This window comes from Oryctolagus cuniculus, chromosome 2, assembly GCF_051225735.1.
Source record: "Oryctolagus cuniculus isolate XC-2025 breed Fujian yellow rabbit chromosome 2, ASM5122573v1, whole genome shotgun sequence".
Classification (NCBI taxonomy): Eukaryota; Metazoa; Chordata; class Mammalia; order Lagomorpha; family Leporidae; genus Oryctolagus; species Oryctolagus cuniculus.
Genome location: NC_142868.1, coordinates 79,162,127 through 80,315,559, shown reverse-complemented (window position 1 = coordinate 80,315,559; position 1,153,433 = coordinate 79,162,127). Strand labels below are relative to the sequence as shown.

The 1,153,433-nt window shown below is 43.0% G+C and overlaps 6 protein-coding genes, 5 long non-coding RNA genes and 2 pseudogenes across 39 annotated transcripts; 9 read left to right on the top strand and 4 right to left on the bottom strand.

The window, feature by feature from the left end:
• Positions 1-76,285: 76,285 nt before the first annotated feature.
• On the top strand, positions 76,286-77,013 carry LOC149127853 (uncharacterized). The gene is made up of 2 exons (XR_016229603.1): positions 76,286-76,739; positions 76,902-77,013. It is a non-coding gene; the product is annotated as an uncharacterized LOC149127853 (long non-coding RNA).
• Positions 77,014-85,353: 8,340 nt separating this feature from the next.
• On the top strand, positions 85,354-138,029 carry PRAG1 (PEAK1 related, kinase-activating pseudokinase 1). Its single transcript, XM_070068513.2, has 6 exons — positions 85,354-85,529; positions 90,383-90,781; positions 92,972-94,707; positions 115,998-116,155; positions 128,320-129,077; positions 136,662-138,029. The coding sequence occupies exons 2-6, from the start codon at positions 90,470-90,472 to the stop codon at positions 137,811-137,813; spliced, it is 4,116 nt and encodes a 1,371-aa protein (XP_069924614.1). The 5' UTR covers positions 85,354-85,529; positions 90,383-90,469; the 3' UTR covers positions 137,814-138,029.
• Positions 138,030-164,658: 26,629 nt separating this feature from the next.
• Positions 164,659-189,531, bottom strand: LOC149127852 (uncharacterized). Of its 3 annotated transcripts, none has more exons than XR_016229983.1 (3): positions 189,046-189,531; positions 168,192-168,493; positions 164,659-165,326 (listed from the first exon to the last, which is right to left on the bottom strand). It is a non-coding gene; the product is annotated as an uncharacterized LOC149127852 (long non-coding RNA). The 3 variants fall into 3 exon arrangements; XR_016229981.1 differs by lacking the exon at positions 189,046-189,531 and adding an exon at positions 188,399-188,725 and having other exon boundaries at positions 168,192-169,439; XR_016229982.1 differs by lacking the exon at positions 189,046-189,531 and adding an exon at positions 188,399-188,725.
• A 22,737-nt stretch (positions 189,532-212,268) lies between these two features.
• LONRF1 (LON peptidase N-terminal domain and ring finger 1) lies at positions 212,269-251,760 on the bottom strand. Of its 3 annotated transcripts, none has more exons than XM_008274063.5 (12): positions 250,885-251,760; positions 237,392-237,510; positions 235,134-235,256; positions 231,950-232,099; positions 229,411-229,651; positions 229,222-229,318; positions 228,014-228,128; positions 224,401-224,522; positions 221,747-221,905; positions 221,470-221,632; positions 216,815-216,967; positions 212,269-213,607 (listed from the first exon to the last, which is right to left on the bottom strand). In XM_008274063.5, exons 1-12 carry the CDS (start codon positions 251,615-251,617, stop codon positions 213,449-213,451), a joined length of 2,334 nt encoding a protein of 777 aa, XP_008272285.4. In that variant the 5' UTR covers positions 251,618-251,760; the 3' UTR covers positions 212,269-213,448. The 3 variants fall into 3 exon arrangements, 2 of the variants coding, with proteins under 2 accessions (XP_008272285.4, XP_069924613.1); XM_070068512.2 differs by having other exon boundaries at positions 229,411-229,504; positions 250,885-251,746; XR_016229980.1 differs by lacking the exon at positions 224,401-224,522 and having other exon boundaries at positions 250,885-251,748.
• Positions 251,761-387,798: 136,038 nt separating this feature from the next.
• On the bottom strand, positions 387,799-388,491 carry LOC138848496 (uncharacterized). The gene is made up of 2 exons (XR_011386332.1): positions 388,330-388,491; positions 387,799-388,153 (listed from the first exon to the last, which is right to left on the bottom strand). It is a non-coding gene; the product is annotated as an uncharacterized LOC138848496 (long non-coding RNA).
• Positions 388,492-424,784: 36,293 nt separating this feature from the next.
• Positions 424,785-481,046, top strand: TRMT9B (tRNA methyltransferase 9B (putative)). Of its 19 annotated transcripts, XM_070068502.2 has the most exons (8): positions 425,116-425,253; positions 425,608-425,810; positions 452,822-452,997; positions 455,756-455,951; positions 458,482-458,634; positions 463,787-463,941; positions 472,753-472,926; positions 478,944-481,046. In XM_070068502.2, the coding sequence occupies exons 6-8, from the start codon at positions 463,788-463,790 to the stop codon at positions 480,014-480,016; spliced, it is 1,401 nt and encodes a 466-aa protein (XP_069924603.2). In that variant the 5' UTR covers positions 425,116-425,253; positions 425,608-425,810; positions 452,822-452,997; positions 455,756-455,951; positions 458,482-458,634; position 463,787; the 3' UTR covers positions 480,017-481,046. The 19 variants fall into 19 exon arrangements, with proteins under 19 accessions (XP_069924610.2, XP_089183408.1, XP_069924605.2 ...); XM_089327277.1 differs by lacking the exon at positions 452,822-452,997; XM_070068509.2 differs by lacking the exons at positions 425,116-425,253; positions 425,608-425,810; positions 452,822-452,997 and adding an exon at positions 424,785-424,904 and having other exon boundaries at positions 472,753-472,790.
• A 48,828-nt stretch (positions 481,047-529,874) lies between these two features.
• On the bottom strand, positions 529,875-1,047,440 carry DLC1 (DLC1 Rho GTPase activating protein). Of its 5 annotated transcripts, XM_070068489.2 has the most exons (19): positions 1,047,352-1,047,440; positions 1,006,014-1,006,120; positions 938,713-939,857; positions 851,735-851,884; positions 838,924-839,061; positions 745,191-745,224; positions 562,010-562,081; positions 557,614-557,695; positions 550,405-550,468; positions 546,658-548,081; positions 545,588-545,764; positions 541,655-541,814; positions 541,332-541,530; positions 538,640-538,853; positions 536,869-536,983; positions 535,462-535,680; positions 534,563-534,780; positions 533,289-533,462; positions 529,875-532,290 (listed from the first exon to the last, which is right to left on the bottom strand). In XM_070068489.2, the coding sequence occupies exons 3-19, from the start codon at positions 939,748-939,750 to the stop codon at positions 532,170-532,172; spliced, it is 4,599 nt and encodes a 1,532-aa protein (XP_069924590.2). In that variant the 5' UTR covers positions 939,751-939,857; positions 1,006,014-1,006,120; positions 1,047,352-1,047,440; the 3' UTR covers positions 529,875-532,169. The 5 variants fall into 5 exon arrangements, with proteins under 5 accessions (XP_069924590.2, XP_051688480.3, XP_008272274.4 ...); XM_051832520.3 differs by lacking the exons at positions 1,006,014-1,006,120; positions 1,047,352-1,047,440 and adding an exon at positions 952,668-953,665; XM_008274052.5 differs by lacking the exons at positions 1,006,014-1,006,120; positions 1,047,352-1,047,440 and adding an exon at positions 951,786-952,234.
• On the top strand, positions 574,080-577,650 carry LOC149127851 (uncharacterized). Its single transcript, XM_089326834.1, has 3 exons — positions 574,080-574,113; positions 576,537-577,289; positions 577,519-577,650. Exons 1-2 carry the CDS (start codon positions 574,080-574,082, stop codon positions 577,214-577,216), a joined length of 714 nt encoding a protein of 237 aa, XP_089182960.1. The 3' UTR covers positions 577,217-577,289; positions 577,519-577,650.
• On the top strand, positions 804,419-828,539 carry LOC103352202 (uncharacterized). 3 transcript variants are annotated; one of them, XR_519708.5, is made up of 4 exons: positions 804,419-804,915; positions 814,499-814,620; positions 821,109-821,210; positions 825,537-828,539. It is a non-coding gene; the product is annotated as an uncharacterized LOC103352202 (long non-coding RNA). The 3 variants fall into 3 exon arrangements; XR_016229975.1 differs by having other exon boundaries at positions 804,449-804,915; positions 826,725-826,862; XR_016229974.1 differs by having other exon boundaries at positions 804,554-804,915; positions 814,502-814,620.
• LOC108178860 (uncharacterized protein KIAA1143 homolog pseudogene) lies at positions 849,452-850,296 on the top strand (annotated as a pseudogene).
• LOC138848495 (uncharacterized) lies at positions 950,154-959,777 on the top strand. The gene is made up of 2 exons (XR_011386331.2): positions 950,154-950,496; positions 959,212-959,777. It is a non-coding gene; the product is annotated as an uncharacterized LOC138848495 (long non-coding RNA).
• Positions 968,042-968,842, top strand: LOC149127850 (high mobility group protein B1 pseudogene; annotated as a pseudogene).
• Positions 1,010,917-1,013,481, top strand: C2H8orf48 (chromosome 2 C8orf48 homolog). Its single transcript, XM_089327276.1, has one exon. The coding sequence runs from the start codon at positions 1,011,108-1,011,110 to the stop codon at positions 1,011,957-1,011,959; it is 852 nt and encodes a 283-aa protein (XP_089183402.1). The 5' UTR covers positions 1,010,917-1,011,107; the 3' UTR covers positions 1,011,960-1,013,481.
• Positions 1,047,441-1,153,433: the final 105,993 nt, after the last annotated feature.

Genomic DNA, 1,153,433 nt, shown 5'->3' with positions numbered 1-1,153,433 from the left:
ACCCCTTCCTTAGGACCAGGAAAAAGAAGACACTTCAAAGAGTGAGCCATGCTCTAAAGACGTGGGAGGGGCCTGACACAACTGTCAGTCTTGCACTCTGTCCTTTCCCATGGCCAACATTGTTGAGGGACCAAGACACCTTTCTGGTTGCACCCAAAAAATGTCTCAGAATCCTGACACGGCATTTCTTTCTTTCTTTCTCTCATTTGTTCATTCATTCTAAGATTTATTTATGTGTTTGAAAGGCAGAGTTACAGAAGAGTGAGGGAAAGACAGAGAGAGAGAGAGAGAGAGAGAGAGAGATCTTCCATCTGCTGGTTCACTCCCCAAATGGCCATAACACCCAGAGCTGGGCCAATCCAAAGCCAGGAGCTTCTTCCAGGTTCCCATGTGGGTGCAGGGGCTCGAGGACTTGGGTCATTTTCTGCTGCTTTCCCAGGCACATTCACAGGGAGCCAGATTGAAAGTGGAACAACCAGGGCTCGAATTGGCACTCATTGTAGAAGAACTTCTGGTCAGAGCTTTTTAGTGTCCTCTTTTAACCTATCCCATACAACTCAACAAACCACTGTTAAGAAAGTACAATCAAGAAAACTCATGACTTTCACCGGACCTGAAGTACCCATAAATCCCAATGATCAAGTGAACTACTTGGTTTTAATATGTAGTGTATTGATTACAAAAGCAGTAGCAATAGCACCTTCTGTCCACATTCTTTGCAATGTGACTTTGCAGCTACTCACAGCAATAAATAAATAAATAAATAAATAACATAAAAAAATAGAGCCACCTTGCTTCTTGAATTTGACCTGATCTAGCTGCTTGGTTGGCCAATAGAATGAAGTGGAAGTGACCATGTGACAGCTACTAGCCTAGGCCCCCAAAGGTCTGTGCCCTTCCACTCTGTCTCCTGTCCTCACCATGGCATTATGAGACATGTCCCACTAACCTGCCAGAGGATGGCATGTGGGGGCAGAGACATGTCAGCCCAGTGGGCCAGCCAGGTCCCCAGATTCAAGAAGAAGCTCAACCAAGATCACCCAAAATGAGCCCTGCTGAGCCTGTATCAGACCCAGAGACCCAAAGTAGTGAAGAAAAATACGTGTTTATTATTCTAAATACCTGAGGAGTAGGAGTGGTTATGAAATAGTGATGATTCACTGATAATGATAACAAATGACAACTCAACTTCCACCTCCCCATGTAGGGCTCTTAACCATTTCAGCCTATACTCATCTCAGCCCCTATGGATTCTCCCTTGCACCATGAAGCACTGAGTAGCTAAGCCAATGGTTTGCAACCCTGGTACCCATGACGAAAAATCGTATTGGTGCCTTTTCAGGATACTTCAAACATCTGTGAGTTAGAGAATAAATCACCACCATCATCGCTTGAAATCAGTAACCACTTGAATATTTATTCCCATAATCACAATGTCTGCATTCACTTGAAAAACGAGTAGGACGTGTATGTGGGAGATATTATTTATTCAGTCAAAGGGCTAGAGATTCATAGTCCTAGAGACCCACCATCCCTTTGTGTCTCCCTGGGTGTCTGGGACCTCAAAGATGGGAACCTTGGGTCTATGCTGTGTTGTTTGCTCTCCTCGTATAATGTCTGGGTGTGTGACTCAGTCTTCCCTCAGGTATCCCATGACCTTGCTCATTGTTTTGAGAGCAGGTAAGAATCTTATCTTTCCCTGGTTCTGCTTAGTGCCCCACCAAGTGGTTCCTACCACTTGGAACCACGTTGTATATACAACAGTATCGGTGTGGGTAGGACTAGTACCACATACAAAGGCCCTGTATTGTCTGGAAGGCTGCACCTTACAGTCACTAAGAAAACAGACTCTGGGTTCATTGTGTGTGGGGGTTAAAACCGGGCTTACCACTTGCCAGCTCTGCCACCTTAAGCAAGTCACGTAACCCCTCTGGGCTTTAGTCCTGATGTATAAAATGAGCTTATTAATGTGTGTCCATTGAAATATATCAGCTCTGTTGGAAGGGGCTAAGTGAATTAATACACGTAAAACGAATGCTGACTTACATAACTTATTCATAGGAACTTAGATTATTGTTGACATAATATGAATGTTACCTTACATTACTCTTAATAATCAAGTCCTTAAAAAGCATACCTGGGAATGCTCGTTAAATGTTAGATGTGAATAATATCATTGTTGTTATTATTATTATTAAACCCTCACCAAGTCCTAGTAGAGTACTCATTTGTTCAAAGAACATTTTGCTAGCATTGTGCTAATCATCAGCTAATTTGGAGGTGATTTGCTAATATGGATGCTTGGTGCTGGATTTCACGCTGGCGAACAGGCATCCTGGGGAAACAGCCCGTTCCCTTCCTGTTCTGGAACACTTGGCAGATCTTCCCAGTGGTTTTTCTGTTAAGCATTTGAACCTACGGAGCTGAGCTGGCCACGCTCGGCTTCTGAGCTGTGAGCTTCATATTCTGGAGAAAGTGGGAAAGAGCGGGGTGGGGCGCCTAACTCCACTTCACCTCCATGGTATCTCTTTCAGTACAAGGCCTCTGCACAAAGCTCATGGAAATGTGTATTATTAAAAAAAAAAAAAGCTATGCATGGGTTTCCAAATTTTTGTATCAAAAATACCTTTTAATGCTGCTGTTCTGTGAACTTTTTGATGTGCCCTCATGCACTGCCCCTTTCCTTTCTCATGATGTCCGAGGCCCTACAGGGTCATCACTTGACCACCCTAGCCATGGGGAAGCCCACTGCCCATGACCTGATCAATTCTCTCTAACATCTCCGGTGCATTTTCTCATACTCATGAGTGTGACCGGGGCCCTCCCCACAGGATGCTGCTTGGGTGGCACCCCCACATCCCTTCGTTCTTCTCCTTGGTCCTCTTGCTGCGGTGTGCTTGGCGGCTGCAAGGCAGGCTCTGCCTCCTCCTTCCAGCAGGGGCACAGGTCCTGTCAGAGAGGAGAGGTGCCTTCCACACTGCTCGGCTGGATTATCTGCCACAGCAGGGGTTTACCCAGGCAGCTGTCCACGGATAGTACATTCCGAGGGGTACGCAGAGGTTCTTTTTGCTTCTCAATGGCTGAGAAAGAGGAAGTGTGGCCCAGTTGAAACAAATGCTCCCGGTAATGCTGATGCGTGTGAAGCCTCCCCAGACACCGTCTTACAAGTGAGTGGGGTCTGTGCTCGTCTCCTAAGAGCACATTTTGGTAGGGAGCCTGGTGGGGTGGAATCAGGCACACAGAGGCCAGCTCAATGGGAGCCACCCTCCCGAGCAGCATTCCTGGCATCAGCCCTGCTCTTAAGCCCGGGGCCTGAGAGGGGGCACCAGATGCTGTTTCCACCTCAGAGATGGCTTAGAGTAGCACAGTGACCTTCTCAAGGCTATGAAAGGCAGTCAGTGCAAGACCCAAAAGTCAACAATGAAAATCCTCTTCCTCTTTTTTCCCACTGTACACCCTAAGAAGAGGAAGAAAAAGTGGTATCATTTTCCTTAAACTTCATTCAGCTTTAATCAAATTTAAATTCAAGTTTTATTCCGTTAATAGAGCTGGACAAGATTTTGACAGATCTCACTGTCTCTGAAAATAATAATAATAGTGTTAAAACAATAATGATAATTATAAGCATTTACTATGCATTGTTCCAGAAGTTTAACACATGTTAACATATTTAATCCTTATAGCTGCCCCATGTGGCCACTATTAACTATACCCATTCTACAGGTGAGAAAATGGAGGCATAAGGTATCTGTAGCTTGCCCAAGTCTTACCAATAATAAGCAGTAAAACCAGGATTATAATCTAAGCAGATTTGTTCAAGTCTATGTTTTAACCTCTTCAGGAATAGGTCTCTGATTATATTAAAAGCAAAACAATTTTAGATAGAGTTTTTTTTTTTTTTTTTTTTTTTTTTTTAGATTTATTTGTTTGAAAGGCAGAGTTACAGAGAGAGAGAGAGAGAGAGAGAGGTCTTCCACCCACTAGTTCACTTCCCAAATGGCCGCAATGGCCAGGGTTGGTCCAGGCAGAAGCAAGGAGGTAAGAGCTTCTTTGGGTTGCTCACATGAGTGGAGCCCAAGGACTTGGGCCATCCTCTGCTGCTTTTCCCAGCCCCTTAGCAGGGAGCTGGATTGGAAATGGAGCAGCTGGAACTCCAATTGGAAGCCATATGGAATTCTAGTACTGCAGGCAACAGCTTCACCTCTTGCCACAGTGCCAACCCCAAAAGTAGGTTTTTAAAATGCTCATGAAATTACAGTGTCTGGGATTCAAAAACAGGTATAGGATGTAGGACAGGAATGAGTAAAAATATGAAACAAGATTGACTTTGGACTCATGACCTGGATTAGATGATGAATACATAGGATATCGTTTAATATTCTCTCTACTTTTATGTGAACTTAGCATTTTCCATAGTAAAAAAAGTTTTTAAGAGACATTTATACTGCTTAAGTCACAAAACAAATGGATTTCACTCCTTCCCTGAGATAACGTATTCTATCAACTTCAGCATATTCGGTTTTAGTAAATGCTTCCTATGACTTGGAAGTCTTCACACAAGCGTCAAGTCGATTCCTCATCTGGTATTCCAAGGCAATGAGATACGGGCCTGTGACCCCTCATCTATCTGTTTCACAGCCATTTCCTGGGCAATTAGTGTGGAGATGAGCATGTAAAGGACATCTCTCTGCTCTCTCATGCAGCTTATATTTTGCTGAGTAGGCTACAAATAAATCAATAAGCAAGGAAAAGGACAGGCTGTGATATGCGTTATGTCAAGAGTTTTGTAAAGGTGGCCGGATAAAGAGTGAGGGGTTACCTTAAACTAGAGGGATAAGAGAGGTCTTCCAGAGGAGGTGCAATGTAAGTGGAGATCTGGAATCGAGACGCTGTCATCACAGACTGCGTCCCAGGCTGAAAGAGCAGGCAGGCGGTACAAGTGCCCTAGGGGAGAGCGAGAACGGCGGTGTTTGGAAACCTGAAAGATGCACGGACTGGCGCGGGCCAAGGAGACTGCAGCTCAGATACAGGAGGAACAAGAGCACGGCACAGGGCACCTCAAGGTAGATTTGCATTCCGGGGTAGGACGCTGGACTTTTGTCCTAAGTGTATTGGGAATGAATCAAGAGTGTGTCCTGCAGGGGAGCGACCTGAACTGGCTTCAGATTTGAAAAGGACGCTGTGCTGTTGCGGCAGAGGGATGGAGGTGCAGGCGCTAGCACAGCAGACCACTCGGGGGCCCTTGAGGCCACACTGACCAGAGACAGCGGTGCCCCAAACCCTGCTCTCTCTAGCCAGAGGATCTAGAAAGGGGAGACCAGTAAGACAGAAAACTTACAGACAATAGCTGCTCTACTCCAGCCAAACACCACAGAAAAGCCTGTGGCCCCATGCAGGCTATTAAGAAATGAGTGTTTGTCCCCCCTGCCCCTAACACACTCACCAAATGCATGTGTTGGAATTCTTCCCCCTCCCCCCACACTGCGATGGACCTAAGAGGTGGAGCCTTTGGAAGGTAATTAGGATTCCATGAGGTCACAGGATTAGTGCTTTGTAATAGTCCTGAGAGAGATGGTTTCTCTCCACTCTCCACCAGGTGAGGATACCAGAGTATAGTCAGAAACAGAATTCTAAACTATGTTCAAATAACAGAACAGTTACATCATAACATCCTGGATGAATCTGCAGAGATTTATGCTGAATGGGAAAGTAGCCAAATGTTTACTTATTGTGTGATTCCCTTTATGTAACATTCTTGAAATGACAAAGCTATAGAAGTGGAAAAGAGATTAGTGGTTGCCAGGGATTAAAGAAGAGAGTTGAGTAGAAGGAAGTGGTTATGACTTTCAGTGCTCCTTACAGTGATGGGAAACTTCTGTTTCTTTCTTTTTATATATATATAAAGACTTATTTATTTGAAAGGCAAAATGACAGAGAGAGAGAGACATCCATTTGCTGATTCAGTCCCCAAATGCCCATGACAGCCCAGGCTGGGACTGGCTGACACCCAGAGCCCAGAACTCCACCCAGATCTCCCATATGGGGTGGTAGGATTCCAAACTCTTGAGCCATCCTCTGCTGTTTCCCAGGGTGTGCATTAGCAGGAAGCTGGATTGGAAGCAGAGACAGGATTTGATCCCAGGCACTCTTATACACAGCAGCTTAAGCCACTACCCCTTAATACCAACCTCTGTGTGCACCTTGACTGTGCCAAAGTCGATATCCAGGCTATGACACTTTACTAAATAGAGTTTTCAAGATGTTACCCTGGGGGTCCACTTGGTAAAAGGTATATGAGATTTCTGTGTGTTTCTTAAAACTGCATATCAATCTATAGCTCAAAAATATTTAAGTTTAAAATGAGTATAAGCAATCTTAGGAAAAAGAAGAGTGCAGTGGATCTTCCCTTTTGCTTACACAAGGAACATTAGACCACAAGTCACAGGAGAGTGAAGACTCCGCTTGTTTAGTACATGGTGTACACCATCTCACTTGGTGTGTGCTTGAGTTTTAATCGATCATCTGAGCATTTGTCCCTTCTTTCTCAACATGAGTCCTGGTAATTTTTCTTGAGGCTGAGGGCTTGCATGGCATTTGCATTTCTCAGAAGGGAGTGGCTGCACAGAGAGAATTCCGTGTCAGGACTGCCAAGCCGTCGTCAGACGAGCCCTGGCCTGTGCGCCCAGCAGGTTTGCATTCTCAGAGTTGGCTACTCCAGGGGCCATTTGATCTCTCTGGCGTGATCCTCACAACTGAGGGATGGGCCCCCGACTGTCTTCGTTTAAACAGAGCCATTCAGGACCCAAGCACCGTACAGCACAGTGACAAACAAAAAGAATATTCACAGTCACACACGTAGACATTTTATAAATGTGCTAAGGTAAGGAAATAGTTTGGCTCAAACTTCTTGGATGTCCAGAGCCAATTGGGAACTTTTCAGGTATTTTGACATCTTCTGGTGTAATCAGTAATTATCTGCTTTTTTTTTTTTTTTTTGAGTCTTTTTCAATTCTCTCAAAGCTGTTGGATCATGCGACTTCTCTGAGAATCTGAAATTTATCATACAGATGTTCAGAATACCTGAGTTACATCACTTCTCAGTCTTTTGGCTAAGATCGAGTGCAGAACACCTGAGTTTGAAACAGCATGGGATTAGCTTTTTTGCCTAAGCCCGTGCTGCTTTCCAGGTACCCAGTTGAAAGGGTAAAAACCTTGAAATTACGTGTCGCAGTTGTTGTTTGATTCTGAAAGTTTGGCCGTGTCCATGGCTATAGCAGGGACAAGCCTCCTAAACACCTCCAACTGGAGCATAGATTGACAGATACAAATTCTAAATGGAAATTAAGCTTATGGTTGACACCAGTCAATTCTGGCTACATAATCTAGTCCAGAATATTGCAGGAGAAAAAAAAAAAGGCCCTTGACCCCAGAAAATCTTCAAAATCAAGAGCAGGCAGTTGGGATGCATGTTCTTCCATTACAAAGTACCATGTTCATCCCTGAGTCTCTTCATTCTAAGACTACCTTGTGTTCTCCCTTTGGAGCCAGCCAAGGAGGGTAGACAGGTCAGCATCAAGCTCCTGCCCCATGCACAAACCAGCCAGGGGTCAGTGGCCTTCCTTTTGTACTTGGAAAGCAATCTGTTCCATTTTGCAATCTCCAAAGCCACTATTGCTAAGGATAGAAGAATGTGAAAGAGAGACCTTTGGTCAGAACACAACTCTGAGCCTTCAGGCTCAGTTTATGGTCTCAGTGATTGCGAGCTGTTCCTCCACCCATTCATCTACCAAGCTCCTGGGAGATGAGTTGGTGCAGTGGAGGGAGGTGAGGTCTGCAAATTGCTGCCCAGACAGAAAATTTCATAGAACGATGTTGCCCTTTGCCCAGGCTCATTTCCACTGAGATGCCTGGAACCTTGAATGGAAGCTGGCTTTACAGTTAGGTCCTTTGATGTGGTGCATAACTGTTTCTTTGAAACAATCATAGTGCATTCCATTTTTTAAGAGGAACACAGCAGAAGGCATAGCAAGTCCATACTGATCCCTTCTTACGAGAAGTAACACTAATCTGGTGAATATTTCAGCAAGCCTGTAACCATTATTCCTTTGACTTCTACACAGGACCAAACAAGTGAGAACAAAGTTGGAAAAAGGTTGGGGCACACACAGACCTTCTCTATGATGTCAGAAAGAAGAGAAATTAAGGAGCAGAATAAGTCAAAAGAAGTCATTACTTTTCTTATTTTTCTGCATTATTTTTATTGAACTATAATTTATTAACAGTACAGTACACAAATCACACGGGTATAGACAAATTTTGACAAATGCACACACTGGCTTCTGCAGCAATCATCCAGTTAGTCATTATTTTTAAGTGCTGAGATGTCTGAAAGGAACATTAAGGGGCTGATGTAGTTTTTCCATTGTTTTTGAGTGAACCTATACATTTTTTCCTCTTAAAGGTCAGATCTTGGGGAAGTTGATGAACAGAGAAGGGAAGAACTGATTCTCCCTTGGGAAAAGAGTTTTGTGAGTTTGAGCTCATTAAGAACCCACTCCTTCCACTCCTTGGGAAGAAACAAGATCTCTGGGTAAGCTTCGTTTTCTTTTATTTTTGGTATTGTAGAAATCTTGAAGCAAGTCCTTTCTTAAAATACTCTCTTTGGTTTTTAATTGAAGTGATTTCTTTTCCTCCCACCCTATTAGAAAACAAAACTGTGACCTCAAAAAAAAAAGTCTAAAGAATCCTGAATGCCACTAATTTCACAAATAAATACTATTTTTTCTGTGAAAATTTAACTCAAGATGGTACTGAATTTTATACAGTCATTTCCAAATCCTAAAATATTGGACTTCTTTTAGGTTCTGACTAAAACTGTGACTCCACCATTGACCAGTTAAATTAGAATCTTTGAGCATCTGCCTTCAACCGAACAATTCTGAAACCAGGGTCACAGCTTGAAAAAACCACACTTAATGGGACCCAGTCAACAGGCGCAGTGAAAATGTAGCATGCCTAAAACCATGAAAATTATTCCATTTTTTTCTCTTACATGCCATCAGCGTCACAGTGGACAGGTGTGGGCAGGTTGTGAACATGGCCAGCTCTGTAGCCCACAGAGGTAAGTTGGCCATCATTGGAGAACAACATGGCTACCCAGCTAGCTTTGGAGCCACATACCCCATGTTTCAATCCAGACTTTGCCTCTCACCAGCTGTGTGACTTTGGAAAAGTTACTTTACCTCTCTGTGACTCCTTTCATTCATCTATCAAAATGGAAGTGGCATTTTTGGAACCTGCTAATACATTTTTCTAAGAAGGGTTGTCAACATCAAGGCAAGGATGGTGCCTACCCAACACAGTCGTTAGGACTGAATGAGCTAATACAGCTGACTCATAATTCACCTTTCAGTATCTGTGAACTTGCTTACTCGCTAACACCTATTTCTTTTTTCTTTTTTTTTTTTTTTGACAGGCAGAGTGGACAGTGAGAGAGAGAGACAGAGAGAAAGGTCTTCCTTTGCCATTGGTTCACCCTCCAATGGCCGCCACGGCCGGCGCACCGCACTGATCCGGAGGCAGGAACCAGGTGCTTCTCCTGGTCTCCCATGGGGTGCAGGGCCCAAGCACTTGGGCCATCCTCCACTGCCTTCCCGGGCCATAGCAGAGAACTGGCCTGGAAGAGGGGCAACCGGGAAAGAATCCGGCGCCCCGACCGGGACTAGAACCCGGTGTGCCAGCACCGCAAGGCGGAGGATTAGCCTAGTGAGCTGCGGCGCAGGCTCAATACCTATTTCTAACCCCACATCGTTCATGGACTTGTGCAGAGCAGCAAGTAAAATGCATCTCAGCTGTGGCTGAACGAGGCAATGCTCCACTCTTGTTTCGGCTCTCAGAGTATAAACAACTGTCCTCTTTGCATTCCACTTCATGCGCGTTTACTGCATTTTTTTGTGGATTGTTTTGTTTACAACAGTGCCCAGGCCTGGTGCTGAAGTCTGTCTGGTGTGCACAGAAGGCTGGGGTGTGCATGATGGAGAAATATGCCAGCTGGGTTTTGTTCAGAATTATAGTGTGTTGGCTTCAAGTTCAATGCCGATGTGTCCACAGTATGTGTTAAATAGGAGTCTTTAAACAGAAACACACATAAAACAAAGTTGTGCACTGAACTGTTGACCAAAGCACTATGACTAGAGGTTGGCAGGAACCTCCCGCTGTGTCTCCCCTAGGAGCAATGGTCCAGTGTTTGCTATGACTTTATAAAGCATAATTATAGCAAATAATGAGAATTTACTATATAAGGTGTTAAAAGGAGTGTCAGCTGCTTAGTTACTACAGAAGTGTTTATCAGCTGAAGAATATCCGAGTGAGTTTACAGAGAGGCCAGAGCCCATTTGTGAGAGGTTGTATAAGGGACTTGGTGGGAACAGGTAGACCAGATAGCTCCAAGGTCCTAGCGTGGAAGGAGTCAGTGATGCAGAGGAAAGGGAATTTTAATGGGTCAAGGCAGGTGGGTAGCTGGACTTCACTCAGGCTTCAGGTGTTCCACCCACACAGGTGCTGCTTTCTCCAGCAGTCTGCTCCTGCTGCCAGGGGCTGTGGCCGAGCAATGTTCTGGTCCAAGATCCAGTGGAGCCTTTAGACAAGTTGGCTGGGGCAGATTCTCAGATTGCCTCGGAATTTCTGATTCAGACTTTCTAGACCTGAAACTGGGATTGTTAGCCATACCCACCTCCCAACACCAGTCCACGGGCCGTCTTCAAATCCACTCTGGTAATGAAAAGAACTCTGCCTTTGGAGGTTGGGCTTGGGTTTGAATCCAGTTACACAGCCTTGGACAGGTGATTAAACTCCAGAGAACCTGCTGTCGAGTGGGGATGAGAACCCTAACCTTGGAGCATCATGGCTGACCATGAACTTGAGACTGTATGTAAATTGCCAGATCCAATGTCTGGCACATGGTAGACACCCAGCATATGGCAGACTGACTTTCTTTCTCATTGGTCATCCCCAGCTGTCATTCCCACGTTCTCCTTTTGTGTGCGGCAATGACACTCTTCCAGGAGATGCTGGGCTGTGATCCAGCAGGGTGGGAGGTTTGAGCCCATCCACCCACCTTCTTTCTCCTCCTCCTCCCACCGGCTTGGCTCACACATCTGGTGTATGACAGACAGAGGTTAGGGCGCCCAGGCAAGCACTGGGAACATTTGATTTGGTCTCACTATCATGGTCCCTGCTATTCAGCCTGCAGCGTCTGTTTGTGTGTGAATCAGACAGGACACACTGCTTCCTTAGCTCTGATGTCAGCCCTCCCGAACCTGATAGGGAGCCCCTGGGGCTTTGCTGATAGTATCATAGATGGGCCAGGTGGGGAGCGTGGGCGCCAGAGCACAGGTGGTCACTGTCTCAGCTGTTTCTGCCCCCAGGCACCTTGAGCAACAACTCCAACCTGGAATCTGAGCTATCCCTAGTGAGAAGACTCCTGTTGCTTCTCCACCTCCTCCCCTTCCATCCCGAGCACCTGGTCCAGCCTGCTTCCCCACCTGTTTCCTTCCCACCCTCTCCTCCAACTTGTACCCTATCTCCAAAGTTCAAATTTCTCTCCGGTTTGCTTCAGGCCACTCCCAGCCTTTATCATTTGTATAATTGCTGCGTCTCGGCTAAGGGCTCAGCAAAGGAGCAAAACTTCCTTCCCAGTGGCAAAGCGATAGCCCCCTTTATGGCATCAATTTCCCTCTCACTCTTTGGACAGCAACTTACAGAGATGTCAAGTCCCTGGCAGAGTGAGTTGAAGCCCTGGGTGGTTTCCCTTCTCTTCCGCTTGACTGAGTTTTGCCTCAGCTGGTGCCCAGAGCTTGTAGAAGGTTGGTTCTGACCATCAGTCGGCAGGCATCATACGACCATTGATCAAAGCGCTTCGAAGGTCAGTGGAATTTTCCTGAGCTTTCAAGTACTCCCCAATACCATCTTCTGCCCTGACTAAAGACTGACCTGCAGAGGTTGAAATGCAATTCACAAATACACACGCTATCTGGGTTAGGCACTGTTGCATCTTACATGAATGAACTTGTCTCCTCTTTTCAATAACCCAAGAGTTAAGTGCTAATTAGAATTGGCACTAGCCTTCTCTTATTGCTGAAGATATTGAGACACAGAAGGATTAAATAATGTGAACGAGAGCCCAAAGCATGGAAGTAGTAGCGTCACAGTTGGAAGCCAAGTAGAATGGCCCCCGCATCGGGACTGGTATTCCCCGTGCTAGGCTGGGCTCTGAAATCGTGTTTGTCCACGCTGAGAAATCATTGAGTTTTAGGGTTCCTGAGACCCTGGGATTGTCAGAGGGGGAGCAGTACCAAGCAGTTGGGTACCAGTTCCTTATCTACAGGCGTCTGCTACAAGCACAGACCCCCTTCTTCCACCCTTCCCAGACAGCAGGCATCCATGTAAAGCTAACTTGAAAGAGGGGACGTGAGAGGTGGATGTGGCTCTCCAGGCGGGGTTCCTTTAGCGAGGGGCTGTTTGCTTCCTGTTGGTCACTCCAGCACCGAGCAGGTTTGGCAGGTGGTTGCCACCTCACGACTGTTTGTTGAGTGAGAGGATGTTGCAAGAAGAAGAAACGAGCACAGGAAGTGTGACCCGGTGCCAGAGGGCAGCAAGCGTGGTCCTGACGCTGACGCTGGCTGTGCCCCTCATCCAGTGAACCCAGTGGCACTTGGGGACCTGGTATGCAAACTCTAGGGGATAGGGTACGAAAGCTCAAATTCTACCACAGTCTTAAGTTTCTGTGAGTCAACAGCCAGGACACTAGACTGGGAGCCAATTCTGAGTGGCAGGTGTCAATCACATCTCTCACCTTTGATCTCTATCAGAGGACTCCTCCTCTTTTGCTGCGAGTGCCGAGGGCAGGTTGTTCCATGCTCGCTCTGGGAGTTCCCCTGGGGAAAATTAACCGTACGTGTCTCAAGGAAAGAAGCAGACATGTATAGACGGTTATTTTCAAGCATAGCTGGTCAAGGATGCCACAGGAGAATGAGACTGTTAAGGAGGGTCTGTTTACAGTGACGGTGTCAAGGAATTACTGAGCCAAACAGTTACTAAGCCCTATGCAGTTCGGCTCCGCTGTGACTCAGGGAGAGTCAATAATAAATGCAGGGACTTCACAGCCAGAGCCGCCCCTCAGCTGATGTGTGTGTGATCCAAGTCCAACGTATCAGTGCACACCTGCAAGAGAGAGAACGCACCCTGCCCAGGAGCAAGTATTTAGCCTAGTGGCTAAGGTGCCCGCATGCCCTATCGGAGCGCCTGGGCTGAATCCCGGCTCCAGCTCCCGACTCCAGCTTCCTACTAATACAGACTCTGGGAGTCACCGGTGACGGCTCAAGCAATTGGACTCCTGCCACCAATGTGTGTGGTCTCGACACCTGGCTATGGCCCCAGCACAGCCACAGCCATTGCAGATCTTTGGAGAGTGAAGTAGATGTGAGCTGATCTCTCGCTCACTTGCTCTCGCTCTCGCTCGCTTGCTCTCTGTATCTGTCTGCCTCTCAAAGAAATGCTACTTCTTTTATTTTTTTTAAAGATGTATTGGGGCCGGTGCTGTGGCATAGTGGGTAAAACTGCCGCTTGCAATGCCCGGCTGCTCCACTTCCAAGCCAGCTCTCTGCTGTGGCCTGGGAAAGTAGTAGAAGATGGCCCAAGTCCTTGGGCCCCTGCACCCACATGTGAGACCCGGAAGAAGCTCCTGGCTCCTGGCTTCGGATCGGCACAGCTCCGGCCATTGTGGCCTTATGGGGAGTGAACCAGCAGATGGAAGACCTCTCTCTCTTTCTCTGCATCTCCTTCTCTCTGTGTAACTCTGACTTTCAAATATATAAATAATATATCTTTATTTATTTGAAGGGCAGAGCTAGAGAGAGAGGGAGAGACAGAGCGATAGAGATCTTCCATCTGCTGGTTCACTCCTCAAACTGCCAGGAAGGTGGATTTTGCCAGTGTTCCTAAGCCATAAGGCAAGGCCCTGCTGGGGATGTGTGTCACCAGAGCCGCCCAGGTCTTTCTGTTTACCAAGATGCACTGCACAAATCACTTTCACAGTGTGTGTCCTTCAGCCACGCACGGCAAGAACCCCGTGTCAGTGGGGAGCGCCCGTGTTTCCACAATTAGCTGAGCCACTGACCTCACTATTTCAAGAGCGGCAGTGCCTTTGGTCTCCGATTGCCACGCAGCTGGCCGGTCTCAGCGCAGGCGCGTTCTTCTCCAGCCTGGGAACAAAGGGCACGGTTTGCCTCCCCCTTCCTGTGTCTGGGAAGCCCCCTGCCTTTTACTACTCCGCGTAGTGCTGTAAACATGGCCATCTCTGTGTTTATCTGCTCCTGATGTTAAGCAGCCGTCCCAGCGAGAGCAGATAGAGAAAGGCAAGCATGGGAGAAAAGTTGTACACTAAGTCTCTCTGTTCTAGTTCCCTTCTTCGTCGACTCAGGCGGTCAACCTGAAATTTGAATCAAGGCGATCAACAGAATCGTGGTTTCCCCGGATCCCCGGTGGACCTGGGTGCATCATCCCGCCTGGGTTCAGGTGTTCTCCATGCTCTCCAGATGTCAGGAGTCCTTGATGGGGTCTGGACTAAGTTCCTTCTTGTTTCCAGGCCATGCTTCATCTGTGCTGTGGGCATGAGAAAGGCTCGCCACCTGTCTGGCAGGGTCACGAAAAGCAAGTGAAACGAGGACCGCGGCGTGCTTGCACGCATGCTCGGTGGCTGTAACCGATCTCCGTCAGTTTTAATAGAGGTGGGAATGAAGATCTCTGATGCCTTCATTGAGGACGATGGATTGGACACCCTCTCCTGCGCCGTTCTGCCTGTGCACCATGTCAGATGAGGGTGGAAGCTTTCAGAAAGGGCCTAAGGTCACCAGGACAAAGAGATTAGCACACAAAAGGAACACAGCAAATAATCACTCATGTGTGATACCTTTTGACTGCAGAACAAATGGTAACTTGGTACACACTGAGTCAGCAAAGGAGAAAGCCGAGAAACAACTCCATCTGCATCAGGCAGGTGGCACAGGTCCCTCAGGAAGGGAAGGTCCCCTAGGGGCTTAAAAGGCCACCGCTGGTTAAAAGTCTATTTAAAGGGACAGGTGATGGTGCAGTGGCTAAGACACCACTGGCGACTCCCGCATTCCATATCGGAGCTGCTGCTTCAAGTCACAGCCCCTCCACTTTCCACCCAGCCTCCTGTTAATAATGCATGTCTTGGCAGGCAACAGGTGACAACTCAAGAACTTGGGCTCCTGCCACCCACGTGAAAGACACGGATTAAGTGCTGAGCTCCTGGCTTCAGCCTTATCCAGCCCCAGCTGTTTCAGGAATTTGAGGGAGTGAGCCAGTTGATGGAATATCTCTCTCTCTCTCTCTTTCTCTCTCTCGCATTCCCTCCCTTTCAGATGAAATAGACATTTTTTTTTTTGGACAGGCAGAGTAGGTAGTGAGAGAGAGACAGAGAGAAAGGTCTTCCTTTTGTCGTTGGTTCACCCCCAAAAAGGCCACTACGGCCGGCGCACCGCGCTGATCCGAAGCCAGGAGCCAGGTGCTTCTCCTGGTCTCCCATGGGGTGCAGGGCCCAAGCACTTGGGCCATCCTGCACTGCACTCCCTGGCCACAGCAGAGAGCTGGCCTGGAAGAGGGGCAACCGGGACAGAATCCGGCGCCCCGACTGGGACTAGAACCCAGTGTGCCGGCGCTGCAAGGCGGAGGATTAGCCTAGTGAGCCACAGCGCCAGCCGAAATGGACATATTTTTAAAGTCGATTTCCAAAGCGTTTAGAGGCACAGCTATCACCCATGCCACCCCCTCACCCACACATGCACAGTGATGGGTGAGCGTCCCTCCCCAACTCCTACACAAGGCTGGCGCTCATTCTCTAGAGAGGACAAAGCTGGTGCTCGACCAACAAGAGAACACCCGACCCAGCTGAGGGTGCAGCACTTGGCTGGAAACGGGAGGATGAATGGAAACAGCCCAGCCTTCCCCCTGCGCCCTACCCCTGAATTTGGGGGTGAGGCTGGGATTTAGGGCGAAGCCCCCCAGACCAAGAGATGGAAGATGCTTCTTGGGGACATCACTGGCCAGAGAGAAGAGACTCAACGTTCCTGACGCTGGGGAAATGCTCGGAGAAGCCAGGGAGGCAGAGGGCACCCTGCCCATGTACACGGCTCCAGGGCTGACTTTGCCACCGTCTGGCGTGGCACTGCCAACAGGGAGCACACAGGACCTGCGAGGCAAATCTTAGAAATGAAGGGCAGGGTCTCCAACAGACACACAGGAAAGAGCAACCTGAAGTCCTCAAGAACTTCAAAGAAATAACGGCGCTCCAGCCCCCATCCCTGAGCCACAATGCAGGAATGAGAGTAGAGTGGCTTAAACAAAGAAAGCAGAGGTGTGCAGGGAGCTGCACGGCTCAGCTCTAAGCTGTACAGCCGACCCTGTGTCTCCACGGTGCCGCACCCTGAGCCAACAAACCACGGACTGAAAATTGGAGAAAAACCTCGCGTCTGTACTGAGCGCGGACAGACTTTGCTTTCTCGTCGTCATCCCCTAAGCAGTAGACTGTAACAACTGTTTGCATCCTATTTACATTGTGCTGGGTACTGCAAGTAATTTATAATGCCTAGGGATGGTTGAAGCCTATACGGGGGATATTGTAGTTTATGTACAAATATTACAACATTTTATATAAGTGACTTGAGCATGAGGAGTTTGGCATCCTAGGAGTTCCTGGAACCCAGCCCTCATGGGTACCAAGAGTCAACTGGATTTGCATAAGCTAAGTCAATGATCCAGTCATATTCATGTGCTCCAAGGTACGCCAGGAGAAGTGGGCGGTAAAGATCAGGGAACCCTGTGGGAAGGTAAGAGCCAAGGCTTAAAACTGAAAAAAAAAAAAAAAGTCGTAATATAAATGATAATAGTGTGAAGCCCAGACATCCAAAGGAAAAGAAGTAGCTAAAATAACTGACAGCAATGGCCTGGAGAATGCTGGAAGAGGGCAGCGGGAGTGGAGGGGGGTCGTGTAGGGGACTGTCGGGGGACTTTAAATTATGTGTGATTCATCCGTTTAAAAAGACAAACGTTAGGGAAGAGCTTAAGTCAGGCAGCTGGGATTGGTCGTTGGTTCTCTTCTCTGGCTCCCTACAGGACCTTGGACACTAGGACACCTGTGTGTACCTCGATTTAGTTCCTCATCTGTCTACATGGGAGAGTAGTGGCGCTGCCATATAGAATTCCTGTTAGGATTAAGCAAGACCCTGGATGGGACGCGTGTGGCACGGAACCTGGCATGGAGTACGTGCTCAGGAAGTACAACCTACTACTGTGTTGTTGGTGTTTTCCAGCCTTAGAGATCTGACTTGATTGGCAAGGGTACAGCTTGAATATGTGCCATGTTAAAAGCTACCCAGGAGACTTGAACACACTGCAGAAGTGAAAACCCACAGCCGGCAGCCTGCAGGAAGTGTCCGCCCAGAGCCGGATGGGGAGCACCACTTCTGCTATAGACAGGTGACCCCTACTGTCTCCTGTGTAGTCACTCACTCAGCCCTACACCGTCCAGGTGATAAGGAGAAGGAGCATGATTAATACCACAGGGGGCCGGCACCGTGGCTCACTTGGTTAATCCTCCGCCTGTGGCGCTGGCATCCCATATGAGTGCCGGGTTCTAGTCCCAGTTGCTCCTCTTCCAGTCCAGCTCTCTTGTGGCCCAGGAAGGCAGTAGAAGATGGCCCAGGTGCTTGGGCCCCTGTACCCGCATGGGAGACCAGGAGGAAGCACTTGGCTCCTGGCTTCGGATCGGCGCACTGCTGGCCGTAGCGACCATTTGGGGGGTGAACCAATGGAAGGAAGACCTTTCTCTCTGTCTCTCTCTCTCACTGTCTGTATCTACCTGTCAAATTAAAAAAAAAAAAAACAGAAGTAAGTTCTCATGGGGCATGCTGCTCTACAGCACACTAAACAGGAGAGAGGAGGAGGGAGGGTGGGAACACAGGCAGGAGGGAGCGTAGGGTGGGAAGAATCACTATGTTTCTAGATCTGTATATATGAAATACATGAAATTTGTGTACCTTAAATAAAATTTAAAGAATAATTAAAAAAAATAAATTTCAGGTTTAAGAATGTAACAAAATAGTTAAGAATAAATGACATTATGAAAAATATTATATGAGCTCTAAATGGCTGTTGGGTTCAGCTGCTGACATTTTTAGAATACTGAGGATTACCCAATATCTAAAAAATCAGTTTATTTCATCATTAGAGATGTACAAATCTGCCCCAATTTTCCAGGTTAAAATATGGTATTGTTGGGGCTGGCGTTATGGTATAGCTGGGAAAGCCACGCCCTGTGATGCCAGCACCCTATATGGGCACCAGTTGAAGATTTGGCTGCTTCATTTGTGAGCCAGATCCCTATTGATGTGTCTAGGAGAGCAGTGGAGATGGCCCAAATTCTTGGGCCCCTGCACCCACGTGGGAGACCCGGAAGAAGCTCCTGACTCCTGGCTTCAGCCTGACTCAGCCCTGGGCCATTGTGGCCATCTGGGGGATGAACCAGCAGATAGAATCTCTCTCTCTCTCTCTCTCTCTCTCTCTCTCTCTCTCTTTCTATCTCTGTCTCTTCTTCTCTCTTTGTAACTCTGACTTTCAAATAAATAAATAAGATATGTTATTGTTGCAATACAATTCAAACCAGACTGAATGGATGGTGTAGGCTCAGGCAGCTGAGGAGGCCTGCGGGATAAGCAGCCGATTGTGGCTTAGTGCCTGCAGCGTCTGGTCCTTTCCACTTGCTAGGAAGTGCAGCAGAGACCGGACTGGGATCATGGTGCTCACCGTGTTTCAGGATCTACCCGGTGTTCAGGATGCAACAATGAAAACACTAGCACCAACACCAACAACAGACAGGCGCATGGTATGCAAAAATGAAAATACAGCCATGTCAGAGAATGGAGAATTGGAAGAGTGGAGAGGGCCCTGGTGCGGTCATAGAAGGCTCTTCAGTAAGAGTGACGGTGAACAGAGGAGGAGGAGGGGGACTGGCCAGTGTCTAGGCAGACTTAAGAGCCAGTGCGAGGACCCTAAGCTGGGAATGTGTGTGTTCTGTTCAGGGGCCAGGGAATGAGCTGAGCTGAGGGAGGAGCCATTATAAGACTTCGCTTTCTACTCTAGTAAAACAGGAATCTTTGGATGAAGTCAATGTTTCAGAGCTCTCTGGCCAATAACCAACCAGGGGCCTCTTTGCTCTATAGCAGACAGACTAGGTTGGACAAAGCAGGGAGAAAGGATAAAATATTACTATCATTTTGTATTTGAACAGACACCTGGCTGTTTGGGCTGAAGGCTGTCACACGGAGTTGACCAAATGCCATCACCACACCTGCATCAGATGCCACTTCAGGGTGATGAGAGGGTCACCAGTGATTGCACACAGGCTGTCCAGAGGGACAGGAGCCTTGGCTGGCCCACAGTGCTGGGTGCTCTCTCCCCAGGCACCGTCACGATGTCCATCTCTCATCTCCACTGCCATCTCTTGGCTTCAGGCCAAGTCTCCACATGTCAGGTGCAACATGGGCTCCACGAGCCCCAAATTCACCACCTCCTATTTAGCAACCACATTCATAATTATATGAGAGACCTTCAAAAAGTTTATGGAAAATATATATCATAAAGAAACTATGCATGCATTTAAAAAAGTTTCCTTTCCTCCCAATCTCCCTCCCTCTAGAATAAAGATTTTTTTAAAAAGCAGTAGAATGGGGAGAAAAGAAGAGGGAGAAAGTTCATCTCTAATTGCTGGAAAGACCTCTATCCTAGAATAACTGAAGTGTTAAAAGAGGCTCACTAGGCTAATCCTCCACCTTGCGGCGCCAGCACACCGGGTTCTAGTCCCTGTCAGGGCACCGATTCTAGTCCCAATTGCTCCTCTTCTGGGCCAGCTCTCTGCTGTGGCCCGGGAAGGCAGTGGAGGATGGCCCAGGTCCTTGGGCCCTGCACCCCATGGGAGACCAGGAGAAGCACCTGGCTCCTGCCATCAGATCAGCGCGGTGCGCCGGCCGTAGTGGCCATTTGGGGGGTGAACCAACGGAAGGAAGACCTTTCTCTCTCTCTCTCTCACTGTCTAACTCTAATTCTGCCCGTCAATAAATAAATAAATAAATAAATAATAAAAAAGAGAGAAACTCCCGCAAAAGCTGTATCAGGGCCGGCATTGCGGTGCAGTGGATTGAGCTGCCGCTTGGGATGCCCGCATATGGGAGCACTGATTTCCGCTGTTCCACCTCCACCCTCGCTCCCTGCTCATGCACCTGGGAAAGCAGCAGCAGACGGCCCGAGTGCTTGGGCCTCTGCACCCCTGTAGGAGATCTGGACATCATTCTAAGCCACCTGGCTCCACCTGGCTCGGGCCCAGCCCTGGCTACTGTGGCCATTTAGGGAGTGAACCAGAGAGATCCTTCTCTCCCTCCCCACCCCCATCCTCCGCTCCCATCACTCTGCCTTTCAAATAAATAAAATAAATCTTTTTAAAGAAGCTTTAGCAAAAAGCTGAATGGAGAACTATTTCCCAACAGTTCTTTGAGCGTCCCGAGACGAGAGCAGGACAGGCCTGCGTGTTTATCTTCCCCAGGAATTCCCTCACTCTTTGTCAGTTCAGGATTTTTGGCCCCCAACCAGTTCCACCACTCAATATTTGTGTGCTTTGGAAAAACCTCCTATGCTGAAGAATTGAGGAACTAGTCCTAGGTCTCACAGCATTCAGGACCTTGAAATGTGTGTTTTAGGAATGGCAGGGGGGCTGTGTGTGCGACCCTGGCTGTGGGTTCCCGTTAACATTCAGTGACCTCAGAGTCTGGTCACCGTCACCATCATCCTCTTCCCCTCTAAAACACCTGCTCCTCCCGTCCCTGAGAACAAACTGCATTGACAGCTCCCCGTCCACCTCAGGCTGTTTATAGTAAATACTGCAACCTACTGGGGCTGTCCTGAGCTCCATTTTCCCAGACACCCTGCAGCCCCTCCTGCCCGGTTCCCACTTTTGTTCGTCTGCGGCCTGGAAGCAGCAAATGCTGCTCCTCTTGCTTTGCTGCATACCAGAGGCAAGCATAATATTTACAGTGGCAGTCAGATGACCTTGCTGCAGGCTCCGCAGCTCTGGCGCTCCGGCTGTGGTGAGAGCCAGAGCTCCTTCCCTGGCTGCCCCCAGGGAAGGGCTCAGTTTGGGCCTAATCCCCGGCAGGATCCTAGACAGAAGCCCCCAGTTTGGCCATCTGGAATGTGGAAGCCAGGGAACTCTACAAGTTTCCAAAAACAGGATGAGTGTCCCTCTAGGCATTCAAAAACAGTTATGGTTGCCCTTGGGAAACAGTCCCAGAAGAGCTGAACATATCAGGCATGGGTAGACCAGTTGTCCTGAAAACAGATCCGTGTATTCTTCAAGGAATATATACAATTTACTGAGGTAGAAGAAAATATTATAACTTTTATGCATTTATTTTTACTCTTCAAATATAATTTTTGTGTGTCTTAATGATATTAGCACAGAAGTCTAAGTATGTTATTATAGGCTAAAAACATTTCAAAATTTTATATATGTTTATATAAATTGAGGCTATTTGCTCAAATTACTGGTATTGCTGAAGATTACTGTGATTTGAAAGCCATTCAAATAGGAGAGGGAGGGGGGAGAGGGGTGGGAGTTTGGGTGAGAGGGCAGGTACAGTGGGAAGAATTACTATATTCCTAAAGTTGTATTTAGGGAAAAAAAATAAATTCTTATACGTTAAAAAAAGAAAGAGGGGCCCATGCTGTGATGTAGTGGGTAAAGCCACCACCTGCAGTGCAGGCATCCCATACAGCCCCGGTTTGAGTCCCAGCTGTTCCTCTTCTGATCCAGCTCTCTGCTGTGGCCTGGGAAAGCGGTAGAAGATGGCCCAAATCCTTGGGCCCCTGCACCCAAGTGGGAGACCTGGAAGAAGCTCCTGGCTCCTGGCTTCAGATTGGTGCAGCTCTGGCTTTTGTGGCCACCTGGGGAGTGAACCAGAGGATGGAAGACCTCTCTCTATCTATCGATCTCTCTCTCTCTCTCTCTCTCTGCCTCTGCCTCTCTGTAACTCTGCCTTTCAAATAATAAATAAATAAATGAATAAATAAATAAATATTTTTAAAAGGAAGAAAGAAAGCCATTCAATTAGGAGATGAATTTCTCACACTATAATGTTCTGGTTCTGTGGTTTTATGCCCAAGGATAAGTTCTGTCCAGATATAGCTTATAATGGGCAGAGGGAGAGCAGACAACTGGTCTACCCAGGGTCTTAACAAGCTTCAGTGGTCTGTTTTCCATGTGGGATCTTTGATCCTTTCACTCTCCAGGAGGGCCAGATCACAATCAACTTGTGGGATGGAGGTGAGAGAGGTCACAGACACAGGTCAGGCACGGGCACAGGTCATTGACTCTCCTTGGAACCATCCAGGGGCCCTCTCCCTTATAGGAGTACACCTGTCCCAGGCCAGGGGACCTGGCTGGATCTGACAAAGGAAGGTGATGGCTTCTCTAGACTGTGCAGCCAGGTGACATCATCTTACCTTAGTTCTGTCTGGGCTTTCTTGTCTGATTCAGGTCATGTTAACTCCATCCCCAACCTTTCACTGGGAAGACCTGTCTGTTGGTCATCTGGCCCCACTCTGCGCACTTTGTAGTTCTTCTACGTGGGGGTTCAATAGGAGGTTTTTCTTAACCTTTCCACCGCCTGTACTGCTTTGTCATTCACTTTTTCATTTTATCATTTATTATTCATCATTTAACTCAGTGGATGGTTTTCTATACATTTTAAAAAATAATTGAACAAATCTTTTTGGAAAGAATTATTTTATTTGAAAGGCAGAGTTACAGAGTAAGAGGGAGGGAGGGAGGGGGAGAGAGAGAGAAAGAGAGAGAGAGAGAGAGAGAGAGAGAGAGAGAGAGATTCCATGTTCTGGTTCATTCCCCAAATGGCCACAAGCAGCCAAGACCTCTATCTGGGTCTCCCACGTAGGTAGACAGGGTCCAAGTATTTGAGCCACCTTCTGCAGATTTCACATTAGCAAGGAGCTGGATTAGAAGTGGAGCAGCTGGGACTCAAACTGCACCTATGGGATGCTGGCGACCCAAGCAATGTCTTAGCTCACTGTGCCCCAACACCAGGCCCCATAAAATAAATATTAAAAAAAATCTGTGGGGAGTCTAAACCTTCACTGCAGTTGCCTAACTGCCAACCTCCCAGCCTCTATTGACTTCAGTGTTTCTAATCCACCCTCACGAACCTCCTGCCTGGGAAGCTCCCAACCATTTCTCCAAAAAGACACAGTGTAAGGGACCAACTTAGGGTGCAATGGGCTAAGCTGCTGTTTGTATGCCAGCAACCCAGATCAAAGCTCCAGTTTGAGCCTTGGCTACTCTGCTTCTGATCCAGCTCCCTGCTAGTGCACCTGGGAAAGCAGTAGAAGATGATCCAGGTACTTGGGCCCCAGCACCTACATGGGAGACCTGGACAGGGTTCCAAGCTCATGGCTTTGGAGGGAACCAGCCCTAGCCATTGTGGTCATTTGGGGAGTGAAAAAGTGGATAGAAGACCTCTCTCTTGCGCGCTCTCTCTCTGTCTCTCTCTCCCTGTCCCTTGCCTTTCATAAATAAATAAATAAATCTTTAAAAGAAACAAACACAGTATAGATGTCATTTATGCCAGAAAAACACCTTCCCTGGTTTATCCATCCAAACAAACTAACCACTCCCTTCCCTGTCCACCATGCACACTTCTCTCATGGTAAGGGACATAGCAGCAATGACATGATATGTTCACGTGTTTGTCTCCCTCTACTAATCTGTGAATTCGCCCAAGGCCAAGGCTGAAGCACTAAGCCACAAATCCTAGCTCAGTCGCTGATAGACAGCAACTTCTCAATGCACTGAGTGTAGGATGGAGGGATCTGAAGCCAACTACCCAGGGCCCTCCTTTTGATCCGCTGGAATGCGGCTGAGGGTAGAGGTAGCAACAGCAAGGACAATAGCATCAGCAACAACAGAGCTCGCATTTATTCTGTGGTTCCATTTGCTTTCAGTGAGAAGCCGATTAAATGCGGAACTGGTTGAGCAGAGACCAGCAGACCAATTAATTGCACAGTCTGTGGAGAATCAGCCTCTCCCTCTTTGAAAGCTCTATTCCAGGCCAAATAACAGTATCCTATTTGCTTGGCTCGAGTTGCCAGACGGTTCCTTAGCTTCATTTCTGGGCTTAATCAAAGTTTACACCTGATTTCCTTGGCTCTTAGGGATTCCAACTCTGCACCAGGAACACTGACATTTTCTTTCTTCTAGAAATTCATTGAAAATTTCCCAGTAGTCAAAAGGCCTATTCTAATCGAAATGCAACACTACACAAATGCAATTTTCTTCATTATCCTTGTCCACCAAGGAAAATCATTTCTAAAAGGTACACCAAATGGGAAAAAAATTAAATACATGAAATTCGCTAAGTTTGATTACCAACTTCTCCATCCGATCCCTCACCTACAGTTAGGAAAAACACACATATTTTTCTTTTCTGTCTAAATTCCATCTCTCTCACACACACATGCTCACATCAGGGACCTCTGTAGCTTTAATTCCCATGTCATGAAACACCTTACACTTGTTAAGGCTTCACTTTCTGACCCATAACCAAGTCAAGTCTTACGACTTAATGCTCCCTATCCGCAGCCATCCAGAAGCCAACAGAACCCAATAGATTAATGTGACCCAGCCTGGCCTTTGCCAAAGCGTGCCTGCCCCCCACCCACGAATCCCCAAGCTCAGAGGGACACACTCATGTCCACAGTGTGTCCGCAAAGAAAAATCTCTCCCAAGGTGTGCAAACCCATGCGGTCCTGTGACTTTGAAAGCATCTTCTTCCTTCCCTAGATGAAGCTACAATTACACAGTGAGCTCCCAGTCTTGCCTGGAAAACTGGAGACTGAGCTGAAATCAAGCACTGAATTCTAAGATCGTCAGCCTCCTGATGCCTGTGAGACCTCCGATGATTTTTCTAGGCCTCCCTGGGCCATTTTAAAACAGGAAGAAAATTGTATTTTCTCCTCTTTTTTTTTTGTTTTTCCTGTGACTTTCTCACTGTCCAAGTCTCTGCTTCCAGCTGAAGTCCTTGTGAGGACCGACAAGCTAATGTTTGTGAAATACCTTAAATTTTTACAAAGGAGGTTTAGAAATTAAAACCCTGTTGTGGCCGCACCGCAGCTCACTAGGCTAATCCTCCACCTGCGGCGCTGGCACCCTGGGTTCTAGTCCCGGTCGGGGCACTGGATTCTGTCCCGGTTGCTCCTTTTCCAGTCCAGCTCTCTGCTGTGGCCCGGGAAGGCAGTGGAGGATGGCCCAGGTCCTTGGGCCCTGCACCTGCATGGGAGACCAGGAGAAGCACCTGGCTCCTGGCTTCAGATGGGCGCAGTACGCCGGCAGTAGCGGCCATTTGGGGGGTGAACCAATGGAAGGAAGACTTTTCTTTCTGTCTCTCTTTCTCACTATCTAACTCTGCCTGTCGAAAAATAATCTTGTTGCTTTTTGAGCTGTGGTTTTTGGTGCTACACTAACACTGGTACTTATCTTTACAAATAATGAGTGCTGTGGATGGATGATGGTGATGTTGGTGGGACAATGTGAATGTATTAATGCTACTGAACTGTACACTTCAAAGTAGTTAAGACAGTAAATTTCATGTTATGTGGTTATTATCACAGTCTTTAAAATACATATATCACCCACGGCCTCTGTCAAAGTGCCTGGGTTCGGTGCTGGCTCTTCCTCCTGACCCCAGCTTCCTGCTCGTGCAGACCCTGGGAGATGGTGGTGATGGCTCAAGTAGTTGGGTCCCTGTTACCCACATGGGAGACTTGGATTCAGTTCCCATCACAGGGTCCCAGCCTGAGGTCATGGCACATATTTGGGGAGTGAGCCAGCAGTTGGGAGAGCTCTCTCCTTGTGTCTCTGTCCCTCAAATAAATAATTTAAAAATTTTTAAATAACAGAATGAAATCCCTACCATTTGTTTAGGAAGTGGGCCCCTGGGAACCCATCCCCATCTGTGCCATGTTCCTCCTCTTCGCATCTGCTGTCCTCTGATAGGTGGCAGACCCCGCACAGAGAACGAGATCAGGGTCCACCTCACCCCGTGCCCCCATGTGACACACGAGGAATGAGGCTCCTTTGAACCACAGGGTCAATTACAGGGTAAGGTTCCCAATGGCAGGTCAAGTTCAGTGTTTGGAGCAAAGTGGCACATCACCTTGTGTCCTGTTCCTAGCCGTGACCCCCGTGCAGGTAACTATCAGGATAAACGTCTATCGTGTCGCAGCCTCTGTCAGCAAACCCAGCCAACCCCTGCTGACCCCAGGAGCAGCGCTACAGAGAGCTGGGCCCTCCACAGCTGCTCTCACTCCCGTCTTCCGCTGGGAAGATGCACCTGAGGCTGCTGTGCTGGGATGAGTTGCATGGCTGGGCCACCCAGAGCTCTGATGGTGGTTAGACGGCTTCTAGAAGAACACAAGGGCAGCAGGGAACAAGGCTCCTCTGCTGATTGCCCCCCACCTCTCCCTCGGGTTTCGGGGCCAGCTTTCCAGCCTCTGTCGTCCCAGAGACTTGAGTGCCAAGTTTCATCAGAGAAAGAACATTTCCCAGTGAGGTTACAAACTGCAATCAAGAGACCCTCTGAGAGGGTGACACGACCTTGCCCCAGGGGAGCCCCAGGAGCTGCCCAGGGGTTTCGATCTGCACAGCGGACCCGGCTTGCAGAGCCTGTCACATCAGGCAGAGTCCCTGGGAAAGGGGCACAGTTACATTAGTACTGGAGAGACCTGTCGAAGGTCACAGCAGGAATGCACTTCGGTAACCTCGTCACACTCCTTAATTTCATAGACCAGGATCTGAGGGCCGAGGCTCTGAGGGTGCAATCGGGACAGTAATCTGTGTGAGGCCGCCCCGCTGACCAAATCACCAGCCAGGCTGTGGCGCCCCTTCCCCCACACTGGACCAGAGCCAGGCTCGGCTGTGCATCCCATTTCTTTCCTCTGAGTCTCAGCTTCCCCATCTGTATAGTGGGCATAATAATTCTCATCTCTCAAAGCTGACATGAGGACTAAATTGAGTGATGTGTAACGTGGCAGCACAGTTCATGGCAGATCAAGTGATCCACAGGTGGAAGCTACAGTGTATTACCATTCCTTACACTGCTCTGGTTCTCCCAGCACAGTGGGCTGGATCCGGGACACAGCTCCACCGCACTGTGGTCCTACGTGTGGGAGGAGGGCAGGTCCAGCACACAGAGCGAGGGCTCCAAGTTGGAATGGGACTGAGTACAGAGAACGTGCTTCCTGGGCCAGGAGGAAGGAGAGACTCCATGCAGCTGGCTGGGGTAGGCCCAGGATACCACGGCCCATGGAATGACCTGCTGCCCGTGATGGTAATTAGATAGATTCTGGAGGAAAACAAGAGAAACAAGACTAAAGACCCTCCCCACCCCGACCCGTGCCTCGAGGCTGGAGAAGGAGAGGCTGCCCACCTGGTCTGGCTTGAGGAAGTCAGTGTTCTCCAAGCACGTGGAAATCGGGGTGCCGGACCTTGGTCAGAGGGTCCGGAAAGAACTCTGAATGTTTTTGCTGTCTCACACAATGTCTCGAAGGATCCACCAGAGCTGGTGGCCATCAAAGCGTGCTCTACAGACAGGCAGCTGTCGCACCACCTGTGAACCTGTCAGAGCTGCAGCAAGTCTTACTCCATCCCTGTGTACTGAGCCACGAATCCCGAGCCTGGCTCCATGAACCACAGGAAACAGCAAGACTTCCAGGTGCTTCTTCGGCACATTCACTTTTTTAAGATCTATTATTTATTTGAGGGCAGAGTTATAGAGAGACAGGAAGAGACACAGAGAGAGATCTTCTATCTGCTGGTATACTCCCCAAATGGCCACAGCAGCAGGGGCTGGGTCCCACTGAAGCCAGGAGTCAGGAGCTTCATCCGAGTCTCCCACATGGGAGGAGGGTCTGAAGGACTTGGGCCATCTTCCACTGCTTTCACAGGCACAGTAGCAGGGGCAGCCAGGACTCGAACTGGCACCCATATGGGATGCCGGCACCGCGGGCAGCAGCTTAACCCACTGTGCCACAGCGCCGGCCCCAGCACATTCACATTTGAAAACCACTGACCATGGCCCTTTCTACTGAGGCCCACCCAGTCTTGTTTGCACTTGAGAAGCCCAGTGTCAAGGTTACAACCAAACCAATCAAGTCAGAACCTCATGGATTGACCCAGGCACCAGTTTTTAAAGCTCCCTAGGAGATTTTTGATGTGAGACCAAGCTAGAGACCCCCTGGTCTGGGGCAGGAATTTGAATGGAGTGGTAACGAATTCATAACATGTGTATGAATGTTGCAGTACATGGCAGTGTCGGTCAACTCGGAACGCTGGGAGTTACCGCCTCTCCCTTTGCTCAGCCCATCTGGCATTTGTTTTTCCCACCACTACTTCCTCCACTTGCTCGCCAGGGTCTGTACCCCGAAGAGAAGGTCTGAACGCGCTTATCCTCGCTATCCATTCACCACTACCACCACCATTGAGTCAAAAAAGTGAATGAATTCACTGCCTACAGCTGAGGAAGATCCAAGACGAGGTTCCAAATCCTCGGGACGCAATATGAATTTGCTAATTAAAGAGCAGTGTGGTCCTGCCAAATGTGCCGCTTCTCTTAGATGTTGTCTGCGCTGTTCGTGTTAGGTTTGTGCATTTTATTCAGCTTTTGGTGCACAATAGCCCCGAAGCGGGCTAGTGGGGTGCTATCTAGTTTAGGTTTTGTTTGGCCTTTGAGGTATGCAAACTCTTCACCTGGTACTTACTGGGTGGGAGTAGAGGCAAGAGAGGAGCTGAGAGGGTAACACAGTTCTTTCCCAGTAGCCTCTAGACTGTGCCTTTAGAACTCCGTGAGCAGCCTTAGCACCACGTTTTCAAATCCTAGTAAAAATACTGTGTTTAGGGGCCAGCACTGTGGCGTAGCATGTAGAGCCTCGGCCTGCAGTGCTGGCATCCCATATGGGCGCTGGTTCAAATCCCGGCTGCTCCACTTCCATCCAGCTCTCTTCTCTGGCCTGGGGAAGCAGTAGAAGATGGTCCAAGTGCATTGGCCCCTGCACCCGCATGGAAGACCTGGAAGAAGCTCCTGACTCCTGGCTTCAGATTGGCTCAGCTCTGGCCATGTGGCCAACTGGGGAGTGAACTAGCCAATGGAAGACCTCTCTCTCTCTCTCTCTCTCTCTCTCTCTCTCTCTCTCTTTCTGCCTCTGCCTGTCTGTAACTCTGCCTTTCAAATAAAAAAATAATACTGTGTTTAAAAAATGGGGCAATAAGGGCCGGTGCCATGGCTCACTTGGTTAATCCTCTGCCTGCAGCACTGGTATCCCATATTAAGGCAACCAATCATCCAGATTTCTCTGGAATTTTGCTGCTTTAGCCCTGGGAGTTCCATTTCCCAGGAAACCCCTTGCTCCCAGGCAAACTAGGGTGATTGGTCACCCTCCTACTCTCCAGATCTCCACACCCACCATCTAAATCTTTATTTCCTTATAAACTCTTTCCTACTTCATCTTTTCAAACCTCAGCACTCACGGCCTGTGCTTGGAAGTGTGCATGCACACACACATATGCACACACACACACGCCCCTTCCACTTAGTGCTAATGCAAATATATCCTGTATTGTTCTTGAATTTCTCCTTCACATTTTTCCCAGGCCATCACCACCCTATCTCTCCACAGGGAGGACTCCAAAAACATCTTGTTCTTTTTCATCAGACTGCCAGACCAAACGTGGGGAAGAAAGGAAAGGGATTCCCACATTTCAGAGCTGAACTGAGATGAAAGCACACATCGCAAAAATGAAAGAACATCTTTATCCAGGGAAGTAAATCTCTAGGACTCAGCCCTTCAATGCCCAATACTGTGCGACCCGGCATCCACAGCGAAACAGCTCCTGATGTCAAGCTGGTCTACGAGACAAGTCCAGCGCTCACTCTGCTGGACGCACTGGGATCTGGACTGCCTGGTTCCTTGGTTTTCCAACAGACTGAGCTTTGGGCCGTTCTTGATCTTGGGCTGTTGGTAGCAGCACACTGAATCCACTGCCAAGTCACGCTGTCCGACTTCGGAGCTGCTCCAAAGCTGGTGTAATCAACTCAGTTAATTTCTCACGGCATTTCCAACCCTTTCCTTCTCTTAACACACCTCTCCTAACCATCTGACTTTGTCTTTATTTCCTGAGCTCAAAACCATCTGACAGAATTCCAGCTGGCCCTCACTCCTCTACACTGCATTTTCTCTCACTCGAACTGGCCAGTTTTCTCCTGCCCTCTTGTCGCAAATGAGGAAATATTTTTCTCCTCTGTGAAACAAGTCCCCCTTTTAACTTGCTTCTCCAGTCATTACCCACCTGTTCTGGACACTCCCTCTTCTGTATCTGTGACGTCCTCATCCATGGAGTCAACCGACCATGGATGGAAAATTGTTAAAATATTGCATCTGCGCTGGACATATATAGACTTTTGAAAGAGTCACACAGAGAGAAAGAGATCTTTCATTTATTGATTGACTTTCCAAATGGCCACAATGGCCAGAGCTGGTCCAAGCCCAAGGCAGGAACCCAGTGCTCCATCTGGTTCTCACACGTGGGTGGCAAGGACCCAACTCCTTGGTCCATCTTCTACTGCTTTCTCACGTTCATTAGGTAGGAGAGGTAGGAGGAGCCCAAGAACTTGGACCATCACTTGCTGTCTCCCAGGATGTGCAATAGCAGGAAGCTGGAATTGCAAGCAGGGCCACTCTCTAACCCCAGCCTTTCAATACAGAATGTGAGTAGCCCGAGAGATGCCAAACATCATCCCCAGTAGGTTTCTCATAATATGCGTTTTCCTCAAAATGAGTGCTCCACACATGTTGATTCTATCTGTCACCTGTGTGTCTTCCTTGCCCAGTCCTTTGTCTTCGCCTAGTCTCACTCTGCACCTCACCGTGTGTGGCCTGCAGCTGCAGCTCCGTTCAGCGGACTCCCAAACCTCTCACTTCAACTCATTATGTCCAAAATTCATTATCATCAGAAACTGTCATCCAAAGCTCATTATCATCTCCAACACCTGTCACCGAGTCCACCCTGCATCCTTCGTTTTTATCCATTTCTCTTCCTCACATGTAGGCATTTGTCAGATAAAATTCTATTTTGCTGTCACAGCATCTTATTACAAGTGGCATAATTCCAATTCAAATTAGAGTAAGCAAGAAAACAGGATTTGTTGGCCCAGGGAACCAGAGAATGGGAAGGAAGAGTTCCCGTGAGAGGTAGCAGATTTCGGCCTCCACCTTCTCGTCTCAGCTTCTGTTCCTGTCTGGAGCCATTCTTCCTTCACACAAAAGGGTCCTGGCCACTGGTCTGTCTGAAGACTCAGCCTGACACCAATAGACAGAAGAGACTTCACCTGTGTCAGGCGCGTTCCAGGTATCTCAGAGCCCAGGAGACATGAAGAACAGAAGAAGTCTTCAAATTTGGAAGATCCGTGGATGAGGTCAGTATTGGGCCACGAGGGGCCATGACCCCATGTGCTGGAACAAGCACTAAGCCCAGATTCATGAAACAGCAGAACCTCAGGGTAGAGTAACTGACAGGTGAGGGTTATCTACCCACCTCAGAGCTTGGGTCCCTAGGGAGTGTGTGCAGTGCTAGATTTGAGGGCAATAAGCTAAAATGCAGAAACTCAATGCTGTTGACTAAGGACCCCGGGTCTTTGCATCAGCTTATGAAAATGAAGGGGCCCAGGGCTGGCGCTGTAGCACAGCAGGTTAAAGGCCTGGTCTGAAGCGCCGGCATCCTACATGGGCGCTGGTTCTCGTCCTGGCTGCTCTACTTCCCATCCAGCTCTCTGCTATGGCCTGGGGAAGCAGTAGAAGATGACCCAAGTCCTTGGGCCCCTGCACTCATGTGGGAGACCCGGAATAAGCTCCTGGCTCCTGGCTTCGGATTGGCACAGCGCCAGCCATTGCAGCCATCTGTGGAGTGAACCAGTGGATGGAAGACCTCTCTCTCTGTCTCTACCTCTCTTTGTAACTCTGTCTTTCAAATAAATAAAATAAATCTTAAAAAAAAAGAAAGAAAATGAAGGGGTCCAACAAGGGATTAGATTGTAAGAGAAGCTTCATCTACCAAAAACCCGAACAAAGCCATCCAGAAGAGAATAAAGACTTATCCTCATACAATAGTTTGGGAGAATACACTGAAACATAACACAAAGAATTAGGTTATCAAGACCCAATCCTCTGAGCCAGCAGTTCCTACCTCTTGTTGTACAGAGTCTCTTTTTGAAAACAATCATTTCCAAGGCTTCATATTTCTATAGGATAATAGTTGCAATGATACAACGTATAGTGCTGGGGACACACGCCATGTTACTGTGTGGCCTGCTGGTGATGCGCACTGCACGGGAAGCCTCTCCCACTGACCCCAGTGTCCCTCAGAGCTCTGTGGCCTTGGGTCACACTCGGATCTTCTTTCTCACAGGACACTGGAAGAATTTCTCCCTAGAAAGTTTCCACAGAGGGTACTGGGAATGCCCACCAAACACATAAGACTCTCAATCACGCGCCCACAGGCTGTCTGTTCGGATTGAACAATTTAACTTCCCAGTGTCCCCTTTTTGGGTCAATAGTTGCAAGTTGTAGCCTAGGGTAAGTGCCCAGGTGAACCTGATGTTTCTCTTCATTGTGGACTCCAGAATTGTGCCCAGAGAGGCTGTGGTTCCCGCTCGGGACCGGGAAACTTGGTTTTTCTTCTGGTTCCACATCCACAATTTTTCTGATGGTTTATTGACTTCTCTTTCATCAGAAGAAAATTCACAGACAGAACGAAGCCCAAACAGAGCATGCGTGAATAGAATTGCGCGGCGTGTGTGCGTGAGGCCCTCCCCTGCGATAGGCAGGGAGCTGTTTATCCCGGGACGGAAAGCCACCCACCGCCAGGCGCACGAGGAGTCGCTGCGTCCTCTTCCGCGTGGTGGAGTTCAGGGTGTGATGGGCAATGGTCTGTGAGTTTGGGGCAGGAGGGAAAGCTCCAGTCGTCCCGTGAGAGCCGTTATTCCACGTCATGCTCCACTGGGCTTGGCAGGGAATGAAAACCAACGCTCAGGAATGTGGTTTTTGTGCTAAGCTGTTTCATCTGGTTTCTTTTCCTCTTGCACCAAAAAGCCACCAAAAGGGCTTCCAAAATGGACCGCAGCCTAGTATGAAACCCAATTGGTCCCTTATGTTTATTTTACCAGAGAATATTTACCCTGAGTTGTATTAGGCTGCAAAGCCATTCTGTGTAGAAGACATAGAGAAACGGTGCTGGCATTGAGGCGCAGTAGGCATTGAGGCGCTTGCAACTCCCGCATCCCATGTCGGAACGCTGGTTGGAGTTCCGGCTGCTCCACTTCTGATCCAGCTCCCTGCTAATGCACCTGGGAAAGCAATAGAGGATGGTTTAAGTGCTTGGGCCCCTGCCATCCATGTAGGAGATTCAATGGAGTTCCGGACTCCTGGCTTCAGCCTGGCTCAACCCTGGCTGTTGCAGGCATTTGGGAGTGAACCAGTGGATGGAAGAGTCTCTCTCTCTCTCTCTCTCTCGCTCTCGCTCTCGCTCTCTCTCTCACTCTGTCATTCTGCCCTTCAAATAAATAAAAAGAAATCCTTCTGAAAAGTAAAAAATAAAAAAAGAAAAGAAAAGAGAAGCTGTTGGGGTTGATCATTAGAAAGAAAGAACTATCCAGTGTGTTCTACAGTTGAAATTCCACAAGCTGTCAGTAAACACAATTCTTCCCGTGAAGATAGATGAGCAACTTTTCCCTGGCTTTCTCCACCTCAGCATTCGCTTTGACCGCAGCCGGTCAGATGTGGCTGAAGCCCGCAGCTTTCTAAGAAATGCCCTGCCCTGGCCAGGATCAAAGTGGAAACTTCTGGAACGGAGTATCAGCAGCTCAGCTCCCTTTGTGGACGATTTTCATGCCACGGTATTTTTCTTTCCTGTTAGCAGCGACTGCATTTCAGAAACAAAGCCACCTGATATCAAACAGTTTCTCTGTGTGTGGATGTGTGGGTGTGAGGGTATGTAGGTGTGTATGTGCATGTGTGGGTGGGGAAATACCAGGACATCAGCTTGTATGTGTCTGTAGACAAGAAGTTACTTAGATCTCCACCCTTCAATGATGTTGCTCTCTCTCTTTGTAAAGATTTATTTCATTGATTTTTAAGGGAGAGACAGATCTTCCATTCGCTGGTTCACTCCCTAGATGGCCAAAATGGCTAGGGCTGGGCCAGGTTGAAGCCAGGAGCTTCTTCCAGGTCTCTCACGTAGGTGTCAGGGGCCCAAGTTCTTGGGCTATCTTCTGTTGCTTTTCCCAGACCACTAGCAGGCAGCTTCAGCCCCAGGATTTTTTTAAGTTCCCAGGTAAGACCAGGATGGAGAAGCCTTGGGCTGGCTGGCTTCTGAGGTCTGCAGCACTAACACAGTGGGATTTGCTTCCATCCCATCAGGGCCCCTCCTCTGCTGTCCGCCTGGCCTGGCCGTTCTCTGCCTAGGGTAATGTTCTACCCGCACAAGTCATGCTGACCGCAGCTCCTGCAGAATCGGCTGGCACAATCCCGAGGGGTCAGCTGGACTGCCACGCAAGGGGAGAGGAGTTTGAAGAAGCAGAGTGAGTGCGTTACAAGGTATCATCCTGGTCCCTCGGAAGACTGCAGGAGCCGGCTGTTTCTCTCGGAGCTCTGTGCCGGGAGCCTCTTTGCCTCTGTATGCCCGGTTCCCCTTCTTCCTTGGCAGCTCAGCGCTGCGCAGGTGAGATAACCTAATTGAATCACTAGCAAGAGCGGTTTTGATCTTGCAATCAGGTCACATAATTTCCTCTCCCAGGGCAGTGCCACGCTTCTTCCTGCCCATCCTCTCGGCTCTCAGAGCCTTTTCTTCTCACACTGCTTTCCAGGGGATCCATCCCCCGCATGCGTGTGGCACAGACCTGCCCCCTCCCCCCGGCCAGCCGGAGGTGTGCCTGCACCCCCTCGGCGGGGGGGGGGGCGGGGGGGCGGGGTCCTGCTTTGTAATTTCCCATCCTCCCTCCCCCTCCCTGCGCTCGCCCTGTTCTTCCCACCCCTGTGTCTCCCAGCCCAGGTTGCTGGGCCACCGACGGCAGCTGGGATATAAAGATCTGACACACAGGCATGAATAATGAATCGCGAGAGCCAGACCGAAGCCAGCGGAACTGAGACGGGATTTCAGAAAGGCGGCCAAGTCACAGGATCAGGTTTCTGCGCAGGAGCCCCAGGCACACCTTTCATGAGGAAAATGCAGCAGTAGGAACCTGCAGGCTTCCCCAGGCTTCCTGGGACGGGAGGTGGGCGCTTGCCTGCAGCCCTGCACTGATGGACAGGGGGCTGGCCAGCTCCAGGACCCCCTCATCCCGGGGCCTTCTGGGAGGGGAGGATGAGAAGGGCCTTGTGGTCAGGAATGTCTGGGTGGGGGAGCAGGTCAAGGGGAGAAGTAGCCTGTCACTTTTCTCCAGGCTCGGCCCTTCGCTCTGATGTCCCTGAAGCTAAATGCTCCCCTGGCCAGAAATCTCCCCGGGGGACCTCCCTTTATAAGCCTGATGCTGTACTGGATGGTTCTGCAAAGCTCTTGGTCCCACCTGGGGACTCGGATGAGCTAGGTAGCAGGGAGGCAATTTGTTAGCGGCTGTTGTCATTGTCCCTAGCCTCCCCGGACTCAGCCCCCAAGATGCCGCTGGATACATCTCTTCAACACCACTCTCTTGCTGGGAGCCTGCCAGGAGCTCCCATCAGCTCCGCACTGGAGGCTAAACTCCCAGTCCATGGCGCCCCAGATCCTCCCCGACTCCCCTCCAGATTCCATCTCCAGTCTTCCCTCTCTCTGCATCTCTTGATTTCAGCCCACCACCCAGCTGCTGATTGCTTTGTCCTGCTGCGCCTCCCCTGCGTGCTTTATTTATTTATTTTTTTTACAGGCAGAGTGGACAGTGAGAGAGAGAGACAGAGAGAAAGGTCTTCCTTTGCCATTGGTTCACCCTCCAATGGCCGCCGTGGCCAGCGCGCTGTGGCTGGCGCACCACGCTGATCCGATGGCAGGAGCCAGGTGCTTCTCCTGGTCTCCCATGGGGTGCAGGGCCCAAGCACTTGGGCCATCCTCCACTGCACTCCCTGGCCACAGCAGAGAGCTGGCCTGGAAGAGGGGCAATGGGACAGAATCCGGCGCCCCGACTGGGACTAGAACCTGGTGTGCCAGCGCTACAAGGTGGAGAATTAGCCTATTGAGCCGCGGCACCGGCCCCCTGCGTGCTTTTTAAAAACAGATTATTCAAAAGGTAGAATGACAGGTTGGGGAGTGTGGAGAAAGAGGGAAAGAGAGAGATCTTCCATCAACTGGTTCACTCCCTCAAATGACTGCATCAGCCAGGGCTGAGCCAGGCCAAAGCCAGGAGCCAGGAGCCAGGAACTCCTTCTGGGTCTCCCACATGGGTGGCAGGGGACCCAGGCACTTGAACTATCTTTCGCTGCCTTCCCAGGAGGAGTAAGCAATGGGCTGGATCGGAAGTGGGGCAGCTGGGACTCACTGAAGCAACACTCTGATATGGGATGTCGGAGCCACAACCCAAGGCCTGGAAAACGAAGCCTGGCCCCAGCTGCATGCCTTGGCCTAGCCTCTGTGCTCAGCCAGAGCCGCTTTCTATCCATCCATCAGCCATGGCCCTTTGCTCTAGAGATTGCTTCCAACCTGCGGCCGGGTCTCATTCTCCCCCTCTGATGCTCCCCCCGTGCCTACACCCCAGATGCCCACCGCACATTGGAAGGATCTCTTAGTGAGCTCTCTGTGAACACTCTGAGGGCAGGGACCATGTCTCATTCCCCCAGCGATGTTCGTCACATCCAACAGAAAGCCTGGAATATAGTGGACACCGATTCCTGTTTCCCTACCTAAGAAATCCCGGCCGGAACTGAGCAGGAATACAGGATGACAGTACCACAATCTCACATTGCACAGAAGGGCAGACCCCTGGCTGAGACTCCCCTGCCCTGCCCCCTTGTGATGGAGGACCCCCCTCCCCCGCTGCAACCAGCACGCCCCTTTCCTGCGGTGGTCTCACAGTGCCAGTTCCCAGCCGCTTCTCATCTCTGCGGGGCCTTGGCAGGCACTGGAGACACTCCCTGATGACTCCCACATTGCCTGTGGTGAGCTGAAACCGCCAAGCCAACACTGACTTCATTTTCCCCGAACCAGGGCAGTGTCTGAGTCACGGGAGAAACAGGTCGAACAGGTATGAATCTTGCACAAAGTGGAATGTGCAAAAAGAAAAAAAGTATCTATTTTTTCCCTGCTTCGGTTCAATTTCTGTTGGGCCCCATCTGTCTTCCCCACTTCCTTTTCCCTCGGCTGGTACCTGAGCCACAGGAGGGTCCTGTGGGTTCTGGGTGGGTTTGGGACGCTTCGTTTTGTCCAACCGCACTCTTACCCCAGATGCTTGCATTCCCATCCTCTGTCTGCCACTGGTGGGGGCCAAGAAACCATGCTGGGGCCCAGACAGGTCTTGGAGGACGATTTAGGCTGGATTGAGGCTGCACCTGCCAAGTGACAATGGACAGTCATTAGTATCGTATCCCAGAATCTTAAAGAGACAGGACATGGATTCACTCTGTTCTCAGCTGCTAGGAAGTTACTGTGGAGTTTTTTGTTTGGTTGTTTTTCTTGTTTTGTGATTGACAATTTGGGGTTGGTTGGTTTTGGCTTCTGTGTCCCTAACACTGACATGGGAACCAGGCTCCTGGGCCCCTTTCTCAGGGGCCTACTGGCATCTAAGTTCTCATAACTTCCCAACCCCGTTTGCTTTCCTCTTGATCTAAAATGCGATGTTTCCAGCCGGGGTGGCAGGTGGAGTATCCATGATCTCCGCCTTGTTTCTGTCTTCTGAAACTCAACAGCCGCAAGGAGCGCTTTCTTGCCTCTGATCTTTGGGGTCACATCCCCTCCTTGGGTCAGTGATCAAGGACGAGACTCCAGCGGGTGAATGGAAGAGAAAAGCATAAAAGGGATTCCAAGGAGGAAAGGATAGGTAAGCACACAAGCAATCACGCAGCCTCTACAGTGAAACCGGCACTATGCCAAGAACTTTCTAGACATTAACTCTTTAAACCACAACAACCCAAGGAGGCAGATGTTGTCATTATTCCCATTTCAAGGAGGAAGATACTGAGGACTGAGGCTCTGAATCACCCACGTGACAGCTGCTCACAAAGGAATGCCCTGCCACATATGTTATGCTTTTATTTTTTGTAAGATTTATTTATTTATTTGTTCAAAAGTTAGAACAACAGAGAGATCTTCCATTTGCTGGTTCACTCCCCAAACGGCCACAATAGACAAGGCTGGGCCAAGCCAAAGCCAGGAGCCAGGAACTCCATCCTGGTCTCCCATGGGGTGGCAGGAGCCCTCATCTGCCCCCTTCCCAGGTGCATTAGCAAGAAGCTGGATTGCAAGCAGAGCAGCTTGAACTTGAACCAGCACTCTGATAGAAGATGCCAGCTCCAAATGACGGCTTAACCCACTATGCCACAACGCCCGCTCCCCACATTATTCTTATTGTAAGTTCTTCATCCTTAAAGATGTGTAGGACAAAGACCTTAAACAATATGGTAATGGAGCCCTCTGGAATTCAGAGTGAGAAATTCATCAGTCATCCATACGCATGTCAAAAAAGAAGTGCCTACAAGTCTTTAAAAATTCAGTCTCCCTGGGGGTTGATTAAGCCTCCCCCTGCAATGCTAACATCCTGCATGGGCAGTTGTTCAAGTCCCAGCTACTCCACTTTGGATCTAGCTTGCTGCTGATACATGTGGGAAATAAGTAGAAGGTATCTCCAGTTCTTAGGCACCTGCCACTCATGTGGGAGACTCAGATGAAGCTCCTAGCTTTGGTCTAGGCAAAACCCAACCATTGCAGCCACTTGCAGGAGTGAAAAAGCAAATGATCCTTCGCCTTGCGGCGCCGGCACACCGGGTTCTAGTCCCGGTCAGGGCGCCGGATTCTGTCCCGGTTGCCCCTCTTCCAGTCCAGCTCTCTGCTGTGGCCAGGGAGTACAGTGGAGGATGGCCCAAGTGCTTGGGCCCTGCACCCCATGGGAGATCAGGAGAAGCACCTGGCTCCTGCCATCGGATCAGCGCGGTGCGCCAGCCGCAGCAGCCATTGGAGGGTGAACCAACGGCAAAAGGAAGACCTTTCTCTCTCTCTCTCTCTCTCACTGTCCACTCTGTCTGTCAAAAGAAAGAAAGAAAGAAAGAAAAGCAAATGAAAGATCTTTCTCTCTCTCTCTTCTCTCTTTCTCTCAAGTCTGCCTTTCAAATAAACAATCTATAAAATAAAATTTGAAAAGACAGTCTCCCTCTACAACCAGCACCACTGCCAGCCATTGCCTGGGAGTGCCGTGTGAGGCCCCTCGCAGTGTGCTGGGAGACAGCTGACCTCTGGCAGTGTCTGACAATTACATATACTTCACTTTATGTGCCCCTGATGGTTGCTTCTGTCTAATTCTAAGAATGATCTTCCCTTTGAATGAAGAGCTGCCTGAGAAACACTTGTGGGCTCTTAGTTCCTCTAGAAAAACCATTCTTAACACTTTTGGGGGGTCACAGATGTTTTTGCAATCAAGGAACTACCTCTCTAGGAAAAACTAACACATTTTTCCACATGCACATACAATTTGCCATGAAAATTTGTGCTGTGTAAATGCTTTCAAAAATTATTTTATTTGTTTGAAAGGAAGACTTACAGAAAGAATGAGAGAGGAGAGTTTCCATCTGCTGCATCACTGTCCAAATGGCCACAATGACCAGGCTTGGACCAGGCCAAGGTCAGGAGTCTGGAACTCTATCCAGGTCTCCCACGCCGGTGGCAGAGACCCAAATGTTGGGACCACCTTCTGCTGCTTTCCCAGGCACATTAACAGGGAGTGGGATCGGAAGCGGAACAGCAGGGACTCAAACTGGCACTCACATGGGATGCCAGTGTTGTAGGTGGCTGCTACGTCACAGCACCAACTCCATGTATAAATTCTTCCCAGAAAGGAAGTTGCTTTTCTTATTTCTGCACCTTCAACACCAGGCAGAGAAAAACTGACTTAGGCCAATTGTTCTCCCACTCTAGCCCCCACCTCATTGATAATATCTCCCTGGGGTACCAGAAGAGACAGAAAATCTTCCTCCACGTGGGATCCTCCCAGCTTCTCCACAAAGTGCCTGGTGCTAACAAAGGACTCTGTTCTCTGTGCTTTGTATGCCTATTCAACTGCCTCCCAGACCCAAGCACCGACTGTTTGCTGGGACTGATTAAAGAGGCCACTCTGATTTCTGCATGATTTGGGGCTTGCCCACACACTCTGTGTGCCTCATGGGAGCCGGGGGAGAAAAGCGCTCTCGTCATCCTTGTAAGCCCATGAAAGAATCCATCCTGCCCCATTACTGCAAGGAACACAGTGCCCTGGACTGGGTTTTCCTCTTGCAGAAGGCAGTTTAACATCTCACGTTGTAAAGCATCTTCTCAAAGAAAACAATTACTGGGTTTTCCGGCACCTCAAAGAGTATCGAGGAAAGGCAATTAACCCAGCTTCCAGGCTCTCTAATCAGGCAGCAGGGAAGGTTTGGGTTGGTGCCAAACACTGTTGATCCAAACCCCATTCTTCCTTTGAAGGAAACACAGGTATGGCTCAGGATATGCAAGGAATCAATGTACCAGCAAGTGCAAACACTTCCATGATCATCGTCTGTGGTTGGTTGGATGCGTGTCACCAAGGCAACTCTTACGAATAAGTGGGGTAAACAAAGCAGAGACAGATAGACAATGTTGGGGAGCTGGGGCCGGCGTTGTGTGCAGCAGGTTGAGCTGCCAGCTACAATGGCAGCCTCCCACATGAGCACCAGTTCAAGTCTCAGCTGCTGCACTTCCAGTTCAGCTCCCTGTTAATGTGCCTGGGAAAGCGGCAGAGGATGGCCTGAGTGCGTGGGGCCCTGCCATTCACGAGGGAGACCTGGATGGAGTTCAGCCTGACACAGCCCCAGGTGTTGCAGCCCTTTGGGGAGTGAATCAGCAGGTGGCTTATTCTTTTCATTAATTCCTACCAACATTCTCTATGTCTTCAGTAACTGTTTTCCTTGGGATTTATTCCTGATTCTAAGTGTTAGAATCTTAACCATGTTCATGGACTCCTACACCACAGAAATTGCCATCTTTGCTTCTGACAAAGCTCTCTGAGCCTTTGTTACTGCCTCCTTATCAGAAACTGTTCTGGAGCAGAAACTGTCTCCCGTTAAAAGTATGGGGGATTGGGCCGGCGCCGCGGCTCACTAGGCTAATCCTCCACCTTGCGGCGCCGGCACACCGGGTTCTAGTCCCGGTCGGGGCGCCGGATTCTGTCCCGGTTGCCCCTCTTCCAGGCCAGCTCTCTGCTGTGGCCAGGGAGTGCAGTGGAGGATGGCCCAAGTGCTTGGGCCCTGCACCCCATGGGAGACCAGGAGAAGCACCTGGCTCCTGGTTTTGGATCAGCACGGTGCACCGGCCGCAGCGCGCCGGCCGTGGCGGCCATTGGAGGGTGAACCAATGGCAAAGGAAGACCTTTCTCTCTGTCTCTCTCTCTCACTGTCCACTCTGCCTGTAAGAAAAAAAAAACAGTATGGGGGATTGGTTCCAAGACCCACTACGAGTACAGAAATCCTTATATAACATTGTGGGTTTTTTAATATTTATTTTTATTTATTTGAAAGAGTTACACAGAAAGAGGAGAAGCAGAGAGAGAGAGAGGTCTTCCATCCGCTGGTTCACTGCCCAATTGGTCTCAACAACCGGAGCTGCACCAGTCGGAAGCCAGGAGCCAGGAGCCAGGAGCTTCTTCCAGGTCTCCCAAATGGGTGCAGGGACCCAAGGACTTGGGCCATATTCCACTGCTTTCCCAGGCCATAGCAGAGAGCTGGATCAGAAGTGGGGCAGCCGGGACTCAAACCGGTGCCCATATGGGATGCCAGCACTGCAGGCAGCAGCTTTACCCGCTGCGCCACAGCGCTGGCTCCATATAACACCGTGTACTATTTGAGTATAATCTATACATCCTCCCACAGACTTTCTTTTTTTTTTTTTTTTTTTTCAAGATGTGTTTGTTTATTTGAAAGGCAGAGTTACAGAGAGGGACAGAGAGAGATCTTTCATCCACTGGTTCACTGCCCAAATTGCCTGAAAGGCCAGGGCTGGGCCAAGCTGAAACCAGAAGTCAGGAACTCCTTCCTGGTCTCACACATGGATAGCAGAAGCCCAAGTTCTTGCTGCCTTCCCCTGCACATTAACAGGGAGCTAGATCTGAAATGGAGCAGCCGGAACTCGAACAGGCGTTCGTATGGGAAGCCAGCACTGCAGCCGGTGGCTTAACTCACAGCACCACCCCCCTCCAAGACACTTTAATTCATCTATGAATTAAATAAAATTAATTAAATCTTTATAATACCTAATCTAGTGGAAGCACTATGCAGATAGTTGTTATACTGTATTATTGTTTGGGAATAATGACAAGGAAAACAAGTCTGCAAGTGTTCTGAACAGACACAATATTTTTTTTTCCAAAAGTTTTCTATCTGAAGTGGGTTGAATCCTTGGATACAGAACCCATAGGTATGAAAAACCAACTGTATTTATAATTACATAAATTATATGTATGTAAAACTGAATAAGCACATTAGATATATGGAGTCATTATGAACAGACCTCTAAAACTGTATTCTGTCTCTAACAGATTGCTCCTTCCTTTCCCCCTTAGGTTGGAAGCACTGCTTTGGGGCACAACTCTAGTGTGTCACCAAGCAAGTAAAGGTCTGAACAAAATCCTCAAAAGGCAGTCACTGCCTCGGTTGTGGTGCGTCCCCTCTCCTGACACCTTCCATTCGCGTGTGTCACAGGTGGGGAAACTCTTCCCTGCCAAGAGCCATTTGGATATTTACAACATCATTCACAGGGCATACAGACTCAGCCGTGTAAAAATTCACCTGCTACATAGACTTCTTGAACTTTGAGTCTCACCTGCGGTTGCCTCGGCAGGGCCAGACCGAATGATTTCACAGGCCTTACAGGGTGTATGAACTGGATGCTCATAAGAGTCTCAGAAAACTCACCACATTATTTCTTTATTCTAAACCTATATATACAGATGATTCCTTTAAGCTCTAAAAGTATTGTGTAGTACCAATATTAAATATATGCATAGAGAGAGGTAGGCAGATAGATAAAGTCTATCTATCGCAAATGGAATGCTTCGTGTTCATAGAGCTTAGAGGAAAGGCACAATCTCGTGAGTTTATCAAGTTCCAGAAAAGGACCAGCTTTCCTAGAACGCTGCGGTAACTGCTGCAGATTACGACTTAGGCTTCCACCTCGAAGAGATAAGAGTTGAAGTGGCTTTGGGAAGTAGTCAGGAACTGGAGCTCAATTCTTGAGTTTTATTGGATGCTTTTTATTGATACAATTCTGAAGAAATACCACAACTACTCTTCCACCGAAACAACAAAGGTGCATGCTGAGTTTTAAATTTCATTAAAATAGGTCTGTTTTTAAATGTATTCATGGACAAAAAGAAGAAGAAAAGTCACTTCTTCTAAAGAGTTAATGAAAGGGAGAAACACTTTTAGGTAAGTAAGCAGTAATGCTGCCTTATGTTTTGGGAGAATCTTTCCTGCCTTGATTACTTTGAGCTCCTGTTTTTGACAATTGCGCAGGGTGTGAGAAACATGATACAAATCCATCACCTAAAATAAGAGGATACTCTGACAAGAAACCCACGGAGAATCCAGGAACCCCAGATGAAGCGAAGAATCCGGAGGATTCTTAACCCACCTTCTAGGTTGCTTGGCAAATTTGGCACAATAGGAAAGGTTTATTTCAGGCATTTAGGCAAGCATAAAAACCACAATATAAAATTTTCTTTCTTTTATTTTTTTAACAGGCAGAGTTAGAGACAGAGAGAAAGGTCTTCCTTCTGTTGGTTCACTCCCCAAATGGCTGCTATGGCCGCGCTGATCCGAAGCCAGGAGCCAGGTGCTTCCTCCTGGTCTCCCATGGGGTGCAGGGCCCAAGGACTTGGGTCATCCTCCACTGCACTCCTGGGCCACAGCAGAGAGCTGGCCTAGAAGAGGGGCAACCGGGACAGAATCCGGCACCCCGACTGGGACTAGAATCCGGTGTGCCGGCGCCACAAGGCGGAGGATTAGCCTAGTGAGCCGCGGCGCTGGCCTAAAGTTTTCTTACAAACAATCATGTTGACGTGGTCTTCACGTGTGACCTAGAAGCCAGCATACAGAATGCATTCCGTGATGGTGTTTGTATAAGTCATGCTCCCCAGCTTTATCTGAGATGAGGAGCACCTGGGCTGAAGGTTGCAGTGCTGGATGGGGGTGGAGTCCTGAGTGTGTCATCGGGGTTTGAGCATTAACGCAAGAGCTGTAGTCAGCACTCCCCGGGGTCTTCAGGGACCCCAGAATTGATAAATCTGCAGCAGCTGAACAGAGTCCTAACAGCTGATGAAGTGAGTTTCTATATCCTGAAGTTACCCGGACAAAAAAAAAAAAAAAAAAAAAAAAAACACAGTCACTTTCTTGCACTTTCCTTTGTACAAGTAACCGAATTAGGAAAAAATTCATGATTAAAGATAGGCATAAGAGGGTGTCTTTCTGGAGCAGTCGCTTCTTTTTTCTTGCCACACAAGTGTTTCTCCAAATGCAATCTTAGGGGATAATCCGATATGCAAAATAAGTGCATGTGCAATGGGGTGGGGCACCCCAGAACCCCAGTTTCATACTCTGGGTTCTATGGGACTTTGTCAGCAGTGGTCCTCACACTTAGTGTGTGCTAGAATCTCCTGGGCATCCATAATAAGCTCAGGCTATTGCATCCAACCCCTGGAGCCTCTAGTCTCTGGGTGGGAGCCTAAATTTTTTTTTTTTTTTTTTTTTTTTTTTTGACAGGCAGAGTAGACAGTGAGAGAGACAGAGAGAAAGGTCTTCCTTTGCCATTGGTTCACCCTCCAATGGCCGCCGCGGCCAGCGCGCTGCGGCCGGCACACCGCGCTGATCCGATGGCAGGAGCCAGGTGCTTCTCCTGGTCTCCCATGGGGGGCAGGGCCCAAGCACTTGGGCCATCCTCCACTGCCTTCCCGGGCCATAGCAGAGAACTGGCCTGGAAGAGGGGCAACCGGGAAAGAATCCGGTGCCCCGACCGGGACTAGAACCCGGTGTGCCGGCGCTGCAAGACAGAGGATTAGCCTAGTGAGCCGCGGCGCCGGCCAAGGGAGCCTAAATTTTACCAAGCACCCAGGGGCATGCAGCAGCCAGCGTCCCCGGGCCCACACTCCGCCACGCCCGTCTCATCGGTGGATTCAGCAGAACCCAGGTTGAAAACTGCAGCGCAGGGGCCGGCACTGTGGCATAAAAGGCTAAGCCTCCACCTGCGGTGCCAGCATCCCATATGGGCAATAGTTCAAGTTCCTGGCTGCTCTACTTCCGATCCAGCTCCCTGCTATTGTGCCTGGGAAAAACAGCAGGAAATGGCCCAAGTGCTTGGGCCCCTGCACCCACGTGGGAGACCCAAAGGAAGCTCCTGGCTCCTGGCTTCTGCCTGGCCCAGCCTTAGCCGTTGGGGAGTGAACCAGCAGATGGAGGATCTCTCTCTCTCTCTCTCTCTCTCTCTCTCTCTCTCTCTCTGGCTTCCTCTCTATATATCTCTGCCTTTCAAATAAATATATCTCAGAAAAGAAAAGTACAATGCAAGGGATCCCATGTTTGCCTCACTCTTCGAGCCACTGATAAAGTGATAGAAGCCCAAGATTCTCACCTTCTTTACTCCAGTGCCCCACAATCTCCTCTGCCCCTCAAGGCCGAGCAGGAAGCTGGATGTGATCAGGCTGCTGGAAAGAATTCGAAGAACTTGTTTCCTTTAAAGAGGCACTGGCGACCTATCCAGAGACTCATTTCCCCAATTATCCCAACAGAAGGAAATGGAGCGGGGCTGGGAGGGGCACCAGCTGAATCCCTAAAAATAGCTGAGCAACTCCGGCCCGGAGCCCAGTCAGGGAATTCCTCCGCGACATTTGTCTCCAGCAGATTTCCATGCACGCACAGCTGCCCGAGCGATGCAAGACGCCTAGCAGCGCGGAGGAACAAAGAGTCACCTTTTAGAAGCGCTGCTCCAGCGTGACCCCGCTCTTGACTTGCCCGTGCCGTGCCTCAGAGATTGTTCTTTGCAAAGCTTCTATGTCCGGAGCAGGGGAGTTGTGCCAGGGAGGAGATGTTTTCCTGTTTTCTTCTGCGGGGTGGGGGGCAGGGGGATGCCTGACACCTGTCGCTCAGATTGCCCAGGGAGCTGCAGCAGGGCGGGAATCCGCGCTAGGCTTTCCTTGCGATTCCACCACACTGGCTTTTAAGGTGAATGATAATCCCGGGTGACTCCCAGTGGCAGGAAAAGCCTGGGAACTTGATTTCTGCATCCGTTTTCCTTCCGAAGGCATCGCAATGGTACTCAAGGATGTTGAGAGAGGTGGCAGAAAGGCAGTGTTGCCAACATAACATCTAGAAGTAGGTATTGACTTAAAAATGACACCTGAAATGTGGTAAATGCCCCGTAGTGTTTATCTGGGACCTAAAATTTTGGAGCCTTTTCATCAGGATTGGGGACGTTTGTAGTTTAAAATCTGCAAAGCCTTTAGACCTTGGGGAGATAGGATAGAAAATGTATGATTATCAAGTATCAGTGTAATTTTATATGAATCTATGAAAATTTTTATATTGAAATGGGTGTTGGTCTTCAAAATGGTCACCCTGGAAGGCTGTGCCTGTATTTCAATGTCCTGTGGATTTCAACGTATTTCTGGAGTCTTATTTTGTGCATTTTGTTTAAAATCAGATTAGGATCCACTCAAGCAACAACACTCATCTTTCAAGAACGTATGTGGCAGCTCAGAAAAGTTTGTGTAAAAATGGAATTAAAAGAGAAGTTTAGAGTCAGTGTCGAGGCACAGCTGGTTCAACTGCTGCCTCTGATGCCGGCAGCCCATGTCAGGGCACTGGTTCAAGTCCTGACTACTCCGCTTCGGATCCTGCTCCCTGGGAAAGCAGTTGAGGATGTCCAAGTGCTTGGACCCCTGCCATCCACGTGGGAGACCTGGATGGTGTTGCAGGCTCCTAGCTTTGATCTGACCCAGCACCAGAAGTTGAGGTTGAAGTCATTTGGGGAGTGAACCAGCAGAGGGAAGACCTCTTTCTTTCTCTCTGTCTCTCTGTCTCTCCACCCCCTCCATCACACTGCCTTTCAAATAAATAAAATAAAAATCTTTAAAAAGGAGAGAAGTTTATTTTGATGCAACAAACTCTTCAAATCACTCATAATTTTTTCCATAACAAATATTTCCCATGAACTTTTTGAAGACTCACATACTTTAACCTTTTAAATCTCATGGATGCTCATGAAATGTTTAATAAAGAGACCCTCAACCACTCTCTGTGCTAAACTCCATATCATTTACTACACTATCTGAGAAAGTTGAAATTTATTTTTGCTGTTTATTTGATGAAAACAAGTCTTTTATCTATATTCTGACTGTGAATACATTTTCAAAATATACTGCCAACATACCATCCACAGGATTTTTACTTACTGTACTGAAAATTACAGGACAACGTTTTAGTCAAAATTCAGTTTGGACCAAAATAAAATCAAAGCCTCAGCTTGATTAATCACTTTTCTCACCAGCCTGCCTCTGAAGTAGTCCATTTTTGTGAATCAAATCCATGCTGAACAGGCAGAGTTTGCCACCATAAAATAAAAGATGTCCCAGGCTTTGAGGGTAATTTCAGATGATTCTTAAGGACTTTTTATATTAATAATCAAAAAATGACAATACTTGTTTGTACACTCAAAATCTAACAGGTTGTTAGAGAAAAGTCAATCTTAAAAGTCACATCTACTAGTTAGTTTTCAAACGCAGAGATTGTTATAATATAGGGCAATGTAGATTAGAACCACTTGTGTTGAGAGAGCAATGTCTGATCCCCAGGTTATTAGCCCTATGGTCCATAGAGCTGAGATTTTTTTTGTAAGATTTATTTATTTATTTGAAGGTCAGAGTTACATAGAGAGAGGAGAGGCAGAGAGAGAGAGAGGTCTTCCATCTGCTGGTTCACTTCCCAATTGGCCACAATGGTTGGAGCTGCGCTGATCCGAAGCCAGGAGCCAGGAGCCTCTTCCAGGTCTCCCATGTGGGTACAGGGGCCCAAGGACTTGGGTCATCTTCTGCTGCTTTCCTAGGCCATAGCAGAGAGCTGGATAGGAAGTGGAGCAGCCGAGACTCGAACCAGTGCCCATATGGGATGCTGGTACTGCAGGTGGTGGCTTTACCTGCTATGCCACAGTGCCAACCCCAAATCTGAGATCTTGAAAGATAGGCAGCAAGAGAATGTTTGTATTTTTAACACAAATCCGTAAGTGAGAGGTAAACGTTGGTGTTGAAACAAGTTTGTGAGTTGGGAGTTTTGTGTGAATGTGTGTGCTTTGGGAGGTAAGAAGTGAGTCAGGAAATGCATATAGTCAAACTTACTTCAAAGTCTGTTGAAGTTTGACCACTTCTAAATAAAGACCAAGGAGAATTTGACCGATCCAAGAAAGAAGTTTGGAAATGACCTCTGCCATTCGTGCAGCCTGCATTTTTGTCACTTGGCGTCTCTGTCCTTTCAAAGTCATGTCTGACATGGCCGGAGTTTGAACAGGTGTGGGTAATTGTGGGAGAGAACTACCTAATACTCACTACCTCCACACCTGATGAAGATTATGATGATGCCAGGAACACTGAGGCGATGGCGATGGCAATGGTGGTGGCGCGGTGGGGATGGTGGTGGAGACAGCATGAGGATGGTGGTGGTACTGGGAGAGCTGACGGTGACAGTAGTGGGGACGACGGTGGCTCTGACCCTTCCTTTCCCTCTCTCTAAGTGCACAGGAACCATTTGCTTTGTGCCAGTCTCCAAGAGGAGGGTGCAGAAAACAGCCAGGGACAGGTTACAGTGTGCCAAACGCCTGGGCCAAGTTGCGTGGGCACTTTAAGGAGATAACGCTCCGCCACAGTGGAAGCGTAGTCTGCAGAGTGGTTGACTTCCATTGTTTAGGTGTGTCCAGTAGCAAAGTGTCTCGAATGTCAATGATTAGCTAGCGTACTTCCACCCAGAGTTTAAGAGACCCACTCATGTCCGTATTTGTTTGGAGATCAAGGCCTCTGATACCAGAAATGGAAACGGAACGGAGTTCTCCCACATACTAAATATCCAGAGAGCTCATGTCCGCTTTGTGTTTTTAAATGAGCTGTTGTATACACCTCGGCTGAAACATAAAATTGAAGGAAAGAAACGTACACAGGTACGCTGGCAGGAAAGTGCTAGTCAAATGGCACGAACCTTTTTTTAAGTGCTTTATGAGTGGTGTGGGATTCTGCAAATGTTCGGTGAGCTTCCACTTACACATTTTATTGCCTTTGTTATTTCAGTGCGGCTATAATCAAAGACCTTAGGTTTGGGACAAGCTGAGTCCTCCACCTGCACTGGGGACATGTACGAGGAAACAGTATGTCTGTGTGCACACGAATTTTCATACAGCGGGGCTGCTGTGAGGCGGACACAGGAAAGACAGGGCTCCCGTGGGCTGCCATTAGCCTAAAGTGGTGGGAACAGTGGTCTTTTTCAGATGAATTATTTAATTGCTTTTACATACTTGAAAGGCAAATCAAGAGCTTGTTTGTTCCCCAAATGCTCTCAAGAGCCGCTGCTGGCCCAGACTGAAGCTGGGAGCCAGGAATTCAGTGCAGGTCTCCCCTGTCGGGGGCAGGGACTCAACAACCTGACTCATTCCCTGCTGCTATCCAGGGTGCGCATCAGCAGGAAGCTGGAATCAGGAGCAGATCTGGGACTTGAACTCAGACACTCTGATGTGGAATGCAGGCATCTCAAACCGCCTCTTAACCGCTGCACCAAGTACTCTCCCCTGTTTCTAGGCTATTTTTTTCAAATTAGGTATGTGTGATTTGTTTCTGATGAGCAGCATCATGCCCTTTGTCACAGAAATTTTGTAGCAAAATGGTAAAGAGATGACAAAAAAGAATACCAGTGTAAATCCTGTTTCTGACATTCTCAAACTCCGACCTCCAACTGAAATTACACTGTCTTCCCATTCCCAAGACACTTTTGCCTGTGCCTTTCCTGTTTAGTTACTAAAATGAGGCTCCACCTGTATCACCATCCCTTGTACCCCAGATACTCTGAGGTGCTGCATGGTACCATCATAGGAGAATTCTTCCAAACATTCATGGAAAGTGAAATTAAAAGATAAATTTGCTTTGGTGCAAAATATTCTGAAATCCATGTATAAGAGGGGGCTTCAAAATATTCAGGCAAATGCATTTATTGAAAAAAACTCTGCCTGTATTTCAAGGCATGTTGCACCAAAACAGACATAGGCTTGAATTTCTCGTTCCATGGACATTTTGACCATCCCACGTATTTGCCCCCAGGAACAAGTTTTGGGTTTGCTTGATTTTTCCTTGCTGGCCTTCAGCTTTCGCTGCCCTTTTCTGAGTGCTGCTTTTCTGGGGGGAGGCGGGGGAACCAGGTCTCCTAAATCCCCCCAAGCACATTTGTGCATAGCTTATACTGCATCTGAGATCGAGCTCCTTCTAGGTCTTTAATGGAAGACTTGGTGGTGAGCTAAGTGGAATTCAGAACCTTTTTTAAATTGTTTGGGCCTAGAGTGTCAGACTCAGACCCAACCTGTGTACTTGGCCTAAGTCCCACAGGTGTCCCCTGGGCATTCGTGTAACTCAGAGCCCAAACCCAATTCAGTATTCATCAAAAGGCAGGCAGCTTCCCTGCAGGGCCCAAAACCCCTCTCCAGGGATAATTGAAAGGGGTCCTTTCCCTTGGGGGGCCCTCCTCCCAAACACATAAGTGTGACCCTCAGAGCTCGGGCCTGGCCGTCACCATCATCAGAATGTCCCCATGTCTGGCGAAGCTCGCCCCAGCAGCACTGCTATGGCCATGGCAGCCAGCCGGGGTGCGTGAGCTCGGGGCTGTCATTCCTCTTCCCATGCTGTCCTCTAGCTGGAAGTGAACCAGAGTTTGGCGAAGCCCCTCCTTCCTTGCTAAGCTAGTGCTTGCTCCTGAGTTTTCAAAAGCAACTGTTTGGACAATAAAGTAAACATATCTCCCATGCACAAAAACAGTTTTCTAGAAATGTCTGCAGAAAACCATTTTCTTGCTCTTCCAAATAACAGTTCTGCTCTTTTAGCTCGTCAACATTGTGAAGCACCTAATAACATCTCAGCCTGTAGCCCCTGCTCTTGGGTTCCCTCTCTTGATTCCAAGATTCCAGGGGACAGTTGTTTGCCTTGCAAAGAGGCCCTACCAAACCGTCCATCCTACCATAAGGGGAGGGTCCATCCCCAAAATGCAGTTTATGTCCCCCAGTGTTGTGATGTCTTACTCTTCAAAAATGCAGTCTAGTATCAATTGAGTTGTACCCTACTACAGTTGTACCCTACTAGCATGTTAAGATTTTAAGAAAATATTTCTTAAACTTTCCAAATCAATCACACAATCCCAGAGTACCACTCCTACCTGGTCCTTAGCCATGTCCACCTGCTATGGAGACTGAACCAGATGGCCCCTGTTAAACACGATCTTATACCACCGCGGGATCATCCTGGGAGTTGAGCTAGATGAAGACAGAAATATTTACAAGGCATCAATGTCCTTAAGGAAGATAGTCTGGTAATTTGCTAATGCCTGGTCCCCTGCCCTTATCCCCACCCCCAGTGATAAGAACAGCAAGCATTAACCGCCTCCCCTGCCCTCATTGGCATCATTTTACAGGTGCAATTTCATTAGCTGTTTAGATAATATAGTTGGCGCAACAAAGAAAGCCCGTTAAAAACAAGATCATAGATCACTTTCAAGTACAGAGTGGATTAATTGTTGTTTTCAGCAATCTCAGTCTGACAAAAGGGATTATCACTGAAGTTGTGCTGATGGCATTGCATTAGACAAAAGCTAGCACTGACTTCACTAGTCATTATTCTCCCTTGTAGTTTACCCTGCTTTTTTTACTAAGAGCAAAAAACCAGTCGGAGACAGATGATTCTAATGTTATATAAATGCAATCCTCCAAGTGGGTTAATTCTGCAGATTCTGCAGCCACCAAGGGAGTGTGGCTCCACAGATAGAAGGAATCCTAGAAGCATGGAGGTGTGGCCATCCAGTTTCTTAGTGCTTCTCCAATGGGCAGGTCCATACCCTGATTATGCAGTGTGCACAGGGAATAGAAGCTGTCAGATAGAGCCCCATGGAGTAGCAGCGCTGGTTCAGAGCCTAACACAACAGGGCACAGGCACTGGGGAACTATTTGCTGAATGAATGACCCCCTCTGGCTTACCACTTTTACTGGGTGTGAAGTGATTGAAAGCATTATTTTCCTAGTAAGGCCAGTCTGCACAGAGTGAACCTTCATGTATGCAAATTTTAAAAATCATTGAGGAGATGGGGGGAGATCTCAGAATGGAATGCAGAAAGTGACAAAATAACTGTATTGGACGGAACAAGCTTGATGGAGAGGGAGAGGGGACGGGGACAGGGGCTGGGCAGGGAGTCACTGGCCGTAGTAACTTTGGAAATGAGTGGAGTCTGGACTAAAGGCAAAAGAAGCTGTACATGGAGACTGCTCCCCAGTTGATAACGTACGGGGATGTGGGCTGACATCTCAGGTTCTAACTACATCGCATCCTGGTGGAGAACCGCCACATGATTGGATGACTGGCAGTGCGAGTCAGATTCCTTGGGTAGGATGAGTGCTGACGGGAGCCACGGGAGAAGCCTAGAAGGACCCATGTGTCAATGGATTAGAATTAGGAATTTGTGTTTAGCTTGTCATAGATAGAAATGCATCTGTGTGCACTGAGGTTACGAACCAGAACTCCCTGGGAAAATGGCTGATTCCAGGATTGGCATTGGAAGTACACAAGATGAGACTGGAGAACCTTTTATTGTAAAAAAACGAAAGCAAACCCCCATAATACCCACATGTGTCAGAAGAACGTAGCCGCTGGCTGACAGAGCTCCTAACTGGAATAATTTGAACAATAATAAAGTAGAAGTGGGTTATTATGTAAGTGTAAAATAAGTACTCACAAGTCTATACAAATATAAATTATTGAATAAGTAAATGAGAGACAGAACCAAACCTGTTGTAAGGAAAAATTTCAAATAAATTGTGCTCTTTCTTCAAGGAGGTGGGGTACAATCTACACCACTTAACTACATAACCGCTTAACTGTGGGTGTGCCTAGGGACTTCCTTCCAAAGATACAGTAAGGAAAGGGGAGAAAAAAGTTACTTGGTGTCATGGTGCGGAGGTTAAGCCGCTGCTTGTGATGCTATTATCTCATATCAAAGCACCTCTTCAAGTCCTGGCTGCTCGGCTTGCAATCCAGCTTCCTGCCAATGCACTAGGGAAAATAGCTGAAGATGCCCAGGTGCTTGCGCCCCTGCCATACATGTAGGAGACCCGGATGGAGTTCTTGGCTGTTAGGGCCACTTGTGCAGTGAAGTAGCGGGTGGATGATTCTCTCTCTCTCTCTCTCTCTCTCTCGCTCTGCCTTATAAATAAGCAGATAGATAAACAAGTAAATCTTAAAAAACAGCTTCCCAGTAGAGAAAATGGAAACCCAAGGTCAACACTGACAGTGACGTGTCGTACTCTGAATAGGATGCGATGACAGGTGCATTTCATCTATGCTCTTCCTCCTAAAAACCCACAACCGCGAACCAATCCTGAGAAACAGCAGAAAAATCCCAGCCAAGGGACATTCTACGAATGCCTGACTACTCATCCTCAAAATTATCAAAACCATCAAAAATAAGGGACCCCCTGAGCATCTGACGTAGCTAGGGAGGGGGCTGAGAGGATCCTGAACCAGAAAAAGAATAGTAGGTAAAAATCTAAGCAAATCCAAATCAACCATGACTCTCAATGGTAATGGATCAGAGTCGACTCATTAATAACAATAAACCTACACTAACATAAGAGGGTAATAGGGGAAGCTGGGTCCACGGTATGAGGGACCTCGCTACACTATCTGGCATTTTTTGTTTGTAAACCTGAGACTGCTATAAAAAGTGTTTTCTTGCTTAATCTGACATGTCTCGAGTAAAAGGTGAGGTGTGTATGAATCTTTCCAGAAATGCTGGACTGGGAACTACCCCGGGAGGCAAGGTGTACACTGTCTTCTCCGACACAGAGGAGGTACTGGGGGAGCAAGATGTATGGCGTACGGAACCCGGTCTTAAACTTTGTACTTTACCTAAGATAACTCCAAGGAAACTTCAAGGATTTAAGATCGTTTTGTTGTTTAAGGAGTGGAACAAAGAGGCAGACCTGGAGTCCTCTAATGATTAACTAACATATTTACATTATCCAGGTTGGGAAAAAAAAATCTTCATTTACAGAGAATTAAATCAACCACTTATCAGTAAGACTTACTAAAATATTTTGTTTTCATAACATATAAAGATGATAAGTAAGGCTGCTTTATTTTAGCAATACTTCCTTGTTCACTTTTAAAATCCTTTAGGAGTTTATAATGACTGTACATATTTATTCAAATAATTCACTCAATCTCATTTCAGCAATTGTCCTGTTTTGCCTTTTACTCTTTGCAAGGCTAATATCCCTGGTGATTCGAGAGGATAAAACATTTCATCGGTTTAGTTTATACTTTAATACTTTCAAAGCCTGTTAAAATACACTGTACTGACTTCACTTCCATGTAGGCCCATAGTACTTGTTAAATTATAACTTGTGTTTTAATCCTTGGTAAATCCTACTTGGTTATTAATTAAATGTCTCATTAACTAAATACATGTTCTGTTCAGTGCAATACGTTTAAAGACCTGAGAAGTGAACTTTGGCCTTTCTTCCATCCCTCCCTTTCTTCCTCCCACAACACTCAGGGAGTGTCTACTCTGCTCAGAATTTAGGAAAGCCGGCATCGGTAACACATGGGCAGTATCCCAGGCTCGTGGGCGAGGCAGATGAAGGAGCTGAGCATTAAACCGCATTAGATGAGCGTTAAGCCAGGGAGGTGCAAAGGGCGCACGCGTTGGAACTCAGGACACAAGGCTGCTGGACACAGAGGCGGCAGCCCCTTTGCTCACCCCAGCCCCGGTGTCAGTTTCAGGAGGTTGCCTCTTCTTTCCCTGGCCGGGGTGCACATCTGAAATCTGAGCGCTGCCGTCAGTTTTCAAATGCCTCCTTTCTTATTATGTCCCGGCTTCTCTTAGCAATACCTTGTACAACTACAAAATGAAGTGTTTGGGATAAATCCTGAAAGGGCAGTGAAATTCATTCTGTCTTCTACCCCTCTCCAATGCTGAATATGTAAAATAGAAGGGGGTTAGCCAAGCGGTCAGATTAAACTGCTGTAGCTATTATCTAACCAAACAATTGATTAGAATGCCCGATTTTTATTTTATTTATTTATTTATTTATTTGGACAGGCAGAGTTAGACAGTGAGAGACAGAGACAGAGAGAAAGGTCTTCCTTCCGTTGGTTCACCCCCAAATGGCTGCTACGGCCCATGCGCTGCGCCAATCTGAAGCCAGGAGCCAGGCACTTCCTCCTGGTCTCCCATGCGGGTGCAGGGCCCAAGCACTTGGGCCATCCTCCACTGCACTCCCAGGCCACAGCAGAGAGCTGGACTAGAAGAGGAGCAACCAGGACTAGAACCCGGAGTGCCAGTGCTGCAGGCAGAGGATTAGCCTAGTGAGCCATGGCGCCGGCCTTGAATGCCTGATTTCTTGAAAGTATTAGAAAACAAATACAAAATTTCAATTTCTTTAACATTTTCTCCTCTGATAATATTTTGGCCTTTAAAAAGTGAATGACTGGGGATGCCTGGTTTTTACACACATCCCAAGTGACAAATAGCTACCAATCCATAATCTGATCACATTCGTCTCAATGACTGCTTTGGAAAAAGAATATTCCCACTATAATGTTACAAGGGGCCAAGTAGAAGCCTGCCATAGGATCTTGGTGTCACACCTCTGCTCCCAAATGTATTGAGTATCATGGGCTCGTTTCACCTTACTGTGTAAGGCAGTGCCTGCATCAACACCAAGACCATTTTTGTGGAAGAGAGAAGAGCCAGCACAAATGTCAAACCAGACGTAGCAACTCTCAAACTCTCCATCTGCCCTGTCTTCCAACCATCAAACTTGGCAGTAGACTTTCTCAGGGTCTCATGCAGGGAGTGTTTTACTAAAATTCCTAATTATTATTTAATGCAGAAGAGAGATATTTTACACTTGTGAATAGTAGAGAAAATAGTTATTTCTGTGTAAATTCTATATACCCCATTGTACTGCACTGTATTTTAGAAAGTAGTCTGGGGGATCGGCATTTGACTAGTGGTTAAGGTGCCCATGTCCCATTTTAGATAACTGGGTGTGATATCCCACTCTGGCTCCTAATTCAAGCTCCCTGCTAGTGCAGACCCTATTTGAGCGATAGCTCAAGAACTGTGTCCCTGCCACTGCTGTGGGAGACCTGGATTGAGTTCCTGGCTCCTGGTTCTGGCTCTAGCCTAGCCCCAGCCATTCTAGGCATTTGGAAAGTGAATCAGTAGCCAGGATATCTCTTTTTCAAGAATTTATTTTCAAAAACGTATTTATTTTCAAAATATAATTTTCAAAAATATATTTATTTATTTCATTTTAATTTGAGAGACAGAGGGAGCACTCTCCCCAAAGGCTCACAATGGTTGAGCTGGACCAGATCCAGAAACAGGAGCCAGAAACTCAATCTTGCCTAAGCTGTCATCTACTGCCTCTCTAAGTGTGCATCTGCAGAAAGTGGGCACAGTCAAGACTGGAACCCAGGCACTCCTACATGAAATGGGAATGTCCCAAGTGGCATCTTAACCCCTAAGCCAAATACCTGCCCCTGAAAATTTCTTCAAAAGCATGTCCTGCTGAGAGTCTGTTAAAGCTGAACCTTAATCGAAAATGTTCATGAAATCACAGAGCGACATCTGGACTCTTGTATGTGACAGCCAATAACTTCTGAAAAGAAAGACGCTGTTACTTCCACGAAGGGCTTAGTATGCTACCTGGATCAAGTAAACCGTGGGTGTGAGTCTGGGTGCCGTTTTGGTTCCTCAACAATAGTTCGCTAAATAAGGAAAGTCCCCTAAGGCAGTTCTTTGATTACACAGCCTCACTGGCAGATCTTGCCCGTAATCTAGTTCAGATAAGGAGAATTCTAACTGTAAGTGGCACCACCCAGGGCGAGAGCTGTAACCGGTGCCCTTGCAGGTGTGCAGAGGAAAAAGCTTTCGGTGCGGCTTCTCCTGAGTCAGGCCCTGTTGCCAGGGGAATAAGCAGACAGAAATGAGGGCAGTAGAGAGGTCAGTGGTTCAACAGAGCCATTTCCTCAATCTCACCTCTCCCTGCCACACCTGCAGAGCGGCAGTGAGCAGTAGGGTGAGGCCGGAGCTCCATCAGGGGGACGTTGCTGCTGTGGATTCGTTTCCGGGAGGAGCAGCGTGGTGGGGGCAAGAGGCGTAGAGTCACCACACAGACCCCGGGAGTCAGGTGGAAGCGGGCCAGAGGCGAGCAGCCCGCAGACTCGTTTATTTCAGTTGGTACAGCAGCTTACATAGCCAAGGCAGCCAATCTGGTCAAGGGGCAGTTTATGCCCTAACCATTCACAGCCTGTTGCCAGGCAGTTTCCGAAGCCATCCAATCACAACCTGTTGCCAGACAGGCTCCGTTACCATGTGGTTTCCAAAGCCATCCAATCACAGCCTGTTGCCAGGCAGACTCTGTTGCCAGGTGGGTTTCGAAGCCATTCCTGAGTAACTGACGCTGGCTTGCCACCGGCCATCTTGGCATGGCCTTCTCATTCCACCACAGGAAGTTATTCAATGTCAATGGCAAGTGGCTGCCCAAGACTCCTGAGCACCTGCTGCCCTCCTGGCTAAATCTTCTCTCCCTTCCCTTTCTTGGGAATGACCATTACTCATCCTTTAAGATGCTAATCAGTCACCACATCTTCCAGGAAATACCTCTGGTGTGTCATCTAACTTCGTTGTCACCATGTTCCCAACGCACCTTGTAACAGGTGCCATGCTTAGGACATCAGCCACCCCTCAAATCCTCCTTGTGATATCATTAATCTAGTAGCCTGTATCTCTCCTAGTCACCCTTGGACATTCGTCCAGGCAAGCACTTTAGAGAGATATGAGAGTGGTGCTAATGAGGGTGAAGGGACATCACCATGGAGAGTGACCTCTCGGAAAGCCACAATGCAGACTTCAGCCAAGAACAAAAGGCCAAGGCCAAGGAAATCAGCCACTCCTGGGTGTGAAGGGAAGACGAACAGAATGGAGACGGGGCTAACCCCATCTCTTGGAAGCGAAAAAGGAGTTATAGTAAATAAATCTGCAGAGGGAGAAGGTTGGCAGGCCTGCAGAGTGTGTATGTGTGTGTGTGTGTGTGCGCACATGCGTGCAGATCCATGTGTACACATACAGTGCACCCACTGCTCTGCACACTCCCGTGCCAGCCACCCACTCCACATTTCCCTTAGCTTCTCACAGGGGTTCTCTTGGCACGCTTAACTGGTGCTAATTCAAATGAGATAATCCCAGCAGAATAACTAACTCACCGTGTCGCTCCCAAACCCAGATAAGGTTCCAAGTTTTAAAGTAATTATTTCTGTCCTCTCAAATGCTTGTAGGCCACACTAATTCCTAATCTAATCACAAATGACATCCTGGAGAAGTCTGTTACCCATAATATTGGCCCTTTTCATGGATTCCAGAGGCCCCTACTCGAGAAGAAATAAAGATGACTAATTTCTGTTCAGACCTGACAAACTGGGCCACAGAGAACTCGCAAGACTGTCTGAGCCTCTGAAATTCTTTACCTCTAATACAAGGGGAATGGCTTCCAGATAGAGGCGTAAGAATGGTTCCTGGTTAAATCGAACATTTTCTGGTGCAATTGCTTGTGAAATACACTGTCATATTTCTCCTCTCATAGCTGAGAGGTTGTTGAACTTTCTGTAAAGTATAGATGGTGAATAGTTTCAGCTTTGCAGGATGTACGGTCTCTGCCTCTCAACTACTCGGCTCTGCCACAGTGGTATGAAGCCTCAGTAGAAAATAAGCTAACATGGGAACAGTGTGATCAAACTTGAGAAGTATAAGGAAAGGTTTCTAACACTTCCGGCTATTTTATGTCTTTCGTGGTTTCTTTAGGGTGCAACATCTAGGGGCTAAAGGGTTTACTTTGGATCAAATTTGGATTTAAATAGTTGCTCCACTCATAATTAGCAGTATGACACAGGGTATGTTGTTAAATTTTCTATGCCGTGACTTCTTATTAATGACACAAATTAAGCATGGTACTTATTTTATTGAGTTGTGAGGATTAAACAAAATAATAACACACACAGGACACAAAAATTACCTAATAAATATGTGTCACATGCATTTACATTGCCCTTAAAAACGCTGCATTGAAGGGCTGGGGCTGGGCTCAACAGGTTAAAACCACGACTTGCAGCGTTAGCTTCCCATATGGGTGCCAGTTCAAGTCCCGGTTGCTCCGCTTCTGATCCAGCTCCCCACTAACATGCCTGGGAAAGCAGAAGAGGATGGCCCAAGTGCTTGGTCCCCTGCACCCATGTGGGAGACCAGGAGGAAGCTCCTGGCTTTGGCCTGGCCCAGTCCAGTCATTGCACCAGTTGGGGAGTGAACCAGCAGATGGAGGCTCTCCCCTCCCCTCACTCTGCCTTCCAAATAAATAAATAATATTTTTAAATGCCACAATTATCAGCAAGAAAGTCAAGCACTGCCTCACCTGCCCATGAACTACATACAGGTGGTTTTAACTTCTACAGGGTGGTCCCAATCAGTATAGAGTTCAGCTTTTTAGAAAAGTCCCACGCCCTGCCTGGCTTCTGTGGGGGTCTCACCTCAAGATCACTGTTCAGGAGAGAAAACTCAGGTGACTGCCTTGAAGCAGGTTGGCACAGGAAAGGAACCTGAGAGCACGTTCCACTTTGAAAATCAATTTCATGTTGCTGTTTAATTCACTTGCTGAACTTCGGTATTCTCCTCCTCTATGCTTGGCGCGCTGGTGATCGGCACAGTACCTATCAGGCAGCCAGCACTCTGCAAGTGTCTTTGGAATGGACATGGGGAACCCTCGTGAGAGAAGAGTACCTGCCTGTGACTCCCAGGAGGTTTCCTTGGGACCATGAATTCCGGCCTATATCCAGACCATTCCAGGGAGGATTCTCAAGACAAAATGCCATTTTCTCCAGCTCCTCTGTACACGCATTTGGGCAAGACTATAAATAGATTTCCTATAAACTCTGCTAAAATGTTGCTCCACTCAGTACAAGAGACTTACACTCAATCCGACGCCCCTGTCTTGCTCCATCCTTGGGTCTAGGCGTTGTGGGGTCTGGGGTTCACCTTGTCCTTGGACATGCCCTGTCCAGACTGCATCCCTGAAGAACGGCTGTCCTGCCGGCCTTTCCCTGGTCACCAGACACACAGGCCATGAGTGCTGGCCCTCCTCTGCAGCGCTGTCCCTGCCCCTTCCAGGCCCCCAGAGTTGACTCGGCCCCTGCGTTCTGCTCTCTATCCTTCCCTACGGCAGTGGGCAGCAATGTCTCACGTGATCCATGGAGAAAGGGCGAAGGATCTAGGGAAACATGGTGGAAACAAATGCACAAACAACGCTAATTAATATTTCAGAATTGCTCTGCCACATAGCTCACTCAAATTCAGATGGATTGGACAAGAGGAATGTCTACCTGGGTATAAATTGCCTACACAGATCTCAGGTGCAAATTTGGACGGCGAGTAGAAGGCATTGGGAAATAGACTCGGCTTGCTGAATGAAGCAAAGAAAACAAGGACTCGAAGCAATTAGAGCTATGCATAAATGAAAGTAGCTGCTTTGTGGCTAGTGAATTACTGGAGAAAAATCCACAGTGGAGGCCCAAGGCTTGCTTGGAGAGAGATGTATGGGTGAGGATTGGAATAAATATCTTTAATATTTTCTCAAACATACAAGGACTGTGATTCTTGGAGAAGGGATAGTGTGTTCATGCATGTCTATGTGTGCGTACAGAGAGACAGCAAGGGAATTGGCTTCATGAGTTTGTAGAGGTTTGGTAAGTCCAAAATCTGCAGGGTAGACCAGCAGGCGGGAGACCCAGGGAAGAGGTGCAGTTGGGGTTCAGAGGTCACTGCTGCGGAATTCCCTGTTGCTCAGAGAAGGTCAGTCTTCCCTTCCATTCAGGCTTTTAACCGATTGGATGAGGCACACCTACATCACTTTTCATGTTGATCTTCTTTTTTAAAAACACCTTCAAGTTGTCCCTTGCTGATTTACTGAGTAGTACTATTATATGTTGTATTTACTCCTGGGATTTTCCTGAATACAATTATGAAAATTTATGTGCTGCAAATACATTTAATTTTACTCCTTTAAAAAATTTTTAAAAATAAAAACACCTTCATAGAAACATCCAGAATAATGTTTGACCAAATATCTGAGCATTCTCTAGCCCAGTCAAGTTGACACACAGAATTAACAATCACACAGTGATTCTCCACAAAGACTCACTCCAGTTCCTACCTAGTTTCCTCCATCCTCACAATGAGGAACATCAAGAGTGTCTGATGTGAAAAACAACTTTTTTTAATTACTTTTTTATTTGAAAGTCAGAGTTGCACAGACAGAGAAGGGGATGCAGAGAGAGAGAGAGGTCTTCCATCCACTGGTTCACTCCCCAATTGGCTGCAACAACCAGAGCTGCACTGATCCAAAGCCAAAAATCAGGAGCTTCTTCCGGGTTTCCCACATGGGTGCATTGGGCCTTCTTCTACTGCTTTCTCAGGCCATAGCAGAGAGCTGGATTAGAAGTGGAGCAGCCAGGACTCGAACCGGTGCCCATATGGGATGCCGGCACTGCAGGTGGTGGCTTTACCCCCTATGACACAGCACCAACCCCTAAAAACAACTTTTGAGATTCTCAGATTAAAAGTGCTGTATAATTACCCAGATTTGCTTCTTGCTTCTTCTCTAATTCCAACCCCCTTTCTTGTTCTTCATCTTCTTCCTCCTTCTTTTTCTGAGAATAAGAAGCTGGAGAAATGGAGAGAAGTTAGAACAGCAAGAGTTTTGTGATGCAATGTCTCAACTTGTTGCAACATTATTATATGGAAGGGAAATGCATGTAAAAGACAAACTGCATTTTTAGGTGCATGTACTATGTAATCAATCAGCATTTACCTATCTTAGAACCTCCGTGTCTTCCCATGTATGTTTTTTAAAGATTTATTTTACTTCCTTGAAAGGCAGAGTTACAGAGATAGAGGGAAAGAAGCAGAGAGAGAGAGAGAGTGTCTTCCATCTGTTGGTTCACTCCCCAAATGGCTGCATCGGCCGAAATTGGGCCATACTGAAGCCAGGAGCCTGAAGCTTCTTGCAGGTCTCCCACATGGATGCTGGGGCCCAAACACTCGGGCCATCCTCTGCTGCTTTCCCATGTACATTAGCAGGGAGCTGGATAGGAAGTGGAGCAGCCGGGACCCAAGTCAGCACTCATATGGGCTATTGGTGCTGCAGGCAACTGCTTTACCTTACCCACTGTGCCACAACTCTGGGCTTCCACGCATGTATTTTTCTTTCTTTCACATAAACAGTTTTCAAAATAAAAGTTTGAAGTATTAGAATCTAACTCTCAACCTTCAATGGGTGAGGTTAAAAAGCCCATGCCCGTATAATTATTTACATCAAACTTTATTGCCGAGGGGACAGGTGAGTCTCAGGCAAATTCAAGAGGTGCTCCCTACTGTGCCCCTCCAGCTAGCAGTGTTTTTATTGGCTCACATGTAGGCAAGAAGCAGCATTCTCGTCTGCATGTGGGAAGTCACAGGCCTGCAATGACAACTACAGAGAATGCATACCTGTTGGAACACCACACCTGACAAGTTCCCTTGAGCACCCTAACCTAGTTGTGGTCACTTTTCAGGACTAATGCTTCCACGGAAAGAACAAAGACAATTATTTAATTTCAAACCAAGCTAACAGTGCAATTGCTAATTGCTACATGAGTTTAGCTATGATAAGTTGCTCCTAAAAAAAAAAGTTGGATTAATTTACCAAAAAAATGCATTTTTAACCAAAATCACCAAAACCTAGAGAAAATCCATCAACTAGTAAATAAACTGTGGTATAGTAACATGATAGAATACTACTTATCTCTATAAAAAGAAAAAAATTACTGCCACATGGAACAATCTGGATAAATCTCAAAGCATTGTGCTAAGTGAAAAAAGACAGGTCCACAATACTACAAAGTATAAGTTTCTATTTCTATGACTTTCTTTAAGAAGCAAAACTACAGCAAAAGGAACAAGATTGGCCATCACCAGCGGCTCAGGACGACAGGAAGGGATTTATAAAAAAAGGGGGGGGGGATGAGGGAAATTCTTGGATTAATGGACAGGTCCTAAACTTTTACTGAATCAGTTTGTTACATTTTATAAAACTCTTAACACCTAAAGAGGGTGAATTCACTGAATCTAAATTAAGCCTCAATAAAATGTAACCTCTAAAACCATGATGTATAATGATGCAAATGTCTGGAGAGAGAGGTGATGTTTCCTGGAAATTGGTTTTGGAGCAAAAAACTTGGCAATTTGGAAAACCTTAGCAAACCTCCACTCTCAATGCAACAGTGCCAGCAACTGTCTTGCAGCAAAAGCAGCAGCCTGCACATCATGATCTCCAAGGCAGTTGTAAAGACTTTGCTGAGATCCGCGATCCGCCCATGCTTTGGCTTGACAAACACTGTCCCTGTCAATTTGAAGGCTCAGAAAGCGCAAGTCGACTTAAACCTTCCTGGTACATGAAGCTAACATAGGGTTGGCCCCCGATGAGGAGCCCGGCTCCTGCTCCAGCTGGTGTACTTTCCGCTTGGGTGTGCTAAATGGACTCCCACTGACTGCTTCCTTTCCTTTCTATTCCTGGACTGCACCTTAGGATGGCGTAACTAAAGACAGAAATTTTGTATTTGCCTCGAGGAGCTGGAAGGAAAAGGCCAGAAGAGAGGAGTTTGCCAGAATGCGTTAGGGAAGGAGTTTCAGGGACAAGGAAGGGACACTAAAAGGGCCAGCTGAGTGTTTCATCTGGACCCAAAGCCAAGGGCTGTTGGCGGAAACAGTATGATCAAATTCTAAGGTCAAAACAAGGGAAGGAGGCTTGACGGGGCTGGGCGGAGACGGTTGAGAGAAAGGTAAAGAACGCAGGTCTTTAATGACTGAGGTGAGCGCCTCAGATGGCTTCTGCCAGTGAACGGGACATCTCAGCGACCTCCAGAGTCTACTTGAAATATCTCCTGGGCCGGCGCTGTGGTGTAGAAGGTAAAGCCCCCACCTGCAGTGCCAGCATCCCATACAGGCGCTGGTTCGAGACCTGGCTGCTCCACTTCTGATCCAGCTCTCTGCTATGGCCTGGGAAAACAGTAGAAGATGGCCCAAGTCCTTGGGCCCCTGCACCAGCATAGGAGACCCAGAAGAAGCTCCTGGCTCCTGGCTTCGGATCGGTGCAGCTCTGGCCATTGCAGTCTCTCTCTCTTTCTGCCTCTCCTCTCTCTGTGTAACTCTGACACTCAAATAAATAAGTGAATCTTAAAAAAAGAAGGAAGGAAGGAAGGAAGGAAGGAAGGAAGGAAGGAAGGAAGGAAGGAAGGAAGGAAGGAAAGAAAGAAAGAAAGAAAGAAAGAAAGAAAGAAAGAAAGAAAGAAAGAAAGAAAGAAAGAAAGGAAATATCTCCCATTCTTACTGCCCACTCTGCCCCTGATTTGCTGGGGTCTAAAACCTGTTTTGTTCTGTGCAAAATGGTTTCATGAATGTGTGCTCTGCATCCTCTCCCCACTCCGTCACACGGGGAAGTGTGGTGAAGCCATTTCTGCAACCCTGGCTTGCCGCTCACTCCCACAGGGCCTGCAGAGTGCAGCAAGCTCCCAGGGCCCAGTCTGCTTGCCCTGCTTCTCTTCTCCCTTGGCGCTTGTCCCACACTTGACCCCTTGGGGATGTCTCTTGATTTCCACCAGCAACCTCCAGAGGTAGAAAAGAGTGGATGTTCCACGTAGTCAGTAAAGCTTGCTTTCTCTCTGCACCGTGCTAGGTGGTTTCCCTGCATCATGACTTTGACTACTAAGAGTGGGCTCACTAGGGAGGCGCTGGTAGCACCCGCAGTGTTCAGACCAGGACACCGAGACCTAGAGGAGTTACTGAGCTTGCTGAAGGGCACTCAGCCGATGCTTAGTCAATACGTCACCAAGGAGATTCTCTCCACAAAGCAAAGACTGTTCCAGCCTTTTAAGTCAAGCCATTTCTGCCTGATATCATGGGCATCGCTGCACTTGGCCTTCTGTCTTTCTAGATGTAAACAGTGTGTGATTAGGGGGCCTGCGGCCCAGTGAAAAGGGCTGTATTCCCATCTGGGCTCAACAACTTAACGGTTACATGAAGTTGAGTAAGTTGCTTGCTGTCCCTGGACTCTATCCACTGTAAAATAGGATTAATATGCTTATCTCATAGTTAGAAAATAAAGGTGATAGTAAATATGTGGAATTAGCTCAATAAATGACATTTTTTCTCTAAAGAATAATTCCCCAAAAGTGACATAATTTGTTACTCTTAACCTCTGTAAATTCTCATAAAAAGAAACTGGAAACATGTAAAGTTTTTCAAGCTTTCAATATTATAGGATGCCTAAAATCCTGGTGTAGGCACCAAGCTATGTGCTAGACACGAAGGAGGGAACAGAACTAGCATTGCCTCTGCGTGTCTCCCATCTTTCTGCACGACTTTTGCCTTTTCAGGAAAGACCTCCTAGAATGAAGAACATCGAGACTGGTGTTGGAAGAGCTTTCCTCCCTCCTACACACCTGGCCTCAAATTCTGCCCTTGTATAAAACCTGTGTTTATCTGACCACCTGCAGCTGAACAGGTCTCCATCTCAGGACGGAGGTACGTGACTTGGAAACCTCCACAGACTCCAAGAACAATGGCTTGACATTGACTCGTGCATATCACTAGGAAGCACTTAGTGTTTTGTTCCATGCAATGCAGGAATTTCATCCGTGATATCTTTAATCAACTGAACCCAATCCTTACATCTTATCAGTATTGGGATCTTGTTCACCACATGACAGTGCAGCTCCTTCTGTTCTTTTAAAAATATTTATTTTATTTATTTGAAAAAGTTACAGACAGAGAAAGAGAATGGGGGGGTCTTCTATCTGCTGGTTCACTCCCCAAATGGCTGCAATGAACGATCCGAAGCCAGGAGCTTCTTCTGGGTCTCCCACGTGGGTGCAGGGGCCCAAGGACTTGGGCCATCTTCCGCTGATTCCTCAGGCCACAGCAGGGAGCTGGATTGCAGTGGAGAAGTCGGGACTCGAAACAACGACCATATGGGCTGCCAGCGCTGCAGGCTGGGGATTTAACCTGCTGCATCACAGCGCCAGCCGCAGCTCCTTCCATTTTTAACCTTGCTGAGACTCCTGATAACTCACCCTCACTGGTCCTAGCTTTCATATAAATTAAACTCACTTCCACACAGAGCCTTCCAGCGTGTGTAGATGAAAATACAACCCAGCTACTCTTTCCCAGAATCAAATCCTCCTTCCTGGGTACACAGCTCCCAGGCTTTCCTGTTTCTTACCCTCGGCGTCTGGACGACTGACCATGCTGGCCATCAGCTCTGTCCAGTCCCCTCATCCAACAGCCCCACACCTACCTAAGAGTACACAGACGTTTTTGGGTATCTCGTCACAGTGCTGACACAACACTGAATTTTTAATGCTAGAAACTGCGTAGGGAAAAGATCAAGGCTTGGCTCCGAGATGCCGACAGCCTGGTGGAAAGCTGCACTGGCACCGTCAGCACCCACAGGGTCAGCCTCTCTTTGGTTGGACAGACCCCTGACTTTGCTACAGGATTGAACATCCACAAGGCTACTAGAATAATGTACAATGAACAATAGCTGGCTGCTTCTAGGTCCAGAAATGGCTCAGATTCACTACAACTATTTATTTCCGCCTTCTTACACATAGAGAGGGCCTGGAATTCTCAGCCACTGCCTCCGTGGGATCTGTAGCTGCTGTGTGTACTTCGTGATCTCCACCCATGAGCACGATAATCCACTGATCTGCCCCTTTCTGCTTCTTCATACTAAGATAAGCAGATTCCAGGGATCTCAGGTGTCCTGTGTGCACAGACAGCACTCAGAGTGATCCAGGAGAGGAATAAACTTTACAAGAGAACACACTCAGGCTAAATATTTTTGGACAAAGATTGACAGAGAAACCATCAAAGACTAAAGAGAGCGCATGGCTCCTCTTACATATAAGGCTTATTCTGCAAGTCAAGAGACATATAAAAATGAGTATAAATCGGGATTTCTGACCTCTGGGCTCTGACTATCGAGGCAAGCACAAAACAGAGATCTATAAAATGATGAAGAGTGTTAAAATGTGGCCTGGAAGTTCAGAGACCAATGCTAATGATATCGCAGTTCAGAACGGATTGGGCTAGGAGGGAAAGGACACAGCCTCACATGGACTTGGAAGGGATAGAATTAAATGAGACACAGAGGGAAAGCTCTACAGAAAGAACTGATTAAAATAGAAAACACGAAGGAAACCCACTGGTAGGATAAAGGCAGACATGTTTTCCCTCGATGACATCGGATTTAAGGAGACATTTTCAGAGTAAATTGGTGTGCTGAAGCCTAGAGAAAACCAAGGGAGATTTTAGGAAAAGCTGCAAACGTGGAAAGAGAATGTGTGCTTCCTCCCGGAAGTCCTAAGGGTAATCAGGATTACCTCTGGGAAGTAGAAAACGACAGCATTTGGACCAAGTAGAATAAGCATCCCTTTGCCATGTCGTCGGAAACCTGTGGAACCCCTCAATCTCCACAGGCTCAGACACAGCTGTGTTTTCAAAAAGTGTGACCGTAAACTCACAACCAGTACACGCTGGGTGGGTTACTAGGGAAAGCCATGGGTGACTCGTTTTATCCTTGCCGTTGGTAGCACCACAAAAGGCAAACAAGAAGCTTTTCCTTAAGTATCCTCGGAAATCACTAGCCTTATAAGGCCCAGCGAAACCCCTTGGTCCTGAGTTACATTTTATGCTGGGGAGTCTATGAAGCACAGATTATATTTCTAACTAGAAAGGTTTCCTAATGGCCTGAGTCCCCCGGGATCACTTGATCCTTCAAAATGACCCTCTATCCGCTGGAGGAGTTTGCGTGCTGATAAGACCAGACTTCACTTTCTTGATCGCCCTGAAAGCCATCGCCTTTTCTCTAGCGAATCCACTGACACTAGAAAGTCTTAGAGAACAAGATATGAGACGAGCGTTCAGAAGGTCCTTGTGTTTTATTGTGGCTTGGGTTAAAAATAAGTACACTGCTACCATGCTGTTTTTACGGATGATTTGGTTTTGTATGTACTATCACGCCGGAATACCTAAATTTCTGTTACTACTTTTCCCCTTTTACACCACAGAGAACTGAGAGCTGTTTCTGAGTATCACTAATGACAAGTTTCATTTTCACTCCCGAGTCTCTAGGGCACAGAAAACGCAGATTTTTACTGTTTTTAAACATTTATTTTATAAAATGAAGGGTTTTTGATCGGCAGGGGAAATACATGTCTCTTCTCAACATTTCATGTAAAGTCTTTATATTCCACTAGAACTACAAAGCACAGTTTTTATCATACTCCTTTCCTTCTGAAAGAGGAACAGAAATAAAACCCCCGGGCCCTTAGTGTTATATTTAACTGGCGATGCATTTAGACTTTTTACAAAAGTGTAAGCAGAAAAACATGTATGAGTGAGTGTGTGGTGTGTGTGTGTGGTGTGGGTATGAATGTGTGGTATGGGTGTGAGTGACTGTTGTGAGTGTGTGGTGTGTGTGAGTGTGTGGTGTGGGTATGATGTGTGGTGTGGGTGTGAGTGGGTGTGGGTGTGAACGTGTGGTGTGTGAGTGTGTGGTATGTGTGAGTATGTAGTGTATGTGTGTGGTGTGGGTATGAATGTGTGGTGTGGGTGTGAGTGACTGTTGTGAGTGTGTGGGGTGTGTGAGTGTATGGCATGTGTGCATATGTGGTGTGTGTGTGAGTGTGTTATGTGTGGGTATGTGTGAGTGTGTGGTGTAGGTATGTGTAGTGTATGTGTGTGAGTGTATGATGTGTGTGTGAGTATGTGGTATAGGTGTGAATATGTGGTGTGTGGAGGTGGGTATGGGTGTGAGTGTATGGTGTGGGTGTGAGTGGTGTGTGTGGTGTGTGTGAGTGTGTGGTGTGGTTGTGAATGTGTGGTGTGGGTGTGAGTGTGTGGCATGTGTCAGGGTGTCCATGGTGTGTGTGGTGTATATGAGTGTGTGGTGGGTGTGGGTGGGTGTGGTATGTGTAGTGTGTGTGAGTGTGTGGTGTGGGTGTGAATATGTGGTGTGGGGGTTGGTGTGGGTGTGAGTGTATGTGTGGTGTGTATGAGTGTGTGGTGTGAGTATGAGCGTGGTATCGGTGTGTGTGTGTGGTGTGTGTGGTGGATGGGTGTGAGTGTGAGTGTGGTGTCAGTGTAAGTGTGTGGGGTGTGCGTGAGTGTGGTAGGTGGGTGTGGTTGTATGAGTGTGTGGTGTGAGTATATGGTGTTTGTGTGAGTGTGTGGTGTGGGTATGTGTGTGTGTTGTGTGTGAGTGTGTGGTGTGTTGTGTGTATAGTGGGTGGGTGTGGTGTGTGAGTGTGGTGTCAGTGTGAGTGTGTGGGGTGTGTGAGTGTGGTAGGTGGGTGTGGTGTGTGTGAGTATGTGGTATGCGTGAGTGTGGTAGGTGGGTGTGGTTGTATGAGTGTGTGGTGTGAGTATATGGTGTTTGTGTGACTGTATGGTGTGGGTATGTGTGTGTGTTGTGTGTGAGTGTGTGGTGTGTTGTGTGTATAGTGGGTGGGTGTGGTGTGTGAGTGTGGTGTCGGTGTGAGTGTGTGGGGTGTGTGAGTGTGGTAGGTGGGTGTGGTGTGTGTGAGTATGTGGTATGGGTGTGAATATGTGGTGAGGGAGGTTGTGGTGTATATGAGTGTGTGGTGTGAGTATATGGTGTTTGTGTGAGTGTGTGGTGTGGGTATGTGAGTGTGGTGTGTGTGAGTGTGTGGTGTGGGTATGTGTGTGTGGTGTGAGTGTGTGGGGGTGGGTGTAAGTGTGAATGTGGTATGTGTGTGAGTGTGTGGGGTGTGTGTGAGTGTGGTAGGTGTGTGTGGTGTGTGTGTGTGGTGTCTATGAGTGTGTGGTGTATGTGGTGTGTGTGTGAGTGTGGTGTGGGTGTGTGGGTGTGGTGTGTGCGAGTGTGTGGTGTGTGTGTGGGGTGTGTGTGTGGGGTGGGTGTGAGTGTGAGTGTGTGGGGTGTGTGAGTGTGGTAGGTGGGTGTGGTGTGTGTGAGTGTGTGGTGTGTGTGAGTGTGTGGTGTAAGTATGTGGTGTTTGTGTGAGTGTAGTGTGGGTATGTGGGTGTGGCGTGTGTGAGTGTGTGGTGTGTTGTGTGTATGGGTGGGTGTGGTGTGTGTGAGTGTGTGGTGTGGGTATGTGAGTGTGGTGTCAGTGTGAGTGTGTGGGGTGCGTGTGAGTGTGTGGCAGAGGCGAGCGCTGAAGCCGGCATTGGCATGAAAACCAGCCTCCTTTGTCATCATGGCTGAGAGAACACGGAGACACCCACAAGGCCTCCAGGAGAGGCGTGTTTGTCCTAACTTGGAGCAGTCAGAGGAGGTTTGACAGAAGTAATAGAAGAGCAGACATTGCCTACCCTCAAGACCGAAACTTTGTCAGGTGATTAGCTCGCCGCCGGGGCTTGGCGGGAAGTGAAGTGCCTCCTTGCTGCCCGGTAGCTCCAATTTCTCACAAACGGGCTCCACTTGAGAGCGTGGCAGCGGTTGAGGACTGGGGCTCGGCAGAACGCCTCCAGCTTGGCTGCTCTGGGAGCTGCGAGGATATTGGAGCTAACAACTCAGAACGCGGTGAGCTCTCGGAGGGTTCACGTCCCCATGCCTTGCCCTGCACTTGGCACAGAGAATCAAGCATTGGCTGAAGCAACCATTATGATGATGTGGTGGGGAGGCCTTGCCTCTCTCCTAGTGCTCGCCCTTCCAGTGAACAGAGATGGGTCTGATGCAGAGTTTAATGTTCTATAAATGAGTCAATTGGGCATTTTCCAAAGTCGGAAAGCCATCAGTAAAATTTAAGACTTTTCTTTTTTTTTTTTTTTTAAGTGTTCATTTATTTGAAAGTCAGAGTTACAGAGAGAAAGAGAGAGAGACAGAGAGAATCTTCCACCTGCTGGTTTACTCCCCAAGTCACCTCCAACCTGGGCGGAGCCAGGGAGGAGCCAGACGGAAGCCAGGAGCCAGGAGCTTCTTCCGGGTCTCCCAAGTGGGTGCAGGGGCCCAAGAATTTGGGCCATCTCCACTGCTTTCCCAGGCCATTAGCAGGGAGCTGGATTGGAAGCAGAGCAGCCAGGACTAGAACCCGTGTCCATATGAGATGCCAGTATCAAAGGTGGCAGCTTTACCCGCTATGCCATAGCGCCAGCCCCCTTAAGACATTTCCTTTCATTGTATCCTTTCTCTCTGTGTTGCTTTCCTTCTTGCTTTTTTTTCCTTCCTCCCTTCCTTGAGGTTCGCTTTCTTCCTCCACAGTCGAGGATGCACCTTAGGGATGTCTGTCACGTTGTGCTTTAGAGCGGGCTGGGACCTCGGCAGTGAGGTTCTCACACGTCCGTCGCGACACGTGGTCAAGTGACCTGTAGAAAAGGACCGGGTTCTGAAGCCTGAGATGGGCTCCGCCGCCCCGACTGTGTGTCCTGGGTAAACACAGAACCTGTGCCACGCTCAGGTTTCTCTGTACGACAGGAACGCAGGCCTGGGAGGGAACCCAGCTCCCCTGACACTCAGCCCAGGGCTCCTGCGTTGGCTCCCACATCCTACCAGTGTCTTCCTGTTCATCCCCAAAGTCTTCCACGAGCTGCCTTCCCTCTTGAACCCCCCATCTTCTCTCTGCTTTGTGTGCATCTTCTTCACACCCTTCTCTGTGATGCTGGAAGATGACAACGCCTATCCCAGAGAAAGTACTGGAATTTTGTTCTTTCAAGTTCATGCCAATATATTCACATTCTCCAAGAATGTGACATTAAATGACCAGGGACCAGATAACCTTTGCCACATCTTGCCCCTTCCCCAAGCTCCATCCTACCAAGTGCCCAATCCTATGTATGCCAATTTCAGTGCCAATGTCCACGGAGAGGGAAGACTCCCTTGAGTCCCTGGACCACAAAGTCCCTCCTCTCCATCCCCCTAGAGCTCAATTCTGTGGAGCACCTGTCACAGTGCGCCATCAAAACTTCCTGGCCCCATTCGGCTCTCTCCTTACACCCCACCGTACTGCCCTGTTCAGAAAGGGAGGATGCTGCGTCTGTCCATGCTTCATTACTATAATGAAACTCCAGAGGCAGCTGCTTTACAAGGAAAAGAGGTGTCTTCAGCTCACGGTGCTGACATTAACTCAGCTCTGGTGAGGACCCAGCTGGCTGAGTCACATCCTGATGGGTCACACCTTGGAGGGAGAGGGTGTGGGAGCAACATCACATCACCAAGAGTGATTCAGGGGTCATGCTCAGGCTTCTGGGAGTGCTCACTCCCGGAGACCAGCATTGCTTCTGGAGGGCAGTTCCCCAGGGACCTATCCCCCTAGGCTCCACCTCTTAAAGGGTCCACCACCGCCCACAGGGCCACCCTGAGGAACAAGCCTCCAACTCATGAGCCTGTAAGATACAAATGCAAGCCATCTTCAGATGATCGCAGAGGTGAACCTGTTAGGTTCATCTCTGCACGATCACGCCTTTGCTCAGAGCCTGGCACAGGGAGTGTCCTTGCCAAGAACTTGCGGAGCGGAGGTGAGGATACGCTTGCTGACGAAATCTCTGACAACACTGTCGCTTACTGAGGGTGTGATAGGAGGACTCTTGGACAAATTCCTGGAAAACAGGCATTATGGAAGCACTATGCAGGGCCGGCACTGTGGTGCAGCAGGTAAACCTCTGCCTGCGCTGACGGCATCCCATATGGGCACTGGTTCAAGTCCCGGCTGCTCCACTTCTGATCCAGCTCCCTGCTAATAAGCCTGGGAAAGCAGCAGAAGATGGCCCAGGGGCTTGGGCCCCTGCCACACATGTTGGAGACCTGGAGGAAGCTCCTGGCTCCTGGCTTCAGACTGCCCCAGCTCCAGCCATTGCTGTCATTTGCGGAGTAAACCAGCAGATGAAAGATCTCTCCTCCTCTGTGTCTTTCCCTCTCTCTCTTCCTATAAACTCTGCCTTTCAAATAAATAAATCTTTTTTTTAAAAAAAAAAGAAGAAAAAACCACTATGCATGAATTTCAAAATTTTCCTACATCAAAATAATACCTTAATTCAATTTACCACAAGTTGTTCAAAAAATTTATTCATTTTTATTCATTTGAAAGGCAAAGCAACAGAGCAAGAAAGACAAAGAGATCTTCCATTCACTGGTTCATTCCCTGACAGCAAATGCCAGGGTTGAACCAGGCCAAAGCCAAGAATCAGGAACTTCATCTGTGTCTCCCATGTGGGAAGCAGGGACCTAAGTACTTGGGCCATCACCTGTTGTCTCCCAGGCACAGTAGCAGGGAGCTGAATCGGAAGGCGGTACCAGGAACTCCCTACGGTATGGGATGTGGGTGTCCCATGCAGCGTTTTAACCCACTGTATCACAATGCCCACCACTTCAAAAACTTTTTGAAGCATTGTTATGTGTGCCAGCTTCTAAACTAGGCATGATAGATAACTTAAGTTTCTTCATTTTGAAGATTTCTTCCTTCTTTTTTTAAAAAAAGATTTATCTATTTGCAAGGCAGAGTTACAGAGAGGCAGAGGCAGAGAGAGAGGGAGAGAGAGAGAGAGATAGAGAGAGAGAGAGAGAAAGTCTTCCATCTGCTGGTTCATTCCCCAACTGGCCGCAATGGCCAGAGCTGCACTGATCCAAAGCCAGGAGCCAGGAGCTTCTTCCAAGTCTCCCATGTAGATGCAGGGGCCCAAGGACTTGGGCCATCTTCTACTGCTTTCCCAGGCCATAGCAGAGAGCTGGATCAGAAGTAGAGCAGCCAGGAAGATTTATTTCTATTTATTTGAAAGGCAGAGTTACAAAGAGAGAGGGAGAGTCAGAGAGAGATCCTCCATCTGCTGGTTCACTTCCCAAATGTCCACAACAGCCAGAGCTGGGCCAAACCAAAGCAGGAGTCTGGAGCTCCAGCCGTGCTTCCCACGAGATGTCAGGGGGCCCAAGCACTTGGGCCATCTTCTGCTGCCTTCCCAGGGGCATTATCAGGGAGCTGGATTGGAAGCGGGGCAGCAGGGAGTTACGCTGGCACTAATACAAGATGCTAGTATGGCAAACTGTGGCTTAACCACCCTCCTTAGCCATCCCTGGGTTCTTCCACTTTGAAAACCACCCTTTGAGGAAGACACCACTCACTGCATTTTACAAATGAGAACACTGAAGCCAGAAAAGGCCCCAAGAACAGGCACCCAACTCAGTGTCCAGAGCAAGGGGAGGTTTTCCAAAAGAAGCAACAGTGGTGACACCCTCGCTTTACTTTGCCCAAGTCTGCCGAAACCAAATGTATCTGGCAGCTTAGCAATCTCGGTAGGGATATGATATCTATGAACTGACCACACAACTGATATTTGCCAAAGCTCTATTAGCTGTGGGAAACATCAATAAATATGAGATGGAACCATCTGGAATAGAGCTTAGCCAAGCTAATTGAGCACAGAAGGAGAGGTCAGTATTTCTTTGCGCCCCCACCCCACCCCCATATAGCTCCTTGGAAACCAAGAACGGCGCTCTTCTGTCTCTCTTTAGATACTGCCACCCATCTGTCCAACACGGGGTCAGCTGAATCTGAGCCCAAAGGTTGGGAGTGTCTCCGTGATTTCTGGTCATACAACAGCGGGGAAATGCCTGTTCTTTCACTGGATCACAAACAAAGCAACGCTATGCCCTGATATGAAAGTCACATTTATTTTCACTCTGTACACCCGCTCTGCAGGATCCTGCACGTGAACGCTGCGGCCATCCCCACTCAGACTTAGTCAGCTGAGTTGGAAGGGATTTCGTGTTTGTTTTCTTTCTTTCTTTTTTTTTTTTTTTAAAGAAAGGGATTAGTGAATTCATGTCTGTTTGAAAGCAAATTCCATGTTGATCAAAACACCAGCTCTGTGCGCTGGCCGTGAGGGCTCTCCTCTGTATCTTACGATGCTGACCTAGGAAAGAGGAGAATGGCTAAAGACAGACCCATGGAAAGGCGAATCAGAGCTAAAACGCTGCAGCTCCCTCACCCCATCCACGCACTTTTCCCTATTTTTCTTCGCCTTTCCTGCCTCTTCTTGGGAAGCTTGGGAAGCTGCTTTCTTGTTCAAACAACCCCTAGAGGGCCGGCCAGACTGAAATTGCGGCAGGTGGCCCCTGGGCCTGGCCTCACAAAGCCTGCTTGTTAATGAGCCCCGTCACGTGTCCTTGGACCCCCTTCCCACCCAGCCTTCTCCACGTCTCTCATTGCCAACCACCACTACTACTTCGCAAAGAGAAAGCACTGAGCAGCCTGTCAAAAGGGCTATTATCCCGAAGACTCCTTAACAAGGCCCGGGGCTTTCCAGTAAGTTAGCCCAAGCGTTTGCTCCCCTCCCCACTTCCAGACAAGGCCCTCTCCCCCATTCCCATTCACTGGTGACTGTAAAGTCTGTTGACTCTGTCTGTCCTGGTCTGTGGCCCCTGGCCACCCCACCAAGAGTCCCTCCAGCCACCATTATTCAATGTCTTCCCAGGCATAACCGATTAGGAACAGAACACTGCACCAAGTCATCCTCTGAGCGAGCAGCCTGCAGGGATGGGGACAGTGTGACACGTCTGATGCGGAGCTGAAGCAGGGGACATGGAAGACAAGTGACTTTGTGCAAACCTTCTTGACTTTTGACAAGTCTGGCTGGGTCAGTCTCCCGCCTCCCTCGATGCAGATGCATACTGAGAGTGCTCATGCTACACGTGATGACTTGTGGAGCTGGAACTTGCCAGGAAGAGCCAGTGGGTACAGCTAATGAGTGTCCATTGGGTACCACACAGTCCGTGTCCCTCCTGAAACTGAAGAAAGCCTGCCTGCACCCACAGGTTCCACGGAGTCCCCTCCGTCACCCCATCCCACCCTACACAGAAACCAGACAGCGTGTGCCTTTTGACTGAATTCACACTCTCAGAAGCCAGGAAGCAGAAGCAGGTGAGAACCTTCCTTTTGGTTTTACTGTATATTATACCATAGAGAGAAATAAGAAATTTCCCCTGGGTTACGGGTGCTGTATCACAATGGGATTTTCTCCCGGTCTGGTTATTAGTAAAATGCTCCCAGAGCCCTCAAGAATGTCTTAAACTTCTTTTATAGGCATGTTTACTATGGGAACCATCAGGGAAGGAAAGAAAAAAAGCCAGTCCACTTCAAGGATGAACGAGTCAACACTCTATTTTTCAACAGGCTAATAAAACTTTACAACAAATGGCCAGTGGTATGTATAGTCTCTCTAGGTAAATAGAAACCTTTTTCTTTTCCTGCTGCTGAACCATCCTCAGCAAAACTCGATTGCAAGCACCGGTAGACATCTGTAAGGAACATGACCTAAGACAGGGTCCACTCCAGGGCATTTTCATGAGTGGGCTTTGGCTCACAGTGGTAACGGTGTCCAGACACCTTCTTTTTTATTTTTTTTTATTTGACAGGTAGAGTTATAGACAGAGAGAGAGAGAGAGAGAGAGAGAGAAAGGTCTTCCTTCCGTTGGTTCATCCCCCAAATGGCTGCTACAGCCGGTGCTGTGTCGATCTGAAGCCAGGAGCCAGGTGCTTCTTCCTGGTCTCCCATGCGGGTGCAGGGCTCAAGCACTTGGGCCACAGCAGAGAGCTGGATTGGAAGAGGAGCAGCTGGGACTAGAACTGGCGCCCATATGGGATGCCGGTGCCGCAGACAGAGGATTATCCAAGTGAGCCACGGCCAGACGCCTTCTGTAGAGTCAACAAGACAACCCAGAGGGCAGGGCAGGCTGAAGCCCACTGACCAGTAAAACCAGAACTCTGGTTGCCTTGGGGAAGACAGAGAAGGCTACGGCCAGGGACGGGACGAGGGACTGCAAGAACACAGGTGATATTTCGCACCTGTGTTGAGCAAGTGGCTAGAGGCCTGAGCTTCCCATGACTTTATACAACTCTGGATCCATCTGTTTCCTACAGAAGTTCAAAATCGATGGCCTTGGGAGTGACGAATGCGGCTGAGATTTCTGAGGTCAGTTTCCTCTCTCTCTCTCTCTCCCCCCTTCTTTTTTGTTTTTAAGATAACTTTCTTTTTTTAAAATATTTATTTATTTATTTATTTAAGAGGTAGAGTTACAGAAAGAGAGAGGGAGAGACAAAGAGAAAGGTCTTCTATCCACTCGTGTGCTCACCAAATGTCTGCAATGGCTGGAGCTGGGCCGATCCAAAGCCAGGAGCCAGGAGCTTCTTCTGGGTTTCCCATGTGGATGCAGAGGCCCAAGCACTTGGGCCATCTTCTGCTGTTTTCCCAGGCCACAGCAGAGAGCTGGATCAGAAGAGGAGCAACTAGACGCGAATTGATGCCCATATAGGATGCCTGTGCCACAGTGCTGGTCCTTCCCTCCTTCTTTAATTGTGTAAAATGTATTATTTTATGTAGTTTTTAAGTGCACAGTTCAATGGCATTAACTCCCTTCACATTATCGTGTAACCATCACCACTAACTCTGGAACAGTTTTCATCATTCCCACGTGCAACCTGAGACACAATAAATGAGCTCCCTGCTCCTTCCGCCCCAGACCCCAGCGACCTCACAGAAGTGCAATGGACGGATTGTTTTAGTCCTTTGTGATTGGCTTACTTCACTTCATGTCATGTCCTCAAACTTCCTCCATGTTGTAGCCTCTGTCAGAAGTTCCTTCCTTTTAAAGTGCAATACTGCATTCTCTCTTTTTACAAGCAACTTTACTGAGATAATTTACATACAATCAAGCACCTTACATGCAATTCAATAATTACTAGTAGATGTATCAGGTTGCTCAAGCATTGTCACATCCAGTTTTAAAACATTTGCGTTGTCTACTACATCCCTCACGACTGTTGGCAACTAATCCCCATTCTCATATCCCTCCCCCTCTTCCAGTCCTGGGCAACAGCTCATTCACTTTCTTGCCTTGATAGATTTGTCTTTCTAGATGTTTTATGTGAATGGGATCAAACCAACAGTAGTTATTGCATCTGGCTTCTTTTTCTTAGCCAACACGTGTGGGATTCACCTGTGCTGTAGCATGTGTGAATATCTTACTCTTCTTCATTACCGACCAGTATGCCATTGAGTGGAATAGTACTGATGCATTCACTGATCGATGGACATTTGGGCTGTTTTTCTCTTTGGCTACTGGGGCTAACGTTGAATGAATGCTGTGTGGACTCTGTGTGGACGTATTATCATTTCTCCTAGGAGTGGGGTTGCTGGTCAGAGGAAGAATTCATGTTTAACTTTTAAAGAAATTGTCAAGCTCCACCCCGAAGTGGCTGTCCCATTGGAGGTTTCCTTTCGAGATTGAACGGATCCTTCGACTGGGTTTGTTTTTTTTTTCCTTTGTAATCTTCCCAACGTGAAATATGCTGCTTCCTTCCAACTCTGACCCCAGTTCAAGCAGTGGGAGTCATGAATTAATTCCTCAAATATTTCTCATTTTCATGTCCTTCACTCACTGGTGAGCTCACCTCAAAGCCAAACAACCATGAAAACTTAGAGGAACTGTGTTAGGAAATGTCCCTAGGGGCGCCTGGGCAAGCTGTATTGCTAATTCAGGGCCTTGGAGTCCCCATTTGTAAGTAGAGGATTAGACCTGGAAGATGTTTGATGTCTTCTCTCGCCATTCACTCATCAACAGAAGTGGCTATGGACCCGGAATGACCCCTGGATGGCCTTGACATCCGTATGCCTGGGGTCATACCCCCAAACGCACAGGTAGAATTCCTCACTCACACATGTGCCAATGCAGTTAAGGGACTGACCCTTCCTCCTCACCACCACTGCAGAGAGGGGCAGTGGAGGGAAAGGGGCCCAAGGTCTCTGGAGGACAGGTCAGAGCTTCCGCAGACAGCGTGGGAGGACGGCTGACCTCCCTGTTACAGTGCTTGGGCTGGCATTACCCCAAAAGCAAATGTCAATCAACGTATTACGAGTGAATGATTTAGAAAGATTTACCTTCTACCAAGGAGGAATAACCCTTGTCACACCCTGCATTTTCCAATTGAGTTCATTTTCCAGGCTATGATAACAAAGTACCAAAATCCGGGTGCCTTCAACAACAGAAAGGCTGTCTCACAGTTCTGGAGGCTAGAAGTCAGGGATCCAGGTGTCAGCGGGGCCAGGTTCCAGCTGATGGTCCTGGGGAGAATGCACCCTGGTCTCTCCCAGCTTCTGTTGTAGTCCTTGGCTTATAGATGCATCACATGGGCCACAGGGCCACCTTCTCCTGTGTGTCTTCCTGTGCCGGTCCTCTGTGTCTCTTTGTCCAGTTGTCCCTTCTTAAAAGGACATCAATCATATTGGATTAGGGCTCATCCTAATAACCTCGTGTTGTTTACTTCTGGGAAGACCCTACTTCCAAATAAGGTCACATTCCGAGGTACTGGGGCTTAGGACTTTAACAGGTCTTTAGGGCAGTGGAGAGCAATTGGGAGAAAACACTATTCAAGGCATAGCAGTAACACTTTTAAAAAAATGCAGCTTGCAAAAGCTTCATAATGTGTGTGTGTGTGTTCACTGAATTCACACCTCGCTATAACTATACCTACAAAAGAAAGAAATGTTTTCCTTCTTTAATGTTCACATCTCAGCTCTGTGGGGCTTGGGCACAAAGACTATACACATCTTGAAACTCTGAGATGTCCCCGGTTTGAGATTCAGACATCCTGCCATTGTTATTTAAATAATACCTTTCAGTCTGGGCAGGAATAAAAAAAACCTTCAGTGCTTGGGCGGTGATACTGTAAATTATTTAGAAGGCTCTATCCTGCCTAGTGCTACCTAGGAATAAATTTGGGGAAGAATGAGATGTTGGATAAGATTTTTAAAAAAAAACTTGCAACACAAGGACGTGGTCCACAGTCACTGGATGGGACTGACGGATGAGACCTTGAGTCTCCGCTTGAGATCGCTTTGGGTTGGCAGCAAAAAGAGCTGGTTATTGCTCTGGGAGGAAAGAAAGGCAGAGTGGGGCCCTTGGTGCTTGCTGGAGAAGGCTACCTTCATGGCAAATTTTCAGCCCATCTTTTGCCCTCTGTCCTTACTGTACTCCCAAGCTCCTCCATGGCGGTTTGGGGACCCCAATGCCATCAGGGCAGGCCCAGCTGCAAGTGTAGTCTTGGGGAGCAGTGCCCCTGGTTTCCAGGTGCAGCACCCTCTCTCCTGCCTGTGGGAAATGCTCCTCTTCCCACTAGCCTCCCTGTCCAGCTCACACTTCCCATCCTGTTTGTTTCTTTCATGGAGTCCCTGGCAACCCCATGCTGCTACAAAGAAAGCAGCCCGGAGTTCAAGCTTCTCTCCCATGGAATTCCCTGCTGTCACCCCTGTCCCTGGCTGTGTGTCTCTCCAAGAGTCCTCTTTTCAGACTTACCTGGAAATGGAATACCCTGGAAGAGAAGGGGCCAAGGTCCTTTCCACCATGACCTTCTAGGTGACTGTGCCCCCTAATCCTCACCTCTCTCTATCATTTTTGCTACTTCTTCTCAATGTTCCTCTAGCCTCTTTCATTCACCCCTGGGGCTCCAAACACCACTTCCTTTTTTTTCTTTAAGATTTATTTATTTATTTTAAAGTTAGAGTTACACAGAGAGAGAGAGAGAGAGAGAGAGAAGGAGAGGCAGAGAGAGAGAGAGAGGTCTTCCATCTGCTGGTTCACTCCTCAATTGGCCTCAACAGCTGGAGCTGTATCTATCCGAAGCCAGGAGCCAAGAGCTTCTTCCGGGTCTCCCACATGGGTGCAGGGGCCCAAGGAGTTGGGCCATCTTCCACAGCTTTCCCAGGCCATAGCAGAGAGCTGGATTGGAAGTAGAGCAGCCGGGACCTGAACCTGCGTCCATATGGGATGGCAGCACGGCAGGCGGCAGCTTTACCTGTTATGGTACAGCGCTGTCCCCCAAACACCTCTTCTGGCAGGAGAACTTGGCTCCAGAAGGCCAAAGAGGGAATCCTCTGGCTTTCTTGTGGGGACTCATGTCACCACCAGTCCACCAGGCTCCAGGCGTTAAGATTCATTCTGTCCATTGTCAGGGATTCCTTCCTTAACAGCAGCACCTGCCTCAGGATCTCTGCGAAGTTTCAAAGAGAAAAGTGACGTACAGTGTTTAGTATGCAGCTCCCCGTGCAGAGGAGCTACTCTGTAGCATAAGCCATGGTTAGTCAGCAGGTGATCGGGCGTAGGGAGAGAGCGGAGCCAGCTCCCCATCTCTCAAGCCCATTGCACACTGACTGTCCACCCTGTTTCCTCTGCTGTCCCCCTGATCAAAGGCCCCTACTCCCATCTGCAGCATGTATGGGAACTGCAAGCCAGGCTCCTTAGCTCCAATCTCTCTCCCCACTTCCCAGTCGTCTCTGGGATACAAGATCCACAGACAGCTAAGGAAGAACTCACCGAATGATGTCATTCTGCCACTCCGAAATAACACGTTCTTGTTGGCTCACCTAGAAACCAAACGCTTCCCAGGCAGTGCCTCACCACATTCCCAGGCGCGTCTCCAATATCCACGCTCCAGGCAGACTGAAAAAGTCGTCTCTCCCGCTCCCACGTCCATTCCTGTGTGGCCACCACGCTCTCCGTCTGGAAAGTCCCCATTGTCCACAAATAGAAATCTTTCTCATTCTTCCAAGTCTCCTTCCTCCATGAAACCTGTTTGTCTGTGTGTCTTTTTGTGTTTTTCCTTTGAGCCCCCACCGCCCCGGGCTTATCTTCCTCTCTCAGAGCTTACATTTTTCTGTCTTACCCATCTTTCTTTGCTTTCCCTCCGGTGTCTCATGCAGAGCTTCATAAGTCAAAGGCCACTCAATATTCACTGAGTCAATATTCATTGACTCAAACTGAACACCTTTCTCACTTGAAGGTAAGAATCGTCTCTCTTTTCTCCCGCTGGAGCAATATCACGTATGAGATGTCTTTCACCCAACCTCCGTGTTGTTTGGCCAGCTTGCACTTCTGTGATAGAATTCAATGGTACCCACTTTCTAATTTTACACTTTTGCTTTTCTAATTCCAGACTTCTTTTTTTTATTTTTAAAATTATTTTTTATTTGAAAGGTAGGGTTACAGACAGAGGAAGAGACAGAGAGAAAGGTCTTCCATCTGCTGGTTCACTCCCCAAATGTCCGCAACAGCTGGAGCTGAGCTGATCCAAAGTCAGGAGCCAGGAGCTTTTTTCTGGGTCTCCCATGTGGGTGCAGGGGCCCAAGCACTTGGTCCATCTTCCACTGCTTTCCCAGGCAATAAGCAGAGAGCTGGAGGGGAAGAGGAGCAGCCAGGACACAAATCGGTGCCCATATGGGTTGCTGGCACTGCAGGTGGAGGCTTAACTTACTGTGCCACAACACTGGCCCCAAATTCCAAACTTCTTTACATTCACCAAAGCACTCTGTTTCCATGTCTTCTCCTAACTTCCTAAAATTTCCCTCGCGCAGAAGGGAGTCTGTGGACGAACATATTAAAGCAAACAGCTCTTCTTCATGCTCTGGTCTGTATTCCGCAGCCCAAACTCTGTGGTTAAAAACATCATGAAAATGGACTGATAAGAGCTAGAAGCAGAATGCTGTGTGTACACAAATGGCACTGCATTGCGGGGTGCAGTCTGGAAGTTCAAGCAGAATTGTTTATGAAATGCATGAGCTGACTGTAGCTAGGCTGAGGAAGCCACTTACTTAACAGGCAATGGTGGAGCAGTGTGTGAGAGTATGGAGTTTCGTGTGCACCCAACTGGCTCTTTTGAAGTATTTTTTTGATTCCTTTCATTAGGCAAGATGAAGCCATCTTTAGGAACATGTTGCTGGCATAAAACGATGCACCTTGCATGTCAGCAGCTACAGTATAATGCGTTTATTTTGTGTGTGAGCACAGCAAATCACTGGAGGACACAGGTTACTAACACTGAATGAACCCTTGGACAGCTGTCCCAAGCCACAGAACCACTAGAGGATCTTGTCACACCATGGCGGTTGCTTCTTATAATTCTATTCTTTTGCCTGTTAGTGTAGCAAAAAGAAATTAGGTAAAGAGAAAAACATAAAGTGTACAGGAAGTGCCTCGTGTGTACTCAGTGGAGCCTTTATTTACCATATGGGGCCAGCGTCTCCCTTACAGTGGGCTCTACTGGGGATGAACCCAAACATCTGGCCTGGAACCTGGCAGGCAGGAACTTCTCAAAACACCTTCCCCTCCTGGGTCTCTAATTGAGCCGGCCCAAGGCTCAGCTCTGGTGGATGCTAACCGAGTTAAGCGGAGGCTTCCTTCCTATGTGTTCAAGTGATCTCCCTCCACTTCGGGAAGAAAGATAGGGCTGACTACCAGCCCTCAGGGAGGGCAGCCTGGGAGGGTGGGACTGCCTGTGGGGTCACACAGCTCTGGGTCCCAACGCTGGGATGACCGCTTTATCAACTGCGGAGCCTTGAAACTGACGTGGCCTTCGGAGCCTCTGTTTTCCTCTCTGTAAACTGGGGATAACGGTGGTCCCTTCTCCATTGGGGTTGCTTGACCCAGGTGAGCATGTAATGAATGTTGGTTCTATTCCTGTCCCTCCAAATGTCCCTACCCCACTCCTCAATTCTACTCATCCTCTTAGGAGAAACGGGAGACTTGGGAACATGGAGGAAAACCCAGGAACCTTAAGGGACCCCCTTCCTCTGTCAGTAGTAGGGGCTCCCAGGCTGGCACGGGCTGGCCGGCAGAGGACCGGAAGTGGAATGGACCATAAACTGCTTCTCGGGGGAGGGGGACAGAGAAGGCCACAAGGGAGTTTTTCCGGGGGGGTCTTCTTCCTGTTCCGCTTGGCCGATTTTTCCCCACCCATGCAGAGCCCTGGGAGGTGACCTCGGCGCAGGCTCCCTGAAGGAACGCCCGGGTCAAGGTGCACGGGTCCCGGGCAGCAGATGGAAGGGGAGGGAGCGCCGTGACTGGATCGCGGCTGTCATTACACTGAGTGAAGAAATCTGTAGCCCCAGGACTAACTCAGGGGATGACTCACTGGAAACCGTGCAAACTCAGGTGCAGTGGCCTGCGGAGGGCCTGGATGTTCCAGCAAGCTGGAAGGCCAGCTCTCAGCAGCCCGATCCTTGCATTCTCCCTCTAGAAAGCTCCAACTCAAAGGCTGAGCGATTTGCAGAAAGCCCAGGTCTCTCCCGCGCCACCATCCGTCCGGGGGTGACAGCAACCGGCACCCCAAGTGCCCATGCCGCCGGCCTCAATGGTGCGCTCAGGAATCTACCCCTGCTTCTCCTTCCCTGAGGGCTGCAGGGCACCCACCCCCAAGCGAGCACCCTGTGGCAAAGGGAAGCCTGCACGCGCCGCAGCTCGCGCCCGCACGGCCGCGCGGAGCCCCCACGGGGCAGGGGCGCCTGCGGGGCAGGGCGCGGGGGTCCGCCGGCTCCTGCGCTCGGGCTGGGGCGGAGCCTCGCTGTCGGAGCGGGAGGGCGGGCCGGGCGCGCGGGGTGGCGGGAGCGCCCGCCGGGGAGGCGGCGGCGGCGGCAGGCGCGCGGGCGCGGAGGGGCGCCGGGCGCGGGGACTGCGGCGGGGCGGCGGGGGCCGGGCCGGGCGGCGTAACCGGAGGCTGAGGGGGCGGAGCCGCGCGCGCAGCTGCCAGCCGGCCGCGGGGCCCAGGCAGAAGACACCCGCCCGCGGCCGGGCACGCACCGCGCGCCGCTCCTCTCCGAACAATGCTCCGCGGCGGAGGGCGGCGCGGCGACCGACGGCGAGGCCCCGGGAGCGCAGCCCCGAGGTGAGCCCCGACAACGTGCTGCAGAGGCGGCCTCTTTTTGTGTGTGTCTCCCATGGCTAACGTGGCCGCACCGAGGAGGTCGGAGGAGCGCGGCGGCCGCGGAGCGCGCGACCCTCTGTCGGCGTTCCCCGGGGTGACAGGCGGCCGCCCGGGGCGGGTGGGGGGCGTCCTGACCGCGTGCGCCCGGGGTGGCGGTGCCCCGAGGTGGGGACGCAAAGCGGGGAGGACCCGGGAGGCGGAGGGCTGTTACCGATTCATTCGAGAATCGCGCTCTTGGAGACAGGGAAACTTTCCTGGGAGTTCCGGGAGGGGGAAGCGACTGTTGGGGTGGTCCTTACTGCTCCTTTTGCGCCAGCAGACGCGGGCTTTGGGGGTCCGCCTTTGTGGACGGAGCAGCGAGCGAGTGGCCGGCCCGGCTGCTCGGACCGGGCCCCGGGGGGTGATGGCTTGGGGGCGCGGGGTAGGTGCCTTCGCTCAGCGATGCGAGGTGAGCCCGGTTCCCGAGAGCCCTGGTGGCTCGCTGGGAAACACACGCCGAGAGCCCGTTTTCCCCTCTGCCTGTGCCGCCCGCTCCCGGCCGGGGACACACACACACACACACAGTGCACTGCGGATGGGAATGGAGGCGGCAGAAAGTGTCGCCTCGCCGTGTGTGTCCGCCCGCCAGGTCACGCTCCGCGCGCCCGGGCACATGGTTTCGCAGAGCCGATACCGAAGCCCAAAGGTCCGGGGCCAAGGAGTTTGGCAATGCACGCAGCCCGTGCGTCCGCAAGGCTTGATTGATCACCCGGCCCAGCTATAATATATCTTGAGCAGCCAACGTCCCCTTCCCTCCGGGGGAAGGGACTTTGACAGGAAACCCAAGGGAATCCTGCAGCTAGCTGAGGTCCTGTGAGACCCGGGTCTCCTCCGAATCGGTTTAAATATCACATTGCTTCTGCTGAGGTCAGGTTACACAGCACTGGAAAGAGAGAGAAAAGAAAATAGAAAGTTATGTATGTTAACTTACCGTGTGTGTGTGTGTGTGAAGGCTGTGACTTTTTTCCTTTCTGCCCGGCAACCCTGGCCAATGGACCGTGTTGAAATGCAAACACTTTTCTATACACGGTTCCTTTTTTTCTGGCATAGCATTCATTTGATTACAAGATATAGGGGAAAAAATTTAGACTACTTTTTTTTTTTTTCTGGAATTCTGTCACTTCAAGGTAAGGCACGAGCGACTTGCTATGCAAGTATAAGGGACATTTTGAGCTAAAATAGTCAATACAGTGGATTTGGCCACCCTGATTCCTCAGATTCCTTGTGAAATGGGGTGGGAGTGTATCTGACAGCTTCAGTCTTGCAAATTGCAGCCACGAATGTAGTGCAGAAGTTTGCAGAGGCAAAGATATTTTATCATGACTTGCATCAGAAGGAATGCTGAGATCTTTTTCTAATCTTGCACTGCAGCCTCCTACTGAAATGGGCGAATTTGCATAATTCTGGGGGCTGCCTCCCCCCCGGAGGGAGGGAATGTGGGCTGGGGAGGTGCCATTCCCAGGCTGTGGAGAGCTGGCACTGCTGGGGCTAGCCTCAGCGCAGCTCCTGCTTCAGGGGTGCCATTTGGATTTTTCCTCCTCTTTTATTGGAATACTAGACGAGGGTTTCAGGCTTGACATGGTGGTGAGCTGTTTGCTGGGACCCGAGACACCAGTTGTAGCAGGATGGTGGGGTGCCTGGGGCTTCATGCCGTTTTCCAACAACTTTACCTTTGTGTCCCTGGGCAGCTGCGTGCCCAACCATTGGAGAGTCTCCCAGCTGAGGACGGGAGGGATACCCAAGGAAACGCCTGGCACATTGGTAACCTGGAGCCTGGCTCGCTCCCAGGGCTGGAGCGGGCCATTGGCTGCAAAGGCGGGAGACGGAAGGAGTCTCTCCATCAAGCAGCCCCCGCCCCATGATAAGTGTGTGTTCCCATTTCCCTGTTGAAGTGGTAGGAGGTGACCACCTCCAAGAGCTCCTGTGGGAATCTGGTGGCCCCTGAGGGAGTGCTTGGATGCCCAGCCTTCTCCGAGGAGCCAGCTGGAAGCCAGGAGCCCACACAGACCTGCCTTCCAAACTCTTCCTCTGCCGCCCCGCCCCGCCCTGCAGCAACCAGCCGTGGGAGCCCTGCTGCTGTCTTTTCTGTGGGGGAAATCCACAGGCTGCACCCATCAGCTGCCCAGGAGGACACCCACTCCTCACCGCTGAAGACTGAAATAGTTCCTCCACTGCTCCTCTCCTTGCAAAATTCAGCAGCAAGCCTATGGCTGTCTGTGGTTCGAGATTGTAGGAGAAAAAAAAAACCAGCCCTGCATCCTCAGTGTGTTGAATGAAGCCCAGTGACCCCTTCGGGAGAATTTGGCAAAGAATGAACCTGCTACTCGGGCATATTTGGAGAGGAGAACCTGACAATCAACTTAAAGGATTAGATCTGCGGCCTGGTGCTGTGGTGTAGCTGGTAAAACCACCGCCTGCAATGCCAGCATCCCATATGGGCACTGATTCATGTCCTGACTGCTCCACTTCCTATCCAACTCTCTGCTAATGGCCTGGGAAAGCAATGGAAGATGGCCCAGGTGTTTGGGCCCCTGCCATCCACGTGGGAGACCCAGATGAAGCTCCTGGCTCCTGGCTTCAGCCTGGTGCAGCCCTGGCTGTTGGGGCCATTTGGGGAGAAAACCAGTGGATCGAAGATCTCTCTCTGTCTCTCCCTCTTTCTCTGTAACTGTGCCTTTTTTTTTTTTTTTTTTTTAAGATTTACTTTATTTATTTGAAAGATAGAGTTATAGAGAGAGGTAGAAACAGAGAGAGAGGTCTTCCATCTGCTGGTTCACCCCCTAGATGGCTGCAAAGGTGGGAGCTGCGCCGATCCAAAGGCAGGAGCCAGGAGCTTCTCACGGGTCTCCCTTGCGGGTGCAGGGGCCCAAGAACTTGGGCCGTCTTCTGCTTTCCTAGGCCATAGCAGAGAGCTGGATCAGAAGAGGAGCAGCCGGGACTCGAACCGGCGTCCATATGGGATGCCAGCACTTCAGGCAAGGGCGTTAACCCACTGCACCACAGCGCCAACCCCTGTAACTGCCTTTCAAATAAATAAATAATCTTAAAAAGAAAGAAAGGGATCCATAAGGCCTGAATGGTGATTGCCAAAAGACAAATGTTTTGCTTTTATTCCCTAGTGTCCTGTCTGCATTGAGATTCTGTAGGTTTCCTCGGTGACTTTGGAGGGCAAAGGGGCACCCTGTGGGCCTGAACCTGATGCATGAGTGCCCTTGTGTGTGTGGGAGACAAGACAGGGAGCGCTTCCCAGAGACAGGAAGGATCTCAGGAGCTCCTGGCACAGGCCACCTGGTTAGTCCTGTTGATGATGTAGAGAGTTTCAACCTCAAGGAGATTCTCCTGGGAGCTCAGCCAGCCCTGGGGCCTAACCTTGTCTGTGTGGTGAGAATCCGCTCCGCAGAGGGGCTCCAGGAGATGTTCTCAGGCACCCTCTGCTGCCAGGAAGCCCATGCGTTCTAAGCCGCTGGCCAACTGCACGGCCTCACCACTGCCGTGGCAAAGTGCAGGGCTGCCGTCACAGCCGGGCTGTCTCTCCAGAACTGCAAACCTTCTGTGTCCCTGGACAGGTCTTAGGTTTTCTTTTTTTAAAGATTTATTTATTTATGTGACATGCAGAGTGACAGAGAGAGAGGGACAGACAGAAAAGCATCTTCCATCCGCTGGTTTACTCCCCAAATGACTGCAACAGTAAGGCTGTTGGGCCAGGCTGAAGCCAGGAGCCAGGAGCTTCATCTAGGTCTCCACATGGGTGGCAGGGGGGACTTGGGCCATCCTCCGCTGCCTTCCCAGGTGCATTAGATGAATCAGGGTTGGAAGCCAGGCTGCTGGGGTTTGACTTCACTCTGATCTGGGATGCTGCGTTGCAAGCAGCACTTAACCTGTTGTACAACAGTGCTGGCTCCTAGGCCTTAGTTTGTGCCTGTACCCTAGTTTGCCCATCCATAGAATGGGGATAACAGTGACTGGATGGATGTTATTGGGGTTAATTAGGTAGTAGTCCCACCCCTTTGAGCTCTTCTCCGATGGTGCAAACTGTCTGTCTTCAGCTTCACTGTCAGAGCAGTGAACTCTTCAGGTTGATGGCCTCTCCAGAGTTACTGATGGACAAAACCTTGATAATCCTTAGCCAGGCCAGCGGGCCCTGAGCTGTGTTGACCTCACTCAGCCCAGGGTTGAAGGACACACAGTATGCTCTGTGTGTGTGGAAGGCGAGGGTTTGTCCCCAAGATAGCAGACCTCCTGGCAAGTCTGCTCTGGGGGTCAGATCAGCACCACACCATCTCCAGCTGCACCTGCTCAGGGCGGCGGATTCCAGTGCCACCTCCACTCTCACAACTGATTTTCAGGCATGATCAAATCACTGTTCTGATTTGCCATGCTGCTTTGGAGTTCTCGTGTCTCTGTGGCCAGTGTCCCAGGACCTGCACTGCCAGCGGCAGGGAATAAATACATGGGCAAGGCACAGGCTTCTCAACTCAAGCTCTGTGTGATTCCTTCCTGGAGGGGCCCCGAAACCTCCAAGTGCCCAGGATTCTGGGAGACTTAGCCTCATGGCTTTCATGTGTGCTCCATGTTAGTGGGCCTGTTTCATTTTTATAGAGCTGATAAAGCCACACCAGTAGCTAGCGTCTGAGAGCTTTGTACGAATGAGTAAGGATGCCTGTCTTTACCTTTTGCCGCCTCCTTAACTCCTTCCTTCCCTTCCAGACTCTCACTGCTCACACAGCGGCCCTGGGTTGGGCAGGTCTAATCGGGCGAGCGTTCTGTCTTTCCAGGAAGTCATTCTTGGCCCCACCCCTGCCACCCGCAAGACTACAAGAGCAAGCCGGGCACAAGATGACACGGCACCCTGAGGGCCCACGATGCAGCAGTCCATCCGACTGAACCCTGAGCCCTTGAAGATGTCAGCGTGCAGTGACTTTGTGGAACACATCTGGAAGCCCGGGTCCTGCAAGAACTGCTTCTGCCTGCGGAGTGACCATCAGCTGGCGGCCGGCAGGCCCCAGCCCCGAGCAGGCAGCCTGCCCCCCAGGCCCGACAACGGCCGCCTGGAAGATGACGGCGTGAGCAGCTCGCCCTACTCCAAGCCCACGATCGCTGTGAAGCCCACCATGATGAGCTCGGAGGCCCCCGACGTGTGGACAGAGGCCGGCGTGAGCACCGAGGTCTCGCAGGTGAGGCTGACTAACTTCTGTGGCATTTTTCCAGGGGCTGCTCCTGTTCCAACACTGGGTGACTGGCTGGCAGCCAGGGAGGGCTGTCGGAGCAGGAATCCTGCAGGGCTGGCCCCTCGGTGGCCCTTTCCCGACTGCAGCGTGTGGCTGGAGCTGCCTGCCTTTCTGCTGACCCCTCCAGGCTAAGAACCATTAATCCAGCCCTTCAGAATTTCCTCCTGTGATTTGAAGACGCTGGAGGGGAAGACAAGTGAAGCTTTTAAAAAATTACTAGCAAGACTTTTACTCTTCATTTGCATATTGTACAATGCCAATTTTATTTCTTTTAAAAGTTTTATTTAATTATTTGAAAGCAGAGTGAGGTGGGGAGGGGGGGCAGATAGAGAGAAAGAGATCTTCCCTCTACTGGTTCATTCCCCCAATGGCTGCAATAAGCCAGGGCTGGGCCAGGCCAGAGGCAGGACCCTGAAACTCCATCAGGGTCTCCCATATGGGCGGCAGGGGCCACTTTCCTCTGCTTTCCCTGGGTGCCTTACCAGAAAGCTAGATCAGAAGTGGAACAGCTGGGTCTCCAGCCAGCACTCTGATATGGGTGCTGCTGTTCTAGGTGGAGCTTCAACCCGCCGTACCCCAATAGCCAGCCCCAACAATTTCTTTAGCTTTTTGAAAAAAGTTTTAAAATTTCTGCTGGCTGCCTGTTGGGCCTCTTTGCCTGAGCTGGTTTTCCCTGGTGGTGAGCAGGCCAGGAAGGGTGTGTTGAGTCGTGTGGAAACAAAGGTCACTTTCCAACCAGGGGACACCTCATTGAGGAAAGGCATTTCCTGTGAGCCCCACGTCCCTTTCAGGCCCGCCGGGATTGTCCCAAGCTGGTCACACCCAGCCACCAGGCCATTCTCGGCACTTTGAACTGTCACACCAAGTTCAAGTTGAGAATCTCTGAGAAAGCAGCCAGAGGCAGGCCTTCCTCCCAGGCTGCTTCCAGCCTTGGGGCTGGGTGAGGACTGGAGAAGGGAAAGGAGTGGAACTGTGCCTTCAGGGATGGTAACCACAGTCAGTCGGGCAGGCCAGCTGGTCCACCCGCGGCTCTGGCCCAGATGGCAGCTGTAGCTGGGAGAAAGAGCAGCTTGTTGGTGTGGTGGGCAGCAAAGCCCAGCAAGACGCCAGAAAGCCCGGAGGCCCCTCAGCGACCACCCCTCAGCCTCCTGCCTTGTCCCTGCCACCCACTCAAGGGTTTTTTTTTTTTTTTTTTAAAGATTTATTTATTTATTTGAAAGTCAGAGTTAAACAGAGAGGAGAGGCAGAGAGAGAGAGAGAGAGGTCTTCCATCTGCTGGTTCACTCCCCAACTGGCTGCAATGGCTGGAGCTGTGCCGATCTGAAGCCAGGAGCCAGGAGCTTCTTCCAGGTCTGCCACATGGGTGCAGGAGCCCAAAGACTTGGGCCATCTTCTACTGATTTCCCAGGCCACAGCAGAGAGCTGGATAGGAAGTGGAGCAGCCAGGACTTGAACCAGCAGCCATATGGGATGCCAGCACTTCAGGCCAGGGCGTTAAACTGCTGTGCCACAGCGCCAGCCTGGTACCCAAGGGTTTTAAACTCTTTAAGAGCTTTGGTTTCTTCAGGAGTGCACAGTGACAAGCTTATCAAAAACAAACAAACCAACCATGAATGCAAAGCAAAAATTAAACACCACACAGCCAGTGTGAAGCCAGGAGCCTCATCCAGGTCTCCCAGGTGGGTGGCAGGGACCCAAGGACTGTGGCCTGCTGCTTTCCCAGGCCACCAGCAGGGAGCACGATGGGAACTGGAGCAGCCGGAACTGGAACCCAGTGCCCATATGGGAATCCTGCTATGCCACAAGGTGGCTCCAACCCAAATATTTGGGAACTTAGTTTACCTGCCACCTGCAAGCAAAAAAGGCAAAATGGCTATTTTGGGTTGTGGTGTTCCCCTCCCCAACCCCCATCCTACAAACTTCAGCCCAAAGCATGACAGACCCTGGGAGGGAAGCAGAGTGCAGTGTCTGGGAAGATGACCGGCCGCCTGGGTGCAGCGTGGGGACCAGAGGGTGTGTGTGCGCCGTGTGTGTGCCACCTGCTGCCTAGCTGACCCGCCGGCCACTTCCCTCTCGCCTCGCCTCTCGGCCTCCTGCTCTCTCTAACGCCAGTCTTTTAACCCCCGGGCCGCACAGGTCATCTGGAGACGAGCCCCCGGCAAGCTGCCCCTGCCCAAGCAGGAAGACGTGCCTGTCGTGTACCTGGGCAGCTTCCGCGGCGTCCCGAAGCCCGTCGGCCCCTGCGCCTCCGCCGAGGGCGGCCCCCGCTGCCCACCTGCCTACGCCGTGGTCGGCCTGCACAGCCTAGAGACCCGGGGGGACAGGAGCCCGGCCTTCCACCCCGTGAGCTTCCCGGACGACAAGGTGGGCCGGGAGGAGAAAGCTGAGCTGCCCTCGGCCCAGGAGAGCTTCCGCCAGAAACTGGCGGCCTTCGCGGGTCTGAGCTCGGGCGGGCCCCGCGGCCCCCGGCCCTGCCCCTCGCCCCCGCCGAGGGGGTCGCTGCCCTCCGAGGACGACAGCGACCAGAGGTGCTCGCCGTCCGGGGACAGCGAGGGCGGCGAGTACTGCTCCATCCTGGACTGCTGCCCTGGCAGCCCCGCGGCCCAGGGCGCCTTGCCTGCCGGAGGGGACTGCTCGCCCCCGCGCTGGGAGCCCACCGCTGCCGAGGAGAGGCGGGCCCTGAGCGGCAGCCCTGGCCCCGCTGCCTACCCGCCCCGCCTGGGCCCCAAGAAGCCTTCGCTCACCTCAGAGGCCGCCAGCTCCTCCGATGGCCTCTCCTGCTGCAGCCGCAGCAGTGGCACCAGCAGCCCCTTCGCTCCCCACCTTGACAGCGATTACTGTTCCCTGGTGAAGGACCCCGCCCCCGCGAAGCACCAGGACTCAGGCGGCTGCCACGTGACCCCCAGCAGGTGCCTGGGGCCTGCGGGGGAGCCCCAGCCCAGGGAGGCCGTGCTGCCTGAGCCCATCTATGCTGAGAGCACCAAGAGGAAGAAGGCCCCGCCAGGCCCTCCGCGATCCCAGGCCAAGGCAGAGCAGACAGCAGCCGCCCAGGGCCAGGTGTGGACCAGTGAGGCCAGGGCTCACAAAGTAGCAGCGGGCTGGAGCCAGGACAGGGAAGGCTCGGACATGGCTCCGCAGGTGGGTGCCACCATCACGGTCATGGCAACCCACCCCGAAGAGGACCACCGGACCATCTATCTGAGCAGCCCGGACTCGGCAGTGGGTGTGCAGTGGCCGCGGGGGCATGGCAGTCAGGACTCCGATGTGGGCCAGGACGAGACTTCAGCCAGGCAATGCCTGAGCTCCAGGGAAGGCCATGCACACGATACCAGCGAAAGCGGGCTCAAAGGGAGGCCTGCCATCCCCCCCAAGCTGTCCAAGAGTAGCCCTGGGGGGTCCCCCGTGTCATCATCCCCCTCCCCGCTGGCGGACCTCGGGGAGGGCAGCCTGGGGCCCGCACCTGTGTCCAGAGGCCCTGCTGAGCCTACTCCTTCCTGTCGGACCAATGGTGCTGCTGCCAGTGACCCTGTCAGGTGCCCGCCACCTGCTGCCACCCCCTCAGCCGTGGACCAGAGGCGGCCCAGGTACCAGCCAGGTGCTTGGAGTCGCCAGTGCCGGATAGAGGAAGAGGAGGAGGCAGAGCAGGAATTGCTGAGTCACAGCTGGGGAAGAGAGACGGAAAATGGCCCCATGGCCCCTTCCAGCGCCTCCACCTGGCACCGGGTGCACCCCACCGACGGCTCCTCCTCCTCCGGGCAGCACGGCAAAGCCAGCACGGGCATGAGCAAGTCGGCTTCTTTTGCCTTTGAGTTTCCCAAGGACAGGAGTAGGATGGAGACTTTCTCGCCTCCTCCCCCGCCCCCGAAGTCCAGGTGAGTACCCCCGTGTGTGTGAACACAAGGAGAAAAACAGACATACAGGATATTTCAGCAAGTTCTTGGGAAATGGCATCAAAAGGTTTGGTTCAAAAAATGTTTGCACTGTAACAGACTTACCTTTGAATCCCCCTTTCCATGGACTTTTTGAAGTGCCCCCTCACCAGTCTGTGGGACGAAGGACCTGGCTGCCTCTCCCGGGGTCTGCAGGCCCTGCACGCCAGGCCCTGTGCCTTCCCGCCGGCCCCCAGGCAGCCTGCAGAGAGCGGGAGTGGCGGCTTGCACTTGAACTCAGTGCACAAACCAACACACACTGTCATTCTTTCTTGCTGCCCATCTTTTTATAATCTGGTCTTTTGTTTTTTTCCTCCATCTCTCTGAAGTCTTCAGCAGGGTTTTTCAAGGAAAACCGTGAAATTTTTCGTTTGTTTAAACACGCCTAAGAGGGCTAACGGAAGTCAGGCCTCAGAATTTGGGGAGGCAAACTGGCAGAGCCAAATGTGTGCTCGATCAGCTGTTACCAGGATGCCAATTAGGCCTTTGGGCCAAAAAGCAGAAAAGAGGGAACTTTGCACGTGGTTAGTAACCCTCAGATGTGGGTTTTGAAAGGGAAAAATAGTTTCACGTTAGCATGCTGAAACTCACAGCTTTCCCCACCATTTCACTGCTATCTCCTGCCAGTTTAAAGTAACTTTCAAAGGCTCTAGAAAAATAAATGCCTTTTTTTTTTAAAGCCATTGAGCTGTGTGTAGAGTTTAAATTCTAGGAAAAAAAATTTCCCTCCATTAGAGCAAAACTGATTTTTATCAGGGAAAGAAGAAACCTGCTGATTTTCAGAAAAAAGGCTTTCAGAACGGCTGTGCAGGCATGTCATTTGCACCGGTTGTCTCCACTGCCTGCCTCTAGGCTGGCGTCAGAAGCAAGGGAATTGCATGCAGAGAGAAGCCGCAGTGACACTTGACTTTGAACATCAAGGCGGCACAGGCTGTGATGTGATCTTGCAGCGCCTTGCTCTCATGACCACGGCATTGCTCGGGTTTTGTGCTGGTCTCTGACCGTGCAAAACAGGCATCTTCTGCAAAGCAGCCCGGGTGATGGCAGATTCTATCTGGCTTCTGGCTACAGGAATTCGGCTGCTACGATGAGCTCTCATTTTTTTCACGGCTTGGGTTTAAGGGTGTTAGAGATGTATTGACTTATTTGATCTTCAGAACTGTCCTGGGAGGTAGGAATTACAGCCCCAATTCACAGATGGCAAAACAGAGGTAGGGAGCTGCCATGCCATGCTATCCTATGCCGTGCCTGAGGTTACAGCTGCACCCCACACTCCAGCTCCAAAGTCTGGGCTCCTGAGTGCAGGGCACACATCCGCCGACACAGGCAGGGAACAGAGTGTCAGAGCAAAATACAAGCCACGCGTCTGTGGGCCTCAGTCCCGGGTGGGTTAGTGGAAAACACAGGCTTCGGTGTCCGAAAACCAAGTTCACGGACAGGCTATGTGACCTTGAGCAAGCTGCTGACTGCGGCTGAGTCTCCAGGCTACTCTTATCTTGAAGTGGAGAGATACTGATACTTTTATAGCATCCTGCTGTTCGAAGACTCCAATGAGATGAATTACAGAATCCAACACAGAAGTTGCTTGCTAGGTAGGCAGGAGCCCCCAGGAGATGCCGACGGTGGCATCCACAGTGCCACACGGTAGGAACTGCCCTGACCCATACAGGGGCGCTCCCTGAGCCTGGGAGAAGCAACAGAACTTTCTCATTGAAGACACCAGGGTCTTGGAGAAATCCCAGTAACCATAGCAGCACGACTCAGGATGGGTTTTAATTAGCATCTGAGTTGAGATCCGAGGGTTGGGGCGGGGTTTGTTATGCTAAAGCGTTTGGATTATATGCAGCTTAAACCAGGTGGGACATTCAGAGGTTCTGAATTCCAGCATTTGAAACACAAGCCAAACAAGAAGATACAAAAGTTCTTATTTTTGGCACTTTTAGAGAAACATTTAGCAGGCACAGTTAGTTTAAGGGAGCACAGGATGAAAGAGCGTCTTGTACTGTTTTAAAACATCAGAGGAGTGTACTTTCACTTAGGGAAGCGTTTTCATCTTTCAAGCACAACCGGCAGTATCTTTTGAATTTTCACATCTCACCAGTGAAGAGGTAAGAGGGCAGGGGCACACTGTGGGCTCCCTGACTTTTAATTGTAGAACTCAGGAGGGTGCCAGGAGCCCCAGGGAGTCTGCAGATCTCACAGGTCCCAGGGGTTGCACCCCAACCAGTACAGCATGGGCACTTCAGTTGCCCTCTACCCACAGGGCCACCTGTGCAATGGGTTCTGTTTTCAGTGAGCATCTTCGTGCGTGAGTGCTGCACCCTCAGAACTCCGGAGTCAGGGCCTGCTGCATGCAGGGCAGAGCACGGAGCAGTGCTAGAAAGGAGATCCGTTGGCTTTCCTGACCGTCGTGGAGGAGGATAGCCAGTTTCTAGTTTGCCCATGATCCTCTGACTCTCGTTTGGAAGGAAAAAAAAAACAAACAGATGTTAAGAAGGACCAGGCTCTCCTGTGGTCGTGTCTGGCAGAAGCTCCTGTGTCCCCTGTATACTGCGCTGGGTGTTCCTGGGACACCTCTTGGTCTAGATGCTCCTGTTTCCTGTGCTTGGTGGCCTGGGCAGGAGAGGCAGACTCCCCCATAAAGCAGCTTCCTTCTCACACCTGCTGGGAGTGATGGACCCCGCGGAGCCGCTGGGTCACCCGTGTCTGTTGGCGGCGAGGCTGTACGGCAGAGACTGGCGGATGAGTGCTGCAGCTTAGGAAAGAAACAAAAACCTGCAGGCCGGAAGTGTGGACTCTTAATTCTCACGCAAGACTTCAGGCAGTTTAATGGGAAAACAGTGCAGATGCAAAAGAATCCGATTTCTCTCTGCCTCTCATTCTTTTGCAGATGCAAACCTGGTTTGAAATGACTTAGGACTTTTGAGTGACAAGGTCAGTTGAAGGAGAATCATCTGGTTAGTGCAGACAAGCCTTCCACCTAGAAACTCTAAATGGGGGTGAGAGGCCTGAACACAAGTGGGAATGGGGGATGACAGGTGAACAAGAAATCAGACAGGCTTTTGTGGTTTTAGTCTTCAAATGGACTGAGATGAATCAAAAGAAAAGTCTTTGCAAGCAAGGGAAGCCATGTTTTTACTTTAAGGTTAATCACTGGTGTTCGTTTTGTTCTAACCACCATGTCCTAAATTCTCTCCTGCCTCTGGGGGCACCCTGGGAAGCTGAGGCTGAGTCTGGCCTGGGGCTGTCATGGTGCCTTCAGGCCGACAGGGACAATGTCCTAAATGGAGCCCTTTTCTTTCCCAGAAGCCGCCATCTTGCTGTCCCAGGGAACCCGAAGGGCCTCGTTGTGTGCCCTCTCCTGTAACAGGGTCTCCGGGAATGACTCCAGACAGCGGCACACGATGAGGGAGGTGGCTGTTGTCACCAGACTCCACATGCAGCCTCAGCATAGCTGCGCGTGTCTGATTCTGGGGTACTTTCCACCTGTCGTGGGTTGCAGCGGAGTGGCAGCCATGTACTGGGAGATCCAGAGTCTCCAAGTTTCCTGGGCTTGTCTCTGTAGCATTTTGAAAAATCCAGTTTGTGGGCTCACCAATGTGGCATAGCGAGGAAAGCTGCTGCCTGCAATGCTAGCATCCCATTGGGGCACTGGTTCAAGTCTCAGCTGCTCCACTTGTCCAGCTCCCTGCTAATGGCTTGGGAAAAGCAGCAGAAGATGACCCAAGGACTTGGGCCTCTGCCATACATGTGGGAGAATTGGAAGAAGCTCTTGGCTCCTGGCTTTGGCCTGGAACAGCCCAGGCCATTGCAGCCATTTGGGGAATGAACCACCCAGTGAAAGATCTCTCTCTCTCTCTCTCTCTCTCTCTCTAACTCTGACTTTAAAATAAAATGAATGAATCTTAAAAAAAGAAAGAAAGAAATCAGAGTTTGCAATAGGAAGCACTGTGTGGTTGACAGTAAGTACTTAAAGTCATCTGGGAGTGGGGCCGGTACCGTGGCTCACTTGGTTAATCCTCCGCCTGTGGTGCCAGCATCCCATATGGGCGCCGGGTTCTAGTCCTGGTTGCTCCTCTTCCAGTCCAGCTCTCTGCTGTGGCCCGGGAGGGCAGTAGAGGATGGCCCAAGTGCTTGGGCCCTGCACCAGTGTCTGAGACCAGGAAGAAGCACCTGGCTCCTGGCTTTGGATCAGCGCAGCGCGCCGGCCATAGCGGCCATTTGGGGGTGAACCAACGGAAGGAAGACCTTTGTCTCTCTCTCTCACTGTCTAACTCTGTCTGTCAAATTAAAAAAAAAAAAAAAAAGTCAGCTGGGAGTGCCTCAGTGGGAGAAGATGCTTCCACACAGACACAGAGCTTGGCAACTGGAACAAGGCACGTGCATCAACACTGCAAGTTTATATTCTGTCCCATGCCAGGGGCAAATTAATAGTTGGCCTCTTCCCATGAGTTTGTGGGTTGAACCTGGAAACACAAGATAGCGAATGATGTCATCAGCAATGAGTATTGGATTTGATTCCCAGCTTCTTTTTCAGTAATTTTTTTAAATTGCTGACTTCACACACACACACACATATAGCGTTTCAAAACTAATAATTTTGCGTGTACATTCTTGACTGTGCTTTAGGAATCAAAGGCTTTTCTTTTTTTTCTTTTTTTTTCTTTTTTCTTTTTTTTTTGACAGGCAGAGTGGACAGTGAGAGAGAGAGACAGAGAGAAAGGTCTTCCTTTGCCGTTGGTTCACCCTCCAGTGGCCGCTGTGGTCGGTGCGCTGCGGCTGGCGCACCGTGCTGATCCGAAGCCAGGAGCCAGGTGCTTCTCCTGGTCTCCCATGCAGGTGCAGGGCCCAAAAACTTAGGCCATCCTCCACTGCACTCCCGGGCCAGAGCAGAGAGCTGGCCTGGAAAAGGGGCAATCGGGACAGAATCCGGCGCCCCGACTGGGACTAGAACCCGGTGTGCTGGTGCCGTGGCTCAATAGACTAATCCTCCGCCTGCGGCGCCGGCCAAAGGCTTTTCTTTTAATTCATCAACACCTATGAATTACCTCCTTGGTATGTGGCAATGTCCAAGGGCTAAAAAGCCAGTGCTGGGTGGGGTTCTGTCCCTTAAGGATCCTGAGGGTTGAATGGGTGTGAGTTAGTTAAGGCAGCAGGTGTGCAGTGTAACCACTCAAGGTTCACCCAGATTTCATTCTTGTTGACCAGACTGGTTCTCATAGGTTCTAGATTCTCATGTTCCCTTCAGTAACTCAAAGGTAAAACTCAGCTCAGAGTCCAGGGGACTGGCAGCTCTCTTCTTGTAACTGTATTTTGACCTGATCCAAGATCTAGATTACTGCAGGCTTGTAAATAACCACTTATGAAAAAAACAAATAGGCCAGATACCCCTTGCAGATGAAGACCATGCGTAGCCGTCTGTAACTCTGTAAGGGCTAACCTGGGGTCTGGCACATAGTCAGTGCTCAAGAAGTTTATCTTAAGTGGACAAGTGTAGGCAGGAACCGTGCCCTGTTTATTTCGTCTTCCCGGAAAGCGTGGAACTCTGTGCTTGGCACATGGCGGGTGCTCAAGAAATGTCAAAGAAACCAACAGCTTTGAACAAAGTGTCCGTCTGGAATCAGGTCTCCAGCTTGCCCCCGTACTCTATTTGTGTCTCTTATGAGCAGTTAGCATAGTGTGTCTTGCATTGCATTGTACTTGGTTCATGTTTGCATCTCATGAAATTATGGGGAATTGTGTCTCATACAAACTTCCTTTTTTTTTTTTTTTTTTTTAAGATTTATTTGAAAGGCAGTGTTATAGACAGAGAGGGAGCGGTCTTCCATGCACTGGTTCAATCCCCAGATGGCCGCAATAGCCTGGGCTGGGCCAGGCCAAACCAGGAGGTTGGAATTCCATCAGGGTCTCTCATGTGGGTGGCTGAGTACTCAGGCCATCATCTGCTGCTTTTTCTGGCAGATTAGCAGGGAGCTGGATGAGAAGTGCTGCAGCTAAGACTCAAACCGGCGCCCATGTGGGAGGTTGCAGGCAGTGCACTCACCTCCTGTGCCACAGTGCTGGCCCCTCACACATTCTTCCTGACTCCCCCATGGCATACCTTAGCACAGAACCTGATACCAAGTAGGTAAAAGAATTCTTGAATTTCCAAAAAGCCATTGTGACCTCTGGATGACACAGTACTTGGCTTGCTTTTCCATTGGACACCCATGGTGCTTCTGTGTCTATCCTTACTCAATAGAGCAACATCACCTGGAGTTAAAGAAGCTGAGGTTAATAGTGATTGATGCCTCAAGGTGGGCAAACGCCCTGTAGGCACAATGCTTCCTTTCATGAATTAATTACTCTCCAGTGATTGTACGTTTCGCTGTCATACTCTGCCTGTTCCCCACCACCACCACCAATTATTATTAAGCTAAGCAGGTGTGCAGAGCCAGCCTCCTCTTGCCATCAGAATGTTCCTTTCAGGTGCTGATGATCATTTAAAGACTTCTTTTTTCCATCAATAGGTTGCAGGAAACTCTAGGGTGTGGACAGGTTTTCCGTGCTATGCGGGGTGTGTTGGAAAGCACAGTGTGGGCTGCGTGAGCCTGTCCCTTCTCTCGGTCACACAGTCAGAGGGACGTTGTTCCCACAATGGCCAGCCTGCTCTTCAGCGCTGGAGCACACCGATCGGTGAGAATTTTTTCTATTCATGGCCCGTTGTGGTTGTGAGTGTGTGAATATCCTTATGAAAGGAGGTACATTTCTTTCCATAAAACTGGTAGAACAGCTGCAAAGAATACTCTATGTCTCTTTGTCCAGCTAATAGCGTTCAGCTTTGAAGATTAGAGTCTTCTTCCTCTGTGCTTAAGTTGCTCATTCTTTCCTCCTGTTGCTGACTTTTGGGCAGTTCCCTAAAAGTGTGGTGCTGGTCCCATACCACTCTGTAAAATTCCCTGCCTCAGTTGCTTTCCTCTGATGCCCTGGGCACCTTGTTCTCCTTTTTGCTCCAACGAGCAGACTTAAATAAACAATGCTCTCCATTGCGTGACAAGGAGGACTTCTAGGTTGAAGACTACTTAAAAAAATCCTTCCCCTTTTACTCACTCCAGTTAGTTGATTTCACCCTCCAGTTAATTTTAGTATCTATTACTTCCAGATCATCATCTGACCTCTCAGTGTTTTGGTTTTAAGTCTAAAACCTAGGCAAATCATTGCTGGTGATAGCACTGTAAAGTAACAAAAAGACAGCTAATACAATACAGCAAAGTTAATGAAGATAGAAATATACCAGATGGATACAAGAACAGTTGAGAGCAATGGGTACCTTCATGAGTCGTGCGACCTGGGAGATCAGGAAGAAAGGGAGAGAGAGTCTCTGGAATTTTAAATCAGTCAATGAGGGCATCACTTAAAATATTTCATACTGGACGGCCGGCGCTGTGGCTCACTTGGCTAATCCTCCACCTGCGGTGCCGGCACCCTGGGTTCTGGTCCCGGTTAGGGCACTGGATTCTGTCCCGGTTGTTCCTCTTCCAGTCCAGCTCTCTGCTGTGGCCCAGGAAGGTAGTAGAGGACGGCCCAAGTGCTTGAGCTCTGCACTCGCATGGGAGACCAGGAGGAAGCACCTGGCTCCTGGCTTCGGATCGGCGCAGCGCGCTTGCTGTAGCGGCCATTTGGGGGGTGAACCAACGGAAAAAGGAAGACCTTTCTCTCTCTCTCTCACTAACTCTGCCTGTCAAAAAAAAAATATTTCATACTGAGTTGTGCAGATCACAAGAAAGGTACGATTTATGGCTGGGTGTTTTTCAAGTGTGAGGGCGGTTGGGTGGCCTCTGCCATGCCAGTTATGCTACTTAGAGTAGTGATCTGGAGCTCCACCTGGGAGCTAAGCCTGCTGGAAAACTGGCCATGATTGATTAGTACTGTCTGCAGGTTGTGCGGCAGTGGGAGGAGAGACACATGGGCTCTTTGCTGAGCCAGCCTCAACATCAGAAATTTAGCATCTGAAATGCAAAATCTCTGGTGGTTACTGACTGTTTCCCACAGAGATGTAGGAGGTTGAGAGTTCCCGTACTGTGGGAAGGGGAGCTGTCGAGTGGTCTGTCTGGCCCAGGGGCCTAAACTGAGCGTGGAGCAGATATAGCCTCAAACTTCCTACGGGAAGGCAGTACGAAGGCCCCTCTTAGTGGGTGATGATGCCTGTTTCATGAATTCTAACCTTTTGGAGACATCTGTATTGTAGTAAAGGCAGTCACCTACCCATCACCATTTTCCTTATTGACCTTCCCTGTCCTCTTTGACTCATCGCACTGATTTTCTGTGTCCTGGATTTGGGGGGCGGGGGCCAGGGAGGAGAAGGCGGAAGATGCAAGAGGTGTGCCAGGATCCTTTGGAGAGATTATTTGCAAATGGAAATTAAGCAAAATAAATGTAAATGAAGTCATAGCTATTGTTCTCATAATATATAGTATATACACTTTTCCTAGACCTTCTTGACTGGTGACAGATAGAGATGTCCAATTAGGGGTAGAGATTGTCCCCTGGAAGGAAGTAGAAAAAAACAGGACAGAGATATTTACTAATTTGTCATATTTACATGGAAATCATCCTTAAAAATCTCCCCAAATTTTCTTTTCTGTGTTCTTGTCATCTCCAGAACACCACACGGGGAAATTGTCTGTCTGGTGAGTCCTGGACTCAGGCCCTTGACCTTGCTTCTTATTCTACTCCCAGCATTTACTCATGTTTACCACAAAAACTGAACCTAGAAAGATTCTGAGTGCCTTGCAAGTATAATCACTAAATCCTGAGGACTTGGTGTAGGTGGATCCGTTACCACGTAGAGGTCAGGAAAGTGCAGGTTGCTTGTTAGATTATGTTCGCAAACTGACCATCTGAGAAAAGAAAGGTGAAACCTTACCTCCTACCATACAGGAAGGTAGACTGTCGATGGAATAATAATCAGAATGTGAAAGATTAAGCCAAAAAAGCCAATTTAAAAATATTTGCAAGATTCTAATAGCCAAAAGATATCAATAGGCAATTAACCAAAAGAAAACCCAAGAACGTGGGCAGCTATTAAACCTGATAACCTAAAAATGTGAAATTAAGGAAGAATAAGATAGCACTTTATATCGATCAGATTGATGAAAAATACAAACATAATAAGAAATTCTGGCTACGATAGAAGAAAACAGCTCTCCACCCCTTGATGGTGAGAGTGTAGGCTGGAGAAGAGCAGGGCTTCACCCAGTAAAACTAAGTGTGAGAAGACACGATGCACCCACAGTCTTCATTCCTGAGCGTGTGCCTCAGAGAGGGACACCCACACGTCAGCAGGGGAGCCTGCAAAGATCATTACAGCATTGTTGACAGCAGCGGGGAGTGGGAGCAGTCCCAGGGCCTCATCCCCAGAAAAACAGATAAGCAAAGTGTCCTGAGTATGAAATGAACTACTTAACAGTAGTCAGAAGCAATGAACTTGAAGAAGGTACAGCAACATGGGTAGATTTCAAACTCGTCCTGAGTGAAATGACTAAGAAACAGAACAAGTTCTGGAGCACAGTTTAGTTACCAAAAAATGATAGGTACAGACATACAAAGTGACACTGTATTGTTTAAAGAAAGCTTCTTTCTTAACCTTTTATGTGTTTTTTTTTTTATTCTTTTTAATAATTGATAAAGTACACGTAACGGGGTTGAGCCTTTGGTGCAGTGGTTAAAATGCCACTTGGGATGCCTGCTTTGAATCCCACCTGCACTTCTGATCCCAGCTTCCTGCCAATGCGCACCAGGAAGCAGCAAGTGATAGCTCTGTTAGTGAGATCCCTGCATGTGAATGGGAGTCCCAGACTGAGTCTGGGCTCCTGGCTTTGACTGGCCCAGCCCTGACTGTCTCAGGCACTTGGGGAATGAAACAGCAGCTGAAAGCTCTGGCTGACTGGCTCTCTGTCTCTCTGCCTTTCAAACAAATGTATTTTAAAAATTACACATAATGGGGGCCGGCAGCATGGCTTACTTGGTTAATCCTCCGCCTGTGGCGCCAGCATCCCATGTGGGCGCCGGGTTCTAGTCCCGGTTGCTCCTCTTCTAGTCCAGCTCTCTGCTGTGGCCTGGGAAGGCAGTGGAGGATGGCCCAAGTGCTTGGGCCCCTGCACCCGTGTCCAAGACCAGGAAGAAGCCCCTGGCTCCTGGTTTCAGATCGGCGTAGCTCCAGCTGTAGCAGCCATTTAGGGGGTGAGCCAACGGAAGGAAGGCCTTTCTCTCTGTCTCTCTCTCACTGTCTAACTCTGTCTGTCCCCCCAAAAATTACACATAATGTAAGATTTACCGTCTTAACCTTTGTTAAGTGCTGAGTCCAAGTAGTGTGTTCACGTTGTCATCCAGCCAATCTCTAGAGCTCTTTTGTTCTGCAGAATTGATGCTGTATACCTATGAAACAGTAGTGCTCATTTTCCCCTCCCCCTAGCCTCTGACAACCACCTTTCCACTCTGTCTCATCTCTAAGAATTTGTCTAGTCTTGGTGCCTCATAGAAGTGATTATACTGGATATGTCTTTTGCTAACTGGCTATTTTGCTCAGCACAGTGTCTTTAAGTTTCATTCATGGGGTAGAATGTATCTGAATTTTTTCCCTTCTAAAGGCTAAGTAATAGTTCATGGTACGCTTAGATCACATTTCCCTCATGCATTTGTCTGTCCATGCTTGAATTGCTTTCCTTTTTTGGCTACTGTGAATAGTGCTGCAATGAACAATAGTGTACAAATATCTCTTTAAGATCCTGTTTTGAATTGTTTGCTGGATCATTTGGCAATTCTGTTTTTAAATTTTTTATTTATCTGGCAGATAAACAGACAGATCTCCCATCTACTGATTCAGTGGCCTCAATAGTCAGGGCTCAGGCAGGCAGGAGCTGGGGACTGAATCCAAGTCTCTCATGTGAGGGGCAGGAACCCAATCCCTGGAGTCATCGCTGCTGCCTCCAAGGGTTGGAATTAGCAGGAAGCTGGAGTCAGGAGCTGGAGCCGGAGCCAAAACCAGGGTCAAGAATCAGACCAGTCATTCTGATTTGGGATGTAGGTGTCCCGAGCGGCCTCAACCACTGTACCAAATGCCCACCCCTGGTGATTCTATTTTTAATAGTTTGAGGAACTGCTGTACTGTTCTCCATGGCTGCTACACCGTTTTGTATTCCCAGTAGCAATGCATAAGAGTTACAACTTCTTCACGTCCTCTTGAACATTTGGCTGATTTTTTGGATAGTAGCCATCCTAATGGGTGTGAGATGATAGCTCATTGAAGTTTTGATTTTGCATTTTCCTGATGATTAGTGATGTTAAGCATCTTTCCATGTGCTCACTGATCCCTTTGATATTTCTTTGGAGAAATGTCTATTTGAGTCCATTGCCCACTTTTTAATTAGGTTTTTGTTGTTGCAGTGTAGGAATTATTTGCATATTTTGGATATTAACCCCTTATATGATATATCACATAGATGATTTACAAATGTATTCTGCCCATCCATGGGTTGTTTTTTCACTGTGTTGATTACATGCATCTTTTATGCAGCCTTGTATAGAAAAGAATTTTGTTACAGACCAGTATATTTTTTCTTGTTGTCTGTGCCTTCAGTTTCACATTCAAGCAATCATTGCCAAATTCAGTGTCATGAAGCTTTTCCCTCCTGATTTCTTCTGAGAGTTTTATATGGTTTTATAGTTTCAGGTCTTATCTTTAGGTCTTTGATCCATTTTGAGTTAATTTTTGTCCATAAGAGGTAAGAGTCCAGCTTCATTCTTTTGTATGTGGATATCCTGAGTTCCCCAGAACCGTTTGTTGAAAATACTGTCCTTTCTCCATTAAATAGTCTTGACAACTTTCTTGGAAATAATTTGACTTATATAGGTAAGGGCTTATTTTTGGAGCCTCTAATCTGTTCTATTCGTCAATATGTCTGTATGCCAGTAGCATACTGTTTTGATTCCTGTGGCTTTGTAGTAAGTTTTTTTTTTTTTTTTTTTTGATTAGACAGGCAGAGTTAGACAGTGAGAGAGAGAGACAGAGAGAAAGGTCTTCCTTCCATTGGTTCACCCCCTAAGTGGCTGCTACAGCTGGCACGCTGTGCCGATCTGAAGCCAGGAGCCAGGTACTTCTTCCTGGTCTCCCATGTGGGTGCAGGGGCCCAAGCACTTGGGCCATGCTCCACTGTACTCCTGGGCCACAGCAGAGAGCTGGACTGGAAGAGGAGCAACCAGGACTAGAATCTGGCGCCCATATGGGATGCGGCGCCGCAGGCGGAGGATTAACCAAGTGGATTAACCAATTACAGCGCTGGGCCCCTATAATAAGTTTTGAAATTAGGAAGTGTGACACCTCCAACTTTGTTCTTTTTTTCAGATTCTTCCTACTATTCCTGGTCCCTTATTTGTTCTACATCTGCAAAAAACACTGTTGGGATTTTAATTTGGATTACGTTGAATCTCTAGGTCATTTTGGGTAGTATTGGCAACTTAATAACTTTAAGTCTTGCAGACCATGTACATGATATATCTTTCCATTTATTTGTATCTTTGTTAATTTTCTGCTTTTCCAATATTTCACTTCTAGGTAACACACACTATATTTAGCCTATACGAGTACTTGCTATATATATGGGAAATTTCTTTTTAGAAAATGCAGCGGTAGGGGGAGGATGAAGAGAGAAACTAAAATAATGCAGACCAATGTGAAAATGTATCACGAACGAAAGTATATTTTTATTTCACCTCGCTGCTCTTGAAGGAAGTACAAACAGGAAGTGAGACTGTGAATCATGGAGAGAGAGAGAAGACTTACTGGAAAGAGATGATTTATGGTGATTAAGAAGGTCAGCAAAACTGATGAGTGCTTGGAGCAGCTGCCCTGGGCCACTGCAAGCATTGCCAGGGAGCCCCAAGAGCTAGCAGGAGGTAACTGAGCATGGCTGGCCTTTCTTGGAGAAACACTAGGCTGCCTCGTGCAGGGGAAAGGATGGTAGATGTTTGTTTTTTTTTTTTTTCCCTTGGGGGGGGGGTGTTTCAGCTAAGGGTAAAGATAGGGAAATTGAGGCACAGATGAGAGAATAGTAGAGAACTGACCTGGGAGTACAGAGGAAACAATGGGGTGTCTGACCCTTGAACAACAGGCTGGACCAATGTGAGGAGTGAGGAAGCGGCTCATCCTAGCAACTTCATTCTAGAAAGCCTCCCAACCTGGGAGGCTAGCGATGGGGTCTGTGCAAATACACACTGATTTCTTAAACCAAATGGTTTGGCTCAGAAGCTGGGTCAACAAAGTGGGCTTGAGATATCTGCTGAATCAAGAGAAGGAGGGTCTGAGAATTCTGAAGGCAGGGTTGCCAAAACCAATAGTCTAGAAACAAAAAGATTCCCCTTGGGCACAGATGGTCTTGGTGGGTGGATTCCAACCAGAATGAGAGGACAGAACTGTCGTGTCTCCCAAGTTGGTTACAACTCATGCTGTAGGCTTAGTCAGCCCCTGGAAGGAAGTGTCCTGGGTGGAGGAGAGGGCATGTGGAGGGGAAGGGAATCTTGGGAAGTATTCATGGGAGCTTCTCTCTTGCAAAGTGAAAGACAAGCTCATGTAGAACTGCCCTTTTTCTAGATTTTCTTACAGCGAAAGCAAGGTGACAGGGCTGAGAGGTGTGTCAGCCCCCAGGTCTGGGGCTATGCCATGGATTGGCCAGTTCTTAGACACACAGATTCAAAATGAGTTCTGTTTGATGGACATATAAATAAACTCTTTCCACTTGTTTTAGAATAGCTCATGTCCTCAAAGCATCTTCTTGACTATCTTTCTTCTTGAGGCATTTCAAACTATTGTGATAAAGCTAGAAGCATTAAAGTAGAGTGAAACCTCTTCTGTGTTGGTAATAAAAAGTACTAATTACTCAATTTATTGGGGGCTACTGAAATCACCTGATCATCCAACCAACCACCCATCCACCCATCCACCCATCCACCCATCCATCCATCCATCCACCCATCCACCCATCCACCCATCCATCCTCCTATTTAACTCGCAATTTCTGTATACATGGTACTATTTGTACTGCCTTGTACATATCAGCTCATTGACCCTTCTTGGCATCCCTATTGAGATAAGTACAGTCATGAGTTGCTTAACAACAGGGACACATTCTGAGAAATGTGTTGTTACGTGGTTTTGTTACCGGGCACGCATCATCGCGTGTCCTTACATAGCCCTGGATGGTAAAGGTCAGTCACTGGACGTGATCCCCTGATGCTTGATGCTGGTGCTGGTGTAACAGTGCATACTGTGTTACAGTCAACATTCTTCTGAATGAATAGAAGGAGTGTACTCTAAGATAACCATAAAAAATGAAGTATCCTAGAGACATAAACCAGTAGCAGAGTCATTTGTTACCATGACAAAGCCTTATGTTGTGTTCACAGTTGCATGTGCTGTACTGCTGTAGGACTGGCGGTGCCATTGGTTTGTGGACACCAGCACCACCATACACATGTGATGATGCATTGTGCCACGACACGATGTGGGCTGTGGCATTACAGGGAGATAGGAAGTTTTCCACCTTGCAATCTTACAGGACTACAGTTGAATATGCAGGCTGTCATTGACCAAAATGTCATCACATGGTACACAGCTGTGCAAGCATTGTTATCTGCATTTAAATGGGAGGCTGAGACACAGAGTGGTTAAGTGACTTTCTGCAAGAGAAACAGCCAGTAAGCAGTGGAGCCGGGACCAAACCGCCCCAGGCCACACAGCCAGCTGGCGGAGGCCACAAATCAAAGACTGACTGAGACCTGAATGATTGTCCTGAGGAAACCTTCTGCATCTCTCAGGCCAAAGAGTTGTCTGGATACAGTCAGGGCACAAACCTAGAAGTTTCCGTTTGGCCAGTTGAGGCGTTGTCATCCTTGACTAAAGCCAGGTGTGTGTCTGTGTGCAGGTGTGTGTGTGTTTCTCCGAAACCACAGGAAAGAGCAGACTCAGTTTCTCCAGTACCCTCATGCAGCACTCAGCACAGACCACCTTAGGCGCAAACGTGTGGGATTTTTCCCACGTGCCACGCGAGGAGGAGGTTCCGCGGCAGCCCTCAGCGGGGCATCCTCTAATGCGGTTCCGTTCCAACGCCGTCTCCCGGAAGGAAGTTTCAGAACCTCGGGAGGAGGGCGCGGTCCCCAAGAACAGCCCTCCACGCACACTTCCAAGGCCGGCCGGATGCCTGATGTTATTCCCTTGTACATCTGACTGGCTGGTTAATAAATCAGAGTTCCCACATCTCTCCTTTCCATTCGATCGATATGCAAGATCAGCTTGCAGAACTCAGGGAGAGACTTAACGGAGCTGGTTTATTGTAGAGGATGTTGCAGGGGATACCAGTGAAGAGCAGACCAGCAAGACATGTAGAAAGTACGGGAACAGGGGCACGGGGCCCCGCTCTCCCAGTGGGCATGCCGCCCTCCAAGAACTTGCATGTGTCCAGACACCGTGACGCTCTCCAAACCCTGTCACTCTGGGTTTTTATAGAGTCCTCATCACTTAGGCATGATGAATTGAATTATTGGCCATTGGTGATCAACTTAACCTTCAGCCCCTCTGGCTCCTTGGAGATCCAGCTATGGGGCTCGAAGTCTCAAGCTTCTAATCCTGCCTGGGTCTTTCTCATGAGCGGTCCCCACCCTACAGGCGCTGCCAGGCGTCAGCCAGCTCACTCGTACGCCCCTCTGACGGTTCCCAGGATTTCAAGAGTTGTGTGCCAGGATACAAAAGGGAGGGATCTATTCCACAATGTCACAGCTTCCCTATCTTTCAAGTCAGCATGGTTTCAGTCTCATTTTTAGATGGTTTTCACGGAATGCAAAGTAGAAGGAGAGAGCTTGTGGAGTCCCAGCAGAATTACTGGGGCGTTTGCCGCAATTGCAAATTAGCAGGCCTGCAGCGTGGGGACCAGAGAAGTCATCTGACCACAGATACAGCTGGCTTCCTACATTTATGCATGCAGAGAAGTCAGTGGGGAACACACGTCCCCAGCACAGACTGGCCCGTCACTCCCTTCAGGTGGCACTGACGCACTTGCACAATAACTCAGCCTCAACAGACAAAATAATAAAACCCCTTCCTGTTTAGTGAGTTGCCTTTCTCATGCAGTCTTCTGAAAAAAAAAAAAATGTTAACTACAAGGTTCATGCACATTCAAGATTTTTTGGACTGTTTTACTTTGTAGATAGGACAAAGATTCAGCCACTGAATTGGTCTTGGTGGTCGCCAGTAACTCAGAGTTCCTGGCTTTTACAGGTTTTGCCAGGCAGGTGTGTCTGTTTCCATAAAGAAAGCACGCATTCTCCCAGATGGCACCAAGGTATTGAAACAGAGGCAGATAAACTGAGTCCAGAAACACGGAATAATGGCTGTAGGTTCCAGCACGTCCCGACTGTGACACAGCTGCTCACACCGCCGCTAACTCTGGGATGGTAACGAACCTACGGCAGCGCGTGAAACAATGAGACTGGTCTAACCAGGGTGGTAACCAGATGCTCTGTGATAGGATTCGGGCTCAGCTGGGTGTGAGAGCCTGTGGGGAGAGACGGCTCGGGGAAGATCCACAGTTTGGGAGGAAATTGTAGGCAAGTGAAATTGCCCCAGGTCTTGAGGATGGAAAGATTTGAAGGGAAGAAGGAGCACGGGGTGCTTTGGGGACACTTAGAAGAGGCGGATGAAGCTGGTTGGAACAGAGATTTGTGAAGGGCGGTGGTCATGTATGAACCAAAGTGATGAAACCAGGTTTGCAAACCAGACACCTAGGCAGGTGATTAATTAATGTGCAGACTCGGGGGTGGGGGAAGGGATATTTGAAACTGAGATTGTCAAAGAAAATCCATCCCCATGGAGGACCCAAGTTGATCCAGTATGGTGGCCAAGGTAAAGAGATCTTACAAGAGCTCCGATTTGGACGCTACAGGTCAACCATCATGATGAGAACAGCATTTTAGAAAGATTGGAGTCAGGATGCTCTACCCCAAGGTTGCAGATCTTTCCCGAAGGAGAGGCTTGAACTGTCTGGAGGAGCTTGGTAAATATTTATCTACCAAGTTGTGTGTTCATTGAATCACAGAGGTTGTGCCAACCCTGGTCACCAGTGCCTCTCTAACCCCTAACACGGAGCTTGGCACTGAACAGGCAGTGGATGCGAAAAACCCAGGCACGGTATTCAGGATAGGTGGGGAGCATAATGATTTGGAGATAATACAGGCAATAAGAAAATTAAAAACGGGCTGTTCTTATTCACCAGGCAGACGTGTCATTTAATGATTCTGACTTCAGACCGTGGCTAAACAGCAGAGAATCCATGGGATGACGCTGGGTGTATTTTAGGGTGTGTGTGAACTGTTTCTGATCCTGCAGCCCAGTGAGATATTGGAGATTAAAAGCTGCAAGTCAGAGAGGCAGCGCCGGCCTGTTTTCCTGTGCTTCTGCAGGAAGTGCATTTTATAGAAAAGGCAGAGAGGAACTGAGGGGAACCAGAGGGCGGTGGGCTGGGGAATTCACAGCAGCCTGACGAGGCACTCCGGCGCGCACTCTGCGGCTGGCCCCTCACGGGCAGGCGCCGCTCCGTGGGACCCTGGAGCCCCTGGGCCAGCCTCTCCCGGGCCCCGGGAGGCTGTGTTGATGAGGACGCTGCCTCCAGCCAGAGTCTAGGATGGTAAGAGGTTCTCGTTCTTTGATTGAGGCACTAGTTGACTGTTTGAGTCCCAAATCCGTTCTCTGTGTGTGAGTGACTTACAAATGTCTGTAGGATTCTTTTTAACTTGTTCATGTTTTCGGAGCTTTCATTGTGTTCTCTCAGACACAATGAAGATCTCTGGTTCTTCTCTTCAGGACCCTTTGTCGGGAGCTTGGCCATTCCTAAGACTTGGGGCGGCCGTGCGTGCTGGGGGTGGAGAGCTTGCTCTAACATTGTTTGCTGTTTCAGGCGGAGGGCAAAAAGCGCTCAGCCAGAGTCAGAGCAGTGGCAGTGGGAATCTGCCTCAGTCGCACTTCACCCTGTGCTGTCCTGGAAGATTCTAGCAGCCCCCGAGAAGTCGGAGGTGGCGTCTCTGTGGGGCCGGCCTCAGTAGAGCGTGGCGGTTCTGAGAGCTCTCGTTCTGGGATCTGGGGGTATTTTTAGACGGGGCTTGTTCCTACAGATGAGGAAGTCTAGCAGATGGCCCTTCCGGCTGCTTTCTTTTTTTTTACCCCTCCAGCTTTCCACCAACATAGACTGGACCCGCTCTGGCAAGGCTTCTGTGTCTAAGGACAATGGGGGGAAAAGCCATTCTGAAAACCCCGGGCAGCTGTGCAAGGCTGCATCTCGGAGCACGCCGTGCCCGCAGCTCCGCTGTTCCTCCCCGGTCCCCAGTGGCTGTGTCATCTGCAGTGGGAGCCTGGGCAGGCACAAGCCGTTTTTCACGCTGCGTGAGCTGAGACCCCCGCAGAGGCCACTCTCCCACTGCCGATCGGGTCGCCCACCAGTCAGAGCAAAGTCTGGGGGTTTTGCACTCTGAAGCCACTTCCTTAAATCACATGAGATCGGATCTCATTTGTTAAAGACGGGGTTTGCACCAGTTTTACGAATGAGGACTCAGATTGTTGGGAATGAAGGCCAGGTGCCCTGTAAAGAATTTGAGTCTGGCGCTCGTGTGGTCACCTGGCGGAAGCTCTGAGCCAGCAGCCCATTAGGCTCTGAAAGTCGCCTTGGGAAGAAGAGGAAAGCCCTTGCCTGGGAGTCTTACGCAAGTCTGTCGCACCCAGAGACTGCAGATGCGAAAACAACTTGATTGTGAAGTCTCCTCTTTGATGACAAGCTTCTCTTTCATTTTCGAAATTTGATGTGGTTTTGCTCCTTCCCTGATTAAAGTGGCAATTCCTGAAGAATGCAGACGGCACAGGTTTCCAGGGCGGGAGCTGTTTGATGCAGCGCATCTGGAAGAGTCACTCCCTGGAGTTTACCTTGAAGAAGGCTCGCCCCAGTGTGTGTGTGTGTGTGTGTGTGTGTGAGAGAGAGAGAGAGAGAGAAAGCGTGGTCTTCCCCAGCGACACCTGAGCACTCCTGATGCCTCCTGGGCTGTCCTCACCCAGCTGACCGGGGCTTCCTTAAACTTGTCCAGTAGACAAGCAGCAGTTGTATCCCCAGAAGCCATGAAAATCCCACTGTGGCCTGGAAACTAAGATCTGCTGAGTTCTACGTTCAGGGGCTCCCCCCACGCCACCCCCCCCCCCCCATAGAATTTCTCCGGTAATCACAGATCCAGGCTGATTCTGTCTGAGGACACTTGGACCCTTGTCTTCAAAGCTGTGGCTTTGCCCTTCCTCTGCCTAGGTTTGGAAAACTCAGCTGCGAGCTCTCGGAAGCACCTTTCCCACCCAGGCTGTGGAAAGCCCTCCCTGAGGCTGCCTGTCCCGCCGGGGGACCTGGTGGGAATCCTGAGGCATCATCCTTGGGGTCCTGGCCTCTCAGAGGCACAGGAGCACATCATGGGCCACCCCTGCGCCCCTTCAGGCCTTCCTGATCTTCTCGCCTGCTAGGAATGGTCATTTTCCATTTGTCAGATATTCCAAGCACACAGTAAAATTCAAGAATAAGTGAACTGACATTCTGGTGTCTCCCGCTAAGATTTTTAAAAAATATTAGCATTTTGCCATTTGTTTCGAAAGCTTGTAAAAGTAAATATTACTGATACGTGGAAGATTCCTCCCTATCTGATTCTATTTCTGTTGAGCAAGGCTGTTATAGATCAGGAGTCAGTAACTTGTGACCCACAGCCAGCCAGCTGTTTATCTGTGTTTGTAAATACAGAGGTTTTTTTTTAAAGGTTTATTTGAAAGCCAGAGTTAGAGAGCCATGCATCCACTGGCTCCCTCCTCCTGCAAGCACATTTCCTAATGATTTAAGTCTTGCAATATCTAGACAGTGATACTGAAATAGAACGTGTATCTGAGGGTTAAGAATAGCGAGAGAGGCATTTTTTAATTTAATGAATGCATTTTTACATAGATACAACTTTAGGAATACAGTGGTTCTGGCCCCCGTGCCCCCGACCCCACTCCTATCCCACCTCCCATTCCCTCTCCCATCTCCTTCTTCATTATGGATCATTTTTAGTATGACTTTATATACAGAGGACCCACTGTGCTAATCATAGATTTCAACAATTGAGGCATGTTTTCTCAGGAGCACTTTGCAAGGATGGCACTGTGTCACAGCAGGTAAAACTCCTGGCTCCTGACTTCAGATCGGCTCAGCTCTGGCTGTTGCGGCCATATGGGGAATGAACCAGCAGGTGGAAGACCTCTCTCTCTGTCTCTACCTCTCTCTGTAACTCTGTCTTTCAAATAAATAAAAATAAATCTTTAAAAAATTTAAATAATATTTTCCTTAATTCCAAGGGACAACTTTCACCTTTTGAAGTCATGGCAAGAAAGTACCAGGCAAGTAAAGAAATCTGACATGTTTAGCCCTGGTTTGCCATTCACTTGCCGTGGGATCCTGCGGGAACTACTTAATCGATGCATGTGCATTGGCTTGTATGATTCTGTTTCGGGTTTCCTTTGTAGAGACGCTACATGGAATGTGATTGATACCACGTGTCTTGGGAGATGGGCTCAGAGTATGAGGAGAGTTCCTTCCAAACTGGAGCTTTGTGCTTGGCCAGGTTTCATAGACTCACTTTTCACCACACCCAGAAAGTCTCCCACGTTGCATGCACCTAAGATGTCCGAGAGTCCCTCTGCTCCCTCCCTTAAACCATCTCTTTTAATTTTCTAAAAAATTGATTGAGAAACTGAGTATATAGAGGAAGAGAGAGAGGGAGAGATTGAACTTCCATTTGCTGGTTCATTCTACAAATGCTGGAGCCCAGAACTCAGTCCAGGTCTCCCAGGTGGGTGACAGGGACCCCACTACTTGAGCCATCACTTGCTACCTCTCAGGGTGTACATTAACAGAAAGCTGGAGTTGGAAGCAGAATGGAGACAGGAGCCCCGGCACTCCAGTGTGGGGTTCAGACGTACCAAGTGGCTTTTTGACCACTTACCAAATGTCCATCCCCTCTCTGCCCCACTAATGTGAAAGCACTCACTGGCATTGGCCAGGTTTCAAGAGCATAGTAGCTTCCTGATCTCATGGCTTTGGTTTTGAATGGAAACCCAACCAATTGTTTTTCTTGTTTGTCCCTACATTTTCCAGGCACCTTTTAAAAATGAACAAGAGCAGCTCTGACTTGGAGAAAGTGAGCCAGGGTTCTGCAGAGAGTCTCAGCCCGTCCTTCAGGGGCGTCCAGGTCAGCTTCACCACCGGCTCCACCGACAGCCTGGCCTCGGACTCCAGGACTGCCAGCGATGGAGGTAAGGGGCTGGACCTGGATGTGGAGGCTCAGGTTTTCCTGGATGTGCAAGGCCGGCCCTGGGTTGATTGGCAGGATGTGGGAGCGCTGAGCAAGGGTCCAGCTTTCACCACGCGGTAGACTACCGAGGAGCAGCCAAAGTTAATCCCTGGTTGAATGTGTGGCAGGCCACCCATCGCCGTCGTGATGATAGGGACTCCTTGGGTAATGAGCCATCTCTGTACAGGATATAGATGGCTTTCCGTTTCTGTCCACAGTGGTTCTGAGCAGGTAGGAAGCACGCCAACACCAGGTTCTGCCCCTCTTTCTCTGTTGCTCAAACATGTGCACACACATGCACACACATACACGGACACGACAGGTGCTTCCTGGAGGGTTTATTGGATGAAACACGGAGCCTTCACCAGGCTGCCCTGTGTGCCCAGTTTCTAGTTTAAGCTCCAAGGTATTGGAAAAGGAATCCTGATGTTTCGGGAATCCTGGCGTGGATGGAAGCACTCTGCCTGTTGGCGTTCCTCGTGTGTGCCCTCGCCTGTGTCTCAGACATGCGTTAGTGCATTGGGCTGAGGCGTGGGCTGGCAGGACCTCCCCGCTTCCATTGTGAATCTGCTGTCAGTGGCACTCTTCTGTCTCGAAGGTGGGTACCAGCTCAGACTCCAGCGCGTGTGCTGAGTCGGTCCGTGGCATGTTCTCATTGGAAACCTCTGATGGCCCTCAGTTAAAAACAGGAAATATCTCAGTCTTGATTTGGGAAGAATGTGGCACAAAAGGATTTTCTTTTTCTGCAGAGTTTTCCGGACTCCTATCATCTTCCTTTTCCCATCCCATTGTGCAAAAAATCTCACGAGACAGATTATCCCAGAAAGGGCTGGCCGTCTGCACCCTCGGTCCCTGGGCTGGTCAGTGTGGTCAGCTCTGAGCCCCTGTCTGAGGGACTGGGGGCCAGTTCTGCTGTGGATCTCTCTGCCAGCCCCCAGCCCACTCGTGTGGATGAAAATGGGGCTCATTTGCTTCCCCACTTGCTTCTGAGAGCCCATCAGTGATATCTGCTCTTGGGGCAGCCAGGAACGATGGGATTAAGGCACAGACCACACCCGGGGGTGGGAGAAGAAAGACATTCAGGCTGCCCAGGGCGAAAGTATTGGGAAAGGCTTCTGGAGGAGAAAGAAACCAATGAGGGCCCATGGAAGGTTCAGGGAAGGCTCCTTGAGAAAGTGGGACCTGAGCTCCTGTCTGCTGCATGGTTAGAGGTAGGGAGGGAGCTGGGAGGAGGAGAGAGGTCTCCAGGTTAAAGAAACAGGCATGGGAGAAGGGATACTTCCAGTGACAGCCAGCAAGGGGAGAATGGGACAGCAGGGGTCGGATTGCACTAGGGTCTCAAAATCAGTATGCAACAGATAGGGAGTAGGGAGCTGCTGAGGCTTATGGGTACAGTGGTGACACCCTCCTAAGTTTCTCATGTTCCCTTCTGAACCGCATGGATTACAGTGAATATGTTTTCATGGTCGGTTCTTTATCGTGAGTCAGCTTTTCACTGGAAGTGCGCTTCCACTTTCAGACTCCAGGGGCAAGCGTCTGGCCTAGCGCTGCCAGTTAAGAGGCGCACATCCCACATCTGGTTAATAACCGACTCCAGCTTCCTGCTGTGGCACATCCTGGGAGGCAGCTGTGGTGGCTCACTGGGCTTGCCCTCCACCTGGGAGACAGATTGTCTTACCGCTCCTGGCTTCCGTGCCTGCCCAACACCTTCCTACCAACCCCAGCCATTGCAGGCATTGGGGAGTGGACCAATGGATGCTACTGCACTCTCTCAACCCCACTCTTCCCCGTTTTAAATCTCTTAACCATGACCCTGGAGAAGAAGCAAAGCCACTGGTCATGTAAGTGGAACACCTTTCCGTCTCAGTCCTTGTGTCTCACAGCTGAGACTCTTGCCCACCGCAACTTTCGTTATTATTTTGCAGCCACTACCGAAGTTGAGACAGTGGATGAGCATAGGAAAAGTCAAATCAGCTCAAGCTGCAGTTCTTGGAAACTAGAATGGTTTCTCTAATAAATTAAGCCAGAGGATACTGTCCATCAGGCTATGCATTTATTTTATCAGTAAGAATTCACCAGTGATAATTGATTAAAAAAAAAAAAAGAGTAGGTGGCCTGAGTGAGTTGAAAGAAAAGTCATTCCAGGGATATCGTAATTGTAATTTGTGTAAACTTTTTGGAAATTTATCAGGGTTGGTGGTTAAAGTTAGTGATTTAAAATTTAAAACCAAAAAGAGAAGCTTTAAATTTTGTAGGAATGACATACTTGAAATCTGTAACTTTGTTATATTTTTACCAGTTTATATGAAATTCATGGTAAGAAAATGCCATCTTTATACCAATGCTAATTTCACGTGTTAGTACCTGTATTGGCTTCCGAACCATTCGTCCCTTGATCAGTGAGCTGGCTCAGTGCGAGGTCACATCTGCGAAAGCAGTTGTTTGGTGCACGCTTGATCTGAGAGGGCCAGACTGCTGTGTCAGGATAGGTCCATGGGGGCCACCAGGTAGGGCTGTCTGTAGTGAACAGAGAGGTGGATACAAGAGGGAGACGATGGGTGAGGTGGTCATGAGAAGACTGGCGCCGTAAGTGGTTACTGTGAAACACGCAGACCCATGTCGCGATAAGCTCATTTCCCTCTTGGATCTGGGGTAACATCAGAATTCAGTTCAGCAGTTCCCCAACCATCTGTGGCGCCAGGAGATTAGAGGAGGGAAGAGAGTTCATTGTCAGGCTCAACCCCTGGCACAACAGCAGATCAGAGGTCTAACTGTACAGATCTCACCTGAATGTACGTACCAGCACGGCGTGATGTCCATAGCTAGCTAACCAGACGTGGGGGAAATTGGGGAGCTCTCTTGACAGTAGTCCTCCTGTTGTTCTCAAAAATAATATCAGGCAGACTTTTTAAAATACTTGCATTAACTTGATCATTCATTTGCCAGCTGTTTGTTGAATGCCAGCAGCTATGTGCTGGGCACAAGTGTAGATGCAGAAGTGCGAGCTGTGGAAAGAAGTGCCCGGTCCCTTGTTTCCTGGACTTGCACTCTGGTGGGAGAGTGGACAGGAAGGAAGATAAAGGAGAAAGTAGCTAGTGTGTCCTGTGGCACCTAGTGCTATGGGGAAGAATCAGGGCAGGAAGCGGGCAGGTAGGGCTGGGCGGTTCATCAACAGGAGACACCGGGAGCCCACCCAGATCAGATGTCAGTCATGGTGACAGACCAGCCTTCCTCAGGCATGCGCCCCACTCAGCCTGCTACCGAGACTCTGCTTCTATCTCTATCTCTATCTCTATCTCTATCTCTATCTCTCTCCATCTCTGTCTCTCCATCTCTATCTACCTGAGAAATATTTTTTAAAATATGTTCCTGCTAAAGGCATCTGAAACTCTACCTAAATCTAGTGTCTTTTCCAACTATTAAACAGGCTTTTTAAGACTCATTTTATTTATTTGAAAGGCAGAGAGAGAGAGGAAAAGATTGATCTTCCATCCACTGGTTTACTCCTCAAATGGCCGCGGGAGTCGAGACTGGGCTGGGCCACATCTGGGAGCCTGGGATTCCATCTGGTTTCCCAGTGCTCACAGTTCCAGAGCCCCATTTGGCCGTGGCGTGGCGTCCAGCTATCTGGAGCCTGCTGGCCATGCCATGTGGGCGTCTGTTTGTTTGTTTGCATGGGCATCGCATTCCTTCTGGGCTGGCTTGATTGATGACAGGGTCTGGAGAGACTGCCCACCAATGCCGCGCTTCCCGGCCCATCGTAAAACGCTAATGACAGGCTTCCAGTTCCGGCCCGGTATCTTCCTGAAGAAGCAGACCTTGCTTGTGAAGGAACGCTTCTCTGTCTGTCCTTTTCCCCTTTAACCCTGTTCAGATCTGATTCTGGAACCAAGGCAGAGGTCACGCGGTCGGTCTTCCCTGGGAGGAAAAAGTGCCGCGAGAAGCCAGAGCGTCCCCCTGCCCGCCTCCACAGCTCTGGTCAGGAGAAACCTCTGTGACACCGGCCAGGTGCCTGTGCAGACGGCTTCAGCCGTCTCACCTCTAACACGAAGAGACGAACTAGCACACATGGCAGGGCTGTTTTTTTTTTTTTTTTTTTTTCCCCGTCTGCTTTCCTGCAGTTAGTAGATGCTCAAGAAATACCGACTAATGAGTGGAAAAATCTGTAGCCATTTCCAGCCACACAACCTACTTTCCTCATTAAAGAGCTGACGCACAGAATAACTCGAGTTTATGGAGCAAAAGACAGTTGAATTTGCGCTGCCTTACTCAGAGCTGGAGATGAGTCGGACAGAGCTCAGGGCAACTCACCTGGGACTCTGGCCCTGACCTCGAGGTTTTCACCGGCCCAGCTGCTGCCGGACAGCAGAGCTGTGCTCAGAGCAAACCGAGCGCCGCTTGTTCCTGGGCTCAAAACAGGACTGACCACTTCCTCTGTGAGCCCAGCGCTCATTTTGTCTGCAGAGAACAATGAAAGTACCTATTAAAACCCAGCTAGGAGACAGGTCTGTGTCATAAGGAAGACCTCACAGGGCCACATGTGAACTTTTGGCCTGCATTTCTGCCAGGCTTATGCTGTTCTCCCAGCCACTGAATCCTCTCTTCTCTGCCTTCTAATTGTGATGCCACACTAATACGCCTTCCCTTCAGTCTTTGTGCTTACTTATTCATGAATTATTTGGTTGTTTTGAAAGGCAGAAAGAGAGAGGAGGAGAAAAAGAGACAGGCAGACAGAGGTCTCCCATCTGCTGGTTCACTCCTCAGATGCTTACAGTAGTCCAGGCAGAAGCCCAGGAGCCAAGAATTCAGTCCAGGTCTCCCACGTCGGTGCCATGGACCTTACTATTTATGCCAGAGGTCGGGAGCATCTAGCCCACAGGCTGTATAAGACTCACAGAATCGGGCCGGCACCGCGGCTCACTAGGCTAATCCTCCGCCTTGCGGCGCCCGCACACCGGGTTCTAGTCCCGGTCGGGGCGCCGAATTCTGTCCCGGTTGCCCCTCTTCCAGGCCAGCTCTCTGCTGTGGCCAGGGAGTGCAGTGGAGGATGGCCCAAGTACTTGGGCCCTGCACCTGCATGGGAGACCAGGAGAAGCACCTGGCTCCTGCCATTGGATCGGCGCAGTGCGCCGGCTGCAGCACGCCGGCCGCGGCGGCAATTGGAGGGTGAACCAACGGCAAAGGGAGCTGTCTCTCTCTCTCACTGTCCACTCTGCCTGTCAAAAAAATAAAATTAAATTTAAAAAAAAAAAGACTCACAGAATCATTTGGTCCGTCCCTACCAGGACAACCGCAGGAGGGACTCAAAATTCAGTAAATCTGTAGCAAGCTGGTGCTTAAGTTGACAGCTTTGTGTGGCCCGGGAATTGTGTTAAATTATCCAGATGGCAGCCCGTGGCAGAAAGAAGTTTCCCCAGCCCTGGGCCCTAATCCGTCACCTGCCGCCTCCCGGGGTAGGCACCAGCAGGAAGCCGGAGGCGCTGTGCTGTGGATGCCCCACACGCCCGCCCGGCGCCCGGCCCCGCTCCCAGCTGGTCTTTGCCCTGTCCCACCCCGAGCACCACGCACGTGTGGAGGTTCAGAAGCACTTGCCTGTCTCTGCAGCGCAGGCGCTGAGGGAACGCAGACGCTCTGCTCTGTGGTCAGCTACTTCCGTTACACGCAGAATCGGATGTTGGAAGGAAAATTTAGAAACTAGGTTTGGAGCCCTCTGGCCAAATTTGTATGCAAAATAAAAAAAAAAAAAGATAAAAAAGCCTCCAATGATGTAACTGTGATGTAGGCAAAGTTCCCAGAAAAGTGTTTTCTATTCTTACTCCTTTCGTACCCTAGCTGTAAGCCAGAACCTGGAGACGGTGCATAAAACCTAGAGACCAGCCTAAAACCACTTTATAATTGACTTTTTTTTTTTTCATGTCCCATTGAGTCTGAGTCCTGAGAATAAGGACTTAGCCAAAGTCAGTCCGGACTTTTTAGGCAGACTTTTTCTGGACCAGTGGTTTGCCTGTGAATTTCGAAGCTATTTTAGGTGTCAAAGCATATTTTTTCCTTCTTCTCTCTAAATGCAGGGTGTGGCTGCTGCCGCAAATAGTAAGAAGGGAGCTGCTGTGTGGCCCTAAGCCATGTCATGAAGAAGTGGCTCCCCCAGTAAGAGTGGAGAAAGTGACAGTCGCAGTGGGTCTGTACCAGGGCTCCCTGGCCCCACTGAAGGCTGCTACTGCTTGTTACTGGGGAAGGCATGAGTTCCATCTAGAATGGCCACATGTTAGCGTCTGTCTCCAGGCGGTCCCACAAATAGCAGCACGTGGGAAGTGACAGGGTCCTGCGTGCTCTCGGGGTGAATGATGGCCTTCTCATCCGTCTCCCTCCCGGACCTGCAGAGCCTTCAAGGTCTGGAAGTTCAGATGGGTGCCTCGGGTTGGAAGGTAGCGTCTGTCACAGAAATAGGCACTTTCTTGAAATACAAAAATCATACCCTGACGGCCCTTCAGAAAGTTCATTGGGGGCCGGCGTCGCGCTGCAGCGGGTGAAGCCGCCGTTGGCAATGCCGGCATCCCAGATTGGAATGCAGGTTCGAGTCCCGGTTTGAGTCCCGGATGCTCTGCTTCCCGCACAGCTCCCTGCTGACGTGCCTGGGAAAGCCGCAGATGACGGCCTCTGTACTTAGGCTCCGCCACCCACATGGGTGACCTGGATGGAGTTCCTGACTCCTGGCTTTGGCCTCATCCAACCCTGCCCATTGCGGCCGTATGGAGAGTAAACCAGCACATGGAGTATTGCTTTCTTTGTCTCTTTCTCTCTATCACTCTGCCTTTCAAATAAATAAATCTTTTTTTTAAAGTCCATGGAAAATTGAATTTAAAAAATAAGTTTATTTTGGTCAAGAAAAATTGAAATGCATGTGTAGTTTTTTTGTAGCATGCATTTTGCATGAACGGATGGCCACAACACACGTAAACTCAGTGCAGGTGGGCGTCAGCCCCTGATAAGGTTTGTACAACTACAGGCTTCTGCTTCTGTGTTCTCTCATGCAGTGCTGTCTGTCCTCTGATGGGGTGTGCTTGCCTGGTGACTGCTGGTTCACCAGCTTACAGCAAGTAAGAAATACAGAACGAACTAGCCCACGTGCTAATACTGCAAGCCAGGCCTCCCTCCTAAAACCTGGGACTCCTTGCCACAGGGACCCAAGTAGTCACAGGTTTGGATCTGCCCCAAGTCACTGACACACACAGCACCCGCAGGGAAGCAGGAGAGCACAGCACTGGGGAAGGAGACTCGCTTCCTTCCGGCTGTAGGAACCCAGCTGGCTTTCTGTGCTGGGCCCCACTGTCCGGTCCCACAACAGAGCCTCTTCCTTCTCCTTGCTCATCCAGGGATGAGAGGTGTTACAGGTTATGCAGGGCTCCTCTCATCCCTCACAGATATGGCAGCCTGTGGCTAGGCTTGGAGGGAGCCCCACTGAGAGAAGAGAGCTGGTTCCCTGGAGCAGTTTTATTCCTGGGTCAGAGAAGTTGAAAATGGAGAGGGCGGCTGAAATGGTGACTCGTTAGTGCCAGAAGGGGCCTTCCCAGTGATGCACTTGGTTCTTCCTTAGTGAGGAAACAGCCTGGTAGGGCTGAGAGCTGTTAGGCGCTCGCACCCTAGGGGCCCGCAAGTTAGAGAAGCAGCAGAAAGGGGCACAGTGGGGGCGTCAGGGGAGCTGACACTGAAGGCAAGGAAGCCAAAGCAATAAAAGTGAGGGAATAAGTGTGAGAAGGGCACGGCAGGAAGTGATGGTCAGAACCGCCTTTGTCCTCCCATGAGCCTTGTACTGGGCTTGCGCTGTGCTCCGGGAGCCTGGGGCGTCCCTTAGTGTGCGTGCGCTGGAGGCACGGATGAAGGCTCCAGGCAGGCATTCAACCACATTCCCCTCCCAGTCCCCTGCCCCAGCCTCTGCCCTGATAATATACTAAGAATCAGACACCCAGATGGTGGCGGCTTCTGCTGCCCAGGGTGCAGAAACGTGGGGAAATGGATGGTGGTTGTCTTTTTTTTTTTTTTAAGATTTATTTTATTTATTTGCAAGGCACAGTTACAGAGAGGGGGAGAGAGGGAGGAAGGGAGGGAGGGAGGGAGAGAGAGAGAGAGAGAGAGAGAGAATCTTCCATCTGCTGGTTTATTCCCCAAATGACCGTAACAGCCATGGCTGGGCCAGACTGAAGCCAGGAGCCACAGCTTCTTCCGGGTCTCCCACGTGGGTGCAGGGACCCAAGCACCTGGGCCGTCTTCCGCTGCTTTCCCAGGAGCATTAGCAGGGGCACTGGAAGCGGAGCAGCCAGGACTGGAACCAGAACCTATATGGGATGCTGGCGTTGCAGGCAGAGGCTAAACCCTACACCACAGCGCCGGCCCCCACAGAGGGCGTTTTCTTTGTCTTTCCTCTTGCCTCTCAAAGTTTGCTGTCCTTGGAGAGCCTCATAGGTAGGTGGTTTTGCACCTCCCTTGCTTAGCCTAGGAGTTCCTACATGGTCCTCCTCCTCCTTCTCCTCCTCTCCTCCTCCTTCTCCTCCTCTCCTCCTCCTCTTCCTCCTCTTCCTCCCTCAGCCTCTTCGGCAAGGGGACGCGTGAGAAGAAGTGAATCACCTTCCTCAGCTGCCGTCTGTCCACGCGGCTGGCAGAGCCCTCTGCAGGAGCTGAGCTTTCCTGGGAGTGTGGGCTGGGGGAGCCATGGGCTCCGGGGCTGCTGAGACCAGCGGCAGTCAGCTCACGCCTCCTCCGGCTGGCCGTGTCTCGGGCACCTTCCGCTCTGACTATTGTGGAGAAAATCCATGGGCGTGGATTTATTGCGAGGACTGCACCGCTGCTGCCTGATTGATGATTAACCCGAGCCCTCCCCAGAAGGGATATAAATCACTCATTCAGCCCTGCTGGCCAGCCCAGCCTGCCATTAGCAAGGCAAGGCGAGGTGGAAAGGGTGATTCAACCCCGTACTGCCTGCTGCAGGCACGCGGTAGGCGAGGGGAGTGCGAGAAGCATCCGGCACCCGCCTGGCCTGGGAGGCGCCAGGGACCCCACAGTCTTGCTCAGCCTTCATGGCTGCACAGGACTTCTCAGTTCCCTGCTCCTGTGTCCAGTGGGCTGCATGAGCTTTGCATCTGGGGTTTACTGTACAGACAGGAGGGCCCTGTGGTTGTACATTCATACAGCCCCGGGCAAGGGGGCTGCCATGGGGAAGCTAGCTGCCAAGGGTGCTAGCTTGGGCACCCTTCTTCCAGATGGCCTGTGGGTAGTCGGGGGCCCATGCTGTACCCACTTGGGTTGGAGAAAGCAGACAAGGGCTCCTAGAAGATGATTAAGTCTCCAGGAGCTGCCCTAGACAGGTCAGGTGCATCCGAGTGAGAGGCAGGACTCAAGCCCTTGTGCTTCCTTTAGGACCGCCCCCACCCCCTTGCCCCGAGCCCACGCAGTTGTGCTTTGTCTCATTTTGGTTGCATTGCTAAAGTGGGCAGAGAGGTAAACAGACTGAGTGCCCTGCCTTGAGGGTGACATGGCGCAGTGAGCTAAATAAGGGGTCGCAAGGACCCGTGTCTTTGTACCTGAGGCACGTACTGCTTTCACACTGTAACACAAAGGGTCTTCACCAAGCTCGTGGGAAATGCATAACGTGAAAAACCATGCAGAGCCAATGTCATTTCACAGGAGGTTAAGCCACCACCATCCCATAGGCACACCCATTCTGCTCCACTTCAGTCCAGCTCCCTGCGAATGCGCCTGTCCAGGCAGCAGAAGATGGCCCAAGGGCTTGGGCCCCTGACACTCACATGGGAGACCTGGATGGAGCTCCTGGCTCCTGGCTTCAGCCTGTCCCACACCAGCCCTTGTAGCCATTTCGGGAGTGAACCAGTGGATGGAAGATCTCTTTGTCTGTCTCTTCTTTTCTCTCTTTACTCTGCCTTTCAAATAAATAAAATAAATTTTAAAAAATCTATGCATGGATTTCAAAAAATTTTTAAACAAATATCTTTAATTCAATTTTCCATGTACTTTTTTTAAAAGATTTATTTTATTTATATGAAAGACAGGGTTACAGAGAGGGAGAGACAGAGAGAGAGGTCTTCCATCCCTGGTTCACTCCCCAAATAGCCACAACAGTTGGAGCTGCGCCAATCTGAAGCCAGGAGCCAGGAGTGTCTTCTGGGTCTCCCACGTGGGTGCAGGGGCCCAAGGACTTGGACCATCTTCTGCTGCCTTTGCAGACCATAGAAGAGAGCTGGATCCGAAGAGGAGCAGCCGGGACTAGAACCAGCGCCCATATGGGATGCCTGTGCTTCAGGCCAGGGCTTTAACCCTCTGTGCCATAGCACCAGCCCCTCCATGTACTTAAAAAAAAAAAAAAAAAAAAAGATTATTAATTCAAAAGGCAGAGTTACAGGGGGTGGGGAGAAAGAGACAGAGAGAGATTTTCCATCTGGTGGTTCACTCCCCAAATGGCTGCAGTGGTCAGAGCAGGAACTTCTACTGGGTCACCACAAGGGTTCAGGGGCCCAAGGACTTGGGCCATCTTCCTCTGTTTTCCCAGGCATGTTAACAGGGAGCTGGATCGGGAAGTGGAGTAGCCAAGACTCCATCTGGTGCCAATATGGGATGCTGGTACTGCAGACAGCGGCTTAACCCGCTATACCGCAGCACCGGCCCTTCCATGTACTTTTGAAATATAAGGCATATTTTATAGCCTATGAATATAGTAGCTTCTTTATTATCCAATAGTATCAAAAGGAGCAGGCATTTGGCCTTGCCATTGAAATGTAGCTTGGGACACTTGCATCCTACATCCAAATGCCTGGGTTTGAATCTTGACTCCAGTTGCAATTCCAGCTTCCTGGCCAGTGTGCACGCTGGAAGGCAGCAGTAATGGCCCAAGTGGTTGAGTCCCTGCTACTCACATGGGAGACCTGGACTGAGCTCCCAGTTCCTACCTTTGGCCTGGGCTAGCCTCAGCGGTTGCAAGCATTTGGAGAATGAACCAGCACATGGAAACGCTGTCCCTCAAATAAATAATTTCTTTAATAGTGTACACTAAAAAGGAAAAACTTTACTCTAAGTAAATTCTACTCTCTAAATATCTGACTTTAAAAAAGTCTAGTAAGGGGACCGGGGCTCTGGCATAGTGGGTAAAGCCACGCCTACAGTGCCGGCATCCCATATGGGCACCAGTTCGTATCCCAGCTGCTCCTCTTCCAAGCCAGCTCCCTGCTGATGGCCTGGAAAAGCAGTGGAAGATGGCCCAAGTGCTTGGGCCCCTGCATATGCATGGGAGACCCATAAGAAGCTCCTGGCTCCTGGTTTCAGATCGGCCCAACTCCAGCTGTTGCAGCCATTTGGGGGGTGAACCAGCAGATGGAAGCTCTGTCTCTACCCCTCTCTGCCTGTAACTTTGCCTCTCGAATAAATAAATAAATATTTTTTAAAAAATCCAGTAAAACCGTACATGTTCAAATTTGTTGTTTCAGCACTGTTTGCAAAATATTAGAAAGAACCCCCAATGTCCACCAAGGGGGGACTAGTAAATCAACTAAGATACTTGCATATCATGATGTATCATGGTATAACTTTATAAAGAATTAGATCAATTTGTATCTCTGATATGAAGTCTCTGTGGGATTGAAAGAAAAGCAATATTCCAAAAGAATGAGCACCATTTGCTGTGTGTGCATGTGTGTGTGCGCATGTGTGTGTATACTCAGGCACATAGATGTGTTGGGGTTCTGAAAGGATGTGTGTGAAACTGCTGGCATTAGGTTCTTTTCATAACAAGGACTAAGCCCAAATGGGCATGGTGAAAGGGAGACAGTTGTCAGGGTAGGCCATTTTTGCATTTTGAATGTTGTCTACCATGCATGTGTTAGAAACAGAAAAGAAGTAAAATAAAATGAATTGCTCTACAAGAAAGAAAGAAGGGGGGGGGGAGGGAGGGAGGGAGGAAGAGAGGAAGAAAGAGAGAAAGAAAGAAAGAAAGAGAGAGAGAAAGAAAGAGAAAGAAAGAGAGAAAGAAAGAAAGAAAGAGAGAGAGAGAAGCTGCAGGCGGCTGGAAACTGACCCCTCCCTGCAGTGACCTGTAGCCCAATCCTCTCTGTTTCTCTTCTCCAGGTCCATCATCTGAGCCTGCGCACTCACCCACCACCAACGGGAAGAAGCTCTTCGCTCCCGTTCCGTTCCCCTCGGGCTCCACGGAGGACGTGTCCCCCAGCGGCCCCGCACAGCCACCTCCACTTCCCCAGAAGAAGATAGTGAGCCGGGCGGCCTCTTCACCCGACGGCTTCTTCTGGACACAGGGCTCCCCCAAGCCACGGACTGCAAGCCCCAAGCTGAACCTAAGCCACTCGGAGACCAGCGTCTGCGCTCAGGACGAGCCTCCCTTCAGCTGTCCCTTGAGCGCTGGAGGCCGCCACCATCATGTCTTCTCCTCTTCCGAGCCTCTGGAGAAAGCTTTCAAAGGCACTGGGCCCTGGACGCCAGCACCAGGACTGGCAGGCAGCCAGAGCAACTGCGGGAGCCCGAGCCTGCAAGGCAAAGGGACCCCCTCGGCCTCGTCCTCGCAGCTGAGCGTGTCCAGCCAGGCGTCTGCCAGCAGCGGCCAGCTGCAGCTCCACAGCCTCCTGAGCAGCATTAGCAGCAAGGAGGGCACCTATGCCAAGCTGGGGGGGCTCTACACCCAGTCCCTGGCCCGCCTCGTAGCCAAGTGCGAGGACCTCTTCATGGGCGGCCAGAAGAAAGAGCTGCACTTCAATGAGAACAACTGGTCGCTGTTCAAGCTGACTTGTAACAAGCCCTGCTGCGACTCAGGGGACGCCATCTATTACTGCGCCACCTGCTCCGAGGACCCCGGCAGCACCTATGCTGTGAAAGTAGGTACCGCCCAGCCTGCTTCCGCTCAGCAGTGCCACCGGCTGCTCTCGGCCTGGGCAGGTCCCTTCACCTCCGTAGGCTCCCCTTTACCCACCGTGCTCGCTGAGTTCATCCCGCCTACCCCGGGAGGTGGACGTGATGGGCGGCGGGAACGTCAGGTGCATGCTGTACTCAGGAGTGAGCCTGTGTGATCCGCTGTGTGGTGCCTTTCAGGGCGATGGCAAGTTCCTTCGTTTGTTCAGCAGGTTTCTTACCCAGGGCCTACTCTCTGCCAGCCATTGTGCCCAGATCTGTCTGTTCGGAAAAGAGTTGCAGATCAGTGCCTCCTCACACAGGGGCACTATAAATGTTAGGAAAAGAGGCGCAGAATAGAGAGGAGGCGGCGTATGAATTTACAGCCAGATCGAATTTATTCAGAGAAAATAAATCCGTAGAGGTGGGTGACCAACTGCCCGCGTGCCCATGATGGAACACGGGGCAGAAGGTCCTGACCCCCAGGGCTGGGCCTTTTTATATCTTAGGAGGGCTAGGGATGGGGGGCAGCAGGTGGAGGGGACTTCCTGAACTGGACTTCCAGGTGTTCTAGCAACTGTTCTTTCAGATGGCCGAGGGGGGTGGGGTGTGACGGCAATATGGTGTGAGAGCCAGCTGAGATTCAGGGGCAAGGAATACATTCCAGCTGAGATTCAGGGGCAAGGAATACACTCCAGCGTTATCTCCTTTGGGCAGTGAGCGAGAATGGCTGAGGCTTGCGTCTTTGTTGCATCACTGTGTAGGTGAACGGAAGGTTCCTGGTGCAGCTCCTGCTCTCCTGCCCTAGGGAGGGATATGTTCACGCATCAGACCACAGGAGGTTAGGCCTGGCTGTCGTCTTGATGGACACAAGTAACACTGATGTTCATTGAGCAGCTGCCAGGTATCCAGACCCTGAGCCACCTTGTCTGTGGACCTGAGGGTGGTTCTGCCAGATTAGGTAGGTTGGACAGAGGAGGAGTGTGCGGCTCCAAGGGATTAAGGAAATTGTTGCCCACAGTGAATCAGTTGGTGGCTGAAACAGATTTGAACTTTGGCTTTGGTGTCTCCAAAGTCTGTGCCGTGATTATATCCCTCCTGAGCGATGATGTCCAGGGCAGTGACCCGCCCAGGGCAACACACAACACACTCGCAATCTTCGCTGCTGGGTCACAGCCATCGCCACCGCACCCACTGGTCCCTGAGTGAGCTGCCCGTGTGCATGCATTTGGGGCAGTGTGGCTGCCACCATGGACCCCAGCCCTCCCTTGTGGCCATCTTCCTCAAACAGCGCTCCACAGATGCAGGCTTTTGTGGGGAACGAGGAGGGGCGCGCTGAGCTCTCTTCTGCCAGCCCCACTCCCAAGACAGTCTTTCTTTATTATTATTTGCCAATTAGAAAAGGGCGAAGAGTGAACTAGCTTCAAATGGCATCGTGGCGTAGTTTGTTTACCTGCAAAATTTTCTTTTAAATAGTATGATTATTAGCCGAAGAAATAGTGGTGAATTTTGTTGGGGGAGTATATTTTAAGAAAGTTGGCTGGGAACCTCTGATTGATGTGTTTAAAGGTCTATAGAAATTAATACTTTCCTGTGGTGGGGGAGCCTAAGGGGGGGCTACTCAAGGTGCAGTGCATTGGTCAGCAGTCCAGGCCCTATGGCCGAGATGGCAGGTGCAAGATGGGAGAAAATGTGATGTCTTGAATGAGATGCTGCGGTATCATTTCTTGAACTTCATAGCTTCCTGGCCGTCTAAACCCAGCAGGCCCCCTCAGTCAGCTGCACCTCTCTGCCAATCCCCAATTACAATGACAAGACAGCAAAGTCCCAGTGCTGCATCCAATAGCAGAAGTGATTGGGCCCTCCGGTGAGCCTGGGGTTGTCACCGTCAGCCCAGTTCTCATCTGATGAAAGGCCACAGATCCGAGCTCCTTGAAAGCCGCAGTGCCGGAGGTGCACTTAGCAAGTTCCTCACTCTCAGAGCCCCACCCCGCGAGACGGGCCTGCGCCACGTGCCTCCACTTCCACCTGAACTGTCCTGGGTTCGAGTTCATGGGCCACTCTCACCCTGTCTTCTTTGCTGACCCTGGGGCACACAGGCAGTGTCCAGAGACAGCTGACCTGTTTTGAGGGGGAACGAGCCTGGGGGAAGACACTTACTCCATCATGCAGGGAGGGGTTCCACTGCAAAAACTAAGGGGGCGGCCACCCAGTGCCAGAGACCTGAGGCCATCCAGTGCCAGTGACCTGGCCCTGCGCTGAGTCCAAGCCTCAGAACAAGCAATCTGATAGGATTGCCCTATTCTCCAAAACACTAAGCAGAAGAATCAGCTTTCCCAGAGGGTATTGCATTAAATATACATGTATATTACTTCTTATTTCATTAGACTCTAAGCTGTAAGGAAACCAGAAGATAAGCTTTGGTCGCCTAGAGAGAGCCCCCAGGGGGTTTCCTGTTTGTCCTCAAGGTCCATCCCTGTACCCCAGGCAGGAGGAGGTCTGTGGCAGTGGCGCCTGTTCAGAGCAGAGCAGTCTGTCGGCGAGATGACGGGGATCAGCAATGCCGATTTGCCAGTGTGCCTCGCCTGGTAATCGGGAGGCGGGGCTGGGGACGCGGAACATTCTTTGGCAGGTGCAGCTGCTCCCCTGCGTGAGTGCTGCAGTCTAGACAGAACACAGTCATCTGGGAGTCCGCAGGAGGGGGAGCGGCTCTGCCTCCCCACCGCTGCCTGTCTGTCTCCATGCTCCTTGCATCTGTGCATGTTAAGCAGGCATTCGGCACTGCAGTCAGCCGAGCCTGGGCCGTGGAGCCCCGGTTAACAATAGCTGGCTCCCATCTGCACCTGCTGGCTGCTGATGCCGGCACCTCCGAGCCTGGGCTCAGTGACCTGCAAAAGAGAGGAGATAAAGCTGGCTCTCTGAGCCTAACTCCTTGAATAGGTGGCAGAAAAAAAAAATCATTAGCTGTGTGTGCATTCTGAAAGCTGTTTCATTTCTCAGCCATCCAGAACTCCATTTCTGTAATAGGGACCTCTGTGAAGCCCCTGGGCCTTTTTTATTTAACAGATGTGACCGAGCCCAGATTTTCACCCGTGAAGGAGGCCCTCCCTAGCTCCAACCTTTAAAATGAGACTTGGCACAGCAAGAAGCTCGAAATCTGAGCTGAATCTAAGGCCTCTATGAAGTTCTAGGGCCAGCATCTGAGTGCAGGACCCCCTGACAATGCAACAGGGCCGGGGAGGGGTGAGGCTAGAGAAGAGGCCCCCTCCCCCTTTCTGCCTCCCCAGCCCCCACCCAGGGCTGTGGAAGGATTCTGGGATCCCCCCACCCAGGCTCCAGGGCTGGTTAACATGCAGACCGTGCAGGCAGCAGGGGAGGAAGCTGTGGGTCCTGCCAGAGCCCCCTTCCTCACCCCACCCCACCCCCACACTGATTCTGCAATGCTTCCAGCTAGGTTGCCATTTACTCTGCTCCCTCATTTACATCTGTGTGCAAACTGTGCAGGGCTCCACTGGAGCCCTGGGCCTGGAGTGTTTGCAGGGCCCTGGCCTTTGACGCCCCTACAGCTGCACTCTGTGGGCTGTGTTGTACCTGGGAGCAGGGGCTGCACTGCTCAGCACCCCCAGATGGCTACAGCTGAAATGGCAAGAGCGGTCACCATAGCAACCTGTCCCACTGCCTGCACACCGCTGGCCAGGCCTAAGGCTGAAAGCCGCACCTGCATCATTTCATGGAATCCTCACGCTGGTCCTAGGGCAGGGGACCGTCATTGCCCTCTGTACAGAGGAGAAAGCAGGCTCCGAGATAAATACCATTGACCCTCATTATCCCTGGGGGCTGTGTTTGAAGATGTATTTTTAGCCCCCAGTCGGCACTCAGAGTGCTCCCCAGTCATTTGTGGATCTTCACAGGACAGGGGAAAATGGGGGGTCCCCTGATCAGCTGCAGGGGTCCCGGCACAGCCCCGCCATCTTGCTGCAGCACCCTCCTCGCTGCTAGCAGGTGGCCTTTGGCAGTCTATTTGGTGTCTCCTCTCTCACATTTTTATGCTCTTTGTGAGCACACTGCTTAAACGGCCCCCAGGCATGGCACTGAAGTGCTGTCCATTTCCCAAGCACAGGAAGGCTGGGATGCACACGTGCGTGTGGGGTTAGCTACCAGCAGGCATGAGCGGCCGTGCTGTTAGCGCTGAGTTCCGTGTCCATGAACTGTATATTCAGCCAGCTGTCTCTGAGATACACTTCTGTTGTGAGTGGCTGGTGAGAATTGTGCGCCTCACCCTGAGCTAGGTTCAGTGCTCACTACTGGGCCGTTTGCGGCTACTCAGCAGAACACAGCTACTGCCAAAAATGAGAATCTTCCTACAACTCACCATAACCCAAGTCCATGTTTCCAACCCAGGTCTTTTTCATTCCAAAGCCCAGGGTTTTGACCCCCAGAACACTTCCCAGATGTACTAATCTAATTTAGCCCCTGGAAGCCTCAGTTTCCCCCTCTGTAATAGCCTCCGGCTCTTTGCATCTAGTGACATTGAGTGAGACCCTGCATGGAAACTGGGAAGGGGCCCAGCACGCGGCACATGCAGGAGCCTAGCAGGTGTCTGCGGTGGGTGAGGTCACAGTGATGTTCTTCCCACGCACCCGCAGGGGGTGCCCAGCTGTTTGTTGGCAAGACTGTTGTTATCTCGTTTTTTATTATTTGAGACACAGAGAAAGAGAGAGCTTCCATCCATTGGTTCATTCTCTGCCCATAGCAGCCAGGGCTATGCCAGGCCAAAGCCAGAAGCCAGGAACTCAATTAAGACCTCCCTGTGGGTGGCCGGGACCCAAGCACCTGCTGCCTCTCAGGGTGCACATGAGTGGGGAGCTGGAATTGGAAGCAGCACTGGGATGTGAATTCAGGTACTTCAATATGAGATGTGGGTGTCCCACGTAGCATCTTCACTGCTGAGCCCAACGTGTGCGTCCCAATATGCAAGACTCATTTCCAAGACCTGTTCCCCCACAAGTGTTCTTGAGTTTCCTGGTGTCCCAGAGGCTGCCATTTAAAAACAGAACAGTGGGTGGACTCGAATGAGAAACAGCCTGAAACAATGCCCTTTGCACGTGTATTTCACCATCATTTCTGCTCCTGCCATGGGAAGCAGAGTCTAGGGTAAAATACATTCCCCTTTCATTTCCATTCTGCTTCAGTAATAGAGAGATCACTGAATTAATGTGTTCCCCACCCCCTCCCTCTAATTAGCTTTAAAGAAGTTCCCTCCGGAGGGAGGCGGGCTGATCTCTTTTGTGCCAGGTTTCATGCTGAGAAAGCTTGTAGAGCTGCAATATCAATAAATCTCGGAAAAGGTGCTTGCAGTAGGATTTCGTAAACACTGTTGGAATCTTTCCAAAGCAGGAACCCAGGGGGGAAAGGGGGCCATTTGGGAATTGTTTGCAAAACGGTTTATAGGTAGGTATGAGGTGCCTTTCTTCTCCAGACTGCACACTGACCCTTGCGTCTCTGTAAAGCATAGGCCAGGTTGCAGGAGATGATCAACCACCTTCCGTCTCCTTCAGTGGGGTCACAGGGAAACCAAGGCCTGAAACAGGGCCACCAGGGCTGGCTCAGAACTCCACGGCTGAGTGGTGCCAGAGTGCGATTGCTAGAGTTTTTCAGGTGGGTGCACCACCCCTACAAGAAGACAGGGAAGTGGGCCAGGAGACACGGGCACCCTTCCCACAGAAGAGCTGGAGACCACACGTCTTGTGTGTTCCCACCTGCAGTTTGGAGGGTGCCTTAGGGCTCCCCGCTCCCTGGGCAGCTCTGTTTGCCTTGGGCTGCTGTGACTCACCCTGGCAGGTGAAAGTGTGCGGCTTCTACATGGCAGCTCCACCAGAGGCAGCCCTGCAGGGGCTGGTCATGTCCCTGGGTCTGGAAACCAGGGTAGCCCAAGAGAACGTGGCCCAGTCCCAAAGGTTTCAGGCCTCCGTTGAGACTCCCCAAGCTGGGAATAGCCCCGTGGTCAGACATCTCTGCGGTCAGGCAGCTGCCTTTTCAGGTGATCGAGACGGAGAGTGAGGCCAGTCCCGGCATCAACTCCATCTGGCTTCGTGAGAAGCCGTGGAGCCCGCTCTGTGGCTAGAGGCACGTCTTCCCCACTGCCGCAGTGCCACGCTGCCTGTTGCTCTGCAGGGACCCCTTTCTCAGTGGGTCATTTTATGTTTAACTTTGAGGAAGTGACCCGCTGGGCTCCGAAGCGGCTGCTATGTTTCACATCCCCACCTGCCTGGTGTGCGGGTGGCCGTTTCCCCCTCTCCTCGTAGACACTTGCTGTTGCCTTCTGTTAGAGCCATCCCACTGGGTGTGAGCTGGCGTTTCACATGGTTCCGATTTGCATCCCCCTAATGACTGCTGATGCTGAGCATCTTTTCATGTGCTTAGGGCTGCTTGCACTTTGGTGAGTTGCCTGTTCATACCTGTGCCCATTTTTAATTAGGTTATTATCCTATCATTGAGCAAGAAGAGAAATTTTTTTTTTTGCGAATTCTAGATACAAGTCCTTTATCAGATATGTTTGGCAAATATTTTCTCCCCATCTATTGCTTGTCTTTCCATTTTGTTAATGGTGTCTTTTTAAAAATATTTTTTATAGGGCCGACGCCGCGGCTCACTAGGCTAATCCTCCGCCTTGCGGCGCCGGCACACCGGGTTCTAGTCCCGGTTGGGGCGCCGGATTCTGTCCCGGTTGCCCCTCTTCCATGCCAGCTCTCTGCTGAGGCCCAGGAGTGCAGTGGAGGATGGCCCAAGTGCTTGGGCCCTGCACCCCATGGGAGACCAGGAGAAGTACCTGGCTCCTGCCATCGGATCAGTGCAGTGCGCCGGCCGCAGCGTGCCAGCCGCGGTGGCCATTGGAGGGTGAACCAATGGCAAAGGAAGACCTTTCTCTCTGTCTCGCTCTGTCACTGTCCACTCTGCCTGTCAAAAAAAAATATATATTTTTTTTATATATATTTGAAACACAGAGTGTGTGTCTGAGAGAGAGAGAAATGTTCCAATCCACTGCTTCACTCCTCAAATGCCCACAACAGCTAGGGCTGGGTCAGGCCTAAGCTAGGAGCCAGGAACTCCATCCGGGTCCTGGATGGCAGGGACCCAAGTCTTTGAGCCATCACTGGCCGCCTCCCAGGAGCATTTGCAGGAGGCTGGATTCCAAGCAGAGGTGGGATTCCATCTGACAGCCTGCTGCATCACAGTGCCTGCCCGCATTGGTGTCATGTGGAGCAAAAAAAAGTTTTGATTGTGAGGTCAAGTTTATGAATTCTTTTTCCTCTGTGGACTGTGTTTTCAGTGTGCTATTTAGGAAATCTTTCCCCAACCCAAGTTCTCAAAGATTCTCTCCCGTGTTTTCTGCTAAAATGTGTGTGTGTTAGCTCTTACCCTTAAGTCTGTGTGATGCAGTGCTAGTTAATTTCACGCATGGTGTCAGAAAGGAGTGAGTTCACCTTTGTGGCATGGATACCTACTTGTCCCCTCACTGTTGAACACAACCCCGGCTCCCCGGCTGACCTCACTTCTGCCTCTCCCCGCAGATCTGCAAGACCCCTGAGCCCAAAGCAGCCTCCTACTGCAGCCCCTCTGTGCCCGTCCACTTCAACATCCAGCAGGACTGCGGCCACTTTGTGGCCTCGGTGCCGTCCAGCATGCTGGCCCCTCCCGACGCACCCAAGGACCCTCAGCCGGCCCTGCCCGCGCAGCCCCCAGCCCAGGAGCAGGACTGCGTGGTGGTCATCACCCGCGAGGTGCCGCACCAGACCGCCTCCGACTTCGTGCGGGACTCGGCCGCCAGCCACCGGGCAGAGCCCGAGGCGTACGAGCGGCGCGTGTGCTTCCTGCTTCTGCAGCTGTGCAATGGGCTGGAGCATCTAAAGGAACACGGAGTCATCCACCGAGACCTGTGCCTGGAGAACCTGCTGCTGGTGCGCTGTGCGCCGCAGGCTGCCCCCGGCCCCGCCGCCCCACCCACCGCCCCAGCCCCCGGCCCGGCCGCGCCTCCCCGCGCTGGCGCCTCCACGGCCCCCGCAGCCGGAGCCACCCCGAGCCCGCCGGACGCCCCCGCCTGCCAGGGCGTGCCCGGGGACAAGCAGTTGCCCCGACTGATCATCAGTAACTTCCTAAAGGCCAAGCAGAAGCCGGGCGGCTCCACGAACCTGCAGCAGAAGAAGAGCCAGGCCCGGCTGGCCCCCGAGATCGTGTCGGCCTCCCAGTACCGCAAGTTCGACGAGTTCCAGACGGGCATCCTCATCTACGAGCTGCTGCACCAGCCCAACCCGTTCGAGGTGCGCGCGCAGCTGCGGGAGCAAGACTACCGGCAGGAGGACCTCCCGCCGCTGCCGGCCCTGTCGCTCTACTCGCCCGGGCTGCAGCAGCTGGCGCACCTGCTGCTAGAGGCCGACCCCATCAAGCGCATCCGCATCGGCGAGGCCAAGCGCGTGCTGCAGTGCCTGCTGTGGGGGCCCCGGCGCGAGCTGGTGGAACAGCCGGGCCCCTCGGAGGAGGCGCTGTGCAGCACGCTGCACAACTGGATCGACATGAAGCGGGCCCTGATGATGATGAAGTTTGCCGAGAAGGCCGTGGACCGCAGGCGGGGCGTGGAGCTGGAGGACTGGCTTTGCTGCCAGTACCTGGCCTCGGCCGAGCCCCGAGCCGTCTTGCAGTCGCTGAAGCTCCTGCAGCTGCTGTGAGCCCGGCGCCCTCCTCCTGCACTTTGGCTGCCCCTGCTCGCGTGCCTGCCCCGCCCCCGCTGCCCTTGCTTGCCTTGCCAATATCCATGTCTCCCTGGGAAATGGTACAAACGGCTGTGATGCTCGGATGTAATATATATATAAAATATATAAATATGGATGACAAAGGGTGTCCTTGGCCTTGGCCTTGACCTTGGCCGTGGCCTCCTCTCCTCACCAAGCTGTCCCCGGTTTTTTCCTGTAATCACATGCGTTTCTCGCACAGTACAAGGTCTGCCAACAGAATAGAGCCTGGACATTGGCCTCACTACCCCAAGATGAGAACCCTTCACCCTCCTGTCAAACTGTTATTTAATGCCCCTCTTCCCCACACACAAAAAAAAAAATCCATTAAAAATGTTTGCTTGGGTCCTTTATCCCCAAGCACATTAATGTCTTTGGTGGTGAAACTGACTGGAAGCCTCCATGGCAACAGCAGAGCCGGGTGTGGCTTGAAGCGTCCTTGGTCTCCCACTTGAGCTAGCACAGCATGCAGCCAGGATCTGGGCATGTCAGGAACCGGGTCATCCTCCCTGCTCCTCCCCCCACCTGGCAGTGTCCCAGAAAGAAGCCACACTCAGCTAGCGGGTGTGAGCCCCGGGGATCGGAATTCACCCCCACAGCTCCAGACCCATTTCCAGTTTGCTAGAGCAGGTCACCGTTGGTATCACGTTGGTATCGGTCAGCGGCCTGCCTGAGAACAGAATCCACCCCAGAGGGGTCATATGAAGAGCTCTTAACTGGGGGTGCTTACAGAGGTGTGTGCATGGCTGAGACTTTGAGGGAGGCCAAAGCCAGGGCCAGAAGGGCGGAACATGGATGGCCTGTTTCCGGGAGTTCCTCGCACTGAGGGCTCGGTAGCCAGAGCAGGAAGAGAGCGGGGAGAGTTACCCTCTGCTTCCCTTGGTCCCAGTTGTCCTCTGTCTGCAGACAGCAAGGAGCTTGGGTGACGCAGCCCGCAGGGTCAGCCTCCTGGGGCAGGGCGAAGGTGGAGAACGGATAGAGCGCCAGGTGGCGAGTGGCCCGCTGTTCCTGCTGACCTGGGTGACACCCATGCGAGTCCAGGAGGCAGGAATTCCAACTCACAAACCCAGCCTCTCCTCTCTGCCGCCCCGAATTCCTTCATCTCTCCTGTCCTGAAAGTGCATTTAACACATTGGCACTGTGTGTTGTAGTCAGTAGTTGGTCCTGTGCCTGTAAAAATGCACAAAGAGTGTTAGGGGGCACCAGACCCTTCCCGCCTCGAAACTAGATACGTTCAAAAAGTCAGAAATTACTCATGTGAAGGGAAACAGCCCCAAACCCTTATGTTTCCACCTAGAAGATCAGCTTGTAACTACTGAACTGATAAATTCCCACAACGTGGTTAACGTCTCTGAACGACACCCCAGACTCATTGGAGGCATTGCCATAGAAGCCCCAAGCCTGGCTCCACCCACCCGACATGCAGAAAGCCAGTGGTGGAAGAAAGTAGGTGTTTATTGCAAAGTGCGGAGCAAGGAGCTGGGCAGCTATTGCTTAATTCCCGGCTCCTGGAGGAGCTAGGGTAAAGGTTCTCACGGATTGAAACTGGGGCTGAGAGGGGCATACTTAGTTCACACCCAGGTTCCTGGTTGGTCAGTGGTGCCTGGGACCTTCCTGTGATTGGCCGGTGGTGCCGTGCTCTTTGGGGAATGTATGATGGTCAGGTGGGCTCCAGTTGGTCTGGCAGCTACAGGTAAGTGGGTGTTACCTTCTGCCCCAGATCTGGAATTCCCCTAAACAGACCCCTCTGGACAGTACTGGCCAGCTGGGTTTTATCTATTGGAGAAGCAAATGACTTCTTGGGTCCCCGTGGTTAGAACTGTACTGGGCCAGCTGTATCCCTCCCTTAGTTACTGAATTCAATTACTGAATTCCTTTTGATAAGACAGGCAAGGACACCTTGGGTTAAGGGAGACAGACAAGAAGCTGTCCCATTCATAACTCTGGATAATTTCAAATGAACACAGGTCTCAGTGGGTGTCCTAGGATCTGGGACTGTGGTTAGTAACCAAGGCGGGGAAGTCTCCCAGGTGCCCCCTTACATGGTAATGTCACTGCTTTCGCAGGGCCATCTTCAGCCCTGACTGCATATAAACACGTCCCCTTTTCCATGCGTTAGCTGCAAAGACAGCACCTGGGGACACACTTGTAATTTCAATTGTTGAACATCGAAGAAAGGCCTGGTTCAAGCCAGCTCACAGCTGTGTTTGTGCAAGAGAGAGAACAGTTGAACACAGAGCATAGCTCTCTGTAGGGCCTATCTGTTTTGAGAGCATTATTTGATCATTGCTAGTTCCTAGGAATTTTCCAGGCAAACCTTCTCCACCCTCCATTTGCTGCCTTTTGCTTTCTTGTTCTTTCTCACTTCAAGTAAGTAAACAATGGAAAGGGAGGAGACAGACATTCTGCCAAGGCGGTGCAGTGCCGTTTGGAAACTCACATCTCAAGAGCACACTTCTAGTCCCTGAATTAATTGTACCTTGTTAATATGCCACCCACTTAAGAAAAAAAATAAAGTTGTAAAAGAGATTTTAAGAACCAAAATGATCCAAAAAGTAAAGGGAAAGAAGAAACTGTAGTAGTGACTCCTGCCTGAGAAATAGGAGCAATGAGACCTAGAACTTGTTTCTGAGCTCCCCACCCACCTAGAAAAGAACAGAACTGGTGACAGAATTCTTTTCTGTGTCATTTAGGAAAAGTTCATCAAAGGAACAAACGGCTGGCGCTGCGGCTCAATAGGCTAATCCTCCGCCTGCGGTACCGGCACACTGGGTTCTAGTCCCGGTCGGGGCGCCAGATTCTGTCCCAGTTGCTCCTCTTCCAGTCCAGCTATCTGCTGTGGCCCGGGAGTGCAGTGGAGGATGGCCCAAGCCCTTGGGTCCTGCACCCACATGGGAGACCAGGAGAAGCACCTGGCTCCTGGCTTTGGATCAGTGCGGTGTGCCAGCTACAGCAGCCATTGGGGGGTGAACCAATGGAAAAGGAAGACCTTTCTCTCTGTCTCTCTCTCTCACTATCCACTCTGCCTGTCAAAAAAAATTAAAAAAAAAAAAAAAAAGAGGAACAAACTTTTGCCAATGAGTGACTGTGAAGGAAATTTGTCAAGGATTCTTTGTGTGAAAGCATTGAATAATGCCCAAATAGTAGCTCAAATAAAAAATTCTAAAAAAGAATTTTTCTAAAAGAGGTCAACTTCTGAGGTGAAACCCAGGTGCATAGGGGTCACACCTGGCTTCATCCATGCCACCCATTCCTCTCCATAGATTGGCCTCCTTCATGATTGACAGGTCATGTGGCTGCAAACACGAAGACACTACAAAACCATGGAAATGGAGTTAAAGTGTAAGTTGATTTTGGTGCAAAAGTTTTTTTTGCAATCCATGTGTAATTTTTCATAATATATTTCCCCTGAATTTTTTAAACACCTCTCATTGGGTTTGACAAATAGCTTCGGTCACACCAAATTCAGGGGTCCAGTGTAACTGGGCTTGTGCTATTGCAGTGTACACCTCGGGTGCGTGGCTTTCCCTTCCAGAAAGCTCCAGCGTTGAAGAAGAAGTCCAGGGACAATCATTAGGTCTGCAGGGTAGAGCTCAGAGGCTTGTGGGTGAGTCCAGCGACTCTGCTGTTCTGGTCCTCTTCTTGGCTTGCAACCCAACTACTGATATTTAAATCTCTGTTCTTCCTCTCTGGCTCACAGGCATGTTTCCCAGGATCCTCTCCATGTATGTAATTTGTTTGTTAATGGGCTTTTCCCATTTTCGTGCCAAATATGGAATCTTTTGTGTTCTCAGTGTTCTTTCCTGTAGGCGTTATGAAGGCTCACATATAAATTGTCATATTGTGGCCAGAAGCAAGATAGGCATTCAGGGATTATTTTTCATAACACATGGCTCAGATCTGAAAAGACCTGGCTCTGGGGAGCTGTAGTTAACTGTTCCATTTAACACTTCCTGATTGTTCAAGTGCTTGGGGTTAGAGAAAAACTCTTGTGATGTACACGTGTATGCAAAACAACCTGACAGTTCTGAGGAGGGAAGACCTGTGGTGTCTGAAGGACTTCTCTGTAATGTGCTCTTTAAATACATGGCCAATCAATGAAGCAGCCTATCCCACCCATCTAAGAATCTTAGAGGATCTAAGGATAAGCTTACTAAATCCTCTAAAAGTTGTAGATTTGTCCTGTAAGATCCCTTGTTATATTTAGCAGTGATGTGAATGGGACTGATTCATTAGAAGCCAAAATTAGACCTAGTTGATGTCATGGCTAAAAGTGAACAACTAGAATGAAGTGTTCGGGGCAAATGCCATAGGGTAAGTGTCGTCACAAATCACCCTTTCTCTTCTCCAGTGCTAACGAATGCAAGTAAACGGGGCAGTCTTTATGTACCAGACATTCTAGGGCGAGGACTCTCCCCGAGGGTGGTTGGTAGTAAGTAGCTTGATGGGTTCTGCGGCCACCGGAAAGGAGTCTTAAGTAACCTGAAAATGGTGTTGTTGAGTTTGGGGAGTTTGGGGTTCTGGCCAGAAGTCCTGTGACCAATTGGGATCCTTATGAGATCTGAGAGACTCAGTGGTCTCAGGTCTGAGTACTCAGCAGTCTCCAGGACTTGAGTATGTCCAGGGCAACTTTAGGGAGTGTGGGAAGCCAAGTCCGGTTTCCTCGGGACTTCTCAGCAGGCTTACTTGGTACTGGACTGTCCTGCTGAAGATTCGAACATATACTTGGGTCGCGTATTCTAAGTGCTGGATTTGAATCTTCCCAGTTCCCTTACTGCTCCTCGAAAACATGGTCCTAGATGCTGGATGTGTTTGACTGTCAACAGTTCACATATGGTAATGGACTTGAAGGTGATTTTTCAGACTCCTGCCTTTCTATGTCAGGGGTAACCAGGCATGGGGAAAGGTGGAGGAAATTGAGTATGGAGGTCCAGGAAGGGAAGAGAAGGCAGGAAATGAGAATGCAAGATTCCAGACAGCCCAGCTGATGTGCCACATGCCTGCACCTGTCCCTGATGGATGCCCCCCACCCTGAAGAGCCATTCGTGCCTGCAGTCCTTGGCTGGGATTCTACAGACACATGGATGGATGTCTAATCTCCCTTCAAAGGTCTCCAGGGACGAGGAACAGATACCACGTCCCCTTTTCTAGATTGTCGGGTTCGAATTCAGAATTATTTTTTTGAACTATTTATTTATTTATTTGAAAGGCAGAATTTATGCACACACAGACAAATACTTATGCCAGTTGCAAGTAGGGGCTTAACCCACAGCACCACAACACCAGCCTCACAGATACTATTTTATAGGAGTGTGTTTTGGAAAATTCCAGCGTAGGACAGAGAGAGAGAAGAGGAGCACTTCCATCTGCTGGTTCACTCTCCATACGGCTGCAAGAGCCAGGGCTGGTCCAGGCTGAAGCCAGGAGTCCAGAACACTCCATCCAGGTCTCTCACACAGGATCATCAGCTTAGCCTACTGTGCCACCACACCGGCCCCGTTGATCTGAGTTTATAGCGGATATTGCATTTTTAAAATGCTCTTTACTTATGCCTTTTGTTTACTGACCGCTCCCACCACCATGATGCTGCAGACAAGTTTCAGTTTTTCTAAAGGAGTAACAGGAATTGTCTTTTCCTACCTTTCAGCTTTGCTGGTTTTACTTATTCTGAGCATGCAAAAATCCAAAGCACTCAAAAAGGCACAGGCACGCAGTGTGGTATCCCTCTGCCAAGCCTTCTGCCCTGTTCCGGTTCTTCCTCCCTTCCTCCATCTACCCCCTGCATAACCCAGCTCACCAGTGTCCGCCTTATTCCTCCTGCATTCAGTTTGCACAGATAAGTGGACACCAGGACAGTCAGCCTTTCCTCTCAGCTGGTTCCACATCCTCAGAGTCAATCGACCATGAACTGAAAATATAGTGGGGGAAAATTGTATCAGTACTGAACAGGTAGACGTCTTCCTCATTATTTCCTAAACAGTACAGTATCACAGTTATCTACATAAATAACTTACATTGAATTTGTAACTAATCTAGAGATGATTACAAGTATATGGGAGGATATAAATAAGTTATAGGCAAAAACTCTTTTTTTTTATATTTATTTATCTATTTGAAAGGCAGAATGACAGAGAGGAAGAGACAGAGAAAGAGATCTTCCATTTGCTGAATCATTCCCAAAATGGCCGCAACAGCCAGAGCTGGGTCAGGCCAGAGCCATGGAGACATGGAGCTCCATACATGGCTTCCACATGGGCGGCAGGGGCCCGTGTACTTGGGCCATCTTCCACTGCCTTCCCCAGCACATTAGCAGGGAGCAGGATAAGAAGCAGAGCAGCTGGGAGATGAACTGGTGCTCATATGGGATGTTAGCTTTGCAAACACCAGCTTATCTCATTGTGCCATAATGCCAGCTCTGCAAATACTATTTTATATAAGGATGTTTTGGGATAATTCCAGTATATGAGAACCAGCAGCCCAAGGTGGAAGGGGCTGAGAGACCAAAGAAGTAGGAAGACACACCTAGAATTACACAAAGGCCCAAGACACACGGCTCTCTGCCACATGAAGTGGGAAAAAAGTTTCAAGGACAAGGTGGCTCACCATACCCAGAATGCACATGACTTTGTCAACAGACATTAACCTTCTAGGGACCAGCTAAGAGCTCTTCTTTCCATGGGGTTTGGGCTGACCCCCAGGATTACTTAGAGAGCAAGGTGCAGCTTCCCCCAAACTGGCTATTGCCCTGTCAAACTGAATCCCTGCAGAGGGACATGCGCATCTGCAGATTTCGGTATTCGTGGTAGTCCTGGAACCACACACCCAGGAGGAGCAAGGGAAGACGGAACGTGTCTTCTTTCTTTCCTGTCCAGAAGTTGGCTTCTTAGAGGTGCAAGAGCACTTTGTTTTCCTGACTTAGCAGGGTGTCAGCAGGAACATTCCTAAACAGAGGAAGCGCCCTGATCTCTCTGACCTCGAGTCAGAGAATGACAAGGTCCACTCCCAGCACCCAGGCACAAGGGCATCACTTGCACCTGCTTGGAGACTATTGACTCATTTCGCTTTCCGTCCTTCCTTGGGTTAGATCTTAGGACAAGCTGATTTCATTTCCGCTGCAAGATGTGGACTCTGAATCCCCAGATGGAAATTCTGGGGCTTACCCAGAAACCACCGCTGGTAGCCTTGGCCATAGTTCCCCGGGGAAAATGATAAAGTTCATCCACAGCCCCTTCCTTACCCCTGGAGAGACTCCGCCAGCCTTCATGTCTGAAACTCAACCTATCTCTGATAAAGTCTGCGTTGGTCCCTTGCAGCCCACCCCGCCTGGGGAGCGTATCAGAGGAAGGTCTTCCAGAGATCACAGTGATGGACACACGGGGCTGTGCTCCTCAGCACCCGGGCTTCCCAGTGGCTCCCGTGTGGTCATTTCTCACCAAGGCCGCCTGAGCTGCCAGGGAGCCACAAGGCCTCACTCTCTGGACTCATCTGTGGACCGTGGGGCGGGCTCTTGAACAAAGGACGCCCGATGCTGTTGGTCTTGGCTGAATCTGCCACGAGTCATGTGCCGTTCCAAGTACCTGACAGAGCATGGGCAGAATGGAGGAGCTGGCCGGGTGTTAGCCAGTGGCATGGGGCCATGTGGTGACAAGGATTGGGGGCGGGGACCACGTTCCCGGCACAGAGGCATGCAGGGCAGAGGCTGCCTGCTCGGCCGTGCCCACTGTACCCCTGCAGCTGGAGCTGGCAGCCTCCACCCAGCCATGAGTCATGCGTTTGCTCACAGCCCTCGTCCAGCAGCCGGGCTGTGCCTGCCCCAGCTGCAGGGCCCTGGCTTATCCCGACAGCCCCTTTGTTTCAGCTCTGAAAAGGCAGCAGCCTGGGAATGGAGAAACCCAAGGCCATTGTTAAAGCGGGGATGGCAGCCATTTGTGTTCTTTGGGGAGGAAACCCATTTCTAAATGCCGGCTCACAAGCACTCCTAAGAAAGGGCTTTTCAGCAGGACAGGGCCTCTGCTGGGGGGCGGGGATTATCACATTCCTGGGGTGGGCCTGTGAGGTCTGGAATGTCTCCTTTGTGGTAACTCTCAAGTTACCAGGCAGGGAAAGCAAGGCAGGCGGTAGGAGAGAGACACTTAATGTTCCTGGGCTGAGGTCCTGGAGAGTTTGCCGCAAGCCCAGGCCTGGCTACCACTTGGCTCTGCTGGCTATCTCTGTGTCTGGAGGTGGACACCACTCAGTTTAGCCAAGAGAAACCGACATTACCTCGGGGTCCTTGGTTTAGTTTTCATTCGTGTATCCTCCGTGGTCTGAGCACCCAGAAGGAATTCCTTAACACCAGGACCTCTCATTCATGGATTCCCTGGGGGGCGTGAGCGGAAGCTTTTAGTTTGGTGCCTGATGAAAATATTGAAAAACCACCAGTGACCTAACAGTCTCTCTGTTGACCTGGTCTTTTGCTCTGGGAGACTTCAAGTCCTGCTAGTAGGAGTATTATTTTACCTTCTGGCAGCACTGCTGTCGCACATGGAGAGATCTGGATAGGTTGATATCCGGAAATGACCCCCTGAAATCTATACGAAAATGTGGCCCCTTAAAGTTCCCCAGAAATCCCATCTGGGGTGCCACATATGCTACCGGAATTTGGGGTGCCATACGATATCACCATCTGCTTATTAATAGATCCCTAACATTAATAAGCCCGAGAGGGTTCTTGCCTAATATGTAGAGAAGAATTCTAAATACTGGCATAAATAAACGAGTCAGCATGGTGCGTTTTAAGCTTTTATTTAGTGTGAAAGAAGCATAGGAGAGTGAGAGCTTTATCTGAGAGAGAGAGGTAAATCTGGGTGCATTCCAAGCACCCAGGAAGCCTAGGGCGGGTGGCCTGAAGGCCATGGGCCCTGGAGGCGCAGGGCTACAGCCAGTCCCCTCCTGGCAAGAGGCCAGGGAAAAGAGGAAGAGGGCGGGACACACCGCGGCCCAGACTTTTAACCCACTTCCAAAGGGGAGTGGTTAATTAACCTGATTGTCTGGTGGGCACCCAGGTGTGGCCAGGTAGGGGCAGAGCGAAGGGATCGGGTAGGGCGTGAGGGGCGTGAGGTCACACGGGGGGCGGGCAAAGGCATGGTCTTCCAGCTCACAAACCTAATCAGTTTTAACCTGTATGCCTACCTACTTCAAGGTGATGCGCGTTTTAAGAGGCAATTGAAGGCCTGAGCAGTGGCTCACTAGGCTAATCCTCCACCTTGCGGCGCCGGCACACCGGGTTCTAGTCCCAGTCAGGGCGCCGGATTCTGTCCCGGTTGCCCCTCTTCCAGGCCAGCCCTCCCCCGGGAGTGCAGTGGAGGATGGCCCAAGTGCTTGGGCCCTGCACCCTATGGGAGACCAGGAGAAGCACCTGGCTCCTGCCTTTGGATCAGCGTGATGCGCCAGCCACAGCGCGCAGGCCGTGGCAGCCATTGGAGGGTGAACCAACAGCAAAAAGGAAGACCTTTCTCTCTGTCTCTCACTGTCCACTCTGTTTATCAAAAAAAAAAAAAAAAAAAAAAAAAAAGAGGCAGTTGAGGGGCCGGTACTGTGGCTTAGCGGGTGAAGCCTGCAGTGCCAGCATCCCATATGGGCACTGGTTCGAGTCCCGGCTACTCTACTTCCAATCCACCTCTCTGCTAGGGCCTGGGAAAGAAGTAAGACAGCCCAGGTGTTTGGGCTCCTGCACCAGCATGGGAGAACAGGAAGAAGCTCCTGGCTTCGGATCAGCGCAGCTCCAGTCATTGTGGCCAATTGGAGAGTGAACCAGCAGATGGAGGACCTCTCTGTCTCTCCTCTCTCTGTGTAACTCTAACTTTCAAATGAATAAACAATTGAGATGTAGGAAAGGAAAGTGGTAGGTAAAGGGGGGATCCAGGCCTGGAGCCGTGGTTTTTGTTGGTTTGACTTTAAATCCGTATTTCTTTTGTTCGTTTGTTTTATCTGAAAGGAAGAGATACAGAAACAAGAGTCAGACAGGAAGAGAGCTTCCATCCACTGGTTCACTCCCCAGTGCCTGCAATAGCGACAGCTGGACCAGGCCAAAGCCAGGAGCCCAGATACTAATCTGGGTCTCCCCCTCTACTAGGGTGGGTGGAAGATGTGAGAAAAGTTCCTGGGTGATGTTCACAGTGCTTTGTCTCAGGAGTTTGGAATGTCCCAGGTGCGGGGCTTTCCAAGGCAATAAGCATTCTGCTGGCCCTTTCACTACCTTCCCTGCCCAGGAGGAGAGAGTGGCGGACAGGGTGTGTGTGTGTGGGGGGGGTGTCAGGAAGAGGAGAGAGGCAGTTTCGGCTGCCAGTGAGGGGGAGTAGGGAATAGCCAGACAGGGTGATGGAGGGTCCTGTCCCTGTGGCAGCAGCACCCCTGGGGGAAGAGCAAGAGTGGAAGCAGGGTTCAAGAGGAGGCACCAAGCCTTCTCCTGCCCGCCCGAGGGCTTGGAATGAGGAACGTTGACCTCGGAGGAGGACGAAGGCTGGGATGTAGGGGAATCACCTACATCCAGAGAGGAGTCACCAGATGGAGGCGTCACAGAGCGGGCTGAGGGAGAGAACTGTGGGGTGGAGGGCATACAGGGAGGCTTTGTTTCCTTGGGGAAAGCAGGATACAGAGTTCAGGGGAGGAGGGGTGGGAGGTTGGCAACTGCCCCTGCTGCTGCTGGCCAGAGGGAAGAGGCGGTGCTGCGTGGGCGGAGGGACTGGAGTGAGTAGACAGGGAGAAGGGAGAGGAGGGAAGGCGGAGGATGGAAGGGGAGGCTCCACACCTTCTTCCTCCATTTTATTCCACCAGTTTATTTTCTACATCAAACTGAGGCTACCAGGGCAGAAAGGAAGTGGGAATCTTCAAACTTCTCAAGCTGCTAATTTTCATTCTGCACTGTGAGATTTCTCTCCTGAAGTTGGACTCTCAGTGTTAAGACGACACCAGCATGGTCAGACATCTCCCAGCAACGGAACCTCTGAGACAGGGCTCAGGACAGCAGGACTCGGGCTGAAAGGCTGGCTGGGCAGGTGCAAATCAGTGAATCTGGTTAGCAACTTTTTTTTTTTTTTTTTTTTTTTTTTTTTTTAAGAGAGGGAGACAGCGTTCATCTACTGGTTCATTCCCCAAATGCCTGCAAGAGCCAGGACTGGACCAGGCTGAAGCCAGGATAGAACTCAGAGTGTCCCAGCTGCATGGCAAGAACCCAGCTATTGTAGCCATCGCCTCTGCTTCCCAGGATGTGTGCTAGCAGGAAGCCGGAAGCCAGGAGTGGAGCCAGGACTGGAACCCGAGTTCTCCGGTACGGGACGCAGGCGTCCTAAGCTGCGAGTTCACTGCCATGCCAAGTGCCGCCCCCGCCAGTGACTTTAAAGGAAGACTCACAATTCCCCATGTGAGAAACCCCATTTATGGAGTTATACTCTTTGGGATGCCTTGAACTTGAATCTGCCTTAGAAGACACACTTGAATTTCCTGGCTGTTGCTCAAGAGCGCCTTCATTTTTGAGCTGCCTCTCAAAGTTTTGTTTTCACGGTAGGAATTCCGTTTCCCAAGATAAATTCTCCATCTTTCTGCGTTAAAGCACCCATAAGCCTCCTGAGCTGATCCCAGCACCCCTGTTAGCTACAGTGGGTGGAGGTCAGCCCTCTGCCTGCTCCTCTCCCATGTGTGGGCTGAAGATTTGTCAAAGTGAGCGAAACCCCAAACAGATGATCCCATCAGACCCAACAGAGGCGTAGCAGAGCTCTGCCAGGAAGAATCTGATTTCAGAAGCTTGTGATGCGCCAAGGCCCTGGCTTCTGCCCAGGCTCCCGAGGCTGACAGTTCAGGAAGCAAGAACATGATAGCATAGCATCTTGGTGGGCAGGCTTCTTCCTTCTCTCCCCTTCCTCCAAACAGAGGCTCTCCAGGGGAGTGACATTGACATCAAAAGCTGCTTGTCACTCAGTGGGTCTCCCACACAGGGAAGTGTTTGTCTTGGCTAAGGATGACAATATTCTGTGTATCCGGAGCTGGGGGCTGCTGGCCATGAACTCCTCCTGGCCGCAGAGGGGAGATGTGTGGCTGCCATGCCTTTCTCCAGCTCCCACAAGCCAGAAATGACAGAGGAAGCCGACAGCCCGACAGTGGCTCCCAGGGCCTCAGCCCAGACCTGAAGATCTCCGAAGGGGCTGCTGGGCCCAGGTCATAAAATCTCTTCCGCTTCTAAGTTGCTAATTTCAGCTCTGGGTAAAAATCTAGGATCTTGAGGGAGATGAAAATGGATTTTTAAGAAGATTTTTTATTTAACTGAAAGGCCAATTGACAGAGAGATGAAGAGAACAGGACAGAGACAGAGAGATCTTCCATTTTGCTGGATCACTCCCCAAATGTCTGCAACAGTCAGAGCTGGGCAGGGAACTCCATGTGGGTGGCAGGCACCCAGCACGCGGGCCATCTTCTGTGCCCGCTTTAGCAAGAAGCTGAGTGGTAGCAGAGCAGCCAGGAGTTGAACTGGCGCCCTGATGTGGGATGCCCGTCACAGGTGGCAGCCCACCTGCTGTACCACTCCACCAGCCCCTAAAAAGTGGTCCATAAGAGATAGAAACATGGAAATCTTACTGTTTAAGCTGGTACCCATATAACTCCTCTGAAAATTTGAGTGCATTGAAACGGTGCAAGTGACAAGTCAGACTCCAGGGGCAAGGAGCCCTGTTTTCCTTTCATCTCTCTCTGAGTTATAACGGCCTGAGCCCTGCCCAAGGTCCTCAGTTATTGTTTTTTATTAACAGAAAGTTGTAGCATTGCTCAGCTGCTGAGAGTAATGATAACCTCAGAGAGTCCTCCCATGTCACTTTTACCCCAGGTAAGACTCACCCTCGGGGCTTGCGCTGTGGCGTAGTGGGTTAAGACACCGCCTGCAGTGCCGGCATCCCATACGGCACTGATTCAAGTCCCACCTGCTCCTCTTCCAATCCAGCTCCCTGCTGTGGCCTGGGAAAGCAGTGGGGGATGGCCCAAGTCCTTGGGCCCCTGCACCCACGTGGAAGACCCAGAAGAAGTTTGATTCCTGGCTTCAGACGGGTGCAGCTCTAGCCGTTGCATCCAACTGGGGAGTGAACCAGCAGATGGAAGACCTCTCTGTAACTCTGCCTTTCAAAGAAATGAGATCTTAAAAAAAAAAAAAAAACACTATCTATCACCACCCAGCATCCTTAGTAAGGAACACTCATCAGTTGGACATTTGGGCTGTTTTCTCTTTTTGGCTGTCATGAATGGAATGCCGTCTACATTCATGTCTAAACTTTGGTCTAGGTCTTCGATCTAGGACCACAGTTGCTGGGCAGTCCCTAATGTTTCTAAAGTGTTCTCATGTTGTGATTCATAGACAGCAAATCCTGCTATCCTCATTTAGGAGATCAGGAAACTGAGGCCCAAGGGGGTGACTTGCCAGTGGCAAGGTAGAATGGTCTAGTTCTGCCTTTTGGCTTTTAGTTTATTGGATTGGTAGATGGCGCAATTGAAAGAGGTTGAAGTAGGTTTTCATAGCAAGATCACCTACGAGATTTAGCTTAATGAAGAAAAAGAGTGACGTTGGATTCCTAGTGTTCCTTCTCCAAGTTCTAGGTAGTAAGTGGGGACCTAGTAGAGTTTCTGTATCATTTAGACTGGGCTCAAGTCGGAAGACAGGGTGTTTCTTACCTGCAACATCTGCTCAGTGTCGGAAGGCAGTCAGTGGAGAGAATTTCATAGATGGCACTTCACTATTGTGCCGACCTGTGTGGCTCCCTCTGCCCCTGCCAGGCCCTGTGAACTGGTGTCTTGCCCAGTGGCTTGTCTTCAGGTAAACAGCAGCTTTATGCATTTCCTTATAATTTATGTATTAGGTTTCTGTAGTATTTTTCCACTTAACAGCTCAAGGTACTGATCAGGTAAACTGTAGAATTTTTTTTTTTTAAGATTTTATTTATTTGAGAGGCAGTTACAGACAGAGTGAGGAAAGGGGCAAGAGAGATCTTCCATCTGCTGGTTCACTCCCAAAATGGCTGCAACAGCTGGAGCTGGGCCGATCTGAAGCCAGGAGCTTCTTCCGGGTCTCCCACATGGGTGCAGGGGCCCAAGGACTTGGGCCATCTTCCACTGCTTCTGCAGGCCGTAGCAGAGAGCTGAATCAGAAGAGGAGCAGCCGGGCCATGAATCAGCATCCATATGGGATGCCGGTGCCAGCCTCAGGATTTTTTTTTTAATCAAACACTTCTAAGCATCAGAATGTTGACTGAATGAAAATGGGAATGGTTCCCAGTGTAAATAAAGGGAAAGAGCAACAAAGAACTTAATAGAGTGACATGAATGTGAGTTACGAGCATAAATATGAACTGTAAGAGTGCTGGAGACGTGGTGCCAGGGGAGGATGTGGGAGAAAGAAGATGGGAGGAGAGAAGCTGGGAGGAGAGAAGCTGGGGAAGATCACAGAAGTGGCCCAGGAGGTGGATTTGAAGGATGATTAGAAGCCTGCCAGGTGGAAAAGAATCAGAAGGATGTTTTACTTTAAAGTTTTTAAAAATGTATGTTATGTATTTGAAAGGCAGAGTGACAAAAAAGGGACACACACACTCAGAGAGAGAGAGAGAATCTTGCATCCACTGGGTCATCCCCAACTGGTCCCAATGGCTGGGATTGGCAAGGCCAAAGCCAGGAGCCAAGAACTCCATCCTGATCTCCCACATGGGCGCCAGGGGCCCAAGTACTTGTCCCATCTGCGGCTGCCTTCCCAGCAGCATGAGAAGAAAGCTGGATTGAAGCAAAACAGCTGGGACTCAAACCAGCACTCCCATGTAGGACGCCAGCATCACAGGCAGTGGCTTGACTCGCTGCGCCACAGTGTCGGCCAGAGGGTATTTCACTTTTAATACCATAAAGTATAAATAAACGTAATAAGCAAACCTGATGAGTTTGGACAACCATATAGTCATAAATCACTTCATGGGGTGGAGTCCTCAGAGCTGTGTTTATCATTGTGTAGACACCTCGGAGGGTGCGTACAAAAACCTGTAGCTCAGTCACTTGGTGTGGTCTAGGTACAATGAAGAGAAGAAATAAATGCGAGATGGGTGAGGCTGCTGGCTGCAACACACGGCACACTGTAAAACCTTTTTTTATATACGCGAAAGGAGTCTACTCTGAGAATACAAAATATAGTATAGCAAATGCATAGACAGTAGTGTGGTCCTTTGGGAGGTCATTATAAGCACCATGTACTGTGCATAGTTGCATCTGCTGTACTTTCTTAGGGCTGTAGCCCGGTAGGTGTGTTGACACCAGGTCAGCACACACACACAGGGGAGGAAGGGACTCAGCTATGAAGGTAAGACAGTCACAGCATCGCCACACAGTAGGAATTTTCCAGATCCATTACAATCCGAGGGCACCACCTTGCTGCATGCAGTCCACCGCTGGCGGATGTGCTGTTACATGCTGCATGAAATCATGGCCACAGCCAAGCTAATGAACGCAGTCACCACCCGCAAAGGTGCCCTGTGGGCCCTCCCTCCTGCCTCACCTGACCCACTCCCAGGTAGCCCCTTTCTTCCAGACTACATGCATTGGTATTTTTCTGGAATTCAATGATAGAATGTGGGTCCTTTTAATCCGACTTCTTTCGGTCAGCGGTAAGCATCTGAGATTGGTCATCTATGTCAGCGGTTTATTCCTGCTTAGCATGGTTTGGTATTCTGTTGTGTGGTTATTGCATTTTGTAGTATTCACATGTTTCAACTGATACCCGAGTTGCTTCAGTTCAGGGCTACTGTCAAGGAAACTGCTAGAAATGCTTACCTCCCAGTCTTTGTATGGGTGGATTTTTTTTTTCATTTGATAGGTAGAATCATAGACAGTGAGAAAGAGAGAGAGAGAGAAAGGTCTTCCTTCCGTTGGTTCACTCCCCAAATGGCTGCTATGGCCGGCACGCTGCACCAATCCAAAGCCAGGAGCCAGGTGCTTCCTCCTGGTCTCCCATGCAGGTACAGGGTCCAAGCACTTGGGCCGTCCTGCACTGCACTCCCGGGCCACAGCAGAGAGCTGGCCTGGAAGAGGGGCAACCGGAACTAGAACCCAGAGCCTATATAGGATGCCAGCACCACAGGCAGAGGATTAACAAGTGAGCCACGGCGCCTGCCCTACTTTCTTTTCTTTTGGATGATGACACAGGAGTGCAATGACTTGGTCACACAGTAGGTGTTAGTTCAACTTGTTGGAACCTGCCAACTAGTCTTCCAAAGCGATTGTTCATTAACACACACTCAGCTGCAGTGGGTGAGAGGCACAGTTCCTTTGCACAGCCTGGCAGAGCCATCTTAACTTATTTCACTTTTACACATTTCTGTCTGTCTGGCAGCGGTGGGAAATAACGTTTCTGGAGACTGTCTTGGGAGAGAACCGTAGAGGTGATATGAGCATTTAAATCTCCTGTTTCATAACACAGATTGCTTAGCATAAAATCCCGCCTTTACCTTCCTCACCAAGATCTCCTCTTATTAGCCTTCCATGTCACAAGTCCGTCCTTTTCACACAGAAACACCTATACTGAAATTCCACATGGTTCCTCCTTTAGTGGGCAGAAGGGAACTTGGAGGTGTTCTTGGTCGTATCATTGGTCTGCACTGTGGTCCCCTGCTTCCTGTCAAGTCTCTCCAGGGGTAAAGGTGCCACTGCCCTGGGGAGGAGACACTGACCATGCCAGCAGTGGGAAGGCATTGTTAGGGTGCCCAGATCATGAGTTGGTTTTTTGCCCATGTGTAGGACTTCCTTGGATCTCCTTACAGCCTGATTAAGATGACAGCTTTTATTTTTCTCTGAAGCACCACTTTGCCAGTTGTAATCACTTATAAATATGCTTTTAAAGAAAAATTGGTCCATCTGTAATATTTTCGGGGAAAATCCACTCAGGGGCTGCATTAGAAAATAATCTCTAATGTCTTTTACAGTTTAATGATTCTCCTACCGCTATTTCTCTTTTTAAAAAAATCTCCTGCTTGTGTGTTTTTAGCAGCAAAGGTTTCCATCTTCCACATGTGTTAGAGAACTTTACAACCCCATCACCTTACCTTGACCCTGAGCTTGGGGATTCGGGATGTATTTTGTCTGTGAAGCGCTAACCCACTGTGTTTTTGTGTACGTATAGTCAGGCAGTAAGTAGAGGCTTGCCTCCTTAGACAACTGGCTCACCTCAGCCTGTAAAGGATCGGGCCTGATGCTTCTCAGTAGACAGTAGACAGGCCCCGCTGAGGACCGGGAACAAAAGAGGCGGCCTTCCCAGCCTGCCTGGTGCGGGGTGGGCTCTCAGCAGGGGAGTGACACTGCCCTTCTGTTTTGGTGGCTGGGGGTGGCATCTCAGGTGGCCTTTGCTGTGCTTTATAGACGCCCTGAGGGCCTTGTCTTGCGGTCTGCAGGGAAGGGCAGGATGAACTGTTAAGAATCAGGTGCAGCCATCCTTGCAACTTATCACTGAAGTTACTCAAGTAGGCGAATGACGACGGTCCCTGGCAGCCACTATTAACAATCAACATTACAATCAACATTACTAAGCAAGAATCCAGCCTGCTGTTACCACTATTCTTGTGAAATATCTACTGAGAGCCTTTGTGGTTAAAGCATTCTCACGGAAGTTGAGACTTTCTCAAAACAGAATGGCTTACTTTAGGAGAGATTCACACAGACGTGCGTGCGCGCGCACAAACACACACACACACACACACACACACACACTTAAGTTTACTTGAAAGGCAGACAATTAGAGACAAAGACAAAGAGAGTTCCTCTTCATTGGTTCACTCCCCAAATGCCCATCACAGCCAGAGTTGGGCCAAGCTGAAGCCAGGAGCCTGGAACTCAGTCGTGGCAGGAATCCCACTACTTGAGCCATCACCTGCTGCCTCCCACGATATGCGTTAGCAGAAAGCTCACACTGGGATTGGCACTGGGACTCAGTCCCAGGCACTCTACATGGGCTGCAGGCATCCCAGGCGGCATCTGATCCACTCTGCCAAACACCGGCCCCAGTTACATCTCAGTATTGGTTTCCCCTGCAGATGAGCCCTCTGCAGTAGACACTGGTTCATTATTCCGTCCTCTTTGCACGATGTTTTTCTTTCTCACCCTCTTTGGCTCTCTCAGTTTCCACCTGCTTTATGAATTTTTTTTTTTTGACAGGCAGAGTGGACAGTGAGAGAGAGAGACAGAGAGGAAGGTCTTCCTTTGCCGTTGGTTCACCCTCCAATGGCCGCCGCGGCCAGCGTGCTGCAGCCGGCGCACCGCGCTGATCCGATGGCAGGAGCCAGGTGCTTCTCCTGGTCTCCCATGGGCTGCAGGGCCCAAGCACTTCGGCCATCCTCCACTGCCTTCCCTGGCCACAGCAGAGAGCTGGCCTGTAAGAGGGGCAACCGGGACTAGAACCTGGTGTGCCGGCGCCGCAAGGCGGAGGATTAGCTTAGTGAGCCGCGGCACTGGCTACTGCTTTATGAAATTCTGCCTTCTGAGTTCCCCTTTCAAGGGGCACCTCTCAGGTGAGCCTGCAGCCCCAGGCAGGCGGGCAGCCTTTTGGGACGCTGTGCGTTTCCTTGCGGAGTCTACCCACCTTACTGGCTGATGTTCCAGCAAGAAATCCTAACCCAGCAGCTAACATGGGGAGGGGAATGTCTCCCCACACCGGGGCTTCCCCAGTCCTGCTTCTGCGTTAACTGAACCCTTGTGCGTTTTTCCTCGAATGCCTCCATCGTGGAAGTGCGTGTGTCCCCCGTGCATCCTTTTGGGACATAGTAGAGATGCCATACATTCCATGTAAAATAAGCAGGAAACTGGAGACCTCAAAGGCACCATATCATTCGGATATACAGTGACTCAAGGGTCAAGGGAAGACTTCGACTTCCAGAATCTTCCACAAAATGTCATGTAATTAGTAAACCTCATTGTGTCCTTTTTCACTGCCTCTCAGAGGACTGTTTCATATCTGTACTGAGATTCCTATCATGGACCACAAACATGGAGTAGAGACACCCCCAGTCCATCCCTCCCCATGGCCACCTTTTGCTTCCCTGACATTTGTCCCAGTCTGACTTAAGGATAAGGTCCCTTCTCAGCCTGTTTGTACCACACAGGTGCCTGTGACCAAGAAAATGTCCTGTTGTTCTACAGAGTCTGCCAGCAGTGGGACAGAATCCCCAAAGCCCTGTCTTGGTGTTGCCCACCCTGGTTTAAGGGTGGACCCCTGACTCCAGTTGGTCTTGCTGCTCTGCAAAAGTTGCAACTCCTTGTGGAGGTGGTAAGGGCTCCGAGAAAGTGGTAGTTTCGCAGTTCCCAGGAACTGACTACTCTCGGTGATCATAAACTGGTGTCCGCAGTGCCCTCGTGGGCTGTGGCTGTGCTGGCCGCTGAGGTCAGCCTGCTGGAATGTCCTAGGTAATGCTCTATCCCTATCAAGGCTGGTGAGTCAGAGGGTAGAGGAGAAGCCACGGGAGACGTGTGCAGAACTGTGCACCAGGGGCAAAGGAAGGGGGTGAAGCCCTGGAGGCCCTCCCCCCAGCAGAGAACCAATGAGTCACTCTGCCTCCCTGGCACGTGGGACAGGACTCCGAGCACAGGGCTTTCTGCAGTGAGCCCTGTGAATTCCCTTCTGCCGACCAATGCAACCTGCTGTTGCTCCACGATGGCTTTGCTCCTCCTGTCCTCCTTGGGAGGGAGAGGGAGACATTCTTCTTCTCCACGAGGACGGGAGAGCCTGCTCCACCATGGACAAGCTGAGGTGCCGTCTTACCCCTGCAGATGAGCCCTCTGCATGGCGGGGAATCCACAAATATGGATTCAGAGAGATGAAAAATGTAAGGTCTGCATTGGCACCTCCTCTCGCTCTCTCTCTCTCAAATCCCACGTGAGTCACATTTTCTCAACATGAATTAGAACTCTCCGGAGACGTCACGGGTAAGTTTGACACTTCCAAAGATGAACTGAGAAAATACCACAGTGGCTGTAAAGGAGAAATGCCTCCTGGGGTGGAAAGAAAAACACAGTCGGTCTTCTGTGTCCCAGTTACACATCCATGGTTCCACCAACAGCAGGTGGAAAATCTTTGGGGAGAAAAATCATGTCCGTACTGAATAATACATAGACATTTTTCCTATCATAATTCCCTCGACAATATAGCATAACAGCTCTATTCATGACGCTCATACAGAATTTGATAGAAGTAATCTGGAGATGAGTTGAAGTATACAGGAGGGTGTGTGGAGGTTTTATGTAAGCACTGTGCTATCCTACATAACAGACTTGAGGGGCCGAGGATTTCGGTACCCTCAGGGGTCCTAGAACTGCTGTTGCCAGTTCCTGCAGATACTGAGGGACAGTGACATGATAGAGGTACCCGAGATCTTCCTGAGAACAGATCACCATGGGCCCCAAGCCTCGACGAGGGTGCAGCTGAGTGGTACTCAAAATAGGAGCAGGGAAGGTAGGCTACTTGAAGCATGGGCTTGGCGTCCTGGGCTGTGCAGGGCTCCACACACCATGGCTGTGAGCAGGGAGAGCATGACGGGCAGTGGCCAGAGGTGGCAAACTAGTGTCCAGCAGGGAGGAAGGCCCCGGGGCTTGTCAGCCTTCGATGGTCATGGAACGTGATTGACATTCTTGGACCATGCTTTGTTCTCAGCACATCCCATGCTTCTGGGAGAAGCCAATGGAATGGTCAGGAATGGGTGAATGGAGAGCATTGAACATGACCTTGGCAGTGGTCAGACACAGCTTAGGTCCCAGCGAGAGCAAGCAGGGAGATGTGGCTTCAGAGGAAGGCAGACACTGAGTTCTCCCTAACAGTCACCCTCTCCCACTCTCACTTCCTCCTCCTCCTCTTCTTTAAGATTTATTTATTTGGAAAGTAGAGTTTCAGAGTCAGAGAGAGACAGACAGAGAGAGGTCTTCCATCTGCTGGTCTACTCCCCAGTTGGCCGCAACGGTTGAAGCTGTGCCGATCAGAAGCCAGCAGCCAGGAGTTTCTTCCAGATCCCCTTAGCGCAAGGGCCCAAGCACTTGGGCCATCTTCTACTGCTTTCCCAGGCGCATTAGCAAGGGGCTGGATTGGAAGAGGAGCAGCTGGGACCCAAACTGGTGCCCACAGGGGATGCCAGCACTGCAGGTGGCGCCTTTTCTGGCTACGCCACAGTGCCAGCCCCGACTCTCACCTCTTACAGCATGGAGCTGGCTTACTACACTGGCCCTAGAGGGAGTCCAGCCCCTCCTGTCTTTACACCAACAAGCTGCCCTCCTGTCAGCCAGTGTATCTTTTTGTACTCCTTCTTCTTGCCTTCAGTCTCTCAAGTTACCACCCCGCAGTCACCACATGCCAGCCCTTTACCAAGCAAGAGGCTCACAGCAGCATTAGGGAAATAACCCATCGCGATCACAGGGCAGGTTCTGTGCTGGTGTCCAGAGGGAAGCCAGTGGGGACAAAGAACAGGGAGCTGTCAGGGAAACAAGGGGTGGGGGCCGAGGGTGCTCCGAAGAGAGTGGGACCTGTGTTCCAGCTTGAAGGGTAAGTGTGGAGTTCCCACCGAGAGAAGCCGTGCTCCATCCAGGAAGAAAGCACAGAAGCGCCGAGGCCTGAATTTTGAGAAGCAGTTTCACGGGACAGCAACAGCACCACAGCGAGCCAGAGTCACCCCGAAGCCTGCACAGGCTGAGCACCCAAAACCCCACATCCAAAATGCTCCAGCATCTGAAACTTCCAAGCATCGCCACGAAGCCACAGGTAGAAAATGCCACAACTCCTGGGATGGGTCACAGTCTAAACATGGTGCACAAAAAATAATGCCACATCAAATTTCCTGCAGGCAAGGTGTGTATGACTCAAGTGGATTTTGCGTTTGAACTTGGGTTCCATCCCCAAGATATTTCATCATGGATATGCAAATATTCCAAAATAAAAAAAAATCTGAATTTGGAAGACTTGTGGTCCCAGGCATTCCAGGTAAAAGACAGCCAGGCTGCAATTATGGGGCGAGGCAGGCGCTGGGTTGCACTTGGATTTTGAGTCCCCTCTGTCAAGCAGCGAAGGGCACCAGGGTCTCTGGGTTGGAGGCGGCTGGACGCAGCATTGCTAATGCTTGAATCTGTCCCCTCTCCCCTTCCAGCTGCCTCCTCGCTCCTTCCCTTCCCCTGGACCCCACCCCCTCCCAGCCTGCCCTTGGCTTGGCTCTTCAGCACCACCTACCCTCCCCTTCGCCTCCAGCGGGTGGGTGAGGAGGGAAAACTGAGTGAGATTAACAAGTAGTGGCGGACCATCCACAACAGGAATCCCAACCAGAGTGTTAAAACAAAAGCAGGAAGGACGGTTCAAAGGAAAATCCTCACGCAGGAAGCAGGGAGACAAAAATAAAAAAAGAGAACGAGAAAAACAACTTAGGTCACCTGTGGAAACCACTGAGCGATCTGATGAGATGCAGGAAGTGACAACATGAACCAGAAAAGGCTGGGAAGGTATTAATAAGAGCTAGACTTAAATAGCCAGCACCCTATCAGCACTTTGCTAAGCATGAAGTACTTAGCTCACTGAAGCCACCCAGAAGCAGTGCGAACTGAGCATCAGTACCATCCCCACTGGCGACCCTGAGGCAGAGAGCAGGAGGGAGCCCGTGGACCCACGCAGTGGAGGAGAAGCACCATTCTGCATGTACTGTCACTCACGTGCACCGTGAATCGCTTTAACTACAAGGCTTGTGACTGTCCACATCGCGTTCTGTCCACTCCTCACTTATCTGCTGTTCCTACTGGTGTCAAACTGTCAGTCTCTCTCTCTCTCTCACTCACACACACACACACACACACCCCACTCTAAAGAATTACGATATTCACTTGGGCATAAGCAAGGAGCTCTGCTGTGTGGGCGGCTCACGCCCCCGGGAACCGGGAACCTATTCAAAAAGGTTGAGGCCAGGGGAGGCTTCTACAAGAAAAATGGGGAGGATTACATAAGATATTCTGCAACAGTAGCACTTGGTTCCAAGGACCCATGACCAGGTGGTGTCAGGCCAAGGTTAAGCAGGTGGTGCTGGGCAGCCGTCCCTGTGGAAGTGTTTTCTGTGTGAGGATGCGGTGGCCTCTGTGCCAGGCGGTGGCTCTGTTAGAGCCTTTTGTCACCGTTCTTCTCTCAGAGCCTCCAGCTTTATTGATCACGACCGCATCTTGATTTGACACCTTTCACACCAGGCAGGGTCGTGTCAGGCCAGCTTAAGCCTGAAGAACATCCTACTCTGGGATTCAAGTAAAAGTCTACTGGGGCCAGCGCTGTGGCGTAGTGGGTAAAGCCTCTGCCTGCAGCACTGGCATCCCTCATGGGTTCCACTTCATGTCCCAGCTGCTCCTCTTCCCATCCAGCTCTCTGCTATGGCCTGGGAAAGCAGAAGATGGCCCAAGTCCTTGGGCCCTTGCACCCCTGTGGGAAAGCCAGAAGAAACTCCTGGCTCCTGGCTCTGGCTGTTGTGGCCATTTGGGGAGTGAACCAGCTGATGGAAGACCTTTCTCTCTGTCTCCACTTCTGAGTCGGTAACTCTACTTCTCAAATAAGTCTTTAAAAAAATAACAATCCATTTCCATTGAAAAGCAAAGTGGCTCCTAAGGAAACACACACACACACACACACACACACACACAGAGGCATAACTTGTTCTAAAGCAGAGATGGGCAGACTTGTCTTTTTTTTTTTTTAAATTTATTTATTTATTTGAAAGTCAGAGTTACACAGAAAGAGGAGAGGCAGAGAGAGAGGTCTTCCATCCGATGGTTCATTCCCCAACTGGCCGCAATGGCCAGAGCTGTGCCAATCTGAAGCCAGGAGCCAGGAGCCTCTTCCATGTCTCTCATGCAGGTGCAGGAGCCCAAGGACTTGGGGCATCTTCTACTGCTTTCCCAGGCCATAGCAGAGAGCTGTATAGGAAGTGGAGCAGCTGGGACTCGAACTGGTGCCCATGTGGGATGCCAGCGCTTCAGGCCAGGGCGTTAACCCACTGCACCACAGCACCAGCCCCTGTTTCTTTTTTTTTAAAGTCTTATTGATTTATTTATTGATTTGAAAGTCAGAGTTACAGAGAAAGAGGGAGAGACAGAGAGAGACACAGACAGAGAGAGAGCACCTGATCTTCCATCTGCTGGTTCACGCCCCAGATGGCCACAATGACCAGTGCTGGGCAGGCTGAAGCCAGGAGCTTCATCCTGGTTTCCCACATGGGTGGCAGGGGTCCAAGCACCCAGGCCATCTTGCCTTGCTTTTCTCAGGCCATTAGCAGGGAGCTGGATCAGAAGTGGGACAGCTGGGACTTGAACTGGCACCCATAAAGGATGCCTGTGTCACAGGCAGCAGCTTTACCTGCTACGCCAAGACTTTCCGGCTTTTTAAAAGATATACAAGGCTGGCCAGCCCCATGGGCTCCTGCCTGAATCTTTTCAGGATTCCACATCTCAGTCTCGACTGTGTGGGCTCCAGGGTGAAAGCGGCCCTAGTGGAGAAGGTGGCAGTGCACCAGCAGCTGAACGGTTCTCGGTCGGGTGTGGCGGGCACCTGGTGCACACAGTGTGACATCCAGGTAAGCATGGCCTCCTGACCCAAGCAACAGTTCCAAATAAAAATATTTGGAAGTGAGGATGGGGCGTGGTGATCACTGAGGCACCTAATAGTGTGAAGTTCAAAGAGAAGAACAAGGCAAAACAGAAATAATCTTATTCACAAACACAAGAACAAACCCCAAAGAATCCCTGAAAACAGCAGCTATAGCAAAAAAACTGGACTTTGGGAAGAATCTGTGGTGTTTTTTTTTTGACAGGCAGAGTGGACAGTGAGAGACAGAGAGAAAGGTCTTTCTTTGCCATTGGTTCACCCTCCAATGGCCGCCGCAGCCAGCGTACCACGCTGATCCGATGGCAGGGGCCAGGTACTTCTCCTGGTCTCCCATGCGGGTGCGGGGCCCAAGGACTTGGGCCATCCTCCACTGCACTCCCTGGCCACAGCAGAGAGCTGGCCTGGAAGCGGGGCAACCGGGACAGAATCCGGCGCTCCAACCAGGACTAGAACCCGGTGTGCCGGTGCCGCAAGGCGGAGGATTAGCCTAGTGAGCCGCAGTGACGGCCGAATCTGTGTTTTAACAGAAACTGTGTTCATGAATATTTCTGAGAAGAACGAACATATTTTAAGTTATCACAGTATCAGCCTGAAGGAGAGCTAGTGGTTAAAAATAACTGTTTCTTAGGGCTTTTGTTCAAAACTCTGAAGTATTGCTAATTACTGATTAATCTTTTCTTTTCCTATTGTTTGGACATTAGAGTGTTTCTGTGGACAAGATCCAAGGCTCAAGTACACAAAAATGAATTTCATGGCATTTAGGTCAAGATTTGCTGCTCAACTCATTTTTTTCCTGATTTTGATGCATTGTGATCTCGGAGGCATGGCCTTTCCCATTCTCTGGATGACATTTTGGCTGGAAGGGCAATGCTCTAAAAGCAGACAATGAGATAAAAATATTTAATCTCTTCAGTCTATCTGTATTCCCTAGATCATTTTATTTCAGAAGGTATGTGTGTAGACAGTGTACTCAGCTAACCCGGATAGTAAAAACTCTGGTGATACTTAAAGCAACTCATAGCACTCAACTTTCACAAAATAAGAATTTTACACTGTCTGGCTTGTTCTTAATTCTTCCCTAAGGGCCTATTTGATTTAGCATCAAATAGGAGATTAAGGGACTCCATACTTTAGCCGAACAGCCACTCAAGGGATTTAAACATGATCTCTTTACACAAGAGGGTTAGTAGACCTCTGACTTCCCCTACCCAGAGAGCATGTGTTTGTGCATATAATGCATCTGTTTTTCCTGATGTTGATTGTTTATTTGAAAACAAAATGAGAAATAATATTACCATGTGCTCAAAAGAAATTGACTTGAGTTGTATAAAATTGGGGGCAATATAAGTCTATCAGTTTGCACTGCATATAGTCAAAGCAAATGAAGATTATACTAACTATGCAATCACATAAAAATATGCTCATAGACTTACATTTGTATGTGATACATGTGCCTATTTGGATAGTTCTTAACTTGCATAGCACAAATGAAATGGGTAATCGTGGAAAGCATCCCCAGGAGGTTCAATGGTGTTCAAGCTTTGGTCTTCAAACACCAATGCTAGTGCCCTTGCTGTAACTCTAACTGTAATGGAAACGTGCAGGGCAGAGAAGAAAAATGTAGAGTGATATTTCTGCACCCCACCAAATGGTTAACAGTCAAATAGTTTTGCCTTAGTGACACACAGTATGCACTCGTTACATGTATTTAGACTTAACTCATTTTAGTAGTTTTAAAGAGGGCAGAGAAACAGGGAAGGAGTAGGAGACAGACAACAAAAAAGATAAAAGTTCTTTCTCCAAAAAACTTCGAAGTTGCAAAATACAACACTACGAAGTTAACAACTGGAGAGGCAGGTTTGGAAATAGGCTAGGGAATGGGGGGAATGTATCACGGAGGTTCAGGAAGGCAGAGCAGGATCAGCTAGAGCAACCTGGCCAGTCACAGCTCGGCTGGACTTGTCCTCACATGACCAGGCGCCAACAGAGCTCGGTCACTCTCTCAGTCTATTTGCAAAGGAAAGGAAGTGCATTTATCATCCTTGACTTTTTGTTTTTGCAGGATAAATGCGAACACTTTTATAGATGAACCCTTTTTAAATTTTTTTATTTTAATTTTTCATTAGTTTTTAACAGATCCAATGTGGTTTTACAGATACAATTCTAACAATATCATGATATACCCATCCTCCAGTGATGAGATAAATACACTCTCCAGAACTAATCATGGCCATGTTCATCATGCATGAGTACATATCAAATGTTTGGGTATGCCACATCCAGGAATGGATGTGGATATCACATATGGTAGGCATATGCACAGCTTATGTAACTTTGCATTTTTAAATGTGAGGGTGAAAGTAAGCATTCAAAAATTGAGACTCTTTTTTTTTTTGGGGGGGGGGGGGCTTTGATTCACTAAAGCCCTGAGATTTCTGCAATTGGAATTGAAGCAGTAGCCTGTGTTGCATTTCCTCACCCATGCATCAGTATTTCCACTCTACAGACCTCCTGCCCTCATAAGGAATGCTGATGATATGGCAACGGCAACCAAATAAAAGATTAGGTGCTGTGGGGAAAGGAGTATTACTCATAGCTTGGTGTACATCCTGTCAATTATCCCGGCCTGATGAATAGTTTGTGACCGGAAACGGGGAAGTGATAAAACACCTTGACAATCCCATCTCCTTGAAGAAGAAGGTAGAGCAGCTTCGAGGTTGCATACTGGGCCCATTGCCACACACACACTACAGGGCGGGGTCCTGCTGCGGACAGTCTCTGATCCAACGTGTGGGTCCAAAAGCGCTGACCTAAAAGATCAAAGGAGATACGGCAAGAGAAGAAAACACAAGAGGAAACACTTCAAGACACCCGCAAAGGCAATGACTTCTTTAGATAAGACCCCAAAAGTACAGGCAATGAAAGCAAAACTAGACCTGTGGGAGTCTATCAAACCAAGAAGCTTCCCCATAGCAAAGGAAACACGCAGCCAGCATGCAGGGAGAATGGGACAGAATGGTAGAATAGGTTCACAAACTATTCATCTGACAAAGAATTAATGCCTAGAACTCAAAAACCTCAATCACAAAGAAGCAACAATTCTGTTAAGAAATGGGCAAAGCAGCTGAATAGATGTTTCTCAAACGAAGAAATACAAATGACAAAAAAAAAAAAAAAAAAAACATGAAAAATACTCAACATCATTAGACACCAGGGAAATGCAAATCGGAAACACAATGAGATACTGTCTCACTGTAGTTAGAATGGCTATTATCAGAAAGACAAAAATAAATGCTGGCGAAGATGTGGAGAAAAGGAAACTCTTGTACACTGCTCATGGGAATGCAAAATAGTGTAAGCATTATGGAGTACATCATGAAGGCTTTGCAAAAAACTGAACACAGGTGCACAATATGACCCAGCTATCCCGCTTAGGGGTATGCCTCTGAAGATAAAAGCAGCATGTGAAAGAGACACTGGCAGTATCATGTTGTTGTAGCATTATTTCCAATAGCCAAAATGTGGAATCAGCCTAGATACCCATCAACAGATGACTGGATAAAGCAAATGTGGTATAAATACACAATCACGTATCATTCAGCCAAAACAAAGTATGCCTTGACATTTGCAGCAAAATAGATGGAACTGGAGGTTATTATGTTAAGTGAGATAAGCCAGACACAGAAAGACAGATACTGAATGTTCTCTTCCATATGTGACTATTTTAAAATGTCAGTCTGAACTTAGGATAGTGAACAGTATAGTCTGGAAAGGTAGTGGGGGAAGGAGTACAGAGAAAGGGTGAGTAATGGGAACCAAACCGCACTTAGACAGAAGGAATAGGTCCTAGCGTTCACAGTAATGTGTCACACTGTGTGGCGCACCAGGAGACAAGGAACTGGTAGGCTGCAGGCATAAAGAAAACTTAAGGAAATGGAAATGCTAGTTGTCAGTTTTGATCAGTTTATGCTCTATGTTCTATACATGTGTTGAAATACTGTACTGTTCACATTTTTAAAAAGTACAAGTATCACGTGTCAATCAAAAATAAAAAACAAAGGCAGTCATTTGGTACAGCAGTTAAGATGCCAAATCCCATGTCAGTGCCCTGAGTGCCAGCTGTGCCCCCGGCTCCACCTTCTTGAGAATGAGCTCCCTGGGAGGCAGCAGGTGATGGCTCAAGAAACTGGGTTCCCGCCACCTGGGGGAGACTTGGATTGTGTTCTGGGATCCCGGCTTGTCTCCAGCCCCAGACACTGCAGGCATTTGGGAGTGAGTGAGTGAATAGGAGCCTTTCCTCTCTCTGACCCTCTTTGTCTCCCAACCTGGCCAGCTCGCTGCTTTGCAGGCAGCACAAAGGGCATTGCCAGCCTAGGGATCAGCCTGCACGCGGCTGATCTTCAGGGGCACAAACAGCTCACGAGTGTTTCCTGTGGACAGGATGTGATGGACCCATGACAGAGAGGGGACGTGAAGACTCATCTCTGGTTCCACCCAAGTGGCCCCTGGAAAGCACCAGGGGAGAAGCTGGAGCTGCCCCGCTCTTTCTCAGGCCCGAGTGGGAGCCAGCAACCACCAGATCCATTCCACTCACCCAGGCCGAGGCCCCTGAGAGGGACACGGTGGCCCATGGGCTGGCTGCAGGCTCTAAGAGCAGGTTTATTGTAACAGCCAGATCCATCCACTGATATGAGGGTACTTCAAAAAGTTCAGAGTTAAAATATGTTTATTTTGCAGCAAAATTTTTTTAAATTCATGTGAGGTTTTTTTCCCCTTTTCTTGAGATTTATGTATCTATTTGAAAGTCAGAGTTACAGAGACAGAGCGAGAGATGGAGAGACAAAGATCTTCCATCCACTGGTTCACTCCCCAACAAACTCCATGGCCACAGCCATGGCTAAGCCAGGCCAAAGCCAGGAGCCAGGAACTCCATCTGAGTCTCTCATGTGAGTGGCAGTGGCCTAAGTACTTGCACCATCTTCCCCTGATTTCCTAGGTGCATTAGCAGGGAGCTGCATTGGAAGTAGAGCAGCTGGGTCTTGAACCAGCACCTGTATGGGATGCCAGTATTACAGGTGGAGGCTTTACCGGCTACCCCACAACACCAGCCCCCGTGTGAGGCTTTTTTTCATAATACTCATTTACCATCAACTTTTTGATGGCGCCATAATGAACAATAATGCAGAGTTGAGAACTGTAACAAGCACACTGTGGCTTGTGATGCCTGAAGATGCTGACTTGGCCTTTCACAGGAAATAATTGCCGATGCTCAGGTTCCGTCCTCAGGAAACCTTCAACGGTGCCACAGCAATGAAAGACTCAAGTAAGCGTCTGTGGTCCACTTACTTCTCGCTTTCCCTGCACCCAGCTAACATGGGTGAGACACTGCTAAGGGAAGAGGAGCGGAGACAGGAAGTGACCTCCCTGCTTCCCTAATCCAAGGGGTAGCCCTCAGCAGGCCACGCCTCCGATGTGCAAGCGGGAGCAAGGCCACCGTGAGAGCTGTTCTATGCCAAAGTTGAGATTTTGCTTATCCTGTTGGCCTGGACCCTCTCAATGGCCCCGTTGGGACACTTCTGATTAAAAGTAGGTATAATTTTTATTCTGAGGTCAAGAAAGAATACCCAGCACTGAGGAAATATACAGGAACAGTGGGAGATGAAGAATCAACATACCTTTAAGATAACATCCCAAGAGTCCAACTTGTTCAGTGGATGTGCCCGTCTCTCGGACTCAGAGGGGAAAGCTGGACTTCAGATGCAACTTTGCCATTGTAGTGGGCAGGACCAGGCGCATTCCTTCTGGAACTTGCTGTTCTCCTCTTCAGAGGCAGCACTGGACCAGCCCTGGATGATTCCGTTCAGCGTAGATATTCTCCTCCAAGTCCAGGATTCAGTGTCTGTCCTTTAACTGAGACGGGGTCCCTGTACGCCTCTTGCAACACCGTGTGTCTGAACTGCTGCATCCTGTGCGTCACCTGCATGAAGTATCAGAGAAATGCTCCACAGGATGGGCCCCTCACCCCTAAAAGTGGTCTTGAGAGCTTTCCAATAGCCCAAACCTCTCGGTCACCCAAAAGGAAAAAGTAGCTGGCAGATAGGCCGTTAGTGGGAGGCCTTAGGATTAGCTGGCTAGCAGCTGGGCTGGGCTTGCTTCCAAGGAGCGTCCTTGTGTAGGGCTTCCCTGTTGTCTGGGTTTCCCTAGAGACCCTTTAAAGAGAGTCTGAGGCCTGAAGTTCTTCTAGCTGGTCTCCATCATTACACAGGAGCCCCACTGATGCGGTGGCAAGGAGTAGGAGGAGAAGAGGCGTTATTGTCCTATGATTAAGTCTCAGTTGTTTAAGGAGCTGGGTATTCCTTCCCCAGGTGGAAGGCTAGAAGGGGCTGGGTGGGGCGCTTCCCTTGCCCCTGGCGGTTTAGGCTTTGGTAAAACTGGTAACATTGTTAGCCTGGAGAGCTGGCCTTGTTAAGGAGAGCAGAATGCTCTGGGTATATTTCAAAAATGCTTATTGATATTGATCTGTATTGCTGCTGGAAACACAGGAGGCGGTCTCTGATTTTCATAGTGAGAATCTGGCAGGGTTCCCAGATATAAACCTCAGGAAAATGTGGGAAAACACCACCACCCTCTACCAAGACAGCCCACAGGAATCTTAGCCTCAATCTACCCACACCAAGCAAGTCATCAACACCAGTCAAAGCGTTCTCAGTGGCCGTGGCTCCACTGCAGGCTTCGGCTGAGCTTTTGGTCCCAGAAGCTGTGAGTCTCAGACTCTGCCTGCATTGCCCTCCCGGTCAGCAGCTCCAGTTGGCCCTGTGGCCTCATTCTCTGGTGGCTCGAAGAAAAGTTGATTTTCACTTTGTTCATTTTTTTCTCTTGTTAGGAGACAGGAGCGCTGACTTTCAAGGTCATGACATGTCTGACTAGAAAACCAGAAATCCTCTCATTTATATAAACACACTGTATGGAATTATTGTACCATTCTTTTCCAGTAAAATGGCAACTTCATAAGTTAAAGCAAATAAAAAAAAAAAAAACACAGAGAGGGTAACTTGTTTCATTTGAGACTCTGAGGGCATTATTTCAGTTGACTCCAGAATTATCTTTAAAATGTATTACGATATAAAATAAAGTATTTTTTGTCTCAGTGACACCCAAGAACTACTTAAGAAAATATATGTCTGGTATTGCTTTAAAAATAATAATCACCTCCTCATGCAGATTTTCAAACATTTTTCTTAAAAGTGGGAGGAATTGGTGTGCTCCACAGGTATCCTTCTCTCAAGGACTTCACACCTCCCCTGTGACCGTGGGGCCAGTACAACACGCGGCCAGCCTAGGAATGAGTGCCACAGTCCTGTGACCGATATGACCGAGGACATGCAATTGCAAACCTAAACTCAGGTGCAGCAGGATGGAACCACTTCTGTAACTTAAAGCTACTGTGGTGTGAGATTCCATCCTGAGGGGACCAGCATAACATTCTGCTTTTATCTCCTCTCTGCATGGTACTGGAATGCGAGGAGGGCCCACATGTGTTCCTCGGCTCGTGATGGTTGCCCTGATCAGGTAATGCGCTGAGCCTGTGGTCCCTGCAAGTGAGTGTGCTGCTGCTCCTTGCAGTCTGCCCAGATTTTTCTTCCTCCATGGCCAAGGAGCGTAGGCGTCTCCCTTCTCCACACACGGTCCCCCTGGAAGACTGGCATCCAGCACACTTGGACTGTTTGATTTCACTACAGAAAGGAAAGGCAGAGAGACAGGGAGAGGAGAGGGGGAGAGAGAGAACAAGCAAGTCTCATAATCTCTTCCTTATCTGGAACACAGAGCACATTGTCTTTAGTGAGCTACATACAACTTTTGGAAAAAGCGAGGTAGAGTTGTCCTCCATTATCTTCCACTTCCTGATCTGCCGGAAGTGCTAAAGGCAAGGAGTCAGTACCCAGGGGAGACACAGAAGACATTCATCTGAGGGCTGTAAGTGCATTGTCCTGGCACACACTCCATATGTCAGTTATGAAAGCAAAACTGACCCAAAATTTAACTCCTAAACATTCTTTCTTTACTTTCCTATGTCTGCATATTAATTATAAAAACCTTGTCTGAGGCATGAAAAAGCACAAATGAGCCTGCAGAATGACATAGAACACAGCTTCAAGGAAGATCAGGATGCTTTTTCTGGATAAAGTCATCCAAAGACAAGTGTATCACAACACAGGACTCGGGACAGTGAAGAACATGGAAGAAATGTTGTGAAGTTCAGACAGAGCCATGCACAGCTAACTATATTTTTTAAAGTGATGGCACAATCAGCTTGAAAAAATGAAGACTCGGTGGTAGTTTCAGACAAAGTGACTGAAATTACAACACTGAGAACAAACAGTAAGGAAATTTGGAATAAACCTTTATTAAAGAATGAAGTCGTAAATGTAATGCAATTACTTTATTAAAGAAGCTACTGATATTAGGCTTTAATTGCCATAGAGTATGAGTCAATGGAATTGAAAAATGTCTCCTTAATCAAGGATTGCAGCATACCCATAGGGTCCTTTCCTTTACAGAGGTACACAGCCAATGACCTTACACTGAGTGTGATTTTGTTTTCTCATACCTATTACAATCAGTCATCAATGACCAATGTCCCAGTGTCCTACAAGACCCAGAGATTTTAATATTGTTAAATTATTGACATGTCTTTATCTCTTTTCTTATTACTTTTACTGCTGGCATCCATTAGTTAGTATAATTATGAAATTATTCTGTAGTCCAGAATTCTGAGGTGTGTGACTCTCATATTTCCACTGGAGAACAGCCTCTGAATTCTTGCAATGACTCTCAAAGAAATACTAGTCAAACAATTGATAGCACAGAAATGTAAAGGGTCATAAACTATTTGAAACAACTATATGCTAACAAATTGGGAAACCGTGGAGAAATGAATAAATTCCTGTGTACATACAACCTGCAAACATTAAGTCAAAAAGGTATACAAGTTCTAAATGGACCAACAACAAGTACTGAAATTGAAGCAGTAATGAAAAGTCTCCCAAAGAAAAGTCCAGGACCTAATGGCTTTACAACTGAATTCTACAAAACATGTAAAGAAATAACTCCAGTACTTCTCAAAGTATTTCAAAATATTAAATAGAAATCTGCCAAGCTCCTTTTATGAAGTCAACATTACTCTGATATGCAAACCAAAGACAACACACAAAAATATAGACCAATATTCTCGATAAACACAGATGTAAAAATTGAAGAAAATATTAGCCAACCAAATCCAACACTACATCAAAAAGATCATACAACACAATCAAGTGAGATTAATTGCAGTGATGTAAGGGTGGGTCAACATTCATCAATAAATATAATAAATCATAACAGAATGAAGAACAAAAAGCCTATGATCATTTTAATACATGTGATATTAGACATAATTTTATCACATACACGTGATAAAAACGTGATAAGATTCAATATCCCTTCATAATAAAAACTCTCAGCAAAGCAGATACAAAAGGAATGTGCCTCAAAATGACAAAGGCTATGTATGACAAACCATAGCCAGTATCATACTGGAGGGGAAAAACAAAGCATTTCCTCTCAGATGTGGAATAGGACAAGGATGTCCACTTTCACCACTCTTACTCAATACAGTATTAGAAGTATTAGTAATAGCAACTGAAATGGGAAAGAGGAAGTTAAAGTATCTACACTTGCAGAAGACATGATTTTTATACATGAGGAAACAAAAAAATACCCGTTGGAACTGATAAGTCAATTTATTAAAATTGCAAGATAGAGAATCAACATATGAAGCACAGAATTTTTATACACCAATAGTGACCTTGCCAAAAGGGAAATCAAGAAAGGAATCCCATTCATCATTGCCACAAAACGTAAATATTTAGAAATAAAATGAACCAAAGAAGTGAAAGATCTCTAAGAAAAATAAAACATTGATGAAAGGAATCAATGTCACAAAAAAAGGAAACATATGTCTTGCCCATGGATTAGAAGGGTTAATATTGCGAAAGTGTCCATACTACTGAAAATAAATCTATAGATTTAATGCATTCCTATCAAAAATAGCCATGACATTAGAAAAAACATCCCATCCTCATCTCTATGTGTCACCTCTGGGTCTCCAGGCCACTGACATAGCTCCAGGGCAAACTTCACTGTCAGTGCTTGTCCCCCAGGGTCAAGATTTATTGAAGAGATGCTTCTAGATACTAAGGAATTCTCTTACTTCCCACTAGCTAAGTCAGCTTATCTATTTGTCTATCTATATATCCATCCATCTACATATGTTCATGTAAATATACATCTAATATTGATAGATTAGTTATCTTGTCTGCCATAGTACAAGAAGTGGAACTTGTGTGTGTGTGTGTGTGTGTGTGTGTGTGTACAAAGCTTGTTGGATTACTCAGGGAAACATTTACAACCCTGCCCAGGTCTTGTCTTATCACATAAGTGATCTCATCTCGGTGCCTCAAGTGGGGCACTCATACTCACACCCCCTCTGCTATCTTATTCTGCTACTGGCATTAAAACCAGCATATCAATGGAACAGAATAGAGAATGCAGAGGTTAATCCACATACACATGGCCGATTTATTTTTGACTGAGGTGCCAAGAACTTACATCAAAGAAAGGATAGGAATTTCAATTAATGATGCTGACAAAACATGTGTGTAGAAGAATGAAGCAGATCCTTACCTCTCACCATATACAAAAATCAACTCAAGGTGGATCAAATACCTAAATGTAAAACTTGAAGCTATGAAATTGCTGAAAGAAAACATAGGGGAAACACTTCAAGACATTGGGGTAAGACACCCAAAAATATAGACAACAAAAGCAAAAGGCAAATGGGATTAAATGAAACTCAAGCTTCTGCAAAGCAAAGCAAATAATCAATAGACTAAAGAGACATCCAACAGAATAGGGAAAAATATTTTTGATCTGCTTTTCCAACAAAGGATGAATATCTAGAATATGTTAGAGTCTCAAAACAACAACAGCAACAAAAACCAACCAATTAAGAAATGGGCAAAGGATCGAAAGACAGTTCTCTAAAGAGACCACACAAATGGCCAAAAACAAAACAAAACAAAAACATTATCACAAGCCATCAGGGAAATGCCAGTCAAAGCCACAAAGAGATATCACCTCCTTGTTAGAATGGCTATTATCAAAAAGACACCTCGATTTGAACACATAATGGTGTTTCCCAGGGTCTAGGAAGGGTACAGGGGGTGGGGGGAGTTTGGACAATGGGTACCAAGTCAGAGTTGGTGTGAAGGATCAGTTCGTACCATCACACAGCATAGCAGAGACTCAACAGCTCATAACCTAGTATATAGCATATGAGCAAAGAAGAAAGAAGCTCCAAGCGTCCAATCATAAAGTAATGTCAGAGAAGGGGAAATGTCAACTGCTCTGTTTTGATCAGTACACAGTGAATACATACATTGAAACATCACATTGCAGCCCATAATTTTGCGTAATCACTTTTATAAGAACGTTTCAAATCTAATCATAGCAAAAATCTGTCCTAGAACATTTTCGAGATACCAGAACAGGATAGCAGAGGGGGTGTGAGAGTATGAGTGCCCCACTTGAGGCACCGAAATGAGATCACTTATGTGGTAAGACAAGACCTGGGCAGTGTTGGAAAGGTTTCCCTGAATAATCCAACAAGCTTTGTACACACACACACACCAGTTCCACTTCTGGTACTAAGACAAGATAATAACTAACCTGCGATGCCAGCATCCCATTTGAATGCAGGTTCCTGTCCCAGCCACTCCACTTCCTATCCAACTCCCTGCAATGCACCTGGGAAAGCAGTGGAAGGTGGCCCCAATATATGGGCCCCTGACACCCACATTGGATACCTGGATGAAGTTCCTGGCTCCTGGCTTCAGCCTGGCCTAGACCTGGCCATTGCAGCCATCTGGGGCATGAACCAGTTGATTAAAGAGCTATCTCTCTCTCTCAGTAATGCTGACTTTTTAAAAATCTATTTATTTGAAAGGCAAAGAGAGGGAGGGAGGCAGAGGGAAAAGAGGGAGAGAGGCAGGGGGAGAAGAGGGGTAGGGAGGCAGGGGGAGAAGAGGGGTAGGGAGGCAGGGGGATAAGAGGAGGAGGGAGGCAGGGGGATAAGAGGAGGAGGGAGGCAGGGGGAGAAGAGGAGGAGGGAGGCAGGGGGAGAAGAGGAGGAGGGAGGCAGGAGGGAGGAGGGGAGGAGGAGAGGGGGAGGAGAGGGGGAGGAGAGGGGGAGGAGAGGGGAAGGAGAGGGGAAGGAGGGGGGAAAAGGGGGGAGGGAGGCAGGGGGAGAAGAGAGGGGAGGGAGGCAGGGGGAGAAGAGAGGGGAGAAGAGAGGGGAGAAGAGAGGGGAGAAGAGAGGGGAGAAGAGAGGGGAGAAGAGAGGGGAGAAGAGAGGGGAGAAGAGAGGGGAGAAGAGAGGGGAGAAGAGAGGGGAGAAGAGAGGGGAGAAGAGAGGGGAGAAGAGAGGGGTCTTGCATCCATTGGTTCACTCCTCAATTGGCCACAACAGCCGGAGCTGTGCTGACCCAAAGCCAGGAGCCAGGAGTCTCACGAAGGTGCAGGGGCCCAAGGACTTGGGCCATCCTCCACTGCTTTCCCAGGCCACAGCAGAGAGCTGGATTGGAAGTGGAGCAGCCAGGACTCAAACCGGCGCCCATATGGGATGCTGGAACTTCAGGCGGCAGCCTCACCTGCTACGCCACAGTGCCAGCCCCATGTAATGCTGACTTTAAAATAAATAAATATTTAAAATAAATAAATCCTTAAAAATAGCCTACCAGTACTAGATGCCTATTTACATTAACCTGTGTAGATAAATGGATGGATAGATGAAAGATAGATAGATAGATAGATGATAGATAATCACTTGACTTAGGTAGTGGAAAGTAAGGGAATTCCTTAGTATTCAGAAGAGATCATGAAAATTTAACCAGATCAACTTAAAAAGGAACCAAGTGAATATCTCAAGATGAAAACCTGGAAACTGTATACTCAGTGTTTGAACATACACAGGTTATGGTGAAACAGAGCTGGTGAAATTATTCAGATGAATAACAGACAAATGAGGAAGTGGAAAATCTGAGCAATCAGGAGATACCAAGAGCAGAGTGAAGTCAGTCAGAGCTAAAACATGCCCAGTGCTTCCTCGAGGAGAGAATAGGAGGAAGGAGGGGAGGCAAACACTTGAGGGATAAGGATTGAGCATTTTCTAGGATTGTTGGGAAAACCATGTCTCCAATTTCGGAAGCCCAAGCAGTATGGAGTTAAAAAAAAATTCAATGCCAAGATATAACAAATTGAACAACATAAATAAAAAAGAATATTTTAGAAGTGGCTACATGGGAGGAATAGATCATTTATTCATTAGCTTAACCATATAATTTATCATCCAAGAGAGTGAAAGGGATGCTGACCCGACAGGATAAGAGGACAACAAACAAAAAGGAACCGCACTAGGCAAATGCGGGTGTGCGCCACCAACTCTGTAAGAGAACAGCAATTCCACTGACAGCAAGGACAACGAAAGTCAGGGAGACAAGGCGTAATATTTTAAAGTGCAGAAAAATTGTCCAACTGGAAATCCATATCTTAGTAACAAGAGCTGAAGACAGACACCTTTAGATTGGCAAACACTGAAAGACCATGCTGAACAGACTCCCGTTCAAGTAACTTCATAAGAGAAAGGATCTGAGTTTGAGATGCAAAAATGTGAACAAAGAAAATGTACATGACTGATAAATTTGTAACATCTAATTTGTAAGCCTGCAAAAATAAGATAGCTCTAAATTTCTGTATAAAAGCAGTGTAGGGGCTGGCGCTGTGGTGCAGCGGGTGAAAGCCCCAGCCTGCTGGCCGGCATCCCATATGCCAAACGTATCCTTTCCAGAATCCAACAGCTTCACGTGAAAACCATGGTTGTGCAGGGATTCCAGCCATTCCCAACAGCTGGTGGTGAGCCTCTGGCTCCTAGAGCAGACTCCCAGTTCAGAGCAAGGACTTTTGTGTCTGGGCAGGGATGACGCTCTGACACAGTGTGAAGAAGTCACAGAAGATGGACTTTCCTCTCTTAATGTCCCGTTAAGATTAAGGGGTGAAAATCTGAGGAGGGGGAAAGGGTATGTAGGCAGGAAGGCAGCAACAGAAGGGAGGTACCGAGGCTTGCATTGCCCCTTCCCTTCCTCCTCCCCCTCCCCCTCCCCCTCCCCCTCCCCTTCCCCTTCCCTTCTGTAGAAGACCACAGTTCACAACTTCCACAGCGCTGCAACCTGAAACCGGTGCCGGCTACAGATACCCAGTATGGCTGCACGCTATGTCCCCTTAGGTCATTATAATAAAATGACCATGATCCATACTCCCACGCTCCTCATGCCCCTGAACCACGACACTTCTGAGATTCCCCCCACCAAAAAAAAAAGGGGGAGGGGGCGTGGAAATGGACAATCCTCAAGTCCCAACCCCAAATCTAATCCTTTTGAATATTTAGTTAAGCCCCTCCCCAGACACCATCCCCCTCCAGACCATGTGAAAGGACAGCTCCCAACCTCTTAGAGTACAGCTCCACACTCCTTGAGGTGTAGTTTCACTTTGCCTGTAAATAAATCTCACTTCTCTACTTTCTGTCTCCTCTTGAATTCCTCCTCACGTGGAGATAAGAACCTGGACCAAGCCTAGCCTGGGGCCATCCCAGCAAATTCTCATCAGTCACCATCCACTCAATTCATCTACCGAATCTGTAAGGGTTTAAAAGGCTCTAAGAAGTCTTGCCACAGTCTGTTGTTCTGTCTTTATGTTGTCTGTGCTCTGAATTTTTCATTGAGAAGCCCGTTGGTTTGCTTCAGCAGGTCTGCCCAATCGGGCGTGTTACCTGATGATTGTACCTTTGTCCTCTCATTGGTGACCTGATGCCTTTAAATAAAAATTTAGAGAAAACAAGTTATTTACTTGAAAGGTAGAGTTACAGAGAGAGAGGTCTTCCATCTGCTGGTTTATTCCCCAAATGGCCGCAACGACTCGGGTTGGGTCAGGACAAAGTCAGGAGACAGAAGACTCCGCTGGGTCTCCCACACAGGTGCAGGAGCCCAAGCACTTGGGCCATCTTCCTTGGCTTTGCCAGGCCATTAGCAGGGAGCTGGACCAGAGTGGAGTAGCCAGGACTTGAACCAAGTGCCCATATGGGATGCCAGTGTGGCAGGCCGTGGCTTTACCCTGCTGCGCCACAGCGCCGGGCTCAGATAAACTTGTTTGTCAAGCCAGCTTTTTTGTAGTATTCTGAAAATCAGGAAACTCTCAGACAAAGGGGTCCACTTCCTGTGAGTCTGGCTGCAGAAGCTGAAAGCTACCTATCGAGGCACCATAGGTCCCTGTTCTCAGAGCTACCTTGGAGTCTCCCCACACTGTGGGAATTGTGCTAACTTTTATGTTCCTCATTAAACCCTGGCACAGCAAAGTAGGGCAGAGTGAACACACTCCTGCCAACTTGAATGACATGCCCTGTCCTTTTCTCCCAGCTCAGATCACTTCTTTCTGCAAAGAATGGGTACCTACCAAGGGCCAAGGGTTTCATTTATTCCCACTGTGGGTTCTGGTTCTCGAGAAGCAAAGTATCTTAGGTTTGGGAGAGGAGGGGAGGGAATTGCATTTAGCTGACCGTGTTCTGAAGATCTGACCAGATACGTCTTCTGTAAAAAGAGAACACTTAGACCAGCTAGGGTTGGATAGTACTCAGGGGCTATTCCAGTTTCAACAATCTATACATGAGAGATTGAACAGGGTCTACGGCCATTCCACCCTGAATGCATCCGACCTTGGAAACTAAGCAGGGCGGGGCCTGCTTAGTACTTGGATGGGAGAGAGTGAATAAGAAGTAGTCACAACTCTGGTAATTTATAGGATTTTAATCCATCATAAAAGGCGCACTTTTTTTTTTAAAGATTTATGTATTTGAGAGGCAAAGTTAGAGAGAGGAAGAGACAGAAAAAGAGAGATCTTCCATCTGCTGGTTCACTCCAAATGGCTGCAACGACTGGAGCTGAGCCAAACCAAAGCCAGGAGCCAGGAGCTTCATCTGGTCTCCCACATGGGTACAGGGGCCCAAGCACTTGGGCCATCCTCTGCTGCTTTCTCAGGCACATTAGCAGGGAGCTGGAGGGAAGTGGAACAGCAGGGACTTGAACCTGAGCCCATATGGAGTTCCCAGCTTAATCTATGCACTGGCCCTGAAAGGTGTTTTTTTCTTTTTTCTTTTTAGTTTGAGAGGTGGAGACATAAGAGAGGCAGAGAAAATATTCCCATCCACTGGTTCATCCCCTAAATGCCTAGAGTGGCCGGAGACTAGAAGGAGGACAAATTGGAAGCCAAAAATGCAATCCAGGTCTATGACATGGGTGGCAGGCACCCAATCATTTGGACTGTCAGTGTTACCTCGAAGGATCTGCATTTGCAGGGAACCGGGGACAGGTGTGGAACACTGGTATGCCACCTAGCATTTAACTATCAGGCCAAACCCTATCCCCAGAGCAAGTGTTTTTAAGAGAATGCTTTTAGGAAAAGCAGGAGACAGGAAATTGCACTTGGAAATGGATGAAAAGTTCCTGTGAGATTTTACATTGCTTCATTCTGATTATATAGAGAACAAAATATTTTCTTCCTGTCCTCTGGAACACTCCTTATCAAGCTGTACATGTGCACATGGATCACCTGGGGATTTCACAATGCAGGTTCTGACTTGGCAGGTGTGGCTAGGGTTGGAGAGTCTGTTTCTTAAATAGGGACACCCCGTGTGGCTTGTCTGTGACCCCACTTCAAGAGTCAGGAGCATTTGCAGTGCTCAGGAGACCTCTGGTGGCCACAGAAGAAACGAACAATCATGTCATACATTCATTCACAAATTCTTTTTCTAAGAACGTTAAAAAATATGTCCTCTGAAAAGCCAGAGACGGATAGATCCCTAATTGGCACAGTATTGGCAAAGTCGACCTAGTTTATTAACTTGGACGCCATGGACCTGGAATTTGGCGTCATTCCAGATGGACCACACAGCCAGTGGTAATCAAAGAAAGCACATGTTTAGTCTACTTGAACACTAACACAAACATGCTCTTCCCCAAAAGAACACGGGACATGAACCTATTGGTGGCCTTTATATACAAATAATTAATGAGCTACAAGTGATTCATCTTTATTAAATTTTTTTAAAAAGTTCTATAAAGCTTTTTACTGTGATCCTCCTATTCTGTCAAGGACAGCCATAAATTGTGCTTCTACTAAGTGTGCCCTCATTCAGGCCTTCCCATGAATCAGCCAAGCCTGCCTTTAATTAGGAAAAATGAGGGCAGTTTTATAGGAATTCTACATTTCTCAGTCTTTTGGCTCCTCTCAGTCTGATTCTCAAAACAGAAAATGAAAAGGGCTCTGCCATTTGACTGACCATTGTCAGTGGTTCAAATTAAACAAATCCATAAGCTTTGAAAGTGTTCCATTTTGGTGATGTGATTTTTTCCTATTATTTTTTCCCTGGCTGAAAAATTTTTTTTTATTTTGAATGTCAATAGACATATTTCCTGGCTTTGGCATGGTAAATAGATAAGTTTTCCAGAAATTATCCAACTGTTTTGAGATGGTAACAAAATTGCTATCAGTCTAGGGTGGAAAGTAAACATCCTACCCCAAGAATAAGCATAGTCTGAACCGTGAAGCCTAGCCAACTGAAACAAATTGGCAAATGAACACTAATATCACCTTGATAGTGACATGAACCTCTAGCCTCCTGTACACCCTGTTGTACAGTCCTGGCACTGAACCAATCACTAAACCACAGTCCTGTGTAGAGGCTGGAAGTGGTCCATGGGCTCACGAAATTTTCTTGAGTCTAATGATGCCCCTGTGTCCTCATCTTCAGGCACTAAATGGGACCCCAAGGCAGATCTGTTTCCTTTGCTGGCGTCCCACAGTCATACTGTGCCCATTTATGGTAGGAGAGTTACACAGATACTGTTGTGAGTCTGGCATGTTTACTCAGATCTTTGTTTATCAGTCTTATAAAAACATCTGAGGTCATGACTATTAATGAGAGGGCTTTCTGTGTCGAGAATTTCAAACAGTCCTATTTGGAGAAGGTAATGGGGAGGGTAGGTCTTCTCCACAGAGGCCTGGTGGGATAGAAAGTACAGATAAATGACTAATCACAGGTATTTCTATATGTGTCTCTAAAACCATATAAAATCCCATATGCATCTCTAAGTCAGGAATCCACATCTACCACACATTGCCTGGTACTGGCCCTAGCAGCATTAGGTTACTAACCTTAATGGTTTCGTTCCATTTAAAAGTCTCTGCTATGGAGATTAAGGGAGTGAGTGTTAACCATGCCAGGCAGGGGATTTTGCTCATCTATAGTTTTGTAACAAGAAATAAGGAAGGAACAGAACTCAGTAGGTATTTCCTAAAGTTCAAGGCATCTAGTATTGTCCATTTTAAAGTCTAATAAGTTCAGTCTGATTTGATTCCTCTTCATGCTCTCCATTTATAAAGCTCTCCTGTTAAAACAGAGAACTCAGAGGCAATGATTGGAGGGAGTGCGCCAGCTGGGGCTGGAACCATATGGTTCCGCACTGCCCTTTGCAACAACTTAAAGGAAAGGGTGAAGCATCAAGGTTGGTCCAAGTAAACATGTATTTCACATTCAACCCCAATCACACAGGAAATGGAATGTTTGTGTTGTCCTGTACCTGTGATCCTCTTGTCACAGCCACAGAAGCCATCTGAACAATTCAAACCTTGAGGGGACCCGTGGAGTCAAAGGTGGAGAAAGGACAGAGGGAAAAGCAAAGCCAGGCGGAGGGTAGATGAGGGAGCGTCCATCTCCCACAAAGGAATGACTCACACCAGCTTCGGATCTCTTCCACCAACACATTAAACAGTTCACTTACACTGTTACACTGACTTCCACAAGCCAGAACTATATTTAAGGTACAACCTGAAGCTTTAAGTGGCTCCTAGTGCCAGACAAGTCAAATTCAGAAACTGTGAAATCTAAAGAGCTTGATTCGGGGTCTGGGATTTGCAATTCGGGAAACAGATTCAGATGCCTCGGAATGAATGTTCTGAAGAAACTCCGATTGTGCAGGACTTTTAAACGAGGAGGCTCAAAGAAAACGCCACAAGTTACATGAAAAAGAAAGGTGACTGGGAGAGAGAATCTCCCCTCCCAGGAGGCTGTGTGTCACCAGGCTGTGCCTGACGGATGGCTAGGCCATCTCTAGGTGTGAAGTTCGTTTGTCACTTGTGACAGTTGCTGGGCTGCAACCTTCAATAAAAGACGTTAATGGCTTTGCAGGCGCAGGCTCAGTGCAAAGGTGTACATTCCTGTACCGCGTTGTCTTGCCTGCCCGAGGGTTCATTCTCTCAGCCTCACCGGGAGGTAAGCCCTCGTGGAGCAATGACCTCCCAGATACATTTTGAAATGCTCTCTAAAAGTTGCTTCTTGTCACGATTTATGTTCTGGGCTTCACCCTAGTTATTCTCACTTGAGGCAGAATCAGTTCAATGAGAGGGCTTTCTTCTTCCTCAGAGCACTGTCGGAAGAACGGTTTTCCCAGGATGGAAGGAGACGACGTACGACTGCCAATTCTAGAAGCGTCTCTACCATGGGCCTTCTGACTTAGGTGAGGCTGTCAAAGGTGCAGGCTCAGACCGCGGGCTGGGTGGGGCTGGGAACTGAGGGACAACGTACAGACAGGTGAATGCGGAAAGTCAAGTCCCTGAGGGAATGCAAAGGCAGAGCCAAGATAAACATTCCCAGCTGGGTCAGCGTCCAAGAGGCCAAACGATGAAAGCGAACAAAGTTTCGGTGCCAAATGGGTTAGAAAAACAAAGTGAAAGAGGAGAACAGCTGAGTCCCGAGTCTCGAGTCTTGGGTGGGACCCACACAGCCAGCTTCTTGAGGTCATGCTGCACGCACTTAGAAGCATTAAATTCGCTTGGAACTAATACCAAATCCAGCGGCACCTTCAGGCTTTCTCCTTTAGGGCTTCCCTAGATTTGCCTGCTAGAAGACCCTGGAGAGACCTGAAGCTTGCATTTCAAAGGCAGAGGTCCCTGTCACAGTGGGCAAGTTCCTGGAGCCCTTGTTGGGAGCCAGCACTCTGGGTCAGTCAGGGGGGGATGGGGGACAGCAGGTGCCTATGGAACACAATGTGGATGAGCTCCGAAGGGAGCTGCAGGTGGACTGCTCTGGGGCTGGGGGCCTCTGTCAGCATGAAGGGCCCCAGAGGTCCTCTGGTTTCAGGAAAGTCAGGTCTGCCAGATCGGAAGGAGACCCAGGCATCTTTCCACGGGATGCCCTCCTTGAGGGGCTGACAGATACTGCCTTATACCTTATTTTGACCCTCAGCACTGCACAGGTTTGACTAGACAGAGGTCTTTGGAGATGCCATAGCCTCCCAGCTAGCAGTCGACGGCCAGGCCTGTTGTTCTAAAATCGGACGCTCTTGGGGCCTGCACGGTGCATTGCCGTGGCCAACACCATGGAGTAGACCCGAGTGCTCCTGTTATTGTGGCCTCTGCAGAGCTGCAGGACTTCCTGCGTTGTCCGTTCACCAAGCGAACGTCGCTTAATTACTTACATAAATCAAGCACAATAAGGAGCACTTTGCAGGCCATTCCCACCGGGTCCTTCCACTCTCTGTTGCACACACTCCCCAACACCCTGACATCTTTCTCACCTTACCCACTTGCCCAAGCCACCTGCTCCTGAGAAGAATGTCTCAGCCTCTGCTCTTGGGTGACACTTAACCCACGATTCCCCCCACCCCACACACACACAATACCACCCTGGGTAATATGACTAATCAGACTCATAGTCATAAGGTCCTAGGCTGTGGACATGGGAGCCGAGTGCTTTGATTCCCTGGGGAGCTCTCAATCCAGGTCACAGACTCTTTGCCTGCATACTCATGGGGGAGCTGGCCAGGTAACCATGGTATGTTGGGAGGCCTGGGACCACTGGAACCAGGGCCCCACCTATGAATAAAAGAGGAGTTTATGTGCATGAATCAGAATCTCTCCACGCTATATAAAGACTCTTGCTCACCCCTCAGGAGTCACCTGCTGTTTTCTCAGTGAGGGGTTCCTCCTACACCCCAGACTTGGCCCATCCCTGCACTGCATGCTCTCACAGCACCCTAGATTGTTTTTGCATATCCCAGCTGCAATGAGGCAATGGGTTAAGCTGTGTCTTCCCTGTAGACTACAAATTCTGTTTCTGCCCCCACTCCTCTAAGCCCCTGTCCACCTCGGCCATTTATTTTGTTTTCACATCAGATGACATGGGTGCATCTGTCAAACCGGACAGGTCACCTCGGAGCACTGCAGCAGTACTGAGTGCAGTGTTTGTGCGGGAAGGGAGTAGGGGTCTCAGTTTTGGCCCCAAGACCGGGCTGGAGCTGGGGGCCAAAGAGAGCACACACCAGCCTGACAGAGCATGGACCAGAAATGCTGTGGTTTGAACAGAATTTGGCTCCCAAAGTCATACGGACATTTAACTCCAAAGTCAGAAGTTAATGGTACTAAGAGTGTGGAAACTTAATCCAATATGGCGTCTCCAAGGTGGGTTTCTTAGGTTGCTGGGGGCTTGCCCTCAGAAGGAAATCTTCACAGGACAACCGGGTATGAAGCCCGAGTGGGCCCAACCACCCTCTCTGCTTCCTGGCTCAAGCTGTGACCTTTCTCTCACGTGCACTCTCATTGGAGGCCAAACTTGTGTCCCAAGTTTCTTTCCTTGACAAATAGCCCATCTCAGAGATGTGGTTGTAGGAAGGGAAAGCTGAATAATAGAGACCAAAGGCAAACCAGAGATAAATCTCATCTCTTGATAATGCCTAGAAAATTCCATATGTAGAAAACAGGGGGAAGCATTACACAACCTCTTTACCACTACACACCACATACACAGACACACACCCCACACACAGAAAACTACAACATATACACTCCTTCCACACACAACACATGATGCAAACATACCACACCCATAACACAAGTCAGATACACACACCACACACCACACATGACACATTCACACACAATATATACAACACACAAAACAGCACACTCAATATGTAACCAGCACATATGTACAACACAAAATACATGTACTACACCTGCACTACACACGTTGTAGATAGACAATATATACAGCACACACATAGTACATACCACACAATACATATCTCACACACAATGCAAACACAACACACAGGAACTTGAGCTAGTTCTCTTTGCCATTACCATTGAGTGGCACAAAATTTTCCAGACTGCTCTGAACAATTCATCATTTGCACCTTAGTTCTTAATGGAAAACACCTCAAGAGTTCCCAAAAATATGTAGTGCACACAGACTTTTTATAAAATGGCATCATTGCTTTGTAACGCTGGAAACTAGTAGGTGTTCAATAAATAATTGCTGGATACAGGAGAGGGAACTGATCATGAATTATGTTTCATTTCTATGTAAAAAACAGAAAGAAATGAGTTTACTTTAGCAAAGAGTGCATTCTATAAGGAATTCTCTCCAACCAAAATTGTCTGGGAAAGAAGAAAGAAATATCCTGAAGAGCTGTTAGGAGCAAAGGGAAGTCATAGGAGTGTTGTCCACCCAAGGTCCACTGCTTCCTTTGCCAACAGCCAGCACCGTGCTCAGTACCGGGAGTGCTGTGCTCCGTGTCACGAAGCGTCCATAGAGAGGCCCGGTGCACAGTTTCTGTAGGGAGAACACCGCGACCACCCTAACCACTGCAAGTCAGGACAGGCGGTCATTTTTCTGCTTTAAAGCACACCTTGTTGGCCGGAGGAGGAAAACAGCCACAGGGCTAAGCGTCCACCTCGTCCTCTCCTCCACTTTCTACGCTGACTCCCACTGGTCTTCAAGCCCTCTCACTGCTGCAACCGCATTTCCACGTACAGTTTTGTCTCCCTCTTCCTTTTCCCAGTTAATGCCTCTCACCCTTCACAGATCAGTCGTCCATCCTGGAAGACATCCCCACATCCCCTAGCCTGGGTCCAGTTGCCCTCTCATGCATACTCCATGTCTCTTTAAAAGCACTTCTCTGGGGACCAGTAGTGTGGTGCAGTGGGTTAATCCACTGCCTGCAATGCTGGCACCCTATATCAGAGTGCCAGGTCAAGTTCTGGCTGCTCAGCTTCTGATCCAGATCCCTGCTAATGTGCCTGCGAGGGCAGCTGATGGCGACTCAAGTACCTGGACCCCTGCCACTCACATAGGAGTCCCAGATGGAGTCCCTGGCTCTGGCTCCAGCCTGGTCCAGTCCTGGCCATTAAAAGAAACTTGTCTGAACAGTAACTAGGTGAATGGGAAAATTGTACGTTGAATGTTGGTCTCCTCTCTAGAATTCAAAGTCGAGAAAGTGAATTCTCAGGACCTAAAATAGTATCTTGTACATTTGTTGAACGAATGAATGATGCTGACCACAGTGATCCTCTTCCATGGCCCCACATGTATCCTACTCACGTTTCTGCTGTGGGATTCTCATATTCTGTCCATTTCATAAAAGTCAGTTGTTTAGGATCCTGAATCCCTTAGCTGTCTCTTTAGCTGGCTGTCTACAGAGCACCCGAGGTTCAGTCATTGCCCTGCTGAGATTTCTCTCTGCCACTCACTGCCCAGCCTGGGAACAGCACCCCCTGTACATCCTCATGGTGATCTGTAATCTTTTTACCCTGGCTGGCTTGCTCCAGATAAAACAAGAGCCACCAGAGGGACGGGATACCTAATTTGTTTTATAGTAACCTGGGAGCTCAGAAGGCTGGAATCACCACTCCCTCGTTATTCTCATAGTAAAATTGGACATTCCTAAGGAGTGAGGCAGCCACTTTTGACCTTGCTAAAGGTACCTTTTGCATAAAGCAAGAATTTTGCCCTCCGAATTTCCACTATAACCAATCTGTCTGACTCCTCACACTAACACCTTTTGCTGCAAGCCCCTTTGTGAAAGTCTTGTCAGGTTACCTCCATCATTTCTTTTCCTTCTCTCCTCCCAGCCTTTCTGGACAGCTAGTTGGTGATGAACCTTAGCGTATCTGTGTCCAAACACACGGATATGCTCTTTTAGAGAATTACTGACCTGAAGATCAGAAGTGAGAAGAAGCTTACAGTGTGCAGCAAAAAAAGTGGGTAATTAGGAAAAATAAGTATCTTTATGGGGGCCGGCACTGTGGCATAGTGGGTAAAGCCGCCACCTGCGTGCCAGTATCCCATATGGATGCCAGTTTGAGTCTTGGCTGCTCTACTTCCAATACAGCTCTCTGCTATGGCCTGGGAAAGCAGTAGAAGATGGCCCAAGTGCTTGGGCCCCTGCATCCAACCTGGGAGACCCAGAGGAAGCTCCTGGTTCCTGGCTTCAGATCCACACAGCTCCAGCCATTGCTGCCAACTGGGGAGTAAACTTGTGGATAGAACACCTCCGTGTGTGTGTGTGTATGTGTGTGTGTGTGTGTGTGTGTAACTTTGACTTTCAAATAAATAAAATAAATCTTTAAAAATATAAGAATCTTTATAATGAAAGTTAATCCTGAAACTGTTTGCTATAAATGACATGAAATCTTCCAGATAAAGGATAGGCTTATCCTTTAAGCACATTCAATAAAGTTCGAGACTCCCTCAACCTGTGAAACGTTATTTTTACAAAAACAGAACGACTTTAAAAATTGACTAAGCACAGCTAAATGCATACAATTATTGCCTTTAAAACAGTGACTCATATCCCACAACATCTCCTAGAACCTGCCATTACAGTTTCTAGTTATATGTGGAAACCCTCACACTTAAACTCTTAACTTACAAGCTGTCACAGAAGCAAACATACCCTCCAGATCAAGGACCCCGCAATTCTGCCTGCCACCAGCAGATGGCAGGAGCCCTAACGGACCAACAAATTAGTTTGAATACAATATGGTTTGGCCCAAGGCGTTAGCTATTAATCCACTGGTAGACCTAAAGTACTTTAGAAGCATCATTTACTCCACTCTCTTCAATAAATGCAAAATTATAAGGCTATGGGTGCTGCTTTGAAGAAGCAGATGATTAGAATGGAAACAAAAAACATCAATATAAAGAAAATTTTAAGAAGATGATCATGTGATTAAGATACTACCCATTGGTTCACAAGAACAATTCAGCATGGAAAAAGCAAAGCACAAGGAAGAGCAACTAGTCACCTATCAGCCACTTGGGACTGCCTCTGAAACAAAAGTTCAGGCAGCTGCCAGACAGGTCCCAAAGGTGACTGTGGGCCAGGGGCCGACATGCCAGGGACAGGAAGTCCACTGCAGGTTGTTCACCATTATGTTAGGTTTAAAACACCAAACCATTGAGGCTGGCACCGTGGTGCAGGTTAATCCTCTGCCTGTGGTGCTAGCATCCCATATGAGTGCTGGTTCGAGTCCCGGCTGCTCCTCTGCTATGTCCCGGGAAAGTAGTAGAAGATGGCCCAAGTGCTTGGTCCCCTGCACCCACGTGGGATCAGCACAGCTCCGGCCAAGGACGGAAGACCCTTCTATCTCTCCCTCTGTCTGTAACTCCACCTCTCAAATAAATAAATTAAATCTTTAAATAAATAAATAAAACACCGAGCCCGCAAGACACAACAGCGAACAAAGGCGACTTTTCCAACAGGAAGACTGGCAGATTCCGGAAGCCTGAGGCGCCGTCTCGCACCCAGACCTGGCTGTGGAAGTAGCCCTGCGTCCAGCCTTCCAACAGCCCCTGACGGTCAACCCCCAAACCAGAAGAAAGCCAAAGACTTCTACTCACCAGACGCCGCCTTCAAATTCAATCTGGAGACCCTGAAAACCGTGTCAGCTCGGGGCGGAGGAATGGCTCTCAGCCGCCCCGTGAGCCTTCCTCTTGGCCTAGAACACTGTGGCTTCCGAGTCAATCGCCCGTCCCACGAGGGACGCGGTAAAATCTCGCTGGGGCCTCCAAATGTTGCAGGGTGCACCATTAAACCACAGCGAGACTTTGAGATCAAGTTAGGGGTCTTCATTAGCCAGCTGGTGACTGCCTTTCTCACAGAGCAAGGCCGGGGGAGGCAGCTGCGAGTTGCAGGGGTTGGGGTGTGGGGCGTTTTTAAAGGCAAAACCACATTCTGTTACCAGCAGTTGATTGCATGGGCATGGTGAGCCAGCGGGAAGCAGTTAGCCAATCAGCAATCAACACCTATTCCCGCCTGATGTCAGTGGCTGGCGCCAGGTGTCGGGCATCTGATGTCCTCCGGTACAAGGGTGTTCAATCAACGCAACCCACACACCTTTACTTTACCCTTACTGGCTTGGGGCTTTGGAGTTTTAGAACACCCCACCTTGTCACAAAACAAACAGAATAGAACGGCATCTATATACGTCCCTGCTGTTCACTGCATTTTGTTTTGGATGCAGTACGTCTAGGAAAATCACACTTACCTAGAATTAGGCTGAGGGGGCTTCCACTTCAGAGGCTTTCCCCAAGGCAAGGCAAAACTCCAAAACCTTCTGGATGCGTGAAAGAGGAGGGGGTTGCAGGGGCCCGTTTCCAGACATGGCCGCACACACGGCACTTAGCAGAGACACAGAAAGGTCCCTCCAGGGGGAGGTGGTCCCAGGCTGAGCACCTGCACCCAGCTGCTTTGGTCCAAGGCCACTGAGGGAACCTGCGCCTCCTTCATCCACCCAGGGCACAGAGGTTCTCAGCCACGTTCCTCTGCTTCTCCGGCAGGGACTGGGTCCTCTGGGCATCTCGCAGGCGAGCACTCTTCCCCTCTGTGATCCGCCTGCCGCCATGCTTCAGCTAGCCCAGAGCTGTTCTCCTCTTTGCCATTGCGTCCCCCAAGTTCAGCTTGCATTGGGTTAACCTTCTCGCAGGAGGGCATTTCGTTCATGTTGATTAACCTCATTTAAATTAGTTTTCATTCATTTCAATTGTGGATGCGTAGGTGTTACTCATCAATCAGTGGCTTCATTTTATAATCTCGGGCTGATAATCTTGGAATATTAATTCCAAGCAGCAAATGATTATAGAGTACCTATTGTGTTTGGAGGGGAAGGAGGGACAAAAAGGCACAGCGGACATAAATGAAGGATTCCTGTGGACACTGCACTGCTTTGGGGTCACTTTGGCTGGCTTGATGGTTTTCACTGGGAAGCAACTTCACCGGGCTTATTGTGTGTCCATCAGCAGATGCAGGACCCGGGAAGCGAGCTGGCTCCACGGAGGGGTTTGCTTTTGCCGCCTTACTTTTCCAGATGTCAGGGGTGAGGCAGCTATAGAAGACACTGGACGAAGGGACTGCAGGAAAGGAGGAGACACTGGCTGAGCACGACGGCTCTGGGAGATGTGCTGAGAAGGAGTCCTTCTGGGCTGAATCAAAGGCCCCTCCTCTTGGAGGCTTTCTGGAATCTCCTGCCTTGCCAGTTGTTCCGCTTCTCCGCCGTGCTCTGTTGCAGTGTGTACATCACTGCTTTTAAATGCTCCCATCGCCGCGTGTAGCAACTGTGAGTTTGGGTGTCAGTGTCCCGTGAGCTTCCTGAGGACAGGAACTCTGTCTGGGGCATGTTTGTCACTCCTGTCCCCACTTGGTAAATACAAAAGAAACACCTGCTAAAGAAATTCATGCCCAACACAGGCGGCGCCCTTTACGGCACCTGCAGTCAATCCCTGGTTTTCCAAGAGAGTCCTCTTCCAGATAAAAGCATCAATGCATTTAGACCTAAAGATAAGGTGGGGCTTCCTTAAAGAGTGCAGACATTTACCTCGGATTCAGTAAGTGCTTTTTCTTTTTAAGGTTTGTCACTTCCCCTGATTTTTTTTTTTTTTTTTTTTTTTTTTTGCCTTTGAAAACACATGAAGTTTGACTGGTGTGGTTCTTAAAAACTAAATATTCATGAAATACAGCATCTCTTCTCTTCAGGTTATATAGGCTAAAGGGATAGCCACTGTGATTAAAATAAAGAAAACCACATATTTTCATAAGAAATTTCCATGGGGGCTGGCACTGTGGCTCACTTGGTTAATCCTCCACCTGCGGCGCCAGCATCCCATATGGGCGCCAGGTTCTAGTCCCGGTTGCTCCTCTTCCAGTCCAGCTCTCTGCTGTGGCCCGGGAGGGCAGTGGAGGATGGCCCAAGTGCTTGGGTCCTGCACCTGCATGGGAGACCAGGAGGAAGCACCTGGCTCCTGGCTTTGGATCAGCGTAGTTCCGGCCGTAGCGGCCATTTGGGAGGTGAACCAACGGAAGGAAGACCTTCCTCTCTTTCTCTCTCTCATTGGCTGTAACTCTATACCTCTCAAATAAATAAATAAAATCTTAAAAAAAAAAAAGAAATTCCATGATAGTAAGTAGTGCCGGGCATCTTTAAAACTCAGGAAAGGAGGCAGCATGTGGCAAAATGGTGAAGACGCTGCTTGGGGTGCCCACCTCCCATGTGAGAGAGCCTGGGTTCCAGTCTTGGCCCCACTTTCAACTTCAGCTTCCTGCTAATGTGTACCTGGGAAGAGCAGGGATGCCTCAAGGCCTTGGGTCCCTTGTGAGACCTGGAGTGAGTTTCAGAGTCCTGGCTCTGGTCTGGGTCCAACCTCAGTCACTGGGAATTTTGGGAGTGAACCAGTAGATGGAAGATCTCTCTCTCTGTCTCTCTCTCTCATTCTCTCTCTCATCTTTCAAATAAAGTGAAAATAAATATATGTTAATAAATGTGCAGAAGTGCCACCTCTGGGTGGGAGCATCCGGATGTCATGACTATGTTTTGGAACCATCACAGAGACCATTTTTCCTCTTTTTTTTCTTTCTTCTTTTTTTTAATGAGACCATTTTTTTTTTCTGAAGATACTATGTGAATGGGCCCACTTCCTCTTATTCAACTCTTTCTCCATCCTGCTGCCTGGAAAATGGCTTTTATCCTCCTGGCCCATAAAACTGATTCCAGATGCCATAACACAAGAGAGAGGACTCGGGGTCAATGTGGGACACTGAGTAAACCCTTTACCACCTATGTGGACTCTTCTATCTTATTTAAGCAGTTGTGGGGCCGGCGATGTGGCTTAGCAGGTAAGGCCGCCGTCTGCAGTGCCAGCATCCCATATGGGCACGAGTTCGAGACCTGGCTGCTCCACTTCTGATCCAGCTTTCTGCTATGGCCTGGAGAAGCAGTAGAAGATGGCCCAAGTGCTTGGGCCCCTGCACCCACGTGAGAGACACAGAGGAGGCTCCTGGCTCCTGGCTTCAGATCCGCACAGCTCCGGCCATTGAGGCTAACTGGGGAGTGAACCAACAGATTGAAGACCTCTCTCTCTCTCTCTCTCTCTCTCTCTCTCTCCTCTCTCCCCTGCCCACTCTCCCTCTCCCTCTCTGCCTCTCCTTCTCTCTGTGTAACTCTGACTTTCAAATAAATAAGTAAAATCTTAAAAAAAAAGTTATTGTTTTGAACATTCCATGTGCTAAGGTTTGTCCCCAGAGTTCATACACTGGGTTTGGTCCCTGGTGTGGAACCTTGAGGAGGTGGAGACTGGGAAAGACTGTGTGGAGGCTGTGTTAGTGGGACAGTGCCCTTGGAAGGGATTCATGCTGGTCTCTCAGAGTAAGTTAGTTCTCCCGAGAGTGTTTTTCAGGCACTGAGGCCACCCATGCCCTTGGCTGCTTCAGTACAGGGTTGTTCCTCTTCCTTTAATCTGTCCTATTGTGACATCACTAAGGGGGCTCCCATTAGAGGCTGAACCAATGGGACCACTCCGTCTTGGACTTCAGACTCCCAAACTACAAACAAAACTAATCTCTTTTCTTTATAAGTACCCAGCTTCAGGTATTCTGTTTATTTTGTGACAGAAACAGGAAACAAACTAAAATACCATCACTCACAGCCAAACCTAACCCACGGTCAGCAGGACAAAAACAGTGAATCCTAAAAAGAAGAAGCAACGAGTGTAATCTTAGGAAAATGCCACGGCCGGCACTGCGGCTCAATAGGCTAATCCTCCCCCTGCGGCACCGGCACCCCAGGTTCTAGTCCCGGTTAGGGCGCCGGTTCTGTCCCGGTCACTCCTCTTCCAGTCCAGCTCTCTGCTGTGGCCCGGGAGGCCAGTGGAGGATGGCCCAAGTGCTTGGGCCCTGCACCCACATGGGAGACCAGGAGAAGCACCTGGCTCCTGGCTTCGGATCAGCGCGGTGCACCAGCCGCAGCAGCCATTGGGAGGTGAACCAACGGAAAAGGAAGACCTTTCTCTGTCTCTCTCTCTCTCACTGTCTAACTCTGCCTGTCAAAAAAAAAAAAATGCTGTGAAAAAACACTGCATTAGTCTACTGCTCTTGAAAATGTAAACTTATTTTTGTGACTTTCTAGAGAGAAATCCTCTCTTTGCCTCACCGTAGGGTTCTGGGTTGTTGTAGATAGTTGAGAAGCCCTGAAGCACAAGGATGCTTTTGCTGGATTTTAGTTGCACAGCACTGTGTCTAAAGTATGTGTGCAGGTGGAGTGTGTGTCCTGAGCGAGACACAGCAGGGACCCTGGTTTGCACACACAGCCGGCTTATCTCATGAGACTCTATGATCAAACTCTTCACAGATTCTCAAATCAGAGCTGAAAATCACCTCTTCACCCAAAGCAAGGTTTTGCATCATTAATAAGATATGGGGATGGATTCCAAGACCTGCTTAGCATAAGGAACTATTCAAGCGAAGGAATGAGATGATGAATAGTTATAAATAGTACGGAGATGAGTCACACGAGTGTGACCCATTCCCACTGGGATTAGTACTGTTCCTATGTGAAATATTCATGCAGTTGCTTTCCATTTAAACAACAACAGCTTTACAAAGTGCTGTGAAGTTATTTTGGGAATTGTCTATCATTTGACCATTGATCAGTTGGGGTTTTCCTATATGTTATGCCCCTTTGTGTTTTTTCTAAATCAAGGATTCTAGCGAAATTAATTCTGCTGCATCTCATTGTCGTTCCTCATCACTCGTCATTCTCAAAGGCCTATCAACATCCTCTGTTACATATTGCCAAGTGTTGGGCCTCACGGTTTACACGAATCATCTCTCACTGATAATTGCTGGGGAGGCTCCTGGTTTAGTGACTCGCCGGGGTTCCTGGAGATTTATTGGCTCTGAGCTAATTAAATTGTTGCCTGCTGCTTTTGAGAGTCTGCCATAAAATCATGCTGTCCCTAACACAGCCCTTGTGCTGGGGGCTTGAGCTGGATTGCCACACAGACATTTCTCCTCAGTGCTTGCCTGGGCTGGGGTGAGAGGCAGTGAGAATGGGGAGGTCTCCTAGAGGCTGAGGACGCCCACACAAACACATCAGCATGCGGCTTCTTTTCCTTTGTGTTGTTCTTTTTATTTGGGGTTTTGATTTTCTTCCATTTTGGAACGATGCGTAAGCTGGCTACGTTTCTCTTCCAGACTTTCTCTTTGAATCAAAGCTCCTTTTGGCAGGCATCCTGATTTCTTTTAATACATAACTTTTAGGGAAAAATTATGAAACCATGTATTTTGCTTCAGAATTGTGAATACATTTGTCTTTTTGGTTACTTTTGCCAAAAAAAAATCACAATATGGCTGAAGAAGCTACAGTAGAACTAATTGCAACTTACGGTCAAATGGAGTCTGATACCCACCTTGCATTAGGTTTCTCAGGATTAGAACTGATCAAGAATCCAAGTTGCAACTTGGAGTCGAATTCCCTTTCTCTGACACCCACCAGGGCTGTGGCCTTATTGTCAGTTGTGAATCTCTTTCTCTCCTCTGCCTCAGTTTCCCTCTCTAGAAAATGGTCATGATATGTGTACTGCCCTATAGAATTACGGTGAAGATGAGGGGACACCATAGGTACAGCCTCAAGAGTGACAGGCCGGTGTTGGCTGGCACTGTGAATTTTAAAGTTTACCATCATAATTACGGTGGCAAAGCTCTCACATTTGTGCTGGCCTCTACGAAGCCTTCACAGCTATCATCTCGTCTGAACTCAGGCAAATGTCATTAACCTCATTTCTTTTACTATTTCAGTATTTTGTTCTAGAGATAAGGAAACTGAGATTATAGAGGTTAAGAATTTTTCTCAAATGACTAGCAAGAGATAAAAGCCAAGACTCACATCAAACCTGGATTCATGCCATCATGGCCAGAGCTGAGCTAATCAGAAGCCAGGAGCCAGGAGCTCCTTCTGGGTCTCCCACATGGGTGCAGGGGCCCAGGGACTTGGGCCATCTTCCACTGCTTTCCCAGGACATAGCAGAGAGCTGGATTGGAAGTGGAGCAGCCGGGTCTCAAACCAGCGCCCATATGGGATGCCGGTGCTGCAGGAGGCGGCTTTACCTGCTACGCCACAGCGCCAGCCCCAGTTATGTTTTTAAACCAGAGAATTCTTGTATGTATAGTTGTCCTACGAGAGGAATTCCAACATGAGAAGTAGCTCATCCCTTGAATCCAAGTGAGACGAGTTCAAAGCTGTCACAGGCAGCGAGAGCACTGGGGCTCCTGCAGTTGTCTTCACACGCAGGCAGAGGGCCTGGTGTACAGCGACTTTTGGCCCCCTCTGCATTCACCGTCTACGTTTTTTGAGTGTTTAGCAAGTAAATATCCGTGCCATTTCCTCCCTGCCTTTCGCGACCCAGAGCTGGCTCCATACCCTGACCCAGATGTGAGCCCAGGTGCACGCGAACTTCAGCCTTCCTCACATTCAAATCCCAGCTCCTCTCTTTCACAGGAGTTCAGGTCTCTCCCGCAATAGTATGCCATCAACACTAAGCTACTTTTCTTGTGTGTTTCTCAGGCAAAAACAGTCCCATCTTAAAAAAAAAATATGGCGTGGTTTAAAAATGTATGAGTTCACTTTGTTGAATGAGTTAAGGTTCACTTGATTGTAAATAAGAATATAAATCAAGCTAAGGTAAGCAGATTAAGAAATGTATTGATGTTGTACTTTATTTTCTCTTTCCTTTGTTTTTCTTTTTTCGTCTTGAAGACACTGTGGTTTCCAATGGATCTCGAGTAAGAATGGGAACGGTCAAGACTTCTCAAAGGAAAATGCAGATGTCAGTGACATAGGCTCGAAGGATCACAGACGATTCCCACGGACGAGGAAGTCAGCGTGACCTGGAGCAGACCATCCCAGGATGTCCGTGCTGTGACCTGTGGAGTGGGCGAGATCTGAACCCATTCTCCAGAGAGCAAGTCCAGTTGGGTCATTGACTCAAGAATCCAGAGGTCCTTTGTATATTACCATTTCCAATGTTCTTAAAAACATATTTATTATTGCACTTTTAAAAAAATCCCTTTTACCATTCAAAATAAGATATGGGTGGGAGTGAGTCAATAAATCATTTTAAAATTAATGGTGCCAGGAGCTGTATTTTCCATATCATCATGAAGATATAATCATTTTTAACATTTTTGTGTGCCCACTCTTTTTGTAACTCACAAAAATGTGAAGTATAGTTGTTACTCGATCATATTACAGTTGAGAGAACTGAGACATAAAATAATTCATCTGCCATTTCACATCTTGTAAATATTAGTAAGAATATTCATTCATGGTTCAGCCTCCAAAGGTAGCTTCAAAATGGTCTACTTCCAAGAATGTCTGCCTAACCTGCATCCCATTCAGAGTGCCCGGGTCTGAGGCCCACCTCCATTCTTGCTTCCACCTTCCTGCTCACATGTGCCCTGGGAGGTAGTTGGGTTCCTGTCACCCATGCAGACCTGGTTTGAGTTCCTGGCTCCTGGCTTTGTCCTGGCCAGATCCTGGCCACTGCTGGCACTTGGGGAGTAAACCCAAGATCAGAGTGTTCTCTGTCTTAAAAAAAAAAAAAAATTGCATCTATCTACATACATATGTACATAATGTTTTTATTACAAAAATAAGATAAAAACTTCCTAAGAAACATATGGCCATATGTAAAAGCACAATTTTTGTCCAAATGAGAAAAAAGTCTTTAAGGACACAAAAACTATCCAATTCCCTTCTGAAGCTGTAGCTGCTCAGGTGCAGCGTCCTGCAGCGCCATCTAGTGGCACCACTGAGACACAGATCCCGTGAGTGATTTTCTTAATTGGCAGTTACTCCCATTTTTAAGGAAGACAGATTAATTTGGGGTTTCCAGCTAAAAATCTGAGAGGTAGCAGGTGATGATTCAAGTGGTTGGGTACCTGCCTCCCATGTTGTACATTCTACTAGCAAAGTTTGAGGCGGCCCAAGCCCCTACAGGGTATTAATGATTTTTAAGTTGCTTTCTAATCTTTAGGTTAAAAATGGCCTCTTACTTTTATCTTAATTTGCACCCTCCTAACAAGTTACTGAGTTTGCACAGTTTTATCTACTCATCGTTTGTAGTTCTTGTGCTACAAATGGACCATTCCTATCCTTTGAACATCCCTATTGGCTGATCAATCCTTTCCATTCTTTTTTTTTTTTTTTTTTTTTTTTTACAGGCAGAGTGGACAGTGAGAAAGAGAGACAGAGAGAAAGGTCTTCCTTTGCTGTTGGTTCACCCTCCAATGGCCGCCCCAGCCGGCGCACTGCGCTGATCCGATGGCAGGAGCCAGGTGCTTCTCCTGGTCTCCGATGGGGTGCAGGGCCCAAGCACTTGGGCCATCCTCCACTGCACTCCCAGGCCACAGCAGAGAGCTGGACTGGAAGAGGGGCAACCGGGACAAAATCCGGCGCCCCGACCAGGACTAGAACCCGGGGTGCCGGCGCCGCTAGGCGGAGGATTAGCCTAGTGAGCCGCCGCGCGAGCCCCTTTCCATTCTAAAGAAGCTATTTATAGGGGCTGGCGCTGTGGTGCAGTGGGTTAAAGCTCTGGCCAGAAGCGCCGACATCCCATATGGGCGCCAGTTCTAGTCCCAGCTGCTCCTCTTCTGATCCAGCTCTCTGCTGTGGCCTGGGAAAGCAGTAGAAGATGGCCCAAGTCCTTGGGCCCCTGCACCCACGTCGGGGACTTGGAGGAAGTTCATGACTCCTGGCTTCAGATCAGCGCAGCTCCAGCCATTGTGGCCATCTGGGGAGTGAACCAGTGGATGGAAGACCTCTCTCTCTCTGTCTCTACCTCTCTCTGTAACTCTTTCAAATAAATAAAATACATCTTTTTTAAAAAAAGAAGCTATTTATATATTATGGAAAGAGATTTTTTAAAGTATTTATTACTCATTTACTCAAGAGGCAGAGACAAATAAACAGCAAGAGCTGCCCTCCAGTTGTTCACTCCCCAAACGCCTGCAACTGTGGGGCTGGTCTATGCCGAAGCCAGAAGCCAGAAGCCAGAAGCCAGAAGCCAGGGCGGCAGGCACCCCATCACCGGAGGCACCACCTGCTACCTTTCCGGTTTTAAGGAGAGCCAGGACTCCAACCCAGGCAGAGTCAGGACTCGAACCAGGTGCTCTGATAGGTTCCGCCTGGCACCTCAGCAGTGAGGACAGACCCCCATCGCCTGAGACTTCTTCATCCTACGTGTTACCAGTGTTTATTCTGATCGTTTCGTCTCTTAATTTTGTGTAGGGCACATTGTTCATACAGGAATGTTCCATCATTAAATAGGATTAACTAGGACTTCCTTGCCTTCAAGAGTCATGTACCTTCTTTTATATGTTTTCCTGCAAGTTTTCTGTCACTTCATCCTTAGCATTTTAATTATGCAGAATTGGATTTGTGTTTTGTCCCTTTTCCCTCTGGGTGTTGGGAGTGATTTCGGGCGGTCAGAACACTCGAGTGCTTGTAGGGTTGTTGTGGCTGGAATGTAGCTGACAGCACAGGGCACCGTCATGGGGATCCGCTCCAGTGTGACTCCCGTGCGTTCTCAGCCGCCTGCCTAGAAAGCCCGGATGTTGACTTTTTCCCTTAGTCTGCTGAGTCGTTTTTTCCAGTAGGGCCTCAGCGCGATGAATGAAGAACACAGCGCAACACAGAGCAAAAGTGGGAACTCATTGACTCATTGGTAATACATTGGGCTATTTTTCTACACATCATCATGAAAGAGGGAAGTCTCTATGCTCCTCATCAGGAGTTCAGAGGAGTTATCCAAGCTGCTGTGACTCCTTTCCATTTAGGGGATCATAGACCTTATCCACTTTATATCCCTTCAAATCCTACACAACTCAGCCTACTTATTAACATGACACTGACGATATTCTCTATAAAACTATGATCATGGCTTATTATGCTAATGAGGTACTGGACTCTTTCTAAACTCATTCATTATACAGTCTCTTTTCCATTGTCTGAAAATGCCTCTCAGTGAGCCATTCAGATTAAGTAGAGTCATCCTACAAATCCTTCTCTTGGTAAGTTCAACTTGACACTTAAATGAATGGTTTTGTCCATTCAACTCAACCACCCTATGTGAATTTGGTTTAAAAAATGCTGTTCCTTAGGCTACTAGAGATAAAATAGTGATTTGCCCTCCTGCATTTGCCCTGGAAAAAAAAAAAATTAACAAAACTATATAGGGGCCAGCGCTGTGGCGTAACAGGTTAAGCTGCCGCCTGCAGTGCCGGCATCCTATATGGGCGCCGGTTCGAGTCCCGGTTGCTCCTCTCCCAGTCCAGCTCTCTGGTATGGCTTCAGATCTGCACAGCTCCGGCCACTGCGGCCAACTGGGGAGTGAACCAGCAAATGGAAGACCTCTCTCTCTCTGGGCCTCTCCTTCTCTCTCTCTGTAACTCTTTCAAATGAATGAATAAATCTTTTAAAAAAAAAACTGTACAAAGAAGGTAGTTACTAGCCTCTTTTTCTTCTAATCATGTTCAACTCTTCACATTCTTTTTTTCAATAAGCAATCTCATCTTTATATTCTGATAATGAAGTTTGGAACAGAGGTGGATTTGTGCATTGCCTTGCATTTGTGAGCTAGATTGAACACATGTACCAATTAGATGAAGGGGATGGCATTTTAGACAGTATTTGAATTCCTTTTCATCTAGCAGGTTGGCAGAATCCTAATAAGCTAACAGTTTTATGCCCAGTACCAAAAGTGTGCCTGTCTTCCTTAGTAGTCATTGCGGTTAAAAGAGAAGACCTCCAGTGCGCTCCCTCCCTCTTCACCAGGTGAACCACTGTTCCTCTCTAGACTCAGACTAGGGTCCTCTCCCGTCATTCAACTCCAGACGGATGAACCCTTAGCTCACGGAGTGCTCTGGGCATCCAGTTGGTCCCAACTCTAATCACCTGCTTCTCCATTCATCTTCCCCTCTGCAACGAGAGCTCCCAAGAGCGGAGCCTTGATGTCACTCACCGTTATTCCCGACACCAAGAGGGACGCGTGCAGTCCTCCCTCAGCGTCCGTGGGGGACTGGTCCCAGGACTCCTGGAAGTTGTCAGAATCTGCACCTGCTCCAGTCCCTTACATAAAATGGCGTAGTACTTGCACATAGCCAACACCATCATCCCATGCACTTTAAGTCAACTCTAGAATACTTCCATTAACTAATATAATGTAAACACCATATAAATAACTGTACTGCATGGTTAGGAATGATGACAGGAAAATTGCACACATGCAGCACAGGCCTTTTTGTTTGCTTGCTTTTTCCAGTATTTTCCACGCAGGCTCGGTGGACTCTGTAGTTGTGGAACCCGCAGACACGGAGCCCGGCTGGACTAGACATCCGCTGCACGGATGAACACAGGGAAGCAGCTGCAGCCTCACGGCAGCCCTAGAAAGAACACGAACAGGGAGCTCTAGAGCTCAGCACTCCGGCTGCACGTTGCAAGTACAAGGGCAAAAAAGGCAGGTGGGGAGGCAAGTGGCTTGACTTGGAGGTGTAGCCCGTGCCAGGGGTGGAACACAGGAATGATGGTGATGAGAACTCGGGAGTGGTTAAGAAAACAAAGTGGACTGCACTCCAGCTCCCCGCTAATGTGCATGGGAAAGCGGCAGAAGATGGCCTAAGTGCTTGGGCTCCTGTACCCACCTGGGAGACCCGGAAGAAGCTCCCGGCTCCTGGCTTCAGCCTGGCCCAGCCCCACTGTTATGGCCATTTGAGGAGTGAACCAGCGGATGGAAGACCTCTTTATCTGTCTTGCTCTCTCTCTGTATCTCTGCCTTTCAAATAAGTAAATAAATCTTTTTTAAAAAAAATGGACAATAATGTGGTAATTGGTCAGTTAGGCAGTAGCTCTAAATTTCTTCCTGTACACAGCCAGTAATGTTCGTGCAGTATAGGAAAATAATTGTAATAGATGTGTATGTCTTGAGGACCACAGAACTGTTTAATAGAACAATTTGATAACCAACTCTAACTTTTCATGCTTTATCACCAGTGATAAAAAGGTCTCCAAATATGGGATAAACTAGTCAAAGATAGTGGTGGAGATAAGAAAAAAAGTACCACCTATACTATTTAAATGGTAACTTTTTAAAAAAGATTTATTTATTTATTTGAAAGTCAGAGTTACACAGAGAGAAGGAGAGGCAGAGAGAGAGAGAGAGAAGTCTTCCATCCACTGGTTCATTCCCCAGATGGCCGCAACGGCTAGAGCTGAGCCGATCTGAAGCCAGGAGCTTCCTCCAGGCCTCCATGTGGGCGCAGGGGCCCAAGGACCTGGGCCACCCCCCATCGCCCTCCCAGACCATAGCAGAGAGCTGAATTGGAAGTGGAGCAGCTGGGCATCGAACTGGTGACCATATGGGGTGCCAGCGCTTCAGGCCAGGGTGTTAACCTGCTGTGCCACAGCGCCTTCCCCATGGTAACATTTTAATACTGGTGTGGTATTGTTTTAAGGGCACCTCTTCATTTTTTAGTGTCAATTGTTACAAGTTTGGATCTTTGAACATTTACATAGGGTATTTCTGTATTAAGTAAGTCATTTCTACAAATGAGAAAATATAGAAGGTGCTTCCTGTGACATTATTTTTTTTTTCAATTTTCTACCAACTCAGTATGAAGAAATCTCCACCTAGCCTCATCCATGTCCAAAGAGTGAACTTTATAGGATGGTGAACTGGAACGGTGGGGAGGGAGGGTGAGGACATTCCACTTTTTGCTTTGTCTATGTCTGTATTGGTTTTCTTTTAAAATTGTGCATTGCACCTGTGCTTATATTAAAACAAGCTAAATATGCAACCATCTAAATCCGTGTCCTGGAGGCCTGGCCAAAAGTGTGGTGGGAAACCAGCAGCAGCAATGGGACCCAGCTCTGTTAGGGTTTAGGCACCACTATTCCGGCATGTTTGAGTCTTGCTGGCTGCCAGAGGGAGGCCATCTAGGGGTTCTGCATCTAGATATTTACAAGCAAGTATCCTTATTTCCTTCACGTTTTTTCTAGAATTGTTTAAGAAAATAGAGACATTTCCAAACACTGGACATTACAGACTGCAATTGCTTCTCTTTGCCACCAGGTGGCATTGTATGTGTCTTTAGGGAAAGATGGATTTGAGCAACATAAATCCTTTTTGGAAATTCAGGAAAGTTGACAAATCACCAAACTGACCTACAGAGAGATGAAGTTTATGGGATCGCTAACCAGATCATGGGAGATGCATGTTATAAAGCAACGATGAGTGGAGTTCAAAATGATTTGGCACCAAAACAATCATCTTTTAATTCCATTCTTCCCTGAATTTTTGAAGTCTCCTCAGATAGGTGTTTCTTGATACTTTTTTTTTTTTTAAAGAACAGGACAGAAAAATTTTACCTCAGTAAGAAATTCTATGCTCTCCTCAGTTAGGAAAAAGTTAATTTCCGATTTCTGTCTGAGTATCCCCGGATCTAAACTTTGAACACCTATGTTAAGGTTAAGGTGATTATATTCACATAAGCAAAGGGTGCATAGTGCACACATGTTCACCCTAGGCAGTAAAAAGACAGATGCATCGCAGACTTGCCTCTCCTGCAGCATTCCTACCCTCAGGTGACATTTCATACCATCTTCTCTTCCTTGCACACAAGACTGCACAAAACCAAGCCCCAGCTGATTCCTGGATGCTCCCATTAGTTGGGAGTGCTTTCACTCCATTAAGACTCAGGAGCCAGGAGCTTTCTCCAGGTCTCCCACACAGGTGCAGGGGCCCAAGGACCTGGGCCATCTTCCACTGCCATCCCAGGCCACAGCAGAGAGCTGGATCGGAAGTGGGGCAGCCGGGTCTTGATCCGGAGCCCAGATGGGATATGCAGGCACTGCAGTTGGTGGCTTTACCTGCTGCGCCACAGCGCCAGACCCTTAGCATCTCTTGAGTGTCTCCTGAACTCACCCAAGGAAAAAAAAAAAAGCACAGAAAAAAAAAATCTCCCATGCAGTTTCTCTCCTACCTTCTCCTCTCTAGAGGATGGTAAGTCTAGGACGCATCATTATCAACTCCAAAGCACTCTGCTCCTTGAAAAAGCTCACCTCCTCCCAGTAAAGTGCTACGGCAAGCAGGCTTCCTGTGCCCTTGCAAACCAGCTCGTTCATTTCCAAGTACGATTAATGGTCCCGTGGGGTTGAGGCCTCTGGCCCATCTTTGAGTCCTCACTCGCTTTTCTTCCTACAGGTCTTGGCCAATCAGGATGTCCTGTGTGAAGTCTTGACCTTATCACTGGCTTTCCATTTCCATGTCTGTTGTTCCCAGTTCCTGGACTAACCACAGAGGGTCACAGTCTCAGTCTGCAAGCTCAGATGTGCAAGAATCGGTGCCTTTCTTCATTTTCATTAAATACATCAAATTCTGGTTGTGAACATGCTTTCTGGCGGGATGGCAAAAACAATTCAACTACTGCCATTTTTACCAGGTTATCCTCTTGTGCAAAAATCCTACATCTAAAAAAAAAAAAAATCAGAGGTCTTTGGTTACATCCCAAGATGTAATGTTGCTTGCAGGCATGAGGACTCTGCTGTTTCTATACCATTCTCTTAGGGTATCTGCGCCAACCTGGAATACAACTGTCCAGGTCCTCAGCTCCCTGGTTGCAGCACGAAGGCAGATCCCCCAGATCCAGAGGAAGAACATGGAGTGGTAGAAGCGTCTGCATTTTCTCATGAGACTCGGAGAGGGAGGTCTCCATCCCCAAAACCTCCTCGCTATCACTAATTCTCAAGACACGGTTTCTCCTCTCAGCTTTCCAGAAATTTGCATAAATGCTTCCTTGGTTTAAGTTTTAATTAGATAGGAAGAGCGAGCGACTTTGGATTTTTGCCAGGCTAAACTTCTGAGGCCAGAAATTGAAGCACTGAGCTACCTACTTGAAACAGACTAAAACATTTAACGACATCTAAGGAGAACACATGTCCATACCTTCTCTGGCCGTGTATTCTGGTGCTGTAGTGCGGTTTCTCCATTTAACCAAAACCATCCCACCCAAGATCGTTCAGCAGTTCTGGATGCCGCAACTCTGCCCTCAGAAGGCAAGGAGAGGGACATCGCCCCTCGCTTGCAGAATTCAGAGCCCTGAAGCAGCACCAGCTGTCCCTGAGTCATGCAGACGGAGAGTAAACGCAAATCCTCGTCTCTTAACTCAAGGACAATGCTATTTCATTGGTGAGAACTTTAACTACAGGGTGCTGTGGCACAGCGGGTTAGACAACCACCTGTGATGCTAGCATCCCACATGAGCACCAGTTCAAGTCCCAGCAGCTCCACTTCTGATCCAGCTCCCTGCTGAGGTGCCTGGGAAAGCGGTGGAAGATGGTCCAAGTGCTTGAGCTCCTGCTAGCTATGCGGGAGACCTGGATTTAGTTCCTGGCCCAAGACATAAGCCTGGCCCAGCCCTGGCCATTGAGGCCATCTGGGGAGTGAACCAGCAAATGGAGGATCTCTCTCTTTCTCTCTGTAACTTTGCCTTTCAAATAAAACATATCTTTTTAAAAAATAACGAATTGTAGTGAACCCCTGAAGGCCAGGATAATATTCATACCTGTTTGCAAACAACAGTTATGACTATGCCAATCGGTTCTTGGCCTTTTGGCTAAGCTCAAGTGTAGTTACGACTATGCTATGTAATGATGATATAGTCTTCCCCGGCTTTCTTGCTTTTTGTTCTTTTAGGTATGAAAATTGTCAGAATCAAAATGGAGTCATGTTCTAGGGTGATAATAAATATCTAAGGAGATAGGTATGTTTGCCCTGATTCGAACGCTATATAGACATGTAGTAAGGCACCGTATGGGACCCCATACACCTGTACAATGTTTATGTATGAGTTCACAAGTTTAAATATTGAAAAATAAATGAAAGGCAAAAATTGGAGTTGTGTGTGTAAGGCCTGAAAGAAAGGAGAAAGTAAGAGAGAGAGACAGAGAGAGACAGAGAGAGAGAGAGAGAGGAAGGGAGGAGAGATGGAAGGGAAGGAAGGGAGAGATAGATGAGGGATCTCATGTGCACAGGCCTGAGAAAAGAATGGTGACCAAATGCTCTCCCAGAGGGGTCGGTGCTGTGACGCAGTGGGTTAAAGCCCTGGCCTGCAGCGCCAGCATCCTATATGGGTGCCTGCTCAAGTCTCAGCTGCTCCACTTCCAATCCAGCTTCCTGTTGATGTGCCTGGGAGAGCAGCAGAGGATGCCCATCTTTTTTTTTTTTTTTTAAAGGCTCTGCCAGAGCGACCACCTGGCACAGAGACCTCTGCATCCTCACACAGAAAACACTTCCGCAGGGACGGCTGTCCAGCACCGCCTGCTTAACCTTGGACTGACACCACCTGGTCATGGATCCCTGCAGCCGAGCGCTACTGTTGCAAAATATCTTACATAATTGTATTCAATTTACCCTTAAAAACTTCTCCTTGTCTCGACCTCCTTGAATACACACATAGAGTAACTTACTATGGTATGTACATTCTTTTTGTATTATTTTCAATTACATGAAAGGCAGAGTGACAAAACCTTCTCCCAACCCCCCACCAACCACACACACACATAACACAGAGTGGGGACCTAGAGAGAAACAGAGACAGAGATCTTCCATCACTGGTTCACTCACCAAACGCCTGCAAGAGCCAGGGTGGGGCGAGACCAAACCCAGGAGCCAGGAACCCTATCCAGGTCTCCCACATAGGTGGCAGGGGCCCGAGTATTTGAGCCATTATCCACTGCTTCCCAAGTTGCATGTTAGAAGGGAGCTGGCTCAGGAGTAGAGCAGCCAGGAGTTGAACCAGAACTGTGACATGAGAGGAAGGTAGAGCAAGCGGCAGCTTCGCCCACGGTGCCACAATGCCCCCCACAAACACCCATTCCTATAATAACACTACTCCTATAAAAATTGATTGATTTTTGGAGACTCTATGTTTACTATTTAAAATGTATCCAGTTAATGCCAACTTGAACAGCTAGGCAACATCAGGTCAGATTTTTTTTAAACAGAGCTTAAAAAAAACTTTTAAAATTTATTTATTTTCATCTTATTTGAAAGATAGACAGAAATAGAGAGAGACAGTGAGAGAGCTTCCATCCACTGGTTCACCCTCAAGATGCCCACATATGCCAGCAGCTGAGCCAGGCTGAGGCCAGGATCTCCCACATGGAGGGCAGGGACCCAAGTACGTGAATGATTCCTTGCAGTCTCTCAGGTCACATTAGCAGGAAGCTGGATCAGAAGCAGAGGAGCCAGGACTCAAGCCGGTACTCCGATAACTGATGCACACATCCCAGGAGGCATTTTAACCACTGCACTGAACACTTGTCCCTGTTGAGATTTGTTTAAAACTCCAGGTTGCATAGCATAGAAATGCCTCCACTTCAGGCACTTCTGTATCCCTATCATTCCTAAGCATGCTTATTTAGTGAAAAAAAAAAAAAAAGCCCACCTTGGAGCCAGCACTGTGGCTTAGTGGGTAAAGCCACCGCTTGCAGTGCCAGCATCCTGTATGGGCGCCGGTTCAAGTCCCAGCTGTTCCACTTCCGATCCAGCTCTGTACTATGGCCTGGGGAAATGGTAGATAACCCAAGGCCTTGGACCCCTGTAGCCATATGGGAAGACCCGGAAGAAGCTCCTGGCTCCTGGCTTCAGATTGGCCCAGCTCCAGCCACTGCAGCCATCTGGAGAGTGAAGAGCAAATAGAAAACCTCTCTCCCTGCCTCTGCCTCTCTGTAACTCTGCGTTTCAAATAAATAAATAAATAAATCTTAAAAAAAAAGCTCACCTTAAGAGCTTCATTGTCACAGATTTTGATTATAGTCATTTGAGTATCTCTTAGTCTGTTGCATATTTTGTACAGCCTCTAATCTCCATTTTGAAGAGGAAATTGAAGCTCACATGTACTGAAAGACTTACCCAAACCCCAACAACTAGTTTGAAAGGGAGTCAGAATTTAAACTTCATTCTTTGAGTACCTCCGTTGTCACTAAAGTAATATCCTCTGAGATGTAGCAACACGGAGTAATAACATGTGAACCCCACGTGACGTAAAGATGGCAGCCCTATCAAGTCAGTTCATACCCATCACACAAAAAAATTAACCTTATTCTGAGAATACTTTCATGGGGCCGGCGCTGTGGCACAGTAGGTTAATTCTCCGCCTGCAGCGCCAGCATCCCAGATAGGCACTGGTTCTAGTCCCAGCTGCTCCTCTTCTGATCTGGCTCTCTGCTGTGGCCTGGGAGAGCAGTGGAGGATGGCCCAGATGCTTGGGCCCCTGCACTCGCCTGGGAGACTGGGAAGAAGCTCTTGGCTCCTGGCTTTGGATTGGCGTAGCTCCAGCCATTGCAACCATTTGGGGAGTGAGCCAACGAAGGGAAGACCTTTCTCTCCGTCTCTCCCTCTCACTGTCTGCAGCTCTACCTCTCAAATAAATAAATAAAATCTTAAAAAAAAAAAACCTTTTATTCCCATGGTTTAAGTTACTCAACAGTAGAAAAGGTTTTGGCTTTGACTCCTCTTCCTATTTCCTATTGTTGGCCACTAAAGGGATGATACTGAGTAGTTTGAGGACATTTTTAAGGTCCCGCTGAATCATGTGTTCCCATTTTACTGTTTCCAGTAACCTTTGCATGTATCAATTATAAGGAAATGTATCATTGTAACTGCAGTGTTCAGAAAGGCTTATTTGCTTCTCAGATTTCAGAACCCAAGAGTGATGTGGTTGAAGACAGCACTTTAGCGATACATGACTGCCTTTCTTTACAAGAGAGACACTCAGGATCGCTAAAGAAAAATACATGTGTTGTCAATCTTACTGATTTCATTTTTGAATAGAACCATCTACTCTTTAACTGTATGCATACAGTAGGTAATTGCCATATGATTAGTTTAAGGTTTATTTATTTATTTGAAAGGCAGAGTTATAAAGAGGCAGAGGTAGACACAGAGAGAGAGGTCTTCCATCCACTGGTTCACTCCCCAGATGGCTGTAATGGCTGGAGCTGGGCCAATCAGAAGCCAGGTGCCTGGAGCTTCTTCTGAGTCTCCTACGTGGGTGCAGGGGCCCAAGGACGTGAGCCATCTTCTGCTTTCCCAGGCCAGAGCAGAGAGCTGGATTGGAAGTGGAGCAGCCTGGACTCAAACCAGCGCACATGTGGGATGCCGGCACTGAAGGCGGCGGCTTTACCCACTAGGCCCCAGCCCGGACCCCTGATGACAGTTCTGAACTGCACACTTTCACACGTAAGTCTCCAGTGATTCTTGCTGCCTGAATAATACTTCAGTGTCTTCTGTTTGTCACCTCTCATAGTGGGCATTGCTTATGTCTAAGTTTTTGCTGTTCTAGAGACTGAAAAGAACACAGTATCATCATATATATGCAATTAAAAAATTATCCCCTTAAGGGTATTTCTCCAATACTGAATTAGGTTAAAAAGACTATGAACATTGTAATGATCCTTGATAAATACCAGCTATAATATTATTTTCCAGAAATATTATCAATTTATTTTGCTCCCCAAAATAAAGGGCAGTCCTAATACCTAATACCTAAATACCTAATTCCTCAGCTGTAGGACCCCACAGAGGTCCCGCCCGATGTCCGGGGTCCTGGTCAGATCCTTCCGGCAGCTGATTTACGACTTGGGTGGCAGTCGTGGGGCCGGCACACCCAGGTTTAGAGCCAGTTCCGCCACACATTGGGCATGCAATCCCCTGACCAATTATTGCACCACTTAGTGATTTTGGTTCCGAATCTGTACGAGGACACTACTTCCTAAGATTTCTCCCAACGATTAAATGACCCCTACCATATTGGAAATTAAGCATATATTCTGTTGAAATTAAGCCTATTTTCTTTTCAATATCCTAATCGTGATCACCACAATATGCTCCCTTCCCCCCAGGTAATAATCTCTAAGGACAGATTTAATTTTGGTGAAAAGCCTAAAGCTCCTTGGAGGCAGGTCTGCAAGAGAATTCATTTACTACATATCTACAAAACATATTAACAATTTAAAAATACTGGCATTTAAACATCATCTTAGGAGGAAAATTGGTATCATTGAGCCAGTCATATCATTGCTGGTCAATGCTGGAAACTAAATTATTGCTATTTTGTCCTCGAGCTACCTGTTTAAGTTTGCCTTATTTTTTCCCCTCAAATGTAGTATTTCATTATTCTTGAGCTCTGAGGAAATTACTTGTATTATTTATTTGGCCTTCTATTATCAAAAAACTAGATGTGTAGCCAGCGCTGCGGCTCACTTGCTAATCCTCCTCCTGCAGCGCTGGCACCCCAGGTTCTAGTCCCGGTCAGGGCGCTGGATTCTGTCCTGGTTGCCCCTCTTCCAGGCCAGCTCTCTGCTGTGGCCCGGGAGTGCAGTGGAGGATGGCCCAAGTCCCTGGGCCCTGCACCCCATGGGAGACCAGGAGAAGCACCTGGCTCCTGGCTTCGGATCGGCGCAGCGCGCCAGCCATAGCGGCCATTTGGGGGGTGAACCAATGGAAGGAAGACCTTTGTCTCTCTCTCTCACTAACTCTGCCTGTCAAAAACAAAAACAAAACAAAACAAAGCAAAACAAACAAAAAAACCCAAAAACACTAGATGTGCAAACTGTGAATCAGGGCCCATGTTGTGGCCCAGCAAGTTAAGCTGCTACCTGAGCACTGTTCTGAATCCCAGCTGCCCCACTTCCAGTCCAGCCTCCTGCTGATTCACCTGAGAAAGCAGAAGAGGATGGCTCAAGTGCTTGGGCCCTTGCACCCACCTGGGAGACCTGAATATAATTCCAGTGCTTTAGTCTGGTCCAGTCCTAGCCTTTGCGACATTTGGGGAGTGAATCACTAGATGGAAAATTTCTCTCTCTCTCTGATGTTCTTTCAAATAACTCCTTGGGGTGGGGGTGGGGGGAAGGAACCTTTGAATCAATTCTCCATGCCTCCGTCTTTCTCTCCTTCTGGCTCTTCTGATTTCTCCATTGTTCTGGAAAGAACCCCAATCTAACCCTCTGCCCCACTGATCCATCCCTTATCTGCATCCATTCTCCTACTCAACTTACCTACCCAGCTTCTTTCCTTGATCCACTCACTAATTCAATAAAATTTTTATTGAATGCTTCTATGGTAACAGGGCTGAGGAACATCGAGAGAGAGAGAAATATGAGTCTTCCATCTGCTGATTTATTCCCCAAATGTCTGCAACAGTCAGAGAGAGCTCTCAGACCAAAGCCAGGAGTCAAGGACGTGGGTGGCAGGAGCCCAAGCACTTGGGACATCTGCCACTGCTTTCCCAGGTGCATCAGCAGGGAGTTGGATCAGAAGGGAAGCAGCCAGGACTCCAACAGGCACTCTGACATGGGACGCTGGTGTCATCATTGTGGTCTTGCACTCCAACATGGGACATTGGTGTCACTGTTGAGGCTTAATCCATCGCACCACGAAGCTGACCCAAGGAACATTTTTATTCTTCAGTCTCTTTAGGGAACAGCAACATCTTCAAATCTGACATTCAGTTCTCATCTAGGATGCTCTTCCCTCAAATGTCTAGGGTCCCACTGAATACTCATCTCCGTTGTCTGGGATCAATCATTCGGGGTTTGGTTTTGTCAAAGGTAGCCTGCCTCTGCAGACCATGGGGAACTCTGGGATATGCTGCCCGATGAGGCAGGCCACTACCTTCCTCCCTGCACATGAGGGCTCCCCATCTCCCTGGAGAGCTGTACCTATTGAAGATTTCCTGAATCTTCCCTGGCTCAAGACCCACACTCAACGCATTGGCCTGAGAACAATGGCTGTTGCTCCCCACGGCTCAGTCTAAGCTGGGGAGAGGGTTAAATGACCCAGCCTTGCCCAGAACAGCTATACCAGAGTGTCAAGATCTTCTTGAGAAGTTTGGGGGTTCTCTGTGGCTACTGGCTTTTGATCTGCGCTCTTGTTTCTGCAAAGCCATGCTTCCCTCACATCACACTGAATTCCTCAAGAACTCAGGAATTCCTGCAAAGCATTAACCATTTGAGAGATTTTTGGTTTCACAATGCCATTCTATTTGATTTTCTTCAGTGTCACTTTTTTTTTTTTTTAATTTGGGAAGGAAATGAAGCCAAAGGTTTTTTGCTTTCTAAACATGGACCTTAAATTTGTCGAAACTATTAAACAACAGTCACAATTCTCAGGAGAGGGCTTTTGTGCTTAATGTGGTCACTTCTCTTAAGTGCCACGGCAAAGTGCAAGGAGAGTGCTCTGGAGACCAGAGTGAAGGCAACCACACTGTGCTGCGAACAGGAACATGTCGAGACAGATGTGTAAGAGGGGTAGCAGCTGGCTACCTGGGCTTGAACTGCTGTATTCATGATGGAACTTAGGTGCTAGCAAGAAAAACACCTATCAGATTCTTTTGCTGTTTCTTTTTTTTTTTGGGGGGGGGGGGGATGTTATATGGAAGGTGCAGTAAGAAAAAAGCTTCCAGAGAATTTTTTAAAATCCACAGACAGATTATCACAAAATTAGGGTCAAATGAAAATACCCATTAGTTTACATATACACGGAAACCACTGAACCCCATCTATATATGTGTGCACACACACAGACAGGATACACTGACGATATGGATTTGGCAGCAGGAGACTCCTACTGCCACCTAATATTCTTTGAGAACTATACAGGTTGCCTCATTCATACTATACCAAAGCACTGTTAACTGGCATTTGGTGGCTTTTTATTACAATCAAAAACCCAACACCTCTGAAACCACCGATAAGATACTTGTGAGGAGTGGCCCATTCTTCAGATGTTTTCTGCAGAACTTCTGAACAGATTCTTAATTAGCATAATTGCAGGGGCAAGGGTGGTCCTCTGGATTGTCATTTTTGAACTCATTTTTTATTTAAAAAAATTCAATATTAAAAGATATTTATATCCGGAAAATCATTTGTGGAAGCAGTCATGTCTATGTCACAAGGGGAATCTCCAGTGAGTTTAGCACGTATGGAGGAACACCGTCATCCTCAGGTCACACCAAATGATCAACTTAAAAGCCAGCCTGCCACAGATTTACTGAACTCTGAGTCCAGCTTGGTTGCCTTGGCAGACCCAGACCAGACGATTTCACAGGCTTTGTACTGACCAGTGGACTGGACGTTCCCCACCCCTGCGTGAGATGTGGATTTTTCAAAGGTTGAAAAAGTGTGCTTTCGAGGATAGTTCTAGGGCCTTTCAAAGTCTCCTGAAGGCACTGTGTTCTCTGCTCCAAAAATAACCAAAAGCATTTTATGACCACAGCATCTGTCTCGTGTCACCACAGAATGAACAAAATGCGCGTGTTCTTTGCTAAATGCAGTTTGATTCTTCTACTGAATTTTTTACACTGTCCTAAATATTAAGAAAAAATATTATTATGAATTTAGCTTTTATTCAAAATTAAATAAGCAAAAGCAAAAATTGTAAGAAACTTTTACAAATTACTTACATAAAAGAAAGTTAATAGGGACAGTCACAACTTTGCAACAAATAATTACAAAAGTATCTAGGGCAGCGTGAATATAAACCATGTCACAGCATGGTGATCTAGCTGTGATGTGAATAAGGCATAACTAACATTTGCACCAAGACCAGAATTAAAAAATAAAACACACTTTAAAAGCTTAGTTCTACATTAAGCTTCTTCTCCTCTTCCAGATCCTTAGTGGGTTTATACTATGTAATTTTTTAAACAAACACATCATGTCAAACTATAAATTACATAGATGGGCAGTTAACATGAAAAGCCCCCTAAAATGCACAAAATAACTGGTACTGAATTGAGTTCTCCATTTACCTTTATGTACAATTAAATGTAAACCATATTTTCACAGTTTTAAGTGTTGTATGAATAGATGCACAGTACCATGTCAGGTTTGCAATTGTTCCTGAAAACTGGCTCTAGGTTCTGCACCCAGTGCCTGGCGGCCACTGGGATACAAATATTTACATAAATAAGAAACTGTGTCAGAGTCAATGGTCAAGACAGTTCAGCAAGAGCAGTATTTCCAACAAGGGATGACACTCGATGTCGTATGGTACATACTTGTGCAAATATAAGCATTAGGACAGACAGATCTGAGGCAAATTCAATCTGCAAACACTTGTGTCACCATTGTTGTAAACTTGGACAATAAATGACCCTCGGCAAGTTCTGCTCTCTATGGCTTTTTTTTTTCTTTTAAAATTTTAAAGCCAGAGAAAATGCACACAACCCCCACACATACACGCACGCACACACACACCCACACACCCACACACACACATACATACAGAGTTTTTATCTCATTTTAGAATAGGGTACATAGTGCAACTTCATCACAACATAGAGGTTGAACACACTTCAGTGCGTGTTTTCCTGTGCAGGTTCTTAGTGGTCTAAATCCTAGTTGAAGGTATTCATTTGCAGAACCACATGATTCAGGAGGTTGAAAGAAAAAAAAAGTTTCGTTACATTTCTCAAACCAGCACTGGATGTGCAAAGGCAGCGGACAATCTGGCCGTCAACACAGCCAGATCAGGGTAACTTCGAAGTAAGATCCAAGCAGTGGGTTACTTAGATTGGTCTCTAGAAAAATAGGTCAGTATATGCTGAATCTTTGTCAACCGTTCTTTCAAAGACTTCATTGACAACACTGACAGCTGGTATCGGGGATCTACAGGAAGAACTGCAAGAAGCCACCAACACCATGCAGGTCCATTAGGGGTTGCCTGAGAACAATCAACAGTTTACAGTATTAATAAAACAAGTGCAAACATAACAACACTGACACACCACCAAAAAGCTACTACTTAGCACTTTGAGATGTAGCAGGTCCTATCTCAAATTCCCTTAACAATCATGTAAGGTAGGCTATTATTCTGCTCATACACACTGAAGACACTTAGAAATGTAATACAAATTGCCCAAGATCTCTAGACTCCTGTGTGCAGAGTCAAGATTCAAAGCCAGACCCGACTCCACAGACAACACCCTTTCCCCTGTACAGTACTGCCTCAAAGCAGGGCTTCCTGAGCTCAGGCTACTGACACAGATAATCCCTTGGTGGTGTGGGGCTGTCCTGTGCACTGTGGCACACTCAGTAGCATCTCTGACCACTACCCACTAGATGCAAGGAGCACCTCTCCAGGTGTGCTAGCCAAAAATTTCTCTAGAGAGTGCCAAATGTCCTGTGGTGTAAAAGCACCCTTAGTTAAGAACTGTCTTCTTAAAATATGTATTTAAAGCATTAAAAAAGTTAATTGATACTTTAAAATTTCTTCAAAGAATTATAAAATCCTAAAGAAAAATACAAAAAAAAGGGGTGTCTCTGTTTCTTTTACTTTGAAAATAAACATACCTCTAGCAATAGGGTCCCTCTGATGGTACAGGGACTGACTACTGGATACAGAAAGAACTATAGCTCTTGGTCAGTCATTTTGCAGAATCAAGATGCAGTCAGGAAAGCTAAGGCAGTAGTTCCACAGTCCAGAAATGAAGGGTTTAATGAAGGGTGCAGAACTAGGAAATCTACATAAGCAAATTTATAAGCCATCCTACTACATATTGAAGTGCTTTTCATTGGCCCTGAAAAATGGAGCTTCAGAATGACAAATAAAGCTATGCTGGCACTGATCTAAATAAGCTTCCCTTAGGACCAGATTTTATTTCTACATAGTATATTATCTGTTCTCAATTCATTCTGTATTGCAGTAGTGTCAGAAACAACATTTCCCAGAGTTCCCTACCCTGTATGGTTCCAAGTTAGACTTGACCAACATGAGGCACTCTTGTGAGAGCCAGAAATTGGAAGAGAAGCTATTCTCCAGAGACTTTGCAAAGCATGGACAGCAGTTTTCCAGAGAATTCTTGAAAACCACCTGCAGCAAGGCTGCAGACTGATACACTGGTGGAAACTCCCCAGGATCTCTAAAACCATAGCAGCTCCCCGGCAAGCTCTCGAGAACCGTCAGACAGAGACGGAATATCAGACAGAGGTCTGTGCACAGACTCCTGGACCCTGCTGGAGACAACATCACCTGCACCCACCCAGCTCTTCCAGTGTGTATGAACTGTGCACCCTTCATTAAACATTTTGTTCCTGGACTGTGGAATGACTGCCTTAGTGTTCCTGACTGAATCTTGATTTATAGAGGATGACTGACAGGGAGCAATGGTAGACAGCTGGGTGATAAAAGACGAGGGTGGTGAAGGTCATGGGAAAGTAATGCTGGCTTTTTCTAGAAGCTATTTTTAATGCTTAAAATTTACTCATTCAATTTCGTTCTTGTCAGAGCCTATTTTTGTCATGTTTAATCAGCACCAGGTAGCCAGAATAAAACAAATGTGTGGCGACTGATAATACGCTAGATACAGAATGAGCACTGTACTCAATATGGAGATGGTCTTATGCTGAAATTTCAAGTTTAAGTGAAGGATTCAACTGGGATTCAGCCAGATTTTAAACAACTTTGGCAATCAGAATGAGAGACAGTATGGTTCACAATGAGATCTATTATCTCTCCATTTTCATCTACCTACTTGAAGCTATTCCTTTACGAAATCTATCACTTTCTGATCACAAACACTATGCGAGTCAGGATGCTCAGGTCTGAAAGTGAGTGCTTTGATGAGTCTATAACCAGAGTTCCCAGCACAGCAGCCCTTCTTTCATGCCTTCTTCACTGCCTTCTACACAGATCTGCTTGTACAGAAAGTGCTTGATACACGGTAATTAAATTAAGCTCAATGTAAACTCCAAGTATCTGTGAAAGACCATTAAAAAAAAAGTTTCAGGAGGAGTGAAGTATTAAATATGAAGACACAGAAAATGGATTGAGAGGCTATGGAGTAGAATATTGGTAATAAAATGAGACATGAAAAAAATACACCTGTTTTAAAACTGTATTTATTTGAGAGGCACAGACACAGAGAGAGTTTCCTTACGCTGGGACACTCCCCAAGTGGCTGAAACAGCTGAGGTGGGGAGGAGCCAGAGCTGAGAGTCAGAAACTCAACCCAGGTATTCCACATAAATGGCAGGAAGCCAACTGCTTGAGCTACCACTGCTGCCGCCTAAGGGACATGGGTAGGAAGCTGGAGTCAAGAACCACAGCCTTGTATGTAACTGAGGTATTCTAATGTGGAACACAGGCATCTGAACCACTGAACACCCACTCCCAGAGACAAATGACTTTTTTGTGTATGCAAGATGATATATCTCTCAACTGTTAAAGAATAACAGCAACAGCTGACTGGCTCCAAGGTGTGAAGGTATGGTTTTCTCACAGTCACAGCTGACTAGATGGTTATGTCCCACTATAAATTCCTTATTGTTCCTTCCAGAAAATGGTCAGTTAAGGACTTTCTCCCCATGCAGCGCTGCCTCCCACAGGTATCTGAGCTGACATCTGTTTCCTAGCTATGTGAAATGTAATGGACATCACCATTCTGGAGAATAAGGCCATGATCCTGAAGGCAGGAAGCCAATGGAAATGCTGCACAAAAAGGCAAATGCGCGGTAGCATTTGGCCTACAGTTAAGATGCCACTTGGGACATCCACTCCCATACTGGAGTGTCTGGGTCTGAGTCCTGGCTCTACTCCCAATCCCAGCTGCCTGCTGATGGACACCCTGGAAGCAGCTGGTGACGGCTAAAGTATTTGGGTTGCTACCACCCAGGTGGGAGATCCAGATTACATTCCCATATCCTGACTTTGGTTTGGCCCAGCCCTAGCTGCTGCAGTCATTTAGGGTGGGAAGCAGTAGGTGGGAGAATTCTTTCTTATTGTGTGTGTGTGCGTGTGTATCTATCTATCTATCTATCTATCTCTCAAAATAAATACTTTTAAAGGCAATTGGAAGTTAAATTTAAAAATCTACTAATCTGGGCTTACAAAAAAGAGAGACCTTTGGAAGCAATATCAAAGTCATCTTACCTGAAGGTTTTCCTCCCTCTCAGGCATTGATCCAAAGTGCTGAAGAATTTGGCTTCGAAATCTGTCTCTTAAATTCTGAAACCAGCTGCAGGCTTGAGAGTACACCAAATCATGAAGCTCTCTGAGGTTCTTTATTTCATCTTCATTTTCAACCTGGAAAGAAAATAGGCAATGAGACTTCTGTGTCTAATTTCCCCCGTCCATATCACTAATCCTATAGAAATGCCAACAAGTCTCAGAAGAACTGGGAGGCTCTTTTTCCACGCAGAATTATTACAGTATGTTCTTACACTATAATAGCACATATTTCTGCTTCACATAGATAATGTGCCAAACTGAAGAAACATGGCATGGCCTGACCTCCACAAGCCTTGCTAACTTAGCAGTGTAATACTGTAGAATCCTACTTAACAGCCCCCAGAGTGGGAGGGCTAAGATTGACAGTGAGTTTTGGTCCAAAGGTCTTCAGAAATTTGGAATTCTGTTTGCCTTTTTAAAGCAGTGCAGAAGAAAGTAGAATGCAGTTGCTGCAATACAAGGAAAGATGGAGCATCAGGATGCAGACATGGCAGAGCGTGAATATCAGGAGAACAGGTAAAATTACAGCTTTAACCAGGAAAACTAAGTTAGAGCACAACCACAATCAAAAAAGAGCAACAAATAACTTCGCACACGAATCCAGTAAGTCAACAGCTAGCAGATAAATTGCACAACAATCAACTTCTGCTGAAAAGTCCCAGGACTGTGGCTACCTGTACAACCTCTTGGAGCACCCTTTCAACTGCTGGGCCACCAAGCTGCCAATATAAAATTAAATGCTTCAGTCCTCCAGCTGAGATCCACAAAAGTAGTGCCACAGAACACAGGCGGGAAGGTCTAACATTAACACACCCTTGTACATTGATTTCCCTAACACACGTGTACTCCGCTTGCTACGTGCTGGGCAGTGCTTGGCTGTACATACATTAACTCATCTGAGCAAATACCAGGCCTGACTCAGCCACTCATACTTCAAGCATGACTAATACAAAAACAACAAAGGGATTCTAAAAACATCTTGAAATATAAAAGCTAAGACTATAGCACATCAGAGACAAAAGAACATTTATTTTAGAAGATTTAAAATGACAATTAAAATTAAACTTTAAAAACCATCTGCATTCTGTTCAATAACATGAATGTTGAACTCTTTGGTTAAAAGGTAAATTTTGTGGCCTCCTTTCAATGGAAGAGCCATCTTCCAGTAATTCATCAAGATGATAGACACAAAGACAAGGAGAGGTACTGACACACGTTCTCCGGGCCTTTTAGAGAACACAGGAGTCATTCCTTTGGCCACATAGATGTGCACCTACAAGAAAGCTTATATTGTAGACAGCAGGAAATAGGTACTGTTCAAAAAGGAGTGCCCCAGAAATGTTACCATGGCAAAACTGCAAGAGTCCACAACGTTACCCAACATGCTGTTAGCATTGTAAACAAAAAAGTTAAGGGTAAGATTCTTGCCAAGAGAATTAATGTCCATATTGAGTATATTAAGCACTCTTAAGAGCCATGATAGCTTCCTGAAATGTGTGAAGGAAAATGATCAGAAAAAGAAGGAAACCAAAGAGAAAGGCAACTGGTTTCAACTAAAGACCCAGCCTGCTCCACCCAGGAAAGCTCCATTTGTCAGAACCACTGAAAAGGGGCATGAGCTGCTGGAACCCATTCCCTAAGAATTTATGGCATAGTAAGTATAATTTAAAAATAAAAAACCTCTAAATTATAAAAAATGTTAAATTTAATGTTTTACAAGTTTTACCACAACAGAAACAAATTTTGAAAAGGTAGAAAAGACATGTAATTGAAGAATCTTTGTCTTGGAAAGACAATACAATATATGGGCCCCTACTACATTACACTGGACTGGACCTGAGCAAGAAATAAATTTAATGACTTAGGTCACTAAAAAAGAAAAAAGAAGTATCTGCTTTTACACACTCAAAAAATTCAAGGAAGTAAACTGTGGGACCTACAAAGCAAGGACGACAAGAATCATAACCCTGAGACGGAAAAAGTAGCCAGCAAAGAAAGCAGGTAAACATTTTCAAAACTTTTAAAAGTTATGAATTTTACTAACTTGTAATTTCATAAGTAACAGAAAACAGAATGATTATAATAAGAAAAAACACTGACATAAAAAATATTTTGAGACACTGTTTCAGAATGAACAAAAAAATCACATGGATGAAGACACTAGAGAGAGAAAAAATTGCTAGACATTCGTAAGAACACAAAGACATAGAGAACTCAGATTTCAAATCTGTAATGCATCCAATATGCTATTCTATCATATCATATATATATATATATATATATATATATGAGGGTATTTTCAAGGAGTTCATTGAAAATGTATATTATGAAAAAACTATGCATGGATGTCAATTGCATCAAAATAAATTTATTTTTTGAGTTTTCCATAAACTTTTCGAAGTCCCCTCATGTGTATTGTGTGTACATACGTGCACATAAATGTGTACAAGGGGGTCTTCAAAAAAGTTCATAGAAAATGTGTACTATGAAAAAACTAGCACAGATTTAAAAAAATTTTTGCACCAAAATAAGCTTATTTTTAAATTCTACTTTACATGAACTTTATTTTTCTTTTTTTGACAGACAGAGTGAGAGAGAGAGACAGAGAGAAAGATCTTCCTTTTTCTGTTGGTTCACCCCCCCCCCCCCCCCCCGAAATGGCCGCTACAGCCAGCACGCCGACCTGAAGCCAAAAGCCAGGTGCTTCCTCCTGGTCTCCGTGCAGGTGCAGAGCCCAAGCACTTGGGCCATCTGCATTGCCTTCCCAGGCCACAGCAGAGAGCTGGACTGGAAGAGGGGCAACCGAGACAGAATCCGGCGCCCCAACCGGGACTAGAACCCAGGGTGCTGGAGGCCGAGGATTAGCCAAGTGAGCCGCAGTGCCAGCCTCCATGATCTTTTTTGAAGTATCTATGTGTATGTATATGTGTGTGTGTGTGTGTGTGTGAATGTGAGACAGAGATGTATATATTTGGCCACATACCCAAGGGATTTTGTCATCAAAACCAACAACATGAATATAATTAATATATATAATTACACATATAATTATATAATAAGGTAATGTAAATTTACCAAGAACTAAAGTGATTATCAGTTTAACAAAGAACAATGCCTTTAGCAAATGAATTCATTAACCAGTCCTAAGGCATACACTATGTTAATAAACTCAAAGTTTCAATTCACACAATACTTTTGGCATGCTGCACAAAGCACAGTATCCTCACCTCTTCTTTATGATATGACAAGCAATGTGAAGCTAATCAAGTTGATCAGCAGATAGGCAATATGGTATAATGATAAAGCTCAGAACATGGAGCCAGAGAGTTGGCTTTAAGTCATTTTTGTGATATACCCATAGGATCTTGGGCAAAGTGATGAATACTTGAACCATACTTTCCTCATCTGCTAATTCACAGAACTGTGAAAATTCAATGAACTAATGCTTATGAAATGCCCAGTGTCAATACTTGATAAATATTGACTGTGATGACGGGTTGATCAGTGAACAATGATAGTATAAGATATATATTTTCTAATAGAGCCCTGCCAAAAGAAACTGTCTTCCATTTGATATTTGATATCACAAGTTGTTTTTGTGACACCTAAACTAACTGCATTTGCTGAATTATTTTAGAAACATCAAAAGGCCCACATTAACCCTATCCAAGAAATAATAACCCCATTCTGGTAAGATTTCACCAATATATCTACTGACAATTCTGTATCAGTGAAGCCCGAGAGTTTTAATTTAACACGTAACTGTATTTTATCAGTAAGGCTATCTTGGGCACAAGAACACTCTTAATACACAAAAATAATTCCACAAGGATTTTATGTATTTACCTTTAGATCAAATTTTAATCTGCTGATTATATTAGCTTTGACTATTAATAAATTCAAAAAGCAGAGCAGACATTAGCAATCTTTAAAAATGTACATGGGTTGACAGTTCACCTTAGTCAGTGGCTATTGTTAAGGACCTACTGTGCATATATACACACGTACATGCGTAAATATGTTCATGTGCATTGTACACACCATGCTGGTTATTAAGTCTCTAGAAAAGAAGACCTAGATTCCTTCTCCCAGGTTCTCTTATAATATATAATGACTTAAGAGCAAGAAGAAAAAGGTAACTTGAGGGCAGGCATTTGGTGCAGTCCATAAGATACTGCTTGGGACACACATTTCATACTGGAGAACCTGGGCGTGAGTCTTGGTTTTCACTTCTAGCTTCCTGCTAATGTGCACTCTGAAAGGCAGCAGGTGATAACCCAAGTACTTGAGACCCTTCCACCCATGTGGGAGACCTGGATTGAGTTCCAGGCTCCTGGCTTTGGCCTGACTCAGCCCCGGCTGTTGCAGGCATTTGGGAGAGAACCAGCAAATAAGAGCTCTCTCTCTGTCCCTCTGCCTTTCAAATAAAATGAAAATAAATACCTACTTTTTAAAAAACAAAACAGTAACTTGTAGCTAATTCTCCCAACTATCAATGATCAGGGTCTAACAGAAAGAACTGATTCATATGCCTAGAAAACACCAATCTGTGTGCTGTGAAAGAACATTTTTCATACCTTAACATCTTCCAGATATTCAATGTCTGCAGTGCAATAGCCATCTTTCATTCCTCTTTTTAAAACCCTAAACCTCTTTCCTCCAACTGTATCAACCACAGACCTTCCATCAGGCAAGAAATGCACATTTCTAATTTGTAACATACAACCATAATCTGCAAAACTGAAAGAAAAACTTCGATTAGTATCAAGAGTTCAAACACAATCATGCAAATCTCATCCCTATTCAAAGAAAGTTCCTAAAGAAATACAACTATGTAATTCACAAACAGCATACCTATTTTGTGTATCACTGACACACATCCCAAACTGTTTGGTTCCAGTCTGTATACTTCTTCGAATCATCAGTCTGTATCTTGGCTCAAATACATGAAGAGGGCAAGGCACAGTGGGGTAGGCCATAGTGCAAACAAATATGGGAACATTCTTGGTCAAGCTGAAGGAGAAAAAGCCTCATTATTTTACATCAGAACATACAAGAACAACAAGTGAAGGTTCCAACAATACTCAATTAATGTAAAACAAAAAGAAATCAGTTCTAAATAAGGTTACTGTAATTCCTGTCAAGAACAAGATTCAATCTCCCATCTACTAAGTTCAAATTGATGCAATATTCATATATAAAATCTGCCACATTTTATTTATAAAAGTGTGAATTTTGAGATGCCAGGTTATTACATAGAACTGTTTCTTTATGACTCAAAAGGGAATTGACTATAACTAATATTTATATTAAGAACCTGTTTCAAATACTTATAAAATATGACCAAGTTAATGTCTTTTATCCATAAAACATTCATAGTCATATTTAGATGACAATTAGAAAAAGTGAGCTCCCACAACAGAAAAAAAAAACAACTAAAAATTCGTAGGCAGTAAAATATTTTCACACTATCAAAAGTAATTCAACAAGACGACATTTCCTCCACATAACTAAAATGATATACCATTTTTCATTGCCAGAAAAGTAGAAAGTAAGAGAGAGATAAAGGCAACAAATAGTTTTAGCAAGAGTGTAAGAAAAACTGGCAGTGTGGAAGGCATGGTAGAACAGTACAACCACGATTAAGAAGAATTTGGCTATATACATCAAAAACTTAAAAGATATTCATGTTCTTTGAACCAGTAGGTTTACTTTTAGAAATAATTCTGTAAGTACTACATGAGTATTCACATAGCACTGTGGGTAGCAGCCAAAACTTGGAAGCATAAAGAGGCTAGTAAATAAATTATAGCATAGCCATAAAATGGAATACAGTCATGCATTGCTTAATGACAGGGGTGTTCTGGAAAACGCGTCATTAGGCAATTTCGTCTTTGTGCAAACATCACACAGTGTACCTACACAAACTAAGGCAGCCAAGATGTCACCAGGCGATAGTCTTACAGGATCCCTGTTGTACCAGGGTCTACCATCAACTGAAACCTTGTTATGTGGTACAGGACTATATAGCGTTTCCATTAAACGATGATGTGTATAATACTGACTTAGGAAAGAGATTCTATCAGTGAGAAGAGAAAGTTATACAATATGAATAATATGATCCCAACTTTTAAATATTTTATATAGTGTATATAAAACTTACTTATAGAAAGTCTGGAAGGATATAGGCTAAGAGTAAATTCCTTCAGGTTGCAGATGGCTTTCTTTTCCTACTTATTTATGTTTTTTATTTTTTCTTTAAAATCACAAATTACTTATGTAAACATAGTACTTAATAAAACCATATTTAAAACATGTATTAACAAAACAGCCCTGTGCGTGAGCATCAAGACTCCCCCTCATTTCCCTCCCCAATTCAGTTTTCCTCAGTTCCTACTTCATCTGTCCTTGGCTTATACCACTCTGCTGTGGGCGGTCTGGCAGGACCATTAGGTTTTGAGATTACAAATGCATAAATGCAGCTGTCTTAAATCTAGCTTTCTAAGTGCTGGCCAAAAAGGTTCGTCATCCTCACATCAGAATAGTTTCCATCATAAAATCACGCAATGAAATATCAATTCATGGGAAGCCAAATCCATATCAAATTTGTAAAATGAGGTTTGGAAATCTTTCCTCTATTCAAGGCCACTGGCCCACTGAAGACATCTGAAGGACATACTGAGAAAAAAAGTCTGGAAGCACAATGTTTTTAGAAAGTGAGAAACAAAATATTGAATTTGTGCTTTGAAAAAGAATGGAAGAAAAAAGTTGCTAACATTACAATTTTGTTCTTTAGTGTGTTCAGTTAGAATAAAGTTAGAGAAACAGAGTTAAGAAGCTAAAAACCTGTAAAAGAAATTTAAAGAGCCCCAAGTGCTTGGCCAAAGAGGGAAGAACGATAAGGGCAAGAAAGGGAGAACAGTCCCAGACAAACCCACAGGAAGCAGAGCCAGGCCTGCCGGACTCCAGTTAGTTACCACGTCCTCTCATGGTGGCAGGTACTACTACCCTCGGGGGCTCTACTCCCCTGACACTAACTCAGTTCTGCTCCCTGGCAGGAATGTTATAAAGTGCATGTTTGGTCCCTAGGTCACCCCTTCCAGTTTCAATCTCAGGTCTCAAGGTTTCTAAGATGCCCCTGCAAATCTTTAGCTGGGTAAAAATCTCCTGGTCCTGTTTGCACAGCCTTCCTCGCCCCTGCACCACACATGAGAGCTGCTCTCACCAACACCACGCCTTTCCAGGTCCACCTCCATGCCCCATTCCACTGCCTGATGTAGCCACAGAAAATCCTCCCCCACCTCAAATACTGCTTCAGCCCAGAAAGCCAAGGCAATAACACCTTAGCCAACATCTGGATGACACCAGAAGAACTTTACTAAAATTCTGTCTTGTGAGGACAGGGGAAGCTGCCCAGCTCTGACCAGACTGAGTTAAATAAGAAGGCTCCTCTTCAGTATTTTAAAGGTAGGGTTAGAGTGTGATTGACTTTATGAGAAGAAACTTACTGTGAGAGTTCAGCAGTTTCTTCATCATATATTTTTTTTCTCTCAGACAGTTCATCAGGTAGATACTTCACTATTAATTCTTCCAACAGCTGTGTGACACAGTACCTCCTATCTGCTAGATACTAAAAGACAATATGATTTTACATTCCAGTAGTTGTTTTCCTACAGTATAAAACAGGCAAAACAATTGAACTAATATATGTTAAAGCCTTTATTACATTTGTATACAGTTGATTCTGAATTAGTGTAAGTAGTGAGAGGGAACATTGCAATGGACGAAGCTAGGCGAGCAGACCTGTCAGAGGCTCTGCTCAACAGCATTAACGTGGCAACTCGAACCAAGCACTGTATGAAGGAACTGACCAGATTCCTCCTCAGTAGAAGCCCTGCCCCTGCCATCTCCCACAGTAAAGGCTGGCTTCCATCTGACAGCTCATGGGTACTGAAACTACCACTTGCATGGGGAAACAAAAAGATGGGGAACAAAGAAAAGAATGCATCTGCCTTATTGAAGAAAATCAACACCGCTTTGTTCCCAGTTTCAGAGGCAGTCTCCAGATAACTCTCCTTCCAGATTCTCCTTCCACTGTCACCTGCTATCATTCAGACCCTTAAGAAGACAGGGCTTTTTCTGTACGATCCCTCCACCTTCACTTCTACAAAATGATACATTGGCACTACTTCCTAAATACTCTAGACAACTGTGGTCCTTGTGCATTTATGCAACATTGTTTATTCTAATTGATAAAAGCCATTGGTGTCATTCCTGCCTATGCAAAGCCTATCCTTCAAAGTCTGGCTCCAATGTTACCTTTCTCATAAAGTCGTCTATTTTTTTGTCTCCCTAGAACCCCATATTTTACTACATGAAAGGCATATTCTATTCCCTGTACTGTATTTTACTGATATGGAGATATTACATTTCTAAAATTAAACTCAAAATTGCTTAGGGCCAGGGGCCAGGCCAGTGTGTACGCCGAACCTTGTACAAAGAAAAGTACCCAATCCATACTCACTTCATAAAAGTAGTGAGGAAAAACTCTTGGGAGACAATCACAAGATAAAGAGAAGCCATACTTTAAACTAGATGGCCAGCAAAACAAGGGTTTTTATCATTATCCTGTGAAGAGTAGATGAGAAAGTGGGAGAGGTGGGGAAGGTTTACAGCGGTGTTTTCACACTTCAGCGTGAATGAGGGCTGTTAAAATGCAGTTTGTTGAGACCCACCCCAGAGTTTCTGAGAGAGTAACTGGCAATTTGTATTTCTAACAGATTTTTGGGGGGGAACAGATGCTGCTGGCTAGGACCTTGCCTTTAGAAAGTGAATTACACTTTGGAGAAAGGTACCCTAGAGCAGGGTGCTTAAAATTTGTTATAAAATTAATCAAATCTCAAATATTATGAAAGCAATCCTACTACCATTTCCCTTAATTTATTAAAAATGTTTCAGAATTCATAAGTAGGTAATGAAATTTGGGGAAGCTCAACCTGTGTAACATTTCAGGGGTGCTAGGTAACCTGGCAATTGGTTTTCAGGACTTTATTAAAAAGACTATTGATCCAGTAATTCACCTCCCAAGAATTTAACCTAAACATGCATATGATCATTAATTTTAAATGATGGTCATAAAAGTATGATATACAAAAAAACAGAGAACCAAACAGCTTATATATGTAACAACACAGAAATGGTTAAAACACTGAAGTACTGTGCTGCTGTAAAAATCATCTTTCAGATATCTTTAAATGGAAAAAAATGAGTAAAATAAAAGGACAAATAGGAAAAATATAGCTGTAGGGCATACCAACATTATTTAATTATGTGTTGCTATATTATATACATTCAGATTTGACAAATTAAATAACATGTCTTCAAAGTTGGACACAAGATAAACATTTTAAACAGTATGTTCGTTACATTTTCAAAAAGTATGCTTAATATATTTTTCTTCCATTTCCAAACATCTTAAAAGATGAAATATTTCTAAATTAAAGCAATGAGTCTAATACTTTATCTGAAAAAAAGCATAATAATTAAACTAAACAGCAACTAAGAAGCCTGTTTGTTTGTTTGTTTGTTTGTTTTTTTTGGACAGGCAGAGTGGACAGTGAGAGAAAGAGACAGAGAGAAAGGTCTTCCTTTGCCGTTGGTTCACCCTCCAATGGCTGCCGCGGCCGGCACGCTGCAGCCAGCATACCATGCTGATCCGAAGCCAGGAGCCAGGTGCTTCTCCTGGTCTCCCTTGGGGTGCAGGGCCCAAGCACCTGGGCCATCCTCCACTGCACTCCCTGGCCACAGCAGAGAGCTGGCCTGGAAGAGGGGCAACCGGGACAGAATCTGGCACCCTGACCGGGACTAGAACCCGGTGTGCCGGCGCCGCAAGGTGGAGGATTAGCCTAGTGAGCCGCGGCGCCAGCCGAGAAGCCAGTTAAAATAGCACATTGAAAATTCTTCATCTGAAAATACTGAGCATATTAGTTGAAAGTGTAACTAGCAAAGTGTTTACGAATAAGCTTACGCTTTCTTACTCTATGAACACTCTGTGGGTGTGTCTGTGTGTGTATATACACACTTATCAGCTTGTTCTATTTGTACATTTGACACGTAACGATACCTATGCTATTACAATTATCTGTACAGAGCTATGTTTTCTATACAGGAAATAACTTTACAGTTATTTACATTCAAATTTACATTCAAAATGGTTTTCTTAATTTTTATTCTTATTTGTTAAGAGGTTTTTCTGTAGACAATCCTGTCAGAGATGGAATCCCTTTCCCAGTCTGCAATTGCCGTTCCACATCCTAAGGCTGCAGCCCCACCTCAGAAGATTTCCAGTCACTCCAGCATGACTGACAGGGTGCTGTCTTCCCAGCAGTAACAGACAATACCCACTGAGACCTGGCAGCTTTTCCATCACGGAGTATTAGCACTCATCACTGACTAGGAGTAGGGGTAGGGAAGCGGTGCCTTTCTCTCTGTCCAGTCTGCCACTTTGTAGAGCTGCACTGCCCGGTGTGGGAGCTACTAAGTCACATGTTCTCACTTAAGTTTAAGTTAATTAAACAAAATTTGAAATACAATTTCTCAGTCAAACTGACCACAGTTCAAGTGCTTAATATCCACGTGTGGCTATTGACTACCACATTGGAAAGTAAAGATGGAGAACATTTCCATCCTGCAGTAGGTTCTACAGGATGGAGTTGTTTACAGAGTGAAGAGAACTGGAATAGGCCTCACACGCAGCCTATTATTGAGAGTGGGAGGCAGGGTAGTAGCATTCTGTCAACACTATTGTCATTAAAACTGAGCCTATCCCGACTAGGTAACTACCCCTTTATTAAAAATTATTATTATAAGAAATTACATTATAAAAAACTGAGTGCAAGGGGTTTGGCCTCTAGGACCTATCTTCTTTCCTTTACTCTCTCATTCTCATTTTTCTCCAACATGACAATATGAGTAATAGACTATTACCCTGTTTGGTCATTCAGCATATATATAATTCATTCTGAACATAAAAACGTTTCTTTGTATGGCTGACAATAAATCAAACTACGTTGCCAAATTCAAGACCAATAAACAGATATATATAAGTATACAAATGCTTACCTCTTTTAAGCTTTCTTTGCAAAGGGGACAATATGGTGTATGATCTAAACAACGCTCAAGACAATTCTTACAGAACGAATGTCCACACGGGGTTGTCACTGGCTCAAAAAACAACCTGAAATCAACCAAAATACATATTAGCTTTCACATTAAACTATCAATCGGAAAAGTTTGAATTAATGATAATTAATGTTAATTCAAGGAGGCAGTAGGAGGGCTGGCAGACTGCCCTGATTAATGCAATAGCCACTGAACGTATGTGGCAGTATATGCAAAATACACACCAGATCTCAAAGAGTATAAAATACATTATTAATAATTAGCTGGCTTTTTCACAGCCTTTATATTTTCATTTTATCAACTTAATGATTTTAAAAGGCTTGTAAAAGCCACAGTATATAAAATTCATAAAAGAGAATAACCTACTAAATATTACAACTGAGCTGTAAATATTAGGCTTACTAGTAGACATGATACATGAACAACACATAAAAAGCTACTTTTACTAACTTTATAATTATTTCCTAAATATTATACTTGTGAATTTCCTAGGAATACTGTTAGTTATAGGTGTTTAAGAATTATCTGGTCTAATCCCTTGCAATCACAGATGAAGAAACAAAGGCGTAGAATTAAGAGACTGACTCAGGAACAGTTAGTTCCTATCAGTCTAGCGTGACTAGTCCCAGGCTCCTAAATTCATGAATCCTTTGAGTCAATCATAATTTATCTAAATAAGAAATGTTCTCTTAAAACATTTAGTGCTTTACAATAATAAGCATGCTGCACAATGAAAATCCTTCTCCAGTGTTATTGAAAAAGGATTTTATGATTGTATACACAAGCAAGATAGGATCATATACATAAGATATAAAATTACAATTCTTAGGCAAATCTAAAACCATGTATATATCCAAGTGTTAGTGGTATCAGTAATCTCATAGTACTTTACACCTTCCCAGATTCTTTTGTGACTCATTTGATTCCCACAATGCTGTGATAAAGGCCACACAAGTACTGACTCCATTTTCTAAATAAGAAAAACTGAGGTACAGATTCAGTTATTTGCCCAATGTGTGAAAGGCAACCCTAGGATTAAAATTCACATTTTGATTTTTATTCCAGTTTTGTTATTTTTACTATTAATACCTTGATCCATACTATATTTTATGTAAATCAATATCCTCTGTAAAATTTTATATACTTACCTCATGCAGAGAGAACACTCAAAATCCGAGACATCTATTAATTCTTCTGGGATGTCCCCATCAGCTAATGAAAACATACAGACTTCACTGGGATTTTCTATTAAAACAAATAGGATTTGTTGTTCAGGAAAAAGTTGAAGGGCCCTTCTGAACAAAGGTATTGAATGGAAGAGTTAGGGAAATGCTTACCTCCTTGTTTCTTAAGCTTATTTCTCCCATCTTCATTGACCATCACATCCTGGTCTAAAAGAGACAACTTTCTTTTCAGCAGAACACCTTTCTCCTGAACAGAGAGTAAAGGTTCTGAAGACACTCTTTTCAGACAGTCCCCTCTGGCAGACATGTCTGCTGAATTTATAGCCTGTGCTGATTGAGTACGGCTTAAGCTGCCTTTGACAGGCTCCGAAGTGACCGCTGGTATTTCTTCATTCTACAAAAACACAATAAACAAAGGTGCCACTGTTTCTGTGCTATCCTTTATCCCTCTTGCTAAAAATCTAACTGAAATGAAGTTCCAGAGCTTTATATCGCCCATTTAACTGCACTAACTTTTAATTCTAAATTCTTGGCTAGTAAATGATTTTTGCCAGTACTTAGTACTAGACATCAAACTGACTATGTTACAAAGAGGTTTAAAAGCAGTTACATTAATATAGTTGTATCTGTAAGAAACTGAAGAAACTAAAATAAACATGAAGGCCTTTCAAAAAGTTCACATAAAATGCTTATTATAAAAAATTATACGTTTCAAAACTTTTTGCACCAAAATAAACATTTTGTAATTCCATTTCCTATGAACTTTTTGCAGTCTTCTCATATAGTGTTTTACATATTCTAAGAGACTAAAAATTCTGAAATTAAAAGTTTTCTGACATATAGGTGACCTAAAATTGTGATAATAAATCTTTTACACATAAGGTTTCAGCATAAAATAAAAGGTCAGAGATAAAATCCTATTAAGTGAAAAGATTAAAAGAACTTAAGTAGAGTCTAGTATTTGAAATTTTAATACAATACTATACAGCAGTCAAAAACAACGAAACCCGGTCATTTGCAACAAGATGGAGGAATTTGGAAAACATCATGCTGAGTGAATTAAGTCAGTCCCAAAGGGACAAATATCATATGTTCTCCCTGATTGGCGACAACTAATTGAGCACCAAAGGGGAAACTTGTTGAAGTGAAATGGACACTGTGAGAAACAGTGACTTGATCAGCTCTTGTCCTGACGGTTGATGTACAATGTAATACTTTATCCATTTTAGTATTTTTTTTTGTTCTAGTACCATTGGTTGAACTCTGTAATTAACACACAATTATTCTTAGGTGTTTAAATTTTAACTGAAAAGTGATCCCTGTTAGGAATTTGGAAAACAGTATGTTGAGTGAAATAAGCCAATCCCAAAGGGACAAATACCACTTGTTCTCCTTGATAGGTGACAACTAACTGAGCACCAAAAAGGAAACCTGTTAAAGGGAAATGAACACTATGAGAAATGGTGACTTGATCAGCCCTCACCCTGACTGTTGATGAGCAACTTAATATGTTATCCCTCTTAGTATTTTTTTTGTTTGTTCTACTTAATACTTTTGGTTGAATACTGTAATCAATACACAATTCTTCTTAAGTGCTGAAACAACTGAAAAGTGATCGCTGTTAAATATAAGAGTGGGAATAAGAGAGGGAAGAGATGTGCAATTCGGGACATGCTCAAGCTGACTTACTTCAAACAGTAGAGTTGGAAACATACCAGGGGATTCGAATTCAATCCCATCAAGGTGGCATGTACCAATGCCATCTCACCAGTCCCAGTGATCAATTTCTGTTCACAATTGATCGTAATGATAGGACTAAGAACCAAAGGGATCACATAAACAAGAATAGTGTCTGCAAATACTAGCTGATAGAATCAAAAAGGGAGAGAATGGTCCAACATGGGAAGTGAGATACACAGCAGATCCATAGAATGGCAAATGTCCTAACAGCACTCTGGCCTCATAATCAGCCCTTAAGGCATGCGGATCCGGCTGAAATGCCCATGAGAGTATTTCAGGCATGGAAAGCCAAGACACTCTGGGGGAAAAAAAAAAACCTAAATGAAAGATCTCCACGAGTGAGATCCCAGTGGAAAGAATGGGTCATCAAAGAAGGAGGTACCTTTCTCTGAAGGGAGGAGAGAACTTCCACTTTGACCATGGCCTTGTCTAAAAATTATCAGAGTCAGTGAACTCAGGGGGCTTCCATAGCCTTGGCAGCTCATGACAAGAGCCTAGGGTGATTACTGATACCATAAACAAGAGTGTCAATTTGTTAAGTGAACAACAGGAGTCACTGTGCACTTACTCCTCATGTAGGATCTTTGTCCTTAGTGTGCTGTACATTGAGATTTAATGCTATAACTAGTACTCAAATAGTATTTTTCACTTTATGTTTCTGTGCAGGAGCAAACTGTTGAAATCTTTACTTAATGTATGCTAAACTGATCTTCTGTATATAAAGAGAATCGAAAATGAATCTTGACATGAATGGAAGGGGAGAGGGAGTGGGAAAGGGGAGGGGTGCGGGTTGGAGGGACGTTATGGGGGGGAAGTTATTGTAATCAATATTCTGTACTTTGGAAATTTATATTCATTAAATAAAAGTTAAAAAAAATCAAAAAAAAAAGAAATTTTAAAAGTGAATATTTACTTGGTGCTAAAACCATGACAAGCTTTTCTCACCCCTTACCTGTTGTGGGCTGAGCTCACTGGGGGATTGAGATTCTCCCATTACCACAGGGAAAACAAAAGGTTTGTTTTTAACACATGGTAATGAACTCCAGGAAGACTCCTTTAGGTCTTCTTTTAAGTTTTCAGGTGATAACAAATCACACAAAATCTGTAAGAGAAATATTACAAAAGTAGTAGAAAATGTGAAATTTTGGGTTAAGGATAATTTAATATAAATTTACCTAAGAGGGATTTTGAGATTGCTTGGTGGGGCTGGAGTGGTGGCACAGCAGGTTAAACAACCACCTGCAACACCAGCATCCCATAGGAGACCGGTTTGAGTCCCAGCTGCGTTACTTCTGATCCAGCTCCTTGCTAATGCACCTGGGAAAGCAGCAGAGGGTGGCCCAAGTGCTTGGGCCTGTGCACCCATGTGGGCGACCTAGAAAAGGCTCCTGGATCTTGGCTTTGGGAGTGAACCAGTGGATGGAAGACCTCTCTGTTCCTTCTCTCTCCCCAACTCTGTAACTATGCCTTTCGATTAAATAAAAATAAATCTTAAACAAAAGATTTTTAAGATTTTTTTCTAGACATTATTTTAATAAGCAGAGGAGAAGAACTGGTTAGGTAATAAAACAAATTAAAAATTTTTATGAAACCAAAGTATACCTCAATGGGGATCAAATAACCTCAAAGAAATGATTCAAGACTTTGAAGGGAACCAGGGACTGGTTAGGTGACTGAGAAGGTAACTGAGGAAAAGGCAGACCTTTTAATACAAGGATTATAAGAAGAAGGATCTTATGTGATGTCAAAAAGGTTCATCTCTGAATATCTGTGAGCCATATCCTAGTCAAAACAGTTCATGGCTCATAGCAATGCAGATTTTAAAGTTGGAATTAGACTACTTATGTGAACTAGAGAACCTGGACCTCTAACTATAGAATTCTGAAATTCCCTATACTTACATTAGCTTCTCACTGACAACTAACCTATGCGGCAATCACCACATAGCAGCTGCTCTGTAACAGTAGGAGTTTAACTAGGCCACAGCTGCGGAATCACAATTTCTGGATGTCTAAATCAGAAATAAATCTGAACTCTCAAAGAGAAGGGGCAAGTTAACATGGGGGAAGACCCTGGCTAGAAAGACTATGAGAAAGGTTCTGATCTTTTTCTGGCTGTCAAACAAGCTGCAGAGCATTTCGTAATGTCTAAATTTGGAGGTCTCATTTTTCAGCTGTATACTCTCTCAAATACACAAGAATCAGAGTAATTCACAAATCATTATGAAAGGAAATATACACAACAGAAATAAAATTGTACAAATAAACAAATATTTAATATTTATTTATTTTACATTTCCTTTGATGTCAAAAAAAAAATGTCAAACACAAACCTACCCTATAACCCTGCAACTCCACTCCTAGGAATTTACCAAAGAGATGTAAAAACACATGTGCACAAAATTAATTGTACAGGAATGTTCATAACAGCTTTATTCAAAATTATTTTAAAAACAAAACAAAATAATCCAGACACAAATCACTACTAACTGAATACCACATCATGGTCTGTTCATATAATGAAATATACAGTCACTAACAAAAAGAAAAAAATTACAGGATGTATTTTTAAAATAGTTAAGCAAAAAGAAGAAAGCCACAGACAAAAAGAGTACACACTAGATGATCCCATTCATATCTCTAGAATAGGAAAACTACTCTATGGTGATAGAAATGTAACAGTAGTTTCCTCTGGGAGCAAGATGATGGAAGATTTACTGGGAAGGAGATGAAAGCATGCTTTAGGGTGACAGAAACATCCTTTATTTTGACTGGAATGCTATTAACACAAGTACATTCATTTTCTCAAAACTCAACAAACTATATAGAATCTATGTGTTTTATTACATGTAAATTATACCACAATTTACAAAAAGCATATGGAGAAAAACAAAATATTGTAAAGCATCTTTGCTGGGATCTGAGAAAAATGTTCTCCTATTTTAAGGTACATATGGATCTCTTGGAATGCTTATTATGATGCCTCCATTCCAGAGATGATGATTCCAAAGGCCTATGACTAGGGGAATGTTCAACATGCACTCCAGGCAATTTTGACAAAAACCCAGAAACACGACCAAGGTGACAAATCACATGGCCTGTTTTGAGAAGATTGAGGAGAGCACCAGCACAGGGAACCTGAACTTTTATTAGGGTTGATTTTCTCAAAGAATTTTTTTTTCAAGATTTATTTATTTGAAAGGCAGAGTTAGAGAGAGAGAAAGAGAGAGAGGTCTTCTATCCACTGGTTCATTCCCCAAATGGCCACAACAGCCAGGGCTGGGCCAGGCCAAAGCCAGGAGCCTGGAGCTCCATCCAGGCCTCCTATGTAGGTGGCAGAGGCCCAAGGACTTGGGCCATCTTCTGCTGGTTTCCCAGGGGCATCAGCAGGGAACTGGATCAGAAGTGGAGCAGCCGGGACTCGAACCTGCATCCATAAGGGATACCCGTGAAGCAGGTGATGGTTTATCCCGCTACGCCACAGCGTCGGCCCTCAAAGAATTTTTTAAAGACTACTCTCACTAGATGATCTGTGCTGAAGGCTATTTTTTTTTCATGCTAGCATATCAAAAGGCCCTAAAAAGTTCTGAAGAAACTTGTTAAATTTGTATTAACCAAATATTTCCCAAAGTCATTTGATCAGAAACCCCTCTTCCCTCTTCTTTTTTCTTCTCTTTAATTAACACCTACTAACACACCACAGGCAGCACACATGTTAGAAAATGATATATGGAGCATTAAGAAAAATAAGGCAAAACAAGTTGGGGCAATACTATTGGCAGCATGGAAAGAAAGCCAAGCTCAGAGCCCAAGCCAAAGACACAGGCCAGGTTAATAGAGTCCTGAGCAGAACATCAGGACAGCAGTTTTTAATTAAAAACCTCAGTCTGGTGTGGACTGGATAAATTATTAGGGAATGTCTAAATTAACTAAGCAAAAATATTGCACCAAAATATCTGTGAATGAAATGTTCTGATTTCATCCAATAACTTAATACACTAAGCATTCAAACATGAAAACCTCTCAAATTGCTCTGAAGTTAGATTATTCACTTATAGTAACTTTCCAATTAGTATTTTAAAAAAAGATCTGTGTTTTAGCCCTGCCTGGAAACATTATGGTTGGTAAACTGATTACCTTTTCTACTTGCAGCTTTGCAGGTGCAAAATCTTCATCAAGGGCTAAGCACTGAAGAAACAGCTGTAAGGCATCACCTAAGAAGCCAGCATCATGGAGTACCTTTCCTTTCCTGAAGTAAACCTTCAATGGAAGCACACAAACAAAACCTTTATGGATGAAACTGATTTTCAGGAAAATCATTATCAAGAAAAGAAAAACAAATAACATGCTCAAAAATGCTGATTTTGGAATTAAATAACCTTGAGGAGGTCAAAGCCTAATCATAAACATAATCTGTTTACTTATTTTCCTTTTTATTTAACTGCAAAGGCACATCTACCCATTACCCTGGAGAAGCACCATCAGGGAAACTGAGGCCCAGACAACGACCCGACCAAAGTTCCACAGCAAGTCAGGGCTCAGCAAGACCATAAACACTATGTTCCCTCCCCTTAAAAAAACTGCTTATTTAATGATTATTGATTTAATAATAATTGTTTGAGGGAGCAAAAGAAATACAATACAGAATTATACTTATTTTAAGATGCATCAAAATTTTTCCTTTATTTTTTATTTTTTATTATAGGAATTCAACATGCTCCATGACAAAAACTGGAACCTTATTTAGATCACTGATAAACAAAAATTCAGTGTGTGAGTCAGTCTACCAATAAAGTGTCAACTGGCAAGCTTTAAATGTGCCTAGTCTACAGAATTTGAATGGAGAGGTTTACAAACCACAGAGTTGTGTTAAATAACATCAGAGAGGCCTAAAATATATTCTTGTCAAATAGTAATTTTAGCTACCATTTAAATAACTGAAGAAAATCACATTTCTGGTATCACTTCAATAGTAAGTCTCGAAGTTTCTTTCCTTTTAAACAGTTTTAAAACTATACACACAAACCACTGCAGTTTCATTCTTAATACATATGTGACTGTATCAACAGTCACATCATCATGGGATTGTTGTATCCATTTCCTTATTAATTTATAATTTTTAAGGCATCCTTATTACACTGTCCTTAATGGCACAGCTCTGAGTTATAGGAAAAAAACACATAAAATAACTTCTAGCTTAAACAACACACATGGGAGGGAGACAGATTGCCTTTGCAGTTAAATAAAAAGGAAAATTAGTAAACAGATTATGTTATACACATTTCTTTAGTTCTTTTTAAAACTGCCTAATCACCCCCTTGCTATTATAATGACAATTTTCCAGCCTCAAAGATTTACCTTTTTCCATAATTAACCTCCTTGATCCAAACTTCCTAGTCCAGACTGTATCTGCCTTCACAAAATGGCAAGTTATTTCTTTGCTGAAAATTTTTTTCTTTTTTTTTAAATTTTATTTAAGGTATACATATTTCATATATTTCCTATATACAGATGCAGGAATATAATGATACTTCCCACTCTATTTTCCCTCCCAACCACACTCCCACCCTCCTCCATCTCCTATTTCCATTCTTAATTTTTATGAAGATCTATTTTCAGTTAACTTTATACTCATAAGATTAACCCTACACTAAGTAAAAAGTTCAACAACTGATATGAAGAAAAAAAAAACCACTGTTTCTCAACAGTCCAGACAAGGGCTATTAAAAATCATGGAATCTCAGATCGGTGCCATGGCTCACTAGGCTAATCCTCTGCCTGCAGCACCGGCACCTTGGGTTCTAGTCCCGGTTGGGGTGCCAGGTACTACTAGTCCCACTTCCTCCTCTTCCAGTCCAGCTCTCTGCTGTGGCCCAGGAAGGCAGTGGAGAATGGCCCAAGTGCTTGGGCCCTGCACCCGCATGGGAGTCCAGGAGGAGGCGCCTGGCTCCTGGCTTCAGATCGGTGCAGCAAGCCAGCCATGGCAGCCACTTGGGGGGTGAACCAATGGAAGGAAGATCTTTCTCTCTCTCTCTCTCTCTCTCTCACCAACTCTGCCTGTCAAAAAAAAAAAAAAAAATCATGGAATCTCAAAATGTCAATTTCACACCCACAGATTACCTTTTAGGTAGTCTGTTGAAAAATTTTAATGCCTCTCTTGTTTTTCCTGTGCCATGAATTCAGTGTGTTCCTCAGTTTGACACAATGGTTTCTTCTAATTCAAAAAATTGTCAGATTATATCATCCATTTAAGAACTGACTCCAGATTTCTAGAATGTTATGATTTTTGCTTAAAGCAAAATATCTGTTTTGCTAAAACTTATAACCATAATTGAATGCATGTTCCCAACAGGTGAAATTTTAAACTTTATGCAAATGTAAAACAGTGATTTTACCTCAGGCCAGTTTGGAAGTTGAAAAAGAACTGCATTTAAATCTTCTATGGCTGCTTTAAACTCTTGGAGACCAGCATATGATTCTGCTCTGTAAATTTTTAGAGTCAAATCACTGGGCTCTGAAATAAATATTTTAAAAGGATATGATTATTTTTAAAAGATTATCATATAATCCACAAAGTATTATCATACTCCATTAAGAAATGATTTAGTGATTCTAGAGTCAATATCTACCAAACTAAACTTTATAAGCCAAGTACAGAATAGGGACAACCCCTTTTACATGTTGAATCTTACCTAGATATTACCATTATTCTAAATAGATTATTTTAGCAGAGGAAATACTGAAAATGCTTACAATATGAATTATCATCCCTAAGTAAAATAATTTTAAGACAATCTACAAAAATTTTTAAAAACTTGTTTTAAATGCTTAAAAGACTTGCCTTTTAATAGTAATTTTGAATCTTTATTACTTTACTTCTTAATCATTGTTCATAAAAATGAATACATGTGCAACTTTTGCACACAGAAATCCTATAGTGACAAGGGACTGACCAAGGCTCAATCTATCGAGGGCATATAGTGGTCCTATTCTAAAGGATAGAAGTTAAGAATCGGCTGGTAGGAGCTCAAAATTCTAATTTTGGTATTCAACCATCTCAAAATATATTGAAGTGGTATGCAGCTGGCCCAGTAGGCTGCCGGTTTGAATGCACACATCCCATTTTGGAACGCCGGGGTTTAAATTCTAGGTCTAGCTCTTGATTCCAGCTTCCTGCTAATGCAGACTCTTTGAAGCATTAAGTGATGGCTCAAGAAGTTGGGTACCTGCCAGCCAATGGGAGATCTGGCTTGTGTTTCTAGCTCTTGGCTTTGGCCTGATCCTAACCTGGACAACTTGGGCACAGGAGGAATGAACTAGTGGATGGGAACTGTCTGTTTCTTCCCTGCCCTCTCTCTGCCCCTCATATAGAATAATTTTATATACATATATAATATATAAAAGTTATATATATAAACATATATTTAGTTTCAAACACTCATGAAGAAAAACACTTTGTTGTTAATTTCACTATCCTCTACATCCACACTTGCAAAAATAAATCATTCTATGGCTTTCAGCATTTCAGACATTTAGTTGGTTCACTTATATGACTATGATCAATTACTACAGAAACATTGTAAAACTGAAGTCTAAACAAGAAATTAACTTACAATACATCTACAGATGATGCTAACTTGACTTTTCTTTTAGAGTTCCTCATCTCTGAAGCCTTCAAAAACTTATGCTCATAAAATAAAGCTTTTATTATGAGAAGGGTCTTAACACCTGTCAGAAATTTTTTGCATTTCTTTTTATTTATTTGAAAGCCAGAACAACAGAGAGACAGAGCCAGAGATAGACACCTCCCACCTGTTGATTCACTGTCCAAACCCCCGCAACAGTCAGGGCTGGGCTAGCCAAACTCAGGAACCCAGAACTCAATCTGGGTGTCCTACATTGGTGGCCATGACCCAAGTGCTTGAGCCATCACCTGCTGCCTCCCAAGGTGCATAGTAGCAAGAAGCTAGAATTAGGAGCAGAGCTGGGCCCTGGACCCAGGCACTCGAATATGGGAGTCAGGCATTCCGAGCAGCATATTAATCCCACACAAAATGCACACCTGTATTCTCATCTTTAAATGATCAATTTTTTATAGATAACTCAACAATAAAATTAGGGCTTTTTCAGTTGCTGATGCTTGAAACTGCAATTAAATTGTTCTCTCAATTTTACATCAATGAAAAATGTAAAGGAAGAATGAAATTAATAATTTATGAAAATGTTTTTACTTCCTAAGATACCTAGAATATTTTGTTTCTTAAAAAGAAATAAAAATTGTTATCCATGAACCAAAACACACAGAAATCAAAAGTCCAATATGATTAATCAATAAGTAATTAAGAGTTCCTAACATAAAGCTAGACACTGTAGCTGTTCAAAAATACTATTATTTATTTAATTAAATAATACCTTATTTCTGTCTTTGAGGGACTTACCATCTAAATAGAAATTATTATTTTAATGTGAAACAGCATTGTGTCACACTGATGTGAGAAATACGAGAACTCAGAAACAGACCCGTGAGTACCGGAATAGTCTGCAAACAAGTGCAGGCATTGGCATCCAACTCAGTGGTTCGTGAAGGACTGGGCCCTGGAAGGCCAGCTTTCCCCTCACAGCTGAGATCCTCGCTAGAGTCCTTCAGACAGATATCCAGCACCAGCACCCCAGCAAGAAGTCCACGGCTGCAGCAAGCAGCCGTTCCACTTCTGAATCCCTAACTGGGCTTGTTTCTTTATTATTTTAAATTTTTTCTTATACAGCAAATCCTTACTGCTTTACACTTCAAATGCATGTTCAGAACAGTTGAGTATCTGCCCTTTATCCATGCTTTCCCTGTTCAATCAGCTTTTACAGTTTCTTTAGGTAACATTAGAAGTGACTCAGAAAACCTTTCTAAAAAACTTGTCAATCTACAAAAGTGATAGAGATGCTAATTACTCTTAGCTGGTCCCTACACAATGTATTGAAGCATCACACTGTACTCAATTAATATGCACACAATTAATATGTGCCAATCAAGAAGACAACCAAAGGACACACGGAAAAAAATCCTCCATTCTGACCAAGTGAAAAAAGACTTGTGTCCCCCTCCTCTGTTCACAGAAACAGTCTATTGAGACCCCTACAGAAGACCCTAAGACATTAGTGTGTATTGGGGTAAGAAGAGACGAAGTGCCCTCCAACATGAAAACAGTCATATTTTAAAACTTTTGTTGTCAAACTCCTTGAAGGTCATATTTTCACAGAGAATTTCAAATGTGAATAATTATTTTGAATGACTCTATTAGGGAAAAAAAAATCTCTTCTGGTGAGTTCAATTTCCAATACTTTACATACACTGGGCCTGGCACTGTGGCCTAGCGGCTAAAGCTGCCGCCTGCAGTGCTAGCATCCCATATGGGCACTGGTTCAAGTCCCAGCTGTTCCACTTCCTATCCAGCTCTCTGCTATGGCCTGAGAAAGCAGTAGAAGATGGCCCAAGTCCTTGGGCCCCTGCACCCACGAGGGAGACCTGGAGGAAGCTCCTGGCTCCTGGCCTTGGATCAGCAACGGAAAAACAGCAATCAGCTCCTGTGTCATTAAGTCAAGCCTGAAAGTCAACAAACATTTTAAAGCCTGCTCTCCACCTGACCTTGAGGACCCTGGAGTAAATAGGTCACCCAATCTTGCACTTGCCCATCAGTTGGATGCTCTCAATCTATCACAGGCACAGCATCTCACACCCTTCCAGTTTGTTAAAAAGGTAACAACAACAACAACAAACAACGAAGACTATGTGGTTTGTGATAATGGTGTCAAGTATTAATGATTGTGTTATTAACTCTGTCATCTTATTCTTTACTATCTCTGGTCTTTTTTTCCTGTCCACTAGGACCAGGGAGAGATCTGCTACTTCTCATCATGGTTTATCCTCAATCTTTATCTTCCATTCTGGTTTTTCACCCTAACCTCAGATTCAACAAATTTCTCATTGCCTTATATACTTTTCTTCAAGCTAAGCATGTTCTCCACTGAAAAAGAGTGTTTTCATGATATTCTCTGACTTCCCAAATCAGAATCTTCCTTCACCTTGTCAATTTCACCTCTCAAACTACTTCTCAAATCTGTCTCCCCTCTTTTCCAATCCTACTGCTAGTAGCCCTAGGTCAGGCTCCCTAAATCTTCCATATCATTGCTGTCCATTTTCCCTGCCCCAAGTTTTACCCTACCTATGCCCTCAACCTATGCTGAAAAAAAAAAAAAAAAAAAAAAAAAGGTAGAACAATACAGCAAGTGAGTTCTCCATGGCTGGCTCCTGTCCATTCTTCAGCTTACTTCCTATCATTATTAACCGCCCACTTTAAGTGTCCACAATACCTAACTGCTCACTCTGCCTCCTGGATATCATCCTATCTCATGCCTCCTTCCTTTGTTCATAGGGCTCCTCCCTTACCATACCATTCCTTACTCACCCACCTCCTTTTTGTGTGGATAACTTTCTCATACCACAGGACTAGCTCTGCAATCTCATCCCAAAATGCCTTCCTTTGGGTCTACCTCCATAAGAGCATAAGCCTTGAAGTTAGACTGGCTGGATTCAGTTTCTGGCTCCTCCACCTACTCAACGATCTTGGGAAAAATTATAAATCATCTCTTTCCTTAGCTACAAAACTGCGTTTCTAAAAATTTTACTTTTAAGAAATATTATTTATGTGCTGTTCTAAACAATTTGTAATCTTCAAAATAACCTAATATGGATCTAGTATTGTCCATTTTTTAAATTTGACAATCAGAGAGAGAGAGAGAGAAATAGGAAGAGGGAGAGAGAGACCTCCCATCTGCTGGCTCACTCCCCAAAAGTCTGAAACAGCTCGGGCTGGGCCAGCGCCAAAGCTGGGAGCTGTGAACTTAATCCAGGTCTCTCAAGGCTGGGAGGGACCCAATTACTTGAGCTATTATCTCTTACAGTCTGCCTCTCACAGTCTGCATTAGTAAACCCTGACACTCCACTGTTCATCGTGGGCATCTTAACCATTAAGCTGAATGTGCGCTCTTATCCTGGTTTCTATAGCTAAGGAAATTGAGCAGAGAGAGTGAGTAACTCAGGCAGTCTGGCTCCAGAGTTCTTGTTGCTTACATCTATGCTTTGTTAATAACAGCATCTACCTCACAGGATTACTCAAGACAGTTAAGGCACGCAAAGTACTTAGAACAGGGATCAGTAAGTTGAAAGCATTATTTAAAAACGGAAAGCATTATTTAAGTGTTTGCTATTATAATTATGTTCCTTTACTGAATATGCACAGCATTTATTAGAGTAATTTTAAAATCTATTTTTGAGCTCCCTCTATTACGTCCTGTCTTTGTCACCTCAAATCCTGGCTGTGATGAATGTTTCCTAAACTAGAAGAAATTAATTAAAATCTGATCCCTTACGCTGAATTCATGCTCTCATTTTCTCTTTCCTTAGACCCAGTATCATTACAGGTTGTGCATTCCTTATTCAAAATGCTTGGGACCAGATTTCACAGTTTTTCAGATTTGGGAATATTTGCATAGACCCTACTGATTCGAAAATCTGAAATTCAAAATGCTCCACAACCCAAAACTTTTTGAATGCTGGCCAACAGGACATTCAAAAAAAATTTCAGATTTGGGACATCTTGGATATCAAGATACTAAGGTTGGGGTTCTCGATTTGTATCGTCAGAAGACAAAGTCACTACAAATGGAGATTAAAGAGCAAATTGGCATTTGTGATTCTAGAAACAGGCAACAACTAATTCTACAACATAGAATGGGTGTTCAGATGAGTTGAGCAGAGGAAGTTAGCTTTATAGGAACAAAAGGGCTGAGAAAACAGAAAAAGGATGAAGAGCAGATTGGTCCTTACTTCCTTATGGACTTCTAACAGAGGAGACTTCTTTGTTCAGCTGACTCAGACTGACCGGAATCTCCTGATTTTCCATCTTTCTTCTTTTTTTAAAGAAACTGGCCAGTTTCAAAGTTCAGTTTGATTATCTAGCACTTAACACAAGGGACTCCATTCTGGTTTGCTCTGGTCTGTTGGAGCTAGTGCAGCAGGCTAGTCCAAAACAATGGCAGTATATATTCTGTATTTTTCTTCCATGTGTGTAGATTATATTTTTAATGTCCGGTTTTATAAGATATACCATATGTACTGTTTTTTTAAAGGATTTTTTTTTATTTATTTGACAGGTAGAGTTATAGACAGTGAAAGAAAGAGACAGAGAGAAAGGTCTTCCTTCTGTTGGTTCACTCCCCAAATGGCCACTACAGCCGGCGCTGCACCGATCTGAAACCAGGAGCCATGTGCTTCTTCCCGATCTCCCACGCGGATGCAGGGCCCAAGCACTTGGGCCATCCTCCACTGCCTTCCCGGCCACAGCAAGAGCTGGACTGGAAGAGGAGCAGCCGGGACTAGAACCCAGTGCCCATATGGGATGCTGTGCTGCAGGCGGAGGATTAACCAAGTGAGCCACGGAACCGGCCCCCCATATGTACTGTTTATAACCCTCTTTTTTCTCCATATACTACTAGTCCGCATGATTTTTAATGGCCACAAACTGTTCTACCATACCCATAATCTATTTAAAAGTCCTTACTCTGCAATTAAGTTACTTCCATTTTCTAGTATAAACTACAACACCTATCAATATATCCCTGGTATCACCTTTTTTTCTTTCTCATTTTCCACAGCTGAATGACTACGTAGAAATTTACAAAGATATACAAAGCTTTCAATAAATTCTATTAGACCTCCTTTAAATAAAAACTTTTACACTTCCACAAACTGTGTTTGCTTGTTTACTAAAAACAACAAACTAAAATAGCATCATTATTTCAATATGCATTTCCTGAGTTTGACCTTTAAAATTATATATGAACTGTCTAGGTACACAAAACTCCAAGTTTGTATCCTTTTTCTCATTCTTCGAAGTGTCTATTTCTGATTTATATGTCAGGCTACCAAAATTTCTAATGACTAGACAAAATAAATTTTTTTGCTTCCATTACTTTATTAAGTTTAGTACAGTAGGACTTGGTTATCACAGTTAAGCTGAAGCCTGATAAGCTGTTAATAACTGAGTAATAATGTCCAGGAATAGTTGAGCACAGTAATTAAGATAATAAATCCTGGATTCATAAGATTGAGTTCAACTATCCTTTAGACCATGTAATGCTGCACCTCAGGCTCCTCATCAGTAAAATGCTCACCTATAAACACCATATCCAAAAACTGTCCTGAGGACTGAATAAGAAAATGCGGCACACACCCTGGCACATGAGTGACTCAATCAAGAATAGCTGTTGTCCTTGTCCTTCCAAACAAGCTGATGAAGAAATTAGCTTAGCTCTTTTTTTTTTTTTTAATTTATTTGACAGGTAGAGTTATAGACAGAGAGAGACAGAGAGAAAGGTCTTCCTTCCATTGGTTTACCCCCACCCCAAACGGCCGCTACGGCCAGCGCTGCACCGATCTGAAGCCAGGAGCCAGGTGCTTCCTCCCGGTCTCCCATGCAGGTGCAGGGGCCCAAGCACTTGGGCCACCCTCCACTGCCCTCTCGGGTCACAGCAGAGAGCTGGACTGGAAGAGGAGCAACCAGGACTAGAACCCAGTGCCCATATGGGATGCCGGCGCCGTAGGTGGTGGATTAACCAAGTGAGCCATGGCGCCGGCCCTAGCTTAGCTCTTAATACAAGGTATTAAAGAATATTTTCTATAGTGTCTGTTAGCCATATAAACCTTAGCAAAGGTAAATATTTCTGTTGGGATCAGCAGTGTAAACTGGACAATAAGACAGAACAGGGGGTCGAGGAAGAAGGTGAAGCAAAAGACCAATGCTGTCTTACCAAGGAAAAAGAAACTGAAGAGCAGTCTTGAATTTTAGTGTTCTCTTTAGTCATTCATCTTTTATAAAAAGTGTCCTCCCAATTTTCAAAGGTGCCTTTGCAATGAACAAGGCAAATACTACACAAACTCATGTAAAATTGTACTTGAATATCTTCAAGCTTCTTAGAAACAGTCAACTAATGAGGCTGGCACTGTGGCGTAGTAGGTTAAGCTGAAGCCTGCAAAACCAGCATCCCATAAGGGCACTGGCTTGAGCCCTGGCTACTCCACTTCCAATCCAGCTCCCTGCTAAATGTCCCTGGGAAAGCAGTGGAGGTCAGCCCAAATGGTTTGGGCCCTGCATCCACGTGGGAGATCGGAAGAAGCTCCTGGATTCTGCCTTTGGCCTGGCCCAGCCCCAGCCATTTGCCACCATTTGGGGACTGAACCAGGGGGAATGGAAGACTCCTCTGTCTGTCTCTCTCTGCAACTTTTCAAATAAATAAAATAAATCCTTCTTTAAAGTATTCAACTAAATAAAAGTGAATTTGAATAAAAAAAGTTAATGTATAAATTAAAAACCTAGGATAACTGAATTTTGATAAATTCTGCATTATTTGATAAATAAAAAGATTAAAAACATGGAAGTTACTCAATTTTAAAAGGGCACTTAATAATCATTTATAGCCAGGGAGTGCAGTGGAGGATGGCCCAAGTCCTTGGGCCCTGCACCCCATGGGAGACCAGGAGAAGCACCTGGCTCCTGCCATCGGATCAGCGCGGTGCACCGGCCACAGTGCACCAGCCACGGCAGCCATTGCAGGGTGAACCAACGGCAAAAGGAAGACCTTTCTCTCTGTCTCTCTCTCTCACTGTCCACTCTGCCTGTCAAAAAAAAAAAAAAAAAAAAAAAAAAGAGAATCGAGTTTTTTCATCTTCTACATCAATAATATGTGCCATTATAAGTGGTCTTTTTAGTAGCCCTAAAGCATGGCAAAAATCCTTAAAGCATCTTATAAAAAAGCAGAGATAGATATTCTGCATATACTCTGCTAATAAGAAGCCAATTAAGCAGTAAGCCCCATTTTCTGGAAAGACTCATCATCAATTTGTTGCATTTATAATAGAAATTAAAACTGCAAAATCAATAAGGACAAAACTTTATTTTGCACACTTCTGTATTTTCAGCACCTAAAACTCTCAGTATACCGTAAGCATTTACTAAATATTTGCTGAGTGATGGTAAGAATGCGTAAGATTATGCTTCATATGCTAATTCTACATCAACTTTATGCTTTGAAGCAACATATATTTTGGCTTTGACTTCTAACTTAGTGACTTACTTGCCTTGAGAAAGTTCTAAAATCCTTGGGGCTTTTGTCCTCTACAGTCCTCTAGTTAATTACGGGTCCCAACCTTTGCTTTCTTATCTCAAATCTTCTTGTAAGTATTAAGAAAATGGAAGTGAAAATACTGTGACCTATAAAGCACCATATAAATATCAATGTTTACTGTTGCAAGTTCTTTGCACAATAAGCAAAAGCACAAATATTATTGATTAAATTCAAGTATCTTCATTTTTAACTTGATCAAGTTGCTAAAGATATTCTTCAAATACATTCACATTTACCTATAGTTTGACTAATCTTATAATTTAAGCTTTATAGTATCTGTATTTTAATGATATATGATAGGGCCGGTGCTGTGGCGTAGCGGGTAAAAGCCACCTCCTGCAGTGCCAGCATCCCATATGGACACCAGTTCAAGACCCGGCTGCTCCACTTCTGATCCAGCCATCTGCTATGGCCTAGCAAAGCAGCAGCAGGTGGCCCAAGCCCTTGGGCCCCTGATCCCCCATGGGAGACCCGGAAGAAGCTCTTGGCTCCTGGCTTTGGATCAGCCCAGCTCTGGACGTTTCAGCCATTTGGGAAGTGAACCAGAAGATGGAAGACATTCTCATTCTCTCTCTCTCCTCTGCCTCTGTAACTCTTTCAAGTAAAATAAAATAAACCATAAAACAACAGAAAAACATATGGTAGCAACTTAGGGCTGGGAATAAAGGTGTACTCTTAGAGACAGTGAAATCCCCACAGAGTCCCCACATAACAGTTGCAATGACCTTGCTCTGTGCCTCCCTTGGGTTTAGTCTGAACAAAACAAATTTTAAAAAAATGATATATGCTAAAATATCACTGCTGTTTAATATGTGCAAACTAAAGTCAAGATTTTACCTCTACTTTGGTTATATTATTAATGTGACAGAAGACTTAAAATCACAAGATTTGGATTTAAATTTTCACTAAGCCATCTTTCATCTATACTATAAGTTGTACATTTAAAAAGTATGTTAATTAATATTTGCTGCGCACTGACTGTGCCAGGTGCCATTTGAAGAAATCCATGTTTGAACCTGTGTGATTCTCACAACAACCCTCTGAGGTAGACACTATTCTCACTCTCTGGATGGAGAAAGAAAACACAGAGCGGGTGAGGCAACATGCCTGGGATCAGAGAGAAGATAGAGGCAGCCTGTTTGAAGCCAGCCCAGCTTTAATAACTATGCTACACTTCACTCTCCTTCGAGGGGCCTCACTTTCCTTCTGAGGACAGTGTGACTCCACAGGACTCTGTGGAGATCAAATGATATAAAGATTGTAAAAACACTGGCTAATAGTCAAACGACACATAATAGTAAAGACAAAATTTTTCTTCCCCAAATATTTTAGATAAAATGTCTTCCCCTTTATGACCTTTATTTACTCCAGGTCATACAGAAAAATATACTGTTCTGTTGTCTTCTTTTGGGGACTGGGGTAAACACAGGCAGGAGGTGAGGCAGTATAAACATACATTAAAAAGAAAAGGAAGACAGCATTACACAGTAGGATCATTCACTAAAGTCGAGTATAAAGCTCCAATGCAGACAAGACTTTTACATAATATCCTTGAATACTAAAAGAAAGTTATGAAACATCTGAGAGTTAATACCAAAAGATCAATGGATTAAATGTTATCTAAATATATTTCAATTCAACAGGAACTTATGTAATCCCAATGGGAAACTTGTGATTTTGGCAAAGGTTTTCAAGCTTTCCTTTGCTGTTGACAGGGATACGTTAGAATGTGTGTGGGCTTACTGCAGACTATTTTTTCTAGTTAACAGCATTTACTTGATTCATTTTAAGAATTGTGTTAAGAAATTGGAGTGAAGGTCTTTTTCCTTACCAACAATGGCAGTTTCATTAATAACAACAACTGTACAATGATATACATACATTTCAGGTGCCTATCTCACCAACTTGCCAACTCCAAAGAAGTTAAAACCTAACAACTATACAAATAGACACAACTCTACTAGTTAATGTTTCTATTTATACCCATAAACTGTAAATCACTTATAAGTCTGCCCTTTACTGACTATAATTTGTTAACTCTAATCTTTTTCCTCCTACTTCACACCAAGAAATCAAAAGGTAAAGAAACGTGTCATCATTAATACCAATCAGGCACATTTTCAAGTTTGGAATTAATTTTTCAAAGGCCTAATGAGGTGAAAGTTGGGACTTGGGTTCTAGTAATATAAAAGCAGGATTAAGTAGCTAAACAAGCAAAATCCTTATGTGCAGTTTATGTAACTTAAAAAAGAGAGTAGGTCTTTCAGTATTTTTCTGTTTAAAAAATTATATATGTATGTACATATGTACACATGTGTGTGTGTATATGTGTGTGTGTGTTGTTTTCCATACAAGGCCCAGAAGCTTCCTTAACTAAATATTAGTCTTTGGGGTTGGCATCATTGGTCAGGTAGGCAAGACACTGCTTGGGGTGCTGGCATCCCGTATCTGCATGCTGGGGATGAAATCCCACCTCTGCTTCCCATCCAGCTTCCTGCTTACACACTCAGGAAGCAGCATTTGATGGCCCAAGTACTTGGGTTTCTGCCACTCAGATAGGAGAGCCAGATAGAGTTCTTGGCTCCTGACTTCAGCCCCCAGCTGCTGAGGGCATTTAGGGAGTGAACCAGAGGATGGAAGGGCTCACTCTGTCTCTATCACTCTGCATTTCAAATAAACAAAATAAACTTTCAAAAAAATATTAGTCACAGAACATGAAGCTAGACTTAAATCTGTAATGTGTTCACTATTCTTCCAAGGAATAGGACCTCAAAGCTTATAAAGAACCTAATTTAAAAGAATGTCATATCACCATGTCAGGCGTAGATACTGAATAGTGCTGTTGGTGAGTTTTATCCTCTATTTTATACTAGTGATAGAAAACCCTCCTGGGAAATGTGCATGAGCACTTGAGTGGATGACCTATAAAGACCAGATGAACACAAGGCCCACTTTAGAAAGGGACACACAGCTGCCTCTCCAAGCAGCCAGCTGTGTGACTGGGGCAAGTCACTGCACTGCTCCAGCCCTTGCTTTCTCACATGGTCTGTGATAGGTGTTCTATCCAGCCAATTCTGGCTTATTTGCCCACAAGAGGCAGTCAGGTGTATCAGAATTTAATACCCAATTATTTTCCTTTTGTTCTGAGACTATTACCATATTTTACAACTGCCTCCTCCACAGACACACTAAAAGGCCTCAAAAACATGGCAAGTTTGTGCTGTGAACTCTGAAGGTTCTAAATAACTCAAGACACTGTCACTGGTTCAATATGACTAAGCACCCACAGGAGGGTATTTTCAGTTCCACAGTGTCTAAACTTACCTAACACCCAAAGTCAGTTTAATATTTCATGTCTATTTCCTTGGGGATTATTTCCCCCAAGCATTATTTCCTGCCAACACAGCGACATGAAAATCTTGCAATCCACTTCATACAAGTGTCGCCCACAGTGCCACTGATGGTCGTCTGGGGCCTGCATTCTTGGCGGTGGCAGGTCAGCCGCACAGTGCCCACAGTGCCGGGACCAGCATCACGCCTACAAGAGGTGGGGACCAAAAATGTCCCTAGACACTGCCAGATATGTTGCCCTGGATAATGTCCTTGGGGAGGGGGTAGTGAAACCCCCCCCCTAGTAAAAGAACTGATCCAAGAACTTCATTTTTTCTAACGGAAGTTTTACAGGCGCGTCTGGCACAATGTAAAACCGCCTTGGGAAAAGTGCTAACTGAAGTTGGGAAGCCGAGGGTGCGTCCTGGAGACAAAGGAAGAGACAAAAGCCCTACACGGCCTTTCCCCCTGGGCTCGATCTTAAGTGGAAAGGCGAACGGAAGCGAGGCGGTAACTCTGGGTTAGAGACTACCTCTGCATCCCTGCCCTGGGCTGGGCGTATTCCGGAGTCAGCACAATGAAACCGGCGTGACCTGAGAAGAGCAGGTGGACGCCTCAAGATGCACCCACTCCGCGGGCACTTCCAGGTAGGAGCTGACCACCGCGGCCGGAGGGGCCTCGCGGCACTGGGTGCGGGCGCCGAGCTCCCGCCACGCCCACCGGACGTCACCCGTTACACAACGCCCCTCCACCCCAGCTTATGCAATTCTGCCCTCCCGCGGCTTCCAATTGCCCCGGTGACTTTTGCGGGTCGGGAAGGTAGACCTAGCCCGCCCAACCTCGGCTGGGGATCCCCGCCCCGCCGCGATGTCGTCTCCCACCCCCGGGGTGGCCCGGCCCTGCCGGGCCCGAGCCGCCAATTCCCGGAAAGAGCGCGGCAGGAAGCGGGCGGCCGCTCGGGCTCCCCCAGCTCCCACCCATCCCGCGCCAGGGCGGCCTCCGGCCCGGGGGCCCGCAGCTCCGCGCCGCACGCGCGCGCGCCCGAGCGCCAGGCCGCGGCCGAGGGAACCCCGCGCCCGCGCGCCCCTCCCCGCGCCGCGTCACAGTGGGCTCCCAGGGCGATCCCCATTGTGACCGAAGCACCCCGGGCGCCGCCCCCTCCCACACCCTCGAGCACCCCGAGATCCCGCACGCCGAGTGCCCAGCGGCCCCCGGGGAAGCAGGGCGAGCCTGCCCCAGGGCGCAGACCCGCTCTGGGTACCCGGCCCGCCCGGGAAAGGAGGGTGGGGTCGGTCGGGCCCGCGCCGCATCCCCGCGCCGTCACCTGCTCGCAGCGCCTCGCAGGCGGCGGCCAGGGCCTCCCGGTAGCGCCCCTGAAGCAGCAGCTCCCCGAGCCGGCCGGCCGCCCGGGCTCGCTCGCGCTGACCCGGGAACCACTTCTCGGCCAGGTGGTTGAGGACGACGCTGGTTCTGAAGTCCGAGGCCGCGATGGCGGCGGCCAGAGGCGGCGGCCGCGGGCCGGTCCCCTCAGCACCCGCGGCACTGGCGACGGCGGCGGGCGGCAGCCGGTCCCGGCAGAGGCGGCAGCGGACGCGGAGCTCTCTCCGCAGGCAGCGGCGGCAGTAGCTATGGCCACAGGGCACCGTCACCGGCTCGCTGAGGAAGCCGCGGCAGCCCAGGCAGCTGAGCAGCCCGCCCGCACCCGCGCCGGCAGCCGGGGCCGCGCTCCAGCCCAGCCCGTGGCGGAGCCGGTAGTTGAACACCAGGCAGTCCACCAGGGTGCCGAGGCACTCGGGCCTGACCGGGGCCCCCCGGCGCAGCGCCGCCGCGTACGCCTCCAGCGCTCCCTTCAGGTGGCCGCCAAGCGCCAGCAGCTCGCCGCGGCGGAGCAGCAGCTCCCAGCGCTCCGACTCCGCGGCCGCGCGCTCCAGCTGGTCGCCGCCGCCGCCGCCGCCGCCGCCGCCGCCCACTTCCCAAAACCGGCCTCGGCTCCGGGGCCTGAGGGCCGTCTCCCGACTCCCTCCCGGAGAGCCCCTCGCCACGGCCGGAGAAGACATGGCCCGCGGACGGCTGCTCCGCCGCCGCCGCCGCCGCCGCCGCCGCCCGCCGCCACGGTCCCAGAGCCTACGGGGCGCGCGGCTCCGCACGCGGCCCGCGAGCAGGGGGGCGTGGCGCGCGGACACGGCGGGGCGGCGCGCGCCCGGGAAGCCCCGGGGGCGGGGCCTGCGTGGGGCGGGGCCTCTGCCGAGGGGCGGGCCCAGGTCCGGGTCCAGCGCTCGGGACTCCCCCGCACCACCCGCGGCCGCGTTCCCGAGGAGTCGCCGGCCCGGCCCCGCCTAGCCCCGCCCCTTCCGAGCCCCCTGCGGGTGGGGGACGCAGGTCAGATGATCCCGCAGCGGGGATCTAATTGGTTTCTCGGGAGAGCAGGGCCTGGCGTGTTACTAAACAAAGCCCGAAGGATCCTTTATCACCCACCCGGGGCTGGCCTCCCCGCCGACGACCCCGCCTGCAGCGGCCCCCTCCCTCGCCTCTGCTCGGTGGGCGCTGCTGTGCTGAGTGGACCCCCTCCTCGCGGGACGGAGGCCCACGCCGCCCGCGCTCCCCCGACGCACTGCCCCATCGGGCTGGGGACCTGCGCCCTCGCCCTGCGCGGAGTCCGGGTCGTCAGGTGCAGGGTGGCGTCTTAGGTGTATGCCTCAGGTTACAGAGGTGGCGGGCCCGCGACAAGTGCCGTCTGACGACTTCGTGACTCGACTACCGTCGGTCTACATTAGACACAAACGCAAAAGTCCGCAGCTCCCTCCAGTTTTTTCTGGTGCCAAGTGGCCGCGGCCTTTCCAGTTCAAAACTCATTTCCTAGCTCGCGGGTTCTTGGGGTGCCGGCTGTATCCCCCTTCCAGCTGGGGGAAGTCTGTATTCCCCAAGGAAAGATGCCTTGCCCACGGCAGGTACTCTCTCCCTACATCCCGAGTTGGGTCTGCAGCTTTACAGACAGAACAAAAAGAAATGATCCCACTTGTAGGTAATGGGTTATACTTCCTGGAAGTTGACAGCAGCGAGTGTAAAACTCTCAATTGAAAATATTTATAGTTTTGAATATAGGGTTCTGGGTTGTTAATGTTGGAAGAGACTTAAAACTTTTTAGTTACTTTGCAGACGGTTGGAAAAGAAAAGTTTACTTGTCCGAATTCACACAAGTAATGAAGAGAGAGGATTTAACTGCTATGTTATGGTATTGATAATAGTTATAGATTCATTCCCCAAAAGGGAATGAACAAAAAGCTGACCGAGAAAATACTGAGACACACAAGGTGCAGAGACACACAAGGTCACTTTTCATTTACATTGCGCCTACAGCAAGTTGTAGTGGGATCCAAGCCCCGTGGCCTAATTGTTCGGTGTGTATTCACAGGCATGAACTTAAATCCAATCCTAATCCCCCTGAATTGCGACCTCTCAGCCAGCAGAACGATGACTTGAGTCACATGCCCACAGACCAGCTTGAAGCTACAAATCCCAAAGACTGAGTATCCCTATGCACGTGCCCTTTGACTTACGGGATGCATTCTTGTCCGTAACAGCAGCTTGCCAAACGTGCAGTGGTAAACAGCTAATAAATGTGATCGTGATCATACAGTGAGTTGAGCGAATTGATAAACACTCAGATGTCTTTTCAACACTAGTTTAAATCCATTCTGGGATTTCCCCTCAAAGTAAAATGTGTGGTTCAGAAAATCATGAAAAATATCATTTGTCCTTTGGAGTTTCATTCCCTAATAGACAGATAGGACAAATAACCACATCTGATTCGGATGTGAAATAAAATGGCACAATTAGTATGGTACTGGGACTGTGGCAGGGCAGGGAGGGGAGGTTGGGACTGTGGGAGGAATCTTGCTGAGCTCTCCTTGGCATTTGTGAATGGCTATGATTCGTGTTTGCTGGTTTATACATTTACATAACTTGTTCTCATTTATGTAACTTATTTATGTAAGAGGCTGTGCAGCCGCTGTGGCCTTTGGATGCTGCACAACCTCTTCTGAATCAGGAAGTGTAGCAAAGCAGTCGCTGGCACCCTAACAGGTCACTCTGCATTCTGGACCATCAGAAAGGAACCTGCGCTTTGATGCAACTGCCCTTTTTTTTTTTTTTTTCCAGTTCAAAAGAGACAGAGAAATTAGTGTCTTCATTCATTTTTTAAAATGTAGGCTTTGGTCTCTGACTCAGCCAGCAGGCTGTGATGGAAAAGAGGGAATCCTGCAAGTCAGCCCGGGAAAGCAGGAGAGATGGAGGACGAGTTCTCCTCTCTCTTCTGAGGAGTGTTAACTTGTGTCATTCTTAGCTAACGAAGTAGTAAAATCCCGCGATTTGTATTTCATTTCAGTTTTTTCGTGTTGTGTTCTAAAATAGATCAGTTATGTAAGAGAGTGAGAAGAAAAGCGTATCTGTTTCCTAATTTGGAAAATGCTTATCACCACGTTCCCTGCTTATTCCTCCCGCCCACTGCCCCACGGTAAGACTCTTCCTGATATAGTTCGGTAAACTCCTATTTAAGAATAACATAACACAGTGCTTTTCTTGCTCATAAGTCAGCTGAAGATTTGTATTGGAACCTTCTTTTTTTCTGGCGATGGTTGACTCTGCCATTTGTTTCTTCACATTCTTATCATTGAAAAAGAGAGACTGAATGTAAGCTTTAAAGAGCCGAGCAACAAAGCGTGTCCTCTTCCTCATTCATGCCAGTGGATAGCATTGTGTTCAGTGCAGTGAGGACGGTAAACTCTCAAATCTCCCGTCATCAGTGCCTTTTCTACGCCTAGGAGAAAACTGAGATCTGAGTAGCTCCTGGTCTAAGAGAAAACATCCTGGAGAGGGAATCCAGAACCCTGGTGCTGCCTGTTTCTGCCTCTCTGCCTGGGGACAAGTCACCTGGCTTCTCTGGGTGACATTTGCCATCTGTAAATAGAGAGAAGTGAAACTGCCTCCAAGGTGCCTTCTGCCTGTGGGGCCCAGCCCTAGGGTTTGTTTGAGTCTCCCAGACCCAGGAACAGAGCAATGGGGCACCTGATGAAAATCTAACAGCATAAGGTGCATTCTGAGAATAGGGGGGGGGTACCAAGAAACACACAACATGGGCATGGCCCGAGCTCTGTTCCCAGGAGGGAGAACCAGTCTGTCAGTCTGTGGGTCATGACCATGGGCAGACCTTGGACAGGGACCCCCTACCACACACACCTCCTCACCCTTGCTGTAAATCTGAGAGGCTGGAGGAAACCTCATGAGGAGGGGGGTTATATAACTAAGGCATTTGGGGGGAAGTTTATATAAGATGCTAAAAATATAGTATATGATTGCTATAATAGCGTTCCAAGTGAAAAGCCCTAATGAGGACAAGCAGGGTAGGTTAAATAGAAGTGATCTTAAGTAGATATCTAAACCCAGTTACCTGCATTGACTACTTTCTAACCAAGTACAGTTTACCACTCAATACTAAAATATCCTGTTATCCCTATGGCATTTATGACCAAGGGTTTCAAGAGACGCTGCCCTTGCTAAGGGCACCTTTCTTTTTTGTTGTTGTTAAGATTTATTTATTTATTTATTCAAAAGTCAGAGTGACAAAGAGAGGGAGACAGAGACAGAATCTTCCAGCTGCTGGTTCACTCCCCGAATATCTGCAGCAGCCAGGACTGAGCCAGGCTGAAGGCAGGAGCTTGGAACTCCATCTGGGTTTCCCAGGTAGGTGGCAGGGGCCCAAGCACTTGAGCTGTCCTCTGCTGCTTTCCCACCGGACTAGCAAAGAGCTAGATCGTAAGTGGAACAGCTGAGAATCGTACCCCTTCCCCAGTATGGGATGCTGGTATCGCAATCTGTGGCTTAACCCACTGCACCACAATGCTGGAAGGGTATCAGTCTTAACTCTCCCTTTCTAATGAAGACTCTAGAAATGCTAAGTGTATAACTCATATTCTGTTTCATTGGCAGTCAAATTGATAAAATGAATGCATTTCCCAGGATCGAGCTATTAAAAAGAAATAAAACCTCATATATTATTTAGCAAATTCTAAGAATTGGCCACAGATGAATTCCCCTGGCACTGCCCATTGTCCTTCCTTGCTGCCCACGCCTTCAGCACTTACCATCATCTGATCTATTATACATGAGTATGGACTGTTTGTGTGCATCCCAACAATGCAAGCTTCTTGAGATCTGGGGTGCCTGCCCAGCTTTTTCCCTGAAGTGTCACCAGCACCAAGGCACCAAGAAGACATGAGATCATTGTTGAGGTATCATCTTCTTCATTCTTGTTAGTGACAACAGCTTACTTAGCATTCGCACACTCATTTCTCCCCATCTCCTCTGTTACAGACTGGAGGTTCCCCCCAAAATTCATATGCTGAAATCTAATTCTCCATATGACAGTATTAAGTGGAGCCTAAGTCATGAGGCTGGAATGCTCGGGAATAGGAGTAGAGGCCAGAGATGGCTCCCATTGTGTTCAGTCATGGGAAAACACTATAAAAGACAGCTATCTGCTCTCACTAGCAGTCGACCATGCCTTGATCTCAAACCTCCACCTCCAAGAAGTGTAAGAAACAAGTGTTTGTCATCAGTAAGCTTTGTTTGCACTTTGTTATCGCATCCTGAGCTAAGACATCTTCTCCATCTCTCATACTTCCCACCTGGTCTGTCAGACAAGTCTTTTGGACTTTAGAATATGTCCTGAATCTGACCCCTTCTTCCCATCTCCACCCCACTGAGTCCCACCACCACCACCAGCCTGGCCCAAGCCATCAGCATTTCTTGTCTTAAAATTAAGACAACTGGCTTTAGTATTCCTTAGGCATGGGAAATAATTCTGCAAGTAGAAACAGATCATTACACATCATATCTATATCTATATCTATATATCTAGATATCCATCCATCTATCTATCCCTCTATCCGTCTATATGCTGGTGTTAGATGGAGCCTTTGGGAGGTGACTAGGTCATGGCCCTCACCGATAGGATCAGTGCTGTCTTGAGAAGAGGCCAGAGAGCTGCCTCCATCACATACATCACGTGAAAACACAGCAAGAAGTGAGCCATCTGCCCTCGCTAGAATCTGGCCGTGCTGCCATCCTGAGCTCAGACTTACTGTTAGTAAAATGGTGCTGTCTTATCTTACCATCTTAAGCTCTGCGCCGTAGCCATCTTGTACAATAAGCTTGTATCCTAAGCCTAGCCTAGCTTACTAGAAATCAGGTGACCAAATGGCCCAACCACAAGCGTCAGCTCCACCCCCACCCTAATGGATTCCCTGCTCCCACTTCCTCTCCTCTGCAAAGCTATATAAGACCTGTTCTTCCAGTACAGGCTGCTGTTCTCTCCTGCACGGGGAGGTAGCCTGTCTGGTCCTCACCCCCCCCCCAATAATAAAACTCCCTTACTCCGGTGTTAGGTGTGTTTTGTGGTGGCCTTACACTTTCAACCTGCAAAACACGTGCTTGCACACACACACACATGTACACACACCATATAATTTTAGTATATATAAATCAAGAAACACAAAGTATTCTTTTTTTTTTTTTCAAGATTTATTTATTTGAAAGTCAGAGTTACACAGAGAGAGGAGAGGCAGAAAGAGAGAGGTCTTCCATCCACTGGTTCACACCCCAGTTTGCTGCAACAGCCAGAGCTGTGCTGATCCAAAGCCAAGAGCCAGAAGCTTCTTCCTGGTCTCCCACGCAGGTGCAGGGGCCCAAGCATCTGGGCCATCTTCTACTGCTTTCCCAGGCCATAGCAGAGAACTGGATCAGAAGTGGAGCAGCTGGGACTAGAACCCGCACCCATATGGGATGCCGGCACTGAAGGCAGCAGATTTACCCACTATGCTACAGCACTGGCCCCAGCATTCATACTTTGAATTTATGATATGGTATTACCAATAGCATGATTGTTTTAAATGATTCCTAAACTCCTAGAAAAGTCAGCACAGTCTTTGAAGTTCTGAGAAGTTTTGGTGGGCTGCCTAGATGGGTCAAAAACTCTTGGAGGCATCCTCCATTCCTTCTTTTCTCATCTGGTCCATCAGACCATCCTCAGGGTTCTACCTTCAGGCTGTAGCCCAACCTGACGGATCTTATGCTTCCCCACTACCACGCTCGCCCAAGCCACCAGCAATCTTGCCTGGATGACAACGGTTGCCTTCTACGCAGCCTCTGCTTTTGGCATTTGTTCCTCATTCCTTTATCAGCACAACATCCAGGCTGTTCATCTTAGAGTATAAACAATGTGCTCCTCAAAACCTAGTGTTTGCTTTTATTTCACTCTGAAGAAAATCCCCGGCCTCCTGACTGCGACCCAGAAGTCAGCACTTGCTCTGTCTCCACCCCCCACCTCTCTCTGACTTCATCTTCTGCTACCACCCCTCCTCCACTCTTCCCTAGGCACACTGGCCTCTTCAGGGCCTTTGACCTGCTGTCTCCCTTGCCTGGGATGATTTTCTGATAGGCAGAGAAGCCTCCTCCATTCTCCTGGAGTTTTGTGCAAATGTCACCCACTCTGTGGTGCTCACCTCGTTTCCCTACCGCCGTTCCTGATTTTTTTCTTTAGCATCTCTTCCGAACTTACTGTATGTTTTATTTATTGTTTGTCTCCCCCAAATAATACAAATCCTACAAGGGATTTAGCTTCATTATTCATTACTGAATATTCACTGCCCAGAACATAGAATAGATCCTCAACAACAAAAAATTGTCGAATATATAAAAGAGAAACTCTAGTGCAACCAAAACCATATTTTCTCAAATGCTCAACTTCTCCTTGGGAGGGCTATGCTCACTTGTACCATGATTAGAGGGGAGAGTGAAGCCTATGGAATTAACGATGTGGAATGGAAGCCCTAACACAGTTTCCAAGGGCAGGATTTAATAAGATAATAATTATATTTCAGAGGGATAAGTAGAAATGAAATTGTAGTATCAGCTTACTTGAATAAGAATAACCAGGAGATGAAAATTTACAAATCTGAGAATCAAGACAAGTGAAAATAAGCAACCAGGTCAGTGGCTGAGAAAGTCAGGAGAGGGGCCAGCGCTGTGGTGTAGTAGGCTAAGCCTCCACCTGCGGCTCCAGCATCCCCTGTGGGTGCCAGTTCGGGTCCCAGTGCTCCTCTTCCAATCCAGTTCCCTGTCAATGCACCTAGGACAGCAGTGGAAGATGGCCCAAGTGCTTGGGCCTCTGCACACATGAGAGACTCAGAAGAAGTTCCTGGCTTCTGCCTGGCTTAGCCCTGGCTGTTGCCGCCATTTGGAGAGTAAACCAGTGGATGGATGACCTTTCCTTCTGTCTCTCCCTCTCTCTGTCTATAATTCTGCCTCTCAAATAAATAAAATCTTAAAAAAGGAGAGAGAAAGAGAGAGAGACAAGATGAGTGGAAAACATCTATTTTGTTTTTTTGGGAGAACATCTTTCTAATGTGCTTTACAGTTAACTTTTTAGTCTTTGTCCACTGCATGCTTTAGATATGTTTAGGATCACAGACCAAAGAGAAGGATGCACATCTCTTCTCCAATTCTTTTTTTTTAAGATTTATTTTATTTGCTTGAAAGACAGAGTTACAGAAAGAGGTAGAGACAGAGAGAGAGGTCTTCCATCCACTGGCCATCTCAGATGGCCGCAATGGCCAGAGCTGCGCCGATCCGAAGCCAAGAGCCAGGAGCTTCTCCCAGGTCTTCCACGCAGGTGCAAGGGCCCAAGGACTTGGGCCATTCTCTTCTGCTTTCCCAGGCCACAGCAGAGAGCTGGATTAGAAGAGGAGCAGCCAGGACCAGAACTAGCGCCCATATGGGATACTGGCGCTTCAGGCCAAGGCTTTAACCCACTATGTCACAGCGCCAGCCCCTCTTCTCCAATTCTTCATCACCAAATGAGAGCCGAGTCTTTCAAACTCAAGTGAAATTAATTACATGAACACCATCCAGGACTATTTCATCTAGCATAGGGCACCAGTACCTCTGGTGGAAATTCTTCGCAGGTGCCTGTGGACTTGGTGTCTGGCATGGCCACTCTGCATCTTAGACAGAGACTTGCTGCTGTGTCTTCACACAGTGAAGGGGAAGAGGCATCTGCTCCATTCTCTCTCTCTCTCTCTTTTTTTTTTTTTTTTTTGACAGGCAGAGTGGACAGTGAGAGAGAGAGACAGAGAGAAAGGTCTTCCTTTGCCGTTGGTTCACCCTCCAAACGCCGCCGCTGATCCGATGGCAGGAGCCAGGTGCTTATCCTGGTCTCCCATGGGGTGCAGGGCCCAAGTACTTGGGCCATCCTCTACTGCACTCCCTGGCCACAGCAGAGAGCTGGCCTGGAAGAGGGGCAACCAGGACAGAATCCGGCGCCCTGACCGGGACTAGAACCCGGTGTGCCGGTGCCACAAGGCGGAGGATTAGCCTGTTGAGCCACGGCGCCGGCCTCCATTCTTTTTTCCTAGGGCACTAATCTCATTCACAAGGGCTCCACCCTCTGGACATAATCTCCTGGTAAAGTCCTCACCTCTTGAAAGCTATCACATATGTAGGTTCCAATGTATGAGTTTTGGAGAGACACGAATATCTGGACTACAGCAACTATTTAACACAAAAATTAACAAGAAAATATATATTAAAATGTCTTGAACAATGATGGTTTGAGAATGGTGGCTCCATTAAAATGTCACTAAGTGATGTTGACTTTAGGTTCATTGAGAAAAACAATGACGCTTTTCTTTGAACCATCATTCCTTGGCTCTGTTAATAGAACACTGGGCTGAATGGTCCAGATTCTTATTAAGACTAACATGGTAGGATGGCCCCCATATTCTGAGATCTCTGCTTAATGAGCCTATCAACTCCCTTGTGAAACAAAATCACAAACACGTAACTGAATAAAATCACTTTTGATCAGGAATATTATTTAAAAGATTTAGTTTTATTTATTTTAAAAACAGAGTGAGAGAGAGGGAGAGACAGAGGCCTACACAGAGAGAAGGAGAGAGAGCTATCCACTGGTTTACTCCCCATATGCCCACAGCAGATGGGGCTGGGCCAAGCTGAAGCCAGGATCCGGGAGCCAAGAACTCCATCCAGGTCTCCTACATGTGTGGCAGGGACCCAATTACTTGGACCATCCTCTGCTGCCTTCCTAGGTGTGTTAGCAGGAAGTGGATTAGAAGCAGAGCAGCTAGGACTCAAACTGGCGCTCCGATAGGGGAGGCTGTTATCCCAAGTGGCAGTTTAACTCACTGAGCCACAATGCCAGCCCCTATCAGAAATATCTTGATGCCAGAGGTCTATGGAAAATGAGAAGCATGAGAACCTGAGAGGCCTCATCCTCCTCAGCTGATCAGCTCATATAAGTTCTGGTCACCACCTGAATCTAATTCTGACCTTGGTCACTGTCTATGAAAATGCTGGGCCTGAGACCCCCGATCCCGACTCTTGTGCTAGCTGGCAGCACTTCTAATCCTGTCTGGAGGGAACCAGGAGCACATTCGTTCCCCAGGTAACTTGGTTACCATGACCTTTGACCTTTAGTCTTTGTGAATCCAGGTATCATTATATCCTTGTCCCCTGATACATCAACTCAGGCCTAAAAGAATTCAGGCCTCCTCCATAGAAAGTGCTTTTGAGATTTAGATCAAACCTTTCAGAGCAGCAAGGGGCATTCTGTAACTGTTCCATTTTTGTTTCCCCTAAACTTGATGGAGCCAAGCTATCTGACTCCAGCTATGGATAGCTCACATACAGCCAGCAATAATGGAGTTTACTAGGTTTTCCTCTGCATCTGTTTGCATTAAATCCTGGCTTCAAAGAATGCTCTGGAATTGTTTAGATTGTAAACCAAGCTTGCTTTGTGCTTTAAAAACGCACACACTCAGAGCTCCTTATGGGCATAGGAAAAGCTGGAAAAAGGCCATAGCGTTCATCCGGTGATGGTGAGGGTAAGCTGTCTTGATTCTGTGTACCAGGGCACAGGTGACATTTTTCCAAGTCTGTGTACCGTAAAAGAGATCCTTACCAAAGTCCTTCCAGTTCAGAGACTCTAATCTCTGACTACCCCCAGCTTTCTGATAACCTACCAGTGGAAAGGGAGGCCCTGTTATTTGTTGCCATTCACAACAAAACAACCCAAGCTCCGCCCTCAATTGGAGGGATGAGCCATTCCCAGTGCAGGTGGCGTCTGGAACGGATCTCCGAGGTCGCGTAGGGGAGGCGGCGAGAACACGTGATGGTGACGATGGAGACAGGTCACAATGGGCAGGACAGAGGTGGTTTAAGTGGAGGCTCTGGAGGAATGCCCTGGCGCGCTGGTGCTCAGGCTGATGGATGGAAACCAGTGGTGACCCCGGGTCTCCCGCTGCGGAAGCCCTCCCAGGCGCGCCCCACATCACTGTGCCTCTCATGTGCACACTGCTGATCCATGTGCCCGGGACCGCCCCAGTGGACACTAAAGGGCTGAGTGCTGCGTAAGTCACTCCCCTGCGCAATCTTAGGGGCCAGCTCTGGAGCGACAAGGGACCCAGCAAGGGCACGGCTCACCAGCGTGCCAGGGCAGCCCGCGAGGTGTGATGAAGAAGGTACGCAGGCCCCTGCAGAAACTGTCCTAAAGAAACACAGTAGGGAGGGGTGAGCCTGTGACACATATGACGCGGGGCCTGCAGCAGGCATGCTTAGAGACTGCCTCCAGGAGGAGTGGCAGAGACAGCAGACAACCTACAAGGGGAGAACACTCTTTGGTTATTACACCCTCATCTTTGAAAGCAAACTTATCTAGAGCAGCAATTGCACGTAGAATCCACAACCCCCAGCCTCACCCGATGTGCCCGATGTGAAGCACCTACCTCACATGTTCAGAGCCCAGGAGGAGCCCCTACGCCACCCCCACTCTCCCTATCCCCAATCCCAATGTCCCCTCCAGTCCCCCGGAAGTGTGGAAATACGACCGTGCACCACAGCTGCTGGCCACGCCTTTCATCCTCAGCAATGGCCCCTTCAAATGCCAAAGAAGCCCTTTTGGCTCACTGGGAAAACCTTGCTTGTTCCCCAAGCCTGCCCACCCATGGAAGCTAACATCTATACTGAGGCCATCTCAGCTGTGGACACAGTAGACACACCTGTTGGAGGCAGAGCCCAGGGGCCATAAGGCTTGGTAGAGAGGGGGAATCTCCAGGTTCCTAGGATGTCCGGGGCCGTCTGTGAGGATGCTGAGCTGGGGAGGAATTCAGCATGCTCCTGGTACACACTGTGTACCTGAAAGCACGCTCTGCCTTCTCCTAATCATGACACCTGCAGCGCTTGGCAAAGGGGCAGAGGTAGGGACAGCAGCAGCAGCAGCGGTAACAGGTGCCACCTGCCCACGGAGGACGCTGAGTCTGTACTCAGGCACAGAAACCCAGCATCAGCAGGAGCAGCCTTTCTGGAGCCAAGAGGAGAGGCACCCAGCGTGTCCATGGTGCATAGCCTCAGCAGTCTTCACATAGCTGGAGCAGGGGCTTGTAAGCTTGTCTGTGTCCCCAAGGAGTACATCCAGCATGTCCACAGGAGCTGCTGGCCTCTCTCCAGAGGGCAGCACCAGTGTGGTGACTGCAGGCATGGAGAAATAACTGGCAAGTCTTGCAAAAACAGTGATCTGGCAGGACCTCCGGCCTCAGCCTTGCAGAGTGAGAGCTCCATGAGCGAAGGAGAGGAAGCCAGAGTCTCCCAACCCAAAACTGAACCCAGAGGAAGAGGAAGGGAGAGAACCAGACCAGAAAGTCGTTGGGGAGAACTGGTCAACCCTGAGGTCACCCGTCATCTGGTCCTTAGCCTGTTATGGGACCACCTGGGGGTGAAACAAAGGAAAAAGCTCAAGAAGCCTGGGGAGCAGCGGCTGAGGACACAGCTTCTTCCCCGGGAAAACAGGAGCCTCAGCCCCCCACCCCCACCCCACAAACAATCTAAGTTATCTCAAAAATAGGGCCAGAGCTGAACCAACAACGGGTTCCAGCAGAAATGGCTGTTCATGAACTTCAGGGCTCACATTTCTGCACCTGCTGGAGAGGTGGGATCAAGACCAAGATGGGGAGCAGAGCAGTGAGGAGACCACCGCAGGCAGCAGAGTGCAGCAGGAGCTGGGGATCTCCGGGACCACGTAGCACGCCCAGGGCACAGTAATGCTGAGGTACATCCCAAAGGAGTCTGAGTTTGGAGACCAAGCTCTGTCCAGGTTACCTGGCCTTGGTGTAAGTAAATAAAAATAAATAAAAGACACTCTTAGAATGAAACAAAACCACAAAATGCAACCCAAAGGCACTTGTCTTTTTGCCATGAAGCTTCTGTGTATTTGCTGGGGATGAAGCTGTCTTAGGAAGGGGAAGGAGGAGTCAAAATCACCTGCCTTCAGCCCTGGAGTGAAGGCGTGGTACAGTCGGCCTCTGCCCATCAGGGTAAGACTGTCTTAGTATGCTTTTCTCCAAAACTGACCCATTTCATTAGTTAGTCTAGTGATGTTAAGATTTTTGTATTTATTTGGAAAGCAGAGATGCCTAGACAGAGATCTTCCATCCTCCCAAAATGACAACATCATCAGCCAGGAACTCTACCTGGGTCTCCCAGGTGGGTGGCAGGGGCCAAGTACTTGGCCCATCTTCCACTGCCTTCCCTTGTGCTTTAGCAGGGAGCTAGGTTGGCAGTGGAACAGCCAGGATTCTAACTGATGCTCATCTCATATGGGATACCAGCTTTGCAGGTGGCAGCCTAACCTGCTGTGCCACAACGTTGGCCCCAGCCTAGTGATTTTCAACCGGTAGTGGGTCTGAGAATCATCCAAGATACTCTTCTAAAATACTGGTTCCTAGGCCGAGGCAAACTGAACCAGGATCTCACAGGACAGGATCATCTTAGGCGACTCTGGAGGAGATGACCTGAGACCTGACTTAATTTTTAACTCTTGTCTTGATCCAACTTAAGAATTGACCGTGAGTGTCAAAAGGGGGGCCCTTGAAGTTTTCACAGAAATGTGCTCTCTAATTTCAGTCTGTACTGGTTCATTTTAATCACATCTAGGGTAGACATTCATGAATAAATATTGGTGGGAGAGCTGACTGTGTGTCAGGCACTGTTTCAGGTGAGGTACTGGTTGAATCTCTCAGTTTCTTGAAAATCTGTTCTTGATAATGCTCTGTACGGATTTCCCTCCTTCACTTTAGGTGCTGCCTAGTCCTAGTCGGCCACCGTGTGGGTGAGCGCCCTCCACATCCACAGTGACTTGCCGCAAGACTAGGAACTGGGTGGTTGTAGGAGTGGAGTGGCAGCCATACTTCAGGGAAAGAAAACTCCTTGTTGCCTCAGGGAGCCAAATAACTGCTTCCTGCTCCAGATTATCCAGTCTCCATCTTGTATAGCATGTAAAAGTAAAACAAAGAAATGAACAAACAAAACCTTTTTGAAAATCGCGGTCACCTCTCATTCTCCTGGCATAGAAAATCAAGAGCAAATGCAAGGCCCATCGTGTTTGCCACATTTGGGATAAGGAAAAAAATAAAAGGCCCAGGATTCCGTGTTTCCCTGGTGATATCGGGAGGGCCTTGAATGTTCAGTTAGAACTGCTCCTTGCAGCTCTGCTCCCAAGGATAAGGTCCCCTCACTGAGCAAGCTTCTTTATCAGGGGCACCAGAGGCTGTACTGCTGAGCCTGGCATGTACTGGGTTTCAGTTTCCTGCCAGCTTTCAGAGTTAACTCAGACAAGCCAGCCACTTCCTCCACAGCAACCAGCAAACACCTACCTCACCCTCATGGCACTGCAAAGTCCACCCCCGTGGTCTCCAGGGCTCCTTCTGTTCCTGGAGGCAACCCTGCCTGGCACCTGCTGTCTTCCTCCCCTGGGCAGGAATGACAGCCAGCTGAGAATTTTGAAATGCCTGGGAAATAGGATCTTGAGTGCTCCTAACACAAAGAAATGATCAATGTTTAAAGCAGTGGATGTACCAGTCACCCTGATCTAATCATTGCATATTGTACTCCGTGAATATGTGTAATTACATGGCAATTGAAAACAAAATGTTTTAAATTTTTTTTAAAAAAATAGTGTATGTGACTATGAAGCTGTGGTAGAGCTTGTCCGTGAACGTCAGATGTGGCATCATTGGCCATCCCCGTCACCCTAAGGCAGCAATCCCAACCTCACCAATGGAATGAATCAGGTGTGACTAAAATAGCATGTTTTACCTACTGAAATGGGAGCTTTATCAAAATAGAGTAAACTTCCATATGTTTAAGTAAGTTTCTGTGTAATTTTAGAACACATTTGAAATCAAGTGTTTTTCCACCAACATCAAAAGACAGCCAAGTGATCGATTTGGGTATTTTCTTTCCAAGGGAGCCTGTCCTTGTAATAGATTGCAGTAATAGCTATGCAAGGTAGGCCAGTTGCTCAGTAGACAGAAAGGCCAGAGGTTATCACGGCTGCCAGCAGGCCTGAAGGTGAGAGAAGGAGGGATTCTTCCTTTCTCAGGAAGCAAACTAGGAAAACACAAGAAATATGGTAGCTCTATATATAGGAAAACACAAGAAACAAACCTCCTGCAGCTTCACTTACATATAAGTTAAGTGTCATGAAACCTATGGTTGACTCAGCAGAAAGTAAGAATGCAACTTAGTGGCGTAGCCGGTGAAGTCACCGCCTGCAGTGCCGGCATCCCATGTGGGCGCTGGTTCGAGACCTTGCTGCTCCACTTCTGATCCAGCTCTCTGCTATGGCCTGGGAAAGCAGTAGAAGATGGCCCAACTCCTTGGGCCCCTGTACCTGCATGGGAGACCCAGGGGAAGCTCCTGGCCCCTGCCTTCAGATCAGCGCAGCTCTGGCTGTTGCAGCCAATTGGGGAGTGAATCATTGGATGGAGGACCTCTCTCTCTCTCTGCCTCTCCTTCTCTCTGTGTGTAACTCTTTCAAATAAATAAATAAATCTTTGAAAAAAAATTATTAGAGAACATTGGAGAAACCCTGCAAGATATTGGCACAGGCAAAGACTTCCTGAAAAAGACCCCAGAGGCACAGGCAATAAAGTCAAAATTAACAAGTGGGATCACATCAAATTGAGAAGCGTCTGTACTGCAAAAGAAATACTCAGGAAAGTGAAGAGGCAACCAATAGAACGGGAAAAAATTATTTGCACACTATGCAACTGATAAAGGATTAATAACCAGAATATATAAAGAGATCAAGAAACTCCACAACAACAAAATAAACAATCTAGTTAAGAAATGGGCAAAGGACTTAAGTAGACATTTTTTAAAAGAGGAAATCCAAATGGCCAACAGATACATGAAAAAATGCTCAGGATCACTAGCCATCAGGGAGATGCAAGTCCAAACCACAATGAGGTTTCACCTCCCCCAGTTAGAATGGCTTTCATACAGAAATCAGTAAACAATAAATGCTGGTGAGGATATGGGGAAAAAGGTACCTTAATCCACTGTTGGTGTAAACTGGTAAAACCACTATGGAAGACAGTTTGGAGATACCTAAGAAATCTGAATATAGAGCTACCATATGACCCAGCCATCCCACTCCTGGGAATTTACCCAAAGGAAATTAAATCAGCAAATTAAAGAGTTATCTGCATCTCCGTGTTTACTGCAGCTCAATCCACAATAGCAAGACATGGAATCAACCTAAATGCCTGACACCTGAAGACCAGATAAAGAAATCATGGAACACATACTCTATGGAATAATACACACAGTAAAAAAAAAAAAAAAAACTGAAATCCAGTCACCTGCAACAAAATGGTTGAATCTGGAAAAATCTTACTTAGTGAAATAAGCCAGTCCCACAGGGACAAATCCCATATGTCCTCCCTGATCTGCGATAATTAACAGACCACCAGAAGGAAATCTGTAGAATGGAAATTGACACTTTGACAAGCAATGACTTGAACATCCCTTGTCTTGACTGTCAAGGAACAGTTTTTCTTTTTTCTCTTCTTCATACTATTTGTTGAACTCTTTACTTAGTACAGAGTTAATCATATGTATATAAAGTAAATTGAAAATAGATCTCAGTAAAAAATAAGAGTGAAAATAAGAGAGGGAGGAGGAAATTTGTAACTATAAAGCTGTATAGTTCTGCTTACTATTTATTTATTTGAAATTCAGAGCCACAGAGAGAGAGAGAGAGAGAGAGAGAGAGAAAGAGAGAAAGAGAGAGAGGTCTGCCATCTGCTGGCTCACTCCCCAATTGGCCACAAGTGCTGGAGTTGCGCCTCCGATTCAAAACCAGGAGCCAGGAGCCTCTTCCAGGTCTCCCACGTGGGTGCAGGGGCCCAAGGACTTGGGCCATCCTCCATTGCTTTCGCAGGCCACAGCAGAGAGCTGAATCAGAAGTGGATCAGCCGAGTCTCAAACTGGCGCCCATATGGGATGCCAGCACTTCAGGCCAGGGCGTCAACCTGCTGCGCCACAGCACCGGCCCCAGTTCTGCTTTTAAAAGTAGTTTAAAAACTTGTCATGGGACTCCAAATCCCATTAAGTTGAGGTAAAAAAGCCATTTTAAGTGTTGAAGTGACCATATTAAGTGTTAAGGTGATCATGTAGATATGATTAAGTGTTAACGGGATCATATAAATAAGATCAAATGTCTGGTAATAATAATAGAATTAAAAAGGAGTGACTGTTCCAACATAGGAAGCAGCCCACACAGCAGAATCATAGAATGACAATCACTTTAAACAGCAATCTGACCTCAGAATCAGCCCTTAAGACATCCTGGTCTAGCTGAAAAGCCCCATGAGAGCATTTCAAGCATGGAAAGCCAAGACACTGTGGCAAAAAAAATGTGTCCTAAATGAAGGATCTCTGTGAGAGAGACCCCAGTGGAAAGAAGTGACCATCAAAGAAGGATATACTTTCCTCTGAAGGGAAGAGAACTTCCACTTTGCTTATGGCCTTGTCCAAATATTGTTGGAGACTGTGGATTCAAAAGGCTTCCGTAGCCTTGGCAGCTCATGTCAAGAGCCTCAGGTGGTCACTGAGGTCAAGTATGAGTGTTAATTTCTAAATTAACAACAGGAGTCAAGGAGTCACTGTGCCCTTACTTCCCATACAGGACTTCTGTCCTCAATGAGTTGTATCATGAGAATTAACTGTAAAACTTGTTCTCAGCTTTTTTTTTTTTTTTTTGTGCACATGTGTGCAAATTGTTGAAATCTTTACTTAGTATAGAGTTGGTCTTCTGTGTATAGAGTTAATTGAAAATGAAAAAAAAAAAAACAAACAAAGTCAAGGTTCTTGATAGCAATGTTGAGGTTTATGGACATTTTGGGGAAAAGGGTTTTGAGAAAGTGAACTACCCAGAACAGTCAACTCCAAGTATAATGTTAATAGATTTTTAGTACAAGGACAGTTGTCCTTCAGTATCCATGGGGAGTTGATTCCAGTGCCCTCATACCAAAATTCGCAGATGTTCAAGTCCTTTATATAAAATGCTATAATATTTGCATATAGTCCATGGAATCCTTATGTAGCTACTTATTCCTAGGTTACTTAGACTGGCTAATACAATGCGAAAGCCATGTTTTTAGTTGTCCTACTATATTCTTTAGAGAATAGTGTCAAAAAACACGTACATCTTCAGTAGATACGGGTGGCTGACACTCATTTTTTAGACAGGCAAAAAAATGAAGCAGTTATCCCATAAGCACATACCATTAAGGCCTAGCCAGCATGCATTCCTATGATCCATGCTGTAAGAAGTGACAATTCGGGTAAAGAACACGAAACAAGTGCATATCTCCCGTGTGTGTGTTGATACCACTTTCCTAATAGCTTGAAATGTATCGTATAAGCTTATAGAAGCAGTATTTTGTGCTGTTTCAAAGGCACAATCCAAAACCTGCACGTTCTGAAGGGCATTGATCAGCAGCTAGGGCCGTTCCGCACTGCTCTTTTCTCCCTGCTTTCCTTACGTAAGCTGTTTGCATTACATAACATCAGTACCCTCTCAGGAGCCAGTGGTGGTATGCTAAGGCACCGGCACAGAAACGCACTGCAGGGCTCAGCGCTTCAAGGTGCTTCCTTCTGATGGTATCTGGTAGCGAGCCGCTCACCTCGAGGACACTCTTCCTGCACCTCTGCCACCTTCACTTTGGCTGCTTTTTTGGCATTGATTGTAACCTCTTATCAATGGTTACTTATTAGTTGGATTTTGATGTGAGGATATTTTAAACATTCCTTGCGTTAACCAAAACTGGCCCAAATGAATACCTGTTGACCTTTATAAAGGTCTCTTGTGTGAACACAATGTCATGACGTGTTCTAGGCAGAATGATTTACAATGGTGTTTACAGAGCTGAATATTGGGTCTGAACCGTTCTCTTATAAATGATGTGGATTTGAGTACCTTCATGCTAATTGCATTAGTTCAGAAAAATGTTTATATTGACATTAAATCACTGTGTTTTGAGACACCATCTTTCATTAAACCTGCTCATGGTAAGACCAGATTACTTTAGTTTCCCTCATCACTTCAGTACTTATCATAATTAGTATTTAGGCCTACTATGTAAATACATAATTATGGGTGTACATCTGTTGAAAGGCCTCTAATTTGCTTGGACTCCTTTTTATTACACTGAAAGTGTTTTTTTCTACCTGTCTTTTTTTTTTCCAGGATGGATATAGATCTTCTGCCTCCACACAGCTCAAAACTCCTAGCAGAACACCCCGAGCTCTGGGAACACACACAAACAAGGTTTTGTCTGACAGTAGGAGCTGGAGTCAGTTAACAGTACCGTATGGTAGTTTTGGAAGTATCTCCTAGGAACCAAACCTAAACGACTCCTCCCAGACACAAGCCATCTCTAGGGTACTTTCTTAGAGTACAATACTCCCAATTTCTTATTTGCATAATCAAAAGGCCATGAACTACCTCCTAGGAAATCCCTGTTAAAAGGAAATCAGCTTCTAAATCAGCATTCATCTGTAAACAATCTTACAGCATCTAAAGGCTAAAGACAATTTAAATGTGCATCCTACTTGTAGGTTATGCTAATTTCCCTACTTTCTTCATCCCCGCCCCCTGTTCACTCAGCTCCCAGTAGCAGTTCACGCATATTAGTGTTTCTAGATCTGTCAGTTACCCTACAGAGGTTTCCTTGTCAGAAAAACTGATCTGTAAAAGTCTGAACTCAGGAATGGTTAAATTGAGGGAGATATCATTTTACACCACAAAGGACTCTTGGCCTTATGGAAAGGAACTCCCATCTCTTCTTCCTATAAATGTGATTGAGCACATCTGCAAGATGAAAAGAGTTCTGTGGAGGGGTGAAGGTGATGGAAGCACAACAGGCAGGTAGTTAATGCCCCTGAACTGCGCACTGAAAAATGGTGTGACAGCAAGTCTACGTTCCATGCCGGGCATGGTGGCCACGGCGTTGAGTGAGACAGACACCATCAAACTCTCAGCCTAGCCCGACGGAGAGTCTGGCTCACTGACCGAGTAATCCCGCAGCTGTGGCTGGGTGCGAGGGCAGACATGCTGCTCCGACTGAAAACCCGGCAGTGGGAGTGCTGTCTAGAGGAGAAGGGCTCAGAGGAGGGCTAACTCGGAGGGAATGCAACTTGAGATGGCTTAGCCTCTTAAAGTATGCGGGGAAGGGAGGCGGGGCCAAGAGGTGAGCCTGGGAGAAGGACAGCCGAGAGGAAATAGTTCAGTGTGTTGGAGCGACCGCGTGGGAGAAAGCCAGTGTGGCTGAAGACATTTCTGGGAGAGTGCAGAACAGTGCAGAAATAAAAGAAGGTGGGAGAAGTCAGGATCCAAATCATTCATGTACAAGGAACTTGGATTTCACAGCAAGAAAAGTGAAAGCCACCAAAAAGTTGTGAACAGAAGAGTGATAAGACTTTTACTTACATTTTATTTTTATTATTTATTCATTTTAATTAGCTTTGAAAGCCAGAGAGACAGAGAGATCTTCCAGCTGCTGGTTCTCTCCCTAAATGTCCACAACAGCCAGATCTGGGCCAGGCTGAAGCCAGGAGCCAGGAACTCCATCCGGGTCTCCCACATGGGTGGAAGGGACCCAAGAACTTGAATTTTCATCTGCTGTCTCCCAGGTGCACATTAGAAAGAAGCTGATTTGGGCCGGCGTTGTGGCTCACTAAGCTAATCCTCCGTCTGTGGCGCCGGCACCCCGGGTTCTAGTCCTGGTTGGGACAGCTGGATGCTGTCCTGGTTGCTCCTCTTCCAGTCCAGCTCTCTGCTGTGGCCCGGGAGTGCAGTGGAGGATGGCCCAAGTGCTTGGGTCCTGTACCCACATGGGAGACCAGGAGAAGCACCTGGCTCCTGGCTTCGGATCAGCACGGTGCGCTGGCCGCAGTGCGCCGGCCGCAGCAGCCATTGGAGGGTGAACCAACGGTAAAGGAAGACCTTTCTCTCTGTCACTCTCTCTCTCACTGTCCACTCTGCCTGTCAAAGGAAGGAAGGAAGGAAGGAAGGAAGGAAGGAAGGAAGGGAAAGAAAGAAGCTGATTTGGAAGCAGAGGAGCTGGGACTTGAACCTGCTCTCCAGTATGGTATGCAGGCATCCTAAACAGTCATTTAATCACCAAACTATACTTCTCTCCTCTTATTTATATGTTTAAGAGACCACCGCTGGGGCTGGCACTGTGGCATAGCAGGTAAAGCTGCCACCTGCAGTGCCGGCATCCCATATGGGCAACAGTTTGGGTCCTGGCTGTTCCACTTCCCATCCAGCTCTCTGCTGTGGCCTGGGATAGCAGTAGAAGATGGCCCAAGTCCTTGGGCCCCTGCACCCACGTGGGAAGACCTGGAGGAAGCTCCTGGCTCCTGGCTTCTGATCAGCGCAGCTCCAGCACTTGTGGCCAATTGAGGAGTGAACCAGGGGATGGAAGACCTCTCTCTCTCTCTCTCTCTCTCTCTCTCTCTGTCCCTCCTTCTCTCTCTTTGTAACTCCGACTTTCAAATAAATGAACACATCTTTTAAAAAAGAAAAAGACCACTGTGACTGCATTTTTTGAGGATAGGTTGAAGGGGGAAGAGCAGAAGCAGGAAGAATAAATAAACTATTTGAACGCTTTACCTTACTGTGTCTAAAAACATAATTTGACTCAAAAATACAATGGACAATATTTTTCAAGAATATATTTATAGTGAAGTAAATGCAAATTATATCTATCAGTGCTTATTTCTTTATCTGAATCTACTTTTTTTCTTTTAGTACTTTTTCCACTCTATTCCACTTTATTTTCCTCTTTGTTTTCTCTGAGTTTAACAGTGGATGTTTTTGACTAATGAGAAAATGTGTTATATAGTATCTGTGAACTTTACAACATTATTCATATACATTTACTATTGGTAATTACTACTAATAATTTATATATCACTAATAATTACTAATCATTAATAATGCTATTACTAATAATATTGTTGCTGATATTACCAATAACAGTATTAACATTAGTATTTCTATTAGTATTACTTAAATAGCAGATGATTAAAACATGCTTTATATAGCATTTCACTTGCTGACAAAAAGGTTTCTAAATAATTAATAGGTCCCTTCCCATTGAAGATCGACAGGGCCCTCCCCCTCTTCTCATAATCCCTGACAGCTGCACATGACCCCTGAGAAGAAGCACAGCGCTAAAGTGGGCCACCTACTTCAAGAGGTGTCTGTTCTGAAACTAAAAACACTCGCATCACCAAAAACCAAAGGCTGGCAGAAAGCACACACAGAATGAGGGCAGATTCCCATTGCCAACCCTGAAATAAAGTTGCATTGATAAAATGTCTAAGGCATGCTTGACCTCATTGCATCCTCAGTCTTCCTAAACCAAAAGCCATCTGAAGTGTGATAAAAATATACTTCCTAAATGTGCCTGCTGCATTACTGAAAACACTCAGCATCTGCACAAACCAGAAAGTGGGGCTCCCCTCCTTCCCCCATGTCCCTCTATGCCTACCCAGGCCCAGCAACTCTTAGAAAACAGCTCAGAAGAAAGAGTGCAGCAGAAAGCAGGTGTATTGGCTTATGTGTGTTAGCTGCTGAAACAAATAGTCCTAGCATTCCAGTTAACACAAAAAAGTTTTCCTTCCTTCCACCCTAGCCCTAATTGGGTGTGAAGATGGTGATGAGGGTGTTAGACAGTTAATGCTCCTTGTATTCATTCAGGAATCCAGGTACCCATAGAATCTGCCCTCTTATGCCAGCGGCTTCCAAAGTCATCTTGAGCATCGAAACCAGGGAGCAGATGTGGGAGGAGTAGATCGGACGCAGTGTGTCTGCTTGGTTGGACCTAGAAATGGTGACTGCACTTAACTTTCCTCTGGCTAGAAACCCCTCTGCAAGGGAGCTGAGATGTGCGGCCTGGCTGTGGAGAGGAGCAAACAGGCCTAGTGATATCCTAGCCTCCGTAGGCACATCAGTGATGCTGTGGCCTTCAAATGTACAGCTACAAGTATAAGAGTAAAAACACAGGGCACATTGTTGGAAACTGTGTTTTATTATTTTTTTATTTTTATTTTTTTTGCTCACAGTTCCACAGAATCAGAAATTGAGAGTGGAAAAATAACTTATTGTTTTGCAGTATATGAATATATTAGAAATGCAGAATTGCTCTCAATTTGCCTCAACTACAGATCCAAGAAGGGAATTTAATTACAACTTACATTTGAGAGGGGTGCAATAGTGATTCATGTAGGCAATATGTTGGCAAATATTGAATGAGTCTGCGCTATTACAAGTCACGACAAGAAACAAATTGAGTCCTTAAAAATTTGCCTAGAGAAGATGAAAAGAAATATCATGTGAAGACAAATTAAAAGCACACTTAAAAGCATGAGTTACTGCAGAAAGCAGAAGAAAAGCACCCTTAGTACAAGGTAAGTCAGCAAAGCTTCCAGGAAATAAGTTATAAGGAAGAACTTATAAGCTGTAAGGAATGAGTGTTCCAAGATTTAAAATAGAGGAAACGGGAGGAGAGGGTTATTAATGATATAGAAAAGGCCAAAATGATACTAAAAATGAAATAGGATGAGTAAAATCACTCTTGGAGGAGTGTAGGGCACGACTGGAGTAGAGGAAATGAGTCGGGGATGTGGAAACAAACCTGAGTCCTCACAGATTGCAAAGGAAGTGGATAGATGTGAGAGCATAAGAGAGGAAAACAGCTATGGACAGAGAACTCAGAGCATCGCAAACCTGTCGTGAAGATAGGTTCTACAGTTGGTTTTTTTTTTTCTTTTTCTTTCTCATACAAAACATTGAACTCTTTACCTAGAGTAGAGTTAATTTTCTGTATATAATGTTAAATGAAGATAGATCTTAGTAAAAAAAAAAAATAACTGGGAACAGGAGAGGGAAGAGGAAGCTGGCGGGTACGGTGGGAAGAATCACTGTGTTCCTAAAGTTGTATTTATGAAATGCATGCAAATAAAAAACATAGGTTCTGGAGGAAAGGCCATGAAAATACTTCGCAGAGGTAATGAAATACCTGTATGTGGAGGTTAAGAATCATTTAATTAGGCCAGCGCTGTGGCATAGTAAGATAAGCTTCTGCCTGTGGAACCAGCAACCCATGTGGGTGCTGGTCTCTGTCCCAGCTGCTCCTCTTCCTATACAGATCTCTGTTATGGCCCAGGAAAGTAGTAGAAGATGGTCCGAGTGCTTGGGCCCTTGCACCCACGTGGAAGACCTGGAAGAAGCTCCTGGCTCCTGGCTTTGGATTGGCCCAGCTCTGGCTGTTGTGGCCATTTGGGGAGGGAACCAGAGGATGAAAGACCTTTCTCTGTCTCTCCCTCTCTTTGTCTGTAAATCTATCTCTTAAATAAATAAATACATAAAATCTCTTTTTTAAAAGATTTATTTTTTACTTGAAAGAGTTACACAGAGAGAGGAGAGGCAGAGAGAGAGACAGGTCTTCCATCCGATGGTTCACTCTCACTTGGCCACAACGGCCGGAACTGCGCCGACCCGAAGTCAGGAGCCAGGACTTCCTCCGGGTCTCCTATGCGGGTGCAGGAGCCCAAGGACTTGGGCCATACCTCCACCGCCTTCCCAGGCCATTGCAGAGAGCTGGATCAGAAGTGAAGCAGCTGGGACTAGAACCAGCACCCATATGGGATACCAGCACTGCAAGTGGCGGCTTTACCTGCTGTGCCATAATGCCAGCCCCCATACGTGGTCTTTTGATTCTCAACAGACATTGACCATAATTGAAGATCTACAAACTCAAAACAGAGTTTTAGCTATTGAAGATTATATACATATGATGTTTATTTTCATTATAATACCATGGCTAAAATGGAGGTAGGCAGGAGGGATCTCCAGGTGAAATGTACCAAACTTGAGTGTTTCACTGCTGGAAGAACTGATAGATGACACACAATGAATAGGAAGAAATGACAGATGACACAAAAAGACTAGAGAGATAGTCCTTGTTCATGAATTGGAAGAATGAGATTGTTACAGTGTCCACACTACCCAAAATACCCTACGGTTATTCTCCATCAAAATACCATTGACATACTTGCAAAAATAGGAAAAGCCATTTTATTCAAAATAGCCAAAGCAAAATAATAATAATAATGATAATAATAAATGAAATAAACTAGAGATATCACAATACTGACTTCAAAGCTACAAAGTTATAGTAATCAAAACACATGGTAGTAGAATAGAAACTGACATGTAGATCAATGGAAACAAATATAGAACCTGAGAACTTAGTCCATTTACACACAGCCAACCGATTTCTTAAAAGATTTATTTATCTGAAAGACAGAGCAATAGACAGAATGGGGGAAATAGAAAAAGAGGTCTTCTGTTTGCTGGTTCATTCTCCAAATGGCTACAACAGCCAGGTCAGGGCCAGGTCAAAGTCAGGAACCAAGAATACCATCCAGGTCTCCCACATGGGTGGCAAGGGCCCAAGTACTTGGGCCACCTTCCACTGCCCTCCCAGGCCACAGCAGAGAGCTAGACTGGAAGAGGAGCAACCAGGACTAGAACCCCGCACCCATATGGGATGCCAGTGCCACAGGCAGAGGATTAACCAAGTGAGCCACGGCGCCGGCCCCTGGCCCCTGCTCTTTGACAATATAGTCTCTCTGAGCAGTGGTGCTGGGAGATCTGGGCATTTGTGTGCAGAAAAAGTGCAAATACATCCTACCTTTCATCATACACAAAAAGCAACTCAAGATGAACAAAAGACCTAAAGGTAAGACCCAAAACTGTGAAATTGCCAGGAGAAAACTCGGTGGAAACACTTCAAGACTTTAGTATAAGCAACACTTTTTTGGATAAGATCCTAAAAGCACAGGCAACAAAAGCAAAACAAGGCGAATGGTCAAACTGAGACACTTTGGCCCAGCAAAGGAAACAATCAACTGAATGAAGAAACAGCTGACAGAATGGGAAAAGGTATTTGAAGCTATTTATCTGACAAAAGATCAATATCCATAATATATGAGGAACTTAGGGAAACTCAACAGCAACTGAAACAACCCACACAGTCAAGAATGGGCAAAGGAGGGGCGAATATTTGGCCTAGAGGTTAAGACACCCTCATCCCATGTTGGGTGTCTGGGCTCAGTACGCAGCTTTGGCTCCTGACTCCAGATTGCTGCTAATGCGGGCCCTGGGAGGCAGCAGTGATGGCCTACATAACTGGGTTCCTGCCACCCATGTGGGAGACCTGTGCTGTGTTCCCAGCTCCTAGTTTCAGTCCCAGTAGGAAGCTGTTACAAGCACTCAGGGAATGAACCAGCAAATGTGCTCTCTCTCTCTCTCTCTCTCTCTCTCTGTAATGGGAAAAGCATCTGAACAGACAATTCTCAAAATAAATGCTAGGGGCTAAACTAATATATGAAAAACTGCCTTATATCAGAATCACTGGCCATCAGGGAAATGCAAATCAAAATCACAATGAGATCTCATTTCAGCTCTGTTAGAATGGCTATTACAAAGTAACAAATGCTGACAAGGATATGGAGAAAGGTGAACCCTTACATACTAATGGTGGGAATGTAAATTAGTACAGCACTATCAGAAACAGTGTGGAAACTCCTTAAAATACTAAAAATAAAACTGCCATATGATCCAGCAATCTTGCTACTGGATATTCATTAAAAAAATTCATGGTATCAAGGAGATCCTCACATTGCCACATTTACTGTAGCACTATTACATAACAGTCAGGATAGGAACCAACCAAGGTGTCCATCAACAGAGGAATGGGTAAAGAAGACATGGTATATACACACTCAATGTAATGTTAGCCATAAAAAAGAGGAAAATCCTGTGATTTGCGACAAAATGGAGGCTATTATGTTAAGTGAAATTAGCCAGACACAAAAAAGACAAATGCTGCATGTTCTACTTCATTTGTGGAAGGGAAAGAAACTCAATCTGAACACAGAATACATGTAGTAGAGGATGGGAAAAGTGGGGCAAGGTGGGGGTGAGAGGGAGGTACCAAGGTACCAAGTCACAGTTCAATTGAAGGAATAAGTTCCCAGTGTTACTCAGCAGAGTGGGCAGCTCTGGTTCCCAACAGCCTACTGTGTGTTTTCTAAGGCAGTAGATGTGGGGAGCAACTCGGACTAGACTAAGTTACTGGAATTAAGACTTATTCTATGCATCTGCTTTCCCACAATATGGCGCTGAGAAGGGAGTAACAACTTCTACGCAGCTGCCTCTCGCCAGCTTGAGTGATGACCTGCAGGAGCTGATCCTGCTCCTGATTGGAGGAGAGCAGCGTACTCGGCGGCGTGTGGGTAGCAGAGTTGGGATTGGTGGAAGAGGACTATAAAGGAGGAGAGAGACAACATGCACCAGGAACATCTAAGGGGAACATCTATCTGAAGGAACACCTGTGCAGCCCCCGAGAGAGCCGGCCGGCGGTGTGCCGCTCCCCCGCGGAAGTGGGGAAAGTGGCTAGGGGGAACCGCCCTTCCACGGAGGTGGAAGGGATGGTAGCCAACCCGGGAAGAACCAGCAGCAAACCCGGGGAGGGCCGAGCAGACAAAAGAACAGCGCAGGGTCCTGTGTCGTTCCTCCATGAAGAGGGGGAGCGACAGTAGAAGAGACCAGCTCCAAGACTCCATTCTTAAAGTAACGTCAGAGGGAGAAATGTTAATTATGCTGGTTTGATCAGCACACACTGTATGTACGCATTGAAATGTCACATTGTACCCTATCAGTTTGTACAATTATTGCTAAACCAAAAAATGTCACATCTTAGCTTCTGGGAGAGTATAATTCTTCAACCAATAGTGAGTGCTTAGCCAGCCAGTAGTGCTGTTAGCGTGGAAGAAAAGACAGCAATCGGAGTGCTACTGCGGTAGTTCAAGTGTGAAATAACAGGATCTGGACTAGGATGTTCAGATCTTGGAAATATTTCTATTTCCCCATAATAATATGTTCAAGTTGGGAAATAAAATATTGTTCCATTAATCTAGGTCTTACTGGGGTGTGGGGAGGTCTTTGCAAGTTTATGTCCATGTTTAAAATAAAACTTCCTGGCAAGGTAATTCTTTGGCAGAAAAATCAAATCAGCAAATCTCACATTTTCCTTCATAGGAAAATTTTGTTTAGCTGCACTGACATTCTATTTGGCCAGGGAGTGACTCTTATTCAAAGGCAAGCTTTGTGTATTTTGTACATGGATGTCCTTTGTATTTGAAGCTGACAACATTTGCATAATTATAAATGGTCTGGGTTGATGTAACCTGCTATACTAATGGAGCTTTTAAAGTGCATTTGTATTTTCAGAGCCCAAAGAAGTACATAATGAGTATTAGTGAGCCTTCCAAACAATTTTTAGCTCACTCCTGGCATTGATCAACTGTTATGCTTAGTGTGGTGAAACTTTCTTCCAGATAAAACCCAACTTTGGCCCTGCAGTCTGTTTTTCCAATGGCTATTAATCAGTTCTTCAAGCTGCCTCACATTCCTCTTGGAGATAGGGTGTCAAGTAAGCAAAAACAATCATGGGTTCATCCAGGAATTGGAGCCGTGTGAGCTAGTATATGTGCTAGACCGCTTGACTGGGGCATATTGGTCTAGATGGGAAAAGACTGGTTCCTCTCTATGGTTGCATAGGTTCTATTGCTTGTGTATCACCATCCCTCATAGCCTCACAAGTGCTGAAAACAGTGCGTGATCCAAGCTTGACTGCCAAAACAAATGCATTTCTTGAGATGTGAACTGAATTTAGCTTTACAGTAACTTGAGATCATTGGTTAGGGTTTATATAAAATGTTTTCTTAATGCAACTGTATTTCTCACAAAGAATTTGATCTATAGGGAAAGAAACTAACAAGACTTTTTAAATAGAGACCCAAATCAGTCCCCTTATCCTTGTAGTGCAAATAAATCATATTACTAGGTGATATGCATCCCATATTGGAGTCCCTGGGTTCAAGGCCTGGTTCCACCCTTCATTTCAGCTTCATGCACACCCTGGGAGGCAGCAGGGGATGGCCCAGGTAGTTGGGACACTTTACCTACGTGGTAGACCCTCCAACTTCCTCCGTCTGTCTTTCCACCTTTCAAGTTAATATAATAAGAAAAAACGTTTTAATTATTTTCAAAACTAAATTATGAAAGCCTTTTATAAAAACATTTGGGAGTTAGAAAAAAAAAAAAACAATAAAAGTGCCTTAAAGGGAAGAGGGAAGAAAGCAAGCTTGAACTTTCAGATGTTTCAGACCTTGCAGCTCTTAAGACTTTTTTAAGAGACTTCTACCACCCGTCCAGATGTCCAGGCTCTTGTGCTCTGCACAGACCTGGAGCCCACCACTAACAATGGGAATCCCCAGAGCAAGCTCTTCTCATGTTTCCAGCTCTGATGGTCAACGCAGAAAAGCAGTTTTCAAATCAGCAAACCCCTGCATATGCTTAAGGATCTTCTTTGAAACTTTCCCTCTGGCTGGCGCCGCGGCTCAATAGGCTAATCCTCTGCCTTGTGGCACCGGCACACCGGGTTCTAGTCCCGGTCGGGGCACTGGATTCTGTCCCAGTTGCCCCTCTTCCAGGCCAGCTCTCTGCTGTGGCCAGGGGGTGCAGTGGAGGATGGCCCAAGTGCTTGGGCCCTGCACCCCATGGGAGACCAGGAGAAGCACCTGGCTTCTGCCTTCGGATCAGTGCGGTGCGCCAGCCACAGCGGCCATTGGAGGGTGAACCAACGGCTCTCTCTCACTGTCCATTCTGCCTGTCAAAAAAAATAAAAATAAAAAAAAAAAACTCTCCCTCTGAAGCAAATCACAACTATTTGGGGTTGTTTATGTCCTTGTATGGAAAAAGAATGCATTTTGCTGGAGAAAAACAAAAATAATGAACTAGATTTATGGTTAATTTCTTTCAATTATCTTCCTCAGCAGAATCTTAATCTGAAGATATTCAATGAAATAATGTCTCAGTTCTGAAGAAAGTTGCTGGAATTGCAAACATAAAGTAGGGAATAGATTCTTCATTTTTAGGCTGCATATTGTAACAATCCAGGCCGCCTCCTTGCCACCAAGATCTGGGCACTAAATTTTGCTGTGAGTGAGGAAGCAAATGCAGCAGTTGGAGGGTGAGGACAGCATTGTCTCATTGCTGCTTTCCAGCTGTAGTGACTGTCTCGTGGTTACGTAAGACAGCCTTGTTTTGGGAAATGCACACTCAAGTGTTTAGGGTTAATAGAACATCAAGACAATAATGGACTCAAATAGTCAGAGGAAAAACAAGAGGGAAGAAACACAATGCTAAATCAAATGCTGTAAAATGTTAATGATTGGAAATGAGGAAGTCTTTTGTACTGTTTTGCAACGTTTCTGCAAATTTGAAATTATTTCAAAATACAAAATAGAACAAATAGAAGAGGGTACAATCTGTTGAAAGGCCTCCAACAGGCCAAATTTGGGAATATTTAAAGCTCAAAAAACTACTGATTATAGTTGATTGTTATCCAGAGAATAAATCAGAATCCTTGATCCACATTATATTTAAAAAAAAAAAAAGACCTGCTTATCACCTCCAGAGGCTACAATTATATTAACATCTTGCTCTGAAATATTTTAGTGAAAAAGTTAATACTCTATAGTTTTGAAAGAAATTATCGCCATCATCAGTTGCTAATGAAAGAATGCTTTTCTTCTCAGAAGACTGAAAGCTACTATGCATTGAAGAAATAATGAGGCAAAATTACCATTTAATAACCACCAATGAAATGATCAGTAATGCAAGGATCATCAGTGCATGCTGGAAAAAACGCATATGTGTAATTACATAGGTAGAAAAATAAAGCAAATGGTAAAATGTTAACAATATTGAATTTATGACATGGGTACATAGATATTCCATTCTTTGGTAGTTAACCATACAGTGATACAAAAACTTCCCTGATAACCAGTGCCATTCCATGACTGTAATGTGGAGATTCAGGTGTAACTAGGTTGTAACTAGGAGATAATTCATTCCCTCAACTGTGAAAAGATCATGGCATATTTGTTATTTTGCCTCCCTCTCAACCACAAAAATATACATAATAAAGAGGAATTTTTCGTTGGCTGCTGAATTTCTCGAGGAGTTTAATTCCTGAGAGCGGCAAGATGATTTGCTTTGCACAGACAGGGGAGAGTTCCTGAAACAGGATAAAGTGGAGTGGGAAGCTCTGCCCTTGAGGTCCACGGGAAGGGTGCTACTTGGCACAAAGTGGAGAACCAAACCGACTGATAGTCTGACACACTCAGTTGCACTTAAGACTTAAGATCTTAGAGTTGCTGTTATTCATATATGGATAATCAAATTGCTCCTTATCGTCTATTTTTATCAATACACGTCTATCTCAAGAGAAGTCTGAGGAAGTAGTTAGAATTCAATTGTGTCATGTATTCATGGGTAGTGGTTCTGATACTCACTTTAACTATGAGCTGTCTCCATGGTGGAGACTGAAGGTCAAAGACCCATCAACTCTAGCATAACTCAGTGCAGTTCTCAAATTGACAAATTATATCACATCTCATCTTCAAAGACAATGTCCTCTATTTCAAAAGCTATTCAATAAAATCTCTCACAGTAAGTAACATTAGTTGCATAATTTAACATTTCCATTGCTACCATAAAACATATTTGGGGGGCCGGCGCTGTGGCGCAGTGGGTTAACGCCCTGGCCTGCAGGGCCAGCATCCCATGTGCGTGAGACTCGGCTGCTCCACTTCCAATCCAGCTCTCTGCTGTGGCCTGGGAAAGCAGTAGAAGATGACCCAAGTCCTTGTGCCCCTGCGCCCACGTGGGAGACCCAGAAGAGGCTCCTGGCTCCTGGCTTCAGATCGGCACAGCTCTGGCTGTTGCGGCCATTTGGGGAATGAACCATCAGATGGAAGACCTCTCTCTCTCTCTCTCTCTCTCTCTCTCTCTCTCTGCCTCTCCTCTCTCTGTGTAACTCTGACTTTCAAATAAATGAATAAATTTTTAAAAAATATTCAAAATTCTCAGTTATATCTAAACATCTTACCCATACTCAGTCATATCTAAACATCTTACTCATATAATTTCTAAATGTGTTATGAACTAACTGGTCCTTGTACACAAGACCAGATCTGACCTGCAGCTGCACTGTCTCTGTGGCTGCAAATCCTAACCTCCCAGAGGACTGGAAGATGCTTCATTGCTAGTATTTTACCAAACGGCAGTGTATCACTCAAAGCCACCCATTTGTCGTGGGTGTGCCACAAACTCTCAGATGGAATAAGCCAGCTCTGTAATCTTGTGTAGCAAAACCACCAACCAGTGTAGAAGGAGAACAAAAGCTAAAAAACAATATTGTCTTAAATTGTAACTTGCAGGGAGCTGGTTGAGAAGGCACAATGAACAGTTCTGTGAAAAACTTTCAGGGATTGTTGCTTCAAACACGTCAATCTTCACAATGGTTTGGAAGAGCTCTGACTTTAGCATTTTCTGACTCCATAATTAGGTCTTAGGATGGTTGCGTCCAAAGAGGTGCGCATAGTCCTCTCCTCTGAGTGTACGTGAGAAGATTCACTGGAGGACTTTGATATTTATTTATCTTACAAAAACAAGATGAGAAGTACACTACAGATATTTAATATGCTGATTGACAGTAGTGCCACCTGTGTTAGCCAGGATTCCCCCCGGCAAAACAGACCAACCTGATCTATGGAGATACGTGAGAGGTTTACTGTGGGGCTTGGCTCATGTGGTTGTGAAGGGAGAGAAGTTCCACAGCCTGCTGTCTGCGAGGTGGAAGTCTGCAAAGCTGGTAGGGTCTGACTCAGTCTCAGTCTGGAGGCCTGAGAACCGGGGGAGCTGAGGGAGGTGGCGGGGGGGGGGGGGGCATAAGCCTTGGAACCTGAAGGCTGGAGAACCAGGGGACCCAGTGTCCACAGGCAGGAGAAGACAGTGTCCCAATGCAAGCTGGCAGAGAGAATTTGTCCTCCTTTCCTCTTTGTGTTCTCTACCGGGGTCCTCGATGGACTGGCTGAGGCCTGCCCACATTGATGACGGTGGGTCTTCCATACTCACCTCACTGATTCAAAGACTAACCTCTTCCAGAAACATCCAAGGCTTTCCCAGCTGGCTGAATGTTCCGTAAGAAGTCAAGGTGACACATAACGTAGTGACCATGGCACCACCCTCAGGCTGTGGATAAGCCATTCCTGTGTGGCATCCTGCATATCAGCATGTGCTCAAGGGGGCTGGCATCGTGGCACAGTGGGTGAAGCTGCCGCCTGCAGCTTCACCATGACACCAGCATTTCATACTCACGTCCTGGCTGCTCTGCTTCTGCTACGTGCCTGGGAAGGCAGAGCAAGACGGCCCAAGCACTCAGGCCCTGCTACCCATGTGGGAGACCAGGATGGAGTTTGTGGCCCACAGCTCTGGTTTAGCCCAGATCTGGTTGTTGCAGCCATCTGGGGAGTGAACCAGTGAATGGAAGGCTCTTTCTCTGTCAGTCCTTCTCTCTTTGTCACTATGCCTTTAAGATAAGTAAATAAATATTTTAAAAATGCATTCAAGGGAAGATGGGGGCTTCCACCATATACACACTGACAGACCCTGTCTTGGGCTCCACTGTTTTTGGATCTAGCACTATTTTGTGTGACCCACCTAGCTGGGTGTGAATGAAATGATTGAGTCTTAGCCCAAAAAAGCCTCACAACTTGGACAAATGGCATAGACGCCACGAAAACAAAAGCAAAAGCAAAATCTCTTTGAAGATAACAATAGCACAAGCACAAGAGAGGAAGAAAGACCAAATTGACATTTCTACTCGCCATAGATCTTCATTGACTAGATGATGTGGTTAAACTGATAATGACCTCAGGTTTTTAAAATCTTTGAGAAGAATGGCAAGCATAAAATATTATCAAGGCCTTTGAAATGTGAATTTATATCCAATTTCATTCATGATGAACCTCATACCTGAGGACCCAATGTCCTTGGAATAGTACTTGATGAAAGGATGAGGCCATTATGATATGCAAGCCATAAAAATTAATCATCTGAAATTTGAAGGCACACCTCATAACTTTTTTCAGTAGGATTTACTCATAAGATACTTAATCCTGGGGCAGGTGCTGTGGCTTATCAAGCTAAGCTGCTGCCTATGATGCCCCAGCAGCCCCTAGTTGCACTGATTTGAGAGACAGCTGCTCTACTTCCGATCCAGCTCCCTGCTAATGCACCTGGGAAAGTAGTAGAAGATGGCCCAAGTCCTTGGGCCCCTGCACCCACATGGGAAACCCAGATGAAGCTCCTGGCTCCTGGCTTTGGCCTGGCCCAGCCCCAACCGTTGCAGCCATTTGAGGAGGAGATCTCTCTCTCTCTCTCTCTCTCTCTCTCTCTCTCTCTCTCTCTCTTTACCTTTCTTTCCTTCTCTCTCTGTAACTCTGCCTCTCTAATAAATAAAAATAAATCTTTTTTTAAGTTTTATTTTTTTACTTGAGAGTCAGAGTTACAGACAGAGGGAAAGACAGAGAGAGGTCTTCCATACGCTCATTCACTTCCCAAATGGCCGCAATGGCTGGAGCTGAGCCTATCTGAAGCCAGGAGCCAGGAGCTTCTTCTGGGTCTCCCACAAGGGTGCAAGGGCCCAAGCTCTTGGGCCATCTTCTACTGCTTTCCCAGGCCGTAGCAGAGAGCTGCATCAGAAGTGAAGTAGCCAGGACTGGAACCGGCACCCATATGGGATGCCAGCACCGCAGGTAGAGGCTTAGCCTACCACACCACAGTGCTGGCCCCAAAATAAATCTTTTTCAAAAAATATATTTAAGGCCGGCACTGTGGCTCACTAGGCTAATCCTCCGCCTTGCGGCGCCGGCACACCGGGTTCTAGTCCAGGTCGGGGCGCCAGATTCTGTCCCGGTTGCCCCTCTTCCAGGCCAGCTTTCTGCTATGGCCCGGGAGGCCAGTGGAGGATGGCCCAGGTCCTTGGGCCCTGCACCCGCATGGGAGACCAGGAGAAGCACCTGGCACCTGGCTTCGGATCAGAACGACGCACCGGCTGCAGCGCGCCGGCCGGGGCGGCCATTGGAGGGTGAACCAACGGAAAAAGGAAGACCTTTCTCTCTCTCTCTCTCTCACTGTCCACTCTGCCTGTCAAAAAATATATATATATATATTTAATCCTGTTCTTTGTAAACTTTTCAAAAATTTAATGATGTGCGTTTCTGAACATGCATTCAATAGTACATGTATAAAATTCATATACGAAAAACAATTCATGCATATTTTGAAAACTGCATGAATTTCAACATTGTTTTTCATCAAAATAAACTTATCTTTTCACTTCGTTTTTCCACATACTTTTTGGTGTGCCTTCCTATAAATAGTATTCCCATTTTAGTAATTCGTGGACAAGAATTTGCTATTGATGCTTGAAGACAATCAACATTGAGACACAGGGTAATCATGAGTGGCATGGCTCATCATACTTGGGCAAATTTCTGTGTTGGAGTACACAGCCGTGATAGCTTATTAAAAGGACCAAGTGAGTCATGTCGACCGAAGTAGCTGATTCATGAAAGAGTGGGAGCCCTGAGATCCTGGCTGTGACTAGCAGAGGCTGTGGAGTAGCCCATGTCTTAGGAACAGTGTCAGCTTGGGCCAGCTGCCTGCAGTCACATTTCAGGTGCTCTGAGCAGCTTTTTGGTTTCGCTTCCAGATGAGACTCTGAAATCAGGTGAGTTTGCCTTAAACATTGCTTTCACCTAAGAATTCCTGGGGAAATGTGTATTTCTTATTCCGGCCACGGGTTCTCAAAGGCTTGTATACCACAAGACAGAAGTAACAGCAGAACAATTACAAATACTTGACATTTGCTTCATGCACGGTACTGTGCTGAGCAGTTTCCACGCATTATCTGTCTCATTACTAAATGTTTCCAAAGAGGTTTTATGACGCTGACCAAGCCTCATCTTAAAACAACTGTGACTCAATGCCTTAATTCACATAAGCCAAATACATTTGCAGGCTGATTTTCCCCAGAAACTATCATAAAGCTCAAATTTTCTCTATGCAGAGACTTCAAACTTGTCTGAAGTACTGCAGCTTTTGAGAGATCACTGAGTCTGCTTTTAATTCCTTCTCCCGCATGCTTTTCAGAATGGGATGCATGGGGACCCCACTCCCTACCACCCACTACTTCTCACTGTGGCCCAGCCCAAGGACGGTATAAGGCCTGCAGTGGTTCTCAGGGACAGGGCCCTGCTGCCATTGCTTGGAAATGCTACTTAAGGAAGTGACAAATGGCAAGGTGGCTGTTCCCTGGGTCAATAAGGACTCCAGAGATTCACAGAGCCTCTCTTGCTTCATTGCAAAACTTACTCTCTGAAAAGAGGGGAGGTCAGTGTAACAACCACTCAGCAACACCCCATACAGGCCTGGGGTCTGCTGTGTGCTGTTACATTTGTTTTCACACACACATACAGGTTCTGGAATCATACAACTCACAATCTCAGGTCAAACGCTATCCCCTAACTTACAAGACGGGTGACTGTCAACCGAGTGTCCTCATCTAGAAAGGATGGCTAATAATGACACCTACCTCACGGCAAGTGTTGTGGCACAGCTGGTTAAGGCACCACCCACAACACCAGCATCCAGTATCCAAATGCTGGTTCTAGTCCCAGCTGTTCCACCTCTGATCCAGCTTTCTGCTCTTGCACCTGGGAAAGCAGGTGCTTGGGTCCCTGCCATCCATGTGAGAGGCTTGGATGGAGTTCCTGGATGGAGTTCAGCCTAGACCAGACTTGGCTATTATGACCATCTGTGGGAGTGAACGCGCAGATGGGAGAGCTATCTCTCTTCTCTCTCTATCTCTCTCTCATTTTCTCTCTCCCTCTCTCTCAGTTGATATGAAGATTAAAGGAATTCTTTTTTTTCTAGATAAAGTGGTGAGAAAATGCCAGCTAAATAGAAGGCATCCAATGTATATGGGCTATTTAAATTTACATCTCCACAACACCACTAAAAGGTAGATAATGTTACAATTATTCCCATTTTACAACAGAGAAAATAAGCTCAGAGTAATTATTTTCTTGAGTCCTACAACAAATAAGGGGTGGTACTAGTGTTTGTAGTTAAATTGGCTGTTCTAACCCAAATTCAAATTCTTTTCTTTGTAACTCACAGCCCCATAAGAAAATAAATAAATAAATAAAAATTTATGTTAAATGAGGACCACAAAGAACCTCATAGACAAGTTAAAGTTGTGTTATATCTGATCTTCATTTGTATTTCAATCAAAATATCTGGAAATCAAATTTGATCAAAATCCATTCCAACATATACCTATTAGGGCAATGGAATGTGCTCTAGCTTTTTGTGTGTGTGCTTTAGCTTTTGAGGGAGTATTTTGTAAGATGTGGAGAAATCTGCAATATCTACGTGTGGAAACTGGCCTCAAAGCTACAAAGTTTACCAGAAAATAACCCCTTCTATTGTTTATGTCTGAATACATTTAAATACCTACCCGATTTCTGAATGACATGCTCCCCCTACCCTAGGTGTTTTTTTTTTTTTTGTTTTTGTTTTTTTTTTTTTTTTGACAGGCAGAGTGGACAGTGAGAGAGAGAGACAGAGAGAAAGGTCTTCCTTTGCCGTTGGTTCACCCTCCAATGGCCACCGCGGCCGGCATGCTGCGGCCGGCGCACCGCGCTGATCCGATGGCAGGAGCCAGGTGCTTCTCCTGGTCTCCCATGGGGTGCAGGGCCCAAGTACTCGGGCCATCCTCCACTGCACTCCCTGGCCACAGCAGGGAGCTGGCCTGGAAGAGGGGCAACCGGGACAGACTCCGGCGCCCCGACCGGGACTAGAACCCGGTGTGCCGGCCCTGCAAGGCGGAGGATTAGGCTAGTGAGCCGCGGCGCCAGCCCCTACCCTAGTTTTACTCTTTGGGTTTGCTTCTACAGATACTTCTGTGATGAAGACAAAGCTAACTCGATTTTTTACAACCGGAGATGCTTCGTTTTTATGAGCAAAGCAACTGTTGAAAACGAGAGGGCTAAGCAAGCAACAACAATGCAGCATGCTTAGCTTTTTCCCATGCTGTAGATAACTGGAATAGCTCAGGCACCACATCTAATCGTTTACATAAGTCTTATGCAAGAGGTGTGAGCCAGTTCTTTCCTGAAACAGGGCCAAAGCTAATTGAGATATTTAAAGGCCTTTGCTTCCTAATATTCCTGGGAAGCCCAGCATACACTTACTTTACTTAGTTCGCTTCGGTTATTTTTAAATTACTTGGGTAAACATGAACACACAGACACAGACACACACACACACACACATTTATAAACATCCTTGCCAACACAGGGAAAGCTCACATTGTGTTTGTTCAAGTAGCTTAGGCTGGTCGGAAAGGGCAAAGAGAGAGAAAGGTTTGGTATAATTAATTCCACTTCTTTCATCTTCCCTAGAAATGTAGGCATGCTCCGGATACGTTTCAAAACAAACGGTTATTATCCCTCAGACCTTTTGGAGGAGAAGGTCCAGCATAGAGGGCTAACAGCTCCACTAACTGGGATGGAGATTTGATTTTTCTTATTTTAATGAGGAAAGCAAGGCAGCTAAAAGTTAAGCCACTTGGCTCAAGGACAAAGAGGAAATCAGAAGTAGAGACAGAGAGGTTTCAGAGATTCTGTATCAGAAGAGTGAAGAGCAGCAAGGAGGGAACGTGGAAGAAGAGGAAAAGATACCACGCAAGGAAATCTCTAAGCCCTGCTGAGAGCAGGCTTCCTCTGGGGCTTTGTTTTCCTTGGTTCCCAGGGCCTAATGCAGGATTGTAGGTGACCCTATGGGCTTCTCTCTGCCGCTGCTCTTAGAATATCAATGAACTCAGCAGTGACTCCGTGCAGCTATTGCTGTAGTGCCTGGGGGACCCAGCATTAAACAGGCTCCTCTTGTTTCCTGCCTTTATGGAACTCGCTAGGGTGATAGGCGTTAGCTCAGTGGATCTCAGCTTTGACTGCAAGTAGAATCAACTGAGTTTTCATAAAATGTGCTTGGGGTCTATTCCCCCAGTGATACTCAGCATTCAGTGGAGGTACTCAGTGAGGGTGGGGGGCCGGTCCAGAATCTCAGTGGAACATTGCTCCTGGAGGCGCTCTGCAGGGGGTCATGCCCTGTTCTTTATTTCTGTATGTCAAGTGTATTCCCAATGTATGGTCACGTGTGGAACTCCATGGGAGTAGTTCAGAGATGGGCACTTTTAAAAAAATCCAATAGCTATGAGGGTACTTCAAAGAATTCATGGAAATTGGAATTAAAAGAGAATTTATTCTGATCCAAACATTTCTGACATGCACACATGGTTTTTTCATAATATATTTTCCATGAACTTTATGAAGACACTTCATCTGCATGGGATGCCAGGTATTTTTTTGAAGCACCCCTGTTCTGTATACTTTCACTGTTTACTTGCAAAATTATAACTGGTATGTCAAACTTGTAAATTCATAAATATCTGCTCAACACAACAGGGGAGACAAAATTTTATCTGTCTCCTCCGAGATTTGGGCTGGGCCTGAGAACTGACAGAAGAGAGATTAACAGGAGAAAAGCCCACACATTTATTTAACATAAGTTTTACAGGATATGAGATGTTTCCTAAGAAAATGAAAGGAAAAACAAAAAACAATAAAAAAGAAAAAGAGAGAGAGAGGAGAAAGAAAGAAAGAAAGAAAGAAAGAAAGAAAGAAAGAAAGAAAGAAAGAAAGAAAGAAAGAAAAAGAAAGAAAGACCCAGAGAAGCAGTTTGAAATGAACCTTACTTGCTGCATGTTTGAACAAAGGGTAGTAAATTAAGAGAATGTCACAAGACAAGGGAGCATGGGCTAGGGTGGTGAATGGTGGAACAACAGCTAGGAAGGTAAGAATTAGTTTAAGATTTGTTTGTGCTGATTGTTCCTGGTTTCAGCTCCCTGTCTCTGGTGATAAAAAAAAAGTTACTTTCTCTGGTATAGAGAGGGCATTTTCAATATTGTGGTTTTAGCTCCTGCTTTCAGGAAGAAAGAGATCAGAGCACTGTTCTTGTACCTGCTGTTTTTCAAATGCCTTTAGCTCAAAATAGTTCTCCTGCCAAAGCGGTATTCTGGGGGGTGGCATCTTCTCTAACTCTTGAATATAATAGTATGAGAACTTCCCTTAAAATAAATGAATAAAAATTAAAGAAGTGAGTCAGATTAAATAACTATATTAAATAAGCAAGAATACAAGTTCTGTGAAGTTATCGCAAATATCATGAAGTTGGTAGGAGTGACTGCATATTAGGAAACACTACCGTGTATGGTGAAAAATCAGTGTGACAGTGCAAGCAGGTCAGGGATTATCTGCGTATTCTTGGTGGTGGCGCCCAAGAAAACATCCCCTCTAAGGCGGGAAAGACATGAAGCTGACTTTGGTCAATTTCCTCACTGGCCCTTCCCTCATCTGCTAAAAGCTAAGCTATTGAATGATCAACTGACCCAAAGAATACTGAGAGACAAATATCTTGGGGTTTTTCGTGCGTTTGTTTTGAGGAGCAGTAGCAAACACATGGGAAAGAACTAGCATAGGGCATAAGTCCTCAAAAAATGGACAAGAAAGGTGCAGCAAAGGAAAGCTTAGCCATCCCTGTGGCCCCTGGGAGAACTGTCCTGGTATCTGAAATCTGACAGGCACTTGAGATTCTCATTCCCCTGAGCTGGGCTTCGGAACTCACAGTGAGAGGCCTGCTGAGAGGCTGCGGACAAATTAAACTGAAAAAAAAAAATCCTCAGAAATGTAACAGTGGACCACAGAGAATTGATTTTTGCTGAAATCACTTTCTGTGAATCAGGGCTGGACAACTTGGCTTTAGAAAGGTAGTTCCTTCCCTTATGGAAAACTGGAACACTGTGTGTGTGTGTGTGTGTGTGTGTGTGTGTGTGTGTGTGTGATGTGAACCCATCCAGAGGGCCCTCACCAGAGCTGAGCTCCTGCCAGCACTGTGCCCTTGAATCCTCAAAACTGTGCCTCTTTATAAATGTACCTAGCTCAGGTATATTTGTCATGGTAATAAAGAAGTAATTCTCTGATACAACAAAAATAAACCCTTTTAAAGTATGTCTGGTACAGTGCTCTTTTCCCCATGCTGCCATTTGGGGTGCACAGTCTCACATCCAAGTACCTAATGGACCCAGCCAACCCAAATACCTCTCTCTGAATAGCGATTATAAGTAGATCTACTGATCCACCAGGAGAAGATGAATTTCAATTAGCATTTAGAATAAAATTACATGAAAATGACTAATTCACCTGATAAATCAAAACCAAGCAAGAATTTAATTAATAATGTAATCAATCTTTTTCATATACAGTGAAAATTCGAAAACCAGTTTGTAATTTTTTCTTTCCAGCAACTGTTGATTTGTTAATTTCCTTCACTTGATGTGATCAGTACTGTTTGTGTTGTGGTCTGGGTCAGAATTCTCATCTCAGGCCAAGACCCAGGTCTTCTTGATCTTTTCATGTCTCTTCTCTCTCTCTCTCTCTCTCTTTTTTTAAAGTTCCCAATTTTTTTTAAAAAAGATTTATTTATTTACTTGAAAGTCAGAGGTACACAGAGAGAGAAGGAGAGGCAGAGAAAAAGAGAGAGAGAGAGGTCTTCCATCTGCTGGTTCACTCCCCATATGGCTGCAACGGCTAGAGCTTCGCCAATCTGAAGCCAGGAGCCAGGAGCTTCTTCCGGGTCTCCCATGTGGGTGCAGGGGCTCAAGGACTTGGGCCATCTTCTACTACTTTCCCAGGCCACAGCAGAGAACTGGATCAGAAGTTGAGCAGCCAGGACTTGAACTGGTGCCCATATGGGACGCTGACACTGCAGGCAGTGGCTTTATCCACTACGCCACAGCATCAGCCCCTTCATGTCTCTTCCATGTGACCCTAGACCCAGGCTGCTTTATACTGAGGTTGTCACTCTCGTGTTAAATGCAGAAAATAATCTCTTTTGTTATACATGTTCAAAGTGCTGGTTTTACATAGTCTTCACCAGCTATATTTAAAGGAGTTGCTTTCCTGCAATGATTCCTATTATTTGCTTGCTACCTGATGGGAAGCTCTGTTCTCTTTATTACATGACCTTACATTTCTCTCTCTCATTCCACCTCCCATATTCTGTGCTATTATAGCGATGAAAATACTTAAAACTTAGCAACTTCTGTCAGGAAAAGGAATTTGAGAAGATATGAGCCCTCTGTTGCTCTAAATCGGTTGACCCTGTAAAGTCAAATACCACTGAATGTTCTACCAAGAGGTAGAACTTCAAGGCATCATTGTTCAACCATTTCATACTCACTATTCCATGGATCATACTTGCAGTATGCAATATATAATATGTTCTGAATAAACAAACTCCTCAGACAAACAGTATGATCCCTGTAAGATGTTTTTCATGTTTTAATCTAGCCAAGTAGCTCAGCCAGAGCAGAACTAGCCACGAACATAAACGCCAGTTAGCATCCTGTCGTGGCCCATCCAGGTTACTATGGCAAAATATTTTAGACTGAGCAAGTTAAAAACAAAAATGTACTACTTATAGTTTTCAGAGACTGGAAAATGCAGGATCGAGGCGCCAGCCGGCTTGGTGTCTGATGAGTGTCCATTGCTGTAGATGATGTCGCCTGTGCGTCTTCGTGCGGCACAAGAGGCGAACACTCTCCCTCGGGCCTCTCGTTGAAGGGCACTAATCCTGCTCTCAAGAGAAGTGCCCTCATGGCCTCTGCACCCTCCAAAGGCGCTACCTCTTAATACCATCACCTTGTGTGTTGGTTTCAACACAGGAATTTTCAAAGGATGCCAAGAATCCCTTACTCCAAATTCTCCTCCTGAAATTCTGTAATGAGAGGGACATTTCAATTATTACATTGAAAACTCAGTTATTTCTATAATGGGCTTTGTATCATGTTATCAAAAGTTAAAATAAGAGAGGTGGGGCATTTGGTGTAGGAGAGAAAATGACAGCTGGGGTGCCCTCATCCCATACCTGAGTGTCTGGGCTCAAGTACGTTACTGTTCCACTCCCAATTCCAGCTTCGTGCTAATGTACACCTTGGGAGGCAGCATGTGATGGTTCAGGTATGTGGATCCTTGCAACCCATGTGGGAAACCCAGATTGAGTTCTTGGTTCCTGACTTCAGCCTGGCCCAGCCCTGGCTGTTCGGGCATTTGGTAATGAGCCAGGGGATAGGAGATCTCTGCATTCTTGTCTCTCTGTTTCTCTGCCTTTCAAATAAAAATGCAAGTTAAAATTTGAACTGAATTTAGTGAACAGATACTTGAAATAGAACGGGATTCCGGTAGGTGGCATAGGAACGGCAACTGCGTCTCAGCGGTTTGTGAAATGGAGTGAATGAGCAGGGATTGAGAGATCAATTAGTCTGGTGGAGAAAGGGAACAGAAACAGGCATTGTCTGGTTCCCAGCACTGGGAAGAGTTTCCCTATGCCTGTGGCATAAAGCCTACAGAGAAACTCTGGGTGTAGGCCAGCACTGCTCAGTGGAATATTCTGCAGTGATGGAAATGTTTCCTATCTGTTCCATCCAATATGGGAACCACTGGCCACACTTCCACACTTGGCTACTGGGCATTTAAACTGTGGCTCACGCAAGTGAAGGACTGCAATTCTAACTTGAGTTTTTTCATATACATAACCACTTATGGCTAGTGGTTACTGTATTTATCACAGGCCTACATCATGTTCCCTATAAGAGTTCTCTGATTGCTTTAGTTCCCTCCTCCTTCATTTTTTAAATTGCAATAACATTTCCAAATGAGATACACCAACTTAGGTTTACTGTTATTACTACTGCCATATACTGACTTCCTGCTAAGTGCTTTTATTGTTACTTTTAACCCTAACAAATCACTTTCAAGATAAATATTAATCCACATCTTTTAATAGATGAAGATGCTGAGGTTTAGAGATAACATTAAGTTATCAAAAGACAAAACTGGAATCTAAATCTGTATCCTTGCGACTTTAATATCCATACTTTTCCCACTATACCATGCTAAAGGCAACAAATATATAAAAATACTCTAAAAATTATTTCTTCTGCTGCTTTTCTAGAGAAAATCATTCCTCTATTACATTTTATTGCATAAAGAATAAAATTTCCTGCCACTGCATTTTTCTTTATGCCTATTTCTCTGTGTGTGTCTGATTCAGCCAAAGCGAATGACTGTTGTCTACAGCAGAAGTAGCTCTCGGGAAACACAAATGGAATCATAAAAGGTATGGACAAATGGACGACTAATGGTGCATAAATTGCTACCAGCACCCTGGGATACAGTTATTTTTAAAGCTGGTCAGGAAGGACGGTTGCACTTTCCATTGGATGTTATTTGAGGTAACTATTCATAGCTAAACACTGAGATGGATTAATCCCGTTAGCACTCAGTTCAAATCCTGTGTTCTTATGATAGGCCATTAACAAATTAAAGAATAAGAATCACACACAGAGTTCAGTGGCAAGCTAACAATGTATTAATTCAAGGAAGGCCTCATGTTGTACCTATAAGTATTGTGATGCAAAAATACCGACAGCCTAGAGATCTAACACTTACAGACATCAACCATGAACAAACATTTCCATATTTGAATGAATTCATGAGAACAATATTAATTTTAGAGAAGGCAGAAAATACTATAATTGGCAACACAGTTGTAAAAAGAACCAATTCATGAACTTTTAAGTGTTCTTTCCAATGGTTGGATGTAGGCTTCCTAAGCCAGAGCTTAGATGGCAGTAAAATGAGCCAAAATGGAAAAAGAAAAGATGATGGATCCAATGAGACCCACAGTGTCAGGAAGGAGGCCAGGTTTATGAATAAGCAAGCAAGGTCAAAGGTCAGCTGTTTTAGGAACAATTGGTGCCCAGAGATAGAAGCTTGAAGGGACCACTTAAAAACTAAGAGTCTCCAATAGAAAATCAAGTGATAAACGAAGTAAAAGTGTAAGGTATCTGGCAGACTAACAGTGGATCAGATAGTCATAAAAAATGCAAATGACTGGGCAGTTGGCATTTACAGGATATGAGTTCATGCAAGTAAGAACCAAATGAGGTCAACATAGAAAAATCCAGCCACTGGGGAGACTCACTGTAGAAGACAAGACATAAAATCTTTGGCTGAACAGTGTAGGAAGACCTAGAGTTTCAAGAAGGAAGCAAAATACGGGCCTGAATAGACAGCTGAGGGTGAGCTAACTGCAAGACCAGCTCATTGCAGAGCAAGGAAGCTGTTCCCTTAGAATCAGAAACAATGAGGGCTGGTGTTGGGGAGAAGAGCGATGTGACAAGACAAGGCTCAGTTCAGGCTTTAAGGATGCTGTTGAGACCAGGGGCCAGTCAGTTAAGCTGCTGCTTGCTACGTGGGCATCCCTTATCACAGCGCTGGTTCAGGTCTGGCTGCTTTGCTTCCAACCCAGCTTCCTGCTAATGCTCCTGGGAAGGCAGCAGAGGATGGCTCACATGTTTGGGCCCCTGCTACCCATGTGAGAGACTCAGATGGTGTTCCTGGCTTCAGCCTGGCCCAGCCCTGGTTGTTGCAGCCATTTAGGGAGTGTAAACCAGTACAGGAAAGATCTCTTTCTCTGTTTCTCTTTCCCTCTGTCACTCTGCCTTTCAAATACATGAAATAAATGTTTTTCTAAAAAACAGATGATGAGACCACTTGAGGTCTAATCTTGTTGAAAAGAAAGGGTAGCTTTACGGGGATCAGCACTAAAGACATCTCTCCCCGGGGCCAGCTGTATCAAGTTAGGGGCACCAGTGTCCCCACTTGCCTGTGGATAGATATGGAGATGAGCAGCGGCATCTTAGAAGGTAACAGGGGGTGACAGTAAACTAATTCTCTTTACCCCTGTCGCTCTACCAAAAGGCATAATCAGAGGTAAACAGATTTCACCCTGGTCAGGGTAGATGCACTCTCTGACAGGGCGATCTCTGATAGCAATGGCAGAGGCTCCTTCGTTCCATTTTGGTATCCTCTTTCTTCCCTATAGAAACCAAATGCTGCAGTGTCTTAGGCACCATCGATTTCTCAGAAGAACTACTGTGTTTGTGTCCAGAATGGGGAGGACTGTGAGTACCAAAGGCCACGCTCCGCCTGCAGTACCCGGCAAGATGTCACCGATGTAAACCCAGCAGGGCACTCCCTGGAAAGCTCGCATGACTCAAAGCTCTTCTATTGCAACCCATGTACCTCTGTTTATTTATTGTATTTCCCCACTCACGTGTGTAAAAGTCATGGCAAGTACAAAATTTAAAAGTGTTTGTCTTGTTTTCTTCATCTGCTAGGGACTTTGGCTTCTGAGAAGAGTTGAGAATGGGGAAAAATTGGGGTGTGGCATGCATCTTGGAGCCCACTGTCAAAAAACTCTTCCTACCGGGCTGGCATTGTGGTGCTGCAGGTTAAGCCACCACCTACGATGCTGGCATCCCGTATGAGTCCCAGCTGCTCCACTTTCTATCCAGCTCCCTGATAATGTGCCTAGGAAAGTAGCAGGAGATAGCCCAAGTGTTTGATTCCATTCGCCCATGTTGGAAACCCCGATGGAACTCCAAGCTCCTGGCTTTTAGCCTGGGCCAGCCCTGGCCATTGTGGCCATTTGGGGGGTGAACCAGTTAATAGATGATCTCTCTCTTTCTCTATCTCTCTCACTCTCTCTGTCTCCCCTCCCCCCATATCATTCTACGTTTCAAATATATAAAAATGTCTTTAAAAAAACTTCCTCAAGTTCCCATAATGTTGCTTATGTTTGAGTCTTTCTTATAGTCTACAAAACTCTAGTTGTAGTGTTTCAGTTTTTTTCTTGAGACTAGAATCAACAGAACACTGGAGCTACTTGGAAAATGACCAATCTCATTATTACCATAAGAAAAGAACTAAAATAAAAAAGTATGAAGGATGCCTATAGAAGTGTACAGAGATTTTCTGTAATAAAGAATTCTATCCAGTAGCAAAGTATGCCCAGAAGGAGGCAAAGATACTATTGAACAGTGAGAAAGAACATTGCAAAGGCATTATCAGAGTCATGCTGTTTTTAAGGATTACGTTCTTCGATAGAGATAAATCTAACAATTGGAATAGTGTTTTCTCAGAACTAATTTGCAAAGCGTTGGCTTCTGGAAATCTCTGACTTGTTCCTTTGTTTATAATTATTTTCAACATTTGCTTTCTGTTATCTATGAGAAGATTTGAAAAGAACAGGTCTCAACTGGGTCACAGACTGTAAGAATGACTGCCCATTGGTTAAATAGGCAATTGTTAGGTAGCGTGTCCGCATGATTTTTTTTAAGTTATCAGAACTAAGAAGAAGCTTCCAGAATCGAGAAAAACTACAAAAGAAGCTCATTTTTATAAATGTTATTATCTTATGTAACCCCCTGGAAGACACCCAGTTCTCACTTCTAAGAGCTCTTAGGAGTCAATTTGTCATTTGATATTTTGTAGACTTTGCAGTAAATTGGAAGAAGTAATTCTTCTACTAAACTTCAGTGACAATTTGTACTTTAGTTCCTTGGGAACCTAAAAAGAAGGAAGTTGTTTTGTTTGTTTTTGTCTTCGTTTTTTATATCTTTCCTCTTTAGACTCAACTCATTCCATTATCTAGAACAGCTTCTACATTGTAGTAAAATGGCCAACCATTGCTTCTATAACTGCATGGAATTTCAGAGATTTTTGCTTCTTTGGGATATAGAACAAAAAAAAATACAAAGTCATCATATTTTTCCAATCTGTCCCTCCCCCCTCAACTCCTGCTGGCATTCGCCACCCAAGTATTATCTGTACTGGGAATGCGCACCCTCCCATGCCCTCCCGTCCCCTCCTCTCCTTCTCTCCCATGCTCCTCTCTTCCTCGTTAACCCCTCCTCCCTTCCGGGCCTTCCCATACTCCTATTCTGCAGGTTCCTAACTAACAAATACACACACACACACACAATTTAGTAGCCAAAGGGAAAACGAGATGACATTTTATGGAGAGCAGAGCAAAGACTCAGCAGTAAGTCTATTGCAAGGCTCTCTAGCAATGCAAATGCAGAGAACAAGGTCTAAGTAAGGAAGCTTAGGTCCCTGTCCCCGACTCCAGGATTACCAGGGAGTCTGCTTATGCTCCAAAGCACATCGGGAAAGATAGAACATCTGGCAGGGAGAGGTCAGTCCCTACAAGGTGCAAGAGCCGGCACGTGGGCACGGGAAGCAGCAGAGTGACTCAGGTGGGCGTGTCCTTCACACACAGGAATTGTGAACACGGGAAGAAGCCAGCCCACGGACAGGCTCACATTGTCTCCAACCAGCAATCCGCACGCTCTGCCATGCAGCGGAGTTGGAGGACCCGAGCTGGCCAAGGAATGGAAGGGCACCTGAGGCTCCAGGACAAGGAAGCGTGGGCCCCAGACTGGAAAGTGAGTTTAGGATTCCGACTGATCCCTGCTAGGGGAAACCCGGCCACAGACCGGTGACCTTGCCCTGGGCCCCTCCCAGCGCGCTCTGAGTGTCAGAATTGCGATCACTGGCTGTCACTTGACTCCCACCCACCTCCGACCTCCCCGGTGGTCCTCCTTCCACTCTCGCTGCGCGGCCACCGCGGTGGGCTTCTTCCACGTCTTTAACTAGTCTGTCTTTTCCTGCCTCCGAGTGCCTGATGACGTCATTCCTTCGCATCACTCTGTCATAAACGTGCATATCCTTCCAAGCCCAGCTCAGATACGACCTCCACAAGGCAGCCTGCAACCGCCCCACCCAGAAAGAGTCCAGTCCTTGTTAGTTGTGCCGGAAGTGTGTCTAACAGTGCAAAGAACGAGGGCTGACCAATCTGAGACTGAAACCTGGTTCCCTGTGGTGTTTCTGTACTGACCACAAAATATGGTGGATTATATTTATTTGTGGGCCTGAGCTATCTCCTCCTGTTGGATTATTCACTTGCAGAGACAGCCACGAGAGCTCCCCATTTTTGGAGGCTTGCATAATACACACAGTCAATATACCTCTGACCAATAGAATGGACTTCAATGTGTGAAAATAGAATTGACTCTACCGGTTAATAGATACTAAATTATACTAAATCACTACTTACCTAAAATAGGGCACAATGTAATTTAACAAATCAGTATCATAGAGCCTATATGTATGAATGTATTCAAAATATCGGATTGCCTAGTCACATGTTTTTTATGTATATCCAATTTGTTTTCCAAAACGGTATCTCACTTTAATAAAGTATTATAACCTATTAATCATTTACCCTAACTTCTGCTTAGCCCTTATCAAAAGTTCAGACCTTGGCAAAATTTTGCCCTCTACTTGGTAAAGAACTATTTTCTTTGGATTTAATCTGGTTGTTCTGTTGTAGAGCATTTCTTATCAAGATGGCTTCACAGACTTAACAAATTACCAAGAGTTGAAATGTCATTCATTATTGCGGCAATGCTGGCTCTTTTTCGAGCATATCCTGTGTTTTCTCACTTCACCAGGGTAGGTTTATTCCCCAGGCAGATTTGGAACGGCAGCTAAACACCCCTGTGGAATGAACAGACCCCTTTTGTAAGAGCATGCTAGTTTCAACCCCAAGTCTCTTAACTCAGTGGGGAAAAAAAATAAAATGCAACTTGAAGAAACCCAGCGAAACCAGGAAGTTTGCATCGCCTTCACCCTACACCATCTTTCCAGGCAGACATTCCTGTGGAATGAGGAAGACACAAACAGGGCCCCTTTGTTCTAGGACTGCACATCTTGAAGAGAGCTTCCAAAGCCAACAGGCTGAAGGGGTGCACGGTTGGCCCTGGGAGAGGCTGGCAAGCGCCCGCAGATGGTTCCCGGGAACCTTCCACTGCTGGCTGAGTGCTGACAGGCCCTGGAGCAGCAGACGAGGCTGTTAACAGGAATACAGGGCCCAGAGTCAGCCGTCACCCTGCTCACATTTCTCAGACCATCCTCCATGCCGCTTCTCTCTTCCAAACAATCCAACGAGAGGTTTGCTTTCTAAAAGTGTTCTCCCCTCAAGTGTCTGTGTTGCTGCTGCCCCACACCGGGAATAAATAAAAGCCTTAAGGGGCACTGAGGCCTGGGGAGTTAGTCCCTGCCCCAGCAGTCCCTAGGTTCTTCTGGACTACAAGGGGTGGGGAAGGCCGGCCTTGGCAGCTGCTGCCTCCAGAAAGTGCGCGCATCTCGCGGGGTGCCTCCCTCGCCTCTCCCCCAGTCATGCTTTCGGGTGCCTCCCAGGGAGGAGAGAAATCTCTTTGCTTACAAAGCCACAGGAACCCCTGCAGTCGGTGCGTCTTCTCCATCTTCCTTTCTCCAAGAGAGCCTTTGCTTTCCTAAAAGCACATGCCTGTCCCGATGCACAAGACACTGATGCTAGCTAACAAAGCAGGGTTTGGATATTTCTAAACCAAGAGACACAGGCAGACAGAAAATGCCGACTGCTCTCATACTGATTTCCTTTTCTTTCTACCATCATAAAACCCTTGACATTTAGCTGAGGTGTCGGACTGCCTGGAATAGTGACTCCACTTCTCAAAATCCCCAGCCACCAAAGAAGGTTGGATGGCCAGATTCCAGCCGATGGGATGCAGGAAGAAGCTAGGTGCACGTAGGAGAGCGCATACCCAGAGCCTGGGGCTTGCTCATTCTTCTAGTCGTTCCTCAAGCTTGCTGTCCGCACGCAGGATGCAGCCTCCAAGGTAGCATTCCCAGGATGACAGAGAAACAAGTTAGAGGGAAGGAGCCAGCACCGTGCAGCCGCAATGCCAGCCCCAGAGTGTCTATCTTTGCATCACTGCATGAGAAAGAAATATATTTCTATATTGTTTATGCCACTGCTAACTTGGGTTTCTATTTTATTTCTTGCAGCCAAATATACTTGAAGTAAAGGTGCAGCCAATGAAGCATAAGCTTACAAAACCCGTCACTGGCCTGGTGCTGTTCCAAGACCTAAAAAGGAACTTTAAAATTCTTATTACCCTAGTTAGATCATTACACATTATACATATATATTGAATGATCAAATTGTACCCCATATGTACAATTACAAGTACCAAGTGTCAACTTAAATTTTTTTTAAAAAGATGAGTAATGCAACACTAGATATCCTGAATCAAGTCTGGGGGCCTGAGCACAAGACCGGGGACTGCCAGAGTGTAAACCTGGAGATGGATGGTGGGTGACCCCCACGCCCCTAGCCCTTTTGTCTCTGGGAGCTGCCTCCTTCAGAGAGAAGGAGGTGGGGGGCTATGACTTGATTGTTAGTTTCTGAGTTTTACCAAATAAAGTAGAGTCTAAGACAAAAAAAAAAAATTAAAATGGGTAGACACATCTTTGATCTTCAGAAATCTATGACACTGTTGTTTGTCACAGGATTTAAAGTTAATATTCACTGTAATAACACTAGATGTTCAGTCAAGAAGAATCCAGATGCCGGCACCCTGGCATAGCTAGTAAAGCTGCTGCCTGTGACACTGGTATCCCATATGAGCACCAGTTCGAATCCCAGCTACTATACTTCTTATCCACTTCCTTGTTATTGGCCTGGGAAAGCAGTAGAAGATGGCCCAAGTGCTTGGACTCCTGCACCCATGAGGGAGACCCAGAAGAAGCTCCTGGTTCCTGGTTTCAGATCAACCCAGCTCCAGCCGTTTTGGCCATTTGAGGAGTGAGCCAGTGGATAGAAGATCTTCCCCTTCTCTGTAGTTCTGCCTTTCAAATAAATAAGTAAATGTTTAAGAAAGAAAAATCCAGAATATAGCAAACAAATTAAAAAATCTGAATTCTGTTTTAGAGTGATTTCCATTGAAAAGTAAATATAAAACTTGCTCTGGGGGCAGTGGCTTTACCTGCTATACCACAGCGCCAGCCCCGGTTTTTCTTTCTGGTCTTATTTTCCTAAGTTCCCCCATCGGGAATTTGTGACTCAGTTCATATTCCAGTAATCTTATCATTTCATTTCTTCATTGACAGTAGCTCATCCATAAGGTCTCCTACAAAATGTTAGGTCACCTGTGGAGGATGGTGCAGGGCTTCAAGGGAGGTGGAATTGTCCTGAGTTCTCTCTCTTTTATTTTTATTTTTTTATTTATTTTTTTTTTTTTTGACAGGCAGAGTGGACAGTGAGAGAGAGAGACAGAGAGAAAGGTCTTCCTTTGCCGTTGGTTCACCCTCCAATGGCCGCCGCGGCCAGCGCGCTGCGGCCGGCGCACCGCGCTGATCCGATGGCAGGAGCCAGGAGCCAGGTGCTTTTCCTGGTCTCCCATGGGGTGCAGGGCCCAAGCACCTGGGCCATCCTCCACTGCACTCCCTGGCCACAGCAGAGGGCTGGCCTGGAAGAGGGGCAACCGGGACAGAATCCGGCGCCCCGACCGGGACTAGAACCCGGTGTGCTGGCGCCGCTAGGCGGAGGATTAGCCTATTGAGCCGTGGCGCCGGCCCTCTCTTTTATTTTTTTTAAGATTTATTTATGGTTGGTGCCGCGGCTCAATAAGCTAATCCTCTACCTGCAGCGCCAGCACACCAGGTTCTAGTCCCAGTCAGTGCGCTGGATTCTGTCCTGATCGCTCCTCACTCCTCTTCCTGTCCAGCTCTCTGCTGTGGCCGGGGAAGGCAGTGGAGGATGGCCCAAGTGCTTGGGCCCTGCACCCGCATGGGAGACCAGGAGAAGCACCTGGCTCCTGGCTTTGGATCAGCGCAGTGCGCCGGCTGCAGCGGCCATTGGGGGTGAACCAATGGAAAAGAAAGACCTTTCTCTCTGTCTCTCTCTCTCACTGTCCACTCTGCCTGTCAAAAAAAAAAAAAAGATTTATTTATTTATTTGAAAGAGTATACAGAGAGAGAAGGAGAGGCAGAGAGAGAGAGAGGTCTTCCATCTGCTGGTTCACTCCCCAATTAGGTGCAACAGCTGGAGCTGCGCAGATTCGAAGCCAGGAGTCAAGAGCTTCTTCCGGGTTTGCATGCGGGTACAGTGGAGCAGCCGGGACTCGAACCAGCGACCATATGGGATGCCAGCACAGAGGCTTTACCCGCTACACTACAGCACTGGCTCCTCTCTTTTATTTTTTAAGATTTATTTATTTATTTTAAAAGAGTTGCAGAGAGAGAGAGGGAGCAACAGAGAGAAATCTTCTATTAACTGTTCACTCACCAGATAGCTACCACCAGATCTCCCATATGGGTGACATGGCATGTTTGGGCCATCCTCCACTGCTTTCCCAGGCAAGTAGTAGGGAGCTGGAATGAAAGTGGAACAGTTGGGACATGAAGGGGCGCCCATTTGGGATGCCAGCATTACCAGGTGATGGCTTTACCACAATTCCAGCGCCTTTTTTTAAAATGTATTTTTCTAGCCCAGGAGTCTCTTAGATTGTTGGGGACAGAAAGCACAGCCTCACCCAAGACTTAGTTCTGCATAAGTGACCCTTTTCTACACTCATGTCAGCGCTTGCAGGAGTGTCCAGGCTCTGTGATGTGAGCCAGGTTTTCACTGCAGAGAAATAATTGCCCGTACGCATCTTGTCTTTAACTGAGATGTACTTACTCTTGCATCTGTCTTCCAGGGCTTCCACAACAAAGCATCACAAACTGGTTGCTTCAAACGTCAGAAATCTATCCTTTCTTAGTTCTGGAGGTGAGAGGTCCAGAGTTAAGCTGTTAGCAGGCCACGTTTTCATTGAGACTCAGGGTAGAATATTCCCTGGCCTCTTCCTACCCGCTTGCCATTCTTTGGCTTGCAGCTCTGCCTATGTCTTCTGGGGGCACCCCGTCTTATCAGGGTGAGGATGAGATCCTGTCTTTTGGAAGGGGCATGATTCAATCCATAAAGAACCCTTAGTTATCTGTAGGGTGGCCTGACATCATGGTGAACAGATTCAGAAGGCCTCAATGGATGATAAATTCAGGCTACATTTCCATGTACATAAACAAGGATAACAATACACAACTTGGCTCCCACCAAAGGTTGTAACAAAAATATAAGTGCTTCATAGCCTTTCAGTGATGAGAAAAGTGTTGTTAACATCATCAAAGATAAACACCACTAATGTGGTTACATAGTTGAAATCTGGCATCTCATCTCACACCTTCCTTTCAAATATTTATTTCATTTCTTCGAAAGGCAGAATGACAGAAAGAGAGATAATGAGACGAAGAGAAAGAGATCTTCCATCTGCTGGTTTACTCCCCAAATGCCCACCATGGTTCAGGCTGCGCCAGGCCTAAGCCAGAAGCCTGGAACTCCATCTGGGTTTCCCACGGGCGTGGCAAGAGCCCAAGGATGTGAGCCATCTCTTGTGCTTCCCAGGCACATTATCAGGAAGTTAGGTTGGAAGTGGACATCTAGGACTTGAAGCAGTGCTCTGATATGGGATGCTGGCTCCATAAGCAGTGACCAAAGCCACCAAGCACTGGCTCCCTTGACAGTCATTTTGACCTCCACTCCATTCATCTATCAGACCAAGATACGATGATTTGTGTTTTGCTGCCCCTGCACTCCCTACCAAGTGATGTCAGATGATGAAGACAATCCTCGACAATACAGCTAAGTCGCCCACTGGATGAAGCTTTGGGTAATGAGAAAATGTCCACACTGTTTTAATAATAACTCTAAATTAAAAGACTGAAAAATGTCAGCAGAAGACTTTCGAAGACTAGGTGATATGAGTTTATCAAAACCAATAGCACTGATTGTATATACAACTCTACTGTTTGATGCAATAAGGAAGCAGTAGAGTCCTACTTCATACACCAGTGAATTGGTCCATAGAAGCATGGACTAGTTTCAGTTTTGCAAAGGCCTTCAAAATCATGTTTTCATTTAGTTACTATAGGATAACTGAAGTGTTTTTCCTTCTACTTTGGATGGATTTTATGATGTAAGGTTGGTAATACAGATTATGTCATGCTGGGTAGATGTTCTCCTTGGTAATCAAGTATGTCTTTGAATAAAAATGAATGTGAACTCTGTGAAAACAAGGGGATAGGGGCTGGTGCTGTGGCGTAGTGGGTAAAGCCACCACCTGCAGTGCCAGCATCCCATAGTCGGTTTGAGTACTGGCTGCTCCACTTCCAATCCAGCTCCCTGTTGTGACTTGGGAAAGTAGTAGAAGATGGCCCAATTCCATGGGCCCCTGTACCCGCATGGGAGACCTGAAAGAAACTCTTGGCTCCTGGCTTCAGATCGGCACAGCTCTGGCTGTTGCTGCCAGTTGGTGAGTGAACCAGCAGATGGAAGACCTCTTTCTTTCTCTCCCTCTCTCTCTCTGCCTCTCCTCTCTCTATGTAACGCTGACTTTCAAGCAAATAAATAAATCTTTTAAAAATGGGGATAAAAGGATATTGAGATTTATTTATTTATTTTCACTGTATTTGAAAAGCAGAGAGTGAGAGACAGAGACATAGATCTTCCATCCACTGGTTCACTCCTCAAGTGCCTGTAACAGCCAGGGCTGGGCCCAATCAAAGCCAGGAGCCCAGAACTTGACTCAGATCTTCCTCATGGGTGACAGGGACCCAAGTACTTGAACTATGAACTGCTGCCTCCCAAGGTGTGCATTAGCAGGAGATTGGATCAAAGGTGGAACCGCTGGGAGGCCTTCCAATAAGGGATGTGGGCATCCCAAGCAGTGACTTAACCTCTGTGCTAAATGCCAACAGAGACTGAGATTTTAGAAAGAGATTGTTGATAATTAGAATGTTGAAGAAAGGGTGGAGTAAAGGGTGAATGTTGTTCATATGACTCCCTTTTAATGAGTGTTGGAAAAACAAGGCAATCTTCCAAATACTTAGTTCTATTTTGACTTAAACACATTACTTGACTTAAATGCCCTTTAACCATGACCTTCTACAATTTCCTGTACAATATTCCACCATTTAGCATGTAGCTGGCTGATTGATTTCTTTACCATTTGAGAGTCTCCTTATTGTTTTAACAACTGTGTGGAGTGCAACTTTGTTCTCAGTGCGATAATTAAGCAAAGCCAAGATACACGTAGAATAAATTGATATGTTCAGAAAAAGCCTCAAGCAGAACAGAAGACAAAGCCTGAAAAGAAGACAAAGCTTGAAAGAGTGCAAACCTGAAATTAGGATACTCTCGGGTTGCACAAAGAGACCACAACGTCTTTGCGCCTTTGTTGCAGCCTGCAGCAAATCATGGCGTGATAACCCGACACTCAACAGGCATCCAAGAGAACGGAAGCTGCACCCCTGACCCTTTTTTGTGGCTCCCAGGGCCTGCCCTAAACCTTAACATAATATGATCCTACTTAGCATATACTTTTTCTTAGAGTAGGGTAGGGCATTTCAACCAAGCATTGGCAGCCCACGGGAAAGACGGTCGCATCTAAGGGTCAGGGTACATTTCTGTTGTCACCCAGACAATCTCCCCTCAGCAGCCGCCCATCTTCTTTCCTTAACAACTTCATCAAAAATCAGTTCATTTCCTTTAAAGGAAAAGATATGGGATAACACTTTCTGTTGAGCGGCGTGAGAAGTGAAAAAAATAACTCCCTAAGTGATTTTCTTCATGTAAGCTTTCTTATGACTGGTAATAACACACATAACACCAACACCGAGCGTGCAACTTGAAGGAGCTGTGCGCAGGGACTCGCTCCCAGGAGCACAAGTAGAATGAGAAATGGGATCTTGGCAGTACCCTGGACACGTCTCTATAGGAGCACCTTCCAGTCACTCCCCACCCTGCTGCACTCTGGAAGACAAACAGGATTCTGCCCCCTCTCTCCGTAGATGAGCGTTGCCTCCTCTCCAGACTGGTTTAAATGGGATCGGACAGTACGTACTCTTCTGTACCTGGCTTAACGTCATGTGTGTGGAGTCCGCTGCAGCTGTAATTTGTTCCTGTCTACTGCTGACTCATAGTACTCTGTGCTACGAAAATGTAGCAATTTATTTTTCCGTTCTACCTCAGATGGACTTTTGGACTGTTTCTAGTATTTTGAGTTTAAAAAAAGATACTAATAAAAATTGTGCATGTCTTTGGGGAGCACGTGTGCGTATTTCTGTGGCTGTACATCAAGAACTGTAATTTCTGGGTCATATACAGAGGTATATTCAACTGGTCTTAAAGAATCTGCTGTTAAACCTTTAGGAAGTCTGCAACCCACATGACAAACACAGCTATTATTAAAAAGCAAGTTATTAAACTTACAATTAAATAACAAAATTATTTTAAGAATGATAACAATAAGTACTCAAGACTTGCTTCCTAATTATTGTACTGCATTTTTCTATTATCTGTGTTCTTGAAGTTATTTGCCCGTATCATGTCTGCATAGCAGAAACGTATAATGGTGTGCTACTAGGCATTTTTTCTACTCTGCTTTTAAGAACATCTTGCTGGTAGCGGGACATTGGTTATGGGGGTAGTATTTACATCATGGGAATTGGCATTCATGAATAAATTAGTGTTTGGTTTGTCATTTAATTGATCACCGAGACTTAAGGATGAGATGGAGAAAGCATGAATATTAATCATGCAGATTAAATGCAAAAGTGCATCATATGTGTAGCCATTACATTGTAAATAGCATGAAAAATTGAGAAAATACTTTTCAAATATTTGAAAAGTTGTATCTAATTCCGCACAGAATTGCTCAAATAATCAATAAATCAGTGAAGTTTCAAAATGTACTTTTTGGTTTCATTTTCATCTTACGTGTTAAGATAAACAGAAATATGAACATTTATGCTGGAACTCTAGTGGGAGGACGTGATGTATTTCTCACTAGTTCACTGATGAGAAGGTTTAATCATGCACAGTTTTAGATGAAACTACCAAATTTACCATTACCACCAGCAGTACATGGCAATTTCAGTTGCTCCTAAACATACTAATTTTTTTTGCTGCAAGCACATTTTTAAAATTTTAGTCTTAGACATTTCATTTCATCTGTAGTGGTATCTTCTTATTGTTTTTAATTTTCATTTCTTGAATGATTAGTGGTGTTGAGCATCTTACTGGAGGTTTGTTAACTATTTGTACCTCACCTTTGGAAAGTATCTGTTTTAAAATATTTTGAGAATTTTCTCGTTGAGTTGTCTGCGCTTTTGAATTGTTATTTAGGAGTTCTTTACATATTAATTCTCGTATATCCACTTTATATCTGATGTCTTTTCTGTTTATCTTTTATTAGATACACAGATAACCATTTATTTGACTTTTCAAACATTTTAGATCTTTAATGTAGTTACATTTATCAATGTTTTCCTTTTTGGTTTTGGAATACCTCTGAGCAGAACATTTCCAATGTAGATTTTCTCCGATCTTGCCATCTAAAAACTGTATTGTTCTTTCATATTCAGACCTATGCATCTAGAATGTTGTGGGAATGTAGGTAGCTAGGAGAGGAGCTACGGTCTGATAGCTTCTTGTGGAACAGCGCCACAGCGTGGGTGGGTGATTGACAGCTCCGGGCAATTGGCAATTTGACAGCCACCGCAGGCCTGCCATGGGACAGCCCAGCCCTGCCCACATGACAGATAGCCTCCTGTGCATATCCAAACTCCCTTCCCTTTCTCTGCACAACCCAAGCCCCTCTTTCTGTGTACCGTGCAGTCCCATTTCCCATGCAGCACGAAGCCCCCTGGCCCTTTCTGTGTAGCAGAAACCACAAGTTTCACAGTGCTGCTAACCTGCATCCAGAGCTAGCTGCAAGTATCCCATGTGGCTGTGGGATGTTTCCCTACCACCCACACCCCTGTGACCTTCAGGTCATTATAATGTCATTGTAATAAAATTACCATGGGAGGCACGCCCACTCTCATCATGCACCTGATGCCATGACACTTCCAATATTTCCTTAAAAGAACAAAGAAATGAGCGCTGCTCAAGCCCTGCCTACAACCCAGCCCCCATCTGAATATGCAGCTGGGCTCCATCCTGGAAAACACCCCTTCTATCTCTGGAGTTTATAAAGGAAAGGCCCAACCTTGTAAAGAATTTTTTTTTCTTGGTTGGGGCTTTTTTTCTGGGTCAGAATTTGTGCCTCAGACCCATGTTGTTCTGTGCCTTATCCTTTGGTCCTTAACTCAAGGCCTCTGATTTATTTTATTTATTGCTTGGTGTGGGCAAAACAACAGCCACAATCCAACATTTTCCTACAGTTTTGCCTCCCTTTATTGTATTTGTTAATTATTTATTTTCAAAGTCAGTTACAGAGAGATGGACAGATCTTCCATGCACTGAATCGCTCCCCAGGTGATCACAGCAGCCAGCACTGGGCCAGGCCCAAGCCGGGAGCCAGAAGCTTCATCCAGGTCTCCCAGCTGGGTTGCAGAGGCCCAAACACTTGGTCCATCTTCCACTGCTTTTCCCAGGCCTTTAACAGGGAGCTGGCTGGGAAGTGAGGAAGCTGTGACAGGAGCTGGTGCCAATACAGGACGCTGGTGTCTCAGGTGGCGACTTTATCCATGATGCCACAGTTTCATTTTCTTGCCTAAAGAATCTTAACATGGAAGTATCGGACAATGTGCAGCAGATCAGTCTTGTTTATCCCATTTTGTCTCTAAACTGCCATTCTTTTTTTTTTCTTTTTTTTTCTTTTTTCTTTTTTTTTTTTTTTTTTGATAGGCAGAGTTAGTGAGAGAGAGAGAGAGACAGAGAGAAAGCTTTTTCTTTTCTGTTGGTTCACCCCCAAAATGGCCACCACGGCCGGCGCACTGCGCCAATCCAAAGCCAGGAGCCAGGTGCTTCCTCCTGATCTCCCATGCAGGTGCAGGGCTCAAGCACTTGGGCCATCCTCCACTGCACTCCTGGGCCACAGCAGAGAGCTGGACTGGAAGAGGAGCAACTGGGACAGAATCTGGCACCCCGATTGGGACTAGAACCCGGAGTGCTGGCGCCGCAGGCGGAGGATTAGCCTAGTGAGCTGTGGCACCGGCCATAAACTGCCATTCTTCCTCCCTGTTTCCAGTTGGCCATCTCCAGTCTAAGCCCGTCTGTTTATTGTAGCACTTCTGTAAAAGTTGACCATACTCAAAAGTGTCCAGAGTTGTTCCTGCTACATCTTTGATCCTACACGCTGAATAAAGGCAAAATGGCAGATAGTTTGATCCAATGTTTGATATCTGAAAGCAAGAGTCATCTCATCTTAAGTAATGAAGACCTAACCCCTCCACTCAACCAATTTCACAATAGGTTCTGTTCCCCACAGACTCCCGTTTCTAGTGTGATGATGTAATTGTCGTTCATAGTTACCAACAAGAAAAACCAACTCTATTGTTTAAAGAAAAAAAAGGAATATTGTGAAAGGATTTGGGGCAGGCACAGAGTCTCTAAGTGAGCCAGAAAATTAAGCTTAAGGGTTGCTTAGCCAGAAACAAGGGCCAAAATCCTGCCTTGGAATGGATCTGGTGCTGAGTATAGAAGCTGCATGCAAACACCAGTGGAACTGGACACGGATGTTCCTGCTGGCACTGCGGCTCATACCGGCCCAGAACACTGGACTGACAATGGGTTAGGGCTACACTTCATTGTGACCTCCTCTCCCAGAGTTTCATAAAGTGGGCAGGCCACCAAAGTCCCTACTATTTGGGCTTTCCCTTCATCTAACTATCTCATCTCTTCCCTATGGTACTTGACCAGGAGATAAAAGGCCAGGATAAAGACGACGACCTTCCTGTTTCCTTTCCTCTGTCTCTTTCTCTCTCCTGTAGTCACAAATCCATTGATGAGGAGGATCTGACAGGATAAGATCAGTTACAACTGAACAAGAGAATGCAAGTACAACTTCAGGAATACAGTGATTCTTCCCACTGTACCTGCCCTCCCACCTACACTCCCACATCTCTTCCTCCTCCTCCTTCTATTCTCATTCTTCCTTTTAACTAAGATCATTTTCAATTAATTTTGCATACATACGATTAACTCTATACTAAGTAAAGAGTTCAACAAATTGTATGAAAAAAAAAAAAACTATTCCTGAACAGTTGAGATAAGGGCTGTTCAAGGGCATCTTGAAGTGTTAATTTAATTTCTATAGATTACCTTTTATGTGCTCTATTAGTTATCACAGACCAGGGAGAACATATGGGGACTGGCTTATTTCACCAACTATGATATTGTCCAGCTTTATCCATTTTGTCACAAATGACAGGATTTCGTTTTTTTTTTTTGCTGCTATGTAGTATTCCATGGTGTACATATTCCAAAATTTCTTTATCCAGTCTTCAGATGATGGGCATTTGAGTTGATTCCATATCATAGCTATTGTGAATTGAGCTGCAATAAACATGGGGGTGCAAATCACTCTTTTATTTACTGATTTCATTTCTCTTGGATAAATTCCTATAACTGGGATGACTGGGTATGGTAGATTTATATTCAGATTTTGAGGCATCTCCATACTGTCTTCCACAGTGGCTGTACTAGTTTACATTCCCACCATCAGTGGGAATGTTATTTGTTGATTTCTGTATGAAAGCCCTTCTAGCAGGGGTGAGGTGAAACCTCATTTTGTTTTAATTTACATTTCCTGGATAGCTAGTGATCCTGAATATTTTTTCATGTGTCCGTTGGCCATTTGGATTTCCTCTTTTGAAAAATGTCTGTGTAAGGCCAGTGCCACAGCTCACTAGGCCAGTCCTCTGCCTGCAGTGCCAGTACCCCAGATTCTAGTCCCGGTTGGGGTGCCAGTTCTGTCCCAGTTGGTCCTCTTCCAGTCCATCTCTCTGCTGCGGTCCAGGAAGGCAGTGGAGGATGGCCCAGGTGCTTGGGCCCTGCACCCGCATGGGAGACCAGGAGGAAGCAGCTGGCTCCTGGCTTCATATTGGTGCAGCGCACCGGCCGTGGCGGCCATTTGGGGGGTGAACCAACAGAAAGAAGACCTTTCTCTCTGTCTCTTTCTCACTGTCTAACTCTGCATGTCAAAAAAAAATGTCTGTTTAAGTCCTTTGCCCATTTCTTAATGGATTGTTTGTTTAGTTGTTGTTGAGTTTCATGAGCTCTTTATATATTCTAGTTACTAATCCTCTATCAGTTGCATAGTTTGCAAATAATTTCTCCCATTCTGTCAGTTGCCTTTTCACTTTGCTAAGTGTTTCTTTTGCAGTGCAGAAGCTTCTCAATTTTATGTAATGCCATTTGTAAATGTTGGCTTTGATTACCTATGCCTCTGGAGTCTTTTCCAAGAATTCTTTGCCTATGCCAATGTCTTATAGCGTTTCCCCAATGCTCTCTATTAATTTGATGGTATTGGGTGTCAGAGTTAGGTCTTGGATCCTTTTTGAGTGGATTGTGTGTAATGTAGGGGTCTTACTTCATACTTCTGCATATGGAGATCCAGTTTTCCCAGCACCATTTGTTGAAGAGACTGTTCTTGCTCCAGGGATTGATTTTAGCTCCTTTGTCAAAAATAAGTTGGTTGTAAATGCTTGGATTGATTTCTGGCATTTCTATTCTGTTCCATTGGTCTATCCATCTATTTTTAAAACCCTACAAGTTTTAAGCAAAACAACCCTCTTCATGATCACATTATGGAAATGAGAAACATAGAATGCAAGGTATATATTCAGGCCACCCTAAATTTTTCTCAGAAGGCCCAAAAATTCTTTAACAAACACTTCAGTTATTCTTTGTTCATTTCAAAAGATTAACACATAGATGCAAAGCAAACCAAGATTCTGTTAAATACAATATAAAGCAAATTATACTTATTATTTCTCAGATTATTTTTCAGTACCAAATTTAAAACAAAATCCTTCCCTAAAACTAGTTAATATGAAATTTCAATTTTCTGTATAGCAATTCCCTGAAATTGATAGCTTCTCTCTTGGGTGAAATCCAGACTCACCTGTCTGTAGCTGCTGTTTCCCTGAGCACATCTTACTAGACTAAATGATTTCAGAGTGTGGCTTAGCACAGTTTGAAGTATTTATTTCTTTTCTTTCTCTGAGTAAGTCATTTCTGCTTATTCTACAATGGTTTCTTAAAGAGTTCCAGCTAACACATAACCTTTGTGCATGTTCCATTGGATCAATTCAATTTCATTAGTTTCAATTCTGTTTGGTTACTAAATATCAGTTGTTTCAAAGTGGGTGGATGTGTTTGAGCATCTTATTTTTGGTGATATATTTTTAACTGATTGCACAGCTGAGAAAGGTTATCAATCTGAGGCTCAATGGCAAGTCTACAAACTAGTTAGGAGAGCTGGTAAATAGTCAATGATGCAGTATACCTGAACTTGGGTGCAGTGTTGGTTGATGTTACCTTTGTTTTCCTGATTAAGGATGCTGACTGCCAGACAAAAACAAAACTTCCCAAGGAGCTTTGGTAGACTCACGTCTCACAGACATGGATTGTAAATGCTAGAAAAGATAGGAATCTTTCCAAGCAACTGACAGCACAATGCAACATAATGCCAAGCAATTGCCAAGTTAAATTGGAAATCACCCAAAAAATGTCCTGACAAAAGCAGTCTTGTGGTAACTGCTTGAATAATGCACAAAAATATTGATAGCATTTTCCAACATCTGTTAAGCCAGGATGAAATATTCTATATGAAATACTTTTTTTAAGATTTATTTATTTGAAAGGTGGAGTTATAGAGACAGAAGGGTAGAGAGAGAAAGACACAGAGATAGAGAGATATCTTCCATCTGGTGATTCACTCACCAAATAGCCACAACGCCCAGGGCTGGGCAAAGATGAAGCCAGGACCCTGGAACTCTGTCCAGGTCTCCCATGTGAGTGGCAGAGACCCAAGCACTTGGACCGTCTTCCGCTGCTTTCCCAGGCACGTTAGCAAGGATCAACACCCATATGAGACTCTGGCTTCACAGGTGGTGGCTTAATTGGCTGTGCCACAATGCTGGCACCAACTAAGCAAAATTCTTGATAGAAGTATCATGTGAGTCAGATCACAAGGATGTATGCTAAAGGTGTTCTGGAAAACTTACCACTAAATTGTACCAGCTCTTACGCTACGTTCCTGAAGACTCTGAGCTACCATGAGTGTTATTTTCATAGTTTGATTTTTCCAGGTTCTGAGACTGTCTGGATTAATCACACTCAAAGTTTTGAATGGAGAAAACAAATAGAATATAAAGAGCTAAAAAAGCAACCGTAAGTCTTTGAATCACAACATTCTTTACGCCCTCTCTTTTAAAGCAATTTTGTATCGTAGTAAGTCACGTGACACATTTTAAGCATTTTAAAGGGACCAGTTCAATTGTTTCAGCCCGTCATCAATGTTGTGCAAGCATCATCACTAATTCCAGAACCCCTCTGTTGCCCTAAAATAGCCCCTCTTTGAAAGGTGGCGCATACTTTGGGAGGGGCAACCCATGAAGTCTTGCACAACCATTTGCACACTTTCAAATAACTTTTTCATTCCAAGGGATAATAAAAACCTTAACTTACTAGAGACAGGAGTCACTTCAAATAAGAAGAGAAAATGTCACAATCAGTATCAATCGTCCACTATTTTGGGTTGTTGTGGTACCCACCTCCAGGATGGCCTCCAACAACCTCAGCCTCTGTGTCACACCGTGGGTAATTCCCTCCAAGATTGTATCAGGATCGGTCTATGTGATCAGTAGAATACTGCACTTCCGAGTTAGGTGATAAGGGACGGCATGGCTCTGAATCACCCTTTCTCTCAGACGGCTCCCTCTGGAGGAAGTGAGCCACCATATCATGAAGACACCCAAGCATCTCACGTAGCCAGGAACTCAAGCCCTCTACAACCAACAGCAAGGAACTACAGTGTCATTCCAACAATATTGTGAATGCATCATCTTGAAAGCTCACCTTCCAGCCCCAATTAAGCCTTCAAAGGATGGCAGCCTTGGCTGACACTTTGACCACAGGTTCACGAGAAACCCTGAGCCAGAGTTACCCAGCTAAGCTTTTCCTGGATTCTTGGCCCTTAGAAACTATGTGTGATAATAAAGATCTGTGGTTTTACACTGCCAAGTTTTAAGGTTGTTACAGTGTCATGGATAAGTTATACAGTGGTGGGACCTGTGCTGTGGTGCAGTGGGTTCAGCTGCCGCCTGCTGCGCCAGCATCTCATATGTGTGCCGGTTCAAGTGCTGACTGCTTTACTTGGGATCCAACTCCCTGCTAATGTGCTTGGGAAAGCAGCAGAAGATGGCCCCAGTGCTTGGGCCCATGTACCCACATGGGAGACCCGGAAGAAGCTCCTGGCTCCTGGTTTTGGCCTGGCCCAGCCCAGGCTGTTATGGCCATTTGGGGAATAAACCAGCAGATAGAAGATCTCTCCCTCTCTGCCTCTTCTTCTCCCTCTCTATAACTCTGCCTTTCAATTAAATAAATAAATCTTTTTTAGGAAAAAGTTATACAGGGGCATAAGGATGATAATTCAGCAAAGCCAGTAGCACGAGAAGAGGAAGTACCTCTGCCATATAGGGCAACTCCTTGAGGTCAGTTGGTATACAAAGTCTTTTATTGGCTCTCATCTAGAGCAAGTTCAACTGTAACTTCTTTTTATATAGTCCTTTCCCTGCCACCAGAATGCTCTCTTGAGACTTCCTTTTCTAATTAAGGCAGTCCCCAGTTAATTTCCTCTACCCTACAGAAGTCAATAGAGAGGGCTACCTAGTCTGATTCTCTGGGCCCCCTTCATGACCAGACACAGCGGACTGTGATGCAGAATCTGCACAGCGATGGGCTCAGAGAAGGTTGACACAGTACTTTCCAGAAGCGCCTTCCAATCTGCCTCTGTGTTTGCTTTCATTGGACTTTACTGAAAGAGGTAAAACAAAGGAAAACATAAATTGGATGCAAATAAAATGGAAAACCGACTTAAATATGTAGAGGATCGTGAGAGAGATATTTAAATCAGGTATTAAACCTTCATCACCCTCTACCCTTCTGGAAAAGAACTGGATTCACTCTCCTTCTCTACTTAAACCCTCTGTGCTTTGATTTGCTTCAACCACTCTACAATGTTTTCTCTTGGCACCAAAATATGTTTATAAAATCAAAACCCTCAGTCTGTTCAGATCTTGTTAAAACTTGTTATGCTTTGCTAACTCCTAGTAAAGTAAGCACATTTTTAGAGTTCAGGCCATAGATTTAAGCCACTTTCTATTTTATTTAAGAGAGACAGAGACAGATAAAAAGACTCCCCAAATACCCGCAATGACTGTGACTGAACCAGGCCAAAACCAAGAACCAGGAACTCAACGCATGGGTGGCATCCATGTGAGCGACAGGAACCCAATTACTTGAGCCGTCACTGCCTCCTCCCAGAGTATACATCAGCAGGAAGCTGGAGTCAGGAGCCAGAGTAAGGAATCAAACGCAGGACCCCTATATGGGATTCACGTGTCTTCACTGTTGTCTTTACTAGGCCAAATGCTTGCCCCTTACACTACTTTTGACCAGATATTTGTTTTACACCATCCATTTGTGTCGTCTGGCAATCTGGAGGTAGGATTAAATTTCTTTTTGCAGGGATGTGGACCTAAAATATATTTAATGATTCTGGGAACCAACTTTCTTAGACTTTCGGCAGCTTTTTGATGGCAACGGCGAGAACTTGCCAGGTGCTGTCCAATTACTACCAACAGCTGGGAGCCAAGGGAGCTCATACCCTGTCTCCTCACATGAATATAATGCAGACACATGTTGTTAATCGGGCATGAAGGGCAGACATCAGATCCAGGGACCTGTTGGCCTTTGAAGCAGCACCTACCACTCTGCCCCCAAAATAAATCAATATGTGGCTCTGGGGCTCTCAGTATCAGGTCTGGAGACAGAACAATGGTGTCTTCAAGACTGGCTCCTTTCTGTTTATCCTCTCTTGTTTCGGTTATAAATACAATTCCAGAAATAACAGATGTTAAAATTCATATCTATTTAGTTCAAGAGGAAAAATTTTAGACAAAGCTGAGGATCTAACTGGGTGGTGCCCAGTTACCCACACTCTTTTATACCCTGCCCTTCAGTCACAGAAACTGTGACTTGTAGCAAGGACGGTGGGAAGGCATGGCTTTGGTTGGGTTACGTTAAGTAGCACAGGTTTAGAGCTTCATGGGGGTGCGAATTTAGCCTTCCAGTTAAGACACCTACATCACATGTCAGAAGTACCTGAGTTCAATTCCTGACCCTGTCTCCTGACTCCTGGTTTCTGTCAATTCAGATCCCAGCAGGCAGCAGTAATAGAGGGCTCAAGTACTTAGGTTCCTGCCACCCATGTGGGAAATCTGTATTAAGTTCCTGGCTCCCAACTTTGGCCCAGCCCTGTCTCAGCTGTTGTGGGTATTTGAGGAGCAAACCAGCAGATGATAGCTCCATCTCTCTCTCTCTCTCTCTCTCTCTCTGTGTGTATGTGTGTGTGTGTGTATTTCTTTGCATATATGTCTCAGTCTCTCCTCTCTCTCTGTCCCTCAAATAAACAAATTTAAAGCATTTTTTGAAAAAAAGATTTACTTTCTTGAAGGTCAGCATTAGAGAGAGGGAGAGACAGAGACAGACAAAGACCTTCCATCTGCTGGCCCACTCTTCAGATGACCGTGACAGCTGGTGTTAGGCCAGGCTGAAGCCAGGAGCCAGGAGCCTCTTTCATGTCTCCCACATGGGTGGCTGGGGCCCAAACACATGGGCCGTCTTCTGCTGCTATCTTGGGCCATGAGCAGGGAGCTAGATTAAAATTGGAGGAGCTGGCACACAAACTGGCACCCGATGGGATGCTGGCTTCACAGATGGTGGCTTTACCCACTAGGCCACAGTGCCAGCCTCAATTTAAAACATTTTTTAAAGATTTTATTTATTTATTTGAGAGGTAGAGTTACAGACAGTGAGAGGGAGAGACAGAGAGAAAGGTCTTTCTTCGGTTGGTTCACTCCCCAAATGGCCGCCACGGCCGGTGCTGCGCCGATCCAAAGCCAGAAGCCAGGTGCTTCTTCCAAGTCTCCCATGTGGGTGCAGGGGCCCAAAGATTTGGGCCATCTCCTACTGCTTTCCCAGGCCATAGCAGAGAGCTGGATTGGACGAGCAGCAGCCGGGACTCGAACTGGCGCCCATATATATGGGATGCAAGCACCACAGGCCGAGGATTAACCTACTGTGCCATGGCGCCGGCCCAATTTAAAATATTTTTAAAAGAGCTTTACAGTGCTGCCTATTCATGAGATACGTTCCAGGGCTGTCAGTGGATGCCTAAATCCACAGAGAGTATTGAGTCTTCTATGTATTATCGCTTTCCTATACCTATGATAAAGTTTAAATAGATGAATTAGTCACAGCAAGGGGTTAGCAACAATAACTAATAAGAATAGAAAAGTCATCAGAGCATACTGGAATAAAAGTTATGTGAATGTTCTCTCAACTGCTGTGGTAATATACACAATATAGATATATTGGTTAAAGGAATGGTTCATGACCTCATTGTAACAGAATGAGGCTTCATTTAAAGCTTATGAATTGTTTATTTCTGGAATTTTTCCATTAATATTTTTGGACTGCAGTTGTCTGTGAGTAATAGAAACCACAGAAAGTGAAAATGCAGATAAAGGGGAACTACTATATAATTAAAGTCCCTAATTAGTAAAATTTAAATTTAGCAAATGGGAGATTATCTTGCTTGAGACTGATCTGTTCAGAGAGCCTGTTAAAAGAGCCAGACTCGCAACACAGAGACTGTCTTTACTCATGACTGCCTTGACAAAACCAGCCGCTCCTACTCCTACAGCTGAGGAAACGAACTCTGCCAACAACCTGCAGAAGCTTGCAAGCAGGTCCTTCCCCGGTCCAGCCTCCCAGTGAGAACACCGTCTGGCTGACCCTTTGAGTTCAGCCTGAGACCCTGAGCAGAGCCCCATCCAAGTGCCACCAAGACTTCTCATCCACAGAGACTGTTGTGTTGAGCTCCCAAGAGTGTGGCAATTTGTGGTTCACGGATAGGAAACCAATACAAGTCTTCACCTCATTCCTTTATCTCCTTCCCTGGAGGTGATCTTGGGAAATAATGCTCACCTTGTTGGGATCAAGGAAACACAAGTTAAAACAATGAGATACCAGCTCACACCCATCGAATTGACAAAATTCCAAAAGGCCTGACAATCCCAATAGTTTCATTAATAAGAAGCTCCATATACTAGAAGTGGGAATGAAATTGGCATAGCTATTTGGGAGAGAAATTGTGTAACACTGTGAGACCCAGTAACTTTACCTCTAACATTCATTTATATGGGTCTCCTACATAGGCTTTTTTTCCCCCAGATTTTATTTATTTATTTGAGAGGTAGCATTACAGACAGAAGGAGAGACAGAGAGAGAGGTCTTCCATCCACTGTTTCCACTCCCCAGATAGCCGCAACTGAGCCAATATGAAGCCAGGAACGAGGAGCCTCTTCTAGTCTCCCACGCGGGTAAAGAGCCCAAGCATTTGGACCACCTTCCACTGCTTTCCCAGGCCATAAGCAGAAAGGTGGATTGGAGGAGGAGCAGCCAGGACATGAACTGGTGCCCATATAGGATGCTGGAGCCATAGGCAGAGGCTTAGCCTACTATGCCACAGTGCTGGCCCCTCCTACATAGGCTTCAATATACGTTATCTGTTATATCATGAAGAAGATTGGGCTCCCAACCTCATGCAGGCATTTTAGCTCCAATGTCTCCTGTTGTTAACAAATTAATGTTAGTGGGTGATGGATTAGGGTGGATGTGTCATCCAATTATGGAATCCAGAGGTGTAGCCTTGGGGAAGTAAATGGACTGGATTGGGTTGCTGCAGTGGAGACCCATGATCAAATCATGATGACTTTATTTTTTTTTAATTTATTTGACTAGTAGAGTTACAGACAGTGAGAGAGAGAGAGAGACCAAGAGAAAGGTCTTCCTTCCGTTGGTTCACTCCCCAAATGGCTGCTATGGCCGGAGCTACACTGATCCGAAGCCAGGAGCCAGGTGCTTCCTCCTGGTCTCCCATGTGGGTGCAGGGCCCAAGGACCTGGGCCATCCTCCACTGCTTTCCCGGGCCTCAGCAGAGAGCTGGACTGGAATAAGAGGAGCAACCGGGACAGAATCTGGTGCCCCAACCAGGATTAGAACCTGGAGTGTCAGCGCCGCAGGTGGAGGATTAACCAAGTGAGCCATGGCACCAGCCCCATCATGATGACTTTATAAGGAAAGACCACATGGAGAGTCAAGGAAGTGTGCACTCTCTGTCTTTCTCAGCTTCCTGGCTTGCCATGTGATTGTCCCTCTACATATGTTCTGCTCTCGTCAGAGGCCAGACTAATGGAGCAGCCTGATCTTGCACTGTGAACCTCCAAAATTGTATGCCAAAATAAACCTTCTTCCTCTTTAAGAAATTCTTCTCAGCCATTTTATTTGTAGCAACAATGAGTAGTACATTATCCATAAATAATATTTGGTATTTGTTTGTGTTGAAGATTTTACATACACAGAACACTTGCGTAGCCTGATTTTGAAAAATGTAAATAAGAATTAACTCCTGACAATTTTGGAGCCTGAGAACCCAAAACCAAGGTACTAGTAGATTTAGTCTGATGAATTTAATTTAGTTTCAGATTTAGTTTCTGATCTGCTTTCTGGTTCACAGACGGTATCTCCTAACTATGTCCTCACATTTTGATACCAAGATTTGTATGTTGATGTATATAAATCATATAGATCATTCTTTAATTTAGCAAATATATATTATATATATATAATATGTATGTACACCACAATTTATACATTCCCTAAATCATACCAAAGTGAACACACTTGTCCTCATCTTTGGAACAGTTCCTTGAGGGTATGTACTTAGAAATGAAATTGTTAGTTCACATAGGTATTAGAAAATTTCTCTTTAAAATGACTGTGCCAATTTCTCTTACTTCTAGTACATAAAAGTTCTTAATACTTCAACATTTGAGTTTTTCAGGCATTTTAATTTTAGTCTACTTAGTAATTGTTAAATGGCATCTCACTCTTTTAATTTGCATTCCTCTTAGTTTTAGTGAGCATTATTTTATATATTTTTGGTCATTCTGATTCCACCTTTGTTAAATTGCTTGTTCATGTCTTTTGTCCAATTTCCTACAGGACAGTTATGATTTTCCTTGTTGCTTTTAAGATATGTTTTATATTCATTATGGGCTGGCGCCGCAGCTCACTAGGTTAATCCTCCACCTTGCGGCGCCCGCACACCGGGTTCTAGTCCCAATCGGGGTGCCAGATTCTGTCCCGGTTGCCCCTCTTCCAGGCCAGCTCTCTGCTGTGGCCAGGGAGTGCAGTGGAGGATGGCCCAAGTGCTTGGGCCCTACACCCCATGGGAGACCAGGAGAAGTACCTGGCTCCTGCTATCGAATCAGCGCGGTGCGCTGGCCACGGCGCGCCGGCCGCGGCGGCCATTGGAAGGTGAACCAACGGCAAAAAGGAAGACCTTTCTCTCTGTCTCTCTCTCACTGTCCACTCTACCTGTCAAAAAATATATATATTCATTATGAATCTGTCACCAGTTACAGGCATTGTCAATGTCTTGTTCTAGACAGTTCCTCTTAAGAATTGTAATGGGAGTGGCCATTTGACATAGTGATTAAGAGACTGCTCGGTTGCCCATATCCCATATCCCATATTGGAGTACCTGGGTTGGAGTCCTGGTTCTGCTTTAATTCTAGCTTCCTGCTAATGTGCACCCTGGCAGGCAGCATTGATGGCTCAAGTGGCCGGGTCCCTTCTACCCATATAGGAAACCCAGATTGAGCTTCTAACTCCTGGCTTCAGCTTGGCTCAGCCATGGCTGGTCAGACTTTTAGAGAGTGAATCAGTACATGAAAGATCTCTTTCTTTCTCTCTGCCTCTCAAGTAAATATAGTAACTAATAAAAATATATATATACCAGTGTCACACTTTGATATTCTCAACTGCAAAAATGTGGCTTACACCATCTAACTCACAAATGAAATCTAGTAAAAGCACTGTGGCTAAGAGAATTGGCTCTGGAGTTGAGCAGAGGTTTTATTGAATCCCAGCATTACCATTTGCCAGCTCTCTGGTCTTGGACCACTGCTTTAAGCTCTGTAAGCCTCAATTTTCTTATTGGTAGAGATCATATTACTTGCTTTAGAGAGTGAGAGGAATAAAGCCCTAGCTACCTAATACTTGTCACATACTACGCCTTCCAAGCAATGGTAGATGCTATTATTGCTGTCAAAATAAGAGGTATACACAAGTAACAAATATGAAACAGAATATGATAGTTTCTCTATAAGAAAAGTAACAGTTTACTGCTGACAGACTGTCAGGTAAGAGCAGGTAAAGCAGAAATTAGGACTTCCCAGGGATACATGGGGTGTCAGGGAAAGGTTCCCTGGGGAAATGCGTTTAAAGACACCTGGAAAGAAGGATGGATAAGAAATAAATAGAACTGGAGGGGACGAAGATGTTTGCAAATGAAACAAGAAACATACAGAGATATTAAGCAAAACAAACAAAAACAAAAAAACCCTAATGTTCCAGCTGTGCCAAAGTGTGGGTTCATGTGAGAGGAAGCTGGTAGACCAGCTGGAAAGAAAGGTTAAACCCCAATCATGATTTATGGAAGTTCTTGAATGGCTTAGGACTTTGAAGTCAGGCAATGATAGAAGAACATTTAATCTTCGAAAATATCAAAGTACATTTTGCACTAATTGATGTCCCACAGCCTAAAAAGGATCCTCTCCGTGTAACTGCAGAATGTTTTTGGCTGTGGGATAACATTCATCACACAGGATCATGAAGGACTTACCCAGAGAGGGGAGTAGGGCGACCTGGAGAACTGTGCACATCACAAATGAGAAAGAACCCAGCAGAGAAGTCAGGGAAACCCAGCGCGAGAGCCCTGGCACTATGGAATCCAGCTGGAAGCCGCTCCATTATGCCCATGTAGAAATTAACAAGATGTGTTGTCGTCAAATTCTTCCATTCAGATAGAATCAGATACGGTTGTTGATACGACCCAGGAAAAGCAAGGAAGTACACAAGCTTCCCTCACAGGCATTCCTTATGGGTCCAGAGAACTGTTCTAACCACATTGAAACATGTCTGGTTGAAATATATTTGCTTCAGAAGATTTTGTTTGGGACAGAATGTGTATCATTTGTTTCCTATCTAAATCATAAATACTCTTTTTTTTTTTTTACTTCTTTCATCTATTTGTTTATTTGCAAGGCAGAGAGAGTTCCCATCTGTTCATTCATATCTCAGATGCCCCAGGTCTTCCACATGGGTGGTAGTGGTAGGAAGCCAGTTATTTGAGGACCTGCATTAGCTGGAAGTTAGACTCAAGACCCGGAACCAGGTGTCAAGGCCAGGTACCCTGGTGTGGGAGATGGGTCTCTTAGCCAGGGTTAGACTCAATGCCCGCCCCGCTACACTACTTTTTAACATGGAACTTGGTTGTTCAAAATCACATCTTTATTTCAAGTATTTTAACTAAGATTTTTTTTTCCAGTTTAAAACTAGACAATTGAATATCTTCAGTGCTAAGATGAAATGAAGTATGAAGCCATGAGGAGGTAGAGGGTCAAGCATGTCATTAAGTGAAAGAAGCCAGTCAGTCTGAGAAGTCTATATCCTGCATGATTCCGACTACGCAGCATTCCTGAAAGAGGCCAACAACGGAAAGAGTGAAAAGATCAGCAGATGTCGAGGGTTAGGGAGGGAGGGGGAGATGAACAGGTGGAGCTCATTTTTAAGGCAGTGAAACTCTTCTGGGTGGTGTTATGAATATCACGGTACTTACGTGTCAGGACAGACAGCACCAAGAGTGACACAATGGTCACATGACCATTAACTTTCAAAGATGCTGAGGTCTTACTGCTTTCTTAGCAACTGAACATTCCAGAACTTATTTGACAGCAAAACTCTATCCATCCAGATTATGAGTCTGAGGTTAGAACTGTTCTTTTCTAATCACATTCTAGGCTTCAGCATGGTGAATTTTTTTTTTCAGCCAGAAAATGGTGAGCAATTCTGTTAGCAAAACCAGAAGTGAATCATACTAAAAAAATTTCCATCTCTTGTTCTCCATCCTGCCCAATTTATAAAAACAACCCAAAGACATTTCCAAAAGACAACTAGAGAGTATTCACTGTAAGTTACCAAATTGATGTCCTTCTGGGTCTAGAAGCCTGTGGTGGTGTTACTTTCCCAGTGGGCCGAGAGAGAGCTGGACCAATCTTGGTGGGACCAGAACATTTCCCTCATTCCTAAGCACATTTTGTAGCATCTAGGAAGAAGGAAGTAAATAGCAGGTGTGTTACCCATTGTTTATTTATTTTTGAGAGCCATGTCTTCAACATGTCAATCTTCCTTCTCATCTCAATTTAATTGTTAGAAAATATGAGGCTTTTAAAAAAGATTTGTTTTATTTATTTGAAAGAGTTACAGAGAGAGGTAGAGACAGAGACAGAGAGAGAGAGAGAGATATCTTCCATCTGCTGGTTCACTCCCCAAACGGCTACAACGGCCAGAATTGAGCCAATCTGAAGCCAGGAGCCAGGAGATTCTTCCGGTGCTACCAAGTGGGTTCAGGGGCCAAAGGACTTGGGCCATCCTCCACTGCTTTCCCAGGTGCATTAGCAGGGAGCTGGATCAGAAGTGGAGCAGCCAGGACACAAACCAGAGCCCACATGGGATGCCTGCGCTGCAGGCCAGGGCCTTAACCCCCTGTACCATAGTACTGGCCCCCAAAACATGAGTTTTTGAAACAAAGTTACCATAATAAAAATTTCATTACCTTTAAAACAACAGTAATTAATTAATCAGAACACTTTTTCCTTGTATAAATCAGAAACAAATTTTAAAAGTATAGCACTGAGGCTAGGTTTTTATTAAAAGACTTTATTTTGTTTCTGAAATTCTTATTTATTTTCATTTATTTGAAAGGTAGAGGTACAGAGACAGAGTTATCTTCCATCCATGGCTTCACTCCCAGATGCCTACAACAGCCAGGGCTCGGCCAGGACAAACCAGGAGCCTGGGACTCAGTCAAGGTCACCCACATGAGTGGCAGGGACCCCAGCACTTGGGCTATCACCTGCTGAACTCGACCACAATTATGTGCACTAGCAGGAAGCTGGATCGGAAGTGGAGGTGGGACACAAGCCTAGGCACTCCAATAGCGGATGTGGGTATCCCAAGCAGCAGCTTAATCACTGTGCCAAATGCCAATCCAAGACTTCATTTTCTTAGAGCAGTGTTAGGTTCATACTGAGACTGAAAGAAAGATACAAAGCTCTCCATGAACCCCTCTTCCCACACACAAGCCTTTCCTAGCATAAACATCCCCCACTTAAATATAGCTTGTCACAATTGATGAGCCCACATTGACAAGCATTATAATCCCAAATCCATAGATTATGTTCGGGTTCACTCTTAGGATGTTGCACATCCTGAGGGTTTTGCCACCGATCCACCATTAAAATACCACACAGAAGAGTTCCACTGCATGAAAATTGTGCTCTGTCTACTCATAATCTCTCTTCCCGCCACAACCATTGGCAACTAATGATCCTTTAGTTATTCACCTATGGAAGGACATCTTGGTTCAAGTTTGGGCAATTCTGAACAAAGCTGCTATAAATCCATGTTGGGTTTTTGTAGACATTGTTAAGTTTTCAACTCCTTGGATAAATACTTAGGAGCACATTTGCTGGATCTTACGATAAGAGTGTGTTTAGCTTTGTGAGACGGTGCCAACCTGTCTTCCAACGTGCCTGTGCCATTTTGCATGCCTACCAGCCCTGAATGAGAATTCCTGCTGCTCTATATCCTTGCCAGCATTCGAAGGTGTCACAGTGCTCTGGATTTTGCTTATTCTAATAGATGTGTGGAGTAGTGATAGCCAGCTTTTAATTCTTCATCCCCAAAGACTCTTCAGTATGTTTTTTAATTAAAAACTGTCATCCTTATTTTATAAAACAGAGAAATGAGCCTCTGAGAAGTTAAACTTGACTTCTAATAGTAAAGATGTGAGACTAAAGAGAGATATGTCTTATGAATCATTATTATCTGTATTTGTTATCTGTCAAATCTTGATTCACAAATGACACTTGAAATGCTATTTTTCATAAAGAGTTTCTATATTTGTTAATGAATTAAGTGAGGCAATTTAAAAATTTTTCTGTCTATTTGCTATAATTTCCCCCAAGTAACTAACTGCTCCAGATGGCATGTTAGAGACCAGAACACAGGATATTAAATGTTTTTAGATCATAATACCATCTCTAATAATACTTTCTTCTCAATAACATGGCCAATCTTTTTCTTCCTAATACCATCTAATTAACCAAGATGAGAGCTGCCAGTAGGAAAATTCCTGTTTTCCCTTTTGAATTAGGGCTCTTTTTAGATAACTTTGGCACCTGCAAAACTTGGGCAGAAACACATCCCACACTAGTGAGCAATTTGGTCTTGTTGGTAAATAAAACATACATATGTCTAATCCATTCATTTAAATTAAACACCAGTTACATTCCAGGCACATTTAAAGGCATTGTCTTGGGCAGGGTGGCTTCACAAACTGTGTCTCGGATCTTTTACACATACTTCCAGGTGGTGCAAAGTAAGCACTTGGGCCTAAGTCCTTTCCTCTTTTGCTTTGTTTTGTTTTGTTTTCTTCCTTTGATCCAAGTCCTAAGAATTCAATGGAGCACCAGACCTTGTTTACAAAGTAATTCTCCACTCAACACTTGTTACATACGCTTGCCCGTGTTGTCATCTTCTGGGCCACGTGCAAATGGTGGCTGTCCCACCACGGTCAGCACTGCAGAAAGTCTTCCTGGAATCTCAGACCCAAACTCCCTTCATGCTTCCTCCTGTTTCCATAAAACCCGACGCTGTGAACACTATGCCATTATAACACGCGAGAGAGGCTCTCGTTTGCTGAGCCTGCTCGGCACAGAGGGAAATGGAAACCAGCAGCTACCCCTGGGTCTCCCATCCTTGGCCACCAGGGGCACACTCGGTGCTGGCAGAGGGAGCCGGTGACAGATGGGATGTTAACAAGCACTGTTGGAACACGACTTGGCCGTGTTCAGGCTCTGTTTCCAATTTCTTGGCTGCTTATTTTGGTGGAAGTCGACGGAAATGAGTTGGGTTGGAAAACGTCATATGAACAAGCAAGGTACGTGTGGCAGCAGCTTACTCTGATCAAGGGATAAGATCCTTGAGAGACCTCCCTCCCCTCACTCTGTAGGGGCTCAAACACCACAATTAAATCTCAAATGTGGTTTAAATACAGTCCAGCCAAAAATAAGTAAATAAATAAACAATACGGTTTGGATTTAAAAATACTGACTTTTGTTTTGTTTGGATAAAAATGGTCTGTCTCTCTGATCACCGCCTCGCTCCCTGCCTACCCGCTAAGATGGGTACTTGGTATAGAAGGTGGCAAGGGGTGGCCACACCATCTCTTGCATTTGGGGGGAAGGAGGCCTCTGGTCTTGGGACGGATGTGGAGCCTGCTCGGCCAACCTCTGCCGGCCTCGGGGGCAATGTCACTCCACACGTGGGACATGCGCTTGGAGTGGAAGAACCCCGGGGTCATTGCGGGGCTGGCGTTGAGGGGAATACTTCCAGGAGTAAAACCCGCAGTGCGGGATCTAGGCGAAAGGGGCCGCGGGAACACAGGCAGCGAGTCAGAACCAGAGGGCGCCCTTGAGCCTGTGCAACTTGGTACTCAAAGGAGCATTTCTCTGCCTGACCGCGATGGACTGTTCCCTGTTTGGCGTGTGGCTGCCTAAGCAGGTGTTCTTCCCTGGAGGAAGCAATAAGACGGGGCTCCTGACCTCAGCTTGTACAACAGATTCCAGAAGAAACAGTCAGGGAATCAGCAAGTGGCCATCTCACTCTCCAGTCTCTCTCTCTCTCTCTCTCTCTCTCTCTCTCTCTCTCCCCTCCCCCCATTCCGCTACATAATTGTTATGTGGCTATAGCAGCACAGGCCCCTCCCCTATCTTCCTGCTCTGTCACCTACAGAAAACTCTATAGTTAATTAATCCCTCTCCACTAAAGAACAAGATAGATGACTTCAGCTAATCCTTCCCTGTGACAAAAGCATCGCCTGAAAGACTTTGGCTTCATTTAAATTAGCCTTGTACCGTTTTTGTAAGTTCTAAATGTTTTGCCATTTGAGTATATAGTTTCAATGAAATCATAGTTTGCATGATGGAAACAACGTTGTCTGTCGTTTTATTGTTACTGTTGGCATTAATTTTGTTCTGTGGTCTTTTGCAGAAATTTCATTTCCCTTCCCCAGGCAGATGGGTGCCTTGAGTTATCAGGGCTACAGCTTAGGAAAGTCAGAAATGATAATAAAAAAAATCACATACCAACCACATGCCAATTATTTCTGGCATGATACTTACACTGTCCCAAATCTTCACAGAAATTTATAAAAATAAGTGTAGCCTTTGACACTATTCTGTAGATGATGACACTATACTTAAACAGATGTCAACCTGTATCTGATTGGCTACAAAACCCACCTTCTTTCCTGCTTCTGGGAGAAATCTGGAAGTTTCGATGCTGATGAACAGCTGAGAGCAGCAGTCAGAGAGGAGCCATGTAGACACGCCAGTCACCCATGGATTCTTGAATATCAGAGAACAGAGCAGAGACAAGTGTGGTTGCTATGCCAGAGTGAGCTTGGGTCCCCAATCAGACAGTCAAGAAAATACGAGACAAGAAGCTCCCCCAAGAAATGAGAAGAGAAGAAACTCCATGGGGTCATCTGTTTACTAATAAAGACACAATCAGTAGAAGACTTCACTACAATGGAGGGTGCCTGAGCCACATTCTCTGCATTCTTGATGTCATCTGGGGAGCTCATTAAGCATTCTATAATCCGAGGAGCAGGAGGAGAGCAATTTGTGTCGTTTTGACTTCCGAATCCCATGCCTTCTACCAACGCTCCAGGACTTGGATGGATGTCACATCGTTTGAGTTCAAAGTATAGCTTATGAGTGATTATCTAGATATCACACAATTCTACCCTGCTACCTTGAAGCTATTGAATACTTTGCCATGTTTTCAGTTGCAGAATTTACTCCATTACATTTCCTGTTATTTTCATTTGATTGTACAAAGAATGGTGATGAACTAGTCTGCAAAAAGAAGCGAGAGCTCCTGCCTCCAGCAGGGTAAGGAGACGTGTGTGTGTGTGTGTGTGTGTGTGTGTATGTGTGTGTGTTTGTGTGTCCTCACAGAGGTGGGAGGGGTGACAGCCTGAAGAGAATATGAAAGACCCGTGAAGGAGGGGGCCTCTTGTGGTGTGTCAGAGCCCAGGCTGCAGGAGGAGGGTGCCCGGGGAGGCAGAGCCCTGAGAACATCTGGGAGGGGTCCATGAGGGAAGCAGAGGTGGCAAACCAACCTTTCGTGTTGGAGTCCACAGTGTCGAGGAAAATGTCCCCATGGTGGGGGGAGGGGCGCAATCAGATTAGTTACATGTTGGGAAATTGACTAAATAAGTCAGGAGATGATGGGTGGTGGGAGGGGGGAGGAAATGCAAAGGACCCAGTGCTAGTGGGTTGCCATAGGTAATAGCAAGATAAACACCAGGTTGTTCGGTAGCCAATCCCTCCACGCCTGGTTCCAGGGCGACCCTCAGGTACCAAAATCCATGGATGCTCAGGTTCCTGATCAAGGTAAGAAAAGGTGGAGTTCTTGCAATGCCCTACTCACATTCTCCTACGTGCTTCAGATCATCGCTGGGTTGCTTGTAATATCTGATATGATATAAATGCTATGCTATGCAAATGGTTGTGATACTGTGTTGTTTTGGAGCCAAAGACAAGAAAAAGTTTGTGCCTGCTCAGTATGGAGGAGCCACATAGCACGTGAACCACATCCAATCCAGGATCGTGCATACGCTGCCACGTCTCTTTAAATTGGAGCAGCTCCTCAGACCTTCCTTGTCCCACAGCTGTTTCGTAAAATCGTCCCCCAGCCAGGTGTGCGGCCTCTCTCTGGATTATTTTTCCTCCATCCAGTCCCCTGCTTCAGTGCCAGTTGTCCTGTGTGTGATAACATATTGCTACTTTTCCGACTCCTTGAGTTCAACCAAATTCCAGAAGTAGACACGTGTGTTGAAGGATGGATTGTTCATCACATAATTTTCTATTTTAAAAATAGTTACTACACTATGGATCAACTCCTGAAGAATTACAATAGTTTGGGATTATATGACGACAATGAGTGGACTAATTGAGAGGAACTAATTCATAATCTGACTAAACAATTGTAAATAAATAACTGTGCAACAAAATATACAAGTCATATACTACCTGCCACATCCACAGTGTGAATATGGCATTAATTACCAACTGTTTATTTCTTTTTTTGAAAGATTTATTTGTTTATTTGAAAGTCAGAGTTACACAGAGAGAAGGAGAGGCAAAGAGAGAGAGAGGTGTTCCATCCGCTGGTTCATTCCCCAGTTGGCCGGAGCTGCGCTGATCCGAAGCCAGGAGCCAGGAGCTTCTTCCAAGTCTCCCATGCAGATGCAGGGGCCCAAGGACTTGGGGCATCCTCTACTGCTTTCCCACTCCATAACAGAGCTGGATCGGAAGTAGAGCAGCCGGGTCTCTAACTGGTTCCCATATAGGATGCTGGCACTGCAGGTGGTGGCTTTACCCACTATGCCACAGTGCTGGCCCCCTGCTTATTTCTAAAACACTCCTGGAGGTGGTTTTCGGGCATGGTAGTGAAGTTTCCAGTTAGAATGTCCACATTCTACATAGCAGTTCCTGGATTTGACCCAGCTCAGGCCCCTGACCCCAGCTTCCTGTTAGTGCGGTCCCTGGGAGGCAGTGTTTATGGACCAAGGAGCTGCGCTCTTGTAGGTCCTGTGGGACACCTAGATTGAGCTCCCAACTCCCTGTATCAGCTCCTCGCTTTGCCCGCAGGCTGGCTTTGGGCTGTTGCAGGAATTTGGGGTATAAACTAACATGGTGGCTCCCTCTGTGTGTCAATCTCTGTTTCTCTGCCTCTCAAATAATTAAGACGGACCTGTTTCTGTTCTGCAATGGGTCTTCCCTCACTGTGTTGGCTCAGTGTTAAGTTCTCACACTGGTTTCTTCCTGCTAACAGAATGCTGTGGTACCAAGAAGAGACTTGTGAGTAGAGAAAGTGAGAGAGTAAAGAACTAACAGTAAGAGAATGGTGAAACCACCCGAGAGCGAGGGATTATTAGGGGCACCTAGTATCAGGGATAAAACAAAGAAAGAGGTGGGAGAGAAAGCAAGGGTAGGAGAATTGTGCTAAATATAGGAGGAAATCCACATGAAACACACAGGAATATAACACGCTAATTACCTAACAAAACCTTCATCTCACTGAGCAGTAATAAAACCTCAGGATTCCCACGCTATTCTCTTCCCTGACAGTAACTCTGAACATGGCAATGTTAGGAATATGTGTCCAGCGTCAAGACTGACCCTCATCCTGGGTATGCAGTATGCACGGAAACCCTAAGCAATGTTAATGCACATACCTTTCTACTAAAACAAATTTGTTTTTAAACATTTTTAAAAAACAAGTGTCTAATTAACATTACTTCTGAACTTTTAAAAATACTTAAGAAAATGATATTTTGTTTTAATCCTTTTTCAGATAGTAGTAGCTGGGCTTGTTTGATTTTGATTACTGGGCATGTGCTGCCCCCTGGTGGTCTCTGATTGCCCAAATCTTTAGGCGAATGAGTTTGGTATTTTCTGCTGCCTGCTGGACATTATACCGGACATTACACTGCAATCTCCCTCATCTTCTCGTTCTCGACATTCCTGCTCCTGCCACTATTCCCAGCTCTTGGCATCACACCTGACATAACACAGGATCTAGTACGAATACCTATTCATCAATAACTGCTAGTTGGATGAATGAATGATGTTTGTCACTCAGAGTAGAAAATGTGATGGCATTTTAAATTCTCTTTACTCCTCCATCCAATGGCCAAAGTTCTTTACCCACTGTCACCCCCTCTGTTCAAATCTTTATCCCTTCACGTCTGGACTTTTTCTCACTTAGACGTCTTTCCTTCCTGCTGAAATCTCACCTCTTCTCTGTGCCAGTGTCACACTTTTCTTGAATGTATGTAGCCCTTGCTTCATGTAAAACCATTGTGTGAGTATGGTGGCTGAATGGATGAGGATCAGAGTCAGCAGACACAGGTCTGGACTGCAGCTTTGTCACTGACCAACCGGGAGCACTAGGTACATTAGTATCTTCATCTATAGAGTGGGGGTAGTAACCATTCACTCCTGGGTGTAAGTGTACATTCATGAAGTCTAGGAGAGTAGGAATGTTACTTTAAAGACTTTCTATTCAAATCATTGCTGAAGACAGAGTAAATTGTAAGGATAGAATTGCTCTAATGGTTAGAACACATTTTTGGGGGGAAGGCAGAGTTACAGAGAAAGGAGAGAGAGAGGGAGAGAGAGAGAGAGAGAGAGAGGTTTTCCATCTGCCAGCTCACTCCCCAGATGGCTGCAATGGCCAGGTCCTGGGCTACACTAAAACCAGGATCCCAGAACCCCATCCGGGTCTCCCATGTGGGTGGCAGGGGCCCAAGCACCTGGGCCATCTTCTGCTTCATTTCCAGGACTGTTGGCAGGGAGCTAGAAAGAAAATGGAGCAGCTGAGACTCAAACCAGCACTCACATGGGATATAGGCATCTCAGGCCACAGAATGACCTGCTGAGCCACAACACTGGCCACACTGGCCCCAGACATCCTCTTGACCTGTCTTTTGGGTGTGAAAGTAAGACTACTTTCTTCATCCTCCTGCTCAGAAGTCTGGATCACAGGAAAGAACTGAATTCAAACAGCTGACTTTCTGTTTAGTGAAATCCAGATATCTACAGCCAGTTGAGGAAAGAGGACAAAAGTTGAGATGCCTGAAATTTGTGGAGAAGTAGAGGGAAGGGGTTTTTAGAGTGAAAAGAAGTGTTTGGATTAAAAAAAAATCAGTCTTGTCTTCTATTCTGTTCTGTATTTATGCCCCTCATTTCCTCTTTTAGAAGTTTGTGGCAGGTTGGCACTGTGAGTAGTGGGTAAAGCCGCTGCCTGCAGTGCCAGCATCCCATATGGGTGCTGGTTCAAGTCCCGGCTGCTTCACTTCTGATCCAGCTCTTGGCCTGGGAAAGCAGTAGAAGACACTCCAAGTTCTGAGGCCCCTGCACCCATGTGGGAGACCCGGAAGAAGCTCCTGCCTCCTGGCTTTGGATCGGCACAGCTCCGGCCATTGCAGCCATCTGGGGAGTGAACCAGCAGATGGAAGACCTCTCTCTCTCTCTCTCTGCCTTTGCCTCTCTGTAACTCTACCTTTCAAATAAAATAAATAAATCTTAAAAAAAAAGCTTGTGGCAACAATGAATATCTGAGTGACATCTACGGGATTGAAGAAGCAGAAAAAGGTTTTGTGGGCGAATGCTAACCAGGTCCCTAATGAGCTGTTATCATTGCCATTTGTTCAGGAGCAGATCCGGCAGGTAGACCTTCAGTGATACCTCAACGTGGTGAAATGAATTTCTGCTTCTCTCTGGGCCCGCTGGTATTTCATCTTCATGTGGGTTCTGAGACAAGGGAATACTGAGCTCAGGAGCCACAGCTAGTTCTTCCACACACGCCCCACACCCAGAACCTTGCATCTTGTACATATGAAACTGACAATGTCTTTTGATTGAGCTGTCCAGATGCGTGGCACTAACTTTTCATGCATACGTTTTTCTTAGATGGACAGGGCTAAGTGGGAGGATTTAACCTTTTAGTCAGTCTCCTCCAGATCTCAGCTCTCCCTCCCCTTGCCAAACCTTTGAAGAGGGGTTTCCCTCTTTCAGAAAAGGAGACGATTTTTGGATGAAATTCCTTGTCATTCTTCCAAATGCAAATCGTGCTTGGGGTTTTAAATTAACTCTACTGAACACATGCTGGGATCAAAGTGGACGCTTCAGTCCCGCAGGACTCTCCGAGAACCTCCTTCTAGGAGAAGCTGCGTGCAGCCCTCTTGTCTCCTAGGCTCCAGTCTGCGGTGCCAGTGGGAGGCCTCAGGGCGTTAGCTTCTGTGGGTAAGGATGAAATGGCCTCTGGATGACCAAATTCTGGTTTGCGATCTGTGCCAGTGAGAAGAAGGTTCTTTTGATCTACAGCTGGAATCAATGTGTGTAACTGCTGATTTACGTGTCAACCCCTTGAGAGCTTTTGCTCCAAAAGATCACTCTTTAATAGGGGCCAGCAGCAAGGACTGGGCGTGGGGAGACAAGCATTGGAGTTGGCTGCCTCTCACCGCTGGGGCTGCTTGTATAGAGCCTCTCAAGCCACATTACTCTCTTAAAACTGAGTAACAAATTCATCACTAGGAAAACTAGTGCTATACATAAGGCTGCAGGGGGAAGGGTTACTGGATGTAAGCACAGAGAAAAATAACTCCAAATTTGTGTCTTGCTACATATATGATTAAAGCCAAAAGGTTCCAACTTCCGGAGAGTGGTTATCTCCGAGATGGCGGAAATGGTGGGATGTGGGTAGTTCTCTCACTGTATTTGTGATGTTTTTGTTCTCAAACACAGAATGCACCAGGTAAAATTGAGGCCTTGTTAGCCTAAGGTTAGTGGAGCGAAGAGGAGGGCAGGGTCAGCAGCCCTCTGCATTCAACCACAGGCTGAGTGATTGTGAAGATGGCCACACTGTTGGGCTGGCTTACGGACTTAGAAACATTGGATTTGTGCATATCCTTTTGTAACTTGTATTTTTCTCCATACCACTTGTTCTGGGATTCATTCTATTGATACATACTCATAATTAATTCAAGTGAACTGCTGTGTGGTACCCCACTTTAAGACCTAACAGTCATCTGCTCTATTTTTTTTTTAAGATTCATTTATTTGAAAGGTAGAGTTGCAGAAAGAGGTAGAGACAGAGAGAGAGAGAGGTCTTCCACCTGCTGGTTCACTCCCCAAAGGGCCACAATGACAGGGGCTAGGCCAGGACAAAGCCAGGAGCCAGGAGTTTCTTCTGGGTCTCCCATGTGGGGGCAGGGGCCCAAGCACTTGGGCCACCCTCCACTGCTTTTCCAGGTGCACAGCAGGGAGCTAGATCAGAAGTGGAGCAGTCGGGACTTGCACGCCGCCCATATGGGATGCTGGGGCTGTAGGCCGGGGCTTTAATCTGCTGTGTCCCGCTCTTATCCATGAGGGACACATTCCAAGACCCCAGGACCCTGAAACCTCACATAGTGTCAAACTCTGCGTGCTAAATTTATTGTTATACATGCAAACCAATAAGATTTCATTTATAAAGTAGGTACCGTAAGATATTAACAATAAAACAGAATAATGAGCTAAGCAACTCTAACAATATACTCTATGAAAAGTTGCTTAAAACTGATGGATTGTTTCTTTCTGGAATTTTCCATGTGACATTTCCAGATCTGGGTTGACCATGGGTAATTGAAACCACAGAGAGTGAAAGCCTGGATAAGGAGAACCACTGCGGGTCAGCTTCTGTTTTATTATGATCGCAAATAGTGCTGCTGTCAACATCTTTGGTCATGCTTCTGGGGTGAGATTTCTCAGCCTCAGCACTTATTGACATTCTGGATGGGATAATTCTTAGTCAGATCTGCCTCAGGCATTGTAGGGTGTTTAGCAATATCCTTGGCCTCTACCCACTAGATACCAGTAACACCTCACCCTCACTGCGGGGCAAGCAGACACCGTGAGCAAACACTGCCAAATGTCCTCTGGGGACAAAAGCACCCCGCGGAGCAGCACCGCTCCAGAGTTCATGCTTAGGGACAGAATCGCTGAAATGCTGAGTCCAGGCATCTTTGGCCTACCAGAGGCCGGCAAGCTGCTCTCTGAAGTCGTGCCAGTGTATGCTTCCAAAAAGAAATAAGGATTCTTATTGCACAACAGTATCAGCAATCCTTCAGGTTAACTTATGGATATCTACTGGTGAATCTTACTGCCTGGATTACTCGTTTAATTGCTGGCTTCTCATGAGGTTGAATTTAATGTTTATTCACCACTTGAGTTTCTTCCCATGTGAACTCCTATTCAGATACGTTCCCCTTGCTTAGGTTGTGCTTTGTGGCTTTTTTCTATATCACAGTGGGACTTTAAAAGTTATTGAATACAAACACAAATACAGCCACTCATTCCACAAATATTTTTTGCGCATTTATAAATCTTTTAGAAAAGAATTCATTGAGGGTGACATTTATTTTTTGAAATTTATCTGTTTTAAGAATTATTTTATTCATTTGAAAGCAGAGTAACAGAGAAAGAGGGAAAGAGAGAGGCAGAGACAGAGAGAGGGAGAGAGAAAAAGAGAGAGATAATAGCCCATCTGCTTGTTTACTCCCCAAATGGCTAAAACAGCTGGAGCTAAGCTAGACCAACACCAGGAACCTGGAATTCCATCCAGGCCACCCCCTTGGGTGGCAGGGGCCCAAGCACTTGGGTCATTTTCTGCTGCTTTCCCAGGGGCATCAGCAGGGAGCTGGATCAGAAGCAGAGAAGCCAGAACTTGAACTGGTGCTCAAGATTGGATGCCAGCATCTCACGCAGCAGCTTTCACCCACTGCACCAAAACACTGCCCCCTACTGTTTTGAAATTTATTTAAGATCTGAAAAGCAATTTCTAAATGATCGGCTTCTCCAGAAAGCTATTTAATGCATCATGTCTATCATGCTAAAACATGCATTAGACACAAATATAAAAAACACAGAACAAGCCACCATTCTTCAACATAAATGATAAAAGGCCTAAGGAGCTTCATGGGTGACTTGCAAAACATGGACTCTTTAAGCATCATTCATTTTGCACAAATGGATGAGTGTTCAGTTCCATAGGAATCAGACCTCGCCATATAGCTCCAACACAGAATATAAACAGGCATAGTGTCAAAATAGAGCCGCCAGTTCTCAAAAGCAGCCTTGTCAACTAGGCAATGAAACACCCTGCATTGTGCCAGTCTGTCGTCCATCATTGAATACACTGGTAGTAACTTCGGAATGGAAAAAAAAAACAAAAAAAAACAGGAGGTATAATTCCTTTTTGTTTCCTCTGTTTAAAATAGAAAACAAACATCATTTCTGTTATACACCAACATCTCGAAATTCACCATTTTTGTATCAGAGAAGAACTAGGAACCAAACACGTTAGTGAACGAAGATCCAAACGCGAGAACACTTTCTCACGGCACTCAGGAGGAGCTGCTCCGTCACAGCTGGCACTACACAAGACGAAGAAGTCTTTGCAGAGACTTTAGGACACTGTGAAGATCCTATAGCAAGGCTCTTCTCCAGATGTGACTGTGTCAGCCTGGCTCCAGGTCCCACACACAGTCTCAGCAGATGTGGCACCCCCAGCATCTGGGCTGTGGGTGCCTAAGGGTGATCTGCCAGGATTTAGCACCCTGTGGGCTCTCAGATGGGGGAGTAGCTGAGCACCTAACGTTCCATCCAAGTATTGTTCTATTCCGGCTGCAACTTCCCGAATAGCACACTCTTATCATCTGCGTTTCCTAGAGATTTCTTATAATTTGCATAAGTTTCTAGATCATCTGCAAATTGTGAATTTTAGCTCTTTGGGAATCTTTAAACTCCCACTCTGTTCGTGAATGCTCCTTCATTTTCAACAGTAGGATCTGTGGGTCCTTCTCTCCTGAGGAGCCAAGCTGTCTCCCTGATACCAACTCCGTCTCCACGTCCAGCTGTTTTCTGTTTCTCCTTTTTGATTTTCAATGTCTGCCTTTTGCTGTTGTAGATCAGACATCTTTCCCTGCTCCTGAGTGCTGTTTGAAGGTCTCACTGTTTCTGTAGGTTGGCGTCCACCTATCTGAGTCCTCTGCTCCCTGGAACCCACACATCCCAGTTTCATTCTGACCACTGTAGGGCATTCGTTATTTTCCTTGTTTGTCCTTTATGGAAGCCTTCACACACACTGCTTCATAAGAGACCCATGAAGCCCAGCATTCGCTCTCTGCTCTGGAATTTGGGCTTCATCTCCTACTTGAGAGCCATTTACAAGTGATCACCACCTCCTCCCCCGACTCCTGATTACGGTTCCCCCATTCTCTATCCTACTCAGCTCCCTCACTGCACCCTGGGTCTAGCCTGCAGATCCCAGAGCAATCAGCCACTGGTCTAATCCACAGCCATGTCTACAGAGAGCCTCTTTTTAAAAATTTATTTATTTATTTGAAAGGCAGAGTGACAGATGGAGGAGAGACAGAGAGATCTTGCATCCACTGATTCACTCCCCAAATGGCTGCAATACCTGGGGCTTGGCCCGGCTAAAGCCAGGAGCCTGGAACTCCATCCCGGTCTCCCATGTGGGTGGCAGGGAACCAATTACTTGATCATCTTCTGCTGACTTCCCACACACATTAGTAGAGTCAGATCAGAAGCAGAACATCTAGGACTAGAACAGGCACTCCAATGTGAAATGTGGGCATGTGGGGTCCTGGCTTAAACCACAACGCTCACCCAGGATGACATTTTAACAGTTAAGTGATTTGCAACTTTTTTTTTATTTGACAGGTAGAGTTAGAGACAGTGAGAGAGACAGAGAGAAAGGTCTTCCTTCTGTTGATTCACCCCCCAAATGGCCGCCATGGCCAGCGCTGTCCTGATCTGAAGCCAGGAGCCAGGTACTTCTCCTGGTCTCCCACGCGGGTGCAGGGCCCAAGCACTTGGGCCATCCTCCACTGCCCTCTTGGGCCACAACAGAGAGCTGGACTAGAAGAGGAGCAAGCGGGACTAGAACCCGGCACCCATATGGGATGCCGTGCCGCAGGCAGAGGATTAAACAAGTGAGCCACGGCGCCGGCTCACGGCCCCGATTTGCAACTTTTAAACAGCTGCTCCTTGACTTACAGTGGGATTGTCTCCATCATGAATTGAAAATAGGCTAGGTTGAAAAGGCATTGAATCCACCTAACCTACCACGCATCCTAGATCAGCAACACAGTACACGGCAGTGGTCTCAGCTCGAGACTGGGGGGCTGACTGCATGCACCCAGCATTGTGGAAGAGATTCATACTGCACACTGCTAGCCCAGGAAAAGATCAACATTCAAATCTGAAAGCACGGTTTCTACGGAGCACTTATCACTTTCACACCATTGTAAATTCAAAATGTTTTAAGTTGATCCATCGTAAGTCATCATCTGTTTTTGGCAATTAGTGTGAAAAGAATCAAAATGGAGTTTCCTGTCTCAATGCTAACCACAAAAATTAAGCCAGGAGTGTAAAAAGAAAGGGTTTTTCTGCATACTAGGCTGATAGACTCTGCCAGAACCGTGTTACACAGAGGTCATCACTATCTTTTTTTTTTTTAAAGATTTATTTATTTATTTGAAAGTCAGAGTTACACAGAGAGAAAAGAAGAGGCAGAGAGAGAGAGAGAGAGAGGTCTTCCATCTGCTGGTTCACTCCCCCAACTGACCACAATGGCCAGAGCTGGGACCATCCGAATCCAGGAGCCAGGAGCTTCCTCCAGGTCTTCCCATGCAGGTACAGGAACCTAAGGACTTGGGTCAACTTCTACCACTTTCCCAGGCCATAGCAGAGAGCTAGATCAGAAGTGGAATAGCCAGGACTTGAACCGGCGGCCATATGGGATGCCACCACTGCAGGCAGCGGCTTTACCCACTACACCACAGTGCTGGTCCCAAAGCAAATGCATTTTATTTATTTTTTATTTTTTAAAAAGATTTATTTATTTATTTGAAAGTCAGAGTTACAGACAGAAGGAGAGGTAGAGAGAGAGAGAGAGAGAGAGTCTTCCATCCACTGGTTCACTCCCTAATTGGCCACAGGGGGTGGAGCTGCACCAATCCAAAGCCAGGAACTAGGAGCTTCTTCCAGGTCTCCCATGTGGGTGCAGAGGCCCAAGGACTTGGGCCATCTTCTACTGCTTTTGCAGCTATAGCAGAGAGCCAGATTGGAAGTGGAGCAGCTGGGACTTGAACCGGTGCCCATACAGGATGCCAGCACTGCATGCGGCGGTTTTATCCACTACGCCACAGAGCTGGCCCTGCAAATGCTTTTTAGATTTCACCATTAAGCTGGATATTTGTTGCAGGTTTTTCACAGATTTTCCTAAACAAATTAAGGCAAATCTCTCTATTCTTGATTTGCTAAAGGTTATCAAATGAGTATTATATTAGCAGAATAATTTCCTGAATTATTAATTTTCTCCATATTTACTAACATGATGAATTTTATGTTTCCTAAATAGACCTTATTTTGGGTTTGGTATTGTGGCGTAATTGGTTAAGTTGCTGGCTATAACCCCAGCATCCCATATGGGCACCCACTGGAGTCCTGGCTGCTGTACTTTCAATCTAGCTTCCTGCTAATGCACCTGGGAAAGCAATGGAAAATTATTCAAGTCCTTGGGCCCCTGCACCTACCTCGGAGACCCAGATGAAGCTCCTGGCTCCTGGCTTTGACTTGGCCTGGTGCTGGCCATTGTAACCATTTGCGGAATGAACCAGCAGATAGAAGATCACTCTCTCTATCTCTCCCTCCATCTCTCCTTGTAACCCTGCCTTTCAAATAAATAAAATAAATCCTTTCAAAAAGAGATATCTTATTTTACTTTCCTAAGAAAATGTCTACTTAATTGTGATGTATTTTTAAAAATAACTGGGGAGGGAGTTGACAGTTTTTATTTGCATGTATGTACAAAAGTGAGATGGCCCAATAATTTTCCTTTCTTTACAATTCTATGGACAGAAGATTTGTTCTTAGCATAGCAGTTATCAGCCTCATGTTATCAGCCTCAGTTATCAGCCTCAGCATATGAATTTTTTTTCTCTTTCAATGAAAACTTAAGTGGCGTGACTCTACAGAGGGGTCTAGGATGTAACTGTCCTATTGCATGGGCCTGGGCTCTTATCCCCTATCCCCACCTAAGCATTGAGCTCAACTCCCTGCACTACTGAGCCCAACACCCCCGCAGAGCAATAGCATTAGCTTAATATTTGGTCTTGATTTCTAGAACCGATTCTTGTTCAGCTACATATTTTTCTAACAAGTGTTTATAGTAGCCCTTCCTTACCTGCAGTTCAGTTTTCTGGTGTTTTAGTATCCTGCCATAAACCATGGTTAAAAACCAGGCGGTGGGAAATTCCAGAGAAAACAATAATCTCATAGTGTGATGACATGTCACAGCCTTCTGTTCCTCCTGCCCAGCCTAGGACGTGGCTCATCCTTTGGTCTGGCGTATCCATGCTGGATACACTACCTGCCAGCTGGTCACTTTGCAGCCCCCTCTTGTTAGGAGATCAGTGGTGGTTCCCCAGAGCTTGGACTCATGTATCCCTTGTTTGACTTCGTAATTGTCTCAAGGGCTACAGTAGTGACACTGGCGATTTGAGTACACCAAAGAGGACCCATAAAGAGCTTCTTTGCCCTGAAAAGGTGAAAGCTCTTGATCTGAAAGGGAAAAAAAATCATATGCTGAGTTTAGTAAGAATAAATCTGGTCAGTCATTACAGTTTAATGTGAAATTATTTAGTAAGTCAGTGTCTCTAGCCTCCCAATTCAAATAAAATGAAGCTTCTTTCTGCTTTTATTTCCAAAAAAGAAAAAGAATAAATCTGTGAAATCTTGAGTGAAAAATACATTCATGCTAGTTTTTCTGGTACCCCTCAAACTGCAATGGTTATGGCCACAGTATACAGGGAGTATGGAAAAGGCAACAAATCTGTGGGTGAAGGACATGAATATGAAGCATTCCATAGGTAGAAAGATAATTGATATATAGATAGATGATAGATGATTGATAGATAATAGAGAAATAGATGATAGATTGATGGATAGATGATAGATAGATGATTGATAGATGATAGATAGATAGACAGATAGTATGAATGTACAAGGTTCAGTACTACTTATGGCTTCAGGCTTTCCTGGGGTCTTGGAACATACTTCCTGTGGATACAGAAGTGTTACTCGCCAAGTTATTTTCACCTGTGAACAAAGAGGTGCTACTCACCCTAATTACTTGGGTTTATTTACCCAAGTGGATCTGATTCTTAGTGAATAGAAATCAAAACCTTCACCAGAAATAGTTGCCACACAAAATAACTTGTTTGTGGCAAATAAGAAAGCTATAGGGGATTATTTTCCAAGCCATGACTTCCTGAGCCAAGGAAAGTACTTTTATCTTAGGTGAAATGAGGGGAAGTTCTTGTCATCACATGTGAGGGTAGGCGCAAGCTCAGGCAGGCGCAGTTTAGGAACAAGCTTAGGCATACAACACACGTTACTGGGATAAAGTTTAAGGTCTTCCTGGGGCAGAGATCTTAGCATTAAAGTTAGGGGAAGATTTGATCTCAGTTGCTTTGCACATGCACAGCAGTGCTGACTGTGGTTTCAGCTGGATTCTTGGGTCAGCCAAAGTCACCTAGCTCCTGGCTGAAGCCACCTGTTTCCTCTGGGCCTGAAAGAACTTCTGATGAAGCACTACTCTTTTTGCCTGGTTACCTGGCAGGTGGGGTGTTCTGCTCCAACTCTTGTTATGTGGGTTCCAGAGGGACTACTGTATTTTAGCATACACCCACTTGGATCTAAGCATCATGCAGCCAAGGGGTTGTATTTTGTCCATCATATCCCAAATCCTGCCTAAGTGCCTGGCACAGAGCAGGAGCCCAATAAATAGGCATCAAGTGAAAAACTATGGGAGTGTGTGACTCTCACCCTCCTGCCCTCACCATACATGTACTTGCACTTTTGAGTGAGGGCACTTACTGAGAGTGGATCCTTTCCAACGGTATAGGCGGCACTAAGGAGACGGAGCTCCTGGGAAATACAAGGTGTGCGTCCCATCCCCTCCTCCACTGGACCACCCAGAGTAAAAGCCTTATTTCCCCTTCCCATCATCCCCAAGCTCAGCCTCTATTCTTTCCCCCACCCCGAGTGCCCACTCTCTCTGGCCATTTTCTACTCCCTCAACTCCAGATTGACCTGAAACCCTCATCCCCCAAATTTCTTGCTTAGTTACAAACCCTGCCTCCTACTCCCTAGAATGTTCTACCAAGTCCTCACTTGAATCGAAGCATCATGAGGCTACCAATTTCATTTTGTTCTTTGTTGTGCTCTAAAGCCTAGAGGAGTGCCTGACCCAGAATGGGAGCCCAGGGAATATGTTCTGAATAAAACCAACAACGAATGAATGTAACCACCACCCACACAGAAATACCATGTGATATAAATACACAACATGCAATTAAAAACTTCTGCTTTAAAATAAAACAAAAATTAAAAATATGCAGCCTAATGCCTGGCTACATAATTTAAGTGTTTTTTTTAAATAGTTTCCCAATATGTGATAATGTTTCAGGCTTCCTTGCATGGTTTCTAATACAATAAAGCAAAGTAACAGACAAAAGCTAAGAAAATTAAAGTCTTCTGATCTAATGAAGAATAAAAATAGGAAGAATGCTTTGGCTGCAAAATTCAGACATGCCTTTAAAAACGCATGTGTAAATCCACAGCCTCAGTTTCCAATTAGAAACAAACTAAAGTCCAAAAGCAAGGCATTGGCCTTCATAGAAGTCCTCCACATTCCTAAACCTAAACTAGAAAAAAGAACTGGATGAGGCCGGCGCTGTGGCATAGCGGGTAAAGCTACGGCCTGCAGTCCAGGCATCCCATATCCCGGTTCTAGTCCCGGCTGCTCCTCTTCCAATCCAACTCTCTGCTGTGGCCTGGGAAAGCAGTAGAAGATGGCCCAAGTTCTAGGGCCCCTGCACTTGGCATGGGAGACCTGGAGGAGGCTCCTGGCTCCTGGCTTCAGATCAGCGCAGCACCGGCCATTGCAGCCAACTGGGGAGTGAACCAGTTGGGAGTGCCTCTCCTTCTCTCTCTGTGTAACTCTGACTTTCAAGTAAATAAATAAACATTTTTTAAAAAGGAAAAGAAAAAATAACTGGAGGGCTTGTTTATAAATTTTATTTTGTGTAAAGACCTCTAGGATCGATTTATCAGCAAACATTTTCAAATAAAATAAGCTCAAACAACAGCAGTCCAAAACTCCAAGGGAAAATTTTGTCAAATATTCTTCTAAACCTATCACACTTGGTTTCCAAAGAAAACAAACAATAGGAATGCATGAATATATAAACTTATTTTTTCACTAAGAGTGTTCCCCTACATTTTCTGAAACCTTTCCTCTAAAAGGTTATAATAACATTTTTCTTAAATGTAAAAATGTCTCTTTTAAAAAACAACCTACTGGCCCGTGCCATGGCTCACTAAGCTAATCCTCCACCTGAAGCACCGGCACTCTGGGTTCTAGTTCCGGTCGAGGCACCGGTTCTGTCCTGGTTGCTCCTCTTCCAGTCCAGCTCCCTGTTGTGGCCCAGGAGGGCAGTGGAGGATGGCCCAAGTGCTTGGGCCCTGCACCCCATGGGAGACCAGGAGAAGGAACCTGGCTCCTGGCTTCTGATCGGCGCAGCGCGCCAGCTGTAGCAGCCATTTGGGGGGTGAACCAACGGAAGGAAGACCTTTCTCTCTGTCTCTCTCTCACTGTCTAACTCTGCCTGTCAAAACAAAAAACAAAGAACTTAAAAATCTACCTTCTATTTGGTTGAAAACCTGACTACAAAGAGCTAAAACTGGATGCACCGCACAAACGTCCTTCTTCCATATCTTTGAAATATGTGTGTTTCGGAGGACCCAGGGCTGGGCTGCCAGGAGCGGGCTCCCAGGATGGAACTCTGTGCGCATGCCCCTGAGCGCTCCTGCCCGGGAGAGATTTTCTGCAGGAATCCGAGGCGGCCAGCAGCCTAGGCTGATCTTATCTGTGTTGCACAATCCTTAGGAGCAAAAGGCATCAACAGTGTCCCTTTCCCCACCCTGGGAGGGAGCGGGCAGCATGGATTTGAGGAAAGTACGAGAGGCACAGAATAGTTGCATCGTGCTATGTTCTTCAAGCCCCTCCGGAAGGATCCTGTGTAGAGTTAATTTTCGGAATGTTGTCCTGCGGTCTTGAGGCCACTGACATTGGGAACGGACGAGATAGAAACGTTAGATAACGTTTCATGCTTTCTCCTGGAATAGTTTAAAGGTGTCTTTTCACGGAGGGCTTTAAAAATGTTTTCTAATCTGGCTGAGGATGAGAAGAAAGGACATTTTAGGGTTCTGTAGAACCCTATTGCTTCTGGACACTGCCTGCTAGAGAGAGGCACCTGCCCTCCGTCCAACCCGAATGGCAGGATTTGAGGAAAATCATCCTTGGTTGGTATTAATTCCCATTTTCCAGTCTGAAACCTGTTTAAATCTATTCACATCCACCATAATCAGCCTCCCGACAGCCCAGAGGAGACAGCTGTCCCTAACAGGCACAAGCTTGCCAAGTCATGTGCGTGAAACTTTTTCCCAGGCTAAGAAACCTTCTGCAGATAATATTGTATTTGTACAACAGCCAAGAAGAGCATCCCTTGGGTCTACAAAGCTTGGCAGGGCCTTGACCCGTGAAAAGTCTGGAACCGAGAGCAGCTTTAGCTGCCTTTTCTGTTACTCTTCCCAGATAATTTGTACCTCTGGAGATAGGATAATTGGCTATCACGGGATTCTGACCCAGAGTTCAGCTCCTTCTCGCTACAGCTCATGGGGCCACTATGGAAAAAATGAAAATAAAGTGATCTTGACACTGCTAACAAGGCAAGGCCCCAAGTGGAGGTCAGGGCCGTCTCCCCACTGGTAGGATGGTGGACAGGCAGTTCCTCGTGGTTGGCTGCACAGTTGAAGGAAGGGACAGAACGAGCCTTCGGGCAATGTTGGAAAGGGGGTTAGCTGACTCTTTGGGAAGCACATAAACCTCAAAATAGCCAGTAGATGGAAGCCAGTGTTCTGTGCAGGCATGGTTCAATGTTTGATCCACAAAACTGATGTGACCACCCTCCTCTTCTTTGAAAATAACCTTTGAGATCGTTGTCGTAACCTCCAAGTAGTACAGGGCACAGCCCTACTTCGGAATGCACTTGACCTGCTGAGAGTCATGCTGCCTCTCTCCCTCCCTGGAGATCAAAGCTGTTCTGCGCGCTCGGCTCAGACCATTTGTTCTCAGCAGGCACCGGGCAGAGGCAGCCTGGGCCACACAGAACTGTAATCCCGAGTGGTGTGTTTGAATGCAAGTGCACTGTTAGAGACTGAATGTGACCTCCCCCCCACGTCTATGCTGAAATTCTAACCCTCAGGATCTCAGAATATGACTGAATTTGAACGTAAGGCTTGTGCAGAGGTGATGAAGATTACATGGGGCCGTGTGAGGGGGCCCGACCTGTTCCAACCTGACGGGTGTCCTGATAAGAAGAGGAGATGCGGGGGCTGGCATTGTGCTGCAGAGGGATGAGCTGCCACTTCTGATGCCAACATCCCAAATCAGACTGCTGCTGCATCTCCCAGCTGCTGGGCATCTGATCTGGCTCCCTGCTCATGTGCCTGGGGAAGCAGCAGATCACGACCTTAGTGCCTGAGGCCCTGCTAGTCACGTGGGAGACGTGGATGAAATTCCTAACTCCTGGCTTTCGCCTGGCCCAGTCCTGACTGTTTGCAGCTGTTTGGGGAGTGAACCAGAGGTTGAAGATCTCTCTCTCTCTCTCTCTCTCTCTGTGTGTGTGTGTGTGTGTGTGTTTATCTCCCTCTATGCTGCTTTGCCTTTCACATAAATAGTAATAATAAAAATAACAAGATCTAGGTAGAGGGTGGTCAGTAAGTCAAGGAGACAGGGCCTCCAAAGGAACCGAGCCTTTAACACCTTGATCTTTTTTTTTTTTTTACAGGCAGAGTTAGACAGTGAGAGAGGGAGACAAAGAGAAAGGTCTTCCTTTTTCCGTTGGTTCACTTCCCAAATGGCCGCTACGGCTGGCGCACTACAGCCAGCGCAGTGCGCCGATCCAAAGCCAGGAGCCAGGTACTTCCTCCTGGTCTCTCATGCGGGTGCAGGGTGCAAGCATTTGGGCCATCCTCCACTGCACTCCCGGGCCACAGCAGAGAGCTGGACTGGAAGAGGAGCAACCGGGACAGAATCTGGCACCCCAACCGGGACTAGAGCCCAGGGTGCCAGTGCCACAGGCGGAGGATTAGCCTAGTGAGCCACGGCGCTGGCCAACACCTTGATCTTGAACTTCCATCCTTCAGAAGAGTGAGAAAGTCAATTTCTATTGGGTAAGCTGCCCAGTCTGTGGAATTTTGTCATGGCAGCATTTACAAGCTACTTTTAGGAAATCCTATTGCATTTCGCTAGCCTCACTTGAAGGAAATTTGAGGAGTACACACCTTGGACTTCTAAACTTTTTGTATCAGGGACTGGGTTTTTAGACTAGCAGTAAAGATGCTGCTTAGGACATCTGCATCCCCCATCAGAGTGCCTGGGTTTTATTCTGAGCCCCAGCTCCTGATTCCAGCTTCCTGTTGCAGACCTGAGAAGACAGTGGTGATGGCTCCAGTAACAGAGTTCCTGCCACCCACATGGAGACTTGGCTTGTGCTCTGGCTCCTGGCTGTGGCCTGTGCCCACCCCAGCCATTTTTCCCTTCCTCCCCTCCCCTTCCTTCCCCTGCCCTCCCCTTTCCTCCCCCCTTCTCTTCCTCTGTCTCTTTCTGTGTCTCAGTCTCTCTCTCTCTCTCTCTCTCTGCCTTTCAAACAAAGAAAATAATAAAAAATAAAATTTGGGGGGGCTGGTGCTATGGTGTAGCTGGTAAAGCCACCGCCTGTAGTGCTGGCGTCCCATATGGGCACCAGTTTGAGTCTTGGCTGCTCCACTTCTGATCCAGCTCCCTGCTATGGCCTGGGAAGGCAGTGGAAGACAGACCAAATACTTGGGCCCCTGCACCCACATGAGAGACCTGGAAGAAGCTCCTTGGCTCCTAGTTTCAGATTGGCCCAGCTCTGGCCGTTGTGGCCATTTTGGGAGTGAACCAATGGATGGAAGACTCTCTCTCTCTCCCTGCCTCTGCCTCTCTATAACTGCCTTTCAAATAAATAAATAAAAATTTTTTTAAAAAAACCAGGAAGTGTGAAACCTAGTAGTCCTTTTTTAAAAAATAAATAAATAAAACAAAATTTTGATATCTCTATAAGGTGATCAACATGATAAGAAATGGCAATTTCACAGTGGAATAGCTGTCACAGCAGTTTGAATTGGAGGCCATGCACAAACATTACACGGTGCAGAGATTATAAAATTCTGGGTACACTGAAACATGTTCTGGGCCCTTGAATTTTATGCCGAGACCATTCTGATTGTCGTAAGCATCAATGTAATTGGCGGTACGGAACCATTTTCCTGTATTCATTTAGTCATAAACTGTTTCTTTCTCTGTGGAATCACACCTAAGGGGTGCAGAGGTGCCTCTGTCTTTGGGAGTTCATTTACAACATGGAATAGCACTAACCACCATATTTAGGTCCTTTAAAATGTTTGTTATTTATTTATTTGAAAAGCAGAGACACACGGAGAGATGCAGAGAGAGAAGACAGAGAGAGAGAGAGAGAGAGAGAGAGAGAGAGAGAGAGAGAGAGGAAGGAGTCTCCTACTCCTTAGTTTACTTCCCACGTGCCCACAACGGCCATGGACCAGAAGCCAAAGTTAGGAGCCAGAAATTTTAATGAGGTCTCCCATGTGGGTGGCAGGGACTCAGTCACTGGAGCCATCACTGCTGCTTCCCAAGGTGTGTACCAGCAGGAAGCTGGAATCGGGAACCAGGAACTGCTGTGGAACCTGGGAGTATTTGCCAGTGGGCCAAATGCCTGCCCCCGTCTGATACTTTCAACAGTTGCAAAATACCTCAGGTGGGGCTGTCGCTGTGGAGTAGGTAGCATCCCATATGGGCACTTGTTCAAGTCCTGGCTGTCTATCCAGCTCCCTGTTAATGCACCTGGGAAAGCTGTGGAGAATGGCCCGAGAGTTTGTGCCCCTGCATCCATGGGGAAGACCCTGAAGAAGCTCCTGGTTTTTGGCCCAGCTCTTGCCATTTTGGCCATTTGGGGAGTGAACCAGCGGATGGAAGACCTCTCTCTTTCTCTCTCCCTCTCTCTTTCTCTCACCATAACTCTGCATTTCAAATAAAAAATAAATATTTTATTAAAAAAGGAGAATACCTGATGTATAAATTCTTATGCCCTAATCTGTAACTCTGTAAGACTACTTGAATTTCACCCATCAGACAGTAAATGGCTATGCTTCTAGTCCTCAGGCTGTAGAGAAACTCATTCTGTTAATTTATAAGCTGGATGGAATTCAGTGACATGGGAAGATTCATAGCCCTGAACATGGCCTAAATGTCTCTCAGCTCTCTGCGGCACCAAGGAGTTCCCAGTTTATGAAAAGATACACCTGTGGTGGTGGATGGTCTATATTTTTAGTATCCTGGGGTGCTCACAAGTCTTGTCTGGTGGGCTCTGGAAAATATTGGGCCTTCAAAGCCTTCAAAGCCCCCATGGGTCTCGCATTGACTTGGGATTCTAGCTTTTTGGACGGATGATCCATCAGTGCCATGGAGGGCATGCATGGCCTCGCGCCGGCTCTGAAAGGTGAAGCTTGGGGCCAGTGCCGAGACTCACTTGGTTAATCCTCTGGCTGCGGCGCAGGCATCCCATATGGGCGCCGGTTCTAGTCCTGGTTGCTCCTCTTCCAGTCCAGCTCTCTGCTGTGGCCCTGCAGGGCAGTGGAGGGTGGCCCAAGTGCTTGGGCCCTGCACCCGCATGGGAGACCAGGAAGAAGCACCTGGCTCCTGGCTTCAGATAGGCATAACTCCGGCCATAGCGGCCATTTGGGGAGTGAACCAACTGAAGGAAGACTTTTCTGTCTCTCTCTCTCACTATCTATAACTCTACCTGTCAAATCAATAAAAATTAAATAAAAGAAATATGAAAGTGAAGCTGGGGGCCCTGAGTGAACTGTGCATTCACGTTTTAGAACCACGTGACTGTCTGCAGTCCAACGAGGGGCTGCTGGTGCACTGGTTTGCAGGCATTCTCTTCTGGGAAGTAATCTGCAGATCTCACAGCGGCGATCTCTTCCACTTGGTGAACCTTGGTGTTAAACTTTCTCTCCTAGGAATGAAGCCATCCATTGAAACAGTGGTCATTCTCAGAATGAACAAGACATGCTTCTTAAAAATTCTTTATTGGACGATGCTCATCCAGTATGGTGTCTCTCTCGCTTGCCACATTCCCTTGCTGCACTACCCTCAAATGCTGAATTAGCCACAGGACATGACATACAGGGTAGTTGCTAAATCCCTGATGGTCACACTTTCTTGAAGTAGCTAGTGGTTTGTATCACCCTTGGAAGCTTCTTTGTAAATCAAGTTGTTCGTTTAGTTTGAAGTGGGCTGCATGCACATTTTAAAACAATATTTTATTTATTTAATTGAGAGAGAGTTACAGACAGAGAGAGGGAGCGACAGAGAAAAAGGTCTTCCATCTGCTGGTTCACTCCCCAGATGGCTGCAACAGCCGGAGCTGAGCCAATCTGAAACCAGGAGCCAAGAGCCTCTTCTGGGTCTCCCATGTTAGGTGCAGGGGCCCAAGGACTTGGGCCATCTTCTACTGCCTTCCTAGGCCATAGTAGAGAGCAGGATAGGAAGTGGAGCGGCGGGACTAGAACCAGTGCCCATGTGGGATGCCAACTCCATAGGCGGAGGCTTAGCCTACTCCACCACAGCGCCGGCCTCCCGCATGCACATTTTAATCTTGGGGAGAGCAGTGGTCCTGGCTGGGCTAGTGTCAGGGGAATTGTGACAGGAAAATGATCTCTCCTCTCGATCTAACTCCATCTTGGGCATCAGATGATAGGATGGGTGCAGTAAATGTGCAAAAAACTACATTTACATTCTGAAAAAGGTTTCTCCTCTTCTTCAAAATGCTGTATTTTCAACATCTTGAATCTGCCTGGCTTTGAAGTGCAAATGTTAGTTGAAGCTGTTTTACACACACAGCGGCTCCACCTTCTATGCATTTCCCAGAATGGGGCTGGATTGTCACCACTTCAGTGAGGAAAGATTTTATCTCACGTTTTATAGGGTTCTAAATGTTCTGAACATAATTTCTAACCCAGTCCCCGTTGTCTCTAACACAAAGCACTGCTTGATTTCGCACTCTTGAACTTGATTTTGAACAGCAAAATGTTTTGCAGGAGAAATGCAGTCTAGTTAGGGAAAGCAGCCATTTCGACTGTTAACAACTGGCTATGCCATCACAGAACACACCCCAAGGGTCAACTCTGAAGAGGCAATGGCTTTGCTCACCCCAAGTTGCCATCTGCTTCTCAAAGAGAGGGGAATGAGGGACAAGGGGAGTGCAGGAGCACTCTCTTCAAGCAACTCTAAAACTTCTGGGGCTAGCCATTTGAAGTCAAAATCTGGCACAGAAAGGGGAAAACCCAACCGTATGGAAGAATTATCATGCTGTGGGTGTCTGGCTGTGTTTCAGGACCAGTCTTATTCTCAGTTTGCAAACTGGAGGGAGATTTATAGGCTAGGAAACCGTGGCCCAGAGAGGTTGAGCAATTTAAGGCAAACCACATGTTAAATGCTAGAGGCATCGTCTGGCCTCTCCCTGGCTCACAGTCCACGCCTGAACAACAGAACAGTCTCAGACACCTCGGTCTTCACCAGTGGACAGACCTCTGCTCCTCCAGACAGCTTCCCTCCAACTGCACGTGGTCAGATTTCAAGGGAGCACAGAACCATGTCACTCTCTGACAAAGGAAAGAAAGAAATTACTTCTTCAAAACATCCTGGGGGCCAGTGTCATGGCACAGGGGGGTCAAGCTGCCATATGAGCGCAGTTCCAGTCCCAGCAGCTCCATTGCTGATCCAACTCCCTGCTGATGTGCCTGGGAAAGCAGCAGAAGGCCTTGGGTCCTAGGCACCCACATGAGAGACCAGGATGGAGTTCCAAGATCCTGGCTTTGGCCTGGCCCAGCCACGGTAGCAGTCATTTGGAGATGGATGCTGACCTCTCTCTCTCTATCTCTGTCTCTGTCTGTCTCTCTCTCTCTCTCCTGTTTTTTTTTTTTTTTTCACCTTCCCTTGTCCCTCTCTCTAACTCTGCCTTTTAAGTAAATATATACATCCTTGAAAAAATTTCTATTTTACTTTTCCTGACCATAGTTTCCTATCACCTTCATCAACTCAATACAAATTTTATAATTTGCAAATTCTTAGCAAAATTGAAGGAAATTTTCCACTAGCCTCTTATGCCAGAATAAAATTATAGACTCACTATTCTTCCTCCCATTATCTTCTTTATTAATGTAAACTCTTCCTTACATTTCTGCATGATTCAGAGAAGGCTTTTTTAAATTGTGGTAAAATACATATAACATAAAATTCATAATTTTTAAAAATGTATGTGTTTTCATTTTCACGGGAAAGCAGAGAGAGTAATAGAGATAGATGGTAGATAGATAGATAGGTCTTCTAGCTGCTGGTTTTACTCCCCAAATGCCCATACATTCTCAGTTGGGCTAGCCCGAAGTCAGGAGCCAGGAACTCAGTACAGGTCTCCCATATATGTGTAAAGGACCCAATTACTTGATCCATCACTGGCTGCCTCTCAGGGTGCACATTTGCAGGAAGCTAGAATCGGAAGCTGAGCTGAGACTCAAATTCAGGCACTCTGATACGGGATGTGGTTATACCAAGTGGAGTCTGTGATGAAAGTCTAATAATGTAATACATATGCCTTGATGAGGAGTTTTGAAATCTCTTTCTCTTCATCAGATCAGAGAAGCCACCCATAAACTAATTCCCTGCTCAGGTTAAATTAGTTTGCTGGGGTGGCTCCTGGAGCTCAGGAAGCACTTACGTGCACAGGTTCACTCTAAGGGACAGTGCAGTGGGTACCTGTGAACTCCAGGTAAGAGCTGGAGATGGGTGCTAGAGGGATCCGAGCTCCTTGCCCTGGCCACTCTGCCGCCCTCCAGGAACCTCCCGGGGGTCGGCTTTCCGGGGACTCTCCCAAGTCTCCCTGAGGTTTTGTGGATGTTTCCTGACATAAGCATGCTTGTTACAGCCTTGGCCAGCTTCAGCTCTCAGCGCCCCTTCCTTCCTTGGCCTTTCCTAGGTGGGGGTAGGGCTACAAGTTCCAAGCCTCTCCTCCTGCCTTGGTCTTTCTGACGGCCAGTCCTTGTCCTAAAGGCTGCCTTTCGTCAACTCATTAGCATACAAAACATTTGCACTTTGAAGAGTGAAAGGATTTTAGCAGCTGGATGCCAAGAAACAAGGACAAGATGAAATATGCATTTTACAATAGCACAGTAGGTATTCTTAGCTTAGATGAGACGGAACACTTTTGTTGGTTTTAAGCTTGGATCTATCTAACCTTAAAACACAGGACTTTTTTTTTTACTATGCACTAACGCACATATCCTTTCTTTTTTTTATTTTAAAATATGCCAAATAACAGGAAACAAAGAAGAGTTCAATGAGCACATATAAATTTAAAATTTTTTTAAATTTTGCTATATTTGCATCATATGTAAACATTATTTATATATATACACATGCATACTATTTTTAAGAGCAGATATAGATATATATTAATATCACATAATATGGAATTCCTGACAAAGATCATAAAAGAATATTATATTATTATGTAAGAAGTATAAGTCAGTGAAGATAATGCTTATAAATATCTATATACCAAGTAATATAGCATCCACATTTTACCGTATAAATATATAACATTTGTAAATATATTTAAACACATGCATTTATATTTGTAATTATTATAAATAAATTTATAATGTATTTATTATATTTTATGCTTACATATAAATACATATACATGTGTGTATATATATAAGCTTTCACATATGAGAGAAAACATGTGGTATTTTGTGTTTCTGGCTTATAAAACTTAGCATACTGATCTCCAATCCCCTCCATTTTATTGTAGATGTCAGAATTTCTTTTTTTTTATGGTTCAGTAGAATGCAAATCCCACTCAATTCTTCTCCTCACCTCCAGTGTTGTCCCAGAGCCAGAATGTGGGAGTCAGTCATGAGCATCTCTCCCACTCCACAGCCAGTGTTTTCATACTGGTAGCCGGGAACGAGTCTTGGCAGAAGCGTCTACCCCACCAACGTTACTAAGTCTATAAACCAGTGCCGCTCAGAGAGCTGGTTGTTGAACACTTCCCAGCACAGCGCTGCCTGCCTTCAAACGACCGTGGAGCCATCTCTCTTTCTTAATTCTCAGTTTGTACATTTTAGAATTAATTGCATGATCGAAATTTCACACTCATTCTTGTCCATGTGGGCAACTGAGCAGTGGAGTTAGCAAATATTTTCATCTTTAGGTCCCAGATGCTATAAAACAGTTTAGAAGTCCCTGAGAATAGTATGCAATAATGGAGCTGAATCTGCCAGCAGGGGGAGACCAATTTCCAAACATACGCACTTTGCCTTCTCTTTGGGAATACAGAGATGATTCCAATGAAAATAAGTATGATGATACTTCAAAAAGTTTGTGGAAAAATGATCCAAAGATAAGTTTAGCTTGGACCAAAAAACTGAAATCCTAGGTGGGTGTTTGGCCTACTGGTTAAGGTGCCGGTTAAGATAACCTGTGTTGTAATCTGAATGCCTGGATTCCATTCCAGGCTCTGGCTCCTGGTTCCAGCTTCCTGACAGCACAGACCCTGGAAGGCAGCAGCTGATGGCTTAACTAGTTGGGTCCTGGCCACCCAGACATGAGACCGGGGCTGAATTCTGCACTCTGGGTGTTGGCTTTGGCCATCGCAGACATTTGGAGAATGAATCGATGAATAGGAGATCTGTTTCTATCTGCTCTTCAAATACCTTTTAAAATTTGAAATCCATGCAAAGTTTTCTCAAAATACGCATTTTTCATGAACTTTTTGTGGATCCCCTCATAGAACATGGATTTGATAAACTTTGTCAGAAACTCAAACATACATTAGAAATAAATATAAAGACCATTCAAATAAAGTGATGTTGGCTGAGCAAATCTTCTCTAATTCTGCATTATCCATAGTATTGGAAATAAAGAAATATCTTCTAAAAAATCTAGTTGAAATATGAAATGAAGACCTCAAAATTCTAAAAGGTCATGCCAGTTTTTCTAACAAGAAAATCAGAAGTACTATGGATTTTATATCCTCTTAGCAATTCCTTTTAAAATACATAATCTATGTAATTTTCAGAAAGCTTATCTACATAGGGATCTCAAAATCCCCTTAAATAATAAAAAATGTAATGCAACTATAATTTAAAACTCAATGGAATCTGTAAAAATTTGGCAAGGTTATTCTAAATTCTTTCTGAAAGGATAAAGAAGCAAGACATCATTCATAACACTGAAAAATGAGCATAATTGTTATAAGAGGAAACTCAAACTCCCAGATTTTGCATTATAAATATACAGGTCAGATGAAAGGAATACATAATATACAGCTGAATATTTGGGATTTGATTAATGTGACATATCAAATTGGTGGGGAAATTGACATTTAATAAGTACTGAGATAATTATTTAGTGAGGAATATTTACATACTTCTCACCATGTCCTTTAAAAATCCAGATGAATTAAAGATTTAAATGCAATATTAATATTTATATAAGGGATCTTTAAAAAATCCATGGAAAGGTGCATGGGTTTCAGAATGTTTTGCACCAAAATAAACTTGTGCTAACTTGCTATATCCTGTCTGAACGTTAAGGATAGACACCAGTTTTAAAAGAGCCCCTATAAGAGCCACTTGAATTCTTCTAAAATTGAAGAAGGAAAAGGCATCACATCTGTAGTGAAGCTTGGGCGGCAGAATGGTGAAATCACTGATGCTCTACAAAAAGTTTATGCAGACAATGCCCCAAAGACATCAGCATTTCACAAGTGGATAATCCACATTAAGAAGGGATGAGATAATGTTGAAGATCCACAGTGACAGACCATTCATCTCAACTGCAAGGAAAAAATTAATCTTGTTCAGACCTTAATTGAAGGGGATCGCAGGTAATCTGCAGAAACAGTGGCCAACACCATGGACGTCTTGATTGGCTCAAGTCACATAATTGCGACAATGAAAGCAGAGCAAGCTGTCTGCTCAGTGGGCTCCAACGTTGTGCCCAGACCAGCTGTGGATAAGAGTGGAACTTTCTATGGAAGGTTATTCAACAAGTGGGATTAAGATCCTGAAGCGTTTCCTCAAAGAACTGTAGCAGCAGACGAAACCGGCTTTACCAGTGTGATCCTAACAGCCGAGTCAATGGTTGTCAAGGGCTGGAAGTGGTCCAGCCAAAGGTGACGCAGACCAGAGAAAAGCAAAGGTGGTGACAGCAGTGCTTGGGGATGCTCAAGGCTTTTTGCTTGCTGACTTTCTGGAGAGCCAAAGAGCAGTCGCATCTGCTTCTTCGGGAAAAGTCTCGAGTAAACTCAGCAATGCTTTAGCAGAAAAACACCCAGGAACGCTTCGCCATGGAGCCTTCTCTGCCACGACAATGCTGCTCGTTTTTCTCACCAACAAGGGCAACTGTGTGAGAATTCCCATGGGAAATCATCAAGCGTCCACCCTTCAGTCCTGATCTAGGCCTTTCTGATTTTGTCATTTCCTCATCTTAAAAGTTTGTAAAGGGCACCCATTTTTCCTGGGTTAATAATGTGTAGAAAACTTGTTGTGGTACACAGGGTTAACTCACCTCCCGCAGCACTGGCGTCGCGCACGGATGCTGGTTTGTGAACTTGCTGCTCCATTGCAGATCCGACTCCCTGCTACTGTGCCTGGGAAAGCAGCAGAGGATGGGCCCGGTGTGTGGGCTCCTGCCACCCACGTGGGAGACCCGGATAAAGCTCCTGGCTCCTGGCTTTGGCCTGGCCTAACCCTGGCCATTGCTGCCATTTGGGGAGTGAACCAGCAGATGGAAGATCTCTCTCTGTCTCTCCTCTTTTTGTAATTCTGCGTTTCAAATAAATAAATAGAACTTTAAAAGACAAAAGGACTTTATTGACTTGTTTGAATCCCCTCCAGAAGTGGTTACTCTTGTCATCTTGGGTCTACTGCTCCTGGCTGGATGTCTGTTTTCACACAAAGCTGCCTTGCAGCCAACCTGCCAAGTGTGTGCAATTAATCCCTACTTATCCCTCGAGTACGCGTATTCTGAACTGAGCTTCTCTGAGCGGATCTTCTCTCACTGTAATCACTAGTTCAAGCAACCTCCTTACACTACCCCATTTCTCCACGTGTTTCTGTTTCTCTCTGTCTGCTCGTACTGGTCTGTGCTGTGTGCAGCCTCAATTCCAGATGGAATTTATTTATGGAATATTTCCTTTAATATTAATACGTGCAGTGATTCACCAATTAAAGATTAAGTGTTTCCTGAAAATCTGGAGAAGCTAATAGGGATGAATTATTTCCTCCTGAGATGGAGTAGAAAAGACTTTCCAGTGTCTATTTTAAGAGGATAATGTAAGCCAGGATCTGCTCAGAAATTATTGAGGGCCTGAGAGTCCCCTTTGGCTCTGAGCCAGTGCCCCTGGAGGCTGGTTAGGGAAAGCTTGTAAGTTTCTTTTAAAGGGTCAGCTCCTGAAAGGCTCTCTCTAGAAAGAGGCTGGTGAGATTTACAGCATCCGCAGTGTTGGTTGCAATCCGACAGTGGTTGGAAGGGCTCATCAGTGCTGCCTCTCCAAAGGGATTCTGCATTCTGTACCATGGCCACTTGGTAAACTTCTTCAGCCTGGCTTTGTTGTGAAGGGAAATATTTGTCTCCTGGGCCCTGAATAAGTCAGCCTGTGGTTACTGCAACTCTGCAGACTCACCGTCCAAGACTGGGCAGCCCCATTGGTTCAGGCATCTGGCGTGGTTGGAGGAGGGCAGAACCCAGGGGGAGGGGGGACCACAGGCCAGCCTGGAAGCAGACGCAGCACGCTCTTTCCAACCCCTCATGGGATCTCCCCTCATAGAGCCACCATGACTCAATCACTGGGCCCCGCTGTAGCTGCCTGGCACAGTCGAGTCACTCTCCTAAAGCCCCTCCTTCAGACACCCTAATCCAACAACCGCTAACGTGAATCCATTCACGTAAGCACTGGGGTTCAAATGTCTGCAAGCGTCTGAAGAGCCGAATCCTAGCCCAACCATAACAGGTCTAGTAACAGACAGCAGGTCCCATGACAAGGCAGAATCATCGTGTCACTGCTGAAAAATTCACCAGAAAATCCTACGTATCTGACGAAAGACTCGACTTTCAGAACTGAAGCACACATTTATTTGCAAGGCGTCATAAATACTCTATTCCATTTTGTTTTCACCACAGCGCATTTTGGGTGCTGTACTGGGTTCTGGAGTCAGACCCTGGCTTGAAGTCACCCTGCACCGCTTAAAACTCACGCCCATGGCAGATACTTAACACAGCCACCTCGTATATAAAACAGGGATTATGACAGCCACCTTGAGAGCTACTTATTCTATGAACTGAGGGAAAGCAATTAAATGGGACACAGAATCCAGAAGTGGCTCAACTAAATGAGGGACTTTCAAAAAGTTGGTGGAAAATGCATATTATTATAAAAACTGGGGCTGGCTCCGTGGCACAGTAGGTTAATCCTCCGCCTGCGGCGCTGGCATCCCATATGGGCACCAATTCTAGTCCTGGCTGCTCCTCTTCCAATCCAGCTCTCTGCTGTGGCCTGGGAAAGCAGTAGAAAATGGCCCAGATGCTTGGGCCCCTGCACCCACATGGGAGACCCAGAGGAAGCTCCTGGCTCCTGGCTTCAGATCGGCGCAGCTCTGGCCCTTGCAGCCATTTGGGGAGTGAAACAGTGGATGGAAGACCTCTCTCTCTATCTCATCCTCTCACTGTCTGTAACTCTATATCTCAAATCAATAAATAAAATATTAAAAAAAAAACTATGTGTGTATTTTGAAAAATTTTTGCACCAAAATAAACGTATCTTTAATTTTATTTTTCCATAAACGTGAAGTGCCCTTGTAACCCATTCCCTTCTCTCGATTTCTATGGATTTGCGAAATTTCTTCTCAAAGTGTATGTTTGCTCAGTATCAATACTGCAAGATCATAATGGTGGTTTTTGGTTTTTTTTGTTTGTTTGTTTCTACAAAGAAGGATTTCTGTGATCAAATACATTGGAGCAAAACTCCATTACAAAAAGATGAACAGGCTATACATTTTCTTTGTGTTTTTGTTTCTTTAAAATTTTTATATTTCCTTTTTTAATTGCTGGATATTTAGGAAGTTTTTTATGATGATCTCCAATGTAGCATTTCCCAGTTTTACTTGATTATGGAATATTTTCACATGTAAAATTAGCAATCTGTTGAGTACATTTTGGGAAATTTGTATACTCCATCCAAGAAATAAATCCCTAATCCTGACAGCATTTTTTGTTCTCCTTCCATGGTATTATGATGGGACCAGTGCTCCTATTTTTAAAAAATTATTTTCTTATAAATATCAACATAGTTGAGAGGAAAAGGCAATAGCTTTCTACAAACAGAAAGGCACCTCTTATTCTTAAAACAGTCAGCCTAGGTTTGGCAGACTGTAATCAAGTGAAATACTTAGACATTTGCGCAAAGTTTTAAATATTTTAATGGAATAAATACCAAAGAGTCATTCATCGAAATCCCACTGACTGAATCGCCTTCTGACTCTTGCAGGGTGGTGATTCTACACCGTTGGTACTCAGAAACATGGTTTCCTTTCGTCCCCAAATCTGCAGGTGCAGTGACGATTTCTGTGTGCGCTGACCTGGAAGAGGAGAAATCAGATGAGACTCTCCCATGTGTGGAAGGCACTCACCACTTTTAAACGAGTCAAAATGAGCAGGAATCAAGAAAACATCAGACTCCACGAGGGAATGAGAGGGTGGGGGGCGGGGGAGGACCGCCTGGACAGCTGTTCCACAGGGACTTATGCTGCGTGGAATGCTCTACTGTTGCTGTCTTGAAATTCTTAGTACTTTTCCCAAACCACACATGGTTCCATGTTATTATGTGGTGCTGGGTTTCTTCAATTATGTAGCCAGTGAGGACGTGAAGAAGCTTTGAAGAGGAGGTGTGGCCTTTCCTGTGTTGGTCTGGTGAGAGGTGGCTGCGTCTGGTGCTGACTGGGGTAGTGTTTGGTCAGAGCTCTTGACCCCAGTGCCAGTGGAAAGAAATCGATAGCGCCAGAACTGTGTGGCAGCCAGAGCTCCGGCCGCGGTGATCGGCACAGAGTTTGTAGGCGGGCCTTTCTGAATTAATGACATTTTCTTTTTGATCCCTTCTCTGAAGTTGCGAGTCACTTGCAGAAACCAAAGGCACAGCTGTGGGGTGGTTGTGCTCTGACGTAAACCCTCTATTTGCTCAGCCATCAAGTTCCTCTGCCAGAGTCGCCGTGGGAAGGTCTGTCACCTGACAGTCACTTTAACACCATTAATCTAGGGAGTAAGAAATTAAAGTCTACCCTGAAAGGAAATAGAGCAGAGCAATCATTTTAGCCATCGTGGATACAACATTCGTTGGGATGAAAATGTTCAAAGCATCTTACAGTCGAAATCATCGCTTCATTACTTTTTATTCATTGAGAATATTTTTGGGCCATGCGTGAGGGTACTCCAAAAAGTGAGCAAACGGAATTAAACTCAAGTTTATTTTATTTTGATGCTAATATTTTTTAAAAATAATTTATTTGATAGGCAGAGCGACAGAGGAAGAGAGAGAGAGAGAGAGAGAGAGAGAAAGGTCTTCCATCTGCTGGTTCACTCTGCAAATGGCCACAACAGCAGGAGTTGGGCCGATCCAAAGCCAGGAGCCAGGAGCCAGGAACCAGGAACTCTATGGGAGTTTGAGTCCTGGTTGCTCTGCTTCTGATCCAGCTCCCTGATAATGTGCCTGGAAAGCAGTGGAAGTCGGCCCAAGTGCTTGGACCCTTGCTGTACTGGTACAGACCTGGATGGAGTTGTGGGCTCCTGGCTTCAGCCTGGCCAAGCCCTGGCCATTGCAGCCATCTGGGGAGTGAATAAGTGGAAGATGTTTCTGTCTCTCTGTCTCTCCACCTCTATCTGTAGCTCTGCCTTTCAAATAAATAAATAAACATTTTTTTAAATAGACATTGTGTAAGTTCCTTCAGATCTTTAGCTTTTGGGATAAAATTTCTTAAGGAAGCATTTTACTAAAACAGCCAAACAAATAGAATTTTGGCTGGTTTTATTATAAGATCCTACAAAAATAAAGGTCACTAAGTTTTCATTTATTTATAAATACAAAATTTGCTTTTCAACCGCTATTGTTCAGATTTTGCTGAACATGGCAGGTATAAGATCACCTTATCTCCAAGTATATCAGGTTATTTTTTAAAAAATTTTTTTCTAGCTTAATCTAATTTGACTTCCTATTTCTGCTGTTAAGTACAAATTCCGCTGGTTGACATTATTCCTTGGCAGTCTCTCCCAGATGGGTGTCTGGGATTTTGTCAGCAGGATGCTTTTTTCTCAGAAAGCTCCATAAAACAAGCCCTCATCTTTGCAACTGCTCAGGTTTTCTTCCCCCTGCTCACTCACAGCTGGAGTTCTGAAGGGGAAAGAACAGCCCTTTCACGGCTCTCATGTGTGACCTTCAGCCGTTCCAAGTGGATTTGACCTTGGCGAATGGCTGAGGTTATAAGGCATCTCGCAGGCCTCTCCTTGCACGCACACCCTCCTCTCATTTAATTACTTAGTAGACAGGAGAGGGGAAGGGAGCTCTGGGAGCTGTCTCCAGATGCCCAGAGCTAATTAATCATTTTCTGCAACACCACTTTTCTCCTTCATTCAAAACTGCCCACGGACACGTGGTTCTAAGCGAGATTCGGTTCCTAGTTTGCTTTGGTTCTGTAATGCAACTGCAGCTGCTGTCTTTTTTCTTTTCCAGCTCTCAGCCTTTCCCAGACCACTTTCCTCGCGTGACACAAACTATGCAAGCCCGGTGCACTGAGACTACAGAAAACGCCTGTGCTCTGCAGGCCTGTTACAGCTGAGCCATCAGCCTTCAGATCCGCAGTCTCACTTAGACGCTCCTCAAGGGCTCATCAATGAGCTGGACCAAGAGCCAATCTCCTTCTGTTGACTGATTCCCCTGCTGGATATGGATCACGTTTTACAGATCTTATCAAATAGCTTATTGTATATTGAACGGAGCAAATTATTCCTTTAGAGAGTATTGAGGGGCATGTGTTTGTGGCAGCAGGCAAGGCATTGCTTGGGTGCCTGCTTCTCATATAGGAGTGGCCCGGGTTTGAACCCCAGTTCCACTCTCCATTCCAGTTTCCTGATAATGTGCACCCTTGGAGGCATCAAGCAATGGCTGGAATACCACCCAAGGCAGAGATCTGGATTCAGCTCTCAGCTTCAACCCAGCCCAGGCCCAGCTATTGCAGGCAAGTGGGGAGTGAACACACAAATGAAATAAAAATAATGTTTTAAAAGAGTACTGACATTCTATTGTCAGGAGGATCATTTACTTGTGGACCAATTTGGTCCCCTTGAGACTTGTTTCTAAACTTTCTTAGGATGAGCCTAGAATAGCCTTAGTTTAGGAATAGTTTAATGATACCTTTTTTAAAAAAGATTTATTTATTGGGGCCGGTGCTGTGGCTTACATAGTTAATCCTCCGCCTGCGGCACCAGCATCCCATATGGGTGCCGGTTCGAGTCTCAGCTGCTCCTCTTCTGATCCAGCTCTCTGCAATGGCCTGGGAAAGCAGTAGAAGATGGTTCAAGCACTTGGGCTCCCGTACCCACGAGGGAGACCTGGAAGAAGCTCCTGGCTTCTGAGTTTGGCCTGGTCCAGCCCTAGCCGTTTGCAGCCATTTGGGGAGTAAACCAGTGAATGGAAAACGTTTCTCGCTCTCTCTCTTTCTCTCTCTGTCTGTAACTCTACCTCTTAAATAAATAAGTGAAATCTTAAAAGACAAACAAACAAAAAACGAAACTTGGAACTGCAAGTCTCTGTTTAAAAAAGAATTAAAACCAAATTTGCATTTCTGCAGAGGTGATGGTTATGGCATTTCTGAATACAAGGCAAGTAATTTTTAAAGTTTTTACTCAAGGTAATGACCAGGATTCAGGAACATTGATATTTGCAAAATGTCAAAAGCTTGCTTATTTTGTATGGAATATATACTACATTGCTAAAAAGCAATAAAAGTTACTGTATTTCTTCTAGGTAATTTGTTTGACAAGAGGTCAAAGTTTCCTCAGAAGGTCTGTAGCCTGTAAGCAATCAGCAAAACAGAAAGCGCATGTTAATATATTCCCGCTTTCCTCCAGCATGTTGGCAAAATCAGAAATAATATGCCCCCATTAAATTCGTATCTGCCACCTCATCTTGGTTTATATTAGTTACACATGGAAAACAAAGCCTTAGACAGTTCTCAGCCTTGGGCCCTTTATAAAAATGATTGGATCTCAAACCCTTCCCTACTTCACTCCCAGATTCAGACGTAACTAACCTGGGTGACCCCTGGGTATCAATTTTTAAAGTGTCTCAGATAAGGTATGTAGTTTATTTCAAAACAATACTGTAGGAAATAATCCCAACATAAGACCAGGATCCTCGGTACGACTTTGAGTAGTGTTAGTGCAAACATCCCCCTTGCTCATACAGAATTGTGATTGGAGCTAGGCAAGGATATTTATTTTAAATTATTCTAGGGTCTCTCCATAGAGTTTCTGAGGGCACAGTTAGTGACCATTGGAAAAGAGTAAAGGCAGGGAAACCTTGCTTAAAAGACGCAATGAAAAATAACTCAAAACAGTATTTGAGTTAGGAGGGGAGCCTGCTTTGTTCCTGCAATTGGACTTGATTCATTTGTTTCAGCGCCTTTATCACCTCCACTCAGATGCAAATCACCAGACCTTCTTATCTTTTCTCCTACTGAAAATGGTAAATTCCACTCAGACCAAAACAGATGGCCTAAAGGACACCTACAACAGGACAGATGGTCACAAGGAACAATGGAAATACTAGAACAAATATCATCAGATTTTCAGAGGAGGGAAGAGTCTGACAAACCTCACCTGTGTGCACCAATCAGCAGCAGCGGCCACCTGGCCCAGCTCCACATCTCCACCTCTGCCACCCTGAAGCAAATATTAACACGGTCTGCTGGCCACTTTCCTGGGCTCTGCATTGTGTTCAGCCAGCTGTGGTTCAAAAACCTCCTAGACCTGGTTGGGGCGCCAGATACTGTCCCGGTTGCTCCTCTTCCAGTCCAGCAGCCATTTGGGGGGGTGAACCAATGGAAGGAAGACCTTTCTTTCTGTCTCTTTCTTTCTGTCTCTCTTACTAACTCTGCCTGTCCAAAAAAAAAAAAAAAAAAAAAAAAAAAAAACCTTCTGTAAAATAATCTACACCAAACACACAGACTTTTCCCTTGTTATTATTGCCCAACAACACAGGATACCAACTATTTGCATGGCATTGACATTGATTGGGTACCATCCGGAATCTAGAGATAACTTAATACACGATGGAGGAGATATATAGTTTATACGCAAATCCCACGCCACTCTGTCTAAGAAACCTGAGCCAATCCATCACGGGTATCAAAGAACAATCAGTTCATGAAAGAGCAGCACCAAACTCAGCAGAGCTGACAACCATGGAAATAAAACTAACAGAGGAAACAGAACAACACACAGACTCGGAGGCTTCACAGAACTTACTGTGGCCACAAGGCGAGGGAGTCGGCTCTGACAAAGAACACAGTCCAGCACAATCCAAAAGACGTTGGAAACGGGATGTGTTGAGCTTTCAACTCATGAATGCATGGCTTTCCACTTTACCTTCACTCAGGTAAAGATATCTTCTTGTGTCTTCTATGAAATCCTTGGACGCCAAGAGAATCTGGACTAGTTGTCAGGAATTATTCACCAAGCTATGGGCAAGCTCGATGAAGGGTGAGACCTGACTCCTTACCACTGAAGTGTGGAGCATCTGCTGGGAACAATGTCTACAGATTGGAATTTTTATTTGCGGCTCTTAAAAGACAACCACAGGTGGGGGCATTGTGGCACAGTAGGCTAAGCCTCCACCTGCAGGACCAGCATCCTATATGGATGCCGGTTCGTGTCCCTGCTGCTCCTCCTTCCCCAGGCTCTCTGCTGATGGCCTGGGAAAGCAGTGGAAGATGGCCCAAGTGGTTGGGTCCCTGCACCCGTGTGGGAGGCCTGGAAGAAAATCCTGGCTCCTTGCTTTAGATTGGCTCAGCTCCAGCAGTTGTGGCCATTTCAGAGTGAACCAGCAAATGGAAGACTTCTCTCTGGCTTTCCCTCTGTCTCTCTGTAATCTCAAACAAATAAATAAATCTTTCAAAAAAAAAAAAAAAAAAAAGACAACAACAACAGGGCCTGACATTGTGGCGCAGAGGGTAAAGCTGCCTCAGTGCCAGTGTCTCCTATGGCAGCCAGTTGGAGTCCTGGCTGCTCCACTTTTGATCCAGTTTCCTACTAATGTGCCTGGGAAAGCTGCAGAGGACAGCCCAAGTGCTTGGCTTCTGCACCAACATAGGAGACCTAGAAGAAGCTCCTGGCTGCTGGCTTTAGCCTAACCCAGCCCCAGCCATTGCAACCATTTTGGGAGCGAACCAGCAGATAGAAGACCTTTCTGTTTGTCTCCTTCTCTCCTTCTCTCTCTCTCTTTCCATGTGTATAACTCTGTCTTGCAAATAAATAAGTAAATCTTGAAAAAAAAAAAAAAAAGACAACAACTGAAGTTAGGAAAACATATAGTTGGTGAAGACAAATTTGAACAAAGGTTTCGTAATAAGAATGCCACATTTCCACATAAGTCTAGGCACCCCCACATGAGAAAATAATCAGAAATTTCAGGCACCACTCTTTCTAATAGCTTAGTGCCCGGCATGTAGACAATCAATACTAGATCATAAGAAGGCATGAAGATTTTCAGTATTCCCTGGAGAAAGGATTCTCATAGCTATGATTTCCTTGAAACTGTCTCTTTTGCCCTATACCAGGCCTCTGCATCTCTCAAGACAGACAGACAGACACACACACACACACACACACACACACACACCTCACACATTCGCAGACTCCCTCTGCCACCTCTCTTTTTTCCTTCCCTCTGTTTGAGAGACTCAAACCTTTGAAAGTTCTAAATTTCTTTTCATTTAATAAAAATGTCTTCCAACTTAAAACTACTGAGGAATAATCCTGCAGTGGGAACTGCATCTGATACAATGTGAAAAGTAAGTGTGACCCTCTGGGAAAGATTCAGAAACAGAAATATCTTGGCAGGGTTGATGAGTCTAGCGCATGAGGCTAGAAATAATTAAGAGGGTTTTTTTCTGTTGAGAATGAATAATGCATAATTTCTTCAGCACACGTTGTTCTCTCCATATTTCTTCTTTTCTCTTTTGCAAGTAAACATAAATTAGGATTGCTCTGATGAGGACCGTGTCCACAATTATTTGCAAAGTTTTAGAACAAAGTCTAACAGGAAAAAAAAAAAGCCAGTAGAAACCCAGGCTTCCTTGTGAGCTGAGGAAGAGCAGTGCATTGGGATTCCATTTCATGTCCAAGCTAATTACTGCGCGAAAGCCCCTCGGGAGATCTGAGCTCAGAAACGTGGCATTATTATGCTCCTCGCTGTTTGAACTTCAGTCCTGCTCCAAACAGAACAGGATGAAATGTACTTAAGAACAAGAGGAAACAATCCAACACAGAATGGGTAATTGGAAGTCCAACATTCATTAGGGTTTAAAAGCTGAGTCAGAAATGACTGAATTGTATGAACATGTACCACTGCAGACGAGGCTGCCAGAGCTCTCCCAGCACGGAGGCAGAATTTTCGCAGCCGAGAGCTTGCAAGCACCCACCCTAAGCCGTCCCTGGGCACCTTGTTGTTCACCAGGGATGGGCTGACGTGGGCTTTGCTAGACTGGGAGTTAAGGAGTCTTCCAGCTTATTGACTTCCATCGCCTCTTCATCACAGCTCTGAGAGCAACTCGCACAGACTGGTTGGACTGTGCTACTGATAACACATTCAGGAAAGCATTTTTGGGAAACAGGACAACAGTAAATGAAAATATAGGCAGAGCAGTCGCAGAGCAGATGTAAAGAATGCACTCAAATTTTTTTTTTTTTTTTTTTTTTTTGACAGGCAGAGTGGACAGTCAGAGAGAGAGAGACAGAGAGAAAGGTCTTCCTTTTGCCGTTGGTTCACCCTCCAATGGCCGCTGCAGCCGGCGCGCTGCGGCTGGTGCACCGTGCTGATCTGAAGCCAGGAGCCAGGTGCTTCTCCTGGTCTCCCATGGGGTGCAGGGCCCAAGCACTTGGGCCATCCTCCACTGCACTCCCTGGCCACAGCAGAGAGCTGGCCTGGAAGAGGGGCAACCGGGACAGAATCCGGTGCCCCGACCGGGACTAGAACCTGGTGTGCTGGCGCTGCAAGGCGGAGGATTAGCCTAGTGAGCCGCGGCGCCGGCAAGAATGCACTCACCTTTCACAAAGGGTTTTAGGGCTCTGCAAAGCTCTCTAATCCCCTCTGCCAAGGGAGCCGACTTCCTTCCCAGCACACCTCTCCCTACATCCCCTGCCACCAAAGCCCATGCCATCTTTTGCTGTGTTTGTTGTTCACACTTGAACAAAAAGGCATCAATACTGAATGAATCAATGAAGAAAAATGAAGGTATTTCATATTCTTGCACTGATGTTCTTTTCCAGAATAATCATGGAAAAAAATGAGAAAGAGCTACACTGGGAAAACATAACATTTTCACATCATAAATTATTTCCTCTGGGCATTGAGGGAAACTTTGCAGTCAAGTTTTTAGACACAGTGTCAACTATTTCACCAATTTGTTCTGATGGTAGTTAAGCATATAACATATGTAGTATATAGTTTGTCTCTTTCTTTACTTCTAGTTAGTATTATCCTGGAGAAATAAACGTTCTCTATATAATTACAGACTTAACTCCCATATATCCAGAAAGTCCACATAGACTAATCTGAACTTCTGGGAGTTAGAGAGTAAACCCAAGACCTATATAAGCTTTTCAGAGACTTAAAAATCAGAAAAATTATGTCCAGTAATTGTATTCTGATATGACTGATTACTTAAAATCCATTTTTTCAATATGCACAATTTATAACTATAAGGTAATACAGTTAATTAGGAAATTAAAATAGAAGCATATTCGTTTTTTGGAAATAATGACTTTCCATGTGTTTTTTGATTACAAACAACAAGTACGCAATTAACCATTAAGAACAAATTCAGCAATAGTTCAGTCATTAAAAGCCATCTGTTATGTTTGTGATCCATCAAGTTAGAGTGAGTTTTAGGAGTCATACATGTTTCAGCTGTGTGTGTCCTTACTTTGAGACAAGCATCGAGAGAGAGAGAGAGAGAGAGAGAGAAAGTGCATGTGCAGTGCACAGGCATGTGTGTGGGTGTGTTGGGGAGGTGATGAAAGATGTGTCAAGGGGAGAGGTAAGTGGTCCTAACTGGGTATAGAGGGAAAGGAAGCACCAGAGTTTTGAACCAAAACATTCAAGTGAATTGATGTTATCATCTTATACTCTTTTTTTATTTTTATTTTTTAATATGAGAGAGATACAGAGAAAGACACTCACATGAGACAGAGAAAAAGAGGTAGAGTGAGCTCCTATCCACTGGTTCACTTTGTAAATGCCCTTAGGAGCTGGGGCCAAAGTTGGGGGTTGGGGACTCAATTCAGGTCAAACACTTGGGGGCCAGGGACCCAATTACTCAAACCATCACCACTGCCAGGTCTGCATTAGCTGAAAGCTGGAATCAGGAACTACAGCTGAGAATCGAACTCAAACACTCACATGTTAGACACCAGCGTCTTACTGACTAAATCAGACATCTGCCCTCACATACTCTTTTTAAAAATTTTTCAATATATTTGAATCTCTGGAACACAGTGAGGTACAAATATTTAATATATACTTACATATTATATTTTAATATATTTCTGAGTAACTAATACTCTAAAGTTAAAATGTCTTGCTCATTTAGTTCTAAATTCAGTCTTCAAATGTTGATATTTGATATTTGAGGGGCTATCTGTCTATCTTTCATCCAGCTATTGCCTATCATCTATCAATCTATCTATATCTATAGGCTGTTCTATAACAGTGCAATGAACAATGGTTCTGAAATTGTGTGTCTTAATATGTATTTGTGGAAGACTGAGTGTTCCATGAGACATGTTAAAATCTGTTATTCCATTTCATGACCATTTTTCCCTTAGAAAGGCAAAACGACTGACAAGTCTAATTTAACCTCATTAAAGTTAAGAATTTATTTTCAACAAAAAAAGATACCAATGAGTGAAAAAACACAGGAAAGATCAGAAAAATATTTACAATAGCTGTGGCTGTCAAAAGGCTCATTTAGAATAGAAATCCTTTCAACAAGAAAAAGGACAACCTAAGTTTCAAGTGGGCAAAAGATTTGAACAGGCACTTCACTAGCGGATGGTCCAATGGCAATGAGCATATGAAAACATAATTAGTCATCAGGGAAGCGAATGCAAATTAAAACCACAGTGAGATATTTTACACACTTTTTAAAGTGGCTCAAATTTAAAAAGCTGACCAAGTCTTTATACCCTACTGGTATGAATTTAAATTGTTGCACCTTAAAAAGTTATAGTCTATTAAGAGCTCTAGGTACACCTGTCCTATAGTAATTCTACTTCTGTTTACTTTAGAGAATTGCTTATGTCCACCAAAAACATCTTTAAGATTTATTATTTATTTTTTTATCTGAAATAGTCAAAATCCAGAAATCTATTAATAGGGATAAATAAGTTTTGGCCTATCCCATGAGCACTCATAAATAAAATATAATAACACACCAATGAAAAAGAAAAAATTCTCTGTGGCATATTTAACCTCAGAGACACAGTATCAATGAAAACTTCCTGGGCCCCAAGAGTATGTCCCGTATAATTCCATTCATAAGATGTTGAAGGACAGGCAGAACTTAGTGACAGCGATAGGAACGAGAACATAGTCACCTCAGCAGGACTGGGTGTTAAGAGAGAACAATGGGAAGACTCTAAGATTTTGGAAATGCCTTACATTTTGATCTGATTAGTTGTTACATGAATATATACATCCATAAAATTAATGTATGTGTTGTTTTAAGTATACATCAGGGGCTGGCATTGTGGCATAGCAGGTAAAGCAACTGCCTGCAGTGCCAGCACCCCATATGGGTGCCGGTTCGAGTCCCAGCTGCTCCACTTCCAATCCAGCTCTCTGCTATAGCCTGGGAAAGCAGTAGAAGATGACTCAAGTCCTAGGGCCCCTGCAGTCATGTGGAGACCAGCAGAAGCTCCTGGCTTCAGATCAGCTCAGTTCCAGCTGTTGAGACCATCTGGGGAGTGAACCAGTGGATGGAAGTCCTCTCTCTCTCTCTCTGCTTCTCCCTCTCTCTCTGTGTAACTCTGACTTTTAAATAAATAAGTAAATTTTTTTTAAAGTACACATCAGATTTGTGCAGGTGAATTCCTAACTGGATATGGATACCTTTTCAAAGCAAGGGTAGAAAACCTAGGCAGGAAGCATCCATCACCCTGGAGAGTGATGCCCTAGCAAACACAGGACATTTATGCACAAGACAAGAAAAGCATTAACACTGAGAAGAAAATGATTTCAAAAGAAGAACTGGAAATGTACAGTGTTAAGTATACAGCTTCTTAATAGAAATTAGATTGCATTATAAATATTCAGTATCTGTTAGACTGTACTTAACATATTTAATAACATTTCTGTTTCTCTTACAGTGAGAAATGTAGCCTCATTTACATAACTTGACTTCTATAAGGAGCTCAATTCGACCATGCCACTCAAAAACAAATCTGCATCTGTCCCCTGCATCATTTTCACTTCATTAATTAGCACTTAAACAGGTGAAGCAGTCACACAAATAGGGCGAACTAAAATAGGCAGACCTATCTCAACACCTCCGCTATAGCCCAGTTGAACAAGTGGCCCCTTTTCTCATTCAGTTGGGTAATTTCACGCCATCTTTCCTGTGAAGCCTTCTGTGCCTGCTTAATCACAAGCAATCATTTCATTCTTTGTGTATCTGTAACATTTCGTTCTAACCTCGCTCCTAGCTCCCACCTCTTTTTAAATAATGCTGGCCGAACCACGAGTCCTTTGAGGACAGAGAGCAGCCTTATTACTGCTCCCATAGCTTTTGCTTTGAACCCTGTGGGTGTTCAGGAGATGTTTGTTGAATGGCTGAACGCATCAATAGACCGTCTTTGGAAAAGCTACGTCAGCGGCGTCTTGGGATGTGCTTAGCAACTTGGGAAATAAGGACTGCGCGACATAACCCCCAGTTCCCTGAGCTCCAGACCCCAACCTGCAGTGTCTTCCTTTATACATCCCTCCCCACCGACCTTCTCTCAAACAACTCCTCCTCCTCTACAGCTCAGCTCAAGTTGGGAGCCACTGATTTCTCACCTCCGGCTGGATACCGTGTGGGGCCGCAGACTGCACATGGAGTTCTGACCCTGCTCTTACACACCGAATTGCTTTCTGATCTCGATTGCTGTGTCTCCCATGTGCTCCGGCAAACCTCAAAACTCCAGTCCATGTTTGATGGCCAGCAAGAGTGCAAAAGATATTGAGACTAAAGGTGCAGTTGAGTAAGGGGATGCTGTGCCCTTGAGTCAGGTTCAATTCCAGATGAGACGCAGCAAGAATGACATAGACAGTGCACCCCCCAGGATCAAGAAACCTAGGGGGTCGCACAGCTCAGAGCCACAGGTCCCTGTGCTGTCATGGGTAAGAGCCACGTCAGCACTGAAGTGGCCACCTTTCCTAGACCACACACCTGCACCAACTCTGCCTCTTCAGTCCTCAGCCTTTGTGAGAATGAAACACTCAGGTTACACTACCACTGGCCACCCACTTCTGGGAGACAACACAGGTGCAGGACTCCTCAGCACAGGCTCCTTTCACACAGGAGCTCCCCGAACCCTGTGCCCAGGGAAATGGGGCCACGCTCTGGAGTTCTGGACCTCTCCAGTTCCTTAAGTTGACGCAGCTTAGACTATTTCTGTGGCCCCGCTTTGTGCCTGTTGCAGCCACCAAGGACTCGGGCCTCTTGCCCAAAGTTAGGAACAGAGCCAGAGTGAGACAGTGACCACACCCTTGCTTTAATGGGGGGATTCTCACTGGTCTGCCAGCATGTCCTGGGTTAATCCTAGTGAGCAGTACTCACGAGTTCTGAACTTGTTGCCTGGCACAAGCCTGCATGCGCTAGTCCTGGGGGAGACACAGTCACCACTCCTAGAGCACAGGTCTTCCCATGGAAGTAACTGGGGGAGGGACCTTTGGGATTTCAGAGACAACACTCAGGAAGGGGCCAGGGTCACTGCTACCCTTGACACCTGGGCTCAGGCCTTTGTTCCCAGCTTCTAAGCTGGACCCACGGCACTTCCCTCCCAGATCTCCTGTGGATTTCTCTGTGCTCTTGTTCCATTTGGCATTGGGTCAATTAGTTCAAGAAGGGATCTGGTGTGACAATCACTTAAACAAGATAGGTTGCTGTTTTCATGCTCTTTCTAGATAGCCTCTTTATCTTTGAATTGTGTAACTATGATGCATCTAAGTGCTACAGCTTGACTATTTATCCCCTCCAAAACTCACACTGAAATGCCCATGTTATAACAGTATTGAAAGGTGAGACTTCTAAGAGATTATTTTACCGTGAGAGCTCTGTTTCCAGGGGTGGGATTAATGCTGTTAGGAAAGAGCGAGTCGAGCCCCCGTTTGTCTCTGCTCCTCTGCTTTCTGCCTTGTGAAGACATGGCATTCTTTCCTTCAGAGAGCGGCCGGAAGGCCTCCCCCAGGTGCTGGCACCTTGATCTTACACTTTCATACCCCCAGAACTGTGAGGAAATAGATTTCTCCTTTTTATAAATACCTACTCTTAGGGATTCTGCTGTGGAAGCATAAAACTAAGAACTAGGTGTGCGTGGCTTTGAGTTTCTCTTATACCAATACTCAGTCATACAGTTGACCAGTCTGCTTTAATCTTCATTTCCAATTTGTCCAGTAGACTTACACTTACATATGTAGACAGCTTTCTAGATTCCCAGGAATACACTGGAGCTTTTCAGTGGACATCTCATCCCCCAGATCTTCCTTTCAAACTTTTTCGTTAGCCTATTATTTGTCCCAACTATTATCCCCCACCTCAAACAGCCATGGTGTTAAACAGTTGCCTGTAATTGTTTTCAACAAATACCCCTGTGAGAAGGGTTAGCACTGAGTCAGATCGATTAGAGAGAGCCTCCCAAGTAAGGTCTTCCAGGAACCACCAGGGAGATCCAATATTGGCAGCTCCCTGGGAATGAAGTTGTGAACCAGCTACAGCTCTGTTCTGCCGCCTTTGAGGGCTGCCAGGCTGCTGGTTTCCACTGTGGTCAAAGACTATTAACATTTAAGGTTACTGCGAAGCTGAAGAAGAGAGGATGCCAACATTGCACATGAAAATGGCACAGAGCTTGCTGATTTACCAAGTCCAGATATTTCTATTGAATAAAAGCTGCCCAGATTACTACAGCTGTTGACTAATTCTCACAGTCTAGGCAACTGGATCCTGACAACATTTGCAAGTTCTCTCAGTGCTTTTATTCTGAAGAGAACTTTGGGAGGTTCTCCCTCTGTCTTTTTCTCTCATGTCACTTTGGACTTCTTTTTCATTTTTTTCTCTATAATTTTAAAGGCTAGTACTCAGTTTTTCAAAGAACACAACAGCAATAGCCATTACCAGAAAAATTGGGGTTAAATTGTTTAACTCTTTTTTTTTTTTTTTTTTTTTTTTGAGTTTGAGAAGCAGACAAACAGAGAGACAGAGCTCCTCTCTGCTTTTCACTCCCAGAATACACACAGTGTCCCGTGCAGGACAAAGCCAGGAGCCAGCAAACAGAATGCCCCATGTGGACGTCAGGGACCTATGTATCTGAGCCATCGCCTGCTGTCTCCCAGGATGTGCATTAGCAAAAAGCTTGATCTGGGCCCAGAGCCAGGATGAGAACCCAGACACTCTTCACACAGGATGTAGGCTTCCTGAGTGACGGTATAACCGCAAGGTCAAACCTGTGCCCCTAAATCAGGACTCTGATGGGATCAATAACCTCTAAGTTTTTGAATGTGCTCTTGGGTAGCAAATCCTACAATGTAAAAGCAGAAAGTCCAACACCTTGTCCAAACTTGGCCTCACTTCTTAGACCAGGAGAGGGTGGGATCTTCCAAGTTCACATGGCAGATTAGTGAGGGTCAAAGCTACAAGACAGGTCTTTGTTTCCCAGTCATGTCTTTTTTCCAAACTCTGTATCATATTTCAGATTAATTACAGTCATTTCCATAAAACATTCTGTGCATTTGACAACCCCCTAAGATTATATTGCTTAGTGACAAGGCCATTTTTAGCTTGTGTCAGCATACTCTAGGTAAGAGGCTTGCACAATGATGGAATTGACTAACAGTGTGCTTCCCAGAACATATCCCTATCATCAAGTGATTCCTGACTGTATTTATATAAGATTGCTTGTGGTGGGATGAATGAGGTCATAAGAGATTCTCTACCCTCTTTCCAACACTCGATTTTCATTAATAAAGGCATTCCAAAGTTCACCAACTGACCTCACTGGTCACTCTCTATTCATTTCAATAGTCTAAAGTTGGATCATGGTGGCTGTGTTAGATCACACCACTTTTAGATCCGCCACATAGTGCTATTACCAGCACTATGCTAGCCCCTCCTTTTGTGGAGGGAGTCTAATACAAAGTCCTTTGTCCATCTGGTGTCACAAAGCCTAACACAAAACTGAAGCTGAGCACCAACAGCACGAGTTTATTCAGTGGCTAAAGACGAGAAGTAGGAGCCGGGCTCTCAAATCAACTTCTCAATCTTCTGGAAGCTGAGAAGTCATAGATAAGGGCAACAGGAGAGGAATATGCTCGTAAGTGGCAGGAATATTCATAGATTTTCTGGAGTAGGGATAGTATAATTCTCAGAATCAGGGAGCTGCCTTTAAAAAAAAGATTTATTCATTTATTTATTTGAAAGGCAGAATGAAAGAGAGAGACGGAGGGAGGGAGGGAGAGAGAGAGAGAAATCTTCCATTCTGCTGGTTTATTTTCCAAATGCCTGCAACAGCCAGGACTGAGTCAGGCCAAAACTAGGAGCTAGAAACTTATGCGGGTCTCCCACATGAGTGCAGGAACCCAAGTACTTGGGCCATTATCTGCAACCTCCCAGGCACATTAGCAGAAAGTTGAACTGACAGTGGAGCAGTCGGGACTCAAAACAGCTCTCCAATACGGATGCTGGCATCTCAAACAGCTGCCCAACCTGCTATGCCACGATGCCTTCCCCATTTTTGTCCTCTTCGTGTCCTCTGGCTGTTGTAATGGTAACTGCCAACTGACATGGCACTGATGAGAAAGTCACTTAGCTTGCATGAATTGTACCATATGAAATCAGTAACAATTTATTAAGCAACTAACGCTTGTTTCATACTTCAAAACAATCACAGAAAAATGGAATTGAAAGATAAGTTTATTGTGGAGCAAAAATTTGCATGCTCTTTTCATAATGTGCATTTTCCACGAACTTTCTGAAGACCTCTAGTATGTACTACGTACCATAGAGAAAACGGAATAAAAGACAGCGTGGTAGGAAGAGCTACAAATGCAAATCCTGTCACCAGCTGGTTACAGACCCAATCTTTTCATCCTTAGCTTCCTCACAGTCATCATCCTATGGTTTAAAAAAACTCCAATCCCCACCCTTAATTGGATTAATGGTAATTGGCAGTACAAACTCATTGGCTCTTTCAAAATGACCTCCACAAACACATGCTGGGGTCATGAGCTCAAGGAAGCCTCCCTCCCCCGACCTGAAGGAGGAGGAAAGAAGTGAGGTGCACCCTTGTTGGGTGACTGTCCCAGGGCACTGGCTGTTGGGACACTTGGAGTGCTCTATGCTGCATCTCAAAAGCCTCTCTCAACAGTGGTCCATCTGGGAAGGCAAGGTCAGAACCCAGGGGCACTGGGGAGCGGCTCAGCTCTGGGAGAAGCACAGGCTCTGCACATGCCAGGAACGGGCCACCTACCCCAGCACGAGAAAGCTGCTTTCTGCTGTTCTTGCTCTCAAGCTGACCTGTGAGAGAACTGGGCTCATTATTTCTGCTCTATAAAAATCCCTCCTGAGTCCTGGCTACTTTCGGGCTTTTATACACTTCAACATAAAATGTCTAAAGGGAACTGTGCTCGCGCTAATTCTAAATGCTAAGTGGACCCCCTTGATGTACAAAGAGGAGCACGGTTCCGGGCCTCAGGCTGTAATGAGCAGTTCAACATGCCAGTGGAGAATCACAGATGAAAAAGAAACCCAGAATTAAACGTGTGAATTTAATTAGCCTTATCAGCATGTTTCTTGTATCCCAGGCAGCGCTAATATTGGAACACAAGAGAATAAATAAATCACACCCAACACAACCTAACAACCTACTAGCCAATCAACAGAGGAAAAAAATAAAAAAGATCCAAATGTAGTTTTAATAGATGTTTTTAAGAGCTGTCACACTGTTGCTTAATGGCATAGTCACAAAATGAAACTACTTGAGAAATAAGATCCCTGCCTGTAAAAACATCTCTGACAGTAGAATAGGGTTCCAGTGACGGCAAATGTAACTGCTCTTAGAAAAAGTCAGGTTGTCAGAGGCAAGGAAGTATCCGTTTTAAATTCTAAGATTGCTTCCAGAAGCCTGCTAGCATTGTCAAGGTTGAATGCTTGCTCCAGTTGACAGTGTGGTGAACAGGCCTTCTCAGGGCACCTGGGGAGCTACTCTGTGCACGGCAGGAGTGCACTCGCTTGCTCCTTATATTTTAGCAGTCTGCTTTGCATGAAGCATGTAGGGACCAGAGTTGGTTGCCCCAATTCTAGATCTAGCTCTTCTACTACCTGTGATTCTGAGCTAGTTACATCACCTTTCTGAACTTGAATTCCTTCACTGATACAATGAGAGAATGATAGAGCACCTTTAGATGAACGTCAACGACAATGACTTAAGTCCATTCACACAGAAGTAATGAGTTGGGTTCCAGAGAAACTCCATGAACTTGTTCTGGCCACAGGAGCACCTTGGGGTAACTGCAGCTTCCCGATACAATTTCCCAAGACAGCAATACAGGGCACACAAGGTTCTAATGTGAATGTTTGATGATAAAAGTAATTTTGTTGAACTAGAGAAGCAACTTCATTATTTATAAAAAGTGATCTTTATAATTAGATAAAAAGCTATAAAGTTTGTGGTGCTTTTCATTAACATTAAAAATGTGATATGGTAGCCTTAGAGAAACATCATGGCTCAACAATGTACAAGTGACCTACAAGATTGCTGTCAACTCATACCAGACTCATTTTTCATGACCTCTAAGTAGTAATTAATTTTACTGTTCAGTAGATGCCCAATATCTGTTCACTATAAAGTGAAAATCCGCCAAATTGATTTATGAGTAGATAACAAAAGTAAATTAACATCTGTGAACTAATTACTTAGCAGATTCATCAATTGTGTGGATTTCAGAAATTGTTTCTGATGGCATGAAATTAATACTCCCTTTATCCTAATTTTATTTAATGTAATAAAATTTTACTTTTATAAATAATGTATTTATAATATTTTGCCTGGCAGAGGCTAACTTTATATTCAGAGAAATTCAGCAAAGGCATAAAACTACTCCATCCAGGAAAAATCCCAGGGAAGTCTACCCCTGGAGGATGCCTTCCAGGGAGGACAGGCCCATCAGCAAGCTGGAGATCATCTCACCCTCCAAACAGAAATCTCAACTTATTTTAAACAAAAGGATAATAGCTATGTTTAAATATATTTATATTATCTGTATACTTCTTTATTTCCACTTAAAATTACCTCTGTTGCTGGGAACTGAAGGTATCACAGATCTTCATTCTTGTAGTCACATTCTTCCAAGTATTTGCTCACCCTATGCATAGCAGCAAAAGACAAAGAGCTAATGTAGCCCAAAAATGATACGACAAAAATGTTTGTCTGATAGTGTGCAGCAGATATCTCTAAATCCTTGCAGAGTAAGCTCTATCTGAATATGTGTTGCAACATGATGCAGAAGAGACCACCAACTCGAAACCAAAATCTCAGTATACTGAATCCAGGTGTGCTGGTGAAAACACGAATTAAGTGCAAGACGCACGTGTGCACACACGCACACACATACTTCTGTGACTGTACATACCTACATCAGCATGCAAGTTTCTCTGCTGACTAAGTCTAGAAGGAATAACACCGTGGCACCCAGCTCGGATTTTCTTAAGGGAATTTGTCTTTTTGCCTAAATATCAGGATGAGGACCTGTAAATTCTGACTGAGAAGGGGAAGACCCCTTTGATCTACAGGCAGGCAACTAGCAGCCAGAGAATCAGAAACGAAGAACGAGTAAGTACCTGTCTGATTCCGAAGCCCAGCCTCTTAAGCACTCCATGGCTGAATTAATGCTGCCGTACCGCGTTCATTATTTGTTTCACAACCAGTGATGGCTCCCAATCTCTGGGGGAATTTCATCAGCCTAATGATTAAAAAGAACAAAGGAAGCTAGTACTGCAAAAGTTTGTGTTTAGAAATAATTGCTATGAGATCTGGCATTTTATTCAACTTCTAACAGCCCAAAAGCTTCTGGATTAAATATGAATCACAAGAAAGAAATCATGAACTTGATATCAAGAAACTTCTTTTCAGAAATTCAACGAAGTGAGTAGAATTCAACATCTCCGTTAACGCGTTTTGTTTTGTTTTGTTTTAAGCAAGCCCCAATCTGAATCCTAACTCCTTCCTTTAATCCCCTCATGGATTTCAGGTGAGCAAAACACGACTTCGATTGATCAACTGGGATTGGTGGGTTATATTTCATGGAAGTTATCCTTCCATAATTAAGACAAAAATCGGTGCCTTGAAGCGGAGTGCTGCTGTAATAAACACCTAAGAGTTCTTGTTAGACTGCAGCCAGGAGAGGTGGGGACTCTGAGAAGAGAGGTGGCAAACTGGAGGTGCCTGTGACAACCTGGCAGGCAGTTACCACCCCTCTGAAGCAAAGCAGTTGGAAAATCAGAGTGTTAGTTACGGATGCTGATTGTCTCAGGCTGTGATGAACATAACTGTAGAAGAAAGAGGAATGAAAGAGAACATTCTAGAAATACAGAGCCTTTCAACACTGGGAAAGCTGACTGTGTCTCCATACCTAACAGTAAAGTACGAAACTGATAAAAGACTGAGTGACCAAACCCAGCTGGACTCCATATTGGTAAAAAGTAAATTCTGGGTAGGCCACCGAGATTCTCATGTTTTCTTCTTTCAGTAGTTAGTGTGTGTTTCACTGGAACACATTCTTGTATTTGATTATTGGAGTATTCATTCTTTCCAAACAACAGTTGTATGTGTATAGATATGTTTGCGCAATTCATGGACAGACTCAATAAGAGCTGTATCTTTGCTGAATATAACCACTTGGGTTTCTATAGTGTTTCAGGTGCTTTGAGTCCTTGTGTTGTGACACTGAGCACAAAGTACCAAGATCATTTCGATGCTCGACTTAATTGCCAACATTGTCTGTTCTCTCAATTGTTAAACCTGCTGCTTTCTTATCAATGAATAAAGAATTATCTGCCTAGCACTTCATTAAATTCTGTTTTTGTTTTGTTTTGTTTTTTACAGTTAGAGTGGACAGAGAGAGAGAGACAGAGAGAAAGGTCTTCCTTTTTGCCGTTGGTTCACCCTCCAATGGCCGCCACAGCTGGCGCGCTGCGGCCGGCGCACCGTGCTGATCCGATGGCAGGAGCCAGGTGCTTATCCTGGTCTCCCATGGGGTGCAGGGCCCAAGCACTTGGGCCATCTTCCACTGCACTCCTGAGGCACAGCAGAGAGCTGGCCTGGAAGAGGAGCAACCCGGACAGAATCTGGTGCCCCAACTGGGACTAGAACCCGGTGTGCTGGCGCCGCAGGCAGAGGATTAGCCTAGTGAGCCGCGGCGCCGGCCAGTAAATTCTGTTTTAGTTTAGTAAGAGAAAGAAAATATTCAGGTTGAAAAACAAATCAGAATATTCTTTTTGTCATCTTGAGCCTCATGTATCAAGTTGGGTTGGCCAGAGACAAGTATCTGATAAATTATAATGATAAAAAAAAACTGCAGAAATCACAAGCATAATCTTTCAGTGTAATTTTTGATTTTATGGCTCTCTAGTTGTTGGTAGGCTAATATATATATATATATATATATAGAGAGAGAGAGAGAGAGAGAAAGGCAGAGTTAGACAGTGAGAGAGAGAGAGACAGAGAGAAAGGTCTTCCTTTGCCGTTGGTTCACCCCCCAAATGGCCGCTATGGCCAGCACACCGCGCTGATCCGAAGCCGGGAGGCAGGTGCTTCTCCTGGTCTCCCATGGGGTGCAGGGCCCAAGCACTTGGGCCATCCTCCACTGCACTCCCTGGCCACAGCAGAGAGCTGGCCTGGAAGAGGAGCAACCAGGACAGAATCCGGCACCCCAACCGGGACTAGAACCCGGTGTGCAGGCGCCGCAAGGCAGAGGATTAGCCTATTGAGCCACGGCGCCGGCCAGGCTAATATATTTTTAAAAGTTTATTTATTTATTGCAAATGCAGTTACAGACAAGAGAATCAGAGAGTGAAAGATCATCTATCTTCTGGTTCACGCCCCATGTGGTTGCAATATCCAAGGTTGGGCCAGGCCAAAGCCAGGAGCCAGGAGCTTCATCCAGGTACTCTTAGCACACATACCCACACACGGTGACTATGTGAAGAGACGGTTATGTTCATTTGCTTGGCTGAGGTAATCATTTCACCATGTATATTTATATCAAAACATTAGGTTGTACACTTGAAACATAAAGAAATTTTACGTAAACCAAGAAAAGCCCTCTGCTCAAACCTCTCCAGGGATTCCCAATTTCCTTGGAGAAAAAGCCAGAGCTTTTCCAATGGCCGGGATGTGTACTAAGTGCCTTGGATATGTACTAAGATCCTTCCTCCTCTGCTCTCTGCACCCGCTGCGCCCTTTTAGGCGGGGAACATTGCTTCTCTCAGTACCCACCTGGCTGACACTGGCCTTCAAGTCTCAGCTCCAGTGTCACATCTGTGATGTCTTCCCTCACTGCTGCATTGAAAGTGTAACCTGTCCCCCCTCCCATGCCTGCCTCCGAACCGCCTTCTTTCTCTCACTCCACAGCACGGCTCACCTTGCAACCTAGTAAATGACTCCCTTGTCACTGCTCACTGTCCTTGCGACATACCTGCCACTAGAGAGTAAGTGCCACAAGAGTGGAAATGATTTGTCTTGCTCATGGACAGTTCCTAAGCTCCTTTAAAAGGGACTGGCCCACTGGAGTTACTCCAAATTAGCTGATGAAGGAATGAGTAATTTGGGTTTTGTAAAGGGTTTATTTATTGATTTGAAAGGCAGAGTTACATAGAGCAAGAATGAGAGAGAGAGAGAGAGAGAGAGAGAGAGAGAGAGAGAGAGGGAGAGAGACAGAGAGAGATATCGTCCATCCACTGGTTCACTCCCAAAATGGCTGCAATGGCTGGAATTGGTCCAGGCTGAAGCCAGAAGCCAGACCTTCATTCTGGTCTTCTACATGGGTGGCAGGGACCCAAGTACTTGGGCCGCCTCCTGCTGCATTCCCAGACACATTAACAGGGAGCTGGGATCAGAAGTACAGCAGCTGGACTCGATCCAGAACTCTAACATGGGATGCTGGTATCACAGGCAGCAACTTAACCTACTGCACCAATACGCCTATACCTACACCAGACAGTTTGTCATTAGTAGCCACCTTGCTTTTAAAATTAAAATAGTGATTTATACAGAACCCTATTTCATTGAAGATTCTGGTCTACTATTTTCTTATCTTTGTCATAATAGGAATATCTTTATTATTGCAAACAATTTTCCCGAGAGACCCACTTCTTAAAGATCTGTCATTGGTCCTTTCTGGACTGAAGGTCAACAGATACTGATATTTTCATATTTTTGAATTAATACAGATTTGCAAACTTTACGGGCATCACATTGATAATTTGACCTTTGAATTGATTCCACTGTATCTCCAGTTTCTTCATTCTTCAGTGGGTATAAAGTGAGGGTAATAAGATGCTCATTTGCCTATGTTCTCCAGAAGCCAGGTTTTATATCATTTTCATGCATACTGTCACTTAGCTAGGAAGCAAGGCCATGTAATTTAATTTCTTCCATAAAACAGCACTATTAGGAAATGCAAGGACATTGTGCCCAATGTGGCATGACAACATATTCAGCTTCTGTGGAGGTCTTGTGTGCTGCCATCTATCACAAGATACAACGTGAGATCCAATGCAAATTGGTTACAGTTTTTGCTTGCTTGTTTCTGGTTTTTTGTTTTTTATTTGAGAGCAGATAGCATCTTTGTTTTGTTTTACTTTTGAAAGAGAGAAAGAGTGAGTGAGTCAGGGCAGGGCCAAATGGAAACCAGGAGTCAGGAATGCAATCCAGGTCTCCAACGTGGCTTGCAGGAACCCAGTCAACTGAGTCATCACTGCTGCTTTCCAGGGTCTGAATTAGCAGAGAGCTGGAGCCAGGAGCTGGAGCTAGGGGTCAAACCCAAGCTCTCCAACGTGAGACAGAGATATCTTGACTGGTGTCTTAATTGCTGGGGCAAATGCCTGCCTGTGGTTATAGTTTTGAATTACACTTTTCTCTTTTTTTTTTCTTTTTTTTTTTCAAAAGTTTATTGAAGTATGAATTTACATTCAGGGGAATTCACCTGAAGTGTGAAACAAATGTAATCACCACCATAACCAAAATATAGAATTGCAGAATAAAGGACGACTCAAGAAACTCCCTCATGCCCCTTGGCAGTCAACCTTGCCTTCATCTCTCAAACCTGCCAACCTGTTCTCTGCCCAAAGGATCAAATGTAAACCCTAAAATGATTATGGAACAATTGGTAAGTGTACAAAATACTCAAAACCACATTTCTAAAAGCAAAGAATATAACAAGATGAAGGCAGCCTCTCGTTCTACACATATACAGGTATTTTGTTCAGTATTCAGGTAAATCTTGGTTAGGATTAAGCTCACCATCACCATGGATATGCCCTAACAGTAATTTCTAAGACCATACTGTGAAAGAATCTGTGATTTTTAGAACAGTACAATGGGGTTTTAAAATGTAAATCAGAGTAATTTACAATGTTGTCTTAAGATCGGTTTCAAGATCACCAGTCTAGCTATTATTGTGTTCTAAACTTGACCTCTTGGAAGAACTAGCTTTAGTCATCTTTGCAGAGTATGAGAATCAAGATAAGGACTGGTTAACAATCAGACTGGGGCTGGTTGATAGAAAAACTATTTTAAATAATGGAATTGAATTCTGTGAAAATGCGGCCATGCCAAATTCACCCCTGCTGTCACTGTGAGAGGGACAAAGAAAGCAGAACTGTGGACATCGCTCCTCAGAAGTCTCACCTCTTCTTTCCAGCACCAGACCTTACGTGCATCAGCTTCTCGAACTCAAAACTCTGTTGAACCAAGCAGCGCGCTGTGGGCGAAAGGGCACTACACTTTTCAACTGAGCTCTTTCAATAGTGAAACCCTGGCATAATGTTAGGCAGCCGGTAGATAATTAGAAAGTACTTATCTTACGTATATTTCATCTAATAGATTTCCTTTCCAGCTGCGATAGTCACTTTTTTTTTTTTGGACAGTGAGAGAGACAGAGAGAAAGGTCTTCCTTTTGCCGTTGGTTCACCCTCCAATGGCCGCCGCGGCCTGCGCGCTGATCCGATGGCAGGAGCCAGGTACTTCTCCTGGTCTCCCATGGGGAGCAGGGCCCAAGCACTTGGGCCATCCTCCACTGCACTCCCTGGCCACAGCAGAGAGCTGGCCTGGAAGAGGGGCAACCGGGACAGAATCCAGCACCCCGACCGGGACTAGAACCCGGTGTGCTGGCGCCGCAAGGCGGAGGATTAGCCTAGTAGATAGTCACTTCTTAAAGAAGAAATGCTTACTGGGCTCACACTGGAACCACACTGAGTGGTTCCCTGCCAGGTTGAGAAAAGGCTGTTGGTAATGACTAGCCGCCCACGAGAGAAAGGCAGCCTGCACCAGCTCACCAAATGGGTTGCTTATTTTTTGTCTGAAACACGTACTGTTGTCTTTCTGACTAATCTTTTACGCTGTGCAGTGTGTTGACCGTAGGGGGTCTTTCATGTTCATCAAACTAGCATAAAATGCCTAGCTTTGGAAGATAAGATTTTCTGTTTTCTCTAACACAGAATTATGTCAGATGTGGAATACAATCTTGAATTAAGAACCCAAGAATTTGGCACGAAGGGTTGACTTTGTCAGCATAGCCCTTAACACCGAGATTCTGAATCTTGTTTTAGAGGATGTTGCCATTGATCCTCATTTGTCAACCCTTTCTCTTTGCCATCCATGAAGTGCTTAAGCTGGAGAGCCTGACTGGGAGTCACGGGTCTCAGTGGTGTCTCCATCCCCAGGGGCACCAGATGGCTTCTTTCACTTATTGCTCAGAGGGCGGGCCCTGTCTGAGGAAGTTCAAGGGAGAATTTAAACTGCTGTTCTGCATAACTCTCGGCAGGGCATGTGTGCTGTAAACTCATTGAGTTATGATTCTAAATCCTTTAAGCCAGTGCTCTCTTGTCTCAGCACCAACCCAGTATTTCAGCTAAGCCTATGATCATCTTGTAACCAGTGATTTGCAGGTCCCCGACTCTGCATACTTTCAGCAAGACTTCTACCTTCTTCCTAAACTAACATTGCCTTCTCTCTACATTGGTCTCTCCTTGGCTTCACCAACTGAGTTTCTTTTTTTTTTTTTTTTTTTTATTACATTGAACTTCATCCTAGCCTCTGGTCTTTCCCAAGACCTCGTACTTTCTTGTTCCTGCTGACCTCCCTCCCATCAGTTGCCTTTCTCCTGATACTTCTTGGATTTGCTGGTCATCAGTTATTGTTTGATAACTAACCCACCCTGTCGGTATTTATCTCTGGATCTCAGTCATAGCTGGGCTAATCTCCATCATTAGTAATGAAATAAATGTCAGCTACATAAGAAACATCTCATGAAGTTAGGCTGCTGACATATTTGGCATTAACCATGTCTACTGTGATCCTCAAATGAATGACCCTGACACTGCCTCGAGTTGGGATTTTACCCAAAATACATACCTCACAGAAGTCAAAACAAATGCAGGGTAGTCTGTAGTCAGTAGTCATATTTTCCATGTCATTTTGAAAATTAAAATTCTCCAAATGATTTTTCCTGATTGTTGTAATATATTACTAGACTTGTCTAATTTCATTCATATCAGAGCCTGTTTTAGGGATGTAGCCAAAGAATGGCTATTCTTAGTGGGATATTTTTGAAAGCTTGGTTATGATTTCTGGAAAAAATATAGAAATTCCAATGCTGTGAAATAGCTCAGAGTCAATTTATTATTTCATTAGCAAAAATAGATGAAAAGGAACCTGGTTCTTTAAACGCTTATAAACCAGTACTCTCAAAACTGAGCATAGACTGGAACATGGAAATTGAGAAAATCATATGAGCCACTGGTGAAAGTGAGTAAGTAGGTGCTCACGACCTGTCTGACCCCAGAGACTCTGGTTGTCTAAGGTCACCCCCAGTCCTCCCAAGGGCCAAGCGGGCCGACAGTTTGAGAAACTGTTCATGTGTCTAGGACTCAGGATGAAGTTCAAGCACTGAACTTACACAAGTGTGCATGAACAATGCACGGCATCATCAGACATTAAGAAAATGCAAATCAAGATCACACACATGGCGATATCTACAAGAAAATAAAAATTGAAAAGGAAAAGCAAGTGTTGGCAAGGATGTGGAAACTGGAACCTCATGCATTGCTGGTGGGAATAGAAAACATTCAGGCACTGTGAAAAAAAAACAGCTTGGCAATTCCTCCAAAGTGAAACATGAGATTGTGTCCCCTCCCAGTCTCACTCCTAGGTATATAACCAAAAGAATTGAAAGCAGATACTCAAACAAGATCTGTTCATAGCAGCGCTATTTGTAGTAGCCAAAATGTTGAGTGTTCATTAGCAGATAAATGGATAAACAAATTGCGGTATATAGATATAGATATAGAGAGTATATGTATATATATATAGAGAGAGAGAGAGAGAGAGAATCATCCAGTAGCAGAAAGCCAAGAAAGTACTGATGCACAGTGCAGTGTGAACAAACCTCCACAACAGTAGAGGCCAGACACACACAAATTATTATATATTGGATGATTTCTTTTATATGCAAGGTCCCTGACAGATAACCCCAGGACAGCACACAGGTTGAAAGTGGCCAGGGGTTAGGAGGAAAGGAGAGTAGGGAGAATTGCTTAGGAGTTTTATACTGGAGTTAAGAAATGTTTTGTAACCAGAAAGAGAAGAATACTACATTGTGAACAGACTACATGTCAATGAATTGTTCGCTTAAAATGATTAATTTCATATGTGAATTTTGCCTTTAACAATTATTGTTTAATTACACAAGTGCAGAACTGGACATTTAAAAATTCTTCACATTATGTTTAATAACATCAATGCTAAGCGCAGTAGTCAGGTGCACGTTTTATTTAAAATGTATCTGTATGTGCCAGATAGTTTTTTCCATTAGCTAGGAGATCTGTGCCAAGGGGAAATGGCTTATTCCATTTCAGTCAAGCCCTCTTAATGCCAGACACTTAAAAAACGCATTGTGTTAAATGGGCCAGGGAGAGGGAGGAAAAGATTCGCTTTGTCCCTGCACTTCCTACCGCTCTCCCAGAGCAGGTTACGCTCACAGTCTCATTTGTTCTTCCTGGGGTAGGTGTCTGGAAATGAGTGGGCATTAGGGATTCTTCTCGGGTTATAGGCTGGCTGTATCAAGACTCCACTTTATGTTGCTTGCTCCATACAGTGGTTGTATTGAACTCATCTGAAAGAGATAAAACATAAACCACTGTGATGGTTAATTGGTTAGATGTCAGTGTGGATGTTGCTGTAAAAGTATTTTTTGGACGTGGTTAGCAATTACAATCAGGGGTGGGTCTTTGGCCTTGTAGTGAAGACATCACTGGGACACCTGCATCCCACATGGGAGTCTGAGTTTACCTGGGTTTGAGTCCTGGCTCTGTTCCTGGTTTCAGCTTCCTGCTAATGTGCGTCCTGAGAGGCAGTTGGTGAGGGGGCAATCCACCTGGAAGACCCAGACCTGGCTGTTGCTGGCATTTGGGGAATGAACCGGTGGATGGCAGATTCTCTCTCTCTCTCCCCCTTCAAATACATTAAACAAACAAATAAATTTAAATTAAAAACAAAAGAAAAATAATTACAATCAATTGACTTTTAAAATAAGTTTTCTTTTAATGTTTATTTTCTTCCTATATACTTGAAAGGTGGAATGACACTGAGAGAAAGAGAGAGATGGAGAGAGAGACAGAGAGAGACAGAGAGAGAGAGAGAATCCTCCATCCACTGGTTCACTCTCAACATCCAACTCTGGTTCGTATTCAAGCTAGGAGCCAGGAATTCCATCTGGGTCACCCACATGAATGGCAGAGCTCCATGCACTTGAGCCGTCATCTTCTGTCTTCCAGAGTGCATTTGCAGATAACTGGATCAGAAGAAGAAGTGTGGGGACTTGAACTGGGAATCCAAATTGGGTTTTGGGCATCCCAAATGGTGACTTAACATGCCATGCCACACCCCACTCAGTGCCTTTAAGTAAAGCAGATACTGTGAAGGGGTCTTATCCAATTAGTTGAAAGCCCTAAAAGTGAAGACTAAAGTTTCCCAAAGAAAGAATTGTGCCTCCAGGCTACAACACAGAAATCCTGCCTGAATTCCCAACCTTGGGATTCAAGACTGTAACTGGCTCTTCCCTGAACATCCAGCCTACTGGCCTGTTGCATAGATTTCAGACTTGGCATTCCCTTGTCACATAAGCCAGTTCCTGTAAACAAATTTCACAATGGATAATGGATGGACAGACAGGTGATGGATGGATGGATATATAGATATAGATAGATTTCGGAAAGATATAGATAATAGATGGACAGAGATAGCAGATGGGTGGATAGTTGATAGGTAATAGATTGATATAGAAAGATAATAGATTATAGATGACAGATTGTTTATATATATAACCGATTATAGATAATAGATGATGATGAGATAGATAGATAAATAGATAGATACATACATACATACATACATACATACTCTATTGGGTCCTTATTTCTCTGGAGATCTCTAACACATTCTTTTCAACAATACCCCCCTTACATCGATCTTGAGCACTGCTCTTGGTTATTAAAAAGGCCACTGACACTTTGTCAATATCCCCCCAAGGCCACTATATCAGAAAAAAAAAAGAATAACCTTCACAGGTTTAATTACCCTTAGACTCACTCAGAGAAACCAGGGCTTAATTTTATTTTCCCCTGATTCATGTTCCTTAGTGAAGCAAGGTTTGATAATACCAAAACCCACAGAGCGTCAGTGTCATCAGATCTCAAAGACAGCACAAAATGATGGCATGCTTTAGACCAAATCCTGTTCAACAGCTAAACATATTCAGTGTAATGTGAATTCCTCAAAGAAAATAAATTACAATAACAATCTGAAGGAGCAAGCTGACAGCTGTTCTCTTTTCATTTTCTTAGAAGATGGGATAGTAACAGAATTTTTGAAATATCCTATACACAGCCTAAATCAAATGAATTTGCAAGAGGTCAGTTTTATTTTATCTTGTTCTGGAGAGACAGCAGATGTATGGTGGGGGGACATGACAAAGAGCAAGCACCAGCTTTCTCGGGGCAACCAAACACTCAGCCGAGGCCAGGAGAGAAATATGGCTCTTAGAGTTATTGTGAAATCCAAGAAATGAGCTTAAAAATGTAGTATTTATATATTTGAAAAGTAGAAAGACAGAGATTTAAAAGAGGACGAAAGTTCCCTATCCCCAGCTGCCCACAACAGCTGGAGCTGGACATGGCTGGGCCAAAGCTGGGAGCTGGGAGCTCAGTCCAGGTTCCTCCTGTGGGTGGCAGGAACCCAGCTACTTGAGCCCAACTACTGCTGCTGCCTGCCAGGGTCTGCACTGGCGATTTGCTGGAATAAGAAGCTGGAGCTGGAAATCAAACCCAGAGGCTGTGGATATGGGACGTGGCATCGTAACTGTCTGTGCCAAATGCTCACCCCAACAAAGGAACTTTTTGCAATGTGAGTAATAATCAGGGAAATACAAATTGGAAAAATAATGAAAATATCACTCACCGGATTTATAAAAATTAAAACATTATAAAGCCTTCAGTGCTGAGCAGGATGTAGTAAAACTGGTCATTTCTCATGCTGCTGATATCATTCTAACGGCTAAGATAGTTCAGAAAAGAAATCTGTGACTCCTAGTATATCTACTAACATTTACAAGGCATTTGATGACCAGCAGTCTCCCTGGGAAATAAACGCATAGGAGAGTTACTGAAACATGAGGATACTTCAGAAAGTCCATGGAAAATAGAATTAAAAGGTAAGTTTATGCTGGTGCAAAAAATTCTGAAATATATGCATAGTTTTTTTTTTCAGAATATGCACTTTCTGTTAAATTTTGAAGCTCCCTCATGTGTAGTTATTTAAAAAAAAAAACTGAAAATAGCCTACTTGTCAATAAAGGGAGAAAGACTGGATCAATTAATAGCCATTCTATAAAATATTAAGCTTGGGGGCCACTGTTGTGGTACAGCAGGCTAAGCTGTCTGTAGCAGGAGCACCAGGTCAAGTCCTGGCTACTCTGCTTCCAATCCAGCTCCCTGCTAATGCACCTGGGGAAGCAGCAGAAGATGGCCCAAGTGCTTGGGCACCTGCCACCCACAAGGGAGACCCGGATGGAGCTCCTGGTTCCTGGCTTCTGCCTGGTCCAGCAGGCATTTGGGCAGTGAATCAGTGGGTGGAAGGTTGTGTGTGTGTGTGTGTGTGTGTGTGTGACTGTCTTTCAAATTAGAAAATTAATCAGTCAAAAAAAATTAAGCTTCTATTAGAAGCAAGGAGTAACATCTGCCTGTATTGATGTAAACAGCAATTCACAAACTAGTCAAGCAAAGACTACATAGCAGAGAGACAGAGAATGTGAATCCCTTCTTGAGAGAGGCCCACATGTGAGTGTAATGTGTTTGTTCGCCCATACTTGCATAGGGAAGCTGGGGAGGAAACAGGCTCAAGTGCTAACCCTGCTCCAAAGGAGGTGGAGTTGCCCGGAGGACTGAGGAAGGTGTGGGCCAGACGGTCAAGGCTTCATTTTTATGTTTCTGTTTTGTTTGACTTTGGAGTGTGTATATTTGCGATCTTGTGTGTATTATGATGTGTTGACATCTTAAAAGCCTCTCTGACTGGAGACAGCCTTCCCAAAGAGAGCCAATTCTTAGCGATAGCGCAGGCCCAGCCAGGAGCAAGACTTTGCTGTCCAAACTAGCCAAGCCAGCACGTTACCCTTCCATCATGCCCTATGACCCTGGCCATGCTATTCCTCCTTTTACACTTCCATCATGCCCTATGACCCTGGCCACGCTATTCCTCCTTCTCCATCACCCTGGAGCCAGGGACCAGGCAATCAGGGGCCACCCTTTAACTTCAAGTCTGCTTAAATTTTTCCAACTAGCCAACCACAAACTATGTTTCTGCCCTGCTGTACTTTCCCACAGAAACCCCAATAAAGACTGGGCCTTGTCGGCGCCACGGCTCACCAGGCTAATCCTCCGTCTTGCAGCGCTGGCACACCGGGTTCTAGTCCCGGTCGGGGTGCCAGATTCTGTCCCGGTTGCCCCTCTTCCAGGCCAGCTCTCTGCTGTGGCCAGGGAGTGCAGTAGAGGATGGCCCAAGTGCTTGGGCCCTGCACCCCATGGGAAACCAGGAGAAGTACCTGGCTCCTGCCATCGGATCAGCGCGGTGCGCCGGCCGCGGCGGCCATTGGAGGGTGAACCAACGACAAAAGGAAGACCTTTCTCTCTGTCTCTCTCTCTCTCACTGTCTACTCTGCCTGTCAAAAAAAAAAAAAAAAGACTGGGCCTTGTCTTTCCCCTTGCTTCACTTTCTGCCTCCTGACCACCCCATGGCTTCCCTGTGTGGCCCCACATGGCCTCGAGGGAGCTGTGAGTATAACTGATTATCTTTCCCTGAGCCCCTGCTGGGTTTTCTCTTGTGGCTGCACCTGACCACCATATAAGAGAATATGAAACAGATTTGTTCTACTACTACATAAAATTTCAGTCATTAAAAAACCCTCTTACATAAACAAAATAAAATTGAACAAATGTACAAATTTACAAGGCAGGTTAGGGTGGGTGGTTAGTGTAGTGGTTAAAACCAGCAATGTGGGCCAGCAATGGCAAGTCACCTCACAGGTGCAGTGCAGGCAAGGCACTGGAGAAATTGCATTGCACATCCGAATACCTGGGTCGAATTTCCAGCCTCTGTCTCCGGCTTCTTGCCAATGAAGACCCCAGGAAGTGGTGGTGATGGCTCAAGTAATTGGGTCTCCACCACCCACATGGGAAACCTGGGTTGCAATCCTGACTCCTGACTTCAGCTCCAATTCAACCCAGCCTTTGGGGACATTTGGGACATGAACCAGTGGTTAGGGGCTCTGTCTCTGCTTCTCAAATAAATAATCAATAAATAAATAAGTAAAATTTAAAACATAAAAAAGCAAGCGGAGGCCTAGTTCTACTTCCAGACTGCATCACAGATCCCTGTGTTTAATGAAAAAGGACTAAACAGGTGCACACCATCATGAGGCCATTTCTATCCTCCCAGTTCTACAGCTCTAGGGATATGTGGCTCGGCTCCATTCAGCTTGCCTCCTGGTCCCCCGCAAATCCCACTGATCTGTCTGCTGGGAATGTTTTTAAGGTTTATTTATTTATTTGAAAGGCAGAGTTACAGAGAGGCAGAAGGAGAGAGAGAGAGAGAGGGAGAGGTCTTCCATCCATTGGTTCATTACCCAAATGACTGCAATGGCCAAAGCTGGTCCAACCAGAAACCAAAAGCAAGGAGCTTCTTCTGGGTCTCCCTCATGGGAACAGGGGCCCAAGCACTTGAGGCATCTTCTACTGCTTTCCCAGGCACATTAGCAGGGAGCTGGATTAGCGTGAAAAAGCCAGGACTCGAACTGGCACCCATGTAGAATGCCATACTACAAGTGGCAGCTTTACCCTCTATGCCATAGCACTGGTTCTGGGAATTTTTTTTAAGGCAAGAGTTCAGCCAGCACTGTGGAATAGTGTGTTAAGCTTTCACTTGTGGCGCCAGCACCCCATATGGGTGCCGGTTCTAGTCCCGGCTGCTGCACTTCTGATTCAGTTCCCTGCTAATGGCCTGACAAAGCAGTGGAGGATGGCCCAAGTGCTTGGGCCCCTGCACCTACATGATAGACCGGGAAGAAGCACCTGGCTCCTGGCTTCTAGCTTCGGATTGGTTCAGCTCAACTCTGGCCATTACAGTCATTTGGGGAGAGAATCAGCAGATGGACAATCTCTCTCTCTCTCAAATAAATAAATAAATCTTTTTTAAAAAAAAAAAAAAAGGGGGGCAGTTGTTCAGGATGTCCCTACCTGAGTAGTTCTGTTTACTTTCTGGGTCTTAATTTTCTCGGCTGTAAAACAGCTGCTGCCCAAGGTGATCTCCTATTAGCATCTCTGCTACTCCGGCTCTGTGCCTCTCTCGGCCCTCCTGAAGGATCCTGTGGCCCCTTTCCTCTGTTCCCCTATGGTTTAAAGCTCAGTATTTCTATGTTTTCTTCTGAGACAGGTTTACCAGTGATTGTAAGACCACAGTGAAATTGTTGTCCTTGCTGACTTCTCCTCTCCAGCAAACCTGCCCTCATTCTTTCTAAGCGTGTGCTCCATGCTGAACTAAGCTTCTGTAGCAGTTTCTCCGGTGCCTTGCCTGCACTGCATCTGCCCTTGCTGGCCCACATTGCTGGTTTCTACCTCTCTGCAGGTGCTCCCCCAAATCTTGGGAAGGATCCAACCCTGTCCCACTGTGGGTATTTCTTCACATGATGCCAGCTACACAGATATAATATATGGAAGCTTCAAATGTCATGCAAATTATGGAATATATGGCCTTTTTTTTTTAATTTGAGAGGCAAAGAGGCACCCAGAGACAGACACGATAGACATTGAAAGAGAATTCCCACCTGCTAGCTCACCAGGGTGTTAATCACTAGGTCAAATGCCTACCCTCTATTAAAAAAAATCTTTTAACAACCTACTGTGCTGTTTGATAAGGAAAAATGAACCTATAAACAGAAGCCAAAGTGAATCCTAGTAGTATTTTGGGGTGAAAAATGTTAAAGTTACTTTCTTTATATACTATCTTTAGAGGTACACATAGAAAAAATAAAAGTAATATTAGAGCTAAAATTAAAGCTTTATGCTCAACTTGTGTCTTTCTGCACAGACTGAGAGAAGCCAGAAAGGGAGATTAATGTCCTTGCGTAGCCACGAGTGCTCTTTTATATCTGGGATATTTCTGAGATTTCATGATGAGAATCAAACCTGTCTATATGTCAAAAGCCAAGTATGACTTAAGGTGGATGAAACAGCCCAGTGGATTCCTTTGGGGACAGGCAGGACACCGCCACCACATTCCAGATCCCAGGTCAGGACGGCAGAAGGCATGAATTTGATTCTATCGTTCTTCCCCCTACCTTCTCTCCCCACTTTGCCCCCAGCCTGCTGGTCCTTCCATTCCTTTGTAGTGTTCTACTTCAGCTAGACATCGCCTGTGCTGTGGACTCATATGCAAGGTACCTGCACTCCAGCAAGGGCTTTGAAAAAAATCAAAACCTTCCACTCTTACTATGTCTATTACCAAAATAATAAATACAGATATTTCCAGCATCAGATGGAGGGAGGCCAAGGAGAGAAGGAAGGGGTCAAGGACGAGGGGCACCCCCAATCTTCTGGCACAATTCTCACAGGACTGCAATTCTCAGCAAACAAGGACACGGGTTTGGAACTACTCTGAGCTGCTCACAGAATCAGACTGGGCCTGTGAGGAGCAAGGGAGAAGGACTGCAAGACGGAGTGGCAGATGAACAGTCTGAAGACCACTCCCACAGGTTCTCCCATGGCTAACCACGCCCTGGTCCACTGAGCAGCTGATACGTAAGGTTATTTCATTAGAAGAAGCATGAGCTGCTGGGGGAGACAGTTCATTGCAGCCCCTCATTCTTTGCTTTAAGTATGAGTCAGCCTATTTGTTTCGCGCTTTTGGCTTCATTTTAGGGAGCAGATGTTTGCCCTCCTCTTACTTGAGCTGCTAATCTCCATAATTAAGAGTTTTGAAAGAATGCTGGAAGGGCTACAACCTATTTCTTGGATAAATTTATATCTGTGCGTGGGAAACGTATTTCCTTCCGATTACTTTAATTATCATCTAGAGCAGCAGCAGCATTTGTTTAGCATTTACATTTTAACCACAGGCTTCACTTGAATAAGACTGTGGAGACGGTCTAATGGCTTCTTTCAAACCGGTCTCTTATTTTTACTTCCATATTTGCAACCACTGAATGTCCATGGGTTATTTTCAAGTGTTAAATGTCTAACTCCGACTCAGCTGAGGCGGCTTTGCTCTGTTCCGTGATGTTTTAGTGACTTTAAATCAGGAACAGCTTCATCTGAAATCAGGTAGACCCACTGACCCTCTTCCACACTGAACTGATGTCATCTGGAACATGGGGCCTCCAAGGTTGCTGTGGAAGGAAAGTGAGAGTAGGAGCACAGGAGGTCGTCTCATGGACCAAGACTTAAAGTCATTTGCTTCACTGTCCTCCCAAATTCTGTTGAGTAGACTCACAGCCCAACCTAGCTACAGGGAAGCCAGGATATGTAAAAGAGTAGGTGGACATTTTGTAAGCACTGTTAGTTTTACCACTGGACAGAAACAGGCATTGTGGTGGAGCAGGTTAAGTCACCACTTGAGTTGCCTGCATCCCATCTATGAGTGCCTGGAATTGAGAGCTGCCTCCCTTCCAATTCAGCTTCCTGCTGATGCACACCCAGGGAGGCAGTAGATGATGGCCCAAGCCCTTTGGCCCCTGTGCCCATGTTTGAGATCTGGAAGAAGCTCGTGGCTCCTGGCTTCAGATCCGCACAGCTCTGGCAATTGCAGCCATCTGGGAAGTGAACCAGCAGATGGAAAACCTTTTTCTCTGTCTCTCCCTCTCACTGTCTGTAACTCTACTTCTGAAATAAATAAACAAAACCTTTTAAAATAAATAAGTAAAATAAATAAAGAGTTTGTGTGATTAGATCAGGCCCACTAGGATAACGTTCCTATCTTAGGATCAATGGGGACTTTAATTACATTTGCAGAATCCCTTCACAGTAGTAAGATGTTAAGTATTTGAATAACCAGGGGCCGGAAATCTTGGGGATCCATCATAGAGTGAACAAAAAAATTCCTTAAAATTCAAGCAATACCAATAGAATAATTCACTTATGTATGAGGACAGGAGAATGCCAAAGTCAAATTTAGCTTCATACTAATACAGTATGTATAGGAGATCTTACAATATCCTTGCAGTTAGATGAGAATAACAGAAGGGCTTTGAGAATTACACTGAATTCTTTACTCAAACAGTGATTACTAATGATTAATTGCCAAAGAAAATGGTGGAAAACAGCATGTCCTTGGAGTTGGGGGCATTTGGGCTTTTGTGCTGAATGTAAGATCACCTAATAGATTAAACACTCACATACACACTTTTATTGAATAAATGAATAACTAGCTACATGACCTTCAACCAGTCAACCCCTTTTACAAGTTTCTGTTTGTCAGCAATATGAATGTTGCATTAGGAGTTCTGAAACATGCTTTTATCTCCAAAAATCTCAAGGGTAATAAATTACAAAAGGGGGTTGTGGAGTGTACTTTTGCAAAACATCACACAGTTTTCATCTTCATTCTGCCCTGCTTAACATTTTTATTTATGATTTGGATAAGTACATTTTTAGCAATTTTGTAGTTGAAACAAATCGGAGAGACACAGCTAAGCGACAGATGGCAGAAATCAATATTGAATTAATGACAAAAATCTGGAAACAAAACACAAAGAAATAGCCGATTCTTTGACTAAAGAAACATAGTTGATAGAACTTACAACATATTCTTTCTTTTAAGATTATTTATTTATTTATTTATTTGAAAGGTAGAGTCACAAACAGAGAGAGGGAGAAACAGAGAGAGATCTTCCATCCGCAGGATCACTCCCCAAATGGGTGCAATGGCTGGAGCTGAGCCAATCCAAATCCAGGAGCCAGGAGCTTCTTCCAGGTCTTCCACACGGGTGCAGGAGCCCAACACTTGGCCCATCTTCTACTGCTTTCCCAGGCCATAGTAGAGAGCTGGATCAGAAGAGGAGCAGCCAGGATAGGAACTGGCACCCATGTGGGATGCCGGCACCACAGGCAGAGGCTTAACTAACTACGCCACAGCATCAATACCACAATATATTATTTAATAAATATAGTATCAAAGGTTGGACTATGGCTTCCAGACCAAGGTCCAAGACTGAAGGTCAGTTTGTGAGCTATGAGTCAGCCCAGCTCAGACGGTTGGGGGTCCTGCTGGGACACAGCCGGAATGTCGCCTCCCTCTTTCCTGAGTGGGATCAGGGTTTCCCACCTGCCACTGCTCTCCGACTTGTTATTTCCTTCTCGGTATGTCCTGCCCTCAGAGGAAAATTTTCTTCTCAATGATCTCAATGGAATGCTTTTCTAAGGAAACTGTTAAAGATTTTTTTTATGATCATATTAGTAGAATGGAATTATACCTGCCATGTTGTTGGTGGGGGAGGGGTGAATTTTAAAGTCAACATGTAAAAGTCAAAGGTCCTGTAGTCAAAGTTACTATTGAATGGGGCGGGTGTTTAGCCTAGCAGTTACAATTTCAGTATGTACTATACTTGAATGCCTGAGTTCAATACCTGGCTCCTCTCCTGCTCCAGCTTCCGGCTAATGCAGACCCTGGGAGGCAGCAGTGATGGCTCAAGGGGTTATTGTGTTCTTGTCACCTGTGTTAGAGACCTGGGTTGGGTTCCCAGCTCCCAGCTTTGTCCTATCCCAATCCTGGCCATTGCAGGCATTTGTGGAGTGAAACAGTGAGTGGAGCTCTCTCTTTCTCTTTCGTGTGTGTGTCTACCTGTGTCTGTATCTCTGCCTAACAAATAAATCAAAATTTGTGAAAAAGTTACTATTGAACGTTCTGTAGGAAGAGAATACGTTGAAGATCAACCTGTGGAGATGTGGGAATGCCAGCCTGGATATTCATTCACTGTTTGAACAGACAGTCGCTTCTTCCATTAGGCACCAGATGAAGGGTTGGCTTGCGTTCAGGTGCTATACTGCACCAGAAAGCACACATCATAAACATGAAGCTCACACTGAGCACAGCCACAGGCTCATGCTGTGGCCACTTGGTTTTGAATTTCTGCTTTGTCCTCACTCTGGAGGAGCTATTTGTTGAGAATGTGACAAGAATTTTTTGCAATCAATATCTACCTATCTACCTACCATCTATCTCAAATGTACCGCTGATGAGGTACATCTGTCTGTACTGTACAGACACATAGGGAAAGATGGCAGAGTGAACTATTTATGGCTCTACTTTTAATTCCCTATAAATGACAGCATGTATTTGTTTGTTTATTTTGTATGAAAGGCACACTCAGACAAACAGGGTTCTCCCATCTATTGGTTCATCCCCCTCCAAATGCCTAGAACAGCTGAGGGCAGGAGCCAGGAGCTCGATCCAGATCTTGCACGTGTGTGGCAAGGATCCAAGCACTTAAACCATCACCTGCTGTCTCCCAGGTTGCCTGTTAGCAGGAAGGTATAATCAGGAACATAGCTGGGACTTGAACCAGCCACCCTGATACGGGATGTGAGCATTCTAACCAGCAGTATCTGAACTGCTGGTCCAAATGCCTGCCCCATGAAGTTTTAATGTGCCCCAACGTGGCCACTGCCTGTCTCCCATTTCTGCCAAGGAATGGACGGAAGAAGCAAATGCCCTCATGCCCAGAGGTCTAGCTATGGGCAATTGGACCCAGCAGCACATCCCATCCCTCTCTGGCCACCTTTGCAGATCTGCTATGATGTAAAACAACACTGAACTCAGTGACTTGTAAATAAATAAACAAATAATGATTGGGGCCGGCGCTGTGGCCTAGCAGGTAAAGCCACCACCCGCAGTACTGCCATCCTGTATGGGCTCTGGTTCTAGTCCCGGCTGCTCCTCTTCTGATCCAGCTCTCTGCTATGGCCTGGGAAACCTGTGGAAGATGGCCCAAGCCCTTGGGTCCCTGCACCCATGTGGGAGACCTGGAAGAGGCTTCTGGCTCCTAGCTTTGACCTGGCTCAGCTCTGGCCATTGCAACCATCTGGGGAGTGAACCAGCAGATGGAAGACCTCTCTCTCTCTCTCTCTCTCTCTCTCTCTGTAACTCTGCCTTTTAAATAAATAAATCTTTAAAAATAAATAATGATCAAATTCTTAGGGAAAATTCATACAGTGAAGTATATGCTAAATTGTTCCCAAATTTGGCAATTCAAAAAAAATTAGTGTCTTACATTGATGAGAATGTGGAGAAATAAGTATTTTTTACAGTACTGATAGGAATAAAATTACTATAGAATTTTCTGTGGACCATTTAGCAGGATTTTTTACATTTTAAAAGGCACATATTCTTTTAAGCAAGAAATTTCTCAAAGAGAAATTCTCACAAATATGCACAAAAAGTTCTTAAATTTGTACAGAAAGAATATGTTCAAGGCCGGTGTCGTGGCTCACTAAGCTAATCCTCCGCCTTGCGGCGCCAACACACCTGGTTCTAGTCCTGGTTGGGGCACTGGATTCTGTCCCGGTTGCCCCTCTTCCAATCCAGCTCTCTGCTGTGGCCAGGGAGTGCAGTGGAGGATGGCCCAAGTGCTTGGGCCCTGCACCCCATGGGAGACCAGGATAAGTACCTGGCTCCTGCCATCGGATCAGCGCGGGCTGCAGCGCGCCGGCCGTGGCGGCCATTGGAGGGTGAACCAACGGCAAAAGGAAGACCTTTCTCTCTGTCTCTCTCTCTCACTGTCCACTCTGCCTGTCAAAAAAAAAATAATAATAATGTTCAAGAAATTTCATTGTGGCATTACTTACAGTAGCAAAATAAATAAATAATGAAAAGTGTATATGGGGGAGAAATTACCTAAATGACCATCAACAGGCAAAAGACAAATTCTGATATATTGTCCTTACATGTATCATGTATGTATTGTTATATGTATTCTGTATGGCATGTGTTGTTGGCATGTATAGCATATATGGTGTTATACATGTTGTATATGTTGTATGTATTGTGAATGTGCTGCTGCGTGTATAATATATGTGTTGCTATATGTATTACATGTGATATATGTTTTGTGTGTTGTTATATGTATAACATGCATGTTGCTGTGTATATTACTTTACTAGAGCTGCCCTAACAAAACGTCGCAGACTGGGCACCTTAACCATTCTGGAGGCTGGCAGTTCAAGTGAAGGTGTTGGGCAAGGCTCATTTCATCTGAGGTCTCACTGCTTGACTGTAAGTGGCTGTCTGCCCTGTGTTCTCACAGGGTTTTTCCTCTGTATCTGGCTGTGTCCCAATCTCCAATTCTTATAAAGACATTAGCTTTGTCTGAGCAAGGTGCATCTGAATGACCTCATTTCGATTTAATATCTCTGGAATGTCCCTATCTCCAAATACAGCAACACTGAAGTTTAGGAGCTCAACATATGAATTTGGGAAAACAGAATTCAGCCCCTAATACTATGGAATGCTATGCACCAGCTAAAAAAAAGGGCTATGTGTACAGACATAGAGAGTTCTCCAAAATATGAAGTTAATTTAAAATGCAGTTAATCTGAATTACTCTTAAGACAATATTTCTTTTTGAGACCATAGAAACTATCTGGGGTAGAAGCTGAGCTAGCAAAGTGATCAAGGGGAACTTTGCTTTATATGTGTCATTTGAATCTTTATCAGGAGAATATATTCCTGAATTATTTGTGAATTCCCCTCCAAAAACCACCAAAATGAAAAGAGACAAATGCATGCTCAGTGTAAAATTAGCTTCAGGGATATAGACAGTAAGGAAGGAAAACCCTGCCCTTCTGCCTTCACTCAAGGCACAGTGGTGACTGGGGGGGCCCTCACAGATTCTTTTCTATGCCTGTACAAACATGGACATGCACACAGACAGAGTCATAGAACCATACAACTTATCTTCCAAGCTGGAGCACTTGCAGACGTGGTGCAGGGCCCCTGGAAAGATTATGGATGGACAAAATTGTTATGGGGCTCCAGTAATCATTAGAGCTGAGCAAAAGGCACATACCAAGACTGTCCCAGTGTGAAAGCTGTCATGATCAAGAGACACTTAGGAAAAAATCTAACAACCGAACGAATAACTCTGGAAGGTTTAGGGAGGAGGCGTCTCAGGGAGGCATGCATGATGACAACTGTTCACAAGAGACTCCGCTAGAACCACAGCTCTGCATAAAGGACCCTGCAAGCTGACACAGAGCAGGCTTTGCAAGGACTGACCCTGCCAGTCCCAAGATTATTGCTTCAAAGTAACTTAGGCAATCCTCCTAACTTTGCCTTTAAACACTTTCCTAGGGTTGAGCACTTGATGCAGCAATTAAACTGCCGTTTGCAATGCCCACACCCCGTATCCAAAGTGCTTAGGTTCAAACCTAGCTCCTCTGCTTGCTATCCAGTTTCCTGCTTATGTGCACCCTAGGAGGCAACAAGTAATAGGCCCAAGTATTTGGGTCACCACCACATATGTGGGAAACCCGGATGGAGTTCCAGCTCCTGGCTTTACCTTGGCCCAGCCCTGGCTCTCTGCCTTTCAAGTAAAATGAAAAGAAAGAAAAATTCCCATGCCTCAGTCTCCTTCATAGTTTACTAGGGCACCCATACTCCTGCTGCAATGTTCATTCCCAAATGAACTTCTTAATTTGTTGCAACTATTTCTCTATCACACAGGTTGATACCAGCAAACTTGAAAGAAAGATCTCTGCACCTAGAGACGCTTTCTGCTCTGCATAAATGAGATTCTATTATCCTTGTGGTACTGGAGACAAATTTTCATCAGCTTCCCCTCTTGGGCATTCCTCTTCATCAAGACAGGTGGCCTAGCTATCTCACCCTTCCCAATGGCTGTGTAATATTTCATGGTGTTGATGTACTACAATTTATTTAAGCAATCTCTTATTGACGAGTGCTTTTTAAAATTAGTTTAAATTTGTTCTTTTGTTTTCAAGAAAGTTATGCTTGCACAGTGTAGAAAAAAACCACCTCATTTAGAAGCTTCTAGAATGCAAAGTTATAGTCTGATCCTCTGGTTCTATTTCACAGGGCTCCTGATAATTTCATAGCTTAAAACTATCTGGCAGTGCCACAGCTCAATAGGCTAATCCTCCGCCTGCAGCGCCGGCACCCTGGGTTCTAGTCCCGGTCGGGGCGCCAGATTCTGTCCTGGTTGCCCCTCTTCCAGGCCAGCTCTCTGCTGTGGCCCAGGAAGGCAGTGCAGGATGGCCCAAGTGTTTGGGCCCTGCACCTGCATGGGAGACCAGGAGAAGCACCTGGCTCCTGGCTTCGGATCAGCGCGGTGTGCCGGCCGCAGCGGCCTTTGGAGGGTGAACCAATGGCAAAAGGAAGACCTTTCTCTCCATATCTCTCTCTCACTGTCCACTCTGCCTGTCAAAAAAAAAAAAAAAAAAAGTGCAGCAGCCATGACTTAGCCATGTCTTGAAACAGTGCCCGTATGGAATGCCAGCAGTATCGCCAGCATCTGGCCAACACACTGTGCCACAACTCCAGCCACTGAGAACTTTTTTTTTCTTTTGGACAGGCAGAGTTAGACAGTGAGAGAGAGAGAGACAGAGAGAAAGGTCTTCCTTTCCGTTGGTTCACCCCCCAAGTAGCCACTATGGCCGGTGCGTTGCGGCTGGCGCTGTGCCCATCCGAAGCCAGGAGCCACGTGCCTCCTCCTGGTCTCCCATGTGGGTGCAGGGCCCAAGGACCTGGGCCATCCTCCACTGCCTTCCCAGGCCACAGCAGAGAGCTGGACTGGAAGAGGAGCAACCGGGACAGAATCTGGTGCCCCGACCGGGACTAGAACCCAGTGTGCCGGTGCCGCAGGCGGAGGATTAGCCTAGTGAGCCACGGCGCTGGCCGAGAACTCTCTTTATCAATGCATATGAGTTTCACCATTTACAGTGAGTATGAGCAAAGGGATTGGCTCTCCCAAATGTCCTTCATGCCCTCCTTAAGGCACCTGGCAGATGCTAACCTGCTTTCACTAAGTCTGATGTAGAAGTCTGAAGCACCACTTGACACCTTCCACCCCACATGTGGATCCTGTCTGGTACACAAGTTCCCGGGCCGGCGCTGCGGCTCACTAGGCTAATCCTCCGCCTTGCGGCGCTGGCACCCTGGGTTCTAGTCCCAGTCGGGGCGCCGGATTCTGTCCCGGTTGCCCCTCTTCCAGGCCAGCTCTCTGCTGTGGCCAGGGAGTGCAGTGGAGGATGGCCCAGGTGCTTGGGCCCTGCACCCCGTGGGAGACCAGGAGAAGCACCTGGCTCCTGGCTCCTGCCATCGGATCAGTGCAGTGTGCCGGCCGCAGCAGCCATTGGAGGGTGAAGCAACGGCAAAGGAAGATCTTTCTCTGTCTCTCTCTCTCTCTCTCACTGTCCACTCTACCTGTCAAAAAAAAAAAAAAAAAAAAAAAAAAAAAAAAAAAAAGCTTCCCTATCAGGGAAGAAGGGTGACTCAGGCCCCATGCTGGTCACCAAAGTTAGACTTACAAACTCAAACTTACAAATAGATGATGGCATTAAAGAATTACATGTCTTTTCAATTACCTCGATTTAATCTCTTCTATTAACTTAATAGAAATCTTGGTCCCAGGAATCATCCAGGAATGCTATGCCTTTTGCTAATGAAAAAAATTGTATCAAAACAATAAGAAAGCTCTGACTCAACTGAATGTATATAGTTCCAAGCGCAATGTTATTGTTCCTTTCTACAAGACTTGTTGGGAAGGAAAGAAGAAGAGGGAGGGAGGGAGGGAGGGAGGAACAGAGAAAGGAAGGAAGGAAGGGAGGAAGGGAGGGAGGGAGGGAATAAGGAACAAAGAAAAAGGAACAGCTCAGTTAAGAGGATTTTTTTGGCCATCATAACTACTATATGATTAAAAATAAGCCACACTTAACCCAGATCTTTCATGAAAAGTGAATAGAATATAATATCCTAGATATCATTGATGGAAATACACAGGATCTATAAAAAGGTTAGCATGAGGTTTATTCCTAAGCCTGGGAGACACAAGCACAAGGACTTTCAGTGAGTCATGAGAAGTATTCCAAAGAGACCAAATTCTAGCCTGAATTTAGGTAGTACCCAATGAGCATACATTGGCTTGGCCTGAATAAATGGGTGGGGTGGGTGGGGGTGGTTCTCACTGGTTGGAAATTACAATACTATTGGTTAAAAACACTTCTGGAGACAGGAAGGTCTGACAAAAGGCGATTGTACAGGGAAAGAACACAGGATTGCTGAGCTTGCCTCTTTGTGCCCAGCGATGTCCCTGAGATATTAAGAGCTCTGTCTGAATTCCCCTCGAAGTCTCAGCAGGTGTTTTTCTTGAATGCCTGGCAAGCATTTTAGAGCTCATTCATTCTCGACAAGTTATGTCTCTCCATGCCCTTGGTTCTATAGAGCCCATATTGCTGTATCCTGGCGATTCTGTTTCTTATGTGTGCACTGGATGGGTCCAGGAACACTCTGATTGGGTTGAGAGTTTTCTTACTGAGAAAATGCAATCAGACCATGACCTTCCTTCCAAAACCTGTGCACCCTGGCTTGCCGAGGAGCATTATCAATTGGGTGAGGTGAAGATTAGGGACTAGGGTATTTAGTCCTGAAGGTAGAACAGTGTGAAAAATCTGTGAAACAATCTCTGGAAACACCACTTGCCTGTGAGAAGGTTTTGGGGAGGAGTGGCATTAGGTGAACAACACCCCCAGCTGGGCTTGTCTCCAGGCAAGTAAAGAATTCAAAGAGAAGATGTAGTTGGAAGTGTGTAGTAAAGCAAGGTTTATTTAAAGCAAAAATACAGACATGAGTGCAGGCAACTTAACCTCACAAGGGAGAGCTGCCCCCACACAAGCTGGGGTCATCCTTTCATGGGGTAAGGAGTGGTGCCCTAGTCAAATATTCAAGGGAGGCAGAGTTGGTGCTGGCACGGTGGCAGGGCAGGTAAAGTCACTGCCTGCATTGCCATCATCCTACATGGGCACCAGTTCGTGTCTGGGATGCTCCACTTCTGATCCAGCTCCCTGCTGTTGGCCTGGGGAAAGTAGTGGAAGATGGCCCAAGTGCTTGGGCTCCTGTGACCCACATGGTAAACCCAGAGGAAGCTCCTGGCTCCTGGCTTTGACCTGACCACTCTGGGGAGTAAACCAGTGGATGGAAGCTCACTCGCTCGCTCTCTCATCTCTCCCTCTCTCTCTGCAACTCAGACTTTCAAAATAAGTAAATAAATAAATCTTTTTTTTAAAGGGAGAGTTTGGGGTGGGGTTGAAGCACACATAATTATGGCTAGGAAAGTATCATGCCTTGTGGTACATGGTGGGAAGTGAGGCTAAGGTGCATGATGGGATGTGGATATGCAAAGACTGCAGCCATGTTGGATTGGCTAGAAGCCAGTGTGTGCAGCTAGGGTGGTGGTGTTCCCCAACTCCTCTCTGCTTACTCGTTACCTACCTACATCACTAGGACGTTAAATCACAAATGCCAGAACTTATTCCAAACTTGGAAACAACTTCAGTAGACTAAAAATTTTATAACCCATGAGTGTTTGACTTTATGCTTCAATATCTGTTGAGGTCTTTCCATCGTAAGACCTGACTCTCCACAATAAGGCACTATGTGTATGGGAGAGCTGGGATATGAAGCAAGCAGAGGCCCTATCTCCAAAAGGAGGGTGGGGACAGCTCAGCAGAACCAGGAAAGGAGTAACATTTAGGATAACTGGTGGTGGGCAGAGATGTGCAGAGTGATGGCTGAATACAAGGATATTTCAGAAGGTTCATGCAAAATGGAATTAAAGGCAGGTTTACTTGGCTGTAAAAAATGTTGAAACCCATGCATAGTTTTTTTTTTTTTTTACAATACACATTTTTCTGTGAACTTATGAAGATCCTTCAGATGTCTTAGCAAGTTGCAGCTGGAGTCATAATCGTAGGGGCAGGTTTGAAATGCTATCTCGGAGCTGGCGCTGTGGCACAGTGGGTTAACACCCTGCCCTGAAGTGCCGGCATCCAGTATGGGCGCCGGTTTGAGACCCGGCTGCTCCTCTTCCGATTCAGCTCTCTGCTGTGGCCTGGGAAAGCAGTAGAAGATGGTCCAAGTCCTTGAGCCCCTGCACCCATGTGGGAGACCTGGAAGAGGCTCCTGGCTCCTGGCTTCAGATCAGCACAGCTCTGGCCATTGTGGCCACTGGGGAGTGAACCAGCAGATGGAAGACTCTCTCTCTCTCTCTCTCTCTCTCTCTCTCTCTCTGCCTCTCCTCTCTCTGTGTAACTCTGACTTTCAAATAAATAGATATCTTTTAAAAATACTTATTTAAAAAAAAAAAAAAAGAAAAGAAATTCTATCTCAGCACTGGATTGTCAACAGGGTGCTTTTCCAGATCTAGGGACACAGGAGAAGACTGAGCAGTAAGTTGACTTCAAGTTCCATTCCAGCACCTGGCTCACATACGGAGAGTCCTTCCAACCACTACCAATCTCTGACATCAGTAGTTAACTTCCATCTCTGTTGACAAGTAAGGGCATCAAATGTCACAAACTCCGACCTGGCTGATGAAGATTTAGAATGAACTGGCCCTCTGGCTGAATCCCCCAGTGACCTGCTTCCATTTCAAGCTCTTCACAGACAGATGAGAGGAATGCGTCTTAATATGTCCTTGCTGGAAATCATCTGACAAAAGCATCTCTGTGGAATTCCTGGAACCACAGACTAATATTTTACTGCTGTCAGGTGGACAGGCTCTCGGCACATTGAGTTTAAGCTTTCCAATCTTTCAGTTGCTGGGTAGATCGATGAGGACAGTGGGATGGAAATGAAAATACCCCAAAAGAGACTTTTAGAGCCTCCTTATCTGGCATTGGTATATCAACAGTATGTTCCGACACCTGGCTCCCAAGGCAACCAATATAGGCAATCAGAACTCCCTGGTGAGTCCTTATCAACCCATGCATATGACACCAGTATGTGCTGCTGGTGTGCGGGGACAGTAAGGAGCACCAGGACGAGTCAGATTGTGCTGATTTGGGAATCATCTTTAATGGTGTATTAGCCATTTCCCAATGATAGTTGTGCGAGATTAAAAAAATATTTAAATCAGGGGTCAGTGCTGTGGCATAGCGGGTAAGGCCACCACCTGCAGTGCTGGCATCTGAGGCACTGGTTCAAGTCCCGGCTGCTCCACTTCTGATCCAGCTCTCTGCTATGGTCTGGGAAAGCAGGAGGATGGCCTAGACACTTGGGCCCCTGCATCCACGTGGAAGAACTGGAGGAAGCTCCTGGCTCCTGGCTTCAGAGCGGCCCAGCTCTGGCCATTGTGGCCATCCGGGAAGTGAACCAGTGGATAGAAGACCTCTCTCTCTCTCTCTGCCTCTGACTCTGCCTCTGACTTTCTGTAATTCTCCCTTTCAAATAAACTAAACCTTTTAAAAAATGTAAATCACAAAAATTGAGAACTGAAAGTAGGGAAGAGAATGGGCTAATTTTTTTTTGATTATATGCTATGTGTAAGGCCCTAAGCCAGGCACATCACATTGGTGAGCTCCCTTCATCTTCCAAACACTCATAAAGGTAGATGGTCTCACTCACCTGCAATGGTACAAACAAAATGTCTTTGTCCTTTGCAACCCTTCCAAAGGGACCTAGGGTCCAATGCTTGCTGAACTTGAAACAGAGTGGAGGTATAATGTGTACTGGAAGTGCTAGTGCTGAATTGCCTCTCTTTAAGAACAGCAGAGAAAAACAGTATAAGAAGGGTAGAGGAAAAGCTGCAGGGAGAAAAGAGGCTGTGTGAGTGACTGCTAGGATGAAGGGAAGGCAGCCGAGAGCCTGGCCACCCAGCAGAGAAATTAGTAGAGAGAAGAAATGTCTGTAGGAGTTAGAATATACTAATCTACTTGCTAAATGTGTGCGTTCTATGGTGTTTCCTCTATTTTCTACACACACACACACACGCACACGCAAACCTATTTTCATAGACTCGACATTGGATTTGTTCTGTGGAGGGCACGGGATGGGGGCAGAGGCTGGGGGATGGTACTGCCACTTTGAAATTTCCTAGAGTTGGGGCAGCTGAGATTCCATGAGTTTTAACTTCCCCCAGATGCCACAGCGAAGAAGTCGTGGAGCCTGGATTTGATACCACACCAGTATGATCACAGATCCGTTTGTCTTGTCAGTGACAGGATTGCTCGTGTAGTCCCTGGGCCAGTCACCTCAGCAGCATCAGCTATCCCTGGCTAGAAATGCAAGTACTAGGTCTGCTACACCCCAGACCTAGTGAACTGAAACACTGGCTACGCGGCCCAGCTACCAGTCCTGCAGGCAATTCTGAAGTATGTCCAAGTTTGGGAACCACTATTCCATAGTATAAACTCTACGCATGGTCTCTACCTATCTCTAGGGATTTAGGAATCATCAAGTTCAAATTTTTTCATCCCATAAACAGAAAGCTGAGATTCAGAAAAGGGAATTTACGTTTCCAAGGTCAGTTAGCTAGTACCGGGGCAGGCACTGTAGCACAGCATGTTACCCTGACACTTGGATGTCTTCATGTATCAGAGTTCCTGGTTTGAGTCCCAGCTGCTCTGCTTCCAATCCAGCTTCCCGCTAATGCACCTGGAAGGCAATGGATGCTGGCCCAAGTACTGCCATGGAGGAGACCCAGATGGGGTTCCTGGCTCCTGGCTTCAGCTTGCCATAGTCTTGGCTGTGAGAGGCATTTGAGGAGTGGATGAAAAATCTCCCTCTCTCTCCTATCTCTGTCTCTCCTTTTCTCTCTGCCATTATTTGCCTTTCAAATAAATAATCTTTTAAAAATTAAAGGAATTAATTAATTTTTTTCTTCAAAGTCTACATTGCCGTTAATAGAATACAAAGACATTTTACTCTATGGGTAGAACAGCTAGTTTTTGAAAACAAAAAATAGCTGAGTCTGGAACTCAGATTCTCCAGTTTAAATCCAGTTAACTTTCCACATTCGTGTCAAGGTCTACAAAAGCTTAATGTGGCTAAATCTGACAGGAACTTCTAAATTCTGTGTCACTAATCTCTTGGCAGCCTTTTAAACGATTAATTACTCTTTCCTTTTGATTCATTTTGACCTCTTGATTTTGATGACACCACACTTTCTCAGACTTTCTCCCAACAAAGAGAAGAACAGCCGCTGACAGCCAGGAGCTGGCCTGACACCAACTGTCAGGCCTCGGTGGGACCAGGAGCTCGTTCTGCACCGACATCTCAGCCATGGTCGCCTTTCATGGATTGTTTCAATTGGAGACCATCATACTTAATGAAATAAGCCAGTCCCCAAAAGACTGATATCATGTGTTTTTCCTCATCTGAAGTAACTGATAGAGTACCTGAAATGTCATGTATTGGAGTGAAATAGACATTCTGAGATCTGATGATTATTTATAGCCCTTGTCTCTTATGTTGAGGAAAAGTGCTTTTTTTTCTTTTCTCTTCTGTTGAACTCTTATACTTACTACAAAGGTTAACTATACAATCATTAAGTAAGTTGAAAATAGATCTTTGTAAAAATTAAGAGTAGGAATGTGAGAGGGAGGAGGAAGAAGAGTTGGAGTGTGGGTGGGGGAGTATCACTATGTTCCTAAATCTGCATATATGAAATTTATATAACTTAAATACAACTTTTAAAAAATCCAAATAAATAAATCTTAAAAAAGGAAAAAATTTCATAGAACATCATCATCAAGACATGACCACTTGTGAGTATTAAGCATCAACCAGTCATAAGACTGGTTGTCCTACCTGTGAACATTGTCCAAACCACAAAATACCACTCATCCACCTGTGCTGCCCACTAGGAGGGACTGCTGCCTCCTACCAGCCATAGCTGTCCCCTTCACTTCTGAACAAGATTCATTAACAGACCCAATAACATAATTATCTTCTCTTGCTGAAAACATGCAATGCAGATAAAAATTTTCCTCCACTCTCTTCCAAATCACCTACTATATGAGTGTCTTCAGAAAGTTGTTGTATCCTAACATGTTACAAAAAGCCTTGAGATAGGGCTGGTGCTGTGGCGTAGTGGGTAAATCTGCCGCCTGCAGTGCCGGCGTCCCATATGGGCGCCAGTTCAAGACCAAGCTGGTCCACTTCCCATCCAGCTCTCTGCTATGGCCTGGGAAAGCAGCAGAAGATGGCCCAAGTTCTTGGGCCCCTGCACCTTCATGAGAGACCCAGAAGAAGCTCCTGCCTCCTGGCTTTGGATTAGCACAGCTTGGGCCGTTGGGGCTATCTGGAGAGTGAACCAGTGGATGGAAGACCTCTCTCTCTGTCTCTCTGTCTCTCTCTGCCTCTCCTCTCTGTGTGTAACTGTGACTTTCAAGTGAAATAAATAAATCTTAAAAAAAAAAAAAACTAAACATATGCATGGTTTAAAAAAAAAGCCTTGAGATTTTACTTGGGTCATTTATGTTTCTTGTGTAGAGGTGGATTATCCCTATCATTAAAAACATAAAACCATAAAACATAAAACATTAAAAGCCAGCATTGTGGTGCTGTGGGTTATGCTTTTGCCAGTGATGCTGGCATCCCGTAGGATCACTGGTTTGAGCCCCAGCTTCTGTGCTTCTGATGCAGCTCCCTGCTAATGCATCTGGGACGGCGGCAGAAAATGGCCCAAGTACCCCTGCCACCCACATGGGAGACTAGGGGGAATCTCCTGGCTCCTGGCTTCTGCCTGGCCCAGCCCCAGCTGTCGCTCCTAATTGGGAAGTGAACCAGCGGATGGAAGATTTCTCTCTCTCTGCCCTTCTGTCTCTGTGATTCTGCCTTTCAAATAATTAATTAAAGAAAGAAATATAATGTAATCTAATTTTGAATCAGCAAACATTGAATAGATTGACACAGACTGGAAGGAAATGATAACCAAGGCATCTTTAGCTAGCACAGTTATGGATTTGTCACACGATGTTGAATTTCCAGATGCTTTTAAAGTCAATATTTGTCTTCTCTGTGCATTCTAAAATAACCTCCCACATCACTTACACTTCTTCAACTTTGTATGCACATGTAATTGCTTTATTAACATGATGAGATTTTTATGTGATTTTTCTCATAAAAACAAGAAAACATCCCCTAGGAAACTGCTTTGCAAAGAAAATAATTGGCCAGCAACATTAAAAATTAATCCACTGAGAGCCAAAGAGTTGTTTTTGCTTCTAGATTTTTTCTCTCAGTCCTTTGTAAAGAGCTAAAATATCTTTTCGAATCCTTATTTTTTCTCCAACAACCACCTGGATCCATATATGGAGCAATTCCATATAATTTCTAAGTAAAATGTTAACAATATTTCAACAAAGCAATCAGAGATACAGAACTTTAAAACTCAAAGCCATCCCAGACTTTTTAAAAAAGATTTATTTATTTTATCTGAAAGGCACAGTGATAGGGAGACAAAGAAAGAGGGGGCCCTGGTGGGGGGGGGAGAGAGAGAGATCTTCCATTCACTGGTTCACTCCCCAGCTGCCTGCAGCAGCCAGTTCTAGGCCAGGCTAAAGCCATGAACAAGGAATTCCATTTGAATCTCCAACATGGGTGCCAGGGACCCAAGTACTTGGGCCACTGTCTCTGCCCTCCCAGGTATATTAGCAGGAAACTGGTTTGGAAGTGTGACAGGAGCCAGTATTTGAATGGTCTCTGTGATACAGGAAGTAGGTGTCCTGGATGGCAGCTTAACCCATGGAGTCACAACCCCCACCTCTCAAGACTTTCTTTACAGCTGACGCCATGACATACTGAACTTAACATTTCCTGTGAATATTTATGTAAATTTATAAATCGGTACACATTAAAAGTTTGAAAAAAATCTTCACTTTTGTTTGCAGGTAAGATGGCTTTCTTCTTTGCTTGGACATTTCTTGAGTCAAATTAATTTTTTCTAAAGAAAAAAATGCTTACATGTACTCAGTTTGGAGATAGGAAAACTGTCCCAGACATTTTGCTTAAACTGCTTACTTCAGGGTATGCTGCCCTGGTTTGCATCACACTCGCCTGTACGAAGTGGGGGCGGCAAATGCAGAAAAGCGTTTACAGCAGGGAGTGAAAGAGCCACAGTCCATAGTGATAGGCAGTTCTCCCTGGCAATAATGAAAAATTGGTGGGACAAGGACACCCCCACTAGTGATTCAAGTCCAATCTCTGGGCCATTTCCCCTGCAATGTTCCCCAATGGAAGGCATTTTCTCTTGGTTAGTTCTTTTTTGATGCATGATGGTTGTTTATCTTTCTTTTGCCTGCTCAGTGTTATGCTTTTAATCACTTTCCTGATTATCTTAACTTGCTTATTTGATTTGATTTTCTTCTTTCATGTGAATGTGGTAAAGAGAGAAGTACAAATTCCAGGCTATTAGATCTGCACACGGTCATTGCCAAAACAAGGACCCAATTCCTCACAGTCTCCAAGAGTTCCTGGGTCTGTCCCTGCTTACTGCCTCCAACAGTGGCTCACGTTCGTTTCTATCTTGATCTTAGCTCCACCCACACCAGTCTCTCTTCATAAGGCTAAAGATGACGCCATCCAGGATAAGAAGTAAAGGCTGTGTTGTGAGAATCAGGTTGATTCTTTGTCCAAACACCTGAACAGGTGAAGTCTGCCATTTCTCAGAGTCCCTTGTCAACGTCACATCAAAGAACGCCAGCCCCGTCCTACCTGATGGATGGATTCTCTGCAAACATGGCTGAGACGGGAGCTGCCTCACTGTCTGCCCATCTGAAGTCAGAGCCATGCCTCTACAAAGAGGCATGCAACTTCAGAAATCTCTCCCTCCCGTTGAGTCTACAGACTCTTTCCCACAACTCTCACTCACTGCTCCAAGTCTGCCCTCCGATGCCCCTCAGAATAAGCTTCCTTTCTCTTCCACATCATACTTTCTTCCTGAACCCTTATCATGAATTAAAGAGAAGCTACTGTCGGGGCCGGCGCTGTGGCATAGCGGGTAAAGCCGCCACCTGCAGTGCCAACTTCCCATATGGGCAGTGGTTCAAGTCCTGGCTGCTCCATTTCCGATCCAGCTCTCTGCTATGGCCTGGGAAAGCAGCAGCAGATGGCCCAAGTGCTTGGGCCCCTGAACCCACGTGGGAGACCTGGGAGAAGTTCCTGGCTTCTGGCTCCTGGCTTTGGATGGGCTCAGCTTCAGCCGTTGCAGCCATCTGGGGAGTGAACAAGTGGATGGAAGACTAACTCTGCCTCTGCCTCTCTGCAACTCTGCCTTTCAAATAAATAAATATATCTTTTAAAAAAGTTAGTATTAGATGTGTTGAGGCTGTGGCATAGTGGGAAAAGCTGCCGCCTGCAGTGTCAGCATCTCATATGGGCGCTGGTTCTAGTCCTGGCTGCTCCACATCCGATCCCGCTCTCTGCTATGGCCTGGGAAAGCAATGGAAGATGGTCCAAGACCTTGGGCTCCAGCACCAAATCCAGTGAGGGAAAGAGAAACCTCATACTGAAGCTTTAGGTCTCCGATGGCCCTCAAAATCATTTGGTCCGGCCCCACCCAGGCAACTGTAGGCAGGACTTCAAATTCAATAAACCTAAAGCAGGTGAAATTTTGCACGGCCCATGAATGATGTTATGAATATCCAAATGGCCCTTGGCAGGAAGAAGGTGCCCCACGCCTGTACGAACACAATAAAGAAGGCACCAAGTCCTCTTTATTGTAGAACTCTGGAGATCCAAGCAAGCATGCTTTCTGTTTTAGGAACTTTGAGGGACCTCATGGTCATCTAACTCAACTCTTTCATTTTTCAGATAAGTAATTTAAGACCCAGGGATCTGGACTGAGATCAGGACCAAGGAAGTCTGGTTGTTAGGACCCTGGGAATAGCACCATAGTAAACACTGTCTTGCTTGTTCTCAGAGATAGGAACTGTACTCTAGTCACTGCATAAAGTTTGCCAACAAAATTTTCTTATTGTAGTTTTTTTTTTTTAAAGATTTATTTATTTACTTTAAAGTCAGAGTTACACAGAGAGAGAAGGAGAGGCAGAGATAGAAAAAGGTCTTCCATCTGCTTGTTCACTCTCCAATTGGCAGCAACAGCCAGAGCTGTGCTGATCTGAAGCCAGGAGCCAGGAGCCTCCTCCAGGTCTCCCATGTGGATGCAGGGGCCCAAGGCCTTGGGCCATCTTCCACTGCCTTACCAGAACATAGCAGAGAGCTGGACTGGAGCAGCCAGGACTGGAACTGGCACCCATATGGGAAGTTGGCACTGCAGGCGGCGGCTTTACCCGCTACAGCGCTGGGCCCCCCACATTGCAGTTTTTTTGCAACTATTTTATGTTACCCTCTGGTAGCAGACATAAGTATCTAATCCTAAATTAATTTAATCTAAAATTGATCAAAAACTCATACTACACATCTCATAGCTTCCAAAAATTTCACTAGGTAAAAATTGTGACTCACCCTCCACTTTTCCCAGCATATCATATCTGTAAGAATTACAAGTCTGTGTGTGGACACACACACACACATACACACACACACACAGTGAGCCCCCTTCTTCATTTTTCCCTAGAGCCGAGTTTCATATCAACCCAAGACTATCATTACCAACACATATATGTAATCAAGATACTTAGCCAGGGAGTCAACATTTGACTTTACCTAGCAGGATGTGAAAACAACAGGTACTTTAGCTATAGTACAAGGTGGGGTGCATGCGCTGTGTCTTGGGCATAACCATGAATATCTTTTTATATCGTGAATGCTGTGGTAATGTGACTTCTGTATAAAGCAAACAGTAGGAGTTTCTTGCACTGTTGCCCTTGAGAATTTAAAAACTATAATAATAATAAAGAAAAGAAATGAGAGGGCAGTAGGTTAGCCTTGCTTCTCACACACTTGACTGGTAACAGCAGGGATGCAATAACAAAATTTATCTGGAAAGAGCTGTGGGTATAAGTAGGTCTATGTTCTGCCAAAACTGCATAGAATAGTCTCTTTCTCGCTAAAAATTATATACAGGAATATAAAATCTAAATGTCATCATCCAGAAGAAACCATTAGTAATATTTTATTTTATTTGTCCAATACTTTCCCTGTACAAATATTTAAATATATTATATTTAGAAAATTTGGTTCAAAATACTTTTTATTTCATACTATATTTCAAATCATTCCACTGTCTTTAGAATCATGGCTCTATAGTTTTGTACATAAGAATGTTTCATTTTTTAAAAGATTTTATTTATTTATTTATTTGAGAGGTAGAGTTACAGACAGTGAGAGGGAGAGACAGAGAGAAAGGTCTTCCATCCACTGGTTCACTCTCCAAATTGCCACAAGGGCCAGAGCATAGCTGATCCAAAGCCAGGAGCCAAGAGCTTCTTCTGGGTCTCCCACGTGGGTGCAGGGGCCCAAGTGCTTGGACCATCCTCCACTGCTCTCCCAGGCCATAGCAGAGAGCTAGATCAGAAGAGGAGCAACTGGGACTAGAACCAGCACCCATATGGGATGCTGGCCTAGCAGGCAGAGGATTAACCCACTGTGCCACAAGCACCACTCCCAGAATGTTCCATTTAAAAAAAAAAAGAAAAGAAAGAAAATTATTTTATTTGAAAGGCAGAGAGAAAAGGAAAGACATCTCCCATCCATCGGTTCACACCTCAAAAAGGCTGGGTCAGGCTCAAGCCAGGAGAACAGCACTCAATACAGATCTCTCATGTTGGTGACAGGGAGCCAACTACTTGAGCCATCACCTGCTGCTACCAGAGTGTGCATTAGCAAAAAGCTGGAATTGGGAGAGGAGCCAGGACTCGAATCCAGGCACTCCAATACGGGAGTCCCAAGAGGGGTGTTAACCACTGTGTCAAATGCCTGCCTTGGGATGTTCCATTTTTTATGTAACACATTCTCTGTTGGTGGAGCTTACAGTTCTGCGCCTTTCTGTCCCTGCCATAACAAATAAGGTCACCTTTCTCATTTCCTGGCCACACTGAGCTAAGAACAACACACACACACACACATCAGCCTTGAGATTTTATGTCTGCAGGTGCTCCTTGAAAAGAATTATGTAATAGCATTGGAAAAAAAGAAAGTGCAGACTAAGTAAACCAAGAGATACGTGTCTTTCACTATTCCAGCAAAAAGCTGACTCTAAAAATTCCAGGAGCACAAACAGTAGACGATGAAAGAGCACCGTGGCAGAAGTAAAAGAAAAAGGATGCAGAGGTAATACGCAGCTAGCCACAGAGATGGAGAGGAAGCAGGCAAATGACACAAAGGACAGCTGCAGGATGACCCACTTTCCCCTGGGGCAGAAGAAGCAATGTTGTCCTACATTCTCAGCAAACATTATGGACTATGAGGAAGAGGGACCCTGGGCTTGTGTTGGTGATAACTGAATCAGTAAAGCATGTGTGAGAACTCTGGCAATAAAGAATGCTCTTGATGACACTGCTAGGATAGCAAGTATCTGCATGTTATCAGACTGGCAAAGAAAACAGGATGCACTTGGAGACAGATGACCCATGGATTTGTGATCATGGAAACCAAAGCAAGTGGCTTGCGCAGCAGGGTTGAGATCGGTATTTAAGGGAATTCCTGCTGTGCACTTGATTCAATACTACTGTGCAATTCAGAAAAGTCACGCCAGATGTAGATGCATATGCTCTTTCAACAAAACTATTGAACACCACCAAATGCAACGCTCTGAGCTAGACTTTCAGGATGCAAGAATGAATCCTATACCTGTCCCTTCTTTCGCTAGCAGAAATGCTTTTAGTCATCTATTTCTGTGCCTAGCAGAGAAGGGGGGGCAGGTGAGCTCTCATGGAAACACCATAGCTTTCCTTCAAGATACTAGTTTCAAGGCTGGTGCTGTGGCTTAGCAGGTGAAGCCATGCCATATGGGTGCGGTTTCATGTGCTGGCTGCTCCACTTCCAATCCAGCTCTGCGCTAATGGCCTTGGACAAGCAGCAGAAGATGGCCAGGCCCAGCCCCTGCTGTTGCGGCCATCTGCACAGTAAACCAGCAGATGAAAGATCTCGCTGTCTCTCTCTCCCTGTAACTCTGGCTTTCAAATAAGTAAATAAGTTTTTTTTTTTAAAAAAAGATCCTTGTTTCAGTTTGGAATGACACACTTTATTTGTGATATTTGTGACTGATGGGCTAATGCCTTTCTTCCCAACTAGACTGTACGTGCCAGGAAGGAGGGTAGGTATTTCCATCTGCTTCCTTCACCAATGTTCTCCTAGCAGAGTGCCTGACACACAATAAATGTCCAATAAATACTTGTTGAATAAATTAATGAATGGATAAAGGCTTTTTATGAAGGCTAGTGATACGTGTTATAAAAGGAATATAGGTAAAGGACTGCCAAATTCTCAGGATATAAAGATTAATTACAGAAAAAGAGGGAGGAGATTTTATGGCGAAGATGGCTCGGATGGTCAGGAGACCAGATGAAACAGTGAGCGCACTCGCTTAGGTGAGGAGGAATGTCAGGACAATAACAACCAGAGTAGGAACAATGAGAAGTAGATGAATAAAAGTGTTTCCAAGACGAAACTGACAGACAGTGGCTTCCACGGGATGTGACGGACAAAGAAGAGCAAGAACCTGAGAGTGTGCCAGGTGGCCGGGAGGGAAGGAGTTACAGAAGGCAAAGAGCAGCGGATTCCGCCATGCTGAGCGCAGAGCCCTGGACCCAAGGGCATCGAGGTTGCGGATGGACATGTCAAGATCACGATGCCAGCGTGGTGGGTCTGCAGGGTTGTGAGAAGGACAATTCCTAAATACAGATTTCCGAGACGTCTACATAACGTTTCTCCTTGCACATGGAAAGTGAATGAGCTTGTCCAGGGAAAGATCTCGGAGCGAGAAAAGCAGAGGACCAAAGACAGGTGTTTGAGAAATGCTGAGATTTGGCTTTTCACACTATTCAGGAAAACAGAGAGGAAGCAGGTAGTCTATTTTCTTGACCTGTAAAACTCCATCAGATAAGACACCATTCTATGCTTGATCTTGGGGAAATTCACCCCCAGGAGGCCTTCCAGGGTTTATAAGTCTGGGGAACACCAGTTCCTTGGATGAAGTCAGTGACTCCTAACTCTGGTTGGAGAAGTGAAGGGTGTAGGCCTTCGGTAGACAGCATCCTGGGATCCAGCCAATGCATCTCCCCAAATGCCAAGGCCAGCTCTTGGTTAGCACAACTACTTCTCAATTGTAATGCTTTAGATTATAAACAGCTGTGAGCTCTTTGATCCCCAGACCAGCCTGACTGGTTTGTTGGGGAGAATTCTTTAAAACCAGTGAGGCCATGAAGCTTGCATGGTCTCTCCTTGTTGTATTGTTTTACTCCAGGCTCTTGGGAAGACTTTCTTTCTGAAGCTAAACTCACTGGCTCTACCATTCCACCTAGTGAGAGGTCCCATTTCTTGACTCACCAAGATATTATATGTTAATCTTGCTACCACCACTCAAAAATATTGAGTGACATTTGAAGGAAGAGAAATGTGGATAAAAACAGAGCAAGTTTTAAAAGTCTCTACTATCTCAGTAATAGATAAGTACCCACACTGGCTAATGCTAGTTCTTAGACCAGGGCCTTGAATGCAAAAGACAGTCAAAGTCTAAATGAATGAAGCTGATGGCAATATATGCCAATTCATTCATTCCAGTACATGCATTGAGTTCCAAGTACTGAGAACTGTGACAGGAATGAGAGCAAGATAATGGTCAAAAGCTCTAGGACAAGACCTTGCATGAACTCCTCGCACAAATGTTCTAAGACTAGAGGTGCGGACCTTCATGCTGCCTGAGCTGGGGGATTCCCATGCTGTTCCTTGGACACAAAGAGGCAGCTGAGAGCCAGGCTCTGAGGGGTGCTCTGTCCTACTTTATGGGATTTGTGGAGTCTACTAAGCCATGAAAAGGTAGTAAAGAATATCAAGCTGAAGGGCCATGAAATAACTTGGTTTTGGTATTTATTGATTATGTTTGTATTCCATATTTCCTTCAGATAAACAGATAAAAATAATAGCTGCTGAGTTCTGGATGCACAAAAATTTCTAACAAACCTAGGATTGGTTATGACCACCCAAAAGGAAAATTCAAACATTTTTCATGAAAACCATCAAGTGCTTCAGAGAAAAAATGTTAATGTTGTGGGAAAATGTTTATTTTACGAATAAGTAAAGCATCAGTTGGCAAATGTGACTTCATTTGCTAAACTTTAAGTGACATCTTTAAAACCTCCTCTGTTTTTATTCAAAGAAAAGAGGACCACTAGGCAGGAGAAAGCCGCAGAAAGACAGGCAGAACTCGACTTTCTGTCATGACAGCTTTCTAGGCAGGTGGTGTGCTACCTGGTCTGCAGTGACACCGTTTCATTATGAAGCCACACGAGGAAGTAAGTAATAGCAAGCAATAGCTTCCAATGCCACAAACAGCTCGGAGTCCTAGAAGGCCCATGGGGAAACCTAGCATCCCAGAAAGTACAATAGGGGGAGCTCTTCTGTTACCAAGGCACCTGCTGCTCCCAGTGATGTGTGGGACTCCATCCTTGCTTCTCCTGAGGCAGTGAACTCAGGCTTTGGCGCCCTTCCTGTGTCTGTTCAAACCCAGGTTCTGGCCTCTATGACATCAGGAAAAAGATATGAGTGGGTGCTCTCATCCCGTGCAATATAGCACATCATACCTATCTGGCAGCATTCTTCCAGGAGACTCCCCTGTGGGCCACTGGGAAAATCGGACAGCTTCTTTGCATGGACATCAGTTCTTGGGTGATTTAGCCACATGATGGACAGTATGCCAGCCTATAGGTAAGGAGCCACTGTGGCTGCCTTTCTTAGGGGGCAGTGAACAAGGCAAGGACAGAGAATCATGGCTGCCAGACCTAGAAGTCTAGCCAAGAAATGAACTGAGTTAACCAAGCAATACAGCACTACTATAAACATATAACATGGTAATATAACATACTAATATATAATACAAGCATATTTACATACCATATATCAATGTCATTATATAATAATGTAATAATAAAGGAACTTAGCTAACTAAGCAATATGAAATGAAGCATAAGTTTAAAAAGAAACAGAATACTTACTTGTTCAGTGTTCCACAGTGATCAACTTCTGTTTAGATTATGGTTAACTATATTAGTCCGTTTTTTGTGATTATGATGAAACTCCTGAGAGACGCTGACTTTATAAGGAGAAGTATTTGCTTGGCTCATGGTTCTGGAGGTTCACAGTCCAAGATCAGGTGGCCCCACTGGCTGGGCATCTGGTGATGAGGTCTTGCTAGCAGAATCCTGAGGCAGTACAAAGCACTACATAGCAAGAAGGAGCATGTCTCTCTCTGTCTTCCCTTTCAAAGCCAACAGGATTTGATGGTGGGCTCCATCCTGTTGAACTAACACAATTTAATCACATCCCAAATGTCTACCTGTAAATCCATAATTAGATTAAGTTTCCACTCTTAACACCATTAACACAAGGCTTTGGAGACCACCCCCTCCTTTTTTTTTAGATTTATTTACTTGAAAAGCAGAGAGAGAGTACGAGAGATTCAGAGAGAGAGGGAGAAAAGGAGAGAGAAAAAGATTTCCATCCACTGGTACATTCCCAAATCGGCCAGGCTGAAGCCAGAAGCCTGGAACTCATTTTCCAAATCAGCCAGGCTGAAGCCAGGAGCCTGGAACTCCCACATGGTGGCAGGAGCCCAGGCACTTGGGTTGTCTTGCATTGCTTTTCCAGGTACAACAGCAGGGAGCTGGATAGGAAGTGGAGCAGCCAGGACTCAAACTGGTGCTGATATAGATGTGGCCATCACAGCCACTGGCTTAACCTGCTGCACCATGATGAAAGCCCTGAGACCAATCCTTTAATGCATGGGCTTTTAGGGGCCATTCAACATCCAGTCAACCTATAGCATCAATACATTTCATAATTCATTCTAAGAGAAAAGCTATTGTCTCTGTATAGAGTCTACTTATTGGTAACAAATCTTATGTGTGACATCATTGACTTTTTTTTTTCTTCTTTCTTTATGTACAAAATTTTCATTCTAAAAAGAGAAGTTAGTAAATATTATAGGATTATAGTAAATATTATAAGATTTGTTATGATTGCCCAGTAGTAAAAATTTATGAATTTTTTTTTCATGAAATGGTCAAGCATCAAAATATGAGATACACCCAGCATCAGCAATTATCAATGTTTTGCCAGTCACATTTTATCTATCCCTTTCCTGTTTTTGCTACAGTATGGAAGTGAAAAATCTCACGTAGAGAAAGGGCATTAACAGCTTACGAAGTCCAGACACATTTCTCTAGTGTACAAATGTTCTTTGCAGTACTCTTTGCTTTACCTAATTCGGCTGGCGATCATGGAAATACATAAATTTTGTGATGGTCTCAACTAGAATAATCTGTCCTACTGCCCCCAAACAAGGAATTGGTATATCAAATCACAGGCCTCTGAGGATTCTACAGATCTGCTTCTGCTTATGAACTCTCTGCAAATGTATGTAAATATGGGGCCGGCGTTGTGGTGCAGTGGGTTAATGCCTTAGCCTGAAGCACCAGCATCCCATATGGGCGCCAGTTCTAGTCCCAGCTGCTCCTCTTCCGATCCAGCTCTCTGCTGTGGCCTGGGAAAGCAGTAGAAGATGGCTCAAATCCTTGGGCTCCTGTACCCACGTGGGAGACCCAGAAGAAGCTTCTGGTTTCTGGCTTCAGACTGGCGCAGTTCCAGCCGTTGCGGCCAATTGGGGAGTGAACCATTGGATGGAAGATCTCTCTCTCTCTCTGCCTCTCCTCTCTCTGTGTAACTCTGACTTTCAAATAAAAAAATTGTTTATAAAAAAAAGTATGTAAATATTTTTACATTTGTCTACTACAAAGGAGAGCTTCAAAATTTCTATTGCATGTTCATAGAGGCCTACAAACTCAACAGATTAAGAACCGGAGCCAACATTGTGGTGCAGAGACCTCAGCTGCTGCCTGCAACTTCTGTATCCCATTTGAGAGCCGGTTCAAGTCCCAGTTGCTCTGCTTCTAATCCAGCTCCCTGCTAATGCACCTAGGAAAGCAGCAGAAGATGGCCCAAGTACTTGGGTCCCTGCCACCCACATGGGAGACCCAGATGCAGCTCCAGGCTCCTGGCTTTGGCCTGGACCAGTCCCAGCTGTTGTGGTCATTTGTGGAGTGAACCAGCAGATGGAAGATATCTCTCTCATTTTCTCTCAAATCAATAATTCTTTACAAAATATGTAAAGAAAAGATTAAGAACCTGTGCCTCAACCGTATCTGGAAAGCATTCCCCAGCCAATTCTTTTTATCAAAATCCTATACCTGTCATCCCTTCCCTGTAATTGATTTCTCTCATTTTCTGTTTTTTTAAAGATTTATTTTATTTATTTGAAAAGCAGAGTGATAGAGAAAGTGGAACAAAGAGATCTTCTATCTACTGCTTCACTCCTCAGATGGCTGCAACAGTTAGAGCTGATCCAGGCTGAAGCTAGGAGCCTGTAACTCCATTCTGTTCCAGCGCTCCAATATGGGTGCTAGTGTTGTAGGCAGTGACTTAACCCATTGCACCACAACACTGGCCCCTTCCTGCACCATTTAGACCAGGCCACTCTCCTGTTTGTCATACTGAGTAGCTCTCCTCCATCAGATAAATTTTTACAAAACTTAGCTAACTACCTTGTGCCAGATACTATAATAAACTTTTTTAAAAGATGTATTCATTTCAAAGGCACAATGACCGAGAAAGAATGAGAGGGGGAAAGAAGTGAGGAGAGAAAGGGAGGGAGAGGGAGAGAGATCTTCAATCCGAAGGTTCATTTCCCAAATGCCAGCAACAGCTGATGCTGGGCCAGACTGAAATCAGGAACCAGGAACTCCTTCCATGTGGAATGCTGGGACTCAAGGACCATTAGCCATTATCTGCTTCCTTCCCCGGGGGTATTAGCAGGAAACTGGAGCAGACCATACAGTAGTCAGGACTTGAACCAGGTACTCCAAGGTGTCCCAAGCCGCAGCTTAACCCACGGCACCACAATACCCACCCCATGCCCCATTTATTTAGGTGTGACTTGTCATCCTGCCTGGTTAGAAGGACCATCGCAGTATCTAATACTCAGCCTGTGTCCAAGGACTTCTGCAGTTGTAGCTCCATTGAATGGAGACAAAAATAGCCAGCAGCATTTCTGTGGGCTGGCATTCAGCTGGAGGATATGTAAATCCAGGCTTAGGTGTATTTTTTTTAAATGGGAAAAAAGACATTTACAGAAAAGGAAGTATCGATTTGATTGTTCTGGGCATGGTGACAAAGAGCCCCAAGCAAATGATCCTCTATGTTATGGCCATACCCCACCCCACTGTGATACACTGTGACCCCACAACACTATCCCAGAGTCAGAAACTGCATATGTTGACTTCACCTGCCCCCTTTGTAACACCTCAGTATACAAGCGCCCATGTGAGAAAACGCAAGGTATTTCAAAAAGGTAGTGGAAATGTCTATTGTGAAAAATCCTAACTGTGGATTTCAAAGTTCGGGCACCAACCTGAACTTACCTTTTAATTTCATTTTCTATTAACTTTTTGGCTTCCATGGAGTAGCGAGGTGCTAACAAATGACTGGAAAAACAGCCCAACATGAACTCATCTCCAGCACAGCAGTACTAAACTTGCTAATTTGTAAAGATTGGGCATGTGTATATTTTTTTTTAAAAAAAAATGCATTTATCTGAGGGATAGAGAGGGAGAGAGACAGATTGACAGCGCGAGCTCCTGCGGGCAGGTTTGCTCTTTCCAACGCCAGGAACTCAACACGTGGGTGGCAGGGACCCAATTACTTGCATCCATCACCTGCTCCTTCCCAGGGTGCACTTTGGCAGGAAGCTGAGATCAGGAGCCTGAGCCAGAAATGGAACCCAGGCACTGGGACATAGGGCACAGGCGTGCTAACCGAGGTCTTTATGGCTAGACCATGCAGAACACACATTTTAAATAAATACCTCGGTCCCCTGATGGTAACTGAGTTGTTTAATAACACGGATTGAAAATCATTACACATCATTCTACATGGAAGTAGTTAATGCGATTATGACAGAGCAATGGGAGGGCAGTTTTGGACACAAACTTATAAATTCCGTCCCTCGGTCGGCTAGAGGCTGCTTGCAGGGCGTTGGTTTTGCAGAACTTCAGACATCGAGGAAGCTGTTCTGTGCAAAACCCTGCAGCGTCTAAGCAGGGTTCCCTAGGACTTACACCTCGCAGCAGCCATCCCAGGTGCGTGCCCCCGGGACATCCGCGTTGAAGCAGGTGGTGAAAGGAGCAAATGAGACAAGACGCGCTCAGCGTCACGTTGCTGCCTTCCTAGGTACTGCGTTGCTGCCCTCTGGGCCGACCAGGTGTACCCGCCTCCTCCCACGCACGACGGGCCTCGCCGGCAGAGGCCGCGGGGAACAGGCAGCAAGGTCACCCCGGTCTCCACGCCGGGCGGCGAGCTCCCCTGCCCAGGCACGTTTGGGCGGGGCGTCCGCGAGGGACCCGGCAGGGAGGCGACGCTCTGCGGCCGGCCGGCGCCGCGGGCCTCGGTTCCCGGACAGCCAGGAGCCCGAGCGCCGCCTCCGGAGAGGTGAGGGCGGCCCAGCGAGGCGGGGATGGCGACGGCGGCGGCGGGGAACGCGGGCGCAGGCGGCTTCGGGCTGCTGTCTCGGGGACGCCCGACGCCCCCGGACCCCCGAGAGCGGCGCCTCCTGCGCTGGGCGCGCCGGGAGGAGGGCGGCGCAGCCTGGACCCCGGGCGCGGCGGGAGGAGGAGCTTGCGGTCGGGCGCGCCCGAGGGAGCCCGGGCGCCCGAGGCCTCCGGGGGCCGCTCCCCAACTTGTCCTGTGAAGCCCGGCGGCCGCTCGCTCCCCACCCCGCTGCTGCCTGGCGCGCTCGCCGGCCCTCCCATGCCCTCGTCCTGTGGTTCTCGCACTTTCAACTAGGTCACGGGGTGGAAGTTCCACCTGGCACAGCCCCCGGCTCTGATGCAAAGGCAGCTCTCCTCCACCCGCAGCTCCTGGAGAGCGAGCGGGGAGCGCCGGCGACCCGGGCGCAGACACGGGTCTGCAGAGGCGAACGGCGGGAAGCCGGCTTTGCGCCCCAGCTCTGGCGGCTCTGCGCCCTCGCCCGGGGTCTGCCCGCCTCGGTGAGTTCTCGCTCTTCCCCGGCGCGGGCGGGGACCTGTTTACCTTGTAAACTTCAACCTGACCCGAGCCGGCGAGCCTGCCGAGCGGTTCGGGACTGCGGGCTGGGCTTCGGGAGGTCAGACCCGGGAAATCAGAACTCAGGAGCAGCGGAAGGGGACGGTGCTGGGTGGCTTTGAGGTGAAAATGAAATCTGTGTTTTCATGGAGTGCGCCTGTATCTTTTCCCTAGGGAGCTGTCGCTTGGAAATTGATTTTTTAGCTAGCGGGAGGCAGCCGAGTAAGATAACTGGAAAAGCAGAAAGTTTTCAAAGCTGACCATGAAAATGCATAAGAAGGAATGTCTGATAAGGCGGTAGACTTTGCATAATATTGTGTAGTTACCTAGCACCAGGGTTCTTTGTGCCTTATGTGGAAACGGGATAAAAGCTGTTAGTGAGCGGGAGCTTAAGTGTACCTTGTTTGAAGAGCTAGGATGATGAGTATATGTCTTTTGTGAGGCTAAGGTTATTGGCAATACTACACGTAATGAATGGTAGGCACCTAAGCCTTGGTTTCAGCTGCGGCAAGTGCTGCTGTTCCTGTGAGTTGATAGCAAATGGAATCTTTATGGCATTGCTAAGGAAGAGTTAATGTGCTGTGAAGTTGAGGGCCGGGAGCGTTGTTGTCGGAGTTTCTGTCCTAGATGCCCATCTGGAAATGCGATGCACACAGCGCTCCAGTATCGGTGAGTGCGGACAATCACAGCACAGTGAAAGTGGCTCTTCTCTCCGACAGACAGCCGTTGATTGCATGCGACTTAAAGGGGACCTTGACAAGTTGCAAAGTGTCTCGTCACTAAGGAAACTGCTGCTCTGTAATGCATCGGGCCAGCTTTGAAAACAAAGTCCTCTTTCTAGAAAGAATCAATTACTGTAATGATGTTCTTTGGAAATAATTTGCCCTTGTGTGTGTGTGTACCTTAATATCGCTAAGGCACGGAGGCAGCTCGTAGGTTTTAAGAAAATGTTGCTTACCAGAGGGATGTTAAATGGAAACTGCTTTGTCTGCAGTGGGGTAAGGGTTTGGATAGGGGTGCATGTGTGTGTGCATGTGTGTGTATGATGCATGTGTGTGTATGTGTGTGTGCCTATGTGTGTGCTGGGGTTGGGATGGGGGAGTCTGCCAGCAATTCTAAAATATGATTCTATGTTTGTTCTGACGCCAGTTCCTACCTGGGATCAAGAGGGGTGTGCGATTATTTAAATGCATTTCACTTGTAAATAATGTAGATGCTCCGAATGTCACATCTAAAATCTGAAATACGTTGTGAGGGAGGCTCTGTGATGGCTTTGGACAAGGCACAAGCCAGATGTGCTTGGCCATATACAGGATCCCAATGTCTGGAGAACAGTTCAGCCAAGTCCTTTTGTTTACTGCATGTTGATGTTCTGATTTTTATTTTTAAGTAGGAATTGACTGGAAGCTCTCATTGCAGTTTAGTGCGAGATACAAGACATTGTTGGAATTGGGCTGTTAGCGCGTACTGTGCAATCTTATGTTTTTATTCACAGATAAACTAGGACGTGTTCTGAAAGGAGTGGCGTGAAAGCATTAAGAAAACCGGAGTATTTATTTAAGGACAGACTGAAGGAACTAAATTTCTAGCCTGACCCTGGCTTTGTTTGGTCCCTGGTAAGGCTGAGAGTAAATGACAGGCCGAATGTCCTTCAGATTTTGTACTTCTCTGGGTCCCGTAAGAGAGGGCACTGCAGGGAAACCCAGGCTACAGGGTGTTCAGAAAGAGTCAAGGTCATTCACGTTGAGCACTTAGAGCAACTTGGGGCGGCTCCAGGCAGGCGTTTTAAGAGTCGGAACCAGAGTACCTCCACTGCAGCCCTGCCCTGACCCATTTCCTCCTGTGTGAGATGGGGATAACAGTACTTCCTCCCCTGGGCATGAGGAGCTGATGGAATGGGAGGTATCAAATGCAGAGCACACCGTTGGCACACTGTGTACAGCCGTGAAGAGCAGTTACAACAAGTAGAAATGCAGTGACTTAGGGGCTACCGCATAGTTGACTGTAGGACTGAGTATCTGGGTCAGTGGATCATCCCTCCTTGCTGGTATACTTAGTATACTTCAAAAAAAATATTTATTTTATTTATTTAAAGGCAGAGTTGGGGGGGGGGGGAGAAGGAGGGAGGAAAAGATCTTCCATCTGTTGGTTCACTCCCCAGATGGCCACAATAGCTAGATCTGGCCAACGCCCAGAGAACTGGAACTCCATCCGGGTTTTCCACATAGGTAGCAGGGTCCTAAGCACTTGGGCCATCTGCTGCTGCTTTCCCAGGAGCATTAGCAGGGAGCTGGATCAGAAGTGGAGCAGCTGGGACTTGGATCAGCCCTCATATGAGATGCCACTGTCTCCTGCAGTAGCTTAACCCACTGCACCACAACAACAGCTCCACCTAGTGCACTGTTTTTATTTTTTGGGGGGTTTTTTGTTTGTTTGTTTGTTTGTTTGTTTTTGACATGCAGAGTGGGCAGTGAGAGAGAGAGACAGAGAGAAAGGTCTTCCTTTGCTGGTTCACCCTCCAATGGCCGCCGCGCTGATCTGGTAGGAGCCAGGTGCTTCTCCTGGTCTCCCATGCGGGTGCAGGGCCCAAGCACTTGGGCCATCCTCCACTGCCTTCCCGGGCCACAGCAGAGAGCTGGCCTGGAAGAGGAGCAACCGGGACAGAATCCGGTGCCCTGACTGGGACTAGAACCCGGGGTGCTGGCTCCGCAGGCGGAGGATTAGCCTATTGAGCCACGGCGCCTGCCCTAGTGCACTGTTAAACAGTTGTCCTGGTAGTCATGGGGAATCAATGCTAGTTCCTCATATCAAATGCATGATATTGCATATAGCCTATGCCCTTTGTCTTGTATACTTAAATCCTCTCTAGATGACTTACCACGCCTGATGCAACAGAAATGCTCAGTGAATAGTTGCCTTGTATTATTTAGGGAATCATGACAAGAAAAAGGTCTACATGTTCAGTACAGACCAAACTATTTTTTCTCCTTTTATTCTTGAGCGAGCAGATACAGAACTGGTACATGGGGAAACTCATGGATATGGGGGCCAGCTGCAGCATAAAAGTGTACTATATCCTTCCGTAGGCAGTGACCTTTGGAAATTAGAAGCTGACGCTATTGCACCTGCGCCCCCTCACCTCCGCCTCAGGTCTCTGAATACCTAGGATAAAAGCATCACTTTTGGCTTCTTAAGATAATGACAAGATAGAAGGGGGAAGGAGAAGATGCCCAGTTGAAGTTCTAGGATAGATGTTAAATGTTTACTTAACTCATTTCTGTGAATGCCTTTAGCAGTATGTATGGCCTTCATAGAAAAATAGTAATTCCAGGGGCAGTGCTGTGGCGAAGTGGATTTAAAGCCCTGGCCTGAAGCGCCGGCATCCCATATGGGCGTTGGTTCTAGTCCCGGCTGCTCCATTTCCAATCCGGCTCTCAGCTATGGCCTGGGAAATCAGTGGAAGGTGGTCCAAGTCCTTGGGCCTCTGCACCCACGTGGGAGACCAGGAAGAAGCTCCTGGCTTCGGATCGGCTCAGCTCTGGCCTTTGTGGCCATCTGAGGAATGAACCAGCAGATGGAAGACCTCTCTCTGTCTCTACCTCTCTCTCTAACTCTTTCAAATAAATAAATAAGAATAATAGTAATTCCTCGTTTTCTGATGGTTAGAAGAGGTAGAGAGCACTGATCGGGACTTAGAAATGGGGTACAGTATTTGAAATTTGGAGATGAAACAGCGATACCTCTCACTCACAGTTTTCACTGGCTCAGCATTTCCGAGGCACCTAAGGCACTAATAGCAAGAAACATGGGACCCTTAGCCTTGCAGAATCATCCAGGTGCTGGTTATAAATAAGGGAAACCTGCAACTAGAACCTGGGCTCAGTGCTGTCAGGAGTAGCGCTGTGGTCTGGCTGTTAGTCCTCTCTGAAACGCATGATCCCAACGTTGCCAATTGCTGGCATCCGGAGGTGAGGCCTGTGGGGGATGATCAGCATTAAATGAGCTCATAAGGTGGGGCCCTCCTGATTGCATTCACGGCTTTATTCAACGAAGAAGCGAGATCCAAGTTAGCCAGCTTGCCCCGTCTTGCCTATGATGCCCTGTGCCTCCGTGGGACTCTGCAGTGAAGCTGAGCAGGTGTGGGCACCATGTCCTTGGATTCCCAGCCCCCAGAACTCCGTGAGATACATAAACCTCATTCTCTATCAATGATCCAGCATGCAGAACTGAGTTGTGGCAACAGTGAGTGGACTGCCATGCTTATAAACAGGGAGTGTGACTTGTGAATGAAGGAGGCTGGCCCGGACTGCCTGCATAGGACAGCAGGGTAGAAAGGAAGAACGTAGGGTGTGGAGTGAATCGCACCTGCAGAGCCGGCGCATGCGCGCGTGCACTCCCCGCGGTGTTGGGGGGAGGGTCAGGAAGGAGGACCGTGAAGGGAACAGGTGTGTGAAGGGCGCGGTGCAGCGTGGATGCGGCTACAGCAGTAGGTTTGGAGTGTGGCACACATAGCTCTTTCATTGATGTAGGGCTTAGAGTCTCAGGAGAAGTTTGGATAATACCTTAGGCTTTTTTCTCCAGACTTGAATTATGGAAAGGATATTTACAAACTGTTTTTAACTGATCAGAAGCGAAGCCAACATTGACCATAATTGGCTAGTTTTCCAGCCCTTTATATTAATTTTGTCTGACTTTAAAACTATTTGGATTGATACAGATTTTCGTTTAAAATGCATATCGTGTGTATTTCCAGTTACCGTATCTGTGCACACACACACTGGTGTCCAGCTGTCTGTCCATCTCTCTCTGTCTCTAGTTTGGGTTGGGGTACCTGTTAAGGAGCTGTAGAACTGATTGACTTTGTGCACCTTGCGTGGATGAGTTCTGGAGTCTGCCCTCGAAGCCCTGAGTTCAGCTCTGTGAGCCTGTGTTGCCGGCTGTGTAGTGCAGTAACAGGAAGCAGTGTCGTCCTTGGTGGATTGCTCTCCAGGTCGCCCGTTTGGTATGAGGGGCGACTCTTCACCATAAGCATGGTTTGATTTTCTTTGTTTCTCCCTGTTCCCTCCTGTCTCCAGGGGTCCCCATGATTATTTCCCTGCCTCTAGAATTCTCCCTTTGCCTCCCAGTGGGAAGACATTGTCCCCGTGTGGATAGTCCTGGTGGTCTTGTTCTTCAGTGCCCAACTTTGCATGACTGCTGGGCTCAGCTCCCTGGAGGCATTCCCTGGTGTGCTGAATGCTCTTGTGTCTCTCTTCTATTTGTATCAGTCAGGGTGCAGGAGGCAGAAACTATCCTAAGTGCTCCAATCAGAAGGGTTTAATGTGGGAATTAGGTGTTGGGAGGGCAAGGCGAGGGTTGGGCTGAGCCTCACGGACTGCTCCTGTGCAGGTGGGTGAAGGAGGCCTAGGGTTGCCGCCGTCATTGCCACGGGTTGGAGGCTGGGAGTCACAGCCACCACTGGAGCTGCTGATAAAAATGACACATGGTTTGGGCTGTGTCCCAGCAATCACAGGAAGTGTAAATAGTGCCTCTCTACCCCAGGAGCTGGTAGCTGCACATTGCTACAGACAACAAAAGCAAGCTAGCAGACATCATTCTTAGATACCCCCCAACTCTCTTTATCTTTCAGTTCTTCTCATTGGCAGAACCTTATTGGTGCCTAGGCCTTCAGCTGCAAGGGACTCTGGGAAATGTAGTTTATAGATTTCTAGCCTCAGTGGTAGAGGCATGCACACTGGAGGGAGATCAGAATGAATTTTGACTGACAATCCATCATATCCATGTATCAGACATGTATTTCATCAAAGACTTGGCTGGAATATTTAAGTTCAAAAAGGGTAGGTAGGCATTGACTTTGGATATGAAATATGTTGTTACAAAAAGGCTCTAGTTGCCTAAAGGGTTGATAACCAGAATCTACAAAGAGATCAAGAAACTCCACAAAAACAAAACAAACAACCCACTTAAGAGATGGGCCAAGGACCTCAATAGACATTTTTCAAAAGAGGAAATCCAAAGGGCCAACAGGCACATGAAAAAATGTTCAAGATCACTAGCAATCAGGGAAATGCAAATCAAAACCACAATGAGGTTTCACCTCACCCCGGTTAGAATGGCTCACATACAGAAATCTACCAACAACAGATGCTGGCGAGGATGTGGGGAAAAAGGGACACTAACCCACTGTTGGTGGGAATGCAAACTGGTCAAGCCACTATGGAAGTCAGTCTGGAGATTCCTCAGAAACCTGAAGATAACCCTACCGTTCGACCCAGCCATCCCACTCCTTGGAATTTACCCAAAGAAATTTAAATTGGCAAACAAAAAAGCGGTCTGCACCCTAATGTTTATTGCAGCACAATTCACAATAGCCAAGACCTGGAACCAACCTAAATGCCCATCAACGGTAGACTGGATAAAGAAATTATGGGATATGTACTCTTTAGAATACTATACCGCAGTAAGAAACAACGAAATCCAGTCATTTGCAACAAAATGGAGGAATCTGGAACACATCATGCTGAGTGAAATAAGCCAGTCCCAAAGGGACAAATACCATATGTTCTCCCTGATCGGTGACAACTGACTGAACACCAAAAAGGAAACCTGAAGTGAAATCGACACTATGAGAAACGGTGACTTGATCAGCATAGCCCTGACTGTTAATGAACAACTTAATACATTATCCCTCTTAGTAGTTTCTTTTGTCTGTTCTACTTAATATGACTGGTTTAATTCTGTAATTAATACACAGTTATTCTTAAGTGTTGAAATTTAACTGAAATGTGATCCCTGTTAAACATAAGAGTGGGGATAAGAGAGGGAAGAGATGTACAATTTGGGACATGCTCAAGCTGACTTGCCCCAAATGGTAGAGTTAGAAACATACCAGGGGACTCCAATTTAATCCCATCAAGGTGGCATGTACCAATGCCATCTCACTCGTCCAAGTGATCAATTTCAGTTCACAATTGATCATAATGAAAGGACTAAGAGTCAAAGGGAGCACATAAACAAGTCTAGTACCTGCTAATACTAACCGATAGAATAAATAAAGGGGAGAGTGATCCAACATGGGAAGTGAGATACTCAGAAGACTCATAGAATGGCGGATGTCCTAAACAGCACTCTGGCCTCAGAATCAGCCCTAAAGGCATTCGGATCTGGCTGAAAAGCCCATGAGAGTATTTCAGGCATGGAAAGCCAAGACACTCTGGCAAAAAAAAAAAAAAAACAAAAAAACAAAACACTAAATGAAAGATCTCTGTGAGTGAGATCCCAGTGGAAAGAACAGGTCTTCAAAGAAGGAGGTACCTTTCTCTGAACGGAGGAGAGAACCTCCACTTTGACTATGACCTTGTCTAAACAAGATAAGAGTCAGAGAACTCAAGGGGCTTCCATAGCCTTGGAAACCCATGACTGGAGCATAGGGAGATTACTGATGTCATAGACAGGAGTGTCAATTTGTAAAGTCAACAACAGGAGTCACTGTGCACTTACTCCTCATGTGGGATCTCTGTCCTTAATGTGCTGTACATTGAGGCTTAATGCTATAACGAGTACTCAAACAGTATATTTCACTTTGTGTTTCTATGGGGGTGCAAACTGTTGAAAGCTTTACTTAATGTATACTAAACTGATCTTCTGTAAAAAGAAAAAAAAAAAGAAGAAGAAGAAGAAGAAATTATCAATTCCCAACTTGACTCTCACTGGGATTAAACATGACAATAGGTCTGATCTGATTTCATCATCATTTAAAAAATCATCTATTATTTTTCACTTTATGTTTCTGTGTGGGAGCAAACTGTTGAAATCTTTACTTAATGTGTGCTAAACTGATCTTCTGTATATAAAGAGAATTGAAAATGAATCCTCATGTGAATGGAAAGGGAGAGGGAATGGGAAAGAGGAGGGTTGCGGGTGGGAGGGACGTTATGGGGGGGAAGCCATTGTAATCCATAAGCCGTACTTTGGAAATTTATATTCATTAAATAAAAGTTAAAAAAAAAGGCTCTAGTTGCCAGCCAAATCCCCTTTCAAACAGGTGACTATTACAGTTTTACAATTGAAATCTCTGGAGAAAGCACAGCAAATAAATAAATAAAAGTTACCCAGCACTTGCCTCTGCATGTGGTATTATTTGAATGCAAAATAATATTCCTTTGGTTTAGTTCAGTGATCAAAGTAAAGTATTAACAAAAGGATTTTTAAAATGTTTCTTTCCACCAAAGCCCAAGATAGACCACTATTTAATGAGCCACAATACAGAGGAAGAAGGGACTATCCTATTTCAAATAATAGCTCCTTGCTGGCTGGTTCTTTCATTAGATGGATTCTCTGTGTACTCGTGTTTTTACTGTATCTTTTTATTTTTATTTTTTTTTGACAGGCAGAGTGGACAGTGAGAGAGACAGAGAGAAAGGTCCTCCTTTGCCGTTGGTTCACCCTCCAATGGCCGCCGCGGCCAGCACACTGCGGCCGGTGCACCACGCTGATCCGATGGCAGGAGCCAGGTGCTTCTCCTGGTCTCCCATGGGGTGCAGGGCCCAAGTACTTGGGCCATCCTCCACTGCACTCCCGGGCCACAGCAGAGAGCTGGCCTGGAAAAGGGGCAACCAGGACAGAATCCGGCGCCCCAACCGGGACTAGAACCCGGTGTGCTGGCGGTGCCGCAAGGCAGAGGATTAGCATAGTGAGCCATGGCGCCAGCCTGTATCTTCTTTTCCTCTGTAACTTTCATGATAGAAATGACCTGTTTACCAGCTCTCTGCTGTGGCCAGGGAGTGCAGTGGAGGATGGCCCAAGTACTTGGGCCCTGCACCCCATGGGAGACCAGGATAAGTACCTGGCTCCTGCCATCGGATCAGTGCATTGCGATGGTCGCAGTGCGCCGGCCGCGGCGGCCATTGGAGGGTGAACCAACGGCAAAGGAAGACCTTTCTCTCTGTCTCTCTCTCTCACTGTCCACTCTGCCTGTCAAAAAAAAAGAAAAAAAAGAAAAAAAAAAAAGAAATGACCTGTTTATTGGAGAAAGAAATAAGGGTATGCTTGAGTTGTCTCTAGTCCCTTATTTCATACCCTTGAGCTTGTCAGATTACCCTTTGTGCAAACTGCTAGATAGGATTGGATCTCTTGTATTTTTGAGTAATAAATTACCTGCTTATTTACACTCAAAAATTACATTAGCACATTCAGAAATAGGCATGATTATTGAATGAAATCATCACATATTTGCATCTGATGTTTAAAGTTATAAAATGGGGGATTAACATAAACAAATGGAGTTACTTAATGAATTTGTCAGTCTGTTGCATATATTTTTCAAATGACTTTTTTGTTCAAAATGTAAGAGCCATTCAGATACTTCTCTAGTGATTGATGGGAACATTTAAATGCAGATTTATGAGTGTTGCCTGGGTTAAGTCATAGTATAATACAAACATATTTTGTAGATCCAGTGGTGACACCAAGAGTTAAACTGCTGTGCCCAAGCCATCAAAAAAAAAAAAATCAAAATGAAAGAGTTCTTGCTCTGTTAGTACGGCTTCAAGACAAGTATACTGTCTTCCAGCGTAAGTCCCCACCAGGCTGTGGTCCCTAAACCCAACTGTTGGTGCAGTCTTGTAGGGTTACTGTTTGAATCTAACATCATATTATTATTTGGTTTATCTGAAGGAAAAGTAAGTCGTAGAGATCTTTCTGTGTTACAGTACACATTAGTGACCTCCCTGGTTCCAGCTTTTACTACTCGTTCTCTTCTCCCTCCCCCCCTTTTCCTTTCCATTCAGATTTGTATAAATGTTGGAGAAAAAAGAACTACATTTCCCTCCCTGTGTATTATAAGTTTAAAAGTTTTTGTCTTCTCCAAATACGTGGAGCTTAGCTGAAGAGAGAGTTGTAGGACAAAACTCCTTTTATGGATTGAAAATCAAAATGATCTTTTGATTAAGTAAGTGTCTTGTAAAGTAGAACATGCAAGTGTGAACTCTCTCTCATTGATGCGACAAACTGAAGGAGATGAGGAGAGAGCGCATGGAGCTTTGCATACTTTTTAAAGTAAAAATTTAGGACAGCCGAGCAAGACTAGTATTTGAACATCATTGAATGACTTGTTTATTTGCTGGCCCAGAAAGTGGACATTAGGAACCTGTTTTGGGGGTAGGGATTTAGCCTCGCCCCATCAACATAGTACATGGATTGGATACTCAGCTGCAGCTTCTGATTCCGGCTTTCTGCCGATGCAGACCTTGGAGGCAGCAGTGGTGACTCAAGTGGTTGGGTTCCTGCCGTCCACGTGGGAAACCTGGATTGAGTTAATGGCTTCCAGCTTCAGGCCCAGCCCAAGCCTGGCTGTTGCAGGCATTTGGGGGAGTGAACTAGTAGATGGGGGCTCACATCTCTCTCTCTCTCCCTCTCTATAAGATTTATTTATTTCAAAGTCATAGTTACAGAGAGAGTGGGAGAGACAGAGAGGTGGAGAATCTTCCATCTGCTGGCTCACTCCCCAAATGGCTGCAACAGTCGGGGCTGAGCCAGGCCAAATCCAGGATCCAGGAGTTTCAACTGGATCTCCCACCTGGGGGAGTGGCCCAAGTACTTGGGCCATCTTCTGCTGCTTTCCCAGGTGAATTAGCAGGAAGCTGGATCTGAAGTTGAGCAGCCAGGACTTGAACCAACACCCATGTGGGATGTCAGCATTGCAGATGGCAGCTTAACCTGTTAGACCACATGCTGCCCCCAACATTCTCCCTCTCTTTCTCTCTCTCTCTCTCTCTCTCTCTTTCTTTCTTGCTCTTGCTCTCTGATGAATAATTGAATAATTTTAAGATGCAGGAAAAACTGTCATATTTTAATATAAGCAAGTCTCCTGCCTCTTAAGAAAATTTATAATTAGAATAATTCAAGAAAACCCATGCATTCTGAATGTTGAGACATCTGCAAATAAAGATGGCAACTCAATGATTTATGCAGTTAAGTAGATCTAGGGTGACCATATGACTTGTTGTCCAAACCAGGACACTTCCGAGGTGAAGGGCACGCTTCAGCCTGAACCAACTCTGGCTGTTGTAGCCATTTGAGGAGTGAACCAGTAGATGGAGATCTCTCTCTCTCTCTCTCTCTCTCTCTGCAACTTTGCCTTTCAAACAAAAATAAATACATCATTTTTTAAAAAAAGAAACGAGCTTCAAAGCTATGAAAAGAAATGGAATAATCTTAAATGCACGTGCCAAGTAAGAGAAACCAGCCTGGAAAGACTAAAGACTCTGACATTCTAGAAAATACAAAACTATGGAGATGATAAAAAGAGCAGTGGCTGCTAGGGGTTGGGTACAGGCAGTGAGATGAACATGTGGGCCCAGGGCATATTTAGGGCAGTGAAACTGTTCTGCATGCTAATGTATTAGCAGATGCTTGATGCATTTGGCAAAACCCATAGAACAATACAATACAAAGTGTGAATTCTAATATAGAGTGTGGACATTGGATAATAATATATCAATATTGGTTCATCAGTTGTAACCCAAGTACTGTGCCAGTGCAATATATTATTTGAAAATTGCCTAAAATTGACAGGAACTTCACTTGGTGCTAAAGAGGAAGATATAGAAAGTGTTAACTTTGCGGGTATACTTTTAAAAAAAATGTACTTATTTACTTAAAAGGCAGAGAGAGAGAGAGAGAAAAGATCTTCCATTCTCTGGTTCACTCCCCAAATGGCTGCAGTGCCAGGAACCTGGAACTCCCTCTGCACCTCCTATGTGTGTGACAGGGGCCCAAGCCCTTGAGCCATCCCACTGCTTTCCCAGGCACATTAGCGGGGAGCTGAAGTCAAGAAGCCAGGACCAGAACTGGCATTCATATGGGATGCCAGTGTCTCAGGCAGTGGCTTAACCCAGTGCACCACAACACTGGTGTAGAGGTCTACTGCTAACTTCAGAAATTTGGGTATGGTGAGTCATGGCATTCATAAAAGAGCAGTTCTTGTGACACAGATCCCTGTAGAAACATCTCACCAGCTACAATGCACCTTAAGTATGGAAATCCCACCCAAGCTTCTAGCAGGTAAGGCAGATACACCAGGTTGGATTTCTGAGCAAACAGTTTCCTTGCTTGCCTGCCAGGCTCATATAATTAAAGACTCAGGTCAGAGTCCACAGAATCCACTGAAAGATCTGAAGTCTGTGAAAATGCAAATCCCAAAGCTGCAAGTCCGTTCCTCTGGAAGTCCTTCTAGTCTACTGTGACTTCCTCCTGCTGCACACCGTGACTGGAGTCTCCATTCTGGCTTTCCTGTGCAGGAAGCTCTTGAGGCTTTGCATCGAAACGACAGAAAAGCAGACCAAACTCTTCCTGTTTTGCTAGCAAAGAATACTATGGTTACTGCATAGCCATGGGGAACTGGGCTAGACCATACGCCATCACCCTAAAAAAGCTATATAGATGTGTTTGTATGTGGGCAGCATATGTAGAAACCCCTAGGCAGAAGGGTAAGCTACACATTTTTAAAGATTTTTTTCAAAGTGCATTATGGTCTTTATCTGATCATTTGTCTATCATTTCTGCTTGTTAAGATGTAGGCCCTTTGAAACGTATTGGCAGTATGTGCACACAGAAGCTTTTTATTCTCATTAAGATGATCTATTCTGGCATAATTGGATGGCTTTGTGTAGAGCATACCGTGATAGAAAGGAAATGAGCCTTGAAGGGCAGAAGGTACTGGAAATCCCACCACTCATGAGCTAAAACAGATCAGCTTCAGACCAAGACTGTGTCTGCGCTGCAGGCCAGGAGTGCCTTGTCAAGTTGCAAACTTTTAACCACATAGTTCTGGGTTTTGAATTATTCCCAGTGTTCTGTGTCTTTTGGTTCATCCAATAGGACAGCAATTTGAAGAATACTTAAATAATTTTGAAATGAAGGGAAAATGGTATATTTTGAACATTTTGATTACAGGTAAATAGTAGTCACTGAAACATTTAAATAGCTCATTGAATACTTTGGACAGCAACTACTTTCCTTGAAGCTGTACTAGAGTAACTCCTGTTTTCTGTTAGACGGCAGAGAAACGTGGGGGTTCTCTGGGCAGTGGAGTCAGGATACTCAGATTCTAGTCCTGGATCCCTAAGAAACCAGTTTCATGGTTTCTCTACTCGTTGATTCTCAAAGCCTCAGGTTTGTTTTTAAATCCATTTGTTGGCCAGCGCCGTGGCTCAATAGGCTAATCCTCCGCCTGCGGCACCAGCACACCGGGTTCTAGTCCCGGTTGGGGCGCCGGATTCTGTCCCGGTTGCCCCTCTTCCAGGCCAGCTCTCTGCTATGGCCCGGGAGTGTGTGGAGGATGGCCCAAGTGCTTGGGCCCTGCACCCGCATGGGAGACCAGGAGAAGCACCTGGCTCCTGGCTTTGGATCAGTGCGATGCGCTGGCTGCAGCGGCCATTGGAGGGTGAACCAATGGCAAAAAGGAAGACCTTTCTCTCTGTCTCTCTCTCTCTCACTATCCACTCTGCCTGTCAAAAAACAAAATCCATTTGCCTATTCTTTATTCTGCTTTTCTCATGTGTGAGATATGTAACTTCTCATTTTCTAACAGTTTGAGAGGTCATAAACATTTGATGTCTAACAAAAATTTAAAACACCAACACCATTAAAATTTTTCATATAATCTCCATTATTTTAGAACTGATTTTCAAAAATCGAATGTCCTCTTTTTATAAACGTTGTACATTTCCACCTCTTTGACTTTGGGGTGCATCTGATGGCTGATGGTCTATCCTCAGCTTTCTTGGCAGTCAGTAAAATAATGGTACATGTGACCACCCTAGCTTCCATGAAACATTGTATAGTCATTCGCAAGAAATATTTCCATCCTGCCCCAGGATCTTCAGGTTGAATGTTTATCTTATTTAATTTTTAATTGAGAGCTAGAACTCTCCATTAGTGTTTAATTTGTTTTTTGTGTTTGTTTTTGGAGTCCATTATGATGCAATGTATGGAAGGTTAAAAACTGTGTAATTTGAAATTTGAAATAATAGACTGTGTCTTCTTATCCCTGAAGAAGCAAACACAGTCATAAAATGGAGTATGAAAGCTGAAAAATGAAACTTTCCAAAACAGTCTGGTTTATTCTGGGCACAGACTTAATAACTCCTGCTGCTAGGAGAAGTGCAGCCACAGGAAAGCTTAAAATGTCAAACACATTCTTACAAAATACAATGCGACTGCCTGCCAATGAGACCATTCTTTCAGCCGGCGTATTTCCTACTTTTGTGCAGCTTTCATAATTGTGTCACTTACTCAGAATTGAACGGCTAAGTGATGGAAGCATTCAGACAGTACCACTGCACTAGTTGTCAGCGGTGTTAAGCACGTGCGGGTTGCTTAGACATGAAGACGACTCTAAGATCCAAGATATTAAGGGGCTCAGCTTAAATGAGGCAGAACTAGCATGGAAGTGAACACACAGCCATGAATGGGTGTCAGGGAGCTCTGGTTAAAATCAGAAGGCTCAGAAGACCAGTGCCCAAGGACTTAGCAAGAGGTTGCAGGGCAGCCAGCCCTCCCCAGCTTCCCAATCCCAGGTCGAGAACCAAAGCAGCCTGCGGGTGATCAGTACAGATGTCACCACCGTGGGCCCTTCAGGTGACCTGAAAGTCTTCTTCTCCATGGTTTAGATAGGATGCCAAGAGACTTAGTTGCCTGATTTATTTTAAGCAGACTAAATGCAACAGATCAGAGTAGAGAAGCTAGAGGAGATAGGTACACTCAGAGCGAATGGGGAAGCCAACTGCATTGTAGGGCAGAGAAAGGGCTGCCTACATAGGCTTGTGAATCCACCTAGCCATGTTTTTATGTTGTTTATAAATAAATACATGCACACACAGACACACACACACACGAGACTGTCTCAGGCTCCCTCTCTGAGGCTGAACATTGCTTTCCTTTCGATCTTTCCTGGCAATAGCTCCATTACCACCTGAATTTTTTCCAGGTATCTGCAAGCTGTATTTTACTTCTGTGAACAAAACTCAGAAAAGGAAAAAAAAAAAAAAACCACAAGATTTACTCTGTTCACTTTTGTAGTCATCTGCTAGGATTAAACAAACCAGGGTGTCCTTTCAGTGTCCTTAAGCTTTGGATTCTGAGATCAGTTGTTTTATGCACACTTGTATTCCCTCTGTTCTCACTCTTCATTTCTAAAGGGGCATTTGGCCAACTTTTATACTGTAGTATATTCCCCATTGTGGTATATTCCCCTAACAAATAAAGAGGCAGTGTGGATGGCACTCAGAGTCCACTTCCTATTACACCATGATCATGATCATTACGTCATGACCTGGCATTGGAAGCCGAATTTCTTCTGCTCCACCTTCAGATCTCAAGCAGGTGCCTTCTGGGCTGTGTTACAGCTTTATTTGACAGTGAAAGAGATGAACTGGATTCCCTGACCTTTAGATTTGCAAAATATTCCAGTTAGACGGTTAATGCAACTGTCAATGTTAATATTCCCTCAACCAGATTTAAAAAGTATTAGCGTGGAAATTTATGATTCCATTTGGAAGTAGAAGTTGGACCTGGCACCAAGGACTGCTCTTACTTTCAGTTGCCTCACACTTCCCTGGCCCCTCAGTTCCTGGGGGTAAGGTGTTTGGGGACTGTGATAGGAAGGAATCCTATAGATGTGTGAAAGTTCTGTTGTCTTGCATTTTTGTGTACAGAACTCGAGTTTTAGAGGAGGAACTGGGGTTGGTGTTTGGCCTTAGTGGTTAAGCTACTAGTTGGGATGCCCACATCCCATATCTGTGCCTAGGTTCAAGTCCCAGTTCTGGTTCTTGTTCCTGATTCCAGCTTCCTACTAATGCAATCCCTGATGGCCCAAGTGGTGGGATCTCTGCCACCCAAGTGGGAAACACAAATGGAATTCTGGGCTCCTGGCTGTAGGCTGGCCCAGTCGCAGCTATTAAAAGCATTTGGGGAGAGATCTAGCAGATGGAAGATCTCTGTCTCTGTCTCTCAAGTACACAAAAAGAGGAAGTATACTTTAGAAATTGCCTGTACTTTTTCTGAGAGGAAGTAACAGATGTCTAAGAGAAGCTCACTGTCTTGTCCAAGGTCACGTTGCCAGAGAAGGACGTATCTCACCCTCTGATGTAGGTCCTCTTCTCCCAGGGCAATATTTTCTCATCATACCCAAATCTTCTGAGTTTTACTGTTGAAGTTTCGTATTATATTGCTGTTTCAATTTTTAAATCTTGTATTAGCTGGATTTAAAATGGACTTGTCATTCTAGCCTCTTGGTATAATATCAAAGGTATGGTTATTATTAAAAAGTATCTTACTGACTCAATGAGTATCCTATGGATAACATGCTCTAATGTACGAGAAAAATAGGGAGAAATTCCACAGACAGAAATGAATAAAACAATAAAGTTGGGGTGGAGAAAATGGATATTGCTATAAAATTTCAGTAAAGGGAATTTTGCAAAGTTCGGCTACTTATCTTCCTAACTGCATGTGCTTATAATTTTTATATATTATAAGCATATTTTGTGACTAAAATTATTATGTATTTAAGGTTAAATGAAGTATTTCCTATTCATTTATCTGGTAGATAGGATTAGATAACTGTTGTGAGCCAGGCTGTGTTCCAAGTGGTAGCTATCTATCATTGAACCAAAATAGATAGATAGATAGATAGATAGACAGACAGACAGGCAGACTTCATGATGTTTACAAACTAATGGGGAGAGATGGGCAGTAAATAACTGGAGCAGGGTGCTGAAATGGAGCTCTTTCTTGTTTTCATTTGGTTCATAGTAGTGCAAAAATACAGTAGTATTAGCGTCCTGTCAGGAACACAAAAAGCACCCTGGTTCTGTTAACAGAGAGACTCTAATATAAGAAATTGGTCTCACACATCTTAGAGGACAGAAAATGCAAAAAGGAACAAAGGAGGCAGCACACACAGCAAGAGCGACTGTAGGAAGCAGCTGACCCCCTGTGTTGGGGGAACCCAGAAAAGAGCAGATCTTAGAGGAACCCATAAACTTGGAGGAGGTGCCCCAAAGCTGGGCCCAGACCTCCACGCAGGGGAGCCCTGGAAAAGCTGCTGCTGCTGCTTTAGGAGCCTTGCAGAGGGACCCTGAGGACTTGGGCACAGGGGTCTTAGCTGGGGCCTTGCTTGCCTGACGCAGTGTCTGTTGGGTGTGTGCAGAAAGGCTGGTTCAGGGAGAGCAGAGCAAACTGGACTAGAACCTTCTGCTACTGGAGAATGTTGCTGCCAGGGAAGGGCTGTTGCTGGGCAACTCGGGCAGGAACAGGAAGTAAACAGAGAGGAGCAGGTCTCTTCCCCCTCCTCCGGCCTTCTGGGCTCCCTTGGTATCCCCTGAGAGCAGAGCCACTTGGCAAAGAAGCAGTGTTGTTTATAGAGCCCCACCCCCACACTGCAAAGCAGCAGGGAGAGGGAGGAGCCAGGAACTTGATAGCAAGCTCAGTCTCCTGTGAATGAGCTGGCCATTCGTCTCATGGTTTTAACGTTTGGTAGACTAACCTAAGCCAGACTTGGGGAAGTGTCTACAATTAACTGTTTTTAATTGAGGTAAAACATGCATACCATAAAATTGACCATTTTCATCATTTCATGGCATGAAGTACACTCATTGTTGTGCAGCCATCACATCAGTCTTCAGAGCTTCTGCATCTTTTCAAGATGAAACTCTAGATCTAGTGAACATGAACTCCCTGCTGTGGTTTCAGTGTCAGTCCTCCTGAACACAGCGGTTTGAGCCCCAAAGCCTGAAGTTGGTGGTACTCAGAGGGCGGAACTTAATCTGATGATGGTGTTTAGAGGTAGGGCTGTTAGGAGGAGACTGAATAGGATTGGGTCATTTGGGTGCAGCCCCTATAACTGAATCCTGGTGGCTTAGCGAGAGACTACTTAGACATGGACAGACACACACTTTGGCCACCTGCTGCCCTGTACTCCCTTTCCACAGGCTGAACCAATGGGCCCACGTGATCTTGGACTGTGAACCTCCAGAACCAAAATCAAAATAAACCTCTTTACTTTATAAAGTTAGCTTTCTTCAGGTATTTCATGAAAGCAGTTGAAAACTGATGAACATACTCCACATCCCTGCTAGTGCTCCTAGCAACTATCTCCCACTTCCTATCTCTAAAAATATCCTTCCACTTCCTGTCTCTAAGAATTTGGGTGCATCATCTAAGACAAATCGTAGTAGTTGTCCTTTGGTTGTCTGTTTTATTTCACCTAACAAAGGATCTTCCAGGCTTATCCATGTCCATAGTTGATGTCAGAATTTCATTCCTTTTCAAGGCTGAATTAGAGGAAATCTGGTTTTGTGACCTTTAGCCCAACACCCACGGTGAAGGACTTGAACTCTGGGAAACTGATTTGTTTAGGAGGATTTGGGGACATACTGTGGATGCCCCACTCCTCTGCCAGGAAACATGTGACATCTTGGGAGAAGGGAGGAGGGGTCTCCCCATCTTTTTTTTTTTTTTTTTTTTTTTGACGGGCAGAGTGGACAGTGAGAGAGAGAGACAGAGAGAAAGGTCTTCCTTTGCCGTTGGTTCACCCTCCAATGGCCACCGCGGCCGGCATGCTGCAGCCGGCGCACCGCGCTGATCCGAAGACAGGAGCCAGGTACTTCTCCTGGTCTCCCATGGGGTGCAGGGCCCAAGCACCTGGGCCATCCTCCACTGCACTCCCTGGCCACAGCAGAGAGCTGGCCTGGAAGAGGGGCAACCGGGACAGAATCCAGCGCCCCGACTGGGACTAGAACCCGGTGTGCCGGCGCCGGTAGGCAGAGGATTAGCCTGTTGAGCCGTGGTGCCGGCAAGGGTCTCCCCATCTTTAAGTCATGTGGCAAGGCCTCCAAGAGCACCACACAAAAAGCTGGGTATGTGCCCCCTGTGGTTGAGAGGATGTCTCTCTGGGGTCAAGCTTATGCCTAAGAAAACTAAAGGCTGGTAGAAGCAACCCGAGACAGCAGATAGGGGGCATTGCTTGGCAAATATTAGAACTCTCAACTGAAGATGGATCCATGTATGAGCTTCCTTGAGCCAGATGAGGGCCACGCAAAGACAGATGATGTTGGCGCAGATGCCATAAACTGTGCAGGTGAAAAAGGGGAAAAAATGTGGAGGGGTGAGGTTGGACCAGCAGCAGCTGAGAACTGGCTTAAGCTGCCAGCAGGGCAGTCTATCACCCTGGCAGGAGACTGTCCAGGAGAGGTCCTTTGCCATGAGGGTCTGCAGAAAACCAACAGAACATTCCAGAAGGACCGTAAAAATGCTTCATGCCCAGACAGCTGTGACATCAGCTCACACCAGCACCTATCAAAAATACTCTTCCTGATCCCCCTGTGGCAGCCGCTCCCCCCCCCCCCGCCAGCCACCGCAGTTTAGCAAAAGCTGGAGCTGGGGTGCCAGGAACGCCAAGAAAAAAGAGCACCGTGCTCCGCTTGCCCCACTGCCGGCTTCCAGGTGACCACAACCCAAGCTGGGAGTCAATTTCAAGTGAGGATGAAATCTGGAGCCTTGGTTTGATGATAAGAAATAATTTCAGAACTGAGGGTAGGTCATGAATGCAGGATCTCGAAAGCACTTTATTCTCTAATGAATCATCTGTGGCCCTGCCCAAGTGTCCTTCAAGGGCAGCAGAATGAGACCCCCGGGATAGGTTTCCAGGGGCATAAATTTGCTGAGAAATCCTGCTCACCGGGCCTGGCAGTTCTGTATGTAAATCTGGGGACGGTGCAGGCAGTGAACGTGAATCAGAGCCGCAGTCCCCAGGGCTGGGCGCGTTGCAGTGATGGTCATCATTTGGGGAGGGTGGACGTGGAACCTCGGAGGCCACTATTAAATGCCAGAGGTGTGCAGGTGTAGAACTGGACATAGAACACGGCCAGTGACTGGGCATCGTTTAGATTTTATTTCTTCACTGTGAGAAACAGAAGCAATGTTGTGTGAGATGCTGTCTGTTAGCTGCATTAATATACCAGATGTGGTATACTCACAAGGTGTCACTGAAGAGAGTTTTGTGAAAGGTCTGCTTTCGGAGTGCTGGCAAGGTTAAGGGAAAGTCACAAGGGGTGGTGAAGCACCCTGGGCTTGGCCATGACAGGAAGCTATGTCTGTCCCTAGACTTGAAAGGGTAAGGGAAAAAGGCTGAGTACCAGATCTTAGCAAGAACTTTAACCCTAAGGGCGGGCTGCCTAGCAGGAGCTGTGACCTTCAGGTGAGGGACAAAGCATTGTTAGGCACAGGCCCCTCATTGAGAAATAAGTAACTTGGCCTCCTCCTTCTTTACCTGCTTATGCTTCTCATTGGTCAAACCCAAATGGAAGCTGCAAGGCTGGGAAGCTTCCTTAAAGAGCCTCCTGGCAGTGTTGCCAGCAGATGGTGTTGCTAATAGAAGCATGGTAGGCCAACAGTGAAAATGAAAATCCGGATGAGTGTCTACTCCATTGAATTAACTTCCCGTGGTTGCCTCCCTGAGACAATCAACCTGCTGTCAGCCGAGCAGCAGTGCCCTTGAAGCACTGTGTATTGCCAGGGGCTCGGGATTTGTTATTGCTGCTGGCCGACTGAGCACTGAGTGCGGCGATAACAAGATCAGCCTGGACAGCAGGGGACCGCGTTACTGAGCACATAGGCAGTTGTCATCCTTGCCACCATAGTCACTTTATTTATGGCCCCAAAGGGACCAGCACTGAGGATTAGGGGAAGACAGTCACCTTGGCCATTGAGAGCAGTTCTGAGGACTCTATCAGTATGATGCGTCCCTAGACTGTGTTTCTGTTCAGCAGCCACCCCACCCGATAGCCACTGGATGCCACAAAGCAGGCCATCTTGCCATACCTTATCTGATCTTGGACCAAGAGATGTGAGGCATCTTGCCTCTGCTCAGGCCACCCCGAGTCTAGATTTTGATGTACCAGATGAGCAGGTTTCTAGAACCATCTGCAGTTGCCCAGAATCCAGAATCTCCCATAAGTACACCCATATTGATAAACTCGGTACAAACTAAAATTACATTTCTCTGTGAGTCACCCTCAGAATCCATATGTGTGTGGATACTTAAACCAGATCTTTGCCTTCTAAATTCAACCATCTATAATTATGATTTTGGTGTCGTAAGCCTTCTGGGTTTGCTTCCTAATTGTCTTTCTGGAGCATGCAGGAAAATGACTTGTTATAGATTTGGGGACAGTAGGAGGTGGCGGGAACGTGGTGGTGTGGGAGGGCTGAACTGCCTGTCTTTCGAAAGAAACTCCGTCTGGTGGGGGAATTATAGGACCTGCAAGGATTGTCCTTAGCAGGCACTGGAAGAGGTGTTGCGTCCATAAGTTGGCATTCCTATTCTCAGGGCCCAGTTCTTCTCCCAGTCAGTGTCCTGACCCTCACAGCAAATGCTTGGGAAAGCTATGAGTTCAAAGGAATTTGTCAACCTGTTGTCAACGAGTTTATTTTCAGCTGCCTTAGGCCCACTGCTTCAAGAGATAAGAGAATCAAGTTTGGGTGTTAAGAAATAAGTGGTTTGAGTTTATTTTTCTCTTCCTTAACACTACTTATCACCTTGAATTCCTCATGCCCTTCATACTTTCTCTGGCAAGAAGAGTGGTGATGCCCAAAGCCTTGCTCTATTTGGACATCTAATTCCAGCAACCAGGGGCGATCATTGAATTAGCCTTTGCCACTTATGCCACTGACTGCCAGATTTCCTTTCTGGAATATTGATGATGCTTCTCAGAATCTTCATATTCCTCTGATCACATTAGAGCACAATGACTGCCAATAATTTTAATTTAATCAAATTTTGAATTATAGCCAACAGAAATTAATTCTGGATGTCATAAACAGGAAGAAATTTTTCTGGAATCCACTGGGGGAACTGCATGGCATCAAGAGAAACTAGGCTGCCGAAAAGGCAGGAAGCAAGAGAGTCTGAGGAGGCCAAGGACCCCTTGTTAGCAGGAGTCATCTGGCCATTGCATGGGCTCCTGTTGCCCTGGGAACCATCACGGTTCCTTGCCTTGGAATGTCTCACCCGGGCTTCAGAGTTCAGCACGAGAGTTCCTGACTGACTGCACCTAGGTCATGTGACCAGACCCTCTACATTTGTTTCCCAGCATTGGTGTAATAATTTCCACAAACCATGTGGCCTAAAACAATAGAGGTTTATTCTCAGCTGCTTTGGAGACCAGATCTCCCAGATCAAGTTGTCAGCAGAGCAGTGCTGCCTTCAAAGGCCCTAGAGGAAAATCCTTCCTTGCCTCTTTCTGTTTCTGGTGACTCCAGTCTCTGCCTCTCATTTTGTCCTCTGCATTTTCTAGTTCTCTGTTATCAGGACACTTGACTGTGGATATAGAGCCCCACTAACTCAAAATAATCTCATCTCACAATCCCTAGTTAAACCTGCCCAGTCTCTCTTGAAAGACATTAACCCATCCATTCATGAGGGCGGTGGCCCTATGACCCAAACACCTCCCAAAGACCCCCACATTCTTTTTTAAAGATTGTATTCATTTATTTGAGAAGTAGAGTTACAGACAGAGAGAGGGAGAGACAGAATGGTCTTCCATCTGCTGGTTCACTTCCCAAATGGCTGCAATGGCCAAAGCTGGGCCAATCCAAAGCCAGGAGTCAGGAGCTTCTTCTGGGTCTCCCACATGAGTGCAGGGGCCTAAGGACATGAGCCATCTTACACTGCTTTCTCAGGCCATAGCAGAGAGCTGGATCAGAAGTGGAGCAGGCCCCAAGGCCCCACATTCTAGCACTGCTACACTGACAAATTTCAGCATGAACTTAGTGTAACAAGTGGTAACATCCAAACCATTTCACCCATTTTCCAAATAAAGTCACATTCATAGATTCCAGAGGACATGGAGATGTCTTGTTGGGGGCTGCCATTCAACCCACAGTGCCATCCCACCAGGGGATGGAAACAGGGGAGTATACCCCTCCTTCAGCGTCCATGGTGAGAGGTAAGGCCCTGCATCCCACCAGTACTGCACACCACAAGGTTGTCCCCAAAATGATATACCATTAGGTATTATCCAAGGTAAAGTGAGCAGTGGCCACCACAGTGCTCGTACCAAAGTGTGTCTGTTTGACATGGGGAGACACAGGAGCACAGGTGACAGATCGCCTCTGGGGAACAGGAATGGCTTCATTAGACAACCTGACACAAGCTGAATCTCCAGAGAGGTTGCATGGACAAAGGAAATTCTAGGCACAGTGGGAACAGATGAGCAAAAAGCATGAAGACGTGGAATGTCCAAAGCATTCGGAGAACTGTGAGTCTGAAAGTAGACCAGGAGTACTAGGTAAGGAGCTTGCACCAGAATGTAAATAATTCAGTCACTAGGCTGATTGCTTTTCTTTTCATCCCAGCAGGAGTTTCTCCATGAAAGAAGCAATGGGTGGATGGATGTACATTCTGGTACAAAGTTCTTGTCACATTGGAACAAGAGTGAGCACTGGAGTAGCAATGGCAGAGCAGAGCGCATGGCCTGGGGACAGAGCATGGGGAGGGAAGAGGCTGCAGGAGGGACTGAGGTCAGCTGGAGTAGGGCTTACATGACAAGCCAGGATCTGGACTTTCTCCTTAGTGCTGGAGAGTGAGGTGAGCACCAGGATGATAACGGGAGAGTGGATTTCAAGAAACAGTTCTGTGAGAGCGCGGTGGGTTGGAGACCATTGCACTAACCTATTTGCCAAAACTCAATTCTTTATTCCATATTGATTTGTGATGAATTTTTCTTCAACCTATAGTAAAATGAGAAAATTAAAGATACATAGTGACTTTTTTATAAAGCTGAATTTTATTCGATTTTAAAGGACTCTTTAGTTTGTAATCATAGCTCCTTTTGTGGGGGTAAAATTGTTCACACATCTATGTAGTTATATAATAGCAGTAAAATAAAAGATCAGATTTTCTTTCTCCCTCTTTTTTTTTTTTTTTTTGGTAATAACCCCATGAGTGTCTTTTTTGGGGTTAATTGTATTATAAATATATATATATATATATTTTTTTATTTTTTTATTTTTTGACAGGCAGAGTGGACAGTGAGAGAGAGAGACAGAGAGAAAGGTCTTCCTTTGCCGTTGGTTCACCCTCCAATGGCCGCCGCGGCCAGCACGCTGTGGCCGGCGCACCGCGCTGATCCGATGGCAGGAGCCAGGAGCCAGGTGCTTTTCCTGGTCTCCCATGGGGTGCAGGGCCCAAGCACCTGGGCCATCCTCCACTGCACTCCCTGGCCATAGCAGAGAGCTGGCCTGGAAGAGGGGCAACCGGGACAGAATCCGGCGCCCCAACCGGGACTAGAACCCGGTGTGCCGGCGCCGCAAGGCGGAGGATTAGCCTAGTGAGCCGCGGCGCCGGCAATTATAAATATATATTTTGAAACACAGTAATGTGTAATTCATCCTCACCTTTGCTTTTTAATTCCATTATTAAGAAATCATGGAGGATTTATAGTTTTATGTCTTCATCAGAACAATCTTTTGCCCATGAAGTGACGGTGGGCTCTGTCTCCACCCTTCCCAGTCTCTTCGGGAGGAAAGCGGGTGGGTAACAAACGCTCCGCCTCTCCTCTTGTCACATCAGAACACCCCTGTGAGCCTCCGTCCCGGTATCCTATTATTTTTATCCGAACACGGACCGACAGTTAGTTTTGTCAACTTGACACCAGATGCCTGGGGGAAGCCGGCTGCTATATTTTCATTTTCCTTAAATCTCATTTTTTATTTCTTGGTCTTTTCTGGCATCCTCTAATCTACAAAATCAAAATGGATTGTAATGCAGTTACAAGGAGCTCAGCCTCGGCAGTGCCTGTGGAGGAACAGACAACCTCGATGACGGATCTCACGATCAGCATCCTGCCGCCAGCTCTGCTTCCCTGCGCTCTGCATGTCCCTCCCTGTAACCCCCCTGCCCGCCACACACCCTCACACTGATCCCATTCATTCCCCTCATTGCGATTTTAAAGATAATATCTTGCTCTCAAATGAATTCCGCATAGACACATCATCCTTGAACATTTGCAAGAAAAACAAAGTATTCCTAGGGAATAGTTGATCTTGTCCCCCTAGGATGAATTCCTTCATGTTGTCTGCAGTTTTGCAACACATATTTCCTCCTGGCTATCTTTCTAGACCTTGTTAGGAGTACAGGGAGGCGCATGTCCTCCCAGGGTAACCTGAAAGTCCCTGGGTTTGCTTTGCTTGTGGGATTTCAGTTAGAAATGCCAGTGGTTGCTTTCAGCGCCACATCTACTGTGCTCTCTCCAGTGTGTCATTAGGAGTTCTGTGTAGTGCAGGAGTAGCAGTGCGGCTGCTTCTCTGGTCTCCCTTGTAGGAGGAGTCAGAGTCAGAGCGCCATCCAGATGACAAAGACGGGGGTGCCTGCTCTTCCCTCACACAGCCCTGTGCTCACTGCCTGCATTGTCGTTCAGCTCTTCTGTGTTGGTCTTGTCTTAGCCTGTGCCTGCTAGAGAGTAGCTACCAGAGCGACTGAGACCTGGGAGCTGAATGACTGTTTCTTGCACTAAATTTGATTATGGAGAGCTCTTAACAGCACGTGGCCAGCCTTTCCTTGTTGGCTTACATTCCAGGGGTTCAATATTGCTGACCCGTGGTGTTCTGGTCATATTCCTTTCCTTGCTGTGCATAAGCCCTTGGATTTAATTTACTCCCATGGCTGTCAATGCCAAGTCCAAGGATAAGGATGATTTGTAAATGATCTTTCATGCAATCCGCTCCCCCAAGCTTCATACCCACCTTACTTTGCTGTCCTTCAGACACCACAGAACAAAATTAAACTTGTCCATCGCTTGCTTCCCCCTTGATAGAGAGCCACAGCCCCAGCTATCCAGGGCCAGCTCTCTTCATCTCCTTTTTCTTTCACTACCTCATTGTGCAATAGATTCTTAAAAAAAAAAAAAAAAAAAAAAAAAAAAAAAAAAAAAAAGATTTATTTATTTATTTATTTGAAAGGCAGAGTTTCAGAGGCAGAGAGAGAGAGACAGGTCTTCCATCTGCTGGTTTACTCCCCAGATGGCAGCAACAGCTGGAGCTGCACTGATCCAAAGCCAGGAGCCAGGATCTTCTCCTGGGTCTCCCACACGGGTGCAGGGGCCCAAGGATTTGGGCCATCTTCTAAGGCTATCACAGCAGAGAGCTGGATCAGAAGAAGAGCAGCCAGGACTTGAACCGGTGCCTGTATGGGATGCTGGCACTGTGGGTGGCAGCTTTACCCACCACGCCTCAGCGCCGGCCCCTGTGCAGTAGATTCTTACTGAGCACTGCAAATTGCAATAGCAAACAAAGAGGAAGAGATCATAAGGGATGTGGCTTCCATCTGGAAAACATTGCAATTAATTACACAAAATTTAAGGAATACATATGAACAGCCCACACGATAACAGTCAGTTGCCAATATCTAGTCTTTTATAAATGCTGCCTCCAGCAGGCACCTAGATTTTCGGTGAACTTTGGATGTGTTCACATGCATTCCAAGGGCAGGGTTTGCTTCCCAGAGTGGCCTCTTATCTTTCATATCCTCCCTTCTACTGTATTATGGGATGGTAGGGGTACATCATTATCGCACCTCCACCTGCAGTCTGCTGTTTGCCTGAGTTCTTCATTAGTCACCACGTTCGTGCAGTTCTATGTCCTTAGTGTCTCTTGCGTGTATCTGCTTTTGGGCATTTTTCATCCCCCGTGTCTGCCCGAGTTCTTTCTCTGTCTTCATTGTGGACTCCTGCAGGAATCCCTAGTCTGCACTCTTCCCAGAGGAGATTTCTGAAACCCAGTCAAACTTCGTAACTTACCTGTTGAAGTCATTCAGTGGTTCCTCATTATGTTCAGGATAAAACCCAGACTCCTTAATTTACTAACTAGGCCCTTTGTTATCTCGCTCCTACCTAAGCTTCCAGTCTCTATTTCACCACCTGCCCCTCTTCTCACCACCCCAACAACTGTGTAATAAGGAATGTGACCTCCAGAGTCAAACGATTGGGTTCCAATCGTGACTGCCACTTACAAGCTGTATAACCTCAAGAACATCACCTAAGTCTCAGTGCCTCCTTTTTCCTGTTGTAAGAGGTGAGAAACAATAGTTTCTATTTCATATAGATTCAGTGGGTCGTTATATATCAAATGCTTGCAATAGGCCTGACCAATAGTAAATAACTAATACTCGTGTGTGTGTCTGGTCCAGACCTGGCTACTGGGGCCACTTGGGTTATGCCCTGGGATACATTTCTCTCTCACTCTCTCTCTCCTCCTCTGTCACTCTGCCTCTCAAATAAATAAATAAATCTTTAAAACAAAAAGGAGAAAAGAATGCATTTAATACTGAATACTCAGAGATGTATGACTCATATAATAGAAGAACTCATTAGCATTCAACTTTTTGTAGACAGATGCCTCCCTGTTTTATCCGTGCTCACCAGTTTATTGGAGAAGATAACAGGATTCATACATATGAAACAGAGGGAAAATTAAGGGAGGATGCTTAAATGTGTTGGTGTTTGGGAGTGTGATTTGTCATATAGAAAAGCCTCCCACGTCCACCCCACCAACTGTGTGGCTCACACACGCCTTATACACTACCTGAGATTCTCTTTATTAGCTAAGAGATACTCTTACTAGGGCTTTGAACCCTTGGCTCCAGCAGCTACCTGAGAGGGTGAATGTCTTTAGCACTAATGCCCATAGGGAAGGCATGTGGACAGCCAAGTCGGCTGGAGTCTGGGGTCTCAAATGAGGTCTTGGAAGGTAAATCCAAGGGGAGCACCTTTAGCTGCTGGCCTGACACAGGCTTCAGTAAACAGAGGCCATCTCTTGTGTAATTAAAGTGGACTCTGGACCGGCACCACGGCTCACTAGGCTAATTGCCTGCGGCACCGGCACCCCGGGTTCTAGTCCTGGTTGGGGTGCCGGATTCTGTCCCGGTTGCTCCTCTTCCAGTCCAGCTCTCTGCTGTGGCCTGGGAAGGCAGTGGAGGATGGCCCAAGTGCTTGGGCCCTGCACCCGCATGGGAGACCAGGAGGAAGCACCTGGCTCCTGACTTTGGATCGGTGCAGCATGCCGGCCATAGCGGCCATTTGGGGGGTGAGCCAACAGAACGAAGACCTTCCTGTCTCTCTCTGTGTAACTCTGCCTGTCAAAAAAAAAAAAAAAAAAAAAAAAGTGGACTCTGACACTGATGAGGAAAGAGGCTTTATTTAAAGATAGATTTATTTATTTATTTAATGACAGAGACAGATAGACAGAGATCTTCCATCCACTATTTCACTCTCCAAATGGCTGCAGCAGCCAGGGCGGGGCCAGCACGAAGCCAGGAGCCAGGAGCTTCATCTGGGTCTCCCACATGGGTGCAGGGACCCAAGGACTTGGACTATCTTCTGCTTTCCCAGGCACATTACTGCAGAGCTGTATTGGAAGCAGAGCAGTCAGGACTGGACCTGGCACCAGTATGGGATGCTGGTGCTGCATGTGACGGCGGCTTTACCCACTGTCCCTCAGCGCTGGCCCCAAGAGGCTTTGACTGGTAGTTCTTTCAGCATCTTTCTTAAATACCCTTCCTAAAATGTCAACTTTTGTAGCTCTCAGTAGCACAGATCCTATACCTCCCTGTGATGGAGAGAGGTGCCTGGGGTTAAAATGTAGGTGGAGATTCTAAAGCCCAAAGAGATGAGTGATTCTTAAATAGTGACCAAGCTCGAGATGGGGTAGGAGCAACTGGAATGTGCCAGTGGCCACACATATCCCTCGGTGCAGTCCTGGTTGCCACTGTGGGAAGTAAGAGGTACAACTGGTGGCAGTGTGGTATACATACAAGACATAACGGAGACCAGGGAGATAACTGAGCTGTGATCCAGGGTGAGTACCTTAGTGCAGAGGCAGTTAGGGTCTGAGGCATCAAAGGATGGACTTTTCCTACCACACCCAGCTTCTCCCACTTAAAATCTCATTCAGTACCTGAAGACCTCCATATGACAGGGTGCTTTCTGGTATGCAAGGTGCTTTTCTTTAAGAGACTTTATGGGTATTATGACAAACTCTACTATGAAGAAGAACAATTGAGAATAACTGGGAGTGCTTGTCAAAGTGACGTGCAAGTAGCTATTACTATGCACAAATATTGAGCAGTCCAATCTTACTGGAATGATTTCATAGAACTGAGGAATAATGTCTGAAAGAGTTAGGAAACCTTTAATTAAGCCACGACATTCAGAGTTGACTCTCAGTGTTTCTAATTTTCTCAGGAATAAGATGGAATCATTCTATTTAATTTTGGGAGGAAGGAACTGTATGTTTTACAGGAAGCTTGAGAGTTGATTTCTTTCTTTTTTTTTTTTTTTTTTTTACAGGCAGAGTGGACAGTGAGAGAGAGAGACAGAGAGAAAGGTCTTCCTTTTTGCCATTGGTTCACCCTCCAATGGCTGCCGCGGCCGGCGCACTGCACCATGCTGATCTGAAGGCAGGAGCCAGGTACTTCTCCTGGTCTCCCATGGGGTGCAGGGCCCAAGTACTTGGGCCATCCTCCACTGCACTCCCGGGCCACAGCAGAGAGCTGGCCTGGAAGAGGGGCAACCGGGACAGAATCCGGTGCCCTAACCGGGACTAGAACCTAGTGTGCTGGCGGCACCGCAAAGCGGAGGATTAGCCTAGTGAGCCACGGTGCCAGCCCCGAGAATTGATTTCTAAACTGCCCTTACAGTGCTGGGCACGCTCCATATGTTAGCAGTTCTTCTCTGGGTAAGCTGTGCATAGGCCAAGAGGCCAACCCGGGCTGTGGCCAGCTTGATGTTTTTGCTTCGTAAAATGTTATTAGGATTTGTTTTCTTCCTAACAGGGCCTGGCTTCCCTTCAGAGACTCGCACGCAGTGCTTTGTCACGTGACGGACGTTGCTGCTTCATTTCACTCCTGCTACTTTGGATTTACATTGCACACAGGGAAAGGCACGGGACACAACTGTCGCCCTCGGAGGGTGGTGATGGCCATGATTCACAAAGATGAGGAGCTTCCCTGCAATCTCCAGCTGGCTCAGGTTCGTAGCTTTCAGCTGTTACTGCAATGCAAATAATAGGCGGCATCTTGGCAGAGCGCACATTTAGTAAACCCAACTAGCCCCAATCCCTATCACTTAAAATCTGGGAAGATACGATATAAAATGAGAGTTTATTTTTACACTAGGTGGGGGAAAAAAGTGTTTGAAAATAGTTGTACAGGATAAGCAAAAATTCTATCAACATATTTTTTGTATTTTCTATTGCTTGAATATATATTTAAATGATAGTTTTATGATACAAAGTTTGCAGTACTTGAAAAGAACATGAAGTACTGTGTATTAAAAAGATTTTTAAAGTTATGTATCTTATAATTAAATAATTTTTGTAAGTAAAGTCTTAAATGTCCTGTGCAACTTGTGTTTTCACGTTAGAATTACATTGTGAAATATGTCTTTGAAAATTTTTTTAAGATTTATTTATTTATTTGGGAAGCAGAGTTACAGAGAGAGGAGAGACAGAAAAAGAGGTATCTTCCATCTGCTGGCTTGCTCCTCAAATGGCTGCAATGGCTGGAGCTGTACCGATCCAAAGCCAGGAGCTTCTTCTGGGTCTCCCACAGGGTGCAGGAGTCCAAGAACTTGGGCTATCTTCCACTGCTTTCCCAGGCCATAGCAAAGAGCTAGATTGGAAGTGGAGCAGCTGGAATGTGAATTGGCACCCATATAGTATGCTAGCGCCAAAGTTTAGCTTATTACACCACAGCATCAACCCCTGTCTTTGAAATTTTAAATGGTTTATATTATCTGTGTTCTTCATATACCATGTCTTATTATGAAAGAATAACTTATAATATTTATAGCTCTTTAGTTATAAAAGTGCGACTGTTAAATGCCTCATTGCATATATTAATAAAGCAGGCTTCTATTGGGGCAGGAAGTCAGAAAACACAAAACAAAGGTGGGACGTGTGAACTCTGCTTCCACAAAAGTGCCTGTAAGCACACGTGAAGCCTTGTGATTTATGACCAGAGAGTTGAGGACCAGCTTGTCTGCAGTAAAGAATTGTCTTGCAGAAGAAGCTAAAGAAGCAGCTCATTGATTCATTTGTTCTGTAATTAGTTATCGAGCGATGCTCTGTGTTCAGTACTCTCTGAAGCGCTAGGACATACACAGACACTTCTTGACTTGCAATGCAGTTATGTCCCAGTAAGCTCATTGTCAATTGAAAACATTCTAAGTCAAAAATGCACTGAGATGCCAGTGTTGTGGCATAGGGGATTAAGCTGCCACCTGGGGCACCGGCAGTGAACCAGCAGATGGAAGATCTCTCTCTCCCTCCCTCTGTGTGTGTGTCTGTGTGTGTGTGTGTGTGTATCTCCCTCTCTCTGTGTAACTCTTTCAAATAAATGAATAAATCTTGTTTTTAAAGATTTATTTATTTACTTGAAAGTCAGAGTTAGAGAGAGGAGAGGCAGGGAGAGAGAGGTATTCCATCCTCTGGTTCACTCCCCAGATGGCTGCAATGGCTGGAGCTTGGCTGATCCAAAGCCGGGAGCCAGGAGCTTGTTCCAGGTCTCCCACATGGGTGCAGGGGCCCAAGGACTTGGGCATCTTCTACTGCTTTCCCAGGCCATAGCAGAGAGCTGGTGGAGTAGAGTAGAAGTGGAGCAGCCGGGACTCCAACCAGCACCCGTATGGGATGCCAGCACTGTGGGCAGCAGCTTTACCCGCTACTCCACAGTGCCGGCCCCAATAAATCCTTTTTAAAAATACACTGAATGCACCTAACGTACCACAGATGCCAGCTCAGCAACACAGGACACTGTAGGGCCACTGCTTCCCCTGGTGACCCCGGACTGACCGGAAGCTACATTCAGTGCCCCTTCCCAGTGTCAGGAGAGAGGAGCAGACCACATACTGGTAGCCTGGGAAAAGATCAAAATTCAAAGCATGGTTTCCACTGAGTGCACATCACTTTTGCACATCAAAAAGTTGGAAAATCTTAAACCTCCCTAAGAGAGAGCTATCTGGGTATATGAAAGAAGATCAAATCCAGCCCCTACCTTCCAACAGCTTATAATCTAGTTGGAAATATATACACTGGAGGGTTCAAGACAGTATCGGGGGAAAGGCCGTTAAGAGTGATAGAGATAGGCCGGCGTCGCGGCTCACTAGGCTAATCCTCCGCCTAGCGGCGCCGGCACACCGAGTTCTAGTCCCGGTCGGGGCGCCGGATTCTGTCCCGGTTGCCCCTCTTCCAGGCCAGCTCTCTGCTGTGGCCAGGGAGTGCAGTGGAGGATGGCCCAGGTGCTTGGGCCCTGCACCCCATGGGAGACCAGGAAAAGCACCTGGCTCCTGGCTCCTGCCATCGGATCAGCGCGGTGCGCCGGCCGCAGCGCGCCGGCCACGGCGGCCATTGGAGGGTGAACCAACGGCAAAGGAAGACCTTTCTCTCTGTCTCTCTCTCTCACTGTCCACTCTGCCTGTCAAAAAAAAAAAAAAAAAAGAGTGATAGAGATAAGAGGCTTGCAGTCTGCAGAAATACTGGGGGAGGTCTTTTTTTCTGCAGTTATCCAGGACACTGTTATGGAGGGGGAAGCAGCTGTGTTAGACTTTGAAGACCAGCCCAGAGTTTGGAAGCAAACGGTGGCGGGAGAACATTTCAGTGAGAGACAGCGAGGACCTGAGGAAGGAGCTGCACACGAGACCCACTCGGGAAAAAGTGAGTATGTTCTTCTTCGGCTGAAGCTGAGGGTTTGACTGATGGCAGTCAGCAGATGGGATGGTAAACTGGGGCTTCTGCACGGAGGGTTTTGGTGGCAGACCAGGGAATGCCAGCTTTATCCTGTCGGCAGTGGAGGTCCCTGCAAGGATTTTTACCACGGAGGGGATATTATCAAGGAGATTTTAGAGGAAAGTTAATGAACATTGGCATTCAAATCTGCTTCTCTCGGACTCATGGGGGAAAATCACTATAGCCCGCCAGAGAGGAATGACGCAAATGCCGTGTGATCTATGCCGTCGCCTCTGACTACAGGGCATGCTCTGTCTCCACAAGTGGCTGTTAATGCAAAGGGAGTGATGCTGATGCCTGAGTTATGGCTATGTTAGAGGGACAGATGCAGGGATGAGGGCAAGGCCAGGGAGACGGAGTCCAGCTAGAAGCTGTAATAATTGCCCAGATACTAGGTTGTGGCTGCACAAGCAAAAAGCTGGAAAGATGGCAGCACTGCCACAACCACATCTCCCTGCAGGCTCGCGAGGGCTGTAAGATGGCATTGCCAGCCAGCCAGTGTAATCCTCCTGCCAGAGCGCTCCGACAGGAGGCCTTCCATCCACTGTGGTGCAACACTGGGAATTGCGGTGGCCACAGTGCTTCTCTGAGGTGCACACTGTGGTCATGAAGAACCATTCAGGTCTGTAATAATAAAAGTCCTTTGGCTGCCAGCAGCAGATTGAACTCTTACGAAGGCAAGAAAGAGGGATTTGTTGGCAGCATAGTGCGTAGTGGACAGAATATAAAGAATTGCTAAAACCTAACCCCGGAGGAGCTGATGCTTCTTCTAAGTGCAATTTAAATGACCAGAGAATATTTTCAAATGTCTGCTTCTGAGCCGAGTTCTATGATGAAATTTTCAGTTTCTCAGGCATTCGTTTTAAGATACGTGATTTTTACATCCAAGTAGGGGCTGCCTGGAACTTTCCTTTTTAATCATTTATCATTTCCCATCACACTGGAAATGAACATAGTGTGTTAAACTCTTTCATACAATTCTAGATTCTTTGAGCGAGAGTTTTTAACCTTCTTAACTTTATTATTTTGGATTTCAACTTAATACAGAGGTTCAAGCAGATTGTAGTTGTAGTTAGAACTTGTCTAAACTAATTGATTAAGGTATAATAAAATATATGAACAATTGATTTTGGGAGATATAGATCTGGTTTCGAGCCCTAACAATAGATAAAATTAATAATTATATGGAATTATATATTTTACCCCCTTTTCCATTCTCTTTTTATCTCTATTAAATCAGTGCCCTTAAATCTTTGTCTTCTTTTGCTACTCCCCTTCTTTTGCTTCCTTTGCACTAATATATATGAAGCACATGACAACCACTCACTATATATTTAATTCTCCTTTGCTTTCCTTTTCTCTTTTCTAGTTCTTCTTTCCTTCCTGTTGTCATTTTATCTTAATGCATATTTTTTAAAAGAACTTCCCTGGGGGCCAGTGTTGTGATGTGGCATGTTAAGCCACTTTTAGCAATGCTGCGTGCCAGTTGAAGTCCTGGCTGCTCCACTTCCAATCCAGCTCCCTGCTAATTTGCCTGAGAAGGCAGCAGAAGATGGCCCAAGTCCTTGGACCTCTTCTGCCAATGTGGGAGACCTAGATGGAGTTTGTTCATCCAGGCTTCTGCCTGGCCCAGCTTCAGCCATTGTGGCCATCTGGAGAGTTAAGCAGCAGATGTCCCACTCTGCCTCTCCATCTAGAGTACTCGGGATGTAGGCTGATGCTTCCATATCCGGGAATGTTTCCAAGCAGAAACAAGGAAAGGGGACTGGCAGGCCACACACTGGCTCATAAAGCTGTGCAGCTTCTCTGATCATGTTTAATACTCAACAAGCCACATGGCTTTGCCCAAGCTCAAGTCGGTGAAGCACTATCCTGGTCACACCCAGAAGAGAAAAGGCAAACCTTTGTGGTGACCCTGCAAGTCTCCTTAGCAGGAATTGCTAATGTGCTTTCCTTTGTTCCTTCCTCAGGGGGAACACGCCCACTCACCTCTCCAGTTAATTTCTCATCACTTTCTCTCCTCTTTTCTGCCCTCTGAGAAATCAAGGCCAGAAATAAAAGGAAGCAAAAACCAAAACACTGGGTGTAAGACGTACTTCAGAATTAGAGAGGACTTTTGTGGTGGGAAAGTCAAAGCCCAAGAAGCTTAAGGTCAGGGAAGCTACCAACTCTGAGAGTTGCAAAGGATAAGGAGTTGCCCACATAATAACAGGAAGCAGAACCTCAGAGGCTGAGTCAAGGACTCCATGCTGCCATGGCTCTTTCCCCCTGTTGGTCTCCTGTCTCTGCTTGCTCTGTCTGGTTCACGCTGCAAATCCTCAACAGATGGGGTTGGACAAGGCCAAAGCCAGGAGCCAGGAACTTCTTCTGGATCTCCTACATAGGTGCCAGGGACCCAAGTACTCGAGCCATCATTCATTCATTGTTTCCCAGGTGCATTAGCAGAGAGCTGCATTAGAAACCTTGTCGCTGGGAATTGAACCGACGCTCCGATACGGAATGGGAGCCTCCCAAGTAGGCTTGGGCTTAACCCACTGCAGCACAGCACCCGCCCCAATCTGCAGGCAGCCCTTTCCCATGTGGTAGGAAACGTGCTGAGCGACAGCCTCACCATTACATCCTTCCAGCTGTGAGATGCTTGTTTAGCTCCACACTGAACCATTGCAGGGAAGGGCCTGAGGGCTCGCCTTCCATCCCTGGCTGTCACTGAATCGGTGACCGTGGCCAGGGCCGTGGGATACCACGCTTGGCCAGGCCTGGGTCACGTGCCCTTCCCGGGAAGCCAAGATACAGATGATCAGGAGGGGAATGATGAGTTTGATTGGAAAAATGAAACAGCAGTTATTGTAGTCTACTTGGAGTTATCTAACCAGCGTGATTTTTTTAGGTTGTAAATCCAGTCCTATTGCCCATCCCCCAACACACACACATAACTTTAAACCACTTCCTGTTACATTTACAATAACATCCGAATTTAGTTCCACTGATTTTCTGTGCACAACTTTATAGGCCTCCCTGTCTTTCAAATTGCTTTCCCTTTTCTCATAACTCACTAACAAGACATAGCTACTGGCAACTTCAGTCACCAACATGTTTCAGCCTTAGGGCATGCATATTCCTTATGTCCTCTCATCTTCACATGCCTGGCTTTCTTACTCTTCTTCCTCTCCTCTCTCTCTCTCTCACTCCCTTCCCCCCCCCCCCCCACACACAGGCGCACACACACACACACACAAATACACATACCCGGTTCATTGAATTGAGCCACATTTTGCTCTTGTTTCTGCCTATGTGGATCAGCCTTTGTTCTGGACTGTCTTTGTAAGGATGCTTTTATCATAAAGACCTTGAAAGGGGGCTGGTGTCATGGCAAAGCAGGTTATGTCACAGCCTGCAATGCTGGCATCCCATATGGGCACCAGTTTGAGTCCTGGCTGCTCCACTTCCAATCCTGCTCCCTGCTGATGCGCCTGGGAAAGCAGCAAAAGATGTCCCAAGTTCCTGGACCCCTGCGACCCACGTGGCAGACGTGGAAGAAGCACATTCCTTATTTGAGCTTTAAAATTCCAGGCCCATAAAATATTCCAGCACAGAGATTAGGAAGCCTGGCTAAACCACGTCCCATATCCCTTGCTTTAACCTGGGATCCCATGCTCCTATTTTAGTACTGGTCTAATAAGCTTAAGCGCACTTACCAAATTCACAAGGAATGTGTTTATATACATAAAAATGCATATGAAAATATTGTAGGATATTGAAATCCAGGATTTCACAGAAATGTCATAGTGGGTCCTCTACTTCTACAGATCAGTTTTCGCACTCCGTTATTTATTCCAAAGCATTTGAATTTCATCGTAAAAAAACAGAACAAGCAAAAGAGATTCATCTTGCTCACACACTTAAAAATAGCTATCTTTAAGGTTTCTTGTAAATGATAGAGGCTAGTCAATTTAGGAGAGAACTTAGCAGTCTTCAAGAATGCTTTTCAGAACTTAGAGAAGTCTACGAGGGTTGCTGTTTCGATACTACAATTCCTAGCTTCAACTTGGAACTGTTTCTTAAATGCAAACTGGAAGGAGTTTGTCAGTGGCCACTTAACATTTGCAAATGCAAATGTTCTAGGGTTCTCTAAATTATATTGCCTTATAAATTCCTTGAGGAGGAACATTTTAAATGGATTTACATCTACCGAGATTTTTATTTCAAAGCAAAGCACACGCACAGTATTTGGGTCTTCCCGTGTGGAGGCAGTTAAAGCCTGCCATATGTTTACTTGGAATATTCCAGTTGAGGGTGCAATATAAGCTGTTTCAATTTGGGTGGAAGTTTTGTCAGATCTCACAAATGAGACATAAATTCTGTTGGGAGTTTGCTGAGATTTTTCTGTAGGAGCTATGAGCAGGTCCATAATGACTAAAGTTGGAAGGGGCCTTGTGTGCCTTCCGCAGCTATCTGAACTTGACTGCACACACTCTGAAACGTCTTTGAAGAAGTGTGCTATAGAAGGCAGCACAGTCAGATTTCTATTTCAGAAAAACAGGACACACTTGAGAGAAAAGTACTGAAGTGCTAGAAAACCTGTTTGCAGACTGTTGAAGTAACCTGCCCCCCGCCCCAATGAGCCCCTTGACTGTACCAGAGCAGAAGGCATGTAGAGAAATGCAGATATTAGGACAGAATTGGTAGGACCTCATTGTTGGATTGGAATGGTGAGTTACCTGTTACAGATAAAAATCTATTTAGCATTAGATAGAATGATCTTATCCAAAGTGAAACATTTGGTAAGAATTTTGGTTGTGCTTCCAGAATTAAAAATTTGTCTTGCATTACATTGATTCTGTCACCCCTAAACCGTTATTTCCTGAAGACAAAATACTGTGCATTTGAAACGTGTGCAGGTACAAACTGTTGCGTCGGCTGGTCTTGGGGCAACTGTGCTAAGCGTACAGCAAAGGCTTTGTTACCGCTTTTGCAAAGTGGAAGGCCAGCACAACTTTTGCAACTGTAGCTTCCCTCCTTCAGCTGCTTCTGGTGCCTCCTCTGACCTGTGTTATTCCCTGGGGGGTCGTGTCTTCCCCAGGATGGATCAGGAAGCCACCCAGCTGGAGAAGCAGCACGTGCATGCCGTGTACGAGAGCACCGCCCCTTACTTCAGCGACCTGCAGAGCAAAGCCTGGCCCCGCGTCCGCCAGTTCCTCCAGGAGCAGAAGCCGGGCAGCCTCGTCGCTGACATAGGTGACCCAGGCTGGGCCGTGCCGTCTAAAGCCTCTCCCATCACGCCTTTCCTTTGCAGGATTCCTGTTTTGTTCTAGCAAGAAGCCTGATGTGGTGGCCTTGACATGCCAGTACCTAGAATACTCACTTTATAGCTAAAATTCATGCCCTCAAAGAAGCAAGGAGAAAGCCTCCAGAAGCCAACATTTAGACAGTGGCCATTTTGGGGGGCCTCTGTGCATGTCCTGCACCAAAATCACCCCAATCTAGATTTAATAAATCAGGACAGAAGTGACCGCTTGTGAAGCTGACCATCCTAAATTTAGAGGCATGCACGATTATGACGTGTTTTATGCCGGAAGTATACCTTGAGTGATCTAACTCCTTCTATGGTCGGGCAAGAACTGTGAGATTATGGAAGAGGTCCTAGAACCTCTTGTTAATCTCACAGGTCCTTTCCTTTAATTATTCTATAGGTATTTTATTAATAGTCTATCTTCAATTATTTTCACAATCACTGATTTTTCTGGAGGACTTTGTCTCAGTATCTGTCAAAACTGAGACATGGTAAACTGCAGCCCAGAAGATCTAAGAATGACATTTAAGATGTGGCTGGATTGTCACTTGCACTCTGCCCACCTAAACCTGCTTTCAGCCATTGCTTTTAGCAACTGTGTGCTGACTGTACCCAGAAGAGTTGTAAGTCTGCAGTTACAAATCCCATCTAGTTTGATACTTGCTCTAAATACTGATAGGGGAAGCAGGCATAGGAGAGTGCTTCAAACAGTTTGAGGGAAAAAATGGAATTAAAAGATAATTTTATTTTGGTGCAAAAATTATGAAAATCTGTGGATGAGTTTTTTTAATAGGCATTTTCCATGAACTTCCTGCAGATTCCTCCTGTGTCTGGAGCTTCTGGCTTGTGAAAGGTTGTGTAGCCAGTGTGGAATGGGAGAAGGGGTGCAATTCAGAGTCTTTGAAAAATATCTCTATCATGTCAACTTTTGAAAAATAAATCCTATTTCAGAAGATACAATGGGTTTGGACTTTTTCCCATGCCTATACTAAGGAAAGTACCAGGATTTTAAAATCAGTGTGTGAGAAAGGAACTTATAATAAATGGCTTTGAGACAAACAATATGTCTTATAAGAGAGCTACCTTGTCACACCTTAAATCAAAATAAATTCCAAATGAAGCAAAGATTTAAGTATTAGAACATGAAATTAATGAACTGGATGACAGCTATATTATTTGTTAAAATATTCTCGGGGCAAAAGGCCAGCTTCTCCAAGTATGACACACATTTAATAAGAACTCGTAGTGGGAAATACAGGGGCAGGCACTGTGGTGCAGTGACTTAAGCTGCTGCTTTCTATGCCCACATCACATATCAGAGTGCCTGTTCGTGTCCTGGCTACTCTGCTTCCTATCTAGTTTCCTGCTAATGTGTTCTGGGAGGCAACAGATAATGGCTCAAGTCCTTGGGACCCTGCCACTTCTTGGGAGACCTGGATGGAGTTCCCAGCTCCTAGTTCTGTTCTGACCCAGAATTAGCTGCTGTAGGTATTTGGGGAATGAGCCAGTGGGTAGAAGATTTTCTTTCTCTTTCTGCTTTTCGAGTAGAGAAAATAAAGAAACACCTTTTAAAAATTATTTATAAGAAATAAAATGATTGTCATTATTCAAGGTACTTATATTCTATAAAGTTATCAACACTGAACTAGTCAATAATGAATCATTGGCCTTAGGGGAGATATAGGATTAAGTTCTATGAGTCTCTGGTCACATTTTTTTATTACCTGATTAATATACAACTTTGTTTCCTATGAGTTCATGTTTAGAGATACCTTATTTGACTATCTATTATTGGTACATTAACATTGAACACACAACCAACATACTCTGCATAATTCATCCCTGAACAAAGCTTATTTAACACACGTATTTTGTCCATGAAGGTCATCACAGCCTTCTTATGTTCAGGAACAGAATTTAAGCCCTAAGCAGAGGGACCATTTTAAACAATAAAGTCACCAAGACTACCAGAAAAATTGCAAAAAACATTGCATTGCACTAAATAGATTGTGAAAAGGATACTTGACTGATGTATGAGAGCTAAAACGAGATGGCAGGGCGCAAGACCCGACAGCTCAAGTATTTTGCCGCCTTGTGCATCTCCAGGTCTGAGAAGGACCGTGCATTGTGAGCACTGACTCTGGGGGCAAGTAGATGAATTGCAATTATGAACTCTGTCACCATGAGGGCAGCTCACAAAGGTCTCAGAAACTGGAATGAAAACGTAAGTTTGGGTGCAAAAGTTTTTTTGAAAGCCATACACAGTTTTTTCGTAATACCCTTTTCCTATGGACTTTTTGAAAATCCCACATAATGAGAAAGAACTGTAGTGAGATCTCTGACTCCATAAAAATTTTAAAAAGTTCTGCAGGACAAAAATCTAGACAAATGTATAGATGAAGTCAAAAGACCAGAAACAAAGTAAAATATCTCCAATACATGTGATTTTTTAAAATAGCTCATTTGCTCGACCTATAGAGAATTCTTCAGAGTCAGTATGAAAAAGTCCAACATTGTGTCACTTGCAATAACATGGACGGACAAGAGTGCATGATCTCACTTACATGCACGATGTACAGCAAAACAGAACTCATGGAATTAGAGCAGAATGGTGGTCACCCCGGGCTGGGCAGTGGTTAGGGACTGGGGGTGCACAGGGAACAGTGAAATATTCGTTAATGTTTCTGTTAGACAAGAGGAGTGAGTTCAGAAGACAAAAGAAATACCAAGAACCCAAAAGAATGGTGAGACCATATGAACAAATAGCCCCCCAAAAGAGAGAAATACAAAATGCTTCATGGGACCAGCTTTGACATGTCTTCAGAATGCCATTCGGGACGTCCGTGTCCTATATCAGAGTGCCTGGGTTGAGTCTCAGGTTCACGCCCCTCATTCCAGCTGCCAGCTGATGCACACCCTGGGAGGCAGCGCTGATGGCACAAGTACTTGGGTCCCTGCCACCCACGTGAGAGACTCATTGAGTTCCCACCTCCCGGTTTTGACCTGACCCAGCCCCAGCTATTGCAGGCATTTTGGGGCTGAACTAGGGGACAGGACATCTCTCTCTTTCTCTCTGTCCTTTGTTCTTTCAAAATAAATAATTTAAAAAACATATTTACAGGTAATTACATATATGGCCCAGTAAGAAAGACACACAAGGACGTAGAATGCAAACTGCCCTCCCATCTCAGTCTCTGGGTACCAAGCAGTCTCGTCAAAGGCAACCTATGCTATTAGCTTCCTGCGTAGTCTTCATGAGATGTTTTATATACATATAAGCATCTTTGCACCTATGGGCGTGCATATGGGTGGAGTTGTCTTTCTTGATTACACAAATGCTTACATGCTATACAAATAATCGTATACCTAGCTTTTGTTTCTTTCAGTATATTGTGGAAATTCTTTCTTATTTTTATTTCTAGATCTGCCTGGTATTAAAACCCACACAGAACTCCATGCTAACAGGCCTTATTAACACATAATATATGTTTTTGCTGCTACACATTACAGTACAAATAATATTTCTTAAATACCTCTTGCAAAATAGTCATGTATTCAGTAAATATCTTTTTGTCCATTTGTATGTTTTAATTTGTGCTATTCAATAATAATATTTTACGCCGGCGCCGCGGCCCAATAGGCTAATCCTCCGCCTAGCGGCGCTGGCACACCGGGTTCTAGTCCCGGTCGGGTCACCGGATTCTGTCCTGGTTGCCCCTCTTCCAGGCCAGCTCTCTGCTGTGGCCAGGGAGTGCAGTGGAGGATGGCCCAAGTGCTTGGGCCCTGCACCCCACGGGAGACTAGGAGAATCACCTGGCTCCTGCCTTCGGATCAGCGCGGTGCGCCAGCCGCGGCGGCCATTGGAGGGTGAACCAACGGCAAAGGAAGACCTTTCTCTCTGTCTCTCTCTCACTGTCCACTCTACCTGTAAAAAAAAAAAAAAAAAAAAATGAAAGAAAGAAATGAAAGAAGTCCAAGGGGATGAGTGGAAGAAAAGACAGTGTAATAATAGCACTATCCCCAAAGGGAAATGGTTTTTGTTTTAGGTTTTCCACTTAGAAAAGCCATCAGATGTTCCATTGATTACTTGTACTTGTTATTAGATTAACAATTTGTATGAATTATAATTGATTACTAATAATATTCGGTGTAGGTTTAAAAAAAAATCCAGAGATAACTGGTTTCCAGTTGCCTAAACAGGAAACACCGGGTCAGGTTCACTATTTTAGTGGTGACACTTTTAAAATCTTTTTTAAAAAGATTTATTTATTTATTTGAAAGTCAGAGTTATACAGAGAGGGGAGAGGCAGAGAGAGAGAGAGAGAGAGAGAGATCTTCCATCCAATGGTTCACTCCCCAATTGGCCGCAATGGCTGGAGATATGCCTATCCGAAGCCAGGAGCCAGGAGCTTCTTTCAGGTCTCCCACATGGGTGCAGGGGCCCAAGGACTTGGGTCATCTTCTACTGCTTTCCCAGGCCACAGCAGAGAGCTGGATCAGAAGAGGAGCAGCTGGGACTAGAACCGGTGCCCATATGGGATGCCGGCACTTCAGGCCAGGGCGTTAACCCGCTGCGCCACAGCGTTGGGCCCCAACTTTTCAAATCTTATGAACCCTATCACCCCATTCCCAGTTAAGCTTGTGTTTAGGTTTTGAAACTAACTCTTGCATGACAACTAGGTCTTAAGGCAGTTGTCAGGGGCAAAGCGAGCAGGAGTCTCACCCAAATGCGAAGAACTCCAGTGACTGCAAGACAGCAGAAATGCCAGCATGCTCCCAGGAAATGCTGTGACCGGGACAGAATGACAACACTTGTCTCTGAAATGAGCTGCTCGGGGTTTGGGCTGGCAGATTGTGCATGGGGGCCTTCTGTGCTTTGAAATCTCTACTTGGATCAGTTTAGAAAACAGGAAAAAAACTAGGTCTGGTTTATTTTTGAACCATATTTCCTTTTTTTAAAAAAATATTATTTGTTTGAAAGGCAGAGTTAGGGAGAGGAAGAGGGAGAGAGAGAGTGAGAGCTATCTTCCATTTGCTGGTTCACTCCCCAAATAGCCATAGCATCCATGCCTGAGCCAGGCCAAAGCAAGGAGCTTGGGACTCCATACAGGTCTCCCATGCGTGTGGCAGGGTCACAGACACTTGGGCTATATTCCACTGCTTTCCAGGGCACATTACAGGGAGCTGGATTGGAAGTGGTGTAGCTGGCACTCGAACTGGCACTCTGATATGGGATGCCGGCATCACACACTCCCACACTGCTGACCCTGAACCATATCTACTTTTTACCTGACATCAGAGACAACTGAAAATTGAAAATTAAAAATTTATTTTTGTGTGCATAATAAAAAATTACTTTTTAATCATTAATAAAAGATTTTTTCTAATTTATTCAAGAAGCAGAGAGACAAAGATAGAGAGAGCTATCATCTTTCACTTTCCAAATGCCTACAACTGACAGGACTAGGCCAGACTGAAGCCAAGAGCTGGGAACTCCATCCGGTCTCCCATGTAGGTGGCAGGGATCCCACCGCTTGAGTCATCTCTGCTCCCCTTCAGGTCTGCGATGGTAGGAAGCTGAGTCAGGAGCAGGAACTGGGAACTGCCCCCAGGTGCTCCCTCCAGTGGCATGGGGGCATCTTAACTACCAAGCCAAACATCCACCCCCTTTTCAATAATGAAGATTCACTTGCCCCTTGATTCACAGTGTGTTTGTTCCCAGTCTCAATGGCCAGCTTTGATTAGCTAATTCATTCTCTGGTTACCATTCCTTCACTGAAGCAAGAAAAATTTAGAGCATGCACTATATAGCTTGCAGGATAAAAAATGGTTCCTCATGTCTGCCCTTAACAAATGCGCACAGAATGTGAAAGAAGGGGTGGGCGTTTAAGCTAGTAATTAAAATGCCTGCATCCCATGTTGGAGTACCTGGATTCAGTACTCAGTTTCAGGTCATGATCTTAGATTCCTGTAATGCTGACCCTGTGTGGCAGCAGCTGACTCAAGTAATTGAGTCCCTGCCACCTGCAAGAGAGACCTGGATTCAATTCGTAACTCCTGGCTTCAGCCTGGCCTAGACCTGGCCATGGTGGGCATTTGGAGAGTGAACCATTGGGTTGAAAAGCTCTTTCTCTCAAATAATAATAATAGAAAAAATTAAAGTGAAATGAGAAAGAAAGAGGATCTATTCTTTTTTCCCCAGATAAGATCTCAGCTAAAAGCTCCCAATTAAAAAAAAAAAATTGTTTCAGCAGACTTCAGAGAAAGTGGTCAGATTAATTTGTTTTCAGCTAATATTTGCCCTCCATGGGCCAACAAATTGTGTTGAATTGAGCCAATTATATATTTTTTTACTTAGTCATTGCATGATGGGGAATCCCCACTTCGAGGAATGCACACAGACATGTTGTTATCACTCATTAATGCCACGCAGTAATGGGATTTTTGGAAGGGAGCATGATTGCTGTGTGCTGGAGCTCACCACAGCATCATTAGTATTCTTATTTACTTTTATTTATTATTTTTTTTTGACAGGCAGTTAGTGATAGAGACAGAAAGAAAGGTCTTCCTTCTGTTGGTTCACCCTCAAATGGCTGCTATAGCCGGTGCGCTGCGCCGATCAGAAGCCAGGAGACAGGGTCCAAGGACTTGGGCCATCCTCCACTGCCTTCCCGGGCCACAGCAGAGAGCTGGACTGGAAGAGGAGCAACTGGGACAGAATCCGGCGCCCCGGCCGGGACTAGAACCCTGGGGGACTGGTGCCGCAGGCAGAGGATTAGCCTATTGAGCCGCGGTGCCAGCTGAGTATTCTTATTTACTTTTAAGATAATAGAATGGCCAGGCTGGGAAACCTTCTTGATCTTCTCCTTGAAATAAACTCTTCCTTCTACAGCATCTCAGTGCAAGCATTTAGGAAATGGGTAATGGCATTATACTTGGGAGATCCATGACTCCCTGCAAGATGAGTGACATTAGAAATCAATGTCGGATAAGCCAAGGGTGCCTGGACACGGGGAACATTTCAGAAGCTGTGTGCATGTGACATGGCTTCTGTTTCCTCTTTGATCCACATGCTTTCTGAACAGTTCCTTGCAGCTCTCACGGTCTGTGAACCTGTTCTTATCAATATCTTTGAAGTGATTTTCCATATTATTCTTAAAATTGTGTCCCTTAGGCCAGTAAAATGGCAAACACCTTTGCAAGGCTATTTTTCTTAAAACACAGCCACCTTCTTTGAAATACACAGGATTTCAATTTTAAAATACTTTGCGAATTATATTTTCCCCACTATTGCCCTCAGTGGTGGATTTTTTTTTTAAAGATTTATTTATTTATTTGAAAGTCAGAGCTACACAGAGAGAGGAGAGGCAGAGAGAGAGAGGTCTTCCATCTGATGGTTCACTCCCCAACTGACCACAACGGCCGGAGCTGCCCCGATCCAAAGCCAGGAGCCAGGGTCTTCAGGGTCTCCCACGTGGGTGCAAGGGCCCAAGGACTCAGGTCATCTTCTACTGCTTTTCCAAGCCATACCAGAGAGCTGGAGCAGCTGGGTCTCGAACCGGTACCCATATGGAACACTGACGCTTCAGGCCAGGGCGTTAACCCGCTGCGCCACAACGCCAGCCCCAGATATTTTTTTCTCAGAAGCATTATCAGGAACAGTGGCTATGAGATCTCACCTTTTTCTAAGACCTCAATCATTTACATTAGAATAGTAACACTGGAAATCTTATTTTTTATTCACGTGTGTTCCACTGAATCACTGGCATCAAGGAACCTTAATTTTGCTTTCATTGTCTCATAATTTGGCCAAGTGTCCATTAAGGAGTTATCGAACAACATCATGATGTATTTCAGAAGCAGTAGAACAATCATCTTTGAATGGTGGGTGGTAGAATTTTTTCAGGCAAAAAAAAAAAAAAAATCAAAAGAATGCCAGTAGTTACAAATAGCAGCTCCAGTGTTTTCTTGCAATGTTTCTGGAAGAGAATTAGATTATTTGTCTGTGATGAGATGTAATACTAGGCACGAGAAGATAGAAGGTTTGTTCCAAGGGCTGTTCATTTATGTGACTATTTGCTTCATCGTAAGAGCTGGTAGAGCTAAATCTTTGGAATGCGTGAACCTTGACATTTTTCGACAAAATTGCATACCGTGTTAATAATAGGCACTTTATAACCTAGCCCTGACAATAGCTTGGATAACAGATGTCCAACATTATTTTTTAATTCAAATTCTCATTTTTAAAATTTGAAAAGCATGTTTTGTTATACAAATTACTTTGTTCATAACCATTGAAAAGTTGTCTACGGTGGCTTATTGTACACAGCCACAGGGGGATGGATCTTTGGAGGGACAACAGAAGAATAAATGCCTTAGTATACATACATTCATACCGACAGAATACATGCAAAATGAAACACACACATGACACACACTGCTGACCGTCCGTCCCCGAGATGCTGGACCTCACGTTGACATTCCCAGCCATGGGCCAGCTTGCCTGTTGGGATTGTGCTAGTTTTCTAAGCCCATGGAAATGATCTCAGTAAGCATCCAACCAATACAATGCCTTTTTTCCACGCCCTTTCCTAGTCCTGTTGTATAGGAAAACATGGGAGTAGTCTCTGAAGGTTCTTCCTTTACTTCTGTGTCCTTTTTTGGTCAGTTAGTGTAAAACTCCTTGTTACTAGACACATGAACTTGTTACTAGACACATGAACGGATCATATGTAACGCAGGTTTCTCTCTTGCAGGTTGTGGGACTGGGAAGTATCTTAAAGTGAACAGCCAGGTACATGCCCTGGGCTGTGACTACTGTGGGCCATTGGTAGAGATTGCCCGGAATAGAGGATGTGAAGTCATGGTATGTGACAACCTTAATCTCCCCTTTAGGGATCAGGGCTTCGATGCCATCATCTCCATAGGAGGTAAGGCAGCCGACTCACACGTTCACCCTTTGCCATGAGAATAAGCTTACATGTTGAGGCCACTCTCGGGGCTCAGCATCCATTCTCTGTAGAGAAGTAGATGTAATTCCTTTTATCCGATTTTTTAAAATACCTCGACTACTTGAGTTATGTAACTAATCTCAGATGCGCTGATGGTGCATATGATTATTTTATCTATTTATGCCATCATACTGTTATTGTATTCGTTCTGCTGAATCATTCCAATTTCTTTTACTTTTGAGTAAGAAAGTATTAGAAGACTCTTACTCACTGAAAAGACTACTTTGTTCTATTGAAATAAAGCCAGATTCTTCCAAGGCAATGTAGGCTTTTAGGAGTCAGATAACCTTTGCAGTCCACAATAGTACCCTTTATTAACAAAATTCTAGGGCTAAAGTACTGAATGTCACTTGCATCAGTCTGCCACTCACTGGGACTCAGGTTCCTAGAGAAGATGGGTCCCACGTGGTACCAGATCGCATTGTTTTTATTATAAGGCCTCCACGCTCTCTTACTGCCAGAGATTGTCCATGAGACGAGGGAATCTGTTCCTCAGATTCCCCAGATGTGTCCAGAAAAGCACATGCCAAAAATGGAAAAAACATACAGGCCTGAAATATACACAGGAAGGCTCATCTACCTAATATAGGCATTCCTGATACCAAGTATGTCATATTTAAGTATGGTAGAAAAGAAGCTAGATAAGGGAATCCTGTCACAAGTTTTTTTTTGTTTGTTTGTTTTTTGACAGGCAGAGTGGACAGTGAGAGAGAGAGAGACAGAGAGAAAGGTCTTCCTTTGCCGTTGGTTCACCCCCCAATGGCCGCCGCAGCCAGTGCTCTGCGGCCGGCGCACCGCGCTGATCCGAAGGCAGGAACCAGGTACTTATCCTGGTCTCCCATGGGGTGCAGGACCCAAGCACTTGGGCCATCCTCCACTGCCTTCCCGGGCCACAGCAGAGAGCTGGCCTGGAAGAGGGGCAACCGGGACAGAATCCGGCGCCCCGACCGGGACTAGAACCTGGTGTGCCGGCGCCGCAAGGTGGAGGATTAGCCTAGTGAGCCACGGCACTGGCCACAAGTTGTTTTGCAGTGGAAAAAATCTTTTGCCAAATAATTCCCAGGTGCTCCAATGCATTTTTAAAAATTAATCTGTATATAATGTGTTTCAGCAAAGCAAGGCCATCTGCTATTCATGATAAAAATACAGATTAAGGCTATTTTCTGTCTCCTGAAATAGATTGATTTATTCCACGTCAGAAGGGACTCTATCTTTGCACAGGAAGAGGATGCAGACCTAGAAGCCATAACCTTGAACCTAGTTAGGACTGACAAGAGAAAATTGCCATGGGAACCTGTTCTATGACCATCTTACTTCTTTGCAGTTGAAACTGTGGGCTCCATTTTAGTTGCAGACATTAAGAGGAGTGTCTTAGTCAGTTCAGGCTTCCATAACAAAATACCACGGGCTGGGTGGCTTAAACAGCAGACAATATTTATTTAACACAGTTTGAGAGACCAGGGTACCAGCAGAACATAGTTCTTGTTTTTTCTTTCAAAGATTCATTCATTTATTTATTTGAGAGGCAGAATCACTTTGATGCACAGGTTAGGGCCATCATCATGGGAGTGGATTAGTTGTCTTGGGAGTGGCTCCCAAGGAAAGGATAAACTCAGTGCACTTCCTCACTGTGGGATGCCCTCCACCATGCAGCAAAGAAGCCCTGGCCAGATGCCTGCAGCCCCTTGATCTTGAACTTCCCAGCTGCCAGAACCGTGAGCTGAATAAACTTCCATGGCTGATCATTCCCCCAGTCTGTTGCATTCTGTTACCAGAAAAGAAAATGGACTAAGAGTCCTGGTTCCCATCTTCTAGTTAGAAGTGCTTCCTGAGGTGGAAAAACAGCGTATGCATCTGTGAACTATAACTGTGATCTAACGTGATGTAGTCATTGTCAGAGTTCACATTTAGAACGATACTATGGGAAATTTTAGTAGACAAGCTCTCTTCTGTTCATGTGTATTTACTGCCCTATCTAGAATTTCCTGCTGGCACTTCTTAACATGAAGAAACATTCTTTTCTTTTCTGTGTCACTTAATAACAATCTGAAAGATAAGCATCACATCTAGCTATAAATTCACTCTGTCTTACTAACAGGTTAGAAAATTCTAGGACAGTTTGGCAACATATTAAATTAGCATCAGTCGACTTCTGCTTTAGGCCAGTGGTCCCCAGCTGGGGTTACGTTGCTTCCTGCTCACCTCCCCACCTCAGGGACATTTGGCAACATCCTGAGAGATTTTTGGTTCTCAGCACTAGGTGTGTGTGTGTGTGCTAATGTCGACTAGCAGGTGTCCTCCCAGGAAAGAACGATCTAGTTGAAAACATCAATAATGTTAAGGTTGAAAAACCTGCTGGCACTGGCACTGTGGCTGAGCAGGTTAAAGCTTGCAGAGCCAGCATCTCATATGGGCTCCAGTTCAAGTCCTGGCTTCTCCACTTCTGATCCAGCTCCCTGCTAATGGCCGGGGAAAAGCAGTGAAAGATGGCCCAAATGCTTGGGCCCCTGCACCCATGTGGGAGACCCAGAAGAAGCTCCTGGTTCCTGGCTTCAGCCTGGCTCAGTACTGGGTGTGGTGGCCATTTGGGGAGTGAACCAGCGGATGGAGCATCTCTCTCTCTCTGTCTCTCCTTCTCTCTACCTCTGTAACTCTGCCTTTCAAATAAATAAATAAACCTTTAAAGAAAAAAAAGAAAAACTAGCTTTATGGCAAACCTATAAACCTGAATGCTTATAGTTAGAGACAGGAGGCATATATTCTAGAAAAGGTAAATAGCAATAAATCATAAAATGCCCAGATGCACCAGAATTTTAAAGGTAGACTTCCCACCTGATTCTGGAACACAGTTATTCAGCCTGTTTTGTGGATTCTCAATAGGAAAATATTACTATGGGACACATACATTGAATACGAATTTTGCCTTTGAGTTGTGATCATGCTTTTTAAACAAAAAGGATGTTGTTTTATCTTTTAAAAATTCAACATGTTTCCTGACAGTGATATTTCAGAGAAATATATCCTTACATCCCATTTGAGTTATTTACAGTGTTTCTTAGTAAGGTGTGTGTGTGTGTGTGTATGTGTAACATGTTAGTGTAGTGAAAAAAATCTTCACTTATAAACTACTTTTTTCTGACAAAAAAAATTTGGCTTAAAAGTTGTTACTTATTACATATTAAATATGAATGTAAAGCATAATACAAAAGATTTAGGCACTTGTTGGGTCGAGTAATGGTTTCCAAATGATTGGGAATGAATGACCTCTTACTCTTTAATGAATGAGTAAATGCAAAGACTTTATAACTTGAAAAATGAATCTTTTGAAGCCACATACAATCCTGAAATGACGCTGTATGAATCACAGTCTTAAAATTTATTAAAATAGTCCTGTTTTAATTGTTTTTCTTTTACAATGCCCATAATCTGTGTGCTCAAATAATCATTACAGTAGTTGCATTCTAAAAAAAATCTCAATGAACACTCAATTAGTGAATTCAGGGGATGCAGATAACAGGACTGGGTTCCTGTGAGGCTCTGGTCTCGACATTTTTTTTGATTGATGAACACATAACCTTGTCTTATGTGTGTCTCATGTTGAGGACACTAAAGCCATGCCAGCGACACTGCAGTTCCTGACATGTGGAGGTTCATCTAACTCAGTGTCTTCTCTCCAAGGCACAGCACAGCCTTTTTTCTGTGTAGGATAAGACAGCATGTCATCACCATGTTAGAGCCAGTTGAGATAGTGAAGTCACAACATGCAGAAAACACGGCCAGCAAATAGACCACAAAAGGAACACGTGTTTACTGTAGTAGAGTGAAAATAAGGAGGCAGAAGTTTTCCATCTCAGCTGGGAACGTGCACCCTGGGAGATGTGGCTGAATGACCACAAAAGCCTGGCAGTATTGATGTTGGGGAATTACACATCAATTCTAGTGAATGGGCGTATTTAGAGTTGCAGAGTTCATGAATAATTAAGGTAGACTACATTGAGGAAAGTTCTAGAGTGAATTAGGGGCAAGTCATGGAACACATCAACAGCCCCAAGGAGTCACAGGGAGATGCGAGCATTAGCATCGTGTGGGGTCTTAGTCCTGAGTGCTAGCTTCCTTTCAGCTCAGTGACGAAGAATCCAGTTCTAGAAATCTGTGCCTCCACGTGAACTCCTCTGGGGCGTGGGAGGGAGTGTTCTGACACCCTGTGAGGTAGTGACTGGTAAAAGACCGCAAGGCGGGTCGGTTCACTTGCAGATCACGAGGAAGTACACGGGTGTCCTGTCCTTCCATCCCATCCTACGTTCACGCTTCCAGCGTTCTCACACTGCTGCAGGATAGGGAATACACAGGGTGCCTGTTGACGGGTCCTCCTTCAACAGCTTCAGTCTCCCTCTAGGTATTTACTGTCTGTGCGGCAGAGGAGCTACTGAGCGTCACTGCCTACAGCCAGCACTAACAGCTGGGCTGTGGCCAGCTTTAGGGCAGCTTTTCCAGCCTCCATCTCTGCCCTCCTGTTCCCATCAGAGCAGGGGTCTCCCTCTTTGGGGCTGATTTCTTCCCTGGGATATGTAGTAGGCCTGGATGTAGAAAAAAACAATTTGATATTTTCTCTAGACATGATACTGTGATTAACCTCCCCAGGAACTAACACACTAACTCTTTTCTCTATATTGTTGTATAAAAATATGTCTAATGACACATGACTACATAAAGGCAGTCTGAATTTTTTTAAAATATTTTATTTATTTGAGAGTAACAGAGAGAGGGAGAGAGAGAAAGAGAGAGAGAGGTCTTCTATCCGCTGGTTCACTCCCCAAATGGCCACAATGGCCAGAGCTGGACTGATCTGCAGCCAGGAACCAGGAGCTTCTGCCGGGTCTCCCACGTGGGTGCAGGGGCCCAAGCACTTGGGCCATCTTCCGCTGCTTTCCCAGGCCATAGCAGAGAGCTGGATCGTAAGAGGCGCACTCGGGACACGAACTGATGCCCATATAAGATGCCGGCACTGAGGTGGAGGATTAACCTGCTGCACCAGCAGTCTAAATTTCATTCTGAGTTTGAAGAGGTTAGAAGTAAAATGAAGCCCTACGATGGATTTTTTTAAAAAGACACAACTATTTAGTATATATGAGTATGTTAAATTATAAGCAATCCTTTGAACTTGTGCTGGGTAGGCTTATCTTTGTGTTGTCTAAATAGAAAAATAAGTGTTAGCATTTTTCTTTACAAGTGTGGGCTTTATTAATTTTATTAACACTGTTTAGAAGTATCAGTTGGTCATTTAAGCAAGGAAGTACTTCATGGAGTTCTATCAGGGAGCGTTTACCTGATTTGGTGTCCCTGTCACTGGCATCCTGCTCACTAGCAGAAGTCGCAGGATTTGGGCACTAGGAGAGACCTCACGGCTTATTTCTTCTAGGCTTCTTCTTAAATTTTAATTTTTAATCAGTTTTTAACAGATTCAATGTGATTTGTATACAATTCTAAGAACACAATGATATTCTCCTCCTCCCTCCCTCCCTCCCACCCTCCTTCCGTCTTTTTTTTTTTTAGTTTTTGAGATAATATATTTTAAGTTTACATTACAGTGAACAGGCTTAATACTTTATCATGTAAGAAATTTAACAAGTGTAAGCCCACTAAACTACGGTCTTTTTGCTTTTTACTTGTTAAACTTCTGGGCTTCTTATTACAGAGGAAGAAACCTAAAATCTATAGAACTTAAATAACTTGCTAAAGATCGGGCAACTAGTTAAGTCGCTGAAAGTCCCGGATCTCCTAAAGCCAGACCCGTGCTGTGTCTGCTGTCCCCTGCCCTGTGGGAAAGAAGAGTTTACTGTGTGGATGTCTCCTCATTGCTGTATTGGAAACACTAGTTTACAAATACGTATGCTGGTGTCTGGGTACGTGTTGAGATACAGTTTCTTCTTTTTCAGTCATACACCATTTTTCTACAAAACAGAGACGAATCAGAGCAATCAAAGAGATGGCCAGAGTCCTAGTCCCTGGTGGCCGGCTGATGATTTATGTCTGGGCCATGGAACAGAAGAATCGTCACTTTGAGACACAGGACGTGCTGGTCCCGTGGAACAGGGCCTTCTGTGCCCAGCCCTTCTCAGAGTCCAGCCAGCCGGGGAGAAGGCGGCTGTGTGGCCATGGAGAATCCAGCCGGCCCTACCCCGCTCCTTGCTCTGAGTGTAGCTGCGCTGTTTGTTACAAGGAGCCGTGCGCTTCGAGAAGGTCCCACAGCGTGGACTGTGAACCTGCCATGGCGAGAACCTGTTGTGCAAATATTTCCAAGGAAGGCGAGGAGGAAAACGGATTCTATAACTCGCTAGGGAAGTCTTTCCGCTCCTGGTTCTCCTCCAGGTCCCTGGACGAATCCACTCTGAGGAAGCAGATTGAGAAAGTGAAGCCCTTGAGAAACACGGACGGGCGGGCCGACGGCACCGTCTCGGTGCAGCCTTCCAGGCGCTCTAGTTTCGACTTCAATCACCGAGAGCCGTTTTGCACAAAACAGCAAAGCCTAGATGAGGAAGTGTTTGTGGAAACGTCTTCCCCAAAGCATCTGGAGTGGCCGGGAGCAGGGACTGGGAACTGCCCCCAGGGACTCCCGCCAGTGTGGCATGGGGGCACCTTTACCAAGCGTTGGAACGGAACAGTTAGGAGAAACGGAGGCGGGGATTTCCTGGATAGCGCTCATGCCGGTGAGAACTGTGTGCGCGCAGGGGATCTAGAAGAAGGTAACCCTCCTTCTGCCGGGAGGATACTGAGGCGGGTTCCTGCGCTGGAATCCGCAGATTCCAACCCGGACGACGCGGCTTCTGTCCAAGCACAGCAGCCTGACCTTTCGGACCCCGGAGCCTTCATGCGCTACTACCACGTGTTCCGCGAAGGCGAGCTCAGCAGCCTGCTGGCGGAGAACGTGTCCGAGCTTCGCATTCTGAGCGCTGGGAACGACCATGGCAACTGGTGCATCATCGCGGAGAAGAGGGAGAGCTGGGACTGACCGGATCCTTTCAGCGCCTCCAGCAGATGAGCCATGCTCTTTGCAACAGTTTGCTGTGGTTATCTGAGTTGGCATCCGGTTTTATTAGTTTCTAGCCCACTCATACTTCAGTCTGTAGAGACTATGAATTAAATCTCTCGGGACAGCAGAGAGCTCTGCACCTAAAACATTGGACACGGAGCATTTGTGCTTAAGCACAGTGTGAACATCAAAAAGCTAAAGAAGCAATAGAACATGCACCTCAGCACAGTTTGGATTTTTCCCCCAAAATGAAATGCTTATGATGACGTTTATGTTGTTTTTCAGTATTAGATATTGATTTGCAAAAGAGTCTACTGTTAAATAGACCTTTCAGATGGTATTCGTATAGAGGAAAGAGAGAGTTTCTGGTTCTTGGGTTGTAATTTAGATCCCTGTGCAAGGTAACAGGTGTGCTTGTTCCGCTGGGCAGATGTATGTTGACCTTGGGATGAACTATTTTGTTTCCAAGACCTTGCTGCTTTTTGAAGTCTTCAGGAAAGCGAGTGATGCTGGAGTCAAGAGACCTAAAGTTCTCTTTCTGAATTGCAAGAAAACTTGCTTCAGAATGACTGCTTCCATATGACTTGTTGTTGGAGTTGTAAAAATAATATCCTGGCACCTATTTTATTGCAAGCAACCATATTTTACTAATTGGATTTATATGAAATCAAACCCTATTTCAGCCACATTTTAGAGAAATGAATGAGTTGGTATTGTACAGCCACTGCGCCACTGTAGATTTAACCCAGGTGAGACATCAATATATTTAGAACAGAAATAGAGACCGAGGAGAGGCCAAAAGAAGTTGACTCCTGGATGTGGTCTCCAGTGGAGGAGAAAATCAACGTTTGACAAAAGCCTTTTGTGCTTTATGGGCCACTGACATCCGGGCTGAAAATTCAACTCTTGTATTAGTTTTCCTCCATATTAGTAATGGGTCTCATCTGTTTTGGAGTTATTTTTTCCTTCAGTGATTGTTATTAAAATAATAATGTTGCTTTTGAAGAAACGTAGGTTCTTTTAAAAGTGTGTCTGAAAATTATTGATGTCATTCTCTTTCAGCTTCAATTAAGATCGCGGCATTGGAGTGTGGTGGCTAAGGTCACCTGGTGAAGATGAGGCGTATGGTCTGCATCGTTCTGTCACATGTTGTATCAGGAACAGTGGGGACAGACATGCACACGGGCATCAATTAAAAGTTAATTTAGTGTGTCTTCCATTTATTTTTTTATTTTTTAAAGGTTACTCTTTCTTTTTTTTTAAAGATTTATTTATTTATTTGAAAGTCAGAGTTATGGGGCCGACGATGTGGTGCAGTGGGTTAAAACCCCTGTCTGCAGTGCCAGCATCTCATATGGGCACTGGTTCTAGTCCCAGCTGCTCCACTTCTGATCTAGCTCTCTGCTATGGCCTGGGAAAGCAGTAGAAGATGGCCCAAGTCCTTCGGCTCCTGCACCCATGTGGGAGACCCAGAAGAAGCTCTTGGATCCTGGCTTCAGATTGGCACAGCTCTGGCCATGGCAGCCAATTGGGGAGTGAACCAGCGGATGGAAGATCGATCTCTCTCTCTCTCTCTCTGCCTCTGCCTCTCTGTGTAATTCTGCCTTTCAAATAAATAAATAAATCTCGAAGGGAGGGAGGGAGGGAGGGAAAGAAAAAAGAAAAGAAAAAAGAAGAAAAGGAAGGAAAGGGGGAGGGAGGGAGGAAGGAAGGAAGGAAGGAAAGAGAAAAAGAGAGTTACACAGAGAAGGAGAGGCGGGGGGGGGGGAGTCTTCCATCTGCTGGTTTACTCCACAGTTGGCTGCAACGGCCAGAACTGCACCAATCCGAAGCCAGGAGCCAGGAACTTCCTCCAGGTCTCCTACACTGCTGCAGGGGCCCAAGGACTTGGGCCATCTTCTACTGCTTTCCCAGGCCATAGCAGAGAGCTGGATCAGAAGTGGAGCAGCCAGGACTCGAACCACCATCCATATGCGAGGCCGGCCCTGTGGCATATGTTCTTTCAAGGCGGCTGATCATCCTCTCTCCAAGTGAGCTCAAGGAGGGTGTACAAATGTTATATATTTGACAATAATTAGATACTGATCCCTTGCACTTTCTCTGATCTTTTAAATTTATTTATCTCAATTGTAGGTTTATTGTGATTTGATTTGATTTGATTTGATTTAAGAAAACCATTCTTGATCACAAAAATACTCTGTGATGACTTTTCTCCTTCAATCCCTTAAAAACATTAAGACTGTTTTCCCATAGTATAAGGGAATAAATTGAGGATTCTGGCTGGCTGGCTCAATAGGCTAATCCTCCGCCTGCGGCGCCGGCACCCCAGGTTCTAGTCCCGGTCGGGGCACCGGATTCTGTCCCGGTTGCTCCTCTTCCAGTCCAGCTCTCTGCTGTGGCCCGGGAGTGCAGTGGAGGATGGCCCAAGTGCTTGGGCCCTGCACCCGCAGGGGAGACCAGGAGAAGCACCTGGCTCCTGGCTTCGGATCAGCACGGTGCGCCGGCCGCAGCGGGTCGGCCACAGCAGCCACTGGGGGGTGAACCAATGGAAAGGAAGACCTTTCTCTCTGTCTCTCTCGCTCACTGTCCACTCTGCCTGTCAAAAAAAAATTGAGGATTCTTTGGGTATTTCATTCATTGCATTGGTTCGTGGAACCCTGCAGTGTGCCAGATGCATATGAAATAAGGCACTGAGTATCTGGGGCCTTGAGTGTATACAGAATATTAAATCAGCTGACCTGTTAGTGCCAGGCTGCAGCAGTCTTCATATTTATTGTGCACCAACTATCAAAAAAAAAAAAAAAAGGCAATATCCAAGACCCTCTTTTGGAGACTCACAATCCATATTAGCATATTTAAGGACTACCTTCTATTAAACCTGAACTTAATTTAACTGATTTTGCCCTAGATATATTAGCATCCCCTGTGAAATATACTTCAGAAAATAATGTGTCCCATAGAATAAAAACTCAAACTCCTTTAGATGACATTTGGGCCTTTCGCATGTCGACTTTCTTCACCCTCATCCCCTGCAGTGGCACCCACTTTTTTCTGTACTGCAATACACTATTTTGAAGAATGCATTCATTAGCAATTACATAGTGACAAGTAATTATCACATCTCCTACATGTATGTTTGTATTTAAAATGCCGTTATTGAAGCCCTTCTTAAAAGAAAACTGCAATGCAACAGACCTCCTTCTGTCCAGGGCCACATGAGGTAAGTGTTGGTACACGCCCATCTAACAGATGGGAAAACCGTGGGTGTGGAAGGGAATTAGAGAAGCATCAGTAGACCCTGATGCTCAACTCTCAGCCCTATCATAATTCAAAATTACGATTATTGTTTTGCCATCATGAACTCTGAATTTGCAGCCTTTCTTATCTTCAAAACTGGAGTGGAGTATTTAAAAAGAATTTACACCAACCAAAGAACCAAAGCTTGGATTATAATTGCATAAAAACATTCAGCACGCGTGCATAATGAGAAACCCACAAGAGTTCATCAAACAGAAACAGCTGACCGAATTTTCCTACCTTGAATTCACCAGGCATCCTAGAACATGTAATGCTTAAATAAGACTGTCAGTCATCTTGGTCATACCACACACTCTGTCCCCTCTCCGCGCAGGTCTTCCCCAATGGGTTATGCACAAATAATCACTTGTATGGGGCAGGATCAGAGTTATAATAGCCTGTCTGACCAATCTAACAGATCACTTGGGAGAGCTGGTTGGTAAACTGGATTCCCATTTGGCAAATACCTAGTTCTGGGAAAGGTAAACTTTACCCCAACTCAATTAATTTTTAATTAATCCACAGGACACAATATATTTTCTCCACACTGAATATTTCTTTTACTGTGTGTATTATCTCCAGAAAAAAGCAGGAGTCATTGCAGTCCCTCTGTGGCCAGGTGTAACTTGGATTTCCTGAAAAATGTACAGTTGTGTTTGTGCTCATCCAGCAGGGCATTTGGCTGAATGACAGGCATTCGTTCTTTTTAAGGGCAACTCATACCACTTCTAGTCAGATTTTCTATTAATGTATGGAGTGGGACTCTCTTAGGAACGGTTTGCTTTTCTTTGTTTAACCAGAACACTGGCAAGTCCGAAGGCTTGCTAAGGAGGACCTGAGTGGATTCTCTGAGACGTCTGAATACGTGTGGGAGACTGGTCCATGTTCTGTAGCTGCCCTCTCAAATACGTGCGTATGTACATGTATATATAAACATCTGTGTGACCCTAGCTGTCTACCAGTTGCTGTCATTACTGGCCAAGGAAAAGTAGCACTCCTGTGCACTTACAAACACATCATATTAGCCATTACCATGGAAACACATTTCAATGAATAGATTTTTTTTTGTTTCCTGGAAATTTAAACATAATGGTTAAGTGTGGTGGTACATCTTGTGATCTTCACATGTGTATCTGTGTCAAAAAGTGCAAAAAAACTTTTTTTCTGTGATATACAGTTATTTCAGCTTATCCCAAAGGAAGCTAGCAAAAGTTTATTTGTTTTTGACAGGCACAGTTAGACAGTGAGAGAGAGACAAAGAGAAAGATCTTCCTTCCTTTGGTTCACCCCCAAACGGCCGCTACAGCCAGCACGCTGCACTGATCCGAAGCCAGGAGCCAGGTGCTTCTCCTGGTCTCCCATGGGGTGCAGGGCCCAAGCACTTGGGCCATCCTCCACTGCACTCCCTGGCCACAGCAGAGAGCTGGACTGGAAGAGGGGCAACCGGGACAGAATCCGGTGCCCCAACCAGGAATAGAACCCGGGGTGCCGGCGCCACAGGTGGAGGATTAGCCTAGTGAGCTGCGGCGCCGGCCAACTAGCAATAATTTTAAAACATTTTTTTTTTTTAAATTTTTTTTTGACAGGCAGAGTGGACAGTGAGAGAGAGAGACAGAGAGAAAGGTCTTCCTTTGCCGTTGGTTCACCCTCCAATGGCCGCCGCGGCCGGCGCGCTGCGGCCGGCGCACCGCGCTGATCCGATGGCAGGAGCCAGGAGCCAGGTGCTTTTCCTGGTCTCCCATGGGGTGCAGGGCCCAAGCACCTGGGCCATCCTCCACTGCACTCCCGGGCCACAGCAGAAAGCTGGCCTGGAAGAGGGGCAACCGGGACAGAATCCGGCGCCCCGACCAGGACTAGAACCCGGGGTGCCGGCGCCGCTAGGCGGAGGATTAGCCTAGTGAGCCGCGGCGCCGGCTAGCAATAATTTTAAAAGCCCAAATTAAAACATATAAAATGTCTTGACTGTTGTACTAATTTAAAGATATTTTATTTACAGTAACTAATGATGTTCAGGATATTTTTTGCCATATGTGTTATTAAAAATGGTGTCATTTGTAGATTTATAATATGTATTAGATTGTTTAAGCTATGTTGTCAATGTACTTCTTTTTTAAAAAAAATATTTATTTGAGAGGTAGAGTTAAGAGAGAGAGGGAGAGACAAAGAAAAAGGTCTTCCTTCGCTGGTTCACTCCCCAAATGGCCACAACATCCAGAGCTGGGCTGATCCCAAGCCGGGAGCCAGGAGCTTCTTCCGGGTCTCCCATGCAAGTGCAGGGGCCCAACAGTGTACTTGTTACACATGTTCCTGGATGGACAAAATTTTGCTGTTCTTCACTCTGAGGGTGGCACTACTGGAGCTGTTTAATTCCCGTGGCCAACTCTCATGAGGCTTCAACAGAACTGGGCGAGTTTGATTTGAACTTTAGACTCTCTGTCTATAAGAAACTAAGTTACCGGCGCCGCGGCTCACTAGGCTAATCCTCCGCCTGCAGCGCCAGCACCCCGGGTTCTAGTCCCGGTTGGGGCGCCAGTTCTGTCCCGGTTGCTCCTCTTCCAGTCCAGCTCTCTGCTGTGGCCCGGGAGTGCAGTGGAGGATGGCCCAGGTCCTTGGGCCCTGCACCTGCATAAGAGACCAGGAGAAGCACCTGACTCCTGGCTTCAGATCGGCGCAGCGGGTAGGCCGTAGCAGCCATTTGGGGGTGAACCAACGGGAGGAAGACCGTTCTCTCTGTCTCTCTCTCACTGTCTAACTCTGCCTGTTGAAGAAAAAAAAAAAAGAAACTAAGTTAACTATTCAGTGATAAATGATCTTTAATAGATTAATAAAAATTATTGATTTTAAAAAGGTGTATTATAAGATGAATAAAGATGTATTTGACTATCTGAAAGTAGGTATGGTGAAATAGGGCATTAACACGGAAAGAACGTCATTCTATCTGCTGCTTGGAACACCAGCACATTTGTCCTGTGAACTGGTCTGCCCCATCTGCTGTCAGAGCCTGGTCCGTGGCGGGGGTGGGAGCCGGTGGCCCACACTGCTGTGGGTTGGTCACAGCTCAGAGGGGGTGCACTCTGGCAACAGATGGTGTCCTGGCACCCTCTCCTGTGATGTCAGAGCAGTTCCATCACTCAGAGCACCAGCTGGGTCCTCACCATGGCTGCTTGAGACAAAGATGATAGCAAAGGAGATGGACCCTGTGCCAGTCTTCTGTTGAAACCCAACGAGACCCTGGCTTCAGGAAACCCCCAAATCTCCCAATCCTGTAATCCACATTTTCTTCCTCATCATCCGACTGCCTTTGCATTTAGGATAATTTAGAGCACACTCAAGTTCATTGGTAGCAATAAAATCCTTTCTGCCTTATCCACCAGTTTTTCCATTACGTTTCCCCAACATTTATTTTAATTTAATTTATTGATTTGAGAGAGAGAGAGAGAGGCAAAGACAGAGAAAGAGCTCAATCCAGGTCTCCCACCAGGAACCCAATTACTTGAGCCATCATCACTTCCCCCAGAATCTGCATTAGCAGGAAGCTGGGGTCAGGAGCCAGAGCTGGGAATCTGAGCAGGCACTTGAATGTGGGACACAGGTGTCTAAACCAAGAGACCTCCCACTCACTCCCTATTTTTGTTTTTGAAGGGAGCATTGACTAAGGCCTTTCCAGCTCCTTTTCTACCTTTCTCCTAAATCTTTTTTTTTTTTTTTTTTTTGACAGGCAGAGTGGACAGTGAGAGAGAGAGAGAGAAAGGTCTTCCTTTGCCGTTGGTTCACTCTGCAATGGCCGCTGTGGCCGGCGCACCGCGGTGATCCGAAGGCAGGAGCCAGGTGCTTCTCCTGGTCTCCCATGCGGGTGCAGGGCCCAAGCACTTGGGCCATCCTCCACTGCACTCCCGGGCCACAGCAGAGAGCTGGACAGGAAGAGGGACCGACCGGGGCTAGAACCCGGTGTAATGGTGCCGCAGGTGGAGGATTAGCCTATTGAGCCTCGGTGCCGGCCTCTCCTAAATCTCAACCCCTGCCCTGAACTCCAGAAACAAACCAGTGTTTGCTGTTTTAAAGGGGTACAGAGGAGCTCTCCCACCCACCACTGACTCCCTGAGTTCTGGGGAGGAACAGTCCCAGGTCTGGCCTGTGGAATGTACTTCCTGGGAGCAACTGACTGAGGAAGGCCACTGCCCAATGGCATTGGGTTCCTGCATCTTGAGTTTCCTCCCAAGATAACCTCTTATCTTAGGTCCCTTAGGGCTAAGGCTCCTGTAAGGCACCAGCTGTGAATCTCTTATGCATGAGATTTTTATCTGAATACTGATGAGAACTGCTGGGGCATGCTTTGTCTCCAGCGTTCATCATTCAAGGATAAAAATGAGAACTACCAGTGACCAATATTTGCCCATCCACTACTAGATTTTTTTCCCCTCAAAAACAGAGCAATCACAGTAATTAAAAACATAATGAAGGGCACGATAAGTTGAGATAGAAAGGGAAACTCTTCCTTCCCTACACCCCACCACTGAAACATAGGACTTCTTAGGCATTTGGACTTCCATCTGTGAGAACCCTAGTTCTGCCCACTCCACGGGCAGGTGAGTTTTGTGAGGATGAATAAAAGGCAGAGAAAACTGGAGAAGTGGGTTGCTGTTGGAGTCCCATGGGCCTTAAACATCATGCAATGGGTTAACGGATCTAAAGGTTAATCTAGTCGGGCGTGGTTAATTGAACACTAGAGAAGATTTCTGAGCAGGTGCTTCAGAGAGATAGCTCTGCAGAAGAGAAGGGGAGGGCTGCGGTTTGAGTGCGTCCCCCAGAATCTCACGGGCTGGGAGCTGGGTCTTCAGCATGGTACTGCTGGAGGGGGACATTTTCAGAGGTGGAGCCCAGGGGGAGGTCCCTGGGTCATTGCGGTTGGGGGTGGGGGCTACCCTTGGAAGGCACTGCTGGTGTCCTGGCGTGAGTTCTTGGCAAGCGCACTTGTTATAAGAAGCCTGTGTCTGACCCCAGTTGCCCAATGGCCTCCCATTCTTGGGTGTTGAGTGTCTGCAACTGTCAGCTAAATAAAACCTTTTTCTGTGTAAAGTCAGCCTTTCTCGGGTGTTCTGTACTACAGAATTGACTAACACGGGAGGGTAGAGAGGCAAAAGTCTGGGATTTGAGGAGTCAACAATAGAACTAAGGGAGACAGAGTGAGGACCCGGCACCATGAGTTTAGAAACAAAGATAAGAAACGCCAGAGCCCAGAGGAACTGGAATCCAATTAAAGAGCCAGAAGAAAAGGGGAACTACTCCTCAGTTCACACCTCACTTGCCTGGGAGGCTGTTACGCTCCTAACAAGCAAGTAGGTACCCATGGGGGAGACATTTGAGCCGGAAGTTAAGACTCCTGCATCCCACATCAGAACGCCTGGGTGTGTTCCGCTCCACTCCCACTTTTCCTGCTGATGCGCTTCCTGGGAGGCAGCAGGTAACTGTGCAAGTCGCTGGGATCCTGCAACCTATCTGGGAGATCCGGATTTAGCTCTCAGCTCCCGGCTTCGGCCCCAGCCCTGGCTGTTGTGGACATTTGGGGAGTGAACCAACCGATGGGAATTCTGTCTCCCTGCTCCTCAAACATCTTAAAAATTTTAAAATCAAAGTCAAAGGAGGCGTGCCCAATCCAGAGGTGTCTGCAGAGGGCGCCAGATGAAATGTGGAGCTCTGCTGCCCTCTTGTGGTGACTCAAAGCCCGCGGCTGCCGCCACATGCCAGGCAGGGTTTCATCGCCTTACAGAAGCCACTGATCTAACTGGCAACCAGGCAGCCCTGCGGGAAAACCTAGGCATGCAGAGAGCGCCAGACGCTGTCAGGAGCGACCTGTCGGACACTGTTGTGGACCGCGGAGTAGTTCAGTGATGAAAGACTCCTATTTCAGCGAAAGGCGATGAGAATATAAAATCCGGAGGAAAAATGAAGGCAAATATTTGGGGAATTTTAATATGTTCAGAGATGAGAAATGACTGGTATCAGGTTCTTTAGCTGTCAAATTCTTAAAGTTACCAACTGCTGCAATGTGGAGGGGTTGAACAACCTAAAAGTACTGCGTGTGTAATGTGGCCAAGATAACGGTAGAAGACATGGGGGCTGACTCGGGAGAGGGGGACGAGGTCACCAGGGTGCTCCCTACACACAACAGCCAGCCAGGCGTCCATCCTCCCACAATCCATCTCCATGACTTTTACGTGGCCTGGGCCATTGATTGATAGGAGCTGTCCTTGCAGGGAGCATCAAATGGTGGCGGCCATGACGAACACTGGCGATGTCGCTCCAGGACCTGCCCGCGTTACTCCAATCTCATCGAATGGATCACTCAGCTCCGCACACTCCCTGGATTCATCAAACATTCCAGGCCAAGGGCAGTTGCCCTTTGCTGTTTCCCCCCGAGATAAGCAAGGCTGCCCTCACTTACTCCAGCCTGGTCTCGTTTTGCTCTCAAGGTCGTCATTGCTGATCGAGCCACTTAAAATTTCAGCCACATTCCTCCCCCCCTCACCCTCCACACATCCGCATCCCTGTTCCCCTTCCATGGTCTTTTGCTGTATCCTATTTAAGCTGTGTACAAATTGTTAGCATGTATTTGAGATGCAGAGAAGCGGACATCTTCCATTCACTGTCCGAATGCTTGCAAGGGCCGGTGCTGAGCAAGACCAAAGCTGAGAGCCCATTCCAAGTCGTCCTGCTGCCTGCCATGGTGCACACTAGCAGAAAGCTGGAGTCGAGAGCTGCAGCCAGGAGTCAAACCCAGGTGCTCTGATGCAGGATGTGCGCCCCTTAGCCAGCACTGCAACCAAAACACTACCTCTTTTACTTCCGAATGGCATTGTCTGTTTCTCTCTAAGACATGGAACACGATGGAGACAGGGGCTTGGGCTTTTCCTTTTTCACTGCTCCATCTCCTACATTAAGAACAGGGTGGGGCCGGTGCTGTGGCGTAGAGGGTAATGCCGCACTTCCAATCCAGTTCCCTTCTAAGTCCTTGGGCCCCTGCACCCACGTGGGAGACCCAGAAGGAGCTCCTGGCTCCTGGCTCCGGCCTGGACCAGCCCCTGTCGTTGCAGCCATTTGGGGAGTGAACCAGCAGATGGAAGAAGACCCCCCCTCTGTCTCTTCCTCTCTCTGTAACTCTGCCTTTCAAATAAAAAAAAAAAAAAGGCTCAGCATATGGCATCACTCATGAACTATTTGAGGTAAAATCGTTTCTTGGCTCTAACAATGTCAGTTTCAGTCATTTCAGTTTTTTTTTTTTTTTAAATCATGACTTGAGAAGACAGAGAGACAGATCTCCAATCTGCTGGTTCACTCCCCAAATGACTGCAGGCCAAAGCCGGGAGCTAGGACCTGGTCTCCTAGATGGGTGGCAGGGGTCCAAGCACTCAATCCATTTTGTGCTGCTTTCCCAGGCACATTAGCAGGAAAATGAATCAGAAGCATAGAGCAGCCAGAACTCGAACTGGTGCTCTGATATGAGAAGCCCGAGTTACAAGCAGTGGCTTAATCTGTTACACTACAACACCTGTCCCTAGAGTCTGCCTTGAGCTGATCGGGTGGGGCTTAGAGAGCTGTGATTTCTCCATCGCCTTTAATCACTTCTTCCTAATGGGTCCCACTTGCACTTTTCCCAGGCCTGGACAGCCTAGTGTAGGGAAGAGGCAAAAAATCCACTTTTCCAGGGCTGGTGTTGTGGCATAGTGGGTAAAGCCACTGCCTACAGTGCTGGCATCCCATGTGGTCACCAGTTCAAGTCCTGGCTGCTCCACTTCTGATCCAGCTCCCTGCTAATGTGCCTGGGAAAGCAGCAGAAGATGGCCCAAGTCCTTGGGCCCCCGTACCCACATGGGTGACCCAGAAGAAGCTCCTGGCTCCTGGCTTTGGTCTGGCCCAGCTCCAGCTCCTGCAGCCATTTAGAGAGTGAACCAGCTGATGGAAGATCTCTTTGTCTTTCCTCTCTCTGTATCTCTGCCTTTCAAATAAATAAATCAATCTTTAAAAAAAAGTGATCAGACACAGAATTCCTAGCATCGAGAGGAGGGTCATTCTTTCTATTTTATACCCAGCCATTAGGGATACTTTGAATGATTTGACATTGACCTGTATTTAATTCATAGATTAAATAAATAACACCTATTAGCACACAAAAAGTTTCAAGAAGTCCTACACCGCAGCAAAGAAACCCACTTCATTTGACTCAGCCCTGTGATTTCCATACTGTTTGATGCAAAATCCTTTCTTAGCACATAAATGTATTCATGTCTCACAGATCACATTTTGTGAAAGGCTTCCCAGCACTGATTTTTAAAATTTTATTTATGTTTTTATTTGACAGGTAGAGAGAGAAAGACTTCCTATCTGCTGGCTCATTCCTTCAGCTGCCTGTACCAGCCAGGGCGGAGCCAAGCCAAAGCCAAGAGCACTCACTCCAGGTCTCCAGTGTGGGTAGCAGGGACCCAACTACTTGAGCCATCACCTGCTGCCTCCCTGGGTGCACATTAGCAGGAGGCTGGAGTCGGAAGCCACAGGCAGGCGTTGAACCCAAGCACCCCTATATGGGACACGGGCAGCTTAACCAGCAGGCCAAGCTCCCGTCCCTTTTTCAAATATTTTCAGTCCCTGGCTGAATCCACAGATGCTGAATCTGTGGCTATGGAGGGTCTACTGTACTGTACATTACAGCAGTGAATGTGGCAAATTTTACCCAGGCTCTACGCTGTACATGGATCAGGGGGAACACAAATGACATCAGCATATTTCTCTTTTATCTTTACTAGTTTGTAAACAGGGAAAACAGGATGTAGTACACCGTAATTAGATTCCTTAGTATAAGGATTATTTATCTTGCAGAGTTTTGTAAGCTAAAAAAAATTTTTAAAATAATAGGTTAAAAGGCATATGTGTGGGCCGGCACCGCGGCTCACTAGGCTAATCCTCCGCCTGCGGCACCGGCACCCCAGGTTCTAGTCCCGGTCAGGGCGCCAGGTTCTGTCACAGTTGCTCCTTTTCCAGGCCAGCTCTCTGCTGTGGCCCGGGAAGGCAGTGGAGGATGGCCCAAGTGCTTGGGCCCTGCACCCCATGGGAGACCAGGAGAAGCACCTGGCTCCTGCCTTCGGATCAGCATGCTGTGCCAGCTGCAGCAACCATTTGGGGGTGACCCAACAGAAAAGGAAGACCTTTCTCTCTGTCTCTCTCTCACACTGTCCACTGTGCCTGTCAAAAAATAAAATAAAAAAAAAATAAAAAGCACATGTGTGTAAATTATAGGAACTACCTGAAACAGTACCAAAGACATAGAAACAGGCAGTTAACTAACGATTATTAGTATTATTCCCACACTACCTGTTAACAGCACACCCCTGGAGGACAGAAAATGTCAAGTATGGGCAGTCACTACAGTGCGTCACGGAGCTCTGGAGTTTGAGGTTTGTTGAGGGGAGAAAACCGCTTAATCCTAAGTAGTTATTTATTTATTTATTTATCTGAAAAGCAGGGGGAAAGAGAGACACAGAGACACAGAAAGAGACAAGCGATAAAGAGACCTCCCCCCACTGGTTCACCCCACGCCTCCTCCCAGAGGCCTGCAATGCCTGGAGCCCGGCCAGGGCTGAAGCCGGGAGAGAGCCAAGAACTCCATCCGGATCTCCCATCTGGGCCATTACCACGTGTTGCTGGGAAGCTGCCGTCAGGAGCCGGGACCAGGGATTGAACGCAGGCATTCAGATATAGGAGGTGGGTGTTTAACTTGGAAGGTAAACATTTGAGCTTGCTGACATTTTTCTAAAAGACGGAAGGGTTCTTTTAAATTACACCTTATAGATGAGGAAAAAAGAGAAACTGAGGCTGATAAAAATTAACCAACCTGTGCATCTTTTGCACGGAGTATAAATTATCAAGTCAACATTTGCCTCCCACACTAAGAACACAAAATCTCACAGAAAATTTAAAAACAGAGGGGCCGGTGCCGTGGCTCACTTGGCTAATCCTCCGCCTGAAGCACCGGCATCCCATATGGGCGCCGGGTTCTAGTCCCGGTTGCCCCTCTTCCAGGCCAGCTCTCTGCTGTAGCCCAGGAGGGCAGTGGAGGATGGCCCAAGTGCTTGGGCCTCTGCACCAGGGGGGGAGACCAGGAGGAAGCACCTGGCTCCTGGCTTCAGATCGGCGCAGTGCCGGCCGTTGCGGCCATTTGGGGGATGAACCAACGGGAGGAAGACCTTTCTCTCTCTCACTGTCTGTAACTCTACCTGTCAAATAAATAAATAAAATCTTTAAAAAAGATTTTAAAAACAGAGAATGACTCATATCTGAAGTGCACACGCCCATCAATCTTCACCTTGCATGGCCGCGGCGATTATGCAACTTAACACAAATTTTCATGTTTGGTGACAGACTTGAACTCTGGGGATATTCAGTGAGCACTGTAAATGTTCCCAGCCTCCTGTTTAAAACCCTATTTTAAATCAACAACGGGAGTCACTGGGTACATGCTCCCCACATAGGATCTCTGTCCTTAATGTTTTTTACTATGAAACTTAAAAACAACACTACTAGTCGAACAATACCCTATACCTTGTGCGGTTGTGTGAGTGCAGCCTGTTGAAATCCCTGCTTAGTATATACTAAGTTGATCTTCTGTATATGAAGGTAATTGAAAATGAAACTCGATGAAGGGCAGGATGGGAGAGGGAGTGGGAGAGGGGAGGGCCACGGGAGGGAGGTTGGGGGGGGCAGCCATAACAATACAAAAGCTGCACTTTGTAAATTTACATTTATTTACATTTATTAAATAAAATTTAAAAAAAGAAATAAATAAAAAAAATTAAAACCCCTATTTCCCGGCATTTCCCAGTCAACAGGTTTCCTTCTTCAAGCGTTGTGCGAAATCAGCTCACCCTGGCCACGAGAGGGCGCTAAACGCACTTGCGGAGGAGACGCGGCCGGCGGGAGCTCCTGTAGGCCGAGAGGCGCTCTCGTCCTGGATCCATCTTAACCGCCCACACCCAGACGGGAATGCAGAGGCGCGACGCCTGCCGTTCTCCGCATTTTAAAGCCAATTGGATTTCTTAAAAACGGAGCCGAGCTAGAGACGCGGCTGCCGGGCCAGCGCCCCTGGGCCAGGGCACAGCACTGGGGCAGATCCTGACAGGATCCCGTTTCCAGGCTCCAGCCGCCCTTGACCCCGACAGGAAGTGGACGCTCCGCGCTGTCTTTCCAGGATAAAGGCCATAGCTCTCTGCTGTGGCCTGGGAAAGCAGTGGAGGAGGGCCCAAGGCCTTGGGCCCCTGCACCGGCCTGGGAGACCCAGAAGAAGCTCCTGGCTCCTGGCTTGGGATCGGCACAGCTCTGGCCGTTGTGGCCATCTGGGGAGTGAACCAGCGGACGGAGGACCTCTCTCTCTGCCTCTACCTCTCTCTGTAACTCTTTCAAATAAATAAAATAAATATTAAAAGAAGAAGAAGAAGGCCGGCGCCGTGGCTCAATAGGCTAATCCTCCACCTTGCGGCGCCGGCACACCAGGTTCTAGTCCCGGTCAGGGCGCCGGATTCTGTCCCGGTTGCCCCTCTTCCAGGCCAGCTCTCTGCTGTGGCCAGGGAGTGCAGTGGAGGATGGCCCAAGTGCTTGGGCCCTGCACCCCATGGGAGACCAGGAAAAGCACCTGGCTCCTGGCTCCTGCCATCGGATCAGCGCGGTGCGCCGGCTGCAGCGGCGGCCATTGGAGGGTGAACCAACAGCAAAGGAAGACCTTTCTCTCTCTGTCTCTCTCACTGTCCACTCTGCCTGTCAAAAAAAAAAAAAAAAAAAAAAAAAGAAGAAGAAGAAGAAGAAGAGCAAAGCGTGGGGAGCCAGGATGTGAGGATCTGAGGAGCAGCCAGTTACAGCGCGTCAGAGCCTTAGAAGGAAGTGGAACTGGGCCTGGGGACTACATAGTTAGCCAAGAGCCATGCGCATCCCCAGAGGCGGACAGGGAAGACGTGGACCCTTGGTTTACCTAACTGGTGCTCCCTCCGCGAAAGCATTCGGCCCTCCCAACGTCGCAGCAAAACCCTTCCCCAAACCCAGGTCAGCTCAGCTCTGCCTCCATTCGCCTCTGCCCCCACAAGCACGCGTGCACACACTTGGGCCTTGCACTGCACCGGCACAGGAAGTGGAAGGAAGCCATCCGGGCGAGTGCAGCGGCCGCCACAGATAACATATCAAAGCCGGCTGCGGATCAGCGCCGGCACGATTCTCACAGGAAGTCAAACTGCAGCTTTTTGTCCCTATTTAGTAATGACTTCCATACTCACAAAGGAATGCCAGGACAAAAACAGAAGGAAGAAAGGGAGGGGCGAAAAAACCCAACCCAACAACCTTTTCCCTTAGGGAGAAGAATTATTCCAAGAAGTTTAAAGAGAAGCCCAGCTGGTTTATAGAGGTTTGCATGAAACTTGCTAACTCTTGTGACGTCATTCTCTCCACCAGTCCTTCGAGCCGCGTATCAAGGCCGTTACTCAGATTAAGTCAAACAAATCGAAGCCGCATTTTATCTCAGTAGTGTTTATACTTTAGGTGAAAGTATTTTGCACCTAAACATTTCCCATTATCATCAGACGTGTTTCGGTTTGATGGGAAGCCCTGAGCAGACCCATGGGACTGCTGCTGACTTAGTTGCCAGGGAAAAGGCACCGAACTCTTCGGAGCCTCTGTGGTCTCTGACACGGGATACGCTAACTACTGACTCGGGGAGTAGTTTTGAGAAGTGAGGGTCGTTTTTCAGCACAAAGGCATCCTGGCCTCTCGACATCACTTTAATTTTCTATTTCACTTCCGTGGTGTGCACCTGGCTTCAATAGAGACAGGTGAGAAGAAAATGCCTCCTGTACTTTGGAGCCACTGCTGAATTCCCATAGGCCTACTCTAGGCCAGAGGCTCTCAAACATGACAGTCTCAAAACCCTCCTACACACTTAAAAATTCAGGATTCGGGGCCCAGCATTGTGGCAGCAAGGTAAGCCACTGTCTGTGACACTAGCATCCCATATTGGAGTGCTGGTTCAAGTCCCAGCTGCTCCACTTTTTTTTCTTTAAAAATTTATTTATTTTATTTGAAAGTCAGAGTTAAAATTACACAATGAGATAAGGAGAGACAGAGAGAGACAGAGAGAGAGAGAGAGGTCCTCCATTGGTTGGTTCACTTCCCAATTGGCCGCAACGGCCGGAGCTGTGCTAATCCAAAGCCAGGAGCCAGGAGATTCCTCCAGGTCTCCCACGCAGGTGCAGGGGCCCAAGGACTTGGGCCATCTTCTACTGCTTTCCCAGGCCACAGCAGAGAGCTGGATCAGAAGTGGAGCAGCCAGGACTCGAACTGGCACCCATATGAGATGCTAGCACTGCTACGCCAAAGCGCAGGCTCCCCAGCTGCTCCACTTCTAATCCAGCTCTCTGCTAAGGGGCCTGGAAAGCAGCAGAAGGGTGCCCAAGTACAGGGGCCCCTGCCTCACACATAGCAGATCTGGATGGAGTTCAGGGCTCCTGGCTTTGGCCTGGGCCAGATCTGGCTGTTGCAGTTATCCGGGGGAGTAAACCGGCAGAGGTAAGAGATTATCTGTCTTTCTCTCTCAGCTACATAAAATAAATTTTTTCGAAAAATAAATGGTAAAAATAAATTCAGGAGTCCAAAAGCTGCTTTAAAAAGGAGGACTATGGACACAGAAGTTTCCGCTCTATCCACAGGCTCCATCCTAAGGCCCCCAGCGGATGCTTGAAATCACCCAGTTCCAAACCATAAGCCAGGGGTCTTCAAAGAGTTCATGAAGAATGCGTACTCCACAAAAACTCGGCATGGCTTTCGGCTTTCCTTTTTTTAACATCAGAGTAAACTTATCTTTTCATTCCATTTTCACGTGAATTGTTTCAAGTCCCCTCATCTATGCTATGTTTTTTCCTATACTTAAATGGCCATGAAAAGTCTAATTTCCTTATCATCTGTGCACAATCTAAAAGCTGAAAATGGATTTTCTAATTTCGATTTTTGATGTGGAAAACTCCAAAACTATAACAATATCCATGTGAATCATCATAATTTAGAGTATGTAGAAAATTAGGTAAAAAAAGCATTTTGTTCTCTGTAAAACTAAGAATGTAAGAATGCTTTTAATATAATTACTGGTAATTTTAACTTCTTCTAGGTTAAAATTTTAAACAAATACCCATCAAAACAATCCCCAATGGCTGCCAAACATTAATATTTGAAAATGAAAAATTGTTGCATTTTCCCTAAATAGTAGATCCTAGGTACAAAGGTTTTGGGTTGGGTTTTTTTTTTTTTTTTCAGTTTTATTTATTTATTTTTATTTGAAAGGCAGGGGGACAGAAAGAAAGGGAGAGATCTTCTGTTCACTGGTTCAGTAGCCAGGAGAGCTGAAGCCTGGCTGAAGCCAGGAGCCAGGAACTCCACCCAGGTCTCCCACAGGGGTGGCAGGGACCCAAGTACTTGAGCCGCCACCTGCCGCCTCCCAGGGTGGGCATTAGCAGGAGGCTGGATTGGAAGGGAAGCTGAGCGCAGTCCGGGCACTGCAGCACGGAATGCAGGCATCCCACACGGGGGCTTAACCTCTGCACCACAAGGACTACCCCTCGAAGTTCTTCCTGCACAGTATGTTGTGAAACACTTCTCCTGAGCTTTATTCTGAAATTTTCCATTTAATATGTTCAGACCACAGTTGACAGATGGGAACTGAAACAGTGGAAAGCGAAACTGTGTCTACCATGTTTGAAATTAATACTGAGTATTTATTAAACAAAACAACAATGCATTCCATGTAACTAAAAATAGCATAGTTTATGAAAAATCAATATTTTCCAAAACACAACAAAAAAATCAGTGAGACAAGTGATGTTATTTGCAGTTTGCAAATCTCGTTAATGTCTAGCTTAATAGAAAACAGCTGGGTTCTCATAGCTATTCCTCCTCTACCTTCAGTCCATTGTAATGGCTTGTTTTAGTTGAAGTTTAGGAAGAAAATTCTGTCTCTATTTGTGGGAAGAGTACATCAATTGCCTGTTTAGATAATTGTGCATATTTTTGGTATTACACCCCAATCCAATAAGTACTAGTTTCTTCAAGGTTAATTTCCAAATATGGAACCTGTAACAATCTAAATGAAGTTTTTAAATTCTGTTACAGGAAATCCATTGATCTGCTTTTCACTGAGAATAGACTTTACCCATGAATGATTCTTTTAAAAACTAGAAAATATCACTTCACTGAGTCAAATAAATCTTTTGAACTTTGACATGATTTATCATACAATATCAAAATATCACATTTATTGTATCACAGTCATCTCTATAAGGATTCTGTCAGGTTCCTTGTCAAAATCTAAGTTTCTTAGCCAGTGCCGCGGCTCACTAGGCTAATCCTCCACCTGTGGCACCGGCATCCCGGGTTCTAGTCCCGGTCAGGGTGCCAGATTCTGTCCCGGTTGCCCCTATTCCAGGCCAGCTCTCTGCTGTGGCCCGGGAGTGCAGTGGAGGATGGCCCAAGTGCTTGGGCCCTGCGCCCCATGGGAGACCAGGAGAAGTACCTGGCTCCTGCCAGATCAGTGCAGCGTGCTGGCCGCAGCGGCCATTGGAGGGTGAACCAATGGAAAAGGAAGACCTTTCTCTCTGTCTCTCTCTCTCTCACTGTCCACTCTGCCTGTCAAAAAAAAAAAATCTAAGTTTCTTATATTTCTAATTTTCTCTTCAGTTCAAATTCCATCTTTGGCAACAGATACAAACAGATAATAAGTTGTTTTGCTTAAGGTGATAGGCTCACTTTATTCACTTTGGAGGAAGTATCTGTGAAATATCCAAATCTAAATAACTGGTTTGACTTCCACTCTTTAAAGAAATAACGGTATCCCATTTTAACAAACAGTTAGTTTAGCTCCCAAATGAATTGTTCATTGTTTCTCCTCCAGAAAGGCGATACACTTCATTCTTCAACAGAAACGCTTTCTCTGTATTTCCCCGTTGGTCATGCACAACACTAAGTGGCTATGGCCTGAAAGGTCGAGACGTAATGAAATTCCGTTTTACTGATTTATGAAGGGTCGGTTTGTTTGAGAGGCAGAGAAGTATAAAGAGAGAGACAGAGAAAGAGAGCGCTCCTGTTCGCTGGTTCATTCCCCAGTGTCCACAATGACCAGGGCTGGAGCCAGGAGCTGGTAACCAAGTCCAGGTCTTCTAGGAGGGCGGGAACTCAACCATTTAAGATGCCACTACTGCCACCTACTGGTGAAAAGGTGGAATCGGAAGCTGGAGCTGTGAATCAAACCGAGACATTCCCATACAGGATGCAGGTATAGGATGAATTCGGCCAAATGCCCACCCGGAAAGTCTGCTTGAAGGAAACCAGCATTTGCTTTACTGTGAGAGTGTGGTGCCACTGCCCTGATACACTAAGGGGACAGCAGTTCTACCCCTTTTTGTTTTTGCACCATCAATGAAAATATAAACACAGTGGAAAAGGCAAGTGTCAGCTTCGTATCAGGAACATAGCTTTGTCCTCACAGACTCAGGGCATCTCAGGGATACACCCCAGCTGGGTTGTGGAGCACAGTCTAGAATCACTTCCCTAGCCCCTTTCGATGTCTTAATCCTCCTCTCTCCTCAGCTGTCCAGCTCCCCAGTGTGACCTGTGCCTACTCAACTTCCAATATTGCAGCATTCTATCGAATGTCCTATTTCCCCAAATTCTCTGGTTTAAAATTTTCCATTTGCAAAATTAAAAAAAGAAAAGAAAAGAAAAAGTAGGGGCTGGTGTTGTGGTGCAGTCGGTTAATCCTTCCCTTGCAACCCCAGCATCCCATATCAGAGTGCTGGTTCGAGTCCCAGCTGCTCTGCTCCCCATACAGCTTCCTGCTAGTACGCCTGGGAAGGCAGTGGCTGATGGCCCAAGTCCTTGGGTCCTTGCCACCCACATGGGATACCCAGATGGACTTCCTGGCTCCTGGCTTCAGCCTGGCCCAGCCCTGACTGTTGTGGGCATTTAGAGAGTGAACCAGCGAATGCAAGATGAATGGAAGATCTCTCCCTCTCTGTCACTCTGACTTTCAAATAAATAAAGGAACCTAAGATTTCTTTTATTGTGTGCCTACTACATGCCAAACACTTCTGTAAGCACTGAAAATAGAGTAGTCAACAAGAAAAGCAAAGCCTTTACTCTTACGGACCTTAGTTAGATTGGGGGGCTGGGAGGAAGAAGATAATACACTCGTAAATCAACTCGTATTCAAGATAATTTCAAATAATCTTAAGTGTTGTGATTAGCATAAAACACATTAATATGATGGAAAATGGTGGAATGTGCAGACCCCAACACGAGAGGAGTCCTGTTTATGAATAATGGTATTTTGTGAGCAGAAGTGGGAAAGGCAAAGCAAGCAGTGAGGGCCGGCTGGGGTAGAATCGCGGTCCCCCTGGTGAGCTGGCGAACAGGAAGTGGGAACAAAGCATGGCTGTTTGTGTTGGAGGAAGGGCTGCCTCATCCATTCTGGGAAGGGTGAAGCTTCACCAGGGGCCCAGGGGACCAGCAAGGTGCTGGAAGGAAATGATTCAACATGAGCAGCTGGGACTGGAACGAGGGGCCACTTTGCTCCGCTAAGGACCAACATGGAAACACCCATGATCCCACTTGCCACCTGGCTGCCTGAGGCTCCTGGTAGAAAGTCAGGGGTGGAACGCGGTTGGCTGTCACATGACCCTGCCCCTGGTGGCATTACCCATCTACATGGCCATTCAGAAGCTGGCAGTCAGGGGGTGACAGGGCCGCTGCCAGAACATACATTTTTCGTCTCTAACAGGATGCACCTAAACCAGGTATCAAGGACAAAACCAGACAAACAAAACAAAAACAAAAAATATTTAACTTGAAAGAAGGTCTCAGAAGTCCTGTCAGACAAAGCGGTTTGTCAAAGAGGAAAATGATGTCACTTCTTTGGGACGGCCTCTCTAGAATCGGCTTTTGGTTTCTTTTCCTCCTTTTGTACCCCAGCAAGTGGCAAGAGGCCGCTGTTGACCCCGCTCAGAAGTGCCTTTGGCAGTAGGACAGCAAGTTCCTGGTGTTGTCTCCTGACACTGCCCTGCTGAGGTCTGTTCTCTCCTTGACTTCTGTCACCTGTCCCTGGGATCTGCTTCCTGCGTGTCACTGCCCCCTCCTGCCTGCTTCGCTGAAGAACCAAGGTTTAGTTTCATAGACCATGTGCTTGTCCCATAGATACAAACAGCTGGAACTCTAGTTGTCCCTATGTCACTTACAGGTTTTCAGTAGGGCCATACTGCAGTGGCCACAGATCTCTAAGGCACCGCACATGAGACAGCTGCTGCGTGATCTACTTTAAATGTCAGACATCTCCCTGCTCCCAGAATGCTCCAGAGCCACCCACCCAATCCTCTCTACCCATGAGCCCGTAAGACATTCCTCCTCCTCATTAAATCATGACATTCTTGAAGCTGAGGCTAGTGTTTCTCCTTGTATCCTTATAGACTGTCGGTGTTCTCCTTGCAAGGATGCTGGAAAATTTAATTAGAAAGACTACTACTGTCTTCGTGGTGTCCCAGACGCAGCTGGAGGTGGGGCATTGGTGATAAGGGTGGGGGGAGGAGGGGCTGGATCTGTGTGAAACCTCTATTTTAAGACAACATTATTTCTGTTGTAACCACTCCTTCCCAATCACACAGGACCCAATCATGGGCCTTTTTCGCGTTAGCTCCTAAAATGCTTAAAGTCAGATTAATGCCTCACGTTCAGCAGCTTACACTGGAGTCACGCCACAGCAGGTTAAGCTACTGCTTGCGACGCTGGCGTCTCATATCGGAGCGCAGGTTGGGGTCCCGTCTGCTCTGCTTCCCATCCAGCTCCCCGCTAATGTGCCTCAGAAAGCAATAGCAGATGGCCCAAGTCCTTGAACCCCTGCCACCCACATGGGAGACCCAGGTGGACTTCTGGGCTCCTTGCTTCGGCCTGGCCCAGCGCTGGCTGTTGTGGCCATTTGGGAGTGAACCAGTAGATGGAAGATTCTGTGTGTGTGTGTGTGTGTGTGTGTGTTTCCCTGCCTTTAAAAATAATATATACATGAATGGTGTCCTCTTATTTTCCTCGGGTTCAATTTCTTTTTTTTTTATTTTTATTTTTTGATAGGCAGAGTGAAGAGCGGACAGTGAGAGAGAGGGACAAAGAGAAAGGTCTTCCTTTGCCGTTGGTTCACCCTCCAACGGCCGCCGCGGCTGGCGCGCAGCGGCAGGCGCACCACGCTGATCCGAATCAGGAGCCAGGTGCTTCTCCTGGTCTCCCATGGGGTGCAGGGCCCAAGCACTTGGGCCATCCTCCACTGCACTCCCTGGCCACAGCAGAGAGCTGGCCTAGAAGAGGGGCAACCGGGACAGAGTCCGGCGCCCCGACCGGGACTAGAACCCGGTGTGCCGGCGCCGCAAGGCGGAGGATTAGCCTAGTGAGCCAGGGCGCCGGCTTTCAATTTCCTTTTGACCTCACCACCACATCTTTGTGTTATTTTGTCTTCCTGTTGGACATTTATATGTGACAGATACATTTTTTTCCTCTTTCAAATAGACTCCACATGAACTTTAACAAGCTGGTCCTGCGTTTCTTTCAGAGACATTCGTCTCCTTTAAAAATCCCATGCGTCATAGCAAGCCTCCGCGGCAGGCCCTGGGGGATGTTGCTGGGGAACCGCACATATTAATAAGGAAAAGGCAAGTTAGAGTCACCAGGGAGCCGCTGGGTTTTCACAGCTGCCTAAGCCGGCTCCAACACCACCAGCATGCCCCGTAAGTAATGCATGAGTAATCAGCCTTGCCAGTCTATTGACGGGACTAACACGGGGGCGGCAGGGAGCTGGCAGGAAATGATAGAGAAGGCAAGGAAAGTTGAAGAAGAGCTGCCCAGTTTTCCTCCCTCGAGAGCCCTCTACTTCATAGTAAGCTCACGCACTGTAACGCCAAGCTGGGGAAACCAAGATGCATTCTGGCTGGCACTGTGTTCCACGCGCCCCAGAATCTTCGTTCTGTGTCCCAGTGTCAAAGAGCCCCCAGTAGTCTCTGACTTCTGCAAAGGTCCTATTCACCTCTTGGCTTCCTGAAATGGAACTTTCATTCTATCTCTGCTGAGTCTGCTCAATCTCTTGGTTTGAGTGCTTCTTTTGGTCCTTTGGGAACCCTGTTAACCCAGCGGCCCCATTCCCCAGGGCTGAACCAGCAGCCAGTGGTAGGGAAAGAGGACTTCCATCAGACAGAGCACATCAAAAGCGTATTGTTTGGGGCCAGCACTGTGGCAGAGCAGGTTATGCTGCTGCATCCCATATCAGCGCTGGCTGCTCTGCTTCTGATCCAGCTGCCTGTTCATGTACCTGGGAAAGCCCTGGAAGATGGCCCAAGAACTTAAGACTGCCACCCGTGTGGGAGGCCCGGATGAAGCTCTTGGCTCCTGGCTTCAGCCTGGCCCAACCCTGGCAGTTCAGGCCATTTGGAGAGTAGAAAGGCAGATAGAAGACCTTTCTCTCTGTTTCTCCCTCTCTGTCTGTCACTCTGCCTTTCAAATAAATAAAATAAATCTGCAGATTGCTTACAAAGCCATCAACAGACAGTAATAAGCCTGCCCTATCATGTTGCCCTTCAAATGGTGCTGTGTTGACCCATAGTCGAGGGAGTTTCCAGAAACCCAGGCCATGTCCTTTCAGGAAATAAGCAATGTGAACATGCCACTGACATGAAGATGTCCCATCTAGGAGGAACACTTTCACTACATGGACATATAGGATACATTAAAAAATTATTTTTCTATTTATTTAATTGAAAGGCAGAATGACAGAGCGGGAAGGAGAGACAGAGATGACTTTTCAGCCGGGCCACTCCCTGAATGGCCACTCCCTGAATGGCCAGGTCTTGTCCATGGCGAAGTGAGGAGCCAGATGCTCCATCCTGGTCTACCATGTGGGTGATAGGGGGCCACAGACTTGGGCCATCTTTCATTGCCTTCCCAGGCACCTTAGCAGGAAGCTGGATTGGAAGCGGAGTAACCAAAGCTGAGTAACCAAGACACAGATATGACATGCTGGTTTTGAAAACGGTGGCTTAAGCTGCTGTACCACAACACTGGTCACTGGATACATATGTTTAAATCCCCAATTCCAGCGCCTCTAATTTATATGCAAGCATGGCTGGTGTCAGAGGTCTTGTCAAAGGCAGCAGTTCGGATTTTCTTTTTTAAATGATATCCTGGGTTCCCGATTTAATATACTTGTGCTTTGATAGATTGGTTCATTTAGTCAGTGGTTTATTGAGCACCTAGTTCATGCCCAGCAGACCACACCAAGCATTCCCACAGCAACAGTGGCCTTAACATGGCCAGTGTGCATTTCCCAAGCTAGCATCTCCTGCCGCCTTCTGCATCCCACTCCATGGCCACTCCCTCCTCCTCCTCCCAGCTGCTAAGGCCGAAAACCTGGAAGTCATCTTGGAATCCTTTCCTGTGTCTCACAGCTCACCTCCAGTCCGTTAGCAAATGCTGTCACCTTTCCCTTTAAAATACATCCAGAACCTGACCACTTTTCTCCACTTACACACTCCCCAGGGATCCACACTTCCGCCCAGGCCACAGCTTGTGTGTGTGTGTGGCCTTCAAACAGACCAGCCCACCTCAGTTGGGATACTCCTGCCTCATTCAGTGAACACATTCTTCAACTGCCCCCCCAACCACCACCACCACCCTGTTCTCCAGGTTCCCATCTGTAACCTGCTACACCTTCCACTTGTTTAATCTTATTCATTGCCTGCCTTTCCTTTGCAATGCTTCCTCTCTTAACTCTATTCCCAGCCTCCAGCGTGTGTGTTCTTTAAATACCAGCTCAGCATCGCAAGAATGAGATTTGCATCCTGTTTTGAAGGGACTCAGGGTCTGGTTTGGGAAACTGACCTCAAATAGCAATGTGACTTGGTGCTGAATTGGAGGTGGGTGTGAAATACTGAGGAAGGAATGACAGAGGTGACATGTAAGCAGAGTCCTGAAGGGTGCAACCTGGAACAGAGCAGGGGCCGAAAGTCACCTTGTGGGAATGCGGCGGGATATCCCTGAGGGGTGTGGGCTGGGGACTGGCAGCAGAGGGTGGGGAATGTTTGCAGTCAGCTTGCAAAAGGTGTTTGGGAGCAGGCTAAACAGCCTCAGCTTTACCCTGAAAGATGGTGCTTTGCAAACTGAGCCTCCCCCCTGCCAGGACCCTTGGTGTCCTGTTTTATTTATTTTTTATTTATTTATTTATTTATTTAATTGAAAGTCAGGAGGGAGACACATGAGAGAGAGAGAGAGAGAGATCATCCATCTTCTGGTTCACTCCTCAGATGGCCACAATGGCTGGGGCTGGCCCAGGCTGAAGCCCGGAACCAGGAGCTTCATCTGGGTCTCCCACGTGGGTAGCAGGGGCCCAAACACTTGGGCCATCTTCCGTTGCTTCCCCGGGTGCATTATCAGGGATCTGGATAGGAAGTGGAACAGTCAGGACCTGCACTGGTACCTGCATGGGATGCTGGAGTCACAGGCTGTGGATTTACCAACTATGCCACAACCCCAGCCTGTACACCTCTGTTTTAAACAGAGCAGCCAGCGTTGCTGTATTACACTCTGCACTTCTGATTGCCCCTTCTTCGGAAGGCTGTATGCCATGGCCAAACTTTTGAAAACAATTTCTGTTGCTAACAGAAGCTGGGGCCCCAGAGAATGACAGTAGACCCCACTTGTCCATGGCAGCTACTCTCCAAGACCCCTGCTGGTTGCCTGAGACTACAGGGAACACTGAATCCCATGCACGGCATTGGGATACCACCCCCAGTGGACCTGAGAGCCAAGAAGTTTACTCGGTGACTAACAAGTGGGTAGCGTATACAGTGTGGATACACCTGGCAAAGATGCAATCCGCCTCCTGGGCAGAGTGATGCAAGAGTTCATCATGCTACCTAGAACAGTACGCAATCTAAAAATTATGAATTGCTTAGGTCTGAGACTTTCCATTAAAAATTTTGGGCCCAAATGATGGGATGGGAAACCCCAGATTAGGGGGATTACCAAAGTCCCAGGGGAATCATTTATTTTTCTTTTTTAAAATGTTTATTTATTTTTTTGAAAGGCAGGATCACAGAGAAAGGTAGACAGGGGGGAGAGAGAGAGAGAGAGAATATCCATCTCCTGGTTCACTCCCAAAATGGCTGCAATGGCCTGGGCTGAGCCAGGCTAAAGCCAAGAGCAGCCAAGAGCTTCGTCCAGGTCTCCCACATGAGTGTGCAGGCGATCTTTAACTGTTTTCCCAGGCATCACTAAATGAACCAGGGAGCTGGATGGGTACCAACAGGACTCACATGGGCCCACAGGGGATGGTGGTATTGCAGGTGGTGGCCCTAATCCTCTGTGCCACAACTCCAGCCCCTAAGTGGAATCATTTCATCACAAAGGACCCCAGAGGCCACTAATAAGAAGGTGCAGATTTGCAGTTGCCATGGAGGTAGAAACTAACCTTGAGCTTTGGGTTGTCAGAAACCAGACTCAAAAAGTTGAGCAACAGAGAGCAATGCTGCCGGCCACCACCATCAACAAGCCACCTCCCTGGCCACTGGGGGGCAAGGGGGAGCCAGAAGTGACAGCTTTTGTGATTGGTTGCTTTCTGTCCTAAACCACCAGATAAAAATAGTAGAACTACAGGACCTTGTGAGCCAAGGGCACAGAGCCCCAGTTGGAGGGATGGGGGCAGGGAAGAGGGAAGAGAGGGAGCAGGGGCTGGCTTGGGGCAGCCTAGCGCATCTTTCTCTTGGCCAAACAAGAGAAAGAGAAAATTCATGGTCTCTGAGCACCCTGACATCTCTCACTATGCGAATTTGTCTTTGAAAAGTGTACCGTGTTCAAGTGTGCCATATCCTCCCGCCCCCTTTCTATCAATTTCTAGAAAGTTGTAATAAAGAAAGAGAAGACCTCGATGGCGCCAGTATCATAAAACGCTGGCCCTCTTAAAAAGCCGGCTTGGTCGTCGGTGGGCCGCGCCACCTGGCCCAGCTCTGGGCTACGTGACTGTGCGCTCGCCGCGCCCCGCGCCTCCCGGGAGGCGCCCCGCAGGGCTGGCCCGGCAGCGACCTGGACGGGGCGGGTCCCTCGGCACACCTGCGCGCGCTGCACGCTCCAGAGTCGGGGGAGCGCCGGCTGCAGCCTCCGCAGAGCCGCACGCGGAATTCCTTCTCCTTTGTCATTCTTACACTTGGCTTTGCGGTCTGAGGTCTCCGCCAGCTGTCAGGTCGGAGGCTGTGGCTTGGTCAATGCCGCCTTTCTCCTCTGCAAAAATTAATGAGCCGGCGTCTGGAAGGCGCTTTGGGTTCCTCGGGAAAAAAGGGCTGACTTGATTTCATCCTCCATTCTTAGGCGATCCACAAAAATGACAGTTTTTAAAGCAATGCTGTCTCAGATGTTGATAACAAAGGCGACATTCCTACGTAGTCGACCGCTTTCAATGACCAGCTAGGCTGGGATCCGAATCACTTCCATTTTACAGATGAGGAAATTAGCATGGATATTCCCGTTTTGAATGAAAACACAGATTGCTAGGTGGAAAAAAAGTGCCTAAGAAAATCTTTTTTTCTTGGGTAACTTTCAAGGAATGCTCCCAACCTGCAACAAAAGGAAAAGGCTGGAGCGATGTTATCTGGGAGGTCGGAAAGGTAAACAGTTTTCTGTTTTCTTCCCTCTTTTGTAAGCAGTGACACCTGAGAAGTCTCTCCCCAGCAGCCTGAAATGATCTGACCCACTTGCGCCTAGATCAGGGCCACCTCCCTACCACTCTCAACCGCGGGGTGCCAGCCGACAGAAAGGGGGCGACAGTTTTAGTAGATCTCCCTGCTGATGCTCCAGGTACCTCGCAGGGACTCCCGGGCCCCTGAAACTGGCTAGAAGGGTAGAGGGGAATGGGATTTGCTGCCGTCTGCTTGCTCTCCCTGTGAGTGAGGCTTGGATGCCACCCAGGCACCCCAGGGGTCAAGAGATCAAGCTGCTCAATGGGGCTGTGGGGGAAGAGGTGAGGGAGGCACAGGCAATTTTGCTGTTCGGTTTAACCTACACTGTGGCCCTGCAGGGTTTGCAGGTTTCTTTCTTTGTCTTTTTAAATGTTTATTGATGTATTTTCATCTACTTGAAAGGCAGAGAGAGAGAAACCTTTCACATACTAATTCACTCCCCCAGTGCCCACGACAGCCAAGGCTGGGCCAGGCTGAGCTAGGAGCCTGGAACTCTCTCAGGGTCTTCCCATACCGGTGGTAAGGACCCAAGGCCTTGAGCCATCACGCGCTGCCTCCTTGGGTGTATTAGCAGGAATGCTGGATAGGAAGTGTGGAATAGCCAGGACTCGAACCAGGGCATCTGATACAGGATATAGGATTGGACATCTCAAGCAGAGGCTTAAGGCACCGTGCCCCAATGCCTGCGCTCTCTCTCTGTCTTCCACTGACAGTTAAGTGCCTCGTAACCAGGACAGCTGGGCCCATATGATGCTGGTGGTCCCGTAAGATCATAATGGAGCTGGAAAATTCTCATCACCATGGTAACCATCTAACAGTGCGGCACAAACATTACTCAGCTGTGTTTGGTGAGGTGGCTGCAAGCAGAGCTTCCGTGCTGCCAGTCCTGTAAGTTTAACGCAGAATTATGCACCATACACAACACTTGAATGTAAAAGACAAGGTAACTGGTTTATATATGTACTCTACTTTCTATTGTTATTTTAAAGCCTACTCCACCTACATATAAAACAAAATTGCTGTAAAGTAATTATCTGCTCACTCCACATATGCCCGCAACAGCTGGGGCTGGGTCAGGTTGAAGCCAGGAGTCAGGAACTCCGTCTGTGTCTCCCATAGTACTCACAGGGACCCAGGCACATTAGCAGGAAGCTGGATTGAAAGCAGAGGTGGGGCCAGCACCGTGGCTCAATAGGCTAATCCTCTGCTTTGTGACGCCAGCACACCGGGTTCTAGTCCAGTAAGTACTAGTTTCTTCAAAGTTAATTTCCAAATGTGGAACCTGTAACAATCTAAATGAAGTTTTTAAATTCTGTTACAGGAAATCCATTGATCTGCTTTTCACTGAGAATAGACTTTACCCATGAATGATTCTTTTAAAAACTAGAAAATATCACTTCACTGAGTCAAATAAATCTTTTGAACTTTGACATGATTTATCATACAATATCAAAATATCACATTTATTGTATCACAGTCATGTCTATAAGGATTCTGTCAGGTTCCTTGTCAAAATCTAAGTTTCTTAGCCAGCATCGCAGCTCACTAGGCTAATCCTCCACCTGTGGCACCGGCACCCCAGGTTCTAGTCCCGGTCAGGGCACCAGGTTCTGTCCCAGTTGCCCCTCTTCCAGGCCACCTCTCTGCTGTGGCCCAGGAGTGCAGTGGAGGATGGCCCAAGTGCTTGGGCCCTGCACCCCATGGGAGACCAGGAGAAGCACCTGGCTCCTGCCATCGGATCAGCGCGGTGCGCCGGCCACAGCGTGCTGGCCGCAGCGGCCATTGGAGGGTAAACCAATGGAAAAGGAAGACCTTTCTCTCTGTCTCTCTTTCTCTCACTGTCCACTCTGCCTGTCAAAAAAAAAAAAAAAAAAAGAAAGAAAGAAAGCAAGCAAGCAAGCAAGCAGAGGTGGGACTCACTCCCACAGACTCTGATATGGGATACAGGTGTCCCACGTAAAGGCTTAATCCACTGTGCCACAATGCAGTTGCTAATGAAGGTGGACAACAGTCCAGAATAGCTACTGGAAGGTTTTGGGTGTCCCAGCATGAAGATATGATAAATGTCTGCAGTGATAGATATGACAGTGCTACTGTTAGAACAGGATTTCCTAACCCAAACTCTTGCAGATATTCAAGCCCAAAAGTCTGATATTAACAATTAATGGACTAATGGTGACAGTAGGGAGTAGGGTGAGGCTTGATCCAGTTAATTGGCAAATACAGAACCCAAAGATTATGAGGCCGGGCTGTGGCGGGGGCAGAGATGCCAGGGACCACAAGGACTAAAGGGCTGACTGTGTGGCTCTGTCACCAAGAAAAGTTTGCCAAGCCTTGCCTTCCAGAATTCACAGCTTTCCTCCCAGGAGAGTGAAGCAGACAGAGGGGCTGAGCCCCCCCTAACAGTGCTCACAGGAAAAGGCAGAACTGACTCAGTGCCTGAGGTCAGGAAGTGTTGCGCTCAGCAGTGAGTGTGGACTGACTGCAAACTCCAGGGCAGTACCCAGTCTCTTCCCTTTGCGGATCTTCTCTTCTCTTACTCATTCAACAAACTCTCCTCCAGAACCTTCTGATTTGCACGAGTCTGTGTTGAATGTTGTGAGCCATTTAGGGCTACTAGGTTTTTTGAAGATGTACTGATTTGAAAGGCAGAGCATCAAATGAGAGAGGGAAGGTTTGGGAGGGAGAGAGAAAGAGGTCTTCCATCTGCTGGTTCACTCCCCAAATGTCTGCAAAGGCCAAGACAGGGCCAAGATGAAGCCAGGAGGCTGGAATGCTCTCCTGGTCTCCCAACATGGCAGGGGCCCAAGCACTTGGGTCATTTTCTGCTGTCTATCCAGGAGCGATATCCAAAAGCTGGATTGGAAGCGGAGCAGCCAGGACTCACCCAGCATAGAGCTACTGGTTTGAATAGTAGTAACCCTGCTGCCTGCTCAGTGTCTCGGGAATCGAAGTTGTGAAGAAGGAAGGGCAGTTGGAAGAAGAGAAGACAAGCCGAACAGAGGGTCTGGCTGGCTCCTGCCTGGATAACCAGTCTGTGCAATGGACGAGTGTGAGCCCCTTGTTTGCTGGTTGTGTTAGAGGCGGCTTGCAGTGAAGGCACATGTGGAAATCAGGAGGGAGGACGGGAGGCAAGTGAGCCAGGCCTGAGAGGTGCCGTGGTCCCAGCAGGCAGACCACAGGGGCAGGGAATTGTCTTCTGAGTTTCAGGGTGCATTGAGGTTCCCATCTCAGCAGAGTGTATGTGGAGCGCATGGGGTGGCGACAGAGACAAACTCAGCAATGAGAACAAACTCAGGGAAGAAAAAGGCTCGCTGAGGCACCTGATGAGGACAAGGCTTTTTTGACCTCTTGGAGTGGACCCAGCTCCACAGTCTATAAACAGATACTAAACAAGATTTAACTGCTTCCTACCCGTGCGGGGAGCCTCCCCGACAGGTGAAACTCTGCCTTTTCATTCAGAACCTACACGTTCAGTGTCTAAGTATGGCTTTCCTGATACTGGCACCAGCCAGAGGGAGAAGCTAAAATATCAAGAAATGGAGCCGGCGTTGTGATGTAGGCTAAGCTTCCACCTGCAGTGCTGGCATCCCATATGGGCGTTGGTTCGAGTCCCAGCTTCTCCTTTTCTGATCCAACTCTCTGCTATGGCCTGGGAAAGCAGCGGAAGATGGCACAAGTCCTTGGGCCCCTACGCCCACATGGGAGACCCAGAAGAAGCTCCTGGCTCCTGGCTTCGGATCGGCCCAGCTCCAGCCATTGTGGCCATATGAGGAGTGAACCCGCGGATGGAAGACCTTTCTCTCTGCCTTTCCCTCTCTCTGTCTGTAACTCTACCTCTCAAAAATATAAATCTTAATATATATTTATATATCAATCAAGAAGAGTGCATGGAGAGAATATGAAGGAACTTAAAAAATTCATAGAAAATGGAATTGAAAGATAAGGTTATTTTGCTGTAAAAAATGTGGAGTTTGTTGTGGGAGGTGACTGAGTGAGGCCTGCAGCACGGGCAGTGAAAGAATCCATCAGAGGAGAGAGGAGCAGAGTGCTGTGCAAGGAAGCCATGCACAGGCAAGCCAGGCTGGCACGGACAGCGGCCACAGCACAGAGCATCACCTGAGGGGTTCACCTGCAGCTGCAGCACCTTCTTAGGGTGACGGTTGCCATGTGCATGCGAGGGAGCAGCAGGCAACGCGGCCAGAGGCTGTCCATTACAATACGGCCTACAACCCCCAAGAGACGTACTTCTAACTGCAATATTTCTTTCTGAAAAAAGTTAGGATGAGTTTGTTTCCCCACACCCCCCCCCTTTTTTTTTTTGACAGGCAGAGTGGACAGTGAGAGAGAGAGACAGAGAGAAAGGTCTTCCTTTGCCGTTGGTTCACCTTCCAATGGCCGCCACGGCTGGCGTGCTGTGGCCGGCACACCGCGCTTATCCGAAGGCAGGAGCCAGGTGCTTCTCCTGGTCTCCCATGGGGTGCAGGGCCTTCCTGGGCCACAGCAGAGAGCTGGCCTGGAAGAGGGGCAACCGGGAAAGAATCCGGCGCCCCGACCGGGACTAGAACCTGGTATGCCGGCGCCGCTAGGTGGAGGATTAGCCTAGTGAGCCACGGCGCCGGCCTTTCTCCCTTTCTAAGATTTATTTATTTTAGTTTCAAAGGCAGAGTTGAGACAGAGAGACAGAAAAAGATCTTCCGTTCAATGGTTTGTTCCAACAGTGGCTGCAATGACCTGCACCAGGTCGAAGTCAGGAGCCTGAAACTCCGTCTGGGTCTCCCTTGTGGGTGCAGGGGCCCAAGCACATGGGCCATCTTCCACTGCCTTCCCAGGCGCATTAGCATGGAGCTGGGTTGGAAGTGAAGCAGCCAGGACTCAAACTCGCACACATAATGAATGCCAGAGTCGCAGGCAGTGGCTCAACACCCTATGCCACAATGCCGGCCCCAGAATGAGCTTCCTAAGGTTCCAAGTAGGTGGTCTGCATCTCTGGGCAGATTTGGGGAGTCTACATTTTTATCTCCAGCGAATTCCCCGGGGTCACCCTCTACGAAATCCATGCATAGCTTTTTCTTTTTTCTTTTTTTTTTTTTATTTTTTGACAGGCAGAGTGGACAGTGAGAGAGAGAGACAGAGAGAAAGGTCTTCCTTTTGCCGTTGGTTCACCCTCCAATGGCCGCCGCGGCCGGCGCGCTGCAGCCGGCGCACCGCGCTGATCCGATGGCAGGAGTCAGGAGCCAGGTGCTTTTCCTGGTCTCCCATGGGGTGCAGGGCCCAAGCACCTGGGCCATCCTCCACTGCACTCCCTGGCCACAGCAGAGAGCTGGCCTGGAAGAGGGGCAACCGGGACAGAATCCGGCGCCCCGACCGGGACTAGAACCCGGTGTGCCGGCACCGCTAGGCGGAGGATTAGCCTATTGAGCCGCGGCGCCGGCAGCTTTTTCAAAATATACATTTTCTACAAACTTTTTGAGGATCTCTGGTAATTTTTAAAAAAGATTTATTTATCTGAAAGGCAGGGCTACGAGAGAGGCAGAGGCAGAGGGAGAGAGAGAGAGAGAGAGGTGTCTTCCATTCATTCACTTCTCAAATGGTCACAATAGCTGGAACTGGGCCGATCCGAAGCCAAGAGCCAGGAGCTTCTTCCAGGTCTCTCATGCAGGTGCAGGGGTCAAGGACTTGGGCCATCTTCTACTGCTTTCCCAGGCTTAGCAGAGAGCTAGATCGGAAGTGGAACAGCCGGGACTTGAACTGGTGCCCATGTGGGATGCCGGCACTGCAGGCAGTGGCTTATACCTGCTATGCCACAGTGCTGGCCAATCTCTGGTAATTTTAAAATGGCCCTTCTAAGAGGACCCTTTCTTGGCCAGCTCGGGTTGGAGAGGCAGTATCTGGTGTGGTTCCTTAGGGGAGACGCTAGAAACATCAGACTGCTGTGGAGGGGAGGGAACTGGATGGAAAGCCAGGAGTTTTTCCAGGAAATAGCTTGGGGCCCACCCTGGCCCTGAACAAGTCAGAGCTTTATTCTACAGAAAGGGCTGGAGGTGATTTCATCCTGAAAGATTTTCAGAGCTCATGTCCACCACCTCTTGAAAAAATCCTAGCAATGTGCGCATTTGTGTGGACAACAAGCCCTGTTTCTCCCGGTTCCTGGTGAAGACTGCAGGCCCAGAGTCCCTTAGGCTTACTCGGACCCTTCATCCAGGGGCACACAAGGGGTCTTCGTGGAAAGCTCATACTATGGAAAAACTGCAGGGATTTCAAAAGTTTCTGGAGCAAAATAAATTCTCCTATGAATTTTTTAAAGTGCCCTTACATTTCTCATTGGCGTGGAGACAGAGGCTCAGACAGATTAAGAGACTAGTGTCCCAGCATTCTGACTCCACTTGATTTTTCCATTAATCATGTCCTATTACCCCCAGCTACCAGTGCTCGGTGATATCAAAAGTGCAGCCGTGTGTGGAATATTAACGCACAGCCTTGGGCCGGGTCACAGCAGCACCGGGCTGCTCGCCCTCCGCCCGCACCACACACTGCAGCCCTGGCCGCTGAGCCTTGAAATAGCTTCTGTACCTCTCACAAGCTGCAGTGTGGCCTTGGAAATGCCTGTAGGGGGCCAGAGGGTAGCCTAGCGACCCAGAGAGCCAACCGTCTTCCTTAGCATTTGCTCTGATAAAGTGAATCTCGCTTCGGGAGCATCCACCAAGTGGGTCACCTGTTTGGGAATCTCTGTGCAGAGATCCACGCCTGCCCCTCATTCCCTCCCGCGCCCACACACTCAGGCCAGAACCTCTGCAGCGTGGCATGCCTAAGGTCAACCAGGTGCTAAAAGATGACTGCCCTGGCAGTTTACATTTGAAAGCACTTAAAAGCTGGGAGGTGTGAGTAGCAGTTGGAGTCTGAATGTAAAACCTCAGAACTTCAGCCTCATTTGCATGTTTTTTTTTTCTTCCCAGATTGTTGCAACCAAATTAACTCTCTTTCCTCTTCCTAGTCCCTTCTCCCAGAGGTGAGGTGTTAGGCAATGACAAGGGGGTGTGGGAAGCCCTTAATCTGGGAAGAGAAGTGTACCCAGACAGAGGGTGGTGACTGTGACACATAATGCACTCCCTGTGCATCGCACACTGATGCCTGCCAGTTAACGATTTTAAAGCTCACCTTCTGGGAATACCTTCCTGAAGCCTAGAATGTCTACTTGTGAGCTGTTTGCCTAGAGTAGAATATCTTCAGATTTTTGTGGCTTGCTAGTTTTTAAAGGAGAGCTGTTTAGGAAAGTGAGCGAGTAAACTTAACTCAGTCAGTTAAGATTCAACTGCTTGAGGCCGGAGCTGTGGTGTAGCAGGTAAAGCCACCCGCCTGCAGCGCCAACATCTCACATGGGCACCAGTTCAAGTCCCGGCTGCTCCACTTTCCATCCAGCTCTCTGTTATGGCCTGGGAAAGCAGTGGACGATGGTCCAAGTCCTAGGGCCCCTGTACCTGCGTGGGAGACCTGGAAGAAGCTCCTGGCTCCTGGCTTCAGATCAGCACAGCTCTGGCCGTTGCAGTCATCTGGGGAGTGAGCCGGCAGATAAAAGACCTCCCTCTCTGCCTCTGCCTCTGCCTCTCTGTATCTTTCCTTTCAAATAAATAAATCTTTAAAAAAAATTGCTCTTACAAGGACACACATGAAACAGAGTCCCCGGCCGGTGCCGTGGCTCACTAGGCTAATCCTCCACCTTGCGGCGCCAGCACACCGGGTTCTAGTCCCTGTTGGGGCGCCGGATTCTGTCCCGGTTGCCCCTCTTCCAGGCCAGCTCTCTGCTGTGGCCAGGGAGTGCAGTGGAGGATGGCCCAGGTGCTTGGGCCCTGCACCCACATGGGAGACCAGGAGAAGCACCTGGCTCCTGGCTTCAGATCAGCGCAGCGCGCCGGCAGCGGCCGCCATTGGAGGGTGAACCAACGGCAAAAGGAAGACCTTTCTCTCTGTCTCTCTCTCTCACTGTCCACTCTGCCTGTCAAAAAAAAAAAAAAAAAAAAAAAAAAAAAAAAAAAAGGAAAGAAAGAAAAAAAAGAAACAGAGTCCCCAAAGAAACAGCTAGAGGAACTAGAAGCAGAGATCTTGAAGGCAGTTATTGTGAACTTATAAATCAGGCAAAGGCTGGGAAGACGGAGACCTTAACAGCGTCGAGAGACATCCACCTTGTGAACACTCGGAGTTGAATTTAACGCTTCCCACTCGCAAGGCCCTAGGGAGGAATAGAAGAGCTTGCAATCCATGCAAATGCTTTTTGAGGGGCTGACACAGTAACTTAACCTGCTGTACCACAGCATCGGCCCCTCAGAAAGCATTTTTTTTTTCCTTTTTAATAACTGATTTATTTGAAAGACAGAGTGATAGATCTTTCATCTGCTGGTCCACTCCCCTAATGGTCACAACAGCCGGGGCCCAGCCAGGCCAAAGCCAAGAAAGAGCCTGGCACTCCATCTGGGTCTCCCACGGGGGTGGCAGGAAGCCCAGCACTGGAGCCATCGTGTGCTGCCTCCCAGGTGCATTAGTAGAGAGCTGGATTGGAAGCTGAGTAGCAGGGACCCAACCTGGCATTCTGACATGGAAGCAGGCATCCCAGGAGGTGGCCCGAGCCCCTCTACTGCTCCACTACTCTCTACTGCCTATTGTCTCTCAGGGTCCAACCAGACAACAAGGAGAAGGATATTCAGAACCAGGTCCCTCTCCATTTCCAGCGTCCCCCGGATTGTTAGATTCTGTTTTCCCAGCTAAGGAGGCTCCAGGGCAGCAAGACCCACATCTGGGATCTATTGTGCAGAGTGGATGCTTGTGGGTGCTGGATGGTCCCTGCTGTGGTTTAAGGGTGTACCCCCAGAGTTCGTGGGTTGACCTGAATTCCTCAGGCTGCAGTGTTGGGAGGTGGGGCCAAAGGGGAGGCGCTGGGTCCTAAGGGTGGAGCCGGCACAAATGAGTGAGCTGCGGTGAGAACTTGGCCCCTTCCCTCTCCCACACTAGCTCGCTTGCCCTTCCGATTCCCTCCAGGAATTGAAGCACAAGGCCCTGCACCTGCAGCCAAGCAGGTGCTGGCCCCATGCTTTTGGACTTTGCGGCTTCCAGAACTGTGAGCCAGAGTACAGCTCTGTTTTTGTTTTGTTTGTTTGTTTTTAATATTTATCTATTTGAAAGTCAGAGTTACAGAGAAAGGGAGAGACGGAGAGGGATAGAGATCTTCCATCCTCTGACTTCACTCACCAAATGGCTGCAACGGCTGGAGCTGGGCCGATCTGAAGCCAAGAGCTTCTTCCAGGTCTCCCATGTTGGTGGCAGGGGCTTGAGGACTTGGGCCATCCTCTGCGGCTTTCTCAGGCCATAGCAGAGAGCTGGATCGGAAGAGGAGCAGCGGGGTCTCGAACCGACGCCCATATGGGATGCCGGTGCTTCAGGCCAGGGCTTTAACCCACTGCACCACAGCGCTGACTAGGGCGTGTTTTTATAGCATAGGGGGTGGTGCCTGGGGCAGAGCTTAGGTGAATATTCACAAGAGGTGAAGTTTGGGGCGGGGCTTCAGGACTGCCTATTTGCATGCATAATTGAAGTGGGTGTTCCCATCACCGTAGTTCATTATTGTGGGCACCCAGCTTGCCACCACATGAGATGTTTCTGTGCAGTGCAGCCCTGGTAGCTGCCTCTGCACAGAGGGGTCTGGGTAGTGCCCCGGGGGTTGCAGCGCAGGCGCTGTCAGTCCTCAATTCCTCTTGGCTTGCTACCTCCTTGCAACATCAAGACCACGACGTGCCCTACCTCCACCACCGTTTTCCTGAGCCTGCAGCTGGAGCCCTCCTGGGAGGAAATGGCAGCCACTTCTTGATCTGCCTTCAGGGGCAAACCTGACGGTGGAACAGATTGTCTGTGTGCTGGGCCACATGCTTCTGGAGCTCTGCAAATATGCGAGGCACTGCGTCAGGTGTTGGGGACACAGAGAGGAAGAAAGGAGGCACTGTTTGCCTTTATAGCGGTTACTGTCTAGGAGCAGGCCCAGACCCAAGCCAGAGCAAACCCAAACAAAACAACTGGCAAAAAAATGTGGCAAAACAGAGCCCACCCTGGGGGTGCTCTGAAAGGAGCATTCTCAGCAAGGACCGCTTGCAGTCAGCCAGGCAGGATTTAAAGTTTTCCACTCACCTCGCTCCCAGAAGTGCTGGGAAAGGTGGTAGACAGGCTCCTTGGTTCACCACAAAGGATGCCTGTGGCGCTGCTGAGGGCGCCCAGCTCACTCACAAGGCCGATGAGTAAGCCCTGAGCACTTGCTGTGCGTTCCCATACTCTTCACCACCCAGCGTATGTGTTCCTTCTGCTTTTTGAAAAAGCAGAGAGACAGAGATTGAGAGAGAGCTTCCATCCTTGGTTCACATCCTAAATGCCCACAATGGCTGGGGCTGGCCCAAGGTGGGCCTGGGAGCCAGGAACTCAGTGTGTTCTTGGCGGGATCCCAACTGCTTCGGCCATGCACTTTTAGATTATGTTGGTTTTTTAATCTCCAGAGACCATAACTTAAAAGTGGATGTATGTTCATTAAATTGCCTTTACTAAGCAAACCTAATTTGTTTTCTCATAATTATCCAAAACCTCTGCTCTGTCTATCTCATTTAGGATGTATAGGAGTACTTCTAAAAAAATGAAATACATTCATTTTTCTAAAATAAATTTGAAATGCATGCATAGTTTTTTCCACAATACACATTTTCCATGAAATTTTTTTCCATGTATGTCAAGTATCTGCCAGTGGAAGCCATGATACTATACTTGGGAAGAAGGCAATTTGTTCTTTTAAAGGTTTAGTTTTATTTATTTGAAAGGTAGAGTTACAGATAGAGAGGGGGATACAGAGACAGAAAGAGAGAAAGAGAGATATTTTCCATCTGCTGATCGTTCCCCAAATGACCTCAATAGCCAGGGCTGGGCCAGGATGAAGTCAAGAGCCTGGACTTCCATCCGGGTCTCCCACATGGGTGACAAGGGCCCAAGCACCTGGGCTATCTTTTGCTGTCTTCCTAGGCACATTAGCAGAGAGCTGGATCTGAAGTGGAGCAGCCAGAAGTCAAACTGGCACTCATACAGGATGCTGGCTTTGCAGGCAGCACCTTAACGCACTGCACCACAATGCCAGCCCAGCCATTATTTATTAAATCAACAAAGTAGAGTTTATTCATACTGCTTTATTGTGCTAGGACATGATCTGCCTCAGCCTTTGCCTGATTTTGTTTTTGTATTTGAAGATGTTGAAGTAAACAACCATGTCTTTATTTTTTATTTATTTGAAAGGCAGAGCTACAGAGAGAGAGGTCTTCCATCCGCTGGTTCACTCCCCAATTGGCCACAATGGCCGGAGTTGAACTGATCCAAAGCCAGAAACCAGGATCCTCTTCCGGGTCTTCCACGCTGGTGCAAGGACCCAAGGACTTGGGCCATCTTCTACTGCTTTCCCAGGCCATTGCCGAGAGCGGGATGGGAAGTAGAGCAGCCAGGACTCGAACCAGAGCCCATATGGAATGCCCGCACTGCAGGCGGTGGCTTTAACCCTTTGCACCATAGCGCCAGCCCCCAACCATGTCTTTATTCCAGCCAACACTAACTCTGCTCAGGACTCTGATGAGCAGATGGTCTAGTGCGATTTCTCCCTTTTGTATGGACATGCTCGCTTACTTCACCTAGCTAAGTTTTTGTGTTGCTAATAGTCATTCTTTCTCCCATTCCATGTCTCCAAGGGAACCTTGAGGCCTTGCCCAGAAGAGAACCATAAACGAAGTTCACTATCTCCAGTAAGCGAAGGAATCCAGGAGCCTAAAAGATCGAGTTAAGGGAAAGATAAAAACCAAACCAAACACGCTCTTAGGTTCCAGGAGGTGGACGGCACCTATCTCCCTGGGTCAGGACCCTGGAATCTCTTGGAAGGTGACCTGCAGTCACCTGGCCGCACTCTGGCCTGGGGCAGCAGGGAGTGGCCCCAGCTCTTCCCCGCAGCCAGAACCTCTCCGTGCCTCGGCGACTGTTCGCCCTTCCAAATCCACGCCTGAGCCAGGCTTCTTTCTGGTCCTCCTGAGCCATACTTCCATGGCCTGTGGACAGCTGCACTTGGATGTCCTGCAGCGGCTTCCATGCGCTCACAGTTCGACTCGCCACACTTTCCCTTCCTCATCTCAACTGGCGCAGACAGCAGCTCTCTCCAGCCAGGCTGCGGGACTGGGGTTTGGAGGACGGGCCCTGTCTCTGTGCTCTCGTTCCCAAAGGGCTGTCACCGAGAGCTGCGCTCCTGCCTCCTGGTGACCTCTGTTCCTGCGTCTCCTGCCCTCCATCCGCACAGCGCTGTCTTGGTTCTGGCGCTGCTGACCCATGCTGAGTTCGGCAGACGCCTGGTCCTGCTCTCCCTGCCTCCTTCCTTCAGGCTGAATCCAGCCGCCACACCGCTTCCAGGCTCTTTTTCTTTTTTTAAATTATTTATTTAATTACTTGAAAGTCAGAGTTAGAGAGAGAGAGAGATGAGAGAGATCGCTCACCTGCTGCAGCAGCCAGGGTTGTGCCAGGAGCCAGGAGCTTCTTCCTGGTCTCCTACAGGGGTGCAGGGCCCCAAGCACTGGGGCCATCTTCTGCTGCTTTCCCAGGCTATTAGCTGGAAGTAGAGCAGCCAGGACTCGAACCAGCACCCATCCGGGATGCCGGCATTGCAGGTGGTGGCTCTACCCACGATGCCACAGTGCTGGAAGACTCCTCTTCTAAAAGATCAGATCTAATTCTATTGCACTTGCCCTTCAAAACTTTCCAAAGTGTCCCATTGCCCGTTGGGTGGCATTCAAATTCCTTAAATGCTGCCTGCCTCTCCAGGCCCTCTGTACATGCCGGTCCAGACCAGCCCCGCCCTCCCCCGCCCCCCCCCCCCATCCCCCACCGGGCCAGGCTGCTGCCAGCTGCCTGTCTCCTGAGGGTGCCCCTGCCTAGCACGCCTCTGGCCTCTCTTCCCGTCCTCCATCATCTCCGGCTCCCAGCTCAGGCGTGGTCTCCTGTGGGTGGCGTCTCCACTGCGGCATATTTGGATTGAAATGCTGTTTCCATCTGCCTCCTTGCAAAGACCAAAAAGCATCCAGTGAAGAGAAGGGACAAACATCTGTGGCTTCCCTCTCTTGCAAAGACACGAGGGGTCTTCACAAAGCTCCTGGAAGAGGGGCGCTACGGAAAATCTACACCTGCATTTCAAAATGCTTTTGCCTCAAAATAAACTTATCTTTCAGGTCCATGAACTTTTTGAAGTATCCTCCTAGTACGTACCCAGCGTGTGACTGTTGACTGATTAGCTAGTTAGACACCTAGGGCCAAAGCTGCTGAATTCCAGAGACTCTGTAAGGAAAGGAAGGTGCCAGGCCTTTACCACTTTGCCCACGGTGTCTGGTCACCCAAGCCTGGACGGTATTAACCTTGGTTAATTTTTAATCTTAGGAGTGTGTATAATTTATTTTAGGCATATATTTCAACAAGAATAAAATCAGTGCAGAAGTCCTAATACTTGCGTTCTGTGTACTGTGTGTGGGACTCTGCCCTATGTTCTTTGGTACTGGTATCTCTATTTTATGGACACGCATGAAAACTCAGGTCAGGTAACGATTTTCCTGAGAATGCACAGAAAATCGGAATGGTGCTTTGACCCCAGAGCATCTGGCTCCAGAGTCCATGTCCTCACTGCTCCGCAATGAGGGCTCTGATAATACAGCAGAAGTGGTGACAGCTAGTGGACTCAGGGCTCACCACGGGCTAGGTTCCAAGTCCAAGGTTTTATGTGACCCTGGAGCACTTAGAGGAGCAGTGCTTTGCTTTCCGCATTTGTAAATGGGATTAAATAAGATGACACATGGAGTAGGGAACAGAAGGAGAGCCCAAGGCCAGAGCACGAGCAAAGAGACCAAGAAGCAGCGTGAGAACCGAGACGCGAAAGCGCCCTCCATGAGGCCAGGCAAGAAAGGGCACCTGGCTCTTTGGGTGTCTAGACGCAAGGTGTGGTCTGGACGGAAGTGTTTTCCTGAGCTGCTCTGGGAATCTGAAAGGCAGCACTGGTCCTTCCTCTGTGTGTTTCCTTCCTGTCCTGCTTCTTTCTTTTGTTGCATCAATGAGGGTTTTGTTTTATTTGGAGGCACTGTTCCTTACGTTTCCTGATTTTTATCTCTGCATTTTTCTAGGGATTAAAAGAGCTTAGGATCAGTGAAAACTAGAAAGAGGTTAAAGTAAATAAATGGAGTTTTCAGGCTTGAAATTGGTTTCTTACTCTGGGAGGTCTGCTATGTTCTGAAATCATGCAATCCTGGACTAGAAATGGCCACTGGGCCGATAAAACGCAGCCAAACTTCAGGCTGAACCATGCAGTGAGCGGGTTCATCCACAAGGGGAGCCCATGAGTAGTGCTGTGGCATCTCAGGGCTGTGGCATCTCAGGGCTGTGGCATTAGGTTGGTAAAAGCAAAACTGGATGCGAGACCCCAACAAACAAGCTGTCTTCTCGTCTTACCTCATTGATCAGGTTGGTTTCCTTCTAGAAATTTAGCATGTTCTTCCCTCTCTGGAAGGAGACAGTAAAACATTCCATTTTCAGTACTCTAGGTCTTGGGGTGAAATATTCTGAGATAGCCCATGATCTCAGGGACTCAGCTTTCTTCTACTTTAATCATCTTTGTAGTCTGTGAACTTTGCTTTCTTCCTCCTCCTCTTAATCTTCTTTTTAAAATATTTATTTATTAATTTTAAAGGCAGAGTTACAGAGAGAAGAGGAGAGACACGAAGAAAGACAGATCTTCCGTCCACCAGTTCCCTCCCCAAATGGCCACACCTGTCAGGGCTGGGGCAAGCTGAAGCCAGGAGCCTGGGCTACATCTGGCTCTCCCACATGGGTGGGAGCAGTTGAAGCACTTGGGCCATCTTCCATTGCTTTCCTGGGCGCATTATCAGAGAGGTGGATCCGAAGTGGAGAACCTGGGACTTGAATCGCTGCTCACATGGGAGGCTGATGTCACAGGCAGTGGTCCGACTCCGCACTCCAGTGCCAGCCCTGGACTAGGAGCTTAGGATGCTCTGCTGTCTTGGAACGCTGGTTAGTGATCGACCCATATGTTCACATTTTGAAGCACTGCAACAAAATAGAATTTGGCTTATCTTTGTTAATGGTAAAGTATAAATATATATTTTATATATAATATATATGTATATATAAATGTATATATCTATTTGTATAATATATATATATATTCCTATCTGCTAGCCTTGGAAGTGAGAACTGGTTTCTCTGGGACAGATGTGAAATCCCTCGTTCCCTTGATTCTCTTAGCCAACATCTTCAGAGGGTGAGCAACCTGCGTTTTGAGGTGGATGGCCCTGAGCAGTCTTCTGGTTTTAAAATCTTTAGAAAACTGCTTCTCAAATCAGGTGCCAATAGACATTATCTCACACGTATGTCCCAAGAGCGTTCTAGCCTTGAGAAGCTGTTATGAATGAAAATAGAGTATGCTTGGTGTGTATTGCAAAATGCTTGTGGAAAAAATTCAATGAAATGATGTGGATTTGGGGGAACATAATTGTTGAAAACCATTCAGTTTTTTCACAATATGCATTTTCATGAACATTTTGAAGACCCTTTGTATGCATGGTTTTCAACATTTTTTTGTCATCAAAATAAATGCATCTTTTAATTCCATTTTCCACACTTGAAGCACCATCATACGTATACTGAAAGGAACAGTAATACATTACCCCTAGTAAGTTAGCCTGCGTGATATGCTGAATCTCTGGGGACTGTGAGAAAAGGTGAGGTAAGCTGAGGAATATAACGAAGAGTCCTTGGAGGGAAAGGTGAGGGAAGACCCGCCGTGGAAGAAGAGTATCTGTCTCAGAGTACTTAGTACTGACTTTTGGGTGGTGCCATCTCATTGTTATCAAACCCAGATCAAGAAGTCATCTCTTGGGGCCGGCGCTGTGGCGCAGGGTTAACGCCCTGGCCTGAAGCGCCGGCATCCCATATGGTCGCCGGTTCTAGTCCTGGCGGCACCTCTTCCGATCCAGCTCTCTGCCTCTGCTATGGCCTGGAAAAGCAGTGGATGATGGCCCAAGTGCTTGGACCCCTGCACCCACGTGGGAGACCCGGAAGAAGCTCCTGGCTTCAGATTGGGGCAGCTCCAGCCGTTGCGGCCAATTGGGGAGTGAACCATCTGCTGGAAGACCTCTCTCTCTCTCTCTCTCTCTCTCTCTGCCTCTCCTTTCTCTGTGTAACTCTTTCACACAAATAAATAAATCTTTAAAAAAAAAATCTCACTGAAGGAAGCCCTAGACTCTGAGAGCTCTTGGCAAGCAGCCAGCCTCCCCAGCATGCGAGCCAGCCTTGGGGCTACAGACAGGGAGCTTCAAGGATGGGCACAGGCCACAAAGGGGCACCTGTGCTTGGTGGCACGGCAACATCTGAGGGTCCCTTTGGTTGCAGCAAGCCAAGGAGAATTCTCTTTGCATCTTTTTAAAAATAATGTATTCATTCATTTGAGAGAGAGTGACAGATATACAAATCTCCCATCTGCTGGTTCACTCCCCAAATGCCCACAATAGCTGGGGTTGGACCAGGCCAAGGTCAGAAGCCAGGAACTCAGTCTGGGTCTCTGTTGTACATGGCAACCACCTGCTTCCTCCCAGGGTGCACACTGGTGGGAAGCTGGAATCTGAAGCAGAGCTGGGGCTCTGATAAACGGTGCTCTGATAAAGGGATGCAAGTGTCCCAACCAGCGTCTTAACTGTGGGGCCAAACACCCACCCCAGACAGGTGCATCCTTATCTCTGCTTTGAAGGCAAATGGATCCTCAGGCAACAAAGAAAAGAGGTCACCAACGTCAGGACTGAAAAACCCAGAAGCTAGCCCAAGCTAGGGGAGAAGCAGTTTTAGCCTCGGTTGCTAGTGGAATGCTGTGTGCATGGTATCTGACTTGAAATATATAGACAGTTTTATTTTTATAAATACTTACCAAGCTTTTTTTTCTTTTCTTTTTTTTTTTTTTTTTAAAAGATGACCTAGGGGGACAAGAGAGAGGGATTAGATTACTTGCAAATATTCTCTTTTTAAAAATTTATTTATTTGAAAGGCAGAGCTACAGAGAGAGGGAGACAGAGAGAACTTCCAAGCACTGGGTCACTCCCCAAATGGCCACCACAGTCAGGGCTGGGCCAGGCTGAAGCCAGGAGCCAGGAGCCCCATTCAGTTCCCCCAGGTGGGTGCAGGGGCTCGAGCACTTGGGTCATCACTGCTGCTTCTTCCAGCACATTAGCAGGGAGGTGGATTGGAAGTGGAGCAGCCAGGATTTGAACCAGTGCCCGGATGGGATGCCAGTTTAACATGCTACGCCACAATGCTGCCCCTGGAAATATTCTTAGATCTTTCAAATAATACCTACACTGTCCAACCCAGCAGCTGCTAATCGCATGTAGCTCTTCAAATGCACAAAAATGAAGTGAGATGGAGCACGCTGCTCTTCAGGAACAACGGCTGTTTGTGGTAGTTGCCACATTAGGCAGGCAGATGTGGACACTTCCATCACTGGCAGAATGTTCCGTGTTGCTCTAGAATTTCCTGAGTCTCTTTGCGAATATTATGTAACTACTTGATTTTTTTTTTTTTTTTTTGACAGGCAGAGTGGACAGTGAGAGAGAGAGACAGAGAGAAAGGTCTTCCTTTGCCGTTGGTTCACCCTCCAATGGCCGCTGTGGCCGGCGCATCGCGCTGATCCGAAACCAGGAGCCAGATGCTTCTCCTGGTCTCCCATGGGGTGCAGGGCCCAAGCACTTGGGCCATCCTCCACCGCACTCTCTGGCCACAGCAGAGAGCTGGCCTGGAAGAGGGGCAACCGGGACAGAATCCGGTACCCCGACCGGGACTAGAACCCGGTGTGCCGGCGCCGCAAGGCGGAGGATTAGCCTATTGAGCCGCAGCGCCGGCCTACTACTTGATTTCTTTAAGTCCTCCTATCTCTAGTAAGTTCTTCAAAGATTTGCTATGACCTCTAAAGGAGCTTTTAACTATATGTCAACATAGATCTCAGTGTGTGGCATTTTATCAGTTTAGTATATGGAGGTTCAGCAAGGACCTCCTGACTTGGGCCAAATGCATTTTATTTTAAAAGTACCTGTGACCTACAAAGCTTGCAGGAACAACCTCCTTGGGAGCTGAAGTCAGTTGTTGTGGTTGATGAGCCTGAGTGCTAAAAGCTTTTCCTTTTCAGTTTTCTAAATTCGTAAGAAAGAGAAAAAAAAAAAAAAAAAAAAACCAAAAAGACAGTCCCCTATAAGTAACAACACTTGGAGGCGTCCCCTCTCCTGTTTTCAAAAGGAAAGTCCAATGAGATGAAAAATCTCCCCGAGAGGTGTTTAAGCTTTACGTGTCAGCACGGCCTTGGGTCCAGACAGGCAACCTGGCTGCTCTCATGGGAGCCGTGCATACAGTTAGGGTAATTACTCGGGGCTACAGCTGCCAACGTGATTTAGCAAACTCCTGCCTGCAAAGGGACTGATCATCCCTCAAGAATGGGTCCAAACTCATTGCAACTGCGCAGACCTCCCTGAGCTTTCCCTGCCACAGGCTCTTCAAGGTCTTTGGTAATTTGCATTCCGTAAGCCAGTGGAATTTCAGCTCCTTGAGGCAAATTTCATCCTGATGGAACACCAAGATGACATGCGTGCCATGATCTCATTGCTTAGGATTTCTGCTTTCTAATCATTCACGTGTGCTGTAGCAGGCAGGTGAGGGAAAAGTGTGTGGGCCTTCACGCACACTCCCTCACGTGTGAACAGCCCATGCTCTGCGAAACACCTCCCAGTCTCAGTAGCACTTAATGGTACTGTGTGGTGGGAAGGACAAGGAGGCACTGCAGGACTCACCAGACCAGGATCTTGGTCCTAGCTGCAAGTTAACCGGCCTGCAGATAGAAGCTTCCCCTTGTACACATGACCTTGAACCAAGATCAGAGGGGGTGGGTGGACAAACAGGTCTCCGTGTTCTGTGCTTGTAAAAGCAACAGGAGGAGGGAAACGTCCATTGCACAAGAAGCATACACACAGACTTGCACATTTCAAATCATATATTCAAATTGCTAGACAGAGTTTTGAAGTCTTTCAAGCATCAACCTGAACGAGAGTTTTGCTGCTACTTCTCTCGACCTCTTCATCAGTTCAGTAAGAGAGCCAGAAACACTCAATGTCTTTGGGATTCTAATGTGCTGATTTTTGCTGTGGATTCAGTTTCCCAGTTTATCCTAATTCTGAAGCAGAGGCCATGGTGGCTTGGCTTTTACTGGGAAATTTCTTTTATTTTTTTTAAAGATTTATTTATTTATTCAAAAGTCAGACTTACACAGAGAGAGGAGAGGCAGAGAGAGAGAGAGAGAGAGAGAGAGAGAGAGAGGTCTTCCATCCAGTGGTTCAGTCCCCAGATGGCTGCAACGGCTGGAGCTGTGCCGACCTGAAGCCAGGAGCCAGGAGCTTCCTCTGGGTCTCCCACACGGGTGCAGGGGCCCAAGGTTTGGGCCATCCTCCACTGCTATCCCAGGCTATAGCAGAGAGCTGGATCGGAAGAGCAACCGGGTCTCGAACCGGCGGCGGCCATATGGGAGGCTGGCGCCTCAGGCCAGGGCGTCAACCTGTTGCACCACAGTGCCGGCCCCAAATTTCTCTCTTAATTAGAGGAAGATGAGCACATTGAAGGTGGTAGGAAGCAGTGTCCCAGGCTGGAATCAGCATTTCTGGTTCTTAAAGAGTATGAAAAAGGAACAGAAATGGCACGAAGGCACACGAACGTAGCTATTCAATCCCACATGCATATAACCTTCTCCTCTTTCTCCATACCCCTAATCAGTGTTGCAAAGTACCAATTTTACATCATTATAAATTTTGAGACTTTTCAAAAACTTGTCTCCGCAGCCCTAAAATAAAACTATCTCTTAAAGGATCATCTAGTTCTGCGTCTTTTCCAATTTATTCTATCCACAAATTGGTAGATAGGATGTTTTTCGTTTAACAATTACCTGAGCTTTGTTAAGACCACAGCTGGCCCTTCAGGTGCCTACGAACTTGGGCAGCATCTCATCCTCATCCTCACTTCGTTAGTGTCCGTGAGGGCAGATTTTAATCTTGTCATGTTGTCTGCTTCATCCTGGCAGCCTTATGTATCGATCAGTAACTCAGGACTTCACAGCTCTTTGATCAACTAAAATATTGGGTATTCAGACCTAAAATATTTGGATCTGTATACAACTCTTAAGAAACCAGGTCTGGAAGCAGAATCAAATGTTAAGTCTTTGGTGTATGTGCCTTTTAAAAAAATTTCGTGGGACCAGCACAGTGGTATAGCAGGTAAAGCCGCTGCCTGCAGTGCCAGCATCCCATATGGGCGCTGGTTCGAGTCCTGGCTGCTCCATTTCCGATCCAGCTCTCTGCTATGGCCTGAGAAAGCAGTAGAAGATGGCCCATGTGCTTGGGCCCCTGCACCCATGTGGGAGACTCAAGAGAAGCTCCTGGCTCCTGGTTTCGGATTGGCACAGCTCCGGCCATTTCGGTCAACTGGGGAGTGAACCAGAAGATGGAAGACCTCTCACTCTCTCTGTGCCCCTCCTTCTGTGTGTAACTTTGACTTTCAAATAAATAAATAAATAAATATTTTAAAAAATTTTGTGTGGTTGGTTATTTCTCCTTTCTGTGCCTAAACACAGAACATCTGACATCAAATGGTATGCAAGATGTGAGGCTGGTTCAAATTCACCACAGGGAACTCTTTAATGTAGAATCAGTAGCCACAGTATCTATGTCACCTTCGTCAGTTAAAATTTAAGAACCCTTAAGGTTTCACAATTTATGTCACCCTTTTCAGTTCAAACTGTAAGATTCCTTTAAGTTTGTTTTTAAGATTTTTATTTGAGAGGCAGCATTACAGAGGGAGAGACAGAAAGATCTTCCATCCGCTGGTTCACCCCCAAGATGGTCACAATGCCCAAAGCTGGGCTGATCTGAAGCCAGGAGTCAGGAGCTTCTTCCGGGTCTCCCACGTGGGTACCCAAGCACAAGCACTAGGGCCATCTTCCAGTGCTTTCCCAGGCCATTAGCAGGGAGCTGGATCAGAAGTGGAGCAGCCAGGACTCGAGCCAGCACCCATATGGTATGCCGGCGCCGCAGATGGAGGATTAATCTACCATGCCACAGTGTTAGTCCCCAAGATTCCTTTAAATCTTTCTAGAGGCTCAAATTGTGGTATAGCACTTTAAGCCACAGCCTGTGATGCCGGCATCCCATATGAACACCGACTGGGTTGAGTCCCAGCAGTTCTTCTTCCAATCCAGTTCCCTGCTAATGTGCTTGGAAAAGCAGCAATGACCCAAGTGCTTGGGCCCTTGCCACCTATGTGGGAGACCCAGATGGGATTCCTGGTTGGCTGTTGGGGCCATTTCAGGGAGTGAACCAATGGATGGAAGATCTCTCTATGTGTAACTGCCTTTCAAACAAATCTTAAAAAAAAAAAAAACAAACAAACAAACAAAAAAAAAACCCACTGCTTTGTAATCTCTGTGCTCTCAAAGTGGGCAAGGGGCAGCCAAGTGCGAGTTTAAGACAGAAGGCATTCTGCGGCCTCTTCCCTTTGAAATAACACAAGGAAATAACACAAGCTAATTCAGTCCATTCGATTTAGGAAACAATAAATTTATTAGGTGCCTACAAGTACAGAATACAGAACGCTGCAGCAGGGGATTATCAAGAAGTGTAGGAATTGTGCTCTGCCCTCAAAGAGCTTACAATCTAGGCAACTCGTCAAGTAAGGCGTGGTGATAGGGCTTCAGGTGACCAAGCAGAATTCATCCTTTGAATTCCTGTTAAATCCTTTCCACAGGAGAGCCAAACAGTAGGAAAGAGATCTTTCGTGAAAGCAAGCATGACCTTGGCTTTGCCCAGGAGCACCTCTCTCAGCTGTTGCTTGCTCTCAGCATGGTTCCCCAAGGGGCCCTTTGTGTGAAGACAATCTCTCTGCTTCCTGAACCTTTCCCAGCGTTTCCTGTTTGCTCCGGTGCAGCTTGACTGTGGAATGATTACAGTCCAACTTGTTCTTCAACGAATTCACCTTCTGATTTTCGCTGACGCTACAGTGCTGCGCTTTGCAATCTGTGGTTTTAAGGGAGCGAGTGATGCAAAACAAAGGAAAGCAGGCCAGACGTTTCCCTTCCTTTAAACATTTAATAGTGCACGTACTGATTATATTCTGTACAGATATAAAGCAAGTTATAAACCTCTTCCTTTATTTATTTTTTTCCATTTAGACTGTATTTATGTAAAGTGTATTTACAATAGGGAGGGGGAAAAGCCTTGAGGTACAAAACCCAAAAGAATATCTGAGGTATAAATACAAGGATATTTTAAATAATAATCTTTATCATGCTTTATCTATGTTTCAAAGCACAGTGGACATGTGTACATGTTTCTTAATAGAATGGTATATACAACATACAATCTTATAAACCCAGAAGCCATCAAATTGAATATACAAGTATATCTTCATGAAGAGGAGCACTGATATTCAAAAATACTCAAATTGTAAAGCTCTAACCTGACCCCCCCCATTCTTCAAATAACCTTTGAAATAACACTGACAATGGTAACTAAATTATAACAAAATAAAAATCCTTCTTACAACTCTCATTCATACATTATTCACTTCTGATCCATACAAAATAAATTTATTAATACTGTCTCGAGTCAATCTTTATCATTACAGTAAAACCTGTAGAAAGACCGCCCTTCAAAAAAAAAAAAAAACAACTGTACTTTTTTTTTTAAAACTAAGAGTACTACCTTCCATTACCGCTACAATATATTTCGAGGGCACTATTAAGGAAAAGATAAAGAAAAAACACAAGAGAGACAAAACAAAATGTCATAAGACCAGAAAACCTTTTTGCTGATAAGGATAAACCCAATTAATAAACATGTGTGACTTTCAGGAAAGCTGCTAACAGTAACTAAAAAAGGAAAACCCTCATGGCTGAGTTAAATTTACAGGGATTTCCTGAGGACAGCTTCCTAAGTTCCATCCATAATGTCATAAAGCATTTCTGTTACAAACACAAAAACGGCGAGAATTTCAGCAGACAAAAAGTTTTGATGCTTGCTTCAGGAGTAACTGTTAAAGAGTCTTTAGCTTTTATATCTCAATCCAAAAGAAGAAAACAAAGGACAAAACCCTGTGGTTTAGCCAGTAAGGGGGCAGGGACAGAGCTAACCTATACTAGTTAAAAGTTCAGCTCTCTTTGCAATGAGATCTCAAAACAAAGTGTTTGAAAATGGGCCTACAGTTAGTTTTAAGGTCAAGAAAAGGTTGGTTGGGGAAAGAATATGCTTAACAACATGGGACAAAAACAATACCTGGACAGGGGGGTTGGGTCCCCTTCCCGGATGAATCCCTGGGCAGTCAGATATTCCAGGTCAAACTGAACCTGATACATCAATGTCCTTCTTGGAGGCGTCTCAGTGTGCCAGACACTGCATTACGACTTTCACATCTATGCCATTCAACCAGCAACAAACACACATCCAAATTTCTCTGTGCAAACCCTGCTCTGCTCGTGAGAGTACCAACTCTTCCAGTGGATACACCAGTCCCTCCACACATGCAAATAAAATGACATAGGTACACAAGAGAAGGAAACATCCTCACCATCTTTCACAATGTACTTAAAGAGTTTTGCTTCTCAGAAGCAATTTGAATAAGAATACAAATGCAATTTTTTTTTTGCACAGTCATATATTCCAGTCAAGGTCTATACCACAGACCTCAAACAATCAGGAAGCAGCTTTGAAAGTGTTATCAAATTGCTATAGTCCGTGTCTACACTCCAACTTGGACACGGAAGCCACTCTTCCAAGGACTGACAAGTTCTCGAAACCAGCATCTGGGTGGTGGACACAGTTGCTTTGCTTCAATAATCACCTAGATTTGCCGTCTTTGTAGTCAGTGCTCTGATTACTGAAGGAGTCTCGGATCTTCACCACTTCCGCTGCACACAAATGTCCGAAAGATTTTGTGTACCACTCTGGCATGTGGCCCCTGTAACAGAGAAGAAACACAGATAATTACTAATGTTAGAAAGTACTCAGAGAACCTCAAAAGAGTTCTGAACACAATTCCGTTCTTCAAAATAAAAAATTATTGATGTATTGAGAGAGAGAGAGAGAGAGAGCTCACTCCGTGGATGCCTGCACCATCTGGGACTGGAACAGCCTGAAGCCAAAAGCGTGGTGTGTAAACTAGGTCTCCCGTGGAGGCAGCAGGGACCCAAGCACCTGAGCTGTCACCTGCTTCCTCCCAGGCACGTAGGGCATGCAGCAGAGGATGGTGATGTACCCAGGCACCCCACCTGGCAGCTTAATGGCTGGGTCAAACACCCCCCGCCAGTTCTATTTCTTGATGAGCCTCATGTATGTGTACAAAGATTATGCTTATCCCCAGGTTAGTCTCTGGCTTGACCATTGCGAGTGTCTCCAGGAACAACATACTGAGATACTGAGTGAAACTGTTTAGGAAAAGCTTTGGTGGATCAGGTGGCTCTTTGGAGAACCTCCAACTTGTCAAGATTTCAAATGAGGATTTAACACAAGAACTTGCTTAAAAATAAAAAGTTTCCAGATTTTTTTTTTTTTTTTGGAGTCTGTATTTCTGCACTTCATTTATGTTCTGATTGAATACATGTTCACTTATGGCCTAATCAGCTGTTAAAGCGCATGTCACACTCTTCAAATGCCTCTGAAGGTAAAATAAGAAACATCTGCTTGCTAGTTCAAAGGCACAGAATACATCATTTCCTGTGGCTTCAAATTCATGGCACAACCACCTTATTCATACTGCATTAGTGTCCCATTTCCTAAGGGATCCAAAGCAGGAAGTGGTGCCCGAACAAGCAATGAACACAATGGTGTTACCCACAAGCACCTGTCTTCATGCAGCCCCTGTATATGGTGCTGTCTGTGGTCACTTAAGCGGCTATGCTGAGTAGCAGATACAAAGCCTGCATCTCAACATGTCAGAAAGTCAGGATCGGAACGTACCTCAGGTCAGCTCTGCACATGTAGGTGAGTTTGGATTTTCCTGGCCCGCAGGGTTCCATCAAATACCTGGATAAGAGCACATTAACCCTCACGCCCACCACAGCTGCCCGGTCGTGGTCCACGGAGGTGAGTAGCAGGGCACAGGCTCCTTTGGGTAAATTAGTTCTCCACGTTCTGCAAAGGCAAAACCAGGAGGAGAAAAAGATGGGATTTCCTGGAAGCCAGATGGAAAATGCTGCCCCACTCCTACAAGAGGCAGCTGCTGGGCCAGGCCCAGGGCTCAGGCCGTGTGACCCAGGCCTGGGTAAGTGGCAGCCCCTTAACCACTGTCCCCAGACTCCCTGGGGAGTCATTCTGCACCGAGCCATGCCTACAGAGCGTAACGTGTACAGTCACCTCTTCAAAAACAGAACCAATCTCAAATGCAGCTGACAACCATTTGGTTTCACAAAAATGTGAACGCGGGCACGCAAAGGAACAGTGCTGTGTTTGCAAAGTTCTGGACACATCACGTGACCCTGCGGCTGGTGCAGTGAGTTAAGCTGTCACTTGCAGTGCTGGTTTGAGTCCCAGCTGCTTCACATCCTATCCAGGCCCCTGCTAATGCGCCTGGGAAGGCAGCAGAAGATGGCCCAAGTCCTGGGGACCCTGTCACCCACCTGGGACACCAGCATGGAGTTCCCAGCTCCTGGACTCACCCTGGCCCAGACCTGCAGTGAACCAGTGGGGGAAGATCTGCCCCCTGCCCCTGCCTACTCCCCTTTTCCCCAACTCTGAAATAAATCAATCTTTAATGAAAAAAAAAAAGTGACTTTCCTCAAAGATTTTACGGATTACATAAGTCAGCCTTGACCACATCTCACTTGGGATCCAAATGTTATTTCCTGGCTCACTGACTTGCTAGCTGTTTCTAATGAGAAAATCTCTCCTAAAAGGGGCAAAACTCCGCGACCAGAGAGCAGCCACATTTGAATGTGCCTGTCTGTCTGAGCTCAGGGCCCAGAGGGGAACCATTTTCAGTGAGCAAAGTACGGCTGGAGTCAAAGCAGGTGGGGCCTGTGTGCATAGGAGACTGCGTTATTTTTCTGAGGGCACGCGTTCTGTTTTACATAACACTGTCGTCTCATAAGGTGCAGTGTGACGTAAGAGCGTCCTTCAAAAAGTTCGTGGAGAACAGAATTAAAAGAATTCGGCGCATTAAAAAGAAAACGAAAACCCACGCATCTGAGCAGGCTCAATGCTGCCCCTGCTGCCAACCATCTGGGAGCTCTTACCTCAACACAACGTAGTCCCGGGCAGGGTGGGGCGCCATGCTGTTTTGCACATACTGGTAAATTTCTGTTTGGCTGTCCAGGGTTTCAATCACTTTTGAATCCAACAGGTCTACGTCCCAGAGGTGCTGCTCCTTCAGCAGGCGCTTTAAGATGTCCTCAGGTGCAGCAGGGACTTCGATGGTTGCCCTCCAAAGCCTCAGAGGGGGTCCTTCACTCACCTATGAGGAGGGAGCATCCATGGCTCAGTGCTAAGACAATCTCTACACTCCTAGACCTGGGCACTGCGCTCCCTGAGTTTGTTCAAGAGTGAGACAAAAGGACGACAGAATAGCTGGGGTCAGGTCTGGTCAAAAGCACTGCACGACTCCTGGGTCCCCAGCAGGGTGAACGTAATGAAGACCACACACCCCAAAGCCAGCATGGCCACCCCACGGATCTCACTGTTTCTGCTTATGATGGTGGCAACAGTGACAGCGGCAGCGCTGCCCGTGGGTCCAGCACGCTGAGCCAGGCTGGACGCCTGTACCCCGGCAGGGGCTTTCCATCCTCACCAGCTGACTTCTCCCCCAGGTGCTCCTGCCTCCTGCTCACCAAGAGGCTGAGTGCAGATGGACTAAGAGCACAGGAGAGCACGGGGGGCTCCTGACCCAGTTTACGGAGAGAACCGTGCCTGCCGTAAGACGCCCATAAGCGCGACACCGTGAGTGAAATGCTCCGGGGAACTCCAGGGTGATGCCGTGGGACCCAGGGATCTCCCCAGAAGCAGTGTGAACCTCCCTCCTGGGTTAGAGGACTGCCCGTCCTCACCCGTGGCACCCGCCCTGACTCAGGGGCTCTGAGTCACCCCCAGATGCCCCAGATGTCCAGCTCCACTGGCCAACCCCAGGGCGAAGACTCACCTTCTTGTAGGACAGCTCGGCCTGCTCAGCGGTGGGGTGGCTGACCCACCCTTTAAACTTCTCCTTGATCTCTTTGAACAGGCTGTCCATGCAGTCCTGGAGGAAGTGCTTGTAGTCAGCGGCCTCCTCGCTACCCAGGCGTCCCAGTGCTTCCAGCGTGAGCGGCTTCAGCTCTTGCTCCGTATAGGAATTCCGACACCGGCTCATTTCCTCGGGAACCTGTGAGGCGCACGAGGGGCACAGCAGGTGAGCTCACCTGCACGTGTTTCTCAGTGTCCAACAGCTGAAGTGGCCGGGTAGAGACTGTCACAGGGATAGAAATGGACCGCCTCTGGGACCAGTGCTGTGGCATGGCGGGTAAAGCTGCCGCCTGTGGTGCAGGCATTCCATATGGGCGCCGGCTGCTCCACTTCCTATCCAGCTCTCCGCCATGGCCTGGGAAAGCAGTAGAAGATGGCCCAAGTCCTTGGGCCCCTGCACCCGTGTGGGAGACCCGGAGGAAGCTCCTGGCTCCTGGCTTCGGATTGGCGCAGCTCTGGCCATTGCAGCCAATTGGGGAGTAAACCAGTGGATGGAAGACCTCTCTCTCTCTGTCTCTCCCTCTCTCTCCTTCTCTCTGTGTAACTTCGACTTTCAAATAAATAAATAAATAAATACATAAAAAAAGAAACAGACCACCTTCATGAAGGTGACTTTAAAAACTCATTTTCAGGGCCAGCGTTGTGGCACAGAGGGTCAAGCCACTGCTTGAGGTGCCAGCATTTCAAATCAGAGTGCCAGTTCAAGTCCCTGTTGCTCTGCCTCCAATCCAACTCCCTGCTAATGCACCTGGGAAAGCAGCAGAAGAAGGCTCAAGTACATGGGCCCCTACCACCCATGTGGGAACCCAGATGGAGTTCCAGGCTCCCAGCTCCTGGACCACCATCAGCCATTGCGGCCATCTGGGGAATGAACCAGCAGATGGAAGACCTCACTCTCTCTCTCTCTCTGTCTCTCCCGCTCTCTCTTTCATGCTGCCTTTCAAATTAAATAAACCAAAAACAAACAAACAAAAAACCCCACTTATTCTTGGGTAAGGCGTTCATTTTTGAAAAATGAGAGTATCGATCCAGGCCACTTTCTCCTTCACAGATTTTTCGTTCCAGACAATGTATTGCGCTGGCATTTTAAGTACAGGGATATGAAGCAGGCAATTTCATTAGACATGAACTCTGAGTTTATCCATATGTCCAAGTGAGACATCCTCAGGACACTAGTGTATGCCATCTCCAGCTGGGAGAGGCTCTTCCTGTCAGGTGTGAACCAGCCTCAAGCCCAATTCAGTCCCTGCACACCTCCACCTCCACCACCTCCACCTCCACCTCCACCACCTCCACCTCCACCTCCACCTCCTTCCCAGCACCTTACCTGGAAGAGCTTCTTGCACTCGGCAATCATGTGGGCCAGACCTTGAGTGGCAGCTAAGTTCTCATTCAAATCCTTCTGATCCGGTTTGCCCACACTCTGTTTACGCTGCATTACCCTAGGTAGAAGGAGTCAGAGAAGGGAATGATTCAAGTGTTTCAAACACTTTCAACCCAGGTACGGATCAAGCGAACTGTTTCGCTGGGGCCTATCTGTTGTTAAGTGGTTCAAGAGAGCTTTTGACTGCGGTTGCCAGAGTTCTCAGAGTTTTATCAACAACACATAAAGAAAACATTAAAGAGACCTGCTTTTAATGAGATCCAGGCTACTTAAAGCCGGCTTGCTAACTAGGTTCCTATTTTAAACAGGGCCCTGTGTGCGCAGTGGGAGCCAGGGGAAGCTGGGAGCTGCTAATGGTACCTGTTAGGTAAACAGGGGCCCCTCCTACAAGCGAGGGGTAAATCTATTGTTTCCCAGAGGTTTTGTTTTAAGCTTATCTGAACTCTGGCATCTGCTCACCTCCAGTTCTCTATCCCATTAAAGGCTGAGGAGGCCCCAGTAGGCTACCATCTGAGCATCACAGCCTTTCAGAAGCAGGGCTAACTTCAACCAGCACAACCAGGCCCCCATCTCTAGCTGGGCGACAGGCGGTGACTTCAAAAAGTTTGTGGAAAAGCTACCGATAGATAAGTTTAAACTTTTTTGAAATCCACGCGTAATTTTTCCATAATATGTATTTCCCATGCACTTTTTAAAATGACAAACTGCATGAACTGCAAACATGGTTTGCGCCAAAATACACTTATATTTTAATTCCATTTCCCCACAAACTTTGTGAAGTTCCCTTAGGGCTGAGGAAAAGGAGCAGGTCACACGGTGGGTAGTTTCTCACTCAGCCCGTCAGAAGGTGTGAACTCTCTCTGTACGTAAGAAGCTCACACTGACTAGAGAGAGTTCACACCAACTCTGCCTCTGTTCCCCCTCAGACATGGGCACGGTATCTACTTAAAGCAACTGCTTGGCCGGCGCCACGGCTCACTTGGCTAATCCTCTGCCTGCAGCGCCAGCACACCGGGTTCTAGTCCCGGTTGGGGCACCGGATTCTGTCCCGGTTGCCCCTCTTCCAGGCCAGCTCTCTGCTGTGGCCAGGGAGTGCAGTGGAGGATGGCCCAAGTGCTTGGGCCCTGCACCCGCATGGGAGACCAGGAGAAGCACCTGGTTCCTGGCTTCAGATCGGTGCAGCGCCGGCTGGAGCGGCCATTAGGGGAGTGAACCAACAGAAGGAAGACCTTTCTGTCTCTCTCTCTCACTGTCTAACTTTGCCCCCCCCCCCCCCAAAGCGACTGCTTAAGCCTCATTCTCCTCCAATGGGAAACAGACTCCCAGAACCTTCACTTCCTGTGAAGGGTTAACTGAGATACTGAACGGCAGTGAGCGCTGACCACGCACAGGCCTTAGTGCCCCTGTTCAGTTTCCTTTGCTAGCAGAGGCATGATGACACTATGACGATGACATCATCATGATGACATCACTGGTCTTGCCCCAGTGATACCTGCTGTGGCAATGGCCACCCCAGAGTGCTCCCTCTCGATCTTCGAGGGAACCAGGTTGTCTTAGACAGTGATGCCCTTGGGGCTGAAGTGAAGTTGGCAGAAGCCAGGGAGGTGGCCTATTTCGGGTAGGAACCCGGCAAAGCCATAGTGACAGCCCCAGGAGGAACGGTGGGCTGCTCAGTCTGAGGACCACCTAGGCCCACCCTCCCGCCCTGCCCTACCTTGGAGACGAGTTCTCTCTCTTCAGGGTGTTGAGGTGGAAGAGGGAGGGCGCTAAGCACACTGCCAGGTTGGTGGGCGTCATCTGGTTTTCTTTCACGGCTGCTGTGACATCGCTCAGGAAATACAGAAGGGTCTGCAGGACCTCCCGGTTCTCGTCCGGCAGCAGCATGATGGCGGCCTTGATGGCCTGGAGGCGCTGCTCCTTGGGCACATCTGCGCGACACCGGCATCGCCCCATCAGTGCGGTGCTTCCCCACACGTGGTCCCAAAGCAAAGATGACATCAACCGCCTCCGCCCCAATGAATGAGTGTGCAGAGCGCCCACTAGAGGTCATCAAGGGAAGGGCTGTGGACTGCCACCAGCTCCCCACCCACAGGCCGTCCTGCCTTGGGGAGGACTGAACAATTTGAAAATTTTTTAAAATGTATTTACTTATTATAAGGCAGAGTTGCAGAGAGGAAGGGAGACACACACACACACACACACACACACGATCTTTCATTCACTGGTTTACCCCCCAAACAGCTGCAATAACTCACACAAGGCCAGGCCAAAGTCAGAAGCCTGAACTCCAGCCACGTCTCCCACACCGGTGCAGGGGCCCAAGCACTTGAGCCATCATCTGCTGCTTCCCAGGCACATTAGCAGGAAGCTGGAATGGAAGTGGAGCAGCTGGGGCTCAAACCAGATCCCTTATGGGATGTTGGTGTTACAGGCAGTGGCTTAACCTTCTGTGCCACTCCAGGAGTGAACAACTTTAAACCTATCTCAGAGTTCACCTCTGCAGGATGTCTGCTCTTTCAGTTTATAGAAAAGACTTCTAAGAACTTTGAAAAAAATTTTTAAAAGAAAATTTATTTTAGAGGCAGAGAGACAGAGAAAAGAAACACTGGGAGAAAGAGAACATTGCTATTAGCGTCTGCGTTCTGTAAATGCCAAAGCCAGGAACTCCATCTAGGTCTCCCACGTGAGTGGCAGGAACCCAATCACTTAAAACCATCACTGCTGCCTCCCAGGGGTCTCCATTACCAGGAAGCTAGAGTCTGGAGTCAGAGCTGGGTATCAAACCCAAGTAACTCTGATGTAAGGCAGGCCAAACCCCCATACCTAAACACTCTTTAAAAATCCCTTAATTTACAAATCCTAGTTATTGAAATCATTATATACTTAATGAAAAATTTATATTTGTACAATGTTTCAATGAAAAATTCATATATGTACAAGAGGATCAGAACTGAGACCTCTGAGCCTATGGAACAAAACTGTTCAGTATCTTTGGGGACATTTCATAATTTTAATCAATCTGTTCATTCTTGAAATGGGCAAAGTAAGTTGCTAAAATATTCAGTCCATTTAAATAATAACTGAAGTCTAAGACTGTCTACCAGAGGTGATTATTATTAAAATGCACATAAATATGCACGTATAGAGAAATGCAAATAATCTCACAAAATAATTTACATGGAGAAAACGCTGAACCTAACCTTCCAGTCTCCTTCACTGGGCAAACCTTTGAAAAAAGCATGCGGTGGAAAAAGCAAGTCACTTCAGTGTAGCTCCATAGGACCGACTGATTAAACAGCTCCATGGTTACAACACATAACAAATACCTTGGTGGGGAAAATGTGACCTGTGTTTTCACAAAATATGAAAGGATGAAACCAATAATGAAATAATCCAGACCAGTTCCATTTCTCATAAAACAAGGGCCCTTGCGCCAGTTCTACAGACAGGCTGAGCACTAAGAGAAGCGAGAAGCTGCTTTTAAGTTACACTGCTGCCATACCACATCGCGCCAAGGAAAACACGCGGCTGGGAAAGCTATGAGCCTGATCTTGATCATTAATTTAGACAACTGTTTGCTTTAAGCTTTACTTAAAAGTGAGAAGGGCATGGGTATTGTTTTCCCAAGTATTTCTGGCAGAGACTGGGATGAATAACAGAAAGAGATTATTTATGCATTTTACGGCAGGATAAAACACACAGACACCTGTGAAATTTTAAATACAACAGCCCTGCTGCGGGGACGTGAAGCCACTGAGATTTCCAGACAAGGTGGCCAGAGACAGGGATCTCGGTACCTGCTCTCTATCTCAGCCTCTCAGGTACCACTGCTGTAGAAATGAACAAAAGGACAAACTGCAAAACGTACAACTCCTTCAGGAATCAGGAACTGATAGCGAAGAGGGATATTTATTTTTGCATCTGGCAGTAAGTATACAGAAATTTGTTCCACAAACAACGGGGCAGGGAAAGACTCGACAGCATGTGCTTCCCAGAGGTCACCACAAGGCCCTGTTGTCAGAAGGATGACTTTAAAGGAAGCCCAGAGCTTCGATTGGTCCTGCTTCACCCCAGTGCCAACAGTCTTAACATCAAATACTTCTAGGAGCAGGCATTCGGCGCCATGGTTAAGCTGCTGCCTGGGATGCCCGCATTCCATATGGGAGTGCCTGGGTTCGAGTCCTGGCTCTGCTCCCAAGTTCAGCTTCCTGCTCATGTGTGTCCAAGGAAAGAACAGCTGAGCACTCAAGCGGCTGGGTCCCCGCCACCCACGTGGGAGACCCCGATTGAGTTCCTGGTCCCTGGTTTCTGCCCAGCCCTGTAGCCGGGGCTATGGCAGGCCTTTGAGGAGGGAAGCAGTGGTTGGAAGATCTCTCTCTTATTATTTTGTTTAAAAGAACACTTACACTGGTAGATCTGTAGAAAGGTTTCTGAGAGTTTGTTTGTCATCAGTGGCTCAGGAAGATCTCGAAAATACTGCTTCAACATGTCTGCCACATCGTAGGCGGACTGCCCTTCGTAGCTGACGCAGTCTATGGCGCTCTCATTCATCTGGCGCAGCGCCTGAATGCGGGACTTGACACCAGATTTCCTGAAGAGCCCCACCTGTCGGAAGGAACAGAACAAAACGAGGCATTAAGTGCTGGGATGCAAACAGCGTGTTCACCACAAGACTGGGAGGAGCAGGTGTCTGTGCCCCCGTCGCTAAGCAGCACCCCTGCAGGCTCACCTGGTCCAGACAATGGTTTCGGAGGTAGCGCATGGCCTGCTGGATGCTCTGAGGCAGGGGTTGTCCTGTACGCTGCACGTTCACCGTCAGAGGGACCCCGAACACACTCCGGTCCTTGTAGTCTGGAACCTTGATCCTTTTCATGAACTTGGGCACAGCCCTGTTTAAAGAACACGGGGGCCACAGGAGACGGGTTCACTCGCCTGTTAGTACTTGTCCTCCTCAGCAGGTAAACTCTGAGGGCTCCAAGACCATGCTAATCCCAGGGCTACGTGAAGCTGGACAAAATCAAATGACCGTTTCGGCTCCTTGGGTTGTACCAGCCACGTCCAAGTGCTCACTAGCCACCAGTGGCCACAGTGGACTGGGCAATGCAGACCATCCCCTCCCTCCATCACAGGCTGTTCTACTGGACAGAACTGGGACCAAGGGGCCCACCCACATTGCCCATTGCCTCGGTGAGGCTGTCCTTGCAGTACCCTCGAGAATTAGGGGTCTATGGTCTTTTTTTTTTTTTTTTTTTTTGGTTTAGGTATCCGAGACTGAGTAGTTACTATTTATTACTACAGTGGGATAGGATTCACATTAACTATATTCTTATTTTTTTTTAAATTATCTTTATTTGAAAGGCAACTGCAGAGAAAGATCTTCCGTCTGCTGGTTCATTCCCCAAGTGGCCCCAAAAGCTGGGGCTGGGCCAGGAGCCAGGAGCTTTACCTGGGTCTCCCACATAGGTGGGAGGGACCCAAGTTCTTGGGCCACTATCTACTGCTTTCCTAGGCGCACCAGTGGGGAACTGGATCGGAAGTGAAGCAGCTGGGACTTATACGGTATGCCTGTGATGCAGACAGAAGCGTACCCTGCTGTGCCACAATGCTGACTCCAGGCCTATAGTCTTAAGGGAGCTGGTGAACTCCCTTATAAAACAGTGGAGGAGGGGGCTGGCGCCGTGGTGTAGAAGGTTAAGCCTCTGCCTGCGGTGCCGGCAAGTCCCAGCTGCTCCACTTCTGATCCAGCTCCTTGCCAATGTACCTGGGAAGGCAGTGGAAGATGGCTTGGCGTGGGCCCCTGCACCCATGTGGGAGGCCCAGAAGAAGCACCTGGCTCCTGGCTTCAGCTTGGTCATTTGGGGAGTGAACCAGTGGATAGAAGAGCTCTCTGTCCCTCTCTACTCCTTTCCTCCTTTCTCTCTGTCTGCCTTTCAAATAAATACATTAATCTTAAAACAAACAAACAAACAAACAAACCAAAAACAAAAACAAAAACAAAAAACCAGTGGTAGAGGAAGCAACAGAAGCAGAAAACAAGATGAAACACCTCAATTAGGTGCTACTAATCGAGTCTGAAAAGCAAGTTTCTTTTTGTCCTGGGAAAGGAACCACTCTGGGTTCTTGATGAGACCCATGGCTTTAGGGTGCAAAGGTTCAGGCAGGGCTGGATGATGAGAAAACAGCAAATACACAAATACACCAGGCTGGGCTAACATAATGAGAACCAACTCCAGAGCTCAACAGTCAATGACCCCAAGTCAAAATAAATTCGCCTGCCGATGACCCTGGAGAATATAACATCTTTAGGCTTCTAAAGGAAGACAGAAAAGGAACAATGGGGGTTTTGTGAGCCTGCCCCAGGCTCCCTGGGGTCCTGAAATCAGGCCCACCCCCAGCAGAGCACCACACAGCAGGAAACCCATGTCATGCATTTAGACCAGCAAGCAGACATTTCATCTCTACAAGTGACCTCTCCAAATGGGATGAGAAAGGGCAAGGCTACACAGGAAGAGGACTCTGGACGGAATTTCTTCCCTGCTCCACGGATCCCACAGTGCAAGGCTTTTACGTTGGGTTTTGACTCACTGGCAAAACTGGCCAGAACTCCAGAAGACCGATGGACTAGGAGATTCTTGAGGGTTTGGTGGGCAGGGGGGGTGCAGCTCGGCAAGGGGAATGCAAAATATGCAGTTTTAAATAGCCAGCAGGGACTCTGAGCAGGGAGGAGCCCTGCAAAGCCGGAGTGCTGTGGCTCACCAGTGCCTCCGACGTCCACACGTTACTGTTTATAGCCCTGGTTCCAGGGCAGCGCCAAATTCATATTTCCATACAGTCAAGTGCACGGTATTGCGGCTGTACGTGTGCACAATGCTCGCTTTGTCAGCGGAGCAAGGCCCAGCGGCGGAATGCGCAGAGAACACATTACGATCCCCACGGAGAATCCGAAGCATGTGGGGGATAAACCGGTCAATACTTATTTCTGTCATTCAGAACAAACAACTCCTGTATTTAGCAAGGCTCACATAATAACAGCCTTTGAACAGGAGGTGCCTTGATGCTGAAGTCAAAGTCGCTCTGCATACGGAGGAGGGGAGGAGCCAGAGAGGGAACGGGGACCCTGCCTGGCTACTGTCTCCGGCACCTCTGGTGTGTTACAGAGCCTACCATGCGATGGGCGGCTGCTTCTCCGTTTGTAAACAAAACAGCCATTGTGTAACGGGACAATCATACCGAGGTTAGTGAAAAGACTTAAGGACACTCAGCTGCCACTACAACACACACTGAGATGTGGCTCTGCACTGACCGTGGAAGAACTAAGACAGACACAGATGAGGTCATGTCCACGACTTCCCTAGCCTAACAGTTTGCATCTCACGTTACACACATTTAAGGCTGCATTTTTGAGAAGCACTAACAATCTACCCAATACATTCCATCGTTCTTTGTCTTTTTTTTTTTTTTTTAATTTGACAGGTAGAGTTATAAACAGTGAGACAGAGAGAAAGGTCTTCATTCCATTGGTTCACTCCCCAGATGGGCGCTACAGCTGGCACTGCGCTGATCTGAAGGCAGGAGCCAGGTGCTTCCTCCTGGTCTCCCATGCGGGTACAGGGCCCAAGCACTTGGGCCATCCTCCACTGCCTTCCCGAGCCACAGCAGAGAGCTGGACTGGAAGAGGAGCAACGGGGACTAGAACCCGGTGCCCATATGGGGTGCCAGCACTGCAGGTGGAGGATTAACCAAGTGAGCCATAGCGCTGGCCCAACAAATAATGTTTTAAGCCCATTTTCCATAAACTTGCTGAAGTACTCTCATATTTATCTGTAGTGGGTTACCTCTACTTCTGGGAAGGAAGCTTGCACTATGTGATGCAAAAGTAATACATCTTGGGGCCGGCGTTGTGGCCAAAGGGGTTGGGCCGCTGCCTGTAATGCCGGCATCCCTCGTAGGTGCCATTTCAAGTCCCGGCTGCTCCATTTCCAATCCCGCTCCTGGCTAATGTGCCTAGGAAAGCAGCAGATGACTCAAGTCCTTGGGTACCTACACCCACCGGGGAGGCCAGGAAGAAGCTCCTGGCTCGGGCCTTACCCATTGCAGCCATTTAGGGAGCGAACCAGGGAGTGGAAGATCTTCCCCTTTCCACCACTCTACCTTTCCAAAAAAAGTAATGCATCTCACCCACATGAGACCTGAAAACTCAAACAACTGCTGATAATTCTCTAAACCACAGTGGCTAAAGCAGTATTTTTTAAAAAATCTGTTACTAGAGAGAGTGCTCAGCTACTGGTTCACTCCCCAAATGACCACAATGAGAGAACAGGCCAGGCTGGAGCTGGGAGCTCAATCCAGGTCTCCCACGTGGGTGGCAGCAACCCAACTACTTGAGCTGTCAATCACTGCTTCCCAGGGTCTGCATTAGCAGGCAGCTGGAGTCAGGAGCCAGTTCCAGGCACTGAACCCACGTTCCCTAACCAGCCTCTTCTCCACCAGACAAAACGCCTGGCCCTTAAGCAGTATTAACTGTGTCCTCAAGGATGTGGAGACTGACTGTCCAAGGACGACACAGATATTCACACAGGATGGAACACGCTTGGTGTTGGGACAGCCTCAAGGAGCTGACAGCATTTTCAATCACAGCTCTCTGAGCAGTTTCAACACTTACCAGCTGAAGCCATGCTTGTTAGAAGGTGTGTATTTCTCCAGCAGGGCCGTTAACTTTAGGAGCGAGTACTTCTGCAGCAGGTTCATCTGGGCCACGGACTGGCAGTTGATCTGCAGTGCCATGGAGTTCAGGCTCGGCCGATGGGAGCTCTGGAAGCTGTGCCACCTTAGCCTGTGCCTGGGAGGGCAGAGCAAAACCTTTTCAGTACGTCCACGTGACATCAGCAACATCAGTTTCCATGCCAGTCTCTTCTCCCCTGTGGTAAAACACGGTTGTTTCTCGGTATGGAACTGGCGAGGAGGCAAGGATCCTCGGAGGCTCAAGTCAACTATAAAGAATGGCACTGCATTTGCCTGACCTCCACCCTTCTCCTGCATGCCTTCCTGAGCTCAAGCGTGGGGTTCAGCCCATTGGCTGTGGAAGGCTCTCAAAATCCTCTGGTCTGGCCTTGCCAAGGCAGAGACGGGACTGGAAACTCAACCCATCTACAGCAGCCTAATTTTTAAGTTGGTAAGTTTTGTACAGCTCACGAATGATGTTGTAAAAACCCAAATGACTACTGGCAGAGAAAAGGTTCCCTTGCTTTAAATCATCTCTAGATTCCTTACAATATCTAATATCATGCAGATGCTATATGATTAGTCATAACCCTGCATGCTTAGGGAATGACAGGAGGAAAAAGCGTACCCATGTAATACAGACACAACTCTGTGTTTTCACCAAATATATTCCTGACCCGTGGCTGGATGGCTCTCTACATGCAGAACCTGCATGGCTATGGAGCCAACAGTGCAGAAGATGCAATGCACCACTCTAACAGTTCGGGGTGCTGTCCATCCACACACACCGCTGTGCGACCACCACCCTTCAGCTGTAGCACTTTTTCGTCTTCCCCCACGGACACTCTGCACCTGTTCCTTATGGGGACTTCCTGGCCCAACACTTCCCTGCAGAGTTTCTACAGCTATGGACGCCACACTTATTTAAGCGCATGTGCTCCTACCGAGCAAACCACAGCAGCCCCTTCTGACCCCCATCCCCGGGCTGGAGGGAGGAGAAAAAGCCCCTACCTACTGCACCTGGTCAGGGAAGCCCCAACCCCAGAATCCCTTCTTTCCGGGACATCAGAAGGCTCTTCAGGCTCATTCAGGGAGTTGCCGGTGCTGTCCAGGTCACTGGGCGTGGTTCGGTCATGGTCCACGTCCAGGTGTATCTGCTTTGGAGAGGACGGGCAGGGAGAGACCGAGTCCAGGGCGGAATCGGAGTCACCCTCGTCTGAAAACTTCTCGGACCACTGGTTGACGATCCGCTGCATGCCTTTCACGTGGTAGAGGATGTCGTCCAGCTCGGGGAAGAGGTCCTCGTTCTCCAGGTCGGCCAGGTCCCCGGAGCTGGAATACAGGATGGAGCCGGGCACGTTGTCGTAGATACTGAGGCGGCTACTCACAGAGCTGGAGGAGTTGCGCCTCTTCAGGTCCTTGGGGTTGTCACTGCTGTTTTCCCTCCTCAGGCTGATATGGCCAGGGCCGTGGAAGCTTCCGGTCCTCCAGTTCACAGAGCTGTTACTCCCGGCCGGGGAGAAACTGCCATTGGAAAGGGCCTTGGGGAAGGTGCCGGGCTTGTGGTCCTCGGGGATATAGAACACCGTGTCCTCGGGGTAGCTCTCGCGGTTCTTGAAGTTCTGCTCCATGACGTTGTTGAATGTGGACTGATTGAAAGGGTCAAAGCCCTCTAAATACATGCCCACCCGCTTGTTGCAGGCACTGAGGCTGCGGGTCCTGGTGACGGGGCTGGGCGTGCTCACGGCGCTGCTGGTCTCCGACTGGCTGCTGCTGCTGCTGGTCTGCGTAGAGCTGGACACGCTCCTCTTCCGTACCATGGGGACGCTGATGTGGTTGCCGTTGAGGGCGGAGATCTCCACGCAGTTGAGCTGCTTCAGCTTCTCCTCGTCCACGCCCTCCTGCAGGATGGGCCCGCTGATGATGAGCCCCAGCTTGGACGGCGCTTTGTGCTTGCCGTGGTGCGAGCCCTTGAGCTTCAAGCTCTCCATGCGTTTCAGCAGACTCCGCGTCTTGGACTTGGCGTTCTTCTCGTGGCCCTTCAGGCTGAAGCTGAAGCTGGACAGCTCCTTGGGCGAGGGCAGGCTGCAGAAAGAGTCGTCGTTGCCATTGAAGTTGCCCGAGGAGCAGATGCTGATGGCGGAGTTGGTCCGGGGCGTGGCGGCGTCGGCGCTGTGGGGCCCAGGGGTGGGGAGGCTGCTGGTGCTGCTGAGGCTGCGGACGGAAGACACCTCGTGGCGCTCGCTGAGGGCGGTCAGCACGCTCTCGTGGCTCGCCGCAATCTGCAGCTGCGAGTCGTCTGGGGAGCCGGGGATGGGGTCCTGCTTTGGAGAAAAGACATCAAACTCTTCAAGCCGGGACCACCTCTTGCTGTCCCTCTGGAAGGTCCACTTGCCACTTATTGCACAAGGCTCATCTTCGTCAGAATCCTCACTCTGCAAAGACAGAAAGAAAGGAGCCATTCACTCTGGGACCTGCAGAGAGTGGGCAGCGGGGCACCTGCTAGGGGCCAGGTAGCCGGAAGACTGTCCATTAGCCCCTCCCTATCTTCATCTCATTTTTTTAAAATAATAAAGGTGCATTTCAAGTATTTAACAGGAGAAAGCCTGGATGGAGTGTTGCAAGTTAAATGAGAGTTATTTTACAGAAACTCTGATCTATAGGCCAGTCTTTAATGGAGATCGGTGAAAATTTCAGGCATGCAAAATATTTTGAACTGGAGTCAGCAACGGGTAGACTCCCTCTGGACAGCCTCCAGTTCTGCTGCCTGTTGATAGTATGTGTTTATATTCCCTTTTGCAATTAAAGAGGTAATTTTCAAACTCTAAGAAGAGGGCTAAACTTCTGCCACCCTAAAAATGTACAAGATCGCCTACTAACCTTGAGGGGAGCCATCAGCGCTCTCCAGTTCTAAACGTGGTCTCCTCCTACCTGTTCCTCCCCCTCCCCCATCAGACACAGGGTCTGGATCGCATGCCCTAAGTGTCCTGTGAACTTTCAACCCGAGACGTGCTGCAGGCAATTTCACAAGGCTTCCCAAATACCCGGTCCTGACAGCACAGCACGGAGCATTCGTAAACACTGAGTAATGACATCTTTGTGGCTTATGCCTGATTTATGTGCAGGACCCAGGGAAATGCTGTCACAGACTACTGCATCTGGGCCCTTTAGGCGGGATATCAAAAGGCACAACTCAGTATGCCGCATCTCTTTCCCACTGGTGTGGAAAATATCATATGACCCACGTTTCACAGGACAGCGAGTAGAGAGCATTCCACGCTGACTGCTGGACTCCTCTCTACACAGCTCAGTGGGTGCTGAGGTTCCAGCTCATTTGTTTAAAAGGTTTAACTCCCCAAGAAGGCAACTTTTTTGCAGGTCAAGGTCTCTGGGATAATTAAAATCTGTACTCTGGGCAGTCAGAAATGGGTTCTTTGACCAAACGTATTCCTGTTTACTCTAATTTGTGACATATACTCCCATGACTACACCCACCTCTTCAACTGAGAGTGCATAAAAGGGCCTTACACAGCTCTCAGGTAGAAGAAAAAACCGCCCAGTTCAGTTCCGTGCCACTGCCTGACTTCAATGTGCAGGGCTTCCCGCCTGCCTCTCCTCCTCCCAGTCCCTTTCCTGCCTCCGAATCTCTAACTCTTCTTCAGTAGCCCACAAGCTGCCTTCCATGTCGTCTCTACAGCTTTGACATGTAGTTACTGCTCTCTATTGCAAGACAGAAGAGATCCCAAAGATCTTTAGGATTTTATCTTCTCTAGAAAGATCTATTAGGATTCCTCAAGCTGCACCCTCTGATATGCTGTAGGCACTGAATTAAAGAAGCAAAACAAGAGATGATTTCTTCAAGTCAGAAAAAAAAAAAAAAAAAGAGAAGAAGACAGGGGTTGGCGCCGCTGCGTAGTGGGTAAAGCTGCCACCTGCAGTGCCGGCATCCCATATGGGTGCTGGTTTGAGACCCGGCTGCTCCACTTCCGATCCAGCTCTCTGCTATGGCCTGGGAAAGGAGTAGAAGACGGTCCAAGCCCTTGAGCCCCTGCACCCTTGTGGGAGACTCAGAAGAAACTCCTGGTTTCTGGCTTCAGATCGGCGCAGCTCAGGCTGTTGTGGCCAATTGGGGGAGTGAACCAGCAGATGGAAGACCTCTCTTTCTCTCTCTCTCTCTGCCTCTCCTTCTCTCTGTGTACTCTTTCAAAGTAAATAAATATATGTTAAAAAAAAAAAAAAGCAATCAATCAGCTAGCCACTATGATGGGTTTTGACCACTTGAGGTTGGTCTTTGGTAAACTTGATTTTAACTTTAAACATGAGATGCTTTTGGAATGAGAGTTTGTGAAACAAAATCTAGTACAAAACACAGAATCTGGGTTGGTTTGGTGGTGTAGTGGGTTAAGCGACCACCTGCTGTGCCGGTATCCCATATGGGCACTGGTTCATGTCCTGACTGCTCCACTTCCTAACCAGCTCCCTGCTAATGCGCCTGGGGAATGCAGTGGAGGATGGCCCAAGTGCTTGGGCCCTGCCACCCATGTGGGAGACCCTGAAGAAGCTCTTGGCTTCAGCCTGGCCCAGCCCCAACCCTTGTGGCCATTTGGGGAGTGAACTAGCAGATGGAAGATCTCTCTCTGTAACTGACTTTCAAATATATAAAATAAATCTTAAACAACAAAACACAAAACACAGAATCCAGTTTTTGATTTGCCCATTCATTTTCCTCCCATCCTATTAAATAATTCAAATACTCACTCTCTTCCGGTGAGGGCTGATTTCTAGCTTCATCACTGCACATTTGTTTAGAGTATTTAGACGCCTGTGAGCAAAGACATAACATTAGCCAAGAAAGGAAACCACTGAGGGGCGGATAATACTTTTTTTCCGAACAATTGATCTTTAATGAGTCTCTCTGAATCCACTAATATCTATAATAAAATATAAATAATGATATGTATAATAAATCTAATAAAATAGAAGAGCACTAAACATTTCTTTTAAAAGTGAGTTCCGGCCGGTGCTGCGGCTCACTTGGCTAATTCTCCACCTGCGGAGCCAGCACCCCGAGTTCTAGTCCCGGTTGGGGCACCGGATTCTGTCCCGGTTGCTCCTCTTCCAGTCCAGCTCTCTGCTGTAGCCGGGGAGGGCAGTGGAGGATGGCCCAAGTGCTTGGGCCCTGCACCCGCATGGGAGACCAGGAGAAGCACCTGGCTCATGGCTTCAGATCGGCGCAGCGCGCCAGCTGTAGCGACCCTTTCAGGGGTGAACCAACGGAAGGAAGACCTTTCTCTCTGTCTCTCTCTCTCTGTCTACTCTGCCTGCAAAAAAAAAAAAAAAAAAAAAAAAAGTGAGTTCCACTTAAAAACAGCTTTGTATTTCTGAAGTTTTTCATTTCAATCTGATTTCTACTGTTGCATGGAAATGGCACACCACACTGCTGCGTGCCCTTCCTTCTTCATGGAACAAGCCGCAATGCCTGCGAGGAAACGCATTGTTCCCATAACCTCCATACCGAGCCGTTAGGCAGCTCCTGCAGCGGAGAGAAACAAAACGCGTGTCCCCTTTCACAGTAAAGCGGGACTGGCCAGGTAAAGTGCATTCTATCTGAAATCTAAAGTTCAAATACAACAATAAAACAAGCTTTAGCCAGCTCTGAGGAGTAGTAATCTCGGACAGTCTGTCTAAAATTGTAGTGCGTTCTTGTACAGAAAGGAAACTTGAGCCCTCCTTCACGCCCAATTCCTCGTGTAACTTCCTGTACAGGCCTGGATCATGGTCGGTATCGTCAGCGCCACAGCACCAATGACTCTAAAAACTGTACGCCGTAACTCCCGGGATCAAAATCTCACTGCGTTTAAAAATAAGCACTTAAGCCGGCGCCGCGGCTCACTAGGCTAATCCTCCGCCTAGCGGCGCCGGCACACCGGGTTCTAGTCCCGGTCGGGGCGCCGGATTCTGTCCCGGTTGCCCCTCTTCCAGGCCAGCCCTCTGCTGTGGCCAGGGAGTGCAGTGGAGGATGGCCCAGGTGCTTGGGCCCTGCACCCCATGGGAGACCAGGAAAAGCACCTGGCTCCTGGCTCCTGCCATCGGATCAGCGCGGTGCGCCGGCCGCAGCGCGCCGGCCGCGGCGGCCATTGGAGGGTGAACCAACGGCAAAGGAAGACCTTTCTCTCTCTCTCTCTCTCTCACTGTCCACTCTGCCTGTCAAAAAAATAAAAAAAAAAAAATAAAAAAAAATAAGCACTTAGATTGGACTGTTCTTTGGCACAAGAAGTTGTATTTTAACTTTGCATACTTTTTTACTCTTGCCAAACAGCAAGGGCAATTTAAAATCAGGGAAATAATCTGGTTTCATTGAAATTGAAATACTTTAAAAAAAAAATCTCATGGGGAAATAATGGAATAGCTTGGGGAAAAAAAAAAACCTCTTGAAATATGCAGGGTTAAATGTGCTGTGAAAGTGTGAATGACAGCCCTGCAGGCTAACATCTTCCAGATGATCCTCACACCGCCCTCCTCACATGTGTCTGTCTGCCGTCTCCTATCAGGGCGCCCCCACCCGCTCTCCAGATTTTTCCAATATTGCAATTGTCCCCCTCCCTCCCGTAGGATAAGCGCATTCAATTCACAGGAATTCAGACTGACCAGGGGACCTCTTCCCCGCTTTATCTTCCTGATCCTGTTCTTGCAACTTGTCTGACAACTCTGATGCACCAGGATAGAAAGTATTTTCGCCTGCCTGATAAGCTGGCCTTTGATTTCACAGATTATATGGTAGCCTGTTTATAGAATAAACAAAGATAACTTGCAGAGCGACCACGCTCTGAAATATTCGCTTTGTGGATGGGGAGGGACAGAAAACAAATAACCAAGAAGAAGCCTACAGACTTTAAAAATGAGTGGCTATGAGGTTCCTCTGCATGGGGTATCAATTACGTAAATGACTTAACCCTCGGTGTTCTGAGTCCACGACTTAAAGAACGTGAAATGGTTACAGTTGGCCTCAGCTCTGGGTTTCATTAATCAAATCTGTAATCAAATACCTACTTGACTTCATTTGAGCTTTAATGGTTGAGTGGTGTTTATAACCGAATTTACTAGGCATGGAGGCCTGTGTGGGGTTTGGGGAGAGACTGACTTCAAATTTAAGACCCAAGGGGCTAGTTTTATGAAGGTCCACATTACCTTTCCATGTTGGTAGCACCAGGATAAAAGCAGGACAATCCTGAAGCCCAGAGCTTTTCCCTGAGGCTTCTGGGGTTATCATTTGTCCTGAAGGATCTGCAGAGGAGTGCCTACTAGGGGGATCTTATTATCTACTTACAGAGAGTACAGACATTAAATAATAGTTCTGGCTAGAAAACACACTGTCCTCACAGAAACAGTGATTAGCAGAGGCTCGGGAACCAAGGACAGTGGGGCTGGTTAGCTGGTCATCAGGCACAAACATAGGAGAATCAAGTTCACAGAAGGGTGACTACAGTTAGCAAGAACTTACTGCATATTTAAAAATAGCTAGGAGGAAGATTTTGATGTTCCCAATCAAGAAATGATAAACATTTGAGGCGATGCATATGCTAACTATTCTATATATGCTAAGTGGATCATTGGACATTGCATCCATGTACTGAAACATCACAGTGTTCCCTATAAATATGAGGGAATATTATATGCCAATTAAAAATTGAAAGCAAAATATTCCAGCCAGATGAGCAGGGGCGGGCTCTGAGTCTGGGGCTATGCTAAGCAATTCATCTGTACTATCTCAGGTTCATCCTCAGACTAGCCTGAGGTCACACAGATACAATTCACCTTCATTTTATATGAAAAATGGAGGCTTACAGGTCACACAACTTGTCCAAGGTCACTCCATTAAAACAAGGTGTCTCTGACACTGAAACACAATATAAGAGTTTGTGGAAACGGAGTTACAGACAAGTTTGTTTTGAAGTTCATTCATGATTTTTCCGTAATACGAATCTTTCATGAATCTTTTAAAGGCATCTGTCTCTTCTGCAGTCCTTTCTAGAATGCATATTAGCAGTAAGAGACAGTAGCAACTTAGGGTAAATCTTGAGTATTATTCCTCATGTGGGTGGCTGAAATGCACATGTGTCATAGAGCATGTATCTAGGAGCTGTGGCCTTTCCCACCCCACTGGGGGCTGTCCCAGGTCTCAGCACCACTGGAATGTATCCGTCTTATCTCCTCAGCTACTTGTACCCTTCTCTGAAGAGGGAGGGAGCCCCAGGGTGGGCTATCAAAGGTTTGAGCTTTGCTGCATGCAGCTGCACGCACCTTCATAAAAGCATGGATCTGGGCCTCATCATATTTAAAATAAAAAGAGGGGAGAAGTAAAAGATATGAAGGAAAAAGGAACAATGTCCCCAGCAGGATCTGACACATAAAAATTGTTACAATTCTTACAGCTGCTTTCTTGGAATTAGTGCAGTTGCTTTACAAAATTACTACCTTCCCTTTTACCAGAAGAGAAACCACACCAAAGTTAAAACCTACTGCGAGGTGGCTTGCTTTATATACGTTAGGCATCTCCAGGGCTGTTTAACAGCAAAGAACATACAGGAAGATGAGAGTGTGTGTATTTGATGTTCACTCAACAACTACCATTTGATGTACATAGTTGTTTGGTGTGTTCATATGAGTAAGTTTTATTTCCCAAGGAACAGGGTATTAGGGTATTTTCCCAAAGCTACAGAAAGACAGCATTTCACAAGAGGCATCCGGGACCACAGCTCTCATAATGTAACCCATACACGCTTCAAGACAAGATAGTCTTGGGCTTCAAAACAAGATAATATTGGGCATAACTCAGTCAGCATCTTGCTTTATCCTGCTTGGATTATACAGCAAAGCAAACAAGACTGGGACAAAAGCCAGTTTCTCCAAAGAATCGTACATAAAATACTTAGATCCTCTACAACATGACCATGTAGGTTGGTAGTTTAAATCCAGAAAACCTAGTAAGTCCCTTAAGTGTAATTTTTGGTCATTACCAAGATCTGCGTTTAAGACAGTATCAACATTTTTCTCAAACAATCCCTATTAAGAGAGATTAGCTCCTATTAAGATCTGCAAATATTACAGATATACATTTAAAAAAAAACAAAAAACTTCTCATTTATTTGAAAGGCAGAGGAGGGGAGGGAGAGTTAGACAGAGAGATTGTCTACTCACTGGTTCACACCCCAGATAGACACAACAGCTGGGGCTGAACCAGGAGCTCCATCCGGATCTCCATGTGGGTGCAGGGGCCCACACACTGGGGCCATCTTCCACTGCTTTCCCATGGGCATCAGCAGGGAGCTGGATCAGAAGTGGAACAGCTGGGACTCAAACCAGCTCCTGTATGGGATGCCTTTGTCCGCTATGCCACAACGCTGGCCGCAGATATAAAAATGTTTTTAATTCATTAAAATGCCAACATATACATGGGATCACTCGCCAATTTGAGTAACTCTGCCTTTCAAATACAAAGCAGTAGAGCTTCATCGCTTGCTGGCTGTGGAATTCCAAGGGAAGAGAAGGCAATCGGAGTATGCAGATCTAGTACATGAAATGAATATCACATTGTCAGTACGGCAAGTGTCCCAGCTAAGCTGCTGACCACTGAGAGCGGTCAAAGGAAGGGCCAGAAACACACTGCATGTGGCTCCCATCATTTCCTCCTGGACATCTGCCTGGGCATTTCAAAGGGGGAGTCATCTCCATGGAAAGTCTACTCATGGGGCCGGTATTGTGTGTAGCAGGTAAAGCCACCGCCTGCAATGCCAGCATTCCATATGGGCACCATGAGTTCTGGCTGCTCCACTTCTGATTGAGCTTCCCGCTAACGTGCCTGGGAAGGCAGTGGAAGACGGCCCAAGTGCTTGGGCCCCTGCACCCATGTGGGAGACCTGGAGGAAGGTCTGGCGCAGCTGATGCAAGATCTCTCTTTCTCTCTGTGGCTCTGCTTTTCAAGTAAACAAATAAAGCTTAAAACAAAACAGAAAACCAAAACCTCTACTCATGTGAACATTCAGGTCATAGCCACTGGGTTTCCATCAAGCTGGGGGCTGTTACTGCGAATTGTGAATCCTCTCTTTGCAAAAGAAAGTCCACGGCAAGGCTTTCAGGACTACTCTGAGCCCCATGAGTTAGCTTTTACAGCATTCTGACAGCCCTATTTGCACCTTCTCCTCCAGGCGACGGGAAGCCCACTCAGAACGCGCTGCAGAGCCCGCACACGGGCCCAGGCCCTCTCCGTCAAGATCTGGGAGCACAGGTGGCTTCTCAGACTGCACTGACCGCTAAGGTGAGTGACTCACAGCTCAAGTGCAGTGCATGCCCTTGCTTCTACCCAGGAAAGAAGCAGATACTCCAAGACAAAAAAAAAAAAAAAAAAAAAAAAGCCAAAAAACCAGTATTGGAAAAAGAATGTAGTCATGACCCTTTGGGCTGAAATGCTACAGTGGTATTTTTGTGACCCAGGAATTCCTAAGCTGTTGTGGTTGCTCAGAGGGTCCACATCCTGAATAGCTTAAAAATGTGTGAAGTGGACGGTATGGCGCAATGCTGAAATATTTCCTCAGTTGCATCTTATGAGTGGCCTCATCCAAGTGCATTATCACCATGATGAACTGGAAATAAATTAATTCTGCTCCACAGCTAAGCAATAAACCATTTAAAAAATGTCTGGGGTAGTTCATATTCCAGATGCCGACTTCTTCCCTTTTCAAAACTGCATTGGTGCCATGTTTTCAGTCCAGATGACATAGCTATGATATTACACAATAAAGCACAAGACTTGGAATCAAGTTCCTTTCAGAAAATGTGCACACACCCGGGCATTTCTAAACAGCTATTTAGTTGGACTTGAACAGAGGCCTCCAAAGACACAATAAGAGTACTTAAAGATGTTCATGGAAAATGAGATGAACAGCTGAGTTTATTTTTTGTGCAAAAAATTTGAAACTCAGGCATGGTTTTTTCCTACTATACATTACTCATAAACTTTCTGGATTATCTTCATATACATGGATTTAAACACTTCTATATCCAAAGTAAATCTTTTAATTCCACTTTTCCATGAATTTTATGAATTACCCCAACAGTGGATGTCATGACACCTTAACGATGTTAAAATAAATACCATAATTAAAAGAAAATTGATTTTAACTTTAAAATCAAATAAACATACAAATATAATATTTTTCCAGAATTCAGTTTTACAGCTGTTAAGGTTTTGAGAAAAACGACAAAGGATGAATAGCTTAAAATGAATAAAAATGTCATGAAGAGTTAGAAAGGCCTATCAGTGCCCCATCGTCGCCTGCTACAGGTTTTAGTACTTCCATGAGCTGCTCCTCGGCTTTCTGACAGCTTAATTCTCAGGTCAGATCAGTGCTCATTTACTGCCTGTCTCCTGTAGGTGAAAGACTGTGCTGAGTTCTTTTACAGCCACATTTAATCCCATTGTTACCATTTTATACCTCAGCAAACTGAAGAGGTTCCAAGGAGCTTTCCTTGGAATTCAAGCAACGGTCCTGTCTCGAACTTGCCCTAAGTCCCACCTCCATTTTCTCCCCCTGGATGCGCTACTTCTCTTCACGGAAACAGCGGCTCCCACTGGCAGGGGACCTGGTTGGGGCTGTGTGGGCAAGCACATTACCTTTTACAAAATCCTATTCCAGGTTTCCAAACCATCTGGCAGTCACCTCTTTCAGCAACCATGTGGTATCAAATGCAGAGCCTACTATTTGAGGATCTCCTAAAATAGTGCGGATGCTGTTTGAATACCAATACTAAATAAAAGGACTTTACCTAACGTTTAATTAAAAGGCTCATGATTTAGAGCAGATTACTGCACCACTTGCTCATCAGAGGCCTGACATAATTGGAACAAGAGCAAACAAAACCTCTCTCAGCAAAAAGTTCTATGCTGTTAAGAAAAAGATGTCCATTTACCTGCACAGAGCCTCAGTAGCATCTCTGTCCAGGAAGTCATGCTCTCTCTTGACCAGGGTAATGTCGATGGGGAAGAGGAGATCTGCAAGAAAAACAGAAACAACTGCATTTCTTGAGGGCCTACCTCCCGTGAAACCAGCACAGTTTAGTGAAGCGAGGGGGGACTTCCCAAGCAAGGTATGAAGGACCTACTCCGTGTGGGCTATCTCGTTCCCTATGAAGGGCTATGGGAGAAAAAGCAACATCAGACAACTCAGTATCAGGGTCCTAAAAGAGACTGGGCACTAATGTGATCTGCAAACTCTGCTTTCTGTCTACGAGGAGTGGTTCAGAACAAGCCAGCAGGCAATGAACCCTTATTACAGACTGTAACTTAAGCCAGAACAAATGCTAGAAGGAATCACCCCTTTTAATGTAGCTGGCTTTTTGGTGTGTGTGTGTGTGTGTGTGTGTATGTGCGTGTCTGTTCACAAGTGACTAGAGAAAAAAGAGGCGGGGTGGGGGATGGGAATTGGGCTAAGGAAGCATCCAGAAACCAAAGGCAAGTCAGTGGAATTTAAGCCATTTACTTGACATTAAGAGCTAAAGAGAATTCAAGATAGGGTCTTTTTAAACAAATACTAGGACTTCAACCTGGCTTCTCAGTTTATACAACTCCCCTTAAAACAAAGGGCTAAAGTGCAGTAGACAAGAAAATCCCGAATCTCTTAATTTGTCAAGAGTTCAATGCTTTCTGAACACTGAAGAAGTTGCCTCAGAACTGGAAAAGAACAAAGAGAGACGAAGTCAGCTCCATGGAGAAATCCCCTTTTCTGTACAGTCTAGACGACCCTTGTAGACACACGTCTCCAAGAAGGGCAGAGAGGGGAACCACACACAGCCCCTTGGTGGAAATTTACAACAGCTCTGAGAATGCCAGCAGGTAAAAGCAAGTTATCACCCTTTTTGGAGTCCCACCTATTAGGGTAAACAAAGGGCCTTCCCAGTAGAATGCCTACACAATGTCAAGATTAAGCGTTCTTTTGTGCAACTGTGGGTTAGGAATAGGTGGGGGGAAAAGTCATCACAGCAGGAAACCAGGATTTCCATAATCTAAAAAAATCCCTCTGGCCTTCCAAAGGGCCTTGCTGGAATCAACAGGACTGCCAGTAATTCAGGAGAGGTGAGCAGTAAGCAAGGTTCTAGTTCCTGATCTGACTCGGCAGTGCGTGACTGTTCCTAAGGTTTTGCATTTCTAACTTAGGTCACTGGTTTTACAGAACGCCATGGAACTTCTTATTCCCTGTAATCTATTTTCCAGAGAAAATACTTAACATACTTTTTTCTACAATGTTGACAACTATTATAATGAATGTTGTCACAATGAATGTTAATTTATAGTCTTTTTTTCTAAAGGTTAGAGTTGATGAATGCCATTGTTCCCTGAATGAAAATACAGGCAGACTCATGGAAGTATGAAGAACACGAAATATGCGAAATTTAGGCTTGCAGGATTCTATGTCTTCATTAATTTATATGCAGACCAAGCCTCTTTCAGAGAAATGGTACGTGGCAGTGGTATAGTGGAAATGTAAGAGGCTCTTAGTGAGCATAAGGTACCTGCCACGGGAAGCAAGGTAGACAGGGACTCACCGAAGGCTGTGATACCCTATTTCACTTGGAACAGACACCACAACCCTAAATACAGTCACATACTGCATAATGATTTCAACGACAGATCACATGTATAACAACAGTCCCAAAAAGGTCACGTCATCTCATGACATCATGGCTATCTTAGACACTATGATGCATTTCCCAAAATGTAGCCCGGCAGTTAAGAAATGAATGGCTGTATTAGTAGAGGTGATACTAATGCAAGAATTTATATATAAACTTAATATATATTAACTTGTATTTATTGAAAGGCAGAGAAAGAGAGAGTCCGAGAGACAAATATGCCATCCACCGATTCACTCCCCATCTACCTGGGCTAGGCCAGACCAAAGCCAGGAGGCTGGAACTCCATCTGGGTCTCCCACTCACCCAAGTACCGGAGTGGTCACGTCACCAGCTGCCTCCCAGGGTGTGCATGCATAGGAAGCCGGAATCTGGAGTAGAGCTGGGACTCAAACCCAGGCAGTCCAATACAGGATGCAGGTGTCTTAACTGCTACACCAAACAGCACACTAAGAATGTACCTTCTAGTACCCAGAGAGTATCCCATCGAACCTATAAATGTCAACTACAAAGGTCACATGCCTGTTAAGTTATGTGAGGAGGCAACCGTGTTATTCCAGCAATTTCTAACTTAGCAAACCCTGTGTTGTATTTTAGGTACTTTTCTGATCCAGATTCATCTTCTAATTTTGTTTTTAAAAATCTGGTAGGGGACTGAGCGTGAGTGAGGAAGGACAGGATGAAATGAGTGATTTTCTCTTATTTGACTCTTCTGTAAGGACTGCCTCTGACGTACAGAAATAATTCTCAGAGCCCAGCTTTGAGCTTGTGCTTAAAGGCAGGAAGTGTAAATTGCCAAGTACCAAAATAAAGCTAAACAGGAAGACAAGGAATGTGTGGGCTGGTGTGGTGTGCGGGCGTTCATCCTCACACAGGGGCAGGATGAGCGGTCAGCGATTCCTGGAACAATGTCCGTCTACCTCCCAGGCACTGAGGCTTCAAAGGACTTGTCCACATAAAGGGACTCCCCACCACCCTATCCCCCTGCAGTATCACTTGTGAAAATGCACTTTGTGTTGTAGAATTGGGGACTGAGCAAACACGCATCACGAGAAAGTGCCACCTGGCTGCAACTCAACACCAAAAATGGACATAATTGAAGGAAATTTAATTTCTAAACAGCAGAACAAAGGGACAGCCACTTCAGCGTCACTGCAAATGTAATTATCTTTTCCTATCTCCAGTAGAGCTGCGAATTGAAAATCTAAGAGAATGCAAGTCTGCCTCCCTACTCCAAAGCCCTTTCACAGGTGGAAAACCCTCCAAAGGGAAGATAAGCAATCCCACCATGATAAAGCATGGGATTAACCGAATACCTTTACAAAAAGAGAGAAGAACTGGTGTCTTCTGACATGGAGGAATAATAAGAAATAATTCAGACTCCATTTCCACGGGAAAATATCACACAATCAGACTGGACTACTGGGAGAAAGGACAGCTATCATAGGCTAGGAAATCACTCCACTTACTCAGCCGGCCTGCAAGTTACCAGTCCAGGTCTACGACTTCTTAAAGAGTATAATGAAACCTCCATTTTAAATGAACGGTGTAGTCATCTGAACACGCAGAGAGCACACGCTGCCCGTCCAGGGAATCTGGACAATAAGCCAGACCTGCGCTCCTCACCGTCCTAGAATAGCGTGTAGTGGGCCTGGTGCACTGATGAGAACATGGAGGGGTAAAACTCCTGTCCAGATCTTGATTTTTTTTTTAAAGGTAAATGTTTCTTTAAGGGAAAAAGAAATGAAATGAAATGCCACAGGGGGGAAAAAGTAGTATTTATCAAAATATAACCTCATGAAAAGTGAAACATCTAATTACAAAACTGTGGGGAGGATATCTGTTAATTCAAGACCAATAAAAAATGAGCTCTTACAAAGCATTGAGAAAAGCACAATCATAAGAAAAACGGGCCAGAGACATTTCACAGGGAACCAAGCACCAATGGCCACGTGAAGCAAGTCAGGATGCAGAAGTCATGATCAGTACAACGTCTTCTTACAGGCAACAATTAAAGTCTGAGAATACCAAGTGCTGGGAGTGTGTGCACCCAAACGACCTTCAGACATCCCTGGTAGGAGTGAAAATCAGTCTAAGCACTTCGAAGAAACTGACATTATGCAATTGGTCATACAAAATCTTTATCACTAGGCAATTCTACATAGGTACACAAGATAGATTATCACACACCTACTCAAGAGATAGGTGTGAGAACATTCACAATACTATCGTGTAAAACAGCACAGCAGAAAAAGCTGAAGTAACAATGACCCATGGCACCGCACAGGGAGCTGATATCTTACAGGACAGCAAAGCACACCGACGGCAGGCACACACAGGACAGAAGAATCTTCACAACGCAACATGGAGCGAGGAAATTAAACCCTGCCAAGATTGCATGCAGCATCAGACCCTTTACGTAAAAGTGAAAACAACTGTAAAAAAATGTACTTTTTAACAAATGTGGTTAAGAAAATGATGAAGGGAGGTTTCAGGATGATGGACAGAATGGGGAGGCACCTAGGTGTGTTATCTTAGCTTTTGTTTGGGGGTGGGACTTATTTTTAAGTGAGATACTCAGATAACTACATGAAGCCTGAAAGTAACTCATAGATATGAGCAACAATCAAGAACCAAGGATTCCAGTCATGCTGAAAACCCGGCACTCCCAGCTTACCTTCGTAAAGCTGCGCGTACTGGGGGAAACCAGTCGCCCGTAGCCAATCACAAGCTTCCTTGGCTTCAATTTCTGAAACAGAGCAGAAGGAAGACAGAACTGTTAGCCAAGTGTGTCTTGCCACGCTTCTTTCTCCTTAACAAACTTTGATTTTTTTTATGCCGATAAAACAGGACTTCTGCAGGAAATATGGATAAAGCAACTCCACTTCATTCAAATGAGTTAACCTTGTATGCATCATTTCAGACATTTAAAATGCACATAATATATCTTTCCTTTAAAAAAAATGAGGTCCCAGCAGTAAGTGACTCCATGCTGCTTCTGAAATGTTGTGGTTACGATTGATTATGAAAATAGGGCATAATGAGTACATCGAAGGGGAATTGAACAAATAATCTGAAGCTTGGCTGGCCAAACCTGCTCTAGTTTTCACTTCAACAAATCGCCGGCCAGCAAGTGCATCTGCCAGTCCACAATGGGACCTAAGCGTGCACAGGAAAAGAGCTTCTGACACCCGTGGGTGGCTGCTCGGGGGTGGGCCTTTAGCCTAGCGGCTAAGATGTTGGATAAGATGCCTGCATCCCACATTGGAGTACCTGGGTCCGATACCCCAGCTCCATCTCCTGACTCCAGTTTCCTGCTATTGCAGACTCTGGGAGGCAGGAGTGATGGCTCAAGAAACTGGGTACCTGATGCCACGTGGGAGACCTGAGATGCTTCCTGGTTCCTGCCTTCACCCAGGTCCAGTCTGGCTGTTGCAGGCATTTGCAAGAGAACCAGCGGATGGGAGTTCTTTCTCTCCATCTTTCAAATAATTTTTTTTTTAAAGCCTGGATGTTGTGTGATGTGTCTTTTGGTGCCCAGGAATTAATCCAGCAGGAGAGGGTAACACAGAGGGCACGCAGTCAGTGACTCCCACAATCTTGGCAGGCTGAAACGCCTACAGAAGCTTCTCCTTTCCTGTGGTTTAACATCTTGTAGATAGTATTGATAAACAGAAAGGCCAAGAGCAACTGACAGGCAGTGTTCAAACTTACTCAAGCACATATTTACAATCCCGTTAACACTGACTCACAGAGGAGGTCCTGGGCACATAATTAGCTTCTCTGTTTGCACAAAGAATATTCCTTTCAACTTCTCTTCCCACCTTCCTCAGGCTATTAGAGCACTCAGTTATGACCATTCACCCGTTTATAAAGCTCTCCAGTGCTCAATGGATCCCAGATTCAAATCCTTATTAAGCATCCCTCCCCACTCCCCCCAGCCAGAGATGAAACAGATGGTGAGTATCAGAACACCCACCTTCTGCCTAGTAACTTTATGGTTTTAAAGCGTTTTTCACCTAGTATTTTATGAGTGCCGTGACCTTTCAAGAAAGGTGATTAGGAAATGAAAGGCCCCTAAAATGACCAAAAATTGTTCTAAAAAAGCTGTATCCAAATGGTCACTCACAGGGCCACTCGGTTAGAAAGAAATGATGTTCAGAATGAAATATCAGTTGTCAGGTTCTTTAACAGTGTCTCTGGAGTTTTTAGCTTTAATATCTTAAACAAAAAAAATGTTCATTTTCTCATTTCAAATCAGTTAAATATTCTGGATGAGCTAAATCATTCATTTGCCTATGACTTTTTTTTTTTTTTTTTTGACAGGTAGAGTTATAGACAGTGAGTGAGAGAGAGAGAAAAAGGTCTTCCTTCCGTTGGTTCACCCCCCAAATGGCCACCACGGCCGGCACTGCATCGATCCGAAGGCAGGAGCCAGGTGTTTCTTCCTGGTCTCCCATGCGGATGCAGGGCCCAAGCACTTGGGTCATCCTTCACTGCACTCCCGGGCCACAGCAGAGAGCTGGACTGGAAGAGGAGCAACCGGGACTAGAACCCGGCGCCCATATGGGATGCTGGTACCGGAGGCAGAGGATTAACCAAGTGAGCCTTGGCGCCGGCCTGCCTATGACCTTTTGAAAAAAGTTGTTTTGTTTAAAATACTGTACCTATGCTTAATCTAAATTTGCATTTGTCTTTCATTTAGAGTATTTATAAATGGTGAACTCAGTTTCTGAAATTAAACTTTTTATTGGCAAAAAAAAAATGATGTGAACAAGCAAAAGTTCACTTTCATAGTTGATAACTTAATTAAAGCTTATACACCAGCTAAAAAGCAGGATTTTCAGGAACGGCAGTGAGCCAGTAATTTTACTCTTCTTTTTCTTCATTCCAAAACAGGTGAGAATGTGTTTTCTTCTAAGTACAAAACCATGAGAAATAGATAAGCTTACAAGTATTTTATCTTAAAAATGTCCAGTTGCAAAAACCTAGGCTGTGTAATAATGAGAACAAAAGCCACTGTTCCAAAAACAACCATAGTTAGAAAACACCAAGAGTTGCCACTGTTTTTTGAAAATAAAACAACTGTAGACCTGACTCCCACCCTTCCCCATTAACAGGTCAAGAGAAGAGTATAAACAATCCAATGAAAGTAGTGATTTTTTAAAAAACAAAAACCAATACCTTAGTTTCATTTAACCTGAACTGGAGTCTACACCCAAGTCAGGAAGGAAAAACACTTTCCATTTTCATTCAAATTCAGGTCTGCAGTCTACAGAAAACCCATCAAAACATCACTTATCAAACTCTCTGAGTTACATATTGAATCTTGTCTCTCACCATCACAGCCTGATCAGCTCATCAAACTCCCTGAGTTAAGTATTGGATCTTGTTTCTCACCACAACAGCCTAATATGGCCGCAACATTTCTGTGTGGTTTTCAGGGCTTTCCAAGTAGCACCCAAAGTGATGTTTCAGCTCCCAGAACTTGGGGCTCATCTTCAAACTCCCCCTAGGAGCCTTCCCAGGCCTGAAATGCCCTCCCATTGGTCAAGATCAAATGTCACTCAAGATCCAGCCCAAATACCTCCACCTCCATGCTGTCTTACCACATTGGATCTCCACAATTCTATCCAGAGCTAACTTTTACTGAACACCTAGTAGGTTTAAGGTACTAAAGATCCAATGCATATTAGTTCTCAGACTGAGGGCAAATCAGAATGTGTATTTAATCCTCATATTGACTCTGATGTGTGGATTACTACCCTCAACATAAACAGATGCTAAGAAACAGGAAAAGAAGTACCCTCTTGTCCTTATATATTCAAATGCCATCCGGAAAGAGGCAATGGAAATTTCAGAAATAGAAGTTTCTTCCTGAAAGACAGGTTCTTCCCTTAAGGAAATATGTAGCAATAAGCAGAATATATACTATTAAAGAAACAAAACCAAACCAAGAACAGGTACCTATTTGGTTACCTCAGTCCCCTGGACACCTCCCCCAGGCTCATTTTTGGAGACAGCTGGGTGGGAAGAAGTTTTACTCTGGTAGATGTGGGTGGAGGGCTGTATTTTAAAAACATTCCCCAGTGGGCAAAAATGCCTTTTAGCTACTAAAAATACAATGGAAATACAATGAAACTTTTATACCTGGGTTTTCTCTAAGCAAACAGACAAATGTGTTAAGGAGGAAACAGGAAATTTTGATTGGAAACAGCTTTAGTTGTTAGCTGGTTCACAGAGCGGTTGTGTGGCTACATGAATGAGGTCCAGCAGGCCCTTTTGTGTATGGCTGAGAACCATGAGGCCCTGTTTACACATTTCCTGGCCTGGTGATAGGAGCCCATCTCCATGGCCTCTCCTTAGTAAGATGAGCAGAAATCCCCAGCCCTGTGGTCTCACGCTGAACTCTTGATCTCAGCCACTTGAGCAGCAGTGATGGGGTCAGGGCAGGAAGTGATCACTTCCACTTCCCGTTGGCTGGGTTCCCTGTGGGAATCCTCCGGTTTCTTCCAATCTTTCGCAACATGCTCCATGCAAATACGCCAGCGAATCTGGTTTTTAAAAGCAATGCTAAGAACATTGGTGGGACTTCCAATCCAGCTCCTTGTTAATATGACTGGGAAGGCAGCAGAAGGTGACCCAAGTGTTTGGACCCCTGCACCCACATGGGAGACCCGGATGGAGTTCTGGGCTTCTGGCTTCAGCCTGATCCAGCCTGCTACTGCAGCCATTGGGGAGTGAACCAGCAGGTGGAAGATCTCTCTCTCTCTAACTCTGCTTTTCAAAAAAAAAAGCAAGGTTAAGGAATTAGAGGCATGTATGAAATTCAAGCAGCACTTTCCAGATTTCTTGGATTTCCTGCAAGAGGGCAGACTGAGCGGCAAAGGTTCATGGAAAAGTCGGTGTTTTTCCTGCTACAAACAACTGAACTGCTTGCTTGCAGGCAGGTGGTGCCAAGGCAAGATTCAGTTTGCCTCCGCTGTGGAGACAGAGGTTCCTTTAAAGGGGAGGGAAGGTTCCACTTACTCTCTGCTCAGACGCGCCTGCCTAAGACAAGGTGTCTGACTTTCACGGGCTGCCGCGCTGGACATGATGCCCTCGGTAACAGCCCATCTCTACCCGGCAAATGGGTTTCGCCGGGCAGGTGACCTGGAGCAGCAAAGCCTGCCTCAAAGGCCTGTAGCAAGGCAAGGAGAGTGCAGGGACTCTCAGCTCTGGAAGCAGCTAGGCAGCGCCCCACTGGGCTTTCTATAAGCACCAGCGACAGCCCCCAGCCAGGTATTCTGATGCACTCAGTAGAGGGAGGGCCTGGATATCCTATTTTATAAAAGCTCCTTTGGTAAGTTTAAGGGCAGCCAGGAGGGAGAGGCCCTGAGCCAGGGCGTGGACTCACTCCCTCCAGATGACCCTAACAGCCTCCACCTGAACCTGCCCCTCCCTACCTGGCAAGTGCACCCTAGTCCAAGGTTCTGGAAGCCACAGCCTTGGTCTTTAGGAAAGGCACACTGCATGACGATGCCACCGTCCTGCTTAGGATTTTCAGCAACTTTCCATGACTTCTCTGACACAACCAAAAATCCTCAGTGGAGACCCACAGCCTTCCGAACGCGGCCTCTGCCTCCTTCAGCTCTGGTTAAGAAGCCCCGGATGGAAGCTCTGCTCCCCTCTCACATCACGAATGCCTCTGAGTTCCCAGAACATATTAGGCCCTCATCCCAGGGTCCCCTGTCTGCTTCCCTGCCTCAAATCCCCCCTTCTCCATTCTATCAGCTTCTGGCTTAATCCATTTATACACCCTGACAGAGTGCTTTTTGCACACTGAAATCACACACATATTTGTCGCAAAAGAAAACAAAATTAATATTTTCTTTTCTTCAAACTAAGAACTATGACTTGAATCCCTTTCTCTTTGAATTAATAAAAATAAATGTTAACACACACACAATTGCCAAAGACTGGTCTTATGAAGTTATCTGGGTAAAATAAATTTCTACTAGGGCTAAGTCAACCAGCACAATCCATCTATTAATATTTATTAAACTCTAATGTTATCTAATCACAGTGCAGATTTTGACTAGCAACACACAGCATTCTTACCCTTAGGTGCCTAAAAAAAATTCCAAACATCTACTGTGCATACTCTGAGGTAGGGTGGGGGCTGGACAGGAAGCTTCCACAAGACTGATACACCAACTGCTAATTCAGTTTTTTAGGCTGTTTGGCCCCAACAATAGTTGATTCCAATCCATTGTTAGGGGTATTCTAGTAGGGTCATAGTTTTGTTTAAGTGAAGCCAATCACTCTTCATTTTTTGGTCTTTATTTATTTATCAAACTAGGTGTGTTGCCAGCTGCACTCACTCAGGGACAATCAAAGACATAAGTTCCTGTCCTGGAGCAGGAAGCCAAGTGGAAAGGTAATTGACAGTGGAGTACAGGGCGTCTAACAGCCCCCTATCCTGTACTGAGGAATGAATTCGTTTCCTAAGGGCTATTCTAAGATCCATGTGTTTGTTAAGTCCCAAGTGACCCTGGACAGGCAGCACCAAGGAGTTCCCCGTCGGCGGTAAAAGCCACAGTCTCAACCATGCTCTCATGCCCCGTGGTCTGCACACTGGCCTTCTCCAACCCTCCAGTTTTCTTTATTTATTTTCCTTCTTCCACAACACTCACTCACTCTGTTTATTCTCTGTCGTCCCACGTTGTAAAGTCCACAGAGCAACTTCCCTGTCTAGTATAGACTCTGATACACATACATGTATGTATATGGGGATGTGTGTGCATGAATACAGAAGTACAACTTATGTAGACAAGTGCATATGTATATACAGGTACACGTGAGAAAAGTTTCAGGTAACACATTAAGTGACGCAGTCTGCCTGTTTTTAAAACATTATGTTATCTACCAGTGACTACTCTGAAACACACTATTCTCACACACAGCTTTTTCTTTTTCTTTTATTTTTATTTATTTATTTTTTTGACAGGCAGAGTTAGACAGTGTGAGAGAGAGACAGAGAAAGGTCTTCCTTTTTCCGTTGGGTCACCCCCCACAAACGGCCGCTACAGTCGGTGCGCTGCACCGATCCGAAGCCAGGAGCCAGGTGCTTCCTCCTGGTCTCCTATGTAGGTGCAGGGCCCAAGAACCTGAGCCATCCTCCACTGCACTCCAGCCCACAGCAGAGAGCTGGACTGGAAGAGAAGCAACCGGGGCAGAATCTGGCGCCCCGACCGGGACTACTACCTGGGGTGCCGGCGTCGCAGGCAGAGGATTAGCCTAGTGAGCCGCGGTGCCGGCCATTATTTTTCAATTATTTATTTATTTATTTATTTATTTTGACAGGCAGAGTTAGAGAGTGAGAGAGAGAGAGACAGAGAGAAAGGTAGCTTTTTCTTTTAAAAAAAATACATTGGGGCAGGTGCTATGGTGTAGCAGGTAAAGTTGCCGCCTGCAGTGCCAGCATCTTATATGGGTGCCGGTTCAAGGCCTGGCTGCTCCACTTCCAATCCAGCTCTCTGCTGTGGACCGGGAAAACAGTAGAAGATGGCCCAAGCCCTAATGGGGACTTCCTAAGCTAAGCCAAGACCTGGGCAAGCAGAAGTAGGAGGGGGAAGTAGGCTGTCCTGTACAGCGGTCTCAGCACCCCCTAAGCCAGCTTACACAATGCATGACCAGCTTTATTTCCTCAGACGCACAACAGGTCTGCATCTGATCCCCCAAACTCGTTCTGATGAGTGGTGACAGGAAGAGCACAAAGTAGGATCTGTAACAGGTCCAGGGAAGAATCCACTGCCCACTTTGGTAGCCCGAGAAAATGCTGTAACTATCCTGGCTACACCTCATCTGTAAATCCGCACTGCCACAGGCTTTGTAAATTCCTTACGTGTCTATTCTGACATTTCCTTTAAGCCCATTTCCCACTCTCAGGAAGACAACCTCAGAATAGATTTCACTCTTACATGACTTTTCCAGATTTCTCATCAGTTACGTGACACATTCTTCTTCCCTCAAAAAAAAAAAAAAAAGTGGGGTGGGGGTTGGTGTGTGTGAAGGTCAACAAAAATTGCTTTGGGAGGGGCCGGCTGCTCCACTTCCGACCCAGCTCTCTGCCCATGTGTTTGGGAAAGCAGCGGAGGATGGCACCCATGACCCAGGTCTTGGCTTAGCTTAGGCAGTCCCCATTAAGGCTTGGGCCATCTTCTACTGTTTTCCCAGTCCACAGCAGAGAGCTGGATTGGAAGTGGAGCAGCCAGGACTTGAACCGGCACTCATATAGGATGTCGGCACTGCAGGCGGCAACTTTACCTGCTACGCCACAGCAGCTGCCCCAACGTATTTTTGTAAAAAGACCCGGATGGAGCCCCTGGCTTCAACCTGGACCAGCCTGGCTATGGGGGCCATTTGGGAAGTGAAACCTCTCTCTCTCTCTCTCTGTGTTGCTGCCTTTCAAATAAATTTTTATTAAAAAGAAAGAAAGAAACTGCCTTGAGAGTTCCCTAATTTGGTAAGCTTACTAAAGTTTTCCTTGTTAAAAACTTCAAAGTCACGTTTAAGTTTCAAATTTGCTTTTTCTTGATTTCTCCCAAGAAGCCTTTGGTTAAAGTTTAGAAAACACAAAACCCAAAATGTTTGCTTCTGTGTCTCTGCAGCCCTCAAACTAAATTCCATCTTTATGGCAAAAAAAAAAAAAAAAAAAAAAAAAAAAAAAAAAAAAAAGCCTCAACACTCAGACAGCTCTCAGAGTTTTGTTTTGCTTGCTGACTTTCATGTTTGTGTTTCAGGCATAGCAGCAGCCATGACTGAGGCACTGCGCTACCTCTTGGATTGGAGCTTTCCAACTTTTTACAAAAGAGGACATGGCTCCAGCGTTCAGGTAGCCTGTGGAAGCTTCCAGAACTACTGGTTCTGACACCCAGGAGGGAGCACCTGCTTTGAAATCACTGGACTATTAACCAGCACTAGGGAGAAATGGACACTGGACCTGTGTTCTCTTTTTGTTTTGTTTTTTCTCTCTCTCTCCTACTTAAGGTCTGGAGACAGATACACTGCTTTCTAGCAAAGAACATTCCTAGAAATAAGGGAACGGGAAAAGAGGACCCAGTTTGCCCTGTGATATGATGACAACTTAATAAACGGTTTTGTCTTGCAAGAAGGAAATTTCAGGAGGCACACTCTGCAAGCTTATACCTGGGATTAAGTCCACGAGTGACACTCCAGCAGTGGAGAAATGAAATCGATGGGAATTCCCTCTGGGGATCCTGTAATTAACACGCTTTTGCAAGATGCTGTTTTCAACGTTGAAACCAGGAAAAGGCAAGTGGCTCACATCAAAGTAGGTGCTCTTCTCTCACAAACGCAATGGCTGTGGATTAATCAGAGCCCAGGAGGGACGGGGTTCGGCTGAGCACTTGGGCCCTGTGCCCATGTGCTGACTTTCAGGAACAGAAAATAGCTCCCAACTAATCACAAATTGGCACTTACAACCTAGCACAAAGAGGTCAAACTGAAATGAAAATAAACTATTAAGGAAGTGGATACTGCATCATCAGGTCTGTCTACTTCATTTCAGTCTGGGGCAAGATAAAAATAAATCTTTGCTACATATATGGAAACACACATATCCATCCCCCCCCAACACCTATCCATGCATGAATCCACACACACATTTCCAGTGCTCTATGCCAAATATTTACACACTTCAAACTACACATCTAAGAAAAACGATTTGAAATAGTTCTTAAAATACAAAGTCCTTCAAAAATGCTGCAGACAATGTTAAGAAAGGAGACTAAGTGACATACTTTTAGGGGTCCTTATTTTTCTAAGTCTTTTTATTTATCTGTAAAATGAAGTAGATGCTTTAAGATTATTTCATCCATTTCTTATTTTACCTTAGTATTGAATGCAAAATACCTGGCTCCAAGCCTAAAATAACTCCTGTCTCCATCATGCAAGGTCGGCACACACAGCATTCGTCCTTTTCCACATGTTAGCAAAACTTATTCTACTAATGCCAGGTCCCTCCTTGTTGGCGCCTGCCCTAGTTTTACAGTGTCACGGCATAAGAAAAATAAAATACTGTGTAAATTCTAGTGCTATAAAAGCCTTCAGTCAGAAATAAAGGTGATAGCAAGGAATCCTTAAAAAAATCAACAAAAACCCTGCTCACCAATGATGAAACATTAAGTAGCCTTATCAAAGACCAATGAAGGGCTGGCGCTGTGGCATAGCGAGAAAAGCCTCCGCCTGCAATCCCAGAATCCCAAATGGGCACTGGATCGAGTCCTGGCTGCTCCTCTTCTGATCTAGCTCTCTGCTGTGGCCTGGGAAGGCAGTAGAAGATGGCCCAAGTCCTTGGGCCCCTGCACCCATGTGGGAGACCTGGAAGAGGCCTCTGGCTCCTGGCTTCAGATCGGCCCAGCTCTGGCCATTGCTGCCACCTGGGGAATGAACCAGCAGTTGGAAGACCTCTCTCTCTGCCTCTCTGTAACTCTGCCATTCAAATAAATAAATAAATAAATAAATAAATAAATCTTAAAAGAAAAAAAAAAAGACCAATGAAAATGGCCATGGGGATTCCTATGTCTACCTGGGAAAAGAAAACACTATTCAATGTGACATTCTCAGCTTTGTGCCAAAGGTACATTATCTTTTAGGGGAGCTAAGGCATTATTCTCTTTAAAACTGTTTGGGACACCCTCCCTTTGTTGCAGTCCCATTTTGTTTACGGTCACTGGCCAGAAGGGGGTCTCAGTTTCCATTCAACTCTTGGGTGACCTTGGACTAGTCACTGAGCTCCCCTTCCTTACACCAGGGAAGAGGTACCCTTTGTTCCAGGCTGCCTTTACAATGTTCTGGAATGTTCCACGAAATGACATTTACAAATGTGCAAGCACTTATGAGAGTGCTTCAACAAGTTCATGGGAAAATGGAATTAAAATATAAATCTGGTGGAAAAATTTGAAATCCGTGCATCCTGTGTTTCTTAATGTGCATTTCCATAAATGTGCATGGGATTTCCCAAACTGAAATACACTTATCTTTCAACTCCAGTTTTCTATGAACACATTGAGGGATCCTCGTACAAAATCCCTTTCTCCTGCTATACAGTACAACAAAGGGAGTTGGGTGGCCTTGGATCCTTTCCGTGTCTATAGTTTCTCCAGATTCAGGAGGTGAGGATGACTTTGAGGTTTCTACATCTTGTATCATTTGGTCACTGAGTGTGACCAAGGGCACATCGGCGTGCGTGCATGGGCCACAGGCTGATTCACCTCCCGAGTCTCTCCCTCTGCAGCTTGGGAACTGCTACAAGCTCAGGGCGTGGAAAACTTTTGTCCCGGAGACATCCTTTGGAGACTCCTGCAGGAGAAGGAAGGCGCCTTCTGACAAGCTGCAGGAAGCGACCTCCAGTCCTCTCCCCAGGACACTCCGAGGTGGGGCAGGGAAGAGAACAAAATGTGGATGGGAGGCGTCAAAGGCATCTGAGGACTCTTCTCCAGGCGGGGGAGGGGCGCCAGGAAAAGGCCCCAAGGTGAGCTGGGTGGGAGGGGGCAAGGGTACACTTTGCACCAGGAAACCAGGCCTAGTGGCAGGACAAAATCCAAGGGAGAGTCTGAGAAATGGACTTCCCCCGCGTTCTGGCTTCACTCAGAGCGAGATACAACAGTTTACCTTCTGGTGCCCAGGAACTCTGATTCCTGGCAGGCAGGCATTTTCAAGATGCCATTCAAATATTTTCAGTGACATCCGGGAGCAATATTCCACACAGTCAACAGAGGCCAGATTTGCAGAAAATGGTAGCCCGGAGCCTTCCCCAGTGTACAAGACAGAGGCTCCATCTGCCTTCACCGGGACCCCAGGGACTGATCCAATTCCTGGGCCCTAAGGTTACAGTGCCCCGGGAGCACAAGCCCCCCCAGAACACTGCCAAGCCACTGCAAGAACCTCTCGGAACTTGCCAGGAAAGTCGCACTGTTGCTTGCGAGAGACTCTTACGAATACAGAGGCGAAACAGCACAGCCCTCCTCCTGCTCACCATTCATTCTGATGGCAAGGAAGAAACATGCAGTGGGAAAAAATGCTAACACACAGTAGACCCGATTCAAGGCCCTGCAACAGGACCCTGGACGCCTTATCACGGATGATGGTAATCCTGTAACAATAACACAGAGCCCCACAGAAATGCCACCCACAGGGTGAGTCCATTCCAGCTGGGAATCCCACTCCCTTCACATCGCCCAGCCCGGCCCTCTGCCTACCGTGGGCCCCTCTATCCGCAGTTTATCGCCCGGCCCCGCCCTCTGCCTACCATGGGCCCCTCTATCCGCAGTTTTGCTTTCTGCGGTTTCAGTTATTCTCAGGCAATGGAAATCTGAAACTATTACATGGAAAATCCCAGAAATAAGCAAATCCTAAGTTTTAAGTAACTTCACATAGTACATCGCTCTTAATTGTTCTATCTTATTACTACTGTGCCTAACTTATAAATTAAGTTTTATGATGGGTATGTATAGGAAAGACATAGAATTCACAGAGCTCAGTACTATCTGAGGCTCCCAGATAGTACTGGATGGGGATCTTGGAACACATTCCAGGCAAATCAGGGGGGACAGCTGTAATTTCGGGTTGGGAGAACACACCACTGGTCACACTTCTTCCCAGCAACCACCCCTGTGTCTAACACACATTCTGTCTTCCTTCCAAGAGGAACCACACGTGGCCCCTGCATTCCTCCAGGTGCGATGGCCAGAGTTGGAGATGGAGACAACGACAACGGTGAGAATCTGCTCTAGGAAAGCAGCTTCCTTGCAATCCCGCAGTCATGGAGAAGAGGCACTTGGGTTGTGTTTTTTTCTAAAAGATTCATTTTATCTATTTGAAAGGCAAAGTTACACACAGGCAGAGGCAGAGAGAGGGAGTAGTCTTCCAGCCACTGGTTCACTTCCCAAATGGCCAAAATGGCCAGAGCTGGGCTGATCTGATCTGAAGCCAGGAGCCAGGAGCTTCTTTCTGGTCTCCTGTGCTGGTGCAGGGGTCCAAGGACTTGGGCCATCTTCTACTGCTTTCCCAGGCCAGAGCAGAGAGCTGGATGGGAAAAAGAGCAGCCAGAACTAGAACCGGTGCCCATATGGGATGCTGGCATTGCAGGCTGCAAGAGTTTTTTTTTTTTAAATGTCTTGAAGGCTGCATCCATTACTCCTTTGTGCCTCAGTCCCACAACTCCAGGAGCACTTCTTGATGGAAGCATTTTCAGAAAGCCAGAGGTGAAGTGAGCCTCGACATGAGAGGAATCCTCTCTTTGCCACTGAGTCCCAAGTCAAGTAATTCGAATCACTGAACCATGCAAAGATGAAAACCAATGAAAATCATGTTTCTCCCTGGCCTGCTTCCTAACTCCAGGGCAGGCCTGGCACGACATGAGTCTGGAAGCCGGTCAGTCACACCATGGGGCCCGCGTGGGCTGCCATGATCTGCAGCCCCAGGAGCTCAGTCTTTAACGATGTGGCGATGTCCAGGGCCGAAGGGGAAACATCTGAAGTGGTTTTGAGTTTTGCAGGTCTCCTGACTGTCCAGGGTGAACAGTAGGGTGGCTCAACCATTGTCTGGAGCCCTTCAGGATCTCTCTTTCCCTCTCTCTCTCTCTCTTTTTTTTTTTTTTTTTTTTTTGCATGGCCTCATTTCCGTCTTCCTGTTGCTAGGAAGGAGAGCCGAGCATGAGAAACTCGTGTTTACAATACTGGACCATCCTGTCCAGAACAAGGCTCTCTTCAGAGAAGCTGGATTCCCTTCACCCACTGTACTTTGGATGCCCCTGATCCTCTGGACCCAGTCACCCTTCCCTGAATAATTCCAAATTGCATATTTACCAGTCTAAGTCATAAAAATATCACTCTCACTTAAATATTGCATCACAGCTTAAAATCTCCTTGGGGACACTGAGGGAAACCCAAGTATTTATTTTTGTCTTTGAAACCATCTCTTGGAATCTCAGCAAGGCCCTGACTGGCTGGAAGACATCTCACTGATGCCTCTTCTATCTCCTTTAAGTCTCATCCTGGTCCTACAGGTAACAGTTTAAGGGACACAAACTTTTTAACTCAGGGCATAGAAACAGCATGCTTAGTCACAACACATCTATTATTCTGGTATATATTTCCAGAAGCATCCAACGACCTCTTTTAATATAAAAACACTAGTAAACCTGTCTAGGTCTTTGCTCTTTGAACAAGAGACTAGAGGATAACGCGCCTCTCTCTCACTTTTGCTCTGGACCACAGGAAAATCCTCTGCTTAGTTGTTTCTATGAGAACAGGAGACACTGCCTTCCACTAGTGACTGCTTCACTGTATCATCGCTCCACTTTTTCAGGAGTGGGATTCCTCTCACGAGCCACAACGGGGAAGTTACAACACAAAGCACTAAGGCTACTTCTCACATCCATCCCAGGGACAGTTGGAGGCTACTTATTTCCATCCTGTCAGTGCCTTCATGGAGCTTTCTACCTATCTGGTTCTTTAAGGTGTCACTCAGCTTAAAATCAAACCACTTTTTTGTTCAAAGCAACCTTCGAAATAGCTGGGACCAGAAACTGCCGTGCTTCCGTGCTTCCCTGCAAACTCTCGTAACAGAAGTGCGAATGCAAGCAGCATGCACGCAAGCAGTTGCAAATCTGGCATGCCATAAAAAAAGTGAACGTAGGCCCTCACTGACTTTTTCCCAGAAAATCTTGAAATAACTTCCGCACACACATCTGCTAACCATCTGACACCGGTTCCTCAGGACTGGTTCCTCTACCGCAGGGGGGCCAGTACGTTCCAGGGCACCTCTCTGGCCATCTGCTCCGTCTGCAAACCAGGATGGCACTGGATGCCTCGCTTAATTCCACACTTATGGTCCACAAATGATGTCTGCGGAGGACCAACCTGCAGTCCAGATGGACTCCTGCAGCTGCTCAGATTCACATTCAAGGGAGCTACAGTCTGCTGGCCTAGGATTTTTCCGCCACAGCAAACAGAACTTTGGAGGGGAGGAAAAAATACAACTCGAGACCGTAAACTTTTTCCAGGGCTGTGATTTTTAAGAAATTTTTTTCCCATCCAAATGCATCATCCATGCCACCCTTCTGCATCTTTCTGTACTGTATGTCCACTCTTGGGCTGAATCACCAAGAACCATGCACACCACCACTGAACCCTGAGAAAGAACCCCCGAGCTCTTCAGGTCTGGTGTAAGAAAAGGCTCACCCAGAGCCAGGCTGGAGACGGAGAGGAGCGAGAGGGTAACCGGGCGAAGTGTGGTGTCCCACGATGAAGACGAGGGGCTTCCCGTCCGCAGTAATGGGTGTCAGTGGCGCCTGCTGAACGTCAGCACCAGGCACCTCGCTAAGCCCTCCGTCTGCATTGGCTCATTTGATCCCCGCGGCCTCCCCGCGCGTAAGGAGCCGGTGCTGCCCACGCTGCACAGGAAGATCGCGCTCCAACTCCAGCGCACCAGGGGCTGGGGCTGGGAAGACGCCGGACACCGCGCGCGCAGGGGCCGGTCGCCGCGGCCGGGTGGGGGTGGGGGGGCAGCTCCATCGGCAGGATCAAAGGCCCGGCCCCCGACAGGAGGTGGGGACACGGTTCCCAGAGGCCACCGTCGGGCCGGGCGGCGCGCTTCCTTCCTTTCTCCGGCCCGCGGACGTGCTCCTCGGGCTGCGAGGTCCGAGCCAAGGGCGTCGGCATCTCCGCAGGGCGATTCAGGAACCCGATTCGAACCCGCGCAAGGAGACCTGCAGCAGCACGTACCCCTCGCCGGCAAGCCCTGGGCTCTGCCAAAGAGCGGGACGCCCACCCAGCCACCCTCGGCCACCAGACTGAGCGCTAAAAAAAGGTCCTAAATGCCTCTAGGATCTAAAACGTCCTTAAATAAGAGACTGTCGGGGGGATGCAACGCTGCTTTTGGACTTGCAGGTGAAGGCAGCAAGCACCGAGCCCCCGACGGTCCCCGCGGGGAAAGACCCCCAGCCAGGGGGCAGCGCCTGCGGTTCAGTCAGAACCGCACGGGGCTGGCGGACGTGCGCCCCGCCCAGCGCTGCCCGACCCCGAGCCCGAAGCCCCCCGGAGTTCCCTGGGCGCGCGGACCCGCAGTCCTCTTCCCCTCCCTGACCCCAGCTTTCTGCTTCTCCACCCGCCCACCCAGGAATCTCCTCAGCAACGTCTCCAAGACACAGACCGACAGGCACCAACTCGACAAAGCGGGGTGACACGTCCCCGCCGGCTCCCCTGCGCATCTGGCTCTTCCCGGCTGACACGACCGCAAGGCAGGGGTCTAGCTTACGTGTCAGGATCATGGTGTCGGGCTTCTTCCTGCACATCCAGCGCGGCGAAGGGCGGCGGGCGCGCAGCGGGGAAATCGAGGCAGCAGCCCGCGGCAGCTCGGCTCCCGCGGCGGGACCCACGGCGGCACGAGGGACGCGCGCCCTGGCGCTCCTCAGCGCATCCCGGCTCGCCGTTCCCGGCCCCCGGCCACCGCCCCGGGAAGAACTCGGGGGACGGGGCGCTCGTGGAGATCGCCAAGGGGACAGCTCTCAGGGAGCGGGACGCGAGGCCCGGGAGCTGCAGGGAGGTGCGGCCATGGCCGGGGCTGGGAGCGAAGCGCCCTCGCCCGGGCAGCCTGAGCGCACTGCCTCCCGCGCGCCCCGCAGCCGCGCCCTCCCGCCGAGCCCGCCCCCAGAGGCGGGACTGGCGCCCGCCCAGTGCGCCCCTCCTGCCTGGCCTCCGGACGTCCCGGCTCCGCCCCGCGCCTCCTCCGCCCGGGACTGGAATGTTTTGCCCCCGGCCTGCACGTCTGAAGCGGGAAGCGCCTGGGAGTCGCCAGCAGATGGGCCTCAGGCGTAGAGGCAAAGGCCACGAGGCCTTTGCTTGGCGGAGTCGGCCCCGGCTGGACTGGACGCTGGGCCGCCGCGCGCTTTCCGTTTCTCCTTTTCTTGGTAGCTCTGCCCACTTTTTAACCTGTGAGCCGCGTGCAGTTCCAGAACGGAGGGGAAAGCCGGCGGTGGGTTGGGCTGGGTCGGGATTCCCGATCTCCCCCGATATGCGTTACTCACCCCTGCAGCCCGAAGCCACCGAGCCGGCGAGGGCAGCGGCACGTTTCACGCCGCACACCGGGCACTGACACGCTTCACGCCGCACACCCTGTGCTCCAAGCAGTGCTTTTCAAACCGGCCCTGGGGCCACTCTCCGGGCCCAGCCCTGGGCGGCTGCATGAGAGCCTCTGCTGGTTCCCAAGCTCCCGAGTGATTCTACTTAGTGTGAGGGCTCCGTGATTTTAAAGATCACAATTCAACCATAATTGCAGAAGTTTTTTTTTTTTTAATCCAGAACAGAATTTTATTCACTTTGGGGTCAACTGATGCTTTCTGCTTGATAATCTCCGGGGGAGAAAAAGTGACCTAAACCCACTGATTCAATAAAGATCTAGAGAGTCCATTTCCTATGTGCCAAACAGGGTCCTAGACGCTTGGGATACAGCAGTGAGCAAAAGAGAAATCTCCCTTTTCTCCTGGAATTTGCTTCCTACCGAGGAAGGTGCACAGTAAGCAATAACAAACAGTAAAATATCTGCTATGTAGGATGTTAAATAGACAGAAAGCAGCGGAAGGAAGGAAAAGCGTAGCTGGGGCAGTTGGTTTTTGCATGGAATGAACCACAAATGGACGAACTGAGCCTATTGCAATTTAAAATCTCATAGTGATTTCATACTCCTGCCTCAGTTTACCTATGCAAGATTCTTTCCTCCCTCCTCCCATATTACCAATAGGATGAAAGAAAAATTCCAGCTTCACCCAGGTTCCCTAATTTATCCAAAGCTGACGTCAGCTCTGAAGGGCATGGGGGCTCTTCCATTCAGAAGGTACTGGCATTTCCAGGGTGTTCACCTGCTTAGGACTGCTGGGATTACAAAGGTGAGCCAGGCTGGTCTGACCTTGGCCTGCTCAGAGTGGGAGTGGGGGGGGAGACCACAGGTGTGCAGGAAAAACAGGTGCTCCCCAGGAGTGCAGACTTTACCTGGCACAAGAGGCAGCTGCTTCTCAGGTTTGGGAGGTGGGGGAACTGTCAAAATGCCCAAGCCTGCAGCAAGAGTGCCACTCAAGGGGAGGCCAGGAAAGCACGGGCAAGCGCCTTCAGTTTCCTTCGTTGATAAACAGTGAGAACCCATTTTCATGGAAGAAAGTGTCCCTGATCACCTTTGCCTTGTGATTGCACAGGCTAAAGTGTGAACTTAAAAACAAAACAACAACCAACCAAACAGGAGTATGCCTCCAAAACATACCCATTGCTCTTGTTTGTTAGAGATGTGAACATTGGGGCCAGTGTTATGGCAGAGCAAGTGGCTTAAGCAGCTGCCCGCAACGCTGGCATCCCATATGAGCATCTTTGGAGTCCTGGCTACTTCTCCTCCAACCCAGCTAATAGGCCTGGGAAAGCCATGGAGGATGGCCCAAGTGCTTGGGCCCCTGTATGCACAGGGGCAACCCCAGTGGAGTTGCTGGCTCTTGACTTCGGCCTGGCCCAGCTCCAGCCATTTTGGCCATTCTGGGGAGTGAACTGGCAGATGAAAGATCTCTCTCTCTGTCTCTCTCAGAAACTCTGCCTTTCAAATAAATAAATAAATCTGTTAAAAAGGTGAACGTTAAGAATATAAATCACTTCTAAGCCTCTCAGTGTAGATTCTAATGTCTGTTTTTGGCTGAGTGAAGCTGCTGTTTAATTCCATCAGGCTTCCGTGTGTCTGCATCCCCGACAGACCCACCACTGCTCAGAATTCGTCTTTCCACAATGTGACGGGCTGATCTTTTTATCTCTTGTTGCTCAAGCCCCTTTTCTTTCTCCTTCCTTATTGGTGTTGCCTCCCCTGCATCTTCCCTAATTTCACTACCGCTCTCTGGAGGCTTGTGTTGTGTGGTTTGCTCATCTAGTAAGACTAGTTGGGAACATTTTTCTGATGATGCATAGGTTCGAATTTGGCCTTCGGTGAATATCGTCTTCCCCCATTCTTTGGTCTATTGTCATAGCTTCTGACCCAATTCTTGAAGGTTTAATTCTTACTCCTGTTAGAAAGCAACATGCTACATTTGATTGCTACACTCATGGAAGAGCTGGAAACAGGACTTCTGGAGCAGACCACCGCCAGTTCTGGGATTTATTCCCTGAATAGTTTCATCATCTTTCAGAAGGCAGAGCTGAAAAGTGAGTGCCTCATGGAATTTTTAAGGGGATTGAATAAGATCATGAACATGAGTGCTTAGCATAGAATAAGCACTCAATAGCACTAGCTGATTATCTATTAAATAGGCACGTCATAAAAATATAAAATAAATGGGCACATCAGACTAGAATGTGAAATCCCCATTGAAATAATATCCAAGGGAAAGAGTAAAATACGACGAAATGAGACCTTGACTTCAGCCTGTGTGGATCTGAGCAGGCTTGCTTGGCACACTGGGGGACAGAAGGAGGAGGAAGGAGAAGGAAGACATTGACAGCGTCAACAAACAGCTGTGCTTTGTCAGGTGCAAGAGGGTCCCCAGGCCAGCTCAGCGACCTTTCTCTTCATTTAACCTTCCACTCATCTCCCAAGGTCTCCTTTGTCTGTCCTGGGTGGATGACACGGACTGAGTTTGTGAAATGATCAGTGTTCAGTGAAGCACAGGTATGGACACACTGGACTCCAGGAGGCAGGCATTTTCTCTGCCACATAGGCCATTTTTCTGGCAGAGCGTGATAGTCCTTGGAGACTCCTTCAAATACATAAGAACAAAAGAACCACCACAAATCACACCAGGTTGTGAGGTGGTTGTTATCTGTCCTCCATAGCAGATAAAGACTTGACACAAGGACTTTTTTTTTTTTTTTTTTTTTTTTTTTGACAGGCAGAGTAGACAGTGAGAGAGAGAGAGACAGAGAGAAAGGTCTTCCTTTGCCGTTGGTTCACCCTCCAATGGTCGCTGCGGCCGGTGCACCACACTGATCTGATGGCAGGAGCCAGGTACTTATCTGGTCTCCCATGGGGTGCAGGGCCCAAGTACTTGGGCCATCCTCCACTGCACTCCCTGGCCACAGCAGAGAGCTGGCCTGGAAGAGGGGCAACCGGGACAGAATCCGGCGCCCCGACCAGGACTAGAACCCGGTGTGCCGGCGCCACAAGGCGGAGGATTAGCCTAGTGAGCCGCAGCGCTGGCCAAGGACATCTTCTGTGTACCTCCATCATGCTCTCCTCCTGAGTCTGAACTTTGTGGAGGCTCCTCCAAGGGGAACCCTGATGCAATGTAGATGATTTTTCATTCAATTGTGGTATTGCCAATGAGAGAAAAAAAATCACATTGCTAACTCCTAAACTGCACGGCAGAAGACAAGCAGCTAAGAAGGCTACTCTCTTTGGCTTCTACTCTATTTTAATGATTGAAATTAGACACTGTTGACTGTTGGTATTATCTAAGCATATCTTCTGGCATTTTTTCCCTACTATGATGTGTTTTTAAAAACCCTCAAATGTCTATAAGTAGGGGCTGTGTTGTGACATAGCAGGTAAAGTTGTCACCTGTGATACTGGCATCCCATATGGTACTGATTTATGGCCCAGCTGCTCCACTTCCAATCCAGCTCTCTGCTAGGGCCTGGGAAAGCGGTAGAAGATGGCCCAAATGCTTGGACTCCTGCTACCCACGTGAGAGACCTGGAATATGCTCCTGGTTCCTGGCTTTGGCTTGGCTCAGACCTGGCTGTTGCAGCCATCTGAGGAGTGAACCAGCAGATGGAAGACCTCTCTATCTCTTCCTCTCTCTGTTTAACTCTGCCTTTCAAATAAATAAATACTTAATAATAATAATAAAAAGTCTACAGGCACTAAGAAAAATACTGCTGGTAAGGCAAGCCACAGCAGGATGGTGAGAACTGGGGGCCCAGTACCCCTCTAAGAGGAGAGCCAACACTCAGGTTGATTACTTACTGGCCTGTGTCAACACACCAACCTCAGTCTATTGGGTTTAAGGATTTTTCAGGAGCCCCAAGAGATCTATAGTTTATGTCAAATCTCCCACTTTTTAGGTGCTGGAAACTAATTTTAAAAAATCTAAACCTATTCCAAGGAATATCAGCTTTAGTCTTCAATGAATTGAGACCTCTGCCCTAGTGATGCACGCCAAGCAAACTCTTTGGAAATGTCTTTCTGTCCCCTAGGAACCCTAAGACTCCTCCTTGGAAAATGTTGTAACATAATTTGTGTTCAATGAAGTATTGTGAAATTACTGGGGAAGATAATTTTATTTATAATGTTCAAAGGAAATAAGACACAGAATAGAAAACTTCAAAAATAATTTAAAAGCATCAAATTAAGGAAAATAATTAAATTTGGGGTTGAATGACTGTCCTTAAGGCATCCATTTATTTTTAAGCTTCAGAGACCCTAGACTGGGTTCTTCCCACACTCTCTATGCTAAGTGGCATTTAAACTTTTAAGAATTTGTCAAAACCCAAATGTTGGGGGTATAGGATAGAGAAAAAGGAGAGGAAGAAGGGGCTTAGGCAAGAAAATAAATACATCCCCTTTTAAATTTTAACTGGAGTTGCTCTGTCGTTCAGCCACATCATTTTTGACTCCAACTTTTGAATAATTCAAATTCAAAATACGGGGAGGATTAATTTAGTCTCCAGTGATATTTTTAATAAAGGGTGGGGTGGGGTATGTGTGTTGTTTCTGCATGAATGTGATGTGAATCTACTTTTTGGGGTAATCACTTAAGCCCCACACCAAATCGCCTCATATAGTACTTTGATCATTTAACAAATTTTTATCAAGGTTTAGAAATAGCAATGTGTTGAGACAAAAATGGGTATGTAGAAGAGGTTTGAGGGGGAAATTCTTAGAAAGTAGAAACAGATATAGTTCTGTAACGGAGTTCAGTGGAGGGTTTGAACATAGGTGAATTTTCAATCCAGATTTGATAAGCCAATGGGTATGTTTTCCTGAGATACTCACAATATTTACTGCAGAATTTCCTTCCAAAGGCTGTTTAGCTTATGGGGCTGGCACTGTGGTGTAGCAGGTAAAACCCTCACCTGCAGTGCCGGCATCCCATACGAGCACTGGTTCGAGTCCCGGGCTGCTCCACTTCCGATCCAGCTCTCTGCTATGGCCTGGGAAAGCAGTAGAGGATGGTCCAAGTCCTTGGGTCCCTGCACCTGTGTGAGCTCCTGGCTCCTGGCTTTGGATCAGCGGAGCTCCAGCCGTTGCAGCCATTTAGGGAGTGAACCAGCAGATGGAAGACTTTTCTTTCTCTTTCTCTCTCCCCCTCCCTCCCTCTCTCTGCCTTTGCCTTTCAAATAAACAAATAAATCTCAAAAAAAAAAAAAAACACAAAAAAAACCCAAAAAAGGCTATTTTATTTAAAGGTTCTGGCCACTGATTAGTCCAAGACCTCCCTACTAAAAATGGCAGAGAAGATGTGAACCCAGGCACTCCCCCCATCCCCAGCTTCCTTTGGAAGTTTGCCAAACACTGCCTAGTTCTTTCCTGGGGCTTCTGGCCACACAAAAATCAAGCAAGTGAAAATTTAAAACTTGTGATCATTTTTGACTACATGAAAGCAACTGGGCTTCTTTCTCATTGAATTAACCAATTTAAATGGCATGCTTTGATTCTTTGTCTATTCTGCTGTTAACCTTAGACTTAATCATTTGAGTTTAAGGCATAGTTCGCTGACAGCTTAGGATGGACAATGCTATTTTGTAAGTACTACTAAAGTTTACTCGTTTTCTTATTACTTACATTTTATGATTATAAAGTATTCTTTAAAAAAGTTAAGAAAATGTAGCGAAGTATAAAAAGGAAAAACACAACTTCATAATCACAGTACCAGTGATAACTGCAGACATACCTCTCTAGATTACTGACATACCATGGATTAGCTAACCAGTGCTAAGCTTTGATTGTTTTCACCACATTTTCTTTAATGAACATTCTTGTGAAATGCATTTTTAAGGAGCAAGAAGGGTAATTCCTTTGGGAAAATTCATTTCCTTGAATTAGAACAATTGACACTTATTTCTAAATGTCATGCAGGGAGTTTGTACTTTTTCCATACTTGCTTCAGTGTTTGGAGATACCCATTTATTTCCCTTCACATCCAGTATCATCAGTGTTATAACTTCAATTTCTATTGATAATTTGATACACAAAAATCTTATTGTTCCTTGTCTACATTTGTTTGAACATTAAATTGAATTTGTTATTGTGTAAAATATACATCACATAAAATGTACCTATATATGTATATATAAATATATATTTATTTGAAAGGCAGAATGAGAGAGAGAGAGGGAGAGATAGAAAGAGATTGTCCCTCTGCTAGTTCATTCCCCAAATGGCCACAGCAGCCAGGGCTGAGCCACACAGAAGCCAGAAACCAGTAGATCCATCCTGGTCTTCCACGCTGGGTGGCAAGTGCTTGGGCCATCATGCACTGCGTTCCCAGGCACATTAGCTGGGAGCTGGATGAGAGGTAGAGCAGTTAAGACTCAAACTGGCATTTTAATATGGGATCCTGGCATCGTACACAGTGGCTTAACCCACTGGGTCACAATATAGGCCCCAAACTGTACCCTTGCAAAGTGCATGAAGTCTATGTTCAGTAGCATTAAGTGAATTCACACTGTTGTGCCACCACCACCCATTTCCAGAACCTTTCATCACCCCAGACTGAAACTCTGTACCTCCTCAGTGAGAGTGCCCTGCTCTCTCTCCCAGCCCTGGGTAACAGCTATTCTACTTTCTGTAGGACTGTGACTGTTCTAGGTACCTCTTCTAAGTAGTATTACATAATATTCGCCCTTCTGTGTCTGACTTATCCTTGTTGGATATTTCCATGATTTTTAACCAGTGAAATATATATTTTAAATTAAATTAAGTTTTAAATCCGGTAGTTTTTTGTGATACAGCATTTTGTTTTTTTCTGACTGATCTATAAGTCTTATGTATATATTAGTGGTATTAACCACTTGTCATTAATTAGAAAAATATTTTTCTATTTTGTCATCTGCCTGTTAAACTTAATTACATAATATAAAAAAATTAACAAGCTTCAAATGATATTCAAAGGTCTTACTTATTCTTTTCAATTATTAACTAGGAGTTTACATAAGTAGCTTCCCCTATATGATTTGAAACCAGAAATGCTGACACAAAATCAATCTACAATAAAAGGTCATTTAATGCATGAGGGTTTTTTTGGCTTTACTTTTAGTAATAGATTTCATTATATACTAAAGATATTTCACTATTTTTTTTCTATCTCCCCTGCTTACATAGATGCTTGCATAGAGTGAGGTCTCCACAAGGCCTTGCTGCTAAAAGCTAGCAGGGTCATGAGTAAGTTGAAGACTCAAGAGCACAGGGATTTTGAGAAACTTCGGACTTCCAAAAATTTTCTTTAAGTGCAATGTATGTGTCAGTATTTTTATCTCCTAATAAGTAAATCTTGGAACAGCTACAGATACTCCAAGAACTAGGTGCAAGGCTAAGATGGCCATTTTTTAGCTTTTCATAGTTTCATGTTTTTTTTTCTACCACCTTGTTTAAAAGGGCCATTTATGTGCTTGTCCCTAAACCCTGACTTTTAAAAATCAATATGCAGGTGCAAGAGCTATGGTGCAGCAGGTTAAGTTGCTGTTTGCATCTCTAGCACGCCATTTTTTTCTTTTTCTTTTTAAGGTTTATTTATTTATTTGAAAGTCAGAGTTACAGAGAAGGAGAGGCAGAGAGAGAGAGAGGTCTTCCATCTGCTGGTTTGCTCCCCAGCTGGCCACAATGGCCGGAGCTATGCCAGTCCAAAGCCAGGATCCAGGAGCTTCTTCCAGGTCTCCCTCAAGAGTGCAGGGGCCCAAGGACTTGGGCCATCTTCTACTGCTTTCCCTGGCCAAAACAGAGAGCTGGATCAGAACTGGAGCAGCCGGGACTCGAACCGGCCTCCATATGGGATGCTGGTATGCAAGTGGTGGCTTTACCCTCTAGGCCACAGCACCAGCCCTCAGAACCCCATTTTGAGTGCTGATTCGAGTCCTGGTTGCTCCACTTCTGATCAAGCTTCCTTAATGTTCTTGGGAATGTAATGGAGAATGGCCCAAGTGCTTGGGCCTCTGCACCCATGTGGGAGACCAGGATGGAATTCTGGGCTCCTGGCTGTGGCCTGGACCAGCACTGACTGTTGTGGCCATTTGGGGAGTGAATCAACAGATGGAAGACCCCTCTCTTTCTCTGTCTCTCCCTCTCTCTCAAATAAATAAATACATGTCTTGTTAAAAAAAATCATATCCAGATGTCTTCTAAAGTATCTGCCCAAATAAAAGTGTCCACCATAATTCTGAAAACTTGAGTAAGTTCATTCATGTGCTGATCTCACTGAGGAGATAATTGGTGGTTGTTCAAACTATAAAATATTACTCTTTGTGGTGGACTGGTTCTAAAATAAAAATACTATTGGGGGGTGAGCAATTATTTGAAAAATAATCAACAGTTCCCTCTCTTAGCTGCTAACTACAGACCGTTGGCTGTTGTAGTGTTATTTCTGGAAACTCCTACACAGCTCCAGCTCATTAACTCACTTTAATAGTCAACAGGAGAATGGGGTTGCAGTGTATCTTCAAGCTTGGCTTTTCATGCGGAACTAACTCAGTCAATTATCTCTTATTGAGTCTGTTGAATTAGGCTGTATTTTTGAGAACTTCAAGGTCACAACTTAAACATTTTTATAAGCAGAACTGGCACAAGGCTCATGAATGGTGAAAGATCAACATTTGAGGATCTGCCAGGAGCGAAAGAACTATATTGGACACCCCCTGCATTTCTATTTTTTTTTTTAAGAGTTATTTATTTGAATGGCAGAGTGATGGGGGAGGGGGGTGGAGAGGTCTTCCATTTGCTGGTTTACTTCCCAAATGCCCGAAATAGCCAGGGCATCAGGAATTGCACGCTGTTCTCCCGTGTGGGTGGCAGGAGTCTAGGTACTTGAGCCATCAGCTGCTGCCTTCCAGGTGCATTAGGTGGGAGATTTCAACACACTTACTTCAATTTTAGATAGAGTGGACACAGGCTAAAGTCAAATGGAAAGGTTTTCATGCTCAGGTACAGATGTTTGCACCCAGCAATTGGGATACACATTCTTTAATGCTGCAATATAAAGAACAAAGAAAAGAAAATCATCCCAAAGTTGGCTTCATGGATTATGAAAAAGCACTGCCCATGTATTAAGCCAGAAAGCACATTTCCACAGGTTTCAAAGAAGCAATGGCTTGAAAACCTATTCTCAAAACCTTTGGCACTGCTGTCATCAGCACGTGTCCCTCTCCCTGAGCCCCAGGGGTCCTTTGTGACCTTCAGTGGCACAAGTGATCCTGATTTACTTCCTAGGGAGGTTAGCAAAGGTCAGGTAGCTTCCACTTGTTTTGTTTGGGACAACACTCTGGTGTCATCTGCCACCAGGCAAGAAGTCTGGCTACCCTGAGGCCCTGATGTGCAGATACAGAATGGAAGGTCACAGAGAGGGAGAGAGGCGCCAGGGAACTTCCAGCTGTTTCAACTCACAGTTGCTTAGGTTTTCCCAACCCAGGCTCCTGTTATGCAAAAGCCTTTCAAAAACCCTAATCTCAGGGGCCAATGCTGTGGCGGTGTAGCAGGTGAAGCAGCAACCTGCAGTGCCAGCGTCCCATTGGGCGCTGGTTCTAGTCCCGGCTGCTCCACTTCTGATCCAGCTCTCTGCTGTGGTCTGGGAAAACAGTAGAAGATGGCCCAAGTCCTTGGGCCCCTGCACTCTTGAGGGAGACCTGGAAGAAGTTCCTGGCTCCTGGCTTTGGATTGGCACAGCTCCGGCCGTTGAGGCCAATTGGGGAGCGAACCAGCAGATGGAAGACCTCTCTCTCTCTCTGCCTCTCCTCTCTGTGTGTAACTCTGACTTTCAAATTAAAAAAAAAAAAAAAAGAACCGGGGCTGGCCCCATGGCTCACTTGGCTAATCCTCCACCTGTGGCACCAGCATCCCATATGGGCTCCAGGTTCTAGTCCCGGTTGCCCCTCTTCCAGTCTAGCTCTCTGCTGTGGCCCAGGAAGGCAGTGGAGGATGGCCCAAGTGCTTGGGCCCTGCACCTGCATGGGAGACCAGGAAGAAGCACCTGGCTCCTTGCTTCGGATTGACGCAGCACCGGCCATAGCAGCCATTTGGGGAGTGAACCAACAGAAGGAAGACCTTTCTCTCTGTCTCTCTCTCTCACTATAACTCTACCTGTCAAATAAAAAAAAGTATCCATACTTCTATCAGATAAAATAGATTAAAAAAAATAAGAACCCTAACCTGTTACCATCTGATTATAGTTGCTAAGAGCCCCTGTGATGGTGAGTTTTAGGCATCAGTTTGACTGGATTAAGGGATGATCAGAAAGCTGGTAAAGCATTATCTTGAGTATGTCTGTGAGGTTGCTTCCAGGAATGATGGACATTTCAATCAGTGGATGGAGGAAGATCTGTCCTCACCCAGGGTGGGAGGCAGTGTCCACTCCAGACAAAACGAAAGGCCTAGGAAAGGGGAATTTGTCCTCTTCTGGAGCTAGGACACAAAGGGTGTCAGGCCTTCAGACTCTTAAGACTTGCCCCCTCACCTCCCTGCTCACTCCCTGCCTGGATCTCCCACCTTCAGTTTCAGACTGAGGATTACAACATGCTGTTGGCTTCTCTGGCTCTGAAGCTTTTGAACTTGGGGTAAGCCACGCTACCAGCTTCTCTGGTTTTCCAGCTTGCAGCTGGTATATCATGGGACTTCCCAGATTCCAAAATTAAGTGAGCCAATTCCCCGAATAAACCTCCTCTTATCTATCTATCTATCTATCTATCTGTCATTTATCTATCAATCATCTATTTTACTATCATCTATTCATCTATCTAGCTAGTTAGTAGCTGGATAATCATCTATTTATTGTGTTTCTATCATCTATCAGTTATCTATTTGTCATCTATCCATCTACTATCTATCTAGCTAACCATCTATTATCATCTATCATTCATCTATTTATTTGTCTTCTATCTATCTATCTATCTATCTATCTATCTATCTATCATCTATCTATCTTGTTCTATTTCTTAGGAGAAGCCTAATATAGACCCTGAGAAAGAACTGCCCAGCTCAGAACAATTCTCAGATCCATGAGCACACTAACTGATTGCTATTGTTTCAAGCCACTGCTTTGAGATGAGTTGTCATGCAGAGATAGGGCACTAGAACAGCCACCTTCCCTGACCCAAAGGCAATAAATGTAGAAATCAATATCAACAATAGAAATGATATTTTATGTATATTTGAAAAACTACAAAATATCTCATGACTTGAAAAGAATTCATACAGGAAAATTTAAAATACTGAATAAGATCAAGAGTATGGCATACTTAAACTTGTGAGACATAGAAGTCACTAGTTGACAAGATATTTAACTTTAATGGCTTATATTAACAAAGAAAGATAAAAGACCAGATATAAGCAGTCATGGAAAACACATGGAAAATGCTTAAATTCATCAGTAATCAGAAAAAATGCAAATGAGAAATGTAAATAGCTACTATTTTACATACACTAGATCTACAATTCAAAATGTGATGTTCTCAACTATGAAAACTCTTATATATTGGTGGTAGAAAGGTATGTTGGTACAATCTGTTAGGAAGACAATTTACATTCATTTTAAAGCTGAAGATTGACCATGCCATGACCCAGCAATTCTGCTCTGAGGTTTGTACCCTAGAGAAACTATTAAGAACATGTACAGTAACATTCTGATAGGAAGAACAGGAAACAACCCAACCCATCAATTGCACAGCAGATCTTTAAAAATGGTATACTTGCACAGCAGAATCCTATACAGCAATAAAACAACATGGACAGGTTTTTGAAACTAGGCTGAGTGAAAGGGGAAGGGAATGGTAACTTCAACCTTAAATTTTCCTCTGGGGGAAACTCACTATGTGGAGAAGAGCTCGTGTGTAGCTATAACAGGTAGGAGAATATAGTTGTCCTCTCCACCCTTGCCTCCATTTCTGGCCACCTGTTTTGTGATTTCAGTCACCACCAGTCAACCACAGCACACAAATATTGAATGGAAACGCTGTGCTGTGCTGAGCATGGCGAGGACATCTCACATCATCTCATTCTGTCCAGGACACCAGCCGTCCCTTTCTTCAGTCTGTCCATGCTGAATATGCTGCCTGCCTGTCCATGAGTCACTCAGCAGTTTTCCTGACTATGATCACCGTCTCTGCTATCAGAGTGCTTCAGTTCAGGGAACTCTTACTTTGTTTAATAATGGCATCGATGAGGGCAATTCAGATATGCCAAAGAGAAGCCCGTAAGTGAAAGGCTGAAAGTTTATCTTAGGTCTGTATGTATACGAAAAAGTACATTATATCTCTAGGGTTCAGTACTAACTGTGGTTTTATACATCCACTGGGAGTCTTGGAAACTATCCCCCATGGATGAGGCAGGACTACTGTATTTTAGTTCTACAGTTGGGTATTGGGTAAATGGATATTCTGTTACCATGCCTCATAACTTACATGTTACAGGTTTTTAAAAATACACTGTAATATTTATATTTGTAGTTTCCTTACACTGCTATTTTACTTATATCTTAATAGGACTCTTTGGAATCAGCATAAATTATTGTCCATAATAATGTCATTGAAAAGTTCTAGAACTAGGGGGGCTAGTGCTGTGGCCTAGAGGGTAAAGCCACTGCTTGCAGTGCTGGCACCCCATATGGGTGCCTGTTCGAGTCCTGGTTGCTCCACTTCCAATCTCTGCTATGGTCTGGGAAAGCAGTAGAGGATGGCTCAAGTCCTTGGGCCCCTGTACTCTTGAGGGAGACCTGGAAGAAGCTCCTGGCTCCTGGTTTTGGATTGGCACAGCTCCAGCCAATGCAGCCATCTGGGGAGTGAACCAGTGGATGGAAGACCTTTCTCTATCTCTCTGCCTCTGCCTCTCTGTAGCTCTTCCTTTCAAATAAATAAATAAATCTTTAAAAAACAAAGTTCTTGAACTAGTGATAATAACTATTAACTTTATACTATCTAAATTTGTTATTTATTTACAATAATTCCCAGATATTTTATTTTCTCTTTTTTAGCTTTATCAAAGCTACATAATATTAATAATAGTAGTAACAATGATAATAATAGTCATAGCAATTTGATTAGGCAAAGGAGCCACCATTTTCCAATGTTAATGTTGACTTTATTTCTCTTACTTGGCATCTAAGACATGGACCATCAATTTCTATCTCAGGCATTTATCTTTAGAACTGTCCTTGTTACCATGGCTTGTGTTATTAGAATTGTGGGGAGCAGCTCGGACTAGACTGTTACTGGAATTGAGACTTATTCTATGCATCTGCTCTCCCACAATATGGCGCTGGGAGAGAAGAAAACAGCTTCTACACAGCTGCCTCCAGTTCAACCAATAAACAGCAGGACCTGCTCCTGATTGGAGGAGAGCAGCGTACTCGGCGTGTGGGCAGCCGAGTTGGGATTGGCAGAGGAGGACTATAAAGGAGGAGAGAGACGGCATGCACCAGGAACATCTAAGGGGAACATCTGAGGGAACACCTGTGCAGCCCCCGAGAGAGCCGGCCGGCGGTGTGCCGCTCCCCTGCGGAAGTGGGGAATGTGGCCAGGGGGAACTGCCCTTCCACGGAGGTGGAAGGGATAGTAGCCAACCCGGGAAGAACCAGCAGCAAACCCGGGGAGGGCCGAGCAGACAGAAGAACAGCGCAGGGTCCTGTGTCGTTCCTCCACGAAGAGGGGGAGCGACAAGAATGTCTAAAGTTTGGAGGATCAGTCCAAGTTAGGGTTATGAAAGGGTTCATAATATTCTTCAGCATAGCGAACCAGAGGGAAAAGTAGAGCAGGAAATTTAACCTAGAAGCCAGTGAATATTTTGGTTTGCCTTGACTGGGACCTGATATAGCCCCGCTCCTAAACAATACCTTGAACTCTGTAGAGAATCTTGTAATATTGAAGGAATGCTGATTAATTCCGTATAAATGTTAATCTTTGGATGATCAATTTAAGTTTTAGGCACAATGAAAGCAATAGCTGACCGGCACTTTGGCTCACTAGGCTAATCCTCCGCCTGTGGCACCGGCACCCCGGGTTCTAGTCCTGGTTGGGGTGCTGGTTCTGTCCCGGTTGCTTCTCTTCCAGTCCAGCTCTCTGCTGTGGTCTGGGAAGGCAGTAGAGGATGGCCCAAGACCTTGGGCCCTGCACCTGCATGGGAGACCAGGAGAAGCACCTGGCTCCTGGTTTTGGATTGGCATGGTGCGCCGGCCGTAGCAGCCATTTGGGGAGTGAACCAACGGAAGGAAGACCTTTCTCTCTGTCTCTCTCTCTCTCACTGTCTAACTCTGGGAAAAAAAAAAAAAAAGCAACAGCTTCTATTAGCTTCTTCCAGTGTTGTAAATCAATCAGTCAGCTTACCTTTTACATATTTTCCTTCATTTGCCTGGTATGGTTTGTATGCCTGTGTCTAGCTACCCGACATTAGGTTAAACAAATATTTTTGCTCACTAGACTGTCACAGAAACTGAACATGCCAGGGCAGTTCAAAAAGTTTATGGAAACATGGAATTAAAAGACAAGTTTATTTTGGTGCAAAAAAAAAATTTGAAACCCAAGCATAGGTTCTTCCTTATACACATTTCCCAGGAACTTTTTGGGTTGTGTCATTCAGATTCTTCCTCGGAGCTGAGTTTCTAAACAACATTGCCAGTCTCCCAGGGAGTGAGGGATCTGACCCAAGACGCTGACCTAAATAAGTCTCCAGCAGAAAACTGAGGAACTGCAAAGGGAGCAGCAGGCAGCTTCCCTCGGTTACTGTGTGTCCATTTCTTTTCCCCCTTTTCAAAACGAATTTAGAACATTCTGGAACTAACAGCTTTGGAACCAAAACTGTTCTATCCTGGGAGTTTTTCTTCCTTCTGTCACCAATCTGAAATTGGAAAATCGGAAAAGGCAGTTCTTTCACACTGATTTGCAGATCTGGTAGCTGACTCCGACCCTGCTACCCAGCATATTCCGCAGCCATGGAGAGACAGGAGCCCTTCCCTGAACACTCAGTGTGTGATGGAGACCAGGGCTAGGGTGTGCAAAGTGCCCACCACACTCTGAGATTCAGAAACTCGAGTCTGGTGCACAATTTTGGTTTCTAGATCACTAACAGCTAAACAGGGCTTATAAGAACTTGAGGGGCCGGGGTGGTGGTGCAGTGGGTTATGCTGCTGCCTGCAATGCCAGCGTCCCAGATGGGCATCTGTGGGAGTCCAGCTCCCTGCTAATGCGCCTGGGAAAGCAGCAGAATGTGGGAGACCTGGATGGAATTCCAGGCTCCTGGCTTCAGCCTGGCCCAGTCCTGACCACTGTGGCCATCTGGGAATGAACCAGCAGATGGAAGTTCTCTTTCTCTGTGTCTTTCCCTTTCCATCTGTAACTTTCAAATAAACAAATAAGCCTCTTTATTTTTAAAGGAGAACTTCAACAACTAAATCCTGTGTGTGTGTGTGTGGTGTGTTTGTTAGACAAAGGAAGCACAGACATGCTGGTCCGAGCCTTTCCCCAAGGTCTAACCTGTAATTGTAAGGCTCCGTGCTCACCCTACTTACTCTGTACGCACCTCCTTGAGAGCAAACACCGAGTTGTCAGTAACGGGGTAACAATATTCTTGTGATCCTGATTGGTAACTCTCATCACAGTCAAAACAGAGAGGCCTCCATCTCAGTCCTATTATTCTGAAATCAGGGAAATTGCCGATTCCGTGTGTACTTCCTGGTTCAAATCCCACCCCAGAACCAAGCTCTTTTTTCCTAACTTCTCACATATGTTTGACTCCTATTCGTTTCCTTTAATTTCTCCAGGTCACTGGCACAGCAACTCTGCTCCCCCATTATTTTCTAAGCATTGATAATTTCCTTACTTCCTTCTCCCAGAACTTGCCCAGGGGCAAGCTATTTCTTCCCGGGAGACAAACTACATGATTCGCTTCCTTCCTTGCCCCATAGCCCTTTACAGAGGTAAACCGCTGCTCACGGTCAGGTCACGCCCACCTCGCACTTGCCCTCTTTCCTTCTGCACTATCTGACCTGCATCCTTTTCCCTGGCTCTGCATAAGTCCATCTGTAGCCGTACTCTGCCAGGCCCAGAGTGGACAACATTAACAGAGCTCTCGAGCTTGCTTTTGGGGTTGATTGCTTTGTTCCTCTATTTTCAGAAATGCCAAGGGATCTTGGCCTTCCTTACTGCCAGTTGGAAGAACATGGGGAGGAATGATAGATATAAACACACTTCAACCTCTACTTTACTAGGGTTGGAATAAAGCAGGTGACAGTGTGACAAAGGGTCTATTAGCATTCCCTGGGATCAACAGGTCTTGTTTGCACTTGGATGGGGAAGATTTGCATAAGCAAATTACTCTCCAAGTCCAAAACTGAGACTTTATTCTGCTGGTAACTACAAACTTGTTTAAAGAACTCCTCCCAAGGATGTAACAGGAATTTATCAAGATCTCTCAGCTCTGGGCCAGTATCATGTCAGCCATTTGTCTCTGAATAGCATTGATGCCCATAAAACCAACACCACTTGGATACCTTTTGTGGCCTGGGATGTGTGTATGTGTGTCTATATACTCCTCTTAAGTAGATTAAAAGAAAGGGAGAGGAGAGACAGGTCTTTGGGTTGGGTCAGGGAAAGCTCTAGGACTTCTCCTATTACATCTATTTTTAAACAGCCTTATTTTTTTTAATAGAAATAATTAATGAGTGTTTTCTTTTGCTTTCAGTGTCATGAGAGAGTCATAACCAAAGAGAGCTGACAGAGTGTAAGAATTGTGATGGCTTGCCCAACAAGCTCAATTATTCCTCTAAAGGTGTATTTTTTTCTTCTAATTACATTAGACAGTGATTGGGAGGATGTAACTAATCATAAGGGTTTCATTGTCGCCGATACTCTAATTACTCACTGTATGTCACTTAATGAAGAGCTGTGGGGGAGACCCGGTGTGTAACCCTGATCATGTGACCCACTGGGACAGACACCGATTGTGAGACACATGACTGGCTATAAACACAGAGCCCTGGGATGGCTTTAATATCCCCTGAGACAGAAGCATGCCAGATTAGTGGGGAACTCCTTCCTTCTCAGGAAATCAGGCCTCTGGCTATAGCTTTGTCTTTAACTCAGTCTTAGATCTTTGTAAACCACTTTTCCCCTGAACTTTAAAGGACTCATGCCTTTTAGTTTAACATGCATGAAGCAAAAACTCAGATAAAGGGTTCAAGCATAAAATCTATGGAAGGCTCTGATTTCTCAAGACGCTTTCTACAAACTCAGACTTCACATGCTGAGAAATAGTTTAACAGAAACTTTTTCACTGGCGAAAACACCAGCCTTCATAAGGCATGAGCCAGTGCCAGCATTGTGGTCCATCAGGTTAAGCCACGGCCTGTGACTCCAGCCTCTCATATGGGCACTGGTTGGATTCCCAGCTGTTCTACTTCCAATCCAGCTCCCTGCTAATGCACCCAGGAAGGCAACAGAAGATCGCCCAAGTGCTTGGGCCCCTGCCACCCATTTGGGAGACCTTGATGGAGTTCCAGTCTCTTGGCATCAGCTTGGCCTCGCTCCTGCCATGTGGCCATCTGGAGAGTGAAGAGTGGATGGAAATCTCTACCCCTTTGTCTCTGTCTCTCTGTAACTCTGCTTTTCAAGTCAATAAAATAAAGTCTTTCTTTACAAAGAGGCATGAGCCTTTTCAAACAGTATTGAGACTCCATTGACAGAGATAAATAACTTGCTACATTCTGATAGGGACAGGTTGTAGACAAAGTTCTCAACTAAGAGTGTTGGGTAAGAGATGTCTAAAGACACAGCAGGGCAGTTGGGAGGTAATAACAAGGAATTACAGGGATTGGATCCCTATGATGGGGAAATATCTAGGAAAGATGATTTAGAGAAAGGAGAAAATACATCTTCATAAAACACAGGTAAAGATCGATGGGCAGATGTTTGAAGAAAATTGACTCACAGGAATCTAAAGAGGACTCAAATACATATTAAAAAGCTCATGATAGTGACATGGGAAGACTCAGTATTTACAGAGGCTGATTCTCCCTCCATTACTCATAGTTTCTCAATTTAATGAAATACCAATAAAAACCACTAAGCATATGTTTAATAATAATGACTGCTAATATATGCTGAGAGCTATCCATGTCATGTGCTTTCTGAGTGTTTTCATCTACTGCTAAGTAGTTTAGTCCCCACAAGACTCTTATGATTATTAACATCTCCATTTTACAGATGACGAACTTAGGCAGAGTTTAAACAACTTTCCCAGAAACAACAGCAGAAGTGAGGAGAATCAAACCCAGGGATTCAAGTTCTACAGGCTATGTGTGTGCTGAAGACTGGCCTATATTTTCAAATCACTGGAAATGAATGAAACCAGAAATTGCCCCAAATAGATGATTTGATTTTATTAAATGTAGCACTGCATATCAGAGGAGGAAAAAATGGATGATTATTCAATATCTTAAGTTAAGATGCCTGGAAACAAATTAAGTTAATCCCTAGCCTAATCTTTACATCAAAGTATTTTTCAAATGAAGGACAGAGGGAGGTTGTGGGAAGACTTTGTTTTTAACCCTATGCCATATTGTACCTTGTCAAATTTACACTATTTGCACTTTTTTGTTAAAATTAAATTATAAAAAGAAATAATACAAAGTGGTAGGGCTGCCTACTGTGTATGTATGTATGTAGGCACCTGCGCATAGGCACATACACTATACATAAACGTTAGCGGCATTCAAGACCTATTCCTACAGAACTCAGTCCCAGAAAAATCTGGCTGTCTTGTGTCTGCTTTCATGTGCTATTATGGATTGTCCACTTTTCATAGTATCTTTTTGTTGAACAGTATGATCTTGCCCTCTAGGCTTACTAAGTAGAGTCTTAGGGTTGCTGTGAGCGAGGGCCTGTGCTTAGAACAGCAGGCTGCTCCTTCAGAGACTGCAGAGCCTTCAAATGCCGTCAGATTTCTCCAAGTGGAGCCAGCCTGGCCCCTCAGACGCACTCTGCAGGGGCACTGGAGACACCAGGCTGTCATCACTGACAGCGGGTGACCAGTTTCTGTGCTTTTGGTGACACACACGTACTTCTTTCGCACTCATCTGTAAAATTCTGAGTTTATAAATAAATAAGTGAAAGAAATAACTCAATATATTTGACAACTGCCAATGGTATCTCAAATACGCTTTTCATTAAGGAAAGCTTAGTGCAGTTACAGACCATCCGCAGTAGACGGAACAACAGTTTTACTTTCCATGGAATACTGAGGCAGTTATTAGAAACAAGTGCGCTCTTGCCAGTCACATAGCAGTTCTGAAGCGCACGACTGCTCATGCGCTTTACGAATGCCAGCTTCTCCTCACGCTTGGAAGTAGACATAAGCAACCACCTGGGACTTCTCTAGCAGTTACCTGAGCAGTCGCTGCAATTTTTGCTTTGGGGAATTAGTTGGTTCCAGGAACTCACTCTAAGCTTATGACTTAACAAGGCTTGGGAACTACCTAGACCACTACACACTTGAAGGCACGGTTCCTTCCCAGCTCATTCTCCCTCTCCTGTGAATGCTCTGTTCTTTGTTTTAAACATTTAAAAATTCACTCTCTATTGCATAGTCACACATATGTGGTAGAGATAGAAAATACAGAAAGAAAAAATAGAAAAAATAATCTTCTACTTAGAAATAAGCACTATTGGTATTTTGATCTGTAGACAGGAGAACCCTATTCTGTCAATCAATACTTTTCTTCTTTTGCAAATCTAAAAAACTTATAAATGTGACCCACATTCAAGTGTTAAAAAATAGAATAAAATAGAGTTCAATTACATTCTATATTTAAGTCAATTCTATCAATTTGATTTAATTTAATTCTAAATTTAAAAATGAAGCTGTGCTGCCTATGGAAATAGTATGATGACTCAAATAATTTTCTATGACATTAGTACTTTATTTATTCTATATGTGATCTTTTTGAATGCAGATTTGCATATAAATACACATTCCTTTTCTTCACTAATTTCTATACAAACTGTTGTACCACTGTCTTCTTTTACAATAAAAAGGTGCATGTTTCTATTCTAGTGTATATAGATCTATTCAGCTTTTTAATATTTGCATATAATTCTGAGCCGGCGCCGTGGCTCAATAGGCTAATCCTCCACCTTGCGGCGCCGGCACACCGGGTTCTAGTCCCGGTCGGGGCACCGGATTCTGTCCCCGTTGCCCCTCTTCCAGGCCAGCTCTCTGCTATGGCCAGGGAGTGCAGTGGAGGATGGCCCAGGTGCTTGGGCCCTGCACCCCATGGGAGACCAGGAAAAGCACCTGGAGCCTGGCTCCTGCCATCGGATCAGCGCGGTGCGCCGGCTGCAGCGGCGGCCATTGGAGGGTGAACCAACGGCAAAGGAAGACCTTTCTCTCTGTCTTTCTCACTGTCCACTCTGCCTGTCAAAAAATAAATAAAAAAAAATAAAAAAAAATAAAAAAAAATAATTCTGTTATATGACAATATCCTAATTTATCATAAATCCTGTTTATTTACTGCTGTAGCCCAGATTCAGGGAATATCCTGATGCCTGTTTATTTTTTATACAGTGAGCACATGATAAACGTCTTCCTCCCACCCCCCTTCACAAAATAGACTTTATGGTTGGACATTAATATTTTTAGCCCCAGAAACTTAAATGCTATAATTATAATGATTGTCCCAATTCTAAATTTTTGGCTACAAAGCTAGTATAAATTGGTTTTTATTGTATGGAAAAAGCATGTTAATCAAAATAGATAATTCTCAATGCCTCAGGGAATTCATTAATGAAATAATGAGAAAAATGCTTTCAGGTAAATAAAACTTAGGTATTTTAATATTTGTTTTACAATTCCCCATATATTTAAAAGTCATACCTATCTGCAATTTGAGGGTTCTCAATATGACTTTTATTTTTTAAAAGATTTATTTATTTAAAAGTCAGAGTTACACAGAAAGATAAGGAGAGGAAGAGAGGGAGAAAGAAGTCTTCCATCTGCTCGTTCACTCCCCAGCTGGCCTCAATGGCTGGAGCTGCACTGATCCGAAGCCAGGAGCCAGAAACTTCTTCCTGGTCTCCCATGCGGGAGTAAGGGCCTAAGGACTTGGGCCATCTTCCACTGCTTTCCCAAGCCATAGCAGAGAGCTGGATCAGAAGTGGAGCAGTTGGGATTTGAACCACCTCCCATATGGGATGCTTGAGCTGCAGGAGGTGGCTTTACCCGTATACCACAGCGCTGGCCCCTCTCAACATGACTTTGTTAAACATCTTGTTAATTTATGGGGTCAGTGTTGTGGCGTAGTGGGTTAAGCCACTGCCTGTGACACCAGCATCCCACATGGGTGCCAGTTTGTGTTCCAGTTATTCTACTCCTGATTCAGCTCCCTACTAATGTGCCTGAGAAAGTAGTGGCAGATGGCCCAGGTTCTTGGGTCCCTGCACCCATGTGGGAGACCTGGATGAAGTTCCTGACTTCTGACTTTGGCATACTCTAGACCTGGCCATTGCTGCCATTTGGGGAGTCAACCAGTGGATGGAAGATCCCTCTGTCCCTCCTTTTACCTCTGTAATTGTACCTTTCAAATAAACATATGTCTTCAAAAAAATTACCATCAGAGTGGCAGTCTCCTGGCAAATATCAAATATTAGTAAAAATGCAATAAAGACCAAATACAGTAGTTCACAAGAGGAATAAAAGAACTCAGAGTTGCAGTTTGATAATAACTTTAACTGAATATATTCACTATAAGCCAAGAGCCCATAAAATGAAATGAGAAACCTTCTGAGTAATTTTAGTTTATGAAAGTGAAGCATTTTTGAAGTGGACTGGAGATCAGTTCTATTTCTATTTCATTTTTCATGTTCAGTTAGGAGTTTCTATGCATATTTAATTTTTAATTTGAGATGGGGGGAGAGAAAGAGAGAGAGCTGGAATCAAGATACAAGTCTCCCATGTGGGTGGAAAGAACCCAGTCACTTGGGCCATCATCATTCCTCTCAGGGTGTGTGTTGGCAGGAAGCTGGAGTCAGGAGCCAGAGACAGTACTGAACCCAGGCACTCCACTGTCATGCAGGCGTCTTAACCAGTGTGTTAACAGACTAAATGCATGCTCCTGGATGTCTTTAAAAAGGAACATACTTTCTAGATTTATTCTGAATATAGCGTTCCTCCTTTTCTGACTTTTACAATCTGAGAAAATAGTGACAATTTCTTTCCTACTGCTTTGCTTAATCAGCCAGGAGCATCAACCCTGCAAACTGACCAAGACGTGGCTGCAGTATCCAAGACTAACAATCTCCAAAGTACAGTACTATTCTATTGGAAAGTTAGCTTCCATTAATGTACTATGCTTATTAGTAAACAATTGCCCAACTCTTACCCCAAGCTGTGCCCAGGGTAATGTCTGCTATCCCAAAGGATCCAAGTCAGTCCCAGGGAGGACACGAGCACATAGCTGTTCTGTTCTGCATTTCTTCCCGCTGTGCCAAATGGTCACAAGTTACCAGGTTAGAGGGTGTTGGAGGTCCCAGATGCATTTTGCACACTAGCTCTAACTTTGCCTCACATTGTTCTGCTGCATAAGACGTCCTGAGGAAAACTCACTCTTCCTTCCCGCCAAAGCCAGCAGATATTTTCTCTCGGAAATTTTGACTCTAGAGTCACTGGTGGGCTGTGTTTTCACACACTTCCCATCGCTTCCTTCCAGGGCTGAATCATAGCTGTTGGTTAAGTGGAGGAAAGGGCGGGTTCCCACATTTATAAGTTTCAGAATGAAAGGTTAAGAAAAGTCCAAATGTCCTTGTATCTGATCTGGCTGAAGAGGATGTTTGCAATCCCAAAGTCAGGGATTTAAAGTGCAAAGATTGCTCAAAATGTCCCTAGGTAGGATCCAACCAACGCCTGTTAATTCCTAGATCTACCGAGGAGCGACCGGGTGCTATTCCTCTTTGAAAATGGCAATCTTGCTGAAGTCAGTGGTTGCTTCTGGAGAGAATACACCCAAGATGGAAAGAACAGCTGCCTTCCATGGCCTTCGTGAGGGCTTTTATTTTTTTTTTCAGGTGTGAAGGTTAGGCTAAAACACCAGGATTACTTCCAGTGACTCGAATCCGACTCCTAGACAGGAAGTGTAAGCAATTGTGTGATGGGTGTTCACAAAGAACCTTGAGACTGACTGGGGGCCGGGGCGGGGGCGGGGATCTTTGGGACTTGTCATGTATGTCGCTGCACTGACCTTGCAGACTTAATTACCCAAGTCTGAGGAGGCAGGATACCTACTTCTCCAGACCATAACTTCCAAATCAAACCCAGTTATCCAAGGCAACTCTCTTTTCCCTTTTTGGGATAAACGACAGAGTCTGACACACTCTCAGACATGAAGAACTCAAAGAATCTTTGGTGGTAAAAAGAAAAAAAAAATACATGCAACTTGAGGAGGCGGGGTTAGAGAAAGTGCAAGAGTGGAAAGTGAAATTGAGCCTTGGAGGGGTGTGGAGAAGAGAGGAAAATTCACCCAAGAGAAGAACACGTTTTTTGCTGGAGTCTGCTAATAGTTAACTCTCCAAGGAACATTAGCAATAAGCAGAGTGACAAAAAATGAAAGAGGGAAAGAAAGAAAGAAGGGGGACGGTGGGTAACTTAGCATTTGAAAAATAACAAAGCACTGGTAATGATCACAGCTGTTGAGTGGCCTCCAAATCATAGACTAACTGAGCTGAATCTACGAAGTCAAACCTCCTCACAGAAACAATAAATACATTGCCATTGAAAGTGGGGACCCTTCAACACTGCTAACCTGAGCTCCAGAGTTTAAATGCTCACCGTGTGGCTACATTTAAATTCCATATAAATGCAAAGTCTTGGGGTTCTCTGCTATTCTTTTCACACACTGAATGGAAACTTAGCTTTTCTAATTGTTCATACATTTGGAGTCATAATTATATTCCTTTTCTTTTTCCACTGTACCAATTTACATTTTTCCTCTCAATTTTGCTTTATCATGTGTAGTGCTTTATAACAAAAATAAAGTCAATTTTGAAAGAGGATTTCTCTTGCCCGTTCGTTTGCTCACTAGTTTACAGTAGTAGAATTCTTTGAAACTAGATATCATGGGAATATTTCAGGGTTTGGAACTTGTGCACACAAACCAGCTGGGCTTTGTTTAAAATTTTAAAGCCTTCAAATATTTCACTGAAAGAAACCCAAGATATTTTTTTTTTATCCAAGCCAAGAGGTCACATTTTTATTGGTTCATCTGTGTGTTATATAAAAAAGTCCTTCTTATTTGTAACCACAGTAGGTCTCTGGGGCCCCACCCAAACACACCATATCATCAGGTGGGGTTAATTGTGTGTTTCTTTTGTTAAGTTCAATCCGAATTTAAGGGTGCCACATTTCACCAGACTTGTTCATCTTTCTACTCAAAGTTCTGTAATAAACAAAAGAAACAAACTTTTTACAATGTTGTTTGCTCTTCGTGGACTAACCAGATCCTAGCTTTCATTTAGAAAGAGCTGTGCTAAAGTAATTTGCAAATTTGGGGAACATGTGTGGTTACCCAGCTGTACCTCTGTGTTAACTTCTTTATTCTCAGTGGAAGCCAAGATGAAAGCTGTTGTCAGACATGGGTGGGCTGGTTCTGGGATGGGTAAGAGAAGAAGAAATGCAGTCTATAGTGTTTGGTTGCTCTTCCTAAGGTGAAACAGCTTTTGGGGGGCACTGGGGAAGTTTGGGGATCTTTCCCATAGTGAAATCTGCAACACTTTGAAGGGAGGGACAAATAGTTTCCTTCTGCTTTGGCCTTGATCTTCCAATCTTCTGTCTTTAGTTTCTCAATACTCTTTGCTGCTAGAGTTATTGTATTCAACCAACCAACCAACCAACCAACACACACACACACACACACACACACAGACTCTCTCTCTTTCTCATGCACACACACTCCTCTCTTGCTCTCTATTTTTCTTTGACATCTCTGCATGATAGGGCAGCTGGTTAGCTTCATTTTGCAAAAGAGTGAAATGCACCCAGGATCCCCTAGCAACCCCACAGAAACAGGACCCACACCAAACAGCCTGGCTGTCCTGCCAGACCAGCCTCGGGTGCCCCGCACCCCTTTGTGGAGAGGGAGCATTCTGGGAATCGGAGCTGTATCCATATAAACAGCTGCAGAATCTAGCAAGGAAATTTATGTAATTAGCGAAGCAGGCAGAGATAGGATTTTTGGCTTCAGATTCAAATTCCACTCCATGATTCCAAGGTGGAGAGTGTTTTGTTATCTACCCACGTGGGGCTGATTTCCCTCTTATGCCTCTAAATCAAATACCAGGACTGTGGCAGGAGCCAAGAAACTGTAAGAGACTGAGGCAGAAAATTCTCATGTGTCCACTCCCCAAAGCTTTAGGTGCAGAGTTCTTGCCTGGCTACAGAGACTCCTGAGTGAAACTGTAACAAAGGACGGGAAGCTGGGCATTTTGGGGCATCTGCGTGATCAGCCAGTGGTGCAGGCTCCTTTTGGGTCACTTCGAATGACTCCAGGGCGCTGGCTTTTATCAGAGGCTTGGAGACAGTTGCGTGTTCTTGCTCTCAGGTTTCTCCATGGGTGGGGAAGGGACTTAGTTGGTACTTCTTGCTCTGTGTCCCAACATGAAGCCTAAGAACCCTCTCCCTTGCTTGAGGCACCAATTCCGTCAACACCCCCTTCTTTTGTTTATTTATTGTGCAACTCATAGTTGTATCAGCTTCATTATAAACCCAGACAGGGGCTTTCCCCTCCCCACACCCCAGTATTCCATCATCTAATGACTTTCCTGGGTAAGCTGGCCTGGGTCCTGGGCGACAGACCCCATCCACGTCCATGATGTCACCCCTGGGTCATGCTTGCTCGGTTTGCCGTGGCAATGTCCCTGGGTTGTTCTTACAGTGGTTCCTTGGAACTGGTGTGTGAGTGGCAGGAAGGCAGAAGAGAAGGGATGGTGGGAAGGAGTAGAAACCCAGCCAAAAAAAAAAAAAAAAAGGCGGTGGGAGATCAGGAGATCAGAAACATTGCAGCACTAACTTTAAGCCATAAACCTTTGAGTCATAAAGAATGACTCTGATGAGTGGACCGAATGCTGTTTGACTCAGAGAGTGTTCCAGTACCTGTCTGGGCTTGATTTAAAACCTGGAAATGGTTCTCATCAGCAGCACATGGCTTTCAGGGCTTTGGCCACTGGGTCCCAACTCTGTCTCTCCTCCCTGCAGAGGGCAAGAGAGGAATGGGCGTGGGGGAGGGCCTTGGGAGTCTTTCCTTGCCTTATCCTCCTACCTGGCATCAGTTAAATGTCTGGCATGCCTTGACTTTGAAACCACAGAAAGGTTAATGCATCCTCAGTCTCTGTTACAAGATAGAGCTTTAACCAGGGAGGAGAAAGCAGCAGGTGAAGACTGTTAATGCCTTCAGTGTTTTTAGATCACTCCCACGAGTAGGAGGGGGTGGTGAGCAGGAGGGATTTAGGGAGCTGGGGGTGGTGGGGAGAGGCACCTATAGAAGCTCAATCTGTATCTGACCTAATCTAACCTGCTTCCTTACCCAAAAGATAACACCCATGTGTGCATTAAGCAGAAATGAACTCTAGATTGATGAACAAAATGAACAGCACTGGCATAGTAACTAACAGCAATTGAGCTAAAGTCTCCTGGAGCATTGTGAGCACAGTGAAGGGGCCACTGACGACCTTGCAGCAACGTCTGTCGGGGCTTTTTCAAAGACCTGCAAATGCCAGGGCTGGGCCCAGAATTCCTGACTTCAGCCTGGCCCAGCCTTGGCTTTGGAGGGGTATTTAGGGAGTGAACCAACAGATGGAAGATCTCTATGTGTTTGTCTCTCTGTCTCCGTCTCTGTCTCTTTCTCTCTCCCTGTCTCTCCTTCTTTCTCTATTATGCTATGTTTCAAATAAATAAATCTTTTTTTATTCTTAAACAAAGAACAGCTGCACTACTTAGTAGAAACACCATACAAATGAGTCTGAGAAAAGCTAAACAAGGGATGGGCCCTGGCAGAGGAACTGAAGCCAGTTTGGAGCTTGAAAAATACCACCATAAAAGCAATGACTATCTTGGCAACTTAGTGGCATGGTGGTAGGCTATCGTTTTAAACAATTGTGTATGGGGATTCTTAGATTCTTATCAAATTGGTAGAGGATCTCTTTTAACATCATTTTCATCGTCTGCACTCCATGTATGACACGGATACAATGTCGTCTCCCTAAGTGTGACTTTAAGGAATCTGTCCAGGTAGATGAGTTCCCAGTACACACAATAAGGCTGAAAGACAGCTGAGTAGGTAACCCTAAATATTAGTTACCTGGCTCATAGTCAGCTACAGTTTTTCTCCCCACTTATTTAAAGCAAGTTAAAATTGGAACGTAACAAACATATAAATCCACATCTTTCTAACATATTCTAACCCACATTCAAGTAGCCCTAAACTGGTAATTGGTAAATTGCATGATTAGCTGATCAAAGTTGAGAGAGAGAAGAAGAATTTACCTAGTGTTCAGTGCTGTCTTCAGGATTTTGCACAAAGTAGTTAGGAACAAGAAAGACTTTGGAAATGAGTGGGAAGTTTCTAATATGAGGGTTGCCAGACATTAGGGTGGAAGAGCACTGGATCTTCCCAATCTCATTTGAGGGACTGATTCAGGCAGATCAGCGAAGTGCTGTGACAGCACCACTTGGGGTGGCTCTGCTCCTGTGTGTGTGGGGTTGGGGTGAGGGCGTGGGTAGTCATGCACTGTGGCATGTGCAACAGCAGAGAGTAGAAGGACAAAAGGTGTTTACTGCTTCTAGAACAAGACACTTAGACTACTCTGGAGGCAGTCTGGGGAGAAAGAGCCAGCAAGATTAGAACCATGGTCATGGGCCGGCGCCGCGGCTCACTAGGCTAATCCTCCGCCTAGCGGTGCCGGCACACCGGGTTCTAGTCCCGGTCGGGGCGCCGGATTCTGTCCTGGTTGCCCCTCTTCCAGGCCAGCTCTCTGCTGTGGCCAGGGAGTGCAGTGGAGGATGGCCCAGGTGCTTGGGCCCTGCACCCCATGGGAGACCAGGAAAAGCACCTGGAGCCTGGCTCCCGCCATCGGATCAGCGCGGTGCGCTGGCCGCAGGGTGAACCAACGGCAAAGGAAGACCTTTCTCTCTGTCTCTCTCTCTCACTGTCCACTCTGCCTGTCAAAAAAGAAAAACAAAACAAACAACAACAACAAAAAAAACAAAAAAAAAAAAACCAAAAAAAAACCATGGTCCACTGTGGAATGGTCACTTCCATGCAATCTCAGTGGTTGGGAAATATGCCTGATTGCTTCCCCTGGCTTCCTAGCATCATCATTGTGACAGTCCTTTTGAAGGTTCTTGAGGCAATAATTTCAACCAGATCTTAACTAAATGAACGTGGTCACATGGGACCTTAGGGTGGGACATGGTACGTGACTTGCGTTGGAAACTTCATCTTGATAGAGGCCGTAAGGCATGCCCAGAGCAGATATTTCTACTCCTACATCAGGAGAAAACTCTTTCTAGTGTCATACTTGGGTTTTTAACCCAGACATCTTCTTCACAGTTTTTACAAAAGCTCTACCCAGACACCTTCAATTTGTTGATCAGGACGAAGTTGTTTGCTTGGATAATTCAGTGGCATATTCTGGAACTGTGTTAGCGGAAAAAAAGTTGTGATGACTATGGCATTAAATCCCAATCAGCAACAACTGTGAGTCTGGATTTTTCATGTTCTGGTAGGTTTTGCTTGTGGTGTGATCTTGTGGTATGATTATATGTTCACGTGACAGCTCTGGAGATCAGTAAAGGAGAGGGCCATTAGGGCAGGTAAGGTGCAGTAGGTATGCAAACAGAACTGTGATTGGTTTTCAGTGGGTTTCTCTTTAGCTAGAGTTGCCAGATAAATGTGGGATGCCTGATGACATTTGAATCGCACAACATTTGGAACATACTTAGACTAAGAAATCTGAAATTTCACAAGTGTATTTGATGGTCACATAAGCTGGGCTGGGCCAGCCGGAAGCCAGGAGCCAGGAACTTCATCCGGGTCTCCTACATGAGTGACAAGGCCCCAAGGACTTGGGCCATCTTCTGCTGCTTTTTCCCAGGCCATTTGCAGGGAGCTGGATTGGAAGTGGAGCAGCACAGACTTGACCTGTGCCCATATGGGATGCTGGTGTCACAGGTGGCAGCTCTGCCCATTAGGCCACACCACCAGTCCTACTGAGTGTATTCTTAATTGGTCGATCGAGCAACATTGCTTTATGCTGTGTCTTAATGTGAATCTAAGTATCAAATTAAAAAAAAAAAGGTAGATGAATGAAAGATAAGTGGCCTAACTCAGAAAAAGAATACATAGGCAAGAAATTAGAAGTAGCTTGGGAATGACGAACTGAAAGGCTGGCTGAAGATAAATGGCAGGTGGACTGAGAGGAAGTATTTCTGGACACATTCTAACCTCTCCACAGGGTGCTCCAGTCCTGATGTTCCAGAAGCCAGTTAATGGTCTCTACTTGAATGTTCTGCTTGTATTTCTAATACAATGCTGCTAGTGGTACAAGTGTACATGTGGCACATGTTTGCCATGGCTTTTTTCGATAGAAAGATTTGAACAAGATTCCTAAAACCCTGAACAAGTGCTACATCAGCTACATTTTCCTTAAGAGTGTATGCAGGGGCCATCGCTGTGGCACAGTAGGTTAATCCTCCACCTGCGGTGCCGGCATCCCATATGGGCGCTGGTTCTAATCCTGGCTGCCCCTCTTCCAATGCAGCTCTCTGCTGTGGCCTGGGAAAGCAGTAGAAGATGGCTCAAGTCCTTGGACCCCTGCACCTGCATGGGAGACCAGGAAGAAGCACCTGGCTCCTGGCTTTGGATTGGCACAGCTTCGACCATTGCGACCATTTGGGGAGTGAACCAATGGAAGGAAGACCTTTGTCTCTCCCTCTCACTGTCTGTAACTCTATCTCTCAAATAAATAAATAAAAAAAACTTCAAAAAAAAAAAAAAAAGAGTGTATGCAACACAGTAACTGGGCATTTAGCCTAGCAGTTAAGGTGCCTGCATTCCACACTGAAGTACTCGCGTTCAATTTCTGGCTCTGGCATCTGACTCCAGCTTCTTGCTAATGCAGATCCTAGGAAGCAGCAGTGATGGCTCATGTGACTGGGCCATTGCCACTAGCATGAGAGACCTGGATGGAGTTCCCGCTCCCAGCTTCACCCTTGGTCCAGCCCCAGCTATTCTGGGCATCAGAGGAGAGAACTAGCAGATAGGAGCTCTGTCTCTCTGTGTCTCTCTGTCAATTAAGGGAAAAAAAATGGAAGCTCCTATTAGGATTTTTTTTTTGACAGGCAGAGTTAGAGAGAGAGAGAGAGAGAGAGAGAGAGAAAGGTCTTCCTTCCGTTGGTTCACCCCCCAAATGGCCGCTACAGCTGGCACGCTGAAGCCAAGAGCCAGGTGCTTCCTCCTGGTCTCCCATGTGGATGCAGGGCCCAAGGACCTGGGCCATCCTCCACTGCCTTCATGGGCCATAGCAGAGAGCTGGACTGGAAGAGAAGCAACCGGGACAGAACCGGCGCCCCAACCGGGACTAGAACCCGGGGTACCGGTGCCGCAGGTGGAGAATTAGCCTAGTGATCCAGGGCGCCGGCCACCCTCCTAGTAAGATTTATTTAGCCTCCTCACATGTATCTTCCTCCATCTTGGTGGAATGAGCTGACCTTACAGGTGCAGCAACAATTCTCTTTCTACTCAGTCTTGTGGCCTTGACTAGAAGTAAGGTGTATGGCTCCCCTTGGTCCATTTCCTTAGGCACACTTTGATATCCTCTCTCTGGTTCTGTCACTCAAATGGCTAGGTAAATACACAACGGCAAACCCAGGGAAGAGTTTAACCCAGGTCCACTGATACTACTCCCCCTGGTGGTACGTCCCAATTCAATGTCAGGGCCAATTTCCTTAAAGTGAGATTAGGGTCTTGAGGGTTTGAATACGGTTGTAACTCTACATCTGCAAATGTATGACTAAAACACACGGTCCCAATTTAACTCACCACGTTTCTTCCTTCCAAAGCTCACAGGCTCAGAGCCCTGGCATCTTTTTGGACCACTTACTCCTTCATCTGGTTCTCTTCCCCTGTTGCTGATGGGGCAGGAAGCCCAGGACGTTCCTGCTCTGCAGTGCTTCTCCCATTGCCCTTGCCAAGCCTACACTCCAGGCCATCATTACGTTTCATCAGGACTATTGATAACTAACTCGTATCTTTGTGTCTAATTTCTTTGCTTTTTAGGTCATCTTATATAACTGCTTAACTGGTTTATTTCAACTGCTGAATAACCGTTCTCAAACACACGACTGATCAGATACTTTGCTAAGTAAAATCCTTCAAAGACTCCCCATCTTATGCCGAGTTCAGCTACAAGAGAAAAAGTCTGCAGAGGGCAGGATTCAGGTGGGGCCTGACAGGTGAGTCCAGGGGCCAGTGGGATTTGCTGTCCTCTGACCCTTGGGAAAACACTGGGTAGAAAAGCAGGCTCCCTTCCTGAGCCAGAAACCTACTTCCACAGGATGAAAATGAAAAAAAAAAACAGAAGTTGGAGAAATTTTGTCCAGTTCATCTCCTTTCAAAGGAAACAAAACCTGGAAACAGATTGAATTCTGAATGAACAACAAAAAGACTCCGACTGGGTTGAGCTACACAACTGGAGGAAACGAACAAAAGGCCTTTTCTAGTGGAAGGAATCTGTGTACATTCTAGGGTAAACACTCGACAAGAAGATAATTCAGAAAACGGTCACAAAGGAGCTGAGAGGTAAAAGGGACCAAAGCTAACCGAAGTTGACTTGACCAAAGCTTTTCTTTGTCTCAACATTTCCTATGCTCTTAAGTCTAATTGGTCAAGACTTTCTCTGAAAGATTGCAAGGGAATTTAATCTTTATATTAGGGATTTGGGGGCTCTTTAGTAAGCGACTCTGATTACACAGAATTATGTATATTATGTGTGTGACCTGGACCATGGCTCCCGTTGCATTTAGCTGAGGTCCTTACCCTCATTTTCCTGAGGATTATGGACTAAAGCTGAATGGCTTCTCAGTGGGGAAAGTTGAGTCTGTTATCTGCTATGTCTCGAAGCTGCTATTTGTGGCTTGATTGATGATGCCTGAAATCGGAGTACAGATCCTAAGAAGACTACAGCTTTTCATGTGAGCCTTGCTGTGTGACAAGTCACCAGGGAATACAAAAATTAATTTCTATGAACAACTGCCACTGGATCAGCGATTTCATTCTAGGAGGAGTCCCACAGAACAGTGTTTTCTTAATCTGTATGGTCCTGCACGTGGCAGCACCTGCCTGGGTTATTTTAGCCAAAAGTAACCCAACCATGAAACATAGTTCACATTTGTCATTTTGTTCAACCACGATTTCAAACAACAAAAAAAAACTAAACCTATTTTTGAACCACTTAATCAAGCTGTTTGATCTTCTGTGCCTCTCAACGTGTACTAGACTACTGCTCGAGTCTAATTAGAGTGCTTTAAAAAAATAACAAATGTACATTTTTTTCCTCTTCATTGTCTGTGTTCCAAGAGAAATTCAGCTTTTGAAAAACAAGAATGAGTCTGGAATGATCTCAGATCAGCCTCAGGTCAGCCCTCGCCAGGCCATAGTGAAAACAAGAATGGATGCAGCCACAGCATGCTTGTCCTCCATTTCTTATTTTTCAATCTTTCTCATGAGTCCACTTGTAAGACAGCACATATATAGAGAGATATAGATCTATATAGAGATAGAGTATAGATCTATATTTATATATATCTTTAAGGCTTTGATAGAATGATCAAAGTTGCATCGCTTTTAGAGTGGTTTCTCTATAAGGAGATTGACATCTGTCTCCAGATCTTGTCCCAGATGTACCCAAGTTCATCATAACATCAGGTGTCAGAAGGGAAAACTCTAACAGGGTATATTAAACATTAAACCTCTTTTATCCCGAAGTGCAACTCAGTGCTATTTCCATTGTTCTTGTTATGAAAATAAATGAGACATGTCCCAGAAATTGATTTTCATGCTTAAAATACATAGATTGATGGTCAGGATATTATTGCCGATCAGGAAAGGGAGTGGAAAGGAACAGGCACAGGAACTCAAAGGAAAGGAAAAGACTTGGTATCTTTTGTCTTTTGTTCTGAGATGGAAATAAACTATCTCTAGGCCAGATAAGCCTGCTTTTGATCTTCCTCTTGGAATAAGGAGAGATAAACAACTGGCTGTTTTGCATTTGCTTTTAAAATCCTAAGTGGAGTTCACACTAAAGCAATTATGAGTGGGCATTATTTCTGTCAGAGAAGCACAGCAGTGACCTTCTCCTTGTTGTATTTTTCTGCTTTCCGAAGGCGGCCCAGAATTCCCCACTGTGGTCAGGAAATGAAGTTGGTGATTAGAGTTCTGTTTTTCCTGGTGGTGACCCTGTGGTTATGACGGTGGGGTGGAAGAGTCTAATTTATTATCATAATGTTAAGGGAAGCACATACTCCTCTTTGCATTGTAGAAAAGGTCATGAGTAGAGGAAATGGGACCTAGAATTTTCTGTGAAGTTTATTATTCATCCAGAAATAGTACATAGGCATGTATCTCCATCTTCACCATGTTATGGGTCAGGAGGAAATGTGGTGAGGGGTACTTGGAAATCTGGGGGCTTTACTACTATGTAGTTAAAGGATGGAAACTGCTCAACACTTGCCATATTTGAATTTTGATAGCTTTGTTTCTCACAGATAAATCAACATGTCCAATGAAAGATACCAGTTTCAAAAGATGTACATTTTAATGTCTTGGAACTAGAAAGAAGCAGCAGAATAGAACACCTTTTTTTTGGCTTTTGAGTTTGGATATACAGGAATTAAATTCTTAGCTCTTTTGTTGAATTATCTATGAGAATTTGGTCCGATTTGTTGATCCCTCAAACTTGAGTGTTTTATAATATGAGAAAATAATCCCTATGTTGTATGGTTTTATTTTTAAGTTTAGAGCTGATATGCATAAACCATCTTGGAATATTGCCCAAGTAGAAACTCAGTAAAGAGCAGCTCTTCATCCAATAAAAACCACCACTGGTCAGGTGACAGACTACTTAGGTTTCAGTTCACCCTGGGGCCTTTGACTTTGGTCAAGTGCTAATCTACGGAATCTCAATTTCTTAGTCTACAAAATGAAAGAGGTGCTCTCAAGTGGGATGTTTTTCCAATTTGTTGCTATTACTGTGTTTTATCAATTTATCAAAGGGTTTTAGTAGGGGAATATTTTAGGTTTTAAGTTCAAAAATTATGATTTATGACAATGTTTATTTCAAATTTGCTTGTCATAACAACTTCAATTTCACTAATTATTAGGAATGCAATGCTAGAGAAGCCTATTGATGTGTACAAAAATTCTTTAGAGATTAAAAGATTTTAAGATAAATGTCTTTATAAATGTTCTTTGCTATTTGTGCAGCCAAACAATTCTTGTATGATTGATGAGGGAAGTAAGATAGAATGCCTTATTTAAAATGCAGTCACGTCACTGGGAAGAAAATTCATTACTCTTTCAAAATAATTACAAATTAATGGAAGCCTTGAGAATTGACAGTAAGATGTAAGTGGGCATGCATGCATGCATTATTGATTTTAGATGATTTTAAAAAAAATGTTTGGGCATGTTACAAAAAAATGTGAGCTAACACTATTTTGTAGGCAGAGAATGCTAGAAGGATGAAGTCACTTAGTTTGTCTAGTGAGAGAAATGGAAGAGGTGGTGTCAATCATGGGGGTCCAGACTCAGAGTCCAATCTTTCATACTTTGCACAAAAGGATTAAAAGCCTCAGGAAACCACTTTGTGGTTGAGGGCCCCTAAAACTCTGAAATCTGTGATGTAACAAATAAGATTAATGCCATGTTTATTGACTATGTTAATTGCACTTTTGTTTACTAGTTAATAGAACATGTTATGGGCCACCATCCCAGACAGTGCTGAAGCAGAAGGAGAAAATAAGTTGCTAAGCTTAGCAAAGATTTGCAAAGCCTTCTATGGTGCAGCAGAACAAAGGAATGCAACTCCCTACTACTTACAACTAGGGAATGTCAGCAAGAAAGACATGAAGACCTGCTACTAAATTATTGTCTCTTTCTAATAAAGTACCCAGGGATTTTATTTAGGACTAAGAGGAGCTTTCAGGAATGATATGATTTTTGTCATTTAGGCTAAACTGAGCTAAATTTATTCTTTCTTTTAAAAAAAACTATATTTATTTGAAAGAGAGAGAGAGAGTGAGAAAGAAAGAGAGATATTTATCTTCCATCTTCTGGTTCACTCTCCAAATGCCTGTAGCAGCCAGGGCTGGGCCAGGCCAAAGTCAAGAGCCTGAAACTCAATCAGGTGTCCCATGTGGTTGGCAGGAACCCAAGTACTTGAGCCATTATCTGCTGCCTCCCAGGGTGAATATTAGCAGGAAGGAAGAATTGGAAGTGGATCTGGGACTCAAACTCAGCACTCTGATATGGGATGCAGGTATCACAAGTGGTGTCTTAGCTGCTGCATAAAACATCTACCCCCCAAATTTGTTCTTATTCTCAATTGTTATGAGTTTTCAGAATTTTTTTTTTTTTTGACAGGCAGAGTGGACAGTGAGAGAGAGAGACAGAGAGAAAGGTCTTCCTTTTGCTGTTGGTTCACCCTCCAATGGCGCGCTGTGGCCAGCGCACCACGCTGATCTGATGGCAGAATTCTTAATAAACATGAAGTCAACAGAGACCAAAAGAGTTCACTGAATTTCTGTAAGTGCTCCACTTCCTTTTAAAATAACTTTAAGGGTCGGCACTGTGGCGAAGTGGGTTAAGGCCCCCGACATGCAGCGCCGGCATCCCATATGGGAACAGGTACAAGCACCAGGTGTTCTACTTCTGATACAGCTCCCTGCTAATGTGCCTGGTAAAGTAGCAGAGGATGGCCCAAGTCCTTGGTCCCCTGTACCCACGTGGGAGACCTGGAAGAAGCTCCTGGCTCCTGGCTTTGGATCGGCTCAGCTCAGGCTGTTGTGGACATTTGGGGATTGAATGAGCAGGTGGAAGACCTCTCTCTGTGTGTCTCTACTTCTCCCTGTAACTCTTTCAAGTAAATAAAGTAAATCTTAAAAACAATGCTTTAAAAACAAACAACAAAAAAAATTTCACACACAAGAGAGTGCAGATTTCTCTCTAACACACAACATCCAACCAAGGCTCTACAGAGGGCACAGCTGAAAAGGCGTGTGTGTGTGTGTGTGTGTGTGTGTGTGTGGCTCAAATCCCTTGGGAGAGGTCATAGGTGATGCCCTAGTGAGGACCTGCTGAGGAGGGAAGAATGGAGGATCTGAGACTAAGAGGAACTGCAAAGCAATCCCATTGTAGCAGGTACAAGGATGCCAGTAGTTGGGAACGAGCAGGCAGAAGTCCTTGGCAGAGCAGAGCTCAGGATTTGTTTACAGGTTCAGAACTAAGCCTAAGAAGTCTACAAGCCATCCTCCCCATAAAGAGTTGATCATAATAACAGCAACCGCCAAAGAAAAATAATTATGCTTCATCTATATGGCGCCATTCTTTTGAGAATAATACATTTTTTATAGGCATCACTTGGGGGTAGCTATTTTTATAACTAATTTATAGAGTCTGGGGAGTTAAAGTGGTAATTATTTAAGAGTTACATTCCAGCCTTGTAAGGGTGTTTATGCAAATATTTCAGTAACAAGCTTTCAACCTCGCTAACAGAGACCCCAGCAGGGTGTGGCCAGCTTCATCCTCAATATCAAAGTCAGTGCTAGGAAAACCTTTGAATAAGAGAAGCCAAAGAAAGGAAGCCAACAGTTATTTAGCACTGTTCCAGAAACATGTGCTGGGGTTTGAGCTACACTGTGTAAATCATTGATTTCCTCATATTTAATCATTTCCTACAGGATTTCAATAAGTGTTCTTGTTATAGTAGGATGAAGTGAGGCCACATACATTTTCAAATGTAGTTCACAGGTTGGAACAGAGAAACCCAACCCAACAGTATATGTTAGCAACAATTTTAATTCCCTTCTACGAATGATACAGTCTAGACTCAGTTCATCTTACAGACTTCACCAGCTCACACAGTGGCAGAATAAGGATCTGAACTCTTCAGACTTCAGTTAGGTAAGAATACTTACCATTCTGGGCAAACTTTTGATATAGATTAGCACGGTTGTTTTCTCTTCCAAATACCAGAAAACAGAAGACCTATTCCTCAGTAGCTTAACTGATCTGACAGGAGCTTCCTAAATCCCTCCCTCAAAAGGAACACCGAGAGCCGGCGCCGCGGCTCACTAGGCTAATCCTCCGCCTTGCGGCACTGGCATACTGGGTTCTAGTCCCGGTCGGGGCACCGGATTCTGTCCCGGTTGCCCCTCTTCCAGGCCAGCCCTCTGCTGTGGCCAGGGAGTGCAGTGGAGGACGGCCCAGGTGCTTGGGCCCTGCACCCCATGGGAGACCAGGAAAAGCACCTGGAGCTTGGCTCCTGCCATCGGATCAGCGCGGTGCGCCGGCTGCAGCGCGCCGGCCGCGGCGGCCATTGGAGGGTGAACCAACGGCAAAGGAAGACCTTTCTCTCTGTCTCTCTCTCTCACTGTCCACTTTGCCTGTCAAAAAAAAAAAAAAAAAAAAAAAAAAAGGAACACAGAAATCAACTCTCAGAATCTTCCAGGGACTACAGGACTCATTCTAACACACCCCAGGTCAGGTTACCCTCATCCTGTCCCCATCTTCACTGCTGTTTCTGCAAAGAACCTTCCAATTGATGTTGCTGCTTCTCATAGTTCAGATTCTCACTAGGTACCAAGACAGTCCCTAGGCTGTGTACAAGGTTTTCTCGAGATGTTTGATGATAAAGGATACCACCTTTCTTTACCGCACAGTGGCTATGACTGTCTTGAAAGTCTTGAACTTTGAGTGAACATACGTATTTCAAAAATCAACATGTTTGTGAAAGGTGCTTTCCGGAATTGTGTTGAATGTCTTGGAGGGAACAAACACAGGAGCCCTGTTTCTAAAGCTTGCTGTCAGTGGTTTGACGCCTTGCACCCTGGTGGAGGAGAGTCCCCTCCCAACGCTGCCCAGCTCTCCCCAGAGCTCATGTCAGAGGGAATGAAGCCCTCCCAGGCCCATCTCATTACTTCATGTTGGTGCTTCCGCAGAAACCAAAGCCTTTCTCTTCCTTTCTTCGTTCCTTCTCATTTTTCAACGATTTTATTAAGCATAAAACTATGGAGTGTACTGAATTTAAAATACATATGAGAACACATATTTGGAATGATCTGAGAATCAGAATGTATTTTTTTTTTATAACTTTTTAAAATTAATTTGGCTGGTCCCTGTTTTTCTACCAAATATCAAATCATAAATAAAGTCCACTGTCTCTACACACTGCAGATAGACACTTAAGTGCTCATTTTCAAGTTTTAACCATTTGCTCACACTCACTTCCCTCATTATTTACTTATTTATTTAAGAGGCAGACAGAATAGATGTGGGAGGGGCTGAGAGAGAGTGAGTGTTCCCACCTGTTGCTTTACTCTCTGATGCCTGAAACAGACAGAAATGGGCCAGGCTGAATTCAGGAGCTGGGAGCTTTCTCCAAATCTCCTACGTGGGTGGCAGAAGCCCAATTACTTGAGCCATCCACCAATGACCATATCCTAATTCCAGAAGCCTGTCAATCTGTTATTACCTGCAAATGGAGAATCAAACTCCATCTTCAAACTGAACAGAATCTACCCTGAATAAGGGAAGTTGGACTTCTCTGAATCATTACTTCTGATTTGAATGATGGGTATCTCCAAAGAGGTGAACCAATTCTGGGCAATGGGGTTGGCATAGGAGGGGGAGTAGAAGTATGTCAAGCATAAGTATATCAAGATTAAGATTGCTTGTAGCAGGTACATTTTTACTTATTAATCTATCTGCCAAAGGGATTTATGCAAAACACTCTCAGTGAACCCTGCATGAACCATTATAGTCATTAACATTTTGGTTATGTCAATGTGCCTTTGTTGCATGTGTGTGCATGTATATATAATGAGTGTGATTTTATATGTAATACATGCATATGCATTTATGAATTTCTTATTAGATAAAAGAACAAATATCCAAGTGAAAAGTCCAGGCAGTTGTAAGAAGACATTAAGTATTTAAACCACATGGAGGGGCCGGTGCTGTGGGGCCCTGGCCTGAAGTGCCAACATCCCATATGGGCACCAGTTCTAGTCCCTGCTGCTTCTCTTCTGATCCAGCTCTCTGTTATGGCCTGGGAAAGCAGTGGAAGATGGCCCAAGTGCTTGGCCCCTGCACCTACGTGGGAGACCCAGAAGAAGCTCCTGGCTCCTGGCATCAGATCAGCGCAGTTCCAGCCGTTGTGGCCATTGGGGAGTGAACCAGAGGGTGGAAGACCTCTCTCTCTGTCTCTACCTCTTTCTGTAACTCTGTCTTTCAAATAAATAAAATAAATCTTAAAAAAAAAGACACATGGAAAAGCACCAGGAAAGCATAAACAGATAGTGCAAGAAAAACACAAAAAGTGAGGAAGAGTTACTGCCTTAGCATGTTAGTATCTGAAACAAAAGTTTTTGAAACTTTTAGTGTGAAACATTTCAAACACACAGAAAAGCAGAGAAAAGCACTCTAATAAATTTCTGTGTGTCCAACAGTGATCAAGTAATTGGCATAACCACCTTGAGCGGCTCACTGATTTCATCAAATGATATTTCAGAATGTATCTCTAAATTTAAGTTTTGGATAAACTTAGCCACAATCACACCAAAATAAATAATGGTAATTTCTCATCATACTATGTAGTAAGTGTTCAGGTATCAGTTGAGTGTACTGACTGAGGGATTTGAGGATAAATTTTGTCTCAGGACCAAAATCTTTTGATTACATTGGGACCTAATACTCACAAGTTTTTCTTCTGTCCTATTGTTTTATAAAAGTGTTTATTTTATAGGAAAAGCTGGGTTTTAGATGATACGTCAAAAGTTTTCTACATATTATTCACTTATTTTGAGAAATGAAGTTTCTCGTTGCTTTTACAATTACAGAAACTATACAGAACTAAAAACCATATTTAAGTTATTAAATATAGCACCTCTTGAAAAACTGAGTGTATTGTTTATAGAATTTCCTAAGTGCAGCAGTCTCCAACCTTACTTCCTCAAATTCCTGTGTAAGAGATGTGGTAATACACTTGAGCTGCAGAAGCTTACTGATATACACATTACAAAGCAATTCCTCTTTCAAGTGGAATCTGAAGGAGGTAATACACACTATTAGCAAGGGTTGCAAATGAAATTGTAGTAGGTTAGGGCAAAAATTGCCAATATTCCTATTCATTTTGTTATTTTATATTGCAGACACTATTCAAATCATTAGTATATCCAGAAAAAAAGTTTGTCTCTTGTTCTGGGAATCATTTAAAAACTAATGCTATTCCTGGACAGAATGGAAAATGCAGAATCACAGTGGAACTGCTCCAATTTAATATCTGTAGAATAGATTTATAGTAGTGAAAAAGCATATTCCTGTTCTCATTTCCTCCCTACTATTTGCTGGAAATTTGAGTTTATTACAAAAGAAAAGTTGATACTTAATATTTCAAATGATACAAAATATTTAAGATGGTAGGATATATTTGGCTTTTACTTATTTCAATAGATCTAATACATCTTAAAATAATTAAAATAATTGCCTGTTTCAATAAAATGGTTCAGGATCAACTGGGCATCCATACATGAAAAAAAAATTCTTGATCCTAACCTCACATCAGAGATTAAAAAAAACTCAGTGGACTGCAGATTTAGGCATGAAAGGTAAATGATATGGATTTTACAGAAAAAAGTAGCACTTCCTCTTGATCTGAGAATATGGAAGAAACTTCATGGAAAACCCAGAAGACAACTCAAAGAAAGAACCAACATTATAAGAAAATTATGGCCAGTGCTGCGGCTCACTAGGCTAATTCTCCGCCTAGCGGCGCCGGCACACCGGGTTCTAGTCACGGTTGGGGCGCCAGATTCTGTCCCGGTTGCCCCTCTTCCAGGCCAGCTTTCTGCTGTGGCCAGGGAGTGCAGTGGAGGATGGCCCAGGTGCTTGGGCCCTGCACCCCATGGGAGACCAGGAGAAGCACCTGGCTCCTGCCTTCGGATCAGCACGGTGCGCCAGCAGCAGCGTGCCAGCCGCGGCGGCCATTGGAGGGTGAACCAACGGCAAAGGAAGACCTTTCTCCCTGTCTCTCTCTCTCTCACTGTCCACTCTGCCTGTAAAAAAAAAAAAAAAAAAGAAAAAAAAAAAAGAAAGAAAGAAAATTGTATGTGTTCTATATTTTCTGTTTATCAAAAGGAGCCACTAAGAGAGGTTTTTCCCAATCCATATATCCAACCATGTTTTCATATCCAGAGTGCATTAAAAATAAGTTTTCCTAAAAACTACACATCTGCCACAATGGCTAAAGTGAAACACATGGAAAATGATAAACATCACATGTGGAGCAAATGAAACAATTATAAATTGCTGGTAGTTGTGTAAATTAGTATAGTTTGGTAAACTACTTGGTAGTATCTATTAACTGTGATAAAAGCAGCTATACCAAATATATACCAAATAAAAATACACTAAACAGAAATGCCTATACTTCCCATAATAGCTCCAGAATGGAAATTATACAAATGCATATCAACAGTAGAGTAGATAAATACATTATAGTGTATCAATGCCAGAGTATGGTCAACAGGGCTAGGAGAAGGACTGTAACAACTATGCACAATGTCAATCAATCTCTCGAGCATAATGCTGAGTGAACAAGTGAGACACAAAATAGTGTGCACTGTATGACTGCATTTATGTGAAAGTAGAGTGGGCCTCCAGTGCTGGAAATCAGGAACCCTGGGGGTCAGGAGTGGCAGTGACCGGGAGGCAAGGGTGGGGGCTTGAGGAAGTCTTCTGCAGAGTTCGTCATGTTTTGTTTCTTGATATAGGTCCTAGTTAAAAAGCTATGTTCAGTTTTTGAAGTTTATCAGGCTGCACACTTATACATGTGCCTTTATGTATAATAAACATGTATGCTTATTATTCTTTAATAGAAAGTTAACAAAAAGGTGATAACTTAGCATGCAGGCTTGGCATGCTTAGTCTATTCGATTCTCTCTAAAACAGGAACGCTGGAGACAGGCATTGTGGTGCAGCCAGTTAAGCTGCTGCTTATGAGGCTGGCAACCCATATCAGAGTGCCAGTTTAAGTCCTGGCTGCTCATCTTCTGATTCAGCTTCCCGTTAATGCTCCTGGGAAAGCAGTGGAAGATGGTCCAAGTACTTGGGTTTCTGACATCCATGTGGGAGACCAGAATGGAGTTCCTGGCTTCTGGCTTTGGCTTGGCCCAGACCTGGCTCTTGGCTATGGCAGTCATTTGGGGAGTGAATGATGAAAAGATGAAAGATCTCTCTCTTTCTCTCTCCCATTACTCTGTCTTTTAAATAAATAAATAAATAAATAAATAATAAATCTTTCAAAAAGAAAACTACCACAAACATGTTGGTTTTCCTCTACTTTGGGTTCATTAAGGAAAGCATTGTAGGTTTGTTTATTTATTTATTTATTTATTGTATCATAGAGCACAAAGGCTTATGCATACATATCAGGTATAAAACAGATGCTAGATTGATTTTAGTACTCTAAGTTAATAACCCTCTTAAGCCAGATATTGTTAAAGATTAAAGTTCAGGGGCTGGTGCTGTGGCACAGTGGGTTAAAGCCCCAATCTGAAGTGCTGGCATCCCATGTGGGCACTGGTTTGAGTCCCGGCTGCTCCACTTCTGATCCAGCTCTCTGCTATGGCCTGGGGAAGCAGTAGAAGATGGCCCAAAACTTGGGCCATCTTGCACTAGTGTGGGAGACCCAGAAGAAGCTCCTGGCTCCTAGCTTCGGATTGGTTTAGCTCTGGCTGTTGCGGCCATCTGAACAGTGAACCAGTGGATGGAAGACCTTTCTTTCTCTCTCTGCCTCTGCCTCTCTGTTACTCTGCCTTTAAAATAAATAAATAAATAAATAAATAAATAAATAAATAAATAAATCTTTAAAAAAATCTTCCAGGGGATCTTTACATTACCTTTGCATTCTTTGCATCGCATTTAAAAAATAAAATTCACAATAAATTTCACCAACATATGAATCACATAAACAAATTAGGCACCATAGATTCCTCAAAATTGAGACAGATGAAGAGAGTTGTGGTGTTGTACTGGTTGAGTCTGTGTTGCTCCGCTTAAGAAATGCACAAACCTTGCCCCACGTCAATGCATAATTCAGATAAAGAACTCCTGCTGAAATTGACATCTATATTACACACAGATTATGCATTTTACTGACACAATCATGTCAGTAGGCTTTGAATTGTTTATGAATGTCAGAATTTACTGAATCAGAGGAGGCAGCAGATTCTGACAAATCTGTAAATACAAGGCTCAGAACATAAATCCATCCTTCTCAGAAAATGCTCCTTAACCACTGTGCAAGTACCTTATTTTGCATGAAAAATTATGCTTTCACATGGCAAAAGTTCAGACTTTTAGCCAGATTTTGGACAAATAAGTGATGACTCATGTGTGTTAAAGATAAGAAATTGGTCTGAAAATGGTTTTAGAAGAATGAGCTTAAATTGAGCACTGGTGGTTTTTACTCATTCTTCAAATGACAGTGAGACATATTTATATAAAATCTATCTATTAATTATCCATCATCCATCCATCCAATCTTTATTCCTAAATAATGACCTGCTCACAGAAAGTTCTTTTTTTTTTTTTTTTTGGATTAAAGGGGCTAGAAAAACATTTTTATAGTCTTCATTTGTCAATTCATGTTACTTTAATCTCATCCTTTTGCACAATCTTTTCCCTATATAATTCTTTAATGATAAATGATTATCAGATCCAAGGGTATAAACTGTAACATTTAAAAGAAAATAACTTGTATGTGGTTTGTCTATAAACCAAATTTGATAATTCTTCCACAGCTACTAAAGATTAACTAACTAAATAAATGCTTCGCTGTTTTTCAAATGTGTGATAATACAAGGCTGCTTTTTAAACTGTTCTCCATCACAATTAGACTGTAACAGTCTCATGTGGCTTTCAGAATTTATATTGACATTATCTTTTTATTTTCAAGGCTTTCCTTTTTGTGGTCATAGCACAAGTTCTACAGTAGGGGTCCCAGGAATTTCCACAAAGATGTAATTTTAGGCTCATATTTAAACTCATGGGGTCTCATTTTAAAATGGCAAAAATGATCTGCCTCCTACAGAAATGTCTCAGGGGATGGCATCATGGCTTGGTGGGTTAAGCTGCCACCTGTGATGCCAGCATCCCATATGGGCGCTTGTTTGAATACCGGCTGCTCCACTTCCAATCCAGCTCCCTGCTAAAGTGCCTGGGAAATCAGTGTAAGATGGACCAAGTCCTTGGGCCCCTGCATCTGTGTAGGAGACTCTGGAAGAAGCTCCTGGCTCCTGGCTTTGGCCTGGCCCAGCCTTGTCTGTCGAGGTCATCAAGGGAGTGAACCAGCAGATGGAAGAGCTCTCTCTCTCTGTTTCTCTCTCTCTCTGTCTGTAACCACATCATTCAAATAAATAAATAAGTAAATAAATACGTCTTTTAAAAAATGTCCCAAGGTCAAGGGGTTCTTAGTAAGAGTTCTGTTTTAAGGCTGGCCACTAAATCAACCTAATTATTTATAGATTTGCTTTAACTTTTTATTCGTGTACATTTTCTCTCAATCTTTAACAGTTCTAAATAGTCCTATACTGACCAGTTTCTCAATAAGAATCTAATTAAAAGCAAAAAATTGCGGTAAGATTATTTCTCTGAAAACAGAATATCTACTACACTTAAATAGTAAAAATGAGAGCTGTTCCATATAGCTAAGTCCAAACTTTTACTATCAGGTACAAAATATAGATGGTAATACATTTTATTTTCTTATTCAAAATTTCTACTTTTTACCCATTGGTTTTACTTTTTTTCTTTAAAAAAGATTTATTTTATTTATTTATTTAAAAGACAGAGTTACAGAGAGAGAGACACAGAGAGAGGTCTTCCATCTGCTGGTTCACTCCCTAGATGGCCACAATGGCCGGAACTGCGCCGATCCGAAGCCAGGAGCCAGGAGCTTCTTCAAGGTCTCCCATATAGGTGCAGGGGCCCAAGGACTTGGCCCATTTTCTACTGCTTTCCCAAGTCATAGCAGAGAGCTGGCTGGAAGAGGAGCAATCGGGACTAGAACCAGTGCCCATTTGGGATGCGGGTGCTTCAGGCCAGGGCTTTAACCCGCTGCGCTACAGTGCTGGCCCCTGGTTTTACTGTTTGGCATCTTATCCATAATGCTTTTTTTGCTGTTGAAGAAATATTTTTTTGCAAATTTATCAGCAATAGTATAGCATTTTAACTGAAACATGTATCTGCTAATGTCTGGCATGGAATTTCATAGTGGTGTAAATAATTAATGGTTAACAATAGGAAGTTTTAGAAGATTTAAGAAAAATTGCGTGTCGGGGGGAGAGAGAGAGAGAGAGGGAGAGAGGGAGGAGTGAGGCACAGAAGGAAACACTTCAACATGATAATTTCCTGCTGTCTTCATCTCTCTTTAATCACGGGCTTATTTGACAGCTTGTTCTTAGTCTTATTTATGCATTCATATAAGTGTAAACAAAGACTTAGATCCCATTCCCCTTTGCCTATTCAAAGACTCAAGCAATTCTGCCCTCTACTTCCTGCATCACCAACATTTATCTTTGCCCTGTCATTGTCAACAGCATAAAAATCCTTCTTGAACTTAGTTCCCTTGAAAGAGGGGGCCAAAAAGACTCCTTGAAAGAGTCATCCACCCTACTGTCTTCAATGCACTACTTCCCTGCTCTGTGGAACCCACTCCAATCAGACTTTAATTTCTACCTCTGCCAAAACTGCGGTCACTACCGACATCCATGCTGCCAGGTTCCATGGTCAGCATTCAAGTCTTCGTCTTCTTGACCTCTCAGGTAAATGAACCATCTGGTAAATGAACGGCTTGCCATCCTTTGATGGGCTCCAGAGCACGACACTGCTCGTTTTCCTGTTATGTCGTTGGCCATGCCTCTTCAGTCTCTTTCTGGGTCCTGCCATTCCCAGGCTTCTAATGCTGGAGTGCCCGAGGGCTCAGACACCCTGACATGTTCTGTGATTACAGCCTGTCCGTGGCAGCTCATCCAGTCTCCTGGCCTTACAAAGATCTACACGCTAAGAACTCCCACACTCATAATCTCTAGTCTAAACGACTCCTTGAATTCTACGCTCAGCCACCCCATTGCATATACACTTACATGTCTCACAGGCATTTAAATCTAATTATGCAGCCAATAATGAGCTACTGATCTCCCTTTCAAAACTTGCTTCTGACTCAGTCTGCTCCATCTTGGTTCCTGACACGCCTTCTATTCCCCCACCCCAATATATTCTGATTATTCTTACCTCTTTTCTTTCTTTTGTGCCCTACACATTATTTGTCAGCAAAACCCTCCATTGCCTGGATTATCTCAATAGCTTCCTACTTTCTTTGCTTTCAGTCTCCTAGTCAACCAAATAACATTATTCCTTGGCTAACTCTTCACTGTGTGCATGTGTGTGTGTGTGTGTTTACATCTTATTCAGGGTAAAAATTAAAGTCCTTACAATATCCTCCCAGGTCCTCCCTTCCGTCACCTCATGGCCTTTTCCTCCTGGTACCTTTTCTCCTGCTCTCTCCCACCACTATTTGGCCTTTGATTTTTTCTTTTCTTTCTTTTTTTAAAGAAATATTTATTTATTTATTTGAAAGACAGAGTTACAGAGAAAGGTAAAGACAGAGAGACAGAGAGAGATCTTCCACCTGCTGGTTCACTTCCCAAAGGGTCACAGTGGCTGGAGCTGGGCCAATCCAAAGCCAGGAGCCAGGAGCTTCTTCCAGGTCTCCCATGTGGGTGCAGGGGTCCAAGGACTTGCACTATCCTCTGCTTCTTTCCCAGGTGCACTAGCAGGGAGCTGGATCAGAAGTGGAGCAGCCTGGGACTCAAACTGGTGCCCATATAGAATGCTGGTGCTGCAGGCTGGGGGTTTAACCCACTGTGCCACAGCGCTGCCCCCCTCTTGATGTTTCTTAAAAGGGAACCTGGAAATAAAGGTACCCAAAGAGTGCTCTCTTTCACTTTGCTGCCTCTGCACTTGCTACTGCTTCTGTTTGCAGAGCTCATCCCCCTTACAGCCTCATGGCTGCTGCCTCGTCATTCACGTCTTTGCTTAACTGTTACCTTCTCCGAGAGGCCTTCCTGAGCACCTTATTTAAGGTCACGGGCACTGCCTTCTCACAACCCTGAACTGTCCTTTTCCCCATAGCTTCGATGACTTTCAACATAATGGTATTACATACCGTACAATGTGCTTATTTATTTCTCTGTTGTTTACTTCTGTCTAGCAGAATATAAGCCGCATGCCGGCAGATACTGTGTTTGTTTTAGTCACTGCTATCTCCCTGGAGCATAAGAGTATTTGGCATGTAATAGGTGCTCAATAAATATTTGCTGAATGAAAAAGTCCCTTTAACCTCTCTGCTTTTCTCATTAGAATATAAGTTCCTTTGGGGCAAAGATCATGTCATATCCATCTTTCTGTATTCAGAATTCAGTACGGTATCTGGCAAAGAGTAGGTGAGTTGTCAGTATTCACCGACAGCAACTATTGAAGAAAAATAAATACACTCCATGATTCCCTGAGTGTTGCATTCCCGGATGGGCAGAGCATGATAGAGACTCTATAGATGATTCAGAAGAGAGAAAAAGTCCCTGAACTAGATAGTAAACAAATACAGAATTTTTCATGATATAAAAATACAGGTAGACCTGGAAACAAATAAGAGACTGGGGAGATTCTGGACTTTTATCATCAAGAGAGTAACAATGGGGAAATTAATCAAAATCACCTGAGAATATCTGAGGCATTTGGCATTGCTGAGTCTTCAGGGGAGCCCCAGACATCTGCAGAATATGTATGATGTGCCAGACATCTCCATGCAATTTCCCTGCTCCCTCAGCCCTCTAGCTCTGGCCTGAACACTTGCGTTTCTCTACACGGTGTCACCTTCTTGTACAAGAAGACAGGCATACAAGTTAATGATACTTTCTTTTCCCCCTTAGTGAGCCTGCCTCCTCCTCCTCCTCCTCCTTCTTAATGGAAAAGTACTTGTCAAAACAGAATGGTTGCTTTGGGAGTTTAGGCTGCTCTACAGAGCCCAGGGTAATGATTTTAAGCAGGTCCGTACGACAGGGGCCGTTTGAAATGGCTAAACCAGCTTTGTAAATGGCTCCTTTGGTAGAAAAATTCTAACTGCAAGTGAAGTAATGACAAGCATGAGATTTAGATGACGGGTTACCTCTGGGAGTTGGGAGATGCTTTCTAAGGTGCTAGAAATGTTCAATTTATTAAGCTGGATGGTGAGAACAAGATGTTCACTTTATTATTTTGCATATCTTCTATATTTCTATGAAATATATATTTTAAAAAAGCCAAAACTGCTTCTCTGACCAAGCCTCTTCTCAATTAAAGGTCTTTAACATGCATTAGACTGAATCTCACCAAAGTCACTTCAATAGCATAAAAATAGGTTTTCGTGATAAAATAATTGTAAACATTTCAATTCTCTCTGTGGAAAACTTTTCTGTAAAGGTCAGTCAACAATAGAGGCTAAAATAGCCTCTTCCTGTTAAGGTTATATACAGATTCATTTTGTTTGTTTGTTTATAAATCATTTTTTAAAAATTCCAAATATTCTCTGAGTATCTGTACCAATGGGAATTCCGACCAGGAAAGAAAAGCTATTTAATTCAAGGCACTCCAGTGATGAAACTGGCCCTAACCACTAACTGCAGCTATAATTATGTGAAAATGCACTCAGATCCAAATTAGGAACGCAATTAGCATGGAGGCAAAAGTGGGAACTCTTGGCTTTCACTTCCCTTCCAAGCTCCAGGCTTCAGCAGGGAGGAGAGAGGAGCTAGCCCCGGGACAAATCAGTCCAATAAAAATAGGATGAAGTCAAATTTGCAATTTACAATTTTTCTGGTAGCCTCTTCAAGAAACATAAAGAGAAATATGCAATTCCTCTTCATACTACGTTTTAGTAGTTTACACACCATCAGTGCATCCCGAATACCATTTCAGCTGCCAAGTGATTCAAAGATTAAGAGCTGACATTCCATATTACACCAAGTGTGTGTATCCTCTGCTTACGCTACCCACATTGAAGATGCTCAGCAGTGGCTACCCCATTGGGTAGGGCAGGTCTGGGGGCTGTCTATGAGGTGTCAGCGGTGCACACTTGTTCTGAGTAGGGGACAGGTCCCTGCTTGCCTGTCTACTGCCACCACCCCCTGTTGCTGAGGTCTTCTCTCATCCTTGGTATCAGTGCCACAGAGTGCGTTCTCCCCTTTCCTGTTCACCTCAAGCCCACGCCCCTTCTAGAGTCTGCAGAGTTTGGTGCTAGCTAGCACAGTGAACCCCACGGACAGGACAAGTCTTTCTGGAATACCTTTGAGAAAGGTGGCAGATAACCAATTTGAGTTCACACAAAAAACTCTCCTAAGATTCAGTCACCTTTAGAGAAGAACCAGGATTTGGAGAACAGAAAGTGCGTCTGTGGGATCAGAGGAGGCTCCAGATCACTGGTGGGGTGGAGCTGGAGGTGGGGGACTGGCAAACAGTGGAAGGATGTTACAGGAGGAGAAAGCCAGGCGGGCCACAGTGATGCCTACGTCACTCAAAGCTGAGGCGGAGGTCAGGAGTGTAGGCGGAAGTCGAAGGAGGGGCCGTGGGTAATCCCGCCTCCATGCTGAAGCCGTTGTTGACCTGGGGAAGGTCCGGGGGTGGGCACAGGAGGGTCTATGGAGATATGAGAACTGAGGCGGGGCGGGGGTGGGGGTGTGTGTGTGCGGGAAAATGGTCCTGCACGAGTCGCACTAGCAAGTGCGGGGCGGTAAGGAAGGAAACCACAAGTGACTGGCAGCTGAAAGGGAAGTGGAGTTCCTGGAGTCTCCTGTGATTTACAGGAAGGCAAAGATAAATCGGGGATCGCGTGTATGGCTATTTCTGTCAGGCACAGTTAGGAGGAGAGAGTAAAGTAGGTGCCTGGCAGGGCGGACCCCGAGGCTATTTTAGGATGCCATGAAGGGTTTGGCTGCGGGAGGCCTGGGTGATGACTCAGATGCCCAGTCCACCTTTGCACTCTTCAGTCCTAGAAAGCCTGAATCTACGGACAATCCACAGGACCCAGGGTCTAAAATCCGGTCTTTACTTGTGTCCAGGACATGAGTGACCTTTGCCGAGGCATTTTCTTATTAGAGTCTCCATGTTGTCATCTGTAAAGTTGAGGATTTGGAACTAATAACCTCTTGAATCTTTCCTGTGATCACATACCCGTGATTCTGGTTTAACTCCCACCCGTTTCTATCAGCAATCTCTGTAGTAGCCCACTATTATCCAAGGGGGATACATTCTAAGACCCCTAGTGGATGCCTGAGATCAGGGGTATAGCAATTGAGCTTTTAAAATTTTTGAATATTTTTTATAAAAACATATCTATGGTAAAATTTAATTCATTAACTAGGCACAGTAAGAGATTAAGACTGATTGATAATCCAATAAAACACTTATCACAACACCCCATTAATTGCCAGCATCATGGCTCTTGCACATAGGGACATTATTAACTAAAGTAAGGGTTACTTGAACACAAGCACTATAATACCATGACAGTTGATCTGACGACCAAGAGTGATTAACAGGGTAGGTAGCATATACAGGATGGATACACTGGACAAAGGGATGATTCATGTCTCAGGCAGGACAGAGTGGGACACTGTGAGATTTAATCACTCTCAGAAAGGTATGCAATATAAAACTTACAAATTGTTTACTTCTGGGAACTGGCATTGTGGCATAGTGGGTAAATTGCTGCCTGCAAAGCTAGCATTACATATGGATGATGGTTCAGGACCCAGATGCTCCGCTTCCCATTCAGCTCCCTGCTAATGTGCCTGGGAGAGCAGTGGAAGATAGCCCAAGTGCTCAGGCCCCTGTACCCACATGGGAGACCTGGAAGAAGCTCCTGGCTTTGGCCTGGTACAGCCCTGGCTGTAGTGGCCATTTGGGGAATGAACTAGTGGCTGGAAGATGCCTCTCTCTCTCTCTCCCTCTCTGTAACTCTGCCATTCAAATAAATTAAAAAAAAAAAGAAAAAGAAAAAGAAAAGCTTTTAGAAAAGGTCATTTCCAAAGTTAGAAGATAATGAAATCCACCATACCTACTGATGGGCTAGTGTGATATCTTCATTAACCATATAAACAAGACAATGGTTATGACTGAAGTCCCCTACTCCTTCTCACCTCTTCCTACTAACTCAGTGGGTCAAAGGCATTCATCATGGTTTCTGTTATGGAAACCTAATCCTGGTTATTGCCTTCTGTTTTTCTACTGCTTCTACCAGCAACGGAAGCTCACAAGAATATATTCCAAAAACCTTTGGCCAGAACTAAAGGAAGTGAGTACATTCAAGGGAGAACCGATGATTCAACCTCTTTGAGCGCTTAATTCTTGGTATCCCTTCTGAAATTGCTAGAAACGATGCCAACAAGTTGTAATTACTGTGGTGCTCCCTGGGAGGTGGAAACCTGCCAGTACGCATTGGATTTCAACCAACAATCCATTTCAGATAAGTCATCGAAGGAAATGAGCATCTATTTTGGTCATTTATAGGGAATATCTACAGTGCCCCTAAAAAAAATCCATCGGCATGCTTGATATAGAGTTTTATAAAACTATGCTTCTTATCAGCATTTTAACACAGGCTTTTAAGTGTGCACAATATAAAAAAATCATTAGAGAGTTGATGACAGAGACGGACCAGCACTTGATTTCAGAACAGGAGTAGAATTCTCAGCTCACAAAACCCTGCATTAGTTACCCACAGAGAAATGAGCCCTTGATCTCCTAGTAAGAAAACATACCTGAGCTCAAAATATTTTTCAAGTGCCATATTTTTCCAGTGAACCAAAGTCCTCGAGGGGGAACATCCATCACTATCCTCGGGAAAGTGAGAGGACTGCTTTTGCAATCAGAACAGCTTCCAAGGCCCTCATGCCAATTACTACGTGGAATGATTCAACGTCAGCCTCGGAAACTTTCTTGGGAGCTGAGTGGGCAGCTATGAATCACCCGTTACTCCTCGCACATATCTTTACTGATCTCCTTGGAATATGACATGAAAATAATACCTTGCATTTTTTGTGAAGAATGCTTTTCCTGATGGCATCAGACAGTCCTGGAGTAAAAAGCAGGCCCTGGTGAGCTATGTACCCTAGAATTGGATATGCTCCAAAAATGTTTGCAAGTGCTGTTTTGAGTCTGAGTCTCTGAGTCAACACACCTGATTTGGATGGCTGCCACAGGCAGAGGCCAGTGGTGCTGGCAAAAGCACAAGGACTCCATTCTGGGGGATTAAAAACAGAAATAACAAAACTAATTTTAACCCTTTCATAGTCAACCCAAAGAAACATTGTGATCTTGAATAACTATGTTTTTCATGGAAGTCCATCCAGGAAAATAAAACTCTTTAAAAAATCCTATCCATATACTGAGAAAAATACTGCACACGGATTTCTTCTTTAATGGCTCTATTTCTTATTTATTTGGTCAAAGTTGATATTGCAATATACTAACAAGTGGAAAGAAATAGCTGGAACATCAAAGTTTTAGATTCTAATTCTAATTGATTATCCCTCGCCATGTAGCTCCAGAAGTGCATGATAACTGAGATACCCACTGAACTTGATTGATGTATTTTGTCAGACCCGGAGGTGTCAGTCATTCTGTTGCAAGGGCAAATTCAGATGAGTTGTCTCAAATATGTTCCCAGAGGTAGCAACAGCTGTGATGGCATGTTGAGACTTCATATATAAATAAGTAGCTTCTTCAATGGAGAGCCAACAAGCTGAAAGGTTTACATACTGCTCCTTGTTGTGAGCCATGTTGTGTGATGTAGAGTTGATGGAAATAAGGATGTTTAATTTGTCGAAAAGCTGATTCAGAGCAAATGCTGTAGTTTCCTTCTATGACAAACACTGCAAAGAAGGACAATTACACTTGTGGTTTTTTTTTTTTTTCTGGTGTGATCTCTACGTATAGAACAGGAACAGTAGGAAACAAATTTCAGACTAGTGTTGGGAACTGATTTCCTTTTTTTTTTTTTTTCCTTTTTTGACAGGCAGAGTGGACAGTGAGAGAGAGAGAGAGAGAGAGAGAGAAAGATCTTCCTTTTGCAGTTGGTTCACCCTCCGGTGGCTGCCGTGGCCGGCGCACTGCGCTGATCCGAAGGCAGGAGCCAGGTGTTTCTCCTGGTCTCCCGTGCGGGTGCAGGGCCCAAGGACTTTGGCCATCCTCCACTGCACTCCCTGGCCACAGCAGAGAGCTGGCCTGGAAGAGGGGCAACCGGGACAGAATCCGGCGCCCCGACCGGGACTAGAACCCGGTGTGCAGGTGCCGCAAGGCGGAGGATTAGCCTAGTGAGCTGTGGCGCCGGCCGGGAACTGTTTTTTAACTCAACTCCTTAGAGATGACGCCACATTGCCGAGTAGAATGCCCGGTACTGGAGGCATCTAAGTGGGGGTTCAGTGGTCATGTGTGGGCTCACTGTGGTTTTGAAGCATAGTCATATCACCCTCAAAGATCATTTGAAAAAAGAAAACAAGCAAGGCTATCACTGCAGAAATGTAGGTTGCTCACTTTTAAGTTTACCAGTTAAGGACATTTTAACTGCCGGTTATTATTACCATCATTTGGCAAAACAAAGGAAATTGTAACTCAAGAATAGAAAATAGTGTTAAGAACGTAGGATGGGGTCCTCCCTAAATGGCCACAAATGGTCAGAGTTGGGCCAACCTGAAGCAGGAGCCAGGAGCTTCCTCTGGGTCTCCCATGTGGGTGAGAGACCCAAAGACTTGGGCCATCCTCTGCTGCTTTCCCAGGCCATACTAGAGAGCTGGATTGGAAGAGGGGCAGCCGGGACTTGAACGGGCACCCACATGGGATGCCAGCACCGCAGGTGAAGACTTTACCCACTGTGCCACAGTGTTGGCCCTATCCATAATGTTTTATTTCCCTATGTAGAAAGTGATAACACAAATGTTATAATACAATATAAAGTATAAATATTTATAATACTACAGTTATAACAAATAAAATAATTATAATAAATATATTATAAATAATATGTTCATTGGCTCTCCTGCAGGGCATTCCTTGGCTGTTTTGAATTCTTAGAACATCATTTTTTCCACTTACAATATTTAGATTTTTATGCTTCTCACTTTTTAAAAATAAATAATATGCTATAAAATATGCTATAAAAATTCACATCTTGTCATGCACCAGTGTAAACTCTATCACTCAGGGCTGGTGCTGTGGTGTAGTGGGTTAAGCCACTGCCTGCAGTGCCAGCATCCCATATGGGCACTGGTTCGAGACCTGCCTGCTCCAGTTCTGATCCAGCTCTCTGCTATGGCCTGGGAAAGCAGTAGAAAATGGGCCAAGTCCTTGGGCCCCTGCACCCATGTGGGAGACCTGGCTCCTGGCTTTGGATCGGTGCAGCTCTGGCCGTTACGGCCATCTGGGGAGTGAACCAGTGGATGGGAGAACTCTCTCTTTGCCTCTCCTTCTCTCTTTGTGTAACTCTGACTTTCAAATAAATAAATATATATAAATTTTTTTTAAAAAAACTCTATCGCTCATTACTGCAGAGCCACAGCCATTACTTGGGGGATGGGAATGACCCATTCATCAATTATATCTTATGGACCTGTTGTGTTTACGCCTCCTTTAATTCTCTATTCTGTGGTTCTATGATTTTTTTGGTAAGATTTATTTTATTTCTTTGAAAGAGTAACAGAAAGAGGTAGAGAGAGAAGAGAGAGGTCTTCCATCTGCTGGTTCACTCCCCAGATGGCCGCAACAGCCAGAGCTGCGCCAATCCGAAGTCAGGAGTCAGGAGCTTCTTCTGGGTCTCCCACATGGATCCAGGGGCCCAAGGACTTGGCCAATCTTCTACTACTATCCCAGGCCATAGCAGAGAGCTGGCTGGAAGAGGAGCAGCCGGGACTAGAACCGGCAACCATATGGGATGCCGGCACTTCAGGCCAAGGCTTTAACCTGCTGTGCCACAGCGCTAGCCCCTCTATGATTCTTAATTTTAAGCAGATACTCCATTTATAGTTTATTTCAAATCAAATATTTCAGAAAAAGCTCTTTTATGGGGAATTTTTTAAAAGATTTATTTATTTATTTGAAAGTCACAGTTACACAGAGAGAGGAGAGGCAGAGAGAGCGAGAGGTCTTCCATCTGCTGATTCACTCCCTAGATGCCGCAACGGCCAGAGCTGAGCTGATCCAAAGCCAGGAGCCAGGTGCTTCTCCTGGTCTCCCACACTGGTGCAGGGGTCCATAGACTTGGGCCATCTTCCACTGCTTTCCCAGGCCACAGCAGAGAGCTGGCCTGGAAGAGGAGCAGCCGGGACTAGAACTGGTGCCCATATGGGATGTTGGTGCTTCAGGCCAGAGCATTAACCCACTGCGCCACAGTGCCGGCCCCTATGGGGAAATTTTGCTCATTGGTGTTGATTATTCTTTGGGTTAAAGGACACTCCCTAATTTTGTCATGACAGTCATGATAAACAGTAATTGTCTCCTTACTCAAGGTTTCACTTTCTGAGAATTTGATAAACTATGGTCAACTGCAGCTTAAAAATATTACAAGAAAACTCTGGCAATCAGCAATTCATACACTTTAAGTTGCATGCCTTCTGAGTTGCTTGAGAAAATCTTACGCTGCCCTGTCCGAGAAGTGAATCATCTGTTTGTCCATGCTGTATGTGCTATGCCAGTTACTACTCACTCAGCAGCCACGCTGTCATCAAATCGACAGTTGCAGTATCACAGAAGCTGTGTTCAAGAGCCCTTTGTTTTATTTAATGAGCCTAAAGAACAAAGGTCCTGAGGCTGGTGATTCAGAGATGCCAAAGAGAAGCTGTCAAGTGCTTCCTTTAGTAAAAAGGTAAAAGTTCTTGACCTGATAAGGAAAGAAAAAATTAATTTCTAATTTCTTACTGAACTTAATTTATAAGTTAAACTTCACCATAGGTAGGGATGTTCAGGAAAAGTGTAATATACATAGGGTTTGGTCCTATCCATGGTTTCAAGCATCCACATAGAGTCTTGGAATGTATCCCCTCTGGATAAGGGGGGACTATAGGACAAGTTGAACATCTAGTATAGGAACTGCTTTAAGTATTTCTGCAAGTTAATGATGACAATGGCTTGACATGAAAATATTTTGGGCCGGCGCCGCGGCTCACTAGGCTAATCCTTCGCCTTGCGGCGCCGGCACACCGGGTTCTAGTCCCGGTCGGGGCACCGGATTCTGTCCCGGTTGCCCCTCTTCCAGGCCAGCTCTCTGCTGTGGCCAGGGAGTGCAGTGGAGGATGGTCCAAGTACTTGGGCCCTGCACCCCACGGGAGACCAGGATAAGTACCTGGCTCCTGTCATCGGGTCAGTGCAGTGCGCTGGCTGCAGCGCGCTGGCCGCGGTGGCCATTGGAGGGTGAACCAATGGCAAAGGAAGACCTTTCTCTCTGTCTCTCTCTCTCACTGTCCACTCTGCCCATCAAAAAAGAAAAAAAAAATATTTTTTGGTAGTAGTACGTTTGGGAGTGGGGGTACGAGTGGACTTGAATTTGATCTACCACTTCAGATAAGTTGAAAATCATCCTAGAATTTTCTCCAGTTTCTGTTTTTCTCTACTTGGTTTTTCTTTACATCTCCTTGAATGTACATTTGTGCAAAGCAGAGAATTTGGCCAATAATATGTGCACTGTAGCTTTTTTGGCTTTGTGACAGAGGAATGGGTGAATACCTATAAAATAGTTCAGTTCCTATTTTTATGTATTTCATACTTTTTGTCTAATACTTAGTTTCCAACCTGGATTCCAGTGATGTCTGGTGGCATAAAGATAGTACTACATCATTGAACCATTTTCAGTATTTCAGAAAATTTCAAGAAATCTGACTTAAAATTTTCAACTTATTTGCTCTTGGTTTGAATTGTATCCTTATAGTTAATAGTTGCTATCATATGTTATCAGATTCACTAGCTTGTAGCTATTTAAGCTCTTCATTTTTTTAAAAGATTATTTATTTATTTATTTGACAGGTAGTTACAGACAGAGAGAGACAGGGAGAAAGGTCTTCCTTCCGTTGGTTCACCCCCCAAATGGCCGCCACGGCCGGCGCTGTGCCAATCTGAAGCCAGGAGCCAGGCACTTCCTCCTGGTCTCCCATGCAGGTACAGGGGCCCAAGCACTTGGGCCATCTTCCACTGCCCTCCCGGGCCACAGCAGAGAGCTGGACTGGAAGAAGAGCAACCGGGACTAGAACCCGGCGCCCATATGGGATGCCGGCGCCGCAAGTGGAGGATTAACCAAGTGAGCCATGGCCCCGGGCCCTCCTTCATTTATTTTAAAAAGAGAGCACAATAATTATTGCTCAAAAATAATTTTTGTAGGGGTTGCATTGTGGCATAGTGGGTTAAGTCACTGCCTGCAATGCTGGCATCCCATATAGGCACTGGTTCAAGTCCTGGCTGCTCCCCAGCCAATCCATCTCTCTGCTAATGCTCCTGGGAAAGCAGTGAAAGATGACCCAAGAGCATGGGCCTCTGACCCCATGTGGGAGACCCAGAAGAAGCTATGGCTCCTGGCTTAGGCCGGGCACAGTCCTAGCTGTTGTGGCCATTTGGGGAGTGGACCAGTGGATGGAAGATCTCTTCTCTCTCTCTCTTTCTCCATCTCTGTAACTCTGCCTTTCAAATAAATAACAAATATCTTTAAAAAATATTTTTGTGGTTAAAAATTCTCAGAAAAGGAGCTCTGGGGGGTGGAAATATACAGCAAAAGGAGTATTGGAAGTAAAAAAAGAAAATTGGTGAGGATCATAAAGATCTAAATGTTGTAAGTGGCAAAAATAATGTTCTGAGCGTTTAGAATAGTCAAGGAATGCCCTGCAGCAGAGCTAATGAAGAGACATCAGTTTAGACTTATTTCTGCCTGGTCCTGGTTTTAGACTGACAATATTTCTCTCTAACAACAAAGTATTTGCATAAATGTAAAGGAAAATGAATAAATTAGCAAGATTGAGGAAATGTTCTGGAAGCTAAGTTCAGTCTTAGAAGAAACTGGCAGACAAGAGAATGATAAGAGTTGCTCGCTAAGTTTTAAAATGTGTGATAAAATATGAGAGTATTTCCTAAAGTCCATGAAAATACATGGAATTACAAGGTAAGTTTAAGGGCAGGCATTTGGCCACAGGGCTAATGTACTGCTATTGAGGACACCCACAACCCACACCGCCTGCCTGGGTTTGAGTCCTGACTCTGGCTCTTCATACCAACTGCCTGCTAATGAAGACCCGGGAAACACTGATGATGGCTCAAGTAATTGAATTTCTACCAACTAAGACCTGCATGAGTTCCCAGCTTCTGAATTAGGTCCCGGTTCAAATCTGGTCATTGCAAGCATTTGAGGAGGGAACCAACACGTGAGAGCTCTCGCTCTCTCTCTCTCTCTCTCATCTCTCTGCCTCTGAAACAATAAAAGTTTGTTTTGATGCTAAAAAATGGAATGCGTGGTTTTTTCATAATATGCATATTCCACAAACTTTTTGAGGATCCCTTATATGTGTTGGCAAGAGGACAGCTAGAAAGACATTTACTTCCTAAATTAACAAGAGTAATTCTCTACTCCATGGTTCTGTTCTTAGTTTTGAAGTAATATGGTCCACAGGGACAAAGTATATATGGTACACTGCATTCAGATATTCCCTCTCCCAGTTTATCACAGATGCTCAGTCTTGGGGCTGGCACTGTGGTGCAGCAGGTTCAGCTGTGGCCTGAAGTGCCAGCATTCCATATAGGTGCTGGTTTTGAGTCCCGGGTGCTCCACTTCTGATTCCCTGCTAATGTGCCTGGGAAAGCAGTAGAAGATGGGCCAAGTCCTTGGGCTCCTGCACCTGTGTGGGAGACCTGCAAGAAGCTCCTGGCTCCTGGCTTTGGTCTGGCAGAGCTCCGGCCATTGCGGCCATCTGGGGAGTGAACCAATGGAAGGAAGACCTTTCTCTCTGTCTCTCCCTCTTACTGTAACTCTACCTATCAAATAAATAAATAAAATCTTTTAAAAAAACTAAATCTTGTGTCTTGAAGTCAGGCTCTTACTATTGTACAGCAAGAATATATTTTTTAAACTTTAGGGATTTATCATTTTTTTTAATTTGAAAGAACAAAAGAAGGAGGTGGTGGAGGGGGAGGGAATTAGGAAGGGAAAGACAGAGAGAGAGGGAGGGAGAGATAGGGAAAGAGAGAGAGAGATCCCGTCCCCTGGTTCACTCTCAAATGCCCACAATAGCCCCTACGGTCAGGCTGAAGTCCAGAGCCAGGATATCAATTGAGGGTCACCCATGTGAGTGGCAGGGACCCAAATACTGGAGCCATCAGTGGCTGCTTCCAGGGTGTGCAGGAGAAGGCAGCAGGATTCCAGACACTCTGATAGGGCTTGCAGGTGTCCCTAGTGGTGTCTTTTTTTTTTTTTTTTGACAGGCAGAGTGGACAGTGAGAGAGAGAGACAGAGAGAAAGGTCTTCCTTTTTTTTCCCATTGGTTCACTCCACAATGGCCACTGCACCCCACGTGCTGCAACTGGTGCATTGTGCTGATCTGAAGCCAGGAGCCAGGTACCTCTCCTGGTCTCCCATGTGGGTGCAGGGCTCAAGGACCTGGGCCATCCTCCACTGCACTCCCGGGCCACAGCAGAGAGCTGGCCTGGAAGAGGGGCAACCAGGACAGAATCTGGCGCCCCGACCGGGACTAGAACCCGGTGTGCCAGCGCTGCAAGGCAGAGGATTAGCCTATTGAGCCGCAGTACCGGCCCCTAGTGGTGTCTTAACCATTATGCCAAATGCCTGGCACAGCACCATTTTTCAAAGCATGAGATCATGTTCAATTTAACTAAACATTCCAAGTATCACCACTGTTTTAATTTATTTAGTTCTACAGTCATTAAAAATTTTCAAAACAGTAACAATTCTAACAGCCTGAATGTATTATTTATGATACACCAGGCAATATCCTGAAAGGTTTAGGCGTCCTAATCCATTTACTCCTCACAACTACCCTGAAAGCTAAGTATTACTGTTGTCTTTACTTCACAGCTAAGGAAACTGAGGTGCTGAATGGCTACACCACTCGCTTGAAGTCACCCAGCTGCAAATCCTCACCAGGGGGTTTAGTTTTGGAACTCACACTCTTCATAAAATTAGACTTAAACACTGGTGTTTTCTGTCCTCAGTGCAACTCCGGCCATGAATGTTGCCTACAGGATTGGTTTCCATTTTGACGCGGCACTCACTACAGAGACACAGTTTGGCTCTGGCTCTCCGTCTGCAGCCTTGGCTGTAATTACGGAGCACAAACAAGACATGGAATTGACTGAGATGACCTAACGTAGTGAGATCTATGGAGGCGGTGGTGATGAAATAAAGCAGCATTTTCATTTTTGGAGTTTCCCTCCTGCTATCCTTCAAATAATAAAGTAACTGAGGAGTCAAGAAAAAGAAACGCAAAGAGAGAGAGAAAAAAAAACCCAACAACCTGTTTCTGATTTGTTTGGGACTTCAGCCAAGATTTTGGCAATCAGGGTTGCATTTTCAGCGTGTTCAAAGCAGGCATTCTTTTTTGAAATAACTTGGAGACAAAAAATTGAAACTGTAAAATATGTCATGCTAGCTGCTCTGTTAAAAGATTTTTCACTTGTAGAATAATTTAAATAAAAGAAAAATATTCATTACAGTTTATACTTTGAAGACCACCTGAGTATAAAACCCAAATAAAAACAAAATACCAAAGGCATGAATGAGAACAAATGCTTCATACATATTTTATGCCCTATAATAAGGGATTTAATTAAGAAAGAAGATGAAGAATGTGATATATAAAAGCTAGAAGAACCGTAAAACATAGCTGAGAATGTGTCAAAGAGGAGAAGCTTCTAACACACAGTATATTAGAATAAGATTCACAGGGGCCAACGTTGTGGCACAGCGGATAAAGCTGCCGCCTGCAGTGCTGGCATCCAATATGGGTGCCGGTTTGAGTCCCAGCTGCTCCACTTCCGATCCAGCTCTCTGCTGTGGCCTGGGAAAGCAGTAGAAGATGGCCCAAGTGCTTGGGCCCCTGTACCTGTATGGGAAACCCGGAAGAAGCTCCAGGCTCCTGGCTTTGGATCAGTGTAGTTCTGGCTGTTGTGGCCATCTGGGAAGTGAACCAGTGGATGGAAGACTCTCTCTCTCTCTCTCTCTCTCTCTCTCTCTGCCTCTCCTCTCTCTGTGTAACTCTCTCAAATACATAAATAAAACTTAAAAAAATGATTCACAGTCACTGTTTTAGTTATTGAAATACTATTAGAGTTTAATGATTAAGAAGAAAAAGCAGTTTATGTCACCTGAGCTTTGGGGCATCCCTGGATATTTTTGTCTATTCTTTAATAATACTCATCTCTGATTTTTTAACAGAGAGCATAGAACTCTTCTCTGACAGTTTCTCTAAAATACATCTTGACTATTGTATATAAAGTTGAAATTCCTAGACACTTAAGGCAAATGACCTGGGTTTTTTTCTCTAGATTTCATGAAATTACCTTTATTCTCCCCATTCTTACAAATTTCCTAGCTTGCCTCTCCCCTTCGTGTCTATCTGCTCTTCATCTTTTCCATCCTTATTTACTCAGTTATTTCTTTTTTTTTTTTTTTATAGGCAGAGTGGACAGTGAGAGAGAGAGACAGAGAGAAAGGTCTTCCTTTGCCGTTGGTTCACCCTCCAATGGCCGCCGCGGCCGGCACGCTGCGGCCGGCGCACCGCGCTGATCCGATGGCAGGAGCCAGGAGCCAGGTGCTTTTCCTGGTCTCCCATGGGGTGCAGGGCCCAAGCACCTGGGCCATCCTCCACTGCACTCCCTGGCCACAGCAGAGGGCTGGCCTGGAAGAGGGGCAACCGGGACAGAATCCGGTGCCCCGACCGGGACTAGAACCTGGTGTGCCGGCGCCGCTAGGCGGAGGATTAGCCTAGTGAGCCGCGGCGCCGGCCTCAGTTATTTCTTAATATTTATTTCACTTCCCATATAAAGCTCTCACTCCTAGGAAAAATCTCGGCATGTCCCCTCTTGATACATTTCATCTCTGCTCTTTTTCAGTGAGAGTTCATTTTCCCCAGTTTCTCATGGAAATCAAATAGTAGAAAAGTGGTGCTCAGTCCTATGCCTGTTCTGAACACTCACCTCACATACTGATCTCTCTTTCCTATAAGACATGAGATCGTGTTGATTTCAGAGTAGTAAGGTTGTGTTCACTTAGGTATTGTTCTATTACTCACTGCTTTCTTTTTTTTTTTATTTTATTTTTTTATTTAATGAATATAAATTTCCAAAGTACGACTCATGTGTTACAATGGCTTCCCCCCCCATACCGTCCCTCCCACCCAGAACCCTCCCCTTTCCCACTCCCTCTCCCCTTCCATTCACATCAAGATTCATTTTCGATTATCTTAATATACAGAAGATCAGCTTTATTACTCACTGCTTTCTGTAACTTCCATTTTAGGCTGTAAGATATCAGAAGGAACCCAGTCCCAGGTGTCAATAACCACCCTGCATTTTTATTTTGTATCTTTTTTCTCAAACAATGGATGGGGCATGCAGCCAAAATAATGAACAGGAAATTTCAGCAGGAAATTAGAATTAGGAAAGGAAGTAAGACGGAACAAGAAGTCTCTAGATTCCTCCCATTGGTTTTGGGGTTCTGATGGGGACACATATTTTTAACCCTGGACAATCACCAAAAGTGAAATGAATATTGGATTTTGTACAAACAGGAAGAAGTTGAAAAAAAAAAAACTTGTAGGTTGTGCACAACCCTGTCTAAATGATGAGAGTGTTCGAAGGAATGGACTTGGATCCCATCCTCTCTTCTTGCCAGTTTTACTCTAAGAATATCTTTCCCCTCCCTCAGTACTTGGTCATAAACTCCGACTCTTAGTTTTTAAGGCGAATGTTCAGGGTTATGGACAGAGGAGGAAATTTCTGCTACAGCAGCTTTGTGCTAGGACTCCTGTCTCTTACATGAGGGCAAATAGCACCGTAAGAAGACAGCTCTGCAGTTATGTGTTAACTTTGAAACACAATCTCTTTGCTGGAGAAGTCGTCAGTGGTTTGTGCCGATTCATTTCCCTGCCACTGCTCTTACCTGGGAGGAGACACACTGCAACACAGTAACCTCTCCGGTCTTTGGTGTGTGTTGGGTGTACAGAATCATTGTAGTGTACCTATCATGGGAGTGACTTGGAAGACGGTATTCCAACTTGGAGAATAAAAATGCTCAGGGGGCAAATGACTTCTGTTAAGGGAAATACTACTGTCAAGTTAGAGAGATTTCCAAAGGCTTTTCTCAGTCAAGTGAACTGTCGGGATTGGAATGCCAGAGCCCACGGGTGGATGAGCTGTGCTGGTTGTGCTAACCATTAGGGGCTGAGCCGGCTGGTGGGCTGGACAACAGAGGGGCTGAGTGCAGTGGCTAGCTCTGACAAGTAGATGTCTTTATAGGGCTCTCTCACTGTCAGTTGTTTGCAGGTCAAGATAATGAGAACCCCAAGCATAGGTTAAGGTTAAATACACTATTTCTCTCAAACTCTAAAGTTAGCTCCAATAATCTATTGATAAGTATTGACAGGGTAAAGCTCAAACTCCAGGTTTTTTTTTTTTTTTTAAAACTTCTTACTTATAAATAAAGAATTACAGATGTATGCAGTTCCAGGCTAATTTTAACTCTTTTACTCGTTCCCCTTGCTCCTTGCCCTCCTCCCCCCCACAGGTTTTAGAAGCAATAAAAGATTTTATTGAGCTAAAGTCATGGCTATTTCATTTCATTATGACTAGTATACTTTACAAATAAAATAAATCATTGGCAAATAAAATGCTGTACTTTAATGATCTGAAAATATAACATCTTTTTAAACAGTCACTTAGGTATTTTGCCGATTTCACCAATTACTTGTCACACTCTGGCTGGAAATTCTGAACCGCTCCACTCATTTATTAACTCAGCCAGGGAACTGTTTTTAAAAATTTATGAGAATGCTTGTGGTCAAATTCCTTCGTTGCCTTTACATATGAGTAAGTGGAGAGAATGCTTTCCAATCATTCACTGGTACAAGCACCTGTCTTGTATTTTGCACCCTAACTGTAACTATGACACTAATTGGCTTGCTTCTCAACACCTTCTTGATCATATTGCCTGAATTTGGCCTGTCAGGCAAAGGGATATTTTGCGATCATGTTTTAAAATGAAACTATTATAGACCAGATGGCATTATTGGGTGGTCACACTTTGAAAAAGAAAATGCATTGCAAGTTTTAATTGTAGGTGGGAAAATAGAATTCATTTTGGTCTGCAGTGAAGGCTAACACACATCATTTGTTTGGACCTCGAAGCAGAGCGAGTGTTTACTCTACAGCAGGGCCCCTGAATGTGGGGTTTAACTCCAGCACTCTGGCCCCGGTGACTGTGCAGGATGACCTATTGGACAAAACATGGTTAACATCCATGTATAGGCTATTTATTTTTGATTAAGAAGAACGCAATTAAGTTCTGCAAATATCTGTGTGGACTCACGCTGACTCCCACTTCATTCCATACGCCGTGTGGGCTGAGGGGAGCCTGGGACTTCCACGGTGGGCATGAGTTGGTAGAGCCTTTTTCAGTCATTCATGCCTCTCGGCATTTATGTGTATATTTTAATTTACTTATGGATGAACATAAGTAAGCTTAAGAGAGTTAAAAGATCTGTTACCTCATTTGAAAAGAAATTTGATTACAAATAGTACCTAGTAAGTCCAGAAAGAGTGAGAGCAAAAAAAAAAAAAAAAAAAAAAAAATTGGGTATTTTCCCCAGTCTGAATGTGAACTATGGACATGTTAACAGATTTGGCAGAATGTCTGTCTCCATCCCCTCCAACATGAAATGACCAATAATATATTAAAATACAGATATACACACATCCTTTTTTTTAAGATTTTGTTTATTTGTGATATAGAGCTACAGACAGAGGGAGAGACAGAGAAAAAGGTCTTCCATGCTGGTTCACTTCTAAATGGCCACAATGGCCAGGGCTGGGCCAGACCGAAGCTAGCAGCCAGGAGCTTCTTCCGGACTATCTTTCACTGCTTTCCCAGGCCACAGCAGAGAGCTGGATTGGAAGAGGAGCAGCTGGGACATGAACTGGCACCCATATGGGATGCTGGTGCCGCAGGCGGAGGCTTAGCCCACTAGGCTACAGCTCAGGCCCTACCTCCATTCTTCTTCAAAGTGAACCTTGACCTACAGGAAACTTATGCCTGGAGATATTAGCTAAGGATATGGTTCCACAATGTGCTTTTCAATGATTTCTCCCATGATGTTTAGTTATGGGGCACTCAAGCTAATGTTTACTGACAAACGTTTAGATGTCACACTTGAAAATCTCCCTTAATAGCCACTAATTCAAAGACACCTTAATGAAGCATATGTTTTTAACTTGATAAAAATGACTAAGTGAATCCTTGAAAAACAATATGGTTTAAACTAAAACATATTCTTTTGATAATAAGCACACTTAGAAACATGGAGTAAACATTGCCAAAGATATGAATTATCAAGTTCTATAACACATTGCACAGTATGAGAGGTTTGGAATATGCGTAAAATAAGAGTTCAGCTTTTCTATTTTATATTTGTGAAATTATGTTTCAGTGATGGAATATGCATGATTAGTTTCCCTCTCATTATTAGACCCTAAAGGTAAGGAAAACCAATGAGGTGATAGTCTCAATAGTAAGTGACTCCGTTAATAAAAAGAATGCTTGGTGGAAAAACTGTAAATTTAGCCACAGAAAGAATTCTGTTTATGGAGATAGCATTGTAATCATCCCATCTAGGTGCTGGCTGGTTGAAGTCCTGGCTGCTCTATTTTGATCCAGCTCTCTGCTATGGCCTGGGAAAGCAGTGGAAGATGGCCCAGGTCCTTTTGCTCCTGCACCCACGTGGGAGACCCAGAAGAAGCTCCTGGCTTTGGATCAGCCCAGTTCTGGCTGTCACAGCCATTTGGGGAGTGCACCAGCAGTTGGAAGATTTCTCTCTCTCTCTTTTAACTTTAACTTTCAAATAAATAAATAAGTGTTTTTTAAAAATATGAATATAGTTTTGTAATCTAAAATTTTGAATGATGAGTAGTTGTAGTAGTTTCAGATATGAATAAACGCGTCCAATTTATAAAAACGCAATTTCCCATTTGTTTACAAGATATCAAGGCAGAGATGGTTACTAGTGAAATTTAAGGAAAATCTTTTGGATGGCAGTTGGTAAAAAAGTTGCATTTTGTTACATATCTTTTTCTACCATGATGGTCTTGAAAATCAAACACTAAAATAAACTGAAGGTTTTATCAGGATATCACCTATTGTTATACCAGGATTTAAAAAACAATTTGAAGCATATTCTGTTATATTTCTTTCTCTAAAAGTTATTCATGGTAACATTTATAGAGAAAGCAAAACTTTTTTTTGGCACTACTAAAACCTAAACTCAAATTTCAAAATAGAAATTTTTCATGTTTGCCTTACATGATCTATAAATACAGGATTACTTGTAAATGATTTAGTGGAGTGGTTCTCGGCTGGGGAGATTTTGCTCCCCAGGGGACATTCAGCAGTGCTGAGAGATGTTTTGGCTGTCAGGTAAGTACTGCTGGCATTTGGTCAGCAGGGGTCAGGGTCACTGCTAAGCATCCTGCCATGGTTAAACATCCCCGGCCCCTGATGAAGAACTGTCTGACCCCAAATGTCAATAGTGTCAAGATTGAGAAGCCAAGCTTTAGAGATTACACACACACACACACACACACAGAGGTACTTCAGAAAGTCTGTGGAAAATGGAATATAAAGATAAGTTTATTTTGGTACAAACACTTGCGAAGTCCATGTATATGTGGGAACTTCAAAAATTTATGGAAAATGTATATTATGAAAAGACATGTCCAGTACTTGAAAATATTTGACTCACGTGTACTGAATTTTGAGATATCGAAAACAGTTTCTGAGAGGCTGGATTACTAGTTGAGATTGTGTTTGGTGCAAAATGTCTAAGATTAGTTTCAAGTTGCCATAGAATTTTTATTCAAAGTGCCTCATTTTCCACCTGTGAATTATAACCGATGGTTTGACAAAAGAAGGACTTCTCAGCAAGCAAGGCCATCTTTGTATGATGCCTTTAAAGCTGATTTTTATTGTTGTGGTAAAAAAGTACAAAATATTTAAAACAAGTCAGGTTTTCATGAAGTTATAAACACATCTGCATTCAGAATTCAAGAATCTAATATTAAAATATGCACATGAAAATTAATTTCATGAAGTTTACACATACTTTATCGCCTACTAATTCCTAGGCCAAGAAGGAACTGAGAAACACAGCTAAGGATCCTTGTTATCAGGTGCATTGTCTGTCTCAGCCCCCTTCACAAGAACATTGCCAAGAGGAAAACAATTGCTAGTATATATCAATCACTTTATTTTCTTAGTAGAAATGATTAACTCCCAAAAAACCAGCAGATTCACAATTTCAGTATTAATGGTTACTAGAATTAGTCATCCTTTCTTCAATGCGGGGGTTTTGGATTACAAGTTCTTTTTATGTGATATTGCATCAAGCTTCTGTTTCCCTTCTGCAATGCCCTTTCAGATCAATCGTGAATCATGACTTTGCAATAGAAAGTTAGAGCTAACATTCCAAAGACAGTGGGTATTTGGATGTAGATTCATTCTCCCTCTCTCTACATCCCCCCATCCACCTTAGGATGGAATAAAGTACTTAGGCTGCTTGATTTAGACAAAGTAAGTTTTTTTTTTAAACACACATTTCCTTACAACTTGGAGCTACTGATGGCAGAAAAAGAAAATCATACAAAATTTCTATTTTAAAAAAAGCCCTAATTGCCCACGTCTATTATTTGTAGCTTAAGTTGTCATTTATAATGTATGTATTAATTGTATTCTACATACTATATTGTTTTATTTTAGTTGATGTTAAAGAATATGATGAGTGCTAAAGATATGAAAATAAAAATATTAAGTATCATAGATAGCTTTGGTTTTTCTAGCTCTAGTATTCCTAGAGTCTGTAAATTCCAGAAAAGCAATTTTTTTTAAAAACATTCGAAATGATAGTTTGCAGCTATTTCATAAATTGATGTATGCATGTAAACCTGTGAAATTCAGTCTGTCTATTTTAGATATATAGGTGGAAATATCTGAAAAGAGTCATCTCAACATTTTTGAAAATCTATGTAGTCTTAATTTCCACTGCTGTATGTGATTTCTCCCACAGAAAGCGTAATTCTTCAGGATGGTTACTAAACATGCCACTGCAAGAGGAGAAGAGGGTGTCGTGACGAGACACAGACGTTGGGGAGCTGACGGAGCTCGTGCACCAGTAGGGGCCCTCTGCTCATTAGTCTGACAACAAAATGAAAGGTTACTTAAGATTACAGAGTATGGTATTGTTCATAAATAGAAAAAACAACCTCCGTAAATGTTAGATATGCGAATGGCCAGTCTAGGCAATAAACTACAATCAGTTGTGGGTTTTCAAATGTTAATTACAGTTGCTAAATTGGGGAGGATTGGATAGTGGAGTACTTTCTTCCTGTCCAGGTTCTATAGGTAAATCTATGGGAGAAAAAGTAGGAAGGAATTGCAGCCTCATTGTCCATATGTTATTCCTGATTATTTGCTAATTTCTTTTTTTAAAAAAGATTTATTTATTTATTTGAAAGTCAGAGTTACACAGAGACAGAAGGAGAGGAAGAGAGAGAGAGGTCTTCCATCCGCTGGTTCACTACCCAGATGGCCGCAACAGCCAGAGCTACGCTGATCCAAAGCCAGGAGCTTGGAGCTTATGGATCTCTCACACGGGTGCATAGGCCCAAGGACTTGGGTCATTTTCTATGCTTTCCCAGGCCATAGCAGAGAGCTGGATCAGAAGTAGAGCATCTGGGACTCGAACTGGTGCCCATATTGGATGCTGGCACTACAGGCAGTAGCTTTACTCACTGTGTCACAGTGCCTGCCCCACTAATTTCTTGCCTTTATGTTCTTTGTTTAAATAGTTAGCAAAACACAGCATCTTCCAACTTTTATCTGCTGCTCTTTTGAGATAAGTAATTTTTCTCAATTCTGAGTTTTTTTTTAAAAGATTTATTTTATTTATTTGAAAGGCAGAGTTAGAGAGAGAGAGAGATAGAGATAGAGATAGAGATAGAGATAGAGAGAGAGAGAGAGAGAGAGAGAGATCTTCCATCTACTGGTTTACTCCCCAAATGGCCACAACAGCCAGGGCTGGGCCAGGCTAAAGCCAGGAGCCAGGAGCTTCTTCCAGATCTCCCACATAGGTGCAGGGGCTCAAGCTTTTGGACCATCTTCTGCTGTTTTCCCAGGTGCAATAGCAGACAGCTGGATTGAAAGTAGAGCAGCAGGGACTGCAACCATTGCCCATGTGGGATTCTGGTGTTGCAGGTGGTGGCATAACCCATTATGCCACAACGCCAGCCCCAACAAGTATTTTTTAATATTGCCTTAGTAAGACCAGATTATTCATTGATTCCAGGTGAAGATCTAAGGTTAGAGTACTGATTACATCAAGAATTACAATATTTATTGGAAGCAAGTCATAAGAGGGACTAATTGGAAGTACACTAAGCACACTAAAACATCATAAAACTGGGACATACAGTGAACAGAAACAAAAGGGTATGACTTTTGATAGCTCTATTTCAAAAACTTTTTTGTTTTGTAAATTCATTTACTATGCTAAATAAGTTTGGAAATGCTTTCTCTGACTCTTGGAAGGACACTGACATTTTGGGATTGGAATGGTTCACTAGAAACACTTCAGATTTTCCACTTTTCATAACTTGATATTATTTTGACATCTTTTGAAGAAAATTGTTTTGTTCTTTCATTATCTTCAAAATGAAAACCATATAAAGCATGTGTCATTCTTGTTGCTTTTAAATCTTTCTCTAAGCCGGTGACGCGGCTCACTAGGCTAATCCTCCGCCTTGCGGTGCCAGCACACCGGGTTCTAGTCCTGGTCGGGGCGCCGGATTCTGTCCTGGTTGCCCCTCTTCCAGGCCAGCTCTCTGCTGTGCCCAGGGAGTGCAGTGGAGGATGGCCCAAGTACTTGGGCCCTGCACCCCAGGGGAGACCAGGAGAAGTACCTGGCTCCTGCCCTGTGGTGGCATTGGAGGGTGAACCAACGGCAAAGGAAGACCTTTCTCTCTGTCTCTCTCTCTCTCACTGTCCACTCTGCCTGTCAAAAAAATCTTTCTCTAGTCTGAAGTTCTTCATATAAGCCTGATATAATCTATTTGTTCTAGGTCATTTCACCTATAGGAATAGAACAATTAAAAAAAAAAAAGAACAAAAATTTTAAATGGGCTGGCACCGCGGCTCACTTGGCTATTCCTCTGCCTGCGGCGCCGGCACCCCGGGTTCTAGTCCCGGTTGGGGTGTTAGTCCTGTCCCAGTTGTTCCTCTTCCAGTCCAGCTCTCTGCTGTGGCCTGGGAAGGCAGTGGAGGATGGCCCAAGTGCCTGGGCCCTGCACCCACATGGGAGACCAGGAGGAAACGCCTGGCTCCTGGCTTCGGATCGGCGCAGCAATCGGCAACCATTTGGGGGGTGAACCAACAGAAGGAAGACTTTTCTCTCTGTCTCTCTCACTGTCTAACTCTGCCTGTCAAAAAAATTTTTTTAAATGAATAGAGTCCTAGTTTTCTCATTTCTCAAAACTACTAAGTGAATAAATAGTGGTGGTATGTGGGGGAGAGTGCCATCTTCTACAGAGGATTTTATAAAGTAAATTTTGGTCTATTTTTTCTACTCACTGATGGCCACTATATTAGTTACGGACCAATATTAGTCATTGTTCCTGTGTGTATCAGACATATAACAAAATAACCCACAGAATTTGGCATGGGAAAATATAATTTTTTCTAGTTCCTTATTGAAAGTGTTTGTTACAACATGCCTACTGTAAAATAGAAGTAAAAAGTGAGTGTTAAAACAAAAATACAGAAAGGGAGAGAAAACAAAGAAAACCCATAAGAAGGAATGAGGACCTTTCCTTAAATTTACACAAAGTCCTTACAAGGAAGATGACTCTACATTGTGCAAGTCAGTATGCTAAAACGAGAATTTAATAGCAGTCATAGTGTCAGATGTTGGCAGACCAAAGTTGATCAAGATGAGGTTAAATAAATCATAACCAGGACTTTAACACTCATGCATACAAACAGTTGGCACTGTCCCTGATAAGACAAAACAGAACCATTAACTCCAGTTTCAATAAATTGTGGTATAAATACATAAACACTCCACAAAGAGTTTCAGTTAATATTACAAAGGCTTCCATCCTGTTAAATAACAGTACAATGGCCTTCCTTGTATCAAGAAAACCAACCAACCACGATGGCCTTCCAAGCTTCTACACTTGCCCTTATCCAGTCTGTATCCCGATCTTGCCCTAGACTGAGCTAAGTTCCTTTAGGTCCCTCTTGTCAATTCACAATCCAATACACTTTGCTTTTCTTTGGAACACTCAGGAATCGTTGGGTCCTCTGTTGGACAGCAGGTTCTGTGAGGGCAGGGATTGTGTCTGCATTAGTTACTGCTGCATTCCTAGTGCCTAGCATAATGCTTGACATGAATGAATGAATGAAGGAGTGAACGTTCATTTCCTAAGACTATATTTTCTGCTTGTCTTGGTGAATGATGCTTTGGTATTGCTTTTGGGACTCATTTTGCAAAAAGAAGATTCAATTTGAAAATGTTAATTATGATGTGATAGTTCAATATTAGAAATGTAAGAGAAGTGGGGCTGGTGCTGTGACCGGAGAGGGTAAAGCCACTGCCTGCAAAGCCAGCATCCCATATGGGTGCCGGTTCAAGTCCTGGTTGTTCCACTTCTGATTCAGCTCTCTGCTATGGCCTGGGAACACACTGGAAAATGGCGTACGTCCTTGGGCCCCTGCACTTGTGTGGGAGACTCAGAAGAAGCTCAGGCTCCTGGCTTCAGAACGGCCCAGCTCCAGGCATGCAGCCATTTGGGGAGTAAACCAGCGTAGAGAAGACCTCTCTCTCTGCCTCTCCCTCTCTCTCGGTGTAACTCTGCCTTTCAAATTAATAAATAAATCTTAAAAAAAAAACCAAAAAGAAAATGTTAAGAAAAGTGGATAAAAACGATTGCCTGTTTTTAATAACAGACTGCACTGCATGACTGACAGTGCTTATATTTTCTTGAGTGGCTTTCTTAGAATAGTTCCAAGAACTTCAAACATGCCTTTAATCCTCGCGTTATCTCTGTGATACGTGAAGCATTTTCAATATCACCATATAACAGCTTGGGAGGCAGGCAGGTCTGAAAGGCAGGAGTCCAGAAATGTTTTCCATTTGAGCAAATGTTTGTTTCTAGTTTTGGATTATACTCTTTCATTTGATGGACTCAAATTTGCTTTACTCAAGGGTTTTGTTTAAATTTTTGGGAGGATAGCTTCTTTTTCTATTGCATAGGTTTAAAAAATGGCTATATTTTCTTTTTAATCTTTAAATTTCAAGGATAGATGTTTGATGTAGTGGGAATTTAATATGAATATTAATTTATTGCTGTTCTCTTTAGTATCAGAGACAAGAAGAAAGACAGAATAAAAGTTCTGCATGATAGAATCAATATTGATTATACTATTTAAAAATGGCATATTCATTCAATAATGGAGTTACAAGTACTGAGAAAAACAGACCCTTCTTTTAGACTTATTATTAGGTGAATGAAGCTCAGGCCAGCAAAATGACTATGCAGGCTCCTACATCCATCCATGTCCCGGCTTACAGGTGCATGATTGCACATGCCACATGCCCATGCACACCGTCCACATCTATGAAGCACTTTATATTCTTGAAATATGTAAAAATAACAATATATGACACCGTATTTCTGCATACAGATTGGGGGAGGATATCTCCCTGGATTAAGCAGAACTTTTAGATTTTCAGAATATGCATAACAAAGACCTTCTTGGAAAGATGTTGGAAAATTGTTGGCATTGAATTGAAGGTTACACAATTTTAAAGGACATGAAATTGAAAAATAATAAACCAAGTTGGTTGCTCCCATGAATCAAGTATAAAACTTGAGGGTCTTCCATTTCCAACATGCAGAAACCCATGATAGATTCCTTTCCCACTCTTGACTCCATTTAATAATAAAATGTCATCTTTTAGGAATCCTAGATATGACCATAGTAAGGCTCCCACTGGGCAATAAAATCTCAAACCAATGTATAATGAGATTCGGTAATTTGATATATTTCATAAGTATTTTTATTTACTTGGGCTTATTTTTCTCCCCTAAAGATTTCAAGTGTCAGAAAAAATAACTTGCGGGGCCAGTGCTGTGGCGTAGCAGGTTCGAGACCCACCTGCTTCACTTCCCATCCAGCTTCCTGCTAATGTGTCCAGGGAAAACACTAGAAGATGGCCCAAGTCCTTAGACCCTTGCACCCACATGGGAGACCCTGAAGAAGCACCTGGCTCCTGTCTTTCAATCAGCCCAGCTCCAGGCATTGGGACCATTTGGGGAGTGAACCAGCAAATGGAAGACCTCTCTCTCTCTCTTCCTGTCTCTACATCTCTAAACCTGCCTTTCAAATAAATAAATAAACCTTAAAAAAAAAAGAACAACTTACAACCTGATGTAGAAATTGAGGAGACATTATCAATGGCTAGGACATGCTCAGAATGGCTAGAAAGAATGAGAAATACACCAATGAGCATGGTTTTATTCACAGAAGGCATTGTTAAATGCTCAATTTAGACTTTCTACACTGTTTCAATGGTTTTTTAGGAAACCAGAACTCTGTTGGCTGGTTTTCAAGATAGCTCTCAGTTTGTTTTCTTTGGTGGGCCCTGCAGCTTTGTATTGTGATCCAGTGGTGACTGCTGGTGCTTCAGGCTTCTCTTATCAATGAGGAGAACTGGCATATTGTCAAGTCTCACTGAAGAGCCCAGCAGACGGGAGTGCAACGGTCCAGCCAGGCACACACCCGCCCTGACAATGTTTTCATCTTCAGGAACATGGAAAGGCCTCTCTTGGGGAAGGGTGTAAGGAGACAAACCAATGGCCACTTCTGAGTGGGGGCTGGAGGGTGGGGGTGGGAATGGGACCTTTTTTGTGCTCTTATCTTCATCCACTTCCAAGTTTACTGATTTACTGCGGCTGGGTTCCAGAGGAGGTAAAAAGGAGAGGAGCAAATCACTGACTTGAGTGCTTGCAGCAGTGAATGAGTGACAATAGATGTGTTTCAGTGACACAGCTTTGATGAAAGCCTTGGTTCATGACTGGGAGCTCAATACTGTCAAGGCCAATGCACACAGTGCCTGCTCAGTCACACCACTGACCATTGAGGAAGAGTGCACACACAACATATCCCTCTTGCTCACTCATTCATTTACTCATTCACTCAACAAATAATTATCGAGGGCTACCACATGCTGGGCATTGTGCTGACCACAGCAGTAGAGCAGTGAACAAAATAGCCCCAAAACTCTGCCTTTGGGAGCTAACGTGCTAATGGAGCCCACTTTCAGCATTCTCTACATTCTTATGACACAGTAAAACAGTTAGATCATTTCCCAAGTGTCTTACAAAATGCATTGGCCACGCTCCTCCCCCACTGGCAAAACTCTTCTTGCCTACTCTGCCCCATCTTTCTCCCCTTGCCAGTGCCCCATGGCCTAAGGGTCCTGTCCCCTGTGTTGTCTTCCCCAAGGGCTCCGGTACACACTTGCTTTTTCTTTCTCTGAAATATTTCCCTTAGCAAAGGTTTAGTTTAGGATTTTCAATCCCAGGACTATAGATAGTTGGTGTCAAATAATTCTTTGGTTTGGGAGACTTTCCTGCACATTGCAGAATATTTAGCAACATCCCAGGCCTTTACCCAGTAGATGTGAATGGTACCCCCAGTAGTGATAACCAAAAATGTCTACAGACAATGCCAAAGGTCACATGGAAGACAAAGCTACCCTGGTGGAGAACCACAGGCTTAACCTGTAGGTGTTCTCTAGTTGAGTGGGGTGAAACAGGTGTGTGTTACATAAGATTTGAAGCTAAGGAGAGAGCACTTATATTTTATATCCTTGAAGGTGTACACTACAGATAATATAGAACTCAGTATAGGGTTACGAACCCCGGTCCCACCTCCAAGCTTCAAATTGGAGCCTTCAATCATATCTTAACACTTCTGATCAATTTTGAGTTGTACAGAATTGTAATTGTAAGCTTAGGTTCTAGAATTTGAAGAAATGCACATAAACATCATTCTGTTTTTAAATACTTGTGTAGCTGTGAGATACTTGCTTGAAATCTTTTCATCTATGCCAGTGGTTTCCACAGAAATATAATGCAATACACATTTAAAAGAGCAAAAATAGCAAATGAAATTAATTTGGTGATTTGATTTGTTTAATCAAATACAAAATATTATCATTTCTACTTGCGTTAATATAAAATTAAGTAAATATTTGACATTTTTCTTTTGCACTAAGACTTTGGAGTCTGTGTGTATTTCCTCTTACAGAAAACCTGATAGGGAGAAACCAATGATATCTCCACAAATGCCAAATAACAAATGCACCAATTCAAGAAACAAGAATAAGGAAGATAACATGACACCCCCAAAAGAACACAATAATTCAATGCTAGATTGTGAAGATGATGAGACTGAAGAAATGCCAGAAATGAAATTCAAAAAATTGATCACAGGATTACTTAGAAGTAATCAGAAGCAAATGCACAAACTAATGAAATCCATACATGATATGAAAGAAAATTTCTCCCACAAAGTTGAGAACTTAAACAGAAGTCAAAATGAAACCTTGGAAATGAAGAATTCAACAGAACAAATAAAAAATACAGTGGAAAGCCTCAACAACAGAATTGGTGAAGTAGAAGAAAGAGTATCCAACTTAGAAGACAAAGCCCAGGAAATTATTTAGTCAGACCAAATCAAGAAGAAGAAATTAGAAAACTAAAAAAACATGTTGGGAATCTACAGGATACTACCAAATGACCCAACATACAGGTTCTAGGAGTTCCTGAAGGCATGGAAAGAGAGAAAGGATAAGAAGGCCTTTTAAGTGAAATAATAACAGAAAATTTCCCCAATTTGGAGAAAGAAAGGGACATCCAAGTACAAGAAGTATATAGAATCCCTAATACCCATGACCAGAAAAGGCCTTCACCACAACACATTGTAATCAAACTCTCCACAGTAAAACATAAAGATTCTAAAATGTGCATGAGAGAAATGCTACATTAATTTCAGAGAATCTTCAATTAGACTCACAGCAGACTTCTCATCAGAAACCCTACAGGCTAGGACAGAAAGTGTTAAGAGAAAAAAGATGTCAATCCATAATACTTTAACCTACAAAGCTCTCATTTATGAATGAAGGTGAAATAAAGACCCACCATGACAAACAGAAACTGAAAGAATTTTGTCACTACCCGTTCAGACCTGCAGAAGATGTGTTACACACAGAAACACAGAAACATGGTCATTACTAGGGAAGAAGGTAAAGGAAGGAAATCTCCCAGGAAAAGTACAAAGGAAATCCAAAGTAAAAAATAGGAATATTTTGGAAAAATGGCAGAGCCAAGTCATTACTTATCAATAGTCACCTTGAATATAAATGTCCTTAACTCTCCAGTTAAAAGACACAGAATGGCTGAATGGATTGAAAAAAAACAAAACCTATCTATTTACTGCCTACAAGAAACACATCTCACCAACAAAGATGCATGCAGACTGAAAGTGAAAGGATGGAAAAAGATATCTCATGCTAACAGACACCAAAAAACAGCTGGTGTAGCCAGCCTAATAGCAGACAAGATAGATTTTAACACAAAATTTTTAAAAGAGACAAAGAAGGACACTGTGTAATGATTAAGGGATCAATTCAACAGGAAGATGTAACTATTATAAATGTATATGCACCTAATTACAGGGCACCTGGCTATTTAAAAGAAATATTAAGAGATCTAAAGGGAGGCATAGACTCAAATACAATAGTAATGGGGGATTTCAATATCCCACTTTCAGCAATGGACAGATCAACCAGACAGAAAATCAGCAAGGAAACAGCAGAGTTAATCGACATTATAGACCAAATGGACCTAACAGATATCTATAGAACTTTTCATCCTAGAGTTGCAGAAACAGTGCATGGAAACTTCTCTAGGATTAACCACATTCTAGGGCATAAAACAAGTCTCAGCAAATTTAAAGAAACCAAAATCATACCATGCATCTTCTTGGACCACAATGCAATGAAGCTGGAAATCAGCAACTCAGGAATCTCTAGAACATATGCAAGCACATGGAGACTGAACAACATGGTCCTGAATGAACAGTGGTTCATAGAAGAAATCAAATAATAAATGAAAAAATTTCTGAAAACACATGAAGACCACAATACAAACTATCAAAACTTATGGGATACAGCAAAAGCAGTGTTAAGAGGAAAGTTTATAGCAATTTGTCTTACATCAAGAAATTGGAAATGGACCAAATAAATGAGCTATCAATACATCTCAAGGATCTAGAAAGACAACAGCAAACCAAACCCAAAACTAATAGGAGAAAAGAAATATATTTTTTAAAGATTGATTGATTTATTTGAAAGTCAGAGTTACAAGGGGGCAGGGTGGGGAGCGAGAGAGAGAGAAGAAATAACTAAAATTAGAGAAGAAATCAACAAAATTGAAATTGAAACCAAAAAAAAAAAATACAAAAGATCATCAAAATGAAGATCTGTTTTTTTTTTTTGAAAAAATAAACAAAATTTACACACAACTGGCCCAACTAACCAAAAAAGGAGATGGAAGACCCACATCAGTACAATTAGAGATGAAAAAAGAAATGTAACAAAAGACATCACAGAAATAAACAGAATCATCAGAAATTACTACAAAGACCTGTATGCCAACAAACTGGGAAACCTAGAAGAAATGTATAGATTCCTGGACACATACAACATACCTAAATTGAGCCATGAAGACACAGAAAATCTAAACAGATCCATAACCAAGAGAGAAATTGAATCAGTAATAAAACCCTCCCAACAAAGAAAAGCTCAAGACCAGATTGTTTGACTGCTGAATTCTACCACACATTTAAAGAGCTAACTCCAATCCTTCTCAAGTTATTCAAAACAATTGAAAGGGAGGGAATCCTCCCAAATTCTTTCTATGAAGGCAGCATCACTTTAATTCCTAAACCTGAAGAACATGCAACGGAGAAAGAGAACTACAGATGAACATAGACACAAAAATCCTCAACAAAATTCTGGCCAATTGAATCCAACAACACATCAGAAAGATCACTCACCTGGACCAAGTGGATTTATTCCTGGTATGCAACTATGTTTTAAGATTTGAAAATCAATCAATGTGATATATCACATTAACAAACTGAAGAGCAAGAATGATATGATTATCTCAATAGATGCAGAAAAAGCATTAGATAAAATACAACACCCTTTCATGATGAAAACTCTAAGCAAATTGGTTATAAAAGGAACATTCCTCAACACAATCAAGGGAATTTATGACAAATCCACGGCCAGCATCCTATTGAATGAGGAAAAGTTGAAAGCATTCCCACTGAGATCTGGAACCAGACAAGAACGCCCACTCTTGCCATTGCTATTCAATATAGTCCTGGAAGTTTTAGCCAGAACCATTACGCGAGAAAAATAAATCAAAGGGATTCAAATTTGGAAAGAGGAAGTCAAACTCTCTCTATTTGCAAATGACATAATTCTACATATAGAGGATCCAAAAGATTCCACCAAGAGGTTATTGGAACTCATAGAAGAGTTTAGTAAAGTAGCAGGATATAAAATCAATACACAAAAATCAACAGCCTTTGTATACACAGACAATGCCACGGCTGAGAAAGAACTTCTAAGATCAATCCCATTCACAATAGCTATAAAAAAATCAAATACCTTGGGATAAATTTAACCAAAGTTGTCAAAGATCTCTACAATGAGAATTACAAAACATTAAAGAAAGAAATAGAAGATAAAACAATGGAAAAATTGTCCATGTTGATGCATTGGAAGAATCAGTATCATCAAAATGTCCATTCTGCCAAAAGCAATTTACAGATTCAATGTGATACCAACCAAAATACTAGACATTCTTCTCAGATATAGAAAAAATTATGCTGAAATTAATCTGGAAACACAGGAAACCTCACATAGCTAAAGCAATCTTATACAGCTAAAACAAAGCCAGAGGAATCACAGTACCAGATTTCACGACATAGTACTAGGCAGTTATAATCAAAACAGCCTGGTACTGGTCTAAAAACAGATGGATAGACCAATGGAACAGAAAAGAAATTCTAGAAATAAATCCAAGCATCTACAACCAACTTATATTTGACAAAGGAAGCTAATACTAATCTCTGGAGCAAGGACAGTCTCTCCAACAAATGGTGCTGAGAAAACTGGATCTCCACATGCAGAAGTATGAAGCAGGATCTGTACCTTACATCTTACACAAAAACCATTCAAAATGGATTAAAGACCTAAATCTGTGACCTGATACCATCAAATTATTAGAGAACATTGGGGAAACCCTCCAAGACATTGGCACAGGAAAAGAGGTCTTGGAAAAGACCCTAGAGGCACAGGCAATCAAAGCCAAAATTAACAAATGGGATTACATTTAATTGAGAAGTTTCTGTACTGCAAAAAAAGGTACTCAGGAAAGTGGAAAGGCAACCAACAGAATGGGAAAAATTATTTGCAAACAGTGCAACTGATGAAGGATTAATAACCAGAATATATAAAGAGCTCAAGAAACTCCACAACAACAAAACAAACAAGCCAATTAAGAAATGGCCAAAGGACTTAAAAAGACATTTTTCAAAAAAGGAGATCCAAATGGCCAACAGACACATGAAAAAATTCTCAGGATCACTAGCCGTCAGAGAAATGCAAATCAAAACCACAAGGAGAGGTTTCACCTCACTGCAGTTAGAATGGCTTTCATACAGAAATCAACAAACAACAAATGCTGGTGAGGATGTTAGAAAAAAGGTACCCTAATCCACTGATAGTGGGAATATAAACTGGTAAAACCACTATGGTAATCAGTTTAGAGATACCTCAGAAATCTGAATATAAACCTATCATATGACCCAGCCATTCCACTCCTGAGAATTTACCCAAGAGAAATGAAATAAGCACATAAAAGAGTTATCTGCACCTCCATGTTTATTGCAGCTCAATTCACAATAGCAAGACATGGAATCAACCTAAATGCCCACCAAACAGAAGACTGGATAAAGAAATTATGGGATATGTACTCTATGGAATATTACACAGTGGTAAAAATAATGAAATGTGGTCATTTGCAACAAAATGGATGAATCTGGAAAACAACATATTTAGTGAAATAAGCCAGTCTCACAGGACCAAATACTATATGTTCTCTCTCCCTGATCTGTGATAACTAGTAGAGCACCTAAAAGGAAATCCGCAGAAGTGAAATTGACACTTCGAGAAGCAATGACTTGAACAGTTTTGCTTTGTTTTGTTTTGTTTTGTTTTGTTTTGTTTTTCTTAAAGGAGAATGGGATTGGGAATGGGAGAGGGAGGAAGTGGTGGGGTGGGAGTAGGGGTAGGAGGGCGGGTATGGTGGGAAGAATTACTATATTCCTAAAGTTATACTTAGGAAATTTGTACTCATTAAATAAAATGTTTCTAAAAAAAATCTTCATAGGAATCACTCACATGTTCAGTGCTTCACAGCCACGTGTGACTTATGGCTCCCAGATGTTTTGGTTTTACCCATTAGGCCAAGACTATCTTGAGGGAAGAGACTATGTCACTATTAATTCTATATTTTAAAATAATTAAAATTGTCTTTTAAATAAATTATCCTTATTTTCCTTGATTGAAAGCTTGGGTCCTGGGGCCAGGCAAAGATGCCGATGATGCTGGCATCCCATGTGGGTGCCGGTTTGAGTTCTGGCTGTTCCCTGCTAATGTGCCTGGGAAAAGTAGTGGAAGGTGGCCCAAGAGCTTGGGCCCCTGTAACCTATGTGGGAGACCTGGAAGAAGCTCCTGTTTCTTGGCTTCAGCCTGGCCCAGCACCAGCTGTTGTGGCCATCTGGGGGTTGAACCACTGGACAGATCTCTCTCTCTCTCTTTCTGTAACTCTGACTTTCAAATAAATAAATAAATAAATAAATCTTTTTTTCAAAAAAGGAAAGCTTGGCTCCACTTTGATCCTTTTCTCATTTTTTTAAAAAAGATTTTATTTATTTATTTGAGAGGTAGAGTTACAGAAAGAGAGAGGTAGAGATAGAGAGAGAGGTCTTCCATATACTGGTTCACTTCCCAGATGGCCGCAACAGCTGGAGCTACACCAATCCGAAGCCAGGAGCCAGGTGCTTCCTCCTGGTCTGCCATGTGGGTGCGGGGGCCCAACCACTTGGGCCATCCTCTATTGCTTTCCCAGGCCACAGCAGAGAGCTGAATTGGAAGAGGGGCAACCGGGGCTAGAACCGGTGCCCATATGGGATGCTGACACTGCAGGCGGAGGATTAACCCACTGCACAATGGTGCCGGCCCCCCTTTTCTCATTTTGGAAAGCATTTTGTCATCACATAAAATACAGGAAACATGACAGAATCTTCTCCATTGAATGGTTCCCATCTATCTGTAGAGGTGAGACATCTGAAGCAACAACAATAATCAATATATACTAAATATTAAGTAAAATGCTACTACCTAGAAAGTTTCAAAATTGAATGGTTGATGGAAAGAATGTTCTCTTCAACAAATACTGGTTCAACTGGACAGCTGCATGCAAAAGAATGAAGATGGACCTCCTCCCATATACAGAAATGGACTAAAAGTGAATCAAAGACCTACATTTAAAAGGTAAACAAGCAAGCAAACGCGCAAACAAAAAACCCAAACTACTGGGAGAAGACATAGGTATAATAAGTCTCCATGACCTTGGACTTGGCAGCAGATTGTCATATATGACAATACCCAAAGTATGAGCAAAACAAGAAAAAAATAACTAGGTAAGTTGGACTTTATAAAAATGAAAGATTTTTGGACATCAAAGGATCATCAAAGGACATGACTGAAAGAGTAATGAGACAGCTCACAGAATGGGAGAGAATATTTACAATTTGAAATAAATTTCTCCAAAGATGATTAACAGTCAACACACAAGCCATGATCACTCAAGATCGAAGGGAAATGCTGCAAGAGTGCAACAATATAACTTTTTTTCCCCTAAATCTGAGGGGAATGTCCCTGATATTTTGACTGAGATTGCAATGAATCTTCAAATTGCTTTGGGCAGTATGGACATTTTGATGATATTAATTTTTCCAATTCATGCACATGGATTCTTTGATTTTTATGTGTGACTTCTACTTTCTTCTTCTTCTTCTTCTTTTTTTTTTTTTTTTTTTTTTTTTTGACAGGCAGAGTGTATAGTGAGAGAGAGAGACAGAGAGAAAGGTCTTCCTTTGCCGTTGGTTCACCCTCCAGTGGCTGCCGCGGCCGGCGCGCTGCGGCCAGCGCACCACGCTGATCCGAAGGCAGGAGCCAGGTGCTTCTCCTGGTCTCCCATGGGGTGCAGGGCCCAAGCACTTGGGCCATCCTCCACTGCACTCCCTGGCCACAGCAGAGAGCTGGCCTGGAAGAGGGGCAACCGGGACAGAATCGGGAGCCCCAACCGGGACTAGAACCCGGTGTGCCGGCGCCGCAAGGCGGAGGATTAGCCTATTGAGCCACGACGCTGGCCAAAATATAACATTTCACACCTGCTAGCTTGGCTATAATTTTTTTAGAAAGGAAAATAAGTGTTGGTGAGGATTGAAGAAATGGGTTCATACATTGCTGGTGGTAATATAAAAATGATGAAGCTTATTACAACAGTTTGGCAATTCCTTAATAAGTTAAGCATGTGATTACTATATGATCTAGCAATTCCACTTGTAGTTCTAAATATATATATATATATACACACACACACACATACACACACTTATGTATGTATATATCCAAAAAAGTTGAAAGTTGCACAAAAACGTTCATAGACACACTATTCACAGCAGTCAAAAAGAGAAAACATTTCAAATAGCCTTCAATGGATGAATGGGTAAAAAGAGACTGTCTTTACAATGGAATACAATTCAGCTATAAAAAGGAATGAAATACTGATACAGGTTACAGCACAGATGAATTGAGAGCATTATACCAATGAAACAAGCAAGTCACAAAAGGCCCACATACTGTACAACTCCATTTATATGAGGTAACCAGAAGAGGTAAATCTACATTTAATAAAAATATATTTTTGAGGATGACCCTAAATTTCTTGACATAATACAGCTATCTAATATATTCTGTTATCCATCATAATGGACACCAAAGGTTGCCGAGTGAACATCAATTGATAAGAATGATTCAAAGACCTTCTCAGACATCAGAGTATCGATATCCTTGTTCTTGTCAAGAAGAAGAGCTGTTGAACTTCTCCCTTGGCAATGTGCGCCTTGACAATAAGAACCCTATGATCACTGCAAGCAGGGCTTCCTGTTGAACAAAATAGATGTCTGAGCGAGGCTCCTGGTTGCTTGTCAGTTTGGGGGCCTCTTCCCAATCCAGACATCTCTGGGTGTGCTGCCAGAAGCAGTCATCTGGGTGAGTGGTGTCCAGCATCCCCCGCAGAGAGACAGAGGTGGTGACACACAGCGTTTGTTTGGTTTGTAGGGAAAACTTGTGAAAGGTGATGACCTTAGGTTAGGGCTGAGGAAGCCCACTGAGTCTAATGTGGCCAAGACTGAAGTCTCAAAAGATAGGCCTTTTACTTCTTGTGCACTGGAATAACCTCTACTGCTCCCCAGGCAGAAATCCGTGCCATGGAGCTTATAATGCAATCACATAACACCCTCTTATGTGGGGCTGTGTTTCATCACTCGGCCCACAGGCTGTCTTGCTGACATTCTCAACTGTGACTGAGTGACTGTCACTGAGATTCCCTTGCAGGCGGTACGGTCATGCCTCCTGAAGCTATTGATCTCCATGTGAACATACACAATCCCTATTGCAAACTCTGTATTTAATGTTGTGCTTAATGATACTACAAATCAAAGACAAACTGCACATATTTAGTTCCTAAAGTAATGATGTATGGGTTCATTTTGGATATTGAAAAAATAAATATGTTGAGTGCATCCCCACTTCTCTTATGCACAGGAACACAGTATTTGTAAAACAAATATTATGAAACTTGATAAGCTGTGAGTGATCCTAGGGAGTGTTTGCCTTAAAGGAATAAGAAAATAACGTTTGATAATATTCAAAGAATTAAGTTCTATTTCATGTGTTCACATAATGATAGATAGACTTAACAGTTTGAGAACATTCGGTTTCCGAAAGATTTATGTGAATGGTTGCTTACATCAAAATTGTAGACTACAAAGAGACATTGTTAGGCAATTCTCCCTGAACCCTACACGTCACACAAGCCATTCTGCTCAGGTTCCATCTTCATATGGCTCACCCTTTGCTGCAAATTCTCTTTTTTAGTTAATTATTTTTAAGAAAATTTTATTTATTTTAATTTATTTGAAAAGCAGTGAGATAGAGACAGACAGACAGAGACCTCCCATCTACTAGTTTGTTTCCCAAATGCCCACAACAGCTGAGACCAGGCCAGGCTGAAGCTGGGAGCTGGGAACTGGATCCTCGTCTCCAAATGGCTGGCAGGGCCAGATCACTTGCTGCCTCCCAAGGTGTGCATTAGCAGGAAGCTGGGATCAGAAGTGGAGCTGGGACTCAAACCCAGGCACTAAGTAGGGGGTGCAGGCATCCCAAACAGCTGCTTAGCTACTCTGTCAAATACTTTTCCTCTTTCTCTAATTCCATGTTTCCTTTGTGTTCAGAAGCCCATCTTCTTCCCAAAGCCCTTGTTCATCCTACTCCCCTAAAACTACAATCAACCATTCCATCAGCAGTGGGGAAAGAGGGATATTTACACAGCATAACATTCACCATTTTAAGCATTTTTAAAATGTCCAATTTAAGTATATTTAGTATATTCATAATATTGTGCAATCATCACCATTATCTAATTCCATAACATTTTCTTTTCCCCAAAAGGAGACCCCCATACCTGTCACTCCACATTTCTCCCTCCTATCCTTGCTACGACACATGAGAAAAGGGAGAGAGAATGCCCACTTTGTTTTAAAAAAAATTATTTGGTGAAAGAGAGACAGAGAGGAACCGCCCACCAGTTCACTGCCCAGATGTCTATGGTTGCCAGAGCTGGAGCCAGGAGCACAATCCAGGTCTCCTATGTGGCTGACAGGGTCCCATCCACTCGAGACCTCACTGCTGCCTTCTGGGTCTTCCAGCAGAAAGCTAGAATCAAGAGGCTAAGCCAGGAAGTGAACTTAGGTACTCTGATATGGGAAACGGGCATATTAGCCACTAGACCAAACGCCCACTCCGGAAGTCCACATCTTAAACCACTTCCTATTAGGGTAGGAAAATTAAACCTGAAAAGATTAGTGTAGATGATTCCAAGCAGTTGTCCCTTGGTATCCTTAGGGGAGTGGCTCCTGGACACCACCCTCCCCATATCAAAATCTAATGTTCAAGTCCCTTACATCAAAGGGCATGGTATTTGCATAAAGCCCCCACACAGCCTCCAGTATACTTGAAATCATCTCTAGGTTACTTATAAGTCCTAACACATGTAAATGCTATGTAAATAATTGTTATGCTTTATTGAACAGGGCATAACGACAAGAAAGAAGTCTGTACCTTTTCAGTACAGGCACAATTTTTTCCCAAACATTTTTGATCCAAAGTTGCTTGTATCTCCAGATGTGGAGTGCTGACTGTATTGGATTTTGAACTATTATGCCACCAGAGTTTGGGACAGGAAAATCACATTACACACCAGTATTTCACTGAGCATAATGATGTCATTTTATGTAGATTAGATGCTCCCTTTAAAAGCAAATAAGATACGGAAATTTTCTTGATTCTCCCCAGTTGAGTGTTCCTTCATCAGAAGTTTCCAAATTCCATCTGCTAAAATTTCAAAACTGAATCTGAAATCCAAGCCCTTTTTTGTTGATTTCAGAACTCTTGAATCTTACCATAGTTTCCCTGCAGTTTCTGTTGCCTGTTTTCTTGTGATACTGTGCTTCTACTCTACTCTGTGTCCTAGGTCCTCAGTCACTCAGGACTTGGAACCAGACTGACCTTGTTGGAATCTTAGTTGTATCAGCATCCCCACATCACAGTGCCAGTTGAGTTCTGGCTACTCTGTGCTTCTCATCTAGCTTCCTACTAATGTACCTGAAAGGCCCAAGTATTTGGGTTCCTGTGGGAGAACAGAATGGTGTTCCTGGCTCCTGGCTTTGATTTGACCTAGCCCTGACTGTTGCAGGCATTTGGGGCAAGAAACAGAAAATGGAAAATCTCTCTCTCTGTCACTTTGCCTTTCAAATAAATAAATAAATACATTTTTAGTGGCTTTAACATATCACAAGCTTCTCTTTACCTCTACAAAGCCTTGCTTTTTGTGTTATGTTTCTATTTTCATCATTCCATTGCTATTATTCTGAAATGAAACAAGGATGAAAAACTCTAGCAGAAAAACTGACCACCAACGATATTCATTAAGTAAAGTAAAAAGAGAATACATAAAACTAACTTCAGTTTAACTTAATGTTCCAAAACAAACTATAAACATTAATTGGTATAGAAGCATTCCTTTGTACACATTTTTGCACAGGAAACTCTAAAAAGGCATTACTTGGTTGGCTAACACCACTGGAATGTCAATCTCCAATAAACAAGGAGCACTCCATTTTATTGGGCAGTTAGGAATACATACATATGAAAGCAGAGCATTATAATTTGAAAAATTTATTTTGGCTTTAAAGTCTTTAAAACTGGCTCCAACTATTTCTACTTTTATACTGTCTTTAATTTTTCAGTGGTTAATATATCTCAGTAAAAAGTAGAGAGTTTTACCTTACACACTAAAACAGAAACAAATCAAATGATTTTCTAAAAATGTGAAGAATGTCTGAAACCAATTATAATAAGAAGGAAAACATACTTAAAACGTGTATAAGAAGTTAGTTCTTTTTGCAGTCACTACGGATTCTGGGGGTGCATAAAATATCTGACACTCAAGAGCAACATTATAAGATGTTTCTTAGATCCAGGTGAAGAGAAGAGAACTATTTATCCTTGCAAGGTTGCTAATATTCTTTGGTGAAATAAATTACAATACTTTGTTCAGTAAGGTAACCACAGATATTTATAAAAATAATGAAGACACTGATTGAGCAGAGTCTATTTTCTAGAGAATGCTATTGTCTATGAACAGATTGCAGTGCTGCTGTTCAGAAGAACTTGTCCATGAAATAAATGGTCATAAAATGTCATTAAGATTTTGTGTTTTAGCTGTGGGAAGAATATAAAATTCTTTGCAAAGTGAGAACAAATTGTGCAGACTCATGTGTTTATTAAGGGCTTGGAAGCCAAGCAGTATCTGACGGTTACAAATGCCAGAGACATTAATTTCAGACAAACATTCATGGTTGTTTATGAGCAAGGGCAGGCTTGGACAGGTCTTAACATGTGTATAGCGGTCCAGCAGGACTTGGACATGGGGTTGGGAACTTTAAGTGGTGGTAAAGGGTGAATTCTATTTTGGGAAGGTTCTGATTTGTTTTTCCTGTACTGCCCGTTTCCTTCCTCAAGGAGCTACTTCCTTCTAAACAGTATTTCCTCTCTTCTCATTAGCATGGGGCAGTGTAGATAGTAAGGATTAGGTATGGACAGCATCTACAGCAGAGAATGCCTGAAGATTTTCTGCCTTCCTGCTTCCAGGATACCTCAGAAATTCCTTGGAAAATTAAAATTAAAAGATAAATTAATTTTGGTGCAAAAGTTGAAATTCACAGTCTTTCCATAATATGCATTTTCATGAACTTCTTGAAGATGTCTCCACACATGGATTTCAAATGTTTTTCCACCAAAATAAACTCATCTTTTAATTCCATTTTGCCACAAACATTTTGACATACTCTCATTTAAAACTACTCTCATTTAGAAATCTCATTTTGAAATTCTCCCAGGGCCAAAGGCCAAGAGACTCATCTACAATAGTTCTATGCAGCAAGTAAGTTAACCATCAAAGACAAAAGCAAAACATTTCAGAAAGTTGGGGGTTTCACTAGGAATTTTCTAGGTAATCCTGGAAGATGGGCTCAGCCATTTGTTTTTTGGGTAAATTTTCAGCGAGTTTCCCTATCTACACCAGGAAATGAAAGATCAATCTGAAGACTTCTTGGAGAGCTCAGCCACTTAATCTCAACAGATTAAAGTCTGTTGCACAAGGCGGAAATGTCTGTTCCTTCTATACCTCAGTGTTATTTTAAATAGAAATCTGATATTCCTATGTAAAAGTGGGAGCTCTGCTTTTTTGTAAAAAAAAAAAAAAAAGTCATACTTCTTTTTACAAGTGGCCCTTGACTGAGAACAAGTTTCCTTGGATTGTTGAAGTAGCCTCAAGACACCTTCAAAAGGCTTCATTCTCCAGGCACTCCAATGAATGGCATCATCACATTTCCATTTGAAGATTTCCCAGTTAACTCAAGAGATTTGTCAGGGTTCAGGAAAGAATGTGAACAACCAATTGGCACCTCCAGCCAGGAAGACAAACATCACATTCATTCCCTTCCCCTATACAGGTATTTCTGATCTCACCACTGGTTAGTAGGGCACTACAGATTCTAAACTCATTGTGCAGCACGCAGGAGAGATACCTATGTCCAGGAGTCCATTTTGGCAAAACAGTAGAAATTTTCTTTTTGTTTTTCAAAGTTGGAGAACCTCCTTTTTCAAAAATTTCTCACTTTAGATGTAACACTCTGGTTAAAATAGTTTTACATTTATACTCTGACCTTTCTCTAGAAAATGAGAGGCACTTTTACATATGCTTTCATATTCATCTGTGTGATATTTCAGGTGGAGACAGAGAAATTACTCCTGCACACAGGATAATGAATGACACAAACAATTCTATGGCACCTTGTAGAGATCATCCTAGTGTTTCATTTAGTAAGTGCTGACAGACTGACTCAAAGTGGCTTAGAAAGCAGTTACCCCTTCCCAAAGTTGTCTCCACATGGCCAGCTTTCATCATCAGGTTCAGAACTTAAATTCTGGCAGTGTGAACTTCTCTTTTCAGTTCATTTTGAAAAGATGCGAATGGTATCTCCCGGCAGTCGTAGGCCCCTGAAGTTTTCAGGGATATACACAAACTAGAACATTCTCAGAGCATGTGTCCTGACTTTTGTTTCAGAAAACATTTTTCTCTTCATGATTGGAGGCTACTCTGATCTTCTGTCACTCATAGAACTTCCAGTCCCACTGACTCAGAGTATCCTTGGGAGCCCTGGAAAACACTTCCATCTTGACATGAGGGAAGGTGCTGGTCTACCTTAGAAGACTCTCCTGGGGACAGACTTGATTACTTTTGAACTTCCCTTGGTGATTAGAATCAAAGCTTTGTGTACTGACTAGACGGGGACTGTTATGGACCCATAGTGTGAGGAGGTTAATCTCCATGCACAACTTTGGCAAAAAGTTGGGCACAAATGACAAATATGAAGACACTTCAAAATGTTTATGGGAAAATAGAATTAAAATATTTTGGTGAGGCCGGCGCTGCGGCTCACTAGGCTAATCTTCCGCCTTGCGGCGCCGGCACACCGGGTTCTAGTCCCGGTCAGGGCGCCGGATTCTGTCCCGGTTGCCCCTCTTCCAGGCCAGCTCGCTGCTGTGGCCAGGGAGTGCAGTGGAGGATGGCCCAAGTGCTTGGGCCCTGCACCCCACGGGAGACCAGGATAAGTATTTGGCTCCTGCCTTCGGATCAGCGCGGTGTGCTGGCCGCAGCGCGCCGGCCGCGGCGGCCACTGGAGGGTGAACCAACGGCAAAGGAAGACCTTTCTCTCTGTCTCTCTCTCTCACTGTCCACTCTGCCTGTCAAAAAATAAAAAAAAATATTTTGGTGAAAACAAACTCTTGAAACCCACGCAATAGTTTTTTTCACGATGTGTATTTTCCATACAGGGAGAGACTGGCCACTGAGGCTCATTCTGAACTCTCTGCTTGTTTTACTGGAAATATTGTTAAAACCACTTACCCTAGTTCCACACGTATTCTCATTTAGCGAGGAGCCACAAGAACTGTATCAGCGTCTCCTTATTGAGACTTCTGTCTTATTTAGATGCTAGGAGATTAGATTTTTATATTTTATTAATTATTTAAGCTCCAATCTAGATTTAAGAGGCTGGGATCAGGAATCTTAGCATCAGTGTCCTGGAGTTGGGGTGAGAAGTAGACTTAGGTGTTGCAACATATGACAAAAGATAAATTAAGTTTTTTTGATGTTTGACATCATGAAATTATACATATGACCCATTTATTATGCCAAATGTAATCATTTTACTTTTTATCTGACATTAAAGGTAAAGTGATTTGGTGGCCTTTGTATTTCATTGAATGAACTTTCGCATAGATATTTTGGCATCTACACAACTGGTTTTTGGGCTGAATTTAGTCTCAATCGTGACAAGGCACTTTATTAAATGTCTCCATCCTCCGCCCCCCATCCCCTCTCTTACCTCCATTTCTAAAATTAATAAGTGGGCAAAATATAATATTTCACAGAAATGTTAGGAAGATTGCAAGAGATTATGCATATCAGGGTATTTGCAAACTGCAAATCTAAATACAAATGTGAATAATTATTACTGTTAGAGCAAAACTGAAGCAGCCACGATACCTTTACTTACTAAGCTCTTGTTCTACTTTTACTAGGCCGGCCTGTTTTGGAGGAAAAGGATTGTGTATTTGGCAAGGAGAGGGTTCTGAGATGCCTTTATTTCCTTCATTGTCAGGCTCAGTGATTCTTTTTTAAGGAGCTTCCTGTTCATAAAAACAGGAAGAACACAATTACCACAGAACATCTAAATAAAATCAAGAGGAGAAAGGGATTTCACAAATTATGTAAATGACACAGGATGTGTACCTGGAACATACACATGAAGAACTCTTATAACTCAGTTACAAAAAGTCAAATGAAAATGAAAACTGGACAATGGATCTGGAGGGACATTTATTCCGGGAAGACATACAAATGGTCAGTAAGCATGAAAAGAAGCTCAGCATCACTAGCCACATGTATAGGAAATGCTGATCAAAAGCACAAACAAGTATTACTTCACATCCATTAAGATGGCTATAATAAAAATGACAGGCAATAACAAGTGCTGGTGAGGATGTGGAAGAATAGGAACCCTCATTCTCTGCTGGTGTAATGTAAAATGGTGCAGCTGTCCTGTGGTTAAACATGGAGTGACCATATGATCCAGCAATTCCAGGTCTTAGGTGTATGGTCATGTGTAATGAAAATGTATGATGTGATCACAACCTGTACGTGAATGCTCACAGCAACATCATTCAAAACAGTAAAAAAGTGGAAACAATCCATATATCCATCAGCTCATAAATGCACAAAATGTGGTGGATATATAAAATGGAATATTATTAGGCAATACAAAGAAATAAAAATGCAGTGGAGGATGGCCCAAGTGCTTGGGCCCTGCACCCCATGGGAGACCAGGAGAAGCACCTGGCTCCTGGCTTCGGATCAGCGCGATGCGCCAACCGCGGCGGCCATTGGAGGGTGAACCAACGGCAAAGGAAGACCTTTCTCTCTGTCTCTCTCTCTCTCTCACTGTCCACTCTGCCTGTCAAAAAAAAATATTGACATACTATAACATTATGAACTAAGAAACACACTAAGGAAAAAAAATCATAAAGGGCCACATATTATATGAGTTCATTATATGAAATATTTAGAATGGACAAATTCATAGAAACGCAAAGTAGATTAATGGTTGCCTATTGACTTTTTTTGGGAGCTTTCTGGGGGAGAGAATGGAGAGTTATGCTAGTGGGTATGGGGTTCTTTATGGGGTGATGAAAATGTTCTAAAATTGCACAGCTGGGAGTGGGCATTTAGCCCCGTGGTTAAAGATGCCTGTGTTCCACATTAGAGTGCTTGGGTTTGATTCCTGGCTCCAGCTCTTGACGCCAGCTTCCTGCTCACGGTGACCCTGGGAGGCAGTGATCACGGCTCAAGTGATCGTGCTCCTGTCACCCAAGTAGGACACCTGGGTTGAGTTCTTGGCTTTTGGCTTCTGCCTAGCCTAGCACCAGCAGCTGTGGGTGTTTGAGAAGTGAATTAATGACTAGGAGCTCTCTGCCACTGAAATAAATACAATTTTTTAAATTAAAAAAAATCACATGACTGTGAATACACTAAAATACTATTGAATTGTATACTTTAAATGGTGAGTTGCAGAGTGTATAAATTATAGGTCAATAAACCTGGAGGGAGAGAGGGAGGGAGGGAGACAGAGCGAGTGAGCAAGCAAGAGAGAAAGAAAAGGAGTTCTTTTGTATTCTGGATTTTAATTTTTGTGTGACGTTTCTACAGTGAAAACAGGTGACTTTACACCAAGCTAATGTGCTGTCTACTTGAGAAAGAGAACCTGGCCCCTAAAAATGAACAATAAATTCTAAAAGTGGTCTTTTCACTCAAATGGGTGACCTGAAGTTATCAGAAACGTTTACATCTTAGGCCAGACGGATTAGTAAAATGAATGTGGTCCCATGTGGACCAAGGAACCTAATGGTCAGAAGCTTTGATGTTGTGAACCAACTAAAGAAATAACACGCCGGATAAAAAGAAAACAGATGCACAGACACCGCCAAGCAAGGCTTTGATCTCTTCTGTGGCGGCTGCTTGCTCATAAAGGACACTGGGACTTTGTTGCTCTTCCTAATGAGCCTTCCCTACTTTATTAGGTTCACTGATTTCATACGCACCAAACAGGCGGGAAACGGCACTGCTTTCTAAGAAGGACTTTGATGTTTTCCTAATACTAGCCAACAAACCATTTCTTACGCTCCTAGCCAGAAAATAGTGATGATCGGATATCTTCATAAATACTATGTTCAGTCTCTGCTGGTGTGAACAGAGAGCCAGGAGAAGGTGTCACAGCCAACAGCCAAGAACACCTTGGGGTACATAGCAATTTGCTCTTGCTAGTTTATTGCATTTTTTCCCTTTCACAAGTCGTTGTGTGTCTCACAATACTGTTACATTTAAAAGGTAAATAAGTGGTAAAAAGCAAGATTAGGTGGCAGTGAATCTAGGAGCTGACGTGACTTTCCTCCTTTAGGTGTTGATACTAGGGGAGTTAAGGGAGTGGGACTGTGTATGTGGAGTGGATGTGACAGTGTCTAGGCGTAGACTCCTGATCACGGGGACTTTCAGAGTTATTTTGGGAAGAACCATCTCCTGGAAAGGTTTCCAGCTTTGGCCACTCTGCTTGTCGTTTGCAGAAAGGGCAGGTGGGTCACTGTTCTTGACTCATGTGGCTAGCTGTGGGGAAGGGAAAGAGCATTGGGTCAGGCAGAATGGGGCTGGTTAGCTGTGGCAGGCGTGTTCCTTGCAAACAAGTACCTGGCTTGCTGAAGTGCATCACATTTGCAGTTTTACTGCTAGGCTCAATGCCTTTTAGACCCCAATAAGAAGATGAAAAAGAAAATTAACTGAAGGATTTTCTGTTCTTGTGAACTGATAGAGATGACTGTCATTTTATGTTTAATGTTTCGCACTTGTCACCAGCAAACGCAAGCTTTGGAGTTATAGGAATGTGTTCAGATAATGACAACTGTGAACATTTGGGCCAATTGTTTTTCCTTCTTTCTCTTCCATGGCCTCATTTCTTAAATGAGATGCTCTCTGGAGTCTGAATTCCCATGTATATTAAATTAAAAATAATAGAAATCAGTTATTGCTTCCTATAGTACAGAAGGAATACAAAGATTTGTGGAAGAATGAAACGAAAAGATAAGATTATTTTGATCTCCCAAAATTTGAAATCCATGCATACTTTGTTTCATAATATGCTCAAGTAGTTGGGCTCCTGTCACCCACACTGGGAGACCTGGACTGAATGCTTGGCTCCTGACTTTGGTTGGACCCAACACTGGCTGTTGTGGGGCATTTGGGGAGTGAATCAGCAGATGGGAGAGATCTTGAGCTCTGTCTCTCTGCCTTTGAAATCAATAAAAAACTTGGTCTTCTCATGCCATTTGTTTTCATCTTTACATTAAGTTCACAACAAAAGTATGAACTCAGAACCGTCCTTTCTTACATGTAGATAGATATGCCTGTTTGTATGAGAGTACTTAAAAAATTCCCCTTAAAATTTCCTCATTTTTTTTTGCTATCAAAATAATTTATCTTTTCAAAGTTTCTGCAAACTTTTTGAAGTCCCCTTATATTTTGAACCTCAGTGGATGCTTTTATTGGCCTCTGGGCTTAAATATTGGTGTATCCATGAAACACAGATAACGATGTACCCTTGCATTCCTGGCACACCCAGTTTAGTCACTGTAATGACTCTTGTTCACTCTAAGACTATGAGATGGCCCTCATGGGTGCTCAGCTCCTCGGCCAGTGCAATGGCAGACTCTGAAACATGAAGGGGCCCCATTTCACTTGGCTGTTGGTGTCTGCAGCTGACACCATATGGGTTCAACAGCAAAACAGTATCAAGAGAGGAAACAGCCAGGGTAAAGGTGGGGAACACAGATCACTGGACAGCACTGATGCTGCAGCCTAGGAAGAGGGGATGCGGAACTCAGCTTGGGATTCTCCCCTGTCACAGTCAGCCACACATGCCAAGTACAGAGTCATTCCCATTTCTCTGCCATTCCACCCTGAAGGCTCAACTCTTGCCTTAGAGTGAGAAGATGGCCTTAGGTGAAAGGTGCTCTCCGGTCCCCCATTCACGTCCAGTGATGTTCATGTTGCCTTGGCAGTTGCAAGAGACTGATGTTTCTTAGCATTTTTGGCATTTTCAGTTCAAACACAAATTAAACACATCATATTGTATTAGAGTTCTTAGAAACAGCTATTAATCTCCTGTTTTCCCCTTCTATGATAGACTAATTCTTTTTATAACACCAAGGAAATAAAGATTTTTTTAAAAAAATTGCTTTCCATGAGTAAGTAATAATTTGGGAGAAATAATGACATACTGGCCAAAATGAAATATTAAAAAATATTGTATTTATTCACACTTTTGATGATTGCTAAATAAATATCTTGCAACTCTGGTTGATATATGCTCATAACGCATAGCCAATATTAACCCCATTTCATGGCACATACTCATATTTTTATCTGAAAGAAATTTCAACACATTTTGAGATGTTTTCTTTTTCCCAAGAGTTAAATATATTTTTTTAAAAAGTAAAGATATTCCAAGGCCTAAATATTACTCTGAATATTTTATGTGATGGTGTAGTTCTCCATGGAGAACTTGTGCAGGATAAGAATGTACTGGTAGGAATTTTGAGTAGAGGTCCTATAATCTCACCGTTAACATGACTACATCTTCTAACACATTGCTTCAGTTTCAATAAAATATTTAAAACATGAATGAAAGTGGAACTATTTGGCTTGTCATCTGGATGTTTCGGACAACATGATGTTTTGATACTTGCACATGTCTGAATTATTTGTTTCCTTACAGCTGTTTGGTATTAAGTGAGTACAACCTTCATATACCATAAATTCTTGGAGCAAGAGGTGAGGGTATGGTTGAGGGGAGATGAATTCTATAGGGTCATCATCCATCTCTGAGGCTATCAGAATAACATAAACCACCTTATAAATCTCAGCTGCTCATAGACTGAAATAACAACAAATAATTTTTTCTTTTTTCTTTCTTCCTTTGCTTTAAAATAATTAGGTATGTTCAAGCATGGTGAAACAGTGGATCATGCCACAGTTATTTTTCATACAACTTATTTTTATTTAAAAAAAACCTGATAGCAGCATGCAATCAACTTATTCACTAGTTGAGACAAATGCAGTTTCCGATAAACCATTTAGCAAGTAGCTGAGTAATTTAGGATGGGTCTATTTCAAGCCTATTTCCTGTTTACCCAAGTATCCTAGTCTAATACTGATTAGTGTGTTGAAATCTGCCTTAATTAGTGCTTATATTTTGTCTATGTCATTAATTTAAGACAAGAGACTTATCCTATGCAGAAAAGTTCTGTGCATGGCATATGGAGTCTGAACAAGATATTAAAGTAGAATAGAAATCTGTCTTAACCCTACCATCTCAGAGAGAAGGAGTCCACCAGTGAGCATCCATGAAGCAGTAGAGATTCCTTGCTCAGTTCCTTTTCTAAACCTCTGTCTAGGGTTCTATTTAAAATAAAACCACGACGCATGTAAGTTGCATCTGTCCAAGGCACACAGGACAGTCGTATGGATAAAATTTTGAAGACACATTCAATCAGATAAGGCTCATGAGTGTGGAAACATGAGATTTTATGGGGCTGTTTGGCATAAGATCTTGATAAAGACAAGAGAAATTTGTCTTAAAAACCAAACCAAACCAAACAGCTTATTTGTAAAGCATTTTATTTTCAAAGAGGCCTAACTGGAAAATACGTTGAGGCCCTTAGCAAAAGTATGAAGGGGAAGACTGAGTTCTGGGCCTCCAGCCCTGACCGGTCTTGTCTAACTCTTGTTCTTACTTTGCTTTAGTTCTTCAACACTCAGCTCCTATCGCTGTTATCTTCTGATCATTTTAATTGTGACAGTCTTCTCCAGTCATTTACTAATGAAAGCCTATTTGAATCTGCTTGTATTTTTATATGCACATCCATTTAATGATGAAATGCTGGGAGGGAGGCTGTTGAAAGAACAAATATTATGTATCTTTTACTTCAATTTTACATATGAGAATGAATTATCTTGTGTCTTTTTTACTATGGACTGGCACTTAATGGGCCACAGACGCAGTGGCCTTTACTTAGACTTACAAGGGAAGATAATAACAATTAAAAGCTGAATCTAAAACTGGTACCATTTTTCACTTGGGATAGGCAAGGCAAATGTGGAAAGTACTTCACTGTATTCCTCTTTTTAGACCAAAAGGAGATTTGCATATTCAGTATCTTTCTTATCTTTTTTCATCTTTATAGAATGACAGCTTTGAACAAAATGTTTATTTTCATCTATTTGAAAGGCAGAGATGTATATCTATCTATCTATCTATCTATCTATCTATCATCTATCTATCCATCCATTTAGATTAATTTTTATCTGCTGGTTCACTCCCCAAATGCCTGCAACAGGCAGAGCTGGGCCAGACTACAGCTAGGAGACCAGAACTCCATTAGGGTCTCCCACATGGGTAGCAGGAGCCCAAGTACTTATACTGCTTTCTCAGGCCCATTAGTGGGAAGTTGGATCAGAAACAGAGGTGCCAGGATTTGAACTGGCATGCCGATATGGTATGAGGACATAATAAGCAGTGGCTTAATTCACTGTGCCACAGTGTCTGCTCCACAATGGCAATCTCTGTCAATGTGTTGCACACTAAATCTATGTATAAAAGTATCTGTTCTGATCTAATTTGTGTCTGTTTTATTATGCAGTAGAAATAGATGAGATAAAGAAGAAAATGTCCTCCAAAACTGAAATTTAACAATAACTCACCTGTAAATTTAATCCATAGAATACCTAGAATTTTTATTTATTTATTTTGTTGAATGATAATTAAATTTCCCGTCCCCAGAAATCATTCTCCTAGAGGGTCTTTCCCAAGATATGGAGCCAGATGGGCCATCTTTACCTACCAGTACACAGTAATAACATAATTTGGACAAGTTGCCACATACACATTCAGTCATGATGACCTTTAATTTCTAACAGCTTTAAAAGCACCCATTAAAACAAGATGTCTGGGAAAGGACTATAAATAGCTGACGTAAATTTTCAGAATGATTGTTTGAAGACTGGAAGGGCCCTTTGGTACTTACATGTAACACTAATAGTAGGAAGCAGAATGAGGCAATAGAAGGTAAAGTGAAATTAAAAAAAAAACTACAATTAAGGTATTAATCAATTATATAGTATGAAACCAATTTTTTGAAGTTCTGTATGGTTTATTTAGGTAAATGTAAAACACATTCTGTGGATCTAAAATATTTTAAACTATGTAAAACAGAAAAAAATAATTAACTTACTTAAGATCGAAGAACCCTGAAGATTATCTGTCATAGGTTTTTGACAGTGTAATGTTTCAAGGTCAATAAATGCATAAATATTTCTTTGAATATATCTCTTTAAGCTTCATTCACATTTACAATACTTATTGTTACAGATTCTTAATTTTCTGCATATTTCTAAGACTATATTCAATTATTTTTAATTTCAATTTTATTTCAAATTTATTTTTAATTTCAATTCATTTTAACAATCTTAGTGAGTGGATTGTGTGACATCAGTGAATTAACTAATGGGAGATGTGATTATAAGATTCTGTCTGCTTCTTTGTAGGAACTGATGTTAAAAATAGTAATGAAAGTTAAAATCCCTAATCCATTAAGTATCCTGTCAACTTTGTTATATAGCTATTTTGCCATACCCATAGAAAATCACCTATAATAATGTTTATAATGAAGGAAAGAAAATAGTAATATATTTGAGTGTATTGAACCATTTTTTAATCTTTTAAAAACCTTATTGAACTCTAGCATTCCTGTCACAGTTCGGAAACAGGTACATGCTATTGTATTTGGTTTGGATATGGTCCAAAAAAAATTAGGATCATGAAGACAAATGGGAGGACAGGTAATCATTACCATAACCTTTTATATGGGTTTATTGAAATACATGCAACTTGAGATCAATATCGTGAGATAATATCTATCTAAAATGATAAATTTCCTCTTGTTCATGGAATCATTAGGTGTTAGAAAAGCAAAGTTATAGCTCAATGTTCCTGGCTTCTAGAGTCTGGGGGAAGAGAAGACATAGTTGACCTTGAAATTAACTTGACTTCTCTAAAAAATGAAACAGAAATCATTGAAATTTTTCCTGGTTCAGTTTTCTTTCTATGAAATGAAGAGATTGATGGCTTAGAGGGTGTCACATGTAGTCCCTTACAACTCTAACCATCTCTGAAACCATCTCTGATTAAATAAAACTTATTCTCATACAGAAGTTGTTACCTCCCTTCAGTGTTTTGCTTGCTCTTCCAAGGCCCAGCACTACATGGAGAAAATCATACACAATGATCTAAGGGAGGATGTGCATAGATTATGCCAGGAGAGGAGAAGCCTTTTCCATTGGTAGTTTGCTGGTCTTTGTTATTGTATGTGAAAAATATCTGCAAAATGTGCAGAGCACAGCATGCAAAGTTATAACTGATCATTTTAAAATATTCCTCATAAGAACCTAATAGACACTCTTAAAACGAGGAAGAAGAATGAATGAAAAACAAACAGGTAGAAGCAGCATTATGACATGCTTTGGAGTAAGTTAATAAACACTGGTAATTGTCTTTAAATACTTAGGTTTGCATTTATTGTCATTTTTATCCAAAATAAAATTATTTATGAGTATGTGTATGTCCGCATACCAGTGTATGTATACATATGTGTATGTTAACCCATGTATTTATATTGATAGAAATGTATATTATTATTTTTACAAGAAGTCTGAAAAATAAATTTCTCTATAATATAATATAAAACTAAAATCTGTCAGCTGCAAAAACTAATTTGGATCATCTTTCCCATCCTCATGTTATATGAGAATTATTGCCAACCCCCACAAAAGGTGCTCTCTCAGGAACCCCTGCCCCAGGGGTGTGTGACTCAGAATTACAAAGAGGCCTCCCTCTTCTTCAGTGCGGATCAGCTCCCCTCCAGGATGGGGAGATCTAGGACAGGCTGCATTTCATTCCCCAGTGTCTGTCCTCTTGGCTGGGAGCCCCTGAGCAGGGCAGATCCTGCCCTGTTGCGGCCCTGGGTTAAACAGTTGGCAGCTGGAACCGGCTGACTTTCCTGGAAGCTCATAAACATCATTCCTCGCAAATGATGTACATGCTGTTAGTCGTGCCTTCCAGGAGGGTGTGGACCTGCCTACCTTGGAACAATCGGGGCTGAGCAAGCCTCTGTTGATCCTACTGTGTGCATGACTCTGCAGGAAGGTGTGGGGAGCACAGAAGAAAAGCGAAGAGAGGTCCCTGGCTTCAGAGCCCCAGTCTAGCTGAAAAGTGGAAACAGAACCAGGCAGTGTGGTGTGATTTGAAAGTCAGGATCTGCATACACAATCACTTGGTTTTCCTTTTTCTTGCTTTATATCAAAAAGGAGATTGGGTGAGAGAATTTTGAATGCATCTGTCTGGCATAACAGATTGCTTATCTCCAGCCTTCAGAGAACTGCTGGCAATATGTTACGTCCAGTGCTTACCACGAAGAAACCTCTATAAGACTTGTTATTCAATGTAAATGGGCCAAGCAAGCTCCCGAGAGTCAGAGCCTAACTGCACATCACAACATGTAGTATTTGATCATCAGATAAGACCGGGGTGAACGCTCCAGCACTGTGATGCTGTGTAGGCAAGGACACAACAAAAGGAACTGCTACAAGACATGTGAGGAACAGTGAAAAGTCTAGGACAACTGAAGCAGGGTGCTGAGTTGGGTTAGACAGAGTGAGGTAGGTAGGGCAAGATGGGTCTAGGGTCTGTCCTTCCATCCTTGCCAGCTGATTACAGTCACAAAACTTCCCAACAAGAGGTCAGGGATATGAGCTGGATCTGCAGCTGTGGAGCAGCTTCCTTTCATGTGCAACACGCAGGGACTGACTCTAGGATCCTGGCCAATATTATACCACGCTCTAAGCAACCAATGAAACAAGTGACCTACTCAGACAAACACATAAGCACACTCACACATGCACACAGACTTCCAGAGGGAGACAGTCCTGATAGGTCTTCTCAGGCCTGTGCCATGTTCTCCAACTTCACAGGCAAAGCCAAGGAGGTAAAGGATCAGAAACGGGGAGTTTTCTAGAACAGTGTCACAATATTGACTCCTGCAGAATTGTAACCCCGAGAGAACTGCACTCCTCAAACAACAAACCAATTTGCAGTCAGGAGAGAAAGCAGAGTGTAGGAGAGAAGCCAAGGCACTTGCATTTCTGTAATGCCTGTGTTGGTGCCAGCGATAAACATCAGTGTGTCCCTCAGCCCTCTGCCCGCTGGAGGGGCGTGGAAGTGGCTGCAGCGCTCTCCAGACATAAATAATCTTCATCTTCAAATGCGCAGTACACACATGGAACAAGATTAGGGAGACTTCTTTTTCTTAGCCCTTTATGGAAACTTTCAAAGGAATGACCTTCATCCTACTATGGAAGCTGCACCTCCACGGGCTGTGTCTGGAGACTGGACTGTGATTCTGCTTGGTTTAGCAGGCTAGGGGCCGGCGCAGTGGCTCAATAGGCTAATTCTCTGCCTGCGGCACCGGCACCCCGGGTTCTAGTCCCGGTCGGGGTGCCGGATTCTGTCCCGGTTGCCCCTCTTCCAGTCCAGCTCTCTGCTGTGGCCAGGGAGTGCAGTGGAGGATGGCCCAAGTGCTTGGGCCCTGCACCCGCATGGGAGACCAGGAGGAAGCACCTGGCTCCTGGCTTCGGATTGGCGCAGTGGGCCGGCCGTAGCAACCATTTGTGGGGTGAACCAATGGAAGGAAGACCTTTCTGTCTCTCTCTCTCTCTCACTATCTAACTCTGCCTGTCAAAAAAAAAAAAAAAAAAAAAAGTCCACAGAAGCAGAGAATCAAAAGATCCTTATTTTAGTGCAAAAATTTTTGAAATCCATGTGCAGAGGATCTCCTAAAAGTTTGTGGAAAACACATATTTTGAAAAAAAATTATGCATGGAATTCAAGGTTTTTTTTGCACCAAAAGAAGCTTATATTTTAATTCTGTTGTTTCCATAAACTTTCTGAGGTCTCCATGTGGAGAAAAGGAGGCAGCTGGGGAGCAGAGCAAAGAGGCCTCTGGGATCGTCCTCCTTTTACTCATTCTCCATTCCTTTAATTCTTGCGTGGGTTTAAGGTCTAGTTGGGAAATATTGCACTTCAATAATGGGGCTTTGGAAGATCAAATTGTGCATTTACAGTATCCCTGTATACACACTTCAAGCTTTTGTTCAGCTGAAATAAATGAAATAATCCACAGAGATAAGAAGTGTTTTCAATTAAGAGTTGAGAATTGGCCACTTTGGAAGGTATTATTATACAAATATCCACTGTAAACACCTTTGGTAGAAACAAGTGGAGGCCAATATCACACAGGTGTAACAGCTCTGCTAAGGCGAAATTTCCATCCTGATTTCGGATACATTTTTCTTTTTCCTTTGGTTTCCCTTTCCTCAGTTTCTGCTTTCCGATCTCATTATGCCTGCTTTTGGTGTGTCTGACATTCTAGATCAGGTTCAATGGTACACCATAAAAAGAAGATAGCTCAAAAGTTAATAGTTTGCTAAGAGCCTCTGAATGCAACAGAGGAAACAGAAGAAAAACCTTTCTCTGTCCTCCCTCAGTCTTCCACTCCACCCCACAAGACCTCTCAATGGCAAAGCAACACTGGGAAGAAAAGCTGTCAGTGCTTGTAACAGGCACAAAGGACACCGGCTGAGAATCTCACTTTGCAGTGACCTCCCAGTGGGTGAGGTCTTCTTCCGAGGGACCCTGCTGTGCTGTTAGGAAGCCAGAGGCATTAGCACAGCTCTCGCTATCTTGCTATCTTTTGGGGGCCAATTAGTCAGTTCGGAATATCCAGATCCCGGGTTTCTTTCATTTTCTCTATTAGCGGCTTGCCTTTTGGTCATTCACCATGGTTCATTAAGAGGGGTAACACTTACGTCTGTCCATTTGGCTCACCGGTAGGAACTCTGACCGGAGCTTTTCTGGGGAAGGCAATTGACGCCATCCAAGGGAGCTGCGAGGATTTTCTGTGAATTCAGATGGCCTAAACTAGGGGTTCCAACTCTTTTTAACTAGGAGGATGTCCTTTACTGGTAAAAAAAAAAAAAAAAAAAAAAGCCCTAAACAAAACTTGCGCACTCTGACATGACAGTAATTACACTGTTAGCATCTGTTGAGCAAGCAGACGTGTGCTTATCTGAAAGGTTTGTTCGTTTTGTCTTCTTAGTCCTCAAACACATTCTGTTCCTCTGCCAATTGCTCTTGGAAAGACATTTTTTTCCTAGAGCATCAATACTCTGAATTCCTTGTGGTTCAGAGCCCAGTGAAAGTTAGTAGAGGCTTGCAGAAGCAGCCTGGTATCTATCATCTGTTGGACACTGTTCCTGACACACACACGGATGGCTGAGATACTTTGGAATAATGAATGCTAAACATCAAGGATAAAAAAAATAGAAAAAGAAAAGGAAAACATCTCTCCTCCAGTTTTCACACAGGCGTTTTGATTTCCAAAGGCTCACATTTGGAGATGGCTAGTGGTTTTCTGGCTTAGGGATGACTTGATATGCATGTGCATCAGAAGGAATTGAAGTCAAGTGGGAGGGTGTCTGAGATCACAAAGAGTGTGATTCTAACACGTTTTTAGAAATGTGTTGCCTGTTTATAAGTAGAACCCAAGGTTAGAATGTCAGGGTCCAAATACACAATATGTTAATATGAGGAACAACCACACAGGCTGGCATGGCACTAACACACCAATTTCTTTTTTCTTTGAGTTGTGATCTGCACTTGAATGTTGTTTTTCTAAAAATTGTTCTCAGAATTTGGGCACCATTATCTGTCATCAGATAACTTTGTCTTCTTTATCAGTAAGAAAATCGAGATAATCAGGTGTGAACTCCTTCAACTTACTAGCAACATTCTTGTGGCCAAAAGAAGCTGTCTTTTGTCTTTTGGGACTATTACATTCTTTTCCTACTTGTTTATGACTTCCAAGTTGATATGTTTTGAGCTACTTTTTCTCTGATGTTTATTTTTTTTTAAATTTTATTTAAGATATACAAGTTGTATGTATTTCATATATACAGATTTAGGAACATGGTGTACTCCCCACCTTTCCCTCCCTCCACCCAGACTTCCATCCTTCTTCCTCCTCACTCTCCTTTTTTACAAAGATCTATTTTCAGGTTTACTTTATACTCATAAGATTAACTCTACACTAAATAGAGTTCAACAAATAGTATGAAGATAAAACATTGTTTCTCAACAGCAGAGATAAGGGCTGTAAACAATTGTCAAGTCTCAAAAACGTCAATTTCACTCCTATAACATTACATTTTAGGTGCTCTATTAGTTTAGACTTATATACACACCTGCCCATAGGATATGTGCATGCAGATGGCTACAGGCACCACATACTCATCATTTCCTCCCCAACCTATTTCTGTTCCAGAATTCTACATCTTAGGAAGACCAACTTCCCTCCAAGTATCCAGGGTAGGAAGCTGGTAGGAACTGAGAATTCTCTTTTTCTACAATCTATGCAACCAGTTAATCTCCCAATACTAATTATTTTACTTTCTACACATTTCTGAAATCCACCTCTTACTATTTAGCTTAGATATGGACCATTCATTCAGTGTCTTATAAATTGTTTCCTGGGATGCTTCTAATTACTCATAAAAATGTCTATGGCCTAAGCATAAGGTCTCTCCTTACTGGGATGGTATTTGAAGATCTTTATGATCTTCCCTCTCCACTTTCATCTATCAGTTTCCACCTTGCACTTGACCAAACTGCACACATCAAGCAATTGCTTTGTTCCTTCTATTTGAAATCATCTCTCTACCTTTCTTCATTTGATTGATTCTATCTATCCTCACTGCTCCCTGTGACCAAGCTATGTGTCTCTATGATCCTGTCCTATCTTCAGCATACCTATTTCTTATTGCCTACATGTTATATTACAATTATCTGTTAATTTGTATTCCCGTCTGCATCTCTTCTCCCACTGGACTTCTCACCCACAAATCTTGTTGACCTAAGAGTTCACAAAACACAGTCTATGTCAACCTAGCTTACAATGTGTTCATAATAAAGATACTCGCACAGGTGTAGCAGGTCAGATGCCTTTTTTTTATACAACTGCATTCCGACACCCAACACCCACTTGCATACCATTGTCTCACTTATTTCTTTATCACATTTATCAGAGTTCCTATTTAAATATCTAGTCTAGGGAGTAGGGCTGTGTCCCAGAATCTAGCACAGTGCCTGAAACATATTTATAATATTTGTTGAATGAATAAAACAGTGTTAAAAGACCAATGTACTCCATCATTTATATCATAAATACTGTGCATTCCTGTTTTGTTGTCAGTACACTGCCCCACCTAAAAGTGACCTTGGATTGCAAAACCGTAATGAACAAAACCCAGACTGAGTGTCTCTGTTAAATACGGGCAGAAACAGACTCCTCTGTTAACAAGCATACCATCCAGATAGCTTGTGTCTATAACATTCAAGGAGGGTCACCTATTGCTCAGAAAGAAGTAAGTTGTTTTCAGAAGAATCTGGTGCATGACTGACCACTGAAAACACTAGAGACAAAAGGCAGAAATTCTACTGAAGTGGTGGCAAAGATTCATTATTTGATTGGATGCCAAGTGAAAATTCCAGTTGTTCCACTAACAGTGAAAACTTCAGGCGCCACCAGACATTACTATTTGCTTGTGCAACTTGGCACCATTGTTACTAGGTCAGAATTACAATCACAAAGCTGGTATAGACAATACTTTGCCAAGCAGTGTCAGCTATAGAAAACATGAGATCTTTCAAAGATTGGTACACGATAGGCAATTGAAGCAATTGTTAGCTCTTGATTAGCACTTCCAATGTGCCAGCAGCTTGCTAAGTGCTATGTTATGACAACGCATTTGATGCTCACAACAACTTTATGTGGTAGATATGTTCATAGTATTCCCACTTTAAAAGATGAGGATGCTTAAGGCACAGAGAGGTTAAGTCACTCATCCATCATTACAGTGGCAGAATGAGGATTCATACCTTACAAGTCTGTCTTCAAGATCCAGGCTCTCTGCTGGCGCCGCGGCTCAATAGGCTAATCCTCCACCTAGCGGCGCCAGCACACCAGGTTCTAGTCCTGGTCGGGGCGCCGGATTCTGTCCCGGTTGCCCCTCTTCCAGGCCAGCTCTCTGCTGTGGCCAGGGAGTGCAGTGGAGGATGGCCCAAGTGCTTGGGTCCTGCACCGCATGGGAGACCAGGAGAAGCACCTGGCTCCTGCCATCGGATTAGCGCAGTGCGCCGGCCGCAGCGCACCAGCCATGGCGGCCATTGGAGGGTGAACCAATGGCAAAAGGAAGACCTTTCTCTCTGTCTCTCTCTCTCACTGTCCACTCTGCCTGTCAAAAAAAAAAAAAAAAATCCAGGCTCTCAATTGCCACATGAAGCTACTTCTCATAACCACTAACACCAACTACTTTAACACAGTGCCAATGTTCACCTTTGAAGCAATGTTTGGAATTTGATCAAACAAGTGCATAGAATAGACTTGCTTTATTTCAAGCCTAATCATCATAGAATTAAGCCTCATAATGATGCTAGAATAATGTTCTATCCAAATCGTGCAATAGTATTTTTTTTAATATTGTAGCTGGTCCTACAGAACTACTTGGAACTGCACAAAGCTTTCTGATTCTCATTTTTGTGGGCTATTGTTTACAGTGAATCTAGTAAATAACATGTAAGTAATTAGCTGTAGTTTTACAGTTGTTGGAGACCATGCATCTGCTCTCCATCATCTTCAGCTACAAAGCAAAATACAAATCATTCAGTACTGAAGCTGCAGGAAAGTAGGACCTGGTCGGTCTTGGTCATTGGTCTGTGCTTGCACAAAGCAGGTACTCGGCAGGCAATGAACCACATCATTCTTACATCATGTAGCCCTGTACTTCCTGGCTCCTGTTTCCTTGCTATCACTCTCCTCTCAGCCGTTTCCCCTGTACCACTGGCATCCTTACTTAATTGTTAACCTACTTTCTTCTGTCCCCAACAATTCCAGCAGTTTCTACACCTGTTGGTCCTAATGGAGATCTGGATCTCCCCTTACCACACCTCTTCTTTTGCAGCCTTATCTTGCTTCTATTTCCCATTAAGTCAGCTGCAGGAAGAGAAATTCTGTGACTCTGAGCTGCTGTTTCCTAATCCTTGTTCTTCTACCTCTCTTGAAGCCATGGCCATCAATTCCGTATCAGCCTAATCGCCAGTGGCTCATCTTTACTTTTGAAAGACTCTAGCCCTGGGTTCACACAGTTGCCTTTCACTAGCCTCAGGAGGCAAAGTCCCTTGTAGATAAGCTGCGTCCCAAACATTGTAACCTTGCAATTTCAAGACTTCAGCCTGGAACTTTGTATCCCACAGAGGGCTACCTTCAGGATTCTTCAACACTTCGTTCTGGTTTCAACCTTCTATCCCAGCTCCCGCCTTCCACGTCTGGATGCTCTTGAACCACTCTGCACTCTGACATGCTTGCTCACTCCCCTGGAATCCACACTTCTCATTGCTTCTACCAGGAAAACCCCACATTGAACTAAAGCGGCAACTCGCTCTTCCTCTTCACCCCTGTGATGTCTGAGTGCTTCTGAGAAAGTCCTCCAGCTTGGCGTTGCTCACGGAGGCTTCCTAGCCTCCTGGGGGCTCTTTCTCTCATTCATGATGTTTCCGTCTTCCCTCAGTGATTCTCAACACCTTTCCCATTCATCTCAGCTCTTCTGTTGTCACTGACAGCAGTTATGTGCTTTCTCAGCTCTGCAGCCACACAGTCTCTGCCGCAGTCCTGCCAGGGTCAGGATGGGGATGCCCCCGCCTGGTCACCCCCTTGACTTGTGACCACCACTGCTCCAGGGGCATTCTCTTCCTTTCCCCAGAGTTGCAACCTCGCTTTTTCCCTTTCTTTCTTCGTTTACGGCAACTTCCCCTCAGATTAAACACATGCTTAAGTCTCTACCACGCTGAATAAAAAGCAAACCCAAGCCAAAATAACAAAGACAACAATGAGCAGAAATCCAAACTAATTCTCTCCCATCCCAAACTGTTTCCATTCCCCCCCGCTCCATTCCCCTCCACTCAGGTCCTCTCCCCTCTCCTTCCCCCCTCTCTTCTCTGGTTTTGTTTTTGTTTTTGTTTTTTCTCTCTTTTCTGGCAACTATCTCCAAACCACAAGCTTCTACCCATGGCACCACTTCCTTCACACACCTGGCTATTGCTTGTCTTCCTGTATGTCACCCATTCTTAATATAGCTTTGCCTGCCAGCACCCTCCAGGCTGGGTGGGGCCTCTCTCTTGAATTGCAATGTCCGTCACCACCACTGTAGGCCCTCCCCCTATTTGGGTACTAGCGGTTGGTTGAGACTCTTCAGAACACTTGTGTTTGTGTCTCCATGGCCGGGTACAATGCCTGGCACATGGAAAACGATCAGTATGTGTTTGTTCAACAAATCTTTCCCCTTCAAGTTCTGTCAAATGACTCTGTTCCATTCATATTGCATCTTTACTGCTTTGATGTAACTTGATTATTTTTTGACCCAATCTATTGCTGCTCTCTGCCAGAACAACATTTTCCCTATCTGCCTCCCTCAGTTCCTGCAGAGATCTTAGAGGATTCTTGGTTGTTCAGAGAGTTCTCTTGGTTGGAGTTAGCTGGTCAATGTTATTTCTTCACTCACATATTCTCCTCCCATAACTCCTCCATGACTTCTGGATGTTATCAACCAGGAAAATTGCCAAACCATATGGCAAAAGATTGGAGGGCTAATTTTTATTAGCCTAAGTAAAAGCTTTAATCCACATCATCCCAAATAAATTTCTTTTATCCTCATAAAAATTTCATGATAGTGATGATATTTTGATAATAATAACATTCAAGAAGGAAGAAGGACAGAATAAAGGATAGGGTTTTAAACTGAATAAACACATATCATAAAAAATTCAGTGCATTGTTTTGTAAGCCTGCCTAGGCTGCTGTCATGGAATACCACAGGATGGTTAGCTTACAGGCCAGAAATTTATTTTCTCACATTTCTGGAGGTGAAGTCCAAGACCAAAGGCTGGTTTCTCTTCCTGGCTCACAATTGCCAGTCTTCTCACTGGTTTTTCCTCTGCATGTGCTCTCTCGATGTCTCTTTTTTCTTATAAGATCTTCCATTCTATTGGATAAAGACCTGACCCTTATGATCTATCTCATTTAACCTCAATTGACCTCTTTAAAGATCCCTTCTTCCTAACATTGCCTCATTAGGCATTAGGGCTCCAAGATATGAATTTCAAGGGAGTCACAATTCAGTCCTTAAAATGGCTTTACTTTTTTCATTTTCCTGGTGGTCTTTGGAAATTTCATTCTAGACTGACACCATGATATAGACTGGGATTTGGAAAAATGGTTCTAAATATTATAAATACTATAGATATAGTCCTCTAAAAACTACCTATTTTATTTACTTACAGGTGTAATTTTGTTCTTGTAGAAATTTCCCATCCTTTTCACATGGCAACATGCTTTGAGGTAAAGTCTTTGGACCTCTTTATCCACCCATTCATAAATATTCATTGAGCACTAACTAAGTGAACAAAATAGAATTGAATCTTGTCAGCTGCGGTGCTGGGTAAAGAAAACTAAGCATAAATCCCGAGACCTGAATTCCAGTCACTTCTCTGAGCTTAGGCTTCTACACTTTTAAAACGAAGATAGTCACATAGCTTGAAAGGATTCTATGAGTGTGATTCATATGTAAGATTTTCTGAAGTGTGAAGCACTATACAAATACAAGGTAAAATAACTGCTATTAGAGATAACAGCATTGGCTTTAAAAATCAAATTAAATGAAAAAGCAATTCTTTATAATATGCAATTTTCTATTATAAAGCTGTTAGACTAGCATACCAGGAAAATGACATGCCTTCTGATGTCAGCATAACATTCAAAAAGCTTGAGGGATGTTTTGCTAGACTGGTTGGGCACTGAGACAATGGAGAGAGCCATATTTGGGTTGAGCAACTCACTTGTAAGAGTATGGATAACTGAATAGATTTAGAAATAATCTGGGGAGAAAATTCTCATTTAGACATTGATCTTGTTCAAAAGAACATTTTAAATAAATTCAACAGAGAGGCCTTGATTAAAAACTTAAAGTTTATGGGTATCACAAAGCTGAAATACAGAGCTAACACAGGAAAAGATGAGGACTTAGAATTATCTCAATAGGCTGGAATGATAGGTAAGGTGGATGTAAAATGAACTTGATTGGACTTACCTGCGACAAATGCCAAGCCTAAATATAGGCTTAAAAAAACAACAAATCTCTGCTGCGTAAGAGGGAAGGCCTATGGATTCTTGTTCAGGTTAAAAATACCTGCTGTAGGGGGTCATAAGCGCAGTATGGTACGAGTGATCGAAAGGCAAAGAGCAAATAGATTAAACTTACAATCACGTTATGATTCCCTTATGACCCACAACAAGGGAGGAAGGATCCTAGCAAACACTATCTTGCTCAGAGCTGATCTATGGTACCTTGTTTACAAAGAGGGCTATTAACAAACTTGAAAGCACCTAGAAAAGACTATTTAGAAACCTTGAAACATTTCATAGTAATAAAATGTTGACATAATTAAGGAGACATATCCTTGAAATAAGAGGATATCTTTCTAGCTTGCTTTCAAATATTTGAAGTTTCCTGATGTAGAAAAGTGAGTTAACCTTTTATGTGATGCTACGAAGAACGGTCCCATTATTATTATCCTCTTAATGCCTCTGACCAAACTGTAATGATACAAGAAAGGGAATAAGAAAAGTTTCCTGACCTGCAGCCACACCTTTATTGAGCTCAGGAATTACTTATTTTAAAAAATGGTATGTTGGATAAAGGCCAAAAACCAAAAAGGTGACCCTAAATTTGTATAGGCTGCTGTGTTCACTGGAAAAGTACCATGTGCATCTAAAAAGGTGTTACAACGAAGCTAGAAAGGTTCACAAAAAGTCATTCAGTGAGTTGAGGGAAAAGGGATCATCTGATCTATTCCCCCAAACTTGCAATAACAGAACAGAATTTGGTTTAACTCATCAAAGGTTGTAAGAATAGTTTCAGATTAAACCAAAAGGTGAACCTACTAACACTAAGTAACCCAAGTAAGACAGTGTTTTGATGCTCACATGAAATTCATTAGTATAAGAGAAATAGGAATAGCCATGCTGCTTCCCCACAGAATGCGTAACCTGTGATGGCCTGGGAGTGTGCTTAGGGCAAGGAGGAAGTTAGTTCCTTTAGGTCAACGCCACATGCTAATTTCATTTCCCCTTCTTCTCTAATAAGCTTCATGTATTAGTAGGTTAGCGCCTGTGAAAAACAACAACAAAGGCAGCAAATGCTTAGGAGTAACCAAAACATTGTTCAGTTACAGCACATGGACTTCATCACAGCAACCCTGACGTCAGCACGCAGCCCAGATGTTAACTGCAGTAACCACCTAACGGCTGGGGGAATGTGGTCTTTCCTTTAGTCTGAAAAAATTCTCTTTGCAAAAATCCAAATACTAAGGAACCCAGCTTGAGGAATACAGATCAATTTATCTCCTTGGAATGCTATGGTTGCCTACTTGAAAACCCCACACCTTCCTTCTCTCCAACCCGTCCTGACCCCCTCAGTGAAAAAGAATACAGAGTAAAAAGAACTTGGACAGAACAGCAAGAAGGGAAAACCAGAATTAAGCAGTCCAGATCTTTTCTAGACACATGGACACAGGCCCGGATACTCTTGCTACCCATTCAAGCGCAGACTGCCTTTCTCAGTTGTAGGCTGCTGGGATGAGCTACCAGAATGTGCTGTGCGTATCCCTTCATGTATTCTAGAGAAAGAAGAAAAGATTGATGGAGCAATCATTTGGCTTGGTGGTTAAGGAGTCGCTTGGGATGCCTGCATCACCTGTCAGTATGCCTGGGTTTGAGTCCTGGCTTTATCTCTGTTTGTTGCAGCAGGTGCTGACTCAGGTAAGTGGGTCCTTGCCAACCACCTGGGAGACCTGGATTGAATTCCTGCTCCTGTTTCAGCCCAGCCCTGTCCCAGCTGCTGCAGGCATTTGGGGAAGTGAGCCAGCAGATGGGAGCTCTCTGTCTTCCGTCTTTTGTTTCTCTTTCAAATAAAAAGAATTAAGTTTAAAAAGGAAAAGATTGGTTAGAATGATGATGGGAAAGAAAACTAGAGCTTCTGTTTCTTTCTTCTTTTGATGATTATTTTGAATGAATGTGTAATTGTCACCTTTCATACCTCTCACAGTCACATGGTTAGGGAAGCAGTGCTAGAGGGTTTGTCTTTGGGGTGATGATGTCAGTGAAATGGATCAGAATTTTGTTAGCTATTTTCTTACCCACCCCTGTGCTCAGTTGTCAAATATCACTGGAAAATGCTGACTGGAGGAAAAGAGAAAAAATATGTTAACTTTTTAAGAAGGACCTCTGGGAGCAGGGAAAATGGTATAGATTTCCGACTTCCACATAGATGCAGGTTCTAAGTACAATACATATTTCTTCCAGTGATTTCATGTGCTGGGCTGTTACACGACTAAAAACCATCTGGCTTTTAACAAAATACTTGATTTAATAAAACTTAGAACATGGAATCATGATGGTTAAGTGCACTGATCCTGCAGATCCTGATTCCAGTTCTCACTTATGCTATGATCTTGGAAGAGTTATTTCCAAGATCTCTGAGTGTCAATTTTATTAATTAGGGAATGATGCTGGTAAGATCCTCACTATATTTTTGTAAGAATTAGTGATCAAAGTATGAAAAGCCTAGAGCAGCATGTTGTTATACAAGCATATATGATTTCAATTTTTTTGCACCAAAATGAACTTATCTTTTAAGCCCATTTGCCCATGAATTTTTTAAGTACACTTATGTAAAAGGCGATTATAAATGACATTATTAATTAAGCTGAAGGCAGGGTAAGTCCTGTCCCTCGTTGTATTCTCATAGACTGTAGACAGTATTCTGCAGATAGCTTTTGTATGTATGAAAAAAAATGAAGAAATGAATCGAGAACTGAATGAGGAAAGAATAAATGAACAGATTTGAAAGCTGAAAATAACAGCTTTCTGCTTCAGCGAGGTGAGTTTACTTCCAATTCCCTGACCTGGTCTGGCCATTGTTTCCACTGTCTCTAAGTCCTTGCAGGAATTCCTGCTGTTTCTTCCTCTCCTTGTATCTATCCTACTTTGCCTGAAATTATTTGCTGGTCCCATGCCTATCTTTGACATGACTACTTCCCAGACAAGCCCAGGGACAGCTTCTTTCCAAGGCCCACCGTAGGGCTGTTATCCGTGGTCATCTTTGCAGCACTTGGCAGAGACCCTAACATAGGGAAATACTCACTTAACATTGTTAAATAAAAGAACATTATCCTCCCCTTTTACAAATGTAATGTTTGATGTACCTGGCTGGGGAGTAGAGGTGGGATCCTGTAGTTTTTTTTTTTTTTTTTTTTTTTTTTTTTGCTGCACCACAGCATAATGATAAACAAATATTCAGGTACACAGTATGTTTGGGTTTGAAGTCAATTCATAGACAATTTAACCTCACCTTTACCAATGAAGAATATGAGAAGTGCATAAGTTACTAACCAGCTGCAGGTCTCACAGAGTCCCAGAGTGGGCAACATGGGTTGGTCTTATGATTTTCAATTGAATGGGTGAAAGGAATATAAGGCAATAAATAAAATCCTAAAGTAGGTTTCTAAGTGATCACATGTAATTATTACTACATAGCTCAAGCTTGCAAAATTCCCAAGAACTGGACATTGTCTTTTTTAGACTAAACTACTGCAAGAATAATTGATTTTCTTGTCACTGATTTCTGAAATGGCTTAAGTAATCAAGAGGCAGGGGCAGGCTCTTTGGTGATGGCCATAGCTGGCTGGGTGAAGAGTGGACATTGTTTAAACACAAATTGCAGTCTTGGCTCCCCTTTATTATGTAATCTGTGCCCCATCTTGTCTGTGTTAGTAGATATGATCGGGACTGAGTCCCACCCCAAACTTCTATAGCACTGAAACAAAGAGGTCGCAAAACAGTTGTCCATGGTGGTCACCACTTGTGTCAAAAAACCAAGTTGCATACTAGAATTTTCTATCTAATCTTGTTGTCACATATATTTCCCAGGACCACACAGGGTTACCTTGAAAAAAGTGCAAAAATCTGTCATGCCCACTGAACAAGTGCATAGCACTGTAGCCACTGGTAGGGAGGATCCTGTGCGATATAATCTACTGTTTATGTTTCTGAAATTGTGAGAATACATGCTCTGGCTCAAATGCAGATTCCCAAATAATGAAATGTTCGTTACCTTCGGCATTAAAAATAATTTATTGGAACACACTGATTAAATCAAGAATGCTAACTCAATTCAGGATCTGATGCTGACTTTGTTTATGTCAGCTAGAGAAGAGAAAAAATTAAAACAATAGAGGCTGTGGGAAAGCAGTATGATGAAGGTAGAATGTTCTAATGATAACCAGCTGTCCTTGCTTAAATGCATGGAAGCTTAATAGGACTCTCTCTATCTTTCTCTTCATATATACGTGTATATATATATATTTAGGTAGAAGCAAACTTTGTATGCATTTATGGAAGCAATGCAAAAGCTGTTTTCTAGCTACAAAAGCATCTAAGAAAACACAAGAAAAAATAATTAAAAGCTGTTTTGAAATAAAATACATGTAAGCGCTCACAGCAGACTTCTCCAAGGCTGTTAAGTGGCAGAGGCCACCATTAAGTAATTACTTAAACACATCAAGTTTCAATTCCCTTACACTGTTTCTGAGTGGCTACTATCTTCACTTGAATCGCCCAGTGCATCACAAGTGCAAGGGTGAGAGAAACAAAACATTCCAGAACCCGAAGATAAATAGCCCAAGCGTCACACTCGGAACTCTTCAGATCTTTCAAATACTCCTTCACATTTTTTCTTTAGGGACTGACAACTTATAAATCCTGATTTCACAAAGGAAATGGCAGCTTCACTCTGAATCTTGAAATCATAGATCAAGAGATACAGAGAAGTATAGAAGTACTAGCCTTTTTATTATTTGTCTACAAGAATATAGTATGAAAAAATAGGAAGATAGGAGATTCAGATATCTTTTGCTTCTAAAAATGGTTACACAAACACATACACACACATATAAGGATCCCCAATTATTACAGTATCTACTCCTCAATTTTTACTTAAGCCATATAAGGTTATAGAAACATCAAGAACTTTAGAGTCAGAACTGAGCTCTCATGCAAACGTAAACTCTGACCAGCTGTGTGACCTTTGCCCAGTCACCTAACATTCTGGGCTTGAGCTTTCTCCTTCGTACATGAGGACCATGGTGTCTGCATTGGATGCTTGTTTCAGTATTCCCCGAGGTCAGTGCCTTGTGTACACCGTCAGAATATAGAATTCTCGGGGAGAACTGTTTTCTGTTTTTTCTTACTTTTTCCTTTCTTGTTTGTACAGGGTTCTGTCATTTCTTGTATGGGTGGGAGACAATCTAGAGACAGCCTGTAGAGAACGCAATTTCATTTTTCAAGTAAAGAAAAAGAGCCAGAAAACAAAAAGACTAAAAAAACTATAGTTGTAAAATTCTTAGGCTTGGGGGCTGGTGTAGTGGTGCAGCAGGGTAAGCTGCCACCTGTGACCCCAGCTGGTTTGAATTTGGCTGTTCCACTTCTGATCCAGCTCCTTGCTATTATACCTGGGAAAGCAATGGAAGATGGCCCAAGTATTTGGGCCCCTCCAACCCACCTGGGAGACCCAGATGAAGTTCCAGGCTCCTGGCTTTGGCTTGGCCCATACTGCCATTATGGCTTTTGGGGAATGAACCAGAGGAGGGAAGAGCCCTCTCTATCTCTCTCCCTGTGTAACTCTGCCTTTCAAACAAATACATATTTTTTAAAGAGATGTTTATAAAAAGATGCTTACTCAGTCACTTCAGTAGCATGAAAAATTATGAGTGCAAAATGCCTGCAGCCACCCCCATATCATCCAACACAAGAAATGACGAATGCAAAATGGCCACTGACCATTCCGTGCTGTAAATCATAAAGAACAACAGTGATCTGAATTGAGGGCACTGAGAAATCCTCATCTACTATGTTTTACAAAGACATGGGGACAGTTCCCTTAGAGTAGAACTTTGGAACAGGCTATGCAATTGATGGACCTTGAAGTTTCATTAGCTTCATGATTAACCTACCTCTGGTGGGCAGTGAGATGGGGGGAGCAGAGAGGAGTGGTAGGAAGCAGAGCTTCATTTATTTTCTTGTTTAGAAAACACAGGCCCTATAGTCATTGACAGTTTCACAAAGTCTCCAAACCCATCGCATCCTCCATTTCTTTCCCACCTTCCTTACATAAATTGGCACGTAGACAGTTCTTTCTGAGAAAGCAAAGGAATGTTGACTTATTTGAATTTGTGTGTTATGCTGCCTAAAGAGAAAGTCCTGGTGTGCTGTGCAGGTGTGCACCAACACTACATACAAGTACAAGAGACAGTTTTTCCTGTCCAAGTAGATTCCTATCTAATGGAGGAAAACAAACAAATGAAATATCAGCAGAGAAATGATATGAATAAAAAGCAGCATGTAATTAATGACATTATTTGAAACACTGGCTAGTGCTACAAGACTTGAGATGAAATGAACATCAGTAAAGGGTGGTATTGCTGAAAGCATCATAGAAGTCAGAGAGCTGAAAGATGGGCAGGGTTTGAATTACAGGATTGGGTTACATTTGTGGGCCATCAGGAGCAAACTGTCTAGAGCTTTAGTGGAACAGTAAGATGACAGGTGTGACTAGGCAGAGTGCAGCCAGGAAACAGGATCTTCACGAGAATGTAGAGGTGTTTTGATTTGATAGGCTTGACGATTTTATACTCTTGGAGATTTTTGAGCAACAATAGCAAAAAATGAAGAAGACAGTGGCGAGAATGACAGATGGAAGTAGCAGGTGCCAGGGACACTGAGACAAGGTTAGAAAACCCTGACTTTATCCGACAAGAATAATGGCAGTCAGCCTGCACCAGGGTGGTAGATGTAGGATTAGAAAGGAAAGGCCAGACACAGAGATATAAGCTGGATAGAACTGACAACACTTGGTGATTGACTGGTAAGAGGGATAAAGGGGAGGTAAAGCAACCTATAGAAGACGACAGACTGTCGATAACATCGTGATGTTTACTCAGGCATTGTCCATTTTAATCAGATGGTGCAAGATAGCCAGTATTTACTGGGAAATGTTCAGCAGACAGCTGAAGATGTGGGATTAGAGTAGAAGTGAGAATGGGACTTGGGGAAGGAAGGAAAGAAGATAGGAAGGAAGGGGGGAAGCAGAAGAGAAAGACCTAGCTGATGCTAGATGGATGAAAATGTAATTATTTCATGTTTTATACATGGTAGTTTGAGCTTTAGGAATTAGCAATGTAAAAATAATAATATACTCTATAAAATAATTACACACACACACACACATATATAATAGATAAGGGAGAGGTTACTTCAGAATATTTTGACTGATTCAGAAAGAATGTGAGATAGGTGCTTTGGCTCAACTTCCCCTGCACTATATCTTCTTTTAGCTGGTTTTATACAGTATGTACTTGCATATTTTAACAGACAATATGATATTAATATATTCATTTCTTTATTTGACAATATGTGTGTGTGCCTTTTGTGTTAAACACTTGTCCACTGATGAGCTCATTCAGCAAATTTGGAGTGTTGAGCACTGCTCTAAGAACTGGTAATGTGGAACTTAGCCCAAAGCTAAGTTCCTGACCTCACAGAAACTCTTACATTCTAGAAGGAGAGAGAGAGACAATAAACAGACAGATCTCTAACATAATGGGAGAAGTAGGTTGTAATTGGCTGATTGGAGAATGACATTTTAACCCGGTGATGTAGAATGTCCTCTCAACTGGGGTAAGATTTAGCAGAGACACAGATGAAGTGGGACAGAATCATATGACTATCTGGGAAAAGAATCTTTCAGGAAGATTGCCAAGAAATAGCAAAGAGGCTGGAGTGTATGGAGTGGGATGAATGGGTGTAAGCACATAAGAAAGTGAAGTAGGAGAGGTAAGTAGGTCCCAGGTTGAGTCATAGAAGGAGCTGTGCTGTAAGTGTGAGAGAAAGCTATTGGAGAGTTCTGCATGAGAGGTGGCAGGACAAAATTTATCTTTATGAATATTACTGTAGTTTAGAATGAATTACAGGAGGAGGCAGCAAAGGAGGAAGAGGGAGGCCAGTGAAGAGGCCACTGCAAGAATGCCTGCTGGGGCCAGCGCTGTTGCACAGCTAGTTAAAGCCCTGGCCCGAGGCGCCCCCATCCCATATGGTCGCCAGTTCGAGTCCCAGCTGCTCCACTTCTGATCCAGCTCTCTGCTATGGCCTGAGAAGGCAGTAGAAGATGGCCCAAGTCCTTGGGCCCCTGTACCCACGTGGGAGACCTGGAAGCTCCTGGCTCCTGGCTTCGGATTGGCTTAGCTCTGGCTGTTGCAGCCATCTGAGGAGTGAACCAGCAGATGGGAGACCTCTCTCTCTGTCTCTACCTCTCTCTGTAACTGTCTTTCAAATAAATAAAATAAATCTTACAAAAATAATAATAAAAAAAGAATGCCTGCAGTGCGACATCCCCTGTGGTGCTGGTTCATGTCCTGGCTGCTCCACTTCCAATCCAGCTCTCTGCTATGGCCTGGGAAAGCAGCAGAAGATGGCCCAACTCCTTGGGCCCCTGCACCCACGTGGGAGACCCAGAGGAGGCCAACTGGGGAGTGAACCAGTGAGTGGAAGACCTTTTTCTCTCTCTGCCTCTCCTTCTCTCTGTGTGTAACTCTTTCAAAAGAATAAATTAAAATCTTTAAAAAAAATTTTACCATTCTCCAAAAAAAAAAAAAAAAAAAAGAATGTAAGAATGAGATGAGGGTGGCTTGGCCGAGGGTGGTGGCAGTGAGGGCAGTGATAAGAAATCAGATTCCAGATGCATGTGCAGGTGGAGTCTGATGGAAAGAATGTAGGGGAAGAAAGAAGAGAGGAGTCAAAGGTGACCGCTATGAACTGAGTTGAAAAAGATACGCTTTGTGGGAAAACCAGCTCCATTTGGGCAGGTTGAGAGATTCTGGGCAAGATATTTAGCCTTTGGACATGTTTCTTCATTTGTAAGACAAGGATAACAGAATCTACTTCATAGGGCCGTTATCTATTAAACACCAATTCGGGAAGCTGTGAGCAGAGCCTAGCATGGAATGCTGGGTGTCTATGTGAAATTAGGTACCAGGAATTTGAGGCCAAATTTCAACATCGCATTCTTTCTGAGTCTTAAAATAAAAGGCCTTGTGACTTTTTCTTCTATAGTTCCGCTTCCAGGGCAAGGATGGCATTGAGCAGTGGGGGAAGAATTCATTCCGAATGTCCAATTATGACACGTGTGCTGTGATTGTAACTGAATAAATAAATTAAGGGTAGAAATTATGGAAATTAGAGAGAAATTCTAACTGAACTGAAGTTGGGAGACTTGAATGAAGAGATAAAGGCTTATTATATATTGTTTCAGAAGAGAACAGAAAGAACTTAAAGAACTGCTGGAGGGGAACATTTTCCATGACAAATGATAAAAGGCATGACAATCAGGAGAACAACTGATCAGTATGTGATTATGGAGAAAATCCCCTCACTTTTTGCAATGCATGTTTTGTGTTCCTCTGGGCTTCACATAAACAAATGGCATATGAGCACTTTCGTAAAGTGAAAAAGAGATCATTTAACAAAGCAATTCACCAACACAGCCAGGAAATGCAGAGGTGCTGGGTGAGCCACCATTTTTAAGACAACATTTGAGATATTCACGGCATATGTGCATCACTTCCAACTTACCAATACGATAAAGGAAAGACTCCTAGGTGAATAGATGAATGCATACAAGTGCAAAGGCCTGCACGCTCACAACTCAGTAGCTTGAACTCCACAAGTGAATAATCACTATCAGTTATGCAGAAGTGAAGGGCCTGGGTTTTTTTTTTTTTTTTTGAAAGCTCTTATTTAATAAATATAAATTTCATAGGTACAGCTTTTGGAATATAGTGGTTTTCCCCCCATACCTGCCCTCTCACTCCTACTGCCATCCCACCACTTCCTACTTCCTCTCCCATCTCTTTCGTCATTAAGATGCATTTTTAATTATCTTTATATACAGAATATCAACTCTATACTAAGTAAAGATTTCAACAGTTTGTACCCACACAGACACACAAAGTATAAAGTATTGTTTGAAGATAAGTTTTACCGTTATTTCTCATATTACAACTCATTAAGGAGAGAGGTCCTACATGTGGAGCAAGTGCACAGTGACTCCTGTTGTTGATTTAACAATTGACATTCTTATTTATGACGTCAGTGATCACCCGAGGCTCTTGTCATGAGCTGCTAAGGCTATGGAAGCCTTTTGAGTTCACAAACTCTGACATTGTTTAGACAAGGTCATAGTCCAAGTAGAAGTTCTCTCCTCCCTTCAGAGAAAGGTACCTCCTTCTTTGATGGTCCCTTCCTTCCACTGGGATCTCACAGAGATCTTTCATGTAGCCCATTTTGTGCCACAGTGTTTTGGCTGTCCATGCCTGAAATGCTCTCATTGGCTTTACAGCCAGATCTGAATGGGAGGGCCTGGTTTTTAAAGTGCATTTCCAAACCATGTGATTCCAAACCATGAGATTTTGCTTCCACAATGTTTTTAAAAGTGAAGTGTTGCTCGTTGTTCATGTAAAATAATAGAATAAAAATGTAACCCTATGTTTATTTTTTCAAATTCATGCTTCCTCCACTTGAAGATAATGTATTCAATATTTGAGGAAATGGCTACTTTATGGTCCTTTATGGCATGTTTTCCCATTGGTTCAAGGAATCTTTGGTCTCCATGGAAGCCTAAAATGGTTTTTTGGCAACAAGATGTTCTGCTAGGTGTTCTTGTCAGTATTTCTTAATATAAATCATTATGCAGAAGTTATCTCTAAGTCACATTTATTTTGCTTTTCTAATTCTCAGACTTTCCTTCTGTTTTCTATTCTCTATACCTACCTCCACTGCAATTAGATACAAGTCCAGGATGAGAACAGGCATATATGAACTTGGTTTATTATCTCCTTCAAACAGTGATTTAGTTACATTTTAGCTGATCTATATTAGAAACCACTCTAAAATGTGAGAAATACCAATTATTATTTACAGCCTCCATCCTTAACCTTGTCTTTGCCTAATTCTATTAATAATTTAAAAACTCTTTGTCACACATTTATGTATGACATATACAAATGTATATGTGTACATATATACAAATGTGTATTATATATGCACACACATATGCAAATGTATATGTACAGTTACATGTAAGTATGTATATACATTTGGATTTGTTAATATGTTGCTATCTATACTATTTATGTTTCAAAAGAAATACTGTACAATTTACAGTATTTGCAAATTTCTCTTTTCTTGGGACTGGCATTGTTGTTTAGCAGGTGAAGATGCTGCCTGCGATGGCAGCATCCTATATGGGTGCTGGTTTGTGTCCTGGCTGTTCCACTTCTCTTTTTCATTTCTTTTTTTAAAGATTTATTTATTTATTTGAAAGGCAGAGGTACAGAAAAGCAGAGGCAGAGAGAGAGAGAGAGAGAGAGAGAGAGAGAATCTGCCATCTGCTGGTTCACTCCCCAAATGGCTGCAATGGCTGGAGCTGTGCCGATCTGAAGCCAGGAGCCAGGAGCTTCCTCCGGGTCTCCCACGTGGGTGCAGGGGCCCAAGGACTTGGGTCATCTTCCACTCTTTTCCTAGGTCACAGCAGAGAGCTGGATCGGAAGCGGAGCAGCCCATATGGGATGCCAGCACTGCAGACAATGGCTTTACTGCCTACGCCACAGTGCCGGCTCCACTGCTCCACTTCTGATTCAGCTCCCTGTTAATGTGCCTGGGAAAAACAATTGAAGATGGCCCCCACCACCCATGTGGGAGACCCTTATACAACTCCTGGTTTCTGGCTTTGGCCTGGTCCAACCCTGGCTATTGCAGTCACCTGTAGAGTGAACCAACAGATGGAAGCCCTTTCTCTCTGTCTGTATATGTGTGCATATCTCTTTCTCTCTCTGTCTCTCTCTCTCTGATTCTAACTTTCAAATAAATATTTACAAAAATGAAAGCTGCTCTTTTCTATAGTGACTATTCATATTATCTATTGTTGGGGAACAACGCATAATGAACTATTTGGCAACATCACCCTTCTGCATCTTAGATTATGGAATTCCAACCTTAGACAAATTATTCTACCACAGAAAAACTCCCACATCTGTGCACCCAGGGACTTGGACAATAATGTTCACTACAGCAAGTGCTTCTACTAGGACATAATTGGGAACAATCTTAATGCTTCTTAGTAGGAGAACATATAGGTAAATGTTTATCAAACACCAGTCAGAATAAGCACATTTTGCATTTGAAGGTGAGTAAATCTCAAATACATAATCAATACTGGTTTGGTCTACTTAACTGTGTGATGAGTATAAAGGCAGTAGAATGATTAAACACTATGGTCAAGATAAAAAAATTTCAGGGAGGGAAGGGGGCGCGGAAGGAATGTGATCCAGCAGGGGCAGCCAGGTGCTGTAAGAGCAATGGCCATGTTTTGTTACTTAGATTCTTTGTTGATATGTGAGTATCTTGCATGTCTAAAATGTTTGATAAAAATAATCCTTCTAATAGTTAATTGGTAACCTATCTGGAAATGTTTTGGGGTAAAAGATTTCAGGGAAGCAAATACAACAATTTCAAATATTACCTAAACTATATTGAATCAAAAGCAATGCATATGTTATGACAACAGCAACACAAGCCACCTGAGACACTGAGATCAAGTATCCCAGGGTACAACTGCATGGGCCATTAGCTATAGCAACATCTTCATTTTACAAAAGCAATTAGTACATACTTCAGTCTTCAAAGTGAACAAAGATTACCTACTCTTAAAAAGTTATTAAAAGCACTTGACTTTTGACCCTTCAAACTCAGTTTGTACAAAGTATGGGTCGGCTTTTCCCTATAGTAATAAAAGTTGTCAAATGCCATTCTCCTAAGTCCCACTTAAAAATCAAGACATTACATAAGTTATTGCAATCAAAAAACATGTACTCTTATTTTGAGAAAAGGCAATGTCTCCAAGAATGGTCACATCCAAGGACAAATTACGCAATATGAATTGATTAAACTCAGTATCTCTGTCTCTCTGCCTTTCAAATAAAAATAAATAAGTAAAAATTGAATATCTCACTTTAAGTAGAGAATAGGTCAAGAAAAATAGTAGGCAATCACAAAAGGAGTTTGAGAGTGGGAGTGTATGTGGGTAGGTGGTAGGGATTCTTGAGGACAGAAGGCCAGGAAGGTTCACTCGGAGAATATTTCATGTAGCAAAGTGGGAGTCACGCTAGGGTCACAGAAACCTAAACATTTTCTGTGAACTGGCTTCACAAGAATGGGAGTTCGGAATGTGTGTGGTGGTGGCTAAGAGGGGGCGCCCAGTTTTGATTCATTTGTCACAGTCGCCAAGATGGCAGAGAGCTTTATCCTCATCTCCTCATTAATGTTCTCCCCAGACTATGTCCTCTCTCTCTCCCCCGCCTCTCTTTTCAAATTAAATGTTTATTTTTTCCCCCTTCCCAGCCTATTAACACTTGGCTCTGATGTGCCGACTAATCCTTGGGGTATGTGCAGGGTGGCCGGTCAGGGACTGTTGTTATTGTCTTAAATGGTGCAAAGGGCATTTACAATAGATTTTCAGGCACCACTTTGACATGATTTCTCTGGAGTTTACCCTCTGTGTTTATCTTCAGTTGTGCAACGACTCTGTGGTGCCAAAGAGTTTTGGGTGGAAATATAGGCTTGAGTTCTAAGTCATTAATTTAAACAAATAATCATTAAAGAAGCCCTTGCTCTACTTCTTTTCTGTCTTTAGCAAACAAAAACAAAGAAGAAAAAGAAACTTAATGTTATATATAAATTATGTATATATTAGAATTATTTATTCAATATGCATTTCATAAATTTGCAATATTCTGAGTGTAAGATTTCCAGTTTTATTTTCACAACAGCGATACGTGTGACATCTGCATGCAAAAGACATGAAAAAGCACATTGGGGTTGTCCTATTATCCATTCACATTCTACCTGATGCTCATGGCTGTGGGTAAGATTTGTGTGGTGCCTGGTTGGATGAATAGCCCCGCATAGAGGAAAAGGCCTCAGTGTGTCCTTCTGACTCAGTGTTACATTCGTCTACCCCAGGTAGTGCTGGCTCTTTAATAAGTCTTCTGTATAGTTACAGCACAATGAACCACTCTTAGAATATTAAAATCAACCCATGTGAGAAAACATTTTAGAAGGCCTGATAAGAGCTTTAGATGGCTGATAACTAATGCTCAAGGTGCCGTGGGTTTTGTCTCATGCTGCCTCTTCCCACTGCCTTGTTTTGTCATCTCATTTGTCCAGCCACAAGCTGCACATGAGTCAACACGCATGTGCTAATTTCATTTGGCTGGAATTCACTAAATGAAATTCTAGCTTCTTGTAATAGCACAAAGGAAAGATGTTTCTATCATAGCCTGAAGTTACAAGTTCAAACTTGTTTTCATCAGTGAAAAATTGTAGTCCAAAGACTGTCTTACCAGAGCTAAGAGTATGATGGCATACTTTTGGACCTGAGATGGGCTTAAGTTTGAAAAAAAGTTTGATTTTTAATATAGCATATTGTAAAGGTAGACTAGGAATGTTTTCACTCATCTAGTTTAGTCTCTCTCTCTTTTTTTTTTCAGATGTTTATGTTGGTGAGAAACCAATAACACTGTCTAGACCTCTAGGATATAGTAATCAAGCATGAATGGAAAACATTCAAAGGTCACACTTCAATGTGGACCTACAACATCCTGCTATTCAAGACCAGATTAAAGATGATGGATCATGATAAACTGAACCACACTGAATGCTGAATCAGTAATTTGAGAGTCCTCTACAAAAAGCTAAATATGTCACCAAAAATCTACAAGATAAAACAAAGTCTAGACACCATAAAATGTGCTGTTTTCCCCCAACTGCCAGTTGTTAACAACCAGATGCTATGTTGTGACTTTTACACCAGCTTCCTATAAATCAGGAATCTTCAATCTTTTATGAAAAGAAATTCCTGGCAGTCATGTAACTCCTGAGGGGCATATGCATATATGTGTGTGAGTGTGTGCACAGTTGTCTAGATGTGCTCATGCGAACATGACCCTGACAAAGCACAGAAAGCTATTAGTGGTGAAGTCACCCAGTATCCTGTTGTTATAATGCACCTGGACCAACTCAGGCTGTAAACAGGAGAGGGAGGGTGGAGGAGACAGGGGCATTGGGCAGGAAAGGCAGGGAGACAGTAAGAGGGACAGATATTGATTGGCTCAGCATGACCTTTGTGGTACCCATCAAACCATCCTTCGGAGCTTCATTTTTCATGTAGGATAGAATTTCCTGCCAAACAGAATCAAGAATAGTAGAGTCCAGGTATTATTCTTTTTAAATATTAAAAAACAATTTTTGAAAAGCAGAAAGAGAGTGGGGGGAGGGTTGGGAGAGAGAGGGGGAGAGAGAGGGGGAGAGAGGGGAGAGAGGGGAGAGAGAGAGAGAGAGAGAGAGAGAGAGAGAGAGAGAGAGACATCTCCCATTAGCTAGTTCATTCTCCAAATGCTTGCAAGAGCCATGACTGGGCCAGGCCGAAGCCAGGAGGCTAGAAATCATTCTGAGTCTCCCAAGTGAGTGTCAGGAACCTAAGCACTTGAGCCATAAACTGCTGCCTCTCAGGGTGCACATTAGCAGGAAACTGGGTAAGAAGAAAAGTAGTTAGGGTACCTGTGTAGTGGCACAGTGGGTTAAGTCACCACCTGCAATGCTGCATTATATACAGGCACTGGTTTGTGTCCCAGGTACTCTGCTTCCAAACCAGCTCACTTCTAATGCACCAGGGAAGGCAACGGAAGATGGTCCAAAAGCTTGGTACCCTGCCACCCATGTGGGAGACCTGGATGGAGCTCCTGGCTCCTGACTTTGGCCTGGTCCAGCTCTGGCCACAGTAGCCATCTGAGGAGTAACAAGTAGACGGAAGATCTCTCTCCCTCTCTCGCTGTAACTCTGCTCTTCAAATAAATAAATAAATCTTTAAAAAGAGGAAGGAGGAGGACAACAGCAGCAACAACAATAAGAACAAAAGTTGCCAGGACTCAAAGCAGGTAGTCTGATACGAGATGTGATCAACCCAGTGGTGACTTCAGCAGTGTGCCAAGCACCTGTCCCCAGGGACAATTTATAACTTATCTCTATCTTTTCTATCACCTACTAATATCTTTCACATAATTAGCATCCAAACAATATCAGCTAATTTGGAGATAATAAAAGGTGATGCCCACCCAGTATCAACCCCTGTTTGGTACCAGGCATCACTGAGTATTGTGTCTGCTTTCTTCACCATACCGAGTATGAGCAGTGTCCCATACTCTGTTATTTAAAGACAAAATGTTCAACCTTAAACCTTTCCCACTGTTTTTCTAATCTTCATCTTCTCTAGTAGCACTAGGAAACCACAATTATCTAGGGTCTTTGAAATATAATTAGCAAAATAATCTCTACGAGAAAATGAGACCACAACATTGGAACATATTGTCAATATTCAAAATATGCCTTTTTGGCTGGTGTTGTGGTGTTGCCGGTAAAGCTGTCACCTGAAATGCCAGTATCCCATATGGGTACTAGTTCATGTCTTGGCTGCTTCACTTCCGATCCAGCTCCCTGCTCAATCTGTAACTGTGAGATTAAGGATGACTAACAGATTTTGGGGTTTCTGAGCTTTGTCCATGGACACACATGGATGGATTTTTAAGGTATACCACAACAATATCCTAATTTAAGCGGGACTACACATAGTGGCATCAACTTCCCAAGATTATTCTGAAGATCTCGTGAGAGAATGCCTTGAGAGCTCTGAGCACAGGTTCTGGCCCTCAGTAGACACTCCAAAGAATGCATCCAGATGGTGATGGCCACCCACTGTAGATGGAGGGGCCACATGTAATTCACATCACACAAAAGCACTACATCGTCTTAGGCTGTGCCAGAGAAAATCAACAGCAGCACTGCATTTGTGAGTTTGCTACTATGGGTATGAGTAACTTTGACTTTTTCCATGGTTAATCCTCATCAATAATTATAGACAAGGGCTTCCAGGAAGCACAGGGGAAGAGCAATGAAGGATCAATATAGATGCATCATCATCATCACACACACACACACATACACACACAGACACAACTCTACACTTGAGCTTAGCCAAGAAGGCCAAGAAGCAATACACACAACTCCAGCACATGCCATTTGGACAGCACATCCTCTCTCTGCACGAATGACAGATTAGTATTAAAAGTAAGTAACTAGAATCCAAACATGAAAAACACATTTAAGTTTCACTTTATCCTATACTGAAATGATTGCTCTGGGATAGAGAACTTCCAGAGAAACATTCTTTTAGCTCCATTGTTTTACTTTATGATACAGCTTCAGATTCTTAAGTAGATTTGTGACAAATAAATAGGCTCCTCTTACCCAGCCTTTGATTTTGGACACATATTTATTGACATTACAACGACCTCTGGCAGGATATGCAGACTGTTCATACTCAGCACTTTTAAATAAAGTCACAGAAGTTCTGTGCCTGAGGGGGAGGTGTGCAAAACATCCCTTTCAAGTGGCAGCCTTGACATTCAGCATACTTTTTTCCCATACCAGAACTGAGCCACATGCGTGGAACCCCAGGCCTGCTGGTGCGACTGCACTTTGCCATGTTTGGCTCTGTCCACACAGCATTTTTCAAAGCAAGTTCCAACTTGCTTGAGAGGACTTTCAGATATTGCCTATCTGACCTTGACAAACCCATACACATGGACTAATTCCTTCATCAATGTGCAGAAAGTTATTCTCAAGTCATCTCACCGTGGACTTCACACAGGTCTGGCCAGAAATCACCTACATTAAATTTCTCATTGTTTTTCTCCAGAAGTTTCGAAATAAAAGTTATTTCCCATTGAAATTCAACCTTTATTTTTCTTTTTTCTGTTTTGGATTGGTTGAACTACTTTTTGCCCAAAGCCTTTGCTAAATTTTAGGGGTGTCAAGTAATAAGGTGAAAACTCCTCAGAAAGTATATGGAAAGAGAAATGGGGTCACAACAGCCAAAACTGATGGTGTGCTTATAGCAATTGCTCCTATAGGCCCTTTGCATAGTAGCCCATTAAGTCCTTTAAACCATTTCTGATATGGATACTGTTACCACCCTCTCCAAATGTTACTCAGTGCAGGCCCAGGATTCAAATGTAGGCAGTCTGATGCCACAGCCAACTCTTTCAGCCATGGTACTATGTTTTCTCTCATCAAAGTTGGCCTCCACATCAACATGTTCCTCTTTTAATTGCAATGGTAACATTTAATTTAATAGATACACGCTCAGTTTACAGTGTCTCACGAAGCATCTCTAATGGTTGTCTCTCTTTAAAATCCAGATTGCAGTGTCTCTGTTTACTGGAGGAGGCTGCATATTTTGAGGCATACCTCATTCGTGGCTAAAAGGCATTCCATATGCCCTTACTTGCTTTTCACTGGGAACCAGATGAGTAGAAAACAGTTCACAGGAGTCAGTGTTTGTGGTTGCCCTTCATTGGACACGGGCCAGAATTCTTGATGCCCCACTGAATTGAGAGCCAAGGTACCACAGAGCGTGTCGAGCACTCATTTCACTATTGAATTGGAGATTTGGTCAGCCAAAATGTAAAAATCTATTTTGCAAAGAACATAAGATAAGCAATACCCAATAAAATACACCTTGGGTTGGGGGATAAGCAACTTAACATAGCTACTCGAATTCATTTTATATCCACCAAATCTCACCTGCATTGAGATTTGTTGAAATTTTCTTGCCCTCTTCATAGGCAATTCAATCTTTCTTCTTTCTCTTAAATATTCAGCTATGGAAGTAGTATCTCATTATGTATCTAACACAGGCTGAGGCATTTAGATTTCTTTCCTTTGTATGTCATGTATCATAATATAGAGAAGAGATTCTCCTTTTGTATATCAGTGAGTATTATACTACATTAATAGTTTCATATTATTAGATCTTCCTAGAAGACTAACATTTAATTTCTTTTAAATTCTCTTATTAATTCCCCTTTCCAACATGAAGAAAGCTACCCTGGATGTTTAGTTTGGCTTTTACTCCCTGCCTCTCTAACTCTTACTAGCCTCGATTTTAACTTTCTTTTATTTTTCCTTGGAGGCAGTCTTATTGCTGCATCAGTCCCAACTTGTTGCAGAGCTCTGTCAAACCTGCATCAAGGAATTCCAGCCAGCTCATGTATGAGAGCCCAGTATCTCCATCTGTGAGAATACTAGATGTATTTGAAAGCCAACTCATAAAGAAAGATTTTTAACCTGTAGACTATGGTCTGTGAAATTGGATGAAGAAATACTACTCTCATTTTCCTTAAAATCCAATTGAAATTTAACATTTCTTCCACATAAGAATGCTGGTGAGCTGTCCTGCTCTCAACTCTCACCCACAATGGTATTAGCTATCTCTGTGACTGTATCACCAAAGAAAACAGACTTTTGCATTATCACATTACAGGTGTTGCAGGTATCACAAAATATCATCTATATTGATCCCTATTTCACAGTTATGATCATTATCAAACCCATTGCTGATTGCACAATTGCCACCTCTGTATCCACAGATGTTTATGTGACCTCGCTGGCCAGCTACCAGGCAACTCTTTGCCTGTAGTCTTTCAGGTGTCAAGCATGAAGCTGCAGGCTGCACACTGGTGACAGATGACATGCGCATTGCTTCACAGTATTCTTCATTGTAAAGGTTGGGGACAGAGAGGTGAGTAAAAACCAGTTTAATGAACAGATTAAGATTTTTTTTGTTGTTAAAATGTATATATTTACTTGAAAGGGAGAAAGACAGGGGGAAGGTCAGTGGGGGAGGGGAGAGAGAGGAAGATCTTCCATTCACTGGTTCTCTCCTAAAATGCCTCCAACAGCAGGGGCTGGGTAAATCAATCCAGATCTCACAGATGGGTGTAAGGGACCCAATCACTTGAGCCATCACCTGCTGCATCCTAGTGTACACATTAGCAGGAAGCTGGATTGAAGCTGAGCCAGGACTTGAATCGAGGAACTCTGATATGGGATGTGGATGTCCCTAGCAGCAACTTAACCACTATGCCAAATGCCTGCTCCCAGTTTAAGGTTCTTATACTTAGCTAAGCAACAGCAGTCTTCACACAGGTATCTTTAAACGTATCTTTTTTTTTTTTTTTTGACAGGCAGAGTGGACAGTGAGAGAGAGAGACAGAGAGAAAGGTCTTCCTTTGCCGTTGGTTCACCCTCCAATGGCCGCCGCTGCAGCCGGCGCACCACGCTGATCCAATGGCAGGAGCCAGGTGCTTATCCTGGTCTCCCATGGGGTGCAGGGCCCAAGCACTTGGGCCATCCTCCACTGCACTCCCTGGCCACAGCAGAGAATTGGCCTGGAAGAGGGGCAACCGGGACAGAATCTGGCGCCCCAACCAGGACTAGAACCCGGTGTGCCGGCGCTGCAAGGCGGAGGATTAGCCTAGTGAGCCGCGGCACTGGCCCTAAACATATCTTTTAATTTATATTTACTTCTTTATATTTAAAACACATTATCCTGTTGTATAATTCATTCATGTTTTATTACTATATCACAATTTTATGTTTTTAATACTTTGACAATTATTATATTATAATGGGTTTCTCTTATAATTCTCTTTACATTTAAAATATTCTGAGTTGTGATCTACAGGTTTCCACAGAATGCTGAAAAGATTCACTGGCCCAGAAAAGGTTAAGATGTCTTCTAAGCAAGGATTAAGAGGCAACTGGTTTCCAGACGTAAAAGATACCTTGATGTGAGATGACTGGTGTATCAAGAAGGAGAGAGCCAGGCAGGAGAGGAGTGAGCTATGCTCAGGCTGTGAGGACACAGTAGATGCAAGAGGGAGGCACGGTTCATCCAACATTGAGCTAGGGGCCCCATTGGCCATCATGGTTATCCTCAAAGTTCCAATGAATGGAAACCGTATGCTATCCTCTTAGGAAAGAAGACCATATACTTGTGGGGTTAGGGATAATGTTTGTGCAGTACTCAGGACTTAGAGAAACCCTGTAGATTTTGATTGGGCAGAAGGGGGGGTGTCATGAAGACTGTCTGCTCTGTCATTTCTCATAAGCTGAATGTCTTCTCCTAGCAGCAATTCTGAATTCTGTTTGTATAAAACTGCAGATCCTTAAAAACATCATAGAGAATTTATGTTTTTATATAAGGGGGCTTAAAAGAAGGAGATTTAAATGATGGCTCCTGTACATGACATCATTTGGGGTAAGAGAACTAGGCAAGGAGAGACAGAGAGAGAGAAAGAGAGAAAGAGAGAGAGAGAGAGAAACAAGAACCTAACTAGGAAATAAAACTTTGTCTCATGACCAAACCTTCAAAACACATTTTACATGTCACTTTGTTAATTTAAAAACACAAAGTCAGGAGGAAGTTTTGCCCCATCTATTGCCCACTGGACTGCCAGCAAAGTGGCCGGGTATTGGATTTTCTCTGATGTTTAGAGCGGTGACTTTCTGAGGATAATTAATTGCTATTACTCAGCATTGGGTAGTGGGAGGGTTTAGTGTAGAGGAGAATTTTAAAGGAAAGGGACAGAAGTAAACACCTTTTTTTTTTTTTAAAGGCTTATTTTGTTTATTTGAAAGGCAGATTTACAGAGAGAGGAAGAGAGAGAGGTCTTCCATCCCCTGGCTCACTCCCCAAATGGCCACAATGGCCAGGCCTGGGCCAGGCTGAAGCCAATAGTCAGGAGCTTCCTCCAGGTCTCCCACATGGGTGCGAGGGCCCAGGCATAGGGCCGTCTTCTGCCACTTTCCCAGGCACATTAGCAGGGAGCTAGGCTGGGAGTGGAATAGCCAAGACTCAAACCCATATGGGATGTTAGAGCTTCAGGTAGTGGCCTTACCTGCTACACCACAACATTGGTTCCAGAAGTAAGCACTCTTGAGGTTTGGATCTGTATCAAATATATCTCCATTTGATAAACACCGAGTAAGCTTCTAGTAGTAAGCCAAGGAAGACACAGAAAGCATATAGGTCCCCAGAAATTAGAGGCAGCTGTAACCAAAGTCTTTTCTTCTCAGGTAGAGCCTTGGTATCCTGATTCTTCACTGTGTGAATTCACTATGAGGTCCATCTTCCTCTTTGTAAACCCAGACAGCATAAATAATTTCTTCCCTAAGGTCTGGAGCAACAAAAATCCTATTTGCTGCTAGAGCCCTGGAAATATTTTATTTGTCATCACTCAAATGAAGTAATTCTTTTTCTTGAAATGTTTCCTGCTAATGAATTTATATTTGCTTTTGCATTTTGAATCCAAATACACCATTAACATATAACAAATGAGAAGGACAGGTCAGCGACTTTCAGGGATAATATCCTTATTCTTGGAGGTCATCATTTGTCAGAAGCTGCACTTTTTGAGAAAGTAGAAGGGCAATTCTTGGAGGCAGAAATATGTAAATTCGTCTTACTCTCAAACTATGCAACCAGGCCATAATGATTTTTTTTTGTTGTTGTTCTATGTTTAATGAGACTTTATTAGTAGGATCTTTCCATTGGCAGCAATGGTTAAGTCAAATATGACAACAGTAAGATACCTTTTTTTTTAAAGGTCAACTAATTATAGTTGGAGATTTAATTTAAAAAAAAAATATTTGGGAGGGAGAGGGAGAGGGAGGGAGAGAGGGAGAAGGAGAGAGAGAGAATCTCCCATCAGCTGGGGCTGCTACGGGTTGAAGCCAGGAGGAGGGAACTCAGTTTGGGTATCCCATGTGGGTGGCAGGGACCCAACCAATCAAACTGTCACCTGCTGCCTCCTGAGGTGCACATTAACAGGAAGCTGGAATCAGGAGCAGTGTCAGACCTGAATCCAGGCATTCATATGGGACACAGGCATCCCAGGGGGCATCTTCGATCTATTTATTTATATGAAAGGCAGAGTAACACACACTCATTCACACACACAGAGACATGGTGGGGGAGAGAGAGAGTAAGAGCGAGGGGGGAGAGAGAGAGAGAGCGAGCGAGAGAGAGAGAGAGAGATATCAATCTTCGCTTTGCTGATTTACTCCACAAGTGGCCTCAATAGCCTGGTCAATAGCCAGGAGTCAGGAGCCTCATACAGGTCTCCCATGAGTGGCATGGGTCCAAGTGCCTGAGCTCTATTCCACTGACTTCCCAGGTGCATTAGCAGGAAGCTGGATCAGATGTGAGGAGCAGCCAGGATTCGAACTGGCGCTCTGATATGGGCTGCTGGTGCTGCAAGCAGTTTAACCTGTGGCAACACTGGTTCCCTCTTTCCCTTAACTGCTAGTGCAAACTCCTGCCCCGTGACTTGGGGATGTTATACTCACATATCTGATCTTTTAAAACTTACTCTGGTCAATTCCAGGTCGTTGTCATTAGATAATATACTTCTTAAAGGTACTGCTGGGGCTGGCGCTGTGGCGTAGTGGACTAAGCATCTACCTGCAGTGCCAGGATCCCATATGGGCACCGGTTCGAGTCCTGGCTGCTCCACTTCCAATCCAGCTCTCTGCTATGGCCTGGGAAAGCTGTAGAAGATGGCCCAAGTCCTTGGGTTCCTGCTCCCGTATGGGAAACCTGGAGGAAGCTCCTGGCTCCTGGCTTCAGACAGGCTCAGCTCTGGCTGTTGCAGCCATCTGGGGAGTGAACCAGCAGATGGAAGACTTCTCTCTCTCTGCTCCTACCTCTCTGTAACTCTGCCTTTCAAATAAATAAATAAATCTTTAAAAAAATTAAAGGTACTGCCTTTTACTCCAAATAAATAAAAAAATTGATTGTTCATTCTCTCCTCTGTTTTAGATTACACTTGGCATTGTTTATTCTCTCTCAGTCTTGGGCAATATTGTTTAACAAACAGAAATATTTTCATAAGCACAAAGTTACAGGACAAAGTTACAGCCCATGATGGTCTGAAACTAGCATGTTATTTTCATAATGTGCTTTATTTTCACAAACATGCACCTTAAATCTCTCCCCTTCTGATCACATCTGGACAATTCTGTGAAAGCCAAATGACCTTTTATCAAGAACACAGCACAGAAATCTGGATTGACCCTTGGAGCCACTTTCAACAGTTTCAACAATTCAGGTCTTCACTCGGTTTATGAAAAACAAGTGGGTTAACAGAAAGGGTTAAGGAAACACAATCTTTGACCCATCCATGTGGACGGCAGGAGAACCAGACTTACTTAGACCACAAACAAGAAGGAGCCATAGGAATGCCTGGGATGCTGCTCCTGGATTTGGAGCGTTCTTTAATGTCATAGCGAGATGCTACTCCATGCCAACTTATGAATGTCCTCCCTAGCCAGAATCAGGCCGAGGCCCCTGTTTCCCTCCTGTACTCCCACAAACAGCCCACCATTTGGTAGCTGTCCCATGAGACTGAGAACTTCTGAACTGCACCACTGTGTTTCTGTTTTATTCTATTTCCAATGTCTGCCTCTAGCTTACCTGATACCCTAGTGGAGCTGAGAGCGGCTCAAGGCTGCCAGAAGAAATGCCAGCAGGCTTCCACTGGGCAGGCCGACTACCCCACTGACCCACACACGGCCCTGCCAGGCCCTGTCCTGCGCCTGCCACACCAGCCTGACAGAGCTCAGGGCTTCTGCCTGCAGCTGTTCAGCGCCACTGATTTCCTGACACTTCCAAGGACCTTGGTTTTTTTTCAAGGTTAAAAAAAAAAAAAAAAAAAACAACCTTTCCTAAAACCGTATCTAGAAATAAGCAGATCAATAACCAGAGGCGCGTTACAGGCAACACCCCCCAAACGCTCCATGTCAGGAAAGGGAGACTGAAAACGCTGCCGGGACATGACCCAGCTGATGAGATCATTCATTATCCCAGTTAATAACTGCGCGTATTCAATTGTTTCTTTACAATACCTCCCCTCCCCGCCCCCGCCCCCTTTCGCGCCCCTCACCTGCCAGCCTCCTGTCCCTGGTGTTTTTCCAAATAACGTCCAGGGCTCTGGCCGTTGAGTCCCTGATGTGATCGCTAAAGGACCTCCGGAGAGGGGCTCTCAGGGGTCGGGCCATCACGTGGGCCTCAGGGTCCCCCATCCGCCAGCAAATGACTTCAGCGCAGCCGGGACGCAGCCACCATTCTCCCTCCTCCTCCTGGAGATGCCCTCGCGGGCCGCGGGCTGCCGCTCCGCCCGGGCGCGGGGCCGCAGGGGAGCCGAGAGCAGAGCGGGTCCCGCGCCTTCAGGATGCCGGCATTGCGGCTCACGCTGCGGCCCCGGGAAGCGCCAACTGCAGGCGGCCTCCTGGACGCCGGCCAAGCGCGCACGGCGGCCACATCTGGAAAGGCTTACAAAGGAGCCAGCGCCACGCTTGCCGGCGCTCGCGCTGCAGCCGCGGCGATCTCGATGCTTGCAGCTTCCTGTGTAATCCAATAACCTGACTTGGTACACGCTGGGCTGTGCGTCTATTCCATCAGATGTCTCTTCTGCACGCGCAGGCCAGGTCACCTCGCGTGCTTGAAGGAAAAGCAGGGTAGGAAGGTGCTGACAGCGAGGGAGAGAGGAAAGCTGGCAGGCGGGGTTGTCTTCCACTTTCAAGGTCAATTCTCATGAACATGTGCATTTTACACACCCATGCTCTGGGGAAGGAAGATGTGGCTTTACTGGGCATCCCAAAGAGTCTGGATTTTCTCTAGCCAAAGGACACCCGAGTTGGGTGATCAGCTCCTCATATTTCCCCTCTAACTATCCTTTTACTTATACTCAGTGGTTTCATCAAATAATTGTTGTTATTGACTCTGCATAAGGTTCAAATTTGCTCTGGTTTTGTGAATCCTTTAGTGCCAAGTGTGAGACTTCATCATTGTAACTGTACATAGACACCTTTCCCTTGCCCACATCGTGGTTTGGGGTGCTTAGGTTCAAGTTCTGACTCTGCTCTCCACGGTTCTGCTAATGCACAGCTGGGAGGCAGCAGGTGTTGGCTCAAGGACTTGGCTTCCTGTCACCACATGAGGGATCTGGACTGCGGGCTCCCAGCTTCCACTTGATCCAGCCCTGTTCATTGCAGGCATCTGGTATGTGAACCAGCAGAAGGGAGCTCTCCATCGGTCTCTCTCCCTCTCTCAAATAGTTAATTAATTAGTTAAAAAAAAAAAAAAAAACTCATCCCAAAGAACAAAAAAAGTTCCAAGCACTTTGGTACTGTTTTGGAAATAAAAATATGGGCCAGCTGCTTCTTTTATGAGATATGTTCTTGGGTGTCTAAAATGCCAAATAAATATTTCTATGCCAGTGAATTTGGCAGATATTCTACTTTTAATGTATTATTAATCCTCTGCCTATTCACTGTCCCCCAAATTCCATCTACAACTTCTAAGGCTTGGCAGGGAAGTTTAATACTGGCAGAAGATAGTATCTGAGGGCCAGTTCATAACCTTTGCAAGATGAGATAATTCTGTAAAAGCACTTTGTAAATTGCAAGGTACCATGCAAATGCTAATTATTACCATAATTATTTCTTATATATGAAGTCATTTTCAACCCACACCATCTCCTGAATCTTCAGATTTCTACAATGGGCATCTTCTTTTCCATATATCTTCAACAACTCAATTACACAAAGAATGATTATGAAAATAGTGAGACTGTGCTCATGAGTTATAACCAGCACTAGTACTACTGCTTGTTAATAATCCATGGATCTCAAATTGTATTGCTCCCAAATTGCTAAACTCATGAGTCTCCCCAGTTAAGAACGTGCTTTCAGTAGATATCCTTCTTTGCCTTATCTTTAGGCTGGGCACAGAGGCAATAAACACCATCTGCTCACATATACAGATCTCTGTGCCTGTGAGAACAAATTTCAAGTGAAAACTCTCCATTAAAGTTAAAAAGTGGTGAGCATTTAGCCTAGTGGCTAGGATGCCAGTGAAGACGCCTGCATCCCACATCAGAGTACTTGGGTTCTGTATCCATATCCAGTTCCTGACTCCAGTTTCCTGCTAATGCAGATCCTGGGCGGCAAAGGTGACGGAAGTTGATGGCACAAGTAATTGGGTCCTGCTACACTGCCACCTAGATTAGATTCCTAGCTCCTGGCTTTGGCCCTACCCATTGCAGGTATTTAGAGAGTGAACCAACAGATGAGAGCTCTTTCTTTATGTCTCTTCATCTCTCTGACTCTCCATCTCTCTCAATAAAAAAAAAAAAAGGATTAGGGGCCCCAGCACTTGTGGCATAATGAGTAAAACCGCTGCCTGTAGTACCGGCATCCCACATGGGTGCCTGTTTGAGTCCCAGCTGCTCCACTTCTGATCCAGCTCTCTGCTATTGCCTGGGAAAGCAGTAGAAGATGGCCCAATTCCTTGGGCCCCTGCACCCATGTGAAAGACCCGGAATAAGCTCCTGGCTCCTGCCTTCAGATTGGCTCAGCTCTGGTTATTGTGGCCATTTGGGGAGTGAACCAGCAGATGGAAGACTTCTCTCTCTCTGTCTCTGCCTCTCTGTAACTCTGACTTTCAAATAAAAAATTAATTTTTTTAAAAAAAGAATTAAAGATGTGATCACCTAATGGCCGGCCGCATTTTAAAACAATTTCCTAAATTCTCTCTCTCTCTGTGTGTGTGTGTGTGTCTGCATGTGCATCTGTTTCTCCTTCAAAGAGGTCTGGGAACTTTGGAGCATTTGGACTTATTTCCTGGTTAAGCCTAACAGACCCATCTGTTCAGACATCTTTTGCAGAGGAAGAATGTGAAGTGCCCACAGCATGAGTAGTGCCCTTACCACACGTGGTGCTAGGCAAGGGGAGACCTTGAGGATGAATAAACCATCGGCTTCTCTCTTTGACATTACACTGACCAGAAAAAATTTCAAAAACAGTGTGATAAGTTTCATGATGGAAGCATGTTCCAAGTGTCTGGGAACAGGGGAAGATGTGGACTGAACTGCTTCTAGGCACCAATATCACCTAAATTTCTAGCCCAAATCAACAGCAATGTCAGGGCCATTTGGTCATTCTCAGCATGAGCATCAACAACTCACTGCTTGAGTCACGTATTGTCACTAACTCTAACAGTAGGAAGCTCTTCTATACCCAAGTACAGAAAGGAAGGGGGAGCAATCAAGGGGACATAGCATTTATTGAGTACCAGTAATGCACTGCAGCCTCCTCTAGAGTTGGACTTAGACCTGTGATCCGTGACAACAATGCAGACATATCTCCTCTTTAGAGATGCAGATTCTGAAGCTCACAGAAAGCAAGTTTGAGAAAGGTCAGATAGTAAGTGGCAGATGTAGGACTTGGCAGCTCTGGCTCCCTCAAGGCTCATTAGCTTCATGGAACATTTGATTGGTTTAAAATTAATGATGATAGTGATGAGTGACCTGTTAGTGTAATCTAGGCTCTGATACTATGCCATGGGCCAGAGCTCCTTAGCTTAATCTTAGCCAAATAAAATAACTAAAAGGACCTGGGTATGGAAGAGGCCTGATGCTGCAGATGGGGTTTAGGTGATCCCTGCTGTGGAAATTGAAAGACATGGAGCCAAAAGAACCAAGGCCTAGTTCAAGAAGCAATGATCTCCAAAGTGTGCCAAAATAACCTTCCTTCTCCTCTGAAACACTCCCTCTCCAGGACTGTACTCCTCACTGTAGATCACCTCAGTGTGCATTGGAAAGACCCTCATATTGTCAGTAGCTTCCATGAGGTAGGATGATCCATAGACCTAAACTAAGATTTTTGTTTAAAATAAAAAAGGAAATTTGTCAATATAAATGTAACTTTCATTGACAGACTGGAGAGTGGGGATGCAACTGAAAGTGAGCAAGAAGAGCATTAATTACTGATTTTATCAAAGCCCAAAGGAAAGCTGGAAACTTGGTCCCTGATTTCTGAAAAAATATTAAATCCAAATTTCACTGTGAAGGTCAATTCAGTTATAGACCCAAGTTTAACTTATATTTCAATTTTTCATTCTTGGTAAGCCATTAGACATGTTGCACACATTTAAAAGTGCTTTTTACAATCTACCATGTGTAGAGTAATTTCTCAAGTTGTGTTTTCATTAATTTCATATAATTGCAGTCTTTTGTGACAGTGAGAGGTGAGGAGAGTTTGTGGCAATGTGATGTCAGCTTGGCAGATGGGTAAAGTGGAATAACAGGAGTCCACTGACTTGTCAAGATCCCCCCGGGAATTCTGAGAAGCAGCAATGAAGACACAGTGTTGGATAACTTTGTAGTTCCTGCTTTTTCCGTCAAGAGCCACTAGTGGAGCTGCTTATTGACCAGGGGTAATCACGCAAACTCTTTCAGATTCCTATAGAGCAGAGGTGCTGGTCTGTATCATTAAGCTAGAGCTTCTGGCTTAAGTAGTTCCCTACTACTTCCCGTTTAAGAAAATCATCCAACTTTGGCAATGTACAAGGGGTACTTCAAAAAGCTTGAGGAAAAGTAGAATTAAAAGATCAGTTTCTTTATTTTTGGATGAAAAATTGAGATACATGCATAGTTTTTTTCATAATGAATTTTCATGAACTTTTTGAAGACCCCTTATATGCATGGTTTCAAAACTTTTTTGAACCAAAACAAACTTAGCTTTTCATTCTATTCTTCCACAAATCCCTTTAAATTTATTTTATTTATTACCTGCATGGCAAATGACAAAGAGGGAGAAACATCCACTGGTTTACCTCTCAACTTGTCACAACAGCCAGGGCTGGGCCAGGCTGAAGCCAGGAGCTCGGAACTCCATCCAGGTCTCTCCTAGAAGTGGGAGGAGTGCAGACATTTGGGCCATCTTCCACTGCTTTCCCAGGCACATTAGGAGGAAGCTGGGTCAGAAGCAGAGCAGCTGCACTCAAGCTGGCGCTTTGATATGGGGTGCTCGTGTTGTGAGGGGTAGCTTCACCTGCTGCACCCTGATGCTGGCCCCTTCACACACTTTTTGAAGTATCTCGTGTTACACATTTTATCTAATCTTGTCAACTTTATAAATTTTGTCTTCTTGCTGCAAAATTTTTTTTAACTTTGCTTTATGAAATGTAAGCCATGGGTTGATCATTCACTTCTTTGAAAAACACAGACACAAAAGTAAAATAAACACACTCAAGATTCAATAGCCCTTGGTGGACAGGAAGAAGCCTTGAACAGAGAGACTGCAAATGCTTTTCCTTATACCTAATGCCTGAGCTTCCTCCCACATTCCAAGGCTCCAGGCTTTGTCACTTCTTAAAAGGAGAGGATACTAGCAGGAAGATTCATGCTCAAGAAGGTCACGGCGACTTTCAAGTTATCTGGTGGGCACCAGCTTTACATTCTGGTTTGTGATTCTGAGAAACAATAACAAATAAACACTGTCAAATGCCTACTTCCAGTTAACCTTGACTGTCATTGTTCTTTAAAATTATCTTTGGGACTGGCTTTCATTTTTTACACCTCTATGTCTCATCTTCCTTTATCTATTTATGCTTTTATTTATTTATTTGAGAGGCAGGGAGACACAGAAAGAGGCATAGAGACAGAGAGAGAGAGCAAGAAGGAGAGCGAGAGCAAGCAAGCAAGAGAGCTCCCATTTGCTGGTTAACTCCCCAGATGTCTACAACAGCTCAGGGGCTGATGCCAAAAGCTGGAACTCATTTGGGTAGCAGAAGCCTAATCACTTGAGCCATCATCACTCCCTCCCAAGGTCTGCATTAGCAGGAAGCTGGCATTAGGAACTGGAGTCAGGAATCAGGCAGGTACTAAAGCCCCTGTACTTCTAAATGGGACATGGACATCTTAACTGCTGTCTTCACTGCTAGGCCAAATGCCTACCCTAGTCCCATCTTCCTTTATCTAACATTAGAGACACCTTGTTTCCCAAACCTGTGTAGCATAAATTTGCTTTGGAGTTATGGCCATGTTCTGTCACTTGTGTAACTCATGTAAGCCTTCTTTGCATCAATCAGAACATTTAGGGCTGTTCAAAGTGCTGATAGGTTCTTTCAAAATAACATGAATAATGATGGAAAATGGGAAATTTATTAAGAGTCAGTGCCATGCTCAGATCTGGTTCTTTGGCATAAAAATAAGTCAATCCACCTTGGTGAAGTCCTATGAGGTAATGCAGCCCCTGCTAGTGTAAGAAAGCTAGTGTAGTGAATGGTATGTCCCGCCACAGCATAACAAGTCTGCCCAAACAGCTGGAGTCCACACAAGGAGTGCTCCATTATGCAGGTCCACAACCTACTCCAAGGAGAGTTCACAGAATGAACCCACCGCGACTTTAGGAATGTCTCAGTGGTTTCTGTTGACTCTAACGGCTAACAACGACTAGGTAGTTCATTTCGAAATGTTTATCTAATGTGACCATCTTTGGCACATTCGTTCTGGCAAGTGGCAATTTTATTTCTTTTTTATAAAGTATTTATTGGAAAGGCGGAGACAGAGAGAGAAAGAGAGAGGGGGGGGGAGAGAGAGAGAGATATCTTACACCTGCTGGTTTATTCCCCAAATGGCTACAATGACTGGGGTTGGGTCAGGGCGAAGTCTGGAGCTTCATCTGGGTCTCCAAAGTGGGTGCAAGGGGCCAAGCACTTTGGCCATTGTCTGCTGCTTTCCCAGGTGCATTAGCAGGGAGCCGGATTGGAAGTGGAGCAGCTAGGACCCAAACTGGCACCCACATGGGATGCCAGCATGGCAGGCTACAGTTTAACATGCTATGCAACAACACCAGCTCCTTCAATTTTATTTCTTAACCTGCTTTACGTTTGGAAGTTTAAAGATTACATCGGACATCAAAGTTGGTTGATAATCTCCTTTGTGATAAACTTTCTTGAATGTTCTTGACCAAGGGCTTCAAGTTAAGGTAGTTTTCACTGTCTATTAGTTATATATTGATCTACCAACAGACCATATTCATGATCTCCAAATCACTTATCTCTGACCTGGGGCCAAACAAAACTGTCTCTGGAAGGCAAGAAGAAAATCTTAAAATTAGAGATTGGAATGGAAGTCACCACAACTGCACAGATGAGGCCTCACTGCTCCTACTGGAGTGAAACAAAAGATTAAAGAACTCTACTGGTCTGATGGGCTCCATCCTACATCTAGCAGATACCCTAACAGGATTTTAACTATTAGTAAATATAACCGGTCATTTTTATGCTTTCCTCTAGCTATTTTCAAGTTGCTTTGCACACGTTTCTCTGGAGATGTTCATTTGTCCTTGGATTTACTCTGTCCTTGTATGTTTCTTTTCCATTTTCTGTAGTTGACTCAATTTTTCTACATGAGAATTTTTGGCAAAGGGTCAGGAAAGAAAAGATCCTGGAGAAGGGAATGAGGGGGTAGTGAGGTTTCCAGAATGTTTATTCTATGTCATGATTTTGGAAAGTTAAAATAGTTTTAATTTCTATAAAAGTTCAACAGGATACTTCACCAAAAATAGTGAAAGAGAAACAATACATCTACAACTTATACTGCCTTAGCAAGAATAGAATAGCTAATGGTTAAATAAACTTTATACTTGGTTAAAACTTTAGGGGAAAATGATTTCCTTCCTTTTAATATTCATTTCTCTTTATCCTTTTTATTATTTCATTCTTCCTTTTATCTTTTTATTTTCCTATCCTGTATTCTTCACAGTGTAAAAATCCAAAATATTATTAACTAAAGAGTACAACACTGTGATACAGAAATAAAGTGATGTGATTTCTCTGCTCACTCACAATTAGGGTATTATAAGACTACTTCAACTGCTTTATATTTATTTCAAATCATGCTAGCTATTTCATGTATCTTTCTATTAAGAGATTGGGATAAAAATATAAACCTCTTGGTGATTCAAAAGCATAAGACCTACTTCTGAGAAATAAACAAAAAAAACACCTCAAATGTTTTATTTTATCTTCATGAATATCTACTGCCATCAAAGTTCTTAAAAAGTGCCAGATGTTATTATCCATTTATAACAGTTAACAATCTCCTCCAATAACATTCCTACACTGATAATAAAATCAAAAGAAATTTTAGATACTTTTGGATATTCAAGTACATAGGATATTAAGGTATTAATTTAAAAATCAGACAAGACAGGAACACAACACTTCTCTACATTAATATAGCCTGTTGATTATGTACGTCATAAGACCTAAAACGTTGTCCATAAAGCCCACTTGAATGCTTTTGTAAAATGTTATTTTCAGGTTGGTTAAGTTTCTGTGCATAAAGGGATGTGGCTTACACACTCACTCACACAGACACCCACATAGTTAATACAAAAACCCATGATCAGTTTTCAGAAATTGGACGACAATATGTGAGGACTATGATCTCTGAGAGAAGGTTTGAAAAAAAAAAAAAAAAACAGATGAACCCTAACATAGTCCCAACCACTACCTTCTGCCTGGCGCAATTTCTGGACCACAGACAGAGTAGACCAAGGAAAAGTAAATACAGCCTAGGGATCTTGAAGTGACACAGATCAGAGTTTGGGGGAATGGAGGCAGCTATGGTTTACAAGGAAAAGTATCAAGGCCTAGGGAGCATCACATCCTGAGCTCTACAGCTCTGCAGGGGGTTCTCTCCAAGCCTTTGGCTAAATGCTGATCTACACAAGCATGAGAAAGAACTCTCCAAAGCACTGGAGATAGGCAGGCAGATCACGTCCGGAGTTCACACAGAGCTAGGATTAGATTGTGCTTCCATCAGCCAGTGTGATGAGAACTCATGAAATATGAGGAATTGAATGGAATTCCCAGAACAGTCATGCCTCAGTAGTAAAATTAAATTAGCCCTAGCATAAAAATTGTTCTCAACCTGACAGCAGAAGAAAGGAAATAATAAAGAGCAGAAATCATTAAAATTGAAAAGAGACAATTTAGAAGATAAAAAACCAGTCTTTGAAGAGGTCAATAACATTGATCATTTCTAGTCATATTAACTAGAAATAATGAACATATTAAGGTCATAGGATTGAAGGTGAATATACAAAAAACAATGTCCATATACTTGCAATGATCATTTAATAAGAAAATATCATTCATTTCAAGATCAAAACCATGAGCTACCTAGAATTAGATTTACCCAAAAAGTTGTACAAAAACTTATACATTGAAAGCTATAAAACATTGCTAAGAGAAATTAGAGATCTAAATAAATGATCTAAATAAGCAGAGATGACATACCATGTTCAGTGATTTGAAGACTTAATATAGCTAGGATTTCATTTTAACTCAAACCAATTCATAGATTCAACATGAAACCAAATAAAATCCATCAGTTTTTAAAAATACTGACAAGTTGATTCTAAAATTTGTATAGAAATGCAAAAAACTTATGAGTTGACATGATTTTGAAAAAGAAGCAAGATGTTGATTTCAAGACTTGCTATAAAGCTACTGTAAACAAGATAGGATAGTACTGACTTCTAGACCAATGGAACAGAATATTCAAACATAGATCCTCATTACATACACAGTTGATTTTTTATAAAACAGCCAAAGTGAGTCAGTGGGTAAGATAATCATTTTCAACAAATGGCTCTGGGGCAACTGGACCATCATACTGAAGACAAGTTACCTTGACCCCTATCTCAGACCTGAAACAAACATTAACTCTAAATTGATCATAACCATAGATCTAAATGTAGGAGAAAAACTATAAGACTTGTAGAAGTTGTTGGTGATCTTCTACTGACGACTGTTTTAGCAAACAGGCAAAAGATTTGAACTGCTACTTCACAAAAGTATATATATGAATGCTCAAAATATAGAAAAAGATGTCCAATCTCATTGGTCATTAGGGAAACGCAAGTTAAAACCACAGTGAGATACCATTACATACTAAAATTAAAAAGTTTGATTATACAAAGTATTGGAGAGAATATAGAGAAATTGGAATTCTTGAACATTGTTGATGGGTATGTAAAATTGTTCAACCATTTTGAAAATGGTTTGAAAAATCTCTTTTAAAGTCAAAGAGATCCTTACTAATGAATTCCACTCCTTGGTATTACTTAAGAGAAATAAAAATGTATGTTGCAGGAATACTTGTGTGAGAATGTTAGTTGTAAATTTTTCCTTTTATACTGTACAGATATTTCAACAAAAGGCAAAACTATAGAGACAGAGACCAGTTCAATTCTTTCCAGAGCTTGGGTATGGGGTAATGGGTTAGAATGGGATGAGACAAAATACTTGGTACAGGAGTTAATGGGGCAAATTTTGGGGGATGATGAAAGAAAGCAAAATGATAAACTGTGTAGGATATAGTTAACCTTTGACATGCATAGTGGGTTGACCCCTTTCAGTTACCAGACTCTGAGGGTGTTCAAGTTCCTTACACATAATGGCACAGTATATTTGTCATAAACGCTTATTCTCCTATATACTTCAAACCATCTCTAGATTCCTTAACATATCCCATACAATATAAAAATAATTAAATAGTTTCAATATTTTATTATTTACAGAATAAGGAGAAGAAACAAATCAGTACATGTTTCCATACAGAATTTACTATTATTTTTTGATTATTTGTGAGATGGGGTGGTTGAACTCACAGATACAAAGGTATGGCTTTATTTGTAACATAAATAACCAATAGAATGCTATATTTATAATCAATGAATCACTTCTACAAATCAGAAAACAACTCAATTGAAAAACTGATGGATTACAAATAAGAATTTTACATTCTGTGAAATATGAAATTTATATTCTATATGGAAGTAATAGAATCGGGAAACAGAAGCTCAGTGCCCAACTGTGATGTCATTGAAAATTCTCTAAAAAAAAAAGCAAATTACCAGAATCCTCAATCTCTGAAAATCAGACAAACCTTCATCAAGGAGTGGAGAAAAGGTGGGACTTCTATCACTCGGGAGGAAATTAATCCTAGTGGAATAATCACTTGTGCAGAGTGTAAATCTATGGAAATGATATACCCTGCTGTGTTAGTTGGACCAGACTATATTACAACAAGCACTTCAGATATTATTAGTAGCAAAATTCATTTGAATGGTATAGTTAAATGATCATTCCATATTGGATAATTATTAGTATAAATATATGCACAAAAATAATAAAACATTGAACTCAATGATGGTATTATTATTGTATTGCCCTATTGTATTAGGATGTGTTATTTGTATGTGTATATATATATATATATTCCTTTTCAAGGCACACAGAATATTACAAAAATATTTAAGTGAACAAGCATTTTGCTACAAATAGCATCATAAGAATATACTATTTTCACACTCTCTTTGATCAAAAGTAAGCCAAAACCTCTTCCTAACTATTTTAAATAAGAAAAAAAAAGGGGGGGACAAAGAAAAAAAAACCAGGGAGAAAGCATGAGTCTTATTCTTCTGATTGGCACATAAAAAGCTAAAGAAAGACAAGTCAGACGGAAAAAGAAAAAAGAAAGCTCTTGAGAAGGCAAAATAGTCGAATTGCGGGAGCTGGAACATCACGATTCATTTGCGTGAGTTACAACTACACAGGAGATGACAGGCTGTAAACCGCACAGGCCAGAGGGCGTCTGAGGTGAAGACCCAGCACGCGAGAGCCTGAAGGAAAAAAAGCAGTTGGTAAAGGGCAGTGGAGATTTTTTTTTAGCAAAAGTGCTTGTTTGCTACAAATTCTTTTCTTGGAGGTGGGGGTAGAGCTCCCTTATGTGGATTTAAGAACGCTGGTGGCCATCAGTGAAAATGACTGCACTGCTTCCCTAATCTCTTGAGCCACAGATGGGGTTCATATTCCTTGTCTACTCTGGCTGCTTGGTCCCTGAAACTTTGCAGGGCGTGGACAATGGCTGATCAAGACCCAGACAGATGGACACTCAGAGCTGGGCACAGAAGTCAAGAGGAAACATTTAGAAACTTCACATTGCAGTTTGAGCAATTTCATGTCTGTTGAATCCAATGATGAAGCAAAATCTTGGGCTTCTATTAATGTTATTTTCTAGTTTCATTTTCTAATAATCTATTTTCATCACCTTTTAAAGTGGTATGAGTTAACAAATTGGTCTCAGAGATAGTTTGGGCCACTACCCTAAAGTATGGGTAAAAAGTAGCAGGAAACAGTGATTGAGCTCCACAGGGACAGGAAAAGGTCAATGCTATTTTGTAAAGTTTTAATTTGCCTATGAATTAGCAGTTGTTAGTAAATGCACATTTACATGGAAAAGCAACATGGCAAACACTGGTAATATTTCAGTTGGAAGTTGAAAAAAGAAAACACTACAGGAACTGAGAGTATTTTTCCCTTTGGAATTTCGTGCACAATGAGTGGCTCACATCTGGCACCAAGACTAGATAGTCAACCATGCAAGAACATTGAACCCTGAGAGATTTAAAGAAAAACAGAAGATAGGGTGGTAGCAGGAAACACAACAGGCAATTTTGCCATTTAAGTGTAAAATATGATTATTCTAAATAGATCTCCTTTCTATTGAGCTATTTTTAAGGAAATGGTTAGCATTTTTTGGGATGATTGTTACTCTGAAATCACTTAGAAAACTGGAGATCCTTAGGAGCAGCTATTTTCTTTAGTTCTTTAAATTCATATATTATCTTTATCTTAATAGTGCCATTTGTTACTTATTATCATGAGTAATGGCTGAATTGTAAGTAGGACTCCATTTTTAAGAAAGCATAACCAAAAGCAAAATAAAACTCAAAATCTTTTGACCTTTTTCTCACCTCGTAACTAAAAATTTCCTGCTATGCGTCCCTATTAAAAGTTCATTATCGGAGCCAGCACTATGGTGCAGTGGGTTGAAGCCCTGGCCTATCGCGCCAGCACCCCATAAGGACGCCGGTTCTAGTCCTGGCTGCTCCTCTTCCGATCCAGCTCTTCTGCTATGGCCTGGGAAAGCAATGGAGGATGGCCCAAGTCCTTGGGCCCCTGCACACCCACGGAAGACCTGGGAGAAGCTCCTGGCTCCTGCCTTCGAATTGGCTCAGCTCTGCCCGTTGGTGGCCATTTGGGGAGTAAACCAGAGGATGGAAGACCTCTCTCTCTTTGCATCTGCCTCTGCTTCTCTTAACCCTGCCTTTCAAATAAATAAATAAATCTTTAAAAAAAGTTCATTATCAATAGTGATTATAGCTGTTATCAGATGTTTCAGATATTGAAATGAATTAATTAAAAAACATTTTCTACCTCTTTTTCCTTTACTACTGAACAAAGAGTTAAAAATAAGGATGTCTAGATCTTGGCAGCTGGGGTAATGCTGCTGATTAATAAGATTTAGTATTCTTAGTAAAAATTACGATTGCTCTCCAAGGCCTGTTGAAGCCTGGACTCATCCCATTTTTCCAATCTTCTCTCGATCCAAACACACTCACTGGGCTCCAGCTGGCTGGGCTGCACAATTGCATCACTGTGCCTTGTGCATTCTCACTGTCTTAACTTTGCCAATACCATTTTTCTTTTCTAGAAATGTCTCAGATCTTCCTTTCCAGTCTTTCAAGGCCATCTTTCTCCCCCAAATCCTCTCTGGACAAATGCAGCCCAGGTAATGTCTCCTCAGGGTGCTGTCCAGGGAGTCTTGGGTATCTTAGACTTGTGTTAGCACTTATCTTGCTCAGCAGGCTGCAGCCCATGGGAAGGGTGTCTTGTCAGGGTCTAGAATAAGGAAATCCTGAGAGAATTACACAGGGGAGGTAGGAAAGGCAGCACACATCAGCAGCACTTGTTCTTGGTCCTTTTCCCCTTTGTGGCCGGTGCTCAACTTTCTGGTAGAAGGCAGTGGAAGTGGGGGAGAAGGAGGATTGGGAAGAGAACAGATATGCTGACATTTGGATGGACTTGAATTAACCTGGAGTACGGATCATAGGTTCCACTGAGAGGAAGCTAAAATTTAGCCCTTCTGAAGCACTTTAGCATTCATATTAGTTTTTAGCGATATAGAACAGTGGTTTTGCTGTATTCTTTGGGCTGTTTCTAAGATTATAAAATTGTAAACTAGGAGACAATTGCGAGTCATGCCTCCTCTTCCTTCTCTGAACATCTTAACTCCTATGACCTCTTCCTTTCTCCTGGGGCATCTGGTCCTTCTGCCATCTGGATTTCCATAGTCATCACTCCACATTGTCCACTAAACCTAGAGATCAGAATTCCCATTGTATGGGTGCACAGTACCACTTGTTAGGCTCTTCTGAGATGTGAATGAAGTTTAACCCTGGGAGAGAAGGGCACGTAGGGCTGTAGAACTAGAACTCACTCCTAGTAAGTATCTCCTTATTGAATGTGAATGGCAGAGCAGTGTGACATTCAGCTTCTCATTGCCTTGTCCTTGTTTGCTTTTTTTCTCTCTGCCAAGTCTGCATACAGAATTATCTTCATTACTTTACAAGGTTGATATATTTGTGAAATTGGATTAGGATTAAGTTAGCTTAATGCAAATTACACGCAACTCTATGACACACAGGGTATCTTTGATGACTCTGCCTGTTCAATAAATGTTTGGTATTTCTGTGGCTTTTCTTGCACCTTGACTATAAACTCTCTGAAGGTAGCATTATGAACAGTTTTATAAGCCCAGAGCACCATCTGGCAAAGATAGATATTTTTTGGTTATATTTATAGTAAAATATCACCATTCAGTATCAAGATAATTTGCTTTAATTTTTTGTATTTTGTCATGCAGTACAAATCTGGATGTACAGGGTGCTGGCGCCAAAGGTAGAGATTAGCCTAGTGAGCCGTGGCGCCGGCCCAGAAAGTTGAATTTTTAAACAATCATTCTAAAAAATTATGAGGTACACTTTAATGAACACTTCCTTTATTTTTAATCAAAGATGCCATTTTTCTTTCAAACCAATAATGATTGAATGTTCTTTGTGTGCAAGATATTTAAGATAAATCAATTGTGGATTTTATTATGCAATAGAGAAAATACATTCTAATAATGATAATATAGGACATAAAGGGATTAAAAAGCTTGTGGGAAGTTCAGATACAGTTTTGGAGAGTTTGGGAAAATGTGCTGATTTCCACATAGTAGAGATACTGGAAGTCTTCAAAGAGAAGATAGATAAAGGAATTTGGAGATGGCATGAAAGGAAGTTTTAGGAAAAAGCTACAGTACTGGCAAGACATTGAGGGAGAATGCGCAGGATGTGAGGCCCATGGGCACTCCTGCTGTGGAGTCTCAGGGGCGGCTGGAAAGCAGTGTGCGGCACGGCTGAGTGGTGAGGGCTGGAGAGGGTAGATGTGCACCGTTAGCAGGGTAAGGGTTCAGAAATAAGGGATAGAGACAAAGAAAGGGAAGGAAAGCACACCGAAACATCAGTGCAGTGGAGCTTCCTTAATTAAGGCTTACGAGGGATTCAGGGAGATGAAGATGGGCTAGTAAACTTTTTTTTCCCTTAATTGTATTACATATGATATCAGGAAGTACTATGAAACTCATATGAAGGTACTTCAAAAGTGGAATGAAAAAAGGTAAGTTTATTTTGGTGCAAAAAATTTGAAATCCACATAAGGTTTTTTCGCAGTACACAATTTTCATGGACATTTTGAAGATCCCTTGTAAATAACTATTTCTGTGTGCTCCATGATATGAACTTCCATTATTTGAGACAAATATAATAAAATTCTAGAGTTTGAAGATAAAGATCAGTGCCATGTCCATTTAAATAAAAACCACAACACTGTGTGTACTTAGGGTATTTTTAAAGCACAATTTCATAAAAACTTATATTTGTATTTATTATTGTGTATATTACTAGATAGACACTTAAAGAAAAGTAAATAAGAAAATTCTAGGGAATCACAAAAATATGATAAGATAGTCCCTTGATCTTCCGCCTCTTAAAAAGAAAACAAAACCTGACACCTCTAAGGGTTAAATAATTTTACTAAAGAAAACAAAAACGAGGTAAGCTGAAGTCATGGGAAATGGAAGAGAAAGAGCAAGAGACTGAAAACCCACCACAGATGGAGCAAAGACTTTCCAGATGTGGAATTCTTCCTGGGGACCCGTGCTGCTAGCTTGGCTCACTTGACTTCTACCCGGAAAAAAAAAATGCAACCAGGCTTCCTTGAGAACTTCCGTCTCTAATTGAAAAAAGCTACTTTGGTGCGATTTTCTGTTTTGCTGCATTCAGGAAAATGTCTTGATATCTGTGCTTCGCAGTTGTTTTTAAAAGCTGGCTTCCCCAGTGTAAGTGGGAGCGCTTGTGGACTGAAGTTATCTGGGTGCTGGAATAGCTCCATTTGGAAAGACCTTTGAAAGCGTCCATCCCACAGTCCTTCTGTCCACATGACCGTGGGGCCGGGGCACGCCCTGCATGTGAGCAGGAGGGGTCAGGGCTCTGTTTATGCTCTGTTGTCAGGGACCATCTGGGAGGACGGCTGCAGATTAGCTGCAGAATGATGAGCAGCTTCTAAGGGTCAGGGTCACAAGTTAGACCAAGACGGTTTTTTTTTTTTAAAGGTTTTAGAATCTAGGGCTCAAAAATATTACACAAGAATGAAAGTTTTCTTGGTCTACGAAGCCAGGTTCTCTTGCACTAAGTTGTGGAATAAGAAAAGCCTACGTGGCCTTTCAGGTCCCCTGGCTCATCCGTGTTTTGGATGGATGGAAGCTACTGTCCTCATCACTTCTGATGGAATGTGGCCACCAGAGGCCTCAGACATACTAACTGGAAAAAAAAATCACGGGATGCCCCTACCTTTCATATGTATATGTAAGTTTTTACTCAAATTATTAAGTCATAGAATATAACAAGTCTAACAGAACTCTGATTTTTTCTCTGATTCTTTATTTTAAAAATATGCCAGTTGTGTCACTTTCTGATTTTAATGCATATTCTTTATAAGCAAATATATTTATATTGTATAGTTTTTGTTTATATTTCTCCCTTCTCTTGGTTTTGCAATGTTTGCTTTTATTATTTAATATCTTGCTAGTGGTATTTAAGTGGAACGAGGGAATGTGAACATAATTTATTGAGAGTACCAAAGTGCTGAAGGCAGACGCTCTTGAGTCAAATAAATTACAGTGAAAAATTAGAAACGGAATGGCATGTTCAGGATAATGTTAAGTGACTTAAAAAGCAAGATACACTTCGTTAAGTAGAAGCTCCGTGAATTCCACAACTGTAAGATGTGAAGGGACAGATTTGGATGAGTGCAGGCAGTAACATAATTATTTGTAATATATTTGATAGCAGTGTCACTGTGAAAAACTGTGAACACACAGTTTATGAAGGGCCTTCAAACAGCTCATGGAAAATGCATATTATGAAAAACTGTGGATGGATGATTTCAAAATTATTTTGCACCCAAATAAACTTATCTTTTAATTTCATTTTTCCAGGACCTTTTTGGAATATCCTTGTGTACTTAGTTCTTGCTAGGTCTCGTGGTGCAAAACAAAATCAAGAAACCTATGACATGATTCTTTGCTGAGGCTGACTAAGAAATATTTTGGGAAACGTGGCATTTTTACAAGAAATAGAGTATGATATAAAACATATAAAATTAAGAAATACAGGTAGGTTTTGGCATAGTGGTTAAGATGCTGTTTGGGATGATTTCATCTCATTAACAGTGCTCAGGTTCAAGTTCCGGTTCCACTCTTGTTTCTAGCTTCTTGCTAATGCACATCCTGGGAGGCTGTAGGTGATGGCACAAGTAGATGGGTTCCTACCATCCATGTCAGAAACCCTGATTGAGGTTCCAGCTCCGACTATCATGAGCATTTTGGCAGTGTATCGGTAGATGGGAGATCTCTATCTATGTCTCTCTCGCTGTCTCCCTGCTTTTCAAATAAATAAAATAAAATAAGATAAAACTAAAGTCTTCAGTGTATCGTTGATAACCTCTTTTAGAAAACTAAGGAACAGACTACTTTTGATACTACTTGTGTACTCAATAGGAATTTGGAGAAGGTTGTCTAATCATCTGATACAGAATACTTATTCACATTAGTTCCAACGAGTAAAGGGCCTAAAGCGGGGGCTGGAATTGTGGCACAGCAGATTAAGTTGCCGCCTGCAATGCCAGCATCCCACTTTGGAGTGCCAGTTTCTTTGGGCTCCTGGCTTTGGCCTGGAACAGGTCTGGCCATTGCAGCCATTTGGGGAGTGAACCTGTGGATGGAAGATCTGCCTCCTTCTGTCTCACCCTCTCTCACTGCCTCCTTCTCTCTCTATACACTCTGCATTTACATTCAAATAAATAAAATGCACCTTTAAAAAAAAGGTGCCTAAGACATAAGGATGCAGAGGTATTCCGCAGGCATTGGGTGGGACCTCCAAAAGCTGGCACGCACACCCAGGGAGTGGTCTAGTGAGGAATCAGTTACTTTCTCCAGCTTGTATTGTCTGTAACTTCTCTGTTTTGTTGGTCCTGTTGCTGGATTATCCTGCTTCTCTTTGCAGAATGGTTTCTGTTACTTCACTTCACAGTCTATGTGACTTTTTAGCTAAAGCACCTGTTGTGGGTTACCCAAGTCTCCCTGGCTCCTAATTTCAATGAGAGAAAGAAAAAGAAATCTAAGTGGAGGAAGAGATAGAGACAGTGATGGAGAGATGAGATAGGGATACAGAAAATTGATAGTCAGATAGACAGACAGTCAGATAGAGGTTGGCCACTTGTTAGCTAAAGCATTCTCTGGCCTTTGGTCCTGCACCCCCACTCCTAACCCCATATACCCTATTCCAGTTTACTACAGTCATGGGTTAGGTACAGGGTCACAGGGCACACAGGCTGACCCTTTTAGGGGATGAAGACGAGATGAGAAATGCCACCTGTCTGTGTCAAAGAAGGGAGTTCACTGCAGGGCAGAACAGCTATGGGAGGCTTTATGTAAAAGAGGCACTCAGGCTAAGCCTTGAAGGAAAGGTGTGATAGGAGAGAATAATAACAACAGAAGACAATTTTTTGAGGCAGGAAACTTCAGGAGCAAAAGTATAAGGACAGGGATAGTTGGCTTATAAAAATTATATGAGTTATTGTGGTTTTACTAATTTTCATTATAGTTAAAATTTTATTCATTTTTATTTATTTGAAAGGCAGAGAGAGATTTCCCGTTTGCTGTTCACTTTCCAGATGCCCACAACAGCTGGGGCTGTTTCACGCCAAAGCCAGGAACCTGGAATTCAGTCTGAGTCTAGCATGTGGGTAGCAGAAACCCAAGTACTTGAGCCGTCACCCGCTGCCTCCCAGGGTGCACATAAGCAGGAGCCGGAATTGGAAGCAGAGCCTGGGCTTTTGAACCCATACAACCCTGTAAGATGCCTTAACTGTTGCACCAAACTCCCACTCCTCATCCTACATTTATTAACATTCATGGAGGCAGGCAAATGGTGATGAAGGGCCTGGAGAGGTAGAGGAAACACCAGTTACGGGACAAAGGGAGACTTCTGTACCTTGCAGATAAGTGAGTATTAGAAACATGCAGATAAAGTACATCTCAGCACTGCAGAGTAGGTACCCCGGGAATCAGAGCAATCGATAACATATTTAGTAGTAGTATGTCTATTTTGAAAACGTGAAGAAGTTCCAAAGGAGAGAAATTAAGTAATTGAAATCATGACTAAGAAAAGAGTTTCTTTTCCCTAAAGAAGATAGATGGGCCCAGGGTTGTGGCAGGCAAAGCAAGTAAAGCTACTGCCTGAGATGCCGCATCCCATATTGGCACCAGTTTGTATCCTGCTCCCCCCTCTTCCATTCCAGCTCCCTGTTGATGATGCAGGGTAAGCAGTGGAAGATGGCCCAAGTACTTGGGACCCTGCCACCCACATGGGAGACCTGGAGGAAACTCCTAACTCCTGGCTTCAGCCTGGCCCAGCCCTGGCTGTTGCAGTCATTTGGGGAGTGAACCAGAAGATGGAAGACTCTCTCTCTGTCTCTCTCTTCCTCTCTCTGTGTAACTCTTTCAAACAAATAAATAAATCTTAAAAAAACAAAAACAAAACAAAAAATAGAAGACAGGTAAAAATTAATGTAGTGTGTAATATAGTTTATGATTTTTTTTTCAAAAGCTTTTACATTTAAGGTATTAAATAAGCCTCTTTAATCATGGTATATATCCACACAGTGAAATACTATTCAGCACTAAAAAGAAATGAGCTATCAAACTAAAAAAGACATGAAGGAAACGTAAATGCAAACCTGAATCCTTAAGTCAAAGACATCAATGTGCGAAGGCTCCCTACTGCACCACAGGGCTTCCCACATCATGGTTCCATGTCCTGACTCTCCCCCTGGGCTCTGCCTTCTCATGCCCCTCTCCCCCCAGAGCACCAGCCACCACTGATCTTTTTATTGTTTCCATGGTTTTGCCATTCATTGAACATCATATGGGCCCAACTGTCCTTTTCTGTTCAATTTTGCTATGACAATCAAGTTTCCCTTAAAAATAAAGGCTATTTGTTCATTAAACTTTGCCTGTTTTAGGTGCACAGCACCATGCTAAGTGACCTCTTCAAAAAAGATGCGTGAAAGACTCTTGGGAAGTAAGACTGAGAAAAAGCACTCAAATGACAGTGACAGTCTGTAGTTAAGTGCAAAAGTAACCAGTTCAGACTATATAAGCTGTGACTGTATCATTGTGAGGAGTAGAGGCTGATAGGAGCAGAGGTTACCACAGAAGAGTTCCTGGTGAAAACGGAACACAACGAGTATTTGGGGAGTGGGGAAAGTAATTTCTGGAAGAGAAACAGGAGGAATGAAGGTCAAGTTTTGCAGGAGTAAATTCGGGCGGGAAGTGAGGTTGTTACCGTGGCTACGAGGAAGGTGTGTGCTGGAGGAGGAAGGGAAAGAAAGGGTAAGGCCAGATTATGGAGATTATGGAAAACTGATTTATCAGCTCGGGGAGTCGTGGCAGGTAACCATCATTTAGCTTAGTGGTTAGAGCACATATGATGGTCTTCATTGTTGGTGTTGAATTCTGCCTTGGCCACAATGTGACGCTGGCTATCAGGAAACTCTTTGGAGTCTCAGGTCCCTCATCTCCAACATGGGGGGTAACAATAGCCCTTACCTCATGGGGTTGCAGAGGATGAAATGAGGTCCATCTATAAAGTGCGTAGGAAAGTGCAGGCACAGAATAAATGCTTGTTGCCATCATCTAGATATTCAATCACTCATTCCACAAACATTAGCTGGCATTACAGAGACACAGGGGGAAATGTATGCCTCTCAGGAAATCCCAACACAGTGGGGAAAGCATTTGTATAAATGTATCAAAGATGATCATAGACTCCAACAGGGAGATTGAAGAAGTGATAACTGTGCTCTCATTCGCCATTTACTGGCTTCCTTAAATTCATAGGAAATAACTGATTTAGCATTGATACTAAGAAGTTTAGGGGCCAGAGCTGTGGCTTAGTGTGTAAAGCTGCTGCCTGCAGTGCCGGCATCCCATATGGGCACTGGTTCGAGTCCGGCTGACTCACTTCCAGTCCAGTTTCTGCTATGGCCTGGGAAAGCAGTAGAAGATTGCATGCACCTACTCCCATGTGGGAGACCCGGAAGAGGCTCCTGGCTCCTGGCTCCTGGCTTTGGATTGGCGCAGCTCTGGCCGTTGCAGCCATTTGGGGTGTGAACCAGCGGATGGAAGATTTCTTTCTCCCTCTCTCTGCCCCTGCTTCTGCCTCTAACTCTGATTTTCAAGTAAAATTAATAAATCTTAAAAAAAGAGAAAAGTTGAAAGGAGCTGGTGTTTGGTTTATTGATTAAGCTGTTGGTTAATATGCTTATGTTTCATATCAGAAAACCTGAGTCTTATATCAGACTCTGTCTCCAAGCTTCAACTTCCTTGCAGCATTGAGTCACGGTCTGTCCCGTGGCAAACCTAGATTGAAATCACAGCTTTTGGCTTTGGTTTTGTCCTGCTCCCCCACCTTTCCACCGTGGACATTTGGGAAGTAAACCAGTGCCTATTTGTCTCTTTCTTCTATCTCTCAAGTAATTAATTAATTAATTAATTAACTAAAAAAAGAAGTTTAAGGGCCAGCATTGTGGTGCAGCGGGTTAAGCTGCCACTTGTAATGATGCCATGTCATATCAGAGCACCAGTTCAAGTCCTGGCTCTTCTTCTTCCAATACATCTCCCTGCTAATGTGCCTGGAAAAGCAGCAAATGGTGGCCCAAGCACTTGGGGCCCTGCCACCCACACAGGAGACCTGGATGGAGTTCCTGACTCCTAACTTCGGCCTGGCTCAGCCCCAGTTGTTGTGGACATTTGGGAAATCAATCAGTGGATGGAAGATTCTCTCTCTCTCTTGCTATGACTTTCTAATTAAAAAAAAAAGAAAGAATGAAATTTAGAACATTAACAGTTTGGAGTCACTGGAATATGTATTTTGGGGAAATTCAATGTTTTGGGGAATTTTAAAAACAAAGGAACAATATCCTATTGTGGTGGGCAAGCAGAAGATCTATGGCAGCCATTTTTCCTTAAGCAGCACTTGGAGAACCTGCTGGGGTCTTTTCTACCTGATTACAACAGTCAGGACGAAATAATGCGTTAAATCCATGATCCATTTTGAAACAGCCAGACTAGCCTTCTGCACAGTTGGCAAGCAACATCATGGGCACTAACCTTTTCCTGAGCATCCACTAACCAGTTGTGGTTGTTAATAACTGCCTAGAATTTACCATTTAGACAAACCATATCTCAAAATTATATCTTAATTATGCAACAGAAGTGTCTGGATGCAGAGAGATATGCTCTCAAATTGTTGGTTATAGAAAAACAAATCAAAGTCTTTCAAATCAATGGACGGTTGATAAGAGAAAAAAAGTAGAATCATGCCAGCAGAATTGTAGTTTATTTCATGTAACTTTTTAAAGCAAATGTACCTCTTCAAAGAAACCAGAACCAATGTACCATTATCTTGTTGGTACATATCTATATATTCACATTAGTAATTAATGCAATTGAATTGTGAATCATTCACTACAAATTCTGGAAAGGTAAATAAATGATTGGATATGATTTTGAACTAAGTGGAAACTCTTTTCCTACTTATTAAATAGAACTGATGCAAAAGGACCCTTGTGCAAATTATCTTTCTTCAGGGAAGGTGAAAATGGCAACTTAATTCTCTCCTGATGAAGGTCAATGGCACTTGAAACACTGGAAAGCAAAACTGTCTCCTGGGTCCACACTGGTAGGTCAGAGCCTCCTCTTCACACTGAAGAGAGTCATTCTTTGCAAGGAAGAATGGGAGGAGCAACATGTGCACAAGACTTTTTGGAAAACGAAATTTCAAGTTGGTCAAATATTGTGAAATGTCCTGGTCAGTGTTAGAGCACAGATCACTGGAATGCCCGCATGAGGGACTTAGTAGGGCAGCTAAACAGATCGATTCAAAGTCATCTCATGGGCAACCTGCTCTGTGCACTGCAGCAAATGAGGTGTGGTATGACAAAGATGAAATGGGGGCTTTAGGCTTTCAAGGAGCTCAAGGCTGGCTATGGCACATAATTCATGAACACAAGTACAACACAGGGAGCACTAATCACCCAAAGAAAGAGACCAATGAAGTGCTACCTGCTGTTGCAGAAACCCTGGAAGACCATGTCAAGGGCAGGAGGCAAGATCTGGATTGGGACTTGCTAAAAGAGAAAGTATCATCTACCTGCATTCCTTGAAATGTATTTGAGAGGAAAAGGAATGTATTTTATTGGTTAGGGTGACAAAGTGAAGTTATTTCACCTACCTAGCAATAACAAAAACACTGGTAGAACACTAAGCAACACTGAGAAAATTATCTGTGTTTAAAAGCATCCTATGAATTCAAGATTTCGGACATTTAAGAATAGCTTACTTGTGTTTTGTATGAATTCCTTGATACCTGAAAGCGAATGTGTTCCCTCCAGCAGCCCAGTCAACCGCAGCCCACTTTTCATGGATTAGTTTACATTAGGGGTTGTGTGTGGGCATATCCTAAATTCCTTTCTTAGAAAAAAAGCCAGTGAGCACAGACCATAATACTTTAACAAAAATGAAGCAAATGAGTATTTATAAGCCAATAGTATAAAAATAATAAAATTTGTTTTCTGAGAGTGAAAGAAATAAAGAATTTGGAATATTTGACCAAAACCCAGCCTGGCCAGATAAAGACAATTTCCAATCCCGCCAAATACTATAAAACAGCTAGCAGAGGGTCTCTGCAGCTAGAACAGAATGATAAGAGTCTACTTGGGGCCTTGGGCTTATCATGAGTATAAAGCACTTGCTGATTTTCAGAAGATCCCATTTACTGATTGATTTAGCAAATGTCAAGTAACTGCAATAATGCTGGGCATTGGGCATACAGAGTTGAATGAAACAGAATTCTGTCTTTCAAGGTTTGACAGCCACCTGGGTGAGACAGCAATAAAAGTCATTTGATCCACAGTAAAATGGAGACATAAAATAGGGCAGAGTTGTTCAAAGAACTGTGAAATACAGTAGTCTTGTTTCTTGTTTTTCATGGAATCTCTTTGGATCTCTAGACATTAGAGTGTGGTTAGATGGCATGAATCGAGTGGAATAGATGGCATGAATAACTCTCTGAATCCAAGCACTGGTGACTGGACTGCAAAAGAAATGAGTATCTTTTCATTTTTAGATTTTTTTTGGGGGGGAGGAGAGTGTCATCTATATTTCCCTTCTCAGTGATCAAAAGCAGCCAAGAAAATTAATACCAAAAGGCACTAAGTCTGGGCTTTGTTATTTAGTATGTTTATAAGGAGCTTGGAATGAAATTATGAAAACTCTGAGCTTTCCCCTCTCCCCTCACACATTTGTCACAAAGAAGGGTTTGATTTCTATTTTCCGCCTTGCTAGCCACAACACAACATTTGGAGAGACTGTGACTCTGTTACAAGCTTCTGAAAGCTATCTTTCACAAGTGTTTCAGGCTATAATTATTCATTATCTTGATTTTTAACATTTTCTGGCCAAACCAATAACCTCGAGGCAGGAGTACAAACATTCTAAGAAAAACGACCAAGGAATGCAACCAAAGTCAGATTCTCAGTCATGTTTTTCAATGGTATCCTTTACCCATTTTTTTAAAATGGAATAGATCTCCAAATAGCACCATTAATTAATTACCTGGCTGAAGTATTTGACAGTTGTGAGCACATAGTAGGATACATGGAGGGAGTAGGGGGTGAAGTTAAATAAAATGCTTTAGAGCCATATTAATCTTAAATCATTGAGATTGAGGCCAAAGCATCTTTGTAATTATAATTTATTGATTCATATAAATTTATGGAATACCTACTATGTGCTAGTAACTGTTTTTGATGTAGGGCACATAGGACAATATTTGTAACTCGGAAAACTCGTGGTCTAGAGTGGATGACACATAGCTTAACAAGATAATAAGTCTGTCACAGAAAACACATAGTCTTTCAGGAACAAAGATAATCAAGAAGTAACTAACTTGGAATGAGAAATAATTTATTCAGGAGATGATATTACAATTGCATTTAAGAAAATAAGATTTTCAAGACAGATAAGCAACAGGGAATGCTGTTTTAAGCTAATGATAGTGATCTATTTTCCATGGGCTGCCCGGTACCCTGACCAAATTTTTGAGTTGCTTTGTGCATTAATTTCAGAATGACAGATTTCATATTATTCAATATTACTACTTTGGAAATATACTCATAAAATCATTCTTTAGTGCCTACAATGCAGTGATCATCTTGTAAGTTATATACTCCTCTTCAACAAAGAACACATACTAAATCATAAGGATAGGGATATTTTTCCTAAATAGGAATAAATGAAACCATTTTCACATAGGATGAAAAAAAACCTAGTTATTATTATTGCTGAATGAGTTATCTTTTTCTCTGCCTCTATTTTTAATATCATGTGACTTTTTTCATCAGGCAGTTGCATGCTGCAGATCTAGACTGAAGTAGAAACACAACAGTGTTAGAAGGGGTTCTGTGATCAGATGTAGTGGTTGTGTCTGGCACAGTCAATTGACCAACCAGCCAACAAAGCAAAAGAATAAACAGACAGTAAAATACTGGTAGGTACTTGAGCGAGGCTCCTGTGGGTGGAGAAATGGCCCATAGGGTACATTAAGGGGAATGTAATAACAGGACTATTTTCATAAGAAAACCACGTCCAAAGGAGAGAATGGCTGTCAGAACCTGGAAAGATGTGGAAAGTCCTGCTTAAGAGACACCAGCACCGTCACCGCCTACTCTCAGTCTCCTGCCTCAGCTCCCCATTGGCTGAACGGGAAAGACAGAAAGGAGGGCAGTCATTTGACACAGTCCATACCAGTCAGCCTCAGGGAACTGTCAGGGAGATACTGGGTGTATCTGAAGGGCAAGATGAACATGCCCAGGACAATAAATCATACTACATCCAGACTACAATGGCAAGGTATGTGAAGCAGGGAAATCTGACCTTATCCTGGAGACAATAAGGAGACAGAAAATGTTGGGGCAGGAATTGACATGATCAGGTCGAGCTTTTCATAGATAACTCTGGTGCCACTGTAGAGAGTAGACTGATGTCATGATAGGCTAAAGCAGGGAAAACAAGTTCTGGACATTGCTGTGAAAGTCCAGTGAAGGGTGGAGCCCTGAATGAGAGCAAGGACTGGAGGAACGGATGAGGGATGAGGAGCAGGCAATGCTGACCGGGCTCGCACAGGAGGGGAGGGAAGGAGGCAGCATCAGGACAACACAGACACCTAGCTGGGATGCTGGGTGGATGGAATTATCTGAGAGACTAGGGATAGAGGGTGATAATCAAGTCTTAGGGAATTGGGATGCAGAATCTACATTTCTCAGGGAAGATTCACAAGAAAGAATTTCACCCCATCAAAGTAAATAATTTCTGATGAGAAGTTAACAGATGCCTGACTTTGTCTATTCTCATATCACCTGTGTCTGAATGACTTACTCAGAAAATGCGTGAGGAAAGTGGGATCTTTCTTCCACATGGACATCCATTTAGCCACCTCTTGGTGCCCTGAGGAAGTGTTTAAAGATTCTTGGTGTACACATGGACAGCAGGGACACAGCTAGCACCCATTTGGTCTGTATACAGAGTGATTACAAGCAATTAATTACCATAAAAGCTACTATTTTTAGGACTTTGTGCCAAGCATTGTTGCCTTTAACAACAACATAGAAGATTCTCTATTTATACTCTAGAAATGAGGGAAATGAGGAAGTTGAGTAATTTGCTCAAGGACAAACAGATAGGAAGCAGCTGTTCTGGAGAAAATAGAGAAATACAGAGCCTGGTGGCACATGGGAGTTACATGGAAATACTATGTATTGGTTACATATCCATATTGATAATATGTGATTAGGTCCAATTTTAAGAAAGGAAAATTCGTTGGACACTATTTCAGATGTTGAGAATGAACATTTTGACACAGTATCCTGAAAGAAATATTTTAATTGGGTTCTCTTCTTGGGGAACTTTTTGAATAAGCAAAGGTAAGAAATTCCCATGAGGAGTGAAGAGGGTATTGACTCATACGGATATTCTCTGATCAAATTTGAGTTCTTTCAGAGCAGAGACCCTCCCTCATTCACAGTTGCTTCTTGGGTAGAACCTGATGGCTTGATCATGTGGCTGTTCAATACAACAAGTATTTACAGAATGAATGAATCCACAGGAGGTTCTTTCAAAATACTTTCTCCTTTGTCCTCACAAGGAAGGGGGACAAGCAGCAGAGCACAGAAGATGGTCACTTAACCCACACCCAGGGACATCTACACTACTGCAATTCAACAGTGAGTAATGGAGTGTACCCAACATGATTTTGTTTAGAGCTTCACAAAGCCTGGTAGAGCTGATTCCAGTTGGCTTGGATGAGAGGTCACACAGATTAAAAATAGACTTTCCTAATCAGGAACAATAGGCTACATTCATTTAGTAAGACAGAAAAAAAAAATGACAGGCCCTAGGGGTGGGTATGATGCTTAATCCTATTTAAGAGTTCAATTAACCCCAGAAGATTGAGTGGGTCCTCTGCTTGCATAGCCATTCCTCTGTAGTGGAAGCTTACAAATAGAGATTCATAAAGATGGGAATAAAAAGACTAACATTTGTATATAAAACACTCAAAATATTTTTAAGTAGAGCATATTATAGTTTAGAAATGTAAGAATTGGATTGCTTACACTGTTATGGTCCTTTAAAATTTGTGCAGTAAATATTATTCTATTTTGAATTGTTAAATCTGTTATCGTTAGTCATAAAACATGTAGACATAAGCATTTGGACAGGTAAATTCAAATTCACGGACTTTTAAATCAGTAATTTCTTTCTTATGTTTATATTATCAAATACAATTATACTTCCTTCTAAATATGTCAGTGTATCTTACAGAAATCTAAAGCAAAACTCATTCTGAGGTAATTCTAATCATCCTAATATTTTAAATACAGAGGAAAGTAGGTTCTGCTTAAATCAGCTCTTCCTGGGGTGTTAAGTGTCTTGAATGGGGCTTCCAGGGGCTTGGGGCCTGGGTACTTTGAATATTTCAATTAATGGGTTCTGCATTCAACAGATAGTAGGGAAATTCTGAATTGAAACTATCAACTCTTTCAATTTTCACCCCAGTAGTTTAGGAATGATATCCAAAAGACTGTGAAATAGTGAGTATTAATTTTCCTTTTTAAACTTCCTTGTTTATTTGAAAGGTAGAAAGACGCACACACACAGAAAAACAGACAGATCTCCCATCCGCCAGCTCATTCCCCACATGCCTGCAACAGCTGGGGCCGGACTAGACCCAAAGTCAGGAGCCTGGAACTCAATGCAGGTCTCCCACATGGGTGTCCCGGGCCCAGAGATTTGCGCCATCACCTGCTGCCTCCTAGCATGCACATTAACAGGAAGCTGGAACCAGAAGGCGAGCTAGGATTTGAACCCAGGCATTGCAGTGCGGGATGCAGGTATCCCAAGTGGTGTCGGAACTGCTGCGTCGGATGGCTGCCCCAATTTCATGCTTTGTGTTATTCTTGAGGAGGAAAATTTCCAGAATTGTGATATAAAGTGCTAGTTTCATTATTTTATGCTTCTATTTAACTAGCTCTTTGTTTTTAAGAACAATTTCAAAATATTCGAGGAGCTGGATAAAATGAAGCGCTTCTCCAAATCAGATGGAGCCCGTTTGAATGGAAGAGGGAGAAGAAAACTCTTTGCCTTCTACTCCTCAAGCACCAGCATTGTTATTCCTTCTTCTCTCTTGCATTCCTTCATCCTGGTTTTTTCCTTGGCGTATGAAAGAATTTGCTGATATTCCAGTATAAGATGACAACTTTCTTGTGTTACATACTTTGTTGAAACTATGGCTAATCTTGGGAATTACCGGACATGTCACAACCCAAGACAGAGCATGACCTTTGCTAAGGTTTTTCTTCTTTGCAATGTATGTGTTTAGCAAACCATTTATTTCTTGTCCTAGCTAGACAGTCAACAAAATCTGCTTAAAGATATGGTACTGAGGGCCCGTGTTCAGCCTTAGGGGCTAAGATACCCAAGTCCCATATCTGAGTACCTGGGTTCAGTGCCTGCCACTGGTTCCGGACTCCAGCTCCCTGCTGCTGCAGACCCTGGGAGGCAGCAGTGATGGCATGAGTATCACGTCCTTGCCATCCACATGGAAGCCCTGGACTGATCCCAGTTTCTAGCTTTGCCTCAGCCCAACACTGGCCATCACATTCATTTGGGAAGATATCCAGCAGGTGGTAGCTCGCTCTCTTTCTCTCTCTTTGTCTCTTAAATAATTAAATATGTATTAAAAATATATTGATGCTTTGAAACTATAACTTAAATTTACTCCAAATATGTTAGTAATCTATGGAATAGTAGTACAGTGTTACATTAAGCAGTTTTTCTTTCAAATTAACCCATGAGGCCAGAGCAATATGCCAATTTCGAAGATTTATCATTTAATATTATTAGAGTGCAGAAATCAGACACAGCCTAAACATGAGAGACAAGACTAACTTACAGAAGGAAACGAATTACAAAACTTCTGTGTAAAAACTGGTGGCAAAAATATCACTGACATTGAAGCGAACATCCCCAGTATAAAAATCGTGTGCAACAAACTACAATGCTTTAAGCATAAGGGCCCTTGACACACGTTATCATCTCTTAGAGGATATCTTAAACTTTTAATATGGCTTCTAAAAATTACAAATGTCAACAAATGAACTGATGTGCTTTAAGTTTGGTATCACAGTTCTACTTTTCTTTTTGTTCTTATTACACAGAACATATAGGACAATATTGAGGAAGATAAAAAATACTTAGAAAGTACATATATAATTCCACCACTCCAAGTCCAGTTTTTCATATTTCCACATTTCTCATCCATTCTTGCCCATTTTCCCATACTATTAAATAATTATAATGATAGCACAGAATATAGAAACATAGATTTTTCTCCAATATAATTATTCATATTGCTTCATAACATTTTTGATAGTATAGCATCAACTTTAAGCAATAATATGTGAATAAGCTACTTAGGATTAAAAAGTAAAACTTGATTATTATTAACAACCAATTTCTCACTATATTGATCAACATTAATTCTTTTTCTTGAGGAAAAAAATAATTCTTTTATTTGCTTAACTAGTAGAGCAACAAGAAGTACACATCTTATTCTAACAATGTTACATTATGTTAGAAAACCACAATTTTTTCTTACATATTGTGACAAAACTCCCCAAGGTATTCAAAACTAACATCTTCCCAGAGAATTGATTAAATTGATAGATTTTAGATATTTAATGAAATGTCTACTTGAAGGTAGAATTTTATTCTAAAATACAAAAGAGAGAAAACACAACCAAAATGTCAACTTACCAGCCTTTTCCTTCTCTGCAGTACCTTGAATAGCCTGGAAAAGAAAAGAAAAGCCATAAAATGATGTTATTTTTAGAAAGTAACATCAAATAACATCATTAGGAATAAATGAACACCACGAATTGAGCCAAAATGAAACAGAGCCTGAGAGTAGAGCAACAGCATCGTGGAGCTATTGGGAAAGTTGTTAGATTCAGCTATGATAACTGTAACCCATCGCAGAATGATTTTCTTGTCTGATACGGATTCAGCCTAGCATATTTACATACCCATGCTAAAACCACACTTTAAATCTGAGCAGAATGTATGTTGTTTAATTTCTTTGTCCCATTTTTTTGGAAGCAGAAATTTCAAATTGTTGGCATTTCAAATCTCTGTGTGTTCCTTATTTCCTCTAAGCACTTGAATGAGTTATCTTACAAGTTCAGATTCCTCCTATATAATGTTGATAATCACATCTATTCACAGGGTTGCTGAAAGAACCAAATGTAGCTCCCTGTATGAGGCACCCAAAGTCCTCAGGAAAAAGAGAGTGACTTAGGATTTGTACTATGGGCACAGGGCTAATTTACTGATGTGAACAGTTCAGAAGCCCCAGTCAGCCTTTATCACTATTGTTATTTTTAAAAACAGGGTTCAGAATGAGATGTTTCACAAGACTTAAATCTGTTTTTAACTTTTATTTAATAAATATACATTTCTAAAGTACAGCTTATGGGTTACAATGGCTTCCCCCCCATAACTTCCCTCCCACCCGCAACCCTCCCCTTTCCTGTTCCCTCTCCCATTCTATTCACATCAAGATTCATTTTTAATTATCTTTATATACAGAAGATCAATTTAGCATATATTAAGTAAAGATTTCAACAGTTTGCACCCACACAGAAACACAAAGTGTAAAATACCATTTGAGTACTAGTTATAGCATTAAATCACAATGTACAACACATTAAGGACAGAGATTCTACATGAGGAGTAAGTGCACAGTGACTCCTGTTGTTGACTTAACAAACTGACACTCTTGATTATGGCGTCAGTAATCACTCTAGGCTCTTGTCATGAGTTGCCAAGGCTCTGGAAGGCTTTTGAGTTTGCCGACTCTGATCTTATTTAGACAAGGTCATAGTCAAAGTGGAAGTTCTCTCCTCCCTTCAGAGAAAGGTACCTCCTTCTTTGATGACCCGTTCTTTCCGCTGGGATCTCACTCACAGAGATATTTCATTTAGGTCCTTTTTTTTTTTTTTTGCCAGAGTGACAAGACTTAAATCTTAAGAGTCTAGTTCTACTGTTTGTGGATATACCTCAGCACAAATTCAGGTAGAATTTCTGGTTCTCATTCACTTCAGTAATTCATGCACAGAAAACATCAGCATGGAATCATTAACTTGTACTAGAAGACTTTTTTATAACTATCTCACATATGGAGATGTGAGGCCTTCTACCACGCAATCACTGACTACCAGATAAAGACAGATCTGAAAATGATGTATTTTGTCCCTCTTTAGTGAGCAAAGTCTGCAGAGTTGGTGTAAGAAATGCATGCCAGAGGCGGGCATTGTGACACAGCAGGTAAAGCTGCCGCCTGCAGTGCCAGCATCCCATATGGGTGTTGGTTCGAGTCCTGGCTGCTCCACTTCTGATTCAGCTCTCTGCTATGGCCTGGGAAAGCAGTGGAAGATGGCCCAAGTCCTTGGGCCCCTGCACCTGCGTGGGAGACCAGGAGGAAGCGCCTGGCTCCTGGCTTCAGATGGCCCAGCTCTGGACATTGTTGCCATCTGGGGAGTGAACCAGCAGATGGAAGACCTCTCTCTGCCTTTGTCTCTGCCTTTCTGTAACTCTGCTTTTCAAATAAATAAATGAATCTTTAAAAAAAAAAAGGCAAAGAAAGCACAAATGAGTAATGTGTTGATTATGTGTGTTTGTGTGTGTGTGTGTGTGTGTTTGAGGGAGGCTCAAAGGTGTGTCTGCTGTAGATAACTCGAGAGAACAGCATCCATCTTCACTTGCAAAAACATCACTTGTAGCGACACCAGTATTTCTGTAAGATACTGATTACTGCTGAGATTTTAGGGCCTCTGGAGATCAATGCAATTATTCAAATAAGGTAAAAATCTTTCTGTGGATTAAAAATAGAGAGGAGTTTGATTTGGAACATTGATCTCTATTGAAAGTATATGTTGATCGAACATCCATCTACATTTAGTTGTTCTGTACTTGTTCTTTGAGTGTGAGCACTGATTCCAAATCCTACCAAAGATTAAGAGATGAAGAGAGAATCAGGCTACTAAATGGCATTAGAGGGATGGGACAGGCTTCCAGAATATTCCTGAGCATCTTTCATTTACAGCAGGGCTATCTGACCTTTCCTTCTTCAAGGACTTCTCTAATTCAATATCACAGGAAAATTATTTCCTCTCTCTACAAGAGTTATCCAAGAGTTTGCATGATGTTTGCTTTTTACATGTCTCTTCTGAAAAAAATATTTTAAAATGGAATTAAGTACACACTGTGTATCACATAAGCCTAACTGCTGCGTTTTCCCCTGATCAGGGTTGTTAAGTTTTCTCTTTCTCAAAAAGCAAGCAACCAACCAAATAAAACAGAAACCCTTCCATTAATCGAGAAGATTACAATGATTGGTGATAGGCCATTAAACTGTTCATGGAAAAAGTTTCTCGGTATAAAAATAGCTAACACTTAGTGGGTGCTTAGTATCTATATGGCACAGCTTTATCTTTTACCTGCACAAATTCACTCAATCATTAGAACAACCATGTGAGTCCTGGGAGGTAAAGCATCTTTTGGGAGGTCACACACTGGGTAAAGGAAGCCAGGACACAACCTCTGGCATGCTGGCTGCTGAGCCATGTTAATCCAAGTGTTTTGAAATGAAGGGGGAAACAAGTTTGGAGAGGGCCCACCATAAGACATTGATCAAGATCACAAAATATCTGTGCAGTGCATTGAGGATTTACCTGAGTAATCTCTCTTTTCTTTCAGCTAAGGCAGTTCAGACGATTGTAATGTCTTATCCCAAATCACAGGTTGACTAGTGACAAAGACAGGCCTTTTCTCTATTTTAACTGATGACAAAGTGTGTAACTGAGCATGTGTAACATTACCTAAGCATGACAGTCAGTGAGATGGATTATGAAGCAAAAATACTCAATGCTCAATGCTAATATTTCTTGCAGCCAATGCTAACTACTTTGAAATATCACCATGTTCTGCAGGATTCTTTAAGCAATCAAAGCTCACTTCTATTAAATAACTGCAAAGGTCCTATTACAAATGTGGAGAGAGGATGGTCAAAATTTAATGCTTTTATAAGTTTATAATTTTTCTTGTAAGATCACACATTAATACCAACTGGAGGGGTGGCATTGTGTCATATCAGGTTAAGCCACTGCCCGTGACACTGGCATCCCACATGGGTGCAAATTGGAGTCCTGGATGTTCCACTTCTGATCTAGCTCCCTGTTAATGCATTTGGGAAAAGCAACGGAAGACGGTCCACATGCTTGGGCCCCTGCACCTACAAGGAAGACCTGGAAGAAGCTCCTGGCTCCTGGCTTTGGCTTGGCCCGGCCTTGACTGTTGTGGCCATCTGGGGAGTGAATCAGTGGATGGAAGTTCTCTCTCTGTCTCTTCCTCTTTCTCTGTAACTGCCTTTCAGACAAATACATCTTAAAAAAAATACAAACTGGTTATCCCTCAGCTGATTTATTTTTGAATCTGAAGGAGAATTTTCTTCTAGATAATGATTTCTGGGTAAACTGATTAAAGTTGTGCAATTTTCCAGAGATGAAAGGCATTAAACAAACTAGAAAATACTGGCACTTGGCTTTTAACCAATTAAATCTATTTGTTGGCTCTTAATTAAATGTGTCATATTTTCCTAAGTATAAAAATCCTTTAGCAAAGTTTTCCTTGTGCAATTCATAATCTAATTTAAAGAGATACACAAAAGACAAAGAATGGTTTCATGCAGAAGATACCAAATGGTAATGATTAGCGATATCATTGGTGCTCTATCCCAAGGAATGGGAAGAGTGTAGATGGTTAGCACTATTCAGGTGGAAACAGAATGGCTTTCTTGGGCATTGAACCTGTGGGAAGAAGCATTGGTTGGGAGATTTGTCCTACCCTTGACTTTTAGGAAAAAGCATGGCTAGGTCTGGGTCCATGTGCTGAGTTCCAATATCTATGAGGAAAAAGTTCAAAAAGTTCATGGAAAAGACAAGCTCATTTTGCCGCAAAACAATTTTTCCTCTCCATGCATTGTTTTTTAAGTAATATATATTCCCATGAACTTTTTGAAGATCTTCCCACTTTTGGGTTTAGAAAGAAGGGTTCCGCAAGAGCTGGCTGCATCAGCTGGTAAAGAGCAGGCATTCATCACATGTTTGTGGAATTAAAATACAAATATATATATATAATATATATATAATATGTATATATATATATTTGTTCCTACAGTTTAAGTAACATGTATTATTGTTGCTTATGAGAAAACTCCCATAAAAAGCTTATTTCTGAATTCATTAGGGGCTTTTGCTAATAGCTGCCATATGTTTCATTTGAACTGCATCCTCAGGAAGTGATTTAACATTTCTGGCAATAAAGCAATTAAATAGGATTTTCCTGCTGGCCATATGGGTTAGCTGTAACTTCATATTTTCTTCTCTCCCTTTTCAATGGAACAAAGGAAAGTCCACTAATAACTTCCAAATGAGAGAAAAGAAAATCATCCATAGTCTTTGGTTATTCTACCCTGTGATATTCAAATGATAGGATAACAACCCTTCCAATGGTTCACAACCACTCCTGTTCCTCTATATACTGACAGATCTCTCTAGGTTAAGATTTTCATGTAAGCTGGCTGGTTAAGGTGTTTTGCAATTGATTTTTTAAAAAGTCATTAAAGAGAAGGCTCTTTTGTAATAGAGGAGGAAGCAATTTTCTTTCTCTTAATGAGATCTTTGAAAGCTGTGTGTGGGAGCTTAGACTAAGTGCATGTCTGTTTGTGTTTTGGAAAGTGAGTTGGAGAGATGCTGATTTGGACAAGCCTCTGGGAAATGTTATAGACACATGTTGATTCTTTTGATCTTCTGTTAGGACTGCTTTCTGCACTTCCAGGAGGACTCTCAGCTCAACACCTTTTAGGAACTTAACACCAGCCACACAGAAGCTGCTGACATGAAGAGCAATGTGAATACTCAATGTAATATCTGAGTCCATTTTAGCACCATGACAATTGAATTGTCCTAATTGATCCAGTCTCTTCTTGATTGTAAGTGAAAACCAGATATGATTTAATATGTTACTTTTATAACTATGTCATTTCCCTTACTTGGAGAAAATATTTTTCCTTTTAGTTTGTTGGAATCAGAAGCACAGGATACCATGACTAAGAAGCCCCTTTGAGAGAGAGGCAAGCTCTTTTGAGAGAGAGGCAGCTATGAGAGTTGTACAACTCTACTCCTAGATTCCATGAAAGGATAATTATTTTTTGTCTTGTAGTACACAACACAACACCAATGTTTATTTTGTGCTTTCTCTCTTTATAGGCAGTGCTTGTCTGGCCTATTTTCAAGTGTTACAGATGTTCATGGCAAAGAATCTGGAATATTCTCTTTTATGCTCTAGGAATTTCCTTTATTTACCTTTTAAAAAGTGGTTTAACTCAGAAAGATCAGTGAGCAAGTAATTTGTTCCTTTCTCTTTAAAACACTTTCATTTCCACACAAATATTTTACTCAGAAATTTCAAAATGGGTCATTATGCCCTTAGACACTATAGAAAGATTCCTTTCAGTGATGGGACAGCCTCAGTCTCAGATGACAGCACAAGAGGGCATCTGTGGCACCACAGGCCAGGAAAGGTTTGGGGATTCACGTATTTGGGGCAGACATGAAAGACAAGGAAGAGAAGGCACATGGGCAAACGAGTTTGTTCCCCTCTCTTCTTCATTTAATGACTCTTTGGAAATGACTCCAGTCTGTGCTACTGTGAGCCAGTCAATGATTTCAGTTTGTTTTCATTTGAACAAAGAAGTTCATTGAAAAGTTGTCTGATTGGCAATCTGACATCATCTGTTTTGGTTTATATTTTCTTTTCTGTAGCTTTGACAATCGTTCTTCCATTGAAAACACAGGCTCTTCAAAGTGAAATGTTTCCCAAATCTCAGGTTTCTGAATACCACTTTCATAATTTTTGCTGTATAGAGTAATCATCTATGAATCACTTATTTAAACTTGAAAAACAAAAGTTAAACATTCCATTTTTTCTTGGCTTGTTATAACTAATAAAAATAAGATGCATAAATTTATGGGTTTTATTTGTTGGTTATATTATTATGATACATACTAAAATAAATGACTACTGAAATTTCAAGTGTTTGTTTCTATATATGTGTCAATGTACTTTGGAAAACACTGCATGATTTCTTTCTCTGTATTTTTCATATGAGGAGGTAGAGATTTGGTTAGGTGATTTGCCCAATGCTATAGGGCTTTACTTGGTGAATGGAAACTAGACTAGAATCTGGGTCTTATAGCACTGTCTACCAATGGCATGATTCAATAGACTGATGAAGTCAAAGGCCACCATGGCTTTAGTCCATCCAGTGTTGTTGGTTTATCTTAATTTCTTAAATATATACCAGAGGATAAAGGGAAATTCAGTTTCAGAAAGAAAAGACAATGTACTAGAATAAGAATTGTTTTCAAGGAACACAAATATACAATATAATCAAAGTAAAATGAATGCATAATTATCTGAGAAACAATGTGTGGTATATATCCTTATTTACAAAAAATATTTGACACATCTTCTTTGACAAAAATTGTCAGTAATAATTTTATTGAGTGTGGGGAGCAACCCGGACTAGACTAAGTTACTGGAATTAAGACTTATTCTATGCATCTGCTCTCCCACAATATGGCGCTGAGAAGGGAGAAACAGCTTCTACACAGCTGCCTCCAGTTCAACCAATAAACTGTAGGACCTACTCCTGATTGGAGGAGAGCAGCGTACTCGGCGTGTGGGTAGCAGAGTTGGGATTGGCAGAAGAGGACTATAAAGGAGGAGAGAGACAACATGCACGAGGAACATCTAAGGGGAACATCTATCTGAAGGAACACCTGTGCAGCCCCCGAGAGAGCCGGCCGGCGGTGTGCCGCTCCCCCGCGGAAGTGGGGAATGTGGCAGGGTGAACCGCCCTTCCACGGAGGTGGAAGGGTCGGTAGCCAACCCGGGAAGAACCAGCAGCAAACCCGGGGAGGGCCGAGCAGACCAAAGAACAGCGCAGGGTCCTGTGTCGTTCCTCCATGAAGACGGGGAGCGACAATTGAGAATTTTTTTTGTCAAATAACTGACTGTAATGCTTGTCCATACAGATTTACAGACCAAGATATAACTTTATTTATATCCTCTGGTGTAGGATTTGGTGTTCCAGCTCAAAACAGTTGTGTAAGCATTTGAACACAGACAAAGCTGATTCTTGGGAGGTGCTTTGGTGTTCTCAAATCCACTTGTAGTTCATCTTTGAGCAGAGAGGTGGGGTGACCTCCCATGGATTACAAGGCAGGCTGGGCTTCTGACCTCTAAAGCATTTTGTCTTTTCCAAGATCTTGGAATTCACTGTATTTAATGCTGATGACTTTCTTCAACACACTCTACTGAATACGTCACTCCACACTCACTTCACACAGCTCAGTATTGAATTTAAGGATCTCCAGCTCCTGACAAAAATCTGATTGAGGCCATTGGTATTTGGAAACATGGTCTAAGTGTAACACTAATCCCGTTTCCGTTTTTTTTTTTTCTTTTCTTTTTAATTCTTTCCTTAGCAAGTTAGATAAATAGAAGCCCCATGACTGAATCACACAGTTGTTAACTCTTTTCAGTTATTACTGGTATTCTTTTTTTTTAAACTTTTTTTTAAAGATTTATTTATTTATTTGAAAGGCAGAGGCAAAGGCATAGAGAGGTCTTCCATCTGCTGGTTCACTCCCCAGATGGCCGCAAAGGCCAGAGCTGGGCTGATCCAAAGCCAGGAGCCTGGAGCTTCTCCCGGGTCTCCCACTGCTTTCCCAGGCAGGGAAAGCAGGGAGACAGATTGAAAGTGGAGCAGCTGGGACTTCAATCTGGTGCCCATATGGGATGCCGGCACTGCAGGTGGTGGCTTTACCTGCTATGCCACAATGCCATCCCTACTGGGATTCTTAACCATAATGTTTTTGTATCTCTAATACATGTAAATCCACTGTTGAAGAAAATATCATGACATTGTTCAATATCCTTTAGATACATTTTTCAGATTATAAATTCCTTTCATACTATAACAAATCATGTATATTCAGCTAATTTTGTTATTATAAAAATTTATTGCTAAATCCAAAACAAATGGAAATTGGAGTAACCATAAACACCCTACATTTTGCTGTAATAATTTTACCCTTTATAAAATTTTATATAATTTTGAAATTTAGTTAGTCTTCCTTTATTTATGTCTTTGGCTATAAGTAGTCCTATTTCTGTAAATATGTGAGCTATATATTTTAAAATATTATTTGATCTTGTGCTTAATCTAAATCTGGATAAAGAACAATTGGTGAAGTACATAAATATGCTATAAATTTCACTGAAAATAATACAAACCCAATATATCTCCATATGTATCCTTAAATTTATAAATTCTTCAAAATTATTCTTTCAGTGTTTTGTATGTGATTTGCATATAGTAGCCACTTAGGTATGCTGACTATTCAATGTAGCTTTTTTACCTTAATCTATGAAAGTTCAAAATCAAAGAGTAGCATAGACATGTAGGTATTTTCTTGATACTCAAGACAGGTCACTTATTCAGAGAGCAACAGACTCAAATGGCTCTTCATCCTTTTTGTTGAATGAAATCAACAGTAATCCATCCTCCCTTCAGTATTAAATGTAAGCCATCTCCATTCTTCCTAGTGCTTCTCAGTAGGTTTTGTAATCTTTATTGTGTCCGTGATTGCATCTTCCTGGCCTGAGTCATGGTGTCTGCCTGGTGTGAGGCTCTGCTTCACGCAGAACTTGATGGGCATTCTGAAGGCAGCTGTCCCTGGTGGAGTGTTTCATCTGCAGCATTTCTTGTTACATTCTTGGCTGATTTTCTTCGCTCTTTCTAGAATGCTGAGGTCTTGGTAATGTGGTCTGTGCCAAATTCTAGTTAATCAGTATCAGGATCATGTTAAGTACTCACTGTACAGTCTTTTAGTAAGTTCTGTGTTGGGACTAAAGGAATTGAAAACATGCCGTAAAAGGAAGCAATGTCATGTGAATTCAAGACTGAAGACTGAAGCAAAGCATAAGAGCTGAGGCTGAAATAAGTACTAGGTTCCTTGCTACCAGAAATTAGCTTCATGACTTTTGGCAAGTTTCTAGAACTCTCTGAAATCAGTTTTCTCATCTGTAAAATAGGAGTGGAGGGGCATAGTGTTTATATCCCAGGGCTATTTGTGAGAGCTAAGTGAAATCAATGCATGGAAAAGGATTATCATAGAGCCGCATATGTGTAAAATGGTCATACTATTGTATGTATTTGTTATGCTCAAATATAAGCTTAGATCCATTTCAGATTCAATGACTTCATTTGTCTTACCAAAAATCTCTTAATCTCACAGTTTAAACACATCCACTTAAAAATCCTTGTAGAACTTGGCTTCTAGTAGAAACTTTGAACATATCCCATTCAATCATAATTTCAAAAAGCGCCCAAATTAAAACTACTTAAATGATACACATTAATATTTTTATGACAAACTATAACATTTCACTGAGTTGGAATTTATTCTTATTAAATATTGCTTCATGGCAATGACCTCTTGGCTGAGGTCCCAAATTATTTTTGTTACTGTCAGATATTCAGTAGTGGTGACCACTAACAGATTTTATGTGAAATAGATAGCTTATTCACACTGTGCTGTCAGGATCAGTTAGAATGCAAATTCTACTTTGCCTGAAAGTAAAGGTTTTCTAAGATTCTGCAGCTCTAATTGAAATTCATCACTTCAACCCTGAGGATGGATGGTGCCCACTGTAAATGTTTAGGAACTAACAAAAACTAACAAAATTTGGGGTAGTAGAAGACTAATAGAAACTAATCAGAAAAAAAAAAACACAGAGATTTTCACAAATTGGTGTTTTCAAAGCTCTTAATTACATTAACACTGAGCAAGGTCTTTTAAAATTTTTTTTTTTTTTTTGTGAGCATGGATAAGTTTAGGTAGAAGAGATTCTGATGCACATGCCTGAGTCAATCTGCAAGATGTAGGAGACATTTACCACGTGAGGAAGGAAAGGTGTAGTTAGCGGTAAACTTGATACTGGGGTCTTTCCATTGCCTATTCTTGATAATAGTAACTGTCCTAGGATCTCTTTCCATGATTCACAAGGTCATGGAGCCCAGCTCCATTTCTTTTAGTGCAGCAGTGACCTGATTTTAACAACCCCTTTAACTCTCAAAAGTGTTGCAGTTTGGATGATAAGTTATATGAGGACACATGTGTGGATCCTGTCAACAGGGACCCTGCAGGCAGATTGGGTCCATGTTGGGAGTCCCAGTGGGAGATGTAAGCAGGAAGGAAATGAGGCTGGAGTGCTCACTTCCAAGGACAACCCAACTGGCGTGTAGCCTTGAACAAGTTGTGTACTTTCACTTAAGGTCATTGCTTTTCTAAGAGAGCTGACTGTTGAGAGTCTCACCCTCTAGATTTGGGTAATTGCTTCCTTCTTTGGTCTTCTGGGCCTTGGAGTCATCACAGCCCTTTTATAAAAAAACATTTTTTTCACATGCTTTCTGAAGACCCTTGTATTATTCTAAACTACTTCTCCATTTGGAATAGATCTTGTTAATTACTTCTGCTATCAATGAAATGGATTAAAATTTGCCCTACCATCTCTTCATTTTGAGAAGTTAGGATCCTCTTTGAGAAGCTCTAACTTTTGTATTGGTTTCAAATTATTTATTTTGTGGAATTAACAAAAGAAAATATTGGGCCGACACCCCGCAGCTCAATAGGCTAATCCTCCGCCTGCGGCGCCAGCACACTGGGTTCTAGTCCAAGTCAGGGCGCCAGATTCTATCCTGGTTGCCCCTCTTCCAGGCCAGCTCTCTGCTGTGGCCCAGAAGTGCAGTGGAGGATGGCCCAAGTGCTTGGGCCCTGCACCTGCATGGGAGACCAGGAGAAGCACCTGGCTCCTGGCTTCGGATCAGTGTGGTGTGCCGGCCGCAGCGCACCAGCCGCGGGGGCCATTGGAGGGTGAACCAACAGCAAAGGAAGACCTTTCTCTCTGTCCCTCTCTCTCACTGTCCACTCTGCCTATAAAAAAAAATTCTACAGATTTACAGAACTATTTACTTATTTGAAAGGGGGGTGAGAGAGAGAGAGAAAGAGAGAGAGAGAGGCAGAGAGAGAATGAATCTCCCATGTGCTTGTACTCTGCAAATGCACTCGGCTGGACCAGGTCAAAGATGGGAGCCTAGAACTCAATGTGGGTTTCCTTCATTGGGTAGGAGGGGACCCAAGCACTTGAGCCATCACCACAGCCTTCCCAGGTGCACATTAGCAAGAATAGAACCAGAAGCTGAGCTGGGACTCAGGCATTCCCATATGGAATGTGAGTATCCCAAACAGCGACCTAAGTGCTACGTCAAATGCCTGACCTGGCAGCACATTTCAAAAAACAAACATGAAATAAATATTATTGTTTTCTTTTTTAAGGATTAAAATATGACAGACACTCAAGCCCACCAAACTGATATGATCCCAATTATTAAAATGTGAAAGCTGGTGGCAGGCACTGTGGTGTAGTGGGTAAAACTGCCAACTGCAGTGCCAGCATCCCATATGGGTGCCAATTTGAGTCCCAGCTGCTCCACTTCCGATCTAGCTCTCCGCTATGGCCTAGGAAAGCAGTGAAAGACAGTCCAAGTCCTTAGGCCCCTCCACCCATGTGGGAGACCTGGGAGGAGCTCCAGGCTCCTGGCTTCGGATTGGCGCAGCTCTGGCCATTGCAGCCATTTGGGGAGTGAACCACTGGATGGAAGACCTCTTTCTCTCTCTGCCTCTGCCTCTCTGTAATTCTGCCTTTCAAATAAATAAATAAATCTTTAAAAAATGCAAAAGCTAGTGCCAGGAAAGAAGAACACATTTAAAAAACATTCAGGTTTATTAACCATGTATGTTAAATTGGGAAATAGTCTACCAAAGAACTAGAGACCAGGACTGGTGTTATGCTACAGCTTTCTGAAATGCTGGCATCCCAGACTGGAGTGCTGGTTGGAGTCCTAGCTGCTCCACTTTGCATCCAGCTCCCTGCTAATATGCCTGGGAAAGCAGTAGAAGATGGCCCAAGTCCATGGGCTTATGTCATCCATGTGGGAGCTCTAAATGGAGTTCTAGGCTCCTAGCTTTGGCTTGACCCAGGCTTGGCCGTTTAGGCCCTTTAAAGAGTGAACCAGAGGATGGAAAAGCTCTTTCTGTCTCTTATTTTATCTTTTTCAAACAGATAAAATAAAACTTCAAAGAAAGAAAAAATAACTAGAGACTCTAAAGTGACTCCAAAATGAGATACCTAAGCCTGCAGTGGACTTCAGTAACAAAGAGAATACTCCCTTTGTAGTGAGGTCCTTTCTTCCCTCAGTTGGCCTCTTTTCTATAGGAAGTCATCTTTACATCAGCTCAAGTCGGGATAATTCATTAAGTTCTGCGGAAAACTGGAGGGTTTTCTGAAATTTCTAAAAGTTTTAAAAAATAAGAAACAAATATACTTCTAAAGTTCGCTGTTACTTACAGACTCTCCTGCTAATGAATAAACACCAAACACAGTGCAGATGAAAGGGATGACCTAGTTTTAAATATCTTTTACAGACATTCACTAACTGTGCTGCATTCTCTGTAAAATCTATTTTTAATTCCCATAAATCTTTTCTTTAGTATTTGGGTCAAAAATCCATTAACCAACGGTATTTTCCCATATATTCTTTATTCAGAGAACTTTTGAGTACAGGAAAATGAAAAATTTATTGAAGTAGGCCTGACAATTTTTGATTTTGAATGCATTATTTACATGGAGATTTTGAGCATGAAGTTTGTTTCAAGAATAGGAAGTTTCCTTTATAATGAGAAAAATTCAGTATAGAAAATAGAAATGCTTTTATTAAATACTTCGTTACTCAGAACATTGAAGCTATTTTGTATTAGCTATTTTAACTGGTACTTATTGCCATTGGATAGCCTTGATCATTTTAATTTGAAAGACAACCATAGATCAGTTGCTAACATAAATAAATAATACTCACATAATCTTAATCATTTTTCATATATGTTTGGAAGGGTTTTATTCTATTTGTTTGTTTAATTTATTTGAAAGGTAGAGAGACAAAGAGAAAGAGAAAGACAGAGATGTCCCTTCTACTGGTTTACTCCTCAAATGCCCACAATAGCTAGGGCTGGGCCAGACCAAAACTAGGAGCCAGGAACTCTGAGTCTCCCATGTGAGTGATAGGGACCGTATACTTGAACCATTTTCTACTGACTTTTTAGGTGGATCAGCATGAAGCTAGCTAGGAACTGCAGCAGCTGGGACTTGAATTGCTGCTCTAGCATGGGATGCCAGTATCGAAAGCCACAGCTTAATTGGCAGGGATCCAATTATTTGAACCATCATCTGCTGCCTCCCAGGATGTGCATCGGTAGGAAGATGGACGTGCGAGTAGAAACAGGGATTGTGGGCGCCAGTTTGTGTCCCGGCTGCCCCACTTCCAATCCAGCTCTCTGTGGCCTGGGAAAGCACTGGAAGGTGGCCCAAGTGCTTGGGCCCCTGCACCCGCGTTGGATACCCAGAGGAGGTTCCTGGCTCCTGGCCTTGGATCAGCAAGGCTCCAGCCATTGCAGCCATCTGGGGAGTGAACCAGTGAATGGAAGACCTCTCTCTCTCTCTCTCTTTCTCTCTCTCTCTCTGCCTCTGCCTTTCAAATAAATAAATAAATCTTTCAAAAAATAAATACAAAGAAGTGAAGGGAAGAGTTGAGCACAGACACTCTGAAATGGGATGCAAGTTTCCCAAGTGGCATCTCAAATACTGCACCAAATGCCTGCCCTAAAGTTATAAATTTTAAATAATTCTTAATCTGTGCTGAAACAGCCATGTTTCTGTTGAAGAAGTCCGTAGAAAACTTAGCCCAGCTGGAACTCTTAGGAGTTCTAGGAAGTACAGCATCTTTAATGTATGGACATAGCAGTGCCTGAAGAGCTTACTGTGGTGGTTTTAAGATACTGGTATAGCCACACATTCTTTGAGTCCTCTCTGTAAAAGGTAGAGCCTCGTTTTCCTCCATAATAGACGGGCAGAAGTGACAATGTGTGACGACCAAGGCTTTTTTGGAAGGCTTACACTGGGGAAAACTGGCTGCCATGTCATGAGGAAGCTCAAATCCTGACATGTAGCTCACACAGTGAGGAGGTGAGGGCTCCTGCAAGCAGCCAGCTGAGTGAGCTAGATTGGAAATGGACCCTCTAGTCTGCAGATACCTTGCAGCCCAGGAACCGACGCTCAGCTAGAACCACTCAACTAAGTCGCTCCTGACTTGTGACCCATAGAATCTGAGCAATTAAAATGTTCACTGTTATTTCAGTTTACTACATTTTGGGGGTAATTTGTTATGAAGCTACAATAGTTAATACATTCACCTGTATATTTAAACAAGGACTTTATGACTATCTCGTGTACACCTGCAAAACTATCAATAAACTAAAATTCACCTTACTCCCTAGGGAATTAAGTTTTTTTAAAGCTGCTTTAAAAGGTAGTCTCATGTATGAAGACATTAACTTATCCCTAATATGAGGAAACACAAATTTTTCTTGGTACCATTATGTTGCATTTTGTTATGTTGTAAACCAAACGGAGACAGGCAGAAGGCCAGCCTCTATTATTATTCTATTTCATAATTCTTTACAGTTAGGCATTCTGCTTACTTAATGCCATTGTTTGTTAATTTATATTTATTGAGCTCCTCTGAACATTTTAAGTGAAAATAGGAACTATATGCAGCCCAATAAAAATTGATTTCTAGCTTTAAGGAGTTTGTACTTTTCAAAAAATACTGCTGTGAGCATACACTCACACACGTAGTATTCATGCCATATTTACATGTACACAGAGATTAGATAATGCAGCAAAGTGGATGTCTTACTGAGTGCTTCCCTGTATCAGTTTATTTATTTAGGCTTCCAATAGATAGTTCACTAGTGGGTGGTTGTCGCTCCCCGTCTTCGTGGAGGAACGACACAGGACCCTGCGCTGTTCTTTCATCTGCTCGGCCCTTCCCGGGTTTCCTGCTGGTTCTTCCCGGGTTGGCTACTGACCCTTCCACCTCCGTGGAAGGGCGGTTCCCCCTAGCCACTTTCCCCACTCCCGCGTACTGCCGGCCGGCTCTCTTGGGGGCTGCACAGGTGTTCCTCTTAGATGTTCCCCTTAGATGTTCCTCGTGCATGTTGTCTCTCTCCTCCTTTATAGTCCTCTTTCACCAATCCCAACTCTGCTACCCACATGCCAAGCACGCTGCTCTCCTCCAATCAGGAGCAGGTCCTACAGTTTATTGGTTGAACTGGAGGCAGCTGTGTAGAAGCTGTTTCCCTTCTCAGCGCCATATTGTGGGAGAGCAGATGCATAGAATAAGTCTTAATTCCAGTAACAGTCTAGTCCGAGTTGCTCCCCACAGGTGGTATCATTTCTTTGACAAATAAATATCTCCCCAATTGTAAAATAAATATATTTTAGACACTTTAAAAATGCAGGATACCTCAATGCTGTCAGTAAAAGAATTTAGCAAGCTGGCGTATGTAGCACACGAGACAGCTAACCTGGCTCACTGCAGCTACAGCCTGGCTTGAATGCGAGTCTCCCAGGAGGAGCCACCAAACACAGGGGGCACAGGTTTCTAACTGGAAGACCCTTAACGCAGAGACTGACAAATCAGAATGGAGGTTTTGTTGCTGCTTTTGTTTGTTTGTTTTGCTTCAGAGAGATATCTGGCCCTGTTTTAGAAAATGTTTGTTGTTGTTACTGTTCTTGTTCGAATGTGCTAACAAGTCAATCACTAGAAACAACACCGAAAAACAAATGCAGGACTTTTAGTAGCTCATATTATTCAGGAACATGTAATGGATATGCACCTTAAAATTCCTTAAAAGTAACTTTAAAATAAGCTCCAGCTTTATTAACATAATATAGCTTTATTTTACTTTTTCTTTTTTGTGTTAATCTGAGTAAACCCTTAGCTCCAAATAGAATATAAACCATGTACTTTTACTGGCAAAGGGAAAATAGAAGATAATTATTAATTTTCATCAGTCTTATCCCACATTAAGCAGTTGCAGAGTCTTTATGAGACCTGAACATCTGAGATGTAAACCAATCAAAATTGTGATTGTGTTTTCTTTTTCTTTTTTTTTTTCCAACAGGCAGAGTGGACAGTGAGAGAGAGAGAGACAGACAGAAAGGTCTTCCTTTACTGTTGGTTCCCCTCCAATGGTCCCCGCGGCCGGTGCGCTGAGGCCGGCGCATCACGCTGATCTGAAGCCAGGAGCCAGGTGCTTCTGGTCTTTCATGCGGGTGCAGGGCCCAAGGACTTGGGCAATCCTCCACTGCACTCCCGGGCTATAGCAGAGAGCTGGCCTGGAAGAGGGGCAACCGGGACAGAATCCGGTGCCCCGACCGGGACTAGAACCCGGTGTGCTGGCGCCGTAGGTGGAGGATTAGCCTATTGAGCTGCAGCGCTGGCCCGTGTTTTCTTTAATGACTCTCAAAGGTGGTTTGTTTGGATGTGTAGCATTCATGTCTGTATTTTAAAGTGAATACTTGAGTATCAATCTTTTGACAATACCTTGGTGATGCTGTACAGCCAGGTGGCCAGCACTGTGGTATAGCGGGTGAAGCCGCTGAATCCTGGCTGCTCCACTTCTGATTTAGCTCTCTGCAATGGCCTGGGAAAGCAGTAGAAGATGGCCCAAGTCCTTGGGACCCTGCACAGACATGGGAAGCCTGGAAAAATCTCCTGGCTCCTGGCTATAGATCGTTGCAGCTCTGGCTGTTGCGGCCATTTGGGGAGTGAACCAGTGGATGGAAGACTATCTCTCTCTTTCTTTCTCTCTCTGTTCCCCTCTCTGTAACTCTGCCTTTCACGTAAAAATAAATAAATCTTTCAAAAAATTATTTACCATAATATAATCTACATGATTGACTTATTTAAATACCAAATGCTAAAGAATGTTTTGGGGGTGGCCTTGCATCCCATACTGGAGTACGTGGTTCAAGTCCAGGCTAATTGGCTTCCCATCCAGCTTCCTCCTAATGTGATGATGGAAAGCAGCAGACGATGTCTCAAGTACTTGAGTCCCTGCCATCCACATAGGAGACCTGGATGGCGTTCTGGGCTCCTGGTTTTGGCCTGGCCCAGCCTTGGTTGCTGTGGGCATTTGGGGAGTGAACCAGTGAATAGATCTTTCTATATCTGTCTCTCTCTATGCCTTTCAAATTAAAATATGAGAATAAATAAATGAAAATAAATAAATTAAATTAAAAAATGGCTTGAGTTTCTTGAAATACATGGGCAAATAAATGAAGCAGATAGAAAGCACATAACAAAGGCACTGGGATGAGGACCATAGCAGAGAAATTTCAGCAGCCTGTAACTTGTGTTAATTAACTCACAAAGAAGCTGGTCATTGTTGGGATTTATTGGTATGCTTTGTTCAGAGAGCTAAACTCCTCAACAAGGAGTAGGAATGAGGCCAACGAGCTTTGGTTTTCAGACCACAGCTAGTCCCTTAGGAGACTATCAGATATTTTTATGTTTGGCAAGAAGGAATAATGTAAGATAAAGAAAAATAACTCTTTTCTTGCTTTCCATAGTCATATCAAATCAAACAACATTACTGTACTACAGCCCAAACGCTTAAACATGTTCTGAGACAATTCTGTAACGCACAGGGATAGTCACAGAGGCCGTACTGCTGCTCTGCCAACGAAAGGCTGCTGATGAGTGAGCACGGGCAGCTTCTGAAGGCTGAGCAGAGGCAGAGGCAGAAATGACGCTGACAGTCAGGGGTCTACACTCAGTAAACCACTGGCCTTTCACGAGAAGAAAAACAGCTGCTGGAAACCTTTGGACCATGTTATAGGGACATATGCATTTGCAGAAAAAGAATTTTTGGCATTATCATGGCTGAAGCTCGGGAGTGAATGTGGTCTGTAAAAAGTGGACATAAAGGGAAAAGATTGCCTTCTCATGTGACATTTTAGAATGTGCAGCACTTTATATTTATTCCACACTGAGGTAGCAAAGTGGCTCCACCAACCAAGAATTCCATATAAACTAAAGACTGTTTTGCAAGGCAATGAAGAGCTTTATAAAAATTATGAAATACAAGACCCAAGAGTGAGAAAAATACACCCACATGCAAATTCAAGTAAAGATTTAAGAGAAAAACGGAATGATCTGGTTGACAGCAAGTGGGTCCAGCCTTTTGTTTAAGGGAGTCTTGCACCTGGAACACAGCCCTGTACCACCTGATCTCCAATGAAGAGGTGGGGGAATAGCGAAGTGGAATAGCTAACAGCTTAACCAAAAAGTACATGGAATTATGCATCTAATCTTGCCACCTAGAAGTCAAAAGCCTCCTGCTGCATTCATCATGGCAACTGGAGCCAACGGATTAATCTGAATAAACAACACCGGCCCCTAGTATCTCTCCTTCATGAGCCTGCCAGAAGACTGTGGTGAGTAAGGGAGGCCTACCTGAGTCCCACAGGCATCTTCAATCCAGGTTACCTGGGTCTGTGATTCTTAAACCTTAGTCTGCATCAGAATCACATGCTCATCCCTGCACCCAGGGATCCATTTCTGCCTCGACCTTCCTTTTATATTTTTTAAGATTTATTTATTTATTTTGAAAGTCAGAGTTACAGAGAGAGAGAGGGAGAGACACACACACAGAGAGAGAGAGAGAGAGAGAGAGAGATCTTCCATCGCTAGTTCACTCCCCAGATGGTTCCAACAGCCATGGGTGAGCCAGTCTGAAGCTAGGAGCCTGGACCTTCATCTGGGTCTCCCACGTGGGTGGCTGGGGAGCAAGCACTTGAGCCATCTTCTGCTGCTTTTCCCAGGCCATCAGCAGGAAGCTGGAGCAGAAGTGGAGCAGATGGGACAAGAATTGGTACCCAAACAGAATGCAGGAGTGGCAGGCAGTGGCTTTACCAGCTATGCCAAAATGCTGGCCTTACATTCAGAGTTTTCTGATTCTAGGATGGGGCTTAGGAATATATAATTTTTTTCCCAGGTGGTGGTGATGCTGTTGTCATGGGGACAGTACTCTGAGAAGTGCCAAGCTAGAACTCACAGGTTCAGCTCAACTAAAGTGCTGTAGCTTATGGTTGTACCCCCAGTGATTCTGTGATCACCTGTAGAAATAGTCAACTTTCAGTTTTAGGTGATTTGGAGCAGGCATTGGTGGTGCAGGCAAATGGCATCTGACTAAGCCATAATCATTTCCAGACCTGAGATAGACATTGTTATACCTACAAAAAAAGTGCCAGCGTTTTGTGCCCCTACTTTTAAAATGAGAAATGAATTTTCCACTGCATTTCATACATCCAGCTACTCACCAAATACCTGACGAGCTCCTACCATGCAGGAGGCACTGTGCCAGGCGCAGGGGATATTATCGGCTCACAAAGGTAAACGGTGTCTTTTCCCTTGTGGAGCTCATGACGGGGGGGAAGTGATATTAAACAGATCATTGAGTGAATGGCAATTAAACACGGTGGAAATGCTAGAAGGAGTTCAGAGAGAGGGCTTCCCTTAGCTTTTCGGAGGAACAACACCGTATCTGACACCTAAAACTTAACAAGGTCAAGTGTGGGTGAAGGAGCCAAAGTGGGGACACAGGTGCAAAAGTTCTTGACTTGAAGTCTAGCTTATTTCAGGATCTGAAAATAGCACTATGGGGCTAAAGTTCACTGAGTGATAGAAAGGATGGCAGGAGATGACGCTAAGAACTAGGCACTGACTGGGTTGTGCAGGAGCTTTGTAGTTTATGTTAAGCACTGAGCATCTCTGCCCAGGTTTTAAGAAGATGAATGATGTAATCTGCAATTAACAAAATCACCCTGGCTGCTACCAGGAGAATGTACTAAGCAGAAGGGGACAAGAGCAGAGATGGCATTAGCAGCAGGTAAGACATAACAGTTCAGAAAGGAGGCTGGAGCACTGTCGATGGAGATGGGAAGAAGAAATCAGACTGATGTCATATATTCCAGGGAGAATCATCAGCAGATGCTTGGTGATGAGTTGATTGTGGGGGTATGGAAGCAGGTGGCAGTCAGCTTCCTGCTATGCAAAGCTGAGTAGATGAAGTATCATCTTTGGAGTAGAGAAGACTATAGGTGCAGTGGGTTGGGCAGTATTAGGAGCTGATTTAGGTTTCGGACAAGTCCAACTCAAGACAGCTGTGAGATATTTAAACCATTGGTTCCAGGAGTCTGGAGTTCACAATAGAGGTCTGGGCTGAAATATGAATTTGGTTAGATCTAAAAGAGGGAAATGAGACCTCATGGCTTAAGAATGTGACATGTGGGGAGGATGCTTTTGTGGTACAGCAGGTTAAACCGTCACTTGGGATGGTGGTTTGAGTCCCTGTCACCATGTGGGAGACCCAGATAGAGTTCCAGGCTGCTGGCTTCAGTCTAGCCCAGCTCTGGCCACTGTGTCTATTTGGGGAGTGAGCCAGCACATGGATGATCTCTCTCTCTCTGTCTCTCCCTCTCTCTCTGCCATTCTGTCTTTCAAATAAATAAAATCTTAAAAAAAAAACAATGAATAATGTGACATGGGAAAGGAGTGGGCCTTCTAGGGAAGTTTTGGTCACTCTGAAAACTGTTTACATACTTGAAATATGGTTAAAAATATAAGTTAATGGATAGATATGAAGAGGAAAAATGCCAAAGTAAAAAACATAGGCACACAAACAAACAAAAAAAGCTTAAGATAAGTTTCAAGACCATCCAAACCAGGATGAGAACAGCTGGCTCACTTGTTGACCTCACTGGGGACTGATTCCACTGGTCCCAGAAGTTTGGGTGATTTTCTAGCTTCTATTATTCAGCTTCCTAGTAAGTGGATCCTCAAATGGATTATGTTAGGAAATTATATGGATTGATGATTTGCAAATAAGCCTAAGCTTTTAATGCACTTTTTTTTTTTTTTTAATTTTGAAGGTAGCAGCTTGGCATGTTGGTTTTCCCATTGCTGTGCCCTCACCATAAACACAACATCTGGCCCCACAGTGACACAGGAGCCTCGCAATAGCACATGACGAGGACAATGCTGCTGCCATTAATCTGGGTCCTTGTACAACACACCACAAGCGTGTTTTTTCTTAGCTTAACATATTTACAAACAAAAGAAGATAGGAGGAGTGGTACTTATTTCTCTGTATGTTCCCTAATTTTACAACAATTTTTTTTAACAAGAGTGATTTTTGTGGTGATACATAAATAAAATCTCTTCTCAACAATGAAGTTGAGGCCTTGTGCTGGACATCAGGTCAGAGGACAGCCTGCTTCATTTTGTATGTGGAAAATAATGATTGACAGGAGAAAATGTGGTATTCTCTTAGGTAGCAAATTTGAATTTGTCAAATTCATTTTTCTCAGAGATCTGGGGTTATGATGCCCTGAACTCAATGTGTGAAGAATGAATTGTAATACTAAGAGTATTTTAATAAGTCTGACTCAGTATACATCAACATTGCAAAGGCGGTGGCCAATAGAAAACTTCCAAGATGAAAATTGGTCCTTACAAGGATACCTATTATTTTGTTAAAATAGCTATTGCTTGGAGGATCAAGAAGGGGAAATAACTATGTTCCTGATGTTTTGGCAGTGCTAAATTTTGTTGATTATAAAATGCTTTCAAATGTAAACTTTCTATATCTTAATTCAGAAATGATGCAAATAGAATCATCACAAGAAATGCCTAAACCTGAAGCCAAAACAAAACAAACTGCCATCAAAAACAAAACACCCCACCAACCCTGAATCTCACAATATTCTGCTTTCTGTTTAAAACTACAATCATTTTTGGAAATTTCTAAGATTTCAGAAGCAAAAATATTTTTACATACCAAAGAGAATAAAATATTGATATTGGCATAAGTCAGTCCTTGCTCCTTATTTTAAGTGGCTTTAATATTATCCTTGCAGTGCCTTGTGCCTCTTTGCTAGTCTGCTCCTTGACATCACACCTCAAGAATGTGACCACAGGACAATGTATACAAGTTCTGAGCATGAAGGCTCAAACCATGTTCCATTGATTTCAGCTTCCATAAAATAACAACAACGTTTTTTATGCTGATGAATTAGCTTCAGCATTTTTACTGACCTCTAAATCACACATAGTAAAACCTTGATTGACCAGAATATTTTAGAAATGGAATGTAAATTGCATTTTTTCCTTAACGCTGCTTTACATTAAAAAATTATTTAAGCCATTTTTGAAAATCGTTGTAAAGTGGATTAGCATATTTTCCTGCCTTAGCAAATAAAGCATAATGAATACAATGCAATCTTTCTTCAAAGACTTTGGTTTTTGCAGTGAGTCCGGTTCCTAAGCATGCTCCCTGCCCTTTAGTTTTAAGTATACCTGAGGATTAGAGAATGACCAGAGCACACCATGCCCATCCTGGAAGCTGTGGAAACATTAACTATGGCTGCACACTGATTTTCTTGGGTCTGGCTTTTCTCTGCGAAGTGAATTATGGGTTACCTGATTAAACCACCAATTAACCCAGCTTAATAGATATTTTAGAGAATTAAAACAGTTTATTTGGAAAAATACACTTAAATGTGATGTTTTCTGTATTTTTCTGAGTTCCTGTTGAAATAGATGCTTACAAGTCATTCTGGGATGGTAGAATCTCCTGCCCAGAAGTTTAAAATACTGAGCTGTCTGTATCCTCTGTTAAGGCAGAGAAATGGATTAAAAAACTGTGATAGAATTTCTGCAGCACTGTGATTATAGGAAAATGACTACCTAATTTAATAGTTTTAAAAAAAGACTGGGGTATTTTTTATATAACACAGATATTAAAAAGAATGAAATCCTGTCTTTTGCAACAAAATGAGTGCACCCAGAGACCATTGTGCTTAGTGAAATAAGCCAAACACAAAAAGACAAACATCATATGTTTCCTCAGATTTGTGGTAGCTAATATAGATAGAGTACAAAAACAAAACAGAGAGATTGGCATTGTGGCGCAGTGGGTAAAGCTGCTGCCTGTAATGCCAGCATACCATATGGGTGCCGGTTCAAATCCTGGCTGCTCCACTTCCAATCTGGCTTCCTTCCTAATACACCTGGGAAAGCAGTAGAAGATGGCCCAAGTTCCTGGGCCCCTACACCCATGTAGGATACTCAGAAGAAGTTCCTGACTCCTGGCTTAGGCCTGGCACAGCCCTGGCTGTTGCAGCCATCTTGGGGAGTGAACCAGTAGATGGAAAATTTCTCTCTTTCTGTATTCCCCTCTTTCTGTAACTTTGCCCTTCAAATAAAAAGAATGATAAACACAAAATAAAACAAAACAAAATGGAATGTATGAGTAAAATTGACATCATATATTTGATTATTGTTTATAGCCCTTGCCTACATTTCTGTGGAACAGTGGTATTTCTTTAGTGCTGAACATTAAATTTAGTTGAGCATTAAGCCTGTGATTAAAAAACAAACGGAACTATGTTGTTGCAAAAATTAAAAGAAAAAATAGAAGGAGAGAGGGAGAGAGAGAAGTATCACTATGTTCTTGGAATTATATCTATGAAACATACAAAATCTGTTTTCTTTGTATCAATAACAGAAATTGTTTTTCATCTTTCATAATTACATGCAGGGATAAATTCTTGCAAAATATACTTTCCCTATCAATGCTATAAATTTTTTTTTGTGATACAGAATGTAGCTTTCCTATGAAGATTCAAATTGCTCAAAGAGGGTATCTTAAGCTGTGGTAGGAAATGGCTCTCCCGCTTGTTACATATTCTCCCCACCTTTAAAACATGGCTCAGTTTAAAATATATAAAACAAAGCTCACTGTATGACTTGAGCATTCTTATCCTAAAACTGAAAATTTGAGATGCCCCCAAATCTGAAACATCCTGAGCACTGACATGACACAGTGGAAAGTTCTGCTCCATGAAATTGTTTCATGCACAAAATTATTAAAAATATTGTAAAAAATACATTCAGGTTATGTGAGTAAGGTGTATGTGAAACAAATGCATTTCATGTTTAGACTTGAGTTCTATTCTCAAAGTATTTTGGTATGTATATCCAAATATTCCCAAATCTGAAATAAGTATTTGAAATCCCAAACACATTTGGTTCTGAGCATTTTGGGTAAGTGATACCCAATCTGTAACTCAAACTCAGTGGAACTCCCCAAATGGTTCAGGGTTACTAATTTTCCTTGTTTTCCTAACATCAACTTGTCAGATATCTACAACACATACATTCTATTAGCTTCCACCACAGAGAAGAAAATGCAATTAAAAGTCAAGTCAAGAATTAGTCAGACACAGAATATTTTAGAGTGTCTTCCCTGTGTGCCAGGCACTGATCAAGTATTGGGGAAACAGTGCCAGCACCCAGACATGATAGCTGACTTTCCAGTAGGGAAGACTGGCCATCTACATGGACAACAGACAAGTTACGTCATATTCAGATCAATGTTAAGGAAGAAGATCAAATACGGCCATGTGATGGAGGGTGAAGGTGACTTGGAGACAGGGGGAAGGTGCCTTTAGTCAGAGCATTCAGAGGGCGCTTTGCATTACATCCTGAGTAATGAGAAGAAGACTGCCATGCACAGACAGGGGAGAAGCCTTAGGAGCAGAGAGGACTAGCCCTCTGCAGTGAATGGAGCCAGTATGCTCCAAGGACAAAGACAAGGCCAAAGGCACTACCGCCCAGTGAAGGAGAAGAGGCTAGCGAGCAGACACAGGCCAGATATGTACACCCTTGTAGGAATTTTATGCTAGTTGTAATGGGAAGCAGCTGGGTTATTTTAACCAGAAAGAATATCCTAATCTGATTAGTGTTTAGAAAGAGTACTCTTCACACAGGTTAGAATGTGGGGCAGGCAAAAAGGCAGGAGACCTGTCAGCACACCAGGAACCAAAGGTGCTTTGTGCCAGGTGTGTGGGAGACAGACATCAGTTGTCTCTGGTCAAAGATAAGGAAAGAAGAAATCATCAGGAGATATTTTGTAGGGCAAGTGGGTAGAACTTAGTGATGCAGGATTGGATGCAAGGAAAGAGACAAATCAAGGATTGCTTCTAGGTGTTTGACCTGAGCTACTGGCTGGAAACCTGGGTGTCTGTGCAAGAAGAAACCAAATTGTTCTGGCTTTGTCATGTTCAACATGAGATGCTTGTTAGACAACCAAGTGGAGAGGTTAAGTCATAATGATGGCTATCATTATCAGTGGCTACTATGTGTGAGACACTGCTCTGAGTCCTTTTGGGTGAAATAGCTAATTTATGCCACTCAACCTTAGCTGGAAATAGGGACTGCTATTATTAGTGCTAACGTTATAATAAATATGAATTCTGCATTAGCCCATAAAAACCACAGCTCATGGGCCTGAGCTGGTTATCACTGTGCTGCATGGTCTAGAGGGTGACAAAAGGTGCAAACTGCTATTACACATAATTTATACATATCAGCTGATAAGGTATCTTTATTTTTTGAAGTTTTATTCATTGATTAGAAAGAGTTACAGAGAGAGAGAAAGAGAGCGAGTGAGCACAAGCTTTCATTGGCTGATTCACTCCCCAGATGGCCGCAACATCCAGGGCTGGGCCCGGCCAAAGCCAGGAGCTTCATCCTTGTTTCCCATGTGGGTAGCAGGGGCCCAAGGACTTGGGCCATCTTCTTCTGATTTCCCAGGCCACAGCAGAAAACTGGATGGGAAGTGGAGCAGCTGGGACAAGAACCAGCACCCATATGGGATGCCGTTGCTGCAGGCGGAGGTCTAACCTACCATGTCACAGAATGCAAGCTGCTACAAGCATGGGACAGGATAAGATCTTCCAACAAGAGATAATGGACAGGGATGAAAAAATAACTGGAGACAGAGTCATGAAACGTCAGTAATGTGGAAGCCTCTTTAAGGGAGAGGAACAAAGGAGCAGCAGTGAGTGTGACAGGCGGACATCAGGGAAACTCATAGAGAAGCTGCCTAAAGTTCATGGACATTAAAATACAAACTTCTGTTTTTAAGAAAGGGCATGATAGTCTATGGACATGAAGGGCATGTGGGTCAACGCTTTTCTCTCGAGAATATTAATAGTTGTAGAGGAAATGGTGTGAACACACAAGAAAATCTTTTCCAGATCAGTTCATGTTCACTGCCAACGTGTGGGACTTTTTGCTGTAGGGTGGAAGAATGTTAAGTGAGGGTGGTCTAAACCCTGACTGAAGCTTCTCAAAGCACACCCAAAGTCCCTGTCTTTCTGTTCCTCATGGTAAAGTCATCCCCTGGGCAAGCTGATGGAAATCTCTGTTGCTCGTAAAAATAGGCCTCCAGAAGCGTAGGAATGCTGAATTTCATAAATTCCGTGATGTTGAAAACGCCAGTTACAAAGGAAAAATAGTTAAGTCAAACCTGATCACTGTCTCATGGAACATCAGGACCAGCTAATTGAGTCACGGGGAATAAAGTCTGCATGATTATATTTGCACTCGATGATAAAAAGTCACCAAATGAAGGAGCATCATTCACCGAGCCTACAGTAGCACATACGTGAGGATGCTTCAAAAACTTTGTGGAAGATGGAATGAAGAGATAAGTTTATTTTGGTGCAAAAAATTTCGAAATCTATTCATGTGAGAAACAAAATGAACAAGAAGAAACAAAATGAACATTCCCAAAGGATTATTCATGGATTTCAAAAAAGCTTTTGTACTGACAGAAATATATCTTTTAATCCCATTTTCTGTGAATTTTTTGAAATGCCATTGTATAGTTAAAACTATTATATGTAGCATGTTATATATAAATGATATATATTATAGTTAATATAATTTCAACCTGTGTTTTTGATAATATTTTTTAGGTGATTGCTTTGCAAATTAAAAAAAGTTAATTTATACTTTCATTAATGAAGGTAAAATTTGTTACATATTATATTTAAATTTTAAATTGAGAGAAGAAAATCTATGATACTTAGAATCCTTATAAAAATTGCAAAGAATTTATATTTCCAAAGGCTTATTTTTCTTTTACAAACAGAACAATGAGGGGCCAGCACTACAGTACAGCGGGTTAAGCTGCCGTCTGTAATGCCAGCAACCCATATCAGAGTGCCTTGAGTTTGAGTCCTGGATCCACTTCCAAATCCAGTTTGCCACTAATGTGCAACCTGGTAGACAGCAGGTAATGGCTTAGATACTTGGGTCACTATCTACTTGCAAGATTTGGACTGAATTCTTGGATCCTGGCTGTGGCCTGGCTCAGGCTATTGCTAGCATTTGGGAAGTGAACCAACGGATGAAGGATCCATCTTGCAGTGCTGTCTCTGTCTCTGTACCTTTCAAATAAATAAAAATAATCTTAAAAATTCAATTAAAAGCATTGAATTAGTTCCTGTCTAAATATTTTAATAGGAGCTGGAGATCATTTGTTTTAATCTTTGAAGAATATTCCATAATATTTTGGCAAAATTCAGGGAAATAAAGCTTTTAATAAAATTTATTTTTCTAACATGTAGCCAGTCTTGAAGTGATGTTCCTTTTTTTATTTTAAAGATTTTTATTTATTTATTTGACAGGTAGAGTAATAGACAGTGAGAGAGAGAGACAGAGAGAAAGGTCTTCCTTCTGTTGGTTCATTCCCCAATGGCTGCAACGGCTGGAGCTGTGCCGATCCGAAGCCAGGAGCCAGGAGCTTCTTCCTGGTCTCCCATGTGGGTGCAGGGGCCCAAGCACTTGGGTCATCCTCTACTGCTTTCCCAGGCCATAGCAGAGAGCTGGATTGGAAGAGAGGCAACCGGGACTAGAACCAGTGCCCATATGGGATGCCATCGCCGTAGGCAGAGGATTAACCAAGTGAGCCACAACGCCGGCCCCAAAGTGGCCCCAAAGTGATGTCCCTTGACTACGAGATGGTAGAGTTTATCATTGAGGCTAAAGGTAGAATTGTGACAGTAGAAAAGATATTTACCAACATAGGTACTTCATAGTTGCTAAACTCTTTCAATATTTAGCTCAGGAAAAGTCACAGTTTTACAGGATTTTTATTTATTTATTTGTTTGAAAGGCAGAGAGACCAGTAGACACAGAGAGCTACTTTCTGCTAGCTCACTCCCCTAGTACCCTCAGCAGCAGGCTGGCTCTGACTGGGCCTACTCTGAAGCCAGCAGCCAATAACTCAATCCAGGTCTCCCACGTAGATGAGAGGAACCTAACTATTTGAGCCATCTCTACTGCCTCCCATGGTCTACAATGGCAGAGGTTGGAGTCAGAATCCAGAGCAGGGAATTTAACCCAGATACTCTGATGCGGGACATGGGCACCTTAACTTTTAGGCTGAATGCCTCTCCTCGGAAGGTTTCTAACCCTCAAAATTAAAGTATAAATTTTCTCTATGCATGAGATAAGCTTATGGTTATTGTTAAGTTTATATATAGCTACTGAGAATTTGCAGAGTTAAAGCAGTCAAGACTAAGTCATTGTGTTGGCCCACATAACTCAGCCATGAATTTTATCATGGGATCCATTGTGTGGTAAGAGAAGAACTGGAATGATCAGAAGTTTGAGTTTGAGTTCAAGCTCTGCCACTTACTAGCTGCAAGCTCTTGGCTCGATCTCATTTTCTTTATCTCTAAAATGAGAATAACAGCATTACTTGCCAGGCTGTGGTGATGACTAACATAAAAATTTTGAAAACATAATGTAGCATACCCCTCAAATATAAACTATATTATTGCCATGTGACATTAATGGTACTTCAGGAAAACAAAATCCAAACATTAGGACTAATGTCAAAATTGTCATTTTTTTCCTAATGTCGTTAAGCTATAAAAATTACTGAGTCAGAAGCAAATGATATACTAATAGTCAGCTAACAGACATGGAATAAAAAAGTATAAACAAAATAAAAACAAAATCAACCATCTCTGCCCAAATGCAGAAGGAAAATAATAATGATAATTTCTGTTCTGGAAGAAAAAATAGAACTAGGAAGAAGAAATGTTTATTTGATGACGCATTTAGTACAGAACTATATTTCAAAATGTTGTAAGTATTTCACTTCTTTCTGGTTTTGCTATATTAAATCTTGATCATGTGGCACACAAAAGGTAGTAGATATGAATAAGTATATAATGTGGATATTATTTCTATAACATACATTAGATATTGGAAATATGGATTCTGAGTTCAAGCAAATATTTTGTGATTCAATTAAGATAATATTTTAATTAAATTACTCATTATATGTTTCATTTAAGAATAATGAATTACCTAATTAAGGATGAACTCACTCATAGTTACATAAAATAATTGGTTCAGTATTTTCAAAGGTCAAGATGTAGAGTAACAACATATTCCAGGAGATGTATTTTATAATGATTTGTATTGTCTCCATTTTATTTGATAATCATATCAGCATCATGAATTGTAAATAGCTGGAAAGATAAGGGAACATATTCTGTCGTCTCTCCTAACTGTTAAGTTTTACTCTAGAAGAGTATTTAAAAAGTTTATGGAAAATAGAATTAAAAGATAAGTCTATTTGATTGTTAAAAATTCTGAAATACATGCCTACAAGGGTCTTCAAAAACTTCACAAAATGTATGTTATAAAAAAGTTATCCATGAATTTCATATGTTTTTCCACCAAAATAAGCTTATCTTTTAATTCTATTTTTCAGTGAAGGTTTTGAAGAAGCCACTTACGTATACCAGGGAATTTAAGAAGAAAAGACAAAATGAAGAACTCTGCCTTCCCAAGACAATGTGTGTGTGTCACCATATGTACATACATAAAAGTACCTTTCCCATTATTTTAGGTGAAATTAGACTAGAAAACATAAGGTTGTTGATGTTGAATGGAGGCAAATTCAAAACAACAGAGAAAAATATCTCATATTAGCTAAATTAGTGAATTAAGAGTTTCTTAATGCCAAGAATTGAGTTCCATTCTTTCTAGTGCTAATAATATAAATTTCATGAAAAGCAATGTTTCTCGTAATATTAACTGTATTTGCAGTTTAGATCAATGAGGTCTTATTTATTCTTTATTCTTTCATTCAAACAATATTTATTGATCCCCAACTACAAGTTGATTAGTATATTCTAGTGTTACTGTAGGTCAGACAGTATGCCTACAGTGAAAAATACATCTACTAATTTGGATGTTTATGTTGGAAGCACTTCATTTTTCACTATGCATGTATTTGGTAATAAGACATGGAAATTTTTTTAAGAGTAGGAGTTCAATGATAAGTTGTAAAATGATTGAGAATGAATTCATTGACTGAACCATTCTCTTGCTAGATAAACAGGAATTTTACAAACCAACCTAGTGTTGCTATGAGATTAGAAGATGGTACATATAAGAATAATTTTTTTAAAGATTTATTTTATTTATATGAAAAGCAGAGGTAGAGAGAGAACCAAAAAGGGTTATCTCCCATCCACTGTCTTACTCCCCAAATGGTGGCAATGTCTGGGGCTGGCCCAGGCTGAAGCCAGGATCCAGGAGCTTCATCCCGGTCTCCCACATGGGAGCAGGAACCCAAGGACTTGGACCATCTACCGCAGCTTTTCCAGGCACACTAGCAGGGAGTGGAAATGGAGCAACCGGAACTCAAACCAGTGCCCATGTGAGATGCTGGTGTTGTAGGTGGCAGCTTAATCCATTAGCCACAACGCCAGTCCTAGAATAATGTTCAAAGTCAAATACAGTTATACAAGGGATGAACGTGCTCAATGACACAGTAATAGACTTCAAATCACATAGGACAAGACTCAGCATGTGACTTTTCTGGTTTCTGGTGACAACTTTCTAGGTATATATAGGGACATGATAGTGCACATGAAGCAGTTAGCAGAGTCCCAGGCAAATGACCAGCGCTCAAGAAACTCAGTATTATCCTTTTCACTATCTAGTTTAACACTCTCCTTTTAGAGGTCCATCTCTAGGAATGATCACATGAGACAACAGCCTACAGTTGAGAAGTTTAGACACCCTGTTGCTGTTTACGTGCTGTTCTTAAATCACACATGGTCTCTGGCATGACACAGGTAAAAGTGTGCTGTGACAATGTCACCTGTCTCCAAACAAGGAGAGTAGGCAGCTCTTATCTCCAGAAAATGTTTTGAAGAATCAGAGGTTATTTCCCCTTTAAGAGTCTGTTTCTACAAACAGTCTGAATCAGTAAATGGGAAGCACAGAAAGTGGGGTTTCTTAACCCCAGCACCCCTAGTTTTTGAACCCCCCAAATTGCGTGATGAATTTATTTGTGCATATGTACACGTTTTCCTTAAGAATAAAATCCCCAGCTCTCATCAGATATACAAAGGGATTACGATTCTTTCCAAATTAAAAAGTATTAGTGTAGAAAGCCTCTAATAATTAAATAGTTTATGATGTATTTCACTCATTAGCTGGAGAGTGTGCATTCATTCCTTTCTTCTTCCCAACACTCAATGCATTTAACAAGTCCTGAAATCCTAGTAAATACAGGAATGAATAAAATATGTGAAAAATCCCTACAACCAGGCAATGGGCAGTTGAGTAAAGTACAAAATCAAGTAGCAACAAATGTGATGAAGGAAGATAGAGCAGAGCTGGGGATACGGCATGATGGGGGGTTGGGTGCCCTGTGAGGGCCTTTTTTTTTTTTGAGATTTTATTTATTTATTTGAGAGGCAGAGTTACAGACTGAGAGAGGGAAAGACAGAGAGAGGTTTTCCATTGCTAGTTCACTCCCCAAGTGGCCACAATGGCAGAGCTGGCCTTATCAAGAGCCAGGAGCTTCTTCTGGGTCTTCCATGCAGGTGCAGGGGGCCATCTTCCACTGCTTTCCCAGGCCATTAGCAGGGAGCTGGATTGGAAGTGGAGCAGCTGGGGCTCAAACAGGTGCCCACTCGGGATGCCAGAGCTGCAGACCTATGGTCAACTTACTACACCACAGTGCTGGCCTCTCTGTGAGACTCTTAAACAGAGACTTGGGGGAGCTTCTCTGAAAAAGAGGCCTTCATGAAGTCCGGGAGAAAGCCCTTCCCATGTCAGGGTCAAGCATATTCTAGAACACTTTGAGGCCTGGTTTCATCTTCTGTTTTCAATGCTGATGTTACTCTTGCATATGGTCCTACTTACTTTTTTTGCTACATTTTAAAAATTGCTGTTCTTGGGGCCGGCGCCGTGGGTCACTTGGTTAATCCTCTGCCTGCGGTGCGGGCATCCCATATGGGTGCCAGGTCCTAGTCCCGGTTGCTCCTCTTCCAGTCCAGCTCTCTGCTGTGGCCCGGGAGAACAGTGGAGGATGACCCAAGTGCTTGGACCCCTGCACCCACATGGGAGACCAGAAGGAAGCACCTGGCTCCTGGCTTTGGATCAGTGCAGCGCCGGCTGTGGCAGCCATTTGGGGAGTAAACCATCGGAAGGAAGACCTGTCTCTCTTTCTCTCTCACTGTCTATAACTCTACCTGTCAAAAAAAAAATTGCTGTTCTTTCCTACCCCCAAATGGATATGAAATTCTGCTCCCAATTTCCTCTCCTGTAAAACAAGGATGTTTGTCTTAGCTGATTCTTCAATATGTTAACATGTTGTGGTGGCCATTGTTGGTTTATTGTTATAAACTTCATGTGTTTCAAAGTTCTTCTACCGTTAGTAACAGTCTGGCCTAACTCATAAATTCTCTAATTCATTTAACAGAAGGTTCACAAAATAGTAAAATATATGCCTCTGCCTCAAGAGAGCTTGAAATCTAGCAGAGATATATGAGGAGATTTAAAAAGACCACAGGAGGCCGGCACCACGGCTCACTTGGCTAATCCTCCGTCTGCAGCGCCGGCACCCCGGGTTCTAGTCCTGGTTGGGGCACCGGTTCTGTCCCGGTTGCTCTTCTTCCAGTCCAGCTCTCTGCTGTGGCCTGGGAGGGCAGTGGAGGGTGGCCCAAGTGCTTGGGCCCCTACACCTGCATGGGAGACCAGGAGGAGGAACCTGGCTCCTGGCTTCGGATCAGCGCAGTGCGCTGGCCATAGCAGCCACTTTGGGGGGGTGAACCAACGGAAAAAAGGAAGACCTTTCTCTCTGTCTCTCTCCTCTCACTAACTGCCTGTCCAAAAAAAAAAAAAAAAAAAAAAAGGAAAAAAAACACAGGAAAAGTGGAATTAAAAGATACACTTATTTTGGTGAAAAGTGTTTTGAAATCCATGCAATATTTCCATAGTACACATTTTTCCATGAACTTCTTGAAAACCACTCCTAAGCCTGTATTGCAAAATCTTTGCCCCAAAATTAACTTCTTTTAATTCCATTTTATTCCATGAGTTTTTTTTGCAGAATCCTAATCCTTTTGGGAAATTAAACTGTGCTCAGTGGCTGCATCCAATTACAAGGGGATCATTCCTGTTCCTCAGGTGATGTTAGCAGTGCCTAAGCCTGTCATAATGTTTAGGGTTTCCCATGTGATGGTACCGACAAAACCATATTCACATCGAGCTGTAAAGACCCTCGAGATCACTGTTGCTGCTGGAGACTCACCCTGGAGGGAGGCATTGTGTTCAGCAGGATCTGAGCACAACAGTGTACTGAGTTCCCATTTCAGCAAAAGAATTCTTTTTTCCTGTTGAACTGATTTCTTTAATTTATAATCACAGCATTCTTCAAAAGAAACTAGTAGCAAACAAATAACTCAAATGAAGGGAGAAACAGAAAAGCAAGGCCCTCAGGACATTGGAAAGTTTGAAGTATCCTACCACTGGGAACCCACCAGTCTGCTGTCTCCTCAAAGGTCAGACCAGTCTAAAGGTCACAATGAAAACAGTGAAGCTGTAATGCACCTTTGGGTGCTACTGGGGTGTTCTGGGTGTGGGCATGTGCTATGCCTTCAACCTTGAGTGGTTCTTGAACTCCAGCGTGCGTCAGAATCGCCTGGGAGGCGTGTTAAAAGGCAGGCTACTAGGCCCTGTGCATAGTTTCTGATTAGTGTGGAACAGGGCTTGGGAATGTTTCCTTTCTAGCAGCCCCTGGGTGATGAAGCTGTTGGGCCACCCAGGGAGAGCTGCAGCTTGGAGGACTCCCAGCCAGGTCCTGATTGGAGAGTTGCTGTTGGGCTCCTGAGGATGTCATAGCAGGCAGAATGTTGCAAGGAATCCCTGAAAAAACCCTGGAAGCAGGGATGCCCAAGTGGTGACTCCAGCGAACTAAACAGGCAGGCTCATCTCCCTGGTATGCAGCCGCTGAGATACAGGTGCTTTCTAAACACTGCAGCACTCAGATTGATGCCCTGGGGAAGACTGGGCCCGAGGAAGGACAGCCAAGAGTGGACTGATTACATCTGTACCCAAAGCAGAAAGGATCACAGGCATCCATCAAATTCTGTAATCACATGGGAACATGAAATCAGCCAAACTGTCAATGCGTGAAATAATAAAACACTGTAACTGGTTGCTATTCTACAGCCTAGGCAGTGCGGGTTCAGGAATACCTGCTCGAAATGCTTCAGATTAAATGTTGTTCCAGATTTTGAATTTTTTTTTCAGATTTTGGAATATATGCATATGTACAAATAATGAGATATTTTGGGGAATGGGACTCAAGTTTAAACTCAAAATTGTTTATTTGTTTCCATTTACACTTTACAGACAGCCTGAAGGTGACTTTATACAATATTTCAAGTGTGCCTGTGCTTTGAGATCTGGCTCATGAGGTCAGGTGTGGAAATTTCCCTTTGTGGTGTCAAATCCTTGCTGAAAAACTCACGGATTCTGGAGCATTTAGGATTTTGGATTAGGGATGTTTAACCTGTGTTTATGTTAGCAATGAAGAGACTTTTTAAACTGAAATGTGTCTGATCAAGGTGACAACTTTGGCAGCAGTGAATTAAATGTTTATTTGCTTTTACTCTCTGAATTCCAAAACATTCCATTTCTGGTCTTGAAGAATCTAAACATGATGATGAGCTATGACCCAATGAATGTAAAGCTCTATTTTTTTCTTCTGTGCTAAAAGGTAACAGGAACTACCTAACTGACAAGCTATGTAATGCCTACACTAAGGAACTATCACTCTCTATTTCAGCAACATGTTTGAAATACGTAGAAAATGTGGAGGAGACTCTTGAAAATTCTATATGGCTAAAATAGCAAGAAAAGCAAACAATTTCATCAAGCAAGAGATAAGTGATGGTTAATTTTGTGCATCAACTTGGCTATGGTATGGTGCCCAGTTGCTGGGTCGGATACCAATCTAGACATTCCTGGGAAGGTATTCTTTAGATGGGTTTACTATTTGAATTATGGACTTGGAGTAGGACAGGTGACTCTCCATCATGTGATTGGGTCTTACCCAATCAGGTGAAGGCCTTAAGAATGAAGATTCAAGTCCCCTGATGAAGGAATTCTGCCTCGAGGCTGCAACATGGACATCCTGCTGGAATTTCCAATCTGCTGACCTATAGGAGTTGGGCTCAAGGCTACAACACAGCTCTTATCTGAATTTTCAGCACGTCAGCCTGTTGTATGGGTTTGGATTTGCCAGCCCGCACAACTGTATGTGCCAATTTTTAAAAATCTCTCTCTCCCTCTCCCTCCCTTTCCCAGTCCTCCTTCCCTCTCTTCTCTCACCTATCTCTGACTTCATCCCTATGTTCACCATTTTTTTAAAAAAGATTTATTTATTTATTTGAAAATCACACTTATAGGGTGAGAGGGAGAGACAGAGAGAAAGAGAGATTTTCCACTCTCTGGTTCACCCCTAAGTGTCCACAATGGCCAGGGCTGGGCCAGGTTGAAACCAGGAGCCAGGAGCTTCATCCAGGTTTCCTAAGCACTTGGGCCATCTTCTGCTGCTTTTAACAGAGAGCTGGATCAGAAGTGGAACAGCTGGGACTCAAACCGGTACTCATATGGGATGCTGGCTTGAGTGCTTTTAATTTGACTATGGTGAACCAAACAAGTTTTTCCTTTGACCACTTGAGAGTTATTTAATTTTCCTCTTAATCACCATCATCATCTCCCTTTCCCCACTGAAAAGTAAAAATACTTACTGCTTTGTATTGCTAGATTTTTGTGAGACAGCCTCATCTGTGCTTTCTATGATTTCCTTTGTTGGGAAGATACCAAGAGAGATGGATTTGCGATTCCTCAGTGACTTGATCAATTTGAGAGAAATGAGGTTGTCTATACCATCATGCTTCTGCCAATTAATTATGTTGTTTGCAGCCTTAAGTGCAGATGCACTAACTAATTATTCTGATCAGAAAATGATGGCTCATTGCCTGGGACAGGAACATCATGTACTAGGCTGTCGTTTTGCCTAACTCCTAAGATTGTGCAATGTGGTGTTCCCTACCAGTTATAATTACAGAATGGGAAAAAAAGGACTATACTACATGTCTCCATATATTTGGAGCTAAAATATGCCCAAGCTAAAGTTACAGGTTGGAGAAGAATTTATTGAGAATTCTGTGCAAGGACACAATGTTAAGTAACTCAGATGTATAATATTATTTGACTTTTAACATATCTGTAAGGCAGATATTATTGTTATTCCTATTTTCTGAGTAAGAAAAAGGGATGAAAGCTATTAAGTTACCTGCCAGAACTAAGCTGTCAGTAAGTGAAGAAATGAGAATTTAACTCAAATCTGATTCCAAAGGCTGTACTATTTTCTTACAATAGATTTCTTCTCAGTGACTGGCTCTTACAGTGTTGACTATAGTTTTAATGCCTTTGGTTTAATTTTTAGATACACTGGCTTGACTTTTCTCAGAGACACATTTTCTAGACATTGGTTTCTAAGTAAATCCATGGCAGGTAAATCTTTGTCAACATCTCATGTCATTCTAACATAATTAGGGACCCACCCAAATTTGAAGTACTTGGCTATGTTTCCAGAACAGTAGCACCAGTGTTCCAAACCATCAAGATATTGTGTAGTGCCATTTCCTCTGGGAAACTGGCAATGGTTTCTCAGAATCTTGGGATCCTCTTTGATTTTATATTTTTGAAGCTCTATATTTTTATCCAACAAGCCACTCATTCATTTACTTGTTATGCTTTCATTCAATACCACATTGAGTACTTATTATGCCAAAACTCTCTATCTTATGCTGAGGAAAGTATGAAGATGAATCATCTATAGCTATAATTCATGTTTATAGTAATATGAATATGAATAATAATATAGTTATACCTCTAATTTATATAGCTGTGAATAAGCTATAGGTGCTGCATACAGAGTTCTTTCAGGCAAAGAGGAACTTCTAGTAAGTAAGCAGCAGACAGAGTCCACAGTGATGTGTGGCTTCTGATGCTGCCACAAAGCAGCCACAGCAAAAGATAGAAATGGTTACTGATAAAATAATGAGGTTGGCCACTATGCCTCTATCGCTATTTCAGTAACAACAATAGTTAAAACATCACAACAAAGATCGACTGCTAGGAAAGCAAGATTGGATAAAACAATTTGGGTAGTTTTTTTTTTTTTTTCTCCTTTTGTGGCTCATATCATAAACAAGGAAAAGAGAGTAATAACTAGAGAAGTGGGTTTTACTTTGTAATGAGACATCGTTTGCATGTGGTGCAAAAAATAAAACCAAACTACTTGTATGCATTCATTTTACCTAATGCAAATGCAGCCAACTTCTAATTATTTAATTATTTCATCAAATTAGATAATGAGCAGATAATAGGAAATAATGAAAAAGTTACTCTAGTAGACTGACAAAACAAATGACGTCATATAATTCCAGAAGAGACAGGGAGAAGTATTTTAGGGAGCTCTCACTCCTCACTCCCACCCCCAACACACACACTTATTTTTCAGATGAGAGTTGTTTTCAGGGTGGGAGTCCATTTGCCCATGGGTGATGCACTTCATTTGTGAAAGAACTTGGGCTAGAAGTTGTTAGAAAAAGAAGCTAAAGAGATGGGACTTGCAGGCTTGTTTTTCCTTCCCCAACAATATCCAGCTGTCACATATTATGCCTAAAACGCTGGGAGTTACTGCAGTAACAAACAAATTAGGAAGTCAAGAGACAATGGATTCAGTTATCTCAAATGGAAACACAAAGTCTTCCTTGTAGAGCAAGTAAAGGAAAACAGTCTTTTTGAAACAGTAAAGGTTACTTTGGAGTGAAAGTGAGGGAGGGAGGAGCCAGGAGACAGTTCAGGCTGGGGCTGGAGGGCTAGAGAGGGGCAAGGGAGAGCGCGGAGGGCATAATCCACATATGTTGTTAATCAGGAGCTGAATGAAGTAAATTTTTCATTCACAATTTTTTTATTTATTAAAGCTTTTTTTCTTTCACATTTTTGAACCCAGCAATGATTTAGGATAAAAAGAATTTTAATTTTACCCTAAATATAAATCTCATAATCCTTTGGTGGTAGTATTTAGGACATTATTCACATAAATATGACAAAACTACGCAAATCTGATATTCAGCTGGGTACCTGTCAACTCATGACAAAATGACTTTGCAAGAGTTTCACACATGAGAAAAACTCTTCAGAAATTATGTCTCCAGTTTCCTACTTTAGGATTACATAGTTTCTCTTGGAGAATATTATGTTGCCTGTGTCTAATATTTGGCAAAATTTTGACTATAAAAATTTTTGTCATGTGAACAGATTCACAATAGTGTTAGAAAGAGGCTTTCTCAATTCAGCTAGAGTTGTCTTATTGTAAGTGTGCTGGTTTGGAAAATTTAACTGCTCACCATCACAGTCTAAAAGTTTTCAATTAGCAGCAGGAATGAAATGCAGGTGAATTTGAATTTGTAAACAAGTTGTGGTCTAAATGTTCACTTTTATGTCTACTCTTTGGAACACAGAGATCATTTTCTCTGGATGAAAAGACTGACATGGTAGCCAGATCACCAAGTCTGTGTACAAAAGTTCTTTCAAACCATCATGTACCTAGAGCTTATGTTCTAGTTCTTTTTATCTGATTTGTAGGAACCACAAGAATTTGATGGTAAAGTTATGTAGTTCCTCTAACATCATAGAATCATTGGCCTTCCCATTGCCCAGGTCAGGGATGTGTCTAGGAGCGAGAGAATGGAGGGGCAATGGTGACTTGGGTGGTGGAAACTCACGTCACACTCTCCTCTTTCTGTTGTTTCCTGTCTCCCCCTTGAAGCAGGTGTTTCTGATGAGCTTTTATCTCCTCTTTAGTCCAGAACAGGAGGACCCAGATGAGGAAACAGAATCCACTGCCTTTGGTGTTTTTTGAGCATTTTAAGAAACAAAAGGAGAAACAAGTAAGTGTGTCCATTCAGTCAATCCCTTTAGTCCATCCCTCTGTATTGCTTTGTAAAAAAACAAAATCCCATTTCAGTAACAATGGTGATGAAGAAAGCTTTATCTGAATTTCTGAGGAAAGTCAGACACAGACAGCCCTAAACATGTCATCAGTAGAGTTAAGCTTGTGCAAGTGCTTTAAGACAGAGACCAGCAGCCCGGGACACACTTGGCAGTGTCAGGGTGGGGCATGAGAATGAGGCTGCTCTAGGACTTTAATCTCTTCTCTGCAATACACAGTCCATTTTGAACCACCGTTAGGGTGTAGATAGAACCCTCAATGAAATTAGTTTGGGGTTAGAGGTTAGTCTCAGAAGGTGGAAAGAAAAGGTAATAAAAGAAGTGGCCAGAGTGTCTCTATCTCTATGGCAATTTCCAGCAGGTCTGAGCCATAAAGAAGCTGGGAACTCTGATAAGCCAGTCTCTTTCCTTTATGGGCCCAGAACCATGAGAAGTTCATCCCAGGATACGACATACGTTTGGTGAAGGTGCTTTCTATAAAAATGCAGAGTACGGACCTCTACTACTCCAGGGACAGGGAAGTGAGAATGAAAACGTTTTCTGTAGAAGATCCCAGTTCCAGGACTTACTGTGTACATGTGCAGGGAGGGAAAAGGGTACGCATTAAGGCAAAGGAGTGGGAGATAGGAAGGCCTCTATGTGGTTGATCCGTGTGCACTTGGCAGTTGGGCAGAAGCAGTTCCAGATTGCTGGGGCTGAAGACAACTTACACGGCAAGGGGTACAAAACCAGACTGGAGACATGGCAGGTGCCACAGCATTCAGGGCTTGAGCCACATCAAGGAGTTGAGTATTATTCTCTAGAGAGTAGGGGACTATTGGTTTCCATAGAAAGGAAACTGAGAGATATGCATTTAGGATGGATGAATTGTGACCTCTGTTAAAAACAGACTTTTGGTGACAGATTGGAAGGAATACTAGTTAGGAGGCTCTTTTAAGAGTCCAAAAAAAAAAAAAAAAAGACAATGAAGATTTAATGAAGTTCATGGTTAGAATTTTGATAAGAATGGTAGATGTGGTTCCAGATTCAAAAAATATTCAGGTACTTCTGATTAAATATGACTGAATCAGCACACACACATATCTTGCAGCCCTCTCAAAACCACAGAGAAAGATGAAAGAAAAAGAACACACAGGAAGAAAGGAAGCAAAGGTAATAGGAAGACATGGGTAATACAAGCTGTATAGACGACACCATCACTCTGGAGAAGGAGTTGGACTATTGGTAACTACATTACACACAGAACAAAGTTGCATTCTCCGCCCTCATGGGAGGAGTCAGTAAGAGGGAAGTGGACTTGCTCAAGACCCGGAGGCAGCAGTAACTCTGGAAGGTGGGGTGGGCGTCTGGGGGTGAAATGAGGAGGATGGACTTTATATGTGGCAGTTGGACTCTCAGACCCCAAGCCCCACACTGCACAGGCAGTCAACTTCCTGTCTGCCACTTCAAAAGGAAGCAGGAAGTTTACTCTCGCAGAGACTTATCAGAGAGGTTCTGGACCCAAGGTTGTTAGGCAGAGCTGAGGGCGGATTGAGGTGCAACAGAGAGCATGCAAAAAAGTCTGTACGCTCCTTTCTCCTGCTCAGCTCTTTGCATGTTTACAGCCAAATATGACCTGTCCCTATTACCCTGGAAGGGTTGCAGGATTTCTTTCTGGAGAAACTCATCAGCTAAAGAGAAAAGACCACAGTGTTAGCTGGATCTGAACCAGGTCACTAGTTACCAGTGAAGAAATCCCAGTTTTCTACTCCCAGCTTCATTCTACCACGGAGCTTCTGGTCAACTTTTAGGGATTTGTCTTTACAAAGAGACATTCTCAAAGGAACCACATTTATAGCCTCTAATATGTATGTAATGAATACATATGACAGAATGAAATAAAACAGCTAATGCAAGGAGGAAAAGAAAGCTGTAAATAAAACCATAATTGGAATCTGTGAAGGAATAAATGATAAAAAAAACATAAGACTAGGATGCTATAGGAAATAACCAGGCAGGGATCAGCACTGTGGCACAGTGGTTTATGCCACTACCTGTGACATCAGCATTCCATTTAGGAGTTTGGGATTGAAGTCCCAGGTGTTCTGCTTCTGATCCAGCTTCTGGCTAATGCACCTGAGAAGGCAGCAGAAGATGGCTCAAGTACTTGGGCCCCTGCCATGATGTGGGAGACCAGGATGATGTTTCTGGTTCCTGGCTTCAGCCTGGCCCAGCCCTGGCCATAGTGACCATTTGGGGAGTAACCAACAGTTAGAAGATATCTGCCTCTCCCTCTTATTCTGTAACTCTGCCTTTCAAATAAAAAAAAATTTTAAAAAAAGAGAAAATAACCATGCAGAGAATTGGGTAGTTTTGTATATATAATCTATCTATATATATTTTTGGAAGCATAAATTTAAAAATTATTAGAATTATTGGAGAATAAGAGGAAGCTTTTTTAGAAGATAAATGTAGCAAAGATAAGGAAAATGGGAGACAAAGGTTTGAAAGAAGCTATGATAAGCCCAAGAGGTCTAATGTCCAAATCATGGAAAGTACAAAAAGAAAACACACACACACACAAACCCACAATGAATCAATTTTTTTTTTTTTTTTGACAGGCAGAGTGGACAGTGTGAGAGAGAGACAGAGAGAAAGGTCTTCCTTTTGCCGTTGGTTCACCCTCCAATGGCCGCCGTGGCCGGCGCGCTGCGGCCGGCGCACCGCGCTGATCCGACGGCAGGAGCCAGGAGCCAGGTGCTTTTCCTGGTCTCCCATGGGGTGCAGGGCCCAAGCACCTGGGCCATCCTCCACTGCACTCCCTGGCCACAGCAGAGAGCTGGCCTGGAAGAGGGGCAACCGGGACAGAATCCGGTGCCCCATCCGGGACTAGAACCCGGTGTGCCGGCGCTGCTAGGCGGAGGATTAGCCTAGTGAGCCGCGGTGCCGGCCCGAATCAATCATTTTTAAAATGAAAGAATATCTCCAGAAATGAAAAAAATGGTTTTCAGATTTAAAGCGACAGTGTCTAGGAAAAACAGAATGGGAGTGGGGGACAAAAAGAGTAGATTACCACATGGAGTTTTATTAATCTATTAGAAGGCAGAATAATAAATGGGGGACAAGGGAGAGAGAGAGAGAGAGAGAGAGAGAGAGAGAGGTCAAAATCTTATATCCACTGGTTTATCTTCAAATGGCTGCAACAGATAGGTCTGGGCCAGGCTGAATCCAGGAGCCAGGAATTCCATCTTGGTCTCCCATGTGGGTGGCAGGGACCCAAGAACTTGGACCATCATTTGCTGACTTCCCAAGCTCATTGGCAGTGAGCTGGATCAGAAGTGTAAACAGCTGGAAGTTGAACTGGTGCTCCGATATGGGATGCTGGCATTTCAAGTGGTGGCTTAACCTGTTGCACCACAATGCTGGTTCCAAAGGCAAATTTGAAGAACTATGTTAGAGTTAGATACCAGAAAGTAAATTTATGATAAAGAAATGAAAATAGGGACTGGCATTGTAGCAAAGAGGGTAAAGCTGCCATCTCCAGTGATCCTATTTGGGCACTGGTTTGTGTCCCAGCTGCTGCACTTCTGATCCAGCTCTCTGCCGGTGGCCTTGGGAAAGCAGTGGAATATGGCTCAAGTGTTTGGACCCCTGCCACCCAGGTGGGAGACCTGGAAGCGATTCCTGGCTCCTGGCTCCTGGCTCCTGGCTCCTGGCTTTGACTTGTCCCAGCCCTGGCCTTTGCTGCCAACTGGAGAATGAACCAGAGGATGGAAGATCTCTGTCCTCTGTCTCTCCCTCTCTCTCTGTAACTGTGACTTTCAAATAAATAAATATATCTTCAAAGAAATAAAAACATATTTACATATGGTAAAATCAGAATGACATTGCCAAGTAAAGATTAATAATTCTAAAGGAAAATGATTTCCAACCTAGAATACTATACCCAGCTAAATTACCCATCAATTGATGGGCAGATTAATAACATTTTTAGCACTGGAAATTATTTTTAAAAATAACATTACATGTGTTAGTTCGTAAGAAGTCATTGTAAAATCTGTTCCAACATAACAAAGAAATACATCTAAAAAAGGAAAGAGAAACAGATTGCAGTAGATGGCATCCAACCCATTTTATTTGGGTCCAGGATAAGCCAAATAAAATACCCCAGTTAAAGTGACAGGTGGACAGCTGGGAAGATGGGTAGATAATAGATAGTATACTGAGCAGTAGAAAAACAGAAAGCTCTCTGAGAAATATCTGCAAGAAGAAAAAGAAAAAAAGAGAAAACAAACCAACAAAAACAAATCTGGGGGATAAGCAGACCAAATACAGCAATAGAAGTTTTATAGCTCTGACACAGAGTCTGGAAATGAACAGCAAAGGAATGCAGAGAAGAAGCCCTATCTCCCTCAAAGAAAGGAATTAAGGGAGAAGAAAATGTTTTTTCTCCTAAGAGAATATAATCAAATATTATGGTGGTGTGGTGGTGTGGGGAGGGGGGTGAAGGAGAGCTACATCCTCCTCTTTTACAGCTAAATAAAAGTGAAAAATCAAGAACCATAGCTTCAGCCTGCCATTTAGCAATATAGACGTTAAATAGCAAAAGGATCTTAGAATGACACTTTGGAAAGTAGAAACGACAAGGGGGAGTTGGATTGGAAGGCTGTTCATTTTTTGTCATACACATAGTTGTGCTACTTTGATGATTACTTCATGTATTTTGTTCAAGTAAATAACAAAGTAAATATTACAGAAAGAAACAGGTGAAACCATATAATGATGTTGAGTGGGTATGGTGAGGTGAGGAAAGTAGAGGAAAAGTGATTAACTCCTAGTTTTCTAAGCAATGATTAGGTCAGGTGACATGAAGCATGTTATTGAAAAGGTGTACATATATGGTGACAAGAGACCTGGGGAAGAAAAATAAGATACGATGGATTTTAGGCCTCCTGAGTTGAGGGTGGATGTGGCCTTAGGATGATTTGTCTCATTACATAGGGGCTTTGTCTTCTTAGCCTCTCATTTTGTTTTCTGGCTTTAATCTCTGAGACCAGCTTCTCCCTGCAGCAGGGAATATGGCTGTAGGTATGTTGGAAATTACCTTTTTTATTCTGTAAACAAAAATTAAAGTCTTGTTTAACAGGTATAAAAAAATTCTAGAGATGTATGATTATTCAAGCTGGTTCACATACTCCCCTCTGTGGCCAAAGGATGGATCTGTTACCAGGAGATAGTACCGAGAACACAAAATCCTACATACCACAGTTAGACACTGTCATAGACATTTTAACTGCTTCTTCTTGAAGCCCACCTGCATATGAACCCTAAAGGCAGATTTTATAACCCCCTTGACTAGAATTCAAGGGGCCTTCCTCCATCACAACCCTTACTTATTAGTTTTTTTTTATTATTTATTGTACTTGGTTGAATTTTTTTCATGGATAAATATTATATAGCCTCTCCAAGACTGTAATGTCTGGATGTTAAAGTGTGAAGTGCAGCTATAAGGAAAACGCCAGGTTTTTATCCAAATGAGAATTGCCGCATTAGAATAGTCAACTTGGAATGCTGTAGACTGTAATAATTCCACTGCTCATACATGCACAGAAGGCCTTCTTCATAATTGTTTCCAAGTTTGGTATTCCTTCTTTTGCAATATCTGTAAAGTCTTTAATGTGTGTCTTTTTAAAGTCTTAAACACTCAAATCCAGTGAGAGGTTTTATGAAGCAGATGTTTTCAGGGAGACTTTTGCTGTTGGTTTTGATTTAGATTTTTGAAATGGAGGCTGTCAGGAATATTTTCTTACATAGGCAGGGTACTATAACATCAGGATGTTTTCCTCTGTGATTTATAAATTGACTGCAGTTAGCTTTGGGGGTGCATCTTAGACATTCATGTGCTGGAACCTTAATCCCCAGTTTAGTGGTATTGAGAGGTGATGAGGACTTTCAGAGGGGATTGATCGGTAAGGGGGATGGATACATTTGTTTGTGGGCCTTCTAATTCTTATGGGACTAAATTAGTTCCCAAGACTGCCAGTTGCCGTGAAGCGAGGCCACCTCTCCTGCTGTGTCTCCCTCACGCACACCTGCCTGCCCCTCAGCCTTCTGCAATGATTTGAAGGAACAAGCAGTTCTCACCAGCTGAACAGATGTTGCCCCGTGCTCCTGGATGTCCCAGCCTCCAGAACGCCAAGCCAAATTAAGCTTTTACTCTTTAGGAAATACCTGTTGTCAGGTGTTCTCTTAAAGCAATAAAAACACACTCGGTTTCCAAATTCTTTCTCAAGGTGAGGTCCAAATATTTGTATCCAGTGAGGTAATTTATTTTCTGGACATGAATGTAACATTTGTTATGCACAGATCTAAATGCCTAAATATATTAATTCAATTTTCTCTATAATAAACCAATAGAGAAGGTCTTATTCGTATCACCAGTTTAGGGATTAGAAAACTGAAGCACAAAGAATGCAAGAAGCCAATGTCTTAATCCAGGGAAGTAGAGTTGGAATCCAGTCCACGTACTTCACTATGGATAATATGCTACATCATCACTGTAAAGTGAATCTTTCCAATATAATCACTTAGACAAGGGTTTTAAACATGACTACAAGCAAAATCTACCCTTGCACAGTTTTGGTATTGTCTAGGAACTACTGTTTTGCTATTTGGGAAAAAAAAGGAGAAAAGATATATTGTGATACTTGACAATTATATGAAATTCAAGTGATAGTGTCCACAAATAAAGTGTTATTGTAACACACCCGGGTGCATACTGGTTTATGCTGTTGTCATCTACAGCAGAAGAATTGAGTTGTTGGGACCGAGCCAGGATCAATCCCAATCCCTAATGTATTTATTAACTGACCTTTTACAAAAGAGTTTTCCAACTCCTGACTTAAAAAAATTAATAAACGCCTGGATGTCTATGTTCTGACACATTTTTCCTTCAAAAGAAATTACAAAGGAAATCAGTTGCATATTTTCTCTTTTCTCAATATAAATGAAATTTATTTGCATGCATATGACATATGCCCATTTATTTAACAAATGTTTAATTCATATATGCCACACATTATTTGTAGAAAGCTTTTAAAACTTAGAAACGTATAAGAATAAAATAAAACTGGTATGATTACTTTATGGTCAGTCCTCGTGCTTCCTAAAACGTTCATATAGTTCTGTGCCTATTGTAAGTGAATAACAAATCTTTATTACTAATTAATTTTGTTGTTGCTATTTTTTACACAAAAATATATTCCCCATTATGTGCTGAATGGCTCCAAATGCTTATAAAGAGATAAAAGGAAAACAGGTAGGGACAGTTTCATGATGAAAAAAATGTAAAATACTCAATGCAGGTAGGCATACCAGAGCACTGTGGTTGGGTCAGGTGTGGGAGTCAAACCATCTGCTTTCCAGTCTACTGTCCCATATGCTTCCTACCCAGTGACACTGACACACCACTCTTAATTTCTATGAGCCTAAGTTACTCTTCTTTCCAAAACTCTAATATTCTGAAGCTGGATAGTGCCCACCCAAGGGAAATGATTCTTAAATATTCAGGGATTTCATGAGACATTTTTTCACTTTTTTTTTTAAACATTTGTTTATGTATTTGAAAGATAGAGTTACAGAGATAGAGATACACACACACATACACACACAGACACACACACAGAGAGAGAGAGAGAGAGAGAAAGAGAGAAAGAGAGAGAAAGAGAGAGAGAGAGGAGATCTTTCATCCACTGGTTCACTCCCCAAATGGCTGCAACAGCTAGGGCTGGACCAGGACAAAGCCAGGAGCCAGGAGCTTCTTCCAGGTCTCCCCTTGGGTGCAGGGGTCTAAGCATTTAGGGCATCTTTGATGCTCTCCCAGGTGCATTAGCAGAGAGCTGAATTAGAACAGCCAGGACAGGAACCATTGACCATATGGGATTCTGGTGGCTGCAGGCTGCGGCTTAACCTGCTGAGGCACAGTACCCACACCATGTTTCACTGTTAGTAGCTTGAAGTGTGTCATTACTGTCAGAAACTGGCCAGTGCTACAAATAGGCTTTGTGACTTCTTTGCTACCAGTAAGTTACTGAATACCCATTTTATAAGCTGGTAGGGCTAAGACGTTAATGTAGGCAAAGCTCTGGGTGTAACGCCTGGTTTGAAACAAATTGCAAGCATTCAACTGAACAGATGATGTCTTTCCTTGGCTTCAATTTCCTCATCTGTAGATTCATATGCTTGAAATGAAAGGATTTGTAAGAATTTTATGAACATTCATGTTTACAGTGAGGAAAAGATAGGATGGTTTTTGGTTTTTAAAAATTTTTTTGAAGGCTGGCGCTGTGGCTCACTTGGCTAATCCTCCACCTGCGGCGCCGGAATCCCATATGTCCCAGTTGCTCCTCTTCCAGTCCAGCTCTCTGCTGTGGCCCAGGAGGGCAGTGGAGGATGGTCCAAGTGCTTGGGCGCCTGCACCCGCGTGGGAGACCAGGAAGAAGCACATGTCTCCTGGTTTCTGATTGGCGCAGCACCGGCCATAGCGTCCATTTTGGGGGTGAACCAACGGAAGAAAGACCTTTCTCTCTGTCTCTCTCTCTCACTAACTCTACCTGACAAATAAGTAAGTAAAAAAAAATGTATTTGAAGAGAAATTGTTTGACATATAAGATGTTAAGCAGATAAAAATAAGCTCAAATAAATATTTACTATGGGATAAACATTAACCCTTGCTTTGTAATATTGGATGGGCTACTTTATCCTTCTTTTAAAAATACAATGTTCACCTATGTTTGGATAAGCATATTCTTCCTTTTATTTGTATCACATAATAGTAGAGATAAATACCATACATAATACATCGTTCATAGTTATAATTCGCATTGAGTAACTTTTTAGTAATCAAAGTATCTGGGGGTGGGGATATGGTGCAGTGATTAAGTAGCTGCTTGCAATGGCTGCATCTCTTATAAAAGTGCCTGATGCAAGGCCCTGTTACCCTGTTTCTGAGCCAGCTTCCTGCCAATGCCACCTTGGAAGCAGTAGATGATAGCTCAAGTACTTAAGTCCCTGCTACCCACATGGGATACCCAGATGGAGTTCCTGGCTTCTGGCTTTTGTGGGCATTTGGGGAATGAACCAGCTGATAGAAAATTTCTATCTCTGTATCTCTCTCTTTTTCTCTCTTTCCCCCACCCTGCTGCCACTGCTGCCTTTCAAATAAAACAAATAAACAAAAAACTTTATAAATCTTGAATTTTTGCCTCTTTATTATTCAATTCAAAACATGCTTCATTTAGATAAGTGTGTAGTCTTGAAGAGCTCGTTCTGTATAAGCGGTTTTGCATCTAGAGTTTTAACTTCTACTATGTCAGTTGGACAGTACTATGTAAATAGTTTTTAATAAAGATGCATATTTAAAAATTCATCTCTTAGGATGCTATCAACATAATAAAACATTTATTTAAAAAAAGTTTCTGTCTTGTTCATATTTATTTGGTTTAACATTTATCTTGTTGGGGTACCTGGGTTAAGAAAATTATTCACAATTTTTTGTTTCTAAAAAGTATATGCATTTACTTTATTTTTAACTAATACAGGAAAATTGTACATATTTAAGGGGTACTATATGATGTTCTGATTCATGTATATGTTATGCAGCATTCAAATCAGGGTAAACATATCATCTGAAACATTTTTATCATTTGTTTATGATGAAAGTATGCAAATTATTTCTTCTACCTATTTATTTATAAGAAAAAATATACATTGCATTATGATTATCTATAATCACCCTACTGTGTAATGAAAGCCTGAGACTTCTCACTCCTGTCTTCCTATAATTTAGTACGCAATAACCAGTCTTTCCTCATGTTTCCCTCCTGCTACTCTCCCCAGACTCTCCTAACCACCTATAAGCAGTTTTAAGTTAAAGGACAAGTCTTTGCAATCCCCAGTGGCTGCTGAATGTGTATGTATACGTGCAGGACAGAAGCACTGTGAACTTTGCCTCACACTCACATTCACATATGTAGAAAGTCCTTACACAGGGAAGGAAGTAAAGGGAGACTCCGTTGTCCATTAGACTTCTTAAGTGACTTTACTATTAAGGTGTAAAAATAATTGACTCAGTCATTCTGTTAATATGGATAAGAGACATTGTCTTTTGGAAAATAAGAATCAATAGGCAATTATGGTATCTGTGATTAAGGCAAAAGTAAACCTATAGCCAGAACATTCATAATACTAACTGCACACCTACCAGGAGTAAGAGTATTCTAACCCCTCCCACCAGTGCAGCAAGAGTCTCATTCTTTGAAGAGGATAAAAACTGAGAGGTGCAGAAATATAATTTCAAAAACTTTCTTCAGAGCCCTGCAGTAAATCCATTTTATTTCAAAATTAACAGCTCATTTTAAAAAATAAGATAGTGTCTGATTTCATGTCCCAGAAGTGATTAGTCTGCTTCTTTGGAAGCTCTTGTTGACATAAATCACTGCTCTGAGAGGTGGCCAGAGATGCTCTGCTCTTTTAGGTTGAACCAGATAGGTGACGAAAGTTTAAGCCGACTCACCCCCAACTTCTCCCACATGGCCATCTGCACTGCTCCCTGGACATAACTGGGTTTATTTGGACAGAAAGATGATGACGACTTTGAGGAAGGATACAGCAGAGTGCTAATGGATGTTGGAAGTTGATAGTGGCATTTCCAGCTACCTGAGAGGTGCAGGTGCTCCCAGGAGGATGCCAGGACCAGTGCTACAGGGTGCTTGGAGGAGGGGCACCCCGAGAGGAAGTGAAGATGGACATGGTAGTCCAGGATTTTGGATTATCTACAGATTTTTTTTCTCAGTTACATATGTGGCATTTCTTCTGAGTCAGAAGGAGAAAATGTGTTTGAACTCACATACCTGAAAAGACTGCAGTCTTTTACTACTTGTTTTCTGAAAACAACAAAGGGCTTTGTGTCAAGTACCTTCTAACTCCTAACTTTCTGCATTAAGAACACCAGAGGCCTCGTTCCTGCTGTATTTGATGACAGCTGGAAGTGAATAGGCTAATGGATTCCTTCTGCTGGTCCACCGACCCACGCTTTTCCACAGTCAGCCCCTCAGGTTCACCCCTCCACACGCATCCACCTGTGTCTTGTTTCTGTAACTGGCTGTGCTCTTTCACTCCAGATCCTCAAACTTGATGCAGACTTGCTTGAAAACTCATTCCCTACTTGCCTTGACTAGTTCCTGTCGTTTAACACTCCTTCATTTAATAGCTCTTGGTCCCTTGTACTTCAAAAAGATCGAGGGAAAATGGACTTAAAGGCTAACTTTATCTTGGTGAAAGGATAAGTTTATTTTTGGTGCAAAAAATCTTTTTGAAATCCAGGCATAATTTGTTCACGATAAGCACTTTCCATGAACTTTTTGCAGACTCCTCATCTATGCCAGCCTCCTTCCAGGTTTTGTCATTAAGCCTTTTCCCCGGTCGCCTTTGCTGGCCTTTCTCACCCGTGAGATGCTCCTGGCACAGCTCTTCCGGCAATCTGCGCTTCTCCTCTCACAGCCTTTACACGTTTATTGTCTGTGACTGCTGGTTTTATTGTCTCCCAGGCTTCACTTTGAGCTTAGTGAAAGCAGGGGCTGAGGCTACCCTGCTCACCCTTGGCTACCCCCAGGCCTGCCACAGTATCTGGCATGAAGAAGGTGCTGAAAAGATTCATGTTGAGTGCACGCCAAAATAATTACTGGAGATTTTTATAGGTAGGCATATACCTATAAAATTATATACTTCCTTTAGAAGTAAAAAAAAAATTGAACAGAACTTGCTTGGTTTGAAAGTCATGCACCACGCTCATTAGCTTATTTCATTTTCTTTTTTCTTTTTTTTTTCTTTGAGTGCCATGAATACTTAGCTCACTGGTCATGTTCAGAAATGTGGAAAGTGAGAAGTTTTAAATCAATGACTGTTCTCGCCTCTAATGAAATAAGACATTAAGGGAGAGCTGTGTCCACAACTATTACATTGTAGCACACACAGTTAAAAAATTCTCATGTTCTGGAGCTTAGTAATTACCATAAAAGTCAACCATTCAAATATTCTAAATATTACAATCATATTTTAATAGACTTTGGTACCTGAATGAAAACTTACAAAGTCTATCCGTACACCAAATAATCAATTACTTAGTATCCATCTTAGTCAGTTGGCGGTGCCATAACAAAATACCACAGACTGGGTGGTTTAAAGAGCAGAAATTTATTAATTTATTCCTCACAGTCCTGGAGTCAAGTTCAAGGTATGGCTGAGTTCAGTTTTTGGTGTAGATCATCAGCTGCTTGCTATGTCCTGACATCACCTTTCCCGAGTGTGCTGGGGGCCCAGCATGTGTCTTCTCATAGACCCTAATCTTGTCAGATCAGGGTGGAACCCCATGACCCTACTTAATCTTACTTTCATACTCCAAATGCAGCCACATAGAGGGGTTAGAGCTTCATTATATGAATATGAAGAGAGAAACACTATCATTCTACAGTAGCATTTTAAGTAATTTAACTTGAGGTGCTAGAAAATATTAGCATTTATAATACAAACAGCACTGATGAATTTAAAATGATATATTTAAAATTTTCATTCAAACACTTCTACGGTGACCTAAGGAGGGTGTTTTTTCCGGAGTCTAGAGTAATAGCCACTGACTTGGTATTATCTATACAGGAAGGGATATCATGTAGTCGGATTTCATGCAAGACATTTCCCCTTCAAGTTTTTTAAATTTCTTTATTCATTTGAGAGATAGAGTCTGATGGGGAGAGTAAGAGAGAGAGAGAGAGAGACAGTGCTTGTTCACTCTCAAATGCCTGCATTGGTCTGGTGGGGAGGGATGCGGGGGAGGAGGATAACGCTGGGAGCTGGGAGCTGGCAACTCAATCTAGGTTTCTCATGTGGAGACACCCAATTACTTGAGCCGTTACTGCTGCCTCCTAGGGTCTGCATCAGCCAGAAGCTGGAATTAGGAGCTGAAGTTGGATATTGCACACAGGTACTCCTATTGGCATGGGGACATCCTAACCAGTAGTTTAACCACTTAGACCAAATATCTGCACCTTCCCTTTGAACTTTTCGTGTAATCTTTTAAAACTTCTAAACCTGGTCATGAACGTAGACATTAAGTCCATCACATTCAAATTGTCAAATTATTTATTTATTTATTTTCGAGTTCAGTTGAAAGTCAGAAGGAGAGAGATCTTTCATCTGTTGATTTACCCCCTAAATGCCCTCAACAGCCAGGGCTGGAACCAGCCAAAGCCAGGAGCCTGGAACCCAATCCCAGACTCCCAAGTGGAGGAAGGGACACAAGTACTTGAGCCATCATATACTGCCTCCCAGAGTGTGCATTAGCAAGAACCTGGATTGGAATAAATGTAGCTGGGATTCAAAACAGGCATCTAATATGGGATGTGGGCATCCCAAGTGGTAATTTAACCACTGTAGCACACTCCCACTCCTACATCCCTTATTTAAAAATGAGGAAATTTTAGGGGATGCGTATTTAGCCTGGTGGTTAAGACACCCACTTTTTGCATGATAGTGACTCAGTTCAATACCTAGCTTGGTTGCTGAGATTTCAACTTTCTGCTAATGCAGACCCTGGGAGGCAGCCATGATAGCTCAAGTAATTGAGTCCCTGCTACCCACATGGAATCTGAGCTTTCAGCATTGCCATGTCCTAGTTGTTGTGGGTATTTGGGGAATGAACAAATGGATAAGAGACCACCCCCTCCTAACTCTGTCTCTTGAATACATTTTTTAGAAACATAAGCAAATAAAAATGAGGAAATTTAGTCTCATGGACCCTGAGTTGTCCGAATTCCTTAGCAAGATATTCTTTTTTTTTTTTTTTTTTTTTTTTTTTGGCAGGCAGAGTTAGACAGTGAGACAGAGAGAGACAGAGAGAAAGGTCTTCCTTCCGTTGGTTCACCCCACAAACGGCCACTACGGCCGGTGCACTGCGACAATCCGAAGCCAGGAGTCAGGTGCTTCCTCCTGGTCTCTCATGCGGGTGCAGGGCCCAAGGACCTGGGCCATCCTCCACTGCCTTCCCGGGCCACAGCAGAGAGCTGGACTGGAAGAGGAGCAACTGGGACAGAATCCAGTGCCCCAACTGGGGATAGAACCCGGGGTGCTGACGCCGCAGGTGGAGGATTAGCCTAGTGAGTCGTGGCGCTGGCCAGCAAGATATTCAAAGTGTTTCACAGTTTGCCTCAGTTTATATCTCAAATTGCCCTCCTTTCTGCACCATGTATTTTCATAATACCAGATTACTTGTTGCTTATCTTTCAAGCTCCTGACTGAAAGTTCTGCAGCATTTCTGCCTGCATGCCTCCCACAGAGCAGATATTCCTTCCTCTCATTCTCTTTACAACTTTTCCAAATGCCCAGCACTTCTCAAATTATATCTCCATAATTTGTGTTGATTTACATTCTTGATTAAATTATGGGCCCCTTGAACTCAGCAACTGGGCTCTATTTACATTCGCCAGTGCTAGCCTGCATAAATAAGTGTAGGGCCTTCATAAATAATTTGCAAACATCATTTCTGAAGTCACGTGGCTATTATATAGTACATCAGTAACAGGACCCTGGTCTTCTGGCTTTCTGAATAGTGTTCTTTTTACTCCTAAGCAACACTTTACTCTTGAGATGCTAGGTTTAGAGTTCCAGGTCTTGTAAAGCATTCACCATTCAGAGAAGCCTCAGCAAAGTCCTTCCCTCAGTCAGAGACCTGTGTCTCAATCTGCTGTCTGGTCCAAGCACGGTTCAAATAAGACAATGGCAGAGAAAGCTGTTTTATTTTTATTGGGCAAAGTTACCCCAACTGTTCAGCACCAAAAATCAAGTATGACTTCCATTGCTAAGACTCTGGCTTGCAGAACAAGCTATGTAGGACCTGAGCACGGTCACGTTGCGGGATGCTTTATAAAGAAATCGCTGATGACCCCAACAGATTAAAGGTCAATGAAGTTAAGCCTGGGGCAACTGTTCTCTGCACTCTGGCACATTCTTCCTGAGTTTCTGCTGTTTTATTGCTTTTGGCCCTTTGCATATGGTTTAGCAAGGATTGTGAAATTGTGACTAAAGTTATAAGGAGATAGGATAATTCTCCTTTCCTGAGTCAAATCCAAATTCTTTCTGTTCTTCAGCATTGTCTTTCCTGGGGATTACAAGGGTAGAGATACGTTTGCCATGAATGTGTTAAACTGGTGAGCAAGTTGAGATGGGTAAGAAACACCCATTTTTTTCAATGCTGTATAAACATCCAGAATTAGAGCATATTAGAATTTTTCCAATTCTCTGCACAGGTGGAGAATGTTTGGAAGAAATTGGAAGATGTCCATTTGATTACAAGAGATATAAATCCTACTTGGGACATACATTTTATAAAAACAGTATTTATACTCATACATTAGGTATTTTAAAATTTAATTTTATTCCCATATTGACAGACAAAATTGTATAAAATTAAGTATTATCTTAAAAGAGATGAGACCTTTCTGATAATCCACAGACTGAAAAACTTGAGAGGCTAATCTTGCTATAACATTTTGCTTTGTAACACAGATTCTCCTGTTCACAGTATTTTTCTTCTGTCCTGGATTAAGCCCCAGAGACTATTATTAATGTGCTTCCTAGGTTTTCTTCTCATGTAGAATAAGTAAAAAATGCAGTAAGGCTTTTTCTTTTACAAATATTAATATATTGCCTTTTTACATATTAGATTTTCTCTCTCCATATAGCCCCATCACAAAGTATAGGGCTATACTACCCTAAAAAAATAAAAGACTGAATTCTTGCTAAGGAAGGAGCCAAATAGAAATGCTGACAAAGAAGGGAAATGAATAAGAAGCAGAGTGTAGAAAAGATTTCCCTTTCCCTAAACCCAGGCTCTCAACATGGCTATTTTCTCTCTTTTCTCTTGAGGCCCACACTCACCAACTAAAATAAGACCATGCTACATGGCAAGTTTGTGAATGTTGAAAGATTGTCATTTGCAACAATTATTTGAAAGGAAATGCCTATTTTATCCTGCAAAAGTTAAAACTGTGCTTTAAACAGTATTTGTTTCTTTTTCCTCTGCTCTCTCACAAATCCTGCCTCATAAGCTGAGTCAGAATTTCTGCTTATTGAAATTGACACCGATATTTGGCCCCCTAAAATGTATCAGAATGTGGCCTCTTAAAGTCCCCCAAAAGTCCCATCTGGGGTGCCATATATGATATCGGAATTTGGGGTGCCATACAATATCACAATATGCTTATTAATAAGTTCCCCATATTAATAAGCCCGTGTGGGTGCTTGTCTAATATTCAAAGAATTCTGAATATCGCCATAAATGAATGAGGCAGCATAGTACATTTTAAGCTTTAATTTAGTGCAAAAGACACATAGGAGAGTGAGGGCTTTATCAGAGAGAGAGAGATAAACCTGGATTCATACCGGGTACCAGGAACCAGCCATGTGGAAGAGCATCTAGGCCAGGAAGCATAGGGTGGGTTGGCCCAAAGGCCATGAACCCTGAAGGCGCAGGGCTGCAGCCAGCCCCGTACTGGCAAAAGGCCAAGGAAAGGAAAAAGAAGAAAAGGGCTGGACACACTGTGTCCCGGGCTTTTAATCCACTTTCTTTTTTTAAATTTTTATTTATTTATTTATTTGTTTTTTTTGACAGGCAGAGTGGACACAGAGAGAGAGAGACAGAGAGAAAGGTCTTCCTTTACCGTTGGTTCACCCTCCAATGGCCGCCGCAGCTGGCACGCTGTGGCCAGCGCACCGCGCTGATCCGAAGGCAGGAGCCAGGTGCTTCTCCTGGTCTCCCAGGCAGGTGCAGGGCCCAAGGACTTGGGCTATCCTCCACTGCACTCCCTGGCCACAGCAGAGAGCTGGCCTGGAAGAGGGGCAACCGGGACAGAATCTGGCACCCCGACCGGGACTAGAACCCAGTGTGCCGGCTAGGTGGAGGATTAGCCTATTGAGCCGCAGCGCCAGCCTTAATCCACTTTCAAAGGGGAGTGGTTAATTAACCTGATTGGCCGGTGGGCACTCAGGTGTGGCCAAGTAGGGGCATGAGGTGAAGGCGTGGTCTTTCAGCTCACAAACCTGATCAATTTTAACCTGTATGCCTGCCTACTTCAAAATGGCTTATTTTGTATCCTAAACCGATCAGTTTGCTTCATTGGGTCATGTTGTGCTCAGGCAATGATATACAAAGGCAAATGCATCATACATCAAAAACTTGGGACTCAAATTATAGATGAAAAGGTCCCAGCTCTGCTGGCAAGATGCACCTGCAGCTCTGTTTTAGGTGTGTGGGAATCTTGACTTTTAGAAAGGGTGAAGTGTACTTGAAGTCAGTTCAGAAAATATAGCTCAGTCCAAAGGAAGGATCAGAGAGAGACCTAAGCAATTCCAGCGATGCTGAAATTTGTCTGGGATGGGAATCCTAAGACTGGTCGTGTGACATCTAAGAGTGTGTCCAACTATCTAATGAGTTTTGAAAAATTCTTTAATTCTCAAACATGTACTTAACTGTTTATAAGCAAAAAGGAATACAAAAAAAAAAAAAAAAAAAAAAAAGAACCATGGCACGATTTCAGGAGAGAAGCTGGACATGGTCCTGAAGTTCAATGATGAGACACGATGATAACTTCGAGCAAGTTGGAAGTAACTGAATCCTAATGTTCTTCAAGTCAGCATAGAATGAATGAATAGGAATGCTTAGGATATTTCACAAATGTATTTACATTTTGTAGATTTTGCTAGGATGAGACAATTGCTAAAAAAGACGTATTAAGAGCTATGCCATCAACATTTTAAACTTTTATTTATTTGAAAGGCAGAGAGAGAGAGAGAGGGATAAAAAGAAAGAGAGAAAGATAGGTCTCCTATCTGGCTGGTCACACCCCAAATGCCTACAACTGCCCTGAGAAGGGGCCAGTCTGAAGCCAGGAGCTGGGAACTCAATTTCAATCTCCCACATGGGTGGCAGGAATCCAAGTACTTGAGTTGTCACCTGCTTTGTCCCAGGGTGCACAGAACTGCAAGCTGGAAGCAGGAGGCAGCCAGGATTCCAAGAAAGGCACTCTGATATGGGATGCGGGCACCGTCAGGGCTGTGCTGAATGCCTGCCCCAGCATCAACACCTGGGGAGTGGCTGGGCCACATTCTCTATCAGAGTGTTGAGAAAGCATTCTTTCAGAACTGGAGAGAATTCTTCCTTTGTTTACCCCCACACGAGAAAGACAAGCTGTGTTCAAACAGACGGGGCTCCCTTGAGAGATGCATTCCATATCTCTGAGTCCTGGCCTATTTCTTTTTCTGTAATGAGATGATGCACATGAAACATTCAGCACACGACCCTGTACAGAGTGAATATTCAACAGGCCTGTCTGTACATCAGAATCACTTGGAAAAATTTAGTGCTAGGGCTCTACTACAAACCAATTAAAGTTAGAATCAGGGGTTAGGGACCATACATTGGTATTATAAAAGGTCCCCAGGAGATTCTAATTGCAGCCAGGGTTGCAAACCACTGATCTAAGCTATCCAATTAGTCTACCAGTAGTTGTGACCGTGACGGCACATTGAAATCACCTGGGGGACTTAAAAATACTGATGCCTGGGTTTTCAACTCTGATTTAATTGGAACAGGGTTCAGCTTGGGCACTGGGATTGTTAAGAATTTCCTCAGTTAATTCTAATGTGTCCAAGGTTGAGAACCATTGTGAATCAGGAGGATAATACTTATGCTGTAATATTAACCAATATTTTGGTTGTGAAGTATGATTTAATTTCTTTTACAAATAGCGTACATTTTTAGACTATACATGTAATACTGTTTTTAAAATGACTAAGTGTAGAAAGCCATGAATACAATAATAAAAATCCACATTCTCACCATCCAGATATGAGCATTGTCAATGGTTTGGTATGTTTCCTTCTTTCCATGCTAACTGTTTTACCTATTTAGAGTCCTGTGGCACAGGCAACATTAAATTCCTTTTCTTTCTTCACTTCAACCTTACAGCGCAAGCATTTCCTATATCACTTATTAATATCCAGTTCAGGTCTCATTTTAAAAGAAGTGGCATATGTTTTAAAAGTCCCATTTATGTGTTATTAATTTATGTATTTCACAGAGAGTTCCAGAGAAGGTATTTAATAACATTTTGGAAAATTTTCCCTACCAAAATCAAATGTCTCTCCCAGTAGAGTAGGGAGGGGTTGAATCAAGCTTCATTCTCAAGGGGGAACTCCTAGGGCTGACAAAAGTACCACTGCCTGAGTCCTCATCAGCCACATACACAGTGTCTTCAAAATGTGCATGGAAAAGGCATATTATGAAAAAGTTACACATGGGTTACATTTTTTTTTTTTGCCACAAAATAAACTTACCTTTCAATTTCATTTTTTCCATGAACTTTGGAAATATCCTTGTGTATCAACACTGTCTTAGAAGTGAGTCACAGCACTAAAGGCAAGGCTTTGGGTCACATGGTACTCTGAATACTAGGTTGAGTTATAACATAGCCCTCCCACACAGGCAAGGCAGGAAGAAGAGGAAGAACAGAGAATTTCCTAAAAATCAAAGAAATCCAAATGCAGAGCCAAACAACAGCTGGATACAATAGATGACAACCACTAACTTTTGAGAAAACAGCAGAACTTTCCAGCTTCCTGCTCTGAAGAAGCAAAGCATTGAGCAGTGGTTTAATTCGAATCAGCTTGCCGTGCTGAGAAGCTGAAGACAAAATCTGCAGGGAGAGTGACCTCAATGTCACTTTATAGGATGTGGAAGCTGAACCTTGAAGATTAAGTGACTTTTTGGAAGAGAACCAGTAAGACTGGAGAAAGAGTCTGTGTTTGGGGGAACTGGTAGAGTCTGGCTAAGAAGAATTTCTGTGACATCCTCCAAAGTGGAGACGACAGAGTGTGGAATTAGGGCAGTTGGTGCCGATTTCTGGGCAGTCGGTAAAGCGGGGAGCCAAGTGCCCCAAAGTGTTAATAAATTCCAGGATAAGCTTGAAACCAAAGGTAAGCTCTGATGTAGGCTCACCTTTCCTGCATGATTCCTCACATCTGTTTCTCATCATCCCAGATATTGTTGCCTAATTTTTAGATGGATGCTTATCTTGTTACTAAAACAAAACTGTAAACAAGGAGAGGCATGGAAGAGGGAAAAGGGAACTTGCTTTTACACTTAGAGTAAAACTGAAATACACCCCAGCCTGTCGTGGGCTACTTCATCCCACCAGCCCCTTCCTGTCCCTGAGGCATTCCATGCTCCTTCCTGTCTCAGGGCCTTTGCCCTGGACATTTCCTGTCTAGAATGCTCTTGGCTCTTTTCCTTCCCACGGCTGACCTTTTTCTCATCACTTATATGCTCCAGCATCCTTGAGAGGCGTTTCTAGACCATCCTATCTAAAGGCTCACATTCCTATATTCAGCATTATGTGCCTACTGTAGGCAGGTATGGATGTACAAGGCTGGTCTTTGCCATCATGAAGTTTATATGTTATTGAGGAACATAAATATTAATCAGCCATCACAAAAAAAAAAAAATCGCAACATCCTCATTCTAGAACGAGCAACAAGTGAAGAGTCCACGGAATGAACCTGTCTTTCAGTATTTGCCTTTGGATTTGTTTGTAGTGTGAATATTTGCTCGTACTTAAACATTTGCTCTCCATGGGCAGAGTCTGTGCTTTCTGCCTGACTCTGCAATGTAGTCTCAGAGCACGTGCATTGCAGGAACTTAATATAAGTCATTGAATAACTGCATGCTAAGCATTTACAGTTATTTTTTTCTTTTAAGTTCATGATATCCATGGCAACTATGTACAATTATCCTTATTTTGTAGGTTAACAACATTGAAGCTCAGATAAGAAATTAATTCAAGGTCATAAAGCTGGTGACCTAAGTGGAAACTGAACCTAGCTTTTTACCCACAACAGTCATTGTTCTGGTACACAGGAGAGACAAAGAATAAACAGAACCTAAACTCACTGGTATTTTCACATGTTCTTCCTATTAATATAAAAAAGCAAAAAACCAAACCATGCCACCACACAGAAGAATTCTACAACTTCATTTTCTGATAACATTGCAGGACCAACGAAATCTAACCGCGCCAAGCATGCTCAAACATTTCTCAGTATTTGGTGATTGCAAAATTGGATTTCATTTGGATCTCTTTGTGTTTGGCACCAAAATGATAACGTGAACGATCAAGAACAAAGCTCTATGCTTATATGGCATTTGCTTTACTTGGCTAAAGGCAACCAGGTACAAAGGTAGACACTCCTTTAACTCTTTCTGTGCTGGAAGGAGCTCTCTGAAATTTGAAAGTATGGTTTCTTTGCAGTGCTAGTAGGAAGAAGGATATGTGTGCGTGTATGCGAATGTGTTTATGTTGATCCCACTTATGTGTCATCATCAAGCACTGCTTTTAAGTGTCCAGGTTTATGGTTAACGCCACTTCTATCTCCCATTTTGCTTAGTGGTCCTAAGTACTGGTACCTACATCTGTAAGCTCACATGGATTCCCTTTTTGGACTAGGGATAGATGACTTTTAAAATTGTCATCCATTTCATTTTTTTTTTAATGTAAACTGTTGAACTCTTTACTTAGTATAGAGTTGGTCTTCTGTGTATAAAGTTAATTGAAAATGGATCTTAGTGGACAATCGGACTGGGAATGGCAGAGGGAGAAGGAAGAGGGGTGAGAGTGCGGGTGCGAGGGCAGTTATAGCAAGAAGAATCACTATATTCCTAAAATTGTACCTATGAAATGCATGAAGTTTGTATCCCTTTAATAAAAGGTTTCTTTGGGGGGAAAAAAAGTCATCCACTATAGACTTCTTTGTAAATTTTTCAAAGCTCAACCAAACATCTTTTCATTAGTTTAATTAAAATGTTTATTTTAAGAGAAAATATCTCACATTTTGAATTCATTAATCCGAAAAACCATCCGAATGATAAGAACTAATTGTTACACAAGAAATTATTTTGAGTTTAATAAAAGGTAATTGCAAAGTTTTCTCTTGTTGAAGTGTACTATATATTTTGCCAAGGATTAAACTGTTGGTATAAAGTTAGAAATTGTTTGAAAATCTGTGTCCAAAGACTTTCAACACTTTTTTTTTTCAACTGGGACAAATGTCTTCCTGTTCTGATACTTAATTTATATCTGATCCAATCTGTATTTCATTAGCGTAATCCTTAGCAATCCAATTCCATTTTAAATTTCCATTTCACAACCTCTATCCTATTATTAGCCTTAACTTTGGTCAAGAGAATACCTTGTTGTGAATCTCTTGGTTGAGACAAATTGGGAGAAAAAGTCTTTGAGTTAAACTGATTGTGTCTGCCCCTTAAGAACAGAAGTACACCGGAGCTACAGGAAGCACTGAGGCAAACATCCATGTGGCTCGCTTGTACCTGACGTTGTGTATGGGGAGCTAATTCATCCCGTTAGCGGCATCTGTTATCACAGGTGTCCTCTCTTGGAGGGGAAATTACCGGCCTCAGTTTGCCTAACGATATTGTGATATTTCCAGTAGCCTTTGGACAGCCAGATGACTCCGTGCCTTAATCCCATGATAGGCAGGAGCAGCACTCAAACATAAGACACCTTTGAGCACACCTAGGGATAAATGCCAAGGCAAAAGATGTCACAGATTGCTCTTTGAGGATCTTGGAGTCTGCATTCCTCCGGCAGCCGCTCACAACACCTTCATTGTACACCACTGAGCAAGCAGTTGTGAGACGTGTTACTTCTGGGTTTCCAGACATGTGTCATTCCCACCGCATATTTAGTAGCACAGAAGTGCCTGAAGTGGGGAGACCGGAATGTGAGGCATGTCTCACTGAGGAGTGGAGTTTTTATTTAAAAAAAAAATCACTCAACTGCTAATGGAAACGTCAACCTCCCAGTCCTATTCTTAAAAATAAATAAATACAAGGAGTTCCCCGCATGAGAGGCACATAAGGGACTCGAGATATTCATTTCCATGAAGTCACTCACAGCAGGCTTGTCTGGAAAAATTCTTTCATCTTCTGGAAAGAGAGGGGAAACTGTACCAGCAAGAAGGTTTAAAGACCAGGACTTTAAAGTAGAGGGTGAAGCGGGAAAAGTGATCCTTCAGTCAGGTGAATTTGGGCCAAACCAGATGAATGTCTACACTTGAACTCAACGTGCTAGGCATAGAGACTATAGAACTAGGTACTTGCAGAGGAGGTGTCAGGACAGCTAGGTCAGCTAGCAGTTTCAAGCTGGGGTTTCCGTGCTCTGAGTACTCCTTTAGGGACCCAATGGTCAAGAGGGGTGAGGGAGTAGGGTTCCATACTGCTTCAGCCAGCACAGCTCAGCTTTTGTATGCTTTGCGCATTGTATTTTCCTTTAATTCATTTGACACCCATCTATGGTGCATCCGCTATGTGCCTGTCAGTGTTCTCAGCGAGATGAGGTCATAATGACCAAGGCAGATGTGGCCTGTGGCTCCATGGAGCCTGCAGTCTATGGAAGGTTCTTTGTGTGCAGGAGGGAGATTCTGTTGCTAAACCCATGAATGGTGTTCAACATTTGAGGATGAATCAACCAAGGCTTAGAGAGATAAAGTCCTACAATAAACTAAATGAAGAGTTGGGGATGCAGTCCAGAGGTGACTTAGACTTCAGGGTGCTTCTGCCCAAGTTCAAACAAGAAGAGGAGGAATCAAACATTTAAAATTGTGCTCAGTTTGAGAGGATGTGAATTTCAGGCCACAGCATCCCCTGATTCGGTCTTCTCTCCATTTATGTCCAGTTGGGTCCTCTCTCAAGACTCGGCCAAGGCAGCAAGTCCACGCCTGGCCTAGGGGAAGATCTCTCCATACCGAGGGCTCCAGTTCCCCTCTGGGTCAAGGGCCATCTGGCTGCGGCTTGTTCCAGAAGCTTTCCTGTCTGTTGTTCTCCCTTCACGCGGGCTTGTCCACACACTCTGCTCTCTGTGGAATTGCTCAGGCTCTCTTGCATTCTTTGCTGTATTGCATCACTTCCTTCCTTCCTTTCTTGTACGCATGGGGCACACTTTCTCTCCAACCCCCATTCCTGTCTGCTTACTCTCTGAACCACGAACTTGGCCTCCTTTCCCTTTCCTCTCTCTCTGTCTCCCTGGAGGCTATACTCCTATATTTCATAATGCTGAGAATTAGAATAGAGGCCCACTGACATTATATTTGTCTTTCAAGTTCTGTGCTTCTGTCTGGTTCTCTTTCTTTGTAATCCGTCACTTTTCTAATTCTGGGCTTCCACTATAGTCCTGGGTACTTGCTCTGGCTGCTGCCATTCCCTCTCCTCTTCACACCCTCTGGGCGCCTGCTGCGCCATGGCCCTTCCCAAGGCTAGATCTGATCTGATCAAGCTGGCAGAAAGAAGGGCCACCTGCAAGGTTTGTGACTCAGGATGTGGAATGCTCTGTAGCCAGTCACTCCAGGCCATGACCTGCTAGGAAACGCAACACAGAGAATGACTGGCTGTGATCCATGCAGTCCTTAAAGAGCCTGCAAGACATTTCATGTCCTGTCTATACATTAGCTTGTGAATCCCAATCCTTGCTAAGCGGTCCCATGGAAGGAACACAGAAAGCAATCTCCATCTACCCAAGGTCTCACAAATTTTTTTTGTACAACGGCATTTCTTTATTACAACAAGAGCAAAAGCAGTAGCAATACAAGATAACACAAAAATACAACCATGTTTGCTTTTGAGGTTCTTTGTTTTCTTTACATAGTTTAGCACACTGAATCTTTCCTATATTCTTTGAAGCTGGAAAATCAGGTAGTACTCCTAGACTTTTAGTGAACATAGTGGATAGCAGGAGGAAAGTTCTCATGGTCTATTTTTGTCTTTTGTGTGTTTATCTGAACTGGGCAGCTTGAGGATGAATTCAGCAGGAGTACCCAGTTGCCTTCCCTGGGGCAAAGAAGGCAGGGCAGGAAAAGCTTTCAATAGATGATTTCAGTTAAATTTGCAAATGAAGATGCTACTGTATGATCAGAACAAGGGGCAGGAGAAGTTCTTCAATGAAGGGAGGAGTTTTACAGAAATGACCATACTCTCTGTAGGTCCCAGTTGCAATCACTAATTGTGTGGGGGTTTGGAATTACACCTATGGTTTCTGGGATGGAAAACACTCTGGGTATAAAGCAATGAGTACAGTCAAGGACTCAATCTGTGACCCTGGCATCAAGTGCTCAGTGTGTTCCAAAAAGCTGAACTCATTCCAGTCGTATATGACTCAAAGTGGAAAAGAAAATTTGAGCTGTTTTGTTGAAGACATAATAGGGGATTTTCAAACAGATAAGATTGTGAGCCCTTCTTTAGAAAGAGAAGTTATTGGCCCTCAGTGATAAGGGGGCCTCCAACACCACCTCTTCCATCTCCCAGGATTGCATATTTTCCATGACACCAAACTTAAGCTCATGCAATGCCTCTCTCTTCCTTGACACCTTCTCCTTCACGGTAGGGGCACCTCTGGCAGATGGGAGTGTTGCTTTCGCACCTCCCACAAAGCAGCACAATAAGCTCAAGTTCTTCTTCGCTGCAGGGAAATCAGGAATGACTGCAGGTTGCTATTGTGGGTTATTACCCAAATGAAAATGCAAGGTGAGGCAGTTTTTCTCCAGGCAGAAAAGAGTTCTTACAAAATATCGATGTTCCATCAGAGAGCAGAGAGCATTTTCCATTTGAGCTGCGCTTTTTTTTTTTTTTTATCAAGTTGGCATGCATTTGTTCTAAGAGCTGAGCTAGGCAGTTTGGGGGCAAATACATATCCTTGAAGCTTCTAGGCTATACATCCCTCACAGAAGGGAAGGGGGGGAGTTGAACATTTATTAAGGCTTACTGTTTCTAGAACAAACAAATGTTTATTCTGAGTTGAGGTAAGTGGTACTTGGCGTTAACACTGCTCTTCATGCTCAAGCCTTATCTGGTGATGCTTAGAACAAGCAGACATGCGGCACAATGGTATGACTGCCTCACACCTATGAGTGCGCTCACATAGGTGTCCACCATCGTCCATAAATGCCTAGCAGACACGCACTGTGTCCTGAGCTTCTGTCTTCCATTGTGATTATGTAGATTTGTAGGATTTGGCTGAGCTTCAAATAGGTTTATTCTTTTATTCAGTCTATTGATACCTTCTTACATAGGCTAGCAATTTCTGTGCATTTGGCTTGGGGAATAAAGAGAAAAAGAAAAAGATTATACTGTTTCACCGCCGTCATTGAAGAGCTGCTTTTTCTGTTGTTGACGTCAGATCAAAGGGGAAATTTTTTGTGCTCATATTATTCCCATGGTTTTTATGCAGCTTTTGTGGATATTAACCAAGCTCTCCTTCTCTGTGTGAGCTCCTTTGTTTTCTGTGACAGCATTGTTTCATAATTTTTGCTGGTCTCTCATTTTGCTTCCTCAGAGGGCTTCTCTCATTCTCTTGGTAGCTAAGGTAAAACACCTGCAGTCATCCTTGGCTTGCCTTTTTTCTCTTAGATATCACATTCCATCCATCAGAATTCATGGTTTCTCTCCCTTAAACATGTATCTAGAATATGAACAGTTTTCCCTACATCACTGCTGCCACCCTGGCACAACCTCCACCTCCTCTGGCCTAAACTCTCATACTTGCCTCCTAATTAAGTCCCTTTCCTTGTGCCTAAAGCTGTTCTCAACACATAGCCAGAGCAGTCCATTTGAAGCCCAAGTCAGATCATAGAACATCTCTACCTGGAACCCTCCCGTGGCTTCACATCTCACTCAGAATAGAAGTCAATGGCCTGACCTGCCTTAGGTAACCCAGTTGTTCTTCCTTGATCTCTCAGTTCTAGCTCAGTGATCTGCTTGTTTTATGTCCCAGCATGCCTGTTTTTGTATGCCTGCAGGTGTTTGTATGGTATACTTTCTCACTCCCTTCCCATCTGTACTGAAAAATCTGTCAATGAATTGATGGAGCCTAGCTTGCTCTTTCTGAAAGTCCATATCCCATTCATTCTTCCTAGTACACATCATTATTAAACTTGCTGTATACTTTATTTGGTTTGCTTTCTGAGTTTTTCTGTCTCTTGTTTAAAAATCTTTACTTACTTGGGGCAGAGAGAGAGAGATAGAGATAGAGAGAGAGAGAAGAGACCCATCCCTCATCTGTGGTTCACTCCTATAATGGCCAGGGCTGGGCTGAACTGCAGTTAGGAGTCAGGAACTCAATACAGGTCTCCCATGTGGGTGACAAGAACTTGGGCCATCATCTGTTACCTTCCAGGGGCTTTGGAAACAGGCAGGACTGCATCCCATGCACTCTGATACAGATGTATGGTGCCCCAAGTGGCAGCTTAACTTGCTGTGCCAAAATTCCTGCCTTGCTCCTAGGTTTAACTGAGGCACTTTGATAGGGGACACAATCAATCAAGCTGCTAGGCCATATGCCTGCCCTATTTTTTCTCGAATATACTCTTATCAGGGATTTATTGATATTGCTATTATTTATTATTTCTATTGTCACTTCGCTTCATTGATGTAGTACTTGGAGTTTCATGTTCAATAAGCCTTTGTTGAGTAACTCATTAAGTGTATGTGTTTCTCAGACTTTTCTTCAGAACACTCAGTGATATCTCATTTATAAAATCACCTATCTGTGGTTTCCACTACAGGATTTGTTCTTGCAGCTCCAGACCTGTAGACTTAAACTGCTCTCTGGCGTTGTCCCTGACTTCTATATGAACTTGTACTCTTTCTCCTACAAACAACTTAAGTACATTGGCGTAAACAATTGAAAAGTCCAGTTGTAGGACTGGCTACAGGTGTGGCTGAAACCAAGGCTCAAACAATGCCAGCAAAATGTGCTTGGGTTGCTCCCTCCTTAAGCTTTGTTTATCTCTTGGCTGCATTCTTAGGTTCTCTATCTGGTGTGGCAAGATGGGTACAGCACCCCCTGCCTCATATTCTTGCTACTCTAGCCACAGTTAAAGGAGACAGCATCCCACAAAACTGCTGACATCCAATCCTAATTAGACTAGCTCAGGACAAGTGGATCCCTGCTTCACCCAGTCCCCCCTGCCACACACACACACACACACACACCCATTCACACACACTCACACAGGAAAGTGGCCTTGGCAATGGCTTGTGTGTTTAGCAACTCTAATCTGGGCCACATGTTCTATTCTTGGGGGTCATCCTGCTATGTTACAAGAAGGAAGTGTTTCTGGGAGCAATACTCAAATGAAAACTGGGGACTGTTTTCAGAAGGGAAAAATGGGTGCCAAAGACAATCTCTGTGTTAGTGCCATCATCTTGCTGGTTACTCCTTAGATCCAATATATTACTGTATTATACAGGTGATAATTCGTTAGTATTTCTGAGATCCTTCCACACATTCTCTTTTTCAGTTTACATATCATCATTTTGTGCCTGGATTGCTCTAACAGTGTTCAAAATAATCTCCCATCATAGAGTGACTCTAAGGTATCTTGTCCCCATTCAAAAAAGATTTTTAGAACGCACATCTGGTCTCTCTCTCTTTCCCTATAAAATCCTTGGATAAAGCCCCCTCATCCTCTTTGTTATTGTCTAGGAGATACTTCTGGATCTAACTCTAACTAACCGTTAGCAACCATGACTCTGGATCTGAAACCCTGCATCTGTCCCCAACTAAACCAAATGCAAGTCCCCGCATGTGCGGTGGGCTTTTCCCACTTCCATGCCTCCACTCACACTGACTCTTTGCCTGAAAACTTCTTTCCATGGCTCCCGACACGTCCTTCACCATGCTGAAGATTCACCTTGTCCTTAAATATTCAAGAAATACTTCTGAGGCACCCACTGTAACTTACTTCTGCTGATTCCCTCTAAATTAGTTCAGGTGTCCCATTGCAAGCTTCTCCGAGTCAGAACTGATTATTAGTGTGTCTCCCAAATCAGTTTTTAATTGCAAGCTCTATGAGGGTGCCTAGTGTATCTCTGGCATGTAGCACAACACTTGTTGCACAGTAGGCACACAATAAGTGGTTACTCAATGAACAAATGAAACATTGATAGCCAAAAGGTAATATTTTGGTACTTAAAGGCATCTTTATCACTAAACAAGTGCATCATAAAAGGATCCAATACCATCTATGGCACGGTAATAGCACATTGTCAAAAGCTAAAGTCTTTTGAAAATACATTCAGTTGAGATTGATGAAGGCTGAAAGTGAGTACATGAGACAGATTGGGAGAGTATTCATTTGATCTGCAGTTTGCAATTTTTGCTTAATGAGAAGTAGTTATACCTCATTACCATTACATTTCACTTGCTACTTCTTTCAGAAGTGTGTGTGTGTGTGTGTGTGCGTGCATGTGTGTGTGTACACACATGTGTGTGGGGAGTGTGGCTTTGATAATGGAAACTAGGATTCTGAATATCTGAAAAAAATGGGCTAAAAATATGATTGATATTTATTAGGGATTATTTTAAAAGTCCCAGAAAATCCCAAGTCAAGGTTCAATAGCGTGCTTTCCTTACATTTATAGAGAGAAGGGCAATCTAAATTAAGTCATCATTTCCAGGAGTAGCCTGTTTCTAACCACTTTCTGTGCAAACAGCAGCACTGTCCGGGGCTTCACCAGCATTCCAAGAAACTGTCCAAGTGAATTCTTCCCTGGTGATGTGGAAGGACATCCTGTCTTCAGGGGTACAACACAGTGCAGGAATCCCTCCTGAAACTGTATGTATCAATCACTAATGAAACACTGCTGCTTGCTTACTGACATCTGAATTGCCATGATTATAAAGCACAGTTCATGAACTTTCTGTCATTTTTGACTAAGGCCTGAGGTATTTCCTCATCTTCTTGAGTAGAAATGACCCAGTGTTGATAGAAAGGAGTTCACAGACGTATGCAAGATGCTCATTCTAATATTTTGTTTAGCACTGAATGCTTACTCAGATCGAAAGATGCTCATGTGGTAAACTGTTAACAAGCCAGAGAGGGGTGAGCTCTGGGCTTGTGGTTAAGCTGCTACTCTGAATGCCCGCATACCAAATCAAAGTGACTATGTTTGTGTCATGGCTGTGCTCCTAATGCTCCTAATTCTGGCTTTGTACTAACATGCACCCTATGAAGAAAGAGGTGATGGTTCAAGTAGTTGGGTCCCTGCCACCCACGTGGGCTGCCTAGATGCAGCCTAGATGCAGGTTCCAGCTTCTGACTCCGGCCTGGTCTAGTCCTGGTCATTGTGTGCATTTGGGTAATGAGTCAATGGATGGGAGATTGATCTCTCTCTCACTCTCAAATAAAGACAAATATAATAAATAAAAGGGCAGAGAAACAAATTTTCTAGGAATATATGTATTACAATTCATGATAAATGATCTTTTGAATATTCCTAATGAGGTCAGATGGTTGGGATGCCCTTATATACCCTGCCCATATCCACCAGGAGTTGGCTCAGAGAATAGCAACCAAGAGTAACAGCTACAGGTAGCTGCAATGAGAGAGCTGTAGCACAAATTCAACTGACAAGTTTTAGGTTGGACGCAGAGAGAGGTGACTGAATTGTTAATCGTTTTCATAATCCTTGTCTTCCCAGATAATGGCCAAGTTCATTAGTGTTGGCTCTGAATACACAGGTGTGTACACTGATGATAAAAGCCTCCTTCATCTTTCAGTTCTCTCTGAGGTTGAGTATTTCAACTGTTCTGAGGACTTGACTTTCTAAACCACCCTTTACCTTATTCTAAGGCATGCAGGACAAGGATGGATGTCCTTCTGGGCTCTTGATACTCTAATCTTCCTGGTTAAACCAATTGTCTTGGTCTGGTCCCTTTCTCAGTTACATATGTGTGCCTCTTGAATATACTCTAGTACAGAACATACCAGAATTTGATTCAGCTGAAAGAATAGTCCACAGAATTCAAGCAACAAGAATATACTATTGAAAATGTTATTCAATTTGCCAAAAATAATTTTATGCATTACTTTCTAAGAACACATTTATTTTAAAAGGTATGTATGGAGATCCTAACAATGTGAAAACTGTATCTGCTTTTACTTTATGATCTATAGTATTTAAATGTAGCCTCTTGAAATAGGTTCCAGTGTAATAGACTGCATTGTCCATGGTTGCACGGTTTATTATGGATTCAGATCAACCACACTGGAGCAATTGAAATCCAAGTTCAACTTACCCTCTGATACAGGAAGCCAAAGATCAGGCTGATTATACTCAAATTCTTTAAATCTTCTATCTAAATTGGAAATTTCAACAATTACATTTTTATTTTTTGCCATGTGGTAAGGACTGAAAGATTACTTCAAAGTTTGGCAAAGATTCTAATTCAAAGAAGGGTATAAAGTACACATTACATTTTATAGAGTAGTATTTTGTAGAATATTAAACTGAGGTTAGGGGCTGGCATTGTGGCACAGCAAGCAAAGTAAAGGCATGGTATGTGCTGGATGCTAGCATCCCTTATGGGGGAGTCGTCTGAGTCCTGGCTACTCCACTTTGGAGTCAGTTCCCTGATAATGTGCCTAGGAGGGCAGCAGAAGATAGGCCAGGTGCTTGGGCCCCAGCCACCCATGTGGGAGATATGCATGGGGTTCCAGGCTCCTGGCTTCAGCCCCGAATAGCTCTGGGCATTGCAACCATTTGTTCTCCCTCTTACTCTGCCTTTCAATAAATAAATCTTTAAAAAATTTGGGTTTAAAATCACAAGAAAATATATACATTCATATTAGCCCCAGCAAATAAGAGCATGGAGGTATCTGAGATACTTGTTAGAAAGACTTTTTTCCCCATACTTTCACAAGCATGATTTGTGAGATAGTCTCAATAGTGTTGCTCCAAGAAAAAAAATTTGCACACAATCTTAGGGGCAACCTCTCACTACAGAGAATGATTTGACTGGGGAACTGATTGCATTAATTCTTGTTCTTGAGCTTAACATCTGTAGCAGTTCCTATTTTGTATTACAGAGAATATGGAAGACATTTTCACATTATCCAGTAAATACCATTCAACAATGCATATCATCATTTACTTGTTTTCTTTTAATAATGGGAAAAACAGTATGGCTCTGCAAGGGAAATAAGGCCCAGCTGGTGGGATTTGCTGATGACAAGTTTCCTCCTTGCTCTGGGCCTCTAAGTAAGCACTTTAGAGAGAAACTTTTCTGTGTGCTTGGTGCTGTGAAAGCACACAGCCTACTCCTGAAATCACAACCTATCTATGAAGCACAGCATGCTTGCCTCTCCTCCTTGCCATGGCCAACTTTTAGGCACTTATTGTCCATTATCAAAAAATTTATATACTTTCTTGAAAGGCAGAGAAACACTGCGAGATCACAGAGAGATCTTCCATCTGTTCTTTTATTCCCCAAATGCCAGCAACAGTTGGCAGTCAAGGCTAAAGCCAGGAGCCTGGAATTCTGTCTGGGTATCCCACAAGAATGTGAAGGAACTTGAGTGCTTGAGCAATCACCTGCTACCTCCCAGGGTGCACATTAGTAGAAAACTGGATTCAGGGGCAGGGCTAACCACCTGAACCCAGGCACTCTGATATGGGATGTGGGCTCCCCAGCGTTAACACCTACACCAAACACTTGCCACCCTTTCCACAAATCAACTTTCAATCGTGATTTTTAGTTGCAGTGTAAGATTTGTTAGAAAACTCAAAACATTAAGAGATAAGGCAGGGATATATGTGGAGTGAGGGAGGAGTGATTTGTTTTATGGTTTCTTTCTTTTTCTTTTTTGACAGGCAGAGTTAGTGAGAAAGAGAGAGACAGAGAGAAAGGTCTTCCTTCCATTGGTTCACCCCTGAAATGGCCGCTACGGCCAGCGCACTGCGCCGATCTGAAGCCAGGAGCCAGGTGCTTCTTCCTGGTCTCCCATGTGGGTGCAGGGCCCAAGGACTTGGGCCATCCTCCACTGCCCTCCCGGGCCACAGCAGAGAGCTGGACTGGAAGAGGAGCAACCAGGACTAGGACCCGGCACCCATATGGGATGCCACTGCCTTCCCCCGCCACAGCAGAGAGCTGGACTGGAAGAGGAGCAACTGGGACAGAATCCAGCGCCCAAACCGGGACTAGAACCCGGTGTGCCGGCACCACAGGCAGAGGATTAGCCTAGTGAGCCGCGGTGCTGGCCTGTTTTATGGTTTCATAAGACAGTGGACATTTGGAGCTATGAATACACATTTCACCTTTTGTTAGGATTCTGCCTCATAATGTCATTCGAGAGCTTTAGAGAAGCAACTTCCTGCTTCACCCACAGAGGTCTTAGGCAGGACTGCAGCAAGATGAGGCTGTTATTTTTAGCCAGCATGTGATCCCAGCTCGTCTTGAGTGACTCAGGTCTTTGGGGGCTCTTTGTGTCCAGATTCTTCAGCTGCTAGATACTGACTCTGGTGGCAGATTCTATGGCTATGTAGTATGGGTTATATGTGTCACTATACTACAAATACGATGAGGGACAGAAAGAGAAAATCTGGGAGAAATCATCCATGACAACAAGCAGTAGCCAATGAATCTTTCACAGACTTCTTACCCTTGTGCACTGATTTGCTAGTTTTTGGTTTGTGTAGGTTGAGATATTTTTGTAAGATATAGACAGTGTGGTATGGTGGAGATTTCTAGAGCTTGGTTGAAGGAATTCATTAAGTTATGTCCTTTCAAATCCACAGACAGCATCCTGCACGTGTTTGAATTTTCAGTGCTTAGCAAACTGACTAGCACAGGATAAAAGCTCCAACACGTGTTCAATGAATGAATGAAAAGAAGGGTGTAAATATGTGATCATACTTCATAGATCAAAGTTTGGCATTTAAATTACATAGCCTTTGATAAGTCTTTCTAAAAACTACAGAAACTCAATTGAGAGAAAGTTTTCAGCCACAAGAGTGTACTTTCTTGTAAGGAAGACAATTATTGTGTAAGTTTTATACAGAATATTCTAAAAATTTTTTCAAAGTGAGAAACATCGAAAATTGAGTTGAAAATAACAAATATATGTTCAGATTGCTTATTTAGCGACAGATCCTCACAGCAAGGACAAGGCTGAGCAGTCCCCAGAGATGCTGTCTCTTTTGTGGTTCCACAGGCATGGACTGTGCAACGTGCTTCACAGCATTACAAGTCCTGAAATGTCATCTGTGAATTTAGCTTCTTTACCATTCTGAACAGTCATGGAAATCCAACTACTTCAGATCATTGTCAGCACAAATCTTGAAAAGGCTGCCACAAAAATACATTTATGTACGCCTAATTTGCCTCATAGCATGATTTGTGTGTGTGTGTGAGGGTGTGCGTGTGTGCGTGAAGTGATGCAGTTTGACCAGAAGATGGCAGCATTCTGAAAGAAAAAACAACAAACAGGAACACAAAAACCAAGGCACTGCAATTCATAAGCTTTTTACTCCTCAGAGTTTTCATGTTGGCACTATTTTGCTTATTTAATATGTTTTGGACATCATCCTTTTCAAGGTGAAAGATGTGCTCTACCCAGAAAAAAATAACAGCATTCGTTAAGAGCCCACCTATACTACTTATTTTCTTATGGAAAAAAAAAATTCCCTGCAAGAATTATCTAAAAGCTACAGAATTTTAAGTCAGTAGTGTATTAATTCTCTCTGGGAGTCACAAATAATCTTTGAAAAGAATGCATATGTAATTGAACTTATCATCTAGGGAGAGATTAAGTTGTTAAGATTCCCTCCACATTGAATATATCTGTGTGGTAGAACATTCTAGTGTACTATAAAACACATTGTATAAAAATACAATTTAAAAAACTAAGTAGGAAGTGGTGGATATACCAATTACCCTGAAGGGATCATTATATATTGGGCAGTTGCATCAAAATACCACAATGTACCCCATAGGTTGTACAATTATTGTATATCAATATCAAAGAAAAGATTCTACAGCAGAGACAATATACAAATATGTATTTATACATGTATGAGTTGTTTTACTTTTTTATTTACAAACCTTTAAGAATGTTGTATTCCTATCTTAAATCTAATGTAAATTTACAGACATCTGATTACATGTATCTTTTTTATTTGTAATAATATTGAAAATCTTTGATGAGCCTGAAAGAGCCATAGAACTTTCCTTATGTATCTAATTTGCAAAAACTTTAATTTAATGTAATTGAAAAGACACATTGGGGAACATATGGCCTGTGTCCTTGTAATGTCTCATCCAATCTACACAGGAAATGGAATTACAGGTAATCCGTTTTGACAATATTCCTAAGCCAATTAACGTGTGATGTTGTTTACCCTGTACAACCTAGACGCTATGAGTAATTAGAAAAAATTCAAAGAAATATAGTGTGAACAGTAATGGAAAATTCTGAGATGACCTTAATTTTGTACCTCCTGCTTTCATATGGCATCATATATGTATAACTCTTTTCTAGTTTGATGACAGTATTTTAACAAAAGTTTTACAAATATTTTCTTAGGAAAAAATTACACTTAGTATTCGATTGCTGACAATTTTTACAAAAAACAACCCAGCAGCCCAACTCTGAATATAAGCCTGTGTCCGTGGGACCTGTCCTTGCCGCTGCCTGTGTGGTCAGTGAGCTGCAGCACTCCTCACGCCCTGGGGGCAGCCTAACCCAATTCCCTGCATCCACGCCTAAGTGCCCAGGAGGAGTCCTGTGAGGGGACTTGGCGCTGAAGTCCATCCTCCTTCAGCCCAGGAAGCTGCAGAAGCTTCTGGACCTCAGCCTCCAGCTCAGCTCTGGAGGCTGTGGCCAGGCAGAGCCCACCCCGTCACAACCTCATCCTCATCACTGTTCTGGAGGAGATCTGGCCAGCTTGGCAGGAGGCTGCGTTAGCACTTGTGAGAGCTGAAGAAGTAACTAGGGCCCGCCTGAGACAGAAAAGTGTGTCATGTGGTTCGCAAGTAGAATGTCCAGGAGAACTGATAAAATGTTTAATTATCCCTGGAAAAACACTTTGATCCATTTTAAAAGAGTTCACACTCCTTATTTTCAGTTGGCTCAACTGTAAATCCAAAGACAAACTATTTTGGCATGTTTTCAGTTGTCACTTGATCAGCATGTTTTCTAACTTAAGTTCTGAAGAAAATCTATCTGATAATCTCCCCCAGTTTTGCAGGGCTGAACAAGAAGCTGAAGTTATCCATCTTTATGTTGTATGTCTCCATCCTCAATTCTGTTTGAATACATTTCAGGGAGTGACAAGAAATACCAGCATAACCTTGAACCTGGAATTTTACGTTCCTTAAGGGGCTCTTATTCATCAGATGTCAGCAGAGAGAGGAAATGTGTTCCTGGTAAGTCATAATTGCAGCTCAGGACACAGATCCTTGTGACAGCATATTAAAATTAAAGGTTTTAAGACAGAGAGAGAGAGAGAGAGAGAGAGAGAGAGAGAGAGAGAGAAGGAGAGGGGAGGGGGAGGGAATGGGAAGGGAAAGGAAGAGAAGAGAACTCCTATTTGCTGGTTTGGCTGGGCCAGGACAAAGCTAGGAGCCAGGAACTCAATCACCCTCTGCCATATGGGAGGCAAGGATCCAACCCCTTGCTCTATCACCTGCTGCTTCCTGTGTGTGCATCAGCAGGAAGCTGGAATAGGGCAATGGAGCTGGAACTTTAACCCAGGCACTGTGATATGCGACATAAATGCTGTGCCAACAGCCTGGATCTAAAATTGAAATTTTGGCCCAAATCCCAAGATGATAAATTCAAGTTTCAAAGTAAGTTGTCAGATAAACCACACTGTTGAGCTCACAAAAAGTACTTGGATGAGAATACACTATAGAACTCACAATTCTTCCACACACTAATGAACTCCAGAAGCAGAGAATGTGGGGAAAATGACTTTGGAGAGAGATATTATATTTTATATTTAGCAGTCCTCCACAAGACACCGTGATGTAGGGAAGGTTTAGGAGGGAGCTGTTCTCATTTAAAGGCTGGTGAAAGGGACTTAAAAGGGATCCTTTAGACCTGGAGAGCTTGAGATGTGACCCCGAGTGTGGGCGACACATAAACTGACCTGAACGCAGAAACTGATCTGCCTTATTGGACTGTCATATCATAAACCAAGGGAGGTGTGGCTATGTTGGTATCAGCTGGACTCCTGATACAATGGAAGGGACAGTGTTCATTGCTTCTCATGTATTGCATGGCATCATTTAAGGATCTGTCCACAGGGTTGACCAGCAGTGTAATCAGGCCTCAGGCAGGAGAGGCTAACATGTGACCAGTTAATCCTGTAGCTGTGGAAGAAGCAAGGGATCTAGGGAAATAATGGTGCAAAGGCCACATTCAGGATATGACAGATGCTGTAGCTAATTTCCAATGTGACTCCCGATGACCCTGGCCTCCTGATATCTGTGCCCTAGGCAGTCCCCTGCCACATCAATCTGGAATGGTTTGTATGGCCACCAGGATGAAACAGACATTTGTGCCTTTCAAAGCTAATTCATTAAAGGCATAGCAGCTTCAGTCTTGATCTCGCAGGTTTCTCACTCTGGGGCAAGCCATCTGCTATAACGTGAGGACACTCGGGCTGCTTCATACGGAGGTCCACATGGAGAGGAGCCAATTTACTAACCACAGGAGTAAATCATTTTGGAAATGGACACTCCAGCCCCAGCCAACTCCTGCTGTAGCTTCCTGAGAGATGCTGCCTAAAGCAGCAAAACAAGTCTCTCCTGCTACTTGCCCATTATGGGACATAATAGATGGTAACTGCTGTTGCTGCTTTTAAAAGATTAATTTATTTGAGAGAGAGAGTGAGAGAGAGAGAAAGAAAGAGATCTTTCATGTGAAGGTTCATTACTCAAATGGTTGCAACAGTCAGGGCTAGGCTACGCCATGCTGAAGTCAGAAGCCAGGAATTCCATCCTGGTCACTCAACTAAGTGACAGTAAGGTAAGCACTTGAGCCATCATCTGCCACTATCCAGGGGCATTAGCAGGGAGTTAGATCAGAAGCAGAGTAGCTGGAACTCAAACCAGTGCTCCAATATGGGATGCAGGTGTCCGGAGTGGTGAATTAATCCACTGCACCACAGTGTGCTAATTACTGTTGCTTTAATCCACTAAATTAAAGGTGATTTGCTATACAGTATTAATAAGTAATAAAGGGATGGCTGCTGCTGTAACAAGAAACGCTAAAAGCTGAGAAAATGAAGGCATGAATTTGGGATCATGGGGCTGGTGGATGGGTGTGGAGCAGGTGCTACTGAAAGATGACAGGACCTCAGAGGCATTGCTAACATGAGCTTAGAGGGGGATCTCAGTGAGACCTTAAAGCAAAGTGAAAAAAGGACTATGAGAAAAGAGAATCCTTTTCACCTGATGCCATTATATTTAGCACGGTGAGGGGTCTTAAAAATTGATGGAAAATATATATAATGAAAAAACATCATGATTTCAAAAATTTTTCTTGTACCAAAATAAACTTATTCCTTTAATTCTGATTTACTACAAACTCTGAAGTAACCTCACAGTTCCATGGCTGTGGCTGCTTCCTTCACAAGGCAAGTCCTTTGGCCTCAAGGAACTGCCTCACCCAAGGTCACATTACTTTCTAGGAGAGTCTCTGCCAATGATTGACAGGTGCAGAGATGCGGAGGGCCTCCATTTCTGACAACTCTGAAAGGCCACCCATGCTGCAAAGCGCCCATCGATTGGCTGAGGCCTAGCTGTCACAGCACTGCAGTTCCACACAGCTCTGCCCTCTGCTCATTTCTGCCATCTGTATGTCCACGCATGCCTATCTCTTGAGAGCACCCCTCAGTAAACCTTCTCCAGGCAATTCTTGGTTCAGGGTTGTTATTCCAAGGATTCTACTCATGTCATTCCGCACCTCCCACCCCCAACTTTTTTCTTAAATTTTACTCCAATGGCTAGCACAGTGGCTCATGCATAGACGTGAAAAGTTTTTTTTTTTTCAAAATAAAAAATTACATATATTTGAAAGGCAGTTACAAAAAGGGGGGGGATCATCCATTTCCTGGCTCACCCCCTAAATAGTTGCAATGGCTGGGGCTGGGTCAAGAGCCAGGAATTCCATCTTGGTCTCCCATATAGATGGCAAGGGCCTAAGCACTTCTGCCACCTATAACTGCCAGCCTAGGTGCACAGCAGGAGGTGAATTGAAAGTAGAGCAGCTGGGATTTGAACCAGTGCCCACATGGAATACCAGCACTGCAAGCAGCAGTTAAGCCCATTGCACTGCAACACTGATCCTATTGAAGGATTTTTATAGGCTTGGAAAAAATTGGGGTTTACATAACATTAATGTCCATAAGATAAATAGTGTTAGACTTTAGCTACATTATAAATTCAAAGTCATAAATATATTAACTAAATAGCCAAAGAGGAGCCAGTGATGTGGAGCAGTGGGTTAAATCTCTGGCTGTGATGCTGGCATCCCTTATTAGAGTGCCAGTTCGAGTCCAGCGGCTTGGCTTCCAATCCAGCTCCCTGCTGATGTGCCTGGGAAAGCAGCAGCAGATGGCCCAAGTGCTTGGGCCCCTGCCTCCCTTGTGGGAGACCCAGTTGAAGTTCTAGACTCCTGGCTTCAGATTGGCTCAACCTTGGAAGTTGCGGACATTTGGAGAGTGAAGTTACAGATGGAAGACCTCTCTGTCTGTCCATCTCTCTTTCTATCTGCCTTTCAAAAAATAAATAAATTTTTAAGAAGAACCAGACATAGTGCTGACAATTTTGCCCTTTACTTTTGATTCAGATAAGGTTTTCAATTATCTACTAAGAGAAGGTTGGCATTATCAGCGATAAAGAAAGGTCCTGGCGCTGGCACTGTGGCAGAGTGGGTAAAGCCACTGCCCACAGTGCCCATATGGGCACTGGTTCGAGTCCCGGCTGGCTGCTCCACTTTTGATCCAGCTCTCTGCTAAGGCCTGGGAAAGCAGTGGAAGACGGCCTAAGTCCTTGGGGCCCTGCACACACGTGGGAGACCTGGAAGAAGCTCCTGGCTCCTGGCTTCGGATTGGTGCAGCTCCAGCCGTTGTGGCCAACTGGGGAGTGAACCAGCGGATGGAAGACCTCTCTCTCTCTCTCTCTCTGTTACTCTGACTTTCAAATAAATAAATAAATACATGAATATTTTTTAAAAAATAAATGCCCTTTTACAAATATGGAATACCTTTTTGATTTATATAACTACACAAGGGAATATTAGAAATGTAGACAAAAATATATGTAGAATTGTTCATCTTTGTGTTATATATACAAATATAGTATTGGATTTAATACAGAAAGGAAAACTACAAATGAATTACAAGTGAGGGGATGATAGCACAGTTTTGATTTATCCATAAAATAGCAAATGTAAAATTAAATATTTGTGTAATACTTGCTTAGGAAATATGTGTACATGGAAATTCTGCTAATTCGAAGTGTTCAGCTATTACGATTATTCAAAATTCTGATTTTAATCCACAATAGAAACAAAGTAAAAAATGACATTTATTCTATCTATGACCTAGTATTCTGAAGCATTGAATTTGTTTCTCTTCAAATCCTTTATGATTTGGGATGGAAGAACCAAGACCTGGGCTAAGCTGTGTTTTTCTGATCTGGACTCCTCTGTATCACAGTTTTGTTTCTTGTTTGTCCCTCCAGGGCTCAGGACTCGGGGAGGAAGCATTAAGGAAGGAAACAATGGCCTCAAAGGAGAGTTCTGTGGGACAACGTCATGAAGGTGTTCTTGGTAGTGAAGTAGACATAGGTCCAGTGGCTACCTGGACTCACAAAAGACTTCTTCAACATTTTCCTCTCTAAGTTATTTAGTCTAAGATTCTAACAAAATTTGTATATGGATTGATCAAAGGAGATCTTATTCAGAAAACAATTTGTAAATGAGATCAATGTAAGTCAGTCTGGCTGGAGCAGGTGGAGGAAGGCATTTCTGGGGTTGCCTTCGTGTGTACAGTATGAATGGCACTGATTTACTTGGTTATTACTGCTTTTGTTTACGTATCTATGCATTGCACATCAGTTCTAATCTGGTACATGCCTATTCAGTAGACTGCTATTTATACAAAAATGGGGCCTTCAAAATGAACCTACAATACATCAGCAGCAGAAAATGGATAAAGCAATCTGCAATAAAAAGGAAACAACTAGAGTTGATTTCATGAACATGAAATGATATTCCTTGAAAGGAATCAAAACCAGGAAGTCACCTGGGTGACATCAAGGTGTTAACAGTAGAAAGCCTGGAGTGCCCGGGGCCTGTGTTGCAGTGTAGCAGGGTAAGCCTCTGCCTGTGATACCTGGATCCCATATGAGTGTTGATTTCAGTTTCAGTTTCTCCACTTCCCATCAAGCTCTCTGCTAATGTGCCTGGGAAAGCAGCAGAAGATGGCCCAAGTGCTCTGGTCCCTGCTGCACACATGGGAGACTGGGAGGGAGTTTCAGGCTCCTGGCTTCAGCCTGGCTCAGCTCCTGCTGTTGCAGCCATTTGGAGAGGGAGCCAGCAGATGAAAGCCCCCCCCCCCCCTCTCTCTATTTCAAATAAATAAAATATTTTTTTTAAAAAATGACCAGAGAATCACCACAAAGCAGCAGCACAACACCAACCTAAAGAGTACAAATTATTGGTTTTTTCTAAAGAGACCTGCATACAAAACATTCACTACTCAGAACAGTCATGAATTTAGATATTTACAAGTGAAGGTGTGGTAGGACACCATGAGGATAAGGAATAGTGTCCTTCCTTAGAGATTTTTGTAGCATGTGATTTTTCAGGATGTTCAAATGGTTGGTTGATATTTTCCATTTTCTCTCTCTCTTTTTTTTTTTTTTTAGTTGGAAATCTGTTATGTGGTAGACGCAGCTCAAAACTGTAATCAAGAAGACCTTCTTTGTAAACTCAGTCTAACTGGTATTGAATATGCACATGGACTTCCTGGTTAAACATTTCAACTGTCTTTAAGAAATGAGCACAGAGACCATCAAATGCCAGGGACAGAATTAATTATTGGTCTGTTAGCATGAGAGCAGGAAAACATGGGAACATATTGCATGTGTAATTAGAGCTTTGAGACAACTGGGTTTGAAGTGAAGAAAGTGAGGACTGTGCAAAGGGCTTACCGGTTATTATTACTGCTCAGTGCTATGAATTATGCTCTTGGTTGCTGTGATGTGGGATGCTGTTGGCTTGCCATTTTATATTGCCCAGAAATAACTGGAAGTCTTTATTTCTTTTGGATGAAAATAGGAGCTGGCTTTAAGAAGTCACATCAGTGCATGGAAAAACTAAATTTTTCTCATTGTAATGATGATAACATGTAAAGTACTATTCATATGACTGCATCTTAGGTTGTAGATGTTTCTTCGTATTGTTTCTTGTGCTAGTGCCATCTAGGCAATTCTAACTGTGCCATCGTTCACATGTGTTCCCATTTTCCTCATTTTCCTTGGTTTTAGGAATTCTATTCCAGACACCTAATTGACCAGATTCTTAAACACAAAGGAGAAAAACATGTTTGTCAACTCCAAAAATTATTGAGGTGTTACATGTTCTTAATTAAGTATTAAGGGCTGGTATATTTGAATACAACTTATATGTAATAAAATGAAACTTCTAAATTCAAAGTGAAAGGATGTGTATATCAAGGTCATTGTGGAGATAGAATAACCCGTCCTAAACAGGACAGTCATGAGTTAATGTGGAAATAGATTGAAAACAGCTGTCAGTATCTTAAAACACAATAAATGAAAGGATTTTGGATTTATTTTAAATATAAAAGCAAATGGTTGTGGAAAATGTTTCTATTTTTCAAGACCCAAAGTTAATGAATGACATACTTTCTATTTCAAAATTCAGAATATGTGAACAGAATTGTCTTTCTTTTTAAAACTGTGGAATTCTAAGAAATTTCATTATAATAATCACTGAGTGATGTCCTTTTTAGAAAATTTCTTTCCAATTCCCTGGTGTTTCAGCTTTTCCTTTGAAAACGCTATAAATTTTGCCTTTTCTTTCTCATAAACAAGGCAAATAGTAAATCCATATACTTTAATATTATTGCTTAGCTATGTCAAAATAAAATTGGCACATTCAAAGCATTACAATAAAAGGCATTTTTCAAAGACCGTTACATTTTTTGAATTTGTTAACTGTAAACTATACTAAATCATTCTTTTGATGTTTCAGAAGAAGTTGACTGAACTTTCTTTAAAAATTCTGTGTGTCATTTTTCCCCCTTGCTATATTGACTATTTTCTTGGGATATGAAAATTAGTAATATTTGTGACATTTTCAATATGATTTAAGGGATCTGGCATTGTGGCATGGTGGGGTAAGCCACAGCTTGCAATGCCAACCTCCCATATGGAGTGCCCTCCAATCTCTGCGATCGAGTCCTAGCAGCTCTGCTTCTGATCCAGTTCCCTGCTAATCTGTCTAGGAAGACAGTGGAAGATGGCCCAATTGCTTGGGGCTCCTGCCACCTACTTAGGAGGCCCAGATAGAGTTCTTAGCTCCTGGCTTTGGCCTGGCCCAACCCTAGCCATTGTGACCATTTGGAGATCTCTGTCTCTGTTTCTGGATCTCTGTCTCTCTCTCTCTGTCACTCTATCTTTCAAATAAATAAAATCTTTTAAAAAATACTATTTAAATTCTTGTCAATTTTATATATTTCCTTGGATTTTCCCTCCAAATTTCAGAGAAAAATACTGTTTACAGTTGCTATTTGCAAAAAAAGATAATGGTTTATACCTATATTGTTTTAAATGCTATTTACGTAAAATGTATTAATGACTCACTAAAAGAAAATATAGCTATTACTAAATTTTTGCATATGAATTGGATTTTAAATGATACTTTAAATTAGGTGATTTGGACTCACGACTCCACATGCTTTTTTCTACTTTAATCTTCACCATTAATGTATCAAAAGCACGATGACTTCAGCTTCACAGTCATATCATGAGGGGCTGCGTCTAAACACAGAAGCGGGTTTACACTGAAACTGTTATGGGGAATTCCTGGTGATTTTTCTTTTCTATCTTGGATCAGTTTTATTTTTATTGACATGCAGCATAATCAGAACACCTGCAAATGATGTTGTATACTTGAGTAGCAGAATCAGCTCTGCTATAATCGACACGTGAACTACAGGCTAATTGATCACAGAGGGAACTCTGTGACATTTATTTTCATTAGGAAATAAACCCAAATAAAGTAATTCCCATCAATGCACCTGAAGTGTCTTTTTATTTGCAGCAAAGATATCAGCATGTTCAATACGAATTCCTTCACCAGCTAACTAATTGAGCCATAAAAAGATTAAATGTAGCATTTCTTTATGGTTTTGTCGAAGTCTTGAGAATTTGGTGGAGCTGTTGACAGTCTTCCCAGAAATGTGCAAAAACACACATAATTTAAATGTGTAAATGTGACATTATTATTATAATAATAATTTCAGTGGTTTCAGGGATCTTTTTAAATTTGTCCATGAACTCCAGGGGAAGTATTCTTTTTCCAATTCTTTGTGGCAAATTCATCATGGAGCAAGGTTATGTGATCAGTCAGCATGTCTTTGAGAATCTCAATAAATAACTGTAAACAAAACAATATTTTCTTTGCTTTATAATTTTGACTTTAAGCAGTCGGAAAAGCCCATGAGAGTATTTCAGACATGGAAAGCCAAGACACTCTGGCAAAAAAAAAAAAAAAAAAAAAAAAAGAATTAAATGAAAGATCTCCACGAGTGAGATCCCAGTGGAAGAAAGAACAGGTCATCAAAGAAGGAGGTACCTTTCTCTGAAGGGAGGAGAGAACTTCCACTTTGACTATGACCTTGTCTAAATATGATCAGAGTCGGTGAACTCAAAAGGCTTCCATAGCCTTGGCAACTCATGACAAGAGCCTAGGGTGATTACTGACACCATAAACTAGAGTGTCAATTTGTTAAGTTAACAACAGGAGTCACTGTGCACTTACTCCTCATGTAGGATCTCTGTCCTTAATGTGCTGTACATTGTGATTTAATGCTATAACTAGTACTCAAACAGTATTTTACACTTTGTGTTTCTGTGTGGGTGCAAACTGTTGAAATCTTTACTTAATATATACTAAATTGATCTTCTGTATATAAAGATAACTAAAAATGAATCTTGATGTGAAAGGAATGGGAGAGGCAGTGGGAGAGGGGAGGGTTGCAGGTGGGAGGGAAGTTATGGGGGGGGAAGCCATTGTAATCCATAAGCTGTACTTTGGAAATTTATATTCATTAAATAAGAGTTAAAAAAAACTTTAAGCAGTCAAACATGGAGGTCCTTTTTCAGAAGTAACAATTAACAGGTTGATTATTGTTTGTAAATGCTGCCTGCTATATTCTGTTTTACCTTATAAGCTTTCTCCTCTAATATTCTCTCTCAGATCCTTCCAAAACTCCAGTCTCCTAACCCTTATGCAGACACTACCACACAAGTCTATCTTTATGTTTTCTATGTTTATACTCTGCAATATACTTATGCAATATTTTAAATATAATTTATCATGAATAATAATTATGTGGCTACATAAGGATTAAAATTACTAATTTGGTGTCATTAAAACCTTAACTATGTAGTTAAAGATTGTTTGGAAAGCTATGTAAATATTTGGATATGCATAATATCACAGAATATATATGTAAATAAACAGACACACATGCACAGATATACATATATATGACCTATATATATATATGTACACACACAAATGCACATGACACACATATACAGACACATTTATAAACTATGTGGCAAATGGTTGGTTTAGAAAATGAAGTTGAATGTATGTAACCTACACCATGCTCTGATGAGCCAGCCTCTGTTCTTTACCGTTCAGCAAAACTGTTCTTTGTGCACTTTCAGTATTAAAACATTAGTTAAACAATAATCCTTGCTTATTGGCTCTTCTACTTTTCGTAGTTTCCATTACAAGTGATCAATTATGGTCCAAAAATGCTAAATGGAAAATTTCAGAAATGAACAATTCATAGGTTTTAAATTACATGCTGTTCTGAGGGTTACATGAATATAAGTCCTGTGATACTGTTACAGTTTTCCTGATAACTGACACAGCTGATAAGTGACTGATGGGTGGGTAGAACATATGGCAGAGATATTCTGGACAAAGGGATCATTCATCTCTTGGGCACACAGAGTGGGAAGCACAAAACTTCATCAGCTATCAGAATGGATTCCCAGTAATATATAGAGAAGGTCAACGGTAGCCTAGCACCAAGTCATGGTGCCCATGCCCTTCACCTCATTTCATTTTCTCATATAGGTGCTGTATCATTTTATATCATCACCAGAAGAAGGGTGAGTATAATACAACAACATATTTTGATAGAAAGTGAGAGAGAGAGAGAGAAAAACCTTACCAAAGAGGCCAAGAGAGTGAGAGAGACCAAATTCATGTAACTTACTACAGTATTGTGTATTGTTACAATTATTCTTTTTTTTTTGACAGGCAGAGTGGACAGTGAGAGAAAGAATTATTCTTTTCTATTATTATTTGCTGTTGTTAGCTCTTTTTTTTTATTTGACAGAGTTATACAGTGAGAGAGAGAGACAGAAAGGTCTTCCTTCCGTTGGTTCACTCCCCCCCCCCCCAAATGGCCACTATGGCTGGAGGTATGCCGATCCAAAGCCAGGAGCCAGGTGCTTCCTCCTGGTCTCCCATGCGGGCATAGGGGTCCAAGCACTTGGGCCATCCTCCACTGCCTTCCCGGGCCACAGCAGAGAGCTGGACTGGAAGAGGAGCAACCGGGACTAGGACCCAGCGCCCATATGGGATGCCGGCACTGCAGTCAGAGGATTAAAGAAGTGAGCCAAGGTGCTGGCCCTAGCTGATGTTAACTCTTATTGTGCCTAATTTAGAAATTAAACTTTATCATAGTTATGTATGTATAGGAAAAAACATGACACAGGATCAAATATTGTCTACAATCTCAGGTATTATCTAGAGGTTTTGCAACATATCTCTCAAAGATAGAGGGGAACTACTGTATTTTGTTTTTGGTATAAAGACATCTCAAAACAATTCATTTTAGTTCTGAGCAAGTGGTTAGCCTGGGAATCTCTCTGTAAAGCAACGTTAGCAGCACTGAAGACGTGGGTACAGTGTTGTCCCCATCCCTTTCTAGTAGCAAGCTGTGGGCAACATGAGTTAGCTGCTCTGCATCCCGGTTTTCTCATTTATGAATATAGATTAGAATAGCTTCTACCTCAAAGGCTGGAGTTAGGATTCAATGAAGTATATCTTACACATACAGAATAGTACTGCCATGTAGTGTGAACTCCACAAATGTTTGTCCTTTCTGTTCCTGATATTATTATTACATGGGCAAAATATATTTTTCTCTGTAATTATTACTTGGCTAAAATTTATAGAACTTTTCTAAAGTTTCAAAAGACCATTGCCAGGGTCTCTGATTTGACTAAGTTTTGACACAGGGTCATAGAAACATTGTGAGTGGCAATTTATAGTTCTTAAGAGCGCAATGACCAAGAAGTTGGTAATTTCAAGAACAATGTAGATTAGCTCATATCTCGTTGAGTGAAAAAAAAAAAAGTAAGATACTGCTTTTAAATGTCTTACACTTTAATAACACTCGGGAAATAATCACCTAAAATCTAAATTATTACACAATGCTATTACCTTACTGTTTCCCAACCTTGAAACTTTTTTTTTTTTTTTAAGGAGGACAATGCTGTTGACCAGTGAATATAAGATCAGGTAAAAAAAAATCAGTGTTTGCTTCTGTCATGTCAAGTGGGAATATAAATTAACTGTATGTAACTGTATGTAAGTACTTCTCGAGTGTACTGCAGTAGAAATAACTGTTTTGGAAGTTTTGTTGAGAGATGTTTCTTCTTCAACAACAGCTCAGACCGACCACGGAATTTTTGGAATCATGAGTAAAAGCAGCTAACACATCAAATTGATTGTGGTATCCTAACGTTTTCTTTCTAAGAGTCATCTAGAAATGATCACGGCCCCACAGACACGAAGCTTTATTGTGGCAACCTCTTCTAGCCTTCGAGCAGGATTTGTTCTGAAAGCAGCAGCTATCTCGGGCTGCACGTCACTTCTCCTGGCCTTAGGTCCAGACCTGCCATGAGCGTCTTCCCTCATCTATCTCATCTCCGTGTCAGTAGTAATGCCTGAAGGACCAGGGATGTATTCAGTGTGTGGAACTGGAGTTATTATTGCTATCTTAAACTGGAATAGGACATATCTTTTTTTTTTCTACCCTGTAGCAACTACACATATTGAGGATTAATCATGCTATCTTTGATATCTCCAATAAAAGGATTATTTTGCAACTTCACTGTATAGCTCATTCAGATACAAATGCCAATATATCCCCAAATTCCTTTTGGCTGTCTGAGCTTATACTCAAAGCCGTTATGTCTAGAGTGGTCCCAACTTGCCCGATGACTGTGGGACTCATCATCATTATTAGAATTCTCCATTTAAAAGGAAAGAGGAGCTTTTGTGGTGGGGGTAGGGACTGGAGTGTAGACTAAATTAAAACAATATCATTTACACTCTTACAATACCCTTTGTTAGTGTACACAAAATGCTAGACTGTCTTTGTGCCTCCAGTGGTATGTTTTACAAACAAAATATTACTTTCCTTGTTATCTGGGAGGCTTGGTTTCTTTCTTTATAACTGTGATTAGTGATTATGAAATGAACATATCTTCCCATAAATATTTTCAGGAAAAATAGTAACAAAAAATCCCTGAGGTTTGAGAGTCCAACTTTAAATCTTTCCTGTAACAAGCCTTTATTCATTAGGCTAGAACAATTCAAGTCATAGAAGACAAGATAGAATGGTGTCAGGCCATTGCTCTACAGTGGATCCAAGCACTTTACAGATAATTGTGTAACTGCTCATGGGTTCTTTGCAGAAGATGTTCATATAAAAGGCAATAGCAGATTGTTTCAAAGGGGCAAAACAGAATTTGGGAGAGAAATCGATGAACTTCCTTTTATAAAGCAATAGGGCTCTTTCTATTCGAATGTGTTTTTAGGATAGTACAAGAGCCGAAGCTGGGAATGAGGAACTCAACCCAAGTCTTTCAGGTAGGTCACAGGAGCCTCATTATTTCAGCCATTGCTGCTGCCTGCCAGAGTCTGCATGGGCTACAAGCTGGAGTCAGGAGACAGAGGCAGAAATCAAACCCAAGTCCTACAATGTAGGATATGAGTATCATAATCACTAGGCTAAATGCTCATTCTGGACAGCCTACCTTTTAACTTTTGTGTATTTCTGTGAAATAAATCTCAGGAATGAATTTTGATGTGGAACTTTCAGTATGACATATACATACAATTAATGAACAATCCAGAATACTCATTGTTCCATTCTAACAATAAATATAAAGGAAATCTCATTGAAAAATAGACTCTTAGAAATCCAGACACCTTATACATAACACCTCCTCCCCTATATTTATGGTAGTTCTTAATCATTTTAAATAAATTTCATAGCAGCAAATTCAGTGTAACTTTAAATAATTCTGAAATGAAAGTAGGCATTCTATAAAAATAAGACAATGGAACAGAAGGTTAGTTCATTATAGCTGGATGTTAGAAGTAGATATCCTTAGAATTTCATATTTCTACCTAATGTTAAATTTGAAATTTTAGTTTATGGTAAAAACAATGCCTTTTGTATGATACTAGTTTTTTTTTAATCTTTTTTTTTTTTTTGACAGGCAGAGTCAGACAGTGAGAGAGAGAGACAGAGAGAAAGGTCTTCCTTTTATTGGTTCATTCCCCAAATGGCCACCATGGCCGGCGCTGCGCTGATCCGAAGCCAGGAGCCAGGTGCTTCCTCCTGGTCTCCCATGCGTGTGCAGGGGCCCAAGCACTTGGGCCATCCTCCACTGCCTTCCCAGGCCACAGCAGAGAGCTGGACTGGAAGAGGAGCAACCGGGACAGAATCTGGCGCCCCAACCGGGACTAGAACCTGGGGTTCAAGCGCCTCAGGTAGAGGATTAGCCTAGTGAGCCACGGCGCTGGCCCGATACTAGTTTTCTTTTACTCTTTTCATAAAATAGCCAGACTTCCATTACACATCATCTATTACCCAAGCTCAAGAATGGAGGGAAGTATATGTTTAATCTCTCATAAAACAGATAAAGTTCTTCTAATATTCCAAGCATAAAACTGATTCATGGCCCAACAGTTATTTTCAAACTGTAGTAAAAAGGGGTAACATGAAGAAATTGTGACACTAATAACAACAGCAACAAAAAAAGCACAAACACAAATTAAAACAATACTTTTCCTAAAAATAAAGCCTATTTTTAAAAGCTATTCTTATTGCTAGTCATTCTATTTAAGAAACTTCTTCAGAGTCAGTTGTCTTTGAAGTGGAGTGTCTCTTTCTGGACACTTTCCATGGCCTACAGGGAAATTCAGTAAACGATGCAGTTCAATAGCTTGGCAGAACTGTCTAACTCTGCTTCACTCTGTGTAACTCTTGGCTTTGGCCAAGATTGTTATGTAAATTTTGATGGTCTCAAAGTGGAATGTTGCATCTGAAGGCTGAGTCAACTGCATGATGAATCTTATTGCAAACTGAATGATGACTTGTGGTATGACTGTAAAGCTATGATTTTGCTCCCAAATAACAAGTCACACCAGAGCAGCTGAAGGTGATTCATATCCAGCTTTCTTCAGTAAATTTTCAGTAAATATTTGATTTGGGAGACATGAAAACATTTTTTTTCTGTCCAAGAATTGGTGCAAGGATTTATAAATTGTGACTGTAGGGTGAATTGTTTGGTTCACTGGTATGGCAAAACATGAAAAATGTGAACAAAGAATCATCAGAAAATACCCTAGTGGATGAAAGCCCTAGCAAAGTGGATTAGCTTATACTTTTTATCACAAAACTTTACTGAGCATGGCTACCAAAAGGAGATGTATATTGTGTATCTCTATTGACCACATTTATAAACATGGGTATTGAAGAAAGACTAAGGAACTACACACATAATTGTACATGGTAACCAATCATGAAACAATTACACACTGAAACATGTATGTTCCAGGGAAGAAAATATGGATATCACTCCTGATTATAGTAAAGTAAAAGATAAACTTGGAACAAATACCAAGGTGAAAAGAATGGCTCTGTAAAGTGAATGGAAAATAAACATTTTTAACAAGTGAGCCTCTGAAATCAGCATATGAAAGTTATCTTACCCCATGTTTATAGTAGCTCAACTTTCAATAGCTAAGATACAGAATCAACACAGATGTCTATCAGCTGATGATACACACACACACACACACACACTGTGGAATACTACTTAGCAATAGAAAAGAACGAAATGCTGTCTTTCACAACAAAATAGATGCAATTGGAGACCATTATGCTTAGTGAAATGTCAGTACAAAAAGGACAAATATGCTTTATCTGATTTGTGGAATCTAATACATAGAGTACTAAAAAAAGTAACATATATGAGTAAAATTGACATCTTTTTTTTTATTTGACAGGTAGAGTTATAGACAGTGAGAGAGAGATACAGAGAGAAAGGTCTTCCTTCCATTGGTTCACTCCCCAAACGGCCGCCACAGCCGGTGCTGTGCCAATCCAAAGCCAGGAGCCAGGTGCTTCTTCCTGGTTTCCCATACAGGTGCAGGGGCCCAAGCACTTGGGCCATCCTCCACTGCCTTCCCAGGCCACAGCAGAGAGCTGGACTGGAAGAGGAGCAACCAGGACTAGAACCAGTGCCATATGGGATGCCGGCGCCGCAGGCGGAGGATTAACCAAGTGAGCCACGGCGCCAGTCCCAAAATTGACATCTTGAGATATTATTATTGTTTATAGCCCTTGTGTATACTCCTAAGGGACAGTAATTTTCCTACTTACTACTTATTGAATTATGTATTTAGTGGAGGATTAAGCTTGTGATTAAAGTAAATTAAAAGTATGTCATCACAAAAATTAAAAGAAAAATAAGGAAGGAGGTGGGAGGGTGGAAAGTATCACTGGGTTTTTAAAACTGCATATATGATATGAAGTTTGTTTCCTTGTATAACTAAACCACCACCACCACCAACAAAGTGAGCCTCATACCTGTCCCCAGTGTTACAAAAGCCAATGCTGTAAATGATTCTCAGAACTTTCAAATTAAAGTGGACTGGGGGGAGGGTCGAGTTAAAAAAATCTGGTCCTGGCCGGCGCCTTGGCTCACTAGGCTAATCCTCTGCCTAGCAGTGCCAGCACACCGGGTTCTAGTCCTGGTCGGGGCGCCAGATTCTGTCCCAGTTGCCCCTCTTCCAGGCCAGCTCTCTGCTGTGGCCCGGGAGTGCAGTGGAGGATAGCCCAAGTGCTTGGGCCCTGCACCCCATGGGAGACCAGGATAAGTACCTGGCTCCTGCCATCGGATCAGCGTGGTGCGCTGGCCGCAGCGCGCCAGCCATAGCGCACCAGCTGCGGCGGCCATTGGAGGGTGAACCAACGGCAAAGGAAGACCTTTCTTTCTGTCTCTCTCTCTCTCACTGTCCACTCTGCCTGTCAAAAAAAAAAAAAAAAAAAACAATTAAAAAAAAAATCTGGTCCCTTAATCAGAAGGTGATTAGATAACCAAGTTTCATGTTTTAAATTTTGCATTTCAATCTTCTTTCTCCATTATCAGAAAGAAGAGTCTGCTGGCACACGTTATTGTTGTCCCTGCTTTTTTGGTGACATGTATTATCTTGTTGATTTCTTCTGTTCCCCATATACACAGGACTGCCACGGCCCATAAAGCAGGTCATGGCAGCTTATTGTTTACACGCGTGCTCTCCTGGGCTCAAAGGCAAACTGCTTAAAGACACAATATACTTATTGCTCTTTTTCTTTTACCATAGTGTTTGACATTTAGTAAATGTTCAATAAATGTTTATTCCATCCAAAATGATCTAGGTATAAATAACATAATTCCTAATTTCTACATAAATATTCAAGTCTGGTATATCTGCAGTTTAAACGTTGTGTTTTTATTCTTCTTGAAATTGCAGAAAATCTACCATGCTTTAAATTCAGAGTATTCTTTTTTGAGTCTTATTTTAGACTTGCCTTTCATTTTAAAGACAGGCAAATAAGCAATCCAAACCTGTTTCCCTGTGTTAAGCTAACATGGGCATTTAAAAAAATAATACTGCACTATGATTTTCACTAAACTAGGAAAGGTTATTTTGGAAATGCTAGGACTTTAGATATTTGAAGTAGTAATTACTTCCTCCATAATGTTACCTTTTAGAGTCAAATACTATTTTCCTGTTGCAGTTCAACTTTTTGCTTAAAGGAAAATGTCTTTGATTCACAATTCACTACACTGTGTTATATTCAGTGTGGTAATTCTCCCTTTCATTCACTTCAACAGCATTGTAACGTCTATGAAGCATCATAATAATGGTGACAGCAGCTTGTATTCATTCAATACTTGCTCTCCAGTGGGCATTTCACTAAGCACTTTATGTGTGCTGTGTCATTTAACACCCACAGAAGAAAATTTATGATGTAGGTAATTTTGTATCTCTATCTCTTTGTCTATCCTTCCTTCTCTCCCTCTCTCTCTCTCATTTATATCTACCAACCCATCTTTTTTTCTGTTATCTATCTTTATAATAATATATCTCTGAAGTTTCAAGAGATAATTTTCCACTCAGTAAACAGAAGTGATCAACATAATAGTGCAGAAAGGCCCTCTCCAGATTTTGCCTCCTTGGTTGTTTAAAACTTTGAGTATTCAGTAACAACATGGCATTAGGGTGTTTTGCATAATCTTGGATCCATCAGCTGTTTGGGTGAAGCATTTGTGTGATTTATAAAACAAAGCAACAACCCATTTGTAGGTCTGTTCTTGGTTAAACAGCCGTCACGGCAGCTCCAAGGATATGTGTTCTGCATTCAATGGATATGATGTCACCTCTTACCCGATGGTCACGACACTTAACATGTTCAGATTGAACATCAGATTCACAACTTACCGTCTTGGGTTTGGTTCCAGAATTGGCCACGGGGATGGAAGATGGCAGGTCAGTGCACTCAGTGTTGGAAGACAGATTTTCTTGTGTCTGAATTATTGAAATAGTATCTGTTCCACTTTCAGATCCTGATTCCAGATCCTGTGGACATGAAATGCACTGATATGAAAGGCGTGTGAATGCTCCTTCCCTCTCTTTCTCACTTCTCCCTTTACCCTTCCCTTTCTTGCCACTGCCAACATATACCAACAAACTGACGTTGACATGTCACTCAAAGTAAGTGGAATAACAATGCAAGAAGTAGCACGCCACTTTGGTAACTGAACACGTTAGTCTGAGATAGACGGGCTATTGGTGGTGACTAGCCACAGCACTGCAGTGATGGTTAGGAGGTGGAAGCCTGCAGACATCCCTTACTGACTTTGTGATTTTGAGTAGCTCAGTTAACACCCCTTGCACAAAAACAGACTGCCCAGACATCCTCACCAGCATCATTGCTGGAGTCAATGACAACACTCTTCTCATTCTCCTCCCCTTGGTCTCTACTAAGTTCTCAACAGACCTCCAGGGTAACACCTAACACAGTGGACTAGAATCTCTTAGCTAGTGATTCTTCTATCTAATGAACCATACACTCATTGTCTGAGGACAGAAATCATGCTTTGTAATGGGTGATTCAATTCCTTCCTTCTCTCTTTCTTCTTTTTTTCAGTTTTTGAGGCAACATATTTTAAATTTTAATTACAGTAAAAGGCTTAATACTTCACTAAATAAGAAGTTTAAGAAGCAAAGAGCAAAAAGATCCTAGTTTAGTGGAAATATAGACAATAGCCATAAAAAATAATTGAATGATAAAATGACCATTTCATCCATGTACAGATCATTAAAACTATAGTAGTATAACATTGTTAATCACTGGTTTTACAAAGGTATAAAATGAAATTTTATAAAACCATATTCACAGCAATATTAATACATACAGATATTTCTTTTTTATTTCTTCCTTTTTACTTTTATTTGTTTTTTAAATTTTGTCTCCCATACATAAGGGAGAACATGCAGTATTGGTCCTTCTGTCTAGCCTATTTCCCTCAACATGGTATCCTCCAGTTGTATCCATTTTGCTGCAAGTGGTAGAATTTCATTTTTTTAGCTGAATAATATTTCAATGTTTATATATACTACATTTTTGGTCCATTCATCTGATGATGAACACCTTGGTTGATTTCAAATTTTGGCTATTGTGAACAGTGCTGCTATGAATATGATGGTGCAGGTATCTCTTTGATACAGTGTATTCAAGCCTTTTGGGTATATATATCCAGTAGTGGGATTGCTGGATCATATGGCAAATCTATTTCTAGTTTTTTAAGAAATCTCCACATTGTTTTCCACAATGGCTTCACTAATTCACATTCCTACCAACAGTGTGTAAGTGTTCTCGTTTGTCCATATCCTTACTAGCATTTGTTATTCTCTGTGGCTTTGATTTTAGTCATTCTGACAGGGCTCAGGTGATATCTCGTTGTGATTTTGATTTGCATTTCCCTGATGGGTCGTAATGTTGAGTATTTCTTCATGTATTTGTTGGCCATTTATATTTCTTCTTTTGAGATCTACTAAAATCCTTGCCCATCTCTCAACTTGATTGGTTTCACTGAGTTTTAGTTGTTGATATATTTGGGATATCAATCCTTTGTCAGCTAGGTGGATTGCAAATATTATTTTCCACTCTGTTGGATGTCTCTTCACTGCATTCATTGTTTCCTTTGCTGTGCAAAAGCTTCTGAGTTTGATATAGTCCCACTTATTTAGCTTTGCTTTTGTTGCCTGTGCTCTGGGGGTCTTATCCAAGAAGTCATTCCCTACATCTATGTCTTGAGTGTTTCTTCTATGTCTTCTTCCAGCAACTTCATAGTCTCAGGTCTTAAATTTAAGCCTTTGATCCATCTTGAGTTGATTTTTGCATGTGGTGAGTGATATGGATCCAATTTCATTGTTCTACACATATAAATCCAGTTTTGCCAGCAACATTTTTTTGAAGAAACTATCCTTACTCCACTGTATGGTCTGAGCACTTTTGCCAAAAATCAGTTGGCTATATGTATGTGGGTTAATTTCTGGGCTCTCTATTCTGTTCCACTGATCTATGTAGTGGTTTTTATGCCAGTACCATGCTGTTTTATTTACTATGGCTTTGTAGTATGCTTCAAAGTCAGATATTGTGATGCCTCCACCTTGTTTTTTCTTGTTCAGGGTCACTTTGGCTATTCTCATCTTTTGTGATTCCATATGAATTTTAGTATTGCTTTTCTAGTGCTGTCAAGAATTTCATTGGTATTTTGATAGAGCTTGCATTGAATATGTAGATTGCTTTAGGTGGTATAGACATTTTAATGATATTGATTCTTCCAATCCATGAGAAAGGAATATCTTTCCATATTTTTGTGTCCTTCATGATTTCGTTCATCAATACTTGAAAATTTTCATTGTAGAGATCTTTCACTTCTTTGGTTAAATTTATTTCCAAATATTTGATACTTTTGGTAGCTACTGTGAATGGAATTTCTTTCTTGATGTCTCTTTCTGTGAGTTCATCATTAGCATACATAAAAGGTACTGTGTTTTGTATGCTTATTTTGTAACCTTCAACTTTACTGAATTGGCTTATCAATTCTAACAGCTTTTTGGTGAAGTGCTTAGGTTTTTCTAAGTATGTCATCATGTCATCTGTAAACATGGATAATTTGTTTTCTTCTTTTCCATTTCAATGCCCTTTATTTCTTTCTCCTCCCTAATTTCTCTCAATAAAACTTCTAATACTACATTGAGTAAAAGTAGTGAAAGTGGACATCCTTGTCTTGTTCCAGATCTGAGGGGAAATGTTTTTAGCTTTTCCCCATTCAACATGATATTGGTTGTCGGTTTGTCATGTGTAGCCTTTATAACTTTGAGGAATGTTTCTTGTATAACTAATTTGTGGAAGGTTTTTATTATGAAAAGGTGTTGAATCTTATCAAATGCTTTTTTTGCATCTATTGGGATGATCATATGGTTTTTGTTCTTCATTCTATTGATGATTTATGATGCTTATTGATTTGCATATGTTGAGCCACTCTTGCATTTCTGGGATAAATCCCACTTGATCATGATGTATAACCTTTTTGATGTGGTTTGGGATTCAATCTGTGATATTTTGTTGAGAATTTTTGTATCTGTGTTCATTGATACAGGTCTATAGTTTGCTCTTCATGTCATGTCCTTTGGTTTTGGTATCAAGGTAACACTGGCTTCTTAAAAAGAGTTTGGCAGCATTCCATCCTGTCCAATATTTTGGAATAGTTTCAAGAGTATTGGGGTTACTTCCTTTTGTATATTTTGTAGAACTCAGTAGTAAGGCCATCAGGTCCCAGACTTTTCCTTGTAAGACGTTTGATCACTGCTTCAATCCCATTGCTTGTAGTGGTTGACTGTGTCTTTTGATTTGATCTTGGTGGGTTATATGAATTCAGGAATTTGTTCATTTCTTTGAGGTTTCCCCATATATTAGCATATAGCTCTTCATAGTATTTTCTGATGATCCTTTGTATTTCAGTGTTGTCAGCTGTAATGTCTCCTTTTTCATCTGTAATTTTATTTATTTAAATATCTTCTATTTTTTTCCTTGTTAATCTGGCTAGAAGTTTATTTATTTTATCTTCTCAAAAAAACAACTTTTCATTTATTTCTACTCTGATCCTTATTAGTTCTTCCCTCCTGCCAATTTTGGGCTTGGTTTGCTCTTGTTTTTCTAAGTCTTCAAAATGCATCATTAGATCTGTAATTTTGAACGTTTCTCCTTTATTAATGTAGCATTTATTCTTACACACTTCCCTTTTAATACGCCTTTTGCTGTATCCTATAGGTTTTGATATGTTATGTTCATTTTCATTTACTTCACAAAAGTTTTTTACTTCTTTTTTAATTTCTTCAATGACCCACTGATCACTCAGTAGCATGTTTAATTTCCAAGTATTCATGAGTGTTCTATTGTTGCTGTTGATTTCTAGTTTTATTCCTTTATGATCTGAGAAGATACGTGGTGTGATTTCAATCTTTTTGAATTTGCTGTGACTTGATTTGTGGCTTAATATGTGGTGTATCCTAGAAAATGTTTCACATGTTAATGAGAAGAATGTATATTTTGTAGCTGTTTGGTAAAATGTCTTGTAAATGTCTTTTAGGCCCATTTGCTCAATAGTATGTTTCAACCATCATGTAGCTTTATTGTTTTTCTGTCTAATGACATGTCCATTGATGAGAGGGGGTGTTGAAGTCACCCACTATTATTGTATTATAGTCTCTCTCTCCCTTTAGGTCTAATAGTATTTGCTGTGTATATCTGGATGGTCTTGTGTTAGGTACATATATATTTATGATTCTTATGTCTTCTTGCTAAATTTAACTGTTTATCAAAATATAATGTCCTTCTTCATCTCTTTTTGCAGTTTTTTTTATCTTTTTTTTCAACTGTTATTTAATAAATATAAATTTCCAAAGTACAACTTTTGGATCATAGTGGCTTTTCCCCCCATAACCTCCCTCCCACCCGCAACCATCCCATCCCCCAACCCCTCTCCCATCCCATTCTTCATCAAGATTCATTTTCAATTATCTTTATATACAGAAGATCAACTTAGTATATACTAAGTAAAGATTTCAACAGATTGCACCCACACAGACACACAAAGTATAGAGTACTGTTTGAGTAGTAGTTTTACCATTATTTCGCATAGTACAACACATTAAGGTCAGAGATCCTACATGGGGAGTAAGTGCACAGTGACTCCCGTTGTTGATTTAACAATTGACACTCTTACTTATGATGTTGGTAATCACCCAAGGCTCTTCTCATTAGCTGTCAAGGCTATGGAAGCCTCTTGAGTTCACAAACTCTGATCTTATTTAGACAAGGCCATAGTCGAAGTGGAAGTTCTCTCCTCCCTTCAGAGAAAGGTACCTCCTTCTTTGATGGCCCGTTCTTTCCACTGGGATCTCACTCACAGAGATCCTTCATTTAGGTCATTTTTATTGCCACAGTGTCTTGGCTTTTCATGCCTGAGAAACTCTCATGGCTTTTTAGCCAGATCTGAGTGCCTTAAGGGCTGAATCTGAGGCCAGAGTTTTTTGCAATTTTTGATTTAAAGTCCATCTCATCTGATATTAGGATGGGTATGCCTGCTCACTTTTGGTTTGATGACCCTTTCTTGCCATTGAGTTCTCAACTCAAATATCACTACCTCAGAGAAGCACCTTTTGACATTTCAAGCTAAAGCAGTCTCTCCTCTTCAAACTCCATGGCCTGTCATTGTCTATATTACTATTATGCTACATTGTTTACTTAACCCATATTATTTATGTCCACCTCTGTTTTTTGATCTGTCAATCTACCTATCTACTTACCCAGTCATTTCTCTTGTAATTCTTATCTACCTTTGTCTATTAGAATGCAGGCATCCCAAAAACAGAGTCTTCATTTATCTTGTTTACTAATATTCATTAAAATCTTGGAATAGTGTGTAGTACCTAGATCATCATTGTTAAATATTGTTTTTGAAAGAACTAGACTGACAAATATTAATATCTCTCTTCTCATAGTCCTCACAAGAGAAACAATGTATAGTTTTGGCTATAAAATTATGAATCTTCAATAGCATTGAAACTAATTTTTCTCCAATTACAAGGGCATAAAAGATATACATAATAATGAATATTAAAATATGACATTTGCCAAACATATGTGTGTGTATGTATAAAATACATAACTCTGGGGCGGGCATTGTGGTACAGCAAGTAAAGCCATCACCTGTGATACTGGCATCCCAAATGGGACCAGGTTTGAGTCCTGGCTGTTCCACTTCTGATTTAATTCCCTGCTAATGGTCTGTGGAAAGCAGCAGAAGATGGCCTAAGTGTTTGGGAGCCTGCCACCCACGTGAGAGACCTGATGAAACCTGATGAAGTGCTGGCCATTGCAGTCTGGGGAATGAACTAGCAGATAGAAGAGATTCTCTCTCTCTCTCTCTCTTTTTCCCTCCCTCTCTCTCTCTTTCTTTCTCTCTCCTTCTCTGTAACTCTTTGAAATAATAAACAAATTTAAAAAAAGACAAATCCATAAGTCTAACTAAATTTCTCATACATGGAGTTATTTAAATCAGAACCGTTTTTTCTTTTCTGCATGGAAATGACAAAAACATATTACCTTAAGAAAAAAATATGATTCTTTAAAATTTCAAATCATGTAAACATCAATGGATAGAAGTAAATAACAGGTAATTTATAAACATCACATGAATGGCTATAAGGAGAAGGTAATTTATAAGCCACTTATATTTGACCTTTATGTGTACTAGAAATTCTTCAAATGTTCCTTCCAGTTTATGTTGTAGTTACAGAAGTAAGAGCATAATCATATATCTTTATAAGCACACAATGATTGTGAGGTAAAATAATAAATTTAAAACATACTATCATTTTTGCATATTTACTTGTCACAGACAATATTTCACAGCCATTATTATCTGCCTTGCCCATTCTATGAGGAAGGTGTTGTTATCACTTAAAAGGTGATGAAGCCAAGTATATTAGCTTTTTGTCACTATTACAAATATCTGAGAGAAGCTCCTGACAAAGGCAAGCAGCTTCTTTTCGCTTGTGACTTTGGAGGTTTCCAGTCCAACATCGGTGGCCCCATTGATTTTGCTAGAGGATGGCCATGGCAGAGTGTATATGGAGGGAGGATCACATGGGGAGCCAGGATGCAGAGAGAGTAGCTGGACTTAACTGGCTTTTATAACAAACTCTCTGGGGAGAACCTTCCAAGGAATGTCCCCAAGGACTTCCCACCAGGGGCCCAACTCCGAAGCACCATAATTAGATTATTTTTCTATCAGTCATAGCGTCATTGATGTAAGACCTTGGGATTTAAAGCTTAAACCTCTGCATGAGTTTGGGAGCCATATTTTCATACCATTGCACCAAGGCTTAGTAACTTGATCAACATCACATTTCATGGTAGAGTTGGTATTAAAAGTCAGGTTTTTCTGACTCCAGGGTTCAAATTCCTAAAGTACCCACCACAATTAAGACTATTACCACAACTTAGGACTAGTGTCCTAAAACACAACTAAATAAATGATTTAAGAAGGATCATAACTGAGTAGTTTGGTACAATTTTTTTTTATTGTTTTCTCTTCTTCCCTTTGTTTTGTTCACTATGAGAAATAAAATACATGTGCTCTCAGGATCGCCCATGCCCATGCCATCCTTTCTCTGTTCACTACTACCATACACAAACTAAGTGGTGACCAAACCATGAATGATCATTTTAAGTGCCACCCAGCAATTTCCTTGTGACTCCACCTTTGCATTGTTTGATTCATCCTGCACATCATCTTCCTACAAGGTTCTCTTTCATCACTGTGACCCTACACCTCCAATTGTGCCAGGCAACAGGAATGTAATGATCTTGGGAGTTCTTCTTGTGGAAAGGAACCCAGTGTGGTAGGTCCTATATCGGAAGTTTATACAAAATTTAATTTTGACACAAAGGAGTGAGTTTCTTGTGAGCCGTTGGATATACGAGTACAAACTGGAAGATAACAACAATCTCCTTGGTGATCCTCAATATGAATAAGATAATGGAAACTGTTCTAATCCCCAGGGAGAATTTTTAAGTTAGACAGTAGGGAGAATTAATTCTAGAATTTGGGTATGAGATTTAATGAGTGAATGTAGAAAGATGACCCACTGAAGGTTTGGAAAGCAATTGTTGAAGAGGTAGAAAAAAGAACAGGACAGCAGCTGGGAGCCATGGGAGTGGTGAAAGCCAAGGAGAAGAGAAGGCTCCATAACATCAAGCACCTCACATGGAGATCACTGGGTGTCTCAGCCACAGCCAAGAATTGATCAAGAAAGAAGTTTTAGGTGAAAAGAGGTGTAAAGCTTAGCTTGTAAAAGAAGGGCTGAAATAGGGCACTTCCTGAAAAAGAGTCAAGGGAAGCTTTTTGATTTTGCACTTAAACGTATGTAATAAAAAAAAAATGACCTCTCCTTCCAATCCACCTCTCTTCTTCTTATATGCTAGTAAAGTACACTTAAAAAAGGAAGGATTTATTAATAGGTAGATGGTAGAAAAATACTATGGATGAATAAATGTGCTACAGAGAAAAAAAGAACAAGAACTAATAGAAAAACAACAGTGGATTTTCAATCCATGAGTAGGTGAATAATTGGTGGAACAAAGCCAGGAGGTGGGAGGGAAAGAAGATGAGGGCAAAGACAATAAGAGCAGCTTTAGATGACTGGAGTGACATCTTTTCCTGAAGTAGGTGACAGAAGGGATGCCTAGAGCAATTTGCAATGCAGATGTGATGCTGGGAAGTTTGTCCAGGGCCTGAGTTTCCTGTGTGAAGAGGAAGGCAAGGATGTTTGAAAGAGATAAAAAATAGGATTGGGTTATGAGGTGAGGAGAAGAGTAAAATTTTTGGATAGTTGCCTTGGAATTTGAAAGAAGATCCAGGGAGAGTGAAAAAATAGTTCAGAATGCTGCTGGAGATCCAATTAAAGGTAGTGATCGGATTCTGGTCTACAGGTTTCCTAAGCATCTCTGTGTCATGGATGAATTATCCCAAGGTATTATCACTATCCCCTTGATCACACATGGACATAAAAAATAATTATGAACCCAAACTTAAAATAACATTATTGGGAAGAAAATGCCATCTCAGACAACAGGATTTTTTTAATTAATTAATTTATTTTTATTTTTATTTTTATTTTTTTTGACAAAAAGGATTCTGATTCTGGAAGTGGAACTTATCTCACTATTAATGAAAAATTTGCATTTTGTGAAGATCTCCACTATAGCAGAAAGAGCATTTGTTCTGTGTGGAAGGAAGTAAGTTTCACCAGTTGTGTGACCTTTGGTAAATGATTCACCCTTCCCCATGTGTATGACTGCACATAAACAACTCATCTTCTCCAAAGTTCAGGTTTCTCACATTAGGACTGCTGAGAGGAGAAATGAAGTAACATGTGTAGAGATGAATGCTCACTAAATTCTACTGACGTTTTTTCCATTCCCCAGTCCTGCTCATGCTATGAGATTGGCTATCATTAGGCAGCCCTAAAATGTTGATATGCTGTTTGTGCTTGGACAAAGTCGGGTTTTTAAACTGTAAAGGAGAATACCAGATGCTAGACTGTGGGAAATCTACAAAGGTATAGTCACTTAAAAGGTTTTATCTAGGCAGCCTCCTTTAAGTCTTCACTTATTTCCTTCCCCCCTTCCTCCCATACTCCCCTTCCACCTCTCCCTCCCAATATTTAGAGAGAAAGAGAGAAAAAAACCAAGAGAGAGAGAGAGAGAGAGAGAAAGAGAGAGAGAGAGAGAGAGAGAGAAAGAGAGATATGATCTACTGGTTTACTCCACAGATGCCTACAATGGCTGGGGCTGGACTGGACTGAAACCAGTAGCTGGATACTCAATCTGGTTCTCCCATGTGTGTGTCAGGAACCCAACTACTTGAGTCATCACCTGCAGCCTCCTACAGTACACACTGGTAAGAAGTTGAAACTAGGAGTGGAGCAGGAATTCCAGTCCAAGCACTTGGATATGGGATGTGGGTGTCCCAAGTGGCATCTTAACTGCTGTCCTCTTACTTTAACATTTTCAAGTGAATGTCATTGTTAAATAGTCCACCATATATTATTCTTTACTGGCTCTCCCTATGTAGAGTCACTCTGGCATTTTCCCACACATATACTCAAAGTAGGAGTAGGGGGTCTTGATTTCATTGTGTGCCTTACATTTCCTGCTAAACTGCACACTCACAGTGCTGAAGGAGAGTGGGGCAGAGGCACTTTGTCCTGTGAATCTGGGACAGTGCTCCTTGGTAGATGATCATGGTCATAATCATGCCATTATAATCCATTTATTCCATAGTGCAATTATCAAATGGAATGGAAAGAACCACTAGAAAAATTTGGATGACAGAATACATTGGCTTTAATATACCAAGGAACAGAAACAGAGAATAAGGGATGACCTAGAAAAATGTAAAGACCAAAAAACACTTTTGTGGGATACTCTTTCTCATCTTTAGCTGAGTGCTTGGTATGAATACAGGGTGGAAGGGAAGGGAATTAACAATTACTAAATATGTATTCTTTGTGGGATCTGGAAGCCCTCTCACATATGTTACTCCTACAACAAGTCATTAGCTAGGAACAATAGTTCCTTTTTTCAAAACTTGAACCTACAGGTGACAAATTTAAAAGACATTTTTATGTTCCCAGAGAGTCAGTTATAGAAGTGGTATTGAACCCAGACCAGTGGAGACCCCAGTTCACTTCCTCCCTGTATTATTTTGCCCATTCCAACTATATCTTGAATTTAGAGCTTGGAAATAGATTTCTATGAACAGAGACAACAATTGGGGTGACAGTTCACACAACAGGGTATGTAAAGTAAAATCCAGCCTCCAATGCAATAGAGACAGATATTGCAGATGTAGAGAAATCCTAAACTCATCACTCAGGTTAGCTCCTGTTTTTGTTTGTCTTTAATATTCAACAAGGACCACGTCTAGTAGGTAAGGGCTCTCTTGCTTTTGGAGATGGAGACAACACAGAGTTGTATTTGGCAGGAGTCTATGCTTTTTTTTTTCCTTTCCCTAAACACATGGGAATTGAGGAAAGTTGGATGTAGTGGGAAAGAGAAAGATTTAAAAGAGGGATTGAACTGGTGCTTCCCTACAGCTGTCATGAAGAAGCGGAGCCAGGTGTCCTATGTAAGGTTGGCCAAGCCAGCATCCCTGTCTCGCTTCGAGGAGCAGGTCAGCTACAGGGAAGGACCTACGGTAGAGACCAAGAGAATCCAGCCTCAGCTCTCTGAAGAAGATGGTGAGCGCAGTGACAAGGAAGTGAACAGCCCCAAGTGGTGGTGTTAACAAAGGGAAAGCTGTCAGCTGAAGAAATCTTGAACAATTAAAGCAGAAATACAGGCAGCCAGGGTGGACGAAGTACCACCTCCAGCTGATGGGAGAATCGTGCATCAAAAAAGCAGTCAAGTTTCCCTCAGATGAAATATATTCAGCTTTAACAGCAAGCTCAAAGAAGAAGACAAATGAAGATGAAATCAGTAAGTACGACTCAGCTTAAAAATATGACAAAAACAAGTAAAAAACAGTGGCCTCCTTTCTTTTGAAAAAAGAGGTGAAAATGAGTAAACATTTTGGGCTCAGACTTCCTTGGGAGTATTTGAAGTGCTTTTAAAAATAACTTTTTCCCCCTATTATAAAGATACTATAAGATGACTCTAGAAAATTTACAAAATATTGGAAAAAATTAGTAAAACAAAAATTATGTCTATCCATGAAAACACTTCTACCTTGGAAAGCCAACCTTGTAGAAGTTGACTCCTATAAATATTTTGTTATTCTCCATGTATGGGTGTGTTTATATGTAAATTATATTTTTTAAACAAAATTGAGGATGTATTGCATATGTTCTCTATCCTGCTTCTCATTTAACATTACATTGTGAGCATTTTCAAAATGTAAATTCAAGGGACTGGCATTGTGGTACAGAGGGTAAAGCTGCTGCCTGCCATGATGGCATCATATATGCGTGCCGGTTCATGTCCCAGCTGTTCTACTTCTGATCCAGCTCTCTGTTAATGGCCTGGGAAAAGCAGTGGAAGATGGCCTGAAGTGTTTGAGCCCCTGCTACCCACTTGGGAGACCTGGATGAAGCTCCTGACTCCTCCCTGTTGAAGCCAACTGGGGAATGAACCAATGGATGGAAGATATCTCTCTGTGTCTCCCTCTCGTTGTAACTCTTTCAAATAAACAAATAAACCTTTGAAAAATTGTAAAAAAAAAAAAAAGATTAACAACCTATGTCAGATGAATCAGTTACATACGTGAATGGCAAAGGAGTACTAAAGTAGTACCAATTATCGAAAAATATGGATGTGCCTTTGCATGTGATTTTTCCACCTGTATCATCTCAAATTACAAATCTTAGGGCTCAATGTATTTGTTTTTGCATAACACAAATAGTAGCTAAATTGAAAAAGGACTTACAACTTAATTATAATTACAGATAAACTATTGCATTTACTAGATCGGCACAAACTAAGCAATTTAATATGAAGCTAATATTAAGCATGTAAAGTGTATAGTCAGTCCTAGAATATGCGTCTTTCAAATTTTATTCTGAATGTTAGAATCCCAGAGAAATATCTATCATCTACAATGAAAGCACAGTGGAATAAAATTTTCACCTTTGTCCTATTGACTGTATTTCAATGAGTCCATTTTAAAGTATTTTCAAGTAAATTTTATCTAAATTCTTTATTGTGGCATCTTCAGCTAGTTCAACTAGCATCTATATCCATCCATCTGTCTATCCTTCTGTCCATGAGCAAATATTTATTTAGCATCTTCTCTATGCAATGTAAATTTGTGGGACATTGAGAATAAGTTATCAAGCAAAGTAGACATACTACTGCTAACGGAGTTTATGTTATATCAGACTTGATTGACAGTTAGGGAACCAACTACAACAAAACTTATTTAATAACCAAGAAACACAAGTGTCTCAAGTTTCTCTGTGGACTCCCTGAATAGAAGAAAGCATTGAAAAGCACAGAAAGATTTTTTTTTATCATCTATTAGGGTCATCATCAAAGATGATACATTTGCAAAGGAAGCTGTGTGAGGTAAACAGAGAAGTAAACAGGAAGACAAGAGAGGAGTGGCAAGCTCACAGGGACGTGCCGCCGCAGGCTGGCTGGGGTGCTGGCCGGGGAGGAGCTGGTGCTGAGGGCGTTCTCAATGTCTTGGTCAAGCTGGTCCAGTTTCATAATCAGCAGCACCATGGAGTCCAGCCGCGCCCTGTCTCGATCTTCTCTCATTTCCTGGGGAACAGAGCACGTTGTTACTGGATCGCAAAGGCCATTTCTTGGAAAGAACAAAAAGTTCCCTGTTCTTCAATGTGACAAAAAGGACACTGGATAATAGGCGATTTTCTATTTAAATGGTGGGGGAGCCTAGTTTGTTTCAACAATGAGCTCTTCATTGGGAAGATGCTGACCCAGCATACATGAATATTAAAAATATAACTTATTTGGCAAAATGCAACGACAAAAAAGTATAACATCAATGAGTACTGATACATGTTACTTTCCAATTCATTATTCTTGGGAAAAACTGCATATTAATAGTTGTGGTTAAAATGTAAGGATGTATATGAGATCATATTTCTGGAAGAATATTTTTTAAAAAGGTGTAAAGACAGAATGACAGAAAGAGAGGGGGCGGGAGTGAGGATAGGGAGAAAGAGAAAGAGAGAGGGGCTGGTGCTGTGGTGTAGCAGACAAAGCCCCTGCTTGCAGTGCTGGCATCTCATGTGGGCGCTGGTTTGAGTCCCGGCTGCTCCACTTCTGATCTGCCTCTCTGCTGTGGCCTGGGAAGGCAGTAGAGGGCCCAGGTCCTTGGACCCCTGCACCAGCGTGGGAAACCCGGAGGGAGCGCCTGGCTCTTGGCTTTGGATCGGCGCAGCTCCAGCAGTTGCGGCCAATTGGGGGGTGAGCCAGTGCATGGAAGACCTCTCTCTCTGCCTCTCCATCTCTCTCTGTATGGCTCTTTCAAGTAAATAAATAAATCTCTCTCTAAAAAAAAAAGAAGAATGAGAAAGAAAGAAAATTTTCCATCTACTGGTTCCTTCTCCAAATGACTGCAATAGCCAGGGATGTGCCAGACTCAAGCCAAGAGTCCAGAATTCTGTCCAGGTTTCCTATGTGGGTACCGGGGGCTCAAGTACTTGGTAAATTAGCAGGAAGATGGACAGGAAGTGAAGTACCTGGGATCGAACCAGCATTCTGACATGGGAGGTGGAAGAGCTCTTCCATCTGCTGCAACAGCCTGGGTTGGGGCAAGCTGAAACTAGATGTCCAGAGCTCAACCTAGGGATAAACATGGGTGGCAGGAACCCATGTACTTGAGCCATCATCTGCTGCCTCCCAAGGTGTGCATTAGAAGGAAGCTTTTAAAGTAGAGGAACCAAGACTCAAACGAGGCACTCTGGTAGGGTATGTCTATGTCCCAAGTGGGGTCTTAACTGCTGTGTGAAATGCCTGCACTAGGGTCTCTATATTTTAATCAGCCAGAGCAGATTATTAATGTGAGAGACATTATCATTCAGATGTAAAATAATTGATTTATTAAATTAAGTTGGTCAGGGAATCAATTAATTAACTATTTGAGAAGTTGTTTGAATAACATAAACTTGTACTTGGTTTAATAAATTAATATGCATTGAAAGAGCTAGTCGTGTTTCTAAAAGGACAGATTAATTTTGAGAATAGATTCAGAATTTTCTGAGATGTGTTAATGAGTTCAGAATCCTGTGCCATTGTTAAGATTTCAGTTTCTTCCCACTGTCCCTGCTGTATAAAACATTTAGTAATGCTCTGACCGAGATTAAAACTTTTGATATCAGAAAATTTTATTGTGCTTAACCCATTAAGTCTCAAGTTTCCAATTCTGTAAATATTTCAGTGACATAATATTTATTGCAAAGGTACCACAAGCGGTATATTTATTACTCAATTTAAGTCTTTAAAGGGGTCCTATTTATAAATGATGGGAACATAATAGATTAAAAGACACCATAATGTTTTCAAACAAAACTGCACCTTACTATGTATACTATCCCTCATTGCTACAGAACTTTGCTATATGCAAAGCAAATTATTGCTAGCAAAATTACGCTTGTAACTTAAAGCTCTAGAATATTAGAATTTAATTTCCTCCTAAACCTCCTTCCTTCCTAAACCTCCTGGAAAATGGACAAATTTAACAGTAATTAAGTCAACTTAATTATTCCCCCAATGTACTTGTTTCTGTAATTTTCTCTCCTTAAAGTTATGTTTGGCAAGATAATGCTTTTTGCAACTCCATGTTCACATATGGTTTTATGTGACTGTTTCTTTTTTTCAGTGATAACATCCTAAAGGACAAACAGTAGATTCTTCTCTGTGATAGACACACAGCCAAGTTATACAGTGCTCACACACAATACATTTTCAGGAATAATAATAGTGAAATCAATAGGATCCAGTGAAATAACACCTCCTAAAGCCTTAGAAATGTATCTTGATATTCTTCCAGCTACGAAGTTAGTGTTGGATAAAGCAGTATATCCCGCAGCTATCCTAGACCTATCCGCAATTGTCTCAGAAACAATTTGTCTTTGAATTAACTGGATGCTGAGATTGTGCTTTCAAAACATTTTCAAATCCGTGGGCTGAGCATCACATTATTTCAAACGATCTGCCAAAGGGAATAAACCAAACAGCCTTGCTCTCCAGTACTGTGCTACAGAAATAAGCCTATTCCTTCTCCGGTTCTTTCATGAGTGCTCCCTTATTCGCTATCCATTATATTCATCCTGAAGTGTCAAGTGTATCATATGTTACACATTCATAAAACCTCATAAAATAGAGTGACTGCAAATCTGATGCTTTGGATAAATGTTATTGACCTTGTTTTTAAAGTCCAAGTATTAATATTTCACAAAGTTCTAACCTTTCATATGTCCATGGCTAAACTCCAGCAAATAGCTCATGAATGGAAACAGAGCAGTGTATTTGTAGATTTTGGCTAGGCTGAGCTCTTCAGTGGATATTTAATTTCATGCTGTCACTATGGTCCACGAAGAGGAACTTTTCAATAAATGAATTTACTTATTAATGTAATCAGATTTCAGTAACTTAACCCCTTCAAATCAAAGGCTACATGCTCAATTTTCTTCCCTCCTATATTTCCTTCCTCCTTCAATCACAGCTGTTCTGGCCCAAGCACTTTTAAGGAGACTAAATATCCATCAGTGAACAAGACAGAGTAGATCCTTATTCTCCTGAATATTACAATGAGCCAAGGAAAGACCAGCAGTGAAAGCCAACAAATTCATAAATAAGATAGTTTCAAGTGGGAATAAGTGTAAGAAGAAAATAAACAGGGCAATGAGACACAGTAACTGCAGAGATAATGTCCCACTTTGTACATGCTGGTCACAGAAAAGCTTTCTACAGAGGCTGGTGATGTGGTGTAGCTGGTAAAGCCACTGCCTGTAATCCCATATGGACGCTGGTTTGTGTCCTGGCTGCTCCACTTCTGATCCAGCTACCTGCTAGTGGCCTGGGGAAAGATGGCCCAAGTGCTTGGGCCCCTGCCACCCATGTGGGAGACCTGGAAGAAACTTGCTTCTGGCTTCTGCCTGGCCCACTCCTAGCCTCTGTGTTCATTTTAGAAGATAAAATCTCTCTCTCTCTTTAACTCTGACTTTCAAATAAATACATCTTTTTTTTCCCTCTTAAAGAACAGCTTTCTACAGAAGTGAAAGTTAAACCGTAATGGTTGGAGTGGGGAGGGAGAAGGAGATGAAGGAGATGTGAGAGGAAGGTGAGATAGTGGAGGAGAGGAAGGAGAAGGGGGAGGAGAGTAACACAGAGTGTTCCAGGTGGATTAGAGAACAATACAAGGGGGGCCGGCGCCATGGTGAAGTAGGTTAATCCTCCACCTGCAGCACTGGCATCCCATATGGGCAGCGGTTCTAGTCCTGGCTGCTCCACTTCTGATCCAGCTCTCTGTTGTGGCCTGGGAGAGCAGTGGAAGATGGCCCTGCACCCACATGGGAGACCTGGAAGAAGCTCCTGGCTCCTGGCTTTGGATCGGCCCAGCTCTGGCCGTTGCGGCCATCTGGGGAGTGAACCAATGGAAGGAAGACCTTTCTGTCTCTCCCTCTCACTGTAATTCACCTCTTAAATAAATAAAATAAATCTTAAAAAAAAAAGTACAATACAAGGATACTGAGGTGGGGATGAATTTCATCAGCAAGTGTATCAGAAACAAAGGTTAGTAAAGTTGGAGGAGAGGGGCCGGCGCTGTGGCGCAGCAGGTTAACGCCTTGACCTGAAGCGCCGGCATCCCATATGGGCGCCAGTTCTAGTCGTGGCTGCTCCTCTTCTGATCCAGCTCTTTGCTGTGGCCTGGGAAAGCAGTAGAGGATGGCCCAAGTCCTTGGGCCCCTGTACCCATGTTTGAGACCCGGAAGAAGCTCCTGGCTTTGGATCGGCGCAGCTTGGGCCATTGTGGCCATCTAGGGAGTGAACCATCGGACGGAAGACCTCTCTCTCTCTGCCGCTCCTCTCTCTGTGTAACTCTGACTTTCAAATAAATAAATAAACTTAAAAAAAATGTTGGAGGAGAGAAGGGAAGGGGAGGGAGTCGCTTGCTGGTGCACAAGGGATGTATACAGCAGCCAAATTATATCTCATTTAGAGGTAAAGAGGTGAATTTTACTTTGTGCAATGGAGGCCCCTGGCAGGACGTGAGCAAATGAATGATTTGCTTTGCTTATGGAATTTTGAGAGTTCTTAATACATACTGGCAATGAAACATTTTTTTGGATCATGCCATATTTGTTATCTAGCAATGTCGCATAATTAATACATGCTCTTTATTTTTCAGTTTATTTTTCTAGTTCTAGTCTTTTTTATGCTGGCATCTAAATTAGACACAGGTTAGAATGATCTTAAAGAAAAAAACAGGTAATTTTATAAGAATGCCCTACATGTTTTGATATCACAGTGCTAAAGGAAGGTCACTGTTTTGGGGAACATACCTCTTGGGAGTAGGGGTGCATGTGCTGTGGTATGTTGGATCTCCACAGAAAAGTGCTGATTTTGTGGTATTTTCTGATTTCTGTGGTGTGAGTATTTCCCTGGCTTGTTTTCAGCTACAAACTAGGCATTGCTGAACACAGAGTGTGAAAAGATAAATACAATTTGCTCTTGTGAGCTGGTGTATGGTGGATCCAAACACACTGGGAGCGGAGACCAATTGGATGGATAGTTGTTCTTAGGATTGGACTTGAATAGAAATCTTAATAGTTAAACCAATAGTTGTGAGGTTCCGTCAAACTAAGAGGATATTGAAATAGTGCATTTTATTTATTTAATTCATTTTTTAACATCTGTTCTTGATGTCCAAGTAACACTCAGTATAAATTTCAGATTTAATGTTTTGAAAATTCTTTTTTTTCATAGTAATGGCTCTGTTATCTGCCTTCCTTGCTCTAGTCATCATTTACATTTGTAAAGTTCCTTAACATGAATGATAATGAACATATTTTTTATTTATATTTCTACTTAAGACACATTTGCTTAAGATATTCAACATAAAGTCTGGTATTTCACTCAATGACTAAGAATTTAGTACAGAAGTTCAGGACTTCAGTTAAATGGCTCCAGCTCTGTGATTTGGCAGATGAGGAAACTGAACACCAGGGAGATTTTTAAGTGCAGGGCACTCTTCCACTGACAAATCCTACCCTAGAGCCTGGCTTTTGGACCCTCCTTCCCAGTTCTGGTCACTTTCTAGTATTCCATTTTGCTTTCCTTCCATCAATGACATTTAAAATTACCAACTTGACAGCATCATGCATTCTCTTTCTGCAATCTGGTTTATATTCATGCCAACATAAGCTATTTTGGAAGAACACTAATGACTGTACTGCCCAGTTTTTTAAACTTTTACTTAGCATTTAGGGTATGTTTCTGACCTCCTCCAGTGGGCTATCTATTGTTCCCTAGGCAGTGACTTGTCTCCTAGTTATGCAGCCATAACCTTTAGCAGCTCAGGGAGCCAAATCTTGCCTCCAACTCCCCACTTTCTCCCTCCAGAATTAGACTAAGTAGTGTCTCTTCCACAAAACAGCTTTTCACACATGTGAAGAACGATGTGGTGTCCATTTCCTTCCCTGTCTAGGTGAATCGTCCTCAGCTCCTTCAGTTCTTTCTCACATGGCGTACTTCCAGGTCCTCATAAGTTCTGCTTACTCTTCTCTGGGTATGACATAATTCTGCCAATGACCCGAATAATGGTTTGTGCCCAGAACTAAATATATTCCCCTACATGTTCTGTGACCAAGGCAGAGCAGGCAGGCAAGTCCCCAGTTTCTCCAAATCTACTTTAATGCAGACTAATAATCCAGTGCCTATTTAGAACATAGAACAGGCTATTCCAAACAGATAGCCACAATCTGCTTTTTTTTTTTTTTTATGAAGAAAAAGGGATTTGGTTTACTGTCAGTTGAACTTGAGTCAACAGTAAGATCTATGTCTTCTTTACTCAATATGTGTCTGTTTCCTGCTAAGAATAGAAACATCCTGCTGCCTTGAGACTGCAACCAGCTGCTGCCAAAGTATAGATAATACATATAGCTGCTGTGGAAGAAATTTCCAGTTGTATCTCTTTCAGACACAGGTCAACAGGTACTAAGCAAACTATCAGAAAAGCTTCTATTTAATTTGGTGTCTTGAGAAGCATTTAAAATGGCCAAGCCATTTCTGAAAATCTGGAGGGCTCTTCTTATTTATTACAAAGAACTATTCAGTCACTGGGCAGCGAAGTCTCTGATTATGACGGCATTCAGGAGAGATAAATTTGATTTCCGGGGATCATTCTCTCTAAGAAGTCTCTGAATTCTTACATCTTAAACAACAGGATCCTCTACTACCCATCTTTCCCTTCATCTGGGGAAGATCATTCCAACACTGCTCTTTTTCCAAATTTCTCAATTCAACAACACAAAACACAGCACACAATATGGTGGCACCAAGGAGGTGCAAGTCACTAGATATTCTACAGACTGGAGAAATATGAAGTCCAGAGGAAATGGTGCCTCCCCTACAAATGCATAGGCTCTATTTTCCTAATGCCAAGCATTTGGAAGGGAATGATAAAATTTAGTAAAATACCTTGATGCTTCCAAATAGTGCATGTTTCATTCAGCAAATAGAGCACTGTTTCATTACTCTGCTTGTCAATGAGCTCTGGCAGCCCATTGATAGCCACAGGAAATTCAGAACTCCACCAGGAATAGAACTAAGACTTCCTGCTTCTTAATTCAAGTTTCTGGCCCCTATGCTGTCCTCAATACCATATACATCTCACTGGCTATTCTGGGTTGGTAATATTCCTTTCTTATTCAAAAAAGAAAGGAACCTTTTAGTAAAATACTTGGCTTAGCTTCATCTCAATTATTTGATCTGCAGCCAGTTGGACCAGTATAAAAACTCATTTAATGTTAGACATTTCATCTGATAATAAATTCCTCATTCTAGACTTTTCTTTCTAAAAATAATATCCTGTTTAAAGAACCAAAAGGTTATTAATTTTTTTCAGAAGTAGTGAAGATATTCATCTGAATTGACAGTCAGAAGCAGAATGTAATGTAAGCATCCAAAGTCAGGATTTCTAGGTAAGTTAAAAAAATCATCCTGATTTTTCAATCTGCTGAATTTCAGTATGAAACTTATGTATCCTTTGAAGAAAGAAAACAAACAGACTTTCTCCTATTTGCCAGATATATTCTCTTCAACCCAAAACTCTTTGTATTTTCTTTAATCATAACCTGTGCCAATGAGTTATAATATTGGATGGTGGATACAGATACTTTTTTTTAGTAATTGAAAGATATGTTTTTAAGATTTATTTATTTTTATATGAAAGGCAGAGTTACAAAAACACACACATACAAACACACACACACAATGAGAGAGAGACTTCTATCTGCTGTTTCATTCCCCAAATGGCCACAATGGTCAGGGTTGGGCCAGGTTAAAGCAGCAGCCCGAACACCATTCAGGTCTCCCATATGGATGGCAGAGGTTCAAATACATGGGCTATCTCCCATTTTTTTCCCAGGTGCATTAGCAGCAAGCTATATCAGAAGTTTAGCAGCTGTAACTAGAATTTGTGCTCATAAGGGATGCTGACTTTAGGCAGTAGCTTAGCCTGCTGTGCCACAGTGCTTGCCCCAATAATATTTTTATTTTAAATTTCTGCAGAAATATTTTAACTGACATTTCATTACTAATTAATGATTGTGGTATTATGGTATTTATATTCACTCTTGATTAAACTGCTTCTATTTGTAAAGCATGGTGAATAAAATTGGTTCCTTCTTTGCTAGATTTTTAAAGTCCAAATGGTCTTCAACTGGAGCACTTCTTAGCAGGAACTTTTGCCTACACAGTTTTCTAGGACATTCCTGGGACACAGCTTCAAAGGTCACTTACACAGCTGGTTGTCAGGAGTGCTCAGAAGTGGCAGGTGCAAACCGGGGAAAGGACTGAGTGGGCAGCAATTCTCTCCCAGAGGAAAATCTGAGGATGAGTTCCTCTGTGAACTTCAAAAGCTCATTTTGGGGATTGGGATATAATTTCTATATAAATAATTTGGTAAGCATTCTGGAAGCAGTCTTCACATTAAATACCAAAGTCAGAGACTGACATTCAGGGTCCTTCAATGCACTACAGAACACAAGAAAAACCTTTCTGAACTGATTTTTTTTTTCTGTGTCATCATCGTGCTTGCATGATATATGCAAATCCCTGCAACTTTTTACAATTCCCAGGAACTCTCTGCTTGGGTTCAGGTTTTAAAGGAAACAGGAGTTTTCTTAGTTTGAAAACATAAGGAAAATACATATCCCAGGGGCTGGTACTGTGGCATAGCAGGCAAAGCCACTACCTGCAGTGTCAGCATCCCATTTGGGCGCTGGTTTGAGTCCTGGCTGCCTCACTTCCAATACAGCTCTGTGTTATGGCCTGGAAAAGCAGTAGAAGATGGCCCAAGTCCTTGGGTCCCTACAGAAGCTCCTGGCTCCTGGCTTTGGATTGGTGCAGCTGTGGCCATTGCAGCCATTTGGGGAGTGAACCAGCAGATGGAAGATTTCTCTCTCTGCCTCTGCCTCTGCCTCTCTGTAACTCTGCCTTTCATATAAATAAATCAATCTTAAAAAAAGAAAAGAAAACATATATCCCATAAATTGTTCTCAATATTATTTTTATCCTTCCTTTGCTGGGAACAATAAACACAAAAGTAAAACTTTGTTCCTACTCCACAGAAAGAAAGTCCTGCATTAACCTGACTCCTGTCTACTTTTCTTGTCTCATCTCTTACCATTCTTCCTGATTCTACCCAGTGACCTTCAAATGTCAACTCTCTTAGGTTCAATTTTGTCAGCATAATTATCTTCCTTGCTATTTTTAAGTTAAGAATGAACTTTTATTTTTATATATTGTGGGGAGCAACCCGGACTGGACTGAGTTACTGGAATTAAGACTTATTCTATGCATCTGCTCTCCCACAATATGGCGCTGAGAAGGGAGAAACAGCTTCTACACAGCTGCCTCCAGTTCAACCAATAAACTGTAGGACCTACTCCTGATTGGAGGAGAGCAGCGTACTCGGCGTGTGGGTAGCAGAGTTGGGATTGGCGGAAGAGGACTATAAAGGAGGAGAGAGACGGCATGCACCAGGAACATCTAAGAGGAACATCTAAGGGGAACACCTGTGCAGCCCCCGAGAGAGCCGGCCGGTGGTGTGCCGCTCCCCCGCGGAAGTGGGGAATGTGGCCAGGGGGAACCGCCCTTCCACGGAGGTGGAAGGGACGGTAGCCAACCCTGGAAGAACCAGCAGCAAACCCGGGGAGGGCCGAGCAGACGAAAGAACAACGCAGGGTCCTGTGTCGTTCCTCCACGAAGACGGGGAGCGACATATTGGTGCCGTGACTCGGATATGAAGCCTAGGCAGGGCTTAGTGTCGTTCCTCCACGAAGAGGGGGAGCGACAATATATAAGTCCTATATAACATACAAAAGATAATAAATTTTAATGTATACTAAATTTATTATTTTTTAAATATTTAATTTAATTTTTGAAAGACAGAGTTATATATAGAGAGAGACAGAGAGGTCTTCCATCCACTGGTTTACTCCCCCAATAGCTGCAATGGCCATAGCTGAGCTGATCTGAAGCCAGGAGCTTCTTCCAAGTCTTCCACATGGGTGCAGGGGCCCAAGGACTTGGGCCATCTTCTACTGCTTTCCCAGGCCATAGCAGAGAGCTGGATCAGAAGTGAAGTGGCTGGGACTTGAACCGATAGCCATATGGGATGCTGGCGCTGCAGGCCAGGGCTTTAACCTGCGGTGCCACAGCACTGGCCCCATACTAAATTTAAAAAATATCGAAATTTAAAAAATTCCAGACTCCACTAAAGTAATTTCATATAATCTATACTGTGTTTTAGAAAATGCTGTGTTTATAAGCACAGACTTCTTACGGTTTCCCAAATATACCATGTTCTCTCTCATTTGCAAGTAGGATTTCCAGATTTACATGCAGATTTAGAAAACAGATGCAATCACCTATGGGTGGCGCTTTCTTATTGTTATTAATCTATATTTTCAAAAGATAAACCCAGCTCATTGATGATTTGTTCTCCCTTTCTCCATTCTTTCCTTCTGTCTGTTCACAGTTATGGTTCTCAAGTTATCTCAAAGTTCATGTGCCCCAGAATCATCTAAAGAGCTTGGAAAACAGAGTTGCTGGTGCAGTAGGTGTTGCATGCAGCTGGAGCACTGACATTTTTAATAAGTTCTTTGATGCTGCTGCTGCTGATTCCATGCAGGGAGCTGCACATGGAGACTGAGCCACACAGAACGGATGTTGTCAATCCTGGCTGAACCTCCATATATTTACATGCTAAGGCTCTGCTGACCAAATTCTGCTGTAGTAGGTGTAAGGGGGTGTGCAAGCTACTTTGTTTTCTGAAAGTTCTGTAGATGTATTCTTAGCACAGTTACAGTTGGAGAATGCTGTGATACACTAAAGAGAAAACCATTTCATGGTTTCTCACAAAAATTAGGCTAACAGGGATTAGATTTCCACCAGTGTAATCCCATAATAGAAAAATCTGTGAATCCCCTATACTAACAGACTAAAAGAAAAAATACAAGAAATAACTGCCAAATAGGAGATTTCTAAAATTTCAAGCCTATACCTGCTAGTGATTAAAAACAGGAAAAAAAATTTCTATAAAGTCTCTTAAGTAAGTAGGATTTAGAATGTAATGCTCTTAACTTGATTAAGAGTATCAGACACTTAAAGCAAGCACTAAAGATAATGACAAAACACTGCAAATGTTTCTACAGGGGTGAGTGTTTGGCATAGCAACTAAGACATTGGGTAGGACACAATTCACATTGAAGTGAGTGGGTTGGAGTTTCAGCTCTACTCCTGGTTCCAGCTTCCTGCTAATGCACCGCTTGGGAAGCAATAGTAATGGCTCAGGTAGCTGAGTCCCTGCCACTCCTATGGAAGCCCTAGACTGAGTTCTTAGCTCCTGGCTTAGGCTTGGCCCAGTTCTGACTACTGTTGGCATTTTGGGGGTGAACCAATTGCTAGGAGATCTCTCTGTGTGTTCCTGCTGTCTCTGTCCCCCTTTCAAATAAATAAAGTAAATAAATTTTAAAAACACAATAAAAAGGAAATGTTTCTGTAAATATTGGGAAAATAAAAAATGTTCACAAACATTGTACTTGAGATTCTGTCCAATGTGACAAAAACATCAGCAGCTATAACCAAACAGAAATGATTATATCACAAAAGCAGAGAATTTACTGGGAAAATCCCTAGAGAATAATGTGAGCTCTGATAATTCATTAGAACAAATATACTAATTTGGCTCCACAAAGGAAGACCAAAAAGCATTCTTGTTCATTGCCATTAGTCATTTAACAAATGGAATTAAAAAGACAGTTCAAATTACAGTAGCAACAAAGACTAGAGAATGTCTAGAGGCAACTGAGGAAGAAATGAGAATGTCAGTAGAAAACCAAAAATGTCACCAAAAGAGGTAAAATGAGACTGAACAAATGGAAAGGTATGTAACTGTCTGGACAGGAAATCTCCTTCTACACGTATTTTAACTTGTTTGTTTTGTATATTATCTGTCTCCTCACCACAACATCAGTCTCACAAGGGTAGTAATCATGGTCTGTCTTGTTCACTGGTGTAACCCAAGAATCTAGAGCAGTGGTCGGCACAAAATCATCACCCAGTAAATGTTTGTTGAATAAATGAAGGATTTATTCTTTAAATTTAATTTTATAAATCCAATGGAGTCAAAAGAAAGAAACAAAAAACTCACGGGTTTAATGAGTTTTTTAAAAAATGAACTTGCAAAGCTGGCTCATAAAAAACGAATACAAAAATATAATCTAATAATCACACTCCTTGGTATTTATCCAAATGAATTGCAAACTTATGCCCACAGAAAATTCTACAGCTTTAATTATTCATAATTGATAATACTTGAAGCAATCACGATGCCCTTATGTAGTTGAAGGGATAAACTGTGGTGGATTCAGACTTTGGGATATTACTAAGCACTAAAGAGAAATGAACTCTCAAGAAATGAAGAGACATGGAGGAATGTTAAATCTCTGTTACTAAGGGAAAAGAGTCAATATGACAAGGCTACCCACTACATGATTCCACTGATATAACATTCTGGAAAGTCAAAACTGTGGGGCAGTGAGAGGATAGTAGTTATCATGGTTTAAAGAGAAAGAAGTCAGTAAAATCCAGAGGATTATTAGAAAGCAGAATTAGTCTATACAATGCTACTTGTAAATATGGATAAATGCTGTTCCTTATGTGTTTGTCAAAACTCAGAGTGCATAACATACAGACTGAACCTTAATAGAAACTACACACTTTGAGTGATAATGGTTACTGATTGTGACAAATGTACCACTCTAGTGTGGGATGTTGAAAGTGGGGAAGGCAACACATGTTGACAGAGGGGTGGCACTGTATTTTTTTGGGAACCTCACATTGTCTGAAAAGATGCCCACTAAAAATAACAAGTAATGAAAAACACAGAAAAATTCAAAGGAAACAGACAAAATATTTTAAAAGTATGAATTGCTTTATATATGTATGTATATATATGAGGGCCTCAAAGTTAATGGGAAATGAATTTTATTTTAAAAATCTATGCATGAATCTTGAGATATTTTTCACAAAATCTACTTTTCTTTTAATTTTAGGAATTTTTGGAATACCCACACACTAAAAAATAGATAAAAGTAATATATTAAACTCCAATTTACCTATCAGTTTCAAAATTATAAAGTTTGTCTATTTTTACTTTTCCCTCTTAACAGTCTAATAATATAGGTAAAACTCAGACATCACATCATTTTACCATAAATAGTTAAGTTTCAAAGCAAGTTTAAAATTCATTTGCAAGAGAAAAGGTATACTATTTATGCAATCTTTAAAAAATCCAAACATCCTATGAAGCAATACTCTGCATTAACAATAAACAAAGAGAAAGAATAGTGAAAGTTAAAAGACAATTACAGGCAAGGATAAAGTATTTATAGAATATCTAACAACATGGGGAAACTATAAAAATACAAATAAGCCAGTAATAATGGTCAAAGCATACAAAAGTCTTCACAGATTTACTAATAAATGAAAACCTGAAAATATCAATGGCAACAGATCAGTGCAAACTAAATAAAGAAGGAAAATTTTTACTTCTCATCTTTCAGAAATTAAAAAATATGGTTTTGACCACACTTAAAGTTGACAATATTTTGGAAATGTAAATTTCTTCTTTGGAAGTATCTATCAAAATAAAAACAGGACATATTCTTCAACCTGGAAATTATCATTTTCAATACATACACTAGAAAATTAGTTGTGCACAGGCAAAAATAATATGCTCAATCTTATATGGCCATCAATAGAAAGAAAATGACTTAAATTATACTATCACTGATCACTAGGCAGTAGTTGCATAAAATGAAATAGACTCACATACACTTACAGATCCATGAGCAACTTACTTATCCCCTACAACGTGAGTTGGAAAAATGCCTGTTTGGATGGATGATGTCCTGTGCCAAGGTTCACTGCTTAATGAGTAAAACACAGGTTGCCCATCAGCCTCCATTCAATGCTTTAAACTGAAGTCCTAGTGCAGGGCACAGTTTGCCCAGAGGTACCTGGGACACTGCCTCTCACAGGGAAAGTGCTACAAGAGGGATTCAGTGGAAAAGAAAAGGTGAAGAATAACATTATAGCACAAGCCCCTTTATATACTAAGAAGCAAACATATCCACACATATCCAGACACATTCAAAGCAAACATTCTTTATTTCTGTGTGTGTGTGTGTTGGGGGTGGGGGTAGACAGAGAAAACAGAGACAAAAGAGAGAAAAAATATTTGGAAGGTGTGGGATTGGGAGAGGGGCAAGAGGACTTAGACATTTTTCTGTATAGTTTGAAATTCCTTTGTACAAAGGATATGTAATCATAAATTATAATTACTGTTATATAAAGCAAATGTTTATTAAAACAAAGAATCACATCAAATTACAATTTTGAAAAGTTTTCAAACATGTAAAAGCAAATCCCAGATGTCATTTCTTTTTAAGATTTATTTTTTGAAAGTCAGAGTTAGAGAGTGGGAGGAAGAAACAGAGAAAAGAGTCAGAGAGCGAGATCTCTGATTCACTCCCGAAATGGCAGTAATGGCCAGGGCTGAGACAGGCAGAAGCCAGGAGTCAGGAGCTTCATCCGGGTGTCTCACATGGGTGGCAGGGGCCCAAGTGCTTGGGACATCTTCTGCAGTTTTCCCAGGGTATTAGCAGGGGCTTGGAATGAAATAGAGCAGCCAAAGCATGAGCCAGCGCCCATATGAGATGCTGGCATTGCAGGTGGTGGCTTTTCCACTAAACCAGAGCACTGGACCCCTTATTTCTTAAGTGCATAATATACTTTTTAATTCCTTTATTCTAGGATACTTTTTTCTTACCTATTTCTTTTTCATAAGTGGTTAAAACACATTTTTTGGCATATCCATTTATTGACATGCTCTCAAGCCTTTAAAATAATGATTGAAAATATTACTGGTATGGGAAGTCATGCACACATCAGTAAACAAGGTTACAAAATGATTACCTAAGGTAAATCTCCATCTTTATGTCTAGACAGTTTGTCTTTGCCAGTTCATCCTACCAACTCAAGGCCAGGCTGTGGAGACCCTGGTAATAAACTGCTTTTGCGGAATCCTCGGCCAAGGGGATGTACGACCTGGTGCTCTGGTGCCTCATTAGTCTCACAGTTCTCTTCTGATAGATTATACATGCTTTGCAGTATGTTCACTATTTTTTTTTCACCCAAAAAAGCTGAAAAGAATACTATTATGTGTTGCTCCCCCTCTTCGTGGAGGAACGACACAGGACCCTGCGCTGTTCTTTTGTCTGCTCGGCCCTCCCCGGGTTTGCTGCTGGTTCTTCCCGGGTTGGCTGCTGTCCCTTCCACCTCCGTGGAAGGGCGGTTCCCCCTGCCACTTTCCCCACTTCCGCGGGGGAGCGGCACACTGCCGGCCGGCTCTCTCGGGGGCTGCACAGGTGTTCCTTCAGATAGATGTTCCCCTTAGATGTTCCTGGTGCATGTTGTCTCTCTCCTCCTTTATAGTCCTCTTCCGCCAATCCCAACTCTGCTACCCACACGCCGAGTACGCTGCTCTCCTCCAATCAGGAGCAGGTCCTACAGTTTATTGGTTGAACTGGAGACAGCTGTGTAGAAGCTGTTTCTCCCTTCTCAGCGCCATATTGTGGGAGAGCAGATGCATAGAATAAGTCTTAATTCCAGTAACTTAGTCTAGTCCGAGTTGCTCCCCACAATTATGACCTTGGCTTTCTATCATAAACTCAAACTGACATTTTGTGAGAAGTGATATGATGGAACTCTGTACAAAAAAAGTTAAGCTTTAAAGAGATCTAGTCAGTAAGTACATAAAATATAATTATGAAGATTATGCATTTGTGGTTTTAAGGGCTACATTCAATAATTGAATTGTAGAATATATGCAACGGGCTAAGAAAAATATCCTTAATTTGACAATATTTCATTTTTTTAAATTCAAATAGCAACTAGTACCACACAATGTCTTGATAGAACTTAAATTATTTGGGGTTGGCTCTGTGGTGTAGCAGGTAAAGCGCTGCCTGCAGTGCCGGCATTCCATATGGCCGCCGGTTTGAGTCCCAGCTGCTCCACTTCTGATCCAGCTCTCTGCTGTGGCCTGGGAAAGCAGTAGAAGATGGCTCAAGTCCTTGGGCCCCTGCACCCGCGTGGGAGATCCTGAAGAACTCCTGGCTCCTGGCTTCAGATCAGCACAGCTCTGGCCATTGCAGCCAAGTGGGGAGTGAACCAGCAGATGGAAGACCTCTCTGCCTCTCCTTCTCTCTCTCCCTAACTATGCCTTTCAAATAAATAAATCTAAAAAAAAAATTCAACCGAAGTTTTAATTAAATATATTTCAAGAATTTTAAGATATGATTAGGCAACTTGTTATGAAAAATTGTGCTCAAGTCTGAGTATGTAAAGATGTGTTTAAATTTTTCCTTCATTTTTTGGGTAGCATTCACTTATTTTTGAACCCTTTTTTATTATTATGAAGAGTCTTTAAATATCTTGAAAAAAAAGTGAATAGTGACTTTTTGTCAGTGTCCACCTGGCTAGAGCTCAGCTGAGGGCAGATTCCTTTAACTGCTCACCTTGCAGGGACGGTTGTGCCACTGATCCTCATGCTTGGATCTACAGATTTCCAGGTCACTCTCCTCTAGCCTCTCATGACTATGGTCTTGATTCATTGTCTTCCTACATTCTAAGTTTCCCATTCATGAGAATCACCTATAGAACGTGTTAACTATGCAAATGCCATACTACAGCAATTAAAAATCACTGATCTTGAGTTACATGTATCAACATTGAAAAAAATTTCCATAACCCGGTATTGAACAAAAAGAGAAGTTGCAAAATGATGTACACTGTTTGATGCAATCTGTTATAAAATTTTAAAACATACAAAACATAAAAGTATACTATATATTTTTCTCAGTGCAGGCATATTTATATTCATTTGCCTCACAAGATGATTCAGCACGGTGGTTACCTATGGGCAGTGAGGAGGGAAGTGGAATGAAAGAGATGGTTCCATATATGCTGAACTATCTGCAAAATGTTTCATTTCAGAGTCTAGGCAAAATAATGCAGGCCAAATAAAACTCTTAACAGATGGAAACTATTCAGAATAAATAACCCCAGGTGGTAGGTAAATATGTAAGTGGGTATTTATTGTGCAATACTGTATATAGCCCAATCTATTTGAAATCTAACAATATTTAATTAACTAATTAAACATATATTTTCCTGGACCTTACACTGGAGATTCTGGTTTGACTTTTTTTTTTTTTTAGTGGAGCCTAGGAATTCCAGGGTTTTTTTCATGAAAGTATTCCCTGTAGAACGTGATGAGAAAAAAAAGCATTATTTTCATTGCTTCTACCTCCCATTTATTCTCCCACACATCGAAGTCTGATTTCTTCCTCTACTAAGCTATTGGCAATGTGTTGGTAAGGAATATGAATACTTCTTAAATCAGTGGATGATACTGAGGTTGTCTTGAGAGTTATTGGGCAGGACAGTTAAAATTGTTGATCAGTAAAAAAGAAAAAATATTTATTTGTGATTATTTATAGAGCAGATGATTTAGAATACATCAGTGAAGTGATTGATTTGTAGGAAAAGAAGGACCAGGCAATAGACTGATGCACACCTCTGGGTATTCACTTTTCTCTTTAAGGTCTTTCCTTTCACTAATCATCAAGTGTATCTGGGGTGTGTGATTCTACAAGGGTTTTCTTATGTTCTTGCAATGGAATAAAAGGAGAAAGAGATAGGAAAGTAGTAGTGATTTAGGCTACAGCTATTAGGTTGAACCATATAAATTACCAATAATTAGCCATATTTGACCTGTAAAGTGGCTAAATTTAATATGTGGAATCAGACACAGACTAACATGCTTGAATTCATGCCACGTGAATTACTGGTTTCCAGATAGTAAGCTCCATCTTGTAGAAAGACTGTTTCCTGTTTCCCTATATCCTGTTTATATATGAAAGTTCCCCTCATCAATTTGAGCTTTTAGATCTTTTCTGTAAAATCTTACAGATTACATGTCCAAGTTGGTTTGGTCTCTCTATCTCCATCTCTAGCTCCAGGTTGGAATGATAGTTAACCATATTTCTAATTAAAAAGTTAAATGATTTAACGTTATGCCTGTGATTCCAGGTTGGTTCATCTTTTACCTAATAATTATTAATAAAAGTCATTTTTTAACTTTTCCAAAAGCTAAAAATAATTGAATTTTGAATTTTGGGATATATTATAACTCACTTTAAAATTATGTAACTATTTGAAAGGCAGAGAGAGAGAGAGAGAGAGAGAAAGAAATATCTTCCATAGTTGAGTTTACTCTCCAAATGCCCACAGTACAAAATAGGGGCTGGGCTGAGTCAAAGCTATTGCTTGGAACTCAAAATGGGTCTCTCACATGGCTGACAGTCACCCAACTATTTGAGTCATCATTGGCTGCCTCCTAGGCAGAACTTGAACTCAAGTACTTGAAAAAACACAAGGGCATCCCAAGCAGCACATTAACTGCTTCATCAAAAAGTCCATATATTTATTTTAAAAATAATCATTTATTTCTTTAATTTATTTTTCTGATAATTAATTTTAAAAGAAGTAACTAGTCAGCATAGCTGTTGTGTATGGGTATTATTAAGATTTTCCTGCATCTATTATCTCTTCAGAAAGTTCTTAAAGACTGCATGAAAAGAACCCAAGCCCCATGCTTCTCTGTGACTTGTGAAGTATCCAGCAGAGTCCATGCCCAGAGTAGGATTCAAACATATTTTTGGATTAATTAACAATGAGTTATCTATTAAGTCCCAATATTTAATAAGCATCTATATACTATCTGGCATCTCTGAAAGTCAAAGTTTCTACAGAAGGTTCAAGCAACTCCTATGGGGACTTTTCCTTTAGAGTTGATTGAAGAGAACTTTCCAGATGCACTGATTAGAACTTGTGTTGGCAGTGGAGTGGTTCGTTGTTTGTGTCCTTACAGGTAAAACTCAAAAGCAGCTTTGTGGTAGAACATTTCTGAGAGAAAGGAACACTTGAAAATTAATCTTTTGCATCCAAAATACTGAGGCTATCCATCCCCTAGCTCCTTGAGATCATTCAGATCTGTTCGTTCATTTTGCTCTTGGGCATAAGGAAACTATACAATGGCCTCTTCTTTCCCAATATGATTGTAACTCTTATCCCAATTTCTGCCTAGAGAATCTCTCCAGCACACGGACAGGCAGTTTTCTTGATCTATAAATATATTTTATTTGTTTTCCATGTAAACAATCTGCCTGTTAAAAGACTCATACAATTCTGTGTTTTTTAATTCAATTGTCAAATTCAATAAATATGAGTCCCAAGGAGTTGACTTGTATCTATTTTCTATAATGAACAGCTTTTCTTTGGTTATCAATTATATAAGGTCATGAAAAATATTTCCAATAAACCTTGTGAATTAGAAAGCTTAAGCAGAACATTAAATATTATTTTAAAATGAGTCTTGGGATTCAGGTTTCCTCAAAATATTTGAGCTGTACAGGTGGAAAACATTTTAACGAGGTATGAACCAATTCATGAAAGTAACTCTCTGTGTCTTCAAAATATGGGATTTAAAATATGATACAATATCACTTTTAAGAAACCCATGGTGGAAGAAATGGTGATTAGTGTTATAATAATCCTCTAATTATCATGATATCTTATTATCATGAAAGAAACAGGCCACAAAGTAATTATTTAGAGCTGGCAAGAACTGTAGAGATTATATAGTTTTTTTTTTTTTGTTTGTTTGTTTGTTTTTTTTTACCAATAAAAACTGCCTAGAATTAATAATGCCAAGAAACAATTGACTTCCTAGGTTTGGGGGTAGGGAGAGTAGTCAGCAAGATTAAAATATACTCTGCAAAACTACACATATGTATTGCATACATTAGCTTATAAATGGGTGTTATGCCACTGTAAATCTCTTCTATTTGTGAATGTTTAAGTCCACTGTGTGAGCATATTTTGCTCACCTCTCCTTCATTCTGGTTTCAGGGAGGGCACTTAATTGAGCAACTATTAGACTAAAAACACTGTATTGTATCTAAGAGATAAAGCAAGTCTCCTCTTCTTTTGAGGAGTTTATATTACATTTGGTGGACTGACATGCAAACAAGTGGCACCCAACTCCCTAAAAATGAATAATTCCAGTGATAAAGTATTATTAAAAAAGTAAATGAAAAAGAAAGATGTACAGCAGAATATGGCTCAAGGGTCAGCTTCTTAGAGAAGATGATGATAAAACTGAACTTTGAAAAGTAAGATTGGAAGTGATGGAAGACACTGGAGTGTATGGTTTTGTAGGATTATGATAGCACATCCTATATCTGACTATTAAAGTCAATTCAACATTCTGATTGAGCATATGGTTATCTACAGATACAGAGAAAGCATTTGATAAAATACAACACCCTTTCATGATGAAAACCTTAAGCATATTGGGTATAGAAGGAACATTCCTCAACCCAATCAAGGCAATTCATGACAAACTCAAGGCCAGCATCCTATTGAATGGGGAAAAACAGGAAGCACCCCCCACACCCTGAGATCCAGAACCAGGCAAAGATACACACTGTCAACACTGCTATTTAATATAGTCCTGGAAGTTTTAGCCAGAGCCATTAGGCAAGAAAAAGAAATCAAAGGGATACAAATTGGAAAGGAGAAAATCAAACTATCCCTATTTGCAGATGACATGATTCTATGTATAGAGGATCCCAAAGACTCCCCTGAGAGACTACTGGAACTCATAAAAGAGTTGGGTAAAGTGGTGGGATACAAAATCAACACAGAAAAATCAACATACAATGCCATTACTGAGAAAGAACTTTTAAGATCAGTCCCACTCACAATAGCTCCTAAAATAATTAAATATCTTGGGATAAATTTAACCAAGGATGTCAAAGATCTCTATGATAAAAATTACAAAATACTAAAGAAATAGAAGACATTAAAAATGGAAAAAAATCTTTCACATTCATAGCTTGGAAGAATCAACATCATCAAAATGTCTATACTACCCAGAGCAATTTACAGATTAAATGTGATCCTAATCAAAATAATAATGATATTCTTTACAGATCTAGGAAAAATGATGCTAAAATTCATATGGAAGCACAAAAGACCCTGAATTGCTAAAGCCATCTTATACAACAAAAACAAAGCTGGAGACATCACAATACCTGATTTCAAGGCATACTTCAGGACAGTTATAAGCAAAACATCCTGGTACTAGTACAAAAGCAGACATGTAGACCAATGGAACAGAACAGAAACTCCAGAAATCAATACACGCATCTACAACCAACTTATCTTTGACAAAAGAGCTAAAATCAATTGCTGGAGCAATGACAGTCTCTTTAGCAAATGGTGCTGGGGAACCTGGATTTCCATGTTCAGAAGTATGAAACTAGACCCACACCTTACACCTCACACAAAAATTCACTGAAAATAATTTAAGACCTGGTCCCATCAAATTACTAGAGAACATTGGGGAAACTCTACAAGACATTGACATAGCAAAAGACTCCTTGGAAAAGACCCCAGAAGCACAGGCAATCAAAGCTCAAATTGACAAATGGAATTACATCAATCTGTGAAGCTTCTGCACTGCAAAAGAAACTCAGCAAAATGAAGATAGAATGGGAGAAAATATTTTCAAACCATGCAACTAATAAAGGGTTAACATCCAGAATCTATAAAGAGCTCAAGAAACTCAACAACAATAAAACAAATAATCCAGTTAAAAAATGGGCAAAGGACTTGAACAGGTATTTTTCAAGAAAAGAAATTCAAATGGCCAACAGAAACTTGAAAAAATGCTTAGGATCACTAGCTATCAGGGAAATGAAAATCAAAACCGCGATGAGGTTTCACTTCACCCCAGTCAGAATGGCTTTCATACAGAAATCAACAAGCAATGAATGTTGGCAAGGACATAGGGCAAAATGTTCCCTAGTCCACTATTGTTGGGAAATGTAAATTAGTGCAGCCACTGTGGAAGACAGTATGGAGATGCCTCAGAAATCTGAATATAGACCTACCATATGGCCCAGCCATCCCACTCCTGGGAATTTACCCAAAGGGAATGAAATCAGCATCGGAAAGAGTTGTCTGTACCCCCATGTTCATTGCAGTACAATTCACAGTAGCTAAGATATGGAATCAACCCAGATGTCCATCAAGTGGTGAATGGATAAAGAAATTATGGTATATATACACGACAGAATACTACACAGTGGTTAAAAAAATGAAATCCTGTCTTTTGCAACAAGATGGATGCAACTGGAAACAATTATACTTAGTGAAATAAGCCAGTCCCCAAAAGACAGATACATTTTCTCTGATCCAAGGCAACTAATAGAGTACCTAAAATATAATGTTTAGGAGTGAAATGGATATTTTGAGATTTGATGATTGTTTATAGCCCTTGTCTATTCTGTTGAGGAACTGTGTGTATTTTTTTTTCTTCATACTGTTTGTTGAACTCTTTTACATAGTTTAGGGTTAACCATATGATCATTAAGTAAACTGAAAATACATCTTTGTATAAATTAAGAGTGAGTGGAAATGGGAGATGGAAGAAGAAGGGTTGGAGCTTGGGTAGGAGGGAGGGTAGGGGGAAGTATCACTATGTTCCTAAACCTGTGTGTGTGTGTGTATATATATATATATATATAAAATATGTGAAATTTGTATAACTTAAATAAAATTTTTAAAAAAGATTCTGATTGAGTTGGGAAATTGTTAGACTCTAGCTGTGGCTAAGTTCTTGTGCAAAGCACAATGAAAAATATTCACTAAATGCACATAAGAAGTTGTTAAGTTGAATTGCCTGTTCCCCAAGCTTGCTGGTAAATATTTCTAGTTATTCTCTTCATCACTGTTCCTTTTCCAAGTCATCAGGGCATTTTTTAATGAGGAAAACAAATGCATTTTCATAAAATCGTATTGAAAGTGGGAAAATAAAATGTAAATTTTCTTCTCTGCCTTCTCTACTATGCCACAGGGCTACCTTTCAATAGGATCTCTGATGGTACAATATTTCCCATATTTGTTTTACGTTAGACCTAGTCATCTACGTGATTCACAGAGATGAATGTGTTTCATAAGCTGGTGAGGTGGGACTTTTGCTGGGTTGGGAAAGTTTCACCTGAGTTCTTTGTGGAAAACTACTGGATATTTGTATTGAAGAAATCACTCATGATAATACATTTTACAGATGTCAAGTTGATAATCATTTTTTAAACATTATGTGACTATTTAATCAGAAATTACATTTCCACACAATTTCTGCTTCGGTGTATATCATTATTCAATTTGATAAAATTCTATTCAAATTTTATTCAAACACAGATAGTTGCTGATAACTAAAAGATCAAATACATCAGAAAGATAGGTTTTTGAACAGAACCTGTCACCATTCCTGATAATTTGAAGTGCATGTTCTTGTACTTAGAGCAAGTTAAAGGAAGAGCTGAATTTTTTATTCTAAATCTCTCCTTGTGGACTTAAAGTGTTGATCCATTACAGACTTCCAAAGACTATCCAAGATGAAAATGAGAATTACAATCACATTATGTTTAAGATTCTGCTATTGGTTCAGCAAAATATAATCCAAATGTGAATTTTACTACAGCTATAAAAATAGAAAGTAAACGAAATAATCCTAAGAAATGTCTTCATCCCACTTAATAGAATTTTAAGGGGATATTTCCTTATGTTAATGAAAAATAGAATCTGAGCAATATTGTGCTGCTAGAACTTTCTCATGAATGCTGGAACTTAAAGCAAAATAAAACAACTCACTGTCCTACCTGGAAAAAACAACAGTCATGGCAAAAAAAAAAAAAAAAAAAAAAAGTAAAATCTTCCCTTACTTGCTCTTAAATATTCCTTGTGCCACCGTTCAAAACTATTTTGTAAATGTGATCTACCTGAGTATTGATCACAGCCTCTGTACTCTAGTCACACAATATACCTATACGTATATAAGGACTGCAATGACTATAAATACGGAAATATGCATTATTTGATAGACTTTATCAGAGAGTGAGTACTGAGACTATGAATTTTTTCACATACCAGGTCTCCAAGAATATTTCAAAAGCCCTGTAGTTATTTAGGCTATGGTGGGAAATGCTCTTTACACATTCCTAGAACACAGTGTTCAGTAGAAGGGCCACTGTCTCTCATGGAAATATGCAGCGTCACAGATGCACAAGTCCAGCGGCTGTTTCCCACCATCCCAGGGCTCCTTTTGAGCACAGGAAGAGAAAGAAAAATCCTCTAAAAAATTAACCACATGTTAGTGTTGAAACGTTGCCAGGAACACAGGCAGCCCTAGAGGGTTTGTTTCAAATCAATGTTGATGGAGCCGTGTGGCGGGTCAGGGGTGCAGCACATCTTGCTCTCACAGTTCACAGGACTGAGTATTTTTATTTAGACAAGAAGGAAAACTCAGAAAACAGACAGCAGTGGGAATGACATGACAAGCACTCACAGTCTGACGTTTTTAGATAAACGTGTAGCCAAAGAGGGGTTCATGGTTCACTTTCTTGATAAGTTTCTTATTAAATGAAATCCCTGGGAGGTAGAGGGACTGTGGGCGGAAGGTTATGGAGGATTACAAATCCGGTCTGGTGAATGAGATTGTTGCATTTTACAAATGTTTTGGAGTATTAGGAAAACATCATTATTATATTGTGTTACAATAGAAATACATCATAATACAATGGCTAAAATGATTGTAGTTTAGTGTATGTAAAGCAAAACCAATCAATCCCTCTTGCATTGCAAAAAGCATAAAAATGATTTCACTTTTTTTATTCTTCCTCATTTTGGCTGGACCAATTTGAATGCATTCAAATTGAAAATCTGTTCATGCTTAATGTTCCAAGTAATCGTTTTTTTTTTTTTTTTTTTTGCCAGGCAGAGTTAGACAATGAGAGAGAGAGACAGGGAGTTATAGACAGTGAGAGAGAGACAGAGTGAGAAAGGTCTTCCTTCCATTGCTTCACTCCCCTAATGGCTGCTACGGCCGGTGCTGCACCAATCTGAAGCCAGGAGCTGGGTACTTCCTCCGTCTCCCATGCGGGTGCAGGGACCCAAGCACTTGGGCCACTCTCCACTGCCCTCCCGGGCCACAGTAGAGAGCTGGACTGAAAGAGGGGCAACCGGGACTAGTACTCAGCACCCCAACTGGGACTAGTATCTGGGTGCCAGTGCTGCAGGCGGAGAATTAGCCAAGTGAACCACGGCACCGGCCAAATAATTGTCTTTTAAGTCAATTTTTTTCCATAGACAAACTATAGACATAATGTAAACCAACATCATAGCTGGCAAGCAGAAGGCACTCAACAAAAAGTTCCTTCTGTCTTATTGATTGATGCTCAATAACACCTGTAAATTACATATTGTTGTGTAGATGTACAGGATTTTAATTACTAGTAGGGGCCATCATTGTATTAGTAATTGCATACCATTCTTTTTAAGTTATCTAAACACTTACCTCTATATTATAATAAATGCCTTGTTTCAATCTCCTATATAAAATTCTTCTGACACACTCTCTACATTCAGGTGAACCTTGTTTTTTGTATGTGTGTCTTTGGCTTCTTTTTTTTTTTTTTTCACCCTGTACCATTTTTTTTGCCTTAAGGATCAAAGAATTCAAAGTGCAAGGGAGAAGTCAGACGTGCAAGGGAGAAGTCAGGCCACTTCAGACGTCCCTTGTCTTTAAACAGTTGTGAAAACTGAAGCTTAATATGGACAGCATAGATTTGGAAACCAGTTGTTCCTTCTCCCACCTCTGTGTTCTTTCCATTTTATATGTATTTCATTTACCATTGGGGTTCCTATGTTTACAGTGTCATTGCTTAAATTTATATCTATTTTTCTTTCTTATCTTTAAAAAATTGCCCACATCTGCCTCTCACCCTTGTATTTCCTTCAATTCTTGCTGCAGTCACTAAAGCTTACTTTAAGGTTACCTACATAGGCTGAATCTAATCCTGCAAAAGGTTCCCAAATGACCCTCAGCAGTGAATCTGAAACCCATCCTCCTGTAGATCCAATTTTCCAGTTGACTCCTCCCTGTGATTAATATAAAAATAGAATGTTTATAAGGACTCATTAAAATGGTTGGTTAAATAAACAAAAGGTTACCTACAATGAGATCTTACTGCAATGGTCAGAGCTGTTCCAGGCTGAGGCTAAGAGCCCAGAACTCCATCTGGGTCTCTCATACAGGTGGCAGGGGTCCAAGTACTTGGGCCACCCTTTGCTTCTTACCCAGACGCATTGGCAGAGAGCTGGATTGAAAGTGGAGCAGCTGGGATCTGAACTAGCACTCCGATATGGGATGGTGCCATTACAAGTGGAGGTTTAATCCACTGTGCCACAATGCCAGCTCTGATTTAACAGTCTTTTAGCATGAGTTTTCTGAATAGGGTCAAGGAAGAACCAGAAAGTGTAAGAAATTCAAATATAGTTAGGAGGGAACTACTTAGCATTGTTCTTCAATAGGTTCCCCATAAAATGATCCTAAGCCATCAATCCCAAGTCATTTTTCCTTTTCCATAGCCTAGAGCTCCTAGGCTCATTTAGTGTCATCTCTTTCTTGACCTACTCATATGCTGTGGTAAGTCCCTCCTCTACGCCAGAGCACCATCTGCTCATTCATGTCTGTCCTTTCTACTCAAATTCAAGCCTTGCTCAGGTCCTACTGTCTTCAGGAAGGCGCTTGTAACCAGGACAAGATGCATGCTACAAAATATAACTTAGCACTGGTACTACTTGTTTCTTACTCTATTTCCAATATTCTTATCTCAAACCTTGAATTCAAGTTCTTTGAGAATAGAGGACATAGCTTGTTATTATTTTGTAAATTTTTCATTTGCTTTCTTTCCCAACTTTCTAGTCCCTAACATTTTCTAGTTGTATGGTTTTGGGTGAGCAAAAAATAAAACTTCTCCAAGGACTTAGTTTTCTTGTCTTCAAACTACTAACATGGAACTAACCAGTGCTTTGAAAGTTCTTGAGGACAAGGAACCATTTCTCCAAACATTATGTTTGACTGTGTTATTATATCAACAGGACTGACACTGACCATATTTTAATTTTCATGTTTCTAGACCCCCCATAAAACAGGTTCTTATATTTCTGGGGATGAAGGGGGTAAATATTGTCGGCACCACTGGGCTTTAGAGATTGAGAAGTTCCTTGAGGAATAATTGAAAAACCCGCTTTTTTGTTTTTATTTTTTTTATTTTTGACAGGCAGAGTGGACAGTGAGAGAGAGAGACAGAGAGAAAGGTCTTCCTTTACCATTGGTTCACCCTCCAATGGGCGCCACGGCCGGCGCGCTGCGGCCAGCGCACCGCGCTGATCCCAAGGCGGGAGCCAAGTGCTTCTCCTGGTCTCCCATGGGGTGCAGGGCCCAAGGACTTGGGCCATCCTCCACTGCACTCCCTGGCCACAGCAGAGAGCTGGCCTGGAAGAGGGGCAACCGGGACAGAATCCGGCGCCCCGACCGGGACTAGAACCTGGAGTGCCGGCGCCGCAAGGCAGAGGATTAGCTTAGTGAGCTACGGCACCGGCCTGTATTGTTTTGTTTTTAAAGCAGCATATTAGCACACAACAGCTGGGAAATGCAGAAAACAGACCATTTGAGAAGAAAATTGCATTTCCTCAGAGCTCTGTGCTATTATTGTCCTACCTTTAAGATCCAGCACCAGGTAAAAGTCATTTGTCATTTATGTGACACATTTCCAAAATACAGAAGTGTGAGACTGTATCTGCTAACCTGATGCTCACATTTTGAACCTTTCTCTATATCTTTGCACTTTTGGGGAGCAAATAATAGAGTTATATGACCTATCTCTTTTGCTCAACAATACAAAATTCCTTCTATCAAAAAATTCCATGGAAACCTGCAGGTCTACACAATATATTAAAATACAGACTTCAAGAAGATGTATTTTAATTTATAGTTGCATAGTTTTTTCTAGTTATCTTCAGAAATATACAAACAAATGCTAGGAATTAAATACGCTAGCCTGTCTAATTTGTAGCAATGAGTGGCTGTCGTTGTGGCACAGCAGGTTAAACTGCCACCTGAGATGCTGGCATCCCATATGGGCACTGGTTCATGTCTGAGCAGCTCCACTTCTGATCCAGCTTCCTGCTGATGCACCTGGGAAAGCAGCAGAAGATGTCTCAAGTACTTGGGTCCCTGAACTCACATGGGAGACCCAGATAAAGCTCCTGGCTCCTGGCTCCTGGCTTCAGCAGGGTCCAGCTCCCACAGTTGAAGCCAGCTGGGGAGTGAACCAGAAGATGGAAGATCTCTTTCTCTCTCTGCCTCTCTCTCTCTCTCTGCCTTTCAAATAAATAAACAAATCTTTTAAAAAATATTTTGTAGGAATGAAATTTTTCTTCTCTTTGGAAACCATCAACCTTGCTTTTCTTTTTTAGAAGGAACTAGAAAACTGGTTCTATACGTATTTTTGCTTATTTAACACTTTTGTTTTTTTTCAAAGACTTATGTATGTATGTACTTATTTGGAAGGCAGAGTGTCAGAGAGAGAAGAAGAGACAGAGAGAGATCTTTTTCACTCCCCAGAAAAATCACAATAGCCAGGGATGAGCCAGGCTGAAGCCAGGAGCCAGGAACTCCAGCCTGGTCTCCCACATGAGTGGCAAGGGCCCAGCTACTTGAGCCATCTTACACTTCCTTCCCAGGCACATTAACAAGAAGCTAGATCAGAAGTGGAGTAGCTAGGACTTCAACTGACACTGATATGGATTGCTGGTGTCACAAGCGGTAACTTAACCTGCTGCAACACAATGCAGGCCCCAACACTTCTGATCTTGACATTGTCTTGTCTCTTAAAACATTAGCTTATTTCTCAGTCATCTCTCAAGTATTTTCCCAAAGTCAAATGGCCCACTGAACTTCTACTTTGCCCTCAAAATTTATAGTTTCTACTTTTCTTCCTTCTGCCTCTTTTCTGTGCTATTCCTTCTGTTTCTCAAGTTGACAAGTTGAGAGCTGAGGGCTCTCAATTGCTTTCCCTTGAATGAGAACATTAATCAAGGTGAGGTGCAAAATGGGGAAGGAGATGAAAGCACAGTGCATTTACGGCTTCCTGCCTGACTGTCATGAGACATGCCGCTGACTTGCTTTTGGGTCCCGGTAATATCTTATAATTACAGGACATGCTGGTGAAATTCTTCAGTCAACTGAACATCTTTTTTTAAAATTTTAAGTCATACAAGTTTCATATATTTCATACAAACATATTTAGGAACATAGGGACACTTCTCTCCCTACCCTCCCTCCTGCCCACACTCCAACCCTTCCTCCCTTTCCCTCTTGGATTCCCACTTTTAATTTTTACAATAACCTATTTTCAGTGTACTTAATGATCCTATAGTTAGCCCTTATCTAAGTAAAAGAGTTCAACAAGTAGTATGAAGAGAAACAAAACAAAACACTGTTCCTCAACAGAAGAGACAAGGGCTATAGACAATCATCGATTCTCAAAAATGTCTATTTCACTCCAATACATTACATTTCAGGTTCTCTATTAAGTTACCTTAGATCAGGGAAAACATATGATATCTGTCTTTTTGGGACTGGCTTATTTCACAAAGTATAATGGTTTCCAGTTGTGACCATCTTGTTGCAAAAGACGATTCCTTTTTTTTTTTTTTTACAACTGAGCTGAGTAGTCTTTTAAAGTTGAAATATGAAATATGCCTTTTGTTTTCCTACAGTCAAAACACAGAACTTTATCTTACATATGATCTAAGCCAAGGGAATCATTTTCACATTGAGTAATAAGGTCTCTTTTCTTGTGATTAATTCTATGTTTGTCTCTTTCAACAAATCACATCAGCATCCATGACTTCATGTAATGGCTATGCCTGAGGCTTAGAACGTCGGTCCACATACTTACGTATTACAAATAATATTGTTGTATTACTCTGGTAACTGGCTTCTAGGGACCACATGCAGGCAGGGCCTCTGAGGCTATCTTTCAGGCCATAGTCGGGATGTGCAGATGATGTGTTTGAAATTCTCAGCCTTTGAGATTTCCTGTCAGCAAACACCATCAGGTCATACATGTAGGATGAACTGATTCAAATAACAGCATGGGAAGGCTGTCTGGGATCTCTGGAGGCTATTTGATACTGACACTACTCTCAAGCAAAACTGCCTGCTTCAGACAGATGGGTCCCTGATCTGATCTTACGTCCGCCCAGGACACTGCATAATTTAGAGATTTTCATGAAGGTCCCTAGGAAGAGTGAAGTCATGCATAATTCATGTTTCTTATGATCTGCCCTCTTCAACTGTATTATACATTGAACCGTCACTTAAAGTAGACATTTTTAAAATCTGCCTTCATCATTTTTCTCTAATGTAGAGGTTCTCAGTTCTGATTGCTTGTTAGAGATACCCAGAAGGCATTAAAGGAGCAAACAAAAGACTGAGCCTCAAACTCATCTTGATGAAGTAAAATCAAATCTCTTCGTAGGTGCTAGGCACTGGCACTGGTACTTCTTTTTTTATATTTTCTTTTTGTTTATTTATTTATTGACAGGCAGAGTTAGACAGTGAGAAAGAGAGAGACATAGAGAGAAAGGTCTTCCTTCCGTTGGTTCACCCCCCAAATGGCCACCACGGCTGGCGCGCTGCGCCAATCCGAAGCCAGGAGCCAGGTGCTTCTCCTGGTCTCCCTTGCGGGTGCAGGGGCCCAAGAACTTGGGCCATCCTCCACTGCCCTCCCGGGCCACAGCAGAGAGCTGGACTGGAAGAGGAGCAACTGGGACAGAATCCGGTGCTCCAACTGGGACTAGAACCTGGGGTGCCGGGCTGCAGTCGGAGGATTAGCCAAGTAAGCTGCAGCGCCGGCCAACACTGGTACTTCTAAAATGTGCTCCGGAGTTTTTAATGTGTCACCAGCACTGAGGTTCTCGCATCATCCATGCGTCTCTTCTGTCACTTTCTCCCTGCTGCATTTCTGGCTGTCTTTCAAACATGGCATATTGAGTTCTGCTGCCAGGAAACCCTACCCCGACCCCTGATCTTCACAGGCTGGTTCCCTCATGGTTTCCAGGTCTATGTCTGTTCAAATGTCACCTCTGTACAGAGGCCTTCCCTGTCTACAACTGCCACCTTTTCTTCCTGTGGCTACTCTCCATCCGCTCTGACTAATGCACTCACCAGGAGAGACAATAGAACCCTTGACAAACCCCGGGTCACCTAACTTTTTCAATAGAAGTTCAGAGAGTAAATAATTTGGGTGTTATGTGCCATAAGCTGTCTGTTGCAATGGATCAACTCTGTTGTTATAGTGTCTGTTACACAGCCATAGCTGATGTGTAAACAAATGGTCGTGCATGTGTTCCAGTAAAACTTTATTTACAAAAACAGTCAGAGGGTCAGAATTAGTCCATAGGTTGTAGTTCACTGACCTCTGCTCTGTAAGTGAGGTTCTTCCACATATTTAAGATGGGGACTGCATTTTATGTTATTGGTACAAGTTACTCTGGTTTTTAAAATCTCAGTTTAATAATGTGCCCAGGTATAAATTAGCAAACTTAAAATGTGATTATTGGGGCCGGCGCTGTGGTGCAGCGGATTAAAGCCCTGGCCTGAGGCGCCGGCATTCCATATGGGCACGGGTTCTAGTCCCGACTGCTCCTCTTCCAATCCAGCTCTCTGCTCTGGCCTGGGATGGCACTGGAGGATGGCCCAAGTCCTAGGACCCTGCACCCGTGTGGGAGACCTGGAAGAAGCTCCTGGCTTCGATCAGCACAGCTCTGGCCGTTGTGGCCATCTGGGGAGTGAGCCAGGGGATGGGAGACCTCTCTCTGTCTCTTCCTGTCTCTGTAACTCTGTCTTTCAAATAAATAAATAAATCTTTAAGAAAATGTAATTATTATTTGGCTCAATCTTGGTATTATTTCAAACCCCAATGGGAATCTACATTCTCATTTCATCAACAATCCTTTGACAGAGAAAATCCAAACTGGTTCTTGCTGTCTAGTACTTTCAGTGATTTGTAACAGACTTGACATCAAAAAACTATAACTAGTTATTTGTGATGTCACAGACAGAAGTACTCTGTCACCTGCCTGCTGCTAACCAGGTGTCAGGCAGCCCCTGGTGCTTGTCTTTCCTAAACTTGCTTAGGAGAGGAAGAAATGTCTTCCCCTCGGAACTCACCTTTAATAGCAGTAAACATAACCATTTAGTAGAAAAGATTTTTTTCCTATCAGCTTTTTCAACTTGTTCTTAATGTATCATTCAAGAGGAAGACTCAAATAAACAATACTCCATGTTTCTCCAAGTGTATCGCAGTGAATATTGGATCTGTGAGACGATAATGGGTATAAAGAGGAAAGGTCTATTGATCAAATAAATTCAGGAAATGCTAGTTCATTTCTACAATAGACTTTTTAGAAAATTTATGGTTTAATTATTATGAATTTTCAAAAAAGGAGCTACAATGTGCACAGGTTTCTTATTTTTTTTTTGACCACAGAAACCTGTTTTGTTTGCAGTGTATCTTGCAGAAATAGTTCCATAGAATTCATACTGGGAAAAACAGGTCTTATGCCCACGAGAAGTTATTTAATGATCTTTGAAGGCATCCTTGGTATTTTATTTCCAAGTTTTACAAACACTACTGACATAAACTGCTTTGTTTATAATTATTATTATTATTTGAAAACATATTAATAAATATAAACAGATACATAAAATAGTTTACCTGTAAAAATCTTAAATTTTCTGTCTCAGCTCTTGTTGAATAGTTACTTATTTCAAGGGAATGTCTAGAAATAGATATGTCATTTTACCAATTTGAAACTTTAGTAAAAAGTTAAAATAATTTGCTTTTATTTTCTGTGATGCAGCATCTATTTCTCTTTCTATGTAATACAAGGATATTTCAAATCAGATCTCAGTAGTGAATTCTAAAAAGTACATTTTCAAAAAGAGAGCAATGCTCATGGAACTTCAGCTGCGAAAGGATAACAGACTAATACCATAATTAGTAGAAGGATGTAAGCAAATTTGAGACTACAGGAAGAGCAATGTCTACATCTTTCAGCAATCAATTTCTTTTCACTTTACTGAAACTTTTGTGTTGAGTGGCATTGACTCTTCTTTATTACCTAAATATATGCTTAGAAATGTGTTATAGGAATACTGCTTTCTTCACACCTCCTTGGAAAGTGAATTCTAATTATGATAGATGATATTAATAAACAGTTGACATTTGAAATACATCTAAAATAATTCTACCAAACTACCACTCTGAAACATTTCATTCAGCTTTAATTTATTAACAATTGTGTCTCATCTGAAAGCCAGAAAAAACATGGCATTCAGCACCTATTTCCTTCATTCCCATTTCATTACATTGCCCAATCTAAGTTGCAAACCCAGGGAGAAGATGAGACAAAACCCAGGAAATCAGCTTTGCTTTCTTCTTAATGTTTGTTATCCAAAGCCCTGTTAGTCTTTTTGAAAATACAGTACAAAAACAAAATACAAAAAGTGCTATTTCCAACGCCTTGAATTTATTTGTTAGACACATTGATCCTCCTTGCATTTGTTAAATTATGCTGAGCTAACATGAATTCAAGACTTATGGTCATTAGAAGCTCCAAAGATACCTGAAATTCTAGATTAGAATTAATCCAAGAGTTCCAATGAGTGTTAATGTCAAAGCATATTAATAGAAAATTTACATGTAAAGAATTCTGGTGGCTATTTAATCAGGGAAATACTATGATAAACACAGGCAAACATATCTCTGTGATAATGCTTCTCCCAGCCTTTGTAATAATTACAAGCTTTATGAATTTCCAAAAGGCAGTGATCCATCACACTTACAAAGCAAGTCTTACAAATGTCTGGCATTTCTTTCTGTCTCCTTTACCCAGGATTTTCTTATTTAGATGCATGTTTATCCAGCAATATCTGGAGATTATCCAAAATCTGCAAACCATTGCATTAGTCACATCAGAATGTGAATAAACCAATATATGTTTTAAACTCTAGAGTAAATCCATAACACAAATTCTTCTCAAAAAGTAAGACAAAAATATTTCAGCATCATAATTCCTTGACCTGAGAACATTTCACATCAAATAAGTGACAAAGAAAAGTTTTCACAGACCTTTGCAATAACTTTAAATGCATTGTATACTAACAAAGAATGAAAACTGGTGTGATAAAATCTTGAATATACTCTATCTTTTTTATAAAAATGATTTCTTGATACATATTTTCTCTCTCTCTTTGTATTTGAGAAACAGAGAGACAGAAAGACAAAGAAATCTCCTAACCCCTGTTCAATCTCCAAATGCCCAAGACAGCTGGGGCTGAGCCAGGTTGCAGCTGGGAGCAACAAACTCAATCTGAGTCTCCTGCATGGGTGGCAGGGACCCATGCACTTGAGCCATCACCTGCTTTCCTCCCTCCCCCTGCCAGGGTTCACATTACCTGGAAGCTGGAATTGAGAGTGGAGCTGAAACTCAAATCCAGGCACTCCAAAATGGGATGTGGGTATCCCAAGCAGTATCTTAACAAGTACACCAAATGCCCACCCCAATGTACTACTTTTAAGATCAAAATAGTTTTGAAATTTTTAGTAGTATAAGCTACAGTTCACATTTCACAAATTTATCTTGTTGTTTTATTACATAATGTTATTCCAAAGTACTATCTTTTAACATTACAGGAGATGGGCAGGCTTTTGATACAGTGGGTTAAGTCACAGCTTGGGATGCCTGCATCCCATATCTGAGTGCCTGCTTTGAGTCCGGGTTACTCCACTTTTGATCCAGCTTCCTGCAAATGAGCACAGGCCTCCTAAGAGGCAGTAGATGATGGCTCAAGTAGTTAAGACCCTGCCATTCACTTCGGAGACCTGAATGGAGTTCCAGCTTCCTCCCTGTGGACTGGCCCACATCTGACTGTTGCATGCATTTAGGGAGTGAATCAGTGAATGTAAGATTTCTCTGTCTCTATTTTTCAAATAAAATAAAAATTTTTTTTTAATTTGACGGAAGCAAGTATCTTTCAATGGTAGAAGAAATTTCAGATGATTATCTGCAGTAACTAATGACAATGATGGCTCATGGATATTTTCAATGCAATTTGAAAAACAGTCATTTCATTGAATTTCACTGACATCACAAAAAAGGTAAGAGGGCCAAATATTCATGCATAGAGTCATGAATTCTCCATACTGAAAAGAAGAAAGGGTAAGAAGGAGAGAGAGGGAAAGAGAGAGAGAGAGAAAGAGAGAGCGAGCGAGAGCATGCTAACAGAGGAGCAATGAAGGAGACATGGAAAGATCTAGAGAAGGAAAGAGGGAGGGATGTACAATGGGAGGAGAGGGAGAGAGAGTGCAACAGAGCCAGAGCTAATGGTCTCATAGTGTGATTTTACTGCTACATGATCCTGGTGTCTTTCCACTTCTATCCCAAAGTCAGCTGGCAGTTGGCCACTGATTTCTGTATTCATTGTCTCCTTAAGCAGGAACAGAGAGCAGAACTGTTAAGGAGGAGAGGCAGGAGTGTAAATGGGTGAAGAAAGTAGGAAGCTGTAGTCACTAATAGACACAAGTCTGTACTTTAGAGAAAGAAGCACAGATCCGTGGTTTAGAGAGATCTCCACAGAACTTGTGAGCCAGAGAAGGAAGCAACAGCTTCCGAATCTGTAGTATCTGCCCTCCCATCCTCAATTCCGAAATATGTACTTAGGTACAAAGGAAGACACCAGCGATGATTAAAGCGGCCACCTAGAACAGCCAAGAGTGCTAAGCACCTAGCGAATCCCACAAAGCCACAGCAATGAATGAGGACAGACTAAGTATCTATGACAGTGCAGTGACTACAGACGTAGCTAGACTTTATTACAGGGATGCCTTCGTTGAGTAATATCATCCTACCCTGAGGTGCAACAGCTGCAAAAGAGAGGCCAAAAAAAATATAATAACCCAATCATCTCTTTTTCCAGGTTAGTAGTTGCTTAAAAACCCAAGGAATCTGCATACTCAGCACTTGGAAGTTCTTCAAGGAGCCAAACTTAACTAAGCCTATGTGTGTGCTACAGAAGACAGGAGAATTTTCAAATCTTGGTGCCCATATTAAGTCAACTCATTCTTTTGTAAAAGATGTATTTATTCATTTAAAATGTAGAGTGTCAGAGAGAGGGAGGGAGAAACAGCAAGAGAGAGAAAGGAGAGAGGGAGAGGGGGAGGTAGAGAAAGGAGATGGTGAGGAGGAAGAGGGGAGGGAGAAGGTGAGGGAGAGGAGGGAGGGGGAGGGAGAGGATGAGGAGGGAGAGGAGAAAGAAGGAAAGAGAAGGGAGGGGGAGGGAGGGGAGAGGGAGAGGTATCTTCCAACTGCTGGTTTACTCTTCAAATGGCTGTAACATCCAGTGCTGGGCCAGGCCAAAGTCAGTAGCCAGGAATCACATGGAAGCCTCCCACATGGCTGGGAGCAGTTTAAATATTTGGACCATCTTCCCTTGCCTTCCCAGGCACATTAGCAGTAAGCTGCGTTGGAAGCGGAGTATCTGAGACCCAAATCAACATTCCTTTATGGAGTTGCATTGCAATTGGATACTTAACCTCCTGCCCCACAACACCAGCCCCAGTCTACTTCATTCTCAATGAAAAGGTTTAGAGAAGCCTAAGAAAAAGATAAAGGAATGATTCAAACCATGGCTCAAAGTAATGATTAGCCCATTGGCAAACTGCCTCATAAGCATGATCACTACTATGGGAAAGGATTTAGTAGCTTATCAATTACATATCAGAAAAATCACAACAACCAAAGACTTCGTATTTGCTTTCTAAAAATTAAAAAAAAAAAGAGAGAAAGAAAGGAACCAGAGATAAATTACTTTTATGGTGTTCAGTAAAAGGATGAGAAAATTCCTTCTTGGAAGAATAGAAAACAATATGGACTGGGGCCTGTTGTAGTATAGCAGGTTAGGTAGCTCTTGTGACACAGGCATCCCATATGGTCACTGGTTCAAGACCCTGCTGCTTCGCTTCTGATCCAGCTTCCTGGGAAGATAGTGGAGTATGGCCCAACTGTTTGGGCCCTGCACCCACGTGAGAGACATGTTAAGAAGCTCCCAGCTCCTGGTTTCAGATCAGCCCATCCCCAGGCATTGCAGTCATTTGGAGAGTGGACAAGCAGAAGGAAGATATTTCTCTCTCTCTCTCTCTCTCTCTCTCAATCTCTGTAACTCTGTCTTTCAAATAAATAAATAAAATCTTAAAAAATGTGAACAAATGTTCCATAATTGGGAACCCAAAAACATGCGAAATGATAGCATAAAATAATATTATCCTTCAATAGCAGTGAAACTTCTGTCTTGTTCATTTTGCTGTCATGGTGTTACTCAGACAACAAGCTTCAGGGATATATAACATATGTGGTAAAATATACTTTATCAGTTTCTGTCTCTCTCTCTCTCACTGTCTAACTCCACCTGTCAAAATATATATGTGTGTGTATATATATATATATACTTTATCAGTTGTCTCTTGTGATTTCAAAACATTCCTCTAAACTTTCCCCATGTTCAGGGCTGTCCAGTTTTATTTTTTCCTGAAATTTTAATTTTATTTGACTTTTAATTAGCAGCTAATTGTACAGATTTAAAGGGCTCAGTGTTATACCCTAATCTATGCATAGAATTCCACTCAAGCCAATTGCCATATCTATTTTCTCCATAAGTTTTCAACAATTTGTTTTTCAAATGTTAGCTTTGGCAGTCATTTTACAACTAATTTCTACAGCTATAAGATCACCCTAGAAGCCTCCTCATTTCCAATACTGAGATTAAAGTATTTGCTGATTTTTTCACTAGACATTTGTGTGCATTCATTGTTAATATAATATAATTCTTGCATTTTCTTATTAAGGAATATGTTTTATGGTAGTCTTTTTGTGTCATTGAGCAATATCTCAGCATAAACTAGATTTGGTTCAGGAGAACATGTGGTTGTGGAGAATGAGTGTGTCATGCATTTTCATTTTTTGAAAAATAACTTATTTATTTATTTGTTTATATTGATTGTATGAAAGACAGAGGGATGGAGATAGAGATCTCCCATTCACTCATTCACTCCCTAAATGACTACAGCAGTGGAGGCTGGGCCAGGCTAAAGCCAGAAGCCTGGAGTTGAATTCAGTCTCCCAAGCGAGTAGTCAGGTTCCATGTGCTTGAACCTCCCCTTCTGCCTCCAGGGTGTGCAGCAGGAGGAAGTTGGAAGCAGAAGTGGAGCTCAGTGTTGAACCTAGGCATTCTGATATTGGATGTGGTTATTCCAAGCAGTGTCTTAGAAAAATCTCTGCTTCAGTTTGTCATACATTTTCTAATATTTTACTGTATTAATCAGAGTGACTCCACGAACTAGTATGTGGTACAAATAGGATTTTGGTCCAGATTCTGACTTTAAAGCCTTTATCTTATCTATTTTCCAGTATTATTTTAGAAAAGAAAAAAAGAGTTGCCTAATAGGTCCTTAATTTTTCTGAATTATAAGCATCATCATAAAAATCTTTTCCCTAAAATTCTGTAAATTTCAATTTATGTAGAGGATTGATGAAGATTAAAGGCACAAGATCACATAAGAAGTTTCTCTAATATTTGTTGCCAAACTGCTAGGAGAGATGTTATTGCTGTTTTTTTTTTTTATTTGCTAAATTGACTTTCACAACCTTTTGAGGATACTTTGCAAAATAATCTCTTTTTTTTATTATTTTTTGACAGGCAGAGTGGACAGTGAGAGAGAGAGAGACAGAGAGAAAGGTCTTCCTTTGCCGTTGGCCTCCAATGGCCGCCACGGCCGGTGCGTTGCGGCCGGCGCGCTGCGGCCGGTGCACTGCGCATATCCGATGGCAGGAGCCAGGTACTTATCCTGGTCTCCCATGGGGTGCAGGGCCCAAGGACTTGGGCCATCCTCCACTGCACTCTCTGGCCACAGCAGAGAGCTGGACTGGAAGAGGGACAACTGGGACAGAATCCGGCACCCCGACTGGGACTAGAACCCCGTGTGCCGGTGCTGCAAGGTGGAGGATTAGCTTAGTGAGTCGCGGCGCCGGCCGAAAACAATCTTAAACATAAAAATATCCTGTTTATAGATTTAACATTTTCAGAAGACACATACTCAGTTCAATCATGTTCTGAAAGAATTCAGAATGGTGCACATGGAAATCCTCCTAAAGTTTGTCCACAGTCAAGTGAAACCTCTGAAAAACTCAAGTATAGCAAATTTGGCAGCATGAAAAACTAAAGGTTAAAAAGTTCACTACCCTGAAGAGTACAATTTTTGAAGCAAAAGTCATCTTGGAAAGTCCTTTTAGTCAACGTGGTCAATGTCAGTGATTATGGCTGGAAAGGTCTCTTTCCCAGGTGACTCACTCCCCATTGCCAATGCTCAGCCCACGGGATGTCACTGTGGGTATCCACTTACACTCACATGGAGAGAGAGTTGGTAATGAATCATGAAACCCTGGAATAGATGTGTATTCTCAAGTGATAGTCATGGGATTTCCCAGAGCCAAAAGAAAAGCTTCTCTCCTTTATCTCCCAAAATTTCTTAAGGACTACTGCCTACATTATTTTTCTTAAAAATATTCCCATCTCCTTTTCCCAGAGTGTTCTGTGTTTTAATTTCTCCTTTTAATTTCAGAAACTAATTGTTTTAGTTTAGGACATATTGTGTGCAGATGATGCAGTGTTTAACATATGAATTAACTTCAAAGAGTTAGTGGAAAATGGAATGAAAGGATAAGTTTATTTTGATGCAAAACTTTTTGAAATAAAAGCATACTAAGGGGATTCAAAAACTTCTTGGCAAGTTTATATTCCAAAAATTAGATTTCAAAGTTTTTAAAGGTTTATTTATTTGAAAGTAGAGTAAAAGAGAGAAGAGGGAAAGACAGAGATAGAATGATCTTCTATCTGCTGGGTCACCTTCAAATGCCTGAAACAGCTGAGGCTGGTCAGGGTGAAGCCAGGAACTCCCTATGAGTCTCCCACATGGGTGGCAGCAACTCAAGTACCTGGACAATTATTTTTGTACCCCATAGGTTTATCATTTAATTTCTTTTTCCCCCACAATTTTTGGGTATACATTTATTTATTTTTGTTTATTTGAAAGAGAGAAAGGGTGGGGGGGGAGAGGGAGAGAGAGAGAGAGAGAGAGGAAGATAGAGAATCTCCTATCTATTGGTTCACTCTACAAATGCTCACAATAATTGGGTCTGGGGCAGGCTGCAGGCAAGAGTTGGGAACTCAATCCAGGTCTCATGTGGGTGGTAGGAACACAGCTAGTTGAGCTGTCTACTATCTACTGTCTACCTTTTACAACTACCTGCTATCTCCCAGGGTACACATTAGCAGGAAACTGGATTGGAAAGTGGGGACAAGGACTTGCACCCAGGAACTCCAATATGGGATGAGGGTGGGATGAAGGTGTCCCAAGCAGTCTTAACTGCTATGCCAAATTCCCACTCATATTTTTCCACAAACTTTTTCACCTTCCTTTATATTGCCATAAATACATAATAGCAAACTTAGCAACAAAAGAAATGTCACTGTTTTTTGATATTTTCCTGGCAGCTGAAGGAGATTTTGAGGCAACTGTATTTTCCTACTAAGCATCTTTTTATCCATTTTCTTTGAATATGAGGATGAACCCAGTCAACTGATGCCAGTTTGCAGGCATTTCATGGATTACTGAAAAAGTCAATTTAATGTGCATCTTGTACCTTACAAACCACAATCATTCCAGAGGTTAACCTTATGAAGCAATTAAGAAAAATCATCCAAGTATTGTGAAATGACCTAGAATCAGAGATCACTGGGCTTGACAAAGACTCCTTTTATAGAGAAAGCTAAGTATACTGTTGGACTTGAGTAAATAATAGTCTTTGGAGATGTGGAGATTGGCACCTAGTTCTGCTCCAATAGAGATGATATAACAGAGAAAAACAGAGATACCTTTTGCTTTTGTAACAGAAGGAACAAGGGAAGATCACTTGGGAATTCACAGGGCAAGATTTCCAATACTAAATGAGGTTAATTGTGTCTTTCAAAGAGGAGATTGTGCTGATAGTGTTTTAGTTAACCTAAGAATGGCAATTTTCAAACTTTTATCTATTATTTACTGGATAATACATGCATCACTGGCAAATATAGGACAGAATTTAGAAACCTGACACATAAGAAGTGAATCCCATTTGCCCTTTTGTACGCAAGAGGCAGGTTATAATGTGATGCTAAGAAAAATCAAAATCTGGGGGCCAGCACCACGGCTCACTAGGCTAATCCTCCGCCTGTGGCACCGGCACCCCGGATTCTAGTCCCGGTCGGGGCGCCAGATTCTGTCCCGGTTGCTCCTCTTCCAGTCCAGTTCTCTGCTGTGGCCCGGGAGTGCAGTGGAGGATGGCCCAGATCCTTGGGCCCTGCACCCGCATGGGAGACCAGGAGGGAGCACCTGGCTCCTGGCTTCAGATCAGCGCAGCGTGCTGGCTGCAATGCACCGGCTGTAGCAGGCATTTGGGGGGTGAACCAACTGAAAAAGGAAGACCTTTCTCTCTGTCTCTCTCACTGTCTAACTCTGCCTGTCAAAAAAAAAAAAAGAAAAAAAAAGAAAAGAAAAGAAAAAGAAAAAGAAAAATCTGGATCAAGAACACAATGGGGTTATTGCCTAATAAAAATAACTTTTTACCCTGGTGGAAGCTACAACTTTAATATGAGTTTACAGTTTTCATGAACTCTGTATTACTGAGTTATTAGAATTTACAGTTTTTATTCTCTGAGCTTTATAAGAACTCAGAACTCTTAAACTAATTTTCTTATAAACTTAGAAAAACATGTATGTAAATTACCAAGGAAATATCTACAGTAATACATTATTGAAGCAGCGAAACTTAGGAGGCTCAGTATGAAAAGAAAATTAGAAATTGAGAAGTGAATTTATTCTTAGCTGAAATTATACACTTTATTTTCTGCATATTTTTCTTCTTCTAGTATGTCATTTAATGATATTTTGATGACCTCATATTTCAAGATGGAAATGTCTTCATGAACACGTCTTACAAAATTAATGGTCATGACCAAAATTTTCCAAATAAGATTACTGTCACAATAAAAAGAAGTGACACTTATGGGTCACATTTTCTTAAAATATAAATGAGGTATGAGAATAGTAAATATATGGGGATCTTCAAAAACATATGGAAAATGAATGTTATGAAAAATTATACATCAAAAATTTTTGCACCAAAATCTACATTTTTAAATTCTATTTTGCATTAACTTCCTTTCCTTTCCTTTCCTTTCCTTTCCTTTCCTTTCTCTTCTTTTCTTTTCTTTTCTTTTCTTTTCTTTGACTGGCAGAGTAGACAGTGAGAGAGACAGAGAGAAAGGTCTTCCTTCCGTTGGTTCACTCCCCTAATGGTTGCTACGGCCGGCACTGCGCCGATCCAAAGCAGGAACCAGGTGCTTCCTCCCGGTCTCCCACGTGGGTGCAGGGACCCAAGCATTTGGGCCATCCTCCACTGCCCTTCCGGGCCACAGCAGAGAGCTGGACTGGAAGAGGAGCAACCAGGACTAGTACCCAGCGCCCCAACCGGGACTAGAACCCGGTGTGCCGGCGCCGCAGATGGAGGATTAGCCAAGTGAGCCATGGTGTCGGCCTTGCATTAACTTTCTAAAGTATCTTTGTATTTGAGGGAAAAAGAGATGCACAATCATTTTTTGCTTGGTTTAGACTATATTATATTCAGTTATTGATCACTAATTACCATTTCTTTTTAAAAATTATTTACTTGAAAGGAAGAACAACATAGAGAGACAGAGACAGAGAAGATACACAGATAGATAGATAGATCTCCCATCTGCTAGTTAACTCTCCAAACACTTGCAATAACTGGTTCTGGGCCAGACTGAAACCAGGAGCCAGAAATTCTGTCTGGGTCTAGCACATGAGTGGCAGGAACTCAAGTACTGCAGCATCATCTGCTGATTCCTACTTGCTTAAGCAGGAAGCTGGATTGGAAGCAGAGCTGGCACTCAACCTCAGCACTTAATATGGGATGCAGGTGTCCCAGGTGGTATCTTAACTCTCTGTGCCATAATGCCAGCCATTAGTAGTCATTTCTTCATCTGATTTTGTTAATATTCAGTCTTGTTTTCAATGGCATCTAGCATTTGATTCTGTTTGAGAAACAATCTTTTTTTGAAATCACATTAAAAATGGAATAACACCACAGCATTTGGAAAGTCATCTAGTGAAAAATATTTAAGTGAATTTAATATTTTAAGTAAGGAAAATTTCCTTCATAAACATATATGATATGTCTTTATAAGTATATTAAAATTAAATTAGTTCATTTAAAAATTACATTCAAGTGTGATTATATCTATATCTGTCCTTAATGTGATTGACCTCAATTACAGTATTTGTTTTGGGAAATAAAATAAAATAACTATAATTCATCCATGTTATTCTATCTGTGATGGACTGAGAGACTAAAATAATTTCTACATGATTTCAAAATCTCTGAGTACCCTTATTCCCAAATATATGATGTGATTGCTATGATAGGCAAAGTTTTTACTTTTCAACCATTCATTGAGGCACTGGGAAGAAATACTTGAACTAGAAGAAGACAAAGTGGCCAATGGAAATTATCACAATGTCTCCAACCTGAGCTGCTTCAATACATTATAACGATTTCAACTGGGTTTAGCATTAAAATAGGTTTTCCCTGGCACTCCACAGAGAGCAGAAATGATAGTCAAACCCCGAAAATACTGATTTTGATTCATATCAATCAATCCAAACCATGCTGATCTCACCTGATAACTCTGAGTCAGTCAAGGCCATGTTTGCTCAACCACTTGCCATAGCTGCACTGACTATAACTTCGGACAAGCATGACCATGAAAGGAATTATAATAATGAGATAACCATTTTAGTTACAGTGTGTTGCATTTTATAGCTTTCAGAGTGAGTTCACAATCATTACCTGATTTGTCCTTCTCAGGCAATTTAATACTTATTTCACAGAATAAACAAGATACGAGTAATGCCTGGCTTAAGTCACATAGAGTCCCTTCAGTATTTTCATCAGGATCAAAAGATAAGATGTTTTAAATATATACAGTTATTTATCAAAATTAAGAGAAGTGCAATGCAACTATACATAAATGTCAGTAAAGCTAAAGATATATTTTGTCTAGAAAAATCAGGGAAGCAGCAAGTCATTTGTAGAAATTCCTGCTTCTGTTTGTCATAATTACAAAAATAGAGAAATTCTTCAGATGTTTACTAATAGAGTAGACGACCCAGCACACTTAATTTTCTGCAGACAGAAATGTTTACTGAGTCTAAATTGAACAACAATTCATTTGTCTGGCTTATGGAAGCAGTGTCTCATTCGAAATCCTATGACTAGCCACAAAAGCATATAGAAACATCACTAGCCTGGCCTGGTTTTCATTTTATTTAACTTCCTATACGTCAAAACTCAATAATATTATACTTAGTTGCCATTGTAGAAATACTATTGTTTTATAGTTAAATTTACTTACAAAGATGCCTTTGTTAAAAACCTAAACTAAGTATTAGGATATAAATATTACAGATTTATGGGAATTGATGAAATGAATAAATACATTCTGAAGTTGTAAAACACTACTACTTTCTTCATGCCCATTTAGCTGACAACTAAAAATGAGAACATCTTGTAAAACATTTTACAAAATGTTAAATTATTTTACTGTATGTGCCAAGGCTCAGAAACCTTCTAATGGTTAAGTGGTGAAGTTAAAATGTTTTAATTGCCACCATAGTAGGATTCGTTGAATATGGCATTAAAAATAAAGAGTGCTGTGGAAAACACTTAATTATTTTTTGGACTACGTGCAGTTTGGCTTGTTCATGTAGTTACAAAAAACAAATGTTTGTCCAAAAAAACGCTGAGAATCATGTCTCCTGGGAAACTTACACAAGGTCATAGTTTTATGAGCACACACACACACAAGAAAACTTGTAAAGCAAGTTAGCATGTAATATGAGAAAGTAAAGAAGTAGTTGGAGAAAAATTTGATTCTGTTGCTTTTCTGTTAAGAAAAAATGCACCGTCTTCCTAAAATACTATACTTCATATACAAAACACATTCACACAGCACATTATTTTCTTGAAAGATCATTTCCACCACGTTCCTGGGAAGACAAAGAGTAAAGATCAAATGACAGAAATATTAGAGAGAATGAGGAATTGGGCTTGGAACAAAACTGCCTGATGGATGTAGAATAGAGAAAGAAGTAAAAAAGTTTCTTAATATTTGCCAAATGTGCAGAGAATTGGGGCAGTATGGTGTGGGGTATGTAGGTGATGTGGATCATGGAGGATAGACAAGCTTCTCTGTGACTTCTATGAAAAACTGGGATCTTGATTTATTTACTCATCAGTGAATCCCTGTGTGCCCAGTGCCTGGGCTAGGGAGACTCACAAAATCTATCTGTTGAGCAACTGAATGAGTAAATAAAGATATGAGAATTGACTTGATGTCAGAACCTATGGACAGTTTACTACCAACTATGTGGGATACTCCTTTGTTCATAAATGACTCTTTATTGTCAATCAAAATGACTCCTTAGCTTATAAAAGCAAATATTATAAATAGACATCACAAGCATGGAAATGTTTGCCTTTGGTAAAGAAAGGAAGAAAGGAGATCATTGCATAAAAACTCCCATGTGTAGCAGACACCCACACTGAACTACATTATACACATGCTGCCCAGGCAGAACCATAATTCATGGATCTGTTAAAATATATGTATTAGATTATGTCTCTTTATTCCTCAACAATCTCCAAAAGTTATCACGACATTCAGGAGGCAAAAAACGAAGGATGCTCAAAGGCTCTAAACCCCTTGTCTCTTGGATCTTTATCCCCCAGGCTTCAGATGCCACCCTCTGCTACAGCCACATCTGCCTCCACAACTCCTGTTTCAGGCCCTTCAAGCCTGCCATCTTGGGAGACTCTCCAGTTCCTGCATTCTACTCCCAGCTGCACAGCTGGCTCACTCACTAATGTCTTTTCTCTTGTAATACCTTCTCTATAGCTCCTTCTCTGGCTTCTCTGTCTAAAATTATTCATTCTATTTCCTTTCCTTCTTTATTTTGAATTATCACAATCTTGCAGCATCCTAAAGTCTTCAAAGATTATTGAAAAATATGTATTATGCAAAAAAAAAACTACACATGAATTTCAAAGTGTTCAATCCAGGTACTCTGATACGGAATGTGGGCATCTTTACCAGCATCTTGACTGCTCAGCTAAAAGCTCACCCCAGTATATTAATTTTTGAAACAAATTTTCCAGTTGGTTTTTATCCAAATTTTATATTTGGGCTCACTGCCTCCAGCATGTTGTGATTCCCAAAATGAGAATGACAACCCTTTTGTGTGGCTTGGTTTGTTCTCAGGGTTACATACTTAGAGAGGATCCTCTCAGCTGGCCAGTTTGTATGTAAGGAAGGTGGCTCTGCTCTTTTTATCCCTGTCAAGGAAGCTGATATACAGGGAGATGTGCCCTGATCTAGTTCTCAAAGTTAAGTTCAACATTCTTCCATGCTGCCTGGGATAAGTCTAAAGATGAGCTTCCTCCATAAAGAATTAGCTAAATCTTCATAATGCAGTATTTCCAGCAGCACTTAAAACATTATTGGAACTTTTCCATGTTATCAAGGTCATATGCAGCACAAGAGAGACAACGGATAACCAGGTAAAATGAAATTTGGGAAGAATTACATGGTGTCTCTATACAGTTTCTAAGCTTTTAGGATCTGGCATCTGTACATGGTTACTAAATGTTACATTCCTTTACTGCTTCAGCCTACACTGCCCTTTTCCTTCTCAATTGTTTTTGCCTTCAAGCTCAGTACCATACGGCACAGTGTGTGGGCCAATATTCACACCTTTAAGTTTTCTGCTTTGCCTATATTGCTCTTGAAAGCAGGAATTATATGCTATATTTCTTCAAAAGGAACTTGACAGATGGTAGATTCCACAACTAATACTGTCATTGTGGCCCCTCAGGTTTGATAAGCTGGGTCAGCTCCCAAAACAGGTTCTACTAATAATACTTGAGCCCTTGTTATACACTGTTCTGGGGGCTATCACAGATCCTGTAGTATATCAAGCTGAGAATATCAGTTCAAGGCAATGTAGTCAAATCTGTAGGGTTATCATTAGGCTCAAGTGGTTGCACCACTTATTTTGCATTGTCATAATTTAAAACATTGTCTATTTCTAGAGGACAACCTTAATTGTGGCTTAGATATCTATTTTTAAGCACATTATTATATTTCAAATCTTTGTTATTGACACATTTCTCTTCATTTGGATAGCTCTTTGATTGTAACTAGCATTTTAAAAAAATATATTTCTCTAAGTGTACTGAGAACTTTCCCTGAATTTAGTACAGTCATCTGCTCACATTAACTGATAAATATTTACTGAATGAAAGAATGCTGACACAATTTCTTAAAAGCCACCATTTCATATATCTATTTTGCTGAATTATTTAAAAATATACTTTTATCAAACAAATATTGCTATACATTATAAAATATACTCCACTCATGTTATATTAACATAATTACTGGATTATTTTTGAAACCAAATCATGATATATGAAGTTAGAAATAAAAATTACTTATAAAAGATATGAAGTTAAGTAGAACATTATTTTTAAATATGTCAGCCATGACAGAAAAAAAGTGAAAAATAGTAAAATGTTTATTTTTAAGAGACTAGGAGAACTTCGGTTAATTTAATTAATATCTTAGAGATATAAGAACTGGTAAGGTACTAGGAAGAATGAAACAAGAAGTTTTCTAGAGGAATTTTATCTATATACAGCCGACATACAGCTGATAGGAACCTTTTTGATGAGTCAGGTGGTTTAGTTTGATGACTCAGTTTAGTTTCACTCACTTCCCTTGCCATTGCCTTAAGAAGTAATAAAATTTTTTGTACGAGTAGAAAGAACAACATAAATTTTCGAAAACTTTTACTTTTTCTTCTCTATTATGATACAGTATGAGAATATTTGAAAAGAGGAATTGTTTATTAATTCTCCAAATTATTATCATTTATCATCTTATCTAAAGTCCTTTTTTAAAGTACAGAGTAGGTTCAAGAAAAACTATCACAGACCATGAGACTGGATAGTAAAGTAATAGTTGAAAAACTGATAAACTGATCAAGATGTGAGAATTATGACCCTGAATACAAGTATTGAAAGCAATTAGTAGATGATACAGAATTCCTTCCAATGTTGGGAAAGGACTATTGCAAAGATGATTTAAAAATAAAGTAGACTGATTCTACAAACTACAGAATACAAAGTTAAGTCATTTGTGGAAACTGAACAACCAAATATTATCAGCTCAGAATTTTAATTCTAGCCAAAAATTGAGCACTATTGGTTTTTGTGTGTGACTTCAATGAAACAATTTGGCAGGACTCATAACTTTAGAGTTGAAAGGAACTTTGCAATCCTCTATCTTATCTATAAGGGATACAAGGCTGCAAATGATAAAGCAGTCTTCCCAGGGTCAACCTTAGGAAGAATTAAAACACACAACTAATTCCCAGCCTACTGCTATTTCAACAAAATGAAGTTCTTGATTTTTGTGGAGCCTTGATAAGATACAGTCAATAAAATGTTCTAACACATGGTGAGCCCATTACAGAATTCCCTTGTTATTTGAAATGCTAAGTTGACATTTGAGAAAACTTCAAAATAATCTTTTGTTCTCTGTTACCACAGAGATCAAACTGTACCATATCTGAAAGGAATCAACTGATATTAAATCACCACTACAATTTTGAAATCATAAGTGTTGCTGGCACTTTGGAGTCAGTAGTTGAATGTACTTCAAGTGACCTTTTGAAATATGGACTAAATCTGTAATTGCAATCCCTCCCTCCACCCACCAACTCAGGTTTGGTGATGCTTTTAGTACTTCCTTACCTGTGTTTTGTGTAATTAAATATCCAAAACCAAATCCATAGCTTTTCTCCACTTAGAAAAAATATGTGCTTATAATAGCTCGGCAAAAATTCCTAAAAATTGTACTCACTGTTAATTTGGGAAATAATTTTGTACAATAACATATTTTAAAATTAGTTTTAACATTTAAAAATGTATTCATATTGTTTATTTGAAAGAGAGACAGAGAGGAAGGCAGATAGAGATAAAGATTTCCCACCCCCTGGTTCACCTTTCAAATGCCCACATCAGCCAGGCACAGCCCAGGAATTAGGAACTCAATCTGGTTTTTTTTTTTTTTTTTTTTAGATTTATATATTTATTTGGAAGGCAGAGTTATAGAGACAGAGGGAGAGATGAAAGAGAGAGAGGAGTGAGAGACAGAGAGAGAGAGATCGAGAAATCTTCCACCTACTGGTTCACTTCCCAAATGGCTATCACAACCAAGGCTATGCCAGGCCAAAGCCAGGAGCCAGGAGCTTCTTCTGGGTCTCCCATGTGGGTGCAGGGGCCCAAGGACTTGGGTCATTTTCTACTGCTTTCCCCAGAAGCCAGATCAGAAGCGGAGCAGCTGGGGCACACCCAAATGGGATGCTGGTGCTGCAGGCAGTGGCATAACCCACTGTGCCACAGAGGTCCTCAATCTGGTTCTACCACATGGTGGCAGGGACACAAGTACTTGAGCCATCAACTGCTGCCTCCCAGGGTGCACACTAACAGGAAGCTGAAATCAGTGTGGAGCCCATGCTTGAACCAAGGCACTCCTCTATGGCATGTTGGTGTCCCAAGGGTATTTTAACTGCTATACTAAATGCTTGTATGATATAATAATACAGAGTATTCTTTTGTAGAATAAAATTAAATTCATTAAACAGCCGAAAATGTTAACCTTCAATTTAATTCTATTACCACAGATCAGTATATTTCTTATATCTAGTTAATGAATTATTCTCTAAAATATGATTTCTAAATAATACATGAAAGAAATCCATAGTTTGATTTTCTAAAAACAACTTCTAAAAGTTCTTTAATGAATAGTTCTCTTGAAAGCTCCATTTTTCTTGTTGTGTCTTTGGGGAATTTCTGAGCTCTGTGAACTTCTATGTTTTTTCAGATTTCTTCTTCTCCCTCCCCCTCTTTCAATCTGCGTTCCCCCCGCCCCTCTGCTTTCTGGGACAGGAAGTAGAGGGTGTTGGCCTTTTCTGGATCTTCCCCAAAGTCAGAAGGTGGTCTTTTCAGAAAGATTTTAAGTCCTGGATTTCTTCCTGGTTCTTTCTCTAAATAACTGTATCAATAAACAAATTGTGAAAGTTTGGTCTCCCCCCTCTTTCAGCCTCCAAGCTTTATGAGGAAACTTCAAAAAGTTAAATAGAAAAATGGAATTAAAAGATAGGAGTGTTTGGCACAGTTTCTCTTTTTTTGAAAATCAATGCAGCTTGTTCTTGAACTTTTTAAAGACCACTTGTATGTACGCATTTCAAAAAAATTTTGAAGTCCTCATGTTAATGACCAAGTGATTCCTTTAAGTCTAATTCCTGGGATTTTCTGTTTGCCTCCTAGAGAATTAAGTAACATCTCTTTGTTCGCTGGTACTGCACTGCGTTTTCTGATGGGATAGGATATGGAGCAGCGCTGGGTGTGCACAGTGTGGCACCCTGTGTACTCTGGGCTAACACTGTGGCCCTGCTCCTTCAGCACAGCCAAGCTCCTGAAGGGCTGCTGCTATGATTTCCCTTTCCTATCTGGTCTAAATACTGACTTCTTTGATTTTTAGAAAAAAAAAAAAAAAAGGAAATGTTATGGAAAAACTGCTTCCTGTGAATAAGCACAATAAAACTAGAAGGATACAAATGCCACATAACATACTCTATAAAAAGATTTTTGTGCACAACTCTTTTTATAAGTTTATGAGTAGGAGGGTGGCCCGGGGAATGCCTCCTCCGCTCACCCAACATTGCTTTGTGTGCACTGTGCCTGGAAGGCTCTCCTGATTCTTTTCTGCCTATTTTTGAATCTTCCCACTCTTCAGTCTAGTTCAAATTAGTTCATACTGCCCCTCCAAACCTTCCCCAGAGGATTCTGCTCACGGTCATGGGATCAGCATCTAGGGAAGTGTATGGAAGAAATTGACCACTCATTGAAGAATTGCTGAAGCCATGATCAAATGAATACAAGAGGTCAATGAAGTTGTCTTACCCCGATATGTGTGGTCCATACTGCTTGTGTGTTGTAAAATTGTGATCCTGTGGACTCATTCGAAAAGGAAGGACTGTGTTTCTTCTCTTTCTAGAAACTTTCATCTTTCATTGGCCCTTGCAAAGTGCCCCCCACTGTTCATGAGAAAAGCTCAGCGAATGCTGGTTGTCTTAATTAAGAGGTTTCCATACAACCTCCTGAGGCTCCCTGCCAAGTGTTCTGTGCATTCATTCCTATAAGTCATCATGAGAGGCATTCTGACCTGACTATGGGCTGGAGTTGGACAGGCAAATAAATCATGGTGTCTCACTTGGAGGTTATCCTAGGGTATGGGCACAGTAAACACACAGCCAGGTAAAGCTTCTGAGTGTCTCTTTATAGGGCATGAACATCCTCAGAGATGCAGGTGAGGGGCGCCAGGAGTCACATCTCACCCATTATTTTTGATAGCACACTCCTAATATTTCAAGAATAGAAGATAGTGATACACTTGAAGGGTTTATGTCCCAGCATCCTTAGGAATTCTACTTCAAATGACAAGCGCTGGTGCTCTAAGCACGAATTCTGCAGACATTTCCTTTCCTGCGATGGAATTATGTTGGTAGCATACGTTTCACACTGTGAGGGGACCAGCAAGGTCTACTGGATATACAAATATGCGCCAAAAGAATGTGACAAGGATTAACCTACCATGTCAGTAAATGAGCATCCCATGCCAATGTGGCTTAGCACGATGAAGCCACCTCCTTATGTGAAAATGCAGGATTTTAATCTAAATGGTATTTTTCAGCATTTAAACGCATATATACAGTTTTCTTCCACCTCTTTAACAAACATTCACAGTTTTGGCCTCTCTCTGAACTTCGCCTCTGCCTTTGCCTGTGCCCTTAAGTGACACCATGTAGACCATCAAGCTCCAACATGCGGGATTTTGTACAGTTTATCTCCCATCACACTTAATAATAAAAATAATTGACCCTTTCTCAAATATGAAATTATACTTATTATTGGTTGCAAACTATGCCTGAACTTTTACAGACAGCATTTTTCCTATTTCCTACCCAAACCTCCTGTGAAATGTTGCATCCCATGGTGCCGGCCCTGGCCTGAAGCACCAGCAACCCATATGGGCGCCGGTTCTAGTCCCGGTTGCTCCTCTTTCAATCCAGCTTTCTGCTATGGCCTGAGAAAGCAATGGAATATGACTTAAGTCCTTGAGCCCCTGCACCCACATGGGAGACCCGGAAGAAGCTCCTGGCTCCTGGCTCCTGGCTCCTGGCTTCAGATCAGCGCAGCTCCGGCCATTGTGGCCGTCTGGGGAGTGAACCAGCGGATGGAAGACCTCTCTCTCTGTCTCTGCCTCTCTCTGTAACTCTTGCAAATAAATAAAATAAATCTTAAAAAAAAAAGAAATGCTGCATTCCAGTTCCCCTTTTTTGACAGGGTAGGTCACAAGTTCAATGACTTACCCAGAATCACAGAGCTAGTTAGTGGCAGGGCTGGTTAGAAGCCTCCCCTCGCTTCTCTGAAACCAAAGCCCTTTCTGTCACTCACTGCCTCTATAATGTCTTCCTTATTTTTTTTTAAAGATTTATTTATTTATTTGAGAGTCAGAGTTATACAGAGAGAGAAAGAGAGGCAGAGACAGAGAGAAAGGTCTTCATCCGATGGTTCACTCCCCAGTTGGCCACAACGGCTGGAACTATGACAATCCGAAGCCAGGAGCCAGGAGCTTTCTCCTGGTCACCCATGCAGGTGCAGGGGCCCAAGCACTTGGGCCATCTTCTACTGCTTTCCCAGGCCATAGCAGAGAGCTGGATCAGAAGTGGAGCAGCCATGTCTTGAACCGGCACCCATATGGAATGCTGGCACGGCAGGCCAGGGTGTAAACCCACTACGCCACAGCACGGGCCCGCTTCCTTATTTATTTTTAAGTCAATATACAGAGTGTTTGAGGATGCTGCCTGCAACATACTGTTTGATGCTTCTGTGTGTCTCACAGCAACAATGTTAGTAAAGTGTTTATCTCAGCTGATATCCAGCTCACTTTACCATAGCAGTCATGGAGAGAAAGCACATTCCAGGAACTCTTCTTTTTCCACCCTGGCTCTTATCTGTACTATAGCAGGGAGAGCCACACTGTGAGGATGGATGGGGTAGAAAGAGACTCATATTATTCAACTGCAACCCTTTGCAGGGTGGGCATAGAACTGCTTCTTGATAGCCAGAACTCACGAGGCACACGTATTTTCGACCTAGGCTGTCCAAATTCTGTCTGAATTTATGCTAGAAAATTTTTATTAAAATTTTACCATTGCATAGCCTAGAGTAACAGATTTTATATATGCCAAGAATATCTGAAAAACCCAAAGTCTGCCTGGAACTTTAATAACCTAGTTGGCAATCCATGGCGAACAAGAGGAATAAAATAGCTTCATGTATCTTGCTCTTGATAACTTGTCTCATTGCAAATGCATCTGTTAGTTACATCTGCATAAAACAACCAGAGGTTTGTGATCCAAGTGACTTTACAAGGTGTTGCAGTCTACTCTCTAACAGCAATCTTTAGGGAAGAACACTCACTGAATCCATGCTTTATTAGTTGCTGTAGCTGCTTCTAGAGCTCCCATTACCCAATGGCTTGTTGTTGCTCATTATGATGCATATACATTAGTAATGCAAAGAATAAAAATAAATTCAAAGTTACTGGTCTTTCTCTTTGTCAATACAGACAACACACATCTGGCAATTTTGAATTGAAATACCTGGAACTATCCAAAATAGTCTCATACATATTCTTAGAGAAACAGTAAAATTGTTCAGGCAATGCTTTTTTTCTGGTTGGCAGCATTCAAGGAAATTCACAAAAGGCCATTATCTACTGAATATGCATCAGGTTTGCCATTCTTCCCTGAGAAGACCATCCTGGAATTTGGGCCTTGATTATGACTCAAAGTTTCAGATTCTATTATCTGCAAAGAAGAATGGCTGCCTGATGATTCTGACTTCTTTGTTATAGAGTAGCACAGAGTAATTTTGGGAAAATGGAACATTTAAAAACATTACTCAGGCCAGCGCCACGGCTCACTAGGCTAATCCTCTGCCTTGCGGCACCAGCACACCGGGTGCTAGTCCTGGTCGGGGTGCCAGATTCTGTCCCAGTTGTCCCTCTTCCAGGCCAGCTCTCTGCTGTGGCCAGGGAGTGCAGTGGAGGATGGCCCAAGTGCTTGGGCCCTGCACCCCATGGGAGACTAGGAGAAGTACCTGGCTCCTGCCATCGGATCAGCGCGGTGAACCGGCTGTAGGGCGCCGGCCGCGGTGGCCATTGGAGGGTGAACCAACGGCAAAGGAAGACCTTTCTCTCTGTCTCTCTCTCTCTCTCACTGTGCACTCTGCCTGTCAAAAAACAAACAAACAAACAAACCCATTACTCCATAGGACATGAATTGGTTTTTTCAGCGCTATTCACAACAGAGAAGAGAGCAATCTAGTACATACTCAGACTAAGTGGACGTTCACTTTATTTATTTATTTATTTATTTATTTATTTTTGGACATGCAGAGTTAGACAGTGAGAGAGAGAGAGAGAAAGAGAGAAAGGTCTTCCTTTCCATTGGTTCACCCCCAAATGGCCGCTACAGCTGGAGCTACGCCAATCTGAAGCCAGCAGCCAGGTGCTTCCTCCTGGTCTCCCATGTGGGTGCAGGGCCCAAACACTTGGGTGATCCTCCACTGCCTTCTTGGGCCACAGCAGAAAGCTGGACTGGAAGAGAAGCAACCAGGACAGAAGCTGGAACCCCAACCGGGACTAGAACCTGGGGTGCTGGCGCCGCAGGCAGAGGATTAGCCAAGTGAGCCGCAGCGCCAGCTAGGACATTCACTTTATAATGCTTGTCCTATTGATTGCTATTGACATTTGTTTATAAAAAAAAAAGTCTTTAATTTTGTTTACCTTTGCTTTTAGGCCTGTTAAAATAGTGAATTTGTAAAATATTCCCCATGAAGAAGATATAAATCTTTACATGCTTGATTGCCTCCAGACTGAGGCTGGTCACTTCTAGTTGTGGGGAAGCAAAGTTGTTCTAATGGTCATTTTGAGTTATTATTTTTGGCTTATTATTCTCTGATGAGGAAACAGGAACCTGACATCTTGCTAGATTCCCAGGACCTATGTCTTTAAGTACTGGGATTATCAACCTTCCCTAGAGAGTTGTCTCACAGGGAGGAGGGCCATCTGGGGCTAGAGGGACAGTTCTATCTGTAGGGACATGAAAGAGCTCAGAGGAGCTGGGGGCAGAGCATGGCAGTTAACCTACTTCCTTGGTTGCAGTCTCAGGGTTTAAATAAATAAGAGACATGCTAAAATAAGAGTAAGAGGATACAAGATGGAATTTGAACACAGCGGAAACTCCTAAAAGTCATAAAATACTCAAGATCTAGAATAAAAACTAGGAAAAACTACAATGCTCATCAATGTGGGAGGAGATCTTGGAGAAACTGAGGGAAACAAGTTTCCTAAGGCTCTGAGCACCTTAGAAACAAAGATCTTTCTCTTTCTATGGAGGGCAGCTGTGCCGTGAAGTCCAAGTACATAGGATCCCATGTAATCTGGACTCATACTAACGAGAAAGCAACACATAGCAATGAACTGCAACAGCAGATGCTCTCAACTTAATGCCTTCAGGAACCATCTATACCAAGTGTTACTCAGGATTCCAATTCATAATCCTTGACCTTGAGTAGTTTTCAATAAATCTTAAAATAACAATGTAAAGCTCAGCAATAAAAATCCATCTAGATCTTTATGGTTAAATTCCTTCACATTTGCTACCACATTAAATGTTTCTCTGTTGGATTTAATCCATAAACTGATACATGGAAAATATGTCTCAGATACATAAATTATAAAGCATAATATTACAATGACCTCCTATGGATTCCCCCAATCCACCCTAGAACTGAACATGACCACAGTTTGCATCTTCCTAAATGCTGTACTCCTTTCTAAACTGCCTCTCTCCCAGGTATAATTCAATACGTTCAGTGTTTTTAATTCAATTCTGTGCTTCTCAAAAATTACTTATTTTTATGTATTTGAAAGGCAGAGAGAGAGACAGAGATAGGCAGAGACATTTTCCATCTACTGGTTTATTCCCCAAATATCTACAACAGCCAATGCACTGTAGTTTACTCTCTTTGCTTTTTTAAAATACAGATCTTAAAATTTTATGTATTTGTATGTCTAAATCAGATGTTATTTAGTTCTGTTTTTGAGCCCTACAAATGTTTAATACTATATGTAGTCTTCGGAAATTTGCCTCTCTTGTTCTTGGCAATATTATTTTACAAAATTCTTATGATGTGGGTTGAAGTACTTAATTAACTTTATTTCTGTGTAATATATGTTGTGTTGATATACTACAGTGTATTTATTCTTATCAGGGTCATTTGCATTAGTTTTAGCTATTATACACATCTATGCAATTAATCTTGAAAAACAAATTCAAGATTCAGTTTATGATATATATGAATCAGATTGTTAATTTTTATAACATGTGAATGTTTAAGACATCAGAGTGGGAATTTAGTCCAGTGGTTAAGACACCAGCATCCCACATTAGGGTACCTGGGTCCATTTTTGTCTCCAGTTCGTGGTTCCAGCTTCCTGCTAATGCAGATTCTGGAAGGCAACAGGTGATGATGCTCAATTAACAGGGTTCCTGCCACCCATGTGGACACCTGGGTCATATTCCCAGTTCCCAATATCAGCCCAGCCCAGGCTATTGTGAGCAACTGAGGAGTGAACCAGTGGATGCGCACACCTGGCCTCTTTGTCTCTCTCTCTCTCTCTCTCTCTCTCTCTCTCTCTCCCCCACACATACTCTTTCCCTCTCTCCCTCAAATAAATAAAAAAATAAAATTTAGAAAATAGAAATAATGCTGCAAAGTTCTTGAGTTTTCCCTAGGAGAAAACATGAATTTTGAAGAGAATTAAAAAACATTAGTAATACTAGTTTCTACCCTGATGAATAATGATATTACAGCTCAGTATTGTGAGAAAACATCCTGGCAGTGGCAATTGGATTTCCCTTGATTATTTCTGTAGTTTATATAAAGCACTGCCTAACAATAAATTCACTTGTGCTCAGCTACCCATTCAACTTCATTTTTTTTTCCTCTCAGTGAACAAAGTTATTTCCTCTTGTGGAAGAATTTAATAAAACATCTGAGCAAAATAATCCTTTGATACAGCTGGAAAAGAAGAAAGCACATTTGTCTTATCTTAACAGTACCTCAGAAAAATATACTCATTGCCCAAAGGACTTTAATTTTTTTTTTTTTTTTTTACTTTTTAAGCATTAATATGTGTATAAACAACAGACTGGAGAAAAATTGCAAACCACGTATTTGATAAGGGGTTAATAAATAAGAAACTCATGTAGCTCAATAGTAAAAAACCAAACAACAACAAAATTCAAATTCCCTTACTGAAAATTGGGCTAAGTACTTAAATAGATGGTTCTCCACAAAAGACATACAAATGGTCATTAGGTATATGCAAAAGTGCTCAGCACCAGTAATCATCAGGGGAATCCAAACCTCAGTGATACAGCTCCTGACTCCTTTTGGGGTGGTCATTATCAAAAAGACAAGAGATTGACTGTTAGTGAGAACATGGATGGAAAGGAACCTTTGAACTCTATTGGTGGAAATGTAAATTAGCACAGCCATGGTAGAAATGGAAGTTCCACAAAGAACTAAAAATAGAATTCCCATATGATTCAATGATACCACTACTGAATAGAGATCCAAGGGAAATAAAATCAGTATGTCAAGGAAATATCTGCATTCCTGTGTTCATTTCAATGTTCTTCACAATATTAGCCCAGACAATGAAAAAAAGTATCTATCAATACAAGAGAGAATAAGTAAACATCGTGTGTGTGTGTGTGTGTGTAGTTTAGCTATAAGAGGGAAGGAAATCTTGACATTCGACATTTGTTACAGTATGGATGAGCCTGGAGAGCAACATGCTAAGTGAAGAAAACAAGCCACACACACTGAAAGAGAAGTCATGCACTGTCTCGCTGCTATGTGTAATGTGGTCAGACTCACAGAAACAGTGGACTGGTGGTGGCCAGGGCTTGTGGGGAGGGGAAAAGGAGAAGTTGGTCAAAGGGATATAAAGATGATGCATTCTGGCCACCTAAAGGACTGGGTGTGAACACAGTTAGCAATACTGTATCACATACTTAAAATTTGCTAATAGGGTGGCTCTTAAGTGTTCTCACCAAAGAAAGAAAATGGTAACTATGTGAGATGATAAACGGTCTTGACTGTGATTATTATTTCCAAGTGTGTGCTTATCAAATTTTTGTCAGCTTCAGTTATACAGCTCTGTCAATGGAAGAAGGAAGAGAGAGAGAGAAAGGGAATGAAGGAAGGAGGGAAGGAAAGAGAGAGAGAGAGAGAGAGAGAGAGAGAGAGAGAAGGGAAGGGAAGGGAAGGAAGAGAGGGAAGGGGGGAGAGGAGAGGAGAGCGGAGGGGAGGAGAGAAGAAGGGAGTGGAGGGGGGGAGGGGAGGGGAAGGGAGATGAGAAAAATCCTTCAGCAAAGTCCTTGGGATGCTCCTGGCAGAAACTGACCCGCTTCCTCCCACTCCCACCCTGAAGCCACTCCCATCCTAAATGGGTGACATCAGCTCCAGCTGTTCCTCAAGAGGACATCTCAGGCTTGAGGGGCAGGCACGGATCACTCCCACTCCGGGGACCACAAAAATCTCAAAAGTTCCTTAGCTAACACCCTTTAAAAAATTGAGGCCTCTGGAAAACCTACGCATGGAAAGTCTGTTTCTATTTCAGTTGTGTATCAGTTAAGATGGAAAATTTTTAAAGTCCACACAGATGGTAAATAAATTTCTGCTACATGAGGCAGTTCCTGGAATAAAGCAATTTTCTCAAATAACAAGTGCCAACTTATTTTTTCAGCGGGACTTATTTTTAACTTTCCCAGGGAATGGTTGAGAGACCGAGAGCAGTAGCTTTCACCTTAGGAATCTGAGTTGCCTTCTAGAAGATTCGAGTGTTGGTCCCTCTCCAGACTTACATGTATGTGTGCATACATACTGGTCTGGATGAAGGGAGTGATTGTTCATTTTCTTGAGGGAGTGACATGGAAATTTCACAGAAATATTTATGTTTTTATCCAATGTTTAATTTTCTATAACTTACTCCAAACAGTATGAAATTGACTCATATTCTTGGTTAGGAATTCATCAAATATCTTGAGCACAGGATCATAAATCTTCAGGAATTCTTTACACACTGTGAGAGTTGGCTTGTGTCCCCAGAAGCCTTTGGCAATAGTCCCCTAAGACGGATGTCAACCCCCTTGATGCTTTGCTGGGTCACGTTTCATTGGGAAGAACCATCCTGGGGCTATACCTGGCAGGGATGCAAGCATCTTAAACAAGACTATGTCATCTGCCAAATCAGGGTGATTCAAACTTTCCTTCTAGTAGCAGGGATTCCCTATTCATAAGAAATGAGAAACTGACTGTTAAATAATTAAATTATATCATAGCCACTAATGGTTTTAATGAGGGTATTACAGTATTACAGCAGAGTGCTAAGTAGTTACTCAGCTCTTGCAAATTTCGTTTTTTCTTTCTCTTTTCATTTTTTTCTTTCTGTTTTCATTTTCTTTCCTTCTTTTTTTCTTTCTTTCTTTTTGTTTTGGTAAAACATTTCACTCTACACTCATTGATTGAGAATCAGTCAATCATTAAATGACCAATCAATCCATCAGTATTTACTGAGTACCTGAATATTAGTTACTACAGGAGCAAGGAAAAAAAGAAAAACTCATATGTGCCTTACTGAAAAAAACAAATACAAAGCAATGAGAGAATCATCAAGGGGCAGGTGCTGGGATGTGACCGTTAGTGTCAAGCCAGGGGTAGGATGTGGATTTTGTGTGCCCAGAGAGAAACCCAAGCTCAGGCAGGATCCATGAGTAAACTATCCACATGAAAATGGGAGGGCAGATTTTTGCTAGAGAACTTTGAATTTTAGTCCTTTTGCAGTGACAGCTTTTGTTGTGAGCATGATCAATTCTAATGTCTGAGAATAAGCACCGACAGTCACTATGCAGAAAACAAACAATTTCTAAACAAAGATGTCTGCAGGAGTTGACGAAATGAGGAACAAAGAGGGACATAAAGGTTTCTTGCTCCAACAGCCTTCCTTGAATATGAGGAGCCAACGCTGATTGGCTTCTCCAGGTCCAAGGTCTTGTCAGAGCAGGGGAGGGAAGAAATACTCTTCAATGAGCCAACTCCCTATCCTTCCATTCTGACATAAGCCACAAGGGCAGATTTAACATCACCGTTCTGTAATACGTATGTGAAAATTTGCCGGTCTGGCTTACTGGGGATGAAGGACCAGGGAGACTGCTATGGTCTGAAAATAGGTGTTCTTCCAAAATTCCTGTGTTGAAATCTAACCCCCAGCATCACTGACAGATGCTTGGTGCCCTTAAAAGAAAGCCCACGAAGGGCCACTCACATCTTCCACCTTAAAAACACATAGACGGTGCCATTCGAAACCCAGGAGAGGAGTCCTCACCACTCACCAGACACCAAATCTTGTGCCTTGGACTTGTCAGTCTCCAGAATCATTAGAAACAAGTTTCTGCTATTTATAAGCTGCCCAGAGATGGGGAGGTTGCTTGGTGTGTGTCAGCTCCCAGGTATTTTGTGGTAGCAGCCAGAAAGGACTAAGACAGAGAGTAGCTACCTACATTTCTTTTCCTAGTTTTCTTTTGTAGCCATTACATTTCCCACGATTCTGTGTCAAATCAAAGTGGAGGCATTAATAATTGAGTGAGAACACAATTTGATACTAATAGAATTTAAATGGCATTTTTAATAAACAAGAGATTGAACTATATTTAAAATGGCAATATATTTCTAAATAATTGCTGCTTATTTTCCTTTTTTCCTTTAATACGTTACATATCAAGATTGACTATTTGTAGAAAAACCTTTAAAAACATGTTTCCTATAACATAGTACTGATATCTTAATAAATAAACCTTGTTCCCCCAAATTTTTACTTTGGAGAAAATCTTGGCTTTAATTTTGATTCAAAAGGACTTTAGTTTTTTGATTTTGAGGGTCCAACAAAAGGCCATCTTTTCTGTCAGACCTTTGGCTAAACATAGTAGTTAAAATAATGAATTTCCTGTTATTCTTAGCATGTGCCCAGAAGTCATGGAGATCTTGGACTTAGTGAATTAAAGAAAGAAAGTGAATAAAAGACTCTATTATGAATAGTAACCATAGAAAATAAAGATTATAAACAGTAGTAGTTTCACAGGGAAAAGAAAGACAGCTGTAACCACAAAATCTCTTCCAGAGATGGGGAGGTTGCTTGGTGTGTGTCAGCTCCCAGGTAAACTGCGGGGCTATACACCCTGAGGCTCGTACTCCAATTCACAGAAGAACATACTAGAGACTGAGGCATATGAGGTTTAAAAGTAAAGCTTTGGGTACATGGCATCAAGAACTGATTTATGATAGGGAAGAAATCACAGATATTGTCACTGAAAACTAGAGATGTGTGGAATTACGCACAGTCTAAAAAGAGGCTGAAGCCAAGCTTTCATCCTTCCCTTCCATCTAGCATTTTCTATAGTTCTCACATACTTGGGCAGTTCATGAACAGCTCTCAATTGAATTCTGAATGGGTGATAGTGAACTTCCATAAGATAACCATAACCTCGGTAATGCAAGAAGTGAGAATGCTGCATCTTAAAGCAAAAAAAAAAAAAAAAAAAATCAGTATTGTGGAATATGATTAGGAAAAACAGATCCATTTAAAGGAAAAAAGGATTTTATACTCTATGACTTTTCAAATAGAATAAATCAGAAATTATTTTAATGTCACTTATCACTTTATGACTGTTAGTTCTTCCATGGCTTTTTATAAGCATTCAACTGCGACGGGTTTATTTTTCATGTTTTAAAGCAGTGTATCAATTATTGAAAGTTTCACATATATCAAATATTTGGATTGAGTGTTTCAAAATATTAGAATTGAAACATATGCAAATATTTCCAATAATTCCAACACAGCATTCTTATGCTATGAAGAGGTTTAAATTTAGGAGAGAAAACAAACACATTTTCATTTTTACATAACATATAAACAGCACAATTCTTTTTAGTGTGGATAATACATAAGTCAACCACATAATGTATCACCTAAGTAGGACACTTCAGAGTGAAATGGAAGCTAACCAGGCAGGATGTGGGGACAACAGACAAACCAGAGTGGTCCAGACAAACCAGAACAAATAGTTACTCTACTAGTTGAGCAAGTTCCATAAGATTCTAGAGTTATGAGTGTTTTTCCTATGTAGTTTTTGAATTTCTTCAGGATAATGACAATAACTCATTTAAAAAATATTTAGCAACTACCTTACATAATACCCAAATTGTAAAAAGTAATGCTGAATGAATGACTTAATGCAAACAATTACAATTTTGCTGGAGGATACAGTCCTTCATGCTTGTGAAGTCTAAGAAAATGATTAAAATGTCAGAATCAATGAATAAGATCACAGTATAGTGACTGAATTTTTTCTTTTAGCAGGCACACAGCAAGAGAAGTTGTTTTTTGTTGTTACTTCAGCTTTACTGAAAAGAGACAGTTTTGCAGTCAATTTCGGCTGAGGAAATTCAGTTCATCCATTCATCCATATACTACCCATCTTCCAACCAACCATCCATCCATCTGTTATAAAACTTCTTGTTTCTCCCATCTCATATTAGTCACTGAAAGTACACCAAGGGAACACAATGTCTCTGCCTCCATTAAACATATAGTACCACCAAATCATAGCATCAGGTTTATCTTCAAACAAGACAAGGAAAAATGATTAACCTTCATTCATTTTACTTCCTTCATTAGTGAGGATATTTTCAAGGACAGAGGGTGGAAGATGTAGCTTTGTGACCTTAAAGAAACTGGAAAGAGTAGCAACAGTTAAGTGGTAAGAGCTGGAGTGACTCACCAAAGACTAATGGCCTAAGGGAAGACAGAGAGCATGGATTTTTAGTGTATTTCTGTAGGGCCCTATTCCAACAGTGAGAATAAGCCTTAAAATTTTAATAAGGACTAACCATAGAGAAATTTAAAATACAGGCTAGGGAATATGATATTCATTTGATTAAAAAAAAGCAAGAGCTGAGTTAACTTTTTTTATGAAGGGAAATAATCTGACGATGATGATTTCTTAGGAAGACTGAATCTGATTATATGGCGCAGAATGAGTTAGCACAAGAGAAAACACTGGATCCAGAGAGATAGCAAAGACTGTATAGTAGCCTTCCACATGCTGAGATGCAGATATGACGTATGCACATAAGTGATCCATTCCTGCAAAAAATTGTAGAGATTGAACACCAAATCACCTGTCTTAACCAAATTTCCTTACTCATAACTAGGAAAGGCCAACCAAGATCACAATAATTGAATATTAAAAAATAAATAGCAGGAAAATAGACTGCAGAACAAAAAGGAATGATTTAAGTAACACCACCAACACATGAGCATCTATGAAAGAATCGCTGTAATTAGTATTCTCAGAAGAATGGCAGAGAATATTAAATCTATAAAACGCAGACACTGCACCACTGAAGAGCATGCAGAGAAAACAACCCCTGCCTTCACTCTCTCTCCCATTGCAGGGCTGAACTCTCAGCTAAGGTCTGAGTCCAGGCCCTCCTCTGGGCATGATAGATCTTCACTTCTCCTCAGTTCAAGACAATCACTCCTTGAGCTGCCTCCTCTCATGAATCAATGATACTTCTTTTTGATCATTTCTGTCAGCTTCCAAATATGATGTCAAACATCTCTAATTAAATTAGTAAAGAAAATCTTTTGGTTCTACATCCTCCCCAGATTTCCATATACTTTTCTCTGTTTTCTTTTACAGCAAATATTAATGAGTCATTTAATAGTTGACTTTCTTTGATTTCTTCAAGTTCTGACCTTCCATTTGCTCTTGACCTTGCTGAAAACAAACATCTGTTCTTCCTAAAACTGCTCTGGACAAGCTAACTAATGGGCTTCCCAATAGATGTCAGTTTCCTTTTTGATCTACCTGAGTCTAGCATAGCATTTAAAACATGTAACCTCACTTTCCCTTTAGTACATTTTCTACATGCTTTTCAGCTTTCTCTTTGATTCCTCTCTTTCATTTGTTCATTCTACCCTTTAGTTGACTCACTATGCATTGATTGATTTTATTTTCTGCTTTCCTTCAGTACCATGGAAGCTCTTTGGAGCAAAGATGTTATTTCTTTAAATTTTTTAAAGTCAGAGTTACAGAGAGAAAAGGAGAGAGAGAAAGAGAGAGAAGGGAGAGAGAGAGAGAGAGAGAGAAATCTTCCATCTGTTTGGTCACTCCTCAGATGGCTATAATGGCCAGAGCTGGGCCAGGCTGAAGCCAGGAGCCAAGAATTTCATACAGGTCTCTCAAATGGGTGGCAGGGACCCAACCACTCCAGCCATCACCTGCTGTCGCCCAAGGTGTACATTAGCAGGAAGCTGGGATAGGGAGCAGAATGGGGCTCTAACTTACTTCTGATAGGGGATGTAGGTATCCCAATCAGGTCTCAAATGCAGTGCCAAATGCCTGTCTTCAAATCCCCCTTTTATGGACCAAGAATTACATCTGCCTTCTCAGGGTCTAATTTCACTGTTTTAGCCTGGAGTGGATATTTACATGTCATTAAGACTTTTGTGGTCTTTGAATTTTTAAATTAACCTACAGACAAGGGAGTGGAAATTTAGTCTAGTAATTAAGACATCCATATCTGAAAATCATGGTACTTGGGTTTCAGTCCAGGATCCAATTCCTGACTTTACTTTCTGGCCAATGCAGACCCTTGAAGGCAGAGACGTTGTCTCCAGTAATTGGGTTCCTGTTACTACATGGGACATCTCATCTGGAGTGTATTCTGGGCTTCTAGCTTTGGCTCTGGTTCAGCCCCATAGTTGCAGGAATTTGAAAAGTGAGCTGTCTGTTCTCTCTCTCTCTCTCTCTCTCTCTCTGCTTCTGAATAATAATAAATTGACTTAATAGATTAAAAAAAATTGAGAATCATCATAGTCACATGATAGAATGCCCTGCAAAAATCTTGAAAAACAGGGGCAGGAGCTATGTGGCACAGGTTGTTACGCCACCACCTGCAGCACCAATAATCCATGTGGGTGCAGATTTGAGTCCCAAATTTTCCAATTCTGATCCAGCTCCCTGCTAATGCAGCTGGGAGAGCAGTGGAAGAAGGTCCAAGTTCTTGGGCCCCTGTACCCATGTGAGAAAACTGGATGAAGTTCCTGGCTCCTGGATTCAGCTTGGCCCAGATCTTGCCATTGTGGCCATTTTGGGAATGAACCAGTAGAAGGAAGGTCTCTCTCTCTTTCTTTCTCTCTCTCTCTCTCTCTTCCTCCCTCCCTCCCTCTGCCTCTCCTTCTCTGTAACTCTGCCTTTCAAATAATTAAATAAATCTTGAAATAAACTTGAAAAATACAAATATAACCAGCAAAAATTAGAGGCAAAGTAGTCGAGGAGTGATGGACCAGGAGGTTAAGAGCTAATTTTTTTTTAAGATTTATTTACGTATTTTAAAGGCAGAGTTACACAGAGAGAAGAGAGGCAGAGATTGAGAGAGAGAGAGAGAGGTCTGCCATCCAATGGTTCACTCCCCAATTGGCTGCAATGGCTGGAACTGCACCGATCTGAAGCCAGGAGCCAGGAGCCTCCTCCAGGTCTCCCATGTGGGTGCAGGGGCCCAATGACTTGGGCCATCTTCTACTGCTTTCCTAGGCCATAGCAGAGAGCTGGATCAGAAGTGGAGCAGCCAGGACTCCAACTGGCACCTATATGGGATGCCGGTACTTCAGGCCAGGGCGTTAACCTGCTGCCACAGTGGCCCCAGAGCTAATTTTATAAACCTTGAAATGGAAAGTCAATATGCAATATTAAAAATGGAGAAACCAACGTATAAAAGAATAAACATTTTATTTAGCAGATAGTCACAAAGGAAAATACTAGAAGAGCTAAATATATACAAGTAATAAAAGGTATGAGGGAGAAACTTTGAACAGGTATGAGAATACTAAATTCTATTGGAATGCAACTTGTTAAATTACAGAAAATGTGTTCTTTTTGTTAGTTCATTACACAGCACTGTGTTTGGCAAATATTAAGTAGTTGTTATAGGCTGAGCTATGCTCCCTCCAAATCCTTATACAGAAACAACTTTTTGGGAATAGGTGTGCTGCAAATGTATGTCTAGTTAGGATGAGTCACACTGGAACAGGATGGGCCTCTACTACAAAGCAACGGATGCCCGTATGGAAAAGTGGTAGTTGTTCATAATCACACACACACATACAAGCAGAAAGCATGTGAACAGAAAGGCAGAGCCATACATAACGTATCTGCAAGTCTGCAAGCTGAAGAATGCCAGATTATAAGCAAACCACCAAACTCTAGGTGGAGGCATGGAGTAGATTCTTAAAGTCAAAAGAAGTAGCTAACCCTGCCAACATCTTGATGTTGTACTTCTAGACTTCAGAATTATGGTAAATTTCTGTTGCTTAAGCATGCAGGCAGTTTGAGGTACTTTACTGTAATAGCCTAAGAAAATGAATATAACAGCCAAAGAATATTTATTAAATATACAACAGAAATGTGCCCTTGTTCACAGGTGGACATAATACATTCTGTAATGTATTACATGTCTGATGTAATGTCACATCACTACTTGATAGATACAAACAGAAGCATGTTTTTGTTATCATATAGTTAATGTACCAGAATTGGAGCCAGTTTAACAACAGGTTTAACAAGGATCTTTGCAATAGTGGGACTGGTCAGAGAGGAAATTTAACTTTCTATTTTATATATTTTCCTAGCCATGTTCATATATCATTACATATTAAAAAGATAAAGTAGGTAGTTGATAAATAGACCAATGCTATCAGACTGGAAGTATATTTTCTTAGGCTAAGCAGTAAAATAATTTAACACTTGGAATTCAATTAGGAATCTTGATTTGTTAAAATTATTTGTAGCTGTGGAAATCATGGTATCTCTTATGTAAAATGTGGTCCATTTTATGTAAGACTTAATTCATATTATTCACGATCGTTAGAAGTTATTTTGTATTACCATTTTCCAAGAGACAGCAAATAGAACTAAAGGTGCATATATAGGCCGGCGCCGTGGCTCACTAGGCTAATCCTCTGCCTTGCGGCGCCGGACACCGGGTTCTAGTCCCGGTCGGGGTGCCGGATTCTGTCCCGGTTGCCCCTCTTCCAGGTCAGCTCTCTGCTGTGGCCAGGGAGTGCAGTGGAGGATGGCCCAAGTACGTGGGTCCTGCACCCCATGGGAGACCAGGATAAGTACCTGGCTCCTGCCATTGGATCAGCGCGGTGCACCAGCAGTAGCACGCTGGCCGTGGCGGCCATTGGAGGGTGAACCAACGGCAAAGGAAGACCTTTCTCTCTGTCTCTCTCTCTCACTGTCCACTCTGCCTGTCAAAAAATAAATAAATAAATAAATAAAGGTGCATATATATATACACCCTGGGCTGAGTAAGTGATCTAATTGGAGTAAGAAGACAGTGAAAAAGAAGTAGCTGTGTTAACTACTCCTGTGCACTAACAAAAAGACAGTACCCTGATTGTTTTCACTGTCATTCATTCTATAGAAATTTAATAAATTTATGCACACTCTGTGCTTGGTGTCTCCTGGGTACTAAGGACAGAGTGATGAATAAGTTATGAGAGTGATGGTCCCTGCCTGCAAGGCATTTACAGTTTGAAGAATATGTTTTTATGTTGGCATTCTGAGGCCCCTGGAACAAATTACTGCAAACTTAGCAGCCTAAAACAAGAGGACTTTTGAATCTCATGATTGTAGGGATCAGAAATCAAATTGTGTTGACAGGGTACACACTCCCTTGGAAGGCTCTGGGGGAGGCGCCTTCCTTGGCTCTTCCAGCTTCTGGCGGATCCAGGAGATCCTCTGCTTGTGGCTGCCTGTACACTGTGATCTCTGCCAGGTCTTCACATGGTCTTCCCCTCTGTGTCTCTGTCTCCCCTTCTGTGCTTTTTTTTAAAAGATTTATTTTATTTATTTGAAAGAGTTACAGAGAGAGGCAGAGAGAGAGAGAGAGAGAGAGAGAGAGAGAGAGAGGTCTTTCATCCGCTGGTTCACTCCCCAGACGGCTGCAATGGCCAGAGCTGTCCCGATCCGAAGCCAGGAGCCAGGAGCTTCTTCCTAAGGACTTGGGCCATCTTCTACTGCGTTCCCAGGCCACAGCAGAGAGCTGGATCAGAAGAGGAGCATCCGGGACTAGAACCGGCGCCCTTATGGGATGCTGGCACTGCAGCCCAGGGCTTTAACCCTCTGTGCCATAGCGCCGCTCCCACCACCTTCTGTGTTTTATAGTAACACTTGACATTGAGCTTAGGGTTCAAGATCAACAATGACCTCATCTCAAGATCCCTTACCACATTTACAAAGACCCTTTCTCCAAACAAGGTCACATGTATTGGTTCCAGGGCAAGAATTGAGGCTTACATTTTGGTAGGCCTCCTTTCAACCCCTAAAGTATGCATATGTGAATCAGTAATTCCATTTCAGTGACACAGGTGCTGTGGCGGGATACTTCAAGGGGCTTACAGAAGGCACAGCTACCTAGAAGGTTTAGTGAAGACTTTCTAAGTGAGGTGACACGGCATATAAGATCAAACTTGAAGAATGACTAAAAACAAGTCACGTAAAGGCAGAGATGTGGGTTGGGAGAATTTTCTTGGGGAGAGAAAGTATGATGACCCCAGATAACTGAAAGAAGATCAATGAGGCTGTAAAAGGTGAGCTGATGAGAAACACCAAATGAGACTACACAGATCAACAGGGCTTGGGTTACAACTTTCCTTGTTCATTTGCATCTATGGAAAGAGGTAAACCTGATCTGGGCTGCAGTGTTGAGAATGACTGGAAGAGGTTAGGACTAGAGGCTAAGAAATCAGTTAAGATGGTTGGCAATAATTTGAGAACAAATGACGGTTATATTCCCAACAATTATTTAAAATACTATACTTGGGGCCAGCAGGTTGAGCAGCTGCCTGCTATGCTGGCCCCAGCTACTCCACTTCCTATCTAGTTCTCTGCTAATGCACCTGGGAAGACAGCAGAAGATGGCCCACGTACTTGAGCCCCTGAATCCCATATGGGAGACCCAGATGGACTTCTAAGCTCCTGGCTTCAGTCTGGTCCAGCTCCATCGGTTATAGACATTTGGGGAGTGAACCAATGGATAGAAGATCCCTTTCTCTGTGTCTGTCCTTCTCTGTCACTCTTCCTTTTAAATAAATAAATAAATCTTTTAAAAAACAGCCAGGCTCACATTTGCATTTCTACAGTGTTTTAAAAGTGAAGACAGAGTCTACATCTCTGAGTTTTCCAACTAAGTATTCTGTAACTATAATCAGACCACAGGTATATGTGGACATATAACAATATACATTGAACAAATATGTGTTGAACAATACGCATTTTTAACAAACATTTTAAATTTTTGAAACACGTCTTCTATGTATAGACTCCCATTAGTTCTTGGAGCTATGGGTACACTTTAATTGCATTGCTCCGAAGTAAATTTGACTTTTTTCAACTCCATCCTAAGTGGAAGGACAGGAGTGGGCACATGAATGGTGGGGAGTGAGTATGACTCCCTTTTAGTTATATGTACCTGCTCAGTTCTCTTGGTTTCAAAAAGTTTCATGTCCTTACATAACAAGGCTAGGAATGCAGAAGGATGTTATCAAAGTGGCAATGGAATTCTGTGCAGAAAGAACTGAAGGCTGCCGCTGTGAGAGAAGGTAAATATGTCACTTTGAACATAAGCAGCCCCTCAAAGCCAAGGGTAGTGCCTATCAGGCAGTCCATCTGCTTCTCCTCAACTGACCATGATGGAGGTGCACAGTGACTGACATGCAGAACACAGCTTGCCTTCGGCCTCAGAGTTCCCTGGCAACCTCAGGGGAGAGATTTGCTTATTTGCTAATAATTCTCCAGAATCAAGTACTTGTTAAGTGGGTGAAATGATAATAATTACTTGAAAAACACCATGTCAAGTCTGAGTCGCCAGAGTTTGCAAAGCAAAACAACAAAAATCCTTAGACAAGGTGATGATTCACCTTAAACATAGCCATGTGATGGCTTTGTACTCCCTTTCAATTGCAGGGCTTCCTGGGATCTCTTAATACAGTTCTATTACATATTTTCCCCTTTATAGAAACCGACATTTATTTTTTCCCCAAGTACCTATACTATAAAGGAAACCACTGTGTAGTCGTCTGTCATCATAAAGAAGAGATTCGAAATGATTTCAATATAGCTTGATAAGAGGGCTTGGCATAAAATTGTTCCTCTGCTGAGCCTGAAACTCTCTGTGCTCTCATACGCACGACTCCCACCCCAATGGCCCATATCTCAAATAGCTACACACATTAGGTTTTGCTGTAACAGTCTGTGCAATAACTGGAACTGCAATTTGGTAATATACAGCTCTCTATATATGTATTTTATTTTAATTAAAACATTGAGAAATGAGAGGAGAGACAAAGATCTCTCATCCACTGGTTCACTCCCCACATGCCCTCAATGACCCAGAGTGGGCCATGCTGAAGTCAGCCAGGAATTCAAGACAGGTTTCCCATGTGTGTGGTAGGAACCCAATTATTTGAGCCATCACCGGCCACTTTCCAGGGTGTACATTAACAGGAAGCTGGAATTAAGAGCAGAGGTGAGACTTGAACAAAGGGATTCCAATATGGGATAGGGAGGTTTTAACTGGTGACTTTAACTGCTAGGCCAAACAACCACTCTTAACTCTACATCTTCAGAACACTGGGAGGCACAAATATTGGGCAGTAATTCATACACATCACTCACTAATCAACATGGTGACTTATCTGTTACCATCTCCTAGGAAAGTCTAGTCCTCTTACAAGTGGGAAGATTCATGTGAAAGCTGGAAATTAAATTTCATAATCGCTTGGCTTCATGCAAGCAATATGATTATTGCCATTTATCCTCTTTCAGAGAATAAATTATTTCAGTGGTCAGCAATGGAAATTTGGGGTGTCAAAAACTCCAAGGCAGTGGCCAGCACTGTGGCATAGTGGGTAAATCTGCCACCTGCAGTGCCGGTATCACATATGGGCATCTGTTTGAGTCCTGTCTGCTGTACTTCCGATCCAGCTCCCTGTTAATGCTCCTGGGAAAGCAGCAGATGGTCTAAGTCCTTGGACCGCTGCACCCATGTGGGAGACCGAGAAGAAATTCCTGGCTCCTGGTTTCAGATAAGTCTAGCTCTGGCTATGACAGCACTTGGGTAGTGAACCAGCGGATGGAAGATTCATTCCCTTCCCCCTCCCCCAACCCCGCACCTCTGCTTCTTTGTAACTCTGCCTTCCAAATAAATTAAATCTTTAAAAAAAACCCTCCAAGGTATTGAATATCAGACATAGGTTTATTCGGATTTTAAGTTGCCCAGATGGACTGAAGCACAACTTAGCATGTTTTCTTATTTCTACTTTCAACATAAAAATCAAGTGCTTATGTGATCACCACCATGTCTAAAAGAAAAATTTGCATGACGATTATCCTGGAATGTGCTAGCTAACTCCCCTTCTCCTCCTGCCTTCCTAATGGTTGCTCACAGTGTGAAACTTGTTTGAAATACTTTTCAGCTTGTTTAAAATTTATCATGCCGCCATCCAAACACGGTGGACATCTGAGAGAAAGCACTTTGTAACTTCTAAGTGGACAGAGATAATGTTTATGATAAAAGTCTATGGTGATCACAGGGAAAGAGTACAGGAATTGAATGCAATAAAAATTCATGCCTCAAGAAAGAGCAATTTTAATTATAAAACTAGAAACTGAGATAAACAAACATCATTTTAGACTCTGTTTAAAGTTTTTAGAAACACATTTTTGTCAGCATATACCTGAAATGGTGAATTCTCAATGCTTTTTTTTATTTTCCCTGTGCACAATGCAGAGAAATGTCTGTAACAGACGGATAAAATATTTTCTTTCATCGTTCAGAAAAAAAATCTTAATATTAGGTTTGTGTTACATTTTGATGTTGGCCAATTCTTTCTGATTACTTTTAAATTATAGCTTTTCCATAATAATATGCAACTCAGCATCTTCTGAGAGGAGAGGCAACTTTGCATTGGGAACAGGACATACCACCATTGACACTCTAGATTACAGCCCCTTGGCCTTTTCAACACACACACATACATTACAGTTAAAGGGAAATGCAAGGATACTTAGTTTCTTCCAACTGGGACACTCTGTGAATTACTAAGACAAATTCCCATCTTTCACCCTGTATTTCTTTGTGGGATGCTTCCTACAATGGTCTAGTCAAGTGAACAATTTCTTGCTTGTTGAATAAATGAACATGTGACAGGACATTAAACATCATGTCATCTTACGACAAAATGAAGATAAAATGTACAATTAGCTGGTCTGCAAATGCTGTCTCTTCAGCAGTGACCACTGGCTCTTTTGTATTTGGTCACCCCTTCTACTCTCTCAATAAGGATATACTTGTGCATGGAACTTAGTATTGCATCTCAGATTGTTACTGACTATTATGGGTATTGAAAATAAATATACAGATGTAATCTTTTTGGTAAGCAAATTTATTCTATCCTTAATATTTCTGCTTTGTTTGAGTAACATAGACTTCAAGCAATTCTTTTAAGAAAAAGTTTTACTCATTCAGAAATTTATAAGTGAATTTTTCTGCCATACATTACATTTACTATAAGCACAATTTCAAAAATAATCCTGAGAACTAAAGCTGTGATACAGCATGCTCAGCTTCAGCTCTGATCATTCCTCTTCAGAGTTCATCCCATAACAAAATGTGACCACCACAGTCATGGATGATTTTTCTCTGTGCACACTGTCTTCCCTGAAGAGTACATATCATCTACAAGGCCTGTGAGATTCTGTCTTGTGTTGCTACAACGAAATAATTTCTTCATTTATCTTATGATGAAAATTGAAACTGTTTTTCATGCATGCAGTACATATCTTTTCTGCTACACTGTAATTAAAATACCTTTGTGGTGCTTCTTCAAAGTGATTCTAGAGAAAATTTCCAACTATGCATTAAGTCAATATGTGAATGGGATATGAAATATCAAAATCAGAATCAATTTTTTTGACAGGCAGAGTTAGACAGTGAGAGAGAGAGAGAGAGACAGAGAGAAAGGTCTTCCTTCCTTTGGTTCACCCCCCAAATGGCCGCAATGGCTGCAGCTGCACTGATCTGAAGCCAGGAGCCAGGTGCTTCCTCCTGGTCTCCCACGCGGGTGCAGGCCCCCAAGCATTTGGGCCATCCTCCACTGCCCTCCCGGGCCACAGCAGAGAGCTGGACTGCAAGAGGAGCAACTGGGTCTAGAACCCGGCGCCCATATGGAATGCCGGCGCCACAGGTGGAGGATTAGCCAAGTGAGCCATGGCACCAGCCCCCAGAATCAAAATTTTAACAAACAAGAATTGACTTATTTTCTTGACTTTTTACTTCTCATGCTTTTAGTCAGTTATGTAGTTAAGTCACCTTGTTAATGTCATGTATAATTATAAAAAACTAATAATATTCTGCACATGATTACATGATTCTTATATATCAGTGAGGGTACTGCCAATTAGTAGAAATGAATATTTCATCTTTTTAAAATATTTATTTATTTATTTGAAAGTCCGAGTTACAGGGAGAGAAAGAGAGATGAGAGAGAGACAGACAGACAGACAAGCAGAGGTCTTCAATCTGCTGGTTCACTCCATAAATGGCCACAATGGTTGGAACTAGGCCAGTTTGAAGTTAGGAGCCAGGAACTTCTTTCAATCTCCCATGTGAGTGCAAGGGCCCAAACACTCGGGCCATTTTCCACTGCTTTTCCAGGCACATTAGCAGGGAGCTGTATTGGAAGTGGAGCAAAGGGGAACTTGAATGCAGCGCCTGTATGGGATGCCGGTGCTGCAGATGGTGGCCTAACTTGCTATGCTGCAGTGACGGCCCCTTCATCATCATTATGTAGTCGATCAGTTTTGCTGGTATATGTCCTGATAATGTTTTAGTCATTAAGCAAATTTTTATGTTCTTCATTTCAATTTCTTGCTAACTAATCAAATTCTCATGGCAGTGAAGCCAGCTTTTTTTCAGGCCTCATTCATATGTTGCAATCTAAACAATTTGAGTGAGCTCATAATTTAGCTAAAATTTTAAGTTTGAAAACAGAAAAATGTTTTGCCCAAGGTAAAGATGGCCTATGAAGTATTATCATCTTTTTCTGATTTTCATATAACCATGAAATAGTTTGCTAAGAAAGCCCAGCATTTTAAAGCATCTGTGTGGCTGAACATCGGGCCTGGAATTAAGCCCCAGTTAGGCTGCCTGCACCCCATATCACAGTGCCTGGGTTTGATGCTCAGTTCTGGCTCCTGATTCCAGCTACCTAATGATCCACACTTTGGCAGGCAGTGATGAAGACTCAAGTAGTTGTGTTCCTACTACCCAAATGGGACACTTCATTTAAGTCCCCAACTTCTGACTTTGGGTCCCAACTACGCACAGCGGCTATGGGCCTTTGGGGAATGAACCAGTGGACAGGAACTCTCCGTGTCTTTCTGCCCTGCTTTCTCTGTATCCCTCAAATAAATAAACAGAAGTAGCTACGTGACCAGTGCAGAGTCTCTTCAACAAACTAAGTCAATAAAAAATAAAAGCATCTGTTTATATAATGGCTTTTGGAAAGTATTTGCTTATTTCAATTCCTTTCTAAGCTTTAAGTCTGAGTATTTAAAAAAAGATATTTGATGTGAATGGAAGGGGAGAGGGGGTGGGAAAGGGGAGAGTTGTGGGTGGGAGGGACGTTATGGGGGGGAAGCCATTGTAATCCATAAGCTGTACTTTGGAAATTTATATTCATTAAATAAAAGTTAAAAAAAATTTAAAAAAGATATTGACTTTCTCAAGAATAGTTGAAGAATAGTTTTCTCAAGAATAGTTCCTTTCCCTCACTCCTGCAGGTGCAAACTCCAAAGTGGATCCTTTAGAGATCAGCTCTAATGATTATGACAGTGAAGCCAGTTTTGTTTTCAGGCGTCATTGGTATGTTGCATTCTAAACAATTTGAGTGAGCTCAGAAATTATTTAGCTAAAATTTTAAGTTTGAAAACTAAAGAATGCTTTGCCCAAGGTAAAGATGGCCTATGAAGTATTACCATCTTTTTCTGATTTTCATATAACCATGAAATAGCTTGCTAAGAAAGCTCAGCATTTTAAAGCATCTGTGTAGCTGAACATCGGGCCTGGAAGTTAAGCTGCTTGGAGGAAGCCTTATACAACCTCCCATGTGGAAGGGGGCCCTCACCTAATGCTACCTCCAGAGGACTTACTACTTTCACCCTGCATTAGGCTGAACCATCATATGGCTGTACTTGCAGTTCAAGAGCTAAGACTGCATTAAGTTCTGATACTGATAGATACTAAAGTTAGTTAAAATTAAAGTTAGCAGTTTGTGTGTTATATTGCCCTACTAATTGTAAGCTCATTTGGGTTAGGATGTTAATGTTATTCTTATTTAGATTTGCACCACACATAATAAAGTGCATAGGACAGTGAAGGCACTTCTACATATTTACTCAGTATATGCATATTCCAATGTCTGCTATATAACAACAAAATTAGATAGCAGAAATGTCCATAAGTATTGAATTACTTTCTAAAGTCTCCCACAATCATTCCCGGACAGTTCATTTTACTCTTAGACTCATAGTCATAGTTTAACACACACACTCACACACACACAATTATTACTACCAATAATAAAGTCACACAGTGTTTACTATTTGAAAGGCATTCATTTATATATAAGTATTAATTCATTTAATCTTCTTCAGAACAGTGAGGAATCCCATTATACAAATGAAAAGTCTGAGGAACAGAAGGATAAAGTAACATACAAAATGATACAGCCGTAAGTGAGGAAAACAGGAGTAAAACCCAGGCAGTTTGGTTTCAGAATCTATTGACTTAATTACTTTGTTCTAAGCACAACTCTAGAAGGAGGAAGCTGTGCAACCTGCCATGGGTGGCCCACGTTGTATTCCAGAACTTTCCAGCTGTAGAAGCTTTTTATGCTAGCTGACTATCAATGCTGAGAATTCATACAGATTCTCCCAGGATTTCGCTTATTCTCTGATAGCAGAATTCTGCAGTTCTTGAGTTATTTGACTGTTAGATCCTCATCTCAATTTTTGGTTGAGAAATTGAGATTCTTTCAGTTGATGGAAATGTAGATGTTTGATCATATTCCTGTCTTATTAAACATTTCTGACAGCCTGGAGGTAATGACTGTTGTCTCCGTTGTTCAGGGGTGTGTGTCTCACAATGGTTAAACAGCACCTCCAGTTTGGGTTGTATTCTTCCCTTCATCACAGCTTGGCCTTTTAACTAGAAAATCAAGCTTTGACTAAGCTACTCATTTTCTAGACCAAATAAGGATGGTATTCCAACACATTTTTTAAACCTCTGGGTAAATTTTTAAGGTACATAAAAAGCAATAAGCCCCTTTGAAGTTTCACTGGCTCAAAAATTGGAACTTAAAAACTGAAGAGGTTCATTAATCACTAGTTTTCTTCCTATGCCAATGTAGACACTGAGCCATGAAAAGAGTAGAAGTGTGCTTTCCTTTTTGCTTGTATTTCCTTTGAAAATTGTGAGGTTATCTCTAGAACAGCACTATAATTTTCATTATAGTTAAGAAAATCCTCTGTAGAGTAGAGATCTTTTTGGCAGCAATGGGTAAGTATGTTAGTTCTAAGAACATGAGCCAGAAAAGGAACAGATTCTGTTGGCCCCGTTGTGTCTGGTGCCCAGATAACAGAGGCAGGCTTGGTTATGGAGGGTATGTGAGCTATCCAAGCTTTTGTGGGTACTGGCATTTCTTTGAGGGAGGCAGCCAAAAGCTATGGTGGTTTTGTTGGTATTAAAAGATTAATAAGTTGGTCTTCCTTTATAGTAACAGAAATCTACGAGCAGGAAAGTAAATCAGTTTTGCTATTACGATAACCTCTAATGTACAACTGGCTCTGAAATAGCCATCCATTATTTCATATAACATCATAAACATGTATTAATTATTGCTCCAATAAAGGCTGATGTTGGAGTAATATGAACTTATTAATGATCTTGTTAAGAACTAATGTGAATTTGTAATTTTGCTTCAATTCACTGATTGGATCAGAGGTCCACCACTAATCATAACTACATTTTTCAATAAGATCTGGAAGAAACAGAGATCTAGTTGCTCTTGCTTTCTCTCTCTCTCTCTCTCTCTCTCTCACACACACACACACACACACATACACACAAACAAGCATATATGGTGTCTTTTTTTTTTTTTTTTTTTTGACAGGCAGAGTGGACAGTGAGAGAGAGAGAGACAGAGAGAAAGGTCTTCCTTTGCCGTTGGTTCACCCCCCAATGGCTGCAACGGCCGGGCGCACCGTGCTGATACGAAGCCAGGAGCCAGGTTCTTCCTCCTGGTCTCCCATGCAGGTGTAGGGCCCAAGCACTTGAGCCATCCTCCACTGCACTCCCGGGCCACAGCAGAGAGCTGGCCTGGAAGAGGGCAACCGGGACAGAATCCGGCGCCCTGACCGGGACTGGAAACCGGGGTGCCAGCGCCGCAGGTGGAGGATTAGCCTAGTGAGCCACGACACTGGCCAAGTATATATGTTTTAAAAACCCCTGGGAGCAAAGCAATCTTGATTTATGTGGTCTTCACATAAATTTATGTACTATTTTCTGACACTCTTTAAACAAATGAACTTCAATCTCCCTTACTTTCTTTCAGCATCTGACTTGGTTATTCCCTGACTTTCTCAAAGTGACATTAACCAGAAAACTTATAGAATTTCTAACCAATGGCCTCTTGACATTTTTGGTTATATACTCCTCAGTGTATTTTGTATTAATGTGTATGTCATATTATCACATGCAATTTAAAATGACAAGATGCATTTAAATAAATATGAATGGCTACTCTAGAAGTTTTGTTTTCTACACCTGACCTTCCTTTCTGAAGATAAATATGTATATTATAAACAGCATTTACTACTCACAGTTTCTTTGTTAACTAATTAGTTACAACTACCTAGTTGATTTGTGGCAAAGAGTAATAAACTTTAAGATTGACCAGAGGTACAGATTTTACATGATTCCTTTCTCCCTCTTCCTCCCTCAGGTCCTGCTCCAACATGAAACTAGCAGTGAGAACAGAGAAGAGGTTATGGTAAAATAAAAGGATAGGTGGTCAAGGATTTTGGCAGTGTGGCATCATTTCCTCGGCATTTTTATAATTTGAGTTCTTGACACCTGATACTTCTTTCTGAAAATAAATACCATGATGAGGACATTCATTCATACTAACATTTATGAAAAGCTCTAAGTCATGGTCTAGATACTGCAGACACAAGAGAATAACTATCTTTAATGAGATAATGTTTTCATTAGCAACAGTAGAATCAACTGAATTCCAATGAATTTCCTCGTCAATATACACTGAACACAGAGATTATAAAGATCTATGAATTATAAATTCCTACTGTTACACAGCATGGTGGGGAGACTCTAGTTCACAGTAAACTACTGCATGAACAAATAGAAGAGAGAAGCTCCAAGCTTCCAGTAATAAAGTAAGGTTAAAGATCGCGGAATGTTGATTACCCTGTATTGATCAGTATGTACTGTATACATGTATTAAAATACCTCACTATAGCCCAGAAAATGTGCAATTATTGGAATATGTACAATTATTATTAATAAAATGTAAAATTTTTATCATTTTACAATGTAAATAAAAATGTACAAATTTTGTTATTCATAAAAATTTAATCAGTTATTAAATAGATAAGAATATGCATTGTTTTAGGGATAAGTTCTCTAGGTCTGGTATTGAGAGAATGATACAACTCCATTGACTTGGGAACTTGGGGAAACTCTTGTCCTTGCAATGTGAAAATATTTGAGGATTTTTTAATACAACCTTATCAGGGCTTCACCTTTAGCCTGTGGAGATACGGCTCAGGAAGGCTGGCTCTAGTCATCACAGTATGTGATGTAAAATGATAGCAATGATTTACCTCTATCTGCTCTACAATCCCTGGAGTCAAGTCCATGTTCCTTGTCTCTGTGAAACCTCTGCTGGTGATAACCACATCATGTTGAAATAGAGTCTGACTCCTGCCTGCTACAAATCCACTTTGTATTGTTGTTTTGCTTATAACTGACAAATGCTTCCTTCGTAAAATCACAGTTTGGCCTGTTCTTCTGTCTTCCTTGCTCTCTGTGTCTCTGTCTCTTCCTTTGCTTCAGTGCCAGCCTTATAGTTTCAGTCAGAAGCTGTTTTTTTCTGGCCCTCCAGAAGGTTTCATTGACTACATTTCACAATAGAAGGAATTCTGTAGTTTGGCTCACAGTGAAGTATCAGGTAAATAGAGCAGATTCTAGGCTGTTGCAAATGCTCAATATTTACCATCAATCGGTTTCAGCAGACACCATATCTAGCGTATATCATATAACTAAAGGTTTTCACATTTGCAGTTGATCTTAGGAGAATTTTATTTGTTATGAGGCAAACTATTTGAGACCCAAATATCTGCAAATTTGTTTTTGGCTTTCTAGTTGTTTATCAGGCAAAACCCAGTTTAAACGGCATGAAATCATTTGTTAGTCTTCAGTAGAAAATAAGCTACTTACAAAGCTCACAGTTTTACCTGGGACACAACCTCAGCTAAAAATATATTGGAGAAGAACAGTCACAGGAACATGCTGTCCATCTACACACCAACTGTCCACGTAAGAACAACTTTTCACTGCCAATCCTAATCCTTGATTTAGGGAAATAATGGATATAAACAAGAGGATTTAGGAAATGCAACTTAAGCCAGTGCCACTTTAATGAAAAGACATGCTATTGCTGTGAGTGTCTCTGCAGAGCTGTATATTCCTATTCTCTCTTCTATTACTTAACTCTGTCAGTTTTTAAAATATTTATTTATTTACTTGAAAGGCAGAGTTATGGTGGTGGGTGGGGAGGAAAAAAAGAGAAATCTTCTATCCACTGGTTCCTCCCTCAGATAGCCACAACAGCCAGGGCTGGGCCAGGAGCTTCTAGGTCTTCCATATGGGTGCAGGGGCCCCAAGTGCTTGAGCCATGTTCTATTGCCTTCCCAAGTGCCTTAGCAGGGAGCTGGATTGGAAGTGGAGCAGCCAGGACTCGAACCGGTGCCCACAGAGGATGCTGGCATTGCAGGTCATGGCTTAACCTACAATGTCACAAGGCTGTCCCCCTATCCTGGCCTTTGTCAACTGATGTGGGGCATATTCACAAACTAATTCCTCAACTAGTGCTTGCTTTCAATACATCTTGCTATATCAGCTACAAGCCTTGGGTTGACCATCTTTTTGGATTTCATGTCTTAGACAGGTTTTCCTTCCCTTTTATATACTTCCCACTAGCATTTTACTTTGCTCCATTCCATTGTTTTGCACAATTAACTATCTTCTTTATGCCATCAATTGCTATGAGGCTCCCATATAACAACTTGAGGCAATATAAATGAAACAGAAAGCCATATAGAGCATAAATGTGCTTTTACTAAGTATATGTATATTTTAAAGATAGGTTAAGGAGAAAATACTTAATTTTTACCAGTCATAACTAACTAATGTACTATATTTTCCAAAGATTTAAAGGACAGTATGTACAGTTTAATGTTGCGCTGCTGGATAGTTTCTCTGTAAGAAAGAGTGTAGGGGCTGACGCTGTGGCACAGTGGATTAAAACCCTGTCCTGTGGCACCAGCATCCCATATGGGCACCATGTTTGAGTCCCAGCTGCTCCATTTCTCATCCATCTCCTTGCTGATGCACCTGGGAAAGCAGAAGAGGATGACCAAGTCCTTGGGCCCCTGCACCCATGTGGGAGAAAGGTAATAAACTCCTGGCTCCTGGCTTCGGACCTGCTCAGCTCTGGCCATTGCGGCCATTTGGGGAATGAGTCAGCAGATGGAAGATCTCTCTCTCTCTCTCCCTCCCTCTCTCTCTCACTCTCTGTCTCTTTCTCTGTAACACTTTTAAATAAATAAAATAAAATGAAAGAAATAGTGTAGCATTTTGATCAATATTATTTCAATTTATAAAATAGTTTCCTAACATGGAAAAGTATTTTGTAGTTAAAGTAAATCAACAAGAATTTATACAGAATAATGTAGAAATTATTTACAACCTTTTCTTACTTTCACACTATGGCATAAATATTGGAATATATTTATGTTAGGGTTCTATTCCTCATTATAAGTATTCTTGTTTCTCCATTATAATGTTAGGATATTTTAAAAAGTTCATGGAAACAGCATAGAAGTTTATTTTGATGAATTATTTTTTGAAGTCCGGGGATAGTTTTTTCATAATATGCACTTTCCATGAACTTTTTGAAAACCTGTATGAGTTTCAATTTTTGTTTTGCACCAAAATAAACTTATCTTTTAATTCCATTTTCCTTTAACTTTTTTTTTTTAAGATTTATTTTTTTGAAAGACAGAGTTACAGAGAGGCAAAGCCAGAGAGAGAGAGAGAGGTCTTCCATCTGCTGCTTCACTCCCCAGATAGCTGCCATGGCCAGAGCTGCACAGATCCAAAGCCAGGAGCCAAGAGCTTCTTCCAGGTCTCCCACGTAGGTGCAGGGACCCAAGGACTTGGGCCATCTTCTACTGCTTTCCCAGGCCATAGCAGAGAGCTGGATAGGAAGTGGAGTAGCCGGGACTCAAACTGGCTGCCCATATGGGATGCCGGCACTGCAGGCCAAGGCTTTAACCCATTGTGCCACAGCACTGCCCCCAGTTTTGCTATGACTTTCTGAAGTACCTTCATAGAACAGTTAGCAGACACAGGCTTGCCCAGGATGTGGATTCCAGTGCTGGGCCTTCTGGTTTCTAGCTGTGATTATGCAAATAAGTTCTAGCCCGTAACATCTTGGGTAAGAAAGAGCTCTGCACCTTCTGGGTCCTGCCTATACACAGGAGCAAAGGAGTCCCTGTACTGTCTCTTCTTTCTGCTGACTTGAACATGGATGGGTGCTCAAGAGAGCAGAACACTGAGGACAAATGACCAAGGATCTGAAAACATAGAGACTACATATTGGTCCAGGACTACTTACACCCAGTTTTACGTGTGAACAAGAAAAATCTGTTGTTTAAATTACTATCATGCTGGCTTTCTTGATAAAAGCCAAGTCTGTTGTCTTACTGATACTAGGTAACAAAATAAAAACTTGAACTTCATGTTGGGATGTAGGGCTTTTGTTGGAACACAGAATTAAATGTCTTCTCAAGGTTCAGTTTATTTTTGCAGTATCTTTTGGAGGTTATTTCTTGGATTATTTTTTGTCTTATGAGAGCAAATAAAAATATGTTCATACATTTATATGATTATTATGATTATACCAAAATATGGGAAATATTTAAATAGTCTTTCTAGAAGACTGAATTTTGGACTCTCTTTAATTAGTAAGCCACCGTCAAGAACAAATACACTAGTTCTTTAAAAAAAAGTCTAACCTCAAGTCTTTTCCCTACATATTTTCCATCTTCACATCTCATTTGGTTAGAGAAACAGACCACTTCTTAGACTGTCTCCCTCCTTCAGACTTCTCTGGAATCTGTTTCTGAGAATTGTGTTTAACCAGTTGCCTCACCCTAGAAACCCAGCCAGGCCCCGTGAGCACTGCTCATACGCCACACAAACCCATGGCTCATTCACTCCTGTCTGCTCGTAATCCTTTTGGTTTTTGTTTGATTTCAGTGACTTCAATTTCATGATGTATTTTACCATATTTGGGAAATTACTAATCTAAAATGTTAATATTTACATATATTTTGAATGCACTCCTCTTCAACTGAGATACCCTAATAAATGCACGTGTGGCTCTCCTTGATGGTCAGAAGTATCTTTGGAAACCAAAAAAATATAAGGAATGATAATTTATATCTAAAGTAGAATGATTTCAGTAGCACTATTTCAAAACATATTTATGATCACTCTTTTACAAGTTCTGTTCTATTTATTTTACTCTTTAAGTCTTAGAATATCGGTTATATCCTGATGGAAGAAATCCATGTTTATCAATTAACTGAAGGATTTGGTTCAATCACATGGCCATCAGCTAATAAGCTGATTAAAGTTCTTTAACTAAAATTATATTAGTTTACATTATACTAGTTACATATATTAGTTTACATTATATTAGTTTACATTCTAACTTCCTTTTTCAGGCTCTCACCAGCACTACGACAATTAAGCAAACTCCAGTTTCTGGAGGCTGATGTCCTAGAGACATGAAAATGCTGCATATATGTCCTTCCAAAGGCTTATCTATTTTAAACCAGTAGCACAAACATTTGAAATCAAGTTTCTTGATATTTTGAAAGACTATCTATATATCTATATAAATCTTTGTTCATTTTATAAAAGTGATAATATTATAAAAATTTTTGTGCAATGCAAAAAATGTTCCAAAGAGTTTACTTATCTAATTTTACTTTACTTTTGTGCTTCTGTTCATTGTATTCATTTCACCTATAATTTTATCATCTTTTTTTTTTTTTTTTTTTTTTTTTTTTTTTTTTTTTTTTCAGGCAGAGTGGACAGTGAGAGAGAGAGAGAGACAGAGAGAAAGGTCTTCTTTTGCCGCTGGTTCACCCTCCAATGGCTGCTGTGGCCGGCACACCGCGCTGATCCGAAGGCAGGAGCCAGGTACTTCTCCTGGTCTCCCATGGGTGCAGGGCCCAAGCACTTGGGCCATCCTCCACTGCACTCCCAGGCCACAGCAGAGAGCTGGTCTGGAAGAGGGCAACCGGGACAGAATCCGGCGCCCCGACCAGGACTAGAACCCGCTGTGCCGGCACCGCAAGGCAGAGGATTAGCCTATTGAGCCGCAGCGTCGGCTTCATCTTTTTCAAAGATTATGTAGGGTGGCAAGTGAAAATCCTCTTTTACTTTCTTAATTGCAAAAAATCAAAGTAACTTCTGTTAACAATTTTGTGCATTTTGGTCAGGATTTTGCATATTCTTATTCAGTATTATAAAGAGGTTTCTACTCCTGTCTATATTTTTATTAATTTCTATATGTACATAAACACTTTGTCATGTGAGGCTTGAGTGTGCTATGCATATTGGTCTGTTACTGTTTTTCCCCCATATACACTGCATCATGCATATTTTTTACAGCTAGTGTACATGGATCCCATTCCATCTTGTCAAAGACGGCATAGCTATTCACAAATGGATCCATAACTAAATACATTCTTTTCAGATGGAAATAGGCTGTCTCCTCCTTTGCAGTAACATGATACAATGATGAACATCTTTGTATATATCTTTATATATATATATGTTCTATTATATCTCTTGGTAAAGTTCTTAAATGGCTAATAGCCAACTTAAAGATATTTTAACACTCATTCAACACCCCAAAAAAAAACAAAAACAAAAAATTCTACACATCTTAATTCTAGGCGCTTCTCTCATAACTATACTTTTCCACAGTAAAATTTGATCTTAAAATTTGCATTTTTATTCATTACAAGGCATCCTAAATGGGTTGTAGAATCAAAGTAAATATTCCACCAGACAATGCCACAACATTTTAGCATGATGAAATGCTTAAAATAGAATTATTTAAGTTAGAACTTGTAAATGAGCTATAATTATAGCTCTCAAAATGCAACCATGCTAAAGTGACATGTCCAAGAGCAAATTCTTTCCAGCATTCTTAGTATTGATATAAATGTCCAAGTGGTGAGCATATGTTTTGGGAATGTTTAATGTTTCTGTCGGCAGTTGGGAAAAATTTGTCTTACTTTAGGGAAGCCATGTCATAGGTCAGTTAATGCTTTCTTATGTCATTATTGCATTCTCTCCAACAGATTTGATAGGATACATGGAAATTTTAGGAAATTAATGACCTGAACATTTTAATCATAACAACTTTATGGAGTATTAATGTTTTTATACAATTCATGCAAGGAAGGGAGAGTTTTCCAGAAGTGTGAAATGCTTGTACGGCATACAGTCTGAGTACACTGAATTTTGCCCTAAGTCCTTGACTTCACTTATACTAACTTCATGTCATGTTACTGATCTAGTTTGTAATCAAAACCAGTTTATGGAAACCAGATTTCTTCAACACAAAGAGAGTCCAGGACTTCTTTTATTGTAGATAGATAGCCCCAGTGGAAGAAAATTAACAACATTAGCTTTGTTGAAAGAATTGCAATTATGCACTAACATTATATCAAGAGAAGCTCAAGGAAGTGTTTTAATTGTTGCATAAAAATGTACAATCTGCAGGGCTTCTTCAATGCCAATGGCTATATGGGATTTATAGGAGAAGAAATTGTGCTTGGATTTATATCAGAATTATAGAGCACTATAATGTTGGAAGAATTTGGGGAAAATCATAAAGATAAGACAAGTTTTGGCCAGGAGTTTGCTAGTCAAGCCATGATTCATGTAACCTCATTCTAGCCCTTGCTTCTGTCACTTGGGAATTTCTTAGGGGATGATGGCATCTCCAGAATTTGTCAAAGGGACCTTGACATAGAAAAATAACTTCAGTTATAGGCATTTTTTGGGTCAAGAGTTAAAGAAAAGTTGTGGCAAGGAATGGAGACCATGATATACTGTGGACAATGAACTGCCAAGGTATCATTAAAATGACATCAGCACATTTTGGGAGAGGGAGTACTGTTGTCTTCATGTACATAAAGGGGTTATTTTTAACATGTGATTTATACCACATTTATTAGGATAAAATTTACTTTTTGGAGGAAAAAAGGAATAGGCCCTAAACAACTTTCTTTTTCAAAATTAGCTATCATTCTTCAGATAGTCTTGAACTACAGAATTATGAATGAGTGGTGACTATTCAGTTTCAGTGAGAATGATATCAACCTTCTTTCTTCAACACAATTCCACAATACAATGTTTGAAAACCATTATAAATGTTATTGGTATAGTGGATCAATTATCATATTTTAATTTTTACATATTTTGATGGTTTCATCAAACAGATAATTTGTGAATTATGCAGTCATGTTACAGGGCAAAAGAAACCTCTACATATCACTTTAATCCAAGTAAAAGAGTAAGTGATGACAACAAGGATAGGTCCACAATTTCAGAAGGCAGATAATCTGCATGCAGCTTACCTTTCTCTTGCGAAGTCTGACTTGGCTATCTGTGGGTTCCTGGGTGGCCAGAGGCTCCTGTAAGTGTAAACACTGCATGCCATCTTCTGCGTTGACCTTTGGAGGACTTCTGTTTTGATATTCTGAGAAACCACTCTTTTCCAGGCCATTTTCAGTTGACATTCCACTGGCGCAGAAAGGAGGCTGTGGAAGGCAGCTTCCAAAATCTGCTTTTGATAATGGAGGCTCTCTGTCTGTGCAAGGAATAGCCAAGAACTCATTGTGACCTACATTGCAGGTGTTTCTTTCATTTTCATCTTTAGGGAAATCAGGTTTTCTTCGTTGCTGAGCAATTACAGCAGAATTAAGCAGTTGCTTCTCAGGCACAATAACTTTCACATTCAAAGAATCTAATGTATTTACTTTGGGTGCATCTTGAATTTCATGTAAGCTTATATCATTACAAAGCTCCAGGCTTTTACTTATAATGTCAACAACTTTCCTCTCTCCACTTTCTTCTACCAGTGCTAAATCAGCTTTGCCAGCCATTCTCCAGGAAGTATAAAAATCTTGGTTATTTTCCATGATAGGCAATGTCTTTACCAAGGAGCCTGCTCCTTCAATGCTATGTTGGTCTGATGTTTTATGCCCTTGGGTAGTTAAAATCTTATCATCGGTCAGTGATAGATCAGAATTGGTGTCCTCATCAGAAACATGCACTAATGTTTCTGTGCTGGCCTCCAGAGAGAGAAATGGATCTTCTCCTTCGGGGCTGTCATTTTCACCCACCTCCTTTGAAACGTGACCCATTGGTCTCCCAGGAAAATCTCTCAGCTCTGAACCATGACAGCAGTCCGGTAGTGAAACACACTTCTCTTTGAGGTCCACATTTAGAGTTGCATCTTTTTCCATACTTGCCTGCAATCTATCAGCTACTAGTCCATGATGACATGTTGTGTTACAATCATCAGAATTCAGAGGCTGTCCCATCCATTGGGTCACATGTTCTTCCCAGCTTCTTTTTCTGATAGCTACAGACATGTCATCATAGTTTAACATCAGACAGAGAGATACATTCCATATGAGCCTAAAAGAGACTGAACTTGGTGAAAGATTGTTTCAAATTCATGGATCGAAGTAGAGAGTGAGTTTTGTCATTTCATCACCTATTAAAAATTTTAAAAATATATAGTTAGAAATACATTTCTAAAGTCCAAACACATCTTTGAAAAGACAGTATTTAATCTGCACTATGAAAGTAGAGGTAAGAGAAGTTACAAAGCCTCTGTTGAATACCTTTAATAGTACTATTTTTAAAGAAGCAGCCTAGTATTAAGAGAAAAATTTACATTTAATAATTTTGGTCAAATTTAAAATGCCATTAAGAAGATATTTAGATTCAATACTTAACAAAAATTACTGGAAGAAATTTATTGCTGTAGCTTGCATGTTTTCCTGATTTACTTTTGTGAATACAAGTTGTTTAAGAAATCGATTTGCTATTTGGTTTGAATTGCACTGAAGGCCACCAGGGAGCTGCTCATGCATAACTTGAGCCACAGTGACAGCATATGTAATGTATTAGTGTGTGAAAGGACTAATATCAATCTCAAATGACCGGGATGTATTTACTCCAGGGAGTGATTAAGAAACATGGAATAATTCAGTTCAGTTCATCTTAACACATAATTTATGAATAAGAAAGTATCACACACACCATTTACAATGCTTTAGGAGAAATACATCTATTTACACATCCTATTATTGCCTCTGCTAGACAGCAAGCTAGTATTGTTGAAGTTAGAGAAATTAAATGACTTGCTCAATATCATACATTTAGAAAGCTCAGATTCAAACTAGCCTCTTATTCTGTCTCAGGCCCCGGCAGCGAAAACACTTTTATATCTCCATGGACAGATGAGGTTATTCCTTCATCCTTTGCCTTTACATATCTTTAGTATGTGTAAACTCTAAACCCCTCACACAGGAATGCTAGGAAACCACAAAGAAGATGTGAGCTTGATAAGACAATTGGGACTATTCTGGAAATTTGAGTATCATTCTCTTTGGCATTTAAGGAGTTTAGTTTGTATCTTTCTGTTAGAATTCAGCTATAAAAATTTAAGTAAACATCAGAGTCATGCATAAGATAAGCTCAGAATAGAAATGCATTCCAGGTATCCATCTTTTCTTGCCTTTAATCGTTCAAACCCTTAGTTAAATTGTACCAATGTAAATTCAACTTATAAAACTGACTAACCCAAAAGTTGTTCCACAATGAAACTAAGTTACTGGACTTTAGAAGAAAAATGCCATTCAAGAGCAGACATTTTTAATTTTTTACTCCATGCAGAACTGTCAGCACATAACAGGGGCTGGATTACTGACTAGCCATAAACAAGATTAATTGCTGTGCTGGTTTTGGGTCACTTCAGTTTATAGAAAGGACTCTGCACCCCGCCCCCCCCCGACACACAATTTCAAGCTATTCTGACTAAGCATATATCCAAAAGGTGAATATTCCCACCCTGTAAAGACTGGTTGAAGTTAAGGAAGGTACTAGAATTTTGGTGCCATATCCTGACCAAAGATCTTTCTGGATACTATTTGGTTCCTTCAAAGGCCTGTGGCCATCTTTGAAAATGGTCAGCATTCACATTTTCCATGTTGGCATTCACTTTGCACTCAAAAGAAAATATAAAGTCTCTGAATTCCATGCATAAGTCATTATAGTGTGGGAGGCTACGGAAAAGGGAAAAAACGCATTGATTCAGGCCAGAAAATTTCTGCTTTCATGGGCAAATTTGGGTTGTAATAGGGCGGTTCTGTTTTAGATGCTTTCTTTTCTTTATTTTTATCCAGTGTAGAAAAAGCAGGCTAACTTAAGAAATGCCAAGTGGTATTACTCTGTCATTCCTAAGCCACATTTATGTTTAAGTTGAGCCTGAATTCTGGCTTCATTTCTTTTACTAAGGAGAAATATAGTTTTATTAACTCCTTGGGACAGATTCCACAAAAGTTTTTCCCTTAAGAGCCATGCTAGTATTAATTAACTTATTTCACTCATTTTTAACAAGTAGATAATTATTCCCATCACACCAAAAGAAGATAGTTCAACAAGCTCTGAGATGACCTAACTGAAAAGAGAGATTGTAAATTAGATTCAACACATCATTACTCTTTCTATCCTCATTTTCTGATGTAAGTTCTTCAGACATTTCCAAATCATTCCTGTGAATGTATGCTGTCTTTATTTTTAAGACACAAAATTTTCTAATTATCATTACGGACATCACTCATCATTAATTTTGAGACCCCATTCCATATCCTGCGGTCTAATAAATACATTTTTCAAAAATTCACCTCCACAAGATTTTCAACTATACTTTTTATTTAAATTTCCATTGGTAAGATTTATACTTCCATGATTTAAAGGCTGAACAGAATATTAATCCATAGAAGCATTAGATTATTCTCAATTGCATACTGGCCCAATATTCTAATTCATCTGAATTGGTTGGAATATGTCATGTAAGATAGAAGAGTTTTTATAAAAGACCCGACTCTCGCTATGAGTATTCCTCCAGACTGCTTTATTTAAAATTACATTTCAAACTCCTGAGTACTTGTTTTGCAAATTTCTGTTAAATTTCTTTTGTAATCCTTTTCATGCAGTTTCATTCTGAATGAGCTCAGCTGCTGAGGATTTTCATGGAAGATCTGGAAAAGTATAGGTCATCCCAGGGTATTGATTTTATGAAGTGACTTTCCACGGTGATTTTTCATTTCTAAATGCAGGTATTCAACACCACTGTATTAATGTTACAACAGATTGTATGCACTTCTTAGTATGCAGAGATTCTGGAAAATATTTGTGAAATGTACACCAAGGAGGGGATCATCAGTTTTTTTCCCTCCCTTCCTTCTACCTTTCCTTCCACCCTTCCTTCCCTCCTTCTCTCCTTCCCTCCTTCCCTCCCTTCCTCCCTTCCTCTCTCCCTCCTTCTTGGTTTCCCTCTCTTCCCTCCCAGCCTATCAGTGAGTGGTTTGGGAACTGGTATACACATCAATCAGAGCATCCCAGAGGTGGAAATCCCTGAATTAGGGTTTCTGTGTTAAATATCCTGCATCAGCAACATGCAAGTTAAATGGGATTTGAGGTAGAGTTCCCTGTGAGATGGAAGTAGTTTTTCTTTATTTCTGGCTTTAGACTCTTAATATTCTGGAATCACTTCTTTGGGAAAGATAGCAGAGGCAATAATAAACTCAAGAGAATTACTTACAACTGGAAAACTTATTAACTATTTTGGAGGGGAAACACACTTTTCAAGAACATTTCAGAGAAAATTGAGAGGAACTTTCAAAGAAAATAAATTTCAGAAAATGTCCCAGGATTGAATGACCCAGATTTTTTAATGAAAAAGAACCTATGGAGTATGTAGTAGTACAAGAAAGAAAAATAGATCACATCAAGCAACACCATTATCAAGTTTCAGAACTTAAGAGGCAAGGAAATGATCCTGAATGTTACCAGAGGAAAAAAAGGAGGAATTGTCAAACAGAATGGCATCACATTACTTCACAGTGACAGTGGAAGTAAGATGTTGATCAAAAATGCCTCAAAGTTCTTATGGGAAATTATGTCTAACTTAAAATAATATCAATAGCTAAGATACAGAATCAGCTGCAATGTCCATCAACTGATAACTGGATAAAGAAAATGTGGGATACATACACTGTGGAATACTACTCAGCCATAAAAAATAATGAAGTCCTGTCTTTCGCACAAAATGGATACATCTGGAAACTATTATGCTTAAATAAGCCAGTCCCAAAAAGACAAATATCACATGCTTTCTCTTATATGTGGCAGCTAATATAGAATAAAAAATGTATGGGAATGAAATGGACACTTTGTGATATAATTGCTGTTTTAGGCCTTGTCTACACTCCTGTGGAACTGTGATCTCCCTACTTGTTACTCATGGATTATTATGATTAGTAGCAAATTAAGCCTGTGAATAAGAGGGGATTAAAATTATATCCTAGCTGTATACTAAGCTGATCTTCTGTATATTAAGATAATCGAAAATGAATCTTGATGTGAATGGAAGGGGAGAGGGAGTGGGAAAGGGGAGGGTTGTTGGTGGGAGGGACGGTATGGGGGGGGAAGCCATTGTAACCCATGAGTCGTACTTTGGAAATTTATATTCATTAAATAAAAGATAAAAAAAAAAAAAATTATATCCTAGCAAAAACTGATGAATAGAGGAGGGGGAGGGAGCGAAATTGAGGTGAAGCAGGGTTGTAAGGGAAATATGGTTGTTTTCTTGGAACTGTAACTATGGAATGCGTAAAATCTGTTTTCTTTGTATTAATAAAAATTTAAAGTCATGTGTGTATGTACAATAATTACATGTAAGTATATATGCAATTTTGTTTTTCTGACTCTCAAAGTTATTGGAAACATAATTCCATTCAAATGAGAGAATGAAAGACTAAATGAACTAAGTGAGAAAGACATGACAATAAGGAAGCCAGGAATTCAAACCAAATGACCAGGGACCAGAATTTCTAGGATATTTGGGTAGTAGATTTAGCATAAATCCTAAGGTTCTCTATGAGTGATATCTCTAAGGGATAAAAATGTAAATATAGATTATACAAATATATGCTATTCCACTGAGAGAAATTTTATGGTAATTTTGTAAAATTTAGATGGAAGAATTAGTAATAGTTATAGAGAAAACCCAGGAAACCAGTGATCAAGTCCAGGAAAAGCAGTTTTATAAGAAAAGAGATATAATCACAGTATACTACCTGGCTAAGGTGTGAAATTTTTTATGTTGTCTAAATAATACAGTTAATTCAGACTTAAGCAAATTTATGAAACAGCTATTTTTACAGCATAGGGTTTTGTGCTGGGTGGGTCCAGGGATGACTGATTGAATAGTTTCAGAGGTGTAGCTCCTCATTTTGGGTAGTTGGAAGTTAATATATAATGTTGAAACTATAATCTAATACCATAATATTATTTAGAAGTATGGAAGTTGAGTATCAGAAAAAATAGCTGAAAATAATTTGTTATGATTTTGTGTGTTTTCTTAAGATAGAAAAAAAGTCTTAGGTCTGAATCCCAGAAATCACATTAAATAGTAATAAATGTAATTAATATAATATAGGGGATTATATTACAATCTAATTAATATATTCCAGGGAAATAATTTTAAGACTGAGCTGAGAGGCCAGGATTGTGACACAATGGGGTTAACATTGCCACTTGGGACACTGTTATCCCATATCAGAGTGTCAGTTCGAGCCTTAGCTACTCCACTTCTGATTCAGCTTCCTGCTAATGTGCCTAAGAAGTCAGCAAGAAGATGGTTCAAGTATGTGGGCCCCCACCACTCCTGGGAGACCGAGACGGAGTTCCTGATTCATGGCTTTGACTTTGCCCAGACCTGGTTTTTGTAGGCATTTGAGGAGTGAATCATCAGTTGGAAGAATTTTCCTCTGTGTGTTTCTCTGTCTCTGTCTCTCTCTGTCTCTCTCTCTCTAGTTGCTCTTTCAAATAAATAAATAAATAAATAAATCTTTAAAAATAATGGAAGATTGATTTGCGCACAAATATGACTGTAGGTCCTCTACAATATACTTGATGATACAAACTATTACCATTGCTCCTTCTCCACTCATCACACCACCCTCTCACCATTACAGAGAGATCAGCATCATATCCTGAGCAAAGTGAAGATGTCAGTTTGGATATTTAGCTTGGGTCATCAATATCAGATCAGTTTTCTGGAGCTTCCTGGGTGTTTCCTTCTCCAAAACCTTTCTGGGAATTCTTGAAATCCAAGATAAGGATTCTTGATAGTCCTCCTACCCAGTCTTTCTAAAATGTCTGAATAGAAGTTTATGGCACAAAGCACATGTCCCCAGACACATGTTGAAATGGACAATTGGAATAGACAAGCAACAACTAGATACACACATTACTGCAGCCTAATGTGTGCACCCGTTAGAGGGCAGATTAATTACAAGAGGCATTTGTGGAAGCCAAAATGAAAATCATTTTATTGATGAATGTATCAAAAGAATAAATTAGCAAATGAAAATGTACACATTTGGGTTTATTCCCACTGACACTCAACTCAATGATAAAATGTAGAGAAATGCTGTTCATTGTCCAACTGAAGTGACTCATGTAAGGCACTTAGGAGAAGGAAGAAAGCCTAGGGAAATATTATTTTTCTTATATATAAACAAATAACAAAAATAATACTTTTTTGAAAAGCATTGCTATGAGTGTAATTAAGACAGTCAACTTTTAGCAAAACACAACTAGTGTTTTTTCTTTAAAATACTCATGCCATCTAATCCAAATTCAAAAGGAGTAAGAATTAGGCAATAGGAAACAGAAATCTTTAATAACATGATGCAAGAATTTAGACCCCTATGATTTCATGTGGATTTCCTGTATTTAGTAGCAATCTGTCTTTTATTCTGTCACAAAAATCATTATCCATCTACTTTTACTTACTTTGTCTAGTGTTGGAATCTGCTCATTATGGTTCATGAATTGTTAGTGTAAAACATGCACTCCTGTTAAGATTCTTCATTGGTAAATTGCTTAAGGAAATTAAAATATTATTTATAAAATAGCTTCCATGTCTTTAAGCTGTCTGGAAATCATCAAAAACTCTGGTAAATTACAAAACAAACCATCTATAACAAAGCAAGTCAGTGGGTTAAGTTAATATATCACTTTTTCTGAGAGACACATCGAGGTTCCATAATTTTTTATCTTTACACAAAAAAATGAAGTAGGCACCTAACTCAAAAATGTTTCTTTAAAGTTAATGTATTTTATGCACATCTTTGAGTTTTAACTGAGCTTGGAAAACTTTTTCTCATTCTTAGTTCTCAGAATTACTCCAGGAATGAGGCAAATTTGAAAATTAGCTCTTTCAATCTGCTAAAAGTCTGCACATCAGAAAATAGCAGGAAGTTGCAAAATTGTAAGGTATTATTTCAGTGGTGCCCTATTTTTACTTCTAGGTTCCTACTACTTAATGTAGCTTCCAGTAGGATCTAATTTTCTTATAGGGAGGAGCCTAGATACTGGCAGTGTTTGACTTACCACCCACTTCATAGGTCAGGTCTGCCAGCTTCGCAGATTCTCTTACGTTTTATTAAGCAACCCGTGTGTCACTTGAGGAAACCTTGGAACATTCATGATATTTTCCTTCTGTTACTAAAATCTTTATGGGGATATTTGATTTCCAAGGATCCCTGAATTAACATAGCCATGAGGGACAGTATTGCTTCATGGAAGCAGTAATTTCTAAACATCTGCATTTCTTTGGGTTTCCAAGGTTTTTTTTTTTTAATATACAATCTTCTCAATAGAAATTTTTTTCTGTGCAAAGCACATAGGGAGTTTGGAATTGCAGTGTAAGTCAGATGAGTTGTGCAAATAAATTAATAAGTAATGACTGACATTGGTCTTTCTTCCTTTTTCTTTCGTTCCTTTTCCTTCCTTCCTCTCTTCCTCCCTCCCTCCCTCCCTCCCTCCCTCCCTCCCTTTCTTCCCCCTTCCCCTTCCCTTTCCTTTCTTTGTTTTTTTTTTCTTTCACCATGCATCTCTTTTCAGCAGAATCCCTTATACACAAAGAAAAGCATTGCCTTCTCTCTGAACTTGTAAACTTGTTTTATTTGACATTTTTCATGCAATGGGAAGTAGTTTAAAGTTAAATTTTATATTAAAGGTTTGGGATTTGCCCCCCTCCTTTTGATGGCAAAGCAGGTTTGCCTCATTATAAAAAGATACTCTGTTCAATGAGGGACATGTATTATAACACTTTATCATCATCATAGTGAGATGTGACTTTGCTTTAAGTGGACCATCTATTTTTAGCTTTGTTATCATTTCTAGGAACAGTCTAACCATAGACACAGTAATCACGAAGGGTAAACAGGAGATACAGCCACATTAACACAGGTGCTGTGATAGCAAGGTGACAACTGTGAATCATTCCATAAGCACAACTTTCACTGAAATCAAGAATAAAAAATTATTGAGAACTTAACTACTTCTGTTAACTCAGTATCCTTCAGAGCTCAGTATTTCTGATATCAACTTTTGTCTCCTGTGCTTTATATCTGTAATTCATCTTATTTTGTCATCTACCTCCATACATTTGGAATTGTTTTTATCACAGGGTACTTTTCTGTATTACCTAAATAGTATTCATGCATTAGAAACTTTTGAAGATCATGACAATAGTAATAGTAAAAAAAGGCTTCCATTTATTAACCATTTCTTATGGGCTAGGTACTGTGTTTAGTGTGTTACTTATACTATCTCCTTTATTAATATACTCAGAAATACCCTCTACAAAAAGTACCATCATGGTGCTGTTTTTACAGGAAGTAATTTTGGCAGAATTTAACAACTAACTCAGTGTCAAACATCTATTGCTGGGCAGGGATTATCACCTCCTTTGTTTTGTGAAATCAAGATTTCTGTTAAATAACCAGGTTTTTTATGCTGATTTGAGTTTTGATTTTTTTTTCACATCTACAACTAGAATACAAAAAAAAATGTTGAGGGGAAAATAATGAGTTAACACAATAATAATAATGAGCCAATAACACATGTAGTCCTTGGCACATTGCAAACACTCACTAGATGCTAAGTGATGTGATGATGATGATGATGATGATGATGATGATGACAGTGTCGATATAATGGCAATGATTCAGTTAGTTTTTCAGTGATCTTAGCTACAGAATCTATGGCTGAGTTTGAGCCAGAACTCTCCCTCACATACCCATATTAGTTCAATATAGACAAGTCATTAGACAAAAATGTGAAATACCATGAATCAAATCAGAGCATCAAGTGCAAAGCTGAAATCAGGGCCAGTTTTCTGGCTGCCATAATTTGTTCAGTACTCCACCCAATTTATATTGTGGAAAGTGCTCTCCTCTCACTGGTCTTAGTTTCAAGCTACATTTGGAGAATCATGATTTTGATTCCTAATGAATTCATAATGTTATCTAATGAGAGGGTTGTTAATCTCTGGCCTCAGGCTTTGATACCTCTTGTCAACCATATATTTTCCTTCACCTTTAAACATTGTTATTCTACCCTGGAAAACAGGAAAATTCAACTCCCACATATTAGCACACTTCAATCCTGGCTTTTCTTTCTTTTCCCCCTCCCTCTCATTCATTCCACAAACTTTATTGACCAACAAGTGTTGACAATTCCTGACATGGTAGGCATTTTGCTAATTGCTGGAAACAATAACAAACAGTACTTCAATTTCTGAGCTTGTCTTTGACCTTCATACTCTCTCTCTGTTTCATTTCCATTCATAGGACTGATTTTGTCTTTGGATTATTTGAACTGTTTGGTTAAACATCTTGTTACTTCAGACCAAGGCAAAACAACTGACTCACATAAACAAATAGCTCCACTTGGGATTTTTTTTTTCTACCCATATCTCAATTAATTACCAAGTTCACATGCGTGATTGTTCACACTGCCTTTCAGGTTTTGGCATCTGCTTCCCTGTTTAATCTTTTCAACTTCACTTACATACTCTATAAACCACTAAATCAAAACTACTAATCTCTTTTTAGAACTGGATCTCCAAGTTTACACTTCAACTTTATTCTGCTTAACTTCCTTTAAAACTAAGTCCATGTATCTCTAAAAAACACATAGAACTTGAAATAGGCAACAGCAGTAGAGATTTAGATTAGATAAATGAAAGATCTGGAAGTATGACACTCTTAAATCAATTCGAATGGGAGGTTGCAAAATCACTGCTGAAAGTGATGGTTTGGGATAGTTTCATTATTATGTATTTGAATACAAGGACATGAATTAGATAAACTCGTTTCTAGGCCTATTTTTAGAAGAAACATCAGTTTAAAATTTATATAATTATTAGCATATGGGTTGATTTTCTTGGCATAAACATGAAATGTTACCAAACCATCACAAAATAAGTTACTTCTTATAAAGTGTTTGTTGAAGCCATATTAAATCTTCACCAGAAAACTTTTGTATTTGAGAAAATGGCATCATTTAGAAAATTTGATTCTTCTTTTAAAATCACATTTTCCCATTAATAGCACGGGTGACAATTTTAATTTTTTTAAAGAACGCCCATTTTTTTTCCTGCAAAGTAACTTTGTGTAGGACGTGTTCATACTTTCTTTTTTAAGATTTATTTATTTGTTTGAAAGTCAGAGTTATGGGGGCAGAAGACACATAAAGAGAGGTTCTCCATCTGCTGGTTGGCTCACCAAATGGCTGCACCGGCCAGGGCTGGGCCAGGCTGAAGCCAGGAGCTTCATCCGGGTCTCCCATGTGGGTCAGGGGCCGAAGCACTTCACCTTCTGCTGCTTTCACACGCATATTAGCTGGGATCTGGATAGGAAGTGGAACAGCCAGCCCTTGAACCAGAGCCCATATGGGATGCTGGCATTGCAGGTGGCAGCTTAACCCATTATCCTAATAATGCTGGCCCTGGACATGTTCAAATTTCACCATGAATAATTAGCATTTGAGAGCAAGATGAAATGCTATAAAGATATCTCAGTTATGAATCAGGTCCTGTGATTCCAATGTCATCTCCCCTGGCCAGCAGCATGACCTTGGACAGGTCACCTTTGAGTGCCATTTCTCAGCTTCCTTGTTGGCAAGGGCAGTGTTGGAAGAGGTGATCTCTTACTTTCTTTCCGCTCCTGAGACTCTCTTCAGGGATTTTGTTAGATCATAATTGAGTAAGTTAGTACTTTATCTTTAACATGCTTTAAAAGTTAAATATTCTTTTCCTCATATTTAAAAAGTTTTAACATAACTTAAATTTCAGGTGAATAGTTAAAATTTATCAACAGAAGTTATTATCACATAGAACTTAATGCTAATGGTCTGTGTATACTATAGAAAAGCTTATGAAGAATACACTTGATTTCTCATTGTCAAACTGTCAAAATAGCTATTCGTTTTTCAGTTTCTGTATTTTAGATTCATTTAATAGGTTTGGAAACAGCCACAAATATTTGCTCCCTTTACATCTCATTTCATGTTATTTTGATTAAATAATGAATTTCATTTTAAGTATTAAAATATAACTTAAGTTGTACATTATAAGTCCAAGCTGTTTCAGTCATCATTAATTTTCTCACCAGCTATGTTGCACATTGAAACATTTAAGATATCTTAAGAAGACTGTAGTCTAGTGGAAAGGTGATTTTATGATTACATGAAGTGTAGACACATAATTAGTTTTCACATGATTGTGGTGATTTCTGGCTGTCTTAAAATAGCAATAATGAGTGTCACTTTCATTGAGATTTGCTTCAATTATTCAAAATATTTGCATAAAATAGGACCTAAATAGTTAGTCTAGAAAAATTAACATAAATGAATCCAATTCTAATGTTTAAATTTCTGAAACTCATATTAAGTATTAGGGAAGAAATCATTTCTGAAATTTCATGTTTACTTTCTTTTAAATGAAACTTCTAAGCTGTACATTACCAGCTTGATGTGTGATTGAAACTGATTTAAGCAAAAATTAAGGCATTCAAACTTCCTACTGTCAAATGAGACACAAAATATTTTGCAGATTCATTATTAAGAAAGAGTCACTCTAATGCTGTTTACTCTCCTTGCTGGCCAAAGAAGTATAGGGATGGGGAAGTAATTCATTTACACTTCACATACTTATGCGTGAAAAAAATGTATTTGCTTCATTTTATATCATGTAGTAGAAAAACAGGTCTTAGAGACTGATGAATAAATAAGTTAAGGTTAAAAGAGATCAACATAGAATCATACTTTATGAAAAATAGAGTAAATCCTATAGGGAGCCTATTTTAGAATTCACACTGCTAGAGAACTTAAGTCACAGTTTTCTACTTACTAAACATTTTCCACCTCGAATCTCATGGCTTAGCAGTAAAACCTAGGAAGTCTCCAATTCGGTGCAAGATGCTAACATTTAACTCAGTCTTTCTGTCTCTTCAAAGATTACCTCAAAGCAGAAAGATAGTCCAGAGTGTCTTACCTAGACAACGGGGAGCTGTAACACCAAGGCGTGACACTGTTCAACACTCAGGCTAGGAAAGAAGTCCGTCTCCGAGAGTTTCTCCAAAATATAAGTTCACATTTCGTGGTTGAGATCATGGCTCTATTCTAAGCAGTTGCACGCAGTGTGTGATTCTAACAAAAACACCCTCCGCAGCTGGAGGGAGCCTTAGCTAAAGCAGGATCCTGTCAAGGCGTTCCTGGTGACTTCTGTCTACTAAATTCAGACTGATGTTTTGCGAAAGGGGCCTCCACAACCAGGCCCAGATTGCCTGGAAAGTATTTCCTGCCTCTGAGGAGTGTGCATGTGAGAAAGACTGCATGAGGGAGGGAGGGGGGAGAGCAGAGCCGCCTGGGCGTTTTAGGAGTTCTGATTTTACGCAGAACTGGAATGAGTTTGTCAAAGCTCTTGAGGTGATTAGCTGGAGAGTCATAAAGTCCTACAGCTTTTTCTATCCCATACTGCTTATGAGAAACACACACACACACACACACACACACACACAGAGAGAGAGAGAGAGAGAAGGAAAACAGTGCTGTGCCTGTCCACAACCTTTCCACTATATTAAATGTATATCCACAGTTTAGTCAAAATACTCTTGTTAGCTCTCGTCTAAAAAGATCTTTCAAGAGAGCAGGATGAATGAGAGTTTTTAATGGCACAATTCTTCCACGTTTTTAAGGTCTTTCTGTGACGTCCTTTAAAGTTCTCAATGCTGCAATATTACATTCTGTGCCCAAGAAAATCTGCATATAAAATCCCAAGAATCCAGTAAATATAATATTTTTTTCAAGACCTCTGCAAATCCAACTATCTTTCACAGAATTCAAGTAGTTTGGGTTATGACATATGCGGCATTACCTCTGGTCAGAATCCTCCAGTCACACAAATCCAGGGCTGGAAAAGCAGAAGGCAGACTCCATCTTGATCATATTAGAGTCTTGCTGACATTGAACACTTACTTGCAACTGCTTCCATCTAGTGCAACACAGTCCCTGAATAATTTCTCCAAAGCAATTCACAGTGTCTGCATCCTTCATCCGACACAAATTTTGTGAACTCTCATCTGTTTATCTTTTCTGCTTTCTTGTGCCTCCACTGAAGGACTTCCTCTTAGCTGCTCCAGCCTGGGAACTTGGACTACCATTTGGTTTTGATTAAAACCAGACAGCTAACTCTGGAGAATTTAGGGAATAAGCTAATGGAAACTGCAAGTATGGCTTTAATTAGTGCATCAATTAATAATAGATGTTAGCTTCCCTTTATAATAAGATGTCACAAATACAAATACAGAGGAAGCGTGAGTCATTTCAGGAAAGAGGTTACACTGATTCTCATTCCTTTATGATGCAGAATTCTCCTTAGGGAAAGTGGAAAGAAAGAAGAGGGATGTGGCCTTGGGATATCCAGGTTATGCGGAGGCCAGTGGAGTGGCCTCATTGTTTATACCAGAGAAGCAGGAAACAGCATCTCTGAGTTTAATTATCTTGTATGGTTGAAATTGCTCAGCAATGCCTCCCTTTACTTTATTTACAATCCATGAGTTCTATTGCTCTTCTGACATAGCATTTTTCTCAGCAATTAGTGATCAAATTACTCTAATTCTTGGGTCTGCATGTTCGTTGCAAATTTTTAGAGTTTCTCAATAGTGGGAGGCATTACAACTAATTCCAATTCCAATGTGATAAAGAGCATCATAGAAAGGAGTACAAGAAATATCAATCCTGTTTGCCCTATGATCTATCCTGTTCTCTGAAATTGCAAGTAGTTTTCATTTCTCTCTTTTATTCTCAGTCGACTCTAAGCTTTATAAAGACTGGCAGATACTTACTTGACTGTCTCTGTTAGTGTTCTTTGACAATACGGGGTTGGTGATGACTCAAGGAAGTATGATGTTGTACAGGGAATTTCAAACTGTTCATGGAAAATGAAAATGAAAATTTTTGATTTGATGCAAAAATGTTGATACCCATGGATAGTCTTTATAAGATGCATTTTCCATGAACTTTTTGAAGACTCCCAATTGTTACTATTTATCGTCATACTAGATAGTTAAAAGCATCTAAAAATACAAGTTCTATGCTTGAGTCTGAAGATAAAAAATATTCAAGGAAAACATATGGAGGAAGAATTTTTTAGAAGTTTAGATACAAACTTTACTGATTTAAAAATGAACATTCAGATTCCTTATTAGTTTTTATTTATTTTTGAGGCAGACACACACACACACACAGATACAGAGACAGACAGAGACAGAGACAGAGAAAGGAGGGAAGAGAGCTATAGACAGAAGAGCGCTCCCATCTGCTGGTTCACTCCTCAAATGCCACCCCCAATGGCTGGATATGGGAGACAGAACAGTCCAGATCTCCTAGGTGAGTGGCAGGAATCCCATTACTTGGCTCATCTTCACTGCCTCCCAGGGCCTTCACGAATGGGAAGCTGGAGTAAGGAGTTAGAGCAGGGAATCAAATCCGGGTACTCTAATGTGGGAACTGAGTGTCTTAGTCTTTATGCTAAATGCCTACATGTCCATTAATTTAACCATGAACATACACCAAGAAGGAAGTCTATTATTTATTAACTTCTTTAAACAGTATGTAAATTCACATTCACAGCACTTCCCATCACACCATGACCATTTTAGTCTTCCTAAACTTCGTATTTTTTAAGTATTAGGGAGCAATTTTCTCACAGTTAAAAGATGGAAAATGCCCAACTTCATATTGGAAAGCCATGTCTTCTAACTCTCAAGTTATATATATGTCTGACTTGTTTTTCTCTACAAACTGCCTCCTTTAACTTGCAGTGAATTACTGTGTGAAAATAGGATGACTTCTTAAATTCTGAGTCTCAGAATTCTCTTTAAAAATAGAGATAATTTCACATAACTCACAGATTGGAAACCAGGATTAAATTTATATACACAAATATTTACATTTATTTTTCTAAAGCAAACACTGGAGCAGAAAGGAATGAGAACTGATATAGCCTCTTTCCTAAAATAATTTGTATATCTTTGGTTTTATCTCTGTCTCTGCACTAGCTCTTCTGGTAGAGTGGCTGATCTATATTATATTGGCACCTTACTAATTTTTCATAGCTCAAATCTCCTTGTGAAAACCATAAATTCACATGTCACCTGGTCATCATAATTTGGCTTTGTTTCTGTTGACCTGGGCCTGAAGAAACAAAGACCTGTTTACACCCATTTACAAAATGCCTTCTTAGATATCCAGGCACCATGATTAGATTTTTTCCTTAACATGCTCTTCTCTAGATAAATAAGATGTTATGCATGTTTTCTTCTGTATTAGAAACATTACTTCCTAAATCTTCAATCACTTATTTATTTCTCATCCTCAGTTTCCTGACTCCAAACAAATTATAAAACTTGTAAGGGCACTCCAACATATTTGTGGAAAACAGAATTTAAAAATAAATTTATTTTGATGCAAAAACTTCTTAAGTCTATGGATATAATGAATCTTTAGAAAGTTAGCAGAAAATGTATATTATGAAAAAACTGCAATTTTCAATTTTTGCATCAATTAAATGTATCTTTTAATTCCATTTTCCATGAAGTATATGATGTACTCTCATGTTTTGTCACACAGGTCTAATCAAATATGAATATAAAGAGTAATATTGAGATTATTTTCTAAATATTTAAAATCATGTCAAGAACATAGAAAGGGTTCAAAATACTTGTCCCTTTCATTTTTGAGAGGCAGCTATTTAAATAGCTTAGTCCCTAAATGTTTGTCTATTGCTCTACACTAAATCAACTGATAAAATATGGCTTAGAGGCAGTTAAAGACTTGAAAGATAGGAGTCTGGCTTTAAAATTAAACACTGTGATACTACAAATTACTTAACCCAGGTATGGTTTAGTTTTAGCCTCTGTAACTAAGACTTTTCAAAACTAGAGAAACTAGTCCATGTAAAGCTTGTCCATTGATGGCTGGTGTCAGTCATTGTTTGCTATTTTTAGCACTTAAACAGTTGTCTTCTTTGATCTTTAAATTGCTGTTTTGAATGGTCTCTTTATCAATGTATATATTATTGACATATCTATATATGAGTCAAACTCCTAGTTAAAGGTGTAAGTTTGGAATAATTATATTGGTAGAATAATTATGTATTTTTGTGGACAAAAAAGAACAGTAGAACTAAACATTATTTTGAAGATCCACTGCCTTCCCATGTATTATTAACTAAATAAACAATAGCTATGATAGTTTCTACAGTCACTCTTCTGTCATTTTCAGGAAATTTGAATCTGGACTTCTTTTACAGAATTGTTCAATGACTCTGATGTAGTCTAATAATCCTTTTACTCTAGAAAGATCTATCCTTTGAAAAGTACTATTTTGTTCTTTAATGAATTGAGTAGCAAATATTAATTCAGTACCCATTCAACATTTGTGATAAGGGGAAATTTTTCATTTTTCATTTTTGTGAATAGATTCATAATAGCAGTGAATTTGAATTTAATATATACAGAATAAATGCCTGTAATATACTTTAGAACTGTTCATATGTGTGCAGTTAGTGTAACAAATGTAGGAATATTTTGTTCATGAAAATTAATCCTCCAAAAATCTCTAACAATTTCGCTTATAATTTACTCAAGTAACATATTTGTGTGTGTCAAAGTAACAAAAAATAAGTTGTTTGACAGAATTTCTGGATAATTTTTCATTAACTTTTAGATATACTTTCTTCAAATGATGTCATTTTACATAAATGCCCATGCAGAAATCAAAACATACAACTTTGTAGTTTAATAATCTTCATTGCCTTAATAGTTTTCTGATCAAGTTTGTCAGAATTTTAACACTCCAATTTGCTAATCATCTGGTACTCATCTGGAAGAATTACTAAAGGAACACACTTATATATTTTATGTTAACAAAAGTAGCAAAATCATATTAGCTCTCCAAAACCAATGATATATACTTCTTGGAATATTATGTTCACTTCTCCCATCCTTTAAAATAATTGTTATCTAAGAATATAAATGAGGGGCTGGCACTGTGGCACAGCAGGTAAGGCTACTGCCTGCAGCACTAGCAGCCCAAATAGGCGCCAGTTGAGACCCGGTTGTTCCACTTCTGATCCAGCTCCCTGCTAATGCACCTGGGAAAGCAGTGAAGGCCACGTGGAAGACTCATAAGAGGCTACTGGCTCCTGGTTTTCACCTGACTCAGCCCTGGCCCTTAGGAGCATCTGGGTAATGAATCAGCAGATGGAAGATAGATCTCTCTCTCTTTCTTTGCTTCTACCTCTCCGCCTTTCAAATGAATAAAATAAATCTTAAAAAAAGAATACAAATGAAAAATCATCTTGATAAATTTATAATTGCTTTGAAAAAATATAGCAAATAGTTATACGCATCTATTACATATACTGGATTACACAGTATTATAATATGTTTATGATATAAACACTAAAGTATATATGCTTTTAGAAGCTGATGGGGGGCCAGAACTGTGGCGTAGTGGGTAGGGCTGCCGCCTGCAGTGCTGGCATCCCATTGGGCCCTAGTTCTAATCCTGGCTGTTCCACTTCTGAACCAGCTCTCTGCTGTGGCCTGGGAAAGCAGTGGAAGATGGCTCATGTCCTTGGGCCCCTGTACCCACTTGGGAGACCCAGAAGAGGCTCCTGGCTCCTGGCTTTGGATCAGCACAGCTCTGGCCATTGTGGCCAACTGGGGAGTGAACCAGCAAATGGAAGACCTCTCTTTCTCTCTCTGCCTCTTCTTTTCTCTGTGTTACTCTGACTTTCAAATAAATAAATCTTAAAAAAAAAAAAGAAAGAAAGAAAAGAAAAGAAGAAGAAGCTGGTGAGTCTCCTTGGCTGTCCAACAGTTAGGATTTCCTCAGAAGCAGGAAGATTCCAAGCCATGCAAGGCTTTGTTTAGAAAGGTCAGCCAGACTCTTCCTGTGTCATGCAAAGATTGGTTCAATGTGAGAACTTGAGCTAAGTGCCTTAACTTAAGCCATATGCCACTCTCCAGTCACCCTTGTTTAATTTTACCTTGGTATTGTCTGAATTTTTTTTCCCTTGGCCAAAAACTCTTCCTATATTTTTAGGTATTAAAAAAAATTTCTCTTTTTGTGTCTGGCTTGGATTCCACATTCTCTCCAGCCCCAAATGGGGCTACCCATTCTACTCTGTACTCGCTTCTCTTCTAAGAAAAGAGGTGGAACTGTTCATCTCTAAACTCCTCAAATAGTGCTGATATCCCTTCTCCATGGCAACATCTCTGGTTCAATTAAATCTCTGCCCTCGTTAAATCTGCCCTTTGAGAATTATTCAACCTGGCTCTTATGCTATACTCTGCTGTGGAGTGCAGAACAATATTCTCAGCCTTCCCTTGTTGATGGGAGGGATGAGAGTTGTGAGCTTTCGAATAAAAATTTGAGAACTTGAAGAACTATGTTTTAATTTCTATTAAAATATCAAAATATGTTTATAATTTCCCTTTGAAATGAAACCATTTGAAATCCACAGATTTATACCAAATGAACATTCTTAGTATTGATCCACACATTCAAATACAATTTATTTGTTTACTATATCTGTGGCACTGTTCAAAGCACTTGGGGTGCAACATTAAACACAACCAAGTTCTGTAAGAATTTTGCCTTCATGGAGCTTAAATGGAAGGCAGGGATTGGTAACCAACAATAAGCATAATAAATGAGCCAATAGTCTCGTACATGGATAATTTCTAGAGAAAACAGAAAACGTAGAGAGTTGTTAAGAGTATGGTGAGAGAAGAGTGAGGGGTGATCATGTTAATAAAATTAAACAAGTGGCATCAGGGTAGACTTCACTAAGAATGTAACTTTTCAGTAATGATTTAAAAAATAGTGAGGGAGATGACCATATGGATATTTGTGATCACAAAGTTCCAGATAGATTTAACAGATAGTTCAAGTTCCAAGTATGTTCCTGGCAGAAGTATGTGTTAAAGGAACACACATACATATTTTGTATCTATTTTTCTGGTTTTAAATTTTTATTAATATAAAAATTATTATAAAAATTTTTATAATATAAAAACACACTTATATTTGATTTTACATGAATATCACATTATTCATTAAAATATCAATATAATTTAAGTATCAATATCACATTACCTCTCCAAAATCAATTATACATGCTTATTGGAATATTGTGTTCATTGCTTCTCTTCACGGAAGGCTATCAGAGTCCTGTAACTTCTATGAAGAGCATATCTTGGTAAATTTGAAATTGTTTTGAAAATTAATATAGCAAATGGTAAAAAATGTTATATTTAGGTTTATCACAAATGAATATATTGGTGCAGACACTAGAGACCATATGTTCTTAAAGTCTGATGAAGCTTGTTGCTTGTCCTTTGGACTAGGATCCCCTAAGAAGCATAAAGGCTGCGAATTGAAGGAATTGCGAGGGAATCACTGTGCCAGGAATGGAAGGAGAGAGAACTAGAAGGTAAACTCAGAAGAGGAGCAGCTGACGTAAAAGCCTTATAGTTACTTTGGTTCTGACTCAGTTGAAAAGTGGAACCCTTACGAGATTTTGCACAAAGGAGTGCATGGAAATTAGTGGAAAATTAGGATGAAAGCAACATTGAAAGAACCTCTCAAAATGCATTTGGGAAGCCATTAGGAAACACCACTTATGCATGATTCCAGCTGCTGCCCGGAATGTGAACTTTATTTACCTCCACCCTTTGATCACATTTTGCCCAGATGAATAGCAAGAGGTTGTTGGACCCTTGTTTTATGGACATTTCCATTCTGTTTATATATCGTATTTGTTATCTTCTATCTATCACATTGCCTCTGTTCCTTGTTAGCATTCAAGATTGCATTTTTTTCTGTCTTCCTCAGAATACTGAATCAAAGCTGTATGTATCTGTTTCTCCTGAAATGTAATTCTTAAGACCCAAATAAAGTCCTTTTTGCTTTTGCAGTTTCTGAGTTTGGACTGACTGACAAGTGGCATGGTTTACTTTACATTTTAACAGGGTTACTCTGGCTTGCATAAAAATAAGGAGGAATTAACAGTCAAAGCAAGGAGACAAGTTAGGAGGCCACCATGGTAATCCAGGTAAGAGATGAATGATGGTTGCTCTAATGGAGGTACTGCAAAAGGCCAGATTTGATCCTTTTGCTGTTACTGTTGTATTTCATGCCATGAGTATTTCCAGAGGAACTGAATTTGCTATAGAAGAAGAATAGAGGAATCAAAGGCTTCATGAGAAACTGAAGGTTGAAACTGCCATCAACTAATAAAGAGGAACCTGGAGCTGAAACAAGTTTTGTGTGGTAGGGATCCGAATTTCAGTTTTGGAAAAGTTGGATTTTAGATGTCTGTTAAAGAAATATTAAAGAGGCCATTGGATGCATTAATTCAAGTTTGAAAGGCAGGTCTTGGCTGGAAAAATAAATTTGGAGTATATGTGTGTGTGTGTGTGTGTAATTTAAAGTACAGGAATCAATGACATCACTAAGAGAATAAGTGTAATTAGAACAAGCAATGGACAGAGAACTAATTGGCTACCAGACTGAACAAAATGGAGATCACTGTTGGTAAAGACAAACAAATTCAGAGTCTTACGAACAAAAGCCTGATTAGCATAGCTTAAAAGAGAACAGAAATTGGAGACACAAGTAGAGTTAACCTTTTTGAAGAGTTTGTTATGCAAGGGAGTAAATAATTGGCAAGGTGGCTGTTTGGAACCATGAGATACTCTTACTAAGATTGAAAAATGCAGTATGTTTGCACTTTTTTTGTTGTTGTTGTTATTTTGAAACCAAAAGGGTACTTCCAAAAAGAGGAAAAAATGATGTGAAGAACAAAGTGGAGAAACATTAGAGTGAACTGTTGATTAGGGAGAGGAGATGGGGTCTAGTGTATAGGTACTGATTTTAAGAAGGGGTATGACACATATGAAAACTTTATTGGATATAAGACATCATGAATCAGTTAGTCACTCAGTTAACCCCAGCTAGCCACCATATACTTTTCACCTTTACTGTACTTAAATCACTGTTTTATTGTTCCTAGTCATATATGAGGGGAATTCAAAAAATGAATGGGAAAATGGAATTAAAAATTTAGCTTATTTTGGTGTGAAGAGTTTTGAAATCTATGCATAGTTTTTCCAGAATATGCATTTTCCAAGAACTTTTGGAAAATCCTCATGTTTTATTTTTTATTTTTTATTTTTTTTATTTTTTTTATTTTTGACAGGCAGAGTGGACAGTGAGAGAGAGAGACAGAGAGAGAAAGGTCTTCCTCCGCCGTTGGTTCACCCTCCAATGGCCGCCGCTGCAGCCGGCACACCGCACTGATCCGATGGCAGGAGCCAGGATCCAGGTGCTTTTCCTGGTCTCCCATGGGGTGCAGGGCCCAAGCACCTGGGCCATCCTCCACTGCACTCCCTGGCCACAGCAGAGGGCTGGCCTGGAAGAGGGGCAACCGGGACAGAATCCGGCGCCCCGACCGGGACTAGAACCCGGTGTGCCGGCGCCGCAAGACAGAGGATTAGCCTATTGAGCCACGGCGCCGGCCTGGAAAATCCTGTTTTAAAATTTACACCCAAATAATATTGACACCTAAATAATATGTAAGGAATAAAGAAAATGCTTTTCTGTATGATTCTTTGTATAATCCCAACTCTTGGCTTTCTCTGAGTGTAACCTGCTGCAGCAGGATGCAATATAAGCTTTCTCCTCCTTGTGCTCCAGGTCCACCTCCTACAGCTGCAAAGAAAGGCCTTCCTTTTGCACGACTCTAATCATCAGGGAAGGTTTCTATCCTTCCAGCCATCTGTTGATTTTGGAATTTCTCACTTGCATTTTAATAGCTTTATTGAGATACAAATAATAAAGTTTACATATTTAAAGTACATACTTTGATTATTTTTGACACTTGCACATACCCATGATTCTACTGCAATAAAATGAACAGACTCATTGCCTCCAAGTTTTCCTGTGTTCTTTGTCATCCCTCCTTATTTCTTTGTCTACTTTTGTTCCCATGTAACCCCTGACCTACTTCTGTCACTGCAGATTAAATTTTCTAGAAACTTATGCACAAGAAATCATATGCATATATATTTTTCTGGTTTCTCTTAGTATAATTATTTTTGAGACCCAATTTCTAATGTTGTATACATCAGTAGTCCATTTCTTTTTATTGCTGAGTCATATTCCTCTGTAGGGATATGCCTCAGTGTGTTTATCCATTCATCTATTGATGGATGTTTGCTGTAGCATGACTGAGACAAAGTTTTTTGGCCATCACAAATAAAACTGCTATGAGCAAGCCCTGTAGGTCTCTGTATGCCTGTGCATTTTAATTTCCTTGTGGAGATAACCTAGGAGTGAGTGACAGGATTATTTATTTATTTAAAGATTTATTTATTTATTTGAAAGAGTTACAGAGAGACGGAGAGATGGAAAGAAAGAGATCATCTATCTGCAGGTTCATTTCCATTTGGCTGGAATGTTCAGCACTGGGCCAGCCCAGAGCCAGGAGCCAGGAGCTTCATCCAGATCTCCCATGGGGGTGGCAGAGGCCCAAGCACTCGGTCCATTTTCTGGCTCTTTTCCCAGGCCATTAGCAGGAATTGGAAGTGGAGCAGCTGGGACTCGAACTGGTGCCCATAAGGGATGCTGGTATCACAGGTGGCAGCTTTACCCACTATCCACAATGAGGCAAGGCCATTTAATAGGCATAGTTTTAACCTTTCAGAAACAGTTTTCCGAAGTGGACACACTTGGGGCTGGCGCTGTGGCATAGTGGCTAAAGCTGCCGCCTCCAGGGTCAGCATCCCATATGGTCACTGGTTCAAGTCCCGGCTGCTCCACTTTCAATACTGCTCTCTGCTATGGCCAGGGAAAGCCGTAGAAGATGGCCCAAGTCCTTGGAGTCTGGCTCCTGCCTTGGGATTGGCCCAGCTCCAGCTGTTGTGGTCATTTAGAGTGAACCAGTGGATGATTTCTCTTTCTCTCTCTCTGTAACTTTGCCTTTCAAATAAAAAAATTTTTTTTAAACACAAGTATTTATTTTTTAAAAAGTAAATCTTTAAAAACAAAAACAAAAAAAAAAGCACAGCAAAGTGAATACACCAATTGTATTTCCACCAGTAATTTCTGAGAATTTTAATTGTTCTACATGTAAGACAATGCTTGGTGTGATTCATTATAATAGAGTGTGTTTATACCTCATTATGCTTAATTAACACTTCCTGATGATTAATAATGTTGAGAATCTTTCTATATGCTTATTTATCCTCAGTCTACAGTTTTCTTTCTGTTTTCCCTTAGAGAGCAGAGCTAGATTGAACACACTGTGAGAAAACAGCAAGCAAGCAGGTCAGGTAAAGGATGACTCATGTTGTATCAGTCCCTCTGATGGAGTGCTTATGCAAAATTTTTAGAGACTGGGTTGTTGATTGACTTATGATTCAGTTGTGGGAGACCTTCTGTGTTTTCCATGTGAGTCCTTTATCAGGTGATTTGTAAGCATTTTCTACTAGTTTAATTGCTTTTCTTTTCATTTTATTAACAGTGCCTTTCGCAGAACGGAAGTTCTTAATTGTGATAAATGAAATAATTATCAGGTTTTTTTTTTCTTTCATGGATTGAATTTCTGGTCTTATGGCAAAGAAATCTTTGCCTAATCTAAGATCACGAAGAATTTTAAGTTTTATGCTATAAGTTTTAGAGTTTTAGTTTTTCCTTTTAGGTTCTACAGAATTTTTAGAGTTAATATTTATTACAGTTAGAGTATGGATTAAAGTTCTTTTTGTTTAATATGGATATCCAATTGTTCTAGAACTATTTGTGAAGATCTTCTCTACATGGAAGTGACTATGTACATTTAACAGACATAAATCAAATAAGTATAGCTCTATTCATAGACTTTATTTTATTCTGTTGACCTATTTGTCTATCTCTCATGCAATACCACATTGTATCAATTAGTGTACCATTACAAAGAGTTTTGAATCATGTAACTATTCTAGCTCTCTTCTTTTTCAAAATCATTTTGGATCATCTAGGATGACTTCATAAATCTATGAATCTTAAAATCTGCATGTCCATTTCTGCAAAAAACCTTACTGGAATTTTAATCATACACTATTTAGATCAACTGAAGCAGAATTCATATCTGATAATATTGAGTCTTATGTTCCATGAGTACAATGTATTTCTTCTTTTATTTAGTTTTTTATTTTCCCAGTAGTGTTTTCTACTTTTCATGGTTCAGTCTTGTGTTTTTTTGTCATAGTATCTAGTATTTTATACTTTCGATGCTGTTATAAATGTTATTTTAAAAAATTTTCATTTCCAAGTGTTTATTACTATTGCATAGAAATATAATTTTTAATACTGATTAGTTAGTATCTTGCAAACTTCCAAAACTTACTGACAAGTTTCTTTAGCTTTTTAAAAATCTCTTAAATCTTCAATTTAGAAATCATGCTGTACAGGAATATAGTTTTACTTTTTTCCAATCTGAGTATCTCTTTTTTTTTTTATCTTTATTGTTGATGCTTTACTCCACAGACTAAAATCTAAACTATAATGTTGAATAACACAGGGGAAACTAGACATCTTTGCCTTGTCTTGGCTCTAAGGGAAAAGCATTAGATCTTTTGCATTAATTATGATATTAGCTGGGAGTTTTATGCCTATAGCCTTTATCAGGTTAAGGACATTCCCTTGATTTCAGTGATTCTCAACTAGGAGTGATTTTGTTTTCCAGGAGACATCTGGCAATATTAAGAGACATTTTTTGATTGCCACAATTGAGTACGAGTTGCAAAAAAAGATATTATAGTGCAGAGGACAGCTTCACACAACAAATAATTACCTGACAAAAAATATCAGTGACTTTGAGGTTGAGAGACCATGCTACACATCTAGCTTGCTAAGGTTTTTATTTTTGTTTGTTTCTTTGTTTTTTAAATCAAGAAAATATATTGGAATTAGTTTTTTTCAATCTGCATAAAATTTTTCTTTTTTATTGTTAATGTGATAAATTTCATTGAAAAATTTCAGATATTAAAATAGCCAAGCCTAAGCCGAGTACTTTTTGTCATGATACATGAAAGTACTTCAAAGCACTGTGTAAAAATGAAATTGGAAGTGAAACTTATTTTAGTGCAAAATTTTTAATCCATGCATTGTTGTTTTCATAATGCACATTTTCCATGAACTTTTCAAAGAGACCTTATTGAATTTAACTTGCTAATTTTAAAAAGAATTTTGGCATCTATTTTCAAAAGGAATAATGGTCCCCAGCCTCCTTGTTATCTTTGTTATTTGGCTTCTGCCATAGTTTCATTATGATCAGAGAATTACAATGAATACTTTGAATTCTTTTCAATCTATTGAGTTTTGTTTTATGGCCAGACATTTGGTCACTTTGGTAAGTACTTTGGAAAAGAATGAGTATTGCATTTTCTTGTAATGTTATAGATGATTTATCCAATCAAGATCCATAGAATTAAAGTGTTTTCACCATCATTCTGCCAAGCAGGTATGAAGTAACATCCATTATGCAAAAGATACAGAAATAACCTTACATATATTGCCTACCCTCAATGGATTCCCACTGAGCAATCTAATACTTTGCTAGAATAGAAATCAGCCTGATGCTAACATTTTAAAGCAGTATCCAGTTTCAACTGTACTTACCACAGGGGTAACCATTTATATACAAAATTAACATTAAGTAGGTATTATTCAGAACTTTGATGATTGAATTCACTCAAATTTTAAGTATCAGTATGTCAGCATCTGTGCCCTCATGTGCATGCAAAAGAAATCGTTATTTCACTTATAGATCATAAGTCTCCTTAGAAGTGTCATGTTAATCTTTAGAAGGTGGCAACTAAAACTAACAAAAGTTGAGCAATTGCTTCTCAACTACTGAAAAAAGTTCAATGTCCTATTCAATTTTCTACAGGACATATTCCCACGGATACAGTATCACTTCCACAGCATGGTCATGACTTTTTTTTTTTTTTTTTTTTTTTTTTTTTTTTGGATAGAACAGCACAACAACAGCATTTTCTTCCATGAGTTTCAATGACCAAGTTTCTATTCTATATCAAAAATAAAAATTAAAAAAATCTTAAAATGGAAGTTTTTGTGAAATTATATATGTCACTAACTTGGAGAAAAATACCTTGGGTAGAATGTAGTAAAAACTTGGCCAAAATTTAAATGTTAGAAAAATAGTTTGAAAGAGTTTTTGAAACATGTGTCAACAGGTATCTTCTTTCCTCAGGCTAGAAGGTTGAATTTCACTACCAAAACAATCCTATTGTGCAATAAAATATAGCACAATTTCCTCTATGTATATTATATACTTGTGGGCCAAATAGAGTACCGATTATAGTTGCCAAGTTCCTATGTAGATAAATGAATCACAGAAACCCAGTAGCTATTTCACTTGAGGCCTTGCTGAGCCGCAAGTTTTTTAATGAGTTAGAATAATATTTTGGGCCTTGAGTAGAAAGTGTGAACTATCAAAAAACACAGATATTTGACTTTAAAATTTAGGACAAAAACAAATCCACATGCAAAGTCGTTTGAGCAACAGACCCACTGAACTTGGAGATAGAACCCCTAAGGTGATGTTATCCATGACTATTTTCTTTGGGCTGTGCCGCAGTGATGTCAGTATGATGATACTAAAGTTTTTAAGAGAAGATTTTTCTGTCCCTACCAAGTATGTGTACAAGTTGTCTTAGCTTATGTCTGAACAGCCATGCTGAGATGATGATTTGCTTCTCTTCTGGACAGGAAGACATTAATTATGACACTGTTCCACAAAGAGAAAACAAAGCATGTAAAAAATAGATAAGCAAATGGGATATGTGAATCAGAAAAAATATTTTTAAAAATAAGTCAAGTAGTTTTGCTAGCATTAAGCTTTTTTAAAAATTCTCTTCAGAAAAAATATCAAATAGTAAATATTCTGAGTATGTTTTGTGCAAGGTACATTGCTGGGTGATTATAAACATAATTGCTAAGAATTGCCTTATAATCTGGTAATTTTTTAACAGATATTTACAAATGTATGGTACCCCATAAGCTTTGATTTTTGTTTTATTTCCCATTATAAATAAGGTAATTTTAATATTACCCTGTAGATTTTGAATACAAAGGCCTAATTCTAATTTTTTCTTTTCTGTAAGTGCTTCCCCAGATGATCCAAAACTTATACTTAGTTACTCCCTTCTCTATTAAAACGTGACTTGTGTTTAGGGAAGATTGTAAGAATTGCTACAACTTATACTTAGTTACTCCCTTCTCTATTAAAACATGACTTGTGTTTAGGGAAGATTGTAAGAATTGCTACAAGTGTAACCTTAAGATTGATCTCTTGCATTTAGAAATATCATTCTCCATTCTTGAGAGCTTCTGAATGGAAGAAGTAGAAAGAAAAAAAGGAACATCAATCCCACCAGAAAAAAGGAACATCAATCCCAATTGCCAAACTTAGAAGGCACATGGATGTTCTAGGCAGAATCTTAGTTTTTCTGGTAATGTACATATCACTGTAGTGCATAAGGAGCTGAATTACATCCACCTCTTCCATTGTGAGTTCAAGGCTATCACTTACTTACAATTCTATTCCTCACTCTACAACATTAAGAGTTACGGAGAGAAGGAATGCACGAAGGCTATCTGGAGATAACATTTGAGCATTAGTTTAATTAAATCCTTTTCTGTCTATCACTACACTGAATGGAAGAGCAAGTTGGATTTGTGGGGCTGTGGAAGAGGAGGAGCAGAAAAGCAGGGGGCACGAGGCAGGCTTAGAGCAGAAGGGGTACATCTGTGCATAGAGGGTTTCAGCAGTTGGTCTGCAAAGGTGTTTGGGACTTAGAGGAACCTGGAGTGAAACACGATGGCACCTGAGGGATAGAAAGCAAGAGCACAAAACAAAGGATGTTCTGCAACTTTATCTGGAGCTGATTCCTGCACCACTTTCCTTTATCATGGGTAATGCTTTCTCTATCTCCCATGCCTGCCTAGCAAACTTGCTGTGTCCTGAATACATCCATTAGTGCATCTGTCTCTTAAGAGGCAAAAGAGAGGCTGCGTCTGGCTCCCGCTCTCACAGCCATTGCAGTACATTGAGCTCCATAGAGACAGCGCCGGGACAAGTGAGAGCCGGACGGGCACTGGGCGACTCTGTGCCTCGCTGAGGAAAAATAACTAAACATGGGCAAAGGAGATCCTAAGAAGCCGAGAGGCAAAATGTCATCATATGCATTCTTTGTGCAAACTTGCCGGGAGGAGCATAAGAAGAAGCACCCAGATGCTTCCGTCAACTTCTCAGAGTTTTCTAAGAAGTGCTCAGAGAGGTGGAAGACCATGTCTGCTAAAGAGAGGGAAAATTTAAAGACATGGCAAAGGCGGACAAGGCTCGTTATGAAAGAGAAATGAAAACCTATATCCCTCCTAAAGGGGAGACAAAAAAGAAGTTCAAGGATCCCAATGCGCCCAAGAGGCCTCCTTCGGCCTTTTTCTCGTTCTGTTCTGAGTATCGCCCCAAAATCAAAGGAGAGCATCCTGGCCTGTCCATTGGTGATGTTGCAAAGAAACTGGGAGAGATGTGGAATAACAATGCTGCAGATGACAAGCAGCCCTACGAGAAGAAGGCTGCCAAGCTGAAGGAAAAGTACGAGAAGGATATTGCTGCATACCGAGCTAAAGGAAAACCTGATGCAGCGAAAAAGGGAGTCGTCAAGGCTGAAAAGAGCAAGAAAAAGAAGGAAGAGGAGGAGGATGAAGAAGACGAAGAAGATGAGGAGGAAGAGGAAGACGAGGAAGATGAAGATGAAGAAGAAGATGATAATGATGAATAAGTTGGTTCTAGCGCAGTTTTTTTTTTTTCTTGTCTATAAAGCATTTAACCCCCCTGTACACAACTCACTCCTTTTAAAGAAAAAAAATTGAAATGTAAGGCTGTGTAAGATTTGTTTTTAAACTGTACAGTGTCTTTTTTTGTATAGTTAACACACTACCGAATGTGTCTTTAGATAGCCCTGTCCTGGTGGTATTTTCAATAGCCACTAACCTTGCCTGGTACAGTATGGGGGTTGTAAATTGGCATGGAAATTTAAAGCAGGTTCTTGTTGGTGCACAGCACAAATTAGTTATATATGGGGACAGTAGTTTTTTCATCTTCAGTTGTCTCTGATGCAGCTTATACGAAATAATTGTTGTTCTGTTAACTGAATACCACTCTGTAATTGCAAAAAAAAAAAAAAAAAGTTGCAGCTGTTTTGTTGACATTCTGAATGCTTCTAAGTAAATAAAATTTTTTTTAGTAAAAAAAAAGAGGCAAAAGAATTATGAGATAATACAGTAAGAAACTGGCTGCGAGTTTTAAAAATTCCTTGAAATGCAAACCACAAAGGAAATACCAAGTTGCTTCTCTAAGAGATAGAGGAAATTCGCAGGACAAGATACTCAGCTTCTGGTTTTTGCTTTCATTTTCTGAAGGCATTTCTGGGTTTCTTGGCTCTGTGTATGCATGTGCATGAACATGCGTGTGTATATGTCTTTTCAGATACATGTAACATATCCTTGAGCCAGACCACATGCCTATGATTCAATATTTTAGCCCATATTTGTCTCAAACCATGAAGCTCTGGGTGTAACCTAACAGAATCTGGCAGGTTGTCTGAATAGTTCTTTCACCACTTGACCCAGAGTATAGTAAATCAGATGACATATTGTTTCCATCTTAAATAACGACTCATATTTTAATAAAAAAGGGAGAGTATGTTCTCTCAAGATTTTTTTTTAACACAAACAAAATCTAGTTATAGATCCAAACAATTACACCATTTAATATTGGAGTAATTTACTTGGTTAAACAAACAGAACAAAACCAAACAATGTTATACATAAATGTTTTGGTCATTACTATGGGCTGAATTCTGTCCCCTAAAAATTTGTATGTTCAAATTTTAACTCTAAATGTGATGGTATTTTGAGATGGCACTTTTGGGAGCTAATTAAGTTTAGCGAAAGTCAAGAAGGTGAGGATATCATGATGAAGGCATTTCTGGGTTTCTTGGCTCTGTGCATGCATGTGCATGTACATATGTGTGCATGTGTGTGTATATATGTCTTTTCAGATACATGTAACATCACGATAGAATTAGTGCTCTTACAGCAAAAAGAGACACCTGAATTCTCCCTCTGCTGTGTGAGGTCACAGCGCGAAGGCGGCCTACAAATTCGGAAGAGAGTCCTCATCAGGAGCTGAATTGTCCAGCACTTTGATCTTGGTCTTTCCAGCCTTCCTACTGTGAAAAAAATGTCTGTTTTGTAAGCTACCCAGCCTGGAGGATTTTATTATAGTAGCCGAAGCAGACTAATATACCATTTTATATTAAGTTACATTTAAAGTAAAACCTGATAATGATAATAATAATAATGGATGGAATTTGATGAATGATCTCTTCTCTCTTGCTAATACAATTCCTGGGGAAAAGTCAGTTAAGATGGAGCAGTCATATTTTCCTTCCTCCTAAATAAGTATTAGTGCTGTGTACAGCAAAAACATGGACCATTCTCAGCTCAGTGATCTCTAAGCAACAGGAATCAAAATATTTTGCACACTTATTTTCTGAAAGGTTTTCATACGTAACAAAAAGAAAAAAAACACTCCTTTTGCCACTTTTTCACTTTTTCATAGACACAGTTATCCAAAGAACTTCAATGAGCCTAAATGGCTTGTGCAGTCACTCAATTAATGAGTAGCAAAGTCCCTCCAAAGCCCAGGGAAAGATCTTCTACTCTCAGGGAGGAAACAAAACTCCAGCCTACCACGTATGAGATGTTATTTTTTTTTCCAAATCTTTTGTTTGTGTTTTGAATTCATTAAGACCTGATTTCAATGAAAGGAACCTTCTTTCAAGCAAAAGCATTCCAAAAGCACAAAGCAAAAAAAAGGCTTCCTTTCTATGAACTCTTCTGTGGCCTTCCATCCCCAACTCCACTCTCCCACTCCCCTGTTTCATAGACTGCCTAGTTCATGGGGTACAATGGGAATAAGGAGATGAATGGTGAAAGGGAAGAACTAGAGGAAAGCATTTCAGGACACAATTCTGCCAAACTATTTAAAGGCTGCTTTAAGGAGGACTTATCCTTTGGTATCTCTCTCCATGTGTTTCTTTCCTTTTGGACTTCAACTTCTTCTAAAATGAGGAGACCATCATTTGATCCTGTTTCCACTTGGATCTGTAATCCCTAACTCATCTTTTATTATAAAAATGTTGAGCGTCACAACAGATTTGCATTGGGCACTCTCTAATTGTCAGGTCTTATTCTTAGTACTATACAGGATTCCTATTTAAACATGACAACAATCCTAGGTGGCCCACCTATTAGTAGGTTCCTTGTACGGGTAAGGTGACTGAAGCTGAAAGTACTTAATCAACTCAACAAAATCCCCACATTGAGGGCTGGCATTGTGGGGCAGTGGGTTAAACTACTGCTTGCAATGTCAGCATCCCATATCAGACAGAGCCAATCCAACTTCCCATTAATGTACCTGGGAAGACAGTGGATGATGGCTCACATCCTTGGGCCCCTACCATTCATGTGGAAGACCTGGATGGGATTCTAGGCTCCTGGCTTTGGCCTGGCCTTGACTGTTGCAGCATTTGGGGAGTGAACCAGTGGGTGGAAGATATCTCTCTGTTTGTCACTCTGCCTTTCAAAAGCCCAGGCTCTTGACTGCCACCTGGAAATTGTATGATACTCCTCACTGGCACTACTTACCCTGGCGATCCCCGTCCTACTATCTCTACACTATTGAACTTGACCAAATTTCCTCTACCTACTATTGGGCCAGGCCAAAGTCAGGAACTAAAACCTAAGTCTGTATCTGAAATCTTCCAGTGATATAAACTAAAATGCATGAAAGTGAACAGAAAGAATAAAGACTTTCAATGCCAATTATTTCCAAAGTAAATGCAAATTTGCTTTTGATAAAAAAACCACATGTAAATGTTTGGAAAATTCTTGTGAAATAGGTAAACTCATAGCATTCATTAGTTGAAATGCTTTGTATCATTAATTATGCTTACATTAAAATACTAATCAATGCAAGCTGGAGGCAATAATAAAACCATCAAAAAGTAAAAACCAAAACTCTCAAAAAAGCAATCCATAGGGAGAAAGACTGGAAAGTACTTCATAATGTAACAGCAATTGTCCTTGTGTTGTAGAATCCTGGCAATATATTTACATATCCTCTAATTTGGGTAATCCTAAGCTTTCCACAACAAGACAATATATTAATAATGAGAGGACAAAATACATTTGAAATGTAATATTTTCTGAAAGAATTATTATGAAGCCTTTGTCCATGAAGATCTGTGGTTTCAAGCAAAATAACTTTGTTGGGCCCTTTAAAAGGGGTGGGGAGGTGGTGGCCTAATAATTAAGACAGCTGTGAAGATGCCCCATGTCCCCACATTGAAATACCGGGCTCTGCTCCTGACTCCAGGCTACTGCTGATGCAAATCCTGGGAGGCAATGGTGATGAACCAAGTAACTGCATTCCTGCTAGCACAGGGGAGACCTGCATTGAGTTCTTGGTTCTCAGCTTTGGCCCAGGCAGAGCTGTTGCAGGTATCTGCCAAGGGAATCAGCAGATGGAAATTCTTTTTCCTTTGTCTGTCTCTGTCTTTGTTTCTGCCTCTGTATCTCTGTCTCTATATGTCTCTTTTTCTCTTTTTTTTCTCAGTTAAATTAAATTAGAAAAAGAAAAGAAAAAAAGAGGGATTGGGAAGCACTAAATGATAATTACAACCTCCACTGTAGCCTTTTTGTGACTTTTTTACTTACATTGACTGCAAAATAAATTGTTTATTTCCCATTTTATTTCAAAGGCAGGCAGAGGCAACCAAGGGGAGAGAAGATCTTCCTTCTGCTGATTTATTCCCTAGTGCCTGAAACAGCTTGGGCAGGGCCAGGCCAAAGTCAGGAACTAAAAACTCAATCTGGCTTTTCCATGTGAGTGGCAGGGGCCCAACTTCTTGAGCCATCACCTGCTGTCTCCCAGGATGGGCATTAACTGGAAGCTGCAATCAGGAATGGAGTTGGAACTTGAACCCAGGCACTCTAATATGGGATGATGCAAGTGTCCCCAGTGGCACATTAACCCCTGTTCCAATCACTTACCCCTACATTAACTTTTTAAACTTTCCCAACAATTATAACAAGTATATGATATTAGCTGACATTTTCAGTATGAGGAAGTGGAGTTTATCATCACTTAAGCAAATGATAGGTGGCGAGAGGGGCCGGCGCCATGGCTTACTTGGTTGATCTTCCGCCTGTGGCGCTGGCATCCCATATGGGCGCCGGGTTCTAGTCCCAGTTGCTCCTCTTCCAGTCCAGCTCTCTGCTGTGGCCCGGGAGGGCAGTGGAGGATGACCCAAGTGCTTGGGCCCCTGCACCCACATGGGAGACCAGGAGGAGGCACCTGGCTCCTGGCTTTGGACTGGCGCAGCACCGGCCATGGCAGCCATCTGGGGGGTGAATCAACAGAAGGAAGACCTTTCTCTCTGTCTCTCTCTTGCATTTTCTAACTCTATCTGTCAAATAAAAAAATGATAGGTGGTGAGGATCAAGAACCAAAACCCTGCTTTTTTTTTTTTTTTAAGATTGATTTATTTATTTGAAAGTCAGAGTTACACACAGAAAGGGAGAGGCAGGTGGGAGGGGGCTTCCATCTGCTGGTTCACTTCCCAGATGACCACAACAGACTGGCTGGGCCAGGCCAAAGTCAGGAGCCAGGAGCTTCTTCCCAGACTCTCATGTGGGTGGCAAGGGTCCAAGCACTTGAACCATCTTCCACTGCTTTTCCCAGGCCATCTAGCAGGGAGCTGATTGGAAGTCATTGAACTCGGACTGGTGCCCATAGGGGCTGTTGGTGTCTCGGGTGGCAGCTTTATTAGCTACACCACAACACTGACCCCAAACTCCTGCATTTTTAAAGAGTATGCTTAAAATCTCCTCCACTGCACATTATTTTATATGCTATATGCATATAATTCTTTTTAAAAACACTTGCTTTCAGAATAGTTTTAAATTTATAGCACAGGGGATTCCAAGATGGCAGAACAGGGAAAACATGTGCTGATTTTGACTAGGGGAAGATAGCAGACGCAAAGTGGAGGAATTGTATTTCCATGGGAGAGTTGGAGAGAAGTTTGAGTGGAAACTTTACAGAAAGAAGAGGGATGCTGCAGAGCAGTATGGAAAGCGCAAATGCCCAGCAGTGACCAGGGACACCGCACACAACTCCCGGAGCCTGGGGCTGGGGAGACGCCAGCTTCTGAAAGTAAGATGAGAGCAATCTGAGGTGGCCCATGTCACTGGTGATACTGTGTGAGGGAGAATCCTGTGGACCACACTGACCTTGAGTCATCCTGGAGCTCTAGGGGAGGGCACATTTCTTTCTTCGCATCCCTGCACAAGGGCGCCAGGCAACCAGCTAGGAGAAGGTGCCATCTTGACATCAGTAGAGAATTTTTTGTGCACAACCGCGGTTTTTGTGCACAACCAGGGGATTTAACCAGAGGGAAGAATCTATGTTCCTCACTGACTTTGAAATCGGGCTGGGAGTGTTGATGGGGGCTATAGGGTGCTCCCAACCACTGGATCTAATACAGTCTCTGGGACTCAAACTGCCAAGGTGAACACCCACAGGCACCCAGCTCTGGAAACATCTCTGCTTTCTCTGTGAATGGGGCAGGTTCATGGGGTTGCAAGGAGATCTTCTGCACCCCATGACTGTGGAAGCTCTGAGTTCTGTGACTGGGAATTCTGTCACTACATGATAGGGTGTGGGGTATAGTTGGTCACTGGACAATCACTGTGTCTGCTATCAGAGGCTCAGAGCCCCTTGTTTGGGGTGGGTCACTACAGAGCGTTCCATGCTGACAACTGAGGACTGTACAGATCCTTTGTGTGGTTCAGGCACCAGTGGGGGTGGGGGTTGTACCTACTGTGGACTAACTCTGGGCCTTGAACACCTTGGAAGAGAGGAGGTGAAGTCATAATTACACCAACAGAGATGATCATACCTTCTCCCTTGCTGACAATAGAAAAGATCTAGCACACCCTTGTTGAGTATCACCCTAGATTCCTGTCCCATCCTTGAGCACTGACCAGAACTCCCTGGCCTCTAGGTATTCACTGAAGGAGCAGACACTACAATAAGCCACATAGGCATGGTTCAAAGATAAAAAAACCATCAGTGCAGAAAATCAACAAGTGTCTCCCCAAATGGCTGAAAAAAAAACCCACAGAAATACAAGAAACAAGAACATGGGAGATAACGCATTTCTCTCAAATGTACACAACACTTCAATATAAAAATATGAAGATGAAGAGACTGATGAAATGCCTGAAAAAGAATTCAAAAGTACAAACATAGGATTACTCAGAAGCAATGAGAAGCAAATTTACGAGTTAAAAAAGTCCATACATGGCAGATGAAAAGTTTTCCCATGGGCTATAGATTTTGAAGATAAATCAAACTGAAATATTAGGAAAAGTTCAGTATGTCAAACAAAAAATACAGTGGAAAGCCTTAAAAACAGCCTTTGTGAGGCAGAAGAAAGAATATCTAAGCTAAAAGACAAATCTTTGGAAATCTTTCAGTCAGACAAAAAACAAAACAACAACAATAAAAATAAAACCAGGAAGAAATTAGAAAACTTAAAAACAGTGTTAGAGATTAAAAACAGTGTTAGAGATTTATGGGATACCCAACATATGGGTCTTAGGAATTTCTGAAGGTATGGAAAGAGCATGAACTAGAAGGGCTATTCAGTGACATAGTAACAGAAAACTTCCCTAATTTGGAGAAAGGGACATCCAAGTATAGAAAGCACACAGAACCCTTAATAGACATGATTAGAAAAGATCTTTACCATGAAATATTGCAGTCAAACATTCAACAATACAATATAAAGATTCTGAAATGTGTATGAGAGAAATGCCAGATTATGTTCAGAGGAACTCCAATATTGAAATCAGTATGTGAAAGAATTATCTGTACCCTAATGTTCATTGCAGCTCAAGTCACAATACCTAACACATGGAATCAATACAGATGTCCCTTAACTGAAGACTGGATAAAGAAATTATGAAATTATGATATGTATACACTATGGAGTACTATTCAGTGGTAACAAAAAATGAATTCCTGACTTTTGCAACAAAATGGATACAACTGCAAACCATTATAGTTAGTGAAATAAGACAGTCCCAAAAAGACAGATACCACACATTTTCCATGATCTGTACTAACTAACAGAGCACTTAATATATAATGTATTGGAGTGAAACTGACATTTTGAAATTTGATGATTTGATAAAATACAACATCCTTTCATGATAAAAACCTTAAGCAAATTGAGTATAGAAGGAATTTTCCTTAACACAATTGAGGAAATATACTAGAAACCTACAGCTGACATTATATTAAATGGGGAAAAGTTGGAAGCATTTTCACTAGGATCAGAACCTGATGAGGAGGCCCACTTTCACCACTGCTATTCAATATAGCTCTGGAAGTTTTAGCCAGAGACATTAGGAAATAAATAGAAATCAAAGGGATACAAATTGGAAAGGAGGGAGTCAAATGATCACTACTTGCCATGACATGATTCTATATATAGGGGATTCAAAAGATTCTACTAGGAGACTAAAGGAACTTGTAAGAATTTGGTAAAGTTGCAGAATATAAAATTAATGCAAAATAATCAATAGCCATTGTATACACAGACAATGCCATGGCTGAGAGAGAATTTGTAAGACCAGCTCCATTCTCAATAGCACAAAAAAGTGGAGGATTGCCCAAGTACTTGGGCCCTGCACCCCATGGGAGACCAGGATAAGCACCTGGCTCCTGCCATCGGATCAGCGTGGTGCGCCGGCCACAGTGTGCCAGCCGCGGCGACCATTGGAGGGTGAACCAACAGCAAAAGGAAGACCTTTCTCTCTGTCTCTCTCTCTGTCCACTCTGCCTGTAAAAAAAAAAAAAAAAAAAATTAAATATCTTGGAATAAATTTAACCAAGAGGGTGAAAGATCTCTACCATGAAAATGACAAAACATTAAAGAAATAGGAGAAGACATTTAAAAAATGGAAAATCTTCCATGTTCATGGATTCGAAGATTAATATCATCAGAAGTCCATATTGCCAAAAGCAATTTATAGACTCAATGTAATCCCAATTAAAATACCAATGATGATCACTTCTCAGCCTTTTGGCTAAGATCAAGTGTAATACCAATGATATTCTTCTCAGGTCTAGCAAAAATGATGCTAAAATTCATATGGGAACACAAGACACTCAGGATAGCTAAAGCAATCTAAAACAACAAAAACCCAACCCAGAGGCATCACACAATACCAGATTTCAAGACATACTACAGGGTAGTTATAATCAAAACAGCCTAGTACTGGCATAAAAATAGACATGTAGACTGATGGAACAGAATAGAAATGCTGGAAATCAATCCAGACATTTACAACCAACTAGTGTTTGACAAAGGAGCTAAAATGGATCCCTGTAGAAAGGACAGTTTCTTCGAAAAATGTTGCTGGGAAAATTGGATCTCTGTATGCAGAAGTATGAAACAAGATCCCTACCTTACACATTATACAATGATCAACTCAAAATGGACCAAGGATCTAATCTATGACCTGATACTATCAAATTACTAAAGGAGAACATTGCATAAAGTTGGAAAGACATTGGCATAGGCAAAGACTTCTTGGAAAAGACCTCAGAAGCGTAGGCAATCAAAATACAAATAGATAAATAGGATTACAGCAAGCTAAGAAACTTTTACACTGCAAAGGAAACATTCAATAAAGTTAAGAGGCAACTGACAGAATAACAGAAAATATTTGCAAACTGTGAAACTGATAAAGGATTAATATTCAGAATATAAAACCTCAAGAGACTTAGCAACTAAGCAAATAATCCAGTTAAGAAATGGATAAAGGAAAGGATCTGGGCATCTTTCAAAAGAGGAAATTCAAATGGCCAACAGACTCAAGAAAAATGCTCAGGATCACTAGCCATCAGAGAAATGCAAATCAAAACTTTCATGGGTTTTAACCTCACCCCAGTTAGAATCGTTCTCATACAGAAATCAAAAACTAATAAATGCTGGCAAGGATGTGGGGAAAAAGGTACCCCATTCCACTGTTGGTAGGAATTTAAACTAGTACAGCCATTGTGGAAGACAGTATGGACTTTCCTCAAAAAACTGAAAATAGATTTACCATATGACCCAGCTATTTCACTCCTGAGAATTTATCAGTTCACAACAGCTAAGATACAGAATAAACCCAGATGCCCATCAAACAATGACTGGATAAACAAAATTTGGTAAATATACACTACTGAATACTATTCAGCCATGAACAAGAATGAAATTCTGTCTTTCACCACAAAATGGCTGCAACTGGAAACCATTATACTTAGTGATATATACCAATCCAAAAAAGACAAATACCATATGCTTTCCTTGATCTGTGGTAACTAATAGAGTACAAAAAGTGTAATGCATATGAGCAAAATTGACATTATTCTTACATCCTTTGTGTCTATTGTTGATGAATAGTGCTTTTTTCTTAGTATCTGCTGAATTCTTTACTTAATGGAGGGTTAATTATGATTATAAAATAAACTGAAGGTATGTCATTGTAAAAATTAAAAGAAAGGGGGGCGGGCGCCGTGGCTCACTTGGTGAATCCTCCGCCTGCAGCACTGGCTTCCCATGTGGGCGCCGGGTTCTAGTCCTAATTGTTCCTCTTCCAGTTCAGCTCTCTGCTGTGGCCCAGGAGGGCAGTGGAGGATGGCCCAAGTGCTTGGGCCCCTGCACCCCCATGGGAGACCAGGAAGAGGCACCTGGCTCCTGGTTTCAGATTGATGCAGCGCCAGCCATGGCGGCCATTTCGGGGGTGAACCAATGGAAGGAAGACGTTTCTCTCTCTCTCTCTCTCTCTCACTGTCTTTAACTCTACCTGTCAAATAAAAAAAATTAAAAGAAAGAATAAGAAATGAAGGAAGCAGGAGACTTGGAGTGTAAGCAGGAGGGAGGGTAGGATGGGAAGTATCACTATGCTCCCAAATGTGTATATATGAGGCACATGAAGTTTTTTTTCACCTCATATAAATAAATAAATAAATCTATACAACAAAAATTTTGAGGTGTTAATATAAAGAGTTCCAGTATACTCCTCATCCCACTTCCCCTGTTAACATCTCATATTAGTATATGTGTCACAATTCATGAATCACATCCAGTTGCCCTATTTTTACTCAAACTCCTTTTATCCCTCCCATACTGCCTAACCTTTAGTAACCAACATTCTATGTTCAAATTGCTTTTTGTAACTTCCTATGTATGAGAGAGAACATGTGGTATTTGTCTTTCTGTGTCTGACTTCATTCAATATGATTTCCTCCAATTGCATCCATCTTGCTACAAAAAACAGGATTTCATTCTTTGTCATGGATGAATAATACTCCTTTATGCATATATGTACATTCCTCTATGCACATTCTCTTTACCCATTCATATGATGATGGACACCTTAGTTGATTCCATATTTTGGCCATTGTGCTTGTTTATATAATTCTCATTGTTTACGTCCTTTTCTTAAGTCATGCTTTTAATATTATCTCCAAATTCTTTCAAAAACTTTCAGATGTTGCTTAATTGACTCTTTCTAATTTATGTGAGCAATTCTCAGATCATCTTACCTATTTTTCTGAAAACTTTTCCTTGAATAATCTGGTTTACTCACCATTTTTGACACACACTGTTAGAATCTAGGGCTTTCCATGTATATACTTTTATTTCTTTAATAATAAAGACCATATCTTCATTTTCTCTGAAACATACCTACCTCCACAAGCACACACCTCTCACCACTGGAATTTAGTAGAAGCATGTTGGGTTTTTTATACTATGTTATTTTGGGGGATAAAATTGGAAGCCCATGTTCTGGAAGTTTCCACAGAGTGGTGCCTGACTCCTGCAAACTCTTGGTTCCCATATTGCAGATACCATTTTCCTCTTGCCCTACTTCAACAGAGACAAAGAGACAGCCATTTGCCCCCACAGACCCTAGTGGATTTTAAGGTACTGGTCTCTGGGAAATGTGCTACTGCTCCTGCTGACCAGGCACTGAATAGCACAAGATGCTGTTTACTTATCATTGTAATGGCCAGAGCCAACTGCTGTCAACCATAACTGCCAGTGACTCCTCTTTCCAGGTTGCAGATCCCACAGGACTGATGAAACCAATATTTTATTCTCTTGGTGTCTTCTAGAAAGTTTATTTTCTGTTAAAATTGTTTTACTCTTGTAATCTTTTCTGAGTCTTTGGGGATTAGAATGGAGAGAAATCTGAGTGATATGCTGAACATCATATCTGCCCTTCACAAAACTCCCCATCGTCTTCTAACAGGACGAGGGTATCTGACTCTTACTTTTCTGGTAAGTTATAGGAGGCTCCTGATCTTTTAGTAGTTAATCATTCAATTATTTAACACATTATGGAAGGCTCATGCATGGACTATGGTTTTGATCACAGATTGAGAATGAAGAAAACTTCCTTCCCCTTGGGGTTGACACTCAAATTTTACTTGATTAAATGATGATATTAAGTAAATATGTATATGATAATTAAATTGGCAGCTGCTGTGAAGAAAAATAAGTTGACATGGGGGACATGTACGTATGCCTGCGTGTGAGTGTGTGTCTAAGTGTCAGTGTGGACCACCTATGTATTGTGTGTGTCTGTGCATGTCAATGTGAGTGTCTATGTGTGTGTGAGTGTGCGTGTCCTTTCTCAGTATGTGAGCAGTCTAAGATAAATCATCAGGAAGGAAGGTGTCTAGAGAAAGTGACATTGGAATGAAAACGTCTGAACAGGGTTACATGGTGAGGAAGAAGCAGATTTAAATGCTGTGTGCCAGCCTAGGAGATCTTGCAATTCAAGTTAGCTCAAAAAAATGCTGAGTACAAATTTTTAAGTCAAATTATATGCATAATCCAAAATTTTCTTCATCAATTGAGTCTTGAGAACATGGCAGTTCGAAAGATTCCTTTGTCCTATGAAACCACCAAGGATTATAACAAGATTTAATTGATATAAAATGCATGATTTTCTCTTTAAAAAATGAAAAAAAGTATCCCCAAGGCCTCTAAGTTATTCATTGTAATACAAATATTAGAGATTAGTGTATAAAAATGTTCCATCCTTTTTTTTTAAATAGATTTACTTATTTATTTAAATGTTGGAGCTACAGAGGGTAGGGGAGACAGAGAGAGAGAGATCTTCCATCCACTGGGTCATTCCCCAAATAGCCACAATGAATAGGGCTGAGTCAGGCGAAGCCAGTAACCAGGAACTCCATTCTGCTCCCCTACATGAGGGGCAGAGCCCCCAGGCACTTGGGCCATCATCTGCTACATTCCCAAATGCATTAGTAGCAAACTGGATCAGATATGCATAGCCAGGACTCGAACAGGCAATCCCATGTTAGGTGCCAGCATTTCAAGTGGTAGGTTAAGTTGCCATGCCACAATGTCCACTTCAAAATATGTGTATATGAGGAACGAATGAAAAGCCTTGAGCCAGCTTCTTCCTATTTAGTATCTAACTGGAACTTCTCACTAACTACGCAAAGCAGCAAGGCAACTGCTTTCATCATCTATGATCAGAGTGAAGATCTGTGAGGGTAAGTGAACTGCATTTTGGTGTGACATTAATGAGCTCCAGGGCAGAACCAGGTTACTTTGCTCCTGGTCACAGGTTCCTTCCTTTGCCCCAGGGGACTTCTTGGTTTCAAAACTGTGGGCCAGCCTTCCATAAAGACCTGGAACAATGCTGATGTTTGGGGAAGAGAACTTGCATACCCACATGACATGATGAAATAAATCATGTATTTAAAGAATCTTCAATCTTCATTTTAATCCTTTGTAACTATGAAGTATGAGGCCATCTGCACTTCAGAAATTGTCTTAATGCATCCAAGAATCTGTTCCAATGTTACTCTATTTTTGGAAAATACATCATTATTGCATACTGTTATAGATGAGGGAATTTTATATTAAACCCTCAAATTATTAACATCTTTCTTGTAAAGCAGCCAATATACTATGGCAAGATCTAGAAAAAATTTGGAGTCATGGTAAGGTATATTTCTGAATCTTTGTTTCTATTTTAAGCACATTAACTACTTAGTAAAAATCACAATAATAGATTTGAAAACACCAGTGTGCTGTGTATCAGAAGATTCATGCTAAAAAGTTCTCTTAGTTTTATTTTATTTAAAAAATTATAGTGAGGTTTTAAAGATGTTATTTAGTTTTATTGATTTGAATGTCACAATGAGATAGACACATACACACACATACAGAGAGAGAGAGAGAGAGAGAGAGAGAGAGAGGAAAAAGATCTTCTATCTACTACTTCACTTCCCAAATGCCCACAACAGCCAAGACAAAGGCAGGCTAAATCCAGGAGCCTGGAAACCCATCTAGGTTCCCCATGTGGGTAGCAGGAACCCAAGTACTGGGCCTTCACCTGTTCCTCCCAGGATACATTAGTAGGAAACTGGATCAGAAATAGGGTATCCTGGACTCCAACCAGGAACTACACCATAGAACACAGGCATCCCAAGTGGTGCTTTAATGGCTTGAGCCATGATGCCTGCCCCAGGTATTTTATTTTGATTGAGAAAATAAAACAAAGAAATAAAAAGCCTCATCTTTGCATGAACAGATTAAGAGTCATTTTTGTGCTTGTGTCCAGGTTATGCTATTCAGAACCTCCACAACAAAGTATGATCCTGTGGTAAACTCGATGGCAGCCAGACTTAATAATTATTTTTTTTTTACTGTGTTCAGCTGAGCAACGATGTTGCTTTGTCCTTCCAGGTGAGAAAAGGTATTGGCTGATAGTGAGGGTGTCTCAAGAACCTGGAGAACACACCAGTACAAGCATCCATGTAAATGGGCACACTTTAATTTTGGGTAGGCCAACTAATGATTCCAGTACTATGTATAAGAAGATGACAGCATCTCAAGAGTTAGGGTTTCCAGATGTGGTAAGACTTAATGTTTGCAGCTGTGTGGCCCTGCTGGAGACCTTGAAGGCAACAGGACAGAATGCAGAGATAAGCTGCATCTACTCTCCCCTTGTGTGGCCTTTTGGTTCAGGATTTTTTTTTTAGTCATTAACTAATTAAATGAGAAGTTTATGCTAACTGCATGCATGTGTGTGGCATCTCAGAGGGTGTGTCTCTGTTCTGTCTTCATTCCAGTCTATAATGCTCCTGAAACACATGCAACATGGAGATGGGTTTAGTGTTGCTCTGTGTCTTGCCCAAAGGCATTCAGGTAACAAGTGTTAGAAGCAGATGTCACCCTCAGGCTGCTGATGCCAACACTTCACTTAACATCACTTCACTGTAAGTGGGTAAAGTACTGATGGGAGAAGATTCCTCTCTCCTGCCCTCCAGTTATGATAGCAGTGTTGTCAATTGTGTTTTTATTTACCTGTAAAAGATAAGTTCATCTCATAAATTTTTTAATTTTTATATTTTCCCTTCATTCTTAAAATATCTGGCCAATTCAACCATTTTCATTTTTCTTTTTTTTAACTTTTATTTAATGAATATAAATTTCCAAAGTACAGCTTATGGATTACAATGGCTTCCCCCCCATAACGTCCCTCCCACCCACAACCCTCCCCTTTCCCACTCCCTCTCCCCTTCCATTCACATCAAGATTCATTTTCGATTCTCTTTATATACAGAAGATCAGCTTAGCATACATTAAGTAAAGATTTCAACAATTTGCTCCCACACAGAAACATAAAGTGAAAAATACTGTTTGAGTACTAGTTATAGCATTAAATCACAATGTACAGCACACTAAGGACAAAGATCCTACATGAGGAGTAAGTGCACAGTGACTCCTGTTGTTGACTTAACAAATTGACACTCTTGTTTATGGCCTCAGTAATCACCCAAGGCTCTTGTCATGAGCTGCCAAGGCTATGGAAACCCCCTGAGTTCACCGACTCTGATCATATTTAGACAAGGCCATGGTCAAAGTGGAAGTTCTCTCCTCCCTTCAGAGAAAGGTACCTCCTTCTTTGATGACCCGTTCTTTCCACTGGGATCTCACTCGCGGAGATCTTTCATTTAGGTTTTTTTTTTTTTTTTTTTCCCCAGAGTGTCTTGGCTATTTAGTCATTCACATTATCTAGTTCTTCATAGATAATCCCTTAGCCTTAAATCTTTGTAAAATGTGACAAAGGGGTAGATATTGTGGTACAGAGGATTTAGCAACTACCAGAGATTCTCATATTCCATATCAGAGTGCCAGTTCAATTTCTGATTCCTCTGCTTCCAGTCCAGCTTCCTGCTAATGTTCCTGGGAAGTGGAGGAAGACAGCACATGTGCTTGAGTCCCTGCTACTCACACGGGAGATTTGTATGGCATTCTGAGCTGCCATCTTTGACATGGCTCAGCCCTGGTTGTTGTGGGCATTTTGGGAGTGACCAAAACAGATGGTTTCTCTCTCTCCCTTTCTCTCTGCCTTTCAAAAAAACTTAGATAAATAAACATTTAAAAATATTTCAAAACAACTATGATGATGCTTAACACACCTGAGTCCCATATTGGAGTATATAGGTTCAATTTCCTGCTTGGTTTTGACTCTTCAACTTTCCACTAATGCAAATCCTAAGAGGTAGTAGTGATGGCCTAATTCAGTTCCTGTCACTCACAAGGGAGACCTGGACTGAGTTCCCAGCCTCCAGTTTCAGCCTTGGCCCAGACCTGGTCATTATAGCATCTGGATAGCAGACCAGCAGATGGGAGCTCTGTGTGTCTTTCAGTAGTTACCCTTCAAATAAATTTCAGAAAACCTCTGTAGGTTAACAATTCGGTAAATTTTATTGTTTCTGTTCCTAGACATGGAACAAAACTTCAGTTTAATGATTAAAAGTATTCATGAAGTGAATGGCTTCTGAGTATTGGGGAGGGAAAGGTAGTGGAGAGAGAAAAAAGTACTTCAGGCAGAGGTGATTCAGAAAAGCATTTTTATTTTTCTTACTGAACCTGCATAAGCTTCAAAACCTTTGCAATGCAAGTGAAGAAAAGAAAGATATTGGTCTCGCACTTGTGGCTCAGCATGTTGAGCTGCCACCTGGGAAGTTGGCATTTCATATGGGAGCACCAGTTTGAACCCTGGCTGCTCTGTTTCCCATCCAGCTCTGTGAATGCACCTGGGAAGGCAGCAGATGATTACACAGGTACTTGGGCTCCTGCCACCTACATGGGAGACCACCATAGAGTTCCTAGCACTTCGCTTCAGTCTGGCCCACACCTGGCTGTTGCGACCATCTGGGGAGTGAACCAAAGGGTGGAACATTTCTTTCTCTCTCCCTCTCTTTCTATCACTCTGCCTTTCAAATAAATATTTAACAAAAGAAGAGAGTGAGATGGGTGATGAAATGGAGACACAAGCATATTTTAAAACCTCTAGAGAAATAATTTACAGAGATGTGTGCCGCAGTGCTAGGAGTGAAAGAGCTTTATAACCTAGGTACAGAAGGTGTTCAATGTCAAGTCATTACATGGATTCTGAGAAGGTTCTGATACTAAATCAATACTGATGAAGGATATTGCAGTGGATTGGCAAGTGTGGGATGCTAAGAAACATGGCTATCAGAACTACATGAATATATGCGGGCAGGAAACACAGCAGCTGCTAAAAGTCTGGTCACAATTCACTACGCCACCTGCCACCTCCGTAGTCTCAGTTAAACATTTTTTACTAGGTTTGCTTTAGTTAACAATAGGTTTAAATTCCAATTAAGCATTCATACTTCCCATTCTGCCATAACAATTTAACCTTAATTAATTCTTTTGTGGTCCTTATAAAATCCCAGGTTTAAATTAACCTCTTTAGATATGATAAAGAAAAGGTGACTGAAATCTAGTGTGACACAGAAAATCCTCATTCAATATCTCATTTCTTGAACTGGATAGACTAGATTAGTACTATCATTTAGAAGCTTTCGTTATATAACATTCCCTCTGTGAGTATTGTTCAAAAAGCATGCATTCAATTCACCATTTTCACTGTAATGTTTATTAAGAGCTGAAGTACAACACTAATTACTCCTGTGGTTAATAATGACATTTTGAAGACAAGACAAGAAATGCATTCCAGTCAGTTAATGAATGCCTGGGCATGGAAATCACTCATCTGGGATCTGTTCAAGTGCAATGTACCAAAACAGTTTTGAATGTCAGGTATGACACTGACCACAGAAGGAAACCAGAACAGAAGTTCAGATTATCTTTGCAGGACTAACAAAATCCATGCTACTAGTTTTCATATAACAAATTAAAGTTCCTAACTGTTTAGAACTGCTACATTTTGGGCAGGGAGGAACACATGGAATTGATATTCCGCACTACTGTACTAGAGTGCAGGTAATTTAGTATGCTGGTTCTATATTTTCAAAAGTTTCACTGAGTTATAATTGTATACAATGAAATTCACCCATTTTAGGTGTAAAATTTGATGAGTTTTGATAAATATATAAAGTCCTATAATACCACAAAAGTCATGCTTTAAAACAGAAAATTTCCTTGCTCCCTTTATGATCATCCCCTTCTCTCCACATCTAGCTCTGACATGGTTCTTTCTGTCATTATAGTTTTACATTTCCTAGAATTTCATGTGAGATTGTATAATCTATCACTCTATATATCTTTATCTATCTCTGTATCTATCCCTATCCCTCCCTCCCTCCCTCTCTCTCTTCCTTCCTTTTTTTCTTCCCCTCTTTTTCCACACGTACCTAGATCTGGCTCCTTTCACTAGGGGTAATGTTTGTGACATTCAACCAATTACTGTGCACAGAAACAGCCTTTCTGTCACTGAGTAGTATTTCATTGTATGGATGCATCACAATTTTTTTATCTATTCACAAATTTATGAACATTTGAATTGTTTCTAATTCTTAGTTATGACAAAGAAAGCTGCTACAAACACTCAGGTCTTTGTGTGAATATGTTCCTTCTCTTAGATAACTACCTAGGAATGAAATCCTCAGGTTATGGCAGTAAATATATATTTAATTATATAAAAAACCAACAAATTGATCCAACTTAGCTGACACTTTTTTATATTCCCAACCACAATCTCTGGGAGATTTAATTGCTTTATATCCTGAAAACAGTTGATAGAGTCATATGTTTTAATTTTAGGCATTCTAATGGAATATATCATGCTATTTCACTGTGTGGGTTTTAATGTTCATATTCCTAATCATGTTGAACACTTCTCAGGTACTTATTTTATATTTATGTACTTTCTTTGGTGAAGTGTCATTCAAATATTCTGTCATTCTATATTAAGGTATATGTTATACTTAGAGATGATTATTGTATAAAGTAAGAGCTAAGATTTTTTGCATTTGCATACACAAAATTTCCTGTAACAAATGTTAAAAGGACAATTGTTTTTCCAATGAGTTGCTTTTGTACTTCTGTTGACATTAAATTGACAACATTGCAGACTCTTTAATCTGTTCCAACAGTCTATAGATATATTTTTTTAAATAATACCACAGTACTTTTGTTACTGTAATTTTATATTAATTCTGAATTAGTTTTTCAAAATTTGCATTGTATATTCTACTATCTTTTCATTTCCATATAAATTCCAAAAGTAGTTTGTCAATTTCTCAAAAAGGAATTATTCTGGGATTTGGATTAACTTGAATATATAGGTTGATATTGAGAACCTACATTTCAATACTACAGATTAATTGGTAAATGTAGGATGGCTTTACATTTATTTAGATCTTTTCAAACATTCAGTGATGCTGTTTAGTTTTCATAACTTTTTCTTAGATTTGTCAATGAATATTTTATATTCTTGATGCTGTTATTCAGTTTCACTTGTTCCTTATCAAAATATAGAAATATAATTGACTTTTTATATATTGATATTATAATTTTAGACATGGTTAACTCAGTTCTAGAGATTTTTTGTTTACTTCTTAGAATTTTTTACTAGAGATTAAGTTAGCTATTAATTAGACATTTCTAATTCAATATACAAATTCCAAATGTTTTCTGTATCCATTGAAATTACAATATTGTTTTTCTTTTTTCTGTTGCTAACATAAATTATCAGGAGTGATATTCTAATCATAAATAAGTTTTGAATACAGATAAACTCTACTGGGAAATTACGTTATAAAAACTGAAGAGGGGGGCCAGTGCTGTGGCATAGTGGGTAAAGCCACTGCCTGCAGTACTGGCATCTCTAATGGGCACCTGTTTATAAGCCCCGGCTGTGCCACTTCCAATAGAGCTCTCTGCTATGACCTGGGAAGGCAGTGGAAGATCGCCCAAGGGACTTGGGCCCCTGCACCCGTGTAGAAGACCTGGAAGAAACTCCTGGATCCTGGCTTCAAATGGGTGCAACTCCAGCCATTGCCACCATCTAGAGAGTGAACCAGCAGATGGAAGACCTCTCTCTCTCTCTCTCTCTGTCTCTGTCTCTCTCTGCCTCTGCCTCTAACTTGGCCTTTCAAATAAATAAATAAATCTTTTAAAAAATTAACTGAAGAGGAAAAGGTAATCCAGCTTGTTCTAATGATTACTATACCTTACATATTGGCATCTAATAAATATTTGTTTAGAAATATAGTCAATTTTGCAAAACAAATGCAAAGCAGGGAAGAAACTTTTGAATGGTTATACATAGAAATAATACAACCTTGTGTCTTTCCAGAAATAGTGCCTTTGTAGAGTTGTGACATTTGTGTGGTAAATTTCCTTAAGTTCAGAAATAGATAATTTAGATCAGTCAATGCAGCCATCAGAGAATCTTAAAATGACAAATAATTGTTTTGTTAATCATTATTTTTTATCATTTGCTTTGCATACTATGTGAAACTAATAACTGCATAGCACATAGACACATAAACTAATCAATTTTCTCTCTCTTCTCTGTCATTCTTTCTTTCTCTCCTTTACACACACACATACACACACACAGAAAGCTTATTGGTCGCTTAGTGACAAATTGGTTTGCAACCTAGAAGTCAAGTGAATGTTTTGTAGTAGTCAAAATGAAATTTTTTTAATCAGTAGACTTCCTTATCTCCTGGGGCCTTATAATTTTTTTATATATTACATATTTATGTATTTAATTATATGTACTATAATTTATGTTCAAATATTCATAATATTTATACATAAAATATTGTAATACCATTTATACAGTATTGTTTGGATCAAGTTTGGCTCTTTGGTTAATCTGTACATAGTAAATTAAACATAGTACTTTGATGTGAGAAAAATTAACCTTAGTAATATTCACAGGTACAGAGATGGGAGAATCTGAGAGGCGACAGAATATGGGGAGAGAGTATAAGAAACAGGCAAAAGAACCAGAAAGTGTGGCAGCTGAGTGCTCAGTGATTGCACACTGTTGTGTATAAATCATGCCTCTGAGAATAATCACAGAATTTTACCACAGTATGGTAGCCTATATTCAAGAAGCTGAAATGGAGTCATTACAAAGAAGCTAAGTCTGATCACTATATTATGTTTAATAAGGCATAGAGATAGGTGTGTAATACATTTCATAAGGTTGCCCACTGATATAATCTAAAATATTTTGTCAGTTTTTGGAGCGAACATTTTTATTTTGGGGGATATTTCCTTGGACAACAGGTTTCAATGTCTCCGTTCAGTAATGCTACTTAAATGAGGAAATAGGAATAGCCAGGAATAATTTCCATGTAAGAATCACAGAGTTGAGGCCGGTGCCACGGCTTACTAGGCTAATCCTCTGCCTTGCGGCGCCGGCACACTGGGTTCTAGTCCCGGTCGGGGCGCCGGATTCTGTCCCGGTTGCCCCTCTTCCAGGACAGCTCTCTGCTGTGGCCAGGGAGTGCAGTGGAGGATGGCCCAAGTGCTTGGGCCCTGCACCCCATGGGAGACCAGGAGAAGCACCTGGCTCCTGCCTTCGGATCAGCGCGGTGTGCCGGCCACAGCGCGCAGGCCGCGGCAGCCATTGGAGGGTGAACCAATGGCAAAGGAAGACCTTTCTCTCTGTCTCTCTCTCTCACTGTCCACTCTGCCTGTCAAAAATAAAAAAAAAGAAAAAAAAAGAAAAGAATCACAGAGTTGGTACACTGTCAACTTCAGGGAGCTCTATTCACAAATACTTCAAGGTTAAGAGCAACCTGGAATTGGGCTGTACTGTAGTTCTGTTCCCAAGAACTAGAATGTTGTTGTATCCCTAGTTCTAGAACCTATTATATATGGTACATATTATAGGCACTTTATTAACTTTTTAGAAACTTTGAACAAATGAATATATTACTAAATTTAAACCACATTTAGATAAAAAGTATTTGAATTCAAGGAAGAACTAAGATTACATTTTACATGAACATTTATAATATGAACAACATTTTAGGGATATCCTGTTTAAATCAGAGCATAGTATTTGACTGAAAAGTAATAGAGAGATGTCCATAAAGGAAGAAAAAGAATTAGGGAAACTTCAACTTTGTGAATGTCATGGAGGGAAATACTTTTTTTCTGAGCTACTTTCACCTACCAGGGATCACCTCTTTGTTACAGCCAAATGTGAGACCCAGAGTAGCTTCCCATATTCCAAATGGGATCATGATACATTATATGACAAAGTATACTCGTCTTACTCAGGTCTCTTAAAATCTCAATGTATTGCAAATTGACTCTGTGGTGCTCTTGAACTCTGCTTAATTTCCTTCGTCCACTGTACTTAAGCACTATATAGAAAGAACATTTAGCCAGATGCTGATACTAATAAAGACAAGGCCTCATATTTGGAATCTGGAGATTAAAATTCTACCTCAGAGGAACCACTTATTATAATAAGATAAATGACATCATAATTGAAAACAATAAAAAGACTTCCTATTTGCTTTGTATCTTTTGTCTGTGTATGAGATTAAAAAAACTTTAAAATTATATTACTGTGAGTACCTAGTAAGCCATTTGGAATTTAATGCTCCCTATTTTATGATATACAATATACTGCAAACCCTATCAAACACATTTAAAATTAACTATTTTTGCAACTATTACATTTATTGACTTTTAAAAGACCCATTGGGATATAAGCCAAGCACAATAGCTCGAAAATCATTAGATGTATGCGTTGGCTTCCAGGATGCATTGAAGAGAATGGGGAAGGCTAAAGAAAACAGTCTTTTATGGTATCTTGGAATTCTTATCTTTAATAAAGTCAAAAATAGCCTTTGAGATCTTGTAGAGGATACTCTATTTATAGGGCCTATGGTCAACTTGTCAGATGTAATGGTTTTCTCATATTGGTCATTAATCTTTGTTTCAGAAATAATGATGGACCACCATAAATTCTAAATACCCGTGGAATTTCATGGTCTTAAGTTGTTCTGCAATTTGATGCCCAAGCATTAAAAATAGACCAAGAATTCAAGAAACTGTTTTCTTTTAATCAGCTGCAATGTAAAATGTTTATGAATCTCAATCTTGAAAAGCTATTTTAATATGATGAAATATTTTGGAGTACTTTAAAAAGCTGTAACAGGATTGAATTACATCCTTTATATTGGACTCAACAGAGGAACTTTTTAAGGAGCATAGTTAGCTGCAAACATTTACAAGATTATATTTAAGGTGTAACTTGAAATTACCTTCCAGATGTCTCATTTATAGGATATGACTGGTTTATCCATGAATCACTAACATGCGATTCCGCTTCAGCATTGAACTTTCATGCAGACTAAGGAAATACCAGAACCCTCTGCTCTCTTGAGTCTTTTATTATAGCATGCACTCAGTCCATACTGCCTTTTGATAATGAAAGCCAGCATTAGGAGATAGGCCATGATTCTAACAAGGTTGACATTTTAGTAATTGGCCCTAATCACTCTGGGGTATTTTATCCCAGATTTAGGCTTCTTTCCATTTTCCACATTTCATTCATCAATCATGGTTTCTGTCATAACTTGGCAAGAGTCTCTAGAACGCTGTATATTGTTAAAACAATACTACATTTCCTGAAATAGACATTCTATGTGTCCTAAAGTGAAGACTTTTTAGAAGTTCTTTCTTCTTAAATTAATTTGCATATGAAACATACTCTTAGATTAATTATAATCATTTATTAAATATCTATGATGCATAATTCCTTTAAATATTTTGTTAAATTAACTACTTTTATATCACATGACTTTTTTAAGCAAATGAAGAGAAAAATTCACATTATATGACAGAAAGCAGGTGATATAATATGTTGTACCAAAAATACTGTTGGAAAATAATAGTATTTTCAATTTAGAAGTAATGGTAAGTAATCAAACAGCTTTCTTAATAACTTGGAGGTTGTTAGTAGTTACTTTTCATCAATTAATTGATTTTTCATGGCTTTATTAATAAAACCTAAAGTCCTATGCATTATATGAGATGAAGTTCACATAGACTTTTAAAGAGGGGCTATTTTCAGTGGAAAGAAGTGCCCATCAAAGAAGGATATACTTTTCTCTGAAGGGAGGAGAGAACTTCCACTTTGTTTATGGCCCTGTCTAAATACTGACGGAGATTATGTATTCAAAAGGCTTCCACAGCCTTGGCAGTGCATGTCAGGAGCCTTAGGTGGTCACTGACATCATATATGAGTATTAATTGTTAAATTAACAACAGGAGTGACTGTGCACTAATTTCCCATGCAAGACCTCTGTCCTCAAAGAGTTGTATTATAAGAATTAACTGTAAAACTCGTTCTCAGTGTGTGTGTGTGTGTGTGTGCAAATTGTTGAAATCTTATTACGAAGATAGTCTTCTATATATAAAGTTAATTGAAAGTGAATCTTAATGGAGAATGGGACTGGGAATGGGAGAGGGAGGAAGAGGTGAAGTGGGAGTGGGGGTGGATGGTTGGGTGTGGTGGGAAGAATCACTATATTCATAAAGTTGTACTTATAAATTTGTACTCATTTAAAAAAGCTTCTTATGGAAAAAAATAAAAATAAAAAAGAGGGGCTATTTTGCCATGGTTTCAAAGCTTAAAGTGCTACTTCTATCATAAATCACATATAATAACTTTATTAAAAAGAAAATGAGTGTCTCTGTCAATGACAGAACACAGTCTCTAGCCAAAGATTACTGTCATGACTGATTCTCTTCAGGCCAAGGGAAATACTTCTTTATATCTGTTGACCTGTGACCATAAAAGAAAGGTGAATACATCCGATTACTCTGAATTTTTGTGAGGATTTTGGAGTTTGCCGCTGCTGGTAGCTGAGATAGACATGGCTCATGCATTGATAATGCATATTTGTCATGACTGGAAAACTGCACATTTTATTTAAATGTTTTTTAGAATGACTTATGATTCAGTGTTTAGCCTCTGTTGGTACTCTTGCCTCAGTCGCTACATTCATGTAACTGACTCCTCTTTTTCTGATCTCTTCTCCCACCTCCTGCCTCTGTAGTCATGTTGTCCAGTCATACTGGAATGCATACTATTTCCTAAAACACCCTCATGGTTCCCCAGTTCATGCATGTCGTTTCCTTTACTGAAATCTCTTTCTTCCTTGTCTTCTGGATAAAATGTCATCATTTTCAAGATTCTATTCAAATGTTAGCACCTATTTGAAATTTTCTCAAGCATTTTATATTCTATACAGATAAATAAAAAAAGCCTTAAAATATTGTCTAATAGTTAGGTATATTTTCACCATTTGTGCTTCCATAGTATTAGACTGCCCCCACCCATTTTTTTAAAAAAAGAGATTTATTTATTCATTTATTTGAAAGGCAAATAAATGACAGAGGGAGAGACAGAGAGAAAGAGATCTTTGGTCTGTTGGTTCGTTAGTCAAGTGGCTGCAATAGCCAGGACTGGACCAGACTGAATACAGAAGCCAGGAGCCAGGAACTCCATGTGTTATTCCTCATGAGTGGCAGGGACTTAAGTATTTGAGCCAGCATCTTCTGCTTCACAGGTGTATGAGCAGAGAACTGGATTGAAAGCAGAGCAGCTGGGACTCTAATCAGCACTTCTCTATGGGATGTGGGCGTCTTAAGCCGCAGCTTAACCTGCTGTGCCACAACACCTGCCCCCAAGACTATCCTCTTAAACTCTAAGCAGTAGAGTGTAAGAGTTGTATTTTTGTGAAGAATATTTTTATATACATATGTAATTGTAAATGGAGTCTTCAAAAAGTTCATGGAAATGCAAATTATAAAAAAATTACACATGGATTTAAAATTTTTCTGCATCAACATAAGCTTCTTGTCCAATTCCATGTTTTACATGAAATTTTAAAATACCCTTGTGTTAAGTGTGTGTGCATGTATAATGCCTAGCATAGAAGTCTACATTTGCTATTGTTTTTATTAATTCTTTATGCTGAATGTTAATATCCATGCCCCATCACTCACATCACAAGTTTCGCTTACTCGGTTATATGTTCCACAGCACTCTATACTCCCATACTGATCATTTTAAACTCATAAACTTGACACACACCACATATTAAACTGAATACATGAATTATTTTGAGAGCAGAAATAAGAGGTGGGATTTAGAGAGATATGTTGTAGGTGTGACATATTGAAGTGGGCATGCAGATAATGTATGGCATTAACAAATTTTGAAAAGAGAAATAAAACTACAAATGAATATAAAATGCATATTTAGAAAAATGAAACAAGACATATTTGAGGTATTTGCTTAGATGTCTCCCAAACATTCATCTGAAAAGGGTAGAGAATGGTTTAATTAATGATTTTACAACCCCATCCATTTACTTCAGTTCCATTATACTCAATTGTCTTACATGACCTGCCAAGACATCACTTCTAAAGTTAATGTACTTCGCTTATAGCTTTATTCAAGAAAAGAAATTCTCAATTAAAATTGAGATATCTTTTCTTATTGTCATCTGGTATGTAATCAGTGCTTGACAGAAAATCTAGAATTCTTGTCTTGTGTACAAAAAAAAGTCATAAAATTATGCCTAAATATTATCACTTACTGAAAAGAAATTTTCAATAAAACCCTGCCTTGTAGGCTCAGGAAACATTTCTTACTCTCATCACATGAGTTGGCAATGGTGACTTTAGGTGACATCATATCTGCACAGGACACCACCATGGGATCGCATGGAGATGTATCTGTACAACATCATCAAAAACCACACAATAGCCAGTAAACCAACACAATATATTTTACTTTGATGAGTATTACTGTTGAATACTTCTTTCTTAGCTAAGCTATGGCAATAATCTTGTATATTTCTGAAAACAGAATCTCTCTTTTTTGAAAATACCCTCTGGGGTCCAGAAAAATGTTGACCTGGATTCATTGGAAGGACAATTATAATTAACTATGTTTCATTGAAAAGACTCCTCTTTCTATCTTTTATGCTTTATATATTATATTATAAAATACAACAAGTCTGTCTTATTTATGAAATTTTCCCTTACATTAAATTTAGTTTTATTGACCAACTGTATCAACAGTCAGGAAATGAGTCTCCACCTGTAAAGACATCTTATTTTCTTATTCCAGGTCTGGCAAAAAATAGCAGTAAAAACACAGGAAGGAAATAACATCTTAAGTAGAAATTACTTTGTCAGTTTTCTAAAGTAGTTAGGAGACAATATTTAGTGTTGAATCATCAGTCTTAGTGAGGTGATAAGTCCATGAGTAATAGGAGAAAACACTGAATTGTTGGTAAACTAATTGTATTACCAAAAACTCATTACTTCAAAAAGTAGTTTTTCTTTAGGAGCTCATTATCCTTGGGAAAATTGAAAACTGTATTAGAAAGCACTTGCATTTGAGCTGACAATTGTTCCAAAACACTCTATAAAGCACCAGATGAAGCAAGAAAATTTAACTGCTTCCACCCTACAATTACATAGGTTTTCACCATCTGTGCTTCCACAGTTCCGTGAAATAATCAGGTGAAGTCACACAGAAACATTGCTGTGTAACTAACACATGCAACATAACTCATGTATGTGACAAAACTAGTCCAGACAAGGTTGATACATTAAACAGCAGAGGAATTAAATTTTTAAACCATGTTAAAGGATGTGGTAGAAAAAACATCTGGAAAAGAACAGGTTGATTGAAACAGGCCTGCCTGATTTCAGGAATGGGAGGTCATACTAAACTGATCTCCAAAAGAACTCTAAAGAGTATTAGTGCCAAAACAGACAAAGGCAATCCAGGGACATAACACATTCAGATTTTCAAGCAGCACATGAAATGGTGGAGCTTGAAGAAGCAGTCTAGCAATGGGTCATCGTTTATTTCTTTCTTTCCCATTGTTTTCAAAGATGGCTACCTAACCTTTTTTTTTTTTTTTTTTTGATTTGGTTTGGTTTGGTTTTACACATACAAAACATTTTATTAAAACAAACAACCAGGGTAGGTGTTTGGTACAGTGGTTAAATTTCTCTTTGGGACACTTACATCCCATATAGGAGTGCCTGGGTTTGAGTCTTGGTTCTGCTTCCAATTCTAGCTTCCTGCTGACACACGCCATGGAAAGCCACAGATGATGGCTCAAGTAGTTGTGTCCCTGCCACCCATGTGGGAGACCTGGACTGAATTCTATGCTCGAGGCTTCAGGCTGGTGCAGCCCTGACTGGTGTAGGCATTTGGAGATTGAACCAGCAAAGGCTTGTTTCTTTAGGCCTTTCAAAAAACCTTAGCATTTACTTATATTCTTTGTCATAAGTCAACTATTAATATATGTATGGGTCTGTTTTGGGGCTTTCTAATCTATTCCATTGGTTCACTGTCTTGTGCCAATATCATACTGTAGTAATTACTGTCTTGTTCAGTAGAGCAACCCCTTCCTTCTTATTTTTCAAGCTTGCCTGACTTGTTTTTAAAATACACACAAACAAGCAGAAATACTTTTTTCATTTAAAAGTAGGTATTGTGTTTGCAATGTGCCAGGCAGATACAGAGATGAAAGGAACAAGTGGTGTATCTTCATCCATAAGACCCCTAGATTCTAGTATGAGAGACAGGCAGCAACCCTGACAATACCATGGAGATATAAATCCTGAGTGTTCCCATGATGTGCTTGGCGTGCTTAAGGGCAATTTGAAATTCAAAATTAACATAAAGGTAATTCCCACTCAAATCCCTCATGTTCAGTAGTGAAGAAACAAATATAGATGGGAGTGGCTTTCTACAGAAGCATTTTGTTGAATAACAAAGAAATGTAATAACAGAATCTGTAAACAAGATATCATTATGTTCCTTCTTTGAGCTCTTTCTACATCAGCTTCAACTATATTCAAATACCCTTAAGCTCTAACTGAACAAACAAATAATTTAAGAAGATTGGTGACTACAATTATGATTTAAATCAAACTACATGTTTCATGTTTAATAATGGAATTGCATAGCTAGAAAGAATCTTGGAGAACTCTGGTTCAGAGATTCATGAAGCATATTCTCTGGAATACACTTATTGATATAAATAACTACAATACAAATAGAGAAAGTTTTATTATCAAATAGTGAAGAAATGAATGGTTTAAATGAATCTAAGCTTGTTTTTCTCTTGCAAAAATTCTCAGCGAGTTTACTCTACCAAGCACAGTTTATAGTATTTCCCATACTGCCTGACCATATATGTAAGGGTTAAAAAATTCATGGAAGATTTGCATTACCTTTTAATTCCATTTTCCATGAACTTTCTGAAGCCACTTTGCATATATTTTTAAAATAAGACTCAATGGGTATTATTCACTTGAAACTCTGACAATTACTGCATTGGCCCAACTCCCTTACTTTGCAAAGTTATAACTAAGACTCAGTTAAAGGACTTACACAGTCCAAAGTTATGTGTAGTAAAGCAAACCTAAGAATGTTAAGTTTTGAATTTTCAATCTAGCATTGATTCCTCTGAACCATGGCTTTCAATTTGTGTACACATACATCTGAGAGCCCACAAAGGTTTTCCAAGATATATGACTATAGATAGTTTTAAGGGAATCCAGTTCTAAATTTTTAACTTTAATAGATCTATTTATATTGAGCTGTCCAATACCAAGTATATGGGGTAATCATGGTGGACAGAGTGGCTCTCTCTTTTCCTATAACCCCTCCCATGATAGCCCTTTCCCCACTCTTCAAAATGATATTATTACAACTATCAACAAGATAAGTAATGGGTCTTGCCTTCCAAGTGTAAAGTATCTAAAGTGCTAAAGAGCACAATGAGGTCCTTTAGGAACAATTCAAAGACAGATTCAGTAAGAAATAAATGATGGGGCCAGCACTGTGGCTTAGTAGGCTAAGCCTCTGCCTCTGGCATCAGAATCCCATGTGGGTGCCAGTTTGTGTCCCAGCTGTTCCTCTTCTGATCCAGCTCTCTGATATGGACTGGGAAAGCAACAGAAGATGGCTCAAGTACATGGGCTCCTGAACCCATGTGAGAAACCTGGAAGAAGCTTCTGCTCCTGACTTCAGATCAGCCCAGCTCCTGCCTTTGCGGCCATTTGGAGAGTGAACCAGTGGATGGAAAATCTTTCTCTCTGTCTCTCCTTCTCTCTGCCTGTAACTCTACCTCTCAAATGAATACATAAATAATTATTTTTAAAAAAGAAATAAATGACAGTAAAACATATTATGCAGGCAAAAACTCCTGGGAAGGCAAACATCTATCTACCTATCTAGATATTGTCTCTATATAAATTATAAGTCAGAAATAAGATGATTCTGTATATTAAGATAATCGAAAATGAATCTTGATGTGAATGGAAGGGGAGAGGGAGTGGGAAAGGGGAGGGTTGTGGGTGGGAGGGACGGTATGGGGGGGAAGCCATAGTAATCCATTATTCGTACTTTAGAAACGTATATTCATTAAATAAAAGTTAAAAAAAAAAAAAAAAAAAAAAAAAAGAAATAAGATGATTGTAATGCAGACCTGTTAAGTTTATTAGCTCTAACTGGTTCACTGATGATGAAGATCAGATTCACCAACAGGGTTTTTAAAGACAAGTTTTAAATAAACCAAAATGCTAAATATTTGATGAAAATAAATTCTACATTCACTACTATTTAATCTTCTGATAGAAATATCAGCTATAAACAAAAAAATCTTTTTGAGTAGATACATATTTTTTGAAATTCTGTTGGGTAGTTCTATAAACAGTTAATTTCAGATCATTTCTACATCTTGCAGTAGGGATATTCTTATTATCACTTTTTGAAAAATAGTAATAGGTCAAAAAACAAGAAAAATGAATTATTTTAGAAATATGCATTTACTTTTTACTTTTTAACAATTAATTTGAAAGAGAAAGAAGCAGAGATAGACAAAGAGAACTTTCATAGACCAGTTCACTTCAAATGCCTGCAGCAGCCAGGAATTTGGAACTCAATCCAGGTTTCCTACATGGGTGCAGGGACCCAAGTTCTTGGGCTATCACCTGTTCCATCCCCACATGCATGTTAACAGGAAGCTGAAATCAGAAGTGCAGCTGGAATTCAAACCCAGGCACTCTGACATAGGATGTGGTCATCCCAAGTGGCATCTTAACTACTATGCCTAACATTGGCCTCAGAAAAAAATGCTTTCTCAGTTTGTTTTGTTGTATTTTTAAAATATAAGGAAGATATAGTTGTTAAATCTATTTATCCATTAGTCATCATCATCACCTATATATCCTTTCCTTTTTTAAAGTAATATGTATTGTCATATAAAATATAAAACTTTATTAATATAAAAATCCAAAGTCTTGAGTAAATGAAGATAATCATAGGACAACACAGTAACTATTTTTAAGTCAAAAGACAGCTTTTCTACACAGCATTAGGATTTTAGCTTGAACCTTCTTTTTATTAGACACACTAGAGGAAATTATTTACTTTTATATAAAAGTAGTATGTTTTTAAAACCCTTATCTTCATGGATTAACCACAGAATCATAAATGAGAATATTAAGCTAAGAACTTGTTACTTTGGCTTATATAATATTAGTCTTACTAATGCATTAGTTTTCAGCACCCACAGAACATTAACAAGCTTTAATCTTTTTTTTTTTTTTTTTGACAGGCAGAGTGGACAGTGAGAGAGACAGAGAGAAAGGTCTTCCTTTTGCCATTGGTTCACCCTCCAATGGCCGCCGCGGCTGGCGCGCTGCGGCCGGCACACCGCGCTGATCCGATGGCAGGAGCCAGGAGCCAGGTGCTTTTCCTGGTCTCCCATGGGGTGCAGGGCCCAAGCACCTGGGCCATCCTCCACTGCACTCCCTGGCCACAGCAGAGAGCTGGCCTGGAAGAGGGGCAACCGGGACAGAATCCGGCGCCCCGACCGGGACTAGAACCCGGTGTGCCGGCGCCGCTAGGCGGAGGATTAGCCTAGTGAGCCGCGGCGCCGGCCCGCTTTAATCTTGATAGCATTAGCCAATAACATGCCGTTGATTGTTAATTATCAATAATGCAATCTTTATAAGTCATTACATTGCTAATTTAATCTACTACCATCTTTTGTATACATATATCCCACCTTACCTTTTATTACTTAAGATAAACTATCTGTGCTGCTATCTAAGACCAACTGCTCCCTGAGTGTATTACATCCCTCCCCTCCTCTTGTATTGTAGAGTTTCACATCTGAATTTTTCTTACAGTATAGTGCATCTTCTTGTTTTCCCATTTTACTGGGATTTTTGTCACACACTTTTTTTTTTGTATATTAAGCACAATCTCCTTGATTCCACTTGCTCCTCTAGTAATTTCTTTATGTTCTGTTGCCCAAGATAAAAACTTTTCAAGAGTTATCTGTATTCACTGTCCTTATTTTCTCTCTTCTGATTATCTTTAAAACAAATTTGCATCCGTCTTTCATCCCTACAACTTCAAAGCTCCTGTTGTCAAGGTCACTGAAGTTCTTTACGTTAATAACTCTTGTGGCTAATTCTCAGTCCTTATCTTACTTTAAGGCACTTGATATAGTTGATCACTGCTTTCTGTTTGAAATGGTTTCCTGACTGAGCTTCCAGGACAACATATTTTCCAATGTTTTTTGGATTTCCTTTGATACACTTTTTCAGTGTCTTTTCCTGGAGCTTCTCACATCCTCACATTCCCTCCCCTGATGTTGGAACACAGGGTTTCCTTGTTTCTCTTCATCTATAAACACTCCTCTTGTGATCTCCTCCAGTCTCATGGCTTGAAATTCCATCTACGAGCACATGACTATCAAGCATCTGATGAGTGTTGCTGTCCATGTTCCTCCCCTTGATCTCCACGTTTACATACTGGAGTATCTATTTGATATCATCACTTAGGTATCTAAAAAGCATCTCAGTGTTAAAATCTCTAAACACTGTGATTCCAGCCTTCCCCTCCAGTTGTTTTTCTTGAAGTCATTTCTATATCCATTAATGGTAACTCAATGTATCCAGTTTCTCCTCCTTGGTCCTTCTCTATCCCACACCTAATTCTCAATCCCTTCAAGGCATCTTTTTAACCATCAACTTTAAAGTACCTCCAGAATATGACCATTTCTTACCACCACCACTGCTATCATCTGGTTCAAGTAACTGTTAATGTTTTTCTTGGACTCCTCCATCTATTTATATGCTCCAACCATTATGCACCAAGAACACAAAGTCTATTACAGAATCCAGAGATATCCTGTTAACATATCTGCTTAAATACATAATGGTTATTGATTTTACTAATAGAAAAATAAGTGATTACAACAACCTACAAGGCACTAAATGCTTGTGTTATCTCTCCTACTACCCTCCATCGTTTGAATCTGCTCTAACCTTGGAAACTTCCGTGCTGACTTGTACATGCCAGGCATGCTCTTACTCTTGCTGTCCCTTCAGTCTGGAACAGTTTTCCTCAACAAACTCATGGCTTATTCCCTCACCTCCTTCAAGATTTTGTTCAAATTTTAACTGTTTGGAGAGGGCTTCTCTGACCACTGTATTTAAAATGACAATGCTCCTCAGAAGTCTTTGCTGGTTTATTGTTCTCCATGTTGCTTACCACCTATTAATGCAGTTTACTGAAAGTTTTCACTTGTTATCTGTCTAACACTAGAACATGACTTCGTCAGGCCAGGTTTTCTTGACTGTTTTATTAGATATTCCAAACTCAGGGGAGGGATCATGCTGGGAAAGAGAAAAACAATGCATAGAATTTTCAGATCTTCAAGGTAATAAGTACATTTTGGGAGGAACTGAAATGAACAAGTTTACGTCTGAAGAAGCAGATAGCTTTAGTTATATTTTTGATATGTTATTTTAAAAATTTTTAAACTGCGAAGAGTTTGCTTTTGTTACACATTAATGATGAGACCATAGTTTTTAGACATATTTTTCCTCTGATCTTTATGAATGTTTAATATATTTTATATTATGTTTAAAAGTTTTCTCAGAAAGAGAATGGCATGTTAGGAAACTATAGTTCTGAACAATTGGATCATAGATGGAGGACAGAGATGGGTGGCAAAAGAGGGTGAGAAGAGAGGGACAATGGCCATGCGTCAGGCAATAATATGACACTGTTCTTGGGTGTCCTGGAACAGTGCTTCTAGAACCTCAATGCACATAGGAAACACTGCTAGATTTCTATTAAAATTTGTTTTCTGATTTTGTTGTGATCTTGCCTCCAAAAACACACTCAAATGATGCTAATGTATCTGATCCTTCAACAATAATAAGCAGGGCCAGGAATGTTAAGATTTCTAAGTCAATCGCACCCTGGAATGACCTGGAATAGCCTAGAAATGCTGAAGTCTGAGTCTAGACCCCAAATAATCTGTTTTAGGTGGAATGGGTATATTCTTGCCATTGAGATTTTAAAAAGTGATTCTAATGTGTGGCAAAATTTGAATATTACTGCAGTGGGCCCAGGCCAGGAATCTGCTGGTGCACTACCTCTTCTGACGACCCCTCACGATGCTGGCAGCTTGCAGTTTTCTGATTAGCAGTTTCATTGGGATGTACTAATTGGTGCTAATGCTCAGACAGTGCTATGAGCTAGAGATTAATAACCAAGGCAGACAAAGGCCAAACGCCTGACAGGACTGCTCTTTTCTTAATGAAGCCTGACTGGTCCATTGCTTCAAAATCCTGCATCCCTGTGACTTACAATGTACAAGTGCAGAAAATATGTGTCTACTTCTGAGGAGGACACTGTCAGAGACAGATTAATTTACTTAATCATTTAATTCATTTATTATTTTTCAAAATGTATTAGTGGTCTGATATGCAAAAGACACATAACTTAATAATGGGGAATACTCACTTTTTCCACCCCCAGTGGGGACAATGATCTATCAGTTATGACAGAGAGTTAACAACTGATATTACAACCGTGTTTTATTTATAATGTGGTAATTGCAACACAAGGGGACTTCAAAAAGGCAATGGGAAAATTGAATTAAAAGATAAATTCATTTTTGCGCAAACACTTTTGAAATAGATGCATATTTTTCATAATACACATTTCCCATGAACTTTTTAAAAAGTCTACAAATGCATATTCTGGGTACTGAGAGTCAGGGCAATATGAGTTTGAGGATAAAGGCCTTGCTTAAGAAGTAAAAGGTAAGCTGAGAGCTCATGGTGGGCAGTAGGCCGGGAGAACCAGAGGTTAGGGAGAGGCAGAGGTAAGCTGCAGTGGAACCTTGAGTATTACTCTATTTTTCAGAGGAATTTTCTGTGGCCGAAATAATTTCCTCTACTTCTTCCTCAAGTAATTGTACATAAAATCTTTAGTAACTGTGTAAGCCTAAATGTCTCATTGTCTTATTTTTCAGTCCAAAAATAAAAAATCCAATCTCTCCCATCTAACAGTTAATCCTCAAGACAGCAGAATAAAAAGCAACAGCAAAAGAGAAACAGAAGAGGGTCACAGTCTGAATTATGTTCTGTTTGTTTGCAGTGTGCTATTTGGAAAAAACTTTGAGTGGAACAAAGGAAGTGAAGGCTAGGGAAGAATCTAGAGGTTGCGAGTTCATCTTTAAGACAGATGCAGTAGATTCAGTGAAAAATGGTGCTATCCTACACTAAGAGGTTTGAGAGCAGAGTAAGAAGCAGCAGCCAGGTTGAAACACGCAATTTTAGTCCTTGCGACTAAATGATCAGGTGATAGCAGCAATTAATGCATCAGGAAATAAGCTCTAGCTTAGGTTATCCCACTTAATTTTTACATCACTTCCAAAGATGGGTGCCACTATTCTTTGTATTAAAAATAACGAACTTGGCTGGCGCTGCAGCTCACTAGGCTAATCCTCCGCCTGTGGCGCCGGCACCCCCGGGGTTCTGAAGTCCCTGTTGGGGCGCCGGATTCTGTCCCGGTTGCTCCTCTTTCAGTCCAGCTCTCTGCTGTGGCCCGGGAGGGCAGTGGAGGATGGCCCAAGTGTTTGGGCCCTGCACCTGCATGGGAGACCAGGAGGAAGCACCTGGTTCCTGGCTTTGGATCGGCGCAGCGCCGGCCATAGCGGCCATTTGGGGGGTGAACCAATGGAAGAAAGACCTTTCTCTCTCTGTCTCTCTCTCACTGTCTAACTCTGCCTGTCAAAAATAAAATAAAATAAAATAAAATAAAATAAAATAAAATAATAAAAGACCTGATACAATTCAAGTTTGGGGAGATATTCATTATATTTTTTTTGTAAAATTTACAGGTTTGAAGAACTCTGTAATATTTACTGTTTGTATTTAGGTTAACTGAAGCTCTTATTTTAAAGAGAGTTATGGCAATCATTAGGGATTGTTCTTTAGGTGACTTTATGGAAACATGCATTGGGATACATTATCTAATGAAAATTGAAGAAAGGAATGATAACATCACAAAACAGTGTGAGAATAGTATGTTAAAGTACGAGTGGGTCATATTTAATATTTCTCAGTTATGTTGAGGCTTATAAAGGGTAATTAACTTTGGTCCATTTGAAGCCCTTCAATTCACTCTGAGTGAAGTTTCTTTCTAACCCCTGGTCTTACAATGGTAACTGTGGTACTATATTTGACATAAAGGAGTGACTGCAAGAGGGGCAATTACATTTACTCCAAGCCTTTTATCTCTAAGTGGTCTCAGAATTGCTTAGTTCTTGGTGTTGGTAGTACAAAACAAAACAGTCTTACAAACATAGCAGAACTTGGCTTAATGACTTGAAACGACACTTACTAGTAGTTCATGCAAGTTTGGTGCATGAAATTCAGCCACAGAAAGGACAAGAAACAGCCTCTGCCAGCCAGAACAAAGGCTAACATTGTGAGATGCCAGTGGCATAATACACAGGCTTCAAATCAGAGTTCTGGTCAGTGCAATATAAAGGAAGTGCTTCATTAGCTATCATAGTGCATACTTCTCAGTCTTGTACCACATGGCAGCATGTAGCAAGGGCATGGACGCAAAGAATGAGCTATTCACTCAGGTTTCATAATCTTGCTCTGTTTCAGCCTCCTGGGTTGACAGCTTTCAAGTTAAGCATGGAAGGCTCAAAAAAAAAACAGTCTCACATTCTTCAATGATATAGTTTGTTTTTGGAAAATGCCTATCTAAAATAAGAAGATAAAATAAGTGTAGCCTGTGAGTTCAGTTTTTTTACATTAGCTGTCTTTCCAGAGCATGAGAGAGATTTCTATGATGATTTTGAACACTTTAATAAAATAATTTCACAGGATTAGTCTCAAATGAAATTATTTGCAATCTCTATGTTATTCAACCCTGTGCAATCAAATGAATATTCATTTAATAGTGAAAGCTTACTTTGCAAGTAAAATGCTTTGCAAAGACACTGAATTGTAGAAAAATTATTCTATGTGGTGGTTTTTAGGAAAACTGCTGTGAGTTCCAATCCTATCATGCACAACCCGAGATTCCTGCACCTCAAAGAAAACCAAACTGTATAAATCAAATTCAAATTAATGGCAAAATTTCTCAATTCATTTTATATATCTTCTGTGTTTGGAAGGCAATACATTATATTTGGATTCTCACTTACATTAATTTCATAGATTTCAAAATCAGTCTTCAATAGTATTTCTGAAAGACGTAGGGACCCAGCTGCATAAGACTGCATGACGAGCTTCAGAACCTTCTGAATTTGAACTAAAAAAAAGAGAGAAATTAAATAAGGCACTAACTTATGTGACCAGTGTCACATAACCTGGATATTATGTTGCGATCCCAGAATTTTTAAGATAAAGTAGAAGAGATCATATAATTTCTATTAATACTTAACATTATTGTTGAATTGCCTTTAAAATATTGGAGATATTTATTTCTAAGAAAACTGAGTAATGGGTGATCTATAGTTGATTTGAACTTTACCAGATACTCAGATGGAGCCTTGGGAAATCATTTGTTTAATGGCAAAAAGTTTTAAAAATTCTGAACTATAAAATTTACTTTTCAATTTTAAAATTCCTGAACTGTGAAAAGTACTTACTTTCAAGTAAGTGTACTACTTTCATAAAATAATTTCTTACTTAAAACATGAGATGAGCAATCACTGTGTAGGCTGGCTAGTCAAGCTTGCCATAGTATCAGACAATGTCACTTGTACTCACAAAGTCACCATAGACCTTCATCTAAAACAAAGGTACTTCTTACTTAACAGATAGGTCCCTGTATGTAATAATTCTGCTTTCCTCATTTAGCAAAACACTAGCAGTTTTCATACCAAGTGTCTACCACAAGGCAGACTGTTTAATTAGCCTTTAACCTGGCTTTCATATAAACTATACATTATAGGTTGAACTGCATCCACACTCCTCAAATTGTCATGTTGAAGTCTTAACCTCCAGTACCTAATAATGTGACCTTATTTGGAGACAGGGTTTTTAAGAGATAATTGAGAGAAAATGAGGTTATTAAGGTGGGCCTTAATCTAATAAGGCTGTTGTCCTTATGAAAAAAAAGGGGGGGGGGATTTGAACACAGACACACACACACACACACACACACACACACCATCATGTGAACTTGGAGATGTTTGCAGGTCCAGGAAAAGAAATGTGGAACAACCTCTTTCCTCATAGCCCTTGGAAGGAACCATCCTGCCACTGCCTTGATTTTCATGACAATTTATTTTAAAAACAGACAATTTCTTTTTAAATATAAATTAAAAAGAAACTGCTCTGGAGGATGGCCTAAGTCCTTGGGCCCTGCACCCGCAAGGGAGACCAGGAGAAGCACCTGGCTCCTGGCTTCAGATCAGCGTGGTGCACCCGCCGCAGCGGCCATTAGTGGGTGAACCAATGGAAAAGGAAGACCTTTCTCTTTGTCTCTTTCTCACTGTCCACTCTGTCTGTCAAAAAAAAAAAAAAGAAAAGAAAAAGAAACCGCTCATTTTTCTTAAAAATATGTTGGTTAATATTGAGACATTTTGGGCCGGCGCCGCGGCTCACTAGTCTAATCCTCCGACTAGCGGTGCCGGCACACCGGGTTCTAGTCCCGGTTAGGGCGCCGGATTCTGTCCCGGTTGCCCCTCTTCCAGGACAGCTCTCTGCTGTGGCCAGGGAGTGCAGTGGAGGATGGCCCAAGTGCTTGGGCCCTGCACCCCATGGGAGACCAGGAAAAGCACCTGGCTCCTGGCTCCTGCCATCGGATCAGCACGGTGCACCGGCCGCAGCGCGCCGGCCGCGGCGGCCATTGGAGGGTGAACCAACGGCAAAGGAAGACCTTTCTCTCTGTCTCTCTCTCTCACTGTCCACTCTGCCTGTCAAAAAAAAAAAAAATATATATATATATATATTGAGACATTTTGAATGCCTACACAAGCTTCTTGTTTCTAGTTTACATTGTAACAGTTATATAAAATTAAGTTGTTTATAATTAGCTAGAAAAAATTAAAAGAAATATCACATATTTAGAAACTTTATAAGTGAAAACCCACTGCACTTTCAGGATTAAATCTTATTTAAGCATAATTTTTAAAAAATCAGAACCTAAGTAATGGTGATTCTGACCATGTTTAAATAGTATAGATGGTGATTTTATTTAAAATATTCGATTGAGGAGCTAGTTCTCTATTATTTCTATCTCTCTCATCTTTCCAACTACCTACCTGCCTCCAAGAGCTTTGTAATAATGGCAGTTAGAGGACAATTTTATGTCACACAGATCATGTAACTTTTTTTAAGTTTAAAACATTTGTAAACTGTGAGAAATTTTTTATGTTTTCCAAATCCATGACAAAGATAAATGTCTAACTTTTAAAATGTGTAAGTCTTCTAGCTCCACAACCAGTTCACACTGTGTTAGTGGTATTAATCAAAGAAATTAGATAAGACAAAGTAATTAGAGACTTTAGAATTGGAAAGGAAGAGGCTAACTATGTTAACTTCTAGATAGCATTACATATCTGGAAAGCCACAGGGAAAAAAAAATCAGTGAAAAAACTACTACAGATAGGAGTATTGGGAGGGTTGATAGTGTGCCTGTGAAGGATATAGAACAGGGAATCTGTTTCCTGTTTTTTTGGTGGGGGTTACATAAATCTATACATGTGTTAAAATTCACAGCACTGTGCAGCAAAAGAAAAAAGTAAATCGCTTTGAAAATAAAATAATTTAAAAGTAAATAAAAGAAGGCTACAAACAACCTAAGAGCAATTAGGAAAACAAATGAAAAATTTGATATGAAATATAAAAACTCAAAACAGTATAAGAAAATAGAATAACTGGGAAAAGGAAGTTGCATCTCTCCACTTCCTTTTACTCTTCATGCTATTCTATTTTTTTCTCTTACTTGAAACAGCTAATTTAAAAAAAAAAATAGCCTAAGACATGATGCTGGTTCATAGTTCTCTTAGAAATCTCTAAATAATATATATATATGTAATACATATAATATTCAATATATGGAATAGTCTGAGCTCTTTTCACATGCGTATTACTGACAATTCTCAAATACAGAGAAAGGAGTAAGTAAATATTATCTCTATTGCACAAATGTGAAACAAATAAGAGCATATGGATTTTGAGTAGAGTCATCTTTAAACTTATTCTGTGACAGAGTTGAAAGTAAAGACCACATGATTTATTTAAAGAGCAATCATTTCTATGTTTAAAATCTAACTTTGAACTCTCTTCAAGGATCTTATTTGATACTAGTTGATACTGTTAAGTTTACTTCCTTAGGTAACTCACTTATTAAAATGTTACACTGTCCACTGGATCATGTTATTTATATAATTATAAAATTAATTAGTAATAATTATATAATTATAAAAATATAATTTCTATTCACTATATACATGCTTCTAAAAGACTTATTTTTTAAAAATTAAGACAATTTGCAATACTATTTTTAAGAAAAAACATGCCAGATTACTACCAGATATTCAGCTTATTGAAAAATATTTATATATTTAATATAGCTCCTTTACTCAAAATTATGGGATAAATGTATAATGAATTGTATGCAAATGTCAATGTGAAGATATTTAGAAAATGAGGGAAAGTTTTGAAATAAAAGTGACAATATTGAGTGCCACCGTAAAATACTCAGAACTATCCACAAATTATCTGCTACCTCATTGTATAGATTAAAATCACAAGTAAATCAAATGACAATAATGGCAAGTGTGATGAAATATAATCTGAGTTGAATAAATGAGTTGAAATTCCTTTATCTTCAGTAGGAATCTGGCTCACATTTGATGGATGCTTTTTGAATATTTCAGCATTTTGACTCTTTGCTAAAATGAATATTGGGGAATTATATTAAATATGTCTGGGCAGATCAGAATAATATCACATCCATCTCTCTCTCACACACACACAGCGAACGGGAGGATGAGAATTGAGAATGGAGCCTATTCTCTTGAAATTACCTCAGATACTGACTATAGTCTCGACTCAGGTTCTATTAAGACCTAGAGAAAGTTCACCTCTAGAAGTTCATCATTTCTGAGAATTATTGTTAATAAAAATGTACCATGTTTTGAAAAGACTTGCTACAAAAGATGTATGGAACAGCCTGTCTGTGAGTTCAGGAAGAAACAGTTTACACTTCCTGGAACTGGTTAGACTTCGTGTATAAAACCCACCAGGCCAGGCGTGAGCAGTACAGCCGAGCCTTGCTTAGACAGGTGTAGCTCTGAGAAATGCGTAGCCAGGCCATGTCATCCTTGCGTGAACACCACCTGGTGCCTTCATCCAGTCCTAGGCTTGGCGGGATGTAACACGGCATATGCGTTTCCTCTGCTCGCGTACACTGAGTTCTCTCAGGGGAGACGAACTGCACACCTACAGCCCCTGCATGGTTTCCGTCTTCACTATCAAACACTCACACCCAGCTCAGAGGTTGTCAGGCGGCGGCAGGGGTGGGTGGGAGGCCTTCTTTGAGGAGACGGGACTTGAACTAGCATCGCACAAGGTGAGAAAGGGTGCTGTCCCGCCGGTCAGTGGGCACCTGCAGCTACCAACCCCCTGAGACCTGGGCCGGGAAGGCTCCAAGGTCGCCCGAAAGCTGCGACAAGGAAGTGGCGCCTGGGGTCTTACAGCGTGCTTTCAGCAGCTCTCCTACGCTGTGATCTACAAGCAGGAAGCCTCCTGGCTGTAAGACTGGCACACGAGTTTTGGCTCGCATATTTCTTGCCAGTGTTACCTCAGTTTGTTGGCTTTTCAAACTGTGGACGCACGTAGGCGCGTGTGTCACAGCCCACCCGTGTCCCACCGGCGCACCACACGTGCACCGCCTATCTACACGCTAAGGCAACTCAGGAAACTGTAGCCCGGAATCGTTGGGTTTTACTTCACGCAGCTTCGAGGAAGAGAAGCCGGCGAGCAAAAGAAAGCGCGGAGACGCCAGCGCGGGGCCACTGGCTTGGGCGCAGGCGGGGCGGCGCCGCGCGGGGCCGGGGAAGGAGAGGGGCGGGGCGTCGCGGCCTCGCACTGCGCATGCCCGGCTCGTGCGCCGGCCGGCGGGAAAGGCGTTGCCCGGAAGAGAGCGGCCTGACTGCTGGTGCCGAGACTCGCGGGCCTTGAGGGCGGGGGCGTCACAGCCCGCCACCACGCCGTGAGCCCCGCCTGGACCAGCACGAAGTACATGCAGAGCTGAGTCTGTCGCAGCGTGGTGGTGGTCTGCCATGACGTCCAGCCTTTCAGAAGAAGAGCAAGAAGCGGCCCGGCCGGCCAGGGCTGCCATGGCACACTTCTCTGAGGAGACTTTGAAGTCCCTGACTGATGAGGTAGGGAGTTTCCTTTCTTTCAGTTCCTCTGACGGAGAGCAGCCCAGGCCCAGTGCCTCAGGGAGCGAACGAGGGAGTAGGAAGCCGACTCCAAGGTTGGAAGAACAAGATAAGCGATCTGAGATGTGGGGCTTCAAGCGCAATGAAAATGAGCTGTGTGAAAAGTGGATCAGCCACCTCAAGGGCAAAGAACGTAACCCTGGACCGGACCAACCGGACGGCCAACTTCAGACGGAAGACGCTTTCGTGTCCGAAGAAGAACTGAATACCCTTCAGACTTTTTGCAGCGTGAAGATAAACTTGATCCACCATCGAGTGTCTTCCAAGGAGAAGAAGAGCCGCAGACGTAAAAGGCTGCGGGTTCCATTGGATGGAGAGGCCTCACATTGCCCTGTCCCTGCTGAACTTTTAAACAGAATCTATTTTAAAAATATGAGGATGACAGTAGAACAGGTGGCAGCAGCTGAGGAACACATTTCTTCTCAATGTCCAGATTGTAATAGGAAAAGGGCAGAGCTGGCCCAGGCGGCCTTCCTGAGACAAAAGAAGACGTTACTGGAGTCACTGCTACTCCAAGAGAAAATAGATGAACATCTGCACACGAAGGACGTTCTCACTCGTATTAGAGAAGCACATCAGGGCCTTCCCAGGCTCTCAGATGACCCAAAAATAATCTGGAGAAGACTGAATGAGAAAAGTCAGATCGGATGTCGTGGTATTGAAAGGCCAGATACAAAGCAGAAGCTGTAGCTAGATGGAAACAGCACTTGTCATTCATCTTTGCCACTTCTCAAGCCACTTACTTTAACCAAACAGGGCATGAAGATCATTACCAACAATGAATAATGGGGGTAGATATTCTTGTTGTGCATTTGGGTAATTACTGTCATTTTTACAAGCCCTTTGGAAACTAAGATATTAATATGCTTCTTTCTCAGATTTAAGGTCTAAGAACTTTGCAACTAGTACACTTCTCAGATTATGGAAAGCCATATTGGAGTAGTTGCAAAACTTTTACATCAATGCAGGAGAGAGATGCTAATATTTTGGAGTAGAATGGTGATAGCATGCAGAGAAAGAAGTACACAGATGCTAAGAGTTACTTAAGAAGCAATAATTGACTGTATTTGGTTATGAAATGGCCATGGGGATTTAATAAAAGGTAAATCGTAAAAATGTCACTAAAATTTTAATTTGTGTGCTTGAGTGAATGATACTTAATTTCATTAATATGGAAACTGGAGAAGGGCCATGTTTCATAGAGATGATCAAGAGTGATTATTTGGACATGGGTAGTTTGAGGTTTATCTGAGACACTAATTGATGAGAGTTTGGAGAAACACTTGGTTATTTGTACTTGTAGTCTAGACGAAACATCTAGAGATTTGAAATGAAGGGGGTGGGTGGGGAAATCATTGCCATATTGAAGTAACAGATGTCATAAGCTCTTCTGGAAGAGAGTAGAGTGAGGATGAGAGCAGGATTGGAACCAACCCCTGAGAAAGGTCAACAGTTACTGGCTGAGTAGAGGACAATAAGCCCATGTAAATTGTTGAGAAAATATTGTCACAAGAGAATAAAGAAAATCAGGAATTTATAGTGTCAAGGAAAGAGTACTTCAAGAAGGATGGGTTTTCTGAGCATGAGTAAGCATGCCAGTGCAAGATGATTTAGTCACCTGTTTGGCATTGTTGACCTTAGCAACAGCCACAGAGAACTTAGAAAAATTGTTTAGACAAAGTAGGTTGAGGAATAAATGTAAGATAAAGAAGTAAAGAAGGTGTATATATACTACTTGAGAAGTTTAGAGGGAAAGAGGGATGATGTTGGAGGCAGATGTAGAATTGAGGGAAGAATGCTTGGAAAAACTACCTAAAAAGCTATTTTAGTCATGAAGATTTCTTGAAAATTCTGTGTTCACTCTAATTTCCATTCTCAGGAAGCAGTATTCTCTGGGGAATACCATGATATTTTGAAAATACATTTATGGGACTAAAATATTAGCATTCTGAGAAATCATATTTCTTATTTATTTTCCCTATGAATATATAAAGTCCTAATGTCATTACCCGGAGTTCATTTTTCCACATGTTTAACACCTAAACTATTTCAGGGAAAGACAAATTTGTTTGCAAAAATCAACATAAAAGAGTCTTTGTATCAGGTTCCATCAGACTTTCTTTTATGTATAAAGATACTCTTTTCCCTGTATAATTTAAGCTTATTTCCTCTTAGTAGGTCATTTCTAAATAAAATGGAAAAGTCATTACCATGCTCATAGTAACTTTTTATTTGAAATCCACATTATGTCATGCTTTATCTTTGGTATCTCAATATATTCACATTTCACACAATCAAAATTCTGAATAATTTTCCAGTTAGAATTACCCAATTAAAGGTCATGCTCCACCCTTTCTTGGTCAACCAAGCTAGAAATCATAGTCACCTTTTGTTCCTCCTTTTTTATTTTAACTCAACTGCAATCTATTTTTAAACAAGGCTACTAGATTGCTTTTCTTCAGTATTTTCTGACCAAGATTTTTTCATCTCATCATGACCCTCTCATGATTTTTGCCTTTACACTCTTACTTCCTCTCCTCTTCAGTCCATTCTCCATACAGCTGTCAGAATTATTTTTCTAACATACAAACCTATTCAAATTAAGTCTGCTGATTTAAAACAACTCTAAATGGTTTAATCTCTACTGCAGAAATAGCACTTGATAGATTGAACTAATTAATGATATATAAAAGTTCTTTAACATCTGGCCCTAGCATCCTTTAAATTCTTCTGTTATCCTTAAGTCTATATGAAGCTTCTCTATAGGACTTGGAATTGCCTAAGCTTTCTTATTCCTTGTGCCACTGTAATTGCATGTATATATTGGTTTGTCTCAAATTCTCTTAGCTGCTTTTTTCAACTGATATACACTTCTTTTTACATTTTTAAAATTTTATTATCATCAGTAGGTGACAGTTACATAATTGTAAAATCAAATAGATTCTAAAAGGTTTGTTTACAAAATATCTCTTTCTTACTCTGTTACCATCCAAACTCATTCTACACTATTTTGCCATACCCCTTCCCTGCCAGGGTTAACTCTTTATTTGCTGGATCATGGGATAGTCATGCATCCTAGGATAAAAACAGAAGAGGGAATTCAGAGAATTAGGGAGTGATCATTTACTAATCAGAACAGAAATATTTATATTTTTGCCAGTACGACTTTATCTGTGTGTTACCTATAAATAACAACTGAAATTAATATCTTTGATATTATTCCAGTGAATATACAAACACTGAAGATAGTTTACCATGTATTTCTCTTTTGTACCTTGCTCTTTTGCTTGCATTGTGGTAAAACATATAAGAAAATTTCCATTTCAACCATTGCTAATAGTACCATTTAGTGACATTACATTCAGAATGTTGTGCAACCTCAACACTATTTCCATACTTTTTCATCATTCAAACAAACTCTGGGTCCATTAAGCAATAACTTCCCAAATTTTCCTATTCTAGTTGCTGGTAACCTCTAATGTACTTTTTGTTGCTATGAGTTTTCCTATTGAGGTGTTTCATATAAGTGGAATTTCTCAGTAATTTGTCCTTTTGTATTTGGATTATTTTGCTACATAGTGTTTTCAAGGTTCACTCATACTGTAGCATGTATCAGAACATTGTTTTATGGCTGAATAATATTCTGCTACATGAATGTATTTCAAAAAGTCCATGGAAAATGCATATCACCTTTCAGTTCTGTGTTTCCATGAACTTTTTGTGGTAACTCTGTATTACATGTAGGTTTATCCATTCATTTTACTCGAACTTGAGTTGCCTCCACTTGTTGGGTATCACATTATTAATAATAATGTTGATGCTGCTATGAACACTGGTTACAAATATCTATTTGAGAACTTGTTTTGAATTGTTTTGCATCTATACCTTGAGGTAGAATTGCTATATCATATGGTATTTCTATGTTCAAATTTTTAAGGATCTGGCAAATTGTTTCCACAGCAGTTAGAACATTTTACAATTCCACCAATAACAGAGGTTCCACTTTCTTCAAACTTTCCAGTTTCCACTTTAAAAAAAAAAAAAAAAGAATACTATCATCCTAGTTAAGTGTGAAATGGTATCCCATTGTCTTTTCATTGGTAATTCCACAAATGCCTATGATGTTGGTCATTTTTTATTTTATTTTATTTTCTCCTTTGTAGAAATCTATATTCAAATCCTTTGCTTGTTTTTATATAGCTTTTAGTCTATTTTGCTAAGTTGTATGAGTTATTTATATATTATGGATATTAGATAATCAGACTTAAGATATGCAAGTATTAGATTTTGTGGGTTATCTTTAATCTCTTGAAAATTACTGTCCTTTGAAGCACAAAAGTTTTAAGTGTTTTTTAAAGATTTTTATTTTATTTATTTGAAAGAGTTACAGAAGGATAGTGAAAGAGAAAGAGAGAGAGATTGAGGATTGAGGGAGAAAGATGGGGCGGGGGAGAGACTGATTCCATCCACTGGTTCATTCCCTAGATGGCCACAATGGCCAAGGCTGGGCCAGGCTAAAGCTAGGAGCCAGGACCTTCCTCCCTGATGGCAGGGGCCCAAGGACTCAGGCCATCCTCCTCTGCTTCCCCAGGCACATTAGCAGGGAGCTGGATGGGAAGTGGAGCAGCTGGAGCATGAACCGGCACCCATATGGGATGCCAGCGCTGCAGGTGGTATCTTTACCTGCTATGCCCCAGCTCCGGTCCCAGAAGTTTTTAGTTTTAATGAAGTCCAATTTGTTTCTTTTCATTGCCTATTCTTTTGGTGTCATATATGAGAAACCATTGCTGAAACTAAGGTCATTCAGATTTTCCCTATTGTTTTCTTATTAGAGTTTTACAGTTTTGTCTTAGAATTAGGCCTTTAATCCATTTTTTGAATTAATTTTTTACTAATTTGAATAATTTCATTCTTTGTAGTTTTTCAGCATCATCATTGGAGAGAATTGTTTTCCTCCTTGAATGGTCTTGGCAATGTTGTTAAAAATCAATTGATGGGGCCACACTGTGGCTTAGTGGGTAAAGCCAGTGCCTGCAGTGCCAGCATCCCATAGGGAAGCCTGTTTACATCCTGGCTGCTCTATTTTTGATCCAGCTCTCTGCTATGGCCTGGGAAAGCAGTAGAAGATGGCCCAAGTCCTTGGGCCCCTGCACCCACATGGGAGACCCAGAAGAAGCTCTTGGCTCCTGGCTTCGGATTGGCTCAGCTCCAGCCTTTGGGGCCATTTGGGAAGTGAACCAGAGGAAGGAAGACCTCTCTCTCTCTCTCTCTCCTCTATCTCTCTGCCTCTCTGTAACTCTGTCTGTCATTCTTTATAGTTTTTTAGCACTATCATTGAAGAGAATTGTTTTCCTCCTTGAACAATCTTGGCACTGTTGTTAAAAATAAATTGAAAGGGCCAGCATTGTGACATAGAGGGTAAAGTCGCTGCTGCTGCAGCATCCCATTTGAGTGCTGGTTAGAGTCCCAGCTGCTCCACTTCTGATACAGCTCCCTGCTAATGGTCTGGGAAAGCAGCCAAAAATGGCCCAAGTGCTTGGGCCCCTGCCACCCACAAGGGAGACGTTGAAGAACCTTCTGGCTTCAGCACAGCCCAGCCTCAGCTGTTGTGACCATCTGAGGAATGAACCAGTGGATGGAAAATCTCTCTCTCTCTCTGTCTCTCCCTCTCTTTAATTCTGACTTTCAAACAAATAAATAAATCTTAAAAAAAAAATAAATTTACCATAGAAACATGCTCTAAATTCTATTCCATTGTTCCCTACTGGTATGTCTATATTTATTCCAGTACCATACTGTTTTGATTATTGTGCTCGAAGTCAGTTTTTAAATAAGCAAGTGTAAAACCTACATCTTTATTCTTCCCTTTAAAAATTGTTTCAGCTATTTAGAGTTCTTTGAGATTCTGTATGAATTTTAGGATGGATTTCCATTTCTAAAAACAAAAAAGAGCTATTGGACCTTTCATGGGGATTGCATTGAATTTGCATTTTTGTTTTCAGTAGTTTTGTCATCATAATGAAATTAAGACTTTTCATCTAAGCTTGTGGATAGCTTTTAATTTATTTATGTACTCTTTAATTTTTTCCACAAATATTTCATAGATTTCAGTGTACAAGTCTTGTGCCTCCTTGGTTGAATTTCTAAGTATTTTATTTTCTTGGTTGCTGTTATAAATGGAATGTTTTAAAAATTTTTTGTATTGTTGATTTCTAGTGTATAGAAATTCAGTTGATTTTGTATACTGCAATTCCACTGAATTCGGCTTTTAATTCTAACAGATTTGAAAAATGAATTCTTTGGAGTTTTCTGGATAAAGGTTATGTTATCTGCAACACAGATAATTTTATGTATTCCTTTTCAAATTAGATGTCTTTTACTTCCCTTGCCTACTTGCCCTTTCTATAACTTCCAGTGCTAGAAGAAATAGAAGTGGTGAAAGTGGTATCTTTGTTTCTTTTCTGATCTTAGGGCAAAAATTTTTAGTCTCTCACCATGAGTATGATTGTAGTTACAAGTAGTTTTACTATGGCATCCTTATGTTGAGGAAATTCACTTTTATCCTTACTTAATATTGTGTTTTTTTTTTTTTAAATAAAAGGGTTTTGGTTTTTGCCAGGTTTTAGTTTTGTTGTTGTTGTTTGTTTCTGCATTAATCGAGATGATTGTGTGGTTTAGTGTACTCTTTAACCTGACCTAAAATTTCACCTTCTTTTCACTTATCTCATAATTCTAAAAAGTGATTAACCAGAATTAAAGACTGTAGCCTGTATGCTGCATTACATTAAAGTAAATTTGTATTACAACCATACTTGCTTGATTAATATACTTTTTCTCTTTTACTTGATTATGGGCAATTCAAGAATATTATTAGCACTACTTAGCACTGTGGCTAAAACTTGATGGTGCTCACCAGAAGTTTCATGGATTGAAAAATAAGCACTTCTAAATAATGACATGGAATGTCTTTTCCACCAAATGAGGGAAGCAGTCTGCTAGCATTATGTTATCTGTCCATTTTGCTTTTGTGTAGCTGTTGTTGGTAATATTTCTCTTTACCATTTTATGAATTTAGGTTACCTTCTAGCATGTGTACACATTTTTTTCTCAGTGGAAAAGTAATGCAAAGCTCTTTTTTAAAAGATGTATTTCCAGGAATTATGGAGCTAATTAATGTAGTACTCATTTTTAAGAATCATTGTAAAAACATTTCTATGTAATCCACGTTCTCAGATGGAAAAAGTCATCTGGATTGTTAATTTTAGAGATAATTGATGAATTTCTGAAATTCTTGATGCTCAGACTTGAAAACAATTTTTTTTTGTCCCTGAGTAAATTCAAAAGGAATGAGTATGGTTTCTCCAAACTTTTTATAGCTGCACCCAAGAGATTCCAGTGCAGTTGAAATGGAAAGTCTGTCAGATCAGGTGCTAAGAAACCATGTATTTCTCTAATGCACTAAAAAATGTATCTTATGGATTTGTATAGCTGTACATGCAGGATATATAAATTTTTATATTTTATATTTTATCATCGAGGTTTCTTATGAAATACAGTAAAGTTCTGCACTCAGATACAAAGCTATGCATTGAACAAATATTGTAGTAATGAAATCCTTGAAACAGAAGTAAGCGATATGCCAGATTGAGAAAAAAAGAAAATTCAGTCCTGAACATCTGAGTCATTCAGATTCCAGTCTCAGAACTGTTTAGGAATGTTTGGGACACCCAGCTCAGAATACCTCCAATTTTAAACATGTTAGTTTATTTCACGATGAAGCCTAATATAGTAACTTAGCTGTTTCTGTAGCAACATAGCTAAACAGGTTGCAGAGAAATAGGGATTGTGGCTATGTGGGAATGGGTTGTCCCTCAAGTTTGTCTGAAATTGGTAGATGAAAAAAATATACACAAAGTATACTCTAGGGTCCAGTGCTGTGGCACAGCAGGTTAACGCCCTGGCCTGAAGCACTGGCATCCCATATGAGCACTGGTTCGAGACCCAGCTGCTCAACTTCCGAACCAGCTCTCTGCTACGGCCTGAGAAAGCAATAGAAGATGGCCCAAGTCCTTGGACCCCTGCACCCACATGGGAGACCCAGAAGAAGCTCCTGGCTCCTGGCTTCGGATTGGCTCAGCTCCGACCGTTGTGGCCAATTGGAGAATGAACCATTGGATGGAAGACCTCTCTCTCTCTCTGCCTCTCCTCTTTCTGTGCAACTCTGACTTTCAAATAAATAAATAAATCTTTAAAAAAAAAAAGTATACTCTAAAAGGAAAGCATAGCTGAACATCTACTTGCAGTAGGAATTTAGAATTCATAAATTTCCCAATTTTCCAATTCACGACACATTCAAGTTGCAGTAAAAATTGCAAAATTTTGTATATAAAGATAATTGAAAATGAATCTTGATGTGAATGGGATGGGAGGAGGAGTGGGAGATGGGATGGTTGCAGGTGGGAGGGAGGTTATGGGGGGAAAAAGCTGCTATAATCCAAAAGTTGTACTTTGGAAATTTATATTTATTAAATAAATGTTAAAAAAAAAGAAAATTGCAAAATTCTATCAAAGTGGCTCATATAGTCATAAGACCTGATTTTGATGAACCTGCTGTTTGTTGAGGTATTAACTGAGATTTAAGAGAAAGTATGTTATGGTCATTTGATTCAAAATTTGCCTTGGAGGTTGAGACTAATGATGCAACACTTGCACTGAGAAGGTATGGAAAGGTGTACTACTTAGATAATTAGTTTTCCCTGGAAGCGTGTGTGTGTGTGTGTGTGTGTGTCTGTGAGTGTATGTGCTGGGGATTGATCAGAACAATCTCCTCTAAGTAAGAAATAAAATGACTTTAAAGTAAGGAAGGGGCCTTCCTTGGCTTTTATCATATTTAAGAGGTGGAGCTGAGGTGAGGATGCCTACATATGGAGTGGAGCTTCCATAGTTTAAACTTTCTGTCAGTATTAAAGAAGGGAGTAGCTGGCTTTCTTTGAAGAGAGTGGCTTAAAAGTTGTCAGCAGGAAAATATAAAAAATGAAGTTATATTCTTTTTTGCCATTTACCCTGATGTTTGACTGGTAACTGAAACACACTGTTTTATTAAATTTTTACTTAAATATGCCATAATGGTGCTCTATAATATCCATAGCTTGAGATGGGTAAAGGTGGTAAAAGTTCCACTGAATACCTTGTTCAGGAGTCCAGCATTGTGGATTTTGAAGTGAAATATGTGCCTTGGTAATATGGTTCGCATTTGACTTTTCTCCCAACGATTCATGTTCTGGAAGCTGGGTCTCCCATGTGGCAGTGTTGAGGTGGTTGAACCTTTAAGACTTGGCATAGTGGAAGATAATGAGGTCACAAGGGCAGCACTCTCAGAAGGGATTAATGTAGATCTGTGTGGCTGGATTAGTTCTCAAGAGTGCAGTCTGTTTGGCCTCTTCTGCATGTAATCAGTTCCATTTCTGCTTCTCAGCCAGGTTGTGACATTGCCAGGGAGCCCTTATCAGAATTCCAGGACCATACTTTTGAGACCCTTCAGCCAGCAGAATGGTAAACCAAGTAAGCCTCTTTACTTTATAAATTGCACAGTTTCAAGTAATTTGTTAAAGCCACACAAAATTGAGTAGGGCAATACAAACAATGCCTGAAAGTCTTAAGAGGAAAAGGTGAGAACTTGTATCGTGGATTAATGAGTACAGACATGTTTGATGTTAACATATTTTGAGTATCTGCGAGGAAAGAGATATCTTTGGTCATTTTCCTTTAATGGGAAAACCATAGATAAGTAAGTATGTTTGCTACCATTGGTGGAACCAGATGGCTAGACCATTGACAGTAGCACAAGATTCTAATAAAGAAGCAGAATCGGAGCCAGTTGTTGGCCAGACCAACCAGTGGTATTACACCCACCTAAAGTTCATCCAAATCATACATATTTTCTTGCCCCTGGACCTCATTCTTCATCAGTGATATCTGGATTGAGGGATGAAAAATAGCAGCTTTCCAAAAAGTACCATCATGTATAGATTTGCATGTAGAACTTCCCATTGTTATTCACTTCCCATTGTTATACCAAGGAGATCACCAGGTAAGGGGTTCAAGAAAGAGATTTTTCTCTTCTTGCCTTTCTGTAGACTGGATAGTTCCAAAGGTCCAGACTTGGTTCTTTCTTGTGGCTTAGCACTGTGTTTTAGCAAGGAAGCCTTGTTAGCCTTATCGAACATACAGGATGTTGCTTCCAGAACTCACAGAAAAGTATGGAGAGTCATAGGCTTAGGGCCCATGATAATCTCTGTTCTTAGGAGCTCAATAAAAGACAGCATTGCCACTCTAACAGTGCATAGTGTGGGACTGAGGAGGGAAATTTCTTGCACCAGAAGTACATGAGAAACTTATGCCTATTGTGGGTGCCCAGAGATTCCAGCAAGTATGAGAGGAAGTTGCTAAAATCTCTACAGTGAAGGATTTCCTGGGTGTTGGGAAGAGGGATGCTAAGGATAGGCCCATTGTGTTGCAATTCAAACAGATTCTAGAGCCTCATTGCAGGAGACCCAATTAGAGAAGGGTGTTAGCGAGTCATTGGCTCTGAGTTTGCTTGTTTCCTTTGTGAACAGAGGTGGTGCCCAATGCTTGAAGCTGTATGGTTAAGATAGTGATGCATGTCCATGGCTTTGTGAGCATAGGCCTCCAGTGGCCAGCTCCCTGAGGAGAATTTTGCATGGGTGGGTGGCTGACTGGATGGACATGCACTGGACTGGATGCTGGTTAGGAATCATGATGACTCACTGGATCCAAGAAAGCTGCTGAACTGCTGTCCTGGTTGGGCTTCTGTCTGTGTGTTCTGTGGAGCACTGGTGGAAAGCGTGTGCCTGACGCCAGCTCGGACAATAGATCAACTGCCTCTGCAGGACCTTTCCCTGTTGGCACTGTTCTACATGTCAGCGGCATGGTCTGTTCAGGGCCACTCTGGGTCTGCATGTTTGGTCCTGTGGCTGAATCTGACACTGTGAACTACTGTTACTGATCGTGTCCCATTCTCAGCTTCTCAAGACTGTTCTGGTCCTACTAAAGCTACTTTATCATGATATGCCTGATGGTTGGTGGTCATGGTGCCAGTGGTCAGCTGATTTTGATGCTACTTCTGGACCTGGACCAGAGCAGACTGCTGAGTCAGAGTGAACAAGTACTGGGTGAGCTCAGCAACGGCCACAGACTGGTGCTTAAAGCTTCTGATCTGTTGGTGTTTTCCACATTTCTTGGAACAGGTTCAAAAAGAAAGTTAAATGAATCAACTGATACCATGGTGGTATCATTCATCTGTAGAATTTGGCATTTATTTTCCTCTGAGAGATAAATCCCAGGAACTTCTCATTGTTCATCTTCACTTCATCATATACGGATGGGGTCACTTAAAAATTTCATGGAAATTGGAATTAAAAGATAGCTTTATTTTTGTATAATAATATTTTGAAATCCATTTATCCCAGTCCTGGGAATATTTCCAAAGGAAATGAAATCAGCATATGAAAGAGTTACCTGCAGTCCCATATTTATAGCAAATAAATTCACAATAGCAAAGATACTGGTGGATAAAGAAAATGTAGTATATGTATACAATGGAATATTACTCAAACATAAAAAAAAATGATATCCTGACATTTGCACAAAATGGATGGGCCTGGAGATTGTTATGCTAAATGAAATAAGCCAAACTCAGAAAGACAAGCATCATGTTTTATCCCATTTGTGGAAGTTAATATCGAGTGTAAAATTGTGTAAATATCATATCATTTGGTACATAGTTATAAGTATTGCTTCATTGAATCATACCTTATAAATGATAATATATTGTTTCCCTGTTATGATCATTGCCATGATTCCCTCACTTTGTGATATTAATATCTCTGTTTTCAAGAAAAAGTAGTATATATGTGTCTGTATGTAATATCTACTTTTGGGGTGAATGTAGCAAAATGTTAAAAAATTGTTAAATTTTATAATAAAAAAGAACTTATAATTAAAAAGAAATTAATGCATAGTTCTTTTGTAATACACAATTTTTTGAAGACTCTGTGTACACAGATTTCAAATTTATTTTTCAGTGAAACAGACTTATCTTTAAAGTCTATTATCTACAGTCTTTTGGGAATACTCTCATAGCTACCTTTCATTTTTAAATTCTGGACTTTTTTCCCTGGCCCAAGGCCAGTACTATGGACCTTGCTTGACATCACTACTACTATTATCACAGATCCTTCCTGCTGTCCGAGTTCAGGGGAGCAAATGATTAGCCCTGGGACTTCTGAGTTGTTGCACAATACAGAGACCAGGTCAGGCAGGGGATAGGGAAGGTGGTGGTTGGACATGCATTCTCATGTCTTCTTGTATTACTCACTTTTCTGCTCACTCAGCACCCAGCATTCAGACATTTTTGCTTTTCTCAAAGTAACCGAGTTTCTTCCCACCCTCTTCGGTGTGTATTTAACTGTTCCTCTCTGGCTTCTTCTCATTATTCAAGTTTCATTATTGGTATCAACTCAAAGACTTTCTGGAACATCTTACATAAATTGTTTGCCTCCCACCAGTCACTTCCCATCATATGTCCATGGTTATTTCCTTCAAAAGAAATTTAAAATCTGAAATGATCTTATTTGATGTTTAATTTTTAATTTATCTCTTTTTTTACACCAGTGGAGTCTCCTTGAAACTGGGACTCTATTTGAATTCCTTAGATTATTGTCATAATTGGGGACCATAAAAACATTGCAAAATAGCATAAAATGAGCACTTGGCCTGTAGTCAGGTAGAAGACATGCTGTCTGAGCGTAAAACCTCTGATAAGAGTTGCAGTTGTTGCAGGTGTATATTCTGTAGCCCAGCTGGGGGTTATAGGCAGGCCCACTGAAACGCAGGAAGCTTCCCAAAGGAGAAATTTGGCTCAAGGACTCCTCAATGGTTAGATGAAACTTTCTTGGAGCTGTGCACAGACCAAGGCTCTTCTACCTCAGCTCCTCTTCTTTCTCTTTCTCATTCCATAGATTTCAAAATGCAGTCTGAAGCCTCCCCCCACCTCCTGTTAATTCTCCTATTCTCTAATCCCATATCAGCCTCTGATTTTCATTGTACCAAAATTTACATGTTCCTCTATGAGAACTAATTCGCTGATTCATTTCATAACTACTATTGGCTAAATGCTGGAAACTTAAAGATTGGAAGAAGGTACTGTTATAAATGAACTTAGGGACTTTTTAGAACACAAAAATGTAAACAATTATGTATAATATAATGTCATTAATACAATCACATATAGTCAGAGACCTTGGCATGTGTGAGGGAATGTATATAAGAGGAGCGATTACTTGAACAAAGGCTTCAAGGTTGTGTTTCTGGATTATAAAGAACAGACATGGGCAGAGGGTGGCAACTTTAATGGGATTAAATTTTACTTTTTTTTTTTAAAAGATATTTTATTTTTTAAAAGGCAGGATGACAGAGAGAGAGAAACAAATCTCCCATTCTCTGGTTCACTCCCTAAAAGGTTACATTGGTTGAGGCTGGGCCATGCTGAAGCCAGGAACCTGGAACTTCATCGAGGTCTCTCACATGAGTGGTAGGGGTCCAAGCACTTTCTGCTACTCTACCAGACACATTAGTAGAGAGCAAGACTGGAAGCGGAGCAGCCAGGATTTGAACTGGAACTGCCATACAGGAATTCCTGTGTTGCCGGTTCTGGCTTAACCATCTGTACCATAATGCTGGGCCTGAATTCTACTCTGTAATTTATGAAGGTGTGTTAGTTTGCTAGGGCTTGTGTAACCAAGTGCCCCACACTGGGTCACTGAAGAAGCAGAAGTATTTTGTCTCTGAATTCTGGAGTTGAGGGTCTGAAACTGAGGTGTTAATTGGTTCCCTCTGGGGGCTGTGATGGAAAATATACTCCATGCTTCTCAGTTGGTGGTTTGGGGGGGTTTGCTAGCAGTGTTTGGTGTTCCTTGGCTTACAGGTACATAGTCCCTATTTGTGCCTTTATGTTCCTTTTGTGTTCTCCCTGTGTTCACATTTCTGTGCAAATTTCCCCCCCTTTTTAAGGACACGAGCCATGTTGGATTAGGGTACATGATTGCTTCTGTAAAGACGCAATTTCCAAATACAGTCACATTCTGGGGTATTGAGGATTAAGACTTCAACATTTGGATCTTGAGGGGATAAAGTCAAAAAGGAACAGACGGGGAGGGAGGAAAACAGAGGAAGAATGCCCAGCATTTCATTTTGGTGAAATCACTCTAGACTCTTTTTTGAAGATGGGCATTCAAGGCCGTGCTTCTCAACCATCACCACACATGAGAATCATCTGGGAAACTTGCAAAATAGACCAATATCCAGGCCCTGCTTGTGGATATTCTGATGCAATTGTGCTAGAACATCCTGGCATAGTGCTTCATGAAAGCTTCTCAAGTGGTTGTAGCATGCAGCTGCGTTTAGATAGACTGTTTTAAGCTTGAAACAGAAAGGCCAATTGGAGACTATTTCATTAATCACCTAAAGAGATAATAAGGCTCTGAAACATGGTGTACTCAGTAGGAAAGAAGAGAGTAAGAGATGGATGGTTTTAAAATGGAAGTAAATCAGCAGAACTCGTTGACTGATTGAGAGATAGGCAGTGGGTGCAAGGAAGAGTAAAAAATGGCTCATGTTCTCATCAAGTTTACGCTGGTGTCTTCAGTAGATAATAAATATAAAAGAAGTTTGGGCCGGCGCCGCGGCTCACTAGGCTAATCCTCTGCCTTGCGGCGCCAGCACACTGCGTTCTAGTCCCGGTCGGGGCACCAGATTCTGTCCTGGTTGCCCCTCTTCCAGGCCGGCTCTCTGCTATGGCCCGGGAGTGCAGTGGAGGATGGCCTAAGTGCTTGGGCCCTGTACCCACATGGGAGATCAGGAGAAGCACCTGGCTCCTGGCTTCGGATCAGCACGATGCGCCGGCTATAGCGCGGCCATTGGAGGGTGAACCAACGGCAAAAAGGAAGACCTTTCTCTTTGTCTCTCTCTCTCACTGTCCACTCTGCCTGTCAAAAAAAAAAAAAAAAAAAAAAGAAGAAGAAGAAGAAGTTTGTTCTTTTAGGGGATAGCAGTCACTGAATTAACTGAGTTCTGAAAAATTAAACTTGCTATTTTAAGATAGTTCTGGATTCAGATGGATTTGTAAGATATACAAGGGTTCTTCAACAAGTTTGTAGAAAATGTAATTAAAATATAAGTTTATTTGGGTACAAAAATGTTGAAATCTGTGCATTTTTCCTAATTTCATCTTCATGAAGCTTTTAAGACCCTATATATACATGAATTTCAAAAAAGTTTTGTATCCAAATAAACTTACCATTTAATTCCATTTTCCATAAACTTTTTGAAGTTCCCTGATGATTTAGGGAGATACTTTGCAGGGGGAGCCCTGCTTCTTTCAATGTAACACTTTGTAAATCTATGTAGTATAATATCACCACCAGGATATAGACATTGACATGGTTGATATACAGAACAGTGCCATCGCCAAGAGAGATAATGAGAGTGAAATACCTTTAGAGAGTGTTAAAATAAGACTGGTTTATTTTAAAGTAAAAATGACTTCTGATTTCTCCTTACCTAGTTTTGATCACTCTAAGATACCAGAAATCTGCCAAAAGTAAGATCCACCTACCTCAGGTGTCTCAACATCTTAAGATATAGACATGAAGTTTTAAACCTAGGATTATGCAATGCATGCCTAGCTTGGAGTTGAAAGTCATATATAAATTCATTCCACCTGTACAATAAGTTCTATTTGGAAAAGTAGTTTGCATATCTACATATATTCACACCCACAGATGACTGCACATCTACACCACAAGCATTTACATGCACAGTTGCAACTTTTATTATGAGACAAAATTTTGTGAGAAGCCACTATACCAATCCCTCATATTCAAAGAGAGTGTCCATTCTGTCTTTTAAAGGGTGTTTTATTCATTTTAACTTCAGCCAAAAAATAGAGAGATTAAAAACAGCTGGAACATATGTCTATTTTCACCTCCTCCATCTGGAACTTTGTTTTTGGACATCACAGACATTTTCCAAACAAACCTCTGCTGAACAAAATGATAAATGTGGAAAAGACATGCATACATGTACGATTCTCTTTCTGTTTGAAGAACTTTATTCCACTGGTGTGTTTTTCAAACATAAAACTAAACCTTTGAACAGAACAAATAGAGTTTGATTTTGATAAGTGATTGATATTTATTATCTATTTTAAATTGGGCAATGCTGTTAATTATAACATTGGGTTTTATTAAGATTTCCCTACTTATCTGAAGATCAAAATTGAAGTCTTTTATTATATGTTGATATTTGGATAGAACAATTACACAACAAAAATAATGTGCTAGTCAGTCTTTCAAGTTTCTGTCAGGACTTTATTCTCAGATACATCTTGTTACTTACATTTTCCTTGCTGAAACTGTTTCAGCTAGAGCATTATCTCATCAAGCTCCAATTACTATAATTATTTTTTCACTCTTGCTCTGATGTTATACCAATGTATCTTATGCAATAATTCTAGGTTAATCTTTAAAAAATGATCTGATGGGCCGGCGCCATGGCTCACTTGGTTAATCCTCCACCTGTGGCACCGGCATCTCATATAGGTGCTGGGTTCTAGTCCTGGTTGCTCCTCTTCCAGTCCAGCTCTCTGCTGTGGCCCAGGAAGGCAGTGAAGGATGGCCAAAGTGCTTAGGTCCCTGCACCCTAATGGGAGACCAGGAAGAAGCACCTGGCTCCTGGCTTCAGATCGGCGCAGTGCCGGCCATGGTGGCCATTTGAGGGGTGAACCAATGGAAGGAAGACATTTCTCTCTGTCTCTCTCACTGTCTAACTCTATCTGTCAAATAAATAAAATATTAAAAAAAATGATATGATAACATCACTGCAGTTTTGTATAGACTAAAAAAAAAAAAAAAAACAAAACCTTGGTGTTTATTATACTGGTCTTACTTCAGCTTTCAACAGTGGTTAAGGGTCCCAGTTGTACAGACAGTCTGATTCAAAGCCCAGTTCTTCCAATTACAATTAGCAAGGATTTATTTTCTTTGGCCAACAGATGAGTTTGGGGTCTTGAAATCAGGTAATGGCCAAGAAAATAGAAAAAAAAAAAAGGATAGATTTTAGAGGTACTATAATGACCAATCCATTAGAAGGGAGAAAATTTTATGACGAATCTAATCCACCTTAGGCAACTAAGTGGATTTCCCAAGAGAAAGTTTTCAGCCAAAGGAGAGGTTTGGCAGATGAAGAAAAAAACCATTATTTTGAACTTTGTATATGACATCTTGGTGAATATATTTTTCCACGAGAGCAGAGGCAAAGATGAAATTTTGGAAGCAGTAGAAAATGATAATTACCATATTCATGCAACACAAGACCATTAAATATAAATTACTCTACTATAAAAAGAAATTACAGTCTGGGCGTATAGCATATTTAAAAATCCCAATTTCACTGGATAATAAAGCAGTAAAATTAAAGTGCATTTCATAAAAATGACAGAAAAATATTAAACAAAAGTTCAAATAAAAATCTTGGTACCATATTACCTTGAACTTTTGGCTCAATATAAGACGATTCAGAAATTATAGCTACTTGACTATCTCAGCAGCTGTTTTCATGAAGACTAAAGACAAGGCTTGGAATTCATGGTGAAGTGATATTTATTAGACTAGGATATGTATGGGGGCTGAGGGAGGTCATGGCTACTCTTTTGCTCTACATTTGGGGAATTTCTTTGTTTTGTGAAGGATAATTTGAGGTAGGAGAGGGTCACCTGACAAACCAGCTAGATTACCCTAGGTCAGTCAAACGGGTGACAGATGGAGTCAGATTGTCCTTACATTCCTATAAGAGAAGATGTTTTTCACAGTTCTGGACCATATCCACTCAACATAAAACAGAATCTGATAACAATTATGGGTTGCTAGTGCACAGTGAGAAGTCAAATACCAAAGGCAGTTCTTGCCAAGTTTTTCTTTGTATTTTAACCGCATGATCCATATTATTCATTAGGCTATCCTTCATCTGTCTAAACAACAAGCTTTTGTCCTTTTATGACTTAACCATTCTTTGCCCAGGGATACTTATGCGTGATATAGTGTTATAATAGAATTGGGATTTTTGTATTTCATGTAATTACAGAACATGCTAATTTAAACAAGGAAATTAAAATCTTTCTAAGAATGTCACTGTCACATTAGGGAGGGGTGGTGATTCCTATTTCTTCTAAGAAAATTTTGGTAGATTTTTGGGAGTATTTTGAGACACATACTTTGTGAATAGATTGCAGGTGATTTCTGCAAGTGACATTCAGGTGAACATTGACTGTGTTGACTTGATTTTGCACTGCAGAATCTTTAAAGGGCTCAGCTATTATATCACAGAAAATCATCTTTAATTTGTACTTATTTTAGTGACCTTGATAGCTTTATTCATGTTGATTAGGTATTTGCCTGTTCCTTATCTTGTATATTGTTTTCTTTACCCTTTCTGTACAGTTTTCAGAAATTTAAGGAGCTATTGATACACCAGTGAAATCAGTTATATATACTCTAACAAATTTTGTGTAAATAGCTTTTCAATGTGAAAGAATGATAAAATATTAAGGGTAAAAAGAAGTATTTTTAATCTGGATAAAAGGATTACATGTATTCTAATCTAAATTCTAAAATGTATATATATATAGGGACAGCCATTTGGTGGAGCAGTTAAGATGCCTGTGGGGATGCCTTCATCCCACATCAGCATATCTGGTTCCAGTCCCAGTTTTTTTGCTTCCAATTTGCTTTTTGCTAATGTGAATTCTGGGAGATAGAAGATGATGGCTCAAGTATTTGGGTCCTTGCCACCTACGTTGTAGACTTGGATTGAATACGGGACTACCAGCTTTGGCCTGGTCCAGTCCCAGCTGTTTTGGGCATTTTGGAGAGTGAACCAGTAGATGGAGGATCTCTGGATGGCTGTCTCTCACCCTTTGTGTCTCTTTCTTGCAAATAACATGAAACTAAATCACTAAAATTTTTTAAATATAAAATTTATTTATAAATATAAGTTATGCCAGGTATGTAAACAGCAGCCATGTGTGTTTTGGGATTATTTTAGTTTTCTTTTTTTGAATCACTGTTGTTTTCAAAATTTGAACTGTGAACATGTATGATTTTAAAATTTTATGAAGAAGGTATCAGTTTGAGAAGAAGAAATTCAATTTATTCTTAAATTTCATACATATATATACACACTCGTGTACATACACATGGTAAATGTATATTCACACACATATGATTTGGTTTTTTTGTTTGTTTTATTTTTCCCCCTGGTAATCTTCCTATGCACATATTTTCACATATAAATTTCGATGGGCATCATTTATGTATACATTGTATAAAGTATATTTTTCATCTGAGGTCTCTCAACATCTTTGAATATCTTGCCTACATTCTAGTGAATTCTGCTTTATGAGTGCTTTCTTTCCAAGGCAAAAGACTTTATAGCTTCACATTTCCTGTTCTCTTTGCAGCTATGTAACAAACATGTCATCCAGGTTCCACAAAGCAGAATACCCAGCAGGAGAGTTATATTTAGAAGTAAGCAGAGGGGCTGGCACTGCGGCATAGTGGGGGGCCACTGCAGGCAGTGCCTGCATCCCATGTGGGTGCCGGTTCAAGTCCCGGCTGCTCCACTTCTAATCCAGCTCTCTGCTGTGGCCTAGGAAAGTAGTGGAAGACGGCCTAAGTCCTAGGACCTGCGCACCCACGTGGGAGGCCTAGAGGAAGCTCCTTGCTCCTGGCTTTGGATCAGCGCAGCTCTGGCAGTTGCGGCAAATTAGGGAGTGAACCAGCAAATGGAAGACTCTCTTTCTCTCTCTCTCTCTCTCTCTGCCTCTCCTTTTCTCTCTGTATAACTCTCTCAAATAAATAAATAAATATTTTTTCTAAAAAAAAAAAAAAAAGAAGTAAGCAGAGTGAGTAGATGGCTGCAAATGCAGCAATCAGTATTCTGATAGTCATGGTCGTGGAAGCTGGTAGTTCTTTGGACATGCAAAGGGAGGTGCCCAGTCCTATTTTATATACTGAGAGGGAGATAATTGTATTTTCACTAGGAAAGTGCTAATCAAAATGTTGAGCAATGGACTTAGCTGTTTAGTTTCAGGATTTTTTCTTTCTGGCCTTTCAATATATTCTGGGAGTTTTAAAATAGTTTTTAATATTAAAATACTTAAGTGGGCTAATTTTGTAATGAGAGTCTTCCAATGACTAGCAGTTCTTATTTGTTTTCTGTCAATATCACATTCATTTTATGTAACTTCATGCCTACTCTACCATGATTTAAATGTTCTATAATATATACTCCTTTGTACCACCAATAGAATATTTAACTTGCATAATTAAATCAATGTAATTACAATGCTACTTTCAATAAATATTTAAATATAAATAAAAATCCAAGCTTTCCCCTCAGACATTCCCATAAGAATTTTCAAATCAAAAAAATCTAATACTCTTCTATACTTTTTACAAATTGTACCACTGTTTTCTTTATTATACCTCTCCAATGACACCAATAGTGATGTGAAACATAATGGATTATGGAACATTTATATACAATGAGATTAGAGAAGAAGGTACAGATATCATTGTGTGGAGTCTCTAAGTCATGGTGAGGAGTTGAAATTTTATTTGAAGTGTTATGGGCAATCCTATGAAGACATTAAAGAGAGAACTGGAATAATCTTATATACTTAAAAAACATGACCATCTTCATTTTTTAAAAAAAGAGTTATTTATTTGAAAGACGTCTTGGAGAGAATAAGGGAAAGACACACACAGTCACACATAGACATACACACACAGAGGGAGACAGAGAAAGAGAGAGATTTCTTTCATCTGCTGGTTCAGTCCTCAAATGCCCACAACAGCCAGGGTTGGACAAGCAAGAAGCCTGGAACTCCATCCTGGTCTTCCACAGGGCAGAAGAGACCATAGTACTTTGTCTTCCCAGGTGCATTAACAGTTAGCTTAATTGAAAGCAGAACATCTAGGACTCGAATTGACATTCTGATACGGGACATTATTGTCACAAGCAGCAGCTTAACTCACTGAGACATCTATTCTCAATTCTTAATGCAAGGAAGGAAAGCCATTAGTAATTTCCCATTAGGATATAGGCTACAAATCATGTTGCTATTGACTTAGATGCTAACAGTGGAGTCAGTCTTGAAATATTTGGGGACATATCTGGATTTAAGGTTTTGGAGAAAGTGGATTCATAGTGATAAATATATTGTGATTTGGACAACTTTGGTTGGATGATGATGAAATACACTGAATTGGAGGAAATTAGGAGAGGATTAGATGCATGGAACAGAGAGAGAAATCCAGAGTTTACTAATTTCTGTGTACCTTTTTGTTCTTGTGGAGATTTAAAATCTGCAGCTTGATATAACTGTCTGGAGTGTGGGTCACAGGTCAGGTATGGACTTAGTGAATAAAGACTTGGAATTGGAGTGGTTTTCTAGGGTGAACTAGTTGATAGAAAAGAAGCCATGAATTGGGACTGAGAAGCACAACATTTAGAAACCAAACACAGGAAGGGGGATGAGCAATTAGAATGAAAAACAGTAGTTACACTGAGTAAAAAAGCCCACATTTTTGATGTTTAGAGAATATTCAGGAAATTTTAGTAAAATATTTTGCCTTCTCTCATGTTTTCTACTTGGTTATTTGTGTTTTTTTTTTTTAATTGAATTATAAGAACTCCCCATATATCAGTCATTTAGTCTCTGATAATGCTGGAATTTATCTTCTGAAACTTATTTTTTACCTTTTTTGTATTTTGATATATTGCTCATCTTTTTCACCAAACCTATTGATCTTCTGATCTAACTCGTAACTTATTTTTCTTCATTTGTTTATACCTGTCCAAAATCTAATATTCCTATGTTTTATGAATTTTTAAAATAAGAATCTTAGCTCTTTAATTTGTTTGGAATGTAATTTGGTAACTGAACAAACATTTGTTGAGGCTGTGAGTGAGTCTTGGTTTGCTAATTGGCTGCCAAACGAGTCCCTAATGAGAGGATGTCCCACTTTGAGCTCCTATGCTCTGTCCCTAAGAGGGGCTTTGGAGCAGTGCTCAGCAGTCAGCACTACTGCTTGAACTGACAGCTTTCTGATGCAGTTTAGTGAATCCAGGATTTTTTTTATTTAATGGCTAAGCATTGATTTATTTCTGTTAACCAGATTTTGTCATGTTAGCGTCTCAACTGTTCTATTTGAATCTATTACTTTTAATTAACCCCAGAAATCTTATTCAGTCATGCTCTTCAAACAGGATCACACTCTCCTGTCTCTTCTCCTTTTTTTCTTCCAAATATTTCCAAACCTGAGCATTCTCTTTATTTCTGTTTAAGGGATTTAATTTCAGTTTAATAGTAAGGTAATATGACCTGAGTTAGCAAAACTGTTAAAATTTCTTCTGAATTTTCACTACAATACTCTCCTCCTCATTCAACCCAATATGTGTTCCAGTTGCATGGATTAAAAAAATTAGGAACCAGCATCGATTTTGTTAGCAGCAAGCCTATAGGAGGTGTTTTTGGAAAATCAGTGTGGCATCCCTAATTCCAAAAGCCTGGATCCTATTGTTTATCAGCACACCAAGTTTAGGAGCATTGGCGAATTTAACTGCTTCAATTCAACTGGACATGTGCTGGCCATTAGTTTTTTTTTTTTTTTTTCCACACAGGCAGAGTGGACAGTGAGAGAGAGACAGAGAGAAAGGTCTTCCTTTTGCCGTTGGTTCACCCTCCAATGGCCACCGCGGCCGGCGCACCGCACTGATCCGAAGCCAGGAGCCAGGTGCTTCTCCTGGTCTCCCATGCGGGTGCAGGGCCCAAGGACTTGGGTCATCCTCCACTGCACTCCCAGGCCATAGCAGAGAGCTGGCCTGGAAGAGGGGCAACCAGGACAGAATCCGGCGCCTCGACCGGGACTAGAACCCGGTGTGCTGGCGCCGCAAGGCGGAGGATTAGCCTAGTGAGCCACGGCGCCGGCTTCATTAGGTTCTTTCCATCCAATATTTCCAGTTCTTCTGGTCACATGACAAGATTGTGATTCCCAGGCCGGCGCCATGGCTCACTTGGTTAATCCTCCACCTGTGGCACTGGCATCCCATAAGGGTGCTGGATTCTAGTTCCGCCTGTGGGACCAGTATCCCATATGTGTGATCAGGTTCTAGTCCTGATTTGGATTGGCGTAGTTCCAGCCGTGGTGGCCATTTAGGGGGTGAACCAAAGGAAGGAAGACCTTTCTCTCTGTCTCTCTCTCTCACTGTCCACTCTGCCTGTCAAAAAAAAAAAAAAAAAAAAAGATTGTGATTCCCTGTTGTCCTGAAGCTGAATATGACCATCTGATTTGCCTCAATCAGTGAAATGTTAAGTGGAATCTAGGTGTATCACTTCTGCATTAAATCTTTCAGTGTTTGTTCACTATTACCCAACCAGATTCAACAACCCACCAGTTCTACATAACTTGGATCCTGGAGATTGGCCAAGTTGCAAGATAATGAGAAGTAAACTTTTGTTGTTTTAAGTCATTTTCTCAAGAGCTCCTTTTACTGTTAGAGTGTAGTGGAGCTCCTACTGAATTTGGTACCTTACAGAATGGGTACCTCAAAGTGTTACCATGAAACCAACATGATTTGACATTTTATTGTAAACAATAAATATCTCTGTATTTAGTTTAGAAGGTATTTCTGTAATTTTTGCTCCTATGGCAATTGTTCTGATTGATTTTCTTTGGAGGGAGGAAGAGTCGATATAATTCCAAGCTTCTATCACTTTTATCAGATTCCCACATTTTATTAGATTCTCCCACATTACTTTCATCTCTGTCTTTATCTGTATTCTGGGAGGACCTCACAAGTCCGGGCTTTGAATCGGTTCTTCAGTTTTCTTCAAAATTCTCCTTCATATTTCTACACCCCCTTTTAAGTATGTGTCTTACATTTCCTTTCCGTCTAAGAATCCCTTTCAGTGACTTTATGTCTCATATTGTGGTTCGTAAGTCAATATTTTTATCACCTTCAAAACACAAACTTGAGATACGGAGATAACTGCAGGTTGTTTTCAAGCAATTTAGAAGCACTGACCCAATTTCAAGTTGGCTTGTGTATATGTGTGTATATATATATATTTTTTTTTTGACAGGCAGAGTTAGACAGTGAGAGAGAGAGAGAGAGAGAGAGAGAAAGGTCTTCCTTCCGTTGGTTCACCCCCAAAATGGCCGCGACAAACGGAGCTGCACTGATCAGAAGCCAGGAGCCTGGTGCCTCCTCCTGGTCTCTCATGGGGTGCAGGGCCCAAGCACTTGGGCCATCCTCCACTGCCCTCCCGGGCCACAGCAGAGAGCTAGACTGGAAGAGGAGCAACCGGGACAGAATCCGGTGCCTCAACCAGGACTAGAACCTGGAGTGCCAGAACTGCAGGTGGAGGATTAGCCAAGTGAGCCACTGCACTGGCCTGTATATATTTTTTTAAAATTTCAATTGATAATAATTTAAATTGGTATAAGTTACCAATTTATTCACCCTCCCTTTCAACTGATCTTATAGATTGCAAAGCTCTCAGATCTGACTGCTGATTAACTCTGGATCTTTGATTTCTAATCTTACTGTGAGTCCTGGTCTATTTCTGTGTAGATATCTTCATTCGTTGTGAGGAAAGACAGCCTGGAGGACGGACTCCATGTCCTCCTTAGATATCCAGAGGGTCCGATTCGAGGGACTCAGGGCCATTTGTAAACTTGAAGTCATTATTGTTTTGCAGTAGTCATAAGCACTCAGATCACTAAGAAAAAAACACGAGAAGCTCCTTGTCCCCTTTCATAAATCAAAAGCATTCTTAATTGCTTTCAAATGTTTTTTTTTTTCATCAGCAGAAATCACAAGGATGCTGTTTTTGAAAGACAGCAGTGTTCCTGATATCAGGTGACAATTCTCCTGACTGTCCTATTGTAAATATGTATATTGTGCCAACATCAGTGAATACAGCATCTATATACCATAGAAATAACAATTAAGAGAAATTAAATATCATTTTGCATTTCAAAAGCTTTTTTGTGTTCAGGAATTTGGAAAAAGATAAATTTACCACAATAATCTCCTATTAATCTCCAGAATTTATTAGCCATGAAAGAGATTGATGTCAAATAAATGTTCAAATTTATTTTTGGCCTTGATGTTTTTCAGAATATTTTACAATCATTAAAGTAGTAATTAAGGACAAAAGTAAGAAGCATACACTGAATTTGTTGAACAGCTCTGAGTCTTATTGAGTTAAAGCAATCTGTGTGAAAGATATGCTGGTAACCACTAGAGATACATATTTAAACATAAACATACACTTAAATAGAGAAAGATTACTAATTGTGAAAGTATGTATTATTAGCACAATGCCAAAAATTGCCTGCGGTTTATTGCATTGCAATATCTTAAACAAGATCTTTAAATAGAACTTTGCATTTTTTTTTCGTCTGTAGTCTCACAAATGTTAAGTCAACCTAAATAAAATGCTTTCATAAATTGTATAGGAAATCTATGTTCATTGTATATTTTTGCACTCCGATTTTCATTTTTGTTACAAAACATCCAGAAGATTTTTGAAGTCCCTTTCTTTTATACACACACACACATATATATATATATATAATATATAATCCCTTGAATTAAATAATGTTAATATAGCAAATGATCCATTTTGGATTTGTCCTTTGGAAATGAAAATGATAAAAGTTCCCGGTTGCCCCTCTTCCAGGCCAGCTCTCTGCTGTGGCCAGGGAGTGCAGTGGAGGATGGCCCAAGTGCTTGGGCCCTGCACCCCATGGGAGACCAGGATAAGTACCTGGCTCCTGCCATCGGATCAGCGTGGTACGCCGGCTGCAGCGTGCTGGCCGCGGCAGCCATTGGAGGGTGAACCAGCGGCAAAGGAAGACCTTTCTCTCTGTCTCTCTCTCTCACTGTCCACTCTGCTTGTCAAAAAAAAAAAAAAAAGAAAGAAAGAAAAAGAAAATGATAAAAGTGATGTAGAGAGAGCTAAAATCCTAAATAAATTCATTTCAAAAGAATCACACCTCTGTCAATTATTGGGTAGCTTCCTTCCCACAAAGCCGTGCTTCATAGAGAAGGCATGGCATAAGGAAACTCAAATGCAGCCTTGTATCCCTGTAGTACATTGTCTTCTGGGCTCAGCAGGGTGGTGAGGGTGGAGACAGTTTAAGAGGTGCTGCCTTCCTTTGCAAAGCCCCTCGGATTGCGAGATTTCTTGAGGAAACAAGTTTCAATCTCGAGTGTCTTTTACTTCCAGTTTTGTTACAGAGGACCTATGAAACTTTCCCAATTCTTTTCAAGAATTTGAATAATCAGATTCCCAAAAGTCTTTCTAAAGATAATTGATACTTTCATGGAAAAGTAACACTTCAACACTGCAGAAGGGTAGTAGAGGAACAGTACTGGGATTTCAGGACAAATGAATGGGAACATGTGGGTTTAGAAAGGAGAATGCTTATTGGGAGAAATATGAGTCTTTTCAAGTGAAAGTTTTACTTCCTATATAAATTTTCTTAGGGATCTCCAGACTCCTTTCAAAAACCCTGCCTTCATAGAACTAAAAATAATCTCATATAATACTTCATACAAGTCATAATGGAAGCTTAAGAAATTTTTCTTACCAAGTACTTGTCAGAGCCAATGTCATAATAATGTAAATCTGTAGAGAAGTAATTGTTTTACAATCACAAATCATTACAGTGTTAAACACCTGTTGGTTATGAATTAGAATGCTTCAGATCTCTGAACTCAAAGTTCTTGTGATCTAGAAATGCTCTCTTCATTTCAGTGTTCATTTGTTTGAAGGAGAGATTGAAACCATGGTGCCATCATGTTTCTCATGTAAAAGTCCAATGAGAGTAAGGAAAATTCAGATTTTTTTTTTTTATATATCCACTTGGACTTTTACTGCAATATAATATTACACTTTGTAGAAAAAAGAGAATTAAAAGATAATTTATTTTATGCAAAAATTTGAAGCCCATGCTTAGTTTTACCAATATATGTATTTTTCATGAACTTTTTGAAGACTCCTCATTTGCATAGATTTCAAACTTTTGGACCAAAATAAATTTATCTTTTATTCTCTTTCCATGAACTTTTTTGAAATACCCTCATATTTAATGCTATTATATTTGCAATATTGGAGCCAGAACTTTTAGATACAATTTAACATTCTGAAACAGATTACCCACACTTAATTTGGAAAAAAACTCAAATGAAAAAAAGGATGCATTTCAACTTATATCTTAGTTTTTATTATAATTACATTGAAGAAAGATATAAGTAGACCTTCATCAGACATGATCTATTTTGCTTCTCCTGTTTCTCATAATCATCTGGTCTCTATTAAAACTGTTACTGTGGCTACTTAAGTGATTTCTAGTAACACATTAAAACTAGTAAAACAAAAACTTGCCTGATACACCGTCCTACTTCTCAGGCTATTCTTCCCACTATGATGACAGTTTTGAGTGTTTTACTTTTTAAAAAATAATAAATTTTACCATTTTAAAAATAAATTTCCACTAGGATGAAGATCACAGAGGGTTTTACATTAAAATGTGAATGTGTGTGCACATGTGTGTATCATAGAAGATAAAGGGTTGAATAGACTCATGGGATACACAAACAGATCCAGCATTGACAAGGACTTACTAGATGATGTTATGGTTGATAAAGCCTGTTTATATTTGATGGAGATATTTCTATTTAAAATCAGCATCCATAAGTCCTCACTCAAAACACATTCCACAACCGCATAATACTGAATAGAAGAAATTTAAAAAATTAGACACACACTAGATCTATTTTTGATTGGAATTGTGTAAGATTCGAAATTACATCATATGTAGAACAAGAGATTAAGACATCTAAATTTAGTCACCTTTGCATGGAATGCAGACTTCCATATATTATTGGAAATTGAAGATGTATACATAGAAAAAGAACAGCAGTATCAAGAGTCTAATTACTAATTTTATTCTGTCTTGTCTAAAGAAACTCTGCTAGGCTTCAATTTTCTCATCTTGTAGTGATGTTTACTTTCTAGAGTTTTGTGTTTGTTAATTCAATTTTATGAATAGTCAGGATTATGAAAATACCAAAAGAATTCAGAGAAATGTGAAAAAGAAAGTTAAATTTCATTATTATTTCATTATTATTCATTCATCTCAGTTTTGTAAGTGTGTAAAAGTAATAGTATTTTGTGCATGTTGCTAATCACCGGCCTTTCTAGTGCTACCCCTGTGCTGAGCAAGCTGTGGGAAACATGAAGCAAGTGAGTCGTTGCCCATCTCTGCTGGGCACTTAGACAAAACCTGAGCCTTTGGTTACTTTCAGTGTTTACACAGTCAGCAGCTATTCTGTTTGAAGAAAGTTTCTTAGATGAGTAAGATACAAGTAACTGATAAATGGTTCCTCAGCCCCTTTTAAAATAACATACTATCTTAGTACTCTGTTACTCTTAAGAACTTGAAAATATAGTAAACTTACTCCAAAATAGTTATCTTTTTAAGCTTTACTTCAGTCTGTGAGCTAATTAACACTTACAATATTATTGTTTCTTTACATTATTATATTATATTAGAAATTATTCTTTCTTTAAATAATATAAATTATCATGGCACATTACTTTTGTTATTTTGCAATAACAGCATTTGAGAAATCAGTTAATACAGTGGCTCAGAAAATGATAAATAAACCTCATATCAACTCCCTAGTTCATACAATGACATCAATGAACTAAAATTTTGAAAAGTAACTACTTAAATTTTGGTTGGTGGTGCATATTGTGAAAGTAAGAAAGAAAGCGAGAGAGAGAGAGAAGAAGGGAAGGTAGGAGAGAGGGAGGGATGTATCAGATTCTTAAAATTTTATCTGTGTACTACATTAAATCTGTTCTCTGTATTAATATCACATTAGCATAAGAATTGATAAAAAATAAAAAAGAAATTATATATAGAACATACATTTTAAAATGATCTATCTCTGATAGTACTCTGAGAAAGAATATAAGTGTTGAGGACCTTGTTGGTCTGTAACTGAAATGTAAGAAAATTTACTAAAGATTTAACTTAACTACCCCAAAAGAAGGCAAAAGGGAGTAGTGAAAGTAAATGAAGGGGATGGCATTTGGCCAAGACACAGGTTAAGATGCTTTTGTCCCACACTGAGTGCCTGGGTTTGAGTCCCACCTCTGTTTGTGATTCCTGCTCGCGGCTAACATAGCCGCCAGTGATGGCTCAATTATTTGAGTTCCTACCATCTGTGTGGGACACCTGGATTGTGTTCCTGGATCCCAGGTTTGGCCTCGCCCAGCCCCTCCTGTTATGGGCCTTTGGCAAATAAACCAGTGAATTGGGGCTGCTTGTCTCTGTCCCTCTCTTTCAATAAATAAATAAATAAATATTTAAAAAATAAATGAACATAGAAAAAATTTCAAAATTCTGAATTAGGAAACAAATATCTTGTTTGAAAAAAGTCTGCTTCTATATAAAGATAAATAAAAAAAAAACCCTTGTCATGTGCAATTAAAACATAAAAAGACAAAACAAAAATGTATGCCACTAGAAATTGTAAATCAGATATATTCACAATAGCAAGAGAGATTAAAAATTTAAAATGGCCAGTTTGCTAATCTATGTCAATATTTTTATCCACTATTTTAATTAGACTTGATATAAAATAATAATATATTATTAAATGTAATTTAAATAGTGGTAGAAAGTCTGTAGAAATAAGCATATAAGGAGCAATTTGTTCATGATTTATTTTGAAAATGGATGATAGGCTCATCTGTTTCTAACATTTTTAGCCAAAATATTCTCAAAGACTAAAAATTTTTTCTTAATTTCTTTTTTAAGTTTATTACCAAATCCTACTGAAGATGAACAAAGGATAAACCAAAAACTTAAATATTTAAGAATAAACTACAGAAGTTACTTACCCAAAAAATTATAAAACTTTATTTAGAAACATCCACAAAAATCTAAGTTAATGGGCACATATATCATATGTAGTAACTGAAAATTTATTATTGTAACAATGTCAAGCCATCCAGATTTGTTGTGTAAGTTTCATTCCAGAAAAATATGCCTCTTTTCTGTGAATACTGTCAAGCTAATTTTAGATAAGGAAATGCAAGGTCCTTGAATATCCAAGGCTGTTATTAAAGGAAACACATTATAAAAGTCTTTACCTAATAAATATAATGCATAGTTGAGAAGTGAAAAATATATCAAACTTACTATGTATGTCTGAGTGTATATGAGATATAGACGTACTGGATAATCTTATTCAGGTTTAGTAGCCTCATCATTTTTTATAGTACCAAATGAGATTTGTATCAAATGAAATTGGAGGCTATACCTAAGCATTAATATTTGTAGAAATTGACATAGGTTGTAGTATCTCAAGAACCTTAAACCTTATTAGTAGAAGAGAGCAGAAAATATGTTTCCTTTTCCCTGATTTGAAAATTACTCAATGTATACTTGTATTGCAGCATCACATGGTATGTGTATAAATTTGTGTATCAGTTAAAAGGAAAAATATTTTTTAAAAAAGAAAGCATGCTTTATTTTTTCTCAGGAGATGTGCTCAAAATTCTGATTACAAGGAGCTCACAATTATGTAACTCTCAATTGTTTCTTTATGGGCTTGTATTTAAGTAATGTAGTATTCAGAGACATATATCTTCTTTGATACCTTTTTCTTTAATTTATAACTTCTCTCAAGGCATAGATTATATAGAATTCATTCATTGAGACCTTAAGTAAGAGCAAACCAATTAAAAAATTCCTAGGAGAATTACTAGGGAAAATTAACATTAACAGTAATTAAAATTTTTCAATGAGGTTCAATAGTCAACATTTCCTCTTAAAAGTATAGTTATTCATGTTATTTAAATCATAGAAGAGTAGTTGCAATGGAAGAATGTCCAAGGGTACTTTAAAATCACTCAGCATCAAAGAAATATTGCATTTTATGTCGAGTACTAGCGTGATCTTTAGGCAATCACCATCTCCACCCAAATCAGAATACAAACTCAGAGAAAGAGGCAATATAGAAACATATTGTAGTATTCCTGAATATGCTACTTTTATTCCTAATATTTATTCTTACATCATTCAAAATCTTAAAAAGTTGAATAGCTTTTTTTAATTTAAAGAATAGTTAGTTTTGGTATAGAATAATGGAATTCCAAGAAACAGCATCCAAAGTGAGATTCCTTCTCATTCATTTCATTTTCTTATTGTGTACATATATACATGTATAAGCATTAACTGATCAAGGCCTTTATTTGTATATGTCTATTTACAACGCAAAGCCATTTTACAACTATACCAAATAGAATATACTCATTTTCTATGTAACACTCATTTTATAAAATCATACATATTTTCTCAATTTAATTTATATTTTATTCTTTGCTTATTCAGTACCCCTAACAAATGCATATTTCTTTATTTTAGATCTCATGCACCTTTTTTAAAAGATTTATTTATTTTACTTGAAATTCACAGTTACACACAGAGAGAAGGAGAAGCACAGAGATAGAGAGAGGGAGAGAGAGAGAGAGAGGTCTTCCATTCCCTGGTTCACTTCCCAAATGGCCATAATGGCTGGAGCAGGGCTGATCTAAAGCCAGGAGCCAGGAGCTTCTTCCGGGTCTCCCACATGGGTGCAGGGGCCCAAGGACTTGGACCATCTTCTACTGCTTTCCCAGGCCATAGCAGAGAGCTGGATCGGCAGTGGAGCAACCAGGTATCGAACAGGCATCCATATGGGACAGTGGCACTGCAGGTAGTGGCCTTACCTGCTACGCCACAGTGGCAGCCCATTATGCACTTTTAAAAATGTGTCTTGGGCTAAGCCACCACCTGAGACACCAGCATTCCACATTGATGCCAATGCAAGTCCCAGCTACTCCATTTCCCATCCTGCTCCCTGTTAATGTGCCTGGGAAAACAGCAGAAGATGGTCTGAGTGCTTGGTCCTCTGTACCTACGCGGAAGCTCCAGAGGAAGCTTCTGGCTCCTGGCCTTATCAGCCACGTGGGTGTGAACCACTAGATAAAAGATGTGTCTGTCTCTCCCCTTCTCTGTGTAACTCTGCCTTTCAAATAATAAAATAAATCTTTTTTTTTTTTTTTTTTTTTGACAGAGTTAGACAGTGAGAGAGAGACAGAGACATAGAGAAAGGTCTTCCTTTTTTTTTCCATTGGTTCACCCCCCAAGTAGCCGCTACGGCCAGCGCTGTGCTGATCCAAAGCCAGGAGTCAGGTGCTTCCTCCTGGTCTCCCATGCGGGTGCAGGGCCCAAGGACCTGGGCCATCCTCCACTGCACTCCCGGGCCACAGTAGAGAGCTAGACTGGAAGAGGAGCAACCGGGACAGAATCTGGTGCCCCGACTGGGACTAGAACCAGGGGTGCCGGCGCCACAGGTGGAGGATTAGCCTAAAATAAATCTTAAAAAAGTCTCAATTTCCATGCAGTTTCTTAAGATATAGTTATACAAAGTTCCCCGAAGACACTCCCTGACCTGTTTAATATTAATATTATTTTAGGAGTGGCTGTGTTAATTATAATATAATGTTCAGTCAGCATACCAAGAAGTTAGCTTTGCTCTAGGCCTCATCCCTCATATTCTAGTTCCCCAAATCAGATTTCTAAGTAGCTCTTGAGCTTAAATTCCTATCTTCCGTAAGCAGCTGCTATCTTATACTTCAGTATGTGAATTCCCATCTGAGAACATTATCATTAGAATATATTCTGTTCAATTGATCCCATAAGTAATAGAACCTTTTAGGAAATACAAGTATTTTAGAATGCAAGTCGTCTTTCTTAAGTGGCTAGAAATGGGACAAAAGATATTTTTTCAGACTATCTGCCCTATTTTTCATTCCTAACAACACTATAGCTATAATCATATTATTCTTTACTGGAAAGTACTAGTTAGAATAATCACTTTTACTACATGAGCTTGGGCTATGAGATAACAACTCTGAATATTTGGCTAAGAGTCCAGTGAAGAGGAATAAGAAAATACACATGTGACATAATAAAATAGAAGAAAAAGAACAAAGATTTCAGGGTGTATTTTTGGAGAGATCTGAGACTTTAATTTTTACTATATATAATTTCAAGTTCTAGAAACTGCAGTCACATATAAGAAAAAAATACTCTGCTTTGGTGATTTTGCAAGGTGATTAACCCAGAAGTAATTCATTTTGTCATTTTCCCATAAGATGTTTCAATGCGTCCACCATTTTTTCAGAATTAACATATTTCAAACTAAAAAATATGGCAGTGGATTCCCATGGCTACTGATGTCACACAAATGGAAACAACTACGTACGAAATACTTCCCTAGGGAAAGCCAACTCCAAAGCTCCAGGCTAAAATAGAGAAGCCATGTCTGAACAATTCTCTAGCCCCAAATACTAATTTACAAAAACAAACAAACAAACAAACAAAACATAGACACTAGAGAATATATTAAACTGTAGCAGCATTGTGCTCCAATCAGCAAAATCCCAACTGAAAAACTGTACAAGACACAAATTTAGCATTCATTCAAAAGGGTACAAGAAAAAAAAGAGATGGAAGGAGAACTTAGAGGAAAAGAATCTTAGTGACAAAGAAGCAATGACAAAAAAAATCAATTTCCATGTGGGAACTTTATTTGAGTTCTAATTTAAGTAACTGTTAAAAAGATTACAGAAAAATTTAATATTTTTATGTAATTAAAGACATTTATTTTTGAAACTGTGATTACAGTGATACAATGTTTTAAAAAAGAGAGCTTATTTTCTAATGATGCATACTAAAATAGTCACAATGAAATGACAAGATATCTTGGGTTCACTTCAAAATAACATAATAATTAGCAGAAGTTGAAGTACAAAACAAGATTAGCCACATGTATAGCTAATACTCTCCTGAATGCCTGAAGTTCATTACCTTGCTCTGTATATGTCTCTGTATTTAAAACTGTTCTCACATTCGTTTTAAGTTATAACAAAATAAACATTCCTAAGCCACTATCCCAGCACACAAAACAAAGTAAAATTAAATTAACTTTTCAAAATTTTGGCCACATCCACTTTCCAGTTCTATAAAAGTTTCCGAAGAGATGTTTTGTTATTTATTTTAAACATTGGTTTAGATAATGCCAACAACAATTAATAGAATTTTCTATTTGTCATTAGTCCATGTTCCACATGTGCTGATAAGATAATTGAATTTTAAGGAATAGATCTTTTTGCTATGTTGAAGAATTATTGTAAGATACTAAAAAATGATATTTCTTAATTTTTAGGTGGTTACACATTAAATATCATAGCTGTTAATATAAACTTGCTGAATTTTAATATAATCAAATTCAACATAATTAAAATGTTCAAGGAATATGTAACTGTTTAACATTTTAAGCATTGTTCTGCAAGTTGTCTGACATAAGAAACAACAAAAATATGCATATTAATATGTAACTAGTAATTATTCTTGGCACCAATGGATATATGTCTTGGATCTTCTTGTTGAGGTTTTAGGGTGCTGAGTTTTACTGTCATCTATTTCTATGTAATGCTTCTATTCATTCACTGATATTAGACATCAATCATGCATTATGATTAGCGTCTATTCATTGTAAGTATATTATGAATACGACATCATACTCATGTTGACGTTATTTATTATGAATCCTGGTGTTATTAAGATAGCAATTCATATATGCAGTCCACTGAGACAATTTGTCCTCACAAATTTGACCTTTAAAAAACAACTGCACATCCATTTACTTTAATATTTGATTTAGAATTTCCTAGTTGATTAGAAAATAAAGAAGCTGCTACATCACTAGCGATGTAATAATGTTGTAATTAGTGCTTAATATGATTAATTTGTAGCAACATCACTTTTCTGCCAAACTCTAATAGATATGGCATTCATTACAACATAAAAAAATGCATGGTAAATTTTAATTACTTATAGTAAAAGGTTCTTGCACTCTACATCATATTGACAATTTAAATCTCCCAGTATAAATGTTGAAGACCTTTGCCCTGTTTGAAAAGAACTGAGTAAATGCAAATGATTTTCAATCAAGGATGTCTGTGCAATTACTTAGGGAAGAAAAAATTAGCTTATCCATTAGTGTTAGAGGTTGCTGTAAGGAAAAACACTCTGTTCATTCAATTAACTCCTAACCACAAAGGCAAGCAATCATTTCATTTGTGATTTTCTTGATTAAGCAACTCTGAATTTTCAAAACGCTTTAACTTTAGATAATATAACCTTGGTTATAAAACATATAACCATATATAATTCTATGAAATTGCTTGAGTCTTTCTGGTATATTAGTGAGTTGTCAGAAAGGTAAATGATTTGCTTAATAGATTTTTTTATCAAATCATATGAAAACATTTATTATAGACAGAATAGAATTTTTTCTAATCAACATAAATGTAAACAGTTACCCCACAATGATAATCTTACAATGTCTGAACTGAAATCGTTTTATAAAGTAATAGAGATGGAAATGAAAATGAAAATACAATCCCAAATAGGATCATCTGCTTTAAACTTTAAAAATATTTTCACTTTGAACTATGTTGCAGAAATTATCTTTCCAAATAACTACAGAATAGAGCATTTAATAATTATTGTTAAGATTTTATGTTCCCACAAGAAAGGATTACACATTTTTGGATGAACATAGTTTTAATCATTGTCAGATAGTGACACTGAGCTTCTCAAATTCTTAGAACTGATTTCATGAGTAAAATATTGACTACATTTTCAGAAAGACTTAGCCTGCAGACCTCTCACAAAATAATGCATGCAGTATATTGTCAAGTACATGATGAAGTATGGAAGAAGGAGAAAAAGAGTTTTACCTGGTTCATCACATGTGTTGGTCTAGAGCTGAGGATAGCAGATGCACTCTGGCAATGTCTGGTCTGATAATCCTACATGTGAGCGCGGCTGTGGTTTCAAGGGGTGGGTCTTGTCTTCAGTAATGGATTCCCAAGGGACAATTTCCAATCAGAGAATGCTATTGCAGACAATGAGACCATTCTCCATGTGTTGACCCTAGTTCTGTATTTACAATCAGCTGTGGGTGTATTCATGAATCTGTGGAGCAGTTGACATGTATTTCACTGAAGTTTGTAAGACGAAGACTAATTTTAAAACAAGGGTTATGTGAAAACAAGAATGAACTTTCATTTTTATTTGACGTTTTCCCATTGTACATTTATTCTTCTACTTTTCCCCCTATTGGAATGAGAACCAAATAAAGGCTTAACACTAAGCAACACAATCCCTCACCTGGTGATACAGGGAAGCCTCCAAAAGAACACTTGTGGATGAATATGTGACGTTTCTGCCTTGAGACACTGGTTCATGGGAAAAGAACTCACTTTTTTTCTTATTCAAGACAGTGCTACCTGTTAGAAATTTTCTTCATATTATGGTCGTTCATCCACCATATTTTCCTCAAAATTGTATATAAACTAAGCATCTCATTTCTCTATTACAAGTGAGATAGTTTTATTCAGTGATTAGCCTGAGTTACATTGAACAGTTTTTAAAAATCATCCTTCTTACTTTTTTATTTATCTCTGTCAATTTTAAGATCCATGTAGAATCCACCTACTGGCTGCCCTCACATAACTGATCATCATTTTACCTTCCTAACTGGTCTCCCTTCTTCATTGCCACCCTACTGTGTCCCTTCAACACACAGCAGCCTGATTGATTCTATTAAAACATGACTAGGATCATCTCATTCCTCTGATCCTCCAATAGCATCCACTGTAATAGGTGACTTTGAATACCCTCTAGTAATTTCCAACCTAATTCAGAATGTAGAAAGATATCTTTAGCATGACCTACATTAGCCTGTCCCCTCACCCAACTTTTTAATTTTACTTAACATGTATCCCTTCCCCTTCTTCTTACTTCCTTGTTCCTTGCATTCTGGGTACACTGACCTTCCTGCCTTTCCTCAAACATGTCAAAGACAATTGTGCCCAGGAACTTGGACCTGCTGGTGTCTGTAAGACTCCTCACAAGGCATTTCTCTAACATTTAGATCTCTATCCAAATATCAGCCCAACTGTGAAACCTTCCTTGACTAAAGGTAGGGAATGAATGCTGCTTCACCCCCTCCTTAATTTGCTTTATGTTTTTCATATCATTTGGTTATTTGTGTGTTTATTGGTACTAGTTATCCCATCCAGCAGGATTAGCCTAGTGAGCCGCAGCACCGGCCTTGTGAATGTCTTAGCTGCTGTGCTGAATGCAGACACAACCCAGGGTGACACTGAAATATTTAACAGTGGGTTTTGCTGGGGGAAACAACCAATTCAAATGAAAGTTGGCCATCATCCTCAAAGCAGTGTTCGAGAGCCCCTTTGCAAATATTACTCTAGTTTGTTGGATTACGAACAAAGAAGAGTCACGTGCTGAGCTGCATGAGGATACTCGGGCCTGATGACCAACTGGCAGTGAAGTGTTTGCATATTTAACATAGTTAACAGGCAGTGTGGCTGGTTAGACTATCTAAACTCTGCATTTATAAATCACACACACACACAAATAAATGAATTTGAATGGTCAAATAAAATGAAACAAAAATTGTGGTATCTCTATACAATTATTACTTAATATTTCCAGCCACAATAACACTCAGAGCAGGCTTGCTTTAACATAAGTAGATACAAATGAATATTTCCAAATATTTCAAATGCCTTCGCTGACATCAAATTTTACTCTATAATTTTGCTGGCGAAGGGTATGTAATACTCATAGAAGGAAAATGGTCAGCTCTTCCAATTCCCTATTGCTGTTTTTGTCTGCTTTCTTATTATGATGATTATTATTACTTTCAATGCACAGAAGATAATTGACTTCCAAGGTCAGCTCAAGAGAATTAGGCAGAATCAAACAATTTAGATATCATCTGGAAACACAAAAATTGCTCTTCTGTGCTCTATCTGAACTTTGTTTATAGCACTATTAAAGATCTTATTACATTGTATGTGACTATTTCCTATGATGCTTTCCTGTTTTGGCCACTAGACTATTTTTTAGGCATGAGGATAGGAAATCTTCCTTCATAGTAAGAATTAAGAAGGACTATTTTGTGTTCTAAGTGTGAAATCTCTAAGCTAAATAAAGAGTGCCTCAGATTAAAAAAAAAGTGCCTCAGACAAAAGAGCCATACTATTCACCATTTTGTCCTCCATCCTTCATAAATCTTTGGTTATAGATAACCCTTAATAACCATTTATTGGGGCCAGCATAGTACCATAGTGGGTAAAGCCACCACCTGCAACCCCAGCATCCCATATGTGTGCTGATTTGTGTCCTAGCTGCTCCACTTCTGATCCAGTTCCCTGCTAATGGCCTGGGAAATGCAGCGGAAGATGGCCCAAGTGCTCAGGCCCCTAGCGCCCACATGGGACACTGAGATGAAGCTTTGGGCACCTGGCTTCAGTATGACCCAGCACTGGCCATTGCGGCCATGTAGAGAGTGAACCAGTGTATGGAAGATATCGTTCTCTGTCTCTCTCTGTAATTCTGACTTCCAAAATAAAATAAGTAAATATTTTTAAAAAAATAAATGTTTGAGTAGAATTTTATTGTTTGTGATCAGTATTGGGTTTAATGTGGGCTAATGGTACTGATACTGATACATACACACACACACACACACACACACACCTGGCCTCGAGGGATCTGAAGTCTTGTTGAGAAACTCGGAGGAAACAACCAGTTTCAGTTTGAATCAGTGGTATAAATAACACAAATTCCAAGACAGGTTTTGTTTCCCATTTGAAAAAAAAAAAAAAAAAAAAAAGAAGAAGAAGAAAATCCCAGCATGTAAAATTTAAATGTTTTATGTAGTCTATACTACTGCTATAAATTGTTTTATTAAATATCAGTGCAGATTAATTTTTAACATAGGCCTGCAATGTCCTTATTTTTTTTTAAAGATTTATTTATTGATTTGAGAGGCAGAGGCAGAGAGAGGGAGAGAGGTCTTCCATCCACTGATTTACTTCCCAGATGGCTGCAACGGCTGGAGCTGGGCCCGATTCGGAGGCAGAAGCCTGGAGCTTCCTCTGGGTCTCCCGTGCCGGTGCAGGGGCCCAAGGACTTGGGCCATCCTCTACTGCTTTCCCAGGCCACAGCGGAGAGCTGGATTGGAAATGGAGCAGCCGGGCCTCGAACCAGTGCTCATTTGGGATCCCAGCACTACAGGCAGTGGCCCTGCCTGCTATGCCACAGCACCAACCCCGCAATGTCTTTAAATAACCTATTACACCATAAGTCAGTGCAACAGTTGTGGTCTGATGCTAAAGACAATGAATTATGGTAAAATATATGTGCAACTATTAGATGACCAGGGAAAGGAATCTGAGTCATATCAGTGATTGTCTTTATTTTTTCCATATGTATTAAAGTTTTTGAGGCCAAGGGCTTTCAAAAAACCCTGCAGCACAGAAACTAATTTACTTCTGCATTATCCACACATGCTTCTAAATGTGCTCTTCTCCTTCCTTTCCATTTGCTTGTCTCTGCTCCATTCAAGGACTTTGGATCTGATCTGAGACCCCGTTTCCTTGCTTTTTTTTTTTTTGGACAGGCAGAGTTAGATAGTGAGAGAGAGAGAGAGAGAGAGAAAGAAAAGTTTTCCCTCCATTGGTTCACCCCCCAAATGGCCACCACGGCCGGCGTGCTGTGCTGATCTGAAGCCAGGATCCAGGTGCTTCCTCCTGGTCTCCCATGCAGGTGCAGGGCCTAAGCACTTGGGCCATCCTCCACTGCCTTCTCGAGCCACAGCAGAGAGCTGGACTGGAAGAGGAGCAACTGGGATAGAATCCGGCACCCCGACCGGGACTAGAACCTGGGGTGCCGGCGCCGCAGGTAGAGGATTAGCCAAGTGAGCCGCAGCGCCGGCCTGTTCCCTTGCTTTTCACAAGAACCTACACTTAATACTGATGTTTAGAGCTGCAAGTCACTGCTGAAATAAGAAGAGTTAACTTTACTTCCTAAATGCCTATTGCATCAGTTGTCTCCCATTGATGCCCCTGCCCCCTTCCCACCACCATACCCCCACCACCAAATTAGGCACTCAACTGTGATTTGCCAAAGCTGCTACTGAGAGCTTTGGTCCAATTTTCACCTCCCCAGACCTTTCTCCAATCAATGACTGCAGTTAGGTCTCTCTTTAAAATGGACTCCAATCATCTAGCTTCCTTGATTAGCATCTCTATTAGCTTGCTAGGGCTGCTGCAACGAAGTGCCACAAAGGTAGTGGTTGTTGAAATGGGAATTAAATTTTCTCCCAGTTCTGTGGGCCGGTTGTCTGATACCAGGTTGACAGCAGGGAGAGTTCCTTATGAGGGCTGTGAAGATGAACCTGTCGCATGTCTCTCTGAGTGGATGGTGGTCTGCCAGCATTGTGATGTTCTTTGGCTTGAGGTCTAGCACTATGACCTCCGTCTTCATCTTCACAGGTAATTCTCCCTCATGTGTGTCTTCCTCCAAATTTCCTCCTCCTGCACTTCTTCTTTTTTAATGATTTATTTATTTATTTAAAGATTTATTTATTTGAAATTAAGTGTTACACAGAGAGAGGGAGAGACACAGAGAGAGATCTTCCATCAGCTGTTTCACTCCTCAGATGGTCACAATGGCCAAGGCTGGGATGGAAACCAGGAGCTTCTTCTAGGTCTCCCACATGGGCAGCAGAGGCCCAAACACTTGGGCCATCCTCCATTGCTTTCTCAGGTGCATTTGCAGGGAGCTTGATTAGAAGAGGAAGCTGGGACACAAACCAGCACCCCTATGGGATGCAAGATTCGCAGTCAGCAGCGTTATCTGCTATGCCACAACAATGGCCCCTGAATGTCCTCTTCTTATAAGGACTCTGGTCAAAGCAGTTTTAACCTAATCAACCTTTTGATTTGATCTCTGCTGCAAAGTCCCTATCTCCAAATAGAGTTAAATCCTAAATTAGTCAAAGTTAGGACTTCAAAAAGTTTCAGGACATTTTCCTTATGATGACAGCCAATTCCTAAGAGCATCATTCTACAAACTTCCAACATATGAAATATTGGCTACATACAACATTAAAATTCCTTTTTATGGTACGCAAGATCTTAAAGATCTCATTCTTGACTTCACACACTTAAGTTTTTTTTTTTTTTTTTTAAGATTTATTTGAAAGGTAAAAGATACAGAGAGGGGAGAGAGAGAGAGAGAGAGAGAGAGATCTTCTATTCACTGGTTCATTCCCCAAATGGCTGCAATGGCCAGCGCTGAGCTGCTCCGAAGTCAGGAGCCAGGATCTTCTTCCTCATCTCCCACATGGCTGCTGGGGCCCAAGGAATTGAACCATCTTCTACTGCTTCACCCAGGCCATAGCAGAGAGCTGGATTGGAAGAGGAGCAGCCAGGACTCAAACCAATTCTCATATGGGAAACAGGTACTGCAGGCAGAGGCTTAACCTTCTACACCACATCGCTGGCCCCACGCTTTAGTTCTTGATACCTTCGAAGCATCCTGTTCTGTTCCAATTAAGCAGGCCAAGAATAAACCATTTGAAACAATTTTATGGTATCATAACAAAAAAATCAACCTCATCTTGTTTTCCTGGCTTATTGTTTAACTCCATTTTCTTTCTTTAAGGTCCAAATCAAGGGTTGCCTTTGTTGGTAAGCAATCTATAGCTCCCCAGGTTTAGTTAGCTCAACACTAGGTATCAAGGCCTCTGCTAATCTTTATTTTAAACCCCTTTGTCAGTTACTGAGTTCCTACAGGGCAAACTCTGTCATGTTTATTTCTGTGGAAGAACCCAGCTCCTGTTTGAATAGCGATTTAATGGATACACCTTCAGGAGAGCAAGTGGAAAATGGATTGATTCCAAGCCAGTGAAAAATGAGCACACTGGGGCAGCCATCAGGTTTATTTAATCTGGGAAGAAACTATCAGCAATCAAGACAGAGGAAAGAGATGTTGAACTTTGTCAAAATGGAATGGAAGTAAGGCAGAGCTTCCCATAAAGATAAACATGTGGATCTCTTGGTCCAAGGCCCAAGGATAGCCTCATCTAGCAGAAAGAAAATGGAATTTGCCATCAGACAAGAACATGGTTCAAATCTCAGCTCTGGCCCTTACCAACAGATCTTGCCTTTGTTGCACAACTTCTAAATTTTTTGTTTTTAACCTGCAATTGGTGATATTACCACCTAGGCATGAGGATTTAACAAGTAACTTTACTTTTCTCAGTTCCAAAATAATCTCATCAAGACAACAACCCGGTATTTATAGTAACATGAAATTTAAAAATTCCTCTTAGAAGAAACTTTTCACCCAACAAGCAGAGGAATCATGCAATTTTTACCACTAGCACAAGCACAAATTTAGTTTTACCTCTCAGGTAAATATCATGCAATTTTAACATAAATGTGTATTCACAATTGTAAGATCAATTGTTTAAAAAACAATTACAACTAGAATTCACTGACAAAAGGCATCGCTGTATATGCAGAAGTCTTCTATCGCATGCAGGTGGGAAAGGCAGTGTGTCGAACAGTGGAAATCACCAAGTATGTAGAGGAGAAAATACAACTGTGGGTAGTACGGAAGTCTCACATCTCACTGTGCGAGGTTCTGCACTGTTTGAGTCACATATTGTGAAAATGCATTGATGCTTATGAAATTGAATAATTTAATAATTTTAAAGTAAAAATTACCACATCTATTAGAGCACATTATAGTATTTTTAAGGAAAAAGAAAAGCCTGGTGCAGCAAATTTAATCATCACTAACCATCAAAGCATTAACTATTTCCACATGAAAAGATTTGTATTGATGATAATAAAATTGTTTAATTTCCAGAAATCCATAAATCAATTAAGGAAAAAAGTAAAACCTTGAGTTTAACACATAGCAAATGAAGAAAATCTGTGTGTTATTTATATGCTTGAGGTCAAGAACATGAGCAAAGACTCAAAAAATCAGGATGCAACTTTGAGAGCAGTTGTAACCCAAGAAGAATGCAGGTGGTTCTGCAGGGCATCTTGGTTCTCTAAATTTCCAGTGGATTTACCTCAAGCTTTCATTCTGATGCTGAAGACGACTTTCTGTTACTAATACATGTGAGATGTAATTATTATGACTACTAGAAGGTATTTTCAATTGTCAAAATTGGGTATTTCATATTGTATTCTATTCAGTGTTGGAATATTTGGGGCTTTGGTGGTCTCAGCACCCATGGATCCTGTTTAAATATACTTTTAGCTAGAATTCAACTAGTTTTCTCTGCATTTCACCCCCGCCCCCGGCCCCAGTGCATGCTGCTTTTGCTGCTTCTCTGTCTTTCCTCCCCCATTCTGAGCTGCAAAGGCAGAAGTGGGACTGAAGTCTGAGAAAGACGCTTCAAGGCAGCGCAGCCACTGCAAAGACAAGTGAGCCAGAAGGATCTTTCAGCATTTATAACAGCAGCAACACATGTTGTAAATGGATGTGCAGTTGTTTTTTAAAGGTCAAATTTGTGAGGACAACAAACTTTTCTGACAAGACAGAAATGAAATGTAAACATTTAAGTATACAAAAAATCTGGAGACATTCTTTTCTGGATTTAACTGTTGCTTACTACAATATACAGATGTTTGATTTAAGAAGTTAAGTTTCTTAAACTTACTTGGCCTTTTTTTCTTTATTATTATATTGAAGTTAAGGTGATGTCTTCCTAAAGATTTAATCATTAAAGAACTATGTCTTTTATTTATTTTTTTTTGAGAGTGCATTTCAATAACCTTTGAAGTAGTGTTTATAAGATAATTATATTCCAGTCTTTGGAAATCTTTTTCTCAGATCAAATACAAGCTTAAGATACCATTTAACTGCTCTTCAGTACGGGAATAAATTTGTTCATTTCTGAGGCCTGTGTTGTGCTTATATTAAATTACCGTCTAACTGGTTTCCATCCACTTTTCAGATTACCTTAATAGAAAATAACATTACTGCCCCAGGTCATTTTTCCTCATATAAACAGATTAGAAACATATATTTTCTTTTGCTCCTTTAGAGAGGTTTAATCCAGCAGCAAGGTTTTCAATGTTTAACACTGGCTAAGGAGCCTTGTATCCAGGGTATAGTTAAATGTTAATGAAATTACATTATTCCATTTAGTAGGTAGATTAGAATAATCCTATTTCATTGAAAATGGAAAGTCTTTTTGCATGATTCGCAGCTGTCATTCCAACGTATGATGCAATATGTAGGGTGACAGAGGAGACAAAGTACTTCATAATCAAGAAACTGCTGTCCTTAATATACCTGGGAATAGGCTCATTTTGTATTTGGCAAATAAGTATTTTTGGAAGTCTGAAGTCCAGCCAGTTCCTCTCGGAGCTGGGAAATTAGAAATGACAGTATTCACAGTGCCTTCACTCTGCAGAGCTCCGAGTATTGTGAACATGCTGCTGTGTATTTGACGTTGCTTGCTGAGAAGGAACATCAGCGTTTCCCACCTGGTGCCTGCCGGGTTTGGTAGAAACCCTGGGTGTCAAAAGGCTGTAATAAAGCCAATTAAGATGATGATCTTTTCTGGCCCTTTTAGACTAAGCCTCAAGACAAATGATTTTAAAAATCATATGTGAAGAGTTAACTGCATGCTAAAAATGTGTTCCCTTTACCTCAGTTGCTACCCCCTTTCTTTCCCCACTATCCAATTATCGTCCCATGCAGAGGGGCAGTTTGGGCTGTGAAAGGAGGGGATAAATGACAACTGCATGGACTTGAATGTCGGCGGCAGAATGGAGCCATTATGTGTGAAAATCAACTAAATTCTGTCCATTGAGACCCTGGGAGGACATATTTAGAAAGCCCCTAGCAAAAAGAATGGACATAAAATTGTGGTCTAAATCCCAATTTCTAAAATTGGCACAGGATAATCTTATCTAATTTCATGAATTTTTAAAATGTGAGATATTGAATGAACCATAAAAATTGCGCCTGTAAAATGTTTTATTTGAAATATTGAAAGATTAATAAAAATTAAACTTATAAAATGTGCATTGTGGGACTGTGTTTTGACTTTATCTTCTGAGCAGCACTATGTGTTTATAGTACCTACACATTTAGGATATTTTGATTTATTTACCAGAAAACTGCAACTGAGAAAATTGAACAATTACATCAAATAGCTTTGAGCTGTTCTTTTTTTTTTTTTTTTTTTTTTTTTTTTTGACAGGCAGAGTGGATAGTGAGAGAGAGAGAGAGAAAGGTCTTCCTTTGCCGTTGGTTCACCCTCCAATGGCCGCCACGGCTAGTGCGCTGCGGCCAGCACACCACGCTGATCCGAAGGCAAGAGCCAGGTGCTTCTCCTGATCTCCCATGGGGTGCAGGGCCCAAGCACTTGGGCCATCCTCCACTGCACTCCCTGGCCACAGCAGAGAGCTGGCCTGGAAGATGGGCAACCAGGACAGAATCCGGTGCCCCGACCAGGACTAGAACCCGGTGTGCCGGTGCCGCAAGGCAGAGGATTAGCCTATTGAGCCGCGGGGCCGGCCCTGAGCTGTTCTTTTTACTGCCATGCAGTCATACTTAGCATGCTATGAAGAATTTTAAAAAATCACATCTACACTAGGAAAGCTAAAGGCTTTCTAGATGCTTCTTCCAGATAACCTGATTTGGCTCAACCACTTCTCAAAGTAAAGAAGATACTCACATTGGTTTGTGCTACTCATGATTCATGCCCTGAGGGCAGGGCAGTACCCACCTCCATCTCTAAGAATAAGGATTGTACATCACAGAAGCTGTGAGCAGGGAAGGAGTGGGGGTGTTTGAGCCTCTGTCAGGGTCTGTCACACCAAACAGAACTCCTTATTGAAGATTCTTTGTGCTCAGAGGCAGATTTATTTTTTCGTGTGATAGTTTAACAACTAATCCTCTCAGGAAACGGTAGTTTCAGCTCCTGAAATAGGAACAATAATGATATTTCAAAATTGTTTATTTATTCATTTGAAAGGTAGAATGATAGAGAGAAAGGGAGACACACACACACACAGAGAGAGAGAGAGAGAGAGAAGAGAGAGAGAGAATGAATCTTCTTTCCTCTGGTTCACTTCCCAGAGGGTCCCAGTGGCTGGGCCTGCAGAGAGGACTCTGTAACTCCATCCAGGTCTTCCATATGCATGGTGGGGGCCCAAGCACTTGCACCATCATCCCCTGCTTTCCAAGGCACATTAGTAGGGAGCTGTTTGGGAAGTGGAGCAACAGGGGCTCAAACTAGTGTTCTGATATGGGATGTCAGCATCACTTAGGGTGGCTTAACTGCTCCACTACAACACCAGCCCCAGTAATGCTATACTTTTTTCCTCTTGGTTTGGAGTAAGATCAGAACATTCACAAAAAGCACTAAATCCATGTAATACAAAGATATAACATGCAATTTATAATAGAAATTCATCAAGTAGTTGCTAAAGTAGGCAGTGTATTTCTGTGGAAAATGCACCAGTTTAGGAAGTAGTACTGAAATTTTGGTTCTTCCAGGGAGGACATTTGGCCAAGTGGTAAGATGCAAGTTAAGACACCAGCATCTCCTATCAGAGTTCTTGAGTCCAATACCCAGCTGTACTCCTGATTCTAGCTTAACTGCTAATAAAAACCCTGAGAGGCAGTGGTTATGGCTTAAGTAAGTCTTGCCATCCCCATGGGAGAGCTGGGTTTATTTGCTGGCTCCTGGCTCTGGCCAAGACTTGCTTAGCCCTAGCCATTATAGACATTTGGGGAGTGAAGGAGCAGATGGGAACTCTATCTGTCTCTCTCTTTATGTCTCTGTGTCTTTCACGTATATAGAATAAAGCATACACATATTCACACACTCACAATTTTAATTAGCTATGTTACTTTGGAGAATTTATTGATTATTTTAAAGACTGATTGTACTCATGAAAAATGGGAATTTAACTCAGAGAATTCTGTGGACATTAAAAGTGATTATGCATAAAAAGCACTTACCACAATTGCTGACATATATCAGCAAGTAAGTGGTGTAATATATAAAAAATCAATGTATTACAAATACAGTAGTATTGTAATATATGCCTTAATATGTCCATTTTATCATAACAAAAAACTATGGACTTATATGTTTCTAAGGGCATGTTTGGATTTATTAAAATACTCTTGACCATACAAATAATTACTTAGATGAAGTTAACACTGATGTATTGATAGACTATGGGCTGTACTTCTTGTTTGCCATTAAAAGCATAATTTCTAAACAATAGTCTCATGCTTTGTCTTTCCGGATTCTCTTAAAAAGTATGGAATTGAGTTCTGTGGACATTTATCCTGCCATTGCAAAATAGAGTATAAGTTGGTAAGAAAATATAGCATGATCACGACATTATTAAAGAGGTAAACAGTTTTGAGTTCTCTGTAGTGTAAATTGCAGCCTTACTTCCTTCAGGATGGGAGAAAAGCTCACTTGTTCTTTATAGAATATCAAGTGCTCTCTGCAGGAAAGATTAGAGTTAGTAGTTCTCTGAACTAAGTTATCAATTTTTTAAAATCATTTTTTAAATCATAGATAATTATAATTATAAATTTAACATGAGATAACTGGATAAATTTTGATGTGTTCATCTAAAGGTGAAGTTCATTTTTATCCTCCATTAAGAAAGTAAAATTAAGGGACAGATGTTTAGTCTAACAGTTGACACTGGTTATGATGCCTGAATCCCACATCCGAGTACCTTAGTTCAGTTCCCAGCTCTGACTCCAGATTCCAGCTTCCCACTAATGTAGACTATGGGAGCCAGTGATATTGGCTCAGGTAATTAGGTTCCTGCCACCCACATGGGAAACCTGGATTGAGTTCTGGAATCCTGGCTTCAGCTTGGGCCACTTCCCAGCTGTTGTGGGTATACGAGTGGATGGGAGTTCTTTCTGTCTCTGTCTCCATACCTGTCAAAAGAAAAAAAAAAAAAACTACTTTGGAAATATAATTAAAGTTATTGGACATTTTAAAGCTGATTTCTTACACAGGTTTCCTTTACTTTAATAAGGATTTACAGAAAAAAGTAACTAGCTCTTTTTCATCTAATACCTTAAGAAATGATTGAAATCTTAAAAACTAAGTACCACTTAGAATAATGAAATTGGCTCACTTACCACCACATTGAACAATAATTTAATTACCTATATTAATGGCCCTCGGCAAAGCTAATGCTAATACCTAATTTACTCTCCTATATACACATGCACTACAAAATATCTTTAACCCAAGCAAAGCATTCTTCAGAAAGTCGTATGTTCATAGTTAAACAACTACCTTGAAGAGATTTCAGCAAAAGAATAATAGCTAAAAAGATAATATAAAACATTACCTGAGAACATATTTCCACTATTAAAACTACCTTTTACCATGTAAGCAACCACTTGTGACAATGAATTTTAGAGGATTAAGGTACAGTGTGTATGTTGAAAGGATGAAAGGAAGTTTCACGGTGTAGAAGCTCTGTTAGGCAACTGAAAGATCAAATGACTCCTTAATTTCAATGAAGTAGTGTAAAAGATCTGTGTTCTCTACTCACATCATCAGCTAGAGGGGGTGAGGTGGCAATCCTCCAAGCAGAGCCTCAAAATTCCATGCTGTTTTGCTCTGTGAGCCTGCCATCTTGGAGTTTGAAGATAACCCTGGCACCACCAAGTCTCCAAAATGGGAGAGAAAATGAGGAATCTCACACACTTGATACTTAACCACCTCAGCCTAGAAATGGATGTAAATCACTCTCACTCATGCTCAATTGTCAAGAAATCTGACCTACATGCAGGGAAAAGGAGACTTGGCAATGCAGTCCCCAGCTGTTCAGCTGCTTCCTGAAATGATTACATACTACGAAAGGAGAACCTGAAACTTCAATGGTCAGCTGTCTCTGCCACCGAAATCAACTCCCCTAAGCATAGCCTTCAAGTTGTTCGAGTCAGATGAGAATGGAGAGTGGAGCCATGACATACCCTAGGTGACAGCCAAGTGGAAACCATGCCATCTATCTATTGCTAGAGTCTGCTGACAGCTTCTAAGGATGACTTCTCAGAGAAATGCATACGGCCGTTTCATCTTTTTAAATTTAAAATGATAGAGAGATTGGAAACTCTGAAGTAATATAGGATATACGGTTATTGACTATTGAGAATCAGGGTCTACAAGAATGTTCTGACTAGCTTCATCAGCAGAAACTGAGTGGAACACATTTTAGAGAAATTCTCAGTGAAAGTTTAAATGATTGGTGTCAGAAGGAAGGGAAAAGTGATTTTCTAGTGATCATTAAAGTTCCCCTTACTCCTCAGTGAAGCCATCTTCTGCATTACTCAGCTAAACAGCTTGAAAGGGGAAAGTGGCAAGAAAGGAAGTACAGGCTGGGGATTTTCATTTCTGATATTATGGATTAGTAAAGAGGAAAAGCCCTCCCAGTGGAGGAAAGAAGCAACCTAAATATAGTGGATAAAATAAAATTTCAAAATGTTAAATCACAGCTGACTTCACACAAAATTGTAAGAAAATTGTCCAAAAGCTCTATGTTGTGTAAAGTATCTGAGGCTAAAGAAGCAGTGGACTAGAGATTTGAAATGGGGCCTATGACTTCTAAGTGAATAGAGAAAAATGAAATAAGAAAATACAGTCAACAACTAGGATGTCAGGAGAGGTAAAGGAGAACGGAGAAGAAGAAGAAAAAAACCCAAGCCAGAAGTAGTGACAGCAGAAATAAATTCCAAAATAGCAACCAACTCAATAAATAGAAATGAACTAAATTTGCTTGTCATGAAATAGATTGTTGGGTTGAATAGAAAAGGACCATCTTCAAGCTCAGTATACTTCCTTTTTTTTTTATTTTTTATTTTTTTGACAGGCAGAGTGGACAGTGAGAGAGAGAGACAGAGAGAAAGGTCTTCCTTTGCCGTTGGTTCACCCTCCAATGGCCGCCGCGGCCGGCGCACCGCGCTGATCCGATGGCAGGAGCCAGGTACTTCTCCTGGTCTCCCATGGGGTGCAGGGCCCAAGTTCTTGGGCCATCCTCCACTGCACTCCCTGGCCACAGCAGAGAGCTGGCCTGGAAGAGGGGCAACCGGGACAGAATCCGGCGCCCTGACTGGGACTAGAACCCAGTGTGCCGGTGCCGCAAGGTGGAGGATTAGCCTAGTGAGCCGCGGCACCGGCCCAAGCTCAGTATACTTCTAAAACTGAAGGTTAAAGAAGGTTTAACAGTAAAATGATAATTATAAATCAGGCAGACATGAAGAAATAAAAAGTAAAATGATGTATTAGTGTAAGAATTGGACTTGAGAGAAAAAAGAAAAATGAGCATTATGAGAGTTACTACACTATTGAATTAATTAATTAATTAATTTATCTAATTTATGTAGTATTTGGAAAAAAGGCACATAAAATGTAATATACTTAAATGATAAACTATTGCACTTTGAATAGAGTAATACTTAGAAAATATGTTCCTTAAATGCAAATGTTAAATATGAACAACATTTGAAAATTAATGATGTAAACATTTAGACTAAAAATATTGAAAAAGAAGCAAAATAGAACTGAATGTGGCAGAAAAAAGATGACAAGGAAAAAAAGAGTGAAAGGAATAAAATAGGAAATAAAATTATCACTTCTCGACCTTTTGCCTAAGATCAAGTATGAAAATAAAATTATAATACAGAGGAGCTAAAAAGCCAAAGTTGAGTCATTAAAAAGACTATATGGTCATCAAACCAGGAAGATTTTTTTCAAAGAAAAAAATTCCATAAAAAAAAACATTGGGTGTAAAATGGAAATATAGTAAGTTATATTTTATATTTACACATAAGTATATATAATTACTGATTAAAAGTTCTTAAAAAGGATTATATTGGTCTTATTGGTAAAAGAGAAATGAAAAGATAATTGAAAGGAAGAAACAAGCTTATTACCTATAGACATAACTATATAGAGATTATTAGAAACAAAAATTTCATCAAAATTACTAGATACACAGTTAATGTGAACATAAGTTACTACATTCCATGGCCAAAAATTTTGAAAGTATAAACTTAAAAATATACCATAATAGCAACAAAAATATAAACTGTCCAGTAATAAATGAATCCTAAGAGGCAGACATGTAATCTGTAGGACGTTTATTTTCCTAAAACATATTGAAGAGATTTAATGTATAAAGAAATTAAAATTAATGGAGACATGTTCTATATTTATGGAAAACAATAATCAACATAATCACCATCTCAGTTCTTCATTAAGTAATATAATTTTAGTAACATTCTTCATAGGGTTGATTGCCTTTGACATGATGCACCTAAAAATGCATGAAACGTCAAGAGTAGAAAAGATGTAAGGTAATTTTAAAGACAGAAAACCAAATAGGTGCCCTCATCCTACTGTTGAGACTTATTTTAAAAAGACTATGAAACAACAGTGGAAACAGACACATAAGTCAATAGTAGAGTCCGAGAGTAGAGTCCAAGAGCTGACCCATTTATGTATAGAAATGTGACAGATGATAAAACTGGCTTTGCAAATAAGCCCATAGAAAAAAATATAAAAAGAGAAACAATAACATTTTTCCATCATTAGGATAAAATAAAAGACTTTAAATTTTGAGATGAGGAAAAGGGCTTCTGTAATGAGATGAGTAAAGCACAAAGGCTAAAGGAAATGATGAACAAATTTGACTATGTTAAAACTAAAAATATCTGCATAGCAAAACACAATAATATGTGAGAAGACTACATCCTTCTGGGAGAAGACGTTTGGAATGCAAAAAATTAAAGTCAGTATCCTAAATAGATTCTGAAACCATAACTCAAAAATAAGAAGAAAATAGTCCAGTAGAAAAATAGAAAAATATATTTTTTTCTTTTCTTTTTTTTTTTTTTTGACAGGCAGAGTGGACAGTGAGAGAGACAGAGAGAAAGGTCTTCCTTTGCCGTTGGTTCACCCTCCAGTGGCCGCCGTGGCCGGCACGCTGCGGCCAGTGCACCACGCTGATCCAGAAGCCAGGAGCCAGATGCTTCTCCTGGTCTCCCATGGGGTGCAGGGCCCAAGCACTTGGGCCATCCACTGTACTCCCTGGCCACAGCAGAGAGCTGGCCTGGAAGAGGGGCAACCGGGACAGAATCCAGCGCCCTGACTGGGACTAGAACCCGGTGTGCCAGCGCCACAAGGCGGAGGATTATCCTATTCAGCCGCAGCGCTGGCGAAAAATAGAAAAATATATTAAAAGGCAGTTCAAAGAAGATGAAACACAAATGCCCAAAAAACACAATCAGCAAAATACAAATTAAAGTAAAAAAGCAATACCATTTCTCAACCCTCAAATTGAGAAAAATCTAAATAAGTATTCCAACAACAGCAAATTCTAGTGGAATCTGTAACCACAGGATAACTTTTCACAGCTAATTGTTTTAAGGATGTTGGGAAGCAGTGTGTTAATCTATCTGGTAGATTTGCAGTGTGTGTAATTTTGCTCCAGTGATTCTATTCCTGAACATATGTAGATACGAGTATATCTCACATATCACAGGATGCATGTAATAAAGGTCTTCAAAAACCTCATAGGAAATGTGTGCTATGAAAAGACTTTGTATGGATTTCAAAAGTTTAGTATACTAGTAAGCAGTCATTAATTCCATTTTCTTTTGAAGTATCCTTACATAAGGATGATCACAGTAGTGTTGTGTATTGTAGCAAACAACCAGAAAAATGACGTTTTCAATAGGGGAATGAGAAGTAAATCGTGGTACATCCACCAAAATTGAAAAATACCAGTTAAAAACAAGTCAGCAGGGGCCAGCACCGTGGTATGGTGGGTAAACTGCTGCCTGCAGTGCCAGCATCCCATATGGGCTCAAGTTCGTGTACCAGCTGCTGCACTTCTGACCCAGCTCTCTGCTGTGGCCTAGGAAAGCAAAAATGGCCCAAGTGCTTGAGCCCCTGCACCCGTGTGGGAGACCCAGAAGAAGCTCCAGGCTTCTGGCTTCGGATTGGCACAGCTCCAGCCATTGCAGCCATCTAGGGAGTAAACCAGCGGATAGAGGATCTCTCTCTTTCTCTCTCTCTCTCTCTCTGCCATTCCTTCTCTCTCTGTGTAACTCTTTCAAATAAAATAAATAAATCTTTAAAAAATGTCAGAAAACATCATTGCATATTCTTGGATGATTACCACAAATTTTATTCTAAGCAAATTGTTAAGGAACTTGCTGGTAGGACATGATTCTTAGTTAAAAAACTTTAAATAATATGTTATAGTTTACAATGCATTCACATGCAGTAAAGAGCAAAGGAATGCATAGGAAACTTAGAAGTGATCACACTGTGAGGGAGTAGGGGAACACCTTTAGCTGCAGTACACAGGAAGCTTCAGCCGTATTTGTCACACAGATGTCAAGTACACAGTTGCTTATGATAATATTACTGATAGCTTTTGGTATGTCAGAAATATTTTTTGACTTTTTTTTAAAGGATACAAAATATGAACTGAACCATAAAGTTTTATGCTTATTTTTTGAGCAGTAACTAAGGCCCTGAAGGAGGAAACAAGTTAAACAGCTATCAAACTAGGTAATAACAAAATTAGGTCTAAAATCTATGTTTCTGACTCATACTCCACTGCCTTCATGGTTCCTACTGCTAAAGAATATTGGAAAACAACATGATTAACTCTGTTTTGCAAAATTAGAAAGATTGAGCAAGAAAAAAAGTTTCTTTGATTGCTTAAAAGTTACAGAATCAGAAAACAAATCTGCATGCTTTTCTACTATGGCATAGCCAACAACCACATCTATCAAGAATTTAATGGCTGTGATTTTTAACTGGACAATCCTAAAGATGATGATACATCAGAATTTTCAGAGAGAACTTGTTTGATTTGAAAATGTCCATGCCAGTAACTGATCCTGATATATCCTCTGACAGTGGCAGAAAAGGATTCTACCTATAGACACATTTGAGCAATAACTTCACCTTCAGTCCAGAAAACCTTTTTGAATATTTTTCCTGTTTATGTCTTTTGTGTTGTGTGTATGTGAAGCAGATAACTTGTGTTAGTATAAGGTGTGTGCTGTTATATATACATATTTCCTTTAAAAAAAAGATTTATTTATGTATTTGAAAGGCAGAGTAACAGAGAGGCAGGGGCAGAGAGAGGGAGAAAGAGAAGAGGTCTTCCATCCCCTGGTTCACTCCCCAAATGGCCATAATGGCCGGAGCTGGGCCGATCCGAAAAGCCTGGAGCTTCTTCCAGGCCTCCCAGGCGGGTGCAGGGACCCAAGGACTTGGGCTATCCTCTACTGCTTTCCCAGGCCATAGCAGAAAGCTGGATCAGAAGTGGAGCAGCCAGCCAGGACTCAAACCAGTGCCCATATGGACGGTGTGGCAGCTCACTAGTCTAATCCTCCACCTGTGGCGCCGGCACCCCAGGTTCTAGTCCGGGTTGGGGCTCCAGATTCTGTCCTGCTTGCTCCTCTTCCAGTCCATCTCTCTGCTGTGGCCCAGGAAGGCAGTGGAGGATGGCCTAGGTGTTTGGGCCCTGCACCCGCATGGGAGACCAGGAGGAAGCACCTGGCTCCTGGCTGTGGATCGGTGCAGCACGCCGACTGTAGCGACCATTTTGGGAGGTGAACCAATGGAAGGAAGACATTTCTCTCTGTCTCTCTCTCTCACTGTCTACCTCTGCATGTTTTAAAAAAAAAAAAAAAAAAAAAAAAAAAAAAAAAAAACAGCGCCCATGTGGGATGCCTGCATTACAGGTGGCAGCTTGATCTCCTACACCATAGCACTGACCCCTACATATACATTTTCGAAGTTGGTGGCAGAGCAGGTTATCAGCTATAAATTTTTAATTTAAAGGGGCTTAAAGAGGTTGGAACAGAGAGTGGTGCATTTGTAGCAGCCAGTAAAATCCACCTATAAATGCAGGAGTCTGAAGTTCCCATGAGGGCACAGCTTGGGCCCCATGGATAAATAACAGAACCAGCCACCTAAGTAGGTTTGTCTCTAATGGGTGGCAGGAATATTTAGTCACTCATAATTCAGACAATATTCAGCTTAAAGAATGAAACTTCAGGAACTGAGCATTTTCTCCAAGATCCTTTTACTTGATCTTGAGAAAAAAACACAAGTTTTCCTCATCTTCTTAAAAATTCAGGAATTCTACTAAGATTGTCTTGATATCTGAAAGGGTATCCTTCCTTGCACCCAGTCAGCTGGGCTGTCTGCCTTCTCCTGTTTGGGCAAATAGGGATGGACTGGATGGGCAATAAACACACTTGTGTAGGTGTTTTAAGTAGTTCTCAGATAATGTTATGGTTGTAGAAGAAATTACATAAAACATACTTAGAATTGTAAAAACTCCAAACCTGAAAAAAATAGCAAACCTAGCAGAATTTTTCAAATTAATAGAATAAACATAGGAAGAGAATAGTTTCCCCTAAGGTCCTTACTAACCTATGGAGAAATGTTACCCAGGCTTAGTATGATAGTGAAATGTGTGGAGTGGGGATGTATGCAGGAACTCCACAAGTAGTAGTTGTAATGGAGCTGCTAGTTTAAAAAATGAAAAGAAGACTAGTGTGTTCTACTTAAGTTAGAACACCTTGTAACTTTTTCTTATTTATGTATGTATGTATGTATTTTGGGGACAGAGAACGTGAGCCCTTATCTGTTGATTGATTCCCCAGTTACCCACAATAGCCAGGCCTTGGGCAAGTTGAAGCCCAAAACTTGGAATGTAATTCATGTGAGTGGAAGGAACCCAATCAAGTGAGCCATCACTTCTGCCCCCTCCCTCCCTGCACCTGCCAGGGTCTGCATAAGCAGGAACCTAGAATTGGAAGCACAGCTGGGACTTGATACCAGCAACTTCAATATGGATACAGCTGTTCCTTTTCGGGTCTTAGCCATTAATGGATGCCCCTACTCTGTAACTTTTAAATTGAATATCAGTGAGGCATCTGTAACAGGTGGTGTAAAAAGGGTGGGTAGAAAATATCTTAGTCCTCCACGTGAAGAATTTCCTTCACCGAGCACTTGTCCAGGATATGTCCTAGGTCTTGATAAAGCTGGTGCAAGTGAGAGTATATCAACCAGGACTGTCCTAGTGGAAGAGCAATTTTTATTGATTCTCTAACTTGATAGAAGCTTGAGAAACTACTTAGAAACAAAGAGGCCACTCAAGTGTAACCTGTGAGCTCCAGAGCCTCACCCAGGATGCTGGGAGACTTAACATCTGAAAAGCAAGCAGTTCCATCCATTCAAGACTCAAGCATGTTTTCTCTGACCTCTTAAAAAAGCAGGCTTAGAAATTAAAAAAAAAGGGCAAAGTTTAGTCAAAGTCAAGGAATGAGTCAACTGAAATGAACTGGACACATTTTTAATGGCTATATTAGGAGGCAGATATCTAAACGTACCCAACAGAACCCCAGCTAAAGTTACAGATGTTTTTTATTTCAAAACAGCCACTAAAATCTAAGACTTTATATTTATTACTAACAGAAAACTCACTCCTTGGGACTGTGGTGATTCTATTATCCCATCTGACCAATTGTGGCCATCACAATAGTGTTAACAAAAGAGGGGAGTGCAACAGGGTGTGGCTCAAAGATACTGAAAGCAATTCACTATACATGACTCAAAAATTAATCATAAGAGTTTGCTATTATTTTCAGCTGAAGTACCAGATGCTACTTTGTTTTCCTGTACTGCCAGATTCTAGGGTAGGGTATCACCTATCTACTAGCTACTGTGTGAACATATCAGATGTACTTGTATCTGATGATGGTAATGCTTTAATAATACCATGCAAAATCTGCTTGGAGACCCATTCCCTCAAAATGTTGATGTGACATTTTAATCATTCATAAAACCATATAGCACAAAATTACTTAAACTCTTATTGAAATTAAACTGATATTGACATGCTGCCTTATTTCCAATGAATGTCTTCATATCTTTAACAAAATACTAAAACATTATATGAAGTCCTTCCCCTAAGTTCTTTCCCATTCAGCACTTCTTCCTGTAACCAGTATCTGTTACCAATCTACAATGTAGATTTACATTTTACCTATGAATTTTTTTACTGTATTATTCCACTGTTATTTTTTTTCTTTTCATAAATACAACTTTGGGAATATAGTGATTCTTTTCACTATACCTGACCTCCCACCCACACTCTCACCCTATTCCTTCTCCCTCTCCCATTCCCATTCTTGTTTTTTACTAAGATCTATTTTCAATTAACTTTACATACATTTGATTAAATCTATACTAAGTAAAGAGTTCAACAAATTGTATGAAAAAAAGAAACAAACCTGTTCCTCAACAGTCGAGAAATGGGCTGTTCAAGTCATTGCATTTTGAGTGTTAATATAGATTACCTTTTAGGTGCACAGATCAGGGAGAACATATGGTATTTGTCCTTTTAGGATTGGCTGTTCACTAGTATGATGTTTTTCAGTTTCATCCGTTTTGTTGCAATTAACATGGGGGTGCAGATAACTCTTTCGTATGCTGATTTTATTTCCCTTGGGTAAATTCCCTGCAGTGCGAAGGCTAGTCATATGGTAGATCTATATTCAGATTTCTGAAGTATCTATTCTGTATTCCACAGTAGCTGTACCAATTTACATTCCAACCAACAGTGGATTAGGGTTCCTTTTTTCCCCACATCCTCACTAGCATTTGTTGTTTGTTGATTTTTGTATGAAAGCCATTCTAACTAGAGTGAGGTGAAATCTCATTGTGGTTTTGATTTGCATTTCCCTAATGGCTAGTGATCCTGAGCATTTTTTCAATGTATCTGTTGGACATTTGGATTTTCTTTTTGAAAAATGCCTGTTCAAGTCCTTTGCCCATTTCTTAACTGAGTTGTTGTTTTGTTGTTATTGAGTTTCTAGATCTCTTTATATATTCTGGTTATTAATCCTTTATCAATTGCATTGTTTGCAAATAATTTCTTCCATTCTGTCTGTTGCCTCTTCATTTTGCTGAGTGCTTCTTTTGCAGTGCAGAAGCTTCTCAATTTGATGTAATCCCATTTGTCAATTTTGGCTTTGATTGCCTGTGCATCTGGGGTCCTTTCCAAGAACTCTGTGCCTATGCCAATGTCTTGCAGGATTTTCTCAATGTTCTCTAATAATTCGATGGTATCAGGTCATAGATGTAGGTCTTTAATAGAGTTTGAATGGATTTTTGTGTAAGGTGTAAGCTAGGAATCTTGCTTCATGCTTCTGCATGTGGGGATCAAGTTTTCTCATAACCATTTGTTGAAGAAACTTTCCTTGCTCCAGAGACTGATTTTAGCTCCTTTTTCAAAGGTAAGTTGACAAAGACAGGTTGATTTGTGACATTTCTGTTCTGTTCCATTGGTCTATTCAATAAGTTTTGATATGTTGCATTGTCACCTTCATTTGTTTTCAAAAATGTCTTGATTTCTTCAGTGTTGATTCAGGAGTATGAGTCAGTTTCCATGTGTTTATATATGTCTTATTCATGAGTTATTGATTTCCAGCTTCATCCCATTATGATCAGAGAAGATGCATGGTATGACTTCAATTGTTTTGAATTTGCTGAGACTTGTTTTATGGTCTACCATGTGGTCTACCCTAGAGAAAGGTCCATGCAGTGATGAGAAGAATGTGTATTTTACTTCTATAGGGTGAAAAGTTCTGTAGATATCTATTAGGTTCATTTGGGCTATAGTGTCGATTAAATTTGCTGTTTCCTTGTTGATCTTCTGTCTGGTTGATCTATTGAAAGTGGAGTATTGAAGTCCCCAATACTACTGTGTTGGATTCTAAGTCTCCCTTTAAGTTCCTTAACATAGCTTTTAAGTAAACCAGTGCCCTGTAATTAAGTTCTTATACGTTTATAATAGTTACATCTTCCTGTTGAATTGATCCCTTAATCATTACATAGTGTCCTTCTTTGTCTCTTTTAGCAGTTTTAGTGTTAAAGTCTATTTTGTCTGATATTAGGATGGCTACACCAGCTCTTTTTCAGTTTCTGTTAGCATGGAATATCTCTCTCCATCCTTTCACTTTCAGTGTGCATGTGCCTTTATGGTGAGATGTGTTTCTTGTAGGCAGCAAATAGATGATTTTTGTTTTTTAATCCATTCAGCCAGTCTGTACCTTTTAACTGGAGAGTTGAGGCCATTTACATTCAAGGTGACTATTGATAAGTAACAACTTGGCCCTGCCATTTTTCCATAAATATTCCTATTGTTTACTTTGGATTTCCTTTGTACTTTTACTGGGAGATTTTCTGCCTCCACTTTCTTTCATAGTGATGAATATTTTTCTGTGTTTTTGTGTGTAGCACATCCTTAAGCATCTTTTGTAAGGCTGGACGAATGGTGACAGATTCTTTCAACTTCTGTTTGTTATGGAAGGTCTTTATTTCACCTTCAATCATAAATGAGAGCTTTGCAGGATAAGTATTCTGGGTTGACAGTTTTTTCCCCCTAGACTTAGAATATATCTCACCATTCTCTCCTAGCTTGTAGGGTTTCTGATGAGGAGTCAGCTGTGAGTGTAATTGGAGATCCTCTGAAAGTAATCTGGAGTTTCTATCATGAACATTTTAGAATCTTTTCTTTATGTTTTATTGTGGAGAGTTTGGCTACAATGTGTCATCATGAAGAGATTTTCTGGTCATGTGTATTAGGAGTTCTATATTACTCTTGTACTTAGATACCCCTTGCTTTCTCCAAATTAGGGAAGTTTCCTGTAATTATTTCACTAAAAAGGCCTTCTAATCTATTTTCTCATACCATACCTTCAGGATTTTCTAAGACCTGTATATTGAGTCCTTTGATAGTATCCCATAAGACTCTAACACTGCTTTTTGGTTTTCTTCTTTCTTTCTTTCTTTCTTTCTTGCTTTCTTTCTTTCTTTCTTTCTTTCTTTTTTTTTTTTTTTGGCTGACTATAAAATTTTCAGAGATTTATCTTCTAACTCAGATATTTTTTTTCTGCCTCACCGAGTCTGCTCCTAAGGCTTTCCACCATATTTTTTATTTGTTCTATTGAATTATTCATTTCCAATATTTTGTTTTGATATCTCTTTAAAATCTCAATTTTGTGGGAAAAATTTCATTCATGTCATATATGGACTTCTTTAGTTCATGAATTTGCTTCTGATTACTTCTAAGTAATCCTATGATCTATTTTTTGAATTCTGTTTTTGGAATTTATTTCATCAATCTCTAAATCATTACATTCTAGTATTGAAGTGTTGTGTTCTTTTGGGGGCATCATGTTGTCCTCCTTGTTCTTGTTTCCTAAATTGCTGCATTTAATATTGGGCATTTGTGCTGATACTTGTTGGTATTTTTTCCTTCTTCTCTCTGATGGCTTTTATATTTGAACTATGCCTGTGTGGCTTAGTGGAGTATCTGCTCTTCCAGTGAATACCCAGAGGCATGTGCTGGGTGTGTTCAGAGAGCTCTGTTCAGTTCTTCAGGGTGTGAGGATTGTCTAAGGGGACTGTTGGGTGTTATAAATCTCCTTTTTTATAATTTTTTTTAAATAAGAAGGGAGGTTTGTTCAGCTCTGTTGGTGTAGTCTCACTCTCACCTCCTCTCCTCAAAGGAGACCAATGCCTGGGTGCTAGCCCCAGTAGGTACAATTTTCATTCGCACTGCCACAAGAACCACAGAAAGCATCCATGCAGTCTTCTGTGTGAACATGGATCCTGCAGCCATGACCCTCACTAGGGAATCAGGGAGCCCAAGCATGTGGAGCCACCTGCAGTGACTTCCCAAAGTCCAATACTTACTCTGAGCCCTCCCACACAGCCACAGTATTTTCACTGTCCCAGCACACAGGGATCCCACAGTCATGAGCTCCCAGCCTCTTGTCAGTTTTCCCAGCTGGACTTAGGAGTCTCCTCTTGGCTGATTGCTAGGTGCATGGACATTAGCTGGCACAACTGTTACAAATGTCCAAAATGATGCCCATCATCTCTTGGCTAGTTATAGGATGCTGGTTCCAGGTAGTGGGGAAAGAGAAGATGCCCCCTATATTTTTCTTCTAGGTAGGCAGGTACAATGTACCCCACAGGGCTCCAAGCTGGACTACCACCAGGTTCTTCTGGAAGCTTTATCACCAGTGGCTTGAGCTGCTGCAGTCTGGCCTCATCTCACTCCAAAGCTGGTGCTGAGGCTCTTGGCTGTTGGAGTCTCTGAGTTGTGCTCATCCACACCCTCCACATAGGTCCACAGTGTCCCTCTAATTTGTGTGCATTTTCCTCTGCCGTTTTCTTCCTAACTCTTCCCTGAGACTTGCTCTCTCCACTTTTTTAACTATCTTCTCCTAGACTAGAGTAGTAAGCTCCCTCCTTATTCCGCCAGCTTGACTCTCACTCGGAATTTATTTATTATATACAAGTTCTCTTAATAGATTTTCTACAGTTGTGCTGGCGTTGCCTTCTTGGGATAAACACAGTTGATTTCATGTAATATTTTTATACATCATTTATACATTATAATGATTTTGTTTAGGATTCTTTTTGTACCCCTTTTATTGAGTTTTATTATCATGTTTTTATATTATAAATTGAGATCTATTTCCCCTTTCTCTTCTTTGAAGATATTTGTGTAAAACTAAACAACTGCTTCCTTGAATGCTTAGTTAACTCCTTGTACAATTGCCTAGGCTTGGTATTGTGTGTGTGTGTGTGTGTGTATGTGTGTATTGGGAAATGGGACTGATTTTTTAGCAATAAATTCAAGTTATTTGATGATTGTTATCTATTCATGTTGTACATATCTTCTTGAGTGTATATATAACATTTTTATATGTGTATGTATATGATAAATTTATATTATATTCTAGGATAGAACTTTATCTTTTATATTTATCATCATAAAGTAATTTAAAATGTTTCTGTGATATCTGTCATTCTCCTTACTTTTCAATTCCTAATATTTTTCCTTTCTCTCTCACCTTCTTCCCTTGAATTCTAAAAAATAATACTGACAATCAAAAATAGTGTGTAGGGGAGGGAAGTTGTTAAGTTCAACCATTAAGTTGCCACTTGAGACACCTAAATTTCGTATTTGAGTGCCTGGTTTCAGTCCTGGCTACTCTGCTTCTGATACAGCTTCCTGATAATGCATCCTGATAGGCAGAAAGTCTTTGGGTCCCTGCCACCATATGGGATACCTGGGTGGAGTTTTGGTCCAGTTTTGACTCTTGACTGTTGTGGGCATTCAGGGAGTGACCCAGTGAATGAAAGATTTCTCTCTCTGTCTCATAAATAAAAATGAAAATAAATTTTAAAAAGTCAAAATAATTTGGATAGAAGTAAAAAAAGAACTAGGAAGAGCTAAAAAGAAAATTCATCATATGAAAAAGAAAGCCGAAGAGAAAATTCCACATATAAAAAAGTGTATCTCAGTGATAGATTTATGGGCAATGACATGGAAATAGTTCATAAGAACTGGCAATTTTCATGATCATTTACCATAATCGAAATCTTGCAACATGATGGAGAGAAGCTTTCTTTGTTTTGGGGAGTGGCACTCTTTGGATGATATGTTCACACTCACATTCCTTTTAGCATAGTTCTTTTTGAAGATCTCCTTTGATTCAGTATTCACCAACATCAGTGTTAGGTATTCATTCTGCCCAACAAGATTGCCACCATCCACCATACTTCTCAAAACAGACTGGACTTTTGCCCCAAATTTGGCTTTTTATTCCTCGAATATATTCTTCTTTTGCTACGGAAGTTGTGGTTTTGAGGATTTGAGTTTTCAGAATTTAAACATACTAGATCTTAATCTTTCAGGGTTATGACTTTTGAGAACTTATTTTAATCTTTCTGAATTTCAACATTTGGTGTTGTGGCATTTGGGGTTGTGTTTTCAGGATTGTGCTTGGTGTTGAATATCCTGCATGGCTACTATGATTCTGATCTTAACTCAGGTTGCAGCCATAACATAGTAATCTAGATTGGTATACTCTAATTTGGTTATTATTTATTTGCTTTTTTTTAATAGAAAGAGTTGATGATTTCTTAGGGACTGCTGCCACTGTGAAATAATTAGCAATGAATGGAATTGCCTCCTGGAAGTGTACTGTGACCAGCTACCAAGTAGTATCTCACAGATCTTGGCTATATTCCCCTGTAGCTGGGTAGATTTTATATTATTGGGATATAGAGGAGGTCAAATCATATCCAGGATAGCAGGAAAAACACCTCTTCCTTAGGTGTCACTAAAATAACAAATACCACTCTATTTCTATTTCTTGTGTGGTCTGTTGGAGGAGAAAGATTAAGAAAATACAGTCATCAAGACTGATACTGAGTTCCCACTCTCACGGGTTGAGTTTCAGGGAAACAGACACTGAGGCAGAGATTTTTGCAACGGGAGCTTATGGAAGAGCACTGTCAAGAATAGCAAGAGATTGGAGAAAGCAGGCCGAGGCCAAGGGAAAAGCTGAACTGTGGTGCAGGTGCAGTGGATCCTACATGGATGTTGGATGTGGAAAGGCCCATTAGAGTTGTCCCAATGGGAGACAAGAAATGTGAGCTTTTGTTCTTCATGTTTGGCAGTCACTGGATGTGGGCTGCCCCAGAAGGGGAAGCAAGCTTGACCAAAACGCTTCCTTTAGGTTTCTACTCAGAGTGGACATATCAATACTCTGTCAGCAATCCTAAAGCAACTGGGGAAATGCATGCCTTGGTCTTAAAGATGCATTTGGATAACACATTCCAGAACCATTTATTTTTATCTTCTTTGTCCAGAAAGATGATTTTAACATTCATTTAAGCAAGGAAATCCAGAAGAGACAAATTTAAGATAAACTTGTGTTAATGAGTAGATGTGCTTGTATTGGGGTATCCAAAAGACCTCAAAATAAAGTTGATAATGAAGTTAATATGTGCACAGGCCTCCAATTAGCTGAGGATCTGAAATTATAAATTTAGGAAGTTTCAGCATATAAGTGGTAGGTGATGCCATCCTTACTACTAAAATCATATAAAATTAGAAGAGTGATTATAGAGAATAGCGTCATTTAAGTCAGGAGTACCAAATAAAAGCTTTTATGGAGCTAGAAGAAGGTATTATAGAAGCAACTGACTCAAAAACATTTGCAGAAGAGAGTATTAATAATGTTCTCCAGGGAAAAAATAGTAAAGACGGACTGCTTCCAACAGATTTGGCATTGTTGTTGCCAAACAGTCACGTTAGTGATGGCAGATTCATTGGAGCCATGGGCAATAGGATTTATAGACAGAAGAAGTAGATAAATTTTTTTAGTAAATAAATTTCCATATTGATTGTTAGGGCGAAGAGAATGGTAGTGGCTGGGGAGGTAAAGAAAAGATAAACTGGAGGAGACAAAAATGTATCACATAGGGGTCTGGCAACCAGGATATGGTGCATTCGAAATGACGAATTACATGCGGGTGCAGTAAAAGACTGCTTTCAAGCAAGTAAGTTAGGTGTAAGGAAACTAAGAGAGTTAGCGTGAGGATCTCAAAGATATTGAGATTATGGTATCCTAAGAGAAAGACAGTGATACAGAGAGACAGGTGAAATGGAGAGGGAGGAAGGAAAGTGGTTGTGTGAGAGAGATGGAGATTTGATTTTTATGAAGAAATGCCTGACCATTACTGTGACCACTTTGGTTAAAGAATGTGCCAGTCTTCCAGGTTCCTTCTATAGTGAGAACAGAAGGATTAAATGCCAGTCCTTGTTCTCCTCCTTCCTTTTGCTCTTTTTCTGTTGTTCTCCATTTCTAATAAATTGAAGTCATAAGGCAAAGGATCCTCTGATGTGGTCCATGCAGAGAGTGAGGAATGGAGAGTGACTATGGTGACAAGTGGAAGATACAGCATGATGGAGTCACTAGCTGATGATGTGGGTGGACAATTTTCTCCACTCAAATAAACCCAGTGGTATCAGTCAACTCTCAAAGCAACAGAAATGAAAAGTTAGATCTTCAAAAAACCACAAATATCCAATGATTATGAAAAATGTAAGCATATTTAAATTCTTAATATTAGAAGGGTTCAGTAAAGTAAAAATTCTATTATACAGAGTAAAATATATTGTAGAAATGAAACACTTTTAACGAAACAAAGACGAAGATTGCAATAGTAGATGATAGCAAAATGTACAATGTTAGAGTTTTAAAATGCATCAAATCCTTTTTCTTTTTGGTTTAAAGAAATATAAAGCAGAGAAACTTGGAGATTTACCAGGACCGAGTTCCTTCACAGTCAACAATTGGCTCTTAAACTCGCAAAGTATTTGGAGCATGTATTTTTCTTTGCTTGTTACTTTTCCCACACTACAGATTTTCTAGATTTTGCTAATCCAAGTGCCTGGCTCATTTCTCCCTCAGTATCCTTATGCATTTCCTCCATGGATGAAATGGATCAAATTTCCTGTCTGAACTAGTACATATTTTTTCCTAAAGGGAGAATCAAATTAAAAATAGAATAAAATTGGCCAACAATGTCTCAGTGTTAAGACAAACAATTCTAGTTTGTCTTCATACAAACAATTCTAGCTTGTCTTCATTTCAGGTTTTTCACTTAAAAATCTGCCAGAGTTGTACAGAGAATTAATAAAAAATCAGAGTTGTGTTTAGTTTGATTTGAGAAAACTTTTGTTTAAAATTTATTTGTTTACTTGAGAGGTAGAGTTACAGACAGAGAGAGGGAAAGACAGAGAGAAAGGTCTTCCATCTGCTGGCTCACTCCCCAAATGGCTGCAATGGCCTCGGCTGGGTCTGTTGAAACCAGGAGCCTGGAGCTTTTTCTGGGTCTCCCATGCAGGTGCAGAGGCCCAAGCACTTGGGCCATCTTCTACTGCTTTCCCAGGTGGTTAGCAGGGAGCTGGGTCAGAAGTGGAGCATCCAGGTCTTGAACCAGCACCCATATGGGATGCCTGTGCCACAGGCAGAAGCTTAGCCTACTATGCCACAGCGCTGGCCCCTGATTTTAGAAATCGTAATTTAAGTTACAATTTGTTATTTTGGTAACATGTGTTTGACTTGGGGCTATTGGGGGCTAAAGGAAGTACAAAGGAAGGTGCAAATAAACTCTTCTAAAGGAGTTTTAGTGCTCTTCCTTCTTCCAGCTTTGGTTCACCTTGAGAAGTAAACAAGGGGTTTAATGGAGTAAAAGAATATAGGGAAGTGGAGGGTGGAGAGAAACTCAAAGGATCTCCAGATTTTACTGACCCTGCGCTCTGTGAATAGGTTAAGGATAGAACCCTTCTGGAACTCTGGAAGTCAGCCTGGACTTCTGGCTGATGAATATATAACAGGGTGAGTGTCAAATTACTTTTATTTTGAAGTGGTCATTGGAGCTGCATGCAACATCTGGGAAAAGATTTCTTGAGGCTCCTATTTGTTGTTTGGGTTTAGTTTAGAAATACAAAAGGATTTCTAGGAGGACTGATTTCTGTACTAACCTAAAGTTTTATTTAATTGTTTATTTGAGAGGTAAAGAGAAAGACAGGAGAGAGAGAAGGAGTGGGAGGAGAGAGAGAGAGGAGAGAGAGAGAGAGAGAGATTCTCTGTGGATTTACTCCCTAAGTGCTCACAATGGCTAGAATTGGGTCAGGTTGAAGCCAGGAACTGGCAATCCAGGTCTCCCATTTACTTGAGCCATTACCGCTGTCTCCCAGAGTCCATATAAGCAAGAAAATGGATAACTAGAGAGCCGGCGCCATGGCTCAATAGGCTAATCCTCCACCTTGCGGCGCCGGCACACCGGGTTCTAGTCCCGGTCGGGGCGCCGGATTCTGTCCCGGTTGCCCCTCTTCCAGGCCAGCTCTCTGCTATGGCCAGGGAGTGCAGTGGAGGATGGCCCAGGTGCTTGGGCCCTGCACCCCATGGGAGACCAGGAAAAGCACCTGGATCCTGGCTCCTGCCATCGGATCAGCGCGGTGCGCCGGCTGCAGCGGCGGCCATTGGAGGGTGAACCAACGGCAAAGGAAGACCTTTCTCTCTCTGTCTCTCTCTCTCACTGTCCACTCTGCCTGTCAAAAAAAAAAAAAAAAAAAATGGATAACTAGAACCAGGAATGAAACCCAGGCATTCTGTTGTGGGATATGGGTATTTTCACTGCTAGACTAAATGCATACTCTGTGACATATATGTTTGTAAGAATCATTGTGGGCAGCCCCATCTCTCAAGTATATGCTTAACATTTATTTTAATTACAAGATGTTTGTACTTAACACAAATTTCATTACCCTTATGTACTAATGGAGTGAGTAGAAAACTTTAAGCAATATTGCTATTAAATAAGTAAGATTTAGTAAGGTATTATGGTGCAGCAGTTAAACCACTGCTTGGGATGTCTGCAACGCATATCAGAGTTCCTGGTTAGAATCATTGCTACTCTGTGCTTCAGATCCAACTTCCTACTAGTGCCTACCCTGGCAATCAGCAGATGATGGCCCAGTACTTGGTACCCTGCTCCACCCAGATGAAGTTCCTGGCTCCAGGATTCGTCTTCTTTATCCTGGTTGTTTCAGGTATTTGGAGAGTGAGCCAGTGGATGGATGACCTCTCTCTCTCTCTCTTTCTCTCTCTCTCTCTGTCTTTCTCTCTGTCATCCTGCGTTTCAAATTAATAAAAATAAATAAACATTTATCCACAAGTCTTACTTGTAATCAATAATTACACCAAAAAGAGATTGAAAAATTTCTGGTGAGGAGAGTAGATTAGGAGTAGATACTCATCATTTTTAAGATTAAGTAAAAAGTGCGACAGCTAAAACTTCCTTTATGGATGTTTTAGATATTAATCTCAAACCAATAACTACCTAATCATGGCACACACCTAAATGAGAACTTCCTCCTTGTAACAGTAGCACCAGTTTCATATAAGACTTCAAAGATATCTGAAATTTTAAATTTACTCATTCAATTATTTATTATGCACAAACTTTGTACCAAGAAGAGTTTTGGTCCTTGTTGTGCTTAAGTAAAAAAAGAAATCCCATGTCCTCATGGGACTTACTATTTAGTGCTTAGTAATACAGCTAGTGGAAAGCAAACCTTTCTGTCTTAACTCAAAAACACCCAACATAAATGGTGCACAAGCACAAGCTTAGTCTTTAATTGTTTGAATAGCAGAAGTACCCTCTGCTGCAGAGTCTGTACTTCTTTCTCTTTCAGGTTGGGCACAGGAAAGGTTTATCCTTGTTATTTTCATATTCTTTATTATTAATGTTTTTCACTGAATTTCCTTGAGAGTCTTGTTCTTTAAGTCTGGAATCTCCTTATTAACTTAAAAAGAAATTGTTATTCTATATGAAGCTTAAAGGAGAAATCTTCTGGTGCTATTACATTTTTAAAGGAATTCCTAAAAATAACAATGAAAAATTTTAATGCCTTTCAAATACATGAAAAGTAAAGTAAGTTGGTAACTTCACAGGCAATTTGTGGCTAACATTTTTGGTTTAAGGACCTGCGTTAATCAATTTGTTCTGAAATATATAAGAGACCATCTAACAATGTTCATTTTATGTTGATGTGACTAAATATATAACTTCAAATTAATATTTTATTGGACTCCTGGCATATATGCCTTTGGCATTTTTGAAATAAATATAGATAGAAACTGATAGAAACTCTGTTACATTAAAAATGGACTAATGACACATTCTTCTTACTAACAGTGAACACAATCTTAAAATGAGCACTTCTCTAGTTCTGTTAGAAACTTTCTTGAATATTAGGAATAAGTCAGGACTTAGGAAAAAGAAATCCCATGCATAATGTCTCTGGAGCGTTCCAAGTCAAAAGTATTTATCCACAGCAGTTTCTATTTTTATAAATATCTGAGACCATGTGAGTTTGTAAGAAAGGATTGTCTTTATTACAGTGAATACCTTCATGTCCTCCCATGATAACAGTAGGCAGACTAATAGTTCACCTTTTCACTCTGCATTTACTTTGAGAACAGTCTTCCTTCACTGACTGGCATAAGTGTCAAAATGATTTCTGTTAAATATTTACTTGTTATATGCACAGAAGCTTCAATTTTCAGAGTATTGAAGTAATTAATTATAAATATATATAGGTAGTTCTATAATGTCAAATCCCACTAATTAAAACAAAAACCATATGCATTAGTCTCAAATGTTTAAAGGAAGCAATTTTATTATTTCCACATACATATATAGAAGGTGTACAATCATTGCTATTGAAATTCTTTATATCATATAACTTAATAAGCAAGCATGGTCTAGAATTGATACCCACATAGAATGTATAAATAATTCAAGGACAAATTCTGAAATAATGTTTGTATTGGAAAGCCTATTCTGAAAATGTTTTCTCATACACAAAAATGCATTTTATCACAGCTACAATATCTTTAAGTTTGGGCATAGTTTGTTACAGAATACCATGCATTCTAAAATGTGCAATCTTTAGAAGATTTTTCACATAAGATGTAGCCAGTTTTCAAGTGAATTGCATTTGTCAATGGCCATGCCTATTGTTTGGGACTCTTTTACAAATTAATTTAAAACTACATTCTATTTGCTTGGGTTCCTTGGGTAGTTTAATTAACTCACACATGTCTGGTATATTTAGCACTGCATTGAATCTGTAAATATCCAGATTGTGTATGTGCCCAACATGAGCTTCTACAGCTATTTATGCCCCCTTTACTGTATAGGAGAGGGGAGGGCATAGGCTTTAGATAAGCATTTTGATAGGAAGAGAGTATAACTGCTCCAATTGCATTGGATGTAAATTATTAAAATGCCCTTGAGTCAGCAGATCCACAAACCCATTTCCCCAAATAAAATTCATGCATGTTACTCTTTGTCTAGTATACTTTCCTTCTCATTACTTGTCATGTGCTGATTGCAATAATGGCCTCAGTTACTAGCTTCTCCCTGCGTTAATACACTTTGTTAGATCATTTTGCAGTTAGTTCCTCCCACCAAGAGTCCAGAAGATACTTTTTCTAGATTTTAACTGTGAGTTCAATTGAACAGCTTGAATTGACTAATAGGGTTAAGTAGAAGTGGCAGTATGTGTGTCCCTAGCTTAGGCTTTTCGAAACCTAGCATGCTTCCACTTGTTGTTCTGCATCTTGGCCATCACCATGGGGACAAGTCTGCTGCAGGATGAGAAGTGCCCCAGCTGAGGCCAGCCTGCACAAGCAAACCCAGCTTTATATGGATGGCTGGTAGGCAGCTGCCCAGCTGACTCCAGCCATTTTAACAGTGAATGCTTATTGCTAAATCAGCTGAAATTTTGTGTTTTGTTTTTACACAGTAAAAGCTAACTGATACGAACAGATCGAAGAACTAATCACATTGGAATCAGGCACAATTCTAAGGTGTTTTCTCAAAGCATACATCCTCCACCTTCTATATCAAAATCATTTTAGTGTGCTTGTTAGAATGTACATTCTTTAATCACACTTCGGTTCCATTAAATCAGAATCTTTGTAGGGAAGTATCTGAAAATAGATGGACTAAAGCAAATACTTAACACCCCAGTAATGGTTATAAGCACTAACATTGGAAGACTGATGATCTTTAGGCTCAGTCCCTGGAGAACACATTTCTTTATTTTACCCAGTAGTGGCAGTAGAAAACTCCTCGAGACAACTGTACATGGACTATTTTTCAGAGACTAGCCCCCCAAGCAGCCCTTTTTGCTGGATTTCCAATGAGATAGCATCAGAATCAGAGAGGTCTTCATGGCCTATTCATGAACTTATCTCTCTCTGCTTTGTGCCCTATAAATAAAGTGTTTCTTTTAGTTTTATTTATTTTCTTTTCATTTGAAAGGGAGAGAGAGAGGGAGAGAGAGAGATCTTCAATCTGCTGGTTCACTTTCCAAATTGCCTCAAAATACTGGGTTGGTCCAGGCCAAAGGCAGGAGCTTGGAGTGCAGTTCAGGTGTCACTTGTGTGGCAGGAACTCAAGAACCTGAGGGACAATCTGCTGCCTCCCAGTACCATTAGCAGGAAGCTGAATACGAAGTGGAGCGGAGTAACCAGCACTCAAATTCGCACTCCAATACAGAATACGGGCACCCCTAGAAGTGACTTAACACCTTGTCAAACACTTGCTACTGCAAATAAAGTATTTTAAAGTAATGGCATTTTTTTGTCTATGTTACTATAGACAAATTTACTGGCTAAAGTGCACATGCCAGATGTGCTAAATTCTAGGATAAAACTTTGAGTGATCTAAATTTCTCAGTCCCTTGATATCAAAAGAAAGTCATTTTCATTCCTTTTTCCGAACAGCCTTTGATGTGGGAAGCTGTCTAAATTTTAAAACCTGGAAATAGAGTTGTACGATTCTTTTTTTCTTTAGTCTTTTGGAGTTCATTAAGCTTGTTTGAAATGGCTGGTAATAAATGTTCACATGGTAGACATGAACATCCTAAAATTTTATATTTATTGAACCATAGGCTAGTGATTCAATTTCTTAAATGACACACATTATCATTCCTTTATATCTTGAAATGTTACTCAGAACTTTTCCCATCTCTTTAGTTTTATGATTATTTTGATATAATTTTTTAAAGATTTATTTTATTTATTTGAAAGAGCTACAGAGAGAATTAGAGACAGAGAGAGGTCTTCCATCTGCTGATTCACTCCCCAAGATGGCCACAATGGCTAGAGCTGTGCTGATCCAAAGCCAGGAGCCAGGAGCCTCCTCTGGGTCTCCCACGTGGGTGCAGGGGCCCAAGGACTTGGACCATCTCCTACTGGTATCCCAGGCCATAGCAGAGAGCTGGATCAGAAGAGGAGCAGCTGGGACTAGAACCGGCGACCATATGGGATGCTGGTGCTTCAGGCTAGGGCTTTAACCCACTGCACCCCAGTGCCGGCCCCTTGATGTAATTATTAAAATAAAAATGTAGATAACATTTTATTTACATTTTAGCTAGAGCTTTCCACAAACACATAACCACATAAGATAAATATATAATTTTTTAAAAATAAGGAAATGGTTTTTGCAAATATGGAGGCTGCAGACTTCCACTATCTACCACTGGGAAACTGTAGACTCAGGAGAGTTAATGGTGCAAGCTCCACCATGGGACTTAGTTTGAAGACAGTAGAAGAACCATCTCCCAGCTTGAACACAGTCACTCAGAGACAGTACCTTCTCCCTTACTAAGCCTTTTTACTCTATTCAGGACTGAAGTAAATGAAATGGAGTCCATTCACATTAGCAAGTGCAAATTGCTTTTCTCAATATATTGTTTAATATGGTTATCCCATCTGGAAATGCCCACAAACACACCTAACATAATGTTCAAACAAATATCTGGGCGCTTCACAGTCCAGACCAGTTAACACATAAAATTAACACTCATATGGTCTGATGTATATGTACTTCTATCATTATATTTAAGTTACAAATATGTGGTTGCCAGAGGTCAATGTCTCTGAGATGAATATTTTTCTATGGATGAAATCTTATGAACTTTTATGTTAGAGACTGAAGATGTGATTTCCAAACCTGGCTATACATAAAATAAACCATCAGGAGAAGTAAATGAAAGAAAGGACAGCCATGTGGCTTACTTTTATTCCTATTTATTAATTTCAAACGTTTTTGCTTGCATAATAGTAAAATAAGAAGATTGGCTAACATGCAAAGGCAGCCCCAGAATCACAGAGAAAGCTATAGTATTATAATTGTGCATTTAAAAATTAAGATATAACTAAGTTATTTTTTGTAAACATACATTTAACTTTCTATGGTACCTGTAAAGTTTAGAATACTTAATAATTTTCCAAGTAAAGACAAAAAGTAGAATTCTCTAATTTTAAGAAAACAAATGTCAAGATATAGGCTAGCTGGTTAAACCATACACTTCAGTTACACGTAAAAATTGAAACATTTTACCTATTTGTTTATTAATTTATTTCAATGTTTTCCATCCTCATGCAGCTAGCTTAGCATTAACTGACCCAAAAGAAAGATTTCTTAAGAGCTTGAATAGTTTGTTAAGGTACCACCATTAAGAAATGAGAATGTCTTATCTCACAGGTAGGGCCTCAAATGCCTCTTCCTAATCTGAACAGTTCTGCAGCTGGACAAGTAACTGTCCAAGTGCCATCTGCTTTAAGGTAGTGCCTTGTCCAATGTGTTGCTTGGAAATTCACTGAGTTCATTTTGAAGCAAACTGATTAAAGAGGACACAAGTGTGAGAGGGGTTTGTAGACTGGTCCCAGAAGTGTCACACTTCATTTCTGCTCGCATTTCTGGCTACATCTAACTTGAAGGGATCCTGAGAAATAGTCCAGTTGTGTGTCTAGGAAAAAGAAACAGGCGAAGAGTTGTCCAGATTACCTAATTTCCTTCTCCTTGGCAGGCACTGAACTTTGGAATAACAGATTCAGATACCATACAAACTCATGTTTTCAATCGAATATTGGACTCTGGGCTCCAGAAATCAGGCTAATTTCTAAAGCCATATTTTATCACTTTTGTAATACAAATTTTAATTGTTGATGCCTTAAGATCAAAGTATATGATTTTTTCTGTGAAGGGATAGACAGTAAATACTGTAGACTTTGGGTCTTGATTTTTGCTATTTTGCTTAGCCACTGTAATGCAAAAACAGGTAATATGAGTGTGTGAGACTGCATTTCAAGAACAATTTACAAAAGCAGGTTGTAGGCTGGATTATATCCATGTACCATAGTTTGTTGATCACTATACTAGTTAAAATACTCAGTTACAGGAGGCAGCATGGTGGTATAGAAGGTTAAACCTCTGCCTACAGCACCAGCATCCCTTGTAGGTGCTGGTTCAAGTCCCAGCTGCTCCACTTCCAATCCAGCTCCTGGCTAATGCAGCTGAGAAAGCAACAGAAGATGGTCCAATTGCTTGGGCCCTGAACTCACATGGGAGATCTGGAGGAAGCTCCTGGCTCCTGGCTTCAGCCTGACCCAGCCATGGCTGAGGTGGCCATTTGGGGAGTGAACCAGCGGATGGAAGATTCTCTCTCTCTCTCTTTCTCTCTGCATCTCTGCTTTTCAAATAAATAAATTTTTTTTTTAAAAAAAGAAAACTTAAGTTACAAATTTTTGCAATTATCTGATTCTTACAAGAACTACAGTTTTTTTTTAATAATCATTGCTTGAATACATTTAAATCAGCATTCATCTTGACCTTCACCAACTATGTGTGTGTTTATGTGTGTATATTATATATATTTGAGGGGTATGGACACTATATGGAACTATTACGGTAATCCAATTATTTTTTCCTTGAAATGTTTGTTCATTGTGGGACTAGGACTTGGGGAGAAACTGTGGGAGGTGCTGAGAAGTTGCATTGTGCTCTAATCCATATCTTACAATTGAAAATGGCAAAATCCCAATTTCAAAATGATTCAAGAGAAAAGGGGTTTTAATTGTCTCAAAAACTGAGGCAAGAAACACATCTTCAGATAGAGCAAGATCCAGATGATTAAACAGTAGTTTTAGATATGAACCTCTCTCTGTCTCACAGCTGTATTTTCTGTATGTGATTTCTCGGTTCCGATTATAACAAAATGCCATAGACTGGGTGATTTAAAAAACACAAATGTATTTCTCATGGTTCCTGAGGCTGGGGAGTTTGACAACAAGGTGTGAATGTGGTTGGGTTCTGATGAGGACCTCCTCTGGGTTTTCACAAGGCTATCTTACTGTGTGATCCCTTGGTAGAGAATAGAGAGAGACAGAGAGCAGTAGTTTCTCTCATGTCTTTTCTCATAAAGGCACTGATGTAAACCTAAAAGCTCTACTTTCATGGTCTAAATGCATCCCAGAGTTGCATTTCCAATCTCCAACACTCAGAGGATTTAGGTTTCAACATGCAAATTGTGGGGGACATAAGCTTTCAGCAAGTCACCTTCTTTTACTTTCAGGATATTTTCAAGTAACTCTTTAACTCATCTGGACTTATATTTTACTTAGTCTGTAATCTCAGTAAGCACATGAGTCTTTTTTCTCAATTATTTCAGCCAAAGGTGTAAGGATAATACTCATTATTCCAATTTAAATTGTATATCATACACCTGATGGCTAAAAGGATGGAATATAGGCAATCATTTGGCCTAGTAGTTAAGATGCCCAAATCCTATATTGGAATCCAAGCTCCTCTTCCAAATTCAGCTTCCTGCGATTGCATACACTCTAGGAGGCAGTGGTGATGCCTCAAGTAGTTAGATCCCCCCCAGTTAGATAGGAGACTTGAACTGAGTTCCTGTCTCCTTGCCTCAGGCGTGGCCCAGTCTCTGACTGCTTATATACATTGTGGGAATGAACCAATGGATGGGAGTGCCATCTTTCTCGTTCTGTTTTCCTCTATCTCAAATAAACACATATAATTTTAAAAATAAAAATAAATAAAAGGATGGGGTAACCTCCTTGGCCAGACAAACATCACACTCCCATTCTTTGGTGCTATGAAATGGATTTGGTCCTGATACAACCATAGGGAGCAAAAATGAACTAGATGAACTTAGCCCAAAAATCAAGCCACCACACTAAAAGTAGAGGAACTGCAAAAGAGTTGAGCAAAAAAGCATATACCAATCATACTCCATTATTTAATTTAATTTCCAAATAAAAATTAGGTTAATACATTTCAAAAACTTTATATGTGTTGGGTGGTTAGGTAAAGAAAATCACAGAAAATATCGTGAACTTGAGTTCAATCTTTCAATGTATTTATTTATTATCATTGCAAAATCGGTTCAGTTAAAACCTGACATGCTGCTCCTACCCATATGGGACATTTATCAAACATCTTAGAAAAATACTACCTGTAAGACAATGAATACAATGAATTTACATGGAGCATAAAATTATTCTAATAAATGAATATTCTGAGTTTGTAATAGGACTTGTGATGAGTCTATGCTGCCAAAACTCAATTTTCAATGGAAATAAAACACAAATGTATTTTTAAATTATGTTTAAATTTGTTCTAGTGGTTACACATTTAACATTCATTTGCTAGCTTGTTAATAGATACAGATTTGGAATTAAGTGATGGATTTGTTGCTTTCATTTAGTTCTATGTTATGGCTATGGAAGCCAAACTTGCCTTCCTAGAATGCTATGTAATTCTTTTATTCCACAAGAAAATAACATCTGCCAGATGGTATAAAAACACATTCATAAAGTCCAGATGTCAATATTTTCAAAACTTCATTTTTAACGAGTGTAGATGACTGTAAATGTGCATTACATAAAGTTAAGCATTCAGCATTGTTAAAATTCAAGGGAAGAAATTCAGCATTGTTAAAATTCAGGGGGAGAAGTTGATAATATTTTATATTTGTTGCCTATTTAAAATCCTAAGAAACTAGATTGGCCACAATGTAAGTAAAACTTCATTGACTTAAATATTTTAAGAAATATTGTAAATATTAAATTAAGGTAAAAGGGCTTTTGACAAAGTATATTAAAAAGTACATTAGAAAAACTTTACTTTAACAGAGATATATTTGGTAAGATTTGGAAGCCTCAGCATGAATCTTCATATGATGCCACTTGAAAAAACAAAAGTTAATGTGATGATGAGTAAAATATATTCAGGAGATGACAGTCTTATCTAGTATGCCCTGGTGTGAAAACACTTGGGGGATTTTGTGACATTTACATGCAAAATGCATTACATGGAAAAATGACAAACAGGAAGTCACTCAGAAAAGAGCAGCTGTGTCATATGGGGAATGCTTATTGCAAATGTGCGTAGATACTCTGGAGTAAAGATGACTTGGAAGAGACAGTTCTTCCCCATGGAAGAGTCTACTATAAAATCTACTGAGGTACAATCTACATGGAGTAAAATGCATGCTTTAAGTTCAATACCTTTTGACACATAGATGCTGTCAGCTATAGTTCTGAAGGGATAGACTTAGGAAATAAGCAAGAGCTTGCAAAATAAAAATGAGGACTTGGGAAATAAAGTAAAAGGTCATAGACTGTCTTAAGACTCTAAAAAAAAAAAAAATAACACCACAGACAGGGTGGCTTAAACAGCATCTATTCCTCACAGTGTTGAAAATCAGCTCTTTTGTATATTTTCTTAGGTGACATTTATCTCATTCTGGAGGACTCCACTCTCATTATCTGATTTGCTCCCAAGACTTCAGCATATCCATTTTTTGGGGGGAACACAAACCTTCAATTTTTAACAGAGATGTAGAGGATCATTCCCATTCCACACTATAAGTTGAATATCCTTAATTCAAAAAACTCAAATCTGAAGTGCTCCAAAATGCAAAACTTTTTGGGCACTGACTTGGTGCCCCAAATAAAAAATTCCACACCTGATTTCATGTGATGAAGTCACAGTCAAAAGCAGGCACATTAAAATTGCTCTATATCCTTGCCTTTAGGCTATGTGTGTAAGGTAGATATGAAACATAAATACATTCCATGTTACACTTGGGCCACGTGCCCAAGATATCTCATTATGTATATGAAAATATTCTAAAATCTAAAAAAATATGAAATGTGACACTTTTGTTCAAAGAATTTATGATAGGGAATACTGAACCTGCATTAAAAATTTAAATGAAGAACACAAGCAATATAAAATTATGTTCCATAAAGGTTTTTTTGGTAAGATTTATTGAATTTATTTATTTGCAAGAGAGAGAGAGAGAAATGTCTTCCATCTGCTGGTTTACTCCTCAATTGTACCACAGCCAGTTCTGGGCCGAGCCAAAGCCAGGAGCCAGAAACTTTACCCAGGTCTTCCATATGGATGTCAGGGCCCCAAATACTTGAGTCTTCATCCTCTGCCTTCCCAGGCGCATTACCAGAAAGCTGAACTGGAAGCAGGAAAGCTGGAACTTGAACCAGCACTTCCATATGGGCTATCTGCATCATAAGCAGGGGCTTAACCTGCTGAGCTACCATGCCAGCCCCACTCCATAAAGTTTGATGAGGGAAAAGGAGATAATTTTGAGACAAGGAAACAATGGGCAATATTGGTTTTCTCTTCAGCAGCACTGATTGTTAAACAGCAAAGCAATTGCACCCTTAAAATTGTGAGTGGGAAATTATTTCCAACCTAGAATAATATACCCAAACTATTACTAATCAAGTATGAGAGTAGAATGAAGTAATTTTTAGACATGCATAATTTTAGAAATTTTACATTCAGCACATTCTGTTTGAAGTTTCTGAGAATATCCTTAGCAAAAGAAGAGAAAGACGTGGGATTCAGGAAACAGTGAATCCCACCTAACGTCATAGTAGTAGAGGAAAACCCTAGGTCAGTTAGGTGGTCAACCTAACTGAGTAAGAAAAATTTATGGAATCATCTTGGAGCCACTTTTCTTTTTATTTATTTATTTATTTATTTATTTATTTATTTGATAGGTAGAGTTACAGACAGTGAGAGAGAGAGAGAGACAGAAAGGCCTTCCTTCCACTGGTTCACTCCCCAAATGGCAGCTACGGCCGGAGCTGCACCAATCTGAAGCCAGGAGCCTGGTGCTTCCTCCTGGTCTCCCATGCGGGTGCAGGGGACCAAGCACTTGGGCCATCTTCTACTGCCTTCCCAGTCCACAGCAGAGAGCTGGACTGGAAGAAGAGCAACCAGGACTAGAACTGGTGCCCATATGGGATGCCAGCGCTGCTGACAGAGGATTAACTTACTGCACCACAGTGCCGACCCCATTGGAGCCACTTTTCTGCAAAATTAGGAACCTTGGAAACACTTGAGAATGAGTTAAAGGTCAGTGGAGTGTAGAAAAATAAAAAGAGAATCTATCTGCTCTCGAGGGGCCCAGAAGAATTGCTCTTTTGCCCATGTTGGAGAAAAGCACTCAATATACTAGACGACTCTAGAGTGACTACCATTTCCAACAGTAAAGCTATTAAAATATTTCTGTTAGTTTCCACTAATAGGCCCACCTCAGAAACTGAATTCGATAAAACAAAATATAAATGTTATCAACCCTGAAAATACAAAGCAGCATCCAGTATGTGAGAGTGGTAGGAGAGTGGAGGGAAGAGCAATAGTGGTCATTTTCTCAGCAAGAAGAAGAGAAGTACAGTCATTAATAGACCAAAAATATGGTGTTTAAATCAACCATTTAAATTTGTAACAGTCACCAAGGCAACATCTATAAATGATAATATAACTATTGAAAGGAAAGAGAAGAAAGATGTGGCATATCTGAGCTTTATTCTCCATCCTATCAGAAAGTAAAGTCAACATGTCATGTCCACCATCAATAAATCAAAAGACAACAGTCTAAACATGTAATTAGATTTGTGAGCTGGAAGACCACGCCTTCACCACACCCCCTGTGTGACCTCATGCCCCTACCTGACCAACTGTGCACCCACCTGCCAATCAGACTAATTAACCACTCCCCTTTGGAGTGGATTAAAGGCCTGGAACACCGTGGGCCCAGCCCTTTCCTCCCCTTTCCCTTCTTTATCCTCCCTGCCCCTGATCCCTTTGCTGCACCTTGCCTTCAGAGCGTGTGGCCTTTGGGCCACCTGCTCTTTTCTTTCCAGCCTGCATGCTTTTCCACGTGGCTGGCGCCTGGTGCTCGGTATAAATCCAGATTTCTCCTCTCTTTTAGAGGGGCCTTCAGTCTCCTATGCATTTTTCGCACTGAATAAAAAGCTTAAAAACTTAAAACCATATGATTTAGAAATATCGAGAGAACCACAGGAGGAATTCTGAATAAATGGCTTTTGCTTCCCTCTAAAAGCTGGGATACAGAGAAGTAGCAGTCAGGCAGAAAGCTTGTTTCCACTGTAAATTCTTCACAAATATCTGATTTTTAAAATTCATATTTATGTTTTTATATTTATTTGGTAATTTTTTATAAAATACTAAAGCTCCATTACTGCTAGTTAAGCAATATAATTTCTTAAATATTAGATATGTTGAAAATATTTCATTTGCTATATATCACTTTTCTTATATATTTATTTAATATATCCACCCAGTAATTTCTTCTTGTATTGTTAAATAACATAGACATGGTAAAAAGTATATGTGCATCCAAATGTGTCAAAATGGTGTTATTATCTTTGATGAAAAAAGTCATGGACTTAGAGTTAATGAAAGAAAAACCATGTGATATTTTCCTGGAGTTTGCCTTGGTTGGTATTTATTTATCTTGTTTGTATGTCCTTTCTCATTGCTAGGCAATGGAGATATTTATACAATTACATCATCAATTTTTTATTATTATGTACTGGAAACTTTGATAATAAAATGAGAACTCATCTTGTGCACTAAACTCAATTCAGAACAATTTCAGTTAAAAAATTGGAAGAATTATGGAAACAATCAGCCAACTACTAATAAATATCACATGTACGATAAATTGCACAAGATCTGAAAATAATATGTTCTTTGTTAACATCAAGTAAGTATTCAGTAGAATGAGGTTTCAGTTCACTATCACAGTGTATTAAAGATATTCAATGGTTGTTAGTGATAAATCACATAGCAAACAAGTGTAATGATCCGTTTTATTTATTGCCATTTCTTAATGCCAGATTATCCACTAACTCTGAATGATTTTAAATTAGAGTAACTTGTGTAAAATATAAAAGGTCTTTATTATTTACAATTCTTCATATCAATATGCTAATATTGTTGGCAATCTTTATATTCTAGAACATGACTATTGCACAAACTGGGTTGGCACATTTTTATTTGTTGGCTAAAAAAGCTTGATCGTGGTAGTAGATCTCTGAGGATCCAAGGGAAGAAACATGCAAACTTGGGCTGAACATATTTACTTTTTAATAAAAAAGTCAATTTTTATTATACTTTTACTTTGATCGAGTTTATAGCCATTTGAAACATGGCCTTGAATCAAGATGCTAGACTTTGAAATGGATTTTGGTTAATTTGCTTTGGGAAGTCACTGTGTAATCCCAAGTCCTCAAGTTGATTTCTTCTGTTTTGACTCTCTTGTTTTTACTTTGATGTAGCAAACAATTTCCATTTTTGATTGCTTTGCAGAAAATTTATATTATGCAAAACTCAAAAAAGTTTCTTAATGGGTAACTACAAAATCATATTATTCAAGGGCACTTTCTGAGTAAAGTATCAGTTTAATTTGTTTTAGCAAGTTTAATACAACTCACTTTTTAAAAAAAATTTATTTATTTATTTGAAAGTCAGAGTTACACAGAGAGACGAGAGGCAGAGAGAGAGAGAGAGATCTTCCATCCGATATTTCACTTCTCAACTGGCCACAATGGCCGGAGCTGCATTGATCTAAAGCCAGGAGCCTGGAGCTTCTTCCAGGTTTCCTACATGTGTGCAGGGACCCAAGGTCTTGGACCATCTTATACTGCCTTCCCAGGCCCATAGAGGAGAGCTGGATCAGAAGTGGAGCAGCTGGGTCTTGAACCAGTGCCCATATGGGATGCTGGTGCTTCAGGCCAGGGCTTTAACCCACTGTGCCACAGCAACGGCCCCACAACTCACTTTTTTTTTTTTAGAATTTTTTTAAACTTTTATTTAATGAATATAGATTTCCAAAGTACAGCTTATGGACTACATTGGCTCCCCCCCCACCCCGATGACTTCCCTCCCACCCACAACCCTCCCCTTTCCCGCTCTCTCTCCCCTTCCATCCATATCAAGATTCATTTCCAATTTTCTATATATACAGAAGATCAGTTTAGTATACGTTAAGTAAAGATTTCAACAGTTTGCACCCACATAGAAACACAAAGTGAAAAATACTGTTTGAGTACTCGTTATAGCATTAAATCTCAATGTACAGCACATTAAGGACAGAGATCTTACATGAGGAGTAAGTGCACGATGACTCCTGTTGTTGACTTAACAAATTGACACTCCTGTTTATGGCATCAGTAATCTCCCTGTGCTCCAGTCATGAGTTTCCAAGGCTAAGGAAGCCTTTTGAGTTCTCTGACTCTTATCTTATTTAGGCGAGGTCATAGTTAAAATGGAAGTTCTCTCCTTCCTTCAGAGAAAGGTACCTCCTTCTTTGAAGACCTGTTCTTTCCACTGGGATCTCACGGAGATCTTTCATTTAGGTTTTTTTTTTTTTTTTTTTTTTTTTTTTGGCAGAGTGTCTTGGCTTTCCATGCCTGAAATACTCTCATGGGCATTTCAGCCGGATCCAAATGCCTTTAGGGCTGATTCTGAGGCCAGAGTGCTATTTAGGACATCTGCCATTCTATGGGTCTGCTGTGTATCTCGCTTCCCATGTTGGATCACTCTCCCCTTTATTTATTCTATCGGTTAGTATTAGCAGGCACTAGACTTGTTTATGTGATCCCTTTGACTCTTAGTCCTTTCATTATTATCAATTGTGAACAGAAATTGATCCCTGGGACTAGTGAGATGGCATTGGTACATGCCACCTTGATGAGATTGAATTGGAATCCCCTGGTATGTTTCTAACTCTACCATTTGGGGCAAGTCAGCTTGAGCATGTCCCAAATTGTACATCTCTTCCCTCTCTTATTCCCACTCTTATATTTAACAGGGATCATATTTCAGTTAAATTTTAACACTTAAGAATAACTGTGTATTAATTACAGAATTAAACCAGTCATATTAAGTAGAATAGACAAAAAAAATACTAAGAGGGATAATGTATTAAGTTGTTCATTAACAGTCAGGGCTATGCTGATCAAGTCACCATTTCTCATAGTGTCCATTTCACTTCAACAGGTTTCCTTTTTGGTGTTCAGTCAGTTGTCACTGATCAGGGAGAACATATGATATTTGTCCCTTTGGGACTGGCTTATTTCACTCAGCCTCATGTTTTCCAGATTCCTCCATTTTGTTGCAAATGACTGGATTTCATTGTTTTTTTACTGCGGTATAGTATTCTAAAGAGTACATATCCCATAATTTCTTTATCCAGTCTACCGTTGATGGGTGTGGGGAGCAACCTGGACTAGACTAAGTTACTGGAATTAAGACTTATTCTATGCATCTGCTCTCCCACAATATGGCGCTGGGAGAGGAGAGAACAGCTTCTACGCAGCTGCCTCTTGCCAACTTGAGTGATGACCTCCAGGAGCTGATCCTGCTCCTGATTGGAGGAGAGCAGCGTACTCAGCGTGTGGGCAGCCAAGTTAGGATTGGCGGAGGAGGACTATAAAGGAGGAGAGAGACGGCATGCACCAGGAACATCTAAGGGGAACATCTAAGAGGAACACCTGTGCAGCCCCCGAGAGAGCCGGCCGGCGGTGTGCCGCTCCCCCGCGGAAGTGGGGAATGTGGCAGGGGGAACCGCCCTTCCATGGAGGTGGAAGGGTCGGTAGCCAACCCGGGAAGAACCAGCAACAAACCCGGGGAGGGCCAAGCAGACAAAAGAACAGCGCAGGGTCCTGTGTCGTTCCTCCATGAAGAAGGGGAGCGACATAATGGTGCCGTGACTCGGATATGAAGCCTAGGCAGGGTTCAGTGTTGCTCCTCCACGAAGAGGGGGAGTGACAATGGGAATTTAGGTTGGTTCCAGGTCTTGGCTATTGTAAATTGTGCTGCAATAAACATTAGGGTGCAGACCACTTTTTTTGTTTGCCAATTTAAATTCCTTTGGGTAAATTCCAAGGAGTGGGATGGCTGGGTCGAACGGTAGGGTTATCTTCAGGTTTCTGAGGAATCTCCAGACTGACTTCCATAGTGGCTTGACCAGTTTGCATTCCCACCAACAGTGGGTTAGTGTCCCTTTTTCCCCACATCCTCTCCAGCATCTGTTGTTGGTAGATTTCTGTATGCACAACTCACTTTTATTACATAGAAGATAATTGTATGTGAGCCCCAAATTTGCAAATATCAGATGCACACTGGATGACTTGGGTACAAGGAGAAGGTAATGAAAATGTTCTAGGTAGCTGGCCTAGACTAACATTTATTCACTGCATTTTTCTGTCTCTTTCAGTTAAATTGTGTCAAGTTGTCATTTTTTGTTTATTATGGAGAAACACAATTTGGAACAATATTAATTACAGACAATTAATGTGGAATATGTGCATTTCCTATATAGCCCCAAGTGGTAATCTTAAATTTTTTTTTAAGATTTATTTATTTGAGAGGAAGAGTTACAGAGAGAGGGAGAGGCAGAGACAGAAAGAAAGGTCTTGCATCTGCTGGTTCACTCCCTGAATGGCTGCAAGGGCTGGAACTGGGCCAAACAGAAGCCAGAAGCCAGAAGCCAGGAGCTTCTTCTGGTCTGCTACACAGATGCAGGGGCCCAAGCACTTGGATCATCTTCCACTACTTTCCCAGGCCATAGCAGAGAGCTGGATTGGAAGTGAAGCAGCTGGGTCTTGAACCGGTGGCCATATAAGATGCCGGTGTTGTGCCCAGATTGTTAGATCCCCACAGAGACTCCCAGAGAGTCGATCACACTGAACTGCAAAAGCAAGGTTTATTCAGGAGTACAAGCCGCAACAGGGACCCCATCCAACCAACAGGCACAGCAGAGGAAGGAGTGAGGCCCCGTCTTTGTTTGAGAGAGTTTTTAAAGGAAAAAAGGGCTACATCAGCAGGAAAAAAGAGTTACATGCAGTATGGAAGCTCGGTACAGGGAGTTACAGCGGGGGCTTACAGCATGGAAGCTTTGGGCGCAGGGAGTTACTTCGTTTAGCAATCTCTACTGTGCTGTCCTTGGTCTACCAAGCTAGCTGTCCCTGGTAAGCTTTGATATCTCCAGAATGCCTTAATGCCTGCTTTTACAAGGACTCAGGTCTGCTATGGGAAACGGAGGCTGCTTTTTTTTATTGTTTTAAAATTGAGTCACTTTGGTTCTTCACCAGAACTGCAGGCAGTGGCTTCACCTGCTATACCAGAGTGCCAGCCCCAAACCTCAAATCCTAAGACACATAGTAGAAAAAATGAAGGGTTGTAACAAAAGAAGGACAAAGGAGAGAGGAAAAAATGATGCTAATGAGGATAATATGTTTAAACTGTGATAAATGACCCCTTTGAAGTTAAGAGAACTTTTATTTTCTGAATTCCTTGAAGAATGCCTCTGGATGCTTGCGCTTCTTTTGGAAATGAAGATGATCCTTCATCGGATCTTTTCTGTGCATGGCATGTATGTCTGTGAATTAGAACTTCCGTGCTGACAAGTTTGTGGGTTCATAGTCAGGTGACCCCAAAGCACTTGAACTCATAGTTATTTTTGAAATTTATAACCCAATCTTTAAAAGGCTAAATTATTGTTCATTATAGTGCATCCATTTGAAGACACAGCCTGAGACAATTAATAGACTTTGCTAGAAGCTTCTAGAAAAGTTTTCACTTGTGTCATGATGTTCTGCAACAGTTAACTCCCCCCCACCACCCCCCTTTGCAGGAATGAAGATGTCTAGCCAAGCACCTCTGGACACAGTAGCACTTTATGCACCTAGGATCTCTTACTTAGTCTTATGACCCTATTCTTGAAATTTCTTTTCTACTTGGTAGTTAATCCCAAATTTTTAAATTTCCTTGAATGGATTTCTTTTGAAAGTTTTTGGACATATGAAGTTCCTGTGAAGCTCCTCCAGTATCTGTCTCCAAGATACTGTTAAATTTTGGCCAAGATGTACTGTAATGTAGACCAGTCCCCCAAATACTGTATTAGAATTTCATTCAGCACAGGTGTGATACACAGGAGGTAATTAAAATTACATCATAATCGGTTGGAAAAAAAGTGTGACTAAAGATCTTATTTTCATGCAGAGAATATATTTTAACATAGATAATGTTTATTTTGCTTAAAGGTTCAATTTTTTTTTTTTTGACAGGCAGAGTGGACAGTGAGAGAGAGAGACAGAGAGGAAGGTCTTCCTTTGCCGTTGGTTCACCCTCCAATGGCCGCCGCGGCCAGCGCGCTGCGGCCGGCGCACCGCGCTGATCCGATGGCAGGAGCCAGGTACAAATTTTTACAAAGATTTGTTTACTTACTTATTTAATTACTTTAATTATTTACTTACTTATTTTACAGGCAGAATGGCGGAGTTAGAGATGAGGGGAGAAAAGTCTTCCAGCCTCTGGTTCACTCCCCAAATGGCCTCAATGGCTGGGGCTTCACCAGGCAGAAACCAGGAACCTAGAACGCCCTCTGAATCTCCCATGTGGGTGGCAGGGACCCAAATGCTTGGGTTATCTTCCGCTTCTTTCCCAGGTGCATTAGCAGCAAGCTGGATCAGAAGTGGAACAGCCAGGGCTCAAACAGGCGCTCTAATATAGGATGCCAGCATTGCAAGCAGTGGCTTGATCAGTTATGCCCTAATTCCAGCTCCTAAAAGATTCATTTTTATCAGAGAAAACACATAACTTCCAGTTCAAAGATAAAGAAACAAAACCAAATTAAGCAGTCAAGCAATGTGTTCTTTAATCTCCAAAATGCCATATAACTGCCATATCTTTTATTACTTAAAGAAAAACACAGATAATTTTTGGTAGAGTGGAAAAATAGGTTTTAACAGAGCAGTGGGACTTTTTCAGCCATGGGCAGTTGTTTGCTGTTTGTAATTCTAAAATTTAAACGATACCATAGAAAGTTTAATTAAAATCTATAATGTCACAAATCTAGCAAGGCAATTTCCAATTTTGCTTCTTTTTTCATATTTTTGGTGCAAACATTTAGTTGGGCACAGAGTATGGCTTACATCCTTGTTAGCCTGATAGGACAAAGGGAGTTTGAAAAGGAAATCAAGAAAAAAATATATAGTAAAAGGTTTACTGTTTCCAGCAGGGCAATCTTCCCAAAAGTAATTCCTTTTGGCCTTAAATCAAAGGGACTAGATAAGCAGTTCCTCCCACTGGCCTGGGAAAAGTGCAGAGCAGATTGATTTTGCAATCTACTCAAAAAAGACTGTGGGAATCTTGAGACTAGAAATGTGGTCAAGGTGAGGTCAGTCCTGGGCCATTCATTCATTCATTTATTCATTTTTTTCATGCAAACCTTTCCTGAGAGAACCTGCTATGTGCCACGTGTTGTGAATTGGGAAGAAAAGATGAATTAAAATGAAAGTCCTGACCTTGTAAAGTTTAGACCATTGAAGATGGTGATAGGCAGATAAATAACACTCCAGGGTGTCAAGGTGGTAACAGAAGCATCCACAGAGTGTGGTTGGAACAAAAGGAAAGGACAGCTCAATTTACTATGGAATTTGGGCAGTTCTCCAACAGGGAAGCTCCTGAAGAATAGAGGGAGTTTACAAAATAATAGATGAAATGGTGCGAAGAAGGGCAGAGCCCTCCAAGTAATTCAGTTAGATTATTTCCTGGGTGGCAAATTGGCTGATTTCACATGGAAAATCAGGAAGAGACATCATAATCTCTGCCACAGAGCATCTAAGGTGTCATATATCATGGTTAAAGCTTTATCAGTATTATCTCATTTCACAACTATTTCATGTTAGATATTATCCCCGTTTTACTAATGAGGAAGCCAACTCTTAGAGGTTAGACAATTAGCTTAAGGTAACACAGATTCAAATCTACATTTGTTTGTTGCTCTGTGATTAGTGAGGTCATTCAGTCTACCTATGCAGTTTTTAGACTACCAGAAAATCTAAAATCTGTCTCAGGTGGCCAAAGAGAAATACAAACTTAAATATGGATATACAGATTTTATTACCAAAAAACGATCACAAAGAAAACTAAATTCCAAACTGAGTCCCCAAATAGTCAAACTAATTTTATTTAAGAAATTGTTGAAATCAGGAAAACCATCCACAGCTGGCTAATATGGACTCAGAGCTAGCATTCCATGTTCACTGTACTGGTTACATGGAGTCTACCTTTGCTTCACTCTTCTAAGAGACAGATTATTTAGACTGAGGTTACATTTCTGGCATCTTAATTCAATGGGATTCACTTGACAAAGTCTCCTGCAAGCACTTTGTAGTGCCTTCAATTATAATTTTAATGAGACATTGCCATCTAGAGGCATTCAACAGAGTTGATCTGATAGTGCTATACCAACACCTAGATTCAGTTCAGGCATTTTGAAGCCAGATATTAGATTAAAATAAATTTTTAAAATACACTTTAAGAAAACTACTCTGTATATATATTTGAGAGTCAGACAGAAAGAGAAAGTAAGCGAGCAAGGGCTTCCTTTCACTGGTTCACTGGCCGTGTTAGTCAGCATTTCCTTATTTTAACTAAACCTGAGAGGAACTTCAGGAAAGAGATTTATTTCAACTTACAGTTGGAGGTTACAGGATCAGGTGGCAGCAGAGCTGAGAGTGTGGTGGAGGATGGTTGTGACAGATGCTAAGACAAAGCTGTCACGTGGTGGGCAGGAAGCAGAGACAGAAAAACTAGGCAGAACTGGAACTCAAATAATCAAATCTGTGAGAATTGTCCTCCAAAAGGCACACTTGCAGTGAACTCCCCCAAGACCTCCCTCCTGACTGCCGTTATCTCTACCCTTCATCTGTCAACTACTCACACCAAAGTTTGAACAGCTGCACAAGTTTTGGGAGACAAATCCTGTACTACTAAACTCCCCAGGACATCTACGTGGGCCAGGGCTGGGGCCAAAGCTAGGACCAGGAATTCAGTCCAGATCTTGTACAGACCTGCAGTCAGAAACTGCAGCTGTATATGGAACTCAAACATTTCAGTGTGGGACATGGGTGTGTTAACCACTAGGCTAAAGACCCTGCTGATACAGTACTATTGTATTTATCATATTGTCTGAAGATATTGCCAATAATTCTTAACTTCACTAATTATAAAAGGATTAAAAGTATCTTTAAAATATTCTGGTCACATATACATTAATTTTTTAAAATTATTTTCTTTCCTCTAAAATACATTCACTCTTTGACCTGTGTTATTCTCCTCTAAGATCAGTATATCATATATTTTTAAGGCCACCAATCAATTTTGTGTTTGTTAAGCAAAAACAAACATTTGTAGTCCATTTTTCAGTTGTTCAATGATTGTGTTCTGGAAATTATTTTAGGTGGTTGTGAGGATGTACTTTTCTTTGGAAAGAGATATTATTAATAGGAAGTCACAGGCCAATTTCTTCAGCATCCAAAAAATATTGAAATACTACATCTTTCTAGCAGAGGGAAGAGTACACTAGAAAGGAATATAGTGTTGATGCTTAGATGTGCATGAAAGGCAGGGTTGGGAACATGAGTGTGGGATAGAAACTGAGTTAGAAACAGGGTTTTATCTAATATTAAATTTACTATTTGCCTCTTTTTTTTTTTTTTTTTTTTTTTTTTTTTTTTTTTTTAGTAAAGCTTCCTTTTTCTTTGTCTTATCTGTTTGAAGTTAGGTTTTCTTTTCTGCTTTATATTTGGGTTCTCAACTGCTTAGCCAGAACCTTGGCTGTAGGTGACTTGAGACCCTCTTCCACATGTCCTCTTTCCCCAACCTAGTAATTATAAGCTTGGCAGTGCTCCACTCGCATTCCTCATGATGGCAAGGTGATTCCTGGGAATCCTTCTTAAAGAAGTAGGATGGAAGAGGAAGATGATGGGGCACATATCCAAATCCTCAAGTGAGGGTCATCACTTGAATCTGAAGTTTCATCTCCACCTCCCTGCCAAGTTCATAACCAGGGAGCTAAACATTTAAGCCTTATTACTGTGCTCAGTCATTATCCAGTCATCCATCCATCCATTTATTCACTCACTCACAAAACACACATGCTTCCGTGTGTGTGCTATGTGCCAGACACCATGCTCAGCCTAGCACTAAACTTGACAGCAGTGATTCTTAGCCCTCTGCATCCTCCATCTTCCCAGTGTCCCTCTAATGCCTTCCCTTCTCTGTAGTTTGATTAATCTCTTTTCCCTTGAACATGTTAAGCCATCGGTGGAGAGCTCTGTTCTACTCAGAACACCAGGCCTAGTCCTGTTGAGATTAGGAGAGACAACTTTGAGTGGAGGCAGGAGGGGCACCTGGGACACCTTTTTAAAATGACCACATGATGCTCATCTGCACTACCAGCTTCACTGCAAAATCTGGACAGTTTTCCTTAACCAGCTTGGATTCTGCAGGAAATGACTTCATTGTCTTCCTGAAATTTCAGGCACTTGTTCCAGGTTTTTATAAAATATCTAACTCCACACCGGTTTTCCTGAACAGCTCTTTCAACAAGTGAGAGAAGGCTTGCTCAGCTATGATAGCTCCCATGTTTATTCTCACAACCCGACTTCCTGCCTCAGTAATTTTAGGGGATATGCCCCAGAAAACTTGACCTTCTACCCACTCTGTTACCCTCTGCGACTTCACAGGCAGGTTTCATGGCCCGATCCCTGACAAGGGAAAGCTAGCAGGAAGAAGGCCCCTGGGACCAATGACTTAGTTCCTAAGCTGCTCAAAGGTCATTGAGTGAATGTATGAACTGAATAGGGGGAAAGTCCCTAAAAATCTCAATTCTCCAACTCCAAGCCCCTACCCCACCTCTCCAGGACAGGAAAGGGAAGTAAGACTTCTGTGAGAGGGAGACAGAGCCAGAAAGGGTCTGAGGTGGCACGGTAGGGTGGTCTTGAGCCCACTGACGTTGCTGGTTTCCCCGCAGGGAATGAATAGAGATGTATGTGGCAAAGAGTCCAGCATGGCAGGGAGGGAAAGATGTGGGGGAGGGGAGAGACAGTCTGATGTGGGTGTTTCAGATTGATGGGTTTTATTCTTCTACCGAGTAATTCAGGAAACTGAGTGCTATTCTGCTTGAGGAGTCTCCATCCCTTTGGGCCTGGTGCTCCTTTCATTTCCATTGAAAGAAGGGTAAACAAACAGTGGAGAAACTCTCTGGCTTCCTAAAGGCCCCAGCCCAGAGGAGACAAATAGCACATCTGCTCACTGCCACATCTGCCACATTACTCCACCTGGTTTCAACTCCTTCTGCAATGGAAAGCTGTATTTGTAGAGAATGGCTACTTTATTTGAGATGGGAGGAAATATTTATTAGTACATGATATTAATGCCATTGAGAAATAATTGCAGTGTTTTCATGGTAGTCTGAAGATTATTCCCTTATAAGGAACTCTTAGAATATGTTGAAACCACAAAATCAAATGTTTATTCTTAAGTGTTGGGAAAATGTAATGCTCTCGGTTATAAACAAGCTCTAGTGTGGGAATTATGAAACAACCATTATCTATTGTTTGTATCATGTTCATGAGTCTGAAATACACACAACAAAACATGACTGAGTCATTCTTCAGCTTGTAACTCAAGGAACATCTCATCTCAGAATGAAAATCTAAGTGACTTTCAGAGCTTTCAAGGCCCTACATCATCTGTTTCATGGCTACAGTTCCAACCTGACTCCCTCAATTCTCACTGATCCACGTGCTATTCATTCAACCTTCTTCTCCTTTGCCATCAGTCAATCCAAGAGAATCACACTGTCAGGATGGGTCGTGTTTTTTTTTTAATTCTCTTTCCCCAGACCATAGCAAGGTTGTCTGTCCCTCTCCACTTAGACTTGCATGAAATATTATCTCTCAAGAAGGCTTCTTGGGTACTCTGCAATACCTCACTGGCTACCATATTACTTCATCTTCTGTGTACCAGTTAGTGCTTAATTCCTATTAGGGAGATGTTTCTCTATGTTCTGTCCACTGTTATTTTGTAAACACAGAAAATATATAGGGGCCTAGAACATAGTAGTCAAACAACAAATATTTGACTAAAAGTGATATAGAATTTTCTTTGTTGATCCAAAGAAAAGGGCTTGGCTTAAAAAGGCCTATGCAAATTATTATACAGTTTTTAAAAAAAATATTTATTTATTGGAAGCTTAGAGAGAGAGAGAGAGAGAGAGAGAGAGAGAAATATAGAAAATATAGTGATTTCTCCAGTCCCATTATCTAGGTCTAATACATTTTAGAATAATCTAAACTTTCGAAGAAGTTAACACCAAGAAAGGGTGCCACCTTGTGGTAATGTTTATGCCAGGGCCATCTCTGCCTTTTTGCAAGTGTATTACCTGTCCAATTCTTTCCATATCCCCTTTTCTCATTCCCTCAGCCTTTCCATTTTTCTTTATGATTTGTCCATCTTCATTGTCTTGTTCCTATAATGGCCCCTGATTCTCTCTCATTTCTCCTGTTTTCTTTTTTTTTTTAATCTTCTCTCAATTGTGTGAGATTTAGTATAGATTAGTATTAATTGAATATTAATCTATTATCTCATTTTACATTTGTTACAAAGCAGTATCAGGTATGCATACAAGTAAACAAAACAAAATCAGCAACAAAATGAGTAACAGACCCAGCACATGCCCTGTGCATTGGGAAGAGCTCACTGAGTCAGAAGACCCACATTTGAGCCCGGTTTCTGGATGAAGCCTTTGCAAAGCACAAGTATTCCAGCTTCTCGATCTGCGTAATCAGGATAGCTACTGACTCTCTGACCTCTTAAGGTCAAAGTGGGGATCAGTGGGGCTAGTGCACGTGGACGTGGTATGTAACTGGTAACAAGCTGTTAGCACTGCTGCTGTCCTGCAAGTGCTCAGAGTCCTCACCTCTAACACTCAGGGCTCCTAGGTTTCTGCCACGCTTTCGAATACCTAATCAGCTATTGAAGCGTGTGTAGATTGATGTACTTTTTTTCAGAAATCATTTTTCCATCACGAAAGAGTGGTATTTCTGAGTATGTTTTTCACCATGCAAGGGAAATAAATAGTGCTTTTGCATGCTGCTTTCCAGTTTGCATTGCCTGGCGTGTTGTCATGTCGCCCTCTGCTGGAACTAGAGTAGGTGGCCACTAAAGACTAAGGAGGAGCTTATCGTTGGATAGAGTTAAACCTGATATAAGTCTGTGTGTTACATTTGAAGAAATGATCCGCTCACTTCCTATGTTACAAAATATCAATGCAAAAAATACTATATAGTATGTAGAACAATGACATTGCTCTGAAATGCAAGTAATTCCAAGATCTAGGAGAGAAAATAAGGTGAACAGTGAGCATTATTGCGTATTGTTTTCATCCAAGTAACAAATATTCAAGTGAATATATATGTTTCAATAGAAGATATCAGAATTTTAGTAGAATATATCATTTATTCCATTGAACTCTTAGTATTATTTACTTTTGAACAGAAGCCTTGATGGAGGTGGGACTTTGCTTTTAAAATCATCCCTGTCTATATTGCTTAGATTTCTAATCTTAAAAGCATACAACTTTATATCATTTTATTTTTAGATGTCACTTGAGATTATCTTGATAGTGGAAGTCTGGACTCATTTGTTATGACATTGTATCTGTTTATGTTAAAATTATATTTATAGAAGTATTTTTTAAAGTATTATTCAATTTTCTTTATGAACATCAATAACAATTTACCTATATTAGTTTTATAGTGCTCACATTAATATGGTTCTAATATAGCTACTCTAACAATATGCCCTACATTTCCCAGAAGACTTTATTTCCAATATTCTAACCTTTGGTCTCCAAGGATTACATGTGTGCTTTGTGCTTTATGAAATTTCATTCTTATAATTATAGTAAGTAGTTCATAATGAAAGGCTTTGCTACTACCTGTGTGACTTTTGGGAAAACTACTTAATGTCTAACTGCCTCAATTTCTCATCTGTAGAAAGAAGATAACATTATATGTCTTTAAGGCTGGCTCTGAAGCTTACAGACCATGAGTACACAGGAAGTGTATTGTAATTAGTAGTGTTTATTATTGCTGTGTGTGTGTGTGTGTGTGTGTGTGTGACAGAGAGAGAGGTACATATCTTTCTCACTATTCTGATAGATCTTAAAAGTCTAAGACATATCTTATTCTTTCACATTTCTTCAGAAGTCAACAAAATGCCTTACATATATTACAATAATTCTTTTATACATTCAGATCAACTTTTTTTTTGTTTAAGAGTCTACATATGGGAGAGAATATATAGTATTTGTCTTTCTTGGTCTGACTTATTTCATTTAACATAATGTCGTCTTTTTGAATTAATTTTCTTTCTATTTTTTTAAAAGATTTATTTATTTATTTGAAAGTCAGAGTTACATGGAGAGAGAAGGAGAGGCAGAGAAACAGAGGTCTTTCATCCGCTGGTTCACTCCCCAAATGGCCGCAACTTCCAGAGCTGCGCTGATCCAAAGCCAGGAGCCTGGAGCTTCTTCTGGGTCTCCCACGTGGGTGCAGGAGGCCAAGGACTTGGGCCATCTTCTACTGCTTTCCCAGGCCATAGCAGAGAGATGGATCGGAAGTGGAGCACCCAGGATTCAACCAGCGCCCATATTGGATGCCAGCATGGCAGGTGGCAGCTTTACCCGCTACACCACAGCGCCAGCCCCGAATTAATTTTATAATAACTTTAGAGAGAATTACAAAAATATAAGATCTAAGTATTATTGAAAATGATTAGGAAAGTGATCCTTTTTAAAATTTGAATTTTGGACTCTAGATATTTTTCTACTTAAGAAATATTTTGACCAAGTTTTTTTAGTTGTTTATTTCTCCTAAGCAATTGTTCTAATCCTGCAACAGTGTGTGCATTATTACCTTCACCACCTAGAGGCAGGATAGGGCAGTGCATTTAAAGCTGGTGCAAACGTGCACACCTGCTTTAGATGTCAGTGAATCTAATATAGCCAGGGGAGGATCTGATTTACTTAACTTCACATCATCAGCATTCTACTTTGCATGATTAGTAACTGCAATGATTTGTATTTTTAGAAAGTTTTATAAAACTTTTTTTCCTTTTTACTGATACATTGAAAAATCAAATTATCCTGGAATGAAGGAGCATAAAAGAGGTCATGAGAAAATAAACCCAGAACTGGCTCAACTCTTTCCTGGAGTCAGAGAACAAAATAATACAAGTAAAAGCAGGGCATCATTCCTATTAATCTCCTCTTAAAAAAGTATAGGTTAGCTGTAACTGGAAATGTATTGAAGAATTATGGTTATACAACAGTGGCACAGTAACTTTTAAATTTTAGAGTGTGAATAATATACATACGCTTTATAGGAAAAAAGAAGAAATTAATCTGGAGCTGCTATTACTGAGATATTACTCTCTTAAGCAAGAAAGTTGCACAACTCTTAGAGGTTCTGACTTTGTAGAGGAATCCGTGATTGCTACTCTCTAACAGTTTTAAACCCTTTCCAAGGGCCTTGTAGAATAGAGAATGAAAGGACTAGTTCACAGTACTAATCCAGGGGCTGGCATTTGGTGAATTGTTTAGGATGCTGTTTAATATGCTTGCATCCTATATCAAGCCTCGGCTTGATACCTGGCTTGGCTACCAGTTCCAGCTTCCTGCTTATGTCAGTCCTTGGAGGCAGCAGGTGATCTCTCATGTGCTTGGGTTCCTGCCACCCACATGGGGGATCTGAATGGAATTCTGGGTTCCTGGGTTTGGCCTGGCCAGCCTTGACTGTTGTGAGCATCTGGGGAAGTGTACCACTGGGTAAAATCTTTCTGTTTGTCTCTGTCTCTCTCTGTTTCTCTTCCTCAAAAGTAAAATAAGTAAATATAAAAACATTCTTTATCCTATAAATTAGTGTATCTTAATGTAGCTGGAACTTGTTAATCTGAAGCCTTCTGAACCCAACTCTTAGGCATAATGATCCAAACAGGCGTTTAGTGCCTCTAATATGCACTTTTATTAGGGTCCAAGGTGGTTCGGATTCAAAAGATCACTTGATAGCATTTGAAAAGTCACCATCACAGAGATAGCAGAGCCATTAGAAAAGCTACAGCCTCAAAGACAAGATGAGAAATGAGGGCTCTGCAGCCTTAGTGCAATTGTGCGTTTTTTTTTTTAAATAATGATAAATTGAAGAAAAATCTAAGAAGATACCAACCATTGAATATAGCTTTAGCCCTAAGAATATCTGTGAAAACTTCGATGATCTCACTGTCTGATCTCCTATATGGCTTAAACAAACTCAAGGTAGCTTGATAAGGCTCCTTTTCCCCACAGGCTGATAGTGATCTAGGTGAAGCAATTTAATCATAGTTTTGGAGCTGGTATTTTGGTGCATGGCATTAAACCTCTGCCTGTAATGTGGGCATCCCTTATTGGATCACTGGTTCAAGTCCTGGCAGCTCCTCTTCTGATCTAGCTCCCTGCTAATGCACCTAGGAGACCAGCGGAAGATATCCCAAGTACTTAGGCCTTTGCCACACATGTAGAAGACTGGATGGAGTTCCAGGCTTCTGGTTTTGGCCTGGCCCAGTCCTGGGCATTGTGGCCATTTGAGGAGTGAATCAGCATTGGGAAAGTCTAACTCCCACCTCTTTTGGACTTTCAAAATGAATACATATTTAAAAAATTAAACATAATCTTGGATAAACCCTATAGTTAATATTTCAAGTCAAAATATTACAATTTTTAGAAATCACAATTGTGAGAGGGTCAAAGAGATCTCAAAATAACAAAAGCACATTTTACAAAAACTAGAAATTGGAGTGATCGAAGAGATTTCTAAAGAATTTGAAAATAATTATATAGAATTCTAAAAGTAAAACCTTTAGCATTGGATTCCAAATCTCCATTGGCATGTTCAAAAAAGATTAGATAGAATTTAGAGACTCAGAAACAGATTTCAGCAATAACACGAGGTCCAGTGCAAATAAACAAAATGATGTAAGATGGAAAGGTATGTGTCTACATTTATTTTTCTTTTAAATATTATTTATTTATTTATTTCTAAGGCAGAGTGACAGGGAGAGATAAGGAGAGAGACAGAGAGGACAGAGGGAGAGATCTTCAGTCTGATGGTTTACTCCCTAAATGACTGCAACATACAGGCCCTGGACAGGCCAAAGCCTGCACACAGGAACTCTAACCTGGTTTCTTATCTACATGACAAGGGCCCAACTAGGTGGTTCATTTTCCCAGGTACATTAACAGGAAGCTGCATTGGAAATAGAGTAGCAGGGACTTGAGCCGGCACTCTGGTCATAAGCAGCAGCTTAACCCACCATGTTGACCCCAGTAGATGTCTTCTTTTCTTTTCTCTGTGTGCATATCTCCACCCTTGTCCGTCTCAGACTGCTGACTTACATGAACTGCCTATGCCCTCAACCTCTAGTTGGGAACAATCACTGGGCCACCTGGGCAGAGGACAGGACAGAGGAAGGGGAATGAAATCAGGATTAATAATACCCTGCTCATCTCCCTGAAAATGAAATTTGCCTTAGTCTGGTTTTATCCTTCCAAAGATGTCATTGTTTATTTCACATGATCTGTAATGTGCAACTCTCTGTCTTCTGAGTTCTGCTAACTGCTGCATCCTCTTGTTCTTTTGGGCCAAGGAGGTAATAGATTCATAGTTGCTGGGCTTACTTCTGCATGCCTCATAGTTCTCCTTTATCTGTCTTGTTTTTATTACTTTCTAAAAGACTTATTTATTTATTTGAAGGGCAAAGTGACAGAGAGAGACATTGTTTATCCATCTGCTGGTTCATTCCCCAAATGCCCACAGATGAAATCAGAAGCCAAGAGTTCCATCTGCCTTTCCCACATGGGTGGCAGGGCCAAAGCATCACTACTGCCTCCCAGGCACATTAGCATCAGGGTAGACAGGAAGCAGAATAGCTGGGACTTGAACCAGCACTCCTCTATGGGGTGTGGTGTCCCAAGCAGCTGCATAGTATGCTACACCACAAATGCCCACCTTTATCCAGCCTTTTTTTTTATATAAGATTTTTTTTTTTTTAATTTCTTTTGAAAGAGTTAACAGAGAGAGAGCGGGAGACACAAGGAGAAAGAGATCTTCCACCCTCTGGTTTACTCCTCCAATGGCCACAACAGCCTGTGCTGAGCTTAGTCTAGGTCTCGAAGAAGGGTGACAGGGACCAAGGACTCAGGCCATCCTTCACTGCCCTCCCAGGCACAGTACCAAGGAGCTGAATTGGAAGTTGAGCAGCTGGAACTTGAACTGGAGCCCATATGGGCTGCCAGCGTTGCAGGAGGCAGCTTAACTCACTACACCACAATGCTGGCCACTGTGTCCAGCTTTTTCATAGACATACACAGCCTCTTCTGAAATTTTTCAATTTAAGTATGCCATTTATTTCTTGTTAGTATGAACATAAATAAAATGTCCAGAGAGGCCAGCTGGCATGGAAATATTCTGGATTCCATCAGAAAGTGAGAAGAACAACACAATGAAAAAAATGATATACAAAATACTTGAAAATTGATAAATACCTGCAACCAATAAAACACAATAATCCTCATATACATGAAATGAATGAGTGCCAAACAGCACAAAGATAAATTCAAATAGAAAAGAATCAAAGAAAAAGTTTTAAAGTCTGTCGGAGTGAAAAATGCATTACAAGTAAATGATAGCAGTTAGATTGATAGCTTTCTTCTGAATGATAAGAGAGAAAGAGAGACGATAGCACAGTAATAGATTTAAAAGAGTGAGAGATAATAACTATCAATCTAGAATGGTAGACTTGGGAAAAATGTTTCAATGTGAGAGTGAAATAAAGGCAGTTTCAGACAAATAAACACTGAGAAAGTTCATTACTAACAGACTATACTAAAGGCAATTTTAATGAATGTTGTCAAAGAAGAAGAAAAATGACCCCTAAAGGGAGATCTAAGAAGTAAAGAAGAGTATGCAGCTCAGAAAATGGTAGAACCACGGCAAGTCCAAACAAATATAAACTGAGGTCTGGCGCTGCGGCTCACTAGGCTAATCCTCCGCCTAGTGGCGCCGGCACACCGGGTTCTAGTCCCGGTCGGGGCGCCGGATTCTGTCCCGGTTGCCCCTCTTCCAGGCCAGCTCTCTGCTGTGGCCAGGAAGTGCAGTGGAGGATGGCCCAAGTGCTTGGGCCCTGCACCCCATGGGAGACCAGGAGAAGTACCTGGCTCCTGCCTTTGGATCAGCGCGGTGTGATGGCCACAGTGCACCGGGCGCGGCAGCCATTGGAGGGTGAACCAACGGCAAAGGAAGACCTTTCTCTCTGTCTCTCTCTCTCACTGTCCACTCTGCCTGTCAAAAAAAAAAAAAAAAAAAACCAACAACAACAACAACAAAAAAACAAATATCAACTGAATAAATGAATACGAATACATCCAATTTGTGGAGTTAAAAAGATAGATTTAAAATCTTGTATAGCAGTTGCATAATATTTGTGAGGTGCACATTATAATGTATTGAAGCTCCGCTTTCTTGTAAGAAGCACAATTGTTGTTTGTTCACATAGGATAGGCTTGTATCTCCGAAGCAGAGATTTAAGGCAATTATGGCAGGAGGTAATGCAGGGAGAAAAATCACATGCAATTTGCTGTATCCAGACACTTTTGCTGAGATCCCAATTGCTGGCACTCCTCAAGTTAAATGAAATCATGCCTTGCCTTCAGACAAGGCTGAGATACTGAGGAGTTATCTTTATCCTGATTATTTGGGTGGGGCTTCTAGAAGCACTTCTTTCCCTGATTATACATCCTTTCTTGTGGAAGACAGCAGGTGTGTGAGGCAACTTCTGAAACAAGAAGGGGTGCATTTGCTGGGCGGACACATGACGATAACTAAGAAGGGAATTATCAAGCAGGGCAAGAGTTCTCTCACTCCATCTAGGGCTCCTTTAATTAAAATAGATTTCTCTACATGCAATTCTGTAGCAGAGCAGGCTACATTTTATGGGCAAAAAAAGAAAGGTCATGGAATTTATTGTTTGATTTAGCACTTTAGCTGGAGATGGCACTGGAAACTCCAATGAATTCTGCTTCTTTGCATGCTGGGCCATTCCAGGTAGTCAATTTGGTTTCATTTGTTCTGAACGCTTCCTATGGACAGGGCCTGATTTCTTCCAATAACTGCCTTGGCACTTGCTCAAGGACTGACCGGCTCTTCACTTACCTTGTTATTTCTTAATGCTCTATTAAGCCCCAAATTCAAAGCCCAGACTTTCACTTTCTGTTCAACAGAAATAACTGACTTTGAGCCCTGTGTTTCAAGGGCAATGTAAGCAGTTTAATAACCTAGAAAGATTTCCATCGTTTCTTTCATTCAACATTTTATCATTACACATGGGACATAAAAAAAGTGAAAATACTGCCTTTCACACTGGTTTTCTTTGCTCAGAGCAGAATTCCGTCTTTGGTCTTACTTCAGAGATAAGTATAGGTCCCCAAGCATCCAGTATCTTTCCTGGAAGTCTAGCCTCACTCAGTCCACTTCAGGAGTAGCATCAGAGGTGTGTGGCTCTTTTGGGCATTCAGGTTAGCCTCCTAAGCACAACCTTTAAGGCTGCCTATAAGCTACTTATCAGCATTATGTTTTACATGAATAGAATTTTGCCCCTGAAAATATTCATTTGTATTTATCAAGGGGACTTTATTCCCCTAAATTCATTGCAGAAGAGGGTTTCCATCATCCAGTACAGTGCAAGGGAAAAGTAAGAAATTTCCAAGCAAACATTTCCAAAAACAATTAAGCATTAAAACTGAATTCATTTTACCTCTTGTAGTTTTTGAATTAATAGACTTTCTAGAATGGAACATAATTCTATGATAAAAATAACACATGCATAAATGCATTGATGGCCACCAAGCAGCATGGAGTTATTTTTCTTTGTTTTGTTGATAAATTAACTAATTTTTTGTTTTTGGTCAATGGAATTCAGTTGATAGAGCTCTATTGCAAGGTGACATGGATTCCTGGGTTCCATACAAAACACTGGAGGACTTCCACATTTTTTTTTGAAACAGAGAGAAAGGTCTTCCTTTGCCGTTGGTTCACCCTCCAATGGCCGCCGCGGCCAGCGCGCTGCGGCCAGAGCACTGTGCTTATCCGATGGCAGGAGCCAGGTACTTCTCCTGGTCTCCCATGGGGTGCAGGGCCCAAGCACTTGGGCCATCCTCCACTGCACTCCCTGGCCACAGCAGAGAGCTGGCCTGGAAGAGGGGCAACCGGGACAGAATCCGGCACCCTGACTGGGACTAGAACCCGGTGAGCCAGCGCCGCAAGGCAGAGGATTAGCCTAGTGAGCCGCAGCGCTGGCAGGACTTCTACATTTTATAAATCTTCTATATTTTGAAATATGTTCCTACTCAGGTAGTAATATTTCCTATTCATCTGGTAATAGGAAGAAATATAATTATTTAAAAATCAAATTGTTAAAAATTTATCCAAATTTTTGAGTTTGGGAGTACTTCTCTAGATTTTATTTTTATTGTGAAGGGGGCAAAGTGACAGACATATAAATGCACATCTCAACGAGTTCTCAGAAACCAAACACCCATATAATTGATGCCCATGTCAAAATTGAATGCTCAGAACACCCAAGAAGCATGTCTCCTGACCTCTCCCAAATATCAGGCCCTTCCATAGCTCCAAAGGTAGCAAATATATAGACTTCTAACGTAATATTTTAGTTTTCTCCAACTTGAGCAGATATTTAATTGGAGTCTTTGTGTGTGCGTGTGTGTGTGTATGTGTGTAGATATGTATGTTTCTGTTGGTTATTCAATTATGAGTAGAATAATGGGATCTTTGTATTTGTGTCTGTTCAAATAAGAGGTGAATAAAACTCATTTTCCAAATAGTTGCACACATTTAGACTCCTACAAGAAGAGCCTCTTGTGTTCTACATCCTTGGTAGTGTGTGTGTGTGTGTGTATGCATTGTGTGAGTGTGTTGTATGGATGTGTGTGTATGTGTGCATGTGTATGCATGTGTGTCTGTGTGTGTATGTGTGCATGAGTATGCGTGTGTGTATGTGTGCATGTGTATGTGTGTGTATTTGTATGAGTGTGTGTATGCGTATGTATGTGTGTGTATCTTTGCACGTTAGCCATGCTGGTGTGGATGTAGCATTGGCTCCTTAAAGTTTCAATTTGAATTTTACCCATGACTAATGGTATTTGAGCACATTTTCCGTTATTAATTTCTTTGAATTCTTGTGCATTTTCTATTTATGTTGATGCTTTTCTTGGCTATATGTGTTGCACAGTGTATTTAAATGTTTATTTATTTATTTTTTAATTTTATTTGAAAGACAGAGAGATGACAAGAAATATCTTCCATCCTCTGCTTCTCTCCCCAAATGCATTCGACAGCCAGAGCTTTGCAGCTGAAGATAGGAGCCCAGAACTCAATACTGGTGTCCATGTGAGTGCTAGGGACCCAAGTATCCGAGCCATCATCTGCTGCCTCTCCAGATGTGTGTCAGCAAGGAGCTTGATTGGAGAGGAAGGCCGGGAGTTGAACCAAGCACTTCTATAGGGGATGAATGCATCCCAAATAATTATATAACCACAGTGCCAAATGCTCCCGTGTGTATGGTATGTTTTGATGGACAGATAGTCTAAATATTAGTGAAGTTCATGTCACTGATATTTTCATTTAAGGTAATGATTTGTGTGTATTGTTTAAAAAACTCTCCCTGTAACTGACAATGAAGGTACTTTTCCTGTATTTTCTTCTAAAAGTTATATTGCTTTTTTTTTCTTACTTAGGTCTGCAGCTCATTTTTTTAGATGGTTTGATGGACAAGTTACATTTTTTTCAAAATACACATATGATACAAGTTCAAGAGTTTCCTCTTAAGCTTCTCATATACACTGCACATGTATATCATTTATTGATTCTTCATTAAAGTACAGCAGCTCTTCTTTGTGACCATTTACTATTTAACTGGTCAGACATTTGTGAAAACATTGCTTTATAGAGAAGATGGACACTGGAAAAAGGATGGAGGAGTAGTTAAAATTCTCCTTACTTAACCAAATACACAGACAAGGGCATATAAGTGTGTGTTTAATGTGGAATCCCGATCAGTAGACAACTAAATGGGCCTGCCGACTCAAATAAGGAAGCAGCTAGTTAGGTCTGCGGAGCCTGAAGCCCTACCTGTTACCTGTTAATCCAAGTATCTTCTTTCCCGTAATGCCTGTTACATCCAGAACCTACATGCAGCGTCTATAAATGGAATGGAAGCAGGGACAGTGGCCTCTTTTTGCTATGGTCTTTGGGTCAGGCTGCTGTACCCAACTCTGTGTGTGTGTGTGTGTGGGGGGGGGTGTGTGTTTTCTTTCAGCGCCACTCTCCCACCTTTCTGTTCGTGGACAGAGCTTTATAATACAGGTACTGTTTTGGTTTCCCATTCCTCGCTGGTTCATGGGCCATCCTTTGGCCCGCTCAGTTGGATTTCTTTGTGTAGGACTGCCCACCCTTGCACAGAGATGTATGTTTGTTCCCTCGCTGCCAAATACATTGCTTTCGTTTACATACAATCCTGTCTCTGCTTAGTATTTCTATCTCTGCGGGAGACAAGAGCTGGGAGGAAAAATTAAATTATTCATCGCCCATGTCATGTTCAGTTTAGAAAATTAATAGTAATTCTGAACTATATGATCTGTACTGGACTTAATAAATTATTAGATTTCAATGGTTTAATTTCACAAAAAGTATTTTCCACATCTAGAAATAGCATTTTTAGATTGCTGAATTGCATGTTACTTCAATCAAGAGAAACCTAACATGCAAGATAAATTAATTACTGAAATAACCCTTTTATTAATTTTTTTAAATCCTTGAGAATGATTAGAATCTTTTTACAAGAGTATTGCTCCATTCAAGTGGACAGGATAATACAGAATTATCTCTGTTTTTAAAAAAAGAATTCAGAAGTATTTGTGCTGCATGAATTTTGTGGAATATTAATTTCCATGAATAGTTTTGGTCAGTAATTGATGCAAATGCTATTTCTAATAGTGGGCATTTAGCCAGTGGTTCAAACCCCTGCATCCCACATCAGAGTGCCTGGATTTGATTCCCGACTCTGTTTCCTGACTCCAACTTCCTGTTGATGGAAACCCCCTGGGAGGCAGTGGTAAAGGCTCAGGTAATTGGGTTCCTGCTTCCCACATGGAAACCTGGGATTCTCAGCTTCTGTTTATGACACCTGGCTAGCCTTGGCTTGCAAACATAAGAGAAGTGAGCCAGCAGATGAGAAATTTGTCTCTTTTTCTTCTTTTCAGCCGCTCAAATTAAAAACAGGTACTAAAAATTAATTACAACAATTCAGGTTACTGCATCCAATGTTTAATTTGCTAAAAGATACAGTGAGGGCAAATGAATAGTACCATAGATAAAGAAAATGATACACGGTTGAATTAATGTTAGCATGTTTAATCATTTTCTCAAGTTCATAATCTTGTATTCCCACTTTGTAATGAAGCCAAATCTATGAGTTAATAATTATATTTTACATGTATTCTGATTTATTGCATTTAAGAGTATAGCTATAATATAATGGGGCCAATACAAATATGAAACAATGATTAAATCAGTCAATTAAAGTGATGACAGTTGAAATTTAAGGATTGAAAAACAAAAGTAAAGTTAGCTTGGAAATAAACATTTTAAAATTTATCTTTTTAAAAATACAATACAAAATACACTCATCTCTAACATATCTTAAAACATTTGTTTTTAATGAATATATTAAAATTCTCTTTACCTAGCCTTGACCTGTTCTATGCCAAGTCAACATTTGACTTAATTGTTCCATTCAAATTGTAACATGTCTCAAAATAGGCATGTAACATTTCCATTCAAATGCATATTTTTTTCTCATTCCTATCTGTGTTTGGTTTGAAATTTTAAATCTCTGACATTTCTCATCCCTTTCATCTACTCTTTTCCCAAAGTTCTAGCCTATCCTCTTGTCTGTCCTCAGCTCATCCCAAGTCCTTGGTGATTCCAGTAGATTTTCTGCCTTCACGTTTTCTATTTTCATCTGTCTTTAATACCCTTGGAAGATTTACTTTTTAAAAATATTATTTGCGTTAGGTTATACTCAAAATAAACTCTTCAAATAACTGGATTCTGGTCATGAATCTTAAGGATTCCCAAACGTACACCTGCTGCTACCTGCATAAAGCAATAAGGACATCCTTTGCCTCAGCATTCCTTCTTATTTGTGTCTGCTCTCTCACCACCTTCTCAAGTCAGGCCAAACCTTGTCTGTCTTTCAAGACTCCATGCTATACTAGGTGGTCAATCTGGAGATGATGTGGGAAGGGGCATAGGGGACAAGGAGAAGAAATTGCAGGCAGTAGCTATCCTCTGCACAATGTTGGCGCTGCTTCCTGTGCCATATTTAGTCTTGTTCCTTGCAAAATCCAGGAAGCCCGTTTTTATACTCAGCTCCCTTACTCAGGGTCATGTGCTTCCCAGAACTGGTAAAATTTTCATTTTTAGGTTTAATTTTTATTATTTATTTGAAAGGCAGAGTAAAGAGAGTAAAGGAGAGAGAGAGAGTGATTTTCGTGTTGTTCACTCCTCAAATACCTGCAGCAACCAAGGCTAGACTAGGCCAAAGCCATGAGCCAGGAACTCCATTCTGATCTATCATATGGGTTGCACAGACTCAGGTACTTGGGCCATCATCCATTGCTTTCCGGGTGCATTAGCAGGAGGTTGAATGGGAAGTATGAAGTAGCTGGGACCAGAACAGGCACTCTGATATGCAATGCAGGTGTTCCAAATGTGGCTTAACCCTCTGTGCCACAACACCTCCCTGACGAGAACTTTATTTTTTTAATTGTTAACATATTAAATGTAGTTTCTAGATAAATTCAAATAATATAATGATAGTCTCTTCTCTCCTTTCTTTCTTTTTTTTTTGTTTTTGAGATGACATAGTTTTAATTTACATTATAGTCAAGGGATAAATGCTCCACCAAATAAAAGGTTCAATAAGTAAAACATATAAGACCTTAGTTTAGAGGGCTGTGAACAATAGTCAAATGGAAAGATGACCATTTCACCCATGTAGAGTAAATATTAAAGTAATCACAGATCATTGACACTATAGTAGTGTAGCATTCTTAACCACTGGTTTGACAAAGTTATAAAACACATTTCAAGAAAACTGTATTTGCATCAGTACTGATAGACATTTTTGGTTTTTTGATATCTTTTTAAATTTTAATATGAGATATTTTTCTGTATCTGACTTATTTCACTCAACATCATGTCCTAAAGTTGTACCCATTTTGTGGCAAATGGTAGAATTTCATTATTTTTATAGATGAATAATATTGTGTATATATGTCACATTTTCTTTATCTGTTCATCTGTCGTTGGGCACCTTGCTTGATCCCGTATTTTAGGGTATTGTGAACAGTACTGCAATTAAATGAGGATGCTGGTATATCTTTGAAACTATGTGTTCACGTCTTTTGGATATATATCCAGTAGTGGGATTGATGGATCATTTGGTAAGTCTATTTATAATTTTTTAAGAAATCTCTATACTGTCTTCTACAGTGGCTGAACTAATTTACATTCCCACCGGCAGTGTATAATTGTTCTCTTTTCTTCACATCCTGATCACCAATTGTTTCTCTCTGTGTTTTGGCTTTTAGCCATTCTCACTGGGGTAAGGGGATATCTCCTTGTGATTTTTTTAGCATTTCCCTGATGGCTACTGATATTGAGCATTTTTAAATATATGTGTTGGCCATTTGTATTTCTTCTTTTGAGAAGAGGTCCTTTGCCCATTTCTTAACTGGATTGATGGTGGTTTTGTTGTTGTGGAGTCTTTTGAATTTCTGTTATATTCTGGATATTAATCCTCTGTTGGCTAGGTAGTTCACATATTTTCCTGTTCTGTTGGACCCTGACAAGAACTTTAGATCAAGAGTTCTCTATGGCTGAGGCCCGACCTGTACCACAAGTGAGCATGTCCCTCTGCCCAGTTTTTCTTCTTGCCCTGTTTCACACATGATTTTGATCTTTAGAATATTCCATCATGAGCATCCTATCCCATAAGCTTCACTGAAAGTCCTTTTTCCAGGAAACTTAACCTCTTACTGACAGTTTCATTGGAATGAATGTTTGATTCCACTTTGGAGATGCACTCTGTTTTCTCAGATTGGTCTACTGAAGCAGCAGCTGTGGTGAGGAGCCATGCTTTGTGCTTTCTCAATTCCTCTCCACTATGCTGATTCTTCCTGTGTCTCATTGTCCTGTAGTGTAAGAAAACACACTCCAGGGTTTGAGAAAAAAGCGCTGTCATCACCATACTCTTACCATTGGTCCTTATGTCTTTCCATAGAGTGATGAGATGTTTTGGCCCATACAAGATATAGAGTGCAGTAGAAGTCTTCATAGCAGTATTTCCTTAATGAACCATTATTTTCTACTCTTCCAGCTACTGTCAAACTATGCGGAGTTTCTGTAAAAAAACCCTCAAGAGAGCAAAGCAAAGAGAGAATCAAGAAAAGAATAGGGAGGGAAGTTCCTTAAATTTTTTAACCAGGATGCAGTGTCACTGCAAAGCTGAATGTGTTGTTGTCGATGAATCTATCCTAGAACATTCAAGGTTTATGAAAATCATAGTGTGAAAATACTTATCTCGTGCAAAATACGCTCTTTGCATTCTTATCATCTCACAGTAAGGATGCATGTGGTGAATTTCAGTCTGTATCTCCAGTGAAGATTTTTCATGGCTTCAGGAAGTAGGAAGGGAGGCAGGGTGGATTCCATGTTAATTCTGACGGAAGAATGTTATTTCTTCAAATAGAAGGAAATCTATACTAGAGATAAAAGAGTCTTATTCTTGAAAAATTTTTATATTTCTGTAAATTTTTGTTAAGTTTTCAAATAGATTACTGGATTACTGGAGACAGTAAATCCACATTTAATTTTTTTGGGGTTACAAGTTTCCTGCTTGCTCTCAACCATCAACACTTTCTCAACATAGTCATTAATGTCTTCTATGTACTTATTAGATTTATGTTGAACTCAACATAACTTTTTTTTTAGATTTTTATTTTATTTATTTGAAAGACAGAGTTACAGAGAGAGGTAGAGACAGAGAGAGGTCTTCTATCCGCTGGTTCACTCCCCAGGTGGCCCCAACGACCAGAGCTTCGCCAATCCGAAGCCAGGAGCCAGGAGCTTCCTCCGGGTCTCCCACGCGGGTGCAGGGGCCCAAGCACTTGGGCCATCTTCTATTGTTATCCCAGGCCAATGCAGAGAGCTGGATTGGAAGAAGAGCACTGGAACTAGAACTGGTGCCCATATGAGATGCCTGCGCTTCAGGCCAGGGCGTTAACCCACTGCGCCACAGTGCCGACCCCCATAACTTAACTTTATTATGGATACTATTTAAATAATGCCCTTATCATCAACTATTAACATTGAAAGTCCTTCACCTATTTATGTCATAATGTTTTTACTTGTTTTGCTGTAAATGTCCACAATGTAGGTTAAACTGCATTCATAAAATCCAAATGGCTACTTGTGCACAGATAGAGGGCAACATGTTCTCGTATGCAATGTTGAGTAAAATGCCCGTGAACTTTAGAAAGCTTCCTTCATTTAATAAGGATTAATTCCTCTTTTTTCTGGTGTTAATGGGATGTCCTAATTCTGCCAAGTGCATAACTAAAAGGAGTTTAAAGTCCATTGGAAAACATTTAAAATGTATCCATTGGATAAAACATCGGTTTTATTTTAAAATGTTAATATTTAACAAAAGTTGAGTCCTTGATGTAATTGAATTTCATGTTGAAAATTCTGAGCTATTTAAATTTTATGATTTATAACGTACTCCAAAATTCTTTTAAGAGACAACTTAAGAGTAAAAATCACAGAGTTGAGGAAGACTTACGTTTGTTTTCCAAAATTTGAATGAATATTGCCACTGTCTTTCATGAATTCAAAAATACCATCTGTGTATTTTATTTTCTCTTTCCCATCAGGTACTAGTGTGAAAACTGAGTTGGTCCTGTTTTATTTATTTATTTTTCCTTTTCTAAGAGGAGTACACACTAAATACATCTTAAAACCTGCTCTCAGTGAACACTTTTTGAAAACTTTTATTGTTGTGCTTTATTTTATTTTTTTAAAATATTTTATTTATTTATTTATTTGAGAGCTAGAATTACAGACAGCGGGAGAGACAGAGAGAAAGGTCTTACACTCACTGGTTTACTCCCCAGGTGGCTGCAATGGCTGGAGCTAAGCTGATACGAAAACAGGAGCCAGGAGCATCTTCCAGGTCTCCCATATGGTTGCAGGGGTTCAAGCACTAGGGCCATTCTCCACTGCTTTCCCAGGCTATAGTAGAAAGCTGGATCAGAAGAGGAGCAGCTGGGACATGAATCAGTGTCCATATGGGATTCTGGTGTTGCAGCCGGAGGCTTAGTTCACTGCGCCACAGCACCGGCCCCTTGGTGTGCTTTAAAAATAGCCTAAGAAGTGACCCACATTAGAGTTAAAAAAGAAAGATACCGGGCGCCTGCGCCCCGTGGGAGAAGGGGGTGGGGGAGTTGGGGGTGGGGGGCTGGCTCCTGGCTTCGGATTAGCGCAGTGCTGGCCGTGGCGGCCATTTGGGGAGTGAACCAACGGAGGGAAGACCTTTCTCTCTGTCTCTCTCTCTCTCACTGTCTAACTTTGCCTGTCAAGTAGTTAAAAAAAAAAAAAAAGAAGAAACAAAGGTGCAATTTATGATCAACAAAACAATCTTAGAAAGTCAGTAAAAGGTGATGAGTTTCCATCAGGTTTGGGAGTGGGGATAGGCAAGAGAAGAAACTATAATAATCTTTGAAAGTCAAGAGAAATTAGAATAACATTGATGAGAATGCAATTGAGAATAGCTGCTGTATTAAGAAATAAGGGCAGGAGAAGTCTCCTTGAGGACAGAATTGTTGAGTTTTTGTAATGTCAGATGATTTCATAGGCATCTGATTAAAAGCAAACAAAGGAATAAGAGAAGTAAGTTTATTCTGTGCCAGAAGGGTTGAAGTAGTCAGGTGATCTGAATTTTCATATGGACAGCACTGACTGCCTAGAATAGTTGGTGATCATTTTATCTTCCTAAGATCAAGTATTTCTGTCAAGAGAGTGGGTCTGAATTTAAGGAGAAAATAAGAGCACAGGCTTTGCTCAGAACATAGCAGAAACTCTAGGGACTCAGAACAATTTCAGTCATTTCTGCTTCTGCAGCTTAGATCTTCTCATGAATTGTCTTCTCCTGTCCAGCTGCTTCTTCTGTTAACCCTTAGTTTACTGCAACCTCGGTCTTTAAGTCTCAGATTCAAAACTTCAGAACTAAGCGCATAATCTGTTATGTGGAAAAGAAATCATAGCATTATGACAGGTGAGTCGGGTAATTCAAGAAATGGGAATTAGGCAGAAGTGCAAATATTGACTGATTTTCTACAAAGGTGGTGGTAGGTGCCAAAAAATTAATATTACAGAGATTGTCTTTGTTATAAAGCAGTAGGCCATAAAAATCACATAGATTCTTAACAGTTCTAAAATCAGTAAATATATATATATTAATGTTCCAGAAAAATTGTGTTCCATTGCTATTGGATACCCCCTGTAATGCTGGCAGTTTTACTAGTTTTCAGGGTAATGCAATTAAATTTTCCCATAGACTTTTAATAATCCCAAATATCTTCTATTTCTTTTGCAAACTGTCTCTATCTATCTGTCTATCTATTAATCTGATGGGCTTATTGTAAATAGATTTTTAGTTCTGTGATAACATGAAGATTATAAACTAATTTTAAACTCAAATATTTTTAATAATAAATTTATTAATCCTTTTAACTGCACTAGTGGGCTTTCTTGGCCATCTCAAAAGTTCTGCAAGTCATTCTGGTGGATTTTTCATTTAAATTATATTAATTTTCTATACCATAATTTTCCAGTTGTTTTCCAGCAGGGATGCACAGGAGATTTGAGGCCTCTCCATTCTTTTGATAACACTCAAGCTCTAGCATATTGGCAATTTGCAGAGAGAGCTTCTCATTTCCCCTGGCTATTTCCCTTTCCAAAGATCCTTTCAGATCAAGCTAGTCTATAAGTTTGTTGTTTGCTACAAACTAGACATTCCTGTGTGCTGCCTACTGGTATTGTCACTTACAAGATTCTTGGGGTAGGAGGTTTAAGAAGCCTAGGTATGGATTCCACAGACTAGTGCTGTTCAGTAGTTTTCATGAATAAATGCTCTGTTTAGGAAAATTTGTTTCCCAAGTTGTGAAATTATTCCTTTTGACACATTCATCTTATTCTTGGGTTAAGATGTATCAACCTCCTTATTCTACTATATTAGAAATCAGACTATTTGATGATATTTGAAGCACAAAGCATTTAAATTCCTTCATTTTTAAAAATTATCACATCAACATGAAAAATATAATAAAAGGTATGAGGTGTTTTGGAGTGTTAATGAAAATGTTGTAAATTATTATGCTAATGGCTGTAGACATCTGTGAGTATATTACCATTATTGAAATGTAGACTGTCAAAACTCTGTTTTTAATTTTCTCTGCCTTCTTTCCTTGCTATCAGAATGGTGAGCATCAATGTCCTGACTGCTCTCAAGAGCATCAACAATGCCCAAAAGACAGGCAAATGCCAGGGCCTCTTTAGGCTGTGCCAAAAATCATCACCTAATTTCTTTCTTTTCTTTTCTTTTTTTTTCCCTCATCACCTAGTTTCTAAGTGTGATAAGGAAGCCTGATAGCATCGGGAAATTTGAAATTACTGATGATCATAGAGCTGGGGAGATTCCTGTGAACCTCAAAATTAGGTTAAACAGTTGTGCAATGATCGGCTTCAGATTTGGTGTGCAACTGAAAGATTCAGAAAAGTGGAAGAATAATCTATTCCCATCCTATCAGCTGGGTTTCCGGTACTGACAGCCTCAGCTGGCATCACAAATCATGATGAAGCAACATGAGTTCTTCTTCCAGGGATGTAATGCATGCATACTAACACGATGCCTAAGTGAATTCTGGTGCTTCTGAATTTCTTATCAAATTAAATTTGTGTTGTATAATGTATTTAGGACATTTTATCTCATTCAATGATGAGTGTTCAAGGTTGTAGAAATGGTAGTGGGAGATACGAGTTGATAGATAAAAATTAAATTCATAAAGCAGAATAACAGCACTTGGGAAGTGTATATACATGAAAAGAGGATCTAGAACTGAGAATTGAGATCTTTGAAGATGTACTTACTGGGAATTGATGTGGAATCAACACAAGAGACAGAGAAATAGTGGATACTGAGGTAGGAAAAGAATGAGGAGATCTGTGCTATACACAAAGTAGGCTAAAATTGTTTCAAGAAGGAGGGACTATTCAGTGGTTGCGGATTTTGCTGTGGTCTACATAACACGAGAACTTAGAGTAGCATATCTTTTTTTTTAGAGATTTTTTATTATTTATTTGAGAGGTAGAGTTACAGGAAGAGAGAAGTAGAGACAGAGAGAAAGGTCTTCCATCTGCTGGTTCACTCCCCAAATGACTGAAACAACCAGAGCTGGGCCAACCTGAAGAGCCAGGAGCCAGGAGCTTCTTCTGGGTCTCCCACTCGGGTCCAGGGGCTCAAGCACTTGGGCCATCTTCTATTACTTTCCCAGGCTGAGACAGACAGCTGGATTGGAAGAAGAGAATGCAGAAGTAGAACTAGGGTCCATATGGGATGCTGGCATCACAGGTGGAGGTTTTGCCTGCTATGCCACAGCACCAGCTCCTAGAGATCTTGTTAAAAGTTATTTCAGTGTAATGGCATTGACTGATAGTCTCACTGTAGTGGATTCAGAAGAAAGGAAAGAAAAAATTGGTACAAACAAGTATAATTTTGAAGAAATTCTCCTAAGACAAAAAGAAAAAATGACAGTGGTATAGAAGGACTATTTCACAGGATCAAGAGAGATTTTCTTTGATATGAATATAGGAAAGAATAAAACACTGTATACTGATAGGCAAGATCTAACAGAGAGGACAATTGTTGTTGCTGTAGAGATGGGGGCCAAGTGCCAGGGTAGTTCCTAACTTTGGAATTAATCAGAATTGCCTAGAAGGTTTGTTAAAATACACATCTCTGAGCTTTGCCTTGGAGTTTTTGATGCATAGCCCTGCTGTAGGGACTGAAAATTTGCACCCCAACAAGTTGCCAAGTGATGCTACTGTTGTTATTGGCCTGTGCACTGTAGTTTGATTACTACTGTGCAAGAATTGTAGCCTATCAGAAGTGTCATTTTAAAAAGTACATGGGGAATGTGTATTATGGATGCATAATGCATGGATTTCAGGACTTTGTGCACTAAAATAAACACGTCTTTTAATTCTATTTCCCACAAACCTTTTGGAGAGCTAAGGATATTAGAGGACTTAAGTCTGGATATAGAGGAAAATGAAGGGAAAGTTCAAAACTATCGAGGGCATTAGAGGACATGGTTTGGGTAGGAGATTGCCTATAAATGTGAAGGCAAATATTTGGGCTCAGATTCAAGGAGATGTTAGACGTGGTGCGGAGAACTTGTAGAAGTTCTGTTCTAATTTCTTTAATTTTCTTCATGCAGTAGGGAGTAAAGTCATCATCAGCCACTGACAGTAAGAGAAGAGGTACTGGGTGTTTGAGGAGAGAGGTGAAGTCTAAGTAGAGTGGAACATTTGGCTGATTTCCTCAAATAGACAGTTGGATTTGTGTTGCTAAAACAGCTGCATCTTTTTTGTTCATCTGATGCTGAAGGAACAGATTTCCGTGAATCATCGACTTTAAACTGAGTATTATTTATTTCAGATAGATGTTAATATTTAGATTTACTAGGCATTGTATTTCCTGTCCTGAATCAACTCCATGTGCTCAGCATCAGAGGAAGGAATAATTATTATTTCTGTGTCACGCTTTGTACTGTTCAGGTATCACAGGTGGTTGTGGAAGGTTGGGTAAGTGTTTTCAGGATCATGATGAAAATAATGTTTGAAAAGTATACAGATATTTGAAATGTGGTTTGACAATTTTCCAGGTTAACCAATACTCTTGAGAATGAAATTAGTGCTGCCATGTTATTAATGTATCATTTTCTTTAACTGAAAAGTGATCCCTGTTAAATATAAGAGTGGAAATAAGAGGGGGAGGAGATGTACAGTTTGGCACATGCTCACTCAGACTTACCCCTAATGGTAGAGTTAGAAATGTGCCAGCGGCTTCCAATTCAATCCCATCAAGGTGGCATGTACCAATGTCATCTTACTTGTTAAAGTGATCAGTTTAAGTTCATAATTGATCAAAAAGATAGGATTAAGTGTCAAAGGGATTACATAAATAAGACCAGTGTCTGCAAATAATTGATAGAATTAAAAAGGAGAATGATCCTACATGGGAAGCAGGATACACAGCAGACTCAGAATGGCAAATGCCCTAAACAGCACTCTGGCCCAGAATCAGCCCTTAAGGCATTTGGATCTGGCTAAAAAGCCCATGAGAGTTTCCCAGGCATGGAAAGCCAAGACACTGTGGCAACCTCACAGGATTTGACTTAGTAGGAAGCTGGAGTTAGGAACTAGAACTAGGAGTCAAACTGAGATTCTCCAATATGGGACATGGGTGTCTTAACAAGGCTAAGTGCCTGCCCCTTCTCATGGTCTTTGATTCAGCACTGAGCTAGGACTTGATCACATGGTGATGTCAATGATTAAAGATAGAAAACACAAGTGTGCAACCCCTACTGATCCTAGGCTTGGGACTGGAGGCACTGCTGTCAGTAAATTCTATTGGTCAAAGCAATTCAAAAGACCAAATGATATTTGATAGGTGAAGAGCAGAAGTCACTCTGCCTCTTAGTGGGAGATTAAAAAGCCACATTACAAATGAATCTGTATACAGCAGATGAATAATGTTGTCTGTTTTCATGAAAATCTCCTATAGTGATCAATTAGCCCAACAAACACTTGTAGTGGAATGATTAAGAGACAAAAGAAAAGGCAGTGGGAAGAAGACAGGGGACTTACTGAAGAAAGAAAGGACAATTTTAATCTTTAAAGTATCAGATAATAATGTGACTGATAGGGAAGAACCCTCATTGGTTTGGGAGATTTGGAATTAGCATGTTTACTTATGAGGAGTTAAAGGAACAGTTTTTATTATGAGCCTCATGATATGTATGAGATTCTGACCACATTGTTACTTTACTTTACCTTCTACTGTCTCCTTATACTTTATGCGGTGGGATTAATCTTCTCCTGCTCTTTGATGAAAACTCTGGAAGATCTGGTGCCTTTCCTGCAAGCTCTTGTTTAAGATCTGTGGTCACTTAAAACATATAGGCCTGTTGTCATTTCAGGAATTAAACTGTCTAGGCAGTCAACCCTGAACTTAAGTTAATGGGAAGCTTCTTTTATCCTTAAACTGGTGCTGCAAGTGGGGAGGGGATTTGTCCTCTGCTCTTGACTTCCTCTCCCCCTCCCTATCTCTACCAGCTGGCTGCCAAGGTGTACAGAGATTTTCTGGCAGCCTTTGGTGTTCCTGGTCTCGTACATGCATCAGCTCAACCTCTCCTGTCTTGTTCACATGCCTGTGGGTGAGGCAACATGGTTTTGAAGACCTCAGATGGCATCAGCTGAGGTCTTGATGGACCTAGTGACCTCTTGTAACTGTTGGAGTTGTTTTCGAGTCAAGATAATATTGTAGCCCAAAGCTGCTCCTGAGATCACTACTGAGGAGAGAGAGGTTGTGAAGTTAATCCCAACCCAGACTGGGAGAAAGGCCACTCATCTCTTATGGATAGAGGGGTTTGTCTGTAGAAAAATTCTGAACAATCATATAACATTAAGTGGGGGAGAGGACCATCAACACACATGTGCTTGGAGTAGAGCCATTGATGTAAGAGTAGAAGGTATGATTACAAAGGAATGAGGCCCCAAGTGGGCAAGACAGGGTTTAGAATAAAGAACAGAGTCATTATTGGAGGCTCTAAGAAAGCTGCTGTCTAAACCATGAATAAGTTTTCCGATTGAGAGGCAAAAAAACTGACAAAAGGGGCCTGATAATAATCAAGTGGGTTTTAAGGCCCTGCCAGTTATGAGGTCCGGACCTATCTATCTCTCCACATTGAGTACAACCTAAGGGAGGTGTGAACCTCCTCAGGAAGGAACCCTGTTGACTTCCAATACCAAGCTGGCCTGAGAGGGAGCTGGCCAGGTAAGGGCAGGTGGCATCTTTAACAGGAAATTTACAGTTCTGTCTGCAGTGCTGCTGACCTTATTTGGCTGTCCCCTCAGTAGCACTGGTTACTTTGGAAGCTGGGCAGAGTGAAGGGCTTTTCAGCTTAGAGCCAACAAGATCTGCGGCTCTGACCTGGGTGTCCTTTGACTCCTGGGTAGTTCCATTTCCTGTGATCCAACTCTTGGCTGGCAGAGTAGCCAGGGCTATTCATAAACTGACTTTTGCCGACACCTTGAGTTTCCACAATTAATGCCTCTGCAGTGGACTGGCCTGTTGGATCTCCTTGATGGCAAATCATTATATAGAGCAGACTTAATTGGCCTGCACCTATATTTACCTTGATTCTTCTGCCTAGATTTCTCTTCCTCCTGGCTTTTATTAAAGCAGACCAGAGGAAACCTATAAGAGAATGCAAGTCAAGGGGTGCTCAGTCCCATCTCTAATCTCTGGTTGCCTAAACTAGAAGTGTCTGGTCACAGGCATGTTCTGATTGTGGTTTTTCTGTGAGGTAGGCATTGCCCATGAGGAAAGCTATGTTCTCACTTTAACATCAAACATGATGATCATCTTACATATAAAAGTTGAAGTCATTAGCAAAACTTTCTCTCCCTTCCTTTGGTCTGAAAAGGAGATTTTGCCTGTTTACTGTGCCCATGGCAAAGTAAATCTAGCTATGAGTTACCATTCCTTTTACATGTTTTTTGTTGTTGTTGTTGTTTTTTGGCACCTTAATTGAAATGGAGGATGAGAGAATCCATATTAGTATATTTTAAGTTGCTATAACAAAATATCTGGAGATCTTATAATTAGTAGAGAATAAAAGTTTATTTGGCTCGTGGTCTGGAGGTTAATAGTCCACGGGCACAGCATTGGCATCTGCGAAGCATCTTCTGAGAGCCTTTGACTGCATCACAATCTGGCATCACACAGAAGACAGAGTGTGTATGCTAACTCTTCTCATAAAGCTGCTAACATCATCATGCCCTCCCCCCCATGACCTCATCCATTTCTAATTATTCCCCAGAAGCTACACCTCAAAATACAATTAATAAATGAACTTGGGGATTAAATTTCCAATACAAGGTTTTCTGGGGAACACATTCAAACCATTGAAGTATCTCTTTGGGTTCTGAGAGTGAGAGGGACTTCTTAAAAATATTTATTCATTATTTATTTGAAAGTCAGTGTTACACAGAGAGAGAAAGAGAGGCAGGGAGAGAGAGAGAGAGAGAGAGAGAGAGAGAGAGAGAGAGAAAGTCTTCTATCCACTGGTTCACTCCCCAGTTGCCCACAGTGGCTGAAGCTGCGCTGATCTGAAGCCAGGAGCCAGGAGCCAGGAGATTCCTTTGGGTCTCCCACATGGGTGCAAGGGCCCAAGGACTTGGGCCATCCTCCACTGTCTTCCCAGGCTGTAGCAGAGAGCTGGATAGGAAGTGGAGCAGCCGTGACGTGAACCAATGCCCATATGGGATGCCTGGCACTGCAGGCGGCGGCTTTACCCACTATGCCACAGCACCGGCCCCAAGAGAGGGACATTTCATTGGTGAGAGTGTTGGCTGGGAGTGTTTTACAAGATAGCTGTATGAGCCTTAATTCTTCCCCAGGGTCACCATAGGAAATCGATCACCCTGCATTGTCATTTAACACTTTTCTGGGTCGTTCCTTACCTAATACCTTCTGAAAGCAGAGCATCAGAAGGCTATAACATCCTGGGTTTTAGTTCTGTTGCTACCATGGACTTCATTCTACTTTTTGTAACATTATGTTATTGAGTTAATTGAGCATTAAAGGTGCCTTCCAAGTCTGAAATTCTATGATTTAAAATCAAGTGCTGTAATACACTCTTCTCTGAATATGTTATTGTACCATATGTCCTTGAAAATGTGGAATGATGTTGATGTCATGGTGTGTATAGATCACTAAGTTGAAATCTATATTGGAGCTAATGGAGAAAGATGGTGCATAGAGAACTCTAGCCTGTCAACTTGCTTGTAATGAAGGATTTCTGAAAAGTTGTTATTGCTTTCCCATTACTGTAAATAAATGAAGGCTTTTGTTGCAAATGTAGAGTTTAATTGAAAATGTCATGGAATGTAATGCATGTTCCCATTTATAGTAATTATTCAAGTCATATGAGTACTGACAGTGATAGCTGCAAGAAATATAGGAGTATGAGTTTTTAAAGGGAAGATTTTAAAAACAAAACCATCTTCAACCTTACATGAGACCTTACATGAAGACATGAAATATAAGTCCTTTATATATATATATGTGTATATATGTGTGTGTGTGTGTGTGTGTGTGTGTATAAAAAACAGCAACTTATTCTATAGTTTGGATTGGATGCTGTCAGGAAGCTTGGTTTAATTCTTGGACTATCTTAATACATCTTATTTAGATGAGGGGAATACTAGACAACTATAACTATAATTCATTAAGAAATAGCTGTCATTTTTATTAGCCAGGTTAAAAAGATGTTTAGTATTTTTGTGACTTCCTGTGACCTTAATCTGTCTGTGGCTAGGAAGATGGAATATGTATAATAGATTGGATTTTTAATATCCTTCGATGCTCCAGATCTTAGTAATATTATATCTCAGCAAATATTTTCTAATGATTCCCCTTCCAACCCTTTGCTGTTTGTCTTGTACAACATATGTTTATTTCCCTCATTGCCTTTCAGTATCTTTGGTTAAAGCATTAAAATATTATTAAAATTAATGTTTACTACAATAAATTCTATCAAATTATGGTCATTTTATATATCAGTAATATATTGTCCAAAAATGAGCTTTTAAGCATTTTGTCATGTAAGGGACAGATAAGCCCATATTATCACAAGATCCCAAGTCAAGGTACCCAGGCCACAAATCAAATGTTGAAAGTGATCATTTGGATCTTGAATGAAACAAACTAATACATTCACAAATCTCTTTTATCCCCAAATTTTATCAAACTAAGATCAAGTCATATTGGCCATTTGAAAACTGAAGGAAAAACATACAAAAGGCCCCTGTAGGTGGCAGTCAGACTCTAAATAATGAATTGAGATTTTCTGTTAGAGTTGACTGTGATCTTTGGAAAATACTTTGAGGTTTAAAAAGCCAAACAACAGTTTACAATTCTCTCTTTGCTCCTATTGAATACGTATGAATTTGTAAATCTCTTACACAATCATTTAAGTAAAATGTACTATACAGTTTTTGAAAATATAAAGAGAAGTATGATGTGTGATAGTTTAGTACTTTTACATCAATTGAAATAGAAAGATAATGTTGGTTACATTTGTATGATAAGACATCACAAACATTGAAACTAATGTAAAGAATGCAAAATGATTATAGTTTACTTAATATTTCCCCAATAGCAAATATATTAAATGTTGTTCCTTTTCATAGTAGCAACTACTTAGAGTCTTGCTTTAGAAAAGCCATTGACTTACTGACTTTCAACCTTACATACCAGCAGTGGACAATGGATGTTTTCAGATGCTCTGAGCAACGTGATGATCTGTTTCTAATACTCCTTTTGGAAAGAAAAAAATATGCAACTTGCTTTAATAGTATAATGATGATTTGGTAGATTCTACATATTATACAGTGGTAATAATTTTTTTTTTGACAGGCAGAGTTAGACAGCAAGAGAGAGAGACAGAGAGAAAGGTCTTCCTTCAGTTGGTTCACCCCTCAAAGGCCGCTACGGCTGGCATGCTGCACCGATCCGAAGCCAGGAGCCAGGTGCTTCCTCCTGGTCTCCCATGCAGGTGCAGGGCCCAAGCACTTGGGCCATCCTCCACTGCCTTCCCGGGCCACAGCAGAGAGCTGGCCTGGAAGAGGAACAACCGGGACAGAACCGGCGCCCCAACTGGGACTAGAACCCGGAGTGCCGGTGCTACAGGCAGAAGAGTAACCTAGTGAGCTGCGGCACTGGCTGTGATAATAATTTAGGATTAATTATTGAAACTTTATAGACAATTCATATAATTCTTCAAAAAAATCTTGATATGGATAAAATAAAATTATTCCAAAATATTTCATAATATATATAATATAAGCACTGGCAAATTAGAAATAATCCTGGTTATAAACAACCTCTATGGGCATACTGGTAAATCCTAGGTTAAGGTCATCTCAGTTACTATTGTATCTACTGGGAAAACTGAAAATGAGACCTATGTATCTAATAAACAATAGAAATAGACAGTAGGCTGATATGACTTGAATCCTACTGTCTTCCTATGAAAATTTAGAGCTGTACATAAAATAACATACATTATCAAGTGCAACATGTTGCTGAGGTTGCAAAAGGAAAACTGAATTAACCATAAGAATTTAGAAGTAAATCAAATAGCTATCTCTAGTGTTGTATGGTCTAGTCCATCTTATTCATGTTTATTTCACAGAACTTTATAACCTCTTAGTTTAAGAATGTTCAGAAATCTGCTGGCTTTTGTTCTCACAGAAAAATTCATAAAAGGCAGATGTTATCCATCATAGTGATGTACAGTGTAATGCAGCAACTGAAAAAAATCATACAATTTCAAAAAGAGGACAGCAAACTAGACTTCTATTTGATATGGGTAATAATAATAAAAAATTAGCTTTCAATTTTTTTTAGTGATGCTAGTAGTAGATGGATTATTGCATTATTTTCATAATGTTGGAGAGTGTTAGGTAACTACTTAATAATTTTTTTTGTTTTTGTTTTTTTTGTAACTGAACAACACATTTCCAGCCTTCCCAGTAGTAAATGAGGACTTTATCCCTTCCAAATAGGAAATTATCTTGTGCTCCAGATTATAATTACTATTTTTTGAGTTAGTCATTGTCTATCTAGAGGATGGTGTGTCAGGTTATATTTTAAGGATGTGAGTAAATTCCTATTGAATTTCTAGAACATTTTATGTTTTTAAGTGGTAACTGAGGGGTAATGAAAAAAAAATCTACAGGTATACAAAGTGAAAAATTTTGAGCTTTAAATAATCTTTAGTATTATTGTATGTCAGTAACTATCTCTTTTGGGGAAGTATATCACATCTGATTCCTATTATTGAGGTTAATTCTTTTGTAAGGTTAAGGACACTTCACAAAGTTCACTGAAAATGAGATGAAAAGATAGTTTTATTTAGTTGTAAAAATTTTGAAATCTATGCAATTTTTTCATAACATACATTGTCCATGATGTTTGGAGTACTTTTGTAGATCTGTGGGAAAATAATGTGCACTTTGTAGAATTTTTGAGAGTACACAATAATATAATACCTCAGGCTGTATTTGTGTACCTGCTCATGTTGCTTGTTTTTTTAAATTCAAATGTCCATAGTATACCAGTGATATAAAGTAGAGACAGTAAGTCCTTTAATAAATGATTTTCAAATATTCTCCATAACATCCATTCAGCTGTTAATAGCTATCCACTGTTGTGGTTTCTTTGATGATAAAGAAATACTCATTTATCCTTGGCGTAAGGTCTTTTATGTAATTAAAGACTTTTCCTTTTATCTAAGATGAATAATCTCCTTGAGTTTATCCATTTTAGAGGATATGATTTTATGCCATTTAGATTATAGAATTTCAAATTCACCTACAGATTCTACAATTTTAGTTGTCAGAGATAATCATTCACCATTTGTCCAGTTTTTAAAAGATATCAAACACCAATCCTTCCTCTTTACATGAGTGTCATGTCAAAAAAAAATGCAATACTCTTAAATTTCTCAATTAGCTCTGTCAAAAATTACGTGATCTTTTCCAAAATACGAATACTTATATGCCACCAAAAATGTCAAAAAATGGCAGTTCAGCAATCTTTTTGTTTTTAGTACTTTGAGCTACATGTAGAAAGTAATATAAATTTGAATTTGATATATTTTAAGTTTAATGCATTTCTTTTTCTTAAACTTTGTGCTGTATTCTTTTGACTGTAGGCTTTTTTTTTTTTTTTTTCTTACTGCCCTACTCTATAAAAAAAAGTAGGGTCAGAAGAGTCTCAGTGTACTGGGAAAACTCATCTTTCTGGACTTTAATTTCTTTTTCTAGAATACTACAAAGCTGGATTAAAAGAGGTCTCAGATTCCTTCTAGCTTTCAGTTAGAATGTGTCAAAAATAAGGGAACTAATTTTATTTGTTCTGGTATATTGAATCTATGTTTCTGTTTCTGTCTTTTTAAGGTTTTCCTCTGCCATACTGCTCACCATTTTTTTCTAACTTAGTGGTATTCCTATTTTATATTTCATCTCCTTATGTAGTTCCTATGTTCATTGTAACCTTGATACCTTATTAAGTGTAGGATGGCTTTGGGTATGGCCCCAGGGCTACGGCAGGGAAAAATCAGAGGGTCTCACTTGAAAGAATTGGGATGTTACATTTTATTCCTGGAAGGCAATGATTTTGCCAGAGGGAAGGAGTAATTCTACTTTGGCAGTTTGTTTTTTATTTTAATTTTTTAAAAAAATTTGCTTTTGCATTTTTACCCTTGGACTCTAGTGCCTGAACTTACAAGTCTGCTAAAGCCTTCAATGACTTTTTATCAGAGTTGTTAACAATATTCTTTCAAATGCAAGGTCAGGGTGTAAATCTTTTTTGATATCATGGTTGTAAAAAAGATGTGCTTATTTCAGAAAAAAACTTTTTTATCTTTTCATAAAGTTTTGTTCTTTTCACACATAATATCTGAGTTTTGCGTTTCAGTAAAAATCAGGGCTAGAAATAAGGAGCTGGAGTAGTAGAATTGGTGACAACTGAAATGCATGGAGGGATGGTGCATGGACAGGCCATTTATTCCATCTCAACATTCTCAATTAAATTTGCTGTTAAATCACCTAGGGAAAGGGGTCTGACATTACCTGTGCTCTTCTCTACGTCAAACTCTTTGGTTTCTTTTTCAAAACACAACACTTAACATCAATTTAGGCTTTTAAATGATTCTATAATAGAGCCTTCAGAATACAGTTGATTTTAAAGAAAATCAGGAAATATTAGGTAGGAATGACTCATTAACATTCAAATTGCAATTTCCTTTGTGCCTGCAGGGCAAATGGAGGCAACACTTGTATCTTTTCTTCTGAATTTTCATCTCTAATTTCTTCTTCATTACCATCCAAGTATGAATTCCCTGCTGCCAAGTCAGTCATATTCATAGGTAAAGATTATAGGAAAAATATTCTTGAAGTTTTTAGAAATATAAAAGAGTTTTTTCTTCTTCTTTTAATTGATTTAAAACTATGTAAAACAGGGGCTGGTGCTTTGACATAGTGGCTTAAAGCCACTGCCTGCATCTCATATGTGCGTTGGGTCCAGTCTTGGCTACACTGCTTCCAATCCAGCTCCCTGCTAATGTTCTTGGAAAAGCAATGGAAGATGGCCCAAGTCCTGGGTCCCTGCACCTACATAGGAGACCTGGAGAAAGCTCCTGACTCTTGCCTTCAGCCTGGACCAGCCCTGACCATTGAAGCAATTTGGGAAGAGAACCAGTGGATGGAAGATCTCTATCTCTTTCCCTCCTTCTTTCTCTCTGTAACTCTTCCTTTCAAATAAACAAACAATTAAAAATATGTAAAACAATATGAATACAATTGAGTTGGGTGGTCTATGCCATAGAGAAATGTAATGTAGTTGCTAACAATAGTACCAAAGATAAGGTGGGTAAAAAGTTGTATTGGACTTAAAGAGCCACTCCTGATGATCAATCAAATCTACAGAGACAATTAAAAGTACCAGAAACATTAAATAGGAGGATATACATAAATAAATAAATAAATATTTTTAAGTGCTATGACTACATACTCGTCCTCCCATCTTTTCCTAGTCTTTTTCCATTCTTTTTTTTTTTTTTTTTTTTTTTGACAGGCAGAGTGGACAGTGAGAGAGAGAGAGAGAGAGAGAGAGAAAGGTCTTCCTTTTGCCGTTGGTTCACCCTCCAATGGCCGCTGCGGCCGGCGCGCTGCGGCCGGTGCACCGTGCTGATCCGATGGCAGGAGCCAGGAGCCAGGTGCTTTTCCTGGTCTCCCATGGGGTGCAGGGCCCAAGCACCTGGGCCATCCTCCACTGCACTCCCTGGCCTGGAAGAGGGGCAACCGGGACAGAATCCGGCCCCCCAACCGGGACTAGAACCCGGTGTGCCGGCGCCGCTAGGGACAACATTACATAAGGTAGTGAAAGCAAGAATGCAGTGTTGGGTTTGCAGCATTTTTCAGATGTAATATGTATTACAATAATACCACAAAAAGAGAGAAAAAGGAATCAAACTGTATAGAAATAATGTCCCTATATTTCAATGAAATTAAGCTGCTAAAAATCTAAAGTAGATTCTCATATATTAAGATGTATTGTACAGGCCGGCGCCGCGGCTCAATAGGCTAATCCTCCGCCTTGCGGCACCGGCACACTGGGTTCTAGTCCCGGTCGGGTTGGGGCGCCGGATTCTGTCCTGGTTGCCCCTCTTCTAGGCCAGCTCTCTGCTGTGGCCCGGGAGTGCAGTGGAGGATGGCCCAAGAGCTTGGGCACTGCACCCCATGGGAGACCAGGAGAAGCACCTGGCTCCTGGCTTCTGGATCAGCGCGATGCACCGGCCGTGGCGGCCATTGGAGGGTGAACCAACGGCAAAGGAAGACCTTTCTCTCTGTCTCTGTCTCTCTCACTGTCCACTCTGCCTGTTAAAAAAAAAAAAAAAAGATGTATTGTACATGGTAATTCTTAGTCACTAAAAATATTTTTAAAAGTGAAAATTATTTTTAAAATTCCAATGTCACATTCAAAATATTAGCTAACAAAACTGAATTGAGAATAAAGGAAAAGGCATGAAATGCAGAAAAAATATATTATGACTGGTGCAAATGCAACTGTGTCAGTAATAGCATTATCCATGAATGAACTTAACAATTCAATCAAAAAGTAGAGATCTTTAAGCTGCATAGAAAATGAGTTTTGACTGTATCTGACTAGGAGAGATAGGCTTTATAGGATAGGACACAAAAAGATCGAAGGTAACATGAGGGGAAAAGATAAAAGATAGGAGCAAACTCTACTGTTTTTCCTTGGAGAGGGAAAGAGAAGAGAGAAATATGCATTCATTGTTGTGGCCTTTTGAGGTACAGCATGCAGGACTGATGTGAATGGTGGTTTGGGTATACAGTTGGAAGCTGCTGAGTACAAAGGTGAGTACAGCAGCTTTTTACAGACCAGACAGATTGTAGTACTGCAGAGAGATGACAGGGATATCAAGAGGTTATAGGCTCTGGCAAAGAAGTTGATAAGCCCATTACCTGAGAAATGACATGCGGAGCCCAGAGGAGGGAAATACCCAGAAAAGGTTGTGAAGACTAGAATGACCAGCAGTAGTGACTGCCGAAGGTCTTCTGTTTTGGGAAACCATCCTGTAATGACTGGGAGAGCTGATTCTTTTTTCAAAAGTCCAAATCACAAAAAAGATAACAAGTCACCTAAAGAAACAGGGAAACAGGACATATATCACAATCAAAAGAACCTTCAAATAGACACCTAAGAATTGGAGGTATACGAATTAACTGACAAAAGTGGAATATAAACTTTTATAAAAAAGATTTTATTTATTTATTTGGAGGTAGAGTTGCAGAGAGAGGTAGAGAGAGAGAAAGGTCTTCCATCTGCTGTTTCACTACCCAAATGGCCACAACAGCACCAGAGCTGGGCCAATCCAAAGCCAGAAGCCAGGAGTTTCTTCCAGGTCTCCCACACAGGTGCAAGGGCCCAAGCACCTGGCCCATCTTCCACTGCTTTCCCAGGGCATACGTAGAGAGCTGGATCAAAAGAGGAGTAGCTGGGTCACAAACCAGTGTTCATATGGGATGCCTGTTCCACAGGTGGAGGCTTTAACTACTATGCCACAGCATCAGCTCTGAATATAAACATTTTGAAGATACTCAATGAGCTAACGAACAGAGACAGATAACTAAATGAAATCAAGGAAATGATGCACGAACAGAATGATAATATCACAAGGAGAACATATAAAAAAGAACCAAGCAAGAATCCTGAAGTTGAAAAATACAGTAAGCGCTGTGAAAAATGAATGCGTGGGAATCAGCAGCAAATGTAAATACCTAAATGTAAGAGAGAAAACTATAAGACAAAGGAAATAACATGTAAACCTTTCATGATCCTAGACTTGGCAATGGTTTGTAAAACTGTGACACCGAAAACATAATCTATAAAAATATTATATGTATTTGACTTAAAAATGGTGCTTCAAATTATTCTTTCCCATCAAGAAAGTGAAAAAACAGCCACAAAAATGCAGACAAATATCTGCAAATCCACCATTGGATAAGAGAAATTTATTAATAATATGTGAAGAATTCTTACAGCTCAATAATAAAGAGACAACAAATACAATTTGAAAATACAACATAGATCCTCAGTAGGAATTTCTCCAAAGAATATGTACAAATAGCTAATAAACACATGATGTATATTCTTTTTTTTTTTTTTTTTTGACAGGTAGAGTGGACAGTGAGAGAGAGAGATAGAGAGAAAAGTCTTCCTTTGCTGTTGGTTCACCCTCCAATGGCCGCCGCTGCCGGCGTGCTGCAGGTGGTGCGCCGCGCTGATCCGAAGGCAGGAGTCAGGTGCTTCTCCTGGTCTCCCATGTGGGTGCAGGGCCCAAGCACTTGGGCCATCCTCCACTGCCCTCCCGGGCCATAGCAGAGAGCTGGCCTGGAAGAGGGGCAACCGGGAAAGAATCCGGCGCCCCAACCGGGATAGAACCCAGTGTGCCGGTGCCGCAGGTGGAGGATTGGCCTATTGAGCCACGGTGCCGGCCATGATGTGTATTCAATAGCATTCTTATCAGGGAAATACAAATAGTACCCCAGTGAGGTACGACTTCACACTCATCAAGAGGGTTATCTTAAACAAGATGGCAGGGTAGGCACTGGCGCAGTAGTTGGGCTGCTACATGTGAGGCTCCTCAGAGTGCCTGCTTTGAGTCCTGGCTCCAGTTTCAATTTAGCTTCTTCCTAAAATGCACCCTGAGACAGCATCAGTGGTTCAAATACTTGGTTTTCTGCCACCTATTTCAGAGACCCAGATTAAATTCCAGTCTCCTTTTGTCTTGATTTTGCCCTGACTGTTGCAAGCATTTGGAGAATGTACCAGCAGAAGGGACTGTGCACTCTCTTTCAAATAAAAAATTAATAGGTAATAGCCAACTCAAGTGAGAACATATGGAAATTCAGAATCCTCATACACTGCTAATGAGAATGTGAAATGGTGTAGTCACTTTGGAAAACAGAATCTCAAAGATTCAAACGTGCTGGTGCTGTGGCATAGAAGGTGAAGCCTCCGCCTTCAGTGCTGGCATCCCATATGGGCGCCGGTTCAAGTCCTGGCTGCTTCACTTCCAATCAAGCTCTCTGCTATGGCCTGGGAAAGCAGAGGATGGCCCAAATGCTTGGACCTACGTGGGAGACCCGGAAGAAGCTGCTGGCTCCTGGCTTCGGATCAGCGTTGCATCAACTGGGGAGTAAACCAGCAATTGGAAGATCTCTCTCTCTCTCTCTCTTTCTCTCTCTCTCTGCCTCTCCTTCTCTCTGTGTGTAACTCTGACTTTCAAATAAATAAATAAATCTTTAAAAAAAGATTCAAACATAGATAGCATGTATTACCAATTCTGTCCAAGGATATACACCTAATAGTCTAATTATAAAAAATAATCTGAATGTCCACTAATGAATGGGCAAAAAGATGTGATATCTCCATAATGTGATGCTATACTTTGAATATGACTTGACACCTGAACTCATGTATTAGTTCAGCAAACAAAATTTCATATAAATAGTACCAAGGGAGTAGAAAGTTAATCCAGTTGTGGGGCTTAGAAGTAGGGCGTGTGGGCCATGATTAGAGCATATTATGTCATTAGAGTTTAGCCACATGGTTGAATTCATGGTGTTTTTATAAAAAGAGCTAGAAAAGAGACATAGAAGGAGATGTGAACTTCATGTATCTGGTGATGTGATGCTGTGTGCTGTCTCTGCACCCTGACAGAAGGTCACTGTCAAATGAAGCCCCCAAACCTTTAGCTCCATAGCTGTGAGTCAAAATCAAATTTTTGTTTTCTAAAGTTAGACTACCTCTGGTATTTCATTATCATAATAAAAATCTGAATAATACAAATGGAATATTACTGAGTCATAAAGGCAGATGAAGTGAGGAACTGATACATGGAAGCAGTATGGTAAGGGAAAGAAGCTAGTTACTAAAGATCACATATTATTCCATTTATATAAAATGTCCAAAATAGGCAAACCCATAGACAGAGAGTAAATTAGTGGTTAACAAGATGGGGAGAGGATGGAAGTATTGGAGGGTAATAGCCAAGTGTTACAGGATTATCTTTGGAGTAATGGAAGTGTTCGTGAATTAAATGGAGGTTCTGGCCAGCGCCGCGGCTCACTAGGCTAATCCTCTGCCTGCAGTGCCGGTACCCCGGGTTCTAGTCCTGGTTGGGGCACCGGATTCTGTCCTGGTTACTTCTCTTCCAGTCCAGCTCTCTGCTGTGGCCCAGGAGTGCAGTGGAGGATGGCCCAGGTGCTTGGGCCCTGCACCCGCATGGGAGACCAGGAGAAAGCACCTGGTTCCTGGCTTGGGATCTGCTCAGCACCAGCTGTAGCAGCCATTTGTGGGGTGAACCAACTGAAGGAAGACCTTTCTCTCTCTCTCTCACTGTCTAACTCTGTCTGTCCAAAAAAAAAAAAAAAAAAAAAAGGATGTTCTTACAATTCTGGGATGTATGATTTGTACCTTTTCAGTGGATGAATTATGAAGTACATGAACTTTACTCACTACAGCTGTTACAAAAAAGAGCATATTTTGTTTTGTCAAAATGTAATTTTCAAAATGTTAAAAACTACTCTCATACAAATGATAATATATATATATGTATGTTAAAAACATTTTAGATATTATTTACTGGAATAAGTTTATTTAGATAAAGACCAACCCAGTTCAATATAGCACACAGGATAATAAAACCATAAAGTTTACCTTCCTTACTGCACAGAAATAATATCCATGTGACCACAATCATTTGTCTGTCTTCAATTTTCTTCAACTTCATATCCAATTTTACAGTCTGGGCCCTAATCAATAGTACATGAAGTGTTTCTACTAGAGACTTACATGACTCTTAAGTTAAAAAGTGCTCTAGGTGTCTGAAATAGTGGTTAACATGTTGCTTGAGACACCCACGTGCTATATTGGAGTGCCTGAGTTCAAGTCCCATCTCTGCTTCTGACTCCAGCTTCTTGCTAATGTGTCCTCTGGGAGGCAGTGGGTGATTCCTTAAGTAGCTGGGTCGCTGCCACCCTTGGAGGAGGCTTGGATTGGATATCTATCTCTCAGCTTTGGTCTGGCCCAACCCTAGCTATTGCTGGCATTTGGAGAATGAACCAATGGGTGGAAATTCTCCCCATACCCACACCTGTGTGTGTGTGTATGTGTGTGTGTGTTTGTCTCTGTGTCTGCCTTTCAAGTTAATGAAGAATTTTTTTTTTTACAAAGGTGATCTCATATAACACAAAAACACTTGCAGTCATCCTTTTATCTTAATTTTTAATGAGTATTTCTTAATGTTCCCATAATGTATTATCTACTGCTATTTCTTGGCATGCAGTTTCACTTAAGAAATAAGGTGGAAGAACTATGTGTTCCTTAAAGCTAATCAATGTATCTCTTTCACACACACACACACACACACATTTGTGTACAAGTAATAGATGGGAATAAAGAATTTCAAGATAAATGATCTTTCTTTATGGTTAGGTATTGAAATTGATGTACACAATAGTTTTTATCATCATGTTGCTTCTAGTCCCCCAAACCACCATTTCTTGCCCTACTTGATAATACTGGAGCTGGATTCTATAACCATTTCTTAAATGGTTGGTATAATCTTCATTTTTTCCACAGAAGTCTCTGGGAGGGTATCATGGGAGGCCAGTCCTCTTCCCGCATCTGGCATGGTGGGTTTTCCTTTCCTTCTCTACTGATATGCAGTTCATTGGCATGAGGGAAACCCAATGGTCTTTACCCCAGTGGCAGTTTTTTTTTAAATTTTTAAATTTCTTATTTTTTATTTTTGCCAGGCTGAGTTAGACAGTGGGAGAGAGAGACAGAGAGAGAGTTATAGACAGTGAGAGAGAGAGACAGAGAGAAAGGTCTTCTTCCAGTGGTTCACTCTCCTAATGGCTGCTATGGCTGTTGCTGCGCCAATCTGCAGCCAGGAGCCAGGAGCTTCCTCCTGGTCTCCCATGAGGGTGCATGGCCCAAGCACTTAGGTCATCCTCCACTGCCTTCCCGGGTCACAGCAGAGAGCTGGACTGGAAGAGGAGCAACCGGGACAGAACCGGTGCCCCAACCGGAACAAGGCCCCAGGGTGCTGGCGCCGCAGGCGGAGGATTAACCAAGTGAGCCACGGCATTGGCCCCAGTGAGCAGCTTTTGAACTAGCTTTATTTTTGTTTTGTTTTCATTTTAGAGATGGAGACATAAACAGAGACAAACAGAAAGAATTTCCATCTGCTGATTATGTGATCAAATGCTCTCAGTGGCCAGAGCCTGGCCAAGCCAGAGCTGGGAGCTAGGAGCTTCATTCAAGTCTCTTACCCCGGCCGGCGCCGCGGCTCACTAGGCTAATCCTCCGCCTAGCGGCGCCGGCACACCGGGTTCTAGTCCCGGTCGGGGCGCCGGATTCTGTCCCGGTTGCCCCTCTTCCAGGCCAGCCCTCTGCTGTGGCCAGGGAGTGCAGTGGAGGATGGCCCAGGTGCTTGGGCCCTGCACCCCATGGGAGACCAGGAAAAGCACCTGGCTCCTGGCTCCTGCCATCGGATCAGCGCGGTGCGCCAGCTGCAGCGGCGGCCATTGGAGGGTGAACCAACGGCAAAGGAAGACCTTTCTCTCTGTCTCTCTCTCTCACTGTCCACTCTGCCTGTCAAAAATAAAAAAAAATAAAAAAAAAAAAGTCTCTTACCCATGTGGCGGGAACCCAATCACTTCTCTGCTGTCTCCCAGAGTGTGTATTAGAAATTATCTGGAATCAGGAGAGAAGTGGGGTATCCAACCCAGGCACTCTGAAATCAGATGTGGGTGTCCTAAATCAGATGTGGGTGTCCTAACCAGGGTCTTATTCCCAGCCCAAAATCACAGCACAGTTTCATAGTGAGTTTTGCCAAAATTCCAACAGTAACATTCTGATGAGATTTTCTTTCTTTCCAAATGTTGCTTCTCAGCAAGTCTCAGTGCACCTGCTGGTGAAGCTCGTGAGGCTGGTGGCTTCATGGTGAGTATTGCTGATATTCCTTTGGGCAGTTTTATCTTTTCTAAAGGTGGTGAAAAACACCTCAGTGAAATTCGTGACTAACCACTGATAGCTGCACATCGTATGTCTAGTTCTTAACATGAGCCTTAGTGTGGTTGTCTTCAAGGATTCCCTACTTTTTTTTAAATCAATTTCTCTTATCCCTACAGGTTGTGGCTGCCATTTACATCTGTTAGTCCTACATTATTTATATTCTATTGACTCTTCTTATTAGTTAATCCCCTCTTCTGAATTACTCAGTTTTTGTTGCCGAAATTACCAGTGTGCTTTCTTGTCGCTCCCCCTCTTCGTGGAGGAACGACACAGGACCCTGCACTGTTCTTTCGTCTGCTCGGCCCTCCCCGGGTTTGCTGCTGGTTCTTCCCGGGTTGGCTACCGTCCCTTCCACCTCCGTGGAAGGGCGGTTCCCCCTAGCCACTTTCCCCACTTCCGTGGGGGAGCGGCACACCGCCGGCCGGCTCTCTCGGGGGCTGCACAGGTGTTCCTTCAGATAGATGTTCCTGGTGCATGTTGTCTCTCTCCTCCTTTATAGTCCTTTTCCACCAATCCCAACTCTGCTACCCACACGCCGAGTACGCTGCTCTCCTCCAATAAGGAGCAGGTCCTACAGTTTATTGGTTGAACTGGAGGCAGCTGCGTAGAAGCTGTTTCTCCCTTCTCAGCGCCATATTGTGGGAGAGCAGATGCATAGAATAAGTCTTAATTCCAGTAACTTAGTCTAGTCCGAGTTGCTCCCAGTTGCTCCCCACACTTTCTGTCTCCCAATTGGTACCTGACTGATACAGATAACATCAGACAACCTAAATGAAGAAGGTAAAGAAAGTTACTTTTCACAAGAAAAACAGAAATGCTTCTTTTTATTTATATAAATATATCTCAAATATTCCTATAAATGTTTACTGTTCTTCGATGCTTGACTCATGGTATACTTCATTCATACATCTCCTTTTAAGAAACCGATTTTCTTCCTGTCAATTTCATTTAGAACATGATAAAGTTTCACATTCAGTTAAATATTTTATTATGTAGTGGTGTTTATTAGACCTCTCCACTGAAGCATCTTATTCCATGAGGATAGGAAGCAAAAATTTAAGAGCATAGATGGAAAGCGTCTTACGAGGTCTAATTTGAAGGCACCTGCTGTAATATTTGCTGTTTTAAGATTTCATATTCTGTTCTATAATAAAGTCTACTCTGTTTTAATATTTTAGAATCTACTTTAAACTACTATTAAATTATTTAATATTTGCCTTAACATTCTTAAAGCAAAATTTAGCTACAGGAAGACATACATATTTAGCAGTGATTTTTCAACTGCGACATTTTCTGCTTCTGAGTATGTTGTCTTGTACCTGGAAGTTTAGATTCCCCAGTTGGATATAGAAAGGATATATTGGTAAAGCATCTTGGTAGAGAATCACAAGCTAGTTAAAATCTATTTCCTAAGCCTTACCAACTTCCTGGTAGGCATTAAATATATCTGGTACATATTTTTGGTCTTAAAAGAATCCTTAAGGGCTGACACTGTGGTACATTGAGTTAGGCCAGAGTCTTCAGTGCTGGCATCCCATATGGAGACTGGTTCATGTCCCCACTGTTCCAGTTATGGTCCAATTCCCTGCTTATGCATTTGGGAGGGCAGCAGAGGATGGCCCAGGTGCTTGGGCCCCTGCACCCACATGGGAGATCTGGATGAAGCTTTTGGTTCCTGGCTTCAGCCTGGAAAAGCCTTGGCTATGACAGTCATTTGGGGGAGTGAACCAGTAGATGGAAGATATCCATTCCCTCCCCTCCCTTCCCCTCCCCTCTCCTCCCCTCCCCTCCCCTCCCCTTCCCATCCATCTCTCGCTTTTCCTTCCAAACAAATAAAATGAATTTAAGAAAAATCCTAAACTTTGAGAGGAAAGATGTCTTCAGGGCAGAATTTAGTTGGTGAGCATTCAAACTTTTGAAACACTTATGGACACTTTTTCTTCTGAATGGATGGTAGGCAAAGTATTGGTTGCTGATAAGATATCTTTTATAGACATGAGACAGGATAATTAGCTGTTACATCAAAGACTGAGGCTTGGTTCCATGAAGTTTGGGTAATTTGTGAGGCCTGTCTACTCCTGTGGGGCAATTCAATCCTTGAACTTTTCTCATCATGGCCCTTTGCTGTTTGCTTGTCAGTCTTGTAAGGTGGATCTCTCATTACTGCTTTGCTTTCATGTTTCTGACTTTTTAGATGTGTACCTATTATTTCCTCTGGATGATCTTGCTTTTTATAATTTGTGACCTATCATTGTCATTTCCAATCTTTCTTCTCTTTCCTTTGTATCCCTCCTCTTCCTGTTGGGGCCACCCTCCCTCATCAAAAACCTTCAATAATTAATTTACAGTTTGGAAAGTATCTTTTCAATTCACTGCCTTTAACCAAAACCAAAGTTCTTTTGTTTCCCCAAATCTTAATCTTAGAGTTTTAGAGAAAAAAGTAGAAATGGAAATGTTTGAAGCCACATTTTCCTGTGTTGCTATAGATCTCCTTAAAGAATAATAAAAACCCATATATAACTTTTTTTTTTTTTTGGACAGGCAGAGTGGACAGTGAGAGAGAGACAGAGAGAAAGGTCTTCCTTTGCCGTTGGTTCACCCTCCAATGGCCACCGCAGCCAGCGCGCTGCGGCCGGCGCATCGCGCTGATCCGAAGCCAGGAGCCAGGTGCTTCTCCTGGTCTCCCATGGGGTGCAGGGCCCAAGCACTTGGGCCATCCTCCACTGCACTCCCTGGCCGCAGCAGAGAGCTGGCCTGGAAGAGGGGTAACTGGGACAGAATCCGGTGCCCCGACCAGGACTAGAACCCCATGTGCCGGCGCCACAAGGCGGAGGATTAGCCTAGTGAGCCGCGGCGCCGGCAAACCCATATATAACTTTTAGGAAAAAAAATAACTCTAGTTTTACAATCAAAATTGTATCCTGCAATATGCAGCTTGCTACTTCAGGTTTTCTTTTCATGCTCCTAATTTGTCTGCAAAGGTCACGAAGGGAGGTAGCACAGACAGTTGTCTTTCTGTGCTGGCTTATTTTATTTAAACTATTGACCTCCAGCTCCATTCACTTTTTATTCCTTTTTATGGCCGAATAGTGTTCTGGTATGTGTATGTATTCATTTTCTTTATCCATTTGTCAGCATGTGGATAACAGTTTCTTTCTTTCTTTCTTTTTTTTTTTTTTTTTGACAGGCAGAGTGGACAGTGAGAGAGAGAGACAGAGAGAAAGGTCTTCCTTTGCCATTGATTCACCCTCCAATGGCCGCCATGGCCGGCACGCCGTGCTGATCCGATGGCAGGAGCCAGGTGCTTCTTCTGGTCTCCCATGCGGGTGCAGGGCCCAAGCACCTAGGCCATGCACTCCAGGGCCACAGCAGAGAGCTGGCCTGGAAGTGGGGCAACCTGGACAGAATCCGGCGCCCCGACCAGGACTAGAACCCCGTGTGCTGGCACTGCTAGGCGGAGGATTAGCCTAGTGAGCTGCGGCAACGGCGGTAACTGTTTCTGTTTCTTGGCTATTGTGTATACTACTGTAATAAATGTGGGGGTCCAGAAGTCTTTGGAAGATTGATTTAATTCTCTTAATTATATCCCAGTACTGGCATTCTTGATCATATGGTAGACCTATTATTACTTTATTTTATTTTTATTTTATTTTTATTTATTTATTTTTTTGACAGGCAGAGTGGACAGTGAGATAGAGAGACAGAGAGAAAGGTCTTCCTTTACCGTTAGTTCACCCTCCAATGGCTGCTGTGGCCGGCGCGCTGCCAGTGATCTGAAGCCAGGAGCCAGGTGCTTCTCCTGGTCTCCCATGCGGGTGCAGGGCCCAAGCACTTGGGCCATCCTCCACTGCACTCCCGGGCCACAGCAGAGAGCTGGACTGGAAGAGGGGCAACCAGGACAGAATCCGGGGCCCCGACCGGGACTAGAACCCAGGGTGCCGGCACTGCTAGGCGGAGGATTAGCCTATTGAGCCACGGCGCCGGCCCTATTATTACTTTTTGAGAAGCCTCCATACTGTTGTCTGAGATGGCTGTATTTACATTTACACCAACAGTTTGCAAGTGTAAACTTTCCAATCATTCTTGCTAATACTTGCTATCTATCATCTTTTTTGATAATTGCCAATCTAATTGGAATGAGGTGATATCTCATTACGGTTTTGATTTGTGATTCCTTATAATTGGTGATGTTGAACATTTTTTTCATGAACCTATTTTCTTTTTGTAGTTTTCTTTGAGAAATGCTTGCTTAGGTCTGTAGCCTATTTTTAATTGAATTACTATTATTATTTTTGACTATTGAATTATCTGAGTTATTTATTCTGGTTATTACCCCTTTTGAAGATGTGTAAGTTGAAAATATTTTCTCTCATTATTATGTGTGTTGGTTTTGCTCTCTCCTTCTCTTGCTCTGGCTATGATTTATAACCATCCTCATTCTACTTAGAAACCTTTCATGTATTAACTGTTTGATATAGCTGAAATGTCATTGAAAATATAAACATTTAAGATATTTAACGACCACAGAATTTGAAATTTTACTTTTTTAGATAATACTTATAAAAATTCTTAATGTTTTATAACTTGAGGAGGAGAAGTCAATGTAGAAACTGTAAGATTCAACAAGATGTTATTAAAGATCTCAAGGAGTTCCAGTATTATGTTGAATAAACTATATTTTAAATATAAAGTTGGTATCCCTGTCTTTTTCCACATATTAATGGGAGTCTCCATTTTTCTCATCTATTGTGATAGCTGTTGGTTTGTAATATACAGCTCTTATTATACTGAGTTTTTTTCCATCTGTTCCTAATTCGTTCAGATTTTTTGAAAATCATGAAGTGGTGTTGTAATGTATCAAATACATTTCTGATGTGATCCATGACTATTCTCCTTCATTATGCTGATGGAGTACATCATGTTTATTGATTCGCATACACTGAACCATCCTGAATTTCTGTATAAATTCCACAATCATGGTGAATAATCTTTTTAATGTTCTATTTAATTTGGTAGTGTTTTATTAAGTATTTTTCACATATATGTTAAGCATTTTTGCATCTGTGGTTCATAACTTTTGTTGCTATTGTGTTCTTGTCTGGTTTTGTTGTCATACAATGCTGGCCATATGGAATGAGTCTGGAAACATTTCCTCCTTTCCTTTTGAAATAACTAATTCTTCTTTAAAAGATTTAGTAAGAGTCAGCAGTGAACTCGTCTGTTCCTGGACTGATCTTTGATTGGGTAACTTTGATTGTTGATACAATCTTTCAACTCATTATATTGATGTCTTTAAGTATGCGATTCTTTTCATGATTTATGCTGATAAATGTGTATCCCTCTAGGGATTTGTCCATTTCTTCTAGATCATCAAATTTGTTTCCACATAGTTGTTCATAATTATCTCTAATGATATTTTGCATTTCTGTAGTATCGTTTGCAATGTCTCTTTCCATTTCTTCTTTCATTTATTTGAGAATTCTTTCATTTTATTCCAGTTATTGCAAATAAGAGAATGTCAATTTTGTCTATCTTTTCACATAAAAGCTTTTCATTTAATTGATTTTTGTATATTTTTAGTCATTCGGTTATTTCTTATTTTAGAAATTTATTGATGAACTGATTAGAAAAGCAGAGAGAGAGAGAGAGAGAGAGAGAAAGAAAGAGAAAGAGAAGATTTTCCAACTGTTGATTCACTCAGAGATATGCCATGCCAAAGTCAGCAGCCAGAAACTGAATCTGGATCTCCCATATGGATGGCAGGAACCCAAGGACTTGGGTCATCATCACTTCTGATAAGGGATGCTCATGCTGCAAGAAGTGGCTTAACACTTTGTGCCACAATGTTTGGTCCCAGTCATTTGTTTCTTTTCAAAGTTCTGTTGTTTCTTTCTTTCTACTAATTTTTAGTTTGGTTTGTTCTTTTTAAAGGAAATTTTTATTTATTTTATATATCGGTAAGCCATAGAGAGAGAAAGAGAGAGAGAGAGAAAGAGAGAAATAGAACCCCTATCTGCTGATTCACTCTCCAAGTGGTCACAACTGGCCTTTAGATCTATTAATATTTGCTTGTATATTTTGGTGCTCCAATATTGAGTGCATATATATATATATATATGACTTTTATTTCCTCTTGTTGAATTGAACCCTTTACTATTATATAATGCCTCATCTTGTCTCTTTTTACTATTTCTTAATTTAATACCTACAGTATGTAAGTATGACCACTCCTTCATTCTTTTGGGTTCCACTTTCCTGGGATATCTTACTTCATCTGTTTACTTTTTGTCTATGGTGTCTTTAGGGATGAACTGAGTTTATTATAAGCAGCATATAGTTTGATCTTATTTGTGTAAATCTGTTCAGCCACTCTATGTCTTTTAATTGGAAAACTTAATCCATTTACTTATATGGTAAATATTGATGGGTAGTATCTTGCTATTGCAATTGCAATAAGCTTCTCACTTTCTAGGGTTCTTTTTCATATTTCCTTTCTTTGTTCCTCATATTCTTATAATCTTACTCTGTGGTTAAATGATTTTCAGTAATGTGTTTTGATTTCCTACATATTATTTTTGCTATCTTTACATGTATGTTTTGCTCCATATTTATACAATGAAGCATAAAAATTTTTATTATATGAAGCTATTTTGGAATTAAAGCCGCTTGACTTGATTATAATACATCTTGGGGTAGACTTGATTGAGTTAAATCTGACTGATGATGATGATGTTTGACCTTACTGTACCTGGATAGTTGTATTTTATCTCTAGGTTTGGGAAATTTTTTGTTATTAGCTCTTTGATTAGGTTTCTGTTCCTTTGGTATTCTCAAGTTCCTTTGAAGTGCATTAACTTGGTATTTATTCTTCACAAGCTTTCCCAAATTTCTCATAAACTTTCCTCATTGTTCTTGACTCTTTGTTGTTTATCTGTGTTTTTAAATGGTATCTTTTTGAACTGACAAATTCTTTATCCTATTTGATCTATTCTGCTATTGATGCCTTCTGCTATTACTTTCTAAGTTTTGATTAGTGCACTTCCATTTGAAGTTTTTTTTTTTTTTGGTTGAATTTTAAAAATTATTTCCATCTCTCTGCCAGCTCTCTGTGCTAGAATATCAAATCATGTCTCTGTGTTCTCTTGGAATTTATTGATTTCCCTTAAAATAGCTATTCTGAATTCTTCATACAAGCGTTTGAAAATGTCAGTTCCTATGTGTTGATTTCTCCAACTTTATTTTGTTCTTTTGGTGAAGATATTGTTTTCTGAATGTTGATGCCTGTTGGCATATGATGTCATCTGTGCATTGAACAATTAGTTATTTTTTCAAGTCTTTGGAGTCTGGCTTTGTGACTGAACTTCATGAAATTCAACTTATCTTTGATTCTGTGGGAACTTCTGTTATTTCAGCATTATTCGACACCCCAAGTCAAGGTTTACTGTGGATCCACTGTTGGTGTGCTGTCAGCATTTCAGTTCTAGAGATGTGCCAAGCCTACACTTGTCCCAAATCTATAGCTAGTGTGATGATCAGAATGAACATGAAAAGTATCTAAAAAGAGGTTTTTTTTTTTTTCCACTTGGAAGCCTCCTCCTAGAACTGAGGGAGTCCCAGATACCTAGAACTATGGCCATGAATGCTGCCATGGGACATCATACTCAGAGCTTTCAGACTGCTGAGTTGAGTGGAACATGGCGATAGAACCAAAGCAAACCTTGTCATTTTTTTGTCTGCTACTGTGGTGAAATCATACTGTCAGGCTGCAACAACCAGCCGTAAGTCATGCTAGCTGTAATACAAGCCAATCAGCTGGAGCCACCAGATTATACTTGATACCAAAACAAGTCCAGAGTTCTATTCATAGGTACTGACATGAGGATGTGGACCATTAGGATATGCCCAGTGTTTGGCTTTATCACCACAGCTGGCACTGAGTCCCAAGACATGGTTTTGTAGTTTCTTGCTGCCTACTCAAGATTGGGAAACAGTTGATAAGGGAAGTCTCTTATCTGCACAGGCTTATACTAAACCGGGCTCATCTGGGTCTCATAAGACCCTGTTCAGTCTTAGTTGTCCCTACCAGATCCACAGGAGTCTAGTGGTGATACCCACTAAAATGAATCTGTCTCATCAGGACAAAGATCTCTGCCTAATTCAAGGGCAGTTCTATAGACTCCCTCTACAAGTTCTGGCTTGGAAGTAGAGGCCTGTGGGCTTTCTCAAATGCTGGTAGTCCCAGTTTTGGGCTCCAGTGCAAAGTCTTAAGTTTGCTTTCCTTTCTCACTCCCCATTGGCTGGAACCTGGCTCTGCTGTCTTACAAAATACGGGGGTGACAGTGGTAGAGATAGTTCCTTATCCACTTGGCTAAGGAGAGTCTAAAACAGTCTGCAGCTATGGTTCCTGGGGATAGGTATCATGGGTCATTCTCTGGCATTGGTTTTTATCGTGACAGGCTTGGTATTGGACTTCACGTGTATATTCTGGATGTAATTCCCTCTTCCTCCCACAAGAAAGAGGAGAGGCATCTCTCTCCTTGTTGCCCTCCATACTGTGTTCCTTAGGGTTGGGGGAGGGGTGACACAGGTAACTCTCTTCTTCTTGATTTCTTCATTTCATCTTTTCTTGGTATTGTAATATAAACTGGCACTGTGATCTCTCATTTGGCTTCCATAGTTCTGGTGAAGGTGATTTATTGTGTGAAAAGCTGTTCAAATTGGATTATGTTGGGAGATGATCATCGGTACAACTTAGCCACCATCTACAAGATGTCTCCCTGTTCTAGTTTTAATGTCATATCCCCAGCTGCCAAAGTTATAGGCATGGTATATGATAACTGCTTGTTAAGATGGTAAAACATTAAATTGCAGGTTTTGTTTCTATCTGTGATTTCAAGTATCCACTGGATGTCTTGGAAACTATCCTTCATGATAAGGTAGGGTGTGTGTGCCTGTGTCACTATACATACTATTTTTAGGCATATTATTTTATTCCTATCTTTTTAGGTACATTATCATTGCTTGAATCTTGAAATATGTTTCCTTAATTATTCTACAGAATTCTCAGCAGTACAACTGTTGAAACAAATGTTATGCAGTCAACTTTAAGTGTGGAAGTGATGACATTATTTAGATGATCTATCTAAAATCTGTGCTTTTCAATACAAAAAATAGAAAATAATTTTCCTCAAGGAATAAGTCTGTCAAAGAGATATTTTAAAATTCTTATCATATCTACATATTGTATTTTACTTTCGAAAAATGATATTAGCTATTATGAGTAGATCAAACCTTGAGATTGCTTTTGGACAGTTTCTGTCATGAGAAAAGAAAAATATGTCGACAACACAAGAATGTATAGACAGATTTACCATTGATAAAGGAAGATAAAAGAGTCATTTGAATGAAATTGAATATTTTGCATTGATATAAGTTCATTCAGTTTTCTTAAGAACTGTACATATTCTTAAACTTGATCATCACTTCCAGACTGTTTGTTTGAAGCACCGTGTCCGCCTTTGAGTACTGGCAAACAAGCCTGCATCATGTGTGAGACTGTTTCACAGCATCTGTCCTTTACCAATATATCAAACAACTGTTTTCAAACCTCATTTATATTTTTTCCAATCTGTCTTAAAGTTGTTTTTCTCACACCAAGAAAGGTTGATATAAACATTAGAAATAGTAATTAGTGACATTTAAGAGTAACTGTTGAAGTTTGTCCTTCTACAAAGAAAAAAATACAAAAGCATTTTGAGAACTTAATATATTTTGAAGTCACTGTAACACTTTTTTTTTTCAAATTTCTGTTAAGATAAAATATAGCTTTGCATATATGTTCTAGATCAAATTTTAAAGTCCCTAATAAACATAAAATATTCAAACATTATTAGTATACAGTGCATGAATGTTTAGATTCTTAGATTCTGATATTAAAACTTTACTGAAATCTAATCCTAATTTTTAAATACTGATTAGAACAAAAAATATACATTTGAATTGTAGGGCTGGTAGCCACTTCACTGAGTCACAGTAAGCAAATTAAAATTTATTCAGATTAAACAATTATAAGAAGAAATGCCTTCATTTCTTTGGGCAATCCAGGCAAGCACAACTGGAGCAACCCTGAGCAGACAAAATCCTGCGGATGCTGCTGCTGCTCTCAGGCTTCTGGTACTTCTACCCACACTGTGTTCTGTTGCAAAGAACCTGCCTTAAAGAGCCCTGGCCATGCCAGTTCCTTTATGCTTTTGAAGCCCTGCATTAAATTAGTACAGCAAATATAATGGAAAAAGTGAGAAGTACGAAAGCTCATCTGTTATTTTCCTGTCTGAAATTCTGTTGCATTCATAAATTCTCCATGGCCTCAGTTTAGTAGTCTTGAACAAAATACTTTGAAAACAGTCAAGCTTTTCCTATCAGCTATTTTGTTAACGCCACATATCTGCTCAGATCTACACAAGTTATCTCTTGCTGTGTATGCGGAATGCAAAAACCTCAATACATTGATATTTTGAGGGTGAGAGTGAGAATGGAAACCAATGTTGATTATATTTCCAAAGAAAATAGTATGTATTCTTAGTTATTTGCAAA

Bases quoted from the DNA above. Each gene is read 5' to 3' on its own strand.
- PRAG1 (XM_070068513.2), top strand. From the start codon at position 90,470: ATGCAGCAGTCCATCCGACTGAACCCTGAGCCCTTGAAGATGTCAGCG. The intron at 90,782-92,971 runs GTGAGGCTGACT...CGGGCCGCACAG, and splicing joins TGAGCACCGAGGTCTCGCAG to GTCATCTGGAGACGAGCCCC. The intron at 129,078-136,661 runs GTAGGTACCGCC...CTCTCCCCGCAG, and splicing joins GCAGCACCTATGCTGTGAAA to ATCTGCAAGACCCCTGAGCC.
- LONRF1 (XM_008274063.5), bottom strand. From the start codon at position 251,617: ATGTCTTCTCCGGCCGTGGCGAGGGGCTCTCCGGGAGGGAGTCGGGAG. The intron at 229,652-231,949 runs GTAAGGGGTGAG...GTGTTTTTGTAG, and splicing joins GTGAGCTCAGCCCACAACAG to AATGAAGAAATACCAGCGGT. The intron at 228,129-229,221 runs GTAAGTATATAA...GGTTGATTTCAG, and splicing joins GAGTGTTCTCTCTGCATGAG to GTTGTTTTTTGAGCCAGTGA.
- TRMT9B (XM_070068504.2), top strand. From the start codon at position 463,788: ATGGATCAGGAAGCCACCCAGCTGGAGAAGCAGCACGTGCATGCCGTG. The intron at 463,942-472,752 runs GTGACCCAGGCT...TCTCTCTTGCAG, and splicing joins CAGCCTCGTCGCTGACATAG to GTTGTGGGACTGGGAAGTAT. The intron at 472,927-478,943 runs GTAAGGCAGCCG...CTTCTTTTTCAG, and splicing joins TGCCATCATCTCCATAGGAG to TCATACACCATTTTTCTACA.
- LOC149127851 (XM_089326834.1), top strand. From the start codon at position 574,080: ATGGCCAGAGTTGGAGATGGAGACAACGACAACG. The intron at 574,114-576,536 runs GTGAGAATCTGC...CTGAACCCTGAG, and splicing joins AGATGGAGACAACGACAACG to AAAGAACCCCCGAGCTCTTC.
- DLC1 (XM_070068489.2), bottom strand. From the start codon at position 939,750: ATGTTAAACTATGATGACATGTCTGTAGCTATCAGAAAAAGAAGCTGG. The intron at 839,062-851,734 runs GTGAGCTTGCCA...TCATGTCCACAG, and splicing joins GCCTGCGGCGGCACGTCCCT to GATCTGGAATCAGGATCTGA. The intron at 545,765-546,657 runs GTAGGGGCTTTT...CTGCCCTCCCAG, and splicing joins TCCCTGACCAGGTGCAGTAG to GCACAGGCTAAGGTGGCACA.
- C2H8orf48 (XM_089327276.1), top strand. From the start codon at position 1,011,108: ATGACGTCCAGCCTTTCAGAAGAAGAGCAAGAAGCGGCCCGGCCGGCC.